The sequence below is a fragment of the Rhinoderma darwinii genome, chromosome 6, assembly GCF_050947455.1.
Source record: "Rhinoderma darwinii isolate aRhiDar2 chromosome 6, aRhiDar2.hap1, whole genome shotgun sequence".
NCBI lineage: Eukaryota > Metazoa > Chordata > Amphibia > Anura > Rhinodermatidae > Rhinoderma > Rhinoderma darwinii.
In genome coordinates, this window is record NC_134692.1 from 88,945,689 (window position 1) to 90,099,121 (window position 1,153,433).

A 1,153,433-nucleotide genomic window follows, 5' to 3' on the forward strand; every position below is an offset into this window, starting at 1 on the left:
CTTTGGAACAACCCCTAATGGCGATACAACCATGTCCTGTACGGGCCGAGACGGGAACGGACCCGCCATGCGCCCTAACCCCACCTCTTTACGCAACTTGTCTGACACTACCTCCGGATAATCCATTGCCGACTTCAAATTCCTTAGAGAAAGGGGGACCGCGTGAACCGGGGAAGGGATCACAAAACCAAACTGAAAACCACGCAACAACAACTCGCCGTTCTCCCTATCCGGAAACCTATTTAGGTACGGCTCCATCTCTTCCCACCTCACCGGAGTCAGGCCCATGGCCCCCACCACTCCCCCCTTTGCCTCTATCTTTTTTAAAACACTTGGCGGACCCGTGCGAAGTCCCGCCGCAAGAGGAGCAAGAATGCTTGAACTTACATCCCGCCCCGAACTTGCATTGGCCGTCGTTAAACCGCCAGCACAAGCCCGACCTCCCTCCTGTCCCTCCCCCCGATTGTCCCGATTGTCCTGAGGGGCCGGCAACCCCAGCCCCCCCCCTTGAAAGGACTGCCCGAACTTAGCCGGGGCCATCACCTTTAACCAGAGCCCAATGTCTTTATTGTCCCATCTAATGTTGGGACGAACCGCTTTCCTCTGATGAAACTGTTCGTCATACCGCAACCAAGTCTGACCACCATACGACCGATGCGCCTCACCTATCGCATCCATGTACCCGAAAAGGGCGGAACAATTTTCCGGCGCCTTTTCCCCTATAACACTGGCCAGAATGGCAAACGCCTGTAAGCAATTCACAAACGTCTGAGGGATTAAACGGTATCGACGCTTCTCCTCCTCCTCCTTTTTACTTTCCCACCTTTTACCCTTGTCTAAATTAAATTTTTCCAAAGGAAGAAGCGAGAAAATTTCGACGTATTCATCTTTCCAAATTTTTTCCTTTACTTCAGTCTTTAAATGTGACCCCAACAACCCCTCAAAACAAACGTACACCTCGCCTTTGGCTTTATCATCTAACCTCACCCTATCCTTATCCTTATCAGTCTGAACCGCAACCGTGACCCCCCGACCTCCACCACAGGAACCGCCCTCAGGTGGTGCTCCGTTTCTCCACCCCCCCCCCGCTGCAGGGACCCACGCTGCGACCGGGGATGTAGCGGGCAACCTACCCCCCTCACAACGCGCTAGCAACGCCTTTACACAGCCAAGCAATTCCTGAACATCCCCCCCCCCTAACAGTAGACATCAACCCACTATTTTCAACATCTCTAACTACCTCCCCTTGGGAACCCCCCCTAACCCCTGGGGTTCAAAATATCGCTGGAAATGTATGCAACGGTGAGAGTGACTCACCAGACTGCGTGGGCGCTGAGTTCCCACCAGCCGGGGCGACGGGACCCCCACGACGACTATCCTCCATCGGCACACCTCCGTCTTCACCCGCCTCCGGACATCTGGTGCATCTGGGGCTCTGCAGCCGTATGCACCGTCCTGGACCTCTGAATTACCGCACGAAGTCAGGGGCCGTTCCGGCCTCCGCTCTCCCTCCACTGCTTCCCCCTCCCTCCGCCTCTGCAGCACCACCGATTGTGGCCTGCGTGACCATCCGGGGACATCATCCTGCTGACAGGCGGGCCGCCCGACTGGTGCATCGCCAGATCGGCCCGCCGCAAATCCACGCGGTGTTGACCTGGTGATGGGAGGCTGTCCCTCTGGCCTGGGACCCTGCCCTCCTCTCTCCGAAGGGCCCGACCGGCGACCGGGATTCCTCCCGGCCCGGGACCTCCGCCCCCTAGCGGTGGAAGCAGAATCCCGGCCCGAAGGGTCCCTCGAGGGGCTCCCAAGCCTGCGCCGAGCGCTAGGCAAATCATCCGGGCTAAGGCGCTCTGGAGGCCGCACCCGCCGTGACCGCCGGAGGGGGGATGTCAACTCCGCCGGTGCTGCCTGCGTCCCGGCCGCACTCGTACCCGCTGCCTCCTCTAGCCCTGCCGACAACTCCTGCACCGAGGCCGCCGGACCAGTCCTCCCGAGCTCCTCCTCAAGCCAGGCCATGCCCCGTTCCGCCACAGCACTTGCTCCATCAAGGCCTGCATCACGCCTCAGGTCAGTCCTGTATGACAAGGGCTAAACTGCTTTCCTGGGGCGTGAATGGCGCGAACCTGTCCCTCACCCTTCCTATATGCCCTCTGTTAACCTCGCCCCCTCCCCTCCACCTTCCTCCCCCTCCTCCATTTGAACTTTTCACCTCATTCCTTCTCCCCTGCAACCCTGGTCATGTCTGCCTCCCCCAATCACTTCATGATGTGTCCGGCCGTTTCTATACGATTATTTGGTTGTAAAGTTCCCAATAAGTCCAATTATGCATGCTCTCCCAAAGATCCTTAAAATGGTACATCCCCCCCATGCGTCTCATTGTATCGGGGATTGGTACTCTTACTGAGAGATTGTCAGAGTGGCTTGGTTCACTCCTTCAGCCACTAGTATCCAGAGTTCCAGGTTACTTAAGGGACACAACTGATGTACTACGTGCCCTCAATAACAGGGTTTGGGACCATGACCACACATGGTTAAGTTGTGATGTTGTATCACTCTACACCTGTATACCCCACAGTATCGCATCCAGAGCTCTCATTTTTCACCTACAAAAATACAGCACATACACACCAAAATTACAGTCTTTCTGTGTTCGGGTACTAGAATTTTTAATGACACATAACTATTTCCAGTTTGATGGAACATTTTACCTGCAACTAAAAGGAGTGTCAATGGGGGCAAAGTTTTCACCCTCTCTAGCCAACCTTGTGATGAGCTGGTGGGAGGAATTCACCATTTTTACTATTGATAATCCATTTGGAAGTTATTTAGAATGGTACGGAAGGTACATTGATGACCTCCTTATGATCTGGAAGGGTGACGTCTCAGTCATACCAGACTTCATTAAATATTTAAATAAGAATATTTGTAATCTCAAATTCACCTATTCAATTGAAGTTGATACCATTTGCTTTTTAGATCTTGAATTACTAGCCACACCAAGAAACACTATTCAAACTAAAACATACCGAAAACCAACCTCAGGAAACACTATCTTACATGCCAAAAGCAGTCACCCAAAGCACACTATCTCATCTATACCTGTAGGCAGGGGCGTAGCTAAAGGCTCATGGGCCCCGATGCAAAAGTTCTTATTTCCCCCCCCGCAAACTCCTCATGGCCGACGGTCCGCAGCTTTCAGCTGCATCGCTGGGTCTCCTAAGTGACCCAACAATGCAGCACTAGCAGCCGGGGCGTCACTAAGGCTGGGTTCACACACCCTATTTACGGACATAATTCGGACGTTTTAGCATTGAATTACGTCCGAAAATGCAGCTCAAAAGCGTTGGCAAACATCTGCCCATTCATTTGAATGGGTTTTACGATGTTCTGTGCCGACGGTCATTTTTTTTACGCGCCGCTGTCAAAAGGCGGCGCGTAAAAAAGACGCCCACGTCAAAGAAGTGCCTGTCACTTCTTCAGACGTAAATGGAGCCGTTTTCCATGGAAAAACAGCTCCAATTACGTCCGTAATGGACGCAGCGAAAAACGCCTGCACATGCCATTACGTCTGAAATTCCGGAGCTGTTTTCTCCTGAAAACAGCACCGTAATTTCAGCCGTAACGGACGCTGCCGTGTGATCATACCCTCAGAACTTAAAATGTCAGGGGAAATAGCCCCAATACATATGTGTCCGCCCCAAAAAAAAGTGTGTATGGGAGACAGCATAGCATATCTATAGCACTATGACCCTATAAACTATGGATAGGATTAGATACATTGGCTCAGGAGACAGTATCACACATGATAGGATTAGATACAGTGGCTGAGCAGACAGTATCACACATGATAGGATTAGATACAGTGGCTGAGCAGACAGTATCACACATGATAGGATTAGATACAGTGGCCCAGCAGACAGTATCACACATGATAGGATTAGATACAGTGGCTGAGCAGACAGTATCACACATGATAGGATTAGATACAGTGGCTCAGCAGACAGTATCACACATGATAGGATTAGATACAGTGGCTCAGCAGACAGTATCACACATGATAGGATTAGATACAGTTGCTCAGAAGGCAGTATCACACATGATAGGATTAGATACAGTGGCTCAGAAGGCAGTATCACACATGATAGGATTAGATACAGTGGCTGAGCAGACAGTATCACACATGATAGGATTAGATACAGTGGCTCGGAAGGCAGTATCACACATGATAGGATTAGATACAGCGGCTCAGCAGACAGTATCACACGATAGGAATAGATACAGTGGCTCAGCAGACAGTATCACACATGATAGGATTAGAGGCCAACACTAACCCCCATTATTACCCCGGTACCCACCGCCACCAAGGGTGCTGGGAAGAGCCGGGTACGAACCAGTACCCGCCCATCTGTAGTGACGGGCAGGCACCGGGGTGGCCGCAGGCTGGTAGTATTAGGCTGGGGAAGGCCAAAAACAGTGGCCCCCTACCACCCTGGTAATGCTGCCTGCTGCTGCTGTGTTGTATCTGGCTGGTTATGAAAATTGGGGGGGACCTGACATCGCTCTTTCCAATTTTTTTATTATTTTTTTTAAATGACGTGGGGTCCCCCCATTTTTCATAACCAGCCAGATACAATAAAGCAGCAGCAGCAGCCTAGCATTACCAGGGTGGGAAGGGCCACTGTATCTGGCCTTTCCCCTCCTGATAATACGAGCCTGCGCCCACCCCAGTTGCCGACCATCACTACAGATGGTCAGGTACTGGATGGTACCCGGCTCTTCCCAGCACCCCTGGTGGCGGTGGGTACCGGGGTAATAATGGGGTTTTGTGTTAGCCTCTGCACCGGCTAACACTAAGCCGCGCCTTAGCAATGGATACTGTCAATCAGCCGGCGGCCATTACTAAAGGCGGTAGTAATATAGTTTAAAAAAAAATACAAAGACATAGAAAAAATATTTTATTGAAATAAAAAAAAAAACACACAGCCCTCATTAACCATTAGTCCTGGAATCCGCCGTAGTCCAACGACCGAACCTGTAAGAAAACACACAAGAAAAACGATTAGTAACACATGTGTTAGGCTTAGATACAGGGCCCATGTGTGATACTGTCTGTGGGACCCTGTATCTAAGCCTACCACAACGTAGGCTTAGATAAAGGGTCCAGCAGACAGTAATCTTATACAGTATAAGGGTATGTTCACACGGCCAAATTTCAGACGTATACGAGGCATATTATGCCTCGTTTTACATCTGAAAATAGGGCTGCAATACGTCGGCAAACATCTGCCCATTCATTTGAATGGGTTTGCCGACGTACTGTGCAGACGACCTGTTATTTACGAGTCGTCGTTTGACAGCTGTCAAACGACGACCCGTAAATTTACTGCCTCGGCAAAGAAGTGCAGGGCACTTCTTTGCCACGTAATTTGAGCCGTTCTTCATTGAAATCAATGAAGCACGGCTCAAGGTTTACGAGCGTCTCAGACGCCTCGTAAATTACGAGGAGGAGCTTTTACGTGTGAAACGAGGCAGCTGTTAACAGTCTGTCTTTTCACACGTAACTGCCTCTCAGCGTGTGAGCATACCCTAAGATTACTGTGTGCTGGGGCCCTGTATCTAAACCTACAGTGTGGTAGGCTTATATACAGGGCCCAGCAAACAGGATCACACATAGGACATGTATCTAAGCCTACCATGTGATTGGCTTAGATACAGGGCCCAGCAGACAGCATCACACAATCTGTGATCCTGTCTCATGGGCCCCCTAAGCCTGCTATATCGTAGGCTTAGGGGTTGTGCAGTCCCTAAACTTTGATGCTGCATAGGCCATCAATAGCTGATGTGTCTCCCGGGACCCGCAAATCAGCTGTTTTGAAGGGGCCGCAGCACTCGTACGAGAGCTGCTTCCCCTTCATTTCACTACTCGCTCACAGTGTCACCGGAATGAAGTGACCGGAATGAAGGGGAGCAGCTCTCGTACGAGTGCTGCGGCCCCTTCAAAACAGCTGATTGGCAGGTCCCGGGAGTCTGACCCCGCCAGTCAGGGCTAATCTTACCTTCCTCTTCAGCCGCGGCGGTAGTTCTGTCGTCTCGATGCTGTGTGTGGCGCATAGCGCTGTGACGTCATGCGCTGCGCACAGCGCTTGACGTCAGGACCTCCGCTGCGATCCGGAACCAGGAAGGTAAGTAAAGTCTGTTACTATAGTAACAGGGGCCCGCGGCCCGAGTTACTATAGTAACTTTTTATTGATGTGATGCGGGGGGCTGTGGGCCCCCGGGCTTCGGGGCCTGGTCGCAATTGCGACCGCTGCGACCCCTATAGCTACGCCAGTGCTTGTAGGAGAGATGGTTAGGGCAAAAAGGAACTGCAGTTAAATACACAACTTCCAAAAAGAACAAACACAGATTTGTCAGAGATTACGTAACAGGGGATACCCGCAGTGGACCCTAGATAGGGCTGTGGCAATAGTGTATACCAAACCAAGGGAACAGTTACTCTATAAAAATAGGAATAAAAACAACCACAAAAATGAAAATTCCAATAACTGAACTGGATCACAACAAAGTGACAATTCTGACAGGCCAACTCTAGTGCTAGAATACAGTAACCAATTTACAAAGATCAAAAACATCATACAGAGATACCTTCCCATCCTCTATGAAGATGATAAGCTAAATAAAATCTTAAAGGATGGGTGCCGCATAGTCTCACGGAGGGCACCTACATTAGGAAATACACTATCTCCCTCCTTATTCTCATCACATACAATTAAACCTACCTGGCTACAACAAAAAGGCTTTTGTAAATGTGGTTCACACCCCTGCAGGGCATGCTGTTTTGCCCAACCTACTAAAAATTTCCAGGATTCAGAAGGGGCTAACAGTTTCCCAATTAAATCTTACATCAATTGCAACACTGACCACGTCACATACATCATTGAATGCACAGAGTGCAACCTCAAGTACGAGGGCGGCACAACGAGAAAATAAAAAATTAGGGTCCTGGAACATTTAGGGTACATTAGGAACCCGAACATTATTGGCATCTCAAATGCGGCCAGACATTTTATTACAAATCATAATCGGTCCATCAAAACATTCAAAATATATGCCATCGAAAAGGTGACATGTCCCATACGAGGTGGAAATAAGAAACAACTTTTATTAGACAGAGAAGCATTTTGGATCTTTAGGTTAAAAACTAGATTCCCCAATGGTCTAAATTTAAGACGAGAACTCATGTGCCACTATTAATTTAAATACATTAATTACAGTACATAGTCTTTGAATTTTTTTTAAATATATTTCCCTGTTGTCTACAACTAATTAATATATGCCCGTTTCGAATCACACATTTACTACATTATATGCATTAATCTCTATCAATGCTGATATCTTTCAGCTAGTTGAATTCACGTATTCTAAGATTATCAAAGAAATTCAAGCCAGTACTGTATACATGTTTTACTGTTCTTTGTATATTTAGTGTAAATATCATGCAAAATAGAGTTTCAATGGGCATTTTTTCTGTATGTTTATACTGTAGATCATTAACTATTATCCATCATTTATATTACATTGTGTTTCATAAACCATTATACGTAATATATTTCATTCCAAATTACGCCTATATATGCAATATCATTCACTGTACTGCCTATGTAATAACTGAGACATATTTGTTCATGAACTATTTTACCCTTTACGTTTGCTGCTTGAGTCTAATAATAATTTTTCTCCCCAGCATACTTCATGTTTTTACTTCTGTTTTTAATCTTTGTTTCTCTTCTATTTTATTGTTAATTTTCCCAGCCTATTTCTGCAGGTACTCTGTGTTCACATCTTGCTCCTTTTTCCTACGGTATATATCTCAATTACTAATTTCCTAATCAACAATCAATAATACACATAAGACAACCCATATCTAAATCTCTTAAAAACTAGGGAGTAAAAATTTCCCCTCAATTCAACAATTCAATCCCAATTGAAAGAACATTATTGTCCTGGGTTCATTCACAATTATGCTCTAGCGATAATTATCAGTTCACACATTTAATTTATAGTTAGGGAATGCATGATTTAATTTAAACATCCAAACGAATTTCGTTAGTAATAATATTATTCTCACACCTCATACTACCGTATTCTCAAGCTTCAAATCACTTTACTGTTACAAGTATATACAATAAACAAATAACAATCACTGGTACATTTACCGGCTTTTCTGAGTCTTTGACCTCTGGAGACACAGCGGATTAGTAATTTTCTCTCTGAAGATTCAATTTAAACATTCGAACGAATTTCGTTAGAACAAATATTATTATCACATTTTTCACTGTTATTAAGCTCTAAAACAGTTAACCCTTACAATTATATACAATACATAAATAACAACCACTAGTACATTTACCGGCTTTCTGACTCTTTGACCTCTGGAGACACAGCTGATGAGTAATTGTCTCTTTGAACAGACAATACCGGAAATAAAAGTGAGGAGTGAACACAGAGTATTCATGCATGCCATAAATAAGGACACGAGACGTGTCAGAAACGCGTAGGCACATTCCAACAAGGAAAACTTTGATCCTTCACCCATCACTCATCCCTGTACTCTCCACATCGCAGAACTATCCTATTTAGTTCTTTTTAATGTTATACCAATAAAATTGGAACAGGCGTTCCTTTTTACTTTCACCCAGCGCTGGATTGTGGTTCACTTTTTTCTCCTGTTGTTTGCCGCTGGCCGTGCGGGTATCCGGGCGCTGTCTGTTCCCAGACACAATGAATGGTGAGCTGGAGGTCCTCCTCCCCCCCCCTCTTCCCCACTTACAATTTCTTTTATTCCTACCACTTTAGTAATGGACGCTGACTGATTGACAACGTCCATTACTAAGGCGGCACTTAGTGTTTGCTGGTGCAGAGGCTAAGACTAACCCCCATTATTACCCCTGTACCCACCGCCAACAGTGTTGTTGGGAAGAGATGAGTACGATCCAGTACCCAACCATCTGTAGCGATGGTTGAGAACCGGGGCGGCCGCAGGCTGGTATACTTAGACTGGGAAAAGAAAAAACAGTGGCACTTCCCACCCTTGTAATGCTAGGTTGCTGCTGTTGTGTTGTATGTGGCTGGTTGTAATAAATTGGGTGGAACCCCATGTCTTTTTTAAAAAAAATTTTTAAAAAATATTTTCAAAAAATTAAATAAATAATAAAATGTAATGACGTGGGGTCCCCCCCATTTTTCATAACCAGCCAGATACAACACAGCAGCAGCCTAGCATTACAAGGGTGGGAAGAGGCCACAGTTTTTGGCCCTTTCCAGCCTCATAATACCAGCCTGCGGCCGCCCCAGTGCCCGTCCATCACAACAGATTGTCGGGTACTGGATCATACCTGGCTCTTCCCGGCACCCCTGGTGGTGGTGGGTACCGGAGTAATAATGGGGGTTAGTGTTAGCCTCTGCACCGGATAACACTAAGCCCCACCTTAGTAATGGACGTTGTCAATCAGACAGCGGCCATTACTAAAGCGGTAGTAATAAAAGTTTAAAAGAAAAGACAAAGATATAGATAAAATATTTTATTGAAATAAAGCACCCCCAACACAACCCTCATTAACCATTTTATTGTAGAAAAAAAAGAGCCGCCATCAAAGTAGTCCTCGAAACCGAAGTAGTCCAACGACCAAACCTGTAAAAAAAACACAAACCAAAAAAAGGGAATAAAAAAGGTCGTAGGCTTAGATTCAGGCCCATGTGTGATACTGACTGTTATACCATGTATAGAAGACTACCACAAAGTTGGCTTAGATACAGTGCCCCAGCAGACAGTATCATACATGGACATACAGTGAAGGAAATAAGTATTTGATCCCTTGCTGATTTTGTAAGTTTGCCCACTTTCAAAGACATGAACAGTCTAGAATTTTTAGGCTAGGTTAATTTTACCAATGAGAGATAGATTATATAAAATAAAAATAAAAAAGAAAATCACATTGTCACAATTATATATATTTATTTGCATTGTGCACAGAGAAATAAGTATTTGATCCCTTTGGCAAACAAGACTTAATACTTATATAATGGTGGTTTCTCTTGGCTCAAATACCCACAAAATCTCTCTCAGACCGGAGCAGGCAAAACTAAATTGGGTATGATCCAACAAATACCCTAAATAACATATAAAAGTACAGTGAAGTTTACCACTCAGACGGCACTGGTAACAGTCCAATATCATTCAGTATGGGCTCTCTCCCAGAAAAATGCAGTGGACAGTCCGCAATCCAATGAGGGTGTGGATGGTAATTCTTATCCTTGTAGTTCCACCAAGCTCCTTATCGTCTCTCTCCACATTCAAAGAACTCCTGGTAGGAAAAGGATCTTATGTCTCTAATAGATGGAAAAAGGAAGACACATAGTGCAACACCCTCTGCAAAAAGATTGCTCCACGCCAAGTTTAATCCATACTCACAGAAGTAACAAGAAATAAAAGCATCAAGGTAAGTAAAAATCTTTAAAATTTCTAGGCGGCACGCCAAACACTCTCGCCTGACCCTGGGTTTCGCCCCAGAGGAAGCCGGAAGGGCGAAACCCAGGGTCGGGCGAGAGTGTTTGGCGTGCCGCCTAGAAATTTTAAAGATTTTTACTTACCTTGATGCTTTTATTTCTTGTTACTTCTGTGAGTATGGATTAAACTTGGCGTGGAGCAATCTTTTTGCAGAGGGTGTTGCACTATGTGTCTTCCTTTTTCCATCTATTAGAGACATAAGATCCTTTTCCTACCAGGAGTTCTTTGAATGTGGAGAGAGACGATAAGGAGCTTGGTGGAACTACAAGGATAAGAATTACCATCCACACCCTCATTGGATTGCGGACTGTCCACTGCATTTTTCTGGGAGAGAGCCCATACTGAATGATATTGGACTGTTACCAGTGCCATCTGAGCGGTAAACTTCACTGTACTTTTATAAGACTTAATACTTGGTGGCAAAACCCTTGTTGGCAAGCACAGCAGTCAGACGTTTTTTGTAGTTGATGATGAGATTTGCACACATGTTAGATGGAATTTTGGCCCACTCCTCTTTGCAGATCATCTGTAAATCATTAAGATTTCGAGGCTGTCGCTTGGCAACTCAGATCTTCAGCTCCCTCCATAAGTTTTCGATGGGATTAAGGTCTGGAGACTGGCTAGGCCACTCCCATGACCTTAATGTGCTTCTTTTTGAGCCACTCCTTTGTTGCCTTGGCTGTATGTTTCAGGTCATTGTCGTGCTGGAAGACCCAGCCACGAGCCATTTTTAATGTCCTGGTGGAGGGTAGGAGGTTGTCACTCAGGATTTGACTGTACATGGCTCCATCCATTCTCCCATTGATGTGGTGAATTAGTCCTGTGCCCTTAGCGGAGAAACACCCCCAAAACATAATGTTTCCGCCTCCATGCTTGACATTGGGCATGGTATTCTTTGGGTCATAGGCAGCATTTCTCTTCCTCCAAACACGGCGAGTTGAGTTAATGCCAAAGAGCTAAATTTTAGTCTCATCTGACCACAGCCCCTTCTCCCAATCACTCTCAGAATCATCCAGATGTTCATTTGCAAACTTCAGACGGGCCTGTACATGTGCCTTCTTGAGCAGGGGGACCTTGCGGGCACTGCAGGATTTTAATCCATTACGGCGTAATGTGTTACCAATGGTTTTCTTGGTGACTGTGGTCCCAGCTGCCTTGAAATCATTAACAAGTTCCCCCGTGTAGTTTTCGACTGAGCTCTCACCTTCCTCAGGATCAACGATACCCCACGAGGTGAGATTTTGCATGGAGCCCCAGATCGATGTCGATTGACAGTCATTTTGTATGTCTTCCATTTTCTTACTATTGCACCAACAGTTGTCTCCTTCTCACCCAGCGTCTTACTTATGGTTTTGTAGCCCATTCCAGCCTTGTGTAGGTCTATAACCTTGCCCCTAACATCCTTAGAAAGCTCTTTGGTCTTGCTCATGTTGTAGAGGTTAGAGTCAGACTGATTAATTGAGTCTGTGGACAGGAGTCTTTTATACAGGTGACCATTTAAGACAGCTGTCTTTAATGCAGGCACCAAGTTGATTTGGAGCGTGTAACTGGTCTTGAGGAGGCTGAACTCTTAATGGTTGGTAGGGGATCAAATACTTATTTCTCTGTGCACAATGCAAATAAATATATATAATTTTGACTATGTGATTTTCTGTATTTTTTTAAAATATAATCTATCTCTCACTGGTAAAATTAACCTAGCCTAAAAATTCTAGACTGTTCATTTCTTTGACAGTGGGCAAACTTACAAAATCAGCAAGGGATCAAATACTTATTTCCTTCACTGTACATACATATAAACATACATACATACATACATACATACATACATACATACATACATACATACATACATACATGACCCCATATAGTAGTTAGTCCGTTGTCTATGCTCCCAGGTTTGGTGACTTTGCTCCAATGAAAAGAAAAAAGAAATGAAAACCTCACATAAGACGTTTCCATGAAGATCTGAACGCTCCCGTCACTTTTCTTCTTTTGCTACTTTGCGCTGCTCCCATTCACAATAACAAAACAGATGACCTAATCACGTGAGCGTGATAGTCATCTGCGCCACAACGCATTGTTATTGTTACTGTGAATGCTAGCGGCGCCAAGTAGCAGTAAGATGGAAAGTAGCGGGACCGTTCAGATCTTCGTAGGAACGTCTTAGTTGATTTAAAAAAATATATATTTTCAGTGTTTCGCCGGGTGCTGATGCAGGACTGGTGTGGCGACTAAACATATTACATGGGGGGCAGCTTAGCTAGAGGGGGAGAAGTGGCTTGCCGCAACAGGGTGAAGAGTGTTGCAGAGAAGGGTTACGTGCTGTTGAAATTCACGGTGTGTTCGTCTCAACCAAGCTTACCATGCCTGGTTGAGACAAACATACTCCCGATGCAGCTAGAACTACAGTATCTAGCAACGTCGGGAGCGCGCACACTGCAGAGCGGCTTGATTGACATCGAGCCGCTCATGACCCTTTTTATAAAAGATAACCAGCACTAGCTGAGTTATCAAGTTTAAAAAAAAGGTACTTAGGGAATGAGTTATTTTTTTTTTTAATAGCAAATGATTTTTTATTGAATTTCAGCTTAGAATGTCTAAAAAAGAAAATTTGACTCAACTTGGGAATAACCCTGTAACCTACTATTTCACTTTTGTCCTTCTGCTGCTCAGGCAGTGATTAATAACAATTTACTTGACAAACTCAGAAAAATAGAAAAACACTCGTGTCTGAGGTCCTCTTACTTATTACTTCACTGTCCCAACTATTCTTACTCTGTAGAGGTGCGTCTTGAGGCAGTTACAATCGCTGTAAAGGACCTCTTTCACTCTGATGTTGTGTGCCCCATCATCCCCATTCACACATACATATCAACAGAGGTTAGTATATTTAACAACTGTTTCTGGTTCTTGGGAATTGTACTCATGACAGAGAACAGAGGGACTGGGGACCAGCGGAGGGAGAGCGAATGAGAAAAAGGTTTCTCACCGGATTGATGGCGCCAGTTCGGTCTCCTGTTCTGGTTCCGTTCCAGGCGCTTTCGGTTCCCTGCTTTTGGCACCATAATTGTTGTGGATAAATCAAGATGAAACAGTTGGACAAATTAATATATATTTATTGCTTAAGCAGAGGGTTACAGAAAGGTGACATACGTGTAACCGTGCATGTAGCTATAATGGCATACTTCTCTCCACAGAATAGGAGAGGGTTTATAGAGCATTAGACTGAACAATTGCAGAAATCAACCCATCCATAACTAACTCCACCAGGATGACATTTATTGCACATATTCATCTCTGTATCTTTTTATGTTCTTGTTTTCTTGTTATAGAAGGGTGTGGACAGAACGGTGTGATCTGTAAGTCTTGAGGCCTCCTGTTTACGAGTCATTATGGGGTATTCAGTAGAATTTTCTCTAAACACAGCAAAACATTTTTTTAAGCATCGATTTGACATTGAAGTTAGAATGTAAGACTGAACAATCAGACAAAATGGTTAGTTACTTTCTCTCACAGTAGTGTGAAGGATGGTTTATTTGCTTATATTCTCTGTATTAAATTACATTATGAATTATCAAACAGGATGCCAAATAACTAAGATATGTATTCTCCATTTTGTATTGTTTACATGATGTGAAAGTGATTAAAATAATGTTTAAATTATTTATTTCGTGCAGTGGCCATCTTGTCTGGAGTTCCTATCTTGGTTCTTTTTGTAGTGAATAAGAAAGTCATTGTTCCTTTAAGACAAGTATATTAATGTTGATTTCGTATGTTATTAAAGTTAGTTATCTTTGACCTTGGTTCCCATACGAAGCTTGTAGAGAAGGGACAGGGAGTGAGATGGGAGGGCGGCAAATATGCTTGTGGGAATGCCTCCACCATCTTACAGGAATATTCTTGCCAAGAGAGATAAGGCACCTACAAACCTGATGTGTGAAGAATTATAATGATGTATCTGGAATGTATCGTATGTCTGTATTTGGCTGAATAAGAAATATTGTCACATTGCCTCTGATTGGTTAACCTCAAGCCTACAGCCCTTCTGAATGATGTTATTATAATTGAGTTAGGCAATAAACCCCCAGAGGAGTATTTTTGAGCATACGAGCAGCGTCTGTGTGTTATTTTACCTCTCTCGATATATATCGGTCTGAAATCTACTGATTAGGATGCTGGATAAAGTGCCTGGCGTGAATGTCTAATGGAACACTCGTCTAAATGTCAGTCTAATATATTTTGAGCCATTGACTTTCACGACAGTAGCATATACAGCAATCGCTGCAGTAAGAAATGGCATATACTAGTATTTGTAATTTGGATATTAAAACTCACAGAATTTGCTTGGTGTAAAAAAAACACAAAACAAGATATACTCACTGCAAATTAAGGAGTACCGTTGATTTAATTTTAATGTTATACGGATTGAAGAAACTTTTCAAGTGGCACCGACACTTTAGATTAGCTGTGCAGGTCTTCTCTGATGTGTGTAAAAGGGTCAGATGATTCTGTTTAAAGGTAGAGAAGAGGTCTTGTGGGATCCAAACCCTTAAATATTTCAGTGTTGATTCGGCCTAGCGAGATGAGAAAGATGAGACTAAAGTAGTAAATAGGACAAGGAAGAGAAAAAAAAATATTTAGGTCCTTAGCTTTTTGGAAGATAATTTTAAAATTTGATACCTCACTGAACTTAGCCAATTCCAAGAGCAGGTTAGGGAATGAGATAAAAAAAATTCTGACCATGAACAATAAAGGGCCTTTTACACTGGCTGACAATAGGCCGGTGCAGGGAGTGCCGATCAATGAGACATCATTGATCGGCGCTCGCTTGCTCCTGTCACACGGAGCTATGGATGGGGACGAACGGTGGTTACTCCGATCGCTCGTCCCTATCCATTATTATCATGTCGGCAGCGTGGCTCCCTGTTTACACAGGGAGATGTGCTGCCGACAACGATAATCTTTTCGTTTTTTAAATGGATACCACCAGCAGATGATCGTGCATTTGCTTGTCCATCTGCTGATCACTGCCCTGTTTACACAGGGCAATTATCGGCAACGCGTTATATGAACACTTGTCTGCACGATAATTGCCCAGTGTAAAAGAGCCTTAAAGGGGTTTTCCCATGAAGGACATTTATGACATATCCATAGGATATGTCATAAATGTCAGATAGATGCGGGTCCCACCTCTCTAGAATGGGGCCCCACTTATCTCTAGAATGGGGCCCCCTAAACCCTGTTTAGCCGCTGTGTGTTGTGGCTGAATGAGGTGTTTTCCGACCATGAAAAAGGTTATATGGTCGTGAGTTCCATAAACAGTGTAACTCGCTGAGCTACGCTGTTTCCGTAACTTCAATAGTAGTGAATGGCAGTTACAGGAGCAGCGTAGCATGCCTAACTACCATTAAGTTCTATGAGACTTATGGAAACAGTGTAGCTCAGCGAGTTACGCTGTTTATGTAACTCACGACCATATAACCTTTTTCATGGTCGGAAAACACCTCATTCACCCCAGCATAAGTTTTCTGCATGCGTCCTGTTACCGCAAACTGACAGACTATTACGTCATGTGGTTAACAGGCACCTGTGTCTCCTGCAGGGCCAGATTATCATTGGTGCTCCAGGAGCACCTGCTCCAGGTCCCAGTCTCTGATTGGCTCATGGGGCACACCCAAGCATATTTTTTTATATTTTTGCATGTTTACTTCAAAACTGCTGCAAACTTAGCATGATTTGTGTGTAACTGCATTGTCTCTAATGGGAGCTACAGAGCCGCGGCACATAGAGGGAGGAGCAGCTTGACCTGGTGGGGAGACGCTGCGCATGCGCCAAGAGGTGGAGTCCAGCAGAAGCGCCGGACAAAGGGAAGGTGAAGGAGTGTTTACCGTGCTGTGAGGATGTCTGTAGAGGAATTGATGGCGTGTGTGCGGGCGTTGGCGGAGGATAGTCGGCCTTCCTGGCTGGCCGCGCAGGTGTCCGGGATGAGGTCTGCAGCGGTGGATTCCGGGCGGCCGGTGAGGATTTCCAGGCAGTCTGTTAGTTTGAGCCCCAGCCCCGTGAGGCCTACCAGGAGGCACAGGAGTGGGAGCCCAGAACGGCAGGCTGACGGGCGGAGACGCAGAACGGCAGGCAGTGAGCCGGAGTCAAGGCCGGCATCCGGACAGGGTCCTGTGAGGAGTGGCACGTCGCTCATCAGAGAAAGGCAAGTGGTTGCTGTGACTGTCGGGGAGTGCCCGGTCCGGCGTCTCTGGGTAGCCTGGCTGCGTGTGATGGAGTGACTGGTGGGGGTGGCAATCGGCCACCTGAAGTAACTGCATCAGCTTCGGTAGAGAAGCCCAAGGATGGGTGGGCTCCTGAAGCTACAGCCGGGGCCCCTACCAGGGGGCTAGCGGCTTTGAGGAGTCGCCGAGCACAGGACGATCAGTTGTCTGATGTACTCTCATTTGCCCGTAGGATGGAGGTGGGGACAAGACCGGCGAGCCAATCGGCGACTGAGGAAAGATACCGGAGGTCGAGGACGAGGATGGTCAGTAGGGAGTAGTTTCACGGGTGGGTCGAATAGGCGCAGCTCTGGAGGATCGACTCTTCGGCGCCGTCCGGAGCATGCTGATGGAGTGGAATCGAGGAGGAGGTCTTCGGTGTATGGTCGGGAGACCTTATCACCTGTGCCGCAGGGTGGTCGCTTAGCGTGGATGGACACCGCTGGGGAGAGTCGTGGCGACCCGGGTCAATGGATCTTGGAGAGGCAGACGGATCTTCAGATGTCGGAAAACACCGGGGGATCAGGGGGTCAGTCCTCAGGAGGTGTAGGTGAGTGCTGTGGGGCATCTGGGGACTTGGTTAAGGTGTTAAGTGAAGTGCAGGATTTGCTATCGTCTCAGAGTGTCCGCACAGATCCGGCGGTTGCTCCTGGGGTGGTGGGGGCATGGAGGTCGGTCCCGGGGTCGGTGTTTTTTTCCGCGGTGAGTAGCGGGGCAGATCAGGAGGAGTGCATGTCTCAGGTTGGGGAATCTTCTTTAGTGGGGGCTTTGGACACCACGGTCTTGGGGGTGGGTCCCGTGGCAGATGTGGCCCAGAGGGGTTGTTATTTGGCATTCTCAGGTCCTTTGGGGGCTCATCTGAAGTCTGAGGTCCAGGAGAAGTTTGAAAAAGGGGAGTACGTGGAACTTTTCTCGCTATTGCCATTGGACGAGTACCTGGAAGCAAAGGAAACTGACTGGGGCAGAGAAGCAGAAGAAAAGGGAGGAGGAGGAATGTAAACGTCGATACCGGAAGATTCCAAAAACTTTTGGGAATTAGTTGCGGGCTTTTTGTGTATTTACGAGTGTGTGGGGGGGGGTCAAAATTCCCTAATAGGTACACATCCTTGTTTTGCTACGTGGATGGTATCTGGGATGCTTGTACCACTTATGGGGGGTTGGCGTGGTAGCGGTATGACGAACAATTTCGTCAACGTTTGGCGTCTTGCCCATCCATGAGGTGGGACCAATTGGACCTGCTGTTGTGGATGCGGTTGATGATGACTCAGCGTGCGTCCCCCATTCAGCCCGGGGCCGGAGGACAGTCATCCGGCCAAGCGACGGTTAACAAGAAAGGAGTTTGTTGGCCGTTTAACGACGGCCAATGTAAAGATGGGGTGTCGTGTAAATTCCGACACGAATGCTCTGGGTGTGGGGGTTCGCACCCCTTTTCCAGATGTTTTAAGCGCTCTGTGAAATGTCCGGGGGAGTTTGTAATAGGGGAGGACTTCGGTGAACCTCGGCGCGATGCTGCCGTGGTTAGGCCGGTACGGTAACAGACAGTATGCGACGTTATTGCAGGACGGGTTTTCGGTGGGTTTTCGGATTCCTGGTAGTGGGGGGCGGGTGGATTCGGATAGTTTGGGTAATCTCAAAACGGCGGTTCAATTACCGGATGTGACCAGAGCCAAACTGAGTGTGGAAGTGGCTTTGGGTCGGATGGCGGGCCCCTTTTTATGCCCTCCTTTGGTGGATTTGAGGGTTTCCCCTTTGGGGGTGGTTCAAAAGAAGGAACCAGGGAAGTTTAGGATGATACATCATCTTTCCTTCCCTAGAGGGGCTTCGGTCAATCATGATATAGATAGGGAACTATGTTCAGTGTCATATGCGTCCTTTGATCGGGCCGTTGATTTGGTTCGGGAGGCTGGCCAGGGGGCCTACTTTGGCGCCTTCTACTTGGAAATTTTATGTCAAGGCCTGGGGTACATTTATGACTTGGCGAAAGGAATTTTGGAGTTCAGAAGGGCGGCCGGAGTCTCTCGTGGATGCTTTTGAGGCTTTTGTGGTGCACTTGGTCGAATTGGGGGTGTCGGCACCTGGTGTGGAACGGAATATGTCACCCTGGCCTTCCACTTTAAATTGGTGGGATGGGATGACGTAACCAAAGGATTTCGAATACGGCAGGCCCTGAAGGGGTTGAAGCGCCAAAAGAAGTCAGTGAACACCAGGCGGCCGATTACGGTGGATCTCTTGGGCAGTTTGATTACGGGCTTGAATGGAATGTGTCTGTCAGGGTATGAGGTGGGGCTGTTTTTGGTAGTTTTTTCATGGGCCTTTTTTGGGGCCTTTTCGGGTAGGGGAGTTGGTGAGCGACAGTAGGACCCGCCCTGGGGTATACGGATGGAGGACGTGTCTAGGGGTGAGGGGGTCGTCAGAATAGAGTTACGGTGGTCAAAAACTGATCAACTCCACAAACGGGTGGCGGTGGTGCTGTCGGCCATTTCTGATTCCGGGATCTGCCATGTGGCCAATTTTGAGGGCTTCCTACGGTCCCATGGGGCTGCTTCCGGGTAGGCTGGTCGTCCATGAGGATGGTGCCCTTCTTTTGCATTACCAATTTTTAGCGATACTCAGGAAAGGTATTGGTAGATTGGGAGGCAAGGAAACAGAATTTCGTACACATTAATTTAGGGTAGGGGTGGCTACTGAAGCTGCTCGCCTCGGGCTTGGAGTGCTAGGGGTAAAAAACGAGTGGTCAGATAGAAGTCCGGGGCGTACAAACATTATGTTCATCCTGGACGGGTGTGGACTCCTGTGGTTTAGTGGAGTAGGTTGTGTGATTGTGGTGGCATTATGTTTGCTGGCGGTGGTGGCTTTGCTTTTGTTCACAGGCTCCTCTCCGGCTGTGGCGTAAATCGTCGGTCACTCTTTTATCTACTGGGCTCATCGGAGGGCTGTAGTAAGACAGAACGGAGAGTGGCTTGGGTTTCCAATGGAATAGTTGGATTGTGTATGTAAGGAGGGGGTACATGGAGAGCAACGTGGGAGGAGGAGGTACATGGGAGCAGCGTGTGAGGAGAGGGTAAACAGGGAGCAGCGTGAGAGGGGGTACATGAGGAGTAGTGTATGAGGAGGGGGTACATGGAAGCAGTTTGTGAGGAGGGGGGTACATGGGGAGCAGTGTATGAGGAGGGGGGTACATGTGCAGCAGTATGTGAGGAGGGGGGTGTAGATGGGGAGCAGTGTGTGAGGAGGGGGTATATGGGGAGCAGTGGTTGAGCAGGGTGGTCCATGGTGAGTAGTCTGGAGACAGGGGTATGAGCGGCAGTCTAGGGACACTGGAGGTACATGGGAAGCTGTGGGACACTTGTTTAGTGATGTGTTGTAAGTAGTGTGGGTGTATCTAGTGCTTATGTGGTGAAGTGTATTTACCATCTGTGTGTGAGACATGTGAGGGTATGTGACATGCTTAGCAAAAAATTTATTTTGCAGAAGTGCTGGGTCAAAGATATCTAGACAGCAAACTCTGCAGTCATCAGGAGACAACGTCACAGCGGCACGGACTGGATGAAGAAGAAAAGTAAAGAGAATGCCTCAAAAAAAAAAAAGTCACCTGTTAGTCACTGAATGTAATAGATATGAATTCTGTCTGTGAGTGCAGTTTAAGGTCCGTATTATGTCACACGGTTCTACACAGATCACCAAAGAACAGATCAGACCCCATAAAGACATGATCAGACTTTGCGGAAATTTGCCACTACCTGGCCACAAAGGAATTCCGTAGCAAATCAGATTAGTCTGAACATGCCCTAAGAAGAAATCAGGAAAACCACCCCAAATTAAAAGTTTTGGGAAAGGCTGTTTTTGATATAAAGTATACAGCACTTAGGCTAAGCAACAATACAATAGTGTGGAATACAGTCATAATAACATGTCAGGTGGAGTCAGAGGTCCATCTGTCTATAAATGAAGACCGCCGATAAATTAGATTGTATTGTATGAGGAATATATTTATAGATTGAGGGTGTTGGAAGGGAAACGTTTGCATATGTGAGTTTATGGAAAAACACTGGGTCACAGGTCAGTGGGGTGGAGTTGGGTTCATATTTGTACGTTTTTGAAAGCAATAATTAAAAAAAAAAGTCAGGTGTAGGGCTACAACAGGAGATGGCAGTGCTGGAGGATGGGTCGTAAGAGAGAGCGTATAGTACCGTGTTGTCCTGTGCGTGTAATTAAAAGAAGTTCTTAGTGTATTTTATGTTCTGTTAGGCCCCATGCACACGACCGGCAAAAATCTCCGGAATTGCGGACCGTAAAACGGTCCGCAATTACAGACCAATTCAGTTTTATTGGCCATGGACACCTTTCCATATCGTTACGGATAAGTGTCCGTGCCGTAAAACTGTACCGTAAAAGCTAGAACATGTCCTATCCTATCCTGTGTGCATGAGGCCTTAGGAGCACTGTATGGGGGTATTATTTACACATGGCATGGTGATATTATTTGGACTCTGTATGTAGGTATTATTTGAGTACTGTAGGTATTAGTTCAGCATTACTTGCTTTTAGACATTATTATATAGATGCTGTATTACACTATTTTTAGGCACTGTATAGGTATTATTTGCACATTGACAGTTATTATGTGTTTGTTATTATGTTGGTATTGTATGGGATTATTATTTCTATATAATATTGTAGCAAAAAGTGGAGCAAATTGAGTAAATGAGGATTTTTGCTGTCATAATGCTTTTGACAGTTCACATATGCATTGGAGGCGGTTAGGAGCCTCCGTAGCAGATCCGCCCGACATTACTGAAAACAATAGCACAGCATGCTGCGCTATTATTTCCGGTAAAACCACAGACACCATTACAGAATACAGATGGAAACCATTAACGTCAATGGGTTCTGTCGGCCGCCAGTGGTGTCCGTGGTGCAATGGAACCGTTGCTTCTGGTAATTCCTTGTTCTGCCTCTCTGATGGAGCAGGACAACGGAATGATCCGACACAGTTGTAAACCCTGCCTGTGATGTAAATATGTCCCTGCCTGGTAACCCAGATATTGTGCTGAAAGAAGAAGCAAAGTGTAGCAGGTAGGATCCAGGTAGTTAATGGTGTTTTTATTGTGCAAAATTCTGGTGTAAGATAAGTGATATGTGTTTTAACCCCTTTATGACGCAGCCAGTTTTGGCCTTATGGCACAGCCAATTTTTTCAAATCTGACATGTGTCATTTTATGTGGTAATAACTTGGGAATGCTTTTACCTACCCAAGCGATTCTGAGAATGTTTTCTCGTGACATATTGTACTTTATGATAGTGGAAAAATTTGGTCGATAAATTCAATATTTATTAGTGAAAAACACCAAAATTTTGAGAAAATTTGCCAAAATTTGAATTTTTTTAAAATTTTAAATGTATCTACTTGTAAAACAGAACCAGAAAAAAGAACAAGTCACGACCAGGTATTTGAAAAAATATAAACAGTCTTTATTAAAGTCAATTAGACACACAGAAAAAACAACATATAACAGTTATACATAATAAAATACCATAGACCCTCGAAAAGAAACGGAATCCGAACATGAAAGCAGAGTGGCCCCCCAGATGTAAAATGGTCCAATACCTCCTATAAATGGCTAAAGTGCATACATATATATTACTGAGCTGGTGCTAGGCATGGTACGCCCTGCACAGATGGACACATAAGTACAGTATAAAAAGTATATGTAAAGTGCAGTCCTAAGTATACATAACATGCAAGGCAATATAATATAATATACCTACACCTACGTAGCAGGAGATGAAAATAGGAGACCAGGACCGGGAGAGGGGACCTCTGCTTAACCCATTGAAGATTTTAACAGAGAAACACAATCTATATTTATTGCCCAGATTCTGAAGTTTTTATAAATATCCCACATGTGGCCCTATTATGGTAATGGACCGAAAAACACAGGCCTCAGAAATAAAGGAGCACCTAGTGGATTTTGGGGTCTGCTTTTTTTTAGATTATACTTTAGGCACCATGTCAGGTTTGAAGTGGTCTTGTGGTGCCAAAACTGTGGAACTTCCCCAAAAGTGAACCCATTTTGGAAACTACACACCTCAAGGAATTTATCTAGGGGTATGGTTAGCATTTTGACCCCACAGGTATTTTGCTATATTTATTGGAGTTAGTCTGGGAAAATTAAAATAAAATAAAGAAGAAAATGCACCCCAACATTTGTAAAGCATCTTTTTCCGATTACGTAAATGCCCCATATGTGGTAATAAACTGCTGTTTGGACCCACAGCAGGGCTCAGAAGGGGAGTGTCATTTGGATTTTGGAGCGCAGATTTTGCTGGATTGGTTTTCAGTGTCATGTCGCATTTGCAACGCCCTGAAGGGCCCAAAACAGTGGAAACACCCCAAAAGTGACCCCATTTGGGAAACTACACCCCTCAAGGAATTTTTATAGGGGTATAGTGAGCATTTAGACGACACAGGTTTTTTTGCAGAATTTAGTGGAATTAGGCCGTGAAAATGAATATCAACAATTTTGAATGTTGAATTTTTTCCTTTTCACAAGGGATAAAGAAGAAAAAGCCGCCCAAAATGTGTAACGCAATCTCAACTGAGTATGACAATACCCCACATGTGGTAATAATAATAATTATTTTTTTTAAATAGAAATTAATTAACCTTTGCAGGAGTGATCCTTTTTTGCTTTTCCATTTTAGTTTTTCACTTCCCACTTTCCAAACGCCATAACTTTTTTATTTTTTCATCAATATAGCGGTGTGAGGGCTTATTTTTTTGCGGGAAGAGTTGTAAATGATATTGACACCATTTAAAGCACCCTATAATGTACTGGGAAACTGAAAATAAAATTATTTTCGGGGTAAAATTGGAAAAAAAACTGTGATTCCGCAATAGTTTCTTGGGTTTAGTTTTTACCGCATTCACCGTGCGGTAAAAATGACAACTTAACTTTATTCTGCGGGTCAATGCGATTATGGTAATACCAAATGAATATAGTTTTTTGTATATTTTACTACTTTTACAAAGAAAAAACTATTTGCTAAAAAAACATAATTGTTTTGTATCAACACATTCTGAGAGCCATAAAGTTTTTAGTTTTGGATCGATTGAGCAGTGTGGGGGCTTATTTTTGGTGGGATAAGCTGTAGTTTTTATTAGTACCATTTTTTTACATACAACTTTTTGATCACTTTTTATTACATTTTATTTAGAGCTAAGGTGACCAAAAAACAGTGATTTTGGCGTTTTTAATCCTGTATTTCTTACAGCGTTCATTATGCTCTAAAAATTACAGTTTTACTTTATTCTGCGGGTCGGTACGCTTACAGCGATACCATATGTATATAGGTTTTTTTATGTTTTGCAACGTTTGCACAATAAAATTACTTGTTTATAAAATAATTATTTTTCTGTGGCACCATATTCTGAGAGCCATAACTTTTATTTTTCTGTCAAAAAAGCGGTGTAAGGGCTTGTTCTTTGCGGGACGGGTTGTAGTTTTTATTTATACTATTTTGGGGTACATATGACTATTTGATCACTTTTTATTCTATATTTTGGGAGGGATGGTGACCAAAAAATAGTGATTCTGGTATAGTTTTTCTTTCATTTTTTTGGCAGTATTCACTGTACCGGAAAAATAACATTATAGTTTTATAGTTTGGGTCGTTACGAACGCGGTGATACCAAATATGTGTACTATTATTTAACGTTTACATTTTTTTCCTATAATAAGAGACTTATTGTAGGAAAAAAAAATCTTTTAATTTGACACTTTTACATTTTTTTTTTACTTTTTACACTTTCTTTTTTACCTGCAGCTCTGACCGCTGCTAGAATACATTACACTACCTAGGTAGTTAGTGTAACGTATTCCAACTGTCAGTGTGACATCACAGTCAATAGTCAGTCAGCTAGAGGCTGGTCCTCGTAGGCTTCCACAATTGCTTGGCGGCTGCTGACGTGCTACAAACCCCCTAAATGCGGCGATCGCAATCAAGAGCCGCGTTTAAGGGGTTAATTGCCAAAATCAGCAGTGATGAGCCGCAGATCAGCAACTGTGGAATGTCAGCTGTCATGGACAGCTGACCTCCCAGTTCCCGATGCACACTGTCATTGACACTGTTACCGACAGTGTGCATCTGGAACAACACAGTGACTTCCTGTCTCCTATCAGGACGCTGGTCCTGATAGGCTTCCGTACATGGCAGACACGGAGGCCATTACTTGGCCTCCGGTCGCCATGCTAGCTATCTGCAAACCTCACGATTTGACTGCCGATGTGCTAGAAACCCCTAAAATGCGGCAATTGCAATCGATCGCCGCATTTAAGGGGTTAATTGGCAAAATCAGCGGAAATGAGCCGCTGATCGGCAACAGTGGTGTGTCAGCTGTTGGGACAGCTGGCCTCCCGGTTCGCTGTGCACACTGTCGCCGAAAGTGTGCACTGGGAATCGCGCAGTAACTGTACGTCTTTGTGCGCTAAGACACTGGACACCAGGACGTTCAGTTGCATCGTGGTGCGCCTAGGGGTTAAAGAGGCTCTGTCACCAGATTATAAGTGCCCTAGCTCCTACATAGTCTGATCGGTGCTGTAATGTAGATAACAGCAGTGGTTTTTATTTAGAAAAACGATCATTTTTGAGCAAGTTATGAGCAATTTTAGATTTATGCTAATGAGTTTTTTAAAGACCAACTGGGCGTGTTTTTACTTTTGACCAAGTGGGTGTTGTAAAGAAGTGACTAATCAGCTTCATACACTTCTCATTGTTCCAGTTTCTTTCACTGCATAATCACACTGTGCTGTGGATCATGCTGGGCTGGAACAATGAGAAGTGTATGAGGCTGATTAGTCACTGATTGGTCAGCCTCATACACTTCTTTACAACACCCACTTGGTCAAAAGTAAAATCTAAAATTGCTCATAACTTGCTCAAAAATGATCGTTTTTCAAAATAAAAACCACTGCTGTTATCTACATCCAGACCGCGCCGATCAGATTATGTAGGAGAAAGGGCACTTATAGTCTGGTTACAGAGCCTCTTTAACAGCTAGAATGCCAAAGGTCTGCAATGCTGTAATTGCTGCAAATGGAGCATTATTTGACGAAAGCAAAGTTTGAAGGAGAAAATTATTATTTCAAATAAAAATCATTATTTCTAAACTTCCGCTTACCTCGGCCTCTTAAGGGGGCAGCACGCGCACCAGACTTTAATGTAAAATTAGCCCATGAGTACCCTGGACTATAAGAAGGGGCCAGCCACTTACTTTCTATGCCTGAGTGTTGTTTGTTGTATTTCAAGTTTGTCTATGCAAATGGTCTCCTAGTGTTTTCCAGTTCCCAGTGTTCCCTGTACCTGTATCCTGTATCCCGTGCTATCCTGGTCAAATGCCATGCTGTGCTGTAGTCATGCTGTGCTGTATTCCACGCCTGTCCTGCTACTCCACGCCTGACGTCTACCTGCTGCCTAGTCCCAGCCGAGCCTGCCTTGCTACTGTCCGAGCTGCCACAGGTGCACTATACGAACTATAGACTGTGACCTGAGCCCTGTTGGCCAGCTACCATACCGTCAAGGCGGTATGGCCCAGTGGGTCCACGCACCCAACGTGACAGTGTGTGTGTGTATATATATATATATATATATATATATATATATATAGAGTGTGTGTGCATATTGTAATGTCCGTGGCTGCGGGCTGTCAGCTCCGTTCTCTCCCTGACCGCTGCAGCCACAAGTTGGCAAGCGCTGGCCCCATCCTCCTCCTCAGGAGAAGCCAGCACTCACGTCTACTCACCACAGCCGGATCCCGTAGGGTGCGCGCGCGCACGCTCGTGCCCGCTCTTAAAGGGGCAGCGCACGCACCGGACTTCGTTCATGACCCTTGACCCGTGAGTACTCTGGACTATAAGAGGGGTCCAGCCCCCTAGTTCTTTGCCTGAGCTTTGTTGCGTCTTCCTAGTCTGTCTTGCATATGGCCCCCTAGTGTTTCCTGCTCTCAGTGTTTCTGTTCCTGCATCCTATACCTGTATCCTTATCTAGTGCCATGCTGAGCTGTAGCTGTGCTGTATTCCACGCCTGTCCTACTTCTCCACGCCTGACTTCCACCTGCTGCCAAGTTCCTGCCTAGCCTGCCTTGCTACTGTCCGAGTTGCCACAGGTACCTATACGAACTATAGACTTTGACCTGCGTCCTTTGGCCAGCTGCCTTACCGCCAAGACGGTATGGCCCAGTGGGTCCACGAACGCAACGTGACAGTAAGCTCAGGCCATGGACCCTGCTATTCGATCCAAGACCATGACGACGTCACAGGAGATGCGGGCGGATTTGCTGGACCTCCAGTCTCAACAGGACCAACTCCTCCAAGCTTTGAACATTCTCGTACGTCAGCAGGAAGCAAGAGCTGCGATTGCTCCTGCTACACCTCCTGGTAGTGTTGATCCTCAGGCTACACCTCCTGGCAGTGTCGACCCGCGTTTTTCTTTGCCTCTTCCGGACCGCTATGATGGAGATGCAGGTTCCTGTCATGGATTTTTGAACCAGTGTCAGACCCATTTCAGCCTGTATTCTAGGACATTTTCATCTGACGGAGAAAGGGTCGCTTTCATCATCTCTCTCCTCACTGGCAAGGCTCTTGCATGGGAGCGAACCCTATCTGGGAGAGACAAGGACCAGAAACCCGTGACTTCCAAGCCTTTCTCCGAACTTTTCGAATGGTGTTTGAGGAGCCTGGACAGGTCTCATCTGCAGCGGCTGCCTTGATTAAACGACGCCATGGAGACACCTCCATGAGTGAGTACGCCATCCACTTCTGCACCCTGGCAGGAGAAATGTTATGGAACAATGAGGCCCTGGTAGCTGCATTCTGGCATGGACTGTCCCCTAAAATTAAGGACGAACTTGCCGCTCGAGACCTGCCATCTACCCTAGATGACCTCATCCTTATGTCCGCCCGGATTAATATGTGGATCCGAGGACGCCTCCAAGAGGTTCGTCAGGAGAGAGACCCTCCTAGTCTGGTACCTACTTTGTAGCAGGCCCTGCAGTCCTCAGATGTCGATCCTCCTAAGGAGTCTGTGATGATTGACCGGGGTAAGCTATCCACCCAGGAGAGACAACGCAGACGCACTTCGGGACTTCGTCTTTATTGCGGCCTCGGTGGCCATCTTGTGTGCCTGTGCCCCCAAAAGCCCCAAAGCCTAGGGTTGCTAGGAGTGACAACCCTGGGTAAAAAAGGACTTCCTTCCAAATTGTTCATACCAGTGGTATCAGGTCTTTGCGTATCTGGACTATGGATCAGCTGCTAATTTCATCCGTAGAGACCTGGTGGACCTTCTTCAGTTGCCTTCTTCAGTTGTCAATGCAACCCTCTTCTCCCACTCTTCACACACTGATAGCAACACCGCAGAAGAAATGCCTCCCGATCTGACCCCCTTAGACTTTTATCTTTGGGGTCATCTGAAGGCAATTGTCTATGCTGTGAAGATACGAGATGTGCAGCAACTGAAACTACGGATACTGGAAGCCTGTGCTAGTATTTATTCTGCGGTGTTGCTATCAGTGTGTGAAGAGTGGGAGAAGAGGGTTGCATTGACAATCCAACACAATGGGCAGCACATTGAACACATTTTATAAGTGGTCAGAAACTTGTAAATAACTCATGAAAGAATAAAGTAACGTTAAAACCAAGTACACCATTGTTTTTCTTGTGAAATTCTCGATAAGTTTGGTGTGTCACATGACCCTCTTCCCATTGAAAAAACTAAAGTTGGATACAAAATGGCCGACTTCAAAATGGCCGCCATGGTTAACACCCAGCTTGAAAAGTTTCCCCCCTCCCATATACTAATGTGCCACAAACAGGAAGTTAATATCACCAACCATTCCCATTTTATTTAGGTGTATCCATATAAATGGCCCACCCTGTATATATATATATATATATATATATATATATATATATGTATATATATATATATATATATATATATATATGTATATATATTAGTGTTTGTGTGTGTATATATATATATATATATATATATATATATATATATATATATATATATATATATAGCAGGAATAAAGAGCAAGTAACGGCACCAGGACTTCAATGTTGGGGAGATGTTGGTTTATTCACCACCAGGTGGAAAGAATGAGCGACGTTTCGGTTCACACCTGAACCTTTCTCAAGCTAATTACAACAGTGCATAGTGCCACATATAAATAAGGATACAAAGAATGTACATTCAACAGTGCAATTAATAATATACAGTATATGTAAAAAATCCATTAATATACAACATATAGTTATACACAAGTAGATACATACCAATATGTGTGTCCAATAAATGTGTTTAAGAAACAACATCTCATAATATATGAAAAATAATGCAGGGAAAATAAGGTAGTATTATAATTACCCTAATCAAAAGCACCAGCTCATAATGAAGGGGGGGGGGGGGGAGCAGAGGGAATGTTCCAACGCAATTATAGTGGAAAAGAAGTAATATTATATCATAAAACTTACAGTGTCAGCTCTCGGTGATGCATGGAATAAACCATGGCGTCCCGCGGTCGATAGTGCGCATGCGCAAAATGGCGAACTGCCGAAAATGCGTCATGTGGAACGCATATCTGAAGCGCAGTATAGCCGCGCATGCGCAGATAGTGAACTCTGTCTCGACGTATGTTAACATCAATATGGAAAAGAACTCAAAAGAGTATATAACCAGCAATCTATAGTTTTTTTATATGTAGATAGCCCATATTGGATATATATATATATGGGGGATATATTTAAATGTCTATAACAAAAAGACTCATTTATGTAGTCTAAAGGGAATGGCCACGGACCACAACATAAATGGAGAGAATGGCTATACCTACAAATAGGTGGCCGTATCTCACAGAGACAACATAGTCTCAACCACCCACTCATGTCTTTTTGAATTAAGGACCATGTTATAGACATAAATAGAAAAGTAATGGTTTATTTCAGATATTGATTATAATTTATTCCACATGATTTCCACAGAGAGCATGTAATACACATAGAAAGTTTCTGATTTACATCAAAGAAAATCTGTATATAATCCTTGGAACAAAAATTGATTAGGAAACGTGACCTCTGCTCCCATGATGTACATCCCTTCATATAAGTTGGTATCTGTGAATAGAAAAAATATTTTATATAAAGTGAGAAAATATGTAAAAATGAGTATACATAAAAATACATCTGTATTTATATAAATTTAAAAATAATGTCAAAAAGATCCCAGCTACACTCAAAAGAATGGATCGTATATAAATATATCAGACTCATAATAGATCATGTCATATATACATGAGCTTTCAGATATGTGGGAAATATGTATATTCTACATTAAGTCCCTTTGGGGACATGGTTTCAAGAGTAAAAATCCACTCAAGTTCTTTACGTTTGAGGGCCAGCTCTCTATCACCTCCTCGTCTGTTTAGGGATACTGAATCAATAATTTTAAAGCGCATTTGGGATACATTATGTCTACAGTCTACAAAATGTCTAGAGACTGGTAGATCTCGTCTCTTGTATATATGTATGTATATATATATATATAGTGTGTGTGTATATATATATATATATATATATATATATATATATATATATATATATATTAGTGTGTGTGTAATTTATATATATATAGTCTGTGTGATGTGTACATTTGTGTATATATATTTATATATATAGTGTGTGCATATATATTTTGTGTGTATATATATATATATATATATATATATATATATATATATATATTAGAAAGTTTGTTTGAAGGCCGATCGTAATACGCCTAAGCAGCAGCGCCATCGTGTGGTCAATGCTGAGAAATCTCACTAAAGTGAATGTAATGCAGGCAGCCTAGTGATACGCTGAGCAGCATCGCCATCGTGTGGTCAATACTGGAAAATGCATTCCAATAACATTATTTACACTCTAGCAATTAAATTCATATTGAGAGGTATTTAAATAGTAAGCTTTTACTCTATCCATACCATAAGTCAACCACCCGAGCAACGCCGGGTATAGAAGCTAGTATATATATATATCTCGTGTGTGTATATGTGTATGTATATATAGTGTGTGTGTGCGTGTGTGTGTGTGTGTGTGTGTGTGTGTGTATATGTATATATATATATATATATATATACACTACCGTTCAAAAGTTTAGGGTCACTTAGAAATTTCCTTATTTTTGAAAGAAAAGCACAGTTTTTTTCAATGAAGCTAACATTAAATTAATCAGAAATACACTCTATACATTGTTAATGTGGTAAATGATTATTCTAGCTGCAAACGTCTGGTTTTTAATGCAATATCTACATAGGTGTATAGAGGCCCATTTCCAGCAACCATCACTCCAGTGTTCTAATGGTACATTGTGTTTGCTAACTGTGTTAGAAGGCTAATGGATGATTAGAAAACACTTGAAAACCCTTGTGCAATTATGTTAGCACCGCTGTAAACAGTTTTGCTGTTTAGAGGAGCTATAAAACTGACCTTCCTTTGGGCTAGTTGAGAATCTAGGGCATTACATTTGTGGGTTCGATTAAACTCTCAAAATGGCTAGAAAAAGAGAAACTCGACAGTCTATTCTTGTTCTTAGAAATGAAGGCTATTCCATGCGAGAAATTGGCAGGAAACTGAAGATTTCCTACAACGGTGTGTACTACTCCCTTCAGAGGACAGCACAAAGAGGCTCTAACCAGAGTAGAAAGAGAAGTGGGAGGCCCCGCTGCACAACTGAGCAACAAGACAAGTACATTAGAGTCTCTAGTTTGAGAAATAGACGCCTCACAGGTCCTCAACTGGCAGCTTCATTAAATAGTACCCGCAAAACGCCAGTGTCAACATCTACAGTGAAGAGGCTACTCCGGGATGCTGGCCTTCAGGGCAGAGTGGCAAAGAAAAAGCCATATCTGAGACTGGCTAATAAAAGAAAAAGATTAATATGGGAAAAAGCAGACAGACATTGGACAGAGGAAGATTGGAAAAAAGTGTTATGGACAGACGAATTGAAGTTTGAGGTGTTTGGATCACACAGAAGAACATTTGTGAGACGCAGAACAACTGAAAAGATGCTGGAAGAGTGCCTGACGCCATCTGTCAAGCATGGTGGAGGTAATGTGATGGTCTGGGGTTGCTTTGGTGCTGGTAAAGTGGGAGATTTGTACAAGGTAAAAGGGATTTTGAATAAGGAAGGCTATCACTCCATTTTGCAACGCCATGCCATACCCTGTGGACAGCGCTTGATTGGAGCCAATTTCATCCTACAACAGGACAATGACCCAAAGCACACCTCAAAATGATGCAAGAACTATTTAGGGAAGAAGCAGGCAGCTGGTATTCTATCTGTAATGGAGTGGCCAGCGCAGTCACCAGATCTCAACCCCATAGAGCTGTTGTGGGAGCAGCTTGACCGTAAGGTACGCAAGAAGTGCCCATCAAGCCAATCCAACTTGTGGGAGGGCCTTCTGGAAGCATGGGGTGAAATTTCTCCCGATTACCTCAGCAAATTAACAGCTAGAATGCCAAAGGTCTGCAATGCTGTAATTGCTGCAAATGGAGCATTCTTTGACGAAAGCAAAGTTTGAAGGAGAAAATTATTATTTAAAATAAAAATCATTATTTCTAACCTTGTCAATGTCTTGACTATATTTTCTAGTCATTTTGCAACTCATTTGATAAATATAAGTGTGAGTTTTCATGGAAAACACAAAATTGTCTGGGTGACCCCAAACTTTTGAAAGGTAGTGTATTTATATAGTTTTTTTCATGCATTGCAGCTTTTGCACAATAAATCACTTTTTTAAAAAAAAAATAATATGTTTTCTATGTTGCCATATTCTAAGACCCATAACTCTTTTATTTTTGCATGGACAAAGCTGCATCAGGGTTTTTCTTTTTTTTTTTTGCGGGACGGTCTGTCATTTTTACTGGTACTATTTTGGGGTAAATGTGAATTTTTGATCACTTTTTATTCCATTTTTTTGGGAGGAGATGTGACCTAAAAACAGCGATTCTGGTGTTTTTCATATAATTTTTTTTTACTGCGTTCACCGTGTGGGATAAATTACATAATTATTTTATAGTTTGGGTCGTTGCGGACGTGGCGATACCAATTATGTAACGTTTTTTTATAATTTTTTCCAATAAAAGTCTTATTATGGGGAAAAAAGGCAATTTAGTTTTTTTTAACTTGAAACTTTTTTAACACCCTTTTTTTTTACTAGGGTACTAGGGTACTTGAAGGCCTGCACCTCTAATCGCTATTCTAATACTTCACTACATCTGCAATGCTGTAATTGCTGCAAATGGAGCATTCTTTGACAAAAGCAAAGTTTGAAGGAGAAAATTATTATTTGAAATAAAAATCATTACTTCTAACCTTGTCAATGTCTTGACTATATTTTCTAGTCATTGTGCAACTCATTAGATAAATATAAGTGTGAGTTTTCATGGAAAACACAAAATTGTCTGGGTAACCCCAAACTTTTGAACGGTAGTGTATATATAGTGTGTGTGTGTGTTTATATGTATGTGTATATATATATATATATATATATATATATATAGTGTGTATGTATATATATATATATATATATATATATGTCTGTGTTCAAAAGTTGTTTGAAGCCCGATTTTTCATTGGTTTAAAATCAGGGAATAGCTATTTTTGATTGGACACGCGTTCCCCAGGTAACGGATTGCACTGACGTACATCATTCTATGACTTCTGGGACCTGCAGTAAGGACTAATCCCTATCACTGGTCATTTATAATCAAGCACCTCCAGTAATACCGCATTCAGATCACACAGCGATGTCAGTGACATCTGTATAACGTGTTCTTATATAAAACACAGTTGCCGCAGAACCTCTTATTCAGATGTACAGTACTGTAGCTGTTCCATTCATATGTCGCAAAATCGCGGCAAAACGCCACGACCGCTACGTCTGAATAATCACGTCAGAGATGAGACCCTCATGATTTTTAGCTACGAAAAAAAAAAACGCATTGAATTTGTATCTGACACCTTTGTTCCCAGGCTCTGCCCTTCATCATTGTGTGCAGCCGCCTCAGCTCCGTCCTGCAGCCGCTTCTCATGCACGCCAAATATGTCACGTGACGTCACCAGTTTCCTGCGCTGTCGCGTTCTAACAGAAAGCGGGTGAGTAGGGTGAGCGGCCGCCGCCTCAGTTTTGGGGTCACATTTTGTGTGGAGTTTGAGGTACAGCGCGGGCTCCGTGTCTCCATCCACTGCCGGTGAATGTCATATCACTGCAGGACGCAGTCTGGACGGTGAATCCCGGAGGAAAGGATTACTAGGGAGAGTAGTGGTTACCCCAAGTGCAGTAGTCCTCTATGTATCCTCTCACTGAGGGTTGTAGTATCTCCTTAGGTGCAGAGCTGCTCATCTATTAAATAGACACGTTGTCTGTATTGTGTGAAACCACAACTCCCAGCATGTGGCCGCACCACCCGTAGAGACCAGAAATACAGTGACAGGACTGCAAAAATTCATTTTATTAAGAATGAAAAAAATATATATAAGGTGGTGATGTATATAACATAAGTGAAATATAGAATAACGTATATAATATATACATAAAATACCTGCAACTGGTGTATAACGATACATAACTGGAATATAAAACATATAATATAACGAATATAAAACATATATAATGTAACGAATATAAAACCCAATATAACTGGAATATCAAACATCTTATATAGATTTTCGAAAGTTTGTTTGTTTGAAACCTGATTTTTCATTGGTTTAAATCAGGGAATAGCTATTTTTGATTGGACACGCGTTCCCCAGGTAAAGGATTGCACTGACAGGCTCCGCCCCTATTGATTACGTGGCAGCCCATATTTGGCTGCAACGTACATCATTCCTCGCTGAATTACCTAACACAGCAGCACTGTGATGTTGGCCACAGCGGGGTTACACAGAGGCAGGACAGTTGACCTGTCTCGTATAATTGAGGGACTAAAATGCATGGAGAAGCAATGAGCGATTGAGGGACTAAAATGCTTGGAGAAGCAATGAGCGATGGAGGGACTAATGGTAAAGATGAGGAGCAAGGAAAAATGATGCCAAATGGGCATGAATCAGAAGTCCCCGCCCCTCATCCACCACTTCGTAGTTTAGTCTAGGAGCACTGGTTTAGGACTTTTATTTCCTAAAGGGAATACATTTTTTTTGATCATGTGATCATAGTGTTAAGGATATTTAATGGTGCTTCCAATAACATTGGGTCCCATGTTGCCAGTATTCCACCCGTACTTACGGACCCGTTTTCTCTGCACTAATCGGCAGCCCCTTCTCTCTATCAGTGCTGGAAAGAGAGAAGGGGCAGCACTTTCGGGCAGAGTTTCCACAGAGATTGAAAGTAAAAAAAGTTCATACGTACCGTTGTCTTGATGACGCGTCCCTCTTGACATCCAGTGCGACCTCCCTGGATGACAGGGTAGTCCATGTGACCGCTGCAGCCTGTGATTGGCCTGTGATTGGCTGCAGCAGTCACATGGGATGAAACGTCATCCCGGGAGGCTGGACTGGAGGAAGAAGCAGGTAAGTTAACTTTTAATACTCTCTAATTATTATGCGGGTCGTGCTCCCATATAAAGTATGGGAGCACGGTCCGTAAAAAGCAAAAACAGGACATGTCCTATGTTTTGCGGAGCCTTTCTACGGCACATTCAGAAAGGTGTCCATGGGCAATAGAAGTGTATGGGTCCGTAATTCTTTTTTCAGTCGTTTGCATGGGGCCTTACAACACATAATTTGGTATTTAAATAGTGAGCTTTTACTCTAAAAATGTGAATATTATATAAGCCCAATTTAAAAAATTCTTTTTAATACCGAAATGTTGGCCTACTGAAAAGTATGTACAGTATATGCACTCATTACTTGGTCAGGGCTCCTTTTGCATGAATTACTACATCAATACGGCGTAGCATGGTGGCGATCGGCCTGTGGCACTGCTGAGGTGTTATGAAAGCCCAGGTGGCTCTGATAGCGGCCTCAGCTCATCTGCATTGTTGGGTCTGGTGTCTCATCTTCCTCTTGACAATATCCCATAGATGCTCAGGCGAGTTTGCTGGCCAATCAAGCACAGTGATACTGTGGTTACTGAACCAGGTATTGGTACTTTTGGCAGTGTGGGCAGGTGCCAAGTCCGGCTGGAAAATGAAATCAGCATCCCCATAAAACTTGTCAGCAGAGGGAAGCATGAATTGCTCTAAAATTCCCCGGTAGGCGGCTGCGTTGACCATGGAATTAATATAACACAGTGGACAAACACCAGCAGATGACATGGCTCCCCAAACCATCACTGACTGAGGAAACTTCACACTGGACCGCAAGCAACTTGGATTGATGCCTCTCCACTCTTCCTCCAGACTCTGGGACCTTGATTTCCAAATGAAATGTAAAATTTACTGTCATCTGAAAACAGGACTTTGGACCACTGAGCAACAGTGTTGATCCACTGTGTTATATCAAGTCCCATTTTTTTACCCACCACCCACTTAATTTTCTGCTGATGTATCTCGATCGAAAAATATATTCTCTATCATATATTTTCTATATATTTTATATCATGTATATTTATGTATCTGTTTATATATGTGTGTGTATATATATATATATATATATATATATATATATATATAAAAATGTATATATATGTATGTATAAATATGTATGTAATTAGTTGTGCATATATGTGCCGTATACGTATGTATACTTTTCCATACATCTGTCATCTTATAAATCATCATAACAGCCTTATTTACTAATCTAGGTACAAGTGGTTATATTGGTCTATTTATCCAAACAACTCAACTTGCTGATTTCCTTCCCCCAAGCCATCATATCCCCTCTCCCCCCTTCTGGCAGTAAATCTACATACACAAGCATATGTGCAATTGCAATTATCTCCTAATAGTATTTCACCTTATTCCCCCATTTCTCCAATGATTAACCCTTGGCTTGGGCATCTCACATCTGCCGCTATTGCCGTCTTTTACCTATGTCTGGCCATAGCCTCTCTTCAACATGTTGACTGTGGGTGTGTTACAGGGCTAATCCCTGATTGGCTGTCCCCTGGCGTATCATGCTAGTTAGCGTCTCGACGCCATGGTTATGGAGGCCTGGCCCAATACTGGCCTCCAATTGGTCATGTGCACCTGCACTACGGCCAATAGCATTGGGAGTTGTCCATCCCTGCTCTCCCAATGCTTGCCGTTCATGGGATTAACTGCAGTATGAGGGTTTGTTCACACGAGGTCAATTACGGACGTATTTCGGCCGCAAGTCCCGGACAGAACACAGTGCAGGGAGCCGGGCTCCTAGCATCATAGTTATATACGACGCTAGGAGTCTCTGCCTCGCTGCCGGACAACTGTCCCGTACTGTAATCATGTTTTCAGTACGGGACAGCAGTTCCACGGAGAGGCAGGGACTCCTAGCGTCGTACATAACTATGATGCTAGGAGCCCGGCTCCCTGCACTGTGTTCTGTCCAGGACTTGCGGCCGAAATACGTCCGTCAATTACGGACGTAATGACCTCGTGTGAACATACCCTCATACTGCAGTTAATCCCATGAACGGCAAGCATTGGGAGAGCAGGGATGGACAACTCCCAACTTCATTCATACTTTTTACTGCTGTTGCGGGAATCACGCGCGTCACACGGAAGTGCTTCCGTGTGCTGCGTGTGATTTTCACGCACCCATTGACTTCAAATTAATGTTTTTATATTTACAGGACATTAGCAGAAAGCAGTGGAAGGAGTCAGGATATCACCACATATAGAGCGTCCACAAGTCATGCAGCACATGATGTGGTACATCCAGGGCCGGCCTTATGGGTGTGCGACCTGTGAGAGTGCACAGGGCGCTGCACCCTCCCAGCATGTAGGGGGCACCACTGGGCTCTGCTCTGTCCTCTGCTCTTAGTTACACACGGAGTAAATAAGAGCAGAGGAGGAAGCTCCGCCCACAGCCCATCCTGCAAGAAACATGTAAACCTGTCAGCAAGGAGAGATGGTAAGTGTCTATTAAAAGATGGTTGCCCATTTGGCCTAGAATTCTAAAGAGCTTAATAAAATCTGTAAAAAGGTAATAAAATCCGCAAAAATATAAAATGAAAGGCAGGTGGCCAATGATAGTAAAACAAATCCCAAAAAATTCTTCAAGTATGTAAATTCAAAAAAGCCAAGGTCTGAACATGTAGGACCCCTAGATAGTGGTAATGGGGAGTTGGTCACAGGGGATCAAGAGAAGGCAGAGTTACTAAATGGGTTCTTTAGCTCTGTATATACAACAGAAGAAAGAGCAGCTGATGTAGCCGGTGCCAGTGCTGTTAATATATCAGTTGACCTACAGGGGGACTGTGTGGCACCATCTACCCCCCTGTACAACAGACAGACTGAGCACTCACATCTCCTTCCTCACAGGCTTCTTGCAGGTTGGGCTGTGAGCGGAACTAGCTGTGCCTCAGACACCCCGTCCTTGCCAAATATATATATATATATATTCTTACATATTCTTATATAGTATTATATGTATATTATTATATATATTCGGAGTATGTTACGAACTTATGATACATACGTGGTAACAGTTTGATGTTGATGTTTGCATGGCACTTCATCATTGATTTGTTTTGTTTTTTCATTGGCAAGCCATACAAAAAAGGTTTCCTACCCCTGCCCTAGACACTCAATTACCTTCAGTATGCAAATGGGGCAGTGTGAATTATAAAATCCATGAAATTAACATAGATTCCACGGTACCCCCATATTTTGTGCCCCATATAGACGTTAGGCCCTGTTTATGACCCCATGTAGAATTTAGGCCCCCAGTTTGTACCCCAATAAATTTAGTGCCCTCTGTAGATAGTGCCACACAGCCCCCCTCCCATGTAGTGCCACACAGCCTAAAAATTACTGCATTTTTGCAGAAATTATTTGAATTAGGCCGTGAAAATTAAAATCTACATTTTTTAAAATAAAAAGTAGGTTTAGCTATTTTTTTTTCTTTTCCACAAGGACTACCTTAAGTCCTTGTGGGAAAAAAAAATGGCACCGCAAAATTTGTAAAGCAATTTCTCCTGAGTAAAACTATACCCCACATGTGGTCTTTAACGGCTGTTTGCACACACGGCCGAGCTTGTAGACATTGAACCGTTTAGGGAAAGTGTCAGGGACTGCAAGGGTTAATTATAAAGGAGTTAATGTATACAAAAAATGCCCAGGACGAGGATTGGTTTACAAGTGGTAAGAGGGGCATGGTAAAGGTAAAAAAAATGAGGGGTCTTGGGCAGGACGCCCTCTTACCTTCAGCTACAGCGTGAGGTACACCCTTCTGTTGGAGCTGGAAGATCTTGAGCCCTCCATTTTCCTTCTTGCCTCAGTGGACATCCTATTCTACAGATGGCTGAGGATTCCTTGCGCCAGGTTGCACAGCGGGTGGCTTCAGAAGGGATTGCCTGGCTGGAATCCCTGTTGGCGAGTAGAAGAAGGGAATCGATGAATCTGATCGTGGAACAGCCTGCAGCGGCTACTCGAGGTAGGCCGCAGCACATAATTCGCTCCCCTGCCCGTTTGAGCCCCAGCCATGTTTATCCCCATGGTAGTTCAGTGGGTTCTGCGCCGCCGCGTGCGGCTGGGATCAGCACAGGCTCTAAGCCTGTTTCATCTGGAGCATCGTCGGCGGATGTATTGCCGCCCTGCCCCCCTTTCCTCCGTCGTTCTGACATCCCTCCCGACAGTGCTCAGAGGGTTGCTGTTAAGCCGGCATAAGCTCGGTACAACCCCCCTCCGCCGGCTGCTTCAGAACGGGATGCGATGCGTAGCTTACCTGACCGTGGGGTGAGTGAAGTGGGTCCCGGGGACTGGTCTGCCATAGTGGTCTATCAGGAGGGCTGCGTGCAGGCTCTGGGCGTTCCTGCAGGCTGTTTTCTGGGGGGTGTAATGCTGCTGAAACATTAGAATCACCCCATAAATGACTTCATTCGCACAAGTAGACCCCACAAGGTTTCCTTCAAGGGGTTTATCATATTTTTAGCAAGTCCAGTTTTCTTCTGAAAGTTTCTTGAATAAGATGGAACAAAAAAAAATCAGCTATTTTTTAGCAAATGCGTCAGTTTAGGCTAGTATTTTTCACACACGGTATAGACCACGGACAAAATTCATCTCCTTTCACATTCTTCCACTTCTCCCGTGCATGGGGATACCAAATATGTGTGCCTTATTCACTGTGCGGGCATGTGCCAGGGCTTGGCATAAAAGGAGGCTTTTCGGCCTTTTCGGTCCAGGAATTTTGAATTTGATTTTATAGCAGCATACTGTTTTCTGGGGGGCGTAATGCTGCTGAAACATTAGAATTACCCCATAAATTACTTCATTCACACAAGTAGACCCCACAAGGTTTCCTTCAAGGGGTTTATCATATTTTTAGCAAGTCCAGTTTTCTTCTGAAAGTTTCTTGAATAAGATGGAACAAAAAAAAATCAGCTATTTTTTAGCAAATGCGTCAGTTTAGGCTAGTATTTTTCACACACGGTATAGACCACGGACAAAATTCATCTCCTTTCACATTCTTCCACTTCTCCCGTGCATGGGGATACCAAATATGTGTGCCTTATTCACTGTGCAGGCATGTGCCAGGGCTTGGCATAAAAGGAGGCTTTTCGGTCCAGGAATTTTGCATTCTATTTTATAGCCGCATACTGTTTTCTGGGGGGCGTAATGCTGCTGAAACATTAGAATCACCCCATAAATGACTTCATTCACACAAGTAGACCCCACAAGGTTTCCTTCAAGGTGTTTATCATATTTTTAGCAAGTCCAGTTTTCTTCTGAAAGTTTCTTCAATAAGATGGAACAAAAACAAATCAGCTATTTTTTAGCAAATGCGTCAGTTTAGGCTAGTATTTTTCACATACGGCATAGACCACGGACAAATTAATCTCCTTTCACATTCTTCCACTTCTGCCGTGCATGGGGATACCAAATATGTGTGCCTTATTCACTGTGCGGGCATGTGCCAGGGCTTGGCATAAAAAGAGGCTTTTCGGCCTTTTCGGTCCAGGAATTTTGAATTTGATTTTATAGCAGCATACTGTTTTCTGGGGGGGCGTAATGCTGCTGAAACATTAGAATTACCCCATAAATTACTTCATTCACACAAATAGACCCCACAAGGTTTCCTTCAAGGGGTTTATCATATTTTTAGCAAGTCCAGTTTTCTTCTGAAAGTTTCTTGAATAAGATGGAACAAAAAAAATATCAGCTATTTTTTAGCAAATGCGTCAGTTTAGGCTAGTATTTTTCACATACGGCATAGACCACGGACAAAATTCATCTCCTTTCACATTCTTTCACTTCTCACGTGCATGGGGATACCAAATATGTGTGCCTTATTCACTGTGCGGGCATGTGCCAGGGCTTGGCATAAAAGGAGGCTTTTCTGCCTTTTCTGTCCAGGAATTTTGCATTTGATTTTATAGCCGCATACTGTTTTCTGGGGGCGTAATGCTGCTGAAACATTAGAATCACCCCATAAATGACTTCATTCACACAAGTAGACCCCACAAGGTTTCCTTCAAGGGGTTTATCATATTTTAGCAAGTCCAGTTTTCTTCTGAAAGTTTCTTGAATAAGATGGAACAAAATAAAATTACCTTTTTTTTTAACAAATGCGTCAGTTTATGCTAGCTTTTTCACACACAAAATGGACCACAGACAAAATTCATCCCATTTCACATTCTTCCACTTCTCCTGTGCATGGGGATACCAAATATGTGTGCTTTATTCACGGGCATGTGCCAGGGCTTGGCATAAAAGGAGGCTTTTTGGCCTTTTCGGTCCAGGAATTCTGCACTTGATTTTATAGCCGCATACTGTTTTCTGGGGGGCCTAATGCTGCTGAAAGATTAGAATCACCCCATAAATTACTTCATTCATGCAAGTAGACCCCACAAGGTTTTCTTCAAGGGGTTTATCATATTTTTAGACAGTCCAGTTTTCTTCTGAAAGTTTCTTGAATAAGATGGATCAAAATAAAATTAGCAATTTTTTAGCAAATGCGTCAGTTTATACCAGCATTTTTCACACACGGCATAGACCACGGCCAAAATTCATCTCCTTTCACATTCTTCCACTTCTCCTGAGCATGGGGATACCAAATATGTGTGTCTTATTTATCACATAGAGAAGTAGGAGGGCGGACGATAGAAGAAGCTTATTTCACAAATCGCTTTTTTTCAAAGCTGGTTTTACAAAACTCAACAGAGTTTCTATAACACTTCCAAAATATCTGCTCTTGAAGCAGAAATCCCAAAATATTCATCTAGGGGTATAATGGGAATTTATTTTTTGGGGTTTTCTAAAATAAGAAATTGCAGGTTTATGCAAATGGAGCTCTCCAGCAGATGAACTTTAGAGAATATGCAAACATGACATCCACCCCCCACCCACCCATTCCCTCCCTCACCCTTGGAGTAAAATCAGGGGAAAAATAAAAACGTAATGTAGGGCAAATATATTTTCAACGAATTAACTAAAATCTAATAATTCAGAACAGTGTGGTATTTTTTAAAACATGGCTCAATGCACAGGCCTGGTTGTGAGGGACATGAGGGACAGAAATATCGGGAATCTTTGCGGTGCCCGTCTTTTCTGCAGACGCGGCACTTTTTCTGAGGGTTGCTTCTGGTTGGTGTTGGGGGAATCCGACTGATGAAGTGTCTTTCAGTCAGTCGCGTGACATCCTCAGACTGGGGGCATTCTCGGGTGTCCTGAACATCAAAAATGAGGCCTTCAATAATTTTTTCCTGGAAATACAGGTATGTGTCTCTGCCTCTGTTTTTTTTGTAGAGCACAAATGAGTTGTGGATGGCCACCTGTAACAGATAAATGGCCACTTTTTTGTACCAGGTTTTAGTTTTGCGTTTTACTAAATAGGGCTGTAAAACCTGGTCGCTTAAATCCACCCCCCCCCCATGTACTTGTTATATTCGGACACGCTCACTGGTTTGTGCTTGTCCGATGTTGCCCCTCTTTCCCTCACTGCCACTGTTCCTGCGGTATGAATCGTGCTTAGCACATACACATCTTTGCGATCCCTGAACTTGACCGCCAGCAATTCTTCAGATGCATAAGCACAGGAGTCCCCCTTTACCATGCGCTTCCCCACTAATTGCTGTGGAAAACCAATTCTGTTTTTGCGCATGGTACCACATGCCCCAGTCCTTGCAGCATGCAAATGCCTAAACAGGGGCACACTCGAATAAAAATTATCACAGTACAGGTGGTACCCCTTGTGAAGCAGAGGCTGCATGATCTCCCACACGATCTTACTGCTGGTGGAAAGATCAGGGGGGCATCCAGGAACATTTATTGTGCGGTCCCGCCCTTCATAAATTCTGAAGGCGGTGGTATATCCTGACCCGCTTTCACACAATTTGTAGAGCTTAACGCCATATCTTGCCCTTTTTGAAGGTAGATATTGGCGAAAGCTAAGTCTGCCATGAAAGTTGAGGAGGGATTCGTCCACACTTACATTCTGCTCAGGGGTGTAGAGTTGCAGAAATAAATTATTCAGGGAATTTATTAGCGGTCTTATTTTGAACAACCGATCCCGGTTTGCATCGGTACTTGGGGGGGCCTGTGCGTTGTCATTGAAGTGGAGGAACCTCATTATTGTCTCATAACGAGACCTGGGCATTACTGCAGAATATACTGGGGTGGCTTGGGCGGGTCTTGTTGACCAGTAAGACCCCTAATGGAGGGCTTTTTGACAATACCCATATTTAGGGTGAGCCCCAAATTTTTTTTTAATTCCAGCAAATTGGTGGGCGTCCAATCTCTGGCATGGGTGGATGAAGGTTTCTGCCTTATATATTGAGTGGCATATAAATTTGTTTCGTGGACAATCTGATTTAGGATGTCGTCCGTTATAAATAAATGGAAGTAATCCATTTGGACAAAATTTGTATTGTCCACGGTTATGCCAGGAGTGGCAGTAAATCCGTGGATTCTAGGCCCAAAAGATGGGGCAGGTGCCCATACAAGAGCCTGGACTGAAGGGACCAGGCTGTCCCGTGCTACAGCGCTACTTGGCCCTGCGCTTTCAAGTTCTGCAGTTTCAACTGCATCAGGGACAACGTCCCCTGAAGTGACGCTGTCATCGTCACTACCTAAAACAGGTTCCATCTCGGACGCCATCTCTGATGCGGTCTCCGACTCAGACCACAGCATGGCGTATGCCTCCTAGGCGCTAAACAACTTCCTCGCCATAACGTAACTAACACTAACACTAACTAAACAAATTGTTTTTTATTTTTTTATATAAAACACACAAACTAACTGCTATATATATCTACACTACCGCTAACAAAAAAATAAACCGCTATTGTTATATATATTATATATATGTGGATATATATATAATTATATACTCCCTACCTGCCTATTCTAATAGAATAAAAGATAGAAAGGTAGATATATAGAAAAAAAGATAGATGGATAGATAGATTGTATAGATAGATAGAAATCTATCTATACAGAGAATGTTTTAGAGTGTAACTGTATTTTTTGTGTAACTGTAACTGTAATCTTCTGGCAGCAATTCTCCCGATTCTCTTCTTCTCCTCAAACTGAAACAATGTTTGAGGAGAAGAAAAGAGGCAGGAGATTTACTGCCAGAAAAGTCAAAATAAAACAAATGTGGTCGCTGTGATAGGTTTTCACAGCGACCACGTGTTCAGGGACCATCAGATTGGTCCCTGATACTCTGCCCAGTGCCCAGAGCTGTTGGTAACAGCGTGGGCACAGGGCTGTGTGCACGCGATCGCGTGCACACTGTTTTCTATGCAGAAATGCATGTGATCGCTGTGATTGGTTGTCACAGCGATCACATGTTCAGGGGCCAAAAGATTGACCCCTGACATTCTGCCCAGTGCCCATGGCTGTTAGCAACAGCCAGGGCACAGAGCTGTGTGCACGCGATCGCGCGTGCACAGTCTCTGAAGTGCCGCCGTAAATAGTCTATACGGCGGACTTCAGAGACCCTGACCGCTGGCCGTATAAATACGGCCAGCGGTCGGGAACCTGTTAAGCACAAATGAGGGAGCGTTTGTTCCACAAGGTGGGCGAAGTCCCCATCTGAGAGGGAGGCTAATTTATCATGCTTGACATTTCGTGATTCTCTGTTTTGTGGGGTCGCTCCTCTCGGGACTCATTTGTCAACGGAGACCAAAGAAAAAATTTGGAAAAATAAATTTGTGTATATTTGGTCTTTGGTTTCCGTTGATGACGGTTGATAAGGAGTGTGTATTTGAGAGAGGTTCAGACAAAAAAGTTAGAGTTGCAAAGACCTTTGGTAACTGGATCCAGGGTTATTCTACCCTGGCCCATGTTATTTGCCAGCGCTACCCTGAAAAGTGGGCGGAATTGTTAGTGTATTTTGACACTATATTTAATGCCCACAGTTTGCATGGTGGCGCAGCCTGGTGGCGTTACGACGAAGAATTTCGTCGTCGTTTGGCTTTGATGCCAGATATTGGTTGGGTGTCAAAGTCAACCAATGTCTGGTTGCAGCTGATTTTAGCGCAAGGTAGTAGACAGTCTCGCCCCTTTCCAAGCGCGGCCGCGGCTCTGGGATCCGTCCCTCGAGCTGCGGCCGCTCGGCCCACTGGAGCCTGTTGGCTTGCCTGTTGGCAAGGGTCATTGTCGGTTCTTTGCCACCTGCAAGTTCGGGCACGAGTGCTCCGTCTGCGGGGGCGCTCATTCGGCGCTCTGGTGTTTCCGGAGAGGTAAGAAGCCTAGTAAGGCTTCTTCCGGCGCAGAGAATGTTGAGGTAGCGCGTAAAAAACTGGCAAAATAGGTAGAATTGGGTAGAATGGCTGGCCCTTTTATCGAGCCGCCTTATCCTAATCTGAGGGTCTCCCCACTTGGCCTGTTCCTAAGAAGGAGTGGGGGAAGTTTATAATTATTCAACCCCTTTCCTTCCCTCATGGGGGATCGGTCAATGATGGGATCTTCAGGAAGGATGCGGCGGTTTCGTACACTTCTTTTGAGATTGCGATTCGGTTGGTGCAGTCAGCAGGGTGGAGCGCGCCTCTAGCAAAGTCTGATATTGAAGCAGCATTCCGGTTATTGCCGGTTCATCCGGTTTTCATTTGCTAGGTTGATGTTTGGACAGTTCCTTCTACGTGTTCATGTGCTTCCCCATGGGATATTCAATATCTTGCAGCTATTTTGAAATGTTTGGTACCTTTTTAGAATGGGTAGTTAGATTCGAGTCTGGTTCTTTTTCAGTCACTCATTATTTGGATGATTTCCTTTTCGTGAACCCGAACGGCTCCGGTTTGTGCGGTTCTTTGTTGCAGGTGTTTTGCCAAATGATGGCTCGTTTTGGCGTATCTATTTCGGAAGAAAAGACAAAAGGCCCAGTCACTGTTTTGTCCTTTTTAGGTATTGAGATCAATACGGTGCCCCATGATTTTTCGGTTGCCCGATGATAAATTGGCGAGTTTGGTGTCCCAAATTGACAATGTAATTGAGTCTAAGAAAGTAACGTTGAAGCAACTGCAGTCGTTGTTAGGTTTATTGTTTTTTGCTTGTTGCATCATTCCCATGGGTGGTGTTTTTTCTCGACGTTTGTCCTTAGCGACTAGGGGAATACAGAGACTGGATCATTTTATTAGGGTAACGTCCAGCATGAAAAAGTATTTGTTTGTGTGGCAGTCTTTTTTGATTTTGTTCAATGGTCGGGCGGTGGGTCAGGAACCTGAAGTGTCGAGTGTGGATTTGCAGCTGTTCACAGATGCAGCTGGGAGTGATGCTTTTGGGGCAATTTTGGGCCGGAGTTGGTGTAGGTCCCCTTGGCCCTCTCATTGGAGTGATATCGGGTTAGTACGAAATTTAACGTTGCTACAACTTTGTCCAATCGTAGTTGCTATAGAATTGTGGGGACATAGAATGGTGGATAAACGCATTATATTTTAGACGGATAATATGGCTGTTCATGCTGTGAATGGTTTGTCATCCAGTTTTTTACCTGTCCTACCATTGTTACGTTATTTGGTTTTGAAGTGTTTACAGCTGAATATATGGTTTCGTGCAAAACATGTCCCGGGGGTTTGTAATGTGATGGCTGATGCTTTGTCTTGTTCACAGATTTCCTTTTTCCGGGACTTGCACCCAGCAGCTTTGGCAGAAGGGGAGCTCCCCCTCTACACTTGTGGGCCCTGGTCGAGGCGAACTTGTGAGTCTTTTGAAGGGATCTGTAGTACCGGCGACTTGGAGGAGTCATTGTAGAGCATGGGATCAGTGGTTGGAGACAACGAGGGGTAATTTTCCGTCAGAGGATCGCTTTCACCTTGATTACACACGGGATTTCTTGGTAAAGTTGCGTCGGGATGGTTGTAGTCCTGCCACGACTAGTAAACTGTTGGCAGGTGTGGCCTTTATGTTTAAATTGTGGGGAGTCAGGGATGTCACTAAGGAGATTTTAATACGCCAGATGCTTAAGGGTTGGAAGAAGGAGGTGGTTTCCCGCGACACTAGACGTCCGGTGTCTTTTGCGCTATTGGGCAGGATTTTGTCTAATTTTATTTATGTTTGCCGGGATGCGTATGAATGTTCTTTGTTTGGCGCGGCTTTTTCGTTGGCTTTCTTTGCAGCATTGCGCTTTAGTGAACTAGTTTCGCCCAGTGTCAACAAACAGGATGGACTCTCTGGGCCTGACGTGAGGGTGCTGGCTGATTCCCTTCGGGTTTCTGTTCGGCGGTCCAAGACCGATCAAACTGGGAGGGGTTTGTGGTTGTCTGTCGGGAGAGTGGGGGGGGGGGGTCTGTATTGCCCTGTGGCATTGGTCAGTGAATTTGTGTCGGTACGGGTGGTCGGAGTACAATTTTTAGTACATAGAAATGTATTTCCAATTTGAATCTGTCTTTAACCCCTAAATGACCAGCCTATTTTAAACCTTAATGACCAAGCCATTTTTACGTTTTTCCATCGTCGCATTCCAAGAGCTATAACTTTTTTATTTTTGCGTCTACATAGCCATATAAGGTCTTGTTTTTTGCGGGATAAGTTGTATTTTTTTAATAGCACCATTTTGAGGTAAATATTATTTATTGATCAACTTTTATTAACTTTTTTTTGGGGGGGAATAGAAAAAAAAATGAAATTTCGCCACTCTTTTTCGCATCCTAAATCTACCCCGTTTACCTTGTGGTATAAATAACACAACACCTTTATTCAGTGGGTTGTTGTGATTGCAACGATACCAAATTTGTATAGTTTTTGTATGTTTTACTACTTTTACACAGTGAAAACACTTTTTTTTCAAAATTATTTGTTTTTGTGTCTCCATATTTGTAGAGCCGTAACGTTTTTATTTTTTCGCCGATACAATTGTAGGAGGGCTTTTTTTTGGCGGGACGACTTGTAGTTTTTATCGGTACCATTTTGGAGTAGATGCGACTTTTTGATCACTTTTTATCACATTTATTTTAAGGCTGGATTTAAAGAAAACAGCAATTTTTTCATGTTTATTTTATTTTATTTTTTACAACGTTCACCGTGCGGGTTAAATGATGTAATAAGTTTATAGTCGGGTTGTTACGGACGCGGCGATACCAAATATGTGTAACTTTTTTACTTTCATTTGTTTGTTAACAATAAAGCAGTTTCTAAGGAGGAAAAGTGGGTTTTACATTTTTTTTTTTTCACTTTTTATCAAACTTTTTTTTTCACTTTTGTACTAGTCCCAGTAGGGGACTTCACTATGTGATAGTCCGATCGCATTTATAATACACTGCAATACTTCTGTATTGCAGTGTATTATGCCTGTCCGTGTAAAACGGACAGACATCTGCTAGGTCATGCCAGAGGCATGATCTAGCAGGCATTCACGACAGGCAGACCTGGGGGCCTTTATTAGGCCCCCGGCTGCCATCGGAGACACAGACACTCGGCAATCTTATCGCCGGGTGTCAGTGGGATGAGAGGGAGCTCCCTCCCTCTCTCCAAAACCACTCAGTTCCGGTGCACGCTATTCAGGGGTTAAACCGGTGAGATCGATACTAATATCGATCTCACCCGGTCGAGCAGGGATGCCCCCAGCCCTCAGCTGCCTCTGGCAGCTGAGAGCAGGGAGATTTGACAGCTCCCTGCTCTGTTTACTTATTCCGATGCAGCGACGTAAAAAGTCTATTGCATCGGAATAAGGCCCGTTAGTGACCGACGTAGAAACACTATGGGCCGGTCACTAACGGGTTAAGGCTAGTTTGAGATATCTTTGCTTGCCGCCTAGTGAATTTGGTACCCATTCTTTTTGTATTGGCGCTGCCACGGAGGCGGGCGCTTTGGGATTGGATTCGGGCGCTATTATGCGCTTGGGCAGATGGAGCTCCAGTAGTTACAAGTCTTACCTTAGACCAGATTTGGTTTGTCTTTGATGTGTGTTCTTTCCTGAGTTCTTTGTTTTCCCCTCTCCCCTTCCCACCCCCTACTTTGTTTTTTTGGCTTATTTTCCTTTCCTGTGTCATTCTTTCTTTCCAGTTTCTTTTATATTATTAAGTTGCTCGGTTTATTTCTCATCAGGGTCTGGCTGCCCCCAGATATGGATCATGGGGCACTCCAATGTGCATTTGGCGTATGTCCGTGAGGTACGGAGGCCTCTTGGTCAGGATTTGGGCCTTTCGCAGGCCGATGTACACTGGAAAGGTGTCCGGGGATTACGGTGGGTGCAGTTGCTGCCAGAAATAGTTGCGGTTAGCAGCCACACAGACGGACCTGTCGTGCTTATTGTACTTCAGGTGGGAATGATATTGGCCAAGTAAAAATGGCCAAATTGTCACTGATACGGACTGATCTAGTGCGCTTCCAGCAACTTTTTGCGCGTTGTGTCATAGTATGGTCTGAAATTGTTGCACGTACAGTTTGGCAGGGTGCCAGGGACATGGCAGCCTTAGACAGGGTTCGCAGATTGCTCAACGTGCGGGTGTTGTGTTTTGTTCGCTCCATAGGACGAGTGGGATTGCGGCATCAGTCCTTAGAGGGGGATGATGTGGATTTGCATTTGCATTTGAATGATAACGAGCTCGATATCTTCTTGTTGGACTTGTTAGATGGTGCCGAGCGGGGACTGGCTTTGCTTAGTGGGGGTGGTCGGGGGACTGAGTAGGTTTCTCAGTTCCCCTACTTGGCGGAAAAGTACGGCTATGAAGGCGGAGTTAGGACCCTACATGCCTGCTGGATAATAGCGATCATAGTCATTACAGGATTAAGAAGAAAAAGGAGATTAGGAAGTCTTCATGCCGATGTGTGATGTAAACAATAAGGGCGGATTTACACGAGCGTGTTCGTTTTTGCGCATGCAAAAAACGCGGCGTTTTGCGTTCGCAAAAGGCACTTAACAGCTCCGTGTGTCATCACATAGGATGTGCGGCTGCGTGATTTTCGCGCAGCCGCCATCATTATGACACTCCGTTTGGATGTTTGTAAACAGAAAAGCATGTGGTGCTTTTCTGTTTCCAAACATACTTTTGACTGCTGTTGCACGAATAACATGCGTCCCACGGAAGTGCTTCCGTGTGGTGCACGTGATTTTCACGCACACATTGACTTCAATGGGTGCGTGATGCGCGAATAACGCACAAATATTGGATCTGTCGTGAGTTTTACGCAGCAGACTCACGCTGCGCAAATATCATGGACAGTCTGCACTGCCCCATAGACTTGCATAGGTCCGTGCGACACGCGTGAAAAACACGCGGGAGGCATGGACGTATATCGCGTTCGTGTAAATCCGCCCTAAAACTGTGGCCACTTCCACATTTCCACAAAACAGGTGTCTGAGTTTTATTATAGGATAAATAATGGTTGTAAGATCCTAGGCAAATAAGGTTAGTGAAATATCCTGGCAGTCTTGTAGACACTTAACCGTTTAGGGATAGTGTCAGGGACTGCAAGGGTTAATTATAAAGGAGTTAACGTATACAAAAAATGCCCAGGACAAGGATTGGTTTACAAGTGGTAATAGGGTCGTGGTAAAGGTAATAAAAGTGAGGGGTCTTGGGCAGAACGCCCTGTTACCTTCAGCTACAGTTTACAACATTTGTAAAGCAATTTCTCCCGAGTATGGCAATACCCCATATGTGGTCATAAACTGCTGTTTGGGCACACGGCATGGCTCAGAAGGGAAGGAGTGCCATTTGGCTTTTGGAGTGCAGATTTTGCTGGATTGGTTTTTGGTCGCTATGTCGCATTTGCAATGCCCCTGTGGGACCAAAACAGTGGAAACCCCCCATAAGTGACCACATTTTGGAAACGACACCCCTCAAGGCATTTACCTAGGGGTGTAGTGAGCATGTTAACCCCGCAGGTGTTTTACAGAAATTTGTGTGCACTCGATGTTGCAAGGTGAAAATGGGATTTTTTCCATAGATATGCCAATATGTATTGCCCAGCTTTTGTAACCATAACAAGACAGCTCCTTAATTATTATACTGTATGTCCCGGTTTTAGAAACACCCTATATGTGGCCCTAATCTTTTGCCTGGACATTTGACAGGAGTGAAAGCGTACCATGTTAAATTGAGGCCTAATTTGGTGATTTACAAAGTATTGGTTCACAATTGCAGAGGCTCTGATGTGAAATAATAAAAGAAACCCCTGAGAAGTTACCCCATTTTGGAAACTGCACCCCTCAAGGAATTTATTAAGGGGTGTAGTGAGCATTTTCACCCTACAGGACTTTTCCATAAATGACTGCGCTGCGGATGGTGCAAAGTAAAAATTAACATTTTTCCCTAGATATGCTATTTCAGTGGCAAATATGTAGTGCCCAGCTTGTGCCACTGGAGACACACGTCCAAAAAATTGTTAAAAGGGTTCTCCCGGGTATGACGATGCCATATATGTGGAAGTAAATAGCTGTTTGGGGACACTGTAGGGTTCAGAGGGGAGAGATCACCATTTGGGTTTTGAAGCGTGGATTTGCTTTGTAGTAGATTTGTTTGAGTATTGCTGGTGTTTCCGTTTATAATGTGGGGGCATATGTAAGCTGGGCAGAGTACATCAGGGGCATAGTCAGATGGTATAATAATTGGGTTAAAAAAACCTGTAAAATAATCCATAGATGTGTGTTACGCTGTGACACAATCCTTTCTGCACAGGCCGGTGTCGCTCTGATAAATGTCCTCCCTTATCCCCCTTTTGTTCCACACTTAGCACCAGCACCTTTGCAGTTTGGGGAATTTTGCTGGGAAAGCGTTGTCCTGGTATAATATGGGCAGCGAATCCGCTGTGAAGAACTGACATTTTTCATGGCTGATTTGACACATGCTTGCTTGAGTAAGGCTTGACAGTATGGGCCAGTTCACATGTTGTGTAAATACTGCGGATTTTCCACAGCAAATGCAGTAGCAGCAAAGTGGATGAGAGTGAACAAATCTCATCCACACGCTGCGTAAATACTGAGCGGAAATTGACCTGTGCTGCGGAAGTACATTCCGCAGCATGTCAATTTTCTTTACGTAAGCGCTGCTTATATGTTGCGGGATTTCCCCATTGAATTCAATGGGGATGTAAATCCCGCATCAAATAGCAGTTCCGTTTTTTTTGCGGCAGATTCGCATTAATCCCGCCGCAAAAAATGGAACTCATAAAAAAATAAACTTACCTAGGAGTCTATGTTTCATCCTCCTGAGATGACGCTTCATCACATGTGACCTCCACTGCAGCCAATCACAGGCTGCACCAGTCTTCTGGGATTAGACATCAACCTAGGAGGCCAGCCGGCTTTAGTGCGGCAGCCTTTTGCAACGGATATTCCGGGCGGAAAACTGCACCACATTTTGGTGCGCATTTTCGCCCGGAATTCCCTGCAGCACACCGGGCGGATGCGCTGCGTGCTATTACGCAGTGTATTAGCCTATGTGTTTCAGATCTGTGTCTTGTAACAATCCCAGCACCTGTGTGTCAATCACATGACCATGGACTGAATTTTATCTATTGAAAGTAAACAATGAATGTTACCATTGAATAGCAGCAAGAAGAGATCTTAAAAACCATGAGTAATTAATACAGCTACTCTGAGATATAATAACAATAATTAAAGAAGTGCCCGCAGCACTGATTTAGCCCTCTGTCCCCTTCACTATTTTTCCCTGCATGGCGGCATCTCGGGCACCTGCTGTATCCTGAAATGCAGCGCTGCTCCTTTCAAGTGAATGGGGTCGTGCTGCAGTTCCTTGCACCGCCAGGGTGCTGTTGTGAAGGGAAAAACAGTGAAGGGGACACAGTGTTAAAGCAGCACTGCGGCCCCTTTATTCTCAGGTCGGAGACACAGAGGTTGGATCCCCACCCATCATAAAGTAAAGGCATAGGCTATCGATCGAGTGGGGAGGTATGCTTTCGTTGTAAAAAAACATGCAATGTATGAACATACCCTTACCCCCACAAACACCGCAAAAATGGGCCTATAATCCCCCCTCTTACAGCACACAGGGCTAATACAACCCCCACATACAACTCCTATTTTACACAAAGCCTAAATAGTCCCCAGCACACAGTATCCTCTCATACCTTCCCCACCAACATCACACAGGGTCCTAACACCCCCCCACCCCAATAAAGCACAGAGCGTCTGAAACAATGCTGCCCCTACCTTCCACCACAACACATGACCCTGCATCAGACACTTACCAGCCCATAGATGTGCAGGAGATTGTCCCAGTGTCTCCAGGTTGCAGATAGGGCAGGTTCCCGCATACTCCTCCTGCTGGTGTTTTTTCATTCATTGAAAGCTACAAATAGCTCCCCTATAGATAGTGCTTTACAAATAGCCCACCCCTGTATATAGTACCCCACATATAGACCCCCCTGTATACAGTGGCCTACATCCCCACATATAGACCCCTCAATGTATAGTGCCCCACATACCCACATAAAGACCCCCTTGTATACTGTGGCCCACATCCCCACATATAAACCACCCTATATACAGTGGCCCACATCCCCACATATAGACGCCCACTGTAGATAATGCCACTCACAGTTTTATTAGAAAAAAATAAAAAGCTCTCTTCTGAGCTGGAGCTGAACGACGCATCGTTCAAAGGCGCTCATTGGCAGGGCAGAATGACTTTCCCCACCAAACAGCGCCTTTCATGCACGGACCGGGCGATGACATAATTACTCCGCTAGCGTCGTTGAAAGGTGCTGATTGGTGGGGCAAGTCGTTTTGCCCCACCAATCAGCAACATCATTGTAAGGCGCTGAATGGTCGGGTACGGAACATGCCCAGCTATTCAGCGCTAATGCATGTTTTTGTAGCTGCATTCTATAGACGCATGTAAAATTACTGCAAAAGGGAGTTGCTGTCGATACCACCAGGGCCCCCTCCGGGCCCTGAGGGGGCCCGTGTCGCCCGGCCCATGAATGTTAGAGACTCGGCGGCACGGGCCCCGTAGTAGCTCCCCTACTGCACACACACATATATCATGCAGTGCACTTTTAAACTGGAGATACACTTTAAAAAGATTATGTCCATGAATTAATTGCCAGGAATTGGTTAAAGTTTTATAGATTACCATATATGAAAATGTGGTGTTTCCCTTAAGGTGCAGCAGAGTATATAAGGGGCAGTAGAGTATAAAATGAGCAGTAGAATATATAAGGAGCAGTAGAGTATATAAGGAGCGGTAGAGTATATAAGGGGCAGCAGAGTATATAAGGGGCAGCAGAGTAAATAAGGGGCAGCAGAGTATATAAGAGGCAGCAGAGTATATAGGAGCAGCAGAGTATATAGGAGCAGCAAAGTATATAGGAGCAGCAGAGTATATAAGGGTCAGCAGAGTATATAGGGGACAGCAGGGTATATAAGGGACAGCAGAGTATATAGGGGGCAGCAGAGTATATAGGGGCAGCAGAGTATATAAGGGGCAGCATAGTATATAGGGGCAGCACAGATATCTTCATTTCATCTTTTCTACTTTAACCCCTTAGTGACCACCAATACGCCTTTTCACGGCGGTCAGTAAGGGGCCTTATGCTAGACCGTCACCTTTTCACAGCAGCCTAGTCTAAGTCCTGCACGGGTGTCCCATGCAGGCTGGAGCGGGGCTCAGCTGTCTGATGACAGTCGGGCTCCTGCTCCAACGGCCGCGATCGAAGTTCCTGAAAGAATTTTGAGGCAGATTTGTTTTGCCTTACAAAAAACGCTGTGTGAACATACCCTACGAGTGTAGTGCTTGTTTTTAGCCGTTTTCTGTCTTTCTCAAAACAATTTTTGGTAGGGGTGCCATTAGGAAATTTTATTTTTCCAGTCGTGCCTCCGAAAAGGTTGGGATACTCTGTTCTAGGCTATGAGTAAATTGAAATTGATGCGCATGTTATCCTAAAATTGAGACTTATTTTAATGTTTACTTTAAACATTTGTTTTTTTAATTTAACATTACCTTGTTTTTCTTTTTTCTTTTTAAACTTTAATGTACTGGCATACATCTATATGCCAGTACATTAGCCTGTGTACGGATAGTACACAGGCAATTGTTAGGACATACCTCAGTATGCCCTAACAACAGGACCCTGGGCTGTCTGCCCATACATGATATGTCCCTCAATCGCATCACAGGGATTTCCTGTGACGCGATCCAAGGGGCATCCCCCTTCTCCTTTTCCCCTTGAATGCTGCAGTCAGATTTAATCGCAGCATTCAGGGGAATAGTGCTGGAGATGAGCGGTTTCTCTCATCTCCGCCGCTAGAGCGGGGCTGCGGCTGTGTAATACAGCCATTGCCCCGCTCCTGACAACTAGTGTGCATGCGGTCAGCATGAGGTGATGTGACCGGCGCTGCACTAATGACTGCAGGCACTGAAGACAGAACATGGGGTTGTTTTGCAGTGTCCCCGCCATGTTCTGTCTTCAGTGTTGCCGCCCATTAGTGCAGCGCTGGTTGCATCACCTCATGCTGACCGCGCTCACTTTTCAGGACTCAGGAGCAGGGCAGTGGCTGTATCACACAGCTGCAGCCCCGCTCTCATACATTCATGTGTTACAATGCTAAGCTGTGCAGTGGCACAGCTTAGTATCGAAATACATGAAATAACGTTATAGAACCGTTTGAGGGTGCACGACATCGAAACAGTATCTAAGTTTCGATGCATCGTGCATCCCTAGTGTGTATATACAGTAAAGGAAATAAGTATTTGATCCCTTGCTGATTTTGTAAGTTTGCCCTCTGTCAAAGACATGAACAGTCTAGAATTTTTAGGCTAGGTTAATTTTACCAGTGAGAGATAGATTATATATAAAAAAAAAATAAGAATGTCACATAGTCAAAATTATATATATTTATTTGCATTGTGCACAGAGAAATAAGTATTTGATCCCCTACCATCCATTAAGAGTTCAGCCTCCTGCAGACCAGTTACACGCTCCAAATCAACTTGGTGCCTGCATTAAAGACAGCTGTCTTACATGGTCACCTGTATAAAAGACTCCTGTCCACAGACTCAATTAATCAGTCTGACTCTAACCTCTACAACATGGGCAAGACCAAAGAGCTTTCTAAGGATGTCAGGGACAAGATCATAGACCTGCACAAGGCTGGAATGGGCTACAAAACCATAAGTAAGACGCTGGGTGAGAAGGAGACATCTGTTGGTGCAATAGTAAGAAAATGGAAGACATACAAAATGACTGTCAATCGACATCGATCTGGGGTTCCATGCAAAATCTCACCTCGTTGGGTATCCTTGATCCTGAGGAAGGTGAGAGCTCAGCTGAAAACTACATGGGGGGAACTTGTTAATGATCTCAAGGCAGCTGGGACCACAGTCACCAAGAAAACCATTGGTAACACATTACGCCGTAATGGATTAAAATCCTGCAGTGCCCGCAAGGTCCCCCTGCTCAAGAAGGCACATGTACAGGCCCGTCTGAAGTTTGCAAATGAACATCTGGATGATTCTGAGAGTGATTGGGAGAAGGTGCTGTGGTCAGATGAGACTAAAATTGAGCTCTTTGGCATTAACTCAACTCGCCGTGTTTGGAGGAAGAGAAATGCTGCCTATGACCCAAAGAACACCGTCCCCACTGTCAAGCATGGAGGTGGAAACATTATGTTTTGGGAATGTTTCTCTGCTAAGGGCACAGGACTACTTCACCGCATCAATGGGAGAATGGATGGAGCCATGTACCGTCAAATCCTGAGTGACAACCTCCTTCCCTCCACCAGGACATTAAAAATGGCTCGTGGCTGGGTCTTCCAGCACGACAATGACCCGAAACATACAGCCAAGGCAACAAAGGAGTGGCTCAAAAAGAAGCACATTAAGGTCATCGAGTGGCCTAGCCAGTCTCCAGACCTTAATCCCATCGAAAACTTATGGAGGGAGCTGAAGATCCGAGTTGCCAAGCGACAGCCTCAAAACCTTAATGATTTACAGATGATCTGCAAAGAGGAGTGGGCCAAAATTCCATCTAACATGTGTGCAAACCTCATCATCAACTACAAAAAACGTCTGACTGCTGTGCTTGCCAACAAGGGTTTTGCCACCAAGTATTAAGTCTTGTTTGCCAAAGGGATCAAATACTTATTTCTCTGTGCACAATGCAAATAAATATATATAATTTTAACAATGTGATTTTCTGTTTTTTTTTAAATATAATCTATCTCTCACTGGTAAAATTAACCTAGCCTAAAAATTCTAGACTGTTCATGTCTTTGACAGTGGGCAAACTTACAAAATCAGCAAGGGATCAAATACTTATTTCCTTCACTGTATGTGTGTGTGTGAATCTATGTATTTGCGTGTGTGTATATATGTGTGTGTTTATATATATATATATATATATATATATATATATATATGTATATATACACATATATATATATATATATACATATATATGTGAGTGTGTTGTGAGACTGAGTTCTGTGAGTGTTACTCAGGGGCATAGCTGGGAAGGGACTTCAGGGGCTTTCAGAGTCTAGGCTGCCTGCAAACAGTGGGGACAGGCAGTTAGTTAGTCCAAAACAGCTTATGTTTTTCAATGCACCCTTAGGGCCCTATTTTTTTTGTTTACGGCCCTCACATGGCTGCATTAAAATCCAATGGGGCTATCATCTAGCGCTCTGCCCGGGGACTCCAGCACTGCTCATGACAACACTGTCCATCTATGGACAGTGACATCAGGAGCTTTCTCTGGACCGTAGTCCCGGGTCAGAGCCTCTATTAGCGCTCTGCTCAGGGACTCCAGCACTGTTCTTGACGTCACTATGTATATATGGGCAGTGATGTCAGGAGTTTTCCAGCGCTGGACTGAGGAAAGGGAAGTATAATAATTGTTTTGCTTTTTTATGTGTTGCTGATTATAAATTTTTTTGAGTTTTTTTCACAGGTTCGGTTGTTGGACTACTTCAGATTTGAGGACTACTTCGATGACAGTGTTTTTTTTTTATTCTCAATATAATTGTTAACGAGGGTTGTGTGTTTTTTTTAAATTTCAATAAAATATTTATTTTATGTCTCTGTTTTTTTAACTATATTACTACCGCCTTATTAATGACTGCTGTCTGATTGACAGCGTTCATTACTAAGGAGGGGCTTAGTGTTAGCCGGTGAAAAGGCTAGCACTAACCCCCCACATTATTACGCCAGTACCCAGCGCCACCAGGGGTACCGGGAAAAGTCAGGTACGATCCAGTACTTGACCATCTGTAGTGATGGACGGGTAAAATGGCGGCCGCAGGCTGGTGTTATTTGGCTGGGAAAGCCCAAAAACATTGTCCCTTCCCACCCTGATAATGCTAGCCTGCTGCTGCAGTGTTGTATCTGGCTGGTTATCAAAAATAAGGGGACCCTACGTCATTTGAAAAAAAGAAATGAATCAGAAAAAATTATGTGGGGTCCTCCTTTTTTTGATAACTAGCCAGATACAACATAGCAGCAGCAGACTAGCATTACCAGGGTGGGAAAGGTCACTGTTTTTGGACTTTTCCAGCCTAATAATACCAGCCTGCGACCACCCCATTACCCGGCCATCACTAAATTTTGACCCCACAGTTTTTTTGCTGAATTTAGTGGAATTAGGACATGAAATTAAAATCTATGTTTTTTCTAATAAATTGTAGTTACTAGGTCGGTACCAGGGTAATAATGGGGGTTAGTGTTAGGCTTTATCAGCTATGAACAGTGTCACAGCTGCTTGTGCTGTATGATCTCGCGAGAGATCAGAGTCTTGTTGTCCTTGTCTGTCGAGAGCTGAAGAGTGAGAGCGTGCATGCACGCACAGCTCTGACACAATACTCCTGTTGCCACGGAACAGAAGAAGAATAATTCACATTCTTCTGTTACGTGGCGATGCACACTCTCCTCTCCGTGTCTTGTCAGACAGTGAAGGGAACACTGTGTAATCTTGTGAGAGAGATCACACAGCACAAGCAGCTGTGACACTGTCCGTATTTGATAGGACACTGTGACAGCGATGTTACATGCCCCCATGCAATTTTCAGGCCCCATTGACATCTCTCTCTCTCTTTCACGCTCTCTCTCTCTTTCCCTCTCTCTCTCTTTCCCTCTCTCTCTTTCTCTCTCACTCTCTTTCCCTCTCTCTCTTTCCCTCTCTCTCTCTTTCCCTCTCTCTCTCTCTTTCCCTCTCTCACTCCCTTTCTCTCTTTCCCTCTCTCTCTCTCCCTTTCTCTCTTTCCCTCTCTCTCTCTCTTTTTCCCTCTCTCTCTCACTCTATTTCCCCCTCTCTCTTTCCCTCTCTCTCTCTCTCTTTCCATCTCTCTCTCTTTCCCCCTTTCTCTCTTTCCCCCTTTCTCTCTTTCCCCCTCTCTCTCTTTCCCCATCTCTCTCTCTTTCCCCCTCTCTCTCTCTTTCCCCCTCTCTCTCTTTCCCCCTCCCTCTCTGATTCCCCCTCTCTCTTTCCCCCTCCCTCTCTCTTTCCCCCTCTTTCCCTCTTTCCAGCTCCCTCCTTCCCTCCCTCCCCCTCCCTCCTTCCCTCTTCCCCCTCACTCCTTCCCTCTCTCCCCCTCCCTCCTTCCCTCTCTCCCCCTCCCTCCCTCTCTCCCCCTCCCTCGACATAACGGCTAGGCTCAGGTGGGACCTTGGAAACAGACACCAGGCGTGGTGTAACACTGCAGGCATGACCGATGGCACAACACGACTCCAGCTTTCTAAGGCGCAGTACAATGGTAGTACGGGAACACTGGTACCACTTTACAAAGCATTAGTGCGGCCTCATCTAGAATATGCAGTTCAGTTTTTGGGCTCCAGTTCATAGAAAGGATGCCCTAGAGTTGGAAAAAATACAAAGAAGAGCAACGAAGCTAATAAGGGGCAAGGAGAATCTAAGTTATGAGGAAAGATGAAAATAATTAAACCTATTTAGCCTTGAAAAAGGACGACTAAGGGGGACATGATTAACTTATATAAATATATGAATGGCACATACAAAAAGTATGGTGAAATCCTGTTCCATGTAAAACCCCCTCAAAAAACAAGGGGACACTCCCTACGTCTGGAGAAGAAAAGGTTCAATCTGCAGAGGTGACAAGCCTTCTTTACTGTGAGAACTGTGAATCTATGGAATAGTCTACCACAGGAGCTGGTGACAGTAGATGGCTTTAAAAAAGGCTTAGATCATTTCCTAGAACGAATAAATATCATCTTCTATGTCAATGTGTAGAAATTTTTCCCATCCCTTGGTTGAACTTGATAGACGTGTCTTTTTTCAACCGTACTAACTATATAACTATGTAACAAGTATTGCTGGAGCCAGGGGCAGACAGACACCTCCAATAGTTAATTGTAGAGCAATTCACCAGTAATTGTGGGGTATAGACAGTAGGAAGCTGCTAGCAACTTAAAAGGTGGTCGTGGGACCCCTTACCTACTGGGCTCTTGTGTAGCTGCACTGGTTGCACCAATGGTATGTCCACCCATACCTGGAGCGACCTGTAAATGAAAGAGAAATAAAATAAATAGATAAACAAGGAAGGACAAGAGGGTGAGGGATACAAATGAGTAAGACAAAAGAGAAAAAGTAGGCGTAAGGCAAAAGAACCTGGTGTGTAATGAGACAGAGAGCAAGCTGGCCACATTTTGTTATAATTGTCCATGGTGCTTGACAATTTGGTTGTAAGGTTTCCCACCTGTTGGATAAATCTCAGTTTCTGGAGTACCTAGGTAGGTTGGATTGCATCTACTTCTGGGCAATAAGACATTTATTGTCCAATTTTTTCCGGTGCAATGAGCGCCAATCAACGAGACAGCTTTACCAGCGCTCGTTTGCTCCTGTCACACGGAGCTATGTATGGGGACGTTACTCCAATCCCTCGTCCCCACACATTATTATACTGTCGGCAGTGCGTCTCCCTGTTTACACAGGGAGATGTGCTGCCTACAACGATAATATTTCAGTTTTTTAAAACGATACGATCAGCAGACAAACGAGCATTTGCTCGGTCATCAGCTGATCGCTGCCCTGTTTACACAGGGCAATGATCGTGAACGAGCGTTCTATGAACGCTTGTCTGCCCGAAAATTGCCCAGTGTAAAACCCTTTTTTGTTGCAGTCAGAAAGTGACTAAACACTGGTGATCCCAAGACAAAACATGTGGGGAGTAGAGATCAGTGAACCGGGACAACCGAACCCAGTTTCGGTCCGAACATCGGGAAAAGTTCGGTTTGCAGCGAATCCGAAATTCACCGGGTTCGGCCGAACACGTTTTGACCGAACCCGGCTAAATTTTGGCGCCTGCGTAGTCAGCATTCCCTGACTGACTGGCACCTTATGAGTCACTGATTTTCCGGTATGCGACGTCAGGAGATAGTCACTGTCCAGGGTGCTGAAAGAGTTAAACGATCGGCAGTAACTGTTTCAGCACCCTGGACAGTGACTTCCGATCACAATATACAGCAACTTGTAAAAAAAATAGAAGTTCCTACTTACCGATAACTCCCTGCTTCTTCCTCCAGTCCGACCTCCCGGGATGACGATTCAATCCAAGTGATTGGCCTGTGATTGGCTGCAGTGGTCACTTGGACTGAATCGTCATCCCGGGAGGTCGGACTGGATGTCGAGAGAAACGCGTCACCAAGGCAACGGCCGGGAGACCGTACTGGAGGAAGAAGCAGGAAGTTCTCGGTAAGTACGAACGTCTTTTTTTTTTTTACATGTTGCTCTATATTGTGATCGGAATTCACTGTCCAGGGTGCTGAAAGAGTTACTGCCGATCAGTTAACTCTTTCAGCACCCTGGACAGTGACTATTCACTGACGTCGCCTAGCAACGCTGCCGTAATGCCGGGTGCACACATGTAGCCACCCGTCATTACGGGAGCTCCAATTACAGGTTCGGTCAGAACTAGTTCGGTCCGAATCGAACTTTTCCATGAAATTCGGCGAACCAGCCGAACCGAACTTTTCATAAGTTCGCTCATCTCTAGTGGGGAGATAAGACATCCTTCACGTTTAGTGCTTCTTTAAAAGAGGAGAATCAGACATCTTCTTTGATGCAGCTTGGATTCACTAGTTTAACTCCTTAATGACGGCCAACCGTCATTTGACAGCAGGCGGTGCATGTGCTTATTCAGGAATGGCACTCCAGTGGTACTCCTGTCAGGGGCTCGGCCACATGGCTGAAGAAAAGGAGCCCGCCGGGCTGTCGCCACCCCCCTTCGCAATGCTCGTGGGCCCCCTCACAACACTCTACATACTCTATAAAGTATGCTAAAATGTTTGTTTTTTTTTTCATTTTCCTAGCATTTTTTTGCCGCAATTTTCGCAATCGCGGCAAAAATGGTGCAGTTTTGCTGCAATTATATAAAAATCGCGGGCAAAACCACGTGATTTGTGCCGCGATACAAAACGTGAAAAAATAGTGCTGTTAGGCTATATTCTCAGTGCGGTCAAATCACGATTTTGCAAAAATTGTGGCAAAAAAATGGGATTTGTCCACACTGTGTAACTAGACTAAGGCCTTATTCAGACAGCCATGTTTGGTCCGTGATATACGGAGCGTGTATCGGCCGTATTTCCCAAGCCGACCACAATTCATGGAGCCGTACTCCTAGCATCACAGTCAGGGGCGTAACTAGGAAAGACTGGGCCCCATAGCAGGCAGATGAAAACTCTTGACTGGGTCCCCCCCAGGTGCCACAAGCAGCCCTCCTTATAGATAGTGCCCCCTGTAGAATGTGCCATACAGCCCCCCTGTAGACAGTGCTATACATCCCCGCCTATAAACAGTCTCACACCCCACTTGTAGATAGTGACCCCCACCTCCCCCTTGTAGATAGTGCCATACAGCCCCCTGTAGATATCGCCATAAAGCCCCCCTTGTATATAGCGATATACAGCTCCCACTGTATATAGTGCCACACAGCCCCCCTCCCTTGTATATAGTGCTGCACAGCCCCCCGTTAGTAGATAGTGCCACACACAGACCCCTGTAGTTTGCGCCACACACAGCCCCCTGTAGATAGAGCCACAGTCCTCCACCTTGTAAATAGTGCCACACAGCCCCCCCTTAGTAGTGCCACACGGCTCCTTGTATATAGTGCCACGCAGCCCCCTTGTAGGTAGTGCCACACAGCCCCCTTGTCTATAGTGCCACAAGGCAATGGCACATCCGAGAAAGTTGTATCAGCCAGGGGGATGTCACTCAAACATGGAAAGTTGGGTTTGGAGGCAGGACTATGTGACTCGTCAGGATAGCAGCACCGCCCCATGACCCTTTAATGAGTAATTAGCATATAGTGTGCGCCCTTTTAAAAGTGGATTTTAAAGATTTTGCTGCATCTCAGAAAAAACATACAGGGGAAATATTGTCAGGTAATGTATTACCGCATGGTGGTGGTTCAAGGGGTTAAAACTACCAGACAGGTTCCCATAAAATATACAATAAATTGAAAACAATTCCATCTGCCCTACAATTTTGTTATTATAGATATATCCTATATAATTACAGCTCCAGAACCAAGCTCATACATATATACAGCTCCAGACCCAAGCTCTGACAGATATACAGTACCACAACCAAGCTCCGTACATAAATACTGTATTAGAACCAAGCTCTGACATATATACAGCACCAGAACAAAGTTCATACATATATACACAGCACTAGATCCAAGCTCATACATAAATACAACACCAGAACCAAGCTCAGTACATATATATACAGCACTAGACCAAACCTCAGTACATATATAAAACACCAGAACCAAGCTCAGTACATATATATACAGCACTAAAACAAACCTCAGTACATATATAAAACAGCAGAACCAAGCTTAGTACATAAATGCAGCACTAGAACCAAGCTCATACATATATACAGCACCAGAACAAAGCTCAGTACATATATGCAGCACCAGAACAAATACAGCTCAAATTAGTGCAACCCCTGCCGTATAGGTTTGTACGGCGTAAAACTACAGCTCCCAGCATGGCCCGAACAATGGTAAGGATAAGCTGGGAGATGCTGTTTCACAAAAAAAAAATCATGCCAACCATCATCTCGCTGCAGATCACACAGTGACTACATTACTGATTAGCGGCAGAATAAACATATACATTAAGTGACTCACCGATGACGTATCAGATTCTAGTTATTTTCTTCTCCCTCCGGTCCAGACCTCTATGATGGATTTCTCCCGGCCATGAACCATTTCTGGAGTTTTCCGCTCGGATGTCTTCAGCTTCCCACTTTTAAAACATTTCTGCACCTATAAACAAAGTTAAAATTCTCAAAACCTCAAAACATAATAAAGCACCATACACCTCTAACTATAATAGTGCTCATACACTGTGTCCCTGATTATAATAGCACCATACACTGTGTCTGTAGATAGTACCTCACCCCCTGTATATAGTGTCCCACATATAGCTCCCCCTGTATATAGTGCCCCACATCCCCACATATAGCTCCCCCTGTATATAGTGCCCCACATCCCCATATATAGACCCCCCTGTAGATAGTGCCCCACATCCCCACACATAGACCGCCCCTGTATATAGTGGCCCACATCCCCCCATATAGACCCCCCTGTATATAGTGGCCCAGATCCCCATATAGATTCCCCCTGTATATAGTTGTCCACACCCCCACATATAGACCCGACCCCCCTGTATACAGAGGCCCACAGCCTCACATATAGACGACCCCCCCTGTAGATAGAGCCCCCACTGTAGATAATGCCACTCACTGTTTTAGTAGAGAAAAAAAAAAACTTTACATACTCACATGATCCCATCCGTTGGCAATGCAGATCTGCTCTCTTCTGAGCAGGTCTGCTGTAGCTGAACGACGCATCGTTCAAAGGCGTTGATTGGCGGGGCAAGTCATTTTGCAAGTCTGCATGTTATAGACGCTAGCTGTCGCTAGCACCGGCCCCCCTCGGTGTCGCCCGGCCCATAAATGTTAGAGGCTCGGTGGTGCGGGCCACGTAGTAGCGTCGCTACAGCAGTAGCAGCCATAACGGCTGCTAGCGGTGCCACCGGGCATATGGGGGGCGTGTCGGCTAGCGGCACGGGCCCCCTCAAGCCACGGGCCCTGTAGCAGCCTCTACGGCTGATACTGGGGTAGTTATGCCACTGATCACAGTTATCAATGCTGCTAGAAGTCCCTGCCTCTCCACGGGAATACGTAAGGGTATGTTCACACATCTTATTTTCAAAAACAGCCTAAAAATCTGAAGCAGAACGCCTCAAAACATCTGCCCATTGATTTCCCGTTTTGAAAAACCGCCATGTTAAAAAACACCTCCGAAAAAGAAGTGTCATTCTTGAGCCGTTTTTGGAGCCGTTTTGCATTGACTCTATAGAAAAACAGCTCCAAAAACGGCAGTAAAAAACGCCGCGAAAAACGTGAGTTGCTAAAAAAATGGCAGAAAATCAGGAGCTGTTCTCCCTTGAAAACAGCTCTGTATTTTCAGACGTTTTTTATTAAGCGTTTGAACATACCCTAATGATGCTTTCAGTACGGGATCGGGGACAGTGTTCCCACTGGAAGGGAGGGACTCCATTGATTATAGATAACTGTGATGCTAGAAACCTGGCTCCTTGAAATGTGGTCGGTCTGGGAAATATGGCTGATACACGGTCCGTATATCATAGACATGGACGTCTGAATAAGGCCACTTACTTGTCTCCTATTTTTGGTGCTGATTGCAGACTGAAAATTCACTACAAATTACAATATAAGGCCATATTCAGACCAACGTGTGCGAAATCAGCCATAAATAACGGCCGTTCTTCATGGCTAATTTGCACTTGTGCTGGACCCGTTTTCACAGATCCCTCATAGACTTGAGTCTATTGAGGGATCCGTGAAAATGCACAAAAATAGGACATCCTATTTTTTTACAGGCCCTTCACACGGTCTGTTAAAGCAACGACCATGTGAATAACCCCATAGATACACAGCCGTGAGACGGCCATTAAAAAAACGTCCTTCACACGAACGATTAACACGTTAGTCTGAATAAGCCCTAACTCATGTGAATGGGGTTTGTCAAAACCTCATGCACGTGCAGCAGAAAAAAAATTGATTTATAACCCCTTAACGCAATATCACGTAACTGTACATGATAAGGGTTAGGTATGTATGGGAAGTATAGAGTGAGCTCACGGGCTGAGCTCGCCCCATACACAGCGGGTGACGGCTGTGTTACGCAGCCGACACTTCACTGCAACGGGCGGAATCAAAGATAACTTTGATTCCACCCGTTTAACACCTTAACCCCTTCCCGCTCCTTGACGTACTATTACGTCATGGCAGCTGTATCGTTCGCGCTCCATGCCGTAATAGTACGTCACGGGAGTAACGGCCGTTTCGGCCGTCCTCCCGACACATACAGGAGCTGTGACGCTGCTGTCTTGTTCAGCAGCTGTCACAGCTCCTACAGCGGGGACCGATCGCTGTGTCCCCGCTGATTAACCCCTTAAAAGCCGCGTTCTATAGAGATCGCGGCTTTTTAGTGGTTAAGCTGCCATCGCCGGCCTGCTACGCGATAGCGGCCGGCGATGGTGACTATGGCAACCGGACACCAAACAATGGCGTCCGGCTATGCCATAGACGGAAGCCTAGTGGGTCCTGACAACGTCAGGACCCACTATGCTTGCTGTCAGTGAGTAGCTGACAGTTCTAATACACTGCACTACGCATGTAGTGCAGTGTATTAGAATAGCGATCAGGGCCTCCTGCCCTCAAGTCCCCTAGTGGGACAAAGTAATAAAGTAAAAAAAAAGTAAAAAAAAGATGTGTAAAAATAAGAAAATAAAAGATTTAGAAGTAATAAAAGTAAAAATCCCCCCTTTTCCCTTATCAGTCCTTTATTATTAATAAAAATATATAAACAAACAAATAAACTATATATAATTGGTATCGCCGCGTCCGTAACGGCCTGAACTACAAAATTATTTTGTTATTTATCCCGCACGATGAACGCCGTAAAATAAAATAATAATAAACCGTACCACAATCACAATTCTTTGGTCACTTCACCTCCCAAAAAATGGAATAAAAAGAGATCAAAAAGTCGCATGTACCTAAAAATGGTCCTGATCGAAACTACAGTTCGTTACGCAAAAAATAAGTCCTTGCACGGCTTTATTGATTGAAAAATAAAAACGTTCTGGCTCTTAGAATATGGTAACACAAAAAGTGAATCATTGTTTACAAAACGTATTTTATTGTGCAAACGCCATAAGACATAAAAAAAAAATATAAACATCTGGTATCGCCGTAATCGTATCGCCCCGCAGAATAAAGTGAATATGTCATTTATAGCGCATGGTGAACGCTGTAAAAAAAAAAAGAATAAAAAAACAATAGTACAATTGCTGTTTTTTAGTCACCACGCAACCTAAAAATAGAATAAAAACTGATCAAAAAGCCGCATGCACCCCAAGAAAACTACAATGTATTCCTCAAGGGGTCTAGTTTCCAAATTGGGGTCACTTTTGGGGGGTTCCCAATGTTTTGGCACCACAAGATCTCTTCAAACCGGACATGGTGCCTAATAAAAAAGAGGCCTCAAAATCCACTAGGTGCTCCTTTGCTTCGGAGGCCGGTGCTTCAGTCCATTACCGCACTAGGGCCACATGTGGGATATTTCTAAAAACTGCAGAATCTGGGCAATACGTATTAATTTGCGTTTCTCTGATAAATCCTTTAGTGTTATAAAAAAAATGGTATAAAGAGGATTTTCTGACAAAAAAAAAAATGTCAATTTCACCTCTACTTTGCTCTAAATTTTTGTGAAACACCTAAAGGGTTCATAAACTTTCTAAATGCTGTTGTGAATACTTTGAGGGGTCTAGTTTCTAAAATGGGGTATTTCATAGGAGTTTCTAATATATGGGCCCCTCAAAGCAACTTCAGAACTGAAATTGAACCTAAAAAATAAATAAATTAGGCAATACTTCGCTTCTTACATTATACTGATAATGAGCCGTGCCCACCCCGAGATTACCCCAGTTTTGACCGTTTGTATAAACAGAGACCCCTATTAGACCGTTTCAGTGCCCGGTTTTCCCAAGCATACACCCCGAGAAGTGTATTTCTATTGATGAGTCCCTGGTACATTTTAAAGGGAGGGTTCAATTCCGAGTACCTGCCGGGTAAGAGGGCAAGGTATGGCGTGAAGATGTATAAGCTGCGAGAGTGCATCAGGGTATACCTACAGGTTTAGGATATATGAAGGAAAGGCCACCCCCAAACCAGACTGCATCCTGGACTACAATAGGTACATGGGAGGGATGGACTTGTAAGATCAAGCCCTGAAGCCCTACAGCGCTATGCGGTGTGGTATAAGAAGCTGGCCGTGCACATCATACAGATGGCTTTGTACAATGCGTACGTGCTACGTCGATGTGCAGGCCAGACGGGAACTTTCCTGGAATTTCAAGAGGTGATTATCAAGAACCTAATCTTTAGGGACCAAGAAGGGGGGGCACCCAGTACTTCTGGAAGCGGGGCCACACGCATCGTACCAGGGCGACAACACTTTCCAGGGGAAGTTCCCCAAACTGGCAAGAAGGGAAAAAGTCAAAAGAGGTGCAAAGTCTGCTATAAGAGGGCGATAAGGGATTACACAATATATCAATGTGACACGTGTCCCGAATAACCAGAGCTCTGTATGAAAGAGTGTTTTAAAATTTATCATACATCCCTTGGTTTATAATTTACCCCAGTTTTACTTACCCCGATGCCCTCCGCAAAGCTTATCCCCCCTCGTCTTTCCCCTCTGAGCCCTGCTGTGTGCCCAGGCAGCTGATAACAGCCACATGTAGGGTATTGCCATACCGGGGAGAACCCACATTACAGTTTATGGGGTGTAGGTCTCCGGTCAAAATGCTCACTACACCTCTAGATGAATGCCTTAAGGGTGTAGTTTTTAAAACGGGGTCACTTCTTGCGGGTTTCAACTCTACTGGTACCTCAGGTGCTTCTGCATACATGACTTCACACTAGAAAATCCCCAGTAGGCCAAATGGTGGTCCTTTCCTTCTGAGCCCTCCCATGGGCCCAAACGGCAGTTTATCACAACAAATGGGGTACTGCGGCACTCAGAACAAATTGCGCAACAGAATGGGGTATTTTGTTTCTTGTGAAAATAAAAATTTTTGAGCTAAAATGACATATTATTGGAAAAAAAATATATTTATTTAATTCCCAGCCCAATTCAAATAAGTTCTGTGAAGAAACTATGGGGTCTAAATGGTCACATTATCCATAAATGAATTCCTTGAGGGGTGTAGTTTCCAAAATGGGGTCATTTGTGATTGGTTTCTATTGCTTTGATACCTCTGGGGCTCTGCAAATGCGACATGGCACCCGAAAACCAATCCAGCAAAATCTGGACTCCAAAGAACACACAGCGCTCCTTTCCTTCTGAGCCCTCCCATGGGCCCAAACGGCAGTTTATCAGCACAAATGGGGTATTGCCGCACTCAGAACAAATTGGGCAACAAAATGGAGTATTTTAATTCTTGTGAAAATAAGAATTTTTGAGCTAAAATGACATATTATTGGAAAAAATATATATTTATTTAATTCCCAGCCCAATTCAAATAAGTTCTGTGAAGAAACTATGGGGTCTAAATGGTCACATTACCCATAAATGAATTCCTTGAGGGGTGTATTTTCCAAAATTGGGTCACTTCTGGTGGGTTTCCATTGCTTTGATACCTCTGGGGCTCTGCAAATGCGACATGGCAGCCGAAAACCAATCCAGCAAAATCTGGACTCCAAAGAACACACAGCGCTCTTTCCCTTCTGAGGCCTCCCATGGGCCCAAACGGCAGTTTATTGCCACAAATGGGGTATTGCTGCACTCAGGAGAAATTGGGCAACAAAAATGAGCATTTTGTTCCCTGTGAAAATAAGAAATTTTGATAAAAAATTACATCTTATTGGAAAAAATGTCATTTTTTTAATGTCACAGCCCAATTGAAATAGGTGCTGTGAAAAAACTGTGTGCTCAAAATGCTAACAACAACCATAAATGAATTTCCTGAGGGGTGTAGTTTCCAAAATGGGGTCACTTTTGGTGGGTTTCCATTGCTTTGATACCCCTGAGGCTCTGCAAATGCGACATGGCACCCGAAAACCAATCCAGCAAAATCTGGACTCCAACAAACATATAGCGCTCCTTTCCTTCTGAGCCCTCCCATGGGCCCAAACGGCAGTTTATCACCACAAATGGGGTATTGCCACACTAAGGACAAATTGGGCAACCAAATGGGGTATTTTGTTCCCTGTGAAAATAAGAAATTTTGATCACAAATGACATTTTATTGGAAAAACTGTCATTTTTTTAATTTCACAGCCCAATTCAAATACGTGCTGTGAAAAAACTGTGCGGTCAAAATGGTAACAACAACCATAAATGAATTCCTTGAGGGGTGTAGTTTCCAAAATGGGGTCACTATTGGGGGATTCCTACTGTTTTGGCACCTCAACACCTCTTCAAACCCGGCATGCTGCATAAAATATATTCTAATAAAAAAGAGGACTCAAAATGCACTAGGTGCTTCTTTGCTTATAGGGCTTGTGTTTTAGTCCACGAGCGCAGTAGGGCCACATGTGGGACATTTCTAAAAACTGCAGAATCTGGACAATACATATTTAGTAGTATTTCTCTGGTAAAACCTTCTGTGTTACAGAAAAAAAAATGAATAAAATTGAAATTCCGCAAGAAAAATGAAATTTGCAAAGTTCACCTCCACTTTGCTTTAATTCCTGTGAAATGCCTGAAGGGTTAAAAAACTTTCTAAATGCTGTTTTGAATACTTTGAGGGGTCTAGTTTTTAAAATGGGGTGTTTTATCAGGGTTTCTAATACATAGGCCCCTCAAAGCCACTTCAGAACTGAACAGGTACCTTAAAAAAAAGGCTTTTGAAATTTTCTTAAAAATATGAGAAATTGCTGTTTATATTCTAAGCCTTGTAACGTCCAAGAAAAATAAAAAAATGTTCAAAAAACGATGCTAATCTAAAGTAGACATATGGGAAATGTGAACTAGTGACTATTGTGGGTGGTATAACCGTCTGTTTTACAAGCAGATGCATTTAAATTCTGAAAAATGCAATTTTTTCAAAATTTTCTCTAAATTTTGCCATTTTTCACCAATAAACACTGAATATATCGACCAAATTTTACCACGAACATGGAGCCCAATGTGTCACGAGAAAACAATCTCAGAATCGCTTGGGTAGGTTTAAGCATTCCCACGTTATTACCACATAAAGTGAAATATGTCAGATTTGAAAAATGGGCTCTGAGCCTTAAGGCCAAAACTAGGCTGCGTCCTTAAGGGGTTAAATGCCGCAGCCAATGGCGACCGCAGCATTTAAAGTGTTAGAATCAGGGGGGCGCCCCCTGAAACAAGCCATCGCGCACCCCCCCCCCCACACCGCGGCACGATCGGTTGTTAAAGGAACAGTGTCATCACAATTTTTTTTTTAATATGTTAAAGATGTTAGTGCTTTATTAAAAACGTTTATATTTATTTGTGTGTTTGTGTTTTACTTTTTCTTATTTTTACACTTTTTCTTCCCTATGGGGGTTGCCATTTTTTTTTCCATTTCTGTATGTGTCGATTAACGACACATACAGACATGGAATACGGCAGCCACAGTCCCATAGAGACTGCGAACGGGGCCCGTTCCATCCACTAACATGTACGCCGTCTGTGTGGGAACTGCGCATGCGCCGCTCCCACACAGTCCAATTTTAAATGCGCGCCGTTCGGCGCCATTTTCCTGTGGACCGGAAGTCGACAGTAAGATTACTACTTCCGGTCGCGGCTTCCGGACTTGTGCACTTGGACCAGCGGCAGCAGACAGAGCGGACGGGCCGGAGGGAGCCGCGGCGGCAGGAGCAGGTAAGAGATTTCTATGTATGTTCGTGTTTGTGTACGTTTGCTACTGTATGTAAACCTACTACACTGTGTGTTAGCTCCAAAAATAGCGACACACAGTGTAGGAGGTTAGACCGTTCAAACCCCTCGTTTATCCCGGCACTAGCCAGGATAAAGGAGGGGGGGGATGCTGAGAGCTCACTAGAGCGAGGGCTTTTTACCCAATTTTGCAATGCTGCAATTTTGGGAATAGCTCCATCTAGTGACCAGCAATGGGAAATATCATAAATTAGAATTAATTTATAATATTTCCTGACTCGTGAAAAAAATAAAATCACCTACACACTAAATGTTTAATTTAAAAAAAAACAACATGTTTTTCTGGCAACACATTCCCTTTAACAACGGTGGTTATAACAGCCTGGGGGCCTATCGAAAGCCCCCAGGTCTGCCATCTTTGTACTCCAAAGAAGACTGTCAGAATCACAATATACTGCAATACATTAGTATTGCATTATATCATGCAAGCGATCCAACGATTGCTTTTTCAAGTCCCCTAGGGGAACTAATAAAAACAGTTAAATAAAGTGTTTTTTTTGTTCCAAATAATAAAGTATTAAAAGTTAAAAAAATAACTCTTTTCAAATTTTTTCCCTAAATCAATGTTAAAAAAATAAAAGTTAACATAACTGGTATTGCCGCGTCCTTAAAAGACCGAACTATCACAATATAGCATTGTTTAACCTACTGGGTGAATGAAATATATATAAAACACTCAAATTGCTGGTTTTTGGTCAACTTAGCGCTCCAAAAAAGTGATTAAAAGTCGCATATACCCCAAAATGGTATCAGTGAAAACTACAACTCGCCCTGAAAATGTAAGCTCTCACATCGCTAAATTGATGTAAAAATGAAAAAGTTCTGGCTCTCAGAATATGGCGACACAAAAGATTTTTTTGATTTAGCAAATAGTTTTATTTTTTTTAAAGTGGTAAAACATAAAACAAAACATATAAATTTAGTATCGCCGTAATCGTATCAACCTTTAGAATAAGGTGAATATGCCCGTTTCACCCCACAAATATTTTTTTTTCGGCTTCCCAGTACATTATGCGGTACAATAAATGGTGCCATGAAAAACTACAACTTGTCCCGCAAAAAGCAAGCCCTCATATGGCTATATAGACAGAACATTTTTAAAATTATAGCTTTTGGAAGATGGGGTGGAAAAAGCAAAAATGGGGGTGGGGGGAAGGGGTTAAATCAGCTGCTGCCTATTATGTTGCAGAATTGTAACGTATTTCATCCTTTACAATGTAAATGGTTAATTTGCTGTAAATCCCTAGCAAATTCTGTAACGCACATATGGAGGAATTTGGTGCACAACATCTGCATCAAAACCGCTGGTAAAATCTGGACCTAATAGTGCATTTTTTAATACGTATTTAGGTGCGGTTTTTACATTTTAATGCGGAAATATGTGCAGGTTTTATGCTGCAGATTTTATCTATTTTTTTAATCTAGTCAGAAACAATTCGCAAGCAGAAACACGAGACAAATTGACATGTATCATATTTTCAAATACGCACCGCAGGTCAATTTTTGTGCAGAAAATGCGACATGTAAATGAAATTTCTTGATCTCATTTACTTTGCTGGTACTGTATTACGCTGCGGATTTGCCGCCCAAAAATATCTGCGACAAATTTGCACGTAATAAGTATCGTGTGAATTTGGCCTAACAGAGTTTTTTTTTTAACTCACCCTAAGGCCCCGTTCACACATGTTGGATTTGATACAGATTCCGATGACATGCCGATGCCCATGCATATGAGGTTTCCACAACCCAGTTCACATGCTACGAAAAATTTTCCACGTGTATTTTTGTCCGTACCATGAAAAGAAATCCAACACAGCAAAAAGTAGCATGCTAATTATTTTGCATGGAAAAGCCGAGGATAAGCAACTTTGAATGACAATGGAACTTAGGCCTTGTTCACACAGTTTTTTGCAGGCCGAAAAATTTGCCTTGAAATTCCTTCAGGCTTTCTCTGCCTCCCATTGATGTCAATGGGAGGCCAGAGATGGAAATGCCTGAAGAAAGGGCATGTCGCTTCTTTTTCTCGCGAGCGTTTTTTCCCGCTCAAGGGAAAAAAACTCCTTCGCCTCCCCTTGAAATCAAAGGGAGGCAATTTTGGCCAGTTTTTGTCGCAGTTTCCAATGCGGTTTCCGCTGCAAAAAACTGGCACATCTGCAACAGAAATCAAAGGGTAAGGCTGGGTTCACACGAGCATGTTACGTCCGTAATGGACGGAACGTATTTCGGCCGCATGTCCCGGACCGAACACACTGCAGGGAGCCGGGCTCCTAGCATCATAGTTATGTATGATGCTAGGAGTCTCTGCCTCTCCGTGGAACTACTGTCCCGTACTGAAAACATGATTACAGTACGGGGCAGTTGTCCTGCAGCGAGGCAGAGACTCCTAGCGTCGTACATAACTATGATGCTAGGAGCCCAGCTCCCTGCAGTGTGTTTGGTCCGGGACTTGCGGCCGAAATACGTTCCGTCCATTACGGACGTAACATGCTCATGTGAACCCAGCCTAAGCTTCAGATTTTTGCTGTGGAAAAACACATTGAACTTTTATGGCAACATAAGAAGGGAGCATTAGTTCTCCTTACATCCTCACAAGTGCTTCCCCCACCCTTAAGATAAAGAAGGGACCCTAGTGGTTGGCAGGCAGATAGCGAATACAAAAGGGAACAAGTGTGCCAAAGGCACACCAAGAAGCCAAATTTCCCAGCCACTAACAAATGTGTTGAATTAAAATATAACTTTTATTATTTTACCACTAAAGTTGTCCATGAGGACATATACAATGAGCACAGACAATTACAATTTCCAGCCAGTATTAGTTTAGCAGACGCTCTATTAACACTCTCTCTGCATGCTTGCCAGACAGAGTGCGAGTGAATTGAAATTAAATATGTCAGGCCAGCAGCTGCAGACTGCTCAGCCTAAATGTATCGTGATGAGCGTGCTCCGGTTGCTAACAGGATCTTTCTGATTAAAAGATAGAGTATAGCCCCCCCGACATGTTTCGCTGTTAACACAGCGTCCTCAGGGGATCAAAACGGGGCTAGTAAGCGCGCGTGTGGAGTGTTACTCCTTTTAAGGACTACAAAGTACGTCACACAGGATTCACCTGTGTGAGAACCAATGAAAATTCTGTTAGAAGGCAAAGCCTTCATTTTAGAAGATTGGCACAAGAATAGGCCAATAGAAAGAGTAAATGCTGGACCAATTGGGAAGTGTCGCGTGCGCCTGCGTACTGCAGCTACACCTGGACTTGGTAAGTTTAGATCCCGGTGTATGGTAGACGCATGCGCATATGATCAGACAATAGTACTTAGCCGATCTCGGACTTTGTGGAAGCAAGTGCGCATGTCAAGGCACTTAGACAATTTCGGTCGAAAAAATAAATTGGGCGCGCCTGCGCACTGGGATGACGGCAGGACTTAGTTTGTGGTCTGCTGTCAATAATCTAGTTGTATTTAGTGCACCGGCGTGCTGGGCACATTACTGAACTTAGCCGATTTCGGCATTAATGGATGAAAGTGCGCATGTCCGGGCACTTAGAAAAATACAGCCGTGATCAAATTCATCAAGAAAGGTAAGTATTCTTATATATGTGTGTTTAAGTAAATGTCCGATGTAAGCCAAGATACACATGGCAGGTCTAACAATAAAGATTAAGGAGTTTAAAGGGGAAAAAAGGAATGGAATATCCCCATATATATCCCGAAATAGTCAAATAATATATCAAATGATGTATACATTCCTGTAAATTCCACCTGAAAGGGGATGGACAGTGAATGTATCATGATGGAAGATGTAATCATTGGTTGGAAACAAAGAGTATGTAGAAAAGTATCTAGTGGTACTGACTAGATTATAAATATATACATGTCATTAATAATAACAATAAATGTTGGTCATAGTGGTTGATTGACAATACTGTTATTATATAGTAGGAATGGCAATATGAATTGAAGAATAAATAAAGGGACTACAGGAAGGCCACAAAGGTGAAGCCTTCATTAAGCCCATAAGGGCTTAGAGATCTGAGTCTGTGAATCCATTTTGCTTCTTCCTGCAGCAATTTTTTATCAAGGTTGCCAGCTCTGGGGCCCAGCTTTACTTGGGTGATACCCCAAAATTTAAGGGCATTAAAGTCGCCTTGATGGCAGAATCTAACATGTTTCGAAAGGGGGGGATCCTCTTTCATATTAATAGTGCTTATGTGCTTAGAGATCCTTCTAAGAAATTGTTGGATGGTCTTACCAACATACAGCTTCGGGCAGGGACACTGTGCAACATAAACAATGCCACTGCAACATAAAGCTAAGTCCAGCCGTCATCCCAGTGCGCAGGCGCGCCCAATTTATTTTTTCGACCGAAATTGTCTAAGTGCCTTGACATGCGCACTTGCTTCCACAAAGTCCGAGATCGGCTAAGTACTATTGTCTGATCATATGCGCATGCGTCTACCATACACCGGGATCTAAACTTACCAAGTCCAGGTGTAGCTGCAGTACGCAGGCACACGCGACACTTCCCAATTGGTCCAGCATTTACTCTTTCTATTGGCCTATTCTTGTGCCAATCTTCTAAAATGAAGGCTTTGCCTTCTAACAGAATTTTCATTGGTTCTCACACAGGTGAATCCTGTGTGACGTACTTTGTAGTCCGTAAAAGGAGTAACACTCCACACGCGCGCTTACTAGCCCCGTTTTGATCCCCTGAGGACGCTGTGTTAACAGCGAAACATGTCGGGGGGGCTATACTCTATCTTTTAATCAGCCAGATCCTGTTAGCAACCGGAGCACGCTCATCACGATACATTTAGGCTGAGCAGTCTGCAGCTGCTGGCCTGACATATTTAATTTCAATTCACTCGCACTCTGTCTGGCAAGCATGCAGAGAGAGTGTTAATAGAGTGTCTGCTAAACTAATACTGGCTGGAAATTGTAATTGTCTGTGCTCATTGTATATGTCCTCATGGACAACTTTAGTGGTAAAATAATAAAAGTTATATTTTAATTCAACACATCTGTTAGTGGCTGGGAAATTTGGCTTCTTGGTGTGCCTTTGGCACACTTGTTCCCTTTTGTATCCCCCACCCTTAAGGCGCACTTCACATCATGTTGTTGCCCTAAGTTTATCGTGTACGTCAGGAAATCTCCTAACATACACTATAAACAGCGTAGACGATAATTCACAGGGCTCCATTATGTGCTTTTAGCTTCGGTCAGGCTGGTAGACGTCGGTATACCTTATTTTTGAAGGATGGAATAGCGTAGTAGACTTTGCTAATTCGGAGTCCCAAGGCAGAGCATCACAAGTGCTCTACCAGTGGACTTTGTCCCTGGGAAAGCTCATGACATCACTGTCCATATATGTAAAGTGACGTCAGGGGATTCTCCAGGGCCGGAATCCCTGGTTAGAGCATTGCCGACGCTCCGGCCGTGTACTCAGGCTTTGCAAAGCTTCGGACGTCACTTTACGTATATAGACATCAGAAACAGCGCCATAGTCCCTGGGCAGAGCGCTAGTAGAAGGCTCCAGCCCTGTTCATGGACGGTGACTTCAGTAGTTTCCCCTGGGCCATTCCCCAGGCGACGTATCCCACTGTATGCCATACAGTCGGATATGTTTTGGCTAAATAGATCAAAATCCAAAGCATTAACCGGTCACTGCCTGCACCATGGTTTTGTTCACTGTAATTGACTTCAGCACCAAAATCAGTTAATGCGTATAACGTACAAACGTGAGTGCCACACTTTCCATTGCCAACCCCTGTTAATGGGAGGGGGGGGGGAAGGAAGACATCTTGGCTGTATGGGGCCCAGAAATTCCTGATGGCGGCCCTGTGCTTATTCTACAGTGTCGTATTTTGGCGTCGCTGTAGAAGAGGCTTATGACCGCTCCTGTGAGCGCTCATCCTCTAAGCAGGAGCTGTAACTTACAGCTCCTGATCTTAGAGAAGCCTGCTGAATACAGCTGAGGTAAGAAAACATTCAGACCCCAGCTGTTTAACCCTTTGATTGCTGTGGTCCGTGACCACAGCAAGATCAAGGGGAACTCGCATATTTGATCGCGTCACTGGAAACCTGGTGACGTGATCAAAGAGCAGGGAATCCCTCTGTAGTCAGCCCTGGGGACCTCTAAAAGACTGTTCAGTTTGCATGCTGTTAGGGCACGCTGTGTGCTGCCCTGACAGCGGCATGTGTCATAGTGACACAGTATGATGTCTTAGTATACAGGAGTGATAGTAATTCAGGAGTATGCTAATACATTACAAGTAAAAAGTAAAGTTATAAATAAAGTTATCCCTTAACCCCTTCCCGCTATTGGGTGTGAGTGTACGTTCAGATTCAAAGTGCATTCCCGCAATAGGGCATACCGTAACGCCCTGTAGATGAAGCCGGCACAGAAGCTGTGCGCGCTTCATCTTCAGCGGCCATTTAACCCCTTCAATGCGGCTGTTAATGGCGTCCGCCGCAGTGGTTGACAGAGTTAAGTAGCTCCCTCTGTACCCCCATGGGCCCCCCTGCAAAAGATCGCGGGTGGCGATGGTTGCTATGGCAACCAGGAAGCCGTTGCTAGGCTTCCAGGTTGCCCAGGTACGGAAGCCTATTAGGTTCTGCCCGAGGCATGACGTAATAGGCTAACTGTCAGATGAAGAATGACAGTTACAATACACTGCGCTACATAAGTAGTGCAGTGTATTGTATCGGGGTTCAGAAGACCAGATCTTCAAGTCCTTTATTATTAGAAAAAAAATGAAAACATGAAAAAAACTATACATAATAGGTATCACCGCGTTCGGAACGGCCTGATCTATAAAAATATCACATTATTTTTTACCGCACAGTGAATACCATAAACATTTTTAATAAAAAACAATGACAACATTTTATTTTTTGGCAGAAGCAGGGGGGTTGGAACCAGCGCTGAGAGTGCAAATTCTATTAAAACGGGAATCTGTTTCCAAGTTTAATTATGTCTTGGTTAAAATCGAAGCAAAGAGGCTACGAACAAAAGTTAGTGACAGGTAGGTATAGTCCAAAGTACAGGGAGAAAAGAGGAGATAGGCGGTAGCCTACGCGTTTCAGACCCTCGCTAGGTCCTTAGTCATGGCTTATCATAAGCCACTTTACTTTGGACTATACCTACCTGTCACTAACTTTTGTTCGTAGCCTCTTTGCTTCGATTTTAACCAAGACATAATTAAACTTGGAAACAGATTCCCGTTTTAATAGAATTTGCACTCTCAGCGCTGGTTCCAACCCCCCTGCTTCTGCCGTATCTCTTGCGTGTGCCGACACGAGGATCCGTGTGCTGATTTTCATACCCTTTTTGTGACAAGGTGAGCTGGAGGATTTTTTCCATATTTTTTCTGTATTTTATTTTTTGGTCACCTTGTCTCAAAAAAATGTAATAAAAAGTTATCAAAAAGTTGCAAGTAACGCAAAATGGTACCAATGGAAACTACAGTTCGCCCTCCGCAGCGATATCATCTAAAAAATAAAAACGTTATGGCTGTCAGAAAATGGCGACACTAAAACATGATTTTTTTTAGAAAAGAGTATTTTTATTGTGGGAACGTAGTGGAACGTAAAAAAACGATATAAATTTGGTGTCGCTGTAATCGTATCGACCCGCAGAATAAAGTTAACATGTTGTTTATACTGCACGGTGAACACTGTAAAAAATAAGAAAACAAAACCGTGCTAGAATTGCTGTTTTTTGGTTTCCTCATCTCCCAAAAAATTTAATAAATAGTGCTAAAAATAATCGCATGTACCCCAAAATGGAACCAATAAAAATTACAGCTCGTTCCACAAAACACAAGCCCTCACACAGCTCCGTCACTGGAAAAATAACACGTTATGACTCTGAGCACAATGATGCAAAATGATGCTAAATGACAGCCCAGACTAATTTTTTAGGTCCAGTAGAATTTCACTAAATACCCCACATCATCATTTGCTGGACCCCACAGGTGGACCCTGTAGATGCAGCGGAGATGAGGAAACTTTAGGGCCTGGTGCTTCTTACAGGGCTAGTGAAGAAGTCAAAGATTAGGCAATACTGCAGCGCAGATATTTTGTATAATACCCCAAAAACCCGGCCTTTGCATAAAGGATTGGTTCAAAGCGTACCACACCAATCCATGGATTATTCATTCACCCCATTATTACATCATCCTATGACCTGGTGCACTCCGCCCAGCTTACATATACCCTGATGTACTCCGCCCAGCTTACATATACCCTGATGTACTCCGTCCAGCTTACATATGCTCCCACATTATAAGCTGAAATACCAGTAAAACACCAAGCAAAATCTGCGCTTCAAAAGCCAAATGGTGGTCCGACTGAGCCTGGCAGTGTGCCCAACGGCAATTTATGACCACATATGGGGTATTACTGTATTCTGGAGAACCCGCTTAACAATTAATGGGGTGTGTGTCTACAGTGGTACAAGCTGGGCACAACACATTGGGCACTGAAATGGCATATTTGTGGAAAATGACAATTTTCAATCTGCAACATCTATTGCGTACTCATTTTTGCAAAACACTTGTGGGGTGAAAATGCTCACTACACCCCTAGATAAATTCCTTGAGGGATCTAGTTTACAAAATGGGGTAATTTTTTGGAGGTTCCACTGTACAGGTACTATAGCTCAATGCAACATTGTGTCAAAAACGAATCTTGTAAAATCTCCACTCCAAATACTAAATGGTGCTCCTTCCTTTTAGAGCCTTGGTGTGTGTCCAAATAGCAGTTTATGACCACGTGTGGGGTATTGCCTTACTCTAGAGAGAATGCTTTACGAATATTGAGGTTCTTTTCTCCTATAGTCCTTGTGAAAATGCTAAATTTTGGGCTAGAACTACATATTTTTGCGAAAAAAATGTTAATTTTTTTTTTATTTTCACATCCCAATTCTAAAAAATTCAGCAAAAGCCTGTGTGGTCAAAATGCTCACTACACCCCTAGATTAATTCCTCAAGGGGTGTAGTTTACCAAATGGAGTCACATTTCAGGGGTTCTTACTGTACTGGTACCTCATGAAATTTGTAAATGCAACATGGCGCCCAGGAATCAATCCTGCAAAACCTGTGCTCCAACTGCCAAATGGTGCTCCTTCCCTTGTATCCTGGCGTGTATCCAAACAGCAGTTTATGACCACATATGGGGTATTTCCGTACTAGGGAGAAGTTGCTTTACAAATTTTGGGGGGCTTTTTCTGCTTTATTTGTTGAGAAAATGAAACATTTTTAACTAATGCTACGTCTTAATGGAAAACAATGTAATTTTTCATTTTCACTGCCCATTTCTAATAAAATCTATGAGACACCTGTGGGGTCAAAATGCTCACTACACCCCTAGATGAATTCTTCAATGGGTGTAGTTTACCAAGTGGAGTCACTTTTGGGTTGTTTCCACTGTACTGGTACCTAAGGGGCTTTGCAAAAGCGACATGGTGCAGAAAAACCAATCCAGCAAAATCTGCTCTCGAAAAGCCAAATGGCGCTCCTTCCCTTCTGAGCCCTGATGTGTATTCATACAGTAGTTTATTACCACATATGGGGTATTTCCGTACTCTGGAGACATTGCTTTACAAATGTTGGGGTGCTTTTTCTCCTTTATTTGAAGATAAAATGAAACATTTTGACCTAAAGCTACATATTAGTGGAAAAAAATTAAATATTTTATTTTCACTGCCCAATTCTAATAAAATCTATGAAACACCTGTGGGGTAAAAATGCTCACTACACCCCTAGATGAATTCCTCTAGGGGTGTAGTTTCCAAAATGGAGTCACTTTTGGGGGTTTCCACTGTATTGGTACCTTAGGAGCTTTATAAATGCAACATGGTGCAGAGAAATCAATCCAGCAAAATCTGTACTCCAAATGCCAAATGGAGTGCCTTCCTTTCTGAGTCCTGCCGCTTGCCCAAACAGCAGTTTATGACCACATGTTGGGCATTTCCGTACTCTGGAGAACTTGGTTTACAAATGTTGGGGGGCTTTTCCCTAATTTATTTGTTGAAAAAATTAAAAATCCTGAGGTAAAGCTAAATCTTATTGGAAAATAATGTAATTTTTCATTTTCACTGCCCAATTCTGATGAAATCTATGAAATACCTGTGTGGTCAAAATGCTCACTACACCCCTAAATGAATTCCTCAAGGGGTGTAGTTTCCAAAATGGGGTCTTTTTTGGGGTGTTTCCTTTGTTTTTGCACCACAAGACTTCTTCTAACCTGACATGGTGCCTGAAATATAATTTAAGATAAGGAAGGCCCTAAAATCCACTAGGTGCTCCTTTGCTTCTGGGGCTTTTGTTTCAGTCCATTAGCATCCTAGGGCCACATGTGGGATATTTCTAAAAACTGCAGAATCAGGGCAATAAATATTCAGTTGTGTTTCTCTGGTAAAAAACCTTCAGTATTACTGGAAAAATGTATTAAAATGGAATTTCTGCAAAAAAAATAAAAAATTTAATTTGCACATTTCCCTTCCACTTTGCTTTAATTCCTGTGAAACACATAAAGGGTTAAAAAACGTTCTAAATGCTGTTTTAAATAGGAAGTATAAAGGAGGGAACCTCCAGCTCACCTTAGGGCAGAAATTCCAATGCCTGTTGCGCACGGATCCTCGTGTCGGCACACGTTGGTAAGAATAGAACAAGGAAGTAGGTGAGATCCAGCGCGAAGAAAAAATTATTCGGAGGTATATTAAAATGGAATCTTGTTCCAATTTTAGTAAATATAGGCATAAAAAACGGGGAGTCTTCCCACAGAGGAAAGGTGTATGTATGAAAAGAAGATAGGTATATGTAGCCTAAGCGTTTCAGACGATCTCCTCGTCCTTAGTCAAGACTCCCCGTTTTTTATGCCTATATTTAATAAAATTGGAACAAGATTCCATTTTAATATACCTCCGAATTATTTTTTCTTTGCGCTGGATCTCACCTACTTCCCTGTTCTGTTTTGAATACATTAATAGGTGCAGTTTTTAAAATTAGGTGATTTGTGGGGGTTCCTAATAGATAAGGCCCTCAAAGCCACTTCAGATCTGAACTGTTCCCTAAAAAAACAGGCTTTTGAAATTTTCTTGAAAATGTGAGAAATTGCTGCTAAACTTATAAGCCTTGTAACGTCCTAGAAAAATAAAAGGATGTTCAAAAAACAATGCCAATCTAAAGGAGACATATGGGGGATGTTAACTAGTAACTATTTTTTGTAGTATAACTATCTGTCTTACAAGCAGATACATTTTAATTTAGAAAATGCTAATTTTTAGCAAATTTTCTCTAAATTTTGGTGTTTTTCACACAAAAATATTGAATATATAGACCAAATTTTTTCACTAACATAAAGTACGATATGTCACGAGAAAACAATCTCAGAATCGCTTGGATAGGTAAAAGCAATCCCAAGTTATTACAACATATAGTAACACACGTCAGATTTAAAAAATGAGGCTTTTAGTCCAAAAGTGGCTGCGTTCTTAAGGGGTTAATGGGATTAAAAAAAAATAACAAAACAAATCAATTAAAAAAAAGTCCAAAAATAAGTTCTTTTGCATAAAATATATTTTATTGTCCCTACACTAAATAAAAACGAAAAACGTACACATATTAGGTATCTAAATGACCGTGATAACCTGAAGAATTAATATAATGGCTTATTTAGCGTGAAACGTGAACAGGATAAAAAAATAAACAAGATAAACGATGCCGAGACTCACTTTTTCCTATATTCACGCCGTAAAAATAATTATTTTTCTACCTCCAAACTGTGAATAAAAATAATACAATTTCTCCCTCATAAAACAAGGCCTCATACAGCCACGTCAATGACAAAATAAAAAAGTTATGGCTGCTGAAATGCGGAGAGGCAAAAACAGAAAAATGTAGCTGATCATTAAGACCTTTTCAGGCCCGGTCATTAAGTTACTTTTCTTCATGTCTGTGGAGTAGACACAAGTACAGTATTTTATACTGACACTTTTTATGTGTGTGTGTGTGTGTGTGTGTGTGTTTGGTTTCCTGTAGGTTACGGGTCTATGGTTTCCTGTAAGCTTTTCTCATTTCCCTTTTATTACTCCTCCTTTTAGTCTCAAAGATCATGTTACTAAAGTCGTGATACATTGTTGAGAATTACACATCATCTCTCAATGCACAGGTGAAAACAAAACACAGACAGCAGCTCATCAATATCTTTCTATTGTCATTCTGCTGGGCATTTTATGCTGGTTTCAAGGTTTCTTATGGATTGAGACTCTGCTACGGGTAAAGTAAATTTTCACTTCCTCTGAAATAATTTAAGATTATGCAGTATAACTCAAGATAGCAAATATACGCATATCTATGCTATATTTCAAGACCGTACATTAGTAGGAAATGCATATTGACACATCAGACATTTGCTTTCTTTATACGTTTTAAGTTGTAGCTGCAGCATATCAGGTTCTGAGTCCAGTCTAGATGAGCTTTGGTGCATTACATTTATGGTATGACCATGTGATGTGGAATTGTTTGTATTTCCCACATTTCATCTTACTAAATGTTAAAGAGATATGTACATTTGTGGTTTTCTTGACTTAAAACGATTTGCAGACATAAAGCATGAACGATGTCTAATTGCTTTCGAGGCACTTTATAACTGTAGAACTCAACTCTCAATTCTCCCTTTACGTTTATTTACTTGTAGTAAGGCTTATATAGTCTGTTTGTATTGCGCTTGACCAAATACTCAGGGTGCAGAGCTTACATATATGTACAGAACAGTATGAATTTCTATGCACCCAATGCATTGTTTTCTTTGTTTTTTTGTCCGTTATTTTTTATTTTGATGCATTACAAAAAACACATAAAGCAGGAGGTGTGATGTCTTACGCTTTTGCTGCATTTTTTCATTAACATGTTAAATGTCAGGAAAATCCCATGCAAATAGACCTGTACAAAAAATAAATTGCAAATAACCTAGCAAGGATATTTTGGTAACACATCTGATATTTTGGTAACACATCTTCTGCATGGATTTTTTGGTGGTCAAGTTAAAGAGGGTTATGTATTTTGGGCAATCCCCTTTTGTTAAAAGGGTCCCCCAACAGTAGCTTCTCTGCTGTGTAGCTAACTAGAGGGAGGGGTTACATGGTTACATGTTAGTACGGTTGAAAAAGACACATGTCCATCAAGTTCAACCAAGGGATAGGAAGAGGGAAGGGAAAAATTTCTACACATTGACATAGGAGCTGATATTTTTTCATTCTAGGAAATTATCTAAGCCTTTTTTAAAGCCATCTATTGTCCCTGCTGTGACCAGCTCCTGCGGTAGGCTATTTCATAGATTCACAGTAAAGGCTTGTCGCCTCTGCAGACTGAACCTTTCTTTCTCCAGACGGATGGAGTGCCCCCTTGTTTTTTTAGGGGGTTTTACATGGAACAGGATTTCACCATATTTTTTGAATGTGCCATTCATATATTTATATAAATTAATCATGTCCCCCCTTAGTCATTTATTTTCAAGTCTAAATAGGTTTAATTCTTTTAATCTTTCCTCATAACTTAGATTCTCTATGCTCCTTATTAGATTTGTTGCTCTTCTTTGTATTTTCTCCAACTCCAGGGCATCCTTTCTATGAACTGGAGGGAAAGGCCACAGTTTATAGTCTTTCCCAGCCTGACAATACCAGCAGGCAGCTGACCCAGTGCCTGGCATTCACTACAGGTGGTCGGAAACTGAATCGTACTTGACTAGTACTGGTAATAATGGGGGGTTAGTGCTAGCCTTTTCACCGCCTAACACTAAGCCCCGCCTTAGTAATGGATGCTGTCAATCAGCCAGCGGCCATTACTAAGGCAGTAGTAATAAAGTTAAATAAAATACAAAGATATAGACAAAATATTTTATTGAATTAAAAAAACCTGCACAACCCTCTTTATCCATTTTATTGAGAATGAAAAAAAAACGCCGTCATTGAAGTAGTCTTTGAATCCGAAGTAGTCCAACAACTGAACTGGTAAAAATAATACAAAAAAAAAAAATTAGTAACACATAAAAAAGGAAAGCAATAATTATACTTACCTTTCCTGGGTCCAGTGCTAGAGCCGTAATGTCAGCGAGCTACACTGTTTCCATAACTTCAGGATTTATAGGGGGCATCAGCACTTAAAGTGCCTAGGGCAGCATCAACTCTAAATACGGCCCTGTCTATATCTAAGCCCATCATGTGTGATACTGTCCACTGGGCCCTATATCTATTCCTATCATATGTTATACAGTCCGCTGAGCCGCTGTATCTAATCCTATCATGTGTGATACTGTCTGCTGAGCCGCTGTATCTAACCCTATGCATAGTTATAGGGGTGTTAAATGTCATTCTTTCTGACTCACTAAATAGTGACCGTGTTTTCTTCAATATTCTTGATCAGTATTTAATAGGAGAATATGAAACTTATACAAAAAAAAATGGTTAGTCTATTTAGATATGGTAATAAAAATAATACTATAGCAGAGACACATACATAGACAGATACATATTGTAATATGTTGACCACCCTCCATGTCTATCTCTGTCATAAATACCCCAGAGTATAGGCGTGTTTTAACATTTAGGTGACATTTGTGTCTACATTTGGAAGGCTTACAACTGTCATTACTCATGCATTCCCGGTACTGAAATAGCTGATATAGTTTTGCTTCTACATAATGTGATCGGCGCTGTAATGTAGATTACTTAATACAGTATTTAACATTTCCCCCTCTTGTGGGTGAGATACGTTGGAACCCTCAAAATATACAAATTTATCATCAGACAATAATCATAATACAATAGTCATTGGGTCTTCTTTTCTTCTTCTTTATAAATATGTTAATAAATGGATCGAATGAATTAATTGTCCATTGTGATAAACCAGTTTTTGGGGGATGTAATATTCTTAATGTTCAGGTTGTGAATCCATCTCCCATGCCATCTATAAAAGGGAGAGGTGTTAGGAGTTATGTTTTAAAGCACACGCATCAGGTAAATCTCCCTTACTGTGGGGGATAATCAGGATGTACATAATCAAATTAGTTTGCATGTCAACACAAGGACTAAATTTGTCTCTGTGGCGCTCCCATCACACTAGGGTGCTAATAGAGTCAATACTTTAAAAGCCAGACAGCCACACTCACTGGAGGCTGTCTACAGAAATGGCTGTATGGGACAAAAGAAATATAATCCTTCAAATCCCCCCCGTCATAATTCATCTTGTATATAACTCAGCTAGGTGAATATGATCCAGGAACTCAAGCGCAGGGATTCTCGGCCATGAGAAACCCCAGAATTGAATGTTGGTTAAAATGATTAAAATATTTCATAGTCATGTTTGGTATGCCAAGGTTGGTAAACATATGCCCGGGAATTTGTCGGACATAGTATCTCGCTACGAGATTCATATAAGGAGTTATGACCGATTAGAATTGTGTCTGCCAACTTTCCCTGTTTTGCATGTAATTGGCCATCCTCCTTCCACCTGACCAGGAGGAGGGGTGAGGGGTCTTGTCTGGACCCTTTATAGTGGCATACCAAGAAATACACAGTGTCAGACCACAGGAGATGCGACCACATTGCTGCTTTGTCAAGCTGTTCTCCTCAGTGGGATCTCTAACCTATCAAATACGTAAGAGGTCTGTCATTCTTTGCTTTATTCCCTTTTATTTTGTAACTGTTTTGCTTATATGTGTGTCGTTTTTATTAAATCATTTTTGTAACCTCTTTTGTAAGCACTGTACTTTCGTATATTAAACCTTAAAATTAATAAGTTTGTTTCTTGCTGCTCAAAAACCTACCCACATCCTCGAAGAGGAAAAGCATTACCTGTTGAATGCTATTTAGATTGTGTGTGCCTGTGTGACGTGTGCATTACCAGGAGGAGGCTCTTGTCGGCTTAATACGGCGCCGGGTCCGTCATCAGGTGCACATGGTGGCGGCTTCGGCGCATGCGCAGAGCGTCACGGCAATAGGGCAGCTGGGTTATCTCACCAGCTCACTCGTGGAGGTTGGGGTAGGTGTGTCCACAGGTGCAGGTCATTGCACTTCTGATTACTTTTTCATTTGCTGTTCTACATAAAGACACTGCATGTCTACATGCAAACTTACCCCTGAGGAAGCCACTTTGTGGCGATACGCGTGGGGTTTTCTTTCCCCTTCTTTCTCCCATATAGCCTGAGACATAGGACATGCTGATCTGATGCCTAACTGATGCAACATTTTTACACACTCTTTTCAAGATTAATGCATTGCATGCCTGCTCTGGGGGTTTAGGTGAGTGTAAGGAGGTAGCTATTTGCTAGCCACTTATCATGGTGGTATTCCTCCTTCAGTGATTTGTACATGGCATTTCTTATGCTATTTTAAATGTTTTTAACTTCTATGTAGTGTTTTTGTATTCAATAAACGGTTATTTTGCATACTCATATGGCTATTCTTTGACAGTTATACCCGTTGCCTTATACATACCCATTTGTTTTGCTTTATACATAGTGGTTTGTAGGGTATGTGGCATGATATATGCAGTGCCTGCTAGTGATATACATAATACGGCAAGTGGTGGCAGCGTTTTATGTGAATGTATGACCGGGTTTTGGGGTGCGCTTAACTCATTGTTAGCCTGTTGCGATAGGCGTGTGTGAGAGTGGACAAGCGGAGTTCCCCTTTACAGTAGCATCCAAGTCACGTGTGCTGGGAGTGGTATTCGTGACATCCATAAATGAATTGCAATTTATAATGTCCATTAATGTTATGTTATGGTAAACTGTGATTGGATACACAGAAAAAGTAGATTTTTACTAAACTTATCTATAATGATGAAGGCATCTTCTTCTTTACATTGTATGGTTTCATTGTAGAATTAATATTTCTGTGGTTGACTTGTTCACAATCAGGTCGATACTTTTTTAAAGTTTTCTGCATAAACACATTCTTTAGATCATAGAATCCCTTGAAATCAATGCTGATAAAGTTGTTAAAGTCCTTTAAAACGAAAGTCCATAAGTTGAAGATATAGATATCAAATCCAAGTCCATGCAGTTCATTGTCGTCCATGCAGTAGTTACCATTCTTTACCTTGCACAGGCTTGGATACACATTCCTTGAAATATTGTTGATTGATTTGGCTGCGCAGCCTTCCAAATGTTTTCATCACCAATTTTTCAGTATGAAATCACAGTCCATATTTTAATAACGTTAATATAATAGCAAAGTCCATTTCCTGAATATAAAACTTGTGGACTTGCAAACATTCAAGTAATTCCTCTGTCTCTTTTTGAGAGATCATATTCAGGACATATCTTGTTACTTTAAAACAGCGGTGATGTCTCTGGGAAGTCATTGCAAGTGTTAACTTCGACACTTCTTCTTGCTTGAGTAGACTGTAAGTTTCTTAAATTATCAGTACGCATATCAAGGTTGTAGCATCCCAACACACCAATCCATGTCATCACTCCACTCACCAGTCAATCAATCAATCTTTACTTCTTTGAAGTGTCCAAGTTGGTATGATTCTCCTTGTGAATTTGACAACAGACTTGATAATAACATAGTCCATTTAGCATCATATGAACGTTTCCAAACTCTAGTAATAATTGTTAGTGTTGAAAATCAAATGCAATGAACACAGTCCTTTAACCCCTTCCCGACATTTGTCGTATGGATACGTCATGGAAAGCTAGCGCTTCCCGCATTTTGCCATATCCATACGACAAATTATGTACACCGGCTCAGAAGCCATCATCCCCGAATGTCAGCTGTATCTTACAGCTCACACACTGCTGTAATGGCGGGGACCAAAATAAGCTTAGATCCCCGCCATTAACCCCTTAAATGCAGCGCTCAAACGTGATCGCTGCATTTAAGCTGTTTGCATCTCATCGGAAGCCCAGCAATTAAATTTTGACAAAGACAGACCATCTGCATGAACCAACAAGGATGCCGACCCCTCAGGCCTCACCGCAACAAACTCATGAAAACAGTGAACCGGGCACACCCTCGACCCTGGTAACTCATACAAGCGCACCAAAAAACCTTTCCCCACTTGGTCTGTCTTTGATCTACGAAGCAAGCATGACATGCAGGACCTCTCCCATTCAACGTCCGCATACAATAAGCCCCCAGCCACCCGCTTACTTGCTGACACCAACTCCGATATCCTGAAAGCCCCAAAGAAAGCTAAAGAAAAAGCCAGCGTAAATAAACGTACTTCAAGCCCTGAAACACAAACATTCTTCAACAGCTCACAAATCGCTTCCAAAAGCTCAAAAGATGCCGTCTTCCTATGATCCCTAAATACGGAACCCCTCCTGAAACCCTTCATTGCTTGCCTGACCAAAAAGGACTTAGTCACGTCCTCCTCCCCTCTAATTTTAAACCAAAACGCTAATGCAGACAAACTCCGAGTGACCACTGATGCAGACACCCCCTCACTGTAAGAATTCCCATTAAAATATAACAAGCAAGCCAGCCGATCCGAACTACCCACCTGCGCTGCCTTCAACAAATCCTCCCATACCTGCCATACCGCACTGTACCTCTTCCACGTAACCGCACTAACTGACTTCCCAATGAGCGACATCGCCATCGTCATACCAGCTTCCAAAGATGCTCCGGGCAAGCAAGGTCATGAGTCTCCGCCCCCGGCGCCAGCAGACGAAACCTGTCCCACTGTTGACGAGAAAGGGAATCAGTCACTGAATTAAGCACCCCTGGAACATGAACTGCCACAAAATGCAAATTCAACACCAGCCCCCTCAAAACCAAATGTCTCAACAATCGCACGACTGGCGGAGAATTTGCCGTCTGCGCATTAATGGCCTGAAGCACTCCCAAGTTGTCGCAGACAAAGCGCACTCTCCTGTCCCTCATGAGAGACTACCGAGAAAGAATGATCGACTGAGGCACATAGAAGTACAAAGAATATACAAATTTTATTAAATGCAGACATAAAACAAGTTAAAAATGGATAGGAGGATAAGTCACACAATAAAAAAGACGTCAAATCAATCATGAGCCAGGTATGATTCTTTGCTCAGCGTGTTAAAAGTGAGCATACTAGCAGCAGATAAATAGAGTCAGGCCAGACTGTAGAAAAGGGGTCAAACCAAGCTATAATGGGTGTATGGCTGTGTCTGGAAAGATGGTGGCGGTTCCTAGGTAAGTATCAAAATGGCCCAAGTCTAATAAAATCTATAAAACACTTGAGGGATCAAAATGCTCACTACATCTCTAATTTATTCTTTGAGGGGTATAGTTTCCAAAATTGGATCACACCTGGGGAGTTTCTACTGTACTGGTACTTTAGCGGCTTTGCAAATGCGACATGGCCCGCAGAAACCGATTCAGCAAAATCTGCGCTGCAAAAGTCAAATGGTGCTCCTTCCATTCTGAGTGTGGCCGTGTGCCCAAACAGCAGTTTATGACCACATATGGGTAATTGCTGTACTCAGGACAAAATGTTCTACAAATATTGGGGTGCTTTTTGTCCTATATTCATTGTAAAAATGAAAACTTTGAGCTAAAACGACATATTATTGACAAAAAAAATATTTTCAATTTTTACAGTCCAATCCTAAATTCGCTGAAACCCCTGTGGGGTCAAAATGCTCACTACACCCCAGATGGATTCCTTAAGGAGTGTAGTTGTAACGACAGGGGGGTGGGAAACAGACAGGGAGCCCTAATCTACCCCCCACTCAGTCCCTGCCTACTTGCAACGACCCGCCCTAGGTGACGGGGTACAACTGGGCGACGGTCCCTACGCTCAGTAGGTGCACGACAGACAAACAGACAAGGGGACACAAGCAAAGGGAAATGGGGCAGTTGCCCACGGCAACACCGTGAGCAACAAGAGAGGTGAACGAGCCGAGTCAAACCAGGAGTGTACGAGGTACCAAACACAGAGCAGGAGAGTAGTCAGTAAGCCGGGGTCAGTATGAAGCAAGGTCAAATAGCTAGGAGCTGCAGCAAGGCCAGGAAACCACACGAGAAGAATCACAAGCAAAGGAGGAACAGGAAAGGCAGGTATAAATAGACAGAGGGCGGGAGCTAGCTCCGTCTGGCCAGGCTGCGATAGGCTCTCCCACTCCTAAGCCTGCCATCCTGAGTGGTGGAAGATGGAGTCAGTCTCAGAGACATAGAACCAGGTGCAGACTGATTACCCATGGGCGTATACACAGAAGTTGTGCCTGGCAGATCCTTTACAGTAGTTTCCTAAATGGGGTCACTTTTTGGGGGCTTTCACTGTGCTGGTACCTCAGGGGCAAAATCTGCATTCCAAAAGCTAAAAGGCGCTCCTTCTCTTCTGAGCGCTGCTGTGTAGCCAAACAGCAGTTTATGACCTAGCAATTTTTGGGGTGCTTTTTCTATTGAATTCCTTGTGGAAATGAAAAATTTTGATCTAAAAACACATATTATTGGAAAAAAATTGTTTTAATTATCATAGCCCAATTCTAATAGATTATATGAAAAACATGTGCGGCCATGAATGCTCAATACACCCGTAGATACATTGCTTGAGGGGTGTAGCTTCCAAAATGTGGTGTCTTTTGGGGTGTATCTAATGTTTTGGCACCTCAAGGCATTCTCAAATACGACATGGTTACTAAACTTGAAATCATTTTCTTCCATAAAAGACAATATTTATTTACCTTATTTGCAATTTTTATTTCTTCATAATATTCCCAATGTATTTATTTGTATTTGAATGTATGTGTGTATATGTATACAGCATATATACTATAAAAAAAGGATCCTGCTATAAATCATAAATATAGTTTTTCAAAATAGCTAAATATTTGTTTCCTTATACCCGATTTATCCTTAAAGGAACAGTGTCATCGCAAATAATTTTTTTATATGTTAAAGATGTTAGTGCTTTAATAAAAACGTTTTTATTCATTTGTGTGTTTGTGTTTTACTTTTTCTTATTTTTACACTTTTTCTTCCCTATGGGGGCTGCCATTTTTTGTTCCATTTCTGTGTGTGTCGATTAACGACACACACAGACATGGAATACGGCAGCCACAGTCCCATAGGGACTGCGAACGGCTCCCGTCCCATTGACTGCCGTGTACGGCGTCTGTGTGGGAACTGCGCATGCGCCGCTCCCACACAGTCCTATTCGAAATTGGCGCCGTCCGGCGCCATTTTCCTGTGGACCGGAAGTCGCGGCTTGACAGTAATATTACTACTTCCGGTCGCGGCTTCCGGACTTGTGCACATGGAACAGCGGCAGCAAACGGAGCGGACGGGCCGGAGGGAGCCGCGGCGGCAGGAGCAGGTAAGAGATTTCAATGTATGTTAGTGTTTGTGTGTGTTTACTACTGTATGTAAACCTACTACACTGTGGGTTACCTCAAAAAATGGCGACACACAGTGTAGGAGGTTAAACCTTTCAAACCCCTCGTTTATCCCGGCACTAGCCAGGATAAAGGAGGGGGGGATGCTGAGAGCTCACTAGAGCGATAGCTTTTAACCCAATGCTGCAATTTTGGGAACAGCCCCATCTAGTGACCAAAAATGGGTAGTATTATAAATTAGAAATAATTTATAATATTTCCTGGCTCGTGCCAAAAAAAAAAAAAAAATTTGAACAATGTTTAATCACCCACACACTAAATGTTTAATTTTTAAAAAAAAAACATGTTTTTCTGGCAACACATTCCCTTTAATTTGTATATTCCAATATTATATAAACCAATCCATTAACACAAATGATGAAACATATTGTGCACTTTGTGTCATCATATGCCAATAGAACCTTTTTAATATCAAATAATCACAGACTAAAATGTAACACTGACATATAAAAACCTTGGTCATATCACTTCTGGTATAATGATTTCAAATAAACTACTTCCCTTAAAAATAATTCAGCATTAAATCATTAGTTATTTCAGTCAAACATTGCTTCTATAGATTAACAATATATCTTGATAGACATAACATGCAATTATTAAAATAACTATTAAATAAACCAAAAAGGAAAAAATTTTGTTATGTTTAAAATGTCTTGGAAAAAACTCTATAACGAGAGGAAATGTCATTAGTGATCAATTTCACTTCTCCTTTAACAAGCCATGGTCATTAAATGTGAAAATTATCCTATTGGCTTTAATTCTATTTCTACACAATTCCTAATCCACGTCTAACTATCTCTCTATCAGTAATCTCTTTGAACATATTGCCCAATGTGTCCTTTTTAGGAAGTGAAGAGTCAATTGATTCGTTTATGAATTCAGAAGACTGCCTTTCTCCCAATTTATAATTTATTGCTAATTCTTGAGGGAATATCCCATTTGGAAACCTATTTCTGTAAAACTTTGTTTTTTTAGCTGTAGATAGTTCAGAAGAATTATGCTTTGGCTCATTCTTTCCTACTGGAATGTAACTATCTATAGAATTAGTCGGTTGTGAATTCTTCTTGCTTAAAAATTACAGCTATATGCTATTTGTTAACATATAACAAATAACATACAAATGCATTTCTCTTATCATACTGTAGGGTTTATAAACGACATGTAATTTTCTACGAATCTCATAGACCTTGTCATTTGAATACTTAAAGTTATCTGACCTTTGAGTTTGATGGGGTCGATTTTGTGACTTTACACAAACATTTACCCATTTTCATTTTACACTAGCCAAGTGTTTTTTTGTGTACATTTTGACTCTGATACTTCCTAGCAATCGCTAATAATTTTGCTACCTCAAATAATGACTTTTTATGTGATGCAATGTAATAGTGAGAGTGATAGAATCCAAGAACTTACATTTATCGACAAATGTTTTCGCAATAGATTGTTAAAAGAAGGGTGTCGCGAAAAAAATAATTTTTATATTCATTTGCTTTTAGTGTTTTATTAAAAGAAATGTTATTTATTTGTGTGTTTGTGTTTTACTTTTTTTTTTTCTAACTTTTTCTTCACTATGGGGGCTGCCATTTTTTTTCATCTCTGTATGTGTCGATTAACGACATATACAGAGATGGTATACGGCACATACATCCCCATAGAGAATGCGAACGGGAGCCGTTCCATTCACTATGGTGTATGCCGTCTGTGTGGGAACGGCGCATGCGCCGCTCCCACACAGTCCAAATGGAAGGTCTTCGGCCGAGCGACATCCGGCGCCATTTTCTTGTGGACTGGAAGCCGCGGCCGGACAGTAAGATGACTACTTCCAGTCGCGGCTTCCGGACATGTGATTAGAAGCAAGGACTAGGAGCGGACGGAGCGGAGGGAGCGGCGGCAGCGGCATCGGCAGGAGCAGGTAAGTTATTTCTGTGTATGTACGTGTTTTAGTGTGTGATTACTACTGTATGTAAGCCTACTACACTGTGTGTTCGCTCAAAAAATGGCGGCACACAGTGTAGGAGGTTTGAACATTCAATCCCCTCCTTTCTCCTGGCACTTGGATTCAATTTATAATATTTGCCATTGCTGGTCACTAGATGGAGCAATTCCCAAAATTGCAGCATTGCATGTGGTAAAGCAACCACATTGCTTTATGCTGCAAAATTGGGAAAAAATCCCTCGCTCTAGTGAGCTCTCAGAATCCCCCCTCCTTTATCCTGGCTAGTGCCGGGAGAAACGAGGGGATTGAACGGTCTAACCTCCTACACTGTGTGCCGCCATTTTTTGAGCTAACACACAGTGTAGTAGGTTAACATACACTAGTAAACACACAGTAAAACACGAACATACATAAATACATACATATATAAACACTTACCTGCTCCAGTCGCCGCCGCTCCCACCGGATCGTCCGCTCCGTCTGCTGCCGCTGCTCCATGTGCACATGTCCGGAAGCCGCGACCGGAAGTAGTAATCTTACTGTCCGGCCGCGACTTCCGGTCCACAGGAAAATGGCGCCGGACGGCGCACATTTCAAATTGGACTGTGTGGGAGCGGCGCATGCACCGTTCCCACACAGACGGCGTACACCATAGTGGATGGAACGGGCCCCGTTCGCAGTCCCTATGGGACTGGAGCTGCCGTATTCCATGTCTGTATGTGTCGTTAATCGACACATACAGAAATGGAAAAAAAAATGGCAGCCCCCATAGGGAAGAAAAAGTGTAAAAATAAAAAAAAGTAACACACAAACACACAAATAAATACAAACGTTTTTAATAAAACACTAACATCAAACTGATATAAAAAAAAAATTTGTGGCGACACTGGTTCCTTTAAAACCAAAACGCAACGCAACATTGAAGTCAATGGAGAAATTCCTTAATGAGTCCGCAACAAGTCCGCAACAGCCAGTGTATGATGCGGACTCCAAATTCCGCACCGCAGCCTATGGTCCGCAGCGGAGTTTTCCACCACGTGTGCACAAACCTAACTAAAAAGGTGTGGAAACCAATGGAGAAACTGTCCGCTGCGGATTTCTGCAGCGGACTGGCCGCAGCGGAATTCCAGAGCAATTCCGCCACGTCTGGCTATGCCCTAAGAGAAGTTGTTAATGACTGCTTTGTATGTGCACTCAAATGTGGACATGAATGAAAATGTACATTCATTTCAGCCAATATTTCATTCTTCAAGAATGTCACATGTTGGTATCTCACTGCACAGCGTGTAGTGAAAGAAGCTGGGCTGGAACAATGAGAAGTGTATGACGCTGATTGGTCACTGATTGGTCAGCGTCATACACTTCTCTTCACAACGCACAGTTGGTAAAAAGTAAAAACACGCCCAGTTGTCTATTAAGAAACTAATTAGCATAAATCTAAAATTGTTTATAACTTGGTCAAAAATTATAGTTTTTCAAAATAAAAACCACTGTTGTTATCTACATTACAGCGCCGATCAAATTATGTAGGAGATAGGGCACTTATAATGTGGTGACAGAGCCTCTTTAACAAGGGGTAGAAGTGCTATAGATATTTTGTCTCTATATATATATATATATATATATATATATATGCTGCTAGTGCTGTATCGTTGTGTCATTTAGGAGACCCAGCGATGCAGCTGAAAGCTGCGGGCCATTGGTCATGAAGAAAAGTTGGTGGGGCCCAAGAAGGACTTTTGCACTGGGGCCCATGAGTCTTTAGCTATGCCCCTGTGTACTGAGTTTGGTTCTGGTACTGTATTTATGTACTGAGCTTTGTTCTGGTACTGTAGTGTAAGAATATTTATCTTCCAACCTCTTACTGGTTTAGATTCTAAGATTAGGTGCAAGAAATGAAATACAAGAGTGAGTGTAAATTTTTTTATATTGTATAAAGAGTGAAATGACTGTTACGGTTATTCTGTAATTTATATGAACATATGTAAACAAAGACAGTCATAAGCAACACATTTTACATAGATACCTTTTCTTTATCATCAACAATAATTACATTACACATTTTAGTTACCATACATGGACTTTCTCCTCTCCAGTATATCCCTCCAAGTATCCCTGCCCATGTGGCCTCCCAAGTAACTCCCTAGTGCCTTCTGTCATGAGTCATGCTCGGGTTTTTATACCCCTTTGTCTGCCCTCTCTTGAAGACACATAGTCTGACCCTCCTGATCAAAGAACTTCCTCATGTTACATGCAAATACAGATTAGTGCCACTTATCAACCCTTTAGCATTTATGAGATCCTGAGTTTGTCCATGGATGAGGTTTATTGTCCACACTACTGGTTAGCATCTGTAAGAGATACCTATGAATGTCTGGGTCCTTTGTTGTGAGAATCAGATTAAACAATAGGTATCTTGCATACTAATGAGATGCCTTTCATTGAGACATGCAACTATATCCATGATCCTCCATCTTTGATTCATTCAAAGAAAATACACTATATGCTATAATATATAACATTATATACAGTGAAGGAAATAAGTATTTGATCCCTTGCTGATTTTGTAAGTTTGCCCACTGTCAAAAACATGAACATTCTAGAATTTTTAGGCTAGGTTAATTTTACCAGTGAGAGATAGATTATATATATAAAAAAAAAACGAAAATCACATTGTCAAAATTATATATATTTATTTGCAATGTGCACAGAGAAATAAGTATTTGATCCCTAGGGCAAACAAGACTTAATACTTGGTGGAAAAACCCTTGTTGGCAAGCACAGCAGTCAGACGTTTTTTGTAGTTGATGATGAGGTTTGCACACATGTTAGATGGAATTTTGGCCCACTCCTCTTTGCAGATCATCTGTAAATCATTAAGATTTCGAGGCTGTCGCTTGGCAACTCGGATCTTCAGCTCCCTCCATAAATTTTCGATGGGATTAAGGTCTGGAGACTGGCTAGGCCACTCTATGACCTTAATGTGCTTCTTTTTGAGCCACTCCTTTGTTGCCTTGGCTGTATGTTTCGGGTCATTGTCGTGCTGGAAGACCCAGCCACGAGCCATTTTTAATGTCCTGGTGGAGGGAAGGAGTTTGTCACTCAGGATTTGACGGTACATGGCTCCATCCATTCTTCCATTAATGCGGTGAAGTAGTCCTGTGCCCTTAGCAGAGAAACACCCCCAAAACATAATGTTTCCACCTCCATGCTTGACAGTGGGGACGGTGTTCTTTGGGTCATAGGCAGCATTTCTCTTCCTCTAAACACGGCGAGTAGAGTTAATGCCAAAGAGCTCAATTTTAGTCTCATCTGACCACAGCACCTTCTCCCAATCACTCTCAGAATCATCCAGATGTTCATTTGCAAACTTCAGACGGGCCTGTACATGTGCCTTCTTGAGCAGGGGGACCTTGCGGGCACTGCAGGATTTTAATCCATTACGGCGTAATGTGTTACCAATGGTTTTCTTGGTGACTGTGGTCCCAGATGCCTTGACTGTGTAGTTTTCGGCTGAGCTCTCACCTTCCTCAGGATCAAGGATACCCCACGAGGTGAGATTTTCCATGGAGCCCCAGATCGATGTCGATTGACAGTCATTTTGTATGTCTTCCATTTTCTTACTATTGCACCAACAGTTGTCTCCTTCTCACCCAGCGTCTTACTTATGGTTTTGTAGCCCATTCCAGCCTTGTGCAGGTCTATGATCTTGTCCCTGACATCCTTAGAAAGCTCTTTGGTCTTGCCCATGTTGTAGAGGTTAGAGTCAGACTGATTAATTGAGTCTGTGGACAGGAGTCTTTTATACAGGTGACCATTTAAGACAGCTGTCTTTAATGCAGGCACCAAGTTGATTTGGAGCGTGTAACTGGTCTGGAGGAGGCTGAACTCTTAATGGTTGGTAGGGGATCAAATACTTATTTCTCTGTGCACAATGCAAATAAATATATATAATTTTGACAATGTGATTTTCTTTTTTTTTTTTTTATATAATCTATCTCTCACTGGTAAAATTAACCTAGCCTAAAAATTCTAGACTGTTCATGTCTTTGACAGTGGGCAAACTTACAAAATCAGCAAGGGATCAAATACTTATTTCCTTCACTGTAAGGCTTTCATTTTTCAAAACCTTAATTTCTTACAGATCCCAATCTAGGGGGCGGATGACTCTTAGAGGAAAGAGCCCTCTAAATTAATTAGATGTAAAATACTCGATGACGAATTTGATGAGCATTTAATGCTTTTTTTAAGGAGTTGGGTTAATACCTTTTCAAATGGAAGTGACAACATTTACTGAGACAAACTTGATCTGGCAGCCCTCAACATAATTTCATGTTTTGTGACGTTAACCCCTTCCCGCTTTGGCCACTTCTGATCTTCCTGACAGAGCCTCATTTTTCAAATCTGACATGTTTCACTTTATGTGGTAATAACTTCAGAATGCTTTTGACTATCCAAGTGATTCTGAGAAGGTTTTCTCGTGACACATTGGACTTTATGTTACTGGCAAAATTTGCTCGATGCATTCAGTATTTAGTTGTGAGAAACTCCAAAATGTAATGAAAAATCGCAAAAATTATCATTTTTCTAAATTTAAATGTATCTGCAAAATTGTTACTAATTAACATTTTTTGAACATGCTTTTATTTTTCCAGGACGTTACAAGGCTTAGAACTTTAGCAGCAATTTTTCATATTTTCAAGAAAATTTAAAAAGGCCAGTTCAGTTGTGAAGTGGCTTTGAGGGCCTTATATATTAGAAACCCCCAATAAGTAACCCAATTTTAAAAACTTCACCCCTCACAGTATTTAAAACAGCATTTAGAAAGGTTCTTAAAGGGAATGTGTCGCTAGAAAACATTTTTTTTTTTTTGTTAAACAGTTATTATATACATGATTACACATTGTTCTAATTTTTTTTATTTTTTCACAAGTCAGGAAATATTATAAATTAGATTCTAATTTATAAAATTTCCCTGTGCTGGTCACTAGAGGGAGCAATTCCCAAAATTGCAGTATTGGCATGTGGTAAAGCAACCACATTGCTTTATGCTGCCATATTTGAGAAGACACACTCGCTCTAGCGTCCTCAAACAATCCCACCTCCTTTATCCTGGCTAGTGCCAGGAGAAAGGAGGGAATTGAATGTTCAAACCTCCTACACTGTGTGCCGCCATTTTTTGAGCGAACACACAGTGTAGTAGGCTTGCATACAGTGTTAATCACACAATAAAACAAGTACATACACAGAAATAACTTACCTGCTCCTGCCTCCGCCGCTCCCTCCGCTCCGTCCGCTCCTAGTCCTTGCTTCTAATCACATGTCCGGAAGCCGCGACCGGAAGTAGTCATCTTACTGTCCGGCCGCGGCTTCCGGTCCACAAGAAAATGGCGCCGGGTGTCGCTCGGCCAAAGACCTTCCATTTGGACTGTGTGGGAGCTGCGCATGCGCCGTTCCCACACAGACGGCGTACACCATAGTGAATTGAACGGCTCCCGTTCGCATTCTCTATGGGGATGTATGTGCCGTATTCCATCTCTGTATGTGTCGTTAATCGACACATACAGAGGTGAAAAAAAATTGGCAGCCCCCATATTGAAGAAAAAGTTAGAAAAAAAAAAAAGTAAAACACAAACATACAAATAAATAACATTTATTTTAACCCCTTAGTGACCAGCCCATTTTAGGCCCTAATGACCAAGCTATTTTATTCGTTTTTCTATAGTCGCATTCAAAGAGCTATAACTTTTTTATTTTTTCGTCTACATAGCTGTATGAGGACTTGTTTTTTGCGGGATTAGTTGTACTTTTTAATAGCACAATTTTTGGGTACATATAATTTTTTTATTAACTTTTATTAACTTTTTTTGGGGGGATTATAAAAAAAAACTGAAATTCCGCCATTGTTCTATGCGTTTTTAAATTGACGCCGTTCACTATGCGACGTAAATAACAGGTTACCTTTATTCTATGGATCGGTACGATTACGGCGATACCACATATGTAGAGGTTTATTATGTTTTACGACTTTTGCACAATAAAAACACTTTTGAACTAAAATAATTTGTTTTTGCATCGTCGCTTTCCAAGAGCCGTAACTTTTTTATTTTTCTATCAATGTAGTGATTTTTTGGGCTTGTTTTCTGTGGGACGAGACGTAGTTTTGATTGGTATTGTTTTGGGGTGCATTGGACTTATTGATTGATTCTTATTATGACTTTTTTGGGGGGCAATGGAAAAAAATTGCAATTTCGCCATTGTTGTTTGCGTTTTTTTTTACGGTGTTCACCTTGCGGTTTAAATGACATATTAACTTTATTAATGAAGTCATTACGGTCGCGGAAATACCATATATGTGTACTTTTATTTATTTTTTACACTTTTACTAAATAAAACCACTTTTTATGGGAAAAAATGTTGTTTTTTTTTACTGTAACTTATATTAATAATCTTTATTTCACATTTATTATTTATTTCACTAGTCCCACTAGGGGACTTTACTATGCGATATTCAGATCGCTGCTATAATGCTTTGGTATACTTCGTATACCAGAGCATTATTGCCTGTCAGTGTAAATCTGACAGGCAATCTGTTAGGACGTGCCTCCGGCGCGTCCTAACAGGCATATGTCCAGGGCAGACCTGGGGGCTTTTATCAAGCTCCCGGCTGCCATGACACCCCATCGGAGACCCACGATTGCATTCGCGGGCCGCCGATGGGTGACTGAGGGAGCTCACTCCCTCTGTAAACAAAGTTAAATGCCGCGGTCGCTATTGACGGCGGCATTTAACGGGTTAAACGGCCGCGATCGAAGTAAACTTCGATCGCGGGCGTTGGAGCAGGAGCTCAGCTGTCATCAGACAGCAGAGCCCCAGCTCCAGCCTGCACGGGAGACCCGTGCAGGACTTAGACTAGGCGAACGTGAAAAGGCGTCAGCCTAGCCTAAGGCCCCTTAGTGACCAACGTAAAAAGGCATATTGGTGGTCACTAAGGGGTTAATAAAACACTAAAAGCAAATTAATATAAAAACATTTTTTTCGCAACACCCTTCCTTTAATCCTTTAGACGTTTCACAGGAATTAAAGCAAAGTAGAGGTGGAATTTACAAATTTCATTTTTTTTGCAGAAATTAATTTTTAATCCATTCTTTTTGTAACACAGAAAGTTTTAACAGAGAAATGCAAGTCAATATTTATTGCCCAGGTTCTGAAGTTTTAGGAGATATCCCACATGTGGCCCTAGCGTAATAACGAACTGAAGCACCGGCCACAGAAGTAAAGGAGTACGTAGTGGATTTTGGGAACTACTTTTTATTAGAATATATTTTAGGCAACATGTCGGGTTTGAAGGGCTCTTGCAGTGCCAAAACAGGGGAAATCCCCCAAAAGTGACCCCATTTGGGAAACTACACCCCTTAAGGAAATTATTTAGGTTTCATAATGAGCTGTTTGACCCAACAGGTTTATTGCAGAAATTATTGGAAGTAGAGAGTGAAAATTAAAATCTATATTTTTTCAAAGAAAATGTAGGCTTAGCTAATTTTTTCTCATTTCCACAAGGACTAAATTACCAGGGTGGGAAGGGCCACTGTTTTTGGCCTTCCCCAGCCTAATGATACCAGCCTGCGGCCGCCCCGGTGCCCGACCATCACTACAGATGGTCGGGTACTGGTTCGTACCCGGCTCTTCCCAGTACCCCTGGTGGCGGTGGGTACCGGGGTAATAATGTGGGTTAGTGTTAGCCTCTGCACCTGCTAACATTAAGCCCCGCCTTAGTAATGGAGGTTGTCAATCAGCCAGCGGACATTACTAAGGCGGTAATAATAAAGTTTAAAAAAATACAAGCACATAGAAAAAATATTTAATTGAAATAAAAAAACACAACCCCCATTAACCATTTTATTGAGAATAAAAAAAACGCTGTCATTGAAGTAGTCCTCAAATCCGAAGTAGTCCAACAACCGAACTTGTAAACAAACAAACAAACACACAAAAATAATTAGTAACACATAAAGAAGCAAAACAATTATTATTCTTACCTTTCCTGGGTCCAGCGCTGGAGCCACAATGTCAGCGAGCTGGGCCCTATATCTAATCCAATCATGTGTGATACTGTCTGCTGATCTACTGCATCTAATCCAATCATGTGTGATACTCTACTGCTGAGTCACTGTATCTAATCCTATAATGTGTGATACTGTCTGCTGAGCTACTGTATCTAATCCTATCATGTGTGATACTGTCTGCGGAGCTGTGTATCTAATCCTATCATGTGTAATACTGACTGCTGAGCCACTGTATCTAATCCTATCATGTGTGATACTGTATGCTGAGCCACTGTATCTAATCCTACCATGTGTGATACTGTCTGCTGGGCCACTGTATCTAATCCTATCATGTGTGAAACTGTCTGCTGAGCCAATGTATCTAATCCTATCCATAGTTTATAGGGACGTAGTGCTATAGATATGCTATGCTATCTCCTATACACACAGTCACATTTTTTTTTGGCCGGACACATATGTATTGGGGCTATTTCCCCTGACATTTTAAGTCCTTAGTGACGCCCCTGGCTGCTAATGCTGCATTGTTGGGTCACTTAGGAGACCCAGCGATGCAGCTGAAAGCTGCGGACCGTCGGCTATGAGAAGTTTGCGGGGGAGGGCCAATAAGAACTTTTGCATCGGGGCCCATGAGCCTTTAGCTACTGGGGTATATTGTGTCCTAATGGTGTCTGACCCTTATATAGTGTTGAAAGCAGGTGTATCTAATGCCAAATACTGCATCAACGAACTGTCGGCGCAAGCCCGCTGACGCGACCGGAGGCAAAGCATTCCCCACTTCTGGCTCCAAACGTTGGAGCGCACATCCGGGTTTCCGATGCGTGACGGGAAATCCGGACATGCGCAGTACGCCCAAGGAAACAGAGGGGACAATGCATGGCCACCAACAGCCACAGCACGCATGCGCACTTCATCAATGGCGAAAGAGGGTTAATTGTAACCGCCCTGATATAATACAAATCGATCCTTCTAAAAAAACGTATCCAATATAAGTAAGTATGGCCACTTCTCCTCAGAACTAGACTAACGAATAAAAATAATAATAGCAAAACATCTCAAATGGTTAGATATAAATGTATACGCTATGCTAGCAGTGCAGATAAATGCGTCGGAGAAGTACTAAAAATAAAAAGTACAACAAAGATAAAGTGCATGTAAAAATAATACATATTGAAGTGGAAAATTAAAAAAATTTAAAATTATATCAAACACAAAATGTGTATAAAATACAAAAAAATATAATACATACCATAAATATGTATACCTATCAAGAACATTGCAAGGGGTCAAATTAAACCCTAAAAAATAAATAATTGTTTGATCATATACATGTGAGAAAAAAGTACCACATAATTCATATATAGAGAGAAGCATAATGCAAGCATATACCATTTTTATGCCAAACAATTACAGTATAGAAAATATAATGAAAAACAAGACATGAATTACCAAAAAGATAAAATAAATAAGGGGAGGCAAGGAAGGGGAAAGGAAAATAAAACAAAATAAAAGAAAAAGGAGAACACGAAATCAATTCATTGTTTCCCAATCCAAAATCCGTCATGGTGTATATATTCATGGGCTGTTATCTGTTCTTCTATATTCAGGCAACCAGACATGGAAAGATTATACTCAAGATACCAATAAATAGCATATAATACAAGACACAATTAGTAAAAACAGCTAAATAGCAAGGATTATAGGAAGGGAACAAAGCTAAGTTTTTCATTGAGTCCATGTGGTTTCATGACAAAAACTAATATGCCTGGGCATAATGGTCCCAATTTCCCAACCACTAATAATGGTGTAGATGATTAAAACATAACTTTTAATAATGTAATTTAAATAGGGAACGTACAACAAGAAAGAGTTAAAATTATACAGAGACGGCCAGCATGTTATTGAGGATGGAATGAGTAAATAGCGTGTTGCTAAGGTGCAGTGTGACTGACTCGGTCAGCAGCTGCAGACTGACGTTTAACCATTAGGTCACACTGAGGTAGAATAGGTTGCTCAGCCGTCAGTGAAGGATCAAAATAGCGATATAGAATTTGATAAGTACACATAGAATATATAGGTATAGTGAGTGAATGATTTTTAATAACTAAGTCTAGGAAAGTTATCCTTGATGACAGTACTCATATAATCTGAGAAAAAATTAAATAATAAGGCAGGAAGTACACAAAGGGAGTCTTATAGGAAGGCTATAAAAGTAAAGCCTTCATTTAGTCCATTGGGGCTGAGAGAATGCAGCCTATGTATCCAACGGGCTTCCTCCTGTAATAATTTCTTGTCTAAATTACCAGCTCTGGGGCCCAATTTAACTTGGGTGATTCCCCAGAAGTGGAGAATGTTGGCATTTCCCTGGTGGAAGGATCTCACATGTCTAGAGAGGGGAGTTTCCGCTTTTGCATGGATGGTATTAATATGTTTGGAGATCCTTCTCCTAAGTTGTTGAATGGTCTTGCCAACATACAACTTGGGACAGGGGCATCTAGCGGCATATACAATGCCACTGCTCTGGCAATTAATAAATTGTCTGAAGGTATACTCTTGGCCATCAACAGGATTGCTGAAGGTCTTTGTTTTGGGCATATATGTGCAGAATGAATATCTGCCGCATGGAAAAGATCCTAAAGGTGGTGGTGGAAGCCATGTATTCCGAGGGATCGAAGGTTTTGAGTAATGGCTGCGTGTGAGAAATTCCCGAATGTTCCTACCATGTCGGTTGGTAATGCTCGGGAAATCGGGGATCACATTTACTAGATCTGGGTCTGCCTGAAGAATAGACCAATGTTTCTTTAATATATTGGAAATATGCAAAGAACAAGTGTCGAAATTCCCTACGCATCTAATAAAGGAAGATTGCTTATCGTCTTTTTTTTATCAGGCTCTTCTTGCCATATAATAATTCTTCTCTTGAAGTAGCCCTTGCTCTGGCATATTCTCTATGAAGGGTCTTCTTGGGATAACCCAGTGCCAGGAATTTTTGGAAAAGGGCAGCGCATTCTACCTGGAAAGTCTGTTCCTCAGAGCAATTCCACCTGGCTCTGAGGTATTGTCCAATGGGTATCCCCTTCTTGAGGGCCGATGGGTTGAAGCTCCCCCAGTGTAAGAAGCTATTAGTAGCTGTTGCTTTTCTAAAAATATCAGTATGGACACCTCCACCAGAATCCAGAGAGACTTGAAGGTCGAGGAAATCAATTCCGTTTGTGTGTATACGACGGGTAAATTTCATACCGATGTCATTGTGATTTATTATGTCCATAAAGTCAGAGAAGAGTGTCTTGTCACCGTCCCAAAAATAAGTATATCATCGATATACCTACCCCAAAATAAAATGTGACGTGAAAAAAAGTAAATCCTCATTGAAAATCAAAGTGCCTTCCCACCACCCCAAAAATAAATTGGCATATGTGGGTGCGCAAATTGTGCCCATGGCTGTGCCTTTAAGTTGATGATAGAATTTGCCATCAAACAAAAAATAATTGTGAGTAAGTTAGAATTTAAGAAGTGATAGAGTGAAAACATTATTTGCCTGAAACTGAATCCCTTTAGTGTTCAAAAAATGTTGGACTGCTTTGAGACCCAAGTCGTGCCTGATGTTGATATAAAGTGACTCCACGTCAATGCTGGCAATTAAAGAAGTAGCAGAAACATTAATCTCCTGGATTCTGGTGAGGGTGTCTTTGGTGTCCCTCAAGAAGGATGGTAGAGCCTTGACAAATGGTGCCAAAATCTCATCCACATAAGTGCTGATGCCCTGTGTCAGATTGTCATTGCCAGAGACAATAGGTCTGCCAGGCACAGGTGTAATATTTTTATGAATTTTGGGTAATGTGTAGAAGGTAGATATAGTGGGAGTAGGATTATACAAAAATTTAAATTCATCTTGGGTGATAAGTTCCCTAGATTTGGCGTCATCCAGTAAAAAACGTAATTCTGATAGAAAACGGTTGGTGGGATTGCTATCAAGGATAGTGTAGGTCGATATATCGTCCAATAGCTTATATGCCATGTATGCATAGTCAGCTCGATCCATGATAACGATGTTACCGCCTTTGTCAGACGACTTTAGGATAATTTCACTGTTATTGCATAGTGTGTCCAATGCAGTTTGTTCCATTTTATCAAGGTTACTGATGGTCCTAGGTTTTTCTGTTTTGAGTGTGCTCAATTCAGTACTTACCAATTTGACAAAAATGTCAATTTGTGCATACTGTGCAAATGGGGGGGGGGGGGTCATCCGTGACCTGGGACGTAGTGAAGAGAAAGGCCATGTTGACTCTGTGTTCATTCTCATCAGATAAATCCTCCAGGGCTCGTAAAGTCCTGCATTCGGTGAAGTCCAGGGGGTAAGTATCATTGGTCTTGGTCTTAAAATGTTTGTGCAGAGCAAGTGTTCTACCGAAAAGGTGAATATCCTTTGTCCAGGTGAATTCTAGGAAAGCTCAGGAAGCGTAAATTAAATTTGCGCTTACTAGCCCTGATTTATCCCCTGAGGACGCTGCTTTTGCAGTGAAACATGTCGGGGGGGGGGGGGGGGGAGCTATCGCTATTTTAATCCTTCACTGACAGATGAGCAACCGATTCTACCTCAGTGTGACCAAATGGTTAAACGGCAGTCTGCAGCTGCTGACCGAGTCAGTCACACTGCACCTTAGCAACACGCTATTTACTCATTCCATCCTCAATAACATGCTGGCCGTCTCTGTATAATTTTAACTCTTTCTTGTTGTACATTCCCTATTTAAATTACATTATTAAAAGTTACGTTTTAATCATCTACACCATTATTAGTGGTTGGGAAATTGGGACCCTTATGCCCAGGCATATTAGTTTTTGTATTGAATAAATTTATCCCTGCCAGCCACTAGGGGTCTCCTGTCTGCTTCTTCATGTGGTTTCATGGACCCCAACATGACAATCCATTTGAACTCTTTTTGTGCCAGAACCTTCTTCACATTGCCGCCCCCTGATGCCACAATGTATTCTATTAATCCCTCGAACTTGTAGAATTCTAGGGTTGCTAGGGTTTGTATATTGATCTCTAATTATTATGCTGTGTTTCCCCGTTTTAGAAACACCCTACATGTGGCCCTAATCTTTTGCCTGGACATTTGACAGGGCTCAGGATTGAAAGAGTACCATGTAAAATTGAGGCCTAATTTGGCGATAAACAAAGTATTGGTTCACAATTGCAGAGACTCTGATGTGAAGTAATAAAAGAAACCTCTGAGAAGTGACCCTATTTTGGAAACTGCACCCCTCCAGGCATTTGTTAAGGGGTGTAGTGAGCATTTTCACCCCACAGGTCTTTTCCATAAATGATTGCTCTGCTGATGGTGCAAAGTAAAAAATTAAAATTTCTTCCTAGATATGCCATTTAAGTGGCAAATATGTCGTGCCCAGCTTGTGCCACTGGAGACACACACACGCCAAATCTTGTTAAAAGAGTTCTTCAGGGTATGGCGATGCCATAGATGTGGAACTGAACTGATGTTTGGGCACGCTGTAGGGTTCAGAGGGGAGGGATCGCCATTTGGCTTTTGGAGCGTGGATTTTGCTTGGTAATAGTTTTGTTTGGAGTTTTACTGGTATTTCAGTTTATAATGTGGGGGTACATGTAAGCTGGGCAGAGTACATCAGGGGCATAGTCAGGTGGTATAGTAATGAGGTAAAACAAAACAATAAAATAATCCATAGATGTGTGTTACGCTGTGAAGCAATCCTTTATGCACAGGCCAGTGTCGCACTGATAAGTGATGTCCTTACTTATCCCCCTTTTGGTACACACTCCGCACCTTTGCAGTTTGGGGAATTTTTCTGGGAAGTGTTGTCCTGGTATAAGACGGGCACCCTCGCTTCCAGCAGATATGTTTGGGCCCTCCCCTTCCTGGTTCCCTAATTTTAGGGCCTTGATAATTTGCCTCTTGAAACAGAAGAAATGTTCCCCTCGGGCCTGCACAACTGCATATTTTTTATTTCCTGACTTATTGGAGTCTTAACTAATTTTATTTTTTGATAGACGTAGTGGTATAAGGGCTGTTTTTTTGCGGGACGAGCTGTCGTTTTTATTGGTACCATTTTGGGGTACATGCGACTTTTTGATCACATTTTTTACACTTTTTTATGTTCTACAACTTTTTGCACAATAAAATTACTTTTGTAAAAATAATGTTTTTTTTCTGTCACCAGGTTCTAAGTACCATAATGTTTTAATTTTTTCGTCAACGGAGCTGTATGAAGGCTTGTTTTTTGCAAGATGCACCAAGTACCATTTTTGGATATATGCGACTTTTTAATCATTTTTTATTCCAATATTTGTAGTGACCAAAAAACAGAAATACTGGTACAGTTTTTTACGATTTTTTTTTACGCTGTTCATCGCGTAGAATAAATAACAAAATATTTTTATAGTATAGTATAGTATAGTATTTTTATACAAATATGTATGGTTTATTATTTTTTTTTCAATAATAATGGACATGATTAGGGAAAAGGGGGATTGTATTTTATTACTTGAAACTTTTATTATATGTTTTAAAACTTTTTTTTCACTTTTTTATACTTTTTTTTTTTACACATTTTTCTAAGTCCCACTAGGGGACTTGAAGGTCCAACTGTCTGATTTTTTTTTTCTAATATATTGCACTACCTACCGTATTTTTCAGACTATAAGACGCAATTTTTAGCAAGAATAAATCTTGCTAAAAAGTCCCTGCGTCTTATAGTCGGCAGTCAAGGGACCCGGCAGTGCCAGGCCCCCTAACCGCTCCTTATTTAACCCTTCCCGACCCATGATATGCCGGCACATCATGGAGCGGGGAGGGGATGATGTTTGGAGTGGGCTCACGCGCTGAGCCCGCTCCATACACTGCAGGTGTCAGCAGCTGACACGCTGCTCTAACGGCCAGGAACAGCAATTGCACTGTTCCGGGCCGTTTAACTAGTTAAATGCCACGTTCAATAGCGACCGCTGCATTTATAGTGGTTTTCCCAAGAAGGACATTTATGACATATCCACAGGATATGTCATAAATGTCAGATAGATGCGGGTCCCACCTCTGGGACCCGCATCTATCTCTAGATCGGGACCCCCTAAACCCCGTTCTATGTTACGCGGCTGAGCTGTCTTCCGGCCACTTCACTTCCTGGTTATATGGTCGAGTTATGTAAACAGCGTAACTTGCTGAGCTACGCAGTTTCCGTAACTCCCATACAACTGAATAGTAGTTACAGAAACAGCGTAGCATGTTACGCTGCTTCTGTAACTGCCATTCACTACTATGGGAGTTACGGAAACAGCGTAGCTCAGCTGTTTCCATAACTCATCCATGTATTGCAGTGTATTGTACCAGCGATCTAATGATTGCTCGTTCAAATCCCCTAGGGGAACTAATAAAATGTGTAAAAAAGAAAAGTTAGATACATTTTCAGTAGTGTATAAACTTTTTACAAAACCTTTTCCCATTTTTCCCCAAGCACAATGTAAAAATAAAAATCGAATAAAAAAATTCTATCGCTGCGTCCGTAACAGTATGAAACTATTACAATATAGCATTATTTGACTCACACAGTGAACGGTGCAAAAAAAATACATTTAAACCCCAGAGTCGTTGTCTTTTAGTCACCGTAGCGCTTAAAATAATGGAATAAAAAGTGATACATAAATCGTATGTACCAAAAAAATGGTGCTAATAAAAACTACAGCTCGTCCCGCAAAAAATAAGCCCTCACACCGCTCAAACGATGGAAAAATATTAGTTATGGTGGTGAAACTGAACAAATAATTTTTTTTAACCAATAGGTTTTTCTTTGTAAAAGAAGTAAAATATGACATTTTTTCCTATTTTCTGGATGCGCCTTATAGTCAGGTTCTTCTTATAGTCCGAAAAATACGGTATGTAGTGCAATGTATTTGTCACGGCACGCGGTGTGGACCCACTGGGCCGTACCGCGTAGCGGGATAGCAGCTGGCCAAACAGGTGCAGTACAAAGTCTATAGTCCAGGTAGGGTACCTGAGGCAATGTAGACAGTAGCAGTGATTCAGGCTGAAGATAAGGCTCCGGCAGCAGACGGACACCCGGCGGGGTGTGGCACAGTAGATGCAGTGGAAGACACAACTCGACTTCAACTCTAGACGACACAGAGGCACGGTAGCATGGGATACAGGGTACAGGCAGCAGGAACGGATAACACTGGGAAATGGAAAACACTAGGAGATTATTTGCAAGACAAACTTTAGGTACACGACAACGCTCAGGCAATGATCAAGAGGGAAGAGCCCTTTTTATAGTCCAGCAGCAGTCTGGACTGATTGCAGACTTCCTGCAATTGTGCGTGCACTGGCCCTTTAAGGCCATGCGCGCGCCCTGCGGGAGGCAGTCTCAGATCCAGGAAGTGAGTGCCGGCGTCTCATAGGAGGGAGACACCGCAGAGAACTCATGTGTCCATGGCCACAGCCGTCGGAACGACGGGCCGCGGCCATAGACGTTACAGTATTAGATCTGTCAGTCATTCACTTACAGCAAGCCGATTAGGCTACGCCTCCCGGCGGGGCCTAATCGGCTTCCATAATGGCAGAGCAGTAGGCCATTGTTAGGCCTACTATTGCCATAGCAGCAGTCGGTAGCCCTAATTTCATGGCAGGGCTGCCGAACTGCTAGCAATCTCTAAGATGCAGCGATCGCTTTCAAGGGGTTAATGGCAGGGATCAGAGCTAGCTCCGGTTCCTGCCATTACAGGTGGAAGTCAGCTATAACATACAGCTGACATCTCCTGCTGATGACACCGGTTCAGCTCCTGAGCCGGCGCCACCTTGCCGTCGGCTACGGAAGCCTTTCAGGCCCTGCCTCCGGGTGGGGCCTGAAAGGTTTCCATGCTATTTAGATTGAGAGGCCAATATTAGGCCCCTGGTTGCCATTGCAGCCACCGTAGCCCTGGTAATTTCATTGCTGGGGTGCCGATGAGCTGCAAACTCCTTAAATGCAGCGATCGCTTTTGACCGCTGCGTTTAAGGGGTTAATGGCAGAGATCGAAGCTAAATTCGGGCCCTGCCATTACAGCCGGAAGTCAGCTGTAATAGACCGCTGACATCCGGCGATGATGGCACCGGCTCAGCTTCTGAGCCGGTGCCATCCATTTGTCGTATGGATACGGCAAAATCCGGGAAGCACTAGCTTTCCATGACGTATCCATGCAACAAATGAGGGGACGGTTTAAATTTGCACCTATTATATTATTCACAGACATATATATATATATACTAGTTGCTTCATCAGCCACTTTATAGACCTCACACCAAACACACACGTTTTGTTTATATTCAACAAAATGCAGTCCACAGCATCTGCTCTTTAATTCACTTTGTGACCACCACCATGTTGCTAGTTCAGGCTGTCCTCGCGGGTCTGAGACATTTGTAGCTTCATTGCCGGTTCCAAGAATGTAGGCTTCTTCTGGTCATCTGCTTGGATTTCACTTGACTATGTATTACATCATTAGGTGCTTCTTACACCATTGAGTCCATTTCACAGTCTTTAGTCCATAACAGAAAACACACATATTGCTGGACACATTGTCGCTTGCTGATGAGCTGATGTTGAAGCAGTCACTATTCAGGATTTACCAGTGGCTTCAGGAAATATCCCTGACCTAATATAGAACTAGGATATTTTATCTCCAACCAATTGCTAAGATTGGACATTTCACTTATGTCTCAGTACCTCCATATCAGCTCCACGTTCAACAATAAACACAAAAAAAACAAAAAAACAACAGAATTATACCATTTGAGAGACTTTGGGCAGAGACTTAATGTACTTTGGAAGGCCAAAATGTGTGGATACTCTGAATTAAGTGTACCATAAATATGTGCATGACATTTTATAATCATTTATAAATTTCAGAAATGAAAATTGTTCTGACCATAGTCCTTGGGTGAGCTATCGACAATAACACAATTGTGTATGTATTCAGTAAGACTGACACACATAGAAGACAAAAACTACAAATAAAAATCCAGATTGAATGATGCTTCAAGTACCATTATTGTATCATAGATGTCACATTGGGTACGTGGACCCACTGGGCCGTACCGCCTTGACGGTATGGCAGCTGGCCAACAGGACACAGGACAAAGTCTATAGTTCAATAGGTGTACCTGTGGTAACTCTCAGACAGTAGCTGGACAGGCTCAGATGAGACTTTGGCAGCAGGCAGGCACCACTCTTGGTATAGGGAACAGACGTAGACTCAGCGCAGCACGACTCCAATACTATACGGCACTTGGAGACCAGGATAACACGGGATACAGGTTACAGGAAGTAGGAACGGGAACACTGGGAACTGGAAGACACTTAAGGGACCATTTGCATAGACGAACATAGGTAATGACAACAAAGCTCAGGCAAGGCAGAAAGGGGCAAAGCCCTTCTTATAGTCCAGGATCATGGGCTAATTAATTAACACAGCTGAGCGGAGCGGAAGTAAGCGCTGGCATCTCCTGAGGAGGAGATGCGGGCCAGCGCTCACAGAACCATGACTGCAGCCGTCAGGGGGTGAGTAAACCTGATGGTCCGCGGCCATGGATGTTACAGTATCCCCCCTCTTATGCCCCCTCCTCTTAGGGCCAGAGCGGGAGAGAAACTTCTTCAGGAGGAAGGGAGCATTGAGGTTCTCTTCAGGCTCCCTGGACCTCTCTTCAGGACCAAACCCCTTGCAATCCACAAAATAAAAAATTCTTCCTCCTACTTTCTTGGTGTCCAAGATCTACTTAACCTCAAAGGCATCTGAAGAACCGCTGGAAGCCACTACAGGGCTAGGAATCTTGGTATAGTGGTTCAGAACCACCGGCTTCAGGAGGGAGACATGGAAGAAGTCAGGGATCTTGAGGGTAGGAGGCAGCAGAAGCTTGTAGGAGACAGGATTAATCTGCTGTAGGATCTCGAAGGGTCCGAGGAACCTGGGAGCAAACTTGTATGATGGTACTCTCAGTCGGATATTCCTGGAGGGCAGCCAGACCTTGGTGCCTGGGAGAAATTGAGGAGGTTCTCTTCTCCTTGTGTCTGCCTTCCATTTCATGTGGTCGACCGCCAGCAGAATGGAGGATCAAGTCTGCTACCAGATCTGCAGGAATTCCCTAAAAGCAGAATCAGCTGCTGGTACCTCGGGCATAACGGACATCGGGAGAGGAATTCGTGGGTGTTGGCCATAGACAATGAATAACGGTGTGGTTCTTGTGGACTAGTGTGATTATTGTACGAGAACTCGGCCCACGCAGGTGTCCCCCTGGCGCAGGTTCAAAAAGGAGGCCGCTGCCCACGACACTCGTCCAGGCTCCTCAAACACGGTATGAAATGCACCCTACGGGACACAGCAGAGCAAAGCAGAAGTGAGCGGGCCAGCACTCACAGGACCATGGCTGCGGCCATCAGGGGGTGAGTAAACCTGACGGTCCGCGGCTATTGATGTTACAATAGATGTGTTTGCTGGTATTAAAGGAGCATGCAATCTGTTAAAAAAATGATATTGCCATTGAGAAATGCATAAAAAAAGTTTAAAACATATGCAAACTCTTCACGATGGGGTGAGCTGCACCCTCTAGTAGATGTCTCCACTCCTCCAGAGCTAATTTCATGGCCAGTAACTCCTGATCCCCAATAGAGTAATTGCGCTCTGCAGAGGAAAAAGTCTCGAGTAATAGCCACATACTACTGCCTTTTCTTTGGAGCCTCTTTGGAACAGAAGTGCACCTGCACCAACAGAGGCGGCGTCCACCTCCAATGAGAACTGCCGAGGCATGTCAGGATGATGGAGGATCGAGGCTGAAGTGAGGACATTCTTGAGGCTATTGAATGCTGATTCAGACTCTGGAATCCACACTTTGGCATTTATACCTTTCTTGGTAAGGGTAAAGATAGGGGACGTCAGTCAAGAGAAGTTTGGGATAAATTGCCGGTAGAAGTTAGCAAATCCGAAAAAACGCTGTTACACGTGGTGTAACACAGCAGGCGTAATAGACAGCACAACGTGACTCCACACTGGAGATGGCACAAGAAAAAGTACAGCACTGGATACAGGTAGTAGGGGACGGGAACACAGGGAACAGGATATGACTACGGGACCATTTGCAAGACTAATAGAGGAATACAAACAACGCTCAGACAAGGAGTAAAATGGTAGAGTTCTTCTTATAGTCCAGGGTGATCATGGGCTAATTAATGATGTTTTACATGTTCGCGCACCCTTTAAGGCCAGGTGCGAGCATGCGCGCACACCCTATGGGACACAGCAGAGTGGTGCAGAAGCGAGCGCTTACGTCTCCTGGGGAGGAGATGCTGGCCAGTACTCACAAGTCCATGGCTGCGGCCGTCGAGGGCGTGGGCGTCGCGGCCGTGGATGTTACAATATATATGTATTGAGCTTGGTTCTGTATATATGTACTGAGCTTGAGTCTGGTGCTGTATTTATGTACTAAGCAGGGTTCTGGAACTGTTTATCCATATACTAAGCCTTGTTCTGGTGCTTTATTTATGTACTGAGCTTGGCTTTGGTGCTGTATATATGTACAAAGCTTGGTTCTCTACTGTATTTATGTTATGAGCTTGGTTCTGTATATATGTACTGAGCATGGTTCTGATGCTGTATTTATGTACTTAGCTTAGTTCTGGTGCTCTATATATGTTCTGAGCTTGGTTTTGGTGCTGTATATATATACTGAACGTGATTGTGGTTCTATATTCATGTATTATAGCTTGGTTCTGATACTGCATTTAAGTACTGAGCTTGGTTCTAGTTCTGTTTTTATGTACTGAACTTTGTTCTGGTGCTATATAAATGTGTTGAGCTTTGTTCTGGGGCTGTATTTATGTACTGGACTTGGTTCTGGTACTGTATTTACATGCTGAGCTTGGTTTGGTGCTGTATCTATGTACTAAGCTCGGTTTTGGTGCTGTATTTATGTACTGTGTAGCGCCGGCGGCCGTGGGTCTCACTTACCCCAGCGGCCGTCAGGTTTCATGTCCTTAGTGCTGGCGTCTCTTTCCTCCTTCTCTGGCCTATACCCGTAGGGTGCACATGCGCTTGTCCTAGTTCTTAAAGGGCCAGCGCGCGCACCAGGAATATTGCCCCCAGCCTATCCCAGCACACCGTGGACTTTTTAAGGTACTCTGCCCACTTCCTCAGTACCTAAGCAATGTTAGTTCTAACCCAGGATTAGTCTGCGAAGGTTCTGTATCCAGTTCCCTGTAACCTGTGCCCGTGACTATCCAGTATCCGTGTTCAGTCCTTTTTCCTGAGTCCAGTGTCCGTGTTAAGTCCAGTGTCCGGGATGAGTCTAGTACCCGTGTCCAGTGTCCGTGACATGTCCATTATCCATGTTCAGTGTCCGTGACAAGTCCAGTGCCTGTGACGTATCCAGTATCTATGTCCAGTGTCCCTGACGAGTCCAGTGTCCATGACGTGTCTAGTATTTGTGTCAAGTGTTCGTGACAAGCCTGGTGTCCGTGAACAGTTCTACTTCCAATAATCCAGCACATGCCAGCTTCCGATAATCAAGCACAAGCCTGCTTCCAGCTACCCAGCAAAAACCTACCTCCAGCAATCTGGCACCAGCCTGCCATCAAGGTACCATCTACCAGTGACTGTCCTTTACTTGTCTGGCCAGCAGCTACTCTGTTACGGTGGAGAAGCCCAGTGGGTCCACATTCGCAGTGGACATGACACTGAGCTTTGTTCTGGTGCTGTAATTATGTACTGGGCTTGGTTTTGGTGCTGTATATATGTAATGATCTTAAAATAGGGAATTTTGCAAATACCCTCTCTTTTTTGTATTATATAGAGTGAGTTATGGGAACCACAAAGGTGTATACCACCAGTATTATGCTCATTTTTATTTAGGAAAAGGGGAAGGAGGGATAAGAATTGTGGTTCCTATGGGAAAATAAAAATAGTGATGAAAATAATAAACTTTATTAACATATTTTATTAAAAAATTGTATAGAAATGTTTACAATTGTCCAATGTAGGTCAAATTAAATTGCAGTGCAGATGACCCCCTGTCTAACACCATGAGGGCACAAAGTGACCTATGAATAGTTAACTATCAATTATTACTGTCGTACAATGACATAGCCAGACCAGCCTGTTATCATTTGATGAGGTTGGTAAGAATATTGCTCTAAATTGAGCTATATTGATTGCTCTGTGGTGAGCTATGTGAGAATCTGATAACAGTGGTACAATGGCTCTTATTCCAAGTGTGCTGTATTGTGTGCACTGAGTGTATCAGTACTTGCTGTTCATTAATAGACACTGTATCAGTTAAAGTTCTCTCGGTATAGATGCGAGAGACGACAGGCAGTAGCATAATAAAGTATCGTGCTGATTTTTTTAATTTATTTTTTTTAGCATTAACCGCTGATAGAGCTCAGTGTGCGCCTACCAGCGGGATCACTTGGCAGCCCACATTGAAATGGTATACACCGCTGACCACCGCTACTAAAAACCAGCAGCGATGCAGTAGCCCGTGTGGAGGTGCACTATGTAAAGTGCCCTGATTGTTGAGTGCTTTCTGTCAGTTCTCACTGCTAATACGGGAGAGACGATAGGCAGCAGCACCGTAAGGTATTCGGGCTAAACAGCCTATGTATACCGCCACTGAAATGGCATACACCGCTGATCACCGCTACTAAGACCAGCAGTGACGCAGTAACCCATGTGGAGGTGGAGTCCCCAGGAGGAAGCCAGAATGCCGGCGAAACGCGCGTCGGGTGTTTAGTCATACCAATGTAACAAATGTAATAGGTCCCGTTTCTATCTATTGCTGTCTACAATACAATTTATTAGTCCGCAACTACTCTCGTGTGTAACCGCTGCTCCTAGAGGGAGAGCGGTGCCTGTGTCTTGGTGGACGCAGCCGGGTGAAACCTCTGACAGCGATCTCTGAGTCATCACAGCGATATACATAGGCTGTTTAGCCCGAATACCATACCGTGCTGCTGCCTATCGTCTCTCCCATATTAGCAGTGAGTACTGACAGCAAGCACTTAACAATCAGGGCACTTCACATAGTGCACCTCCACACGGGCTACTTCGTCACTGCTGGTCTTAGTAGCGGTGATCAGCGGTGTATGCCATTTCAGTGGCGGTATACATAGGCTGTTTAGCCCGAATACCTTACCGTGCTGCTGCCTATCGTCTCTCCCGTATTAGCAGTGAGAACTGACAGAAAGCACTCAACAATCAGGGCACTTTACATAGTGCACCTCCACACGGGCTACTGCATCGCTGCTGGTTTTTAGTAGCGGTGGTCAGCAGTGTATACTATTTCAATGTGGGCTGCCAAGTGATCCCGCTGGTAGGCGCACACTGAGCTCTATCAGCGGTTAATACTAAAAAGTAAAAAATAAAAATTCAGCACGATACTTTATCATGCTACTGGCCTGTCGTCTCTCGCATCTATACCAAGAGAACTTTAAGACACTGATACAGTGTCTATTAATGAAAAGCAAGTACTGATACACTCAGTGCACACAATACAGCACACTTGGAATAAGAGCCATTGTACCACTGTTATCAGATTCTCACATAGCTCACCACAGAGCAATCAATATAGATCAATTTAGAGCAATATTCTTACCAACCTCATCAAATGATAACAGGCTGGTCTGGCTATGTCATTGTACGATAGTAATAATTGATAGTTAACTATTCATAGGGCAAATTGTGCCCTCATGGTGTAGGACAGGGGGTCATCTGCACTGCAATTTAATTTGACCTACATTGGACAATTGTAAAAATTTCTATACAATTTTTTAATAAAATATGTTAATAAAGTTTATTATTTTCATCACTATTTTTATTTTCCCATAGGAACCACAATTCTTATCCCTACTTCCCCTTTCCCTAAATAAAAATTATGTAATGATCTTAGTTGTGGTACTGTATTTATATACTGAGCTTTGTTCTGGTACTGTATTAATGTACTGAGCTTGGTTCTGGTATTGTATGTTTGTTCTGAACTTGGTTCTGGTGCTATATTTATATTCTGAGCTTGGTTCTGGTGCTATATTTATGCACTGAGCTTTGTTCTGGTACAGTATTTATGTACTGAGCTTGGTTTTGGTGCTGTATTTATGTACTGAGCTTGTTTTTGGTGCTGTATTTATGTACTGAGCTTGGTTATGGTGCTCTATATATGTACTGAGCTTAGTTATGGTGCTCTATATATGTACTGAGTTTGGTTTTCGTGCTCTATATATGTTCTGAGCTTGGTTCAGTATATATGTACTAAGCTTGATTCTAGTGCTCTATATTATATATATATATATATATATATATATATATATATATATATATATGTATGTATTGAGCTTGGTTCTAGTGCTGTATATATGTACTAAGCTTTGTTCTGGTATTGTATTTATGTACGGAGCTGAGTTCTGTTGTTCTATATATGTTCTGAGCTTGGTTTTGGTGCTGTATATATGTACATGGCTTAGTTCTGGTGCTGTATTTTTTTTGAGTTAGGTTCTGATACTGTATTTACGTACTGAGCTTTGTTCTGCTGCTGTATTTATGTACTGAGCTTTGTTTTGGTGATATATTATTGTACTGCACTTGGTTCTGCTGCTGTATTTATGTATAACCGATACAAGAAAAAAAGCAACAGAAATCTGCATAACCATAAGCCCAGAGCAAGTTACACATAAAAATATGTGTGGACAAATGGGTCGATTTCAGGGTGTAAAACCCTAACAGCATCAGAAATGCAATGAAAAACCAAAAGAGAAAAATTTACGCTGGAAGACTGAAAAGTAGGAAATATACAAAAAATATTTTATTGACAATAATTACACAATATAAAAAGAATCCAAAAAACCACAGTATAAAAACAGGGATCTTTGGCTGGTGAAATGTAATCAAACCATGTGGCTACACAAGGGAATGGTATATAAAGTGCATGTGCGTCCTGGAATAAGATGATAAATGTAAGTACCGTATACATCCGTAAAGTTGCAGTCTGTACAGAGAACAGTTCAAATGAAATGTATAATAAATATGCAATCTCACAGACTACATGCAAGTGTGTCAGATGGTTACATAATAGTAAGAGAGCAGATAGAGCAGCACAAGGTGCCACTCAACATGCTAAATACAAAGGAACGAAAAACATGCAAGATAAAGTAAAAGGAAAAGTACCTACCTTGTTTTACTACCATGGGTATGTGAGATCTTTAAATATTGTCACTTACTTTTCCTTTTACTTTATCTTGCATGTTTTTCGTTCCTTTGTATTTAGCATGTTGAGTGGCACCTTGTGCTGCTCTATCTGCTCTCTTACTATTATGTAACCATCTGACACACTTGCATGTAGTCTGTGAGATTGCATATTTATTATACATTTCATTTGAACTGTTCTCTGTACAGACTGCAACTTTACGGATGTATACTTACATTTATCATCTTATTCCAGGACGCACATGCACTTTATATACCATTCCCTTGTGTAGCCACATGGTTTGATTACATTTCACCAGCCAAAGATCCCTGTTTTTATACTGTGGTTTTTTGGATTCTTTTTATATTGTGTAATTATTGTCAATAAAATATTTTTTGTATATTTCCTACTTTTCAGTCTTCCAGCGTCAATTTTTCTCTTTTGGTTTTTCTTTGCTGTATTTATGTGATGAGCTCGGTGCTGGGGCTGTGTTTTCATACTGAGCTTGGTTCTGGTGCTGTATTTTTGTACTGAGCTTGGTTCTGGTGCTTTATTCATGTACTGAACTTTGTTCTGACGCTGTAATTATGTACTGAACTTTGTTCTGGTGCTGTATATATGTTATGAGCTGGGTTTTTGCACTGTATTTTTGTACTGGGCTTAGTTCTGGTACTGTATATATGCAATGAGCTTGGTTATGACACCGTGTCTGCACCCACTGCTCCACCACCTGTTATCCCTCCTGCCTGCCTTGGACCTGCAATTTAGTTAGCTCTATCTCTTCGCAATGATGGGGATCCTGAGACCTGTAGAGTTTCATCAATCAGTGTACCATCCACTTCAGGATACGAGCTCACCTCTTCCCCTCTGATGAGGCCAAAGTTGCTTTTATTATTTCTCTCCTCTCTGGCAAAGCCCTGGCAAGGGCGAAAACAATCTTGGAAGGAGAAGGTTCTGGAATTCTCTGATCTACCACTCTTTTTAGAGACTTTCTGTACTTTGTTCGAGGAACCGGGTCAAACATCTTCTGCCGCTGCCTCACTACTGACCCTCAGTCAAGGGGAATCAACTGTATGGGAATACACAATCTCCTTTTGTACAATGGTACAATGGTAGCGGAGCTGGCTTGGAATAATGACGCCTTAGTGGCGACCTTCTAGCAGGGTCTTGCCTCTCACATAAAGGGTGAACTGGCAGCCCGAGAGATTCCTGCTACCTGATACCTAATACTTCCGGCAACCCGGGTTCATATGAGGATTCAAGAGCGCACTATGGAAATTCGTCGGGAGACGAGGTTTTGTCGACTGGCACCAAAAATTCAAAGGCCGCTACTGCCCTGTACTGCTGCATCTCCAGAGGAGCCTACACAAATTGACAGACTTTGACTGTCTGAGCAGGAACTGCAACGCAGACAATCGACGGGGTTATGTCTGTACTGTCTCCACAGGGGACATTTTGTGCGCTAATGCTCGCAAAAGTCGGGAAACTCCAGCACCTAGGCTTCATTGGAGAGACAATCCTAGCCTAATCTCCCTTGACCACTAAATTCTCTCCCAGACTTTCTATCCCTGTGTCCATCATCACCCGTGAAGGATCGCACTATGTCTTAGCTTATCTGGATTCCGGAGCGTCTGCAAACTTTATCCAGCAGGACTTAGTTGATCGTCCCCGCTTGACCACAATATCTCTGGAGAAACCTCTGGTGGGCAGCTCTGTAGATGGACAACCTCTGCCTGACCCTATCCTGTCTATCACCAAACCACTGAGACTACAGATAGGAGCCCTTCATTCATATCTGATAGCTTTCTATGTCTTAACCAAAGCTAACAACCCCATCCTACTGGAACTGCCATGGCTCCGCCAACATGATCCAGTCCTTGATTGGAATTCCGGAGAGGTCCCCCAGTGTGGATCCCTATGTCTTCAAAGCTGTCTGCCTCAGGTGCGACCTGTTGTTTCTCCTTTGCCCAGAGGCGTAGCTAGGGGTTTAGCACAGGGGGGGCGAAACATGTCTATGTGGGTTCGAACCCAGTGGACCCCCTCAACGCATGTAACACGAGCTGTTACCGATCACATCTAAGGCTTCATTCACATCAGCATCGGGGTTCTGATCATGCGTTCCATCCGACCTTTTAGTCAGGGGAACCCATGAATGGAAACTGAACGGAAACCAAACAAAAACCATAGCTTTCCGTTTGCATTACCATTGATTTCAATGGTAACGCTTCTATTGCTAATGGTTTCCGTTTTTTCGGTGAAATTAATAGCGTAGTTGAAATTAATGGTAATGCAAATGGAAAGCTATGGTTTTTGTTTGGTTTACGTTCATGGGTTACCCTGACGGAAGGATCTGACGGAACCCATGAACGGAACCCCGATGCTGATGTTAACTTAGCTTAAATTCATAACTTAGATATGATCGATAACAGGTGGATCCTAGGTGTCATGGACACACAGGACCCGCTGTCACTGAAGCTGTCAGTCCCACTGGCCTTGATGGTTTCAGTCTCTGCACTAGATACACCCGCTCTGTATACAGGGTACAAAGCAGCTGCATCTCAAAAAGTTAAAATAATTTTTAATAAAAACGAACTAGAAATTTGCACCAAGCACACACTCCTAATGGGCAGCGGAGCGGCGGGCCACACCATCTCGGCGAGCTCCATTATCTCAGTGGGCCCCACCATCTCAGTGGGCCAGGGGCCACTGCCCCACCTGCCCCCTGCTAGCTACAAAACTGCCTCTGCCCCAATCTCTCTCTGCACTGCCTCTGCAATATGCTCATTACGTGGATGTATTCAGCTAAAAGAAGGTAGAGGTCCTTCCTCCTCATCGTCCCTATGCTGTCCTATAGAGCTACTTCCTGAAGCCTGTCCGATGGGTTTATCCTCTCTCCTTGCCAGAAACGCAGGCCATGTCGGAGTATGTCAAGGAGAAACTAGAGAAGGGGTTCATCAGGTAGTCTACTTCGCCAGCTGGAGCTGGATTCTTTTATGTGGAAAAGAAGGATGGATCTCTTCAACCATGCATTGACTCTCATCTGTTGAATCAAATCACAATAAAAAACAAGTACGCCTTGCTGCTTATCTCCGAGCTCTTTGACAGAATTCGTGGAGCCAAGGTTTTTACTAAGCTAGATCTATGCGGGGACTATAACCTGATCCGTATCCGCCAGGATGACGAATAGAAAACCGCATTCAACATCCGGGAGTATCTTGTAATGTCCTTTGGACTGTGCAATGCCTCAGAGGTGTTCCAAGAATTCGTGAATGACATGTTTTGTGATCTTCTGTATGTTTGCATAGTGGTGTATCTGGATGACATCTTGATCTACTCACCTGATTTGACGACGCATCGGAAGCATTTACGCCACGTCTTGTTGAGGTTAAGGGGGAATAGCCTGTACATGAAACTCGAGAAATGTGTGTTTGAAAAAAATTCTTGCCCTTCCTGGGGTATATTATTTCTGATTGTGGTCTTCAAATGGATCCGGAGAAGGTATATGCTGGCTTGGAGTGGCCATGTCCTCAAAGTCTCCAAGCTATTCAGAGATTTCTTTGATTCGCCAATTTTTATCGGCAATTCACCCCAAATTTCTCAGCCCTTACTGCTCCAATCTCAGCCCTTACTAAGTAGGGAGTGAACGCTAAGGATTGGTCCCCTGAGGCCAAGTCGGCATTCTCCAATCTCAAGAGCACCTCCACTTCTACCTCTGTTCTTCATCATCCTGATGTGACTCGACAGTTTTCCGTGAAGGTTGATGCCCCTTCCATCAGTGCAGGAGCATTCATGTTTCAGAGGAATTACAAAGGAAAAGCGGTATTGTGTGGATTCTTCTACAGGATTTTCTCTCCTGCTGAGCGTAACTACTCTATTGGGGACCAAGTATTACTCACAGTTAAGTTGGCATTGAAAGAGTGGGGATACCTGCTGAAGGGGGCTGCTCATCCGATCATCATCTTTATGGATTACAAAAATCTCACATATTTGCAGACTGCTCAGCGACTAAATCCTCATCAAGCCAGATGGTCGCTGTTCTTCACCAGATTTCAGTTTCTTCTTCACTTTCGTTTTGCTGACAAAAACATTAAGGCTGATGCCCTGTCCCGGTCGTTCAGGACAGACGACTCTGAAGAAAGTCCTCAACACATAATTGACCCTTCCAGGATTATTGCAGTAAACCCCCTACAGATCAAGGATATCCCTCCTGGAAAAAACTTTGTTCGTCCTGCTGACTGGAAAAGAACTCTCCGCTGGGGACATAGTTCCAAACTGGCTGGGCACTCAGGTGTCCATAGACTCGGGACTTAATTATTTTTTTTTAAACTCGTTTTATTGAAAAGTAAACAAAGTGTATCACAAGACATGTTCAAAACAGTGAGTGGACAACACTGTCCTATAACTTCGTAACAGAGCACTCGCAGGTGCTGAAAATATAAGTGCAATATTTCCACATAATGCAAGCATTGCCTTGCAAACAGAGACACCATTGTTATGCAACGTAACCATCTGAGCGTACAAAACAAAAGAACAGCACAAGTGCTTATTTATGCGAGAGGCCCGGGACATCCACTATCACCATATCCATCTGCGATTATCTCCCCGCCCCCCCCCCCACCAGCGCTTCCACTGCCTGTCCCAGTTCTCTGGATGAATAATTTGTATCTGAAGATCCATACCACAGGTCCCAAATTTTGTGGAATTTATCTGGTAGATTTCTGTGTTTGAAGATAACGCGTTCATATGACACCGTTGAGTTGACCATATTTTTCCACACTGTAACCTTAGGAGGTCGCCTATCCATCCATCTCATTGAGATACCTTTGCGAGCTAGAAATAGTGTCTCCTGTATAAAGATTCTGGTATAGTATGGCCACTGTTCTTCCTCCATTATGCCAAACAAACAAAGTTCTGGAGAGCTTGCAATAGGGGAAGGTAGGATCTGGTTTAGGAAGTCTACCACTTCTGCCCAGTACGTCTTGATATGAGGACACATCCACACCATATGCAAAAAATCTGCAGGAGCGTAAGAACATTTGGGGCAGGAAGGTTCAGTAATACAATGCATTTTAAACAGTCGTACAGGTGTCAGGTAGGCTTGATGGATATAGTATAACTGAATGAGCTTGTTGTTAGCCGCCGGCGATACATGTAGGTGAGACTGCAATAGATCAACAATATTCTCTTCAGTTAGCGATGGTATCAGCTGGGCCCATTTAGAGAGGTAGTTGGCAGCAGGGGCCGCTGAAGCCTTTTTGTTCAGTAGGTGGGCGTATATGGTAGAGATCAGTTCTTTAGGACCCTGAGATCTGACCACCCCGATGAGAGGATATGAGGAGATGGGCTGACGAGGTGCCGGAAACTGTGTAGAAAGTAGATGGCGCAGTTGTAGGTATTTGAAGAAGTGCTGCCTCGGAATGTGAAATCTTTCCTGCATCTGTTCAAAGGATATAAAGGCATCGTTTTCATAGACATTGTTAAGCACCTGTATGCCCGCCGCTATCCAGTACGCTGCATCCGGATAGGTGTATAAGTATTCCAGGTCCACATTGTGCCATAATGGAGTTTCCTCCGGGATTGTAGGGGAACCGGAGATGTCCACAGCCGCCTTCCACACTCCTCTGGCCAATCGACAAATGGGTAGCAAAGATGTCCCAGGAGTCCCATGATGGAACAAGACAGGCCATAATATTTCATGTGTGGAGTACTCCAGTAATATCCCCTCTGTGCCAGGTGGTCGATTTGCTTGTGTCCAGGGGGCCAAATATTTGAGTTGGCCAGCTAAGTAATATAAGTAGATATCTGGAAGAGCAATACCAGCCATCTCTTTTGGGCATTGCAATTTTTGTAAGGCCAGTTTAGATCTGGAGCGTCCCCATGTGAAGGATATGATTAGTGAGTCCAATTGTTTGAAAAAATACTTTGGTATAGGAGTACAGACATGTTGCAGGACATACAGGCTCTTTGGCAATACCACTATTTTAATTAAATTGATACGGCCCATGACTGATAAGGGAAGGGCTGCCCTCACCTTGAATTTTTCTCTAAAAATGGCCAGGAGCGGGTGAACATTGAGTGGAAGTGAGAGTGATGCTTTCCCAGCGATATGCAGTCCTAGATATTTGAAGTGTTCCACTACCGCAAAGCCTTCCATCATGGAACCCACCGGCTGAGATTCGACCAGATGAAGAAGCATTACTGCCGACTTTGACCAATTTATACGTAAACCGGAGTAGTCTCCAAATGTATTAATGAGGCTCATTGCCCTTGAAAGGGAAGACTGCACCCTTGAGATGAAAAGAATGATGTCATCGGCGTATAATGAAATCCGATCCTCGCTTGCTGCATGTTGGATATCCTGCAACTCTGTGTCCGATCTGATGAGTATCGCCAGTGGTTCCATTGCCATAGCAAAGAGTAGGGGCGATAGGGGGCAACCCTGCCTCGTTCCACGGCCAAGCTCAAATGAAGTCGATGTTAATCCATTCAATGCCACGTTAGCCTTCGGGTGTTTAGAAATTAGCTGTATCCAGGACACAAATGCCGGTCCAAAGCCAAAGCAGGTAAGAACGCCAGAGAGATAGGGCCACTCAACGAAGTCGAAGGCCTTAGCTGTATCTAAGGATGCCAAGGCCCAATCATTGCTGTTCCGTTCCCCTATTTGTGCCACCGCGTGGACTCTCCGCAGGTTATCAGACGTGCTCCTCCCCGGTATGAATCCCGACTGGTCAGGATGAATGAGCTCAGCGGTGATCGAGTTCAGCCTGTTCGCAAACACTTTCGTCAGTAATTTATAATCGATATTGAGCAAGGAAATGGGTCTGTACGACCCGCAGTCCAGTGGTGACTTGTCCGGCTTCAGAAGTACAATTATGGTAGCGTCATAGAATGAAGCAGGCAGCATTCCTTTTTCGAATGACGTATTCAAGACAGCAAGTAACTGAGGCAAGAGTTGTTCCTGGTATTTGACGTACACTTCAAGTGGTATGCCATCCGGGCCGGATGCTTTGCCCTTCGCCATTGAGGCTAGTGCTTCTGTCAATTCCTGTAGGGTTAGAGGAGCATCCATAAATGCCCTTTGTGTGTCAGTCATTTTGGGAATATTTATTTCTGACAGGTAGTCCCTGATTTTTTGAGGGGATACCTGTAATGTCGGGCTATATAGATCCTTGTAGAAGTCCGAAAAGCAGTTGAGGATTTGCTCATTATCATGCAGCGTGGTCCCGTCGGTTGTATTAATACGTAGTATGGCAGGAGATGCAGAGTTGCAGTGAATGAGATGCGCCAAGAGACTACTGGATTGATTGCCATGTTCGAAGTATCTCTGCTTAGAGAAGAAGATGCAACGTTTAGTCTTTCCGTGGAGAAGATGTACGTATTCTCTGCCTTTCTGTAGCCATCGCTGTTGATTGAGTGGTGAGAGATCTACAATGAAACCGGCCTCCAGATTGGTGCATTCACTCTCCAGCAGTTGTTCCATCTTAGAGGACTGTCTTTTATGATAAGATATTTACGACTGCAAACAGCCACGTAAGGTGAGTGGTCAGACATTGCTCGGGGTAAGTGTGAAATATGTTCCATGATGCTATACACTTTGGAATTGCTGCACATATAATCAATCCGAGACAGCGTGTTTCTCCCAGGTGTGAAGCAGGTAAACTCTCGTTTATCAGGGTATCGCTGTCTCCACATATCCAGCCAGCCCATCTCTCTCAAGAACCCAGCCAAGGGAGTAGTTACAGGTAGATTTCCCAGTATCGCTCCAGGGTAAAACTTGTCAGTAGACGGATCCAGTAAAAGGTTGAAATCACCCATGCACAACACTCCGGCCATGGGAAACTGTGAAGCAAATTTTGCCGCTTCATAGAGCACCGACATGGGGGCCGGTGGTGGAAGATAAAGTCCAATCAGCACAAAAGGATGTCCCTCTATCCAAGCACGTATGAATAGCCACCTGCCCTCTGGATCTTTCAGTACCACATCCAGTTCCCATCTAAGCGACTTATGCACTAAAATGGAAACCCCTTTGGAATAGGAGCTGTCAGTGGAATGGGCCGACCACTGGATCCATGATCAATTCAGACAATAAACAGTGGAGGGAGTGAGGTGTGTCTCCTGAAGGCATATTAATTGTTGCGGATAAAGGAAAACGTTAGATTTCTTTTATGGGAGTCTCCCAGGCCTCTCACATTTACAGATAAAACATTCAGAGTCATGTCACTTATTGCATTATATAACAGTACAGATCAATTGTCGAAATGAACAGCTAGTGCAAAGAACAATACACCAGTACTAACAGTTTGTAACCGAAGCTTTCAGGGCTTTGAAGTTACGTTATATCACAGGTGTGATCTTGTGGGCAAACGGGGGATCACCTATATACCTTATAGCTGATATAGGTGAACAAGTTAGAAAAATAACAGAAGATAAAACCAGCATTATGTTTCCTTATGTGTGAATTGTATTGACCGCTACTACAAGTATCAAAACATGGCATTAGCTATACAATGCTGCCCAATATCTATCCCTACCAGGGGCCCGCAACAGGTTCGATTGATTCTACCCAAGGCAGCTCTCCGCTATCTCCATCATATTGTATATCAGAGAAATGCACGTTAGAGGATATAGGGAGAAAAGAACAATAATACAGTGATGATACCAGCGGGTCACGCTCTCAGGCCCACTATTCCAGGAGAAATCTGCGTCTACAGTATATGTGAAGTACGTGATAAGGCCACCATCGGCAGGACAAACAGCATGTCAAAATCACAGTATCCATACGTTATATACTCATCTGAAAGTCCCAGACAATATCCCGCAAGGGCAGATAATGTTGACATGGCGAACATATAGAACCGTCCCCGGGATAACAGATGATGCAAAAGTTAGCGGCGGGGGGAGCGACCAACAGAACTCAGCCACTCATCCGCCTCAGCCGCATCAGTGAAGAAGATAATCTTTTCTTTATGTACCACCCTCAATCTTGCCGGGAACGCCATTGAGTAAGAGATTTGTAAGTCCCGAAGTTGCCTCTTGACTTGCACGAAGGAAGCCCTTGTTTTTTGTAATGCAGTGGAAAAATCCGGAAATAGCAGTATGGTGGCATTCTGAAAACGAATCTCTCCATGTTTACGCGCCGCTTGTAAAATGGCGTCTCGATCTCTGCTGCTGAGTAAGCGAGCCAGCATGGGCCTCGGAGGAGCTCCAGGTGGTCTGCCCGGGTGGTCTGCACGGCACGCGATGCGCTCTTTCAATAGTATAGGAAGAAGACAAAATGGCGTCCGGTAATATTTCCTTAAACCAGGCCTCTATAAAAGTGCAGGGGTCTCGTCCTTCACTACGCTCGGGTAGCCCCAGAATCCTAATATTATTGCGCCGGAGGCGGTTTTCCAAGTCGTCTGCTCGTTGCACCCATTGACCAGCCACCTTATCCAACTGAATCAGCTTTGATGTCTGCGGAGCCACTCTGTCTTCCAATCCAGAGATTCTGTCTTCTGTCTCTCTCACTCTTTCCCTTAAATTCTGCAAATCCTGCCTGAGAAGACCTACATCCGTCTTTACCTCTGCAATCCTGCCAGTTAAGGAAGATGTAGATAGTTGAATCGCATCCAGTAATCTGGAAGACACTTGTGCAAAAGTAAGTTCTGACTCTGGAGCTGGGGGAGGTTCAAGCTGTTCCAGCTCTGAGGAGGGAGTCGGTGAAGATGCAGAGGCGCTGGCGCCATCTTGTGGAACAGCCCAGGCGTATTCCTTCTGCCGCTCAGCCGCCAAGGATTGCCTGGTACGGTTCATGACAGCGTGTCCCCGTAGGTGAGTATGCTGTCCGGGTCTCAGAGTAGTTATGGCGGTATGTCAGCAGGATAATAATAGGAAAACCTTAGCTGGGTACGGAGCACCTAAAACATGCCACCGCTCATATCCGTCGTTGGCCACGCCCCCGACTTAGGGCTTTATTTATCATTATTACTGGTGGCCCACGCTGCCTAGGGCTTTTGTGGAAAATGTTTCCTCCTTTACAAACTGTTCCTTACACAAATCTGCCCATTCCAAACCTGCTGGTCTTCTTCAACCTCTGCCAGTGCCTAATGCCCCTTGGCAACACATTGCTATCTACTTTATTACAGACCTTCCTACTTCGGCTGGATGTACTACTGTCTAGGTAGTTGTGGACCGTTTCTCCAAAATGGCACATTTCATACCTTTAACTGGCCTTTCCGCTGCTCCCTGTCTAGACAACCTGTTCATGAAGCACATCTTTCATCTTCATAGAATACCCCTTCATATTAACTGGGGTGTACAGTTCATGTCCAAATTCTGGAGAGCCATGTGTAATCTCTTGAATGTGAAGTTGGATTTCTCTTCTGCCTATCACCCAGTCTAATGGTCAAGTGTAAAGGACCAATCAAATATTCGAAAATTATCGTCGTCATTTTGTTTCTGCCCAACATGACAATCGGGTACAGCTTCTGCCTTGGGCAGAGTTCTAATATATTAACCTTACTAGTGAGTCTACTGCTTCTTCTCTATTCTACATTGTGTAGAGTCAGCATCCACAAGTTCCTCTTCCTGTGCCAACCATGACTCAAGTATCGGCAGCTAATTCTTCATTTGGGAGTTTCCTTCACATCTGGCAGCAAACCAAGTCTGCGAGCCTTCAGGCGGTTGATCGCATGAAGAGATATGCTGATAGTAAAAGAAGGGTCCCTCCTCAGTTTTCTTCTGGAATGAAGGTCTGGCTATCTTCTAAAAACATTTGTCTCATGATGCCTTCTCAAAAATTCGCTCCAAAGTCCCTCGGCCCTTTCGAGGTCTTGCAACAAATAAATCCTGTGTCCTATAAGCTTCGTCTGTCTCCTACTCTTAGGATTCCCAACTCGTTGCATGTGTAACACTTAAAGCCTGTGGTCCTGAACCGCTGCAGCAAATATCCTTGTTCTACAGTTGCTCCCAGCGGTTCTTCTGACGACTTTGAGGTGGACTACAAGAGGGTAGGAGGAAAGACTTTCAATCCGGTAGACTAGAAAGGGTTTGGTCCTGAGTAAAGGTCTTGGCACCCAGAAGAGAACATGAATGCCCCAACTCTCATCAAGAAGTTCCTCTTACGCTTTGGACCTAAGAAGAGGAGATGTCAGGGGGGTACTGTTGTGGCTGTGGTCGCTGACCGCCGGCTCGTCCTATTACGGCAGCCGCGACTGCAGGATACTTTCTTCGTGCCGGCGTCTCCATCCCATTGAGAAGCCAGCATACGCGGCTGCAGCTCCTCTCTATGGCCTGTAAGGTGTGCGCTCTCACTCCTGGCCTTAAAGGGCCAGCGCGTGCACCAGTGCAAAGTTCCCCAGCCAATCCATGTACAACCTGGACTTTAAAATGGGCTCTGCCGTTCCTCTCGTTGCCTGAGCGTTGTTGTGTCTGCCCATGTTAGTCTTTGCAAATGGTCCCTTAGTTGTATCCTTTATCCAGTGTTCCGGTTTCCTGTATCCCGTATCCAATAATTGTGTCTGTTCCAGTGCGTAATCTAGTATCTAGCAGCCCCTGATATTTCATTTGGAACCTGTTCCTAGTTTTAGACTTGTCTCGTGAGTGTGTCCCTCTCAGTAATACATGCTAGATGTGAGTTCTGTGACTCCAGGATGCTGCTGCCTTAATAAAGTAAAAATTTGACTGTGTATTGAATGTGTGTAGTCATCATACCTGGTGCTATCCTTCTGAACGATCTTGCGGCCGTGCCAGCGTTCCAACCACCACTGTAATCTTTCCATAATGGCTAGCACTGGTCCATCGAAGGGCAATGAAAAGTGGGCGTGTCTCAGACTTCCTAAGAATGCTCTGCATAGGGAAGTCTGCGACTGCAGTGGCCCTTTTGGAAAGATGACATGGGGGACTGGAATTGCGGCAGAATGTTTAAGGGGGAGGGCACTAGGTATTATGACTATACATTTGCAATGGACAGTTAAACTTTAACTTTTGACTTAAGGGTCAATTTAACATTCACACATTCCCATCAGATATAATGCACATCTCTCATACCACATTCTCAAAGACATTTAGATAAAGTTTACAGGTTGATACATGATAGTCTGATAATGTGAAGTACCAACTCATGAGGACCTTGCTGAGCACCTCAGTCAATGATGTGTTGATTGACTATTTTGCAGTTCTCTCTACCATATCCTTCCAATGCCAGTGGGTCAGCATCTCATCCATGTTCTTCTCCCACTAGAGCATATAGGGAAATTTATTAGTATTTCTATTAGGAGAGTGAGAGCTCAGATGCTCAAATATTAACAAAGTCCCTTAATGTAATGCTACCAATAGATCTCATTATCCGGTGTGAGACAGCTTGAAAAAAAATCTGTTACGAATTAAAACGTCTTAAACTCTAACTAACTTCCTGTTACCCACCACCTGACTCCTTGAGACTTTCAATGGTGGACTATCTTTCCAAGTGTTTTATACTAAATAAAACCTCTCAGACCACTACCTAAGACAAAATAAGGACACTAATATGAGGAAATATTATTATGAGCTGCACAAATCCATCTACCCAGAGTACACTAAGGGGCATACATGGCGTGCGCTAAATTTATTATGTGCTATAGAGACTTTTGCACTTTTCTGGACAGTTTAAAAATGGTGTCTAAAAATGGTCGTGGCTAAGAGGAGTTGTAAAATGCGCCAGATATGTGAATAGTGTGCAATATTTTTTGGATGCAAAATATTGATGCAAGGTGCAAAAGCCTTGAGGTGGAGTAAGGGAGAGAAAAGTGTCTAACACATCTTTCTAGATGCGACAAATTTATCATACAGTGTTCACCACTGTGATAAGTTTGGTGTGGTTTATGCCTGTCTGATCTAGTTTTATACTGTAGCCCATCTTTAAGACATTATTAATAAGTCTTCCTACTGCGCCTCAGCAGCCATGGCTGAAGATGAAAATTTATTTAGAATAGGCCTATAGCAGTATATGTCTTGATGATTCTTGAAAAAATATTACTTTTGACATGCTATGGTCAAAAAAACAAAAAGACAAAAAAGAAGTATTAAAGTATCACTTCCCTTAAAGAATAGAACAGAGTACAGCAAAAACTATTTATATAACAGTCACTTGACAAAAAAAGGAAGAAAAAGCAAATTAGACCAACTTCCAAATTAGAACCAGTGTATGGAAATCAACATTTTCTCTTGCCGGGTAGAGAGAGTTGACTAATATGCAAAATAAACAAACACCGAGTACTCAAATTAAAAAAACAAAACACAAACTCCTAGTCGGCTTACTGTCAGTGAACGACTGACAGTTCTAATACATTGCACTACATAAATAAAACACTTTTTACCTTATTATTAAAGAAAATAAATAAACCATACAAATTTGGTATCGCCACGTCCATACCGGCCTGAACTTTAAAAATATTATGTTATTTATCGCGCAGTGAACGGCGTAAAAAAAACAAACCTATAGAAACAATGCCAAAATTACTGTTTTTTGGTCAATTTGGCTTAAAGGGAATGTGTTGCCAGCAAAACATTTTTTTTTTTAAATTAAACATTTAGTGTGTAGGTGATAAAACATTGTTCAAATTTTTTTTATTTTTTTCACGAGTCAGGAAATATTATAAATTAGATTCTAATTTATAATATTTCCCAGTGCTGGTCACTAGATGGAGCTATTCCCAAAATTACAGCATTGCATGTGGTAAAGCAACCACATTGCTTTTTTCTGCAAAATTGGGAAAAAAGCACTCGCTCTAGTGAGCTCTGAGAATCCCCCCCTCCTTTATCCTGGCTAGTGCCGGGATAAACGAGGGGATTGAACGGTCTAACCTCCTACACTGTGTGTCGCCATTTTTTGAGCTAACACACAGTGTAGTAGGTTTACATACAGTAGTAAACACACACAAACACGAACATACATAGAAATCTCTTACCTGCTCCTGCCGCCGCGGCTCCCTCCGGCCCGTCCGCTCCGTCTGCTGCCGCTGGTCCAAGTGCACAAGTCCGGAAGCCGCGACCGGAAGTAGTAATCTTACTGTCCGGCCGCGACTTCCGGTCCACAGGAAAATGGCGCCGGACGGCGCGCATTTCAATTTGGACTGTGTGGGAGCGGCGCATGCGCCGTTCCCACACAGACGGCGTACACAGAAGTGGATGGGACGGGCCCCGTTTGCAGTCCCTATGGGACTGTGGCTGCCGTATTCCATGTCTGTATGTGTCGTTAATCGACACATACAGAAATGGAAAAAAAAATGGCAGCCCCCATAGGGAAGAAAAAGTGAAAAAATAGAAAAAAGTAACACACAAACACACAAATAAATCAAAACGTTTTTAATAAAACACTAACATAAAACTGACATGAAAAAAAATTTTGTGGTGACACTGTTCCTTTAAATTGGAATAAAAATGTACTGAAAAGTTGCATATATCCAAAAATTATACCTATAAAACTATACATTGTCTCGCAAAAAAAAGCCCTCATGCAGCTCCATAGACCAAAAAAATGTACAAGTTATGGTCTCAGAACATGGCGACAGAAAAAATACATTCTTTTTACAAAAGTAATTTTATTGTGAAAAAAGTTGTAAAACATAGAAAAGTGGTATAATTTAGATATCGCCGGAATCGTACTGACACGCAGAATAAAGTTAATATGTAATTTATAATGCATGGTGAGCGCTGTATAACAAAAACTATGCCACAAATGCTGTTTTTTTGGTCACTTCGCCTCCCAAAAAAAGCAGAAAAAGTGCGCAAAAAGTCGCATGCATCCCAAAATGGCACCAATAAACTACAGCTCATCCCGTAAAAAACAACCCTCATACCACTACGTCTATGAAAAAATAAAATAAGTTAAGGCTCCCATAAGTCAGGAAAAATAAAATGCAGTTGTGTAGGCCAGAGTGGAACATTTCTTCTGTTTATCAAGGTCCTAAAATTAGGGAACCTGGAAGGGGAGGGCCCAAACATATCTGTTGGAAGCGGGGTTGCCCGTATTATACCAGGACAACACTTTCCGAGTAAAATTCTCCAAACTGAAAAGGTGCAGAGTGTGTACCAAAACGGGGATAAGAAAGGACACCATCTATCAGCGCAACACTGACATGTGCACACTGGAAAACACATGCGGGGTTAACATGCTCACTATGCCCCTAGGTGAATACCTTGTGGGGTGTAGTTTCCAAAATGAGGTCACTTCTGGGGGGTTTCCACTGTTTTGGTCCCACAAGAGTTTTGCAAGTTCGACATAGTGCCTAGAAACCAATACAGCAAAATCTGCACTCCAAAAGCCAAATGGCGCTCTTTTCTGCTGAGCCCTACCGTGTGCCCAAGCAGCAGTTTATGACCACATATCAGGTATTTCTGTACTCGGGAGAAATTGCTTTACAAATGTTGGGGGCTTTTTCTCCTTTTATTTGTTGAGAAAATAAAAAATTTGGAGTTAAATCGATGTCTTATAGGAAAGAAGTGTAATTTTTATTTTCACTGCCAAATTCTAATAAAATCCATGAAACACCTGTGGAGGGAGTGCTTTTTCCCAAATGGAGTCACTTTTGGTGAGTTTTCCCAGTTTTGGCCCTACAGGGACTTTGAAAAAGTGACATAGTGCCAAGAAAGTAATCCAGCAAAATCTGTGCTCCAAAAGCCAAATGGCGCTCCTTCTCTTCTGAGCTCTGCCGTGTGCCCAAACAGCAGTTTATTACTACATATAAGGTATTTCCATATTCTGGAGAAGTTACTTTACAAATGTTTGGGGTTATTTTTGTCCTTTATTTGTTGAGAAAATTAAAAATGTTGAGCTAAGTCTATATCTTTATTTTTTATTTTATTTTCATTGCCCAATTCTAATAAAAACTATGAAAGACCTGTGGGGTCAAAATGCTCACTACACATCTAGATGAATTCCTCAAGGGGTGTAGTTTCCCAAATAGAGTCACTTTTGGGGAGTTTCCACTGTACTGGTACATTAGGGCTTTGCAAATGTGGCATAGTGCCGAGGAACCAATGCAGCAAAATCTGCGCTCCAAAAGCCAAATGGCTCGCCTTCTATTCTAAGCCCTGCCATGTGCCCAAACAGCAGTTTATGACGACATATGGGGTATTTACATACTCTTCAGAAGTTGCTTTACAAATGTTGGGGGGCTTTTTCTTTTCCACTCCTTGTGGAAATATTTTTTTTTAATTTTCAAGTCCAAAGGGTGGTACTGTAGTGATAATGGGAGATTTGAATTACCGGGATATTAATTGGTGTCATGGTTCGGCTTCAACTGCCAAGGGGCAAAATTTCCTCAACCTGTTGCACAAAAATGTTATGGGCCAGTTTGTGGAAGACTCGACTAGAGGTGAAGCTCTGTTGGATCTGGTCAATTCTAATAATACAGAGATTGTTTGGAATGTCAATATTTGTTAAAACCTCAGTAACAGCGCCGGGCTCCCTGACCGCTCCTTACTTAACCCTTCCCGACCCGTGATGTGCCGGCCCATCATGGAGCGGGGAGGGGATGATGTATGGAGTGGGCTCACGCGCTGAGTCCGCTCCATACACTGCAGTCGTCAGCTGTGTTTTACAGCTGACACGCTGCTCTAAATGCCAGGAACAGCGATGGCACTGTTCCTGACCGTTTAACTAGTTAAATTCCGCGGTCAATGGTGACCGCGGCATTTATAATGGTTTTCCCATGAAGGACATTTATGACATATCCACCTCTGGGACCCGCATCTATTTCTAGAATGGGGCCCCCTATCTTACCCGGCTCCGCTGTCTTCCGGCCACTTCCTGGTTACATGGTCGAGTTACGGAAATAGCGTAACTCGCTGAGCTTCGCAGTTTCTGTAACTCCCATAGAACTGAATAGTAGTTACGGAAACAGTGTAGCATGCTATGCTGCTTCTGTAAATGCCATTTACTAGTATGGGAGTTACTGAAACAGCGTAGCTCAGCGAGTTACGCTGTTTCTGTAACTCTTCCATGTATTGCAGCGTATTGTACCATAGGGATGCACGGTGCATCGAAACTTCGATACTGTTTCGATACTGTGCATCCCTAAACGGTTCGATACCGCTATTTCCTGTATTTCGATACTGAGCTGAGCTGAATGTATGGGAGCGCGGCTGCGGCTGTGTAATTCAGCCACAGCCCCGCTCCTGAGTCATGATAAGTTCGCGGGGTCAGGATGATGCGATGCGGCCGGCGCTGCACTAATGAGCGGCGGCACTGGAGACAGAACATGGCGGGCGCACTACAAAACACCCCCATGTTCTGTCCTCAGTGCCTGAACCGCCGCTCATTAGTGCAGCGCCGGCCGCACCTCCTCATGCTGACCGCGCGCGCACTTCCTGTCAGGAGCGGGGCAATGGCTGTATTACACAGCCGCAGCCCCGCTCTATAACGGCGGAGATCAGAGAAACCTCTCATCTCCGCCGCTATTCCCCTGAATGCTGCCATCAAAGCTGACTGCAGCATTCAGGAGAAAATGAGCAGGGGGGATGCCCCTGGATCGCGTCACAGGGAATTCCTGTGACGCGATCGAGGGCCATACCATATATGGGCAGACAGCCCAGGGTCTATTGACGGACCCCAGGGCTGTCTTACCATATTTCCTGTTGTTGGGGAATACTGAGGTATAACCTAACAACAGCCTGTGTGCTATCTGTCTACAGGCTAATGTACTGGGATATATCTGATATATGTCAGTACATTAAAGTTTAAAAATAAAGTAAAAACAAAGTATTGTTAAATTTAAAAAAAAATACACATTCACCTTTTTTACAATAAACATTAAAATAAGTCTCAATACATAAAATATACACATTCAGTAATGGCGCGCACAACTATTTTTTTGCATTATTTATGATGTGTACGCTGTAAAAAAATAAATAAACACGGCTTTCTATCACTTATTAATGTGGGGCACGAGGTGCGATGAATTTAACCTCCATGTTCCTCACATTAATAGTAATTAACCCCATCATGTACCTCGCACATTAACCCATTATGACTGAGAAACATGATGGGATTACTATTAAAGTGAGGCGCGTTCAAAATTCATCACACGTCGCGCCTCACATCAGAAAACGGAAGAATTTTTTTTTTATTACTGTTGGCAAAAGTATTGAAATTGGTATCGAAATCGCAATACTAAACGAAGTATCGGTATTGAAGTCCAAATTCTGGTATCGTGACATCCCTATTGTACCAGTGATCGCTGGTACAATAATTGCTGGTTCAAGTCCCCTAGGCAAACTAATAAAATGTGTAAAAAATAAAAAAGTTAGATACATTTTCATGAGTGTAAAAAAATATTTTCCATTTATCCACAAGCACAATGTAAAAATTTAAAAATTGGTGTCGCTACATCCGTAAAAGTCTGAAACTATTACAATAAAGCATTATTTGACTCACACAGTGAACAGCGTAAAAAATAAATACATTTAAAACCCCAGAATAGTTGTCTTTTGGTCACCACAGTGCTAAAAAGAATGAAATAAAAAGTGATAAACAAATCGTATGTACCAAAAAAATGGTGCTAATAAAAACTACAGCTCGTCCCGTAAAAACGAATCCCTCACATTGCTCAAACGATGGAAAAATATAAGTTACCGAATGTGGTAAAGCTGAACAAAATATTTTTTCTAACCAATAGTTTTTACTTTCTAAAAGATGTAAAATATGAAATTTTTTCCTATTTTCTGTTGTCTAAAACCTGGGTGCATCTTAAAGTCAGGTGCGTCTTAGGGTATGTTCACACGCAGTGACCAAAAACGTCTGAAAATACGGAGCTGTTTTCAGGCGAAAACAGCTCCTGACTTTCAGATGTTTTTTTTAACAACTTGCGTTTTTGCAGCGTTTTTTACGGCCGTTTTTGGAGCTGTTTTTCAATTGAGTCAATGAAAAACGCCTCAAAAATCTTCCCAAGAAGTATTCTACACTTCTTTTGACGATCCGTTATTGTTCGCGCCATGTTTTGACAGCGACGCGTAAAATAAAGGCTCGTGGGAACAGAACATCGTAATTCCCATTGAAAGCAATGGGCAGATGTTTGTAGGCGTATATGGGGCGTTTTTTAAGGCGTAATACCAAGCGTAAAACGCCCGAATTACGCCTGAAAACACTGCGTGTGAACATACCGTCATAGTCCGAAAAATACAGGAGTTATATTTTACCTATACTGTAAAAAACAAACACAGGCTGGGAGGGCAAAAACACTCAATTTTAAGAAGGCCAATTTCCCCAGGATGAGGGCTGCAATTCAGGATATAGACGGAAGAACTAATGTCAAATAATGGTACAAATGATAAATGAGAGATTTTAAAATCTACTTTGGGTAATTATCGTGCAAAATTTATTCCTGTAGGTAACAAGTATAAACGACTAAAATTAAACCCCACATGGCTTACACCTTCTATAAAAAGGGCAATATATGACAAAAAAAAGGGCATTTGAAAAATACAAATTTGAGGGTACAGCTGTAGCCTTTGTAAATTATAAAGAGCTTAATAAAATCTGTAAAAAGGTAATAAAATGAGCAAAAATACAAAATGAAAAGGCAGGTGGCCAATGATAGTAAAACAAATCCCAAAATATTCTTCAAGTATGTAAATGCAAAACAGTCAATGTCTGAACATATAGGACCCCTAAATAATGATAATGGGGAGTTGGTCACAGGGAAGAAAGAGAAGGCAAACTTACTAAATGGGTTCTTTAGCTATGTATATACAACACAAGAAAGAGCAGCTGATGCAGCTGGTGCCAGTGCTGTTAATATATCAGTTGATATACTGAATTGGCTGAATGTAGATATGGTCCAAGTTAAGTTAAATAAAAATAAATGTACACAAGGCCCTGGGGCCAGATGGGTTACACCTTAGATTTCTTAAAGGGAATGTGTCGCTAGAAATTTTTTTAATTTTTTTTTAGTTAAACAGTTAGTGTATAAATGATTAAACATTGTTCTAAATTTTTTAATTTTTTCACGAATCAGGAAATATTATAAATTAGATTCTAATTTATAGCATTTCCCAGTGCTGGTCACTAGATGGAGCAATTCCCAAAATTGCAGCATTGGCATGTTGTAAAGCAACCACATTGCTTTATGCTGCAAAATTTGAGAAAACACACTCGCTCTAGTGAGCTCACAGAATCTCCCCTCCCTTATCCTGGCTAGTTCCAGGAGAAAGGAGGGGATTGAACGGTCAAAACTCCTACACTGTGTGTCGCCATTTTTTGAGCTAACACACAGTGTAGTAGGTTTACATACAGTAGTAAACACACAGTAAAACACGTACATACACAGAAATAACTTACCTGCTCCTGCCGCCGCCGCTCCCTCCGGTCCGTCCGCTCCGTCTGCTCCCTCCGCTCCAAGTGCTTGCATTAGAACACAAGTCTGGAAGCCGCGACCGGAAGTAGTAATCTTACTGTCCGGCCGCGGCTTTCGGTCCACAAGAAAATGGCGCCGGACGTCGCTCGGCCGAAGACCTTCCACTTGGACTGTGTGGGAGCGGCGCATGCGCCGTTCCCACACAGACGGCGTACAGCATAGTGAATGGAACGGGTCCCGTTCGCATTCTCTATGGGGCTGTATGTGCCGTATTCCATGTCTGTATGTGTTGTTAATCGACACATACAGAGATGAAAAAAAAAATGGCAGCCCCCATAGACAAGAAAAAGTGCAAAAATAAAAAAAAGTAAAACACAAACACACAAATAAATAATTTTTTTTTAAATAAAACACTAAAAGCAAATTGATATGAAAAAATATTTTTTCGCGACACCCGTCCTTTAAAGAGCTTAGTTCAGTTATTTCTGTCCCCCTCTTCATAATATTTAGAGATTCTCTAGTGACTGGTATAGTGCCATGGGATTGGCGCAGGGAAAATGTGGTGCCTATTTTCAAAAAAGGGCTCTAGGTCAGACAGAGGGGTCACTGTGGATATAGTATTTTTGGACTTTGCAAGGGCATTTGACACTGTGCCCCATAGACGGTTAATGGGTAAATTAAGAACTATAGGTTAAGAAAGTATAATTTGTAATTGGATTGAGATTTGGCTCAAGGACCGTATCCAGAGAATTGTAGTCAATGGTTCCTACTCTGAATGGTCCTCAGTTATAAGTGGTGTACCCTAGGGTTCAGTGCTGGGACCACTATTATTCAACTTATTTATTAATAATATAGAGGATGGGATTAATAGCACTATTTCTATTTTTGAAAATGACACCAAGTTATATAGTATTGTTCAGTCTATGGAAGATGTTCGTAAATTGCAGGCTGATTTGAACACACTAAGTGTTTGGGCATCCACTTGGCAAATGAAGTGTAATGTAGATAAGTTATGTAGTTATGCATCTGGGCACCAACAATCTGCATGCATCATATGTCCTAGCGGGACCTATACTGGGGGAGTCACTTGTTGAGAAGGATCTGGGTGTACTTATAGATCATAAGCTAAATAACAGCATGCAATGTCAATCAGCTGCTTCAAAGGCCAGCAAGATATTGTCGTGTATTAAAAGAGGCATGGACTCGCGGGACAGGGATCACGTTGGGTTTGTGGACCCACTGGGCCGTACCGCCTTGATGGTATGGCAGCTGGCCAACAGGGCGCAGGTCACAGTCTATAGTTCATAAAGCGTACCTGTGGCAGCTTGGACAGTAGCAAGGCAGGCTCGGCTGGGACTAGGCAGCAGGTAGATGTCAGGCGTGGAATACAGCACAGCACGACTACAGCTCAGTACGGCACTTGACCAGAATAGCACGGGATACAGGATACAGGTACGGCGAACACTGGGAACTGGAAAACAATTAGGAGACCATTTGCATAGACAAACTTTGGGTACGACAACAATGCTGAGGCATGGGAGGAAGGGGCACAGCCATTCTTATAGCCCAGGGTGCTCTGGGAGCAATCAGCTCAATCTCGCACCTGCATGCGCTTTGGGTTCTTAAGTCTGGACTGAGCTCGCGAGTGCACCCTGGTGGTCACTGTGGAACAGGACGGCCGTATGTGCAGACATCCCCGGAGAGAAGGGCGTCGACTGGATGGAAGGAGTTCATGGTCAGCGACCATGTATATTCCAGTATCCTCCCTCTTATGCCCTCTCCTCTTGGGACCAGAATGAGAGAGAAACCTCTTAATGAGCATAGGAGTATTGAGATTCTGTTCTGGCTCCAAGGACCTCTCTTCTGGACCGAAACCCTTCCAATCTACTAAATAAAAGGTTCTTCCTCTTACTTTTTTAGTGTCTAGGATCTCCATAACCTCAAAGGTGTCTGAAGAACCCTGGAGGCAACCGCAGGGATAGGAGTCTTGGTATAGCGGTACAGAACCACCGGCTTCATCAGGGAAACATGGAAGGAGTTGGGGATCTTGATGGTAGGAGGCAGCCGAAGCGTGTAGGCGACAGGGTTGATCTGCTGTAGGATCTTGAAGGGTCCGAGGAATCATGGAGCAAACTTGTATGATGGCACACTTAGTCGGATATTCCTAGAGGACAGCCAGACCTTCGTGCCAGGGAGAAATTGAGGAGGATCTCTTCTCCTTGTGTCAGCCTTCCGTTTCATGCCAGTAGGATGGAAGATCAAGTCTGCTGCCAGATCTACAGGAAGTCTCTAAAAGCAGAGTCAGCCGCTGGTACCTCGGACGTATCGAGCAACGGGAGGGGAATTTGTGGGTGTTGGCCGTAGACAATGAAGAATGGTATATTCCTTGTGGACTCGCTGGTGTGATTATTATATGAGAACTCAGCCCATGGAAGCAGCTGCACCCAGTCATCATGCTCCTTGGAGATGAAGTGGCGTAGGTAGTTCTCCAAGATCTGATTGATCCTCTCGACCTGACCATTGAACTGAGGATGGTAGGCTGAGGAAAAGTCCAACTTCACACCGAGGAGTCTGCAGAGGGCTCTCCAGAACTTCAAGATGAACTGATCAGACATAATATGCCGCGGGGGGAGATGTGTTGGACGAAAATGTTGGCCAGTTGAGGAGCAGACGGAAGACCGGTCAGCGGAACGAAGTGGGCCATCTTCGAAAATCGGTCCACCACCACCCAGACAGTACTGCATCCCGCAGAGGGAGGCAGGTCTATAACTAAGTCCATAGCGATATGCTGCCAGGGAGCATCGGGCACAGGCAATGGCTGGAGCAGACCAGCAGGTCTGGAGTGAACGACCTTGTTAGCTTCACACACTAAGCCAGAAGAAACAAAGTCCATAATGTCTTTGGGCAGCGTGGGCCACCAGAAATGAAGGGCAATCGGGTCTCGGCCAGCCTAGAGCAGTGTCCCCAGCGGAGGATTCTCCCTCTGTCAGCCAGGTGCACAAAAGTCCTCCCTGGAGGAATGTCCCCAACTTGCAGGGGGTTGACAGAGATAATGCAAGATGAGTCAATAATATTCTGTGGAATTTCCATGGTGTCCTCTATCTCAAAAGATCTGGACAAGGCATCGGCCCTCACATTCTTGTCAGCCGGGCAATAATGGAGCTCAAACTGGAACCTGGTAAAGAATAGCGACCACCTGGCCTGACGAGGATTCAGCCGTTGGGCCGTCTGGAGATAGGTGAAATTCTTGTGGTCCGTAAAAATCAGGATGGGATGAGCTGCGCCCTCTAGTAGATGTCTCCAATCCTCCAGAGCCAATTTGATGGCCAGTAACTACCGATCCACAATCGAGTAGTTGCGTTCTGCGGAAGAGAAGAGCTTAAAGAAATATCCACATACCATCGACTTGCCCATGGAACCTCTCTGGAAGAGGAGTGCGTCAGCAGTGACAGAGGAGGCGTCCACCTCCAACGAGAACTGTAGAGAAACATCCGGATGATGGAGGATAGAGGCTGACGTGAAGGCACTCTTCAGGCTATTGAATGCAGACTCTGCCTCAGGAGTCCACACCTTGGCGTTCCTGCCCTTCTTGGTGAGGTTAGAGATAGGAGAAGTCATTGAGGAGAAGTTTGGGATAAACTGTCTGTAAAAATTGGCGAATCCCAGAAAGCGCTGTATGGCCCTTAAGCCTTGAGGGCATGGCCATTCCAGGACAGTCTTTACCTTTTCAGGATCCATCTCGAGACCTCAATTCGAGACAATGTAGCCCAGGAAGGGCTACTTTCTCAAACACGCACTTCTCCAACTTGGCATACAGATGATTCTCCCTTAACCACAGCAAAACTTGACGGACATGTCTCTGATGAGTCATAGGATCTGGAGAAAAAATCAAGATGTCATTAAGATAGACTACTACACAAACATAGAGGAGGTCACAGATGTCATTAACAAACTCCTGGAAGACCGCGGGAGCATTACACATGCCAAAGGGCATTACTAGATATTCATAGTGTTCGTCACAGGTGTTAAATGCAGTCTTCCATTCGTCACCCCGGCAAATCCGGATTAGGTTGTAAGCCCCATGCAGGTCTAGTTTTGAAAAAATCTTGGCACCACGTATACGATCAAACAGTTCTGAGATTAATGGTAACGTATACTTATTTTTCACTGTGAAATAGTTGAGACCCTGGTAGTCGATACAATGATGCAGGGAACAATCTTTATTCTTAACAAAGAAGAACCTGGCTCCTGCCGGGGAGGAAGACTTCTATATGAAGCCCCTCTCCAAGTTCTCTTTAACATAGACGGACATGGACAGAGTCTCTGGCAAGGAGAGAGGATGTACCCTACCATGGGGAAGGAATTCATCAGGAATCTGCTTGATAGGACAGTCATGCGCCCGGTGTGGGGGCAGCGTCTCTGCCTCCCTCTTGCTGAAGACGTCCAAAAATGCAGCATAATGACCAGGTAATCCTGACAATGACTGAAACAGGGGAGGCTGAGCTGAACGAATCTGTACCAGGCAATGGTTGTGACACTCGTGACCCCACTGGAGAACTTCTCCAGAGTTCCAGTCTAGGACTGGGGCATGTAGTCGGAGCCAGGTGCGTAGCTAGGGGGAGCAGGCGGGGCATGTGCCCGGGCGCAGCTTAGAGGGGGGTGCCAGCGCCACCTCCTCCTGCACTATAATTGTACCTGTGTCTATAGGACACAGGTACAATTAGAAGAAATGAATCACCGGGCACGTTCCGTGCCCGGCCATTCAGCGCCTTTCCACGAGTGAAGCGACTGGTACCTTTTGTACCAGTGAAGCTTCCGTCGATGAAAGGCGCTGACTGACAGGGAAAGTCATCCTGTCCAGCCAATCAGTGCCTTTCATACATGCTGCGTTCAACCCCCAGGAGACCTGCGCAGAAGAGAGCAGGTCTCCATGGCTGCCGGACGGCGTGGGAGCGGGATTAAGGTGAGTTTAAAAAGTTTTTTTGTTTTTTTTAATTGTAATAAAAGTGTGTGGCTGTTTCTACAAGGGAGACTTTATCTACGGGGGGAACTTTGTCTACACGGGGGGGGGGCTTTATCTATGGAGGGGGCACTTTATGAACACGGGAGGGGGCTTTATCTATGGGGGGACGACTTTATCTACACGGGGGGGCTTTATCTACGGGGGGACTTTATCTACTGGGGGGGCTCTATCTACATGCGGGGGGCTTTATCTATGGGGGTGTCTATCTACAGGGGTGGCTATATACTGGGGTGGGCTATCTATGGAGCACCATATACAGGGGTGGGCTATAGCTACAGGGGGGGCTATATAGTATATAGCCCCCTGTAAATATAGCCCACCCCTGTATATAGCCCCGTGTAGATATAGCCCACCCATGAATATAGCCCACCCCTGTAGATATAGCCCACCCCTGTAGATATAGCCCCCCCTGTAGATATAGCCCACCTGTAGATATAGTCCCCCTGTATATAGCCCACCCCTGTATATAGCCCACCCTTGTAGATATAGCCCACCCCTGTAGATATAGCCCACCCCTGTAGATATAGCCCACCCCTATAGATATAGTCCCCCTGTAGATATAGTCCCCCTGTAGATATAGTCCCCCTGTATATAGCCCACCCCTGTATATAGCCCACCCCTGTAGATAAAGCCCACCCCTGTAGATATAGCCCACCCCTGTAGATATAGCCCCCCTGTAGATATAGCCCCCTGTAGATATAGCCCCCCTGTAGATATAGCCCCCCTGTAGATATAGCCCACCCCTGTAGATATAGCCCACCCCTGTAGATATAGCCCACCCCTGTAGATATAGCCCACCCCTGTAGATATAGTCCCCCTGTAGATATAGTCCCCCTGTAGATATTGCCCACCCCTGTATATAGCCCACCACTGTAGATATAGCCCACCCCTGTAGATATAGCACACCCCTATAGATATAGTCCCCCTGTAGATATAGTCCCCCCTGTAGATATAGCCCATCCCTGTAGATATAGCCCACCCCTGTAGATATAGCCCCCTGTAGATATAGCCCACCCCTGTAGATATAGCCCCCCCTGTAGATATAGCCCCCCAGTAGATATAGCCCCCCTGTAGCTATAGTCCCCCTGTAGATATAGCCCACCCCAGTATATAGTCCCCCTGTAGATATAGCCCACCCCTGTATATAGTATCCCACAAATAGCTCCCCCTATAGTGCTCCACAGAAAGCTCACCCCTGTATATAGCCCCCCTGTCCATATAGTCCATCCCTGTATATAGTACTCCACAGATAGCCCACCCCTGTATATAGTATATACAGGGGTGGGATATCTGTGGAGCACTATGTACAGGGGTGGAATATCTAGTGGAGCACTATATACAGGGGTGGACTATATGTACAGGGGGGCTATATACAGGGGTGGGCTATCTGTGAAACACTATATACAGGGGTGGACTATATGTGGAGCACTATATACAGGGGTGGGCTATATCTACAGGGGGGCTACATACAGAATTGGGCTATCTGTGGAGCACTATATACAGGGGTAGGCTATATCTACAGGGGGGCTATCCAAAAAAGAGAACTTGAAGCAGCACTCAAATAAAGTGAATTTATTCATCCAACATGGAACCACAACGTTTCACCTCCTCTTTTCAAAATGCCTTCATAGAGAAGGTGAAACGCTGTGGTTCCATGTTGGATGAATAAATTCACTTTTTTGAGTGCTGCTTCACGTTCTTTTTTTGGATATCTAACACATAAGGAGAGGTCACTCCTTTATTTTTGAAGCTTTGCACCAGCCTAGTCAGGCATTTGTTCACAGTGATGCTCCAATCCTCTGCTTTTTTCTACAGGGGGCTATATACAGGGGTGGGCTATATCTACAGGGGGGCTATATACAGGGGTGGGCTATCTGTAGAGCACTATATACGGTTGTGGGCTATATCTACAGGGGGCTATATACAGGGTTGAGCTATACATGGAGCACTATATACGGGGCTGGGCTATATCTACATGGGGCTATATACAGGGGTGGGCTATCTGTAGAGCACTATAGGGGGAGTTATTTATGGGACACTATATACAGGGGTGGGCTATATGGGGGCACTATCTACAGGGGGCTCTATGGCAGGCACTATCTACAGGGCGCTCTACGGCAGACACTATCTACAGGGGGCACAGTGTGTGGGTGGGACATGATGTATGGTGCTATTATAATTAGAACTGCAGTGTATGGCGCTATTATATTTAGGGGCGTAGTGTGTAGTATAATGATAACTTTATCTTTATTTATAGGTGTAGAAATGTTGGAAAAGTGAGAAGTAGAGATGAGCGAACCGGGACAACCGGACCCGGTTTCGGTCCGAACATCGTGAAAAGTTCGGTTCGCAGCGAATCCGAACTTCACCGGGTTCTGCCGAACCCAGCTACATTTTGGCACCTGCCACATGTTAGATCTAAAATGGAGGATTTCAAAATATCACCTGACATCAGGCTACCCCATAATGCCTTGCAAACGGCTCTCCCAGCCAATCGGGAGGCAGCATAGGGGCGATCTCAAGCCTGCAATAAAAGTCTATGCACGGACATCAGCGACCATTTTAGAGACAGGAGCTGTAGGGATAGCATCTCTGTGCAGTAAGGGAAAGCTTTAGGAATCTAAAAGCCAGGAATCCAGCAATCGAAGGGGCTCATCCACTACAGCGGGAGTCTACTCTCAACATCCAAATTGCAATACAAATTCTCCATTTGCCATTCTTCATTGCCATTTGCCAAGCCAGTGTGTGAATAAGCTTTTATAAGGGGCTCATCCCCGTTGCATGGGTTACCATCCAACTTGCAATACAGGCAGCCTTTGTAGTACTACAACGCCCAGCATTCCCTGAGTGCACAGTGGCTGATAGAAATTCTCATTAATTACCATTTTTCAAGCCAGTGTGTGAATAAGCTTTTAGAAGGGGCTCATCCCCGTTGCATGGCTTAACAATCCAACTTGCAATCCAGGCAGGCAGCTGTAGTACTACAACGCCCAGCATTCCCTGAGTGCACAGTGGCTGATAGAAATTCTCATTCATTGCCATTTGCTAAGCCAGTGTGTAAATAAGCTTTTAGAAGGGGCTCATCCCCGTTGCATGTGTTAACAATCCAACTTGCAATCCAGGCAGGCAGCTGTAGTACTACAACGCCCAGCATTCCCTGAGTGCACAGTGGCTGATATAAATTCTCATTCATTGCCATTTGCCAAGCCAGTGTGTTAATAAGCTTTTAGAAGGGGCTCATCCCCGTTGCATGGGTTAACAATCCAACTTGCAATCCAAGCAGGCAGCTGCAGTACTGCAACACCCAGCATTCCCTGAGTGCACCGTGGCTGATAGAAATTCTCATTCATTGCCATTTGCCAAGCCAGTGTGTGAATAAGCTTTTAGAAGGGGCTCATCCCCGTTGCATGGGTTAACAATCCAACTTGCAATCCAGGCAGGCAGCTGTAGTACTACAACGAGCAGCATTCCCTGAGTGCACAGTGACTGATAGAAATTCTCATTCATTGCCATTTGCCAAGCCAGTGTGTGAATAAGCTTTTATAAGGGTCTCATCCCCGTTGCATGGGTTAACAATCCAACTTGCAATCCAGGCAGGCAGCTGTAGTACTACAACACCCAGCATTCCCTGAGTGCACAGTGGCTGATAGAAATTCTCATTCATTGCCATTTGCCAAGCTAGTGTGTGAATAAGCTTTTAGAAGGGGCTCATCCCCGTTGCATGGGTTAACAATCCAACTTGCAATCCAGGCAGGCAGCTGTCGTACTACAACGCCCAGCATTCCCTGAGGGCACAGTGGCTGATAGAAAATCTCATTCATTGCCTTTTGCCAAGCCAGTGTATGAATAAGCTTTTAGAAGGGGCTCATCCCCGTTGCATGAGTTAACAATTCAACTTGCAATCCAGGCAGGCAGCTGTAGTACTACAACGCCCAGCATTCCTTGAGGGCACAGTGGATGATAGAAATTCTCATTCATTGCCATTTGCCAAGCCAGTGTGTAAATAAGCTTTTAGAAGGGGCTCATCCCCGTTGCATGGGTTAACAATCCAACTTGCAATCCAGGCAGGCAGCTGTAGTACTACAACGCCCAGCATTCCCTGAGTGCACAGTGGCTGATAGAAATTCTCATTCATTGCCATTTGCCAAGCCAGTGTGTTAATAAGCTTTTAGAAGGGGCTCATCCCCGTTGCATGGATTAACAATCCAACTTACAATACAGGCAGCCTTTGTAGTACTACAACGCCCAGCATTCCCTGAGTCCACAGTGGCTGATAGAAATTCTCATTCATAAGCGATTTGACAAGCCAGTGTGTGAATAAGCTTTTAGAAGGGGCTCATCCCCGTTGCATGGGTTAACAATCCAACTTGCAATCCAGGCAGGCAGCTGTAGTACTACAACGCGCAGCATTCCCTGAGTGCACAGTGACTGATAGAAATTCTCATTCATTGCCATTTGCCAAGCCAGTGTGTGAATAAGCTTTTATAAGGGGCTCATCCCCGTTGCATGGGTTAGCAATCCAACTTGCAATCCAGGCAGGCAGCTGTAGTACTACAACACCCAGCATTCCCTGAGTGCTCAGTGGCTGATAGAAATTCTCATTCATTGCCATTTGCCAAGCCAGTGTGTGAATAAGCTTTTATAAGGGTCTCATCCCCGTTGCATGGGTTAACAATCCAACTTGCAATCCAGGCAGGCAGCTGTCGTACTACAATGCCCAGCATTCCCTGAGTGCACAGTGGCTGATAGAAAATCTCATTCATTGCCTTTTGCCAAGCCAGTGTATGAATAAGCTTTTAGAAGGGGCTCATCCCCGTTGCATGAGTTAACAATTCAACTTGCAATCCAGGCAGGCAGCTGTAGTACTACAACGCCCAGCATTCCTTGAGGGCACAGTGGATGATAGAAATTCTCATTCATTGCCGTTTGCCAAGCCAGTGTGTAAATAAGCTTTTAGAAGGGGCTCATCCCCATTGCATGGGTTAACAATCCAACTTGCAATCCAGGCAGGCAGCTGTAGTACTACAACGCCCAGCATTCCCTGAGTGCACAGTGGCTGATAGAAATTCTCATTCATTGCCATTTGCCAAGCCAGTGTGTTAATAAGCTTTTAGAAGGGGCTCATCCCCGTTGCATGGATTAACAATCCAACTTACAATACAGGCAGCCTTTGTAGTACTACAACGCCCAGCATTCCCTGAGTCCACAGTGGCTGATAGAAATTCTCATTCATTGCCATTTGCCAAGCCAGTGTGTGAATAAGCTTTTAGAAGGGGCTCATCCCCGTTGCATGGGTTAACAATCCAACTTGCAATCCAGGCAGGCAGCTGTAGTACTACAACGCGCAGCATTCCCTGAGTGCACAGTGACTGATAGAAATTCTCATTCATTGCCATTTGCCAAGCCAGTGTGTGAATAAGCTTTTATAAGGGGCTCATCCCCGTTGCATGGGTTAGCAATCCAACTTGCAATCCAGGCAGGCAGCTGTAGTACTACAACACCCAGCATTCCCTGAGTGCTCAGTGGCTGATAGAAATTCTCATTCATTGCCATTTGCCAAGCCAGTGTGTTAATAAGCTTTTAGAAGGGGCTCATCCCCGTTGCATTGGTTAACAATCCAACTTGCAATCCAGGCAGGCAGCTGTAGTACTACAATGCCCAGCATTCCCTGAGTGCACAGTGGCTGATAGAATTTCTCATTCATTGCCATTTGCCAAGCTAGTGTGTGAATAAGCTTTTAGAAGGGGCTCATCCCTGTTGCATGAGTTAACAATTCAACTTGCAATCCAGGTAGGCAGCTGTAGTACTACAACGCCCAGCATTCCTTGAGGGCACAGTGGATGATAGAAATTCTCATTCGTTGCCATTTGCCAAGTCAGTGTGTGAATAAGCTTTTAGAAGGGGCTCATCCCCATTGCATGGGTTAACAATCCAACTTGCAATCCAGGCAGGCAGCTGTAGTACTACAACGCCCAGCATTCCCTGAGTGCACAGTGGCTGATAGAAAATCTCATTCATTGCCTTTTGCCAAGCCAGTGTATGAATAAGCTTTTAGAAGGGGCTCATCCCCGTTGCATGAGTTAACAATTCAACTTGCAATCCAGGCAGGCAGCTGTAGTACTACAACGCCCAGCATTCCTTGAGGGCACAGTGGATGATAGAAATTCTCATTCATTGCCGTTTGCCAAGCCAGTGTGTAAATAAGCTTTTAGAAGGGGCTCATCCCCATTGCATGGGTTAACAATCCAACTTGCAATCCAGGCAGGCAGCTGTAGTACTACAACGCCCAGCATTCCCTGAGTGCACAGTGGCTGATAGAAATTCTCATTCATTGCCATTTGCCAAGCCAGTGTGTTAATAAGCTTTTAGAAGGGGCTCATCCCCGTTGCATGGATTAACAATCCAACTTACAATACAGGCAGCCTTTGTAGTACTACAACGCCCAGCATTCCCTGAGTCCACAGTGGCTGATAGAAATTCTCATTCATTGCCATTTGCCAAGCCAGTGTGTGAATAAGCTTTTAGAAGGGGCTCATCCCCGTTGCATGGGTTAACAATCCAACTTGCAATCCAGGCAGGCAGCTGTAGTACTACAACGCGCAGCATTCCCTGAGTGCACAGTGACTGATAGAAATTCTCATTCATTGCCATTTGCCAAGCCAGTGTGTGAATAAGCTTTTATAAGGGGCTCATCCCCGTTGCATGGGTTAGCAATCCAACTTGCAATCCAGGCAGGCAGCTGTAGTACTACAACACCCAGCATTCCCTGAGTGCTCAGTGGCTGATAGAAATTCTCATTCATTGCCATTTGCCAAGCCAGTGTGTTAATAAGCTTTTAGAAGGGGCTCATCCCCGTTGCATTGGTTAACAATCCAACTTGCAATCCAGGCAGGCAGCTGTAGTACTACAATGCCCAGCATTCCCTGAGTGCACAGTGGCTGATAGAATTTCTCATTCATTGCCATTTGCCAAGCTAGTGTGTGAATAAGCTTTTAGAAGGGGCTCATCCCTGTTGCATGAGTTAACAATTCAACTTGCAATCCAGGTAGGCAGCTGTAGTACTACAACGCCCAGCATTCCTTGAGGGCACAGTGGATGATAGAAATTCTCATTCGTTGCCATTTGCCAAGTCAGTGTGTGAATAAGCTTTTAGAAGGGGCTCATCCCCGTTGCATGGGTTAACAATCCAACTTGCAATACCGGCATCCTTTGTAGTACTACAACGCCCTGCATTCCCTGAGTGCACCATGGTTGATAGAAATTCTCATTCATTGCCATTTGCCAAGCCAGTGTGTGAATAAGCTTTTAGAAGGGGCTCATCCCCGTTGCATGGGTTAACATCCAGCATGCAATACAGGCAGCCTTTGTAGTACTACAATGCCCAGCATTCCCTGAGTGCACCGTGGCTGATAGAAATTCTCATTCATTGCCATTTGCCAAGCCAGTGTGTGAATAAGCTTTTAGAAGGGGCTCATCCCCGTTGCATGGGTTAACATCCAACTTGCAATACTGGCAGCCTTTGTAGTACTACAACGCCCAGCATTCCCCGACTGACTGGCACCTTATGAGTCACTGATTTTCCGCCAGTCCGAATTACAATTCAGCAGTGAAATGTCTGGTAAAAAAAAAGGTTGTGAAAGGACGGGGTAGAGGAAAAAACACCCATGCCATGTCCTCTTCCAGTCCAAATGTTGGATCTGTTGGTGCCAGACCGAGTACCAGCATTTTTGGCACAAGACATGTGCCCAGTTCTACTAGTAGCAGCAGCCATGTGCCTGCTGGTAGTAGTAGCAGTATCAGCAAGCCAGACTTGTCCATCTCCTCCGGTGGGCGGGTTACTTCAGACAATACGGCCATTGTGGACTGGTTGGCTTGCTCGCGGTCATCTCAGCAGGAAGACTCTGACGATCTGGCTTCAAGCCAGGTTTCATCGTTGGATTCCAGATCCTCTACAGTTCCTTGGCACAGTGGCAGTAGTAATATGGGTATTTCTAGCATTTCCATTCCATCATCTATGTCTTCACTCCCCCTTCCTAGCGGGAAGCCATCTTTCCTGAGAGTCCTAAGAGACATCTCCTCGGGTGCAAAGGAAGATACTGAACAACATAGTGATGATGATTTGTTTTCCGCGAGTCAGCCAACGGAGTGTGTTGCGGCGGTGGAGGTGGAAGCGGTGTCCGAGACGCATAGCTGTGGTAGTGGGGGTGTTGGTGGTAGCCGTGGTGGCAGACGCAGTAATGAGGGGGGGCATGGAGCCCGCCATGATGTCACATCACATTCACAACACAGTGACAGAAGTGGCGGGGATGATGAGGAGGGCGATGATGATGATGATGATGTTGTTTTAGACAGGACGTGGGAACCAGGTGACGAGCTGATGACGGCGTCAGAGGAGGAGAGTAGTAGTGGCAGCACTGGCAGTGATAAACAGCCAAGCCGAGGTAAGGGCAGAAGTAAATCTGCAAAACGTTGGAGCGGTAGGGTCAGCTCAGGAGCCGGTGACGGTGATACTGCTGCTACTGGTGTAGGCTCCCAAAAAAAGCCTGCCAGACAAGGGGCAAGCTCTGGTGCTAGTGGTGGTGGTGGTGGACATGGTACTACCTCTTTACGGTACTCTGCCGTGTGGCAATTTTTCTGTACCTTCCCGGAGGACGAAAACATGGCACAGTGCCGTATCTGCAAGCAGAAAGTAAGGCGTGGGCATGGCAGCAATGTAGGAACTACCGCTCTACGTAAACACATGGAGCGGCATCACAAGGCCATGTGGGACAATCGACTTGCCCCACCATCATGTACATCTAATGAAGACCCCTCTGCCGCTTCTGCTGCTCCGAGTCCCTGTCATCTAAGTAGTAGCCAGGCCTTATCCACCATCTCGTTGTCATCATCATCACTGTCATCTAGTGCTCCTCCTACGTCCCGTCAGTTATCCATTACGGAATCATTGTCCAATAAGCAACAATATATACCCAGTCATCCACTTGTCGTGCGGCTTAATTCACACCTGGCTAAGTTGTTGGTGGTGCAGTCGCTGCCGTACCACCTGGTCGACTCCGCCGGCTTTAAGTAATTGATGGTGTGCGCTCAGCCTAGGTGGCGAATACCTAGCCGCCATTACTTCTCCAAAACAGCTGTCCCTGCCTTGCACAAGCACGTGGAGGAAAAGGTGGGCCAGTCCTTGCAATTATCCGTGTGCAGCAGGGTACATGCCACCGTCGACACGTGGAGCAGCAACTATGGGCAGGGACAGTACATGTCTTTCACGGCCCACTGGGTCAATATTTTGCAGTCCGATGCACCACCGCAGCAATGCCAGGCATTACCACCTCCACGCTTGTATCTTTCTGGTTCAACTCCGGACACCAGGCGCCTACCATCCACCTCCTCCTACTCCTCCTCCTTGCCCTCCTCAGTGGAGGTATTCCCGTCCCCGACAGGACACAGCATATCTTCCACTCCTCCTCCCTCCTCTTTTCATAGGTGCAAGGTGAAGCGCCACAACGCTGTCTTACACCTGCTGAGCCTCGGCGAGAAAAGCCACACAGGAGGAAATCGCATGCTGGCTGTCTCCTCTGAAACTCACATTGGGCAATGTTATCTCTGATAATGGGAAGAACGTTGTGTCTGCACTGCGTCTAGGTCACCTGACACACGCTCCTTGCATGGCACATGTGATCAGTCTGGTCATAACACGCTTCTTAAAGTCATATGTTGGTTTGAAGGGTGTGCTGGCCATGTCTAGGAGGGTTTGCGTTCGCGTTCGCTTTAGACGTTCGTATGCATTTAAGCATGCCCTCCTGGACTTGCAGCGTCAAAACATTCTCCCAGAACACAGCCTGATTTGCGACGTTCCAACACGCTGGAATTCCACCCTGCACATGTTGGACCGTCTGTACGAACAGCGGAAAACCGTGAATGACAGTGATGATGATGACGAGTCTGACGACGACCTTGATGATGGACAACCATGGCAGTATGGGGCGGAGATGGAACCAACCGGGCCCTCTGAAACGCTGGCCAGGATGGCGAGCTGAATGCTTCGTTACTTGCGTGCTGACTGTCGTATTGTTAGCATGAAGCAAAGAGATGAGTACTGGATAGCCACACTTTTAGACCCTCGGTATAAAGCCAGAATGGGGGAGTTTTTTGCGCCTTCCGAGAGGGAGGCAAAATTGGCTTATTATCGAGAGAAGCTATGCAGCCAGCTTGTAACGGCTTTCAAACGGCAAACACCTGCTGCAAGCATGTCTGACCGGGGGGCCACTCTCCGCTCCCCAGTGTCTCATCGTTCCACCGCCTCTGGCAGAGCTACCTCTGCAATAGGTGGCAGCAGCAGCGGCAGCAGCCAATTCAGTTTGGAAAATATGATGACAACATTTTTACCTCCAATACCCCGACCTGACACACATCGTAGTCACCAAAGGGATGTTCACCATCACCAGCACCTAAACAACCAGGTTCACTCGTACCTGGACTGTGCCCTTTCTCCGTCAGAAATCCTGATCCCAGACCCCATGGACTTCTGGGTCAGCAGATTGGATTATTGGCAAGAACTGGCCCAGTTTGCCATAGGTGTACTGTCTTGTCCACCGTCCAGTGTAGCGTCAGAGAGGGTATTCAGCGCGGCAGGGGGCTTCGTCACCCCTAAGCGAACAAGATTGTCCGCCAACAGCTTGGAAAATCTCACGTTTCTGAAAATGAATCAAGCGTGGATCGGTGAGGATTTTAAAACTCCTGTGCCTGATGCCACTGATTAGATCTGACATTGCTGCTGCTGATGCTGCCGCCTGCTACTGCCGCCTGCTACTACGGGATTCTGTCCTGTCTACTCTATCTTTAATGTGCCTTCTACCACCAATCCACCCCCAGTGCCGTCTGCTACAAGCAGGCCTGAGGTCAGCCCCACCACAGGGCTTTGTCTGTGACTGTCCAGTCTGTTTTAATGTTCTGCTACTACTACTACTACCACCACCCGTGCTGTCCGTTGGCTACCTCTACTACCACCAATACACCTCCACTGCCGTCTGCTACAAGCAGGCCTGAGGCCTGCCCCACCAAAGGGCTTTGTCCTGTGACTGTCCAGTGTCTTTTAATGTGCTGCTACTACTACTACTACTACCACCACCCATCCTGTCCGTTGGCTACCTCTACTACCACCAATCCACTCCCAGTGCCGTCTGCTACAAGCAGGCCTGCCCCACCACAGGGCTTCGTCCTGTGATTGTGCAGTGTCTTTTAATGTGCGGCTACTACTACTACCACCACCCTTGCTGTCCGTTGGCTACCTCTACTACCACCAATACACCTCCACTGCCGTCTGCTACAAGCAGGCCTTGAGGGCTTGTGAAAAGCCATTGCTTGTTGCTTTTACATCCATGTATGGATGAACCCCGGCATGCATCTGCCAATAAAAAGGGTAAATTTTTGGAGGGCTTGTCAAAAGCCATTGCTTGTTGCTTTTACATCCATGTATGGATGAACCCCGGCAGGCATCTGCCAATAAATAGGGTAAATTTTTGGAGGGCTTGTCCAAAGCCATTGCTTGTTGCTTTTACATTACATCCATGTATGGATGAACTCTGGCAGGCATCTGCCAATAAAAAGGGTAAATTTTTGGAGGGCTTGTGAAAAGCCATTGCTTGTTGCTTTTACATCCATGTATGGATGAACCCCGGCAGGCATCTGCCAATAAAAAGGGTACATTTTTGGAGGGCTTGTCAAAAGCCATTGCTTGTTGCTTTTACATCCATGTATGGATGAACCCCGGCAGGCATCTGCCAATAAAAAGGGTAAATTTTTGGAGGGCTTGTGAAAAGCCATTGATTGTTGCTTTTACATCCATGTATGGATGAACCCCGGCAGGCATCTGCCACCATAAAGGGTAAATTTTTTGAGGGCTTGTCAAAACCATTGCTTCTTCTTTTACCACCTTATATGTATGAACCCTGGCATGTATCTGCCGCCAAAAATGGTTAATTTTTGTACCTTTGTTAACAATGCATTAAGCATACAACATGCAGTGGTTTCTGTTAGTTATCACTGTGTCCCATCAGTTTTCCTATAGCCATACATGTTGGCGTAACTTTGACACTAACTTTGCCTTAAAGACAGCTCAAAAGTACTTGGATACACTCATGGGTGACCTAAGCGTGTTATACAGGGCTTCTAGGGCTTTTACACAGTGTAATACACGATTTTTAGGGGCTTTCTTGAATTACAGGTTCGGTCAGAACTACTTCGGTCCGAATCTAACTTTTTCATGAAATTCGGCGAACCAGCCGGACCGAACTTTTCATAAGTTCGCTCATCTCTAGTGAGAAGCTGAAGACATGTGAGCGGCAAACTGCAGAAATGGGCTGTGGCCGGGAGAATTCATCATAGAGGTCTGGACCGGATGGAGAAAAATAACTAGAATCTGAGACGTCACCGGTGAGTCACTTGATGTAAATGTTCATTCTGCCTCTAATCAGCACTGTAGTCACTGTATGATCTGCAGTGAGATGATGGGTGGTGTGATTATGATATGATTTATTTTTTGTGAAACAGCATCTCCCAGCATATCCTTACCATTGTTCGGGCCATGCTGGGAGCTGTAGTTTTAAGCCGTACACACCTATATGGAAGGGGTTGCACTAAATTGAGCTGTATTTGTGCTGGTGTTGTATTTATGTACTGAGCTTGGTTCTGGGGCTGTATATATGTACTAAGCTTGGTTCTGGTGTTGTGTATAGAACCATATTGCTTGTAAAATGTACAAATGTTTTTATGTTCGCGTTACATAGAAAGAAATGTGGAAAAGAAATGACACGTCGATTGGTAGAGAAAACAAACACGGCGAGGGGGAAGGAGATGTCGGGAAAGAGGTTGGGGGGGGGGCGCCAAACTGAATCTTTGCCCCGGGTGCTGGAGAACCTAGCTACGCCTCTGGTCGGAGGCAAGGCAGGCCCAGCAGCACTGGGTTAACGGCTTTGGACAAGACAAAGAACGAGAGGAGCTCAGAGTGGGGAGCTCCTACTTGGATCCTCAGCAGCTTGGTCACAGCTATAACTGGGTCTGGCAGAGGTAGTCCATTCACAGATGCAACCACCAACGGCCTCTCCAGAGGGGTAGTGGGCAATTGGAGACGATCCACCAGGTCTCTACGACTGAAATTAGCAGTGGATCCAGAGTCCAGATACGCAGAGATCCGATGTGTTTTCTCGCCGGACACTATGGTCATGGGATGGATAATTTAGATGAAAGTCCTTCTTTACCCAAGGTTGTCTCTCCTACCAACCCTAGGCTTTGGGGCTTTTGGGGACACAGACGCACAAGATGGCCTCCGAGGCCGCAATATAGACAGAGTCCTGAAGTGCATCTGCATTCTCTCTCCTGGGTAGAAAGCTTACACTGGTCCATCCTTACAGACTCCTTAGGAGGGTCGGCATCAGAGGACAGCAGGGGTCGCTGCAAAGTAGAGACCGGACTAGGGAGGCCTCCTTCCCGACAAGCTTCTTGGAGCTGTTCTCGGATCCTTATTGTAGCGTCCATGGCCACGGGCCGTCGGGTTTACTCACCTCTCGGCGCCAATAGCCATGGATCCGTGAGCGCTGGTTCCCATCTCCTTCCTAGCAACTTCCACTCCGGTCTGCTGTGTCCTGTAGTGTGCGTGCGCACACTCGTGCCCACTCTTAAAGGGCCAGCGCGCGCACCTGTAAAACAATCATCATTATCAACCACATGATTTCCTGGTCTATAAGAAGGCCCCAGCCCTTCTGATCCATGCCAGAGCGTTGTTAGCATTTCCTAGTCTGTCTTGCAAATGGTCCCTTAGTGTTTCCCGTTCCAGTTGTTACCCATGCCCTGTTACCTGTTCCTATATCCCGTGCTGTGTTCTTGTTCCTGTGCCTACTAGTTGGAGTCGTGTCTACTACACCTGCTGTTGCCTTGCCACGTCCTGTTTCATCTGCCTCGTCCAGAGGGATTCGTCGCAGCAACTGCTGTCATCCGCCACGTATGGCGTTACCTGCTGCACCCACCTCCATCCGTGCCAGAGCTGCAGCCATTGTCCAAGTACCCTTGTGCGTGACTTTGTATTTGTGGGGTTCCTGTTGTTTCGCCAGCTGCCTCCCTGCTAAGGCGGTGCGGCCTACTGGGTCCACATACCGACATACCGTGAAAGTACGCTCAGGCCATGGACCACGCTGGTCAAACTGAGACCTTGACGACACAAGCCATTCTGGCCAAGATTTAGGATCTCCAGTCACGGCAAGACCAACTCCTCCTGTTCGTGAACACCATTGCTCATCGGTTGCTTGCTCCAACCACAGTCGTCACCGTACCTATTCCTGCTGTTCCTTCAACACTTCCTGTCTGTACCAGTGCCGACCCTCTGTGCTTCTTGCCGCTACCTCAATGCTATGACGGAGACCTGAGGTCCTGCAGGGGATTTTTGAATCAGTGCCTGATCCACTTCAGACTTCATGCCAGGTCCTTCTCTTCGGGTGACATCAGGACCGCCTTCATCATCTCTCTCCTTACTGGCAAAGCCCTGGCATGGGCTAATTCTCTGTGGGAATATTAGGGACCAGAGACCCGTGACTTGCAGTGCTTCTTACGGACTTTCCGCTCGATCTTTGAGAAACCTGGGAGAGTTTCTTCGGCTGCTGCATCCTTGCTGACCCTACACCAGGGAGACCTCTCCGTGGGCGTGTATGCCATTCAGTTCCGTATCCTGGTTGCTGAGTTAACCTGGAACAATGAGGCTTTGGTGGCCACATTCTGGCAGGGACTGTCTTGCGGGATTAAGGACGAGCTGGCTGCTCGCGATCTGCCATCTACCCTGGACGATCTTATCCTACTCGCCACCCGGGTTGACATGAGGATCTGGGAGCATTCTTAAGAGATTCTCTGGGAGAGAGAACTTCCTACGCTGGATTCTAATTTCCAGCAATCCTTACTATCCTCCTCAGTCGTCCCACCAGAGGATCCTATGCAGAGTAACTATGACAAATTGTCTATCCAGGAGAAACAACGCAGACGCACTTCTGGACTTTGTCTGTATTGTGGCCTCTGAGGCCATATTGTGCGTCTGTGTCCCCAGAGGCCCCATTGCCTAGGATTGGTTGGAGAGACAACCCTAGGTGGAACGGTACCTAATAAAGCATTCTATTCCAAGCTGACTATTCCTGTGACCCTAGTATCTGGCGAGAGGACGCATCGGGTTTCTGCCTATCTTGACTCTTGGTCTGCGGCAAACTTCATCCAAAAGGAGCTGATAGATCATCTTCAGTTGCCCACAGTTACCCTGGAGATATCTTTGGCTGTTGCCTCAGTAAATGGACTGCCTCTGCCTGATCCCATCGTTTCTAAAACCAAGCCATTGAGGCTCCAGGTTGGAGTCCTTCATTCTGAACTGATTTATTTTCTAGTTTTTCAAGAACAAATACACATTGATACTTACATCCGAGCTGTTTGATCGCATGCGAGGAGCCAAAAATTTTTCTAAGCTAGATCTGCATGGGGCTTATTACCTAATCCGGATTTGCCGGGGTGACGAATGGAAGACGGCATTTAACACCTGGGATGGGCACTACGAATACCTAGTGATGCCCTTCGGACTGTGTAACGCTCCCGCAGTGTTTCAGGAATTCGTGAATGATATCTTCCGAGATCTCCTCTATGTCTGCATTGTTGTTTATCTCGATAATATTTTGATTTTCTCCCTAGATCCGACAACTCATCGGAGGCATGACCGTCAAGTTCTAGTACGATTAAGGGAGAATCATTTATACACCAAGCTGGAGAAGTGCGTCTTTGAGAGGAGTTCTCTGCCCTTCCTGGGCTACATCATTTCGGATCAAGGTCTCAAGATGGATCCTGAGAAAGTGAGAGCTGTCCTGGAGTGGCCACGTCCTCAAGGCCTAAGGGCCATACAGCGGTTCCTGGGATTCGCCAATTTCTACCCGCAGTTTATTCTAAACTTCTCATCTCTGACGGCTCCCATCTTTACCCTTACCAAGAAGGGTGTGAACGCCAAGGTGTAGACTCCAGAGTCCGCATTTATTAGCCTCAAGAAAGCCTTCACTTCAGCTTCGATCCTCCATCATCCTGACGTATCTCGGTGGTTCTCATTGGAGTTGGACGCTTCCTCTGTTGGTGATGGTGTACTGCTGTTCCAGAGGAGCTCCAAAGGAAAGGCAGTAGTATGTGGCTACTACTCTAGACTTTTTTCTTCTGCTGAGTGAAAATTACTCTATTGGAGAACGGGAGCTACTGGCCATCAAATTGGCTCTGGAGGAGTGGAGACATCTTCTGGAGGGCGCAGCTCACCCCATCCTGATTTACACCGACCCCAAGAACCTTACCTACCTTCAGTCCGCTCAACGACTAAATCCCCTTCAAGCCGGATGGTCGCTGTTCTACACCCATTTCCAATTTGTGCTCCACTACCGTCCCGCTGACAAGAATGTGAGGGCCGATGCCCTGTCCAGATCGTTTTTGAGATGGAAGACACGGTGGAGTCCCTTCAGACTATCATAGACCCGTCCTGCATTGTCACTGCTAATTCTCTGCAGGTTAGAGACATCTCTCTGGGGAGGAATTTTGTTCGGTTGGCAGACATTAGAAGAATTCTCCGCTGGGGACACAGTTCTAAACTGGCTGGCCACGCTGGTGTCTGTAAAACCCGAGACCTGATGGCTCGTCACTTCTGGTGGCCCACGCTACCTAAAGATGTTCTGGACTTTGTCTCTACTTGCACGGTGTGTGCTTCTAACAAAGTTACTGGAATATTAGGGAGAGACCCTGGTAGCTGGCAGGTCACACCAACAATTGTAAATAACTAATGTACCAGAGGTACAATGAAAACCATTTTCCCAGCTACCAACTAAATAAATGTAAAATATAACCTTTAATAGTAAATGGATTAAAAGTCCAGGAGGGACAGACCAGCACACAGAAGAGTTAAAATTAGCTAGAGACCATTTAGCATATGCTCTTTTGGAATGCTGCCAGAAAGGCAGGATTTAGTGTATAGATCCAGTTACGAGATAATGCCTGTGTCAGCAGCTGCAGACTGCGCAACGGGCAGTAGTGAACCAGAGTGGAAGAGATGAGAGCTAATAGGTCAAGCAGTTAAAATTGCTAAGTGTATAGCCCCCCCTATACACTTAGCAATTTTAACTGCTTGACCTATTAGCTCTCATCTCTTCCACTCTGGTTCACTACTGCCCGTCGCGCAGTCTGCAGCTGCTGACACAGGCATTATCTCGTAACGGGATCTATACACTAAATCCTGCCTTTCTGGCAGCATTCCAAAAGAGCATATGCTAAATGGTCTCTAGCTAATTTTAACTCTTCTGTGTGCTGGTCTGTCCCTCCTGGACTTTTAATCCATTTACTATTAAAGGTTATATTTTACATTTATTTAGTTGGTAGCTGGGAAAATGGTTTTCATTGTACCTCTGGTACATTAGTTATCTAACAAAGTTACTCACTCCAAGTCTGCCGACCTGCTTCAAACTCTGCCAGTATCCAATGCCCCTTGGCACATTGCGATGGACTTTGTCACAGACCTTCCCCCCTCTGCAGGATGCAACACTGTCGGGGTGGTTGTGGACCGGTTCTCTAAGATGGCATATTTTATCCTGCTGACCGGCCTACCTTCTGCTCCTCGACTGGCGAGTCTCTTCATTCAATACATCTTTCGCTTGCATGGCTTGCCTCTTCACATTGTGTCCGACCGGGGGGTTCAGTTTACCTCAAAGTTCTGGAGAGCCCTCTGTAAACTCCTGGATGTGGGATTGGTCTTTTCCTCAGCTTTTCACCCCCAGTCCAATGGGCAAGTCGAGAGGATCAACCAGATCATGGAGAATTATCTCCGCCACTTCATCTCTTCACAGCATGATAACTGTGTACAGCTTCTTCCATGGGTAGAATTCTCGTACAACAACCACACAAGTGAGTCCACCACTCCCATTCCATTTCAAATTGCGTACAGTCAACATCTAGAGTTCTTCTTCCAGTGTCGACTACATCTCAGGTACACGCTGCTGAATCTGCATTTGGGGACTTTCTGCAAATCTGGATAAATCCCGTTCCTCTATTTTGCTGGCAGTCGATCGCATGAAGCAAAAAGCAGATACTAAAAGAAGAGAGCCGCCTCAGTATCTTCCGGGTACCAAAGTCTAGCTATCCTCTCGGAACATTCGTTTGAAGGTGCCTTCATACAAGTTTGCTCCCAGGTTCCTTGGTCCTTTCGAGATTCTGCAACAAATTGACCCTGTCTCCTATAAGCTGCGGCTGCCTCCTACCCACAGAATCCCCATCTCCTTTCATGTGTCCCACCTGAAACCTGTGGTCCTGAACCGCTACAGCAAGACTTCTAGTTCCACAGTTGCTCTCAGTGGTTCTTCTAATGTGTTCGAGGTGAGGGAGATCCTGGACTGCAAGAGGGTATGAGGAAGGACTTTCTATTTGGTGGACTGGAGAGGGTTTGGTCCTGAGGAGAGGTCCTGGGAGCTGGAACAGAACCTCAGTGCTCCTGCTCTCAGTAAGAAGTTCCTCTCTCGCTCTGGCCCCAAGAAGAGGGGCCGTAAGAGGGGGGACACTGTAGTGTCCATGGCCACGGGCCGTCGGGTTTACTCACCTCCCGACGCCTGTCGGGGACTTCAACCAGCGATCGTTAGATCGCTTGCACGATATACTGCAATACTAATGTATTGCAGAATATTGTGACTCCGGCAGGGCTTAAAAGGTGCACAAAGATGGCGGACCTGGGGGCCTTCATTAGGCCCCCAGGCAGCCATAGCAACCATCGCCCCCCCCACAATTGCATTGCGGCGAGCGCGATGAGCTGTTAGAGGTTGCCCCCCTCTTTCTAACAATTTAAATGCTGCGGTCGCTATTGACCGCAGCATTTAACGAGTTAAACAAGCGGGATCGCGCTCGAGCACGATGCCGCTCGTTACTCTGAAGTGTCGGATGTAACAAACAGCCGACACCCGCATTGTTTGGAGCGGGTTCACTCCGTGAGCCTGCTCCATACTTCCCCTACCCGACTTTGGCGTATGGATATGTCAAATGTCGGGAAGGGGTTAAAAAAGGCTTAAATAATTTTCTAGAATGAAAAAATATTAGCTCCTATGTGTAGAAATGTTCCCTTCTCTTTTCCCATACCTTGGTTGAACTTGATGGACATGTATCTTTTTTCAATCGTACTAACCATGTAACTAATTTCTAATAAAATCTATGAAACACCTGTTACATCAAATGGCTCACTGCACCCTTAGATGAATTCCCTGTGGGGTGTAGTTTCTAAAATGGGGTCTTTTTTGGGTTGTTTCCTTTGTTTTGCATCACAAGACCTCTTCAAACCTGACATGGTGCCTAAAATATAATCTAATAAAAAGAAGGTACCAAAATCCTCTAGGCGCTGCTTTGCTTCTGAGGCCTTTGCTACAGTCCATTAGCACACTAGGGCAATGTTTGGGATATTTCTAAAAACTGTGGAATCTGAGCAATAAACATTGAGTTGTGTTTCTTTAGTAAAACCTGCTGTGTTACAGAAAAGAAATGAATTAAAAAAGGGATTTCTGGTTGGACAAGTTACGGTGGGAAATTAAAATTAAATGGAATGCAAAGGGAAGATATGGTTTTAGCCCAATATGGGGGAATATCTATCTCCCAGAATTCAATAAAATCTTGAATATGAAATACTGGGAAAGAAGAGGCATTTTGTTTCTTGAGCAATTAGTGGACAATGGAGTCCTGTTGGACTTTGGGACTCTTGATAAGAAATTTGGATTGGGTAAAGGAGGTTGGTTCTATTTCAGGCAGCTGTATCAAGCCTTTATGTCAGAAGATCATGGGGCAATAAGGATTGTGGAGGTTCCAGAATTTATAAAATTAACGATGAATTAACTTTCTAATAAGGGGCTGTCGTCTAAATTATATAAATCCTATATGAGGCAGAGGTTGGTAAGGAATCCAGGTAAATGCAGGAAGTACTGGGAGGAGATTCTAGGTACTAGGGATGGTAGAGAATGGCCTCTGGCATTAAGGGGTCTCAAAAAAGTGTCAACTAGCTCGGCCCATAGGATATTACAATTTTTTATTGTTCACAATCTGCATCTCTTCCCAGACAAGATCGCTAAATTCTATGGCCATCAGCAAGCCAGGCGCCGTAAATGTCATAGTCTAGAAGCTGATAACCTACATCTAATATGGATGTGCCCAAAAATAAATATGTTCTGGGAAGAGATCTGTAATTATATTTTTGGGATTTTTCAAGTAAGAATATCTCTAGACCCTTGGATTTGTTTATTGGGATCTCTGGAGGTGGAAGAGGGGTCTGCGGGGAGAACTATGGCAGTGGGAAAATTACTTTATTATGCTAGGAAGTGTATTTTATTGAATTGGAACAGTAAAAGCACTCCATCGGTAGATAAATGGGTTAAACAGACCAATAAACTTATAATGTTGGAAAAGAATGATTTTAGAAAGAAGAGGAAGATCTCTTTTTTCTTCTCAGGTTGGGCCCCTTGGATTTAGTGTCGGTTTGAGGCACTGGAAAGGGAAGTTTTGGAGGCGATGTAGCACGGAGGGGGAGGAGAAAGTGGTTTGGAGATATTTTTTTTGTTTGTTTATTGTTTTTTTTGGGGGATGGGGGGTTTAATTGTTATGATGTTCTGTGAAGAAACTAAGCAGCTGTACGTTGTTGGTTCATATTTTTTGTGCAGAGTTAAAACTATCTAGTGATATGCTCTGTTTTTTTTATAGGAGTTATAGAGCATATGTGCTCAGTAAAGTCGTGGTAAGAAAGTGGAACTATTATATATGGCCCATTTGTTTCTATGGTCCTAGTGTATAGTAATGAGCACAATGAACGTAGGTTGTTGGTTTCGGATCATGTTGCTAATATTCATTGTTGTATACAGGGTATATGCTGTATGTACAGTTGTTTGTTTTCTGTATTTGAAATTTGTCTTAAAAATAAAAGAAGACTTAGGGTATGTTCACACGGCCAAATTTCAGACGTATACGAGGCGTATTATGCCTCGTTTTACGTCTGAAAATACGGCTACAATACGTCGGCAAACATCTGCCCATTCATTTGAATGGGTTTGCCGACGTACTGTGCAGACGACGTGTTATTTACGCGTCGTCGTTTGACAGCTGTCAAACGACGACGCGTAAAAATACAGCCTCGTCAAAAGAAGTGCAGGACACTTCTTTGGACGTTTTTGGAGCTGTTTTCTCATAGACTCCAATGAAAACAGCTCCAAAAACGGACGTAAAAAACGCCGCGAAAACGCCGCGAAAAATGTGAGTTGGTAAAAAAACGTCTGAAAAGCAGGGTCTGTTTTCCCTTGAAAACAGCTCTGGATTTTCAGACGTTTTGGTTGACTACGTGTGAACATACCCTGAGGGGAAAAAATAATTTTTCTGCAAAAAAAAATTACATTTGTACATTTCACCTCTACATTGCATTAATTCTTGTGAAACACCAAAAGGGTTAAGAAACTTTCTAAATGCTGTTTTAAATACTTTGAGGGGTATAGTTTTGAAAATGGGGTGATTTATGGGGTTTGTATTGTATGGGCCTCTCAAAGCCACTTCACAACTGAACTGGTCCCTGAAAAAATAGCCTTTTGAAATTTTATTGATAATGTGAGAAATTTTTGCTAAAGTTCTAAGCCTTGTAACATCCTAAAAAAATAAAAGGATGATAAAAAAACTATGCTAATCTAAAGTAGACATATGGAAAATGTTAATTAGCAACTATTTTGTGTGGTATAACTATTTGTCTTACAAGCAGATACATTTAAATTGATAAAAATGCAAATTTTTGCACTTTTCGCAGAATTTTGGTGTTTTTCACAATTAAATATTGAATGTATCGACCAAATTTTAACAGTAACATAAAGTCCAATGTGTCATGAGAAGACAATCTCAGAATCGCTTTCAATAGATAAAAGCATTCCAAAGTTATTACCACATAAAGTGAAACATAGCAGATTTGAAAAATTAGGCTCTGTCAGGAAGTTCAAAAGTGGCCGCAGTGGGAAGGAGTTAAAATCCACTTTAGATAATCACAGTGCAAAATGTATTCCTCTAGGTAACAAGTATAAAAAAAACTAAAATTAAACCCCACATGACTTACACCTTCTGTAAAAAGGGCAATATATGACAAAAAAAGGTCATTTGAAAAATACTAATCTGAGGGTACAACTCTAGCCTTTGAAAATTGCAAAAGGCTTAATAAAATCTGCAAAAAAGTAATAAATTCAGCAAAATGAAAGCCAGGTGGCAAAAGATAGCAAAACAAATCCCCCAAAAAATCTCCAAGTATATAAATGTAAAAAAGCCAAGGTCTGAACATGTAGGACCCCTAAATAGTGATAATGGGGAGTTGGTCACATGGGATCTAGGGAAGGCAGAGCTACTAAATGGGTTCTATAGCTCTGCATATACAATAAAAGAAAGAGCAGCTGATGTAGCCAGTGCCAGTGCTGTTAATACATCAATTACATAATACTGAATTCGCTGAATGTAGATATGGTCCATGTGCACAAGGCTCCGGGGCCAGATGGGTTACACCCAAGAGTTCTTGAAGAACTTAGTTCAGTTATTTATGCCCCCCTCTTCAAAATATTCAGAGATTCTCCAGTGACTGGTATAGTGCCAAGGGTCTGGCACAGGTCAAATGTGGTGCCTATTTTCAAAAAGTGCTCTAGGTCTTCCCCGGGTAATTATAGAACAGTAAGTTTAACATCCATTGTGGGAAAATGTTTGAGGGGCTATTGAGGGATTATATATAGGAGTATGTAACAAAACATTTTTGACAGCCAGCACGGATTTACTAAGGACAGAAGTTGTCAAACCAACGTCATTTGTTCTTATGAAGAAGTGAGTACAAGCCTAGACAGGAGAGGTGCCATGGATATAGCATTTGAAACTGTCCCTCATAGATGCCTAATGGGTAAATTGAGGTCTATAAGTTTGGAAAGTATATTGTTACAGGACTAGTGTTTAGTGGGGTTCACTGAGCTAGTGCCACCCACCCTTACAACCTCCTTTTATTGGGGTGTCTAGGGTTATGCCTAGTTTCCCTACCTTTTCTCTTGTATAACTCTTATCTAATTGCTTTGCCACTAAGTGTTTGTGTACGCGGTGATTCACAACACAATTGTATAGTAAAGATAGGTTTATTACTAGAGATGAGCGAACTTATGAAAAGTTCGGTTCGGCTGGTTCGCCGAATTTCATGAAAAAGTTTGATTCCGACCGAACCTGTAATTCAAGAAAGCCCCTAAAAATTGTATATAACAAAGTTTAACCCCTATCCGCACCAGGACGTAACTGTCCGTCGTTGCGGGAAGTTACTTCCCGCACGAGGACACTCCCCTCTTGCCGGCCAGCGGTCCTTTGCCGCTGATTTCGGCGCATTAACCCCTTAAATTCGGCGATCGGGTGCAATCGCCGAATTTTAGGGGTTTCTAACATATCGGCAGACCCCCGTCCGAAATCGCGGGGTCTGCCGATAGTTAGTATGGCAAACGGAAGCCAAACAATGGCTTCCGGGTCTGCCATGGACGGAAGCCCATCAGGACCAACCTTCGGCTGGTCCTGATAGGCTTCCTGTCAGAGTGACAGAAAGTCACTGTGCCGTTCCCGATGCACACTGTCGGCGACAGTGTGCATCGGGAACTTGGAGATCAGCTGTCCCCGACAGCTGACACTCTCCAGTGTTGCCGATCAGCGGCTCATCGCTGCTGATTTCGGCAATTAACCCGTTACATGCGGGGCTCGATTGCGATCTCCGCATGTAGCGGGTTTGTAGCGCATCAGCAGCCCCCATGCAATCGTGGGGGCTTCTGATGCTTGTGATGGCACCCGGGGGCCAGACAACGGCCCCCAAGTCTGCCATGTATGTCAGCCTATGAGGATCAGCCTCTGCTGATCCTCGTAGACCAACTGTCAGAGTGACTGTGACGTCACACTGACAGTTGGAATACATTACACTACCTAGGTGTAATGTAATGTAGTGTAATGTATTCTGGCAGCGATCAGAGCTGCAGGTCAAAAAAAGAAAGTGTAAAAAGTAAAAGAAAAGTTAATAAACAAAAATATAAAGTGTAAAAAGTAAAAAAAAGTTAATAAAAATGTTTTAGAAAAGTGTAAAACTAAAAGGTTTTGTTTTCCTATAATAAGTCATTTATTATAGGGAAAAAATGAAAATGTTAAAAAAAAGTACACATATTTGGTATCGCCGCGTTCGTAACGACCCAATCTATGAAACTATAATGTTCATTTTTCTGCACGGTGAACACCGCAAACAAAATAAACGGAAAACTGTCAGCATCGCTATTTTTTGGTCACCACCCCTCCCAAGATATAGAATAAAAAGTGATCAAAAAGTCGCATTTACCCCAAAATGGTACCAATAAAAACTACAACCCGTCCCGCAAAAAACAAGACCTCCCACAGCTTTTTTGACGAAAAAATAAAAAAGTTACGGCTCGGAATAACGTGTCCCAGAAAATAAATTATTTTATAGAAAGTAAATTTTATTGTGCAAACTCTGCAAAACTTAAAAAAAACTATACACATATGGTATCGGCGTAATCGTACCGACCGGCAGAATAAATTAAAACTTAATTTATTGCGCACGGTGAACGCTGTAATAAATAAAGAATTTAAAGCGCCAAAATCGCTGTTTTTTTGTCACCTTAGCTCTAAAAAAGATCCTGAGGGGCCAAAATGCTCACTATACCACTAGAAAAATTCCTTGAGGGGTGTAGATTCCAAAATGGGGTCACTTTTGGCGGGTTTCCACTGTTTTGGTCCCTCCGGGGCGTTGCAAACCCGACATGGCACTGAAAACCAATCCAGCAAAATCTGCGCTCCAAAATCCAAAAGGCGCTCCCTCCCTTCTGAGCCCTGCTGTGGGTCCAAACATCAGTTTACGACCACATATGGGGTATTGCCGTAATCGGGAGAAATTGCTTTACAAATTTTGGGGTGCTTTTTCTCCTTTATTCCTTGTAAAAATGAAAAAATTCTATGTTTCCACAGAAAAATAGGTGATTTTCATCTTCACAGACTAATTCCACTAAATTCTGCAAAAAAACTGTGGGGTCAATATGCTAACTATACCCCTAGAAAAATGCCTTGAGGGGTGTAGTTTCCAAAATGGGGTCACTTTGGGGGGGTTTCGGCTGTTTAGGTACCACAAGACCTCCTCAAACCTGACATGGTGCCTAAAATATATTCCTAAAAAAAGGAGGCCCCAAAATCCACTAGCTGCTCCTTTGCTTCTGAGGCCTGTGTTTCAGTCCATTAGGACACGAGGGCCACATGTTGGATATTTCTAAAATCTGCAGAATCTGGGCAATAAATATTGAGTTGCGTTTCCCTTGTAAAACCTTCTGTGTTACAGATTTTTTTTTATTACAAATGAATTTCGGCAAAAAAAATGAAATTTGTAAATTTCACCTCTACTTTGCCTTAATTCCTGTGAAACGCCTAAAGGGTTAAAATATTTTCTGAATGTGGTTTTGAATACCTTGAGGGGTACAGTTTTCAAAATGGGGTGATTTATGGGGACTTTCTAATATATAAGGCCCTCAAAGCCACTTCAGAACTGAACTGGTCCCTTTTTGAAATTTTATTGAAAATATGAGAAATTGCTGCTAAAGTTCTAAGCCTCGTAACGTCCTAGAAAAATAAAAGTACGTGAAAAAAAATGATGCAAACATAAAGTAGACATATGAGGGATGTTAACTAGTAACTATTTTGTGTGGTATTACTATCTGTTTCACAAGCAAATACATTTAAATTTAGAAAAATGCTAATTTTTGCTAAAATTTGAAGTTTTTCACAAATAGATATTGAATTTATCGACCAAATTTTTTCACTAACATAAAGTACAATATGTCACGAGAAAACAATCTCAGAATCGCTTGGATAGGTAAAAGCGTTCCGGTGTTATTACCACATAAAGTGACACACGTCAGATTTGAAAAAATAGGCTGTGTCCACAAGGCCAAAACAGGCTGTGTCCTAAAGGGGTTAAAAGCCCTAGAAGCCCTGTATAACACTCTTAGGTCACCCATGAGTGTATCCAAGTACTTTTGAGCTGTCTTTAAGGCAAAGTAAGTGTCAAAGTTACGCCAACATGTATGGCTATAGGAAAACGGATGGGACACGGTGATAACTAACAGAAACCACTGCCCTTGTGCATGTTGTATGCTTAATGCATTGTTAAAAAAGGTACAAAAATTAACCATTTTTGGCGGCAGATGCCTGCCAGGGTTCATACATATAATGTGGTAAAAGAAGAAGCAATGGCTTTTGACAAGCCCTCAAAAAATTTACCCTTTATGGTGGCAGATGCCTGCCGGGGTTCATCCATACATGGATGTAAAAGCAACAAGCAATGGCTTTTCACAAGCCCTCCAGGCCTGCTTGTAGCAGACGGCAGTGGAGGTGTATTGGTGGTAGTAGTAGTAGCAGCACATTAAAACAGACTGCACAGTCACAGGACAAAGCCCTGTGGTGGGGCTGGCCTCAGGCCTGCTTGTAGCAGATGGCAGTGGAGGTGTATTGGTGGTAGTAGAGGTAGCCAATGGACAGCAAGGGTGGTAGTAGTAGTAGCAGCACATTAAAACAGACTGGACAGTCACAGACAAAGCCCTGTGGTGGGGCTGGCCTCAGGCCTGCTTGTAGCAGATGGCAGTGGAGGTGTATTGGTGGTAGTAGAGGTAGCCAACGGACAGCAAGGGTGGTAGTAGTAGTAGTAGCAGCACCACATTAAAACAAACTGGACAGTCACAGACAAAGCCCTGTGGTGGGGCTGACCTCAGGCCTGCTTGTAGCAGACGGCAGTGGAGGTGTATTGGTGGTAGTAGAGGTAACCAACGGACAGCAAGGGTGGTAGTAGTAGTAGCAGCACATTAAAACAGACTGGACAGTCACAGACAAAGCCCTGTGGTGGGGCAGGCCTGCTTGTAGCAGACGGCACTGGGGGTGGATTGGTGGTAGAAGTAGTAGCAGCACCAACAGCGGCACATTAAAAAAAGAGTGGACAGGACAGAATCCCGTAGTAGCAGTCGGCAGTAGCAGGCGGCAGCAGGAGCAGCAATGTCAGATCTAATCAGTGGCATCAGGCACAGGGGTTTTAAAATCCTCACCGATCCACGCTTGATTCATTTTCAGAAACGTGAGATTTTCCAAGCTGTTGGCGGACAATCTTGTTCACTTAGGGGTGACGAAGCCCCCTGCCGCGCTGAATACCCTCTCTGACGCTACACTGGAGGGTGGACAAGACAGTACATGGCAAACTGGGCCAGTTCTTGAAAATTATCCAATCTGCTGACCCAGAAGTCCATGGGGTCTGGGATCAGGATTTCTGACGGAGAAAGTGCACAGTCCAGGTACGAGTGAACCTGGTTGTTTAGGTGCTGGTGATGGTGAACATCCCTTTGGTGACTACGATGTGTGTCTGGTCGGGATATTGGATGTAAAAATGTTGTCATCATATTTTCCAAACTGAATTGGCTGCTGCTGCTGCCGCTGCTGCCGCTGCTGCCGCCTATTGCAGAGGTAGCTCTGCCAGAGGCGGTGGAACGATGAGACAGTGGGGAGCGGAGAGTGGCCCCCCGGTCAGACATGCTTGCAGCAGGTGTTTGCCGTTTGAAAGCCGTGACAAGCTGGCTGCATAGCTTCTCTCGATAATAAGCCAATTTTGCCTCCCACTCGGAAGGCGCAAAAAACTCCCCCATTCTGGCTTTATACCGAGGGTCTAAGGGTATGTTCACACGGCCTATTTACGGACGTAATTTGGGCGTTTTTGCCCAGAATTACGTCTGAAAATAGCGCCTCAATAGCGCTGACAAACATCTGCCCATTGAAAGCAATGGGCAGACGTTTGTCTGTTCACACGAGGCGTATATTTACGCGCCGCTGTCAAATGACGGCGCGTAAATAGACGCCCGCGTAGAAGAAGTGACCTGTCACTTCTTTGGCCGTAATTGGAGCCGCTATTCATTGACTCCAATGAATAGCAGCGCTAATTACGGCCGTAATTGACGCGGTGTTCAAGCGCCTGCACATGCCGGTACGGCTGAAATTACGGGGATGTTTTCAGGCTGAAACATCCCCGTAATTTCAGCCGTTACGGACCCCCGCCGTGTGAACATACCCTTAAAGTGTGGCTATCCAGTACTCATCTCTTTGCTTCATGCTAACAATACGACAGTCAGCGCGCAAGTAACGAAGCATACAGCTCGCCATCCTGGCCAGCGTTTCAGAGGGCCCGGTTGGTTCCATCTCCGCCCCATACTGCCATGGTTGTCCATCATCAAGGTCGTCGTCAGACTCGTCATCATTACTGTCATGTTGTGCGGCTGCCTCGTCCCCTATCCCTTCCTGTGATTCCATCTCCAAATCCAGCTCCTCTTCAGGTCCTGTTTCCTCAACCTCATCCTCCTCCTCCTCTTCCTCAACATCCATAGCCAGATGTGATCCTTCCTCCATCCTTTGCTGAATCATCGCTGTGAGCGTTTGCTCCAGAATGAATATCAGCGGCATAACATCGTTCATTCCGCTAGCGTCACGGCTCACAAATCGTGTGGCCTCTTCAAAGGGCCTCAAAACGCGACATGCGTCTCTAACCAGCTGCCAGTGCCTGAGCTCGAAATTACACTGGCTCCGAACGCTGCCCGTCTGCTGCATCAGGAAATCATTCACGGCTTTCCGCTGTTCGTACAGATGGTCCAACATGTGCAGGGTGGAATTCCAGCGTGTTGGAACGTCGCAAATCAGGCTGTGTTCTGGGAGATTGTTTTGACGCTGCAAGTCCAGGAGGGCGTGCTTAAATGGATACAAATATCTAAAGCGAACGCAAACCCTCCTGTACATGGCCAGCACACCCTTCAAACCAACATATGACTTTAAGAAGCGTGTTATGACCAGATTCATCACATGTGCCATGCAAGGAGCGTGTGTCAGGTGACCTAGACGCAGTGCAGCCACAACGTTCTTCCCATTATCAGAGACAACATTGCCCAGTGTGAGTTTCAGAGGAGACAGCCAGCGTGTGATTTCCTCCTTGATGCACAGCAGCAGCTCCTGCCCTGTGTGGCTTTTCTCGCCCAGGCTCAGCAGGTGTAAGACAGCGTTGTGGCGCTTCACCTTGCACCTATGAAAAGAGGAGGGAGGAGGAGTGGAAGATACGCTGTGTCCTGTCGGGGACAGGAAGACCTCCATTTAGGAGGGCAAGGAGGAGGAGGAGTAGGAGGAGGAGGATGGTAGGCGCCTGGTGTCCGGAAAGATACAAGTGTGGAGGTGGCAATGCCTGGCATTGCTGCGGTGGTGCATGGGACTGCAAAATATTGACCCAGTGGGCCGTGAAAGAGATGTACTGTCCCTGCCCATAGTTGCTGCTCCACGTGTCGACGGTGGCATGTACCCTGCTGCACATGGATAATTGCAAGGACTGGCCCACCTTTTCCTCCACGTGCTTGTGCAAGGCAGGGACAGCTGTTTTGGAGAAGTAATGGCGGCTAGGTATTCGCCACCTAGGCTGAGCACACGCCAACAATTGCTTGAAGCCGGCGGAGTCGACCAGGTGGTACGGCAGCGACTGCACCACCAACAACTTAGCCAGGTGTGAATTAAGCCGCACGACAAGTGGATGACTGGGTATATATTGTTGCTTATTGGACAACGATTCCGTAATGGATAACTGATGGGACGTAGGAGGAGCACTAGATGACAGTGATGATGATGATGACGACAACGAGATGGTGGATAAGTCCTGGCTACTACTTAGATGACAGGGACTCGGAGCAGCAGCAGCAGCGGCAGAGGGGTCTTCATTAGATGTACATGATGGTGGGGCATGTCGATTGTCCCACATGGCCTTGTGATGCCGCTCCATGTGTTTACGTAGAGCGGTAGTTCCTACATAGCTGCCCTGCCCACGCCTTACTTTCTGCTTGCAGATACGGCACTGTGCCATGTTTTCGTCCTCCGGGAAGGTACAGAAAAATTGCCACACGGCAGAGTACCATAAAGAGGTAGTACCACGTCCACCACCACCACCACCGCCCGAGCTTGCCCCTTGTCTGGCAGGCTTTTTTCGGGAGCCTACACCAGTAGCAGCAGTGTCGCCATCACCGGCTCCTGAGCTGACCCTACCGCTGCAAAGTTTTGCAGATTTACTTCTGCCCCTACCTCGGCTTGGCTGTTTATCACTGCCAGTGCCGCCACTACTACCCTCCTCCTCTGACGCCATCATCACCTCTTCACCTGGTTCCCATGTCCTGTCTAAAACAACATCATCATAGCCCTCCTCATCATCTCCGCCACTTCTGTCACTGTGTTGTGAATGTGATGTGACATCATGGCGGGCTCCATACCCCCCCTCATTACTGCGTCTGCCACCACGACTACCACCAACACCCCCACTACCACAGCTATGCGTCTCGGACACCGCTTCCACCTCCACCGCCGCAACACACTCCGTTGGCTGACTCGCGGAAAACAAATCATCATCACTATGTTGTTCAGTATCTTCCTTCGCACCCGAGGAGATGTCTCTTAGGACTCTCAGGAAAGATGGCTTCCCGCTAAGAAGGGGGAGTGAAGACATAGATGATGGAATGGAAACGCTAGAAATACTCATATTACTACTGTCACTGTGCCAAGGAACTGTAGAGGATCTGGAATCCAACGATGAAACCTGGCTTGAAGCCAGATCGTCAGAGTCTTCCTGCTGAGATGACCGCGAGCCAGCCAACCAGTCCACAATGACCGTATTGACTAACCTAACCCGCCCACCGGAGGAGATGGACAAGTCTGGCTTGCTGATTCTGCTACTACTACCAGCAGGCACATGACTGCTGCTACTAGTAGAACTGGGCACATGTCTTGTTCCAAAAATGCTGGTACTGGGTCTGGCACCAACAGATCCAACATTTGGACTGGAAGAGGACATGGCATGGGTGTTTTTTCCTCTACCCCGTCCTTTCACAACCTTTTTTTTACCAGACATTTCACTGCTGGAGTGCAGCAAGTTTAATCAAAACCCCTTCCCCTACTAGAGGAATGAGGCCCTTATAAAATATTATTTGGACTGGCTGAAAATGAGTGACTGTGAATAGGTGGCTGTCAGTGTATGCTGTGACTTGTATAATAGCACCAAAGGCACCGGCTGTACTTAATTAGCACGTTGAATTAAACCCTTAGACAGAAATGAGGCCCTTTTAAATTGTTATTCGGACTGGCGGAAAATCAGTTACTCATAAGGTGCCAGTCAGTCAGGGAATGCTGGGTGTTGTAGTACTACAAAGGCTGCCTGGATTGCAAGTTGGATGTTAACCCATGCAACGGGGATGAGCCCCTTATAAAAGGTTATTCACACACTGGCTTGGCAAATGGCAATGAATGAGAATTTCTATCAGCCACTGTGCACTCAAGGAATGCTGGGCGTTGTAGTACTACAGCTGCCTGCCTGTATTGCAAGTTGGATGTTAACCCACGCAACGGGGATGAGCCCCTTATAAAAGCTTATTCACACACTCGCTTGGCAAATGGCAATGAATGAGAATTTCTATCAGGCACGGTGCACTCAGGGAATGCTGGGCGTTGTAGTACTACAGCTGCCTGCCTGGATTGCAAGTTGGATTGTTAACCCATGCAACGGGGATGAGCCCCTTATAAAAGCTTATTCACACACTGGCTTGGCAAATGGCAATGAATGAGAATTTCTATCAGCCACTGTGCACTCAGGGAATGCTGGGCGTTGTAGTACTACAAAGGCTGCCTGGATTGCAAGTTGGATTGTTAACCCATGCAACGGGGATGAGCCCCTTATAAAAGGTTACTCACAAACTGGCTTGGCAAATGGCAATGAATGAGAATTTCTATCAGCCACTGTGCACTCAGGGAATGCTGGGCGTTGTAGTACTACAGCTGCCTACCTGGATTGCAAGTTGGATTGTTAACCCATGTAACGGGGATGAGCCCCTTATAAAAGCTTATTCACACACTGTCTTGGCAAATGGCAATGAATGAGAATTTCTATCAGCCACTGTGCACTCAGGGAATGCTGGGCGTTGTAGTACTACAGCTGCCTGCCTGGATTGCAAGTTGGATTGTTAACCCACGCAACGGGGATGAGCCCCTTATAAAAGGTTATTCACACACTGGCTTGGCAAATGGCAATGAATGAGAATTTCTATCAGCCACTGTGCACTCAAGGAATGCTGGGCGTTGTAGTACTACAGCTGCCTGCCTGTATTGCAAGTTGGATGTTAACCCACGCAACGGGGATGAGCCCCTTATAAAAGCTTATTCACACACTCGCTTGGCAAATGGCAATGAATGAGAATTTCTATCAGCCACGGTGCACTCAGGGAATGTTCGGCGTTGTAGTACTACAACTGCCTGCCTGGATTGCAAGTTGGATTTTTAACCCATGCAACGGGGATGAGCCCCTTATAAAAGGTTACTCACACACTGGCTTGGCAAATGGCAATGACTGAGAATTTCTATCAGCCACTGTGCACTCAGGGAATGCTGGGCGTTGTAGTACTACAAAGGCTTCCTGAATTGCAAGTTGGATGTTAACCCATGCAACGGGGATGAGCCCCTTATAAAAGCTTATTCACACACTGGCTTGGCAAATGGCAATGAATGAGAATTTCTATCAGCCACTGTGCACTCAGGGAATGCTGGGCGTTGTAGTACTACAGCTGCCTGCCTGGATTGCAAGTTGGATTGTTAACCCATGCAACGGGGATGAGCCCGTTATAAAAGCTTATTCACACACTGGCTTGGCAAATGGCAATGAATGAGAATTTCTATCAGCCACTGTGCACTCAGGGAATGCTGGGCGTTGTCTGTTTCCCTACCCCCAACATTACAAATACGTCATTTGTTGAGTACATTGCCTCCTCTGATTGATTCCCCTAAAACGCCTTTTGAATGGTCATTCACTAATCTGGATAAAACATGCAAAGGGATATCAAAAATGTATAAGGTATTGTGTGAGGGTTTGCTTCGGGAGGAATTTCCTTGTCTGGGGCATTGGGAGAGAGATCTGGGAATCCCTATAAGAACGCAGGATTGGGAAGCCACTTTCAATATAGCTTGCTCTCTCTCTCTAAGTGCACTACACATTTGGAAGCGTCTAGGAAAATAATGTATAGGTGGTATTACACTCCTAATCGTTTGTCGCGAATATATCCAACATCATCAGATAGGTGCTGGAGGTGCCTCACTTCTAAGGGTACCATCCTCCATATTTTCTAGGAGTGTATAGTATTGTCCTGCTTTTGGCAGCAAGTAGAACATTTCTTACGATCTCTTTTAGGGGTTGACATTCAGCTCGCCCCTCCCCTAGCCCTACTGCATGTGGGATTGGTGAATTTCTCTCCGGGTGTCAGAAACATACTTTTTCATGTATTGCTGTCTGCAAAAATATTGATTGCAAAATACTGGAAATCTACAAAAGTGCCTAGTATGAGTGAAGTGATTTTATTTGTTAACAATAATTGTGTTATGGAATGCGCTTTAGCCTCTATTCAAGGGTACTACGTTCGTACTTCCTTATGGGATCAATGGACTGACTCTACCTACTCCGACATACTCTTATAATTACCTTAGTGTGGTCAATTTGCCGTGTCTGGATCCGGAGTTTTGTTTCTTTGTTTGTTTCTTTTTTGTTTTTTTTCTGTAAAAAATGTGATCCTTATCCCAATGCTTTGTTTGCAATGTTTCATTGCTGTATGTAATGATTAGATGTATACTGGATCAATAAAAATCTGTTTATTAAAAATAAACAAAAAACTATGCCAATCTAAAGTAGGCATATGGGAAATGTGAACTAGTAACTATTTTGGGTGGTATAACCATCTGTTTTACAAGCAGATGCATTTAAATTCTGACAAATTAAATTTTTTATACATTTTCTCTAAATTTTGCAGATTTTCACCAATAAACACTGAATATATCGTCCAAATTTTACCACTAACATAAAGCCCAATGTCAAAGGAATTGTATTCGACACACATCTGTAGTATTTAACGTAGATTTATTTATTTATTCAGTATATGCCAGTGGCTACATGTGCAACGTTTCAGTCGTGAGACCTTCGTCGGGCACTAAGGAAACATATACAAGCATTTATAGCATATTATATAGGTTCCATACAGAAAAGCAAAAATACAGGATGTGTCATATATAGACTGTATTGAAGCAGATATATACACAGAACAGGTACAATATTGGGTAAAAAAAAAGGGAGGTACGGTGTTAAGCATCTTGGGACTGTGAGCGCATCCAATGAAATGTGTTCCGTGAACACCAAGTGTTATATATGTGTAGCTGCCATTATATGTAGTTGTATAGTGTAGAATACATCTGATCCATCTGGATGTAGTCTTCCATGGTCACTAGGTGAATAATGATAGTACCAGTAGGTCAGGGGTGACAAAATGTCAGTTCAATATGTTCCATGATGGTGGATATGGGTGTCCCCAGTATGTAGTTATCTAGGAGGTAGTTAAGGGAATATCCCAATGTCTTAGATGCAACAACTGTAGGTTGCATTTAAATTTTGCATATAAGAAAAGCACAAACTGGACCGGATGGATCAGGGCTGGACCCTGAGGTCGGATGCATGTATATTAAAACGGTACAATAAAAGGCATATCAAAAGATTCAGCGGAACAGTTAAAAAACCAATGCATTCAAAGATCGAAAAAGACACGTTTTGATCTTGTTACACATACCTGACCCGTACTGGGGACTGGTTTAGCGATTATGCTGGCGCTGCTACTATAGAATATGGCGGCTCACCGCTCTCTATGGCGCTACTAATCCCTAATTACTTCCTACCTTATATGCCCCACAGGTAATGAATGTGGCGCCTATGCACGTGGGGACATCAAGTGTGGCGTCAGCGCTACTGCTCTGGAACGCTCGGCAAGATGGCCGTGTGTTCCACCGTGAAGTCAGTGGGAGGCGTGGAACGCAAGCGCATGTGCAGAGTCTCATCTGTGCCGGTGTTGTCACGGTGACGTCTGATACAGACCAGGGCTTCGCCGTGTTGGTACAGAAGTTGTGATCCAGGAAGAAAGTCAGGTAATATGTATGTTGTAGAGACACTTTTGATCTCTAATCAAGACTAGGTGTAACTTACAGAATATATTTTTAGACAATGTGAAGATTGGCAATTTGGTAATATCATGCTATGGATGTGGCCGTTGGTGAACTAAATAGAGTATTGTGGACAGAATGAATAGGATGAAAACTAGTAAGCTCTAATATGCCCTATTATATAAAGGATACTGTGTCAATGATGAATAGGTCAGATAGTCGTAAAAGCAGTCCCCTGGCGGTACAGACAGGCTCAGAGAGCGGGTCTGAGATGGGGAGAAAATGCAGATTATTATGCTATATATGTCATTTACATTTAAATACGGTAAATAAATTATTCTTCATAGTACAATACAGACAGGCTCAGAGAGTTTCAGCGGATCTGAGATGGGGAGAAAATGCAGATTATTATGCTATATATGTCATTTACATTTAAATACGGTAAATAAATTATCCATCATAGTACAATACATAGATATCAGCGTCGCAGATGTACAAGCAGTTTATATACAAACAGCATATTCTGGTAGATGGATTTAAAGGAAACTGCTAATCTCGTACTCCCTGTTAAGCCCCCTAGGTTCCAGGGTCTGGAGTTTGTGTATCCAGTACGTTTCCCTGCGTTTGAGTTGTTTTATTCTATCACCTCCTCTTCTAGGTGCTGGAACATGTTCGATCACTTGGAACATTAACTGTGAGATGTTATCTTTGTGTTTGGCAAAATGTGCGGGAATGGGTAGTAGCGTTTTACCGCAGCGTATATTGGACTTATGTTGGCCAATCCACTCTTTGATCCGTTGGGTGGTTTCCCCTACATATGCCAAACCAAACCACAGGGACATTTGATCATATAGATTACATAATTGGTATTGCAATTGAAATGGTCTCGTATCGGGATGTTCTGGCCGGATAGGGGGTGATGGATGTTATCTCCCTTGATAAGGTGTGAGCATTGTAGACAACATCTACATGGAAAAGTGCCCATCTTGAGTGTGTTCAGGAATGTTTGTCTGGATGGTTTCTTGGATGATCCGATGTCCGCTCTGACAATTTTGTCTCTGAGGCTTTTTTTTTTTTTAAAGCATGGTAAGAAGGGGGATTTAAATTCTGTGACTGTGGGTAGGCCTCCTTCAGTAAGGGCCAATGTTTCCTAATAACGTGATGAATCTTATATGCGCATGGGTGATATACATGAACGAAAGGGATGCGTTTTGGTTTTTCCTTGGTGCGGGGGGTGTTAGATAATTGTGCTGTATCTAGGACTCTTTTAGGGTATCCTCTTTCCAGGATCTTGGTCGTCATGTTGTCAATCCTCTGTTTGCATAAGGATGGATTATCCACAATGCGGTTAACACGTGTATATTGTGATCTCGGTAAGGAGTTTTTACTTGCTAAGGGATGGCAGCTGGAATAGTGAAGCAGACCGTTTTTATCCATTTCTTTGGTATAAAGATCTGTGTTGAGTTTGCCATGTTCGTCTTTCTCAACTATTTTGTCTAGGAAACTTTTTTTGGACATATTATGGCTAAGGGTAAATTGCAACTCAGGCCAGACACTGTTAAGGTAGGCTGTAAAATTTTGAAGGCTATCAGGGGGACCCTCCCAAAGACAAAAGATATCATCAATGTATCTTTTCCATAAACGGGCATGTTTTTTAAAAAGGATGTTGGGATAAATGAAGTGTTCCTCAAAAATGACCATATAGCAATTGGCGTATGGGGGGGGGGGGGGGGCAACATTGGAGCCCATGGTGGTGCCCTGTAGCTTTATGTAATAGGTATCTTCAAAAAGGAAATAGTTTTCAGTCAATATTAAGTTGAGAAGATCGTCACAGAGGTTCATGATGTCCGGATGTGTATCAGCATTCGTAAGCATATCGTGTACTGCTCTTATACCCTTGGTGTGTTGGATAGATGTATAGAGGCTACAGACATCAAATGTGACTAGTATAGTTTCAGTCGGTAGTTGGTCATGTATTCTAATAGATGTTAAAAATTCTGAGGTGTCAAGAAGAAACGATTTAGTTGTTTTGACCAGAGGTGTTTGAATTTGGAGAGAGGTGAAAAGATAGAGTCAGTAGATGCGACTATTGGACGGCCTGGGGGTTTATCAAGTCTTTTGTGGATCTTTTGAAGGATATAAAACACTGGTGTAACTGGGTGTCTATTGGTCTACCCAGTTACACCAGTGTTATACACTACCGTTCAAAAGTTTGGGGTCACCCAGACAATTTTGTGTTTTCCATGAAAACTCACACTTATATTTATCAAATGAGTTGCAAAATGACTAGAAAATATAGTCAAGACATTGACAAGGTTAGAAATAATGATTTTTATTTGAAATAATAATTTTCTCCTTCAAACTTTACTTTCGTCAAAGAATGCTCCATTTGCAGCAATTACAGCATTGCAGACCTTTGGCATTCTAGCTGTTAATTTGCTGAGGTAATCGGGAGAAATTTCACCCCATGCTTCCAGAAGCCCCTCCCACAAGTTGGATTGGCTTGATGGGCAGTTCTTGCGTACCATACGGTCAAGCTGCTCCCACAACAGCTCTATGGGGTTGAGATCTGGTGACTGTGCTGGCCACTCCATTACAGATAGAATACCAGCTGCCTGCTTCTTCCTTAAATAGTTCTTGCATAATTTGGAGGTGTGCTTTGGGTCATTGTCCTGTTGTAGGATGAAATTGGCTCCAATCAAGCACTGTCCACAGGGTATGGCATGGCGTTGCAAAATGGAGTGATAGCCTTCCTTATTCAAAATCCCTTTTACCTTGTACAAATCTCCCACTTTACCAGCACCAAAGCAACCCCAGACCACCACATTACCTCCACCATGCTTGACAGATGGCGTCAGGCACTCTTCCAGCATCTTTTCAGTTGTTCTGAGTCTCACAAATGTTCTTCTGTGTGATGCAAACACCTCAAACTTCGATTCGTCTGTCCATAACACTTTTTTCCAATCTTCCTCTGTCCAATGTCTGTGTGCTTTTGCCCATATTAATCTTTTCCTTTTATTAGCCAGTCTCAGATATGGCTTTTTCTTTGCCACTCTGCCCTGAAGGCCAGCATCCCGGAGTCGCCTCTTCACTGTAGACGTTGACACTGGCGTTTTGTGGGTACTATTTAATGAAGCTGCCAGTTGAGGACCTGTGAGACGTCTATTTCTCAAACTAGAGACTCTAATGTTCTTGCCTTGTTGCTCAGTCTTGCAGCGGGGCCTCCCACTTATGTTTCTACTCTGGTTAGAGCCTGTTTGTGCTGTCCTCTGAAGGGAGTAGTACACACCGTTGTAGGAAATCTTCCGTTTCTTGGCAGTTTCTCGCATGGAATAGCCTTCATTTCTAAGAACAAGAATAGACTGTCGAGTTTCACATGAAAGCTCTCTTTTTCTAGCCATTTTGAGAGTTTAATCGAACCCACAAATGTAATGCTCCAGATTCTCAATTAGCTCAAAGGAAAGTCAGTTTTATAGCTCCTCTAAACAGCAAAACGGTTTACAGCGGTGCTAACATAATTGCACAAGGGTTTTCCAGTGTTTTCTAATCATCCATTAGCCTTCTAACACAGTTAGCAAACACAATGAGCTGGAAATGAGCCTCTATACACCTATGTAGATATTGCATTAAAAACCAGAAGTTTGCAGCTAGAATAGTCATTTAGCACATTAACAATGTATAGAGTGTATTTCTGATTAATTTAATGTTATCTTCATTGTAAAAAACTGTGCTTTTCAATAAGGAAATTTCTAAGTGACCCTAAACTTTTGAACGGTAGTGTATATCCTTCCAAAGATCCACAAAAGACTTGATAAACCCCCAGGCCGTCCAATAGTCGCATCTACTGACTCTATCTTTTCACCTCTCTCCAAATTCCTTGAAAAATTATTAACACCTCTTGTCAAAACAACGAATCGTTTCTTCTTGACACCTCAGCATTTTTAACATCATTTTTTGATGTCTGTAGCCTCTATACATTTATCCAACACACCAAGGGTATAAGAGCAGTACACTATATGCTTTAGAATGCTGATACACATCCGGACATCATGAGCCTCTGTGACGATCTTCTCAACTTAATATTGAGTAAAAACTGTTTCCTTTTTGAAGATACCTATTACATACAGCTACAGGGCACGGCCATGGGCTCCATTGTTGCCCCCCCCCCCATACGCCAATTGCTACATGGCCTTTTTTGAGGAACACTTAATTTATCCCAACATCCTTTTTTTTTTAAACATGCCCGTTTATGGAAAAGATACATTGATGATATCTTTTGTCTTTGGGAGGGTCCCCCTGATAGCCTTCAAAATTTTACAGCCTACCTTAACAGTGTCTGGCCTGAGTTGCAATTTACCCTTAGCCATAATATGTCCAAACTAAGTTTCCTAGACACAATAATTGAGAAAAACGAACATGGCAAACTCAACACAGATCTTTATACCAAAGAAATGGATAAAAACGGTCTGCTTCACTATTCCAGCTTTCCAGCTGCCATCACTTAGCAACTAAAAACTCCTTACCGAGATCACAATATACATGTGTTAACCGCATTGTGGATAATCCATCCTTACGCAGAGGATTGACAACATGATGACCAAGTTCCTGGAAAGAAGATACCCTAAAAGAGTCCTAGATACTTTACAATTATCTAACACCCACCGCACCAAGGAAAAACCAAAACGCATCCCTTTCATTCATGTATATCACCCATGCGCATATAAGATTCATCACATTATTAGGAAACATTGGCCCTTACTGAGGGCGGCCTACCCACAAGTCACAGAATTTAAATCCCCCTTCTAACCATGCTCTAAAAAACCCCAAAACCTCAGAGACAAAATTGTCAGAGCGGACATCGGATCATCCAAGAAACCATCCAGACAAACATTCCTGAACACACCCAAGATGGGCACTTTTCCATGTAGATGTTGTCTACAATGCTCACACATTATCAAGGGAGATAAAATCCATCACCCCCTATCCGGCCAGAACATCCTGATACGAGACCATTTCAATTGCAATACCAATTATGTAATCTATATGATCAAATGTCCCTGTGGTTTGGCATATGTAGGGGAAACCACCCAACGGATCAAAGAGACGATTGGCCAACATAAGTCCAATATACGCTGCGGTAAAACGCTACTACACATTCCCGCACATTTTGCCAAACACAAACATAACATCTCACAGTTAATGTTCCAAGTGATCGAACATGTTCCAGCACCTAGAAGAGGGAGTGATAGAATAAAACAACTCAAACGCAGGGAAACGTACTGGATACACAAACTCCAGACCCTGGAACCTAGGGGGCTTAACAGGGTGTACGAGATTAGCAGTTTCCTTTAAATCCATCTACCAGAATATGCTGTTCGTATATATGCTGCTTGTACATCTGCGACGCTGATATCTATGTATTATACTATGAAGAATAATTTATTTACCGTATTTAAATGTAAATGACATATATAGCATAATAATCGGCATTTTCTCCCCATCTCAGACCCGCTCTCTGAGCCTGTCTGTACCGCCAGGGGACTGCTTTTACGACTATCTGACCTATTCATCATTGACACAGTATCCTTTATATAATAGGGCATATTAGAGCTTACTAGTTTTCATCCTATTCATTCTGTCCACAATACTCTATTTAGTTCCCCAACAGCCACATGCATAGCATGATATTACCAAATTGCCAATCTTCACATTGTCTAAAAATATATTCTGTAAGTTACACCTAGTCTTGATTAGAGATCAAAAGTGTCTCTACAACATACATATTACCTGATTTTCTTCCTGGATCACAACTTCTGTACCAACACGGCGAAGCCCTGGTCTGTATCAGACGTCACCGTGACAACACCAGCCCAGATGAGACTCTGCGCATTCGCTTGCATTCCACGCCTCCCACTGACTTCACGGTGGAACGCACAGCCATCTTGCCGAGCATTCCAGAGCCATAGCGCCAACACCACACTTGACGTCCTCACGTGCATAGGCGCCACATTCATTACCTGCGGTGCATATAAGGTAGGAAGCAATTAGGGATTAGTAGCGCCACAGAGAGCGGTGAGCCGCCATATTCTATAGTAGCAGCGCCAGCATAATCGCTAAACCAGTCCCCAGTATGGCTCAGCTATGTGTAACAAGATCAAAATGTGTCTTTTTCTATCTTTGAATGCATTGGTTTTTTAACTGTTCCACTGAATCTTTTGATATGCCTGTTATTGTACCGTTTTAATATACATGCATCCGACCTCAGAGTCCAGCCCTGTTCCATCCTGTCCAGTATGTGGTTTTCTTATATGCAAAGTTTAAATGCAACCTACAGTTGTTGCATCTAAGACATTGGGATATTCCCTTAACTACCTCCTAGATAACTACGTACCGGGGACACCCATATCCACCATCATGGAACATATTGAACTGACATTTTGTCACCCCTGACCTACTGGTACTTTCATTATTCACCTAGTGACCATGGAAGACTACATTCAGATGGATCAGATGTATTCTATACTATACAACTACATATAGTGGCAGTCACACATAGAGATGAGCGAACCGGGACAACCGAACCCGGTTTCGGTCCGAACTTCCGGAAAAGTTCGGTTCGCAGCGAATCCGAACTTCACCGGGTTCGGCCGAACACGTTTTGACCGAACCCGGTCAAAAATATTATACAAATCGGCAGCCACTTGTCTCTATCAGTCACTGATAGAGAAAAGAGGCTGCTGATTAAAAATAAAATAAAAAGCATTTCATACGTACCCGGTCGTTGCCTTGGTGACGAGTCCCTCTTCTTCCTCCAGTCCGACCTTCTTTTCTGACGCGGCAGCCTGTGATTTGCTGCAGAGGCCTCTGCAGCCTGTGATTGGCTGCAGAGGCCTCTGCAGCCTGTGATTGGCTGCAGCGGTCACGTGGGCTGTATCGTCATCCAGGAATGTCGGGCCGGATGTTGAGAGGGACGCGTCACCAAGGCAATGGCCAGGAGACCGGACTGGAGGAAGCAGAAAGTTCTCGGTAAGTATGAACGTTTTTTTTTTTTACAGGTTACTCTATATGGTGATCGGTAGTCACTGTCCAGGGTGCTGAAACAGTTACTGCCGATCAGTTAACTCTTTCAGCACCCAGGACAGTGACTATTTACTGACGTCGCCTAGCAACGCTGCCGTAATGACGGGTGCACACATGTAGCCACCCGTCATTACGGGGCCTCATGCACACGACCGTAAAAACACCTGTTATTACGGGTCGTAATTACGACCCGAAATAGCGGGCCCATAGACTTCTGTTAGCCACGGGTACCTTCCCGTTTTCTCACGGGAAGGTGCCCGTGCCGTTAAAAAGATAGAACATGTTCTATTTTTTTATTTTACGGGCCGTGCTCCTATACTTTATAATGGGAGCACGGCTCGGAAAAACGACCGGCTGCCCGTGGCCGGCCGTGCTCATCTCCTGAAATACTCTGTGCTGCCTTAAACTCTGTGGACAGGTCAGGTTTCTTTTAAATGCTGCTAGGGAACCCGCTCGATCCACTATATAAGGCTGCGCTACAGTGCAGCATTTAAAAGAAACAGGATCCTGACCTGTCCACAGAGTTTAAGGCAGCACAGAGTATTTCAGGAGATGAGCGTGCAGATTCCGTGCTGCTGTGAACTCTGCTCTTACCATTACGTAGCTCTCAGTCTGTTACCTCTCCTCCACTACTGTCCTCAATAACACCTTCATGATTGGCAAGTCACCACGTAATGGTAAGAGCAGAGTTCACAGCAGCACAGAGTATTTCAGGAGATGAGGGTGCGGATCTTGTGCGGGGTGGTGACTTGCCAATCATGTGAAGGTGTTATTGAGGACAGGAGTTTTGGAGAGGTAACAGACTGAGCTACGTAAGAGCAGAGTTCACAGCAGCACAGAGTATTTCAGGAGAGGAGCGTGCAGAGTCTGTGCTGCTGTGAACTCTGCTCTTACCATTACGTAGCTCTCAGTCTGTTACCTCTCCAAAACTCCTGTCCTCAATAGCGGGTTCCCCAGCAGTATTTAAAAGAAACAGGATCCTGACCTGTCCACAGAGTTTAAAGGGTTATTCCCAAGTTGATAAATGTAGCTATGAAGCTCCCCCATGTAAAAATAAGAAGTTTTCTAATTACCTGTCCGTCGCCCAGCGATGTCGTTTTCCTGCGATTCTTGATTGAAGTCCAGGTCGGTCCCTCTTTGTATCTTGCGCGTTGTCTAGGTTCCCGGCCACCGCTATTTACGTAAATAGCGGTGGCCGCGCATGCGTAATGACATCCTCTCCTTCCTGAGGAGAGGATGTCATTTATCTTGTGAACGCGCATCTCGGCGCATCTCGGTGCATGCGCCGTAGATGCACGGCGAGACACCAGGCGAGACACCAGTCGCACGGTATGTATATATATATATATATGTGTGTGTGTGTGTGTTTGTGTATGTGTGTGTTTGTGTATATATGTGTGTTTGGGTATGTGTCTTTGTCTGTTTGTGTATATATGTGTGTGTGTGTTTGTGTATATATGTGTGTGTTTGTGTATGGTTGTTTGTTTGTGTGTGCGTGTATATATGTGTGTAGGTGAGTAGAAGTATTGGTATTGTTCACATTGATAACTGTTTTTTTATGTTGTTGCAGATTTTGATGTACCGATTGGACTACATCTTCGATTCGTTGGACTACTGCATAGATCTAAGTTTTTTCAAATTTTAATAAAATGGTTAACGAGGGTTTTGTTGGGGATTTCTTATTTCAATAAAAAAGAATTGTCTTTGTGTTTTTTTTTAAACTTTATTAGTGCCTAGATAATGGCAGTTGGCTGATTGACAGCGTCCATTATTAAGCCGGTACTTAGTGTTAGCCGGTGCAGAGGCTAGCACTAACCACCCATTATTACCCCGGTACCCACCACCACCAGGGGTGCCGGGAAGAGCTTGGTACGATCCAGTACCCGATCATCTGTTGCGATGGTCGGGTACTGGGGCGGCCGTAGGCTGGTATTATGAGGCTGGGAAGGGCCAAAAACAGTGGACCTTCCCACCCTTGTAATGCTAGGCTGCTGCTGCTGTGTTGTATCGGGCTGGTTATAAAAATGGGGGGGGGCCCCCACGTTGTTTTTTTTTTAAATTTAACAAATTTAACAATAGACGGGTCCCCCACATTTTTAATAACCAGCCTTATACAAGGCCGCAGCAGTCTGGCATTACATGGGTGGGAAGGGCCACTGGTATTGTCCATTCCCAGGCTAATAACACTGTGTTGTATGTGGCTGGTTATGATAAATTGGGTGGAACCCCATGTCTTTTTTTTTAAAAAATTAAAAATTAATAAATAAATAATTTAAAAAAATGACGTGGGGTCCCCCCCACTTTTATAACCAGCCAGATACAACACAGCTGCAGCAGCCTAGCATTACAAGGGTGGGAAGGTCCACTGTTTTTGGCCCTTCCCAGCCTCATAATACCAGCCTGCGGCCGCCCCAGGGCCCATCCATCAAAACAGATTGTCGGGTACTGGATCGTACCTGGCTCTTCCCGGCACCCCTGATGGTGGTGGGTACCGGGGTAATAATGGTGGTTAGTGTTAGCCTCTGCACCGGCTAACACTAAGCCTCGCCTTAGTAATGGATGTTGTCACTCAGACAGCGGCCATCACTAAAGTGGTAGTAATAAAATTTGAAAAGAAAAGATATAGATAAAATATCTTATTGAAATAAAGCACCCCCAACACAACCCTCATTAACCATTTTATTGTAGAAAAAAAACCGTCATCTAAGTAGTCCTCGAAACCGACGTAGTCCAAACACCAAACCTGTAAAAAAATAAATTTTAAAAAAATGAAATAAAACATGTTGTAGGCTTAGAGTCAGTTTAATGTGTGATACTGACTGTTATACCATGTATAGAAGCCTGCCGCGAAGTTGACTTAGATACAGGGCGCCAGCAGACAGTATCATACATGGCCATACAGACATATATATATAAACAAACATACATGCAAACATACATATATACAAACATACATACATACATATATGCAAGCATGCACATATATACATGCAAATATACATACATGCAAACATACACACATATATACATACATACATGCAAACTATCATACATACATACATGCATACACACACACACACACATGAAAACATACATACATACAAACAAACATGCAAAGATACATACATACATATATACAAGCATGCACAAATATACATGCAAACATAAATACATGCAAACATAATTACATACATGCACATATATATAAACATACATGCAAACATACATGCAAAAATAAAAACATGCAAACATACATACATGCACATATATACATACATGCAAACATACATACATACATACATACAAACATGCATACATGCAAACATACATACATACATACAAATATATACATGCAAATTTTACATCCAAACATGCACATATATACATACATGCCAACATACATGCAAACATACATGCACATATATACATACATACATGACAACATCCATACATACATACATGACAACATACATACATACATACATACATGCACATATACACATACATACATAACAAATACTTACATGCCAATATACATACATGCAAACATACATATATGCAAACATACATGCACATATACACATACATACATGACAACATACATACATGCAAACATACATACATAAATAAACTCACCTAAGACGTTCCCACGAAGATTTGAACGGTCCCGTCACTTTTCTTCTTACTGCTCATGTAGTGTAGTCTAGTGTAGAGTGCGCTGCAGCCTGTGATTGGCTGCAGAGGCGGTCACATGGGATGAAGCGTCATCCCTGGAGGCCGGCCTTCTGACGTCATCCTGACGTGCATGACCGCCACTGCAGCCTGTGATTGGCTGCAGGGGCGACATGGATGAAACGTCATCGCTGGAGGCCGGACAAGAGGAAAGTAAGTATGAACGTATTATTATTATTTTTTATTACATTAAAATTGTATTTTCCGCGTGCCGAGCATGTACTGTCAAGGTTGCTGAAAGAGTTAGTGCAGCCCATTAACTCTATCAGCACCCTGGACAGTACCATGCTCGGCGCACGGAAATTACAGGTTTGGTCCGAACTAGTTCGGTCCGAATCTAACTTTTTCGTGAAATTCGGCGAACTAGCCGAACCGAACTTTTGATAAGTTCGCTCATCTCTAGTCACACATATATAACACTTGGTGTTCACGGAACACATTTCATTGGATGCGCTCACAGTCCCAAGATGCTTAACACCGTACCTCCCTTTTTTACCCAATATTGTACCTGTTCTTTGTATATATCTGCTTCAATACAGTCTATATATAACAGATCCTGTTTTTTTGTATTTCTGTATGGAACCTATATAATATGCTATAAATACTTGTATATGTTTCCTTAGTGCCCGACGAAGGTCTCAAGACTGAAACGTTGCACATGTAGCCACTGGCATATACTGAAAAAAATCAATAAATCTATGTTAAATACTACAAATGTGTGCCGAATACAATTCTTTTGACCTATAACTGGGTTGGGGCCCTATTTCGAGCACCTGAGAAAACTGGTGCTGTCTGAACAAAACCACACATAAAGCCCAATGTGTCACGAGAAAACAATCTCAGAATCGCTTGGATAGGTTTAAAGGGAGGGTGTCACGAAATTATTATTTTTTTATATGTTATTGCTCTTAGTATGTCATTAAAATAAATTTTATTTATTTGTGTTTTTGTGTTGTACTTTTTTCTTTCTTTTACTTCTCTATGGGGGCTGCCATTTTTTTTTATCTCTGTATGTGTCGATTAACGACACATACAGAGATGGAATACGGCACATACATCCCCATAGAGAATGCGAACGGGAGCCGTTCCATTCACTATAGCGTACGCCGTCTGTGTGGGAACGGCGCATGCGCCGCTCCCACACAGTCCAAAAGGAAGGTCTTCGGCAGAGCGATATCCGGCGCCATTTTCATGTGGACCGGAAGCTGCGGCCGGACAGTAAGATGACTACTTCCGGTCACGGCTTCCGGCCATATGTTCAGACGCAAGGACTTGGAGCGGAGGGAGCGGAGGCAGCGGCAGCGACAGCGGTAGGAGCAGGTAAGTTATGTTTGTGTATGTGATGTGTGTGTATGTTCGTATTATACTGTCTGATTACCACTGTATCTACACTGTGCATTCGCTCAAAAATTGGCGGCACACAGTGTAGGAGGTTTGAACATTCAACCCCCTCCTTTCTCCTGGCACTAGCCAGGATAAAGGAGGGGGGATTGTTTGAGGACACTAGAGCGAGTGTGTCTTCTCCAATTTTGCAGCATAAAGCAATGAGGTTGCTTTACCACATGCCAATGCTGCAATTTTGGGAATTGCTCCCTCTAGTGACCAGCACATGGAAATGTTATAAATTAGAATCTAATTTATAATATTTCCTGACTTGTGAAAAAATTAAAAAAATTAGAACAATGTGTAATCATTTATATACTAACTGTTTAACTAAAAAAAAATATATATATATATTTTTTTCTAGCGACACATTCCCTTTAAGCATTCTGACGTTATTACCACATAAAGTTAAATATGTCAGATTTGAAAAATGGGCCCCAAAATCCCCTAAGTGCTCCTTTGCTTCTGAAGCCAGTGCTTCAGTCCATTAGCACACCAGGGCTACATGTGGGATATTTCTAAAAACTGCAGAATCTGGGCAATAAATATTGAGTTGCGTTCCTCTGGTAAAACCTTCTGTGTTACAAAAAAAAATAAAAAATAGATTAAAATAGATTTTCTGCAAAACAAAATTATATTTGTAAATTTCACCTTGAATTCCTATGAAACGCCTAAAGGGTTAAGAATCTTTCTAAATGATATTTTGAATACTTGGGGTGCTTTATATGGGGTTTCTAATATATATAAGGCCCTCAAAGTCACTTCAAACTGAACTGGTCCATTAAAAAGAAAAAAGGCTTTTGATATTTTCTTGAAAATGTGAGGAATTGCTGCTATAGTTCTAAGCCTTGTAAAATCCTAGAAAAATATTTTGGTAGTTTTTGCATGTGTTTTTTATGGATCCATTTGGCATTAAATACAAAGAGCTTTAATTTATACTTCTCATCACTTTAGGATTTTATTGCTATTATTAGTAGTATTATTAATTTAAAAAAAATAATAACATTTAAACCATGAGACAAAAAGAGAGAGGACGCTGCCCATATTATTGTGGCTACATCATTTTGCCCAATGGTGGTTTGACCTGAAGCCATGATGATCCTATCCATTTGGCCGCTATGTCGCTGTCCTCCAGCCTAAATTTCTTGCTTTTTCTAAAAATTGCTTAATGAAAAACATGTTGGGGAGATTTTTAATGTTCTAATAAACCACATGCTCAACTAAACAAAAGACGTTGTGTACTTTTATTTTTGTGGTTTTTATGTTTAAGCACTTACATCTCCGAGTAGATTCTGGTTCCTTCCGTTCCTAAAAAGTTGATAAATGGTGTTATAGATTTATCACCATTTTATAGGTCACATGACACCATTATGACACTTCCATCAACTTGACATGGCTTATGGGTTTCTTGAACTTATCATGTGATCCCCATTTATGCTACTGACTGACTGAGAGGGAACGCTAAACCTAGCCATAGACATGAGATTTTTATAATCCAATCCCTCTGAATTTGATTCACACTAGTTAGACTTTTGCTTGTCAAACTTTTTTGCCCTAAATAAGCAGCAACAGATGTGTCTGTAGCCACCTGTCCAACTTTTTTCCTAAATAACCCGCATATATTGACAGTGATGTCAGGGGCTTCCCCAGGGACAGATATTCAAGTAGCGATGTGCCTGAGTAGTTCGGGCGACAAATCCCACTGTATGCCTATACAGTGGCATATATCGCTACCTTCTGTCGAAGGTAAACGTTGGGACTCCTCCCGACGTATACCTGGGATGGAAGGGTTAAAATACAGTGTGAATCAGGCCTTAAATGCATGACTGTAACACTTTCTACTAGGGCTGTAGCACAATTGAAATTTTTGTGTAGCCCCAGTCTCATGGCATATGTTGTAATTTTCTTTGTGGATTTATAAAGGGAACTTTTAAGTAGTTTTGAGGTCTCAAAACGGCTGACAGGGTGATATAGGGGAGGGCATTTTAATTGTACCTTTTTTCTCAGTCCTGCAAGTTGATGTTTAATTCCCCGTCTGCTCTGCTCTAGAGTGGCACTTGCGACCGCGGCTCCTTAGGAATCAAATGTCATTTTTAATCTTGCAGTCAAAGTCAATTCCGTCCGGTCAGCTGGACTAATGGCTCGGCTGAAAGCTGGTCCTGCGAATCTTCGACATGCAGGATCCAGCTAATAAGGATCACATCTAAGTTCAAGCTGGGTCCTACGTGTCTCTGAAGTTAAATCTTAAAAAGTAAAAATGTTTTTCATAAAATTTTAAAATCACCTCAAACATTGTGCTATTAGAAAAAAATTAGTTCAAAGGTGTACATAGCTTTTAAATCTTAAATAAAAGAAACAAATGTACCCATATGGTATTAAAATATAACTAAATAGATATATGCCAATATCTTTATAAGAAGAAGAAACAGAATTAACAAACTTTGGCTGCCCTAAATACTGATTTAAAGAGGCTCTGTCACCAGATTTTGCAGCCCCTATCTGCTATTGCAGCAGATAGGCGCTGCAATGTAGATTACAGTAACGTTTTTATTTTTAAAAAACGAGCATTTTTGGCCAAGTTATGACCATTTTTGTAGTTATGCAAATGAGGCTTGCAAAAGTCCAAGTGGGTGTGTTTAAAAGTAAAAGTCCAAGTGGGCGTGTATTATGTGCGTACATCGGGGCATTTTTAATACTTTTACTAGCTGGGCGCTCTGACGAGAAGTATCATCCACTTCTCTTCAGAACGCCCAGCTTCTGTCAGTGCAGATCTGTGACGTCACTCACAGGTCCTGCATCGTGTCGGACACATCGGCACCAGAGGCTTCAGTTGATTCTGCAGCAGCATCGGCGTTAGCAGGTAAGTCGATGTAGCTACTTACCTGCAAACGCCGATGCTGCTGCAGAATCATCTGTAGCCTCTGGTGCCGATGTGTCCCCGCTCGTCTGACACGATGCAGGACCTGTGAGTGACGACACAGCGTGATCTCTCGAGAACACGCTGTGTCTGCACTGCCAGAAGCTGGGCGTTCTGAAGAGAAGTGGATGATACTTCTCATCAGAACGGCCAGCTAGTAAAAGTATTAAAAACGCCCCGATGTACGCACATAATACACGCCCACTTGGACTTTTACTTTTAAACACACCCACTTGGACTTTTGCAAGCCTCATTTGCATAACTACAAAAATGGCCATAACTTGGCCAAAAATGCTCGTTTTTAAAAAATAAAAACGTTACTGTAATCTACATTGCAGCGCCGATCTGCTGCAATAGCAGATAGGGGTTGCAAAATCTGGTGACAGAGCCTCTTTAATAAGTAAAGTTTTAGTTGGAAATGATTATAAGGCCTTATTCACACAAACGTGTCTTTCCCGACGTTTTTCCTGCGTTGCAGTTTTGTGTGACATCAGTGTATGGTGCTTGTCAGCATTTGTTACGCGCGTATGTCATCCGTATGTCATGCGTTTTTTACGTCAGCAAAATAAACTGAAGAAGGTGGTTTTCTTTTTCTCATCATTTCTTTAGCAACTGTTGCGTGAATCACGCACAGCACACGGATGTGTGTCTGTGTGCTGTCCGTGATTTTCACGCACCCATTGACTTCAATGGGTGCGTGATGCGCAAAAAACACACAGGTATAGGACATGCAGTAGACACACGCTGTATGAAAAACAATGAATGTCTGAATGGCCCCATTGATTTGCATAGGTCCGTGTGACGTGCATTATTTTCACGCGCGTAACACGGATGTGAAATACGCACGTCTGTATTAGGCCTAAGCGTTTTCGAAGAAAACATATAAATTTAGGTCTATGGCTACAAAATGAGAAAATAAAAGTAAAAAATTCCAATACACTAATACTAGGGATTCTTCTCCAATCCAGGGCTACCGCTGTCTTCTAGTTCCATAGGCATATAGCCACAGTGCCATTGACTGCATAAATAGGCGTTTATTTTAAGGGGAGGTTATGGTAAGCTAGGGGAGAGTATAGAAATGATAGAGGCTGATCCTTTAGGCTAGGGAAGTCCCCAGGATGATATATAGGTTGGCTTTGGATATAGAAAGGGCTTATATCAGTGGGTTCTTCCTGTTCCTCCTCAGTGCGAGGAGAACAAGGTTGTACTGACCTCCTGCACCATGGCGTCTGTCATGCGGCTCCTCCGGCATCTATCGTGCGGGTCCTTCGGCTCTGACACCTGCACCCGGGATGGAGTCGGAGTCTGTGGCACACACCTGATCCCCCCCACCCTCTGTCTTGGGCCAGGCTAAGCCTTGTTCCGTGGCTGCGGCTGTGGCCTTAGCTGGTACTGGCCCTAAGCACATGGTGGCACTGCCAAGGGGTGCCCCTATGCATCCCCCTGCCCTCAAGCACTAACGTGCACTGCAGCTGCTGCCGGTTCGTAGGCCCTTGTGGCCGGCAGCTGGCATGATCCCCCCAGAAGAAATGGATATGTTTTCTGTGGGAGACAGTGATATTGATTCTATGCCTTGTGCATCATGCTTTTAGTAGTCCCATGGCTTCAACCCCCCTGTTGGCCTCATCTCATTAGGCCCTGAATCCTATATACTAAATGAGCACCAGTTCCGATCGTCCTCCGGCTGTTCCCAGACCAACACTGGTGGACAGCGATCTTGTTCCCCTCCATGCAAGATTTACTGGTGCCTCTGCATCATGACGAGCTTGCAAGAAAAATAAAAGGTCTAGTTGTTGTCTCAGTTCCTAGGCCTTTGCAGCATCTTCCACGTCGGTTCCTCAAAGTTCCTACACTGACTCTTCCAGTTGACAAAGCACTCCAGGGAGTCATGAGATGAGTTGTCGCCACTCTGGTCGCATGTCCCGGAGGTCTTCAAGAGGATAGCCTCTGGTAGTGCCTCCCACAGCACTCCATTTACGGACAGTGATGTCTGCAGCAGTAAGGGTGTCCCCAGGCAGAGCATCAGCTGATGCTCTGCGCGGGGACTCCAGCACTGCTGCCAACGTCACGGTCACTGTCCATATATGGACGTCGGCAGCAGTACTGGAGTCCTGATGCCTGGGGACTCCCATACTGCTGCCGACATCACTGTCCGTATATGGACAGTGACGTTGGCAGCAGTGCTGGAGTCCCGGGGCAGAGCATCAGCTGTTGCTCTGCTCGGGGACTCCAGCAATAGAACACCCCTGAAGTCACTGCCCATATATGGAATGTGACATCGGCAGCAGCAGTGAAGTCCCCGAGCAGAGCATCAGCAGTACTGCTGCTGCTGTCACTGTCTATATATGGTCACGTCGGCAGCAGTACGGGAGTCCCCAGGCAAAGCATCAACTGATGCTCTACTCGGCGACTTCACTACTGCTTCATGACCCTGTAGGGTTGAAATGTTGCAGGTGATGCTTGGTGCATAAAGGATTCTTATTTGAATCTTCTATTGTAAATGGGGGGCTGTGTGGCACTATCTACGAGGGGGGCTGTGTGGCACTATATACAAGGGTGAGGTCTATGTGGCACTAGGTACAAGGGGAAGGGAAGTGTGGCACTATCTACAAAGGGGGGGTTGTGTGGCACTATACAGGAGGAGGGCTGTGTGGCACTATGTACAAGAGGGGCTGTTTGACACTATGTACAAGGGGGCATTGTGGAACTATGTACAAGGGGGGCTGTGTGGCACTATGTGTAATGGGGTGGGCTGTGTGGCACTATGTACAATGGGGTGGGCTGTGTGGCAATATCTAGAGGGGTCTGTGTTGCACTATGTACAAGGGGAGCTGTGTGACACTATCTACAAAGGGGGCTGTGTAGCACTATCTACGAGGGGGGACTGTGTGGCACTATGTACAAGGGGGCTGTGTGGCACTATGTACAAGGGGGGCTTTGTGGTACTATGTACAAGGGGGGCTGTGTGTCACTATGTACAAGGGGAGGGCTGTGTGGAACTATCTACAGTGGGGGCTGTGTGGCACTTTGTACAAGCGGAGCTGTGTGACACTATCTACAAAGGGGGGTTGTGTAGCACTCTCTACAAGGGGGGATGCGTTGCACTATGTACAAGAGGGCTGTGAGGCACTATGTACAATGGGGGCTGTGTGCACTATGTAAAAGGGGGAGGTCTATGTGGCACTATGTACAAGGGGAGGGCTGAGTGGCACTATCTACTAGAGTGGCTGTTAGGCACTGTCTACAAGGAGAGGGCTATGTGGTACTATGTACAAGGGGACTGTGTGGCACTATCTACAATGTGGGGCTGTTTGGCACTATACAGGGTTAGGGCTGTGTGGTGCTATCTACAAGGGGGAGGGCTGTGTGGCACTATGTACAAAGGGGGGCTGTGTGGCACTATCTACAAATGGGGGCTGAGTGGCATTATCTACATGCGGTGTGTGGCACTATGTACAAGGGGGGCTGTGTGGCACTATGTACAACGGGGGCTGTGTGACACTATTTACAAGGGGGGCGGTCTATGTGGCAATATGTACAAGGGCTGGCTGTGTGGCACCATCTACTATGGTGGCTGTTAGGCACTGTCTACATGGGGAGGGCTGTGTGGCACTATGTAGAAGGGGGCTGTGTGGCACTATCTACAAAGAGGGCTGTGTGGCACTAGGTACAATAGGGGGAGGTCTGTGTGGCACTATGTACAAGGGGAGGGCTGTGTGGCACTATCTACTAGGGTGGTGGCTGTTTGGCACTAGCTACAAGGGGGAGTGCTGTGTGGCACTATGTTCAAGGGGGTTGTGTGGCAGTATCTACAAAGAGGGGCTGTTTGCCACTATACAGGGGGAGGGCTGTGTGGTGCTTTCTACAAGGGGATTGCTGTGTGGTACTATATACATAGGGGGCTGTGAGGAACTTTCTAAAATGAAGGGCTGTGTGGCACTATCTAGAAGAGTGGGAGGGCTGTGTGGCACTATGTTCAAGGGTGCTGTGTGACACAACCTACAAAGGGGGCTGTGTGGCACTATGTACAAGGGGGGATGTGTGGCACTATGTAGAAGGGGAGGTCTGTATGGCACTGTGTACATGGGGGAGGGCTGTGCAGCACACTGTAGAGGGGGGCTGTGTGGCACTGTATACAAGGGAAGGGCTGTGTGGCACTATATATAGGGGAGGGCTGTGCAGGAACTATCTACTAGAGGGCTGTGTGGCACTATGTACAAGGGGGGCTGTGTGGCACTATCTACAAAGGGGGAGGACTGTGTGGCGCTATCTACAAAGGGGTCTATGTGGCACAATCTACAAGGGCAGTGCTGTGGGGCACTATCTACTAGAGGGATTGTGTGGCACTATCTACAGGGGAGGGATGTGTGACACGATATACTGGGGGTTGTGGCACTATCTAGAAGAGGGGTGTGTGGCACTATTACAAGAGGGGGGCTGTGTGGCATTATCTACAAGGGGAGGGCTGTGTGGCAGTATATACAAGGAAGCGGGGATGTGTGGCACTTTCTAAAATGGGGGGGCTGTGTGGCACTAGTCTCCCTGACACTCTTTCCTCTACCCTGTTTTCTAACTGTTACCCAGTTAGCTGCCTCAATAGCCTGAACCTCCCTTCTACCACCCTCCCCGGCATCTGCCCCAGTGAGTGCGTGCTCAGTGAGCAGCAAACTCCTCCTTATGTTGTGAATTGCCCATAGTGTTGAAAGTTGCTCACTTAGATCCAGAATCTGGGCTTCCAAATGGGCAATTCTCACACACCCTGCACAGCAGTATGGTCTCTCAAATGGCTGCTCAAGGATAGCATACATGGCACAGGAAGTACACAGGGTAGCATTGGTAGCAATGGAATTCATTGTGTCTTATGGGGATTTAACAATCAATATACCGTTGTAGATTTAAAAAAAAATAATAATTACACATCACCCCAAGCAACAATTTCTTCTAAAGTGACTTAAGATTCAGAGACTTTAGATAAAGTCACACTTAAATTACTGCACATTTGAAATCAATGCACAATCCCATTGTCGCACACTGGTTTTGAATAGGTTTTTTTTTCCACTTAGCTGCTACTTCTAGTAAGTTCTGTGGGGGCAAACAAACTAACAAGCTCACAGCAGTTGTATTTAGAGGGGTTATACGGGGACTAAAAATTGCTTTGCATTCATATTTTTATGTAAAAAGAAGTCACTTACTAATATACTTTAATTAAAATTTAGTACTAAATGGTGATGTTCAAACCCGGTCAACTGTTCCCGGAAGTCCTGGAGCTTTTCTAAAAATCAAGACGCGCCGAAACGGCCCCGTGTGACTGAGGGCTTGCTTCCTGTGATGTTCGTGTCGGCATGTCATCAAAGGCAAGACCGCACGGGCCTGTCACATTGCCTATTGCTGGAGTCCCCGAGCAGAGCATCAGCTCTGCTTGGGGACTACAGTACTGGTGCCGACGTTTCCTATAGCTGAAGTTCTAGAGCAGAGCATCAGATCAACAGGAGTCCCCAGGCAGGGCATCAGTTGATGCTCTGCCGGGGGACTCCAGCACTGCTGCCAACGTCACTGTCACTGTCCATATATGGACATTGATGTTGGCAGCAGTACTGGAGCCCCCGAGCAGAGCATCAGCTGATGCTCTGTTCTGGGGACTCCCATACTGCTGCGAACATCACTGTCCGTATATGGACAGTGATGTTGGCACAGTGCTTGAGTCCACAGGCAGAGCATCAGCTGATGCTCTGCTCGGAGACTCCAACGATAGGACACCCCTGAAGTCACTGTCCATATATGGACTGTAACATCGGTAGTAGTAGTGAAGTCCCCGAGCAGAGCATAAGCTGATGCTCTGCCTGGGTACTCCCGTACTGCTGTTGACGTCACTGTCCATATATGGTCACATCGGCAGCAGTACGGGAGTCCCCAGGCAGAGCATCAGCTGATGCTCTGCTCGGGGACTCCACTACTGCTGTCGATGTCACTGTTCATATGTGGCACTATCTACAAGGGGGGGTGGTACCAGGGCCGCCATCAGGAATTTCTGGGCCCCATACAGCCAAGATGTCTGTGCCCCCCTCCATTACCAGGGGTGGACAATGGAAAGTGTGGTGCTCATGTTTGTACGTTATACGCGTTAACCGATTTTGGTGCTGATGTCAATTACAGTGAAGGAAACCATGGAGCAGGCAGTGACCGGTTAATGCCCTGGATTTTGTTCAATTTAGCCAAAATGTATCTCACTGTATGGCATATTGTGGGATACGTCGCCTGGGGAGTGGAGCTTTCCCAGGGCTAGAATCCCCGGGATGATCTTCTACTAGCACTCTGCCCAGGGACTCTGGGGCTGTTCCCTATGTCCATATTTGTTAGGCTTCGTTCACATCTGCGTCGGGACTCCGTCATGTGTTCCGTCTGACTTTTCCGTCAGGGGAACCCATGAATGAAAATCAAACTGAAACAAACAGAAACCATAGCTTTCCATTTCCATTACCATTGATTTCAATGGTAACGCATCAGTTGCAAATGGTTTCCGTTTGCCTCCGTTCTATAAGGTTTCCGTTGTTTTTACAGAATCAATAGCGCAGTCGACTGTGCGGTTTTGATGCATTTTTTTTAACTGCACCTCAAACGCTACATGTGAATATACCATCCCCCACACAAAAACTATAACTAAACTTTTCCCTCGCATAACAGCAAAGCCCCTACTCAACACAAATGAACTACAAGGGTCTCTTCATACGTCGAGGTCAAATCACATTTTTTGCAACAGTTTTTGTAAAATTGCTTTATAACCATATCATTTGCCATGGTTTTGCGAATATCTCTGCAAAAAAAAAAAAACGCAATATGACCGTAACTTGTGAATATATTCTAAATAAGTTCCAACACACATGGCATTTACAGTCAAAACCCCCATCCCCCACAAAAATTTAAAGGGTACAGCCGCTACTCCTTTGAAAACTTTTTTTTTTTTTAAATGTGTATCAGTGTTTTGTGCAACTTTGCAATTACATTTTATTCAAAATAATTTTTACTTTTTGAGATACAGCTGCTTTATATCCTGTATACAGAGCAGCTGTATCGTGCGCTGAAACCCGTTTCCTTCAGGTCAGCGGGAGTGACGAGTTCAGTGACAGCGGATCCTGTGTTAGGCTGGGTTCCCACGGGTCGGATACGCTGCATAAAAATCACGCAGCATGTCCGACCTGAAATCCACGGGACATTCCGTCCAAAAAATCGCACCACTGCGCAAAAAAGCGTTAATACTTACCCCCTCCTCTGATGTCCGCTCCAGCCTCCCTGGATGTCATTGCAGGCCATGTGATGCTGCAGCCTGTGATTTGCTGCAGCGGTCACATGGGATGCAACATCCCAGGAGGCTGGACTACAGGAAGAAGGACATGATTTAAATTTCGCACCGCAGGTCAATTTATTACCGATTATGCTACGTTTTTTTTCCGCATCGTGGGCATGAGATTTGCAAAATCTCATCCTCTTTGCTGCTACTGTAAATGCTGCAGAATTTCCGCACAGAATTCTGTTCCGGAAATTCTGCAACGTTTAGCTACGTGGGAACCTGGCCTTACCGATCACATCTAAATTATAAACAAAGATGTGATCGATAACAGCTTGATCTGACCGCTGTCACTGAACATGTCATTCCCACTGACCTGACGGATTCAGGTCTCAGAATTAGATACAGCTGCTCTGTGGGCTTGTAAAACAAGTGGTTTGTATATCAAGTGGAGTAACAAAAACCAGATTGACTTACTGTGTTGTGTGTGACAAAGTGGGGGGCCATTGTATGTGATATATGTATTGATTGCTTGCTTGCTAAAAAGTTTGCAAAAGTGACATAATTTAAAACCATTTTTTCTTTGCAGCTGACCAGGGGGAGGGGTTAGCTGGTCCCAGGTGGTATAAATTAGGCCTCAGTACTCTGTAGAGCCTGCTCTGTGGGCTTGTAAAACAAGTGGTTTGTATATCAAGTGGAGTTACAAAAACCGGATTTAAAAAGGGGAGTTAAAGCCCCAGTAAGTACTCTTCTATTCTTTTTGCATTAACAACTGTTCACTGTTTTTTTGTAACTGGGATAATGGCCAGCAAGATTGGAGGTTTTCTTCAGTGCACAGTTTGCCATATGTATGCACGACTGGAGCCGGAGTTCCAGGGTGAATACCTCTGTGGCAGATGTGAGCATGTTGGTCACCTGGAAGCTCGCATTAGAGATCTGGAGGAACAAAATGCAACACTGAGGGCGATAGACAATCTTGAGCGGAGCATGCAGTTAGTGGGTTAGAACTGGAGGGTGAAGACATGGGTGAGAAGTATTAGGCAAGTAGCTGGGTTAATGTAGTTAGGGGCAGTAGAAAGGAGTCAAAGAAAAGGAAGGCTGATCCGGTTCCTGACATTCCAAGCAAAATTGCCAAGTTGGGTGATGATGCGAGGATGTCAATCTCAGAAATGGCAGCCCTAGTTGTAATGGTGGGGGTAGGGAAACGGACAAGTGAGCCCTAATCTACCCGCCACTCTGTCCCTGCCTACTTGCAACGACGGGGTACAACTGGGCGGCGGTCCCTACGCTCAGTAAGTGCATGAGACAAACAGACAAGGGTACACAAAGCTAAGGAAAATGGGGCAGTTGCGCACGGCAACACCGTGAGCAACAAGAGTGGTGAACGAGCCGAGTCAAACCAGGAGTGTACGAGGTACCAAACGCAGAGCAGGAGAGTAGTCAGTAAGCCAGGGTCAGTATGGAGCAGGATCAAATAGTTAGAAGCTGTAGCTGGGCCAGGAAACCACACGAGAAGAATCACAAGCAAAGGAGGAACAGGAAAGGCAGGTATAAATAGACAGAGGGCGGGAGCTAGCTCCGTCTGGCCAGGCTGCGATAGGCTCTCCCACTCCTAAGCCTGCCATCCTGAGTGGTGGAAGATGGAGTCAGTCTCAGAGACATAGACTCAGGTGCAGACTGATTACCTATGGGCGTATACACAGAAGTTGTGCCTGGCAGATCCTTTACACTAGTGGATACTGATCTCCCTAACAGCCGGGAGAATAGCCCAGCTAGTAGTCGGCGGGATGGCAATGCAGGTAAGCCAAGGCAATTGATAGTCGTAGGGATTCTATAATCAGGAAGACGGATAGAATAATTTGTCGCCAAGACCACCTCAACCGAATGGTTTGCTGTCTCCCTGGTGCCAGGGTTCGGCATGTGGTGGAACGGGTGGACAAATTGCTGGGAGGGGCTGGTGATGATCCAGCTGTCGTGGTCCATGTCGGTACCAACGACAGAATATATGGTAGGTGGAGGAACCTTAAAAATAATTTTAAAGAACTAGGCTACAAGCTGAAGGGAAGGACCTCCAAGGTTGTATTCTCAGCAATACTGCCTGTGCGATGCGCATCACAGGAAAGACAGCGGGAACTCAGGGAGTTAAATGCATGGCTGAAGTCTTGGTGTAGAGGAGAAGGATTTGGGTTCCTAGAGCACTGGGCTGATTTTTCATTGGGGTACAAACTGTATTCTGCAGATGATTTGCACCTAAATGGAAGGGGGTCCGCTGTGCTGGGGGAGAGAATTCTAGCTGGGGTGGTGGAGTATTTAAACTAGGGCTGAGGAGGGAGGTCAATGTAGAAAAAAAAGGGGTAACCAGGTTAGAGAGGGGTCAGACTATATTGGTGGGGGGAGAAACAGAATGTGGGGAGAGGACTAGACAACAGGATAAGGAGATCCTTTTGTTACAAAACAGCAGTGTAAATAAAAATGCCCAATTAATGTCAAATCACATTTCTGATAATAAAAGTGAAAAACTGAAAGGCAAGTTAAAGTGTATGTTCACAAATGCCAGAAGTCTAGCAAGCAAAATGGGGGAGCTGGAGGCCTTGGTACTGGAAGAAAATATAGATATAGTTGGTGTTGCTGAAACATGGCTGGACTCTTCACATGACTGGGCTGTAAATCTACAGGGTTTTACACTGTTTCGGAAAGACAGGACAAATAGGAAAGGCGGTGGTGTATGTCTGTATGTGAGAAATGATATGAAGGCGAGTGTGAAAGAGACAATAGTGGGTGAATACTGTCAGGAGGTTGAAACCTTGTGGGTGGAACTAGAAAGGGAGGTAAACACTGAAAAAATAACTTTTGGTGTAATCTATAGACCCCCCAATATAACTGAGGAGATGGAAGGTCAGCTATATAAACAGATGGAGCGGGCTGCACAGGCGGGTACTGTAGTGATAATGGGAGATTTTAATTTCCGGGATATTAATTGGTGTCATGGTTCGGCTTCAACTGAAAAGGGGAGACATTTCCTCAACCTGTTGTAGGAAAATTTTCTGGACCAGTTTGTGGAAGACCCGACTAGAGGTGAAGCTCTGTTGGATCTGGCCATTTCTAATAATGCAGAGCTTGTTGGGAACGTCAATGTTCGTGAAAACCTCGGTAACAGTGATCACAATATAGTTACATTTTACCTATACTGTAAAAAACAAACGCAGGCTGGGAGGGCAAAAACATTTAATTTTAAGAAAGCCAATTTCCCCAGGATGAAGGCTGCAATTCAGGATATAGACTGGGAAGAACTAATGTCAAATAATGGGACAAATGATAAATGGGAGATCTACTTTGGGTTATTATAGTGCAAAATGTATTCCTATAGGTAACAAGTATAAACGACTAAAATTAAATCCCACATGGCTTACACCTTTTGTGAAAGGGGCAATACTTGACAAAAAAAGGGCATTTAAAAAATACAAATCTGAGGGTACATCTGCAGCCTTTGTAAAATATAAAGAGCTTAATAAAATCTGTAAAAATGTAATAAAATTAGCAAAAATACAAAATGAAAGGCAGGTGGCCAAGGATAGTAAAACAAATCCCAAAAAATTCTTCAAGTATATAAATGCTAAAAAGTCAAGGTCTGAACATGTAGGACCCCTAGATAATGGTAATGGGGAGTTGGTCACAGGGGATCAAGAGAAGGCAGAGTTACTAAATGGGTTCTTTAGCTCTGTATATACAACTGAAGAAAGAGCAGCTGATGTAGCCGGTGCCAGTGCTGTTAATATATCAGTTGATATACTGAATTGGATGAATGTAGATATGGTCCAAGCTAAATAAAATAAAATAAATGTGCACAAGGCCCCGGGACCAGATGGGTTACACCCTAGAATTCTTAAAGAGCTTAGTTCAGTTATTTCTGTCCCCCTCTTCATAATATTTAGAGATTCTCTAGTGACTGGTATAGTACCAAGGGACTGGCGCACTGCAAATGTGGTGCCTATTTTCAAAAAGGGCTCTAGGTCTTCCCGTGTAATTATAGACCAGTAAGCTTAACATCCATCGTGGGGAAAATGTTTGAGGGGCTATTGAGCGACTATATACAGGATTATGTGACAAAAAATAGTATTATAAGTGACAGCCAGCACGGATTTACTAAGGACAGAAGTTGTCAAACTAACCTAATCTGTTTTTATGAAGAAGTGAGCAGAAGCCTAGACAGAGGGGCTGCTGTGGATTTAGTGTTTTTGGACTTTGCAAAGGCATTTGACACTGTCCCTCATAGACGTCTAATGGGTAAATTAAGGACTATAGGTTTAGAAAATATAGTTTGTAATTGGATTGAGAATTGGCTCAAGGACCGTATCCAGAGAGTTGTGGTCAATGATTCCTACTCTGAATGGTCCCCGGTAATAAGTGGTGTACCCCAGGGTTCAGTGCTGGGACCACTATTATTCAACTTATTTATTAATGATATAGAGGATGGGATTAATAGCACTATTTCTATTTTTGCAGATGACACCAAGCTATGTAATATAGTTCAGTCTATGGAAGATGTTCGTGAATTGCAAGCAGATTTAAACAAACTAAGTGTTTGGGCATCCACTTTGCAGATGAAGTTTAATGTAGATAAATGTAAAGTTATGCATCTGGGTACCAACAACCTGCAGGCATCATATGTCCTAGGGGGAGCTACACTGGCGGATTCACATGTTGAGAAGGATCTGGGTGTACTTGTAGATCATAAACTAAATAACAGCATGCAATGTCAATCAGCTGCTTCAAAGGCCAGCAGGATATTGTCGTGTATTAAAAGAGGCATGGACTCGCGGGACAGGGATGTAATATTGCCACTTTACAAAGCATTAGTGATGCCTCATCTAGAATATGCAGTTCAGTTCTGGGCTCCAGTTCATAGAAAGGATGCCCTGAAGTTGGAAAAAATAAAAAGAAGAGCAACTAAGCTAATTAGGGGCATGGAGAATTTGAGTTATGAGGAAAGATTAAAAGAATTAAACCTATTTAGCCTTGAAAAAAGACGACTAAGGGGGGACATGATTAATTTATATAAATATATTAATGGCACATACAAAAAATATGGTGAAATCCTGTTCCATGTAAAACCCCCTCAAAAAACAAGGGGGCACTCCCTCCGTCTGGAGAAAAAAAGGTTCAACCTGCAGAGGCGACAAGCCTTCTTTACTGTGAGAACTGTGAATTTATGGAATAGCCTACCGCAGGAGCTGGTCACAGCAGGGACAGTAGATGGCTTAAAAAAGGGTTAGATAATTTTCTAGAACAAAAAAGTATTAGCTCCTCTGTGCAGAAATTTTTTCCTTCCCTTTTCCCATCCCTTGGTTGAACTTGATGGACATGTGTCTTTTTTCAGCCGTACTAACTATGTAACTATGTAACTATATGTACAGGATATAAAGCAGCCATATCTCAGGTAGTAAAAATTATTTTTAATAAAATGTAATTGCACATTTCCACCAAACACACTGATATACATTTTATTTTAAAAACAAGTTTTCAAAGGTTTACATAGTCTTTAAACAGAATCCCCTGATATGTCGGACCGCATGTCGGCAGTATTTCCCAGACCGAACACAGTGCAGGGAGCCAGGCTCCTAGCATCATAGTTATGTACGATGCCAAGAGTCCCTGCCTCGCTGCGGGAAAACTGTCCTGTACTGTAATCATGTTTTCAGCACGGGACAGGGGAAGCAGGGACACCTGGCATCGTACATAACTATGATGCTAGGAGCCCGGCTCCCTGCACTGTGTTCGGTCTGGGAAATGCGGCCGACATGCGGTCCGTATATCACGGACCGAACACGGTCGTGTGAATTAGGCCTTAGGGGGTCAGTTCACACGTAAATACAGCAGTTTTTCCGCAACGGAATTCATTGCAAAAGTGGATGAGATAGAACAACTGTCATCCACACGCTGCGTAAATACTGAGCGGTAAAAATGCTCACAAATTTACTTGCGGTGCAGCATTTTATTCCACAGGATGTCAATTGTATTTGCGAAATTGCTGCTTATTTTTTGCGGGTTTTCTCTATTGAATTAAATAAAATGCAACTAAAAAAAAGAAAAAATCTTATATTTACACAGGAGTCTGGTTTTCTTCTTCCGTCCAGCGCGGCCTCCTGGGATGATATTTCATCCCATGTGACTGCTAGCAGGCCGGCTAAATGCTGCAGTTTCCGCTGCGGACATTCCGGGCGAAAAACTGCACTACAGTTTGGCGTGGATTTTGGGCCGGAATTCCCTGCAGCGCACAGGGTGGATACGCTGCGTGCTTTTATGCAGCGTATCTGCCCGTGTGAACTAACTAACAGTTAAGTTCCCCCTCCACAAGAAAAAATAATAATGAATCCCTTCCCCCACACATAGCATTCACAGCCAAGTCCCACCATCCCCCACATGTAGCATTTGACACAAAATCCCCTCCTCCACATATAGCATTCACAGTTAGGTCCCCCTCCCCAACAAAAAGTTTTACACAAAATACACTCCCCCACATATAGCATTTACAGTTAGGCCCCCCTCCCCCACAAAAATGTTTTGCACAAAATCCCCTCCCCCACATATAGCATGTACAGTTAGGTCCCCCTCTCCCACAAAAAAGTATTACACAAAATTCCCTCCCCAACATATAGCATTAACAGTTAAGTCCCCCCTCCCCCACAAAAAACAATTTGTAAAGAATCCCCCACACATAACATTACAGTTCCCTTTTACCCGTCCTGGAGGAATCTTCCTCAGCAGTTACAAGTTGCAGGCAGGAGGGGGGGGGGGCTGCGTGGCACTTCTCCTCTCCAGCTCTTCCTTCTTCCTCCGTCCTCCCTGTCTGGTGGGCATCTCCCTCCACACATGACACAAAGCTTCTGTTTACTGCTCATACAGCATCTTCCTCTCAGGGCCCCATCGTAAGTTACTTCAGAGTAAAGAATGGCCAGTTACATTGTAGGGTCCATTCCTTTCTCCAAGTAACTAATGCTGTGGCCTTCAATGAAATGTTTAAAATAGCGGACAGGCCCCTTCTTTTTATCCTTGTTGCCGCGCCCCTGACTGGAGTACCAGCAATACTGCCCTGATGGCGGCCATGGGTGATACTATCTTCAAAGGGTAGTGCTGTGTGGTACTATAAACAAGGGCAGGGCTGTGTGGCGCTATGCACAATGGGGCTGTGTGGCGCTATGTACAGGGGGCTGTGTGGCGCTATCTACAAGGGGGGATGGATGTGTGGCACTGTGTACAAGGGGGGAGGGATGTGTGGCACTGTACAAGGGGGAGCTCTGTGTGGCACTATCTACAAAGGGGGGCTGAGTAGCACTATAAAGGGGAGAGCTGTCTGGCACTATACAGGGAGGCTGTGTATCACAATCTACAATGGGGGTTGTGTGGCACTATCTACAAGGGGAGGGGGTGGTACTATCTTCAAAGGGTAGGGCTGTGTGGCACTATCTACTAGGGGGCCTGCGTGGCATTATCTACAATGGGGAGGGTGGTGTGGCACTATGTAATGTGGGGGCTGTGTGGTTCTATGTACAGGTGGGGTGTGTGGCACTATGTACAAGGGGGTTGTGTGGCACTATGTACAAGGGGGCCTTGTGGCACTATCTACAAGGGGAGGGCTGTGTGGAAATATGTACAAGGGAGGAAGTGTGGCACTATGTACAGGGAGGCTGTGTGGCACTATCTAAAAGGGGGAGGGCTGTGTGGCACTAAGTACAAGGGGGGCTGTGTGGCACTATCTACAAAGGGGTGGTTGAGTGGCACTATCTACAAGGAGGGGGGGAGTGTGGCACTATCTACTCCCTATCTACAACGATCTACAAGGCAGTGAGTGGTACTATCTACAAAGGGAGGGTTGTGTGGCACTATCTACAAGGAGGAGTTGTGTGTCCCTATCTATAGGGGGGGGGCTGTGTGGCACTATCTACAGGAAGAAGGCTGTGTGGCACTATATACTAGGGGTGTGGCAATCTCTACAAGAGAGGGGGCTGTGTGGCTATCTACAAAGTGGGACTGTGTAGCACTATCTATAAAGGGGGGTGTGTGGAACTATCTACAAAGGGGGGGGGGTCGTGTGGCACTATCTGCAAGGGGGCTGTGTCACACTATGTACAAGGAGGGCTATGTGGCACTATCTACAAAGGCGGCTGTTAGGCACTCCCTACAAGGGAGAGGGCTGTGTGGCACTATGTACAAGGGGGCTATGTGGCACTATCTACAAAGGGGTGGCTGAGTGGCACTATTTATAAAGGGGGACTGAGTGGCACTCTACAAGGAGGAGGGCCATTTGGCACTATCTACAAAGAGTGTGTGGCACTATCTGCAGGGGGAGGGCTCTGTGGCACTATGTACAAGGGGGGCTCTGTGGCACTATCTACAAAGGGGGGTTCTTTGTGGCACTATACAGGGGGAGGGCTTTGTGGGACTATGTAAAAGGGGGGCTGGGTGGCACTATCTACAAGGGGAGGGCTGTGGGTAAATATATACAAGGGGGCTATGTAGCACTATGTACAGGGGCTGTGTGGCACTATCTACAAAGCGGAGGTTGAGTGGCACTATCTACAAGGGGCGCTGAGTGGCACTATCTACAAGGAGGAGGGCTGTGTGGCACTATCTACAAGCGGTGTGTGGCACTATCTACTAGGGGGCTGAGTGACCCTATCTAGAATACAGTGAGTGGAACTATCTATAAAGGGGTTGTGTGGCACTATGTACAAGGGGACTGTGTGGCACTATCTACAAGGGGAGGGCTATGTGGAAATATGTACAAGGGTACAAGGGCGAAGTGTGGCACTATGTATAGGGAGGCTGTGTGGCACTATCTAAAAGGGGGAGGGGCTGTGTGGCACTATGTACAAGGGGGGCTGTGTGGCACTATCTACAAAGGGGTGGTTGAGTGGCACTATCTATAAAGGGGGGCTGAGTGTCACTATCTACAAGGAGGAGGGCTGTGTGGCCCTATCTACTCCCTATCTACAACGATCTACAAGGCAGTGAGTTGTACTATCTACAAAGGGAGGGCTGTGTGGCACTATCTACAAGGAGGGGTTGTCTGTCCCTATCTACAGGGGGGCTGTGTCGCACTATCTACAGGAAGAAGGCTGTGTGGCACTACATACTATGGGTGTGGCATTCTCTACAAGAGGGGGGCTGTGTGACTATCTACAAATGGGGGCTGTGTGACACTATCTATAAAGGGTGCTGTGTGGAACTATCTACAAAGGGGGGGGGGTTGTGTGGCACTATCTACAAGGGGGGCTGTGTCACACTATGTACAAGGGGGGCTGTGTGGTACTACGTAAAAGGGAGTGTATGTGGCACTATCTACTAAGGTGGCTGTTAGGCACTGTCAACAAGGGGGAGGGCTGTGTGACACTATGTACAAGGGGGCTATGTGGCACTATCTACAAAGGGGTGGCTGAGTGGCACTATCTATAAAGGGGGGCTGAGTGGCACTCTACAAGGAGTAGGGCCATTTGGCACTATCTACAAGGGTTGTGTGGCACTATGCAGGGGGGGCTATGTGGCACTATGTACAAGGGGGCGGTGTGGCACTATCTACAAAGGGGGGTTCTTTGTGGCACTATACAGGGAAGGGCTGTGTGGCACTATGTAAAAGGTGGACTGTGTGGCACTATGTACAAGGGGGGCTGTGTGGCACTATCTACAGGAGGCTGTGTGGCACTATCTACAAGGGGACCTGTGTGACACTATCTACAAAGGGTGTTGTGTAGCACTATCTACAAGGGGCGCTGTGTGGCACTATGTACAAGTGGGGGCTGTGTTGCACTATGTACAAGGGGGCTATGTGGCACTATGTACAATGGGGCTGTGTGCACTATGTAAAAGGGGGAGGTCTATGTGGCCCTATGTACAAGTGGGAGGGCTGAGTGGCACAATCTACTATGTTGGCTGTTAGGCACTGTCTACAAAGGGGAAGGCTGTGTGGCACTATGTACAAGGGGACTGTGTGGCACTATGTACAAAGTGGGACTGTTTGGCACTATACAGGTTTAGGGCTGTGTGGTGCTATCTACAAGGGGGAAGGTTGTGTGGCACTATCTACAAATGGGGGGCTGAGTGGCACTATCTATATGCAGTGTGTGGCACTATGTACAAGGGGGGCTGTGTGGCACTATGTACAAGGGGGGCTGTGTGGCACTATGTATGAGGCGGCGGTCTACGTGGCAATATGTACAAGGGGGCTGTGTGGCACTATCTACAAGGGGGTATTTGTGGCACTATCTACAAGGGGAGTGCTGTGTGGCACTATCTACTAGGGGGATTGTGTGACACTATCTACTAAAGTGGGCTGTATGGCACTATCTACAGGGGGCTGTGTGGCACTATCTACTGTGGAGGGCTGTTTGGCACGATATACTAGGGGTGTGTGGCACTATCTAGAAGAGGGGGTGTGTTCGGAACTATTTAGGGGGGCTGTGTGCCATTATCTACAAGGGGAGGGCTTTGTGACACTATACACAAGGAAGGGGGTCTGTGTGGCACTTTCTAAAATGGGGGGGCTGTGTGGCACTATCTAGAAGAGGGGGAGGGCTGTGTGGCACTATGTACAAAGGGGAGGGCTGTGTGGCAATATCTTCAGGAGGATGTCTGTGTGGCACTATGTATAGGGGGGCAGTGTCGCACTATTTACAAGGGGGAGGGCTGTGTGACACTATGCACAAGGGGGCTGTGTTGCACTAACTACAAAGGGTTTTGTATGGCAGTAAACAGGGGGCACAAAGGTGGCATTATTATTGTGTAGTGGCACAAATGGGGCACGGTTACTGAGCGGACACTTTTATTGTGTCGAGCACTAAGGGATCATTATTACCATCTGGGGCACTCTGGACTACGAGTTTGTTTAGAGGATGGGGTAATAGCGTATAGGTGTGGAGAATGCTAGAATAAGCGAGAAACCAATATGTCTGAGTGTAAAATTCTGCAGAGATGAGTCGTGGCTGGAAAAGTCGTCACAGTGGTCTATGCCGCATGGGGAAAAAAAAGGGAAAGTGAATAACTAATCTGAGAAAACATCACCTGTGAGTTACTGGATATAAATGTGCTGTAATCACTTATATCTTCTGAGAGCTCCTGTATGGTACTGGCATCTAACAATATATGGTCACTGTATGGTGGTAATATTGGTCTTTGTATATTGATTTTTATTCAGTAACAGTATGGGGGTATTATTCAGTCACTATGTGGTTATGGTGTGGAGGTATTATTTGGACCTTATATTGTGTTATTATTGGTAATATTAGTCTTATAATAGTGAGTTCTGTTCAGTAACAGTATGCAGTTAATGTTTAATCTGGTATGGTGGTATGATTTAATAACTGTAAAATGTATATAGATATTTTTTTTTGTGAGAGAGGGACATATGCTTTGGGGCTTGCAACGCTCCTGGACACACTAGAAAACAGCGAATCAGTTATCTGCACAGCACCTTCTAAATTCATAGCATTATTGATACAGTAATTCAGCATTTGGGGCCCCACTTTTAACTTTGCCCAGGGCCACACTTTGTCTAGAACCGGCCCTGGTTTTAAATCTGTTTTTGCCACTTAGCTGCTCCTTCTAGTAAGGTCTCTTGCTGCAAACCAACTAACAAACTCACAGCAGTTGTATTTAAAGAGGCTCTGTCACCAGATAATAAGTTCCCTATCTCCTACATAATGTGATCGGCGCTGTAATGTAGATAACAGCAGTAGTTTTTATTTTGAAAAACAATCAATTTTGACGGAGTCATGACCTATTTTAGATTTATGCTAATGTATTTCTTAATAGACAACTGGGCGTGTTTTCACTTTTGACCAACTGGGTGTTGTAAAGAGAAGTATATGATGCTGACCAATCAGCGATACACACTTCTCATCATTCCCGCTCAGCTTCCTTCACTGCACACAGCGTGATCTCGCGAGATCCTTCAGGTCCTTCACCGCCGCGTCGGAAGAGAGAAGACACATCGTCTCCAGGTGTCTGAGAGGGTAGAGTCTCTAGGGAGTTCACTATACTTAACCCGTTAGTGACCGCCAATACGCCTTTTAACGGCGGCCACTAACGGGCTTTATTCTGATGCATATGCCTTTTTACGGCACTGCATCAGGATAAAGTAAACAGAGCAGGGAGCGTCAAATCTCCCTGCTCTCAGCTGCTAGAGGCAGCTGAGGGCTGGGAGCGGCCCTGCTCTGCCGGGTGAGATCGATATTAGTATCGATCTCACCTGTTTAACCCTTCAGATGCGGTGCGCAATAGCGTGCACCGCATCTGAGTGGTTTTGGAGAGAGGGAGGGAGCTCCCTCTCTCTCCTACCGACACCCGGCGATACGATCGCCGAGTGTCTGTGTCTCTAATGGCAGCCGGGGGTCTAATAAAGGCCCCCAGGTCTGCCTGGAGCGAATGCCTGCTAGATCATGCCGGAGGCATGACCTAGCAGATGCCTGTCCGTTTTAAACGGACAGGCAGTAATACACTGCAATACAAAAGTATTGCAGTGTATTATAATAGCGATCGGAGAATCGCATATTATAGTCCCCTAGTGGGACTAGTAAAAAAGTGAAAAAAAAGTTGAATAAAGTTAATTAAAAAAAAAAATGTGAAAAAATATAAAAAAAACAGCTTTTCCCCATACATAATGCTTTACTATTAAAAAAACAAAATAAAGTAAAAAAGTTACACATATTTGGTATCGCCGCGTCCGTAACGACCCCGACTATAAAGCTATTACATTATTTAACCCGCACGGTGAACGCCGTAAAAAATTTAATAAATAACTATGGAAAAATTGCTGTTTTCTGTGAATCCTGACTTAAAAAAAATGTGATAAAAAGAGATCAAAAAGTCGCATCTACTCAAAAATGGTACCAATAAAAACTACAAGTCTTCCCGCAAAAAAAAAGCCCTCATACAACTGCATCGGCGAAAAAATAAAAACGTTACGGCTCTTCAAACATGGAGACACAAAAACAAGTCATTTTGAAAAAAAAGCGTTTTTACTGTGTAAAAGTAGTAAAACATACAAAAACTATACAAATTTGGTATCGTTGCAATCGTAACAACCCGCTGAATAAAGTTATTGTGTTATTTATATCACACGGTAAACGGCGTAGATTTAAGATGCGAAAAAGCGTGGCGAAATTTCAGGGTTTTTTCTATTCCCCCCCAAAAAAAAGTTAATAAAAGTTAATCAATAAATAATATGTCCCCCAAAATGGTGCTATTAAAAAGTACAACTTGTCCCGCTAAAAAACAAGACCTTATACGGCTATGTCGACGCAAAAATAAAAATGTTATAGCTCTTGGAATGCGACGATGGAAAAACGTAAAAAATGGCTTGGTCATTAAGATCTAAAATAGGCTGGTCATTAAGGGGTTAAAACCTCCACACTGTGATGCTGCTGCAGATTCAACTCTACCCTCTTGATTAGACAGCCACACCCCAAACTATTTACCTATGCAGCCTGAACAAATGACCTATGAAATACCCTTAGCAGCCTGAACAAACACCAATAGTATGTTTATACGGTTTAGCAATGTAATAAACAATATACCCTGAAACACAGTTTATATGTTTAAACTTAATAGGAAATGAGTAGATAGATAGATAGATAGATAGATAGATAGATAGATAGATAGATAGATAGATAGATAGATACAGAGGCCCCCTTGTAGATAGGGCCCCCTTCTAGAGTGTGCCCCCCCTGTAGATAGTGCCATACAGCCCCCCTGTAGATTGTTCTATACAACCCCCCTGTAGTGTCACACCCACTTGTACATAGTACCATACAGCCCCACTGTAGATTGTGCTATACAGCCCCCCTGTATTGTCACACCCACTTGTAGATAGTGCCCCCACCTACCCCTTGTAGATAGTGCCATACGCTTGTAAATAGTGCCATACAGCCCCCCAGTATATATCGCCATATAGTCCCCTGGTAGATAGTGCCATACAGTCCCCCGGTAGATAGTGCAATACAGCCCCCCTGTAGATAGCGCCATTTAGCCCCGCTGTAGATAGCATCATACAGACCCACTATAGATAGCACCATACAGCCCGCCCTGTAGATAGCACCATACAGCCCCTCCTGTAGATAGCGCAATACAGCCCCCTCCTGTAGATAGCGCCATACAGCCCCCTCCTGTAGATAGTGCCATACAGCCCCCTCCTATAGATTGCACCATACAGCCCCCTACTATAGATAGCGCCATACAGACCCCCACCTGTAGATAGCGCCATACAGCCCCCCAAGTATAATGGTCATTTATAGCCATGGGTGAAAGACGTAAAAAATAAATAAAAAACATTGTCAGAATTGATGGTTTTTGGTCACCTTGATTGACGAAAAAATTGAATAAAAAGTGATAGAAAAAAACAAAAAACGCATGTACCCCAAAATGGTACCACTGAAAACTACAGATTGTCCCGCAAAGAATAAGCCCTCACACGGCTCCGGTGGTGAGAAAATAAAAAAAGTTCTGGCTCCCAGAATATAGCGATGCAAAATGTGCAGTGTGTTCCAAAAGCGGATAAGATCGGGCGCCATTTATCAGTGCGACACTGGCCACATATCTGCGGATTATTATTTATTTAACCCATTGTTATACCCTCTTATTATGCCCCTGATGTACTCTGCCCAGCCTACATGTACCCCCACATTATAAACTGAAATGCCAGCAAAACGCCAGAGCTACTACCAAGCTAAATCTGTGCTCCAAAAGCCAAATGGCGCTCCCTCCCTTCTGAGCCCTACAGCGTACCCAAACAGCCGTTTACGTTCACCGATATGGCATCGCCATACCCGGGAGAACGCTGTTAATATTTTATTTGTGGTATTTGTGGCACAAACTGGGCACAACATATAGTGCACTAAAATGGCACATCAGTCGAAAATTTTAATTTTCACTTTGCACCATCCGCTGCGCATGAAACCTTTCGCGCACCATGACTTAATAGCATGTCGTGATGTGGGGGGTGATATATGGAGCGTTTCACGCGCTGAGCCCACGCCATACGCTACGGGTGTCAGCTGTGTATTACAGCTGACACCTGGGACTAACGGACAGAAACAGCGATCGCGCTGTTACAGGAGCCCGTAAAAATGACAATATACTGCAATACATTAGTATTGCAGTCTATTCTACCAGTGATCTAATGATCGCTGGTTCAAGCCTCCTATGGAGATTAATAAAATTTGTAAAAACAAAAGTAAATAGTTATTATTAGTGGAAAATTTTTAAATAAATATTTAAAGTCCAAAAAAAACAACCTTTTCACATTTTTTCTCTAACGTAATGTAAAAAAATACACAAAATTGGTATCGCTGCTGTTAGGGATCTGCCAGGTACTTCATCTTGCTATACTCCTGGGATTAATCAATCCACACCTGAGGCCAGACCTGTTCGACTGACACCATCTCCCACCAACCAGGGTGGCAGGCTCAGGAGTGGAAGAGCCTATCGCGGCCTGGTCTGTCGGAGTTAGCTCCGCCCCCTGCCCTTTATTACCTGCCCTGTGCTCTCCCTCAGTGCTTGTAATTCTTTTGGATTCCTGGCCCCACTGCTGCTTGCTCCAGCCTGCTTCTGCCGTGCTTCTGCCTTGCTGCAGTTCTGCTTGACCTGCTTTGCTTTGCCCCTGGCTTGCTTCTGTCTCCGTGCCCGCTCGGGTGTACTCACTTCGTCCTGGTCCTGACTGTTCGTTCGCCGCCCCGTTTCCTCGTGGCGTTCCGTGGCTACTGCCCCTTCCCTTGCGTGTTCCCTGTTTGTCTTCCTGTGCACTTAGCCAGCGTAGGGACCGCCGCCCAGTTGTACCTCGTCGCCTAGGGCGGGTCGTTGCAAGTAGGCAGGGACAGGGCGGTGGGTAGATTAGGGCTCACTTTCCCTTCACCTCCTTCCTGCCATTACATAATTACAAGCCCTTACCTAGTCTACCTTTTCTCCTACGCTGACGCTGTCATGGACCCCCTTGAGACCCTGACCCAGCAGATGCAGGGCCTCTCCCTACAGGTCCAGGCCCTGGCCCAAAGGGTCAATCAGGGTGACGCTGCTTTAGTAGTACCCCTCACCTCACCTCTAGAACCCGACCTCAAGTTACCTGACCGGTTTTCAGGGGACCGTAAGACGTTTCTCTCCTTCCGGGAGAGTTGCAGACTGTATTTCCGCCTAAAGCCCCACTCCTCAGGTTCCGAGAACCAGCGGGTGGGTATCATCATATCCCGACTCCAGGAAGGGCCCCAAGAGTGGGCCTTCTCCTTGGCTCCTGACGCCCCTGAACTTTCCTCTGTTGATCGTTTTTTCTCTGCCCTCGGACTCATTTACGACGAGACTGACAGGACTGCTTTAGCCGAGAGTCAGCTGGTGACCTTACGTCAGGGTAGGAGACCGGTTGAGGAATACTGTTCTGATTTTAGGAAGTGGTGCGTAGCTTCTCAGTGGAACGATCCGGCCCTAAGGTGCCAGTTTAGGTTAGGATTATCTGACGCCCTGAAGGATCTGCTGGTTAGCTACCCCTCGCCTGACTCCCTTGACCAGGTTATGGCCCTAGCAGTACGACTTGACCGACGTCTCAGGGAACGTCAGCTAGAACGCTTCAGTGTGCTCCCCTCTGACTTTTCTGCGATCCCCCCCGAGGTCCCGTCTCCTCGCCCCTCCACGGAGGACTCGGAGGTACCTATGCAACTCGGGGCCTCCATGTCCCCTCGACAACGTAGGGAGTTTCGCAGAATGAATGGTCTCTGCTTCTACTGTGGGGACGACAAGCATCTACTAAACACCTGTCCCAGGCGCAAGAATAAGAAGCCGGAAAACTTCCGCGCCTAAGTGATCATCGGGGAGGTCACTTGGGCGCACAGGTATTTCCCGTTAATGTGAAACGCAATAAAATTTTGCTTCCCTTTCAGGTCTCGTTTGCTGGCCGGTCTGCCACGGGCAGTGCTTTCGTGGATTCTGGCTCATCTGCTAATATCATGTCTGTGGAATTTGCTATGTCTCTAAAGATGCCTTGTATTGATTTACCTTATCCTATCCCTGTAGTAGGAATCGACTCAACCCCCCTTGCTAATGGTTATTTTACTCAGCATACTCCTGTTTTTGAACTCCTGGTTGGCTCCATGCATTTGGAGCAGTGCTCTGTACTGGTGATGCAGGGATTATCGTCTGATCTGGTTTTAGGCCTTCCCTGGTTGCAATTGCATAATCCCACATTTGATTGGAATACTGGGGATCTCACCAAATGGGGTAATGAATGTCTTATGTCATGTCTTTCCGTTAACTCTATTTCTCCCCGGGAGGAGGTAAACACGCTTCCTGAGTTTGTTCAGGACTTCGCCGATGTGTTTTCTAAGGAGGCCTCCGAGGGGTTGCCCCCCCATAGAGATTACGATTGCGCTATCGATTTGGTGCCTGGTGCCAAGCTTCCTAAGGGTAGGATATTTAATCTTTCATGTCCTGAACGTGAAGCGATGAGGGTGTATATCCAAGAATGCCTGGCCAAGGGTTTCATTCGCCCCTCGACTTCTCCTGTAGGTGCTGGCTTCTTCTTCGTGGGGAAGAAGGATGGTGGTCTTAGGCCGTGCATTGATTATCGTAACCTGAATAAGGTCACCGTAAGGAACCAGTACCCACTTCATTTGATTCCGGATCTTTTTAATCAGGTTCAGGGAGCCCAATGGTTTTCTAAGTTCGATCTACGGGGGGCATATAACCTTATCCGCATCAAAGAGGGGGATGAGTGGAAAACTGCGTTCAACACACCCGAGGGTCATTTCGAATACCTGGTCATGCCCTTTGGGTTGTGTAATGCCCCTGCTGTCTTCCAGAATTTTATTAATGAAATCCTGAGAGAGTACCTGGGTAATTTTCTTGTTGTGTACCTTGATGACATACTGGTGTTTTCCAAGGACTGGTCCTCCCACGTGGAGCATGTCAGGAAGGTGCTCCAGGTCCTTCGGGAGAATAATCTGTTTGCTAAGACTGAAAAATGTGTCTTTGGGGTACAGGAGATACCATTTTTAGGGCAAATCCTCACTCCTCATGAATTCCGCATGGACCCTGCCAAGGTTCAAGCTGTGGCGGAATGGGTCCAACCTGCCTCCCTTAAGGCGTTACAGTGTTTTTTAGGGTTCGCCAACTATTACAGGAGATTTATTGGCAACTTCTCGGTCGTCGCTAAGCCTCTTACGGACCTTACCCGCAAGGGTGCCGATGTCCTCCATTGGCCCCCTGAGGCCGTCCAGGCCTTTGAGACTCTCAAGAAGTGCTTTATCTCGGCCCCCGTGCTGATTCAGCCCAACCAAGAGGAGCCATTTATTGTGGAGGTTGACGCTTCCGAGGTGGGAGTGGGGGCCGTCTTGTCCCAGGGTACCAGCTCCCTCACCCATCTCCGCCCCTGTGCTTACTTCTCTAGGAAGTTTTCGCCCACGGAGAGTAACTATGATATTGGCAACCGCGAACTTCTAGCCATTAAATGGGCTTTTGAGGAGTGGCGGCACTTCCTGGAGGGGGCCAGACACCAGGTAACGGTCCTTACGGATCACAAGAATCTGGTTTTCCTAGAATCGGCCCGGAGGCTTAATCCTAGACAAGCTCGGTGGGCACTATTCTTTACCAGATTTAATTTCTTGGTTACCTATAGGGCTGGGTCCAAGAATATTAAGGCTGACGCTCTGTCACGTAGTTTCATGGCCAATCCTCCTTCCGAGAAGGATCCTGCTTGTATTTTACCCCCTGGTATAATCGTCTCTGCCACGGATTCTGATTTAGCTTCTGATATCGCGGCTGATCAGGGTGCAGCTCCCGGGAACGTCCCTGGGGACAAACTGTTTGTTCCCCTGCAATACCGGCTGAGGGTACTCAGGGAAAACCATGACTCCGCTCTATCTGGTCATCCTGGCATCTTGGGCACCAAACACCTCATTACCAGAAACTATTGGTGGCCTGGGTTGCCTAAAGATGTTAGGGCTTACGTCGCCGCTTGTGAGGTTTGCGCTAGGTCCAAAACCCCTAGGTCCCGACCTGCGGGCCTACTACGCTCCTTGCCCATTCCCCAGAGACCTTGGACCCATATCTCCATGGATTTTATCACCGATTTGCCTCCATCTCAGGGCAAGTCGGTGGTGTGGGTGGTAGTCGACCGCTTCAGCAAGATGTGCCACTTTGTGCCCCTTAAGAAGCTACCTAACGCCAAGACGTTAGCTTCTTTGTTTGTGAAACACATCCTGCGTCTCCATGGGGCCCCAGTCAATATCGTTTCTGACAGAGGGGTACAATTTGTTTCCTTATTTTGGAGAGCTTTTTGTAAAAAGTTGGAGATTGATCTGTCCTTCTCCTCCGCCTTCCATCCCGAAACTAATGGCCAAACGGAAAGGACCAACCAATCCCTGGAACAATATTTAAGGTGCTTCATCTCTGACTGTCAATTCGATTGGGTCTCATTCCTTCCCCTTGCTGAATTTTCCCTGAATAACCGGGTCAGTAACTCGTCAGGGGTCTCCCCGTTTTTCTGTAATTTCGGGTTTAACCCAAGGTTCTCCTCCGTCTCCCCTGGTTGTTCCAATAATCCTGAGGTAGAGGAGGTTCATCGGGAACTGTGCACTGTCTGGGCCCAGGTTCAGAAGAACCTAGAGGCGTCCCAGAGCGCACAAAAGATTCAGGCGGATAGTAGACGTTCTGCTAACCCCCGGTTTGTCGTCGGGGATTTGGTCTGGTTGTCGTCCAGGAACTTGCGCCTTAAGGTCCCGTCCAGGAAGTTTGCTCCCCGATTTATTGGACCTTATAAGATCATTGAAGTCCTCAACCCTGTATCCTTCCGTCTGGAGCTCCCCCCATCCTTTCGCATACATGACGTCTTCCATGCCTCCCTCCTTAAACGCTGCTCCCCGTCCTGGTCCCCCTCGAGGATACCTCCTGTTCCCGTTCTCACCCCTGAGGGGGTGGAATTCGAGGTGGCCAAGATTATGGACAGTAGGATGGTCCAGGGCTCCCTCCAGTACCTGGTCCATTGGAGAGGATACGGGCTGGAGGAGAGGACTTGGGTACCTGCCCGTGATGTTCACGCTGGGGTATTGATCAGGAGGTTCCACCTCCTCTTCCCCACTAAACCGGGTCCCCTTAGTAAGGGTCCGGTGGCCCCTCATAAAAGGGGGAGTACTGTTAGGGATCTGCCAGGTACTTCATCTTGCTATACTCCTGGGATTAATCAATCCACACCTGAGGCCAGACCTGTTCGACTGACACCATCTCCCACCAACCAGGGTGGCAGGCTCAGGAGTGGAAGAGCCTATCGCGGCCTGGTCTGTCGGAGTTAGCTCCGCCCCCTGCCCTTTATTACCTGCCCTGTGCTCTCCCTCAGTGCTTGTAATTCTTTTGGATTCCTGGCCCCACTGCTGCTTGCTCCAGCCTGCTTCTGCCGTGCTTCTGCCTTGCTGCAGTTCTGCTTGACCTGCTTTGCTTTGCCCCTGGCTTGCTTCTGTCTCCGTGCCCGCTCGGGTGTACTCACTTCGTCCTGGTCCTGACTGTTCGTTCGCCGCCCCGTTTCCTCGTGGCGTTCCGTGGCTACTGCCCCTTCCCTTGCGTGTTCCCTGTTTGTCTTCCTGTGCACTTAGCCAGCGTAGGGACCGCCGCCCAGTTGTACCTCGTCGCCTAGGGTGGGTCGTTGCAAGTAGGCAGGGACAGGGCGGTGGGTAGATTAGGGCTCACTTTCCCTTCACCTCCTTCCTGCCATTACAGCTGCGTCCATAAAAGTCCAAACTATTACAATATACCATTATTTAACTCAGACGGTGAACGCCGTGAAAAATAAAGAATTTAAAACGGCAAATCCGCAGTTTTTTGGTCACCTTGGCTCTACCAAAAAATGTAATAAAAAGTGCTAAAAAAGTTGTATGTACCAAAAAATAGTACCAATAAAAACTACAGCTCGTCCCGCAAAAAAATAAGCCCTCACACCGCTCTATTGATGGAAAAATAAAAAAGTTATGGCTCTCGGAAAGCGGGGAGGGAAAAATGAAAAAGAAAAAGCAAAACATGGATCAGTCCGGAAAGGGTTAATTACTTTCTAATGAAAAAGCATTTATGACACATGTGGAGTATAGCCGTACACGGGAGAAATTGCTTTACACATATTGGGGTGCTTTTTCTCCTTTATCCTTCGTGAAATTGAAAAAATTCAACATTTTAGTGGAAATAATGTTGATATTAATTTTCACGGCCTAATTCTAATAAATTCTGCAAAAGATGTGTGGGGTCTAAATGCTCACTATACCCATAGATAGATTCCTTAAGTGGTGTAGTTTCTCAAATGGGGTTACTTTTGGGGGGCGTCTACTGTTTTGGTCCCTCGGGGGCTTTGCAAATTGGACATGACACACAAAAACCATTTCAGCTAAATTTGTGCTCCAAAAGCCAAGTAGCGCTCCTTGCCTTCTAAGCCCCGCTGTGGGTCCAAACAGCTCTTTATTACCACATATGGCGTATTTACGTAATCGGGAGAAATTGTTTTACAAATGTTGGTGTGCTTTTTCTCCTTTATTCCTTGTAAAAATTAAAAATGTCTACGTTTTTTCAGCAAAATAGTAGATTTTTACCTTTACAGACTAATTCCAATGAATTGAGCAAAACAACTGTTTGGTCAAAATGCTAAATTTACCCCTAAAAAAATTCCTTGAGGGGTGTAGCTTCCAAAATGGGGTCACTATTGGGGGGTTTCAACGGTTCTCATCCCTCCAGTGCATTGTAAACGCGACACGGCACTGAAAACTATTCCAGCAAAATCAGAAATCCAAAATCCAAATGCCGCTTTTTCCCTTCTGAGCCCTGCTGTGAGTCCAAACAGCAGTTTATTACCACATATGGGGTATTGCTATAATCGGAAGAAATTGCTTTACATATGTTGGGGTGCTTTTCTACTTTATTCCTTGTAAAAATTAAAAAATGTCTATGATTTTTTTTTTAAAAAAAGTAGATTTTCATCTTCACATACGAATTCAAATAAATTTAGCAAAAAAACTGTGGGTTCAAAATGCCAACTATACCTATAGATAAATTCCTTGAGGGGTGTAGTTTCCAAAATGGGGTCACTTTTGGGGTGTCTTTACTGTTTTGGTACCACAAGACCTATTTAAACCTAACATGGTGCCTAAAATATATTCTAAAAAAAAGAGGCCCCAAAATCCTCTAGGTGCTCCTTTGCTTCTGAGGCCTGTGTTTCAGTCCATTACCACACTAGGGCCACATGTGAGATATTTCTAAAAACTGCAGAATCTGGGCAATAAATATTGAGTTGCATTTTTTTGGTAAAATCTTCTGTGATACAGAAAAAATGTAGTACAAATGAATTTTCAAAAAAAGAAATTAAATTTGTAAATTTCACCTCTATTTTGCTTTAATTCCTGTGAAACGCCTAAAGGGTTAAAACACTTTCTGAATGCTGTTTTGAATACCATGAGGGGTGCAGTTTTCAAAATGGGGTGATTTATGGGGACTTTCTAATATATAAGGCCCTAAAAGCCACTTCAGAACTGAACTGGTCCCTGAAAAAATAGGCTTTTGAAATTTTCTTGAAAATATGAGAAATTGCTGCTAAAGTTCTAAGCCTTGTAACGTCCTATAAAATTAAAAGAATGTTCAAAAAACAATGCAGACATAAAGTAGACATATGTGAGATGTAAACTAGTAAGTATTTTGAGTGGTATTACTATCTATTTTACAAGTAGATACATTTAAATTTAGAAAAATGCAAATTTTTGCTAATTTTCTCTAAACCTTGGTGTTTTTTTACAAATAAATATTACATTTATCAACCAAATTTTTTCCCTAACATAAAGTACAATATGTCACAAGAAAACAATCTCAGAATCACTTGGATAGGTAAAAGCATTCCGGAGTTATTACCACATAAAGTGACACATGTCAGATTTAAAAAAATCGGCTTCGTCCTGAAGGCCAAAACAGGCTCAGTCCTGAAGGGGTTAATAGCCCTCGTGTAACGTTTCGGGACTTGAGAAAGGCTTGAGAGCAGGCTTGAGAAAGGCTCCTTTTATTGAGCCGAAACATTGCACGAGGGCTATTAAAAGCTACTTTTTTCACCTTGATTTGGAGTGCTGCCTATCTTTGGACACATATTGGAGAAGTTGGAACCGTGATCGGGTTCCCAGGGCGTGCACCCATCCATATTTTCAAGCTGGTGCTGCTGGATGGTGGACTAGATAGATAGATAGATAATAGATAGATAGATAGATAGATAGATAGATAGATAGATAGATAGATAGATAGATAGATAGATAGATAGATAGATAGATAGATAGATAGATAGATAGATAGATAGATAGATAGATAGATAGACAGACAGTTATATCTATCTAACTACTTTTAGTTGCTAAGACATGGGGAAAAAAAGACCTAGAAAAACAAATTTAAACAGATATGCAATCAGCTATTTGCTGCTGCATTCACAAGTACTTCTTTACTGAATCTTAAAACACACTGAAAGAGGCTCTGTCACCACATTATAAGTGGCCTATCTTCTACATAATCTGATCTGAGCTGTAATGTAGATAACAACAGTGATTTTTATTTTGAAAAACAATCATTTTTACCAAGTTATGAGCAATTTTAGATTTATGCTAATTACGTTCTTAATGCCCAACTGGACGTTTTTTTAAACTTTCGACCAAGTGTGCATTGTGAAGAGAAGTGTATGACGCTGACCAATCAGTGTCATACACTTCTCTCCATTCATGTCCATTTATACTCAGCACAGCATGATCTTGCGAGGTCATGCTGTGCTGTCACATACACCCACATTAACTTTACTGAAGTGTCTTGAGAGTGAATAGGCATCACCTCCAGCCAGGACGTGATGTCTATTCACACTTCCGACACTTCGGTAAAGTTTGTGTGAGACTTAATCGCTGCACAGCGTGATCTTGCGAGATCACGCTGTGAATGACAGCATGCTGACAGCAAACTTTACCAAAATGTCAGGAGTGTGAATAGACATTGCGTCCTGGCTGGAGGTGATGTCTATTCACTCTTAAGACACTTCAGTAAAGTTAATGTAGGTGTTTGTGACAGCACAGCAAGATCACGCTGTGCTGAGTACAAATGGACATCAATGGAGAGAAGTGTATGACGCTGATTGGTCAGCGTCATACACTTCTCTTCACCACGCCCACTTAGTCAAAAGTTAAAAACCGCCCAGTTGTCTATTAAGAAAGTAATTAGCATAAATTTAAAATTTCTCATAACTTGGTCAAAAATGATAGTTTTTCAAAATACAAACCACTGTTTTCTACATTACAGCACCGATCAGATTAGGTAGGAGATAGGGCATTTATAATCTGGTGACAGAGCCTCTTTAAGACACTTGAAATCAATGCACACTCCCACGCTTGCTCAGCTGCTTGTTTTAAAGGAACAGTGTCATCACAAATTATTTTTTTATATGTTAAAGATGTTAGTGCTTTATTAAAAACGTTTATATTTATTTGTGTGTTTGTGTTTAACTTTTTCTTATTTTTACACTTTTTCTTCCCTATGGGGGCTGCCATTTTTTGTTCCATTTCTGTATGTGTCGATTAACGACACATACAGACATGGAACAGTGTCATCACAAATTATTTTTTTATATGTTAAAGATGTTAGTGCTTTATTAAAAACGTTTATATTTATTTGTGTGTTTGTGTTTAACTTTTTCTTATTTTTACACTTTTTCTTCCCTATGGGGGCTGCCATTTTTTGTTCCATTTCTGTATGTGTCGATTAACGACACATACAGACATGGAATACGGCAGCCACAGTCCCATAGGGACTGCGAACGGCTCCCGTCCCATTCACTTGTGTGTACGGCGTCTGTGTGGGAACTGCGCATGCGCCGCTCCCACACAGTCCAATTTGAAATTGGCGCCGTCCGGCGCCATTTTCCTGTGGACCGGAAGTCGCGGCCGGACAGTAATATTACTACTTGCGGTCGCGGCTTCCGGACTTGTGCACTTGGACCAGCGGCAGCAGACGGAGCGGACGGGCCGGAGGGAGCCGCGGCGGCAGGAGCAGGTAAGAGATTTATATGTATGTTCGTGTTTGTGTACGTTTACTACTGTATGTAAACCTACTACACTGTGTGTTAGCTCAAAAAATGGCGACACACAGTGTAGGAGGTTACACCGTTCAAACCCCTCGTTTATCCCGGCACTAGCCAGGATAAAGGAGGGGGGATGCTGAGAGCTCACTAGAGCGAGGGCTTTTTACCCAATTTTGCAATGCTGCAATTTTGGGAATAGCTCCATCTAGTGACCAGAAATGGGTAATATTATAAATTAGAATTAATTTATAATATTTCCTGACTCGTGAAAAAAATAAAAAAAATTTGAACAATGTTTAATCACCCACACACTAAATGTTTAATTAAAAAAAAAACAACATGTTTTTCTGGCAACACATTCCCTTTAAATAGTTTTTTTTGCCACTTAGCTGCTCCTTCTAGTAATGTCTCTGGCTTTAAAACCCCCATTTGAATATTAAAGTGTTCTCCAGTGTTTTAATTATGTTATATTGAACCAAACATTGTAGGGAATTGCCTTAATTTATGCAGTCTGTTAGTCTCTGCCACCAGCTATTTATCTATGGTAATGGGCTGCCGTATAAGAATCCCTGCAGAGAGTATATTGAATTTTTTTATTTTTCTATTTTGCAATCATAGACCTTATTTTATATTTTCCTGGTAAACCCCTATAAGCTGCAATTTTCTGAGCTAAACTCTGAACTAATTGTATTTAGAGAATAATAAAAATATGGCTTTTAGAATGCGTTGATGAAAAAAAAAACACTGCAACCTTAAGGCCCAAACTGTTCTAGTTAAACTGAAAAACAAATTCTCATAGTTACAAGCCTATCAAGATAAAAAAAAAGTTATTGCACATTTAAAGATGAACTTCCATGACCCACAACTATTACTACTGCCTCCTGCTGGAGCGTACATAAAAAAAATATTTGGTTGGTCTCAAAGTGAACCATGTTCTGAAGGGCACATTGATAATCTCATACTCATAGCTGCATAGTTTGTTTCCATAAGTGGTGTGATTCATTGATGTCCCAAAGGCATTCTATTCTGTATTATATTTTTTTACAGACTATATAGATTCTAAATGCATAAGGCATGTAATAATAATAAGACAAGTTGTGCACTTGTAAATATACATTGAAAAATTTGCTGGAATAAAAAGCTGGAATGATTTCATTTCATTATTATTATTATTTTTTTATCTCTAGAATAATACAAAATGGATAACGAAAATGAAATATTAAAAAGTGAGGAAAATGAATTATGGGAGAACATTGAAACCAATAGGAATATGCTCAGCCGCTACATTAATCCTGCAAAGTTAACACCTTATTTACGGCAATGTAAGGTAATTGATGAGCAGGATGAGGAAGAAGTTCTCAACTCCATTCTGTTTATGTCAAGGACCACACGTTCAGGTAAGGTTTATTATCACGTGTACACAAGTGTAGATTTCTAACGTTTATCTGTTTTCTCTTAGTACTAACAGCAGCACAATAATGGGGTATTTCTACCCCTATGTACTAGTAGAACAAATGGAATTTTAAATTTAATCAAATTAAACACAAATTAATTAACTAGAGCCCCCTCCCTACAAAAGGACACCTAGCCCCTCCTACCTTTTGTTTATAATAAAGTAGAAGCCTTAATTAGGGAGAGAAGCTTGTGCTGCTGTGAGGACTAAGGGAAATCAGATTAACATTAGAAATCTACACTTCTCTTATGTCCTACCAGCAGCACAATAATGGAGATTTAGCAAGGAATAACCCCATAGTGAGGGCCCTCTTCTCTGGTGGAACTCAAAATTGACCACTCAATAGCCGTCTCCTCAGAGAACAAAAAATTCAGCCTATAAGGGTTTATAAATATTAAGTGAAAGCTGCACAGCAAATCTTATTCAGCTTGATCAGACTTTATTCAGCCCAAGAGGTGGACACTGCTCTAGTAGAGTGGGTTCTAGAAAAATTAGGTGGATCAGAGTTCTAACAATGTGACCCAGTCCACTGGCCTCTATACTCCATCTACCCAGGGTAGGTTTGGTGGATTTTAAGTATTTGTTTCTTTTAGGAAACAATTAATACATTCTCAACCTTCCTGATCTCTTACTCCATGCCTAAGAGATCTCAAGACAACAAGACAGATCTAGGAATGGAGACTATATTTCTCATGAGAGAAAGACTTGTGCCAGAACACTGGAAGGGAGCTGACCTGATTAAAGGTTACAAATGAGGAAACTTTGGCAGTGGAGTTTGGCAGTAGCCTTAGCAAGACCATGTCATGGAGGAATCTGATGTGCAGATCCACTGAAGACAAAGCTTGAAGCTCCTCTATTCTCTTGACAGATGTTATGGTCGGGGCAGACATACCACATGGGCAAACCGTGCAGCCACACAGGAGCCCAGTACATTGCATGCAGTGGCGTAGCTATAGGGGTCGCAGCGGTCGCAGTTAATACAAAGTTTGTATATGCCATGATGCCGGCACTTCCAGGTTACGGGCATGGTTTGTTTAGACGCCACAATCACATGGTACACTCAGTGTACCATGTGACCGTGACATCACGAGAGGGAGCGTTCCAGCCTCTGTGGAAGAGCCGATGTGGAAGAGCGTGGGAGACTGCAAGTGAGCTGCAGAGGGGGCTCGTAATGTATGTGTGTTGTATTGTATTGTACTGTCTGTTGTATTGTACTGTCTGTGTTTGCGGTGGAGAGAGGAGAGGGGGGCTTTAAATGACAGGCCCCACTCTCCTCTTTCCACCGCAAACAGAAACTGCACGACACAATACATTACAAACTGTGGGTCGCACTCCCCCTGGGGGGTCATGTGAAGACCTCCGGGGGGTCACGAACCACTCATCGAGGTCCTGCTTCCAACTGTATTTGAGTCCTCAGAACGCAGATCCAGTTGAATTTAATCCTGGAGCAAGGAGCTGCCGGCTCCTTCCTCCAGCATTCACTGCCGTGAGCTATTAGCGGCTCGGCGCAGACAGGCGCGAATTAGTGACGTCATCGCGCCTGTCTGCTACGAGTCACTCATAATACAGGGCAAAGGAGGAGAAGGATCTCCTCCTCCACCCGTCGTGGGAACGGGGATAGGTAAGTAACTTTATTATTTTTCTATTATGCACATATGGAGGAATTATACTGTATAAGGAGGGGGCTGATATGGTGGCAGCTATGAGGGGCATTACTGTATGGGAGGCTGATATGGTGGCAGCTATGAGGGACATTATACCATATGGGGGCATTATACTGTCGGGGGGGCTGATATGGTGGTAGCTATGGGGTATTATACTGTATGGGGCAGCTATGGAGGCATTATAGATTATGGGGGGCATTATAAAGTGTGGGGGCAGCTATGAGGGGCATTATACTGTATAGGACTGCTATGGGGGCATTATACTGTATGGGGCTGCTATGGGGCATTATACTGTATGGGGGAATTTATGAGGGGTATTATACTGTATGGGGTCTGCTATGGGGGGCATTATACTGTATTGGGGCATTATACTGTGTGGAGGGGTAGCTATGGGAGCATTATACTGTATAGGGACAGTTATGGGGAGCATTATACTGTATGGGGGCAGTTACAGGGAGCATTATACTGTATGGGGGTAGCTACAGGGAGCATTATACTGTATGGGGCAGCTATGGGGGGCATTATACTGTGTGGGGGCGGCTATGGGGGGAAGTATACTGGGGGGCTGTTGGGCAAGGCGGCTGGCCATAGGTGCGGCAGGGGTCTTGTGGTGTTGGGGAGGGGTAGGGGGGGCCAAGCTGAATTCTTGCACCAGCGCCCATGAGCTTTTAGCTACGCCCCTGATTGCATGTAAAGGACTGAGACAGTAGCTCACAGTTACTGGTGTATTGTTACATGGTTACATAGTACGGTTGGAAAAAAAGACACATTTCCATCAAGTTCAACCAAGCGATGGGAAAAAAGGGAAGGAATGAAATAACAATTTTATACATTGACATAGGAGCTGATATTTTTTCTCTTTAGGAAATGATCTATGACTTTTTTAAAAGCCATTGTCACACCTGTTGGATATGTGGACCCACTAGGCCGCTCCGCCGTAGTGGAGAAGCAGCTGGCCAAACAACAGTCAATAACAGGCTCTTGGATAAGAGTACCTGGCGAGATGATACTCGAAGTAGCAGACACGTGGCACAGATGATGGTTGATGTGGCAGACGAAACCAGACGTGGCAGATGACACCAGACGTAGCAGATGAGGCACACATGACTCCAACAACAGGCTTAGACTCAGGAACAAACACAGCAACAGGAAAGAGGATATAGGAAGCAGGATACGGGAATACTGGGTGCAGGATACAACTAAGGGACCATTTGCATAGACAAACACAGGAACACAAACAATGCTCAGGCAAGGAGAGGAAGGGCAGAGCCCTTTTTAAAGTCCAGGGTGTTACTGGGTTGATTGGCAAACTTTAGACAGGTGCTTGCACTGGCCCTTTAAGGTTGGGAGTGAGCGCGCGCGCAACCTACAGGACACAGGAGAGCACTCCAGCTCTGTGTGTCGATGTCTCTGAGGAGGGAGACGCCGACATGAAGATACAGTCCTGCAGTCGCAGCTGCAGGTAAGTGGGCATAACAGCCCACTACTGTTGCTGCTGTGACCAGCTTCTGTGTTAGGCTATTTCAGAGATTTACTGTTCTCACAGTAAAGAGGGCTTGTCGTCTCTGGAGATTTAACCTTTTTTTCTTCAGAAAAGGGAGTGCCCCCTTGTCTTTTAAGGGGGTTTTACATGGAACAGGTTTTCCCTATATTTCTTGTATGGGCCATTAATGTATTTATATAAGTTAATCATGTCCCCCTTAGTAGTCTCTTTTCAAGGCTAAATAGGTTTAACCCCTTTGCGCTCAGCGACGTACTATTCCGTCGTGCTAAGTGCATCGTTCGCGCACAGTGTCAGAATAGTACGCCGCGGGAGGAACAGCCGTCTTCCCGACACATACAGGAGCTGTGACAGCTGCTGTCTCGCACAGCAGTTGCCGCAGCTCCTTCAGCGGGGACCGATCGCAGTGTCCCCGCTGATTAACCCCTTGGAAGCCGCGTTCAATAGCGATCTTGGCTTTTTAGGGGTTAAGCTACCATCGTCGGCCCGCTACACGATAGCGGCCGGCGATGGTGGCTATGGCAACCGGACGCCTAACAATTGCGTCTGGCTATGCCATCTACGGAAGCCTAGTGGGTTCTGGTCAGGACTCACTATGCTTGCTGTCAGTGAGCAGCTGACAGCTCTAATACACTGCACTACGCATGTAGTGCAGTGTATTAGAATTGCGATCAGGACCTCTTGCCCTCGAGTACACTGGTGGGACAAAGTAATAAAGTTAAAAAAAGTTAAAAAAGGTTGTGTAAAAATAAGAAAATAAAAGTTTTAAAAATAACAAAAGTAAAAATCCCCCTTTTTCCCTTATCAGTCCTTTATTATTAATAAAAATAAACTATACATAATTGGTATCTCCACATCCGTAACAGCCTGAACTACAAAAGTATTTCATTATTTATCTCACTCGGTGAACGCCGTAAAAGAAAATAATAATAAACAATACCAGAATCACAATTTTTTCATCACTTTACTTCCCAAAAAATGGAATAAAAAGAGATCAAAAAGTTGCATGTACCTAAAAATGGTACTTATCGAAACTGCAGTTCGTTACGCAAAAAAACAAGTCCTCACACGGCTTTCTTGATGGGAAAAAAAAACGTTATGGCTCCTAAAATATGGCAACACAAGAAGTAGATGATTTTTAATAAAAAGTATTTAAAGAGGCTCTGTCACCAGATTTTGCAACCCCTATCTGCTATTGCAGCAGATAGGCGCCGCAATGTAGATTACAGTAACGTTTTTATTTTTTAAAAACGAGCATTTTTGGCCAAGTTATGACCATTTTCGTATTTATGCAAATGAGGCTTGCAAAAGTACAACTGGGCGTGTTGAAAAGTAAAAGTACAACTGGGCGTGTATTATGTGCGTACATCGGGGCGTGTTTACTACTTTTACTAGCTGGGCGTTGTGTATAGAAGTATCATCCACTTCTCTTCACAACGCCCAGCTTCTGGCAGTGCAGCACTGTGACGTCACTCACAGGTCCTGCATCGTGTCGGCACCAGAGGCTACAGATGATTCTGCAGCAGCATCGGCGTTTGCAGGTAAGTCGATGTAGCTACTTACCTGCAAATGCTGATGCTGCTGCAGTTGTACTTTTACTTTTCAACACGCCCAGTTGTACTTTTGCAAGCCTCATTTGCATAAATACGAAAATGGTCATAACTTGGCCAAAAATGCTCGTTTTTTAAAAATAAAAACGTTACTATAATCTACATTGTAGCGCCGATCTGCTGCAATAGCAGATAGGGGCTGCAAAATCTGGTGACAGAGCCTCTTTAATTGTGCAAACGCCATAAGACATAAAAAAAACTATAAACATCTGGTATCGCCATAATCGTATCACCACGCAGAATAAAGTGAATATGTCATTTATAGCGCACGGTGAACGCTGTAAAAAAAAATAGAATAAAGAACAATAGTAGAATTGCTGTTTTTTAGTCACCACGCCTCTTAAAAATAGAACTAAAATTCGCATTCACCCCATGAAAACTACAATGAATTCCTCTAGGTGGTCCTTTGCTTCGGAGGCTGGTGCTTCAGTCCATTAACATACTAGGGCCACATGTGGGATATTTCTCAAAACTGGAGAATCTGGGCAATAAGTATTGAGTTGCGTTTCTCGGGTAAAACCTTCTGTTTTACAGAAAAAAATGTAATAAAAAGTATTTTCTGACAAAAAAATGAATTATGTAAATTTCACCTCTACTTTGCTTTAAATTCCTGTGAAACACCTAAAGGGTTAATAAACTTTCTAAATGCTGTTTTTAATACTTTGAGGGGCCTAGTTTCTAAAATGGGGTGTTTGATAGGGGTTTCTAATATATAAGCCCGTCAAAGCCACTTCAGAACTGAACTGGAACCTATAAAAAAAAAAAAGAGGCTTTTTCTTATACCACCCCCAATGTACCGTATAGCTGTTTCCAGGATGCGTTATGAGGCAATACTTTGCTTCTTACATTATACTGATAATGAGCAGTGCCCACCCCGAGGTGACCCGAATTTTAACCGTTTGTATAAACGGAGACCCCTATTAGACCATTTCAGTGCCCGGTTTTCCAAAGCATACACCCCCGAGAATTGTATTTTTATTGATGAGTTCTTGGTACATTTTAGGGAGGCTTCAATTCCGCCAGTACCTTCTGAGTAAGAGGGCAAGGTATGGTGTGAAGATGTATAAGCTGTGCGAGAGTGCATCAGGGTATACTTACAAGTTTAGGATATATGAAGGGAAGGACACCAGTATTCAGCGGAATTAACGCAAAAATTGTGTGGGATTTGGTGCACCCACTGCTGGACCAGGATTACCATCTCTACCTGGATAATTTTTATACCAGCGCCCCACTCTTCAAGTGCCTCGCTTCCAGAAGTACTGCGGCATACAGCACTGCTACAAGAAATCTGACAGGCCTCCCTAAGGCACTGCTTGGGCAAACAAGAAGGGGTAAGAGCAGGGCACATTCTAGCAGCAACATATTGTGTGTCAAGGACAAGAGAGATGTCCTTGTATTGATAATAATACATGGCCACACCAGTACCCATGTACCTGTACGAGGTACCAGTACAGAGACTCCCAAACCAGACTGCATCCTGGACTACAATAGGTACATGGGAGGGGTGGACTTGTCAGAACAAGTCCTGAAGCCCTACAGAGCCATGCGGTGTGGTATAAGAAGCTGGCTGTGCACATCATACAGATGGCATTGTACAATGCGTACGTTTTACATCGATGTACAGGCCAGACGGGAACTTTCCTGTAATTTCAAGAGGTGGTTATCAAGAACATAATCTTTAGGGACCAAGAAGGGGGAGACCCAGTACTTCTGGAACCGAGACCACATGCATCGTACCAGGGCAACACTTTCCAGGAGAAGTTCCCCAAACTGGCAAGAAGGGAAAAAGTCAAAAGAGGTGCAAAGTCTGCTATAAGAGGGGGATAAGGTAAGACACAATCTATCAATGTGACACGTGTCCTGAAAAACCAGGGCTCTGTATAAAAGTATTTAAAAATGTATCATACATCCCTTGATTTTCAATCTACCCCAGTTTTACTTACCCTGATGCACTCTGTACAGCTTATCCCCCTCATCTTTCCCCTCTGGGCCCTGCTGTGTGCCCAGGCAGCTGTTAACAGCTACATTGAGGGTATTGACGTACCCGGGAGAACCCACATTACAATTTATGGGGTGTATGTCTCCGGTGGCGCATGCTGGGCACAATATATCGGACACTGAAATGGCATATATGTATAGAAAATTGCACTCTGCAATCTCACTCTGCACCATCTGCTGCACATTATCTTTTACACAATACCTGTGGGGTCTAAATGCTCACTACACCTAGATGAATGCCTTAATGGGTATAGTTTTTAAAATGGGGTCACTTCTCAGGGGTTTCAACTGTACTGGTACCTCAGGGGCTTCTGCATACATGACTTAGCACCAGAAAATCCCCAGTAGGCCAAATGGTGGTCCTTTCCTTCTGAGCCCTCCCATGGGCCCAAACAGCAGTTTACTAGGAGACCCTAGCAATTGGCAGGTATATGTTGAATATAGAAAGAACAAGATGTGCCTAGAGCACATCGAAACCAATTTCCCAATTGCTAAACAGTGTAGTTAAAATATAACTTTTATTATTTTGCTATTAAAGATGTCCATGGGGACATAACACTCAGCACTCACCACAAATGGGGTATTGCCGCACTCAGAATAAATTAGGCAACAAAATTGGGTATTTTATTCCTTGTGAAAATAAGAAATTAGAGCCAAAACTACATCTTATTGGAAAAAAATTACATTTTTTTTTAATTCACAGCCCAATTCAAATACGTGCTGTGAAAAAACTGTGGGGTCTAAATTTCCACAACACCCATAAATAAATTCCTTGAGGGGTGTAGTTTCAAAAATGGGGTCACTTCTGGTGGGTTTCCATTGCTTTGATACCTCTGGGGCTCTGCAAATGCGACATGGCACCCGAAAACTAATCCAGTAAAATCTGGACTCCAAAGAACACATAGCGTCCCTTCCCTTCTGAGCCCTCCCATGGGCCCAAACGGCAGTTTATCACCACAAATGGGGTATTGCCGCACACAGGACAAATTGGGCAACAAAATGGGGCATTTTGTTTCCTGTGAAAATAAGAAATTTTGATAAAGAATGACATCTTATTGGAAACAATGTAATTTTTTAAATTTCACAGCCCAATTCAAATACGCGCTGTGAAAAAACTGTGGGGTCAAAATGGTAACAACAACCATAAATGAATTCCTTGAGGGGTGCAGTTTCCAAAATGGGGGTCACTTTTGGGGATTCCTACTTTTTTGGCACATCAACACCTCTTCAAACCTGGCATGCTGCCTAAAATACTGTATATTCTAATAAAAAAAGAGGCCCCAAAATGCACTAGGTGCTTCTTTGCTTCTGGGGATTGTGTTTTAGTCCACGAGCACACTAGAGCTACATATGGGACATTTCTAAAAACTGAAGAATTTGGACAATACATATTTAGGAGTGTTTCTCTGGTAAAACCTTCTGTGTTACAGAAAGAAAATAGAATAAAATTGAAATTCAGCAAGAAAAATTTAATTTGCAAATTTCACCTCCACTTTGCTTTAATTCCTGTGAAATGCCTAAAGGGTTTCAAAAACTTTCTAAATGCTGTTTAGAATACTTTGAGGGGTCTAGTTTTTAAAATGGGGTCTTTTTTGGGGGTTTCTAAAAAAATAGGCCCCTCAAAGCCACTTCAGAACTGAACAGGTACCTTAAAAAAAGGCTTTTGAAATTTTCTTAAAAATGTGAGAAATTGCTGTTTATGTTCTAAGCTTTGTAACGTCCAAGAATAATAAAAGAATGTTCAAAAAACAATGCCAATTGGACTTTTTTTTTTCTAAATTTTCTCAAAATTTTGCAATTTTTCACAAATAAACACTGAATATATCGACCAAATTTTAACACTAACATAAAGCCCAATGTCTCACGAGAAAAGAATCTCGGAATCGCTTGGATAGGTTTAAGCATTCTGACGTTATTACCACATAAAGTGAAATATGTCAGATTTGAAAAATGGGCTCTGAGCCTTAAGGCCCAAACTAGGCTGCGTCCTTAAGGGGTTAATTATTTTAATCTTTCCTCCTAACTTAGATTCTCCATGCCCCTTTTTAGTTTTGTTGCTCTTCATTGTATTTTTTTCAAACTCTAGGGCATCTTTTTTATAACCTGGAGCCCTGAACTTAACTGCATATTAGAGATGATGCCGCACTAATGCTTTGTAAAGTGGTAATATTATATCCCTGTCCCGCGAGTCCATGCTCCATTCTCTAAATACACAACAATATCTTGCTGGCCATAGAAGCAGCTGATTGACATTGCATACTGTTATTTAGTCTATGATCTACAAGTACACCCAAATCCTTTTCAACATGTAACTCCCAGTTTAGCTCCCTCTAGGACATATGATGCATGCAGGTTGTTGATACCCAGATTCATAACTTTACATTTATCTACATTAAACCTCTTTTGCCAAGTGGATGCCCAAACACTCAGTGTATCCAAATTGGCTTGTAATTTATGAACATCTTTCATCTACCACTGAGCTATACTACATAGCTTGGTGTCATCTGCAAAAATATAAACAGTGCTATTAATCCCATTCTCTATATCATTAATAAATAAGTTGAATAACTGTGGTCTCAGCACTTGGGTACACCACTTATAACCGGTGACCATTCAGAGTAGGAATCATTGACCACAACTCTCTAGAGAGGGTCCTTGAGCCAGTTTTCAATCCAATTACAAACTGCTCCATCACGGACATTTTATATCCGAATAGATGACCATCTGCCCTTGCTCAGACCGGAATCCGGACAAATCCATGTCACCTTCACTATAGGACCAATGCGGGTGTGACTAACCCATAATACCATGACATTGGATGGATAATAAGCGACATGGATCAAAAACTGAATATATGGTCGCATGCATCTTCTGCTGAAATGCAGGAATGATGGATGAGTATACAGTTTAATCACATTATATGCTTTTGTACTATGTGTACTGTAACCTTTGATCAAATGGGACATTTACTAAGAACATAGATCGTCCTGGCGAACTAGTCCAAATCTAGCATATGGTCTTTCGCTATTTAAATATGCACTGAATTTGAATTAGCATGCACCACATTGCCTTCAAGTATAGCCTTTTCTTGATGCATTAGATTTATTTGTATCTAGTGTAATTGCACAAATTACAACTCTGTTTGTATGCTGATTTATGCTTTATTGTATTTATACATGTGCACTACTATAGGTATTTGGTCCCGTTTAGTGGTCTGTACTCTGATGACTACTATGTCATTTGCTGTATGCATTTTCTATTGTACTGACATTCAGGGCCGGCTCCAGGTTTATGTGGGCTCTTGGGTGATACAGACTTAGAAGGCCTCTTTGAACGGCAGTAAAATGGCAGAAAACTACACTTTGTGCCCCCATATAGATGTTAGGCCCTGTTTATGCCCCCATATAGGAGTTAGGCCCCCATTATGTACCCCCATAAATTTAGTGCTCTCTGTAGATAGTGCCATACAGCCCCCCTCCCAGGTAGAGCCACACAGTCCCCCTCCAAGGAAGTGCCACAAAGCCCCCTCCTCTCAGGTAGTGCCACATAGCCCCCCAGGTAGTGCCACACAGCGCCCCACCCTGGTAGTGCCACACAGCCCCCCTCCCTGGTAGTGCCACACAGCCATACCCATGGTAGTGCCAGGCAGCCCCCCTCTCTGGTAGTGCCACACAGCCACCATCCCTGGTAGTGCCACACAGCCACCATCCCTGTAGATAGCGTGTTTGGAGTTCCCTCTAGGAGTGGAATCCCCAACCATATATATATAGGAAGAGGGAAAAGGCTGGCACTGCTGAACCAGCATCAATTGGAACAGGAGTATGTCAGATGGCTTGTTTCCTTAATGGATGTTTGCAGACAGGTTGCCCCGGAGTTGCTCATCGAATGGTATAGCACAACCAACTTGATATAAATATAGAGAAATTATCGAGGCACTCACCAGACATGCAACACAGTTACTTTATTGGAAAGATCTCGGTCAGGATGTGGAATTGCCAAACCAACCATATATGGACAGTGTTGTCAGGGGCAACCCCAGAGGTATAGACCCGGGCAGAGCACTACTAGCACTCTGCCTGGGACTAGGGGCGTAGCTAAAGGCTCATGGGCCCTAGTGCAAGAATTCATCTTGGGTACCCCTACCCCTCCCCAACACCATCAGACCCCAGTGCACGCCTATGCCCAGCAACCTTGCCCAACAGAGCCCATGAATGCCCCCACAGTATAATGCCCCCATAGCTGCCCCCACAGTATAATGCCTCCACACAGTATAATGCCCTCCATAGCTGCACCCCACACAGTATAATGCCACCCCACAGCTGCTCCCACACAGTATAATGCTGCCCATACCTGCTCCCACACACAGTATAATGCCCCCCATAGCTGACCACCATCGTATAATGCCCCCATAGCTGCCCCCGCCTGTCTAATGCTCCCTTTGCTGCCCCGCCACAGTCTAATGCCCCCATAGCTGCCCCCACAGTATAATGCCCCTATAGCTGCCCCCAAAGTATATTGCCACCCATAGCTGCCCCATACAGTATAATGCCCCCCATAGCTTCCCCACACACTATAATGCCCCATACAATATAATGCCCCCCATAGCAGCCCCATACGGTATAATGCCCCATACAGTATAATGCTCCATATAGCTGCCCATACAGCATAATGCCCCCTATACAGTATAATACCCTCCATAGCTGCCACATACAGTACAATGCCCCCATAGCTGCCTCATACAGTATAATACCCCCATACAGTATAATGCCCTCCATAGCTGCCATATACGGTATAATGCCCCACGCACTATAATGCCCCCCATAGCTGCCCCATACAGTATAATGGCCCACAAATAGTATAATGCCCTCCATAGCTGTCACATACAGTATAATTCCCCCATAGCTGCCCCATACAGTATAATGCCCCCATACTGTATAATGCCCCCATACAGTATAATGCCTCCATTAGCTGTCCCATACAGTTTAATGCCCCCCATACAGTATAATGCCCCCTCAACATGCTCCATACAGTATAATGCCCTACATAGCTGTCACATAAAGTATAACGCCCCCCATACAGTATAATGCCACCTCAGCAGCTACCATATGAGCCCCCCTTCCATACCCAGTATAATGCCCCCATATGTATGTACCAAATAGAAAAATAATAACATAATTACCTACCTATCCCCATTCCCATGATGGGTGGAGGAGATCTTTCTCCTCCTCTGCACTGTGCTGTGAGTGACTCGGCGCAGACAGGCGTGATTACGTCACTACACTACAGGCTCAGAGGCCAGGGCGCATCTGCGACCGTTGCGTCCCCTATAGCTACGCCACTGCCTGGGGCACGGCTCTGCTCCTGACAACACTGTCCATATGTGGACAGTGATGTCAGGGACTTCCCCAAAGATGGAGTACTGGAGCTGAGCCGCTAGCACTGTGCCTGGGACTTCTTCTCTTCTCTTTACATCACTGTCCATATATGGACAGTAATGCCGTGACGACGACAGCGTCAGCACCTGGTGGCCGAGTGGGCCCACCAAAGTGTAGTGGGCCATGGCACTTGCCGGGTGTTGACGCCGGCCCTGCTGACATTAGTCCTCCACCAGGCCGGGTGTGTGATGCTTTTTCTGCTATACAGGATTACCCTTGATGCAGTTATTCAATTTTAATGTATTTTTGAATGAATAAAGAACTTTTATAAAGCAACGAGTCGCGTTCTCTCTATGTATACAAGATAAGCTCTTGTTCCTTTTCTATAAATAAATATTCTGGTGGCACCGCACTAATTGTACTGTACTCGGGTTGGCTTTAGGAGATCTTTAGTTTCTCTTTTTGCAATTACAAACTACACTTTCTAAACATATAGACTTTAATTTACCCATTAGGCGTCTATGAGGGACATTATCAAATGCCTTTGCAAAGTCCAAAAACAATATATCCACAGTGGCCCCTCTGTCTAGGCTTCTACTCACATCTTCATAGAAACACATCAGGTTGATTTGACAACTTCTGTCCTTAGTAAAACCATGCTGGCTGTCACGTATAATACCATTTTTGTCACATACTCCTGTATATAATCCTTCAATAGCCCCTCAAACATTTTTCCGACAATGGATGTTAAACTTACTTTTCTATAATTACCCGGGGAAGACCTAGAGCCCTTTTTGAAGATAAGCAACCCATTTGCTCTGCACCAGTCCCTTGGCACTATACCAGTCACTACAGAATCTCTAAATATTATGAAGATGGGGACGGAAATAACTGGACTAAGTTCTTTAACCCCTTCCCAACATTTGTCTTAAAGAGGCTCTGTCACCAGATTTTGCAACCCCTATCTGCTATTGCAGCAGATAGGCGCTGCAATGTAGATTACAGTAACGTTTTTATTTTTTAAAATTGAGCATTTTTGGCCAAGTTATGACCATTTTTGTATTTATGCAAATGAGGCTTGCAAAAGTCCAAGTGGGCGTGTTTAAAGTAAAAGCCAAACTGGGCATGTATTATGTGCGTACATCGGGGCGTTTTTACTACTTTTTACTAGCTGGGCGTTCTGACGAGAAGTATCATCCACTTCTCTTCAGAACGCCCAGCTTCTGGCAGTGCAGACACAGGGTGTTCTCGAGAGATCACGCTGTGACGTCACTCACAGGTCCTGCATCGTGTCGGACGAGCGAGGACACATCGGCACCAGAGGCTACAGTTGATTCTGCAGCAGCATCAGCGTTTGCAGGTAAGTCGATGTAGCTACTTACCTGCAAACGCTGATGCTGCTGCAGAATCAACTGTAGCCTCTGGTGCCGACACGATGCAGGACCTGGGGCAGGAAGTGCGTGACGTCACAGATCTGCACTGCCAGAAGCTGGGCGTTCTGAAGAGAAGTGGATGATACTTCTCGTCAGAACGCCCAGCTAGTAAAAGTAGTAAAAACGCCCCGATGTACGCACATAATACACGGCCAATTGGACTTGTACTTTAAACACGCCCACTTGGACTTTTGCAAGCCTCATTTGCATAAATACAAAAATGGTCATAACTTGGCCAAAAATGCTCGTTTAAAAAAAATAAAAACGTTACTGTAATCTACATTGCAGCGCCTATCTGCTGCAATAGCAGATAGGGGTTGCAAAATCTGGTGACAGAGCCTCTTTAAGTATACGTCATGGAAAGCCAGTGCTTCCCGCAAAATGTCGTATACTTACGACAAATTCTTGGCACCGGCTCAGAAGCTGAGTCGGTGCCATTATCCCCGGATGTCAACTGTATCTGACAGCTGACATCCTGCTGTAATGGCGGGGACCGAAGTTAGCTTCGATCCCCGCAATTAACCCCTTAATGCAACCGTCAAAACCGATCGCTACATTTAAGGTGTTTGCAGCTCATCGACACCCCAGCAATGAAATCGCCGGGATGTCGGGGCTGCAATGGCAACCGGAGGCCTAATACTCAGGAGATGAGCCGGCGTCATCAGCGGTGGATATCAGCTGTATGCTACAGCTGACATCCACCTGTAATGGCAGGAACCAGAGCTAGCTCCGATCCCTGCCATTAACCCCTCAAATGCAGCGATTGGATGCGATCGCTGCATCTTTGTGTTTGCTAGCAGTTCCGCAGCTATGCCCTGCAATCACACGACTGTCGACTGCTATTATGACACCAGGAGACCTAACAATGGCCTCCTGTTTGCCATTACGGAAGCCGATTAGGCCCCGTTCCGAGGCGAAGCCTAATCGGCTTGCTGTCAGTGAATGACTGACAGATCTAATACATTGCACTACGTAGGTAGTGCAATGTATTAAAAAAAAAATCTGACAGTTTGACCCTCAAGTCCCCTAGTGGGACTAAAGTAAAGTGTAAAAAAAAAAGTGAAAAAAAAGTTGTAAAAAATCTAATAAAAGTTTTAAATAATAAAATAAAATACAATCGCCCTTTTTCCCTTATCAAGTCCTTTATTATTGAAAAAAAAAATAAACCATACATATTTGGTATCTCCACGACCGTCACGGCCTAAACTATAAAAATATTATGTTATTTATTCCACGCGGTGAACAAAGTGTAAATAATAATGCCAGAATTTCTGTTTTTTGGTCACTTTGCCCTACAAAAATTGAAATAAAATGTGATCAAAAAGTTGCATGTATCCAAAAATCTATAAAAACTATAGCTCGTCTCGCAAAAAACAAGCCCTCATACAGCTCCGTCGACAAAAAAAATTAAAAAGTTATGGTACTCACAACATGGCGACAGAAAAAATACATTTTTACAAAAGTAATTTTATTGTGCAAAAAGTTGTAATACATAAAAAGTGCCATAAATTAGGGATCACTGGAATCGTACGGACCCGCAGAATAAAGTTAACATGTAATCTATAACGCATGGTCACCTTGCTTCTTAAAAAATAGGATAAAAAGTGATCAAAAAGTCGCATGTACCCCAAAATGGTACCAATAATAACTACAGCTCGTCCCGCAAAAAAACAGCCCTCATACCACTACGTCTATGAAAAAATTAAATTAGTTATGGCTTCCATAAGTCAGGAAATAAAAAATATGCAGTTGTGCAGATCAGGGGGGAACATTTCGTCTGTTTCAAGAGGCGATTTATCAGTGCCCTAAAATTAGGGAACCAGGAATGGAGGGCCCAAACATATCTAGAAGCGAGGGTGCCCGTATTATACCAGGACAGCAATTCCTAGCAAAATTCCCCAAACGGCAAATGTGCGGAGTGTGGACCAAAAGGGGGATAAGTAATAACACCGTTTATCAGTGCAACACTGGCCTGTGCAGAAATGATTGCTTCACAGCGTAACACACATCTATGGATTGATTTATTGTTTACCCAATTATTATACTCCCTGACTATGCCCCTGATGTACCCTGCCCAGCTTACATATGCCCCACATTATAAACTGAAACACCAGTAAAACTCCAAACAACACTACCACCAAGCAAAATCCACGCTCCAAAAGCCAAATGGCGCTCCCACCCATCTGAGCCCTACAGTGTGCCCAAACAGCAGTTTACTTCCACATATATGGCATCACCATAGTCTGGAGAACCCTTTTAACAATTTTTGGGATGTGTGTCTCCAGTGGCATAAGCTTGGCACGACATACTTGCCACTGAATTTGCAATTCTGTGGAAAAATTTAAATTTTTACTTTGCACCATACGCAGCGCATTTATTTATGGAAAAGACCTGTGTGGTGAAAATGCTCACTACACCCCTTAATAAATGCCTTGAGGGGTGTAGTTTCTAAAATAGGGTCACTTCTGGGGGGTTTCTTTTATTATTTCCCATCTGAGCCTCTGCAATTGTGAACCAATTCTGTGTAAATCGCCAAATTAGGCCTCAATTTCGAACGGTATACTCTCACTCCTGAGCCCTGTCAAATGTCCAGGCAAAAGATTAGGGCCCCATGTAGGGTAATTCTAAAACCGGGAAACACAGCATAATAATTAGAGAGCTGTCTTGTTATGGTGGCACAAGCTGGGCACCACATATTGGCATATCTATTGAAAAATCCAGTTTTTATTCTGCAATATCGAGTGCACACTAATTTATTCAAAACACCTGCGGGGTTAACATGCTCACTACACCCCTAGGTAAATACCTTGAGGGGTGTAGTTTCCAAAATGGGTGTCACTTTTGGGGGGGTCCCACAGGGGCCAAAAGCCACAGGGGCCAAAAGTCCAAAAGCCAAATGGCACTCCTTCCCTTCTGAGCCCTGACGTGTGCAGAAAAATTAGTTTATAACCACATATGGGGTATTGCCATACTCGGGAGAAATTGCTTAACAAATGTTGGGGTTCTTTTTCTGCTTTATTTTTTGAGAAAATGAAAAATATTGCACTAAAGCGACGTCTTATTGGAAAAAAATTACATTTTTATTTTCACTGCCAAATTCAAATAAAATCTATGAAACACCTGTGGGGTCAAAATGCTCACTACACCCCTAGATTAATTCTTAAAGGGGTGTAGTATCACAAATGGAGTCCCTTTTGGGTAGTTTCCACTGTATCGGTACAAAAACGGCATGGTGTTAAGAAACCAATCCAGCAAAATCTGTGCTCCAAAAGCCAAATGCCGCTCCTTCTCTTCTGAGCCCTGCCGTGTGCCCAAACAGCAGTTTATGACCACATATGGGGTATTGCCATACCCGGGAGAAGTTGCTTTACAAATGTTGGGGTTCTTTTTTTCCTTTATTTGTTGAGAAAAAGATTTTTTTTTTGGTAAAGCCACATCTTATTGAAGAAAAAGGATTGTTTTTATTTTCACTGCCCAACTGTAATAAATTCTATGAAACACCTGTGGGGTCAAAATGATCACTACACATGTAGATGAATTCTTCAAGGGGTGTAGTTTCCAAAATGGGGTCACTTTTTGAGGTGTTTTCATTGTTTTGTCCCCTCAGGGGCTCTGCAAATGTGACATGGCCTCCGCAAACCATTCCTGCTAAATCTGTGCTCCAAAAGCCAAATGGCGCTCTTTCCCTTCTCAGCCGTGCCGTGTGTCCAAACAGCCGTTTATTACCACATGTGGGGTACTATTTTACTCGGGAGAAATTGCTCTACAAATGTTGTGGTGCTTTTTCTCCTTTAGTCCTTTTGGAAATTTAAAAAAATTAGCTAAACCTACATTTTATTTGAAAGAATGTAGATTTTCATTTTCATGGCCTATTTCCAAAAATTTATGCAAAAAATCTAAATTTCTTGAGGGGTGTAGTTTCCCAAATGGGGTCACTTTTGGGGGGTTTCCACTGTTTTGGTACCACAAGAGCCAGGGGCGTAACTAGGAAAGACTTGGCCCCATAGCAAACTTTTGACTGGGGCCCCCCCTCCCGTGGGTGTCACACAACCCCCCCCTTGTAGATAGTGTCTTTTTTACAGCCCCCCCTGTAGATAACGCCATACAGTCCCCCCTGTAGATAACGCCATACAGCGCCCCCCCTGTAGATAACGCCATACAGCCCCCCTGTAGACTGTATGGCGTTATCTACAGGGGGGACTGTATGGCGTTATCTACAGAGTGGGACTGTATGGCATTATCTACAGAGGGGGACTGTGTGGCATTATCTACAGAGGGGGACTGTGTGGCGTTATCTACAGAGGGGGACTGTGTGGCGTTATCTACAGGGGGGCTGTGTGGTGTTATCTACAGGGGGGACGGTATGGCGTTATCTACAGGGGGACTGTATGGCATTATCTACAGGGGGGGCTGTGTGGTGTTATCTACAGGGGGACTGTATGGCGTTATCTACAGGGGGACTGTATGGTGTTATCTACAGAGGGGGCTGTGTGGCGCTAACGCCATACAGCCCCCCCTGTAGAGAACGCCATGCAGCCCCCCCTGTAGGGAACGCCAGACAGCGCCCCCCCTGTAGGGAACGCCATACAGCTCCCCCCCCCCTGTAGGGAACGCCATACAGCGCCCCCCTGTAGGGAATGCCATACAGCGCCCCCCCTGTAGGGAACTCCATGCAGCGCCCCCCCGCTGCAGGGAATGCCATTCAGTGCCTCCCCCTGCAGGGAACGCCATACAGTGCCTCCCCCTGCAGGGAACGCCATACAGCGCCCCCCCTGCAGGGAACGCCATACAGCGCCCCCCCCTGCAGGGAACGCCATACAGCGCCCCCCCCTGCAGTGAACGCCATACAGAGCCCTACCCAAAAAAAATGCGACCTATAGTGTGTCCTACAAATAACATGCATCCCCTATCCACAGGATAGGGGATACATGTGTGATCGCTGGCATTGATAGGGAGAACGGGAGACTGAAAGTCCTCTGAAGTTCTCCATGACTAACCTCTGACTTCCGGCGTTTGTGTTGGCAGCTCAATAAAAATGAAAGGAGCGCTGGTCACGCATGCGCACAAGCGCGACCGGCGCTCCATTCTTTTCTACGGAGCTGCCGACACAGACCCCGGAAGTCCGAGGTTTGTGATGGAGAACTTCAGGGGACTTTCAGTCCCCCGTTCTCCCTATCAATGCCAGTGATCACACATGTATCCCCTATCCTGTGGATAGGGGATACATGTCTTTTGTTTAATGGCAGAGCGGGGAGCTACCTCCCTGCTCTGCCGTAGTGTTCAGTGGCGTCCCGCTGTAGCAGCCATAGCGGCTGCTAGCGGAGCCTGCGGCTGCTACGACGGTAGTTACGCCACTGACAAGAGCTCTTCAAACTGACATGGTGCCTAAAATATATTCTAATTAAAAGGAGTGTCCAAAATCACTAGGTGCTCCTTTACTTCTGAGTCCTGTGTTTCAGTCCATAAGCACACTAGAGCCACATGTGGGATATTTTTTGCTAAATGTTGGTGTTTTTCACATTTAAATACTGAATGTATCGAGCAAATTTTGTCAGTATCATAAATTCCAATGTGTCACAAGAAAACAATCACAGAATCGCTTGGATAGGTGAAAGCATTCCGAAGTTATTACCACATAAAGTGAAACATGTCAGATTTGAAAAATGAGGCTCTGTCAGGAAGGTCAAAAGTGGCTAAAGAGGGAAGGGGTTAAGAACAATTGGGTGTAACCCATCTGGTCCCGGAGCCTTGCGCACATTTATTTTATTTAAGTTAGCTTGGACCATATCTACATTCAGCCAATTCAGTATATTAACAGCACTGGCACCGGCTACATCAGCTGCTGTTTCTTCTGTTGTATATACAGAGCTAAAGAACCCATTTAGTAACTCTGCCTTCTATTGATCGCCTCTGACCAACTCCCCATTACCACTATTTAGCAGTCCTACATATTCAGACCTTGGCTATTTTGCTTTAAAGGGAATGTGTTGTTAGCAAAAAATGTATTTTTTATTTTAGTTAAACAATTAGTGTGTAGGTGATTAAACATTGTTCTAATTTTTTTTATTTTTTTCACGAGTCAGGAAGTATTATAAATTAGATTCTAATTTATAATATTTCCCAGCACTGGTCACTAGATGGAGCAATTCCCAAAATTGCAGCATTGCATGTGGTAAAGCAACCACATTGCTTTATGCTGCAAAATTGGGAAAAAATCCCTCGCTCTAGTGAGCTCTCAGAATGGCTAGTGCCGGGAGAAACGAGGGAATTGAACGGTCTAACCTCCTACACTGTGTGTCACCATTTTTTGAGCTAACACACAGTGTAGAAGGTTAACATACAGTAGTAAACACACTGAAACACGAACATACATAGAAATCACTTACCTGCTCCTGTCGCCGCCGCTCCCTCCGGTCCGTCCGCTCCGTCTGCTGCCGCTGCTCCAAGTGCACAAGTCCGGAAGCCGCAACCGGTAGTAGTAATCTTACTGTCCGGCCGCGACTTCCGGTCTACAGGAAAATGGCGCCGGACGGCGCTCAGTTTAACTTGGACTGTGTGGGAGCGGCGCATGCGCCGTTCCCACAAAGACGGCGTACAGCATAGTGGATGGAACGGGCCCCGTTCGCATTCACTATGGGACTGTAGCTGCCGTATTCCATGTCTGTATGTGTCGTTAATCGACACATACAGAAATGGAAAAAAAAATGGCAGCCCCCATAGGGAAGAAAAAGTAAAAAAAATAAAAATAAATAACACACAAACACACAAATAAATACAAAAGTTTTTTATAAAACACTAACATCAAACTGATATAAAAAACTTTTTTGGCGACACTATTCCTTTAACCCGTTAGTGACCGCCAATACACCTTTTCACGGCAGCCACTAACGGGCTTTATTTTGATACATACGCCTTTTCATGGCACTGAATCAGAATAAAATTGCGGCGCCGTGCAAAGGGATAGCTCCCTGCTCTCAACTACCGGCGACCGACGTTACAATGTATGCAGCCTTGTAGATCATGCTTTTTATCTCCTCTCACCATAAATGTTTGGTGAGGGGATCTAAAAAACAAAACTGTTAGGCCAGCGATCATGCCCCCCCTTCACCCCTACACCCCCCAACTGCCGAGAAAATAAAGAAAATGGCACGTGCATGCGCTGTCACTGAAAGGCAGATATTCTGCCTGTAAATAGAAACTGATCAGGGACCGTTATAATTGGTCCCTGATCAGATGGTCACTGTGATATACCTTGACCATAGTCTCAGATTTTCTAAATACAGCACAGGATTTGTGCTCTTTCCCTCCCTCGTCTCACTTTAGTTGATCTGTGAGAGGAGAGAGAGAGATACTATACAAATCCTGTGCTGTTTTACTGTGATATTCACGTTCCTATATTACCCGTAATCACATCCCAGATTACCCGTAATCGCCCCAGCTTACCCGTAATCACCCCAGTTTACCCGTAATCACCCCAGTTTACCCGTAATCACCCCTCTCCGTTTTTTTGTTTGTTTCTAAAAAAATAAAAAAAAGTTTCGTTATTATTAGTGTAGTGAACATGAATCGCAGAAGCCGCAGAATGTTCTCTGCAGAGCAGGCGTACGCCATGCTGTGCTCTACGGCAATACGGACACTGCGTCAGAAGCAGAACTTGGCTCAGAAAGCGACACAAGTTCTGCTTCTGCCACTGGACCCCCCAGCCATATGGTGGTGGACGCAGCTGTCACCATTGAAGCGTCAGGAGAAGGGCCTGGTAACGCAGTCCCTCCTGCAATTTGGGATCCTGCAATTGCTTTCTCCCCCCAAGTTTTGCCATTTACAGCGACTCCAGGCATCAACGCAGATGTCTCAAATTTTAGTCCCTAGAATGTTTTTCAACTGTTTATAGGTGATCAGGTCCTGGAACTAATTGTCCAGCAGACAAATTTATTTGCCAGACAATTTGGCACCCAAAATCCCAGGTCTTGCTATGCCAGAGGATGGATCCCCACAACAGTTCCCAAAATAATTTTTTGGGGGGGAATTACCCTAAACATGGGCATAGTAACAAAACCCTTTATCCGCTCCCATTGGGCTACCAGCGCTATCCATAGCACGCCTGTATTTGCAGCCATTATGGCCCGAACGCGCTACGAATCAATAATGCGTTTCATGCATTTTTCAGACAATTCACAAATCCCCCCCCCAAGAAATGACCCAGCCTATGATTGCCTCAACAAACTGAGACCCCTTATCTCCCTCCTAAGTGACTCATTTTTTAATTTATAAACCCCAGGCCAAAAACTAGGGGTAGACGAATCCCTTATGTCCTTCAAGGGCCATCTATCGTTTCGCCAATACATCCCCTCCAAAAGAGCCCGATACAGGGTGAAACTTTATAAGGTGTGCGAGAGCACAACAGGCTACACCTGTGGCTTTTTCATTTATGAGGGCAGGGACCGCCACCTTAATCCCCCAGGATGCCCAGAGGATATTGGCATTAGTGGGAAAATTGTCTGGGAACTCATGGTGCCATTCCTACAGAAAGGATACCATGTTTACACCAACAATTATTACACCAGTGTCCCCCTGTATATGTCCCTCCATGCTGCTAATACAGGGGCCTGTGGGACGGTGCGCAAAAATAGAGTCAGTTTCCCTCAACAAATGGTGTCCAGGCGACTAGTAAGGGGTGCGTCACTAATTTGCAAGTGACCAGTTGCTCGTTGTCAAATGGAGTGACAAAAAGAAGCTTTACATGCTGACCACCGTGCATGAAGACACCACAGTGGCAGTGAGAGAGAGGGGCGCTACCTCTGATAAGAGGAAACCGGTCTGCATAGTGGACTATAATAAGTCCATGGGGGGAGTCGATCTATCTGACCAGGTCCTACAACTGTACCTGGTCAAGCGCAAAACTAGGGCCTGGTATAAAAAGGTAGCAATCTACCTCATCCAAATGGCCACTTACAATAGTTATGTGCTCTATATAATTTCCTCCAATATCAGAAAAATTATAGAGCACCTCCTGTTTGACTCCCCCGCACCTGGAGAATCCTTCGAGTTAGAGGATGTCAAAAGGCTCACTGAGCGCCACTTCCTTCATCCCGTCCCTGCCTCTGTGAACCAAAGATACCCCCAAAAGAGATGCCGGGTGTGCAGTAAACATGAAAGGAGGAGGGATTCCCGGTTTTACTGCTCCATTGGCCCTTCAAATCCAGGCCTGTGCAACTTCCTCTATTTTGAGACCTATCACACCGTTTCTAATTATTAATTTTATCTATAATTTAGGGAAAAACAAAATGGGTGGGGTGGGGGGATTCTTTTTAGGGAGTCAATTTCATTTATGCATATTTTTTTGTTTAGTTTCTGGGCTTTCCAAGGGAGGGAGGAATTCTTATGGGGAGGTAGTAAAGTGTATTTATTTCAGACTGTAAAACTAAATTTCTCCTTTATGATTTTTTTTTATACAATTCTTGGACAATTAAATCCAGGACTTGATCACTCACAAATTAATACAGGTTATTGTGCAGGAGCCCACATCTGTCTATTCAGAACATAGACCCCACAAGTGATCTTGAAATAAAAAATAAATGTGGGCATTGCATTTATTAGTAGATAAATCCAACAACTGCGGCCCGTGCCACCCCTGAATTAGTGGAAGTCGTGCATTTTAGCAATGACTACAAGAATAAATTGAGGATGTATTTCCTTTTTCTGATGACTATGTCCTGCCACATATGGCTGTTACATTCCTAATTCTGTACCATGATATGGGCATGATTTTTTTTTTTGGAGGATCTCTAATAATTGAGCTGTTCCTTATCAATACACCATGGGCTTTGTTACAGTTTTGTTCGGGTTCTTACTGGACGTAGTACACCCGACAATTCTTCTGGAAATACTGACATTATTTTGGGGATTAGTGATCCTTTACTGTTCCTATAGATGGTTTTGGACACTGCCCCTTTATATATACTTTAACCGAGTGGTTGTTTTGCGCACATAGCGGTTCCTACCTTCCCGGGCAGGGGTCTGTTATGGTGTACCGTGTCACTTGGCACGTTCGTCCCTCATATAGGGATTGATGGAGCCAAAGAGACGTTGTACAACCAGTCACTGGAAAAAAAAAAACCTGTTCATGACAGCCCTACAGGTGTTCTTCTATCTAGTGAACAGACTCGAGTTTGCAACATAGTTGGATACATTTTCCTCCATTTATTTGAAGATATTGCCCGTCACTCCAGTACAGTTTATTTTTTCCTCTCTGACTGATTTTATATTAGGACAGAATTCTGTCCACCATGACATCATAATGGCACAGATGCGGGACAACTGCTTCTTTAGCAAGACATAGTCATAAGTACAGGCAAATACGTCTATAGCCACATACATCCATTATGAATACACGGCTTCACTTCTCTTTTGTGTGCCGGACAAATTTATTAATGTGGCATATTTATACCAAAATAACCTTTTACCACATGTCTCCCCTATTTTATGTGGAAATTTATTAAGAATTTGAAGAAAACATTATATACCCATAGTGTCTGAAATAATACCCAATAATACCTTTAGGGGTCTGGTTTTTAAAATGGGGTCATTTATGGGTGTTTTTTTGTTTTGTTCAGGCAGCTTAATGCCCCTAAATGCATGATATGGGGCCTAGAATTTATTCAATTGTGCCATGAAAGCCAAAGAGTGCTCCCACTTTTTGGCTCAGCCACACGTCTAATAAACAGAATGGGGCTACAATGGGAGTATTTTTGAAAACAGGAGAAACAGGGTTGGGGATTTTCTATCGTTCTGGTAGTTCAAAAGCTCTCTAAATGTACAGTGGGGCCTAAAGCATTTTCAAACAAAATATGAGTCCTGAAAGCCTCCGGGTGCTCCCTTCCTTTCGGGCCCTGCCGTGTGTCCAGGCAACGCATTAGGGTCACAATGGGGGCATTTTTAAAAAGAGGAGAGACAGGGTGATAGATTTTGGGGTGTGTTTCTTCATTCTCATGGTCGCTTTACAAAGAAATTGTTCTTCAAAGTGATACATTTAGTGAAATTATATTTTTTTACTCCTGCTTTGCATGAATTCTTACAAAAAAAACTGTGGGGTCAAAATAACACCCCTTAATAAATACCTTAAGGGGTCTAGTTTTGAAAATGGGGTCACTTGTGGGGGTTGCCACCATTCTGACACCTATGAGCCTCTGAAAACTTGGCTTGTTGCAGAAAAACAAAATGTACTTCAAAATTTATAAAATTATTACTACATTTGTAAGTCTTCTAAATTGCTCAAAAATTGTATTTGTTTTCAAAAGTGCTGCCAAATTATTTAAAGTGAAGGAAATATATATTTAATTAAAAAAATTGTACAGTATGTATGTACATACTGTATGTGACATATTGCAGTAAAAAATAGGGACAAATGATAATTTTTACAAAATTTCTTAAATTTTTCTATTTTTTAATTAATTTACGCAAATTGTATCAGTCTACTTTTACCACTAAAATAAAGTACAACATGTGATGAAAAAACAATGTCAGAATTACTTGGATATTCAAAACTTTAGCAGAGTTATTCTCTGATAAAGTCAGACATACCAGATTTGACAAGTCTGGCTTGGTCATTAAGGTCCAAACAGGCTTTGTCATTAAGGGGTTAATATACTTGATGAATTTTTGGCGATTTGTTTTGATATCCTTGGCCACCTGCCTTTCATTTTGCATTTTTGCTGATTTTATTACTTTTGTACAGATTTTATAATTAACAAAGGCTAGAGCTGTACCCTCAGATTTGTATTTTTTTTTAACATGTATTGCCCTTTTTACAGAACATGTAAGCCATGTGAGTTTTAATTTTAGTCGTTTATACTTTTTACCGATAGGAACAAATTTTGCACTATAATTATACAAACTGGATTTTAAGATCCCCCATTTATCATTTGTACCAATATTTGACATTAGTTGTTTCCAGTCTACGTCCTGAATTGCAGCCCTCATCTTGGGGAAATTGGCCTTCTTAAAATTAAGTGTTTTTGCCCTCTCAGTCTGTGTTTGTTTTTTACAGTATAAGTAAAATGCAACTATATTGTGATCACTGTTACCAAGCTCTGCGGTGTTTGAAATTACAAGATCCAAAAGAGCTTCACCTCTAGTCGGCTCTTCCACAAACTGAGTCATAAAATTTTCCGGTAAGGGTATGTGCACACACACTAATTACGTCCGTAATTGACGGATGTATTTCGGCCGCAAGTACCGGACCGAACACAGTGCAGGGAGCCGGGCTCCTAGCATCATAGTTATGTACGATACTAGGAGTCCCTGCCTCGCTGCAGGACAACTGTCCCGTACTGTAATCATGTTTTCAGTACGGGACAGTTGTCCTGCAGCGAGGCAGGGACTCCTAGCATCGTACATAACTATGATGCTAGGAGCCCGGCTCCCTGCACTGTGTTCGGTCCGGTACTTGCGGCCGAAATACGTCCGTCAATTACGGACGTAATTAGTGTGTGTGCACATACCCTAACAGGTTGAGGACATTTCTCCCATTCGCAGTTGGAGCAGAGCCATGCCACCAATTAATATCTGGGTAATTAAAATCTCCCTGTCACGACGGGGGTGTGGACCCACTGGATCGTACCACCATAGCGGTACAGCAGCTGGCCAAACAGGGTACAAAGTCAATGTCTATAGTTCAGTTAAGGTACCTGTGGCAATTCAGACAGTAGCGATGGTTTAGGCTCGGATGGAACTCTGGCAGCAGGCAGACAACAGGTGCGATGAAACACAGCGGGTATAGGCGACACAACACGACTCCAACACTGTACAGCACAGGAACACTGTATTACACTGCGGATTTGCCGCATGAAAATACCCGCGACAAATTTGCATGTAATAAGTATCGTGTGCATTTGGCCTAACAGAGTTTTTTTTAATTCACCCTAAGGCCCTGTTCACACATGTTGGATTTAATCTGGATTCTGATGACATGCCGATGATTCTGCATCCCATGCATATGAGGTTTCCGCAACCCAGTTCAAATGCTGCGAAAAAATTTCCACTTGTATTTTTGTCCGTACCATGAAAAGAAATCCACCACAGCAATAAGTAGCATGCTACTTAGCTGAGGATAAGCAACTTTGAATGACAATGGGATTTAGGCCTTGTTCACACAGTTTTTTGCAGGCAGAAAAATCTGCCTCGAAATTCCTTCAGGCTTTCTCTGCCTCCCATTGAGGTCAATGGGAGGTCGGAGACGGAAATGCCCGTAGAAAGGGCATGTCGCTTCTTTTTCTCGCGAGCCTTTTTTCCGCTCGCGGGAAAAACGCCTTCGCCTCTCATTGAAATCAATAGGAGGCGATTTCGGTTGTTTTTTGCCGCAATTTCCAATGCGGTTTCCACTGCACAAAATGCTCTATGTGGACAGGGCCTTATTCTGTGCGGATCTGCTACACGCTTGTGGCACATCTGCGTCAGAAATCAAAGGGTAAGCCTCAGATTTTTGCTGTGGAAAAACACATTGAACTTTAATGGCAACGTAAGAACGGAGCATTAGTTCTCCTTACATCCTCACAAGCGCTTCCCCCTCCTTTAAGGCCCCCTTCACATCATGTTGTTGCCCTAAGTTTATCGTGTACGTCAGGAAATCTAGCGTACACTATAAACAACGTAGACGATAATTCACAGGACTCCATTATCTCCTTTTAGCCTACGTCGGGCTGGTAGCCGTCGGTATACCTTATTTCTGAAGAATGGAATAGTGTAGTAGACTTTGCTATTCCGGAGTCCCCAGGCAGAGCATCACACGTGCTCTACCCGTGAATTTTGTCCCTGGGAAAGCTCCTGACATCACTGTCCATATATAAAAAGTGACATCAGGGGATTCTCCAGGCCGGAATTCTTGGCCAGAGAGCTGCCGACGCTCCAGCCATGTACTCAGGCGTTGCAAAGCTTCGGACGTCACTTTACGTATATGGACATCAGGAACAGCGCTATAGTCCCTGGGCAGAGCGCTAGTAGAAGGCTCCAGCCCTGTTCATGGACAGTGACTTCAGTTGTTTCCCCTGGGCCATTCCCCGGGCGACGTATCCCACTGTATGCCATAGAGTCGGATACCTTTTTGCTAAATAGATCAAAATCCAGGGCATTAACCGGTCACTGCCTGCTCCATGGTTTCCTTCACTGTAATTGACATCAGCACCAAAATCAGTTAATGTGTATAACGTACAAACGTGAGTGCCAAACTTTCCGTTGCCCACCCCCCGGTAATGGAGGGGGAACCCAGACATCTAGGCTGTATGGGGCCCTGTTCACACCCATCTGCAAAGGTATCATCTGCCAGGGCCTTTACCCTCGGTGTGCTACTCTGTTGTCTCCCGATCTGTCTGGCTAGCTGTTACACACACCAGCAACACCTCAAGAGGTAGCGACCTGGTAGTCTCCCGCAGCGAAGTCCAGATCCCCATATGGGGGTTAAAGGGTTAAAGGGTAAATACCGGGGAGGTTACTTAGATAACGCCCTTAGAGGTGGCCCTAAGTCAAATCAGTTGATCAGCACAGTGGGTCCACATCAAATACCGTTTTGAAAAATACTGACCACTAATTAATGAGATAAATAAAATTACATGTCATATACACTATGGCTTACACAGTTAATGCTTGTCCACGTGAACAGTGTCCGGGCACGGGGAGGTCAGCTGTCCCCTGTTGTCGGTCAGCGGTCCATCGCCGCTGGTTTTGGAAATTAACCCCATAAATGCGACGGTTGATAGAGACGGCCGCATTTAAACGTTTTGTAGCAGATCGGCTCCCTCCACGATGCGATCGCAGGGGGTGCCGATGGTTGTCATGGCAATTGGAGGCCGGACAATTGCCTCTGGGTCTGTCATATACAGACGCATATGATAGGCTTGCTGTTAGTGTCATACTGACTGCTCTAATACTTTACACTACGTAGTAAGGTAGTGTAATGTATTAGTATAGTGATCAGAGGTGCAGGACTTCAAGTTTCCTAGTGTGACGAAACAAAAAGTTAAAAAAATGTAATGTTGAATAAAAGTGTCAAAAAAAAAAAAGTTAGAAGTTTAAAAAAAACAAAAAGCTGCCTTTTTTCCTATAATAAGACTTTTATTATAGGGAAAAAAGTGAAACCGTTAAAAAAGTACACATATTTGGTATCACTGCGTTCGTAACAACCTAAACAGTAAAACTATAATGTTCTTTTCCCACAGAATGAACACCGCAAAAAAATAAATAAATACAATGTCAGAACCGTTATTTTTTGGTCACCGCCCCTTCCAAAAAAGAATAAAAAGTGATCAAAAAGTTGCATGTACCCTAAAACAGTACCAATAGAAACTACAACCCATCCCGCAAAAAATAAACCCTTACACTTACTTTTTTTTACTGAAAAATAAAAAAGTTATGGCTTTCAGAATATGGTGACACAAAATGTGCAGAGCATTCCAAAAGCGGATAAGATTGGGCACCATTTATCAGTGTGACACTGGCCACACATCTTCAGATTATTATTTATTTACTACATTATTATACCCTTTTATTATGACCTGGTGTACTCCACACAGTTTATATATTGCCCTGCATTATAAACTGAAACGCCAGAAAAACCACAAACATAACAACTACCAAGCAAAATCTGCGCTCCAAAAGCCAAATGGCACTCCCTCTGTAGTGATAGGGGTAGGGAAACGGACAAGTGAGCCCTAATCTACCCGCCACTCTGTCCCTGCCTACTTGCAACGATCCGCCCTAGGCGACGGGGTACAACTGGGCGGCGGTCCCTACGCTCAGTAAGTGCACGAGACAAACAGACAAGGGTACACAAAGCTAAGGGAAATGGGGCAGTTTCCCACGGCAACACCGTGAGCAACAAGAGTGGTGAACGAGCCGAGTAAAACCAGGAGTGCACGAGGTACCAAACGCAGAGCAGAAGAGAGTCAGTAAGCCAGGGTCAGTATGGAGCAGGATCAAATAGTCAGAAGCTGTAGCTGGGCCAGGAAACCACACGGGAAGAATCACAAGCAAGGAGGAACAGGAAAGGCAGGTATAAATAGACAGAGGGCGGGAGCTAGCTGAGTCTGGCCAGGCTGCGATAGGCTCTCCCACTCCTAAGCCTGCCAGCCTGAGTGGTGGAAGCTGGAGTCAGTCTCAGAGACATAGACTCAGGTGAAGACTGATTACCTATGGAAGTTAACCCCGAAGCTGTGCCTGGCAGATCCTTTACAGTACCCCCCCTTTTATGAGGGGCCACCGGACCCTTTCTAAGTGGACCTGGTTTATTGGGGAAACGAAGGTGGAACCTCCTGACCAATACCCCAGCGTAAACATCCCGGGCGGGTACCCAAGTCCTCTCCTCAGGCCCGTATCCCCTCCAATGGACCAGGTACTGGAGGGAGCCTTGGACCATCTTGCTGTCCACAATCTTGGCCACCTCGAATTCCACCCCCTCAGGGGTGAGAACGGGAACAGGAGGTTTCCTCGAGGGAGCCAAGGACGGGGAGCAGCGTTTAAGGAGGGAGGCATGAAACACGTCGTGTATTCGAAAAGATGGGGGCAACTCCAGTCGGAAGGAGACAGGATTGAGGACTTCAATGACCTTGTACGGCCCAATAAATCGGGGAGCAAACTTCTTGGACAGGACCTTAAGGCGCAAGTTCCTAGACGATAACCACACCAGATCCCCGACCATAAACAAGGGGTTAGCAGAACGTCTTCTATCGGCCTGAGTTTTTTGTACGCTATGGGACGCCTCTAGGTTCTTCTGAACCTGGGCCCAGACTGTGCACAGTTCCCGATGAACGACCTCTACCTCGGGATTGTTGGAACCGTGGATTAAACCCAAAATGACAGAAAAAGGGGGAGACCCCTGACGAGTTACTGACCCGGTTATTAAGGGAAAATTCGGCGAGGGGAATGAATGAGACCCAATCATATTGACAGTCAGAGATAAAACACCTTAAATATTGTTCTAGAGATTGATTAGTCCTCTCAGTTTGACCATTAGTTTCAGGATGGAAGGCAGAGGAGAAGGACAGATCAATCTCCAACTTTTTACAGAAGGCTCTCCAAGACAATGAAACAAATTGTACCCCTCTGTCAGAAACAATATTGACAGGGACCCCATGGAGACGCAGGATGTGTTTGACAAACAAGGTAGCTAACGTCTTGGCATTAGCTAGTTTCTTGAGGGGCACAAAGTGGCACATCTTACTGAAGCGGTCTACTACCACCCACACCACAGGCTCCAGCCCTGTTCATGGACAGTGACTTCAGTTGTTTCCCCTGGGCCATTCCCCGGGCGACGTATCCCACTGTATGCCATAGAGTCGGATACCTTTTTGCTAAATAGATCAAGATCCAGGGCATTAACCGGTCACTGCCTGCTCCATGGTTTCCTTCACTGTAATTGACATCAGCACCAAAATCAGTTAATGTGTATAAACGTACAAACGTGAGTGCCAAACTTTCCGTTGCCCACCCCCCGGTAATGGAGGGGGAACCCAGACATCTTGGCTGTATGGGGCCCTGTTCACACCCATCTGCAAAGGTATCATCTGCCAGGGCCTTTACCCTCGGTGTGCTACTCTGTTGTCTCCCGATCTGTCTGGCTAGCTGTTACACACACCAGCAACACCTCAAGAGGTAGCGACCTGGTAGTCTCCCGCAGCGAAGTCCAGATCCCCATATGGGGGTTAAAGGGTAAATACCGGGGAGGTTACTTAGATAACGCCCTTAGAGGTGGCCCTAAGTCAAATCAGTTGATCAGCACAGTGGGTCCACATCAAATACCGTTTCTGAAAAATACTGACCACTAATTAATGAGATAAATAAAATTACATGTCATATACACTATGGCTTACACAGTTAATGCTTACCATTATTTTGTAAATAATATCAATTAATCACAATATGAAACAAGTACCCCATCAAACTGTTTTGTTTTTAAAACATGTGGAGTACCACTTAATATTATTTTTTATTTAAGGCTATATTCAAACGAAAATGGCCATTAACCTGTTCCCGCGCCAGTTATTAACTGTATGTTCTGGTGAGGGATTACTTCCCACGCCAGGGCGTACAGTTACTGAACGATTCCTGGTGTTCACTGTCCACGTGAACAGTGTCCAGGCACGGGGAGGTCAGCTGTCCCCTGTTGTCGGTCAGCGGTCCATCGCCGCTGGTTTTGGCAATTAACCCCATAAATGCATCGGTCGATAGAGACGGCCGCATTTAAAGGTTTTGTAGCAGATCGGCTCCCTCCACGATGCGATCGCAGGGGGTGCCGATGGTTGTCATGGCAATTGGAGGCCGGACAATTGCCTCTGGGTCTGTCATATACAGAAGCATATGATAGGCTTGCTGTTAGTGTCATACTGACTGCTCTAATACTTTACACTACATAGTAAGGTAGTGTAATGTATTAGTATAGTGATCAGAGGTGCAGGACTTCAAGTTTCCTAGTGTGACGAAACAAAAAGTTAAAAAAATTTAATGTTGAATAAAAGTGTCAAAAAAAAAAAAAGTTAGAAGTTAAAAAAAACAAAAAGCTGCCTTTTTTCCTATAATAAGACTTTTATTATAGGGAAAAAAATGAAACCGTTAAAAAAGTACACATATTGTTGGAACTACCAGGTTAGATGGAGGAGAACCGTGGATTAAACCCAAAATTACAGAAAAAGGGGGAGACCCCTGACGAGTTACTGACCCGGTTATTAAGGGAAAATTCGGCGAGGGGAATGAATGAGACCCAATCATATTGACAGTCAGAGATAGAACACCTTAAATATTGTTCTAGAGACTGATTAGTCCTCTCAGTTTGACCATTAGTTTCAGGATGGAAGGCAGAGGAGAAGGACAGATCAATCTCCAACTTTTTACAGAAGGCTCTCCAAAACAATGAAACAAATTGTACCCCTCTGTCTGAAACCATATTGACAGGGACCCCATGGAGACGCAGGATGTGTTTGACAAACAAGGTAGCTAACGTCTTGGCATTAGGTAGTTTCTTGAGGGGCACAAAGTGGCACATCTTACTGAAGCGGTCTACTACCACCCACACCACCGACTTGCCTTGAGATGGAGGCAAATCGGTGATAAAATCCATGGAGATATGGGTCCAAGGTCTCTGGGGAATGGGCAAAGAACGTAGTAAGCCCGCTGGTCGGGACCTGGGAGTCTTGGACCTAGCACAAACCTCACAAGCGGCGACGTAGGCCTTAACGTCTTTAGGCAACCCAGGCCACCAATATAGTTTCTGGCAATGAGGTGTTTGGTACCCAGGACGCCTGGATGACCAGATAGTGCGGAGTCATGATTTTCCCTAAGTACCCTTAGCCGGTATTGCAGGGGAACAAACAGCTTGTCCTCAGGAAGGTTCCCGGGATCTGAACCTTGATCAGCCGCAATTTCAGAGACTAAATCAGAATCAATAGAAGAAATGATTATACCAGGAGGCAAAATCCAAGCAGGATCTTCCTCCGAAGGAGGGCTGGCCATGAAGCTACGCGACAGCGCGTCGGCCTTAATATTTATTTTTTTCTTTATCAAAGATTTTTATTTTGAAAATAAAACAATACAAAAACATTTCACGGTTTGTGCAAAAAAGTAGAAATTTGTACGCAGTACAATACATTCTAGTGAAGCATCATAGCATAACAACAGTATTCGTATACATATATATACAAGTATAAGAACAACAATAGGAGGTAGCATCCTACCTAACGAAATTGAATGAAAAAAGAGATATAACGGCAATAACAGTATCATGTTCGCATTAAATCAGTGCAATAGTCAGGGAGACCGCCCCCCCAGTAAAGTGAGAAGTGACACATATAAGAGCACTTTTGAGTATATGGACATACCACACATAACATCAGACCACAAAGGGAAATTACATACAGACAAAAGACAAAAGACAAAAGCGCCTCATGTAGGTGCTATGATTAATTTAGAACCTGCCATCCAACCAGAGAGGTAGATCAGTACCATCCCAGAATCCAGACCACACTATCCAATTCTGCATGAAAATCCCGGATTTGCCCCTATCCACGGACAGTAACTCCTCCATCCTCATGATCCCATTCACCTCTGTTACCCATTCCGCCAGGGACGGTACAGTACGTGATTTCCAGTGACGAGGAATCACCGTTCTCGCTGCAGTCAAGAAATTTCGAAAAATCCCCCTTTTGAGGTGTGGGAGTGATCCCGGGACCATAGAAAGCAAGCCTATGGAAGCCGAGGTTGCGACCTCAGTATGGAAAAGCTTGTTGCCTAGATCAAAAATCTTCCCCCAAAAGGGACGTAGCATGGGACAATCCCACCAAATATGCAACATAGTTCCAGGAGCCCCCCCACACCTCCAACAATCAGCAGACACATCGGGGAATATCCTGTGCAACAAAGTCGGACAGCGGTACCACCTGGTAAGTATTTTGTAATTCTTTTCTTGTGCAAAACAAGACATCGGTAATTTATGAGCTAACAGGAAGGCGGTACCCCACTCTTCCTCAGAGTGTCTAACCCCCATTTCCTCGTCCCATGCGGCAGTAAAGGATAATTGAGAAAAAGCAAATTTCGGCAGAAGGATCCCATGTAGGTGAGACAACACATGAGAAGGGGCTGTGGGCAAGGACAAGTAGAGTTCCAGAGGAGTCTTATCCTGCAGAAAGACCATACAATTACCCATGGAAGAGATATAGGACCGTAACTGCAAATAAGACCACCAGGTTGACCTCCTTCCCGGGCAGGCAGCCGATACATCTGTCATTGGCAACATGGCACCGTCTGGAGTAAGGGTCTCAGATATACATCCACCATTTTCTCTCTCCCAACAGAGGAATGTATCAACACCCTCCGCCGGAGGGAAAGAAGGGTTATCAAATAGAGGAGTCAAGGGACCCGGGCGATGAACAAGGCCCGTAGTGCCCAAGATCCGTTCCCATACCATGAGAAACTGACGTGTGAGGAAAGGAAGAGGGAGAGTTTGTCTCTGGAGGACTGACAGCCACGGTAGAGAGGATAATGCAAGAGGAGACATAGCTTTTTCCATGCGCACCCATTGCTTACCTGACTCCGAACGGAACCAATCCACTACTCTCATAATTATCGCCGCTTGATGGTATCGTTTAAAGTCTGGGAGACCCGCTCCCCCGTCTACTTTTGGTCGGCTAAGGACAGCATACCGGATACGAGGCTTAGAGGAGCCCCACACAAACTTAGTAATGGCCCTATGTAAAACCTGGAAAAAACTGGATGGTACTGCAATAGGGACGGTCTGGAAGAGATATAAAAATTTGGGCAAGACATCCATTTTGACCGCATTGATACGTCCAAACCACGACATGCGGTTCCCGCCGTATTCCTTCAAGTCCTTCATGGTGCGCTGTAGGATGGGCGTATAATTCAGAGCATACAAGTCTGACTGTTGTGTAGGGACATGTATCCCTAGATATTTTAAAGATTTAGGTTGCCACCTGAACGGAAAAACCTGAGCAAGATGGGCAGCTAAAGGTTGATCCAAAGAGATATTCAAGGCCTCCGATTTAGAGTAATTGACTTTAAAATTACTTAGATGGCCAAAGCACTCAAACTCCTCCGTCAGGGATGGCAAAGAAATCATGGGAGTTGTGATGAATACCAGCAGGTCATCCGCATATAACGCCAATTTATGATGTCGTGAGCCAACCCGTATACCGTTAATATTAGGGTTGTTCCGCAGCGCCACGGCCAGGTGTTCCATGACCAGAACATACAAAAGAGGCGAAAGTGGGCACCCCTGTCTCGTGCCATTAGTAATAGACAGAGGATCAGATAATAGTCCGTTAACACGAACTCGAGCAGAAGGCCTTTGGTACAAGGCCATTATCCTATCCACCGTGGTGGTGCCAAGGCCCACCTGTGTCAGGACACTGCGGAGGAACACCCAGTGCACTCTATCAAAAGCCTTTTCGGCATCTATCGAGAGTAAACACATCGGTATCTTACGGGACTGGCAGTACGACGTCAAAAGGAGGGTTTTGTTGGTGTTATCCCGCGCTTCACGACCACATACAAACCCCACCTGATCATCCAAAATCAAGCCTGGTAGTAACGGCGATAACCGAGAGGCAAGCAGCTTCGCGAAAAGCTTCACATCTACATTAATTAACGATATGGGCCTGAAGTTTGCGCACACCGTTGGGTCCTTGCCCGGTTTTGGTAGAAGTGTTATATGAGCCTCGAGGGATTGAGGCGCAAAGGGACACGAGGAGGACACCGAGTTAAAAACTTTCGCCAGAAAAGGAGCCAGTTGATCTTTAAATGCCTTATAAAATTTGTTATTAAACCCATCTGGCCCTGGGCTTTTGCCCAAGGGCGACTCTCCAATAGCACGCTCCACTTAGATTACCAAAAAATCCTCCTCAAGCTCCAAAGCCACCCCCTCCTCCAAGGTCGGCAACGCAGTATCATGAACATAACGGTCTATTTTATCCCGTAACGATTCTGCCTACATATCATGAAATTGGCCTTTAATATTGTATAGCGCCGAATAATAGTAAGATCTTATTACTTATGGATAGTTTGAGAAAAACATATCTACCATCCGGGTCAACCAGAACATCCAGAATTTTATGCGAGAGTGACTTATGAATACCTATACTGGCACCCTTGGACTTGGATTCCGGGTTGGTACTGTGGAACCAGGCCGGAAAATATCTGTTCGTGAATTGTGGCGTATGGCCCGTCTGAAAGTGAGTTTCTTGCAGGAACAAAATATGTACCCGCTCTTTATGCATGTTATATAAAATTTGTGAGCGTTTTTCTGGGACATTAAGCCCCCTAGCATTAAAGGTGCAAGTCTTCAATTGTGCCATTGCCACCACTCCCTGAAGGAGCTCGTAGAGTAATGTGCTAAGTAGAGGCGCGACGAACAACAGGACAAACAAGGAGGGGGAAGACAATAACAAAGACAAACAGAAAGGTGAAATAATCACCTACTCCTTGAGCTACTCAAGGAGAAACAGTCAAGAATACACCGGATATAACCAGTGAGTTCCTAAGAGGAGAAGTGTCAGGACAAGGTCTAGCCAGTGCCCCACACTCCCCAACCCATTGCAAATATCACACATCTTAGAACCAACACTTGAACAGAAAGAACATCAAGGCAATTAGCTCAATATCATGAGAGAGTGAAATAATGGCCGACATTTGGTCAGGATCAAAACAGAGATGCCTACATAACATTACATTCCCGGAAATTTACACAGTTACCGCATGTATGCACAGGCATGTAATTAGTAACAATGTATATAATCACATAGCATACATGGTGCAGTAGTACTGGCAGCTGAAGAACATAAATTAATCACGGATAACTGATCAATCTGAGCACCTGCAGTCCCTATCTAGGGCGAAAGAACAAGCATATCTGGGTATTATAAAACACACATCAGACCTTCGCCTCACAAGATATAAGCAGTAACATTATAGCTTAACCGGCCTAGGCCGACTGATGGATGACCAAAAAACCTCTATACAAAATCACAGCGGATCTGCATGTCGCGCCCCAGGACTACCCATAGGAGAAGCGGGAGAACGACCACGTCGGCGTGGCCTTGAGCGCTGTGGTGGAAGAGGGACATACGGCCAATCAGGCAGGGAAACTCTCGGCACCTGGAGGGCAGCACAGAAGTCCGGGACATACCCTGGGTCTTGAACACTCAGCAATGTCCCATCTCTGTGGACCTGTAGCTGGAAGGGGTGACCCCAGGAATAGGAGATCTCATGCTCTCTCAGCACATCCAGCAAGGGACGAAGCACTCGGCGTTTATCCAGGGTCATCTTAGACAGGTCGGATAACAACTGGATCTTGACCCCTTGTAATAAGACTTCTCCTTTATCTCGGGCCTTCCTCATGATCTGCTCCTTCAGAGAGAAAAAATGGACACGGCATAGCACATCTCTAGGCCTATCAGGATCCGGGTTACGAGGGCCAAGAGTCCTGTGAGCCCTATCCAGCTCCAATGGATCATCAGCAGGACGCTCCAGCAGGGAGTTAAACAAAGACTGTAAGACAGGTATGAGTTGCCCCGAAGATATATCCTCAGGAATGCCCCGGAGCCGAATGTTGTTACGGCGATTCCGATTCTCATGATCTTCAGCCAGGTTAAATAAAGCATGAATCTGCTGGGAATGATGATCCAGCCGTTCTGCATGAGAAACTTGCTGCTGTGTAACAGATGAAACATCGCCTTCTATGCGCTGAACTTGATCGGACAATTGAGAGACATTAGTCGTAAGAGCCTGTATCTCTGATTTATAAGTCATCTCAAGACGATTCACATAACGCTCCATGTCCTGTTTAGTGGGCAATGTGGCGAGCTGCTGTCTCAAGCCCTGTAAATCATCGCCCATGCTAGCAGAGCCATTAATGTGAGGGGAGAAATGAGGATCCAGATCCCGAGGAGACGCAGGCATTGATGCAGACCCCAGCATGCCAGAGGATGAGGGATGAGAGACCCGGGCGCCATGACTGACCCCACATGGCGAGCAGGACGGAGCGGGAAGCACCATGACAGTTCCAGAAGGGCCCATCTCCACCCCCGCCAGCAGGGAAGGGAACGAACCCTGGGAGCCAAAGACCGGAGAGGGGGTACTGTTGGTACCTGATGCTGCAGCCGCAGTAGCAACTCCTGAAGAAGACTCCTCTGCAAGCGGGAATCCTGGTACAGTTCGTCTCCCCTCCAATGGCGCCATCTTGGGAGACGGCCCGGCAGCAGCGTCGGTGAGAAATCGCTGAATGGAACCGGCTGAAGACTTTTGCCTCGTACAGTTTGGAGTCCCCGTGGTTGCCTTAGATTTCCTGACCATTTAGGAAGGTTCAAGTGTGTCTTTTAGTATGCTTATGAGCGGGTTATGGAAGTGCAGGAACGGAGCTCTCAAGCAGCACGTCTGGTCAGCGCCATGTCCAAGCCACGCCCCGCCTTAATATTTTTAGACCCAGCCCTATAGGTAACCAAAAAGTTAAATCTGGTAAAAAATAGCGCCCATCGAGCCTGTCTCGGGTTTAGCCTCCGGGCAGATTCTAGGAAAACCAGATTCTTGTGGTCGGTAAGGACCGTTACCTGTTGCCTAGCCACCTCCAGGAAGTGGCTAAACTCTTCAAATGCCCATTTAATGGCTAAGAGTTCACGGTTGCCAATATCATAGTTACTCTCAGTGGGCGAAAACTTCCTGGAGAAGTAGGCACAGGGACGGAGATGGGTGAGGGACCTGGTACCCTGGGACAAGACAGCCCCCACTCCCACCTCGGATGCGTCAACTTCCACAATAAATGGCTCCATTTGGTTGGGCTGAACCAGCACTGGGGCCGAGATAAAGCACTTCTTAAGGACCTCAAAAGCCTGAACAGCCTCAGGGGGCCAGTGGAGGAGATCAGCACCTTTGCGAGTGAGGTCCGTAAGAGGCTTAGCGATGACCGAGAAGTTAGCAATAAATCTCCTGTAATAATTAGCGAACCCCAAGAAATACTGTAACACCTTCAGGGAGGCAGGTTGGACCCATTCCGCCACAGCCTGGACCTTGGCGGGGTCCATGCGGAATTCATGAGGAGTGAAGATTTGACCCAAAAATGGTATCTCCTGTACCCCAAACACACATTTTTCGGTTTTCGCAAACAGTTTGTTTTCCCGAAGGACCTGGAGCACCTTCCTGACATGCTCAATGTGGGAGGACCAGTCCTTGGAAAACACCAGTATGTCATCAAGGTACACTACAAGAAATACCCCCAGGTAATCTCTTAAAATCTCATTTATGAAATTCTGGAAGACCGCAGGAGCATTACACAACCCAGGGCATGACGAGGTATTCGAAATGACCTTCGGGCGTGTTAAACGCAGTCTTCCACTCATCCCCCTCTTTGATGCGGATAAGGTTATAAGCCCCCCGTAGATCAAACTTAGAGAACCATTGGGCCCCCTGAACCTGATTAAAGAGATCAGGAATCAGAGGAAGTGGATACTGGTTCCTTACAGTGACCTTATTCAAGCTTCGGTAGTCAATGCATGGCCTAAGACCACCATCCTTCTTCCCTACGAAGAAGAAGCCAGCACCTACCGGAGAAGTAGAGGGGCGAATGTAACCCTTGGCCAGGCATTCCTGGATATACTCTCTCATGGCTTCACGTTCGGGACAAGAGAGATTAAATATCCTACCCTTAGGGAGCTTAGCTCCTGGTACCAAATTGATTGCACAATCATATTCTCTATGAGGAGGTAACACTTCGGAGGCCTCCTTAGAGAAAACATCGGCGAAGTCCCGAACAAACTCAGGTAGCGTGTTCACCACCACAGGGGGAGAAATAGAATTAACAGAAAAACATGACGTCAAGCATTCATTACCCCACTTGGTAAGGTCCCCAGAATTCCAGTCAAACGTGGGATTATGCAACTGCAACCAGGGAAGGCCTAAAACCAAATCGGACGATAATCCCTGCATCAACAGTACAGAGCACTGCTCCAAATGCATGGAGCCAACAAGGAGTTCAAAAACAGGTGTATGCTGTGTAAAATAATCATTAGCAAGAGGAGTGGAGTCGATACCCACTACCGGGACAGGTTTAGGCAAATCAATTAAAGGCATAGCTAGAGACATGGCAAATTCCACAGACATGATATTAGTAGAAGACCCTGAGTCCACGAAGGCACTGCCGGTAGCAGACCTACCCCCAAAAGAGACCTGAAAGGGAAGCAAGATTTTATTACGTTTCATATTTACGGGAAATACCTGTGCGCCCAAGTGACCTCCCCGATGATTAATTAGGCGCGGAAGTTTTCCGGCTGCTTTATTCTTATGCCTAGGGCAGGTGTTCACTTGATGCTTGTCATCCCCACAATAGAAGCAGAGACCATTCTTCCTGCGGGATTCTCTACGTTGTCGGGGGGACACGGAGGCCCCGAGTTGCATGGGTACCTCCGAGTCTTCCGTGGAAGAGCGAAGCAACGGGACCTCGGGAGGCATCATGGGGGAGTCAGAGGGGAAAACACAAAAATTTTCAAGTTGTCGTTCCCTGAGACGTCGGTCAAGTCGTACCGCTAAAGCCATAGCCTGGTCAAGGGAGTCAGAAGAGGGATAGCTAACTAGCAGGTCTTTCAGGGCGTTCGACAGTCCCAACCTAAACTGGCACCTTAAGGCAGGGTCATTCCACCGAGAAGCTACGCACCACTTCCTAAAGTCAGAACAATACTCCTCAACAGGTCTCTTACCCTGACGTAAGGTCACCAGCTGACTCTCAGCAAAGGCAGTCCTGTCAGTCTCGTCATAAATGAGTCCGAGAGCAGAAAAAAAACGATCAACGGAGGAAAGTTCAGGGGTGTCAGGAGCCAAGGAGAAGGCCCACTCTTGGGGCCCTTCCTGGAGCCGGGACATAATAATACCCACCCGCTGGCTCTCAGAACCTGAGGAGTGAGGCTTTAAACGAAAGTAGAGCCTACTACTCTCCCGAAAGGAGATAAAAGTCCTCCGGTCCCCTGAGAACCGGTCAGGCAACTTGAGGTGGGGTTCAAGAGGTGAGGTGAGGGGGACTACCATGGTAGCGTCAGGCTGGTTGACCCTCTGAGCCAGGGTCTGGTCCTATAGGGAGAAACCCTGCATTTGCTGGGCCAGGGTCTCAAGGGGGTCCATAGTAGTGTCAGGGACCAGGGTAGACTAGGTATATGGGCTTGTGATTATGTAGTGATAGGGGTAGGGAAACGGACAAGTGAGCCCTAATCTACCCGCCACTCTGTCCCTGCCTACTTGCAACGACCCGCCCTAGGCGACGGGGTACAACTGGGTGGCGGTCCCTACGCTCAGTAAGTGCACGAGACAAACAGACAAGGGTACACAAAGCTAAGGGAAATGGGGCAGTTGCCCACGGCAACACCGTGAGCAACAAGAGTGGTGAACGAGCCGAGTAAAACCAGGAGTGCACGAGGTACCAAACGCAGAGCAGAAGAGAGTCAGTAAGCCAGGGTCAGTATGGAGCAGGATCAAATAGTCAGAAGCTGTAGCTGGGCCAGGAAACCCCACGGGAAGAATCACAAGCAAGGAGGAACAGGAAAGGCAGGTATAAATAGACAGAGGGCGGGAGCTAGCTGAGTCTGGCCAGGCTGCGATAGGCTCTCCCACTCCTAAGCCTGCCAGCCTGAGTGGTGGAAGCTGGAGTCAGTCTGAGAGACATAGACTGATTACCTATGGAAGTTAACCCCGAAGCTGTGCCTGGCAGATCCTTTACACCCTCCCTTCTGAACCCTACAGCGTGCCCGAACAGCAGTTTATATCTACATATATGGAATCGACATACAAGAACCCTAACATTTTATGAGGTATTTGTCTTTAGCGGCACAAACTGGTCACAACATATAGTGCACTAAAATGGCATATCAGTGGAAAATTGCAAGTTTCACTTGTACCATCCGCTGTGCATTGAAGGGGTTGTCCACTACCAGACAAATGATGACCTATCCACTGGATAGGTCATCAGTATATGATCTGTGGGAGCCAGACACCCAGACCCCGCACCGATCAGCCTCTCTCGGCTCTCGGCTGCCTCCGGGCACCAGACGTACATGAAGCAGATAGCTCCGGTCACAGAATAGGAGCAGAGCTGCAGTTCTGCAACGTGGCCGCTGTGCAATGTACAGAGCCAACTGCTTCCGGCTCCGTACATTGCATACTGTGCATTGACATCTGGTGACCACATGCAGCCGGAACAGCTGATCGGTGTGGGGTCCGGACTCCACAGATCATTTACTGAAGACCTATCCGGTGGATAGGTCATCACTTGTCCGGTAGTGGACAACCCCTTTAAACCCTTTGCACACCACGATGTAATAGTACGTCGAGGTGCGGGGGTTATGTATGGAGCGGGCTCATGTGCTTAGTCCGCTCCATATGCTCTGAGTGTCAGCTGTGAATTACAGCTGACACCCGGGACTAACGGACAGGGACAGTGATCGCGCTGTTACAGAAGCCTGTAAAAATTACAATACACTGCAGTACATTAGTAATGAAGTGTATGCTACCTGCGATCTAATGATCGCTGGTAGAGATGAGCGAAGATGAAGGTACAAAAATTAACCATTTTTGGCGGCAGATGCTTGCCAGGGTTCATACATATAAGGTGGTAAAAGAAGAAGCAATGGCTTTTGACAAGCCCTCAAAAAATGTACCCTTTATGGTGGCAGATGCCTGCCGGGGTTCATCCATACATGGATGTAAAAGCAACAAGCAATGGCTTTTGAGTGCAAGCCCTCCAAAAATGTACCCTTGCTATTGGCAGATGCCTGCCGGGGTTCATCCATACATGGATGTAATGTAAAAGCAACAAGCAATGGCTTTTGATAAGCCCTCCAAAAATTTACCCTTTTTATTGGCAGATGCCTGCCGGGGTTCATCCATACATGGATGTAAAAGCAACAAGCAATGGCTTTTCACAAGCCCTCCAAAAATTTACCCTTTTTATTGGCAGATGCCTGCCGGGGTTCATCCATACATGGATGTAAAAGAAACAAGCAATGGCTTTTGACAAGCCCTCCAAAAATGTACCCTTTTTATTGGCAGATGCCTGCCGGGGTTCATCCATACATAGATGTAATGTAAAAGCAACAAGCAATGGCTTTTGACAAGCCCTCCAAAAATTTACCCTTTTTATTGGCAGATGCCTGCCGGGGTTCATCCATACATGGATGTAAAAGAAACAAGCAATGGCTTTTGACAAGCCCTCCAAAAATGTACCCTTTTTATTGGCAGATGCCTGCCGGGGTTCATCCATACATGGATGTAATGTAAAAGCAACAAGCAATGGCTTTTGACAAGCCCTCCAAAAATGTACCCTTTTTATTGGCAGATGCCTGCCGGGGTTCATCCATACATGGATGTAAAAGAAACAAGCAATGGCTTTTGACAAGCCCTCCAAAAATGTACCATTTTTATTGGCAGATGCCTGCCGGGGTTCATCCATACATGGATGTAAAAGCAACAAGCAATGGCTTTTCACAAGCCCTCCAGGCCTGCTTGTAGCAGACGGCAGTGGAGCTGTATTGGTGGTAGTAGAGGTAGCCAACGGACAGCAAGGGTGGTGGTAGTAGTAGTAGTAGTAGCAGCACATTAAAAGAGACTGGACAGTCACAGCAGGACAAAGCCCTGTGGTGGGGCAAGCCTCAGGCCTGCTTGTAGCAGACGGCAGTGGAGATGTATTGGTGGTAGTAGAGGTAGCCAACGGACAGCAGGTGTGGTAGTAGTAGTAGCAGCACATTAAAAAAAGAGACTGGACAGTCATAGGACAAAGCCCTGTGGTGGGGCAGGCCTGCTTGTAGCAGACGGCAGTGGAGGTGTATTGGTGGTAGTAGAGGTAGCCAACACAGACAGCAAGGGTGGTAGTAGTAGTAGCAGCACATTAAACGAGACTGGACAGTCACAGGGCAAAGCCCTGTGGTGGGGCAGACCTCAGGCCTGCTTGTAGCAGACAGCAGTGGAGGTGTATTGGTGGTAGTAGAGGTAGCCAACGGACAGCAAAGGTGGTAGTAGTAGTAGTAGTAGTAGTAGTAGTAGTAGTAGTAGTAGTAGTAGTAGCACATTAAAAAAAGAGACTGGACAGTCACAGGACAAAGCCCTGTGGTGGGGCAGGCCTCAGGCCTGCTTGTAGCAGATGGCAGTGGAGGTGTATTGGTGGTAGTAGAGGTAGCCAACGGACAGCAATGGTGGTAGTAGTAGTAGCACATTAAAAAAAAAGAGACTGGACAGTCACAGGACAAAGCCCTGTGGTGGGGCAGGCCTGCTTGCAGCAGACGGCAGTGGAGGTGTATTGGTGGTAGTAAAGGTAGCCAACGGACAGCAAGGGTGGTAGTAGTAGTAGCACATTAAAAAAAAAGAGACTGGACAGTCACAGGACAAAGCCCTGTGGTGGGGCAGGCCTCAGGCCTGCTTGCAGCAGACGGCAGTGGAGGTGTATTGGTGGTAGTAGAGGTAGCCAACGGACAGCAAGGGTGGTAGTAGTAGTAGTAGTAGTAGCACATTAAAAAAAGAGACTGGACAGTCACAGGACAAAGCCCTGTGGTGGGGCAGGCCTCAGGCCTGCTTGTAGCAGACGGCAGTGGAGGTGTATTGGTGGTAGTAGATGTAGCCAACGGACAGCAAGGGTGGTAGTAGTAGTAGTAGTAGTAGCAGCACATTAAAAAAAGAGACTGGACAGTCACAGGACAAAGCCCTGTGGTGGGGCAGGCCTGCTTGCAGCAGACGGCAGTGGAGGTGTATTGGTGGTAGTAAAGGTAGCCAACACAGACAGCAAGGGTGGTAGTAGTAGTAGCAGAACATTAAAAGAGACTGGACAGTCACAGGACAAAGCCCTGTGGTGGGGCAGGCCTCAGGCCTGCTTGTAGCAGACGGCAGTGGAGGTGTATTGGTGGTAGTAGAGGTAGCCAACGGACAGCAAGGGTGGTAGTAGTAGTAGTAGTAGTAGTAGTAGCACATTAAAAAAAGAGACTGGGCAGTCACAGGACAAAGCCCTGTGGTGAGGCAGGCCTGCTTGTAGCAGACGGCAGTGGGGGTGTATTGGTGGTAGTAGAGGTAGCCAACACAGACAGCAAGGGTGGTAGTAGTAGTAGCAGCACATTTAAAGAGACTGGACAGTCACAGGACAAAGCCCTGTGGTGGGGCAGGCCTCAGGCCTGCTTGTAGCAGATGGCAGTGGAGGTGTATTGGTGGTAGTAGAGGTAGCCAACACAGACAGCAAGGGTGGTAGTAGTAGTAGCAGCACATTAAAAGAGACTGGACAGTCACAGGACAAAGCCCTGTGGTAAGGCAGGCCTCAGGCCTGCTTGTAGCAGACGGCAGTGGAGGTGTATTGGTGGTAGTAGAGGTAGCCAATGGACAGCAAGGGTGGTAGTAGTAGTAGTAGTAGTAGTAGTAGTAGTAGTAGTAGCAGCACATTAAAAAAAGAGACTGGACAGTCACAAGACAAAGCCCTGTGGTGGGGCAGGCCTGCTTGTAGCAGACGGCACTGGGGGTGGATTGGTGGTAGAAGTAGTAGCAGCACCAACACCGGCACATTAAAAAAAGAGTGGACAGGACAGAATCTTGTAGTAGCAGGCGGCAGCAGCAGGCGGCAGCGGCAGCAGCAGCAGCCATGTCAGATCTAATCAGTGGCATCAGGCACAGGGGTTTTAAAATCCTCACCGATCCACGCTTGATTCATTTTCAGAAACGTGAGATTTTCCAAGCTGTTGGCGGACAATCTTGTTCGCTTAGGGGTGACGAAGCCCCCTGCCGCGCTGAATACCCACTCTGACGCTACACTGGAGGGTGGACAAGACATTACACCCATGGCAAACTGGGCCAGTTCTTGCCAATGTTCCAATCTGCTGACCCAGAAGTCCATGGGGTCTGGGATCAGCATTTCTGATGGAGAAAGGGCACAGTCCAGGTACGAGTGAACCTGGTTGTTTAGGTGCTGCACCTGGTGATGGTGAACATCCCTTTGGTGACTACGATGTGTGTCAGGTCGGGGTATTGGATGTAAAAATGTTGTCATCATATTTTCCAAACTGAATTGGCTGCTGCTGCTGCCGCCACTGCTGCCGCCTTTTGCAGAGGTAGCTCTGCCAGAGGCGGTGGAGACAGTGGGGAGCGGAGAGTGGCCCCCCGGTCAGACATGCTTGCACAGGTATTTGCCGTTTTAAAGCCGTGACAAGCTGGCTGCATACCTTCTCTCGATAATAAGCCAATTTTGCCTCCCTCTCGGAAGGCGCAAAAAACTCCCCCATTCTGGCTTTATACCGAGGGTCTAAAAGTGTGGCTATCCAGTACTCATCTCTTTGCTTCATGCTAACAATACGACAGTCAGCGCGCAAGTAACGAAGGGCCCGGTTGGTTCCATCTCCGCCCCATACTGCCATGGTTGTCCATCATCAAGGTCGTCGTCAGACTCGTCATCATCACTGTCATGTTGTGCGGCTGCCTCGTCCCCTATCCCTTCCTGTGATTCCATCTCCAAATTCAGCTCCTCTTCAGGTCCTGTTTCTTCATCCTCCTCAACATCCATAGCCAGATGTGATCCTTCCTCCATCCTTTGCTGAATCATCGCTGTGAACGTTTGCTCCATAATGAATATCAGCGGCATAACATCGTTCATTCCGCTAGCGTCACGGCTCACAAATCGTGTGGCCTCTTCAAAGGGCCTCAAAACGCGACATGCGTCTCTAACCAGCTGCCAGTGCCTGAGCTCGAAATTACACTGGCTCCAAACGCTGCCCGTCTGCTGCATCAGGAAATCATTCACGGCTTTCCGCTGTTCGTACAGACGGTCCAACATGTGCAGGGTGGAATTCCAGCGTGTTGGAACGTCGCAAATCAGGCTGTGTTCTGGGAGATTGTTTTGACGCTGCAAGTCCAGGAGGGCGTGCTTAAATGCATACGAACGTCTAAAGCGAACGCAAACCCTCCTGGACATGGCCAGCACACCCTTCAAACCAACATATGACTTTAACTAATAGCCTCCAGAAGCAAACAAGTATATTGGGCTAGGTATTGTCCCAAGGAACATCCTCCCATAAGTATTGGTAAGGCAACTCTATAATAGATGTATAAATATAAGCAAAACAGAACTTTATTTACTTTGTGCGCACACAGTAATCATCAGGACATAGCTTAGGACACTTCATGGGTAAGAATATCCTGGCCATCCCTGTTTTTCAGAGCATGGTTTAGTCTCAGTCTTCAGCACACTGCTTTTTATGGACTATTTATGTCCCCTATTAAATATTAACAGATGCATTGAGTTCTACTCTCTATACCTTATACCAGTTATATTCTTACTGCTAACCTATACAACTAGGGTATACTATTTATGACTTTAACTTACCTGATGTATTCCTATGTCACTTACTACTGAGTCTCTCCTGTTATACATATCTTTTTAAATGTTTGTTATCTTGCATATTTAAATAAAGTTCTGTTTTGATACTTTTTGACAATATATTGGCTACAGACTCTGTTTTGCTTATATTTAAACATATGACTTTAAGAAGCGTGTTATGACCAGATTGATCACATGTGCCATGCAAGGAGCGTGTGTCAGGTGACCTAGACGCAGTGCAGCCACAACGTTCTTGCCGTTATCAGAGACAACATTGCCCAGTGTGAGTTTCAGAGGAGACAGCCAGCGTGCGGTTTCCTCCTTGATGCACAGCAGCAGCTCCTGCCCTGTGTGGCTTTTCTCGCCCAGACTCAGCAGGTGTAACACAGCGTTGTGGCGCTTCACCTTGCACCTATGAAAAGAGGAGGGAGGAGGAGTGGAAGATACGCTGTGTCCTGTCGGGGACGGCAAGACCTCCATTGAGGAAGGCAAGGAGGAGTAGGAGGAGGAGGATGGTAGGCGCCTGGTGTCCGGAGTTGAACCAGAAAGATACAAGCGTGGAGGTGGTAATGCCTGGCATTGCTGCGGTGGTGCATCGGACTGCAAAATTTTGACCCAGTGGGCCGTGAAAGACATGTACTGTCCCTGCCCATAGTTGCTGCTCCACGTGTCGACGGTGGCATGTACCCTGCTGCACACAGATAATTGCAAGGACTGGCACACCTTTTCCTCCACGTGCTTGTTCAAGGCAGGGACAGCTGTTTTGGAGAAGTAATGGCGGCTAGGTATTCGCCACCTAGGCTGAGCGCACGCCATCAATTGCTTGAAGCCGGTGGAGTCGACCAGGTGGTATGGCAGCGACTGCACCACCAACAACTCAGCTAGGTGTGAATTAAGCCGCACGACAAGTGGATGACTGGGTATATATTGTTGCTTATTGGACAACGATTCCATAATAGATAACTGACGGGACGTAGGAGGAGCACTAGATGACAGTGATGATGATGATGACAACGACATGGTGGATAAGGCCTGGCTACTACTTAGATGACAGGGACTCGGAGCAGCAGCAGCAGCAGCGGCAGAGGGGTCTACATTAGATATACATGATGATGGTGGGGCATGTCGACTGTCCCACATGGCCTTGTGATGCCGCTCCATGTGTTTACGTAGAGCGGTAGTTCCTACATTGCTGCCCTGCCCACACCTTACTTTCTGCTTGCAGATACGGCACTGTGCCATGTTTTCGTCCTCCGGGAAGGTACAGAAAATTTGCCACACGGCAGAGTACCGTAAAGAGGTAGTACCACGTCGTCCACCACCACCACCACCATCCGAGCTTGCCCGTTGTCTGGCAGGCTATTTTCGGGAGCCTACACCAGCATCTGTGTCGCCGTCACCGGCTCCTGAGGAGATGTCTCTTAGGACTCTCAGGAAAGATGGCTTCCCGCTAGGAAGGGGGAGTGAAGACATAGATGATGTAATGGAAACGCTAGAAATACTCATATTACTACTGTCACTGTGCCAAGGAACTGTAGAGGATCTGGAATCCAACGAAACCTGGCTTGAAGCCAGATCGTCAGAGTCTTCCTGCTGAGATGACCGCAAGCCAGCCAACCAGTCCACAATGGCCGTATTGCCTAAAGTTACCCGCCCACCGGAGGAGATGGACAAGTCTGGCTTACTGCTACTACTACCAGCAGGCACATAGCTGCTGCTACTAGTGGAACTGGGCACATGTCTTGTGCCACAAATGCTGGTACTGGGTCTGGCACCAACAGATCCAACATTTGGACTGGAAGAGGACACAGCCTGGGTGTTTTTTCGTCTACCCAGTCCTTTCACAACCTTTTTTTTACCAGACATTTCACTGCTGGAGTGCAGCAAGTTGAATCAAAACCCGGGGGATGAGCCCCTTCTAAAAGCGTATTCACACTGACTTGGCAAATGGCAATGAATGAGAATTTCTATCAGCCACGCCGCGGTGCACTCAGGGAATGCTGGGCCTTGTAGTACTACTACTACTACTACTACTACAAAGGCTGCTTGTATTGCAAGTTGGATTGTTATTTCGTTATGTTAACGGCCAGGGATGAGCCTCTTCTAAAAGCGTATTCACACTGACACTGGCTTGGCAAATGGCAATGAATGAGAATTTCTATCAGGCACACCGCGGTGCACTCAGGGAATGATGGGCCTTGTAGTACTACTACTACTACTACTACTACAAAGGCTGCTTGTATTGCAAGTTGGATTGTTATTTCGTTATGTTAACGGCCGGGGATGAGCCCCTTCTAAAAGCGTATTCACACTGACACTGGCTTGGCAAATGGCAATGAATGAGAATTTCTATCAGCCACGCCGCGGTGCACTCAGGGAATGATGGGCCTTGTAGTACTACTACTACTATAAAGGCTGCTTGTATTGCAAGTTGGATTGTTATTTCGTTATGTTAACGGCCAGGGATGAGCCCCTTCTAAAAGCGTATTCACACTGACACTGGCTTGGCAAATGGCAATGAGTGACAATTTCTATCAGGCACGCCGCGGTGCACTCAGGGAATGCTGGGCCTTGTAGTACTACTACTACTACAAAGGCTGCTTGTATTGCAAGTTGGATTGTTATTTCGTTATGTTAACGGCCGGGGATGAGCCCCTTCTAAAAGCGTATTCACACACTGGTTGAGTAGTGAGTAGTGGATGAGCCCCTTCGATTGCTGGATTCCTGGCATTTAGATTCCTAAAGCTTTCCCTAACTGCACAGAGATGCTATCCCTACAGCTCCTGTCTGTAAAATGGCCGCTGAGCTCCGTACATAGACTTTTATTGCAGGCTTGAGCCCGCCCTTATGCTGCCTCCCGATTGGCTGGGAGAGCCGTTTGCAAGGCATTATGGGGTAGCCTGATTTCAGGTGATCTTGTGAAATCCTCCATTTTACATCTAACATGTGACAGGCGTCAAAATGTAGCCGGGTTCGGTCAAAACGGGTTCGGCCGAACCCGGTGAAGTTCGGATTCGCTGCGTACCGAACTTTTCCCGATGTTCGGACCGAAACCGGGGATCGGTTGTCCCGGTTCGCTCATCTCTAATCGCTGGTTCAAGTCCCCAAGAGGGACTAATAAAATGTATTTAAAAAAAGTTAAGTAAAGTGAAAAGTTATTACCAGTGAAAAAAAATATTAAAAGTTAACAAAAAACGTTTCACATTTTTCCTCTAAAGTAATGTCAAAAAATAAATAAATTGGTATCGCTCATCCATAAAAGTCAGAATTTTTGCAATATACAATTAATTAACTCACTCGGTGAACACAGTAAAAAAAAAATTAAATCGCCAAAAATCGCTTTTTTTGGTCACCTTAGCGCTCCAAAAAATGTAATAAAAAGTGATCATAGAATTATGTACCATAAAAACTACAGCTCATCCTGCAAAAAATAAGCCCAAACACCGCTCAATCGGCCAAAACATAAAAAAGTTATGGATCTCAGAATGTGGTGAAACAAAACTATTTTTTTTTAACAAATAGTTTTTCTTTGTAAAATTGGAAATTTTTTTTTTTCAAAAACTGCCTAAATTTGGTATCACCGTAATCGTATTGAGCCACAGAATAATGTTAAGTTGTTATTGTTATCGCACAGTGAAAGCCGTAAAAATGAAGCCCAAAAAACAATTGAATCACAGTTTTTTTTCCAATTTCAGGCCGCAAAGAATTTTTTTTCTGTTTTTCAGTACATTAAAAGGTACTTTAAATGGTGGCAGTAGAAAATACAGCTCTAGTCGGAAAAAAAAAAAAGCCCTCAGACCGCTGTGTTGACGGAAAAATTAAAAAGTTATGACTCTTGGAAGGCGGGGTGTGAAAAACAAAAATTAAGCAAAAGCTGTCTCAGTCCTGAAAGGGTTAATTTGTTTCTAATTAAAAAAACAACCTTGCTACACCCCTTAAAATGCCTTAAGGGGTGTCATTTCCAAAATAGGGGTCACTACTTGGGGGTTTGTTTTACTTTTTGACCTCAGAGCCCTGCAATTGTGGGACAATGCTGTGAAAATCACCAAAATAGGCATCAAATATGCATGTTGCTCTTCACTTCTGAGCGCTGTCATATGTCCAGGGAAATGCTAAATGCCTTGACGAGTGTAGTTTCCAAAATGGGGTCACTTCTTCGGGTCTTGCACTGAACTCTGGTACCTTGGGGGTTTTGCAAATGCGACATGGCGACCAAAAAACAATCCAGCAAAATCTGCATGCCAAATAGCACTCGTGACTTTCTGAGTCCTAAACAGCAGTTTATGACCATATGTGTGGTATTGCAGCATTCGGTAGAAAATGCTTAACAAATTTTGGGGTGCTTTTTCTCATTTATCCCTTGTAAAAATAAGAAAATTCTAAATTTTAGTTAAAAAAAATGTTAATATTCATTTTCATGGCCTAATTCTAATGAATTCTGCAAAAGACCTGTGGGGTCTAAATGCTTACTATACCCATAGATAGATTCCTTATGGGGTGTAGTTTTCCAAATGGGGTCACTTTTGTGGGGTTTCCACTGTTCTGGCCCTTCAGGGGCTTTGCAAATGCGACATGGCACCGGAAAACCGTACCAGCAAAAGTTGAGCTCCAAAAGCCAAATGATGCTTCTTCCCTTCTGAGCGCTACCGTGGGATCAAACAGCAGTTTATTGCCAAATTTCAAGTATTGCCGTGATCAGGAAAAATTACTTTTCAATTGTTGGGGTGCTTTTTCTTCTTAATGCCTTGTAAAAATTGATGATTTCTAAATTTTATTGGAAAAAAATAAATATTTACATTTTCAAGGCCTAATTTCACTAAATTCAGCAAACAAACTGTGGGGTCAAAATGCGCACTTTACCCCTCTATAAATTCTTTGAAGGGTGTAGTTTGCCAAATGGTGTCTTTTTGGGGTGTTTCCACTGTTTTAGCCCCACAAGACTTCTTCAAACCTGACATGGTGCCTAAAATATATTCTAATAAAAAGGAGGCCCAAAATCCACTCAGTGCTCCTTTCCTTCTGAGGCCAGTGTTTCAATCCATTACCACACTAGGGCCACATGGGGGATATTTCTAAAACTGCAGAATCTGGGCAATAAATATTGAGTTGTGTTTCTTTGGTAAAATCTTCTGTGTTAAAGAAAAAAATTGGATTAAAATGGATTTTCCCAACAAAAAAAAATTAAATGTATCAATCTTTAATTCCTGTGAAACACCTAAAGGGTTAAGAAACTTTCTAAATGCTGTTTTAAATACTTTGAGGGGTGCAGTTTTTAAAATTGGGTGACTTATGAGGGGTTTCTAATATATAAGGCCCTCAAAGCCTCTTCAGATCTTAATTGTTCCCCAAAAAAAAAAACAGGTTTTGGAAATTTTCTGTGAGATTGCTGCTAAAGTTCTAAGCCTTGCAACATCCTGGAAAGCTAAAAGGATGTTTAAAAAACAATGGCAACACAAAGTAAACATATAGGAAATTTTAACTAGTAACGGTTTTGTGTGGTATTACTATGTGTTTTACAAGCAGATACATTAAAAATGTAGAAAAATGCTATTTTTTTTGCAAATTTTCTCAATGTTGGTGTTTTTCACAAATAAATACTGAATTTATCGACCTAATTTTTCCACCAACATAAAGTACAATATGTCATGAGAAAACATTCTCAGAATCGTTTGGATAGGTAAAATCATTCCAAAGTTATTTCCACGTAAAGTAAGGCCTCATGCACACGACCGTAGCCATGTGCACGGCCGTGATTTTCAGGTCGGCCGGCAGCGGACTGTCAGCCGCCCGCCAATTGTCAAACTTGCCTTGAGATCAGTTCCCACAGATCAACTATACACGTAACTAATTTTCCTAAATAGAGTGGGGTGTTCCTGGCCACACTCAGATCTTGTCCCCAGTTATCTGATTCCTTCCTAAAAACACCACAATGAACACATATGTTGATTTGAGGAGGGTTCCATCCACCACAGTAGGCGCATATCCATCCATCATCCTTTATGAATCGAGACATGTGAACTGTTAGGCTGGATTCACACGAGCATGTTCGGTCCGTAAAGGACGGAATGTATTTCGGCCGCAAGTCCCGGACCGAACACACTGCAGGGAGCCGGGCTCCTAGCATCATAGTTATGTACGACGCTAGGAGTCCATGCCTCGCTGCGGGACAACTGTCCCATACTGTAATCATGTTTTCAGTAAGGGACAGTAGTTCCACGGAGAGGCAGGGACTCCTAGCGTCGTACATAACTATGATGCTAGGAGCCCGGCTCCCTGCAGTATGTTCGGTCCCGAACTTGCGGCCGAAATACGTTCCGTCCTTTACGGACGTAACATGCTCGTGTGAATCCAGCCTTAGGCTTCATGCACACGAACATATTTTTTTCCTCCCGTAAATACGGGTCCTTGGTCACACGTATTCGACCCGTATTGCACCAGTATTTACGGACCCGTAAAGGAGAACCTAGCTACGTCTCTCACAATATCATGCCTGACTTGCATCAGGCCAGAGGATACCGCCTTCGGATGCTGCGAGATAGTGCAGGACTATGGTATAGTCTATCCTCCTCATTTCTTTTGTTTTACTTAGTACCAGCACTCCACGCATTTGAAAAAATACCCAGCTGATTTTAATTCAGGAATGACCTCATAAGTGTTCCTGCTCTTGCTTGTGCTCTCAGTTGGCCACTGGGGGCGCATGGCAAGGTGAGCTCATTCCATTTGTTCACATGTTGTGGTGCTGTATCGTGGTGTCTGTTGCTGTAGTGCTGCACTTATGGGGGGACGTGGCCCAGAGCCAAGGAGGCTTGGCACGGTCTGTTAGCATGGGTGCTTTTGGACTACTGAGTTGCTCCCTCTGCGGGAGCGGTGCTGCGGTGGCGGGGGCCGCCATGCGGTGCTGCAGTCAATAGAGTAGGGACCCACTTAAAAGAGGTCGCCGTGAAGTGGCAAGTGGGCTTATACAGTTTGATCAAAATGTTTACAAAGAACCTCATGTTCATGTTTCTAAATTATGCCTAGCGGCTCAGATAAACGTATATATTGTGGATTGTGCGGTCCATGTCTAGTTTCTCACAATGCTGATATTCTAGATGAGGCTTCACTAATGCTTTGTAAAGTGGTAATATTATATCCCTGTCCCACGAGTCCATGCCTCTTTTAATACACGACAATATCTTGCTGGCCTTTGAAGCAGCTGATTGACATTTCATGCTGTTATTTAGTTTATGATCTACAAGTACACCCAGATCCTTCTCAACAAGTGACTCCCCCAGTGTAGCTCCCCCTGGGACATATGATGCATGCAGGTATTTAGCACCCAGATGCATAACTTTACATTTATCTACATTAAACTTCATTTGCCAAGTGGACGCCCTAACACTTAATTTGTTTAAGTCTGCTTGCAATTCACGAACATCTTCCATAGACTGAACATTACTACATAGCTTGGTGTCATCTGCAAAAATAGAAATAGTGCTATCAATCCCATCCTCTATATCATTAATAATTAAGTTGAATAATAGTGGTCCCAGCACGGAACCCTGGGGTACACCACTTATAACCGGAGACCATTCAGAGTAGGAATCATTGACCACAACTCTCTGGATACGGTCCTTGAGACAATTCTCAATCCAATTACAAACTATACTTTCTAAACTTATAGTCCTTAATTTACCCATTAGACGTCTATGAGGGACAGTGTCAAATGCCTTTGCTAAGTCCAAAAATACTAAAGCCACAGCGACCTCTCTGTCTAAGCTTCTGCTCACCTCTTCATAAAAATAAATCAGGTTGGTTTGACAACTTCTGTCCTTAGTAAAACCGTGCTGGCTGTCACTTATAATACTATTTTTTGTCACATAATCCTGTATATAGTCCCTCAATAGCCCCTCAAACATTTTCCCCACAATGGATGTTAAGCTTACTGGTCTATAATTACACGGGGAAGACCTAGAGCCCTTTTTGAAAATAGGCACCACATTTGCAGTGCGCCAGTCCCTTGGCACTATACCAGTCACTAGAGAATCTGTAAATATTATGAAGAGGGTGACAGAAATAACTGAACTAAGCTCTTTAACCCCTTCCCTCTTTGGCCACTTTTGACCTTCCTGACAGAGCCTCATTTTTCAAATCTGACATGTTTCACTTTATCTGGTAATAACTCCGGAATGCTTTTACCTATCCAAGCGATTCTGAGATTATTTTCTCGTGACACATTGGACTTTATGTTACGTTCAAAATTTGCTCGATACATTCAGTATTTAATTGTGAAAAACACCAAAATTTAGCGAAAAATTGCAAAAATTAGCATTTTTCTCAATTTAAATGTATCTGCTTGAAAGACAGGCAGTTATAACACACAAAAATGTTGCTAACTAACATCCCCCATATATCTACTTTAGATTGGCATCGTTTTTTGAACATCATTTTATATTTCTAGGACGTTACAAGGCTTAGAACTTTAGCAGCAATTTCCCACATTTTCAATAAAATTTAAAAATGCTATTTTTACAGGGGCCAGTTCAGTTGTGAAGTGGCTTTGAGGTCCTTAGATATTAGAAACCCCCAATAAGTCACCCCATTTTAAAAACTGCACCCCTCAAAGTATTCAAAACAGCATTTAGAAAGTTTCTTAACCCTTTAGACATTGCGCAGGAATTAAGGCAAAGTAGAGGTGAAAATTACAAAGTTCATTATTTTTTTCCAGAAATTCATTTTGAATCAATTTTTTTTGCACTACAGAATGTTTTACCCAAGAAATGCAACTCAATATTTATTGCCCAGGTTCTGCAGTTTTAGGAAATATCCCACATGTGGCTTTAGTGTGCTACTGGACTGAAGCACCGGCCTCAGAAGCAAAGGAGCACCTGGTGGATTTTGGGCCTCCTTTTTATTAGAATATATTTTAGGCACCATGTCAGCTTTGAACAGGTCTTGTGGAACTAAAACAGTGGAAACCCCCCAAAAGTGACCACATTTGGGAAACTACACCCCTCGGGGAATTTATCTAGGGGTGTAGCAAGCATTTTGACCAGCCAGTTTTTTTGCGAAAATTTTTGGAACTAGGCCATGAAAATGAAAATCTAAATTTTTTCAAATAAAATGTAGGTTTAGCTAATTTTTTTTCATTTCCAAAAGAACTAAAGTAGAAAAAGCACCACAACATTTGTAGATCAATTTCTCCCGAGTAAAAAAATACCCCACATGTGGTAATAAACGGTTGTTTGGACACACGGCGGGCTCAGAAGGGAAGGAGCGCCATTTGGCTCTTGGAGCTCAAATTTAGCAGGAATGGTTTGCGGAGGCCATGTCACATTTGCAAAGCCCCTGAGGTGACAAAACAGTGGAAACCCCCAACAAGTGACCCCATTTTGGAAACTATACCCCTTGAGGAAATTATCTATGGGTATAGTGAGCATTTTGACCCCACAGGTTTTTTGCAGAAATTTTTGGAAGTAGGCTGTGAAAATGAAAATCTACATTTTTTTCAAATAAAATGTAGGTTTAGCTAATTTTTTTTCATTTCCACAAGGACTAAAGGAGAAAAAGCACCATAAAATTTGTAGAGCAATTTCTCCCGAGTAAAACAGTACCCCGCATGTGGTAATAAACGGCTGTTTGGACACACGGCGAGGCTGAGAAGGGAAAGAGCGCTATTTGGCTTTTGGAACTCAAATTTAGCAGGAATGGTTTGCGGAGGCCATGTCACATTTGCAGAGCCCCTGAGGGGACAAAACAGTGGAAACCCCCAACAAGTGACCCCATTTTGGAAACTACACCCCATGAGGAAATTATCTAGGGGTACAGTGAGCAGTTTGACCCCACAGGTGTTTTACAGAACTTATTGGAAGTAGGCCGTAAAAATGAAAATCTACATTTTTCAAAGAAAATGTAGGTTTAGGTATTTTTTTTTCATTTCCACAAGGACTGAAGGAGAAAAAGCACCGTAACATATGTAAAGCAACTTCTCCCGAGTAAAACAATACCCCACATGTGATCACAAACATCTGTTTGGACACACGGTAGGGCTCAGAATGGAACTAGCACCATTTGGATTTTGGAATGGTTTCTGGGCGCCATGTCACATTTGCTGAGCCACTGTAGTACTAGTACAGTGGAAACACCCCAAAAGTGACTCCATTTGGGAAACTGCACCCCCTGAGGAATCATCTAGGGGTATAGTGAAATTTTTGATCCCAAAGGTTTTTTGCTGAATTAATTAGAATTAAGCCATGAAAATTAAAAAGATATATTTTTTTTCCAACAAGATGTAGTTTTAGATCAACATTTTTCATTTTTACAAGGAATAGAGAAGAAAAAGCACCCCAACATTTGTAAAGTAATTTCTCCCGAGTACGGTAACACCCCATATGTGGTTATAATCAGCTGTTTACGTATATGGGAGCATTCAGAAGAAAAGGAGCGGTATTTATCTTTTGGAGCGTAGATTTTGCTGGAACGGTTTGCGGACAGCATGTTGCATTTGCAAAACCACTGATGTACCAAAAAAAAGTGATCCCGTTTTAGAAACTACACCCCTAAAGGCATTTATCAAGGGGTGTAGTGAGAATTTAGACTCCACAGGTGTTTTTCAGAAATGAATACGCAGTGGATGGTGCAAAGTGAAAATTGCAATTTCTCCACTGATCTGCCTAATCACTGCAAAATATTTTATGCCCCTAGAGAATCTTACCCCATAAATTGTTAAGTGGGTTCTCCCGGCTATGGTAATGCCTTACTTGTGGACATAAATTGCTGTTTGGGCACACTGTAGGGCTAAGAAGGGAAAGACTGCCATTTTGAGCATGGATTTTGCTTGGTAATAGTTCTGTTTGGGGTTTTGCTGGTATTTCCGTTTATAATGTGGTGGCATATGTAATCTGTGCGGAGTACATCAGGGCATAATAAGAGGGTATAATAATGGGGTAAATAATACAATTATCCATGGATGCGTGTTACGATGGGAAGCAATCCGTTATGCACAGGCCGGTGTCACACTGATAAACGGTTTTCTTTCTTATCCCCCTTTTGTAACGCTCTGCACCTTTTGGGGACTTTTTCTCATTCGTAGTTTGGGAAATATTGCTGGGAAAGTGTTGCGCTGGTATAATACGGGCACCCTCGCTTCCAGCGGATGTGCTATGTCCATTCCCTTTCCTAGTTCCTAAATACTAGGGCCCTGAAACTGAAGGAATGTTCCCCTCCGGCCTGCGCATTGAGATGTTTTTTCATCACCGCATTACTAGTGCCATAACTTTTTTATTTTTCAGTTGATTGAGCGATGTGCGGGCTTGTTTTTTGCGAGACGGGCTGTAGATTTTATTGGTACCATTTTGGAACACATACGACTTTTTGATCACTTTTTATTTCATTTTTTGGTAAAGGAAATTACCAAAAACAAGCAATTCTGGAATAGTTTTTTATTGTTTTTTTTTTTCAGCATCCACAGTGTGCCCTAAATTACATGTTAGCTTTATTCTGCGGGTCGATACGATTACGGCGATACCAAATTTATATAGTTTTTTTTATGTATTGCAGCTTTTGCACAATAAAATCACTTTTTTATAAAATCATTTGTTTTCAGTGCCGACATATTCTAAGACCCATAACTTTTTTATTTTTGTGTGCACAAAGCGGTGTCAGGGATTATTTTTTGCGGGACAAATTGTCGTTTTTTATTAGTACTATTTTGGAGTAAATGTGACTTTTTGATCACTTTTTATAGCATTTTTTGGAAGGAGATGTGACCTAAAAACAAAGATTCTGGCGTTGTTTTTCATGCGTTTTTTTTACGGCGTTCACCGTGCGGGATAAATTACATAATTGTTTTGTAGTTTGGGTCGTTACGTACGCGGCGATACCAATTATGTATCGTTTTTTTATGTATTGCGGCTTTTGCACAATAAAATCACTTTTTTTATAAAATCATTTGTTTTCTGTGTCGCCATATTCTAAGACCCATAACTTTTTTATTTTTGCGTGCACAAAGCGGTGTCAGGGATTACTTTTCGCGGGACGGATTGTCGTTTTTATAAGTACTATTTTGGAGTAAATGTGACTTTTTGATCACTTTTTATAGCATTTTTTGGAAGGAGATGTGACCTAAGAACAATGATTCTGGCGTTGTTTTTAATGTTTGTTTTTTTTACGGCGTTCACCGTGCGGATAAATTACATAATAGTTTTGTAGTTTGGGTCGTTACGGACGCGGCGATACCAATTATGTATAGTTTTTTAAATTTTTACGTTTTTTCCCATAATAAAAGACTTACTATGGGAAAAAAGTCAGTTTAGCTTTATTTTTATTTGAAATGTGTGTGTTTTTATTGTTTTACCACATTTTTATTAACTTTTTTTTAACTGTTTTTACTTGTCCCACTAGGGGACATGAGGGCCTGATGCCCCGATCGCTACTCTAATACACTGCACTACATACGTAGTGCAGTGTATTAGCGCTGTCAGTTATTCACTGACAGCAAGCCTATGAGGACGCGCCGCAGGCGGGTCCTCATCGGCTCCCGTACAAGGCAGACTCGGACGCCATTTTCTGGCATCCGATTGCCACAGCAACCCAGCGATTGCATCACTGGGTTGCCGGTCGGGTTAAAACCTATCAGATGCTGCGCTCTATTGAGCGCAGCATCTGAGGGGTTAATCTGCCGGATCGGAGAATAGCTCCGGTCCTGTCACTTACAGGAGGGTGCCAGCTGTATAATACAGCGGTCACCCCGCGGTGATGGTGCCGGCTCTGCTCCTGAGCCAGCACCATCACTGCGCCGTATCTATACGGCGCTTTGCGGGAACACCTTCCCGGCAGCGCCGTATATATACAGCGGATGTCGGGGAGGGGTTAGGAACTCTAGGGTGTAACCCATCTGGTCCTGGGGCCTTGTGTACATTTATTTTATTTCATTTAGCTTGGACCATATCTACATTCATCCAATTCAGTATATTAACGATTATATTAACAGCACTGGCACCGGCTACATCAGCTGCTCTTTCTTCTGTTGTATATACAGAGCTAAATAACCCATTTAGTAACTCTGCCTTCTCTTTATCCCCTGTGACCAACTCCCCATTGGAAACTAACTTACCATTGCTTCCTTGGCCACATATGTCATCTTGTGGTTTAGAACCAAGTGTAGGTACAGCTTACCTCCTGTCTACCATAGGCCCTCTTGGTCCTCAATTTTTCTACCATTTTAGCGTGCTTTTGGAGTAATCTGAGCATTGTCATGTCAACCGCCCACACCTGGCCTGCTTCAGCAGGTTCACAAAGCATTGTTGTGGGGAGAGGCATCAGTGTGGCTTCCTTGGCCGCTTCATATGCCATTTTTAGGTAGCTGTAAGGCTCTGAATAGGGCTGATACAGCTTCGCTGTTTTTTTTACAGGTTAAGGCCTCATGCACACGACCGTAAAAACTCCCGTTATTACGGGTCGTAATTACGACCCGTAACAACGGGCTCATAGACTTCTATTGGCGACGGGTGCCTTCCCGTTTTCTCACGGGAAGGTGCCCGTGCCGTTGAAAAAGATAGAACATGTCCTATTTCAGGCCGTAATAACGGCACGGACAGTCCATAGAAGTCTATGGAGCTCTCGTAATGACGGGTGGCTACATGTGTGCACCCGTCATTACGGCAGCGTTGCTAAGCGACGTCAGTAAATAGTCACTGTCCAGGGAGCTGAAAGAGTTAACTGATCGGCAGTAACTCTTTCAGCACCCTGGACAGTGACTACCGATCAGTATAAACCTGTAAAAAATAAAAATAAAAGACGTTCATACTTACCGAGAACTTCCTGCTTCCTCCAGTCCGGTCTCCCGCCGTTGCCTTGGTGACGCGTCCCTCTCGACATCCGGCCCGACGTCCTGGATGACGTTTCAGGCCATGTGACCGCTGCAGCCAATCACAGGTCAATCACAGGCTGCAGCGGTCACATGGACTGCCGCGTCATCCAGGGATGTCGGGCTGGATGTGAAGAGAGGGACGCGTCACCAAGACAACGGCCGGGTAAGTATGAATTTCTTTAACTTTTATTACAGAAAGGGCTGTCCCTTCTCTCTATCCTGCACTGATAGAGAGAAGGGGCTGCCGATTAGTGCAGTGCTATTTTGCCGCCAAAAACGTGCCCGTAAATACGGGTGGAATACGGGTGACACCGGACCCATATTTACGGGCACGGGTTCGTAAATACTGGTGCAAAACGGGTTGAATACGTGTGACACCGGACCCGTATTTACGCCAGTATTTACGGGTGGGAAAAAATACGGTCGTGTGCATGAGGCCTTACCTGATGAGCCAACAAAGTCTCTGCTCCTCCAAATTGGGCCATAACCATGTGCAACACCAAAAGCATAACTTGAGTCAGTATAAATGTTTTCAGTTTGACCCTTGGCCTGTGTACACGCTGCAGTGAGTGCCTTCAGCACCGCCTCCTGGGCTGAAATCCCAGGTTGGAGTGGCTGCTGAATCAAAATGTCATGCAAGGGGGTAACGCCATATCCTGTCTTGGGTACCCCGTTGTGATCTGGATCCATCTACAAAAAGCTCATGATCTGCATTAGAGTTGGTTGTTTCCACCACATTATCAAGTTATTTTGCTTCATGTTTGATTAATTCAAAACAATCATGAATGTCATCTGGATTATCAAATGAGAAAAATTTGTGTGGTTTCTTATGATCACCTTTCTCTCTGGATTCTCTATCATCCATCTATCTATCTATCTATCTATCTATCTATCTATCTATCTATCTATCTATCTATCTATCTATCTCTATCTATCTATCTATCTATCTATCTATCTATCTATCTATCTATCTATCTATCTATCAGCTTTGTGTTATGCTCTCTCTAATGTTTTCTCATAGGCCTCTTCTTTCTGTCCTAGCCTTTCTTCCCATTCTTCACTCCCCTTCTCTGGACCAAGGGAAAGTAATGTAGCTGAGTTCAGAACTGTGCATCTTTTGATAGTGAGGTTAGGGGGTGTGAGTAATGCTACCTCATATTTTGTAAGTCTTTCAGCTGAGGTTTTATCTTGGCCTGTAAAAAATGGTGCCTCTATGATCACAGGGTCTAGATGTGTAGAGTAGTACTCCAATACCCCAAGTAGTACCCCATTTATTTGTATAAGGACACCTTGTGCATGTCCTTTTGTCTCATGTAGTCTGCTATGCATAAGGTGGGTGCAGCTAACATTGCCTCCTTGAGCTGCTGAAGTATTGTCAATTTCTCAGCTGTCTGTTGTGTCCGCGGTCGCTTACCGCCAGCACACTGTAATTACCAGCAGCCGCGACTGCAGGACTCCGTAAACTTGCCGGAGCCTCCCTCCCAGGAGACACCAGCACTCACGGCTGCAATGTCTGTCTATGGTTTCTAGAGTGCACACGCTCGTCCTGGCCTTAAAGGGCCAGCGTGTACACCAGTAAATTGTTCCCTACCCAAATCCCCTGATCTCCCTGGACTATAAAATGGACTCTGCCCTCACTCTCCTTGCCTGAGCATTGTTGTTGTCTTCCCATATTTGTTAAGCAAATGGTCCCTTATTTGTATCCTGTTCCCAGTGTTCCCGTATCCTGCTTCCCGTATTCTGTATCCAGTAACTGTGTTTGTTCCTGAGCTGAAGTCTAGTGTTGAAGTCGTGTTGGTGTCATCTGCCACGGCTGGTGTCATCAGCCACGTCGAGTGTCAACTGCCACATTCTGTGTCACCTGCCACATTCTGTGTCATCAGCCACGTCCAGTGTCATCTGCCACGCCAAGCATAATCCGTGCCATGAATCATCTGTGCCAAAGCATCTGCTACATCTCCTGTCTGTCTGGACTCCCATACAGGTACTCTTGTGCTTAGACTTTCCATTGACTGTTGTTTCGTCAGCTGCCACTCTGCTATGGCGAAGCAGCCTAATGGGCCCACATACCCCAGAATCGTGACAGTATGCTCAGGCCATGGAACACCTTGGCCAACCCAGACATGCGTGACCACCAGCACATCAGGATCAACTACTACAGGCGGTGAATTCCATCTTAACTCGTTTGGATCATCCTCCTGCACCTCTCCTGGCTGTTCCCGTTGCTCCACCAGCTGCTATCCCTCCTGCCTATCCTGGCACTGCAATTTCATCAGCTCTACCTCCTCGCTATGACGGGGATCCCAAGACCTGCAGAGTGTTCATCAATCAGTGTACTATTCATTTCAGGTTACGTGCTCACCTCTAACCCTCTGATGAGACCAACATAGCTTTTCTTATTTCTCTCCTCTGCGGCAAAGTTGTGACATGGGCAAACCCCATTTTGGAATGAGAGGACCCGGAATTTTCTAATCTTTCGCTATTTTTAGAGACTTTTCGTACGTTGTTCGAGGATCCGGGTCAAACATCTTCTGCCGCTGTCTCACTGCTGACCCACAAGCAAGGGGAATCGACTGTCGGGGAGTACGCCATCTCCTTCCGTACACTGGTGGCAGAGCTGGCGTGGAATAATGAGGCCTTGGTGGTGACTTTCTGGCTAGGACTGTCTCCAAGCATCAAGTATGAATTTACAGCTCGAGACCTTCCTTCCACCCTGGATGCCCTTCTCCTGCTGGTGACCCAGATGGTCATCAAGATCCAGGAACGTGCTCAGGAGGTTCACCTGGAGAGACGGCCGTAAAGACTGGCACCCATGCTGCCTGCTCCAATTGTTCCACCTGAAGAGCCAATGCAGGTGGACAGACTCAAGTTGTCTGATCAGGAGAAACAGCCCAGACACTCTTCAGGTCAGGGGCTGTATTGTGGCCACAAAGACCATTTTGTGTGTAAATGTACACAAAAGCTGGGAAACTCCAGCGCCTAGGGTTGGTTGGAGAGACAACCCTAGGTGGAACGATGCCAAATCCTCTCCCAAACTATCCATTCCAGTAACCATTGTCTCTTGAGAGAAATCACACACCGTTTTTGCTTATCTGGACTCTGAACCAACTGCAAATTTTATTCAGCAGTACTTCGTAGATCGTCTCCATCTGACCACGGTTTATCTGGAGAGTCCCCTTGCAGTCACCTCTGTGAATGGGCCACCACTGCCCGATCCTATACTGCTCATGACAAAAACTGCTACAAGTCGGAATCCTCCACAAAGAACAGATTGTTTTCTTTCTCTTGTCCAAAGCTATCAACCCTATTCTGCCGGGCCTGCCTTGGGTTCGTCTACATGCTCCGGTTCCCGACTGGAACTCCGGAGAGGTCCTCCAATGGAGATCCAAGAGTGCCTTCACCGCTGCCTGCCACAGATTCATCCTGCTCTGCCTCCACTGCCTCAGTCACTTTCTGGACTACACACACATTTTGCCAGCTTTGCAGACGTCTTCAGTAAAAAGGAAGCAGAAGTTCTTCCTCCTCATCGTTCCTACGATTGCCCTATTGAACTGTTCCCAGACATCTCACCTCCTTGTGAATGGGTCTATCCTCTCTCCTTGCCAGAGACCCAGGCTATGTCGGCTTATGTTAAAGAAAACCTTGAGAGGGGGTTCATCTTGAAATCTTCTCCGGCCCAAGCCAGGTTTTTTTTCCGTTTAAAAGAAAGAAGGATCTTTTCGACCCTGTTTCGATTACCATCGTCTAAACCAGATCATGGTCAAGAACAAGTATCCCTTGCCTCTAATCTCAGAGCTCTTTGATCGTATTCATGGAGCCAAGATTTTTACTAAGCTGGATTTACGCGGGGCTTCTAACCTGATCCGGATCCATCAAGGTGACGAATGGAAGACCGCATTCAACACCCTCTCATGATGCCCTTTGGTCTGTGTAACGCTCCAGCGGTATTTCAGGAATTCATAAATGACATCTTCTGGGATCTACTCTATGTTTGTTTGGTGGTAGATTTGGACAACATCCTGATCTACTCACCAGATCTGATGATGCTTCGGAAGCATGTTCGCAGTTAAGGGAGAATCGTCTATACGCTAAACTTGAGAAGTCCATGTTTGAGAAGAACTCTCTGTCCTTCCTAAGCTACATTGTCTCCGATTGTGGACTCAAGATGGATCCAGAGAAGGTGAAGTCCGACTTGGAGTGTCCACGCTCTCAGGGCCTTCGGGCTATACAGCGATTTTTACCGGCAGTTTAACCCAAACTTTTCATCTCAGGCTGCTCCAACCTCTGCTCTTACTAAGTAGGGGGTGAACGCCAAAGTTTGGACTCCTGCGGCAGAGTCAGCATTTACTAGTCTCAAGAGTGCTTTCACTTCAGCCTCAGTTCTTCACCATCCTGATGTATCTCGACAGTTCTCTCTGGAGGTTGACTATTCTTTTGTTGTTGCGGGAGCACTTCTTTTTCAGAAAAACTCCATGGGTAAGGCAGTGGTTTCTGGCTACTACTCAAAACTATTCTCTTCTGCAGAGCGCTATTACTATATTGGGGATTAGGAGTTACTGTCCGTCAAGTTGGCCTTGGAGGAATGGAGTCATCTGCTGGAGGGCACCATACACCCTATCATCATTTATACGGACCACAAGAAACTCACCCACCTCCAGTCTGCTCGTCAAGTCAGATGGTCGCTGTTTTTCAACCGATTCCATTTCTTGCTCCACTTCCGTCCCACAGACAAAAATGTGAGGGCCGATGCTCTACCTCGGTCGTTTGAGATCGATGACTCTGAGGAGACTCCCCAATATATTATAGATCCTTTTTTCTGTAAACCCTCTACAAATTAGAGACATTCCCGCAGGGAAGACAGGAAAAAGATTCTCCGCTGGGGACACAGTTCCAAGCTGACAGGGCACTCTGGTGTTTGTAAAACTTGGGACTTAATTGCTTGTCAATACTGGTGGCCCACACTACCTAAGGTTGTTGCAGACGTTGTTTCCTCCTGTACAGACTGTGGCTCTAATAAATCTGCTCACTCCAGACCTGCTGGTCTGCTCCAACCCCTGCCAGTGCCTGACACTCCTGGCAGCATATTGCAATGGACTTCATTACAGACCTTCCTCCTTCGGTTGGATGCACTACTGTCTGGGTAGTGGTAGACAGTTTCTCTAAAATGGCACATTTCATTCCTTTAACTGGTCTTCCTTCTGCTCCTCGTCTGGCAAAACTATGAATAGGGGTAATTCAGCACATCTTTCGTCTGCACAGCCTACCCCTCCATATTATGTCTGACCGGGGTGTACAGTTCAGGTCCAAATTCTGCAGAGCTCTGTGTAAACTACTTGATGTGAAGCTGGATTTTTCTTCTGCCTATCACCCTCAGTCTAATGGTCAAGTGGAGAGGACTAACCAAATATTGCAGAATTATCTTTGTCATTTTGTTTCGGCCCAACATGACAATTGGGTACAGCTTCTTCCTTGGGCCGAATTCTCTTATAATAACCATGCAAGTGAGTCTACTGCTTCTTCACCATTCTACATTGCGTACAGTCAGCATCCATGAGTTCCTCTTCCTTTGCCAGCCATGACCCAAGTACCAGCAGCCAATTCTTCCTTTGGGACTTTTCTTCACATTTGGCAGGAAACCAAGCTTGTGATTCTTCTGGCTGTTGATCGCATGGAAATGTATGCTGATAAGAAAATAGATGTTCCTCCACAGTTTTCTCCCGGAGTCAAAGTCTGGCTATCATCTAAAAACATCAGTCTCAAAACCCCTTCTCACACGTTTTCTCCCAGGTTTCTTGGTCCTTTAGAGATCCTGAAACAAATAAACCCTGTATCCGATAAGCTTCGGCTGCCTCCTACTCTCAGAATTCCCAACTCGTTTCATGTGTCCCACCTAAAGCCTGTGGTTCTGAACGACTACAGTAAATCTCCTGGTTCTGCAGTTTCCCCCAGCGGTTCTTCTGACATCTTTGATGTATAGGAAATTCTGGACTACAAGAGGGTAGGAGGTAGGACTTTCTATCTGGAAATGGTTTGATCCTGAGGAGAGGTCCTGGAAGCTAGAGGAGAACAACAATGCCCCAACTCTCATCAAAAATTTCCTCCTACTCTCCGGACCTAAGAGGAGGGGGTGTAAGGGGGGATACTGTTGTGCCTGGTCGCTGACCGGCGGCTCAGTGTACTTACCGGCAGCCGTGACCGCAGGACTCAGAGAACTTAGCGGCGCCTTGCTCCCAGGAGACGCCAGCACTTGCGGCTGCAATTTCCGTCTATAGTTTCTAGGATGCGTGCGCGTGCCTGTCCCCGGCCTTAATTGGGCCATCGCGCGCACCAGTAAATTGTTCCATACCCAATCACCTGATCACCCTGGACTATAAAATGGACTCTATCTCCTTGCCTGAGCGTTGTTGTTTTCCCATGTTAGTTAAGCAAATGCTCCCTTGCTTGTATCCTGTTCCCAGTGTTCCCAAATCCTGCTTCCATATCCTGTATCCAGTACTATGTTTGTTCCTGAGCTGAAGTCTAGTGTTGGAGTTGTGTTGGTGTTATCTGCCATGTCTGGTGTCATATGCCATGTCCTGTGTCATCTACCACATCCAGTGTCACGTCATGTATCAGCTGCCACGCCAAGCATCATCTGTGCCACGAATCATCTGTGGCAAAGTATCTGCTACATCTCGTGTTTGTCTGGACTCTCATACAGGTACTCTTGTGCTTAGACTTTCCATTGACTGTTGTTTGGTCAGCTGCCACTCCGCTATGGCGGAGCGGCCAAGTGGGTCCACATACCCCAGAATCGTGACACTGTCAAGTTAATTATTATCTTCTTTGTATGTCCTAGCTATTGCATCATACAATAGTTGTAGTAATATGGAGTCAGCTGGTATCTATTCTGTGCAGTACCCCACTAGTCCTAAAAATGCTCCTAGCTCTCTTATTGCCTAGGGTGTTGCTTAAATTTCATTAGCTTTACGACTTGCTGTGGTCAAATGGTTAGTATTTCTTTATATACAATGGCCTAAACAGGTAAAATGTGTTTTGGCCAACTATAATTTGCCTTTGGATGCCTTGCATCCTACCTAAACCAGATGAGTTAGTATACTTATTGAATCTTTAATATATTCTATTATTCAACCTATTTATTAATGATATAGAGGATGGGATTAATATCACTATTTCTATTTTTGCAGATGACAACATAGACACCACTCTATGGAAGATGTTCATAAATTGCTAGCTGATTTGAAGACAAGTGATTTGAAGTGTTTGGGCATCCTCTTGGTGAATGGAGTTTAATGTAGATAAATGTAAAGTTATGCATCTGGGTACCAACAATCTGCATGCATCATATGTCCTAGGGGGAGCTATACTGGGGGAGTCACTTGTTGAGAAGGATCTGGGTGTACTTTTAGATTATAAACTAAATAACAGCATGCAATGTCAATCAGCTGCTTCAAAGGCCAGCAAGATATTGTTGTGTATTAAAAGAGGCATTGACTCGTGGGACAGGGATATAACATTACCACTTTACAAAGTATTAGAATAAGTATTAGCATCTAGAATATGTAGTTCAGTTCTGGGCTCCAGTTTATAGAAAGGATGCCCTGGAGTTGGAAAAAATACAGAGAAGAGCAACAAAGCTAATAAGGGGCATGGAGAATCTAAGTTATGAGGAAAGATTAAAATAATTAAACCTATTTAGCCTTGAAAAGAGACGACTAAGGGGGGTACATGATTAACTTATATAAATATATGAATGGCACATACAAAAAATATTGTGAAATCCTGTTTCTTGTAAAACCCCCTCAAAAAACAAGGGGAACTCCCTCCGTCTGGAGAAAAAAAGGCTACAAGTCTACTTTACAGTGAGCACTGTGAATCTATGGAATAGTCTACCACAGGAGTTGGTCACAGCAGGGACAGTAGATGGCTTTAAAAAAGGTTTTAAAAAAGGCTTAGATAATTTCCTAGGACAAAAAAATATTTGCTCCAGTGTACAATGGGTGTATCGATCACCATGTGTTCATTTATTTCTCTTAGGTTATAGGCCATTCTATACACAAGTTATTGCCCAGGGCCTGCCTTTTACTTTACGGGGAACAAGGGAGTACGCCTCAAATTGTAGATCTATAGCTGTAGTTTGCGCTTTACTGAGGGGATGATGTCTAATTTTTACAGTTGAAGCCCCTTGCTTCATTTTCTGATAACTGTGCTAACTTCCCTGTGTCCTATATCTGTTTTCCCTTTTGAGCATAGATATGGTGGAAACAATCTGAACGCTCCTGTGTGCTCCGAATTTAGTTGTTCATCATCATGTTCAGGAAGGTCACAAACGGTTATCAGAGTGGTCAATATTGTTTCTGGTAATGGACCACTCACCCTGACACCCATTTTGAATATTATATCATTACGTAATTGTGCTGAGGATATTGACACCTAGCAAATTGATATTAAAAATCCTCCCATAACCTCTGTAGTATCTGCAGTCTAATTGTCATGGGTTTGGTTTTGTTTTCCCTGAGAAACCCTTCCCTAGGATTGTTTTTTATAATATTGTTTTTTCTGCCCTGTTAAGAACTGCTCTGGCTCCCTTAGTGTCCACTAGGCAGCGTAGGAACTTGCCTTGCGGAAGCGTTAATTCCACTTGGGCATTAGGTCCATGTTCTGCTTCTATATTAATGGGCAGTATTGGGACAGGGGACACTAGATTGCCTTTTTCCTAATCATCATACCCTTCTTATTGTACCACCTGAATTTGGGTTTGGAGATACTTTGGTGGTTTTGGACAATTTATTTTAATGTGTCACTGTTGTCCACAATGGAAGCAGAGACCCTTTCTCTTTGCCTCCTCAGAGTCTGGCTTCCTTACTTAGTTTTGCCTAGATCTATTTCCCTGTTATCTCGCTTTGCTTTGGGTGTCTATGACTAAATTAATCATGTTGGGCTGGGGTTTATTTGCACTTTTCTGTTTTTGTCTTGATCCTGCTCTTCTAATGCCCTTAGGACCAAAATAGTTTGTTTGTTGAACATTTGCATAGTTTTTTGTCTTTTGCTAATGTCAAGTCAAATCACTGGTCTGTGAAAAAAGTTGTGCTTGTGCTGTAGTAGTTGTCTAAAGTCTCATCAGGCTTCTGGGCGGCCTCTGGTAATCCAGTGGCCACCTCATTGGCCAGTTGGTTAGTGTACCTAGTAAATCTCTGGATCCAATTTTTACCTGACTCAGGTGTTTTTGCATTGTCCCCTACTGGGGCTGGTTGGACATGGTCATTAGCATTTGAGTGATTTGTAATAGCATTGGAATATACTGTTCCTGCTGCTATTACACGTAGACTCGACATGTCTAAGCATGTTGCCCAATATGTTGCCTGTATTCTGGTTAAATGTCTACATAACCCAAAAGGATTCTTGTGAGCATCTGGAAATTTACTTGCCATAGCCAGATGTTCAGATTGGGTCCATGGCTTATACCTAGTAGTAGTTTGTTCACTATCTACTGGAACCACACCATTCACACCGGCTTGTTGCGGAATTCCAGTAATTAGTGGGAAGGTATAAACATAAAATGGGTTATTATAGATAACATGGTATAAAGGTTAGGTCGGCCAAATAGTCTCTGCACCAGGGGGAGAGGTATAGGGGATGGATAGGTAGTTTCTACTACCCTAAGCGAGTGGTGAGCCTTTGCATGTTTACTGTCACCACATTTCTCACAAATCTCTTTCATATGTGGGTGTGAAACATTGCGAGACCATACCCAGGTATTTTGTCTGTTTTTTCTCGGGGAATGAGTGCCGGGAGTATGCGGAACTATAGTGGACTGAGTAGCAGCTGTCAGTGCATGAGAGCAAACACCCCACTCATTAACCACTAGTGGTTTGGCATTTCTACATTTAGAGAAAAAGGGGGCATTTATAGGATTATTGTAAAGGATCTGCCAGGCACAACTTCTGTGTATACGCCCATAGGTAATCAGTCTGCACCTGAGTCTATGTCTCTGAGACTGACTCCATCTTCCACCACTCAGGATGGCAGGCTTAGGAGTGGGAGAGCTTATCGCAGCCTGGCCAGACGGAGCTAGCTCCCGCCCTCTGTCTATTTATACCTGCCTTTCCTGTTCCTCCTTTGCTTGTGATTCTTCTCGTGTGGTTTCCTGGCCCAGCTACAGCTTCTACTATTTGATCCTGCTCCATTCTGACCCAGGCTTACTGACTACTCTCCTGCTCTGCGTTTGGTACTTCGTTCACTCCTGGTTTGACTCGGCTCGTTCACCACTCTTGTTGCTCACGGTGTTGCCGTGGGCAACGGCCCCATTTCCCTTTGTGTACCCTTGTCTGTTTGTCTCATGCACTTACTGAGCGTAGGGACCGCCGCCCAGTTGTACCTCGTCGCCTAGGGCGGGTCGTTGCAAGTAGGCAGGGACAGAGTGGCGGGTAGATTAGGGCTCACTTGTCCATTTCCCTACCCCCATCATTACATAATCACAAGCACATATACCTAGTCTACCCTGGTCCCTGACGCTACTATGGACCCCCTTGAGACCCTGGCCCAGCAAATGCAGGGTCTCTCCCTACAGGTCCAGGCCCTGGCTCAGAGGGTCAACCAGTCTGACACTACCATGGTAGTGCCCCTCACCTCACCTCTTGAACCCCACCTCAAGTTGCCTGACCGGTTCTCAGGGGACCGGAGGACTTTTCTCTCCTTTCGGGAGAGTTGTAGGCTCTACTTTCGCTTAAAGCCTCACTCCTCAGGTTCTGAGAGCCAGCGGGTGGGTATAATTATGTCCCGGCTCCAGGAGGGGCCCCAAGAGTGGGCCTTCTCCTTGGCTCCTGACGCCCCTGAACTTTCCTCCGTTGATCGTTTCTTTTCTGCTCTCTGACTCATTTATGACGAGACTGACAGGACTGCCTTTGCAGAGAGTCAGCTGGTGACCTTACGTCAGGGTAAGAGACCTGTTGAGGAGTATTGTCCTGACTTTAGGAAGTGGTGCGTAGCTTCTCGGTGGAATGACCCTGCCTTAAGGTGCCAGTTTAGGTTGGGTCTGTCGAACGCCCTGAAATACCTGCTTGTTAGCTATCCCTCTTCTGACTCCCTAGACCAGGTTATGGCTTTAGCGGTATGACTTGACCGACGTCTCAGGGAACGACAACTTGAACGTTTTTGTGCTTTCCCCTCTGACTCCCCCATGATGCCTCCCGAGGTCCCGTTGCTTCGCTCTTCCACGGAAGACTCGGAGGTACCTATGCAACTCGGGGCCTCCGTGTCCCCCCGACAACGTAGAGAGTTCCGCAGGAAGAATGGTCTCTGCTTCTATTGTGGGGATGACAAGCATCAAGTGAACACCTGTCCTAGGCGTAAGAATAAGCAGCCAGAAAACTTCCGCGCCTAAGTGATCATCGGGGAGGTCACTTGGGCGCACAGGTATTTCCCGTAAATATGAAACGTAATAAAATCTTGCTTCCCTTTCAGGTCTCGTTTGGTGGTAGGTCTGCTACAGGCAGTGCCTTCGTGGATTCAGGGTCTTCTGCTAATATCATGTCTGTGGAATTTGCTATGTCTCTAGCTATGCCTTTGATAGATTTGTCTAAACCTGTCCCGGTAGTGGGTATCGACTCCACTCCTCTTGCTAATGGTTATTTTACACAGCATACCCCTGTTTTTGAACTTCTTGTTGGCTCCATGCATTTGGAGCAGTGCTCTGCACAGTTGATGCAGGGATTATCGTCCGATTTGGTTTTAGGCCTTCCCTGGTTGCAGTTGCATAATCCCACGTTTGACTGGAATACTGGGGAGCTTACCAAATGGGGTAATGAATGCTTGACGTCATGTTTTTCTGTTAATTCTATTTCTCCCCCTGAGGAGGTGAACACGCTACCTGAGTTTGTTCAGGACTTCGCTGATGTTTTCTCTAAGGAGGCCTCCGAAGTGTTACCTCCTCATAGAGAATACAATTGCGTTATCGAATTGGTACCAGGAGCTAAGCTCCCTAAGGGTAGGATATTTAATCTTTCTTGTCCCGAACGTGAAGCCATGAGAGAGTATATCCAGGAATGCCTGGCCAAGGGTTACATTTGCCCCTCTACTTCTCCGGTATGTGCTGGCTTCTTCTTCGTAGGGAAGAAGGATGGTGGTCTTAGGCCATGCATTGACTACCATAACTTGAATAAGGTCACTGTAAGGAACCAGTATCCCCTTCCTTTGATTCCTGACCTCTTTAATCAGGTTCAGGGGGCCCAATGGTTCTCTAAGTTTGATCTACGGGGGGCGTATAACCTTATCCGCATCAAAGAGGGGGATGAGTGGAAGACTGCGTTTAACACGCCCGAAGGTCATTTCGAATACCTCGTCATGCCCTTTGGGTTGTGTAATGCCCCTGCGGTCTTCCAGAATTTCATAAATGAGATTTTAAGAGATTACCTGGGGGTATTTCTTGTAGTGTACCTTGATGACATACTGGTGTTTTCCAAGGACTTGTCCTCCCACATTGAGCATGTCAGGAAGGTGCTCCAGGTCCTTCGGAAAAACAAACTGTTTGCGAAAACCGAAAAATGTGTGTTTGGGGTACAGGAGATACCATTTTTGGGTCAAATCCTCACTCCTCATAAATTCCGCATGGACCCCGCCAAGGTCCAGGCTGTGGCGGAATGGGTCCAACCTGCCTCCCTGAAGGCGTTACAGTGTTTCTTGGGGTTCGCTAATTATTACAGGAGATTTATTGCTAACTTCTCGGTCATCGCTAAGCCTCTTAAGGACCTCAATCGCAAAGGTGCTGATCTCCTCCACTGGCCTCCTGGGGCTGTCCAGGCTTTTGAGGTCCTTAAGAAGTGCTTTATCTCGGCCCCGATGCTGGTTCAGCCCAACCAAATGGAGCCATTTATCGTGGAAGTTGACGCATCCGAGGTGGGAGTGGGGGCTGTCTTTCCCAGGTCCCTCACCCATCTCCGTCCCTGTGCCTACTTCTCCAGGAAGTTTTCGCCCACTGAGAGTAACTATGATATTGGCAACCGTGAACTCTTAGCCATTAAATGGGAATTTGAAGAGTGGCGCCACTTCCTGGAGGGGGCTAGACACCAGGTAACGGTCCTTACCGAACACAAGAATCTGGTTTTCCTAGAATCTGCCCGGAGGCTAAACCCGAGACAAGCTCGATGGGCGCTATTTTTTACCAGATTCAACTTTTTGGTTACCTATAGGGCTGGGTCTAAAAATATTAAGGCCGATGCACTGTCGCGTAGCTTCATGGCCAGCCCTCCTTCGGAGGAAGATCCTGCTTGTATTTTGCCTCCTGGTATAATCATTTCTTCTATTGATTCTGATTTAGTCTCTGAAATTGCAGCTGATCAAGGTTCAGCTCCCGGGAACCTTCCTGAGGACAAGCTGTTTGTTCCCCTGCAATTCCGGCTAAGGGTACTTAGGGAAAATCATGATTCCGCACTATCTGGTAATCCAGGCGTCCTGGGTACCAAACACCTCATTGCCAGAAACTATTGGTGGCCTGGGTTGCCTAAAGACGTTAAGGCCTACATCGCCGCTTGTGAGGTATGTGCTAGGTCCAAGACTCCCAGGTCCCGACCAGCGGGCTTACTACGTTCTTTGCCCATTCCCCAGAGACCTTGGACCCATATCTCCATAGATTTTATCACCGATTTGCCTCCATCTCAAGGCCAGTCGGTGGTGTGGGTTGTAGTAAACCGCTTCAGTAAGATGTGCCACTTTGTGCCCCTCAAGAAACTACCCAATGCCAAGACGTTAGCTACCTTGTTTGTCAAACACATCCTGCGTCTCCATGGGGTCCCTGTCAATATTGTTTCGGACAGAGGGGTACAATTTGTTTCATTGTTTTGGAGAGCCTTCTGTAAAAAGTTGGAGATTGATCTGTCCTTCTCCTCTGCCTTCCATCCTGAAACTAATGGTCAAACTGAGAGGACTTATCAATCTCTAGAACAATATTTAAGGTGTTTTATCTCTGACTGTCAATATGATTGGGTCTCATTCATTCCCCTCGCCGAATTTTCCCTTAATAACCGGGTCAGTAACTTGTCAGGGGTCTCCCCCTTTTACTGTAATTTTGGGTTTAATCCACGGTTCTTCTCCGTTTCACCTGGTAGCTCCAACAATCCTGAGGTAGATGTCGTTCATCGGGAACTGTGCACAGTCTGGGCCCAGGTTCAGAAGAACCTAGAGGCATCTCAGAGCGTACAAAAAACTCAGGCTGATAGAAGACGTTCTGCTAACCCCTTGTTTATGGTCGGGATCTGGTGTGGTTATCATCTAGGAACTTGCGCCTTAAGGTCCCGTCCAAGAAGTTTGCTCCCCGGTTTATTGGGCCGTATAAGGTCATTGAAGTCCTCAATCCTGTCTCCTTCCGACTGGAGTTGCCCCCATCTTTTCGAATACACGACGTGTTTCATGCCTCCCTCCTTAAACGCTGCTCCCCGTCCTTGGCTCCCTCGAGGAAACCTCCTGTTCCCGTTCTCACCCATGAGGGGGTGGAATTCAAGGTGGCCAAGATTGTGGACAGCAAGATGGTCCAAGGCTCCCTCCAGTACCTGGTCCATTGGAGAGGATATGGGCCTGAGGAGAGGACTTGGGTACCCGCCCGGGATGTTCACGCTGGGGTATTGGTCAGGAAGTTCCACCTTAGTTTCCCCAATAAACCAGGTCCACTTAGAAAGGGTCCGGTGGCCCCCCATAACAGGGGGCACACTGTAAAGGATCTGCCAGGCACAACTTCTGTGTATACGCCCATAGGTAATCAGTCTGCACCTGAGTCTATGTCTCTGAGACTGACTCCATCTTCCACCACTCAGGATGGCAGGCTTAGGAGTGGGAGAGCCTATCGCAGCCTGGCCAGATGGAGCTAGCTCCCGCCCTCTGTCTATTTATACCTGCCTTTCCGGTTCCTCCTTTGCTTGTGATTCTTCTCGTGTGGTTTCCTGGCCCAGCTACAGCTTCTACTATTTGATCCTGCTCCATTCTGACCCTTGCTTACTGACTACTCTCCTGCTCTGCGTTTGGTACTTCGTTCACTCCTGGTTTGACTCGGCTCGTTCAACACTCTTGTTGCTCACGGTGTTGCCGTGGGCAACGGCCCCATTTCCCTTTGCTTTGTGTACCCTTGTCTGTTTGTCTCGTGCACTTACTGAGCGTAGGGACCGCCGCCCAGTTGTACCCCGTCACCTAGGGCGGGTCGTTGCAAGTAGGCAGGGACAGAGTGGCGGGTAGATTAGGGCTCACTTGTCCGTTTCCCTACCCCCATCATTACAATTATAATGACCATATTTGTTGTACTCCCACCTTCTGTAGATAACAGTTTTAAGATGTTAATTCAACCAAGATCCTTTTTATAGTCTTTTTGATATTGATATCCGAGTTGGGGTAGGTGGGAATATAACCTGTGCCTGTCCTGTGGGAAGTGGAGATTCAGGTGTCTGGGGTATCAATTGGGGAGGGTTGACTATATCACAGTGGTAGATATGTCTCTAGCTGCAGTGTGTGTTCTTGTTCTGATTCCTGACCAACTGTTGTAAATTCTCCTTTCCTTTTTATCACTTTGTTTTACACTTTCAGGCAAGCTTGTACTTTCTCTTCAAATACTTTTTTATAGATCCAATCCCTCTCACTTACAGAAAATTCTACTCATCTGTCAGGATATAAACAACCTGTATGTGACAGCTTTCCTTTCCTCAAAACCTCCCTTAATTCCTTCTACCGCCCATCTCCCCTTCTTTGTTTCACTATATCCATAGCCCCAGTATTCCTCACATTTTCCTGTCCCTTAGAACCTAATTTGCTATTTTGTGAGCCATTTTTATTCCCGTCCCCCACCTATAGGATAGCAAGCCCTAATTCTTGAGGTCTAATCCTGGAATGATTTTCCTAAATTCCCCTGATCCTGGACATTTTAACTTATCTTTAACCGGTTAAGGACTAGGCTGTTTTACAGCTAAATGACCAGAGCAAATTTCACAATTTTGCTATGCGCTTCTTTACATGACTATAACTCAGCAGGTGAATAAAGTTCATCTTTGAATTTTACACTCTTTTTAAAGGACAGATAGGGCTTTGTTTTAGTGGCATTTGTCAGTATATATCATTTTTTTTTTTTTCACTAAAGTGGGCAAAATTGGAAAAAAATGCAAGAATTTAACAATTGCGTCAGTTTAGGCTAGTATTTTTCACACACGGTATAGACCACGGCCAAAATTCATCTCCTTTCATGTTCTTCCACTTCTCCCGTGCATGGGGATACCAAATATGTGTGCCTTATTCACTGTGCGGGCATGTGCCAGGGCTTGGCATAAAAGGAGGCTTTTTGGCATTTTCGGTCCAGGAATTTTGCATTTGATTTTAGAGCCGCATACTGTTTTCTGGGGGGCCTAATGCTGCTGAAACATTAGAAACACCCCATAAATGACTTCATTCACACAAGTAGACCCCACAAGGTTTCCTTCAAGGGGTTTATCATATTTTTAGCAAGTCCAGTTTTCTTCTGAAAGTTTCTTGAATAAGATGGAACAAAATAAAATCAGCACTTTTTTAGCAAATGCGTCAGTTTAGGCTAGTATTTTTCACACACGGTATAGACCACGGCCAAAATTCATCTCCTTTCACGTTCTTCAACTTCTCCCGTGCATGGGGATACCAAATATGTGTGCCTTATTCACTGTGCGGGCATGTGCCAGGGCTTGGCATAAAAGGAGGCTTTTTGGCATTTTCGGTCCAGGAATTTTGCATTTGATTTTAGAGCCGCATACTGTTTTCTGGGGGGCCTAATGCTGCTGAAACATTAGAAACACCCCATAAATGACTTCATTCACACAAGTAGACCCCACAAGGTTTCCTTCAAGGGGTTTATCATATTTTTAGCAAGTCCAGTTTTCTTCTGAAAGTTTCTTGAATAAGATGGAACAAAATAAAATCAGCACTTTTTTAGCAAATGCGTCAGTTTAGGCTAGTATTTTTCACACACGGTATAGACCACGGCCAAAATTCATCTCCTTTCATGTTCTTCCACTTCTCCCGTGCATGGGGATACCAAATATGTGTGCCTTATTCACTGTGCGGGCATGTGCCAGGGCTTGGCATAAAAGGAGGCTTTTTGGCATTTTCGGTCCAGGAATTTTGCATTTGATTTTAGAGCCGCATACTGTTTTCTGGGGGGCCTAATGCTGCTGAAAGATTAGAATCAGCCCATAAATGACTTCATTCACACAAGTAGACCCCACAAGGTTTCCTTCAAGGGGTTTATCATATTTTTAGACAGTCCAGTTTTCTTCTGAAAGTTTCTTGAATAAGATGGAACAAAATAAAATTACCTTTTTTTTTTAACAATTGCGCCAGTTTATGCTAGCTTTTTCACACACAAAATGGACCACGGACAAAATTCATCGCATTTCACATTCTTCCACTTCTCCCGTGCATGGGGATACCAAATATGTGTGCTTTATTCACGGGCATGTGCCAGGGCTTGGCATAAAAGGAGGCTTTTTGGCCTTTTCGGTCCAGGAATTCTGCACTTGATTTTATAGCCGCATACTGTTTTCTGGGGGGCGTAATGCTGCTGAAACATTAGAAACACCCCATAAACGACTTCATTCACACAAGTAGACCCCACAAGGTTTCCTTCAAGGGGTTTATCATATTTTTAGACAGTCCAGTTTTCTTCTGAAAGTTTCTTGAATAAGATGGATCAAAATAAAATTAGCAATTTTTTAGCAAATGCGTCAGTTTATACCAGCATTTTTCACACACGGCTTAGACCACGGTCAAAATTAATCTCCGTTCACATTCTGCCACTTCTCCCGTGCATGGGGATACCAAATATGTGGCCTTATTTATCACATAGAGATGTAGGAGGGCGGAGGATAGAAGAAGATTATTTCACAAATCGCTTTTTTTCAAAGCTGGTTTTACAAAACTCAACAGAGTTTCTATAACACTTCCAAAATATCTGCTCTTGAAGCAGAAATCCCAAAATATTCATCTAGGGGTATAATGGGAATTTATTTTTTGGGGTTTTCTAAAATAAGAAATTTCAGGTTAATGCAAATGGAGCTCTCCAGCAGATGAACTTTAGAAAACATCAAACATGACATCCACCCCCCACCCATTCCCTCCCTCACCCTTGGAGTAAAATCAGGGGAAAAATAAAAACGTAATGTAGGGCAAATATATTTTCAACAAATTAACTAAAATCTAATAATTCAGAACAGTGTGGTATTTTTTAAAACATGGCTCAATGCACAGGCCTGGTTGCGAGGGACATGAGGGACAGAAATATCGGGAATCTTTGCGGTGCCCGTCTTTTCTGCAGACGCGGCACTTTTTCTGGGGGTTGCTTCTGGTTGCTGTTGGGGGAATCCGACTGATGAAGTGTCTTTCAGTCAGTCGCGTGACATCCTCAGACTGGGGGCATTCTCGGGTGTCCTGAACATCAAAAATGAGGCCTTCAATAATTTTCTCCTGGAAATCCAGGTATGTGTCTCTGCCTCTGTTTTTTTTATAGAGCACAAATGAGTTGTGGATGGCCACCTGTAACAGATAAATGGCCACTTTTTTGTACCAGGTTTTAGTTTTGCGTTTTACTAAATAGGGCTGTAAAACCTGGTCGCTTAAATCCACCCTCCCCATGTACTTGTTATATTCGGACACGCTCACTGGTTTGTGCTTGTCCGATGTTGCCCCTCTTTCCCTCACTGCCACTGTTCCTGCGGTATGAATCGTGCTTAGCACATACACATCTTTGCGATCCCTGAACTTGACCGCCAGCAATTCTTCAGATGCATAAGCACAGGAGTCCCCCTTTACCATGCGCTTCCCCACTAATTGCTGTGGAAAACCAATTCTGTTTTTGCGCATGGTACCACATGCCCCAGTCCTTGCAGCATGCAAATGCCTAAACAGGGGCACACTGGAATAAAAATTATCACAGTACAGGTGGTACCCTTTGTGAAGCAGAGGCTGCATTATCTCCCACACAATCTTACTGCTGGTGGAAAGATCAGGGGGGCATCCAGGAACATTTATTGTGCGGTCCCGCCCTTCATAAATCCTGAAGGCGGTGGTATATCCTGACCCGCTTTCACACAATTTGTAGAGCTTAACGCCATATCTTGCCCTTTTGGAAGGTAGATATTGGCGAAAGCTAAGTCTGCCATGGAAGTTGAGGAGGGATTCGTCCACACTTACATTCTGCTCAGGGGTGTAGAGTTGCAGAAATAAATTATTCAGGGAATTTATTAGCGGTCTTATTTTGAACAACCGATCCCGGTTTGCATCGGTACTTGGGGGGGCCTGTGCGTTGTCATTGAAGTGGAGGAACCTCATTATTGTCTCATAACGAGACCTGGGCATTACTGCAGAATATACTGGGGTGGCTTGGGCGGGTCTTGTTGACCAGTAAGACCTAATGGAGGGCTTTTTGACAATACCCATATTTAGGGTGAGCCCCAAAATTTTTTTTAATTCCTGCAAATTGGTGGGCGTCCAATTTCTGGCATGGGTGGATGAAGGTTTCTGCCTTATATATTGCGTGGCATATAAATTTGTTTCGTGGACAATCTGATTTAGGATGTCGTCCGTTATAAATAAATGGAAGTAATCCATTTGGACAAAATTTGTATTGTCCACGGTTATGCCAGGAGTGGCCGTAAATCCGTGGATTCTAGGCCCAAAAGATGGGGCAGGTGCCCATACAAGAGCCTGGACTGGAGGGACCAGGCTGTCCCGTGCTACAGCGCTACTTGGCCCTGCGCTTTCAAGTTCTGCAGTTTCAACTGCATCAGGGACAACGTCCCCTGAAGATGAACCTGAAGTGACGCTGTCATCGTCACTGCCCAAAACAGGTTCCATCTCGGACGCCATCTCTGATGCGGTCTCCGACTCAGACCACAGCATGGCGTATGCCTCCTCGGCGCTAAACAACTTCCTCGCCATAACGTAACTAACACTAACACTAACTAAACAAATTTTTTTTTTTTTTTTTTTTTATAAAACACACAAACTAACTGCTATATATATCTACACTACCGCTAACAAAAAAATAAACCGCTATTGCTATATATATTATATATATGTGGATATATATATAATTATATACTCCCTACCTGCCTATTCTAATAGAATAAAAGAAAGAAAGGTAGATAGATAGAAAAAAAGATAGATGGATAGATAGATTGTATAGATAGATAGAAATCTATCTATACAGAGAATGTTTTAGTGTAACTGTATTTTTTTTCACTGTAATCTTCTGGCAGCAATTCTCCCGAGTCTCTTCTTCTCCTCAAACTGAAACAATGTTTGAGGAGAAGAAAAGAGGCAGGAGATTTACTGCCAGAAAAGTCAAAATAAAACAAATGTGGTCGCTGTGATAGGTTTTCACAGCGACCACATGATCAGGGACCATCAGATTGGTCCCTGATACTCTGCCCAGTGCCCAGAGCTGTTGGTAACAGCGAGGGCACAGGGCTGTGTGCACGCGATCGCGTGCACACTGTTTTCTATGCAGAAATGCATGTGATCGCTGTGATTGGTTGTCACAGCGATCACATGTTCAGGGGCCAAAAGATTGACCCCTGACATTCTGCCCAGTGCCCATGGCTGTTAGCAACAGCCAGGGCATAGAGCTGTGTGCACGCGATCGCGCGTGCACAGTCTCTGAAGTGCGGCCGTATATATACTATACGCCGGACTTTAGAGACCCTGACCGCTGGCCGTATATTTACGGCCAGCGGTCGGGAACCTGTTAAGGATGGGTTTATAACTTTCTGGGATAAATATTTCAAACACAGATAGAATAACACCAGAAGTAAGAACAACACTGCAGCTACTATTCTGGCTATATCAATTTAGGAGGGAGTACCATTAACCCCTTTAGGACACAGCCTGTTTTGGCCTTGTGGACACAGATGATTTTTTCAAATCTGACATGTGTCACTTTATGTGGTAATAACTCCGGATTGCTTTTACCGATCCAAGCGATTCTGAGATTGTTTTCTCGTGACATATTGTACTTTATGTTAGTGAAATAATTTGGTCGATAAATTCAATATTTATTTGTGAAAAACTTCAAATTTTAGCAAAAATTTGCAAAAATTAGCATTTTTCTAAATTTAAATGTATTTGCTTGTGAAACAGATAGTAATACCACACAAAATAGTTACTAGTTAACATCCCCCATATGTCTACTTTATGTTTGCATCATTTTTTTTCACTTACTTTTATTTTTCTAGGACGTTACGAGGCTTAGAACTTTAGCAGCAATTTCTCATATTTTCAATAAAATTTCAAAAGGCTATTTTTTCAGGGACCAGTTCAGTTCTGAAGTGGCTTTGAGGGCCTTATATATTAGAAAGTCCCCATAAATCACCCCATTTTGAAAACTGTACCCCTCAAGGTATTCAAAACCACATTCAGAAAATATTTTAACCCTTTAGGCGTTTCACAGGAATTAAGGCAAAGTAGAGGTGAAATTTACAAATTTCATTTTTTTTGCCGAAATTCATTTGTAATAAAAAAAAATCTGTAACACAGAAGGTTTTACCAGAGAAACGCAACTCAATATTTATTGCCCAGATTCTGCAGTTTTTAGAAATATCCCACATGTGGCCCTAGTGTCCTAATGGACTGAAACACAGGCCTCAGAAGCAAAGGAGCAGCTAGTGGATTTTGGGGCCTCCTTTTTTTAGGAATATATTTTAGGCACCATGTCAGGTTTGAGGAGGTCTTGAGGTACCTAAAAAGTCGAAACCCCCCAAAGTGACCCCATTTTGGAAACTACACCCCTCAAGGCAGTTTTCTAGGGGTATAGTTAGCATATTGACCAAACAGTTTTTTTGCAGAATTTAGTGGAATTAGTCTGTGAAGATGAAAATCACCTATTTTTCTGTGGAAACATAGAATTTTTTAATTTTTACAAGGAATAAAGGAGAAAAAGCACCCCAAAATTTTTAAAGCAATTTCTCCCGATTACGGCAATACCCCATATGTGGTCGTAAACTGATGTTTGGACCCACAGCAAGGCTCAGGAGCGAGGGAGCGCCTTTTGGATTTTGGAGCGCAGATTTTGCTGGATTGGTTTTCAGTGCCATGTCGGGTTTGCAACGCCCCGGAGGGACTAAAACAGTGGAAACCCCCCAAAAGTGACCCCATTTTGGAATCTACACCCCTCAAGGAATTTTTCTAGGGGTATAGTGAGCATTTTGGCCCCTCAGGATCTTTTTTAGAGCTAAGGTGACCAAAAAACAGCGATTTTGGCGCTTTAAATTCTTTATTTATTACAGCGTTCACCGTGCGCAATAAATTACGTTTTAATTTATTCTGCCGGTCGGTACGATTACGCCGATACCATATGTGTATAGTTTTTTTTTAAAGTTTTGCAGCGTTTGCACAATAAAATTAAGTTTCTATAAAATAATTAATTTTCTGGGACACGCTATTCTGAGCCGTAACGTTTTTATTTTTTCGTCAAAAAAGCTGTGGGAGGTCTTGTTTTTTGCGGGACGGGTTGTAGTTTTTATTGGTACCATTTTGGGGTAAATGCGACTTTTTGATCACTTTTTATTCTATATCTTGGGAGGGGTGGTGACCAAAAAATAGCGATGCTGACAGTTTTCCGTTTATTTTGTTTGCGGCGTTCACCGTGCAGAAAAATTAACATTATAGTTTCATAGATTGGGTCGTTACGAACGCGGCGATACCAAATATGTGTACTTTTTTTTAACGTTTTCATTTTTTCCCTAGAATAAATGACTTATTATAGGAAAACAAAACCTTTTATTTTTACACTTTTATAAAACATTTTTATTAACTTTTTACACTTTATATTTTTGTTTATTAACTTTTTTTTTTACTTTTTACACTTTCTTTTTTTGACAAGCAGCTCTGATCGCTGCTAGAATACATTACACTACCTAGGTAGTGTAACGTATTCCAACTGTCAGTGTGACGTCACAGTCACTCTGACAGTTGGTCTACGAGGATCAGCAGAGGCTGATCCTCATAGGCTGACATACATGGCAGACCTTGGGGCCGTTGTCTGGCCCCCGGGTGCCATCACAAGCATCAGAAGCCCCCACGATTGCATGGGGGCTGCTGATGCGCTACAAACCCGCTACATGCGGAGATCGCAATCGAGCCCCGCATGTAACGGGTTAATTGCCGAAATCAGCGGCGATGAGCCGCTGATCGGCAACACTGGAAAGTGTCAGCTGTCGGGGACAGCTGATCTCCAAGTTCCCGATGCACACTGTCGCCGACAGTGTGCATCGGGAACGACACAGTGACTTCCTGTCACTCTGACAGGAAGCCTATCAGGACCAGCCGAAGGTTGGTCCTGATGGGCTTCCATCCATGGCAGACCCGGAAGCCATTGTTTGGCTTCTGTTTGCCATACTAACTATCGGCAGACCCCGCGATTTCGGACGGGGATCTGCCGATATGTTAGAACCCCTAAAATTTGGCGATTGCACCCGATCGCCGAATTTAAGGGGTTAATGCGCCGAAATCAGCGGCAAAGGACCGCTGGCCGGCAAGAGGGGAGTGTCAGCTGTCGGCGACAGCTGACCTCCCGGTTCCCGGTGCACACTGTCGCCGATAGTGTGCACCGGGATTAACTCAGTAACTGTACGTCCTCGTGCGGGAAGTAACCTCCCGCAACGACGGACAGTTACGTCCTGGTGCGGATAGGGGTTAATGCCTATATATTTTCTTAATCTCTATATGTGTCCAACTTTTACCTAACAAATACTTGACAATTAAAGGTTACATACACTTGACCAAATGTAGTAAGACCTTCTTCTGGTTTAAACAACAAATTTACAAATGCCAATACTCAATTAAAACTACTACTTTCTAATAAAGTTACAGAACATAGACATACAGGACAAGACACTTATTGATCTATGGCTGCAAGCACCTCATATGGGTACTTCACAGAACTGCAGAGATTACTTAATCATTTACGTGGGATGGTTTTATACACCGCTGCTTCTAGCAGCCTCACTGAGTAGATATTCAGTCATTTCTTCAGTTTAAGTGTCAGGGGCACCCAATACTCCAGGCGGAAAGCCAGTTGCAGTCTTTGGGTTCGTCTTTTATACCGTAATGAAGAGGACCATTCCACTGACTCAAATATGGCTCATATCCTGCATTCACAGAATCATACATCTATGCCTCATTGATTTTCCTACTCTCACTTCTGGCTGTCTGAGTCTCATATTGGTCACAGATCTGAACTGCAGAAGAGCGGTTACCTGCCACTTTTCACAGAGTTCTACGAACGTTCTCCTAAACACTATAGTAGTCCCCCTTATGGTTCAATCACACATTTAATCACACGCATAGGCTACATAAAGCACACAGATAACAAGGACAGGATCCTAGACAAATTCACTGAGCTACCCTACTGCCCACCAGACCCGAAAAAGACTTACCTCACAGAGGGAGAGAGTTAAAAATAATAAGACAATGGCTTACTTACTGTGGTTTTTGTGTTTCTCCCTTCCACCAGAGGGTGCTTCCACACTTGTTTCAGATCAGGCAGATGGGGAATCTCACTGGGGCCTCCAAGTAATAGTAGAGTAGTCAAGGAGCGCTTCTGTTATTGAGAAAGCAACTCAACTAGAAGTTGTGCAATATCAGAGAAATGATGGGCTGATAGAAACTGCACACATCAATACTGGTGTACAGAGAGTCTCAGTGGCTCCATGGACAACTGATGACCCTTTCCCCCGGTTAGGTCATGAGTATATCATTGGTGCGGCGTACAACACTCGGACCCCGCACCGCTCAGCTTCTCCAGCTACCTCCAGGCACCGGACATCCATGCCAAAAGCAGATGGCTCCAGCCACGGAATAGCGGCCGAGCTGCAGCACTGCAGCTCTGCTCCTATTCAAGTGAATAGGAGCAGAGCTGCAATTCGGCAGCACAGCCACTATGCAATGTACGTGCCCAACTGTTCTGGCTCCGTACATTGCATACTGTGAAATGACATCCGGCGTCCACAGGCAGCCGGAGCAGCTGATCAGTGCAGGGGCCCTGTGTCGGACCCACACCAATGACATACTGATAACCTACCGGGTGGATAGGTCATCAGTTGTCGGGTACTGGACAACACCTTTAACCAATCAGATAATGATAACTATGGAATATGGTAACACTCCTTCCCAGCTAAGACTTTACAAATACATCTGGAATACATATCTCTGGAATGTCTCATGTCATCTACATCCTGCCCCTGGGTAATGGGGGATGTAATTTTACGTATACAATTCAAAACATATCTCTACAATGGTTAGATGCACCCATTTTTTTAAAGAACATACCTTTTATACATATTACTCTCACACAGTAGAATAAAAAATTTATGTGGCAATCAAAGAGCACATATGCTCTGTGATTGTTAAGAGGGGTGATGTTATCAGGAAAAATTCCTGAACCCCTCCCTTCCTCCGGATTAATGGAAGGCTAAAAAAGGCTGGGATCTTCCTTCTTGCTGTCACTTGCAGTTTCCCTCCTCCCACCCCTACTTCACACATAAACCAGGAAGGTAAAACTGTTCTTCCTGCTCCCGAATACAAAAAAGTGCTGTTCCCTAAATATTGAACCTAAAGCTTCTGTGAATAAATAAAAAAACAAGATCTAATCTCTAGTCTGTAACGGGGGGCTCCCTTTATTTATATAAGTATAGATGAAGATAAGATGATCTCAGTAGATAAATCAATTACACTTAAAAATTTATCTATTTCTTTCAGAACAGTGCAGTACTTTACTTGAATATTTTCTTTCGAGGTAATATAACAATAGTGAACAGATATTGTAAATAACTGACCCTTGCAGGGGAAGGGGACAGTGAAGTACGCCAACTGTTCTACCAGGGTTGGGTTACGAATTAAGTAATTGTCAGCTTCCACCTGTCCTACAGTGTCGCTGTCTGCCCCACTTTTGTGTAAACTGCAGGATTTCACCAGTCTCTTGTGATTGCTATGTCCCCACCTTTCACGGACTAACCCAATAAACCACAGTTATGAACATCCAAAGTGCAAGACACACAATACTCAGCGCAAAAAAGTGTTACAGAGTGCAGTCCCGCTAGGTGGTTGTTATGCCCACCATCCGCATTCCCCTCTTATCAGCAGCCACGACTGCAGGACTGTGCAACCCCGTCGGCGTCTCCCTTCCCAGGAACACCGGCGCACTCTGCTGTCTGCCTCCCCCGGACTGTGCCCATAGGGTGGGCGCGGTAGTGCTTGTTCTTAACGGGCCAGCGTGTGCACCAGTAAAAGTGTCCCCAGCCTAACCCTGGATACCCTAGACTATTTAAAGAACTCTGCCCACTAACCCAATGCCTGAGCAATGTTGTCTCTAACCTAGTGTTATTCTTTGAACGTTCCAAATACTGTTTCCTGTGTCCGTGACTAGTCCTGTATCCTGAGTCCTGTGTCCGTGACCAGTCCTGCATCCTGAGTCCAGTGTCCCAAGAAGTCCTCCAAGAGAGAAAGTTCTCCAGAATTGCGCCTAAGTTTCAAAAACCCCTACTGCCTACTTCCACTACTGCTCCTGAAGAGCCTATGCATGTTGACCGGGTCAGAATATCGGACCAGGAGCGGCAGCACAGACTTACTTGTGTATGTAATGTGGGAGAAAGGGTCACTTTGTGCGTCAGTGTACTCAGAAGACAGGAAGCTCCAGAATCTAGGGTTTATGGGAGAGACTGCCCTAGGTGAACCCGTGTCCTCTGTAAAATTCTCTCCTAAATTCTCGATCACAGTCTTGTTGGTGAAGCCTCACATTCAGTCTCGGCCTATCTGGACTCTTGAGCAGTCGGGAACTTTATACACAAGGCCTTAGTAGACCGTCTCCACTTGCCCACAACTCCTCTAAAGAAACCTTTAGCAGTGGCTTCCATGAATGGCCATTCGTTGCCAGACCCAATTCTGTTTATCACTGAATCGTTGCAGTTACAAGTGGGTGCTCTACGCTTTGAATAAATAGCCTTCTATGTTTTACCCGTGGCTATTAATCAAATTCTGTTGGGACTACCCTGGTTTCACAAGCATGATCCAGTGCTTGTTTGGAATTCTGTAGAAATTCTTCAGTGGGGACCCCGCTGTCACCTCAACAGTTTGCCTCCTACTTACATTACCACGCTCCCTGGTTTACCTCTAAAGTATGCTTGCTATGCAGATGTTTTCAGCAAGAAAGAGGCTGAGACCCTGCCTCCCATTGACCTAATGACTGTCCAGTCGAGTTACAGTGAAGGAAATAAGTATTTGATCCCTTGCTGATTTTGTAAGTTTGCCCACTGTCAAAGACATGAACAGTCTAGAATTTTTAGGATAGGTTAATTTTACCAGTGAGAGATAGATTATATAAAAAAAAAAAAAAAAAAATCACATTGTCAAAATTATATATATTTATTTGCATTGTGCACAAAGAAATAAGTATTTGATCCCCTACCAACCATTAAGAGTTCAGCCTCCTCCAGACCAGTTACACGCTCCAAATCAACTTGGTGCCTGCATTAAAGATAGCTGTCTTAAATGGTCACCTGTATAAAAGACTCCTGTCCACAGACTCAATTAATCAGTCTGACTCTAACCTCTACAACATGGGCAAGACCAAAGAGCTTTCTAAGGATGTCAGGGACAAGATCATAGACCTGCACAGGGCTGGAATGGGCTACAAAACCATAAGTAAGACGCTGGGTGAGAAGGAGACAACTGTTGGTGCAATAGTAAGAAAATGGAAGACATACAAAATGACTGTCAATCGACATCGATCTGGGGCTCCATGCAAAATCTCACCTCGTGGGGTATCCTTCATCCTGAGGAAGGTGAGAGCTCAGCCGAAAACGACACGGGGGAACTTGTTAATGATCTCAAGGCAGCTGGGACCACAGTCACCAGAAAACTATTGGTAACACATTACGCCGTAATGGATTAAAATCCTGCAGTGCCTGCAAGGTCCCCCTGCTCAAGAAGGCACATGTACAGGCCCGTCTGAAGTTTGCAAATGAACATCTGGATGATTCTGAGAGTGATTGGGAGAAGGTGCTGTGGTCAGATGAGACTAAAATTGAGCTCTTTAGCATTAACTCAAATCGCCGTGTTTGGAGGAAGAGAAATGCTGCCTATGACCCAAAGAACACCGTCCCCACTGTCAAGCATGGAGGTGGAAACATTATGTTTTGGGGGTGTTTCTCTGCTAAGGGCACAGGACTACTTCACCGCATCAATGGGAGAATGGATGGAGCCATGTACCGTCAAATCCTGAGTGACAACCTCCTTCCCTCCACCAGGACATTAAAAATGGCTCGTGGCTGGGTCTTCCATCACGACAATGACCCGAAACATACAGCCAAGGCAACAAAGGAGTGGCTCAAAAAGAAACACATTAAGGTCATGGACTGGCCTAGCCAGTCTCCAGACCTTAATCCCTTCGAAAACTTATGGAGGGAGCTGAAGATCTGAGTTGCCAAGCGACAGCCTCGAAATCGTAATGATTTACAGATGATCTGCAAAGAGGAGTGGGCCAAAATTCCATCTAACATGTGTGCAAACCTCATCATCAACTACAAAAGAACGTCTGACTGCTGTGATTGCCAACAAGGGTTTTGCCACCAAGTATTAAGTCTTGTTTGCCAAAGGGATCAAATACTTATTTCTCTGTGCACAATGCAAATAAATATATATAATTTTGACAATGTGATTTTCTTTTTTTTTTTTATATATAATCTATCTCTCACTGGTAAAGTTAACCTTGCCTAAAAATTCTAGACTGTTCATGTCTTTGACAGTGGGCAAACTTACAAAATCAGCAAGGGATCAAATACTTAATTCCTTCACTGTACTTCCTGGGTCTTCACCCCCTCGTCGACAGGTATATCCTCGCTCTCTGCCTGAGACACAAGCCATGTCAGCATATGTCAAGGAAAACCTTGAGACGGGTATTAGGAAGTCAACGTCTCTAGCCAGAGCCAGACTTTTCTTTGCAGGGAAAAAAGATGGATCCCTTTGGCCATGCATAGACTATTGTGGTCGGAATAAGATAACTGACAAAAACAAGTACCCCTTTGCCGCGGATCTCTGAGCTCTTTGACCGTATTCGTGGAGCTAAAATTTTCACTAAGCTGGATCTCCGTAGGGCTTAGAACTTGATCCGTATCCGCAAGGGTGACAAGTGGAAAACCGAGACGGTCACTATGAATATCTTGTGATGACCTTCGGGTTGTGTAATGCTCCAGCTGTGTTCCAGGAATTAGTGAACGATACAGATGTAGCCGTCTTTACCTTGACTTTTAACGGATTAACTAAACCGTGGCTAAATCGTTTATCTTGACTTTTTCAATGACTTTTCAATGGCTTTTGTTGTGTGATATCATGCTGCAGCAAGTTATGAGCGTCAAGTTAAAGATGGCTACATCCGTATAATCCGGGATCTGTCTGCTTCTAGCTGAGGACTCCACAATCAGCTGCACTGTCACAGCTCGATGTTATAAAGCAGGCAGTGAGACACGCTGTCTGCTTCTAGCTGAGGACTCCACAATCAGCAGTGCTGTCACACGGCTAACCAGGAAGCTTTTTGCCCTGAGTTAGAAGCTGAGCGATTATCTGCACTGTCACACAGTTCAGTGTTATAAAGCAGGCAGTGAGACACACTGTCTGCTTCTAGCTGAAGACTGCACAATCAGCTGTCACACAGCTAACCAGTAAACTCTGCAGCATATTTGAGCCTATTATATATGCTGCATTTTTTACAACTACAGTATAACACTAATAATGTGTAGAATTCAAAATAAAGTTTGTCTTTATCCCTCAATCCAATTTGGTGGTTTTCAAATAAAATAGAATAAAACCAACCAGGTGGGGTTTATTTAATAATATAGGGTGTTACAGGGAACCGTATCCCACTGGTATAATATACTGAGCACAGCCGAGCTAACAACTTACACACTGAATAAGTGTTATATTTTAACATCATATTAAGGATGCAGGAGCATCTTTTTTAATACTAATAAAAGGTTTTTTTTTTTTTTTTGTTACATCGCTTTTCCCCATCTTCATCCCTTTCCCCCCCAAACATGCAAATTACCCCCCTTACAAGCCCTTATATTCTAGTTGCAGCAAGCATTTATGTCATGATGTATTACATACGTCCTTGGCAATGAATGTGTTAAACAGTTTACCAAGATCATTTATACTCAGTACTCCAATACCTAAGTGAGAAAATGTTCCAGTAAGCACTTAAATTAATAAATTACCATGATATATACAAATACTCATAATATTTAGAGTAAACCCAAAAATATCATATATCTATACACACATTTTAGTTTAAACAGATTTCTGTGCTTGTGTGGAGCATCTCTATGCGGTTTTAAATCATGTGATAAAAATCTTGGCAAGCCAACAAAGTCTCTGATCTGATGATTCAAGGGAGAAAAAAGAGGGTTGGCACTGCTCCAAGTACAGGGCGAAACAGACTCAAATATGCAAGTAGTGTGGCTCAAAACACATGGGATACAGCGGTCAGGATTGTTGCCGGCAGGGTGCTCATCGATAAGAAATAAAGCACGTATGCAAAACTTGATGATGAACAGGAGAAAAATACGAGGCACTCACCGCAGTGGCAATAGAAAGGATTTATTTGAACAGATCTCGGTCAATGATGATGTGAAGGATGCCAACGACCGTTTCACGCTGAGAGCGCTTTGTCAAGGCTTTGACAAAGCGCTCTCAGCGTGAAACGGTCGTTGGCATCCTTCACATCATCATTGACCGAGATCTGTTCAAATAAATCCTTTCTATTGCCACTGCGGTGAGTGCCTCGTATATTTCTCCTGTTCATCATAAAGTCTCTGATCCTTTCTCACTTTACATGAAGACAGCCAGGAAGAATGATGTGGTTCTCATCTGACAGTTTCACCCTGACAAAGAAGTAACATGTTATGTTATTGTCACTTTTCATTTATTCCTAATCGACACTAATGTTACGTGAGCCAGTCCGTTGATTACGTTAGGCATGGGAGACAAATTCACCATAGTTTACTGCCTCTCCTGTCTATCTCTGGTTCTGGTCTACCCAAAAACTAAGGCCCTTAAAGCAGCCTCTATGGTTGACACACATGGGTGGGTGGATGGATAGTGATAACACACAGTCATATAAGGTGGTGAATTGTGGAAACAGTGTTTAGAAGTTAGTTTTGAAACGGTTATACAAAGTGCGGTTTTGCCACATAACATATAAAATATGCTTCAATGACTTTTAGATAGACTGGTACCTGACATAATATGTGGAATTTTCATGTCATGTTTTCATTTGCAGGACGGCTCCTGGATATTCTTCATACCAAAGGACAACGCGGTTATGTTGTCTTCTTAGAAAGTCTTGAATTTTATTACCCTGAACTCTACAAGTTAGTAACAGGAAAAGAACCAACCAGAAGATTTTCTACAATAGTTGGTAAGTTATGAAATGTTTGTAATAAGAAACTATAAATCCTAAATCTTAAGCTGGCCATACACATTAAATAAGCCAACCCTGGCAATTTTGGGGGAAAAAGGATAGGGCATGTTGGATTTCAACATCCCTTATCCTTTTTTCCCACAGGAGATAAGTTGCTGCGAGAGCGGTCTGGCAGCAGGTTATTTCTTGCTACCTATTTAAAATAAATATGAAAGCTCAACAAGATTTAGAATACTGGAACTTGGGCACTGTCATGTATCAGAAGAGGAAGGGTTAATCTTTCTAACTTGTCATTGTAAATGGACCCTTATAGATTCTGCAGTATAGTACTCTCAATTTAACACCTTTCAGCCTTAATATTAAAACCCCCTTGCTAATATTGTGTAAGTCCCCCTCGTGCCGTCAAAACAGCTCTGACCTGTCAAGACATGGACTCCACAAGACCTCTGAAGGTGTCCTGTGGTATATGGCAGCAAGACATTATCAGCAGATCCTTTAAGTGCTGTAAGTAGCGAGGTGGGGCCTCTATGGATTAGACATGTTTTTCCAGCACGTCCCACATATACTCGATCTATTTAAGTTAAGGGGAAATTGGAACCAAGTGAACACTTTGAACTCTGTCATGTTCTTTAAGCCATTCCTAAATAATTTTTGCAATGTGACAGAGAGCCTTGTCTTGTTGAAAGAGGCCATTGCTATTATGGAATACCATTGGCATGAAAGTGTGTATTTGGTCTGTAACAATGTTTAGGTAGGTGGTACGTGTCAAAATAACATCTACATTAATGCCAGGACCTAAGGTTTCCCAGCAGAACATTGCCCAGTATATCACACTGCCTCAGGCTTGCCTTCTTCTCACAGTGCATCCTGGTGCTATCTCTTCCCTACATAATTTAAAAGAAACCATGATTCATCAGACCAGGCCACCTTCTTCCATTGCTTAATTGTCCAATTCGAATGCTTATGTGCCCATTTTAGGCACTTTTAGCGATGGACAAAGTTCAGCATCGTTAATTTCACAAGTCTGTGGATATACAGGTCCAAACAAAGCAAGATGCAATTAACTGTGTGCTTTGATACCTTTCTATCATAGCCAGCATGAACTTTTTCAGCAATTTCTGCTACATTAGTTTTTCTGTGGAATTAGACCGGACGGGCAAGCCTTCACTCCCCATGTGCATCAACTAGTGTGGGCACTGACACTGAGATATTGTCCGGGATCCGCGCTAGCTCTGATTCAGCCAATTAACCCCTTAGATGCCGCAGTAAAAAACGAACGCAGCATCCAAGTGGTTTGTAACCCATTGACACCCACGCGACACGATCACAAGGGGGGCCGATGGTTTCTATGTCAAAGGTCCCAAGGTCAGCCAAATACATAGTTACATAGTTGGTAAAGACGAAAAAGTCGAAAAAATACATATGTCCATCAAGTTCAACCAAGGGATGGGAGAAAGGGAAGGGATGAAACAAGAATTCTAGACATTGACATAAGAGCTGACATTTTTTCGTTCTAGAAAATGATCTAAGCCTTTTTTAAAGCCAAACAGTATCTCCAAGTAAGGGGAAAGAACGATTGGCACCCACCCAATGATGTTTTCTTTTAGTCTTTATTTCTTACTAGAAAAAGTGGGTAAAAACAGTGGGTACTACACAGACCATCTACTACTCCTGCGGTAGGCTAGTCCGCAGATTCACAGTTCTCACAGTAAAGAAGGCTTTTCGCCTCTGGAGATTGAACCTTTTGCTCTCCAGATGGAGGGAGTGCCCCTGTCTTTTGAGGGGACTTTACATGGAAAAGGTTTTCACCATAATTCTTGTATGGGCCATATATATATATATATATATATATATATATATATATATATACATATATACATATACAGTGAAGGAAATAAGTATTTGATCCCTTGCTGATTTTGTAAGTTTGCCCACTGTCAAAGACATGAACAGTCTAGAATTTTTAGGCTAGGTTAATTTTACCAGTGAGAGATAGATTATATAAAAAAAAAAAAATCACATTGTCAAAATTATATATATTTATTTGCATTGTGCACAGAGAAATAAGTATTTGATCCCCTACCAACCATTAAGAGTTCAGCCTCCTCCAGACCAGTTACATGCTCCAAATCAACTTGGTGCCTGCATTAAAGACAGCTGTCTTAAATAGTCACCTGTATAAAAGATTCATGTCCACAGAGTCAATTAATCAGTCTGACTCTAACCTCTACAACATGGGCAAGACCAAAGAGCTTTCTAAGGATGTCAGGGACAAGATCATAGACCTGCACACGGCTGGAATGGGCTACAAAACCATAAGTAAGACGCTGGGTGAGAAGGAGACAACTGTTGGTGCAATAGTAAGAAAATGGAAGACATACAAAATGACTGTCAATCGACATCGATCTGGGGCTCCATGCAAAATCTCACCTCGTGGGGTATCCTTCATCCTGAGGAAGGTGAGAGCTCAGCCGAAAACTACACAGGGGGAACTTGTTAATGATCTCAAGGCAGCTGGGACCACAGTCACCAAGAAAACCATTGGTAACACATTACACCGTAATGGATTAAAATCCTGCAGTGCCCGCAAGGTCCCCCTACTCAAGAAGGCACATGTACAGGCCCGTCTGAAGTTTGCAAATGAACATCTGGATGATTCTGAGAGTGATTGGGAGAAGGTGCTGTGGTCAGATGAGACTAAAATTGAGTTCTTTGGCATTAACTCAACTCGCCGTGTTTGGAGGAAGAGAAATGCTGCCTATGACCCAAAGAACACCATCCCCACTGTCAAGCATGGAGGTGGAAACATTATGATTTGGGGGTGTTTCTCTGCTAAGGGCACATGACTACTTCACCGCATCAATGGGAGAATGGATGGAGCCATGCACCGTCAAATCCTGAGTGACAACCTCCTTCCCTCCACCAGGACATTAAAAATGGCTCGTGGCTGGGTCTTCCAGCACGACAATGACCCGAAACATACAGCCAAGGCAACAAAGGAGTGGCTCAAAAAGAAGCACATTAAGGTCATGGAGTGGCTTAGCCAGTCTCCAGACCTTAATCCCTTCGAAAACTTATGGAGGGAGCTGAAGATCCGAGTTGCCAAGCGACAGCCTCGAAATCTTAATGATTTACAGATGATCTGCAAAGAGGAGTGGGCCAAAATTCCATCTAACATGTGTGCAAACCTCATCATCAACTACAAAAAACGTCTGACTGCTGTGCTTGCCAACAAGGGTTTTGCCACCAAGTATTAAGTCTTGTTTGCCAAAGGGATCAAATACTTATTTCTCTGTGCACAATGCAAATAAATATATATAATTTTGACTATGTGATTTTCTGTTTTGTTTTTTTTTTTATATATATAATCTATCTCTCAATGGTAAAATTAACCTAGCCTAAAAATTCTAGACTGTTCATTTCTTTGACAGTGGGCAAACATACAAAATCTGCAAGGGATCAAATACTTATTTCCTTCACTATATATATATAATATCATGTCCCCCCTTAGCTATCTCTTTTCAAGGCTTAATGGGTTTAATTCTTCTTAATCTTTCCTCATAACTTAGATTCTCAATTCTCCTTATTAGTTTAGTTGTTCCCTTTTTGTATTTTTTCCAACTCCAGGGCATCCTTTATATGAACTGGAGCCCAGGACTGAACTGCATATTCTAGAGGCGATTGCTGCATCTAGGTGGTTAGATCGCACCCTATGGTTGCTAATGGCAACCATCGGCACCCGCGGGGGTTACGAAGGTTGCTATGGCAACCGTAGCCTAGCAATAGCTTACTAGTACGGAAGCCTACTAGGCCCCGCCGGGAGACGAAGCCTAATAGGCTTGCTGTCAGTGAATAGCTGACAGCTTTAATACACTGCACTATGTAGGTAGTGCAGTGTATTAGAATAGCGATCAGGGCTTCATGCCTTCATATACCCTAGTGGGATAAAAAAAAGTATTTTATTATAGGAAAAAAAGGAAAACATGAAAAAAGTACACATGTGGTATCACCGCATCCGTAACGACCCGAACTATAAAAAAACTATTCCAAAATCTCTGTTTTTTAGTCACTACCTCTCCCAAAACAGAATAAAAAAAGGGATCTAATAGTTGCATGTACCCCAAAACAATACCATTAAAAACTACAGCCCGTGCCGCAAAAAACAATCCCTTACACAGCTTTTTTGACGGAAAATTAAAAAAGTTATGGCTCAAAGAATATGGTGAAAAAAAATAAAAAATTATTTGAAACAAAAGTGCTTTTATTGTGCTGATGCTACAAAACATAAAATAAACTGTATACATATGGTATCGCTGTAATTGTATCGACCCGCAGAATAAAGTAAAAATTTCATTCATAGCGCATGGCGAACGCCGTAAAAAAAGAATAAATATGCTTGTTTTTGGTCACATTGCTTGCCAAAAAAAGAAATAAAAAGTGATGAAAAAAAAATTTTCTTTTATCCCAAAATGGTACCAGGGAAATCTACAGATTGTACCGCAACAAATAAGCCCTCACACAGCTCCGGCGGAGATCAAATAAAAAAGTTCTGGCTCTCAGAATATGGCGATGCAAAATGTGCAGAGTGTCCAAAAGCGGATAAGATTAGGCGCCATTTATCAGTGCGACACTGGCCACAGATCTATGAAGTATTATTTATTTACCGCATTATTATAGCCTCTTATTATACCCTGATGTACCCAGCACAGCTTACATATGCCCCCACATTATAAACTGAAATACCAGCAAAACCCCAAACAAAACTGCCACTAAGCAAAATCTGCGCTCCAAAAGCCAAATGGCGCTCCCTCCCTTCTGAGCCCTGCAGCGTGCCCAAACAGCAGTTCACGTCACATATATAGCATTGCCATACCCAGCAGAACCCGCATAACAGTTTGAGGTATTTGTCTTCAGTGGCACAACAGTTCGGGCACAACAGATGGTGCACTAAAATGGCATATACAGTACCTGTGTCAATTTGCAATTTTGACTTTGCACCATACACTGAGCATTCATTTCTAATTTAAAAAAAACCTGTGTGGTCAAAATGCTCACTACACCCATTAAAAAATGCCTTGAGGGGTGTAGTTTCCAAAATGGGGGTCACTACTTGGGGGCCCTGCTATTGTGGGCCAATGCTGTGAAAATCACCAAAATAGGCCTCACTACATCCCTAGATGAATACCCTGAGGGGTATAGTTTCCAAAATGTTGTCACTTCTCAGGGGTTTCTACTGTACTCGTACCTCAAGGCAGAGGCGTAGCTAGGTTCTCCAGCACCCGGGGCAAAGATTCAGTTTGGCGCCCCCCCCCCCCCCCACCAACCTCTTTCCCGACATCTCCTTCCCCCTCGCCGTGTTTGTTTTCTCTACCAATGGACGTGTCATTTATTTTTATGTAACGCAAGCATAAAAACATTTGTACATTTTACAAACAATATAGTTCTATACACAACACCAGAACCAGGCTCAGTACATAAATACAGCCCCAGAACCAAGCACAATACATATATACAACACCAGCACAAATACAGCTCAATTTAGTGCAACCCCTGCCGTATAGGTATGTACGGCGTAAAACGACAGCTCCCAGCATGGCCCAAACAATGATAAGGATGTGCTGGGAGATGCCATTTCACAAAAAATAAATCCTATCCTAATCATACCACCCATCATCTCGCTGCAGATCATACAGTGACTACAGTGCTGATTAGAGGCAGAATAAACATTTACATTAAGTGACTCACCGGTGACGTCTCAGATTCTAGTTATTTTTCTCCATCCGGTCCAGACCACTATGGTGGCTTCTCCCGGTCACAGACCATTTCTGCAGTTTGCTGCTCAGATGTCTTCAGCTTCTCACTTTTCCAACATTTCTGCACCTATAAATAAATATAAAGTTATCATTATACGCCCCTAAATATAATAGCGCCATACACTGCACCTCTAATTATAATAGCACCATACACTGTGTCCTACACACACACACTGTGCCCCCTGTAGATAGTGCCTGCCATAGAGCCCCCTGTAGATAGTGCCTGCCATAGAGCCCCTGTAGATAGTGCCCCCATACAGACCACCCCTGTATAGTGTCCCACAAATAACTCCCCCTATAGTGCTCTACAGATAGCCCACCCCTGTATATAGCCCCCTGTAGATATAGCCCACCCCTGTATATAGTACTCTACAGATAGCCCAACCATGTATGTAGCCCCCCTGTAGATATAGCCCACCCCTGTACATAGTGCTCCACATATAGTCCACCCCTGTATATAGTGTTTCACAGATAGCCCACCCCTGTATATAGCCCCCCTTGTACATATAGTCCACCCCTGTATATAGTGCTCCACTATATAGTCCACCCCTGTATATAGTGCTCCACAGATAGCCCATCCTTATATATAGTATATACAGGGGTGGGCTATCTGTGGAGCACTATATACAGGGGTGGACTATATGTACAAGGGGGCTATATACAGGGGTGGGCTATATCTACAGGAGGACTATATACAGGGGTGGGCTATCTACAGGAGGACCATATCTACACGGGGACCATATCTACAGGGGGACCATATCTACAGGGGTGGACCATATCTACAGGGGTGGGCTATATCTACCGGGGTGGGCTATATCTACAGGTGTGGGCTATATCTACAGGGGTGGGCTATATCTACAGGGGGCTATATACTATATAGCCCCCCCTGTAGCTATAGCCCACCCCTGTATATGGTGCTCCATAGATAGCCCTCCCCAGTATATAGCCCTCCTGTAGATATAGTCCCCCTGTATATAGCCCACCCCCTGTAAATATAGTCCACCTGTATATAGCCCACCCCCTGTAGATATAGTCCCCCTGTATATAGCCCACCCCCTGTAGATATAGCCCCCCTGTATATAGCCCACCCCCTGTAGATATAGCCCCCCTGTATATAGCCCACCCCCTGTAGATATAGTCCCCCTGTATATAGCCCCCCTGTAGATATAGTCCCCCCTCACCCACAGATACAGCCACACACTTCTATTACAATAAAAATATTCAAACTCACCTTAATCCCGCTTCCACGCCGTCCGGCAGCCATGGAGACCTGCTCTCTTCTGCGCAGGTCTCCAGGGGGTTGAACACAGCGTCTATGAAAGGCGCTTATTGGCTGGGCAGGATGACTTTCCCTGCCAGTCAGTCAGCGCCTTTCAACGGAAGCTTCACTGGTACAAAAGGTACCAGTCGCTTCATTCGTGGAGAGGCGCTGAATGGCCGGGCACGGAACGTGCCCGGTCATTCATTGCTTCTAATTGTACCTGTGTCCTTGCGACACAGGTACAATTATAGTGAAGGAGGTGGCGCTGGCGCCCCCCTCTGAGCTGCACCCGGGGTACGTGCCCCGCCTGCCCCTCCCTAGCTACGCCCCTGCTCAAGGGCTCTGCAAATGTGACAAGGCGTCCAAAAAAAAATCAACCAAAATGTACATGCCAAGTAGCGCTCCTGCCATTCTGAGCCCCACGGTGTGTCCAAACAGCAGCTTATGACCACATATGGGGTATTGCCGTACTCTGAGAAATTGCTTTACAATTGTTGGGGTGATTTTTTTCCTTTATTCCTTGTGAAAATTTAAAAAATGCAAGATTTTAGTGGAAAGAATGTAAATTTTAATTTTCACTACCTAATTCCAATAAATTCTGCAAAAAAACTGTGGGGTCAAAATGAACATTATACCACTAGATAAATTCCATGAGTGGTGTAGTTTCCCAAAATGGGGTCACTTTTGCGGGGTTTGCACTATTTTGGCCCCTCAGTGGCTTTGCAAATGTGACATGGCGCCGCAAACCATTCCAGCAAAACTTGAGCTCCAAAAGTCAACAGGTGCTCTGTCCTTTCTAAGCTCTGCCGTGTATCCAAACAGCAGTTTATTACCACATATGGAGTGTTGCTGTGCTCAGAAGAGTTTGCTTTACCAATGTCGGGGTGCTTTTTCTCCTCTAGCTAGTGTAAAAATCAAAAAATATGAGCTAAAACTACATTTTATTAGAAAAAAAATTGATTTTCAATTTCACGGTATAGTTCCCATAAATTCTGCAAAAAACATGTTGGGTCAAAATGCTAACTGTACCCCTAGAAATATTCCTTGATGGGTGTAGTTTGCAAAATGGGTCACTTTTGGGAGTTTCCGCTGTTTTGGTCTCTCCAGGGCATTGCAAACACAACATGGCACTGAAAACTATTCCAGCAAAATCTTCTCTCCGAAATCCAAATGGTGCTTTTTCTCTTCTGAGCCCTGCTGTGGGTCCAAACAGCAGTTTATTACCACATATGGAGCATTGACGTAATCGGAAGAAGATGCTTTACAAATTCTGGGGTGCTATTTCTCATTTATTCCTTGTAAAAAATTAAAATTTCTAAGTTGTTTCAGAAAAAAGTAGTTCATTTCTACAGACTAATTCCAATAAGTTTAGCAAAGAAACTGTGTGGTCAAAATGCTAACTATACCCCTAGATACATTTCTTGAGGGTGTAGTTTCCAAAATGGGCTCACTTTTGGGGGCTTTCCACTGTTTTGGCACCACAAGACCTCTTCAAACCTGATATGGTGCCTTAAATATATTCTTAAAAAAGGCACCCCAAAAATCCGCTAAGTGCTCCTTTGCTTCTAAGGCCGATGCTTCGGTCCATTAGCACACTAGGGCCACATATGGGATATTTCTAAAAATGGCACAATCTGGGCAATATATATTGAGTTGCATTTCTCTGGTAAAACTTTCTGTGTTAAAGAATTTTTTTTATTACCAATGAATGAAATATTTTGTGTCGTATTACTATCTGTCTTACAAGCAAATATATTTAAATTTAGAAAAATGCTAATTTTTGCAAATTTTCTCTGACTTTTTTGGGTTTTTCACAAATAAACAATGAATATATCGACCAAATTTTACCACTAACATAAAGTACATTTTGTCATGAAAAAACAATCTCAGAATCGCTTGGATACATAAAAGCATTCCAGAGTTATTACCACATAAAGTGACATGTCAGATTTGAAAAAATTGACTGTGTCCTTAAGGCCAAAACAGTCTGTGACCTTAAGGGGTTAATGTATGGTTTAATAATATTTGTGTTTCTGATCAAGCTGATTCTTGCATATCTTTGTCTACTACAAATGTCCCTTGCAACACACCATGGTTGCCCGAGTGTATTCGGTTGTGAATCTCTCCCTCCTCATGGGCTGTACGACTGTCCCATTATACTTCTCCCTAATGCTAAGTAGCCTAAGGCCGGGTTTACACGAGCGTGTGCGTTTTGCGCACGCAAAAAATGCTGCATTTTGCGTGCGCAAAAGGCACTAAACAGCTCCGTGTGTCATCAGCGTATGATGCGCGGCTGCGTGATTTTCACGCAGCCGCCATCATTATGACACTCCGTTTGGATGTTTGTAAATAGAAAAGCACGAGGTGCTTTTATGTTTACATTCAGTTTGACAGCTGTAGCGCAAATCACGCTTGTCCCACGGAAGTGCTTCCATGTGACATGCGTGGTTTTCACGCACCCATTGACTTCAATGGGTGCATGATGCGCGAACAGAGCACAAATATGGGACATGTCGTGCATTTCACGCAGCGGACATACGCTGCGTGAAAATCACGCACCTGTCTAAACGGCCCCATAGACTAATATAGGTCCCTGCGATGCGTGTGAAAATTACGCGCGTCGCACGGACGTATAACACGCTTGTGTAAATTAGCCCTAAGGGACAGATTTATAGTCTTTCTACTCCGGATAGACAGGCCATGAAAGATAATATTAAAGAGGGAGCATGTTATGGCAGGAAGAAGGGGAAGGGGATAAGTGAGCCCTAATCTACCCACCGCCCTGTCCCTGCCTACTTGCAACGACCCGCCCTAGGCGACGGGGTACAACTTGGCGGCGGTCCCTACGCTGACTAAGTGCAAGGGAATACAAACAGGGAACAAGCAAGGGAAGGGGCAGTAGCCCACGGAACACCGTGAAGAAACCAGAGAGGTCAACGAGCAGTCAGAATCAGGATGTCACGAATTATACGAACGCAGAGCAAGGAGCAGGAAGCAAGCCGGGGTCAGAGCGAAGCAGGATAAGCGGCAGCTGAAGCAAGGCAGCAGCAGGCTGGAGCAAGTCTGTAGCAGAGCCAGGAAACCAGGAAGAATCACAAGCAATGAGGAAGAGAAAACGGCAGGTATAAATGGACAGGGGGCGGAGCTAACTCCGACTGACCAGGCCGCGATAGGCTCTCCCACTCCTGAGCCTGCCACCCTGATTGGTGGGAGCCGGAGTCAGTCTAAGAGGTCCGGCCTCAGGTGTCGATTGATTAATCCTGGGAGTATCCACAGACGTAGTGCCTGGCAGATCCTTTACCTTACCCCCCCTTTTATGAGGGGCCACCGGACCCTTACTAAGAGGACCTGGTTTAGTGGGGAAGAGAAGGTGGAACCTCCTGACCAATACCCTAGCGTGAACATCTCGAGCAGGTACCCAAGTCCTCTCCTCTGGCCCGTATCCTCTCCAATGGACCAGGTACTGGAGGGAGCCCTGGATCATCCTACTGACCACAATCTTGGCCACCTCGAATTCCACCCCCTCCGGGGTGAGAATGGGAACAGGAGGTTTCCTCGAGGGGGACCAGGACGGGGAGCAGCGTTTAAGGAGGGAGGCATGAAAGACGTCGTGTATGCGAAAGGATGGGGGCAGCTCCAGACGGAAGGATACAGGGTTGAGGACTTCAATGACCTTATAAGGCCCAATAAATCGGGGAGCAAACTTCCTGGACGGGACCTTAAGGCGCAAGTTCCTAGACGACAACCACACCAAATCCCCGACAACAAACCGGGGGTTAGCAGAACGTCTTCTATCAGCCTGAATTTTTTGTACGCTCTGGGACGCCTCTAGGTTCTTCTGAACCTGGGCCCAGACTGTGCACAGTTCCCGATGAACGACCTCTACCTCGGGATTATTGGAACTACCAGGAGAAACGGAGGAGAACCGTGGATTAAACCCGAAATTACAGAAAAACGGGGAGACCCCTGACGAGTTACTGACCCGGTTATTCAGGGAAAATTCGGCGAGGGGAATGAATGAGACCCAATCAAATTGACAGTCAGAGATGAAACACCTTAAATATTGTTCCAGGGATTGATTAGTCCTCTCCGTTTGGCCATTAGTTTCGGGATGGAAGGCGGAGGAGAAGGACAGATCAATCTCCAACTTTTTACAAAAGGCTCTCCAAAATAATGAAACAAATTGTACCCCTCGGTCAGAAACGATATTGACTGGGACCCCATGGAGACGCAGAATGTGTTTAACAAACAAAGAAGCTAACGTCTTGGCGTTAGGTAGTTTCTTAAGGGGCACAAAGTGGCACATCTTGCTGAAGCGGTCTACTACCACCCACACCACCGACTTGCCTTGAGATGGAGGCAAATCGGTGCTAAAATCCATGGAGATATGGGTCCAAGGTCTCTGGGGAATGGGCAAAGAACGTAGTAAGCCCGCAGGTCGGGACCTGGGGGTCTTAGACCTAGCACAAACCTCACAAGCGGCGACGTAAGCCCTAACGTCTTTAGGCAACCCAGGCCACCAATAGTTTCTGGTAATGAGGTGTTTGGTACCAAAGATGCCAGGATGACCAGATAGTGCGGAGTCATGGTTTTCCCTAAGTACCGTTAGCCGGTATTGCAGGGGGACAAACAACTTGATCAGCCGCAATATCAGAGACTAAATCAGAATCAGTGGCAGAAACGATTATACCAGGGGGTAAAATACAAGCAGGATCCTTCTCTGAAGGAGGATTGGCCATGAAACTACGTGACAGGGCATCAGCCTTAATATTTTTGGACCCAGCCCTATAGGTAACCAAAAAGTTAAATCTGGTAAAAAATAGCGCCCATCGAGCTTGTCTCGGATTAAGCCTCCGGGCAGATTCTAGGAAAACCAGATTCTTGTGGTCAGTAAGGACCGTTACCTGGTGTCTGGCCCCCTCCAGGAAGTGACGCAACTCTTCAAAAGCCCATTTAATGGCTAACAGTTCGCGGTTGCCAATATCATAGTTACTCTCCGTGGGCGAAAACTTCCTGGAGAAGTAAGCACAGGGGCGGAGATGGGTGAGGGACCTGGTACCCTGGGACAAGACAGCCCCCACTCCCACCTCGGACGCGTCAACCTCCACGATAAATGGCTCCCTTTGGTTGGGCTGAACCAGTACTGGGGCCGAGATAAAGCACTTCTTGAGGGTCTCAAAAGCCTGGACGGCCTCAGGAGGCCAGTGGAGGACATCAGCACCCTTGCGAGTGAGGTCCGTAAGAGGCTTAGCGACGACCGAGAAGTTGGCAATAAATCTCCTGTAATAGTTAGCGAACCCCAAAAAACACTGTAGCGCCTTCAGGGAGGCAGGTTGGACCCATTCCGCCACAGCCTGAACCTTGGCAGGGTCCATGCGGAATTCATGAGGAGTGAGGATTTGACCCAAAAATGGTATCTCCTGTACCCCAAACACACATTTTTCGGTTTTCGCAAACAGATTATTTTCCCGGAGGACCTGGAGCACCTTCCTGACATGCTCCACGTGGGAGGACCAATCCTTGGAATACACCAGTATGTCATCAAGGTACACTACAAGAAAAATTCCCAGGTAATCTCTCAGAATTTCATTAATAAAATTCTGGAAGACAGCAGGGGCATTACACAACCCAAAGGGCATGACCAGGTATTCGAAATGACCTTCGGGCGTGTTGAACGCAGTCTTCCACTCATCCCCCTCTTTGATGCGGATAAGGTTATACGCCCCACGTAGATCAAACTTAGAGAACCATTGGGCCCCCTGAACCTGATTAAAAAGATCCGGAATCAAAGGAAGGGGATACTGGTTCCTTACGGTGACCTTATTCAAGTTACGATAGTCAATGCACGGCCTAAGACCACCATCCTTCTTTCCCACGAAGAAGAAGCCAGCACCTACAGGAGAAGTAGAGGGGCGAATGAAACCCTTGGCCAGGCATTCTTGGATATATTCCCTCATGGCTTCACGTTCAGGACATGAAAGATTAAATATCCTACCCTTAGGAAGCTTAGCACCTGGTACCAAATCGATAGCGCAATCGTAATCTCTATGAGGGGGCAACACCTCGGAGGCCTTCTTAGAGAAAACATCAGCGAAGTCCTGAACAAACTCAGGTAGCGTGTTTACCTCCTCATGGGGAGAAATAGAGTTAACCGAAAGACATGACGTCAGGCATTCACTACCCCATTTGGTGAGATCCCCAGTATTCCAATCAAACGTGGGATTATGCAACTGTAACCAGGGAAGACCTAATACCAGATCGGACGATAATCCCTGCATCAACAGTACAGAGCACTGCTCCAAATGCATGGAGCCAACAAGGAGTTCAAAAACAGGAGTATGCTGAGTAAAATAACCATTAGCAAGAGGAGTGGAGTCGATACCCACTACCGGGACAGGATTAGGCAAATCAATAAAAGGCATCTTTAGAGACATAGCAAATTCCACAGACATGATATTAGCAGATGAGCCTGAATCCACGAAGGCACTGCCGGTGGCAGACCGACCACCAAACGAGACCTGAAAGGGAAGCAAAATTTTATTGCGCTTCATATTAACGGGAAATACCTGTGCGCCCAAGTGACCTCCCCGATGATCACTTAGGCGCGGAAGTTTTCCGGCTGCTTATTCTTGCGCCTGGGACAGGTGTTCAGTTGGTGCTTGTCATCCCCACAATAGAAGCAGAGACCATTCTTCCTGCGGAACTCTCTACGTTGTCGGGGGGACACGGAGGCTCCGAGTTGCATAGGTACCTCCGAGTCTTCCGTGGAAGAGCGAGGAGACGGGACCTCAGGGGGGATCGCAGGGAAGTCAGAGGGGAAAACACTGAAACGTTCAAGCTGTCGTTCCCTGAGACGTCGGTCAAGTCGTACTGCTAAGGCCATAACCTGGTCTAGGGAGTCAGAAGAGGGGTAGCTAACAAGCAGATCCTTCAGGGCGTTAGATAAGCCTAACCTAAACTGGCACCTTAGGGCAGGGTCATTCCACCGAGAAGCTACGCACCACTTTCTAAAGTCCGAACAGTATTCCTCAACAGGTCTCCTACCCTGGCGTAAGGTCACCAGCTGGCTCTCGGCCAAGGCAGTCCTGTCAGTCTCGTCGTAAATGAGTCCGAGGGCAGAGAAAAAACGATCAACGGAGGAAAGTTCAGGGGCGTCAGGATCCAAGGAGAAGGCCCACTCTTGGGGCCCTTCCTGGAGTCGGGATATAATGATTCCCACCCGCTGGTTCTCGGAACCTGAGGAGTGAGGTTTTAGACGGAAGTAAAGTCTGCAACTCTCCCGAAAGGAGAGAAAAGTCTTACGGTCCCCTGAGAACCGGTCAGGTAACTTGAGGTCAGGTTCTAGAGGTGAGGCGAGGGGTACTACTATGGCAGCGTTAGGCTGGTTGACCCTCTGAGCCAGGGCCTGGACCTGTAGGGAGAGGCCCTGCATCTGCTGGGTCAGGGTCTCAAGGGGGTCCATGATAGAGTAGGAGAAAGGGTAGACTAGGTAAGGGCTTGTGATTATGTTATGGCAGGAAGGGGAAGGGGATAAGTGAACCCTAATCTACCCACCGCCCTGTCCCTGCCTACTTGCAACGACCCGCCCTAGGCGACGGGGTACAACTTGGCGGCGGTCCCTACGCTGACTAAGTGCAAGGGAATACAAACAGGGAACAAGCAAGGGAAGGGGCAGTAGCCCACGGAACACCGTGAGGAAACCAGAGTGGTCAACGAGCAGTCAGAATCAGGATGTCACGAAGTATACGAACGCAGAGCAAGGAGCAGGAAGCAAGCCGGGGTCAGAGCGAAGCAGGATAAGCGGCAGCTGTAGCAAGGCTGAAGCAAGGCAGTAGCAGGCTGGAGCAAGGCTGTAGCAGAGCCAGGAAACCAGGAAGAATCACAAGCAATGAGGAAGAGAAAACGGCAGGTATAAATGGACAGGGGGCGGAGCTAACTCCGACTGACCAGGCCGCGATAGGCTCTCCCACTCCTGAGCCTGCCACCCTGATTGGTGGGAGCCGGAGTCAGTCTAAGAGGTCCGGCCTCAGGTGTCGATTGATTAATCCTGGGAGTATCCACAGACGTAGTGCCTGGCAGATCCTTTACAGAGCAGTTCCCAAAATTGCAGCATGGTCACTGTGGTAAAGCAACCTCATTGATTTATGCTGCAAATTTGGGGTGGACACACTCTCCTCTAGTGTCCTCACACAATCCCCCCTCCCTTCTTCTGGCTAGTGCCAGGAGAAGGAGGGGTTTGAATCTTCAAACCTCCTACACCATGTGCCGCCATTTTCTGAGCGACTGCACAGTGTAGGAGGATTAGATACAGGGCTCAGCAGACAGTATCACACGAACATAATACACACATTACAAACACGAACATAAATTACCTGCTCCTGCCGCCGCTGCCGCCTCCACTGGTCTACGCTCCTATTCCTTGCGCCTTCGCTTAGTTGAACATATGGCCGGAAGCCACGGCCGGAAGTCGTCATCTTACTGTTCGGCAGCGGCTTCCGGTCCACATGAAAATGTCGCCGGATTTCGCTCTGCGAACGAGCTTTGTTTTGGTCTGTGTGGGAGCAGCACATGCGCCGTTCCCACACAGACGGCATACGCTTCAGAGAATGGAATGGCTCTCATTCGCATTCTCTATGGGGTTGTATGTGCCGTATAGCATCTCTGTATGTGTCGTTAATCGACACATACAGAGATGGAAAAAAATGGCAGCCCCCATAGAAAAGTAAAAGTAAAAACACAGTAAAAAGTAGAACATGAGAACACAAATAAATAAAATTTATGTTATCATATTAAAAGCCATATAATAATAAAAATAAATAAATCATGACACTTTCCCTTTAAGTGGGCGTTTGAAGAGTGACACCACTTTCTAGAGGGTGCTAGACATCAAATTACTGTACTTACTGACCATAAAAACCTGACCTTTTTAGAATCAGCCAAAATACTCAACCCCAGGCGGCCTAGGTGGGCCTTGTTCTTCACCAGATTTAACGTTATTGTAACCTAGAGACCCGGGTCTAAAAATGTCAGGGCCGACGCATTATCTCGAATTTTCTGATCCTCACAGGTCCCCGACGTTCATCCTGAACCTATTTTATCTAAGGGGATAGTGGTTTCTAGAATATCACCTGATCTTGCAACTGAGATTAAAGAATGTCAGCAACTCGTTCCGCATACCATTCCTGCTGGGAAGTTGTTTGTACCTCCTCAGTTCAGATTTCGTTTGCTCAATGAGTTACATGATTCTGTTTTGTGGGGCCATCCAGGGATAAGGTGTACTAAAAAATTAGTCTCACAAATCTATTGGTGGCTGTCTTTGTCTTGTGATGTGAGTTTCTATGTCTCTGCTTGTGATGTCTGCGCTCACGCTAAGACTCCTCAAACGCGTCCTATGGGTGAACTGCTGCCATTGTCTGTTCCACAGAAACCTTGGTCTCATTTGTCTATGGATTTTATCACCAATTTGCCTCCCCCTGAAGGGAAAACTGTCATTTGGGTTGTGGTGGACCGTTTCAGTAAAATGTGTAATTTCATCCCGTTGCCTCAACTCCCTGATTCCAAAACTTTGTCTAAATTATTTATTGATCAAGAGGTTCATCTGCATGGTATTCCGGAAAATATTGTTTTAGGCTTCTACTCACCTTTTCATAAAAACAAATCAGGTTAGTTTGACAACTTCTGTCCTTAGTAAATCCGTGCAGGCTGTCACTTATAATACTGTTTTTTGTCACATACTCCTGTATATAGTCCTTTATTAGCCCCTCAAACCGCAATGGATGTTAAGCTTACTGGTCTATAATTACCCGGGGAAAAACTAGAGCCCTTTTTGAAAATAGGCACAACAGTTGCCCTGCGCCAGTCCCTTGGCACTATACCAGTCACTAGAAAATCTTTGAATATTATAATAAGGGGGACAGAAATTACTGAACTAAGTTCCTTAAGAACTCTTGGGTGTAACTCATCTGGTCCCGGGGCCTTGTTCACATTTTTTTTTTTTTAACTTAGCTGGGACCATATCTACATTCAGACAATTCAGTATATTAATTGATGTATTAATAGCACTGGCCCCACCTATATCAGCTGCCCTTCTGTTGTATATACAGAGCTAAAAACCCATTTAGTAGCTCTGCTTTCTCTTGATCCCCTGTGACCAACTCCCCATTACCACTCTTTAGGGGTACTACATGTTCAGACCTTGGCTTTTTTGCATTTATATACTAGAAAAAAAATTGGGATTGTTTTTTTCGCCACCTGCCTTTCATTTTGTATTTTTGATGATTTTATTACTATTTCGCAGATTTTAGTACGCTCTTTGCAATTTACAAAGGCTAAAGCTGTACCCTCAGATTTGTATTTTTCAAATGTCTTTTTTTTAAATATATATATTGCTCTTTTACTCTTTTACAGAAGGTGTAAGCCATGTGAGGATCATTTTATACTTGTTATAGGACTACATTTTGGCTAAAAGAAACACAGAGTAGATTTTAAGATCTCATTTATCATTTCTACCATTATTTGACATAAGTTGTTCCCAGTCTATATCCTGAATTGCAGCCCTTATCCTGGGGAAATTGGCCTTCTTAAAATGAAGTGCTATTGCCCTCCCAGCCTGTGTTTGTTTTTTGAGGTATAGGAAGTAAAATGCAACTATATTGTTGTCACTGTAACCAAAGTTTTCACGAAGAGTGACACTCCCAACAAGCTCTGCATTGTTTGAAATGACCAGATCCAAGAGAGCATCATCTCTAGTCGGGTCTTCCATGAACAGGGCCATACAATTTTCCTGCAACTGTTTGAGGAAATTCCTCCACTTCAAAGTTCTAGCCGAACCATGACACCAATTAATGCCTGGTTAATTAAAATCTCCCATTATCACTAATGTGCCAGTCTGTGCCGCCGCTCTATTTGTTTATATAGTATAGCTGACCTTCCATCTCCTCAGTTATATTGGAGGGGGGGGGGAGTCTATAGATTACACCAAAAATGTTTACCTCTCTTTGTAATTCCACCCACAGGGTATCAACCTCCTCACAATCTTCAACCACAATTGCCTGTTACACACTTGCCTTCTTATCACTTCTTACATACAGACACTCCTTTCCTATTTGCCCTATATTTCCAAAACAGTGTAAAGCCCTCTAGATTAACAGCCTAGTCACGAGAAAAGTCTAGCCATGTTTCAGCAATACTAACACTAACTATATCAATATGTTCCTCCAGTACCAAGGCCTCAAGTTCCCCCATTTTGTTGTTTTCTAACAAAAGGAACTATTTATCCTGTTGTCCAATCCTCTCCCCAGAGTCTATTTCTCCCCCCACCAATATAGACTGACCCTTCCCTAACCTAACTACCCATTTGTTATCTACATTGACCTCCCTACTCAGCCATAGTTTAAATACTCTGCTACACCATTCATGTGCAAATCATCTGCAGAATACAGATTGTACCCCAATGTTTATAATTTATGGCGCTCGGTTATTGCCGAAAAAAGAATTGTTTTTTTCCAGAATTGTTGTTTTTGGTCCCCTCCAAGAATAAAAGTTAGTGCTCTAGTAAGGCGAGGGTGGAAAAACATCACTCCTTCCTGTAGTAGAACATAAGAAAATTATATATATTTGGTATCATCGTAATAATGACCCACCGAATACAGTTTACATGTAATTTATACTGCACGGTGAACGCTGAAAAATAAATAAATAAAAAACAAAGCCGGAATCCCTATTTGCCTCCCAAAAAAATGGAACAAAAAGTGATTAAAATGTCACATGTACCCCCCAAGACGGTACAAATAAATGCTACTGCTCGTCCTGCAAAAAAAAACAAAAAAAAAAAACATACAGCTACTATGTAAAAAATAAAAAATTTATGGCTCTAGTAACATAAATAAAGTAAAAAAGCAGGGATATCTGTGGGACATAGACTGAAACCCATTTACAGAGGCTCTATCCCCAGTTTATAAGTTCCCTATCTCGTACCTAATCTGCTAGGCGCTGTAATGTAGATAACAACGGTGGTTTTTATTTGGAAAACCAATCATTTTTGAGCAAGTTATGAACAATTTTAGATTTATGCAAATTAGTTCTTATTGACCAACTGGCCAGTTTTTAACTTTTTACCAAGTGGGCGTTGTAAAGAGAAGTGTATGTCGCTGACCAATCAGTGTCATACACTTCTATTCATTCCAGCCCAGCTTGTTTCACTGCACAGCGTGCTCTCGCGAGGTCATGCTGTGATCGGACTTCCTCCCACAGGTCCTTCACCGGAGCGATGGAAGAGTCAACAGACATCACCTCCAGCCGTGCCTGGACGTTTATCCGAATCTGCAGCGGCTGGAGGCGATGTCTGTTCAGTCTTCCATGGCTCCGATGAAGAACCTGTGGAATATTATATCTACAAACAAACTTATTGCACATTTTAGCCTCAGTAATAGCAGCAGTTTGATGCTGTTGGATAGGCTTCAACCTATCTTAAGAACTGATCTACACATACCAAAACATATTGTAACCTGCCCACCTTTGGATGTAATCAATTTGGAGAATGTTAAAAGGACCAGTTGTTGATGGAAGATGTGAAGGACGGGCTTTCACTGCACCGTCTGAATTCTGTTGAAGGCAAGTGAGGCAAGACACACACTTCGGTACTGCAACAGCAGTGAAACCAGTGCACACCAGTAAGTGAAATCCAAATTTCGCCTTGCAGTTTTACCTCCATGGGTAAAACCATGAGATGCCTCAGCTATGAATTTGGTGCTTCCTTCACTATAACGGCAGATACCATCGGTGTTCTGGGTGCATCCCTTGTCTTTCCATCTGGCCTTTTCCTGTTGAGAACAACTGTTTAGCATAGTTATAATTTTCTGAAAGTCTGGTAAATTTGTCACGATATCTATTTTTACTGTCATCAGTTCATGTGTAAAATTTTTACTGGCTGCTTGTGATTGTGATTGTGCTTGTGTATTGTGATTTCCTGTGTCTGACTCACAGGAGAACCGTTTGCAGTGAGAAAGTTCCTCATCTTCCAAATTGTACCAAAATCATGTGCAACTTCAAAAGCATACCTTGAGTCTATGTATATGTTAACAGTCTTTTTTCTGCTAATTGACATGCTTTTGTCAGATTCCTACAAAAGACGACTCAAAAATCACCAATAATTGATCCCACCTGAATAGCAAATCAAAAACTCATATCATCAAATACAGGCAGGATAACCAGTGTAATGCAAAATACAACATCTTTATTAGATATAAAATATAGAATATAAAATGGAACGACAAACCCATGATGCAAGGATCCCCACACGTAAATTCTAAGAACCTATAGAAAAAAATGCAAGGGTAAATACAGCAAAGTGCAAGTGCCTGAACAATAAATGCAACAGCCGTATGGTGACAAGTGTCAATTTAGGCAAAACAGTTAGACTAGACAGGCACAAAAAGGAGGACAGAATACAGACCAAAACTGGGGGTGCCTGATCCCCAACACGTGTTTCGCCACCTGCTTTGTCCGGTTCTCTTAAACCAACTATCTTAAGGGAGGGTATATAAAGGAACTTGGTGGCACCTATCTCCATCACTTGGTAACCATAGATGTGGCAGCTGTTACTTCTGTAAGTTCATTATTAGGAATAGGTGCATTAGAGTGGGTTTGACTATTTTTGGGGTTAGAGCTTTCATTACGTGTCGCACAGATTATGTAGTTTACTGCATTAAATGTCCCTATCGCAATTTTTTTTATATAGGCAAGACCATTACACCTATGTCTATATGTTTATATAGGCAAGAGCATTAGACCTATGTTTATTAGATTTAGGGAACACTGCAGATCATTAATTACGTCACATGGTTTACCACATCTGATCCAACATATGAGAGAATGTCACGGAGGTACTACTTGTATGACGTTTGCAGGATTAATGTGAGTTAAAGCAGGTCATAACAGACATGAGAAATAGTTTGAGATTAGAAACTATATACATTGGTAGATTTGATGCATTGGACCATATGGGGTTAAACGATCGTAACGATTGGAATATTATGCTAACATGAGTTACTTACTTGCATTATGAATACTATTAACTATCTTGTTTCAATATAAATGATTCTGCTTTTTGGAACCATATTGCTACTTCTGTGTTCATGTTGTGTGTTATGTTTTAATTATCACATGTGAAACTCCGTTGCGGTCCTGGGATCGCTATAAAAACACATTATTGGAGACACCAAGATGGGAGTACTGTGTTATATCATGTAGGATTGCGAAAATAAAGTGATGAAAATCTGAATTTGGTGAGTGCCTTGTCTTCACTTTTTTTTCTTCTTGCTTATGAAGAGTATATAAAGGAAGTCTGGCCAATTCTAACAACCCCCACACATGTGGTAGCAATAGATACTGATGACTAGCACCAGCCCTGTAATTAGACTGAAAGAGTCCTTGTAAAGTATCTGCCAGGCACAGCTTCGGGGTTAACGCCCATAGATAATCAGTCTGCACCTGCTTCTATGTCTGTGAGACTGACTCCATCTTCCACCACTCAGGGTGGCAGGCTTAGGAGTGGGAGAACCTATCACAGCCTGGCCAGACGGAGCTAGCTCCCGCCCTCTGTCTATTTATACCTGCCTTTCCTGTTCCTCCTTTGCTTGTGATTCTTCTCTGTTGGTTTCCTGGCCCTGCTGCAGCTACTTGAACTACTTGTCCTTGCTTCATATTGACCCCGGCTTGCTGACTACTCTCCTGCTCTGCGTTTGGCACCTCGTACTCTCCTGGTTTGACTCTGCTTGTTCACTTCTCTTGTTGCTCACGGCTCTACCTTATAGTATATGGTTACTCTTAGACCCTTGCCACTAATGCAGTAATCCTACGCGTTTCTGTGTCCCCCAGTTTATGGAGTACGTCATCAGGGATTATAATGCAATCTCATTTATGCCGGTGAGCACTATTTCTGTGCTTGTTACATCTCCCAGCGTGTGCAAGCTCCGATATATTGGCCGCACACGCGGCGAGGAGATGACGGATATTTACAGGCTCAAGCCCTCCCACCGACTGACGTCAGTGCGGCCGACAAACAATCCGAATTCAGCATGTGATTGCTGACGTCCTGGATTGTGACGAGCCCTCAGTAAGCCAGGCAATCAGTGTTCCCGGATGATACAGCGTTCCTGGTAACCATGGGGAGCTCCAGGTGGTTTCAAAATCACATCGCATTACACACAGTCCTGCAGGTAAGTGAAGCAGAAGTAGCAAAAGATACACAACTTATTGCATCTCGTTGTGTTCTCAAGAGGTCAAAGGGCATCCCCGATGAATGTTCATATTTCCAAAACGGAAAACATAGACTAGACGAAAAATGGCCAAATTAGAGAAGAGTCAGATGAGGTAAACGGAATATTCAGACTCTGAGTAGAAACCCATTAAGAAGAGGCCGGGGTGGGAGTGAACCGAATAGATACCCCACTCACATGAACCAAAGAGGGGGAGGTAGGGGAAAGGGTTCCAATCGTGGCGGTTTTTTAGCCAAGAATCACCCCATCTCAGATTACCTCCTACGGGACGGGCGGGACATATAGGTTCGAGGTCCATACATCATGAAGATGACTTACAAATAATTCATTTGTCATCACGGACTTTGACCATTGAGGAAATTAATGTTTTGAAAAAAGGGTCTGTCGTTTGTTCCTACCAATAAATGTAATCTTTTCACATGGGTTAAGGACTTCAACCTATTCGCACGCAAGTTAAAATGGAAAAAATTCTTTAAAACACACGACCGACGACAATGCCTTGAGTTGGGCATTATGGAAGATGACTTACCACACCTTAAAACATTGGAGAGTCTATGGGAGGAGAGTCATAGAGCTGTAGGTGTAGTGCTCACTGGCATAAATGAGATTGCATTATAATCCCTGATGACGTACCCCATAAACTAGGGGACCCAGAAACGCATAGGATTACTGCATTAGTTGCAAGGGTCTAAGAGTAACCATATACTATATGGTAGAGACAGTGATTTGTGGGTGGATGCATACCTATCACCTGCTGGCTCTTCTCATTCTCTGACCGCTTGCTTTTGCCTATATCTAGACATTAATGGGCTTATTAGCCAATTTTATAATAATATATCAATAAAGATCATTTTTTAATCGTTCTTCTAGGCTGTATTATACACTGTAGTAATGGGTCACATTATGTGCATGACATCACATGCATGAGGGGTGGGCATAACAACACAGTAACCTGCCTAGGGGTGTACTATATATGACCTAATAAACCAGACTGTAGGGAAAGGAGTAGGCGTGGTTACAACATAGATGTGTCACGTGACCATGTGACATCACCAGCACATGCCCTCTGCATGGAGAAACCAAAAACGTGGCGTCTTCCATTCTTAGTGACATGTCAATAAGGAGGATCATTAGTGGATTCATAGTGCTGCTAGATAGAAGCAACAGGGTGTGGGGACAACTCTAAGGTAACAGGGTGGTAGAGTCAATATAAAACAAAGCATACAAGGGAGATTAAAGAGGAGAACAGAAAGAAATAAGTAAAGACAGTAGCACACAGTAAATAGTCATCATAATAAGTTATAATGCATATAATACAGTGGTTGCGTATAATACCGTAAACCAAAATCACAGAATTACATAATCATGGTATGAGAGACATATATGGGAATAAAAAAAAATAATAATAAACATATAAATATATATATATATATATATATATATATATATATAAATATACATACCTCCCAACTTTTGAATTCGTAAAAGAGGGACATTTTAAGCCACGCCCCTAACCATGCCCAATATCCCGCATAAACACATCAAATCACGGCCAGATCCTTCTGCAAATAACACGCGCAAATTCTCACTGCGGATCTCTAGACTATCTGGATATCACAGATATTATGGATCAGGTTATATCGTCTTTATGTTACTTTTCCTAACTTGGGTATAACATTTTCTCATCACGGCAGCAGCTGCAGGACAAACCAAAAGGCTGAGAACAATGAAAGTCAAGAGGGAGACCCTGTGGTTGATGACTTTTCAATTGACAGGCAGCAGAGTTACATGATGAGGATTTTTTTTTCCAGTTGTGTAACTCTGCTACCAGTCAATGGAAAAATCATCCACCAGAGCCCCCCTGTAGATAGCTCCAGACACAGCCCCCCTATACATAGCGCCAGATACAGCCCCCTGTAGATAGCTCCACACACAGCCCCCATGTAGATTGCTCCACACACAGCCCCCCTGTACATAGTGCCAGACATAGCCCCCCCGAATATAGCGTCAGACACAGCCCCCCCCTGTAGATAGCGCCAGACACAGCCCCCCTGTACATAGTGCCAGACACAGCCCCCCTGAACATAGCGCCAGACACAGCCCCCCCCTGTAGATAGCGCCACACACAGCCCCCCTGTAGATAGCGCCACACACAGCCCCCTGTACATAGCGCCAGACACAGCCCCCCTGTAGATAGCGCCACACACAGCCCCCCTGTAGATAGCGCCACACACAGCCCCCCTGTGGATAGCGCCACATACAGCCCCCCTGTAGATAGCTCCACACACAGACCCCTGTACATAGCGCCAGACACAGCCCCCTGTAGATAGCTCCAAACACAGCTCCCCTGTAGATAGCTCGAGACACAGCCCCCCTGTAGATAGTGCCACACACAGCCCCCCTGTAGATAGCGCCACACACAGCCCCCCTGTAGATTGCTCCACAGACAGTCCCCCTGTAGATTGCTCCAGACACAGCCCCCCTGTAGGTAGCTCCACACACAGCCCCCCTGTAGATAGCTCCACACACAGCCCCCCTGTAGATAGCTCCACACACAGCCCCCCTGTAGATAGCTCCACACACAGCCCCCCTGTAGATAGCTCCACACACAGCCCCCCTGTGGGTAGCGCAACACAACCCCCTTATACTTTGTGCCACATTGCCGCCAGAGCGGAGAGCGGTAGAGGTAGCCGGCCCTACTGCTGCCACTCTCTGCTCTGCTTTGACGTCACTCACCGTCAGAAGAAGGCAGGAGTCTTGCAGCGGCGTTCTCACTGGTGTCGATGCCAGCGAGGGAGTGGACCAGTCCAGTCACCTGACCGGTGAGGTCAGATGACAGGATGGTAGACTCCCAGGTCGGCATTGATCCCAGTGAGTACACCGCCGCAAGACTCCTGCCTTCTTCTGATCGCTGCTGCAGTCAGCAGCGATCAGCTGTTTTGATGCAGCGCCCAGCGGGACATTTTGCAGACCGCCCGGGACGGCATCAGTGAGAAACCGGGACTGTCCCGCCAGATCCTGGACGGTTGGGAGGTATGTATATATAGTCTACAAAAAAAATAGGCAGCACTCCTGGATCTCCAAGTCCAAAAAATCAAGTGATGAACTGTATTCCATAAGCGACGTTTCGTCAGATGCAACTGCCTTTCCCAAGCATTTGCTGATTATTTTTTTGTAGACTATTTACCTATATATACCTATATAGCCTTTATCCTGAGGCTGGCACCCACATTTATTATTCATTCTAGCATGGTGCTGCTCTAAATTTTCTTTTTTGTACACACACACACACACACGTAAAAAAGAGGGTTACGTATATTACTGCATGTGAGCATAAGCTGATTAAATGGACAAGAAAAAAAAAATCAGATATAGAACATCCCATGAAGTTATGGATATTGCTACATGGAATACACCAATATAATATATTAATTCATTGGTATGCACATGTGATAGAAAAAAGGTGAAAAACCAGTGACACATGCAAAAACAAAAGCAAATACAAGTGGTGAGGTTGTAGGCTTTTGTCATGACTTCAGGTATGTTTGATGCCTTTGCTATCTATGACCTCCCACCACCAGTAAACCAATAAAAGACCACAATTTGAAATTGGTGTAAAGGCCACAGTAGCCATTTATTAAATACACAACTTTATGCAATCAAATAACCATAACCATAACATATAAAAAAACACTCCATAAATAATCATCCTGCACTATTCCGCAAACATTCTCCTGTTAAAGGATCCTTGAAGGCACTTCAGGTATTATATTTAACTCCATCCTTTCCTTGTCAGGTCTGGAACTTATTGCCCTACCACCGTACTGCACCTGACCCGAGGGCACCAACCATCTCCAAGACCTCCCTTCCTGGGGACCCTGCCCATCAGGAATGTATGAAAAACCAGCTGGGTAACCACTCCCCAGCCCCTCCAATACTACCCAGGGTTAAATGCCCAGAGTTCTTTACCAACAATCTTCTAAGTTGTTCTCCTTCCCATTATGTGCCTTCAAAGACCCCTCCTCCTACCGCCACAACATCCATGTGTGACACCTTATACATGAATGTCCCTCCACAACCGCAGGGCTTTTTCCAAGCCGTCTTTAATGCCCAGGGTCCACATATCCAACCCCACTTTATTCAAATGGATGCCGTCCGCTCGAAGAAAGCCAACCTCCAACTCCCTATGACGCACTACCACACCACCATTGCGAGCCACAAATTTTCCCCCAACTTTGTTAACCTTTGCCCTGGCTAGATTCAAATTCTGCACCGAACGTGTCTGCCGCCAAACCCTGCGAGCAACGATATCCGAACAAATAATAATCCAGCCCGGAAATGATGACCATAAGCGCAAAAGATCCAATTCGACATCCCGCATCAGATCCCTAGACGACCTTATTCCCAAATAATTTCCTCCAAGGTGCACGACCAAAATATCAGGAGCCCTATCTAACCTTGCATAAAACTGGAGTTCCAGCAACAACCTGCACCACAACATGCCCCTCAAACCCAACCATCTGACCTGAACCTTGGCCTATTCCAAGCCCAACTGTCGTCCAGCCGGAAGAACAAATGCCCGAACACCTCCCCAGTGCACGTATGAGTGCCCCATGATCCAGACCAAGAAGGGGCCCGCACCTAGAACATAACACAAGACAATAATAAGGTAACAAATAAACGTAACCACCGCCTTAAAGCAAATGAGGCCGAACATAAATCCTATATCTGTCTGACTCCCACCTACCTATCTTCTTGACCTTTGCCGGGGATAAACCCCACCTAGCTGCTTCAGTAGCCGCGGCAATTCTAAACGAGTGAGAGCTATACGCCGCTTCTCCCCTTCCATCTGCATGAACCAACAAGGATGCCGGCCCCTCAGGCCTAACCGCAACAAACTCTTGAAAACAGTAAACCGGGCATACCTTCGACCCTGGTAGCTCATACAAGCGCACCAAAAAACCTTTTCCCACTTGATCTGTCTTTAATCTACGAAGCAAGCATGACATGCAGGACCCATCCCATTCAGTATCCGCGTACAATAAGCCCCCAGCCACATGCTTACTTGCCGACACCAACTCCGATATCCTGAAAGCCCCAAAGAAAGCTGAAGAAAAGGCCAGCGTAAACAAACGTACTTCAAACCCTGACACACAAACAGCCTTTAAATGCTCACAAATAGCTTCCAAAAGACCAAAAGATACTGGCTTCCTATGATCCCTAAACACGGAACACCTCCTGAAACCCTTCATTGCTTGCCTGATCAAAAAGGATTTAGTCATGTCCTCCTCCCCTCTGATTTTAAACCAAAACGCTAATGCAGACAAACTCAGAACGACCCCTGATGCAGACACCCCCTCACTGTAAGCATTCCCTATAAAATATAACAAGCAAGCCAGCCGATCCGAACTACACACCTGCACATCCTTCAACAAAGCTTCCCATACCCACCATACCACACTGTACCTCTTCCACGTAACCGCACTAACTGACTTCCCAATGAGCGATAACGCCATAGTCATACCAGCTTCCAAAGATGCTCCGGGCAAGCAAGGCCATGAGTCTCCGTCCCCGGCGCCAGCAGATGAAACCTGCCCCACTGTTGACGAGAAAGGGAATCAGCCACTGAACTAAGCACCCCTGGAACATGAATTGCCACAAAATGAAAATTCAACACCAGCCCCCTCAAAACCAAATGTCTCAATAATCGCACGACTGGCGGAGAATTTGCCGTCTGCGCATTAACGGCCTGAACCACTCTCAAGTTGTCACATACAAAACTCACTCTCCTGTCCCTCAGACAATCCCCCCAAAGCTCCGCAGCCACCACAATCGGGAACAATTCCAGCAAGGCCAAATTACTCACTAAACCACATTCACGCCATGGACTTGGCCAAACACCCGCACACCACTGCCCCTGGAAATATGCCCCAAAACCACAAGCACCAGATGCATCTGTAAAGAGCTCTAAGTCCACACTAGACACCGGCCTATACATGAGAACAGACCGCCCATTGTAGCTTTGCAAAAACTCCCCCCATACCAACAAATCCGCTTTTAACTCACCAGCCAACCTAATGAAATGATGGGGAGAATGAACCCCTGCGGTAGCACTAGCCAACCGCTTACAAAACACCCGCCCCATGAGCATAATCCTACATGCGAAATTCAAACGTCCCAACAAATATTGCAAGTCCCGCAACTGAATCTTCTTCCTGCGCACACTCGCCACCAACTCTCTCAATTCCAGCAATTTGTCCTCAGGCAAACGACATTCCATTCTGTCCGAATCAATAATTATCCCCAGAAACTTGATGACCGTCATAGGTCCCTCAGTTTTCCCGGGCACCAACGGTACCCCAAAATCAAGCGCAACCCTTTCCATCGTATGCAGGAACCCCGCACACACATACGTAGCCGGCTGACCGATAAACAAAATATCATCGAAATAATGCAGCGCCGATGGCACTTGCGCTGCACACCGAACCACCGACTCCAAAAACGCGCTAAACATTTCAAAATTTTTGCAATGAAATGGAGCAGCCCATCGGGAGGCAAAATTCTACGAAATACCCATCCTGCCAACAACAACCTAACAAACAAAAATTTTCAGGGTGAACCGGCAATAAACTAAAGGTGGCCTCAATGTCCGTTTTCGCTAACAGTGAGCCCTTCCCATACTTGCGAACCCAAATGACCGCCGCATCAAAGGAAGTGTAACTAACCGCTCACAGAGCAGGATCAATGCCATCGTTCACCGACTCCCCTTTCGGATAAGATAAGTGATGAATAAGGCGGAATTTGTTAACCTCCTTTTTAGGAACCATACCCAACGGGGAAACCCGCAAACCAGGAACAGGAGGGGAGGAAAACGGGCCAGTCATGCGGCCCAAAGCCACCTCTTTCATCAACTTATCAGTAACCTGTTCAGGCCGCGCCAAGCAGACGACAAATTTCGAAACACCCCATCCCGTACCGCCGACGTACAAGGAATCCTAAAACCCTCAGAAAAACCCGGAAACAACAATTCCGCCACTTTCTTATTTGGTTACTCCCTTAAAAATGGAAGCATCCTTTCCATTTTCACAGACGTCGCCCCTCTTCTGTTCAGCATCTCCGTGCCTGCCCTTATGCTTCCTGAAGCATCTGTTCAAACCATGGGCGCCTCCGCAACCTGGAGCACTCGTGCTTGTACCTACAATCTGCTCCAAATTTACAATGCCCTTCATTAAATTGCCAGCAACATCCTTTTCCCGCAGAGGCTGACTGATCCGTTGCTGACCCCTGCCCGCTGACCGCATCCCGAAAGGGCTGAAGCCCCTGTTTTGGAGCCGACATCAATCGCATCCACAGACTAATGTCCTTGTGATCCCATCTCAAGGAAGGGCGCACCGACTTCCGCTGACTAAATTGTTCGTCATACCTAAACCATGCATTACCGCCGTACGCCCTGTACGCCTCCCCCACGGAATCCATGTAGCAAAACAGTGCCAAACAATTCTCCAGCGCCTTTTCGCCCACCACGCTAGCCAAAAGAGCGAAGGCCTGCAGCCAATTCTCAAACGTCCGAGGAATCAAGCGATAACGACGCCGCTCCTCTTCCTCCTTCTTACTCTCATCCGGTTTCCACCGGTTCAGGTTAAACTTTTCCAGTGGCAATAGAGCAAAAATCTCCACATATTCATCCTTCCATATCTTCTCTCTATATTCAGATTTCAAATGCGCCCCAAGCGGGCCCTCAAAACACACATACACCTCGCCTTTCGCAGCGTCAGCCAAACGCACATCATCCACCACTTTCTTGGATGTACCAACCCCCGCATCAACAGCCTTATCCACCTCCACCACAGCGCTCGCAACCTGCTCCACCTCGCTAGCAACCGCAACCCCTGCCGCACTTCCACACACTTCACTAGCAGCACTCGCCCTCGCTGGAGACTGCCCTACATCCCCCATACCCTTAGCAAAATATTCCTGCATACCCTTAAAAAAACATATGCATATGAGCCATGGAAAACATACCCGCCACATCACCCCCACCACATCAGTGGTAGACTCACCCAGCCATCCCTGAGGTGACCACCCAGCGGCCGTATCCATGGATCCAGATGCTCTCTTCCTCAATCTTGGCGTTCCAGGGGGGTGATGGTCTGGCACCACTCTCTCCCCGCAGCTGGCTGACATCCTGGCCGATGCAGTCCTAGGCCCAGCCGACACCGGCATGTCCAACATACTGCCACCCGCTTCCGGCGTGGCATAACGGGAACTCCAGCCCTGGCTCCCATGCAGCTCTGCATGGCTCTCCTCAGATTCCTCTTCCTCTCGTTCAGAAGGGAAGCGACGTCACTACAGTACCCGGACCGGGTACTTCCGGTCCGCCCACACCTCCCTGCTCCTGCAGGAGGCGAACCAATCCTCTTCACCGAGCCCGCCCGCCGCTTCCGGCGGGTCGGGCATGAAGTCCCCTCCTCTGTCTGATGAGCTCCTCCGGCACCCGGAACATCGGCACTGGAGAGGGCCATCACATCCGGTCCCACCGTCACTTCCGGCCTTGTGGTTGATGATAGGAGGAGGGAAGATGGCCGCACCCCCCTCTTCCTGCCACCTCCAATTCCGCCCACCTGCCGGGATTCCTCCCAGACCTCCTAGGCCCTGAGCATGGCGCTCGCTTAGGACCCGGAGGAGGAGGGTCCCTGGTGGGGCTCCCACGGCGCCGACGGGACTGAGGCGTTACCTCTGGTGAAGGTCTTTCAGGAGGCCTGGAACCCCGGCTCCTGGGTCCCTCAACACTCAACGCTCCTGCCGCTGGAACAGGAGGAAGAGCCCCAGAAAACAACTGCTCCAGCCATCCAGGTCCGTGCTGAAGCACCGCGTCTCTGATCCTGGCCATCATGGACTCCAAGGAAGCATCCATGATCAGGTAAGTGAAATATTATTATTATTATTTTTTTAAAACACTGTACTGTAATATACAGAAAAATCTTTCTTCGGTTGTCCTGCGGGAAAGAGGGCTGCCTATATCCCACCCGGACTTATATACCACATACTCCTCCCACCACCTAAAGATACATTCCTATACCAACCCCCTTATGCTTAACCCTTTAAATCCCTGTACACTTAGCCTCACACTTAATAGCCTATACCCAAACCACCTTGTCATGCGCTCTCTCCATTACGGCTGCGCATACATTACGTTGGGCTTACTGAGCTCTCAGTTCAGCTCGTTGTGCAGAATGAGGAGGTTTTAGAGATTCTGCATGTATGACCGAATGATCATCAACTACTGCATACCCGAGTGTAATGAGCCGGTCTGTTTGTCTATGGCAACTCCAATCTAAATAAACACAAGATCCAGGTTTTCCAGTGGGTCCTCTCTCATGACAACTCATGGTAGAGTCAATGTCTGTATATGTTCAAGACAGTCATGATCCGTGTCAGAATCAAAAAAAGTAACCCCCTTCATCATCCTCCCCTTCCTCTCTCTGAGACAAACTTGCCTCATAAGGAAGCAAACTAGCAGGGTTCAAATGTGAACACTGATGTAGAATGATATTGCTGGGCTGCAAGAGTGTTAACTCCCAACTGTCAGTCGTGTCTGTGTAATGTGCTTTATCCTGTGACAATTGAGTAATGCATATAATCATACCTCCCAACCGTCCTGGATCCGGCGGGACAGTTCCGGTTTCTCACGGCTGTCCCGCCGTCCCGGGCAGTCTTCAAAATGTCCCGCTGGGCACTGCAGCTGTATCAAAACAGCTGATCGCTGCTGTCAGGCGCCCTGCATGCCAGACGACTGCAGCAGCGATCAGCATCAGAAGAATCCAGGAGTCTTGCGGCGGTGTTCTGACTGGGATCGATGCCTGCCCGGGAGTGGACCAGTCCAGTCACCTGACCTATCATCTGACCTCACCGGTCAGGTTACAGGTCAGGTGACTGGACTGGTCCATTCCCGGGCCGGCATCGACACCAGTGAGGACGCCGCTGCAAGACTCCTGCCTTCTTCTGACGGTGAGTGACATCAAAGCAGAGCGGAGAGTGGCAGCAGTAGAGCCGGCTACCTCTACCACTCTCCGTTCTGGCACAAAGTATAAGGGGGTTGTGTGGCACTATGTATAAGGGGGAGGGGGATTGTGTGGTACTATATATAAGGGGGTTGTGTGGCATTATTTACAAGGGGAGAGGGGGGTTGTGCGGCACTATGTACAAGCGGGAGGGGGTTGTGTGGCGCTATCTACAGGGGGGTTGTGTGTGGCGCTATCTACAGTCTAGAGATCCGCAGTGAGAATGTGCGCTTGTTATTTGAAGAAGGATCTAGCCGTGATTTGATGTGTTTATGCGGGATATTGGGCGTTGTTAGGGGGCGTGGCTTAAAATGTCCCTCTTTTCCGAATTCAAAAGTTGGGAGGTATGCATATATTGAGTGTGGGACCCAGGAATCCAGTGTCTATAGTATCCCACCATCCTCAGAAATGCTCTCATCTTTTTTTTATTTTGTGTTGTTGAATAGCAGTAACTATGTGGCAGTAGATGTCTGTACCCCTGTGTTAGGCAATGCCCAATGTACGTCACCTTGATATGACACAACAGCGTTTAGGACTTTGCTGCTTTGTGTGCATTCTCTGCCAAAAAGTGTAAAAGTATTCCAGCGTCCTGAATACATATTGAATCAATATAGATCCTCGAGGAAGATGAAGATCTGCAAGATTATTGCTGAAGACTTGACTAAAAATGGTGGGAGAATTTAGAAAACCCTGAGTCCATGTGTACTGCTGTTGCCTGTACATAAATGCAAACAGATATTGTGAGTCAAGGTTTATGGGGAGGGAGAAAAACACAGAACGCAAATCAATGACTGAAAAATGAGTCCTGTCAGAGGGGATCTGCATCAATATAGTTGCTGGATTAGGGACTACTGGGTGCAAGGGGAACTTAAACTTCATTAATAGTTCTCAGATCCTGCACCATTCTAAATGCTTGACTATTGACATGATTCTTAATAGGGTAAATAGGACTATTACAAGGACTATTGGTTGTTCAACAATGAGTCAACTCCTGTCTCTGCCTCTGATCTCAGAGGATATTGGGGCATTCTGGGCAGAACACATTGCGGTTTCAGTGAAATTTGCACTGGCTGAACTTGGCTCATTGTACCTACTTCAGAGGAATTAACATTCAATAAATTGGTCGGTATATTTTGTATGACGGCCTCTACTGCAGTATCTGTAATGAGAGTAACTGTGGGGTAAGATATAACAGATTAACAGTATCCTCCTTGTTTTCTAATGGTACTTGGAGATGTATGCAATCTGGTGTACAGTAAATGGTACATCCCAATTTATGCAAAACAAAACTCAAATGTATATGAGGCAAAAAAATGCTATAGAATCACTATGTATACCACAAAAATATATTTTATTAAGAGTAAATACACCACATAAACAGTTGAAAAAATTTAAGATCGCATAAACATGCTAAACATAGTCTCTTGGGGGTTGCGACCCTAATAAGCGGCCAACAGAACCCCCCCCCCCCCACAATACCACCTAATCCCCTCAGCATATGTTTCTAATATATAAGCATAATATATAAGCATAAATGAAATAAATGTGCAATTATTCCTATAAATGAAAGAAATGTTGCATCAAACCATCTGCATAAACAGAGCGTGGTTACGTGTTAGCTGGAGAGGGGAAGAGGGGGCATCCAGTCCCCTCTTTGGCTATTACGTAACTACGCTGTATTTATGCAGATGGCTTGTTGCAGCATTTCTTTCATTTATAGGAATAATTGCACATTTAGTGGGAGTAAATCTTTTGGATTGTCTGAGTACAGTCATCGTGTTTGAATATAAAATTGAATGCGTATATTTTTGTGTATATTTATTTCCCCCCTCTGTTGCTTAGTTACACCATTTAAACACACGACTCACTGCTCATCGAGATATATGTGTTTCTCTACAACAGGGGTGGGGAACCTCCGGCCATCGGTCCGAATAAGGCCCGCAAGATAATTTGGTCTGGCCCGACCTCACTCAGACCGCAAAGCCGACGCATCATTCGCTACTCGGCTCCGTCCGCCCTACTCACTCACGTTTAGGAGCAGGAGGCGTGCAGATGGAGCCAAGTATGGCGGCGGTGGTCTGAGTGTGTGCGGGCCCGAAAGTGGACCAATCCGGTCAACTGACTTTACGCACCTACCTCACGCTGACTGCCGCTGCCGCCGTGGTTTTTGTGCTAAAAGCTGTTACGAATGTGACAGGACCTGTTTTAAGGGAGACATAAAGTCCTTGACGCAACTCTTTTCCTAATATATAAATAGGAAGGAACAGTAAGGTTAGTAATACAAACACCATGGGCACGTCAGAACACATGAATGACTTAAAGGGATTTTCTCATCAGTGACATTTCTAACATATCCACAAGATATGTCATAAATGTCAGATAGATGCGTGTCCCACCTCTCGGACCTGCACCTCTCTCTAGAACGGGGCCCCCTAAACCCCATTCTGCCGCACTGTGTTGCGGCTGATGCAGGTGATTTCCGACCATGAAAAAGGAAACAGCGTAGCTCATTGAGCTACGCTGTTTCCGTAAGTCCCATAGAACTGAATGGTAGTTATGGAAATAACGAAACACGCATGCTACGCTACTTCCGTAACTGCCATTCACTACTATGGAAGTTACGGAACCAGTGTAGCTCAGCGAGCTATGCTGTTTTCTTCCTCATGGTCGGAAATCAGGTTTAGGGGGCCCTGTTCTAGAGATAGGTGGGACCCGCATCTATCTGACATTTATGACATATCCAGTCGATATGAAGCAAAGTAAAAGATGTTGAAGCAATATTTTGGTCAAATCCCTGCTTCCATTGTGCCTTAGCGATACACTGATTGCAGAGCATGCGCAGTAGCGTCCTAGGATCGGAGCTGGAACCTGGAGTGTGGTGAACTTCCCTTCTTCGTTTTCTATTTCAAGAATAACGATTGATGTATTGATATTAACTCCTTAATGACCGGGCATGTTTGTACCTTAATGACCAAGCCAGATTTGTCAAATCTGGTATGTGTGACTTTATCAGAGAATAACTCTGTGAAAGTTTTGAATATCCAAGTAATTCTGACATTGTTTTTTCGTCACATGTTGTACTTTATTTTAGTGGTAAAAGTAGACTGATACGATTTGCGGAAATTAATTAAAAAATAGAGAAATTGAAGAAATTTTGTAAAAATTATCATTTTTCCCTATTTTTAACTGCAATATGTCACATATGTACATACATACTGCACAATTTTTTTATTTAAATATATATTTCCATCTCTTTACTCTATTTTGGCAGCACTTTTGAAAAAAAAATTATTTTTTTCAGCAATTTGGAAGACTTACAAGTTTAGTAATCATTTTATACATTTTGAAGTACATTTTGTTTTCCTGCACCAAGCCAGGTTTTCAGAGGCTCATAGGTGTCAGAATGGTGGAAACCCCCACAAATGACCCCATTTAGAAAACTAGACCCCTTAAGGTATTTATTAAGGGGTGTTGTAAGTATTTTGACCCCACAGTTTTTTTGTAAGAATTCATGCAAAGCAGGCGTAAAAAAATATAATTTCACTTTTTTCATAAAAGTATCACTTTGAAGACCGATTTCTGTGTAAAGTGACCATGAGAATGAAGAAACACACCCCAAAATATATCACCCTGTTTCTCCTGTTTTCAAAAATGCCCCCATTGTGACCCTAATGCATTGCTTGGACACACGACAGGGCCCGAAAGGGAGGGAGCACCCGGAGGCTTTCAGGACTCATATTTTGCTTGAAAATGTTTTAGGCCCTACTGTATATTTGGAGAGATTTTGAGCTACCAGAGCGATAGAATCTCCCCATAAACGACCCCATTTAGAAAACTAGACCCTTTAAGGTATTTATCTAGGGGTGTAGTGCGTACTTTGACCCCACAGTTTTTTGCTAAATTTAATGCATAGCAGGTGAAAAAAAAACAAAAAACACTTTTTTCATAAAAGTATCACTTTGAAGACCAATTTCTGTGTAAAGCGACCATGAGAATGAAGAAACACACCCCAAAATATATCACCCTGTTTCTCCTGTTTTCAAAAATGCCCCCATTGTGACCCTAATGCATTGCTTGGACACACGACAGGGCCCGAAAGGGAGGGAGCACCCGGAGGCTTTCAGGACTCCTATTTTGCTTGAAAATGTTTTAGGCCCCACTGTACATTTGGAGAGGCTTTGAGCTGCCAGAACAATAGAAACTCCCCATAAACGACCCCATTTAGAAAACTAGACCCCATAACGTAATTATTTAGGTATATAGTAATTATTTTGACCCCACAGTTCTTTGCTAAATTTAATGCATATCAGGTGAAAAAAAAAAGAATTTCACTTTTTTCATAAAAGTATTTGTTTGAAGACTGATTTCTTTGTAAAGCGAACATGAAAATGAAGAAACACACCCCAAAATCTATCACCCTCTTTCTCCTGTTTTCAAAAATACCCACATTGTGGCCCTAATGCGTTGTTTGGACACACGGCAGGGCCCCAAAGGAAGGGAGCACCCGGAGGCTTTCAGGACTCATATTTTGCTTGAAAATGTTTTAGGCCCCAATGTACATTTGGAGAAGCTTTGAGCTGCCAGAACGATAGAAACTGCCCATAAACGACCCCATTTCGAAAACTAGACCCCTTAAGGTATTTATCTAGGGGTATAGTTAGCATTTTGACCACACAGGTTTTTCGCTAAATATATTGGAATTAGTCTGTAAAAATTAAAATGTACTTTTTTTATGAAACAACATAGAAATTGTTATTATTTACAAGGAATAACGAAGAAAATGCACCCCAACATTTGTAAAGAAATGTCTCCCGATTACGACAATACCCCATATGTGGTAATAAACTGCTGTTTGGACCCACAGCAGGGCTCAGAAGGGAAGGAGCGCCATTTGGATTTATGATTTTGCTGGAATGGTTTTCGGTGCCATGTCGCATTTGCAATGCACTGGAGGGACCAAAACAGTGGAAACTCCCCCAAAAGTGACCCCATTTTGGAAAAACCTTCAAGGAATTTTTCTAGGGGTATAGTGAGCATTTACACCCCACGGGTCTTTTGCAGAGTTTATTAGAATTAGGGCACGAAAATTAATATCAAAATTTTTTCCACTAAAATGTCGCATTTTCTCATTTTCACAAGGGATAAAGGAGGAAAAAAACAACCATTTTTTATAAAGCAATTTCTCCCGAGTACGGAAATACCCCACATGTGGTCATACGTTTTTTCATTAGAAATGAATTAACCCTTTGAGGACTGATCCATTTTTTGCTTTCATATTTTAGATTTTCACTCCCTGCTTTCCAAGAGCCATAACGTTTTTTTTTTTCCATCAATAGAGTGGTGTGAGGGCTTATTTCTTGCGGGAGGAGCTGCAGTTTTTATTGGTAACATTTTTTGGTACATAAAAAGTGATTCAAAAGTTGTATTACATTTTTTTTTTAGAGCGAGGTTGACAAAAAAAAAAAACTGCGATTTTGGCGGTTTCAATTATTACATTTTTTTAAGGTGTGCACTGTGCAAATTAAATAATGGTATATTGTAATAGTTCGGACTTTTACGGACGTAGCAATACCAATTTTGTTAATTTTTTTACATTACTTTAGAAGAAAAATGTGAAAAGGTGTTTTGTTTTTTTAACTTTAAAAAAAATAATTCTCACTACTAATAACTATAATTCTTCTACACATTTTATTAATCAATCCCCTTAGGGGACTTGATCCAGCGATCATTGGATCAGTGGTACAATACACTGCAATACTAATGTATTGCAGTATATTGTTATTCTTACAGGCTTCTGTAACAGAGCGATCGCTGTACCTGTCCGTTAGTACCGAGGGGGCCTGCTGTAATACACAGCTGACACCCGCAGCTTATGGAGCGGGCTCAGCATGTGAGCCGGCTCCATACATCAACCGCCGCACCATGACGGGCAATTAAGTCATAGTGCGCAAAGTGGTTAATGCACAGCGGATGGTTCAAAGTGAAAATTGCAATTTTCCACTGATACGCCATTTTAGTGCATAATATGTTGTGCCCAGTTTGTGCCACAGAAGACAAATACCTCATAAAACGTTAAGCGGGTTCTCTCAGGTATGGCGACGCCGTATGTGTGGGCGCAAATTGTTGATTGGGCACACTGCAGGGCTCAGAAGGGAGGGACACCATTTTGCTTTTGGAGCGCAGATTTTGCTTGGTAGTTTTTCTGATATGTAATCTGTGCGAAGTACATCAGGGTATATGTAATCTGTGCGGGGTACATCAGGGTATATGTAATCTGTGCGGGGTACATCAGGGCATAATAAGAGGGTATAATAATGGGGTAAATAAATAATAATTCATAGATATGTGGCCGGTGTCGCACTGATAAATGGTGCCCGATCTTATCTGCTTTTGGAACACTCTGCACATTTTGCATCGCCATATTCTGAGAGCCAGAACTTTTTTATTTTTTCTCCACTGGAGCCGTGTGAAGGCTTATTTGTTGCGGGACAATCTGTCGTTTTCATTGGTACCATTTTGGGGTACATGCGATTTATTTATTTTTATCACTTTTTGTTCCATTTTTTTGCAATCCTGAGCAAAAAACAGGAATTCTGACACTGTTTTTTAGGTTTTCTTTTTGCGGCGCTCACCGTACGCTATAAATGACATTTTTACTTTATTCTGCGGGTTGGTACGATTACGGTGATACCATATATTTATAGGTTTGGTCCTTTTTTTTAGCGTTTGCACAATAAAATGACTTATTTATAAACAAAAAAAATTTCTGTGTCACCATATTCTGAGAGCCATAATTTTTTTAATTTTTTAGTCAAAAAAGCTGTGTAAGGGCTTGTTTTTTGCGGGACGGATAGAAGTTTTTATTGGTACTATTTTTGGGAACATGCGACTTTTTGATCACTTTTTATTCTTTATTTTGGGAGGGGTGGTGACCAAAAAAATTGTGATACTGTCGTCGTTTTTTATTGATTTTTTTGGGGGTGTTCATCGTGCGGGGAAAATAACATTACAGTTTTATAGTTGGGGTCGTTACGAACGCGGTGATACCAAATATGTGTACTTTTTTAACGTGTTCATTTTTTTTCTATAATAAAAGTTTTATTATAGGAAAAAAAGCAGTTCATGTTTATATCACTTATAACTTTTATTTTTACACTTTTTAAAAAACATTTTTATAACTTTTTTTTACTTTTTTAACTTGTCCCACTAGGGGACACTTAGTCTTGCAGCTTTGATCGCTGCTAGAGTACATTACACTACACACGTAGTGTAATGTACTCCAACTGTCATTGTGACGTGACTGTCACACTGACAGGAAGCAGAGGAGGAACGGCCGGAGGCTGTTCCTCCGAGGCTTCCGTACATGGCAACCCGGAGGTCATTATCTGACCTCCGATTGCCGTGACAAGCATCGGTAGCCCCCACGATCACTTCGTGGGGGCTGCCAATGTGCTTCAAACCACTTAAATGCGGCGACGGCAATCCGTCGCCGCACTTAAGGGGTTAACTGCCGAAAGCAGCGGCGATGGTCCGCTGTCCGGCGAGACTGATGTCTCAGCTGTCTAGGACAGCTGTCAGCGCGGGTCTGTCACTCTGTGTTTACACAGGGTGACAGTTTGAAATGCGGACGAAAATGCACGTCCTGGTGCGGGAACTAGCAGCCGACCAGGACGTGTATTTTCGTCCTTGGTCGTGAAAGGGTTAACTGTGGACTGAAGATGTATTGTATACCGTTTTTTTATACACATTTGTATTATTATGTAACAAGTTGACAGATGTCATTAAGACTAATGTATGATTCACCTGGGCGACAGGGATCACGATTCCCACTGGTTGAAATGTACCATGTGATTATTTGTATTCACCTATTTAAGACAATGTTTTTAGACATAATGTTAAGCTTGAGAAAGACCCCACACTCACTATGGGTCGAAACGTTGCCTGTTTTTCGTGGATGTTCTGAGAATAAAACCACTTTGAAGATCTGGAGACGTGTGCTGCTGTTCTACTATTTATCTTGGAATATCCAGTCGATATGTCATAAATGTCCCTGATGGGAAAACCCCTTTAAGTAAGTAAGTCGGAACAACTTACTGATGCGAGGAGTTCTTTTCAAAACTTACCATTGCAAAAAGTCGACTGCGCTCAAGGCTGACCGACACAGTAGCAACATCATCAATACCATCTAATATCACACGCCTCACCAAAGAGAAGCAGTTCCAGCCATCACATTAGATGTGAGTTAATTAAATGTTTCACCAAGTATAGCAGGCAAATTTTTAAGTTGATAATTTTGTATGGTCCGTGAATGATGTTATAAATATCCAATGGCCCTTGGCAGGGCCGCCATCAGAAATTTCTGGGCCCCATACAGCCAAGGAGTCTGGGGCCCCCTCACTATTGGGGCGGGCACAAAGTAAAGGGGTGGGAGCTAAGGCAGCGGTGAAAAGAAAACTGGTAGGGTCTCTTTGGAGGGGCAGGGCAGAGACAGCTGGTGGGTATCAGGGGGCAAGGTGGAGAGACTAAGTGCCAGGGCTCAAAGTGGGATGGAGGAAGGGATTTCTGGGAGAACAGGAAGTGGCATGGGTGGCGACACCGGGCATGAGGGCGTCCGTGCCGCCCATCGGAATGGGCCCCTCCATGGCCGGCGGCGTACTATAGCAGAGTACAGTGGCATATATGGACAGTGACATCAGGGGCAACTCCTGAAGGGGAATCCCCGTCCACAGCGTTGCCAACTCTGTGACCGGGGATTCCACTCCAGGACAAGCCCTTGATGTTACTGTCCATAAATGGACACAGATGACAGGAGTGGAAACCTGGGGTGGAATCCCCGGTCACAGCGTCGGCAACGCTGTCGACAGGGATTCTGCTTCAGGAGTTGCCCCTGATGTCACTGCCCATATATGGCCAGAAACATCAAGCAGACCGCTCAAGGAGCGGAATCCCCGTCCACAGGGCGATTCCGCTCCTTCAGGGAGCTACAGTGTCGCTATCTACAGGAAGGGGGGTGCTAACTACAAGGGGGCTGTGTGGCACTACCTGTAAGGGGGCTGTGTGGCACTACCTACAAGGGGGCTGTGTGGCACTACCTACAAGGGGGCTGTGTGGCACTACCTACAAGGGGGCTGTGTGGCACTACCTACAAGGGGGCTGTGTGGCACTACCTACAAGGGGGCTGTGTGGCACTACCTACAAGGGGGCTGTGTGGCACTACCTACAAGGGGGTTGTGTGGCACTACCTACAAGGGGGCTGTGTGGCACTACCTACAAGGGGGCTGTGTGGCACTACCTACAAGGGGGCTGTGTGGCACTACCTACAAGGGGGCTGTGTGGCACTACCTACAAGGGGGCTGTGTGGCACTACCTACAAGGGGGCTGTGTGGCACTACCTACAAGGGGGCTGTGTGGCACTACCTACAAGGGGGCTGTGTGGCACTACCTACAAGGGGGCTGTGTGGCACTACCTACAAGGGGGCTGTGTGGCACTACCTACAAGGGGGCTGTGTGGCACTACCTACAAGGGGGCTGTGTGGCACTACCTACAAGGGGGCTGTGTGGCACTACCTACAAGGGGGCTGTGTGACACTACCTACAGGGGGCTGTGTGGCACTACCTACAGATGGTCATTTTACTGTGTGTGCTGGGCTGATTGTCATTTTACTGTGGGTGGGGGCCTGATGGTCATTTTAATGTGAGGGGCGGGCTGATGGTCATTTTACTGTGAGGGGCGGGCTGATGGTCATTTTACTGTGAGTTGGGGGCTGATGGTAATTTTACTGTGAGTGGGGGGCTGATAATTATTTTACTGAGAGTGGGGGGCTGATGGTCTTCAAGTGGTCTCCACCTCTGACCTCAAATTGAAATTAATAGGGGGCAGTAAATACCTGCGTCGCTCGTTTGGAGCTTTTTTTTTTCTGCGTCCACCCTGGCCGAGGATCCCGTCGTGGAGAAGCTCAGCTCATCGTGGGAATGGGGCCTAGGTGAGTACAACTATTTTTTTTGTTTGGGGGCAGTGTCTACAAGGGGGAGGTGGGGGCGGTATGGCACGATCTACAAGGGGAGGTGGGAGGGCTGTATGGCACTGTCTACATGAGCGAGGTGGGGGCTGTATGGCACTGTCTACAAGGGAGATGTGGGGGGGCTGTATGGCACGATCTACATGAGGGAGGTGGGGGCTGAATGGCACTGTCTACAAGGGGGTGGGGGCTGTATAGCACTGTCTACAAGAAGGAGGTGGGGGCTGCATGGCACTGTCTACAAGGGGGAGGTGGGATGGGGCTGTATGCCACGATCTACAAGGGGGAGGAGGGGGTATGTATGGCACCAGTGGTGTAACTACCGCTATAGCAGCCATAGCGGCTGCTACGGGGCCCGCAGCATGAGGGGGCCCGTGTCACCCTCTGACACGGCCTCCCACATGGCCGGAGGCTCCGCTAGCAGCTGCTAAGGCTGCTACAGCGCGACGCCACTGAAGGGGTTGTTCCTACAAAAAACATGCCCTATCCACAGGATAGGGGATACAAGTGTGATCGCTGGGACGCCCAGCGATAAGGAGAACAGGGGACCGAAAGTCCCCCGAAGTTCTCCATGACAAACCTTGGACTTCCGGGGTCTGTCTGCAGCTCCATAGAAATGACTTGCGCACAGGTCGCGCTTGTGCGCATGCGTGACCAGCGCTTCATTCATTTTTATTGAACAGCACTGATCCTGGACGTCCGAGGTTTGTCATGGAGAACTTCAGGAGACTTTCGGTCCCCCGTTCTCCTTATCGCTGCCAGCAATCACACATGTATCCCTTATCCTGTGGATAGGGGATGCATGTCTTTTGTAGGACAAACTATAGGCCATTTTTTTTGTTGGGGGGGGGGTCTGTAAGGCGTTACCTACAGGGGGGACTCTGTGTGGCGTTACCTACAGGGGGGACTCTGTGTGGCGTTACCTACAGGGGGGACTCTGTGTGGCGTTACCTACAGGGGGGACTCTGTGTGGCGTTACCTACAGGGGGGACTCTGTGTGGCGTTACCTACAGGGGGGACTCTGTGTGGCGTTACCTACAGGGGGGACTCTGTGTGGCGTTACCTACAGGGGGGACTCTGTGTGGCGTTACCTACAGGGGGGACTCTGTGTGGCGTTACCTACAGGGGGGACTCTGTGTGGCGTTACCTACAGGGGGGACTCTGTGTGGCGTTACCTACAGGGGGGACTCTGTGTGGCGTTACCTACAGGGGGGACTCTGTGTGGCGTTACCTACAGGGGGGACTCTGTGTGGCGTTACCTACAGGGGGGACTCTGTGTGGCGTTACCTACAGGGGGGACTCTGTGTGGCGTTACCTACAGGGGGGACTCTGTGTGGCGTTACCTACAGGGGGGACTCTGTGTGGCGTTACCTACAGGGGGGACTCTGTGTGGCGTTACCTACAGGGGGGACTCTGTGTGGCGTTACCTACAGGGGGGACTCTGTGTGGCGTTACCTACAGGGGGGACTCTGTGTGGCGTTACCTACAGGGGGGACTCTGTGTGGCGTTACCTACAGGGGGGACTCTGTGTGGCGTTACCTACAGGGGGGACTCTGTGTGGCGTTACCTACAGGGGGGACTCTGTGTGGCGTTACCTACAGGGGGGACTCTGTGTGGCGTTACCTACAGGGGGGACTCTGTGTGGCGTTACCTACAGGGGGGACTCTGTGTGGCGTTACCTACAGGGGGGACTCTGTGTGGCGTTACCTACAGGGGGGACTCTGTGTGGCGTTACCTACAGGGGGGACTCTGTGTGGCGTTACCTACAGGGGGGACTCTGTGTGGCGTTACCTACAGGGGGGACTCTGTGTGGCGTTACCTACAGGGGGGACTCTGTGTGGCGTTACCTACAGGGGGGACTCTGTGTGGCGTTACCTACAGGGGGGACTCTGTGTGGCGTTACCTACGGGGGGACTCTGTGTGGCGTTACCTACGGGGGGACTCTGTGTGGCGTTACCTACAGGGGGGACTCTGTGTGGCGTTACCTACAGGGGGGACTCTGTGTGGCGTTACCTACAGGGGGGACTCTGTGTGGCGTTACCTACAGGGGGGACTCTGTGTGGCGTTACCTACAGGGGGGACTCTGTGTGGCGTTACCTACAGGGGGGACTCTGTGTGGCGTTACCTACAGGGGGGACTCTGTGTGGCGTTACCTACAGGGGGGACTCTGTGTGGCGTTACCTACAGGGGGGACTCTGTGTGGCGTTACCTACAGGGGGGACTCTGTGTGGCGTTACCTACAGGGGGGACTCTGTGTGGCGTTACCTACAGGGGGGACTCTGTGTGGCGTTACCTACAGGGGGGACTCTGTGTGGCGTTACCTACAGGGGGGACTCTGTGTGGCGTTACCTACAGGGGGGACTCTGTGTGGCGTTACCTACAGGGGGGACTCTGTGTGGCGTTACCTACAGGGGGGACTCTGTGTGGCGTTACCTACAGGGGGGACTCTGTGTGGCGTTACCTACAGGGGGGACTCTGTGTGGCGTTACCTACAGGGGGGACTCTGTGTGGCGTTACCTACAGGGGGGACTCTGTGTGGCGTTACCTACAGGGGGGACTCTGTGTGGCGTTACCTACAGGGGGGACTCTGTGTGGCGTTACCTACAGGGGGGACTCTGTGTGGCGTTACCTACAGGGGGGACTCTGTGTGGCGTTACCTACAGGGGGGACTCTGTGTGGCGTTACCTACAGGGGGGACTCTGTGTGGCGTTACCTACAGGGGGGACTCTGTGTGGCGTTACCTACAGGGGGGACTCTGTGTGGCGTTACCTACAGGGGGGACTCTGTGTGGCGTTACCTACAGGGGGGACTCTGTGTGGCGTTACCTACAGGGGGGACTCTGTGTGGCGTTACCTACAGGGGGGACTCTGTGTGGCGTTACCTACAGGGGGGACTCTGTGTGGCGTTACCTACAGGGGGGACTCTGTGTGGCGTTACCTACAGGGGGGACTCTGTGTGGCGTTACCTACAGGGGGGACTCTGTGTGGCGTTACCTACAGGGGGGACTCTGTGTGGCGTTACCTACAGGGGGGACTCTGTGTGGCGTTACCTACAGGGGGGACTCTGTGTGGCGTTACCTACAGGGGGGACTCTGTGTGGCGTTACCTACAGGGGGGACTCTGTGTGGCGTTACCTACAGGGGGGACTCTGTGTGGCGTTACCTACAGGGGGGACTCTGTGTGGCGTTACCTACAGGGGGGACTCTGTGTGGCGTTACCTACAGGGGGGACTCTGTGTGGCGTTACCTACAGGGGGGACTCTGTGTGGCGTTACCTACAGGGGGGACTCTGTGTGGCGTTACCTACAGGGGGGACTCTGTGTGGCGTTACCTACAGGGGGGACTCTGTGTGGCGTTACCTACAGGGGGGACTCTGTGTGGCGTTACCTACAGGGGGGACTCTGTGTGGCGTTACCTACAGGGGGGACTCTGTGTGGCGTTACCTACAGGGGGGACTCTGTGTGGCGTTACCTACAGGGGGGACTCTGTGTGGCGTTACCTACAGGGGGGACTCTGTGTGGCGTTACCTACAGGGGGGACTCTGTGTGGCGTTACCTACAGGGGGGACTCTGTGTGGCGTTACCTACAGGGGGGACTCTGTGTGGCGTTACCTACAGGGGGGACTCTGTGTGGCGTTACCTACAGGGGGGACTCTGTGTGGCGTTACCTACAGGGGGGACTCTGTGTGGCGTTACCTACAGGGGGGACTCTGTGTGGCGTTACCTACAGGGGGGACTCTGTGTGGCGTTACCTACAGGGGGGACTCTGTGTGGCGTTACCTACAGGGGGGACTCTGTGTGGCGTTACCTACAGGGGGGACTCTGTGTGGCGTTACCTACAGGGGGGACTCTGTGTGGCGTTACCTACAGGGGGGACTCTGTGTGGCGTTACCTACAGGGGGGACTCTGTGTGGCGTTACCTACAGGGGGGACTCTGTGTGGCGTTACCTACAGGGGGGACTCTGTGTGGCGTTACCTACAGGGGGGACTCTGTGTGGCGTTACCTACAGGGGGGACTCTGTGTGGCGTTACCTACAGGGGGGACTCTGTGTGGCGTTACCTACAGGGGGGACTCTGTGTGGCGTTACCTACAGGGGGGACTCTGTGTGGCGTTACCTACAGGGGGGACTCTGTGTGGCGTTACCTACAGGGGGGACTCTGTGTGGCGTTACCTACAGGGGGGACTCTGTGTGGCGTTACCTACAGGGGGGACTCTGTGTGGCGTTACCTACAGGGGGGACTCTGTGTGGCGTTACCTACAGGGGGGACTCTGTGTGGCGTTACCTACAGGGGGGACTCTGTGTGGCGTTACCTACAGGGGGGACTCTGTGTGGCGTTACCTACAGGGGGGACTCTGTGTGGCGTTACCTACAGGGGGGACTCTGTGTGGCGTTACCTACAGGGGGGACTCTGTGTGGCGTTACCTACAGGGGGGACTCTGTGTGGCGTTACCTACAGGGGGGACTCTGTGTGGCGTTACCTACAGGGCGGACTCTGTGTGGCGTTACCTACAGGGCGGACTCTGTGTGGCGTTACCTACAGGGCGGACTCTGTGTGGCGTTACCTACAGGGGGGACTCTGTGTGGCGTTACCTACAGGGGGGACTCTGTGTGGCGTTACCTACAGGGGGGACTCTGTGTGGCGTTACCTACAGGGGGGACTCTGTGTGGCGTTACCTACAGGGGGGACTCTGTGTGGCGTTACCTACAGGGCGGACTCTGTGTGGCGTTACCTACAGGGCGGACTCTGTGTGGCGTTACCTACAGGGCGGACTCTGTGTGGCGTTACCTACAGGGAGGATTCTGTGTGGCGTTACCTACAGGGAGGATTCTGTGTGGCGTTATCTACAGGGGGATTCGGGGCTGTAAGACATCTACAGGGGGGACTCTGTATGGCGTCATCTACAGGGGGGACTCTGTATGGCGTCATCTACAGGGGGGACTCTGTATGGCGTCATCTACAGGGGGGACTCTGTATGGCGTCATCTACAGGGGGGACTCTGTATGGCGTCATCTACAGGGGGGACTCTGTATGGCGTCATCTACAGGGGGGACTCTGTATGGCGTCATCTACAGGGGGGACTCTGTATGGCGTCATCTACAGGGGGGACTCTGTATGGCGTCATCTACAGGGGGGACTCTGTATGGCGTCATCTACAGGGGGGACTCTGTATGGCGTCATCTACAGGGGGGACTCTGTATGGCGTCATCTACAGGGGGGACTCTGTATGGCGTCATCTACAGGGGGGACTCTGTATGGCGTCATCTACAGGGGGGACTCTGTATGGCGTCATCTACAGGGGGGACTCTGTATGGCGTCATCTACAGGGGGGACTCTGTATGGCGTCATCTACAGGGGGGACTCTGTATGGCGTCATCTACAGGGGGGACTCTGTATGGCGTCATCTACAGGGGGGACTCTGTATGGCGTCATCTACAGGGGGGACTCTGTATGGCGTCATCTACAGGGGGGACTCTGTATGGCGTCATCTACAGGGGGGACTCTGTATGGCGTCATCTACAGGGGGGACTCTGTATGGCGTCATCTACAGGGGGGACTCTGTATGGCGTCATCTACAGGGGGGACTCTGTATGGCGTCATCTACAGGGGGGACTCTGTATGGCGTCATCTACAGGGGGGACTCTGTATGGCGTCATCTACAGGGGGGACTCTGTATGGCGTCATCTACAGGGGGGACTCTGTATGGCGTCATCTACAGGGGGGACTCTGTATGGCGTCATCTACAGGGGGGACTCTGTATGGCGTCATCTACAGGGGGGACTCTGTATGGCGTCATCTACAGGGGGGACTCTGTATGGCGTCATCTACAGGGGGGACTCTGTATGGCGTCATCTACAGGGGGGACTCTGTATGGCGTCATCTACAGGGGGGACTCTGTATGGCGTCATCTACAGGGGGGACTCTGTATGGCGTCATCTACAGGGGGGACTCTGTATGGCGTCATCTACAGGGGGGACTCTGTATGGCGTCATCTACAGGGGGGACTCTGTATGGCGTCATCTACAGGGGGGACTCTGTATGGCGTCATCTACAGGGGGGATTCGGGGCTGTAAGACGTTATCTTAAGGGGGGCTGTATGGCGTTATCTACAGGGGGCTGTATGGCGTTATCTACAGGGGGATTTGGGTCTGTAAGACGTTATCTACAGGGGGCTGTGTATGGCGCTATCTATAGGGGCGCTGTGTGGTGGAATCTATAGGGAGGCACTATCTACAAGGGGGGTTGTGTGATACCCAGTGGAGGGGGGGGGGCCCCAGTCAAAAGTTTGCTATGGGGCCCAGTCTTTCCTAGTTACGCCCCTGTATGGCACTGTCTACAAGGAGGAGGTGGGGGCTGCAAGGCACTGTCTACAAGGGGGAGGTGGGGGGCTGTATGGCACGATCTACAAGGGGAAGGTGGGGGGATGTATGGCACTGTCTACAAGGGGGAGGTGGGGGGATGTATGGCACTGTCTGTGGCAGCCAGGGGAGGGGGCATTATACTGTGTGGGGGCCACTAAGCGGCCATTATACTGTGTAGTGGTACTACATGGGGCAATATACTGTGTGTGGCGGCCAGGGGAGGGGGCATTATACTGTGTGGAGGCCACTAAGCGGACATTATACTGTGTAGGGGCACTCCAGAGGGCATAATACTGTGTGGGCACAATTAGAGGACAAAATACTGTGTCCTTGGAAGAGTTATAATATATTATTATTATCACCAGCAAAAAGAATGGGACATAGATAACTTCAAAACCACAAAAAAGGCCATACTTACTCAGTGGGTGGGTGAAAACCCGTTCCCAGCAGGATGCAGACAGGTCAAGAAATGCTGCAGAAGGAGGGTGAATTAAATAGTGATAGCCACTCCCACTAGCAGTGAGAGGTGTGGCGAACTAAGTGCTCACAAGTGTGCAATAAATGTGTGTCAGTGTAGTACTAGGGTGTGAATGTGTGGTAAAAAAGAAATGTGTATGTATGGAGGTGTCAGAACTGTGTGATGAATAGGGGTCAGTGCTGTGAATAGTACATGGGGTGTCAGTACTATGTGTAATACGTGGAGGGATAATGTGCTGGTCGTCAGGCATAGCATATGTTGCCGGATCACAGCCTATTTGTAACGCCGCTACTGTTAGCTAAGGTGGGCTGCTCTGCATGCCAAACCAAATGCCAGCACATCATGCCCTCCCAGCATATAAGACCTGGCCGCGTCCTGAAAAAAAGTATATATAGTAAAAATATCCATGAAACATGGGGTATTAGTTGTTATTTTGGCCAAAATACGCAAAGCTCGCAACCCAACGTCAAGGGTTCCCAGTGCCTTGCGAGTCCCTAACTAGAACTTTTCGTTCCTAATTTAAAAACACCAGCAGAAAGAATGGGACATAGATAACTTCATAACCACAAAAAAGGCCATACTTACTAGGTGGGTGGGTGAAAACCCGATCCCAGCAGGACGCAGACAGGTCTGTCTGCGTCCTGCTGGGAACGGGTTTTCACCCACCCACTTAGTAAGTATGGCCTTTTTTGTGATTATATTATTATTATTATACTGTATGGGGGAAACTAAAGGGGCATTATACTGTGGGGGGCATTATACTTTTTTATAGGGCATTTTTTATATGATGGTGGCGGGGCACCGAAAGATAATTTTGTGCGGGGCGCCATCTATCCTATGGCCCTGTCACTACTCACCACAGGTTTGAAGGCTATGTAAACATTTGAATGTGGTGTTTGTTGTTTTACAAGTCTGTTTGGTGCTACTTTGTAAATACTTTTTATTAAAAATTATTTTTACTTTATGAGATACAGCTTCTTTGTATCCTGTATACAGAGCAGCTGTATCATGAACTGAAACCTTTATCTGTCAGGTCAGCGGGACTGACGGGTTCATGTTTTACAAGTCTGTTTGGTGCTACTTTGTAAATACTTTTTATTAAAAATTATTTTTACTTTATGAGATACAGCTTCTTTGTATCCTGTATACAGAGCAGCTGTATCATGAACTGAAACCTTTATCTGTCAGGTCAGCGGGACTGACGGGTTCAGTGTCAGCAGGTCCTACGTGTCCCTGTTCATAATTTAGATTTGATCGATAACAGGTGGATCCTGACCCGCCGACACTGAACCCATCAGTCCCCTAGACCTGACGGATACAGGTCTCAGCGCACGATACAGCTGCTCTGTATACAGGATACAAAGCAGCTGTATCTCCAAAAGTAAAAATAATTTTTAATAAAAAGTATTTACAAAGTTTCAAAACACACACTATTAAACTTTTTTGTATAAAAAAAAAAAGAGGTGTACATAGCCTTAAAGGGAATGTGTTGCTAAACAATTAGTGTATAGGTGATTAAACATTGTTCTAATTTTCTTTATTTTTTTCACGAGTCAGGAAATATTATAAATTAGATTCTAATTTATAATATTTCCCAGTGCTGGTCACTAGATGGAGCAATTCCCAAAATTGCAGCATTGCATGTGGTAAAGCAACCACATTGCTTTATGCTGCAAAATTTGGGAAAACTCACTCGCTCTAGTGAGCTCTCAGAATCCTCCCCTCCTTTATCCTGGCTAGTGCCGGGAGAAACGAGGGGATTGAACGGTCAAACCTCCTACACTGTGTGTCGCCATTTTTTGAGCTAACACACAGTGTAGTAGGTTAACATACACTAGTAAACACACAGTAAAACACTTACATACACAGAAATCACTTACCTGCTCCAGTCGCCGCCGCTCCCTCCGGTCCGTCCGCTCCGTCTGCTACCGCCGCGCCAAGTGCACAAGTCCGGAAGCCACGACCGGAAGTAGTAATCTTACTGTCCGGCCGCGACTTCCGGTCTACAGGAAAATGGCGCCGGACGGCGCACAGTTCAACTTGGACTGTGTGGGAGCGGCGCATGCGCCGTTCCCGCACAGACGGCGTACACCATAGTGGATGGAACGGGCCCCGTTCGCATTCACTATGGGACTGTAGCTTCCGTACTCCATGTCTGTATGTGTCGTTAATCGACACATACAGAAATGGAGAAAAAAATGGCAGCCCCCACAGGGAAGAAAAAGTTAAAAAATAAAAAAAAGTAAAACATAAATAAATATAAAAGTTTTTAATAAAGCCCTAAAATCAAACTGATGTAAAACATATTTTTTTCGTGACACTGTTCCTTTAAAGATCTCTCCCCCTCCAACAGGTATCCTCTCTCCTTCCTCTACCCCTCCCTTCAGATATCCTCTTTTCCCCCAGTTATCCTCCCCCTAGTATAATGTCTCCTTTAGTGTCATCCACGCTCCATTATTATCTCCTACCCACTACACAATCATCCCCCTGTCCCCATTGTCATCTAACCCCTTCCCCCGTTCCACCCCCCACCCCATTGAAAGCAAGTGTCTTACCCAGGTCTGTATGATCCTCCGGACACTGAAGCACCGCTTTGTATCACTAGCAGCGAGGGCTCTTCTCTCCAGTGCTGCGTAACGGGATAATAAACCTATCTTCTCCCTCTGCTTACACAGCCTGGGAGATAAGTGGTAAGAAGTGCTGCTGGTATTACAAGACCATGAAGCAGAGCTGAGAGTGTATAGTCCCGACATGGGTAACATTGCTTTTTATTGGGGGGATGGGATGTGAGGAGGCTCCGGGCAGCAGCAGCCTGACAGACATTACATACAGACACAGACTTAACATACTCACGGTGTCAGAGATCTTCTGCTGCTGCTTGACGCCTTCACTGGATTCAAACCTCCCGCTGCCTTCACGACGTCTCCTCCCCTTGTCTCCTCCACACACGCTGTCACGGCGCTGTGGAGGAGGGGGAGGGGCGGGCTCTATGTGAATAGCGGGCCCTTATGATTTCACTTTGATGCAAAGAACAGGCCCCGGCTACGTGATGGGACGTGTTCCTTTCACCACAGTGAAATCATAAGGGCCCGTGAGCAAATGAATTGAAGCAGTGGAGCAGGGGCCTATGTTTTTTCAACCGGGCCCCTGACGGCAGTACCGCCAGTACTGCCCTGATGGCGGCCATGGCCCTTGGCAGGAAAAAGTTTCCCCAACCCTGCTCTACAAAGTAACCATCAACTCTGGCTGCTTCCCCAGCTCCTGGGAACCCTATTTATGCTATTAACGAGTTATTGGTTTACATTGCTCTTCCTCAACAGCCCCTGTCTTACATACAGAATGGCCATACACGAGTCACAGTCATAGGGGGAGGCCACATGTCAGGGGATTTAGGAAGGGGAGGGAGACAAGACCAGTCTGACCGGAAGGAGCACACCAAGCAGTTGTAATTACTGCTCGCTCCTGTGTTCATCCGGTCTCCCACGTATCATCTCCCGTTCGCTATGGCTGACATCGCTGTGCTGCTGGAGCAGCTCTGTACACTCGCTGGTTTGTTTGGTGGCTCGGCCGGGCCTAGTACACCTGCACGCTCGACTGGGGGTGCACAGGGGGATGTTTCCAGGGAGAGGGGAGACAGCTGGGGATTGCAGGACTGCAATTCCCAAATGGCGCATCCGCAGCGGGCCAGGCCACCATCCAGATTGAGCCCTGAAGTGACTCCCAGGGTCCGGCGCAGGAACCTTGGACGTAGACCCCAGTCTGGCAGGAATCCTGTTTCCCAGTCGGATCTAGGGGGTGAAGGGGATCCTGTCCCCATGAGGCAGGAGACGCCCTGTGGCCCCAGAATACCTTCGCCCGGATCTGCGGTGGGCCAGTTAATGCGTTGGAGACTCTAGGACTTCCCACCGACCACAGTCGGTGGTTGTGTGGGGCCACGGCGGTGGACGGCTCCCGACTGGCTCTGCAGTCGAGAGACGACAGCCTGGGAGAGCTACGAGATCAGCTACTGTTCCAACTTGGGCAGAGGGTGGAGAGAGCTGCCATTCGGGATCGACTTCTGGATTCGTGACGCAAGCGCTGGGTGAATCGGATGAGAATGACGGTCTACTCGGAAGGCAACTGTTGGATCCTATTCCGACTTTGTAGAATCAGAGCTCCTGCGCAGCCTGGTGAGTCTCTTTAATTTGCTTGCTTGATTCCCGCTATATTTAGGACACCGGGCTGGGTGGGGGGGGGGGGGGTCACTGGGTGGAGTAACTAGGGATTCCTGTTTCAGTAATGTAATTTGGGGGGATGCTAATAGTTTTTTGTGATCTGTTGGGCAGTGTGGGAATTGTTTTCGCTGTGTGAACACGTTGGTTTAATAGGAGGTCTGTTGCCAGTTTCTGCGTGGGTAGAAGCTGTGGGTCCGTCATTCCCGCCTATGGGAGATAGATGGAGTGGGCAGACGGCGGTGGTTCGTGAGTCGGGGGTGGCGGTATCATTACAGACTGATAAAGACACGGTAGTCAATCGGGTTTGTTTGGATGATAGGGCAAAGGGGGAGGTTTATGTTTGTTTTGAAGTGCTCGGTGCTCATTTGAAGTCCTCGGTAAAAGAAAAAATCTGGAAGGATGAGTATGTAGAGATTTTCTCACATTTACCCTTGGAAAAGTTTAATTTAGACAAACCTAAATGGGTAGAAAGTAAGAAGGTGGATGTGGAGAAGCGGTGGTGGAGGCTGATACCACATACTTTCCCCAATTGGTTACAAGCATTCACCATCTTGGCGAGTGTCATCGGTGAGAAGGTGCCAGAGAACTGTTCCGGCCTGCTATTTGGATGCCATAGGTGAGGCTTATAGATTTTACGGCGGGATGACTTCGCTCAGATACAGTTTAGGCAATGAAAGTCGGTCCGCCCGAGCATATGGTTGGATCAAAAATATATTGGCCTCAGGTGCATGAGATAGCACCACGGAGATAGCATAAATAGAACCTATTCACACATGCCAAATTTTTTGGTTAACTCTGTTGCTATAGGTGTTTTCTCTAGGTTAATCTCAATAAATTTTTCAATCTTCACCAAATTCATTAATCCAGCAGATAGCACATATCTGTTTTTGTAATGATCATTGAGATACAACTGAGGTGCGTTATATACACATTTTTCACTTTTTGAAAAATAATAAAATTTATATATTCAGAGAAATCTTTATATAAAACACATCCTATAACAATATATATTGCAAATTGTTTTTGATGCTTGGTACTTTTTATCATTAATACGAAAATAGTATGGCAAAAGTTTGTCACACATAATTATATTCTAGTAACCATTTATGCATAAAATACCTGTTCTCCAATTAAACTTGACGTCATTATACACCTGGTGTCTAACTAACTAGCTTACCAATCTACTAGGCTCCAACCATGGAAATATAACTAAGAGATATATAGACACTCCTTCAACGTATACTTTTAAAAAGAAGTTTCTTTTCTGTAACAGCTATTTATTCATGTGCTATCTGTGATAATATATATTATTGCAGTAAGATAATTTTGTGATTTCTGACATTAAGAGATAACTACGACATAAGTTCTGTTTATAAGTTTTGTTCTCCACTAGATAGGGTTAAAATTTTCTAACCCAGCCCAAAGTAATCATGTGATTGAGTTTCTTGACTATATATATGTGAATTTTATTTTCATTCAGTATGCTATGATTAAGGACCCTAGTGGTCTGAAACGCGTAAGCGTGGTCCCGGGATTGTTGTTTTATCCCTATTTTTAAATGTGCTGGATCTGCCTTTTCTACACACCATTTTTGTTTCTATAGCCTGCTGTCGACACAGGATTAAGCTCAGGAGGATCTACGAGCACCTACAGCTTTTTGGATTTCTTATGCCTACATTGGTATTTATCAAACTTCATCAAAACGCATTGGAATAACGCAATCTAGTATGAAGGTTATGAGGTGAGCAAAACTTTTGGTAAAACTTTTTTCATTTTTTCACTTTGTTGGTCGTCATTACCTAAGTTTAATGCTCCCCATACCATAATCCCAAGCAAGGATTTTTTCTCACAGTCTGTGAAAACAAACCAATGCTGAAATCAGAAATAAATTGTAATCTTAGCTGTACTACTTATTACTATATGGTCAATTCGGACTAAGTTTTCCACATCCGATAGTCTATATAGACTTGTTTATATTTTCAAATTGTACAATGGAAACGAACATTCCGATATCCACAAGCTTGAAAGCTTTTGAATTAATAGATATCAACAGTCAAGAAAGACTTAATCGGGCTGCCACCCTTTTTTCAGACAAACATGTGCTGACTAATGATGTTAATTACAATTTAACCAAATTAATGCATGACTTGGAAAGAAATCTCAGCCAACAAATTAAAATATGGTGGGATAGTATAACTCTGCAATCATATGTGGATAAGAACATGGTTCCAAGAGGTCTGCGTATTCATAAATCCCCTACAACCATTTACAACACTGAATTCAGATTGGGATGACATTCTCAGTGACGCTTCACTCAAACTCATGAATCTCATCATAAAACATGAGAAAATTAAATTAAATGATGTTGAAACCACCATAAAAGAAATTCGTAACAGTTTAACAAAACTGAACCATCTAAGCAATTATGACGACCTTAATACTAAAATTAAGGAGAATATATACCATCTTGAAGAAGATATAATGAGAATAAAACGCAATAAATTTGAACGTGATATCAGAGATTACAAGGAAAACAGCGTTTACACCTGGAAAAATTTCCGCAGGCATAACGCAGGATTGCAATCCATTTAAAAAAACCGAAATCAAGACAAAAAATGGAAAAGACACACGAACAGAGTGAATTTCTCGTCCTCTGACTATGACTCCACGGATGTGGCATCGGACTCGGATGGCTATTTGGGAAACGCAATGACCGAGATCCCGAGGGGGTCCCTACCCCCATCTAGGGCAAGGATCCAGTCACGAGATTTTGGTGACACACGCACTACCACTTTTTTAGAGCCAGGCGGACGCGGACGCGTACAAGAAGATCTAGGGGAACCTTCAAGAGGAAACAGCAGGTATCCGAAAAGGAGAATTTACAAATAATAGGTGTGAATAAAGGCATAAGATCCTCAAATCCTCATCAAGACACAACTATGTATGAAGAAAGTGTGAATAAAGGCATAAGATCCTCAAATCCTCATCACACTAATCAAGACACGATTATGCATGGAGAAAGTGCAAATAAAGGCTCAAATCCACATCATACTAATCAAGATATTACTATGCATAGAGAAAATACAACTACTGCTACAGCTGCACATCATAGTAATGATTTTACAGTTGTGAATCTATCAGCATATATATGCAATCCCAACCAATTAAAAGTATTGAAAAGAGGACTCAACTTCGTACCAACCAGAAGTTTTGATCTATATCAGACTTTAATTGATGTCAATAAGTTTGTACGACTACTAACTGTCAAGAAATATTTTTTGAAAGAAGATACTATTCTGCCATTGGAAAAGAAAAGTAATTTATCAGCAACAAATGACTTTGACAACTTTATATTCGAAGAACAGATGACGATTATGAATTTGCAAACCTTGGAAAAAGAAAGCTCTGCTTCCACGGAACTGTCAATTTTTCTCACTAACCAAATTTCTTTATCTAACCCTGATTTTTATCCTTTAACATGCAGATCCAATGCTATGGATGATTTCCAAACGGCTATAGAGGAAGCTCTAAAATCTCTATACCAAGAGAAAAAGATTCCCATTTATAATCTCTCAAAAGGGGAAAATTTAGCTTTGAAGGAATTACATGAAAATAAAAATATAACAATAAAAAATGCAGACAAGGGAGGGTCAGTAGTTATTATGGATTCTGAACTCTATAAAAAATTGGTTATGGAATTATTAAAAGATACAAATACATATAAAAAACTTGATTCAGATCCCACTAACATTTTCAAAAGCAAATTAGCTAAAGTCATTCAAGAGGGTTGTTCTTTAGGTATTCTCTCAGAAAAAGAAACTAAATATCTCAATAAAAATTTTCCAGTAATACCTTTTTTTCACTCTCTCCCCAAAATTCAAAAAGAGATTTTTCCACCGCCTTTAAGACCAATAGTTTCTAGCATAGACTCATTAAATGAACGTTTGGGGGAGTGGTTAGATAATTTACTGCAACCTCTTGTTAAGAGAGCCCCTAGCTATATTAAAGACAGCACTAATGTTCTTCAAATAATGGACAGATTAAAGTGGTCGGATACTTTTAGTTGGGTTACATGTGATATTAGTGCCTTATATTCATCTATTCCACATGACAAAGCCATTGTAGCTCTTAGTGATCAATTACACAAATATACCAACTATTCAGACAATCTTAAAGAATATATTCTTAGTGTCACTTTTCATCTATTAAAACATAATTACTTTTTGTTTGATAATTCCTTTTATCTACAAAGTTTGGGATGCTCCATGGGGGCTAAACTTTCCCCTTCATTAGCTAATATTTATGTAACTTGGTGGAAAGAACGCTACATTTATAACAATTCTAATCTATTTTCAAAAGATATACATTATTACGGTCGTTTCATTGATGATATATTGATCATTTGGTCAGGTTCATACACAGCAATTGAGGAATTTGTAGTGTATATAAACAATAATGAGGACAATTTAAAGTTTACATACAATAAAAATTCAACATCTTTATCTTTTCTTGATATTACACTAACGGGTGACTCTTCAGAACCTAACATTGTAAGCAGTTTATACCGTAAACCTACCTCTGGGAATTCAATCTTACATGCTTCAAGTGGCCAGCCCTCGTTCAGAGGAAGATCCTGCTTCTGTTTTGCCCCTAGGTATAATAATATCCTCTGTTGATTCTGACTTAGTCTCCGAAATTGCGGCTGATCAAGGTTCAGCTCCTGGGAACCTTCCTGAGAACAAGCTGTTTGTTCCCCTGCAATTCCGGCTAAGGGTACTCAGGGAAAATCATGACTCTGCACTATCTGGCCATCCATGCATCCTGGGTGCCAAGCACCTCATTGCTAGAAACTATTGATGGCCTGGGTTGCCTAAAGACGTTAAGGCCTACGTTGTCGCTTGTGAAATTTGTGCTAGGTCCAAGACTCCCAGGTCCCGACCAGTGGGCTTACTATGTTCTTTGCCCATTCCCCAGAGACCTTGGACCCATATCTCCATGGATTTTATCACTGATTTGCCTCCATCTCAAGGCAAGTTCGTGGTGTGGGTTGTAGTAGACCGCTTCAGTAAGATGTGCCACTTTGTGCCCCTCAAGAAACTACCCAATGCCAAGACGTTAGCTACCTTGTTTGTCAAACACATCCTGCGTCTCCATGGGGTTCCTGTCAATATTGTTTCTGACAGAGGGGTACAATTTGTTTTATTGTTTTGGAGAGCTTTCTGTAAGAAGCTGGAGATTGATCTGTCCTTCTCCTCGGCCTTCCATCCTGAAACTAATGGCCAAACTCAGAGGACTAATCAGTCTCTAGAACAATATTTAAGGTGTTTTATCTCTGACTGTCAATATGATTGGGTCTCCTTCATTCCCCTCGCCGAATTTTCCCTTAATAACCGGGTCAGTAACTCGTCAGGGGTCTCCCCCTTTTTCTGTAACTTTGGGTTTAATCCACGGTTCTCCTCCGTTTCACCTGGTGGTTCCAACAATCCCGAGGTAGATGTCGTTCATCGGGAACTGTGCACAGTCTGGGCCCAGGTTCAGAAGAACCTAGATGTGTCCCAGAGCATACAAAAGACTCAGGCAGAAAGAAGACGTTCTGCTAACCCCTTGTTTGTGGTCGGGGATCTGGTGTGGCTGTCTTCAAAAAATTTGCGCCTCAAAGTTCCGTCCAAAAAAATGTGCTCCCCGGTATATAGGGCCGAACAAGGTCATTGAGGTCCTTAACCCTGTCTCCTTCTGGCTGGATTTACCCCCGTCTTTTCAAATACACAACGTGTTTCATGCCTCCCTCCTGAAACGCTGCTCCCCGTCCTTGGTTACCTCGAGGAAACCTCTGGTCCCTGTTCTCACCCCTGAAGGGGTAGAATTCGAGGTGACCAAGACTGTGGACAGCAGGATGGTCCAAGGCTACCTCCAATACCTGGTCCATTGGAGAGGATACGGGCCTGAGGAGAGGACTTGGGTACCCGCCCGGGATGTTCACGCTGGGGTATTGATCAGGAGGTTCCATCTTCGGTTCCCCAATAAGCCAGGTTCATCTAGGATGGGTCCAGTGGTCCCTCATTAAAGGGGGGGTACTGTAAAGGATCTGCCAGACACAGCTTCTGTGTCGACGCCCGTGGTTAATCAGTCTGCACATGCTCCTAGGTCTGATAAAGTGACTCGATCTGCTACCACTCAGGCTGGTAGGCTTAGGAGTGGTAGAACCTATCACAGCCTGGCCAGTCGGTTCTAGCTCCCGCCCTCGGTCTATTTATACCTCCATTTCCTGCTTGTCTTTGCCTGTGATTCTTTCTTGTTTCCTGGCTCTGCTGCTCCTGCCATTACTATTGACCTCTGCTTCATATCGACCCTGGCTTTACTGACTACGCTCCTGCTCTGCGTTTGGTACCTCGTACACTCCTGGTTTGACTCGGCTCGTTCACTACTCTTGTTGCTCACGGTGTTGCCGTGGGAAACTGCCCCATTTCCCTTAGCTTCTGTGCACCCTTGTCTGTTTGTCGTGCACATATTGCGGACTGTCGCCTTGTTGTACGCCGTCGCCTAGGACGGGCCGTGCAAATAGGCAGGGACTCAGTGGCGGGTAGATTAGGGCTCACCTGTCTGTCTCCCTACCCCGACATTACAATAACTTAGATTCTCCATGCCCCTTATTAGCTTCGTTGCTCTTCTTTGTATTTTTTCCAACACCAGGGCATCCTTTCTATGAACTGGAACCCAGAACTGAACTGCATATTCTAGATGAGGCTTCACTAATGCTTTGTAAAGTGGTAATATTATATCCCTGTTCCGCGAGTCCATGCCTCTTTTAATACACGGCAATATCTTGCTGGTCTTCGAAGCAGCTGATTGACATTGCATGCTGTTATTTAGTTTATGATTTACAAGTACACCCAGATCCTTCTCAACAAGTGACTCCCCCAGTGTAGCTCCCCCTAGGAAATATGATGCATGCAGGTTGTTGGTACCCAGATGCATAACTTTACATTTATCTGCATTAAACTTCATCTGCCAAGTGGACGCCCAAATACTCAGTTTGTTTAAATCCGCTTGCAATTCACGAACATCTTTCATCGACTGAACATTACTACATAGCTTGGTGTCATCTGCAAAAATAGAAATAGTGATATCAATCCCATCCTCTATATCATTAATAAATGAGTTGAATAATAGTGGTCCCAGCACGGAACCCTGGGGTACATTACTTATAACCGGGGACCATTCAGAGTAGGAATCATTGACCACAACTCTGTCGATACGGTCCTTGAGACAATTCTCAATCCAATTACAAACTATATTTTCTAAACCTATAGTCCCTAATTTACCCATTAGACGTCTATGAGGGACAGTGTCAAATGCCTTTACAAAGTCCAAAAACACTATATCCACCGCGGCCCCTCTGTCTAGGCTTCTGCTCACCTCTTCATAAAAACAAATCAGGTTGGTTTGACAACTTCTGTCCTTAGTAAAACCGTACTGGCTGTCACTTGTAATGCTATTTTTTGTCACATAATCCTGTATATAGTCCCTCAATAGCGCCTCAAACATTTTCCCCACAATGGATGTTAAGCTTACTGGTCTATAATTATCCGGGGAAGGCCGAGAGCCCTTTTTGAAAATAGGCACCACATTTGCCCTGCGTCAGTCCCTTGGCACTATACCAGTCACTAGAGAATCTCTAAATATTATGAAGAGGGGGACAGAAATAACTGAACTAAGCTCTTTAAGAATTCTAGGGTGTATCCCATCTGGTCCCAGGGCCTTGTGTACATTTATTTTATTTAATTTAGCTTGGACCATATCTACATTCATCCAATTCATTATATTAACTATTATATTAACAGCACTGGCACCGGCTACATCAGCTGCTCTTTCTTCTGTTGTATATACAGAGCTAAAGATCCCATTTAGTAACTCTGTCTAATCTTGATCCTCTGTGACCAACTTCCCATTCCCACTATCTAGCCGTCCTACATGTTCAGACCTTGGCTTTTTAGCATTTATATATTTGAAGAATTTTTTAGGATTTGTTTTACTATCCTTGGCCATCTGCCTTTCATTTAGTATTTTTGCTGATTTTATTACTTTTTTACAGATTTTATTAAGCTCTTTATAATTTAAAAAGGCTACAGCTGTACCCTCAGATTTGTATTTTTCAAATGCCCCTTTTTTTGTCATGTATTTCCCTTTTTACAGAAGGTGTAAGCCATGTGGGGTTTAATTTTAGTCGTTTATACTTATTACCTATAGGAATAAATTTTGCACTATAATTACCCAAATTAGATTTGAAAATAATTTGTACCATTATTTGACATTAGTTCTTGCCAGTCTATTTCCTGAATTGCAGCTCTTATCCTCGGGAAATTGGCCTTCTTACAATTAAGTGTTTTTGCCCTCCCAGCCTGTGTTTGTTTTTTACAGTATAGGTAAAATGTAACTATATTGTGATCACTGTTACCAAGGTTTTCACGAAAATTGACATTCCCAACAAGCTCTGCATTATTGGAAATGACCAGATCCAACAGAGCTTCACCTCTAGTCGGGACTTCCACAAACCGGCCCATAATATTTTCCTGCAATAGGTTGTGGAAATTTCTCCCCTTTCCAAGCAAGGTGACCAAAAAGCATTAATTCTGACAATGTTTTTTAATTATTTTTTTTTACGGCATTCACCCTGGGCTATAAAAGACAATTTTACTTTATTCTGCAGGTCGATACGATTACGGCGATACCATATGTATATAGTTTTTATTTTGTGTTTTGCAGCGTTTGCGCAATAAAATCACTTTTCTATAAAATGTATTATTTTTTGTGTCAACATATTCTGAGAGCCATAACTTTTTTATTTTTGCGGGACGTGTTGTAGTTTTTATTGGTACTATTTTTGGGTACATGTGATTACTTTTTGATCACTTTTTATTGTATATTTTATGAGGGGTGGTGACCAAAAAATAGTGATTCTGGCATTGTTTTTTACTTATTTTTTTTGCGGTGTTCACCGTGCAGGAAAAAAAATATTAGAGTTTTATAGCTTGGGTTGTTACGAACGTGGCGATACCAAATATGTGTACTTTTTTTTTGTGTTCATTTTTTTCCTATAATAAAACTCTTATTATAGGAAGAAAAGCATTTTTTGTTTATGTAACTTCTAACCTTTATTTTTAAACTTTTATAAAACATTTTTATTAACTTATTTATACTTTTTTTTTTACTAGTCCCACTAGGAGACTACAAGACTTGCAGCTCTGATCGCAGCTAGAATACATTACACGTAGTGTAATGTATTCTAACTGTCATTGTGACGTGACAGTCACTCTGACAGGAAGCCTATGTGGACCAGCCTCCGGGCTGTATTGTTTGGCTTCCAGTTACCATGGCAACCATCGCCAGCCCCCTTGATTTCATGTGGGGGCTGGCGATCTGCTGTAAACTCCTTAAATGCGGCGATTGCAATCAACCGCCGCATCAAAGGGGTTAACTGCCTAAATGAGCGGCGATGAGCCGCTGATCGGCAACAGGGACTGCAGGGCTGATGCACTGCACAGTTAACCGTCGCTGTGGTGTAGTGCCGCGCAGCGATTAACAGTCAAAGTTCAGACGTAACTGCACGTCAAGGTGCGCAAAGTTACTGCTCACCTTGACGTGCAGTTAATAATGTATATAACAGTTGGACACTTCCTATGGAGAACAATCTTTTTTGCCGCCTAATCATTAATTGATCTTAATCAGACAATTCAATTGAAGAAAAACATTAACAAATTACATCTTTACGTTAAACATTCACAGTGAGCAGTATACTTTTTATATATACTTCACAGAATAATATTATCAAAAAGCTAGTTCAAATGGGAATCTACATTACCGTTCAAAAGTTTAGGGTCACTTAGAAATTTCCTTATTTTTGCAAGAAAAGCACAGTTTTTTTCAATGAAGATAACATTAAATTAATCAAAAATACACTCTATACATTGTTAATGTGCTAAATGACTATTCCAGCTGCAAACGTCTGGTTTTCAATGCAATATCTACATAGGTGTATAGAGGCCCATTTCCAGCAACCATCACTCCAGTGTTCTAATGGTACATTGTGTTTGCTAACTGTGTTAGAAGGCTAATGGATGATTAGAAAACACTTGAAAACCCTTGTGCAATTATGTTAGCACCGCTGTAAACAGTTTTGCTGTTTAGAGGAGCTATAAAACTGACCTTCCTTTGAGCTAGTTGAGAATCTGGAGCATTACATTTGTGGGTTCGATTAAACTCTCAAATTGGCTAGAAAAAGAGAGCTTTCATATGAAACTCGACAGTCTATTCTTGTTCTTAGAAATGAAGGCTATTCCATGCGAGAAATTGCCAAGAAACTGAAGATTTCCTACAACGGTGTGTACTACTCCCTTCAGAGGACAGCACAAACAGGCTCTAACCAGAGTAGAAAGAGAAGTGGGAGGCCCCGCTGCACAACTGAGCAACAAGACAAGTACATTAGAGTCTCTAGTTTGAGAAATAGACGCCTCACAGGTCCTCAACTGGCAGCTTCATTAAATAGTACTCGCAAAACGCCAGTGTCAACGTCTACAGTGAAGAGGCTACTCCGGGATGCTGGCCTTCAGGGCAGAGTGGCAAAGAAAAAGCCATATCTGAGACTGGCTAATAAAAGGAAAAGATTAATATGGGCAAAAGCACACAGACATTGGACAGAGGAAGTTTGAAAAAAAGTGTTATGGACAGACGAATGGAAGTTTGAGGTGTTTGGATCACACAGAAGAACATTTGTGAGACGCATAACAACTGAAAAGATGCTGGAAGAGTGCCTGACGCCATCTGTCAAGCATGGTGGAGGTAATGTGATGGTCTGTGGTTGCTTTGGTGCTGGTAAAGTGGGAGATTTTTACAAGGTAAAAGGGATTTTGAATAAGGAAGGCTATCACTCCATTTTGCAACGCCATGCCATACCCTGTGGACAGCGCTTGATTGGAGACAATTTCATCCTACAACAGGACAATGACCCAAAGCACACCTCCAAATGATGTAAGAACTATTTAGGGAAGAAGCAGGCAGCTGGTATTCTATCTGTAATGGAGTGGCCAGTGCAGTCACCAGATCTCAACCCCATAGAGCTGTTGTGGGAGCAGCTTGACCATATGGTAGGCAAGAAGGGCCCATCAAGACAATCCAACTTGTGGGAGGGGCTTCTGGAAGCATGGGGTGAAATTTCTCCCGATTACCTCAGCAAATGATCAGCTAGATGAATGGCAAAGGTCTGCAATGCTGTAATTGCTGCAAATGGAGCATTCTATGACGAAAGCAAAGTTTGAAGGAGAAAATTATTATTTGAAATAAAAATCATTATTTCTAACCTTGTCAATGTCTTGACTATATTTTCTAGTCATTTTGCAACTCATTTGATAAATATAAGTGTGAGTTTTCATGGAAAACACAAAATTGTCTGGGTGACCCCAAACTTTTGAACGGTAGTGTATATGCACACACACATACATACACACATACATACATACATACATACATACATATATACATACATACATACATACACACATGTTTGTATGTGTATATACTGCATTTGTATGCATGTATATGTATATATGTATTTACTGCTTCCGGGTCCTGACGCTGGCCAGCGGTAGTTCATACTGTGCCCTCCCCAATGCATCTATTACTGCAGGTCTGTTGCGTCTAGAGTCTCCACAGAACTGGGGCTGATTGCCGTTGGATACTGGTTAAAAATAGACTGCTGCAGCAGCTATACTACTAGTTTTCCAGGTTGCAAAATATATGAAGATATAGTATAAAGATGAAACAATTTTACATTAATCACTATAAAGCTAATGCTAGTCAAATACAGTTTGAAGCTTCATGTGCAGTATCCATGCCAATGCTCATGATATCCTTTTTTTTTTAGTGGAAGAAGGGCATGAAGCTCTCACACAGTTCCTGATGAATGAAGTCATAAAATTACAGCAACAATTAAAGACAAAGGAAGTACAGAAGTGTGAACTTGTGGCTAGCTCAAGACTTTTGGAGGATGAGAGAAAACAGTTAAAGCTGGTAAACTTAGAACTGATGACATTTCAGGAACGTTACAACAAAATGAAGGAAGAGCGAAACAACTGCAATGATGAGTTAATCAAAGTAAAGGATGATAATTATAACTTAGCTATGAGATATGCTCAACTTAGTGAAGAGAAGAACATGGCTGTCATGAGAAGTCGTGACTTGCAGCTTGAGGTGAGCATAAACTATTTATACAAGATGATGTGAGTATTAAAAAAGTACTATTATCTCTCCAGACAAATGTTAGTAAATACCATGAAATAACAATTTTGGAGCACCTTTTCATGGAACTCTCTATATGAGTGAACTGACAACTGGGCATTACCATTCCCCTTGTGGAAAGAGTTCTTTCCTATATAGTCTGATTAGTCAGTGCCATACTGTGTAGAGCAGAGTTTCCCAATCTTTTCATGCTCGAGGCACCCCTGGAAAAAATGTTTTTCCTTACGGCACCTCTACCAAATAATATTTACCAAAAGACAAAAAAAACGGCTAAAAACAAGAAGTACTAAGTATTATTTGTATATCAATGTGTTTTTTGTTGTTGTTATTTGTGGTATTTTACAGGTTCCCTAAGTTTGCTTTGGATTACGTCGGATTTGGTGGACTACGATGACCAGCATTTAAAAGGTCAACGAAGGTTGTGTGGGTTTTTCTTTATTTCAATTAAAGAAAATTTCAAAGTCTGTCTATTTTTAAAACTTTTTTTTATATATACAACAACGTATTAGAGGATTTTAGACAACTTTTTAATTGTTTTTTATTTTGAAAAAAAATACTTTTTGAGGTACAGCTTCTATGTATCCTGGATAAAAAGAAGCTGTATATTGCACTCAAACCCGAATCCGTCAGGTCAGCAAGACTGATGGCTTCAGTGACAACGGGACCTGTGTGTTTCTGACAAAAAAGATCCAGCTGTTATTGATCACCTCTAAGTTCATGACGGAGTCGGTTGTGAGTGTAAGATACAGGAAGTATCCAGGATACATAGGCTCTGTATTTCAAAAAGTAAAAAAAAAACAATTAAAAAGTTGTCTAAAACCCTCTAAAACTTTGTTTTATGTAAAAAAAAAAAATTGTGCTCAAAGTTTTACATAGCTTTAAAATACAATTGTCTTAGTAATTGCTGCTGTCTGATTGACAGCGTCCAATACTAAGGCAGGGCTTAGTGTTAGCCGCTATAAAGGCTAACACTAACACCCTTTTATTACCTCAGTACCCAACCCCACCAGGGGAGAGCAGGTACAATTTAATACCCGACCAGTAGTATTTAGATAGTATTAAGGTTTTAAAATAAGACACAGATATAGATTTTTTTTATTGAGATAAAAAAAAACAACAACTCTCATTGTTGACCAAAGCGATCCTAGTAAACCTGTAAAAAAGCACAAACAAGAAAAAACCCAGAAACAAATATAATTTAATAATAATATAATAATAATAATAATAATAATAATAATAATAATAATAATAAAATCATACTTACATCCCCAGATATGCTTCCCTGGCAGAGTAAACCAGACAATAACTTCTTATTGGCTGATTTACATCACGTGACCCAGGTTACTAGAGTTCATTGGCCAACATTCAAAAGCAAGTCAATGAATTCTAGTAACCCCTGTGTTTGACACACAGTTGTGGCGCATCTCGGGGCTCTGTGCGCCAGAGTGCAGAACATCTTCTGTAATGATGGAGTCCCTGCAATCGCGGTCATATGCAGAACATGAGGAACCCCTTGTACGCCAGCCAGAGTGCAGGACTCTCTGCGCTCTGGCTGGCTTAGGTTTACTCTCGGTCATGCATAATAGTTAAATTGCAGCTGGCTATTTACTAGTAAAATAGCCAGCTGCCATTTTTAATGATTTGCCAAGACTTACCGTGATCTTTCAGGGCCGGATTCTTTAAAGGCAGCGTGCCTGTCTCCTTACTTCTCTTACTCCCTGAAGTACGCAACAAGTAGGAGAAGGTGGAGCTGCCCTTTATAGCAGCTAAACTATAATGACTGGATCCCTGCGCAGCGCTGATGCTTGCTATCAGCGCAAGCAAGAATCAAGCTTTAAATACAGGTGAAGTGATCGGCCTGGCGCCTCACCAAGCTGTTGGGCGCACTTTACCAGTGAGGTACGCCCAGGACCGGCCTTAGGGGTGTGTAACCTGTGACATTGCACACGGCGCATCGCTCCAGCAGGTGGAAGGGGGCGCTGCGCTGGCTCCCTTCCCCTGCTTGTTTCAGAAGCACCCGGCGGGTGACTCAGCAGCTGCTTTTCCGCCCGGGCACTTCTTCACTCAGTAGCATCGCTACCGCTGTAGCAGCTATAGCGGCTTCTAGCGGAGACACCAGGCATGACCCCCTCCCCATGGCCAGCTGCGCCGCTAGCAGCCACTGTGGCTGCTACAGCGGTAGAAATGCCACTATAGCAAAGTAGGGAGGTATCTTCCTGCTCTGCTTTCTACTGGCGCCACTGTAGCTCCCTGAAGGAGCGGAATCCCCCTGTGGCCGGGGATTCCGCTCCTGGATGGAGCGCTTGATGTCTCTGTGCATATATGTGGTGCTATCTACAGGAAGCGGGTTTGCTATCCACAAGGGGGCTGTGGGCTGTGTGCCACTACATACCAGGGGGCTATGTGGCACTACCTAAAAGGGAGCTGTGTAGCACTACCTACAAGGGGGCTGTGTAGCACTACCTACCAGGGGGCTGTGTGGCAATACCTCCCAAGGTGCTGTGTGGCATTACCTACAAGAGGGCTGTGTGGCACTACCTACAGGGGGCTGTCTGGCACTACCTACAAGGGGCTGTGTGGCACTACAGGGGGCTATGTGACACTACCTACCAGGGGACTGTGTGGCACTACCTACCAGGGGGCTGTGTGGCACTACCGACAAGGGGGCTGTGTGGCACTACCTACAAGGGGGCTGTGTGGCACTACCTACAAGGGGGCTGTGTGGCACTACCTACAAGGGGGCTGTGTGGCACTACCTACAAGGGGGCTGTGTGGCACTACCTACAAGGGGCTGTGTGGCACTATCTTCAGGGGGCCGTTTGGCACTATCTACAAGGGGAATCTGAGTGGCGGACTGATGGTCATTTTACTGTGAGAGGGGCTGATGGTCAATTTTCTGTGAGTGGGGGGATGATGGTCATTTTACTGTGAGTGGGGGGCTGATAGTCTTCAAGTGGTATCCACCTCTGAGCTCCAATTGAAATGAATAGGAGGCAGAAAATAAGTGCGGCGCTCGTTTGAAGTGCATTTTTGCCTGCGTCTTTTGCATCAGCTTCAACGGCTTAAAAAAACACAAAAAAAAAGTCAAACAATGCTGTAAGTTCAATAACTGAGGGAATTTTGAGGCAGATTTTTTTTTCCTCAGAAATAACGCTGTGTGAACATACCCTATGAGTGTAGTGCTTGTTTTTAGCTGTTTTCTGTCTTTCTCAAAAACTATTTTTGGTAGGGGTGCCCTGAGGAAATTTTATTTTTCCAGTGGTGCCTCAAGTTCGAAAAGTTTTGGAAACCCTTTGCTAGGCTACAGGATCATGCCGGCCTATGCAAGGAGCCTGTCGTGGAGCAGCTCAGTTCGTTCGTAGGAACCGCGCCTAGGTGAGTAAAATTTTTTCTTTTGGTGGCACTGTCTTCAAGGGGGAGGTGGGGGGCTGTATGGCCACGATCTACAAGAAAGAGGTGGGGGATTATGGAACTCTCTACAGGGAAGCTGTATGGCACAATCTACAGAGGGCACTATCTACAGGGGGGGCTGTGTGTGGCAGCCAGGGGCAGGGGGCATTATACTGTGTGGGGGCCACTAAGTGGACATTATACTGTGTAAGGGTACTACAGGGGGCACAATACGGTGTGTGTCACTTAGGAGGCATAATACTGTGTGTGCACAATTAGAGTACAAAATACTGTGTCCTTGAAGGGGTTGTAAAATATTATTAAATATTATTATTCTGTATGGGGGGGCACTAATGTGGCATTATACTGTGTGGGGGCACTATATAGGGCATTATACTGTGGGGGGCATTATACATTTTTTTTTTTATCGGGGTGGGGTGCCGAATACTAATTTCGCACAGGGTGCCATTTATCCTAAGGCCAGCCCTGGGCACGCCTCACAGTTTGAAAAGCGCTGGATTAGAGGTGTGTCGTGGCACCCCTGTAGTGTTCTCACGGCCATGGCACCCCAGTTGGGAAATACTGGTGTAGAGGCATGCCCTATTGACAAACGGAATGTTGTTAAATTATTATTTCAAGGATGAATAACGAAGGCAAATCATAACACAGAGTTCTGACAAAAAACAATCCAGCATTGTTATTTAAATGCAAGTACTTACTAAAACAGGAGTGCTGACAGGTCCACCTTAAGTTCCAAAGTATCTGTCTTTAACCCCCTTAAGCCACATGGAGCATTGTTTTTTTTACATACAGTTACATCACGGTGATTGCATGGGAACAGAAGGTGTTTCCGAGCGATCACTGCTGGAGCTCTGCATCAATAACTTCCATGTACCCCAAAATGGTACCAATAAAAACTACATCTTGTCCCACAAAAAACAAGCGCACATATAAATACATCGACATAAAAATACAAAAGTTATGGTTTTTGGAATGCGGCAATGCGAAAACAAAATTATTTGAAGAAAAAAGTTTGTATTGTGCTAAAGTACTAAAACATTAAAAAAAAAAAATACATATCTGGTATCACCATAATCGTACCGACTAGAGATGAGCGAACTTATGAAAAGTTCGGTTCGGCTGGTTCGCCGAATTTCATGAAAAAGTTTGATTCGGACCGAACTAGTTCTGACCGAACCTGTAATTCAAGAAAGCCCCTAAAAATCGTGTATAACACTGTTTAAAAGCCCTAGAAGCCCTGTATAACACTCTTAGGTCACCCACGAGTGTATCCAAGTACTTTTGAGCTGTCTTTAAGGCAAAGTTAGTGTCAAAGTTACGCCAACATGTATGGCTATAGGAAAACGGATGGGACACGGTGATAACTAACAGAAACCACTGCACTTGTGCATGTTGTATGCTTAATGCATTGTTAAAAAAGGTACAAAAATTAACCATTTTTGGCGGCAGATGCCTGCCAGGGTTCATACATATAAGGTGGCAAAAGAAGAAGCAATGACTTTTGACAAGCCCTCAAAAAATTTACCCTTTTTATTGGCAGATGCCTGCCGGGGTTCATCCATACATGGATGTAAAAGCAACAAGCAATGGCTTTTCACAAGCCCTCCAAAAATGTACCCTTTTTATTGGCAGATGCCTGCCGGGGTTCATCCATACATGGATGTAAAAGCAACAAGCAATGGATTTTCCCAAGCCCTCCAAAAATGTACCCTTTTAATTGGCAAATGCCTGCCGGGGTTCATCCATACATGGATGTAAAAGCAACAAGCAATGGCTTTTCACAAGCCCTCCAGGCCTGCTTGTAGCAGACGGCAGTGGAGGTGTATTGGTGGTAGTAGAGGTAGCCAACGGACAGCAAGGATGGTGGTAGTAGTAGTAGCAGCACATTAAAACAGACTGGACAGCCACAGGACAAAGCCCTGTGGTGGGGCTGGCCTCAGGCCTGCTTGTAGCAGACGGCAATGGAGGTGTATTGGTGGTAGTAGAGGTAGCCAACGGACAGCAAGGGTGGTGGTAGTAGTAGTAGCAGCACATTAAAACAGACTGGACAGTCACAGGACAAAGCCCTGTGGTGGGGCAGGCCTGCTTGTAGCAGCCGGCAGTGGAGGTGTATTGGTGGTAGTAGAGGTAGCCAACGGACAGCAAGGGTGGTAGTAGTAGTAGTAGCAGCACATTAAAACAGACTGGACAGTCACAGGACAAAGCCCTGTGGTGGGGCTGCCTCAGGCCTGCTTGTAGCAGATGGCAGTGGAGGTGTATTGGTGGTAGTAGAGGTAGCCAACGGACAGCAAGGGTGGTAGTAGTAGTAGCAGCACATTAAAACAGACTGGACAGTCACAGGACAAAGCCCTGTGGTGGGGCAGGCCTGCTTGTAGCAGACCGCAGTGGAGGTGTATTGGTGGTAGTAGAGGTAGCCAACGGACAGCAAGGGTGGTAGTAGTAGTAGTAGCAGCACATTAAAACAGACTGGACAGTCACAGGACAAAGCCCTGTGGTGGGGCTGCCTCAGGCCTGCTTGTAGCAGATGGCAGTGGAGGTGTATTGGTGGTAGTAGAGGTAGCCAACGGACAGCAAGGGTGGTAGTAGTAGTAGCAGCACATTAAAACAGACTGGACAGTCACAGGACAAAGCCCTGTGGTGGGGCAGGCCTGCTTGTAGCAGACCGCAGTGGAGGTGTATTGGTGGTAGTAGAGGTAGCCAACGGACAGCAAGGGTGGTAGTAGTAGTAGCAGCACATTAAAACAGACTGGACAGTCACAGGACAAAGCCCTGTGGTGGGGCAGGCCTGCTTGTAGCAGACGGCAGTGGAGGTGTATTGGTGGTAGTAGAGGTAGCCAACGTATTGGCAAGGGTGGTAGTAGTAGTAGTAGCAGCACATTAAAACAGACTGGACAGTCACAGACAAAACCCTGTGGTGGGGCAGGCCTGCTTGTAGCAGACGGCACTGGGGGTGGATTGGTGGTAGAAGTAGTAGCAGCACCAACACCGGCACATTAAAAAAAGAGTGGACAAGACAGAATCGCGTAGTAGCAGGCGGCAGTAGCAGGCGGCAGTAGCAGGCGGCAGCGGCAGCAGCAGCAGCAGCAGCAATGTCAGATCTAATCAGTGGCATCAGGCACAGGGGTTTTAAAATCATCACCGATCCACGCTTGATTCATTTTCAGAAACGTGAGATTTTCAAAGCTGTTGGCGGACAATCTTGTTCGCTTAGGGGTGACGAAGCCCCCTGCCGCGCTGAATACCCTCTCTGACGCTACACTGGAGGGTGGACAAGACAGTACACCCATGGCAAACTGGGCCAGTTCTTGCCAATGATCCAATCTGCTGACCCAGAAGTCCATAGGGTCTGGGATCAGGATTTCTGATGGAGAAAGGGCACAGTCCAGGTACGAGTGAACCTGGTTGTTTAGGTGCTGGTGATGGTGAACATCCCTTTGGTGACTACGATGTCTGTCAGGTCGGGATATTGGATGTAAAAATGTTGTCATCATATTTTCCAAACTGAATTGGCTGCTGCTGCTGCTGCTGCCGCTGCTGCCGCCTATTGCAGAGGTAGCTCTGCCAGAGGTGGTGGAACGATGAGACAGTGGGGAGCAGAGAGTGGCCCCCCGGTCAGACATGCTTGCAGCAGGTGTTTGCCGTTTGAAAGCCGTGACAAGCTGGCTGCATAGCTTCTCTCGATAATAAGCCAATTTTGCCTCCCTCTCGGAGGGCGCAAAAAACTCCCCCATTCTGGCTTTATACTGAGGGTCTAAAAGTGTGGCTATCCAGTACTCATCTCTTTGCTTCATGCTAACAATACGACAGTCAGCACGCAAGTAACGAAGCATACAGCTCGCCATCCTGGCCAGCGTTTCAGAGGGCCCGGTTGGTTCCATCTCCGCCCCATACTGCCATGGTTGTCCATCATCAAGGTCGTCGTCAGACTCGTCATCATCACTGTCATGTTGTGCGGCTGCCTCGTCCCCTATCCCTTCCTGTGATTCCATCTCCAAATCCAGCTCCTCTTCAGGTCCTGTTTCCTCATCCTCATCCTCCTCCTCCTCCTCAACATCCATAGCCAGATGTGATCCTTCCTCCATCCTTTGCTGAATCATCGCTGTGAGCATTTGCTCCATAATGAATATCAGCGGCATAACATCGTTCATTCCGCTAGCGTCACGGCTCACAAATTGTGTGGCCTCTTCAAAGGGCCTCAAAACGCGACATGCGTCTCTAACCAGCTGCCAGTGCCTGAGCTCGAAATTACACTGGCTCCAAACGCTGCCCGTCTACTGCATCAGGAAATCATTCACGGCTTTCCGCTGTTCGTACAGACGGTCCAACATGTGCAGGGTGGAATTCCAGCGTGCTGGAACGTCGCAAATCAGGCTGTGTTCTGGGAGATTGTTTTGACGCTGCAAGTCCAGGAGGGCGTGCTTAAATGCATACAAACGTCTAAAGCGAACGCAAACCCTACTGGACATGGCCAGCACACCCTTCAAACCAACATATGACTTTAAGAAGCGTGTTATGACCAGATTGATCACATGTGCCATGCAAGGAGCGTGTGTCAGGTGACCTAGACGCAGTGCAGCCACAACGTTCTTCCCGTTATCTGAGACAACATTGCCCAGTGTGAGTTTCAGAGGAGACAGCCAGCGTGCGATTTCCTCCTTGATGCACAGAAGGAGCTCCTGCCCTGTGTGGCTTTTCTCGCCCAGGCTCAGCAGGTGTAAGACAGCGTTATGGCGCTTCACCTTGCACCTATGAAAAGAGGAGGGAGGAGGAGTGGAAGATACGCTGTGTCCTGTCGGGGACGGGAAGACCTCCATTGAGGAGGGCAAGGAGGAGGAGGAGTAGTAGGAGGAGAAGGATGGTAGGCGCCTTGTGTCCGGAGTTGAACCAGAAAGGTACAAGCGTGGAGGTGGTAATGCCTGGCATTGCTGCGGTGGTGCATCGGACTGCAAAATATTGACCCATTGGGCCATGAAAGACATGTACTGTCCCTGTCCATAGTTGCTGCTCCACGTGTCGACGGTGGCATGTACCCTGCTGCACATGGATAATTGCAAGGACTGGCCCACCTTTTCCTCCACGTGCTTGTGCAAGGCAGGGACAGCTGTTTTGGAGAATTAATGGCGGCTAGGTATTCGCCACCTAGTACAAAAAGAAAGGATTTGATCCAGCGCTGCAGTGATGTACTTTAAAAAGGAACGTATTCCCAATTTGATTGGTATCAAAAAACTTGTTTAAAATTTCAATAACAGGCTTGGCGTCAAGGCAGTATTAGGTAGGTAAAATGGGCCTACGCGTTTCAAGCACGGCTGGTGCTCTTAGTCATGGCATTCATTCACCAGTGGATGACTGGGTATATATTGTTGTTTATTGGACAACGATTCCGTAATGGATAACTGACGGGACGTAGGAGGAGCACTAGATGACAGTGATGATGATGATGACAACGAGATGGTGGATAAGGCCTGGCTACTACTTAGATGACAGGGACTCGGAGCAGCAGCAGCAGCGGCAGAGGGGTCTTCATTAGATGTACATGATGGTGGGGCATGTCGATTGTCCCACATGGCCTTGTGATGCAGCTCCATGTGTTTACGTAGAGCGGTAGTTCCTACATTGCTGCCCTGCCCACGCCTTACTTTCTGCTTGCAGCTACGGCACTCTGCCATGTTTTCGTCCTCCAGGAAAGTACAGAAAAATTGCCACACGGCAGAGTACCGTAAAGAGGTGGTACCACGTCCACCACCACCACCACCCGAGCTTGCCCCTTGTCTGGCAGGCTTTTTTCGGGAGCCTACACCAGTAGCAGCAGTGTCACCGGCTCCTGAGCTGACCCTACCGCTTCAACGTTTTGCAGATTTACTTCTGCCCCTACCTCGGCTTGGCTGTTTATCACTGCCAGTGCCGCCACTACTTTCCTCCTCCTCTGACGCCGTGATCACCTCGTCACCTGGTTCCCACGTCCTGTCTAAAACAACATCATCATAGCCCTCCTCATCATCCCCGCCACTTCTGTCACTGTGTTGTGAATGTGATGTGACATCATGGCGGGCTCCATGCCTCGTTACTGCGTCTGCCTCCGCGGCTACCGCCAACACCCCCACTACCACAGCTATGCGTCTCGGACACCGCTTCCACCTCCACCACCGCAACACACTCCGTTGGCTGACTCGCGGAAAACAAGTCATCATCACTATGTTGTTCAGTATGTTCCTTCGCACCCGAGGAGATGTCTCTTAGGACTCTCAGGAAAGATGGCTTCCCGCTAGGAAGGGGGAGTGAAGACATAGATGATGGAATGGAAACGCTAGAAATACTCATATTACTACTGTCACTGTGCCAAGGAACTGTAGAGGATCTGGAATCCAACGAAACCTGGCTTGAAGCAAGATCGTCAGAGTCTTCCTGCTGAGATGACCGCGAGCCAGCCAACCAGTCCACAATGGCCGTATTGTCAAAAATAACCCGCCCACCGGAGGAGATGGACAAGTCTGGCTTGCTGATACTGCTACTACTACCAGCAGGCACATGGCTGCTGCTACTAGTAGAACTGGGCACATGTCTTGTGCCAAAAATGCTGGTATTGGGTCTGGCACCAACAGATCCAACATTTGGACTGGAAGAGGACATGGCATGGGTGTTTTTTCCTCTACCCAGTCCTTTCACAACCTTTTTTTTACCAGACATTTCACTGCTGGAGTGCAACAAGTTGAATCAAAACCCCTTCCCCTACTAGAGGAATGAGGCCCTTATAAAATATTATTTGGACTGGCTGAAAACGAGTGACTGTGAATAGGTGGCAGTCAGTGTATGCTGTGACTTGTATAATAGAACCAAAGGCCCCGGCTGTACTTAATTAGCACGTTGAATTAAACCCTTAGACAGAAATTAGGCCCTTTTAAATTGTTATTCGGACTGGCGGAAAATCAGTGACTCATAAGGTGCCAGTCAGTCAGGGAATGCTGGGCGTTGTAGTACTACAAAGGCTGCCTGTATTGCAAGTTGGATGTTAACCCATGTAACGGGGATGAGCCCCTTATAAAAGCTTATTCACACACTGGCTTGGCAAATGGCAATGAATGAGAATTTCTATCAGCCACTGTGCACTCAGGGAATGCTGGGCGTTGTAGTACTACAGCTGCTTGCCTGGATTGCAAGTTGGATGTTAACCCATGCAACGGGGATGAGCCCCTTATAAAAGCTTATTCACACACTGGCTTGGCAAATGGCAATGAATGAGAATTTCTATCAGCCACGGTGCACTCAGGGAATGCTGGGTGTTGTAGTACTACAGCTGCCTGCCTGGATTGCAAGTTGGATTGTTAACCCATGCAACGGGGATGAGCCCCTTATAAAAGTTTATTCACACACTGGCTTGGCAAATGGCAATGAATGAGAATTTCTATCAGCCACTGTGCACTCAGGGAATGCTGGGTGTTGTAGTACTACAGCTGCCTGCCTGGATTGCAAGTTGGATTGTTAACCCATGCAACGGGGATGAGCCCCTTATAAAAGCTTATTCACACACTGGCTTGGCAAATGGCAGTGAATGAGAATTTCTATCAGCCACGGTGCACTCAGGGAATGCTGGGCGTTGTAGTACTACAGCTGCTTGCCTGGATTGCAAGTTGGATGTTAACCCATGCAACGGGGATTAGCCCCTTATAAAAGCTTATTCACACACTGGCTTGGCAAATGGCAATGAATGAGAATTTCTATCAGCCACGGTGCACTCAGGGAATGCTGGGCGTTGTAGTACTACAGCTGCCTGCCTGGATTGCAAGTTGGATTGTTAACCCATGCAACAGGGATGAGCCCCTTATAAAAGTTTATTCACACACTGGCTTGACAAATGGTAATGAATGAGAATTTCTATCAGCCACTGTGCACTCAGGGAATGCTGGGCGTTGTAGTACTACAGCTGCCTGCCTGGATTGCAAGTTGGATTGTTAACCAATGTAACGGGGATGAGCCCCTTATAAAAGCTTATTCACACACTGGCTTGGCAAATGGCAATGAATGAGAATTTCTATCAGCCACGGTGCACTCAGGGAATGCTGGGTGTTGTAGTACTACAGCTGCCTGCCTGGATTGCAAGTTGGATTGTTAACCCATGCAACGGGGATGAGCCCCTTATAAAAGCTTATTCACACACTGGCTTGGAAAATGGCAATGAATGAGAATTTCTATCAGCCACTGTGCACTCAGGGAATGCTGGGTGTTATAGTACTACAGCTGCCTGCCTGGATTGCAAGTTGGATTGTTAACCCATGCAACGAGGATAAGCCCCTTATAAAAGCTTATTCACACACTGGCTTGGCAAATGGCAATGAATGAGAATTTCTATCAGCCACTGTGCACTCAGGGAATTCTGGGCGTTGTAGTACTACAGCTGCATGCCTGGATTGCAAGTTGGATGTTAACCCATGCAACGGGGATGAGCCCCTTATAAAAGCTTATTCACACACTGGCTTGGCAAATGGAGAATTTGTATTGCAATTTGGATGTTGAGAGTAGACTCCCGCTGTAGTGGATGAGCCCCTTCGATTACTGGATTCCTGGCTTTTAGATTCCTAAAGCTTTCCCTTACTGAACATAGATGCTATCCCTACAGCTCCTGTCTCTAAAATGGCCGCTGAGCTCCGTGCATAGACTATTATTGCAGGCTTGAGCCCGCCCCTATGCTGCCTCCCGATTGGCTGGGAGAGCCGTTTGCAAGGCATTATGGGGTAGCCTGATGTCAGGTGATATTTTGAAATCCTCCATTTTAGATCTAACATGTGGCAGGCGCCAAAATGTAGCCGGGTTCGGTCAAAACGTGTTCGGCCGAAACCGGTGAAGTTCGGATTCGCTGCGAACCGAACTTTTCACGATTTTCGGACCGATACCGGGTTCGGTTGTCCCGGTTCGCTCATCTCTAGTACCGACCCATAAAATAAAGGTAATATGTTATTTACACTGCACAGGAAACAACGCAAATTTAAACCGCACAAAACAATGGCAGAATTTTTTTCCATTCCCCCTAGAAAGAGATAACAAAACTCCCTTTCTTGTTTTTTGGATATAGAGAAAAAATAGTTCCTTGTATCGGGCGCTTCCGTGTAACTGGTTTTTCGTTTACTGAAGACCCATTTTTTTCAGGTAAAGATGTTTTATTAAACATTACGTGGGTATAAAACAATAAACAATTAAAAGGATAAAAAATTAATGTGCTGCAACGCGTTTCAACGCCGGACCAGTATCTTCGTCAGGCAGGTAAAAAAGGAAAGATTACAGATGTCATGAGTGTGTGTATATATAGACGTGTTGGTGGTTTGTGATCATGTTGATTACACTATTTGAGATGGAACATCAAAGAAAAACTGCCAAAACAACGAGGCGGGTCAGAGTTCAAAGGTACAAGGTAAAAAACATACGTTATGCAAACAATATAAAAAAACAATTACATAGTCACATAGATATACAATTCTTAAAAAGGGTGCTTCTTGCATCTATATTTAACTAGTTTTTTGTTTCTCCCTAGCAGGGATGTTTTAATTTCGTTTCGGTATAATATTGTGAAGAATCCTATTGTTATTTTCACTATCAACTTCCTTTTGGAGTATCATGGTTCTTCTTTGTATCGGGGAACAAAACCCGAAGAAAAGCACAATTTAATAGTCATATATATATATATATATATATATATATATATATATATATATATACAATTATTGAATAGGGTACTTCTTGCATTTATATTTAACTAATTTTTAGTTTCTCCTTAGCAAGGGTGTTGTGATTTTGTTTCGGTATCTTATTGTGAAGAATCCTATTGATGTTCTCACTATCAACTTCCTTTTGGAGTGTCATGGTTCTTCTTTGTATCGGGGAACACAGCCCGAAGAGGAACACAACAATGGTAATGTTATGATTTTATGAAAGTTCTATTCTTTATTATATTTTTATTCACCAGCATTCTTATTGAACTCTTAATCTTTTAGTGGTATTTTTTGTATGTATATTCTTGTTAGTTAGAGGGATTACACTGAATCTATTTTCTCATTGAGTCCATTTGGGCTCAGGGATTCGAATTTGAAGAGCCAAAATGATTCTCGCTTGTTCAATGTTTGTATTCTATTATGTGTATTCGCATCTATTTAGTCAATGGGGGAAATTCTGATATTTTTAAAATTAGATTGATGATACTGTAACAAATGTATTGACAGACTGTGTTTAAGGAAGCCTTTTTTGGCGTTAAAACGGTGTCCATTTAGCCTGCTGCGGAGTGTCTGAGTAGTTCTCCCTATATACTGCAGCCCACATTCACATTCGATCATGTAAATCACATGATCCGAATCACAATTCATGTGTGAATAGATAGGAAATTTTTCCTTAGTTATATTTGACATAATTTCCTTTTTTCCGGCATTGATGCTCTGGCAGCATAGGCAGTTTTTTTTGGGCGCATTTAAAAATCCCTATTGTTTTTTAAAAAAAATCGGGGTTGGAATCATGAGTTTTAGCCCTTAGTCTACTCGGTGCTATAATGTTTTTTATTGTTCTTCCACGACGAAAGGTGATCCCTGGTTTTTGTGGGATAATTTTGTTGAGAATTGGGTCACTCTGGAGTATACCCCATTGTTTGCATAAAGAGTTTCCGATCACTTTGTGATCATAGTTGTATGTAGTTAGGAAGTTGACCGAGTATTTCTTATGTGCTGTAATGATGGGGGTAGGGAAACGGACAAGTGAGCCCTAATCTACCCGCCACTTTGTCCCTGCCTACTTGCAACGACCCGCCCTAGGCGACGGGGTACAACTGGGCGGCGGTCCCTACGCTCAGTAAGTGCACGAGACAAACAGACAAGGGTACACAAAGCTAAGGGAAATGGGGCAGTTGCCCACGGCAACACCGTGAGCAACAAGAGAGGTAAACGAGCTGAGTCAAACCAGGAGTGTACGAGGTACCAAACGCAGAGCAGGAGAGTAGTCAGTAAGCCAGGGTCAGTATGGAGCAGGATCAAATAGTAGAATCTGTAGCTGGGCCAGGAAACCACACGAGAAGAATCACAAGCAAAGGAGGAACAGGAAAGGCAGGTATAAATAGACAGAGGGCGGGAGCTAGCTCCGTCTGGCAAGGCTGCGATAGGCTCTCCCACTCCTAAGCCTGCCATCCTTAGTGGTGGAAGATGGAGTCAGTCTCAGAGACATAGACTCAGGTGCAGACTGATTACCTATGGGCGTGTCCACAGAAGTTGTGCCTGGCAGATCCTTTACATGTGCAGTGTCTGTGTTAGAGTATATTATAATTTTTTCTTTCATTTTTTCTTCAAGGCAGATGTCTTGTGTAATAGCCAGGTTTCTTTGGTAGGCATGTTTAATTAATTTTTGTGGGTAGCCTTTTTCTTCAAATCTTTCTTTTAAAATTTTCGATTGGTCTATGTATACCTCTGTAGATGAGCAGTTTTTTCTGATCCTCCTGTATTGGCTGTGTGGGATGTTAGTGGTCCACTTTTTATAGTGAGCACTCTTGAAGTTTAAAAAACTATTTTTAGCTACGTTTTTTACATGAGTTTTCGTGATAAATATGTTGGACATGTGGCCAATTACCAGGTCTAGAAATATGATTTCTTCTTTCGATGTACTGGGGGTAAATTGTATTCCCCATTCGTTAGTATTTAGTTGATTTATAAAGTTGTCAGCCTCCTTTTTGGTGCCAGCCCATATAAAGAACAGGTCATCGATGTATCTTCGATAGTATACTATGTTTTTTATATATAGACAGTTATTCTCTATATTTTGTTGTTCAAAATGTCCCATAAATAGGTTGGCATAGCTGGGTGCTACTGTGGTTCTCATTGCTGTTCCTCTGTTCTGTTTGTAAAGATTGGTGTTGTGTGTGAAGATGTTATGGTTTAAAATGAAGGTTAATCCTTCTATTAAAAATATATTTTGATAGTTGGCTATCACACTACATTGACCTACATTTACAAAATCTGGTCACAAAATTACCATCTTATCTGAAAGACTCCACTAGTCTTATTAGAGACTTGCAGAAATACACTTGGAAGGACAACTACATGCTGATGACACTAGATGTAACATCCCTGTATTCAAATATTGATCATAAACTTGGTCTCAGAGCCACTCAATATTTCCTAGAACAAAACAGTACACTGCCAAAAGAACAAAATATATTTTTAATAGAAGGATTAACCTTCATTTTAAACCATAACATCTTCACACACAACACCAATCTTTACAAACAGAACAGAGGAACAGCAATGGGAACCAGAGTAGAACCAAGCTATGCCAACCTATTTATGGGACATTTTGAACAACAAAATATAGAGAATAACTGTCTATATACAAAAAACATAGTATACTATCGAAGATACATCGATGACCTGTTCTTTATATGGGCTGGCACCCAAAAGGAGGCTGACAACTTTAGAAATCAACTAAATACTAACGAATGGGGAATACAATTTACCCCCAGTACATCGAAAGAAGAAATCATATTTCTAGACCTGGTAATTGGCCACATGTCCAACAAATTTATCACGAAAACTCATTTCAAAAACATAGATAAAAATAGTTTTTTAAACTTCAAGAGTGCTCACTATAAAAAGTGGACCACTAACATTCCGCAATGATAGTGCCTTTCTTAAAGGTTGGGAAGATCTATTAACTGATAGCTCCTTACGCATGCTTCAGTATCTTCTGGACTTTGAAAAACGTGCGTTTGAAAAAATTAATCTTCAGGTCTCATAAGAGATTGAGGATATTAAAATCTTTAGTACCACATCTGAATTTAACAACTGTGAAACTAAACTACAGAGGAATATTGAAAACCTGCAAAGAGAAATAAAAGAGCGAAAACATAGCAAATACATACGAGATCGTAAAGATTTAGAAACAGGACAGGCATATTCATTTCGCAGACACATCCCTTCTGGCACTTATAGAGAGGCTAGATCTACCGATTACTCTGAGTCCGACATCTCGGATACAGACGGACCTAGACCTTCTTTTGATGACAAGAGACTAGGGACTAAGCGTAAAACCAACAATAGGAGATACAACCCCCCTAAAAGAACTTTCTTGCCACCAAAGGGAAATAAACAAACATGTCCTGGACAATCAGGGCAAGAGAATCCATCCAGAGCACCTGTCCTGGCTCCCTCCTCTACCTCCTCCTTTGCTTTACCCACCATGTTTACAACCAGCGCACTTGCTGCACCCTTAACAGCAGGAAAGAACATGAGTTCATTGGGGACAAATACATCCATGTCAAGCGGGATTGGGAGGATACCAGTTGCCCTGAACACTCCCTCTCCTTTTTTAGGACCACCCAACGTGAACTGGAGCCAGACGAGATAAATGATCTTGACTCAAATGATTCCACCACCTATGAGGGTGGCATGCAAATTTACAATCTTTCATCTTTCCAATTGAATCCTTATCAGATAACACTTTTACAGAAGGGCCTCTCATATACTCCTACTCCTGGGTATGATGAGTTTAACTGGACTAAAGACGTGAATCTATTTGCGCGTAAATTTGCCTTACACAAACTTTTTAAGACCAATTCCTCTCCTATTGCATCATCTACTTATAATGAACTGAGGACTCTCACTGATTTAGAGGCACTTCTTGATGAGAACGAACTTGGAGCCACTGCGGCTATTGGTCATTTTTCTTCTCTGCGGCCTAAGTCACGTATGACACCACCTTTCTCCCAGTATGGCCACATAGACATTTTTGTCAAAATGGTCAATGCAGATTTGCATAATTTAAAATATAATAAATCCAAAGTCCTTGGCAACCTCAACAAGATGGAGCAGGCTGCGTTGGCTGAACTTAATAAGAACGAATCCATTATAATTAAGCCATCGGACAAGGGGGCAATATTGTCATCATGGATAGGGCTGATTACACGGACATGGTCTACAGACTCCTAGATGACAGATCTACCTACACTATTTTGAAGAAAAATCCCACTGACCATTTTCTTAAAGAATTACATTCTTTATTAATTCAAGCGAAATCCCAGAATCTCATCACTGTTGATGAGTTCAAAAGGATCTTACATTCAAACCCTACTTTATCCACATTCTATGCCCTGCCTAAGGTCCATAAAGCATCCCGTCCCATACCTGGTAGACCCATCGTCTCGGGAAACGATAACCTTACGCAGGGGATCAGTTTATATGTGGATGAGATGCTTGCACCCTTCGCTTCAGCCCTACCCTCATATCTTAGAGGCATCTTTTCTTAGGTTGGTGGGAAGACACTCTTGTTTTAAATGAAGATCTATCTTATTTTACCTGTCACATTTTATTTTTGGGCAGGTACATTGATGATATTCTTATATTTTGGGATGGGGACAAAACACTTTTTCTAGATTTTATGGAGATTCTTTTTTTTTTAAACTCGTTTTATTGAACAATATACAAACCATGCACAGTTCAAATACATATGTAGAAGAAGATACATATCATACTGCTTGGGTTACATATCGCAGTAAAGCCTACAATGATTGTAATACATATATTCAATGAAATCTAATACAAGTTAAACAGTATCATGCGTCAACATTATATTTCTGATGTCAATAAACCTTTGTTGCTCATATAATGTTTGTAAAGAATCACACCAGGGTCCCCAAACCTTAATAAACTTATTTTCACACCCACTATTCTTGTATACAATTTTTGCATATGGTAGCATGGAGTTCACCAAAGCTTTCCATTGTGGTATGGAAGGTCGTCTCGGGTCCATCCATCTAAGAGCTATTGCCTTTCGTGCAAGGAACAACACTTCCCTCAGAAATATTCTAGTGTGATGAGTCCAATGCTCTTCGGATACAATTCCAAATAAGCATACCAATGGCTCAAAGGGTACCGGCATCTGCAGTATATCAGATACCAATGCTATCACATCCGTCCAAAAATAAAAAATCCTGGGGCATGCCCAGATCATATGCCAGAAATCTGCTCTATAGACTCTACATCTATGACACTCAGTGGACGGATATCTACCCATCTTGTGCATTCGTATAGGAGTCAGGTAGCTCTGATGAGTAATGAATAATTGTGTCATCTTATTGTTGGCGGCTGGTGAGACTAGTGTATGTGAATTTAACATGTCTAGCCATATATCTGTGGTTATTTCCGGAATTAACTCCCGCCATCTCATTTCTACGACCAACGGTGTCGCTTTTAATCTAGCCTGGATGAGGAAAGAGTAGATCACTGAAATCAAGCCCCTAGGACCCTGGGACCTAAAAATACCAATGAGAGGAAAATCTGAAATATTCTTAGTGCCAGGCGGGTATTGAGTCGGCAAGGAATGGCGTAACTGGAGGAATTTAAAAAAGAACTTTCTGGATACATCAAAATCAGACTGCAGTTGCTCAAAAGATTTCACATTCCCATCCACATACATATCCCCAATCCGTTCAACCCCACGTAACGACCAAAACTGTGGGTCCAGTGCATCTGAAACATGAGGCGAAGACGGGTTTTGCCACAAGGGAGCTTCAGCTATGACATCCACAAAATTGAGTAATTTATTGGCAGCTAACCACACCTGCGCCGCCACACTATGTAGGGGAAGTACATGAACATGGACGTTGAACCTTCTAACACCGGCCACAGATGTGGCACCTCCAAGTAAGATGCTAGATATTGATCACGATTAGGGAGAACCTCCAGCTCAGTCCAAGCAGTAAGATATCGAAGCTGTCCCGACAGGTAATACAAATAGAGATCCGGGAGAGAAGCTCCGCCCATGGCCCTGGGTCTCTGTAATGTGCTGAGTTTAAGCTTCGACCTGCTATTTCCCCATATGAAGGACGGAAACATAGCATGTACACTTTTAAAAAAGGACATCGGTATAGGCACTGCTGCATGCTCCAACATATACAGGCATTTAGGGAGTATAATCATTTTTATAAGGTTAATACGGCCCGAGACAGCCAGGGGCAATGAGCTCCACAGTTTAAATTTAGCCTTAATGTAGTCTAACAGGGGTTGTATATTGTTATCGAAATCTGAGCCATGGTGTCTGCTAATCATGATCCCAAGCTATTTAAAGTTATCAGTCACCCTAAGTCCGCACTCTGTTGGCTCCCAACCCTGGTCCCGTAATGGCATAAAGTGCGATTTATCCCAGTTTATCCGTAGGCCAGAAAACCCACCAAATTCATCAATTATGTTAATCGCTATGGGTAAAGATTCTTTAGGTTGTTGCATAAAGAGGACCATGTCATCAGCATAAAGGCCTATTTTATCTGTTTGCCCCCCAAATTGGACCCCCTGGTACAAGTTGTCCTGTCGTATAAGTAATGCCAAGGGCTCTATAGACATATTAAAAAGTAATGGAGATAACGGGCAGCCCTGCCTTGTGCCTCTGGCAAGTCGGAAATAAGGGGATAAGACTCCATTGACCAGAATTTGGGCCCTAGGGGATTTGTATAATATAGAAACTAACTGTATGAATTTAGGCACAAAACCAAATTTACGCAATACCTCTAGCAAATACGGCCATTCAATTGAATCAAACGCTTTGGCGGCGTCCAGCGAGGCTATCCCCCAGTCCTTGTCCAGGGCTATACCCACTTGTGTGACCACCTGCACTCTCCTTATGTTATCTGACGTGGATTTCCCTGGCATAAAACCCGTCTGGTCTGAATGGATAATAGTATGTATGACTGAATTCAACCTAGTTGCCAATATTTTGGTGAGACCCTTATAATCAATTATTAATTAATTAAAAGTGATATAGGTCTATAGGACCCACAGTCTAACGGATCCTTATCTGGTTTTAATAATACAACAATAGTCGCATCATTCATGGATTCAGGTAATGACGCTGTTTCCAGCGAATGTGCGAACATCGCGTGCATATCAAGAACAACATGTACTGCATATTTGCTATATACCTCTATGGGAATCCCGTCGGGCCCCGGTGATTTACCCCTAGCTAGGTCACGGATGGCCCTCGAGACCTCCTCCTCAGAAATTTCAGCATCCATGAGCGTTCTATCCGAATCAGACAGAGTGGGAAACACAATACTATTTAAGAAAGAGTGCAAATCGGTAGTGTTATAGTTAGCCCTTGATGAGTATAAGTCTCTGTAATACTGTGCAAATCTGTCAGCAATATCGAAGGTGTCTATTAGAACAGCCCCATTTACCGATTTTATTTTAAGGATCGAGGGGGATTGAGTGTTTTGCTTTACAATATGCGCCAGTAATTTGCTGGATTGGTTTCCCAATTCAAAGTGCGACTGTTTCATGAAGAAAAATTTCCTATTCGCTCTATCTTGTAAATACATCAAATATTGTTGACCTACTTTAAGCCAGTTCTGTCTATTAAAGTCAGATGGATCTGCTACATACACTTTTTCAAGCTCCGTACATTGCGCAGCCAAATCCTCCTCAATTTTAGTGGCGTTGCGTTTTAAATATGAAATGGTAGATTTAAGGCACCCTCTCATATATGCCTTAAAGGTGTCCCATCTAACGCCAGCATCTACATATTGACTATGATCTTGTATGAACATTGACATAGGGGATCCGATCTTACAGGCATATAGCCTTTAACCAAAAAGGGTGAATTTTCCAACCCCTGGGTCGGGGTGGGGTAGGCACGTGAAGGTACATTAAGACAGGGGAATGATCCGACACACCCCTCGGTTTATATATAACCTGTGGTGTTGGGGACATTAATAAAGAGTTGCCAAATACATAATCGATACGTGACAGGGAGTTATGACCTAACGAGTAGCATGAGTAAACCTTAGTAGAAGGGTGTGTAAACCGATATACGTCTAGCAAACCCAGTTCTGCCATCAAAATTTTGAGAGATGAACTAATCAAAGATCTGGGCCCAGTACTCTGGGAATTTCGAAATCTATCAAGCACCACATCCATTACCATATTTAGGTCCCCCATGCAAATAAGTGTTGCATTAGGGAAGGAGGCCGCGAAAGTAGCCGCCTTGTGAAGCACATTTAATGTCGCCGGTGGCAGAATGTACAACCCCATAATCACATATGGGCAATTATTAATAAAAGCATGTATGAAAACATAGCGCCCCTCAGCATCCACCTTAACAGTATCCACCTCCCAAATCAATGACCTATGCACAAGGATTGAAACTCCTCTGGAATAAGAGGAGCAACATGAGTGGCGCGACCACTGTACCCATGGTCTATGCCAGGGGTGGGCAAACGTTTTGACTCGCGGGCCACAATGGGTTCTAAAATTTGACAGAGGGGCCGGGCCAGGAGCATTCGGAGGGAGTGTTTGGGCCGGATATACTAAAGCATTAAATGTAGTGTGTGCAAACCTCATAGCACAGTAAGAACACTACAACCCAATTTATTAACTGTCTTTCAAATGTGAAAAATAGCCCTTATCAGTTAATAAATTTGTCTCAAGGAATATGCAAGATATGGCATTTACATACTATTTCGCAGATACTGGCTGATATTGTACTCTTTGAAAACCGCAACATCTTCTTGGCATATCAGACATACAGCCGTTGATCGGACTTCAGTGAAGAAGTATTTTGTTGTCCACTCCTTATTAAACACTCGGCATTCGCTGTCCACTTTCCTTCTCTTTGGTCCGCTCATTTTCACAGAAGGGCTTAATGGTGACGTGAAACGAAGTGAAAATTAAAGTGAAATAAAGAGAAATACGCGCCACATTAACAACGGTCGATGTGTTTTGAGTGCGCCATCTATTGGGAAAACGTGGGCATTGCAGGGAAAGGGGGAAAAAAAGGAGGTTTTTACTATAATTTGGACAAGTTCGGCGGGCCGGATTAAAAAGCCTAACGGGCCGTATGTGGCCCGCGGGCCGTAGTTTGCCCATGTCTGGTCTATGCAATACCTGTGATGTGGATGGAGTTAAGTGCGTTTCCTACAAGCAGAGAATTTGTGGATTAAATTTGCGAAAAGATCATAGTTATTTTCTTTGCAGAGCCCATCCCCCGGACATTCCAGGACATAACAGTAAACCTAGCCATTCAAGAAAGAATGGAAAGTATCGGGGAGATGGGACTTAACCTCCATATAAGCAGCAGTATACAGATTAGAGATATAGAACATATGCATGGTGAAATACATAACTAACAGACCTCTCTTAGGTCCAACCTGTAGTATAGCATGCAATAAACAGTAAAATACACCATGAGCTAAATCGTCAACATGACGTGACATCCAAAATGTCGCTACATCCCTTACATCACTGTGGTCGGGCATGTACGGGGGAAGAACCCATGTGTCTCAATATTAATCGATACCTGCATTCAAACAGATAAATTCAGAGATATATATACTGTAATAGCGGCTATATCATAACTAACCAGAAATATAAAAGGATATGTAAAGGCATATTTGGCAATCCATGAGAACACACGCTGGCAGACAATCAGCTAACGGTAGTAGTCGACATCCTTGCCACAGAATATTCCAGAATGTCTGGCAACAGCAAATTAGCGGTGCGGAGATCGGCATTGGCGGTTTACCCAGTCATCTGTTTCTCCTGGCGTTGTGAAGAATATAGTGCGGTCTCCATCCACCACCCGAAGTCTCGCCGGGTATGCCATGGAGTACGAGACGTTCAATTCCCGTAGTCGTCGCTTAACTGACATAAAGGTAGCCCTCCATTTCTGTAAATCCGCGCTGAAATCTGGGAAGATGGATACCGCTGAGCCATTGAAGCGGATTTCTGGTAATTTGCGAGCCAATCTCAGGATCAAGTCCCGGTCATGGGTCTAGGAGGTGCACCCGGTGGTAATGACCTCGCTGGAACTCTATGCGCCCGCTGTATATCAAACGCAGCAGAGAAATCCGCATCCGGGAACAAATCACGCAGCCATTTTAGAATGAATTCTATTGGATTTTGGCCCTCCACCTTCTCAGGTAGGCCAAAGATTCTGAGGTTATTCCGGCGCAGCCGATTTTCTAAGTCGTCAGATTTTTGTTTCCATAATTCAGCCGCATTTTCCAATGCCGCAATCGCCTCCGGTACAGGGGCCACTCTGTCTACCACACCAGATATACGTTCCGTCAATCTCTCACGCAGGTTATGCATATCCTGCCTAAGCAGGCCTATATCAGTTCTGACCTCTTCCAGCTTGCCTGTCAGCGACGATTTACAGGATGAGATGGCCTGCAGCAGTGTCTCAGAAACCTCCTGCAGAGTGGGTGCAGTCTCTCCCGTTGTGGAAGCGGCTGCAGCTGCAGCTTTAGCCGCGCCTTCAGGACCACGAGCTCGCTGAGGCAAAGTGGAGCGACCGCCATCTTGCCCCTCTCCCCTGGCATATTCCTGGAGCTTTTCAGCCGCCGATTGCCTGCGTGTAGGTCCCATATCGCCTTCTACGTATCGCCAGGTACTTCAGTGCCGCTGTGGGGTAAGTTCGATCCAGGTATATTATCTGCAGGATGATGATTACATGGGTTCAGTGCGGAGCTATCGAACCATGCGACTGCTCCCGCTGTGTGCCTGGCCACGCCCCCATTTTATGGAGATTCTTAACGTCAATGATATAGGTATGAAATTCACATTTGAAATACACGAACGAGAAATTTATTTTCTAGACCTCAGAATTTCCTTGGCTCCTGGTGGCAGTGTCCATACAGATATTTATCGCAAGACTACTGCCACTAACAATTTCCTTCATTGGGAAAGTTATCATCCTCCAGCCCTGAAAAGGACATCCCGATAGGACAGTATCTTAGAGCAAAGCGTAATTGCTCTGAAGAGAAATCGTTTCAATCCGAGTGTGATAAATTGTACCTCAAATTCCGCGCAAGGGGATATCCCAAGAAGTTTCTACACAGGGCTTACGCTAGGGCCAGAGCCACTACCAGAGAAGAGCTACTCCACGGAAGAAGGAAAGAAAAGGATGGTCCAACATCCACAATTAGGTGTATAGGGAATTTTGACGTGTGTTCTCCACAGGTTTTTTAAATACTCCAAAAACATTGGCCGATCCTTCAAGCCGACCCTAATCTTGGTAATGTCATCTCGAATATACCCAGTATAACCTATCGCAGGTGTAAACATCTGAGGGAGTATCTCGTGCATAGTCACTATTCCAAACCATCTATTCCAAAGACTACTTGGCTTCCTCCTCCTGTTAAAGGCTCCCATCCATGTGGTAGATGCTCGTTCTGCCATCTGATGCCAACCACTAAGTCCTTCATTAACCCGGTAGATGGTAAATCCTATACCATCAAACAATTCATCAACTGCCAAAGTAGTGGAGTTGTCTATGCGATACGATGGCCCTGTCCCAAACTGTATGTAGGCAAAACTATACAGCAATTAAGAAGACGGATCTCAAAACATCTAAGCACAGTTGTCAATGGTGAGGACACTCCACTTTCCAGACATGTCAGATACATACATAATGGGAATACAAAAAACCTCCAAATCTGGGGGATTACCCAATTACAATTGGGACCCAGAGCTGGTAGTCTTGATAGGAAACTCCTTCAAGAGGAAACTCGATGGATCCATATGTTGAGCTCCTTGAGCCCCTTGGGTCTTAATGAGGGCTTCACTTATACAGCCTTTCTTTGAATGATAGGTATTATACCTCTAATTAAACTTCTATCTTCCCTTTTAGGGCATTTTTCTATACCGCCATCTATATACTTCCTCCGTGTATTTGTGACTTTTATACACCTAATGAATACAGATATCTATATATGAATACATAGACAATATGGATACTATTCCTGAACTTTATTAAATTATACGGCGCATTCTATCTGCTATTTTAGTTTTATGTGCAACCAACAATGTCTCCTTTTTCTAGCCCCTATTATTCTTTTCTTTAATATTTCTCATTTCCAATTGACTTATATATATATATATATATATATATATATATATATATATATATATATATATATATATATATATATTTATTTATTTTTTGTCCAATGCCAGCACCAATTTCATAGGTTCTCCTGTGGGGATCGTATACTGGCACTATAGGACAATTAATCCCATACCTTTTTCCTATTTTTCCCAATTAGCAATTATATTGTTTTTAATAGATAGCACTTACACTTTATTCTCACAGCGATTGTGTCTTATTATAAGCCCTACTTCCCCCACATTACTAATTCATCATTCCCCTTCACACATTTATATTGACAGGATGTCATTTACAACACATTTCTTTTCACTTATTGAGCGTCCTTACACATTTTTTATTATTATTTTCAATAAAATATATTTTTTATTACTTCTTATTATTTTTAATTTATTATTTATTTACTTTGCCAATTTGCCCTATCTTTGTATTTTAGTTTCAGTAGGGACCCAGCATTATTTAATGTTAATACGCAGCTGTATTTCCTTTCCATATTGTTCAGAGGCATCAGTTGTATGTTGATATACACTTTACCTCAGGCTTCTTGCAGATAACCCTCACTTACCCTTCTGTTCCTTGCCTCCAATTTTCTAAGGCTGGATTCACACGAACGTGGCGTTTTTGCGGACGCAAAAATCACTTGGCAGCTCCGTGTGTCATCCGTGTATGATGCGCGGCTGCGTGATTTTCGCGCAGCCGCCATCATAGAGATGATTCTAGCCGACGTCAGTCACTGTCCAGGGTGCTGAAAGAGTTAACTGATCGGCAGTAACTCTTTCAGCACCCTCGACAGTGAATTCCGATCACCATATCGAGCAACCTGTTAAAAAAAAAAAAGAGGTTCGTACTTACCAAGAACTTCCCGGCCGTTGCCTTGCCTCTCTTGACATCTGGCCCCACCTCCCTGGATGACGCCGCAGTCCATGTGACCGCTGCAGCCTGTGCTTGGCTTGTGATTGGCTGCAGCTGTCACTTGGACTGAATTGTCATCCTGGGAGGTCAGACTGGAGGAAGAAGCCGGGAGTTATCGGTAAGTCAGAACGTTTTTTTTTTTTACTCGTTCATGTATATTGGGATCGGAAGTCACTGTCCAGGGTGCTGAAACAGTTTAACTCTTTCTGCACCCTGGACAGTGACTATATCCGGACGTCGCGTACCGGAAATTTTTTTGCCGAGTTCGTCCGAACCCGGTGAAGTTCGGTTCGGTTGTCAGGGTTCGCTAATCTCAAAGACACTCCGTTTGGATGTTTGTAAATAGAAAAGCACGTGGTGCTTTTCTGTTTACATTCATCCTTTTGACAGCTGTTGCGCGAATCACGCAGTTCGCACGGAAGTGCTTCCGTGCGGCATGCGTGGTTTTCACGCACCCATTGACTTCAATGGGTTCGTGATGCGTGCAAAACGCCCAAAGAACGGACATGTCGTGACTTTTTTTTCAGCGGACTCACGCTGAGGAAAAACCACGGACATGTCTGCACGGCCCCATAGACACATATAGGTCCGTGCAACGCGCGTACAAATCACGCGCGTTGCACGGACCTTTTTCACGTTCGTCTGAATAAAGCCTAAGTGTGGTGACATGTGCAGTCCATACCCTTCCACACTTAGTTTCTTCTCTCTGCTGCACTTCAATACCAAGCGCGCAGGCACGCACCGCTCATGCTGGATTGGTACAGTCTCTTGAGAGCTGCAATTGGCCAACAGAGCTGTCCGTCATTCGCATGACGGCCAGACTGTGTGACCTTTTTCAATTGGTTCCTGGTGGTTGACGCCCACTGTCATGGTGGTCCGAGGGCTTAAGTGGGACGAATCCATTACGCACCGTTAGTTGCCCCATTTGAACCCCTGAGGACGCTGCGGATGCAGCGAAACATGTCGGGGGGGCTTCTCTTCATCTTTTAACCTTAGGCCTCATGCACACGACCGTGTTTTTGCGGCCGCAATTCTCCCGAAAATCCACGGGAGAATTGCGACCCCATTCTTTTCTATGGGGCCGTGCACACGACCATAGTTTTTGCGGTCCGTGCACGGCCCGGGAGCCCGGACCGCAGAAAGAACGGGCATGTCTTATTACGGCCCGGTTCTGCGGTCCGGGCTCATTGAAAACAATGGCCGCGGCCATGTGCATGTCCCGCGATTTGCGGGCGGCCTGCGGCTGACAGTCCGCTGACAGTCCGCAGCCGGCCGACCCGAAAATCACGGCCGTGCACACGGCTACGGTCGTGTGCATGAGGCCTTATTGTCTCACTGACTGTTAGCTACAGACACCACTGATTCGTGTGTTTCGGTGCTCTGCAGACGCCTTGGGAGACACAAACTTAGACAGACTCCACTGTGCATTGATTGCATCTGTTTGATAGTTACATAGTTACATAGTTACATAGTTAGTACGGCTGAAAAAAGACACATGTCCATCAAGTTCAACCAAGGGAAGGGAAAAGGGAAGGAAAAAATTTCTACACATAGGAGCTAATATTTTTTTGTTCTAGGAAATTATCTAACCCTTTTTTAAAGCCATCTACTGTCCCTGCTGTGACCAGCTCCTGCGGTAGGCTATTCCATAAATTCACAGTTCTCACTGTAAAGAAGCCTTGTCGCCTCTGCAGCTTGAACCTTTTTTTCTCCAGACGGAGGGAGTGCCCCCTTGTTTTTTGAGGGGGTTTTACAAGGAACAGGATTTCACCATATTTTTTGTATGTGCCATTAATATATTTATATAAGTTAATCATGTCCCCCCTTAGTCTTCTTTTTTCAAGGCTAAATAGGTTTAATTCTTTCAATCTTTCCTCATAACTTAAATTCTCCATGCCCCTTATTAGCTTCGTTGCTCTTCTTTGTATTTTTTCCAACTCCAGGGCATCCTTTCTATGAACTGGAGCCCAGAACTGAACTGCATATTCTAGATGAGGCCTCACTAATGCTTTGTAAAGTGGCATTATTACATCCCTGTCCCGCGAGTCCATGCCTCTTTTAATACACGACAATATCCTGCTGGCCTTTGAAGCAGCTGATTGACACTGCATGCTGTTATTGAGTTTATGATTTACAAGAACACCCAGATCCTTCTCAACAAGTGAATCCGCCAGTGTAGCTCCCCCTAGGACATATGATGCATGCAGGTTGTTGGTACCAAGATGCATAACTTTACATTTATCTACATTAAACTTCATTTGCCAAGTGGACGCCCAAACACTTAGTTTGTTTAAATCTGCCTGTAATTCATGAACATCTTCCATAGTCTGAACTATATTACATAGCTTGGTGTCATCTGCAAAAATAGAAATAGTGCTATTAATCCCTTCCTCTATATCATTAATAAATAAGTTGAATAATAGTGGTCCCAGCACTGAACCCTGGGGTACACCACTTATAACCGGGGACCATTCAGAGAAGGAATCATTGACCACAACCCTCTGGATACGGTCCTTGAGCCAATTCTCAATCCAATTACAAACTATATTTTCTAAACCTATAGTCCTTAATTTACCCATTAGGCGTCTATGGGGGACAGTGTCAAATGCCTTTGCAAAGTCCAAAAACACTAAATCCACAGCGGCCCCTCTGTCTAGACTTCTGCTCACCTCTTCATAAAAACAGATTAGGTTAGTTTGACAACTTCTGTCCTTAGTAAAACCGTGCTGGCTGTCACTTATAATGCTATTTATTGTCACATAATCCTGTATATAGTCCCTCAATAGCCCCTCAAACATTTTCCCCACGATGGATGTTAAGCTTACTGGTCTATAATTACCCGGGGAAGACCTAGAGCCCTTTTTGAAAATAGGCACCACATTTGCCCTGCGCCAGTCCCTTGGCACTATACCAGTCACTAGAGATTCTCTGAATATTATGAAAAGGGGGACAGAAATAACTGAACTAAGCTCTTTAAGAATTCTAGGGTGTAACCCATCTGGTCCCGGAGCCTTGTGCACATTTATTTTATTTAATTTAGCTTGGACCATCTCTACATTCATCCAATTCAGTATATCAACTGATATATTAACAGCACTGGCACCGGCTACATCAGCTGCTCTTTCTTCTGTTGTATATACAGAGCTAAAGAACCCATTTAGTAACTCTGCCTTCTCTTGATCCCCTGTGATCAACTCCCCATTACCATTATCTAGGGGTCCTACATGTTCAGACCTTGGCTTTTTTGCATTTATATGCTTGAAGAATTTTTTAGGATTTGTTTTACTATCCTTGGCCACCTGCCTTTCATTTTGTATTTTTGCTAATTTTATTACATTTTTACAGATTTTATTAAGCTCTTTATATTTTACAAAGGCTACAGCTGTACCCTCAGATTTGTATTTTTTAAATGCCCTTTTTTTGTCATGTATTGCCCCTTTCACAGAAGGTGTAAGCCATGTGGGGTTTAATTTGAGTCGTTTATACTTATTACCTGTAGGAATAAATTTTGCACTATAATAACTCAAAGTAGATTTGAAAATCTCCCATTTATCATTTGTTCCATTATTTGACATTAGTTCTTCCCAGTCTATATCCTGAATTGCAGCCCTCATCCTGGGGAAATTGGCTTTCTTAAAATTAAATGTTTTTGCCCTCCCAGCCTGCGTTTGTTTTTTACAGTATAGGTAAAATGTAACTATATTATGATCACTGTTACCGAGGTTTTCACGAACATTGACATTCCCAACAAGATCTGCATTATTAGAAATGACCAGGTCCAACAGAGCTTCACCTCTAGTCGGGTCTTCCACAAACTGGCCCATAAAATTTTCCTGCAACAGGTTGAGGAAATGTCTCCCCTTTGCAGTTGAAGCCGAACCATGACACCAATTAATATCCCGGAAATTAAAATCTCCCATTATCACTACAGTACCCGCCTGTGCAGCCCGCTCCATCTGTTTATATATCTGACCTTCCATCTCCTCAGTTATATTGGGGGGTCTATAGATTACACCAAAAGTAATTTTTTCAGTGTTTACCTCCCTTTCTAGTTCCACCCACAAGGTTTCAACCTCCTCACAGTCTTCACCCACTATTGTCTCTTTCACACTCGCCTTCATATCACTTCTCACATACAGACATACACCACCACCTTTCCTATTTGTCCTGTCTTTACGAAAAAGTGTAAAACCCTGTAGATTTACAGCCCAGTCATGTGAAGAGTCCAGCCATGTTTCAGCAACACCAACTATATCTATATTTTCTTCCAGTATCAAGGCCTCCAGCTCCCCCATTTTGCTTGCTAGACTTCTGGCATTTGTGAACATACACTTTAACTTGCCTGTCAGTTTTTCACTTTTATTATCAGAAATGTGATTTGACATTAATCGGTCCTTTTTATTTACACTGATGTTTTGTAACGAAAGGATCTCCTTATCTTGTTGTCTAGTCCTCTCCCCACATTCTGTTTCTCCCCCCACCAATATAGTCTGACCCCTCTCTAACCTGGCTACCCCTTTTTTTTCTACATTGACCTCCCTCCTCAGCCCTAGTTTAAATACTCCGCCACCCCAGCTAGAATTCTCTCCCCCAGCACAGCGGACCCCCTTCCATTTAGGTGCAAATCATCTGCAGAATACAGTTTGTACCCCAATGAAAAGTCAGCCCAGTGCTCTAGGAACCCAAATCCTTCTCCTCTACACCAAGACTTCAGCCATGCATTTAACTCCCTAAGCTCCCGCTGTCTTTCCTGTGATGCGCATGGCACAGGCAGTATTCCTGAGAATACAACCTTGGAGGTCCTTCCCTTCAGCTTGTAGCCTAGTTCTTTAAAATTATTCTTAAGGCTCCTCCACCTACCATTTATTCTGTCGTTGGTACCGACATGGACCACGACAGCTGGATCATCACCAGCCCCTCCCAGCAATTTGTCCACCCGTTCCACCACATGCCGAACCCTGATGCAAAACATATTCCTGTCAGTGATCTTTGGCTAACTTTTAAACATTATTCGTTTTGTCTAGTTACCCTTGTATTTAATCCTAACTAATAAAAGTTATATTTTAACCCTATAGCTGGCTGGGAATAAAGGCACTTTTCTCTTTTGCTTAACCGCAAATTAGTATTTTTCTGTGATAGTTCAATGCCTGCCAGCCTGCTGGGTCCTCCTTTGTTTCTTTTTTGCTAGACCACTAACATCCCACACAGCCAATACAGGAGGATCAGGAAAAACTGCTCATCTACAGAGGTATACATAGACCAATCGAAAATTTTAAAAGAAAGATTTGAAGAAAAAGGCTACCCACAAAAATTAATTAAACATGCCTACCAAAGAAACCTGGCTATTACACAAGACATCTGCCTTGAAGAAAAAACGAAAGAAAAAAATATAATATACTCTAACACAGACACTGCACATAAGAAATACTCGAGCAACTTCCTAACTACATACAACTATGATCACAAATTGATCAGAAATTCTTTATGCAAACACTGGGGTATACTCCAGAGTGACTCAATTCTCAACAAAATTATCCCACAAAAACCAGGGATCACCTTTCGTCATGGAAGACCAATAAAAAACATTATAGCACCGAGTAGACTAAGGGCTAAAACTCATGATTCCAACCCCGATTTTTTTTTAAAAGCAATAGGGATTTTTAAAGAGGCTCTGTCACCAGATTTTGCAACCCCTATCTGCTATTGCAGCAGATAGGCGCTGCAATGTAGATTACAGTAACGTTTTTATTTTTTAAAAACGAGCATTTTTGGCCAAGTTATGACCATTTTCGGATTTATGCAAATGAGGCTTGCAAAAGTACAACTGGGCGTGTTGAAAAGTAAAAGTACAACTGGGCGTGTATTATGTGCGTACATCTGGGCGTACATTATGGGCGTGTTTACTACTTTTACTAGCTGGGCGCTCTGATGAGAAGTATCATCCACTTCTCTTCAGAACGCCCAGCTTCTGGCAGTGCAGATCTGTGACGTCACTCACAGGTCCTGCATCGTGTCGGCACCAGAGGCTACAGTTGATTCTGCAGCAGCATCAGCATTTGCAGGTAAGTAGCTACATCGACTTACCTGCAAACGCCGATGCTGCTGCAGAATCATCTGTAGCCTCTGGTGCCGATGTGTCCTCGCTCGTCTGACACGATGCAGGACCTGTGAGTGACGTCACAGCGTGATCTCTGGAGAACACGGCTGTGTCTGCACTGCCAGAAGTTGTGAAGAGAAGTGGATGATACTTCTATACACAACGCCCAGCTAGTAAAAGTAGTAAACACGCCCCGATGTACGCACATAATACACGCCCAGTTGTACTTTTACTTTTCAACACGCCCAGTTGTACTTTTGCAAGCCTCATTTGCATAAATACGAAAATGGTCATAACTTGGCCAAAAATGCTTGTTTTTAAAAAATAAAAACCTTACTGTAATCTACATTGCAGCGCTTATCTGCTGCAATAGCAGATAGGGGTTGCAAAATCTGGTGACAGAGCCTCTTTAAATGCGCCAAAAAAAACTGCCTATGCTCCCAGCGCATCAATGCCGGAAAAAAGGAAATTTTGTCAAATATAACTAAGGAAAAATGTCCTATCTATTCACACAAGAATTGTGATTCGGATCATGTGATTTACATGATCGAATGTGAATGCGGGCTGCAGTATATAGGGAGAACTACTCAGACACTCCGCAGCAGGCTAAATGGACACCGTTTTAACGCCAAAAAAGGCTTCCTTAAACACAGTCTGTCAAGACATTTGTTACAGTATCATCAATCTAATTTTAAAAATATCAGAATTTCCCCCATTGAACAAATAGATGCGAATACACATAATAGAATACAAACATTGAACAAGCGAGAATCATTTTGGATCTTCAAATTCAGTGTATAGATTCAGTGTAATCCCTCTAACTAACAAGAATTTACATACAAAAAATACCACTAAAAGATTAAGAGTTCAATAAGAATGCTGGTGAATAAAAATAAAAATATAATAAAGAATAAAACTTTCATAAAATCATAACATTACCATTGTTGTGTTCCTCTTCGGGCTGTGTTCCCCGATACAAAGAAGAACCATGACACTCCAAAAGGAAGTTGATAGTGAGAACATCAATAGGATTCTTCACAATAAGATACCGAAACAAAATCACAACACCCTTTGCTAAGGAGAAACTAAAAATTTGTTAAATATAGATGCAAGAAGTACCCTATTCAACAATTGTATATATATATATATATATATATATATATGACTATTGAATTGTGCTTTTCTTCGGGTTTTGTTCCCCGATACAAAGAAGAACCATGATACTCCAAAAGGAAGTTGATAGTGAAAATATCAATAGGATTCTTCACAATAATATACCGAAACGAAATTAAAACATCCCTGCTAGGGAGAAACAAAAAACTAGTTAAATATAGATGCAAGAAGCACCCTTTTTAAGAATTGTATATCTATGTGACTATGTAATTGTTTTTTTATATTGTTTGCATAACGTATGTTTTTTACCTTGTACCTTTGAATTCTGACCCGCCTCGTTGTTTTGGCGGTTTTTCTTTGATGTTCCATCCCAATTAGTGTAATCAACATGATCACAAACCACCAACACGTCTATATATACACACACTCATGACATCTGTAATCTTTCCTTTTTTACCTGCCTGACGAAGTCACCGGTTCGGCATTGAAACGCGTTACAGCACATTAATTTTTTATCCTTTTAATTGTTTATTGTTTTATACCCACGTAATGTTTAATGAAACATCTTTACCTGAAAAAATGGGTCTTCAGTAAACGAAAAACCAGTTACATTGAAGCGTTTGATACAAGGAGCTATTTTTTCTCTATATCCAAAAAACAAGTGTAAAGACCACGTCGAGGAAACTCCAAACTTGGAGGCATCCACCGAGGGTACGCTCCCGAGGCTTGCACAGTGTACCGGAAAGTTTACCAGACGAACAATTAAGTCAAGTTGTGCTGATGATCCTGCACAACCACACCAGGTGAGTCGATCACAACTTTACCGTAGAAAAAAAAAAAGATCTCAATAACAAATACAATATCACCCCAGAGGAGCGCCATTTCTCTCTTTTTTATACCTTTTCCAAAAAAAAACTTTCTTGACTGCCCTACAGCTCTTCCAACTGCCTATACCCTGTGAAGTTGTCACGAATATAAACGTTGGCAGCCTGGAACGAGATTTAATGAGTGCAGTGCCGCTTTATTGCAAGCAGCGCTGCACTCTCATGTCTGCCGGGGCTTTAAGAGCTAGGGAACACACACCCATGTAGATAGCGCCACACACAACCCCCTGTAGATAGCGTAAACTCTCCTGTAGATAGTGCGACCTAAGCTCCCTCTAGGAGCAGAATCCTCTGACAGATCGCTCTGGGCGGGGATTCCCCTCCTAGAGGGAGCCACTGACGTATCTCCATCCCCTCTGTAGATAGCATATAGCGTCACCCCTCCTATAGGTAGTATCATCCCCCCCTGTAGATAGCACCAGACTCCCCCCCCCATCACTGTTTATAGATCAACCTAAGCTCCTTCAAGGAGCGTAATCCCCGGTCAGAGCACTCTGGCGGGGGATTTCGCTCCAGGAGTAGCCCCTGATGTCACTGTCCATATATGGACAATGAAGTCAGGGGCTCCCTCTAGAAGCGGAATCCCCCGGCCAGAGCGTTGCCGACGCTCTGGTAGGGGATTTCGCTCTTAGAGAAAGCTCCTGACGTCACAGTCCATATTTGGACAGTGACATCAGGGGCTACTCCCGGAGCGGAAAACCAGGTGGAAACTGTGGCACTATGTGGGCACTGTGACACTAGCTACAGTTGGCACTATCTACAGTGGGCAATGTGCCACTATCTACAGGAGTATTGCGGCACTATCTACATAGGCACTGTGGTGTTTTCAGAGGGCTGGGACAAAAAAAACCTGAATGAATAAAATGTATCATTATTTTAACGGGCATGAATTAATTCTTGCAGGTTTAAAAGGGAAAAAAACTAAACTACAATAGGCAGTTAATAGATTAAAAGACACTGATTCCGAATCTGTAATTTCTATCTTTCTACTCACTTGCATTCCCTTCTTTTAAGTACGCAAATGGGCCAAGCGCTGCATGCTAATGAGGAGTCCAAGGTGTCCTCTCCATTATATCACTGAATTTAAGAGTCCTCTCCATTATATCACTGAGCTTAGGAGTCCTCTACATTATATCACTGAGCTTAGGAGTGCCACATGCATCAGCATACAGTGCATGGCCCGTTTGTGGGTTTACAGCGGGCAATGCAAGTGAGTAGAGAGATAAAAATTACAGATTCTGAATCAGGATCTTTTAAGCTTTATATTAATTATTGTAGTTTAGGGTTTGTTTTTTTTAGAGGTAACAGAATCTCTTTAATGCCAAAATAGGCTTGGTAATTAAGGAAAAGATACTTATGTGATATATTATGTAAAACTGATTCAAAGAAAGGCAAGAATGAGCCAACTACCACTGTACTCACAACTTTCATGCAATTCTCTATGTACCAAGGGGCGTTGCTAGGGGGTGGTGGTAATATGCCTCGCCTTGGGCGCAACTAAAAGACAAGGTAGGGGGGGGTTGCTGTAGCATCCATGGCCATGGACCGTTGGGTTTACTCATCCCCTGGCAGCCGCAGCCATGGATCTGTGAGCACTGGCTTGCATCACCTGTAAAGGATCTGCCAGGTACTACGTCTGTGTATACTCCCGGGATTAATCAGTCGACACCTGAGGCCAGACCTCTTAGACTGACACCGGCTCCCACCAACCAGGGTGGCAGGCTCAGGAGTGGGAGAGCCTATCGCGGCCTGGTCAGTCGGAGTTAGCTCCGCCCCCTGTCCATTTATACCTGCCGTGTTCTCTTCCTCAGTGCTTGTTATTCTTCTTGGATTCCTGGCCCCACTGCTGCCTTGCTCCAGCCTGCTTCTGCCGTGCTTCTGCCTTGCTTCAGTTCCGCTTATCCTGCTTTGCTTTGCCCCTGGCTTGCTTCCTGCTCCGTGCTCTCGTTGGTATACTCCACTACATCCTGATCCTGACTGACTCATTCACCGCTCCGTTTCCTCGCGGCGTTCCGTGGGCAACTGCCCCTTCCCTTGCGTGTTCCCTGTTTGTACTCCCTTGCACTTAGACAGCATAGGAACCGCCACCAAGTTGTACCCCGTCACCTAGGGCGGGTCGTTGCAAGTAGGCAGGGACAGGGCGGTGGGTAGATTAGGGCTCACTTGTTCCCTTCACCTCCTTCCTGCCATTACATAATAACAAGCCCATACCTAGTCTACCATTTCTCCTACGCTGACGCTATCATGGACCCCCTTGAGACCCTGACCCAGCAGATGCAGGGCCTCTCCCTACAGGTCCAGGCCCTGGCTCAGAGGGTCAACCAGGGTGACGCTGCCTTAGTAGTACCCCTCACCTCACCTCTAGAACCCGACCTCAAGTTACCTGATCGGTTCTCAGGGGACCGTAAGACTTTTCTCTCCTTCCGGGAGAGTTGCAGACTTTATTTCCGCCTAAAACCTCACTCCTCAGGTTCCGAGAACCAGCGGGTGGGTGTGATTATATCCCGACTCCAGGAAGGGCCCCAAGAGTGGGCCTTCTCCTTGGCTCCTGACGCCCCTGAACTTTCCTCGGTTGATCGTTTTTTCTCTGCCCTCGGACTCATTTACGACGAGACTGACAGGACTGCCTTAGCCGAGAGTCAGCTGGTGACCTTACGTCAGGGTAGGAGACCTGTTGAGGAATACTGTTCTGATTTTAGAAAGTGGTGCGTAGCTTCTCGGTGGAACGACCCGGCCCTAAGGTGCCAGTTTAGGTTAGGATTATCTGACGCCCTGAAGGATCTGCAGGTTAGCTAACCCTCTTCTGACTCCCTAGACCAGGTTATGGCCCTAGCAGTACGACTTGACCGACGTCTCAGGGAACGTCAGCTTGAACGTTTCAATGTGTTCCCCTCTGACTTCCCTGCGATTCCCCCCGAGGTCCCGTCTCCTCGCTGTTCCACGGAGGACTCGGAGGTACCTATGCAACTCGGGGCCTCCATGTCCCCTCGACAACGTAGAGAGTTTTGCAGGAAGAATGGTCTCTGCTTCTATTGTGGGGACGACAAGCATCTACTGAACACCTGTCCCAGGCGCAAGAATAAACAGCCGGAAAACTTCCGCGCCTAAGTGATCATCGGGGAGGTCACTTGGGCGCACAGGTATTTCCCGTTAATATGAAACGCAATAAAATTTTGCTTCCCTTTCAGGTCTCGTTTGCTGGCCGGTCTGCCACTGGCAGTGCCTTCGTGGATTCTGGCTCATCTGCTAATATCATGTCTGTGGAATTTGCTATGTCTCTAAAAATGCCTTTTATTGATTTGCCTTATCCTATCCCGGTAGTGGGTATCGACTCCACTCCTCTTGCTAATGGTTATTTTACTCAGCATACTCCTGTTTTTGAACTCCTTGTTGGCTCCATGCATTTGGAGCAGTGCTCTGTACTGGTGATGCAGGGATTATCGTCCGATCTGGTATTAGGTCTTCCCTGATTGCAGCTGCATAATCCCACGTTTGATTGGAATACTGGGGAGCTCACCAAATGGGGTAGTGAATGCCTGATGTCATGTCTTTCGGTTAACTCTATTTCTCCCCGGGAGGAGGTAAACACGCTTCCTGAGTTTGTTCAGGACTTCGCTGATGTGTTTTCTAAGGAGGCCTCCGAGGTGTTGCCCCCTCATAGAGATTACGATTGCGCCATCGATATGGTGCCTGGTGCCAAGCTTCCTAAGGGTAGGATATTTAATCTTTCATGTCCTGAACGTGAAGCTATGAGGGAGTATATCCAAGAATGCCTGGCCAAGGGTTTCATTCGCCCCTCGACTTCTCCTATAGGTGCTGGCTTCTTCTTCGTGGGGAAGAAGGATGGTGGTCTTAGGCCGTGCATTGATTATCGGAACCTGAATAAGGTCACCGTAAGGAACCAGTATCCCCTTCCTTTGATTCCGGATCTTTTTAATCAGGTTCAGGGGGCCCAATGGTTTTCTAAGTTCGATCTACGGGGGGCATATAACCTTATCCGCATCAAAGAGGGGGATGAGTGGAAAACTGCGTTCAACACACCCGAAGGTCATTTCGAATACCTGGTCATGCCCTTTGGGTTGTGTAATGCCCCTGCCGTCTTCCAGAATTTTATTAATGAAATTCTGAGAGATTACCTGGGTCATTTTCTTGTAGTGTACCTTGATGACATACTGGTGTTTTCCAAGGACTGGTCCTCCCATGTGGAGCATGTCAGGAAGGTCCTCCAGGTCCTCCGGGAAAATAATCTGTTTGCGAAGACCGAAAAATGTGTGTTTGGGGTACAGGAGATACCATTTTTAGGTCAAATCCTCACTCCTCATGAATTCCGCATGGACCCTGCCAAGGTTCAGGCTGTGGCGGAATGGGTCCAACCTGCCTCCTTGAAGGCGCTACAGTGTTTTTTGGGGTTCGCTAACTATTACAGGAGATTTATTGCCAACTTCTCGGTCGTCGCTAAGCCTCTTACGGACCTTACTCGCAAGGGTGCTGATGTCCTCCATTGGCCCCCTGAGGCCGTCCAGGCTTTTGAGACCCTCAAGAAGTGCTTTATCTCGGCCCCCGTGCTGGTTCAGCCCAACCAAAGGGAGCCATTTATTGTGGAGGTTGACGCATCCGAGGTGGGAGTGGGGGCCGTCTTGTCCCAGGGTACCAGCTCCCTCACCCATCTCCGCCCCCGTGCTTACTTCTCTAGGAAGTTTTCGCCCACGGAGAGTAACTATGATATTGGCAACCGCGAACTTTTAGCCATTAAATGGGCTTTTGAAGAGTGGCGTCACTTCCTGGAGGGGGCCAGACACCAGGTAACGGTCCTTACTGACCACAAAAATCTGGTTTTCCTAGAATCTGCCCGGAGGCTTAATCCTAGACAAGCTCGTTGGGCACTATTCTTTACCAGATTTAATTTCTTGGTTACCTATAGGGCTGGGTCCAAAAATATTAAGGCTGATGCACTGTCACGTAGTTTCATGGCCAATCCTCCTTCCGAGAAGGATCCTGCTTGTATTTTACCCCCTGGTATAATCGTTTCTGCCACTGATTCTGATTTAGCTTCTGACATCGCGGCTGATCAAGGTTCAGCTCCCGGGAACCTCCCTGGGGACAAACTGTTTGTCCCCCTGCAATACCGGCTAAGTGTACTCAGGGAAAACCATGACTCCGCACTATCTGGTCATCCTGGCATCTTGGGTACCAAACACCTCATTACCAGAAACTATTGGTGGCCTGGGTTGCCTAAAGACGTTAGGGCTTACGTCGCCGCTTGTGAGGTTTGTGCTAGGTCCAAGACCCCTAGGTCCCGACCTGCGGGCTTACTACGTTTCTTGCCCATTCCCCAGAGACCTTGGACCCATATCTCCATGGATTTTATCACCGATTTGCCTCCATCTCAGGGCAAGTCGGTGGTGTGGGTGGTAGTAGACCGCTTCAGCAAGATGTGCCACTTTGTGCCCCTTAAGAAACTACTTAATGCCAAGACGTTAGCTTCTTTGTTTGTTAAACACATTCTGCGTCTCCATGGGGCCCCAGTCAATATTGTTTCTGACAGAGGGGTACAATTTGTTTCCTTATTTTGTAAAAAGTTGGAGATTGATCTGTCCTTCTCCTCCGCCTTCCATCCCGAAACTAATGGCCAAACGGAAAGGACTAACCAATCCCTGGAACAATATTTAAGGTGTTTCATCTCTGACTGTCAATTTGATTGGGTCTCATTCCTTCCCCTCGCCGAATTTTCCCTGAATAACCGGGTCAGTAACTCGTCAGGGGTCTCCCCGTTTTTCTGTAATTTCGGGTTTAACCCAAGGTTCTCCTCCGTTTCTCCTGGTTGTTCCAATAATCCCGAGGTAGAGGACGTTCATCGGGAACTGTGCACAGTCTGGGCCCAGGTTCAGAAGAACCTAGAGGCGTCCCAGAGCGTACAAAAGATTCAGGCTGATAGTAGACGTTCTGCTAACCCCCGGTTTGTCGTCGGGGATCTGGTCTGGTTGTCGTCCAGGAACTTGCGCCTTAAGGTCCCGTCCAGGAAGTTTGCTCCCCGATTTATTGGACCTTATAAGATCATTGAAGTCCTCAACCCTGTATCCTTCCGTCTGGAGCTGCCCCCATCCTTTCGCATACATGACGTCTTCCATGCCTCCCTCCTTAAACTCTGCTCCCCGTCCTGGTCCCCCTCGAGGAAACCTCCTGTTCCCGTTCTCACCCCTGAGGGGGTGGAATTCGAGGTGGCCAAGATTATGGACAGTAGGATGATCCAGGGCTCCCTCCAGTACCTGGTCCATTGGAGAGAATACGGGCCGGAGGAAAGGACTTGGGTACCTGCTCGTGATGTTCACGCTGGGGTATTGATCAGGAGGTTCCACCTTCTCTTCCCCACTAAACCGGGTCCTCTTAGTAAGGGTCCGGTGGCCCCTCATAAAAGGGGGAGTACTGTAAAGGATCTGCCAGGTACTACGTCTGTGTATACTCCCGGGATTAATCAGTCGACACCTGAGGCCAGACCTCTTAGACTGACACCGGCTCCCACCAACCAGGGTGGCAGGCTCAGGAGTGGGAGAGCCTATCGCGGCCTGGTCAGTCGGAGTTAGCTCCGCCCCCTGTCCATTTATACCTGCCGTGTTCTCTTCCTCAGTGCTTGTTATTCTTCTTGGATTCCTGGCCCCACTGCTGCCTTGCTCCAGCCTGCTTCTGCCGTGCTTCTGCCGTGCTTCTGCCTTGCTTCAGTTCCGCTTATCCTGCTTCGCTTTGCCCCTGGCTTGCTTCCTGCTCCGTGCTCTCGTTGGTATACTCCACTACATCCTGATCCTGACTGACTCATTCACTGCTCCGTTTCCTCGCGGCGTTCCGTGGGCTACTGCCCCTTCCCTTGCGTGTTCCCTGTTTGTACTCCCTTGCACTTAGACAGCGTAGGGACCGCCACCAAGTTGTACCCCGTCGCCTAGGGCGGGTCGTTGCAAGTAGGCAGGGACAGGGCGGTGGGTAGATTAGGGCTCACTTGTTCCCTTCACCTCCTTCCTGCCATTACATCACCTTCCCAGGAAACTCCAGTGCTCACTTCCGCTCCGGTCCGCTGTGTCCCGTAGGGTGTGCGTGCACACTCGTGCCTAGCCTTAAAGGTCCAGCGTGCTGAGGAGGAAATCATCATCAACTGCCCATGATTTCCTGGTCTATCAAAAGGGCCCTGCCCCTTTTCTCCTTGCCTGAGCATTGTTAGTGTATCCCATATCAGTCTTGAAAATGGCCCCTTAGTGTTATCCCGTTCCTGTTGTTACCCGTGCCCTGCTACCTGTATCCCGTGCTGTGTTCTTGTTCCTGAGCTTATTAGTGTTGTAGTCGTGTCCTACTGCACCTGCTGTCGTCTGCCACGTCCAATGTCGTCTGCCACGTCCAGTGTCATCTGCCACGTCCAGTATCATCTGCCACATCCAGTTTCTTCTGCCACATCCAGTATCATCTGCCACGTCCGGTATCATGTGCCACGTCCAGTGTCATCTACCACTTCCAGTGTTATCCGCCACGTCTGGCGCAATCTGCTGCACCCGCCTCCATCCTTGCTGAAGCCTCGACAACTGTCTGGACTATTTCAGGTACCCTAGTGTTACGTACTGCTATAGACTCTTGCGTAGACTGTGACTAGGCCAGCTGCCTCTCCGCCACGGCAGAGAGGCCTAGTGGGTCCACATACCCTGTGATCATGATGGTACGCTCAGGCCATGGAACCCGCTGGCCAGCCCAAGATCGCAGTTCAAAAGATACAGACGGAGATGCATGACCTACGCACACGTCAGGATCAACTCCTTAAGGCTGTAAATTCTATCATGGCCCATCTGGATCAACTCAATGTTCCACCTCCGGTTCTTCCTCCAGAGGCTGCTGCTGCTCCACTGCCTGTTGCTCTCCCTGATTGTTCCAGATCCACAGTTCCACTACCTCTTCCAACTTGCTATGAAGGTGATCCCAAAGCTTGTAGAGGGTTCATCAACCAATGCACAGTTCATTTTAGGATACGGGCTCATCTCTTCCCCTTCGAGGAGGCCAAAGTAGCGTTTATTATCTCCCTCCTCGCTGGCAAGTCCCTCGCATGGGCGAACCCAATCTTGGAACAACAAGGACCTGTATCCTCGTTCCTAGCCTTGTTCCTGCAGTGTTTCCGTGCCGTGTTCGAGGAGCCGGGCCGAACATCTTCTGCCGCAGCCACTCTGTTGACCCTCAAGCAAGAAGGTTCCCCAGTAGGAGAGTATGCTATCTCCTTCTGCACCGAGGCAGCAGAGTTTGCATGGAGCAATGAGGCACTGGTGGCAACCTTCTGTCAGGGACTGTCCTCGCACATCAAGGACGAACTTGCATCCCGCGACCTTCCTTCTATCTTGGATGCCCTCATCCTGTTAGCCTCTCGGGTTGATATGAGGATCTGGGAGCCCACTCAGGAGGTTTGACAGAAGAGCTGGGGTCACAGACTAGCACCCTCGGTCCAGAGAACACTATAGCCTTCCGCTAGTGCACAACCTGAAGAACCCATGCAGGTAGACAGAGTCCGGTTGTCCAAACAAGAGAAGCAGGGCAGAAGCTCTTCTGGATTATGTATATATTGTGGCCTTAAGGGTCATTTTGTGTGCCAATGTCCACAGAAACCAGGAAACTCCAGTGCCTAGGGTTGGTTGGAGAGGCAACTCTAGGTGGGATGCCTCCAGACGTCAAAACTTCTTCCAAATTATCGATTCCTGTGGCCATCATCTTTGGAGAGACATCACATCCCTCCTCTGCCTATCTTGACTCCGGAGCAGCTGCTAATTTCATCCAGCAGGATCTAGTGGATCGCTTACATCTACCCACAGTTCTTATGGAGAGACCTTCGGCTGTTGTGTCTGTGAATGGTCTACCATTGCCCGATCCAATTGTGTTCATCACGGAACCATTGACACTACAAGTCGGACCTCTTCACTTGGAACAGATCGCCTTCCTTGTATTACCCAAAGCTATCAACCCTATTTTGCTGGGCCTGCCATGGCTTCGCCCGGTTCTTGACTGGAGTTCCGGAGAAGTTCTTCAATGGGGTCCCAGATGCCATAGCCATTGCCTGTCACAAGTTCGTCCTGTTTTGCCCCCACTGCCTCATTAACTCTCCGATCTACAATCTCAGTATGCTAGTTTTGCAAATGTCTTCAGCAAGCGAGAGGCTGAGACGCTGCCTCCACATTCAAATTATAATTGCCCCATTAAACTGGTTCAAAATGCTTCTCTTCCCCATGGACTGGTATATCCTCTCTATTTGCCAGAGACTCTATCTATGTTAGCCTATATCAAGGAGAATTTGGAGAGGGGTTTCATACGAAAGTCTTCCTCCCCGGCTGGGGCTGGGTTCTTCTTCGTTAAGAAGAGAGTCGGATCTCTTCAACCCTGCATTGACTACCGTGGTCTCAACCAGATCACGGTCAAGAACAAATACCCATTGCCACTTATATCCGAACTGTTTGACCGTATACAAGGAGCCAGGATTTTTTAAAAATTAGACTTGCATGGGGCTTATAATTTGATCTGAATCCGTCAACGGGACGAGTGGAAGATGGCGTTCAACTTCCAAGACGGGCACTACGAATATCTGGTGATGCCCTTCGAACTGCGTAAGGCTCCCGCAGTTTTTCAGAATTTTGTCAATGATATCTTTCGAGATCTCCTCTATGTCTGTGTTGTAGTCTCGATGATATTTTAATTTTCCCCCTAGATCCGACGACTCATCGGAGGCATGTCCGTCAGGTTCTACAGCGATTAAGGGAGAATCGTTTATATGCCAAGTTGTAGAAGTGCATCTTTGAAAATAATTCTCTGCCCTTCCTGGATCAAGGGCTCAAGATGGATCCTGAGAAGTAAAGTCTGTCCTGGAACAGCAACATCCTCAAGGTCTAAGGGCCATACAGCGTTTCCTGGGATTCGCCACTTTTAACCGGCAGTTTATCCCAAACTTCTCATCTCTGACTGCCCCCATCTCTACCCTTACCAAGAAGGGTGTGAATGCCAGGGTGTGGACTCCAGAGGCATTTATTAGCCTCAAGAAAGCCTTCACTTAAGCCTCGATCCTCCATCATCCTGACGTGTCTCGGCAGTTCTCATTGGAGGTGGACGCTTCTTCTTTTGGTGCAGATACACTTCTGTTCCATAGGAGCTCCAAAGTATGTGGCTATTACTCAAGACTATTTTCTTCTGCAGAGTGCAACTACTCTATTGGGGATCGGGAGCTACTGGCCATCAAATTGGTTCTGGAGGAGTGGAGACATCTGCTAGAGGACGCAGCTCACCCCATCCTGATCTACACCGACCACAAGAACCCTACCTATCTCCAGTCGGCTCAATGACTAAACCCACATCAAGCTAGGTGGTCGCTGTTCTTCACACGGTCGAAATTTGTTCTCCACTACCGTCCCGCTGACAAGAATTTGTGGGCCGATGACACGGTGGAGCCCCTTCAAAGGATCATAGACCTGTCCTGCATTGTTTCTGCCAATCCTTTGCAGGTTAGACACATCCCTCCGGGGAAGACATTTGTTCGGTTGGCAGACAGGAGAAGAATTCTCCGCTGGGGACACAGCTCTAAACTGGCTGGGCACACTGGTGTTTGTAAGACCCGAGACCTGATTGCTCATCACTTCTGGTGGCCCACGCTATCCAAAGATGTTGTGGACTTTGTCTCTTCCTGCACGGTGTGTGCTTCAAACAAGGTTGCTCACTCCAAGCCTGCCGGCCTGCTCCAACCTCTGCCTGTACCCAGTGTCCACTGGCAGCACATTTTGATGGACTTTGTCACAGACCTTCCTCCCTCAGCAGGATGCAACACTGTCTGGGTGGTGGTGGACCGGTTTTCGAAGATGGCACATTTTATCCTGCTGACCAGCCTACCTTCTGCTCCCTGACTGGTGAGTTTCTTCATTCAGCACATCTTCCGCTTGCATGGCTTGCACCTTCACATCGTGTCCAATCGGGGGGTTCAATTTACCTCAAAAATTCTGTAAACTCCTGGATGTGAGATTGGACTTTTCCTCAACTTACCACCCCCAGTCCAATGGACAGGTCGAGAGGTCAACCAGATCATGGAGAATTATCTTCGCCACTTCATCTCCTTGTAGCATGACGACTGGGTACAGCTTCTTCCATGGGCCGAGTTCTAGTATAACAACCACACAACTGAGTCCACCACTTCCACACCATTCTACATTGTGTACAGTCAACATCCTAGAGTCTGTCTTCCTGTGTCGACTACATCTCAGGTACCCGCTGCTGACTCTGCATTTGGGGACTTTCTGCAAATCTGGCAACAGACCCGGCCCTCTATTTTGCTGGCAGTCGATCACATGAAGCGAAAAGCGGATATAAAAAAGAGAGCTGCCTCAGTTTCTTCCAGGTACCAAAGTCTGGCTGTCCTCACGGAACATTTGTTTAAAGGTTCCTTCTTTCATGTTTGCTCCAAGGTTCCTCAGTCCTTTTGAGATATTGCAACAGATAAACCCTGTCTCCTGTAAGTTTCAGCTACCTCCTACCCTCAGAATCCCCAACTCCTTTCATGTGTCCCTCCTGGAAGCTGTGGTCCTGAATTGCTACCGTAAGACTCCCAGTCCCGCTGTTGCTCCTAGCGGTTCATCGAATGTGTTTGAGGTGAAGGAGATCCTGGACTGCAAAAGGGTAGAAGGAAGGACTTTCTATTTGGTGGACTGGAGAGGGTTTGGTCCTGAGGAGAGGTCCTGGGAGCCGGAGGAGAACCTCAGTGCTATCCCGTTCCTGTTGTTACCCATGCCCTGCTACCTGTATCCTGTATCCCGTGCTGTGTTCTTGAGCTTATTAGTGTTGGAGTCGCGTCCTACTGCACCTGCTGTCATCTGCCACGTCCAGTGTCGTCTGCCACGTCCAGTGTCGTCTGCCACATCCAGTGTCGCCTGCCATGTCCAGTATAGTCTGCCACGTTCCGTATCGTCTGCCACGTCTAGTGTCATCTGCCACGTCCAGTGTCATCCGCCACATCTGGCGCAATCTGCTGCACCAACCTCCATCCGTGCTGAAGCCTCGGCCACTGTCTGGACTCTTTCAGGTACCCTTGTGTTACGAACTGCTATAGACTCTTGCATAGACTGTGACTAGGCCAGCTGACTCTCCGTTATGGCAGAGTGGCCTAGTGAGTCCACATAATCTGTGATCGTGACAGTCTCCATACAATTTATTATTATGTTAGAGCAGCAAAATATCCGTTCCCTTCTCTGCCTCCTCGGGCAGAATCCCCGGCCAGAGCTTAACCGACGATTCCGCTCCTGGAGAATACCTTGACGTCACTATCCATATATGGACAGTGACATCAGGGACTCATTCTCCAGGAAAGGAATCCCCGGCCAGAGCATTGCCGACGCTCTGGCCGGGTATTCCACTCTTAGAGGGAACCCCTTACCCCTGTACATTTAAGATCAGTGTCATCACGGGCTCCCCCTGGAGCGGAATCCTCTTCCAGAGCACTGCCGATGCTCTGGCTGGGTATTCTGCTCCTAGAGGGAGCCCCTGATTTCCCTGTCTATATATCGACAGTTACGTCAGGAGCTCCTCTTGGAGCGGAATTGCCGATGCTCTGGCCAGGGATTACACTCCTGGAGAAGACCCTGATGTCACTATCCATATATGGACAGCGACGTAAGGGACTCCACTAGGGAGCCCAAATGGCGCTATGTATAGTGAGGAGGGTGCAGTGCTATCAACAAGAGGGTGTATGTGGCACTATCTACAGGGGGGGGTGGCACTATCTACTAGGGGGGAGTATGGCAATATCTATTAGGGGGAGTGTGGCACTATCTCCTGGGAGGAGTTTGGCATCATCACCAAGGGGGGGGGGTGACTCTACAGGGTGGTGTGTGTGTGTGTGTGTGTGTGTGTGTGTGTGTCACCATCTACAAAGGGGGCTGTGTGGCACTATCTACAATGGGGGCTGTGTGGCTCTATCTACAAGGGGGGTTGTGTGGCAGTATCTACAAGGGGGGCTGTGTGGCACTATCTACAATGGGGTGGAACTATCTACAGGGTTGCTGAGTAGCAGTATCTACAGGGGGTGTGTGGCATGATCTACAAGAAGAGGCTTTTCATTATCTCACCAATAGTCTTATTAGCCTCAGTTATACAATCTGTTTTAGTCAGGCACACTGACCTCTTTACTTTACTTTCTGTTAATTTATTGTTATGTTCACTACCTTATATAACTATATTGTTTGTAAAATGTATAAATGGTTTTATGCTCGAGTTACATAAAAAAAAGGAGAAATTACATCTCACTGGTTTATAGAGAAAGCAAACATGGTGAATTAGATGTTGGGGGAGGGGGGGAACTAAATCTTTACCCCGGGTGCTGGAGAACCTAGCTACACCACTGTTGTGCCTTATTAAGCATTGATTTTGTTTGTAAGATCCGCTGTGGCTGCAACCTTCTTTCATTATTACATTATGCTGTATGGTCTAAAGCTAGACAAATCCAGTCTGATTTTACCATAAATGGAATCAGTCATTATACCCGCAAATGAAGAAAGATAAGTCCTTCCTAATTTCACACATGTCAGTTTCTCAGCAAGGCATAACCTAATTCATCACTGTGGTCTGCCACTAGTATGCATGTCTAAGAGCCACATCCTGCAGGAGAACAGGCAACCAAACCTATGTGTGCAGGTGTTTTTGACCAGGTTGCCCATCCAATTGTACCTTGTGTCTCAGTAAAAAATCTGTCATGATCTGTGGGTATGTGGACCCACTAAGTCGCATCGCCGTAGTCGAGTAGCAGCTGGCCAAACAACAGTGTATCAAGTCTCTACAAAGTCCAAGCACAAAGTTACCTGTAATAGTCCAGACAGTAGCAAGGCTAGGCTTAGATGGTACTTTGATGGCAGGTGATGCAAAATGTGGCAGGAGGTACAAGGCGTGGCAGATGACACTAGACCTGGTATATGACCTCAGGTGTAGCAGACGGCACAACACGACTCCAAAACTAGAGAGGACACAGGAACAAATACAGCACGGGATACAGGATACAGGTAGCAGGGCACGGGAACAGAATACGGCTAAGGGACCATTAGTAAGACTAATATAGGAATACAAACAATGCTCAGGCAAGAAGTAAAAGGACAGGGCCCTTTTTATAGTTCAGGGTGACATGGGAGTAATTAGTAAATTCATGACTTGCCTAAGTAGAGTTGTATGCTGTTGAACCTTTTATTCTCCTTTTTCTCACCCCCCCCCCCCACCAAAGAAGACACGTGACAACCGAGGTTGGATGTGAAATGGCCACAGCAGTCGTTTATTAACCCCTTCCCTCTTTAGCCACTTTTGACCTTCCTGACAGAGCCTCATTTTTCAAATCTGACATGTTTCACTTTATGTGGTAATAACTACGGAATGCTTTCATCTATCCAAGCGATTCTGAGATTGTTTTCTCGTGACACATTGCACTTTAAGTTACTGGCAAAATTTGCTCAATATGTTCAGTATTTAATTGTGAAAAACACCAAAATGTAGCGAAAAATTGCAAAAATTAGCATTTTTCTCAATTTAAATGTATCTGCTTGTAAGACAGGCAATTATAATACACAAAATTCTTGCTAATTAACATCCCTAGGGGTGTAGTGAGCATTTTGACCGCACAGGTTTTTTACAGAAATTATTGGAAGTAGGCCGTGAAAATTAAAATCTAAATTTTTTCAAAGAAAATGTAGGTTTAGCGATTTTTTTTCTCATTTCCACAAGGACTAAAGGAGAAAAAGCACTGCAAAATTTGTAAAGCAATTTCTCCCGAGTAAAACAATACCCCACATGTGGTAATAAACAGTTGTTTGGAGACACGGCGTGGCTGAGAAGAGAAAGAGCACTATTTGGCTTTTGGAGTTCACATTTAGCAGGAATGGTTTGCGGAGGCCATGTCACATTTACAAAGCCCCTGAGGGGACAAAACAGTGGAAATCCCCCACAAGTGACCCCATTTTGGAAACTACACCTATTGAGGAAATTATCTAGGGGTATAGTGAGTGTTTTGACCCCACAGGTTTTTTGCATAAATTATTGGAAGTAGGCCCTGAAAATGACAATCTAAATTTTTTCAAAGAAAATGTAGGTTTAGCTAATTTTTTCTCATTTCCACAAGGACTGAAGGAGAAAAAGCACCATAAAATTTGTAAAGCAATTTCTGCCGAGTAAAACAATACCCCACATGTGGTAATAACTGGCTGTTTGAACACAATGAACAATGAAAACGCCCAAAAAGTGACTCCATTTAGGAAACTACACCTCTTGAGGAATTCATCTAGGGGTGTAGTGAGCGTTTTGACCCCACAGATGTTTCATAGAACTTATTAGAATTGGGCAGTGAAAATAAAAACAATCCTTTTTCTTCAAAAAGACGTAGCTTTAGCGCAAATTTTTTCATTTTCTCAACTAATAAAGGAAAAAAAGAAACCAACATTTGTAAAGCAATTTCTCCCGAGTACGGCAATACCCAATATGTGGTCATAAACTGCTGTTTGGGCAAACGGCAGGGCTCAGAAGGGAAGGACCGCCATTTGGAGTGCAGATGTTGCTGGATTGGTTTCTGGGCGCCTGTGGGCTCAAAACAGTGGAAACCCCCCAGAAGTGACCCCATTTTGGAAACTACACACCTCAATGCATTTACCAAGGGGTGTAGTAAGCATTTTAACCCTGCAGGTGTTTTGTAGAAATTAGTGTGCACTCGATGTTGCAGAGTGAAAATGGGATTTTTTTATGTGGTGCCCGGCTTGTGCCACCATAAGACAGCTCTCTAATTATTATGCGTTGTTTCCCGGTTTTAGAAACACCCTTTATGTGGCCCTAATCTTTTGCCTGGACATTCGACTAGGCCCAGGAGTGAAAGCGTACCATGTCAAATTGAGACCTAATTTGGCGATTTACAAAGTATTGGTTCACAACTGCAGAGGCTCAGATGTGAAATAATAAAAAGAAACCCCTGAGAAGTGACCCCATTATGGAAACTGCACCCCTCAAGGCATTTATTAAGGGGTGTAGTGATCCTTTTCACCCCACAGGTCTTTTCCATAAATGATTGCACTGCGGATGGTGCAAATAAAAAATTTATATTTTTCCCTAGATATGCCATTCAGTGGCAAATATGTCATGCCAAGCTTATGACGCTGGAGACACACACCCCAAAAATTGTTAAAAGCGTTTTCCCGGGTATGACGATGCCATATATGTTGAAGGAAACTGCTGTTTGGGCACGCTTTAGGGTTCAGAGCCGAGGGAGCACCATTTGGCTTTTGGAGAGCGGATTTTGCTTGGTACTATATTTGTTTGAGTATTGCTGGTGTTTCCATTTATAATGTGGGGGCACATATAAGCCAGGCGGAGTATATAAGGGGCATAGTCAGGTGGTATAAAAATGGGGTAAAAAATAATAATAAAATAATCCATAGATGTGTGTTACGCTGTGAAGCAATCCTTTCTGCACAGGCCAGTGTCGCACTGATAAATGGTGTCATTTCTTATCCCCCTTTTGGTCCACACTCCGCACCTTTGTAGTTTGGGGAATTTTGCTGGGAAAGTTTTGTCCTGGTATAATACGGGCACCGTCGCTTCCAGCGGATATGTTTGGGCTCTCCCCTTCCTGGTTCCCTAATTTTAGGTCCTTGATAAATCGCCTCTTGAAACAGAAGAAATGTTCCCCTCGGGCACAACTGCATATTTTTTTATTTCCTGACTTATTGGAGCCATAACTAATTTTATTTTTCATAGACGTAGCGGTATGAGGGCTGGTTTGTTGCGGGACGAGCTGTAGATATTATTGGTACCATTTTGGGGTACATGCAACTTTTTGATCACCTTTTATCCTATTTTTTGGGATGGCAGGTAAACAAAAAAACGCAATTCTGGCACAGCTTTTTTCGTTTTTTTTATACAGCGTTCACCATGCGTTATAAATTACATGTTAACTTTATTCTGCAGGTTAGTACGATTCCGGCGATACCTCATTTATAGCACTTTTTTATGTTTTACAACTTTTTGCACAATAAAATTACTTTTGTAAAAAGAATGTATTTTTTCTGTCGCCAAGTTGTGAGAACCATAACTTTTTAATTTTTTTGTCGACGGAGGTGTATGAGGGCTTATTTTTTGCAAGACGAGCTATAATTTTTATAGGTACCATTTTTGGATACGTGCGACTTTTTGATCACTTTTTATTCTAATATTTGTAGGGCAAAGTGACCAAAAAACAGAAACTCTGGTAACGTTTTTTACGTTTTTTTTTACGCTGTTCACCGCGTGCAATAAATAATATAATATTTTGATACCTCATCTCAGGTCGTTACGGTCGTGGCGACACCAAATACATATGGTTTATTATTATTTTTCAATAATAAAGGACTTGATAAGAGTAAAAGGGGGATTGTGTTTTATTTGATTACTTGAAACTTTTATTGTTTTCAAACTTTTATTTTTTGCACTTTTTATTACACTTTTTTATACTTTTTTTTTTAAATTTTCTCAAGTCCCACTAGGGGACTTGAAGGTCCAACGGTCAGATTATTTTTTTTCTAATACATTGCACTACCTATGTAGTGCAATGTATTAGATCTGTCAGTCATTCACTGACAGCAAGCCGATTAGGCTTTGCCTCCCGGCGGGGCCTAAATCGGCTTCCGTAATGGCAGAGCAGGAGACCATTGTGTCTCCTGTTGCCATAACAGCAGTCGCCAGTCCTGATTGCCTGTCAGGGCTGGCGATCTGCAAGTAACCGCTACGATGCAGCAATCGGCAGCTAGCTCCGGTTCCTGCCGTTACAGGTGGATGTCAGCTGTATAGTACAGCTGACTTCCACCGCTGATGACGCCGGATCAGCTCCTGACCCGGCGCCATCTTGCCGGCAGCTACGGAAGCCGATCAGGCTCCGCCGCCGGGCGGATCTTGACCGGCTTCGGTGCTGGGCAGACCGGGAGGCCAGTATTAGGCCTCCGGTTGCCATTGCAGCCACCGGAACCCCGGAAATTTCATTGCTGGGGTTCCGATGAGCTGCAAACACCTTAAGTGCAGCGATCGCGTTTGAGCGCTGCACTTAAGGGGTTAATGGTGGGGATCAAAGCTAATTTCGGTCCCCGCCATTACAGCCGGATGTCAGCTGTCAGATACAGCTGAGATCCGGCGATTATGGCACCGACTCAGCTTCTGAGCCGGTGCCAAACATTTGGCGTAAGTATACGGCATTTTGCGGGAAGCACTTGCTTTCCATGACGTATATTTACGGCAAATGTCGGGAAGGGGTTAATTTACATTGGTTAAGTACTTAGGAATTCCAAAACATTCGGATAAGTACTTAGGAATTCAACCTGAGAATTCCTCCTATAATTCACATGACCCAACATGGGTTAGTATCAGTAATAACAACAACAACAACAACATTAACACTAACTACAGCAGGGGAAGTCCTTGAAGTCGGTTTTTACCTTGAGTTAGCCATCTGCAAACCATCACCAACTATTTACCTCCAGCTGTAAACCAGCACGGAGGCACTGCTCACCTCTGCAGATGGCTCCAACCACCAGAAGACCACTTCAAAGGGATAACACCCTATGAAGTCTTCCAAATAATATACCTTTCTGGGGGACGCATACCCTCGATGCGACCCCCCCCCACCAGTTCGTACTGACCAACCGCAAGGACTCCCCCACCAGCTGCTATGACACCTGGACCTGCTCCTAAGAAATGAAAAAACAACAAATTACATGCGAATATTCCACAAGTACAACGAGCAGAGACGAACAACACACATACAAGACAAAAACACAAGGGATACAACCAAATTAAGGGCGGGAGCATGGGAGCTTAATACTTTTCTGTTGTTCCTCCCGCTTCCGGCTCAATGCAGAAAACAGCGGGAAGAACTGTTATCCCAACCCCCAACTCCTCCCTTCCCCAACTCCTCCTTGCCCTCCCCTGCACTAAACCCTTCCTGACCAAAATAATTAACCCCTTCCCGCCTATAGCAGTCATGGAGGTTTCCCTTTAAGCCCTCCGTGCTGCAGTCCATTCTCTCCTTTACATGTGCGCGTGCTGGCCCTTTAAGGCCAGGAATGAGCTTGCGCATGCGCTCTAGTGGTAACTGCAAGGAAGGACGGCTGCATGTGTTGGCGCCTCCGGGGAGGGACACGTCGGCAAGATGAGAGGGGTCTACGGACCGTGGCCGTTAAAGTACCCCCCTCTTATGCCCCTTCTTCTTGGGTCCAGAGCAAGAGAGGAATTTCTTAATGAGGGTAGGGGCATTAAGATTTTATTCTGGCTCCCTGGACCTCTCCTTAGGACCAAACCCTCTCCGATCCACTAAATAGAAAGTCCTTCTTCCTACCCTCTTGCAGTCAAAGATCTCCTTTACTTCGAACACATTAGAAGGTTCGCTGGAAGAAACCGCAGGACTAGGAGTCTTACTATAGCGGTTCAGCACCGCAGGTTTCAGGAGGGACAGATGAAAGGAGTTGGGGATTTTGGGGGTAGGAGGCAGCTGAAGCTTATATGAGACAGGGTTAATCTGTTGTAGGATCTCAAAAGGACCAAGGAACCTGGGAGCAAATTTGCACGAAGGCACCTTCAAATGAATATTCCTTGAGGACAGCCAGACTTTGGTACCTGGAAGAAACTGAGGTGGCTCTCTTCTTCTTGTATTCGCTTCATGTGATCCACTGCCAGCAGAATAGAGAACTGGTTCTGCAGCCAGATTTGTAGAAAGTCCCCAAATGCAGTCAGCTGCGGGTACCTGGGTTGTAGCCAAAACAGGAAGAGGGATGTTGGTCGTAGACAATGAAGAACGGTGTGGAAGCAGTGGACTCACTCATGTGGTTGTTATATGAGAACTCGGCCCATGGAAGAAGCTGTACCCAATCATCATGCTGCATGATGAAATGACAAAGATAATTCGCCATTATTTGATTAATACTCTAGACTTGACTATTGGACTGGGGATGGTAGGCTGAGGAAAAGTCCAATTTCACATCCAGGAGTCTACAAAGGGCTCTCCAGAATCTTGAGGTGAACTGAAACGATCAGAAACGATATGGAGGGGCAAGCCATGCAAGTGGAAGATGTGCTCGATGTAGAGATTTGCCAGTCGAAAAACAGAAGGTAGGCCGGTCAGTGGAATAAAGTGTGCGATCTTCGAGCACTGATCCACCACCACCCAGACAGTACTGCATCCTGCTGAGAAAAGAAGATCAGTAGCAAAGTCCGTTGCAATATGCTGCCAGGCAGCATTGAGTACAGGCAGAGGTTGGAATAGACCGGCAGGCCTGGAGTGAGCAACCTTGTTAGATGCACAGACAGTGCAGGAAGAGACAAATGCCACAATTTATTTGGGCAGCTGGGCCACCAGAAATGACGAGCAATCAGATCTCGAGTCTTATGAACACCCGCGTGCCCCGCCAGTTTGGAGCTGTGTCCCCAGCGAAGAATTCTTCTCCTGTCTGCCAACCGAACAAAATTCCTCCCCGGAGGGATGTCTCTAACTTGTAGAGGATTAGCAGAAACAATGCAGGACGGGTCTATGATACATTGAGGGATCTCCACAGTGTCTTCTGTTTCAAATGACTCGGACAGCGCATCGGCCTTCACATTTTTGTCAGCAGTACGGTAGTGGAGCACAAACTTGAAACGGGTCAAGAACAGCGAGAAACTGGCTTGACGGGGGTTTAGCCGTTGAGCTGATTGGGGATAGGTAAGAGTCGGTGTATATCAGGATGGGGTGAGGTGCGCCCTCTAGCAGGTGTCTCCACTCCCCTAGTGCCAAATTCATGGCCAGTACCTCCCGATCCCCAATAGAGTAATTGCGCTCTGCGGGAGAGAAAAGTCTAAAATAATAGCCACACACTACAGTCTTTTCTTTAAAGCTTCTCTGCACCTGCACCAACTGAGGAAGTGTCCACCTCCAACGAGAACTGATCGAAGCTGAAATTAAGGCATTCTCGAGGCTATTAAATGCTGATTCTGCCTCTGGAGTTCACACTTTGGCGTTCATAACTTTCTTGGTAAGGGTAGAGATGGGAGCCATCAGAGATCAAAAATTTGGGATAAACTGCCTGTAGAAGTTAGCGAATCCTAGAAAACGCTGTATGGACCGCAGGCCCTGAGGACATGGCCATTGCAGGACAGACTTGACTTTCTCTGGACCCATCTTGAGGGCCTGATCCAAGATGATGTAGCCCAGGAAGGACAGAGAATTTTTTTCAAAAATGCACTTCTCCAATTTGGCATACAGAACCTGACGGACATGCCTCTGATGTGTTGTCGGATCTAGGGAGAAGATCAAAATATCATCGAGATAGACAACCACTCAAACATAGAGGAGATCTCAAAAGATATCATTCACAAATTCTTGGAAGACCGCAGGAGCGTTGCAGAGGCCGAAGGGCATCACCAGGTATTCATAGTGCCCGTCTCGAGTGTTAAATGCTGTCTTCCACTCGTCACCTTGACGGATTCGGATCAAGTTGTAGGCCCACATGTCTAGTTTAGAGAAGACCCAAAAACAAAAATTGTCTAGTGAACCTAGTCGATCAATAACTCAGAGATAAATTGCTAATAAACTTCATTAGTCCCCCTCAAGAGGACATAATACCCCCTCTACAATTTATTAGACAAATATTGTACAAAACCGTTAAAAAAATATAGGTAAAAACGGTCTCAGGTGAAAACAAGCCACACTAATCCAAAAATCAATACTAGAATCACTGATGTAATATCTTATTAATTGTACATCAGAGGGCAGAATATACCTACGATTGTACCACGGTTCCAATCAGTCTAAAGTGACAAAGTGCAAAAGTTCAATATAATAATGCTGATTAAGTACCTGTGGTGGACATGATGGATGGCAGATGAAGAAGTATGCACCTGAGGAGACACCTCAACACGCATTTTCCACCCTTCATCAGGAGTGGATAAATGCTAGCCCCAGACAGGGGTTTAAATACCGAACCCCAAAAAGCGGCTTTAATTGGCGCATGGTGCCTCCCAAGCCCTTCCAGTCCCATACCTTCAGCGTCACTTCCGCCCATTGATGCTGGTTCAAATGCCCACATTCAATGTACGATGACAACTTCTGACTGTAAAGGATCTGCCAGGCACAGCTTCGGGGTTAACTCCCATAATTAATCAGTCAGCACCTGAATCTACATCCCTGAGACTGACGACTCCAGCTTCCACCACTCAGGCTGGCAGGCTTAGGAGTGGGAGAGCCTATCGCAACCTGGCCATACTCAGCTAGCTCCCGCCCTCGGTCTATTTAAGCCTGCCCTTCCTGTCCCTCGGTGCTTGTGATTCTTTTCGTGTGGTTACCTGGCCCAGCTACAGCTCCTTCTATTTTGATCCTGCTCCATACAGACCCTGGCTTACTGACTACTCTTCTGCTCTTCGTTTGGTACCTCGCACACTCCTGGCTTGACTCGGCTCGTTCACCACTCTGGTTGCTCACGGTGTTGCCGTGGGCAACTGCCCCTTTCCCTTGCTTGTATTCCCTTGTATGTTTGTCGTGTTTGTCGTGCACTTACTGAGCGCAGGGACCGCCGCCCAGTTGTACCCCGTCGCCTAGGGCGGGTCGTTGCAAGTAGGCAGGGACAGAGTGGCGGGTAGACTAGGGCTCACTTGTCCGTTTCCCTACCCCCTCGTCATTACATAATCACAAGCCCATACCTAGTCTACCCTGGTCCCTGACACCACTATGGACCCCCGTGAGACCCTGGCTCAGCAAATGCAGGGTCTCTCCCTACAGGTCCAGGCCCTGGCTCAGAGGGTCAACGAGCCTGATGCTACCTTGGTAGTTCCCCTCACCTCACCTCTTGAACCCCACCTCAAGTTGCCCGACCGGTTCTCAGGGGACCGGAGGGCTTTTCTCTCCTTTCGGGAGAGTTGTAGGCTTTACTTTCGTTTAAAGCCCCATTCCTCAGGTTCTGAGAGCCAGCGGGTGGGTATAATTATGTCCCGGCTCCAGGAAGGGCCCCAAGAGTGGGCCTTCTCCTTGGCTCCTGACGCCCCTGAACTTTCCTCCGTTGATTGTTTCTTTTCTGCTCTCGGACTTATTTATGACGAGACTGACAGGACTGCCTTTGCCGAGAGTCAGCTGGTGACCTTACGTCAGGGTAAGGGACCTGTTGAGGAGTATTGTTCTGACTTTAGGAAGTGGTGCGTAGCTTCTCGGTGGAATGACCCTGCCTTAAGGTGCCAGTTTAGGTTGGGTCTGTCAAATGCCCTGAAAGACCTGCTAGTTAGCTATCCCTCTTCTGACTCCCTAGACCAGGTTATGGCTTTAGCGGTACGACTTGACCGACGTCTCAGGGAACGACAACTTGAACGTTTATGTATTTTCTCCTCCGACTCCCCCATGATGCCTCCCGAAGTTCCGTTGCTTCGTTCCTCCCCAAAAGACTCAGCGATACCTATGCAACTCGGGGCCTCCGTGTCCCCCCAACAACGTAGAGAATTCCGCAGGAAGAATGGTCTCTACTTCTACTGTGGGGATGACAAGCATCAAGTGAACAATTGTCCTAAGCGTAAGAATGCAGCCAGAGAACTTCCGCGTCTAAGTGATCATCGGGGAGGTCACTTGGGCGCACAGGTATTTCCCGTAAATAGGAAACGTACTAAGATCTTGCTTCCCTTTCAGGTCTCTTTTGGTGGTAGGTCTGCTACCGGCAGTGCCTTCGTGGATTCAGGGTTCTCTACTAATATCATGTCTGTGGAATTTGCTATGTCTCTTGCTATGCCTCTGATTGATTTGCCTAAACCTGTCCCGGTAGTGGGTATCGACTCCACTCCTCTTGCTAATGGTTATTTTACACAGCATACCCCTGTTTTTGAACTCCTTGTTGGCTCCATGCATTTGGAGCAGTGCTCTGTACTGTTGATGCAGGGATTATCGTACGATTTGGTTCTAGGCCTTCCCTGGTTGCAGTTGCATAATCCCACGTTTGACTGGAATACTGGGGAGCTAACCAAATGGGGTAATGAATGTTTTACGTCATGTTTTTCTGTTAATTCTATTTCTCCCCCTGAGGAGGCGAACACGCTACCCGAGTTTGTTCAGGACTTCGCTGATGTTTTCTCTAAGGAGGCCTCCGAAGTGTTACCTCCTCATAGAGAATATGATTGCGCTATCGAATTGGTACCAGGAGCTAAGCTTCCTAAGGGTAGGATATTTAATCTTTCTTGTCCCGAACGTGAAGCCATGAGAGAGTATATCCAGGAATGCCTGGCCAAGGGTTACATTCGTCCCTCTACTTCTCCGGTAGGTGCTGGCTTCTTCTTCGTAGGGAAGAAGGATGGTGGTCTTAGGCCATGCATTGACTACCGTAGCCTGAATAAGGTCACGGTAAGGAACCAGTATCACCTTCCTTTGATTCCTGATCTCTTCAATCAGGTTCAGGGGGCCCAATGGTTCTCTAAGTTGGATCTACGGGGGGCGTACAACCTTATCCGCATCAAAGAGAGGGATGAGTGGAAGACTGCGTTTAACACGCCCGAAGGCGATTTCGAATACCTCGTCATGCCCTTTGGGTTGTGTAATGCCCCTGCGGTCTTCTAGAATTTCATAAATTAGATTTTGAGAAATTACCTGGGGATATTTCTTGTAGTGTACCTTGATGACATACTGGTGTTTTCCAAGGACTGGTCCTCCCACATTGAGCATGTCAGGAAGGTGCTCCAGGTCCTTCGGGAAAACAAACTGTTTGCCAAAACCGAAAAATGTGTGTTTGGGGTGCAGTGATACCATTTTTGGGCCAATCCTCACTCCTCATGAATTCCGCATGGACCCTGCCAAGGTCCAGGCTGTGGCGGAATGGGTCCAACCTGCCTCCCTGAAGGCGTTACAGTGCTTCCTGGGGTTCGCTAATTATTACAGGAGGTTTATTGCTAACTTCCCGGTCATCGCTAAGCCTCTTACGGATCTCACTCGCAGAGGTGCTGATCTCCTCCACTGGCCTCCTGAGACTGTCCAGGCTTTTGAGGTCCTTAAGAAGTGCTTTATCTTCAGCCCAACCAAATGGAGCCATTTATCGTGGAGGTTGACGCGTCCGAGGTGGGAGTGGGGGCTGTCTTGTCCCAGGGTACCAGGTCCCTCACCCATCTCCGTCCCTGTGCCTACTTCTCCAGGAAGTTTTCACCCACTGAGAGTAACTATGATATTGGCAACCGTGAACTCTTAGCCATTAAATGGGCATTTGAAGAGTGGCGCCACTTCCTGGAGGGGGCTAGGCACCAGGTAACGGTCCTTACCAACCACAAGAATCTGGTTTTCCTAGAATCTGCCCGGAGGCTAAACCCGAGACAAGCTCGTTGGGCGTTATTTTTTACCAGATTCAACTTTGTGGGTACCTATAGGGCTGGGTGTAAAAAAGTTAAGGCTGATGCACTGTCACGTAGCTTCATGGCCAGCCCTCCTTCGGAGGAAGATCCTGCTTGTATTTTGCCTCCAGGTATAATTATTTCCGCTATTGATTCTGATTTAGTCTCTGAAATTGTGGCTGATCAAGGTTCAGCTCCCGGGAGCCTTCCTGAGAACAAGCTGTTTGTTCCCCTGCAATTCCGGCTAAGGGTACTTAGTGCAGAGTCATGATTTTCCCTATCTGGCCATCCAGGCATCCTGGGTACCAAGCACCTCATTGGCAGAAACTATTGGTGGCCTGGGTTGCCTAAAGACGTCAAGGCCTACGTCGCCGCTTGTGAAGTTTGTGCTAGGTCCAAGACTCCCAGGTCCCGACCAGCGGGCTTACTATGTTCTTTGCCCATTCCCCAGAGACCTTGGACCCATATCTCCATGGATTTTATCACCGATTTGCCTCCATCTCAAGGCAAGTCGGTGGTGTGGGTTGTAGTAGACCGCTTCAGTAAGATGTGCCATTTTGTGCCCCTCAAGAAACTACCCAATGCTAAGACGTTAGCTACCTTGTTTGTCAAACACATCCTGCGTCTCCATGGGGTCCCTGTCAATATTGTTTCTGATAGAGGGATACAATTTGTTTCATTGTATTGGAGAGCCTTCTGTAAAAAGTTGGAGATTGATCTGTCCTTCTCCTGTGCCTTCCATCCTGAAACTAATGGCCAAACTGAGAGGACTAATCAGTCTCTAGAACAATATTTAAGGTGTTTTATCTCTGACTGTCAATATGATTGGGTCTCATTCATTCCCCTGGCCGAAATTTCCCTTAATAACCGGGTCAGTAACTCGTCAGGGGTCTCCCCCTTTTTCTGTAATTTTGGGTTTAATCCACGGCTCTCTTCCGTTTCACCTGGTAGTTCCAACAATCACGAGGTAGAGGTCGTTCATCGAGAACTGTGCACAGTCTGGGCTCAGGTTCAGAAGAACCTAGAGGCGTCCCAGAGCATACAAAAAACTCAGGCAGATAGAAAACGTTCTGCTAACCCCTTGTTTATTGTCTGGGATCTGGTGTGGCTATCGTCTAAAAATTTGCGCCTTAAGGTCCCGTCCAAGAAGTTTTCTCCCCGGTTTATAGGGCCATACAAGGTCATTGAAGTCCTCAATCCTGTCTCCTTCCGACTGGAGTTGCCCCCATCTTTTCGAGTACACGACGTGTTCCATGCCTCCCTCCTTAAACGCTGCTCCCCGTCCTTGGCTCCCTCGAGGAAACCTCCGGTCCCTGTTCTCACCCCTGAGGGGGCAGAATTCGAGGTGGCCAAGATTGTGGACAGCAGGATGGTCCAAGGCTCCCTCCAGTACCTGGTCCATTGGAGAGGATAGGGGCCTGAGGAGACGACTTGGGTACCCGCTCGGGATGTTCACGCTGGGATATTGGTCAGGAGGTTTCACCTTCGTTTCCCCAGTAAACCAGGTCCACTTAGAAAGGGTCCGGTGGCCCCTCATAAAAGGGGGGTACTGTAAAGGATCTGCCAGGCACAGCTTCGGGGTTAACGCCCATAGATAATCAGTCTGCACCTGCTTCTCTGTCTGTGAGACTGACTCCATCTTCCACCACTCAGGGTGGCAGGCTTAGGAGTGGGAGAACCTATCACAGCCTGGCCAGACGGAGCTAGCTCCCACACTCTGTCTATTTATACCTGCCTTTCCTGTTCCTCCTTTGCTTGTGATTCTTCTCGTTTGGTTTCCTGGCCCTTCTGCAGCTTCTTGTACTATTGTCCTTGCTTCATATTGACCCCGGCTTGCTGACTATTCTCCTGATCTGCGTTTGGTACCTCGTACTCTCCTGGTTTGACTCGACTTGTTCACTTCTCTTGTTGCTCACGGTGTTGCCGTGGGCAACTGGCCCTTTCTCCCCCTAGCTCTGTGTACCCTTGTCTGTTTGTCTGTCGTGCACTTATTGAGCGTAGGGACCGTCGCCCAGTTGTACCCCGTCGCCTAGGGCGGGTCGTTGCAAGTAGGCAGGGACTGAGTGGCGGGTAGATTAGGGCTCACTTGTCTGTCTCCCCACCCCCGTCATTACACTTCCACTCATCCCCTTCTCTGATTCGGATAAGGTTATAAGCCCCCCGAAGATCAAACTTAGAGAACCATTGGGCACCCTGAACCTGATTGAACAGATCAGGAATCAGAGGAAGGGGATATTGGTTCCTTACAGTGACCTTATTCAAGTTTCGGTAATCGATGCACGGCCTAAGACCACCATCCTTCTTCCCTACGAAGAAGAAGCCAGCACCTACCGGAGAAGTAGAGGGGCGAATGTAACCCTTGGCCAGGATTTCCTGGATATATTCTCTCATGGTTTCACGTTCGGGACAAGAGAGCTTAAATATCCTACCTTTAGGGAGCTTAGCTCCTGGTACCAAATATATAGCGCAATCGTACTCTCTATGAGGAGGTAACTCTTCGGAGGCTTTTTTAGAAAAAACATCAGTGAAGTCCTGAATAAACTCAGGTAGAGTGTTCACCTCCTCAGCGAGAGAAACCTAATTAATAGAAAAACAGGACTTAATGCATTCATTACCCCATTTAGTAAGATCCCCAGTATTCCAGTTAAACGTGGGATTATGCATCTGCAACTAAGGAAGGCCTAAAACCAAATCGGACGATAATCCCTGCATCACCAACACAGAACACTGCTCCAAATGAATGGAGCCTACAATGAGTGCAAATACAGGGGTATGCTGCATAAAATAAGCATTAGCAAGTTGAATGGAGTCGGTACCCACTACCGGGACAGGTTTAGGCAAATCAATCAATGGCATAGCTAGCGACATAGCAAATTCCACAGACATAATATTAGCAGAAGACCCTGAATCCACGAAGGCACTGCCGGTGGCAGACCTACCATCAAAAGAGACCTGAAAGGGAAGCAAGATCTTATTAGGTTTCATATTTACGGGAAATACCTGTGCGCCCAAGCGACCTCCCCGATGGTCACTTAGGTGCGGAAGTTTTCCGGCTGCTTATTCTTACCCCTAGGACAGTGGTTCACTTGATGCTTGTCATCCCCACAGTAGAAGCAGAGACCATTCTTCCTGCGGAACTCTCTACATTGTTGGGGAGACACGGAGGCCCCGAGTTGAATTGGTTCATCCGAGTTTTCCGTGGAAGAACGAAGTTTCGGAACCTCGGGAGCCATCATAAAGGAGCCAGAGGAGAAGGCACAAAAACGTTCAAGTCATCGTTCCCTGAGACGTCAGTCAAGACGTACCACAAAAGCCATAACCTGATCTAGAGAATCAGAAGAGGGATAGCTAACTAACAGGTCTTTCAGGGCGTTCGACAGACCCAATCTAAACTGGCACCACAAGGCAGTGTCATTCCACCGAGAAGCTACACACCACTTCCTAAAGTCAGAACAGTACTCCTCAACGGGTCTCTTACCCTGACGTAAGGTCACCAGCTGACTCTCGGCAAAGGCAGTCTTGTCAGTCTCGTCATAGATGAGCCCGAGAGCAGAAAAAAAAAGGTCAACTGAAGAAAGTTCAGGGGCGTCAGGAGCCAAGGAAAAGGCTCATTCCTGGGGGCCGTCCTGGAGCCGGGACATAATTATACCTACTCGCTGGCTCTCAGAACCTGAGGAGTGGGGCCTTAAACGGAAATAGAGCCTACAACTCTCCCGAAAGGAGAAAAAAGTATTTCGGTCCCCTGAGAACCGGTCAGGCAACATGAGGTGGGGTTCAAGAGGTGAGGTGGAGGGCACTTCCTGGGTCGCATCACGCTGGTTGCACCTCTGAGCCAGGTGTTGGACCTGTAGGGAGAGACCCTGCATTTGCTGAGCCAGGGCCTCAAGGGGGTCCATAGTAGTGTCAGGGACCGGGGTAGAAAAGGTATAGGGCCTGTGATTATGTAATGTCGGGGTAGGGAGACAGACAGGTGAGCCCTAATCTACCCGCCACTCAGTCCCTGCCTACTTGCACGGCCCGTCCTAGGCGACGGCGTATAACTGGGCGACGGTCCCTACGCTCAATATGTGCATGACAGACAAAACAAGACAAGTGTACAGTGAAGCAAGGGAAGTGGGGCAGTTGCCCACGGCAACACCGTAGCAACAAGCGTAGTGGACGAGCCGAGTCAAACCAGGAGAGTACGTGGAGCAAAAGCAGAGCAGGAGAATAGTCAGTCAAGCCAGGGTCTATATGAAGCAGAGGTCAATGTTAATAGCAGGAACAGCAGAGCCAGGAAACAAGAGAATCACAGGCAAAGGACAAGCAGCAAATGAAGGTATAAGTAGACCAAGGGCGGGAGCTAGAACCGTCTCGCCAGGCTGTGATAGGTTCTCCCACTCCTCAACCTACCAGCCTGAGTGGTAGTAGATCGAGTCACTCTAGCAGACCAAGGAACAGATGCAGGCTGATTAACCACGGGCGTTGACACAGAAGCTGTGTCTGGCAAATCCTTTACAGCAGGGTTGAAGAGATTCGTCTTTTTTCTTTACAAAGGAAAAAACTGTCCCAGCCGGGGAGGAGGATTTTCGTATAAAACCCCTCTCCAGATTCTCCTTGATATAGGTAGCCATAGACTGAGTCTCTGGCAAGGTGAGGGGTATACCCATCCACGGGGAGGTGAAGCATTAGGAACAAGTTCAATTGGACAGTCGCACGCCCGGTGTGGGGGAAGCATCTCAGCCTACTTCTTGCTGAATGAGTGGGTAATCCCGTTAACAACTGAGACGTAGAAGGCAGGACAGGATGGATCTGTAACAGGCAGCGGTGGGGACATTTAAAGCCCCACTGGAAAACTTCTCCGGAATTCCAGTCAAGGACTAGGGCATGAAGCTGCAGCCAAGGCAGACCCAGCAATGCAGGATTGACGGCTTTGGGCAAGATGTGGAATACAATTTGCTCAGTGTGAAGAGTTCCAACTTGGAGCCTCAGCGGTAAGGTCTCAGACACAATAGGATTGGGCAAAGGAAGTCCATTCACAGAGGCAACAGCCAGCCAAGGGAACTGTCGGCAACTGGAGCTGATCCACTAGGTCCTGTTGGATAAAGTTTTCCGCGGACGCGGAGTGCAGGTAGGCAGAGACCCGATGCGTCCTCCCACTGGACACTATGGTCACCGGAATAGACTATTTGGAATACAGTTTACAATTTAGTCCTTTTCCACCAAGGGTTGCCTCTCCAACCAATCCTAGGCGCTGGAGTTTTTTGGCCTTTGGGGACACAGACTCACAAAATGGCCTCTGACGCCGCAATACAGACGGAGTCCCAAAGTGCGTCTGCGTTGTTTCTCCTGGACAGACAACTTGAGGCGGTCTGGTGGAACAGCTGAGGTTGCTGGAATGTAGGAGCCAGCCTAGGAAATCTTCTGAACCGGCGAACCTCTTGAGAGTGTTCCTGGATCCTCATGTCATTCCGGGTGATTAGAAGAATAAGGTCTTCTAGGGTAGAAAACAGATATCGAGCGGCAAGCTCGTCTTTAATTTGGGGGATAGTCCCTGCCAGAATGTAGCCACCAAGGCCTCGTTGTTCCAGGTCAGCTCTGCCGCCAGGGTACGGAACTGAATGGCATACTCACCGACTGAGATGTCTCCCTGGCACAGGGTCAGCAGGGATGCAGCTGCAGAAGAGACTCGCCCAGGTTCCTCAAATACTGTACAACCTATAGAGGAAATGGTCAAGTACAACTCAAACATAATATGTAATAGAAAAAACATCTTTATTAATGGACAGAAACAAGAACAAATTAAAAATGAGTCATACAATGTAAAAAAGCGTCAGCCCATGCAGGATATATGAGATAGTAATGGGACATGAACATATATAGAAAGACCCAGTTAAATCGATGCTGATGTTAAGAATAGTAGGCTAAATACACATGACTTGTAAAAAACGATATGTATATAAAGTGCTAATGTGCAAAGGCAGTGTGCTTCCTATAAAGAAGACACCATACATTTGTGTCAAAGTGTAGCAGGTGAATGCAGGTTACGTAGCAAGAAATGCAAGGGGCTCATATGCACAAGATGTAGCCTAAATGCAATGAAAAAGCAGCCAAAAGAGTCAAATAACATGAATGATGGTACGTACCCAGATTCATATCACCGCATGGGGGAAACGCCAGACCCGACGCGCGTTTCGGCAGATGCCTTCGTCCGGGGGCGGCGTCTTCCCAGCGGGACCCTCCCTTATATATTATTATAATCAGGTGTAATCCAAATCAGTGGGGCCAGCGAGAGATGGTTGCTGGCGACAAGCCGGGGGTAGCAAGATGGCTACTGCCCCACTTCCGGATCCGCGTCATCGGAGCGGACGTGAGCCGGCGTTTTGTCTGACAGCGCCGCCCACGTCCAGCTAAAATTGGAGACTCGGCCGAAGGTGCGTGAGCCTCTCCCCCACCCCCTGGGCCAATGAAAGGAATACAAGAACGGCAGCAAATGTTGATTTTAAGGAAAGATGTATGTGTATACATGTAGGACGACTAGAGGCACTAAAGGATATATATATTTGACAAAGTGTATTATATACATGGGAACAAGAGGGTTGGATCCAGCGCTGTAGATACGATGTCTGTTAAAACGGGAGTCTGTTCCCAAGTTTTATTTTATCTTGATTAAAATCGTAGCAAGTGAGCTACGTGTAGTGGTTGAAGTGACAAGTGGGTATTGTCCAAATCCAGAGGGAAGAAGAAGTATAGGCGGTAGCCTACGCGTTTCAGACCTTCTCTAGGTCCTTAGTCATGGCTTATAAGCCATGACTAAGGACCTAGAGAAGGTCTGAAACGCGTAGGCTACCGCCTATACTTCTTCTTCCCTCTGGATTTGGACAATACCCACTTGTCACTTCAACCACTACACGTAGCTCACTTGCTACGATTTTAATCAAGATAAAATAAAACTCCGCCTGCATGACTTGTGATGTCGTCAAGGGATTTGATTGACCAGTGCAGTCCATGGCCAGAGCATACTGTCATGATCTGTAGGTGTGTGGAGCCACTGAGCTGCACTGACATAGCGGAGTAGCAGCTGGCCAAACAACAGTGTACCAAGTCTCTACAAAGTCCAAGCACAAGGGCAACTGTAATAGTCCAGACAGTAGCAAGGCTAGGCTCAGATGGTACTATGACAGCAGGTGATTCAAAACTTGGCAGGAGGTACTAGGCATGGCAGATGACACCAGACGTGGTGTATGACCTCTGGCGTAGCAGAGGGCACACCACGACTCCAACACTAGAGAGGGCACATGAACAAATACAGCACGGGATACAGGATACAGGCAGCTGGGCACGGGAACACAGGGAACAGGATACGACTAAGGGACCATTTGCAAGACTAACATAGGTATATAAACAACGCTCAGGCAAGGAGTGAAAGAGCAGGGCCATTTTTATAGTCCAGGGTGATCTGGGAGTAATTAGTAAATTCTTTACATGTGCGCGTGCTGGCCCTTTAAGACTGGGAATTAGCTCACACACGCACCCCGGTGGTCACTGCAGGGAAATACGGCCACATGTGCTGGCGTCTCCGGGGAGGGGGACGTCGGCAGGATGAGAGGGGTCTACGGACCCCGACAGAATCTATGCCTAGCACTAGTGACTAATTCAAGCTATAAAAATCGGTCAAATTTCAAGGATCAATCACTGTAGTATTGATACCATTTGTTGTAATTAGGGCATTGAATTTTTTTCTTTGTATGTTCAGTAAATATGCCTTTGTGAACCAACCACAACACTAAAAAAAAGGCCTTCAATAGCTGGACATGTCAGTCCTCAAGTCTCAGTAGGTGCTTTTAGGTCACTTAAATGTAAACTAACTTTTTAAACAACTTATGCTAATCTAAAAGTATATCTTATGTACTGTATATCAGCTTTGTAATTAACTTACTGTTAAAACTTAGTTGTTTTATCTATGCAAAATCTGTGTGAAGTTGATGCTACTAGGTGTCTCCCTTCCTGAAATCTGCTGTCCACCCCCTGTTGTCAAGCAAAATCCATCCCTGGTTATAGAGCAGAAGAGACGAGCTGCAGAAGAATGGGGTGTGTCTCTTTACTGCTTATACAAGTCTATGGAGAAGGGAAAAGGGAGCAGAGAGAGAGTGACATCAACAGACACGCAGCATACAAGCCTATGAAGAGGGGAGGGGATTTCTATGTCACCCCAGTGATGGATTCTCTAAAATATATATATTATAATGAAAATTAAAATGTATTCACTCATAGTGAAAAGGCGACATTTCGACCCTACCCTAGAGTCATTTTCAAGCCCCTGAAAATGACTCTGTGGCTTGAAAATGACTCTATGGTAGGGTCGAAATGTCGCCTTTCACTATGGGTGGATACATTTCCATTTTATTTCCACTGAAGTGTCGCTCTCTTTTTTGTGAAATTATGTGGAGCACCCACAATTAGGACCTAGAATCCTGTTCACAGCGCCACCTCATTAAATACGTTGGATATACATATATACATACAATGCATTCGGAAAGTCTTCAGACCATTTCACTATTATTCTGTTATGTTAAGGCCTTGTGCTAAAATAAAATAAAAGGTATTTCCCCATCATTCCGTACTCAATACCCCATAATGACAAAGTAAAAACAGAAATTTTAGCAAATTTATTAAAAATGAAAAAGTCAAATTTCGCATGGGCATAAGTATTTAGACTCTTTGCCATCACACTTAGGGTATGTTCACATGGCCTATTTTTGGCCTATTTACGGCCGAAAAATCGGAAGCAGAACGCCTCCAATCATCTGCCCATTGATTTCAATGGGAAAACGGCGTCCGGTGCAGACGGAGCGTTTTTCGCTGCGTTTTTTTACGCGTAAAAAAATGGCCGCGAAAAAGAAGTGCAGGACACTTCTTGGGACGTTTTTGGAGCCGTTTTCCATAGACTCCAGTGATAAAAGCTCCAAAAACGGGCATAAAAAAAACCAAAAAACGAAAATCGCGAGTGGCACAAAAAACGTCTGAAAATCAGCAGCTGTTTTCCCTTAAAAACAGCTCCGTATTTTCAGACTTTTTTTGCTAAGCGTGTGAACATACCCTTAAAATTTAGCTATGGGGGCCTCCCATTTCTCTAGATCATTTTCGAATTGTTTCTACATCTTTATTGGAGACCCCCTGTGATAAATTAGTTTTTTAGGACATTATTTGGAAAGACAGACCCCTGTCTATATATAAGATCTAACAGCTGACAATACATATCAGAGCAGAAACCAATCCATGAGGAGGAAAGTACTGCTTGTAGAGCTCAGAGACAGGATTGTGTGGGGGCACAGATCTAGAGAAGGGTAAAAAAAAAAATCTGCTACACTCAAAGTTCCCAAGAGCACAGTGACCTCCATAATTGTTAAATGGAAGACGTTTGGAACAACCAGGGCTCTTCCTAGAGATACCTAAAGAAAGAAAACAAATTGCACGGCGCCACATAGTGCAAGATAACCTGGGTAGGTAAAGGGATATAAAGCAAGGAGAAGCAGTTATGCTCACCTTAGGCAGATCAGGCACAACACTGATGTTGGTGTATAGATTGTACCATATAGCTGCAGCTCTCAATCCAAAACACTGGTAACATACAGATGGTACCGCAAAACGTATTATGGATATACAGAGAGCACTACTGACATATTAGAAAAATCCGATGTACTAGAATAAAGTTATTATTTATTTCTAAATATGGCTACGCGTTTTAACACAGCACCTGCGTCTTCATCAGGCCAAAAAGTATTGGGGAATTACAACAAACATGTTGTATATATACACACAGAGTAGGATTAGGTGATTAATGGGGATTTCCCACGAAGGACATTTATGACATATCCACAAGGCCCCTAAATAGCGTTCTACCTCTTTGTGTGTTGACTGATTTCCGACCATGAATGTGAAAACAGCATAGCTCTTTGAGTTACGCTGTTTTCGTAAGCCCCATAGAACTGAATGGTAGTTACAGAAACAGCGTAGCTCGCATGCTATGCTGCTTACGTAACTGCTATTCACTACTATGGGAGTTACAGAAACAGCGTCGCTCAGCGAGTGACGCTGTTTTCGTAACTCACGACCATAAAGTCAGGAAGTGGTCGGGAGTCAGTGATAGCAGACAAAGCTAGAACAGGGTTAGGGGCCCCCGTTCTAGAGATAGGTGTGTGTCCCATAGGTGGGACAGCATCTATCTGACATTTGTGACATATCCTGTGGATATTTCCTAAATGTCTCTCGTTTGAATTCCCCTTTAATAAAAAAAAAAAAACTGCCAAAGCAAGCAGAAAGAAACTACCAGTGATGTCATTACAGACAAGGTTGAAGGTGAATGACAAGCATATAATATAACCTATCCAATGAGTGAAGTAAAAGGTTACTGTTCATGAGATGACTAGATTTTTTATCTGGTACATGTTAAAATGAGTTAAAATAACAGTATGTCAATTTAAATTACAACACTTTCATGATCGGAAAACACAGAATCAAATAAAAACAAATGATCTTACAATTAAAGCAGGCAGTGGTATAGCAGTGGCATAGGCAGCTTTCTTGTGTCTATTACTGTGGAGAGGCTTCGTTCTGGCCACTCTGCCATAAAGCACAAATTGGTGGAGTGATGAAGTAATGGTTGACCTTCTGGAAGTTTCTCCCATCTGCACACAGAATATTTGAGCACAGCCAGAGTGACCATTGGTTTCTTAGTCACCACTCTTATCTCATAGAAATACATGCAGCCGTGTAACGGCCATTAAAAACAAACGTGCTTTGCATGGACGATTAACACGTTAGTCTGAATAAGCCCTAACTCATGTGAATGGGCTTTGTCAAAACCTGTCTGCAGGACATGCTGCTGATTTATAACCCCTTAACGCAATATCACATAACTGTACGTGATAAGGGTTAGGTATGTATGGGAAACATAGAGTGAGCTCACGGGCTGAGCTCGCCCCATACACAGCGGGTGACGGCTGTGTTACGCAGCCGACACCTCACTGCAACGGGCGGACTCAAAGATCACTTTGATTCTGCCCGTTTAACACCTTAAATGCTGCGGTCAATCGCGACCGCGGCATTTAAAGTGTTAGGCTGGGTTCACACTACCTATTTTTAGACGTAAACGAGGCGTATTATGCCTCGATTTACGCCTGAAAATAGGGCTATAATACGTCGGCAAACATCTGCCCATTCATTTGAATGGGTTTGCCGACGTACTGTGCAGACGACCTGTAATTTACGCGTCGTCGTTTGACAGCTGTCAAACGACGACGCGTAAATTGACTGCCTCGGCAAAGAAGTGCAGGGCACTTCTTTGCAATGTAATTTGAGCCGTTCTTCATTGAACTCAATGAAGAACAGCTCAAGATTTACGAGCGTCACAGACGCCTCGCATAATACGAGGAGGAGCATTTACGTGTGAAACGAGGCAGCTGTTTTCTCTTGAAAACAGTCTGTCTTTTCACACGTAAATGCCTGCTATCGTGTGCACATACCCTTAGAATAAGAGGGGCGCCCCCTGAAACAAGCCATTCCCCCCCCCCCCGCGGCACGATGGACTGTTAACAATGGTTGTTATAGCAGCCTGCGGGCCTAATGTCAGACCCCAGGTCTGCCATCTTTGTACTCCTTTGAAGCCCTGCCTCCGGCCTCAGGGCTTCAAAGGAGACTGTCAGAATCACGATATGCTGCAATAAATTAGTATTGCAGTATATCATGCAGTGAATGATCATTGCAGTGGATCGCTGCTTCAAGTCCCCTAGGGGGATTAATAAAAAAAAGTAAAAAAAACTGTTAAATAAAGTTGTTTTTTATGTTCCAAAAAAAAATAAAGTATTAAAAGTTTAAAAAAAAAAAACCTTTTCAAATGTTTTCCCTAAATCAATGTTAAAAAAAATAAAAGTTAACATAACTGGTATTGCTGTATCCTTGAATGTCTGAACTGTCACAATATAGCATTGTTTAACCCGCTGAGTCAATGCCGTAAAACACGCATATTGCTGGTTTTTGGTCACCTTAGTGCTCCAAAAAAGTGATCGAAAAGTCGCATATACCCCAAAATGGTATCGGTGAAAACTATAGCTTGCCCTGCAAAATGTAAGCCCTCACAACGCAAAATTGATGGAAAAATTAAAAAGTTCTGGCTCTCAGAATATGGCGAAACAAAAGATTTTTTTAAATTTAGCAAATAGTTCTATTTTTTTAAAGTGGTAAAACATAAAACAAAACATATAAATTTGGTATCGCCGTAATCGTATCAACCTGTAGAATAAGGTGAATATGTAGTTTTTACAGCCTGATGGATGCCGTAAAAACAAAACCCCACAAAAAATCGCTGTTTTTTGCCTGTTTCACCCCACAAATTTTTTAAGCTTTCCAGTACATTATGCAATACAATAAATGGTGCCAAGAAAAACTACAACTTGTCCCGCAAAAAACAAGCAGGTCTGGAAGGTGGGGAGGAAAAAACCAAGGTGAAAATCCGAAAAATGGAGGAAAGGGGTTAAATCAGCTGCATGCCTATTATGTTGCAGAATTGTAAATTTTTGAGCAGAAAATGCGACATGTAGATGAGAATTCTTGATCTCATTTACTTTGCTGGTACTGTATTACGCTGCGGATTTGCTGCACGAAAATACCCGCAACAACTCGTGTGCATTTGGCCTAACAGAGTTTTTTTTAACTCGCCCTAAGGCCCCGTTCACACATATTGGATTTGATACAGATTTCGTTAACATGCCGATGACTCTGCATCCCATGCATATTAGGTTTCCGCAACCCAGTTCACATGCTGTGAAAAATTTCCACATGTATTTTTGTGCGCACCATGATAAGAAATCCAGAGGCGTAGCTAGGTTCTCCAGCACCCGGGGCAAAGATTCAGTTTGGCGCCCCCCCCCCACCCAACCTCTTTCCCGACATCTCCTTCCCCCTTGCCGTGTTTGTTTTCTCTACCAATCGACGTGTCATTTATTTTTATGTAACGCGAGCATAAAAACATTTGTACATTTTACAAGCAATATGGTTCTATACACAACACCAGAACCAAGCTCAGTACATATATACAGCCCCAGAAGCAAGCTCACTACATATATACAACACCAGCACAAATATAGCTCAATTTAGTGCAATCCCTGCTGTATAGGTGTGTACGGCGTAAAACTACAGCTCCCAGCATGGCCCAAACAATGATAAGGATATGCTGGGAGATGCCATTTCACAAAAAATAAATCCTATCATAATCATACCACCCATCATCTCGCTGCAGATCATACAGTTACTACAGTGCTGATTAGAGGCAGAATAAACATTTACATTAAGTGACTCACCGGTGACGTCTCAGATTCTAGTTCTTTTTCTCCATCCGGTCCAGACCTCTATGGTGGCTTCTCCCGGTCACAGGCCATTTCTGCAGTTTGCCGCTCAGATATCTTCAGCTTCTCACTTTTACAACATTACTGCACCTATAAATAAATATAAAGTTATCATTATACCACACAGTACGCCCCTAAATATAATAGCGCCATACACTGCACCTCTAATTATAATAGCACCATACACCCTGTCACACACACACACACACACACACACACTGTGCCCCCTGTAGAAAGTGCCTGCCATAGAGCCCCTGTAGATAGTGCCCCCATATAGACCACCCCTGTACATAGTGTCCCACAAATAACTCCCCCTATAGTGCTCTACAGATAGCCCACCCCTGTATATAGCCCCCTGTAGATATAGCCCACCCCTGTATATAGTGCTCCACATATAGTCCACCCCTGTATATGGTGTTTCAGATAGCCCACCCCTGTATATAGCCCCCCTTGTACATATAGTCCACCCCTGTATATAGTGCTCCACTAGATAGTCCACCCCTGTATATAGTGCTCCACAGATAGCCCACCCCTGTATATACTATATATAAGGGTGGGCTATCTGTGGAGCACTATATACAGGGGTGGACTATATGTACAAGGGGGCTATATACAGGGGTGGGCTTTCTGTGGAGCACTATAGGGGAGCTATTTGTGGGATACTATATACAGGGGTGGGCTATATCTATATGGGGACTATATACAGGGGTGGGCTATATCTACAGGAGGACTATATCTACAGGGGGACTATATACAGGGGTGGGCTATCTACAGGGGGCCATATCTACAGGGGTGGGCTATACACAGGGCTAGGCTATACACAGGGCTGGGCTATACACAGGGCGACTATATCTACAGGGGTGGGCTATATCTACAGGGGTGGGCTATATCTACAGGGCTGGGCTATATCTACAGGGCTGGGCTATATCTACAGGGGTGGGTTATATCTACAGGGGTGGGCTATATCTACAGGGGTGGGCTATTTATACAGGGCTGGGCTATATATACAGGGCTGGTCTATATCCAGGGCTGGGCTATATACAGGGGTGGGCTATATCTACAGGGGGCTATATCTACAGGGGGGTTATATACTGGGGTGGGCTATCTATGGAGCACCATATACAGGGTTGGGATTTATCTACAGGGGGCTATATACTATATAGCCCCCCCTGTAGCTATAGCCCACCCCTGTATATGGTGCCCCATAGATAGCCCACCCCAGTATATAGCCCCCCTGTAGATATAGTCCCCCTGTATATAGCCCACCCCCTGTAGATATAGCCCTCCTGTAGATATAGTCCCCCTGTATATAGCCCACCCCCTGTAGATATAGCCCCCCTGTAGATATAGCCCACCCCAGTATATAGCCCCCCTGTAGATATAGTCCCCCTGTATATAGCCCACCCCCTGTAGATATAGCCCCCCTGTAGATATAGTCCCCCTGTATATAGCCCACCCCCTGTAGATATAGCCCCCCTCTAGATATAGTCCCCCTGTATATAGCCCACCCCCTGTAGATATAGTCCCCCTGTAGATAGACACCCCCCGTAGAATAAGCCCCCCCCCCCGTAGATACAGCCACACACTTCTATTACAATTTAAAAAAAAATAAAAATTCAAACTCACCTTATTCCCGCTCCCACGCCGTCCGGCAGCCATGGAGACCTGCTCTTTTCTGCGCAGGTCTCCTGGGGGTTGAACACAGCGTCTATGAAAGGCGCTGATTGGCTGGGCAGGATGACTTTCCCTTTGGCAGTCAGCCCCCCTGTAGATATAATCCCCCTGTATATAGCCCACCCCCTGTAGATATAGTCCCCCTGTAGATAGACACCCCCCGTAGATTAAGCCCCCCCCCCCCCCCGAAGATACAGCCACACACTTCTATTGCAATTTGAAAAAGTAAATAAATAAATATTCAAACTCACCTTATTCCCGCTCCCACGCCGTCCGGCAGCCATGGAGACCTGCTCTCTTCTGCGCAGGTCTCCAGGGGGTTGAATACAGCGTCTATGAAAGGCGCTGATTGGCTGGGCAGGATGACTTTCCCTGTCAGTCAGTCAGCGCCTTTCATCGACGGAAGCTTCACTGGTACAAAAGGTACCAGTTGCTTCATTCGTGGAAAGGTGCTGAATGGCCGGGCACGGAACGTGCCCGGTCATTCATTGCTTATAATTGTACCTGTGTCCTTGCGACACAGGTACAATTATAGTGCAGGAGGAGGTGGCGCTGGCGCCCCCCTCTGAGCTGCGCCCGGGGCACATGCCCCGCCTGCCCCCCCCTAGCTACGCCCCTGAAGAAATCCACTACAGCAATAAGTAGCATGCTAATTATTTTGCATGGAAAAGCTGAGGTTAAGCCTGAATGACAATGGGACTTAGGCCTTGTTCACACAGTTTTTTGCAGGCAGAAAAATCTGCCTAGAAATTCCTTCAGGCTTTCTCTGCCTCCCATTGTTGTCAATGTTAGGTCAGAAACGGAAATCCCCGAAGAAAGAGCATGTCGCTTCTTTTTCTCGTGAGCGTTTTTTTCCGATTGCGGGAAAAAACGCCTTCGCCTCCAGTTGAAATCAATAGGAGGCGATTTCAGATGTTTTTAATGCGGCAAAAACAGGGTCTTATTCTTGTGAGGATCTGCTATATGCTTGTGGCACATCTGCGTCAGAAATCAAAGGGAAAGCCTCCGATTTTTGCTGTGGAAAAACACATTGAACTTTAATGGCAACGTAAGAACGGAGCATTAGTTCTCCTTATATCCTCACAAGCGCTACCCCTTCCCCTAAGGCCCCCTTCACATTGTGTTGCTGCCCTAAGTTTATCGTGTACGTCATGAAATCTCCTACCGTACAAAATAAACAACATAGACGATAATTCACAGGGCTCCATTATGTCCTTTTAGCCTACGATAGGCTGGTAGCCGTCAGTATACCTTATTTTTGAAGGATGGAATAGCGTAGTAGACTTTGCTCTTCCGGAGTCTCCAGGCAGAGCATCACAAGTGCTCTACCGGTGGACTTTGTCCCTGGGAAAGCTCCTGACATCACTCTCCATATATGTAAAGTGACGTCAGGGGATTCTCCAGGGCCGGAATCCCTGGCCAGAGCGTTACCGACCGGCCGTGTACTCAGGCTTTGCAAAGCTTCGGACGTCACTTTACGTATATGTACATCAGGAACAATGCCATAGTTCCTGAGCAGGGCGCTAGTAGAAGGCTCCAGCCTTGTTCATGGTCAGTGACTTCAGGAGTTTGCCCTGGGCCATTCCCCCGGCAACCTATCCCACTGTATGCCATACAGTCGGATATGTTTTGACTAAATAGTTGAAAATCCAGAGCATTAATCAGTCACTGCCTGCTCCATGGTTTCGTTCACTGTAATTGACATCAGCACCAAAATCAGTTAATGCGTATAACGTACAAATGTCAGTGCCACATTTTCCGTTGCCCACCCCTGGTAAGGGAAAGGAGGGGACCCAGACATCTTGGCTATATGGGGCCCAGAAATTCTTGATGTACTGTACTGTTCCTGAGTACTGATAATAGATTGTACGATGTGTATGTGGCTCTGATAAACTAGAGATGAGTATAGAGTGAAAAATACTTCTTGGTGGAGTATACGATGTATAAGCAGCTCTGCAGTTTAGAGCTGCTTATACAGAGCTGCTTTAGGTAAACTATTTCTAAATGCCCAACTGGGCGCTTTTTTTCTATTCACCAAGTGGGTGTTGCATAGAAAAGTGTATGACGCTGACCAATCAGCTTCATAAACTTCTCTTCATTCCAGCCAAGCTTGATTCACAGCACAGTGTGTTCTCGCGAGATCACACTGTGATGTCACTTCATCCCGCAGGCCCTTCACCGGAGCGACGTAAGACTGAAGTGACATCGCCTCCAGCTGTACCAGGATGTTTATCCGGATCTGCAGCGGCTGGAGCCGATGTCTGTTCAGTCTTCTGACGCTCTGGTGAAAGACCTGCGGGAAAGGGTGACGTCACAGCGTGATCTCGCGAGATCGCGCTGTGCTGTGAATCAAGCTGGGCTGGAATGAAGAGAAATGTATGACGAATATGGGAGAAACTTCCAGAACGTCAATCATCACTGCAGCACTCCATCAATCTGCGCTTTATGGCAGAGTGGCCAGAAAGAAGCCTCTCCTCAGTAAAATACATGAAATCTCGCCTGGAGTTTGCAAAAATTTATGTCAGAGTGACCAGAAAGAAGCCTCTCCTCAGCAAAAGACACATGAAATCCCACCTTGAGCTTGCAAAAAAAGCACCTAAAGGACTCTCAGACTGTGAGAAACAAGATTCTGTGGTCTGATGAAACCAAGATTTTACTTTTTGGCCTTAATTCGTAGGATCATGTCTGGAGGACACCAGGCACTGCTCATCACCTGCCAAATACCATCTCTACAGTGAAGCATAGTAGCGGCAGCATCATGCTGTGGGGGTGTTTCTTAGCGGCTGGGACAGGGAGACTGGTCATGGTTGAGGGAAAGATGAATGGAGAAAAATACAGAGTTATTCTTAATGAAAAGCTGATCCAGTGTGCTCTGGACCACAGACTGGGCCCAAGGTTCACCTTCCAACAAGACAATGACCCTAAGCACACAGCCAAGACAACACATGAGTGATTTAGGGATACATTTTTGAATGTCCTTGAGAGGCATAGCCAGAGCCCTGACTTGAACCCAATTGAACATCTCTGGAGAGTCCTGAAAATGGCTGTCCACCGATGGTCCCCATCCAACCTGACAGAGCTTGAGAGGATCTGCAGAGAAGAATGGCAGAAAGTTCCCAAATCCAGGTGTGCAAACCAAGTGGCAGCATACCCAAGAAGACTGGAGGTTGTTATCGCTCCAAAGGTGCTTCCACTTAGTACTGAGTAAAGGGTCTGAATACTTCTGTCAATGCAATATTTTCGTTTTTCCTTTTCAATAGATTAGCAAAGATTACTAACATTCTGTTTTCACTTTGTCATTATGGGGTGTGTGTGTGTGTGTGTGTGTGTGTGTGTGTGTGTGTGTGTGTGTGTGTGTGTGTGTGTGTGTGTGTGTGTGATAGATAAAGATAGTAGAGCAGAATGTTTCCTTCTCTGTGTGCAGTGTATATGAGACATGATAGTAGTTAGGCTCGGCCCACTAGCTCAGAGAAAACTGAGAGTTATAGATAGAGCCTGCAGAGGGGAAAACGGGAAAACTAAAAAAAAAAAAAAAATGCAGAATACAAGTCATATAATGGCCAAAAATAGTGTTATTCCTCAAGTACACAGTCATGACAGCTTATTCTGAAAAGTCACCTGAAAAGTTAGGTATGCTATAAGCTATACTGGCTATTGTATAGATTGCAGACACTCCATGTTTTTCCTTTCTTTCCATATAATTTTAGCTTTCCATTTATTCTTTACCTTGGCAGTTAGGCCTCATGCACACGACCGTATTTTTTCCCACCCGTAAATACTGGCGTAAATACGGGTCCGGTGTCACACGTATTCGACCCGTTTTGCACCAGTATTTACGAACCCGTGCCCGTAAATATGGGTCCGGTGTCACCCGTATTCCACCCGTATTTACGGGCACGTTTTTGGCTGCAAAATAGCACTGCACTAATCGGCAGCCCCTTCTCTCTATCAGTGCAGGATAGAGAGAAGGGACTGCCCTTTCTGTAATAAAAGTTAAAGAAATTCATACTTACCCGGCCGTTGTCTTGGTGACGCGTCCCTCTCTTCACATCCAGCCCGACATCCCTGGATGACGCGGCAGTCCATGTGACCGCTGCAGCCTGTGATTGACCTGTTATTGGCTGCAGCGGTCACATGGCCTGAAACGTCATCCAGGACGTCGGGCCGGATGTCGAGAGGGACGCGTCACCAAGGCAACGGGCGGGAGACCGGACTGGTGGAAGCAGGAAGTTCTCGGTAAGTATGAACGACTTTTATTGTTATTTTTTACAGGTTTATACTGATCGGTAGTTACTGTCCAGGGTGCTGAAAGAGTTACTGCCGATCAGTTAACTCTTTCAGCTCCCTGAACAGTGACTATTTACTGACGTCGCTTAGCAACGCTGCCGTAATGACGGGTGCACACATGTAGCCACCCGTCATTACGAGAGCTCCATAGACTTCTATGGACTGTCCGTGCCGTTATTACGGCCTGAAATAGGACATGTTCTATCTTTTTCAACGGCACGGGCACCTTCCCGTGAGAAAACGGGAAGGCACCCGTCGCCAATAGAAGTCTATGAGCCCGTTATTACGGGTCGTAATTACGACCCGTAATAACGGGAGTTTTTACGGTCGTGTGCATGAGGCCTTAAACTGTATATGGCATGTGTTGTTTTTTTTAGTGGTTATTACTACAAATATCTTATAATCTTATACCCTGTTTTCAATTCAATGCAGATTGACCGTCTAAAGCATCATTTGAATAAAGTAGAAGAAGAGTGCAAATTGGAAAGAAACCAATCTCTTAAATTAAAAAATGATATTGAGAATCGTCCTAAGAGAGAACAAATGATGGAACTTGAGCGTGAAAATGAAATGCTAAAAACAAAAATACAGGAGTTCCAGTCTCTACTTCAGGTAATAGGATATGAGTTTAAGAAAATGAATGCACAGACTTTTTTAGGTCCAAGGGCCACATCGTCACATTCTGCCGCTTCAAAAGGATGCAATAAAACTTGAAAGTATCTTCATGTGGGACATTTATGGCATTTAGTATATGCCAAAAATAGGAAGAAAGGAAAACCAGTGATCCAGCGCGGTGAAGTTAAAATGAAAACTCTGTTTCAATTTTATTCCAAAATCTTTAAAAGAAATATATGGATAGCTTCCAGATACAAGGATGTAAACACTGTCTGTTGCCTACGCGTTTCAGACGTGTACCACGTCCTTCCTCACGTCCTGGTACACGTCTGAAACACGTAGGCAACAGTCAGTGTTTACATCCTTGTATCTGGAAGCTACCCATATATTTCTTTTAAAGATTTTGGAATAAAATTGAAACAGAGTTTTCATTTTAACTTTACCGCGCTGGATCACTGGTTTTCCTTTTTTCCTGCTTTATTGCCGTGTGCCATCGCAGCAATCCTGGCGCAGCCCGTGGTTGAAATCTACTAATGGTGAGCTGGAGGATTCCTCCCAATATTTCTATATGCCAAAAATGTCTGATAGGTAGGGGTTTTACTTTTGGGACTCCTGCCTATGAAGAAAACCCATCTCATTACCAGACATCTGTGAGTTCTCCGAAGTGGTTGTTGTTGGAGTTACAGAAACAGAAGCAGATGTCAAGTCAGTGAATGTATTTTGGAGAAAATTTCTACCTGGAAGGAGGTTTTCTTCATTTGCCTCTTCTGTACTGTTTGGTCCTGGATCGTAGCCATGAAGCTTCTTGAAATGGGACACATTTCTTGTGACCTGATGACCTTGGCGTAGAACAGTAATCATGGTACCTTTGACCTGTATCAGTTGAAAAGGTTCAGGATAGTATTGGGATGATAATTTGTTACACAGTCCCAGTCTTTTAACCCAATCTCATACACTTTATTCCAGCTGCTTGCAGCAATGCCTGCCTTTGTCTGCATATCTCTTCAACTTTTATTTTGAGATGGAAACATTGAAAACAAGTGGGGTAGTGACAGGAGTTGTCAGGACACTCGGGAGTCTGTTGTGCAAAGGCCTGTTGAAAAGCACAGCTGATGGTGGTGTACCATTAGAGGAGTGTGACGTGGCTCTGTATTGTCTAAGGTATTTGTACAACTCTTGATGCAAATCCTTGTGTTCCATGGTAGCAATCCTAAGAGTCTTGTTGATAGATTGCAAGAAGCTTTCCACTTCATCATTGGCCTGATGCCAGGAAGGTGTTATTTTCCTGTGTGTGTAACCAAGATAAGTTGCAAAAGATTGAAAGTCTGTGCTATTGAAAGGAGGCCCATTATCGGACTTTACTATTTCAGGTATGCCATACGCAGAAAATATCTTGTCCAATTTTGGTATAACGTCTCTTGCAGAGGTTATTGAAACGGGTTCAATAGCTGGAAACCTTGAAAAATCATCCATGATGACTAGTAAGTAGGAATGATCTGGCAAAGAACAGAAATGAACACTTGCATTAGTCCATGGACTTTCAGGCAAAAGTGTAATTTGTAATGGTGCACAACTATGGTCAACAGTAGTCGCTTAGTAGGGTATACACGCTTTAATGAGTGCTTCATCTTTATTGACAAGTCCTGGAAACCATACTTTCTCTCTAAGTAATTGCTTTGTTTTTACAACACCTTAATGAGCCTTGTGAGCCAGATCAAGCACCCTATTCTGACGTTTCTGAGGTATTACGAGGCGATTGTCTCTCAGTAGTACATTTGAGTCTGACACAGAGAGTGAATGTCTGGCATTAAAGAAAGCGAGCAATTGTGCCATTTGTTCAGGTGGTTGAAGGTGATCCTCCACATGGAAAGAACTCCACTCAAACAGTTTCAATAAAATAATTAATTGAGGTTGGGGTTCAGAATCCATCGTTTTATTTCCTCAATGGTCATTGCTCTTGGCACAGAGTGTGCAACAACAAATTGTACATGCTTCTCAGCTAAGATAGTTGCTGGTATGTCATCCTTGGCAGATTGTGGTGATGGATGTATTGGAAAATAATCTGCAGGATTTTCAGTTCCCATCTCATACCTCAAGTTAAAATTGTAGTTCTGAAGACGGAGTAACCAGCGTTTAATTTGCGTGGGATTTTTAGAGGAATATGTGTTGAAGATTGGAATGAGTTGTTTTTGGTCACTTACCACTATGAACTGACGACCAAACAGGTAAAGATGAAAATGAAGGCATCCCCACACAACAGCAAGAGCTTCTCTATCAGTTTGGTCTGTCTCTGTTAAGGCCTTGCTTGCATAGGAGATAGTAGAAATATTCCCAGTTTTGGACACGAGTTAAAATCGCACCAAGGTCATCACTGACGTTGAGGAATCCAGGTATTCCTGAAAAAACCTGTCTGGTTCTGAAATATTTCTGCAGCCGATGAAATGCCATAGTTCAGCCATTTGAATCTTCTCAGACCCACATGAGTATTAAAAGTTGTAATATACCTAGAGTCTGGATGTAACTTAACCTGATGATAACCAGATTTGAGATCGATTTTTGAAAATATTATTGGGCCAATTAGATCTATGAGAATTTCATCAATGGTAGGTGTAATGTGCCTATCTCTTTGAATAGACCGATTGGCATTTTGCATATCCATGCATAGTCTGATTTTACCGGGCTGCTTTGGTTTAGGTGCAACAACAATTAGTGAGACCCAGGGCCGCCATCAGGGGCGTATTAGGGGTAAATGCAATGTCCAAAAGAATGTCGTGAGCTGCGGGCCCCCCCTCTCGTCATGGGGGCCGTCAAACCGCCCGCGCGACCGATCGCACGCACCCCCAAACCCCCGCGCGTGCGCACTCGCGAGCGTCCGCGCGCGCACCCGCGAAAACACTGAAGCGCGCACCCGCTACAGCACGCGCGCAAAAGCGATCGACCGCGCACGCAATCGCGTACGAAGCGCGCGCAGCCGCGGACACACATGAACACAACTTATCTGGAGCCTGGCTGGAGGTGAAGGACTGGACGTCTGGACCGAAGACATCGCCTGAAGAGGACTGTAGTGGGAGCAGCTCTTCAGACACAGTGAGTAAAGTGTCTCAAAGTGCTGTTTAAAGGGAATGTGTTGCCAGAAAAACATGTTTTGTTTTTTTTAATTAAACATTTAGTGTGTGGGTGATTAAACATTGTTCAAATTTTTTTTATTTTTTTCACGAGTCAGGAAATATTATAAATTAATTCTAATTTATAATATTTCCCATTTCTGGTCACTAGATGGAGCTATCCCCAAAATTGCAGCATTGCAAAATTGGGTAAAAAGCCCTCGCTCTAGTGAGCTCTCAGCATCCCCCCCCTCCTTTATCCTGGCTAGTGCCGGGATAAACGAGGGGTTTGAACGGTGTAACCTCCTACACTGTGTGTCGCCATTTTTTGAGCTAACACACAGTGTAGTAGGTTTACATACAGTAGTAAACACACACAAACACGAACATACATTGAAATCTCTTACCTGCTCCTGCCGCCGCGGCTCCCTCCGGCCCGTCCGCTCCGTCTGCTGCCGCTGGTCCAAGTGCACAAGTCCGGAAGCCGCGACCGGAAGTAGTAATATTACTGTCCGGCCGCGACTTCCGGTCCACAGGAAAATGGCGCCGGACGGCGCCAATTTCAAATTGGACTGTGTGGGAGCGGCGCATGCGCAGTTCCCACGCAGACGCCGTACACACAAGTGAATGGGACGGGAGCCGTTCGCAGTCCCTATGGGACTGTGGCTGCCGTATTCCATGTCTGTATGTGTCGTTAATCGACACATACAGAAATGGAACAAAAAATGGCAGCCCCCATAGGGAAGAAAAAGTGTAAAAATAAGAAAAAGTAAAACACAAACACACAAATAAATATAAACGTTTTTAATAAAGCACTAACATCTTTAACATATAAAAAAATAATTTGTGATGACACTGTTCCTTTAAGTATGGCCCTGTTCACACAGAGTATTTTGCAGGCAGAAAAAATCTGCCTCAAAATTCCTTAAAGAATTTTGAGGCAGATTTTGACCTGCCCACACTATCTTGCCGCGTTTTTTGCTGCGTTTTTTGCCCGTGGCGATTGAGGACAGCAGACAAAAAACGCAGCGAAAAATGAATTTTCTGCCTCCCATTAATTTCGATGGGAGGTCAAAGGCGGAACAGCGGCAAGAAAGGACGTGCTGCTTTTTCTTTTTTTCGCGACTGGCTCCCATTGATTTCAGATTAAATCAATGGGAGGCGGTTTTGGAAGTTGTTTGGTGCTGATTCTGACGCAGTGTCCGAGTCAATATCAAGGCCCAAAAACTCTGTGAACTGGGCCTTATTGTTAGGCCTCATGCACACGACCGTAAAAACACCCGTTATTACGACCCGCAATAACGGGCCCATAGACTTCTGTTAGCCACGGGTACCTTCCCGTTTTCTCACGGGAAGGTGCCCGTGCCGTTAAAAAAATAGAACATGTTCTATTTTTTTATTTTACGGGCCGTGCTGCTATGCTTTATAATGGGAGCACGGCTCGGAAAAGCGGTCGGCTGCCCGTGGCCGGCCGTGCCCGGCGGTCGTGTGCATGAGGCCTAAGGGCTTATTCAGACGAACGTGTAATACATCCGTGCAACGTGCGTGATTTTCACGCGCCTCGCACGGACCTATGTTACTCTATGGGGCCGTTCAGACTGTCAGTGATTTTCACGCAGCGTGTGTCCGCTGCGTAAAACTCACGACATGTCCTATATTTGTGCATTGTTCGCGCATCACTCACCCATTGAAGTCAATGGGTGCGTGAAAATCACGCCCAGCACTTCCGCAGCAGTATAAACTATGAATGAAAACAGAAAAGCACCACGTGCTTTTCTGTTTACAAACATACAAACCGAGTGTCATAATGATGGCGGCTGCGCGAAAATCACGCAGCCACGCATCATACGCAGCTGACACACGGAGCTGTTATGGACCTTTTGCATGCGCAAAACGCCACGTCTTTTGCGCACACAAAAAGCACACGCTTGTGTAAATCCGGCCTTAGGGTAGGAACACACTAGGCATGAACACTGCGGATTTTATGCAACACATTTTATTGCGGAAAATCCGCAGCGTATTACAGTCGCAGCAGAGTGGATGAGATTTGAACAAAAAAAATGGACCTGCAGTGTGGCTTTTTAAGCCGCAGCATGTCAATTTATGCTGCGGAATCGCTGCTCCTCTGTTGCGGAAATGCTGCGGTTCTGCCGCAAAAATCACTAATGAGAGAAAAAAAGGTACTTTTTTAAATTGCTAAAGTTTAGACTCACCCCGGCCGTAGTCCTGGTGACGCGATCCTCTATTCTTAGCGCAGCCCGGCCTCCTGTCATGACGTTTCATCCCATGTGACTGCTGCAGCGGTCACATGGTCTACAGCGTCATCCCAGGAGGCGGGGCTACGTTCAGAAGAGAGAGATGCGTCACCTAAACTACGGCCGGGGCAAGTCGAAACTTTTTTTTCCCTGCAGGATTCCCGCAGCGGACAAGCCTCACGAAACCTGCGCCACTATTTGGTGCGGTTTTGTTGGCAGAATTCCCTGCTGCTACCGGGTCGAATAAGCTGTGTAGTTTTACTCAGCATATCCGCTTAGTGTGTTCCTTATGATGTCGCTCCTGGAGCTGCTGCCTGTCTCTAAATAGGCAATTGGTCCAGTAGAATTTGAAATTATTTTTTTTTGTGAACCAGCTTAAAAAAATACAAAACATTTGTGTTAGGGCCTGTTCACATCACCGTTCGCTTCCGTTCCGGGGTTGGTCTGAGGTTTCCGTCGGGTGAACCCCGCAACGGAAAGTGAAAGTGACAGCACAGCACACGCTGCGTGAAAATCACTGACAGTCTGCACGGCCCTATTAACTTACATAGGTCCGTGCGAGGCACGTGAAAATCACGCGCGTTGCACGGATGTATTACACGTTCGTCTGAATAAACCCTAACAATAACGCCCAGTTCAGAGTTTTTGGGCCTTGCTATTGACTCGGAAAATGCGTCAGAATCGGCACCAAACAACTTCCAAAACCGCCTCCCATTGATTTAATCTGAAATCAATGGGAGCCAGTCGCGGAGAAAAGAAAAAGCAGCACGTCCTTTCTTGCCGCTGTTCCGCCTCTGACCACCCATCGAAATCAATGGGAGGCAGAAAATGCATTTTTGTCTGCGTTTTTTGTCTGCTGTCCTCAATCGCCGCGGGCAAAAAACGCAGCAAAAAAATCTGGCAATATAGTGTGGGCAGGTCAAAATCTGCTTGAAAATTATGTGCGCGGTTCCAGGCAGTCACAGATGCGGGTGCGCACTCGCGCGGGAGTTTGCGGGTGCGCGTGGTCGGTCACGCGGGCGGGCCGTGTTTGACGGCCCCCATGACGAGAGGGGGGGCCCGCAGCTCGCAACATTCTTTTGGTGAAAAAAACGGGCCCCATTGCAGGGGCCTGTTTTTTTTCTACGAAAGTCAAGTCGAGGCAGTTGCCGGGCCCCCCTTTCAATTAGGTTTGGCCGGGCTCCTCACTTCAGTACCCCTAATACCCCCCCCCCCCTGATGGCGGCCCTGGGTAGCATGATATAGTGCTGGACGGAGTACCGTTAGCAGGCGGTGCCACGATAGGGGGGCCCAGAAAATTTAGCTGTATGGGGCCCTGAAATTCCTGATGGTGGCCCTGGTGAGACCCATGGAGTTGGCCCTCCAACTCATTTAACAACATCCAATGCCTCGAAGTCTTGAAGTTCTTGTTCTACAAGCTTGCGGACATGGAACTGGATGTGTCTGTGAAGTTTAACTGAATTTTGTATTGACTGATCAATGTGTAATTTTAATTGAAAGTCTTTCAGCTTACCAAGGCCCTTGAATAGGTGGGGATACTTATCTGCCACTTTTGGAAGGGACAAATTGTTTGTGTTGTTTACCAGTTTCACCAGACCCAGAGATACCGGACTCCTGCAGCTGAGCAGTGTGTCTGCAGAGCACTCCACAACATACGATGTGTCCATTATACTGTAGACTTCCTATCTTTTATTACTGACTGAAATTTAACACACAGGGAGGGGTAAGGTAGTAGCTCAACCATAATGAAAAATCTGTAGGTTGGTACTTTGCAAAGCAGGTTTGTTCTTAAAGGGGTTGTCTTTTTTTTCAGTTTTTCTATAAATGTATTTATAGAATAGGAAATCATACAGATTTCTAATATACATGTATTTAAAATTCTGCTCACATACCTTCCTTATATCAATGCAGTTGTCTGTCTAAAAATAAAAATGGTATAGGCCACAGACTTGTCCACAAAAAAGTACCCATAGGATAACTGAATGGACAGTCATGTGACCCACATCATGTGACCACTGGCATTCAGGTAACACCGTCCATGTATATAACAGGTAAATAGTAGATTACTGAGGAGCAGAAATGATAAAGTATTTCTACATACCGCAACATCTCATCATGTATATCATGTCTGTAAAGAGCAGCTCTTACATTCTTCTCCTTGTCTCCTCTGTGTGTTTTTTTTACATTTAACTTTATTAACAACATGACTGCATCCCCTAGAGACAGGCAGTTATTTTATAAATCATCTAGAGACAGTGAATACAGGTACAGTGAAGCAATTGTTTATCCTTATTCCACCATCTATTATATATTATATACCGAGAAGGGCGTGGTGTCCGAAGCTCAGATAAACCACGTGGTTTCCGAGGCACAGTTGATTGGACACCACGTCCACGCTCAATATATATAATAAAGAACGTTGGAAGCACTCACCTATGTTTCCCCCTATGGAGAGCTTAAAGAGACTCTGTCACCACATTATAAGTGCCGTATCTGATACATAAGGAGATCGGCGCTATAATGTAGGTGACAGAAATGCTTTTTATTTAAAAAAACGATCTATTTTCACAACGTTAGGAGCGATTTTGGTTTATGCTAATGAGTTTCTTAATGCCCAAGTGGGCGTATTTTTACTTTCGACCAAGTGGGCGTTGTACAGAGGAGTGTATGACGCTGACCAATCGGCATCATGCACTCCTCTCCATTCATTTAGACAGCAGAATCGCGTTCTTACTAGAACATGATCTACAGCCACATACACAGCGATTCTGCTTGATTAACGTTAATCCAGTGTCCTGATAATGAATACACATGACCATCCAGCCTGGACGTCATGTGTACTCAGAATCCTGACACTTCTGACTCTTTTCTGTGAGATTCCAGCAACGGATACGAAATCTCGTTTACCTCCGTAATCTCGCAAGATTTTGTATCCGTTGCTGGAATCTCACAGAAAAGATTCAGAAGTGTCAGGATTCTGAATACACATGACGTCCAGGCTGTCTAAATGACGCGATTCTGCTGTCTAAATGAATGGAGAGGAGTGCATGATGCCGATTGGTCAGCGTCATACACTCCTCTCTACAACGCCCACTTGATCGAAAGTAAAAATACGCCCACTTGGGCATTAAGAAACTCATTAGCATAAACCAAAATCGCTCCTAACGTTGTGAAAATAGATAGTTTTTTTAAATAAAAAGCATTTCTGTCACCTACATTATAGCGCCGATCTCCTTATGTAAGAGATAGGACACTTATAATGTGGTGACAGAGTCTCTTTAATTGTGGTGGTGTCAAACCTCAGGGCAGGGCTGTAGCAAGTCCACTTCGGCTTTGTGGCCATGACTAACGGCTGTATTCTGTCATCCAATGAGCAAGCAGCAAAACCGGGACTAAGACCCGCTGCCAATCAGAGCGAACCTTGGCCATGACTGACGGCTGTATTCTGCCTTCAAATCAACAAGCAGCAAAACCGGGACTAAGACCCGCGGCCAATCAGAGCGAACCTCATTCGTCGGGGGAACGGGGATAGGTAAGTAATTATGTTATTATTTTCTATAAGGCACATATGGGGGGCATTACACTGGGTATGGGAGGGGGCTGTCTCATATGTTGGCAGCTATAGGGTTGCATTATACTGTGGGGGCAGCTATGGGGGCATTATACTGTGGGGGCAGGTAAGGGGACATTATACTGTGTGGGTGCTGCTATGGGGGAATTATTGTGTGGGGGCAGCTATGGGGAGCATTATACTGTGTGGGGGCAGCTATGTGGGCATTATACTGTGTGCGGGAAGCTATCTGCGAATTATACTGTATGGGGTACATTATACTGTATGGGGGTAGCTATGGGTGGCATTATAATGTGGGAGCAGCTATGGGGAGCATTATACTGTGTGGGGCAGCTATGGGGGCATTATACTGTGTGGTGGCAGCTATGGGGGCATTATACTGTAGGGGCAGTTATGGGGACATTAAACTGTGTGGGGGCAGCTATGGGGAGCATTATATTGTGTGGGGGCAGTTATGGGGGGCATTATACTGTGTGGGGACAGCTATGGGGGCATTAAACTGTGTGGGGACAGCCATGGGGGCATTATACTGTGGGGGCAGCTATGGGGGTATTATACTGTGGGGGCACCTATGAGGGGCATTCTACTGTGTGGGGGCAGCTATAGGGGCATTATAATGTATGAGGGCAGCTATGTGGGGCAATATACTGTGTGGGGGAAGCTATGGGGGGCATTATACTGTGTGGGGGCAGCTATGGGAGGAATTGTACTGTGTGGGGGCAGCTATGGGGGGCATTATGCTGTGTGGGGACAGCTATGGGGGGATTATACTGTGGGGGCAGCTATAGGGGCATTATACTGTGGGGACAGCTATGGGGGCATTCATTCATTTTGCTAGCAAACCAGTGTAACGGGTTTTCTATACTAGTCTAATATTAACCGAGAAGGATGTGGTGTCCGAAGCTCATATAGAGCTCCGCCCACATAGAGCTCCACCCACAGCCCAACCTAACTCCGCCCACAGACAGAAAACTGAGGAAGGAGATGTGAGTGATTAGTGGCGTACCTATAATTCCCCCATCTCCCTCCCATACACAGTATAATACCCCCATATGTACGGACCTAATAGAAAAATAATAACATACATACTTACCTATCCCCGTTCCCTCCCAGGTAGAGGATCCTTCTCCTCCTTCGGTCTGTGCGATGTGAGTGACTGGGTGCAGACAGGCGCGATGATGTCACTACATCACGCCTGCCTTCATCGAGCCGCTCACTGCACACTGAGCACAGTGCAGAGGAGGCAAAGGATCCTCCACCCGTCGTGGGAACGCTGATAGGTAAGTATGTATGTTATTATATTTCTATTTGGTCCGTACATATGGAGGCATTATACTGTGTATGGGAGGGAGGGGGCATTATACTGTGTATGGGAGGGAGGGGGCATTATACTGTGTATGGGAGGGAGGGGGCATTATTCTGTGGGGGCTGCTATGGGGGGCATTATACGGTGTGGAGGAAGCTATGGGGGCATTATACTGTGTGGGGGAAGCTATGGAAGGCATTATACTATGGGGCAGCTATGGGGGGCATTATACTGTGGGGGCAGCTATGGGGGGCATTATACTGTGTGGGGCAGCTATGAGGGGCATTATACTGTGGGAAGATTATTATTAATTGCTTGACTAACATTGACGGAGGCCACTGTATCAACAAGCACTTCCACAGATCTGCCATTTATGAAGAGACCTCTCTTAAGTAACTGAGAATAAATATGTGCTGTGTGACTCCTCATGAGGTAGCACTGGCTGCATTGCATGTAGTTTCTGAGGCGGGGGCTGTTTAGTAGATTGGGAAGATTAGGAATTAGATGCTGATCTGCAAACTTTAGCAAAGTGATTACGTTTTCAACAGTTATGGCAGGTTACTCTATTTGCTGGGTAGTTTTGCTGGTGAGGGTAAGAACCTCCACAGTTATAGCAGGTGCCTGTGAGGCACATGTGGTTTCTGTGTGACCTTTGCTACAGAAGATGGCTGTTCTGGCATACAGTCTCTGTTCTCTATCAGCTAAGCCTGATTCTCTGCTGCATCATTAATGCATTCAGTCTCCAGTAATTTTACTAAAGTCATGGTGGGATCTTTCGCTAAACCTGGATCCGTATGTCCCGCGGACCTGACAGGTTCAGTGTCAGCTTGTCCTGCGTGTCTCTGAGTTATGAACTTAGATTTGATGAATAACAGGTGGATCCTGCATGTCAGAGACACGCAGGACCCTTTTTCACTGAACCACTAAGTCCCGTGGATGAGACGGGTACAGAATTCAGCATCGGGGTGCTATTCATGTGTCCCGTCGGACCTTTTTGTCAGGAATCCAAACGGAAATCATAGCTTTCCATTTGCATTACCATTGATTTTAATGGCAACAAATCCGTTGCTAAATAGAAAAGAAAAAAAATGCTGAAAATAGATCACTATATACATCTTAGGCTTCCTTTCACCTGTATACGAGATTTGTTTCATTTTGTTGGAATGCGCTGATCAAAGTTTGTTGTCTCTTATGTATTGCATATATGTGGGGTTGACCGCCTCCATTGTTTATCTAGCACACCTCGTATGTATATATTTATATATATATATATATATATATATACATATATATATATACACATATATATATATATATATATATATATATATATATATATATACGCACACTACCGATCAAAAGTTTAGGGTCACTTAGAAATTTCCTTCTTTTTGAAGAAAAAGCACAGTTTTTTTCAATGAAGATAGCATTAAATTAATCGGAAATACACTCTATACGTTGCTAATGTGGTAAATGACTATTCTAGCTGCAAACGTCTGGTTTTTAATGCAATATCTACATAGGTGTATAGAGGCCCATTTCCAGCAACCATCACTCCAGTGTTCTAATGGGACATTGTGTTTGCTAACTGTGTTAGAAGGCTAATGGATGATTAGAAAACACTTGAAAACCCTTGTGCAATTATGTTAGCACCGCTGTAAATTTTTGCTGTTTAGAGGAGCTATAAAACTGACCTTCCTTTGAGCTAGTTGAGAATCTGGATCATTACATTTGTGGGTTCGATTAATTGGAGCCAATTTCATCCTACAACAGGACAATGACCCAAAGCACACCTCCAAATTATGCAAGAACTTTTTAGGGAAGAAGCAGGCAGCTGGTATTCTATCTGTAATGGAGTGGTCAGTGCAGTCACCAGATCTCGACCCCATAGAGCTGTTGTGGGAGCAGCTTGACCGTATGGTACGCAAGAAGTGCCCATCAAGCCAATCCAACTTGTGGGAGGGGCTTCTGGAAGCATGGGGTGAAATTTCACCCGATTACCTCAGCAAATTAAAAGCTAGAATGCCAAAGGTCTGCAATGCTGTAATTGGAAATGGAGCATTCTTTGATGAAAGCAAAGTTTGAAGGAGAAAATTATTATTTGAAATAAAAATCATTATTTCTAACCTTGTCAATGTCTTGACTATATTTTCTAGTCATTTTGCAACTCATTTGATAAATATAAGTGTGAGTTTTCATGGAAAACACAAAATTGTCTGGGTGACCCCAAACTTTTGAACGGTAGTGTACATGTATACATATATATATATATATATATATATATATATATATATATATATATATATATATATATATATGTATATATATATATATATATATATATATATATATACAGTGGAGGAAATAAGTATTTGATCCCTTGCTGATTTTGTAAGTTTGCCCACTGTCAAAGACATGAACAGTCTCGAATTTTTAGGCTAGGTTAATTTTACCAGTGAGAGATAGATTATATAAAAAAAAATCTAAAAAAATCACATTGTCAAAATTATATATATTTATTTGCATTGTGCACAGAGAAATAAGTATTTGATCCCTTTGGCAAACAAGACTTAATACTTGGTGGCAAAACCCTTGTTGGCACGCACAGCAGTCAGACATTTTTAGTAGTTGATGATGAGGTTTGCACACATGTTAGATGGAATTTTGGCCCACTCCTCTTTGCAGATCATCTGTAAATCATTAAGATTTCGAGGCTGACGCTTGGCAACTCGGATCTTCAGCTCCCTCCATAAATTTTCGATGGGATTGAGGTCTGGAGACTGGCTAGGCCACTCCATGACCTTAATGTGCTTCTTTTTGAGCCACTCCTTTGTTGCCTTGGCTGTATGTTTCGGGTAATTGTCGTGCTGGAAGACCCAGCCACGAGCCATTTTTAATGTCCTGGTGGAGGGAAGGAGGTTGTCACTCAGGATTTGACAGTACATGGCTCTATCCATTCTCCCATTGATGCGGTGAAGTAGTCCTGTGCCCTTAGCAGAGAAACACCCCCAAAACATAATGTTTCCACCTCCATGCTTGACAGTGGGTACGGTGTTCTTTGGGTCATAGGCAGCATTTCTCTTCCTCCAAAAACGGCGAGTTGAGTTAATGCCAAAGAGCTCAATTTTAGTCTCATCTGACCACAGCACCTTCTCCCAATCACTCTCAGAATCATCCAGATGTTCATTTGCAAACTTCAGACGGGCCTGTACATGTGCCTTCTTGAGCAGGGGGACCTTGCGGGCACTGCAGGATTTTAATCCATTACGGCGTAATGTGTTACCAATGGTTTTCTTGGTGACTGTGGTCCCAGCTGCCTTGAGATCATTAACAAGTTCCCCCCGTGTAGTTTTCGGCTGAGCTCTCACCTTCCTCAGGATCAAGGATATCCCACGAGGTGAGATTTTGCATGGAGCCCCAGATCGATGTCGATTGACAGTCATTTTGTATGTCTTACATTTTCTTACTATTGCACCAACAGTTGTCTCCTTCTCACCCAGCGTCTTACTTATGGTTTTGTAGCCCATTCCAGCCTTGTGCAGGTCTATGATCTTGTCCCTGACATCCTTAGAAAGCTCTTTGGTCTTGCCCATGTTGTAGAGGTTAGAGTCAGACTGATTAATTGAGTCTGTGGACAGGAGTCTTTTATACAGGTGACCATGTAAAACAGCTGTCTTTAATGCAGGCACCAAGTTGATTTGGAGCGTGTAACTGGTCTGGAGGAGGCTGAACTCTTAATGGTTGGTAGGGGATCAAATACTTATTTTTCTGTGCACAATGCAAATAAATCTATATAATTTTGACAATGTGATTTTCTTATTTTTTTTATATATAATCTATCTCTCACTGGTAAAATTAACCTAGCCTAAAAATTCTAGACTGTTCATGTCTTTGACTGTGGGCAAACTTACAAAATCAGCAAGGGATCAAATACTTATTTCCTCCACTGTATATATATATTTATATATATATATATATATATATATATATATATATATATATATATATATATAGCTCAGTTTGTGGTTTCTATGATCTGCAAACTGTATTTGTTCTAGGGAATAGGCCAGTCATCTAGCAACAGCTATTGGGTGCCGGCGGCCGTCTCCAGAAATTGCCATTGGAGTGAAAACATGTCCGCTCTGCTCAGGAGCGTAACTAGGAAAGACTGGGCCCCATAGCAAACTTTTGACTGGGGCCCCCCCTCCCCTGGGTGTCACACAACCCCCCTTATAGATGGTGCCTTTTTTACAGCCCCCCTGTAGATAATGACATACATCCCCCCTGTAGATAACGCCATACAGTCCCCTCTGTAGATAGCGCCATACATCCCCCTGTAGATAACGCCATACAGCCCCCCCTGTAGGGAACGCCATACAGCCCCCTCTGTAGAGAACGCCATACAGCCCCCCCTGTAGATAATGCCATACAGCCCCCTTTGTAGATATCTACAGAGGGGGCTGTATGGCGTTATCTACAGGGGGGACTCTGTATGGCGTCTTCTACAGTTATCTACAGAGTTATCTACAGAGGGGGCTGTATGGCGTTATCTACAGGGGGCTGTATGGCATTATCTACAGGGGGGCTGTATGGTGTTATCTGCAGGGGGGCTGTATGGCGTTGTCTACAGGGGGGCTGTATGGCGTTCTCTACAGGGCGGCTGTATGGCGTTCTCTACAGGGCGGCTGTATGGCGTTATCTACAGGGGGGCTGTATGGCGTTCTCTACAGGGGGGCTGTATGGCGTTCTCTACAGAGGGGGCTGTATGGCGCTAACGCCATACAGCCCCCCCTGTAGAGAACACCATACAGCCCCCCTGTAGGGAACACCATACAGCCCCCCCTGTAGAGAATACCATACAGCCCCCCACTGTAGGGAACACCATACAGCCCCCCCTGTAGGGAACGCCATACAGCCCCCCCTGTAGGGAACGCCGTACAGCGTCCCCCCTCCCAAAAAAATGCGACCTACAGTGTGTCCTACAAAAGACATGTGTGATCGCTGGCAGCAATAGGGAGAACAGTCCCCCGAAGTTCTCCATGACTAACCTCTGACTTCCAGCGTCTGCGCAGCTCTATAAAAATGAAAGGAGCGCTGGTCACGCATGCGCACAAGCGCGACTGGCGCTCCATTCATTTCTACGGAGCTGCCGACACAGACCCGAGAGAGAGAGATATACTACCAGGAAAATAAAATTTGGGGTTGGGAGGGTGGGCGCTGTTGCAGGATGGCTGGCCTACAAGAACAAATGCAGTTTGCAGATCATTGATTCTTGCAAACTGAGCTTTGTTCTTCTGGAGGCAGCCATCTAACAACAGTTATTGGGTAGAACAGCACACGACTGGTAGTAGCACTCATAAATATTATCTTATCTATGTCAAAGGGTCTCCAGCAATGTTTAATGAAGATGCTCTCTGATGACCATCTAGCTGTCTTAACCCCTTCCCGCTATGTGACGTAATAGTCCGTCCTGTTAACGCAAATGACGGACTATTAGGGTATGTGCACACACACTAATTACGTCCGTAATTGACGGACGTATTTCGGCCGCAAGTACCGGACCGAACACAGTGCAGGGAGCCGGGCTCCTAGCATCATAGTTATGTACGATGCTAGGAGTCCCTGCCTCGCTGCAGGACAACTGTCCCCTACTGAAAACATGATTACAGTACGGGACAGTAGTTCCACAGAGAGGCAGGGACTCCTAGCATCGTACATAAGTATGATGCTAGGAGCCCGGCTCCCTGCAGTGTGTTCGGTCCGGGACTTGCGGCCGAAATACGTCCGTCAATTACGGACGTAATTAGTGTGTGTGCACATACCCTTACGTCACAGCATTAACAGGGCACTGTGTCGGCAGAGTTTTAAAGCAGTGATAGCTTAACCCTATCACTGCTTCAAGGCCAGGACCGGAGCTAGCCTCAGATGCGGCTGATTAACCCCTTAGATGCAGCACTCAAATCTGAGAGCTGCATCTATTGTGTTTGCAAGCAGATCGGAACCCTGCAATGAAATCGCGGGGTTCCGATGACTGCTCCGGCAGACCGGAAGCCTAAAAGGCGTCCGGCCGCAGTTTCAAGATGGCGCAGGCTCAGAACCTGAGCCTGCGACATTAGCCGTTGGTGTCAGCTGTATGTTACAGCTGACACCGTGCTGTAAACGCCAGGGAATGGAGCTAGCTCCAATCCCTGCCATTAATCCCTCAGATGCCGCGATCTTAGTGGTTTGTAGCAATCGACACGATGTTATCGTGACGAATCCGATCGCTGCTATGGCAACCCGAGGCCTAATAATGGCCTCCTGATCTGCCACGTATGATAGCCTATTAGGCCCCGCCCACAGACGGGACCGAATAAGCTTGCTGTCAGTGAATGACTGACAGCTCTAATGCATTGCACTACGTGGGTACTGCAATTCATTAGAGTAAAGATCAGAGGTGCAGGACCTCACGTCCCCTAGTGGGACAAAAAAGTTAATAAAAAGTTGAACAAAAGTGGAAAAATAAAAGTTTCAAATTAATAAAAACAAACACTGCCTTTTTTCCCATAATAAGCCTTTTATTATTGGAAAAAAGTGAAAATGTTTAAAACATTACACATATTTGGTATCGCGGCGTCCGTAACGACCCAAACTATAAAACTATAATATTATTTTTCCTGCACGGTGAACACCACAAAAAAAACAAAACAAGAAAAACCCAGAATCACTATTTTTTTATCTCCACCCCTCACAAAACATAGAATAAAAAGAGATCATAAAGTCGCATGTACCCCAAAATAGTACCAATAAAAACTACAAACCGTCCCACAAACAACAAGCCGTTACACAACTTTTTTGACTGAAAAATAAAAAAGTTCTGGCTCTCAGAATATAGCGACACATAATGTGCAGAGTGTCCAAAAGCGGATAAGATCGGGCACCCTTTATTAGTGCGACATTAGAGGCCGCATATCTCTGAAATATTATTTATTTACCGCATTATTATACCCTCTTATTATGCCCTGATGTACTCCGCACAGATTACATATGCCCCCACATTACAAACTTAAATACCAGCAAAACCCCAAACAAAACTACAACCAAGCTAAAATCTGCTCTCAAAAAGCCAAATGGCGCTCCCTCGCTTCTGAGCCCTACATCGCCATACCCGGGGGAACCAGCTTAGCAGTTTACGAGATGTGCGTCTTCGGTGGCACAAACAGGGCATAACATATTGCGCACTAAAATGGCATATCAGCGGAAAATTGCAATTTTTACTTTGCACCATCCGCTGCGTATTAATTACTAATGGAAAAATACCCGTGGGGGCAAAATGCTCACTACCCCCTCAAAATGCCTCAAGGGCTGTCGTTTCCAAAATAGGGCTCACTACTTGGGGGTTTGTTTTGCTATTTGACCTCAGAGCCCTGCAATTGTTGGCCAATGCTGTGAAAATCACCAAAATGGACCTGAAATGCGCATGTTGCTGTTCACTTCTAAGCGCTGTCAAATGTCCAGGCAAACGTTAAATGCCCTGAGGGGTGTAATTTCCAAAATGGGGTCACTTCTTGGGGGCTTCCACTGTACTCTGGTACCTCAGGGTTTTGCAAATGCGACATGGCACCCAAAAACCAATCCAGCAAAATCTGCATGCCAAATAGCACTCCTGCCTTTCTAAGCCATGCCGTGTGTCCAAGCAGCAGTTTATGACCCCTTATCGGGTATTGTCGTATTCGGGAAAAAATGCTTTTCAAATGTTGTGGTGCTTTTTCTCCTTTATGCCTTGTAAAAATAGAAAATATCAACATTTTATTAGAAAAAAATGTCGATTTTCATTTTCACGTCCTAATTCCACTAAAGTCAGCAAAAGGGGCTTTGCTAATGGGACATGGCACCCGAAAATCATTGCCGCAAAACTTGAGTTCAAAATGTCAAATGGTTCCCCTTCCTTTCTGAGCTCTGCAGTTTATTACCACATATGGGGTATTGCCGTAATCGGGAGAAATTGCTTTTCATATCTTGGGGTGCTTTTTCTCTTTTATGCCTTGTAAAAATATAAAATGTCTTTGTCTTATTGGAAAAAAATTCGATTTTCATTTTCACGGCTTCATTCCACTAAATTCAGCCAAAAAAAAAACGTGGGGTCAAAATGCCCACTATACGCCTTGATAAATTCCCTGAGGGGTGTAGTTTGCCAAATGGTGTCTTTGTGGGGGTGTTTCCATTGTTTTGGCATCACAAGACCTCTTCAAACCTGACATGGTGCCTAAAATATATTTTAATAAAAAGGAGGCCCCAAAATCCACTAGGTGCTCCTTTGCTTCGGAAGTCTGCGTTTCCTTGAATTAGCACACTAGGGCCACATATTTCTAAAAACTACAGAATCCAGGCAATAAATATTAAGCTGCGTTTTTCTGGTATAACCTTCTGTGTTAAAGAAAAAAAAAAGGCTTAAAAATGAATTTCTGCAAAAAAAAAATAATATTTGTACATTTCATCCCTTCTTTGCTGTATTTCTTGTGAAACGCCTAAAGGGTTAATAAACTTTCTAAATGCGGTTTTGAATACTATGAGGGTTCAGTTTTTAAAATGGGTTGATTTATGGGGTTTGTATTGTATGGGCCCCTCAAAACCACTTCACAACTGAACTCATCCCTGTAAAAATAGCCTTTTGAAATTTTCTAGAAAATGTGAGAAATTTCTGCTAAAGTTCTAAGCCTTGTAACGTCGTAGAAAAATAAAAGGCTGTACAAAAAATTTTGCCAATCTAAAGTACACATGTGGGAAATGTTAATTAGCATTTATTTTGTGTGGTATTACTATTTGTCATACAAGCAGATACATTTAAATTTAGAAAAATGCTAATTTTTTCAGTTTTCCGCAAAATGTTTGTGGTTTTCACAAAAAAATACTGAATGTATCGACACAATAACTTAAAGTATAATGTGTCACGAGAAAACAATCTCAGAATCACTTGGATAGATAAAAGCATTCCGAAATTATTACCACATAAAGTGACACATGTCAGATTTGAAAAATGAGGCTGCGTCCTGAATGTGCAAACTAGTCCATGTCCTTAAGGGGTTAAGGACGCAGCCTAGTTTTGGCCTTAAAGAGACTCTGTCACCACATTATAAGTGCCCTGTCTCCTACATAAGGAGATGGGCGCTGTAATGTAGGTGACAGTAATGCTTTTTATTTAAAAAAACGATTTTTTTTCACAAAGTTAGGAGCGATTTAAGTTTATGCTAATGAGCTTTCTTAATGCCCAAGTGGGCGTACTTTTACTTTCGACCAAGTGGGCGTTGTACAGAGGAGTGCATGACGCTGACCAATGAGCATTATGCACTCCTCTCCATTCATTTACACTGCACTAGCGATATAGATATATCGCTATGTGCAGCCTCATACACAAGCCCTAACATTACTACAGTGTCCTGATAATGAATACACATGAAATCCAGCCTGGACATCATGTGTACTCAGAATCCTGACACTTCTGAATCTTTTTCGTGAGATTCCAGCAACGGATACGAAATCTTGCGAGATCTCGGAGCTAAGCGAGATTTGGTGTCACTTGCCGGAATCTCACAAAAAAAGATTCAGAAGTGTCAGGATTCTGAGTACACATGACGTCTAGGCTGGATTTCATGTGTATTCATTATCAGGACACTGTAGTAATGTTAGGGCTTGTGTATGAGGCTGCACATAGCGATATATCTATATCGCTAGTGCAGTGTAAATGAATGGAGAGGAGTGCATGATGCTGATTGGTCAGCGTCATGCACTCCTCTGTACAACGCCCACTTGGTCGAAAGTAAAAGTACGCCCACTTGGGCATTAAGAAAGCTCATTAGCATAAACTTAAATCGCTTCTAACTTTGTGAAAAAAGATTGTTTTTTTAAATAAAAAGCATTACTGTCACCTACATTACAGCGCCCTTCTCCTTATGTAGGAGATAGGGCACTTATAATGTGGTGACAGAGTCTCTTCAAGGCTCAGAGCCTATTTTTCAAATCTGACATATTTCACTTTATGTGGTAATAACTTCGGAATGCTTTTACCTATCAAATCGATTCTGAGAATGTTTTCTCATGAGACATTGGGGTTTATGTTAGTGGTAAAATTTGGTCAATATATTTAGTGTTTATTTGTGAAAAATAGCAAAATTTTGAGGAAATTTGGAAATAATAGAATTTTTCTGATTTTAAATGTATCTACTTGTAAGACAGATGGTTATACCACCCAAAATAGTTACTAGTTCCCATTTCCCATATGTCTACTATATGTTGGCATAATTTTTTGAACATTCTTTTATTTTTCTAGGACGTTACAAGGTTTAGAACATAAGCAGCAAATTTTACATATTTTGAATACAATTTCAAAAGCCTCTTATTTTTTTAGGCACCAGTTCAGTTCTGAAGTGGCTTTGAGGGGCCTATATATTAGAAACCCCCATAAACACCCCATTTTAGAAACTAAACCCCTCCCAAGTATTCAAAACAGCATGTAGAAAGTTTATTAACCCTTTAGGTGTTTCACAGGGATTTAAAGCAAAATAGAGGTGAAATGTACTTATTTATTGTATTTTGTCAGAAAATCCTTTTGAGAGGTGTGGTGACTAAAGAACAGCAATTCTACTATTGTATTTTATTATATTTTTTTACAGCCTTCATCGAGCACTATAAGTGACAAATTTACTTTATTCTGTGGGGCGATACGATTACGCCGATACCATATGTTTATAGTATTTTTTATGTTTTATGGCGTTTGCACAATAAAATACTTTTTACAAAAAATAATTTACTGATTGTGTTTCCATATTCTAAGAGACATAACTTTTTAATTTCCATCAAGAAAGCTGTGTGAGGACTTGTTTTTTGCGTAACGAACTATGGTTTCGAGCAGTACCATTTTTAGGTACATACGACTTTTTGACCTCTTTTTATTCCATTTTTTGGGAGGTGAAGCGACCAAAAAATTGTGGTTCTGGTGTGGTTTATTATTATTTTCTTTGATGGCGTTCACCGCGCGGGATAAATAATTAAATATTTTTGTAGTTCAGGCCGTTACAGACGCGGCGATACCAATTATGTATAGTTTATTTGTTTATTTTTATTTATTTTTTAATAATAAAGGACTGATACTGGGAAAAGGGGGATTTTTACTTTTATTACTTTTAAACTTCTATTTTTTTATTTTTACAAAACTTTTTAAAATTTTTATTTTGTCCCACTACGGGACTTGAAGGCAGGAGGCGCTGATCGCAATTCTAATAGACTGCACTACATGCGTAGTGCAGTGTATTAGAGCTGTCAGTTACTCGCTGGCAGCAAGCATAGTGGGTCCTGACCTTGTCAGGACCCACTAGGCATCGGTAGATGGCATAGCCGGAGGCCATTGTTAGGCCTTTGGTTGCCATAGAAACCATTGTCACCCACTATCATGTAGCGGGCACGTCGATGGTGGCTTAACCCCTAAGAAGCCGCAATTGCTATTGAACGTGGCTTCTAAGGGGTTAATCAGCAGGGACACCGCGATCGGTCCCCGCTGAAGGAGCTGCGGCAACTGCTGTATGAGACAACAGTTGTCACAGCTCCTGTATGTGTCGGGAGGACGGCCGAAATGGCCGTTCCTCCCGCGACGTACTATTCCGTTATGGAGCGCGAACGATGTGCTTACTATGACGGAATAATACGTCAAGGAGAGGGAAGGGGTTAAGGACGGAATCCAAAGGAATTCCTTTAGCCGCTGCTCTGGAAGAAGCGGTGCTTCTAATGGAATACGCTTTAAAGATACTCATGTCTATCCCTGCGCTTCACATGGCAAAGTGTATCCAAACCCTGTTATAAATTTATAAATTATAAGTAAATTAGTAATGTCTCCCCACAATGGCAATGTTTGGTCCAGATTAAGTGTCACAACACAGAGGGATGAGTCAGTTGCGTCTTCTAAAAGATTAATTTCTATAGAACACTTTTCAATATGTGAAGTCTTGGCTCTTCCCTTTAAAACAATGTGGTAACTTCTGGGAGTCTTTGTAAGCCACGGCTCCTCTACATGGATCAATGTCAACTTCATTGGCTTAGCAGCCATAGCAAGAGCTAGAAGACAAACTAACTTGATACCAACCCAGCGTATAGACATACTTGAATCGCATAACTAGCTTAAATATGCCAAAAGAGGCTCTATATCCCAAGTACTTGAGTACTGTAATGGCTCGATATCTGTTACCTGTGCTGACAACTCCGGAAATTAGAACATCTGACTCGCAGCTCTCCACATTAGTTGTGATAGCTGTAATAGGAGGTCCATTGGACCCTGGAGACACTCTACTGTCATCCCCAATGGGAGCTTATCCTTAGGTCCATAGGTGAAACGTCTTGATGAGAGCTGGGGCATAAATGTTCTCTTCCAGTCCACAAGATAAAAAGGTCTTTCCTCCAAACCTCTTGTGGTCCAGAACCTCTTTGACTTCAAAGACATTAGCCAAACCTCTGGGGGCAGCAGTAGAATTCGAGGACTTGCTGTACTGGTTTAGGATCACAGGTTTTAGGAGAGATACATGGAAGGAATTGGGAATTTTGAGGGTAGGAGGCAAAAGAAACTTGTAGGAAACCGGATTAATCTGTTGCAAGACTTAAAAGGGACCAAGAAACATAGGAGCTAATTTGTAGGAGTGGATTTTCAGGCATATATGCTTAGAAGATAACCAGACTGTCACGTAGGGTTCGTGGATTGGGACTAGGCGGCAGGTAGACGTCAGGCGTGGAGAAGCAGGACAGGCGTGGCATACAGCCCAGCACGGCTACAGCTCAGCACGGCCCTAGATCAGGATACAGGAAACAGGAACAGGGAACACTGGGAGGAGGAAACACTAGGGGACCATTTGCAAGACAAACTTGGAATACGACTACAATGCTCAGGCGTGGGAGGAAGGGGCTGAGACTTTCTTATAGCCCAGGGTGCTCAGGGATCAATCAGCACAATCTCCCACATGCGTGCGCTCAATCTTCTTAAGTCTGGACTGAGCTTGCGAGTGCACGCTGGTGGTCACTGTGGAACAGGACGGCCGTATGTGCAAACACCTCTGGAGAGAAGGGTGTCGACAGGATGGAAGGAGTTCGTGGTCAGCGACCACGGACGTTACAGCATCCCCCTCTTACGCCCCCTCCTCTTGGGACCAGAAAGAGAGAGAAACTGTAATGTCGGGATAGGGAGACAGACAGGTGAGCCCTAATCTACCCGCCACTCTGTCCCTGCCTACTTGCACAGCCCATCCTAGGCGACGGCGTACAACTGGGCGACGGTCCCTACGCTCAATATGTGCACGACAGACAAAACAAGACAAGGGTACACAGAAGCAAAGGGAAGTGGGGCAGTTGCCCACGGCAACACCGTGAGCAACAGAGTAGTGGATGGGCTGAGTCAAACCAGGAGAGTACGTGGTAGCAAAAGCAGGGCAGGAGAATAGTCAATCAAGCCAGGGTCAATATGAAGCAGAGGTCAATGGTAATAGCAGGAACAGCAGAGCCAGGAAACAAGAGAATCACAGGCAAAGGACAAGCAGCAAATGAAGGGTGGGAGCTAGAACTGCCTGGACAGGCTGTGATAGGTTCTCCCACTCCTCAGCCTACCAGCCTGAGTGGTAGCGGATCGAGTCACTCTAGCAGACCTAGGAACAGATGCAGGCTGATTAACCACGGGTGTCGACACAGAAGCTGTGTCTGGCAAATCCTTTACAGAAACCTCTTAATGAGGGTAGGAGCATTGAGATTCTCCTCTGGCTCCAGGACCCCTCTTCAAACCCCTTCCAATCTACTAAATAAAAGGTTCTTCCTCTCAATTTTTTAATGTCCAGGATCTACTTAACCTCAAAGGTGTCTGAAGGACCGCTGGAGGCAACCGCAAGGCTAGGAGTCTTGGTAAAACGGTTCAGAACCACCGGCTTCAGGAGGGAGACATGGAAGGAGTTGGGGATCTTGAGGGTAGGAGGCAGCCGAAGCTTGTAGGTGACAGGGTTGATCTGCTGTAGGATCACGAAGGGTCCGACGAACCTGGGAGCAAATTTGTACTGTCAGATCTGCAGAAAGTTCCTAAAAGCCGTGTCAGCAGCTGGTACCTCGGACGTATCAGGCACCGGGAGAGGAATTTGTGGGTGTTGGCCGTAGACAATAAAGAACGGTGTCTTCTGTGTGGACTCGCTGGTGTGATTGTTGTAAGAGAATTCAGCCCACGGAAGCAACTGCACCCAGTCATCATGTTGCTTGGAGATGAAGTGGCGTAAGTAGTTCTACAAGATCTGATTTATCCTCTTGACTTGACCATTGGACTGAGGATGGTAGACCGAGGAAAAGTCCAACTTTACACCTAGGAGTCCGCAGAGGGCTCTCCAGAACTTCGAGGTGAACTGAACCCCCCGATCAGACACCATATGCTGCGGTAAGAAGTGCAGACAGTAGATGTGTTGGATGAACAGCTTGGCCAGTAGCGGAGCAGAAGGAAGACCGATCAGAGGAACGAAGTGGGCCATCTTCGAAAATCGATCCACCACCACCCAGACAGCACTGCATGCAGCAAAGAGAGGCAGGTCAGTAATAAAGTCCATAGCTATATTCTGCCAGGGAGCATCGGGCACAGGCAATGGCTGGAGAAGGCCAGCAGGTCTGGAGTGAGTGACCTTGTTAGCTGCACACACTGAGCAGGACGAAACAAAGTCCAAAATGTCCTTGGGCAGCGTGGGCCACCAGAAATGATGGGCAATCAGATCTGGGGTCTTACGGGTCCCCGCGTGACCTGCCAGTCTAGAGGAGTGTCCCCAGCGGAGGATTATTCCTTGGTCAGTGAGGCGCACAAAAGTCCTCCCTGGAGGAATGTCCCCGATTTGCAGGGGATTGAAAGAGACAATGCAAGACGGATCAATAATGTTCTGTGGCATCTCCATGGTGTCCTCTGTCTCGAAAGACCTGGACAAGGCATCGGCCCTCACATTCATGTCGACCGGGCGATAATGGAGCTCAAGCTGGAACCTGGTAAAGAACAGTGACCACCTGGCCTGACGAGGATTCAGCCGTTGGACCGTCTGGAGATAGGTGAGGTTCTTGTGGTCCGTAAAAACCAGGACGCGACGAGCTGCGCCCTCTAGTAGATGTCTCCACTCCTTTGGGGCCAACTTGATGGCCAGTAACTCCCAATCCCCAATCGAGTAGTTACGTTCTGCGGAAGAGAAGAGCTTAGAGAAATATCCACATACCATAGACTTGCCCTTGGAACCTCTCTGGAACAGGAGTGCACCTGCACCGACAGAGGATGCATCCACCTCCAGCGAGAACTGTAGAGAAATGTCGGGATGAGGGAGGATAGAAGCTGATGTAAAGGCACTCTTCAGGCTATTGAATGCAGACTCTGCCTCAGGAGTCCAGACCTTGGCGTTCATGCCCTTCTTAGTGAGGTCAGAGATACGAGAAGTCAGTGAGGAGAAGTTTGGAATAAACTGTCTGTAAAGTTGGCCAATCCGAGAAAGCGCTGTATGGCCCTCAAGCCTTTAGGGCGTGGCCATTCCAGAACGGACTTTACCTTTTCAGGATCCATCTTGAGACCTCTATTCGAGACAATGTAGCTGAGGAAGGGCAGAGCATCCTTTTCAAACACGCACTTTTCCAATTTAGCGTACAGACGATTCTCTCTTAACCGCAGCAAAAGGTTCCAGAAAATGTCATTAACTAACTCATGGAAGACCGTGGCAGCATTACACGGGCCAAAGGGCATTACTAGATACTCATAATGTCCATCACGGGTGTTAAATGCAGTCTTCCATTTGTCACCCTGGCGAATCTGGATTAGGTTGTAAGTCCCACGCAGGTCTAGTTTGGAAAAAATGTTGGCATCACGTATACGATCAAATAATTCAGAGATCAGCGGCATCGGATATTTATTCCTCACCTTAATTTGGTTGCGACCCCGGTAGTCAATACAAGGACGCAGGGAGCCATCCTTTTTCTTGATGAAGAAGAACCCGGCTCCTGCCACGGAGGAAGACTTCCGTATGAAGCCCCTCTTCAAGTTCTCCTTAACATAGGTGGACATGGACAGAGTCTCTGGCAAGGAGAGAGGATATATCCTACCACAGGGAAAGGATGCACCAGGGATCAGTTCGATAGGTCAGTCATACACCCGGGGTGGGGGCAGTGTCTCTGCCTCCCTTTTGCTGAAGAAATCCGAAAATGCAGCATAATGAACAGGCAATCCTGCCAATGATCGAGGCAGAGAAGGCTGGACCAAACAAATTTGCACCAGGCATCGGCTGTGACACTCGGAGCCCCACTGGAGAAACTCTCCAGAGTTCCAGTCCAGGACTGGGACATGTAGTCGGAGCCAAGGCAGACCCAGCAGCACAGGGCTAACGGCCTTGGACAGGACATAGAATGGTAGAAGTTTGGAGTGGAGAGCCCCTACTTGGAGCCTCAGCAGCTTGGTCACAGCTATAACTGGGTCTGGCAGAGGTAGTCCATTTACTGATGCAACCATCAACGGTCTCTCCAGAGGGGTAGTAGGTAATTGGAGAAGGTCCACCAGGTCTCTACAAATGAAATTAGAAGCGGATCCAGAGTCCAGATACGCAGAGACATGATGCGTTTTCTCACCAGACACTATGGTCACGGGTATGGACAACTTAGACGTGAGTCCTTCTTTACCCATGGTTGTCTCTCCTACTAACCCTAGCCTTTGGGGCTTTTGGGGGCACAGGCGCACAAGATGGCCTCAGAGGCCGCAATAAAGGCAGAATCCCGAAGTGCATCTGCATTATCTCTCCTGGGTAGATAGCTTACATTGGTCCATGCTAACAGACTCCTGAGGAGGATCGGCATCTGAGAACGGCAGGGGTTGCTGCAAGGTAGGGGCCAGACTAGGAAGGCCTCCCTCCCGACGAACCTCTTGAAGCCGTTCTCTGAGCCTTTTATCAATACGGGCAGCCAGGAGGATGAAGTCATCCAGGGTAGACGGCAGGTCTCGAGCGGCAAGTTCGTCTTTAATCTTAGGAGACAGTCCATGCCAGAATGTAGCCACCAGGGCCTCATTGTTCATAAACAGTTCTCCCATCAGAGAGATGTCTCCTTGGCGTAGGTTCAGCAAGGCAGCTGCAGCAGAGGAGACTCGTCCATTCTCCTCAAACGCTGTGCGAAATGTCCGGAGGAACCCCTAGAAGTCATGGTTTTCTGGTCCTTGTCTCTCCCAGATAGGGTTCGCCCATGCAAGGGCCTTGCCAGTAAGAAGAGAGACGATGAAAGCGACCATTCCGCCATCAGACGAAAATGCCCTTGAATACAGGCTGAAGTGGATCTGGCACTGGTTCAAAAATCGACGACAGGAACTTGCGTCTCCATCATAGCGGTCAGGAAGTGGCAAAGAAAAACGAAGATCAACACTGCCAGGAGGTGTAGTCTGAGGAACAGTACTGTCAGGAGGTGTAGTAGGAGGAATGGCAGCTCATGCCTCCTGCCGACGTGCGAGAATGTTCAAGGCCTGGAGGAGTTGGTCCTGTTGAGACCGGAGGTTGTCATGGTTTTGGATCGACCAGCAGGGTCCATGGCCTGAGCGTACTGTCACGTAGGATTCGTGGACCCACTGGGCCGTACCGCCTCGGCGGTATGGCAGCTGGCCAACAGGGCACAGGTCAGAGTCTATAGTTCATATAGGGTATCTGTGGCAGCTCGGACAGTAGCAAGGCAGGCTTGGCTGGGACTAGGCAGCAGGTAGACGTCAGGCGTGGAGAAGCAGGACAGGCGTGGTATACAGCACGGCTACAGCTCAGCAGCGCACTAAATCAGGATACAGTTTACAGGATATAGGTACAGGGAACACTGGGAGCAGGAAACACTAGGGGACCATTTGCAAGACAAACTTGGAATACAACAACGCTCAGGCATTGGAGGATGGGGCTGAGACCTTCTTATAGCCCAGGGTACTCAGGGAGCAATCAGCACAATCTCCCACATGCGTGCGCTCTGGCTTCTTGAGTCTGGACTGAGCTCGCGAGTGCACTCTGGTGGTCACTGTGGAACAGGACGGCCGTATGTGCAAACATCTCTGGAGAGAAGGGCGTCGACACGATGGAAAGAGTTCATGGTCATAGATCTTCATACGATCCACTTCTCGCAGTGTCGTAGACTGGGTTTACTGCCAGATCTGGAGAAAATTCCCATAAGAAACATTATCTGCAGGAACTTGAAATGTAGCAGGTACAGGATGTTGTCTGCAAACGATGAAAAATGGAGAAGTAGCAGTAGATTTACTCATGTGATTATTATAAGAGAATTCGACCCATGGAAGGTGATGTACCCAGCTGTTGTGTTGAGCAGATACGAAATGATGAAGATCATTTTCATGAACTTGGTTAATTGTTTCAACCTGGCCATTGGATTGCGGGTGGCATGCAGACGAAAAGTCCCATTTCACATCCAAAAGTTTGCACAGGGCTTTTCAAAATTTGGATGTGAATTGCACACCCTGATCAAACACAATATGCAGGGGCAATCTGTGCAGGCGAAAGACATGTTGAACAAATAGACCTGCCAGGCGAGGAGCTGAGGGGAGAGCATACAGAGGAACAAAATGTCCATTTTGGAAAAACAGTCCACAATAACCCAAATAGTGGAACAGCCATCAAAGAGAGGAAGATCTGTAATGAAATCCATGGTAATGTGTTGCCAAGGGTTGTTCGGAACTGGCAAGGGCTGGTGCAGACCTGCAGGCCTGTAGTGAGTTATTTTATTTTGAGCACACTTGGTACAAGAAGAGACACCGATAGTGGTGAGAGATAAAATCCAGAGTCTTACGAATGCCAGAATGGCCTGCCAACTTGGAGTTATAATCCCAAACGAGAATTTTCTTCCTGTCAGGTGGGCGAACAAAACTTTCCCCAGGGGGAATGTATTTGATCTGTAGAGGGTTAATAGAAAGAGCCAATAATCTGTCTCAAACGAACGAGTGCATAAGCCTAGACATTTTTTGTCAGCAGTACGGAAATGGAATTGGAATTTGAATCTGGCAAAAAAAAGTGACCAGCTGGCGTGATATGGATTCAGACGTTGTGCAGACTGTAAATAAGTGAGATTCTTGTGATCAGTGTAGATGACAATTGGGTGAGCAGAACCCTCTAGCTAATGCCTCCACTCTTCTAAGGCCAATTTGATGGCATGTAGCTCACGGTCTCCAATGGAGTAGTTCCTTTCTGCTGCAGGGAAGAATTTTGAGAAGAAGCCACAGGAGACAGCTTTACATTTGCAGGTTTTTTAAAGAAAAGTGCTCGAGCACCAATGGAAAAGGTGTCAACCTCCAACGAGAACTGCAGAGAAACATCAGGATGGTGAAGAACGTAGGCTGAAGTGAAGTCCCTCTTGAAATTTGTGAATACAGATTCTGCTTCAGGGGTCTAATCCTTATCATTCACTAGCGTTTAACGTTTTGGAGAGAGCAGAGATAGGAGCGGTAAGTGACGAGAAATTTGGGGTGAACTAGCGATAGAAATTTGTGGACAAGGCCAATCTAAGACTGATTTTACTCTTTCCATATCCATCTGGAGTACATGATCAGAAACTATATTGCGCAGAAAGGGCAATGATTTATTTTCAAATGCACACTTTTCTAATTTGGCGTAGAGATTATAACCCCATGTTTATGGTGAGTAGTCAGATCTGGACAGACATACAGTAGACCCTGGACTATGTCATTCATGAATTCCTGGAACACAGCTGGAGCATTTCACAGTCCAAATGGCATCACAAGATATTCATAGTGACCGTCTCTGTATTGAATGTGGTTTTCCACTTGTCACCTTTATAGATACGGATCAAGTTATAAGCCCCGTGTTGATCCAGCTTTGTCGTAAGGACGATGCTGAGGCAGAATCTAAGCCTCCTTCTTGTTAAATACATCAGCATAACAAAAATACTGTGAAGGCAGACCAGGAAGAGACTGAGGTACAGGAGGTAGGACAGGATGAACCTATGACAGACAATTATGTAGACACCGAGGTCCCCACTGGAGAATTTCTCCTGAATTCCAGTCAAGAATCGGAGCATGTTTACAAAGCCAGGGAAGTTCCAGCAGGATTGGCTTAATAGGTTCAGGAAGAACATAAAAGACTATCAGTTTAATGTGTAGAGCTCCCACTTGTAATTGCAATGGTTCGGTGGTGGAGATAATTGGATCCGGCAGCTGATGTCCATTCACAGAAGCCACTGCTAGAGGTTTCTTTGGTGGAGTCATAGGTAAATGGAAAGGATCCACTAAGGCTTGATGTACAAAAATTTCTGGCTGCTCCAGAATCCAGAATAAGTGGGAACAGGATGAGATGCTTCACCTGTGAAGTTAAGGACTGTGTAACGTCTATGGCCGCGGACCATCGTCCTGACTTACCCTCTGATGGCCGCAGCCATGGACGAGCGAGTTCCTGGCGGCATCTCCCTCCTGGGAGATGCCAGCACTCACTTCCTGGTCCGGACACTGTCTCCCACAGGACGCGCATGCCTGCGCGTGCACGGCCTTAAAGGGCCAGTACGCGAACAGTTGCAGAATACTGCAATTAGCCCAGAATGCTTCTGGACTATAAAAGGGGCTCTGCCCTCTCGATCCTTGCCTGAGTGTTGTTGTGTTACCTTAAGTTTGTCCTTGCAAATGGTCTCCTAGTGTTTTCCAGTTCCCAGTGTTACCCGTTCCTGCTGCCTGTACCATGTATCCCGTGCTACCGTGCCTCTGTGCCTTCAAGAGTTGGGGTTGTGTTGTGCCCTTCGCTGCATCTATTGTGTCGCACCCCGCCGGGTGTCTGTCTACTTTTGGGGCCTCATCTTAGCCTGAATCCACCGCTACTGTCTACATTGCCTCAGGTACCCTTTCTGAACTATATTGCATTATACCTGTTTGGCCAGCTGCTATCCCGCTACACGATACGGCCCAGTGGGTCCACAACCCGCGCTGTGACAGACTGTAGTAGAAAGTCTAGGAGAGAATTTTGCAGAGGGCATAAATTCACCTAGTCTCTCCTAGGTGGTGGAGTTTCCCGGCTTCTGAGGACACTGATGTACGTAACGACCCTTTCTTCCACAGTGCAAAGATTAGCAGAATGTCTATGATGCCGCCCTTGGTCTGATAATCTGACCCGATCAACCTGCAAAGGTTCAAACTTCCTGGGAGCGCTCTTTTAACCTCATATCTATGCATGTAGTCAGAAGAATCAGGGCATCCAGGGTTGAACAGGTGATCACGACCCGCCAGCTCATTCTGGACTCTACTGGCTAATCCCTGCCAGAAGGTTGCCACCAAGGCCTCGTTCCAAGCGAGCTCTGCTACCAAGTTACGCAACTCTCCTACCGTTGAACTTCCTTGGCGAAGTGAAAGAAGCAAACCAGTGGCTGAACAAGTACGGCCAGGTTCCTCAAACACAGTGCAAAAAGTGTCTATAAAAAGCAACAGATTTGAAGAATTCGGTCCCTTACTTTCTCAGATAGCATTCACCCATGCCAGGGCCTTGCCAGACAACAGGGAGACAATGAAGGTCTGATCTGATGGAAACAGATGAGCATGTAACTTGAAATGTACTTTGCATTGGTTGAGAAAGCCTCAAAAGTTTTTTGCTTCTCCATTGTAATGGGGTGAAAGTGGCAAAGAAATTCAGACTCCGGAGGTGACTGAAGCTACGGCTGGCTGAGGAGTGGATGGAGCTAGAGCTTGTGGAGCTGCCAGAGTAGAAACAGGAGCATTGCCCAGGCAAAAGTATTATTAACCGCCTGCAATAGCTGATCTTGACGTGAGGTCTCGTATATCGTCTTGCATGAAGAGCAGTCTTGGGTTTATCAGCCGGGTCGATGGCCTGAGCAAACTGTAATGTCCAATGGGGTTGCGGATCCACTGAGCTACTATGCCGTAACGGAGTAGCTGCTGGCCAGACAGGTGTAATACAGTCACAGGTAGATGGTACCTTGGTGGCAGCTAAACACAGTCAGATTGCAGGTAGCGGATACAAGCTCATGCTGGATTACTTAAAACAGATGCCGCCAATCAAGGTACGAGATCCGATGGTGGCGACCGCTGTCAGATGCGGGCCGCATTATAGACTGTCTGTAAAGGATGCTATCAGATTTATCAGGGGTCGTTACCTAGTATCTGATGGCCAAGGCGATTGGATAATTTACTTATATATTCATTCCTGTCTCTCTTTTTTGTCGCTGGAAAAATACGTGTTGAGGTCTAGTGATTCTTTAATTTAGGATGACTCACTCTTAATCCGCAGAAAAAAAAGATGCCTCTCATTAGCAGAAAGTCGGAAAACAGGGAAACAAAGGCAGGATCCAGCGCTGGGATGCGTTTAAAATGGAAATCGATTTTTCCAAGTTTAATGTTATGAATTAAAAGGAAGTCCAGTGGTATAGGTCCAGGGTGTGCATGAAGTGGAGGGAGGGTATCCTCTGTAGCAGAAAGTCCTTCCCAAATTAAAAACTACAGAAGGGAATAAGGGGGAATTTTTCAATCCCCTAGCACTGCTAAAACCCTGAAAAGTGGGAGGGCGATGCTGAGGATCGACATCATACTAAAGCAGCTGATGGTAATAAAAGAAAACTTGATATTAGTGGGGATCTGACCACAGACTTTGGCAGCAGCTCTAATTTGGAGCTTTTGGAGTCAGATCTGAGGAAAACACAGAATTAGAACGATACCGATTGTTTACAACTTGTTGTGCACGCGGTCACTGGCCACCGGCACGTCCTACTTACCGGCAACCGTTTTCTTTCCGTTACACTTTCTTCATGCCGGCATCTCCCTCCCAGAGACGCTGGAACATGCAGCTGCAGCTCCCCTCGGTGTCCTGTAGGTTGCACACGCGCTCACTCCCAGCCTTAAGGGGCCAACGCACCTGTGCAATGTTACCCAGCCAATCCCTTTACATCCTGGACTTTAAAAATGGCTCTGCCCTTCCTCTCCTTGCCTGAGCGTTGTTGTGTCTACCCATGTTCGTTTAGCAAATGGTCCCTTAGTTGTATCCTATTCCCAGTACTCCCGTATCCATTTTCCTGTATCCCAAATCAAGTAATTGTGTTTATTCCTGAGCAAAGTGTTGGAGTCTAATTCATCCTCTGTGCCACGTGTCATCTGCCACGCCAAGTGTAATCTGTCACTCCAATTGTCATCTGCATACGCCAAGTGTCATCTATTACTCCAAATGTCATCTGCCACACCAAGTGTCATCTGTGCCAAGGAGTCTGATATACGTGTCTGTCAGAACTTCTATACAGGTATTCTAGTTCTAAAGACTTTCATTGACTGTAGTTTGGCAAGCTGCTACTCCGTTACGGCCTAGTGGGTCCATATACCCCCAGAGCCGTGACTGTATGCTCAGGCCATGGCTCCCTCTGGTCAACCCAAGACAGCTGTCCAGATGATGCAAGCAGACGTACGTGACCTTGTGTGACACGCCAGAATCAGCTCCTACAGGCAGTAAACTCGATAATCTCCCATTAGGATCATCCTATTGCATCTCATCTGGCTGCTTCCGCTGTTCCCCTAACTGTTACCCCACCTGCCTGCCCTGGGTCTACTATTTTGCTGCTTCTATCACCTGATATAACGGCGATCCTAAGGCCTGTAGAGGCTTTATCAATCAATGTACGGTCCACTTTAATTTACGAGGCCAATGTAGCGTTTATTATTTCTCTCCTTGATTGCATTTGTGAAACCAATCTTGGCCCAGAATTTTCTGATCTACCACTGTTTCTAGAGACTTTTCATACAGTGTTCGAGGAACCGGGTCGAACATCCTCTCCAGCTGCCTCACTGCTGACCCTCAATCAAGGTAGAGTCAACTGAAGGGGAGTACGTCATCTCCTTCCATATGCTGGAGGCGGAGCTGGCTTGGAATAATGAGGTTTTGGCAATGACTTTCTAGCAGGGTCCTGCTCCTCATATAAAGGATGAACAGGCAGCTTGAGAGCTTCCTTTTACCTTGGATGCCCTAATACTTCTGGCAACCCGGTTCAATATGAGGATCCAAGAGCGCAGTTTGGAAGTTCGTCGGGAGAGGAGATCTTCTCGATTGGCATCAAAATTTCAAAAGCCGCTACTGCCCTGTTCTGCTGAGCCTCCGGTGGAGCCTATGTAGGTGGATAGGCTCCGATTGTCCGACCAGGAACGGCAACACAGACGATCAACTGGATTATGCCTGTACTGTGGCCACAAGAGACATTTCGTGCACCAATGCCCTCAAAAGCCGGGAAACTCCAGCTCCTAGGCTTGATTGGAGAGACAATCCTAGGTGAATCTCCCACAACCACTAAATTCTCTCCCAAACTGTCAATTCCTGAGTAAATTGTCACCAGTGAAGGATCGCACAGTGTGCCTGCCTACTTGGATTCCGGAGCGGCTGCAAAATGTATCCAGTAAGACCTGGTAGATCGACTTCACTTGGCCACTGTCCCTTTGGAGAAACCTCTGGCAGTCACTTCAGCCCCTGCTGAATCCTATACTGTCTATTACTAAGCCACTAAGACTACAGATAGGAGTTCTTCATTCGAAGCTAATTGCATACTACATCTTAACTAAAGCTATTCACCCTCTCCTGCTAGGATTGTCATGGCTTCGCCAGCACGCCCCAGTCCTTGATTGGAAATCCGTAAAGGTCCTCCAGTGGGTCCCAAATGTTTGCACCGCTGCCTGCCTCAGGTTCATCCTATCCTTTCTCCACTACCTCAGTCATGCTCTGGATAGCCTCCACAGTATGCCTGCTACACTGATGTCTTCAGCAAGAAGGAGGCCGAGGTCCTTCCTCCTCATCGTCCATATGACTTACCTATAGAGTTGCTCCCTGGAGCTTCACTCCTTCGTGCATGGGTCTACCCATTTTACTTGCCTGAAACCCAGGCCAAGTCGGAGTATGTCAAGGAAGTCTTCTTCACCAGCCGGAGCCGGATTCTTCTTCATGGAGAAAAAGGATGGGTCACTCCGACCGTGCAGATTGATTACCGTTGGTTAAACCAAGTCACGGTAAAAAACAAGTACCCCTTGCCGCTTATCTCCGAGCTCTTCGACAGGATTAGTGGAGCCAAGGTTTTCACTAAGCTGGAACGACGCGGGGCCTATAATCTGATTCGTATATGCAAGGGTGATGAATGGAAAACAGCATTTATCACCCGAGACGGTCACTATGACTATCTTGACATGCCCTTTGGACTTTGTAATGCTCCAGCGGAATTCCAAGAATTTGTGAACGACATCTTCCATGATCTTCTTTATGTCTTTGTGGTGGTGTATCTGGACGATACCCGATCTAATGATGCATCGGAAGCATGTATGCCAAATCTTGTTGCGGCTAAAGGTGAATAAATTATACGCGAAACTGGAGAAGTGGATTTGGAAAAGGTGAAGTCCGTCTTGGAGTGACCACATCCTCAGGGTCTCTGAGCTATACAGGGATTTCTTGGATCTGAAAATTTTTATCGTCAGTTCATTCCAAATTTCTCGTCCCTTACAGCTCCTATCTCAGTTCTTACCAGAAAGGGAGTGAACGCTAAGGACTCGACCCCTGAGGCAGAGACAGGATTCACCAACCTCAAGAGCACCTTCACATCTGCCTCTGTTCTTCGTCAGCCTGATGTTGCTCAACAGTTTTCCGTGGAGGTTGGTGCCTCTTCCATTGGTGCTGGAGCACTCTTGTTTCAAAAGAAATCTAAGGGTAAGGCAGTAGCTTGAGGATTCTTCTCCAAACACTTCTCTCCTGCTGAGCGCAACTACTCCATTGGGGATCAATAATTGCTTGCTGTTAAGTTGGCCTTGGAAGAATGGAGACACCTGCTAGAGGGGTCTGCTCACCCCCTCATTATCTACACCGATCACAAAAATTTGACATATCTGCAGTCTACATAGGGATGGAACTCTTGCCAAGCTAGATGGTAACCGTTCTTCACCAGATCTCGATTTCTTCTTCACTTACGCCAATACTCCAGCTCTCATCAAGAAGTTCCTCTTACGCTCTGGACCTAAGTTTAGGCGGCGTAAGGGGGGGAACTGTTGTGCCCACGGTTGCTGACCACTGGCACCTCCTACTTACCGGCAGCCGCGACCGCAGGACACTTTCTTCATGCCGGGATCTCTCTCCCCACAGACGCCAGAACACGTGGCTGCAGCTCCCCTCTGTGTATTGTAGGGTGTGTGCGCGCTCTCTTCCAGCCTTAAAGGGCCAGTGCGAACTTGTGCAAAGTTCCCCAGGCAATCCCTTTACATCCTGGACTTTAAAAAGGCCTCTGCCCTTTCTCTCCTTGCCTGAGCGTTTAGCCAATGCTCCCTTAGTTGTGTCCTTTTCCCAGTGTTCCTGTATCCTGTTTCCTGTATCCCATATCGAGAAATTGTGTTTGTTCCTCAGCGAAGTCTAGTGTTGGAGTCAAGTTCATCCTCTGTGCCATCTGCCACGCCAAGTGTCATCTGTGATAAGCGTCATCTGTGCCAAGGAGTCGACTGCACCGTGTGTCTGTCAGAAATTCTATACAGGTATTCTAGTTCTAAATACTTTCATTGACTGTAGTTTGGCCAGCTGCAACTCCGCTACGGCGGTGCAGCCTAGTGGATCCACATACCCCCAGAGCCGTGACACCATTTTTTAAATAATTTTGTTATCTTCCAAATCCCTCTGAGCTTAAAGAGGCTCTGTCACCACATTATAGGCGCTGTAATGTAGATAACAACAGTGGTTTTTATTTTGAAAAACCATAATTTTTGAGCAATTATGAGCAATTTTAGATTTATGCTAATTAGTTTCTAAATGCCCAACTGGGCGTTTTTACATTTTTGACCAATTGGGCATTGTAAAGAGAAATGTATGACGCTGACCAATCAGCGTCATACACTTCTCTCCATTCTTGTGTGTTTTTACTCAGCACATACACCCACATTAACTTTACTAAAGTGTCTAGAGAGTGAGAGTGAATACTGACACTTCAGTAAGGTTTTTGTGGGACTTACTCACACAGCACAGCGTGGTCTCGCGAGATCACGCTGTGCTGTCATTCATAGCGTGATCTCAGTGTATGACGCTGATTGGTCAGCATCATGCTCCTCTCTTTACAATGCCCACTTGGTCAAAACTTAAAAAACGCCCAGTTGGGCATTAAGAAACTAATTAGCATAAATGTAAAATTGCTCATAGCTTGCTCAGAAAGAATTGTTTTTCAAAATAAAAACCACTGCTGTTATCTACATTACAGCGCCGATCAGATTATGTAGGAGATAGGCCACTTATAATCTGGTGACAGAGCCTCTTTAAGGGAGATCCTCTCTGCCATTCAGATTTGTCATTTCAAAACTGACCTTCTCTCTTAACAGACCTCCCATATTAAAAGTGATGTTTTTTTTGTGAGAGGCGATATACAAAATTTGAGGGAAAGCTTCAAAGCAGCAGAGGATAGAATACATTTTTTAGAGGATAAAGTTCCCAGAATTAGTGTTCAATTGAGGGCTTTATCTGAGGAAACTGCAAGATTGGCTCTTAAAACTACTATTAAAAACTACAGATTTGGAAAATAGTTCTAGACGCACTAATATGCATTTTATAGGCTTCCCGGAGGGGTCTGATAAGGGATACTGTTCTGGCTGTATCAACAATTGAATTCTTGAGAATATTGATTAGCAAATTTTCTCTAGCCTCTTCTTTATTGAAAGAGTGCATAGAGTCCCCTTTTGGCTGCAGTTGGTGGGTAATAAACCATGCTCGATTTTGGTTAAATGTCTTACTTCTATGGACCAAGACTCTATTCTCCAATATGCTAGGAAACAAGGAAATCTGCTGTTTGAGGGTAAAAATGTCATGATTTACACTGATTTTGCACCTGAAACTCAACAATAAACAATAAACCTGCATCCTTTAATGATGTGAAATTCCTCCATTGTTTCTGAGTTCCTCTGGTGTTCCTGAGTTTTTCCATTGTTGCTGATGATGGGATGATGGGGTCATATACAGGGACGATGGGGGTCATATACAGGGATGATGGGGGTCATATAACCCCATCATCCCCGTATTTATGTAACCCCTATCTTCCCTGTATTTATGTAGCCCCCATCATCCCTGTATTTATTTAACCCCCATCTTTCCTGTATTTATGTAACCATCGTGGCGCGTGGAGATTAAGTAATATCATGAACACTGCCCCTCCTCCTTCTACATCAGAGAGTAGGAGGAGCAATGGGCATGTACTAGGAGAGACGACATTCCATGCATTTGCTCAGCCAGCACTTCCGGTTATGCAGAGGCACGGTGCATCATCAACTGCGCTTACAGACATTGGGACCAGAGGCGGAGCTCTGAAGAGCTCATGAAACATCCGCCCGGCCCACTGCCTGTAAATGTAGTTGATGACGCGCCATGCCTCTGCATAGCCGGAAGTGCTGGCTGAGCAAAGACACGAAACGTCACCGGAAAGTAAAAATTTACTCTGGGTGCGGTCATGTGACCGCAAAATATAAGTAGGTAATGCTGCCATATATAAACAGACATTATATTAGAAAAGTAATTGTACATGTCACATTAGGTTAAAATAAAATGTATTCCTAGCCAACCCCTTTAAGTAGAGTTGCAAAAATAGTATTAACAAAAAAAGCCTCTCAGTTTCAACAGTTTCGGGACTGGGAGTGCCTTGGTGCTAATAGATTTCTTTTGAAAACACTAGGGGATAAGTGGTCTAATGGTTTGTTATGTAATACAGATTACTTTGGTATAATTCAACAATAATAAAAAATATATTGGAATGATATTAAAAAAAAGCTAAGGCACACGACCGTAAAATCACCCGTAATTACGAATTACGGTCCGTAATTACGGGCCCATTAATTTCTATGGCCGACGGACACCTTCCCGTATGTCTACGCGAGGGTGTCCGTGCTGTAGAAACCTGCCCAAAAAATAGGATATGTTCTATTTTTTTCATTTTACGGACCGTGATCCTATACTTTATAATGGGAGCAGGGCTCGTAAAAACGTCCGGCTGTCCGCGGCTGGCCGTGACCGTAATTACGGGTCGTAATTATGGGCACGGTTGTGTGCATGAGCCTAAGGGAAAAAAATATTCAGTACTCAATGCTCTTTCCAAGCAAATTTAGGATTATATATGATAAAATGACTGTCTTTTTTGAGAATGCAAAAGAGGCAAATGAGTGGCTGGAAGCATGGTAACTCTGGGTTTTAACCCTTGCTCGCTGCAGCCATTTTTTGGATTTTCGTTTTTGTTTTTTCCCCCATCTTCCACAAGCCATAACTTTTTATTTTTATATCAATATAGCCATATGAGGGCTTGTTCTTTGTGGGACGAGTTGTAGTTTTTAACGTTTTAACATTTGTTGTACCATATAATGTATTGGGAAACTGGCAAAAAATTATTTGTGGGATGAAATAGGAAAATAAACAGCGATTCCTCAATCTTTTGAGGGGTTATTTTTTACAGCTTTCACGTTACGGTAAAGAGGCATGTTAACTTTATTCTCCATCAATATGATTACGGTGATACCAAATTTACATCGTTTTTTTCATGTCTTACTACTTTTACAAGGAAGAAACTAATTGTTAAAAATAAAATTTGTGTTTTGTTCCCACATTCTGAGGGCCATAACGTTTTAACTTTTCTATCGATTGAGCGGTATGAGGGTTTATTTTTCTGTGGGGCGAACTGTAGTTTCAATTGTTACCATTTTGGGCTACATGACAATTTTTTATTACTTTTTATAAAAATTTTTGTGAGATATAGAGTGACCAAAAACCAGTGATTCTGGCAATTTATATATTTTTTATTTTTATGGCATTCACCATGCGCATTAAATAATGCAATAGTGTAATCGTTCGGACTTTTACAGGCAATACCAATTTTTATTTTTACATTATTTTTTTTTTACACATTTCATTTGTCCACCTAGGGGACTCAAACCAGCGATCATTATATCGCTGGTACAATACACTGCAATACTAATGTATTGCATTATATTGTCATTTTAACAAGCTCCTGTTAAGCCGTGCTAGAGACACAGTTAACAGGAGATGAAGAAAAGCATCCCTGGGGGCCTTCATCAGACCCCTGGGCTGCCATGACAACCATTGGCGCCCGCCAAATCACTTTGCGGAGGGGCCGATAAACTGTCAGAGGAGGGCAACATCGCAGATCGCTGTTCCTGGCTGTTAGTGCCAGGTGTCAGCTGTAAAACACAGCTGACATCCACTGCTTATGGAGCAAGCTCAGCGGGTGAGCCCGCTGCGAGCATTACCTCCCCCACCACGACGCATTAGTACGTTGTGGTGCGGGAAGTGCTTAAAAGACTTTGGATGGCTGGATGAATGGCAGTTGATGAATTCATATAAGAAAATGTACTCTTGTTACTCGGCATCTTATTATGCAATGTCAAGAATTGATTATTTATTAACCGATAATTTAGGTATGACAACTATCGGTGATATTAAGTACATGGATAGATGTATATCAGATCATAAACCTTTAGTTGTATCTCTTCCGTTAGTCTGACCAAAAGGGCTCTACCCATTTAAACTCCAGCAACATTGGTTTGAAGAGTTGGATAACTATGCTGAAGTATGTGAAAAGCTCAAATATTATTATCATGTTAATAGGGGCTCTTCAAGTGTTTTATGGGTTTGGAACTCGTGTAAGAAGACTCTTTCTGAGAAGTATTACTTATCAGAAGAAGATGGCATCTTCTTACCTACATCAAATAGCAGTCGAGGAAGATCTAAAGGAAGATCTTTTTGTTTTTAATCCGTCAAATATTAACAGAATGGCCTTGGGCTACAGTGCAGGATAAATATAAAATTGTCAGGTTAGAAGAAGGTCAAAAACAATCTCTGGCTGAGAATAATAAAATATACAAGGATGGAGAGAAACCGCACGTTTGGATGGCTAAGTTGATTAGAGGCTCATATGCTAACTCCTATATTTCAGTTAGTAAAAATGAGAAAGGGATTATTTACAATGAAACAAAGGATATTATAAGGGAAATGTTACTTTATTATAACTAAGTTTCATGCCTCTGAATCTATTAGTACAAGGAATGATTTGAACAATATGCTGGGGATCTTCCTAGATTGTCAGAAACACAATCAATGGGCTTGAAAGCCCCATTCTCATCTGCTGAAGCTCTGGATGCACTAAAAGACATGCCTCTGGAATTTCGTGTTAAATATGCCGATATAGTAGTCCCGGAGTTATTGGCAGTGTAAAATTCAGCATATGAGTCAGGCTACCTTCGAAACTATGTGAGAGACAACTATTACACTTAGGCTGGGTTCACACGACCTATTTTCAGACGTAAACGAGGCGTATTATGCCTCGTTTTACGTCTCAAAATAGGGCTACAATACGTCGGCAAACATCTGCCCATTCATTTGAATGGGTTTGCCGACGTACTGTGCAGACGACCTGTCATTTACGCGTCGTCGTTCTTTCAGACGTAATTTGAGCCGTACTTCATTGAACTCAATGAAGCACAGCTCAAAATTTACGGCTGTCAGAGAAGCCTCGCAAAATGCGAGGAGGAGGAATTACGGCTGAAACAAGGCAGCTGTTTTCTCCTGAAAACAGTCTGTCATTTCAGCCGTAAAAGCCTCACATCATGTGCACATACCCTTATATTAAAACAGGACAAAGAAGCAGCAGATCAATTTCCTTCTTAAATACACACTATAAGCTGCTGTTTAAAAATGCATGCAAAAAAGTTGTTGGAAGTAATTCGTACTCTTATTTACAAAGATCAGGCAGGTATTATACCAGGGTGTTCGACTGCTGACAATATTAGAAAATAGTTTTGGGCCCTGCAGTGTCCTTTTAGAGCATCCGATCGTGTGGTGGTTTTACTTGATGCGGTCAAAGCTTTTGACCGCGTCAATTGGGAATACATTAATGCAGATTATTGATCATTTCGGTTTTGGATCGAGTTTTTCGGCATGGGTGCTGTTGTTATATCAGTCCCCGATGACAAGACTGAAGATAAATGGGCAACTCTCTAATTTGCAAAGAAGGACAAAGGAGGTCAGACTCCTATCACCCCTTTTATTTATTTTAGTTATTGAGCCATTCCCGGTGGCTATTCGCTCTCTCGACTGGATATAAAAGGCTTTAAATATTTGGGTCATGAGCAAAAAATAATGCTGTTTGTTGATGACATCATGCTCTTTCTGAGCTATGCTGAACAATCCTTAGGAAATGTCCATAAATTAGTAAAATATCTTGGTAAGTACTCAGGGATCAATGTAAATAAATCTGCGGTTCTTCAGTTAGATAACTGTTCTCTTTTATAGAATATTCTTAGTGGTTTGAGTATTCAGAGTACCTGTAAATATTTCGGACTAATGATTGCATCGGCACCGCAAGAGTATATGGTACTCAATGTTGTGCCACTTTTTTAATAAACTAAGATCGGTTCAGGTCTCTCTCTCTCTCTCTTTCTCTCTCTCTCTCTCGTATGCTTGCATCAGATCCTATATATTTTACAGAATTCTCCAATTTGTCTACCTAATGCAATATTTGATACACTGGATTCAATTACTAGAGATATTCTTTGGCGTGGGAAAAAAACACGCATTAAACTGGAATCTTTATGGTCCCCCCCAAAATTTGGCGGACTCTTAATTCCAGATTATAGAAAGTACTATGTAGCTTCTCAGTTAGAACAACTGATTATGACTGATATGTCTAGTCATAAATATTCATATTTGATATTTAATCCTAAATTTATTTATGTATATACCATCTTTTCAGTCCTAGAAGCAAGTCTGGAAAAGTCTATAGGGGTTAATTTGCCTACAGCTTCCATTATACAGTGGGATAAAATAAAAAAGGTTTAAATATTAGGGCTTTTACTACTGTTACACCTATTTAGCAAATTAAAGTTGAAATGTATCAATTTTGGTGGAAGCATAAAGTATTATATTTATCACAAGTTATTAAGAATAAGATTATTAACACTTTTGAGCACTTATTGTTCAAGGTTGGCCTATCGTCTACGGATTATTTTTATTATTTACAATTAAATCACTATTTAATCAATTACAGATGTTTTAGGGTGGTCAGTTACGGGCTTTAGTCCTATTCAGTAGCCTTTTTATGGATCAGAATAAAGCAGCGCAGCCGAGAGCAGTAAAAGTTCCCTGCTCTCAGCTACTGGGGGTAGCTGAGGGCTTGGAGTAGACTTGTTAAAGCGGGCAGGATCAAAATCGGCATTGTTCCCACCCGTTTAACCGCTTAGATGCGGCGCTCAATAGTTAGCGCCACATCTAAGTGGTTTTAGGGGGAGGGGGCTCCCTCTCTCACCACATCGGCACAACCGCGATGCGATCTCAGGGGTGCCGATGGTTTTTATGGCAGTCGGGGGCCTAACAAATGCCCCCAGGTCTGCCTTTAGTGAGTGCCTGTTATGCCACACTGAGTCAATAATTAACTGCAATACAAACGTAATGCAGTGTATTATAAATGCGATGCATACACAAAAAAACAAATGATAAAAAGTGAACAGAAAGTCGTATGTACTCAAAATGGTACCAATAAAGACTAGAAGTTATCCCGTAAAAAAAGCCCTCAAACAACTGCATCGGTGGAAATATAAAAAAAGTTATGCCTCTTAAGACATGGTGACGAAAACAAATTTTGAGAAAAAAAAAAGTGTTTTTACTGTGTAAAAGTAGTAAAACATAAAAAAAAACTATATAAATTTGGTATCGCCGCAATTGTAACGACCCACTGAATAAAGTTATTATGTTATTTATACATAGTTACATAGGTTGAAAAAAGACATAGGTTCATTCGTCAATAAATAAGCATCTAGCCTTTTTTTAAATGCTGACATAGTATCTGCCATCACTACCTCTTGGGATAGGGCATTCCATAGCTTGACCACTCTTACTGTAAGGAACGCTTTTCTATATTGATGGCTGAAACTTCTTTCTTCCACACACAATTGGTGTTCCTGGTCCTTTGCAGAGTCCTTGGAAGGAACAGATCATGTGCTAGTTTCTCTGTATTGTCCACACATATACTTATACATATTAATAAGATCCCCTCTAAGACGTCTTTTTTCTAAGCCGAACAAGCCCAATTTTTCTATCCTTTCATTGTAACACCTCCCATCCCATTTAATAATCTCGTTACCCGCCTTTGAACCCTCTCAAGTTCTCCCATGTCCTTTTTACAATGTGGAGCCCAAAACTCAATTCCATATTCTAGATGTGGCCTTACAAAGGATTTATAGAGTGGTAATACTACATTTGAATCCCGGGTTTTTATCTCTCTTTTTATATACCCTAAAATCCTATTTGCTTTTGCAGCTGCTGCTTGACATTGAGTGCTGCTACTTAGCTTATTTGTTACCAGAATACCAAGGTCCTTCTCCTGTTCCATTATCCCCAGTTTTATTCCATTTAACATATATGAATGAATACTATTATTGCATCCTTAGTGCCTTACTTTACATTTATCAACATTAAATTTCATATGCCATGTTTTTGCCCATGCTGTCAACTTATCTAGGTCTTTCTGTAATATTTTAAGGTCAAGCTGAGTTTTTTAAGTATCCTACAAAGTTTTGTATCATCAGCAAAAACTGACACCTTGCTATCAATCCTATCCACAAGGTCATTAATAAAGAGATTAAAAAATTATTTTTAATTCTGGGCCTAATACCGATCCTTGTTGTACCCCACTGCTGACTTCAACCCATTTTGAGTAACTTTGTTTTCTGTCCCTTAACCAATTCTTTACCCACTTGCATACACATTCCCCAGTCCCTGTGTCTGTAGCTTCAGAACAAGACAGTTGTGTGGAACAGTATCAAAAGCTTTTGCAAAATCCAAATAAATCACATCAGCCGTATGACTAACATCCAGATTTGCACTTACCTCCTCATAGAAACAGAGCATGTTGGTTAGGTACGACCTGTTTTTCATGAATCCATGCTGGTTATCAGTAATTAGACTTTTCTCTGCTATATACTTTTGTAATTCATCTCTTAGAATACCCTCAAATACTTTACATACCACAGATTTTCAAACTCACTGGACGGTAGGTAGTTACTCGGTTCCACTTATTTACCCTTCTTAAATATTGGTACAACATCAGCCGTCTTCCAATCCTGTGGCACTGATCCTGTTACAAGAGAGTCTAAGAAGTTGAGATACAATGGACTGTCCAATACTGAGCTTAATACCCTTTATATTCGTGGATGTATGCCGTCTCGTGGATGTATGGTAAACGGCGTAAATTTAAGACTCAAAAAAGAATGGCAAAATTGCTGGTTTTATTTTCTATCCCCCCCCCCCCCAAAAAAAAGTTAATAAAAGTTAATTAATAAATTATATGTAGCCCAAAATGGTACTATTAAAAAATAAAACTTGTCCCGCAAAAAAACAAGTCCTTATACAACTATGTAGACGAAAATCTAAAAAAATTATAGCTCTTTGAATGCGACCATGGAAAAACTTAAAAATTACTTGGTCATTAAGGCTAAAATAGGCTGGTCGCTAAGGGGTTTAATAGGATGATCCCACATTTAAGAGAGATAAGGCAAGCTCTCCCTTGTTTGAATTTTTAATCAATTGAACTGAAAAGAAAGGGGCTATAGCAAAATTCTACAGATTTCTAGTTTTAGAAAGTGGAATAATATATGTTTGGAGTTGACAGAAGCGGACTGGATTGCAGCTTTAAAGGTAACCTGTCACCGGCATTTCACCTATTGAACTCTACTCACCCCTCGCTGGTCGCTGCTGTCAAAAGTTCATTGCCTTTATCGCCTCTCCTAAACTCCTCCTCCGACCGTAAATAACGGTCTGCAAATATTTCGCACCTTTTATGGTAATAATACATCAGTCTCGTTCGTTCCTCTTTTATGCCCGCCCACTGCCGAAAACTGTCTCGTCTGAGATACTGTTCGTATGCCCATCATGTATGGTCCGACACCCAATCTAGTTACTGTGCATGTGATGCTATGCACAGTGTGCATACGCAGTTATGCATACGCACCAGAACAGGACATTTATGCGCAAGCGCACAATTTCGTATATGCTAGGGGGAGGCGAGGAGTTGTCAATCGAAAGTAAGGAGGCGGGGTTAACTCAGAAAGGCTTGAGGAATGAAAATATGACTCTTTTCAAACTAAGATATGACTCTTTATGCTCATTTAGTGTGGGAACACTAAAAAACTGAATACTAAAGGTACAGAGCCAACTTAGAAGATAATTATAGGTTATATAAAAATGGTTTTCTCCCACTTTCACCAGGTATTGCTGGTTTAATAGGTGAAATGCTGGTGACAGGTTCCCTTTAAAATTGATCTGTAAAATTACTTATAATCCTTCTGTAAAGGATTTGCCAGACACAGCTTCTGTGTCGACACCCATGGTTAATCAGCCTGCATCTGTTCCTAGGTCTGCTAGAGTGACTCGATCTGCTACCACTCAGGCTGGTAGGCTGAGGAGTGGGAGAACCTATCACAGCCTGGCCAGACGGTTCTAGCTCCCGCCCTTGGTCTATTTATACCTTCATTTGCTGCTTGTCCTTTGCCTGTGATTCTCTTGTTTCCTGGCTCTGCCGTTCCTGCTATTACCATTGACCTCTGCTTCATATTGACCCTGGCTTGACTGACTATTCTCCTGCTCTGCTTTTGCTACCACGTACTCTCCTGGTTTGACTCGGCTCGTCCACTACTCTTGTTGCTCAGGGTATTGCTGTGGCCAACTACCCCTTTTCCCTTTGCTTCTGTGTACCCTTGTCTTGTTTTGTCTGTCGTGCACATATTGAGCGTAGGGACAGTCGCCCAGTTGTACGCCGTCACCTAGGACGGGCCGTGCAAGTAGGCAGGGACTGAGTGGTGGGTAGATTAGGGCTCACCTGTCCGTCTCCTTACCCTGTCATTACACCTTCACTACACTCATCATAGGTGTTTTTATTTTATATGGTTTATTATACTCCTAAACTATTATACTTCTAGTTGGTAAGGTGGAGACTAAAAATATTGTCTTATTCGGAATTCCCTTTATATTTAAATATGAAAGTTATATTTCAAAATTGGAAATGTTATAAACCTCCTAGAGACCCAGTTATTTTTAATAAAAGGTGTCAACTTTGGATAATTCAATTTCTAAACTAGGATTTATTAAATCTTTTTTTGTTTATTATTCTTTCCTTGGTGGCTGAGGTGGGAGTGTAGGTTGTAGGGTTTTGATTGTGTATAATTGTTAAAAAAAAAGTAGAAGAAGAAAAAAAAAGCAGTCCAAGAAAAAATCTCTTGGGCCCCACATTTGTAATTGAAGTGGCATAATTGATAGTATGGTTAGAAAATTAACTGATGGCTTTATCTTGTGGTTTCAGCCTCAGTTCTGGGCTTTTGTTCGGTAATGTGACCCACATCGAGACTGTCATATGAATAAATAGAGAGACTGACTTCGGCCCACACAGCAGACACTGAAGAATTCAGTTAGTCAGATCAGGGGTCACGTGACCAAAAGGCGGCACGGAACGAAGACTAAAAATAGGAGATAAAATCATCAGTTTTCTAACCATACTATCGTTAATACCACCTCAAATGGAAGGACCACATTTTTTTTTAGCTAGGAATGCTTTTTTAAAGTGTGTCTTACTTAATGGATAGTGTCTAGGGCGTCACACAATCTGTGCCTACAGGCTCCCGAGATGTAAATTCAGTACTGTAAAGGTCTAAGAACGGCGAGTAAATAATAACTTTATAGATTATCTTGTTTCCCCTTGCCAGTTAAGATCCCCATACAAGTTAGATTAATGTTGGCCGAAACCGCTAATTTTTTCTGAACCGGCTGACTATGGCGGCCTTCCGAGTTTCACCTGACAGATAATGTCAGGGTAAAGAAGTATCGGGCATGTATAATTTCAATGCCCAATTCTTTTGTTCTCAGAGTTGTCAGGAAGCAACTTGCTCCCTATCCATAATGAAAACACATGATCGGTCGAGCGTGCATGTGTATGGGGGGAGGGGGTTGGAGGAATAGCTGTCGGCTGAACGAGTGTTCTTCAATCAGATATTGAAAGTTTATGGCCATCTTGAAAACATAACAGTAAAGACATCCTTAATCAGTTATATATTATAGTATAGCATCTTCTTCATATCATTTCCTTCTAGTCCAAAATATATTTTCCATTGGGAATTTCATGGCTTTTCCCAAACCTTTCCACTATCTGTTAGAAATGTCATCTAAAGTTAGGAAGGATTTTATGTCTTCTTCATTTTACCATATTAGTGGAAGATTCCGGGGAGCAGATAGAATAAATGTTCTTTTTAAATTCGCTGCCCAAGCTGAAGACTGTGGCATAACTGTATTTAAGGATACTATGCAAATAAATGTGGTGCACATCATTGCACCATTTTCTGAATCATATCTATGCTAAAAGATTTTATAAATGTGCCTCACTGTGTTTCTCATAGTTTTCAACATCTCTGCTTGCTGTGAATCGGAGATACAGAGCAGGAGAATGTTTGGTGATTTGCTACACATTACATATCACTGTAATTGTTTCTTTTATTTTTAACACTCTATAGGATGGAGGTCGCAGTCTACCTGATTCAGATAAAGCCATAGTTGATATTCTTGAACATGATCGTAAAGAAGCGCTTGAAGATCGCCATGAACTAGTAAACAGAATATTTAATCTTCAGGAAGAAATACGCCAAGCTGAAGATTTGAGGGACAAGGTAATAGGTTCATAAATTTTCACTAATAACTTACTTTTAAAGTTCACTTATATGTGTGAAACATCACGAGAAAGTATATAGCTGTGTTTTGGTCCTCTCATCTCCCACAAAAAAATGGAATCAAAAGTGATCAAAAAGTTGCATGCACCATTACCATTAAAAACTTCAGCTGTCCTGCAAAAATTTAGCACTCGTATTGCTCAATCGATGGAAAAAATAAAAAACATATGGCTCTCAGAATGTGGCGACGCAAAACAAACTTAATTTTGAACAATTAGTTTTTTCCTTTGCAAAAGCAGCAGAACATTAAAAAAAACTTTTATTATCCCCGCAACTCCAGCAGAGAGCACAATGGAGTAGATATGTGCCCACAGGCAAGTTCACTTAACTCCTGACCGCCTCCTAGTTGGCAATCTCTGCTAACTGAGAACTTGGCCTCACACCGGAGGACCAATTCGGTACCAACATTGGCCCTCCAGACATCTCCCAATCGGAAAAACTCTATAGCAGAGCAGACGCTTGCTTCAGAGGCTCCACCTCTCGGAGAGTGCAGCCGCCATCTTCCAGCTTCTACACGTGGCTCAGCATTCTCCACTCCATTTTCTCGTTCCTCCAGGAGCCCTGCTAAACCAAGTCAGCGGCTACAAAATACGGACCCGATGCAGGAGAAGGTAGGAGATGTTACACTCATTACTAATAACACATTTGGGCACAGAGACATTTTAGAAAATTTGCCCTCTTCCTCCAGCCCTGTTACAGAACTCACGATGAAAAACATGATAAGGCCTTAAGCCAGTCCCTGCCATGCTGACCTTGGTAAGCTCATTAATCCTCTGTCGACTGCAGTGAAGGAGGTAGAAAATCGAGTACAACATGTGGAATAAAAAATTTGTGAAATTACATAATCTCACAACGACCACATTGATGCTCACTATGATTTAGAAGATGATATATCCCAGGTCAAAGCAAAACTGACAGACATGGAAGATAGATCCCGCCAGAACAATATTAAGTTCTGGGGGATTCCAGAAGATGTTGCCTGGCAAGACCTAACTTCCTATGTCCAGGGCTTCATCAAAACTATGCTACCCTTAGAGATCTTATAATAGACAGTATGCACAGAGATCCAAGACCAAAGCATCTAGCACGCATCCATTTTTTTTTTCATATTAAAATGGTTAATTTCAAATTATATGGTGCTGTCGGGAAAGGGTTTCCGCAAAGCGCAGTACAGTTACGTCGCGGTGATAGTGCGAGCTCCGAAGCAGAGTCTGCACCAGCACTGCCAGGTGTCAGCTGTATAGTACAGCTGGCACCCTACTGTAACGGCCAGGACCAGAGCTAGTCTCCGATCCGGACGATTAACTACTCAGATGTTGCGCGCAACAGAGATCACAGCATCTGAGGGGTTTTTAGCCAACCGGTACCCCAGCACCGTGATCACTGGAGTGCCGATGCTTGGTATAGCAACCGGAGGCCTAACAATGGCATCCATGTCTGCCTTGTACGGAAGCCTATATAGGCTTGGAGTCAGTGAACTACTGGCAGCTCTAATACACTGCACTATGTATGTAGTGAAGTATTAGAATAGCGATTAGAGGTGCAGGCCTTCAAGTACCCTAGTACCCTAGTAAAAAAAAGGGTGTTAAAAAAAAGTTTCAAGTTAAAAAAAACTAAATTGCCTTTTTTCCCCATAATAAGACTTTTATTGGAAAAAATTATAAAAAAACTTTACATAATTGGTATCGCCGAATCCGCAACGACCCAAGCTATAAAATTATTATGTAATTTATCCCACACGGTGAACGCAGTACAAAAAAATTATATGAAAAACAACACCAGAATCGCTGTTTTTAGGTCACATCTCCTCCCCAAAAAATGGAATAAAAAGTGATCAAAAATTCACATTTACCCCAAAATAGGACCAGTAAAAATGACAGACCGTCTCGCAAAAAAAAAAAGAAAAACCCTGATGCAGCTTTGTCCATGCAAAAATAACAGAGTTATGGGTCTTAGAATATGGCAACATAGAAAAACATTATTTAAAAAAAAAAAAAGTGATTTATTGTGCAAAAGCTGCAATACATGAAAAAACGATATAAATACACTACCTTTCAAAAGTTTGGGTTCAATCTTGTGTTTTCCATGAAAACTCACACTTATATTTATCAAATGAGTTGCAAAATGACTAGAAAATATAGTCAAGACATTGACAAGGTTAGAAATAATGATTTTTATTTGAAATAATAATTTTCTCCTTCAAACTTTGCTTTCATCAAAGAATGCTCCATTTGCAGCAATTACAGCATTGCAGACCTTTGGCATTCTAGCTGTTAATTTGCTGAGGTAATCGGGAGAAATTTCACCCCATGCTTCCAGAAGCCCCTCCCACAAGTTGGATAGGCTTGATGGGCACTTCTTGCGTACCATACGGTCAAGCTGCTCCCACAACAGCTCTATGGGGTTGAGATCTGGTGACTGCGCTGGCCACTCCATTACAGATAGAATACCAGCTGCCTGCTTCTTCCCTAAATAGTTCTTGCATAATTTGGAGGTGTGCTTTGGGTCATTGTCCTGTTGTAGGATGAAATTGGCTCCAATCAAGCGCTGTCCACAGGGTATGGCATGGCGTTGCAAAATGGAGTGATAGCCTTCCTTATTCAAAATCCCTTTTACCTTGTACATATCTCCCACTTTACCAGCACCAAAGCAACCCCAGACCATCACATTACCTCCACCATGCTTGGCAGATGGCGTCAGGCACTCTTCCAGCATCTTTTCAGTTGTTCTGCGTCTCACAAATGTGTGATCCAAACACCTCAAACTTCGATTCGTCTGTCCATAACACTTTTTTCCAATCTTCCTCTGCCCAATGTCTGTGTGCTTTTGCCCATATTAATCTTTTCCTTTTAGTAGCCAGTCTCAGATATAGCTTTTTCTTTGCCACTCTGCCCTGAAGGCCAGCATCCCGGAGTCGCCTCATCACTGTAGACATTGACACTGGCGTTTTGCGGGTACTATTTAATGAAGCTGCCAGTTGAGGACCTGTGAAGCGTCTATTTCTCAAACTAGAGACTCTAATGTACTTGTCTTGTTGCTCAGTTGTGCAGCGGGGCCTCCCACTTCTCTTTCTACTCTGGTTAGAGCCTGTTTGTGCTGTCCCCTGAAGGGAGTAGTACACACCATTGTAGGAAATCTTCAGTTTCTTGGCAATTTCTCACATGGAATAGCCTTCATTTCAAAGAACAAGAATAGACTGTCGAGTTTCACATGAAAGCTCTCTTTTTCTAGCCATTTTGAGAGTTTAATCGAACCCACAAATGTAATGCTCCAGATTCTCAACTAGCTTAAAGGAAGGTCAGTTTTATAGCTCCTCTAAACAGCAAAACTGTTTACAGCGGTGCTAACATAATTACACAAGGGGTTTCAAGTGTTTTCTAATCATCCATTAGCCTTCTAACACAGTTAGCAAACACAATGTACCATTAGAACACTGGAGTGATGGTTGCTGGAAATGGGCCTCTATACACCTATGTAGATATTGCATTAAAAACAAGGCATTTGCAGCTAGAATAGTCATTTAACACATTAACAATGTATAGAGTGTATTTCTGATTAATTTAATGTTATCTTCATTGAAAAAAACTGTGCTTTTCTTTCAAAAATAAGGAAATTTCTAAGTGACCCTAAACTTTTGAACGGTAGTGTAGATTCCCATTTGAACTAGCTTTTTGATAATATTATTCTGTGAAGTATGTATAAAAAGTATACTGCTCACTGTGAATGTTTAACGTAAAGATGTAATTTGTTAATGTTTTCCTTCAATTGAATTGTCTGATTAAGATCAATTAATGATTAGGCGGCAAAAAAGATTGTTCTCCATAGGAAGTGTCCAACTGTTAGCTGAAGGCCTAAAAACCAGATTCTAATGGAATATGGACGGATAAGGAGGTAAACCGGTAGCACCCAAGGCACTCTTGATGGCACTTGTATTGATGGTGTGTGACCTCACATATGCCTCCAAGACTGCAAGGATCAATTTGGTAAGATCTAATTGGTATGTCCCAGGTTTTACAGCTGTTGCTGGTAAATTCTGTTAGAGCTGTTTGATTTGCCTACAGAACAGTCCTGGCAGACCGGTGCCAACTTTATCAGCATGCCCGCCACCCATGGAGACCTTGAGAGGCCTTCCCAGGATATACAAGTTGTTTTTAGCTTCTTAAGATTAGGTATGTATATAAGTGTGTTAAGTTGCTCTGAGTAGGTAAGAAGAAAAATAGTTTTAAGATAAAGTATATGGTATCTGTGAATATTTCTGTGGGTAGGAGCTGTTACAGGTAATCAGCTCAGATCATGGTACAAATCCCACTGAAAAGAGTAACACCAAGTGCAACATAAAATGTACCCAGCAGCTACACATTTTCTTAACCCTTTAGGTGTTTCACAGGAATTAAAGTAACGTAGAGGGGAAATTTACAAATTTCTTTTTTTTTGTCAGAAAATCCATTTTAATCCATGTTTTTCTGTAACACAAAAGGTTTTACCAGAGAAACACAACTCAATATTTATTGCCCAGATTCTGCAGGTTTTAGAAATATGCCACATGTGGTCCTAGTGTGGTAATGGACTGAAGCACATGCCTCAGAATCAATGGAGCACCTAGAGGATTTTGGGCCCTCCTTTTTATTAGAATATATTTTAGGCACCATGTCAGGTTTGAAGAGGTCTGAGGGGGCCAAAATAGTGGAAACGCTCCAAAAAGACACCATTTGGCAAACTACACCCCTCAAGGAATTTATCAAGGGGTATAGAGCATTTTAACCCCACAGGTTTTTTGCTGAATTTAGTGGAATTCATCCGTAAAAATGAAACTCTACTTTTTTCCAATAAAACTTAGATATTGTTAATTTTTTACAAGGAATTAAGAAAAAAAAGCTCCCCAAGATTCGTAAAGCAATTTATCCTGATTACGGCAATACCCCATAGGTGGTAATAAACGGCTATTTTGACACACGGCAGGGCTCAGAAGCGAAGGAGCGTCTTTTTGGCTTTTGGAGCTCAAGTTTGCTGGATTGGTTTTTGGGTGTCATGTCGCATTTGCAAATCCCCTGCGGGACCAAATCAGTGGACCTCCCCCAGAAGTGACCCCATTGGGTAAACTACAGCCCTAAAAATAATTTATGTAGGGGTATAGTGAGCATTTTGATCTCATAGGTTTTTTGCTGAATTTTGTGGAATTAGGCTGTGAAAACTTCTATTGTTTTTTATTCTTTTTTTTTTTTATGGCGTTCACCAAATGACATATTTAATTTATTCTGTCGGTTGATGCGATTACGGCGATACCATATATATATAGTTTTTTTATGTTTTACGGTGTTTGCACGATAAAGTCACGGTTTTAAAAACAATATTTCGTTTTTGTATCGCCATATTCTAAGAGCCACAACTTTTTTATTTTTCCATCTAGAAAGTTGTGTGAGGGCTTGTTTTTTGCGGAACAAACTGTAGTTTTTTTTTTGTACCTATTTTGAGTATATGCAACATTTTGATCCCTATTTATTAAATTTTTTGGAAGCTTGAGTGACAAAAAATAGCGATTCTGGTATAGTTTTCGTATTATTTTTGTATGGCAGTCACCGTGCTGGATAAATGACATTATATTTTTATAGTTTAGGTCGTTACGGATGCGGCAATACCATTTATGCATAGTTTATTTTATTTTTTTTAATAATATAGGACTTTATAAAGGAAAAAGTGCAATTTTTTTTAATTTTATTATTTTGTAATGTAACTTTTTTTACACCTTTAAATTTTTTTGGAACTTTTTTATTTTTTAGTCCCTCTAGTGGGACTTGAAAATCCAATTGTTGGATCGTTATTATAATATCCTGCAATGCTTATGTATTGCAGGGTATTATACCTGTCAGTTTCACACTGACAGGGAGCATATTAGGTTCTGCCTCTGGCAGGACCTAATCGCCTTCCATAGATGGCAAACTGGAAGCCCTTGTTAGGCTTCCGGTTTCCATAGCAACTATCGGCCCCCGCAATCATGTAGCAAGGTGCCGATATTGTTCTAACAACTTAAATGCGGCGGTCGCTATTGACTGCCACATTTAAGGTGTTAATCGGTTCGGATCACCGCTGTGATCCGACCCGATGTTTTCCCCCGGTACTAAGGCTGCTGGTTGCAATCCTATATACGTCTCATATTAATGTATACACAAGACAAAAAGTCCTCTAGACATATGTTAGTCCAAATAAAATAAATTTTTATTTTTCCACAATTGGAATACCACCCTAAAGATACCCATACAAGTACATACAAATTAGAACATACTTAAAAGCGAGCAGAGACCAAGATAATCAATTCACCACCATGTCCCATATGTTATAATGATACATAGTGTCACGGAGCGGGTTAGTGGACCCACTAGGCCGTACCGCCGTAGCGGGAAGGCTGCTGGCCAAACCACAGGAAACCCCAGAAATACAATGTCCCGCACAAGGGTACCTGGATAGTCCAGACGGTGACCGAAGCTCTGGCACAGATGGAGATGGTTGCAGCAGACAGCGCCAAATGTGGCGGATGACACAGGAGCCGCAAGTTGCGCCAGACATGGTGGATTCCTCCGGACGTGGCAGATGACACAGGATGTGGCAGATTCCTCTGGACGTGGCAGATGACACAGGACGTTGCAGATTCCTCTGGACGTGATAGATTCCTCTGGACGTGGCAGATGACACAGGACGTGGCAGATGACACAGGACGTGGCAGATTCCTCTGGACGTGGCAGATGACACAGGACGTGGCACGACTTGATACTAAGGCAAAGCACGGGAAACAGGAACGGGGAACAAGGCACGGGTAACAGCAAGAACCATTTGCAAGACAGACTGGGAAAACTAACAACGCTCAGGCAAGGATTAGAAGGCCAGGGGTCTTCTTATAGACCAGGAAATCGTGGCAGTTGATGACGATGTCTTACTCCAATTTGCGCGCGCTGGCCCTTTAAGGCCAGGCACGAGTGTGCGCGCGCACCCTACGGGACACAGCCGAACGGAGCGGAAGTGAGCGCTGGTGTCTCCTAGGAAGGAGACGGGGACCAGCGCTCACAGATCCATGGCTGCGGACCTCAGGACCAAACCCTCTCCAGTCCACCAAATAGAAAGTCCTTCCTCCTACCCTTTTGCAGTCCAGGATCTCCTTTACCTCGAATACATCAGAAGGACCGCTGGGAGCAACTGTGGAACTAGAAGTCTTGGTGTAGCGGTACGGGACCACTGGTTTCAGGAGGGACACATGGAAGGAGTTAGGGATTCTGAGGGTAGGAGGCAGCCGCAGCTTTTAGGAGACAGGGTTGATTTGTTGCAGGATCTCGAAAGGGCCAAGGAACCTGGGAGCAAACTTCTATAAAGGCACCCTCAAGCGAATGTTCCGAGAGGACAGCCAGACTTTAGTCCCAGGAAGATACTGAGGCGGCTCTCTTCTCTTAGTATCTGCCTTTAGCTTCATGCGATCCACCACCAGCAAAATAGAGGACCGGGTCTGTTGCCAGATTTTCAGGAAGTCCCCATATGCAGAGTCAGCAGCGGGTACCTGAGATGAAGTTGATACAGGAAGAGGGACTCTGGGATGTTGACTGTATACGATGTGAAACGGAGTGGAAGTGGTGGACTCACTTGTGTGGTTGTTGTAAGAAAATTCGGCCCATGGAATTAGCTGTACCCAGTTATCATGCTGTGAAGAGATGAAGTGGAGGAGATAATTTTCCATAATCTGGTTGATCCTCTCAACTTGCCCATTGGACTGGGGGTGATAGGCAGAGGAAAAGTCCAAACTCACATCCAGGAGTTTACAGAGGGCTCTCCAGAACTTAGAGGTAAACAGAACACCCCGATCCGACACGATGTGTAGAGGCAAGCCATGCAAGCGAAAGATGTGTAGAATGAAGAGACTCGCCAGACGAGGAGTAGAAGGTAGGCCGGTCAGTGGGATAAAATGAGCCATCTTAGTGAACCGGTCCACCACCACCCAGACAGTGTTACATCCTGCTGAGGGAGGAAGGTCTGTGATGAAGTCCATTGCAATGTGCTGCCAGGGGGCACTGGGTACAGGCAGAGGTTGAAGCAGGCCGGCAGGCTTGGAGTGAGTCACTTTGTTAGAGGCACACACCGTGCAAGAAGAGACAAAGTCCAGAACATCTTTAGGTAGCGTGGGCCATCAAAAGTGACGAGCAATCAGGTCTCGGGTTTTACGGACACCGGCGTGCCCAGCAAGTTTAGAACTATGTCCCCAGCGGAGAATTCTTCTCCTGTCTGCCAACCGAACAAAAGTCCTCCCAGGAGGGATGTTTTTAACCTGCAGAGGATTAGCAGTGACAATGCAGGACGGGTCTATGATGGTCTGAAGGGACTCCACCGTGTCTTCCGTCTCAAACGATCTGGACAGGGCATCGGCCCTCACATTCTTGTCGTCCGCGGGACGGTAGTGGAGCACAAACAGAAAACGGGTGAAGAACAGCGACCACCTGGCTTGACGAGGATTCAGTCTTTGAGCGGACTGAAGGTAAGTAAGATTCTTGTGGTCGGTGAAGATCAGGATGGGTTGAGCAGTGCCCTCCAGAAGATGTCTCCACTCCTCCAGAGCCAATTTGATGGCCAGCAGCTCCCGATCTCCAATGGAGTAATTGCGCTCGGCAGAAGAAAACAGTCTAGAGTAGTAGCCACATACTACTGCCTTTCCTTTGGAGCTCCTCTGGAACAGAAGTGCACCTGCACCAACAGAGGAGGCGTCCACTTCTAGTGAGAACTGCCGAGACACGTCAGGGTGATGGAGGATTGAAGCTGAAATGAAGGCTCTCTTGAGGCTAATAAATGCGGACTCTGCCTCTGGAGTCCACACTTTGGCGTTCACACCCTTCTTGGTAAGGGTCGAGATGGGAGACGTCAGAGAAGAGAGGTTAGGAATAAACTGCCGGTAGAAATTGGCGAATCCCAGGAACCGCTGTATGGCCCTTAAGCCTTGGGGACGTGGCCACTCCAGGACAGCCTTCACTTTCTCAGGATCCATCTTGAGGCCTTGATGCGAGATGATGTAGCCCAGGAAGTTCAGAGAACTCTTCTTTAAGATGCACTTCTCCGGCATGGCGTATAAATGATTCTCCCTCAATCGTAGTAGAACCTGACGGACATGCCTCCGATGAGTCGTCGGATCTGGGGAGAAAATCAAAATATTATCGAGATAAACAACAACACAGACATAGAGTAGATCCCGGAAGATATCGTTAACGAACTCCTGAAACACTGCGGGAGCATTACACAGTCCAAAGGGCATCACTAGGTATTCATAGTGCCCGTCCCAGGTGTTAAATGCTGTCTTCCATTCATCACCCCGGTGAATCCGGACTAGATTGTAAGCCCCACGCAGGTCCAGCTTAGAAAAATGTTTGGCCCCTCGTGTGCGATCACACAGCTCTGAGATGAATGGCAACGGGTATTTGTTCTTGACTGTGATCAGGTTGAGGCCCCGGTAGTCAATGCAGGGATGAAGGGATCCATCCTTCTTTTTAACGAAGAAAAATCCAGCCCCGGCCGGGGAGGAAGATTTTCATATAAAACCCCTCTCCAGATTCTCCTTGATATAGGCCGACATGGATAGAGACTCAGGCAGGGAGAGAGGATATACCCGTCCACGGGGGAGAGAGGCATTAGGAACCAGTTCAATGGGGCAGTCATAAGTCCGATGTGGGGCAGCGTCTCAGCCTCATTTTTGCTGAAAACATCTGCATACTGAGCAAAATGGGGAGGCAGTCCTGCCAACGACTGAGGCAGAGGAGGCTTGACAGGAAGGATCTGCAACAGACAACGACCATGGCACTTGGAGCCCCATTGGAGAACCTCTCCAAAATTCCAGTCCAGGACTGGGGCATGTAGTCGAAGCCAAGGCAGGCCCAGCAGAACAGGATTGATGGCCTTGGGCAAAACAAGGAAGGAAATAAATTCAGAATGAAGTACTCCAACCTGGAGCTTCAACGGCTTGGTTTTAGAGATGATGGGATCAGGCAGAGGCAGTCCATTAACTGAGGCAACAGCCAAAGATGTCTCCAGGGTAACTGTGGGCAACTGAAGATGATCCACAAGCTCTTTCTGGATGAAGTTTGCAGCAGAGCCAGAGTCAAGATAGGCAGAAACTTGATGCGTCCTCTCGCCGGATACCAGGGTCACAGGAATAGTCAATTTGGAACCGAATGCTCTGTTAGATTCTGTTCCACCTAGGGTTGTCTCTCCAACCAATCCTAGGCAATGGGGTCTTTCCGGCCTCTGGGGACACAGACGCACAATATGGTCTCCATGGCCACAATACAGACAAAGTCCAGAAGTGCGTCTGCGTTGTTTCTCCTGGGTAGACAATTTGACATAATTACCCTGCATCGGATCCTCTGGTGGGACAACTGAGGAGGATTGCAGGACAGCAGAATCCAGCCTGGGACGTTCTCTCTCCCGGAGAACCTCTTGGGAACGTTCCCGGATACTCATGTCGACACGGGAGGCGAGTAGGATAAGATCGTCCAGGGTAGATGGCAGATCACGAGCAGCCAGCTCGTCCTTGATCCCTGAAGACAGTCCCTGCCAGAATGTAGCCACCAAAGCCTCGTTGTTCCAGGTCAATTCAGCAGCCAGGATACGGAACTGAATGGCATACTCGCCCACCGTGAGATCTCCCTGGTGTAGGGTTAGCAAGGATGCAGCAGCCGAAGAAACCCTCCCAGGTTCCTCAAAGATCGAGCGGAAGGTCCGTAAGAAGCACTGCAAGTCCTGGGCCTCTGGTCCCTGATGTTCCCACAGAGGATTGGCCCATGCCAATGGCTTTGCCAGTAAGGAGAGAGATGATGAAGGCGATCCTGACGTCATCCGAACAGAAGGACCTTGCATGTAGTCTGAAGTGGATCAGGCACTGATTCAAAAATCCCCTGTAGGACCTCGGATCTCCGTCATAGCGTGGAGGTAGCGGCAAGAAACACAGGGGGTTGGTACCGGTACAGACAGGAAGTGTAGCAGGCAGAACCGCAGGAACGGGTGCGGTGATGACTGTGGTTGGAGCAAGCAGCCGATGGGCTATGGTGTTCACCAACAGGAGGAGCTGGTCTTGTCGTGACTGGAGATCCTCCATCTCGGCCAGCATGGCTTGTGTCGTCAAAGTCTCAGGTTGACCAGCGGGGTCCATGGCCTGAGCGTACTGTCACGGAGTGGGTTAGTGGACCCACTAGGCCGTACCGCCGTAGCGGGAAGGCAGCTGGCCAAACCACAGGAAACGCCAGAAATACAATGTCCCGCACAAGGGTACCTGGATAGTCCAGACGGTGACTGAAGCTCTGGCACAGATGGAGATGGTTGCAGCAGACAGCGCCAAACGTGGCGGATCACACAGGAGCCGCAAGTTGCACCAGACGTGGCGGATTCCTCCGGACGTGGCAGATGACACAGGACGTGGTGGATTCCTCCGGACGTGGCAGATGAGACAGGACGTGGCAGATTCCTCTGGATGTGGCAGATGACACAATACGTGGCAGATTCCTCTGGACGTGGTAGATGACACAGGACGTTGCATATTCCTCTGGACGTGGCAGATGACACAGGATGTGACAGATTCCTCTGGACGTGGCAGATGACACTGGACGTGGCAGATGACACAGGACGTGGCACGACTTGATACTAAGGCAAAGCACGGGAAACAGAAACGGGGAACAAGGCACGGGTAACAACAGGAACGGGAAACACTAAGGGACCATTTGCAAGACAGACTCTGGAAAACTAACAACGCTCAGGCAATGATTAGAAGGCCAGGGGCCTTCTTATAGACCAGGAAATCGTGGCAGTTGATGATGATGACTTCCTCCAATTTGCGCGCGCTGGCCCTTTAAGGCCAGGCACGAGCGTGCGCGCGCACCCTACGGGACACAGCCGAACGGAACGGAAGTGAGCGCTGGCGTCTCCTAGGAAGGAGACGGGGACCAGCGATCACAGATCCATGGCTGCGGGCGTCGGGAGGTGAGTAAACCCGACGGCCCGCGGCCATGGACGCTACACATAGTATACACAAATACATAGTAACACCAATAACGGGAAGAGTATAAAATCTCCAAACTGATATCAAAGCCTCTGGTATCAGTCTCTCCACTATCTGGGTGAAGATCTATCAAAATAGTTCTATTAACCACTATACATAAATACTTAGCATAGTTGCATATCAATTACCTGTGGCTGACATGATGGCTATTGATGGTCTCAGCAAAGACACCTCGACGCGCGTTTCGCACCCTTCGTCATGAGATGGTGATAGTGTACAAAAATGTGGTTTAAATATTGTACCAGTAAATCGGTGACAAATGGCAGTTCATTGCGCCCTCCCACGTGTGTCGTCCACGTCAGGAGTGTTCCGTGCATTGACAGGATCCCCCATCATCTGCACTTCCGCCCTCACTATGACAACTTCCAGTACAACATTTGGAGGGTCAATCAAGCGCATGCGCACGTCACCCTATGTGTCAAGTCGTCTAGAGATATGGTATAAATCAGCCATTCAGACCATTTACAGTGTATTCGAAGCGGGGGATATTTTAAATTGTTTATTATAACCATCAACAACCATCAGTGCATCTTACGGTTTATTATGCTCACTATGTCATGTGTAATAATCAATTAAATGCATTTAACATATTAGCGTGTCATAAACTATGCGGTACATACAGCGACACCAGTGGAGGCACGGGAGAGGGAGACCACCACCAGTGCCCAACACTGGCGGTGGAGATCCCCCACCCGGACCCCCACTCTGGAGGCACCGTAACCCGCATTTCAAAATACATACATCAACTAGTCAGGACACCTTATTGGAGTGCATCATACTATCATGCCGCACGGCGCGCACCAACACCGGGAGAACGGATAGGGGAGACCACCCCAGCGCCAAACACTAAGGGTCAGTGTCCCCCATCCGGACCCCCATGCCGCACACACCGCACATAACGACAGCACGGAACCCCCAAATCAAAAAAGTGCATAAAGTACATATGTCCCTATATAGATGAATAGGTATTGTGCATGTCTAGGGTGTACTCGGCGAAGGACACCACCCAAAAAGTGGAGATGACAATCCACCAAACACACCCCAGACACAATTGTGTGAATACAGATATAGTGCTACATGCAAGGTGATTTATTCGATACAAAGATGTAGATTCCATATTTATACAGATGATTCATGAACAAATAATACCAAAACATAATTATAATATATTAAGTAATTAATATCTCCACATCTGGAGCTAAATTGTGATAATAAAAGACAAAAACAAAAACAAATATAAATAAGATAAAAGCAAAATAATAAATGAAAATTAAGTCTAATATAAAAATATAAGAGTATGAGGAGCGTGGACATATAGCCACACTCAACATACATATGTGCATAATGTCTGTCCATTGGTCACCGGAACAGTCCGGAAGTGATTCCAGACCAGTCCGGCGAGCAAAGGACAGAAGCCATTTAAACAATGTGTTGATACATATAAATAGTGCTCAATTATATATTTCTGTGTATATAGTGACAAATTCATCAAAAAATAATAAATTAATCCAGTGATCTCTACAAATACACCACATCTCAATCTATAAGAGTATCTCTACATATAGACTTTCTCCACATCTGTTTGATGATATTCCTCCCTTCGTCCTTCTCCACTCGTCACATAGGTCCCCTCAACATCTCGATACTATAATTCGCTAACGGTATCCATCCAATTCCGTACACTATCAAACTTGAAAATACAAAAATTTAAATTAGTAATTGTTTTTACAGGTATGATGCAAAGCTCAGGGACTCATTAAGCCCTTTTGGTGACATGTGTCTAATGTCACGATCCACTTAAGTTCCCTTCTTAAAAGTTGTTAGAATATGTCACCTCCTCTATTTCCCTCATATAGTCTGTCTATGCCCTTAATTTTTAAGAGTCTCCAATTGTTCTTATGGAAATCCCTGAAGTGTCTGGCAAGGGGTTTACTCCTATAACCTAATTCATCCACATGATCTCTACTGGTGATCCCCTTTATGTCACGAATGTGTTCCATCACGCGAGTTCTTAACTCCCTAGTGGTCATACCCACATATATTTTGTCGCATGGGCAACTCGCGTGATAGATAACATTCTTGACACTGCAGTTTATAAAATGGACAATCTTGTATCTTTTTTTATCACTCAAACCTACAAAGCTATCAGTTCTTTCCATGACAGCACAGGCCCCACAGTGACCACATGATACATTACCCCATCTAGATCCCTTTGAGCCAAACAAATATGTTAATGACGGGGTATAGTGGCTCCGAACCAAAATGTCTCGTAGATTAGGACTGCGCCTAGGTGTCATGGCTGACTGAGGGGTTAAAATTTTGGCTAAAGTTCTCTCTGTTTTCAACACTGCCCAATGTTTCTGGAAAATACCTCTCATTGTATTCCATTGTTTGTTGTAACCTGAAATAAATCTTACCACTTCATCCGGCCCTTTCTTTACCTTCGGTTTCAGAAGATCTGCTCGTTTTTTTTATTTTGCATTATGGAATTCATGTCTTACATGAGTTCCCTCATAACCCCTTCTTTGAAATCTTGATATAAGATCTTTAGATCTAGCTTCAAAGTATTGATCAGAGGAGCAAATGCGCCTCGCCCGGAGGAAATGTCCTCTCGAGATAGCCTTTATAACATGTTTAGGGTGGGAGGAATCTGCCATAAGATATGCATTAACCGAGGTCTCCTTTCTGAAGATATCGGTTTCGATTTTTCCACCAGTGTCAATCAGAATCTGAATATCCAAAAATTCAATTGCAGTATTGCTATATTTACTTACTAATTTAATATTGACATCATTCTCATTTAGGTAGCTCAAGAAGCCTCCAAGATCATGTTCCGTAGCCTGCCAGACAAACAAAATGTCATCAATAAATTGTCGCCATGACACCACAGATGACGCATATGGGTTGTCGTCACTCTCTATATTACTTCTCTCCCAAAAGCCCATAAACAAATTTGCATACGACGGGGCACAAGTGGCTAACATCGCAGTGCCGCACTTCTGTAGATAGTATTTACCTTTAAATATAAAGAAATTGTGACACAGCACGAATTCAAGTAGTTCCAAAATAAAATCAATCATTTCTTTACCAAGATTACCCATTTCCAAAAAGAATCTGCATGCTCTCAAGCCATGCACATGGTTGATGGACGTGTACAATGACTCAACATCACTTGTCACAATGTACACGTTTCCCTCTAGTTTTAAGCCTTCCAGGGATATCAACATATCTGTTGAGTCCCTAATATACGACGGGAGAGCTTCAACATGCGGTCTTAGATAATAATCAATAAAACGGCAAATCGGCTCACGTAGCCCACCGATCCCCGAAATAATCGGTCGACCGGGGGGGCAAATTAAATTTTTATGGACTTTTGGGAGAAAATAAATCGTAGGAGTTCTAGGTTCTCTTACTCTTAAACCCTCATTAACCTCAATAGGAATGAGTTTGTTATCAACTGCTTGCTTAACCCCTTAAGGACGCAGCCTAGTTTGGGCCTTAAGGCTCAGAGCCCATTTTTCAAATCTGACATATTTCACTTTATGTGGTAATAACGTCGGAATGCTTAAACCTATCCAAGCGATTCCGAGATTGTTTTCTCATGACACTTTGGGCTTCATGTTCGTGGTAAAATTTGGTCGATATATTCAGTCTTTATTTGAGAAAAATTGCAAAATTTAGAGAAAATTTAGAAAAAATAGCATTTTTCTGAATTTAAATGCATCTGCTTGAAAAACAGACGGTTATACCACCCACAATGGTCACTAGTTCACATTTCCCATATGTCTACTTTAGATTGGCATTGTTTTTTGAACATTATTTTATTTTTCTTGGACGTTACAAGGCTTAGAACATAAACAGCAATTTCTCATATTTTTAAGAAAATTTCAAAAGCCTTTTTTTTAAGGTATCTGTTCAGTTCTGAAGTGGCTTTGAGGGGCCTATGTATTAGAAACCCCCATAAAGCACCCAATTTTAAAAACTAGACCCCTCAAAGTATTCAAAACAGCATTTAGAAAGTTTTTTAACCCTTCAGGCATTTCACAGGAATTAAAGCAAAGTGGAGGTGAAATTTGCAAATTTCGTTTTTATTTCTGAATTTCAATTTTATTCTATTTTTTTTCTGTAACAAAGAAGGTTTTACCAGAGAAACACTACTAAATATGTATTGTCCAGATTCTTCAATTTTTAGAAATGTCCCACATGTGGCTCTAGTGCGCTCGTGGACTAAAACACAAGCCCCAGAAGCAAAGAAGCACCTAGTGCATTTTGGTCGTGCTTTTTTATTAGCATATATTTTAGGCAGCATGCCAGGTTTAGAGAGGTGTTGAGGTGCCAAAACAGTAGCAATCCCCCAAAACTGACCCCATTTTGGAAACTGCACCCCTCAAGGAATTAATTTATGGTTATTGTTACCATTTTGACCCCGTAGTTTTTTCACAGCGCGTATTTGAATTGGGCTGTGAAATTAAAAGAATAACAATTTTTCCAATAAGATGTCATTTTTGATCAGAATTTCTTATTTTCACAGGGAACAAAATGCCCCATTTTGTTGCCCAATTTGTCCTGAGTGCGGCAATACCCCATTTGTGGTGATAAACTGCTGTTTGGGCCCATGGGAGGCCTCAGAAGGAAAGGAGCGCTATGTGTTTGTTGGAGTCCAGATTTTGCTGGATTGGTTTTCGGGTGCCATGTCGCATTTGCAGAGCCTCAGAGGTATCAAAGCAATGGAAACCCACCAAAAGTGACCCCATTTTGGAAACAAAACCCCTCAAGGAATTTATTTATGGGTGTTGTGACCATTTAGACCCCACAGTTTTTTTCACAGAACTTATTTGAATTGGGCTGTGAATTTAAAAAAAAAAACTTTTTTCCAATAAGATGTAGTTTTGGCTCAAAATGTCTGATTTTCACAACGAATAAAATACCCCATTTTGTTGCCAAATTTGTCCTGAGTGCGGCAATACCCTATTTGTGGCCATAAACTGCCGTTTGGGCCCATGGGAGGTATTAGAAGGAAAGGAGCGCTATGTGTTCTTTGGAGCACAGATTTTGCTGGATTGGTTTTCGGGTGCCATGTCGCATTTACAGAGCCCCAAAGGTATCAAAGCAATGGAAACCCACCAGAAGTGACCCCATTTTGGAAACTACACCCCTCAAGGAATTCATTTATGGGTGTTGTGACCATTTAGACTCCACAGTTTTTTCACAGAATTTATTTGAATTGGGCTGTGAATTAAAAAAAATGTAATTTTTTCCAATAAGAGGTAGTTTTGGCTCAAAATTTCTTATTTTCACAAGGAATAAAATACCGCATTTTGTTGCCCAATTTGTCCTGAGTGCGGCAATACCCTGTTTGTGGTGATAAACTGCCGTTTGGGCCCGTGGGAGGGCTCAGAAGGAAAGGACCACCATGTGGCCTACTGGGAATTTTCTGGTGCTAAGTCGTGTGTGCAGAAGCCCCTGAGGTATCAGTACAGTTGAAACCCCCGAGAAGTGACCCCGTTTTAAAAACGACACCCCTTAAGGAATTCATCTAGAGGTGTAGTGAGCATTTTGACCCCACAGGTATTGTGTAAAAGATAATGTGCAGCAGTTGGTGCAGAGTGAAATTTGCAATTTTCTATACATATATGACCATTCAGTGTCCGATATATTGTGCCCAGCATGCACGACCGGAGATATACACCTCATAAACTGTAATGTTGGCTCTCCCAAGTACGGCAATACCCTACATGTGGCTGTTATCAGCTGCCTGGGCACGCAGCAGGGCTCAGAGGGGAAAGATAAGGAGGGGTAAGCTGTGCGAAGTGGATCAGAGCGAGTAAAACTGGGGTAAATTAAAAATAAAGGGATGGATGATAAATTTGAAAACACTCTTTCATACAGAGCTCTGGTTTTTCGGGACACGCGTCACATTGATATATTGTGTCCTTCCTTATCCCCCTCTTATAGCAGACTCTGCACCTCTTTTGACTTTTTCCCTTCTTGCCAGTTTGGGGAACTTCTCCTAAAAAGTGTTGCCCTGGTACGATGCCTGTGGCCCCGCTTCCAGACCACAAGTACTGTAAGGCTTCAGGACTTGATCTGACAAGTCCACCCCTCCCATGTACCTATTGTAGTCCAGGATGCAGTCTAGTTTGGGGGTCCCTGTACTGGTACCTCGTACAGGTACATGGGTACTGGTGTGGCATCTCCCTGGTCTTGTACTTGACACACAATATGTTGCTGCTAGATTGTGCCCTGCTCTCACCCCTTCTGAGTGTTTGCCCAAGCAGAGTCGTAGGGAGGCCTCTCAGGTTTCTTCTAGCAGTGCCGCATGCCGCAGGACTTCTGGAAGCGAGGCAGTTGAAGAGTGGGATGCTGGTATAAAAATTATCCAGGTAGAGGTGGTAACCCTGGTCCAGCAGTGGGTGCACCAAATCCCACACAATTTTTGTATTAACTCCCAGTAAGGGGGGGCATTCTGGGGGCTGAGAACTGGTGTCCTTCCCTTCATATATCCTAAATTTGTAGGTATACCCGGATGCACTCTCGCACAGCTTATACATCTTCACGCCATACCTTGCCCTCTTACCCGGCAGGTACTCGCGGAATTGAAGCCTCCCTTTCAAATGTACCAGGGATTCATCTATAGAAATACACTTCTCGGGGGTGAATGCTTGGGAAAACCGGGCACTGAAATGGTCTAATAGGGGTCTCCGTTTATACAAACGGTCAAAACTGGGGTCATCTCGGGGTGGGCACGGCTCATTATGAGTATAATGTAAGAAGCGAAGTATTGCCTCATTTTTATTTTATTTTTTAGTTTCCAGCTCAGTTCTGAAGTTACTTTGAGGGGCCCATATATTAGACACCCCTATCAAACACCCCATTTCAGAAACTAGACCCCTCAAAGTATTCACAACAGCATTTAAATAGTTTATTAACCCTTTAGGCGTTTCACAGGAATTTAGAGCAAAGTAGAGGTGACATTTAATTAATTTAATTTAATTTATTAGGCACCATGTCCGGTTTGAAGAGGTCTTGTGGTGCTAAAACAGTGGAAACCCCCCATAAGTGACCCCTTTTTGGAAATTAGAGACCTTGAGGAATCCATTGCAGTTTTCTTGGGGTGCATGCGACTTTTTGATCAGTTTTTATTCTAATTTTAGGTGGCGTGGTGACTAAAAAAACAGCAATTTTACTATTGTTTTTTATTCAATTTTTTTTACAGCGTTCACCGTGCGCTATAAATGACATATTCACTTTATTCTGCGGGGCGATACGATTACGGCGATACCAGATGTTTATAGTTTTATTTTATGTCTTATGGCGTTTGCACAATAAAATACATTTTGTAAAATATAATAAATTTTTTGTGTTGCCTTATTCTAAGAGCCATAACTGTTTTATTTTTCCATCAGGAAAGTCGTGCGAGGACTTATTTTTTGCGTAACGAGCTGTAGTTTCGATCAGTACCATTTTTAGGTACATGCGACTTTTTGATCTCTTTTTATTCCATTTTTTGGGAGGTGAAGTGACCAAACAATTGTGATTGTGGTACGGTTTATTATTATTTTCTCTTACGGCGTTCACCGCGCAGGATAAATAACGACATCGTTTTGTAGTTCAGGCCGTTACGGACGCGGCGATACCAATTATGTATAGTTTATTTGTTTATTTATATATTTTTATTAATAATAAAGAACTGATAAGGGAAAAAGGGGGATTTTACTTTTATTACTTTTAAATCTTTTATTTTCTTATTTTTACACAACTTTTTTTTACTTTTTTACACTTTTTTTACTTTGTCCCACTAGGGGACATGAGGGCAGGAGGCTCTGATCGCTATTCTAATACACTGCACTACATGCGTAGTGCAGTGTATTAGAGCTGTCAGCTGTTCGCTGACAGCAAGCATAGTGGGTCCTGATTTTGTCAGGACCCACTAGGCTTCCGTCGATGGCGTAGCCAGAGTCCATTGTTAGGATTCTGGTTGCCATAGTAGCCATCACGGCCCGCTATCGTGTAGCAGGCCGGCGATGGCAGCTTAACCCCTAAGAAGCCGCGATCGCTATTGAACGCGGCTTCTAAGGGGTTAATCGGCGGGGACCACCGCGATCGGTCCCTGCACACTAAGCTGTGATAGCCTGCTGTCGGAAACAGCAGGTATCACAGCTCAGACACGCGCCGGGATTAAATGGCGCCGTGTTTACTCAGGTCAGTAATAGTACTGACCTGAGCGCGAACGTTCTACTTAGCAGCGCGAAGGGGTTAAGAATGGATTCAAGCTGTCCGCTAAAAATAGTAACTGGATTCTGTTGCAATAATCTGTAGGTACCCGCATCACCTAACTGCCGCCTGGCCTCTTGTTCATACATATGGGTAGGCCACGTACCCGGTATAAATTTCTCGGCTGAATGCCTGAAAAGGCATTTTTTTAATCCCGAGAAATTTATACCGGGTACAGATGAGGAAAGAGAGGCACTTATTGCCCTGGAGGCCCTATATGAGGAAAATATAAATGGGGAGTATAGGAGGGATAAATTCCCTAAAAACTCATATAAGAAAAGTACCACGTTTCCGTCTTTCTCCCTTTGTCCGCAGGTTTCAATTTTTGTCAAATTAGTTACAGACGAGATGAGGACCATCAAAGCAAATCACAATGACAATCTGACTGAAGCAGAACCTGCTGCTCTTAGAAAGCTAAAAAATATGAAGGATATTGTGTTTAAACCTGCGGACAAAGGGGGTAACATTGTAGCGTGGCCTACCCATATCTATGAACAAGAGGCCAGGCGGCAGTTAGGTGATGCAGGTACCTGCAGATTATTGCAACAGAATCCAGTTACTATTTTTAGCGGACAGCTTGAATCCATTCTTAAGCAAGCAGTTGATAACAAACTCATTCCTATGGAGGTATATGAGGGTTTAAGAGTAAGAGAACCTAGAACTCCTACGATTTATTTTCTCCCCAAAAGTCCATAAAAATGTAATTTGCCCCCCCCCCCGGTCGACCGATTATTTCGGGGATCGGTGGGCTATGTGAGCCGATTTGCCGTTTTATTGATTATTATCTTAGACCGCATGTTGAAGCTCTCCCGTCGTATATTAGGAACTCAACAGATATATTGATATCCCTGGAAGGCTTAAAACTAGAGGAAAACATGTACATTGTGACAAGTGATGTTGAGTCATTGTACATGTCCATCAAACATGTGCATGGCTTGAGAGCATGCAGATTCTTTTTGGAAATGGGTAATCTTGGTAAAGAAATGATTGATTTTATTTTGGAACTACTTGAATTCGTGCTGTGTCACAATTTCTTTATATTTAAAGGTAAATACTATATACAGAAGTGCGGCACTGCGATGGGAGCCACTTGTGCCCCGTCGTGTGCAAATTTGTTTATGGGCTTTTGGGAGAGAAGTAATATAGAGAGTGACGACAACATATATGCGCCATCTGTGGTGTCATGGCGACGATTTATTGACGACATTTTGTTGGTCTGGCAGGCTACGGAACATGATCTTGGAGGCTTCTTGAGCTACCTAAATGAGAATGATGTCAATATTAAATTAGTAAGTAAATATAGCAATACTGCAATTGAATTTTTGGATATTCAGATTCTGATTGACACTGGTGGAAAAATCGAAACCGATATCTTCAGAAAGGAGACCTCGGTTAATGCATATCTTATGGCAGATTCCTCCCACCCTGAACATGTTATAAAGGCTATCCTGAGAGGACAGTTCCTCCGGGCGAGGCGCATTTGCTCCTCTGATCAATACTTTGAAGCTAGATCTAAAGATCTTATATCGAGATTTCAAAGAAGGGGTTATGAGGGAACTCATGTAAGACAGAAATTCCATAATGCAAAATCAAAAAAACGAGCAGATCTTCTGAAACCGAAGGTAAAGAAAGGGCCGGATGAAGTGGTAAGATTTATTTCAGGTTACAACAAACAATGGAATACAATGAGAGGTATTTTCCAGAAACATTGGGTAGTATTGAAAACAGACGGAACTTTAGCCAAAATTTTAACCCCTCAGCCGGCCAAGACACCTAGGCGCAGTCCTAATCTACGAGACATTTTGGTTCGGAGCCACTATACCCCGCCATCCACGTTTGGCTCAAAGGGACCTAGATGGGATAATGTATCATGTGGTCACTGTGGGGCCTGTGCTGTCATGGAAAGAACTGATAGCTTTGTAGGTTTGAGTGATAACCTACTCTTGGAAAGCAACGATGCAAAAACAAATAATTTTAGTTTAAAAGTGTTTTTATTGTGCAAAAGTCGTAAAACATAAAAAACCTCTATATATGTGGTATCGCCGTAATCGTACCGACCCATAGAATAAAGGTAACAGTGAACGGCGTCAATTTAAAAACAATGGTGGAATTTCAGTTTTTTTTATAATCCCCTCAAAAAAGTTAATAAAAGTTAATAAAAAAATTATATGTACCCTAAAATGGTGCTATTAAAAAGTACAACTAATCCCGCAAAAAACAAGTCCTCATACAGCTATGTAGACGAAAAAATAAAAAAGTTATAGCTCTTTGAATGCGACTATAGAAAAACGAATAAAATAGCTTGGTCATTAGGGCCTAAAATGGGCTGGTCACTAAGGGGTTAATATGAGACATATATAGGATTTCTTAATCACAGATTATGTCTTACAGTTACTATGTTTCCCAAGGGGTATTATAGGTGCTAACTAAGGCTGCAAGTAGCAGCCTGTACTGAGAGATGCCAGGCTGTGGGGAGTGCCTGTGTGCTCTGTTAGGAGTACACGTAGATTAACAGGCTGCAGGCACAAGGACCAGTGCGGCATCCCGTTAATCTACGTGGGGTGGTCGGGAAGGGGTGTCATTGTTATTGTATGCGTTTATAATAACTTTTATAGAGTATGTTAATGTTATCATCAGATGAGCATTTATTTTAAGAATTGATAAAGATTGGGTCCCCAGCAAGTGGCAACAAATTTAAATCAAAGACTTTAAGTGATGAACTCCATCACTGAGATGTGGCAGGCAGAGCCTGAGCCAATACAACATGCTTGTTATGAACTGAAGGCAGTGTCACAATTGTAAGTAGCCGTGCAGACAAGTAACTTGCCAGAGGTAGAGGATTTCAATGCGGTGGGTTTGTGGCATTATAAAACTCCACTAATCCGCCTAAGAGGGAACTCACCCAGGCTCACAGCATGAGGTTCGGTGTACAGCCTGGTGATGTATACTAACAAGCTACGGTGCCTGACAGATGAGATGGACCACACTATCCTGCAATCGTCAAAGTAAAGCAAAGGCCAAAGACCTGAGTGAACCAGTCCGCATCATACAAGTGTTCACAGTGGAAGACAAGTAAGTGACCAGGAGGTGGGTAATAATAAATCCCCCCACTGGACACGACCTGTCTGACTCCACAACTGCGTGGGGTAACCTAAGGGTGACAGTCAGTGAAGAGCAGAGGACAAAAGAAGACAGAAGAGGATGATGATGTACAGGGTGTAACGTCTATGGCCACGGCCCATCGTTCTGACTTACCCCTCGACGGCCATGGCCACGGATGTCTGTGTTCTCTGCAGCGTCGTTCCCCAGTGAGGCGCCAGCACTCACTTCCGGGTCTTAAAGGGCCAGTGCGCGCATAATTGCAGGGAGTCTGCAATCTAGCCCAGAATGCCACTGGACTATAAAAAGGGCTCTGCCCTCTTGTTCTTTGCCTGAGCGTTGTTCGTTACCCAAAGTTTGTTTTGCAAATGGTCTCCTAGTGTCTTCCAGTTCCCAAGTGTTCCCTGTTCCTGTATCCTGTGCTATCCTCGTCTAGTGCTGTGCTGAGCTGTTGTCGTGTTGTGCTGTATTCCACGCCTGTTCCGCTACTCCATGCCTGACGTCTGCCTGCTGCCTGGTCCCAGCCGAGCCTGCCTTGCTACTGTCTACATTGCCTCAGGTACCCTTTCTGGACTATAGACTCTGTACTATACCTGTTGGCCAGCTGCCATCCGGTTCCGCGGTACGGCCCAGTGGGTCCACACCCCGCATCGTGACAGTATGCTCAGGACATGGACCCCGCTGGTCAATTCAAGGGCATGTCACCCTCCCATGCAGGTGGACCTGCAGGATCTCCGAGCAAGACAGGATCAATTTCTTGCGTCAGTGAACTCCGTGGCACAGCAGCTAGGGATGCTAGCAGCTTCACTTCCTGCCTCTATGCAAGCTCCTCAGATGGACCCTCCTACTACACCTCCTGGCAGTTTCGGTTCGGATCCTCGTTTCTCGCTGCCATTACCTTCTTTGTTCTATGGAGATGCAAGTACGTGCTGGGGGTTTCTGAACCAATGCTATATCCATTTTACCCTGCACGCCCGAGCCTTTCCGTCGGATGGAACCAAGATAGGCTTCATCGCGTCTCTAATTGCCGGCAAAGCCCTGGCATGGGCAAACCCTATCTGGGAACGTCAGGGACCCGAGATCCAAGACTTCCAGGGGTTCGTGCGGTTATTCTGGACTGTTTTCGAGGAGCCAGGACGAGTCTCATCGGCAGCCACTGCTATCTTTAACCTTCGCCAGGAGGACACCTCCGTGAGTGAATACACCATCCAGTTCCGAACTCTGGCAGGAGAACTGTCCTGGAACAATGAGGCCTTGGTGGCATCCGTTTGGTATGGTCAATCGCCCGAGATCAAGGACGAACTTGCTGCTCGAGAACTGCCACCTGCCTTGGACGACCTGATTCTGCTTGCCACTCGGGTGGACATAAGGCTGAAGGAGAGATCTCATGAGGTTCATCAGGAGAGACGGCTACCTAGACTGGCACCCAACTTCCAGCAACCCCTCTTGCCTCCTTCCACTGCTTTGCTCTAGGTTCCGATGCAAGTGGATATGCTAAAATTGTCCATCCAGGAGAAACAGCGCAGGCGCACCTCTGGACTCTGTATATATTGCGGCCTCGCTGGCCATGTTGTGCGTCTGTGCCCTCAGAAGCAAAAAAAAACCAGCGCCTAGGTTTGGTTGGAGAGACAACCCTGGGCGCTACTGCATTTAGTCGAGAACTCTCCTCCAAACTGCTCATTCCCGTGACCATCATTGCTGGCGAGAGGCCCCATCTGTTCTCTGCCTACCTGGACTCTGGCTCTGCAGCCAATTTCATCTGCCAAGACCTTGTGGATCTTCTTCAGTTGCCAACTGTCCTGCTGGAAAGGCCGTTGATCGTTGCCTCGGTAGATGGACATTGCCTGACACAGTTTTGACTGTAACCAAGCCGTTAAGACTTCAAGTGGGAACTGTTCATTTGAAGCTCATCTCTCTGTTTGTCCTGTCCAAGGCCGTCAACCCCATGCTGCTGGGTTTGCCTTGGCTCCGTCTAAACTCCCCAGTCCTGGACTGGAACTCTGGAGAGGTTCTCCAGTGGGGCCCCAAGTGTCTCGACCGCTGTCTGTGTCATATCCAGCCACCACAGTCTCCTCCGCTTCAGTCATTGGCAGGGTTTCCTTCTTGTTACTCTATGTTCTCTGATGTCTTCGATAAGAAAGAAGCTGAGACCTTGCCGCCACATCGAGCATATGATTGTCCGATCGACTTGGTTCTTGAATCATCCCCTCCTCGTGGTAGAGTGTACCCTCTCTCCTTGCCAGAGACCTAGTCTATGTCTGCCTACATTAAAGAGAATTTGGAGAGGTGCTTCACTCGTAAATCCTCATCCCAGGCCGGAGCCGGGTTTTTCTTTGTCAAGAAGAAGGATGGATCCCTCCAACCCTGCATTGACTACCAAGGCTTCAACCAGATCACGGTGATGAACAGGTACCCATTGCCTTTGATTTCGGAACTGTTTGATCACATACGGGGGGCAAATTTTTTTTCTAAACTGGACCTGCGGGGGGACTACAATCTGATCCAGATTCGTCAAGGTGACGAGTGGAAGACTGCTTTTAATACTCGTGATGGGCACTATAGATACCTGGTTATGCCCTTCGGCCTGTGTAACGCCCCCGCAGTGTTTCAAGAATTTCTCAATGACATTTTTCATGATCTCCTTTATGTTTGTGTTGTGATGTATCTTGATGACATTTTGATTTTTTTCCCCAGATCCAGTAACTCACCAGACTCATGTCCGCCAGGTGTTGCTTCGTTTAAGAGAGAATCATCTTTATGCCAAGCTGGAAAAGTGTGTTTTGAAAGAAAGTCTCTTCCCCTCCTGGGCTATATAATTTCTGATCAGGGTCTCAAGATGGACCCTGAGAAGGTAAAGGCTGTCCTGGAGTGGCAACGCCCCCAAGGCTAAAGGACCATACAGCGCTTCCTGGGATTCGCCAACTTGTACTGGCTGTTCATTCCCAACTTCTCATCTTTGACAGCTCCCATCTCTACCCTCACTAAAAAGGGTATGAACGCAAAAGTGTGGACTCCGGAGGCAGAAGCCGCATTTGAATCCTTAAAAAAAGACTTCACGTCAGCCTCTATTCTTCATCACCATGATGTGTCCCTACAGTTTTCGTTAGAGGTGGACGCTTCCTCTGTCGGTGCTGGTGCACTGTTGTTTCAGAAAGGTTCAAAGGGCAAGACTGTGGTATGTGGCTACTATTCTAAGCTGTTTTCTTCCGCAGAGATCAACTACTCGATTGGGGATCGGGAGTTACTGGCCATCAAGCTGGCTCTGCAGGAGTGGAGACTTTTACTTGAAGGCTCAGTCCATCCTATCCTAGTCTTCACGGATCACAAGAACCTGACTTACCTACAGACGGCCCAGCGGTTGAATCCTCGTCAAGCCAGGTGGTCGTGGTTCTTTGCTCGGTTCTGGTTTAAACTTCAATACCGACCTGCCGACAAGAATGTGAGGGCCGATGCCTTGTCTAGGTCATTTGAAACAGAGGACACTGTGGAGTTCCCACAGAATATTATTGATCCTTCCTGTATCTTCTCTGTAAACCCTCTGCAGGTTAGAGACATTCCTCCGGGAAGGACTTTTTTGCGTCTGGCAGACAGAGGAAGAATCCTTCGCTGGGGTCACAGTTCCAAGCTGGAAGGTCACGCGGGTGCTCGTAAGACACAAGATCTAATCGCCCGCCAGTTCTGGTGGCCCATGCTGCCCAAAGACGTCATGGACTTTGTCTCCTCATGTACGGTATGGGCAGCAAATAAAGTTGCCCACTCCAGAGCAGCTGGCCTGCTCCAAACCCGCTGCCTATGCCCGTCGCTCCCTGACAACATGTTGCAATGGACTTTGTCACGGATCTCCCTCTCTCTGCAGGTTGCAGTGTGATCTGGGTGGTGGTGGATCGATTTTCTAAAATGGCTCATTTTGTTCCCTTGACTGGTCTGCCTTCTGCTGCGTGATTGGTCGGCCTCTTCATTCAACACATCTTCCTTCTGCACGGCTTGCCTCTGCATATTGTCTCGGACCGAGGGGTCCAGTTCACCTCGAAGTTTTGGAGAGCACTCTGCGGCCTCCTCGGTGTAAAGTTAGACTTCTCTTCGGCCTATCATCCCCAATCCAATGGGCAATTCGAGAGGGTTAACCAGATTATGGAGAACTATTTGCGTCACTTTGTTTCCAGACGGCATGATAACTGAGTGCAGCTGCTCCCGTGGGCAGAGTTCTCCTACAATAACCACAGTAGTGAGTCCACCACCTCCAGTCCATTCTTCATCGTCTAAGACCAACACCCTCAACTACCTCTTCCTGTCTCTACTATGTCCCAGGTATCTGCAGCTGACTCTACCTTCAGGGACTTTCTGCAAATATGGCAACAGACCCGATCTTCTATCCTGCTGGCGGTGGTCCACATGAAGAGAAAGGCAGATACAAGAAGACGGGTTCCTCCTCAGTTTCTTCCAGGTACGAGGGTCTGGTTGTCTTCAAAGAATATCCGGCTGAGGGTGCCGTCCTGCAAATTTGCCCCTAGGTTCGTCAGACCCTTCGAAATCCTGCTACAGATTAACCCGGTGTTTTACAAACTGCGGCTGCCTACTACCCTCAAGATCCCTAACTCCTTCCATGTCTCCTTGCTGAAGCCCATGGTCCTAAACCACTACTCCAGGACTCCTAGTTCCACAGTGGCCCCTGGTGGCTCGTCAGGGACTTTCGAAGTTAGGGAGATTCTGGCCACCAAGAAGGTGGGAGGAAGGACATTTTATTTAGTGGATTGGAGGGTGTTCGGTCCAGAAGAAAGGTCTTGGGAGCCAGAGGAGAACATCGATGCCCCTGTGCTTGTGAGGAAGTTTCTCTCCGGCTCTGGTCACAAGAAGAGGGGCGTAAGAGAAGGGATACTGTAACGTCTATGGCCATGGCCCGTCGTTCTGACTTACCCCTCGACAGCCGTGGCCATGGACGTCTGTGTTCTCTGCAGCGTTGTCCACCAGTGAGGCGCCGGCACTCACTTCCTGGTATTGAGACTGTCTCCCGCACGGTCTTAAAAGGCCAGTGCACGCATAATTGCAGGAAGTCTGCAATCTAGCCCAGAATGCCACTGGACTATAAAAAGGGCTCTGCCCTCTTGTTCTTTTTCTGAGCTTTGTTTGTTACCCAAAGTTTGTCTTGCAAATGGTCTCCTAGTGTCTTCCAGTTCCCAAGTGGTCCCTGTTCCTGTATCCTGTATCCCGTGCTATCCTGGTCTAGTGCCGTGCTGAGCTGCTGTCATATTGTGCTGTATTCCACGCCTGTTCCGCTACCCCACGCCTCACGTCTGCCTGCTGCCCGGTCCCAGCCGAGCCTGCCTTGCTACTGTCTACATTGCCTCAGGTACCCTTTCTGGACTATAGACTCTGTACTATACCTGTAGGCCAACTGCCATCCCACTACGCGGTATGGCCCAGTGGGTCCACACCCCGCATCGTGACACAGGGCTTGTGAATGCACTGATGGGACCCAAACCACAGGGGAAATACTGAGATTGGCGGCGATAGCATTATTTCATTAGTTGTGGCCCTATTGTTTATATTGTTTGAGGTTTATAATCATGTGTGTAAATATGCCATGGTACTCTGAATAATAACTTAAGGTGTTTTATTATGTGGAGTTACGAGGTGAAGGTCACTGGTTGTTGTCACTCATAAGTAAGAAGTACATGGCTGCAATGAGAACCCTGAGGTTATGTTACCTGGGTATCTTTAGGTTTGAGGAAAGATGCTGCCCACAACCTGTTATATCTGCAGTGGTAATAGTCCCATTAGGACAGTAAGTGACAATGCAACACAATTATTGCGACCAATATATGTGCCGTGGCAGGACAAGTTTGCATTATTGCCAACATTAGTAGGTTTATTAGTAAAGAATGCGCATAATATAGAGAAATTAGCTGCAATATTTGACAATGTTGGCCATGATTGCATCCAGAAATACTGTTTAACCCCTAGGTGCACCACAACGCAACTGTACGTTCTGGTGGCCAGTGTCTTAGTGCACGAGGACGTACAGTTACTGCACCGTTCCCGGTGCACACTGTCGGGGACAGTGTGCACGTGCACCGGGAACAGGGAGGCCAACTGTCCCTGACAGCTGACACACCACTGTTGCCGATCAGCGGCTCATTTTCGCAGATTTCGGCAATTAACCCCTTAAATGCAGTGATCTACGCATTTTAGGGGTTTCTAGCACATCAGCATACCTCACAATGAAATCGTGAGGTTTGCAGATGGCTAGAATGGTGACCGGAGGCCAAGTAATGGCCTCTGTGTCTGCCATGTATGGTAGCCTATCAGGACCAGCCTCCTGATATACTTCCTGTTAGAATGACAGGAAGACACTGTGTTGTTCCCGATGAACAATGTCGGTGACAGTGTGCATCGGAAATTGGGAGGTCAGCTGTCCACAATAGCTGACATTCCACTGTTGCTGATCAGTGGCTCATCGCCGCTGAATTCGGCAATTAACCCCTCAAATGCGATGCTCGATTGCGATTGCCGCATTTAGGGGGTTTGTAGCACATCAGAAGCCCCCATGCAATTGTGGGGGTTGCTGATGCTTGTGATGGCGTCTGCCATGTATGCCAGCCTCTAGCTGGTCCTCGTAGACTTACTGTCAGAGTGACTGTGACGTCACACTGACAGTTGGAATACATTACACTACCTAGGTAGTGTAGTGTATTCTAACAGCGATTAGAGCTTCAGGTCAGAAGAGAAAGTGTAAAAAGTGAAAAAATGTTAAAAAAAGTTAATAAAAATGTTTTACAAAAGTGTAAAAATAAAAGATTTTTTTTTCCTACAAGTCTCTCATTATAGGAAAAAAATGAAAACGTTGAAAAACAGTACACATATTTGGTATCACCATGTTCGTAACAACCAAAACGATAAAATTTTAATGTTATTTTTCCCGCATGGTGAACACCGCAAAAAAATAAATGAAAAAAATGCCAGAATCACTATTTTTTGGTCACCACCCCTCCCAAACTATAAAATAAAAAGTGATCAAAAAGTCGCATGTACCCCAAAATAGTATCAATAAAATTACAACCCATCCCACAAAAAACAAGCCCTTACACAGCTTTTTTGACTAAGGCTGGGTTCACACGACCTATTTTCAGACGTAAACGAGGCGTATTTTGCCTCGTTTTACGTCTGGAAATACGTCTCAAATACGTCGTCAAACATCTGCCCATTACTTTCTATGGGTAGAACGCTGTATTGTCCACACGACGCGTAATTTTATGCGTCGTACGGCAATTACGATGCGTAAAATTACGCCTCGTAAAAAGAAGTGCAGGACACTTCTTTGGACGTTTTTGGAGCTGTTTTCTCATAGACTCCAATGAAAACAGCTCCAAAAACGGACGTAAAAAACGCAGTGAAAACGTCGTGAAAACGCCGCGAAAAATGCGAGTTGGTAAAAAAACGTCTGAAAAGCAGGGTCTGTTTTCCCTTGAAAACAGCTCTGGATTTTCAGACGTTTTTGTTGACTACGTGTGAACATACCCTGAAAATAGGGCTACAATACGTCGGCAAACATCTGCCCATTCATTTGAATGGGTTTGCCGACGTACTGTGCAGACGACCTGTTATTTACGCGTCGTCGTTTGACAGCTGTCAAACGACGACGCGTAAAAATACAGCCTCGTCAAAAGAAGTGCAGGACACTTCTTTGGACGTTTTTGGAGCTGTTTTCTCATAGACTCCAATGAAAACAGCTCCAAAAAGGACGTAAAAAACGCCGCGAAAACGGCGCGAAAAACGCAGCGAAAAATGCGAGTTGGTCAAAAAACGTCTGAAAAGCAGGGTCTGTTTTCCCTTGAAAACAGCTCTGGATTTTCAGACGTTTTTGGTCACTACGTGTGCACATACCCTAAAAAATAAAAAAGTTATGGCTCTCAGAATATGACAGAGAAAATATTTTTTTTAACTAACAAGTGATATTATTGTGCAAAAGCTGCAAAACATAAAAAAAACTATATACGTATGGTATTGCCGTAATCGTACCGACCTACAGAATTAAGTAAAACAGTAATTTTTAGCTCATAATGAACGCCGTATGAAATAGAGAATTTAAAATGCCAAAATCACAGTTTTTTGGTCACCAAAGCTCTAAATAACACTTAAAAAAAGGTAATCAAAAAGCTACATGTACAAAAAATGGTACAAAAGAAAACCTACAGCTCATCCCCCCAAAAATATGCCCTCACACCACTCAATCGACCAAAAAATAAAAAAGGTATGGCTCTCAGAATATGTTGATACAAAACAATTTTTTTTTAACAAATAGTTTTGTCTTTGTAAAAGTAGTAAAATATATAAAAAAAACTATATACATTTAGTGTCACCGTAATCGTATTGACCCGCAGAATAAAGTTAAGTTGTCAATTTTACTGCACGGTGAAAGCGGTAAAAACAAAAACCAAAAAACAATGGAGGAATCACCGTTTTTTCCAATTTCACCACGCAAAGAATTTTATTTTCGGTTTCCCAGTACATTATATGGTACTTTAAATAGTGTCAATAGAAACTACAACTCTTCCCGCAAAAAATAAGCCCCCACACCGCTCTATTAATGGAAAAATAAAAAAAAGTTATGGCGTTTGGAAGGCGGGGAGTGAAAACTAAAATGGAAAAGCAAAAAAGAATCAGTCCTGCAAAGGTTAATTAATTTCTATTAAAAAAAAACTATTATTACCACATGTGGGGTATTGTCATACTCGGGAGAGATTGCGTTACAATTTTGGGTGGCTTTTTCTACTTTATCCCTTGTGAAAATGAAAAAAAATGCAAATATTTTAATGGACAAAAATGTTGATAATCATTTTCACGGCCTAATTGCACTAAATTCTGCAAAAAACCTCTGTGGTCTAAATGCTCACTATACCCCTAGAAAAATTCCTTGATGGGTGTAGTTTCCAAAATAAGTAACTTTTGGGAAGTTTCCACTGTTTTGGCACCACAAGACCTCTTCAAACCTGACATGGTGTTTAAAATATAAACTAAAAAAAAAAGCAGACCCCAAAATCCACTAGGTGCTCTTTTGCTTCTGAGGCCGGTGTTTCGTTTTTTTAGGACACTAGGGCCACATGTGTGATATTTCTAAAAACTGCAGAACCTGGGCAATAAATATTGATTGTGTTTCCCTGGTAAAGCCTTCTGTGTTACAGGAAAAAAATGTATTACAAATGAATTTCGGCAAAGAAAAATTAAATTTGTAAATTTCCCCTCTACTTTGCTTTATTCTCTGTGAAACGCGTAAAGGGTTAAGAAACTTTCTGAATGCTGTTTTGAATACTTTGAGGGGTGCAGTTTTTAAAATGGGGTGATTTATTGGGGGATTCTAATATATAAGGCCCCCAAAACCACTTCAAAACTAAACTGGTACCTGTAAAAATAGCCTTTTGACATTTTCTTGAAAATGTGAGAAATTGCTGCTAAAGTTCTAAGCCTTGTAACATCATAGAAAAATAAAAGGACGTTCAAAAAATGATGCAAACATAAAGTCGACATATGGGAAATGTTAACTATTGACTATTTTGTGTGGTATTACTATCTGTTTTACAAGCAGATACAATTAAATTTAGAAAAATGCACATTTTTGCAAATGGTCTCAAAATGTTGGTGTTTTTCACTAATAAATATTGAATTTATCGACCAAATTTTTCCACTAACATAAAGAACAATATGTCACGAGAAAACAGTCTCAGAATCGCTTGGATAGGTAAAAGCATTCCCAAGTTATTACCACATAAAGTGACAAGTCAGATTTGAATAAATCGGCTGTGCCACAAGGCCAAAACAGGCTGCGTCCTAAAGGGGTTAAAAACAAACCTTAGCTAGAAAGATTATAGAAAATACATTTCAGAGGCAAAGTATATATAGTCACAGTATATAGACAAATCAAGTGTAGGAGCAGCACTATGATTCCTTGCCTGTTAAGGCTGGTGCTCAGCTTTCAAACAGGGAGTGACCTCTCCCTGCACCAACGTGTATCCAAAAAAGAGAGATAGAAGCAGCACTCAAAAAAACTCTGGTTTATTCATCCAGCATCCACTGCAACGTTTCACCTTCTCTATGAAGGCTTTTTCAAGTCAGACTTGAAAAAGCCTTCATAGAGAAGGTGAAACGTTGCAGTGGATGCTGGATGAATAAACCTGTAACGACGGGGGTAGGGAAACGAACAAGTGAGCCCTAATCTACCCGCCACTCTGTCCCTGCCTACTTGCAACGACCCGCCCTAGGCGACGGGGTACAACTGGGCGGCGGTCCCTACGCTCAGTAAGTGCACGAGACAACATACAAGGGAATACAAAGCAAAGGGAAAGGGGCAGTTGCCCACGGCAACACCGTGAGCAACAGAGTGGTGAACGAGCCAAGTCAAACCAGGAGAGCACGAGGTACCAAACGCAGAGCAGGAGAGTAGTCAGTAAGCCAGGGTCAGTATGGAGCAGGATCAAATAGTTAGGAGCTGTAGCTGGGCCAGGAAACCACACGGAAAGAATCACAAGCAAGGGAGGAACAGGAAAGGCAGGTATAAATAGACAGAGGGCGGGAGCTAGCTCCATCTGGCCAGGCTGCGATAGGCTCTCCCACTCCTAAGCCTGCCATCCTGAGTGGTGGAAGATGGAGTCAGTCTCAGAGACGTAGATTCAGGTGTAGACTGATTACCTATGGGAGTTAACCCCGAAGCTGTGCCTGGCAGATCTTTTACAAAACCAGAGTTTTTTTGAGTGCTTCTTCTATCTCTCTTTTTTGGATATAGTCACAGTATACATATATGTAGCATAAGCATATAATAATGGCAATTGATTATTAGCAAAAGGTATAATGATTACTTTTCTTTATCACAACCAATCTGTGTATCCGTAGGCTATGGTTGGATCATAACTAAAAGCAGCATCGTGCAATAAAGCCCACTCATTAGCACGCTGAACAACATGAGCTCTCCATCAGCTTGCTTTCTGGCCTGGGTCTGGGTAGGAGTCTCTGCACTTCTGCGAGCCACCTGTCTGATCTGTTGCTGAGAAAATCGGGCCTGACTTTGCTGAGGAATTTCAGCAGCTCAAGCAGTAGTATGACACATTTGATCAGCTTGCAGTTCCGCCTCTGTTGCAGTCTCTGCAGCTCGTGATGCTCCTCCTGGCCATTGGAGACTTATTGCCAAATGATGATGTTCTCTTTAGCCGCATTTTGCAAATTGAAGTTAACGGTTAGTTGACTTCACATATGCTAAATTTAGATCCTGAAGGTGTAGTAGGTGGTTTAGAAGCCAAGTACAATAGAGTTTAGAAATGTAAACTCCAATATGCTAAACCGCAAGCAAGTATGATGGTGGATGGGGTGATGTCCCTGCCTTCTTCCCTCCTTAGGAGCACTAGACTGGGCTGTGCCTTATCCCCGTTGCTCTTTGCATTTGCAATAGTGCCATTGGCCATACAAATTAGGGACAGTATGGCTATTTAGGGTTTCAAGTAGGGAACAATGGAAAATAAAGTGGCATTATATGCCGATAATATGCTGTTGTTTTTGGAGGATGTAAACTCCTACATGGGAGGAGTGATGGGGTTGATTAAAAAAAATGGATATTTTTCAGGACTAAAAATAAATTGGGGAAAATTTTGGGGAAAATTTAATCTTAACATTAAGGGAAAGGTCGAGATATGAGTGTTAGAAGAGGATTCAAAGTTTAAGTATTTAGAGGTGCACATGTCACAGTGAGTAGAGGGTTACATTCGATTAAATATCTCACCCAGAAGAATCATCGAGGGAGATAGTGCAGTATCCTCTGATGGTCTCGTATAGGGCCACACACAGGGTCTCTCAATTCTTTATTCTGCACAGATTACATCATACACCAGCCTTTCTTAAGAAAGTAGGATTATTAGAATCAGATAAGTGTCAAAGGTGCACCTGATTTGGAAATGTCCTAAACTTTTTAGATATTGGTCAGAAATATTAAAAATGATTAATAATGCCTTTGGAATACAGTTAAATCTTGACCCAGTAGCTTATATACCGGACGCGGTAAAACATCTGGGATTGCAAGGGCTTAAAAAGAGGGCAATAACTAGGTTATTGTTCCAGGCTAGACTACAGATACTAAAAAACTGCGATGTATGGAGATAAGAGTCAGGGGCATAAGTTTTCTGAAACATGGAATGTATGGGAAACCAATAAAGGAAGATAGTAGTTAGCTGGATGTCTAACAACTCAGGCGTTTGACTGAAAGTTGGGTGTGGATTGGAATGCTTTGGGTGTTTTTTTTCCCCCTCCTATACGTGTGAAGTGGGTGGTGGGGGACGTAAGTGATGTGTTTTTATTTTTGTATTGTCATTTATTTGTATTTTGAAACCCCATTTGGTGGATTTGGATGAGTGGTTTTATGGTATTATTCTGGAAAGTGTTATTTAAATAAATTTTCATTTTTTTGAAGAAAAAAAAAGTGAAATCAAAATCTTATGGCTCGAGTGGCTTTAAAGAGGCTCTGTCACCAGATTTTGCAACCCCTATCTGCTATTGCAGCAGATAGGCGCTGCAATGGAGATTACAGTAACGTTTTTATTTTTAAAAAACGAGCATTTTTGGCCAAGTTATGACCATTTTCGTATTTATGCAAATGAGGCTTGCAAAAGTACAACTGGGCGTGTTGAAAAGTAAAAGTACAACTGGGCGTGTATTATGTGCGTACATCGGGGCGTGTTTACTACTTTTACTAGCTGGGCATTCTGATGATAAGTACATACACTTCTCTTCAGAACGCCCAGCTTCTGGCAGTGCAGATCTGTGACGTCACTCACAGGTCCTGCATCGTGTCGGCACCAGAGGCTACAGTTGATTCTGCAGCAGCATCAGCATTTGCAGGTAAGTAGCTACATCGACTTACCTGCAAACGCCGATGCTGCTGCAGAATCATCTGTAGCCTCTGGTGCTGATGTGTCCTCGCTCGTCTGACATGATGCAGGACCTGTGAGTGACGACACAGCGTGATCTCTGGAGAACACGGCTGTGTCTGCACTGCCAGAAGCTGGGCGTTGTGAAGAGAAGTGGATAATACTTCTATACACAACGCCCAGCTAGTAAAAGTAGTAAACACGCCCCGATGTACGCACATAATACACGCCCAGTTGTACTTTTACTTTTCAACACGCCCAGTTGTACTTTTGCAAGCCTCATTTGCATAAATACAAAAATGGTCATAACTTGGCCAAAAATGCTCGTTTTTTAAAAATAAAAACGTTACTGTAATCTACATTGCAGCGCCTATCTGCTGCAATAGCAGATAGGGGTTGCAAAATCTGGTGACAGAGCCTCTTTAAAGAGACTCTGTCACCAGATTATAAGTGCCCTATCTCCTACATAATCTGATTGGCGCTGTAATGTAGATAACAGCAGTGGTTTTTATTTTGAAAAACGATCATTTTTGAGCAAGTTATGAGCTAGTTTAGATTTATGCGAATGACTCTCAATGGACAACTGGGCATGTTTTTACTTTTTACCAACTGGGCGTTGTACAGAGGAGTGTATGAGGCTGACCAATCAGTGACTAATCAGTGTCCTACACTTCTCATTGTTCCAGCCCAGCATGATCCACAGCACGGTGTGATTGTGCAGTGAAAGAAGTAAACATGCCCAGTTGCTTAAAACACAATACACGCCCAGTTGGAAATAAGAGAAAACACACCCAGTTGTCCATTAGAAAGGCTCATTTGCATAAATATAAAATTGCTCATAATTTAGCCAAAAATGATCGTTTTTAAAAAAAATCAAAAAACGTTACTGTTATCTACATTGCAGCGCCGATCACATGCAATAGGAGATAGGGATTTGATAATCTGGTGACAGAGCCTCTTTAAGCCTCCACTGCACTTGGTTTTATTAATCAAGACTTCTTAGTGGGTCCAAAGGATGCCACTGAAGTCAGATCTATCAACTGGCGGTTTCCGCCCCTTCATGATTCAACACTGTTAATGCCAGATAAAAACATCTGTACTATAAAAGGGGATGCCTGTATTCACTTTTATAGTATTGTATCTTGATCCTGTGATAATGGCTGATAACAGCAACAACGGCATGGTCGAGAGCTTTACAAAAACCTAATGTACCTATGTGCCAAATTTGGGGGTCAAATGGTTCAGGCATTTGGATGCCTATAGAAGACAGACAAACAGACATTAGCATTTATAGTATAAATTTGATGAATTAATTCTTACCCATTTTTTATTCTATAGTACTTGGAGGAGAAAGAAGACTTGGAGTTAAAGTGTTCTACTCTGGCAAAGGACTGTGAGATGTACAAACACCGCATGAACACTGTTATGGTACAGTTAGAGGAAGTAGAGAAGGAACGGGATCAGGTACCAACGTCATTCATTTTATAGTACAAATTAAAAGTAGTAATTTTAGAAAGTATCTCATGATACAAAAGCATGCCCATGAGTGCTACACAAACACAGTAGAGGCAGCCATTTTGTTCCTGTGATATGACAGTCTGATATGACAACCTATCTAGTGTTAAATCAGCAGTGATGAGAGAATTTGGTGCTGAAGGCTAATGAGTGCACACTCCCTGTCTGAGGAGCCCTTTTAAATATTTGTGGTATTGTTCTTGTCACCGATGTTCATGAGTTTAGAATAGTTGTAGATTTTAGATGACTTTTTGTTATATGTTTTTGTTTTTTTTTGCTTTCCATAGCTATGGAATACCTCTATCAGTTCAAACAGTATCCAGTGCAAATCTCTTCAACCCCAGACATTTACTCGATGGGTGCACTGCAGTCATCTGCAGCAAAAACAAGCATTTACATTGCAGTTACCTGCAGATATTACCTGATCACATTTGCTGCAGCAAATTTGAGTCAGTAGACAAGGTGAAATGTTGTCTAAAGTGGGCAACCACTTTAGTTTTGTCAAGGATTATCAAGTTGTTTAACGTCTTTCCTCTTTCCTCATCTGTTGACAAGAAGTATCATGAGATAAACCTATCACTGATCTAGAAAACTCTTGTCACATGTACTAGGGGTTTATGTACACAGTTTATGCAGTTTTTTTTATTAAATTTAATTGCAACTTTGAAAGGTTGCTCTATAAACATGAAAGACAGGTTTCTCTCTCCCTGTAGCATTATCTCAGCTCTGTAGTCCAATAAGACTAGGTATACACACAGGGCCGGCCTTAGGATAGATAATGCCAGGTGCAAAATTATAATGCCCTATATAGTGTCCCCACACAGTATAATGCCCCTTTAGTGCCCCCCATACAGTATAATAATAACATTTAATAATATAATAAATTATAACCCCGTCAATGACACAGTATTTTGTCCTCTAATTGTGCCCACACAGTATTATGCCCCCTAAGTGCCACACACAGTATATTGCCCCCTGTAGTACCCCTACACAGTATAATGTCCGCTTAGTGGCCCCCACACAGTATAATTCCCTCCTCCCCTGGCTGCCACACACAGCCCCCCTTGCAGATAGTGCCCCCTGTAGATTGTGCCATATAGCCTTCCTGTAGACAGTGCTATATTCCCCCAACTCCTCCTTGTAGATGATGCCATCAGCCCCACCTCCCCCTTGTAGACAGTGCCATACATCCCCGCACCTCCCCCTTGTGAACAATAAATACATCCCCCCACCTCCCCCATGTAGATCGTGCCATACAACCCCCCACCTCCCTCATGTAGACAGTGTCATACAACCCCATACTTCCCCCTTGTAGACAGTGCCATACAGCCCCCCACCTCCCCCTTGTAGACAGTGCCATACAGCCTCCCACTTCCCCCTTGTAGACAGTGCCATACAGTCCCCCACCTCCCCCTTGTAGATCGTGCCATACAGCCCACCACCTTCCTCATGCAGATAGTGACATACAGCCTCCCCCCTCCCCCTTGTAGACAGTGTCCCCAAACAAATTTTTTTTTACTCGCCTAGGCCCCATTCCCACAATGAACTGAGCTTCTCAACGACATGATCCTTGTGTAGGCCGGCGTGATCCTGTAGCGTAGTACAGAGTTCCCTAACCATTTCTAAATCTACCTGTTTGTTTAGAGGAAGACCAAAAACAGCTAAAAAAAAAAACTACGCTCTTAGGGTATGTACACACAGTGTTTTATGTAAGACAAAAAAAATCTGAATTGAATTGACAGCGTTGTTTAAACTTTTTTTTTTGCGTTGTTTTTAAGCCGTTGAAGTTAAGCCTCCTATTAATTTTAATTGGAGGTCAGAGGTGGAAACCACTTTAAGACCATCAGCCCCCACTCACGGTAAAATGACCATCAGTCCACCACTCACAGTAAATTGACCATCAGCCCCCACTCACAGTAAAATGACCATCAGCCCCCCCTCACAGTAAAATGACCATCAGCCTGCCACTCACAGTAAAATGACCATCAGCCTGCCACTCGCAGATTCCCCCTGTAGATAGTGCCACACAGCCCCCTTGTAGGTACTGCCACACAGCCCCTGCAGATAGCCCCACTGTAGCTCCCTAAAGGAGCGGAAGTCCCCTGTGGCCAGGGAATCCGATCCTGGAGCGCTCGGCTTGAAGTCTCAGTCCATATATGGACAGTGACATCAGGGGCAACTCCTGAAGCAGAATCCCCATGCACAGCGTTGCCGATGCTGTGACCGAGGATTCCACTCCAGGAGAAGCCCCTGTTGTCTGTGTCCATTTATGGACAGTGACCATTGATGGACAGTGACGTCAAGGGCTTCTCCTGGAGTGGAATCCCCGGTCACAGCGTCGGCAATGCTGTGGACAGGGATTTTGCTTCAGGATTTGCCCCTGATGTCACTGTCCATATATGAACAGAGACATCAAGCGGAGTGCTCCAGGAGCGGAATCCCGGGCGGCACGGGCACCCTCATGCCTGGTGTCGCCGCTAGCAGCCGCTATGGCTGCTATAGTTGTAGCGATGCCACTGAGTGAAGAAGCGCCCGGGCGGAAAGGCGGCTGCTGAGTCGCCGGGCCCGGGTGCTTCTGAAACAAGCAGGGGAAGGGAGCCAGCGAAGTGCTTTCACCTGCTGGAGTGAGGCGCCTGTGCAAAGGCACAGGTCGCACACACCTAAGGCCGGCCCTGTTACACATACATGTATCCACAATGGTAGACAATCTTCCATTGCTTTGGGTTTCCCTCTCTCAGTATCATAAAGCATTTCAGCTGAGCTTTATTGCCCCATATGCATTGCATCCTACATCAATTCACTGTGTAACACACTCAAATGCCTTGGCTAAATTATGTGATGTTACAGTTTAACAATAACTAGAGTAAATAATATTTTCTTTCTAATTATGTTATCTTAAAATATATCCTTTAGCATGTTATTATGGTATCTATATTTTAGTACTTTCACATGTGTTTGTTGTGTTTCTTTCCTTCATAATAGGCATATCGTGCCCGTGACGAAGCCCAGACACAGTGCTCTCAATGCCTAATAGGCAAAGACAAGTACAGGAAGCAGATCCGAGAGCTAGAAGAGAGGAATGATGAACTTAGGATTGAGATGGTCAGAAAAGAGGCAAGAATTGTGAATCTGGAATGTAAACTGAGAAGAATATTAAAGGACGGTGTTGTTTTGGATCAGGTGAAAGCCCTTCCCCAAAAAAATATAAAAAGCACAGTATAGCAGTCATTTATTATCTTCTAAAAAAAACAAAGAACATTAATTTAGGATTAAAATCATTGTAGCTACACTTTCTTTAAACTTTGATGACTTTTATTAAATGACATCACCCAAAACTTACAAAAATTGCAGCCACAGTACTGAAACTTTTGATGATCACCACCTAACTCTAGATAGAGTTGTAAAAGTATGAATTTAAATCACACAAGAAGTCTTCCTCCTAAATGTATACATTGTAATATGCACTAATGATTTTATCTCTTAGAGTTTGCCACGTAATCTGCACATCATCATGCCCCCTAGCACAAAGTCAAATGGTCAGGATGCGGAAGATTCATCAGATTCCATGGGCTCTCCAGATGATAAATATTTCAATATTGAAGAATCAAAGAAAAAAAGAAGGATGAACATAAAGGGAATTCCACAAGTGTGTTTAATTCAAACTTAATATTGTCATGTACATATATAAATAACTATAATAATACAGATGTACTAGAACAGGCTAAACAATAGGCAGGTGAGGTAACTGTTGAGGGGCAGCCACTTTTCCTTTTCTCTGTCATTGGTATGATTTGGCATTAGTGCTCATGTAAACTCCTTATTGATCACAAATAATGGGACTGTGATCAGGCAGCAGTGTTCTTAAGTTTCCTACGCCAACATTTTTCAGATAGCAGAGATCTGTGCAATTTGAAATCTCATAGCAATGGTAACATGGTCAAACGTAAAGGAATATGTGTAACGTATATTTTCTACACTATGATTTCAATGGTATTTACAACTGCACTAGATGCAGTAAATTTTTACTGGGTAACTGAAGGATTGGCATATTCTGACATCTAGGTCACCTAAGTGTATAATGTTGTACACAGTGAGCATTGCCAGGACACGGGGCACATTGTATAGAATAGGACTTGATAGGGCAAGATGCTGTAAGTTACTAGGGTACAAGGTTTAAAGGTTGAAATGACCATTGATGGACCTTCTATCAATAGATGATGATTTATGGTAGACTTATTGAGAAAGTAAATAACACATTTTTGGCATTGCAGTCTATTACATTTAATAGTCTATAAAATAATTCAATAAATGTCTAAACTGTTAATGTCTATCTCAAGAATTATAGCTGTGTGATATCTTTTTATTGGCAAACTTAGAGATTACAGATGCAAGCTTTTGAGACCGCTTAGGTCTCTTCCTTAGGCATTGTATCACAGATGGCTAATATGGTACATTAATCTACTAATGTTTATATTGCTTTGTTTCACAGATCTTAAGAGCAAAATCTCCAATTTCCAATAAGCAGAATGAATTTCAAGGTTAGATATGCATTCTGAAATTGTAGGTGTTTTACATGAAACATGTATACCAGGGGCATGGCAAACTCTCATGGAGCCCAAGGCAGTGGTTTCAGAATGCGCCCCACCACTCTCGGTCCCTGAAGTTCAGCATCATTGCTGCTAGACAGACAATGATTTATTGAATGACTGAGGCACCAATGTCAAACCTTCTTATTTATATAGGAATTGGAAAAAATTTAAAGGCAGAACATTACTATTTTTAACTCTCCAAATTGCACCACCCCCTGAATGTCGCTCTAGTTGACCACCTATTTCACCTGCCCCTCGTCCCGCCCCTAATGTGTATGCACATCTGAATTGTTTATTGCTATTCGTAGGGCATTTTTTTCTTTATAGATATCATCATAAGGGTTGTCTGGTTTAAAAATTATATTTTTAATATAGTTATTAAGGAATTTGGAGTTAATAGAGGGAGTCGCCCATTCAAGGCCCTCATCTAATTGACTTGTAGCAGGTACAAAGAGCGTATTTCTCTGAAGGACCCTGTCTGTCCATGCATTACATGATTGTAATGGGAACCTTGTGATGCTGTGACCCTTCCTGTCACAATGGACCACTGGGATTTCCAGCATTGGGACAGTGATCAGCTTATCATCAGCGGGACCTCCTAAAAAAAATCAATTGTCCAAAGTGGGCAACCCCTTTAACTCAACATACTGATACAATTGTGAATTATATCTTATTTCTAATGGCTACATTATTATTACACAAGCACTAGAGTCTTACATTAACCTAAAATAATATTCGATATTCAAATAGCTATCATTAAATATATTTAGAATGCTGGAGTTTGTTGTTCGATAAGATCATGTTTTAATGGGTTTTATAATGAATTTGCGCTAAAACACTGTTGTATTAAGAGGAAATATTAATGAATTATTAAAATCAGTAATAAGATCTATTCATCTCATTGATACTAAGCAGAGTATAGTTGCCCTCCTCTTTAAGCTTTTCTCACTTATTTTGGTATTTTATTCTCTTTTGCTTTTCTTATGCATCTTTGTTTTATACAAATACAAGGTTTTATACCTACTTCAGTGTATCTTCTTCATATTGTACAGCTGCTGAGGATCCTGATAACCGGCCTGACTACAAGAATGGTCAGACAAATACAGCATTTTGTAGATCTGGTTCCTTCAACAACAGCCCCATCAACAGTTCTGATATTCCCAAGGTATTACCACAGGATGCCGTTATATACTATATCTCCGTCATTATGAAAACCTTTTAGGTGAAGTTCACAAAACTGTTTGGAGTAAAAACAGTGGGACCATGATGAAAAGTAAAAAAATTCATTAAAAAAAGTGACTTGCACTTGTAAGATAACATTTAGTTTTCCATATATTCACTTGTTTTTCCATATATGACTTTCAGTTCCATTTAGCATTTAAATTAAGATTTTCAGATAGAGAAAGTTCTTATTTCTTTCTTTTTTTTCTCCCATTTTTACTCTTGCATTATGTTATGCACCAGGCATTCTGTATGAAATATATAATATAAGCTATGTGTAACGACGGGGGTAGGGAAACGAACAAGTGAGCCCTAATCTACCCGCCACTCTGTCCCTGCCTACTTGCAACGACCCGCCCTAGGCGACGGGGTACAACTGGGCAGTGGTCCCTACGCTCAGTAAGTGCACGAGACAAACATACAAGGGAATACAAAGCAAAGGGAAAGGGGCAATTGCCCACGGCAACACCGTGAGCAACAGAGTGGTGAACGAGCCAAGTCAAACCAGGAGAGCACGAGGTACCAAACGCAGAGCAGAAGAGTAGTCAGTAAGCCAGGGTCAGTATGGAGCAGGATCAAATAGTTAGGAGCTGTAGCTGTGCCTGGCAGATCCTTTACACTATGCACTTAGGTATTAAGCCAGAGTTTTGTGTGAATTCCAAGAAGCCCCACGTGGCGGAATTGCTCTGGAATTCCGCTGCGGACACTCCGCAGCGTTAATCCGCAGCGGACCAGTTTCTCCATTGCCTTACACTTCTTTTTAGTAGGGTTTGTTTAGACGAGGTGGAAAATTCCGCTGCGGAGCATAGGCTGCGGTGCGGAATTTGGTGTCCGCAGCATAAAATGGATGTTGCGGACCAGTGGCGGACTGGTTGCGGACTCATTGCGGAAGTTCTCCACTGACTTCAATGGAGATTCTAAATTCCGCAATGAAGTCTGCAGATGTCATGTACATGTCATGTGTGCTGCGGATGCGTATTGGTTTTTTAACATGACATTTCTTCATTCTGGCTGGACCTATGTATTTCTAGGTCTACAGCCAGACTGAGGAAGTCAATGCGGCTCCCGTAATTACGGGTGCTATGTGTGTGCACCCGTAATTATGGGAGCGTTGCTAGGCGACGTAAGTAAATAGTCACTGACCAGGGTGCTGAAAGAGTTAAGCAATCGGCAGTAACTGTTTCAGCACCCTGGACAGTGACTTCCGATCACAATATACAGCAACCTGTAAAAAAATAGAAGTTCTTACTTACCGAGAACTCCCTGCTTCTTTCTCCAGTCCGGCTTCCCAGGATGACGTTTCAGTCTAAGTGACGGCTGCAGCCAATCACAGGCTGCAGCGGTCACATGGACTGCCGCGTCATCCAGGGAGGTCGGGCTGGATGCCGAAAGAGGGACGCGTCACCAAGACAATGGCTGGTAAGTATGAAATTCTTTTACTTTCACTAGGGAAAGTGCTGTCCCTTCTCTCTATCCTGCACTGATAGGGAGAAGGGAAGTACTTTCACCTCAATACGCAGCGGCTAGTCCGCATCAATTTACTGCACATTTTGGGGAGATCCACCACAGAATCTGCAACGCAGATTCTGTGCGGCATTGATGCGGACAGTTGCGGAGGAAAACCGCCACGTGGGGGCATGCCCTTAGTGTTTGTTCACACGCAAACTCAAAAACGTCTGAAAATACAGAGCTGTTTTCAAGGGAAAACAGCTCCTGATTTTCAGAAGTTTTTTAAACCACTCACGATTTTCGCTGCGTTTTTCACAGCGTTTTTTACGGACGTTTTTGGAGCTGTATTCAATAGAGTCTATGAAAAATGGCTCCAAAAACTTCCCAAGAAGTGGCCAGCACTTCTTTTTTGCAGCCATTTTTTTACACGGCCGTTTTTCAAAACGGCCACATAAAAAAAAAGGGCCCGTCGGAACAGAATGCAGTTTTTCCCATTGCAATCATTGGCCTGATTTTGGAGGCACTCTGCTTCCGATTTTACAGCCGTTTTAAAAAAACGGCCGAAAATTGGCCGTGTGAACATACCCTTACTGTTTCTTGTGTAGAAAAATAAATATCTTTAAAATATACTTAGAGTCTAGAAAAAATTACTTTCTCTGCCAGTGGTCCTCTGGGAAGTGGCATCATAATCATGGCATGGCGATGGCCAGTTTTAGCAAATCCTTTTAGGCTCAACGTCATAGCGCCATGCCATAATGGGCTGTCATGGTCAATTGATGTCACATCACTCCCTGTATTATAAAAAGAGGACAGGGTCTCAAGTAGCAGTTTTTGTGATGATTGTAACGATATTTGAAATATTTTTACAGACTGCTTAAGCTGGCCATACACATTAGATAAAATAATATGTAATGTATATGGGGCCTCACGACTCTCCCCTGATGGCAGATGTCATGGGAAAAAAATAATTGGGCATATTGGATTTCAAGCGGGGTTTGATAGCTGCTTATTCCCCTTTCCCCGTTGAAATGTACACCCCTTTACGTCATGGAAAGTAAGTGCCTCCTGCAAAATGTTGTATACTTACGACAAAAAGGGAAGCGTTCACTGTGTTAAAATACATAGTGACAAAGTAAAGATGGCTGCTGTCCAGGGGGTCATCACAACAAACACCCCCTGCCCTCGGTCATCGCCGCAGTTGGCCGCTCAATTCAAATACAATGAAATAGTGGTGTTTGGTGCTGTCTAGGACAATGGGGAGGTGGCAATGGTGCCACCTTCCCGACCGCTGTGATTGGTCGGTCTGTGTAGAACAGCCAATCGCAGCCATGGCGAGTGTTTCAAACACCCAGCAGCAGCTCTGCCCACCTCTTGCCTAATCTGTACCATACTGACCATTTGCCTTGGCCTACTGGGCTGGCAATCGTCCTCCAGAGTCTTCTGCATCCTGCTGTGGGATCACTCATTGAGTGATCAGCATCAACTGTGCTGCTGATGATTTTTTTATAGCAGCAGCACTAGATCTTTACCTAAATTTCCCTGCACCTGTCCCCCTCCCTCCTGTGCTGCTGAGCAGTGGCTTAGCTATAGGGGTCGCAGCGGTTGCAGTTGCGACTGGGCCCACAAGCCTGGGGGGCGCACAGGGCCCCCATTGCCACGCAGCGTTCTAATACAAAGTTTGTATGTGCTGTGATGCCGGCACTTCCTGGTTACGGGCATGGTTTGTTTAGACGTCACAGTCACATGGTACACTCAGTGTACCATGTGACCGTGACGTCACGAGAGGGGGCGTTCCAGCCACTGCGGAAGAGCCGATGCGGAAGCGCATGGAAGACTGCAGGTGAGCTGCAGAGGGGGCCCGTAATGTATGTGCGTTGTATTGTATTGTATATAGACAAATCAAGGGTAGGAGCAGCACTGTGATTCCTTGCCTGTTAAGGCTGGTGCTCAGCTTTCAAACAGGGAGTGACCTCTCCCTGCACAAACGTGTATCCAAAAAAGAGAGATAGAAGCAGCACTCAAAAAAACTCTTGTTTATTCATCCAGCATCCACTGCAACGTTTCACCTTCTCTATGAAGACTTGAAAAAGCCTTCATATAGAAGGTGAAACGTTGCAGTGGATGCTGGATGAATAAACCAGAGTTTTTTTGTGTGCTGCTTCTATCTCTCTGTATTGTATTGTACTGTCTGTTCTATTGTACTGTCCGTGTTTGCGGTGGAGGGGGGGTGCTTGAAATTACAGGCCCCCCTCTCCTCCCTCCACCGCAAACATAAACTGCACGACACAATACATTACAAACTGTGGGTCGCACTCCCCCTGGGGGGGTCGTGCAAAATCCTCTGGGGGGTCGCAAACCACTCACCGAGGTCCTGCTTCCAACTGTATTTGCGTCCTCAGGATGCAGATCCAGTTGAATTTAATCCTGGAGCAAGGAGCAGACGGCTCCTTCCTCCAGCATTCACTGCCATGAGCTATTAGCGGCTCGGCGCAGACAGGCGCGATTTAGTGACGTCATCGCGCCTGTCTGCGCCGAGTCACTCATAACACAGGGCAAAGGAGGAGAAGGCTCTCCTCCTCCACCCGTCGTGGAAACGGGGATAGGTAAGTAACTTTATTATTTTTCTATTATGGACATATGGAGGAATTATACTGTATAAAGAGGGGGGCTGATATGGTGGTGGCTATGAGGGGCATTACTGTATTGGGGACTGATATGGTGGCAGCTATGAGGGGCAGTATACTGTATGGGGGTCTGATATGGTAGCAGCTATGAGGGACATTATACCGTATGGGGGCATTATACTATCGGGGGGGGGGGGCTGATATGGTGGCAGCTATGGGGGCATTACACTGTAGGGAGACAGCTATGGGGGCTTTATACTGTGTGGGGGCAGCTAAAGGGGTCATTATACTGTATGGGGCATTATACTGTGTGGGGCAGCTAAGGAGGGCATTATACTGTGTGGGGGGCAGCTAGGAGGGGCATTATACTGTATGGGGCTGCTATGGGGGCATTATACTGTATAAGGGCATTTATGGGAGCCATTATACTGTATGGGGCAGCTATGGAGGCATTATACTGTATGGGGCCGCTATGTGGCATCATACTTTATGGGGGCATTATACTGTGTGGGGGCAGCTATGAGGGGCATTATACTGTATGGGGCTGCTATGGGGGCATTATACTGTATGGGGCTGCTATGGGGCATTATACTGTATGGGGGAATTTATGAGGGGCATTATACTGTATGGGGTCTGCTATGGGGGCCATTATACTGTATGGAGGCATTATACTGTGGGGGGTAGCTATGGAAGCATTATACTGTGTGGGGGGCAGCTACGGGGAGCATTATACTGTATAGCGGCAGTTATGGGGAGCATTATACTGTATAGGGACAGTTACAGTGAGCATTATACTGTATGGGGGCAGCTACAGGGAGCATTATACTGTATGGGGCAGCTACGGGGGGCATTATACTGTTTCAGGTCGGCTATGGGAGAAGTATACTGGGGGGCTGTTGGGAAAGGCTGGCCATAGGCGGTACAGGGGGGCCCATGCTGAATTCTTGCACCAGGGCCCATGAGCCTTTAGCTACGCTCCTGCTGCTGAGCACTGAAGAATGACCACCATCACTGATCAGCATCTGTGGTAATTTTTTGGTGTAGGTTTTCGTTTTTTGGTCTATTTTTACTGCACCATCTTTCTGTGTGCGGCATGCTGGCACCTGGTGCCGAGTCTATAATCAACCTCAGTGGTAATTTGTGGATGCAGTTTTTTTGGTCACGTTTTTTTTTTATAAAACTGTAAAAAAAAGAGTAAAACCAAAATATAGTTAGGTGTAGCTAGTACATGCATAGGTAGTGCGTTAGGGTAGTGGACGTTTAGTTTAGCTGACATCCGTTTTGTAAAAAAATTATATAGCAGAAGTTTTAGCTATATATTTTCTCCAGTTTTTGTGTAAATTTACAGTGTTACAGTTAGCGTCAGTTAGTTCAGTCTTATTTTACTGAAGTTCGTTAAAAAGTAAAAATTTTGTGCATTTAATTTTTTTTATACTACAGTTTTTCCCCCTAATCTATATCGTTAGGATTAATTTGTTAGTGTCAGGTCTTGTCTGTTTTATATTGTACGTTTGTTCAATATATTTTTTTCTACTTGTTTTTTTTCTCCTGAATTTATATCTTATTCTTTTCTCCTTTTTTCTTTTCTTTGCATTTCCTTTATTCTTTAAAATTTTAGATACACGTGTAAAAGCACAACACACTCAACCCCCTGTGTAAAAATAAATTTTGTATTACACATGTTTAACCCCTTAAGGACACAGCCTAGTTTTGGCCTTAAGGCTCAGAGCCCATTTTTCAAATCAGACATATTTCAATTTATGTGGTAATAACGTTGGAATGCTTAAACCGATCCAAGTGATTCTGAGATAGTTTTCTCGTGACACATTGGGCTTCATGTTCGTGGTAAAATTTGGTCGATATATTCAGTGTTTATTAGTGAAAAATTGCAAAATTTAGAGAAAATTTGGAAAAAATATAATTTTTCAGAATTTAAATGCATCTGCTTGTAAATCAGACGGTTATACCACCCAAAATAGTTACTAGTTCACATTTCCCATATGTCTACTTTAGATTGGCATTGTTTTTTGAACATTCTTTTATTTTTCTTGGACGTTACAAGACTTAGAACATAAACAGCAATTTCTCATATTTTTAAGAAAATTTCAAAAGCCTTTTTTTTAAGGTACCTCTTGAGTTCTGAAGTGGCTTTGAGGGGCCTATGTATTAGAAACCCTGATAAAACAATTTCAATTTTATTCAATTTTTTTTCTGTAACACAGAAGGTTTTACCAGAGAAATACTACTAAATATGTATTGTCCAGATTCTGCAGTTTTTAGAAATGTCCCACATGTGGCTCTACTGCGCTCGTGGAATAAAACACAAGCCCTAGAAACAAAGAAGCACCTAGTGCATTTTGAGGCCTCTTTTTTATTAGAATATATTTTAGGCAGCATGCCAGGTTTGAAAAGGTGTTGAGGTGCAAAAAACAGTTGGAATCCCCCAATAGTGACCCCATTTTGGAAACTACACCCCTCAAGGAATTCATTTATGGTTGTTGTTACCATTTTGACCGCATAGTTTTTTCACAGCACGTATTTGAATTGGGCTGTGAAATGATTTTTTTTTATTTTTTCCAATAAAATGTCATTTGTGATCAAAATTTCTTCTTTTCACAGGGAACCAAAATGCCCCATTTTGTTGCCCAATTTGTCCTTAGTGCGGCAATATCCCATTTGTGGTGATAAACTGCCGTTTGGGCCCATGGGAGGGCTCAGAAGGAAAGGAGCGCAATGTGTTTGTTGGAGTCCAGATTTTGCTGGATTGGTTTTCGGGTGCCATGTCGCATTTGCAGAGCCTCAGAGGTATCAAAGCAATGGAAACCCACCAGAAGTGACCCCATTTTGGAAACTACACCCCTCAAGGAATTCAAATATGGTTGTTGTTACAATTTTGCCTGCACAGTTTTTTCACACCACCTATTTGAATTGGGCTGTGAAATGAAATAAACGTCATTTTTTCCAATAAGATGTCATTTTTTATCACAATTTCTTATTTTCACAGGGAACAAAATACCCCATTTTGTTGCCCAATTTCTCCTGAGTCCAGCAATACCCCATTTGTGGCGATAAACTGCCGTTTGGGCCCATGGGAGGCCTCAGAACGGAAGGAGCGCTGTGTGTTCTTTGGAGTGCAGATTTTGCTGGTTTGGTTTTCGGGTGCCGTGTCGCATTTGCAGAGCCCCAGAGGTATCAAAGCCATGGAAACCCACCAGAAGTGACCCCATTTTGGAAACTACACCCCTCAAGGAATTCATTTATGGGTAATGTGACCATTTAGACCCCATAGCTTTTTCACAGAACTTATTTGAATTCGGCTGGGAATTTAAAAAAATATATTTTTTACAATAATATGTCGTTTTAGCTCAAAATTTCTTATTTTCACAAGAAATAAAATACTCCATTTTGTTTCCCAATTTGTCCTGAGTGCGGCAATACCCCATTTGTGGTGATAAACTGCCGTTTTGGCCCATGGGAGGGCTCAGAAGGAAAGGAGCGCTATTTGTTCTTTGGAGTCCAGATTTTGCTGGATTGGTTTTCGGGTGCCATGTCGCATTTGCAGAGCCCCAGAGGTATCAAAGCAATAGAAACCAACCACAAATGACCCCATTTTGGAAACTACACCCCTCAAGGAATTCATTTATGGGTGTTGTGACCATTTTGACTCCATAGTTTTTTCACAGAACTTATTTGAATTGGGCTGGGAATTAAAACAAAATTATTTTTTTCAAATAATATGTAGATTTGGCTGAAAATTTCTTATTTTCACAAGAAACAAAATACCCGATTCTGTTGCTCAATTTGTTCTGAGTGCCGCAATACCCAATTTGTGGTGATAAACTGCCGTTTGGGCCCATGGGAGGGCTCAGAAGGAAAGGACCACCATTTTGCCTACTGGGGATTTTCTAGTGCGAAGTAATGTATGCAGAAGCCCCTGAGGTACCAGTACAGTTGAAACCCGCAAGAAGTGACCCCGTTTTAAAAACTACACCCTTAAGGCATTCATCTAGAGGTGAGTGAGTATTTTGACCGGAGACCTACACCCCATAAACTGTAATGTGGGTTCTCCCGGGTATGGCAATACCCTACATGTGGCTGTTATCAGCTGCCTGGGCACACAGCAGGGCCCAGAGGGGAAAGACGAGGGGGGATAAGCTGTGCGGAGTGCATCAGGGTAAGCAAAAATTGGGGTAAACTATAAACCAAGGGATGTATGATAAATTTTAAAACACTCTTTCATACAGAGCTCTGGTTATTCGGGACACGTGTCACATTGATATATTGTGTCCTCCCTTACCCCCTCTTATAGCAGACTTTGCACCTCTTTTGACTTTTTCCCTTCTTGCCAGTTTGGGGAACTTCTCCTGGAAAGTGTTGCCGCCCTGGTACGATGCGTGTGGCCCCGCTTCCAGAAGTACTGGGTGCCCCCCCTTCTTGGTCCCTAAAGATTAGGTTCTTGATAATCACCTCTTGAAATTCCAGGAAAGTTCCCCTCTGGCCTGTACATCGACGTAGCACGTACACATTGTACAAAGCCATCAGTATGATGTGCACGGCCAGATTCTTATACCACACCGCATGGCACTGTAGGGCTTCAGGAATTGATCTGACAAGTCCACCCCTCCCATGTACCTATTGTAGTCCAGGATGCAGTCTGGTTTGGGGGTGGCCTTTCCTTCATATATCCTAAATCTGTAGGTATACCCTGATGCGCTCTCGCACAGCTTATACATCTTCACGCCATACCTTGCCCTCTTACCCGGCAGGTACTCGCGGAATTGAACCCTCCCTTTAAAATGTACAAGGGACTCATCAATAGAAATACACTTCTCGGGGGTGTATGCTTGGGAAAACCGGGCACTGAAACGGTCTAATAGGGATCTCCGTTTATAGAAACGGTCAAAACTAGGGTCATCTCTGGGTGGGCATGGCTCATTATCAGTATAATGTAAGAAGCAAAGTATTGCCTAATTTATTTATTTTTTTAGGTTACAGTTCAGTTCTGAAGCTGCTTTGAGGGGTCCATATATTAGAAACCCCTATTCAACACCCCATTTTAGAAACTAGACCCCTCAAAGTATTCACAACAGCATTTAGAAAGTTTATGAACCCTTGAGGTGTTTCACAGAAATTTAGAGCAATGTAGAGGTGAAATTTACATTTTTTTTTTGTCAGAAAATCCTCTTTATACCATTTTTTTTTATAACACAAAAGGATTTATCAGAGAAACGCAACTTAATACGTATTGCCCAGATTCTGCAGTTTTGAGAAATATCCCACATGTGGCCCTAGTGCGGTAATGGACGGAAGCACCGGCCTCCGAAGCAAAGACGCACCTAGTGGATTTTGAGGCCTCTTTTTTATTAGGCACCATGTCCGGTTTGAAGAGGTCTTGTGGTGCCAAAACATTGGAAACCCTCCAAAAGTGACCCCAATTTGGAAACTAGACCCCTTGAGGAATCCATTGCAGTTTTCATGGGGTGCATGCGGCTTTTTGATCAGTTTTTATTCTATTTTTAAGTGGCGTGGTGACTAAAAAACAGCAATTCTACTATTGTTTTTTTATTCTATTTTTTTTACAGCGTTCACTGTGCGCTATAAATGACACATTCACTTTATTCTGCGGGGCGATACGATTACGGCGATACCAGAGGTTTATAGTTTTTTTTTATGTCTTATGGCGTTTGCACAATAAAATACGTTTTGTAAAAAATCATTCACTTTTTGTGTTACCTTATTCTAAGAGCCAGAACTTTTTTATTTTTCAATCAATAAAGCCATGAGAGGACTTATTTTCTGCGTAACGAACTGTAGTTTCGTTCAGTACCATTTTTAGGTACAAGCGACTTTTTGATCTCTTAATAAATTTTTTGGGAGGTGAAGTGACCAAACAATTGTGATTGTGGTACGGTTTATTATTATTTTCTTTTACGGCGTTCACCGTGCGGCATAAATAACGAAATAATTTTGTAGTTCAGGCCGTTACGGACGCGGCGATACCAATTATGTATAGTTTATTTGTTTGTTTATTAATTTTTTTAATAATAAATGCCTGATAAGGTAAAAAGGGGGATTTTTACTTTTAATACTTTTAAAACTTTTATTTACTTATTTTTACACATCTTTTTTTTACTTTTTTTTTTACTTTATTACTTTGTCCCACTAGGGGACTTGAGGGCAGGAGGCCCTGATCGCTATTCTAATACACTGCACTACATGCGTAGTGCACTGTATTAGACGTGTCAGCTACTCACTGACAGCAAGCATAGTGGGTCCTGACTTTGTCAGGACCCACTAGGCTTCCGTCTATGGCATAGCCGGACGCCATTGTTTGGTGTCCGGTTGCCATAGTCACCATCGCCGGCCGCTATCGTGTAGCAGGCCGGCGATGGCAGCTTAACCCCTAAAAAGCCGCGATCTCTATAGAACGCGGCTTTTAAGGGGTTAATCAGAGGGGACACAGCGATCGGTCCCCGCTGTAGGAGCTGTGACAGCTGCTGTACGAGACAGCAGCTGTCACAGATCCTGTATGTGTCGGGATGACGGCCGATTCGGCCGTTACTCCCGAGACGTACTATTAGGTCATGGAGCGTGAACGATACAGCTGCCATGACCTAATAGTATGTCCAGGAGCGGGAAGGGGTTAAGCATTACACACCCCCTAATAAAAATGTTCCAATCATCCCAAAGAGTATATTCAGCAAATGAGGCATACGTCCTCCTGGCCTTTGAAACTCTAATGGCCAGCGAGGGAAGAGAGGAATATGCCCCATACATATTGTCCTCCTCATCACCCTCATCCAGTGATGAGGAACGCCCACAAAGGCACCCTAGGACAACAGATGAGACAACTCCCCAGATAAGTGATACCATATGGAATCCACCCCCTAAAAATTGTGAGCCTCAAATTCCGGATTTCATAGGCATCTCAGGAATTCGGTTTAAAACTGCAGGCCTCACAGAAATTGACTTTTTCAAGGTCTTTTTCTCTGAGGATTTTGTAAATGTAATGGTAGCCCAGATCAGTTTATACTCCCAGCTATTTAAACACAAAACCCAACGTCATTATTTGCTAGGTGGTAGGGCTGGGCAATTAATAAAAATAAATCAAAACCGAAATTCAGTGCAGATAACCTATGTTATCTTGCGCAGTTTGGCTTTTTTGGTTAATTTGTTTCCCGGTTTCAACTGTCCTCAGGACGCATATACTGTTGAATCCTGTGTCGGAGTAGGGAGCCATCAGCTCCCTACCCCACCATTCACTATGTAGTGCCGGCCATGAGTGGCTCGGCAAAGACATGTAGTGACATAATCGCTCCTGTCTGCCCGATCCACACGGAGGACAGAAGTATCTCCTCTAATCGTCGTAGGAATGCTGATAGGTGAGTATTTTTCATATTAGGCACTATTTGGTCATTAGAGTGTGGGGGTAGCTATTTGGCATTACAATACATGTGGGCAGCTATGGGGCATTATACTCTGTTGAGGGCAGCTAAAGGGAAAATAGTGTGGGATTTGGTGCATCCACTGCTGGACCAGGGTTATCACATTTACGTGGTTAACTTCTATACCAACATCACTCTATTTAAGTGCCTTTCTACCAGAAGGGAAGAAAAAGGAAGGGGAAGTGGTGCTCCTCTAAGGTGATATTGTTTTGTGCATGGTATATACACTGTGAAAAAGTCTTCAATATTTTTACTCACCTAGTGCAGTTGTGCTGTAGTAGGCACAGGACTACTGCATTGCTTCCGTGAGTATATGTAGTTTCGAAGCTTGTTGGCTGCCACCCACTGTGATCACTTGGAGGATAAGTCCTTAGTTCAGGGATGAAGATATGGTTCGAGGAATAGGAGAAAAATGAATGCAGTGTTCGGATTACTGCGCCTGGCTGGTAAGTATTGATTATACGTAGATCGTCATGGGATAGTTTATTCCAGAAGAACTGCAGCATGTGGCACCGTGCACAAAAATCAGAGAAGCCTCTCTAAAGCTCTGATTGGGGAACCACAAAAAAGGGGCCATAGCAGGGCACTAAACAGCGAGAACATGTTGTTGGTCAAGTATAAGGACAAGAGGGATGTCCTTAAGTTGACAATAATACACGGTAATGGCAGAACCCTTGTACCACTACAATGACCCCCCCAAGCCAGATTGCATTCTGATCAAGTACTAAAGCCGTACATGTGTAAAACAAAGTTGTGGTACAAAAACCTGGTTGTGCACACGGTACAGATGGCAATGTATAATGCTTACATGGTATCCCAACATGCAGGCCAGACTGGAACATTCCTTCAGTTTCAAGAGGTTGTGATCAAGGGCCGCCATCAGGGCAATACTAGTGGTACTCCCATCAGGAGCCCGGTCACATGGCTGAAGAAAAGGGGCCTGCCAGGCTGTCGTCATCCCCCGGACAGTTGGCCCCCCCTCCTCCTCGCTGGCCCCTGACCGTGGACCCCCTCCCCTCTCCCGGGACCCCTCATGGATGAAATCATGAGGTTTGCAGATGGCTAGCATGGCGATCGGATGCCAAGTAATGGCCTCCGTGTCTGCCATGTACGTTAGCCTATCAGGATCAGCCTCCGGATAGACTTCCTGTCAGAGTGACAGGACGTCACTGCCGTTCGCTATGCACACTGTCGATGTAATGACGGGGGTGGGGAGACAGACAAGTGAGCCCTAATCTACCCACCACTCAGTCCTTGCCTACTTGCAACGACCCGCCCTAGGCGACGGGGTACAACTGGGCGACGGTCCCTACGCTCAATAAGTGCACGACAGACAAACAGACAAGGGTACACCAGGAGTGTACAAGGTACCAAACGCAGAGCAGGAGAGTAGTCAGCAAGCCGGGGTCAATATGAAGCAAGGACAATGGTACAAGAAGCTGCAGCAGGGCCAGGAAACCAAACGAGAAGAATCACAAGCAAAGGAGGAACAGGAAAGGCAGGAATAAATAGACAGAGGGCGGGAGCTAGCTCCGTCTGGCCAGGCTGTGATAGGTTCTCCCACTCCTAAGCCTGCCACCCTGAGTGGTGGAAGATGGAGTCAGTCTCACAGACATAGAAGCAGGTGCAGACTGATTATCTATGGGCGTTAACCCCGAAGCTGTGCCTGGCAGATCCTTTACAGTACCCCCCCTTTTATGAGGGGCCACCGGACCCTTTCTAAGTGGACCTGGTTTACTGGGGAAACGAAGGTGAAACCTCCTGACCAATATCCCAGCGTGAACATCCCGAGCGGGTACCCAAGTCCTCTCCTCAGGCCCGTATCCTCTCCAATGGACCAGGTACTGGAGGGAGCCTTGGACCATCCTGCTGTCCACAATCTTGGCCACCTCGAATTCTGCCCCCTCAGGGGTGAGAACAGGGACCGGAGGTTTCCTTGAGGGAGCCAAGGACGGGGAGCAGCGTTTAAGGAGGGAGGCATGGAACACGTCGTGTACACAAAAAGATGGGGGCAACTCCAGTCGGAAGGAGACAGGATTGAGGACTTCAATGACCTTGTACGGCCCTATAAACCGGGGAGCAAACTTCTTGGACGGGACCTTAAGGCGCAAATTTTTAGACGATAGCCACACCAGATCCCCGACCATAAACAAGGGGTTAGCAGAAGGTTTTCTATCTGCCTGAGTTTTTTGTATGCTCTGGGACGCCTCTAGGTTCTTCTGAACCTGAGCCCAGACTGTGCACAGTTCTCGATGAACGACCTCTACCTCGGGATTGTTGGAACTACCAGGTGAAATGTAAGAGAACCGTGGATTAAACCCAAAATTACAGAAAAAGGGGGAGACCCCTGACGAGTTACTGACCCGGTTATTAAGGGAGAATTCGGCGAGGGGAATGAATGAGACCCAATCATATTAACAGTCAGAGATAAAACACCTTAAATATTGTTCTAGAGACTGATTAGTCCTCTCAGTTTGGCCATTAGTTTCAGGATGGAAGGCAGAGGAGAAAGACAGATCAATCTCCAACTTTTTACAGAAGGCTCTCCAAAACAATGAAACAAATTGTACCCCTCTATCAGAAACAATATTGACAGGGACCCCATGGAGACGCAGGATGTGTTTGACAAACAAGGTAGCTAACGTCTTAGCATTGGGTAGTTTTTTGAGGGGCACAAAGTGGCACATCTTACTGAAGTGGTCTACTACAACCCACACCACCGACTTGCCTTGAGATGGAGGCAAATCGGTGATAAAATCCATGGAGATATGGGTCCAAGGTCTCTGGGGAATGGGCAAAGAACATAGTAAGCCCGCTGGTCGGGACCTGGGAGTCTTGGACCTAGCACAAACTTCACAAGCGGCAACGTAGGCCTTAACGTCTTTAGGCAACCCAGGCCACCAATCGTTTCTGGCAATGAGGTGCTTGGTACCCAGGATGCCTGGATGGCCAGATAGTGCAGAGTCATGATTTTCCCTAAGTACCCTCAGCCGGAATTGCAGGGGAACAAACAGCTTGTTCTCAGGAAGGCTCCCGGGAGCTGAACCTTGATCAGCCGCAATTTCAGAGACTAAATCAGAATCAATAGCGGAAATGATTATACCTGGAGGCAAAATACAAGCAGGATCTTCCTCCGAAGGAGGGCTGGCCATGAAGTTACGTGACAGTGCATCAGCCTTAACATTTTTAAACCCAGCCCTATAGGTAACCACAAAAGTGAATCTGGTAAAAAATAACGCCCAACGAGCTTGTCTCGGGTTTAGCCTCCGGGCAGATTCTAGGAAAACCAGATTCTTGTGGTCGGTAAGGACCGTTACCTGGTGACTAGCCCCCTCCAGGAAGTGGCGCCACTCTTCAAATGCCCATTTAATGGCTAAGAGTTCGCGGTTGCCAATATCATAGTTACTCTCAGTGGGTGAAAACTTCCTGGAGAAGTAGGCACAGGGACGGAGATGGGTGAGGGACCTGGTACCCTGGGACAAGACAGCCCCCGCTCCCACCTCGGACGCGTCAACCTCCATGATAAATGGCTCCATTTGGTTGGGCTGAACCAGCACCGGGGCCGAGATAAAGCACTTCTTAAGGACCTCAAAAGCCTGGACAGCCCCAGGAGGCCAGTGGAGGAGATCAGCACCTTTGCGAGTGAGATCCGTAAGAGGATTAGCGATTACCGAGAAGTTAGCAATAAACCTCCTGTAATAATTAGCGAACCCCAGGAAGCACTGTAACGCCTTCAGGGAGGCAGGTTGGACCCATTCCGCCACAGCCTGGACCTTGGCGGGGTCCATGCGGAATTCATGAGGAGTGAGGATTTGGCCCAAAAATGGTATCTCCTGCACCCCAAACACACATTTTTCGGTCTTTGCAAACAGTTTGTTTTCTCGAAGGACCTGGAGCACCTTCCTGACATGCTCAATGTGGGAGGACCAGTCCTTGGAAAACACAAGAATGTCAACAAGGTACACTAAGTGAGGTAGAAAAAAGAAACACGGCGCCGCAAATAAGAATCTGATAAAATAGTATTAAATTGGGTCGATGAGACAAATCCGCTCACCTCGGGTGGTGGACACCAAGGAGGTGTCAACAAAGCTTAGGAAGCTGCAGCCAGGTCCACAACACAGCCAAACGAAGTTTGCTGTCGGTTCGTAGTAGTTTTAGGAGTAGGAAAAACGGGACCACCGGCGCTGCTTCAATCTTTAGGCGATACACAATACACAACCAACGTAGTGGATTAAGTGTATAAGGTTTTATTTTTGATAGGCTACGCGTTTCAACGTCGAACTGACGTCTTCCTCAGGCCAATACAGACTGTGCGGTTCCTGCCCTATTTATACATCAGGGCGAGGAATAAGACCGCCAGTTATAATGGGTCAAAGGTCACATGAGATACAGAAATATAGAAAACAGAAGAAAGAAGCAACATTTAAAAGCAATTACAAGTATCAATATACGATAAGAATGAACGGGATTAGCAACATGTTTAAAAGCTGTTTTAAAACTCTTAGTTAAACTGACAGATCAGTACCGTGTTTTCAGGAGAGATTTATATGACAGCCAAAAGCTATATTTATGTATAGAAATGTGGGTGAATAAACTATCATATATTAAAGATTTGCTTATGTCTGAGTTTTATTGTGTTTTAAATAATGTTAATGGAAGAAACACATGTAGCTCAAAAACTGCTGAGTTTTTCGGTCTTTCTATAAACTTTTACAAACGTATATGTTATTGACATACAAAATGAATTTAATCGATACCAATCCAGGCACATTTGCCAACATTTTTACCTTTTAGGTTCTTTTTTAAAAAAATAACCATTGACCTATTCTGTTTTTAAAAAAAATAACCATTTACCTATTCTGATATTAATGAAAGAGATCCATAGTATTCCATAAATAACAATATCCCAGTAACATAACGTCCTGTCACTCACCAGTTCCGATGCAGATGCCTCGTTTAGATCTCTTGGCACGGAGTCCCGCGACCTGATGTATTTTACTGTGCGATCCAGCGTAAGTCTTTCTTTCCCCCGTGACTTTTTTGTGTTCTTGACTACCAGTAACCAAGGACGCTCCCAACCATTATTATATACCTGTGCGGTCCAAACATGCGGTCCATTCAAACCTTTTTGTTCCCTTACGGCTTCCGGAGTTCTGACTCCTAGTAACCAAGGACGCTCTGACTCAGCAGTTTTTGAGCTACATGTGTTTCTTCCATTAACATTATTTAAAACACAATAAAACTCAGACATAAGCAAATCTTTAATATATGATAGTTTATTCACCCACATTTCTATACATAAATATAGCTTTTGGCTGTCATATAAATCTCTCCTGAAAACACGGTACTGATCTGTCAGTTTAACTAAGAGTTTTAAAACAGCTTTTAAACATGTTGCTAATCCCGTTCATTCTTATCTTATATTGATACTTGTAATTGCTTTTAAATGTTGCTTCTTTCTTCTGTTTTCTATATTTCTGTATCTCATGTGACCTTTGACCCATTATAACTGGCGGTCTTATTCCTCGCCCTGATGTATAAATAGGGCAGGAACCGCACAGTCTGTATTGGCCTGAGGAAGACGTCAGTTCGACGTTGAAACGCGTAGCCTATCAAAAATAAAACCTTATACACTTAATCCACTACGTTGGTTGTGTATTGTGTATCGCCTAAAGATTGAAGCAGCGCCGGTGGTCCCGTTTTTCCTACTCCTAAAACTAACAAGGTACACTACAAGAAATACCCCCAGGTAGTCTCTTAAAATCTCATTTATGAAATTCTGGAAGACCGCGGGAGCATTACACAACCCAAAGGGCATGACGAGGTATTCGAAATGACCTTCGGGCGTGTTATACGCAGTCTTCCACTCATCCCCCTCTTTGATGCGGATAAGGTTATACACCCCCCGTAGATCAAACTTAGAGAACCATTGTGCCCCCTGAACCTGATTAAAGAGATCAGGAATCAGAGGAAGGGGATACTGGTTCCTTACAGTGACCTTATTCAAGCTTCGGTAGTCAATGCATGGCCTAAGACCACCATCCTTCTTCCCTACGAAGAAGAAGCCAGCACCTACCGGAGAAGTAGAGGGGCGAATGTAACCCTTGGCCAGGCATTCCTGGATATACTCTCTCATGGCTTCACGTTCGGGACAAGAGAGATTAAATATCCTACCCTTAGGGAGCTTAGCTCCTGGTACCAAATTGATTGCGCAATCATATTCTCTATGAGGAGGTAACACTTCGGAGGCCTCCTTAGAGAAAACATCGGCGAAGTCCTGAACAAACTCAGGTAGCGTGTTCACCACCTCAGGGGGAGAAATAGAATTAACAGAAAAACATGACGTCAAGCATTCATTACCCCACTTGGTAAGGTCCCCAGAATTCCAGTCAAACTTGGGATTATGCAACTGCAACCAGGGAAGGCCTAAAACCAAATCGGACGATAATCCCTGCATTAACAGTACAGAGCACTGCTCCAAATGCATGGAGCCAACAAGGAGTTCAAAAACAGGGGTATGCTGTGTAAAATAACCATTAGCAAGAGGAGTGGAGTCGATACCCACTACCGGGACAGGTTTAGGCAAATCAATCAAAGGCATAGCTAGAGACATAGCAAATTCCACAGACATGATATTAGCAGAAGACCCTGAATCCACGAAGGCACTGCCGGTAGCAGACCTACCACCAAAAGAGACCTGAAAGGGAAGCAAGATATTATTACGTTTCATATTTACGGAAAAAACCTGTGCGCCCAAGTGACCTCCCCGATGATCACTTAGGCACGGAAGTTCTCCGGCTGCATTCTTACGCTTAGGACAGTTGTTCACTTGATGCTTGACATCCCCACAGTAGTACCAGAGACCATTCTTCCTGTGGAAATCTCTACGCTGTTGGGGGGACACGGAGGCCCCGAGTTGCATAGGTACATCCGAGTCTTCCGGGGAGGAACGAAGCATCGGAACCTCGGGAGGCATCATGGGGGAGTCAGAGGAGAAAACATCAAGACGTTAAAGTTGTCGTTCCCTGAGACGTCGGTCAAGTCGTACCGCTAAAGCCATAACCTGGTCTAGGGAGTCAGAAGAGGGATAACTAACTAGCAGATCTTTCAGGGCGTTCGACAGACCCAACCTAAACTGGCACATTAAGGCAGGGTCATTCCACCGAGAAGCTACGCACCACTTCCTAAAGTCAGAGCAATACTCCTCAACAGGTCTCTTACCCTGACGTAAGGTCACCAGCTGACTCTCGGCAAAAGCAGTCTTGTCAGTCTCGTCATAGATGAGTCCGAGAGCAGAAAAGAAAAGATCAACGGAGGAAAGTTCAGGGGCGTCAGGAGCCAAGGAGAAGGCCCATTTTTGGGGCCCTTCCTGGAGCCGGGACATAATTATACCCACCCGCTGGCTCTCAGAACCTGAGGAGTGGGGCTTTAAACGAAAATAGAGCCTACAACTCTCCCGAAAGGAGAGAAAAGTCTTCCGGTCCCCTGAGAACCGGTCGGGCAACTTGAGGTGGGGTTCAAGAGGTGAGGTGAGGGGGACTACCATGGTAGCATCAGGCTGGTTGACCCTCTGAGCCAGGGCCTTGACCTGTAGGGAGAGACCCTGCATTTGCCGAGCCAGGGTCTCAAGGGGGTCCATAGTGGTGTCCGGGACCAGGGTAGACTAGGTATGGGCTTGTGATTATGTAATGGCGGCGGTGGGGAGACAGACAAGTGAGCCCTAATCTACCCACCACTCAGTCCCTGCCTACTTGCAACGACCCGCCCTAGGCGACGGTGTACAACTGGGCGACGGTCCCTACGCTCAATAAGTGCACGACAGACAAACAGACAAGGGTACACAGAGCTAGGGGGAGAAAGGGGCAGTTGCCCACGGCAACACCGTGAGCAACAAGAGAAGTGAACAAGCCGAGTCAAACCAGGAGAGTACGAGGTGCCAAACGCAGAGCAGAAGAGTAGTAAACAAGCCGAGTCAAACCAGGAGTGTACGAGGTACCAAACGCAGAGCAGGAGAGTAGTCAGCAAGCCGGGGTCAATATGAAGCAAGGACAATGGTACAAGAAGCTGCAGCAGGGCCAGGAAACCAAACGAGTAGAATCACAAGCAAAGGAACAGGAAAGGCAGGAATAAATAGACAGAGGGCGGGAGCTAGCTCCGTCTGGCCAGGCTGTGATAGGTTCTCCCACTCCTAAGCCTGCCACCCTGAGTGGTGGAAGATGGAGTCAGTCTCACAGACATAGAAGCAGGTGCAGACTGATTATCTATGGGCGTTAACCCCGAAGCTGTGCCTGGCAGATCCTTTACAGTCGATGAAAGTGTCTATGACAGTGTCGGCGACAGTGTGCATTGGGAACCGGGAGGTCAGCTGTCCCTGACAGCTGACACTCCACTAGTTGCCGATCAGCGGCTCATTGCCGCTGATTTCGGCAATTAACCCGTTACATGCGGGGCTCGATTGCGATCTCCGCATGTACAGGGTTTGTAGCACATCAGCAGCCCCCATGCAATTGTGGGGGCTGCTGATGCTTGTGATGGCACCCGGGGTCCACACAACGGCCCCCGGGTCTACCATGTATGCAAGCCTATGAGGATCAGCCTCTGGCTGGTCCTCGTAGACTAACTGTCAGAGTGACTGTGACGTCACACTGACAGTTGGAATACGTTACACTACCTAGGTAGTGTAATGTATTCTAGGAGCGATCAGAGCTGCAGGTCAAAAAGAAAGTGTAAAAAGTTAAGAAAAAAAAAAGTTAAGAAAAATGTTTTACAAAAGTGTAAAAATAAAAGATTTTTTTTCCCTATAATAAGTCTCTTATTATAGGAAAAAAATTAAACCGTTAAAAAACAGTACACATATTTTGTATCACCGAGTTCGTAACAACCCAATCAATAACACTATAATGGTTTTTTTACCGCACGGTGAACGCCGCAAAAAAAACAAACTAAAAACAATGCCAGAATCACTATTTTTTGGTCACCACCCCTCCCAAAATATAGAATAAAAAGTGATCAAAAAGTTGCATGTACCCGAAAATAGTACCAATAAACACTACAAGCCCTTACACCGCTTTTTTGACAGAAAAATAAAAAAGTTACGGCTCTCAGAATATGGTGACACAAAAAATAAATTATTTTATAAAGAAGTGATTTTATTGTGCAAACGCTGCAAAACATAAAAAAAACTATATACATATGGTATCGCCGTAATCGTACCGACCTGCAGAATAAAGTAAAATTGTCATTTATAGTGTTGAACACCGTAAGAAATAAAGAATTTAAAATGCCAAAATCACTGTTTTTGGCCACCAAAGCTCTAAATAAAATGTAATAAAAAGTGATCAAAAATTTTGCATCTACCAAAATATGGTACCAATAAAAACGACAGCTCGTCCTGCCAAAAATAACCGCTCAATTCATGGAAAAATAAAAAAGTTATCGCGTTTGGAAGGCGGGGAGTGAAAATCTAAAATGGAAAAGCAAAAAAGGATCAGTCCTGCAAAGGTTAATTCATTTCTATTAAAAAAATAAATTATTACCACATGTGGGGTATTGTCATACTCGGGAGAGATTGCGCTACAAATTTAGGGCGACTTTTTCTCCTTTATCCCTTGTGAAAATGAAAAAATTCAACATTTTAGTGGACAAAAATGTTTATATTCATTTTCACGGCCTAATTCTACTAAATTCTGCAAAAGACCTGTATGGTATAAATGCTTACTAAACCCCTAGAAAAATTCCTTGAGGGGTCTAGTTTCCAAAATGGGGTTGCTTTTGGGGTGTTTCCACTATTTTGTTCCCTCCAGGGGGTTGCAATCGCGACATGGCACTGAAAACCAATCCAGCAAAATCTATTCTCCAAATTCCAAATGGCACTCCCTCCCTTCTGAGCACTGCCGTGGGTCCAAACAGCAGTTTATTACCACATATGGGCTATTTCCATAATCGGGAGAAGATGCTTTACAAATGTTGGGGTGAATTTTCTTCTTTATTCCTTGTAAATATTAAAAATGTCTATGTTATTTGAGAAAAAAAGTAGTTTTTCTTTTTCACAGACTAACTCCAATAAATATAGCAAAATACCTGTGTGGTCAAAGTGCTAACTATACCCCTAGATAAATTCACTGAGGGGTCTTGTTTACAAAATGGGGTCACTTTTGTGGAGTTTCCACTGTTTTGGCACCACAAGACCTCTTCAAGCTCAACATGGTGCCTAAAATGTAGTCTAAAAATAAGCAGGCCCCAAAATCCACGAGATGCTCCTTTGCTTCTGAGGCCGGTATTTCAGTCCATTACCGCACTAGGGCCACATGTGAGATATTCCTAAAAACTGCAGGACCTGGGTAATAAATATTGAGTTGTATTTCTCTGGTAAAACCTTCTGTGTTACACAATTTTTTTTATTACAAATGAATTTCGGCAAAAAAAGGAGAAATTTGTAAATTTCCCCTCTGCTTTATTTCCTGTGAAACGCCTAAAGGGTTAAAATACTTTCTCAATGCTGTTTTGAATACTTTGAGGGGTGCAGTTTTTAAAATGGGGTAATTTATTGGGGTATTCTAATATATAAGGCCCTCAAAACCACTTCAGAACTGAACTGGCCCCTGTAAAAATAGCCTTTTGAAATTTTCTTGAAAATGTGAGAAATTGCTGCTAAAGTTCTAAGCCTTGTAACGTCCTAGAAAAATAAAAGGATGTTCAAAAAACGATGCAAATATAAAGTACACATATGGGAAATGGTAACTAGTGACTATTTTGTGTGGTATTACTATTGGTTTTATAAGCAGATACATTTAAATGTAGAAAAATGCAAATTTTTGCAAATTTTCGGTAAATTTTGGTGTTTTTCACGAATAAATATTGAATTTATCGACCAAATTTTTCCACTATCATAAAGTACAATATGTCACGAGAAAACAGTCTCAGAATCGCTTGGATAGGTAAAAGCATTCTGGAGTTATTACCACATAAAGTGACACATGTCAGATCTGAAAAAATCGGCTGTGCCACAAGGCCAAAACAGGCTGAGTCCTAAAGGGGTTAAACTAGTCAGAAACAATTCACAAGCGGAATCACAAGATAAATTGAAATGTATTTTAAAATACGCACCACAGGTAAATTTTTGTGCAGAAAATGCGACATGTACATGAGATTTCTTTATCTCATTTACTTTGCTGGTACTGTGTTACACTGCGGATTTGCCGCACGAAAATACCTGCGACAAATTTGCACGTAATAAGTATCGTGTGCATTTCGCCTAACAGAGTTTTTTTTTAACTCACCCTAAGGCCTCGTTCACACATGTTGGATTTGATACGGATTCCGATGACATGTCGATGATTCTGCATCCCATGCATATGAGGTTTCCGCAACCCAGTTCACATGCTATGAAAAATTTTCTGTATTTTTATCCGCACCATTAAAAGAAATCCACCACACCACAGTAGCATTCTACTTATTTTGCATGAAAAAGCCAGGGGTAAGCAACTTTGAATGACAATGGGACTTAGGCTCCTTTCTCTCGCAAGCGTTTTTTTCCGCACGCGGGAAAAAAACGCATTCGCCTCCCCTTGAAATCAATAGAAGGCAATTTTTGGCTGCAGTTTCCAACGCGGTTTCCGCCGCAAAAAAATCAGTACAAAAACTCTGTGTGAACAGGGCCGTATTCTGCTATATGCTTGTGGCACATCTGCATCAGAAATCAAAGGGAAAGCCTCCGATTTTTGCTGTTGAAAAACACATTGAACTTTAATGGCAGCGTAAGAACGGAGCATTAGTTCTCCTTACATCCGCTTCCCTCACCCTTAAGGCTCCCTTCACATCATGTTGTTGCCCTAAGTTTATCGTGTACGTCATGAAATCTCCTAACGTACACTATAAACAACGTAGACAATAATTCACAGGTCTCCATTATGTCCTTTTAGCCTACGTTGGGCTGGTCGACGTCGGTATACCTTATTTTTGAAGGATGGAATAGTGTAGTAGACTTTGTTATTCCATCCTGAGAGATTCCACAAAAAAACGTATACCGCTCCTGACATTAGTATGTGGACAGTGATGTCAGGAGCTTCCCAATGCCGGAGTCCCCAGGCAGAGCATCACAAGTGCTCTACCCATTGACTTTGTCCCTGGCAAAGCTCCTGACGTTACTGTCCATATATGTAAAGTGACGTCAGGGTATTCTCCAGGGCCGGAATCCCTGGCCAGTGCGTTGCCGATGCTCCGGCCATGTACTCAGGCGTTGCAAATTTTCTGACGTCACTTTAAGTATATGGACATCAGGAACAGCGCCAGAGTCCCTGGGCAGAGCGCAAGTGGAAGGTTCCAGCCCTGGGAAAGCTCCAGATGTCACTGCCATTTATGGACAGTTACTTCAGGAGTTTCCCCTGGGCCATTCCCCGGATGACGTATCGCACTGTATGCCATACAGTTGAATACGTTTTTGGCTAAATAGATCAAAATCCAGAGCATTAACTAGTCACTGCCTGATCCATGGTTTTGTTCACTGTAATTGACATCTGCACCAAAATCAGTTAATGCGTATAACGTACAAACGTGAGTGCCACCCTTTCCGTTGCCCACCCCCGGTAATGGAAGGGGGGGCCCCAGACATCCTGGCTGTATGGGGCCCAGAAATTCCTGATGGCGGCCCTGGTTGTGATCACGACCCTTGTATTTGGGAACCAGAAAGGGGAGGGCCTCAGTACTTCTAGAAGTGATGGTCCACATATTGTACCAGGGCAACACTTTCCCAGCAAAATCCCCACCACTGGTAAGAAGAGAAGGACCCAAAAAAGGTGCAGAGTGTGCTACAAAAGTGGGAGAAGAAGAGACACCATTCATCAGTGCGTCACCTGCCCTGACAAACCTCGTCTGTGCATAAAGTATTGCCTCAAAGTATATGCCAGATCGATAGATTATTAATTGTATCAGTCATTTATCCCATTTTTCTCCTTTAGTCATTGTGGAAATTAAAAAATATTCAGCTTTTATTGTAAAAATGTAGATTTTCATTTTCACAGCCTAATTCCAATAATTTATGCAAAAAATCTGTGGGGTCAAAATGCTCGCTATACCCCTAGATACATTTCTTGACTAGTATAGTTCCCTAATGGGGTCACTTTTGGGGGGTTTCTCTTGTATTGGCTTTGCACATTTGACATGGTGTCCTCAAACCATTCCAGAAAATTTGATCTCCAAAAGCCAAATGTCACGCCTTACCTTCTGAGCCCTGCTGTGTGTTAAAACAGCAGTTTATGACCACATTACGGTATTGCCATACTCGGGAGAAATTTCTTTACAAATGTTGAGGTGTTTTTCTGCTTTATTCCTTGCGGAAATGAAAAAAAAAATCTATGTTTTAGTGGAAAAAAATGTAGATTTTTATTTTACTGCCTAATTGCAATAATTTCTGCAAAAAACCTGAGGTCAAAATGCTCACTATAGCCCTAGATAAATTCCTGAGGGGTCTAGTTTCCCAAATAGGGTCACTTTGGGGGAGGTTTCCACAGGGCCTTTGTAAATGCGACATGACCTCTGCAACCATTGCAGCTAAATTTGAGCTCCAAAATCCAAAGGACGCTCCTATCCTTCGGAACACTGCAGTGTGTTCAAGCAGGAGTTTGTGCCCACTTATGGGATATTACCGTTGGGGTGCTTTTTCTCCTTTATTTCTTAGAAAAATGAAAAAAGTTTTATTGTAAAAAAAACCTCATTTTTATTTTCAAGCCCAATTCAAATAAATTCTGCATAATATCTGTGGGTAGATTAATTCCTTCTCCAGTGTAGTTTCCAAAATTGGGTCTTTTTTGGATTTATTCTTTGTTTTGGCACCACAAGACCTCTTTAAACCTGACATGGTGCTTAAAATATAATCTAAGAAAAAGTCTTAGAAAAATAAAAGGAAGTTCAAAAAACGATGTCAACATAAAGTAGACACTTGGGAAATGTTAATTGGTAACTATTTTGTATCAGTCTTAGAAGCAATTGAAAAATGCAAATTTTTCTACATTTTCTCTAAATTTTGGTGTTTTTTTAAAAAAAGAAACACCAAATTTTACCTCTTACATAAAGTGCAACGTGTCACGAGAAAAAACAATCTCAGAATTGTTTGGATAGGTGAAATAATTCTAAAAGTTATTACCACATAAAGTGATACATGTCTGATTTGAAAAATGATGCTCTGTCAGGAAGATAAAAACTGGCTGCAGCGGGAAGAGGTTAAAGCTTCAGACACACTTGCAATACAAAACTTGAGCCTATGTTAATAGGCCTAACAAATAATCACTTAAAGTGTAGCTAAACGTTCTATAAACTTCTGATATGTCATAGTGACATGTCAGAAGTTTGTATTGGTGGGGGTTCGAACACGGAGACCCCACACCAATCGCTAGAACGAAGCAGCAGAAGCATTCGTGTGAGCGCTCAGCTGCTTCGTGTCTGTTCGCCGTTTTCCGAAAATAAATGTATCAGTGTACGGACTCAATAGAAAGTCTATGAGCCCGTACTCCGATACATTGGCATTCCGGAAAAACAGGAACTAAGCAGCTGAGTGCTCACACGAATGCTTCAGCTGCTTCGTTCTAGCGATTGGTGGGAGTCTCAGTGCTCGGACCCCCACCAATTCAAACTTCTGACATGTCACTATGACATGTCAGAAGTTTGTCGAACATTTAGCTACACTTTAAGGCTATGTTCACACGGAGTATTTTGGGGGAGGAATATCTGCCTCAAAATTCCGTTTGGAACTTTGAGGCAGATATTCCTCTCCCTGCACGCCGATTTTCGCGGCAATTATCGCGCCGTTTTTCGCCCGCGGCCATTGAGCGCCGCGGGCATAAAACAGCGAGATATACGCTTTCTCCTGCCTCCCATTGAAGTCAATGGGAGGTCGGAGGCGGAAGCGCCCGAAGATAGGGCATGTCGCTTCTTTTTCCCACGAGGCAGTTTTACTGCTCGCGGGAAAAAGACGCCGACGCCTCCCATTGAAATCAATGGGAGGCGTTCTCGGGCCGTTTTTGCCGAGTTTTGCGACGCGGTTTCCGCGTCAAAAAACTCGGCAAAATACCCCGTGTGAACATAGCCTTAAGCTCACATTGCCTTCTGTCTGAGTCATTATTTTACAAACGTATGGGGACAAGTATGGTTATCTTCATAACCTAGTCACGAATTTAACACCTAAAACAATAATATAATGTTATATGGTGAGGTTGAGGCTGGAAAGTCGACATCTTACATGACCTGCCTTGCCACCAGCACTTACTAAAGACAAAAGCGACAATACCTCACAGAATATATAATATATATAACAGTTTAAATAACTAGTTTTTGCATCATTTTGCAGCATCAACTGAAAAACCGTAGTTATAGTATCATGTCTACCACACCAGAACCACCCGGAAATGACTCCATCGTGAGAAGGAGCAAAGAAGATTTACCTACATACAGGTATGATGACCAATCATGTAATCATCCAAACAAAATGTATGTCAGTCATATATACAAATATTAACTGGCGTATATCTTCTTTATACTATAACAGCCCTGCTGATGAAGACATTGACAGCATAGATGGTGAGTTCTGACATATGTTCCATGTAGCAGTGCATCCAATAGTTATATTGGAGGATCTTCAAGGAAAAGCCACATAATCATAATACTTTTTTCTAAAGTGAATATTATTCGAAAATAATGGTGAACTGGTCACAAAATTCAGACTTAAAGGGGTTGTCCGAGATAAATTTTTATTTAAAAGTTAAACACACAATACACACATTAAATATTCCCTAATATACTTACCTGTGCAATCTTGCTTCTGTTCTCCGTTCTGGCAGCTCTTTTCTTCCGATCACCTGTCTTCTGACGTCACGTTTTCTTCCTCCTCCACTGTCGTGTCGTGTCCCGATCACATGGTCTCGCCCCAGCGAGACCTCGGATGGGACACGACACGTCACTGGAGACGTGTCGTTTCTGCGGGTGCCCGCCCAGCCTATGCAGCTTTTTTTCACTGTGAGCGCGCCTATGCGTGTTCACAGTGAAAAAAGTGAAGAGGGACGGCACCTGCGGGAATGTCGGGTCTCCGGCTGTCAGTGACTGCCGGGGACCCGGAGGAGAAGATAGAAGCAGCTTTCGCTGCTTCTGTCTTCTCCGATGTCTTTTTACACAGCGTTCAATGAACGCTGTGTATAGGAATAGAGACAGCAGCAGCGGCGCTGTCTCTATTCCTCCCGGTGATCATGTGACTGGTCACATGATCACCGGGTACCGTTAGTGGCAGACTGCTGCTGGGTCTAATCAGACCCAGCACAGCCCTATTAGTGACAATCGTCACTATGAGAGGGCTGATTTCCCCTGTAACTGGGGCTGCTGTGCAGCTCCAGTTACAGTGGAAAAGATGGTGTAAAAAAAAAAGAAAAAAAAAATATAATGTTCCCCAAAGGTCTTTTTTGACCTTTGAGGGACAGACAATAATAATAAAAAAATAGTAAAGTACAAAAAAAAATTAAATAATAAATACACATAAAATACCCACCCCAAAAAAATACCGTTCCCCCTGTCAATCATTGTTGTAACGCTAGCGCTGACCCAATTACCCTAATATAGACATGTAATATATAGAAATTTACGTTAGACAATGACGATCACAAATAAAAGGTCTATTTTAGGGTAAAACTATGTTATTACCAAAAAAAAATAGCTGAAACGTAAAAAAGCTTATTTTTTTACTATTATTTTCAAACTTTATGAATGAAAATTCTAAAATGGCAAAAAAGGTGTGTATAAAAACGCTAAAAAAAAAAACCTGCATTGTCTACGGAAAAAACGCCGCAAAAATAACGTCGTTAGCGCAACAAATAAAAAAGTTATAGCCATTTAACTAACACGTGCTAAAAATGGCTAAACGGTGCCCCGTCCTGAACTAGATAAGATCTTCTGGGGTCCTGTATCTAAGCCTACATTGTTAGGCTTAGATACAGGGTCTAACAAACAGTGTCACACATGGAGCTTGTATCTAAGCCTAACACAATGTAGGCTTAGATACAGGACCCCAGATGACATTCTTTTTATTCCTGTATTAGGGTATGTTCACACGGCCTATTTACGGACGTAATTCGGGCGTATTAATCCCCGAATTACGTCCGAAATTACGGCTTGAAATCGTTGGCAAACATCTGCCCATTGAAAGCAATGGGCTGATGTTTGTCTGTTCACACGAGGCGTATATTTAGCCCGCTGCGTGAAACATACTGCATGTCCTCTATTGGTGCGTTATCATGCACCTACACTCAAGTAGATGCATGCGTGAAAACCATGCACCAAACAAGCGTGTTTGGTGCGTGATTTATGCTGCAATTTGTTGTAACAAGCATTAAAATCGAGCATTAAAACTGCCTTGCGGGAAAAAGAAGCGACATGCTCCATCTTTGGCCGTTTACGCCTCTGACCTCCCATTGATTTCAACGGGAGGCAGAGAAAGCGTATTTCGCGTTGTTTTATGCCTGCGGCGCTCAATTGCCGCGGGCGAAAAACGCCACGGAAAACGACGCAAAAAACGCAGCAAAAAAAGCCACAAACAATGCCGCAAAAAACAGACGCAAAAAAAAAAACCCCGAAAAGGCTACGATAAATGCCGCGAAAAACATCACAAATAAAGCCGCGAACAAAGAGGCAAAGAACGCCACGAAAAACGACAGGGAAAACGACACGAAAGACGCAATGAAAAACGCAGAAAAAAAAACGCAAAAAAAGACGCGAAAAACGACGCAAAAAAGGCTACGATAAACGCCACGGAAAAAGCTGCGAAAAACATAGCGGAAAAAGACGCGAGAAACGCCGCAAACAGAGGCAAAGAACGCAGCAAAAATCAACTGGGAAAACGCCACGAAAGACGCAACGAAAAACGCAGCAAAAATAGGCGCAAACAACGACGCAAAAAAAGAAATGATAAACGACGTGAAAAAGGCTACGATAAACGCAATGGAAAACACAGCAAAAAACATCGCAAAAAAAGATGCAAACAAACAAGCAAAAAACGCCAAGATAAACGAAGCGAAAAACGCCCCGAACAAAGCGGCAAACAAATACGCAAACAGCGCACAAAAAACGGGTAAAAACGACGCAAAACTCAACGTGCAGGGAGAGGTAAATCTGCCGCAAACTTCAAGACGGAATTTTGAGGCAGATATTCTTCCTGCAAAAAAACTGTGTGAACATAGCCTTAGTGGAGAGAGACATGAGATAGAAGAGGGTGGACGAGGGTGAGGGTGGACGAGGGTGAGGGAGACACGAAGAGGTTTATAGACCTGAAAAGAGAAAGAAAACATAAATGTGAAAAACATAATGGGGGGAGAACATTTGCTCATCATCCTTCAAGAATGTCAGCAAGGAGACAAGTGCAGTGAAGGAGGTCAGCGGGGAGGAGCAGGGACAGCTCACGTGAACTCTTGGAAGGTACGTGCACGCTCATTGCAGCCTGCAATGAGCGTGCACGGGAAAAAAGTTTCATAACAAGGAAAGATCAACAAACCAGAGCTGAACTGCATGTAAACAAACCGTGCTAAATTCAAAGAAGAAATGTGCTAAGTAGAATTTTTTTTTAAAATAATGCTTTATTTAGGTTGTCTGTATAAGGGGTAATGTATGACACAGTTTTTGAAAAAATGTTGGTATCTCGGACAACCCCTTTAAGGATATGGTGAAGGGTTGGGAGAAAATGTTTGACTGTTGGCTGACAGTTTTAAACCCCTTGAAAATGCAGATATTTTGGGCCTTGAATACGTAGCAATTTTTCTAGTTTTTACATTGTGTCCCTTAAACCATAACTTTCACATTTTTCTTTCGACATAGCATATTAGGGCTTGTTTTTTGCAGAACAAGTTGTATTTTTGGCATCATTTTTGGATTGAAAAATGCTCATTGTTATTGGGGAAGGGGAATAGAAAAAAACAGCAATTCTGCAATGGTTTTTTCGCTCTCGTTTTCACAGCATTTACCATTCGGTATAAATGTTAGGCGATACCTAATTTATATAGTTTATTTTATGTTTTACTACTTTTGCACAATATAAACACTTTAATAACAAGTTTTATAGTACAGACCGTTACGGTTGCTGCGATACCAATTACGTGTACTTATTAAAATATTTTTTTACATTATTTTTTACACAATGAAGCGTTTTGTAATGTGGAAAGAAAACTTTTTTTGCGTTATTTTTCTTATTCTTTATATTTTTCACAATTTTATTTAACATTTTTAAATTTTTATTTTGTAATCCCACTAGGGAACTTGACCATGCAATCGCTTGATCGCTAATGTATTACTATGCAATACTTGGAATTGGGTGGATTTTTCTTAGCCTTGCAAACCATGATACTATGCCTGTCAGCATGAGGCTTTATTCAGACGAACGGGAATTACGTTCGTGCAACGCGTGTGATTTGCACACGCATTGCACGGACCTATATTAGTCTATGGGGCCGTGCAGACATGTCTGTGATTTTTACTCAGCGTGAGTCCGCTGAAAAAAAGTCACGACATGTCCATTCTTTGGCCGTTTTGCGCGAATCACGCACCCATTGAAGTCAATGGGTGCGTGAAAACTTCCGTGCGAACAGCGTGATTCGCGCAATAGCTGTCAAACACTCTGAATGTAAACAGAAAAGCACCACGTGCTGTTCTGTTTACAAACATCCAAATGGAGTGTTATAATGATGGCGGCTGCGCGAAAAGCACGCAGCCGCGCATCATATGCTGCTGCCACACGGAGCTGTTAAGTGGCTTTTGCGCACACAAAACGCCGCATTTTTGCGTGCGCAAAAACGCCACACTCGTGTGAACCCAGCCTGAAACCGACAAGCATTTAATAGGAGTACATATATGGCAGTCCTGGGGGCTTTAATTAGACTGCAGGTGACATGGAAACCTATTGGCACCCCATGCTTACTTCGCAGGGGCGCCTATGGGGTGACTGAGGATTTCCCTACCCTCTGTTTAACTTCTTAGATGCTGTGGTCACTATTAACCGTGGCATCTAAGGGGTTTAATGGCCGAAATCAGAGTTATCTACAATCCTGGCCGTTGCAGCAGAGATTCAGCTGTAAAAAACCTCCTGAGCCCACACCATAATTGTGTCGTACATTAACGGTGCAAAGCCTTAACTACCTAGGGCAAGTGTTAACAAATGTTCAGCGAATGGCGCCAAGTTGATAAGTGCATGTACAGTGAAGGAAATAAGTATTTGATCCCTTGCTGATTTTGTAAGTTTGCCCACTGTCAAAGTCATGAACAGTCTAGAATTTTTAGGCTAGGTTAATTTTACCAGTGACAGATAGATTATATATAAAAAAAAAAAAAAGAAAATCACATAGTCAAAATTATATATATTTATTTGCATTGTGCACAGAGAAATAAGTATTTGATCCCCTATCAGCCATTAAGAGTTCAGCCTCCTCCAGACCAGTTACACGCTCCAAATCAACTTGGTGCCTGCATTAAAGACAGCTGTCTTAAATGGTCACCTGTACAAAAGACTCCTGTCCACAGACTCAATTAATCAGTCTGACTCTAACCTCTACAACATGGGCAAGACCAAAGAGCTTTCTAAGGATGTCAGGGACAAGATCATAGACCTGCACAAAGCTGGAATGGGCTACAAAACCATAAGTAAGACGCTGGGTGAGAAGGAGACAACTGTTGGTGCAATAGTAAGAAAATGGAAGACATACAAAATGACTGTCAATCGACATCCATCTGGGGCTCCATGCAAAATCTCACCCCGTGGGGTATCCTTGATCCTGAGGAAGGTGAGAGCTCAGCCGAAAACTACACGGGGGAAACTTGTTCATGATCTCAAGGCAGCTGGGACCACAGTCACCAAGAAAACCATTGGTAACACATTACGCCGTAATGGATTAAAATCCTGCAGTGCCCACAAGGTCCCCCTGCTCAAGAAGGCACATGTACAGGCCCGTCTGAAGTTTGCAAATGAACATCTGGATGATTCTGAGAGTGATTGGGAGAAGGTGCTGTGGTCAGATGAGACTAAAATTGAGCTCTTTGGCATTAACTCAACTCGCCATGTTTGGAGGAAGAGAAATGCTGCCTATGACCCAAAGAACACCATCCCCACTGTCAAGCATGGAGGTGGAAACATTATGTTTTGGGGGTGTTTCTCTGCTAAGGGCACAGGACTACTTCACCGCATCAATGGGAGAATGGATGGAGCCATGTACCGTCAAATCCTGAGTGACAACCTCCTTCCCTCCACCAGGACATAAAAAATGGCTCGTGGCTGGGTCTTCCAGCACGACAATGACCCGAAACATACAGCCAAGGCAACAAAGGAGTGGCTCAAAAAGAAGCACATTAAGGTCATGGAGTGGCCTAGCCAGTCTCCAGACCTTAATCCCATCGAAAACTTATGGAGGGAGCTGAAGATCCGAGTTGCCAAGCGACAGCCTCAAAATCTTAATGATTTACAGATGATCTGCAAAGAGGAGTGGGCCAAAATTCCATCTAACATGTATGCAAACTTCATCATCAACTACAAAAAACGTCTGACTGCTGTGCTTCCCAACAAGGGTTTTGCCACCAAGTATTAAGTCTTGTTTGCCAAAGGGATCAAAATACTTATTTCTCTGTGCACAATGCAAATAAATATATATAATTTTGACTATGTGATTTTCTTTTTTTTTTTTTAGATAATCTATCTCTCACTAGTAAAATTAACCTAGCCTAAAAATTCTAGACTGTTCATGTCTTTGACAGTGGGCAAACTTACAAAATCAGCAAGGGATCAAATACTTTTTTCCTTCACTGTACATGCATGTGCACTTTACAGGTTGCATCTGCATTTAGGCTGCATAAAAAAAGTAGTCTAAATAATTTTAATTTACTTATCTACTGGAACCAGTCTGAAGTATGACAATCAAGTCAGTTTATCTAAGCTACTTTAGTGCTAATCTGCATTCTAGGAGATTTAGTGTTTTTGTAGTGTACAGTGTCTACACCTACCAGAATGTACATTAGCAGCACATGCTCTGTACAAAACGAAACTAGCAGGGGGCATTTTTCACATATTAGCTTAGCAGATTTGTGAAAGCAACTCTAGATGAGAATTGGCTAAAGACAAGCACTAATTAATTTTGCCTACAGATGTATCACTGAGCCGGACAGAGAAATGTTGCATGCAATGCTTCTCTGTCTAGTTTTTCAATCAGTTGTGTCTGGCTCAGGCAAAAAAAAACTGACCGGATATAACTGATATACAGTATATGGCCAAAAGTATGTGAAAACCACTGCTAATTTTTTAATTCTAAACAGGTGCATAAATCAGGCACACGGTCATTCAATCTCAATAGACAAACATTGGTAATAGTATGGGTCACAAAATCTAGGGTAGGGGAAAAGTAGGGAAGGGGGCAAGACTGTTATTGTGTTTGTATTGAGGTCGGCTTCAATTATTAATGTTGATACCGACAATTTGATAGGGAAAGGAATTCAAAAGCAATGTCCCCTTTAAATTGCTCTGGAAATTACCATTTATTTCCTTTATATTCACAATTTATTATTTTATAATTTTTATTTCTTTTTCTTTAACTTATGGTGTTTCTACATGAGCAATTTTTTGTATTGTGTATTATCAATTCCCAGTGACACTAGACACCCTTCTGTTTATCAGGTTGTGTCTGTATCACCAGGACTAAAGAGGGAGTGCTCAATGGGGTATGAATCGTGTGTTGTCTCTATTTATGATTTTTTTTTTTTTATTTGTTTATTTTTATTTATTGTTATTATTAACAAAACCCACACCAGGTTGCTTGACTTAACCTTCCTGAACTCACACCCAGGGGCCGAGAACGTTATTCGGACCTGGAAGCAGGTGAGACGTACCGCGATATCTCGCAAACAAACTGCACAATGCCTGGGTTGTTTCCCCGACAGTGAGCCAAAACTGCAGCACAAAACTATTATGAGTGAGTGTCGGCAGTGAATTCTTACTGCGACACTGTGCCGAAGTTGTCCTCACAGCAGCGGGAGCAAAGTCACGAGTGTGTCCTGGGTCGCTGGCAACCAGCGACTCGGTGTGGAGACTAGATGACTATGACGTCATCAAGACTCGCCGCTCAGGCAACGCGATGTCCAGACCGTTCCCGGCTCACACTCGCTACAGCCAAGGCAATCTACCAGTAAGTAGAAAATCTACACTATTGCTCTCCCTCTGATTTCTTTCCCTATTTCTAGAGTCGGTATGATCCCGACGTACATTTCGCTGATATAAAATCAGCTTCTTCCGGGGGCGGGAGCCTTTAGTTCATGGCTCTTTTTATAGGCCAGACGTTGATTGACAGAAAATCGAACCAATCAGCGTATTGTAAGTAAAAGTTGTGGCACTACATTTTTTCCGTAGCGAATAAATATACTCGTCCAAAATATCAACACATCAGCATCAAAGTGATGTCTTATAATCTGACATTTAAACAGTTTATAAATATTATAGTTATATTATACAACATTGGCTATTCAATTATCCTCATAACATGAGACACAGGGAGAATTCTTTCTCCCTAAATCTTTAATCAGGACATTGATGTCTTTGTCTATTAACAGTGAAATTGAATAATAATATATTTTTTGTTTGTTTTTATATGTTATCGCTATTTTTATTTTTTATTTATGTTTTTATTTTTATTTAAATTTTTATTTTATTATTTAAAAGAAGAAGAGTAATTATTACATAAATTGTAGTTACTGAAAACCGATGTTCCATTGTTCAGTCTGATTACCACTAAAGGAGAAAAGAGTACTGCTTTCATAGGGAAACATAAAATTCTTCATGGATCATACGTAGAATGAAATATTCCATAAATAAGATACTTCTTACAGGAGGGAACATAGAGATCATCATGGATCATTCATAAATCGTGATGTTGCATGCCCAGAGACATCCATTATTTCAAGGTGCCTCCTGGGTCTTCATCAAGGACCATACTTATCAAAGGAAGCAGCCAAAATTAAAGGACTCATTAAAGAGGCTCTGTCACCAGATTTTGCAACCCCTATCTGCTATTGCAGCAGATCGACGCTGCAATGTAGATTACAGTAACGTTTTTATTTTTAAAAAACAAGCATTTTTGGCCAAGTTATGACCATATTTGTAGTTATGCAAATGAGGCTTGCAAAAGTCCAAGTGGGTGTGTTTAAAAGTAAAAGTCCAAGTGGGCGTGTATTATGTGCGTACATCGGGGCGTTTTTAATACTTTTACTAGCTGGGCGTTCTGATGAGAAGTATCATCCACTTCTCTTCAGAACGCCCAGCTTCTGCCAGATCACGCTGTGACGTCACTCACAGGTCCTGCATCGTGTCAGACGAGCGAGGACACATCGGCACCAGAGGCTTCAGTTGATTCTGCAGCAGCAACGGCGTTAGCAGGTAAGTCGATGTAGCTACTTACCTGCAAACGCTGATGCTGCTGCAGAATCAACTGTAGCCTCTGGTGCCGATGTGTCCTCGCTCGTCTGACACGATGCAGGACCTGTGAGTGACGTCACAGCGTGATCTGCCAGAAGCTGGGCGTTCTGAAGAGAAGTGGATGATACTTCTCATCAGAACGCCCAGCTAGTAAAAGTATTAAAAACGCCCCGATGTACGCACATAATACACGCCCACTTGGACTTTTACTTTTAAACACACCCACTTGGACTTTTGCAAGCCTCATTTGCATAAATACAAAAATGGTCATAACTTGGCCAAAAATGCTCGTTTTTTAAAAATAAAAACGTTACTGTAATCTACATTGCAGTGCCTATCTGCTGCAATAGCAGATAGGGGTTGCAAAATCTGGTGACAGAGCCTCTTTAAGTTAAATTGGGGCTCACTGAATTCATTTTATAGATCCACTTGCTTTCCTCTTTTAGCAAGATGGAATCTATATCCCCACCTCTTATACCTGTTGTAAGGTGACAAATAGCCCAACCTGATAGGTCCTTCAGATTAAGGTTATGATATCGTTTGAAGTGTGGAGCAACTGGAGGCGGTTGAAATAGTTTGTCCTGTCTCTTCCTTTCTGCCTCCAGTTTATCGTAATTCCTGATGCTGCCTATATGTTCCCTTATTCTGATTTTAAACTCTCTTTTGGTCTTTCCTACGTAATATAGATTGCATGTGCATCTAAGAGTGTAAATTACCCCTTTTGTGGCACACGTAATGTGTTCCTGAATTTTAAATAGTGCTCCATTTGTATCCATAAAGTTCTTCCTCTTAACAAGAATTTGACAGGCTACACACAGCCCACACGGGTAAAAACCTGGGTATTTTTCTGATTTCTTCTTTAGACAATCCCTAGAGAAGTGACTCTTAACAATATGTTGTTCAATTGTATTTGTTTTTTTATATCCTACAGAAATTGTCATGCCCAGATGTTTTTTAAGATCTTCATCCAGTAGCAATACCTGCCAATGCGGTTTCATTATGTCATTCATTTCCTTCCACTTGTCATGCAGTGTAGTAATGAACCTCACTTTATCCTCTCTCTCTCTATTTTATTCTTTACCACCAATAGTACATCTCTGTCAGTTCGGAGAGCCAGATTATAAGCTTGTTTGATCTAGCGTCCTGTATAGTGTCTTTCTTTCAATCTTTAAGGTCCTTAGCTCCTATCTTGAAGTTCTCGAAGGTGGAGCAATTTCTCTGCAGTCTCAGAAAATCCCCTTTGGGGATTCCTCTAATAGTTCGATTTAAATGTGCACTCTGTGCATCTAGGGGGCTATTGGTTGCTGTCTCCTTTCTGTATAAGTTGGTGATAATTTCACGGTTGTGATCGATGCCAATTGTAACATCCAGAAAGGTAACTTCCCTTCTGCTATAGTTAGAGGTCAATTTGAGATTTAATTCATTTGTATTGAGAACCTCTATAAATCTTAGCAGATCGTGTTCGGATCCCCTCCAAATAAGGATGATATCATCAATATATCTACGCCATATTGATATTTTGTTGACGTATTCTTGAAGAGATTCCCCAAAAACGATTTCTTCCTCCCACCACCCAAGGAACAGGTTGGCAAAGGTGGGTGCACATGCCGCTCCCATTGCTGTTCCTTGGGTTTGTAGGAAGAAGCGGGAATCGAAGATTAAGTAAATCCTTGTTAGTATGAATTGTAATGCTCTATTAACAAAGGTTCGTCTACTCGGACTATAACTATGCTCCCGGCCTAGGAAGAAATCTACCGCTCTACACCCCAGGTCATGATTGATGTTAGTGTAGAGACTCTCTACATATAGAGTTACTAGGAATTCACCCTCCTCCAGATTTGCATTGTTGAATTCTTGGAGTATCTGCATTGTGTCCCTATTATAGGAGGGGAGTCCATACACAAAGCCACGTAACTCCACATCGAGCCATTGGCTACATCTCTCAGTCAGACATCCCTGCCCAGATACTATAGGTCTACCTGGCGGCTGCTCCACATTTTTGTGTATTTTGGGCAGCATATAAAAAGTTGCCACCTTGAGATGTCTGACTGAGAGATACTTTGCCTCATTTAGTGAGATGGCCGTCTCTTCCAGGCCTAAACCGATGAGTCTCTCATACTCTTGATGGAAATGTAGGGTGGGATCACCCCACATGGATTTGTAACAGTCTCTGTTGTTTAGCTGTCTTTTCGCCTCCCTAATGTAGAGTTCTTTCGGCCAAATTACCACATTACCATCCTTATCGGATTGTTTAAAAACCACATCAGTCCAGCTCTTGAATTCTTCTAACGTTTTTTTTCCTCAATTGTGAGGTTACTTGAGAGTGAATTCTCACTTAGTAGATTGATATCTTGTGTAACCAAATCTACAAAAATCTTTACCTGTGGGCATAGATCCAAAGGGGGCATATTTTGATTTTCATTTTAGTCTCCTTTTCATACCCGTTTCCTCCTCATTATGAAACTCCATTTGTGGGTTACTGGGATCATTAGTTGTTTCCCCTTCATTGGCTAATTCTTCCAAAATTTGCAGGGTTTCTCGTTCTTGTATGTTAAAGGTCGTGGGCATATGGTCTGCTCCTTTGTCTCTTTGACTAAAGATTTTTTTAAAAATCAACTTGCGGCCAAAAAGGTGTAAATCCTTTATGACCTCAAATTTATTCAATCTTGGTGTTATACAAAAGTTATAGCCTCTTTTTAAGATCCTTGTCTGAGCACTTGTTAAGACATGTTGTGAAAGATTAAGAATTTGCATCGTGCCCTCCTTGGTTTTGGGTATCGCTATCTTCTCCTTCTCCCTCTGAAAGGACCTATCCCTCCTCTCTGTTGTCCCCTGTAACCCCAGCGTGAACTGTCCCTTAAAAAAGTAGATGGTTCTGAATAGGATAGGTTGTTATAAGAAGATTGTCCTCTTGTTTTGTTACCTCCTGTTCTATCCAATTCCCCTTCTGGTTCAGAAGAGTCTGATATGTCAGACTCGCTTATTTCTGGATCATGTCTTGAAACCCCAGATCTTCCAGTCTTTTTGTCATAGTCTTTATCAACAGTCCTCTGTGATCTATTGCCCCAGGTATAGACTGTGTTAGACTTATAATCTCGTTGATCTCGAAGAAATTTTCTCCTCTTTTTTTCTTTTATTTTGATTGCAATCTTATTAATTTGAATCAAAACTTTTTCAAATTTCTCATCAAACTCTTTGTTGTGCTTGTGAGCTTCAAGTGCTTCTACTGTTTTATTAAGCTGGGGTTCTATTTTCTCTAGTAAATTATTTTCATCTTCCACCAATATAGTCATTAATGTTTTAGAACTTTCTGTCAATGCTTGTTCCCATCTCAGTTTCAATTCTGGTTTACTGAGCTCATAGCTTGGGAACAGGGGAACTCTGAGTCCTCTCGTAATCAGATTAAGGGATTGGTACTGTTCTAGGGTCGACTTGGTCCACCTAGCTTGTGTCTGTTTGAGTGTCAAATCTTTAAATTGTTTGAGCAGTGTTGTAACATCTGCAGAGGAGTCTCCCACCCCCCTGATGAAAATTCCTCTACTGAAAATAAACTTTGCGCCGACGATACTTGTCTATTTTTTCGTTCTTTAATTTTATCCACTATATTATAAGTAGCCATGAGTGTTCACAACGATTACCAAATAGAGAGGATCAGAAAAAGTGTCCAAGCAGGACACAGGTAAGCTGAGAAAAAAGGAAGGGAGACCCTCCTATTGTTATCTTTAAAATATCAGTTCTTGCCCAGGTGTACACCACCAGTGTGAATCACAAAATCTTGGGTAGGGGAAAAGTAGGGAAGGGGGCAAGACTGTTATTGTGTTTGTATTGAGGTCGCCTTCAATTATTAATATTGATACCGACAATTTGATAGGGAAAGGAATTCAAAAGCAATGTCCCCTTTAAATTGCTCTGGAAATTACCATGAATGCCATTTATTTCCTTTATATTCACAATTTATTATTTTATAATTTTTCTTTATTTTTCTTTACCTCATGGTGTTTCTACAGGAGTAATTTTTTGTATTGTGTATTATCATACCCCCAGAGACAACACACGATTCATACCCCATTGAGCACTCCCTCTTTAGTCCTGGTGATACAGACACAACCTGACAAACAGAAGGGTGTCTAGTGTCACTGGGAATTGATAATACACAATACAAAAGAAATTCTCATGTAGAAACACCATGAGGTAAAGAAAAAGAAATACAAATTATAAAATAATAAATTGTGAATATAAAGGAAATAAATGGTATTCATGGTAATTTCCAGAGCAATTTAAAGGGGACAATGCTTTTGAATTCCTTTCCCTATCAAATTGTCGGTATCAATATTAATAATTGAAGGCGACCTCAATACAAACACAATAACAGTCTTGCCCCCTTCCCTACTTTTCCCCTACCCAAGATTTTGTGATTCACATTGGTGGTGTACACCTGGGCAAGAACTGATATTTTAAAGATAACAATAGGAGGGTCTCCCTTCCTTTTTTCTAATAGTATGGGTCGTACTGAAGATCTCTGACTTTAAACGTGTCATGGTTATAGGATCACACCTTTGCTACGAGTCAGTTTATAAAATTTCTGAATTGCTAGATTTGAGCAGTGAAAGCAGTGCTATTGTTGTGAATTGGAAGCGTCTAGGAGTAACAACAGCTCAGTCATGAATCAGCAGACCACAAAAACTCAGACTGGGGCAGCCGAGTACTACAGCACATAGCTCAAATAAATCAGCTATCCCCTGTTGTATCACTCACCGCAGAGTTCCAAACTGCTTCTGAAAGTGACATCAGAACATGAACTGTGTGTCAGGAGCTTCATAAATTGGGTTTCTATGGTAGAGCAGCTGCAGACAGGCCTAAGATCACCATGCGCAATGCCAAGCATCAGCTGGAATGGTGTATAGTACAGAACCACTGGACTCTAGAGCAATAAAAATATGTTGCCTGTATTGCTAAACCACGTTTCACTATCTAACAGTCTGATGGACAAATCTAGTATTGGTGGATACTTGGAGAACACAACCTACCAGAATGCATAGTACCTACTATAAAATGTATTGAATAATGGTCTGGGGTTGTTCTTGAGGGTTTGGAATAGGTCCCTTATTTAAAGTAAAAAGTAATGTTAATGCTATATCATACAAAGACATTTTTGATAATTGTATGCTTCCAACTTTGTGGCAACAGTTTGGGGAAAACCATTTCCTGTTCCAGCATCTACTGTGCCCCTGTCTACAAAGCGAGGTCCATAAAGACGTGGTTTGGTGTGGAGAAATTCTAGTGGCCTGCACACAGCCCTGACTTTAACCCCATTAAAACCTTTGGGATGAATTGAAATGCAGATTGCGAGCCAGATCTTCTCGTCCAACAGTCCAGCAACAGTGCCTGACGTCACAAATGCTCTATGGCTGAATGGGCACATATTCCAATAGATACACTTCAAAATCTTGTAGAAAGTCTTACCAGAAAAGTAGAGGCAGCTATAGCCGCAAAAGTAGGCCCAACTCCATTTTAACGCTTGTGGTTCCGGAATGGGATTTCCAACAAGCTCTTATAGGTGTTAAGGTCAGGTATTCAAATACTTTTGGCCATATACCTGTGTGAACTGTTAAATGCTTTAAATCTAAATAAGTGTACCTTTATAATGAGAATGTGGGTAAAAATAATACCATAAATAGGTCACTTAATAATTTAAATATATTTCTTATATTTATGTATGTATGTATGTATGTATGTATGAATGTATGTGTGTACATACTAGTCCTTCTCAATGAATTACAATCATCAAAAAGTTAATTTATTTCAGTAATTCAATTCAATAAGTTAAACTAATATATAATATAGATTCATTACACACAGAGTGATCTTTTTCCAGCATTTTTTTCTTTTAATGTAGATGATTATGGCTAACAATTAATGAAAACCCCAAATTTAGTGTCTCAGAAAATTAGAATATTATATAAGCCCAATTTAAAAAATGATTTATAATACCAAAATGTTGGCCTACTGAAAAGTATGTTCAGTATACGCACTCAATACATGGTCGGCGATCCTTTTTCATGAATTACTGCGTCAATGCGGCGTGGCATGGAGGCGATCAGCCTGTGGCACTGCTGAGGTGTTATGGAAGCCCAGGTTGCCTTGAAAGCGGCCTTCAGCTTGTCTGCATTGTTGGGTCTGGTGTCTCTCATCTTCCTATTGACAATGCCCCATAGATTCCCTATGGGGCATTGGTCAGGCGATTTTGCTGGGCAATCAAGCACAATGATACTGTGGTTATTAAACCAGGTATTGGTACTTTTGGCAGTTTGGGCAGGTGCCAAGTCCTGCTGGGAAATGAAATCAACATCTCCATAAAGCTTGTCAGCAGAGGGAATCATGAAGTGCTCCAAAATTTCCTGGTAGATGGCTTCGTTGACTCTGGACTTGATATTTTTTGAGACACTACATTTTGGGTTTTGATTAACCGTTGGCCATATTCACCAAGATTAAAAGAAAGAAATGCTGGAAATAGATCACTCTGTGTGTAATGAATCTATAGAATATATGAGTTTTATATTTTGAATTACTGAAATAAATTGACTTTTTGATGATATTCTAAATTCATTGAGAAGGGCTAGTATATAACTTTGTTTATCAATGTTTTATTATTTTATTATTTTTCAGTTTCTGGAGATTAACCATTGTGCATTTGTGTACACGTGCAGATGAATTTCATGATCAAATCATCAGGGGACCTGCATCTATTCACTCATCATCTTCTTCACACCAGTCAGAAAGTCTGGACGCCTATGACCTTGAACAAGTTAATTCAATTTTTCGAAAGTTGTCTCTGGAAAGGTAATGCCAGAACATATTTATGCATGTAATGGATACTGTGCATTGCTGAATTTAATTTTTTTTAAATTTTATATTTATTTTGTTTTTGAAACTTCAATAAAAATTACATAGTAGTAAGGGAGAAATTATACATGAATACAGTATATCTGATTGGGCTACCAAAGACTGACTACACAGTCACAAAAATTTTGTATAAAGAACCTCAACAGAACAAGAATCTATGGCTGTGAGTAATTATAAATAGTCAAATATAGTATGAATAACCTAACATACATTAATCCAGAATGGGTATTAATAGGTACAATATTTAGTGGGAAAAAAGAGTGTATAATTTAATCCCAGTACATTCCCGATCATTCGTAGAGAAACCAGTCAAGGAGGCGGAAACAGCTCACCACGAAATAGATAAGAGACATGAATCTAATGTGATAGTAATGAATGTAAATTAAGGTGTACCGTGTGCAGGGGAGGAAGCTCCAGATGTCATGAAGGTGGACCACAGAGACCATTTGACCAGAAATGTATCAATGGAATTGGAGCAGACTGCTACCATTTTCTCCATAATGTAGTCAAATTTAACCCAATTAATCAGTTCCACTATAGTGAGGGGATCTGAGGACTTCAACGACCTAACCAACAGCAATTAGCAGTCAGAATTATGTGACCTATGACACATCGAAATTCTGCCGGGACATGAGACAGACCAATAAAACACAGTACTAGTGCAGGGGATGGGGAAATCATAAACTGTGAGATAGAGGAAATACAAGTGAATGTGGCTTTCCAGAAGTTAAATATCAATGAACAATGTAACCAGACGTGTATGTAATTACCTGGTAGACCACAACCTCTCCAACATAAAGGAAAATATGATGGATTGATTTTAGCGATTTGTGAGGGCTTCTGTAACTCCTAAGTGGAATTATTTGCACTGTTTCCCAGCGGCTAGCACCCTTGAAGATTTTTTTTAATCCAGTGGATGGCTGAATACCAGTCCTGTAGTAAAATATATAAGCCTAGATCTGCATCCCATTTTAGCCAATAACCTGGTTTGATTAAGGAATGTGAGCGAATAACACTGGAGTAGAATGTGGAGATACCTGTATGTTAAAGAGGCTCTGTCACCAGATTTTGCAACCCCTATCTGCTATTGCAGCAGATAGGCGCTGCAATGTAGATTACAGTAACGTTTTTATTTTTAAAAAACGAGCATTTTTGGCCAAGTTATGACCATTTTTGTAGTTATGCAAATGAGGCTTGCAAAAGTCCAAGTGGGTGTGTTTAAAAGTAAAAGTCCAAGTGGGCGTGTATTATGTGCGTACATCGGGGCGTTTTTAATACTTTTACTAGCTGGGCGCTCTGAAGAGAAGTAACATCCTCTTCTCTTCAGAACACCCAGCTTCTGACAGTGCAGATCTGTGACGTCACTCACAGGTCCTGCATTGTGACGGCCACATCGGCACCAGAGGCTACAGTTGATTCTGCAGCAGCATCAGCGTTTGCAGGTAAGTCGATCTTACCTGCAAACGCTGATGCTGCTGCAGAATCAACTGTAGCCTCTGGTGCCGATGTGGCCGTCACGATGCAGGACCTGTGAGTGACGTCACAGATCTGCACTGTCAGAAGCTGGGCGTTCTGAAGAGAAGAGGATGTTACTTCTCTTCAGAGCGCCCAGCTAGTGAAAGTATTAAAAACGCCCCGATGTACACACATAATACACACCCACTTGGACTTTTACTTTTAAACACACCCACTTGGACTTTTGCAAGCCTCATTTGCATAACTACAAAAATGGTCATAACTTGGCCAAAAATGCTCGTTTTTTAAAAATAAAAACGTTACTGTAATCTACATTGCAGCGCCTATCTGCTGCAATAGCAGATAGGGGTTGAAAAATCTGGTGACAGAGCCTCTTTAAGGTGCTTTGGATAAAAAAAAACAACAAATATACGTTATAAGGGAAAACTGGTGTGTCTGTAGACTTAGAATGGAGAATATGGCGGACCTGCAAATATTTATATATATCATGCTTGGGAATATTGTACTTTTCGACCAGATATTGGAAAGATAGTAGTAATATATTGGAATCATAAAGGGAACTAATTTTTTTGGTATCCCAGCTGATTCCGAGTTACATATATTAATTTATGGTAAAATAGTGGAGATGTAGTGAAGCGGTAGCAATTTTACATTCTGAGAAGATAATAATGTGGTTGCATAAATGTGAACAAACTCTTATAATTGGGGATGTGGTTGTTTTCATAATAAGCCAATCACATTTAAACTCATGTTAAATAGTAGTCAGTACACAGCAGCCATTAGTTAAAGTGATTCTGAGTAAACCCATATAAAGTTCAGCAGTTCTATTAGGATTTTCCTGATATTTTCTTTGTTGCATGTGACAGCAAAAGCCATGGTCCGTAAAGAGCTTACAACACATCAAAGCGATCTGATTGTTGAAAGGCATCAGTCGAGAGAAGGGTACTAAAGAATTTCCAAGGCATTAGATATACCATGGAACACAGTGAAGACGGTCATCAAGAAGTGGAATACTTTTGGCACAACAGTGACATTACCAAGAACTGGACGTCCCTCAAATCTTGATGAAAAGACAAGATTAATATTGGTCGCGGGAGGCTACCAAGAGGCCAACAGCAACATTAAAGGAGCTGCAGTACTTTCTGGAAGGTACTGGTTGTGTAGTGCATTTGACAACAATCTCCTGTATTCTTCATATGTTTGGGCTGTGGGTTTCAGTGGCAAGACGGAAGCCTTTTCTAACAAAGAAAAACATCCAAGCCCTGCTATGTTTTGCAAAGACCTACATCAAGTCCTCCAAAAGCATGTGGGAGAACGTGTTATGATCTGATGAGACCAAGGTTGAACTTTTTGGCCATAAATCTAAAAGGTATGTTTGTCGCAAAGTCAACACTGCACATCACCAAAAGAACACCATACCCACAGTGAAGCATGCTGGAGGCAGCATTATGATTTGGGACTGTTTTTCTGCAGCTGGAACTGGGGCTTTAGTCAAGGTGAAGGGAATTATGAATAGTTCCAAATATCAGGCAATATTTGCACAAACTCTGCTAAAAAGCTGAAGATGAAGAGGAATGTCACCTTTCAGCATGACAACGACTCAGAGCATACCTCCAAATCAACCAAAGAATGGCTTCACCGGAAGAAGATCAAAGTTTTGGAATTGCCCAGCCAGAGCCCAGACCTGAATCACATTGAAAATCTGTGGGGTGACCTGAAGAGGGCTGTACACATGAGGTGCCATCACAATCTGACAGATTTGGAGCGCTTTTGCAGGAAGAGTGGGCAACAATTGCAAGTCAAGATGTGCTATGCTGATAGACTTCTACCCCAAAAGACTGAATGCTGTCATAAAGTCAAAGGGTAATTCAACAAAGTATTAGTTTAAGGGTGTGCATATTTATGCAACCACATTATTTTTGCTCTTTATTTTTATTTTACCACCCTAAAATATTTCAGTTTGTTTCTCGATACAATTGTACAGATTACAGGTGACATTAAAGCTGGAAAAAGTTCTGAAATGATTCATGGACTGATTTTGTAACATGAGATAAGCCTGGCATTTTAACAGGGGTGTGTAGACATTTTATATCCACTGTATATGTATGTATATATATATATATATATATATATATATATATAGAGCTAACACAGCGAAGAATAGCTGAACCTCTGGTAACCAAGATAGGAGATAACAGGCGCTGGAAACAGTCAAGTAGTATTGTTGCAGGAGCCCATAGTCTTCCATTCAGCAGCTGTGGGTGAAGGAGACTGGCATTTTCCATGCTTGGGGGAGAGACCAGGAGCGTAAATGTTCTATTTGCGTAACAACAACAAGCCTTCTTCAACAGAGGAAGCAGTAATGGTGGCACCATTACGGGATGTCAGGAGTTTTGTAAGGATTCTTTATCTGTATTTGATATTGTGTTCCTCAGTGGTTTTCTAACTGGAAGGAAGTCTCTGAGAGCTTGAAGATCCAGAAAGAGAGAAATGGAGGAGTAGGGTGATGGCAGAGTTCCAATCTTCCTGGCTTTAAACATTAATAGTTCTTTTCTATGGTAGAAGTGAACTCTAGACAGAGTATTTATGGGCACTTTTTCAGGAGCAGCTTTGGATTTGGGTACCCTATGAGCCCGGTCTATTGTCAAATCTAGGTCGGAGAGAGTTGGTACGATGGTAATAGATAAGCGCTTTAGGTAGGGCAAGAGCTCAGAGGATGACACCTCTTCTGCAATACCCCTGGTTTTAATGTAGTTTCATCTGGAACGATCCTCTGCATCCGTAGCTTTACTCTTAAACCATTTAACATCCTCTTCTAAGATATTGTATGCGTCCACAAGATCGTTATGAGCTACTGAGAGTTCATCAATTTTTCTCCCTCGGTGGTCAGTAAGATCTCCCAAGGTTTTGACATTGGATTGCAGTTTGCGAACCAGGGATGATACATTGTTGTTTATGCCATTCTGAAGTAGGACCAACATATCCTTCAGGGTAGTCACTGTGATAGAAGCATTAGAGTAAGGAAACTTGGTGAGGTCACAAGGAGCGCCTACCAAGGCTTGAGATAAAGCAATGTTGTCAGTATGCAAGCTTTTTCTCGCCAGTGAGGCTGTAGAAGAGAATTCAGGCCTCCTTTTATTTCCACCTCTACTATCTTCAGAGTCTATAAGGGACTACTTATTATCCAATAGCATCCCTTTTATTTTCTGTGGGAAACCGTTAGAGGACGGAACACACCCAGGTAGCTGGGTGGGAGAAACAGCTTGTATAAAGTTATCATCTTGTAGATGGATAGAGTTACCAAAATATTCTGTAAGCTTTCTAGGAGCAGCTTTGCCTCTGTGTTTAGTGATAGTGCCTGGCCCTTTAAGGAATACAATATTAGAACAAGTATCCCAGAAACAAGTTTTGTTGAAAAGTGAGTTCCGAAAGTTAAATAATTATATATAAGTCCCAGTAGGTGTAATTGTATCTCTATTCGTGATGTATATGGTCCAAATAAATATAAAATGCAAAGTACAAAATCCAAAATATGGTCAGAAAAAAGTATAAAGGCCTCTGGCTTAATGCCAGGAATGTCAGGCATGAGGCTAAAGGTTTAATATGAGGTTTATATCCCACCTGTGGTCTCCTCCAACCAACAGTGGCTGATGCCTCCTACAGTGGTGCTTCAGTCAGTGAGGCAGCAGAGCTCTGCCCAGATTGCAAGGAGCACGTTCGGCCTCAGTATGAAAATTTAGGCCAAAACTGGGCTGTGATCGGCCGCAATGGAGGAGATGTAGCGGGGCCGCAAATGGATTTTTAGGCGACCCCACAGAGGGACAGTAGTATGCCTGATGTGTAAAAAGTTAGGGGAGGGTTGAACAGACAGATGACTATGGATTACCTCCACTCTACAGCTTAGATGACAAGTGGCCCTTCCGTCCCCAGACTCGGCTATTCTCCACTCCAGAGGTAGCGGTCACTTACTTTGCAGCGGTACCTGTCAAGGTACCCAAGGTGAAATGAGTGGTAGATGGCCAAAAACGTCTGGTTAGCTTAGCTTATAGGCGCTGTGAGCTGGTATAACAGCAGGAGCGATCTTCTCAGGCAGCCATTCTCCTCGGAAGCTAAGCTCCGCCCACCCCTGCATTGCTGAATTCTTTTAGCCCCTTCTTGTTTGAGCTTTGTTAGAGTAGTTTGCTTTCTTCAATGCACTTGGTAAGCAAATTGTGGTGGTGTATTTGGGGTCATTTTGGATTTCGCACATTCGTATATTTTATTACTCAACTTGGCATATCTAGTTACATAGTATAGTTGAAAAAAGGCATATGTCCATCAAGTTCAACCAGGAGATGGGAGAAATGGATATGGGTAAATTATAGAACTGTGTTTTACTCCTATTGATTCAGAGGAAGGTTAAAAAAATACCCATAAGGCATAAACCAATCTGCCCTAAAATTATAAAAAATGGCCCTCCTGATCCCAAATGGTGTTCAGACTGGATCAGCATTCAAAGAAGAATTCAATACATTAACATAGGCATTGAAATATTTTAGTTCTTCAAAACTATCTAATCCTTTACTGTTCCTGCTGTGATCAGCTCCTGAGGTAGGCTATTACACAGATTCACAGTTAAGATAAAGAAGGCTTGTCTTCTCTGGAGATTAAACCTTTTTTTCTCCAGACGTAGGGAGTGCTCCCTTGTCTTTGAGAGGATTTTACATGGATCAGCAAGTTAATCATGTGTCCCCCCCTCTTAGTGGTCTATTTTGAAGACTAACTAAATGTAAGTCTTTTTAATTTTTACTCTTTTACATAGTTACATATTGATAAGGATGAAAAAAGACACATGTCCATCAAGTCAGACCTATTTCCCTACAGTGTTGATCCAGAGGAAGGCAAAATACATCAGAATAAATCCCTGGATCAACATCCCATCTCAAGAATCTAGTACTCATAAGTTGTAATATTATATTTTTCAAGAAAGGCATCAAGGCCCTTCTTGAATTTTCTCATTGAATCAACATCACAACATCCTGAGGCCGAGAATTCTATAGTCTCACCGCTCTCACAGTAAAGATAATGCTTGGTAATCTTTCTTGGTACTGCAATCCACCCATTCCCTTAATTATATTGGTCACCCTTCTTTGCACCCATTCTAGTTCAGTCATGTCCTTCTTATAAACAGGTGCCCCAAATTGTACTCGGTGTTCCATGTGTGGTCTGACTAGTGATTTGTGTAGATGCAAAACTGTGTTCTTGCCATGAGTAAAGTTGGTTTTTGTTGTGCCCGTGGTTGCTGACCGGCAGCACACTGTACCCAATGGCAACCGCGACCACAGGACACTGAAAGCTTGCAGGCGTCTCCCCCCAGGAGACACCAGCACACAAGGCTGCTCTGTACTGCTATTGCCTCTAGGGTGCACGCGCGTTTGCCCCCGACCCTTTAAGGCCGGGGTCCACGTGGCCTTGGCAAATGCTCCCTTAGTTGTATCCTGTTCCCAGTGTTCTCGTATCCTGTTTCCACTTCCCATATCCAGTAATTGTGTTTGTCCCTGAGCGAAGTCGAGTGTTGGAGTTGAGTTCATCCTCTGTGCCTAGTGTCATCTGCCACGCCAAGTGCCCTCTGCCAAGCTAAGTGTAATCTGTGCCAAGGTGTCTGCTACGCCACGTGTCTGTCAGAACTTTTATACAGGTACTCTAGTTGTAAAGACTTTCATTGACTATAGTTTGGCCAGCTGCTACTCTGCTACGGCAGAGTGGCCTAGTGGGTCCACATACCCCACAGCCATGATAGTATGCTCAGGCCATGGATCCCACTGGTCAATCTAAAACCACGATCTAGCTGATGCAAGTGAACATGCATGACCTCCAGGCACGCCAGGATCAACTCTTACAGGCTGAGAACTCCGTCATTAACTGTTTGGATCATCCTTCTTTTCCTCCTCTGGCTGCTACCGCTGATCCACAACCTGCTATACCTCCTGCCTGTCCTGGGTTTGCAACCTCGTTGCCTCTGCCTCCTCGCTATCCTGGGGATTCTAAGGCCTGTAGCGGTTTCATTAAACAGTGTATGATCCACTTCAAGTTACAAGCCCATCTCTTCCCCAAGGTTGCTTTAATTATTTCTCTCCTCGCTGGCAAAGCTCTGGCATGGGTGAACCCAATCTTGGAACGAGAGGGTCCAAAATTCTCTGATTTGCCACTGTTTCTTGAGACATTTCGTACAGTGTTCGAGGAACCGGGTCGAACATCTTCTGCAGCTGATTCACTGCTGACCCTCAACTAAGGGCAGTCAACTGTAGGGGAGTATGCTATCTCCTTCCGTACACTGGCCACGGAGCTAGCTTGGAATAAAGAGACCTTAGTGTCGACTTTCTGGCAGGGCCTTGCCTCTCATATAAAGGATGAACTGGCAGCTCGAGAGCTTCCTGTTACGTTGGGTGCCCTAATACTTCTGGCAACCCGGATCAATATAAGGATCCTGTCATGATCTGTGGGTGTGTGGGCCCACTGGGCCGCAACGCCATAGCAAGATGGCAGCTGACTAAACTACAGTGTACAAAGTCAATATATACATATGGTCCAAGCACAAGGGTACCTGTGATAGTCCAGACAGTAACAACGGCAGGCACAGATGGGATCTTGACAGCAGATGATGCAGACGAGACAAATGACACCAGACGTGGTGTAACACAGCAGACATGGCTGATGGCACAACTTGACTCCAATAATATAGCGAGTGCAGGAACAACTGCAACATGGGATACAGGATACAGGTAGCAGGGCACGGGAACAATGGGAACAGGATAACACTAAGAGGCCATTTGAGGAATACGAACAACGCTAAGGCAGGGAGTGAAAGGGCACAGACCCTTTTATAGTCCAGAGTGATTAGGGCAAATGATTAGGGCTAATTTGTGATATAATTCATGTGTGCGTGCGCGCGCACCCTACGGGACAGAGCCGAGCGGAAGTGAGTGCTGGCGTCTCCTAGGAAGGACATGATGGCCAGCACTCACAGATCTATGGCCGCAGCCTCCGAGGGGTAAGTAGGAATGGTGGTCCGTGGCCGTGGATGCTACACTATCCCCCCCTCTTCTTGGGACCAGAGCGAGACAGAAATTTCTTCATGAGGGTAGGGGCATTAAGGTTCTCTTCTGGCATCCAGGACCTCTCCTCAGGACCAAACCCTCTCTCGTCCACCTAATAGAATGTCCTTCCTCAGACCTTCTTGCAGTCCAGGATCCCCTTCACCTCAAACACATCAGATGAACCGCTGGGAGCAACTGCAGGACTAGGAGCCTTACTGTAGCAGTTCATGAAAGGAGTTGGCGATTCTGAGGGTAGGAGGCAGCCGAAGCTTATAGGAACCCTGTTATCTGTTGTAGTATCTCAAAGGGTCCGAGGAACCTGGGAGCAAACTTGTATGAAGGCACCTTTAAACGGATATTCCGTGAGGACAGCCAGACTTTGGTACCTGGAAGATACTGGGGCGGCTCTCTTCTTCTTATACCCGCTTTTCGCTTCATGCGATCAACTGCTAGCAGAATAGAGGACCGGTCTGTTCCCAGATTTGCAGAAAGTACCCAAATGCAGAGTCAGCGGCGGGTACCTGAGATGTAACCAAAACAGGAAGAGGGATTCTAGGATGTTGACCATACACAATGTAGAATGGTGTGGAAGTGGTGGACTCACTGGTGTGGGTTTCTTGTATAAGAACTCCGCCCATGGAGGCAGCTGTACCGAGTCATCATGCTGCATGTAGATGAATTGGCAGAGATAATTCTCCATGATCTGGTTAATCCTGGAGGGATGTCTTTAACTTGCAAAGGATTGGCAGTGACAATGCAAGACGGATCTGTGATACTTTGAGGGGACTCCACCGTGTCCTCCGTTTCAAACGACCTGGACAGGGCATCGCCCCCCTCAAATTTTTGTCAGCGGGACGGTAGTGGAACACAAATTGGAGATGGGTGAAAAACAGCGACCGCCTGGCTTGACGAGAGTTTAGTCGTTGAGCCAACTGGAGATAGGTGAGGTTCTTGTGGTCGGTGTATATTAGTATGGAGTGAGCTGCGCCCTCTAGCAGTTGTCTCCACTCCTCCAGAGCCAACTTGATGGCCAGTAGCGCTCTTCAGGGGGAAAAAGTCTTGAGAAATAGCCACATACTACTGCCTTTCCTTTTTTGCACCTCTGGAACAGAAGTGCACCTGCACCAACAGAAGAAGCGTCCACCTCCAATGAGAACTGCCAAGACCCGTCAGGATGATGTAGGATCGAGGCTGCAGTAAAGGCTTTCTTGAGGCTATTAAATTACAATTCTGCCTCTGGAGTCCACACCTTGGCGTTCATACCTTTTTAAGTAAGGGTAGAGATGGGGGCTGTCAGTGAAGAGAAATTTTGAAAAAATTGGCGAATAAGTTAGCGAATCCCAAAAAACGCTGTATGGCCTGCAGGCTCTGAGGTCGTGGCCACTCCAGGACGGACCTTACTTTCTCAGGATCCATCTTGAGACCCTGATCTGATATGATGTAGCCCAGGAAGGGCAGAGAATTTTTTGAAAAGTACATTTCTCCAACTTGGCATATAGGCAATTCTCCCTTAATCGCAGCAGAACTTGACGGACATGTCTCCGATGTGTGGTCGGTTCTGCCGAGAAAATCAAAATGTCATCAAGATAGACTACAACGCAGACATAGAGGAGGTCTCAGAAGATATCATTGACAAATTTTTGTAAGACAGCGGGAGCGTTAAACAGGCTGAAGGGCATCACCAGGTATTCAAAGTGCCCATCTTGAGTGTTAAATGCCGTCTTCTACTCGTCACCTTGACTGATTCGGATTAGGTTGTTTGCCCCACCCAAATCTAGTTTAGAGAAGATCTTGGCTCCTCGTATGTGATCAAATAGTTCTGAGATCAGTGACAAAGAGTATTTGTTTTTGACCGTGATTTGGTTGAGATCACAGTAATCAATGCAGGGTCGAAGAGATCTGTCTTTTTTCTTTACAAACAAGAACCCGGCACCAGCCGGGGAGGAGGATTTTCATATGAAACCCCTCTCCAGATTCTCCTTGAGATAGGCTGACATGGACTGAGTCTCTGGCAAGGAGAGGGGGTATACGCGACCACGGAGAGTTGAGGCATCAGGAACAAGTTCAATCTGGCAGTCGTATGCCCGGTGTGGGGGAAGCATCTCAGCCTCCTTCTTGCCAAAGACACTTACAAACTGCGCAAAATGAGTAGGTAGTCCTGACAATGACTGAGACATAGGAGGTAGAACTGGACGAACCTGTAGCAGGCAGCAGTGGAGACATTTGAAACCCCATTGGAGAACTTCTCCAGAATTCCAGTCCAGGACTGGAGCATGAAGCGGAAGCCAGGGCGGACACAGCAACACCGGATTGATGGCTTTTGGCAAAACAAGACAGGTAATCTGCTCGGTATGAAGCGCTCTCACTTGGAGTTTCAGTGGCTTAGAAAGTCCATTCACCAAGGCAACAGCCAGGGGTGTCTCCAAGCGAACCGTCGGCAACTGGAGTTGATCCACTAATCCACTCATCCTGTTGGATGAAGTTTGCCGCGGACCCAGAGTAAGGGTAGGCAGAGACCCGGTGCGTCTTTTCACCGGACACTATGGTCACGGGAATGGACAATTTGGGAGAGAGTTTATTATTTAGACTTTTTCCCTCTAGGTTTGTCTCTCCAACCAATCCTAGGCTCTGGAGCTTTGTAGGCTTTTGGGGACGCACAAAATGGCCTCCTGGGCCGCAATACAGACAGAGTACTGAAGTGCGTCTGCGTTTTTTTTCCTGGACAGACAACTTGAGATGGTCTATTTGCATAGGCTCCTCTGATTGGACAGCTAATAAGGGCAACAAGGGTTGTTGGAATGTAGGAGGCAGCCTGGGCAATCTCCTGACCCAGTGAATCTCTAGAGACCGTTCCTGGATCCTCATGTCAATCCGGGTGGCTAGAAGGATGAGGTCATCTAGAGTAGAGGGTAGATCTCGAGCGGCAAGCTCGCCTTTGATACCGAAGAAAGAACTTGCCAGAATGTAGCCACGAAGGCTGCGTTGTTCCAGATCAGCTCTGCCACCGGGGTACAGAACTGAATGGCGTACTTGCCCACGGAGGTATATCTTTGGCGAAGGGTCATCAGGGATGCAGCCGCTAAGGAGACTCGCCCAGGTTCCTCAAATACAGTGTGGATAGTCCATAGGAAACACCATAGGTCACGGGTCTCCGGTCCCTGACGTTCCCAGATGGGGTTCGCCCATGCCAGGGCCTTGTCAGTAAGGAAAGGAACTATGAATGCGATCCTTGCGCCATCAGTAGGAAATGCACTGGCATGTAGGCTGAAGTGGATCTGACACTGCTTCAGAAATCCCCTGCAGGTCCTCCCGTATCCATCGTAACGGGGAGGCAGTGGCAGACAGAATAGCAAATCTGTACTGACAGGTGGTGTAGTAGGAGGAGCAGCAAGAGCAATAGGAGCAGGTGCCGGGAAGGTTGCAGCTTGCGTATCCATCCAATGCACAATAATGTGCATCGCCTTGAGGAGTTGGTCCTGTCATGACCGGAGGTCAAGGATCGCCGCCTGCATGACTTGTGATGTAGTCATGGTCTTGGGTTGACCAGCGGGGTCCATGGTCTGAGAGTACTGTCACGATCTTTGAGTGTGTGGACCCGCTGGGCCGCACCACCGTAGCGGGATTGCAGCTGGCCAAACAACAGTGTACCAAGTCAATATATATATAGTCCAAGCACAAGGGTACCTGTGATAGTCCAGACAGTAGCAACGGCAGGCACAGATGGTATCTTGATGGCAGGTGATGGAGACGCAGACAGATGACACCAGATGCGGTGTAACACAGCAGACGTGACTGATGGAAGAACTCAACCTAAGAACTACTATAGCGGGCACAGGAACAACTACAATTTGGGATACAAGATACAGGTAGCAGGTCACAAGAACAACGGGAACAGGATAACACTAAGGGAACATTTTCAAGACTAACAGAGGAATATGAGCAACGCTCAGGCAGGGAATGAAAGGGCAGGGCCCCTTTTATAGTCCAGTGTGATTAGTGCTAATTTGTGACATAATTCTTGTGCGCGCGCTAAACCCTTTAAGGCCGGGCACGAGCGCACGCACCCTACGGGACACAGGCGAGTGGAGCAGAAGTGAGTGCTGGCGTCTCCTAGGAAGGAGATGAAAGCCAGGACTCACAGATCCATGGCCGCGGCCGCCGAGGTGTAAGTAGGAACGGCGGTCCGAGGCCGTAGACACTACAGATCCAAGAGCGCACTCTGGATATTCGTCAGGAAAGAAGGTCTTGTCAACTGACACCGAAATGTCAAAGGCCGCTACTGCCCTGTTCTGCTGCACCTACACCGCGTTCCAAATTATTATGCAAATGTTATTTTTTGCTGATTTTCCTCAATAGTCGATGCAAATGACAGTCAGCATAATCTTCAAGCCATCAACCGTTGGAGTATAATGTGAATTTTATTGAACAAATCTCCTAATAATAACAGATTTTTTTTTAGAAGGAAAAAACTCAAAATGCACTGTTTCAAATTATTATGCACAACAGAGATCAAAACATTTTAAAGGTTGTAAAGAGAACTAAAGTGGTAATTTGTTGAATTTGCAGCATCAGGAGGTCATATTTACAGAAATCAAAAGCTCTTTCAATCAAAAAAAAACTTAACAGGCCAAGTTACACATTGTAGCGCCCATGGCCGCGGGCCGTCGGGTTCACTCACCTCCCGACGCCCACAGCCATCGATCTGTGAGCGCTGGCCTCCGTCTCCCTCCTAGAAGATGCCAGCGCTCACTTCCGCTCCGTCCGGCTGGCTCCCGTAGGGTGCGCGCGCACGCTCGCGCCCGCTCTTAAAGGGCCAGCGCGCGCACATGAAAACAATGATCATTAACCCACATGATTTCCTGCTCTATAAGAATGCCCCAGCCCTTCTGATCCTTGCCTGAGCGTCGTTAGTCTTTCCCAGTCTGTCTCGCAAATGGTCCCTTAGTGTCTCCCGTTCCAGCTGTTACCCGTGCCCTGTTACCGTTCCTGTATTCCGCATTGTTCCTGTGCCTACCCGTGTTCAAGCGTCATCTGCCACGTCAAGTGCCATCTGCCACGTCAAGTGTCATCTGCCACATCAAGTGCCATCTGCAACATCAAGTGCCATCTGCCACGTCAAGTGTCTTCTGCCACGTCAAGTGCCATCTGCTCATCGGATAGTGCCCGCCACGTCTGGCGCCACTTTCCGCACCTGCCTCCATCCGTGCTGAAGCCACAGCCACCGCCTGGACTATTTCAGGTACCTAAGCATTACTGTCTGCCATCTTACTTTCACATAGACTGTGACCTGGTCAGCTGCCTCCCCAGCTGCCTCCCCTGGAGCGGCCTAGTGGGTCCACAAACCCAGTGTTCATGACAGTACGCTCAGGCCATGGAACCCGCTGGCCAGCCCAAGACCCCAATACAGAAGATTCAGACAGAGATGCATGACCTACGCACTCGTCAGGATCAACTCCTTGAGGCGGTGAATTCTATTCTGGTCCGCCTGGATCTACTCGCTGTTCCACCCCCGGTTCTTCCTCCAGAGGCTGTTGCCGTGCCACTGCCTATTGCTCCCCGTGTTTGTTCCGGATCCTCAGTTCCTCTGCCTCTTCCTCCTCGCTACGACGGTGACCCCAGAGCATGCAGAGGATTTCTTAATCAATGCACGGTGCATTTTAGGCTACAGCCTCATCTCTTCCCCTCCGAGGAGGCTAAAGTGGCGTTCATTATCTCCCTCCTCGCTGGCAAGGCCCTCGCATGGGCGAACCCAAATCTTGGAGCAACAGGGACCTGTATCCTCGGACCTAGCCTTGTTCCTGCAGTCCTTTCGTGCCGTGTTCGAGGTCGAACATCCTCAAGCAAGAAGGCTCCACAGTAGGGGAGTATGCGATCTCCTTCCGTACCCTAGCAGCCGAGCTGGCATGGAACAATGAGGCACTGGTGGCGACCTTCTGGCAGGGACTGTCCTCTCACATCAAGGACGAACTGGCAGCCCGCGACCTTCCTTCTACCTTGGATGCCCTCATCCTGTTAGCCACCCGGGTTGATATGAGAATCCGGGAGCGCTCTCAAGAGGTTCGTCAGGAGAGCCGGGCCCACAGACCAGCACCCCCTGCCCAGAGACCACTATTGTCCACTCCTAGTGCGCTACCTGAGGAACCCATGCAGGTAGACAGAGTCCGGTTATCTGAACAGGAGAAGCAGCGCAGACGCTCCTCTGGACTTTGCATGTATTGCGGCCTCAAGGGTCATTTTGTGCGCCAATGCCCACAGAATCCGGGAAACTCCAGTACCTAGGGTTGGTTGGAGAGGCAACTCTAGGTGTAACGTCTCCAAACGTTAAAATCTCTTCCAAATTGTCGATACCTGTGGCCATCGTCACCGGACAGACTTCACATCCTTCCTCCGCCTATCTTGACTCTGGAGCGGCTGCTAATTTTATCCACCAAGATCTAGTGGATCGGTTTCAACTACCCACAGTCCGTCTAGAGAGACCCCTGGCAGTTGCCTCTGTGAATGGTCTACCGCTGCCTGATCCAATCATGCTCATCACTGAGCCAGTGACATTACGGGTCGGAGCTCTTCACTCAGAACAGATCTCCTTCCTGGTACTACCCAAGGCTATCAATCCTATCCTGCTGGGTCTGCCATGGCTCCGTCTACACACCCCAACACTCAACTGGAGTTCTGGAGAAGTTCTTCAATGGGGCTCCAGATGCCATAGCCATTGCCTGTCACAAGTCCGTCCTGTTGTGCCCCCTCTGCCTCAGTCACTCTCCGATCTACTTTCTCAGTATGCCAGTTTTGCGGATGTCTTCTGCAAACGAGAGGCTGAGACGTTGCCTCCACATCGGAATTATGACTGTCCCATTGAACTGGTTCCCAATGCTTCTCTTCCCCGTGGACGAGTATATCCTCTCTCCTTGCCAGAGACTTTATCGATGTCAGCCTATATCAAGGAGAACTTGGAGAGGGGTTTTATTCGAAAATCTTCCTCCCCGGCCGGGGCAGGATTCTTCTTAGTTAAAAAGAAAGATGGATCTCTCCAACCCTGCATTGACTACCGTGGTCTCAATCAGATCACGGTCAAGAACAAATACCCATTGCCACTCATTTCCGAGCTGTTTGATCGCATACGAGGAGCCAAAATTTTTTCCAAGCTAGATCTGCGGGGGGCCTATAATCTAATCTGGATTCGCCGGGGTGACGAATGGAAGACGGCATTTAACACCCGCGATGGGCACTACGAATACCGAGTGATGCCCTTCGGACTGTGTAACGCTCCCGCAGTATTTCAGAAGTTCGTTAATGACATCTTCCGAGATCTCCTCTATACGTGTGTTGTAGTTTATCTCAATGGTATTCTAATCTTCTCCCCAGATCTGATGACCCATCGGAGGCATGTTCGTCAAGTTCTTCTGCGACTAAGAGACAATCGCTTGTATGCCAAGTTAGAGAAATGCACCTTTGAAAAGAGGTCTCTGCCCTTCCTGGGCTATATCATCTCGGATCAAGGCCTTAAGATGGACCCTGAGAAGTTAAAGTCTGTACTGGAATGGCCACGTCCTCAAGGCCTATGGGCCATACAGCGGTTCCTGGGTTCGCCAATTTTTACCGGCAGTTTATTCCGAACTTTTCTTCTCTGACGGCCCCCATCTCTACCCTTACCAAGAAGGGTGTGAACGCCAAGGTGTGGACTCCGGAGGCAGAGTCCGCATTCATTAGCCTCAAGAAAGCCTTCACTTCAGCTTCGATCCTCCATCACCCTGACGTATCTCGGCAGTTCTCACTGGAAGTGGACGCTTCCTCTGTTGGTGCAGGCACACTTCTGTTCCAGAGGAGCTCCAAAGGAAAGGCAGTAGTGTGTGGCTACTACTCAAGACTGTTTTCCTCTGCTGAGCGCAATTATTCCATTGGAGATCGGGAGCTACTGGCTATCAAATTGGCCCTGGAGGAGTGGAGACATCTTCTGGAGGGCGCTGCTCACCCCATCCTGATCTTCACCGACCACAAGAATCTCACTTACCTTCAGTCCGCTCAAAGACTGAATCCTCGTCAAGCCAGGTGGTCACTGTTCTTCACCCGTTTCCAATTTCTGCTCCACTACCGTCCCGCTGACAAGAACGTTAGGGTCGATGCCCTGTCCAGATCATTTGAAACGGAAGACACGGTGGAGTCCCTTCAGACGATCATAGACCCATCCTGCGTTGTCACCGCCAATCCTCTGCAGCTTAGAGATATCCCTCCAGGGAGAACTTTTGTTCGGTTGGCAGACAGAAAAAGAATTCTCCGCTGGGGACACAGTTCTAGACTAGCTGGGCATGCCGGTGTCCGTATGACCCAAGACCTGATCGCTCGTCACTTCTGGTGGCCCACGCTACCTAAGGATGTTCTGGACTTTGTCTCTGCTTGCACGGTGTGTGCCTCTAACAAAGTGGCTCACAGCAAGCCTGCCGGCCTGCTGCAACCCCTGCCTGTACCCAGTGCCCCCTGGCAGCACATCGCTATGGACTTCGTCACGGACCTTCCTCTCTCAGCAGGATGCAACACCATCTGGGTGGTGGTGGACCGGTTCTCTAAGATGGCACATTTTATCCCGCTGACCGGCCTACCCTCTGCTCCTCGACTGGCAAGTTTCTTCATTCAGCACATCTTCCGCTTGCATGGCTTGCCTCTTCACATTGTGTCCGACCGGGGGTTCAGTTTACCTCCAAGTTCTGGAGAGCCCTCTGTAAACTCCTGGATGTGAGTTTGGACTTTTCCTCTGCCTATCACCCCCAGTCCAATGGGCAAGTTGAGAGGATCAACCAGATCATGGAAAATTATCTCCGCCACTTCATCTCTTCACAGCACGATAACTGAGTACAACTTCTTCCATGGGCTGAGTTTTCATATTATAACCACACAAGTGAGTCCACCACTTCCACTCCGTTTCACATCATGTACAGTCAACATCCCAGAGTTCCTCTTCCAGTGTCGACTTCATCTCAGGTACCCGCTGCTGACTCTGCATATGGGGACTTCCTGCAAATCTGGCAACAGACCCGGTCCTCTATTTTGCTGGCGGTAGATCGCATGAAGCGTAAGGCAGATACCAAAAGAAGAGAGCCGCCTCAGTATCTTCCTGGGACTAAAGTCTGGCTGTCCTCTCGAAACATTCACTTGAGGGTGCCTTCATACAAGTTTGCTCCCAGGTTCCTTGGTCCCTTCGAGATCCTGCAACAAATTAACCCTGTTTCCTATAAGCTGCGGCTGCCCCCTACCCTCAGAATCCCTAACTCCTTCCATGTGTCCCTCCTGAAACCAGTGGTCCTGAACCGCTACAGCAAGACCTCTAGTTCCACAGTTGCTTCCAGCGGCCCTTCTGATGTATTCGAGGTAAAGGAGATCCTGGACCACAAGAGGGTAGGAGGAAGGACTTTCTATCTGGTGGACTGGAGAGGGTTTGGTCCTGAGGAGAGGTCCTGGGAGCCAGAAGAGAACCTCAGCGCCTCTACTCTTATTAAAAAGTTCCTCTCTCACTCTGGCCCCAAGAAGAGGGGGGATTCTGTAGCGCCCATGGCCGCGGGCCGTCGGGTTCACTCACCTCCCGACGCCCGCAGCCATGGATCTGTGAGCGCTGGCCTCCGTCTCCCTCCTAGGAGATGCCAGCGCTCACTTCCGCTCCGTCCGGCTGGGTCCCGTAGGGTGCGCGCGCACGCTCGCGCCCGCTCTTAAAGGGCCAGCGCGCGCACATGAAAACAATGATCATTAACCCACATGATTTCCTGCTCTATAAGAATGCCCCAGCCCTTCTGATCCTTGCCTGAGCGTTGTTAGTCTTTCCCAGTCTGTCTCGCAAATGGTCCCTTAGTGTCTCCCGTTCCAGCTGTTACCCGTGCCCTGTTACCGTTCCTGTATTCCGCATTGTTCCTGTGCCTACCCGTGTTCAAGTGTCATCTGCCACATCAAGTGCCATCTGCCACGTCAAGTGCCATCTGCCACGTCAAGTGCCATCTGCCACGTCAAGTGTCATCTGCCACGTCAAGTGCCATCTGCCACGTCAAGTGTCATCTGCCACGTCAAGTGCCATCTGCCACTTCAAGTGTCTTCTGCCACGTCAAGTGCCATCTGCTCATCGGATACTGCCCGCCACGTCTGGCGCCACTTTCCGCACCTGCCTCCATCCGTGCTGAAGCCACAGCCACCGCCCGGACTATTTCAGGTACCTAAACATTACTGTCTGCCATCTTACTTTCACATAGACTGTGACCTGGTCAGCTGCCTCCCCGCTACGGCGGAGCGGCCTAGTGGGTCCACAAACAAAGTGTTCATGACACACATTAACATAGGACCCCTTCTTTGATATCACCTTCACAATTCTTGCATCCATTGAATTTGTGAGTATTTGGACAGTTTCTGCTTGAATATCTTTGCAGGATGTCAGAATAACCTCCCAGAGCTTCTGTTTTGATGTGAACTGCCTCCCACCCTCATAGATATTTTGCTTGAGGATGCTTCAAAGGTTCTCAATAGGGTTGAGGTCAGAGGAACATGGGTTTCTCTACTTTTATGCCCATAGCAGCCAATGACACAGAGGTATTCTTTGCAGCATGAGATGGTGCATTGTCATGCATGAAGATAATTTTGCTACGGAACGCACGGTTCTTCTTTTTGTACCACGGAAGAAATTGGTCAGTCATAAACTCTACGTACTTTGCAGAGGTCATTTTCACACCGTCAGGGACCCTAAAGGGGCCTACCAGCTCTCTCCCCATGATTCCAGCCCAAAACATGACTCCGCCACCTCCTTGCTGACGTCACAGCCTTGTTGGGACATGGTGGCCATTCACCAAGCATCCACTACTTCATCCATCTGGACCATCCAGGGTTTGCACGGCACTCATCAGTAATTAACACGGTTTGAAAATTAGTCTTCATGTATTTCTGAGCCCACTGCAACCGTTTCTGCTTGTGAGCATTGTTTAGGGGTGGCCGAATAATAGCTTTATGCTCACTTGCAAACCTCTGGAGGATCCTACACCTTGAGGTTCGCGGGACTCCAGAGGCACCAGCGGCTTCAAATACCTGTTTGCTGCTTTGCAATCGCATTTTAGCAGCTGCTCTCCTAATTCTATTAATTTGTATGGCAGAAACCTTCCTCATTATGCCTTTATCTGAATGAACCCGTCTGTGCTCTGAATCAGCTACAAACCATTTCACAGTACAATGATCACGCTTAAGTTTTCTTGAAATATCCAATGTTTTCATACCTTGTCCAAGGTATTGCACTTTTTCACGCTTTTCGGCAGCAGAGAGATCCTTTTTCTTTCCCATATTGCTTGAAACCTGTGGCCTGCTTAATAATGTGGAACGTCCTTCTTAAGTAGTTTTCCTTTGATTGGGCACACCTGGCGAACTAATTATCACAGGTGTCTGAGATTGATTACAATGATCCAAAGAGCCCTAAGACACAATACCATCCATGAGTTTAATTGAAAAACTAATAATTAAATGTTTATGACACTTAAATCCAATGTGCATAATAATTTGGAACACGGTGCACTGAGGAACCTATGCAGGTAGATAGACTCCAACTGTCGGACCAGGAACAGCGATGCAGACGATCGACTAGGTTATGCCTGTACTGTGGCCACAAGGGACATTTCGTTCACCAATGCCCTCAAAAGCGAATCTCCCTCAATTACTAAATTTTCTCCCAGACTTTCTGTTCCTGTGTCTATCGTTACCGGTGAAGGATCACACACTGTCTCCGCTTATCTGGATTCTGGAGCGGCTGCAAATTTTATCCCGCAGGAATTAGTTGATCGTCTCCACTTGGCGACAGTGCATCTGGAGAAACCCCTTTTGTAGATGGACAACCTCTGCCTGACCCTATCCTGTCTATCACCAAACCACTGAGACTTCAGATAGGAGTCCTTCAATCTGAACTTCTAACTTTCTATGTCCTATCTAAAGCTATAAACCCTCTCCTGGGCTATATTATCTCTGATCATGGTCTACAAATGGATCTGGAGAAAGTGAAGTCCATCTTAGGGTGACCACGTCCTCAAGGTCTCCAAGTCATACAGAGATTTCTAGGATTCTCAAATTTGTATCGCCAGTTTATCCCACATTTCTCGTCACTTACCGCTCCTATCTCTGCTCTTACCAAGAATGGAGTGAATGCTAAGGTCTGGACTCCTGAGGCAGAGAGTTCTCCAACCTCAAGAGCACCTCTGCTTCTTCATCATCCTGATGTGACACGACAGTTTTCTTTGGAGGCTGATGCCTCTTCCATGGGCGCTGAAGCACTCCTCTTCCAAAAGAATTCCAGGGGTAAGGCATTATCTTTGTGGATTTTTCTCCAAACTCTTCTCTCCTGCAGAGCGCAACTATTCTATTGGGGATTGAGAACCTACTGGTGGGGGCTGCTCATCCAATCATCTCTTCACAGATCACAAAAATCTTACGTATTTACAGACTGCACAACTACTGAACCCTTGTCAAGCCACATGGTCACTATTCTTCGTAGATTTCAATTCTTGCGTTATTTCCACCCTGTGGACAAGAACATTAAGGCCTATGCTATGTGCTGGTCGTTTGAGACTAACGACTCTGAAGAAAGTCTATGAATGGGGAAGAGGGGGAGGTAGACCTCCAGCTCACCGTTTAGTTGTGTCTGAGTACAGACAGCGCCCGGATTCCCGCGCGGCCAGCGGTAAACAACAGGAAGAAAAGACAGGACCAAGATCCAGCGCTGGGTGTGCGTTAAAAAGGAACTCCTGTTCCAATTTTATTGGTATAACAAAGGTAAAAATAATAGAACTATATAGAGTAGTTCTGTGGGAGAGTACAGGAATGAATGTTAGGTGAAGGATAGCAGTAAGCCCTGTTCAAATGTGCCTACGCGTTTCTGACACGTCTGTGTCCTTATTCATGGCATGAAAGGAGTACCTTTTTAACGCACACCCAGCACTGGATCTTGGTCCTGTCTTTTCTTTCTGAAGAAAGTCCTCAACATGTTGTTGATCCTACTAGGATTATTGCTGCTAACCCTCTGCAGATCAAGTACATTCCTCCTGTAAAGATTTTTGTCCGTATTGCAGACAGGAGAAGAATTCTCAGCTGGGGACATAATTCCAAATTGGGTGATCACACTGGTGTTCATAAAACTCTGGACTATATTGCTCGTCACTACTGGTGGCCCACGCTACCGAAAGATGTCTTGGACTATGTTTCATCCTGTACGAACTGCGCCCAAAACAAGGCTTCTCATTCTAAACCTGCTGGTCTACGCTTACCTAAGCCAGTTCCTGATGCCCCTTGGCAACATATTGCCATGGATTTTATTACTGACTTCCCTCCTTCTTCTAGATGTACTACACTATGGGTCGTGGTGGACTGCTTCTAAGTTGGCACATTTCATTCCTTTAACCGGCCTTCCCTCTGCTCCTCATCTGGCAAGTTTGTTTATCCAGCAAATCTTTTGTTTGCACGGTCGCCCCCTCCATATTGTGTCAAATCAAGGTATACAATTCACATATGAGTTCTGGAGAGCCCTATGTAGACTTTTGGATGTGAAATTAGAATTTTCTTCCACTTATCACCCGCAGTCTAAGGGCCAAGTTGAAATGATCATCCAAGTACTTGGGAATTATCTTCGTCATTTCAGTTCAACAAGTCAATTGGGTACAGCTTCTGCCATGGGTCGAATTCTCCTATAACAATCATAGTAGTGAATCTACCGCTTCTTCTCCGTTCTTCATTGTGTACAGTCAACATCCATGTGTTCCTCTTCCTGTGCCAGCTACATCTCAAGTGCCTGCAGCCAATTCTTCCCTTAGAGATTTCCTTCATATCTGGCAGAAAACTAAGGGCATGTTCAGATGTGGCGGAATTCTGCAGACACTGTCCGCATCAATGCCGCACATAATCTGCGTTGCAGATTCCGTTGCGCCTTTGCCTAAAATGTGAAGCAAAATGCTGCGGATTAGTCGTTGCGGATACAGGTGAAGAGTACATCCTGCTCCCTTTTAAAACATTTCATCTCAGTCTGGCTAAAGACCTCGAAACACATATGTCCAGCCAGAATGATGAAATATCCTGTTCGCAAAAGCAATCCGCAACGCAACACACATAACATCTGCGGATTTCATTGCGTAATTTTGCAACTCCATTGAAGTCAATGGAGAAATTACGCCACAAGTACGCATCAAGTCCGAAACTGCCAATGTATGCTGCGGACACCAAATTCTGCACCTATGGTCAGCAGCGGAGTTATCCGCAACGTCTGCACGAAGATACCTAAAAAGGTGTGGAAACCAATGGACAGACTGTCCGCAGCGGAATTCCACAGCAATTCCACCATGCGTGAACATGGACTAAGTCTGCGATCCTTCAGGCAGTTGATCACATAAAAAGGTATGCGGATAAGAAAAGAAAAATCCCCCCTCAATTTTGTTCTGGAGTCAAGGTCTGGTTGTCTTCCAAAAACATTTGCAGATCACATCCCACAAATTCACTCCCAGATTCCTCGGTCCTTTCAAAATTTTGCAACAGATAAACCCTGTATCTTATAAGCTTCGGCTACTTCCTATCCTCCAAATCCCCAACTCATTCCATGTGTACCTCCTAAAGCCTGTCGTCCTGAACCGATCCAGCAAATTCCCTGGTTCTACAGTTGTACCAAGTGTCATCTGCGGCAAGTATCATCTGTGCCAAATGTCATCTTTGTCAAACGTCCGATACATCAAATGTCTGCCACACCAAACTATTGCTACATCAAACGTCTCCTACGCCAAGTGTCTGCCAAATCTTCTATCCAAGTCCTCGTGTCCTAAGACTTTTATTGACTGTTGTTTGGCCAGCTGCTAATTGGGTCCATATACCCATAGCCGTGACAGTTACTGAGCGGTTTCCGGTGCTCATTGTCCTAACGGACAGTGTCCGGGAACCGGGAGGTCAAGCTGTTCCCAACAGCTGACACTCCACTGTTGCCGGTCAGCGGTCCATCGACGCAGATTTTATCAATTAACCCCTTAAATGCGGCCTGGTCCTGATAGGCTTCCTGTCAGCTTCAATGTCAGTGTCACACTGACAGTTATAATACATTACACTACGTGATGTAATGTATTATAGCAGTGATCAGTGCTGCAGGTCTTCAAATACCCTAGTGGAACAAAAAAGAACAGTTGATAAAAGTGTTGTATAAAAGTGTAAAAATAAAAGTTATAAGTTAAAAAAACAAAAACTGCCTTTTTTCCTAAGACTTTTATTATAGGAAAAAATGAAAACGTTAAAAAAGTATTCATATTTGCTATCACCGCGTCTGTAATGACCCAATCTATAAAACTATAATGTTATTTTCCATGCACTGTGATCACCACAAACAAAAGAAGTAAAAAAAACAATGTCATAACCGCTATTTTTTTGTCACCATCCCTCCCAAAATATATAATAAAAAGTGATCAAAAAGTTGCATGTACCCCAAAATAGTACCAATAAAAACTACAAACTATCCCGCAAAAAGAAGCCCTTACACAGGTTTTTTGACTGAAAAATAAAAAAGTTATGGCTCTCAGAATATGGTGATTCTATAAGTGATTTTATTGGGCAAACACTGCAGAACATAAAAAAAAACTATACACATATGGTATCACTGTAATTGCATCAACCCGTGGAATAAAGTAGAATTGTTATTTATAACGCACAGTGAACACTGTAACACAAAAAAGAAAAAAAAAACATTATTAGAATTGCTTGTTTTTGGTCACCTTGCTTGCCAAAAAATTGAATAAAATGTGATCAGAAAATCGCATGTACCACAAAATTGGACCAATTAAATCTACAGATTGTCCTGTAACAAATATGCCCTCACACAGCTGCGTTGGAGAAAAAATAAAAAAGTTATGGCTCTCAGAATATTTCAACACAAAATGTGCAGTGTTCCAAAAGCGGATAAGATTGGGCATCAGTGCCACACCGGCCACATATCTATGAATTATTATTTATTTACCCCATTTTTATACCCTCTTATTATGCCCTGATGTACTCCATACAGCTTACATATTCCCCCGCATTATAAACTGAAATACCAGTAAAACCCAAACGAAACTGCCAAGCTAAATCTGTGCTCAAAAAGCCAAATGGGGCTCCCTCCATTTTGAACCCTACAGTGTGCCCAAATAGCAGTTTACATCCACATATATGGCATCACCATACATGGGAGAGCCCATTTAACATTTTATGAGGTATTTTTCTTCAGTGGCACAAACTGGGCACAACATACTGTGCACTAAAATGGCATATCAGTTTTCACTTTGCACCATCCGCTGGGCATAAACCCCTTTGCGTACCATGACGAAATAGGTCGTGGTGTGGGGGGTGATGTATGGAGCGGGTTCACATAATGAGCCTGCTCCATACGCTGCAGGTGTCAGCTGTGTATTACAGCTGGCACCTGGGACTAACGGACAGGAACAGCGATCACGCTGTAAATATTACAATATACTGCAATACATTAGTATTGCAGTGTATTTTAACAAGGATCTAATGATCCTTGGTTCATGTCCCCTAGGGGGACTAATAAAGTGTGTCAAAAAAAGTTAAATAAAGTTAGTAGTAGTAGAAAAAAATAATATTAAAAGATTTAAAAAAAAAACATTTTCCCATTTCTTCTCTAAAGTTATGTAAAAAATAAACAAAATTGGTATTGCTGCATCCGTAAAAGTCTGAACTTTGACAAAATATATTATTATCTAACTTGCATGGTGAATGCCTTAAAAAATGAAACCACCAAAATTACAGTTTTTTGGTCACATTAGCTCTAAAAATAAAATATTATAAAAAGTGATCGAAAAGTTGTATGCACCAAAAAATTGTACTAATCAAACCTACTGATTGCCTTGTAAAAAATAAGCCCTCATAGCGCTCACTAGACCAAAAAAGAAAAAAGTTATGGCTTTCAGAATGTGGTGAAACAAAACAATTTTTTTTTTAACAAATATTTCTTTCTTTGTAAGAGTAGTAAAATATAAAAAAACCTATATAAATATGCGCATATTGCTCTTCACTGCTGAGCTCTGCCATATGTCCAGGCAAATGATAAATGCCTTGAGGGGTGTAGTTTTCAAAATGGGGTCACTTCTTGGGGGATTCCACTGTACTCTAGTACCTCAGGGACTTTACAAATGCGACATGGCGCCCAAAAACCAATCCAGCAAAATCTGCATGCCAAATAGCGCTCCTACCTTTCTGATCCTAGCCATATGTCCAAACATCAGTTTATGACCACATATGGGGTATTTCCGTACTTGGGAGAAATTGATTTACAAATATTGGGGTGATTTTTCTCCTTTTATCTCTTGTGAAAATGAAAATAAATAAATCAACCTTTTGGTGGAAAAACTGTTGATATTAAATTTCACGGCCTAATTCTAATAAATTCTGCAAAAGACCAGTGGGGTCTAAATGCTCACTATACCCATAGATAGATTACTTAAAGGGAACGTGTCATGATTTTTTTTATTTTTTTTTATTTTATTGCGTTTAATATAATGTAAACAAAAATTGTATTTATTTGTGTTGTCACTTTCTACTTTTTAATGTATTCATACTTTTACTTCTCTATGGGGGCTGCCATTTTTTTTCATCTCTGTATGTGTCGATTAACGACACATACAGTGATGGAATACGGCAGCTAGAGGGCATAGGGCACAATGAATGGCAGCCGTCCTTTGCCTCTGCTATCTGGCTCTGTACTGCGCAGTAGGGAGATAGCAGGCGCCATTATGAAGACCAGCTGCACTGCAGGTAAGATGTCTGTCCCTCTCTCTCACAGACCCCCGCTCTCGTGACCCCCGACAGGCCGCCCATGAATTGCATTGAAGACTACAAGCTGACATAAACGGCCCTTCTATTCTACTGACGATACCTGCAGTGCAGCCGTGGAGTCTGTCACCCCCTGCCGGTTTATTATCAGTGCAGCTCCTGCTGATAACATAACTGATCTTCTAAGGGCTGTTGCTTCTGTGTGTTCCTTGTAAAATACCTGCCAGTGTCTGTATGTAGCAGATGTAGTAGAGCTGAGTGTGTGTGTGTGTGTGTGTGTCTGTGTAGTAACGCTGAGTGTGTGTATGTAGCAGTGCTGACTGTATGTATGTATGTATGTATGTATGTATGTATGTATGTATGTAGCAGTGCTGACTGTGTGTCAGATGTAGTAGAGCTGAGTGTGTGTGTGTGTGTGTGTGTGTGTGTTTCTGTGTAGTAACGCTGAGTGTGTGTATGTAGCAGTGCTGACTGTATGTATTTAGCAGTGCTGACTGTGTCAGATTTAGTAGAGCTGAGTGTGTGTGTGTCTGTGTAGTAACGCCGAGTGTGTGTATGTAGCAGTGCTGACTGTTTGTCAGATGTAGTAGAGCTGAGTGTGTGTGTATGTAGCAGTGCTGACTGTATGTATGTAGTAGTGCTGACTGTGTGTCAGATGTAGTAGAGCTGAGTATGTGTGTGTGTGTCTGTGTAGTAACGCTGAGTGTATGTATGTAGCAGTGCTGACTGTGTCAGATGTACTAAAGCTGAGTGTAATGACGGGGTAGGGAGACAGACGGGTGAGCCCTAATCTACCCGCCTCTCAGTCCCTGCCTACTTGCAATGGCCCATCCTAGACGACGGCGTACAACTGGGCGACGGTCCCTACGCTCAATAAGTGCACGACAGACAAACAGACAAGGGTACACAGAAGCTAAGGGAAATGGGGCAGTTGCCCATGGCAACACAGTGAGCAACAAGAGTAGTGAAGGAGCCAAGTCAAACCAGGAGTGCACGAGGTACAAATCGCAGAGCAGGAGCGTAGTCAGTAAAGCCAGGGTCAAAAATGAAGCAAGGTCAATAATCATAGCAGGAGCAGCAGAGCCAGGAAACAGTAAAGAATCACAGGCAAAGGAGGAGCAGGAAATGCAGGTATAAATAGACAGAGGGCAAGAGCTAGCTCCGTCTGGCCAGGCTGTGATAGGCTCTCCCACTCCTCAGCCTCCCAGCCTGACTGGTAGAACATCGTGTCACTCTCTCAGACTTAGGAGCAGGTGCAGACTGATTACCCACGGGCGTCGACACAGAAGCTGTGTCTGGCAGATTCTTTACAGTACCCCCCCTTTTAAGAGGTGCCACTGGACCCTTTCTAGGTGGACCTGGCTTATTGGGGAAGCGAAGATGGAACCTCCTGAGCAATACCCCAGCGTGAACATCCCGGGCGGGTACCCAAGTCCTCTCCTCAGGCTCGTATCCTCTCCAATGGACCAGGTGCTGGAGGGAGCCTTGGACCATCCTGCTGTCCATAATCTTGGCCACCTCGAATTCTACCCCTTCAGGGGTGAGAACAGGGACCGGAGGTTTCCTCGAGGGAGCCAAGGACGGAGAGCAGCGTTTAAGGAGGGAGGCATGAAACACGTCGTGTACTCGAAAAGACGGGAGTAACTCCAGTCGGAAGGAGACAGGGTTAAGGACTTCAATGACCTTGTACGGCCCTATATATCGGGGAGCGAATTTTTTGGACGGGACTTTAAGGCGCAAATTTTTAGAAGATAGCCACACCAGATCCCGACCACAAACAAGGGGTTAGCAGAACGTCTTCTATCTGCCTGAGTCTTTTGTATGCTCTGGGACGCCTATAGGTTCTTCTGAACCTGGGCCCAGACTGTGCACAGTTCCTGATGAACGACATCTACCTCGGGATTGTTGGAACTACCAGGTGAAACGGAGGAGAACCGTGGATTAAACCAAAAATTACAGAAAAAGGGGGAGACCCCTGACGAGTTACTGACCCGGTTATTAAGGGAAAATTCAGCGAGGGGAATGAAGGAGCCCCATTCATATTGACAGTCAGAGATAAAACACCTTAAATATTGTTCTAGAGACTGATTAGTCCTCTCAGTCTGGCCATTAGTTTCAGGATGGAAGGCCGAGGAGAAGAACAGATCAATCTCCAACTTTTTACAGAAGGCTCTCCAAAACAATGAAACAAATTGTACTCCTCATGATTTTCCCTGAGTACCCTTAGACGGAATTGCAGGGGAACAAACAGCTTGTTCTCAGGAAGGTTCCCGGGAGCTGAACCTTGATCAGCTGCAATTTCGGAGACTAAGTCAGAATCAACAGAGGAAATGATTATACCTGGAGGCAAAACACATGCAGGATCTTCCTCTGAAGGAGGGCTGGCCACGAAGCTACGCGACAGTGCATCAGCCTAAATATTTTTAGACCCAGCCCTATAGGTGACCAAAAAGTTGAATCTAGTAAAACATAACGCCCATCGAGCTTGTCTCGGGTTTAGCCTCCGGGCAGATTCTAATAAAACCAGATTCTTGTGGCCGGTAAGGACCGTTACCTGGTGCCTAGCCCCTTCCAGGAAGTGGCGCCACTCTTCAAATGCCCATTTAATGGCTAAGAGTTTGCGGTTGCCAATATCAGTTACTCTCAGTGGGCGAGAACTTCCTGGAGAAGTAGGCACAGGGACGGAGATGGATATGGGACCTGGTACCCTGGGACAAGACAGCACCCACTCCCAACTCGGAGGCGTCAACCTCCACGATGAATGGCTCCATTTGGTTAGGCTGAATCAGCACAGGGGCCGAGATAAAGCACTTCGATCCGTAAGAGGCTTAGCGATGACCGAGAAGTTAGCAATAAATCTCCTGTAATAATTAGCAAACCCCAGGAAGCACTGTAGCGCCTTCAGGGAGGCAGGTTGGACCCATTCAGCCACAGCCTGAACCTTGGCAGGGCCCATGCGGAATTCATGAGGAGTGAGGATTTGACCCAAAAATGGTATCTCCTGCACCCCAAACACACATTTTTCGGGTTTAGCAAACAGTTTGTTTTCCTGAAGGGCCTGGAACACCTTCCTGACATGCTCAATGTGGGAGGACCAGTCCTTGGAAAACACAAGTATGTCATCAAGGTACACTACAATAAATATTGCCAGGTAGTCTCTTAAAATCTCATTTATGAAATTCTGGAAGACTGCGGGAGCATTACACAACCCAAAGGGCATGACGAGGTATTCGAAAATGACCTTCGGGCGTGTTAAACGCAGTCTTCCACTCATCCCCCTCTTTGATGCGGATAAGGTTATAAGCCCCCCGTAGATCAAACTTAGAAAACCATTGGGCCCCCTGAACCTGATTGAAGATATCAGGAATCAAAGGAAGGGGATACTGGTTCCTTACAGTGACCTTATTCAAGTTTCAGTAGTCAATGCACGGCCTAAGACCACCAGCCTTCTTCCCTACGAAGAAGAAGCCAGCACCTACCGGAGAAGTAGAGCGGCGAATGTAACCCTTGGCCAGGCATTCCTGGATATACTCTCTCATTGCTTCACGTTCGGGACAAGAGAGATTAAATATCCTACCCTTAGGGAGCTTAGCTCCTGGTACCAAATCGATTGCGCAATCGAATTCTCTATGAGGAGGTAACACTTCGGAGGCCTTTTTAGAAAAAACATCAGCGAAGTCCTGAATAAACTCAGGTAGAGTGTTCACCTCCTCAGGGAGAGAATTAAAATTAACAGAAAAACATGACGTCATGCATTCATTACCCCATTTGGTAAGATCCCCAGTATTCCAGTTAAACGTGGGATTATGCATCTGCAACCAGGGAAGGCCTAAAACCAAATCGGACGATAATCCCTGCATCACCAGTACAGGGTACTGCTCCAAATGCATGGAGCCAACAAGGAGTTAAAAAACAGGGGTATGCTGTGTAAAATAACCATTAGCAAGAGGAGTGGAGTCGATACCCACTACCGGGACAGGTTTAGGCAAGTCAATCAATGGCATAGCTAGAGACATAGCAAATTCCACAGCCATAATATTAGCAGAAGACCCTGAATCCACAAAGGCACTGCCGGTGGCAGACCTACCCTCAAAAGAGACCTGAAAGGGAAGCAAGATCTTATTAGGTTTCATATTTACGGGAAATACCTGTGCGCCCAAGCGACCTCCCCGATGGTCACTTAGGCGCGGAAGTTTTCCGGCTGCTTATTCTTACGCCTAGGACAGTTGTTCACTTGATGCTCGTCATCCCCACAGTAGAAGCAGAGACCATTCTTCCTGCGGAGCTCTCTACGTTGTTGGGGAGACACGGAGGCCCTGAGTTGCATTGGTTCATCCGAGATTCCCGAAGAAGACTGAAGCAACGGAACCTCGGGAGCCATCATGGGGTCAAGACATCGGTCAAGACGTACCGCTAAAGCCATAACCTGATCTAGAGAGTCAGAAGAGGGATAGCTAACTAACAGGTCTTTCAGGGCGTTCGACAGACCCAATCTAAACTGGCACCTCAAGGCAGGGTCATTCCACCGAGAAGCTACACACCACTTCCTAAAGTCAGAACAGTACTCCTCAAAGGGTCTCTTACCCTGACGTAAGGTCACCAGCTGACTCTCGGCAAAGGCAGTCTTGTCAGTCTCGTCATATATGAGACCGAGAGCGGAAAAAAAAAGATCAATAGAGGAAAGTTCAGGGGCGTCAGGAGCCAAGGAGAAGGCCCATTCTTGGGGCCCGTCCTGGAGCCGGGACATAATTATACCGACTTGCTGGCTCTCAGAACCTGAGGAGTGGGGCTTTAAACGGTAATAGAGCCTACAACTCTCCCGAAAGGAGAAAAAAGTCTTCCGGTCCCCTGAGAACTGGTCAGGCAACTTGAGTTGGGGTTCAAGAGGTGAGGTGGGGGGCACTACCAGGGTAGCATCATGCTGGTTGCCCTTCTGAGCCAGGGCTTGGACCTGTAGGGAGAGGCCCTGCATTTGCTGAGCCAGGGTCTCAAGGGGGTCCATAGTTGTGTCAGGGACCAGAGTAGAAAAGGTATATGGGCCTGTGATTATGTAATGACGGGGTAGGGAGACAGACAGGTGAGCCCTAATCTACCCGCCACTCAGTCCCTGCCTACTTGCAACGGCCCGTCCTAGACGACGGCGTACAACTGGGCGACGGTCCCTACGCTCAATAAGTGCACGACAGACAAACAGACAAGGGTACACAGAAGCTAAGGGAAATGGGGCAGTTGCCCACGGCAACACAGTGAGCAACAAGAGTAGTGAACGAGCCTAGTCAAACCAGGAGTGCACGAGGTACAAATCGCAGAGCAGGAGCGTAGTCAGTAAAGCCAGGGTCAAAAATTAAGCAAGGTCAATAATCATAGCAGGAGCAGCAGAGCTAGGAAACAGAAAAGAATCACAGGCAAAGGAGGAGCAGGAAATGCAGGTATAAATAGACAGAGGGCGGGAGCTAGCTCCGTCTGGCCAGGCTATGATATGCTCTCCCACTCCTCAGCCTCCCAGCCTAACTAGTAGAAGATCGTGTCACTCTCTCAGACTAAGGAGCAGGTGCAGACTGATTACACACGGGCGTCGACACAGAAGCTGTGTCTGGCAGATCCTTTACACAGAGTGTGTGTGTGTGTGTGTGTGTGTGTGTGTATGTGTCTGTGTAGTAGAGCTGAGTGTGTGTATGTAGCAATGCTGACTCTTTGTCAGATGTAGTAGAGCTGAGTGTGTGTGTGTCTGTGTGGTAACGCTGAGTGTGCGTATGTAGCAGTGCTCACTGTGTATGTATGTAGCAGTGCTGACTGTGTGGGTCATAAAAAGACGCCCGCCAAAAAGAAGTGCATATCACTTCTTGGGACGTTTTTGGAGCCGTTTTTCATTGACTCTATAGAAAAACAGCTCCAAAAACGTCCGTAAAAAAAGCCGCCAAAATTGCGTGTTAGATTAAAAAATGGCTGAAAATCAGGAGCAATCAGAAGCTGTTTTCCCTTTGTTTACTAAGCGTGTGAACATACCCTAAGCCTTTTGGTGTGTCCTATAGCTTCTGCCAGCTGCAGAATCACACCCAAAATGGCAGCCGGACAATGCTTAGCAATTTGAAGACACCTTTTCCTGGCTTGTAGGGGGGGGGGGTGAGATTACCTCCCACATTTACGGCAGCTGTGAGTCAGGTTGCTTTGCCTTATTCACGTTACTGTAATTCTGGGAAGTGCTCCCTCTGGTGGCCAACATTGGAAAACATGTCAACTTACTTTAAAAAAAAAGGTTTAGTTCGCGACACATTCGCTTTAAGGGGTGTAGTTTACCAAATGGGGTCATTTTTGGGGTGTTTCCACTGTTTTTGTCCCTCAGGGGCTTTGCAAATGCGACATGACACCCAAAAACCGTTGCAGCTAAATTTGAGCTCCAAAAGCCAAACAGAGCTTCTTCCCTTCTAAGCCCTGCCGTTTGTCCAAACAGCAGTTTATTACCACATATGGGAATTGCCGTGCTCAGAACAGTTTGCTCTACAAACGTTGGGGTGCTGTTTCTCATTAATTTATTGTGAGGGGTGGAGTGTGGAGCGGAGATGTGCTGTCATCACTGTGTCAGCTTGTGCATGCTAAGCTTGCATGTGCTGTGAGCGATGGTGCTCTAGGGAGCCGCAGTGTCCCTAAAAATGTATACCCCAGAGCCCTCTACTTTTTGTGCCTAGAGCTCTGAGCCCTGAGTCCTGAATATAGAGCCACTGGAGTCCTGTTACTGCTGAAAGAATGCAGAGAAATTGTAATGGTGGGGATAGGGAAACAGACAAGTGAACCCTAATCTACCCGCCACTCAGTCCCTGCCTACTTGCAACGACCTGCCCTAGACGACGGGGTACAACTGGGCGACGGTCCCTACACTCAATAGGTGCACGACAGACAAACAGACAAGGGTACAGAGAAGCTAGGGAAATGGGGAAGTTGCCCACGGAACACCGTGAGCAACAAGGAGGGTGAACGAGCCGAGTCAAACCAGGAGATGAGCGAGGTACAAATACGCAGAGCAGAAGAGTGGTCAGAAAAGCCAAGGTCAAACACAAGCAGAGGATAAGTAGTTCAAGAAGCTGCAGCAGGGCCAGGAAACCAACAGAGAAGAATCACAAGCAAGGAGGAACAGGAAAGGCAGGTATAAATAGACAGAGGGCGGGAGCTAGCTCCGTCTGGCCAGGCTGTGACTGGCTCTCCCACTCCTAAGCCTGCCATCCTGAGTGGTGGAAGATGGAGTCAGTCTCGCAGACATAGAAGCAGGTGCACACTGATTACCTATGGGCGTGGATACAGAAGCTGTGCCTGGCAGATCCTTTACAGTACCTCCCCCTTTTATGAGGGGCCACCGGACCCTTTCTAGGTGGACCTGGTTTATTGGGGAAATGAAAGTGGAACCTCCTGACCAATACCCCAGCGTGAACATCCCGGGCGGGTACCCAAGTCCTCTCCTCAGGCCCGTATCCTCTCCAATGGACCAGGTACTGGAGGGAACCTTGGACCATCTTGCTGTCCACAATCATGGCTACCTCGAATTCTACCTCCTCAGGGGTGAGAACAGGGACCGGAGGTTTCCTCGAGGGAGCCAAGGACAGGGAGCAGCGTTTAAGGAGGGAGGCATGAAACACGTCGTGTACTCGAAAAGATGGGGGCAACTCCAGTCGGAAGGAGACAGGATTGAGGACTTCAATGACCTTGTACGGCCCTATAAACCGGGGAGCAAACTTCTTGGACGGGACTTTAAGGCGCAAATTTTTTGACGATAGCCACACCAGATCCCCGACCATAAACAAGGGGTTAGCAGAACGTCTTCTATCTGCCTGAGTTTTTTGTATGCTCTGGGATGCCTCTAGGTTCTTCTGAACCTGGGCCCAGACTGTGCACAGTTCCTGATGAACGGCCTCTACCTCGGGATTGTTGAAACTACCAGGTGAAACGGAGGAGAACCGTGGATTAAACCCAAAATTACAGAAAAAGGGGGAGACCCCTGACGAGTTACTGACCCGGTTATTAAGGGAAAATTCGGCGAGGGGAATGAATGAGACCCAATCATATTGACAGTCAGAGATAAAACACCTCAAATATTGTTCTAGACACTGATTAGTCCTCTCAGTTTGGCCATTAGTTTCAGGATGGAAAGCAGAGGAGAAGGACAGATCAATCTCCAACTTTTTACAGAAGGCTCTCCAAAACAATGAAACAAATTGTACCCCTCTGTCAGAAACAATATTGACAGGGACCCCATGGAGACGCAGGATGTGTTTGACAAACAAGGTAGCTAACGTCTTAGCATTGGGTAGTTTCTTGAGGGGCACAAAGTGGCACATCTTACTGAAGCGGTCTAATACAACCCACACCACCGACTTGCCTTGAGATGGAGGTAAATCGGTGATAAAATCAATGGAGATATGGGTCCAATGTCTCTGGGGAATGGGCAAAGAACGTAGTAAGCCCGCTGGTCGGGACCTGGGAGTCTTGGACCTAGCAGAAACTTCACAAGCGGCGACGTAGGCCTTAACGTCTTTAGGCAACCCAGGCCACCAATCGTTTCTGGCAATAAGGTGCTTGGTACCCAGGATGCCTGGATGACAAGATAGTGCGGAGTCATGATTTTCCCTAAGCACCCTTAGCCGGAATTGCAGGGGAACAAACAGCTTGTTCTCAGGAAGGTTCCCGGGAGCTGAACCTTGATCAGCCGCAATTTCAGAGACTAAATCAGAATCAATAGAGGAAATGATTATACCTGGAGGCAAAACACAAGCAGGATCTTCCTCCGAAGGAGGGCTGGCCATGAAGCTACGCGACAGTGCATCAGCCTTAATATTTTTAGACCCAGCACTATAGGTGACCAAAAAGTTGAATCTGGTAAAAAATAACGCCCATTGAGCTTGTCATGGGTTTAGCCTCCGGGCAGATTCTAGGAAAACCAGATTCTTGTGGTCGGTAAGTACCGTTACCTGGTGCCTAGCCCCCTCCAGGAAGTGGTGCCACTCTTCAAATGCTCATTTAATGGCTAAGAGTTTGCGGTTGCCAATATCATAGTTACTCTCAGTGGGCGAAAACTTTCTGGAGAAGTAGGCACAGGGACGGAGATGGGTGAGGGTGACCTGGTACCCTGGGACAAGACAGCCCCCACTCCCACCTCGGACGCGTCAACCTCCACGATAAATGGCTCCATTTAGTTGGGCTGAACCAGCACCGGGGCCGAGATAAAGCACTTCTTAAGGACCTCAAAAGCCTGGACAGCCTCAGGAGGCCAGTGGAGGAGATCAGCACCTTTGCGAGTGAGATCCGTAAGAGGCTTAGCGATGACCGAGAAGTTAGCAATAAATCTCCTGTAATAACTAGCGAACCCCAAAAAACACTGTAACGCCTTCAGGGAGGCAGGTTGGACCCATTCCGCCACAGCCTGGACCTTGGCGGGGTCCATGCGGAATTCATGAGGAGTGAGGATTTGACCCAAAAATGGTATCTCCTGCACCCCAAACACACATTTTTCGGTCTTCGCAAACAGTTTGTTTTCCCGAAGGACCTGGAGCACCTTTCTGACATGCTCAATGTGGGAGGACCAGTCCTTGGAAAACACAAGTTTGTCATCAAGGTACACTACAAGAAATACCCCCAAGTAGTCTCTTAAAATCTCATTTATGAAATTCTGGAAGACCGCGGGAGCATTACACAACCCAAAGGGCATGACGAGGTATTCGAAATGACCTTCGGGCGTGTTAAACGCAGTCTTCCACTCATCCCCCTCTTTGATGCGGATAAGGTTATAAGCCCCCCATAGATCAAACTTAGAGAACCATTGGGCCCCCTGAACCTGATTAAAGAGATCAGGAATCAAAGGAAGGGGATACTGGTTCCTAACAGTGACCTTATTCAAGTTTCGGTAGTCAATGCATGGCCTAAGACCACCATCCTTCTTCCCTACGAAGAAGAAGCCAGCACCTACCGGAGAAGCAGAGGGGCGAATGTAACCCTTGGCCAGGCATTCCTGGATATACTCTCTCATGGCTTCACGGGACAAGAGAGATTAAATATCCTACCCTTAGGGAGCTTATCTCCTGGTACCAAATCGATTGCGCAATCGTAATCTCTATGAGGAGGTAACACTTCGGAGGCCTCCTTAGAGAAAACATCAGCGAAGTCCTGAACAAACTCAGGTAGCGTGTTCACCTCCTCAAGGGGAGAAATAGATTTAACAGAAAAACATGACGTCAAGCATTCATTACCCCATTTGTTAAGATCCCCAGTATTCCAGTCAAATGTGGGATTATGCAACTGCAACCAGGGAAGGCCTAAAACCAAATCGGACGATAATCCCTGGATCAACAGTACAGAGCACTGCTCCAAATGCATGGAGCCAACAAGGAGTTCAAAAACAGGGGTATGCTGAGTAAAATAACCATTAGCAAGAGGAGTGGAGTCGATACCCACTACCGGGACAGGTTTAGGCAAATCAATCAAAGGCATCGGTAGAGACATAGCAAATTCCACAGACATGATATTAGCAGAAGACCCTGAATTCACGAAGGCACTGCCGGTAGCAGACCTACCCCCAAAAGAGACCTGAAAGGGAAGCAAGATTTTATTACGTTTCATATTTACGGGAAATACCCCTGTGCACCAAGTGACCTCCCCGATGATCACTTAGGCGCGGAAGTTTTCCGGCTGCTTATTCTTACGCCTAGGACAGATGTTCACTTGATGCTTGTCATCCCCACAGTAGAAGCAGAGACCATTCTTTCTGCGGAACTCTCTACGTTGTTGGGGGGACACGGAGGCCCCGAGTTGCATAGGTACCTCCGAGTCTTCCGTGGAAGAACGAATCAACGGAACCTCGGGAGGCATCATGGGGGAGTCAGAGGAGAAAACACAAAAACGTTCAAGTCGTCGTTCCCTGAGACGTCGGTCAAGTCGTACCGCTAAAGCCATAACCTGGTCTAGGGAGTCAGAAGAGGGATAGCTAACTAACAGGTCTTTCAGGGCGTTTGACAGACCCAACCTAAACTGGCACCTTAAGGCAGGGTCATTCCACCGAGAAGCTACGCACCACTTCCTAAAGTCAGAACAATAGTCCTCAACAGGTCTCTTACCCTGACGTAAGGTCACCAGCTGACTCTCGGCAAAGGCAGTCTTGTCAGTCTCGTCATAAATGAGTCAGAGAGCAGAAAAGAAAAGATCAACGGAGGAAAGTTCAGGGGCGTCAGGAGCCAAGGAGAAGGCCCATTCTTGGGGCCCTTCCTGGAGCCGGGACATAATTATACCCACCCGCTGGCTCTCAGAACCTGAGGAGTGGGGCTTTAAGCGAAAATAGAGCCTACAACTCTCCCGAAAGGAGAAAAAAGTCTTCCGGTCCCCTGAGAACCGGTCAGGCAACTTGAGGTGGGGTTCAAGAGGTGAGGGGCACTACCATGGTAGCATCAGGCTGGTTGACCCTCTGAGCCAGGGCCTGGACCTGTAGGGAGAGGCCCTGCATTTGCTTAGCCAGGGTCTCAAGGGGGTCCATAGTAGTGTCAGGGACCAGGGTAGACTAGGTAAATGGGCTTGTGATTATGTAATGGTGGGGATAGGGAAACAGACAAGTGAGCCCTAATCTACCCGCCACTCAGTCCCTGCCTACTTGCAAGGACCCGCCCTAGGCGACGGGGTACAACTGGGCGACATCCCCAAAACTCAATAGGTGCACGACGGACAAACAGACAAGGGTACAAAGAAGCTAGGGAAATGGGGAAGTTGCCCACGGAACACCGTGAGCAACAAGCGAGGTGAACGAGCCGAGTCAAACCAGGAGATGAGCGAGGTACAAATACGCAGAGCAGAAGAGTGGTCAGAAAAGCCAAGGTCAAACACAAGCAGAGGATAAGTAGTTCAAGAAGCTGCAGCAGGGCCAGGAAACCAACAGAGAAGAATCACAAGCAAGGAGGAACAGGAAAGGCAGGTATAAATAGACAGAGGGCGGGAGCTAGCACCGTCTGGCCAGGCTGTGATAGGCTCTCCCATTCCTAAGCCTGCCATCCTGAGTGGTGGAAGATGGAGTCAGTCTCGCAGACATAGAAGCAGGTGCAGACTGATTACCTATCGGCGTTGACACAGAAGCTGTGCCTGGCAGATCCTATACAAAAATGCAGAGGAATGCATATGTTTGTAGACGAGGCAGTTGATGTGGTAACACCAGCAATGGCATGCGTTGTTCTAAGTGTGGTTGGCAGTGCTGTACACAGTAGAACTATTTTTTTGGGTGATCCATTTGTTCCTCATTCGTGCCTCATCTATGCCTCATCTGAGCCACATCTACGACATCAGTGCCCTATCCGTGCTCTACCTGTGCCCCCTTTGTGTCTTATTTGTGCCTCATTGTGCCTCATCATGCCATATATGTGTCTCAATTGGGATACTGGATAAACCTGAACTGTGAACTGTGTGTCTCTTTTGAGCTCTATTCGTACCTCATCTGTGCCTCAATTGTACCTCAGTTTTGACTCATTTTGCTAAATTTGTGCCTCATTGTGTCTCACTGTGACCTACTGTGATATATCGAGCCTCATTGTGCCTCACTGTGCCTCATTGTGCCCTATTTTTGCGCCTTATTGGTGTCCTTCTTGAGTCTTGTATGTACCGTAACTGAGATAATGGCGCTATTGTAATATTGTACCCTGAAAGTACCTGTGCCTTATCTTTGCCTTATTTGTGCCTCATTTGTGCATTACTATGTGATCTAATAGTATTCTACTTGTGCCTCATTGTGCCTCATTTTGTCTCATGTTTCACATATGTGCCTTAAGGGACACTATTGCAATATTGAACATTGATGATACCAACATTATAATGAATCTTGAACAGCACTATTGTTATATTGAACTTTGAGGGCACAACTGCTATATTGAACAAAGGAGGCACCTTTCTAACATTGAATCCAGAAGGTGCTGTTGCCATACTAAAGTCTTCCCCGGAGGGATGTCTTGAACCTGCAGAGGATTAGCAGTGACAATGCAGGATGGGTCTATGATAGTCTGAAGGGACTCCACCGTGTCTTCCGTCTCAAACTATCTGGACAGGGCATCATCCCTCACATTCTTGTCCGCGGGACGGTAGTGGAGCACAAACTGGAAATGGGAGAAGAACAGCGAAAACCTGGCTTGACGGGGATTCAATCGTTGAGCAGACTGAAGGTAGGTAAGGTTCTTGTGGTCGGTGAAGATCAGGATGGGGTGAGCTGCGCCCTCCAGCAGATGTCTCCACTCCTCCAGAGCCAATTTAATGGCCAGTAGCTCCCAATCTCCAATAGAGTAATTGTGCTCAGCAGAAGAAAAAAGTCTAGAATAGTAGCCACATACTTTCCTTTGGAGCTCCTCTGGAACAGAAGTGAACCAGCACCAACAAAGGCAGCGTCCACCTCCAGTGAGAACTGCCGAGATACGTCAGGATGGAGGATCGAAGCTGAAGTGAAGGCTTTCTTGAGGCTAATAAATGCGGACTCTGCCTCTGGAGTCCACACCTTGGCGTTCACATCCTTCCTGGTAAGGGTAGAGATGGAAGCCGTCAGAGATGAGATGTTTGGAATAAACTGCCGGTAGAAATTTTCGAATCCCAGGAACCGCTGTATGGCCCTTAAGCCTTGAGGACGTGGCCACTCAAGGATAGCTCTCACTTTCTCAGGATCCATCTTTAGACCTTGATCCGAGATGATGTAGCCCAGGAAGGACAGAGAACTCTTCTCAAAGACGCACTTCTCCAGCTTGGCGTATAAATAATTCTCCCTTAATCGTAGTAGAACCGGACGGACATGCCTCCGATGAGTCGTCGGATCTTGGGAGAAAATCAAAATTTCATCGAGATAAACAACAACACAGACATAGAGGAGATCTCGGAAGATATCATTAATGAACTCCTGAAACACTGCGGGAGCATTACACAGTTCGAAGGGCATCACTAGGTATTCGTAGTGCCCGTCCCGGGTGTTAAATTCCAGCTTCCATTGGTCACCCCGGCGAATCCGGACTAAATTATAAGCCCCCCACAGGTCTAGCTTAGAAAAAATGTTGGCTCTTCGTATGCGATCAAACAGCTCGGATATAAGTGGCAATGGGTATTTGTTCTTGACCGTGATCTGGTTGAGACCACGGTAGTCAATGCAGGGTCGAAGGGATCCGTCCTTCTTTTTAACGAAGAAGAATCCAGCCTCGGCCGGGGAGGAAGACTTTCATATGAAACCCCTCTCCAGATTCTCCTTGATATAGGCCGACATGGATAGAGACTCTGGCAATGAGAGACTAAATACTCGGCCACGGTTGAGAGAGGCATTAGGAACCAGTTCATTGGGGCAGTCATAAGTCCGATGTGGAGGCAGCCTCCCTTTTGCTGAAAACATCTGCAAACTGAGCAAACTGGGGGGGCAGTCCCGCCAATGACTGAGGCAGTTGAGGCTTGACAGGATGGATCTGCAACAGACAATGACCAAGGCACCTGGAGCCGCATTGGAGAACCTCTCCAGAATTCCAGTCCAGGACTGGGGCATGTAGTCTAAGCAAATGCAGGCCTAACAGAACAGGATTTATGGCCTTGGGCAAAACAAGGAAACAAATCCGTTCAACATGAAGGACTCCAACCTGGAGCTTCAACGGCTTGGTTTTAGAAACGATGGGATCAGGCAGAGGCAGTCCATTAACTGAGGCAACAGCCAAAGATGTCTCTAAGGGAACTAAGGGCAACTGAAGATGATCCACTAGCTCGTTTTGAATGAAGTTTTCCGCAGAACCAGAGTCAAGATAGGCAGAAACTTGATGCGTCCTCTCGCCGGATACTAGGGTCACAGGAATAGTCAACTTGGAACAGAAGGCACTATTAGGTACCGTTCCACCTAGGGTTGTCTCTCCAACCAATCCTAGGCAATGGGGTCTCTCTGGCCTCTGGGGACACAGACGCACAATATGGCCTCTGAGGCCGAAATATAAACAAAGTCCAGTAGTGCGTCTGCGTTGTTTCTCCTGGATAGACAATTTGACATAGTTACTCTGCATAGGATCCTCTGGTGGGAAAACTGAGGAGGATTGCTGGAAAGTAGAATCCAGCCTAGGAAGTTCTCTCTCCCGGGGAACCTCTTGGGAAGGCACCCGGACCCTCATGTCAACCCGGGAGGCGAGTAGCATAAGATCGTCCAGGGTAGATGGCAGATCGCGAGCAGCCAGCTCGTCCTTAATCCCTGAAGACAGTCCCTGCCAGAATGTGGCCACCAAAGCCTCATTGTTCCAGGTCAAATCAGCAGCCAGGATACGGAACTGAATGGCATACTCGCCCACGGAGAGGTCTCCCTGGTGTAGGGTCAGCAAGGATGCAGCAGCCAAAGAAACTCTCCCAGATTCCTCAAAGATCAAGCGGAAGGTCTGTAAGAAGCACTGCAAGTTACGGGTCTCAGGTCCCTGAAGTTCCCACAGAGGATTAGCCCATGCCAGGGCTTTGCCAGTAAGGAGAGAGATGATGAAGGCGATCCTGACGTCATCCGAAGAGAAGGACCTGGCATGTAGTCTGAAGTGGATCAGGCACTGATTCAAAATTCCCCTGCAGGTCCTCGGGTCTCCATCATAGCGTGGAGGGAGTGGCAGGAAGTACAGGGGATCAGTACCGGTACAGACAGGAAGTGTAGCAGGAGGAACAGCAGGAATGGGTGCGGTGACAACTGTTGTTAGAACAAGCAGCCGATGGGCTATGGCGTTGACCGACAGGAGGAGTTGGTCTTGTCGTGACTGAAGATCCTCCATCTCGGCCAGCATGGCTTGTGTCGTCAAGGTCTCAGGGTGACCAGCGGGGTCCATGGCCTGAGCGTACTGTCGCGTAGCAGGTTAGTGGACCCACTAGGCCGCACCGCCGTAGCAGGGAGGCAGCTGGCCAAACAACAGGAACTCCAGAAATACAAAGTTCCGTACAAGGGTACCTGCATAGTCCAGACAGTGGCTGCAGCTCTGGCACTGATGGAGATGCGTGCAGCAGGTATCGCCAAACGTGGCGGATGTCACAGGTGCCGCAGGTTGTGCCAGACGTGGCGAATTCCTCCGGACGTGGCAGAAGACACAGGACGTGGCGAATTCCTCCGGACGTGGCGGAAGACACAGATGCCGCAGATGGCGAATTCCTCTGGACGTGGCAGATGACACAGAACGTGATACGACTCTGACACTATTAGGCACAGGAACAAGAACAGCACGGGATACAGGAACAGGTAACAGGGCACGGGTAACAACTGGAACGGGGAACACTAAGGGACCATTTGCAAGACAGACTGGGAAAACTAACAACGCTCAGGCAAGGATCAGAAGGACTGGGGCCTTCTTATAGACCAGGAAATCATGGCAGTTGATGATGATGATGATTTCCTTCATGTGCGCGCGCTGGCCCACTAAGGCCGGGCACGATCGTGCACGCGCACCTTACGGGACACAGCAGACCGGAGCGGAAGTGAGCGCTGGCGTCTCATAGGAAGGAGATGCGGACCAGCGCTCACGGATCCATGGCTACGGGCGTCGGGAGGTGAGTAAACCCCACGGCCTGTGGCCATGGATGCTACAATCAGCATCGGAATGGCTGAACGCTAAGGGTCTTTAGGCACAATTTTTTTTTTTTATATATATAATTATATGGGTATTTTTTGAAGGGGGCGTCACGCTTAGAGGAGGAACTTCCTGACTTGTGATTCAACTCAGGAGCTTATGAGGAGGGGTGGGTAGGGGTTGAGTTGGTTACTGGGGGTTTGGGAAAGTTGGGATTTGCGGAGGTTTATGAGGCAGGGGCTATTAGAGAGAGGCCTTTTTTTCTTATTTTTCTTTCTTTCTATTCTTTTCATCTTATTTTAAGGAATGGCTAAAGATTTAAAATTTATATTGTGGAACATTAGAGGTATTCAGAATGGGCTGAAACATATTGCAATATTTAATCTACTTGAAAATTTTGGTCCATTGGTATACTGCCTGCAAGAGACACACATCTGCAGGCTGATAAAATATGTCAATTGGAATAGAGATGGATAAATAGGGGATATCATTTTTTTTTTTTTATCAAGCTATTCTCGGGGAGTTAGTATCATAATTCATAATGCAATTCATAGTAAAATAATGTCCAGGTCTATTGACAAGGCAGGCAGATATATATTTCTGGAAATTATACTTAATGGTTATAGATTAGTGCTGGACAATGTTTATATCCCCCCTCCCTACTCACCAGAAGTCTTATTTAAAATACTTAAGTTTACACAAAACAGAGATGATATACTCTTATTGGTAGTAGGAGGTGATAGACCATGAGCGGGATCGTTTTGGTCAAAAGAAAAAAACTTCTAATTCTATGTCTCCTTTAGCTAGATTAATGGAGGATTTGGGTTGGGCTAATCTATGGAGAATGAAATTTCCTGATAAAGTGTCTTTTTCATGTTTCTCCAAGTTACATGGCATGCTATAGAGAATCGATTTGGCATTGGGTAATGATTTATTTAGAACTATATTGTATAAGATCAAATATGAAGCTAGATGAATTTCTGACCATTCCCCCTTATCAGTCCTTATTCCATCAGATGAGATCAAAATCCCAAGATATAGAATAAATGTAGATTTATTGGGCCTATGTAAAAAGAATGAGCTAATAGAGACCGAATTGAAATTTTTCCTTCAGATTAAAGAGGCTCTGTCACCAGATTATCAAATCCCTATCTCCTATTTCATGTGATCGGCGCTGCAATGTAGATAACAGTAAAGTTTTTTTTGTTTTTTTTAAAACGATCATTTTTGGCCAAGTTATGAGCAATTTTATATTTATGCAAATTAGCTTTGAAATGGACAACTTGGCGTGTTTTTTTTTGTATTTCCAACTGGGCGTGTATGGTTTTTAACAACTGGGCGTGTTTACTTGTTTTACTAACTGGGCGTTGTGAATAGAAGTGTATGATGCTGACAAATTAGCATCATACACTTCTCATCGTTCCCACCCAGCTTCTTTCACTAAAGACACACAGCGTGACGTCACCCACAGGTCCTTCAACCTTGTTGTCGTACAAAGAGGATACATCGGCTGAGAGGCGTCCAAAAGGTTAATATGCTCGTCTCTAGGGTGTTTGCTATGCTTACCTGCACATGGTGATGCTGCTGCAAATTCAACTGTACGCACGGAGCTGTGGTGTCTTCTCTCTTCCGACGCCAAGGTTGAAGGATCTGTGGGTGACGTCATCACTCCCAGCCAGCTTCTTTCACTGCAGACACAGTGTGACGTCACCCACAGGTCCTTCAAAGTAAGACCCATAACAAATAGCTAGGGATAACCTATCAATTAACTTTGACACCGGACACCATACTTGTTTCTTTACGTGGGTTGACATGGGGTCGTATTTATAAATTCAAATATAGAAAATAACGTTAACTTTCAAGTAAACACCCGTATGCCGGCCAACAACATAAGTGTAATGGCAGGAAGGAGGTGAAGGGAAAGTGAGCCCTAATCTACCCACCGCCCTGTCCCTGCCTACTTGCAACGACCCGTCCTAGGCGACGGGGTACAACTGGGCGGCGGTCCCTACGCTGTCTAAGTGCACGGGAGAACAAACAGGGAACACGCAAGGGAAGGGGCAGTAGCCACGGAACGCCGCGAGGAAATGGAGCGGTGAATGAGTAGTCAGGACCAGGATGAAGTGGAGTATACCAAAGTGAGCACGGAGAGGAAGCAAGCCAGGGGCAAAGCAAAGCAGGTTAAGCGGAACTGCAGCAAGGCAGAAGCACGGCAGAAGCAGGCTGGAGCAAGCAGCAGTGAAGCCAGGAATCCAGAAGAATTACAAGCACTGGGGAAGAGAACACGGCAGGTAATAAAGGACAGGGGGCGGAGCTAACTCCGACTGACCAGGGCGCGATAGGCTCTCCCACTCCTGAGCCTGCCACCCTGGTTGGTGGGAGATGGTGTCAGTCGAACAGGTCTGGCCTCAGGTGTGGATTGTTTAATCCCAGGAGTATACCTAGACGTAGTACCTGGCAGATCCCTAACAATAAGTGGGCATGTAGGTAATTTACCTTCCAAAAACCGCCAGCTGTGACAATAAACAATATCATAAATTTTTAATGCAACAAAAATCAGTAAACACAACTTGAAGAACAATGGAAATACCAGAGAAAGTACCTGTACAATTTTTTTGCCTTTTTTTTTTTTTTTTAAAACTCCTACAAACTTACTCTGAACAAAAGGGGTTGGAGCGAGAGAGATTACGACCAAAAGAGGCCCAGGCACGAGAATCCTTCCCTTATATCGCCTAGGAGGAAGAAGGGGGGTGAGTACATTGACCCCTCCCCTGGATGAAGGGGGGGATTAAGTCAGCCAATGAGGCGAGGCCATGTTAACCCTTGACAGGCTAGATCCAGGAACAGACACAATCCCTAGCAGGACTGACAATTATGTTAACCCCTTACACACACAGTCAAAGACCCAGCGGTTATACACCTATGGGTCTACTAGACTGTATGTATACCCTTAAACCCATAACAAATAGCTAGGGATAACCTATCAATTAACTTTGACACTGGACACCATACTTGTTTCTTTATGTGGGTTGACTCGGGGTCGGCCACAGCTTTATTTATAAATTCAAATACTGAAAATAACGTTAACTTGCCGGCCAACAACATAAGTGGGCATGTAGGTAATTTACCTTTCAAAAACTGCAATTAGGGGGGGTGTGTATTCACACTACACGTGCCTCCGCCCCACCACGACCCCCAGCCAACAGGAAAAGAGCCTTCTCAATCCCATCCTGCAAACCAGACAAGAATATATCAAGGCCAATATCCGTAAGGTGAACTCCGTCTGACAGTAACAGGCATCTGTTGTCACCCTCCAGTTGTCTGTGCCTGATCACTACCCCCCCTTTCTCTCACGAAGCAAGATACACATGTATTCAGGAGTCTCCGGCCCCTCTCAGTTGTATTATTATCCCGGGCCCATACTGTCCTGGGATTACTTCTGACCCCATCAGCACGAGCTCCCGGAAGAAGGAAGCGAACCGCTCAAGGTCCGACTGTATTAGGGCAATCAACTCACCCAGGTGCACTGAGCATAAATCATTCCCCCCAATGTGCAAAACCAATACCGTCGGCACCATTCTGTGCTGACTAATATCCACCACTTCCGGTAAGGTCTGCAACCATCTCAGGCCTCTCCAATAGATCTCAGAGTCCTGAAATCCCAGTGATTGCCCCCCGGGCCATATAGCCCCTCTCCGTTCCGCCCAAAAAACATATGAATGGCACAGTATCCATACTGACGGCCGATAACCTAGAAAATAAAAGAAATTAATGCAGAACCAAATCAGGGCGAACATAACTTACAAAGCAAACAGAGCACCAGCGCTATATACGACGCACCTCAGTATCCGCCAAGCAAAATTTGCTGGCGGTAGTAGCCGCTCCAATGCCAAAGAGTGGGTGTCGAAATCTCCATGGGGAGGCCGGCATTAAATACTGCAGAGAACTGAAATTTTGTAAGGTGGCTGCCGTCAATACGCGTCTAAACTGAGAGCCAGACTTACGCACACTTAAGTAGGAAGATGCTAAAGTAACAGGGCAACCCACACCCCCAATTGCACGCAACGAAACCCAGCAGACCCTGCCAAAAATATCAGTCTTTGACTGACGTATTCGGAAACGCAGGCCGGATGAAGACAAACCAATGTCTTTAAATAAAAGGCCGCCCGGCCGACCAGCGCTAGAGGGAACTAACTCAGATATCCGCAGGGCGCCAAAAAAGGAAAGGGAAAAAGCCACGGCTAACAGGGACAATTCGAACCTAGAAGCGCATATCTCTGGTAAACAATGTAAATGTCTTAACAGAATTGCAAAAGAAATCGGATGCCTAGATTCCCTACAAACTGCTGACTTCTTCCACCCCTTAATGGACTGCAAAATGAAAAAGGATTTCGTGACATCAGCCCACCCATGGAGCTTAAAGAAAAATGCCAAACCCATAAGGCGACGCTGCACAACTAAACCTGATACACCCCGCTCAGCCAAACCTGCCAAATATTCCATAATATATGCTAAACGAGGATGTTCCGGAGGACCAATAATACGTTCCCCTACAACTTCTAACCACTCATTCCACGCATTACCATAAGCCGTCCAGGTAGATGGAGCAAGTAATGCCCTGACAAAAGGCACTAACTGGGATCCAGCAGTCTCCATAGCCCCTCTGGGCACTCCGTCCCCTCCTGTTCTGCCTGTGGGCATAATAAACGAAACACCAAAAAAAGAGAACCCACGGAGTCTATAAGTCAAATGTAAAAAACACAGTCTTTTTATTCCAAAAATTACAGTAGTTACATATACACAATATTAAAAATGAATAACAGATAACAAAAGGATCGCCAAGAAAGAGTAAGTATTCAGAACATATTAGATTATATTAATACAGATATTAATATGGGCCACAAAAAAGTGCATAGTGCAAACAAGAAGTCGAGCATAATATGCATGTGTTTTTAGCAGTTATTTCAAAGAGTCAAGTATAGAACTCATACTGTTGAATATCATTAGATTTTTAAGTACTGATAATAAAGTGCTAAGTGCAAAGGAGGTTATACCGGAAAATATCCAAAATGGAGGATAGAGTACTGACCCATGTGGCTGAAACTCAAACAATGGCGACCTGCCCCATTGTGTTTCGGCTTCCGCCTTCGTCTGGGGGTGGCACTTACAGATACATCCTTCCTTTTTATCCTATACAAGAGCCAATTACATATAGATCCGCCAGGTGAACAGTATATTAGGTAAATACCTCGATTAATTGTTGGCGTCATGTCCGTGTTTTTCCATAGCCACCCATCACGTGATGTGGGCGTCATGTGCTACGTGATGGGCGCCTCTTGTCACGTGCACATTGAGATACTGGCTCGTAGTGAGTCGCTAAGGACGCATGTACACTTGATCGAGGTACGTTGTCTATGTTTGTATAGTCTGATTTAGCTAGTTCTGACATTATGATGTAAATATTTAAAGAGATCTATTCGAAAAAAAGCTTCATCGCTATCTCTATCCTTGGGAAGATTTCATAATAATTTTAAGTAGAGGCATAAATATATGCCCTAGCAGATGTAAGTATACGGCTCATATATTATGATCAAAAGCATAACATGTACCGTAATGCATCAAAGACTATTACTCAGTATATAATTATACATAATAACATCGTAAATGAATTGCGCTGATATAAGCAGAGTCATTTAATGCCCTACAAAAAGAAAATTTAAAATTGTGCAAAAGTAAAAAAAATATATAAAAGTCTAAACTTTTTTGACAATATGACACACTAAATGTGCCATTGTTTGGCAAAAGTCATTTATATATAAATAAATAAATAAATAATACATTAATACAAGATGCGTGTAAGTGAGTAGTGTGACATAAATAAATGATTCATATTAGTGAAAAAGTATCATAACATATTTGTATTGCATTATATGTGAAAAATATATATACATATCAAGAGAAACACAGTACATGCCAAGTAAATATACATAAATTAATGGATAAAGTGCTAGTGAATAAACAGGCAAAATGAGTTATCGGTATATCGATTCAAGAAAAGATCAAATATATATATGAAAATATATATATATTCTATACTATAGACATTGAAATTATATTAAAAACCATATCCGAGGGAATAGGTAGAAAGCACCTCTTTGATGTCTTAGGGTACCATCTATTGCAATGTTGATATATCCCTAAGTGTCAGGAATATTCGCTACTATCTATATCTGGTGGACTAGGAAGAGAAAAACAACATATATGTTAAAATCACAAAATAATAGTACATTATATAATTAAAAAATGCTGCCACAGAGCATACACAAAGATCAGAGAAAAGAAGTGTACCCATGTGATTCGTTCAAGCCCCTCGGCTGCATAGTCCCCAATGTCCAAATCCATTTACTTTCCAGCCTCAATAACTGTTTCATCAGGTCTCCACCTCTTATGTTCATTTCTACATGGTCTATTCCTCTTACTTTTAACAATCTGGAATTGCAATTATGATATAATTTGAAGTGACGGGGAATAGTTTTCAATGTCACCACCTCATCAACATCATGAATCTCCTTTGCAGATTCAATGTCACGTACATGTTCCCTAACACGCACTCAAAATTCTCGTGTGGTTAGTCCTATATAAATTTTGTAGCAAGGACAGATTGCGTAGTAGATCACACCACGTGTAGCACACGTGATGTGCCATACGATTTTAGAAGTTCTATCTCTTTCAGAGTTAGTGAAATCCGCAACACGCTCAATATTAGGGCATGAAATACAGCCTCCACAGGGGGAGCAGCCCCATTTAGGCCCTTTTGTTCCAAAGAACTTTTTCCCTTGTGAGACTGGGGTGTAAAAACTCTAGTTTGTTTCTTTCTGTTTCCTGAGCTAGTTTTTTCGCTTTTCTGATGCAACGTTTACTATATCCACGGTCAATAAATCTATTTTCTAGATCTTTAGCTTGTTTTATAAAGTCCTCATTTCTTGAGGACTCATTTCAGGTACGTTTCAGTCTGAGGAATTGGCCTGTGGGAATGGCGGCGATTGTCTGTTTTGGGTGTGCAGAGGCAGCGTGTAGAAGCGAGTTTACAGATGTTTCTTTCCTAAACAAATCAGTGTAACGACCGGGGGGTAGGGAAACGGACAAGTGAGCCCTAATCTACCCGCCACTCTGTCCCTGCCTACTTGCAACGACCCGCCCTAGGCGACGGGGTACAACTGGGCGGCGGTCCCTGCACTCAGTAAGTGCACGACAAACACGACAAACATACAAGAGAATACAAGCAAGGGAAAGGGGCAGTTGCCCACGGCAACACCGTGAGCAACCAGAGTGGTGAACGAGCCGAGTCAAGCCAGGAGTGTGCGAGGTACCAAACGAAGAGCAGAAGAGTAGTCGGTAAGCCAGGGTCGGTATGGAGCAGGATCAAAAATAGCAGGAGCTGTAGCTGGGCCAGGAAACCACACGAAAAAGAATAACAAGCAAGAAGGAACAGGAAATGCAGGTATAAATAGACAGAGGGCGGGAGCTAGCTGAGTCTGGCCAGGCTGCGATAGGCTCTCCCACTCCTAAGCCTGCCAGCCTGAGTGGTGGAAGCTGGAGTCAGTCTCAGGGATGTAGATTCAGGTGCTGACTGATTAATTAAGGGAGTTAACCCCGAAGCTGTGCCTGGCAGATCCTTTACAGTACCCCCCCTTTTATGAGGGGCCACCGGACCCTTTCTAAGTGGACCTGGCTTACTGGGGAAACGCAGGTGGAACCTCCTGACCAATACCCCAGCGTGAACATCCCGGGCGGGTACCCAAGTCCTCTCCTCGGGCCCGTAACCTCTCCAATGGACCAGGTACTGGAGGGAGCCTTGGACCATCTTGCTGTCCACAATCCTGGCCACCTCGAATTCCACCCCCTCAGGGGTGAGGACGGGAACAGGAGGTCTCCTCGAGGGAGCCAAGGACGGGGAGCAGCGTTTAAGGAGGGAGGCATGAAACACGTCGTGTATACGAAAAGACGGGGGTAACTCCAGCCGGAAGGAGACAGGATTGAGGACCTCAATGACCTTATATGGCCCAATAAACCGGGGAAAAAAACTTCTTGGACGGAACCTTGAGACGCAAGTTCCTAGACGACAACCACACCAGATCCCCGACCATAAACAGGGGGTTAGCAGAACGTTTTCTATCAGCCCGAGTTTTTTGTACGCTCTGGGACGCCTCTAGGTTCTTCTGAACCTGGGCCCAGACTGTGCACAGTTCCCGATGAACGATCTCTACCTCGGGATTGTTGGAACTACCAGGTGAAACGGAGGAGAACCGTGGATTAAACCCAAAATTACAGAAAAAGGGAGAGACCCCTGACGAGTTACTGACCCGGTTATTAAGGGAAAATTCGGCGAGGGGAATGAATGAGACCCAATCATATTGACAGTCAGAGACAAAACACCTTAAGTATTGTTCTAGAGATTGATTAGTCCTCTCCGTTTGACCATTGGTTTCAGGATGGAAGGCAGAGGAGAAGGACAGATCAATCCCCAACTTCATACAGAAGGCTCTCCAAAACAATGAAACAAATTGTACCCCTCTGTCCGAAACAATATTGACAGGGACCCCATGGAGACGCAGGATGTGTTTGACAAACAAGGTAGCCAACGTCTTGGCGTTGGGTAGTTTCTTGAGGGGCACAAAGTGGCACATCTTTCTGAAGCGGTCTACCACCACCCACACCACCGACTTGCCTTGGGATGGAGGCAAATCAGTGATAAAATCCATGGAGATATGTGTCCAAGGTCTCTGGGGAATGGGCAACGAACGCAGTAAGCCCGCTGGTCGGGACCTGGGAGTCTTGGACCTAGCACAAATCTCACAAGCGGCGACGTAGGCCTTAACGTCTTTAGGCAACCCAGGCCACCAATAATTTCTGGTAATGAGGTGTTTGGTACCCAGGATGCCTGGATGACCAGATAGTGCGGAGTCATGATTTTCCCTAAGTACCCTTAGCCGGAATTGCAGGGGAACAAACAGCTTGTTCTCAGGAAGGTTCCCGGGAGCTGAACCTTGATCAGCAGAAATTTCAGAGACTAAATCAGAATCGATCGAGGAAATGATTATACCTGGAGGCAAAATACAAGCAGGATCTTCCTCCGAAGGAGGGCTGGCCATGAAGCTACGCGACAGTGCGTCAGCCTTAATATTATTAGACCCAGCCCTATAGGTAACCAAAAAATTGAATCTGGTAAAAAATAACGCCCATCGAGCTTGTCTCGGGTTTAGCCTCTGGGCAGATTCTAGGAAAACCAGATTCTTGTGGTCGGTAAGGACCGTTACCTGGTGTCTAGCCTCCTCCAGGAAGTGGCGCCACTCTTCAAATGCCCATTTAATGGCTAAGAGTTCGCGGTTGCCAATATCATAGTTACTCTCAGTTGGCGAAAACTTCCTGGAGAAGTAGGCACAGGGGCGGAGATGGGTGAGGGACCTGGTACCCTGGGACAAGACAGCCCCCACTCCCACCTCAGATGCGTCAACTTCCACGATAAATGGCTCCATTTGGTTGGGCTGAACCAGCACCGGGGCCGAGATAAAGCACTTCTTAAGGACCTCAAAAGCCTGGACAACCTCAGGAGGCCAGTGGAGGAGATCAGCACCTTTGCGAGTGAGGTCCGTAAGAGGCTTAGCGATGACCGAGAAGTTAGCAATAAATCTCCTGTAATAATTAGCGAACCCCAAAAAACACTGTAACGCCTTCAGGGAGGCAGGTTGGACCCATTCCGCCACAGCCTGAACCTTGGCGGGGTCCATGCGGAATTCATGAGGAGTGAGGATTTGACCCAAAAATGGTATCTCCTGTACCCCAAACACACATTTTTCGGTTTTGGCAAACAGTTTGTTTTCCCGAAGGACCTGGAGCACCTTCCTGACATGCTCAATGTGGGAGGACCAGTCCTTGGGAAACACCAGTATGTCATCAAGGTACACTACAAGAAATATCCCCAGGTAATTTCTCAAAATCTCATTTATGAAATTCTGGAAGACCACAGGGGCATTACACAACCCAAAGGGCATGACGAGGTATTCGAAATGGCCTTCGGGCGTGTTAAACGCAGTCTTCCACTCATCCCCCTCTTTGATGCGAATAAGGTTATACGCCCCCCGTAGATCCAATTTAGAGAACCATTGGGCCCCCTGAACCTGATTAAAGAGATCAGGAATCAAAGGAAGGGGATACTGGTTCCTTACCGTGACCTTATTCAGGCTACGGTAGTGAATGCATGGCCTAAGACCACCATCCTTCTTCCCCACGAAGAAGAAGCCAGCACCTACCGGAGAAGAAGAGGGACGAATGTAACCCTTGGCCAGGGATTCCTGGATATACTCTCTCATGGCTTCACGTTCGGGACAAGAAAGATTAAATATCCTACCCTTAGGAAGCTTAGCTCCTGGTACCAATTCGATAGTGCAATCGTATTCTCTATGAGGAGGTAACACTTCGGAGGCCTCCCTAGAGAAAACATCAGCGAAGTCCTGAACAAACTCGGGTAGCGTATTCGCCTCCTCAGGGGGAGAAATAGAATTAACAGAAAAACATGACGTACAACATTCATTACCCCATTTGGTTAGCTCCCCAGTATTCCAGTCAAACGTGGGATTATGCAACTGCAACCAGGGAAGGCCTAGAACCAAATCGTACGATAATCACTGCATCAACAGTACAGAGCATTGCTCCAAATGCATGGAGCCAACAAGGAGTTCAAAAACAGGGGTATGCTGTGTAAAATAACCATTAGCAAGAGGAGTGGAGTCGATACCCACCACCGGGACAAGTTTAGGCAAATCAATCAGAGGCATAGCAAGAGACATAGCAAATTCCACAGACATAATATTAGTAGAGGACCCTGAATCCACGAAGGCACTGCCGGTAGCAGACCTACCACCAAAAGAGACCTGAAAGGGAAGCAAGATCTTAGTACGTTTCCTATTTACTGGAAATACCTGTGCGCCCAAGTGACCTCCCCGATGATCACTTAGGCGCGGAAGTTCTCTGGCTGCATTCTTATGCTTAGGACAGTTGTTCACTTGATGCTTGTCATCCCCACAGTAGAAGCAGAGACCATTCTTCCTGCGGAATTCTCTACGTTGTTGGGGGGACACGGAGGCCCCGAGTTGCATAGGTATCTCTGAGTCTTTCGGGGAGGAACGAAGCAACGGAACTTCGGGAGGCATCATGGGGGAGTCGGAGGAGAAAACACATAAACGTTCATGTTGTCGTTCCCTGAGACGTCGGTCAAGTCGTACCGCTAAAGCCATAGCCTGGTCTAGGGAGTCAGAAGAGGGATAGCTAACTAGCAGGTCTTTCAGGGCATTCGACAGACCCAACCTAAACTGGCACCTTAAGGCAGGGTCATTCCACCGAGAAGCTACGCACCACTTCCTAAAGTCAGAGCAATACTCTTCAACAGGTCTCTTACCCTGACGTAAGGTCACCAGCTGACTCTCGGCAAAGGCAGTCCTGTCAGTCTCGTCATAAATAAGTCCGAGAGCAGAAAAGAAACAATCAACGGAGGAAAGTTCAGGGGCGTCAGGAGCCAAGGAGAAGGCCCACTCTTGGGGCCCTTCCTGGAGCCGGGACATAATTATACCCACCCGCTGGCTCTCAGAACCTGAGGAATGAGGCTTTAAACGAAAGTAAAGCCTTCAACTCTCCCGAAAGGAGAGAAAAGCCCTCCGGTCCCCTGAGAACCGGTCGGGCAACTTGAGGTGGGGTTCAAGAGGTGAGGTGAGGGGAACTACCAAGGTAGCATCAGGCTGGTTGACCCTCTGAGCCAGGGCCTGGACCTGTAGGGAGAGACCCTGCATTTGCTGAGCCAGGGTCTCACGGGGGTCCATAGTGGTGTCAGGGACCAGGGTAGACTAGGTATGGGCTTGTTATTATGTAATGACCGGGGGGTAGGGAAACGGACAAGTGAGCCCTAATCTACCCGCCACTCTGTCCCTGCCTACTTGCAACGACCCGCCCTAGGCGACGGGGTACAACTGGGCGGCGGTCCCTGCACTCAGTAAGTGCACGACAAACACGACAAACATACAAGGGAATACAAGCAAGGGAAAGGGGCAGTTGCCCACGGCAACACCGTGAGCAACCAGAGTGGTGAACGAGCCGAGTCAAGCCAGGAGTGTGCGAGGTACCAAACGAAGAGCAGAAGAGTAGTCAGTAAGCCAGGGTCTGTATGGAGCAGGAACCAAATAGAAGGAGCTGTAGCTGGGCCAGGAAACCACACGAAAAAGAATAACAAGCAAGGAGGAACAGGAAATGCAGGTATAAATAGACAGAGGGCGGGAGCTAGCTGAGTCTGGCCAGGCTGCGATAGGCTCTCCCACTCCTAAGCCTGCCAGCCTGAGTGGTGGAAGCTGGAGTCAGTTTCAGGGATGTAGATTCAGGTGCTGACTGATTAATTAAGGGAGTTAACCCCGAAGCTGTGCCTGGCAGATCCTTTACATCAGTTTGGATATCTCCATTATCATTACATTGGATTTGTATATTCAGAAAATCTACTTGTTTTTTGTCACATTGACGTACCATGATCTGACAGGAATAAATATCTCTCCCACAGCCCCAGGAACAAATTGGCATATGAAGGCGCACATGCTACCCCCATCACCGTTCCTTGGAGCTGTAGGAAGAATGACCCATTAAATGTAAATACGTTTTGTGTCAAGACAAAATCCAATAGTATAATAAGTAACTGGACAAAATTCTCCTCAAGATTACTCATATCCAAAAAGAATTCGCTAGCTTTTACTCCATCGCTATGTCTGATGCTGGTGTAAAGCGATTCAACGTCGCACGTAACTAGCCATATGTCTGAGTCTAGATGGATACATTCTAATTTTTGTAAAAGGTCCGATGAGTCTCTGATATATGAGGGTAAGCCCTCTACCAACGGTTTAAGATGATAATCTAAAAATTTACAGATATTCTCTGTAAAATTATCGTGGCCAGAAATGATAGGTCTGCCCGGTGGATTCTTTATGTTTTTGTGAACTTTCGGTAAAAGGTACAGTGTTGCTACTACGGGCATTGGTACAATAAGTGCATCATATAGATTTTTGGTGATAATTCCATCATCCATCGCTTGTTTTAAAATTTTTGTCAGTTGTTCCCTGTAGGAGAGAATTGGATTGAATGTCAGTTTTTTATAACTATTTTTATCTCTTAGGGCCTGTTCACATCACCGTTCGGCTTCCGTTTGGCTTTCCGTTTATCTCTTCCGTCAGAGGAACAGACAAACGGAAAGTAGACGTTCCCTTTGTATTACCATTGATTTCAATGTAATTTATTAAAGTGTCCGTTGGCATCAGTTTGCTTCCGTTCCGTTAGGGATCCGTTTTTTGGACGGAAACAATAACACAGCCTGCAGCACTATTGTTTCCATCGATAAAACGGATCCCTAACGGAAATTACATTTCCGTTTTTGTTTTATCATTGAAGTCAATGGGCCAACGGAAGCAGACGGACGCAAACTGACGGCATTCTGTTATGCTTTCCGTTATGTTTAGAAATTGTTGCAACTTGCACAGTCTGCAAAAAACACAGACACTCCATTTTGAGCAGAGAAGTGCTCACTCTACCAATAAAAAAAAAGAAGGTATTTTGGGGTTTTATCATTGTTTTTAAGTTTAGATTTAAAATTTTACTCGCCTGTTCACATCAGCGTTGGCTTTCTGTTCCGGGGTTCCGTCTGAGTTTTCCGTCGGGTGAACCCCCGCAACGGAAAGTCAAACTGAAACCACAGCTTCCGTTTCAGTCACCATTCCGGCAGGTTTCCGTTTTAAAGACAGAATCAATAGCGCAGTCGACTATGCATTTGGCTGTTTTGGGGTGTATATGGGTATTGAAGCGGTCTGCTCTGTGGGCTCTCTATGCATTTGGTTGTTTTGGGGTGTATATGTGTATTGCAGCGGTCTGCTCTGTAAAGGTTCTCTATGCATTTGGCTGTTTTGGGGTGTATATGGCTATTGAAGCGGTCTGCTCTCTGGGCTCTCTATGCATTTGGCTATTTTGGAGTGTATATGGGTATTGTTTTGCTGTATTTAAAAAATTATGACTTTTTAAAGGACGATGCCAAAAGTTTTATATTGTCTTTGCTCAGCTCTGCGAACACATCATTTTGCAGAGCTGAGCATGTGCAGAAAAATTGAAACAAAAACAAGTAGTATCAACAATAACGGATCCGTTGTAAACGGATACGAACGGACGCAAACGAAATGTAAAGGATTCGTTTTACTGACGGATCCGTCATAACAGATCCGTCGAAAACACAAATGAGGGCTTCCGTTTGTTTCCGGTTTTAACAGGATTTCCGTTAAAGTTTAACGGATCCGTTAAAAACGGAAGCCGAACGGTGATGTGAACAGGCCCTTAACTGGTGATTTGCTTCATTTTCGTACATCACCCTAGGCCACACAGCAATATTTCCCCCCTTGTCAGCTGGCTTGTATATAACATCTTTAAGGGTTTTTAGTCTATAGAGGCTTTCCCTTCCATTTTTAGACAAGTTATCGTTAACCAAGGTTTTAGATATTCTTTCAAATTCTTTAGATACTGTTTTTACAAATGTGTCGATTGCGGGACATAGAAATAAAGGGGGAAATTTTTCCGATATTCTTTTTATATAGTCAGGAATTGTTCTTACCTGTGTCTCGTCTTGTTCCCCCATAAGTATCTCTAGGTCTCTTAGTGTGGTCTGTTCTTCAACAGTTTTAAAGATCTGATTCTCTTCTTTATAGTGACATCTTTTGAACATCAATGTTCTGGCGAACAGGTTCAGATCTTTTATTGCTGTAAAAGCATCAAATGGTGCAGTTGGTGAGAAAGTTAGACCTTTGCTCAGCACATTTATATCAATTACAGAGAATGTATGTTCTGATAAATGTATTACCTTGGGATTACGGTCCGATGATTTGCCCGGCCTATTGGTTCTCCTTTTGTTATAATCACTATTTTTGTTGTCAAACTTTCGTTTTGATATAGTTGGTCGTTGGTTTAACAGGAGGGGCTGTTGCACCATTTCTTCATTGTCACTTTGAAGTGACATGGAAGATATAGATGATGATCTACTTGTATCTCCCTTACGTTCTCTACTTCTCCAACGGTATACTTTTTGTTGAGATGCATCATTCTGATCTCTCAGGAGTTTTTTAGTGTTTGTACTTTGTACCTCCTTTTCCCAAACTTTAAATTGTTTGTCCAGATCTTGATTGAACAGTAGTAGGTTCTCTGGTGTGATTACCTCTTTTAGTGTAGCTTGATAAACCTCAATTTCACTGTCTATTGTTTCTAATATTCCTTTATTGAGGCCGATAAGTAATTCCATGAATTTTCTTGAACATAGGTTGCAAGCTTCTTCCCAATCAGAGATGAAGTTCTCGCTTTCTATAGGAAAAGAGGGGAATAATTGTATTCGCAATCCTCTCGGTATTAACCCTTTTTGTATATATTGTTCAAGGAAGGCTCTATTTCACCAGATTTTTGTCCATCTGTGGAATATATTTCTAAGCTTCTTTTGTATTTCTAAGCCATTTCTCTGATCATTGGTACTGATATCTGTGGATTCATTATTAAAAACCGATTCAATTTTATATCTTTTAAAACTGTTGAAGAACAGACCACACTAAGAGACCTAGAGATACTTGAGAGGATTTATCACGTGAAATGATGCATATGTATGCCCTATATATAGGTTCTATAATAAACGAAACGCCTGGAAATTAAAACGAGAAAGAGCATCAGCAATTTTATTGTCAATACCTGGAATATGATGAGCCCTGAACTGGATATTATGTTGTAAGCATCGCAGCACCATCCGGCGCAGCAGTATCACCACAGGGAGTGAAGCGGAGTTTAGATGATTAATAACATGCACGACACTCTCATTGTCGGACCAGAATAACACAGACGAGTTTGCCATTGTCCCACAGAACAATTCCACAGATACCATGATAGGGAACATTTCTAGGAGAGTTAGATTCGCACACCATCCTCTGGCACGTCAAACGTACGGCCAATGGGCTGCACACCATGCTGTACCAAAAAGAGCCCCAAATCCTTGGCTACCTGACTCATCTGTGAAGAGCTTAAAAGCAATGTTGGAAACAGTAGGCGACCTCCAACATGTGAGCCCATTATAATCCTGCAAGAATATAGACGAGACTCTCAAATCCGCTCTTATCCCAGATGTAATACGAACCAGGTGATGAGGTGAAGATACCCCTGCCGTAGCCATTGATAATCGGCGAGAGAAAATTCTACCCATCGGCATAACCCTGTGGCAAAAACTAGGAGACCCGACAACGATTGAATCTGCTTCAATTGCATCTTTTTAACCCAACAAGGCTGAAACTAACAGGGATTGTAATTTCTCTAATTTTTCCCCAGGCAAACGAAAAACCATGTTTAAGGAGTCAATTTCACCAAATCGACTAGACAAAAATTGTAAAGGAATTAAGTAGAAATTGGCAACTACGTGACACCTGGGGGCCAACAAAGAAAAAATTGTCTAAATAGTGCGGAACATACGCAGTGCCGGCTTGCTCCCGGAGAACATATTCAAGAAACGAACTAAACACTTTGAAATAAAAGCATAAAATTGAACAACCCATGGGAAGGCACATGTCATAGTAATATTGGCCCTCTAACCGGCAGCCGAATAAATGAAAGCAATCCTCATAAACCGGCAACAGCCAGAACGCTGACTCAATGTCAAATTTTGACATGTGTGCCCCGAGCCCAGAACGACAAACTAAATCGACAGCTCTATCAAACGAAACATAAGACACCGCTGCAATATCCTTGCTAATACCATAGTTAACCGAGCAACCTTTGGGGTATGACAAGTGGTGAATTAAACAAATTTTCCCCACTTATATTTTAGGAACCACACCGAGAGGTGAAACACGAAGATTAGGAAAAGGTAAAACAGAAAAAGGTCCCGCCTTGCGTCCTAAACTAACTTCTATCCTAACCTTGTCCTTTACAACAGACGGATACTCGCTAGCGGACTTTAAATTACATGAAAACTTCAGCGTAAGTCTGTAAAAAAAAGGTATGAAGAAAACAAACATAAAACCAGTACTAAGTAGGGCAGCTTCCCCCATCTTGGGTTACTGATCTAGCCACTGCCACATCGCGCTGACGCGTACTGGAGTCCTCGACCCTACTAAAGTTTTGTGGCCTAGCAGGGGGGGTGCACGAAGTGAGCAACGCACGGCAGCATGGCCACCCTCACAGTTGGAGCATTCATGCTTAAATTTGGATGATCCGTAAAACTTGCAATGCTTAGTGTTGAAGAGCCAGCAATAGCCAGACCGGCGCAGCACCGGGCCCCCAACTGCGGGACAGGAACCGGTAAAGGACCCGGAGGAGGGGACAGTGGGCTGAAAGGGATGCTGTGACATCATCATATGCAACCATACATCAGTTGCCTTAGTGTCCCAACCTATTTCCGGACGTTGCGACGTTTTCCGTCTAAATTCCTCATCATAACGCCACCATGCGGTGCCCCCGTGTGTTTTATGAACTCTGAAAATCGTGTCTAAGTACACAAATAGCTGAAACTATTTATCTGGGAACTTCTGAGAAACTACACACCCTAAGACCGCGAATGCCTTTAACCAGTTATTAAACATTCGAGCCACTTTCGGTTTAGATTGAACACCCTTCTCAAAACGCCACTCCTTCTCGATGGTCACCGAGTCCATCGATACCAGGGACCAAATATCCACATATTCGTTTTTACATATTTTATCCCTGGTGTCGTCAGACAAGTGAGAGCCGAGGTGGGCAATTCCACAAAAATACGTATCCCTAAATGCAGGCAGCACAGAAGTAGATGTAGAGGTAGAAGCCTCAACCAAAGACTTCGCCCCTACTGGTGCAGGTACATACTCGACCTGCGGTCTGGTGCTGCCCGTCAACAAAGATTTTAAAACAGACAGTGAATCAACGTCAGATGTATTATTGGTGTTCCATGCCCGATGGCAGTCATACTCTCCGGGTCCAGAAGTAGAGGCGGTATGGAGCATCGGTAGTAGAATAACCGGTGCCTCAGGTAACAATGTCGATGCAGCTGAGGCAGTTGGTACCACAGAACGATAAGACCCAATGGGCGTGCGGGCCCTACTTGACGAGGCATGGCCGCGTTCGGAAGTGCCACTGTTAGGGGAATGGCCATGAGATCATCTGGCCGAGACGTCCGAGGAACTACCGGAAGATGAAGTCGCCCTACGCCTGGTTTAGTGGCGACGAGAGCGTCGTGAACCGTGACGCCATAAGGAGCGCCTGTGCCGTGAATTGGATCTGTACTTAGCCGGCCCCTCGCGCGAGTGTGACGACCGAGATTCTGAGCGGTTGGTGGGAATCACGTACGCCGGGCCCAAATCTTTATGAATGAACACTGGCACGTTGACATCATTTGCTACCATAGTAGTAGTGGCAGGAGGAGCCTGTTCGGCGGGAACTAGATGCTCGCCACTGTCACATAGAGAAAACATGGTTCGTCCTCTAGGGGGGTGGGGATACATCGTGCCATGTATCCCTCCCCCTGAGGAACTTGCACGCTGCGGCCTGCAGCTGTAGATGTCGTTAAAGGTGCAGGTCTGCAGGTAGGGGAAGGGGGCGCCCCTGGGCAATTCCACAAAGCCTGCTGTATTGGAAGCCAGGCTTGCAGTGACACTACCCGCCACCAGGTGGGGCCTAGCTTGGCCCAGCCCTGTGGGAGCTGCGAGGCCAGGAGAAGGGGGAACATATTCAATAACAACAGCCTCTGTCCAGAGGCATGCTGATCCTTGCAGAGCCAGTGGGGGAGGGGTGGTAGCGGACAGGTAGGAATAGTTAACAGGCGCCACATGTCCCTGGGACATGGGGCGCTGACTCACATGTCCGGATGTGGACAGTCTCACAGGCGGCCGGGACTAACGTGCTGACCGCCGCACTGGGTGCACAGCGAGAGCCACAGAAGGAGAGGAAGCTGGGTGGCAGGTCTCGTCCAGCAGAGACTGCAGCCAGCCGGGGCCTTCGAGGAGCAGCGGACGACGAATTGATTCTTCCATGCTGTTTTCTTGCCGGCACGTAGTCCCACGAGATTACAGCCAAAAGAGGCCCAGGCGCGAGAATCCTTCCCTTATATCGCCTAGGAGGAAGAAGGGGGGTGAGTATATTGACCCCTCCCCTGGATGAAGAGGGGATTAAGTCAGCCAATAAGGGGAAGCCGTGTAAACCCTTGACTGGCTAGATCCAAGAACGGACACAATCCCTAGCAGGACTGACAATTATGTTAACCCCTTACGCACACAGTCAAAGACCCAGCGGTTATACACCTATGGGTCTACTATTGTATAGCAACAAGGGAGGTGTTGATATTGAAGCTACACGGTCATACTTAGAAAATTTACCCCTACCAATAGTTACTAGAGAAGCAAGGGATGTACTTGATGCTCCCTTAAATTTGGAAGAAATTAAACTAGCAATTCAATTACTGCCGAGTCATAAAGCACCTGGCGCTGACGGTATTGCGCCAGAGGGAGCTGACAGAATTGCACCAGGGATATATCAAAGGTACCAAGAAACCCTACTTCCATTTATGTTACAGGTTTTCAATGATTCACAGAAATTGGGTATTTTACCCAATCAGGCTATCATTAGTTTAATCTTGAAACAGGAGAAGGATCCATCATTAGTGGAATCATACAGGCCTATCCAGATTGGCCTCATGGATAAAAGGGACAATTTTGGTATTGAGCGGGGAATGAGACAGGGGTTCCCTCTATCACCGCTACTTTTTGCTATTTTTATCGAGCCTCTGGCTATTGCAGTCAGGGGTGACGATAGAATAATTGGATTTGGCCCGGGCGGCAGCAAGAATATAATATCCTTGTATGCGGATGACATAATTCTTTTTATGGATAACGTATCTATTTCTTACCCAGTTATTATAGAGATAATAAACAAGTTTGGTGGGTTTTCCGGTCTCATAATAAGGCCTCATGCACACTTCCATTATCGTTTTCACGGCCGTTTTTCACAGATCCGTGTGTCCGTGATTGGATCACTGTGCTTCCAGTGTGTACTCTGTGTACACTTCCATGTTTCAGTTTCCGAGTGGAATCTATTCCCATTCACACTATGTACACGAATTTGTGAGCACCGCACATGATATTCACTGTCCAGCGGTAGTCGGCTCCATCACACACAGACGGCACACGGATGCCTTCCATGTGCCTTCAGTTTTTTTGACGGACCAATTGACTTGTATGGGCCACACGGTCATGGAATCTCGGACAAAAGTAGGACATGCTCTACTTTTGTCGGAATGGACTGAAGTGTGCATGGCCCCATTGAAATGAATGGGTCAGGGTGCTAGCCGTCAAAAAAAGGCTAACACCCTGAAGGAAAAAACGGAAGTGGGCATGATGCCTAAATTGGGGAAAGACTTATTTGCTATCGCTAGATAACACAATCAATGAGGTTGGCAGTGGTACTGGAAGTATTACCCACTCTAACTATTTTAAATATCTGGGTATTGTTATTTCCCATAGGGCTGAGGAGTATTTGGACCTTAACCTTTCCCCTATCCTGTTATGGGTACGGGCAAGGTTGAAGAATTGGAGGAGATTACATTTTTCCCTGTTGGATCTGATTGGGTTAGTTAAAATTATTATATTGCTTAAAATCCTTTATAGTCTTATCAACTGTCCTGTAATAATTTCAAAAGCATGGTTTGGGTAACTTGACTCTATGATGGTAAACAAAACAGAATTAATTGTTCGATTCTACAGTTACCCAGGGAACAGGGGGGAATGAAATCACCCAATTTTTTTTTAAATATTTTTTTATCTTATCAAATTCAATATTTGGTTGACTGGAGAAATATTATTTTTAATATATACTTGGTCGATGTATAGTCAATGTATAGTCAAAGGGGAGATATGCCGATATTTATGAATTACTTGACTCTGGATCATTGCAGGATTGTGAGTTCTCAAGTGGTAGGATGTTGCACAAGCTTTGGGTAACACTTAAAGAGGCTCTGTCACCAGATTTTGCAACCCCTATCTGCTATTGCAGCAGATAGGCGCTGCAATGTAGATTACAGTAACGTTTTTATTTTAAAAAAACGAGCATTTTTGGCCAAGTTATGACCATTTTTGTAGTTATGCAAATGAGGCTTGCAAAAGTCCAAGTGGGTGTGTTTAAAAGTAAAAGTCCAAGTGGGCGTGTATTATGTGCGTACATCGGGGCGTTTTTAATACTTTTACTAGCTGGGCGCTCTGACGAGAAGTATCATCCACTTCTCTTCAGAACGCCCAGCTTCTGCCTGATCACTGCTGTGAAAGCCTCATTTACATAAATATAAAAATGGTCATAACTTGGCCAAAAATGCTCGTTTAAAAAAAAACAAAACGTTACTCTTATCTCCATTACAGCGCCGATCTGCTGCAATAGGAGATAGGGGTTGCAAAATCTGGTGACAGAGCCTCTTTAAGTGTTTAAGTGAGTGGTTAAAATGTTGTTGTTTTTTCCCCCTCTAACTATCTTCCATCTCGTAGCCCTCTTATGGGGTTGGGTTGAGGCTTAAGGGAAATATAATAAGAATTTTTATGTCTAAGGCTGGGTTCACACGACCTATTTTCAGGCGTAAACGAGGCGTATTATGCCTCGTTTTACGCCTGAAAATAGGGCTACAATACGTCGGCAAACATCTGCCCATTCATTTGAATGGGTTTGCCGACGTATTGTGCAGACGACCTGTAATTTACGCGTCGTCGTTTGACAGCTGTCAAACGACGACGCGGAAATGGACTGCCTCGGCGAAGAAGTGCAGGACACTTCTTTGCCACGTAATTTGAGCTGTTCTTCATTGAACTCAATGAAGCACAGCTCAAGATTTACGAGCGTCTCAGACGGCTCGTATATTACGAGGAGGAGCATTTACGTGTGAAACGAGGCAGCTGTTAACAGTCTGTCTTTTCACACGTAAATGCCTCTCATCGTGTGAATATACCCTTACTGTATCATGTGCAGATAATGTCTGAAAATTTGGTGCAGTATTCGTGGTTTTGCATATACAGCAGGATAAATATATACCTCTTCCATCTTTTGCGCTTATAGTAGACATGGTTTGAAATATGATATTGTACAAGTGGTTTTGTATTTACAGCAGGTATTTCTCTTTAAACTAAAAAGATTAATAAAAATAAAATAAAAATCACGGCCTAATTACACTAAATTCAGAAAAAACCCTGTGGAATTAAAATGCTCACTATACCCCTTGATAAATTCCCTGAGGGCTGTAGTTTCCCAAATGGGGTCACTTTTAGGAGATTTCCACTGTTTTGGTCCCTCAGGGGCTTTGCAAATGCAACATGGCACCTGAAAACTATTCCATCAAAACTTGAGCTTCAAAAGACAAATTGTGCTCCTTCTCTTCTGAGCCCTGCCGTGGGTCCAAACAGCAGTTTATTAGCACATACGTGGTATTGCCGTAATCAGGAGAAATTGGTTTTCAAATTTTGGGGTGCTGTTTCTCTTTTATACCTTGTAAAAATGATAATTTCTTAGTTTTATTGGAAAAAAATTAGATTTTCATTCCACTAAATTCAGCAAAAACCTGTGGGGTCAAAATGCTCACTATACACCTGTATAAATTCCTTGAGGGGAGTAGTTTGCCAAATGGTGTCTTTTTTGGGGTGTTACCACTGTTTTGGCCACACAAAACCTGACATGGTGTCTAAAATATATTCTAGTAAAAAGGAGGCACCAAAATCCCCTGTGTTACAGAAAAAAATAGATTTTTGAAAAAAAAAATAATAATTTATAAATTTCACCTGCACTTTGCTTTAATTAATGTGAAACACCTAAAAGGTTAAGTAACTTTCTAAATGCTGTTTTTAATACTTTGAGGAGTGCAGTTTTTAAAATTGGATGACTTATGGGGAATTTCTAATATATAAGGCCCTCAAAGTCGCTTCAGAACTGAACTGGTTCCTAAAAAAAAATAGGTTTTGCAAATTTTCTTTAGAATGTGAGAAATTGTTGCTAATGTTGTAAGCCTTGTAACGTCCTGGAAAAAAAAAAGGATGTTCAAAAAATGATGCCAACATAAAGTAGACATATGGAAAATGTTAACTAGTAACTATTTTGTGTGGTATTACTATCTGTTTTACAAGCAGATACATTAAAATTTAGAAAAATACAAATTTTGGTGTTTTTCCACAAATAAATACTGAATTTATCGACCAAATTTTTCCACTAACATAAAGTACAATATATCACGAGAAAACAATCTCAGAATCGTTAGAACAGGTAAAAGCATTCCAAAGTTATTACCACATAAAGTGACATGTTACATTTGAAAAAAATCTGCTGTGTTCACAAGGCCAAAACAGGTTGTGTCCTGAACTCCCCCTAAGACATATGGTGCATGCAGATTATTAGTACCGAGATGCGTAAATTTACATTTATCCACATTGAACCTTATTTGCCAAGTGGACGCCCAAATGCTCAGTTTGTCCATGTTGGCTTGTAATTTATGAACATCTTCCATAGACTGAACTATGCTACATAGCTTGGTGTCATCTGCAAAATTAGAAGGACATCTGTAGATATATTATTTGAGTATAAGTATATATATTTATAGATATATGTCAGGTTCATATCAATCCTGACCAGTCATACAAATAATAAAGTCACACTGTTTGTTTGAATAAAAGAGCAGTTAATTTTATTTTTTGGTTCATATTACTTTTCCTCATATCTAAACTAGAAATGTTTCTGTTGTTGCAGACCCTTCCGACCGTCTGTAACTTCAACAGGACGAATTAGGACCATTAATCACATGGTGTACAACGCAACAGTGGATGGTGATAATCTCATGATGGAAATCTCGTTAGTTGGGGGTAATGAAAGAGGTATTTTTATCAGCTCGGTAAAGCCAGGATCAGGAGCAGATAAAGCTTGTCTAAAAGAGGGACAGCAGCTTTTAAAGGTAAGCTCAGTATATCTTATACTTTATTATATAATTCTAGGCTTTGAAAAAAGGCTTAAAGACTACACAGTGTAGTAGAATGTCCACTGCAACATCAGAGCAGAATTTGGGGTTACTGCATTATTCCTTTACTTGTTACTTTTTTCTCATTTTGCAATAATGCAAATAGCTATAAAGTTCCCTATTGCCAAAATTTTATGCAATATATTATTTTAATTTTACTATTAAAAGTTAGCAGTTATCTTTAATGTGACTGTCCACCCTTGAATACCATTTTGTTTGAGCATCACATTTATATGAGCTTAAGGGGAGATTCACACGAGCGTTGCGTTTTTGCGCGCGCAAACAACGCGGCGTTTTGCGAGCGCAAAAACCATTTGACAGCTGCGTGTGTCATGCGTGTCTGATGCGCGGCTGCGTGATTTTCGCGCAGCCGGCATCATAGAGATGAGGCTTGTCGAATGCCGAACACAACAGCGAAAAACCTGTAAAAAAAAAAGATAAAGTTCCTACTTACCGAGAACTTCCCGGCCGTTGCCTTGGTGACGCGTCCTTGGTGACGCGTCCTTGGTGACGCGCCTCTCTTGACATCGGGCCCCACCTCCCTGGATGACGCGGCAGTCCAAGTTACCGCTGCAGCCTGTGATTGGCTGCAGCCTGTGCTTGGCCTGTGATTGGCTGGAGCTGTCACTTGAACTGAAGTGTCATCCCGGGAGGTCGGACTGCAGGAAGGAGACAGGAGTAATCGGTAAGTTAGAACATCGTTTTTTTACAGGTTCATGTATTTTGGGATCGCAAGTCACTGTCCATGGTGCTGAAACAGTTTAACTCTTTCAGCACCATGCACAGTGAATCTCTCCCGACGTCGCGGACCGGAAATTTTTTTGCCGGGTTCGGCCAAAACGAGTTTGGCCGAACCCGGTGAAGTTTGCCTCGGTTGTCGGGGTTCGCTCCTCGCAAAGACACTCCGTTTGGATGCTTGGAAACAGAAAAGCACGTGGTGCTTTTCTGTTTTCATTCATCCTTTTCACTGCTGTTGCGCGAATCACGCTCGTCCCACGGAAGTGCTTCCGTGTGGTGCGCGTGATTTTCACGCACCCATTGACTTCAATGGGTGCGTGATGCGCGAAATACGCAGAGTTATTGAACCTGTCGCGCTTTTTGCGCAGCAGACAAACGCTGCGCAAAAAGCACGGACTGTCTGTACTGCCCCATAGACTTGTATTGGTCCATGCGTGCCGCGTGAAAACCACGCAGCCCGCACGGACCGAATACACGCTCGTGTGAATCCCCCCTAATGGACATCCTGTTCCAAAATCCTGGGTGCTAATATACAGTTGGGTCCCTATTTGCAGCTATAACAGCTTCCACTCTTCTGGGAAGCCTTTCCATACGATTTTGGAGCCTGTTATGGGGAATTTGTGCCCATTCAGCCAAAATGTGTGAGGTCAGACACGGTTTTTGGACAGGAAGGTCTGGCTCACAATGGCCATTCTAATTTATCCCAAAGGTTTTCATAGGATTGAGTTCAGGGTTTTGTATTAAAATAAAAAAAAGTTAGTTTAGAAAGTTATCATCTAGCTAGTTTAGTATTAGGGTTAGTTAGTGTTACGGAACCATCAAAAAGCGTAGTTAGGTTTAGTGTCAGGGAATTTAGCATGAGGAATCCGTCACCGTAGTTAGTTTTAGCGTTAGGGATCCATCACTGTTGTTAGGCTTAGTGTCAGGGAAGCTCAAAATAATCTAGTTAGGTTTAGTATCAGGTACCCGTCACCGTAGTTAGGCTTAGTGTCAGGGAAACTCGGAATAATCTAGCTAGATTTAACATCAGGGAAGCTCGGAACAATATAGTTAGGTTTAGTGTCAGGGAATCGTCGCTGGGAAGTCCACTCATTCTATAAAAAAAAAATGTTTTGGGTAGCATCCTATTGCCTTTATTTTGTTCTTTTCAAGTTTTCTAAAGGCTTTTTTTTTTGCTGTAAACTCGTGTCTAAGCACACAATTTACACAAGTCGCACATAAATAATAAAATATGTCCCAAAGGTAATTTTCTGCTGAAGAGGCCTATATGTTTCTTGCCTCCGAGACATACTCGTCGGATGGTGAGACTCTTTTATTTGTCAACCTCCTCATCTAGTGATGAGGAGGAGGGACCCCCTAGGAGACGTCCAAGGACCACCACCACAGTTGAAACCCCTGAGAGAAGTGACCCTGTCGCAGTTGAAACCCCCGAGCGAAGTGACCCCATATGGCCCCCCACATCAGGCAATTTTGAGCACCAAATCCCCGAATATATGGGCAGTCCGGGGATCAAATTTAACACGGCAGGGCTCAGTGAGATGAACTTTTTCAAGTTCTTTTTCACTGACGTCTTTATAGAGCTTATGGTCTCCCAGACAAATTTATATGCCCAACAGTATATTAATAAGAACCCCACATCATTTTATGCCCAATCCCACAGGCGGACCCCTGTAGACGCAGCAGAGTTGGGCAAGTTCTGGGGACTTCACTTGAACATGGGGCATCTGAAAAAGCCATACATTAGGACCTACTGGAGCACATACATCTTATACCACACCCCTATGCACTGCATTGCCATGTCCAGGATGCGTTATGAGGCAATACTTCACTTCTTACATTTCACTGCTAAAAAGCAGTGCCCACCCCGAGATTACCCCAGTTTTGACCGTTTGTATTAACTGAGACCCCTATTAGACCATTTCAGTGCCCGGTTTGCCCAAGCATACGCCCCTGAGAAGTGTATTTCGATTGATGAGTCCCTGGTACATTTTAAAGGGAGGCTTCAATTCCGCCAGTACCTGCCGAGTAAGAGGGTAAGGTATGGCGTGAAGATCTATAAGCTGTGCGAGTGCATCAGGGTAGGTATATGAAGGGAAGGACACCAGTATTCAGCCCCCAGAATGCCCCCCTTACTTGGAGTTAACACAAAAATTGTGTGGGATTTGGTGCACCCACTGATGGACCAGGGATACCACCTCTACCCAGATAATTTTTATACCAGCCTCCCACTCTTCAAATGCTTTGTTTCAGAAGTATTGTGGCATGCGGCACTGCTAGAAAAAACCTGAGAGGCGTCCTGAAGACTCTGCTTGGGCAAACACTCAGAAGGGGTGAGAGCAGGGCACAATCCAGCAGCAACATATTGTGTGTCAAGTACAGGGACAAGCGAGATGTCCATGTATTTACAATACATGGCCCCACCAGTACCCATGTACCAGTACGAGGTACCAGTACAGCGACCACCAAACCAGATTACATACTGGACTATAATAGGTACATGGGAGGGGTGGACTTGTCAGATCAAGTCCTGAAGCCCTACAGCACCATGAGGAAATCGAGGGTGTGGTATAAGAAGCTGGCCGTGCACATCATACAGATGGCATTGTGCAATGCGTACGTGCGACATCAATGTGCAGGCCAGAGGGGAACTTTTCTGGAATTTCAAGAGGTGGTTATCAAAAACCTAATCTTTAGGGATCAGGAAGTGGGGGCACCCACTACTTCTGGAAGCGGGGCCACGCGCATGGTACCAGGTCAACACTTTCCAGGAGAAGTTCTCCAAACTGGCAAGAAGGGAAGGAATCAAAAGAGGTGCAGAGTCTGCTCAAAGAGGGGGATAAGGAAGGACACAATATACCAATGTGACACATGTCCCGAAAAGCCAGGGCTCTGTATAAAAGTGTTTTTTAAAGTTTATCACACATCCCTTAATTTTTAATTTACCCCAGTTTTATTTACCCTGATGCACTCTGCACAGTTTACCCCCTCATCTTTCCCTTCTGAGCCCTGCCACGTGCCCAGGAAGCAGATAACAGCCACATATAGAGTATTTCCATACCCAGGAGAACCCACATTAGAATTTATGGGGTGTATATCTCTGGTGGCACATGCTCGGAACAATATATTGGACACTAAATTGGCATATATATATATATATATATATATATACACAGTGTATGTATATCTCATGACCTATGTTCCCTCAAAGTCTACACAGACCCCCCTATAGATGGTGCCACACAGACCCCCTGTAGATAGTGCCACACAGAACCCCCTGTAGCGCTGCACATCAATTTCCCCCCTTGTATATAGCGCTACACAGCCCCCATCCTCCCCTTTTATATAGTGCTACACAGCCCCCCTCTCCCCTTGCATATAGCGCTACACAGCCCCCTCCTCCCCTTGTATATAGCTCTACACAGCCCCCCTCCTCCCTTTGTATATAGCGCTACACAGCCCCCCTTGAATATAGCACTACACAGCCCCCCTTCTCTGCTTGTGTATAGCGCTACACAGCCCCCTCTCCTCTTGTATATAGTGCTACACAGCCCCCCTCTCCCCTTGTATATAGCGCTACACAGCCCTCCTCCCCCTGTATATAGTGCTACACAGCCCCCCTCCTCCACTTGTATATAGTGCTACACAACCCCCCTCCCCTTATATATAGTGCTATACAGCCCCCTCCTCCCCTTGTATATAGTGCTACACAGCCCCCATCCCTGTATATAGTGCTACACAGCCCCCCTCCTCCCCTTATATATAGCGCTACACAGCCCCCCTCCCCTGTATATAATGCCACACAGTTCCTTAAAAAAAAATATAAGATTTTGCTTACCTTGCCCCGTTCATTGCCTTGAGCTACACTGCCTCTCTGGCGGGACTCATATGCAGACCGGCGTGATGATGTGACGTCATCACCCCGGCCTGCGCGACTCCCAGCACCTTAAAGGCTGCAGGCCTAACGTGACCTGCAGCCTATAGTATTCACTTGCATGTGCGTCCGGAGGACGCACATACAAGGGAATGTGGCTGTCGCTAGCACCGGTGCTCCTCCCTCCGGTGCTAGCGACGCCACTGCATCCGCCCGCCACCCGTGACAGTGCGCGGGCTTTAAAGTTTAGTGAGCGGGGGTATCGTAGAAGGTGCGGCCGCGCAGCCGCGCACCTTATCGAGAACACTGCTCATGACCCTTGTAGATTATGTGTTCTTTATATATTATGTGGGGGCAGCGGGATGTGGGGGCGTAATTATGGTCAATCTCCATTTTTATCTCAACAGGGTTTATAAGCCCTGGGAGTTAATTGACTTATTTTTATACCCCCCTCCTTCCTATAGTTATATGTATGGGGACATAGTCTCCTTTACTGATTTGATATTGCTAGACCGAGGGGGATGCTACTGGGGTGTGATATCATCTTTCTTGATTCCATTGTGTTCACTCCCTTAATAGTGGAAACTACCACCTTTTTGATTTGGTTCTATAAGCCACGTATGCGTCTGAAGCTCCTGTCGAGCCCTGATGTTTACTGCTGTTTAGTGTTAATGTTTGATGTCCTGCACTATATAATACTCCTTTATAGCGTTGACATGAAATATATATGTCACCTTTTTGTAGGGACCCTAGCACTTAGCTATTTTGAGATAGGTGGGCTGCTCTTCCTGCAATGGTATTGTTTACTCTATGGCATCTCTTAAAACATTGATGTAATGACAGGGATAGGGAAACAGACAAGTGAGCCCTAATCTACCCGCCACTCAGTCCCTGCCTACTTGCAACGACCCGCCCTAGGCGATGGGGGACAACTGGGCGACGGTCCCTACACTCAATAAGTGCACGGACAGACAACCAGACAAGGAAACACAGAACAAAGGGAAACGGGGCAGTTGCCCACGGCAACACCGTGAGCAACAAGAGTAGTGAACGAGCCGAGTCAAACCAGGAGTGTACGAGGTACCAAACGCAGAGCAGGAGAGTAGTGAACAAGCCGAGTCAAACCAGGAGTGTACGAGGTACCAAACGCTGAGCAGAAGAGTAGTCAGTAAGCCAGGGTCAATACGAAGCAGGGACAAGTAGTTCAAGAAGCTGCAGCAGGGCCAGGAAACCAACAGAGAAGAATCACAAGCAAGGAGGAACAGGAAAGGCAGGTAGAAATAGACAGAGGGCGGGAGCTAGCTCCGTCTGGCCAGGCTGTGATAGGCTCTCCCACTCCTAAGCCTGCCATCCTGAGTGGTGGAAGATGGAGTCAGTCTCACAGACATAGAAGCAGGTGCCGACTGATTACCTATGGGCGTGGATACAGAAGCTGTGCCTGGCATATCCTTAACAGTATCCCCCCTTTTATGAGGGGCCACCGGACCCTTTCTAAATGGACCTGGTTTATTGGGGAAACTAAGGTGGAACCTCCTGACCAATACCCCAGCGTGAACATCCCGGGCGGGTACCCAAGTCCTCTCCTCAGGCCCGTATCCTCTCCAATGGACCAGGTACTGGAGGGAGCCTTGGACTATCTTGCTGTCCACAATCTTGGCCACCTCGAATTCTACCCCCTCAGGGGTGAGAACGGGGACAGGAGGTTTCCTCGAGGGAGCCAAGGACAGGGAGCAGCGTTTAAGGAGGGAGGCATGAAACACGTCGTGTACTCGAAAAGATGGGGGCAAATCCAGTCGGAAGGAGACAGGATTGAGGACTTCAATGACCTTGTACGGCCCTATAAACCGGGGAGCAAACTTCTTGGACGGGACTTTAAGGCGCAAGTTCTTTGACGGTAGCCACACCAGATTCCCGACCATAAACAAGGGGTTAGCAGAACGTCTTCTATCTGCCTGAGTTTTTTGTATGCTCTGGGACGCCTCTAGGTTCTTCCGAACCTGGGCCCAGACTGTGCACAGTTCCCGATGAACGACCTCTACCTCGGGATTGTTGGAACTACCAGGTGAAACGGAGGAAAACCGTGGATTAAACCCAAAATTACAGAAAAAGGGGGAGGCCCCTGACGAGTTACTGACCCGGTTATTAAGGGAAAATTCGGCGAGGGGAATGAATGAGACCCAATCATATTGACAGTCAGAGATAAAACACCTTAAATATTGTTCTAGAGACTGATTAGTCCTCTCGGTTTGGCCATTAGTTTCAGGATGGAAGGCAGAGGAGAAGGACAGATCAATCTCCAACTTTTTACAGAAGGCTCTCCAAAACAAAGAAACAAATTGTACCCCTCTGTCAGAAACAATATTGACAGGGACCCCATGGAGACGCAGGATGTGTTTGACAAACAAGGTAGCTAACGTCTTAGCATTGGGTAGTTTTTTGAGGGGCACAAAGTGGCACATCTTACTGAAGCAGTCTACTACAACCCACACCACCGACTTGCCTTAAGATGGAGGAAAATCGGTGATAAAATCCATGGAGATATGGGTCCAAGGTCTCTGGGGAATGGGCAAAGAACGTAGTAAGCCCGCTGGTCGGGACCTGGGAGTCTTGGACCTAGCACAAACCTCACAAGCGGCGACGTGGGCCTTAACGTCTTTAGGCAAACCAGGCCACCAATAGTTTCTGGCAATGAGGTGCTTGGTACCCAGGATGCCTGGATGACCAGATAGTGCGGAGTCATGATTTTCCCTAAGTACCCTTAGCCGGAATTGCAGGGGAACAAACAGCTTGTTCTCAGGAAGGTTCCCGGGAGCTGAACCTTGATCAGCAGCAATTTCAGAGACTAAATCAGAATCAATAGAGGAAATGATTATACCTGGAGGCAAAATACAAGCAGGATCTTCCTCCGAAGGAGGGATGGCCATGAAGCTACGCGACAGTGCATCAGCCTTAATATTTTTAGACCCAGCCCTATAGGTAACCAAAAAATGTAATCTGGTAAAAAATAACGCCCATCGAGCTTGTCTCGGGTTTAGCCTCCGGGCCGATTCTAGGAAAACCAGATTCTTGTGGTCGGTAAGGACCGTTACCTGGTGCCTAGCCCCCTCCAGGAAGTGGCGCCACTCTTCAAATGCTCATTTAATGGCTAAGAGTTCGCGGTTTCCAATATCATAGTTACTCTCAGTGGGCGAAAACTTCCTGTAGAAGTAGGCACAGGGACGGAGATGGGTGAGGGACCTGGTACCCTGGGACAAGACAGCCCCCACTCCCACCTCGGACGCATAAACCTCCACGATAAATGGCTCCATTTGGTTGGGCTGAACCAACACCGGGGCCGAGATAAAGCACTTCTTAAGGACCTCAAAAGCCTGGACAGCCTCAGGAGGCCAGCGGAGGAGATCAGCACCCTTGCGAGTGAGGTCCGTAACAGGCTTAGCGATGACCGAGAAGTTAGCAATAAATCTCCTGTAATAATTAGCGAACCCCAAGAAGCACGGTAACGCCTTCAGAGAGGCAGGTTGGACCCATTCCGCCACAGCCTGGACCTTGGCGGGGTCCATGCGGAATTCATGAGGAGTGAGGATTTGACCCAAAAATGGTATCTCCTGCACCCCAAACACACATTTTTCGGTCTTCGCAAACAGTTTGTTTTCCCGAAAGACCTGAAGCACCCTCCTGACATGCTCAATGTGGGAGGACCAGTCCTTGCAAAACACAAGTATGTCATCAAGGTACACTACAAGAAATACCCCCAGGTAATCTCTTAAAATCTCATTTATGAAATTCTGGAAGACCGCGGGAGCATTACACAACCCAAAGGGCATGACGAGGTATTCGAAATGACCTTCGGGCGTGTTAAACGCAGTCTTCCACTCATCCCCCTCTTTGATGCGGATAAGGTTATACGTCCCCCGTAGATCAAACTTAGAGAACCATTGGGCCCCCTGAACCTGATTAAAGAGATCAGGAATCAAAGGAAGGGGATACTGGTTCCTTACAGTGACCTTATTCAAGTTATGGTAGTCAATGCATGACCACCATCCTTCTTCCCTACGAAGAAGAAGCCAGCACCTACCGGAGAAGTAGAGGGGCGAATGTAACCCTTGGCCAGGCATTCCTGGATATACTCTCTCATGGCTTCACGTTCGGGACAAGAGAGATTAAATATCCTACCCTTAGGGAGCTTAGCTCCTGGTACCAAATCGATAGCGCAATCTTATTCTCTATGAGGAGGTAACACTTCGGAGGCCTCCTTAGAGAAAACATCAGCGAAATCCTGAACAAACTCAGGTAGCGTGTTCACCTCCTCAGGGGGAGAAATAGAATTAACAGAAAAACATGACGTCAAGCATTCATTACCTCATTTGGTAAGATCCCCAGTATTCCAGTCAAACGTGGGATTATGCAACTGCAACCAGGGAAGGCCTAAAACCAAATCGGACGATAATCCCTGCATTAACAGTACAGAGCACTGCTCCAAATGCATAGAGCCAACAAGGAGTTCAAAAACAGGGGTATGCTGTGTAAAATAACCATTAGCAAGAGGAGTGGAGTCGATAACCACTACCGGGACAGGTTTAGGCAAATCAATCAAAGGCATAGCTAGAGACATAGCAAATTCCACAGACATGATATTAGCAGACGACCCTGAATCCACGAAGGCACTGCCGGTAGCAGACCTACGACCAAAAGAGACCTGAAAGTGAAGCAAGATTTTATTACGTTTTATATTTATGGGAAAAACCTGTGGCCCAAATGACCTCCCCGATGATCACTTAGGCGCGGAAGTTTTCCGGCTGCTTATTCTTACGCCTAGGACAGGTGTTCACTTGATGCTTGTCATCCCCACAATAGAAGCAGAGACCATTTTTCCTGCGGAACTCTCTACGTTGTTGGGGGGACACGGAGGTCCCGAGTTGCATAGGTACCTCCGAGTCTTCCGTGGAAGAACGAAGCAATGGAACCTCGGGAGGCATCATGGGGGAGTCAGAGGAGAAAACACAAAAACGTTCACGTTGTCGTTCCCTGAGACGTCGGTCAAGTCGTACCACTAAAGCCATAACCTGGTCTAGGGAGTCAGAAGAGGGATAGCTAACTAGCAGGTCTTTCAGGCCGTTCGACAGACCCAACCTAAACTGGCACCTTAAGGCAGGGTCATTCCACCGAGAAGCTACACACCACTTCCTAAAGTCAGAGCAATACTCCTCAACAGGTCTCTTACCCTGACGTAAGGTCACCAGCTGACTCTCGGCAAAGGCAGTCCTGTCAGTCTCGTCATAAATGAGTCCGAGAGCAGAAAAGAAAAGATCAACGGAGGAAAGTTCAGGGGCGTCAGGAGCCAAGGAGAAGGCCCATTCTTGGGGCCCTTCCTGGAGCCGGGACATAATTATACCCACCCGCTGGCTCTCAGAACCTGAGGAGTGGGGCTTTAAACGAAAATAGAGCCTACAACTCTCCCGAAAGGAGAGAAAAGTCTTCCGGTCCCCTGAGAACCGGTCAGGCAACTTGAGGTGGGGTTCAAGAGGTGAGGTGAGGGGCACTACCATGGTAGCATCAGGCTGGTTGACCCTCTGAGCCAGGGCCTGGACCTGTAGGGAGAGACCCTGCATTTGCTGAACCAGGGTCTCAAGGGGGTCCATAGTGGTGTGAGGGACCAGAGTAGAGTAGGTATATATGGCTTGTGATTATGTAATGACAGGGATAGGGAAACAGACAAGTGAGCCCTAATCTACACGCCACTCAGTCCCTGCCTACTTGCAACGACCTGCCCTAGGCGACGGGGTACAACTGGGCGACGGTCCCTACACTCAATAAGTGCACGACAGACAACCAGACAAGGAAATACAGAACAAAGGGAAACGGGGCAGTTGCCCATGGCAACACCGTGAGCAACAAGAGTAGTGAACGAGCCGAGTCAAACCAGGAGTGTACGAGGTACCAAACGCAGAGCAGGAGAGTAGTGAACAAGCCGAGTCAAACCAGGAGTGTACGAGGTACCAAACGCAGAGCAGAAGAGTAGTCAGTAAGCCAGGGTCAATACGAAGCAGGGACAAGTAGTTCAAGAAGCTGCAGCAGGGCCAGGAAACCAACAGAGAAGAATCACAAGCAAGGAGGAACAGGAAAGGCAGGTATAAATAGACAGAGGGCGGGAGCTAGCTCTGTCTGGCCAGGCTGTGATAGGCTCCCCCATTCCTAAGCCTGCCATCCTGAGTGGTGGAAGATGGAGTGAGTATCACAGAAATAGAAGCAGGTGCAGACTGATTACCTATGGGCATGGATACAGAAGCTGTGCCTGGCAGATCCTTAACAATTGACATGAAATGTAAGAGGGATGGGGCTGCCTGGAAAGAGGAATATGATTTTTTTCTGTGTGAAGGAGACACATGCCACACATTATATGTCTACAGGAAACGCATCTGACTGCATATAATGGGAGCTCCAGAACAACGGCACATCAAGAGAGGAGCGGCTTGACCACGTGGGGAATGTAGAATCTTATGTCATGGGGCAGAGTTTGGCAGATGCGGCAAACGAGCAGAAGAAGGAGGACGTGTTTGCAGCAGGCTCGCGCTTTTGCAAGATGGAGGAGCTGTTAAAACGTGTGCGGGCCTTAGTCACAGAGCGGGGAGCGGCCTGGTTGGTGGAGCAATTGTCCGGGATGCAGTCGGTAGCTGATGGAGGTGCACGGCCGTTGCACAATTCTAGGCCGCCGGCTCGGCTAAGCCCCAGTCTGGTACGGCCTGGTCGGAGACGGAGGAGTCCAAGCTCTACTCGTCGAGTGAGTGGGCGGAAGACGGGATCGGAGGACAGCTCTTGATTGAAGACGTGGGTCAGGATATCAGGAGACTGCGATATCGGAATGCTGCCATGACCCTGAGGTATATACCGTGGTCGGTTGGATGGCGGGAGAGGTACAGCTAGGAAGGACCTGGAAGCCTTATCACCTGTAAGAAGTGCTGGATGGTCATCATGGATGGAAGGGGCAGCTGGAGTCTCCTCTGGTAACCCGGGTGCAGTGGAGCAGGCTGAAGGGGCTCGCTCCACTTTGCAGAGGACTACTACCGCAGCTGGGTCGTCTTTGAGACTAGGAGGTGAGTCTGGTTTTTTTGTGGGTGATTTGTTGCAGGTCTTCGTGGATAGCAAGGAATTGTTGTGTGCAAAGGTGGGCCGGGAGGCAGAGCAGGTTAATGTTTGGGTAGCGGGGGCTTGGAGGGAAGTTTGGGAGTCAGTGGGTTCTTCACCACTGGGTAGTGTGGCTGGAGTGGAAGACGCAACGGGTTCAGCATTGGGTGGCTCCCAGGTGGGGATTCAGGAGCCTCCGGTGGTGGGTTTGGGACCCGTGACGGATGTGGCGCACAGGGGCTTATTTTGCTTTTTCGGTACCACTGGGTGCTAATTTGAAGGACGAGGCTCGGCAAAAAAATTGAGAATAGGGAATACGTGGAACTTTTTTCCCTGCTGTCGCTTGAAGATTTTCCATAAACGAAGGAAACGGATACGAGAGAGAAGTTGAAGAAACGGGAAGAGGAAGAACGCAAATGTAGGTACAGGAAGATTCCGCAGACCTTTGGGAATTGGTTAAGGGCTTTTTGTATTCATGCGAGTTTTTCAGGGGCTAAATTCCTGGACCATTGTGTGTCTACATGAGGGTATTTGGGATGTTTGTAAGACCTATGGCGGTCTGGCGTGGTTATGATGAGCAGTTTCGTCAGCGCCTGGCGGCGTGCCCTGCCATGCGGTGGGATCAATTGGATTTGACGTTGTGGATGAGGTTTATGATTTCTCAGCGACCTGCCCCCTTTCACGGTGGGGCTGGGGGGCAAGGATCTGCCCAACCAGCCCTTAATAGAAAAGATTTGTGTTGGCCCTTTAGTGAAGGACAATGCAAAGTGGGCAGGTCGTGTAAATTCAGGCATGAGTGCTCTGGATGTGGGGGTTCACACCCTCACTCCCATTGTTTCAAACGTCTTGGAAAGCGTCTGGGAGATGCCGCTGGCAAAGGGGAGGACCCCAGTGAAGCTTGACGCAATGCCGCCGTAGCTTGAGTGTTACGGCAATAGGGCGCACGCGAGTTTATTGAGGGACGCTTTTGGGAACGGTTTTCCTATTCCGGTTTCCTTTTGTATGGGTAGTTCCGGTCTCCCGGCAAAGTTGAAATCTGCAGTTCAATTTCCAGAGGTGGTGCTAGTTAAACCTAGAGCGAAAATAGAGCAGGGCCGGATGGCGAGCCCCTTTTCATTTCCACCCCTTTCGAACTTTCATGTTTCTCCGCTACGGGTCGTTCCAAAAAAAGAGCCAGGGAAGTTTCGGATGATACATCATCTGTCCTTTCCGAAAGGTTTATTGGTGAATGACAGTATAGACAAGAAGCTTTGTTCTGTGTTGTATGCTTCTATTGATAGGGCGGTGGATCTCATGAGAGAGGCGGGTCCAGGGGGCCCTATTAGCGAAAGCGGATGTGGAGGCAGCTTTCCGGCTTCTTCCTATTCACCCAGATAGTCACCATCTTCTCGGCTGCTTTTTTTGACGGTAGTTATTTTGTCGACCTTTGTTTACCCATGGTTTGTCTGTGTCATGCTCTTACTTTGAGGCTTGTAGCTGTTTTGTTGAGTGAGAAGTTAGGGAGTATTTGGTAGTATCATCCACTACCTGGATGAATTCCTGTGCGTGGGACCGGCTGGGTCTCAGGTTTGCCGGCACATACTGAAGACTTTGTTGAATGTGGCAAAGGAGTTTGGTATCCCTATGGCAATGGAAAAAACTGTGGGTCCCATGCCCTGCCTGACATTTCTCGGTTTGAAAATTGACTCGAGTAGAGGGATCTGTCCTTTACCAGCTGAGAAGTTGGTAGATCTGAAGGCGGCGATCGGTGGTCTCAGGAGTTTGAAGAAAGTCAGACTTCAGGAATTGCAATCAGTGTTAGGGAAGTTCAATTTTGCGTGCAGAGTCATTGCTATGGGGAGAATCTTTAGCAGGTGCGTTAGTAGTGCCACGGCAGGTATTTCTGAACCCCACCATTTTATCAGGGTAACAAGGGAACATCGGGAGGATCTGGAGGTGTGAGGATCGTTCTTGGCGTCCTTTAAAGGTGTTGTGGTATTTCAGTCGGGTTTGGTTGATTCAGTGGAGTTGGGTCTCCAGACCGATTCGGCCACTAGCGTGGGATTTGGAGCATTACTGGGTAGGAGATGGTGTGCCGCCAGGTGGCCGTCTTCATGGAATGGCTCCTCGTTACTGCGGAATTTGATGTTTCTGGAATTGTTCCCCATATTGGTGGCTGTTCACCTTTGGGGGGGAAGAGTTTTGAAACCGGAGGGTGGTTTTTCTGTCGGATAATATGGGAGTAGTACATGCGGTTAACAAGTTGTCTGCTGAGTTGGATCCTGTGGTCCGGCTTCTGAGGGTTCTGACCGCACAGGTTTTTCGCTAAATTTATTAGAATTAGTCTGTAAAAATGAAAATCTTTAATTTTTAATATTTACGAGGAATAATGAAGAAAATCACCCCAACATTTGTAAAGCAATGTCTACTGATTACAGCAATATCCCATATGTGGTAATAAACTGCTGATTGGACCCACAGCAGGGCTCAGAAGGGAAGTAGTGCCATTTGGATTTTGGAGCACAGATTTTGCTGGATTGTTTTTCGGTGCCATGCCGCCTTTGCAACGCCCTGGAGAGACCAAAACAGTGGAAGCCCCCCAAGCTACCCCATTTTGGAAACACCCCTCAAGGAATTTTTCTAGGGGTATAGTGAGAATATAGACTTCACGGGTCTTTTGCAGAATTTACTAGAATGAGGCGGAGAAAATTAATATCACTATTTTTTTCCACTAAATGTTGAATTTTCTCATTTTCACAAGGGATAAAGGAGAAATAAACAACCAATTTTTATAAAGCAATTTCTCCCGGGTACGGAAATACCCCACATGGGGTCATACATTTTTTTCATTAGAAATGAATTAACCCTTTCAGTACTGATCCATTTTTTGCTTTCTTATTTTCGTTTTTCACTACCCGCCTTCCAAGAGCCATAACTTTTTTCTTTTTCCGTCAGTAGAGTGATGTGAGAGCTTATTTCTTGCGGGAGGAATTGTAGTTTCTATTGATACCATTTAAAGTGAAATAAAAAGTACTGGGAAACTGTAAAAAAACTGGAAAATATAGTGATATAGGAAAAAATCTGATTCAATTTTTTTGGGTTTTCGTTTTTACAGCTTTCGCCGTGCGGTAAAAATGAAAACGACAGCGATTTTGGAGGTTTAAATTATTTAAGTTTTTTACGGTGTTCACCGTGCGAGTTAAATAATGGTATATTGTAATAGTTCGGCCTTTTACGGACGTACCGATATCAATTCTGTTTATTTTTTTACATTACTTTTGAAGAAATATGGGAAAAGGTTTTTTTGTGTAACTTTTTTTCTTTCTCACTACTAATAACTTGAATTCTTCTACACATTTTATTAGTCCCCTTAGGGGACTTGTACCAGCGATCATTGGATCGCGGGTACAATATGCTGCGATACTAATGTATTGCAGTATATTGTTATTTTTACAGGCTCCTGTAACAGAGCGATCGCTGTTCCTGTCCGTTAGTCCCGGGTGTCAGCTGTAATACACAGCCGACACCCGCAGCTTATGGAGCGGACTCCGCACGTGAGCCCGCTCCATACATCACCCCCGCACCATGACGTGCTATTAAGTCATAGTGCTCAAAGGGGTTAATGCACAGCGGATGGTGTGAATATTACAATTTTGCACTGATGTGCCATTTTAGTGCATAATATGTCGTGCCCAGTTTGTGCCACTGAAGACAAATACCTCATAAAACGTTAAGCGGGTTCTCCCGGGTATGGCGATGCCATATATGTGGGCGCAAACTGCTGTTTGGGCACGCTGCAGGGCTCAGAAGGGAGGGAGCACCATTTTGCCTTTGGAGCGCAGATTTTGCTTGGTAGTTTTTCTGTTTTGGGTTTCGCTGGTATTTCAGTTTATAATGTGGGGGTATATGTAATCTTTTTTAAAACATTTTAATTAACTTTTTTTTACTTTTTTCACTTGTCCCACTAGGGGACACTTAGACTGGCAGCTTTGATCGCTGCTAGAGTACATTACACTACACACGTAGTGTAATGTACTCTAACTGTCATTGTGACGTGACAGACACACTGACAGGAAGTCTCGGAGGACCGGCAGGCGGCTGCTCCTCCGAGGCTTCCGTACATGGAAACCCTGAGGTCATTGTCTGACTTCCGATTGCGACGACAAGCATCGGTAGCCCCCACAATCACTTCGTGGGGGCTGCCGATGTGCTTCAAACCACTTCGCCGCATTTATGGGGTTAATTGCCGAAATCAGCGGCGATGATCCGCTGACCGGCAAGGCTGGAGTGTCAGCTGTCAGAGACAGCTGACCTCCTGGTTCCCGGACACTGTCCGTTAGGACAGTGTGCGCCGGGAACTACTCCGCAATAGTACGTCTGGATGCGGGAACTAACCCCTCTGCAGGACGTACTATTGCGGAGCAGCACGGGAAGAGGTTAAAATCCTACCTGAGAGGCTGCCTGCGCTCTTCTATATCATATGTTAAGGGATCCTCAGCTAGACTGGAACTTGAACTAGCTCAGAAGTGCAGGGAGTTAGAGGATACATTTGTAGTGGACCCTTCCCCACTAAATAGAGAAGCTTGGTTTGCAATGGGCAGACAAAATTTACTTCTCATACAGGAGAAAGCCGCTCGTAGGATATTCTTTACTAAGCAATCGTTTTTTGAATTGGGAAATCTATCTAGTAAATTACTGGCACATATAGTGAAACAGAATACCATGTCTCACCCAGTGGTGCGCATTTGCAACCCTAATAAGGGCTACTCTATCATGCCACAAGACATTTTGTATCACTTTGCTGACTTTTATAGGGAGTTGTATACCTCGACGGCTCACTACTCTCTTGCTGAATTGGACACCTATTTAGATGAGGTTCAATTTCCTGCGCTGTCATCTGACAATAGGCGGATTTTAGATGCCCCTTCCACAGTGGAAGAGATCTCTGACTGCATGTCCGCTATGACTAAACGGAAGGCGTCATGACCTGTCGGTCTTCATTCCCTTAGAGGTGTATCTCCAATATACGGATGTTCTTTCTCCCCAGCTACTTTCTGTTTTTGAGGTAGTATTTCAAAGGGATGAGTTACCTGACACTTTGAAAGAGGCTACCATAGTAGTTATTTTGAAGACGTGGAAAAGTCCGGAGGAATGTGGGTCGTATCGTCCCATATCTTTGTTAAACATAGACTATAAAATTTTAACCAAATTGTTAGCTAATAGACTGAGAGGAGTTATTACAGATATTATTCATCCAGATCAATCCAGTTTCATCCCTGGCAAATCCACTTCAGATAATATACGTAGGGTTCAGGTTGTGTCTCAAATTGGTTGGTGGAAGCAACAGGATTGGGCCATGGCATCATTAGATGCGGCCAAGGCGTTTGATTCTGTGGAATGGCCTTACCTATTTACAGCCCTCCGTATATTTGGCTTTGGTGAGAGATTCATCAAATGGATTATTATCTTGTATAAGGATCCTCAAGCTTCGGTGGTTAAAGGGATCTTGTCCCCTTCCTTTTGCCTCCATAGAGGCACGCGGCCAGGGTACCCATTGTCCCCTCTTCTATTCGAGGTGGCTATCGAACCCCTGGCTGTACGCATCCGACAAGATGCGGCCTTCCAGGGCATTCGTATAGGACCACGCGAGGATCATATAGGTCTATATGCTGATGATATGATATTGTTTGTGGTTAACCCGAATGCCTCCCTTCCTAGAGCTATGTCGCTTATGGATACGTTTGGACGATTTTCTATGGCTTTACATAAATTGGAGCAAATCCTATCACATGCCCCTTCGCACTGACAATTGTGGGTGGGATTCATATTTCCAGGGTCTACAGGTGGTTCAGTGTTTTAAATATCTGGGTATCTTGATCTCCCGAGATTGTGCACAATCTTATGATTTCAACGTCTACCCTTTGTTAACATATCCGAAAGTTAAATTTGCTGTTTGGAAACTGCTTCCCCTTTCAGTAGCAGGTAGAATCAACTTACTTAAAATGATAGTGCTTCCTAAGAGGTTATACATATTAGAACATGCAGACAACTTAGTCCCCAAACGCTTTTTTAATTTGGTTGGCTCATTGTTTTCTTCTTTTGTATGGGGTTCGGAAAGACCTAAGCTCAAACTTAGTACACTTCAGAGACCTAAAGATCAAGCTGGAGCAGCTTTACCGGACATGTTCCTTTATTATCTGGCGAGTCAGCTGAGATATATTAAACTTTGGATATCCGAGCTTCCCTTGACTAATGCAGAACATCATATAGCTCACTTTCTCCGGATCCTCAGTTTGTGGCCAATTCTCGAACCTGAAGGCTACAGCCCCAGGCACTACTTACCATTAATTAAGCTAGCTAAACAGGTCTGGTCCCATACAAAGAAAATATTGAACTTTTTAAACACTGTTTCTGAGCTGCCTTTGTGGTCTCATATCGGTTTGTCTCATTTCCTGGGCCAAAATGATTTAGTGTTTTGGACAGCCCTGGAGATGACCAACTTACAGAATTTGGTTAATGAAGAGGGTCGTACGCTAACTGCTGGGGAGAGTCAGGATACGTTCCAGATACCAGATGGAGATACATTCAGATGTGTACAACTATGGCACGCTTTAACCCCTACCCAGATTACTTCCTGCATGAGGACGTATAGTTACTGAGTTACTGTCGACGATAGTGTGCACCGTGAACCAGGAGGTCAGCTGTCGACGACAGCTGACACTCCACTCTTGCCGGCCAGCGGTCCTTTACCGCTGATTTCGGGAATGAACCCGATCGGTTGCGATTGCCGCATTTTAGGAGTTTCTAGCATATCGGCAGACCCCTGTCTGAAATCGCAGGGTTTGCCGATAGTTAGCATGGGTAGTGATAATGTATTCTAGCAGAGATCAGAGCTGCAGGTAAAAAAATAAAGTGTAAAAAGTAAAAAAAAAAAGTTACAAGTTTATAAAAATGTTTTATAAAAGTGTAAAAATACGTTTTTATTTTCCTATAATAAAACTTTTATTATGGGAAAAAAATGAAACCGTTAAAAAAAGTACACATATTTGGTGTCACCGCGTTCGTAATAACCCAATCTATAAAACTGTAATGTTATTTTTCCCGCACGGTGAATAACGCAAACAAAACAAATGAAATACAATGTCAGCATCGCTATTTTTTGGTCACCACCCCTCCCAAGATATAGAACAAAAAGTGATCAAAAAGTCGCATGCACCCCAAAATAGTACCAATAAAACGAACACCCTTTTCGCAAAAAACAAGACCTCCCACAGCTTTTTTGACTAAAAAATAAAAAAGTTATGGCTCTCAGAATATGGTGACACAGAAAATAAATAATTTTATAGAAAAGTAATTTTATTGTGCAAACGCTGCAAAACATAAAAAAAACTATATACATTTGGTATCGCCGTAATCGTACCGACCCGTAGAATAAAGTAAAATGTAATTTATTGCACACGGTGAACGTTGTAAGAGATATAGAATTTAAAATCACTGTTTTTTGGTCGCCTTAGCTATAAAAAAAACCTTTAGAAAAAGTGATCAAGAAGTTGTATGTACCATAAAATGGTACCAATAAAAGCTCCCAGACCGCTCAATCAACCAAAAAATAAAAAAGTTATGACTTTCAGAATAATAATACTAATTTTTATTTTTTTAACAAATAGTCTTTTCTTTGTAAAAGTAGTAAAATATAAAAAAACCTATATAAATTTGGTATCACCATAATTGTATTGAGACGCAGAATAAAACTAAGTTGTCATTTTTACTGCATGGTGAAAGACGTAAAAACAAAACCCCAAAAACCATGGAGGAAGCAAATTTTTTTTCAATTTCAGCCCGCAAATACGTTTTGTTCAGTTTCTCATTACATTATATCGTACTTTAAATAGTGTCAATAGAAACTACAACTCCTCCCGCAAAGAATAAGCCCTCACAACACTCTATTGATGGAAAAATTAAAAGGTTATAGTTCTTGGAAGGCGGGGAGTGAAAAACAAAAATGAAAAAGCAAAGAAGGATCAGTCCTGAAAGGGTTAATTAATTTCTAATAAAAAAAACAACATTTATGACCACATATGGGGTATTGCCTTACTCGGGAGAAATTGCTTTTCAAATATTGGGGTGTTTTTTCTCTTTTAACCCTCGTGAAAATTAAAAAATTCAACATTTGGTTGACAAAAATGTTGATATTCATTTTCACGGCCTAATGCCACAAAATTCTACAAAAAAATCTGTGAGGTCAAAATGCTAACTATACTCCTAGAAAAATTCCTTGAGGGGTGTAGTTTCCAAAATGGGTTCACTTTTGGGGGTTTCGACTGTTTAGGCACCAAAAGACCACTTCAAACTTGACATGGTGCCTAAAATATATTTCTAAAAATAGGAGGCCCCAAATTCCGCTAGGTGCTCCTTTGTTCTTAGGCTGGTGCATCAGTCCATTAGGACACTAGGGCCACATGTTGGATATTTCTAAAAACTGCAGAATCTGGGCAATAAATGTTGAGTTGCGTTTCTCTGGTAAAACCTTCTGTGTTACAGAAAAAAATGTATTACATATGAATTTCAGCCCAAAATTTTTTTTTGTCAATTTCACCTCTACATTGCCTTAATTCCTGTGAAACGCCTATAGGGTTAAAATACTTTCTTTATGCTGTTTTGAATACTTTGAGGGGTGCAGTTTTCAAAATGGGGTGATTTCTATGGACTTTCCAATATAAAAGGCCCTCAAAGCCACTTCAGAACTGAACTGGTCCCTAAAAAAATAGACTTTTGAAATTTTCTTGAAAATATGAGAAATTGCTGCTAGGACATGAAAAAAAAATGAAGTAAACATAAAGTAGACATATGGGAAATGTGAACTAGTAACTATTTTGGGTGGTATTACTATCTGTTTTGCAAGTAGATACATTTAAATTTCGAAAAATGCTAATTTTTGCTAATTTTTGCTAAAATTTGAAGTTTTTCACAAATAAATATTGAATTTATCGACCAAATTTTTTCACTAACATAAAGTACAATATATATTGAGAAAACAGTCTCTTGGATAGGTTAAAGCATTCCAAAGTTATTACTACATAAAGCGACACATGTCAGATTTTAAAAAATCATCTGTGTCCACAAGGCCAAAACAGGCTGTGTAATAAAGGGGTAAATCTCACAATTCAGAGAGGATCAGGGCCCTATATCTTCATTACCTCTTATAGGGATTCTCAGAACTCAGGGTCCGAGGGGATTGGTGTCGGTCATCTATACTTACCTTTTGTCTCATAGGGACACATACAGAAATGGAATACGGCACATACATCCCCATAGAGAATGGGAACGGGAGCCGTTCCATTCACTGCAGCATACGCCGTCTGTGTGGGAACGGCACATGCGCCGCTCCCACACAGACCAAAATGTAGCTCGTTAGCAGAGCGAAATCCGGCGCCATTTTCATGTGGACCGGAAGCCGCTGCCAGACAGTAAGATGACGACTTCCGGCCGCGGCTTCCGGCCATATGCGAAGGCGCAAGGAATAGGAGCGGAGGTGGCAGCGGCGGCAGGAGCAGGTAAGTTATGTTTGTGTATGTGATGTGTGTATTATGTTCGTGTATGTTAGTGTTATACTGTCTGCTTAGAACTGTATCTAATCCTCCTACACTGTGCATTCGCTCAGAAAATAGCAGAGACCATTTTTCCTGCGGAACTCTCTACGTTGTTGGGGGGACACGGAGGTCCCGAGTTGCATAGGTACCTCCGAGTCTTCCGTGGAAGAACGAAGCAATGGAACCTCGGGAGGCATCATGGGGGAGTCAGAGGAGAAAACACAAAAACGTTCACGTTGTCGTTCCCTGAGACGTCGGTCAAGTCGTACCACTAAAGCCATAACCTGGTCTAGGGAGTCAGAAGAGGGATAGCTAACTAGCAGGTCTTTCAGGCCGTTCGACAGACCCAACCTAAACTGGCACCTTAAGGCAGGGTCATTCCACCGAGAAGCTACACACCACTTCCTAAAGTCAGAGCAATACTCCTCAACAGGTCTCTTACCCTGACGTAAGGTCACCAGCTGACTCTCGGCAAAGGCAGTCCTGTCAGTCTCGTCATAAATGAGTCCGAGAGCAGAAAAGAAAAGATCAACGGAGGAAAGTTCAGGGGCGTCAGGAGCCAAGGAGAAGGCCCATTCTTGGGGCCCTTCCTGGAGCCGGGACATAATTATACCCACCCGCTGGCTCTCAGAACCTGAGGAGTGGGGCTTTAAACGAAAATAGAGCCTACAACTCTCCCGAAAGGAGAGAAAAGTCTTCCGGTCCCCTGAGAACCGGTCAGGCAACTTGAGGTGGGGTTCAAGAGGTGAGGTGAGGGGCACTACCATGGTAGCATCAGGCTGGTTGACCCTCTGAGCCAGGGCCTGGACCTGTAGGGAGAGACCCTGCATTTGCTGAACCAGGGTCTCAAGGGGGTCCATAGTGGTGTGAGGGACCAGAGTAGAGTAGGTATATATGGCTTGTGATTATGTAATGACAGGGATAGGGAAACAGACAAGTGAGCCCTAATCTACACGCCACTCAGTCCCTGCCTACTTGCAACGACCTGCCCTAGGCGACGGGGTACAACTGGGCGACGGTCCCTACACTCAATAAGTGCACGACAGACAACCAGACAAGGAAATACAGAACAAAGGGAAACGGGGCAGTTGCCCACGGCAACACCGTGAGCAACAAGAGTAGTGAACGAGCCGAGTCAAACCAGGAGTGTACGAGGTACCAAACGCAGAGCAGGAGAGTAGTGAACAAGCCGAGTCAAACCAGGAGTGTACGAGGTACCAAACGCAGAGCAGAAGAGTAGTCAGTAAGCCAGGGTCAATACGAAGCAGGGACAAGTAGTTCAAGAAGCTGCAGCAGGGCCAGGAAACCAACAGAGAAGAATCACAAGCAAGGAGGAACAGGAAAGGCAGGTATAAATAGACAGAGGGCGGGAGCTAGCTCTGTCTGGCCAGGCTGTGATAGGCTCCCCCATTCCTAAGCCTGCCATCCTGAGTGGTGGAAGATGGAGTGAGTATCACAGAAATAGAAGCAGGTGCAGACTGATTACCTATGGGCATGGATACAGAAGCTGTGCCTGGCAGATCCTTAACAATTGACATGAAATGTAAGAGGGATGGGGCTGCCTGGAAAGAGGAATATGATTTTTTTCTGTGTGAAGGAGACACATGCCACACATTATATGTCTACAGGAAACGCATCTGACTGCATATAATGGGAGCTCCAGAACAACGGCACATCAAGAGAGGAGCGGCTTGACCACGTGGGGAATGTAGAATCTTATGTCATGGGGCAGAGTTTGGCAGATGCGGCAAACGAGCAGAAGAAGGAGGACGTGTTTGCAGCAGGCTCGCGCTTTTGCAAGATGGAGGAGCTGTTAAAACGTGTGCGGGCCTTAGTCACAGAGCGGGGAGCGGCCTGGTTGGTGGAGCAATTGTCCGGGATGCAGTCGGTAGCTGATGGAGGTGCACGGCCGTTGCACAATTCTAGGCCGCCGGCTCGGCTAAGCCCCAGTCTGGTGCGGCCTGGTCGGAGACGGAGGAGTCCAAGCTCTACTCGTCGAGTGAGTGGGCGGAAGACGGGATCGGAGGACAGCTCTTGATTGAAGACGTGGGTCAGGATATCAGGAGACTGCGATATCGGAATGCTGCCATGACCCTGAGGTATATACCGTGGTCGGTTGGATGGCGGGAGAGGTACAGCTAGGAAGGACCTGGAAGCCTTATCACCTGTAAGAAGTGCTGGATGGTCATCATGGATGGAAGGGGCAGCTGGAGTCTCCTCTGGTAACCCGGGTGCAGTGGAGCAGGCTGAAGGGGCTCGCTCCACTTTGCAGAGGACTACTACCGCAGCTGGGTCGTCTTTGAGACTAGGAGGTGAGTCTGGTTTTTTTGTGGGTGATTTGTTGCAGGTCTTCGTGGATAGCAAGGAATTGTTGTGTGCAAAGGTGGGCCGGGAGGCAGAGCAGGTTAATGTTTGGGTAGCGGGGGCTTGGAGGGAAGTTTGGGAGTCAGTGGGTTCTTCACCACTGGGTAGTGTGGCTGGAGTGGAAGACGCAACGGGTTCAGCATTGGGTGGCTCCCAGGTGGGGATTCAGGAGCCTCCGGTGGTGGGTTTGGGACCCGTGACGGATGTGGCGCACAGGGGCTTATTTTGCTTTTTCGGTACCACTGGGTGCTAATTTGAAGGACGAGGCTCGGCAAAAAAATTGAGAATAGGGAATACGTGGAACTTTTTTCCCTGCTGTCGCTTGAAGATTTTCCATAAACGAAGGAAACGGATACGAGAGAGAAGTTGAAGAAACGGGAAGAGGAAGAACGCAAATGTAGGTACAGGAAGATTCCGCAGACCTTTGGGAATTGGTTAAGGGCTTTTTGTATTCATGCGAGTTTTTCAGGGGCTAAATTCCTGGACCATTGTGTGTCTACATGAGGGTATTTGGGATGTTTGTAAGACCTATGGCGGTCTGGCGTGGTTATGATGAGCAGTTTCGTCAGCGCCTGGCGGCGTGCCCTGCCATGCGGTGGGATCAATTGGATTTGACGTTGTGGATGAGGTTTATGATTTCTCAGCGACCTGCCCCCTTTCACGGTGGGGCTGGGGGGCAAGGATCTGCCCAACCAGCCCTTAATAGAAAAGATTTGTGTTGGCCCTTTAGTGAAGGACAATGCAAAGTGGGCAGGTCGTGTAAATTCAGGCATGAGTGCTCTGGATGTGGGGGTTCACACCCTCACTCCCATTGTTTCAAACGTCTTGGAAAGCGTCTGGGAGATGCCGCTGGCAAAGGGGAGGACCCCAGTGAAGCTTGACGCAATGCCGCCGTAGCTTGAGTGTTACGGCAATAGGGCGCACGCGAGTTTATTGAGGGACGCTTTTGGGAACGGTTTTCCTATTCCGGTTTCCTTTTGTATGGGTAGTTCCGGTCTCCCGGCAAAGTTGAAATCTGCAGTTCAATTTCCAGAGGTGGTGCTAGTTAAACCTAGAGCGAAAATAGAGCAGGGCCGGATGGCGAGCCCCTTTTCATTTCCACCCCTTTCGAACTTTCATGTTTCTCCGCTACGGGTCGTTCCAAAAAAAGAGCCAGGGAAGTTTCGGATGATACATCATCTGTCCTTTCCGAAAGGTTTATTGGTGAATGACAGTATAGACAAGAAGCTTTGTTCTGTGTTGTATGCTTCTATTGATAGGGCGGTGGATCTCATGAGAGAGGCGGGTCCAGGGGGCCCTATTAGCGAAAGCGGATGTGGAGGCAGCTTTCCGGCTTCTTCCTATTCACCCAGATAGTCACCACCTTCTCGGCTGCTTTTTTTGACGGTAGTTATTTTGTCGACCTTTGTTTACCCATGGTTTGTCTGTGTCATGCTCTTACTTTGAGGCTTGTAGCTGTTTTGTTGAGTGAGTAGTTAGGGAGTATTTGGTAGTATCATCCACTACCTGGATGAATTCCTGTGCGTGGGACCGGCTGGGTCTCAGGTTTGCCGGCACATACTGAAGACTTTGTTGAATGTGGCAAAGGAGTTTGGTATCCCTATGGCAATGGAAAAAACTGTGGGTCCCATGCCCTGCCTGACATTTCTCGGTTTGAAAATTGACTCGAGTAGAGGGATCTGTCCTTTACCAGCTGAGAAGTTGGTAGATCTGAAGGCGGCGATCGGTGGTCTCAGGAGTTTGAAGAAAGTCAGACTTCAGGAATTGCAATCAGTGTTAGGGAAGTTCAATTTTGCGTGCAGAGTCATTGCTATGGGGAGAATCTTTAGCAGGTGCGTTAGTAGTGCCACGGCAGGTATTTCTGAACCCCACCATTTTATCAGGGTAACAAGGGAACATCGGGAGGATCTGGAGGTGTGAGGATCGTTCTTGGCGTCCTTTAAAGGTGTTGTGGTATTTCAGTCGGGTTTGGTTGATTCAGTGGAGTTGGGTCTCCAGACCGATTCGGCCACTAGCGTGGGATTTGGAGCATTACTGGGTAGGAGATGGTGTGCCGCCAGGTGGCCGTCTTCATGGAATGGCTCCTCGTTACTGCGGAATTTGATGTTTCTGGAATTGTTCCCCATATTGGTGGCTGTTCACCTTTGGGGGGGAAGAGTTTTGAAACCGGAGGGTGGTTTTTCTGTCGGATAATATGGGAGTAGTACATGCGGTTAACAAGTTGTCTGCTGAGTTGGATCCTGTGGTCCGGCTTCTGAGGGTTCTGACCGCACAGGTTTTTCGCTAAATTTATTAGAATTAGTCTGTAAAAATGAAAATCTTTAATTTTTAATATTTACGAGGAATAATGAAGAAAATCACCCCAACATTTGTAAAGCAATGTCTACTGATTACAGCAATATCCCATATGTGGTAATAAACTGCTGATTGGACCCACAGCAGGGCTCAGAAGGGAAGTAGTGCCATTTGGATTTTGGAGCACAGATTTTGCTGGATTGTTTTTCGGTGCCATGCCGCCTTTGCAACGCCCTGGAGAGACCAAAACAGTGGAAGCCCCCCAAGCTACCCCATTTTGGAAACACCCCTCAAGGAATTTTTCTAGGGGTATAGTGAGAATATAGACTTCACGGGTCTTTTGCAGAATTTACTAGAATGAGGCGGAGAAAATTAATATCACTATTTTTTTCCACTAAATGTTGAATTTTCTCATTTTCACAAGGGATAAAGGAGAAATAAACAACCAATTTTTATAAAGCAATTTCTCCCGGGTACGGAAATACCCCACATGGGGTCATACATTTTTTTCATTAGAAATGAATTAACCCTTTCAGTACTGATCCATTTTTTGCTTTCTTATTTTCGTTTTTCACTACCCGCCTTCCAAGAGCCATAACTTTTTTCTTTTTCCGTCAGTAGAGTGATGTGAGAGCTTATTTCTTGCGGGAGGAATTGTAGTTTCTATTGATACCATTTAAAGTGAAATAAAAAGTACTGGGAAACTGTAAAAAAACTGGAAAATATAGTGATATAGGAAAAAATCTGATTCAATTTTTTTGGGTTTTCGTTTTTACAGCTTTCGCCGTGCGGTAAAAATGAAAACGACAGCGATTTTGGAGGTTTAAATTATTTAAGTTTTTTACGGTGTTCACCGTGCGAGTTAAATAATGGTATATTGTAATAGTTCGGCCTTTTACGGACGTACCGATATCAATTCTGTTTATTTTTTTACATTACTTTTGAAGAAATATGGGAAAAGGTTTTTTTGTGTAACTTTTTTTCTTTCTCACTACTAATAACTTGAATTCTTCTACACATTTTATTAGTCCCCTTAGGGGACTTGTACCAGCGATCATTGGATCGCGGGTACAATATGCTGCGATACTAATGTATTGCAGTATATTGTTATTTTTACAGGCTCCTGTAACAGAGCGATCGCTGTTCCTGTCCGTTAGGACCGGGTGTCAGCTGTAATACACAGCCGACACCCGCAGCTTATGGAGCGGACTCCGCACGTGAGCCCGCTCCATACATCACCCCTGCACCATGACGTGCTATTAAGTCATAGTGCTCAAAGGGGTTAATGCACAGCGGATGGTGTGAATATTACAATTTTGCACTGATGTGCCATTTTAGTGCATAATATGTCGTGCCCAGTTTGTGCCACTGAAGACAAATACCTCATAAAACGTTAAGCGGGTTCTCCCGGGTATGGCGATGCCATATATGTGGGCGCAAACTGCTGTTTGGGCACGCTGCAGGGCTCAGAAGGGAGGGAGCACCATTTTGCCTTTGGAGCGCAGATTTTGCTTGGTAATTTTTCTGTTTTGGGTTTCGCTGGTATTTCAGTTTATAATGTGGGGGTATATGTAATCTTTTTTAAAACATTTTAATTAACTTTTTTTTACTTTTTTCACTTGTCCCACTAGGGGACACTTAGACTGGCAGCTTTGATCGCTGCTAGAGTACATTACACTACACACGTAGTGTAATGTACTCTAACTGTCATTGTGACGTGACAGACACACTGACAGGAAGTCTCGGAGGACCGGCAGGCGGCTGCTCCTCCGAGGCTTCCGTACATGGAAACCCTGAGGTCATTGTCTGACTTCCGATTGCGACGACAAGCATCGGTAGCCCCCACAATCACTTCGTGGGGGCTGCCGATGTGCTTCAAACCACTTCGCCGCATTTATGGGGTTAATTGCCGAAATCAGCGGCGATGATCCGCTGACCGGCAAGGCTGGAGTGTCAGCTGTCAGAGACAGCTGACCTCCTGGTTCCCGGACACTGTCCGTTAGGACAGTGTGCGCCGGGAACTACTCCGCAATAGTACGTCTGGATGCGGGAACTAACCCCTCTGCAGGACGTACTATTGCGGAGCAGCACGGGAAGAGGTTAAAATCCTACCTGAGAGGCTGCCTGCGCTCTTCTATATCATATGTTAAGGGATCCTCAGCTAGACTGGAACTTGAACTAGCTCAGAAGTGCAGGGAGTTAGAGGATACATTTGTAGTGGACCCTTCCCCACTAAATAGAGAAGCTTGGTTTGCAATGGGCAGACAAAATTTACTTCTCATACAGGAGAAAGCCGCTCGTAGGATATTCTTTACTAAGCAATCGTTTTTTGAATTGGGAAATCTATCTAGTAAATTACTGGCACATATAGTGAAACAGAATACCATGTCTCACCCAGTGGTGCGCATTTGCAACCCTAATAAGGGCTACTCTATCATGCCACAAGACATTTTGTATCACTTTGCTGACTTTTATAGGGAGTTGTATACCTCGACGGCTCACTACTCTCTTGCTGAATTGGACACCTATTTAGATGAGGTTCAATTTCCTGCGCTGTCATCTGACAATAGGCGGATTTTAGATGCCCCTTCCACAGTGGAAGAGATCTCTGACTGCATGTCCGCTATGACTAAACGGAAGGCGTCATGACCTGTCGGTCTTCATTCCCTTAGAGGTGTATCTCCAATATACGGATGTTCTTTCTCCCCAGCTACTTTCTGTTTTTGAGGTAGTATTTCAAAGGGATGAGTTACCTGACACTTTGAAAGAGGCTACCATAGTAGTTATTTTGAAGACGTGGAAAAGTCCGGAGGAATGTGGGTCGTATCGTCCCATATCTTTGTTAAACATAGACTATAAAATTTTAACCAAATTGTTAGCTAATAGACTGAGAGGAGTTATTACAGATATTATTCATCCAGATCAATCCAGTTTCATCCCTGGCAAATCCACTTCAGATAATATACGTAGGGTTCAGGTTGTGTCTCAAATTGGTTGGTGGAAGCAACAGGATTGGGCCATGGCATCATTAGATGCGGCCAAGGCGTTTGATTCTGTGGAATGGCCTTACCTATTTACAGCCCTCCGTATATTTGGCTTTGGTGAGAGATTCATCAAATGGATTATTATCTTGTATAAGGATCCTCAAGCTTCGGTGGTTAAAGGGATCTTGTCCCCTTCCTTTTGCCTCCATAGAGGCACGCGGCCAGGGTACCCATTGTCCCCTCTTCTATTCGAGGTGGCTATCGAACCCCTGGCTGTACGCATCCGACAAGATGCGGCCTTCCAGGGCATTCGTATAGGACCACGCGAGGATCATATAGGTCTATATGCTGATGATATGATATTGTTTGTGGTTAACCCGAATGCCTCCCTTCCTAGAGCTATGTCGCTTATGGATACGTTTGGACGATTTTCTATGGCTTTACATAAATTGGAGCAAATCCTATCACATGCCCCTTCGCACTGACAATTGTGGGTGGGATTCATATTTCCAGGGTCTACAGGTGGTTCAGTGTTTTAAATATCTGGGTATCTTGATCTCCCGAGATTGTGCACAATCTTATGATTTCAACGTCTACCCTTTGTTAACATATCCGAAAGTTAAATTTGCTGTTTGGAAACTGCTTCCCCTTTCAGTAGCAGGTAGAATCAACTTACTTAAAATGATAGTGCTTCCTAAGAGGTTATACATATTAGAACATGCAGACAACTTAGTCCCCAAACGCTTTTTTAATTTGGTTGGCTCATTGTTTTCTTCTTTTGTATGGGGTTCGGAAAGACCTAAGCTCAAACTTAGTACACTTCAGAGACCTAAAGATCAAGCTGGAGCAGCTTTACCGGACATGTTCCTTTATTATCTGGCGAGTCAGCTGAGATATATTAAACTTTGGATATCCGAGCTTCCCTTGACTAATGCAGAACATCATATAGCTCACTTTCTCCGGATCCTCAGTTTGTGGCCAATTCTCGAACCTGAAGGCTACAGCCCCAGGCACTACTTACCATTAATTAAGCTAGCTAAACAGGTCTGGTCCCATACAAAGAAAATATTGAACTTTTTAAACACTGTTTCTGAGCTGCCTTTGTGGTCTCATATCGGTTTGTCTCATTTCCTGGGCCAAAATGATTTAGTGTTTTGGACAGCCCTGGAGATGACCAACTTACAGAATTTGGTTAATGAAGAGGGTCGTACGCTAACTGCTGGGGAGAGTCAGGATACGTTCCAGATACCAGATGGAGATACATTCAGATGTGTACAACTATGGCACGCTTTAACCCCTACCCAGATTACTTCCTGCATGAGGACGTATAGTTACTGAGTTACTGTCGACGATAGTGTGCACCGTGAACCAGGAGGTCAGCTGTCGACGACAGCTGACACTCCACTCTTGCCGGCCAGCGGTCCTTTACCGCTGATTTCGGGAATGAACCCGATCGGTTGCGATTGCCGCATTTTAGGAGTTTCTAGCATATCGGCAGACCCCTGTCTGAAATCGCAGGGTTTGCCGATAGTTAGCATGGGTAGTGATAATGTATTCTAGCAGAGATCAGAGCTGCAGGTAAAAAAATAAAGTGTAAAAAGTAAAAAAAAAAAGTTACAAGTTTATAAAAATGTTTTATAAAAGTGTAAAAATACGTTTTTATTTTCCTATAATAAAACTTTTATTATGGGAAAAAAATGAAACCGTTAAAAAAAGTACACATATTTGGTGTCACCGCGTTCGTAATAACCCAATCTATAAAACTGTAATGTTATTTTTCCCGCACGGTGAATAACGCAAACAAAACAAATGAAATACAATGTCAGCATCGCTATTTTTTGGTCACCACCCCTCCCAAGATATAGAACAAAAAGTGATCAAAAAGTCGCATGCACCCCAAAATAGTACCAATAAAACGAACACCCTTTTCGCAAAAAACAAGACCTCCCACAGCTTTTTTGACTAAAAAATAAAAAAGTTATGGCTCTCAGAATATGGTGACACAGAAAATAAATAATTTTATAGAAAAGTAATTTTATTGTGCAAACGCTGCAAAACATAAAAAAAACTATATACATTTGGTATCGCCGTAATCGTACCGACCCGTAGAATAAAGTAAAATGTAATTTATTGCACACGGTGAACGTTGTAAGAGATATAGAATTTAAAATCACTGTTTTTTGGTCGCCTTAGCTATAAAAAAAACCTTTAGAAAAAGTGATCAAGAAGTTGTATGTACCATAAAATGGTACCAATAAAAGCTCCCAGACCGCTCAATCAACCAAAAAATAAAAAAGTTATGACTTTCAGAATAATAATACTAATTTTTATTTTTTTAACAAATAGTCTTTTCTTTGTAAAAGTAGTAAAATATAAAAAAACCTATATAAATTTGGTATCACCATAATTGTATTGAGACGCAGAATAAAACTAAGTTGTCATTTTTACTGCATGGTGAAAGACGTAAAAACAAAACCCCAAAAACCATGGAGGAAGCAAATTTTTTTTCAATTTCAGCCCGCAAATACGTTTTGTTCAGTTTCTCATTACATTATATCGTACTTTAAATAGTGTCAATAGAAACTACAACTCCTCCCGCAAAGAATAAGCCCTCACAACACTCTATTGATGGAAAAATTAAAAGGTTATAGTTCTTGGAAGGCGGGGAGTGAAAAACAAAAATGAAAAAGCAAAGAAGGATCAGTCCTGAAAGGGTTAATTAATTTCTAATAAAAAAAACAACATTTATGACCACATATGGGGTATTGCCTTACTCGGGAGAAATTGCTTTTCAAATATTGGGGTGTTTTTTCTCTTTTAACCCTCGTGAAAATTAAAAAATTCAACATTTGGTTGACAAAAATGTTGATATTCATTTTCACGGCCTAATGCCACAAAATTCTACAAAAAAATCTGTGAGGTCAAAATGCTAACTATACTCCTAGAAAAATTCCTTGAGGGGTGTAGTTTCCAAAATGGGTTCACTTTTGGGGGTTTCGACTGTTTAGGCACCAAAAGACCACTTCAAACTTGACATGGTGCCTAAAATATATTTCTAAAAATAGGAGGCCCCAAATTCCGCTAGGTGCTCCTTTGTTCTTAGGCTGGTGCATCAGTCCATTAGGACACTAGGGCCACATGTTGGATATTTCTAAAAACTGCAGAATCTGGGCAATAAATGTTGAGTTGCGTTTCTCTGGTAAAACCTTCTGTGTTACAGAAAAAAATGTATTACATATGAATTTCAGCCCAAAATTTTTTTTTGTCAATTTCACCTCTACATTGCCTTAATTCCTGTGAAACGCCTATAGGGTTAAAATACTTTCTTTATGCTGTTTTGAATACTTTGAGGGGTGCAGTTTTCAAAATGGGGTGATTTCTATGGACTTTCCAATATAAAAGGCCCTCAAAGCCACTTCAGAACTGAACTGGTCCCTAAAAAAATAGACTTTTGAAATTTTCTTGAAAATATGAGAAATTGCTGCTAGGACATGAAAAAAAAATGAAGTAAACATAAAGTAGACATATGGGAAATGTGAACTAGTAACTATTTTGGGTGGTATTACTATCTGTTTTGCAAGTAGATACATTTAAATTTCGAAAAATGCTAATTTTTGCTAATTTTTGCTAAAATTTGAAGTTTTTCACAAATAAATATTGAATTTATCGACCAAATTTTTTCACTAACATAAAGTACAATATATATTGAGAAAACAGTCTCTTGGATAGGTTAAAGCATTCCAAAGTTATTACTACATAAAGCGACACATGTCAGATTTTAAAAAATCATCTGTGTCCACAAGGCCAAAACAGGCTGTGTAATAAAGGGGTAAATCTCACAATTCAGAGAGGATCAGGGCCCTATATCTTCATTACCTCTTATAGGGATTCTCAGAACTCAGGGTCCGAGGGGATTGGTGTCGGTCATCTATACTTACCTTTTGTCTCATAGGGACACATACAGAAATGGAATACGGCACATACATCCCCATAGAGAATGGGAACGGGAGCCGTTCCATTCACTGCAGCATACGCCGTCTGTGTGGGAACGGCACATGCGCCGCTCCCACACAGACCAAAATGTAGCTCGTTAGCAGAGCGAAATCCGGCGCCATTTTCATGTGGACCGGAAGCCGCTGCCAGACAGTAAGATGACGACTTCCGGCCGCGGCTTCCGGCCATATGCGAAGGCGCAAGGAATAGGAGCGGAGGTGGCAGCGGCGGCAGGAGCAGGTAAGTTATGTTTGTGTATGTGATGTGTGTATTATGTTCGTGTATGTTAGTGTTATACTGTCTGCTTAGAACTGTATCTAATCCTCCTACACTGTGCATTCGCTCAGAAAATAGCGGCACACAGTGTAGGAGGTTTGAAGATTCAACCCCATCCTTCTCTTGGTACTAGCCAGGATAAGGGAAGGGGGATTGTGCGATAGAGCGAGTGTGTCCACCCCAAATTTGCACCATAAAGTAATGAGGTTGCTTTACCACATTGACCATGCTGCAATTTTAGGAAGTGCTTCCTTTAGTGCCCAGCACATGGAAATGTTATAAATTAGAATCTAATTAATAATATTTCCTGACTTGTAAAAAAATTAAAACAATGTGTAATCAATCAAATAATAATTGTTTAACAAAAAAAAAAATCTAGCGACACATTCCCTTTAATCCCTTCTTCATCCAAAAAGGATTGGGAGGATGTTATGACATTACATCATTTGGTTTCGTGGTGAATAATAAAATGACACAACTGTATATATACATAGATGTTATATTACACCAACTAGGCTATTTCGTATGGGCAGAGCGTCTAGCTCAGACTGCCTTAGATGCTCCCAGGAACGGGCTGATTTTGACCACATGATGTGGTTGTGTCCAGTTATAGCACACTTTTGGGGAGAAGTAACAGACCTGCTATCCTTGATTCTGAACCACTTGGTTCCTTGTGAACCCGGTATATGTTTATTAGAACTGCTTACATTGGATGTCTGGTCCCACTATGAGGGAGTTTTTCTCCGTAAAGCCTTGTTCTTAGCCAGAAAAAAGCGATTGCCATTCGTTGAATGGGTGAACATTCTCCGGGGATTTCCCAGTGGAAAAAAATAGTTAATTCTATACTCCCATATGAAGAGTTAGTGTATAAACATAGAGGATGTCAACATAAGCTCATGAATGGGTTGGTGCTCATTTCCTCATAGCTCCTTTAGCATGGGCGACCTTCGAGCTTTCTTACGGCAAGACACATTGTGTGGTCGATAGATTTACCTCCGATCACGCACCATAGCCTGGCATCCTTCTGATTCATGCCAGAATCTAAATTTTTTTTCTTTTGTTATCTCTTTTATAGAATTTATATATTTTTATGTAACATTTCCTGCCTGCATGCGGTGACATTGAATGTTATACTTTGGATGATTTCCATGTAACACACTTGGCTAAAATGTGCAGTCGTCAAGCTGTGATGTTCTGAAGCAGAACTGTTTTTGTTATTGTTACAAGTTTCTGTTCATTAGTAAGGTTTTTTGTATCCTCTGTAATGTCTATTACGATTATAATTGTCATTTGTCTATTGTATACAATAAACCGAGTTTAAAAAAATAAAAACACAAAAATACATAAAGTAGCCATATGGGAAATATTAATTAATAACTATTTCGTGTGGTATAATCAGCTGCCTTACAAGCAGATACATTTAAATTCAGAAAAATGCTATTTTTCACAACACTGAATATATAGACAAAATTTTACCACCAACATACAGCCCAATGTGTCACGAGAAAACAATCTCAGAATCGCTGAGACCGCTCCATAGAGTGAGTGTGTCGGCTGTGTGTTACAGCCGACACTTCCGGGTAACGAGAGGGATCCCGTTCGAGCGCGATCCCGTTTGTTTAACCCATTCAATAGCGATCGCGGCATTTAAATGACTAAAAACAGGGGTGCGGGCTTCATATGAGACTGTCAGAATAGTGATATAATGCAATACATTAGTATTGTAGGATATCGTGCAAGCGATCTAACGATTGCTGGTTAAAGTCCCTTAGGGGGACAAGTAAAAAAAGTAAAAAAACAGTAAAATAAAAATTTTTTAACAAATAAAACATTTTTTCAAAATTAAAAGATAAAAAAAAAAACCTTTTCCCATTTTCCCTCAAGCACAATGTAAAAAAAAATAAAAAGCTAACATAACTGGTATCGACGCATCTGTAAAAGTCTGAAATACTACAATATATCATTATTTAGTCCGCACGGTGAACACCGTAAAAAATAAAAAATTAAAAACATCAGAATTGCTGTTTTTTAGTCCCTTCTTCTCCCACAAAAAAATGAAATAAAAAGTGATCAAAAAGTCTCACATACCCCAAAATGGTACTAATATAAACTGCAGCTCGCCGCGCAAAAAATAAGTTCTCACACGGCTACATCGACAGAAAGATATAAACGTTATGGCGACAAAACTCAAATTTTATTTTTAACAATCCGTTTTTTCATTGCAAAAAAGATAAATTTGGTATCACTGTAATCGTATTGACCCGAAGAATAAAGTTAACATGTCATTTTTACCGTACAGTGAACGCAGTAAAAGCAAAACCACCCAAAAGTTTGAGGAATCGCTGTTTTTTTCCTATTCCACCCCACATATATTTTTTTCTCGTTTCCCACTACATTATATGTTACAAAAAATGGTGCTGTGAAAATCTACAACTCGTCTCGCAAAAAACAAGCCCCCATACGGCAATATTAATGGAAAAATAAAAGAGTTATGGCTTTTGGAAGGTGGGGAGGAAAAAACAAAAGTGAAAATCCGAAAAATGGCTGCGAAGGGAAGGGGTTAAGGACCAAGCCAGATTGTTAAAATCTGTGATGTGTGAACATTTTGCAAGATAACTCTGTAATGCCTTTGTATGATTCTGACATTGTATGTACTATATATGTGGTAAAAGTAGGCCGATACGATATGTATTTTTTTTTATTAAACCGCAAGAAAATGTTAGAAAAAATCATTTCTTTTAAATTTTGAACCCTAATATCTCACATATTTATGTACATGCTCTGCTAATGTGTTAACGTGTTATGAAATGTATATCTCCATATGTCTACTTTATTTTAACAGCAATGTATCTTAAAATATTTCCATGTTTAAGTGTATTAAAAAGCTTAAAAATGAAAAAGGAATTTTGAAAATTTTGAACAACACTTTGTTTTCATGCACCAAGCAAGGTTTGCAGAGTCGCAGACAGTGGTGTAACTACGGATCCCGCGGCATGAGGGGGCCCGTGCCACCCACCGACATGGCCTCCCCATGCCCGGTGGCGCCGCTAGCAGCCGTTATGGACGCCACTAAAGGGCCCACGCCGCCCGGCCCCTAACATTTATGAGCCGGGCGGCACGGGCCCCCTCATGCCCGGTGGCGTTGTTGGGACCGAAAGGGGGCCCGGTGCAAGCGACAGCCACATTCACTTGTATCTACGTCCTCTGGACGTAGATACAAATGAATATTATAGGCTGCTCCTGCCTCTCTGAGAGGGCAGCGGCACCACTGAAACCAGCCACCGCCACCCCCTCTTGCACTAATTGTACCTGCTTCTATAGCACGCACGTACAAATACATGCATTAGCACTGAAAGGCTGGGCACATTCCGTGCCTAACCATTCAGTGCCTAACAATGACGCTGATTGGCAGGGCAAAATGACTTGCCCTGCCAATCAGCTCCATTCAACGTCATCATGCCGCTTCAGTTGTTGAAAGGCACTGGTTGATGGGGCAAGTCATTCTGCCCCAGCAGACCTTTCAACGACGCTAGCGGCGCGATGACGTCATTCAGCCCCAGCAGACCTGCTCAGAAGAGAGCAGATCTGCATTGACACCGGACGTGTGGGAACGGGATATTGCGAGTATGTAAAGTTTGTGTTTTTTTCTAACAAAACTGTGAGTGGCATTATCTACAGGGGGCTCTCCATCTACAGAGGGGGTCTATATGTGGGGATGTGGAGAACTATATACAGAGGGAACTATATGTAGGGCACTATCTACAGGGGTGGGCTATAATTGGTACACTTTATACAGTGGTGGGCTATATGTGGAGCACTATATACAGTGGTGGGTTGCCTGTGGGGCACTATATACAGAGGGGCTATATGTAGGGCACTGTCTACAGGGGTGGGCTATATGTGAAACACTATATACAGGGGGAGCTATATGTGGAGCACTGCCTATAGGGGGAGATATATGGTGGGCAGCACGGTGGCTCAGTGGTTAACGCTATTGCCTTGCAGCTCTGGAGTCCATTTGTGGGCACTATCTACAGAGGGCTGTATGTGGGGAAATATCTACAGCGGCTTCTATGTATGGCACTATCTATAGAGGCTTTATGGGGGTCACTATCTACAGGGGGCTATGGGGCCACTATCTACAGGGGGCACTGTGTGTGTGGGACACAGTGTATGGTACTATTATAATCAGGGACACAGTGTATGGAGCTATTATAGTTAATGGTGCAGTGTATGGTGCTTTATTATATTTAGAGGTGTTGAGAATTTTATCTTCGTTAATAGGTGCAGAAATGTTTTAAAAATGAGAAACTAAAGACATCTGAGCGGAAAGCGGCAGAAATGGGTCATGGCCAAGAGAAAAGCCATCATAGAGGTCTGGACCGGAGGGAGAAGAAAAGAACTAGAATCTGAGATGTCACCGGTGAGTCACTTAATGTAAATGTTTATTCTGCCTCTAATCAGTACTGTAGTCACTGTATAATCTGCAGCCAGATGATGGGTGGTATGATTTTTTTTTGTGAAACAGCATCTCCCAGCATATCCTTACCATTGTTCGGGCCATGCTGGGAGCTGTAGTTTTACGCCGTGGTTGCACTAAATTGAGCTGTATTTGTTCTGGTGTTGTATATATGTACTGAGCTTGGTTCTGGGGCTGTATATATGTACTAATCTTGGTTCTGATGCTGTATTTAAGTACTGTGCTTTATTCTGGGGCTGTATATATGTATGAGCTTAGTTCTGGTACTGTATATATGTACTGAGCTTTGTTCTGGTGCTGTATATATGTACTGAGCTTGGTTCTGGTGCTGTATTCGTGTACTGATCTTGGTTCTGGGGATGTAGATATGTACTGAGCTTGGTTCTGGGGTTGTATATATGTACTGAGCTCGATTCTGGTGCTGTATATATTTACTGAGCTTGGTTCTGGTGCTGTATTTATGTACTAAGCTTTGTTCTGGGGCTGTATTTATGTAGTGATCTTGCTTCTGGTGTTGTATATATGTACTGAGATTGGTTCTAGTGCTGTATATATGTATGAACTTGATTGTGGTACTGTATGCATGTCAGAGCTTGGTTCTAGTGCTGTATTTATGTACTGCGCTTGATTTTGGTACTGTATATATGTATGAGCTTGGTTCTGGAGCTGTAATTATATAGGATATATTTCTAACAACAAAATTGCAGGGCAGATGGAAATGTTCTCAATTGATTGTATATTTCATGGGAACCTGTCTGGTGGTTTTAACCCCTTGAACCGCCACCATGCAGTAAAACATGACCTGACAATATTTCCAAATGTATGTTTTTTTCAGATGAAGCAAAATCTTAAAAATCAACTTTTAAAATGGCCCACACTATATGGTAATTACTCATGGTCATGGGGTGGTGCCGCTTTCCTGAAGAGTCACATAGTCCTGCCTCCAATCCCACCTTTCCATGTTTGATTGACATTCCCCTGGCTGATACAACTTTCTCGGATGCACCATTGCCTTGTAATACTTGGGGGGCTGTGTGGCACTATACACAAGGGGGGCTGTGTGGCACTATCCACAAGGGGAAGCTGTTGGCACTACGCACATGGGGGAGCTGTGTGGCACTATATACAAGGGGCTGTGTGGCACTACTAAGGGGGGCTGTGTGGCACTATCTACTAGGAGGGCTGTATGGCACTATACACAAGGGGAGCTGTGTGGCACTATATACAAGGGACTGTGTGGCTCTACTAAGGGGGGGCTGCATGGCACTACTAAGGGGGGCTGTGGCTCTATCTATAGGGGGCTGTGTGTGGCACTATCTACTAAGGGGGGGCTGTGTGGCACTATCTACTAAGGGGGGCTGTGTGGCACTATCTACTAAGGCGGGGTGTGGCACTATATACAAGGGAGGGGGGCTGTGTGGCACTATATACAGTGGGAGCTGTATAGCTCTATATACAGGGGGCTTTATGGTGATATCTACAGGGGGGCTATATGGCACTATCTACAAGGAGGAGGAAGGGGCACTATCTACAAGTGGGGTGTGACACTATCTATAGGTGGGGCTGTATAGCACTGTCTACAGGGGGGCTGTATGGCACAATCTACAGGGGGCACTATCTATAAGGGGGGCAGATTGTGACACCTGGTGGCAGTTTGCTATGGGGCCCAGTCTTTCCTAGTTATGCCCCTGCCTGCTGCCTATAAGGTGCTGGGAAGACTCCCTCCGCAGGCCGGCGTGATGACGTCACTGCCTCACTCTGGTCTGTGCATGTGTCCTGACCAGAGCCTATGCAGCGCTCTGTCCATCACAAGAACGGGGCAAGGTAAGTACAATAGATTTTTTTTTTGAGGGGGTGCTGTGTGGCACTATATACAAGGAGGAAGCAGGGTGGCACTATATACAAGGGAGGCAGGGTGGCACTATATTCAAGGGAGGGAGCAAGGTGGCACTATATTCAAGGGGGGAGCAAGGTGGCACTATATACAAGGGGATAGCAGGGTGGCACTATATACAAGGGGGAGCAGGGTGGCACTATATAAAAGGGGGGAGCAGGGTGGCACTATATACAAGGAGGAGCAGGGTGGCACTATATACTAGGGCGGTTGTGTGGCACTATACACAAGGGGAGCTGTGTGGCACTATATACAAGGGACTGTGTGGCTCTACTAAGGGGGGGCTGTGTGGCTCTACTAAGGGGGGGCTGTATGGCACTACTAAGGGGGGGCTGTGTCGCTATCTACAGGGGGCTGTGCGTGGCAAAATCTGCAGGGGTCTGTGTGTAGCACTATCTACTAAGGGGTGGCTCTGTGGCTCTATCTACTAAGGGTGGGCTGTGTGGCACTATATACAGGAAGGCGCTGTATGGCGCTATCTACAGGGGCTGCTTTATGGTGATATCTACAGGGGGGGCTGTATGACTATCTACAAGGGGAGGTGTGGCACTGTCTACAGGGGGGCTGTATAGCACTGTCTATAGGGGGGCTGTATGGCCCAATCTACAGGGGGTACTATCCATAAGTGGGGCTATGTGTGGCACCTAGGGGGGGCCCAGTCAAAAGTTTGCTATGGGGCCCAATCTTTCCTAGTTACGTCACTGGTCTCAGAGGTGTCAGAACATAAGGAACCCCCACAAATGACACCATTTTAAAAACTAAACCCCTAAGGTGTTCTATGGGGGGGGGGGTATTGTGTTGTTTGAGCTCATCATTTTTGTGCAAGAATTATTATAAAGTAGGTGTGAAAAATAAAAGTTGCTTATTTCCACAATCCACAAATGTGTCATTTATAGGACATATTTTTCATACATAGTACATGAAACTGAGGAAGTGCACCCCAACATTTATTGCCCAGTTTCTCCTGTGTTCAGAAATACCTCCACTTAGGCTGTAACCTGCTGCATGCGCACACAGTGTGGACCCCACCCCTTGGCTTTTCAGGACATCATTTTAGCTTAAATGACTTATAGGCCCCACTCCATGTCTGCAAAGGATTTGAAGTGGGAAAACGATGTGACACTCCCAGTAGTGACCCCATTTTGAAAACTACACCCCCTAAGGTATTCATCTAGGCGTATAGTAAGTTGTTTGGGCCCACATGTTGCTGCTGGAATTAACGCAAAGCCGTGTAAAATATTTATTTACATATTTTTTCACAAATCTGTCATTTATACGACATATATTTCATACATCGTACATAAAACTGAGGAAATAAACCCCAAAATGTATTGCCCAGTTTCTCCTATGTTCAGAAATACCTCCAATTAGGCCTTAATCTGCTGCATGCCCACACAGTGTGGCCCAATAGCAAAGGAGCACCCTTTGGCTTTTCGGGACATCATTTTAGCTTGAATGACTTATAGGTCCCACTCCATACCTGCAAAGGATTTGAGGTGACAAAACAATGTGACCACCCCAGAAGTGACCCCATTTTCAAAACTACACCCCCCTAAGGTATTCATCTAGTGGTATATAAATGCATCATTTATAGGACACATTTTTCATACATAGCACATGAAACTGAGAAAATGCATCACAACATTTAATGTCCGGTTTCTCCTGTGTTCAGGCCGATACCAAACAGTAATAGGAATTTATATAACAGATTTTTATGGCATAACATAATCATAAAAAACGACAAACATAACAGGGTTTGGATGGCAAGATGCGGCACAAGGCATTTTGTGGCCTAATTTTTACTCTCATTATTTTGAGGATCCGCTTTGTGTTTGCACGGTATTCATCTAGGGGTGTTATGAGATTTTTTAGTTTTGTTTAGGGATTTTACTAGATTGCCAAATGAAATGTTGGAAATATGGTAATATGTCAAAATGGGAATTAAATTATTGAATAAAGTATTTTCTACTTTACCATTTGTAATAAAAAGAATAATTAAAAAAAAGTTATTTCAGGGGGTATTTGAGAAAATGACAGAAGGGAGGGCTGGTTAGTTGAAGTCAACTGAGGTGTGGACAATTTCAAAACAGTTTTGTATGCAAAGACTGGGCTTTGAGGGGCAGGTCTCACAATGGTGTGTAGTATCCCTCCTAATTCCATTTTTGGAGCATACCTGATGTGGCGTCCATGGCCTCACCTCCCGACGTTCGCAGCCATGGATCCGTGAGCGCTGGTCCCCATCTCCTTCCTAGGAGACGCCAGCGCTCACTTCCGCTCCGGTCTGCTGTGTCCCAAAGAAAATAGTCATGATCATAAACTTCCACGATTTCATGGTCTATAGGAAGGCTCCAGGCTTTTTGATCCTTGCCTGAGCTTTTTTAGTTTTCCTAGTCTGTCTTGCAAATGGTCTTTTAGTGTTTCCCGTTCCAGTTGTTACCCGTGCCTTGTTACCTGTTCCTGTATCCCGTGCTGTTCTTGTTCCTGTGCCTATTGGTGTCGGAGTCGTGTCACGTCTTGTGTCATCTGCCACGTCCGGAGGAATCCGCCACGTCCTCTGTCATCTGCCACGTCCGGAGGAATCCGCCATGTCCTGTGTCATCTGCCACGTCTGGAGGAATTCGCCACGTCTGGCGCAACCTGCGGCGCCTGTGTCATCCGCCACGTTTGGCGTTACCTGCTTCACCCATCTCCATCTGTACCAGAGCTGCGGCCACTGTCTGGACTATCCAGGTACCCTTGTGCTGGACTTTGTATTGCTGGGGTTTCCTTTTGTTTGGCCAGCTGCCTCCACGCTATGGCAGTACGGCCTAGTGGGTCCACTAACCCACTACGTGACATTACACTCAGGCCATGGACACCGCTGGTCAACTTGAGACCTTGACGACACAAGACATGCTGGCAGAGATGGAGGATCTCCAGTCACAACAAGACCCACTCCTCTTGTCGGTGAACGCCATAGCGCATCGGCTGCTTGTTCCTACAATAGTCGTCACCGCGCCCATTCCTGCTGTTCATCCTGCTACACTTCTTGTCTGTACCGGTACCAATCTCCTGTGCTTCTTGCCGCTACCTCCACATTATGACGGAGACCCCAGGACCTGCAGGGGATTTTAGAATCAGTGCCTGATCCTCTTCAGACTACATTCCAGGACCTTCTCTTCGGATGACGTCAGGATCGCCTTCATCATCTCTCTCCTTACTGGCAAAAAAGCTGGCATGGGCTAATCCTCTGTGGGAACATCAGGGACCAGAGACCCGTGACTTGCAGTGCTTCTTACAGACCTTTCGCTCGATCTTTGAGGAATCTGGGAGAGTTTCTTCGGCTGCTGCATTCTGCTGTTCCGTGTCCTGGCTGCTGAATTGACCTGGAACAACGAGGCTTTGGTGGCCACATTCTGGCAGGGACTGTCTTCAGGGATTAAGGACAAGCTGGCTGCTCGCGATCTGCCATCTACCCTGGACGATCTTATCATACTTGCCACCCGGGTTGACATGAGGATCTGGGAGCGTTCCCAAGAGGTTCTCCGGGAGAGAGAACTTCCTAGGCTGGATCCTACTTTCCAGCAATCCTCCTCAGTCGTCCCACCAGAGGATCCTATGCAGAGTAACTATGTCAGAGTCGGAGGCCATATTATGCGTCTGTGTCCCCAGAGGCCAGAGAGACCCCATTGCCTAGAGACGTCTTTGGCTGTGGCCTCAGTTAATGGACTGTCTCTGCCTGATCCCATTGTTTCTAAAACCAAGCCGTTGAAGATCCAGGTTGGAGTCCTTCATTTTTAACTGATTTCTTTTCTTGTTTTGCCCAAGGCCATCAATCCTGTTTTGCTGGGCCTGCCTTGGCTTCGACTACATGCCCCAGTCCTGGACTGGAATTCTGGAGAGTTTCTCCAATGGGGCTCCAAGTGTCTTGGTCATTGTCTGTTGCAGATCCATCCTGTCCAGCCTCCTCTGCCTCAGTCATTGGCAGGACTGCCTCTCCAGTTTGCTCAGTATGCAGATGTTTTCAGCAAAAGGGAGGCTGAGACGCTGCCTCCACATCGGACTTATGACTGCCCCATTGAACTGGTTCCTAATGCCTCTATCCATGTTGGCCTATATCAAGGAGAGTCTGGAAAAGGGTTTCATACTAAAGTCTTCCTACCCGGCCGGGGCTGGATTCTTCTTTGTTAAAAAGAAGGACGGATCCATTCGACCCTGCATTGACTACCGTGGTCTCAACCAGATCACGGTCAAGAACAAATACCCGTTGCCACTTATATCTGAGCTGTTTGTTCGCATATGAGGAGCCCAAAATTTTTCTAAGCTAGACCTACGGGGTGCTTATAATTTAGTCCAGATTCGCCGGGGTGATGAATGGAAGACGGCATTTAACACCCGGGATATCTACGAATATCTAGTGATTCCCTTCGAACTGTGTAATGCTCCCGCAGTGTTTCAGGCGTTTGTTAATGATATCTTCCGAGATCTCCTCTATGTCTGTGTTGTTGTTTATCTCAATGATATTTTGATTTTCTCCCCACATCCGACGACTCATCGGAGGCATGTCCGTCAGGTTCTACTATGATTAAGGGAGAATCATTTATACACCAAGCTGGAGAAGTGCGTCTTTGAGAAAAGTTCTCTGCCCTTCCTGGGCTACATCATCTCGGATCAAGGTCTCAAGATGGATCCTGAGAAAGTGAGATCTGTCCTGGAGTGGCCACGTCCTCAAAGCTTAAGGGCCATACAGCGGTTCCTGGGATTCGCCAATTTCTACCAGCAGTTTATTCCAAACTTCTCATCTCTGACGGCTCCCATCCCTACCCTTACCAAGAAGGGTGTGAACGCCAAGGTATGGACTCCAAAGGCAGAGCCCGCATTTATTAGGCTCAAGAGAGTCTTCACTTCAGCTTCGATCCTCCATCATCCTGGCGTATTTCGGCAGTTCTCACTGAAAGTGGATGCTTCCTCTGTTGGTGCAGGTGCACTTCTGTTCCAGAGAAGCTCCAAAGGAAAGGCAGTAGTATGTGGCTACTATTCTCGACTTTTTTCTTCTGCTGAGCACTCTATTGGAGATCGGGAGCTACTGGCCATCAAATTAGCTCTGGAGGAGTGGAAACATCTTCTAGAGGGTGCTGCTCATCCCATCCTGATCTTCACTGACCAGAAAAACCTTACCTACCTTCAGTCTGCTCAATGACTGAATCCCCGTGAAGCCAGGTGGTCGCTGTTCTTCACCCGTTTCCAGTTTGTGCTCCACTACCATCCCGCAGACAAGAATCTGAGGGCCGATGCCCTGTCCAGATCGTTTGAGACGGAAGACACGGTGGAGTCCCTTCAGTCTATCATAGACCCGTCCTGCATCGTCACTGCTAATCCTCTGCAGGTTAGAGATATCCCTTCAGGGAGGACTTTTCTTCGTTTGGCAGAAAGGGGAAAAATTCTCCACTGGGGACACTGTTCTAAACTGGCTGGGCACCTTGGTGTCCATAAAACCCGAGACCTGATTGCTCGTCACTTCTGGTGGCCCACGCTACCTAAACATGTTCTGAACTTTATCTCTTCTTGCACGGTGTGTGCTTCTAACAAAGTTACTCACTCCAAGCCTGCCGGCCTGCTTCAACCTCTGCCTGTACCCAATGGCCCCTAGCAGCACACTGCGATGGACTTTGTCACAGACCTCCCCCCCCCTCACCAGAATGCAACACCGTCTGGGTGGTGGTGGACCGGTTCTCTAAGATGGCACATTTGGTCGCGCTGACCGGCCTGCCTTCTGCTCCTTGACTGGCGAGTCTCTTCATTCTACACATCTTTCGCTTGCATGGCTTGCCTCTTCACATTGTGTCCGACCGGGGGTTCTGTTTACTTCAAAGTTCTGGAGAGCCCTCTGTAAACTCCTGGATGTGTGATTGGACTTTTGCTCAGCTTATCACCCCTAGTCCAATGGGCAAGTCGAGTGTAATGACGGGGTAGGGAGACAGACAGATGAGCCCCAATCTACCTGCCACTCAGTCCCTGCCTACTTGCAACGACCCGTCCTAGGCGACGGGCCCTACGCTCAGTAAGTGCACGACAGACAAACAGACAAGGGCACACAGAAGCTAGGGAAACGGGGCAGGTGCCCACGGAGACACCGTGAGCAACGAGAGGAGTGAACGAGCCGAGTCAAACCAGGAGTGCACGAGGCACAAAATGCTGAGAAGGAGAGTAGTCAGTAAGCCAAGGTCAATAACAAGCAGAGGATCAGTAGTTCAAGCAGCAGCAGCAGCAGAGCCAGGAGACAAGCAGAGCACAATCACAGGCAAAGGAGGAACAGGAAAGGCAGGTATAAATAGACAGTGGGCGGGAGCTAGCTCCATCTGGCCAGGCTGTGATAGGCTCTCCCACTCCTAAGCCTGCCATCCTGAGTGGTCGAAGATGGAGTCAGTCTCACAGACATAGGAGCAGGTGCAGACTGATTACCCAGGGGCGTCGACACAGAAGCTGTGTCTGGCAGATCCTTTACAGTACCCCCCCATTTATGAGGGACCACCGGACCCTTTCTAGGTGGACCTGGCTTATTGGGGAAACGAAGGAGGAACCTCCTGAGCAAAACCCTAGCGTGAACATCCCGGGCGGGTACCCAAGTCCTCTCCTCAGGCCCGTATCCTCTCCAATGGACCAGGTACTGGAGGGAGCCTTGGACCATCCTGCTGTCCACAATCTTGGCCACCTCGAATTCTACCCCCTCAGGGGTGAGAACAGGGACCAGAGGTTTCCTCGAGGGAGCCAAGGACGGGGAGCAGTGTTTAAGGAGGGAGGCATGATAAACGTCGTGTACTAACCGTGGATTAAACCCAAAATTACAGAAAAAGGGGGGGACCCCTGACGAGTTACTGACCCGGTTATTAAGGGAAAATTCGGCGAGGGGAATGAATGAGACCCAATCATATTGACAGTCAGAGATAAAACACCTTAAATATTGTTCTAGAGACTGATTAGTCCTCTCAGTTTGGCCATTAGTTTCAGGATGGAAGGCCGAGGAGAAGGACAGATCAATCTCCAACTTTTTACAGAAGGCTCTCCAAAACAATGAAACAAATTGTACCCCTCTGTCAGAAACAATATTGACAGGAACCCCATGGAGACGCAGGATGTGTTTGACAAACAAGGTAGCTAACGTCTTAGCATTGGATATATATAACCCCAGCACCCACAGAGGTACGCAAAAGATCCAGATGCAAACAAATTTAAGTTTTATTGCAACAAAAGATGGTAAAGTTGAGGTGGAAAGCGACTTGTTAAAGACGTTTCGGCCGAACCTCGGCCTTTGTCACGGTCGCTGTAAGACGATATCACTGGTATGGGTTGTCCGCCGGATATTCCCTGTGTGTCCACACAGTGACCGTGACAAAGGCCGAGGTTCGGCCGAAACGTCTTTACCAAGTCGCTTTCCACCTCAACTTTACCATCTTTTGTTGCAATAAAACTTAAATTTGTTTGCATCTGGATCTTTTGCGTACCTCTGTGGGTGCTGGGGTTATATATTTCCAATATTGTGGGATTCTCGTCCCTACCTTACTAGCACCACGCCAATTGATTGAGGAGTGCATCCCAATATCTATTTTTGATTAGAATTGGGTAGTTTCTTGAGGGGCACAAAGTGGCACATCTTACTGAAGAGGTCTACTACAACCCACACCACCGACATGCCTTGAGATGGAGGCAAATCGGTGATAAAATCCATGGAGATATGGGTCCAAGGTCTCTGGGGAATGGGCAACGAACATAGTAAGCCCGCTGGTCGGGACCTGGGAGTCTTGGACCTAGCACAAACTTCACAAGTGGCGACGTAGGCCTTAACGTCTTTAAGCAACCCAAGTCACCAGTAGTTTCTGGCAATGAGGTGCTTGGAACCCAGGATGCCTGGATGGCCAGATAGTGCAGAGTCATGATTTTCCCTAAGTACCCTTAGCCGGAATTGCAGGGGAACAAACAGCTTGTTCTCAGGAAGGTTCCCCGGAGCTGAAACTTGATCAGCCGCAATTTCGAAGACTAAATCAGAATCAATATTGGAAATGATTATACCTGGAGGCAAAACACAAGTAGGATCTTCCTCCGAAGGAGGGCTGGCCATAAAGCTATGCGACAGTGCATCAGCCTTAATATTTTTAGACCCAGCCCTATAGGTGACCAAAAAGTTGAATCTGGTAAAAAATAACGCCCATCGAGCTTGTCTCGGGTTTAGCCTCCGGGCAGATTCTAGGAAAACCAGATTCTTGTGGTCGGTAAGGACCGTTACCTGGTGCCTAGCCCCCTCCAGGAAGTGGCGCCACTCTTCAAATGCCCATTTAATGGCTAAGAGTTCGCGGTTGCCAATATCATAGTTACTCTTAGTGGGCGAAAACTTCCTGGAGAGGTAGGCACAGGGACAGAGATGGGTGAGGGACCTGGTACCCTGGGACAAGACAGCACCCACTCCCACCTCGGAGGCGTCAACCTCCACGATGAATGGCTCCATTTGGTTAGGCTGAACCAGCACTGGGGCCGAGATAAAGCACTTCTTAAGGACCTCAAAAGCCTGGACAGCCTCAGGAGGCCAGTGGAGGAGATCAGCACCTTTGCGAGTGAGATCCGTAAGAGGCTTAGCGATGACCGAGAAGTTAGCAATAAATCTCCTGTAATAATTTGCGAACCCCAGGAAGTACTGTAACGCCTTCAGGGAGGCAGGTTGGACCCATTCCGCCACAGCCTGGACCTTGGCGGGGTCCATGCGGAATTCATGAGGAGTGAGGATTTGACCCAAAAATGGTATTTCCTGCACCCCAAACGCTCATTTTTCGGTCTTAGCAAACAGTTTGTTTTCCTGAAGGACCTGGAGCACCTTCCTGACATGCTCAATGTGGGAGGACCAGTCCTTGGAAAACACAAGTATGTCATCAAGGTACACTACAAGAAATACCTACAGGTATCAAAATCTCATTAATGAAATTCTGGAAGACCGCGGGAGCATTACACAACCCAAAGGGCATGACGAGGTATTCGAAATGACCATCGGGCGTGTTTAAAGCGCAGTCTTCCACTTATCCCCCTCTTTGATGCGGATAAGGTTATAAGCCCCCCGTAGATCAAACTTAGAGAACCATTAGGTCCCCTGAACCTGATTAAAGAGATCAGGAATCAGAGGAAGGGGGTACTGGTTCCTTACAGTGACCTTATTCAAGTTCCGGTAGTCAATGCACGGCCTAAGACCACCATCCTTCTTCCCTACGAAGAAGAAGCCAGCACCTATCGGAGAAGTAGAGGGGCGAATGTAACCCTTGGCCAGGCATTCCTGGATATACTCTCTCATGGCTTCACGTTCGGGACAAGAGAGATTAAATATCCTACCCTTAGGAAGCTTAGCTCCTGGTACCAAATCGATTGCGCAATCGTATTCTCTATGAGGAGGTAACACTTCGGAGGCCTCTTTAGAGAAAACATCAGCGAAGTCCTGAACAAACTCAGGTAGAGTGCTCACCTCCTCAGGGAGAGAAATAGAATTAACAGAAAACATGACGTCATGCATTCATTACCCCATTTGGTAAGATCCCCAGTATTCCAGTTAAACGTGGGATTATGCAACTGCAACCAGGGAAGGCCTAAAACCAAATCGGACGATAATCCCTGCATCACCAGTACAGAGCACTGCTCCAAATGCATGGAGCCAACAAGGAGTTCAAAAACAGGGGTATGCTGTGTAAAATAACCATTAGCAAGAGGAGTGGTGTCGATACCCACTACCAGGACAGGTTTAGGCAAATCAATCAATGGCATAGCTAGAGACATAGCAAATTCCACAGACATAATATTAGCAGAAGACCCTGAATCCACGAAGGCACTGCCGGTAGCAGACCTACCACCAAAAGAGACCTGAAAGGGAAGCAAGATTTTATTAGGTTTCATATTTACGGGAAATACCTGTGCGCCCAAGTGACCTCCCCGATGATCACTTAGGCGCGGAAGTTTTCCGGCTGCTTATTCTTACGCCTAGGACAGTTGTTCACTTGATGCTTGCCATCCCCACAGTAGAAGCAGAGACCATTCTTCCTGGACACGGAGGCCCCGAGTTGCATAGGTACATCCGAATCTTCCGTGGAAGAACGAAGCAACGGAACCTCGGGAGGCATCATGGGGGAGTCAGAGGAGAAGGCACAGAAACGTTCAAGTCATCGTTCCCTGAGACGTCGGTCAAGTCGTACCGCTAAAGCCATAACCTGATCTAGGGAGTCAGAAGAGGGATAGCTAACTAGCAGTTCTTTCAGGGCGTTCAACAGACCCAATCTAACCTGGCACCTCAAGTCAGGGTCATTCCACCGAGAAGCTACACACCACTTCCTAAAGTCAAAACAATACTCCTCAACAGGTCTCTTACCCTGACGTAAGGTCACCAGCTGACTCTCGGCAAAGGCAGTCTTGTCGGTCTCGTCATAAATGAGTCCGAGAGCAGAAAAGAAAAGATCAAGGGAGGAAAGTTCAGGGGCGTCAGGAGCCAAGGAGTGGAGTGGAGCTTTAAGCGAAAATAGAGCCTACAACTCTCCCGAAAGGAGAAAAAAGTCTACCGGTCCCCTAAGAACCGGTCAGGCAACTTGAGGTGGGGTTCAAGAGGTGAGGTGGGGGGCACTACCAGGGTAGCATCATGCTGGTTGTCCCTCTGAGCCAGGGCTTGGACCTGTAGGGAGAGGCCCTGCATTTTTTCTGAGCCAGGGTCTCAAGGGGGTCCATAGTGTGTGAGGGACCAGGGTAGACTAGGTATATGGGCCTGTGATTATGTAATTACAGGGATAGGGAGACAGACAGGTGAGCCCCAATCTACCCGCCACTCAGTCCCTGCCTACTTGCAACGACCCGTCCTAGGCGATGGGGCACAACTGGGCGACGGTCCCTATGCTCAGTAAGTGCACGACAGACAAACAAACAAGGGCACACAGAAGCTAGGGAAACGGGGCAGCTGCCCACGGAGACACCGTGAGCAATGAGAGGAGTGAACGAGCCGAGTCAAACCAGGATTGCACGAGGCACAGAACGCTGAGCAGGAGAGTAGTCAGTAAGCCAAGGTCAATAACAAGCAGAGGATCAGTAGTTCAAGCAGCAGCAGCAGAGCGAGGAGACAAGCAGAGCAGAATCACAGGCAAAGGAGGAACAGGTATAAATAGACAGTGGGCAGGAGCTAGCTCCGTCTGGCTAGGCTGTGATAGGCTCTCCCACTCCTAAGCCTGCCATCCTGAGTGGTGGAAGATGGAGTCAGTCTCACAGAAATAGGAGCAGGTGCAGACTGATTACCCACGGGTGTCGACACAGAAGCTGTGTCTGGCAGATCCTTTACATCGAGAGGATCAACCAGATCATGGAGAATTATCTCTGCCACTTCATCTCTTCACAGCACGATAACTGGGCACAGCTTCTTCCATCGGTCGAGTTCTCATACAACAACCACACAAGTGAGTCCACCACTTCCACTCCATTTCACATTGTGTACAGTCAACATCCTAGTGTCCCTCTTCCAGTGTCGACCACATCTCAAGTACCGCTGCCGACTCTGCATATGGGGACTTTCTGCAAATCTGGCAACAGACCCGATCCTCTATTTTGCTGGCAGTCGATCGCATAAAGCGAAAAGCAGATACAAGCAGAAGAGAGCCGCCTCAGTATCTTCCAGCTACCAAAGTCTGGCTATCCTCTCGGAACATTCGTTTGAAGGTGCCTTCATACAAGTTTGCTCCCAGGTTTCTTGGTCCTTTCGAAAATTCTGCTTTCAACTCCTTTCATGTGTCCCTCCTGAAGCCTGTGGTCCTGAACCGCTACAGCAAGACTTCTAGTTCCACAGTTGCTCCCAGCGGCTCTTCTGATGTGATAGAGTTGATGGAGATTCTGGACTGCAAGAGGGTAGGAGGAAGGACTTTCTATTTGGTGGACTGGAGAGGGTTTGGTCCTGAGGAGAGGTCCTGGGAGCCGGAGGAGAACCTCAGTGCTCCTGCTCTTATTAAAAAATTCCTCTCTCCCTCTGGCCCCAAGAAGAGGGGGCATAAGAGGGGGGATACTGTGGCGTCCATGGCCACGGGCTGCCGGGTTTACTCACCTCCCGACGCCCGCAGCCATGGATCCGTGGATGCTGGTCCCCATCTCCTTTCTAGGAGACGCCAGCGCTCACTTACGCTCCGGTCTGCTGTGCGCGAGCACGCTCGTGCCCAGCCTTAAAGGGCCAGCGCGCGCACAAAGGAAATCGTCATCATCATCATCAACTGCCACATTTTACTGGTCTATAAGAAGGCTCCAGGCCTTCTGATCCTTGCCTGAGTGTTGTTAGTTTTGCCAGTCTGTCTTGCAAATGGTCCTTTAGTGTTTCCCATTCCAGTTGTTACCCATGCCTTGTTACCTGTTCCTGTATCCCATGCTGTTCTTGTTCCTGTGCCTATTAGTGTCAGAGTCGTGTCACGTCTTGTGTCATCTGCAACGTCCGGAAAAATCTGCCATGTCCTGTGTCATCTGCCACATCCGGAGGAATCCGCCACGTCCTGAGGAATTTGCCACGTCTGGCGCAACCTGCGGCACCTGTGTCATCCACCACGTTTGGCGTTACCTGCTGCACCCATCTCCATCTGTACCAGAGCTGCGGCCACTGTCTGGACTATCCAGGTACCCTTGTGCGGGTCATTGTATTGCTGGGGTTTCCTGTTGTTTGGCCAGCCGCCTCAGCCGCTACGGCAGTACGGCCTTGTGGGTCCACTAACCCGCTACGTGACACATGACACCTTTTTTGTGGCCTCCTCCATGTCTCTGTCGAGGGAACTACTCCAGGGAAATGCTGCCCTGGAATTATTCTGCCATTTCTTCTTGAGGCCCTGCTCCCCTCTCCTTCCTGTTCCCCAAATATAAAGGCCTTTATTAGTTTTTCCTGAAATTGCAGGAATCTCCCCGTATTTCCTACACTTTTGTAGATCACAAAAGAATTATAAAGGGCTATTTGGGTCAGGTGCAGTGCCAGTTTTTTTATACCATGCCTGAGTCTTTTCGAAGGGTGCTGTATGGCTGCAGCACCTGCTCTGGCAGATCAACCCCTCCCATAAACTTATTATAGTCCTGGATACACACAGGTTTGGGGACTGGCTCTCGGTTTCCACGGACTGGGACGAGGCTGGATCTGTCAGAATGTATTGTGGTCAGTACAAGGACATCACGCTTGTCCTTGTACTTGACAAGCATCATGTTGTCAGTGCACAATGCCCTACTTTCCCCCGCTCGCATCCTTTGCCCTATGAAATTTATATGCAAATCTTTTTGGTTTCGCCAGATAGTTCCACAGGCAACAGTACCTCTGGAAAATTTCAGTAGCGGGACGCTTGTATAAAAATTGTCTAGATACCAGTTGTACCTTTGATCTAACAGGGGGTGAAGCAGATTCCATACTGTTTTCCCTGTTATTTTCAGGACAGGATGGCACTCTGGGAGCTCTATTTTGGAGTCCTTCCCTTCGTAGATTCTGAACTTATGTGTGTAGCCAGATGTGCTCTCACATAGTTTGTAAAGTTTTACGCCATACCTGGCCCGCTTGTTGGGCAGGTGTTGACGAAAAGTTAATCTGCCCATGAAATGTACTAGGGATTCATCTATGGCTACATATTTGTGGGGGGTGTATATCTGGAAAAATTTAAGATTATAGTCGTCTATAACGGGCCGAATTTTAAATAAGCGATCATATGCAGGGTCATTAGGGAGTAGACAATGTTCATTGTTGTTATAATGCAGAAATTTTAGTAACACTTCAAATTGAGCCCTGGGCATGGCGTTGCAGTATCGGGGAGTGTGGCATAAAAGATTATTACTCCAATATGACCTTATTGAGGGCTTTTTTTTATTATTCCCATATTGAGGACTAGACCCCAAAAATGTTTAATCTCCACTGAGTTGGTGGGAGTCCACTGACGGGGCCTTGCATAATATGAGTTGGGGTTGGCAGCTAAAAACTGCTGGGCAGAAATATTCGTTTGCTCCACTATCATCTCTATTAATTCTTCTGAAATAAAAGGTGAAAAAAATCCACTTCTTTGAACCCTGCAGTGTTCACACGAATTTCTGCAGTGGCAGTAAAGTCTGGCACTTGGGGTAAAAAATGACTAGCGAAGGTCCAGTCAGAGTCACTTGGGGGAACTGATTGACCAATGACCCTAGTGCGTCTACGGGGCACTTCATCACTTGATGAATCGGATGAAGAGGAAGACAACAAAAAATGCACTTCTTCTCTGCTGTCAGAGTCTGACTCTGAATTTAGGATAGAAAATGCCTCCTTGGCGTTGTACACCCATTCAGACATTTTTATAATTTACCTATAAGGCTAATTTCTAACAGAAATTATTTTAGATTTTTTTTTTGTACATTTATTTTTTTTAATCGAAGCTATCCTCCTGTATATACTGAACGTGAACTTGTACGTATACGTGTACACGCTATCTGAACTCTAACTTGAGCTCGGAAACGTAACCTTGATGTATACACACGCTATTCATGTAGATGAACTTGATGTATGGATGTAGCCATCTTTATCTTGACTCTGATAACTTGCGACAGCGTGATATCACACAACAAAAACCATTGACAAGTCATTGAAAAAGTCAAGATGAAGGATCTTGCCGTTGTGTATTTAATGCATTAAATGTCAAGATAAAGACGGCTACATCCTAATCATGTATATCCACTTGAGATCACACTTGCTGAACGTAATGTATACACATGCTATTCATGTATATCCTCTTGAAATCACACTTGATGAAATTGATGTATACACACACTATTTGTGGATACCCACATGAGATCACACTTGATGAGCTTGATGTATACACATGCTATTCGTGTATATCCACTTGCTGGACGTAATGTATACACACGCTATTCATATATATCCACTTGAGATCACACTTGATGTATACACACGCTATTCGTATATATCTACTTGCTGAACGTAATGTATACACACGCTATTCGTGCATATCAACTTGCTGTTTGTAATGTATACACACACTATTCATGTATATCCACTTGCTGAACGTAATGTATACACGCGCTATTCGTGTATATCCACCTAAAATTGAACTCGAACAACTCGGATGTAACTAAATGTACAATGCCTGTGAGCATCCACTAACATAGTCACATGTGAACTTGAACTTGACGTGACTGAAATGAAACAAAATTGTTACAAATGTAGCCCGTATGTAACAACTAATAGGTTTAGGTGAACTTGCATTGAGGAAGTCGTCAACGAGTATCCACTAAAAGTCACCGGTGAACTTGAACTTTATGTAACTAAAATGGAATGGGATTGCTATAAATGTAGCCTGTATATAACAACTAACATGTTCGGGTGAACTTGAACATATATTGAGGAAGTTGTCCACAGGTATCAACTAAAAGTCACTTGTGAACTTGAACTTTATGTGACTAAAATGGAGCCGGATTGCTATAAATGTAGCCTGTATGTAACAACCAACATGGTCGGGTGAACTTGAACATGTATTTAGTAAGTTCGTGAACTTGAATTTTACGATCTCCTACAACACACTGTTGTTGTCTTGTTCTTGAATGGGGTGGCGATGGGATTAATTTCATGTTTTTTGTGACTTTCCCCATCTCTTTTTCTCTGTCTATACTCTTAACAACCAGCTCCGACATCTTCTCTCTCATAAATGAGAGGATCGGAGCTGGAGGGACAGCCTCCTCTGAAAGTCCTCATTGTAATTGGTCCGCTCGTAGACACTGACTGATCACAATGATTGCCGACTAGGACAACAGTTAATTTGTCCCTGGCCGGCAAGGGACACTTGTTGCCAGGGGCTGTCAGCAGTTTTTTGCTAGCTGCTCACTGAGATAGATTGCTTTCTGTCCGCGTTGCTGGCCGAGCTGCTGCTTGAGCCAGGAATGGAACAGCAACGCTGGTAATAGAACAAATACAACACAATCTGAAGACTAATTAACTGTTCATTGACACAAAAATTTTAATCCTTTTGCGCTGCTACTCACCAAAAGTTTGGAGCGGCAACGCTTAAAAGGTAGTCAATGATCAGGCAGTTGCTCATAGAGTTTGAACACAACCTCCTGTAGTGTGCATATGCAAGGTATCTTACAGATACAAAAATAACCCTTGCAGCACCACCTCATTTATTTCCACCTGAGTAGTAGGGCCAACAAGCTTCCTACCCAGTGGAATTTGTTTAAAGCTGTAATCACACTGTGCAATAATTTAATCAAAATACCACACAATGTGGCAATAAAGGGGACATTGCACAGTATAATCCTTCTCCTACTACACTAGTCGGTATCAATAAAAAATAAAAAATTTGAAGGCGACATTGTCCACCATGCTCTACCTTTCCTCTTCTCTCCCTATACCTACAATTTTCATGATTTAATAGGTGGTGTACACCAGAGCATGGAGGGATAAATTTAACAACTTATAATATAAATTGGAGGTCTACTCTACCAATTTCAGCAGTTTTTTGTTAAACTGCACTCGCACGTTTTCGTGCGGGAGCAGTTTAGCTGAATTACGTGCATGTACAGCGGAATGCGCCAAAGCACAGCATTCTATGCCGTGCATGTACGTGATTCTGCGGCAAGGTGTCATCTCCTAGCTAATCTAATAGGCGCTGTCACACTGATAATGCTAGTGAAAATTGTCCCAAAACGTTTATTATTTTAAAAGTTATAGGCTTTTTTCTAAATATGCAAATGTGTCTATGCTAGACAAGTTGGTGTCAACAGCAGCGATTCCCCTGAGGTTTAGCTACCTGACAGCCTCTGACGCTGTCCTATCAGCAAGAAGCTGCTTCACACAATGTGATACTAAAGCTGAAGGGAAGGGGGATCAGTTAAAACAGCCATATCTCGGGCTGTGGACCACCTATAACAGCGGTGTAATATCTGGTGTCATATGAAAGATGACATTCTAATATTTCATATGACACCAGGATCGCAGTTCTAGCTGTGACACAACCGGAGATATCACCGGTTGAATACACAGTCGGCAATGAAAGCTGTATTCTATATTATCACGCTGTGTTGCTGGGCAGCGAACGGCGAGAAGCTGTATGCTGATTGGACAGCGTCATACAGAAAACATTACACCGCCCAGAGTGAAAAGAAAGAGAACCTCCTATTTGGCTATTAGAGCCACATTAGCATATTTGTGCCATACATCCATAAATTAGTAATTTGATGCTTTATCAACCCCTTTATAATACCAAAAGCAACATTGCGTCCACACACATATCCAGCTAAATCCTAGTTCCAAAAGTCAAATGGCGCTTCTGAGCCCTGTCGTGTGTCCAAACAGCCGTTTATGACCACATGTGGGGTACTGTTTTACTCAGGAGAAATTGCTTTACAAATGTTGTGGAGCTTTTTCTCCTTTAGTCCTCATGGAAATTAGAAAAAATTAGCTAAACCTAGATTTTCATTTTCACTGCCTACTTCCAAAAATTTCTGCAAAAAACCTGTGGGGTCAAAATGCTCACTACACCCAGGATAATTTCCTCAAGGGGTGTAGTTTCCAAAATGGGGTCACTTTTGTAAGGTTTGCTCTATTTTGGCCCCTCAGGTTCTTTGCACATGTGACATGGCCTCCCATAACCATCCCTGTCAAATTTGAGCTCCAAATGGCACTCTTTCTGTTCTGAGCCCTGCCGTGTGTCCAAACAGCCGTTTATGACCACATGTGGGGTATTGTTTTACTCGGGAGAAATTGCTTTACAAATGTTGTGGTGCTTTTTCTGCTTTAGTCCTTGTGGAAATGAGAAAAAATAAGCTAAACCTACATTTTCTTTGAAAAATTGTTAGATTTTCATGTTCACGGCCTATTTCCAATAATTTCTGCAAAAAACCTGTGGGGTCAAAATGCTCACTATAGCCCTCGATAATTTCCTCAAGGGCTGTAGTTTCCAAAATAGTGCCACTTGTGGGGGGTTTCCACTGTTTTGGCACCGCAAGAGCCCTGCAAACTTGACATGGTGCCTAAAATATTTTCTAATAAAAAGGAGGCCCAAAAATCCACTAGGCGCTCCTTTGCTTCTGAGGCCCGTGCTTCAGTCCATAAGCAAACTAGGGTCACATGTGGGATATTTCCTAAAACGGCAGAATCTGGGCAATAAATATTGAGTGCATTTATCAGGTAAAAGCTTCTGTGTTACAAAAAAAAAAGGATTAAAAATGAATTTCTGCAAAAAAAAAATGAAATTTGTAAATTTCACCTCTACTTTGCTTTAATTCCTGTGAAACATCTAAAGGGTTGATAAACTTTCTAAATGCTGTTTTGAATACTTTGAGGGGTGTAGTTTTTTAAATGGGGTGACTTGAGGGGGTTTGTATTGTGTAGGCCCCTCAAAACCACTTCACAACTAAACTGGCCCCTGTAAAAATAGCCTTTTGAAATTTTCTTGAAAATGTGAAGTACAGTAAAAAATAGTGTAGTACCGTGTTAGCCAGAGACAATATGAAATGTTAAATACTTTTGTGTCAAAAAAGACAAAAGTATAATAGGTATGATACCTTTATTGGCTAACCATAAAAGTTCTATATGCAAGCTTTCAGAGCACAGAGGCTCCTCCTTAAAGGAGCCTCTGTTCTCTGAAAGCTTGCATATAGAACTTTTATGGTTACATAGTTACATAGTTACATAGTTAGTACGGCTGAAAAAAGACACATGTCCATCAAGTTCAACCAAGGGAAGGGAAAAGGGAAGGAAAAATTTCTACACATAGGAGCTAATATTTTTTTGTTCTAGGAAATTATCTAACCCTTTTTTAAAGCCATCTACTGTCCCTGCTGTGACCAGCTCCTGCGGTAGACTATTCCATAGATTCACAGTTCTCACTGTAAAGAAGCCTTGTCGCCTCTGCAGCTTGAACCTTTTTTTCTCCAGACGGAGGGAGTGCCCCCTTGTTTTTTGAGGGGGTTTTACAAGGAACAGGATTTGACCATATTTTTTGTATGTGCCATTAATATATTTATATAAGTTAATCATGTCCCCCCTTAGTCGTCTTTTTTCAAGGCTAAATAGGTTTAATTCTTTCAATCTTTCCTCATAACTTAAATTCTCCATGCCCCTAATTAGCTTCGTTGCTCTTCTTTGTATTTTTTCCAACTCCAGGGCATCCTTTCTATGAACTGGAGCCCAGAACTGAACTGCATATTCTAGATGAGGCCTCACTAATGCTTTGTAAAGTGGCAATATTACATCCCTGTCCCGCGAGTCCATGCCTCTTTTAATACACGACAATATCCTGCTGGCCTTTGAAGCAGCTGATTGACACTGCATGCTGTTATTGAGTTTATGATTTACAAGTACACCCAGATCCTTCTCAACAAGTGACTCCCCCAGTGTAGCGCCCCCTAGGACATATGATGCATGCAGGTTGTTGGTACCCAGATGCATAACTTTACATTTATCTACATTAAACTTCATCTGCCAAGTGGACGCCCAAACACTTAGTATGTTTAAATCTGCCTGTAATTCATGAACATCTTCCATAGTCTGAACTATATTACATAGCTTGGTGTCATCTGCAAAAATAGAAATAGTGCTATTAATCCCATCTTCTATATCATTAATAAATAAGTTGAATAGTAGGGGTCCCAGCACTGAACCCTGGGGTACACCACTTATAACCGGTGACCATTCAGAGTAGGAATCATTAGTAGGGGCATGGATAACAATTTGTCCTGGTCCGAACGACTAGCTCTGACCACTCTAGAGAAAAAACAGAACATCGTTTTAAAAGCATCTGATAAAGGTGGGAACATTGTGGTCATGAGTAGGGATGATTATATATAAAAAAATGTGTGAGGACATATTGTTTAACCATAATTGTTACACCATTTTAAAGGATAACCCCACAGCACTATTCAAGAAGGAGTTGCTGAGCATTCTGAGTGATGCAAAGAGCAGATCCTTGATTAGTGCAGGAGAGTTTGGGTTCCTGTACCCACAATTTCCTGTTATGGCGTGTTTCTATAGCCTGCCCAAAATCCACAAAGGGTATCCTCCCTTACGTGGCAGACCCATTGTTTCAGGCATTAATAATTTAACTCAAAATGTGAGTACTTATGTTGATCAGGTGTTGCGCCCCTTTGTCTTAAGTCTTACATCATATGTACGTGACACCATGGATGTCTTGAAACAGATTGATGGTATTTCTCTGGAGAAAGATACAATCCTGGCTAGTCTGGATGTTGAGGCTTTGTATTCATCCATACCTCACAAATGTGGCTATAAAGCGATTGAGTACTATTTGGGATCAAGAGGTACACAGTTTGCTGCTCATAACCAATTTGTTTTGCAGTTATTACAGTTTGTTCTTGAAAAAAATATATTTATATTTGAAGATAAGATCTTTCATCAGCAATGTGGAACTGCAATGGGGAGTCCTGCTGCTCCCACCTATGCAAATCTATTTCTTGGCTGGTGGGAGGAGACAATTGTTTTTGGTGACAAATTTGTCAATTGGACTTCATCCGTTGGATTATGGATTAGATATATTGATGACGTGCTTATTCTCTGGAACTCTACAGCAGATGAGTTCCATAGGTTCGTAGCAGCCCTCAATCAAAATGATGTAGGACTTAGGTTTACATGTGAGATCAGTGAGAATGAACTGTCTTTTCTAGATTTGAAAATCACAAAAACGGAAGGAGGCACAATCCGCACAAAGGTACATCGGAAAGAAACAGCAACTAATAGTTTTTTGCAATGGAATAGCTGTCATCCTTATTCCCTCAAACGTGGCATTCCGAAAGGCCAATTTATGAGAGTACGTAGGAACTGTAGCTCTATGGGTGATTTTGAGTGCCAGGCCCAGGAACTCAAAACAAGATTGAAGGATAGAGGCTTCCCCGAGAGTGTCATTAGAAAGGCCTATGAGGGAGCTAGGGATGCAGATAGGCAATGTCTTCTGGTCCCTAAAAAACGGAAAGAGGAACAAGTTACCAGACTCATAGGCACCTATGACTCAAAACAGAATGACATTATGCAGATACTGAATAGGTATTGGCGTATTCTCAGTTCTGATATAGATCTAGCAGACCAGATCACACAGAGGCCTTCTGTCACGTATCGGAGAGGGAAAAATATAAGGGACAGAGTCATGCACAGCTGTTTTGACCCCATTTCACCTAGGGGTACATGGCTGGATAGACAAATACCAGGCACTTTTAGATGCGGTAGTTGTAAAGCCTGCGATTTCATTCTTAAAGGGAATAGCTTTACCAGTGTTGTCACACAAAAACAATACAACATTCGGGACTATGTCAATTGCAAGACAGCTGGAGTAGTTTACCTTATTACATGCCCATGCCCCCTAAACTATGTGGGTAAAACAGCACGACAATTTCGTCGCCGTATTAGGGAGCATGTTGGAGATATTATTCATGGTAGGGACACCCCAATATCTAAGCACGTGCATGCAAAACACCAAGGCCAGGCAGCAGTGTTAAAATTTCAAGCAATTGAACTTGTCAGACCCCCCAAAAGAGGAGGGGACTGGGATAACCTGATTTTACGGAAGGAAGCGCAGTGGATCCATAGACTGGAATGCATACAACCAGCAGGTCTAAATGAGCAGACTAATTATACATGTTTTATTTAAAATGTGTGATACCATCCCCCTATAGGTGATTTACCTTGGGGTGGGTGAGTGTTTATCTGCATTTGTGCATTACTCATTTGAGATGGCTATACTTATTAGCCAACATACAAAAGAGATCGTTTTGTCAGTTTTTCTAAGGAATAGGGACTTTAGCAATTTCATCCACCTCATATGTGTTTTTTACTCTTGAGTTGCTTTGTGAGGTTGCTCACTTGCGGTGGTATACTGTGCCGCAAGATATACTTACAATACATTATCTTTTAGCGCTTACCTCCTCGTGTTTGGCAGTCCGGGCGACATGTCCTTGGCTTCCACTGCGCCTGCGCGTTCGGCTTGATGCGGCCGATGATGACCCCTGGCTGTCAGCTGACGGCGGGGGGTCACATGGGCAGGTGTCACGAATCGAGAGGGTGTTGTGATTGGTCAATTCATGTTTTGCCGCCGTATACGATGGGTGGAGTTTAGCGCTTATAGTAACCTAGCGCCTGCAATGGAGTATGCCGTTGACATCGATACGTGCATCTTCCCGTGACGCACAGCGGAATATCCGCTGTTGAATACTAATATCGCTGGTGATGAGGCCAGAGTTACCAAGATACGGACCCCTGAGGATGAGTATCTGAAACGCGTAGGGTCGTTTAATGTCTAAGGAATGTGTGCATTGGGGACAATATATTGTGTGAAACCCAGCGTTAGGAGATCCGGAATTGTCGGACACCTATGCTACAATTAGGGCTTGTACTACTGTTGTGCCCTGGGTATATGCTGATTCCTACAAATATCGTTTATACACAGAGATATAGGTATCATAATAACTCAGTGTTTCTTTGTTTAATACATTTTTTTAAATTTTCACGGTGGGGCTTATGTCACAGTGGTGTGTTACCCCTGTTTTTAAACTAGTTACTATTAAAGATATCTTTTTACTCAGCTGTCATTTCAGTGAATCTTATAATTAAAATTCTTTATATTGTGGGAGCACAATTAGATTCTATCTAACTATACAGTGAAACTAGGAATCATTGACCACAACTCTCTGGATACGGTCCTTGAGCCAATTCTCAATCCAATTACAAACTATACTTTCTAAACCTATAGTCTACTTTAACTAATTTACTCATTAGACGTCTATGAGGGACAGCGTCAAATGCCTTTGCAAAGTCCAAAAACACTAAATCCACAGCGGCCCCTCTGTCTAGACTTCTGCTCACCTCTTCATAAAAACAGATTAGGTTAGTTTGACAACTTCTGTCCTTAGTAAAACCGTGCTGGCTGTCACTTATAATGCTATTTATTGTCACATAATCCTGTATATAGTCCCTCAATAGCCCCTCAAACATTTTCCCCACGATGGATGTTAAGCTTACTGGTCTATAATTACCCGGGGAAGACCTAGAGCCCTTTTTGAAAATAGGCACCACATTTGCCCTGCGCCAGTCCCTTGGCACTATACCAGTCACTAGAGATTCTCTGAATATTATGAAAAGGGGGACAGAAATAACTGAACTAAGCTCTTTAAGAACTCTAGGGTGTAACCCATCTGGTCCCGGGGCCTTGTGCACATTTATTTTATTTAATTTAGCTTGGACCATCTCTACATTCATCCAATTCAGTATATCAACTGATATATTAACAGCACTGGCACCGGCTACATCAGCTGCTCCTTCTTCAGTTGTATATACAGAGCGGAAGAACCCATTTAGTAACTCTGCCTTCTCTTGATCCCCTGTGATCAACTCCCCATTACCATTATCTAGGGGTCCTACATGTTCAGACCTTGGCTTTTTTGCATTTATATGCTTGAAGAATTTTTTGGCCAATAAAGGTCTCATACCTATTATACTTTTGTCTTTTTTCGTTTCAATAATTTTTATTGGTATTTTGCAAACAAATATACATACATATAACTGTGCTCTTTTTAAATCATTTAGATTTTTATACTTATGTGCAAACAATGTATTTGGAGCACCCGAACAGCAATATAAAAATAACTAGAACATTAAACAGAACAGGTTGAACACCACACAATTTACATTAACTTGTGGAATGGCTATGAATATTGCTTTACATTAAATAGGTAAGTTCCTCTTCAGGTAGAAGTACAATAAGGGTTATTTTTCCACAACCTCCACCTCTTAGTAAATGTGTCAGATGAGAAATTTCCATATGCAATAATTCTCTCGTATGCGTAGGACATATTAATCAGTGCCATTAATTCTGGGAGAAGAGGGCTTGTAGTGGTCTTCCAATAACGAGGTAAGACCATTTTAGCCATAACTAATATTTTACATATCAGGATCCGATCCTGTGAAGGGATCTCATCCATCTGAAGCAATAATAAAGCTTTTTGTGGTAGCATAGGAACTCGAAATCCCAGTAACTCCCTCAAAAGGGCAAATACCGCCTTCCAGTACTCCCCAATGACCGGGCATTCCCATAGTATATGGATCAACGTTCCCTTAGAAGCGCATTTTCTCCAGCATTGGGCAGTATTTTGAGGAAACATATGTTGGAGTCAATCTGGTGTGTAATACCACCTTAGGACGGTTTTAATCGCAGCCTCTGCGTGTGAGGCGCATGATAAGGAGGTATGCATTCGTTTCAAGGCCTTGAGCCACTCCTGTTCTGTAAACTTGTTCCTCAAACTCTCTCCCACACGTTTATGGGATAGGATTTAACAAATATGGCTTGGGTGTCAATTAGATCATAAATATATTTAAGGCCTTTCAGGCCTCTATTTAGCCATCCAAATAATTTAAGGTTGCATACAGAGTCCAAGTTACCATGTTTAACCAGAAAATGTCGAATTTGGAAGTACTTATACAAGTCTCGTGCAGGAACTAAGTATTTAGATCTCAGATATGAAAAGTTTACCATCTGATTGTTCTCTAGAAGGTTAGATATATCTGTTATACCACCTCTTTTCCATGTATTAACATTAAGATCTGGAATGACCAACTCCAAGAAATCTATGGGTATGGATGATTTTGGCAGAGGGAGACAATTTTTGGAACAAGTGTGCAAGTATTTCCAACACCTTAGAGTGACTAAAGTAAGCGGGGAGAGGTCTGATTGACAAGTCAAATTCCAGTAATGGAGGAATAAAAGTGCCTTTAGCGAAGCTGGGGAAATATAAGAGGCTTCGATATTAACCCAAGGTTTCATATTATCTGCTTTCCACCAAGAGGAAATTTGGGCTACCACTGTTGCTATGTAGTATCCATGTATATTCGGTATTCCCATCCCTCCCAACTTCCTATCCCTGTTAAGTATATGGGAAGCAATCCTGGGTTTCTTATTTGCCCATACAAACTGTGATAATAGTTTCTGGGTTTGCTTGAAAAATGACTTGGGGAGGTGTATGGGTAGGGTGCGAAACAACTATAAAAGTTTCGGCAGTAAGAGCATTTTGAAGGAAGCTATTCTACCAATCCAGGATATTTCACATTTTTGTAGTCTATTCACTTCATTTTTTATGTTGTTAAGGAGCGGTGTGTAATTATGCACATATAGAGACGCATGTTTAGGGGTTAAGTGGAGTCCCAAATATGAGATTTCGACCTTCCTCCAGTCCAATAAATATTTGTTTTGTAGAAAGTGTATCGTGGACGGGGATAAACACAGAGGGAGTGCTTGTGATTTTTGGGTGTTGAGCTTATACAGTGAGATATTCCCAAATAACTGTATGCAGTCTAGTACTGCTGCCAGGGAAGTCTCCGGTTGTGATAAAGACAGAAGGATGTCGTCGGCGAATAATGAAATAGTGTGAGTTAACGAGCCTACTTGTATGCCACAGATTTGATCATGTCCTCTAAGCATCTGGGCCAGAGGTTCTATAGTCAGTATGAATATGAGAGGAGATAGAGGACAGCCCTGTCTCGTGCCATTAGTGATATTAAAGTCCCCCGATAGAACTCCATTTGTAAAAACTTTTGCAGTCGGCTTGGAGTACAAAGCTTGAACCGCTGTAAGAATTTCCCCTTGAAAACCAATATTTTCCAGAACTGTAAATGCATAAGACCAGTGAATACGGTCAAATGCCTTCTCGGCATCTAACGCTAGCATTACAGAAGGTATTTTATGTTTCTCAATGTGGTGTAGTAGACCCACCACCCGTCTAGTGTTATCAGACGCTTGGCGTCCTTTGACAAATCCTACCTGGTCTTCTTGGAACAGGGAGGGAAGTAGAGGGGCTAACCTGTTTGCCAAGATTTTCGCATAGATTTTGATAGCTGTGTTCAACAGAGATATGGGCCTGAAATTTTGTGGGACATCCGGAGACTTCCCTGGTTTGGGTATTGTCACAACCAAGGCCATCTGATTCTCCCGAGGGAATGACCCCGATGACATAGCCTTCTGAAAAAATTTATTAAGAAAAGGAGTTAAAATATCCTGAAACGTTTTATAGTATTCATTAGTCAGACCATCCGGTCCAGGAGATTTACCAGATGGTGATCCACGAATAATACCTTGTATCTCATTCACCGAAATTGGAGCATTAAGGGTAGAAATTTGATCCGATGACAGTCGAGGAAGTGAAATATGTTTTAAAAATTCCTCAATGTCTATTGGAGACGGGCGGGCCGTAAATGGGTCTTCCTTCAAGTTATATAGGGACCAGTAATACGTTTTAAATTGATCTGCGATATCTTTAGGGTGTTTGATTTTGTTTTTAGTGTGGGGATCGATCGGGAACGGGATTGTAGATTACAGTAACGTTTTTATTTTAAAAAAACGAGCATTTTTGGCCAAGTTATGACCATTTTTGTAGTTATGCAAATGAGGCTTGCAAAAGTCCAAGTGGGTGTGTTTAAAAGTAAAAGTCCAAGTGGGCGTGTATTATGTGCGTACATCGGGGCGTTTTTAATACTTTTACTAGCTGGGCGCTCTGACGAGAAGTATCATCCACGTCTCTTCAGAACGCCCAGCTTCTGGCAGTGCAGATCTGTGACGTCACTCACAGGTCCTGCATCGTGTCAGACGAGCGAGGACACATCGGCACCAGAGGCTTCAGTTGATTCTGCAGCAGCATCGGCGTTAGCAGGTAAGTCGATGTAGCTACTTACCTGAAAACGCCGATGCTGCTGCAGAATCATCTGTAGCCTCTGGTGCCGATGTGTCCCCGCTCGTCTGACACGATGCAGGACCTGTGAGTGACGACACAGCGTGATCTCTCGAGAACACGCTGTGTCTGCACTGCCAGAAGCTGGGCGTTCTGAAGAGAAGTGGATGATACTTCTCATCAGAACGGCCAGCTAATAAAAGTAGTAAACACACCCCGATGTACGCACATAATACACGCCCACTTGGACTTTTACTTTTAAACACACCCACTTGGACTTTTGCAAGCCTCATTTGCATAACTACAAAAATGGTCATAACTTGGCCAAAAATGCTCGTTTTTAAAAAACAAAAACGTTACTGTAATCTACATTGCAGCGCCTATCTGCTGCAATAGCAGATAGGGGCTGCAAAATCTGGTGACAGAGCCTCTTTAATATTATTCAGTATACATATGAGCAAAATATAGCGACCTTCTGGGTCTATATGTGCCTCTGTGCACTTATCTATAAACTCATCGGTGACCTCTTTCTTGTATTATAGTAATGTTATAATTATATGTACAGCGATTACCATCAAGCAGCCTGGTGTGCTTGTGCACTTGAGTGCTGTTCATTGGTGGCATCTAACTAGTAAGTGATTGGTGGCAGAATCTGTCAATCAACGGAGGAGGAGGCTCGGTCCTCTATTCCTCCTTGGATAGGCTATCGACTGATTGTGGACACATGTTCAGCTAGTTGCAGTGAATACTTAATGAGACTGACACCGCCGCTCGCTGTCATTGGCCCCGATACCCCTGAGGACGCTACATCGTAGCGAAACATGTCGGGGGGGCTTCTACCTTTATTTTAATAATTGTCCTATTGACACCTTTGAATCTAACTAATAACTAGCGCTCTGTGGTTGTGGTACTTAACCCTTTCTAGACAGAGCTCTTACGTCTGGCACTGTGCTAATTGCTGTCAGAAATGGACATTAACTTTTAAATTTCATGTAGTCTGTCCTTGTTGCAAATTGAATAAAGACTTTTTTATTTTATTTTTACTCTTTAATAATGGTTGGAAAACAGGGCTTATTTCTGCCGGCAGGCAGCCTTTTTTGAATTTAACTGTTGCACGCCCACCAACTATTGAGGTCCGCTCCATTGTATTTTTTGCTAAATTGCAGGGTTAATCACCCAATCTCCAGGACCCACTCTATATATTTAATTATATATATATATATATATACTATACTCTGATTATGGCAGGTTTTTTGAATAAGAGAATCAATTCAGAAACACTCTCCGCAGAAGCAGCATACGTGTTCTCTAGAGATAACGTACCACTGCATCAATTTGACATACATACTGCCTTCAGGGATTTGCAGAGAACCTACCAGAAATATATTAGATCTTGCTGGGAGATTGTCAGTCTAGAGACATATATACAACAAAAAATCGTATACAGGGGTCTTCGCATTAATATTACCCCAAATTCCTACCGCAGTGATCCAGAATTCATTAAGGGGTGGGAGGAACTCCTAACTGAGAGTTCATTGAAATTACTACAATACATTTTGGACTTTGAGAAGCGTGATTATAACAAAACCGCTCTGCAACTTGAGAAAGAAATTGGTGATATTCAGGGATTTAATACCCTGATTGAATTTAACAATTGTGAAACCCAATTACAAAAAAATATTGAGAAATTGCAGACCGAGATAAAAGAGCGAAAGCATCGCAAATACGTCAGAGACCGCAGGGATTTTGACACTGGTCAAGCGTATACATATAAGACACACTCACAATACAACCCCAGACGTGTACAAATCTTTACTGATTTTTCTGATTCAGAGGCATCTGGGATTGACGAGACGGCACAATCTCCTAATTCTAAACCGGGTACTAAACGTAAGAATACTAATAATAGATTTAACTCCTCTAAACGAAGTACGGTGCAAACCAGATCCAACACAAAATGCCATTCTCATCAGAATGCCACTACTTCCTCACACTCTGCCTCACTATCATCTTTCTCAGTACCTGTTGTATCAGCTACTTCAAGTGTACCTCTAACCCCCCGTGCAACTGGCACAGGTTCAAGTCAAACATCTCTAGTAAGCAAATGCCCTACGGGCAATACGACCCACACAAGTGGCCCACTCAACACCTTTCCTTTTTTAGGAATCACGAATCCACGGTGGAATCTGACCTAACAGCAGTACCATCTATGTCTCTAACCCATATTGAGAGTGATCAAATGCAAGTGTTTAATATTTCCTCTGTTCAGTTAAATAATTCTCAATTGACACTTCTACGCAGGGGTCTATCCTTTACCCCCACTCCATTGTATGATGAGTTTACCTGGACCAAGGACGTGAACCTATTTGCCAGAAAAGTGGCCTTATATAAATACTTTAAAAATAATACCCTGAATATGGGAGGAACTGACAGTACAGAACAGAATACACTGAGAGATCTCGAAACTCTCCTATATGAAAATGAATTTGGACCCATTACAGCAGTTGGTCCCTTCTCCTCATTACGTCCTAAGTCCAGGCTTACCCCACCATTTTCACAATATGCCCATATAGACGTTTTTGTCAAGCTAGTATGTGCTGACTTGAAGAAAATCAGACCAGATAAAAAAAGAGCATTAGCTAATCTCAGTGAAATGGAAAGAATAGCATTGGACGAATTGTGTCACAATGATAGAATAACCATAAAACCCTCCGATAAAGGGGGCAACATTGTGGTCATGGACCAGGATGACTATGTTGCCATGGTCCATAGACTGTTAGATGACACCACTACATATATGATCCTTGAGAAAAATCCGACTGATCTGTTCCTCAGTGCATTATACACGTTACTTGATGTAGCCAAGACACAGAATATGATTAGTAATGAAGAATTCAAACGCATCTATAACCCTACTCCTACACTAGCGACATTCTACGCACTGCCGAAAATCCACAAGATGTCTCGCCCAATACCGGGTCGACCAATCGTGTCTGGCAATGATAGTCTTACCCAAGGCATTAGTATGTACTTGGATGAAATCCTTTCGCCATTTGTCACCTCCCTGCCTTCATTTCTAAGGGACACGAAGGATACCATCAACAGGATCCAGGAGATTCATGTGACCTCTTCTACATTTATTGCCAGTATAGATGTAGAATCACTTTATACTAATATCCAACACCAATTTGGCCTCACAGCAGTTGCACATTTTTTGGGTACCAAGGGAGTTCAATTTCATGCTCATAACAAATTCCTACTATCACTACTCCGGTTTCTTCTCACTCACAATTATTTTTTATTTGATCACAAATTTTATTTGCAGACCAAAGGAACAGCTATGGGCACTGTTTGTGCACCTACCTATGCAAACCTATTTTTGGGGTGGTGGGAGGATACCTTGGTCTTCACTGACACTTTAGCTTCATACACTTGTCACATCCTGTTCTGGGGGAGATATATTGATGATATTCTCCTCCTTTGGGATGGGGACCTAAACACATTTCACGACTTCATGCACACACTCAATTCTAATCATATAGGCATGAAATTTACCCACGTCATTCATAAAAAGGAGATCATCTTTTTGGACCTAAAAATCTCTCTGGATCCTGCTGGTGGTATCCACACGGATATCTCACGTAAACCAACGTCCACTAATAGCCTGCTGCACTGGGACAGTTATCACCCCCCTGCCTTAAAGAAGGGAATCCCAATAGGGCAATATCTCCGTGCCAAACGTAACTGCTCGGACGAGCAGTCTTTTGAATTGGAGTGTAATGCGCTTTTCACTAAGTTTTTGGCACGTGGATATCCCAAAAAATGGCTACACAAAGCGTATGCCAGAGCGAGAGCCACTGATAGAAGAGATCTATTATGTGAACGTAAATCCGTTACTGATCAACAATTAACAGTCACTGGCAAATCTGCTGTAATGACCAGTGTAAGATGCATTGGGACCTTTGATACTGGCTCCAAACAGGTTCGTGATATTCTTGAACGTCACTGGCCGGTTCTCCTGGCAGACCCTGACTTACAGGGTGTTGTTCCTTCCACACCAAACATCACATATCGAAGAGGTAGAAATCTACGTGACTATCTGGTGCATAGTCATCATTCTGGAGTGATTTCTGTGTCAAAAAATTGGCTGAAGACATCGGTCACTGGTTCTCATCCATGTGGCCGATGTTCTTTTTGCCACTTAATGGCTACTACAAAAGAATTTACCAATCCACTTGATAACAGATCCTATCGGATTAAACAATTTATTAATTGCCGTAGCAAGGGAGTTATTTACATAGCCAGCTGCTCTTGTCCTAAGTTATATGTAGGGAAGACAATACAAGAATTACGGAGGAGAATTTCTAAACATCTAAGCACTATAAACCAAAAAGAGGATACACCACTGTCTAGGCACATCCGTCTTGTACATGATGGGGACATTCGCTCCTTGAAATTCTGGGGCATTACGCAAGTCAAACTTGGCCCTAGAGCAGGTAACCTTGACCGCAAGTTGTTACAGGAGGAGGCACGTTGGATCCATCGCCTTGGATCTCTCAGCCCAGGAGGCCTCAATGAGGGATTTACGTTTGCTGCTTTTCTGTGAATCCTACACGTTACCCAAACACTGGAACTATACTTCAGTTTGTGTGATTATTCTGGTACTGTACTGACAATGTAGTCATTAAACTCTTTATAATCTGCCTTACTATCCACATTTCTTATACGAATATACTACTATCAATCATACTTAGTATTTGCTTCAGGTACCCCCCAGGCTACAGCTTGGTAAGCGACATAGCGGCGGTTTGAATATTTTGATCAATTATAACTCACTGCGTTTCTTTATGAGTCACTTTGATAGCAACTGACTCTGAATGCTTGGTCTCTACTAAGCCCGATGAGTGTAATATCTCATACCTTTTATTTATCCATAGATATCTTTGTATTATTCTGTATACTACTTATATCGCTGTCTGACATAAATGGCATTCTTACTATGCCGTTCTGGTACACCTTTGCGCGTATATCTCTGGTATTTCAGCGTGTATACTAATTTGCAATGCCTATCATGAATCTGCTCATTTTGATTTACCCTAGTTTATTAGCGCATTGATCTATTAGTCCACTGATAACCTTCCCAGATCACAGTAACATCTTTTGTGCTGCTTACAGTAATTGTAACATCACCTTTAATCACCTCACAGCGCCAGCGTGTTAAATTGTATTATTATTGTATCACTCTGTTCACATTGTGCGTTTGTGCACCGTTTTACAAACTCTCTAGTAAACCTTTTTTTTTTTTTTTTAATAAAATTGTATTATTATTGTATCACTCTGTTCACATTGTGCGTTTGTGCACCGTTTTACAAACTCTCTAGTAAACCTTTTTTTTTTTTTTTTTTAATAAAATTGTATTATTATTGTATCACTCTGTTCACATTGTGCGTTTGTGCACCGTTTTACAAACTCTCTAGTAAACCCTTTTTTTTTTTTTTTTTAATTTATTTTTTGCATAGTAGCAGTGTCCCGATACTGTGTATAGCGATTATCTTGCTGTCCGGCATATACGGCATTCTGATTCAGTCATGCCAGTACACCAGTGTGTCTGTCTCCGTGTGTAGACTCGTACACTTATCTACAGTGTCCATGATAACTCTGCCTATTATGTCTTTCTACCCTATAAACGTATTGATCTATAAGCCCACTAATAACTTCTTTAGATCATAGTAATATTGTTGTGCCGCTCACAGCAACTATAATATCGTCTTTAATCAGGGCACAGCGTTTGTACCTAGAAAGGTACTATTACTAATCACATTCGTTACTATCCCATCACTTTTCTCACTTTGTGCCTCTGTGCACTTATCTATAAACTCATCGGTGACCTCTTTCTTGTATTATAGTAATGTTATAATTATATGTACAGCGATTACCATCAAGCAGCCTGGTGTGCTTGTGCACTTGAGTGCTGTTCATTGGTGGCATCTAACTAGTAAGTGATTGGTGGCAGAATCTGTCAATCAACGGAGGAGGAGGCTCGGTCCTCTATTCCTCCTTGGATAGGCTATCGACTGATTGTGGACACATGTTCAGCTAGTTGCAGTGAATACTTAATGAGACTGACACCGCCGCTCGCTGTCATTGGCCCCGATACCCCTGAGGACGCTACATCGTAGCGAAACATGTCGGGGGGGCTTCTACCTTTATTTTAATAATTGTCCTATTGACACCTTTGAATCTAACTAATAACTAGCGCTCTGTGGTTGTGGTACTTAACCCTTTCTAGACAGAGCTCTTACGTCTGGCACTGTGCTAATTGCTGTCAGAAATGGACATTAACTTTTAAATTTCATGTAGTCTGTCCTTGTTGCAAATTGAATAAAGACTTTTTTATTTTATTTTTACTCTTTAATAATGGTTGGAAAACAGGGCTTATTTCTGCCGGCAGGCAGCCTTTTTTGAATTTAACTGTTGCACGCCCACCAACTATTGAGGTCCGCTCCATTGTATTTGAAGCAGCCGAAAGGCTACAGTATTTTTAACTGCTATCATAACGCCTCTCGATTTGGTGGAGTAATGTGCCTGATATATATCGGGAAATAAACAATGTTTTATACGCTCAGCATCCTTTTCCAAGAGGTGTGTCTCTTGTATGCATAGAACGTCACATCCCCTAGATTTGGCCTCCCTCCACATGTGAGCCCTTTTTTGAGGGCTATTCAGGCCATACACATTTAGGGAAGCAATTGAGATAACCATTATTCAGATTGTAAATATGCTAGTGTCTGACCTATTCCCTGGCCCCGCATATCTAGAAGAAATCCCCCTCTACATTTGTCCGATTTGAGCCCTCCGCAATAATGTATAGCACATCCTATGTAACGCAATTTTGTAGGCCCTGAATAAAATCTGAATTGCAAAGAGTAGGTGTTCAAGGAAAAAAAACAAAACAAATTGAAAGCATTCATAAACAATAACATCAAACCATTTTGCAGGAAGGGACAAATTCCATTATTGTCCCGTGGATTCGGGGTAAAACAGTCCATCCGAAACCGCACCTTGGTGACCGCATTCCGGCATCGAAAATGGCTGGTGAGTTCCGTGAGAACAAGAGAGAGTTCAGGAAACTAGCGTTGCTCACTTTATTACGACCATTCAGACATCACCTCCAGCAGTCAGCGGGTCGGTCTACCTCGACGATGATCTACCGTGCGCCATTCTTCTCTGATGCATTGTGGAGAGCCCATATATGGTGGCTTAGGTGGAAAAACTACAATGTTCCATTGCTTCAGAAGGGTGGTTCCATCCGCTACTGACTTGATGATGTGCGATGAATTGTTATACGAGATCATGAGGCGAACTGGAAATCCCCACCGATATAGAATATTATTTTCTCTTAAAGCCACAGTGATCGGGTGTAGTTGTCGGCGTAATTGCAGGATCCCCGCAGATAAGTCAGAGTATACTGCAACTCCTTTGAACTTCACTGGAATAGATGACTCATTTCTAGAGGCATTGAGGAATTTCTCCTTGATATGAAAAAAGTGCACTCTGGCTAGCACATCTCTAGGTATGGAGTCTGCCAAGTGTTTAGGTTTGGGTATTCTGTGTACGCGGTCTATGATGAGATCCTGTGGGCTACAGGCGGGGAGCAAAGCTTGAATAAAGTCCTGTACATACTGATTAAGGTCTTTTGGTGCAATATCCTCCGAAATCCCCCTGAATTTGAGGTTATTTCGTCTAGACCTATCTTCCAAATCTGCTATCTTTGCTTTAACTTGGGATATGTCATTTTCCATCTCGTAATGTGCATCAATAAGAGTATTATGGGATGAGGTGATTTCACTCATTTTCGTTTCTACATGTTGCACTCTATGTTCCATTTGTGCAACAGAAGTCGCCAGAGGGTAAATGAGCTCAGCCATGCCTGCATGTCGTGCCCAGTTTGTGCCACAGAAGACAAATACCTCATAAAACGTTAAGCGGGTTCTATCGGGTATGGCGATGCCATATGTGTGGGTGCAAACTGCTGTGTGGGCACGCTGCAGGGCTCAGAAGGGGGGGACGCCATTTTGTTTTTGGAGCGCAGATTTTGCTTGGTAGTAGTTCTGTTTGGGTTACTGCTGGTATTTCAGTTTATAATGAGGGAGCATATGTAAGCTGGCCAGAGTACATCAGGGCATAATAAGATGGTATAATAATGCGGTAAATAAATAATAATTCATAAATGTGTGGCCGGTGTCGCACTGATAAATGGCGTCCGATCTTATCCGCTTTTGGAACACTCTGCACATTTTGCATCGCCATATTCTGAAAGCCAGAACTTTTTTATTTTTTCACCACCGGAGCCGTGTGAGGGCTTATTTGTTGCGGGACAATCTGTAGTTTTCATTGGTACCATTTTGGGGTACATGCGTTTTTTTTTTTTTGATCACTTTTTATTCAATTTTTTTGCAATCCTGACAAAAAAACTGGAATTCTTTTTTTGCGGGGTTCACCGTACGCTATAAATTACATTTTTACTTTATTCTGCGAGTTGGTACGATTACGGCGATACCATATGTATATAGGTTTTTTTCCCTTTTTTTAGCGTTTGCACAATAAAATCACTTATTTATTTAAAAAAATCATTTTCTGTGTCACCATATTCTGAGAGCTATAATTTTTTTATTTTTTAGTCAAAAAAGCTGTGTAAGAGCTTGTTTTTTGCGGGACGGATTGAAGTTTTTATTGTTATTATTTTTGGGTACATGCGACTTTTTGATCACTTTTTATTCTTTATTTTGGGAGCGGTGGTGACCAAAAAAATTGCGATTCTGTCATAGTTTTCTATTGATTTTCTTTGGGGTGTTCATCGTGCGGGAAAAATAACATTATAGTTTTATAGTTGGGGTCGTTACGAAAGCGGTGATACCAAATATGTGTACTTTTTTAAAGTGTTCATTTCTTTCTATAATAAAAGTCTTATTATAGGAAAAAAAAAAGCATTTTGTGTTTATATGATTTATAACTTTTATTTTTACACTTTTTAAAAAAAAATGTATTCCTTTTTTTACTTGTCCCCCTAGGGGACATTGAGACTTGCAGCTTTGATCGCTGCTAGAGTACATTACACTACACACGTAGTGTAATGTACTCTAACTGTCATTGTGACGTAACTGTCACTCTGACAGGAAGCCGAGGAGGACCGGCAGGAGGCTGCTCCTCCGAGGCTTCCGTACATGGCAACCCAGAGGCTATTGCCACAAAAAGCATCGGCAGCCCCCACAATCACTTCGTGGGGGCTGCCGATTTGCTTCAAACCACTTAAATGCGGCAACGGCAATCCGTCGCCGCACTTAAGGGGTTAATTGCCGAAAGCAGCGGCAATGGTCCGCTGACCAGCGAGACTGATGTGACAGCTGTCTAGGATGGCTGTCAGCGCGGTCTTGTCACATGGTGCGCGATCTAGCAGCCGACCATGACGTTTTCGTCATCGGTCGTGAAAGGGTTAAAACACAATTATTTTTTGTTTGACAATGTTTTTTATTTGCAATGTTTAGGCTGTTCAATGGAGCCAAAATTCTTTCCTTCCCTAACCAACATCTACATTTCTTGGTGGGAAGAACATTATATTTACAATAATTTGAATCCATATGTCAAGGACATCCACTATTACGGCCGTTATGTAGACAACATTTGGATTATATGGTTCCCACACATCTATACACAATTTCATAGAATATGTGAATAATAATGATAACAATCTGATCTTCACTCACAAAATGGAGCCTATAATGATTTATTTTCTAGATATTACATTAACTGGAGATCCTTCTAAGTCATGTATTTTTAGTGGCCTCTACCGTCAACCAACAGCTGGAAATTCGGTCTTACATGCAGCTAGCGTACACCCCAAGCATGTAATCAATAATCTACCCATTGGAGAATATGTACTGTACGTGCCAAAAGAATATGCACCCAGGATGATGCATTCCTTACAGAATGCAATATTATTGACACTAGATTAACAGCACGGGGTTATTCCAAACAGAAACTCAATCGAGCGAAAAACATTGTTAACACCAAATCCAGATCTTAATATTTGTATCCTGAACAAAAACATAAATACCCTAAGGAGGAATCAATTAGAAATGTAACTTTTTATACCCCTTTCAGTAGCGATTATTGGGAAATATTGGCCATCATAAAATGTTACCTCCCTATTTTGGATAATGATTATAGCCTGAAAAATATTCTCAATGTAGTTTGCAATTTTGTGGCAATAAATTCCATGACAATAGGAAATCGTATTTCCCCTAGTCTCTTTCGAAGAACTACACACAACAAAAGCTCATGGTTAACATGTACTGGTTCACACAAGTGTGGCTGCACAAGATGTGCCATGTGTGGCATTATGTCCAATATCACCATCCTAACCTCTTCGTTTAACAATACATCTTTCACTATAAAATCCTTCATAAACTGCAACACCAACCACATAGTATATGTTTTATACTGTGAAAAATGTAACCTGCAGTATGTAGGATGCACCATTAGAGCATTGAAAAATAGAGTGGCAGAACATCTAGCCGACATTAAAAATCCTAATAAAACAAATGTGTCAGGAGCGGCCAAGCATTTTATAGAATCTCACCAACGCGACACTAGCACACTAAAAGTGTGTGGCTTAAAGTTGGACACGCGGATTCCACAAGGAATGAATTATAGGAACGATCTAATGTATATTTACTGATCATCACACATATCTTCCTAGTCATTTAAGGCATAAGAATTAAATATTTGGACAATATAATAATTAATAAAGAATAGATTAAAAAGGACAACCTACATAATGCTTAACATTATAAGTATTGCTCATAAGACAAAATATATTCGTATAATTACACCCAATATTTTCTTAGATGAGTTTTCAACTATTACACCTACAATATTTTTCCAATTGTGTAACATATATATATACATATATTTTATTTCTCTTTAACATTACATGCTGTTTGTGCCTGCGGAGGAGTTGTCTTTCAGCACCACGGAGCAGTCCCTTTCAGACATTCTTCACTGTGCTGTCCTTCAGCACCACGGACTAGACAACATGGATAGCTAATTACCGTTTAATAGCTGTGTTAAAAACACTACGAAATACATATATTTGGTGATTACTTAACCATTACAACTTGAAATTTCATTATTAAAGCAGGTTCCAATGCACAAATAAGTGTTTTCAGACATACAAAAATCGCTATATCAAAACCCACCTTATACGGCTTCCACTATGTGACATCACGATGTGAACACACCTGAGCTGTCCAGGGAACAATTAGGAGTATTATCTTTTTAAATCATGTTGAAATTATTGTCAGAATCTCTGTGATATGGTCAATAATTTATTTATGCTCATCATATGTATTGAATTCCCAAATGACGAATACTTAGTAATATATTTAGATCAGATATTTTATATCGATGTAACAAAAAAATTCAATCAACCGATGAAACGGTTAATGTTTAACCCAACCCACAGGATATCACCTGACTTGGGATATAGGGTATAAACATGTGAACTTAAAAGTGGGTTACCAACCCCAGAGGTTCGAAACGCGTAAGCGTAGTTTCGGAATTTTAATTTTAATCGTTCTGTCTAAAATGACCGAATAAAGCCTTATATTTTTTTAATCAGAGTGCTGGATACACCATTTTTTGTCCAGTTTCATAGTCTCACTACTCTCATAGTAAAGAATCCCTGTCTGCTATGATGGTGAAACCTTTTTTCCTAGTAGAGGATGTTTGTTATTGTTACAGGCCTAGGTGAAAAAAGATCACTAGAAAGATCTCTGTACTGTCCAATTATATATTTGTACATTGTAATTAGATCACCCCTAAATTGTCTTTTTCTTAACTGAATAACCCCAGTTTTGATATCCTTTGTTTGGTTATTTTTAATATTATTAAAATTGATGGCCACTTCTGCAGCTGTTTGCTGCATGAAACCAGAAGTAAGCAGTGGCCTGATCTAAATCAGTATGTCCACTTTTAATTAGAGAGTCACACAGGACATTGGATCAGCAAAGTGTTTTAAATGTTGGTTCACATCTCTACTGAAACATGAAGCAGGTCGGTTGGAGTAAAGAGAAACATTACACTACTAATAATCTGCAAATTTCTAAAGCTGGTCTGAAAGAAGATCTCTGTAGTAAAAAAAAGAAGTGTGAGGTTTTATAGAATTGAAATTTATATCTGATTCGACATTATTATCTTTATTCTTTCAGCTAGATGGATGTATTAAAGGAAGAAAACAATGTGTTCCTATGGATGGTTGTACCAAAGAAGAAGCTCATTGGACAATACAAAGATGTAAAGGACCAGTTTCTGTGCATTATAAATTAAACGATGAAGGTAAAGAAAATTCATGATATATGTCAATGTTTATTGTTTTAGCTATTTTATCTTAAATTTTAAAATACCGCTTAATAGCATTATTAGCGATAAAATAGTATAATGGTTAATAATATATTTCCATTTTTAATTGTGCAAGTAGCAATTCAACATTTACATCTTGAATCAAGTTGGCTTTTCCACTGGCATAGAGAATTATTCTTCACTGAATGGATAGTTGGTACTTTCTTCCAACTTCATCCAGGTAGTGTTAGACAATTTTGTAATAGTTTTAAAATGGAATTAGAGGGGTATGTAAATGGATCTTTTCACTGTTATAGGACCAAATTAGTAACTGCAATTTTGCTTATACATTCTTGTGCCATGGTACTTAGTGTGATCGTGGGGGACTCAGCAGTGGACCTGAAATTATGTCCTATTAATGATGATTTAGTAGCTTGATTGCCCCCACTTAAATAAGGCTACGTAACAACTGCGCCAGTGTGTATCGTTGTTCTGCTCCTTAAGGAAATAACGGAAGCAACTGTTCCAATGCATAACAGACACCGCTGGTGCCTGACGGAACCGATTGACCTAATGAGTTCAGTCGGCTGTCCGTCGGGGTGTCCGTGATTTTACCAGAGACAATAGAGCAGCATGCTCAGTAATTTCTGGTAATCTCGGCCGGATATGCAGGGGAGGCCCTAATGGAGCCTCCAACTCAGATGTGAATGAAGCCTAACCTCCTGAAGCCCAGTTCCCTAATTTCTAAGGAGTCCCAGGGCTTGGATAAGTAAAACCATTCCAAAGTTATTACCACATAAAATGACATGTTAGATTTAAAAACAGGCTGTGTCCACAAGACCAAAATTAGCTGTGTCTCCAAGGGGTTAAAAACACTATGGGAGTAATGTATTGTCAACAGTATTAAGGCACATGTTTCGCCTGGGGGGCCTCTATAGACACCCCGTTATCCACCCCGGTATTTTTGTGTTTTGAATTTTTCAGGTTACTGTAAACTGCTAAAAGATCTGGAAGAAGGCAAAACTCGATCTGGAGACTCGTTTTTCATCCGTTTAAATCTAAACATTTCTAACCACTTGGACTGCTGTACACTGTCCTTACAATGTGATGAAATTGTACATGTTCTTGATACAATGCATCAGGGAAGATATGAGTGGCTGTGTGCAAGAATGGACCCATTTACTGACAGAAACCTGGATTCTGGAACAATTCCAAGCTACAGCAGGTGTGTGTTATTTAGCAGAAAAGTTTTTCCTTTACCACATACTGTATTTGTAGTCCTGCTAAAATTTACTTTATGTTAAGACAAAGAAAAACCTAGTCCATATTATAGGGTAACTTCTCCATTTATTTGGGCTGCAAACTTTCTGCTCTCTTCTATTTATTTATTCCACCTTTTTATCTTCTCTCCCTTCCTATTTTCTCTAAGGGTATGTTCACACGGCCAAATTTCAGACGTATACGAGGCGTATTATGCCTCGTTTTACGTCTGAAAATACGGCTCCAATACGTTGGCAAACATCTGCCCATTCATTTGAATGGGTTTGCCGACGTACTGTGCAGACGACCTGTTATTTACGCGTCGTCGTTTGACAGCTGTCAAACGACGACGCGTAAAAATACAGCCTCGTCAAAAGAAGTGCAGGACACTTCTTTGGACGTTTTTGGAGCTGTTTTCTCATAGACTCCAATGAAAACAGCTCCAAAAACGAGTTGGTAAAAAAACGAGTTGGTAAAAATGCGAGTTGGTAAAAAAACGTCTGAAAAGCAGGGTCTGTTTTCCCTTGAAAACAGCTCTGGGTTTTCAGACGTTTTTGTTGACTACGTGTGAACATACCCTAAGGGTATGTTCACACGTAGTCAACAAAAACGTCTGAAAATCCAGAGCTGTTTTCAAGGGAAAACAGACCCTGCTTTTCAGACGTTTTTTTACCAACTCACATTTTTCGCGGCGTTTTCGCGCCGTTTTCGCGGCGTTTTTTACGTCCGTTTTTGGAGCTGTTTTCATTGGAGTCTATGAGAAAACAGCTCCAAAAACGTCCAAAGAAGTGTCCTGCACTTCTTTTGACGAGGCTGTATTTTTACGCGTCGTCGTTTGACAGCTGTCAAACGACGACGCGTAAATAACAGGTCGTCTGCACAGTACGTCGGCAAACCCATTCAAATGAATGGGCAGATGTTTGCCGACGTATTGGAGCCGTATTTTCAGACGTAAAACGAGGCATAATACGCCTCGTATACGTCTGAAATTTGGCCGTGTGAACATACCCTAACCCTTTCTTATTATTACATTTTATTTATGGTTTTGTCACAATTGCAATGTTTTTTTTAATTTTTTTATTTTCTAGTTCTAAGATATGCTAAATTTCCTTTTCTGTGCAATTTCCAAAATTACCATATGAACAATTTAGGAGGCTTTAGCCAGGAGTCATATAAAAAAAAACACATCATGATATTTGTATTCATCTATAAACAAATGGCTTTATATTGAGTTGCAGCTGAAAAGTCTAATTTGATCTGACTAAATTAAGCTATAGAGGTTTGGTGGAATGGGGGTGTGAATCTTTGATGGGCCAATAAATTACAGGATTAGAAATATTCAACTGACTTATAAATGTCCAAAAGATATGCAGCACTCCACACAATTTTATCCAGTGAAAATAGTTTTATTCACCCATATAGAGTGCGACGTTTCAGCCCGGGGTGGGCCTCTCTCAAGCCTGAGAAAGGCCCATACCGAGGATGAAATGTCGCACTCTATATGGGTGAATAAATCTATTTTCACTGGATAGAATTGTGTGAAGTGCTGTCTATCTTTTGGATATCTATATGTGGGGCTGGAGATCGAGGTCCTGAGGCTTGCACACACAGCTATATAGAGATTTATTCTCTTTTTTTTTGTGCTGCTTTTCTTTTTACTATCAACTGGCTTATAAGATATTTGTTTATCAAACATCTATTCTGTAACTTGCGTATTTTAATTTGATAAAAACATAAAAGTCCAAATGACAGCTCTAAGTATGAGAGCTATGGATGTGTCTGACACACATGGGTGCCGTAAAGTTGTCAGTAGAAGACTGCGCATAATGCTAATAATAGTGATCCTCTTAAGCCCTTTCTATTATTCTATTGACTGTAAAGTGGGGAAAGTGTTGGGTGCTATTAGGAAACATGCTCAGTATAAAGCCACTACTACACGTAACCTTTTATTACCATTAATACACACAGAAGATGTGTGCACAATTGTGCTATATACAGAGATTAGCGCTACTTATATACACAAGATAACATGAACTATTTATAGGCAAGCAAAAGCTCTCATGATATTATGTGTATAACTGAGCTCCAAAACCCAGTGCTCTTCACGTTCACTTAGGTTTAATTAGTGAGTTATTTACGATTCATAAATATAATAAAATAAATCTGATGCAATCAAATCTCATACATTAGTAATGCAGTAAGTCCCTTTCCATATGTAAGCTCCTCTGAAAATATGCTGATCCTGGGCTACTACTTCTGTGACACCCAGTGTTCCACTATTATCACCAATAAAAGATGTTTCCAAGGTCAGAATCACACACACAGTTTTTTTTTGGCACAGTTTTTTCTAGCAAAACACAGTAATAGACACAAAAGAAAGGAGGCAAATCATTATTTTCTTTATACATTTCCTTTCTTTGGATCCACTTATAGCTATGGCCCAAAAAACGGAGCAAAAAAAATACCAAAAACTGCATTAAAACTTTGTGCGTGATCCTGGCCTGAGGGTCTGTTCACACTGAGTATTTTTCAGGCAGAAAAATCTGCCTCAAAATTCCTTCATGAATTTAATTTAAATCAATGGTTTGTCTGTTCACTGATGAGTATAGTGCTCCAGTGTTTCTTCATTGTGGCTGATAGGGCTGATTGGACTTACCCTCCTTCTAATATTTCCATATAACCTAATAGGACATATGGGGAGGGTTTGTCTTTATGAGTTTCAATGTTTTTATTTCTTTTGCAACCTTTATTCTATCACATTTTCTTACTCATGTTATTTTAACTTTGTATCCCTTTCAACAGGGCCCAGCAACTATTTTTGGTCAAGCTTCAAAGATTAATACAAAGAAGTAAGGAGGAAAGTGAAGGTTCAAGCAACTCCTTGCGAGCCATGAAGGTAAAGTCATCTTTATTCTGTTTGCTATTACAAGTTAACACCACATTTATCCCAATGTATACCCAGAAGCGGATTAAGTGTACAATGGGCCCTGGGCTGTTGACACAACTTGGGCCCCCTACTTCCCCCTCACGCAATTCAACCCCCCCCACACCCGCTGACACTGTACCCGTCAGTGCCACTAGATACAGCTGTCCTGTATTAAAGGATATAAAGCAGCTGTATCTCAAAAAGTAAAAATCATTTTTAATAAAAAGTATTTAAAAAGTTGCACCAAAAACGCTGATACACTGTTTTATTAAAGAAAACATAATAATAATAATAATAATAATAATAATAAAATAATAAATAAAATAAAAAAAATAAATATATATATATATATATATATATATATATATATATATATATATAAACACCTCTCTTTAAAGTGTAACTAAACTTTTAACATGTCATAGTGATATGTCAGAACTTTTAATCGGTGGGGGGGTTCGAGCACTGAGACCCTCACCGATCGCTAAAGTGAAGCGGCAGAAGCACACGATTGAATGCTGCGCTGCTTCGCTTCTGATCAGCATTCCTCGCTTGCTCGGCTTTCCGAGAAAAGCAGATCAGAAACGAAGCGGCAAAGCGGTCACTGAGCGATTCTGCCACTTTGTTTTAGCGATCCATGGGGGTCTCAGTGCTCTCTAGAACCGGGCACCCTAAACCCTGTTCAACCTGTTTCTGCTATCGCTGCCTCTCAGCCACTTCCTGACCATGGACTTTTTGTGACTCATAGTAGTGAATGGCAGTTACGGAAGTATCGTTGTATGTGAGCTACGCTGTTTTCGTAACTACCATTCAGTGCTATGGGACTTACAGAAACAGTGTACCAGAAACAAGCTCAGCACATAAATACAATACTAGAATCAAGCTCACTACATATATACATCACCAGAACCAAGCTCAGTACATATATACATCACCATAACCAACCTCAGTACATATATACATTACTAGAACAAAGCTCACTACATATATACAACACCAGAACCGAGCTCAGTACATAAAGACAGCACCAGAACCAAGCACAGTACATAAATACAGCCCCAGAACCAAGCTCAGTACATAAAGACAGCACCAGAACCAAGCACAGTACATAAATACAGCCCCAGAACCAAGCTCAGTACATAAATACAGCACCAGCACAAATGCAGCTCAATTTAGTGCAACCCCTGCTGTATAGGTTTGTATGGATAAAACTACAGCTCCCAGCATGGCCCAAACAATGGTAAGGATATGCTGGGAGTTGCTGTTTCCCAAAATAAAATATCATACCACCCATCATCCCGCTGCAGATCATGCAGTGACTACAGTACTGATTAGAGGCAGAGTAAACATTTACAATAAGTGACTTACCGGTGACTTCATTTCAGATTCTAGTTCTTCTTTTTCTCTTTTCTTCTCCATCCGGTCCAGACCTCTATGACTTCTCCCGGCCACGACCCATTTCTGCAGTTTTTCACTCAGATGTCTTGGGCTTCTCACTTTTCAAACATTTCTGCATCTATAAACAAAGATAAAGTTAACATGGTGCCGCACAATATGTCCCTATATATAATAGTACCATACACTGCACCTCTAATTATAATAACGCCAGATACTTTGTCCCTGATTATAATAGCACCATACACTGTGTCCCACACACATAGTGCTCCGTGTAGATAGTGCCCCCATAGAGCCCCCTGTAGATAGTGCTCCCATAGATAGTGCCACATATATAGCCCCCCTGTTGATAGTGCTCTACATATAGCCCCCTGAAGATAGCGCTCAACATATAGCTCTCCCTGTATATAGTGCCCTACATATAGTCCCCCTGTAGATTGTGTCCCACATAAAGCCTCCCCTGTAGACTGAGCCCCACATATAGCCCCCTGTAGATTGCGCTCTACATATAGCTCTCCCTGTATATAGTGCCCTACATATAGTCCCCCTGTAGATTGTGTCCCACATAAAGCCTCCCCTGTAGACTGAGCCCCACATATAGCCCCCTGTAGATTGCGCTCTACATATAGCTCTCCCTGTATATAGTGCCCTACATATAGTCCCCCTGTAGATTGTGTCCCACATAAAGCCTCCCCTGTAGATTGTGCCCCACATAAAGCCTGCCCTGTAGATTGTGCCCCACATATAGCCCCCCTCCTGTAGATAATGCCGCCCACACTTTTTAATTGAAAACAACAAAATTGACATACTCACCGTGATCCCGTTCCAGCGCTGTCCTGTGTCAATGCAGGCCTGCTCTCTTCTGCTGGGGCTGAGTGCCGCCATCGCGCCGCTTGCATCATTGAAAAGCGCTGATTGGCAGGGCAGAATGACATGCCCTGTCAATCAGCACCCTTCAACAATGGAAGCGGGGCGATGACGTAATCGCGCTGCTACCATCGTTGATTGGCAGGGCAGAATGACTTCCCCCGCCAATCAGCGCCTTTCAACAAGTTGAAAGCTGCTGATTGGCGGGACAACTCATTCTGCCCTGCCAATCAGCATCATTGTAAGGTGCTGAATGGTCGGGCACGGAACGTACCCAGCCATTCAGCGCTTATGCATGTAATTGTACCTGCGTTCTATAGACTATAGATTAGTACAAGAGGGAGTGGCGATGGCTGTTGCACTGCCGCCCCCTCAGAGAGGCAGCAGGGCAGACGGTGCGGTCCTATTCCCTCTCAGCCCGCCCCTCCTCCCCATTAGCGGCGCAATGTGTTTGCTTTTTTAAATGATGTGCGGTTCGCCCATATGATAATCTGCCACTGTGTATACCCCTAACAGAGCTTTTGCATATGTCCCCAATAGGCTTCCATTTTTAAACAAAATTGTACAGTGCGGTATATGCTTTTTTGGCGGATGTCCCCGCACTAAAAAGCCTAGGCAACTATGCTTTTTCAATAAAGCTAAAAACAAAGCATACCACTGAACATATGCATAAAACAAATGTGAACATAACCTAACATTATCTGTAAGACACCGGCTTGAAACTTTATTTTTTAAACTCGTTTTATTGAGAACAGTTGTATAAACAAGCATAGAACCAGTCATACATCCTTAACTGTAGAATAAATCACATTGAAAAATAGATTTATACATACATAAAGTCAAATAGTCAAAGCACTTATATTACATTCCATCTAGCAAATGAAATACAGGGATTTAGAGACATCAGTGCTTGCAATTGTTTACAAGGAAGTGTAAATGATCTTTAACCCCTAGGCGCACCATGACGCAACTGTACATCCTAGTGGCCAGTGCCTTAGCGCACGAGGTCGTACAGTTACTGCGCTGTTCCCGATGCACACTGTCGGCGACATTGTGCACCGGGAACCGGGGGACCAGCTGTCCCCGATAGCTGACACTCCACTGTTGCCGATCAGCGGCTCATTTCTGCTGATTTCGGCAATTAACCCCTAAAATGCGCCGATTGCAATCGTACACCGTGAGTTTTGCCTACGGCTAGCATTGGCGACCGGAGGCCAAACAATAGCCCTCGTAGACTTACTGTCAGAGTGACTGTGATATCACACTGACAGTTGGAATACATTGCACTACCTAGGTAGTGTAATGTATTCTAACAGTGTTCAGAGCTGCAGGTAAAAAAAGAAAGTGTAAAAAGTAAAATAAAAAAAGTAAAAAAAAAGTTCATAAAAATGTTTTACAAAAGTGTAAAAATAAAAGTTTTTTCTTTCCTATAAGTCTTTTATTATAGAAAAAAAATGAAAAAGTTAAAAAACAATACAGATATTTGGTATCACCGCATCCGTAACGACCCAAACTATAAAACTATAATGTTATTTTTCCCACACAGTGAACTCTTAAAAAAAATAAAACGAAAAACAATGCCAGAATCACAATTTTTTGATCACCGCCCCTCCCAAAATATAGAATAAAAAGTGATCAAAAAGTCGCATGTACCCCAAAATATTACAAATATAAAAACTAACACTCGTCCTGCAAAAAAAACTTACACAGCTTTTTTGACTGAAAAATAAAAAAGTTATGGCTCTCAGAATATGGTGACAGAAAATAAATTATTTTATAAACAAGTGATTGTATTGTGCAAACGCTGCAAAACATAGAAAAACAATATATATACACTGCCGTTCAAAAGTTTGGGGTCACCCAGACAATTTTGTGTTTTCCATGAAAACTCACACTTATATTTATCAAATGAGTTGCAAAATGACTAGAAAATATAGTCAAGACATTGACAAGGTTAGAAATAATGATTTTTATTTGAAATAATAATTTTCTCCTTCAAACTTTGCTTTCGTCAAAGAATGCTCCATTTGCAGCAATTACCGCATTGCAGACCTTTGGCATTCTAGCTGTTAATTTGCTGAGGTAATCGGGAGAAATTTCACCCCATGCTTCCAGAAGCCCCTCCCACAAGTTGGATTGGCTTGATGGGCACTTCTTGCGTACCATACGGTCAAGCTGCTCCCACAACTGCTCTATGGGGTTGAGATCTGGTGACTGCGCTGGCCACTCCATTACAGATAGAATACCAGCTGCCTGCTTCTTCCCTAAATAGTTCTTGCATAATTTGGAGGTGTGCTTTGGGTCATTGTCCTGTTGTAGGATGAAATTGGCTCCAATCAAGCGCTGTCCACAGGGTATGGCATGGCGTTGCAAAATGGAGTGATAGCCTTCCTTATTCAAAATCCCTTTTACCTTGTACAAATCTCTCACTTTACCAGCACCAAAGCAACCCCAGACCATCACATTACCTCCACCATGCTTGACAGATGGCGTCGGGCACTCTTCCAGCATCTTTTCAGTTGTTCTGCGTCTCACAAATGTTCTTTTGTGTGATCCAAACACCTCAAACTTCGATTCGTCTGTCCATAACACTTTTTTCCAATCTTCCTCTGTCCAATGTCTGTGTGCTTTTGCCCATATTAATCTTTTCCTTTTATTAGCCAGTCTCAGATATGGCTTTTTCTTTGCCACTCTGCCCTTAAGGCCAGCATCCCAGAGTCGCCTCTTCACTGTAGACGTTGACACTGGCGTTTTGCGGGTACTATTTAATGAAGCTGCCAGTTGAGGACCTGTGAGGCGTCTATTTCTCAAACTAGAAACTCTAATCTACTTGTCTTGTTGCTCAGTTGCGCAGCGGGGCCTCCCACTTCTCTTTCTACTCTACCCACAAATGTAATGCTCCAGATTCTCAACTAGCTCAAAGGAAGGTCAGTTTTATAGCTCCTCTAAACAGCAAAACTGTTTACAGCGGTGCTAACATAATTGCACAAGGGTTTTCAAGTGTTTTCTAATCATCAATTAGCCTTCTAACACAGTTAGCAAACACAATGTACCATTAGAATACTGGAGTGATGGTTGCTGGAAATGGGACTCTATACACCTATGTAGATATTGCATTAAAAACCAGACGTTTGCAGCTAGAATGTATAGAGTGTATTTCTGATTAATTTAATGTTATCTTCATTGAAAAAAACTGTGCTTTTCTTTCAAAAATAAGGAAATTTCTAAGTGACCCTAAACTTTTGAACGGTAGTGTATGCTATCGCCGTAATCATACCAACCCGCAGAATAAAGTAAAACTGAAATTTTTAGTGCATAATGGACGCCGTAAGAAATTAAGAATTTAAAATGCCAAAATTACTGTTTTTTGGTCACCTTAGCTCTAAATAAAATGTAATAAAAAGTGATCAAAAAGTTGTATGTACCAAAAAATGGTACCAATAAAAACTGCAGCTCGTCCCGCCAAAAATAAACCCTCAAACTGCTCAATCGTCCAAAAAATATAAAAAGTTATGCCTCTCAGAATGTGATGATACAAAACTATTTTGTTTTTTTAACAAATAGTTTTTTCTTTGTAAAAGTAGTAAAATATAAAAAAAACTACATTCATTTGGTATCACCGTAATCGTATTGACTCGCAGAATAAAGTTAAAGTTGTAGTTTTTACCGCACGGTGAAAGCGGTAAAAACTAAACCCAAAAAACAATGGAGAAATCACAGTTTTTTCCAATTTCATCCCGCAAAGAATTTTATTTTCGGTTTCCCAGTACAATATTTGGTACTTTAAATAGTGTCAATAGAAACTACAACTCTTTCCGCCAAAAATAAGCCCTCACACCACTCTATTGATGGAAAAATAAAAATGTTATGGCAATTGGAAGGCCTGGAGTGAAAAACTAAAATGGAAAAGCAAAAAAGTCCTGCAAAGGGAAATTCATTTCTAATAAAAAAAAACAATTATTACCACATGTAGGATATTGTTAGACTCGAGCAAGATTGCGTTACAAATTTTGGGGGGCATTTTCTCCTTTATCCCTTGTAAAAATGAAAAAAATGCAACATTTTAGTGGACAAAAATGTTGATATTCATTTTCACGGCCTAATTCCACTAAATTCTGCAAAAGCCTGTGAGGTCAAAATGCTCACTATACCCCTAAAAAAATTCCTTGAGGGGTGTAGTTTGCCAAATGGGGTCACTTTTGGGGTGTTTCCGATGTGTCCTCGCTCGTCCGACACGATGCAGGACCTGGGGCAGGAAGTGACGTCACAGCGTGATCTCTGGAGAACACGCTGTGTGTCTTTGCACTGCCAGAAGCTGGGTGTTGACGAAGAGAAGTGGATGATGCTGATTCGTCAGCATCATACACTTTCATTCACAACGCCCAGCTAGTAAAACAAGTAAATACGCCCAGATGTACACACACAATACACGCCCACTTGTACTTAACTTTAAACACGCCCAGTTGTACTTAAGAAAGGCTCATTTGCATAAATATAAAAATGCTCATAACTTGGCCAAAAATGCTCGTTTTTGAAAAAAAAACACGTTACTGTAATCTACATTGCAGCGCCGATCTGCTGCAATACGAGATAGGGGTTTGAAAATCTGGTGACAGAGCCTCCTTAACAATTAAACAAAAAAAAATGCAGTGACCACCACACCACCGCAAAACGCAACTAAACACTGGGTGTGGATCCAGCCTAAAAAGTATATATAAAAGAGATAAAATGAAAAACCCTAATGACTGTTCCATATAAATACCATAAAAATGTGGAGAGATATGTTGCGGTTTCAACTGCATCATATCCTAAACACTACTACTCTCAATGGCATAATGTGAATCAAACTTTTCAAAAATCTCACTCACTACTATGTAAAATCACAGCAGAATAAACTGAAGTAACCTGCAGGCGTACGCAAAATGATTTTGTACTCAGTGTAAAATACAGCACGATGGGTATAGGCCTTTGCCACTAGGAGGTTGACACTAGGTAGGAAAAGTTTTTGCTCCACCCAGGCAGAACATACCCTTCCCACAGACGCTGGTTTAATGAGAATATACAGAAGCAGTAGGAGAAGACAAAAAACAACAACATGTCCATGGTCCTGGGAGAAAACCGACTAAAAAGGTCAGAACAACAAGTCCCGGGCCTGGAACAACCGAACAAGAGGGCGGGATCTATTTCCCTCAATGAACAAGAAAAATATTTTACGGTGAGTACAAAAATCCTATTTTCTCGTTTATATCATTGGGTACACAGCACGATGGGACGTTTGAAAGCAGTTTCAAAGGGTGGGAAAAAAAAAATCGAAGGAAAAAATAGTGCCATGTGACCCGACATCTTGAAATCCAGACTGGCATCAAAGAACGCAGAGGAATGGATCTAGAAAAATTTGGTGAAGGTGTGGATTGATGCCCAGGTAGCAGCCTTGCAGAAATGAAGCTTGATTCCTGAATCCCTCCTGTGGAGTTGTCAGTCTGGGTCCAGGAGAAGGCTGTCAACTGGAAGTTTGAGAACATATTACTAAAACAAAGGAGGCGCTGGTGTGTCCTTGTTATAGGGATGTGGTGGAATGCATCTCGAATGTCGATAAAGGAGAGGAAGTCTTGTTCCAGTGATGCGACTACTGACCACAGAGATTCCATGTGAAACTTCCGAACGTGAACAAAGCGGTTCAACCTCTTCCAATCCAGGATTGGACGGACTGATTTTTGTACTTTGAAGAGATTTGATTAAAAAAAACCTGAATCGTTCCAATCAGATGCTTCTAACATAATATTGCCACTTTACAAAGCATTAGTGCATCTAGAATATGCAGTTCAGTTCTAGACTGTTAAATGAATGTAAAAAAAAATAATGATAAATAAATAAATAAAAAGTAAAAAAATACACAGAAACACACATTTTTTATAATAAATAAACTTTTTAAAATATAAATCCCAAAACATGAAATAATATAGACATATTTGCTATCGCCACGACCGTAACAACCTGTACAACAAATGTATAACATTATTTATGATGATCGGTGTATGGTGTGTAAAAAAAAATATTAAAACTGCAGCGGAACTGCATTTTTCTCCATTTTCGCTAAAATAAAAATGTATAGAAATTAAACGATAATGTATTTGTACCAAAAAATGGTACCTACATAAAGTACAACTTGTCCCGCAAAAAACAAAGTCTCATACAACTATATCGTACAAAAAAATAAAAGAGTTATGAGCATCGGGATGCAAAGAGGGAAATGTAAAAAAAATTGCTCTGTCCTCAAGGCCAAAATTGGCCGTGTCCTTAAGGGGTTTAAGTGTACCTATACTTTAAAAAAACTATTGACATGTCATGAGTTTTGATCGGTGGGGTCCGAGAACTGAGACCCCCACCGATCGATAAAATGAAGTGGCATAAGCACTCAAGTGAGCGCTGTGAACTTTGGTTCTGTTCGGCTCTGCTCGGCTTTCCTTAGAAAGCCGAGCGAGTGGTATGGGCTCAATAGAAAGTTTAATGAGCAGAAACGAAGCAGCACAGAGCTCATCTGAGCGCTTATGAAGCTTCATTTTAGCGATCAAAACTTCAGACATATCACTATGACATGTCAAAGGTTTTTTGAAAGTATAGGTACACTTTAAGAGCTGAATTTGTGAAATAGCCTACCTCAGGAGCTGGTCACAGCAGCAACAGTAGATGGCTTTAAAAAAGGCTTAGATAATTTCTTAGAACAAACAAATATCAGCGCCTATGTCAATGTATAGAATTCTTGTTTGAATGTTGATCCAATCGAATTTCCACTTGTGATCAGGAGAGAAATCACAGACCGGAACCAATGTGCAATGGTGGCCTTGGATGCTGCCAATCTCTTGCGTGGCCCATAACGTCAAAAAGAGAATCGAAGCACCCTAAAGCACTCGGTCGAAGACAGATAGATGGGCACTGCTCTAACCACGTCTAGGCAATGCAAAGCCAGTTCCCCTGGACGAGATTGGAAGGGATTGAAGGATGGAGAACAATCTTTACGTTGATTTTGAAGCCTGAGATGACATAAGGTGTCCTTTCCTATTAAGATGATATCCCTATAGAGTAGTACAGTTTGGGGTAAATCCAGGAAGGGGTGAACCCCAGGGGGGACCCGTGATGGGATTAAGGGAGATTTTCCTACTCACCCTCCGTAGTGACCTCTTCAGTAACCTTGCACGTATAGTGGAGTTACTAGCACTCTGCCTGTGGAACCAGAAATGCAAGTTAGGTGACCGGTGGTGAGGCAAATTCACTGCATAAAACTTCCTGGTTTCCCAGCACCTGCCTGGTCTGACTGGGCTGGCGACCAGGCTGACAACCCACCTGCAGCTAAAGTTAGAAAATAAATAAATAAAACTAAAATAAAAAATAGCAGCAGACCTGAGTATCAGGTCATGTCTGCCTCCTACGTTCACTAGGCTAAAACTGATTAACCCAGTGTCTGTGGGAATGGCATGGCCTGCCTGGGCGGTGCAAAGACTTTTCATACCTAGTGTCAGCCTCCTAGTGGCAAGGACCTATACCCATGGTGCCTTGTCCCCTGATGATATAAACGAAAATTTTAAAAATTAGCAGAGTATTTTCCGGCTGAATACTATTTTTTCGTTCTAGGAAATTATCTAAGCCTTTTTTAAAGCCATCTACTGTCCCTGCTGTGACCAGCTCCTGTGGTAGGCTATTCAATAGATTCACAGTTCTCACAGTAAAGAAGGCTTGTCGCCTCTGCAGATTGAACCTTTTTTTATCTTGACGGGAGTGTCTCCTTATTTTTCTAGAGGGTTTTACATGGAACAGTGTAAAAGGGCTGGTATAATGGTAGCGTTCACTGGCTCGTATCACCCACCAGTACTACCTCCTTTATAATCAGGGTCACTAGGGTTATGCCTAGCTTCCTTACCTTTCTCTTGTATTAATGTTAGTCTACTTGCTTTGCTACTAAGTAAGTGTATACGAGTGCATAGTAAATAACTGGTAATATTTATTACTAACAATAAATCACACTTACATATAAAATACACCAAACACAGAACACAGTAACTGATCACAGTATAGTATCAGTATACCACAATACACATAATAAGATAATATATATTGTGTATACTCACACTATATGTAGTACAGTATAAACACAGTATCACAATCCTACTTTATACCACCACCCATTTACCTAAACATACATATGAATACAGTTACAATACAATACACGCTCACTATTTCTGTCCCACTCCCTCCTATCCCTGTACACTAAGAGTTAATCAGGAAAAAGGGTTACCAGGGGATATGTAGGTAAGCAAGGGTTAACTCAGGGACAGCAAGGGTTACTCAGGGACAGCAAGGGTTACTGCAAGGATTACTCAGGGACAGCAAGGGTTACTCAGGGACAGAAAGGGGTAACACAGGGCAGCAACGGTTAACACAGGGCAGCAACGGTTAACAGGTACTCAGGGGCACCAAGGGTTACTTAGGGAACTCAGGGAAGCAAGGGTTAACAGGGTATGGGAATGTGCAGGTGAGGGTTGCAGTCAGGTGAGAAAGGGTTATTGGGGAGGTATAGGTATTAGCTCATTGTATAGGGGGAGAAGCAAGGGTATGTGATACTTAGCGCTCGTTCTCCAGGGGATTGTTGGTGGAGTGGAGGACGTCGGTGGAGCGGTAAGCCAGGGAGAGGAGACCAGGAGGGGAGAGGAGATGTATATATATATATATATACATACACACACACATGCATACATTCCACGTACCACCCCGCTCCATCTCCATTAAAGGGGGGACACACTTCCCTTTCCAAACAGGATTTCACCATATTTTTTGTATGTGCCATTAATATATTTATATAAGTTAATCATGTCCCCCCTTTGTTGTATCTTTCCAAGGCTAAATAGGTTTAATTCTTTTAATCTTTCCTCATAACAAATATTGTCCATGCCCCTTATTAACTCCGTTGCTCTTCTTTGTATTTTTTCCAACTCCAGGGCATCCTTTCTATGAACTGGAGCCCAGAACTGAACTGCAAATTCTAGATGAGGCCTCACTAATGCTTTGTAAAGTGGTAATATTATATCCCTGTCCCGCGAGTCCATGCTTCTTTTAATACACGACAATATCTTGCTGGACTTTGAAGGCACCTGATTGACATTGCATGCTGTTATTTCGTTTATGATCTACAAGTACACACAGATCTTTCTCAACAAGTTACTCCCCCAGTATAGCTCCCCCTAGGATATATGATGCATGCAGATTGTTGGTACCCAGATGCATAACTTTACATTTATCTACGTTTTACCTCATTTGCCAAGTGGATGCCCAAACACTTAGTGTGTCCAAATCAGCTTGCAATTTACGAACATCTTCTATAGACTGAACAATACTACATAGCTTGGTGTCATCTGCAAAAATAGAAATAGTGCTATTAATCCTCTCCTCTATATCATTAATAAATAAGTTGAATAATAGTGATCCCAGCACTGAATCCTGGGGTACAACACTTATAACCAGATACCATTGAGAGGAGGAATCATTGACCACAACTCTCAGGATACGGTCCTTGAGCCAATCCTCAATCCAATGACAAACTATATTTTCTAAACCTATAGTCCTTAATTTACCCATGTCTGCTATAAAATGTTTACACTTCCAAAAAATTTATATTTTCTGCGGACTTTGATCGTCCTCATTCCCATTTCCTTTCTTTTGAAATTTCAAAGACAACTTAGAACCTTTCTATGGGGAGGAAGAAAGCCTAGAATAGCATCCTCCATTCTTACGACCCACGACCATCGGGGGGGGGGGGGCTGAGAATACCAAACATTCTGAACTACCACAAAGTGTTGATAGTCAAACAATTAAGCTTATGGGTAACACCCTCTGCAATGTCCTTTTAGCTTAGGCTTTAAAACCAATCCCTTCCTCTTCCTCCTGTACCCACAGTGAGAGTATCTCTACAAAACTGGCTGACCCCATTCCCACCCTCCTAGCTGTTCCAGAATTATTGGGCTTTGCTACGTCTCAGATTTGTTTTATGAGAACAGCATTAGGACGTTCTCGGACTTAGTGTCTATATTTCATATATCGAATAGGAATATATATATATATATATATATATATATATATATATATATAATACGTTCAGATACAGTCTTACCTGGATGTTCTCCTGTTACCACAGTTCATTTGCCGAAATATATTTGTTGCCACTTCTCTAATCGTAGCACAGGGGAGTTGAACTACACTAGACAAATTTATGATATCTTTAATGGGGATATGGAGATTGCTAAGCGGGCTCATTTTTTTAATTGGGAGAGGGACCTAGACAAGGTTTTTTCCAACTAAACACTGGGCCATAGCACTTGAATGGACTATAAAGTCCTCTTTATGCATGAATTTTGATAGAAGTATATCCTAAAGTCTTGATGAGATGGTACTACACACCCTCCAAATTGGCTAGAATATATCCTCACACATCAGACTTATGCTTGTGCCGTTGTGGTCATTAAGGCACCCTATACCAGATTTTTGGGAAGATGTGTTTCAGCTCCTTTCGGAAATCTTTGAGATATACATTAATAGGGATTCTGCTCTGGCCCTGCTCTCTTTGGGTATTGAGGAGATACCAGCTGACTTCAGACGTTTAGCGTGTCATGTACTACTCACCACTAAGCTCCTGATTGCCAAGGCTTGGAAATCCTCCACGTCTCCCTCATGCACTGAAGTACTAAATATGATTTTGAACCACTGAACGTCTCTTTTATCTCAGACAGAATAGATATGCTTCCTTTACTGCCTACTGGGACCCTTGGTGCCAACACTTTGATGATTGTAGAGACCACGTATCTGCAACTTTTTGACCCTTCCTTTTCTCCCATCCATCCCTTCCCTCCTGACCTATCTTTCTTTTGTTTGCCAAACTTCTGCATGCTGTTTGACCAGTAATATGTATCTGCTGTTATTATCCATAACCACTGATCCCACTGATCAATATTTGATAATTATTCTATATTGTATTGTTCTACTGATACCATGTTCATTCTGTTGAAATTTCAATAAAAATGTATTCATTTAAAAAAAACATGAAACGCATAGCGTTGTGGAAAGGAGGTCTTAGAATGGTTTCCTAGAACTTTTTCCTTAAAAAAAATAAGAGAATGCTGTCAGCTGTGCAGCTCGGTGATGTACCACTGCTGTTAGATCTGTTAGGCTGTGTTCCCACGTAGCATAAATGCTGCGGAATTTCCGCAACAGAATTCTGTGCGGAAATTCCGCAGCATTTACAGTAGCAGCAAAGTGGATGAGATTTTAAAAATCTCATGCCCATGCTGCGGAAAAATAAAATGCAGCGTAAGGGCCTATTCAGACGAACGTAGAATACATCCGTGTGACAGTTGTTAAAACAACGGCCGTCACACGGACGCATGTATTTTAATGGGGCAGTTCCCACGGCCATTGTTTCAACGGACCGTGTGAAGGGTCCGTTAAAAGATAGAACATGTCCTATTTTCACGGATTCCCCCATAGACTCAAGTTAATGGGGATCTGTGAAAACAGGACCCACACGGGGGCAACTCGGACGTGAAAAACTGCCATTTTTCACGTCAGAGTTTCCCCACGTTTGTCTGAATAAGGCCTAACCATTAATAAATTGACCTGCGGTGTGGAATTTAAATCTTTGTTGCTTTTCTGTTGCGGGTTTTCCCCATTGAATTCAATGCGGATGCAAAATCTGCAGCAGAAAGCCAGTGTTGCGACTTTTGAGGCGGAATCACAGCCATTCCGCAGTACAAAAAGCGACTCAGGAAAAAAAAAATCATACTTACCCAGAACACTCTCCATCCTGCAGTTCAGCCTCCAGGGATGATGTTGCATCCCATGTGACCGCTGCAACAAATCAAAGGCTGCAGCATCACATGGCCTGCAACGAGGCAGGACTATGCGCAGAGAAGAGGGAGGGGATAAGTATAAACAGTTGTTTTTTTTTCCACAGCGGAAATTCAGTTTGAAAAACCAACTAAGTGGTGCGGTTTTTCGTATGGAAAGTGCTGCGGGTTCCAGGTCCAATACGCCGCACAGTTTTTACACCTATCCGACCCGTGGGAACCCGACCTTAGTGATCTTAGCCAGACTGGTATAATAACTGGTAATAATTATTGGAGAGAACATGCATGTGAGACCAACATTTGTTTAAAGGCTACTTAAACCTTTGAGGACTTTTTTTTTTTTTACTAAAACAGTGTATTGTTTTGTGTAAATTTGTAATAAACTTAGGTGTGGTCAATAACAGCTGGATCCTGTGTGTACCACAGGTCCTGCTGTCACCGAAGCTATCAGTCCCGCTGACCTGACGTATTCAGGTTTCAGCGTAGTATACTGCTTCTATGTATTCAGGATACATATAAGCTGTATATGAAAAAGTAAAAATAATCTTTAAATAAGAACAAATTACAAAGTTACACAATACACTCTAAGGCTTCGTTCACATCTGCGTTGGGACTCCATTCATGGGTTCCGTCTTCCCAGGAGACGCCAGCGCTCACTTCCGCTCCGGTCCGCTGTGTCCCGTAAGGTGCCCGGCCTTAAAGGGACAGCGCGCGCACATGGGAATCATCATCATCAACTAGCCCATGATTCCCTGGACTATAAGAACGGCCCTGCCCCTCTGCTCATTGCCTGAGCGTTGTTGGTTTTCCCATGTCAGTCTTGCAAATGGTCCCTTAGTGTTATCCTGTTCCTGTTGTAACCCATGCCCTGTTACCTGTATCCTGTATCCCCTGCTGTGTTCTTGTTCCTGAGCCTGTCATGTCCTACTGCATCTGCTGTCATCTGCTACATCCAGTATCATCTGCCACGTCCAGTGTCATCTGCCACGTCCCGTGTTATCCGCCACGTCCAGTGTTATCCGCCACGTCTGGCGCAACCTGCTGCACCTGCTGTCATCCGCCACGTCTGGCGTAACCTGCTGCACCCACCTCCATCCGTGCTAAAGCCTCGGCCACTGACTGGACTATTCAGGCACCCTAGAGCAGGGCTTTGTATTGATTGGGTGCTCTGTTGCTTAGTCAGCTGCCTCCCCGTTATGGCGGTGCGGCCTAGTGGGTCCACATACCCATGGACCGTGACAATACGCTCAGGCCATGCACCCCGCTGGTCAACCTGAGACCTTGACGACACAAGCCATGCTGCAGAGATGTAGGACCTTCAGTCACGGCAAGACCAACTCCTCCTGTCTCTCTCCTTACTGGCAAAGCCCTGGCATGGGCAAATCCTCTGTGGGAACATCAGGGACCAGAGACTCGTGACTTACAGTGCTTTTTACAGACTTTCCGTTAAATTTTTGAAGAACCTGGGAGAGTTTCTTCTGCTGCTGCATCCCTGCTGACCCTACTCCAGGGAGACCTCTCCATGGGCGATTATGCCATTCAGTTTCAAACCTGGCTGCTGAACTAACCTGGAACAATGGTGGCCACAATGGCCTTGGTGGCCACATTTGGGCAGGGACTGTCTTCTGGGATAAAAGACGAGTAGGCCCCTCACTATCTGCCACCTACCCTGGACGATCTCATCCTACTAGCCACCCGGGTTGACATGAGGATCCGGGAGCGTTCCCAAGAGGTTCTCCGGGAGGGAGGATTTCCTAGGCTTCATCCAAAACGATCTAGTGGATCGCCTCCAGTTGCCCACAGTTCCTCTGGAAACATCTTTGGCGGTGGCCTTGGTGACTGCCTCTGCCCGATCCGATTGTATCTGAGACCAAGCCACTGAAGCACCAAGTTGGAGCCCTTCATTTGGATCTGATTTTGTTTCTTGTTTTGCCCAAAGCCATCAATCCTGTTCTGCTGGGTCTGCCTTGGCTTCGACTACATGTCCCAGTCCTGGACTGGAATTCCGGAGAGGTTCTCAAATGGGTCTCCAAATGTCTCGATCGCTGTCTGTTACAGATCCATCTTGTCCAGCCTCCTCTGCCTCGGTCATTGGCAGGATTACCCCCTCATCTCGCTCAGTTTGCGGATGTCTTCAGCAAGAGGGAGGCTGAGATGCTGCCCCCACATCGGACTTATGACTGCCCCATTGAACTGGTTCCAAATGCCTCTCTTCCCCGTTGACGGGTATATCCTCTCTCCTTGCCAGAGAGTCAATCCATGTCGGTCTATATCAAGTAGCAATTGGAGAGGGCTTTCATATGTTAAAAAGAAAAACAGATCTCTTTGACCCTGCATTGACTACCGTTGTCTCAACCAGATCACAGTCAAGAACAAATACCCAATGCCATTTATATCCAAACTGTTTGACCGTATAGGAGGAGCCAGGATTTTTTCAAAATTAGACTTGCATGGGGGATTCGAATCCGTCAATTTGACGAGTGGAAGACGGTGTTCAACACCCAAGACGGGCACTACAAATACCGGTTGAAGCCCTTCTGACTGTGTAACGCTCCAGTGGTCTTCCAGGAATTCGTCAATGATATCTTTCGAGATCTCCTCTATGTCTGTGTTGTAGTCTATCTCTGTGATATTTTGATTTTCTCCCCAGATCCGACGACTCATCGGAGGCATGTCCGTCAAGTTCTATTGCGATTAAGGGAGAATCGTCTATATGCCAAAATGGAGAAATGCATTTTTGAAAATAATTCTCTGCCCTTCCTGGGCTACATCATCTCGGATCAAGGTCTCAAGATGGATCCTAAGAAAGTAAAAGTCCATACTGGAATGGCCATGTCCTCAAGGACTGAGGTCCATACAGTGTCTTTTGGGATTCGCCAACTTCTACCGGCAGTTTATCCCAAACTTCTCATCACTGATGGCTCCCATCTCTACCCTTACCAAGAAGGGTGTGAACGCCAAGGTGTGGACACCAGAGGCAGAAACTGAACTTAATAGCCTCAAGAAAGCCTTCACTTCAGCCTCGATCCTCCATCATCCTGACGTATCTCGGCAGTTCTCATTGGAGGTGGACGCTTCTTCGGTTAGTGCAGGGGCACTTCTGTTCCAGAGGAATTCCAAATGAAAGGCAGTAGTATGTGTCTATTACTCGAGACTTTTTTCCTCTGCAGTGCGCAACTACTCTATTGGGGATCAGGATCAAATTGGCCAGTATGTGGATGTGAGATTGGACTTTTCCTCAGCCTATCACCCCCAGTCCAATTTGCAAGTCGAGAGTATTAACCAGATCATGGAAAATTATCTCCGGGTACAGCTTCTTCCATGGGTCAAATTGTCGTATAACAACCACACAAGTGCGTCCACCACTTCCACATCATTCTACATTGTATACAGTCAACATCCTAGAGTCCCTCATCCTGTGCCGGCTACATCTCAGGTACCTGCTCCTGACTCTGCATATGGGGACTTTCTGCAAATCTGATAGTCTTGCAATAGACACTAAAATAGAAATCTCTACTCTATTACGTGATAGTCTTGCAAATCTGGCAACAGACTCAGTCCTCTATTTTGCTAGCACTCGATCGCATGAAGCGAAAAGCGGATATAAAAAGAAGAGAGCCGCCTCAGTATCTTCCAGGAACCAAAGTCTGGCTGTCCTTAAGGAATATTCGTTTAAAGGTGCCTTCATACAAGTTTGCTCCCAGGTTGCTCGGATCTTTTGAGATACTACAACAGATAAACCCTGTCTCCTATATGCTTCGGCTGCCTCCTACCCTCAGAATCCCTAACTCCTTTCATGTGTCCCTCCTGAAACCAGTGGTCCTGAACCACTACAGTAAGACTCCCAGTCCCAAAGTTGCTCCCAGCGGTTCATCTAATGTGTTTGAGGAGAGGGAGATCCTGCACTGCAAAAGGGTAAGAGTAAGGACTTTCTATTTGGTGGACTGGAGAGGGTTTGGTCCTGAGGAGAGGTCCTGGGAGCCGGAAGAGAACCTCAGTGCCCCTGCTCTCATTAAGAAGTTCCTCTCTCGCTCTGGCCCCAAGAAGAGGGGGTGTAAGAGGGGACATACTGTAGCGTCCATGGCCGCGGACCGTCGAGTTTACTCACCCCCCGGCAGCCGCAGCCATGGATCTGTGAGTGCTGGCTCGCATCTCTTTCCCAGGAGACGCCAGCACTCACTTCCGCTCCGGTCTGCTGTATCCCTTAGGGTGCGCGCGCATGCTCGTGCCCGACCCTAAAGAGCCAGCACGCGCACAAAGCAATCATCATCATCAACTAGCCCATGATTCCCTGGACTATAAGAAGGGCCCTGCCCCTTTGCTCATAGCCTCGTCTGGCGCAACCTGCTGCACCTGCTGTTATCCGCCACATCTGCCGTAACCTGCTGCACCCACCTCCATCCATGCTAAAGCCTCGTCACTGACTGGACTATTCAGGTACCCTAGAGTGGGACTTTGTATGGATTGGGTGCTCTGTTGCTTGGCCAGCTGCCTCCCCACTACGGCGGTGCGGCCTAGTGGGTCCACATACCCACAGACCGTGACAGGAAAGAGCGGCATCTGACTTTTGGAGTTCAAATTTAGCTGGAATGGTTTGCAGAGGCCACGTCGCATTTGCAAAGCCCTGAGGGGAAAAAACTGTGGAAACCCCCCAAAAGTGACCCCATTTAGGAAACTACACCTCTCAAGCAACTTATCTAAGGGTATAGTTAGCATTTTGCCTGCCACAATTTTTTTGCACAAATTATTGGAAGTCGGCCGTGAATATGAAAATCTAAATTTTTTTCAACAAAATGTAGGTTTAGCAATTTTTTTCTAATTTCCACAAGAACTAAAGGAGAAAAAGCACCCCAACAATTGTAGATCAGTTTCTCCTGAGAAAAACAATATCCCATATGTGGTCATAAACGGCTGTTTGGACAGATGGCAGGGCTCGGAAGGGAAGAAGTGCTATTTGGCTATCTGTGCTATTTGGCATTTAGATTTACTGGATTGGTTTGTGGAGGCCATGACGCCTTAGCAAAGCCCCTGAGGGACCAAAACAGTGGGAATACCCCAAAAGTGATCCTTTTTAGGAAATTACACCCATCAAGGTACTTATCTAAGGGTATAGTTAACATTTTGATCCCACAGATTTTTTGCAGAAATTATTGGAAGTAGGCCGTGAAAATTAAAATCTTTCCAATAAAATGTAGCTAAACCGAAATTTTTTTAATTTCCACAATTACTAAAGGAGAAAAGCGCCCTAACATTTATAAAGAAATTCTCCTAAACACAACAATATGCCATATATGGTTATAAACAGCTTTTTTGACACACGGCAGGGCTTAGAAGGGAAGGAGTGCTATTTGTCATTCAGATTTTGCTGGATTGGTTTGCGGCGCCATGTCCCATTTGCAAAGTCCCAGAGGGACCAAAACAGTGGAAACACCCCAAAGTGACCCCATTTAGAAAACTACACCCCTCACGGAACTTATCTAAGGGTATAATTTTGACCCGACAGGTTTTTTGTCTAAATAAATTTTAATTAGGACGTATTTACTGGTATTTCAATATATGATGTCCCCCACATCATGTATAAGTTGTGAAAAGCAAATCAGAGTATAATAAAAGGATACATAAATAATAAAATTAATAATTCATAGATGTGTGGTAAGCCTTGAAGCAATCCTTTATGCACAGGCCAGGTTTTTTGGGGCAGGTGTTGCACTGATAAATGGTGTCCCTTCTTATGCCCCTTTTGCTACACACTCTGCACCTTTTTTGGGATCTTCCATTCTTTTCAGTTTGGGGAACGATGCCGGCAAAGTGTTGCACCGGTACAATACGGGCACCCTCGTTTTCAGCAGATGTGCTTAGGCCCTCCCCTGCCTGGTTTTCAAACACACATAATCTCCTCTTGAAAATTAAGGAATGACCCTGTCCGGCCTGCACATTTGGATAGCACGTAAGCGTTATACAATGCCATCTGTACCATGTGCACGGCCACCTTTTTTTTTCACCACACCCTTGTTTTTCTCATGGCACTATAGGGCTTCAGCACTTGATCTGAGAGATCAACCCCTCCCATGTACTTATATCCCACAATGTAATCTGACTACAGGGACAGTGGTGCTGCCGTTCCCATGTATTGTGGTCAAGAGAAGGACATCCTTCCTGTCCCTGTACTTGACGAACAACACGTTCTCGCTGCATAATGCCCTGCTCTCACCCATTGGCCAAGCAATATTTTAAAGAGGCCTCTCTGGTTTTTGCGCATTGTGCCGCATGCTGCAGTATTTCTGGTGAAGAGGCATTTAAATAGTGGGATGCTGGTGTAGAAGTTATCCACGTAAAGGTGATAACCCTGGTCCAGCAGTGGGTGCACCAAATCCCACACTATTTTCCCACTAACTCCCAGGACTTGGGGGGGCATTCTGGGTGTTCAATCCTGGAGTCCCTCTCTTCATAAACCCGAAACCTGTAGGTGTACCCGGAGCTACTCTCACAAAGTTTGTACATTTTTATCCCATACGTTGCCCTCTTACTGGGCAGGTATTGGCAGAATTTTAGCCTACTCTTAAAATGTACAAAGGTCTATTGTAATGTTCTTTTGGGGGTATACGCTTCTTGAAATTTGGTGCAGAAATTATTAATAACTGGCCTGATTTTGAATAGGTGGTCATATGTGAGGTCATTACGGGGCTGGCACTGTGCATTGTCATTATAATGCAAAAAATTTGAGAATAGCTTCAAAGCGTGTCTGGGGCATTGCCATGCGGTAAATTCGGGTGTTGTACAAAACATCTGTATTCCAGTATTGTCTGATCTGTGGCTTCTGTACTAGCCCCATATGCAGCACAAGGCCCCAAAATTTGAGCATCTCTGCTGCTTCTACAGGGGTCCACTTGAAGGGTCTAGCACATGATGACGTGGGGTTCTGGGCAATAAATTGCTGGGCATATTAATTGGTTTGGGCCATCATTAAATTAACTAAATCCTCACTGAAAAAAAACGGGAAAAAAAATCTATTTCTGTGATACCTTCAGTCTCAAAAGGAGTTCCTGAGCTGCCTATGAATTCAAGGATCTGATGCTCAGAATTCTCGGGGGAGGGGGGCTTTTCCACACGGGATCACTTGTCTGGGGGGTTGCCTCAGCTGATGTCCTGGGTCGCCTTTGCGAGGGTGCCTCATCACCGGATGATGATGAGGAGGACAAGATGTATGGGGCGAATTCCTCTTCTCCCTCGCTAACGGAATCAGTATCAGAGGCCAGGACTGCGTATAGACCCTTTGGGTTGATTGGGACATTTTTATTAGGGGGGCGTGTAGTGCTTGAGCACTTGTAACACTGACATTATTTTTACACAGGGGGTTGTGTGTGTTGTGCTTTACACGTGTATTTCAAAATTGCTGAATAAAAGAAAAAAGAGAAGAAAGAAAATAAACGTTTGGAAAAAATTGAAGTATAAAAAATTTACTGAACAAACTTCAGTAACAAAAAATTATGGCAATATAAAACTGTAAAGAATTTCCTGACTACCTGACACTAACTAAAATTTAGTGACGTTGAATCTGCTAAAAAAAAATGTCGTATAAAAACAACTGCAGTAAATTTAGGCTAAAACTATAAAGCAACGCTATGTAAAATTTAGTGAACGAACTTCAGTAAAATAACTGAATGTCCGCCACTACCTGACGCTAAATCTGTAACGCTATATATTAGTCCTAAAAAAACTGTAGTATAAAAATGATACGCCAGTAAATTTAGACTAAATTTTTCATAGCATAGCTTTATAGTTTTAGTGAACGAACTTCAGTAAAAAAAACGGAATGTCCGTCACTAACTGACGCTAAATCTGTAACGCTACATATTAGTGCTAAAAAATTATACAGCAGTAAATAGTAGTGTGAAAATTATACAGCAGTAAATTTAGACTAAAATTATAAAGCTACAGTAACCACTGACTAAATGTAAAACTATATTTTAGAAAAAACTGTAGTATGAGAAATATACTACAGTAAATTAACACTAACTTTAGAAAAATTGTATAGCTAAAACTACCTAAAATGCTATGGAATTTTTTTTATTATAAAACTAACGCTAACCTATACGTCCGCTATCCTAACGCCCTACCTATGCAGGTACTAGCTACACCTAAACTACCACTACCCTAATGTCCTACCTATGCAGGTACAGCTACACCTAAACTACCGCTACCCTAATGCCCTACCTATGCAGCTACCCCTAAACTACCGCTACCCTAACATCCTACCTATCCAGGTACTAGTTACACCTAACTATTTTAGTAAACTTTTTTTTTAAAACTTTTTTAGTTTTATATATAAATAAAAGGCCCAAAAAAACCTGCGTCAACAAATTACCACTGAGGCTGATTATAGACTCAGCACTCAGTGGCCGCAGAACGCACACAAAATGATGGTGCAGTAAAAGTAGGCCAAAAAATAAACCTGCACCAAAAAATTAGGACAGATGCCGATCAGTCATGATGGTCACTGATCAGCACTCAAGGGCTGCAGGGCGCACATACGGAGACGATGCTGGCAGAAAAATAGAAAAAAAAAGGCCCAAAAAAACCTGCGTCAATAAATTATCACTGATGCTGATTATGGACTCAGCCGCAGGGCCCACACAAGAAAATGGTGCAGTAAAAACAGCACAAAAATAAGCACGAATGCCGATCATTGATGGTGGTTACTGATCAGAACTCATTGGCCGCAGGGCGCACACATAAAGATGGTGCAAAACTGACAAAAAAATTCTGACAAAAAGTCCTGTGCCAAAAATTGCTGATCAGTGATGGCGGTCACTGGTCAGCGGCCACAGGACGTACATGGAGGAGGAGAGAGGGGGGTTTGGGGCAGCTGGAACAGGGACTGGGAAAGGGAAATTTAGGAATCACTAGTGCTGCTGCTAAAAAAAAAAAAAATCAGCAACAGTCACAGGCTTTAGTAGGAAACACTGGGCCCCATAGCAAACTTTTGATTGGGCCCCCCTCCCCTGGGTGTCACACACAACCCGCCCTTGTAGATAGTGCCCCCCCTTTAAATAGTGCCATACAGCCCCCTCCTGTAGACCATGCTATACAGTCCCCCTGTAGACAGTGCTATACAGCCCCCTCCTGTAGACCGTGCTATACAGCCCCCCTATAGACAGTGCTATACAGACCCCCCTGTAGACAGTACTATACAGACCCCCCTGTAGACAGTACTATACAGACCCCCCTGTAGACAGTGCTATACAGCGCCCTCTGTAGACAGTGCTATACAGCGCCCCCTGTAGACAGTGCTATACAGCTACCCCGGTAGACAGTACTAGACAGCTACCCCGGTAGACAGTACTATACAGACCCCCCCTGTAGACAGTACTATACAGCGCCCCTGTAGACAGTACTATACAGCGCCCCCTGTAGACAGTGCTATACTTTCAACTATCACAAAGCGGGACAATCGATGCGGCGCACAGCGGCAATTTTTTTTCCCTTTTGAGTAAAGCCTTTAATTTCACCCAATTCCTGCCCATACACACCCGGTTCAGCTCACACAGTATCATGCTCCCATAGTGTTCCCGACACAGTAAAATGCAACCATAACAGCCACCATACAGTACAATGCCCACACATATTCCCCATACAGTATAATGCCCACACAGAGGCCCCCATGCAGTACAATGCCCAAATTCCCCCATACAGCATAATGCCCCATAGCTGCCCCATGCAGCATAATACCCCCTTAGGTGCCCCATACAGTATAATGCCTCCCATAGCTGCCCCCACACAGTATAATGCCACCCATAGCTGACCACCACAGTATAATGCTCCCAATAGCTGACCACCACAGTATAATGCTTCCCATAGCTGCCCCCACAGTATAATGCCCCACACAGTATAATGCCAACCATAGCTGCCCCCACAGTATAATGCCCCCATAGCTGACCCCCACAGTATAATGCCCCCATAGCTGACCCCCACAGTATAATTCCCCACACAGTATAATGCCCCCCATAGCTGCCCCCACAGTATAATGCCCCCCATAGCTGCCCCCCACAGTATAATGCCCCCATAGCTGCCCCCACAGTACAATGCCTCGCATAGCTGCCCCCACAGTATAATGCCCCCATAGCTGTCCCCACAGTATAATCCCCTCCATATAGTAAAATGCTCCTATGGCAGCCACCATATTAGCCCCCCTTCCCTACCCAGTATGAGGAGATATATATCAACTTTTAAACAAACATTTGTGTGGTTCGTCAATTGCTGGATAAGCACAATAAAGTTATTTGTTATTTTCTCTATATCTACAGTTGGGAAAGAAGGGTTTTATTTGCCGCTGGCAATTCTTGTATGTAATATATGTACACACATACACACACACACACACACACACACACACACACATGCATGCAAACCCATACTTTTTTTTTTGGTGGGGGGGGGGGTATACGTATTTTTCCTTTAACTATGTGTTTCTTTTCTTGCAAAATGTATGTAATACTGAGGGATGTCTTGTAGAAACTTGCAAATATGAGAATTAGATAGGCAGTGTAAAAAGTTCCATGGTGAGACATCTCTAAAATGAAATGCTCCTGACATTTTAAGACCTTAGCAACACCTCTGGCTGCTAGTGCTGCATTGTTAGATCACTTAGGAGACCATAAAGAGAATTTGGGGGGCCAAGTAGAACTTATGTATTGGGGTATATGGGCCTTTAGCTACGCCCCTGACGGGATGATTTTCTGCTAACACAGGCTGTTAGAGCGATTTATATCATTGGGCCACCTCAGACACTAGGGCCCAGGTGCAACTGCAACCTCTGCACCCCTTACAGTTTAAATAGATTAAAAGCATTAATTTAAAAAAAAAGTAACGTCTTATAATGTTATTGCTTCCTATGTTTTTTAAAATTTGCTACTGTTCCCTATAGAATGCTCTTCAACCTGAAGATAATACGCAGAATGATTCTAAGAGCAGTCCTCGGCTCTCAAGAGCAAGCTTCCTTTTTGGACAAATTTTTCAGGTAGGTTCTTTGGTGTATTTTATCATTATTCTAATATGATGCTGTGCATTCGGGCTATAAGACCCACAAACTTGTGGCTGTAATATTGATGCTAAAATGTGGCTGCAAATTTGTTCGTCTGAGTAAGGCCTAAACCAAATCTAGTAATTAGAGTCCTATCTATTCCTTTATAATTCCAAATCTTTTTATCATTTAATGCAATTGAGTCATGCATTGCCAATGTAAAATAAAGTACTTTTTTATGCCATTTTAAAGGTTTTGGTAATTACGATGTCTTTACATATGACAGGTCATCCGTTATTTAAAAAGTAAATATTTGTTTTCAGTTTGTCAAAGGATATGAGAATAAATACAAAAGAATGAACAGTAATGAACGTGTGCGCATGGTGTCCTCTAATTCAACCTCCATAGAAAGTATGAAACACCTATTAGAAAAACAAGATGGTATGAATTCATTTTTAAATATTATATATGTACTGTATCATAGTTTCAGAGTTTGTAAGTAAGAAAAAATACATACAGTGAAGAAAATAAGTATTTGATCCCTTGCTGATTTTGTAAGTTTGCCCACTGTCAAAGTCATGAACAGTCTAGAATTTTTAGGCTAGGTTAATTTTACCAGTGAGAGATAGATTATATAAAAAAAATCAAAAAAAAATCACATAGTCAAAATTATATATATTTATTTGCATTGTGCACAGAGAAATAAGTATTTGATCCCCTACCAACCATTAAGAGTTCAGCCTCCTCCAGACCAGTTACACGCTCCAAATCAACTTGGTGCCTGCATTAAAGACAACTGTCTTAAATGGTCACCTGTATAAAAGACTCCTGTCCACAGACTCAATTAATCAGTCTGACTATAACCTCTACAACATGGGCAAGACCAAAGAGCTTTCTAAGGATGTCAGGGACAAGATCATAGACCTGCACACGGCTGGAATGGGCTACAAAACCATAAGCAAGATGCTGGGTGAGAAGGAGACAACTTTTGGTGCAATAGTAAGAAAATGGAAGACATACAAAATGACTGTCAATCGACATCCATCTGGGGCTCCATGCAAAATCTCACCTCGTGGGGTATCCTTGATCCTGAGGAAGGTGAGAGCTCAGCCGAAAACTACACGGGGGGAACTTGTTAATGATCTCAAGGCAGCTGGGACCACAGTCACCAAGAAAACCATTGGTAACACATTACGCCGTAATGGATTAAAATCCTGCAGTGCCCGCAAGGTCCCCAGTGCCCGCAAGGTCCCCCTGCTCAAGAAGGCACATGTACAGGCCCGTCTGAAGTTTGCAAATGAACATCTGGATGATTCTGAGAGTGATTGGGAGAAGGTGCTGTGGTCAGATGAGACTAAAATTGAGCTCTTTGGCATTAACTCAACTCGCCGTGTTTGGAGGAAGAGAAATGCTGCCTATGACCCAAAGAACACCGTCCCCACTGTCAAGCATGGAGGTGGAAACATTATGTTTTGGGGGTGTTTCTCTGCTAAGGGCACAAGACTACTTCACCGCATCAATGGGAGAATGGATGGAGCCATGTACCGTCAAATCCTGAGTGACAACCTCCTTCCCTCCACCAGGACATTAAAAATGGCTCGTGGCTGGGTCTTCCAGCACGACAATGACCCGAAACATACAGCCAAGGCAACAAAGGAGTGGCTCAAAAAGAAGCACATTAAGGTCATGGAGTGGCCTAGCCAGTCTCCAGACCTTAATCCCATCGAAAACTTATGGAGGGAGCTGAAGATCCGAGTTGCCAAGCGACAGCATCGAAATCTTAATGATTTACAGATGATCTGCAAAGAGGAGTGGGCCAAAATTCCATCTAACATGTGTGTAAACCTCATCATCAACTACAATCAAGGTCTGACTGCTGTGCTTGCCAACAAGGGTTTTGCCACCAAGTATTAAGTCTTGTTTGCCAAAGGGATCAAATACTTATTTCTCTGTGCACAATGCAAATAAATATATATAATTTTGACTATGTGATTTTCTGTTTTTTTTTAAATATAATCTATCTCTCACTGGTAAAATTAACCTAGCCTAAAAATTCTAGACTGTTCATGTCTTTGATAGTGGGCAAACTTACAAAATCTGCAAGGGATCAAATACTTATTTCCTTCACTGTATATCCATTCAGTTCAGTCTATTATTTTACAATGTTGATCCAGATGAAGGCAAAACCCGCATGAGGCAAAAGCCAATTTTCCTCATCCGAGGGAAAAATTCCTTCCCGACTCCAATATTTCAATCAGAATAAAACCCTAGATCAACGACCAATCTAGTAAACATGTTGACTGTATTTCCTGGACCGAGAGATAGATTATGTATTATATATTCATTAGTGGTATCATTGGTGTAATAAACACTCTACTTACCATAGTAAAAGGATCCAGCGATGTGTACTCTGCACCTTATCTACTCAGCATTGCTAAACAGCTGTTGTCTGCAGAGCAAAACTAAGTAGAAATAGAACAGAGCTTCTGTACTCTGATTAGTTATGCTGCCGAGTGCGTTCGCATGAAGACACGTTCGGAAGCACATGAACTAAGAAAACTGTATAGTTAGGGGCGGATTGGCCATGTACTTTACCAGGAATTTTCCCAGTGGGCCGGCTGCTCCACTGCTCAGGGCCGCTCTCCTTTACACTCCTGCATACAGTTGTGTATGTGGGCACTGAACTGTGATATAAAGAAATCGCCACATACATAGCTGTATTCAGGAGCTTCCGCCCACCGTCTGCTGGTAACAGTGTTAAGGACCTTTAGAGAGAAAATCACGTGGCTATCATGTGATCAAAGGTCCTGTGCACAATGCAAATAAATATATATATAATTTTGACAATGTGATTGTAATGACAGAGATAGGGAAACAGACAAGTGAGCCCTAATCTACCCGCCACTCAGTCCCTGCCTACTTGCAACGACCCGCCCTAGGCGACGGGGTACAACTGGGCAATGGTCCCTACACTCAATAAGTGCACGACAGACAACCAGACAAGGGAACACAGAACAAAAGGGAAACGGGGCAGTTGCCCACGGCAACACCGTGAGCAACAAGAGTAGTAAACGAGCCGAGTCAAACCAGGAGAGTACGAGGTGCCAAACGCAGAGCAGGAGAGTAGTGAACAAGCCGAGTCAAACCAGGAGTGTACGAGGTACCAAATGCAGAGCAGGAGAGTAGTCAGTAAGCCAGCGTCAATACGAAGCAGGGACAAGTAGTTCAAGAAGCTGCAGCAGGGCCAGGAAACCAACAGAAAAGAATCACAAGCAAGGAGGAACAGGAAAGGCAGGTATACAAAGACAGAGGGCGGGAGCAAGCTCCGTCTGGCCAGGCTGTGATAGGCTCTCCCACTCCTAAGCCTGCCATCCTGAGTGGTGGAAGATGGAGTCAGTCTCACAGACATAGAAGCAGGTGCAGACTGATTACCTATGGGCGTTGATACAGAAGCTGTGCCTGGCAGATCCTTTACAGTGATTTTCTGTTTTTTTTAAAATATAATCTATCTCTCACTGGTAAAATTAACCTAGCCTAAAAATTCTAGACTGTTCATGTCTTTGACAATGGGCAAACTTACAAAATCAGCAAGGGATCAAATAATTATTTCCTTCACTGTATGTGGGCATGTGTGTATTTATGTGTTGTTTGTGTGTATATACATGTGTATGTTTGTGTGTATATGTATGTGTGAGTGTATATGTATGTGGCGCGTGTGTGTGTGTGTGTGTGTGTGTGTATATATATATATATGAATATATATATGTGTGTGTGTGTGTGTGTGTGTGTGTGTGTGTGTGTGAAGTAGTCCAACCACCGAAACTGTAACAAAACACAAAAAAAAAAATTTGTAACACATAAAATAGCAAAGCAATTATTACACTTACCTTTCCTGGGTCCAGCGCCGGAGCCGCAATGTCAGCGAGCTACGCACTAAAAGTGCCTAGGGCAGCATCAACTCTAAATACGGCCCTGGTTTCACCTTCACTCTCCCCCCTGGTCCCCCACTTAACCGCTGCCTCCTTCTATGCCACTCTCCCACTCGTCCAACAGAGCCTCTGCCAGCATCTGTACCCCCAACCACAAATAAAGGTTCAAAATCCTCTTCACTGTCCCCTGCACCCCATGAGACCCTCCTGACACTTTCTGTTCCCCGGCATTTTACCAGGCAATATAGTGCAGCATGCTGCACTATTTTGGTCACAATTTTTTTCCCTCCAGTGGAAGCTTCTAAGGATTCTTTCACACCATGGTATTTATATTAGTTTACGGTTTGTGGCGGGAAAGGTCCTGATGCATACGAGAAATGGATCCATAGACCCTCATACACCCAACTGTACTGTACTGTACTGTAGTTATAATGGGATATTTTAATTAGCGGGATATTAATTGGTGTCAAGGTTCGGCTTCAATTGCAAAGGGGAGATATTTCCTCAACCTGTTGCAGGAAAATTTTATGAGCCAGTTTGTGGAAGACCCGACTAGAGGTGAAGCTCTGTTGGATCTGGTCATTTCTAATAATGCAGAGCTTGTTGGGAATGTCAATGTTCGTGAAAACCTCGGTAACAGTGATCACAATAGTTACATTTTACCTATACTGTAAAAAACAAACACAGGCTGGAAGGGCAAAAACACTTAGTTTTAAGAAGGCCAATTTCCCCAAAATGAGGGCTGCAATTCAGGATATAGACTGGGTAGAACTAATGTCAAATAATGGGACAAATGATAAATGGGAGATTTTCAAATCTACTTTGGGTAATTATAGTGCAAAATTTATTCCTATAGGTAACAAGTATAAAACGACTAAAATTGAACCCCACATGGCTTACACCTTCTGTAAAAAGGGCAATACATGACAAAAAAAGGGCATTTGAAAAATACAAATCTGAGGGTACAGCTGTAGCCTTTTTAAATTATAAAGAGCATAATAAAATCTGTAAAAAGGTAATAAAATCAGCAAAAATACAAAATGAAAGGCAGATGGCCAAGGATAGTAAAACAAATCCCAACAAAAATCTTCAAGTATATAAATGCAAAAAAGCCAATGTCAGAACATGTAGGACCCCCAGATAGTGGTAATGGGGAGTTGGTAACAGGGGATCAAGAGAAGGCACAGTTACTAAAGGGGTTCTTTAGCTCTGTATATACAACAGAAGAAAGAGCAGATGATGTAGCCGGTTCCAGTGCTGTTAATATATCAGTTGATATACTGAATTGGATGAATGTAGATAGGGTCCAAACTAAATTAAATAAAATAAATGTACACAGGGCCCCGGGACCAGATGGGTTACACCCTAGAGTTCTTAAAGGGCTTAGTTCAGTTATTTCTTTCCCCCTCTTCATAATATTTAGAGATTTTCTAGTGACTGGTATAGTGCCAAGGGACTGGAGCAGTGCAAATATGGTGCCTATTTTAAAAAAGGGCTCTAGGTCTTCCCCGGGTAATTATAGAACAGTAAGCTTAACATCCATCGTGGGGAAAATGTTTGAGGGGCTATTGAGGGACTATATACAAGATTATGTGACAAAAAATTGTATTATAAGTGACAGCCAGCACGGTTTTACTAAGGACAGAAGTTGTCAAATTAACCTGATTTGTTTTTATGAAGAGGTGAGCAGAAGCCTAGACAGAGGGGCCGCTGTGGAGATAGTGTCTCTGGACTTTGCAAAGGCATTTGACGCTGTCCCTCATAGACGTCTAATGAGTAAATTAGTTAAAGTAGACTATAGGTTTAGAAAGTATAGTTTGTAATTGGATTGAGAATCGGCTCAAGGACCGTATCCAGAGAGTTGTGGTCAATGATGCCTACTCTGAATGGTCATCGGTTATAAATGGTGTACCCCAGGGTTCCATGCTGGGACCACTATTATTCAACTTATTTATTAATGATATAGAGGATGGGATTAATAGCACTATTTCTATTTTTGCATATGACACCAAGCTATGTAGTAATGTTCAGTCTATGGAAGATGTTCGTGAATTGCAAGCGCATTTAAACAAACTGTTTGGGTGTCCACTTGGCAAATTAAGTTTTTGTAGATAAATAAAGTAAAGTTATGCATCTGGGTACCAACAACCTGCATGCATCATATGTCCTAGGGGGAGCTACACTGGGGGAGTCACTTGTTGAGAAGGATCTGGGTGTACTTGTAGATCATAAACTAAATAACAGCATGCAATGTCAATGAGCTGCTTCAAAGGCCAGCAAGATATTGTCGTGTATTAAAAGAGGCATAGACTCGCGGGACAGGGATATAATATTACCACTTTACAAAGCATTAGTGAGGCCTCATCTAGAATATGAAGTTCAGTTCTGGGCTACAGTTCACAAAAAGGATGCCCTGGAGTTGGAAAAAATACAAAGAAGAGCAACGAAGCTAATAAGGGGCATGGAGAATCTAAGTTAGGAGGAAAGAATTAATATGATTAAAAGAATTAAAAATATTTAGCCTTGAAAAAAGACGACTTAGGGCCTGTTCACATCACAGTTCGCTTTCTGTTCCGGGGTTCCGTCGGAGGTTTCCATCGGGTGAACCCCGCAACGGAAAGTGAAAGTGAAACCACAGCTCCCGTTTCAGTCACCATTGATATCAATGGTGACGGAAACATCGCGAATGGTTTCCGTTCATCACCATTCCGGCAGGTTTCCGGTTTTCCAACGTAATCAATAGCGCAGTCGATTTGCATGTTAATAGTCAGGAATGTAAATATGGATTTTGGCTATTATAATAGTAAAAATAAAAATATGACATTTGAAGAATTATGGGAGCCATGGATTAAGTGTATGACAGAGGAACAAAGGGGCGATGTTAAATTCCATGATCACAATTGGATAGAGTGGTATGGGCAAATATTTTTTTTCTGATTAGGTGTATGTTTAAAAGTATATTCTTTATGTGTACATGGTTGATAGATGGAGTATATTGTATTAGAATATGTTTGTGTAACATGTATTACATTTTGTCATTTATATTGTATTTTGTAACAGGTTTTGTTTATAGGGGAGGGGGTTTAATGATAAAAAAAACAAGGGGAAAGTAATAAAATATTTAGTAAAATAAAAAAAATAAAAAAAAACATGCATCTAAGTCTCATGGCAGTAGCATTGGTATTCTATTGTGAAGTTTCTCCAGCATGTACCACACCATGAATTGAAGTTTTTTCATCTTAGATTGTGGCATTATCAACAAGGGGGGTGTGGCACTATCTACAGAGGGCACTATGGCGCAGTTTACAGAGGGCACTTTGGCACTGTTTACAAAGGGCACTGTGACACTGTTTAAAGAGGGCCCTGTGGCATTATCTACAGTGGGCACTGTGGTATTATCTACAGGGGTGTGTGTGTGGCACTATCTACAGAGGGCACTGTGGCATTACCCACAGGGGGTATGAATCACTATCTACACAGGGCAATGTGCCACTATCTAAAGACGTCACTGTGGCAATATCTACAGAGGGCACTGTGGTATTATTTACAGAGGATGTGTGGCATTATATATAGAGGGCACTGTGGTATTATATACAGAGGGTCTGTTTTGCTCCATCTACAGGGCATCTGTGTGGCTCCATCTACAGGGCAGTAGCGTGGCACTATCCACAGAGGCCGCTCTAGCATTATCTACAGAAGGCACTGTGGCATTATCTACAGTGGGCATTGTGGTACTACCTTCAGGGGGGTTGTGTGGCCCTATCTACAGGGGGGCCATGTGGCATTATTTACAGGAAGCAGTGTGTGGCACTATCTACTGGGGGCATTTTTGGGAACCATCTACAAGGGGCACTGAGTGTGGCACTATCTATGCTGGTTTTTAAGCTACCAGTAATGGCCAGCACATATCACCTAGTCCTAGTGATAAAGTGAGATATCAACTGCTTGTGTACAACAAGATAACCAGAGAGATACAGTACTTGCCGCCATAGCAGTTGTCAGCCAAACTAGTGCAGACATTTTTGTTTGTTTATTTGTATGCAGAAATTCTGGAAAGAAAGCCATGCCCCATTAGCCACACCCAACAGAAAAACCACACCCACCAAAGAAGCCACAACCTAAGTATCCCTGGAATGTTTTTTTCGATGGTGGCTACTATGCTCTGGTCATCCATGCCCCCTCCTCCTTCTTATCTCCCTCGAAGTTCCCCGACGTACTATTGGTTCACAGTCTCCTCAATGCCCGCCTCATTCACTTTTTGTTTACGCCTCAATGCCCGCCCCATTTACTTCATGTTCATTTTATTCCTCAATGACCGCACGCCGCTCGCCCCGATGGTGTATACAGTGATGAGGATTACATATATATAGGGATGATGAGAATTACATATATATACAAGGATGATGGGGATTACATATATACAGGGATCATGGGGGATATATAAAGGGATGATGGGGATTGCATAAATGCAGGGATGATGGGGGTTATATACAGGGATGATGGGGGTTACATACAGGGATGATGGTGGTTATATACAGGGATAATGGGGATTATACCAGTCTGCCATCATACCTGTATATACCAGCCCGCCATCATCCCTGTATATAACCTCCATCATCCCTTATATAACCCCCATCATCCCTGTATATATGTAACCCCCATCATCCCTGTACATACCAGCCCGACATTATCCCTGTATATAACCCCAACCATTTTGTATATACCAGCCCACCATCATCCCTGTATATACTAGCCCGCCATCATCCCTGTATATAACTCCATCATTCCTGTACATAATCCCCATCATCCCTGAATATAACCCCATCATCCCTGTATATAAACCCCATCATCCCTGTATATAAACCCCATCATCGCTGTATATAACCCCCATCATCACTGTCAGGGTCGGCCTTAGGGGTGTACGATCTGTGCCATTGCACAGGGTGCATCACTCCAGCAGCTGGAAGGGCGCACTGCGCTGGCTCCCTTCCCCTTCAGAAGTGCCCGAATCCAGAGACTCTGCAGCTGCCTTTCCGCCCAGGTGCTTCTCCTCTCAGCGGCGTCGCTACTATTATAGCAGTCATAGCGGCGGCTAGCAGCGACACCGGGCATGAGTGCGCCAGCGCTGCCCGCTGGGACGGGCCCCCATGCCCATGGCGCCGCTAGCAGCCACTATGGCTGTTACAGCGGTAGTGAATCCACATTCAATAGTATAGCAGAGCAGGGAGGTGTCTCCCTGCTCTGCCATCTACTACAGGCCTGCAGCCTATCAGGCGCAGGGACAGGGTCTCTGCAAAAGCTGGCGTGATTGCGTCACTGGATCACACCTGCCATCATATACCAGTCCGCCATTATCCCTGTATATAACCTCCATCACCTGTCTCTGACACGCAGGATCGAGCTGTTATTGATCACATCTAAGTTCATATACTACGGTTTTATATTTGCAAAAAATTATTAATAGGATTGTTTGTTTTAAAGTTTTAGTAAATGTTCAAAGAAGAAAAACATTTTTTAGGCGTCTCTCATGGGAAAAGGAGGTTGGGGGTTGCATTGCGTGTAAGGGAGAAGGAGGGGGACCATGTTGTATAATCCGCCACTGCCCTGCACACTGTCCTAAATGCGTCGCCTGCCCCGATGGTACAGGGTATACAGGGATGATGAGGATTACATATATACAGGGATGATGAGAATTACATATATACAGCGAAGGTGGGTGTTACATACAGGGCCCGCTGTCACTGAACCCGTCAGTCCCGCTGACCTGATGGATACAGGTTTTAGTGCAAGATAAAGCTGCTTTGTATAAAGGATACAAAGCAGCTGTATCTCAAAAAGTAGTTTTTAAAAGGTGTACATAGCCTTTAACCCCTTAAGGACGCAGCCTTGTTTTGGCCTTACGGCTCAGAGCCCATTTTTGAAATCTAACATTTTTTACTTTATGTGGTAATAACGTCAGAATGCTTAAACCTATCCAAGCGATTCTGAAACTGTTTTCTCGTGACACATTGGGCTTTATGTTAGTGGTAACATTTGTTTGATATATTCAGTGTATATTTGTGAAAAATTGCAAAATTTAGAGAACATTTTGAAAAAATAGCATTTTTCGGAATTGAAATGCATCTGCTTGTAAAACAGATGGTTATACCCCCCAAAATAGTTTCTCATATTTTTAAGAAAATTTCAAAACCTTTTTTTCCAAGGTACCTGTTCAGTTCTGAAGTGGCTTTGAGGGGCCTATGTATAAGAAACCACCATAAAACACCCCCATTTAAAAAAGTAGACCCCCTCAAAAGTATTCAAAACAGCATTTAGAAAGGTTTTTTTTAACCCTTTAGGCATTTCACAGGAATTAAAGCAAAGTGGAGGTGAAATTTGCAAATTTCATTTTTCTTGCTGAATTTCAATTTTATTCCATTTTTTTTTTCTGTAACACAGAAGGTTTTACCAGAGAAACACTACTAAATATGTATTGTCCAGATTCTGCAGTTTTTGGAAATGTCCCACATGTGGCTCTAGTGTGCTCGTGGACTAAAACACAAGCCCCAGAAGCAAAGAAGCACCTAGTGCATTTTGGGGCCTTTTTTTATTAGAATATATTTTAGGCAGCATGCCAGGTTTGAAGAGGTGTTGAGGTGCCAAAACAGTAGGAATCCCCCAAAAGTGACCCCATTTTGGAAACTATGTCGCATTTGCAGAGCCCCAGAGGTATCAAAGCAATGGAAACCCACCAGAAGTGACCCTATTTTGGAAACTACACCCCTCAAGGAATTGATTTATGGTTGTTGTTACCATTTTGACCGCACAGTTGTTTCACAGCACGTATTTGAATTGGACTGTGAAATTTAAAAAATTTCATTTTTTCCAATAAGATGTCATTTTTGACCAAAATTTCTTATTTTCAGAGGGAACAAAATACCCCATTTTGTTGCCCAATTTGTCCTAAGTGCGGCAATACCCCATTTGTGGTGATAAACTGCAGGTTGGGCCCATGGGAGGGCTCAGAAGGAAAGGACCACCATTTGGCCTGCTGGAGCTTTTCTGGTGCTAAGTCATGTATGCAGAAGCCCCTGAGGTACCAGTACAGTTGAACCCCCCAAGAAGTGACCCCATTTTAAAAACTACACCCCTTAAGACATTCATCTAGAGGTGTAGTTAGCATTTTGACCCCACATGTACTGTGTAAAAGAAGGGAAAGACGAGGGGGATAAGCTTTGCGGAGTGAGTCAGGATAGATTAAAAATCTAAGGGATGTATGATAAATTTTAAAACACTTTCATACAGAGCCCTGGTTTTTCGGGACACGTGTCACATTGATATATTGTGTCCTCCCTTATCCCCTTCTTATAGCAGACTTTGCACATCTTTTGACTTTTTCCCTTCTTGCCAGTTTAGGAAAGTGTTGCCCTGGTACGATGCGTGTGGCCTCGCTTCCAGAAGTACTGGGTGCCCCCTTCTTGGTCCCTAAAGATTAAGTTCTTGATAATGATGTGCATGGCTAGCTTCTTATACTACACCGCATGGCGCTGTAGGGCTTCAGGACTTGATCTGACAAGTCCACCCCTCCCATGTACCTATTGTAGTCCAGGATGCAATCTGGTTTTGGGGTCTCTGTACTGGTACCTCATACAGGTACATGGGTACTGATGTGGCCATGTATTGTTGTCAATACAAGGGCATCTCTCTCGTCCTTGTACTTGACACACAATATGTTGCTGATAGAATGTGCCCTGATCTCACCCCTTCTTGTTTGCCCAAGCAGAGTCTTAGGGAGGCCTCTCAGATTTCTTCTAGCAGTGTCGCATGCCGCAGTACTTCTGGAAGCGAGGCACTTGAAGAGTGGGACTCTGGTATAAAAATTCTCCAGGTAGAGTTGGTAACCCTGGTCCAGCAGTGAGTGCACCAAATCCCACACAATTTTTGCATTAACTCCCAGTAAGGGGGGGCATACTGGGGGCTGAATACTGCTGTACTTCCCTTCATATATCCTAAATTTGTAGGTATACCCTGATGCACTCTTGCACAGTTTAAGGTCTAATTGGGGTCTCCGTTTATTCAAACGGTCAAAACTGGGGCCATTTCGGGTTGGGCACTGCTTATTATCAGTATAATGTAAGAAGCGAAGTATTGCCTAATTTATTTATTTTTAGGTTCCAGTTCAGTTCTGAAGTTGCTTTGAGGGGCCTATATATTAGACACCCCCATCAAGAACCCCATTTTAGAAACTAGACCCCTCAAAGTATTCACAACAGCATTTAGAAAGTTTATTAACCCTTTAGGTGTTTCACGGGAATTTAGAGCAAAGTAGAGGTGAAATTGACATATTTCTTTTTTTTTTTGTCAGAAAATCCTTTTTATTCCATTTTTTCCTGTAAAACAGAAGGTTTTACCAGAGAAACGCAACTCAATATTTATTGCCCAGATTCTGCAGTTTTAAAAAATATCCCACATGTGGCCCTAGTGCGGTAATGGACTGAAGCACCGGCCTAAGAAAGCAAAGGCGCATCTAGTGGATTTTGAGGCCTCCTTTTTATTAGGCACCATGTCCGGTTTGAAGAGGTCTTGTGGTGCCAAAACAGTGGAAACTCCCCAAAAGTGACCCCATTTTGGAAACTAGACACCTTGAGGAATTCATTGTAGTTTTCATGTGGTGCATGCGACTTTTTGATCAGTTTTTATTCTATTTTTAAGTGGCGTGGTAGAAAACAGCAATTCTACTATACTTTTTTTATAGTATTTTTTTTTTTACAGCGTTCACCGTGCGCTATAAATGACATATTCACTTTATTCTGCGGGGCGATACGATTACGGCGATACCAGATGTTTATAGGTTCTTTTTTATGTCTTATGGCGTTTGCACAATAAAATACTTATTGTAAAAAATCTTTTTCTTTTTGTGTTTGTATTCTAAGCGCCATAACTTTTTTATTTTTCCATCAAGAAAGCCGTGTGAGGACTTTTTTTTTGCGTAACGAACTGTAGTTTTGATCAGTACCATTTTTAGGTACAAGCGACTTTTTGATCTCAAATTTGTAATTCTGGTATGGTTTATTGTTATTTTCTTATATGGCGTACACCGCGCGGGATAAATAACGAAATAATTTTGTAGTTCAGGCCGTTACAGTCGCGACGATACCAATTATGTATAGTTTATTTATCTATTTTTATTAATAATAAAGGACTGATAAGGGAAAAAGGGGGATTTTTACTTTTATTACTTTTAAAACTTTTATTTTCTTATTTTGACACAACTTTTTTTGACTTTTTTACTTTGTGCCACTAGTGTACTTGAGGACAGGTGGCCCTGATCGCTATTCTAATAGACTGCACTACATGCGTAGTGCAGTGTATTAGAGCTGTCATCTACTCACTGACAGCAAGCATAGTGGGTCCTGACTTTGTCAGGACCCACTAGGCTTCCATCAATGACATAGCCAAATGCCATTGTTATGCGACCGGTTGCCATAGCCACCATCGCCGGCCGCTATTGTGTAGCGGGCCGTTGATGGTGGTTTAACCCATAAAAAGCCGCAATCGCTATTGAATGCGGCTTTTAAGGGGTTAATCAGCGGGGACACAGCGATCGGTCCCCGCTGTAGGAGCTGCGGCAACTGCTGTACGAGACAGCAGCTGTCATAGCTCCTGTATGTGTCGGGAAGACAAACGAAATGGCCGTTACTCCCGTGACATACTATTATGTCATGGAGCGCGAACGATACAGCTACCATGACCTAATAGTGCGTCCAGGAGCGGGAAGGGATTAGACATCAAATAAAAAATCTTAACACCTCTCTTTAAAGTGTAACTAAACTTTTATAAAAACTTTTGATATTTCATAGTTACATAGTTACATAGTACATAGTTACATAGTTACTACGGCTGAAAAAAGACACATGTCCATCAAGTAGTGAAATAGTGAAATTTCAGAAGTTTTGATCGGTGGGGGTCCAAGCGCTGTGATCCCCAACAATCGCTTAAAGGAAGCGGCAGACGGGCTCGAGTGAGCGCTGTGCCACTTTGTTTCTGATCGGCATTCCTCTGAGCAGGGTATGATCTCAATAGAAGGTCTATGAGTCCACTGCGCTATTGATTTCCCCAAAAGAACGGAAACCTTACGAAACTGAGAAAAGCTGAAACCATTGCAACGGAAACATTACCATTGAAATCAATGGTAATGTAAACAGAAGCTATGGTTTCCGTTTGCCTTTCCGTTGATGGTTTCCCTGGAAGGAAAGGTCTGACGGAAAACCATCAACAGAGCCCTAACACAGATGTGTACACACCTTTAGGGCTGATTCAGATGGCCGTGAATTGCGTCCGTGCAGGTCGCGTGGTTTTCATGCCGCACGCATGGACCAATAGAAGTCTATGGGTCAGTACAGACAGTCCGTGCTTTTTGCGCAGCGTTTGTCCGTTGCGTAAAAAGCGCGTCACGTTCAATATCTCCGCGTATTTCGCGCATTACGCACCCATTGAAGTCAATGGGTGCGTGAAAACCACGCAGGTCGCACCGAAGCACTGCCTGTTTCGCGCAACAGCTGTCAAAAGGATGAATGTAAACAGAAAAGCACCACATGCTTTTCTGTTTACAAACATCCGAATGGCGTGTCAAAATGATGGCGGCTGCGCGAAAATCAAGCAGCCGCGCATTATATGATGCTGCCTCATGGAGCAGGTAAGTGGCTTTTGCGCAGGCAAAACGCCGGGTGTTTTGCGTGCGCAAAAACGCCACGGCCGTCTGAATCAGCCCTTACTGTATCAATAAAATAGTAAATTCAGAAGGCAGTGTGCAGAGAACTGCATCACTGATTTCTAGCACGTCCAGGCGTGTTGCAAGCCCCAAAGCATATGTTCCCCCTCTCACAAAAAGATTACCATATTTTACGGACTATAGGACCCGCTGGACCATAAGACATAACCATAAATTGTAGCATAAAAGAGGGGGAACAAAGGTTTTGCCCTTAACTGTACATTTCCTGAGTAATATTGAGACAATAGGGTATCACAGTGCCCAAATACAATGCCTACCACAGTGCCCCATAACAATGCCAGCCACAGTGCTCCAATGCCAGCCACAGGGCCCCATAACAATGTCAGACACAGAAATACAAGTTATTGGCAGCTGTAGTGCGCTCACCCTCCCCTGAACTCACCAGACATCAGAGGTATGGAGAGGCAGGGGTTAACGGTGTTGAATCTGCTCATCTTGCTGCTCTGTACATAGGAGGGGCGTGGCAGATCAGTAGCTGCACAGATTTACCGTGCTGTGTGTACTAATCTCAGTGTTAGGCTATGTTCACACGGAGTATTTTGGGGGAGGAATATCTGCCTCAAAATTCCGTTTGGAACTTCGCGGCGATTATCGCACCGTTTTTCGCCTGCGGCCATTGAGCGCCGCGGGCATAAAACAGCGAGAAATACCCTTTCTCCTGCCTCCCATTGAAGTCAATGGGAGGTCAGAGGCGAAAGCGCCCGAAGATAGGGTATGTCGCTTCTTTTTCCCGCGAGGCAGTTTTACTGCTCGCGGGAAAAAGACGCCGACGCCTCCCATTGAAATCAATGGGAGGCGTTCTCGGGCCGTTTTTGCCGAGTTTTGCGACGCGGTTTCCGCGTCAAAAAACTCGGCAAAATACCCTGTGTGAACATAGCCTTATTTGCTCACTGAACAGTGAGATGACAGAACTCTGTGTGTAAAATGTGACTGTTCAGTGAGAAGATAACACAGAGATCTTTTACAGACAGCACAGGACATGCTGCTGCCATTACAATGCATGGCAAGGACCTTTGAAGCTCCAATCTTAGTCTCCTGCTCCTGGCATCTGTTTGCCTTTCAGCCTTGGGCCGCCAAAACCGCCCTAATGATGATCCGCCACTGGTGCAGGAAGGGAGATAGGTGTCTGTAATTAGAGCAGGGAATGACCCTGTGAACATAAAGGGGCGTGGCAGTATGCAAATTGCTAAGATGCTGTGGAGGAAGGGGGGGGTGGAAACTGTCTTCTCAGATGCAGCAGGGATCATGGGTATGGTGGGTAACAAGACAGGAGACAGCCAGGAACAGAAGCAAGGGATGTACACAAACAGAAAGAGCAGCAGTTACGATTGAGATCAAACAGAAACTGGTTAGAAGGTTAGATTGGAGGTTTTAGGTAAGGCAAACCAAGGTTGGGGGACACTTTTTAGAATATAGTTTTTTTTCCTGGCCAACTGTTGATGCAATTGCGGCCAAAAAAAATTATTAGACTGAAGTTAGTTAGGTGTGTCAACTGACACCTGCACCAGTACAGTTGTTCAGATTCAAATAATTCCAGTGTTTATAGGTTATCGATATATCGGAGAGAAGTATGACACACAGACGCTGCTTGTATGCTCAAAATACTCTTCTAAACGTTATTGATCAAAACAATTACAATAATATGCTTGATTTCAGCCAATCATTTACAATATGATAACTCTGATTCAGCCAATAGCATATCATGAGCATATTTCATATTTGAACCATACACATACATACACTAGATTTCAAATGTAAGCATATAATTCTTTATTATATGCTTACGTCACTTAACACTTGTTCTATTTGGCCTCTAAATGGAATACAATAGCATGTTCTCTTCCCACCAAAAGTATATTTTTCCCTTCAGACTAGAAGAGACTATCTCACTCCCCTCAACCCTCATGAGAGAGCTGTTTAAATTTGGAGGTCACCATGCATCTTCCAACAAGCTTCACATGGGAGTCAAGGACACATAGCTAACTAAGAAACATACAAAATCAGCATTAACCCCTTAACGACCAAGGACGAAAATGAACGTCATGGTCGGTCGGCTGCTAGTTCCCGCACCATGACGTTCATTTTCGTCCGCATTTCAAACTGTCACTCTGTGTAAACACAGAGTGACAGACCCGCGCTGACAGTTGTCCCCGACAGCTGAGACATCAGTCTTGCCGGACAGCGGACCATCGCCGCTGATTTCGGCAGTTAACCCCTTAAGTGCGGCGACGGATTGCCGTCGCCGCATTTAAGTGGTTTGAAGCACATCAGCAGCCCCCACGAAGTGATCGTGGGGGCTACCGATGCTTGTCACGGCAATCGGAGGTCAGATAATGACCTCCGGGTTGCCATGCACGGAAGCCTCGGAGGAACAGCGTCCGGCCGTTCCTCCTCTGCTTCCTGTCAGTGTGACAGTCACGTCACAATGACAGTTAGAGTACATTACACTACGTGTGTAGTGTAATGTACTCTAGCAGCGATCAAAGCTGCAAGACTAAGTGTCCCCTAGTGGGACAAGTTAAAAAAGTAAAAAAAAGTAATAAAAATGTTTTAAAAAAAGTGTAAAAATAAAAGTTATAAGTTCTTTAAACACTAAATGCTTTTTTTCCTATAATAAGACTTTTATTATAGAAAAAAAATGAACACGTTAAAAAAGTACAGATATCTGGTATCACCGCGTTCGTAACGAACCCAACTATAAAACTATAATGTTGTTTTTCCCGCACGATGAACACCCCAAAAAAAATCAATAAAAAACGACGACAGAATCGCAATTTTTTGGGTCACCACCGCTCCCTAAATAAAGAATAAAAAGTGATCAAAAAGTCGCATGTACCCGAAAATAGTACCAATAAAAACTTCTATCCGTCCCGCAAAAAACAAGCCCTTACACAGCTTTTTTGACTAAAAAATTAAAAAATTATGGCTCTCAGAATATGGTGACACAGAAATTTTTTTTTTTATAAATAAGTCATTTTATTGCGCAAACGCTAAAAAAAAGGACCAAACCTATATACATATGGTATCGCCGTAATCGTACCAACCTGCAGAATAAAGTAAAAATTTCATTTATAGCGTACGGTGAGAGCCGCAAAAAGAAAACCTAAAAAATGGTGTCAGAATTCCTGTTTTTTGCTCAGGATTGCAAAAAAATTGAATGAAAAGTCATCAAAAAAAATCGCATGTACCCCAAAATGGTACCAATGAAAACTACAGATTGTCCCGCAACAAATAAGCCTTCACACCACTCTATTGATGGAAAAATAAAAAAGTTATGGCTCTTGGAAAGCGGGGAGTGAAAATCTAAAATATGAAAGCAAAAAATGGATCAGTCCTGAAAGGGTTAATTCATTTCTAATGAAAAAACGTATGACAACATGTTGGGTATTTCCGTACTCGGGAGAAATTGCTTTATAAAAAAATGTTTTTTTTTTCCTCCTTTATCCCTTGTGAAAATGAGAAAATGCAACATTTTAGTGGAAAAAATGTTGATATTAATTTTCGCGCCCTAATTCTAATAAACTCTGCAAAAGACCCATGGGGTCTAAATGCTCACTATACCCCTAGTAAAATTCCTTGAAGGTTTTTCCAAAATGGGGTCACTTTTGGTGGGTTTCCACTGTTTTGGTCCCTCCAGTGCATTGCAAATGCGACATGGCACCGAAAACCATTCCAGCAAAATCATAAATCCAAATGGCGCTCCTTCCCTTCTGAGCCCTGCTGTTGGTCCAAACAGCAGTTTATTACCACATATGGGGTATTGTCGTAATCGGGAGACATTGCTTTACAAATGCTGGGGTGCATTTTCTTCGTTATTCCTTGTAAATAATAAAAATTTCTATGTTGTTTCAGAAAAAAAGTACATTTTAATTCTTACAGACTAATTTCAATATATTTAGCGAAAAACCTGTGTGGTCAAAATGCTAACTATACCCCTAGATAAATACCTTAAGGGGTCTAGTTTTCGAAATGGGGTCGTTTATGGGGAGTTTCTATCGTTCTGGCAGCTCAAAGCTTCTCCAAATGTACATTGGGGCCTAAAATATTTTCAAGTCCTGAAAGCCTCCGGGTGTTCCCTTCCTTTGGGGCCCTGCCGTGTGTCCAAACAACGCATTAGGGCCACAATGTGGGTATTTTTGAAAACAGGAGAAAGAGGGTGATAGATTTTGGGGTGTGTTTCTTCATTTTCATGGTCGCTTTACAAAGAAATCGGTCTTCAAACAAATACTTTTATGAAAAAAGTGAAATTATTATTTTTTTCACCTGATATGCATTAAATTTAGCAAAGAACTGTGGGGTCAAAATAATTACTATACCCCTAAATAAATACCTTATGGGGTCTAGTTTTCTAAATGGGGTCGTTTATGGGGAGTTTCTATCGTTCTGGCAGCTCAAAGCCTCTCCAAATGTACAGTGGGGCCTAAAACATTTTCAAGCAAAATATGAGTCCTGAAAGCCTCCGGGTGCTCCCTTCCTTTTGGGTCCTGCCGTGTGTCCAGGCAGCGCATTAGGGCCACAATGTTGGTATTTTTGAAAACAGGAGAAACAGGGTGATAGATTTTGTGGTGTGTTTCTTCATTCTCATGGTCGCTTTACAAAGAAATTGGTCTTCAAACTGATACTTTTATGAAAAAAAGTGAAATTATTTATTTTTTCACCTGCTATGTATTAAATTTAGCAAAAAACTGTGGGGTCAAAATACTTACTATACCCTTAGGTAAATACCTTAAGGGGTCTAGTTTTCTAAATGGGGTCATTTGTGGGGGTTTCCACCATTCTGACACCTATGAGCCTCTGAAAACCTGGCTTGGTGCAGGAAAACAAAATGTACTTCAAAATTTATAAAATTATTATTCAATTTGTAAGTCCTCTAAATTGCTGAAAATTTATTTAATTTTTTCAAAAGTGCTGCCAAAATAGAGTAAAGAGATAGAAATATATATTTAATTAAAAAAATTGTACAGTATGTGTGTACATATGTGACATATTGCAGTTAAAAATAGGGGAAAATGGTAATTTTTACAAAATTTCTTCCATTTTTCTATTTTTTAATTAATTTCCGCAAATCGTATCAGTCTACTTTTACCACTAAAATAAAGTACAACATGTGAATTACTTGGATATTCAAAACTTTCACAGAGTTATTCTCTGATAAAGTCAGACATACCAGATTTGACAAATCTGGCTTGGTCATTAAGGTACAAACATGCCCGGTCATTAAGGGGTTAATATACTTGTCTTATACTTGTCTTAAAGGAACAATGATGTTTTTATTCACTACAAAAGAAACAAGATGTAGGTTATGGAAACAAGATTGAGACTCTGTGCACAAAAGTGAATCATTTAAACATATTTTAACTACTTTCACACGAACCCCTTTAACTAAGCTGAGACCAGCTGAAAATTTTTGAGACCAGAAATGGTAAATATTTCTGCTTGCTGCAGCCCAGATGTATAGTAAACATTTATCCCTCATGTCAAAACAGAAACTGTTAGGCCTCATTCACACGAAAGGTTTTCCCGGCCGGGTGCCGGCCGTTCATAAATCGGCCGGCACCCGGCTGCATTAGGAATAATAGACCCCTAATGGGGCTATTCACACGACCGATTTTTTGACGGACTGGGAAAACCGGCCGTCAAAGAATAGGACATGCTCTATTTTCGGCCGGGTACCCGGCCGCCCGGCTCCCATAGAAGTCTATGGGGCCGGGTAATACACGGACATCACCGGAATGTGTCCCGAGTGATGGCCGGGTTCTCCGTGGCTTGCGCTCTATCTCCTCCTCCTCACAGCGCAGAGTGCATGTGAGGAGGAGGAGTTGATGCCATTCGGACGAATGGCTACGCTGTACACTGTGTGGCATGGCCGGGGTGTACAGCAGGTGGAGGGAGCGCTGCGCTGGCTCCCTTCCCCTGCTTGTTAAAAGCACCCTGGCCCGCGGCGACACCTTCCATGGCGCCGCTAGCAGCTGCTGCGGCTGCTGCTACTGTAGCGACGCCACTATAGCAGAGCAGGGAGGTATCTCCCCGCTCTGCTATGTGCTAGCCCCACTTTAGCTCCTTGAAGGAGCGGAATCCCCGTGTTTTCGGGGCTTCCGCTCCTGGACAGAGCGCTTGATGTCTCTGTCCATATCTGGGCAGTGACATCAGGGGAAACTCCTGAAGTGGAACCCCCGAACACATGGGGATTCCCCTTCAGGAGTTGCCGCTGATGTCACTGTCCAGATCTGCCCGGCCCGGCACGGATGCAAAACTTTATGCAAACCGGCCGGGCAAAATGGCCGATTTTACCAGCCGATACTCGGGCTCGGGCGGGACCCGGTCGTGTGAATCCCGCCTTAGTATCAGCTAAAATATTAAAGAAGCACTCCAGCATTAATTTTTTTACCTGTATATTGCAGAATAGGGTATGATTAACCCCTTAAGGACACAGACTGTTTTGGCCTTAAGGAGACAGACATTTTTTTCAAATGTGACATGTGTCAGCTTATATGCTAATAACTTTGGAATGCTTATATGTATCCAAGCGATTCTGAGATTTTTTTTTTCTCGTGACACAATGTAGTTTATGTTAGTGGCAAAATTTGTTCGATATATTCAGTGTTTATTTGTGAAAAACACCAAATTTAACACAGAAAGTTTTACCAGAGAAATGCATGTCAATATTTATTGCCCAGATTCTGCCATTTTTAGAAATATCCCACATGTGGCTCTAGTGTCATAATAGACTGAAACACAGGCCTCAGAAGCACCTAATGGATTTTGGGGGCTCCTTTTATTTTAGAATATTTTTGGGCACCATGTCAGATTTGAAGAGGTCTTGTGGTGCCAAAAACAGTGGAAACAAACAAAAGTGACCCAGTTTTGGAAACTACACCCCTTAAGAAATGTATCTAGTGGTATAGTTAGCATTTTGACTCCACAGTTTTTCTTTTGCTAAACTTATTGGAATTAGGGGGGATTCACACGAACGTGTATTCGGTCCGTGCGGGCCGCGTGGCTTTCACGCGCCACGCACAGACCAATACAAGTCTATGGGGCAGTACAGACAGTCCGTGCTTTTTGCGCAGCGTTTGTCAGCTGCGCAAAAAGCGCGACATGCTCAATATCTCCGCGTATTTCGCGCATCACGCACCCATTGAAGTCAATGGGTGCGTGAAAACCACGCAGGTCGCACGGAAGCACTTCCGTGCGAACCGACTGAAACAGCGCACCAGCTGTCAAAAGGATGAATGTAAACAGAAAAGCACCACGTGCTTTTCTGTTTCCAAACATCCAAACGGAGTGTCTTTGAGATGAGCGAACCCGGACAACCGAACCGAACTTCACCGGGTTCGGCCGAACTCGTTTTGGCCGAACCCGGCAAAAAAAATTCCGGTACGCGACGTCAGGAGATAGTCACTGTCCAGGGTGCTGAAAGAGTTAAACTGTTTCAGCACCATGGACAGTGACTTCCGATCCCAATATACATGAACCTGTAAAAAAAAAACGAAGTTCTGACTTACCGATAACTCCCGGCTTCTTCCTCCAGTCTGACCTCCCGGGATGACAATTCAGTCCAAGTGACAGCCCCAGCCAATCACAGGCCAAGCACAGGCTGCAGCGGTCACATGGACTGCCGCGTCATCCAGGGAGGTGGGGCCCGATGTCAAGAGAGGCGCGTCACCAAGGACGCGTCACCAAGGCAACGGCCGGGAGGGAAGTTCTCGGTAAGTACGAACTTTTTCTTTTTTTTTTAACAGGTTTCTCGATATTGTGTTCGGCATTCACTGTCGAGGGTGCTGAAAGAGTTACTGCCGATCAGTTAGCTCTTTCAGCACCTTGGACAGTGACGGGCGTCGACTAGCCTCATCTCTATGATGGCGGCTGCGCGAAAATCACGCAGCCGCGCATCATACACGGATGACACACGCAGCTGTCAAGTGTTTTTTGCGCGCGCAAAACGCCGCGTTGTTTGCGCGCGCAAAAACGCAACGTTTGTCTGAATCTGCCCTTAGTCTGTAAAAAATGAAAATCAACTTTTTTCTGAAAAAACATAGACATTTTTAATTTTTACAAGGAATAAATTAGAAAAAGCACCCCAACATTTGTAAAACATCTTCTCCCGATTATGGAAATGCCCCCTATGTGGTCATAAACTGCTGTTTGGATCCACGGCAGGGATCACAATGGAAGGAACACCATTTGGATTTTGGAGAGCAAATTTTTGCTGGAATAGTTTTCAGTGCCATGTCGTGTTTGCAACGCCCTGGAGGGACCAAAACAGTGGAGACCCCACAGAAGTGACCCTATTTTGGAAACTACACCCCCAAGAAATATTTCTAGGGGTATAGTTAACATTTTGACTCCACATGTTTTTGCAGAATTTATTGAAATTATGCCATGAAATTGAAAATCTAAATTTTTTTTCTAATAAAATGTAGTTTTAGCTCATATTTTTTCATTTTCACAATAGATAAAGGAGAAAAAGCAACCCAACATTTGTAAAGCAAATTCTTTTGAGCACAGCAATACCTCATATGTGGCAATAAAATGCTGTTTGGACACGCGACAGGGATTAGAAAGGAAGGAGCACCATTTGACTTTTGGAGCTCATGTTTTGCTGGAATGGTTTTTGGCACCATGTCACATTTGCAAAGCCCCTGAGGGACCAAAACAGTGCAAATCCCGCAAAAGTAACCCCATTTGGGAAAGTACACCCCTCATGGAATTTATCTAGCCATATAGTCGGCATTTTGACCCCACTGTTGATTTTTTTTGCTGAGTTTATTAGAATTAGGCAGTGAAAATGAAAATATACAATTCTTTCCACTAAAATGTTTACTTTTTTCTCATTTTCACAAGGAATAAAGTAGAAAAAGCACCCCAACAATTGTAATACAATTTCTCCCGATTACGGCAATACCCCATATGTTTGGACACACGGCAGGGCTCAGAATGGCAGGAGCACTACTTAGCATGCAGATTTTGCTTGATTGGTTTTTGGGCATCATGTCGCATTTGCAGAGCCCCTGAGGTAGCAGTAAAGTAGAAACCCCTGAGAAGTGACTCCACTACTACTACCCCTCACGGCATTCATCTAGGGGTGTAGTGATGATTTTGATCCTACAGGTGTTTAATAGAATGTATTAGTATTAGGCAGTGAAAATGAAAACATTTTTTTTTTCATAAAAATGTAGTTTTGCTCCCAATTTTTTATTTTCACTAGGGGTAATAGGAGAAAAAACAACACAGAATTTGTTACCCAATTTCTCCCGAGTACGGCAATACCCCATGTGTGGCCCTAAACTGCTGTTTGGGCACATGGCAGAGCTCCAAATTGAAGGAGCGGCATTTTAGAGCAAAGATTTTGCTGGACTGGTGTACAGGCGCCATGTCGCATTTGCAGAGCTCCCTTAGGTACCAGAGTAGAGTGTAAAACCCTGAGAAGTGACCCCATTTTGTAAACTACAGTATGACAGAGCTTAGGAGTGAAAGAGCAAATGCACATTTGAGGCCTATTCTGCTGATTTTCGAGGCATTGGCTCACAACTGCAGGGCTCTGGGGTTAAATAGTAAACAAACCCCCAAGTAGTGACCCCCAATTTTGGAAGCTGCACCCCTCAAGGCATTTTTAAGGGGTGTAGTGAGCATTTTAACCCTACAGTTTTGTTTTTTTCTATTAGAAATGAACGCCCAGTGGATGGTTCAAAGTGAAAAATGCAATTTTCCACAGGTATATGCCATTTTAGTGCACAATATGTTGTGCCCAGTTTGTGCCACTGAAGAAAAATGTTAAGCAGGTTCTCGGGTATGGCGATGCCATATATGTGGATGTAAACTGCTGTTTGGGCACGCTATAGGGTCCAGAAGGGAGGGTGCGCAATTTGGCTTTTGAAGCGCAGATTTTGCTTGGTGGTTGTTCTGTTTGGGGTTTTGCTGGTATTTCAGATTATGATGTGGGGGCATATGTAACCTGTGCGCAGCTCAGGGCATAAGAGGGTATAATAATGCGGTAAATAAATAATAATCCACAGATGTGGGGCCAGTGTCGCACTGATAAATCAAAAATCTTATCCGCTTTTGGAACGCTCTGCACATTTAGCATCGCCATATTCTGAAATTTGTTATTTTTTCTCCACTCGAGCTGAGTGGGGGCTTATTTGTTGCGGGACAATCTGTCATTTTCATTGGTACCATTTTGTGGCACATGCGATTTTTTGATCACTTTCTATTCCATTTTTTTGCCAAGCAAGGTGACCAAAAACCAACAATTCTGATAATGTTTTTTATTCTTTTTTTTACGGCGTTCACCATGCGCTATAAATGACAATTTTACTTTATTCTGCGGGTCGATACGATTACGGCGATACCATATGTATATATTTTTTAATGCTTTGTAGCTGTCTGCTTCATAAAATTTACTTTTGTTTCAAATAATTAATTTTTTGTGTCGCCATATTTGGAGAGCCATAACTTTTTTATTTTTCCATTAAAAAAGCTGTCGGAGGGTTTATTTTTTGCTGGACAAGCTGTAGTTTTTAATGGTATAATTTTGGGGTAGATGCAACTTTAAGATCATTTAGATTTTTTTTATATTTTTTTGAGAGGGGTAGTGACTAAAAAACAGCGATTCCGGAATTGTTTTTTATTTTTTATTTTTTTACAGTGTTCAACGTTTGGGTAAAATAGCATGATATTTTTATAGTTCGGGTCGAAACGAACGTGGTGATACCACATATGTGTACTTTTTTTTATGTTTTCTGTTTTGTCCTATAATAAAGGACTTATTATGGAAAAAAAAAAAGCGGTTATTGTTTTTTTAACTTGAAACTTTTATTTTATTAACTTTTTTTTGTCCCACTAGGGGACTTGAAGGCATGAAGCCCTGATTGCTATTCTAATACACTGCACTACCTACATAGTGCAGTGTATTAGGCCTCATTTACACGAGCGTGTGCGTTTTGCGCGCGCAAAAAACGCTGCGTTTTGCGCGCGCAAAAGGCACTTGGCAGCTCTGTGTGTCATCCGTGTATGATGCGCGGCTGCGTGATTTTCGCGCAGCCGCCATCATAGAGATGAGGCTAGTCGATGCCCGTCACTGTCCAAGGTGCTGAAAGAGCTAACTGATCGGCAGTAACTCTTTCAGCACCCTCGACAGTGAATGCCGAACACAATATACACCAACCTGTGAATAAAAAAAGACTTTCATACTTACCAAGAACTTCCTGCTTCCCCCAGTCCGGGCTCCCGGCCGTTGCCTTGGTGACGCGTCCCTCTCTTGTCATCCGGCCCCACCTCCCAGGATGACGCCGCAGTCCATGAGACCGCTGCAGCCTGTGATTGGCTGCAGCCTGTGCTTGGCCTGTGATTGGCTGCAGCTGTCACTTGGACTGAACTGTCATCCCGGGAGGTCGGACCGGAGTTATCGGTAAGTCAGAACGTCTTTTTTTTTTTACAGGTTCATGGATTTTCGGAGCGGAAGTCACTGTCCATGGTGCTGAACCAGTTTAACGCTTTCAGCACCGTGGACAGTGACTGTCTCCTGACGTCGCGTACCCGAACATTTTTTACCGGTTTCGGTCAAAACGAGTTTGGCCGAACCCGGTGAAGTTCGGTGCGCTCATCTCGAATTTGACACTCCGTTTGGATGTTTGTAAACAGAAAAGCACGTGGTGCTTTTCTGTTTACATTCAGGAGTTTGACAGCTCTTGCGCGAATCACGCAGTTCGCACGGAAGTGCTTCCGTGCGGCATGCGTGGTTTTCACGCACCCATTGACTTCAATGGGTGCGTGAGTGCGCGAAAAACGCACGATTATAGAACATGTCGTGAGTTTTTTTCTGCGCACACGCGCTGAGCGCAATTCACGCATCGTCTAAACTGCCCCATTGACTAATATAGGTGCGTACGATATGCGTGCAAAGCACGCGCGTCGCACGCGCGTATATTACGTTCGTGTAAATGAGGCCTTAGAGCTGTCAGCCATTCACTAACAGCAAGCCTATTAGGCTTCGCCTCCTGGCGGGGCATAGTAGGCTTCCGTACTTGGAGGCCATTGTCAGGCCTCCGGTTGCCATAGCAACTATCTGGTGCGATCTAACCACCTAGATGCAGCGATCACTTTTGATTGCTGCATCTAAGGGGTTAGATCGGCCGGATCGGAAGCTACCTCCTGTCCTGGCTGTTAGAGCAGGATGTCTGCTGTGACAAAAAGCTGACACCCGCGGCCATGGCAACTATCAAAGGTTCCGACAGGCTAGAAACCATCTAGATGCAGCGATCGCTTTTGATTACTTAATTGGATAAGAGGCTACCTCCGGTCCTGACCATTACAGCGGGGTGTCGGCTATAATATACAGCCGACAACCGTCGGTCATGGTGCTGACTCTTACTTTTTCCGCATGTTTCACAGACTCTCCTACATACATCAATATGGGTAAGACTTTTTGAAAGTAAGGGGGAATGGTGGATTCATCAGTCCTTGACTGATCATTACCTGTCATAAGCACTTGATCTTATATTTTTTTCTACTTCCATGTATCACATGAAGAGATGAGCCAACCTTTGAAAAGTTCGGTTCGGCTGGTTCGCCGAATTTCATGAAAAAGTTTGATTCGGACCGAACTAGTTCTGACCGAAACTGTAATTCAAGAAAGCCCCTAAAAATCGTGTATAACACTGTTTAAAAGCCCTAGAAGCCCTGTATAACACTCTTAGGTCACCCATGAGTGTATTCAAGTACTTTTGAGCTGTCTTTAAGGTAAAAGTTAGTGTCAAAGTTACGCCAACACGTATGGCTATAGGAAAACGGATGGGACACGGTGATAACTAACAGAAACAACTGCACTTGTGCATGTTGTATGCTTAATGCATTGTTAAAAATTGTACAAAAATTAACCATTTTTGGCAGCAGATGCCTGCCAGGGTTCATACATATAAGGTGTTAAAAGAAGAAGCAATGGCTTTTGACAAGCCCTCAAAAAATTTACCCTTTATGGTGGCAGATGCCTGCCGGGGTTCATCCATACATGGATGTAAAAGCAACAAGCAATGGCTTTTCACAAGCCCTCCAAAAATGTACCCTTTTTATTGGCAGATGCCTGCCGGGGTTCATCCATACATGGATGTAAAAGCAACAAGCAATGGCTTTTCACAAGCCCTCCAAAAATTTACCCTTTTTATTGGCAGATGCCTGCCGGGGTTCATCCATACATGGATGTAAAAGCAACAACAAGCAATGGCTTTTCACAAGCCCTCAAAAAATGTACCCTTTATGGTAGCAGATGCCTGCCGGGGTTCATACATATATGGTGGTAAAAGAAGAAGTCATTACTTAGCCATTGCTTTTTCAAAGCCCTAAAAAATGTAACCCTTTTTGGAAGTAGCAACAGGTTTTGCATCTGGAAAGTGAAGAAGCTATAAAAGAACAAAAATTATTCCTTTTTTAGGATCATCTGGCAGTATCAGACGGCAGCAGGGATGGTGGATTGGTGGTAGAAGTTGTAGTAGCAGATCCAACAGCAACAAATGAAAACAGATTGGACAGGACAGAATCCCGGTGGTTGTGTAGGCCAGCTTGTAGCAGAGAGCAGTGGAGGTGGATTGGTGGTGGTTGACTGGTAGTAGTGGTGGTGGTGGACATACTGACAGTACGGGTGGTGGTGGTAGTAGTAGCTGCATCAACAGCACAGTAGCACATTAAAAAAGAGTGGACAGGACAAAGCCCTGTGGTTGTTTTCCTGAGACTTGTCAGAGGTACTGCGGATGGTGCTGTGTATGAGGACCAGCGTCGGTTACTAGGCAGACACAGACAACATGGAAGATCAAGCCAAGGCTTCCTTTGGAACAAAACATGTGGAAAATAAACTTTGGCAGAATTTTACAATCCACAAGATAAAAAGAGGACATTAAAAAAAGACTGTGATGGGGCAGGCCTGCTTGTAGCAGATGGCAGTGGAGGTGTATTGGTGGTAGTAGAGGTAGCCAACGGACAGCAAGGGTGGTGGTAGTAGTAGTAGCAGCACATTAAAACAGACTGGACAGTCACAGGACAAAGCCCTGTGGTGGAAAAGGCCTCAGGCCTGCTTGTAGCAGACGGCAGTGGAGGTGTATTGGTGGTAGTAGAGGTAGTCAACGGACGGCAAGAGTGGTGGTAGTAGTAGTAGTAGCAGTACATTAAAACAGACTGGACAGTCACAGGACAAAGCCCTGTGGTGGGGCTGGCCTCAGGCCTGCTTATAGCAGACGGCAGTGGAGGTGTATTGGTGGTAGTAGAGGTAGCCAACGGACAGCAAGGGTGGTGGTAGTAGCAGTAGTAGCAGCACATTAAAAGAGACTGGACAGTCACAGGACAAAGCCCTGTGGTGGGGAAGGTCTCAGGCCTGCTTGTAGCAGACGGCAGTGGAGGTGTATTAGTGGTAGTAGAGGTCGCCAATGGACAACAAGGGTGGTAGTAGTAGTAGCAGCACATTAAAAGACACTGGACAGTCACAGGACAATGCCCTGTGGTGGGGCAGGCCTGCTTGTAGCATACGGCACTGGGGGTGGATTGGTGGTAGAAGTAGTAGCAGCACCAACAGCGGCACATTAAAAAAAGAGTGGACAGGACAGAATCCCGTAGTAGCAGGCGGCAGTAGCAGGCGGCAGCGGCAGCAGCAGCAATGTCAGATCTAATCAGTGGCATCAGGCACAGGGGTTTTAAAATCCTCACCGATCCACGCTTGATTCATTTTCAGAAACATGAGATTTTCCAAGCTGTTGGCGGACAATCTTGTTCGCTTAGGGGTGACGAAGCCCTCTGCCGCGCTGAATACCCTCTCTGACGCTACACTGGAGGGTGGAAAAGACAGTACACCCATGGCAAACTGGGCCAGTTCTTGCCAATGATCCAATCTGCTGACCCAGAAGTCCATGGGGTCTGGGATCAGGATTTCTGACGGAGAAAGGGCACAGTCCAGGTACGAGTGAACCTGGTTGTTTAGGTGCTGGTGATGGTGAACATCCCTTTAGTGACTACGATGTGTGTCAGGTCGGGGTATTGGATGTAAAAATGTTGTCATCATATTTTCCAAACTGAATTGACTGCTGCTGCTGCTGCCGCCGCCTATTGCAGAGGTAGCTCTGCCAGAGGCGGTGGAACGATGATACAGTGGGGAGCGGAGAGTGGCCCCCTGGTCAGACATGCTTGCAGCAGGTGTATGCCGTTTGAAAGTCGTGACAAGCTGGCTGCATAGCTTCTCTCGATAATAAGCCAATTTTGCCTCCGTCTCGGAAGGCGCAAAAAACTCCCCCATTCTGGCTTTATACCGAGGGTCTAAAAGTGTGGCTATCCAGTACTCATCTCTTTGCTTCATGCTAACAATACGACAGTCAGCGCGCAAGTAACGAAGCATACAGCTCGCCATCCTGGCCAGCGTTTCAGAGGGCCCGGTTGGTTCCATCTCCGCCCCATACTGCCATGGTTGTCCATCATCAAGGTCGTCGTCAGACTCGTCATCACCATCACTGTCATGTTGTGCGGCTGCCTCGTCCCCTATCCCTTCCTGTGATTCCATCTCCAAATCCAGCTCCTCTTCAGGTCCTGTTTCCTCATCCTCCTCCTCCTCCTCCTCAACATCCATAGCCAGATGTGATCCTTCCTCCATCCTTTGCTGAATCATCGCTGTGAGCATTTGCTCCATAATGAATATCAGCGGCATAACAACGTTCATTCCGCTAGCGTCACGGCTCACAAATCGTGTGGCCTCTTCAAAGGGCCTCAAAACGCGACATGCGTCTCTAACCAGCTGCCAGTGCCTGAGCTCGAAATTACACTGGCTCCAAACGCTGCCCGTCTGCTGCATCATGAAATCATTCACGGCTTTCCGCTGTTCGTACAGACGGTCCAACATGTGCAGGGTGGAATTCCAGCGTGTTGGAACGTCGCAAATCAGGCTGTGTTTTGGGAGATTGTTTTGACGCTGCAAGTCCAGGAGGACGTGCTTAAATGCATACGAACGTCTAAAGCGAACGCAAACCCTCCTGGACATGGCCAGCACACCCTTCAAACCAACATATGACTTTAAGAAGCGTGTTATGACAAGATTGTCACATGTGCCATGCAAGGAGCGTGTGTCAGGTGACCTAGACGCAGTGCAGCCACAACGTTCTTCCCGTTATCAGAGACAACATTGCCCAGTGTGAGTTTCAGAGGAGACAGCCAGCATGCGATTTCCTCCTTGATGCACAGCAGCAGCTCCTGCCCTGTGTGGCTTTTCTCGCCCAGGCTCAGCAGGTGTAAGACAGCGTTGTGGCGCTTCACCTATGAAAAGAGGAGGGAGGAGGAGTGGAAGATACGCTGTGTCCTTTCGGGGACGGGAAGACCTCCATTGAGGAGGGCAAGGAGGAGGAGGAGGAGGAGTAGGAGGAGGAGGATGGTAGGCGCCTGGTGTCCGGAGTTGAACGAGAAAGATACAAGCGTGGAGGTGGTAATGCCTGGCATTGCTGCGGTGGTGCATCGGACTGCAAAATATTGACCCAGTGGGCCGTGAAAGACATGTACTGTCCCTGCCCATAGTTGCTGCTCCACGTGTCGACGGTGGCATGTACCCTGCTGCACACGGATAATTGCAAGGACTGGCCCATCTTTTCCTCCACGTGCTTGTGCAAGGCAGGGACAGCTGTTTTAGAGAAGTAATGGTGGCTAGGTATTCGCCACCTAGGCTGAGCGCACGCCATCAATTGCTTGAAGCCGGCGGAGTCGACCAGGTGGTACGGCAGCGACTGCATCACCAACAACTTAGCCAGGTGTGAATTAAGCCGCACGACAAGTGGATGACTGGGTATATATTGTTGCTTATTGGACAACGATTCCGTAATGGATAACTGACGGGACGTAGGAGGAGCACTAGATGACAGTGATGATGCTGATGACAACGACATGGTGGATAAGGCCTGGCTTCTACGTAGATGACAGGGACTCGGAGCAGCAACAGCAGAGGGGTCATCATTAGATGTACATGATGGTGGGGCATGTCGATTGTCCCACAAGGCCTTGTGATGCCGCTCCATGTGTTTACGTAGAGCGGTAGTTCCTACATTGCTGCCCTGCCCACGCCTTACTTTCTGCTTGCAGATACGGCACTGTGCCATGTTTTCGTCCTCCGGGAAGGTACAGAAAAATTGCCACACGGCAGAGTACCGTAAAGAGGTAGTACCACGTTGTCCACCACCACCACCACCACCACCACCCAAGCTTGCCTCTTGTTTGGCAGGCTTTTTTCGGGATCCTACACCAGTAGCATCAGTGTCGCCATCACCGGCTCCTGAGCTGACCCTACCGCTGCAACGTTTTTCAGATTGACTTCTGCCCCTACCTCGGCTTGGCTGTTTATCACTGCCAGTGCCGCCACTACTACCCTCCTCCTCTGACGCCGTCATCACCTCGTCACCTGGTTCCCACGTCCTGTCTAAAACAACATCATCATCATAGCCCTCCTCATCATCCCCGCCACTTCTGTCACTGTGTTGTGAATGTGATGTGACATCATGGCGGGCTCCATGCCCCCCCTCATTACTGCATCTGCCACCACGGCTACCACCAACACCCCCACTACCACAGCTATGCGTCTCGGACACCGCTTCCACCTCCACCACCGCCGCAACACACTCCTTTGGCTGACTCGCGGAAAACAAATCATCATCACTATGTTGTTCAGTATCTTTCTTCGCACCCGAGGAGATGTCTCTTAGGACTCTCAGGAAAGATGGCTTCCCGCTAGGAAGGGGGAGTGAAGACATAGATGATGGAATGGAAACGCTAGAAATACCCATATTACTACTGTCGCTGTGCCAAGGAACTGTAGAGGATCTGGAATCCAACGAAACCTGGCTTGAAGACAGATCGTCAGAGTCTTCCTGCTGAGATGACCGCGAGCCAGCCAACCAGTCCACAATGGCCGTATTGTTTAAAGTAACCCGCCCACTGGAGGAGATGGACAAGTCTGGCTTGCTGATACTGCTACTACTACCAGCAGGCACATGGCTGCTGCTACTAGTAGAACTGGGCACATGTCTTGTGCCACAAATGCTGGTACTGGGTCTGGCGCCAACAGATCCAACATTTGGACTGGAAGAGGACATGGCATGGGTGTTTTTTCCTCTACCCCGTCTTTTCACAACCTTTTTTTTACCAGACATTTTACTGCTGTGCTGGAGTGCAGCAAGTTGAATCAAAACCCCTTCCCCTACTAGAGGAATGAGGCCCTTATAAAATATTATTGGACTGGCTGAAAATGAGTGACTGTGAATAGGTGGCAGTCAGTGTATGCTGTGATTTGTATAATAGCACAAAAGGCACCGGCTGTACTTAATTAGCATGTTGAATTAAACCCTTAGACAGAAATGAGGCGCTTTTAAATTGTTATTCGGACTGGCGGAAAATCAGTGACTCATAAGGTGCCAGTCAGTCGGGGAATGCTGGGCGTTATAGTATTACAAAGGCTGCCTGGATTGCAAGTTGGATGTTGCACAGTTTGTCATATGTATACACGACTGGAGCCGGAGTTCCAGGGTGAATATCTCTGTGGCAGATGTGAGCATGTTGTTCACCTGGAAGCTCGCATTAGAGATCTGGAGGAGCAAAATGCAACATTGAGGAGGATAGACAATTTTGAGCGGAGCTTGCTGCTCACAGAGCATGCAGTTAGTGGGTTAGAACTGGGGGGTGAAGACATGGGTGAGCAGGATCAGGTAAGTAGCTGGGTTAATGTAGTTAGGGGCAGTAGAAAGGGGTCAAAGACAAGGAAGGCCGATCCGGTTTCTGGCATTCCAAGCAAAATTGCCAGGTTGGGTGATGATGCGAGGGTGTCAGTCTCAGAAAAGGCAGCCCTAGTGGATTCTGATCTCCCTAACAGCCGGGAGAACAGCCCAGCTAGTAGTCGGCGGGATGGTAATGCAGGTAAGCCAAGACAATTGATAGTTGTAGGGGATTCTATAATCAGGAAGACGGATAGAATAATTTGTCGCCAAGACCGCCTCAACCGAATGGTTTGCTGTCTCCCTGGTGCCAGGGTTCGGCATGTGGTGGAACGGGTGGACAAATTGCTGGGAGGGGCTGGTGATGATCCAGCTGTCGTGGTCCATGTCGGTACCAACGACAGAATAAATGGTAGGTGGAAGAGCCTTAAGAATAATTTTAAAGAATTAGGCTACAAGCTGAAGGGAAGGACCTCCAAGGTTGTATTCTCAGGAATACTGCCTGTGCCATGCGCATCACAGGAAAGACAGCGGGAGCTCAGGGAGTTAAATGCATGGCTGAAGTCTTGGTGTAGAGGAGAAGGATTTGGGTTCCTAGAGCACTGGGCTGACTTTTCATTGGGGTACAAACTGTATTCTGCAGATGATTTGCACCTAAATGGAAGGGGGTCCGCTGTGCTGGGGGAGAGAATTCTAGCTGGGGTGGCGGAGTATTTAAACTAGGGCTGAGGAGGGAGGTCAATGTAGAAAAAAAAGGGGTAGCCAGGTTAGAGAGGGGTCAGACTATATTGGTGGGGGGAGAAACAGAATGTGGGGAGAGGACTAGGCAACAAGATAAGGAGATCCTTTCGTTACAAAACATCAGTGTAAATAAAAAGGACCGATTAATGTCAAATCACATTTCTGATAATAAAAGTGAAAAACTGACAGGCAAGTTAAAGTGTATGTTCACAAATGCCAGAAGTCTAGCAAGCAAAATGGGGGAGCTGGAGGCCTTGATACTGGAAGAAAATATAGATATAGTTGGTGTTGCTGAAACATGGCTGGACTCTTCACATGACTGGGCTGTAAATCTACAGGGTTTTACACTTTTTCGTAAAGACAGGACAAATAGGAAAGGAGGTGGTGTATGTCTGTATGTGAGAAGCGATATGAAGGCGAGTGTGAAAGAGACAATAGTGGGTGAAGACTGTGAGGAGGTTGAAACCTTGTGGGTGGAACTAGAAAGGGAGGTAAACACTGAAAAAATTACTTTTGGTGTAATCTATAGACCCCCCAATATAACTGAGGAGATGGAAGGTCAGATATATAAACAGATGGAGCGGGCTGCACAGGCGGGTACTGTAGTGATAATGGGAGATTTTAATTTCCGGGATATTAATTGGTGTCATGGTTCGGCTTCAACTGCAAAGGGGAGACATTTCCTCAACCTGTTGCAGGAAAATTTTATGGGCCAGTTTGTGGAAGACCCGACTAGAGGTGAAGCTCTGTTGGATCTGGTCATTTCTAATAATGCAGATCTTGTTGGGAATGTCAATGTTCGTGAAAACCTCGGTAACAGTGATCACAATATAGTTACATTTTACCTATACTGTAAAAAACAAACGCAGGCTGGGAGGGCAAAAACATTTAATTTTAAGAAAGCCAATTTCCCCAGGATGAGGGCTGCAATTCAGGATATAGACTGGGAAGAACTAATGTCAAATAATGGAACAAATGATAAATGGGAGATTTTCAAATCTACTTTGAGTTATTATAGTGCAAAATTTATTCCTACAGGTAATAAGTATAAACGACTCAAATTAAACCCCACATGGCTTACACCTTCTGTGAAAGGGGCAATACATGACAAAAAAAGGGCATTTAAAAAATACAAATCTGAGGGTACAGCTGTAGCCTTTGTAAAATATAAAGAGCTTAATAAAATCTGTAAAAATGTAATAAAATTAGCAAAAATACAAAATGAAAGGCAGGTGGCCAAGGATAGTAAAACAAATCCTAAAAAATTCTTCAAGCATATAAATGCAAAAAAGCCAAGGTCTGAACATGTAGGACCCCTAGATAATGGTAATGGGGAGTTGATCACAGGGGATCAAGAGAAGGCAGAGTTACTAAATGGGTTCTTTAGCTCTGTATATACAACAGAAGAAAGAGCAGCTGATGTAGCCGGTGCCAGTGCTGTTAATATATCAGTTGATATACTGAATTGGATGAATGTAGAGATGGTCCAAGCTAAATTAAATAAAATAAATGTGCACAAGGCTCCGGGACCAGATGGGTTACACCCTAGAATTCTTAAAGAGCTTAGTTCAGTTATTTCTGTCCCCCTTTTCATAATATTCAGAGAATCTCTAGTGACTGGTATAGTGCCAAGGGACTGGCGCAGGGCAAATGTGGTGCCTATTTTCAAAAAGGGCTCTAGGTCTTCCCCGGGTAATTATAGACCAGTAAGCTTAACATCCATCGTGGGGAAAATGTTTGAGGGGCTATTGAGGGACTATATACAGGATTATGTGACAATAAATAGCATTATAAGTGACAGCCAGCACGGTTTTACTAAGGACAGAAGTTGTCAAACTAACCTAATCTGTTTTTATGAAGAGGTGAGCAGAAGTCTAGACAGAGGGGCCGCTGTGGATTTAGTGTTTTTGGACTTTGCAAAGGCATTTGACACTGTCCCCCATAGACGCCTAATGGGTAAATTAAGGACTATAGGTTTAGAAAATATAGTTTGTAATTGGATTGAGAATTGGCTCAAGGACCGTATCCAGAGAGTTGTGGTCAATGATTCCTTCTCTGAATGGTCACCGGTTATAAGTGGTGTACCCCAGGGTTCAGTGCTGGGACCACTATTATTCAACTTATTTATTAATGATATAGAGGAAGGGATTAATAGCACTATTTCTATTTTTGCAGATGACACCAAGCTATGTAATATAGTTCAGACTATGGAAGATGTTCATGAATTACAGGCAGATTTAAACAAACTAAGTGTTTGGGCGTCCACTTGGCAAATGAAGTTTAATGTAGATAAATGTAAAGTTATGCATCTTGGTACCAACAACCTGCATGCATCATATGTCCTAGGGGGCGCTACACTGGCGGATTCACTTGTTGAGAAGGATCTGGGTGTACTTGTAAATCATAAACTCAATAACAGCATGCAGTGTCAATCAGCTGCTTCAAAGGCCAGCAGGATATTGTCGTGTATTAAAAGAGGCATGGACTCGCGGGACAGGGATGTAATAATGCCACTTTACAAAGCATTAGTGAGGCCTCATCTAGAATATGCAGTTCAGTTCTGGGCTCCAGTTCATAGAAAGGATGCCCTGGAGTTGGAAAAAATACAAAGAAGAGCAACGAAGCTAATGAGGGGCATGGAGAATTTAAGTTATGAGGAAAGATTGAAAGAATTAAACCTATTTAGCCTTGAAAAAAGACGACTAAGGGGGGACATGATTAACTTATATAAATATATTAATGGCACATACAAAAAATATGGTGAAATCCTGTTCCTTGTAAAACCCCCTCAAAAAACAAGGGGGCACTCCCTCCGTCTGGAGAAAAAAAGGTTCAAGCTGCAGAGGCGACAAGGCTTCTTTACAGTGAGAACTGTGAATTTATGGAATAGCCTACCGCAGGAGCTGGTCACAGCAGGGACAGTAGATGGCTTTAAAAAAGGGTTAGATAATTTCCTAGAACAAAAAAATATTAGCTCCTATGTGTAGAAATTTTTCCTTCCCTTTTCCCTTCCCTTGGTTGAACTTGATGGACATGTGTCTTTTTTCAGCCGTACTAACTATGTAACTATGTAACTATATATGTTAACCCATGCAACGGGGATGAGCCCCTTCTAAAAGCTTATTCACACACTGGCTTGGCAAATGGCAATGAATGAGAATTTCTATCAGCCACTGTGCACTCAGGGAATGCTGGGCGTTGTAGTACTACAAAGGCTGCCTGTATTGCAAGTTGGATTATTAACCCATGCAACGGGCATGAGCCCCTTCTAAAAACTTATTCACACACTGGCTTGGCAAATGGCAATGAATGAGAATTTCTATCAGCCACTGTGCACTCAGGGAATGCTGGGCGTTGTAGTACTACAAAGGCTGCCTGTATTGCAAGTTGGATTGTTATGTTAACCCATGCAACGGGGATGAGCCCCTTCTAAAAGCTTATTCACACACTGGCTTGGCAAATGGCAATGAATGATAATTTCTATCAGCCACGGTGCACTCAAGGAATGCTGGGCGTTGTAGTACTACAAAGGCTGCCTGTATTGCAAGTTGGATTGTTATGTTAACCCATGCAACGGGGATGAGTCCCTTCTAAAAGCTTATTCACTCACTGGCTTGGCAAATGGCAATGAATGAGAATTTCTATCAGCCACGGTGCACTCAGGGAATGCTGGGCGTTGTACTACTACAATGGCTGCCTGTATTGCAAGTTGGATTGTTATTTGTTATATTAACCCATGCAACGGGGATGAGCCCCTTCTAAAAGCTTATTCACACACTGGCTTGGCAAATGGCAATGAATGAGAATTTCTATCAGCCACGGTGCACTCAGGAAATGCTGGGCGTTGTAGTACTACAAAGGCTGCCTGTATTGCAAGTTGGATTGTTATGTTAACCCATGCAACAGGGATGAGCCCCTTCTAAAAGCTTATTCACACACTGGCTTGGCAAATGGCAATGAATGAGAATTTCTATCAGCCACGGTGCACTCAGGGAATGCTGGGCGTTGTAGTACTACAAAGGCTGCCTGTATTGCAAGTTGGATTGTTATGTTAACCCATGCAACGGGGATGAGCCCCTTCTTAAAGCTTATTCACACACTGGCTTGGCAAATGGCAATGGATGAGAATTTATATCAGCCACTGTGCACTCAGGGAATGCTGGGCGTTGTAGTACTACAGCTGCCTGCCTGGATTGCAAGTTGGATTGTTAACCCATGCAATGGGGATGAGCCCCTTATAAAAGCTTATTCACACACTAGCTTGGCAAATGGAGAATTTGTATTGCAATTTGGATGTTGATTGTTGAGAGTAGAGTAGTCTCCCGCTGTAGTGGATGAGCCCCTTCGATTGCTGGATTCCTGGCTTTTAGATTCCTAAAGCTTTCCCTTACTGCACAGAGATGCTATCCCTACAGCTCCTGTCTCTAAAATGGCTGCTGAGCTCGGTGCATAGACTTTTATTGCAGGCTTGAGCACGCCTATGCTGCCTCCCGATAGGCTGGGAGAGCCGTTTGCAAGGCATTATGTGGTAGCCTGATGTCACGTGATATTTTTAAATCCTCCATTTTACATCTAACATGTGGCAGGCGCCAAAATGTAGCCGGGTTCGGTCAAAACGGGTTCGGCCGAACCCGGTGAAGTTCGGATTCGCTGCGAACCGAACTTTTCACGATGTTCGGACCGAAACCGGGTTCGGTTGTCCCGGTTCGCTCATCTCTAATCACATGTATAACGATACTGTATGATGTATTGGTGCTTATCATAATTCTTACCACCTATACCCCATACTCACTTTCTAGACTGCATGATACATTCCCCCATATGTTATAGGGAGTCCGTCTTTCATGTTTACACTGGAACACTATAGAGTCGTCTTGTCCTTTTTGTACCTTTTTAAAAAAAAAACTTTTTGGTGTATGTAATTATGTGAACAATAAAGCTTTAAAGTTTGTTTTTACTACATGGCTTCTATGCTCCTTCTCTTCTCTTTTGTTTAACAGTAGCTCAGCAGACAGAATCACACATGATTGGATTAGATATAGGGCCCAGCAGACAGTATCACACATGACAGGATAAGGCTGGGTTAACACGACCTATTTTCAGGCGTAAACGAGGTGTATTATGCCTCGATTTACGCCTGAAAATACAGCTACAATACGTCGGCAAACATCTGCCTATTCATTTGAATGGGTTTGCCGACGCACTGTGCCGACGACCTCTAATTTACGCATTGTCGTTTGACATCTGTCAAACGACGACGCGTAAAATGACTGCCTCGTCAAAGAAGTGCAGGACGCTTCTTTGGACGTAATTTGAGCCGTTTTTCATTAAATTCAATGAAGAACAGCTCAAATTTATGGCCGTCAAAGACGCCTTGCATAATGCAAGGAGGAGCAATTACGTCTGAAACGACGGAGCTGTTTTCTCCTGAAAACAGTCTGTAATTTCAGACGTAAAAGGCAACTAGCGTGTGCACATACCCTTAGATACAATGGCTCAGCAGACAGTATCACACATGATTGGATTAGATACAGGGCCCAGCTCGCTGACATTGCGGCTCCAGCGCTGGACCCAGGAAATGTAAGAATAATAATTTTGCTTATTTATGTGTTACTAATTATTTTTGTGTGTTTGTGGTTTTTTTACAAGTTCGGTTGTTGGACTACTTCGGATTTGAGGACTACTTCAATGACAGCGTTTTTTAATTTACAATAAAATGGTTAATGGGGGCTATGTTTTTTTATTTCAATAAAATATTTTTTCTATGTGCTTGTATTTTTTTAAACTTTATTATTACGCCCTTAGTAATGGCCGCTGACTGATTGACAACCTCCATTACTAAGGCGTGGCTGTTAGCAGGTGCAGAGGCTATCATTAACCCCAATTATTACCCCGGTACCCACCGCCACCAGGGGTACTGGGAAGAGCCGGGTACGAACCCCACCGGCTAACACTAAGCCCCGCCTTAGCAATGGATGCTGTCAATCAGCCGGCGGCCATTACTAAGGCGGTAGTAATATAGTTTAAAAAAAAAACCACAAAGACATAGAAAAAATATTTTATTGAAATAAAAAAAAAACACACAACCCTCATTAACCATTTTATTGATAATAAAAAAAAGCCGTCATCGAAGTAGTCCTCGAATCCGACGTAGTCCAACAACCGAACCTGTAAGAAAACACACAAGAAACGATTAGTAACACGTGTTAGACTTACATACAGGGCCCATGTGTGATACTGTCTGTGGGACCCTGTATCTAAGCCTACCACAAGGTAGGCTTAGATACAGGGTCCAGCAGACAGTAATCTTATACAGTACATGTGGTAGGCTTATATGCAGGGCCTATCAGACAGGATCACACATGGGCCATGTATCTAAGCCTACTATGTGATTGGCTTAGATACACGGCCCAGCAGACAGCATCGGATTCACAGTGTGAGCAAGTGACCAGAATGAAGGGGAAGCAGCTCTCGTACGAGTGCTGCGGCACCTTCAAAACAGCTGATTGGCCGGCTCCCGGGAGTCGGACCCCGCCAATCAGCTTCAGCAGACAGGGATATTAATCTTACCCTCCTCTTCAGCCGCGGCGGAAGTTCTGTCCTGACTCTATCTGGGATAACGATGTTGTGCGCGGCGCATAACATTGTGACGTCATGCGCTGCACACAGCGCTGTGACGTCAGGACCGCCACTGTGCTCCGGAACCAGGAAGGTAAGTACTGTCAGTTACTATAGTAACAGGGGCCCGCGGCCCGATTTACTATAGTAACTTTTTATTGATGTGGTGCGGGGGCCGCGGGCCCCTGGCTTCGGGGCCCAGTCGCAATTGCGACCGCTGCGACCCCTATAGCTATGCGACTGTGTGCTGATTAACTGTCATAAACAGTTGATGGCACAGTTCTGTCACCTTGTCCCTTTGACAGGGTAACAGTTGTTAGCCAGGACGCATCGGTACATCTCGGTGCCTTAAAGCACTGCAATACAGGACGTACCGGTGCGTCCTGGTGCGCTAAGTGGTTAAAGAATACTAAAGAGCAGGGTTATCAAACTCGGCCGGGTAAGTGGGCCGCATATAGAAAAAATGGGAAGTTGACGGGCCGCATTACTTTCAAATTTGATACAATACAAAATTATTGTTAATCAATTCGTTATTTGAACTATTATAACACTATATTACATTACTATAATAATTCCGCTAGGTTAAAAATGTGAGCTATTTCCTCACGTGCTTATTTCAACAATCCAGTTTTCCAGTTTAAGTGTCGATAAATGCAGTCCGGCGGCTCAGTTAGAAGCGTTTGGCAGGCACACATGTCAAGATTGGGCAGCCCCTTTTTAGATAGTGCCACAGTGCCCTCGGTGGATGCTGTCGCAGTGCCCTCTGTGGATGCTGCCGCAGTGCCCTCTGTAGATAATGCCACATTGCCCTCTGTAGATAATGCAACACACCCCTAGATAATGCCACAGTTCCCTCTGTAGATAATGCCACAGTGCCCTCTGTAGATAATGCAACAAACCCCTAGATAATGCCACAGTGTCCTCTGTACATACTGCCAAGGTGCCCTCTGTATATACTGCCACAGTGCCCTCTGTAGATGCTGCCACAGTGCCCTCTGTAGATGCTGCCACAGTGCCCTCCATAGATACTGCCACAGTGCCCTCTATAGATGCTGCCACAGTGCCCTCCGCAGATGCTGCCACAGTGCCCTCCGCAGAGGCTGCCACAGTGATGTCAGGGGCTTGCCCAGAGCTGGAGTCCCTTCTAGCACTCTGCCTGGGATTCCAGCTCTGCTCCTGACATCACTGTCCATATATGGACAGAGATGTCAGGGGCAACCCCAGAGCTGGAGTCCCGGGCAGAGCGCTAGTAGGCTCTTCCTGGGACTCCAGCTGTGCTCCTGACATCACTGGGACTCCTGCTCTGGGGAAGCCCCTGACATCATTGTCGATGTATGGACAGCGATGTCAGAGGCTTCCCCAGAGTCCAAGAGCAGAGTCTATACTAGCGCTTTGCCCGGGACTCCGGCTCTGGGGAAGCCCCAGACATCGTGTGTCCAAACATGGACACCGATGTCAGGGAATTCCACAGAGTCCCGGAGCAGAGCCTATACTAGCGCTCTGCCCGGGACTCCGCTCTGGGGAAGCCTCACACATCGCTGTTCATATGTGGACAGCGATGTCAGGGAATTCCAGTGTCTCGGAGCAGAGCCTATACTAGCGGCTCTGTGTCCCGCGGGCCGCAGATGACAGCCCTAGGGGCCGCATGCGGCCCGCGGCCCGCGTGCTCAAGACCCCTGCAGTAGAGGCTCCTGTGTATACCTGTTCTGGTTGATGTGACATTTATGGATTGTCTGCCATCTTGGTTCCTTCTTCCCCTCTGATATGGTTCCCCTAATGTAGACTATATTTCCCATAATGCTTCTGGCTTTGCAGAGGGGGCGGACTCATCACACTGCACTTGTTCTGCTTTGAGTCCTATCTAAGTTCCGGCAAGTGATAGATCAGTAACATAGAACTTCTGTCCTCACACTGCAGAGCCTCAGTGTATCCTATGTATTTTTATCTTGTCTCCCTGTCCTTTGCTTGAGTTTGGTTTCTCCATGTCAGTCTTTGCAAGCAGGAGACAGTGAGGAGCATAGAAATATTCTGGACTCTGCACACACACACAGTATATACAGTCAGTGTGAGTCAGGGAATTTTTAGAATTCTGCAGCTAATCACTCTGGGCTTTCCTAATATATTGCTCCGCTCCTGCTCCCTTAGGGTCAGTTGACATATAGCTTTTTGGTACTGATTTTATGCGGAAACCACATCGGAATCTGTGCAAAAAAATGCCCCAAATGACCCTCCATTGATTTCAATGGAGGCAGAAAACTTTCGTTTTCCCCGTGTGGTTTTTAGCTGCTTGTGGTAAAAAAAAGCAGCATGCTTGTTCTTCGTGCGATTTCTGCCTCTGACATCCGATTGAAATCAATGGGAGGAACAAAAAACCTGTGGCGCTCTGGAGCCTTTTTTTGCAGCATTTTTTGCATTAGATTCAATGCCCGCGGGCAAAAAAGCCCCCCAAAAAAATGCAGAATAAAAAGCGTCAAACTGAAGGTATTTCGAGCTAATGTTTTCTGCCTGCAAAAAACTGTGTGAACTAGGCCTTAGATAAGGCAGAAATTATCTCTTCATCAGCACTATATGCATGGGGGGAACATACAGAGGAACAAGGAGGGTGGAGCTGGATGGGGGATTGGTCCCAGAGCTGCCAAGAGGGATTCGATAGGTGATGATGTAATCCTGTAATTCAGAGGAAGTTAGCCACACAGGAGAAACTGACCTCCGGTCTACACGTGATATCATGGTCTATTTGGGTGGTCAGACTAAGATCACATGACACAGCTTGCCATAATGAAAGGATTCAAAATACATGGACACAATGAAGCTGGAGAGAAACAAATGACACTGCTAGAATATTACTGGTGAATTAGCATGCTATGTGCAAAAAAAATAATTTGCTTGAGTATTTTTTTAAAATATTTCTCATTACTGAGTCTGAGTTTTATCAGTTATAAAGATGTCTTTCAAGAAATGTTTTACTTGACACCAGAATTCCTTACTGTGAAGACACTCCCAGATGTAGTGGAAGATATCTGCCGATATGGTGCCTAGTACATACAATATGCCTGGACATTCTTGATTGAATGTAGGGTGTTATATATGCAGGGGCGGAATTGGAACTTAAAGAGGCCCTGGATTTTTTTTTAAAGTGGCCCCTTGTTGTGTGTGGATCCAAATTGGCAGCAGGCGGGGCTAACCCCAGCTCTCGCGATCGGTGGTGGTCCCAGTGGTGGGACCCCCATCGATCAGACAATTATCAACTATGCTGTTGATAGGTGATTATCAATGATTATGGGAAACCCCTTTAATAAAATCATTTTTCTAAAATAGCCAGGAGGCATTACTGAGAACTAGCTGCAGAATTCCAGTATAGTGCATGGCAGAGAGAGACACAGACAAGGTGGGAACACACCACTGCAGTAGGTGGTCCTTGCCTACTACAGTTGTGAATTCCTGCTCTGCCTCTCTTATTTTCAAGAATTCAAATTTATTTATTATATTTATTATGTCTCCACTGTTCCACGCCTCTGTAGTCCTTACCATTGGGAACTTTCCTGCGAATGAGAGGCGCAATCTAACCGTGTCCCATCTAGTACCATTCTGCAGCAGCTTCTGTAACTGTGAAATATATGGGACAAAAATCAGTCATATTCGGTTTGATAAGATTTTATTCTATTTTTGCAAGGCAAGATAAAGAAAAAAACACATACACGGTAAAATGGCAATTATGTGTAGTTCTTTTTTTTTTCCATAAAAAAAGGTATTTGGTTAGGGACTTGAAAATGCTATCATCTGATCACGGTGTATTGTGCCTGTCAGTGTAAAAACGCCTTAGTCGTCTTTTTTCAAGGCTAAATAGGTTTAATTCTTATAATCGTTCCTCATAACTTAGATTCTCCATGCCCCTTTAGTTTAGTTGCTCTTCTTTGTATTTTTTCCAACTCCAGGGCATCCTTTCTATGAACTGGAGCCCAGAACTGAACTGCATATTCCGCGAGTCCATGCCTCTTTTAATACACGACAATATTTTGCTGACTAAAAAAGCAGCTGATTGACATTGCAAACTGTTATTTAGTCTATGATCTACAAGTACACCCAGATCCTTCTCAACAAGTGACTCTCCCAGTGTCTCCCTCTAAGGCCCTGTTCACAAAGAGTTTTTTGACACGTTTTTTGACGCGGAAACCGCGTCGAAACCGCGCCAACAAATCTCCGAAAATGCCTCCCATTGATTTCAATTGGAGGCGGAGGCGTTTTTTTTGCCGCGAACGGAAAAACCATCTCGTGGTAAAAAGAAGCGTTATGCCCTATCTTCGAGCATTTACGCCTCTGACTTCCCATTGACATCAATGGGAGGCAGAGAAAGCGTATTTCGCTTCATTTTCTGCCCGTAGCACTCAATGGTCACAAGCGAAAACCGCCGTGAAAAACGCCGTGAAAATCGCGGCAAACGGCGTGCAGGCAGGTCAAAATCTGCCTCAAAATCCCAAACGGAATTTTGAGGCAGAATTTTCCTCCTGCAAAAAACTCTGTGTGAACAGGGCCTTAGACATAAGATGCATTCAGATTGTTGGTACCCTACATTTATCCACATTGAATCTCATCTGCCAAGTGGATGCCCAAACACTTAGTGTATCCACAGGGGTGAACCTAGCCCCTCTGCTGCCTGAGGCGAACTATAAGGCTGGGTTCACACGTGGCGGAATTTCACTTAAATTCCGCTGCGGACACTCCGCAGCGTTAATCCGCAGCGGAGCCGTTTCTGCATTGACTTCCACTTCTATTTAGAAGTGTTCGTTTAGACGATGCGTAACATTCCGCTGCGGAGCATAGGCTGCGGAGCTGAATTTGGTGTCCGCAGCATGCTCTGTCTGTTGCGGAGCAGTGGCGGACTCATGGCGGAATTTCTCCATTGACTTCAATGGAGATTCTAAGTTCCGCAATGAAGTCCGCAGCTGTCATGCACATGTTATGTGTGCTGCGGATGCGTCTTGCTTTTTTGCCATGACATTTCTTCATTCTGGCTGGACCTATGTATTTCTAGGTCTACAGCCAGACTGAGGAAGTCAATGGGGCTCCCGTAATGACGGGAGCGTTGCTAGGAGACGTCTGGAAATAGTCACTGTCCAGGGTGCTGAAAGAGTTAAGCGATCGGCAGTAACTCTTTCTGCACCCGGGACAGTGACTACCGATCCCAATATACAGCAACCCGTAAAAAAATATAAGTTCATACTTACCGAGAACTCCCTGCTTCTGTCTCCAGTCCGGCCTCCCAGGATGACGTTTCAGTCTAAGTGACGGCTGCAGCCAATCACAGGCCAAGCACAGGCTGCAGCGGTCACATGGACTGGCGCGTCATCCAGGGAGGTCGGGCTGGATGCCGAAAGAGGGACGCGTCACCAAGACAACGGCCGGTAAGTATGAAATTCGTTTACTTTCACTAGGGAAAGTGCTGTCCCTTCTCTCTATCCTGCACTGATAGGGAGAAGGGAAGCACTTTTCCCGCAGTCCGCAGCAGCTAGTCCGCATCAATTTTCTGCACATTTTGTGCAGATCCGCAGCCGTAATCCGCAACCCGGATTAGGTGCGGCATTGATGCGGACAGTTGCGGAGGAAATCCGCCACGTGTGGTCATGCCCTAAAAAGGCCCCCTCCCCAAATCTATCGGAGTTTGCTCATTACTAGCTTTACACATCAAACACACAATATATACATTTTTTAAATAGGAAAACATTTGATGTTCATTTGTTAAAGTGCTGTTCGATGTATAGAAAAGATTTAAAGAATTACTCTTACTGCCAATCAGTGCAGTGCAAATAGTACAGTCTGCACTGCCCTGCCCCATATCTTTCCTCTGCAGCCAGTCTCATTTGCGGCGTCACTCTCTGCAATTACAATCAAGCCAGTCCAGGACGAATCACACTTAGCGCTGTTTTGAAGCGGCACGTCCAGGGAAGGTTTCTTTGCTCTACCTGCTATATTGTAGTGGTCTGCCTGTGCTGGCTTGATGCAAGTGGTGGATTATTATGATCTTAGGCCCTGGGCTGTACACAAGTTATGGGTCCACATCCCACACGTTAGTATCACCTACATGTCAAAATACATCACATGCCACACTGCAGACTGTCTCTTAGCCTGATCATCTGCTGCCACTGACACTTCCCCACAGCCCCCACCACAGTAATTTACATAGATTGTAAAACCAACATTACAAATACTACCTCCATACTGTTACTGAATAATACCTCCATACTGTTATTGAATAATACCCCCACACCATAACCACATAGTGACTGAATAATACCCCCATACAGTTACTGAATAATACCACCACACCATAACCACATAGTGACTGAATAATACCCCCATACTTTTACTGAATAACACCACACCATAACCACATAGTGACTGAATACCCCCATACTGTTACTGAATACCACCACACCATAACCACATAGTGACTGAATAATACCCACATACTGTTACTGAATACCACCACAGCATAACCACAGTGACTGAATAATACCCCCATACTGTTACTGAATAATACCACCACACCATAACCACAGTGACTGAATAATACCCCCATACTGTTACTGAATAATACCCCCACACCATAACCTCATAGTGACTGAATAATACCCCTATACTGGTACTGAATAATACCTCCATACTGTTACTGAATAATACCTCCACACCATAACCTCATAGTGACTGAATAATACCCCTATACTGGTACTGAATAATACCGCCACACCATAACCACATAGTGACTGAATAATACCCCCATACTGTTACTGAATACCACCACACCATAACCACATAGTGACTGAATAATACCCCCATACTGCTACTGAATACCACCACACCATAACCACAGTGACTGAATAATACCACCACACCATAACCACATAGTGACTGAATAATACCCCCATACTGTTACTGAATAGCACCACACCATAACCACATAGTGACTGAATACCCCAATACTGTTACTGAATAATACCTCCACACCATAACCAGATAGTGACTGAAAAATACCATCATACTGTTACTGAATAATACCTCCACACCATAACCACATAGTGACTGAATAATACCCCCATACTGTTATTGAATAATACCACACCATAATCAAAGTGACTGACTAATACCTCCATACTGTTATTGAATAATACCGCCACACCATAACCGCATAGTGACTGAATAATACCCCCATACTGTTACTGAATAATACCATCAGACCATAACCACATAGTGACTGAATAATACCATCATACGGTTACTGAATAATACCCCAGATGGTAATAATGCCTCCTCTAGGTGCCCCACACAGTAATTGTACATACCCCCTTTTGTTCCCCCTAAAGGGCCCACATAGTAAGAGCTTTTTTTGTTCCCCTACACAGTAAGGGGCGTTTCACTGACAGAAGAGGGCTCTACAGGGGGGAATTATCTCCCCCATAGAGCCCTCACTAGTTACTATACTGCAAGGCTAGGGGGGTCTAAGCACCTGACTGACTTCTCTAAAGGGGGGGCAGAACCCTCTGCAGTAAGTCAGATGCTCAGACCGCCCCCCCCCCCCCCCCCGCACCCGCCTATCCTTCCATAGTGACGTAAGGGCTCTATGGGGTGGATTATTCCATCCCCCATAGAGCCCTTGGCTGTCAGTAAAATGCCCAGACCCCCCTTGCAGTATACTCCCGGGTAGGCCCGGCCTTAGGCTAAAGGGCGCCCTGTGCAGCAGAATTGTTTTGGCGCCCCCTCCCATATTACATACCTTCAACATAAATAATGTCACCATATACTGTTCACATAAGTAACACCGCTATATCCTGTACGTATAAATAATGCTGCCATTTACTTTAAACATAAATAATAAGTCTGTAAAATGTTTACATTTATAAGACTACCATATACAGTACTAATTAATACTGTACATATAATACCCCCATGTACTGTATGTGTGTAAATATATATATATATATATATATATATATATATATATATATATATACACACTACTGTTCAAAAGTTTAGGGTCACTTAGAAATTTCCTTATTTTTGAAAGAAAAGTACAGTTTTTTTCAATGAAGATAACATTAAATTAATTAGAAATACACTCTATACATTGTTAATGTGGTAAATGACTATTCTAGCTGCAAACGTCTGGTTTTTAATGCAATACCTACATAGGTGGATAGAGGCCCATTTCCAGCAACCATCACTCCAGTGTTCTAATGGTACATTGTGTTTGCTAACTGTGTTAGAAGGCTAATGGATGATTAGAAAACACTTGAAAACCCTTGTGCAATTATGTTAGCACCGCTGTAAACAGTTTTGCTGTTTAGAGGAGCTATAAAACTGACCTTCCTTTGAGCTAGTTCAGAATCTGGAGCATTACATTTGTGGGTTCGATTAAACTCTCCAAATGGCTAGAAAAAGAGAGCTTTCATGTGAAACTCGACAGTCTATTCTTGTTCTTAGAAATTAAGGCTATTCCATGCGAGAAATTGCCAAGAAACTGAAGATTTTCTACAACGGTGTGTACTACTCCCTTCAGAGGGCAGCACAAACAGGCTCTAACCAGAGTAGAAAGAGAAGTGGGAGGCCCCGCTGCACAACTGAGCAACAAGACAAGTACATTAGAGTCTCTAGTTTGAGAAATAGATGCCTCACAGGTCCTCAACTGGCAGCTTCATTAAATAGTACCCGCAAAACGCCAGTGTCAACATCTACAGTGAAGAGGCGACTCCGGGATGCTGGCCTTCAGGGCAGAGTGGCAAAGAAAAAGCCATATCTGAGACTGGCTAATAAAAAGGAAAAGATTAATATGGGCAAAAGCACACAGACATTGGACAGAGGAAGATTGGAAAAAAGTGTTATGGACAGACGAATCGAAGTTTGAGGTGTTTGGATCACACAGAAGAACATTTGTGAGATGCAGAACAACTGAAAAGATGCTGGAAGAGTGCCCGACGCCATCTGTCAAGCATGGTGGAGGTAATGGGATGGTCTGGGGTTGCTTTGGTGCTGGTAAAGTGGGAGATTTGTACAAGGTAAAAGGGATTTTGAATAAGGAAGGCTATCAATCCATTTTGCAACGCCATGCCATACCCTGTGGACAGCGCTTGATTGGAGCCAATTTCATCCTACAACAGGAGAATGACCGAAAGCACACCTCCAAATTATGCAAGAACTATTTAGGGAAGAAGCAGGCAGCTGGTATTCTATCTGTAATGGAGTGGCCAGCGCAGTCACCAGATCTCAACCCCATAGAGCTGTTGTGGGAGCAGCTTGACCGTATGATACGCAAGAAGTGCCCATCAAGCCAATCCAACTTGTGGGAGGGGCTTCTGGAAGCATGGGGTGAAATTTCTTCCAATTACCTCAGCAAATTAACAGCTAGAATGCCAAAGGTCTGCAATGTTGTAATTGCTGCAAATGGAGCATTCTTTGACGAAAGCAAAGTTTGAAGGAGAAAATTATTATTTGAAATAAAAATCATTATTTCTAACCTTGTCAATGTCTTGACTATATTTTCTAGTCATTTTGCAACTCATTTGATAAATATAAGTGTTAGTTTTCATGGAAAACACAAAATTGTCTTGGTGACCCCAAACTTTTGAACGGTTATATATATATATATATATATATATATATATATATATATATATATATATATATATAAAATGCTGCCATATATTGTACATATAGAGTCCAACATATGCTGCAAGTATAATTAATCAAATCACTTTATACTTTACACACATATAACACCACTATATAATGTACACACATATAATACCACTACATATTGTTTGTATAAAAAATACTGCTATAACTGTAGACATATAGTACCATTATATTCACTGCAGACCTATTATACTGCTATATACTATACTCACATATAATACCACTATATACTGCATACACCTATAATATTGCAACATACACTACGCACAATACTGTACACAGTCTACACACACACAATACTAGTATATACATTATATACTCTACAAATCAGTTTTCCCACTATTTACACAAAAGCAGAGCAAAAACTGTTTCTAAATCATTCCTGCAGAACTAAAATGTGTGAATGTCCTTAAAGTATCATATGTACATGAGAATCATATATATCTACACTACCGTTCAAAAGTTTAGGGTCACTTAGAAATTTCCTTATTTTTGAAAGAAAAGCACAGTTTTTTTCAATGAAGATAACATTAAATTAATCAGAAATACACTCTATATATTGTTAATGTGCTAAATGACTATTCTAGCTGCAAACGTCTGTTTTTTAATGCAATATCTATATCTACATAGGTGTATAGAGGCCCATTTCCAGCAACCATCACTCCAGTGTTCTAATGGTACATTGTGTTTGCTAACTGTGTTAGAAGGCTAATGGATGATTAGAAAACACTTGAAAACCCTTGTGCAATTATGTTAGCACCGCTGTAAACAGTTTTGCTGTTTAGAGGAGCTATAAAACTGACCTTCCTTTGAGCTAGTTGAGAATCTGGAGCATTACATTTGTGGATTCGATTAAACTCTCAAAATGGCTAGAAAAAGAGAGCTTTCATGTGAAACTCTACAGTCTATTCTTGTTCTTAGAAATGAAGGCTATTCCATGCGAGAAATTGCCAATAAACTGAAGATTTCCTACAACGGTGTGTACTACTCCCTTCAGAGGGCAGCACAAACAGGCTCTAACCAGAGTAGAAAGAGAAGTGGGAGGCCCTGCTGCACAACTGAAGAAAGGTAGAAAAAACACAAAGCGCACAATAGTGCGTGACACTGTGATTTTACACGTGTGAACAAGGTTCTAAATACGCTCACCTGGTGGGGTTATGCTGGGAGCATAACATCCAGTGTAACAAATTCCACTTAGGTAGCCTCCACGGTAGATTGGTGGCAGGATCAGCTTGCAGCATAGGACCTGGTTTGAGAACTTGAAGTACAAAGTCTCAATAATGAATGAAGGAATAAAAGCAAAAAAGGGTGTCTTCTATGCGCTATTGATCAATAGGATCTTCCAAAGGACGTGTATTCCAAGTTCCTCAAGGATAACGGTATAGTCGGTGTTGAAAGGATTTATTGATACAAGAAGATATAAAAGCACAACTGTTTAACAATGAACAGTTTCGAAACCGGACCGGTTTCTTCCTCAGGTAGTATGTAAATGAAAGGGTGGGGTGTCGGTTAAATAACCAAGTGAAAGGTCAATTAAAAACAAGAACTACCGGGTCAGATACACAAATAAAAACACCAACTCAAATTACATATCAAAGTGTACATATGATTACAATCAAAGTAAAAAAATATAAAAAATATGATATATAGTAGAAAGAGTAGAAAGAGAAGTGGGAGGCCCCGCTGCACAACTGAGCAACAAGACAAGTACATTAGAGTCTCTAGTTTGAGAAATAGACGCCTCACAGGTCCTCAACTGGCAGCTTCTTTAAATAGTACCCACAAAACGCCAGTGTCAACGTCTACAGTGAAGAGGCGACTCCGGGATGCTGGCCTTCAGGGCAGAGTGGCAAAGAAAAATCCATATCTGAGACTGGCTAATAAAAGGAAAAGATTAATATGAGCAAAAGCACACAGACATTGGACAGAGGAAGATTGGAAAAAAGTGTTATGGACAGACGAATCGAAGTTTGAGGTGTTTGGATCACACAGAAGAACATTTGTGAGACGCAGAACAACTGAAAAGATGCTGGAAGAGTGCCTGACGCCATCTGTCAAGCATGGTGGAGGTAATGTGATGGTCTGGGGTTGCTTTGGTGCTGGTAAAGTGGGAGATTTGTACAAGGTAAAAGGGATTTTGAATAAGGAAGGCTATCACTACATTTTGCAACGCCATGCCATACCCTGTGGACAGCGCTTTATTTCATGCTACAACAGGACAATGACCCAAAGCACACCTCAAAATGATGCAAGAACTATTTAGGGAAGAAGCAGGCAGCTGGTATTCTATCTGTAATGGAGTGGCCAGCGCAGTCACCAGATCTCAACCCCATAGAGCTGTTGTGGGAGCAGCTTGACCGTATGGTACGCAAGAAGTGCCCATCAAGCCAATCCAACTTGTGGGAGGACCTTCTGGAAGCATGGGGTGAAATTTCTCCCGATTACCTCAGCAAATTAACAGCTAGAATGCCAAAGGTCTGCAATGCTGTAATTGCTGCAAATGGAGCATTCTTTGACGAAATATAAGTGTGAGTTTTCATGGAAAACACAAAATTGTCTGGGTGACCCCAAACTTTTGAACAGTAGTGTATATACACACAGATATATATATATATATATATATATATATATATATATATATATACACATACACACACACACATATATATATATATATATATAAAACACACACATTTACACACTCATACACACACTTACCTTCTATGTAGGATCTCTAATGCAGACAGTCTCATATTTAGACGAGGATCATATATATCCACACAGATACACACACACACAAGCAAACATTTACACACTCATACACACCCTTAACTTCTATGTAGGATCTCTCTAGCAGTCTCTTGAAGCAGCAAGGGCTTTACAACACGCCCCATCCCAGGGCAGCAGATATAACCAGCTGCAGAAGTAGCTGGTCTGTTAGAAGAATAGGGGGACCCAGCACACGACAGGAGGGGGCACAGGAGAGGGAAGCAAGGGCACACAGGAGCGGAGGGGGATATAGGAGACACAGAAGAGGACTAGAAACGGAGCTTCCTCTCTGCAGACGCTGAGGCTGTGAACTCTCCCCTCCCCCTCTTCTCTGTCCCGACTCCTTCAGACTAGAGAGAGAGAGAGAGAGGATGTAGTTTGTATTCACAGCAGTCCACCGCTCACCTCATGCATCTCGTCCTGCAGACCTGCTCCTCTCTGGCGGCGCGTGCTGCGTACAGCGTCAGAGAGGAGGAGGAATGTTCTTACAGACGTGCTGATCATGCGGCACGTCTGCTAAGTAAAATAAGGCATGTCCCCTCCCCCCGGTCCAGTCCGTCCCTGGCTCAAAATGCCGCCCCCCACTTTCCGCTAGGCTGCGCCGCCTGAGGCTGTCGGCTCACCTCGCCGCATGGTAGGTGCGGAACTGTGTACCCAAATCAGCTTGTAATTCATAAACATTTTCTATAGACTGAACAATGCTACATAGCTTGGTGTCATCTGCAAAAATATAAATAGTGCTATTAATTCCATCCTCTATTGTAACGACGGGGGTAGGGAAACTAACAAGTGAGCCCTAATCTACCCGCCACTCTGTCCTTGCCTACTTGCAACGACCCGCCCTAGGCGACGGGGTACAACTGGGCGGCGGTCCCTACGCTCAGTAAGTGCACAAGACAAACATACAAGGGAATACAAAGCAAAGGGAAAGGGGCAGTTGCCCACGGCAACACCGTGAGCAACCAGAGTGGTGAACAAGCCAAGTCAAACCAGGAGAGCACGAGGTACCAAACGCAGAGCAGGAGAGTAGTCAGTAAGCCAGGGTCAGTATGGAGCAGGATCAAATAGTTAGGAGCTGTAGCTGGGCCAGGAAACCACACGAGAAGAATCACAAGCAAAGGAGGAACAGGAAAGGCAGGTATAAATAGACAGAGGGCGGGAGCTAGCTCCGTCTGGCCAGGCTGCGATAGGCTCTCCCACTCCTAAGCCTGCCATCCTGAGTGGTGGAAGATGGAGTCAGTCTCAGAGACGTAGATTCAGGTGCAGACTGATTACCTATGGGAGTTAACCCCGAAGCTGTGCCTGGCAGATCCTTTACATCTATATCATTAACCCCTTAAGGACACGGCCATTTTTTGAGTTTTAATTTTTGTTTTTCACTTCCGCATTCCAAGAGCTATATAGTTTTTATTTATCCATCAATAGTGTTGTGTGAGGGCTTATATTTTGTGTGAGGCATTTTACTTTCTATTGGTAGCATTTAAAGTACCATATAATGTACTGGGAAACTGAAAAAAAATTATTTGCGGGCTGAAATTGGAAAAAACTGTGATTCCTCCATTGTTTTTCGGTTTTAATTTTTACGGCTTTCACCGTGTGGTAAAAACGACAACTTAACTTTATTCTGTGGCTCAATACGATTATGGTGATGTAAAATTTATATAGAATTTTTTTATATTTTACTACTTTTAAAAAAAACAAAAAAACAACTTTGTTAAAAAACAAAATAGTTTTGTTTCACCACATTCTGAGAGCCATAACTTTTTTATTTTTCTGTGGATTGAGCGGAGTAATGACTAATTTTTTGCCAGACGAGCTGTATGTTTATTGGTACCATTTGTTGGTACATACGACTTTTTTATCACCTTTTTATAAAAAAAAATTTGGGAGCTAAGTTTACCAAAAAACAGCGATTTTGGCGTTTTCATTTTTTACGGCGTTCACGTGCGCGTTAAATAACGCTGTATTGTTCTAGTTCAGACTTTTACGGACGCAGCGAAACCACTTTTGTTAACTAAAAATTTTGTTTTTTAACTTTTAATTTGTTTTTTGTTTTTTTTTCAATGCTAAAAACTTTATTTAACTTTTTTTTACATATTTTATTAGTCTACCTAGGGGACTTGAACCAGCAATCGTTAGATCGCTGGTACAATATACTGCAATTCTAAAGTATTTAAACAAGAGAAACAAGGAGTCCATAGATATCAAAAGAAAGTTGGAAATAGAAAATCTTTATTACAAAATCAAAAAGCATAAGAATCTAAAACAGGTCTTTATAACTGGATCACAGTATGACACAATGTATCACAGATATAGGTAAACAAAATAGAGTATATCAAAAAGACACATCTATCTTTAATCCTAAACTAGCAAGGAATGCACAGATAGAGAATATGTGTCTGGTGAAACAGGCAGTAAAGTTAGAGTCTACACCGAATGAGCGTAAACACTGCAAATAGAGTGTAAATGACCTAACATAACCTCCATATGATGCTTACCCATATTTCCGTAGTGTAGTGGTATGACCCAGTGGATAAGGTAGTGCCCCGATGTGCGTTTCGCGTGTAGCTTTCTCAAGGGGTGCCGTTCTTATGTCCATGTCCAGTTTAAATAATAGACCCTGGTGGTCATGTGGTGTGATGTGGGCCAATCCGTGCCGGTCATCCCGGCGCTTGTGCGTGACCTCAGAGGGAAGCGCGAGATCCCCAGCGTCGGGCGTCATCGCTGAACAGCGCATGCGCGAATACCAGGACGCGTCACCAGGGAGACAGCGCATGCGCATAGAGCGATAACTGACGGCCGACGGAGGAGGTCCGCATCCCTCATCACTGCACAAGCGCAACCTCGGTCACAGTACAGGACGTGAGTATAGCTCAAATGTGTACATATCTAATTGAATAAATAAGTTTTAAGAAGATGTTGAGGAAATGAAATGAAAAAGATGGTAATTATAAACTTGCAGTGTAGTGTATGGACGTAGAATAAACTATGTGTAGACGCCCTCTTGTGGACATTTTTAAGACTAACCCATAAGATAGGTTATAGTAATTGTAATACTTAATTAGATACAATAATAAATGTACAGATATAAATATAAGAGTTTAAGATTTTCCCTAGACGTATTTGTAACAGTAACATACAATATTTCAACGTGAACATATAAATATTTCATCGGTATAGTTAAAAATATACATTAATATAAATATGAAAGTGAGAATAGAAAATACATAATTTAGAAACTCATACTATAGTATGTGAATAGAGCCTAAAATATATGCAAGTGCCCTCTTGTGGATATTTTTGAAAATAACCCACAAGAAAAACTATAATAAATATAATAATTAATTAGATACAGTGATAGGTGTAAAAAATAAAAATAGAGAGTATAGTATTTTCTTTGTGCATATCTATACCAATACAGTATAGTGCTTCCATTTAAATAGACAAATATATATATATTAATGGGACTAAAAATATACATAGTTAAACATAAAAAATAAAAAATAAATAGAATAATAAATAAAGAGTGATTAGGGCGTACAGTAGTACACAAAATACAATGTGATAAGGTGCCAAAGGAAAAAAGGCACAAAAGAGAAAAAAGAAGAATTTCATATATATATATATATATATATATATATATATATATATATATTTAAAAAATGTACATCATAAAAGTGAAAAAACAAAATAAATAGATAAAATAATATCCACATCAGTAAATTACAACCACTGTTATAAATAGCATATACGACAACATCAAAATATTCATAGTATAATAGAAGTACTCAATAGAGAGATATATTACAATAGGGAGTACTCAATAGAAAAATAGAGATATAATATAATCATCGTCCTGTTCTTTTCTGACGCCTTAAGAAATCAATATTTGTTGTAAATGTGTGTTCATGATGATCAGACAAGGATATCAAATCAGGGAAAAGATCCAAATCTAGGCATGGACATAGATAAAGACAAAAGCACTTTATTATCACAATAAAAAGACAAATTAAAAGAATAAAAAGCTAGAGATATTAAAGAAATGCCGCAAAACGTAGTTTCTCATTTAAACCCCTTGGGGCCATAGAACCCAGAGTCGTGATCCATCTACATTCCCTTTGGGCTAATAGTGTCTTCGCATCTCCGCCTCTGACGCCACAGTGTACTTGACCCTAAAGCTTTTAGGGTCTCCCCCATGATACAATTTAAAGTGTTTGGGAATAGTTTTTAGGAGAGTTAGGTCCTCAATTTCTTTAGCAGCCTTTATGTCCCTCACATGTTCCCGAGTTCGAATTCTTAATTGCCTACTTGTTAGACCAATGTAGATCTTGGAGCAGCTACAGGTGGCATAGTACACTACAAACGTGGTGCTGCATGATATGTACTCCAAGATCTTAAAAGTTCGTTCACCTCCTGCCGATTCGAACGTCGTTGCTCGAACTATGTTGGCACAGGCCACACAGTCACCACAGGGGTAACAGCCCTGGGTGGGGCCTCTGGATGAAAAGGGACATATTTGCTTTGGGACATAATGACTTTTGGTTAAGATATCTTTCAGGTTCTTACATCTCCTTGCTGTCATCTGAGGATTTACTGATAAAGATTTAGCAAACGCCTGTTCAGTTTGTAATATAGACCAGTGCTTTTTCAGGATTGACCTCATCACTTGCCATTGAGTGTTAAAGGTTGATATAAATCTAACCACACTATTGTCATTCGATTTCTTCTCAGCCCTTGCCGGATGCAACAGGGCTCTTCTATCTGTGTTTTTGGCTCCCTCTATCTGTGAGGGACATAAAGGCTGCTAAAGAAATTGAGGACCTAACTCTCCTAAAAACTATTCCCAAACACTTTAAATTGTATCATGGGGGAGACCCTAAAAGCTTTAGAGTCAAGTACACTGTGGCGTCAGAGGCGGAGATGCGAAGACACTATTAGCCCAAAGGGAATGTAGATGGATCACGACTCTGGGTTCTATGGCCCCAAGGGGTTTAAATGAGAAACTACGTTTTGCGGCATTTCTTTAATATCTCTAGCTTTTTATTCTTTTAATTTGTCTTTTTATTGTGATAATAAAGTGCTTTTGTCTTTATCTATGTCCATGCCTAGATTTGGATCATTTCCCTGATTTGATATCCTTGTCTGATCATCATGAACACACATTTACAACAAATATTGATTTCTTAAGGCGTCAGAAAAGAACAGGACGATGATTATATTATATCTCTATTTTTCTATTGAGTACTCCCTATTGTAATATATCTCTCTATTGAGTACTTCTATTATACTATGAATATTTTGATGTTGTCGTATATGCTATTTATAACAGTGGTTGTAATTTACTGATGTGGATATTATTTTATCTATTTATTTTGTTTTTTCACTTTTATGATGTACATTTTTTAAATATATATATATATAAGAAATTCTTCTTTTTTCTCTTTTGTGTCTTTTTTCCTTTGGCACCTTATCACATTGTATTTTGTGTACTACTGTACGCCCTAATCACTCTTTATTTATTATTCTATTTATTTTTTATTTTTTATGTTTAACTATGTATATTTTTAGTCCCATTAATATATATATATTTGTCTATTTAAATGGAAGCACTATACTGTATTGGTATAGATACGCACAAAGAAAATACTATACTCTCTATTTTTATTTTTTACACCTATCACTGTATCTAATTAATTATTATATTTATTATAGTTTTTCTTGTGGGTTATTCTCAAAAATATCCACAAGAGGGCACTTGCATATATTTTAGGCTCTATTCACATACTATAGTATGAGTTTCTAAATTATGTATTTTCTATTCTCACTTTCATATTTATATTAATGTATATTTTTAACTATACCGATGAAATATTTATATGTTCACGTTGAAATATTGTATGTTACTGTTACAAATACGTCTAGGGAAAATCTTAAACTCTTATATTTATATCTGTACATTTATTATTGTATCTAATTAAGTATTACAATTACTATAACCTATCTTATGGGTTAGTCTTAAAAATGTCCACAAGAGGGCGTCTACACATAGTTTATTCTACGTCCATACACTACACTGCAAGTTTATAATTACCATCTTTTTCATTTCATTTCCTCAACATCTTCTTAAAACTTATTTATTCAATTAGATATGTACACATTTGAGCTATACTCACGTCCTGTACTGTGACCGGGGTTGCGCTTGTGCAGTGATGAGGGATGCGGACCTCCTCCGTCGGCCGTCAGTTATCGCTCCATGCGCATGCGCTGTCTCCCTAGTGACGCGTCCTGGGATTCGCGCATGCGCTGTTCGGCGATGACGCCCGACGCTGGGGATCTCGCGCTTCCCTCTGAGGTCACGCACAAGCGCCGGGATGACCGGCACGGATTGGCCCACATCACACCACATGACCACCAGGGTCTATTATTTAAACTGGACATGGACATAAGAACGGCACCCCTTGAGAAAGCTACACGCGAAACGCACGTCGGGGCGCTACCTTATCCACTGGGTCATACCACTACACTACGGAAATATGGGTAAGCATCATATGGAGGTTATGTTAGGTCATTTACACTCTATTTGCACTGTTTACGCTCATTCGGTGTAGACTCTAACTTTACTGCCTGTTTCACCAGACACATATTCTCTATCTGTGCATTCCTTGCTAGTTTAGGATTAAAGATAGATGTGTCTTTTTGATATACTCTATTTTGTTTACCTATATCTGTGATACATTGTGTCATACTGTGATCCAGTTATAAAGACCTGTTTTAGATTCTTATGCTTTTTGATTTTGTAATAAAGATTTTCTATTTCCAACTTTCTTTTGATATCTATGGACTCCTTGTTTCTCTTGTTTATATACTTACAATTTGGAGTCTTTATCTCCAACAAAGTGGGTTGTTGTTACCCACCCTTACATTTATGTCCTGTGAGACTGTTTTGTCTAACAATTCTAAAGTATTGCAGTATATCGTAATTTTTACTGGCTTCTGTTAAGCCCTGCCACAGGCAGTCCTGGGGGCCTTTATTAGGCTCCTGGGCTGCCATGACAACCATCATCACCCCTCGATCTTGTTGTGAGGGGGTCGATGTGCTGTCAGAGAGGCGCGCCCCCTGTTTCTAACGCCTCAGGTGCTGCGGTCGTGATTAACCGCAGCATTTGAGGGGTTAAACAGCCAGGAACAGCGCGATCACTGTTCCTGGCCATTAGTCCCGGGTGTCGGCTGTAAAACACAGCTGACACCCGCAGTGTATGGAGCGCGTCAGCGCGCTCCACACTTCTCCCCCTTTACCAAGACGTACCGGCACGTCCTGGTGCGTGAAGGGGTTAATAAAGAAGTTGAATAATAGTGGTCCCAGCACTGAACCCTGGGGTTCACCACATATAACTGGCGACTATTCGGAGTAGAAATCATTGACCACAACTTTCTAGATACGGTCCTTGAGCCAATTCTAAGGCTGGGTTCACACGACCTATTTTCAGACGTAAACGAGGCGTATTATGCCTCGTTTTACGTCTGAAAATAGGGCTACAATACGTCGGCAAACATCTGCCCATTCATTTGAATGGGTTTACCGACGTACTGTGCAGACGACCTGTAATTTACGCGTCGTCGTTTGACAGCTGTCAAACGACGACGCGTAAATTGACTGCCTCGGCAAAGAAGTGCAGGGCACTTCTTTGCAACGTAATTTGAGCCGTTCTTCATTGAACTCAATGAAGAGCAGCTCAAGATTTACGAGCGTCTCAGACGCCTCGCATAATGCGAGGTGGAGCATTTACGTGTGAAAGGAGGCAGCTGTTTTCTCTTGAAAACAGTCTTTCTTTTCACACGTAAATGCCTGCTATCGTGTGCACATACCCTGAATACAATTACAAACTATATTTTCTAAGCCTACAGTCTTTAATTTACCCATTAGACGTCTATGAGGGACAGTGTCAAATGCCTTTGCAAAGTCCAAAAACACTATATCCACAGCGGTCCCTCTGTCTAGGCTTCTGCTCACCTCTTCATAAAAACAAATCAGGTTGATTTGACAACTTCTGTCCTTAGTAAAACCGTGCTGGCTGTCGCTTATAATACTATTTTTTTGTCACACAATCCTGTATATAGTCCCTCAATCGCCCCTCAAACATTTTCCCCACAATTGATGTTAAAGAGGCTCTGTCACCAGATTTTTAAACCCCTATCTCGTATTGCAGCAGATCGGCGCTGCAATGTAGATTACAGTAACGTTTTTGTTTTTTCTAAAAACGAGCATTTTTGGCCAAGTTATGAGCATTTTTATATTTATGCAAATGAGCCTTTCTTAAGTACAACTGGGCGTGTTTAAAGTTAAGTCCAAGTGGGCGTGTATTGTGTGTGTACATCTGGGCGTTTTTACTTGTTTTACTAGCTGGGCATTGTGAATAGAAGTGTATGATGCTGACGAATCAGCATCATCCACTTCTCCGTTAACACCAAGCTTCTGGCAGTGCACAGACACACAGCGTGTTCTCGAGAGATCACGCTGTGACGTCACTTCCTGCCCCAGGTCCTGCATCGTGTCGGACGAGCGAGGACACATCGGCACCAGGCGACAGAGGCTACATCGACTTACCTGCAAACGCTGATGCTGCTGCAGAATCAACTGTAGCCTCTGTCGCCTGGTGCCGATTTGTCCTCGCTCGTCCGACACGAGAATCAGCACCAAAAAACTTCCAAAACCGCCTCCCATTGATTTAATCTGAAATCAATGGGAGCCAGTCGCCGAAAAAAAAAAAGCAGCACGTCCTTTCTTGCCGTTGTTCCGCCTCTGACCTCCCATCGAAATCAATGGGAGGCAGAAAATGCATTTTTCGCTGCATTTTTTTGTCTGCTGTCCTCAATCGCCGCGGGCAAAAAACACAGCAAAAAACGCGGCAAGATAGTGTGGACAGGTCAAAATCTGCCTCAAAATTCGGTGCGCGGTTCCAGGCAGTCGCGGGAGCCTTGCGAGTCCCTAACTCCTAAAATGGAACAGAACGCTCCTGATGCACAAACAGAACTGATAAAAACAAGGGGACATATACAAAAACACCGAAAAAGGCCATACTTACAAATGGACACAGCCAGGTCAGAAACGCTGATGAAGGAGTGAGCAGGTGCTTTAAATAATAATAGCCACTCCCACTAGTCTTGAGGGGAGTGGTGTGTGGTGCATGGGATGTGTAGTAAGAAATAATAAATGAATAGTGTGTGTGCAAGTGTAATACTATAAGTGAAATATAGGGGGCAGTAATGAGTGAAGTGCCTCAATAGAAATAAATGGATAATGGGGTGCAAGTGAGTGAAACATGGAGGGATAGTGTGTACGTCATGAGGCACAACGTGTATAGCCAGGTAGAAGCCTATTTGTGACGCCTTGATAATTCATAGAGCGGGCTACCCTGCTTGCTATGCCAAACAACAACACACCATGCTCTCCCAGCATCAAAGACCCGGCTGTGTCCAAGAGAAGCGAATATACATAATAATGAAAAATACCTGGGGTATTAGTAATCATTTTGGCCAAAAGGACGCAAGCTCGCAATCCACGACAAGGATCCCCAGACTTGCGAGTCCCTAACTCCTAAACTGGAACAGAACGTTCCTGATGCACAAACAGAACCGATAAAAACAAGGGGACATATACAAAAACACCGAAAACTGCCATACTTACAAATGGACACAGCCAGGTCAGAAACGCTGATGAAGGAGTGAGCAGGTGCTTTAAATAATAGTAGCCACTCCCACTAGTCTTGAGGGGAGTGGTGTGTGGTGCATGGGATGTGTAGTAAGAAATAATAAATGAATAGTGTGTGTGCAAGTGTAATACTATAAGTGAAATATAGGGGGCAGTAATGAGTGAAGTGCCTCAATAGAAATAAATGGATAATGGGGTGCAAGTGAGTGAAACATGGAGGGATAGTGTGTACGTCATGAGGCACAACGTGTATAGCCAGGTAGAAGCCTATTTGTGACGCCTTGATAATTCATAGAGCGGGCTACCCTGCTTGCTATGCCAAACAACAACATACCATGCTCTCCCAGCATCAAAGACCCGGCTGTGTCCAAGAGAAGCGAATATACATAATAATGAAAAATACCTGGGGTATTAGTAATCATTTTGGCCAAAAGGACGCAAGCTCGCAATCCACGACAAGGATCCCCAGACTTACCGAGTACCGTTAACAGGTGGTGCCACGGTAGGGGGGGCCCAGAAAATTTAGCTGTATGGGGCCCTGAAATTCCTGTTGGCGGCCCTGCAGGAAGGTACCCTTTCTAGGCAGGGCCATTTTAGACAAAGTGTGGCCATGGGCAAGGCTAAAAGTGGGGCCCCAAATGCTGAATTAGGGCCTGTTCACATCTGCATTAGGGTTCCATTTATGACTTCTATCAGACCTTTTCGTCAGGGGAACCCATGAACGCAAACCAAATGGAAACCATATAGATAGCAAACAATAGTGCAGTGGACTGCGCTATTGATTCCATCCAAAAAAAGGAAACCTTATGGAACGGAGATAAACGGAAACCATTTGTAACGGAAACATTACCATTGAAATCAATGGTAATGGAAACGGAAGATATGGGGGTTTCCATTGATGGCTTTCGTCAGACCTTTCCGTCAGGGGAACCCATGAACGCAAAGTTCATGGGTTCCCCTGACGGAAAGGTCTGACAAAAGCCATTAATGGAGCCCCGACGCAGATGTGAACACACCCATACTGTATCAATAATGCAGTCATTTCAGAAAGCGGTGTGCAGAGAATTACATCACAGATTTCTAGCGCATCCAGGAGTGTTGCAAGACCCAAACAGATACCCCCCCCCCCCCTCTCACACAAAATCTTTATACACATACAGTTTATTAAATCATACCACTATACCAGATGAAATAATACCCCCATACTGTTACTGAATAATTCCTCCACACCATAACCACATAGTGACTGAATAATACTCCCATACTTTTACTGAATAATGCCCCTATACTATTACTAAATAAATACCACTATACACTACCGTTCAAAAGTTTGGGGTCACGCAGACAATTTTGTGTTTTCCATGAAAACTCACTTATATTTATCAAATGAGTTGCAAAATGACTAGAAAATATAATCAAGACATTGACAAGGTTAGAAATAATGATTTTTATTTGAAATAATAATTTTCTCCTTCAAACTTTGCTTTCGTCAAAGAATGCTCCATTTGCAGCAATTACAGCATTGCAGACCTTTGGCATTCTAGCTGTTAATTTGCTGAGGTAATCGGGAGAAATTTCACCCCATGCTTCCAGAAGCCCCTCCCACAAGTTGGATTGGCTTGATTGGCACTTCTTGCGTACCATACGGTCAAGCTGATCCCACAACAGCTCTGTGGGGTTGAGATCTGGTGACTGCGCCGCCACTCCATTACATATAGAATACCAGCTGCCTGCTTCTTCCCTAAATAGTTCTTACATAATTTCGAGGTGTGTTTTGGGTCATTGTCCTGTTGTAGGATGAAATTGGCTCCAATCAAGCGCTGTCCACAGGGTATGGCATGGCGTTGCAAAATGGAGTGATAGCCTTCCTTATTCAAAATCCCTTTTACCTTGTACAAATCTCCCACTTTACCAGCACCAAAGCAACCCCAGACCAACACATTACCTCCACCATGCTTGACAGATGGCGTCAGGCACTCTTCCAGCATCTTTTCAGTTGTTCCGCGTCTCACAAATGTTCTTCTGTGTGATCCAAACACCTGAAACTTCGATTCGTCTGTCCATAACACTTTTTTCCAATCTTCCTCTGTCCAATGTCTGTGTGCTTTTGCCCATATTAATCTTTTCCTTTTTATTAGCCAGTCTCAGATATGGCTTTTTCTTTGCCACTCTGCCCTGAAGGCCAGCATCCAGGAGGCGCCTCTTCACTGTAGACGTTGACACTGGCGTTTTGCGGGTACTATTTAATGAAGCTGCCAGTTGAGGACCTGTGAGGCGTCTATTTCTCAAACTAGAGACTCTAATGTACTTGTCTTGTTGCTGAGTTGTTTAGCGGGGCCTCGCACTTATCTTTCTACTCTGGTTAGAGCCTGTTTGTGCTGTCCTCTGAAGGGAGTAGTACACTCCGTTGTAGGAAATCTTCAGTTTCTTGGCAATTTCTCGCATGGAATATCCTTCATTTCTAAGAACAAGAATAGACTGTCGAGTTTCACATGAAAGCTCTCTTTTTCTAGCCATTTGGAGAGTTTAATCGAACCCACAAGTGTAATGCTCCAGATTCTCAACTAGCTCAAAGGAAGGTCAGTTTTATAGATCCTCTAAACAGCAAAACTGTTTACAGCGGTGCTAACATAGTTGCACAACGGTTTTCAAGTGTTTTCTAATCATCCATTAGCCTTCTAACACAGTTAGAAAACACAATGTACCATTAGAACACTGGAGTGATGGTTGCTGGAAATGGGCCTCTATACACCCATGTAGATATTGCATTAAAAACCAGACGTTTGCAGCTAGAATAGTCATTTAGCACATTAACAATGTATAGAGTATATTTCTTATTCATTTAATGTTATCTTCATTGAAAAAAACTGTGCTTTTCTTTCAAAAATAAGGAAATTTCTAAGTGACCCTAAACTTTTGAACGGTAGTGTACAAAGACCAATATTACCACCATGTAGTGACCATATAGTGGTAGATGCCAGTTATACAAAGGAGCTCTACAAACGATATAAGTGATTACAGCACATTTATATCTAGTGACTCACAGGTGATGATTTCTCTGATTAGAGTCGTTCACTTTACCTTTTTTTCTCCATCCAGCCCAGACCACTGTGACGACTTATTCCAGCCACGACTCTTCTCTGCAGAATTTGACACACAGAAATGTTGTTTTCTCGCTTTTCAAGCACCCACCTCACCTATACCCCATCCTCTAAACAAACTCGTAATCTACACTGCCCCAGATGGTAATAATGATCTCTCAGGGCTTAACACAATAAAAGTGCCCCATCAGTAACCGTGCCCCCTTTGTGCCCCCACAGCAATAATGCCCCCTTTGTGCCCCCTATGATAGTGCCACATAGCCCCTCTTGTATAAAGTGCCACAAGTCCCCCACCCTTCCATATAGTGCCACTCCCATGTGTATATAGTTATAAAGTGCCACACAGCCCCACCTTGTATAAAGTGCCACACAGCCCCCTTGTATATAGTGCTACACAGCCCCCTTGTATATAGTGCTACATAGCCCCCCTTGTATATAGTGCTACACAGCAACCGCCCCTTGTATATAGTGCTACACAGTGCCTCCCCCTTGTATATAGTGCTAGACAGCGCCACCCCTTGTATATAGTGCTACACAGCCCTGCCTCCCCCTTGTATATAGTGCTACAGTGCACTCCCGTCTTGTATATAATGCTACAAAGCGCCCCCCTTGTATGTAGTGCTACACAGCACCCCCCTTGTATATAGTGATACACAGTGCCCCCTCTTGTATATAGCGCTACCCAGCGCTGCCCCCTTGTATGTAGTGCTACACAGCAATCCCCTTTTTATACAGTGCTACACAGCAATCCCTTCCTTGTATATGGTGCTACACAGTGCCCCCCCTTGTATATAGCGCTACACAGCGCCGCCCCCTTTGTATATAGTGCTACACAGTGACTCTCCATTGTATGTAGTGCTACACAGCAATCCCCCTTGTATATAGGGCTATACAGCGCCGTCCCCCCTTGTATATAGTTCTACACAGCAATCTACCCCTTGTATAGTGCTACACAGCGCTCCCCCCTTGTATATAGTGCTACACAGCCTCCCTTGTATATAGTGCTACACAGCAACCCCCCCCCCCCTTGTATATAATGCTAGACAGCAACCTCCCTTGTATATAGTGCTACACAGCCCCCATTGTATATAGTGCTTCACAGCCCCCCTTGTATATAGTGCTATACAGCAATCGCCCCTTGTATATAGTGCTACACAGTGCCTCCCCTTGTATATAGTGCTAGACAGCGCCACCTTTCCTTGTATATAGTGCTACACAGCCCCGCCTCCCCCTTGTATATAGTGCTACACAGTGCCCCCCCCTTGTATATAGTGCTACACAGCAATCCCCCCTTGTATATTGTGCTACACAGCGCCGCCCACCCTTGTATATAGTGGTACACAGCAATCCCCACTTTTATATAGTGCTACACAGCAATCCCCCCTTGTATATCGTGCTACACAGCGCCTTCCCCCCCTTTGTATATAGTGGTACACAGCAATCCCCACTTTTATATAGTGCTACACAACAATCCCCCCTTGTGTATATAGTGCTACACAGCGCTGCCCCCCTTGTATATAGTGCTACACAGCAATCACCCCCCTTGTATAGTGTTACACAGCAGTCCCCCTTGTATATAGTGCCACACAGCGCACCACCTTGTATATAATTATACACAGCACCCCCTCCTTGTATATAGTGCTACACAGTGTCCCCCTTGTATATAGGGCTACACAGCAATCCCCCTTGTATATTGTGCTACACAGCGCTGCCCCCCCCCCCCTTGTATATAGTGGTACACAGCAATCCCCACTTTTATATAGTGCTACACAGCAATCCCCCCTTGTATATTGTGCTACACAGCGTCGTCCCCCCCTTTGTATATAGTGCTACACAGCAATCCCTTCCTTGTATATGGTACTACACAGCGCCCCCCTTGTATATAGTGCTACACAGTGCCGCCTCCCTCTGTATGTAGTGCTACACAGCGCCACCCCCCTTGTATATAGTGCTACACAACAATCCCCCCTTGTATATAGTGCTACACAGCGCTGCCCCCCTTGTATATAGTGCTACACAGCAGTCCCCCTTGTATATAGTGCTACATAGCCCCCCTTGTATATAGTGCTACACAGCAAACTCCCCCTTGTATATAGTGCTAGACCTCAACCCGCCTTGTATATAGTGCTATATTGCAATCCTCCCTTGTATATAGTGCTAAACAGCGCCACTGCCCCCCCCCTGTATGTAGCACTTTACAGCAATCCCCCCATGTATATAGTGCTACACAGAAATCCCCCCCCCCTTGTATATAGGGCTACACAGCCACCCCTCCAGTATATTGTCAGACACCCACCAAAAAAAAAATAAAAAAATTGTACTTACCTTGCCCCGTTCCCGCAACGGACAGAGTGATGCACATCCTCCGAGCGGGACGCATGCGCAGACCAGCGTGATGAAATTACGTCATCAGGCCAGCCTGCACAGGGATTCTTCCCAGCACCGTATAGGCTGCACGCCTAACGTGGCCTGCAACCTGTACTATTAATTTGTACCTGCTAGCGACGCCACCGGGCATGAGGGGGACCGTGGCAGCCACGGGCAGGGGTTCTTAAGATGATGGGGGCCCTGGGCAATTGCCCAATTTGCCCCCCATAATGCCGGCCCTGTTTCTAGTAATATCCAGAAATGTCTGTTTGGATAGTCTTTTAGAGGAGCCGATGTCAGCCCTCACCAGTCTATATCTCAGGTTTTTCGGCCGTTTGTGTCATGGAAGAAATAGAGATTCAAACATCAGAAAACTTGATATGACCAACAAGTTCAGGGCGAGGGGCTTCCCAGAGGGGGTATTAAATAGGGCCCACACCACCAACATAGACCAACATCCTAGGGACAATAAAATACAACGTATCCCCTTTGTCCATACCTATCATCCATGCTCCTACAAAATCCACCACATAATTCGTAAACATACCTAGGGAAGCTTACCCTCATATCCAAGAGTTTTAATCTCCATTTCCTCATTTCAAAAGTAAGAGGGGGGATACTGTAACGTCCGCGGTCGCTTACCACGAACTCCTCTCATCCTGCCGACGCCTTTCTCTCCAGAGATGCCAGCACATGCGGCCGTCCTTTCCCGCAGTGACCACTAGGGTGCGCGCGTGAGCTCTGTCCAGTCTTAAAGAGCCAGAGCGCACACATGTGTGAGATTGAGCTGATTGCTCCCAGATCACCCTGGACTATAAGAAAGGCCCTGTCCCTTCCTTCATTGCCTGAGCGTTGTTTGTTCCTACTCGTGTTAGTCTTTGCAAATGGTCCCTTGAGTGTTTTCCAGTTCCCAGTGTTCCCGTTCCTGCTACCTGTATCCTGTATCCCATGCTACCGTGTTCCTGTGCTGTACAGAGTTGGAGTCGTGCTGTGTCGCCTACTACACCCACTGTTTCACCGCACCTGTTGTCTGCCTGCTGCCTGAGTTCCATCCGAGCCTAAACCATCGCTACTGTCTGCATTGCCACAGGAACCTTTATCCAAACTATAGACATTGACCTTGTACCCTGTTTGGCCAGCTGATATCCCGCTATGGTGGTACGGCCCAGTGGGTCCACATACCCAGAGATCGTGACAATAGTATTGTGATTTACCATCTTCTGTTTACTGTCATGTTGTGCTATATGCTTCTGTCTTTTTAATTGTCTCAACTCTATAAGAACAATCTTTAACACTTTTTCTAAATGTTCCAGGCTCTTTGATCCTTGAGACCATATCTTGGACTATGCTAAGCTTCGCTAGCATCTATACCAATATCCTTTCCATAGTTGATGTGTGTTTGAATGTACTCATGCTCATTTTATAGTACATTATCTATTCCACTTTAGGACTGTGCACTGTATTTGTATATCCTTCAATACTCTATTCACCTGGCTAATATCGACTATATATAAACATGTATTATTACACTCTGACTTCATCAGTACTTTGACGGTATTAGAGTACTCTGCTCCATCACAACATGTGTATATATATGTATATATATATATAGGCTGTCATACTCTATTTTAGTCCCGTCCCAGTACATAGTCACTTGACTTCCCCCCCCCCCCCCCCACCCACTACTTTACTCTGGCCCACCCTTATTGAGAGACACGATTCTGTCTTTCTAAGACCAAGATATTGTCTTGCGCATGCGCTAGCGTACACACACTATGCTATCAAACTAGCTCATCCAATATAGACTGCAGTATACGTTGTGCGCATAACGTCACTACGCTAGACTGCGATACGCACATGCGCCACACAGTGCGCATGACGCCATGTCGCCAGCCATGCGGATCCACATGAAAATGGCAGCCCGACTAAAATGATTAACGCACTTCACACGGCCAGCAGCATACAGCTCCTATTCAACCATCCAGGTATGCCCTCCACCTGCATTCTCCTATGCCGGCCAGTCCCTATTTGCATTTGTTTTGCTCATTATTTTAACTCATTCTGCCGTCTCTATCCCTAACTTTGTACTATACCTATCCATAGGTATTAAAATAGCTAACGTATCTTATACGGCCAGACGCTTATCCATAGCGCTAAAGCTACTTACCATTCCAGTTTATTCTCTAAGGTATGCTCCACATTCTCCTCTCCAATGACGTTCGAACTATGTTGATTATACTCTCCTATTGACTCTCACCTTACACCACACTCATTTTAGTGGACATTATACACATTACATCTGGGTATTGTGCCCCACTATGTATGACTATTGATTACATAGGAATACTCTGTTTTAATCTGTTCACAAACAGTATACTACATAAAGGTTATTGCCTTACATTTCCTTATACATCTTTACCTGAATATGACTATGCAGCAATCTAAGATTTTCCTACATTACTACTCACAATTTCTAGACCCCTGATACTGATTATCTACACCTGTGACCCTTTACTATAATTTTAATGTTCTAAAAATGTCTATTATACTTTATTGCTATTGTCTTAAAATACATACCATATATACCCTAATTCCTGTATATATATTTAACACATCTTTACCATTGTATTTTCTGTATTTGGAATTGTTTTGACATCTTACCTATAATACATGTTGCATCATGTATGGAGATATACTGTATTAAATTTTTTCTCCCTTCCCCCCCCCCCCCCCCTTTTGTATATAATTTCAGTGCTTGATGAAGGTCCTTCGTGACCGAAACGTCGCACACATACACTAACTGGCATAATTAAAAAACGAAAAATTACACTCTAAGACTTCATGCACACGACCATGCTTGTAAATACGGGCACAGCCGGCCGCAGACAGACGGCCATTTTTACGAGCCGTGCTACCATTAGAAAGTATAGGAGCACGGTCCGTAAAATTAAAAAATAGGACATGTCCTATTTTTTTGGGCAGGTTTCTATGGCACGGACACCCTCCCGTAGACATACGGGAAGGTGTTCGTCGGCCATAGAAATGAATGGGCGATTTTACAGTCGTGTGCATGTGTGCTAACTGATGTGCCGAGTACTTCTGTTTTCTGATCCTGATGTGGTGTTTTCATTATTTTTTTTCAAATATTGATTCCCATCCCTTGGTTGAACTTGATGAACATATGCCTTTTTTTCAACCGTACTAACTATGTAACTATGTGAATATGTGAATTATATCTGCATGACTGATGGATTTATGCAGCAAGAAATGTATTATACTTCATGTATTAACCCCTTAGCGCACCAGGACGTACCAGTACGTCCTGCATTGAAGTGGTTTAAGCCACAGGGACGTACCGGTGCGTCCTGGCTAAAAACTGTCACCCTGTCAAAGGACAAGGTGACAGAACTGTGCCGTCAACTGTTTATGACAGTTGACCGGCACAGTAAGACGGCAGGGGACCATTCACAGCGGTCTCCTGCCGGCGATCGCTGTGATTGGTCAGTCTAAGCAGACTGACCAATCACAGCTCTATGACGTGGGTATGTGATGACGCTGGCTCAGAAGCTGAGCCAGCATTATCACCGCAGGGAATCAGATGTCCGGCACCCCTCTGCAATGGCCAGGACCGGAGCTAGGCTCCGATCCGGCCGATTAACCCCTTCGATGCATCGATCAACGTGATCGATGCATCGAAGCGGCTTGTAGCCTGTCGGCAACCACGATGGTTGCCACGGGCGCGGGTGTCAGCTGTTTGTCACAGCTGACATCGTACCCTAACGGCCAGGACCGGAGCAAGGCTCCGATCCGGCCGATTAACCCCTTAGATTGTACCCTATGGTTGCTAATAACAACCATCGGCACCCGCGAAGGTTCCTATGGTTGCTATGGCAACCATAGCCTAACAATCGCTTCCTAGTACGGAAGCCTATTAGGCCCCGCCGGGAGGCGAAGCCTAATAGGCTTGCTGTCAGTGAATAGCTGACAGCTCTAATACACTGCACTATGTAGGTAGTGCAGTGTATTGGAATAGCGATCAGGGCTTCATGCCTTCAAGTTCCCTAGTGGGACACAAAAAAAAAGTTAAAACAAGTTAATAAAAATGTTGTAAAAAAGTAAAAAAAAATACTTTTCATGTTAAAAAACACTATAACAGCCTTTTTTCCTATAATAAGTCTTTTATTATAGGAAAAACCAAAAAACATAAAAAAAAGTACACATATGTGGTATCCCCGCGTCCGTAACGACCCAAACTATAAAAATATCACGCTATTTTACCCGTACGGTGAACACCGTAAAAAAAAAAAAAAAAAACTATTCCAGAATCGCTGTTTGTTAGTCACTACCCCTTGCAAAACAGAATAAAAAAAGGGATCTAAAAGTTGCATGTACCCCAAAATTATACCATTAAAAAACGCAGCCCATCCCGCAGCTTTTTTGACGGAAAAATAAAAAAGTTATGGTGACACCAAAAATAAATTATTTGAAACAAAAGGGATTTTATCGTGCAGACGCTGCAAAACATAAGAAAAACTATATATATATGGTATCGCCGTAATCGTACCGACCCGCAGAATAACATAAAATTGTCATTCATAGCGCATGGCGAACGCCGTAAAAAAATAAATAATAAAAAACATCAGAATTGCAGGTTTTTGGTCACCTGGCTTGCCAAAAAAATGAAATACAAAGTGATCAAAAAATCGCATGTACCCCAAACTGGTACCAATGAAATCTACAGATTGTCCGGCAACAAATAAGCCCTCACGCAGCTCCGGGGGAGAAAAAATAAAGACGTTTTGGCTCTCAGAATATGGCGATGCAAAATGTGCAAAGTGTCCAAAAGCGGATAAGATCGGGCGCCATTTATCAGTGCGACACCGGCCACACATCTGCGGATTATTATTTATTTACACCATTATTATACACTCTTATTATACCCTGATGTACCCCGCACAGATAACATATTCCCCCACATCATAAACTGAAATACCAGCAATACCCCAAACAGAACAACTAGCGAGCAAAATCCACGCTCCAAAAGCCAAATGGCGCTCCCTCCCTTCTGAGCCCTGCAGCGTGCCCAAGCAGCAGTGTACGTCCACATATATGGCATCGCCATACTCGGGAGAACCCGCTTAACAGTTTGAGGTATTTGTCTTCAGTGGCACGAACTGGGCACAAAATATTGTGCACTAAAATGGCACATACCTGTGGAAATTTGCAATTTTCACTTTGCACCATCCACTGAGCATTCATTTCTAATAGAAAAAAACAAACCTGTGTGGTCAAAATGCTCACTTTACCCGTTAATAAAATGCCTTCAGGGGTGCAGTTTCCAAAATGGGGGTCAGTACTTGGGGGTTTGTTTTACTATTTGACCCCAGAGCCCTGCCATTGTGGGCTAATGCTGCGAAAATCACCATAATAGGTCTCACATGCGCCTTTCACTCCTAAGCCCTGTCATATATCCAGGCAAATGATAAATGCCTTGAGGGGTGTAGTTTACAAAATGGGGTCACTTCTCATGGTTTTACACTCTACTCTGGTACCTAAGGGAGCTCTGCAAATGCGACATGGCGCCCCTACACCAGTCCAGCAAAATCTGGGCTCTAAAAGCAACATGGCACTCCTTCCATTTTGAGCTCTGCCATGTGCCCAAATAGCAGTTTAGGGCCACACATTGGGTATTGCCGTACTCGGGAGAAATTGGGTAACAAATTATGTGTTTTCTCCTGTTACCCCTTGTGGGGAAAAAAATTGGGTGCAAAACTACATATTTTTGGGAAAAAATTATTTTTTTCATTTTCACTGCCTGATTCTAATACAATCTATGAAACACCTGTGGGATCAAAATGCTCAGTACACCCCTAGATGATTACCCTGAAGGGTAAAGTTTCCAAAATGGATTCACTTCTCAGGGGTTTCTACAGTACGGGTACCTCAGGGGCTCTGCAAATGCGACATGGCGCCCAAAAAACAATCAACCAAAATCTACATGCCAAGTAGCACTCCTGCCATTCTGAGCCCTGCGGTGTATCCAAGCAGCAGTTTATAACCACATATAGGGTATTGCCGTACTCGGGAGAAATTGCTTTACAATTATCGGGGCGCTTTTTCTCCTTTATTCCTTGTGAAAATGAAAACAATTCAACATTTTAGTGGAAAGAATGTAGATTTTCATTTTCACTGCATAATCCCAATAATTCAGCAAAAAAACTGTGGGGTCAAAATGCTCACTATACCGCTAGATAAATTCCACGAGGGGTATAGTTTCCCAAATGGGGTCACTTTTGCCGGGTTTGCATTATTTTGGCCCCTCAGTGGCTTTGCAAATGTGACATGGGGCCCCAAACCATTCCAGCAAAACTTGAGCTCCAAAAGTCAAATGGCGCTCCGTTCTTTCTAACTTCCGCCATGTGTCCAAACAGCAGTTTATTACCACATATGGGGTATTGCTGTGCTCAGTAGAGTTTGCTTTACAAATATTGGGGTGTTTTTTCTCCTTTATCTGTTGTAAAAATGAAAAAATCTGAGCTAAAACTACATTTTATTAGAAAAAAATTAGATTTTCAATTTCACGGCATAATTCCCATAGATTCAGCAAAAAACCGTGTAGGGTCAAAATGCTAACTATACCCCTAGAAAAATTCCTTGAGGGGTGTAGTTTCCAAAATGGGGTCACTTTTGGGGAGTTTCCACTGTTATGATCCCTCCAGGGCTTTGCAAACACGACATGGCACCGAAAACCATTCCAGCAAAATCCGCGCTTCAAAATCCAAATGGCCCTCGTTCCCTTCTGAGCCCTGCCGTGGGTCCAAACATCGGTTTATTACCACATATGGGGTATTGCTGTAATCGGGAGACATTGCTTTACAAATGTTGGGGTGCTTTTTCTCCTTTATTCCTTGTAAAATCTAAAACATCGTATGCTTTTCCAGAAAAAAAGTAGATTTTCATTTTCACAAACCAGTTCCAATAAATTTAGCAAAAAACCTGTGGGCTAAAAATGCTAACTATACCGCTTGAAAAATTCCTTGAGGGGTGTAGTTTCCAAAATGGGGTCACTTTTGGGGAGTTTCCACTGTTATGGTCCCTTCAGGGCTTTGCAAACACGACATGGCACCGAAAACCATTCCAGCAAAATCTGCGCTCCAAAATCCAAATGGCCCTCGTTCCATACTGAGCCCTGCCGTGGGTCCAAACAGCCGTTTATTACCACATATGGGGTATTGCCGTAATCGGGAGACATTGCTTTACAAATGTTGGGGTGCTTTTTCTCCTTTATTCCTTGTAAAAACGAAAACATCGTATGTTTTTTCAGAAAAAAAGTAGATTTTCATTTTCACAGACAAGTTCCAATAAATTTAGCAAAAAACCTGTGGGCTAAAAATGCTAACTATACCCCTAGAAAAATTCCTTGAGGGGTGTAGTCTCCAAGATGGGGTCACTTTTGGGCGGTTTCCACTGTTTTGGCACCACAAGACCTCTTCAAACCTGACATGGTGCCTAAAATATATTCTAATAAAATAGAGGCCCCAAAATCCACTAGGTGCTCCTTTGCTTCTGAGGCCGGTGTTTCAGTCCATTACCGCACTAGGACCACATGTGGGATATTTCTAAAAATTGCAGAATCTGGGCAATAAATATTGAGTTGCATTTCTTTGATAAAACCTTCTGTGTTACAGAAAAAACTGTATTACAAATGAATTTCGTAAAAAAAAAATGAAATTTGGACATTTCACCTCTACATTGCTTTATTTCTTGTGAAATGCCTAAAGGGTTCAAATAATTTCTGAATGCTGTTTTGAATACTTTGAGGTGTGCAGTTTTTAAAATGGGGTGATTTATGGGGGTTTCTAATATAGAAGGCCCTCAAAGCCACTTCAGAACTAAACTGGTCCCTGAAAAAATAGCCTTTTGAAATTTTCTTGAAAACGTGAGAAATTGCTGCCAAAGTTCTAAGCCTTGTAACATCCTAGAAAAATAAAAGCACGTTCAAAAAACGATGCAAACATAAAGTAGACATATAGAAAATGTTAACTAGTAACTATTTTGTGTGGTATAACTATCTGTTTTACAAGCAGATACATTACAATTTAGAAAAATGCAGATTTTTGCAAATTTTCTCTACATTTTGGTGTTTTTTACAAATAAATATTGAATTTAACGACAACATGTCACGAGAAAACAATCTCAGAACCGCTTGGATAGGCAAAAGCATTCCGGAGTTATTACCACATAAAGTGACATGTCAGATTTGCAAAAATCGGCTGTGTCCTGAAGGCCAAAATAGGCTGTGTCCTTAAGGGGTTAAAACAGAATAATTCAGATTTACAGTTCAGGTAAATATACCGTGTGGTAATTTCCCATTAACTGACATAATTGAAGGGGTTATCCGGGTCTGTCCTAAATCAGGGCATGAGATGGTGTAAAATAATGAATTAGTAAATACTAACGCCGTGACGTGCCACCACTCCAGTGCTGAGACCCTGTTCTCCACAACAGCCAATTGCTGTTAATCAGTCAAGTGCCGCTGCAGCCAATAGCCGTGGAGAACCGGGTCTCAGAGGAGCTGGAGCGGGGGGACGACGACTTTAGGGGGTGAGTATCTGTTAGAAACTGTTTTAATTATACACCATCCCCTGCCCTGCTGCCAATTTTGAAAAGTTGCGGATAACCCCTTAAACTATAGGCTATCCCAGAAGAGTAAACTTGAAGTTCCTGGGGCCCAGTGCAAAATCTGTAATAATCACCATGTGCCATACAGGTGTCTTATGTGACATTTGGCTCCTCCCGTTTGCTATTGTTTATATTTGTTAGTTTCTCCATTACTTTAGAATCTTTGTGTGTGCAATTTAATTGTGTAATGCTCTGTTCATATCTGTGTTGGGACTTCCTTTCCTAATGGAAACCACAACATTGTGCCAGATCTGTCGTATGATGGATTCCAACAGAACCAAACTTACCCCTTTTGACTTATAATGGGATCCGTTGAAATTTATTAATGATTTCTGTTGTTTTGACTGCAAGATTATCGCTGCATGCTGTGCTATTCTTGCCATCAAATGTGATAGAACTGCTGATGGAGGCTCCAAAATGTCATCAGTAGTGTGTACACAGCCTAATACATGTATTTCTCGCTAATCATTGTGTTATATGTGATTTCCACTAGACTTGGAACAAGATAATGACATAAAAAAAAGCCTAAACCTGGTACCTTACAGTTTGGTTCATCCAATCCACATTGAGAAAAGGAGACCTGTTCTATTTGCTCCTAGCCCATTGGCCAAAACCATTATTCACAAACTACTTAACTCCATTGGGGCTTTAGAGTTCAATATATGTAAACCAGGTAAGTGTCTTCAAGATATACCTTGTGAATGCAAAATAAAATGCAATTATTTTCTTGCACAAAACATTTTAAATTGTTCTGTTTTATTGAAGAAAAAAAAAAAAATTAAGAAAAATTAACTGATATTAGTTTTACCTGTGGCATTTAAGCAGTTGCAAAAATACGATTCCCAGCATGCCCTGAAAAGTGACTGTGTGTAAAAAATAGTTTTTTTACTGGCTTGGACACAGCTCCGTGCGTGGGCATGGCTTCTCCTGGGTAAATGTATTTTGGTAGTGCACAGTAAGGGTATGTTCACATGGCCTATTTTCAGACGTATTATGGGCGTTTTACGTATTACGCCTGAAAAAACACCCCTAATACGCCTACAAACATCTGCCCAGTGCTTTCAATGGGAATTATGATGTTCTGTTCCCATGAGCCTCTATTTTACGCGTCGCTGTCAAAATACTGCGGGTAAAATGACGGCTCGTCAAAAGAAGTGCAGGACACTTCTTGGGACGTTTTTGGAGGCGTTTTTTATTGACTCCATTGAAAAACAGCTCCAAAAACGGCCGTAAAATACGCCGCGAAAAACGCGAGTTGCTACAAAAATGTCTGAAAATCAGGAGCTGTTTTCGTCTGAAAACAGCTCCGTATTTTCAGACGTTTTTAGTCTAGCGTGTGAACATACCCTAATACTTTACATGAAACAAAAATAAAACACTTTAAAGACTTTTTTATTTCTTTAGTCCTGAGATATGTACACGTGCCTTTTATTCATAGAAAATGCAGCAAGGGAAGTTTTTCAGAAAAAACAAAAAACAGAAACAATTATCGATTCAAGAGAAAAGAACCTGAACAACTATGAGTGGATAACTCCAGCTAATATTGAGTCTGTTATTTCTAAGGTATGCTAAAATATAATACATGCAATTACTGTAAGAGAAGTTTGTAATTGTAAACAAATGATGAAGCTTTTCTCAGTTGCCACTGAAAAATGTGGCATATAGACCTGGCGCAAAAGCGATTTTCTCATTATACTATCCTCTAACATGAAAATCAGGCATGTTAGCGTCACATGGAGCTGATTTCCAGAACACGCAAGTATTGGTGTGTGTGTGTGGGTGTGTGTGTGTGTGTGTCCCTTCAACACATCTCCCTTCACTATCCTATGAGAATGCATGTGCACAATCTGCAAATCAGGACAAATTCAGCAGGAAGAACCCCATCCTTGTTGCCTGTTTTGTAAGTCTGCGTATGTATAAGGGGGGAGTGCTTTGCTTAGGCCTCAATCAGACAAATCCGATTTGCGTCCCTAAAATACGGACCATTTAACTTCTGTGTGTCTGTGTTTTACACACGTATGGCATCCATATGTCATCCTTCTTTCTCATGCGCATTCTGGTTTCACTATTTTTTCTATTTCCTTAGCAACTGTCCGTGAAAAATCGGACAGCATAATATGTGCCATTGAGTTTAAAACTGTGCTCAGTGATCGCAAACAGTGATAGGAAACAGAGGGTGGTAATTAACAGTATTGAACCCTCTTCTTTCTAATATATTTATTAATGATTTTGTAGAGGGCTTACAGAGTATAATTTTAGTATTTGCAGATGATACTAAGCTTTGTTAAATAATCAACACAGAGGAGGATAAAATAATACTACAGAGGGATTTAGGGAGGCCAGAGGTTTGGGCAGAGTAATGGCAAATTAAGTTTAATGTAGATAAATGTAAGGTTATGCACTTGAGCCGAGGAAACTAATTCTACAATTATGCATTAATGGTAAAACTCTGGCTAAAACTTCTCCTGAAAAACACTTGGGAATATTGGTAGACAGTAATTTTAACTTTAGCAACCAGTGCCAGGCAGCTGCTGCCAAGGCAAATAAAATCACGGGATGCATCAAAAGTGGAATAGATGCTCATGACAAGAACATAGTTTTGCCTCTATACAAATCAGTGGTCAGACCACACATGGAATATTTTGTAAAATTTTGGGCACCAGTGTATAAGAAGGACGTGGGTGAACTAGAATGGGTGAAAAGAAGGGTGATCAAGGTGAATGAAGGAATGGGTGGAGTACCAAGAAGGTTATCAAACTTGGGGGTTTTCCGTTTAGAAAAAAGACAGCTTAGGGATGATCTAATCACAATGTACAAAAATATAATTGGACAGTACAGAGATCTTTCGAATGATCTTTTTACATCTAGGCCTTTACAATGACAAAGCAGCATCCTCTCCATCAAGAGGAAAAAACTTTTCACCATCATCACACATGGACATTCTTTACTGTGAGAGTAGTGAGACTATAGAACTCTCTACCACAGGATGTTGTGATTGTTGATTCATTGAGCAAAATAATAACCAGCGGGTTGTGGACCCGCTGATATATTTTATCGGTTTGACTTTGGGCCACCTCTAAGGGCATTGTCTAAGTAGCCTCCCCTGTAGTCACCCTTTAAACCCAGTACGGGGATCTGGGCTTCGCTGCGGGGAGACTACCAGGTCGCTACCTCCTGAGGTGGTCCTGATATAGGTAGCAGCTGGCTCAATGGACCAGGAGACAATGGTGAAGTACACCGAAGGGTGAGGCAATAGGGCGGACAAGGTCTAACCGAAGTCAGGGCAACCGGAGTTTGTGCAAGGACGTAACCGGTAAAGGGGCAAGACATGCAGAACCGTGAGAAGAAGACTGGCACAAATACTCAGATGAGCTGTACACAGTAATAGAACCTTCGGAGGAAAAAAACAACAACTTTGAAACAAAGTTGTTAAGGCGTCAGTTGACTAGTTAGGTTGCTATAAGTATTTTGTAGAGCATTAGGGATTGGTTGGGCATGAGTAGAGTGCATGTGCTGGCCCTTTAAGAATCAGCAAGGGAGCGTGTGCACGCCCTATGGAACATAGAACTGGCCGCTGCAGAGGGAAAGGAGGGAGCGTGTTGACAAGAAGCAGATGCACACTGACGTCCGGGCCCGCCAGCATGCCAACTCCATCACATAGTCAGAGTGCCGGCAGCAGGGGTGAGTTACCAAGCGGGTGGGACTGCCAGAATTAGCATCACCAGCCGCTGGCGTTACAAGCAAGTACAAGGAGGGCCTTAATGCCTTTTCTTGAAAAATATAATATTACAACTTATAAGTTCTAGACATGGGACATTAATCCAGGGGTTAATTCTGATTGCCATATTTGGATTGAGGGAGGAATTTACCTCCGAATAAGGAAATTTACATTCACCTCATAGGGTTTTTGCCTTCCTCTGGATTAACACAGTAAGATTATAGGTTGGACTTGATGGACCTGTGTCTTTTTTTTAACATTCTCAATAGAGATGAGCGAACCGGGACAACCGAACCCGGTTTCGGTCCGAACATCAGGAAAAGTTCGGTTCGCAGCGAATCCGAATTTCACCGGGTTCGGCCGAACCCGTTTTGACCGAACCTGGTCAAAAATATTATACAAATCGGCAGCCACTTGTCTCTATCAATCACTGATAGAGAAAAGAGGCTGCTGATTAAAAATAAAATAAAAAGCATTTCATACGTACCCGGTCGTTGTCTTGGTGACGAGTCCCTCTTCTTCCTCCAGTCCGACCTTCTTTTCTGACGCGGCAGCCTGTGATTGGCTGCAGAGGCCTCTGCAGCCTGTGATTGGCTGCAGAGGCCGCGGCAGATTGTGATTGGCTGCAGCGGTCACATGGGCTGTAACGTCATCCAGGAATGTCGGGCCGGATGTCGAGAGGGACGCGTCACCAAGGAAACGGCCAGGAGACCGGACTGGAGGAAGCAGAAAGTTCTCGGTAAGTATGAACGTCTTTTTTTTTTTTACAGGTTACTCTATATTCTGATCGGAATTCACTGTCCAGTGTGCTGAAACAGTTACTGCCGATCAGTTAACTCTTTCAGCACCCTGGACAGTGACTATTTACTGACGTCGCCTAGCAACACTGCCGTAATGACGGGTGCACACATGTAGCCACCCGTCATTACGGGGCCTCATGCACACGACCGTAAAAACACCCGTTATTACGGGCCATAATTACGACCTGAAATAGCGGGCCCATAGACTTCTGTTAGACACGGGTACCTTCCCATTTTCTCACGGGAAGGTGCCCGTGCCGTTAAAAAGATAGAACATGTTCTATTTTTTTATTTTACGGGCTGTGCTCCTATACTTTATAATGGGAGCACGGCTCGGAAAAACGACCGGCTGCCCGTGGCCGGCCATGCTCATCTCCTGAAATACTCTGTGCTGCCTTAAACTCTGTGGACAGGTCAGGATCCTGTTTCTTTTAAATGCTGCTGGGGAACCCGCTCGATCCACTATATAAGGCTGCGCTACAGTGCAGCATTTAAAATAAACAGGATCCTGACCTGTCCACAGGATTTAAGGCAGCACAGAGTATTTCAGGAGATGAGTGTGCAGATTCAGTGCTGCTGTGAACTCTGCTCTTACCATTACGTAGCTCTCAGTCTGTTACCTCTCCTCCATTCCTGTCCTCAATAACACCTTCACATGATTGGCAAGTCACCACGTAATGGTAAGAGCAGAGTTCACAGCAGCACAGAGTATTTCAGGAGATGAGCGTGCGGATCTTGTGCGGGATGGTGACTTGCCAATCATGTGAAGGTGTTATTGAGGACAGGAGTGGAGGAGACGTAACAGACTTAGAGCTACGTAATGGTAAGAGCAGAGTTCACAGCAGCACAGAAGCTGCACGCTCCTCTCCTGAAATACTCTGTGCTGCTGTGAACTCTGCTCTTACCATTACGTAGCTCAGTCTGTTACCTCTCCTCCACTCCTGTCCTCAATAACACCTTCACATGATTGACAAGTCACCACCCCGCACAAGATCCGCACGCTCATCTCCTGAAATACTCTGTGCTGCCTTAAACTCTGTGGACAGGTCAGGATCCTGTTTCTTTTAAATGCACTGTAGCGCAGCCTTATATAGTGGATCGAGCAGGTTTCCCAGCAGCATTTAAAAGAAATAGGATCCTGACCTGTCCACAGAGTTTAAGGCAGCACAGAGTATTTCAGGAGAGGAGCGTGTGATTGGCTGCAGAGGCCGCTGCAGCCTGTGATTGGCTGCAGAGGCCACTGCAGCCTGTGATTGGCTGCAGAGGCGGTCACGTGGGATGAAGCGTCATCCCTGGAGGCCGGCCTTCTGACGTCATCCTGACGTGCGTGACAGCCACTACAGCCTGTGATTGGCTGCAGCGGCGACATGGATGAAACGTCATCGCTGGAGGCCGGACAGGAGGAAAGTAAGTATGACATTTTTTTTATTTTATTTTTTTATTACATTAGAATTGTATTTTCCGCACGCCGAGCATGGTACTGTCAAGGTTGCTGAAAGAGTTAGTGCAGCCCATTAACTCTTTCAGCACCCTGGACAGTACCATGCTCGGCGCACGGAAATTACAGGTTCGGTCCGAATCGAACTTTTTCGTGAAATTCGGCGAACTAGAACAAAATAAAATTCAAGTTTTTCCCCATCATTCTGCACTCAATACCCCATAATGACAAAGTGAAAACAGAATTTTAGAAATTTTTGCAAATTTATTAAAAATTAAAAACTACAATTTTGCATGCCCGTAAGTATTCAGACCCTTTGCTATGACACTTGAAATTTAGCTCTGGGGGCCTCCCATTTCTCTAGATGATTTTTTAAATGTTTCTACTGGTTGATTGGTGTCCACCTGTGGTAAATTGATTTCATTGGACATGATTTTAAAAGACACACCCCTGTCTATATAAAGTCCCACAGCTGACAATGCATATCAGAACAAAAACCAAGCCATGAGGAGGAAAGAACTGCCTGTAGAGATCAGAGACAGGATTGTGTGGAGGCATAGATCTGGAGAAGGGTACAAAAAAAATTCTGCTGCACTGAGTTCACAAGAGCACAGTGGCCTCCATAATTCTTAAATGGAAGAAGTTTGGAACAATCAATACTCTTCCTAGAGCTGGCTGCCCCAACAAACTAAGTAATCAGGGGAGAAGAACCTTGGTAACCAAGAGGTGACCAAGAACCCAATGGTCACAATGGCTGAGCACCAAAGATCGTGTGTGCAGATGGGAGAAACTTCCAGAAGGTCAACCATCACTGCAGCACTCTACCAATCATGGCTTTGGCTTTATGGCAGAGTGGCCAGCAAGAAGCCTCTGCTCAGCAAAAGACATATGAAAGCCCACCTAGAGTTTGCAAAAAAAGCACGTAAAGAACTCTGAGATTGTGAGAAAAAAGGTTCTGTGATCTGATGAAACCAAGTGTCACGGCTGTGTGGTATGTGGACCCACTAGGCCGCTCCACCATAGCAAGAGTACCAGGGTAGAAAATAGGCAGACACTCAGCATGGCAGACAGTTGGCGTAATGACGCTTGGCACAGATGACACTTGGCACCGATGACAAAGCCGTTTCCGAAACTATACTTCGCACAGGAACAAACACAATTAGTGGATATGGGATACACGATACAGGAACACTGGTACAGGATACAACTAAGGGACCATTTGCTAAATGAACATGTGTAATGGCAGGAAGGAGGTGAAGGGAAAGTGAGCCCTAATCTACCCACCGCCCTGTCCCTGCCTACTTGCAACGATCCGCCCTAGGTGACGGGGTACAACTGGGCGGCGGTCCCTACGCTGTCTAAGTGCACGGGAGAACAAACAGGGAACACGCAAGGGAAGGGGCAGTAGCCCACGGAACGCCACGAGGAAACGGAGCGGCGAACGAGTTGTCAGGACCAGGATGAAGTGGAGTATACCCAAGTGAGCACGGAGGAGGAAGCAAGCCGGAGGCAAAGCAAAGCGGGTTAAGCAGAACAGCAGCAAGGCAGAAGCACGGTAGAAGCAGGCTGGAGCAAGCAGCAGTGGGGCCAGGAATCCAGAAGAATTACAAGCACTGAGGAGGAGAACAAGGCAGGTAATAAAGGACAGGGGGCGGAGCTAACTCCGACTGACCAGGCCGCGATAGGCTCTCCCACTCCTGAGCCTGCCACCCTGGTTGGTGGGAGATGGTGTCAGTCGAACAGGTCTGGCCTCAGGTGTGGATTGATTAATCCCAGGAGTATACCTAGACGTAGTACCTGGCAGATCCCTAACAGTACTCCCCCTTTTATGAGGGGCCACCGGACCCTTACTAAGAGGACCCGGTTTAGTAGGGAAGAGAAGGTGGAACCTCCTGATCAATACCCCAGCGTGAACGTCACGGGCAGGTACCCAAGTCCTCTCCTCCGGCCCGTACCCTCTCCAATGGACCAGGTACTGGAGGGAGCCCTGGACCATCCTACTGTCCATAATCTTGGCCACCTCGAATTCCACCCCCTCAGGGGTGAGAATGGGAACAGGAGGTTTCCTCGAGGGGGACCAGGACGGGGAACAGCGTTTAAGGAGGGAGGCATGGAAGACGTCATGTATGCGAAAGGATGGGGGCAGCTCCAGACGGAAGGATACAGGGTTGAGGACTTCAATGATCTTATAAGGCCCAATAAATCGGGGAGCAAACTTCCTGGACGGGACCTTAAGGCGCAAGTTCCTGGACGACAACCAGACCAAATCCCCGACGACAAACCGGGGGTTAGCAGAACGTCTCCTATCCGCCTGAATCTTTTGTGCGCTCTGGGACGCCTCTAGGTTCTTCTGAACCTGGGCCCAGACAGTGCACAGTTCCCGATGAACATCCTCTACCTCAGGATTATTGGAACAACCAGGGGAAACGGAGGAGAACCTTGGGTTAAACCCGAAATTACAGAAAAACGGGGAGACCCCTGACGAGTTACTGACCCGGTTATTCAGGGAAAATTCAGCAAGGGGAAGGAATGAGACCCAATCGAATTGACAGTCAGAGATGAAACACCTTTAATATTGTTCCAGGGACTGGTTAGTCCTCTCCGTTTGGCCATTAGTTTCCGGATGGAAGGCGGAGGAGAAGGACAGATCAATCTCCAACTTTTTACAAAAGGCTCTCCAAAATAAGGAAACAAATTGTACCCCTCTGTCAGAAACGATATTGACTGGGGCCCCATGGAGACGCAGGATGTGTTTCACAAACAAAGAAGCTAACGTCTTGGCGTTAGGTAGCTTCTTAAGGGGCACAAAGTGGCACATCTTGCTGAAGCGGTCTACTACCACCCACACCACCGACTTGCCCTGAGATGGAGGCAAATCGGTGATAAAATCCATGGAGATATGGGTCCAAGGTCTCTGGGGAATGGGCAAGGAACGTAGTAGGCCCGCAGGTCGGGACCTAGGGGTTTTAGACCTAGCGCAAACCTCACAAGCGGCGACGTAAGCCCTAACGTCTTTAGGCAACCCAGGCCACCAATAGTTTCTGGTAATGTGGTGTTTGGTGCCCAAGATGCCAGGATGACCAGATAGAGCGGAGTCATGGTTTTCCCTGAGTACCCTTAGCCGGTATTGCAGGGGAACAAACAGTTTGTCCCCAGGGACGTTCCCGGGAGCTGCACCCTGATCAGCCGCGATCTCAGAAGCTAAATCAGAATCCGTGGCAGAAACGATTATACCAGGGGGTAAAATACAAGCAGGATCCTTCTCGGAAGGAGGATTGGCCATGAAACTACGTGACAGGGCATCAGCCTTAATATTCTTGGACCCAGCCCTATAGGTAACCAAGAAATTAAATCTGGTAAAGAATAGTGTCCACCGAGCTTGTCTAGGATTAAGCCTCCGGGCGGATTCTAGGAAAACCAGATTCTTGTGATCCGTAAGGACCGTTACCTGGTGTCTGGCCCCCTCCAGGAAGTGCCGCCACTCTTCAAAAGCCCATTTAATGGCTAGAAGTTCGCGGTTGCCAATATCATAGTTACTCTCCGTGGGCGAAAACTTCCTAGAGAAGTAAGCACAGGGGCGGAGATGGGTGAGGGAGCTGGTACCCTGGGACAAGACGGCCCCCACTCCCACCTCGGATGCGTCAACCTCCACAATAAATGGCTCCTCTTGGTTGGGCTGAATCAGCACGGGGGCCGAGATAAAGCACTTCTTGAGGGTCTCAAAGGCCTGGACGGCCTCAGGGGGCCAATGGAGGACATCAGCACCCTTGCGAGTAAGGTCCGTAAGAGGCTTAGCGACGACCGAGAAGTTGGCAATAAATCTCCTGTAATAGTTGGCGAACCCTAAAAAACACTGTAACGCCTTAAGGGAGGCAGGTTGGACCCATTCCGCCACAGCCTGAACCTTGGCAGGGTCCATGCGGAATTCATGAGGAGTGAGGATTTGCCCTAAAAATGGTATCTCCTGTACCCCAAAGACACATTTTTCAGTCTTAGCAAACAGATTATTCTCCCGAAGGACCTGGAGCACCTTCCTGACATGCTCCACGTGGGAGGACCAGTCCTTGGAAAACACCAGTATGTCATCAAGGTACACAACAAGAAAATTACCCAGGTAATCTCTCAGGATTTCATTAATAAAATTCTGGAAGACAGCAGGGGCATTACACAACCCAAAGGGCATGACCAGGTATTCGAAATGACCCTCGGGTGTGTGGAACGCAGTTTTCCACTCATCCCCCTCTTTGATGCGGATAAGGTTATATGCCCCCCGTAGATCGAACTTAGAAAACCATTGGGCTCCCTGAACCTGATTAAAAAGATCCGGAATCAAAGGAAATGGGTACTGGTTCCTTACGGTGACCTTATTCAGGTTACGATAATCAATGCACGGCCTAAGACCGCCATCCTTCTTCCCCACAAAGAAGAAGCCAGCACCTACACTAGAAATCGAGGGGCGAATGAAACCCTTGGCCAGGCATTCTTGGATATACACCCTCATAGCTTCACGTTCAGGACATGAAAGATTAAATATCCTACCCTTAGGAAGCTTGGCACCAGGCACCAAATCGATGGCGCAATCGTAATCTCTATGGGGGGGCAACACCTCGGAGGCCTCCTTAGAAAACACATCGGCGAAGTCCTGAACAAACTCAGGAAGCGTGTTTACCTCCTCCCGGGGAGAAATAGAGTTAACAGAAAGACATGACATAAGACATTCACTACCCCATTTGGTAAGCTCCCCAGTATTCCAATCAAACGTGGGATTATGCAACTGCAACCAGGGAAGACCTAATACCAGATCAGACGATAATCCCTGCATCACCAGTACAGAGCACTGCTCCAAATGCATGGAGCCAACCAAGAGTTCAAAAACAGGAGTATGCTGAGTAAAATAACCATTAGCAAGGGGGGTTGAGTCGATACCTACTACAGGAATAGGATAAGGTAAATCAATAAAAGGCATCTTTAGAGACATAGCAAATTCCACAGACATGATATTAGCAGATGAGCCAGAATCCACGAAGGCACTGCCAGTGGCAGACCGGCCAGCAAACGAGACCTGAAAGGGAAGCAAAATTTTATTGCGTTTCACATTAACGGGAAATACCTGTGCGCCCAAGTGACCTCCCCGATGATCACTTAGGCGCGGAAGTTTTCCGGCTTTTTATTCTTGCGCCTGGGACAGGTGTTCAGTAGATGCTTGTCGTCCCCACAGTAGAAGCAGAGACCATTCATTCTGCGAAACTCCCTACGTTGTCGAGGGGACATGGAGGCCCCGAGTTGCATAGGTACCTCCGAGTCCTCCGTGGAGGGGCGAGGAGACGGGACCTCGGGGGGAATCGCAGAAAAGTCAGAGGGGAGCACATTGAAGCGTTCAAGCGGACGTTCCCTGAGACGTCGGTCAAGTCGTACTGCTAGGGCCATAACCTGGTCAAGGGAGTCAGAAGAGGGGTAACTAACCAGCAGATCCTTCAGGGCGTCAGATAATCCTAACCTAAACTGGCACCTTAGGGCCAGATCGTTCCACCGAGAAGCTACGCACCACTTTCTAAAATCAGAACAGTACTCCTCAACCGGTCTGCTACCCTGACGTAAGGTCACCAGCTGACTCTCGGCTAAAGCAGTCCTGTCAGTCTCGTCGTAAATGAGTCCGAGGGCAGAGAAAAAGCGATCAACAGAGGAAAGTTCAGGGGCGTCAGGAGCCAAGGAGAAGGCCCACTCTTGGGGCCCTTCCTGGAGTCGGGATATGATGATACCCACCCGCTGGTTCTCAGAACCTGAGGAGTGGGGTTTAAGGCGGAAATATAGTCTGCAACTCTCCCGGAAGGAGAGAAACGTCTTACGGTCCCCTGAGAACCGGTCAGGTAACTTGAGGTCGGGTTCTAGAGGTGAGGTGAGGGGAACTACTCACTAGCGTCACCCTGGTTGACCCTCTGGGCCAGGGCCTGGACCTGTAAGGAGAGGCCCTGCATCTGCTGGGTCAGGGTCTCAAGGGGGTCCATGATAGCGTCAGCGTAGGGGAAATGGTAGACTAGGTAAGGGGCTTGTAATTATGTAATGGCAGGAAGGAGGTGAAGGGAAAGTGAGCCCTAATCTACCCACCGCCCTGTCCCTGCCTACTTGCAATGACCCGCCCTAGGTGACGGGGTACAACTGGGCGGCGGTCCCTACGCTGTCTAAGTGCACGGGACAACAAACAGGGAACACGCAAGGGAAGGGGCAGAAGCCCACGGAACGCCACGAGGAAACGGAGCGGCGAACGAGTTGTCAGGACCAGGATGAAGTGGAGTATACCCAAGTGAGCACGGAGGAGGAAGCAAGCCGGAGGCAAAGCAAAGCGGGTTAAGCAGAACAGCAGCAAGGCAGAAGCACGGTAGAAGCAGGCTGGAGCAAGCAGCAGTGGGGCCAGGAATCCAGAAGAATTACAAGCACTGAGGAGGAGAACAAGGCAGGTAATAAAGGACAGGGGGCGGAGCTAACTCCGACTGACCAGGCCGCGATAGGCTCTCCCACTCCTGAGCCTGCCACCCTGGTTGGTGGGAGATGGTGTCAGTCGAACAGGTCTGGCCTCAGGTGTGGATTGATTAATCCCAGGAGTATACCTAGACGTAGTACCTGGCAGATCCCTAACAACATGGCTAGACACAACAACGCTCAGGCAAGGAGGAAGAGGGTAAAGTCCTTTTTACACAGTAGGGTGAGTAGAGATTGGATAGGGAGTCTTAATTCTGTTGCATACACAGGCCCTTTAAGGCCAGGAGCAGTCGAAAACAGTCTTCTCCGGCGGCGTCTCAGAGGAGGGAGACGCCGGCAAGAGCACACAGGCCTGCGGTCGTGGCCATTGGCGGGTAAGTAATGCAGACGATCCGTGACCGCGGCCATTATGCCAAGATTGAACTTTTTGGCCTCAATTCTAAGCGTCATGTTTGGTGGAAACTAGGCACTGTTTATTACCTGTCCAGTACCATCCCTACAGTGAAGCATGGTGGTTGCAGCATCATGCTGTGAGTTTTTTTTTCAGTGGCTGGGAAAGTGCGACTGGTTGCGGTTGAGGGAATGATGAATGGCTGGCGCAAAGTGCAGAGATATTCTTAAAGAAACCCTAATCCAGAGTGCTCTTGACCTCAGAGTGGGCCGAAGGTTCACCTTTCAACAAGACAATGACCCTAAGCACAGAGTCAAAACAACACAGGAATGGCTTAGGGACAACTCTGTGAATGTCCTTGAGAGGCCCAGCCAGAGCCCTGACTTGAACCCAATCGAACTTCTCTGGAGAGACCTAAAAATGGCTTTCCACCAACGGTCCCCCAACCATCCTGACAGAGCTAGAGAGGATCTGAGGAGACCAATGGCAGGTAATCCCCAAATTCAGGTGTGCTAACCTTGTGGCATCTTATCCAAGATGACTGGAGGCTGTTTTCGCTGCCAATGGTGCTTCAACTAAGTACTAGGTAAAGGGTCTGATTACTTATGTGAATACAATATTTTAGTTTTTCCTTTTCAATAAATTAGCAAACATTACTAACATTCTGTTTTCACTTTGTCATTATGGGGTACTGAGTGCACAATGATCGGGAAAACTCTTTTATTTTATTTTAGCACAAGGGCTCAACATAACAAAATGTAAAAGAATTGAAGAGTCTGAAGGCTTTACGAATGCATTGTATGTGTCACGATCTAGGGGTATGTGGATCCACTAGGCAGCTCCGCCGTAGCGGAGTGGCAGCTAGCCAAATAACAGTCTTTATAAAGTCTATGCAAAGTCCTTAGCACAAGAGTACCTGTAAGTGTTCAGACAGTAGCAGAGGCTTTGGCACGGATGGAGCTTTACGTGGCAGATGACACAAGACGTGTTGGATGATACCAGACATGGTAGATGATAGCAGACGTGGCAGATGATACACACGACTCCAACTAAAGGCTTAGGTACAGAAATCGACATAGCAGCAGGATACAGGAAGCAGGATACGGGAACACTGGGAGCAGGATACAACTGGGGGACCGTTTGCGATATGAACATGGGTAGACAACAATAACGCTCAGGCAAGGATTGGAAGGGTGGAGCCCTTTTAATAGTCCAGGGTGATTTGGGAATTGGTTAGGGAATTTTTAGTAGGCGCACGTGCTGGCCCTTTAAGGATGAGGATATGCGCCGGCGTGCATGCACCTTAGCACACAGTCCAGGGCAGGAAGGCAGAGCGAGCTGGCATCTCCAAGGAAGGGAGACGCTGGCAGGAGGCCAGAATTATGCGGCCATCCGACGGTGGCCGTTACAGTATGTATGTATGTATGTATGTATGTGTGTGTGTATATGTGTATATATATATATATATATATATATGTGTGTGTGTGTGTGCGTGTATATGTGTATATATATATGTGTGTGTATATATATATATATATATATATATATATATGTGTGTGTGTGTGTGTTTAGGGCTTGTTCATTCCGAGTTCCGTTGTTCTGTTCCGTCATAAAGGCAGAAAAATGAGAATACCGGAAGCTCGCGATGTGTTGCATGATGGAAACCAACAGTGCCCGTTGGAGCACATTGGCTTTAATGGGTTCCGTCGGGTTTCTGTAATTTTGCCGAACACAATAGCGAAGCATGTTGTGCTATTTTGTCTGTCAAAAACAACCGAATCTCTGATGGAATCCCCAAACGGAGCCTCCAACGCATATGTGAACTTCCCTTTAATATATGTTGCAGTGAGCCCATGAATTTGGCTTCCCCAGGCCACACTTACTGATTGATAGATTCCTTGTATGACCTTTTATTAAATGGAAGTTGTCAATCACTGAGTAAGCTGAGGAAGTAGGATTGCTTGGACAGCATTTACAGGGCTTCTAACACTAAAGTAAAAAAATTAAACCAAATAAAACTATATATGCTTGAGTTAATTGCCTCCCTAACCCTCCATCCCCTGCTGCCCTCAGATAAGGCTAAATAGAAATGACAATTCAGCATTAATGAGAATAGTCAGGGAGTGAATCGGGGGGCTGGGCTGTTGATGTTGAAGTTGACCCCATAGTTGGACTTCTGTATGCTAGATACGAGCCAATAAAGTAGAGTTCCAAGGGATACCCCTCCCCACACTTTTACTTCAATGGGCATGTATTGTCTAAAGCAAACAACCTGCTTGACGTTAGGTGTTAAAATTATCCCAATGTATTAATCAGATATTAAGAATTTATGCCTGCCAATACATGTAACTTGTTTTATTATTATCATTATGTTCTTTTTTAGAATACACACTGTTTGTTGGATGTTGGATTGCAATGTACAAAGGACCTAATCAAAGCAAAAATATTCCCTATCATTCTTTTCATCAAAATTTCTGAGAAGAACATGAAAAAGTTCAGGTATTTTTATTTTCAATTTATTCTGAATGTTCCTAGTGATAATACTTTGATGCTGCACCTTTGTCCTTCTGTATAGTATTTATCTGTTATCCATAAAACCAAGTTCAGCTTTCGGCCTTATTCACACGAACGTGTTATACGTCCGTGCTACGCGCGTGATTTTCACGCGCGTCGCACGGACCCATGTAAGTGAATGGGGCCGTTCAGACTGTCAGTGATTTTCACGCAGCGTATGTGCGCTGCGTAAAACTCAAGACATGTCCTATACTTGCCCGTGTTTCACGCAGCACGCACCCATTGAAGTCAATGGGTGTGTGCAAATCGTGCACGGCACACGGAAGCACTTCCGTTATTCATACTGAAAAACATTACAGTTGCTATTAATAAGCTTTACAAACTGAACATTTTGCTTGTCTCCTACTGCAGGAGGCTGTTGTCAAGGCAGGAGAATGAAGAGGAGTTTCTACGTACTTGTCGCCAGAAAGAGAAGGATTTAGAGGCGCTTCCTTGTCTCTATGCAACAATAGAAGGAGATGCATGGAACACCATTGATGATCTTATTCGTGTCATCAAGGAAAAAATTGCCGAGGAACAAAGGAAGACAATTTGGATAGAGGATGAACTTTTTTAAAGAAGCATTTACCTTTAACATAAAGATAATTAGCTGATGGTGTAAATCCACGAGTCAACCTCTGATGTGAAGGATTTTAATAGTCAATAGTTTCCGAGTTATTTTTGTCACATATGTGGATAACAGATGCCGGATTTCCTACTACTATAGTGGAGTAATGCCCTTTTTTATAAACCACTACATACCCCAGACCTCCGGTTTCCTTTCTCTTAGGGTATGTGCACACGACCCCTTTTCAGACGTAATGGAAGCGTTTTATGCCTCGATTTACGCCTGAAAAGACGGCTCCAATACGTCGGGAAACATCTGCCCATTGCTTGCAATGGGTCTTACGATGTTCTGTGCAGACGAGCTGTCATTTTACACGTCGCTGTCAAAATATGGTGCGTAAAATGACGGCTCGTCAAAAGAAGTGCAGGACACTTCTTGGGACGTTTTTGGAGCCGTTTTCTCAAAGACTCTATTGAAAACAGCTCCAAAAACGGCCATAAAAAACGCAGCAAAAACGCAGTGAGAAACGCCGCGAAATACGCGAGTTGCTCAAAAAACTTCTGAAAATCGGGGGCTGTTTTCCATTGAAAACAGCTCTGTATTTTCAGACGTATTTTGTTAATCGTGTGAACATACCCTTATAGCTCAACCTGTGTGTGACAGTAAGTAGTTTTGGCAGATCAGTGGTTCTCGTATAATGTTAATGGGGCATGGCAGTCAGGGCGAACAATACTATAAATACAGCCCAGACAGAGGTGTATAGCAATGCATGGAACTGCGGGAGAACACAGAAGAAAGTGAATTTATATGCTAAGAGGAATACTTTTCTAAAAACAACATAATTATTATTAAGTAATGCTGTCTCCAGGACTGCAATCCATAAAGGACCTCCTAGAATACCTTATCCCTTAAAGGGAATGTGTCACGAATTAAACCTTTTTATTTTAAGTAAGTTACTTATTTCTATTAAATTTTTATGTTTTGAATCTTTTTACGTGACGTTTTTGGAAAGCGGCCGCGTAAAAAACACCCGTCGGAACAGAACGCCGTATTTCCCATTGAAACCAGAGGGCAGATGTTTGTAGGCGTTCTGGTTCCGATTTTTCAGCCATTTCTCAGGACATTTACGGCCCGAAAAATGGCTGAAAACATTGAACATACCCTTAGAATGTGAACATACCCTTAGAATGATGAAAGTGAAGTGAATGACTTTTCAGTTGACAGGTTCACATGGCGTGTATTTGACACATATTTTTTGCGCATTTTACATGCCAAAAACCACTTAAAAAAACGCTTGATTACACTTTTTATTTACATAATTGGTAAAGTGCGCTGCTAGTTCATACAACACGCTTTTTACACACGCGTTTTTAAAAAACGTGTTGTGTAAATAAAGAGATGTTGAGGCAATGGGAAAGCGAGCCGTTAATTTTTTACAAAACATGTTGCGTAAAAAAGAACAGTGGATGGGGTTGTGTGTGGCATAGTTGCATGTTTAGGGGGAATTGTGTGTGTGTGTGTGTGTGTGTGTGTGTGTGTATGTGTGTATGTGTATGGGGGGGTGCTCGCCGCTGATTCTTCAAAACAGCTGATAAGCGGCTATGAAGGATCAGCGGCGCCCGTGCATACACCACATTTGCTACACAGACACAGACACACACACTCAGCTCTGCTACACAGACACACACACACACACACTCCGCTCTGCTACATCTGACAAGCTTAGTTCCGCACACCGTCCACACTGACAATACATCTAGCGACAGGGGTCACGAGAGCGGGGGTCTGTGAGGGAGAGAGAGAGAGAGAGGGACAGACAGAGACACACACACACACACCTTACCTGCAGTGCAGCCGGTCTTCATAATGGCGCCTGCTATCTCCCTACAAACCGGCTTCTCTGCTATGTGACTCGGACCTTCGTCTGTGCAGTACAGAGCCAGATAGCAGAGGCAATGGATGGGAGACTTTCATTGTGCCCTATGCAGTGTAGCTGCCGTATTCCATCTCTGTATGTGTCGTTAATCGATGTATGAATACATTAAAAAGTAGAAAGTGACAACACAAATAAATAACATTTTTGTTTACATTATATTAAAAGCAATATAATAAAAAAAAAAATCATGACACCTTTCTTTTAAGGACGGAGTTTTTGTTTTGTTTTTTACTCCTCGCATTCTATCAGCCATCATTTTTGTTTTATGCTTATGTCTGCATAACTATAAGAGGCCTTATTTTGTATAAATTCTTAGGCTCCATTTTGGGGTACATATAAGTTAGCATTTAATTTATAACATGCACATCTGCGCCAACAGGCATCATCACTGGACAACCCTGGAGGTCTTTGTTAGGGGCTTGGGCTTTTCTTTGTCTACAAAACGATAAATACTGATTGCAGGGCTTAAGGGGTTAAATGGCTGGGATCAGAGTTTATCTTTCATTTTGGCCATTCATGTGTGAGCGTGGCTGTTCTCACATGATCACCATGACGTACATGTAACCTATTTTTGGGAAGCAGTACAAGTAAATCCACAAAGTCCAACAAAGTTGATATTTTTGTACATTTTGCATGTTTATATGGCCATAAAATGTATTCTGGTAATAAATATAAATATATCTATATATATATCTGAAAAATGGATCCACAATGGATCTTTTTTTTACTATGCTGCTCAGAAGGAAGAGCAATAGTTTGTATTGCAGTAGATTGGAGAGCAGGTGATGTTGGTCTGATGCAGACTACGCACATAGAGGTAGTTTTAATAAGACTGGCCCGTAGGAGTAAAATGCGAGTTTATTAAGAGGCGCACGACTCTTACTAAATTTGTTGCTTCTTGTGCTGTCTGTGCAACAGAAAGAAAAATTTACACCAGCTGTGCCGCTCCCGCTAAGCACCGCTCATTTTTATTTAAATGTGATGTGAATGGCTGAAAATGGCAAAAAGTTGCAAATTATTGCGCAAATATGGGGTGCGCCACAATCTACAATTTTTTAAAGCCAGAAAATTGGCGTAAAAACTTTCCTAAATTCTCCCCTCCGTTTACCTCACTTTGGCAATAATGAAAAACAAGATTTTTATCAATGTTTCTTTGTGCACAAATGTTAATGACAATGGAAGCACAGAAATGATGCAAGTATTTAATAATATGGCTCCTTCACACTAGTGATTTTAAGCTCTATTTTCAATTTACTAATTTATTTTTAAGAAAACCTGTCACATTTTAATTTTTAACTAAATCAATTATTCACAGTGAGCTAATATTAACTTCCACATTTTTAATTTATATAATATCTAGAGAGGTATTTTTAGTGGCTGTTGCATTAACACTGCATAAAAAGTACTTCTGCCAAGCTCCTTCTCCGGTGTATGTAGAAAGGAAAATAATAGCCTAGGGACAATATAATCTAATTTCGAATTTTTGGGTCTCTTAACCCTTTCCCTCTTTGTTCACTTTTGACCTTCCTGACAGAGCCTCATTTTTCAAATCTGACATGTTTCACTTTATGTGGTAATAACTTTGGAATGCTTTTACCTATCCAAGCGATTCTGAGATTGTTTTCTCGTGACACATTGACTTTATGTTACCGGCAAAATGTGCTCAATACATTCAGTATTTAATTGTGAAAAACACCAAAATTTTGCTAAAAATTGTGAAAATTAGCATTCTTCAAACTTTTAATGTATCTGCTTGTAAGACAGGCAGTTAAGACCACAAAAAATTATTGCTAATTAACATCCCTCATATGTCTACTTTAGATTGGCATAATTTTTTGAACATTCTTTTATTTTTCTAGGACGTTACAAGGCTTAGAACTTTAGCAGCAATTTCTCACATTTTCAAGAAAATTTCAAAAGGCTATATTTACTGGGGCCAGTTCAGTTGTGAAGTGGCTTTGAGGGCCTTATATATTGGAAACCCCAAATAAGTCACCCCATTTTAAAAACTTCACCCCTCAAAGTATTCAAAACAGCATTTCGAAAGTTTCTTAACCCTTTAGACGACTCACAGGAATTAAAGCAAAGTAGGGGTGAAATGTACAAATTTAATTTTTTTTTGCAAAAATTCATTTTTAATCCATTTTTTTTTTTCTAACACAGAAGGTTTTTTTTACCAGAGAAATGCAACTGAATATTGCCCAGGTTCTGTAGATTTAGGAAGTATGTGGCCCTAGAGTGTTAATGTACTGAAGCACCGGCCTCATAATCAAAGGAGCACCTAGTGGATTTTGAGGCCTTCTTTTTATTAGAATATATTTTAGGCACCATGTCAGGTTTGAATGGCTCCTGCGGTGCCAAAACAGTAGAAATCCCCTCAAAAGTCACCCAAATTTGTGAAACTACACACCTCAGGGAAATTATCTTGGGGTATAGTGCGCATTTTGAGCGCACAGGTTTTTTGCAGAAATTATTGGAAGGAGGCCGTGAAAATGAAAATCGAAATTTTTTCAAAGAATTCTGGATTTTAGGGTTTTCCAACAGACAAAAAGGAAGGGTACAAAAAAAAAGGGAGGGGGTAACAGATCATCTTCACAATGCGAAACATCTATTAATGTAATAATGCATCTCAAACAATGCAATCCGTTAGAATAATGTTATATTGAGAAATCAATATGGTGTTGACCTTAAAAAATGTGGCATTAAATCCCTTGAACCAATATACGGATATACAAATTCAGATCCTTGAAACAGACCATTTCTGATAACCCAACATTAGCTACCTTAGCGGTAAAACATTTAATTAAAAACAACAAAATTGTACACCAACTAACGGATCTGCCCGAGTTTAAGGATTCAAACTTAAGTGAACAAGACTACGAAATGATCCTGGAAGCAGTTACACTGTTTTCACCAGAGATTACTGACTCAATGTAATGACGGGGTAGGGAGACAGACATGTGAGCCCTAATCTACTCACCACTCAGTCCCTGCCTACTTGCACGGCCCGTCCTAGGCGACGGCGTACAACTGGGCGACGGTCCCTACGCTCAATATGTGCACAACAGACAAACAGACAAGGGTACACAGAAGCTAAGGGAAATGGGGCAGTTGCCCACGGCAACACTGTGAGCAACAAGAGTAGTGAACAAGCCGAGTCAAACCAGGAGTGTACGAGGTACCAAACGCAGAGCAGGAGAGTAGTCAGTAAAGCCAGGGTCAATATGAAACAGAGGTCAATAGTACAAGCAGCAGCAGCAGAGCCAGGAAACAGGCAGAATCACAGGCAAAGGAGGAGCAGGAAATGAAGGTATAAATAGACAGAGGGCGGGAGCTAGCTCCGTCTGGCCAGGCTGTGATAGGCTCTCCCACTTCTCAGGCTCCCAAGCCGAGTGGTAGATGATCGAGTCACTCTATCAGACTTAGGAGCAGGTGCAGACTGATTAACCACGGGCGTCAACACAGAAGCTGTGTCTGGTAGATCCTTTACACTCAACATCATATAATTTATTATCAAAATTTGGTCCCCAACCAAAACCGGTCAAGAGTATGATTTCGAAATTATACAAGTCATTATTATTAACCTCAGATCCACCTTCCCATATCTTAATATGGGAGGAAGACCTAGATACTAAATTCTCAGCAGAACAAACCAAAGTAATCTTAAAGAGGCTCTGTCACCAGATTTTGCAACCCCTATCTGCTATTGCAGCAGATAGGCGCTGCAATGTAGATTACAGTAACGTTTTTATTTTTAAAAAACGAGCATTTTTGGCCAAGTTATGACCATTTTTGTAATTATGCAAATGAGGCTTGCAAAAGTCCAAGTGGGTGTGTTTAAAAGTAAAAGTCCAAGTGGGCGTGTATTAGGTGCGTACATCGGGGCGTTTTTAATACTTTTACTAGCTGGGCGCTGTGAAGAGAAGTAACATCCTCTTCTCTTCAGAACGCCCAGCTTGTGACAGTGCAGATCTGTGACGTCACTCACAGGTCCTGCATCGTGACGGCCACATCGGCAGCAGAGGCTACAGTTGATTCTGCAGCAGCATCAGCGTTTGAAGGTAAGATCGACTTACCTGCAAACGCTGATGATGCTGCAGAATCAACTGTAGCCTCTGGTGCCGATGTGGCCGTCACGATGCAGGACCTGTGAGTGACGTCACAGATCTGCACTGTCACAAGCTGGGCGTTCTGAAGAGAAGAGGATGTTACTTCTCTTCACAGCGCCCAGCTAGTAAAAGTATTAAAAACGCCCCGATGTACGCACATAATACACGCCCACTTGGACTTTTACTTTTAAACACACCCACTTGGACTTTTGCAAGCCTCATTTGCATAACTACAAAAATGGTCATAACTTGGCCAAAAATGCTCGTTTTTTTAAAATAAAAACGTTACTGTAATCTACATTGCAGCGCCTATCTGCTGCAATAGCAGATAGGGGTTGCAAAATCTGGTGACAGAGCCTCTTTAAACCACTCTTTCTCAATCTCAACAAGAATCCAGGAACTTAAAGGAACAGTGTCATCACAAATTATTTTTTTATATGTTAAAGATGTTAGTGCTTTATTAAAAACGTTTATATTTATTTGTGTGTTTGTGTTTTACTTTTTCTTATTTTTACACTTTTTCTTCCCTATGGGGGCTGCCATTTTTTGTTCCATTTCTGTATGTGTCGATTAACGACACATACAGACATGGAATACGGCAGCCACAGTCCCATAGGGACTGCGAACGGCTCCCGTCCCATTCACTTGTGTGTACGGCGTCTGTGTGGGAACTGCGCATGCGCCGCTCCCACACAGTCCAATTTGAAATTGGCGCCGTCCGGCGCCATTTTCCTGTGGACCGGAAGTCGCGGCCGGACAGTAATATTACTACTTCCGGTCGCGGCTTCCGGACTTGTGCACTTGGACCAGCGGCAGCAGACGGAGCGGACGGGCCGGAGGGAGCCGCGGCGGCAGGAGCAGGTAAGAGATTTCAATGTATGTTCGTGTTTGTGTGTGTTTACTACTGTATGTAAACCTACTACACTGTGTGTTAGCTCAAAAAATGGCGATACACAGTGTAGGAGGTTACACCGTTCAAACCCCTCGTTTATCCCGGCACTAGCCAGGATAAAGGAGGGGGGGGATGCTGAGAGCTCACTAGAGCGAGGGCTTTTTACCCAATTTTGCAATGCTGCAATTTTGGGAATAGCTCCATCTAGTGACCAGAAATGGGAAATATTATAAATTAGAATTAATTTATAATATTTCCTGACTCGTGAAAAAAAATAAAAAAATTTGAACAATGTTTAATCACCCACACACTAAATGTTTAATTAAAAAAAAAAAACATGTTTTTCTGGCAACACATTCCCTTTAACTATAAGATCATAGCGAGGTGGTATAAAACTCCTGAGGTTCTCAATAAGATTGATCCGTCTTAGGCTGGATTCACATGACCATGTTACGTCCGTAATGGACGGAACGTATTTCGACCGGAGGTCCTGGACCGAACACAGTGCAGGGAGCTGGGCTCCTAGCATCATAGTTATGTACGATGCTAGGAGTCCCTGCCTCTCCGTGGAACTACTGTCCCCTACTGAAAACATGATTACAGTACGGGACAGTTGTCCCGCTGCGAGGCAGGGACTCCTAGCATCATACATAACTATGATGCTAGGAGCCCGGCTCCCTGCAGTGTGTTCGGTCCGGGACTTGCGGCCGAAATACATTCCGTCCATTACGGACGTAATGTGCTCGTGTGATTCCAGCCTTACTCTCCCACTAGTTGGAGATGTAAAACAGCAAAGGGTACGCTTTTGCATATATGGTATAAATGTCCCTTAATACTCCCATTTTGGCAAAAGGTCCAAGGCATCTTAAGAACATTTCTAGCCAAAGACATTACCCTTAATCCAGAACTAACACTACTTAATCTAGACTTGTCGTATCAATGTAAAGGATCTGCCAGACACAGCTTCTGTGTCGACGCCCGTGGTTAGTCAGTCTGCACCTGCTCCTAAGTCTGATCGAGTGACCCCTCCTTCTACCAATCAGGCTGGGAGGCTGAGGAGTGGGAGAGCCTATCACAGCCTGGCTAGACGGAGCTAGCTCCCGCCCTCTGTCCATTTATACCATCACTTCCTGCTCCTCCTTTGCCTGTGATTCTCCTGCTTCCTGGCTCTGCTGCTGCTGCTGCTTGAACTATTTGTCCCTGCTTCATATTGACCCTGGCTTACTGACTACTCTCCTGCTCTGCGTTTGGTACCTCGTACACTCCTGGTTTGACTCGGCTCGTTCACTACTCTCCTGCTCTGCGTTTGGTACCTCGTACACTCCTGGTTTGACTCGGCTCATTCTCTATTCTTGTTGCTCACGGTGTTGCCGTGGGCAACTGCCCCATTTCCCTTAGCTTCTGTGTACCCTTGTCTGTTTGTCTGTCGTGCACTTATTGAGCGTAGGGACCGTCGCCTAGGATGGGCCGTTGCAAGTAGGCAGGGACTGAGTGGCGGGTAGATTAGGGCTCACCTGTCTGTCTCCCTTCCCCGTCATTACAATCAATATATAAATCGTAACTCTACTTTACCACATCTTATAAGTGTAGCAAAGACCTTAATAGCTAGACACTGGAAAGAGGTTGATCCCCCTACAATCACTGAGTGGTTAAGAGAAATAAATATAATACAATCGTACGAAAAAAACGAAATGGCTTTTGAACCAAGACCTAGACAAATTCCAACATATATGGGACAATATGGATACAATTTTATAAATCTGTAGATTTATCCTAATTATTAGCTAATACTACAGCTTGATCTCACATCTATATAACCATAAAATTTTCTTCCTGAGGCAAGTCATATACTCACAAGATTTGCCATTTGGCTTTTGGAGTGCAGAATTTGCTGGTTTGTTTTCTGGTCGCTATGTCGCATTTGCAAATCCCCTGTGGGACCAAAACAGTGGAAACCCCCCAGAAGTGACCACATTTTGGAAAGTACACTCGTCTAGGTATCCACCTAGGGGTGTAGTGAGCATGTTAACCCCGCAGGCGTTTTGCATAACTTAGTGTGCATTCGATGTTGCAGACTGAACAAGGGATTTTTTCCATAGATATGCCAATATGTGGTCCCCAGCTTGTACCACCATAACAAGACAGCTCTGTAATTAATTTGCTGTGTTTCCCGGTTTTAGAATCACCCTACATGTGGCCCTTATCTTTTGCCTGGACATTCGACAGGGCTCAGGAGTGAAAGCGTACCATGTAAAACTGAGGCCTAATTTGGTGATTTACAAAGCATTGGTTCACAATTGCAGGGCTCTGATGTGAAATAATAAAAGTAACCACTGAGAAGTGACCCCATTTTGGAAACTGCCCCCCTCAAGGCATTTATTAATGGGTGTAGTGAGCATTTTCACCCTACAGGACTTTTCCATAAATGATTGCGCTGCGGATGGTGCAAAGTAAAAATGAATATTTTTCCCTAGATATGCTATTTCAGTGGTAAATATGTCGTGCCCAGCTTGTGCCACTGGAGACACACATCCCAAAAATTGTTAAAAGGGTTCTCTGGGTATGGCATTGCCATATATGTGGAAGTAAACAGCTGTTTGGGCATGCTGTAGGGTTCAGAGAAGAGGGAGAACCATTTGGCTTTTGGAGCGTAGATTTTGCTTGGTAAGTAGTATTGCTGGTGTTTCCGTTTATAATGTGGGGGCATATGTAAGCTGGGCAGAGTACAATAGGGGCATTGTCTGGTTGTATAATAATTGGGTTAAAGAAAACAGTAAAATAATCCATAGATGTGTGTTACGCTGTGACATAATCCTTTCTGCACAGGCCAGTGTCGCACTGATAAATGTCTTTCCTTATTGTAGCGTCCCGTGGTCGCTGACCACAAACTCCTTCCATCCAGTCGACACCCTTCTCTCCAGAGATGTCTGCACATACGGCCATCCTGTTCCACAGGGACCACCAGGGTGCGCTCGCGAGCTCAGTCCAGACTTAAGAAGCCAAAGCACACGCATATGGGTGATTGAGCTGATTGCTCCCAGAGCACCCTGGGCTATAAGAAGGGCCCAGCCCCTTCCTCCCATGCCCGTTGTTGTCATACCCAAAGTTTGTCTATGCAAATTGTCTCCTAGTGTTTTCCAGTTCCCAGTGTTCCCCGTTCCTGTACCCGTGTCCCGTGCGATCCTGGTCAAGTGCCAGAGCTGTAGTCGTGCTGTGCTGTATTCCACGCCTGTCCTGCTACTCCACGCCTGACATCTACCTGCTGCCTATTCTCAGCCGAGCCTGCCTCGCTACTGTCCAAGCTGCCACAGGTACACTATATGAACTACAGACTGAGACCTGTGCCCTGTAGGCCAGCTGCCATACCGCCAAGGCGGTACGGCCCAGTGGGTCCACGAACCCAACGTGACAGTACGCTCAGGCCATGGACCCTGCTGGTCGATTCAAGACCAAGATGACGTCACAAGAGATGCGGACGGATATGCTAGTCCTCCAGTCTCGACAGAACCAACTCCTCCAGGCCTTGAACATTATCGCACGTTGGCAGGAGGCACTAGCTACCGTTCCTCCTACTACACCTGTCAGTGTTGATCCTCAGACTACACCTCCTGTCCCCGTTTTTCTTTGCCACTTCCTGACCGCTATGATGGAGACGAAGGGACCGGTCGTGGATTTTTGAACCAGTGCCAGATCCACTTCAGCCTGTATGCAGGGGCATTTTCGTCTGATGGCGCAAGGGTCACTTTCATCACCTCTCTCCTCACTAGCAAGGCCCTTGCATGGGCGAATCCTATCTGGGAGAGACAAGGACCAGAGACCTGTGACTTCCAGAGGTTCCTCCGGACATTTCGCACGGTTTTTGAGGAGCCTGGACGAGTCTCGTCTGCAGCGGCTTCCTTGCTGAACCTACGCCAAGGAGACACCTCTGTGGGTGAGTACGCCATCCACTTCCGCACCCTGGCGTGAGAACTGTTGTGGAACAATGAGGCCCTGGAGGCTATATTCTGGCAGGGACTGTCTCCTAAGATTAAGGACGAACTTGCCGCTCGAGATCTACCGTCTACCCTGGATGACCTCATCCTTCTGGCCACTCGGATTGATATAAAGATCCGAGAATGGCTCCAAGAAGCTCGTCGGGAGGGAGGCCTCCCTAGTCCAGTCTCAACCTTGCAGCGACCCCTGCTGTCCTCTGATGCCGACCGTCCTAAGCAGTCTGTGAGAATGGACCAGTGTAAGCTTTCTACCCAGGAGAGAGAATACAGATGCACTTCGGGACTCTGTCTATATTGCGGCCTCGGAGGCCATCTTGTGCATCTGTGTCCCCAAAAGCCTCAAAGCCCAGGGTTGGTAGGAGAGACAACCTTGGGTAAAGAGGGACTTCCATCTAAATTATCCATCCCCGTGACCATAGTGTCCGGTGAGAAAACGCATCGGGTCTCTGCATATCTGGACTCTGGACCCGCTGCTAATTTTATTCGTAGAGACCTAGTGGATCGTCTCCAATTGCCCACTATCCCTCTGGAGAGGCCATTGGTGGTTGCATCTGTGAATGGACTACCTCTGCCAGACCCAGTTTTTGCTGTGACCAAGCCGCGGAGGCTCCAAGTAGGGGCTCTCCACTCCGAGCTCCTCTCATTCTTTGTCTTATCCAAAGCCATTAACCCCGTGCTGCTTGGCCTGCCTTGGCTCCGACCACATGCCCCAGTCCTGGACTGGAACTCTGGAGAGATTCTCCAGTGGGGCCCCGGGTGTCACAACCGTCTCTTGGTACAGATTAATTTGGCTCAAGCTCCTCTGTCTCGGTCATTGGCAGGATTACCTTATCATTATGCTGCTTTTTCGGACGTCTTCAGCAAGATGGAGACGGAGACGCTGCCCCCACACAGGGCGTATGACTGTCCTATTGAGCTGATTCCTGGTGCATCCCTTCCCCATGGTATGGTATATCCTCTCTCCTTGCCAGAGACTCTGTCCATGTCCGCCTATGTTAAAGAGAACTTTGTGAGGGGCTTCATACGGAAGTCTTCCTCCCCGGCAGGAGACGATTTCTTCTTCGTCAAGAAAAAGGATGGTTCCCTGCGTCCTTGTATCGACTACCGGGGTCTCAACCAGATCACGGTGAAAGATAAGTATCCATAAGTAACCTAATCCGTATTTGCCGGGGTGACGAATGGAAGACTGCATTTAACACCCGTCACGGCCATTTACACCATTCGGCCTGTGTATTGCTCCCGCGGTCTACCAGGAGTTTTTTAATGACATCTTCCATGACCTCCTCTATGTTTGTGTTGTGGTCTATCTTGATGACATCTTCATTTTTTCTCCATATCCTATGACTCAGAGACATGTCCGTCAAGTTTTGCTGCGGTTAAGGGAGAATCACCTGTACGCCAAGTTGGAGAACTGCGTGTTTGAGAGAAATGCGATACCCTTCCTGGGCTACATCGTCTCGAATCGAGGTCTCAAGATGAATCCTGAAAAGGTAAAGTCCATCCTGGAATGTCCACGCCCTCAAGGCTTGAGGGCTATACAGCGCTTTCTGGGATTTGCCAATTTTTACAGACAGTTCATTCCAAACTTCTCCTCACTGACTTCCCCTATCTCTAACCTCACCAAGAAGGGCATGAACGCCAAAGTGTGGACTCCTGAGGCAGAGTCCGCATTCAATAGCCTGAAGAGTGCCTTCACGTCAGCCTCTATCCTCCATCATCCAGATGTTCTCGTTGGAGTTGGATGCCTCCTCTGTCGGTGCTGGTGCAATCCTGTTCCAGAGAGGTTCCAAGGGCAAGTCAATGGTATGTGGCTATTTCTCTAAGCTCTTCTCTTCTGCAGAACGCAACTACTCGATTGGGGATCGGGAGTTACTGGCCATCAACTTGGCTCTGGAGGAGTGGAGACATCTACTAGAGTGTGCAGCTCATCCCATTCTGATTTTTACGGACCACAAGAATCTCACCTATCTCCAGATGGCCCAACGGCTGAACCCTCGTCGCTGTTCTTTACCAGGTTCCAGTTTGAGCTCCATTATCGCCCGGTTGACAAGAATGTGAGGGCCGATGCCTTGTCCAGATATTTAAAGACAGAGGACACCATGGAGATTTCACAGAATGTTATTGACCCGTCTTGCATTGTCCCTGTCAACCCCCTTCAAGTTGGGGATATTCCTCCAGGGAGGACCTATGTGCGCTTGGCTGACAGAGGGAGGATCCTTTGCTGGGGACACTGCTCTAGACTGGCAGGTCACGCGGGTACCCGTAAGACCCGACACCTAAGCAAGTGACTAAGCAACAGAAATTCTGGTATTGTTTTTTACTGGGGTTTTTTACGCTGTTCAGCGCGAGGAACAAATAACAGAATATTTTTATAGCTCAGGCCGTTACGGTCGCAGTGATACCAAATATGTAAAGTTTATGGGGTTTTTTTCAATAATAAAGGACTTGATAATTGAAAAGGGCGATTGTGTTTTATTTTATTACTTGAAACTTTTATTATATGTTTTAAAACTTTTTTTACACATTTTTTTCAAGTCCTACTAGGGGACTTGAAGGTCCAACTGTCTGAATTTTATTTTTTCTAATACATTGCACTACCTATGTAGTGCAATGTATTAGATCTGTCAGTCATGCACTGACAACAAGCCGTTTAGGCTTTGCCTTCCAGCGGGGCTTAAATCGGCTTACGTAATGGCAGAGCAGGAGGCCATTGTTAGGCCTCCTGTTGCCATAGCAGCAATTGGCAGCCCTGATTGCATGGCAGGGCTGCCAATCTGCTAGCAACCTCTAAGATGCAGCGATCGCTTTCGATAGCTGCATCTAAAGGCAGGAAACTGAGCTAGCTCTGGTTTCTGGCGTTACAGGTGGATGTAATACTGTAACATAAAGCTGACATTCACCGCTGATGACACCGGCTCAGCTCCTAAGCCGGCGCCATCTTGCCGTCAGCTACGGAAGCCTTTCAGGCTCCGCCTATGGGCATGGCCTGAACGGCTTCCATGCTAGGCAGACCGTTAGGCCAGTATTAGGCCTCTGGTTGCCATTGCAACCACCGGAACCCCTGCAATTTTATTGCTGGGGCGCCGATGAGCTGCAAGCAACTTAAATGCAGTAATCGCTTTTGACCGCTGCATTTAATGGGTTAATGGTGGGGCTCATTTGGCGAAGATGGCACGGTCTCAGCTTCTGAGCCAGTGTCCACCATTTGTCCTTTGGATACGACAAAATGCAGGAAGCACTAGCTTTCCATGATGTATCCATACGGCAAATGTCGGGAAGGGGTTAAAGAGGACCTGTCACCTCTCCTGACTTGTCTTTTTTGGTAAATACCTGATTCCCCATGAAAAAAACTATTCTGGGACATATTTTGAGCCATTGCGTTGTGCCATTCCCCTGTTATTCCTCCTAGAAATTAATGAATAAAATAGCAAGTAGGTTACCATTCCCCTTGTCAAAGGGGCATGTCACTACAGTCTCACTCTATTAGCACTAATTTGACAGTGTCAGTTTGTGTAGGGACACACCCCCAAGTACTAGCACCCAGTTGTATTATATAAAGATAGAATGTAAAATTTAATTAGAAATGGAATGTGACAGGTCCTATTTAAGTCTAATGCAAAGGTTTATCCCTGGTACCTTTAAGTACTGTAAATTACAAACTAATTTATAAATAAAAAAATTATATATTTTACTCTCTTTTTTTTCTAATGTATGGTGGTAGCGGTGGGATAATAATCCAGCCCGTACAACGGGGAAGCGGCAGGGGACACTTACTCCCGGTACCATACAGCGCTTCGCGGCCAGATAGTCAAAAACAGCAGAGGGAGTGCACACGGGATACGACGCCTGCTTTGACCCCAGAAATGTCTTCCGATAGCCAAGGTGTTCCGGTGGACCCCAGCAGCAGCCCCTACCTCAAAAACACCAAGAGGACATTGCAGGAGCTTTGCCAAGTTCGAGGGATCCAGTTAGAGTCGACTGAGGTAAAGGCCGTGCTGGCAAGCAAGCTCATTGTGTGGGACAGAGCGCACTACGAGTTGAGTGACGAAGAGGATGACGAGAAAGAGGGGAACGACCCCAGCGACCGATCTGATAGTCGGGGGTCCCTACACAGCCACCGCCACTCTCATAGATGAGATGCTAGCCACCCGGGGCCCTAATTGTACTGAGCACGAGAGAGCCTGCGTAATGGAGTTGGTGCTCCGGATCCCTGTGTGAATCCCCATACCAACGAGTGCACCAGCGCCCCAGGCACCCAGCGGCTACGGAGGGCCACACTTGCAGTTCAGCGACGTGCCCGCCACCACGGACATTGACACGCACCTCCATGTATTTGAGTCTATCATGGAGGTGCATACCATTCCGACCTCGGAATGGGCAAAGTATGCGGGCCCCAGCCTAACGGGCAAAGCCTTGGAAGTTTATCGGGCGCTAAGTGTGGAGGACTGCCGTGATTATTCCCGCTTGAAGGAGGCCCTGCTCCAGTGCTTCACCATCACCCCAGAGACCTACCAAGTCAAGTTCCGGACTATGGGGTGCCCGGCCCACATCACCTATGTAGAGTTTGCTACCCAGCTACAGCAGAGCTGCACTAAGTGACTGAGGGGAAAACACGCGAACAGCGCAGAAGCTATTGTGAGTCTCTTCATCCTGGAGCAGCTCTTCCTGTAGATGGACCCAGAGATTCGTGAGTGGGTCACTGACCGGAGCCCAGACGCCCCAACGCAAGCAGCTACCCTGGCGGACCAGTTCGTGGCCAACCGGCCCAGATGGAGAGGTACTAGCCGTCCTGACCTTCAACCTAATCAGCATCCTCCGCCCCGTCCTAAGCAGTCATCTCGACTGCCACCGAATCGCCCCTCGTTCCGGCCCAAGCCAGCCGTAGTCCCTCCAAGGGGACGGGACTTTCCAGAGATCCGCCTCTGCTTCCACTGCAACCAAGTTGGGCACATGCAGCGCAATTGCCCACGGAACCGAGCCCCGCTCCCGGGGCCACGCCAGGCTCCACACCATGTTGCTCACCTCCAAGAGTTGGATGATCCCCTTTGTGAGCACAACTACTTCTTAGATGCACCTGAGATGGAGGAGGTAGCCTTCCATGTTGCAGCCCATGTGGATCAACATACCCCGGCCAACATGCTAAGCCATTTCCAGCCAATTGTGGTGTGTCATCAGGTCTTCCACTGGCTCAGGGATTCGGGTGCCTCCCTCACCCTTGTGCGCCTTGATTTAGTTCCAGAATCCCAGATCCTGAGATCGATGTGTCAATGTCGTCCTGGCCGGTGGCCAGCAGATCCACATCCCCCTGGCCCGAGTGTTCATAGACAGGGGTGCCGGCCAGGGAATGGTCATCGTTGGCCTGATGGAAGGCCTCACCACTGCAGCCCTCTTGGGAAATGATTTGGGGAGCGGTCTCTACAGCCAGTTCGTGGCTGCAGTTACCCGCAGCCAAGCTCCGGTCTCAGCAATCCCGCTCCCAGAACCACCGGTGGTAAGCGAACCAACCTCTGACATTGCAAACACGACAGATTAGACTCCAACCTCTGACATTGCAAACACGACAGACTGTCAGGTAGACTTGGGGGAGGTGGATAGAGCAGGGTTCCGGACTGCCCAGGCGACTGACCCCTCCTTAGCCCCAGCCCGTAGCGCTGCAGATCAAGCCCCTGTAGAAGGCGCCCAAGAGCAGTACAAATGGGAGAATGGATTATTATATCGCATAAAACCCATGAGATTACCCGAGGCCCCATGGACCGCCACTAAGCAACTGGTGGTGCCCTTACGCTACCGTTCCCACTTGCTCTCCCTGGCCCATGATTTCCTAGCAGCAGGCCACGCCGGCAATCGGAAAACCGGAACCCGGCTCCAGCGAAACTTCTTTTGGCCAGGGATAACACAGGACGTACGGCGGTACCGAGCCTCATGCCCCGTATGTCAACGGTTAGGTGGATCGCCTTGCAGAGGTCAGCCCATTATCGGGGAACCCTTCCAGCAGGTAGCCATAGATCTGATAGGGCCACTACCAAACCCAAGCCGTAGTGGGAAGTGCTACATATTAAGGCTGGTAGATTTCGCTACTCGCTACCCTGACGCCGTGGCGTGATGCTGGTCACCAAGGACAAAACCATGAGGTTCTGTGTCGACTATCGGAGGCTGAACGAGGTAACCATTACTGATGCCTATCCCATGCCTCGGATCAACAAGCTGCTTGATAGGCTAGAAGGGGCAAGCTACGTGTCTACTCTGGACTTCAGCAAGGGCTACTGGCAGATTCCCCTGACCAGAGAGGCCCAAGAGTTCTCCACCTTCATCACCCCATTTGGCCTGTTCGAATTTACAGGCATGCCGTTTGGGATGAACAATGTGCCCGCGACCTTCCAGAGAATGGTCGATCGGATACTCGTTGGGTGTCAAGGCTATGCCCAGGCATACCTGGATGACATAGCCATCTTCAGTGAGACCTGGGAGGAACACTTGGCTCATGTGGCGCAAATTTTAGAGCACATCAGGCTCGCAGGTCTGACCATTTGCCCTGACAAATGCCAAATGGGAATGGCTGAGGTTTCCTATTTAGGTTACCGGGTAGGAAGTGGGCGCCTCTGTCCTGAGCCGGTCAAAGTGTAAGTCATTCTCCAGTGGTCCCGGCCAACTAACCAGAAAAAGGTCAGGGCATTCTTAGGGACCACAGGGTATTATCGAAAATTCATACATCATTACAGCTCCCTGGCCAAACCCCTGACAGACCTCACAGCCAAAAGGTCCAACAAAAATATGCCCTGGACCCGTGACTGTGACCACGCCTTTGAGAGTCTTAAGGCAGCCCTGGTATCATCCCCTGTATTGGCTGCCCCTGACTTCCACCGGTGGTTGCTAGTACAAACAGATGCCTCCGATGTTGGACTGGGAGCAGTACTAAGCCAGGTTGGCCAAGCTGGTCACGAGCACCCCATTGCCTACCTCTCCCGTAAGTTGCTGGACCGAGTGCGGGCTTACGCTACAATTGAGAAAGAGTGCCTGGCCATTGTGTGGGCCCTCCAAAAACTGCAACCCTACGTTTATGGGAGGGAATTCACCGTCATTACGGATCATAATCCTCTTACTTGGCTGCACCGGACTGCAGGAGACAATGGTCGATTGTTGCGATGGAGTTTGGCTCTGCAATCCTATAATTTTGTTATTTCCCACAAGAAGGGCCGAGACCACGGAAACGCCGACGGTCTCTCCCAGCAACAGGACACTGATGGGAGTAGAGCCTCATTACCGGTCCCCCAAGTCACTGTCGACCCGCAAGAGGCCCAATCGGACTCCCTGTGGATTTAAGAAGGGGGAAGTATGTGGCGGAACTAGATTGGTGGTGTTCTGGCACCATTTTTCTCTCTTTTTTTTTCTAATGTATCTGCTTGTTTTTTTTGCGCGCAAATAGAAGGATAATTCAGCTTAAAGGATATGTACATGTTTGCAGCCACACATTTTATTGCTCCATAATTGCGGATAAAAGTACGGATCCATTCATTTCTATTGCCCACGGACACCTTCCCATAGAAAGCATCCGCAAAAAATAGGACGTCCTATTTTATATATTTTTTTTTTTACAGACCGTGCTTTTATACTTTATAAACGTAGCACGGCCCGCAGATGCTAGTGACTGTCTGCGGCTGGCCGCGCCTGTAATTACGAACCGTGACTATGGCTAGGGCCGTGTGCATGGGGCCTTAGCCCATTCTTCCTAACCCACAGATCATAGAAGAGGAGTGTGGCGGAACGGGAGTGGTGTTCTGGCACCAATTGTCAGATCATGTCAGTCTTTCCCACCCTAACTGCCTTTAGACAGTTGTTCTTAAATGAAGCCTCGTAGATTGGCCCCTGTATCGTCCCTTTATTCCCCTCTATTTCCCCTCTTGGACTCTCCCATTATTCCCCTCTATCTCCCCTCATAGAATTTCCCCTTTTGGACTGTTCTGTGCGCAGGTGGCGTGGCTGGTGTTGCATGACAGTTGGTAAGAAAAAGCAGTTGGAGGTTGGAGTCAGCCATTTTCACATGGGGTATCCAGGGTCCAGAGTATTTACCATCAACCAATAGACTTTATCAAAGCAAGTGGTATGTGTACTGTGCCGCTGTGTCTCCCTCAAATAAACAGGCTGTTTTAACTGTTAAACTATTTTCTGTGTCCGCCTGGATGATTTCACCCACAGCGGTAATACCAAACACCCGGTATCACCACAAGGAGGCAGAAGGAAAGGGAGTATTACTGCAGGATCAGACTACACACAGGGTTTGTTTGTAATCTGTATACATTGAGACACATATGTCTACATTGGGACTCTATACCAAAAAAGGTAGAATTTTTGTAATTAAAATTACTTTGCTTCATTTTAGATGCATTGGAGCAATAACAAAATTGATTACAATAGTGTACAATATTGTAAACATTTAAAAAAAATTGTTTTTGCCTTCTTATTTTTACATGTGAATATCCTGAAATATTGCAGTTTTCCTCTGGCCTCTAGAGCACACATATTAAGCTGATATTTCCAGTTTTTTTGCAGGTCACATGTCATTATTACTGTATTTATAAGGGATTAATGAATCCCAATAAAAACTCTAGCGTGAATTGGCTCTAATCCCACACAGACTGAAATTATAAGAAAGTGAATGCTAAACATTGAATTTTAAACATATGATTGAAGTAAGCTATAAAAAAGCTTAAATGTTTTTAAAGAGAAAATCCATCGTAAATCAACTTCTAACATGTCAGAAGATGTTACTGATGGAGGTCCATGAGATCAGATGGCAGCAGATTCTCATGGAATGGGACAACTTTGGGCAAAAATGGTTTGAGTGCTTATCCTGATAAGGCTCCTTTATGTTTGGTAATCGGCAGAGGTCCAAACTCATGAGGTCCTTACCTTAAAATTCAGACATTTGGAGGACTTCTGGGAGGCGGTGCTAGTGGCTGGCCGCACTTTAGGGGGCTCCTGCGCCTGGTCACCTAAATGGACCACAGCGGCTATTGCATTACAGTGAGTGATACCCATGACAGCTAGAAAGGCGCAGGGAGTACCAACAATTCCAGCTGGATGGGAGTGCAGCGGCCTGTGCTAGCGGCCATTTTCTTTCCGGGTCAGCTGTTCACAGAGTAGGCATGGAGGCCGCAGATAGCCAGCTGAGTCGAGTGGCGGTAAAGGCTGTCAGAGCAGCACACAATATCTCACCGGCTCACTTTGCATACCCCGATGGGGACACCATTATAATGCCGGATGGACCAGAGTGCAATAGCCTATGCGAGTGGCCATATTTTTTCTTGCGCACAGAGTGGGTGCAAGGGCCGCAGGCACCAGGAGGGAAGAGTGGTGGTGAGTGCAGCCACAGATGCACACAATATCTGGCTCTTTCTTACTGACAGTTTGCTAACTTCATATACCTGACTCAATCTATTGCTACTTGTTTATATGCCTCACTTCTAGTGCATGAGAACATTGCAGTGTGATAACCGGACTTTCTATTTTCAACATTACTGCTTCAGTCTACAGTTGTCACTTTCCATCTATTAAGGAATTGAGTTCAGCAGATCTTATAATTACAACTTTCTCATCAACTCTGCTTTGTTTTTCTGGATTTGTTTATCCCAAGATTGCTACGGCTATTTTCTACCACTAGAGGGAGCTATAATCCGGTTTATGTAGCTCTTCTATATACTATACCAAAAATGTGATCACATATATTACTGGCGATCTATCATTTTTACTGCAAAGGGATCTCACAGCACTGCAGTTTATTCCACTCTTTTATAACCCTTCCCCTGTTGTTATGGATCGTTTCATGGATTAAACAAGCTCGATGGCTAAAGGCAAAGGAGCGTCAAAATGGTCAAAACTTACTCCGTCTTCTCCTAGCGGGACAAGCTATATCAGATATTCTTATGCCTGCTATTGATTCGAGATTAGTGGCTTTTCAATCCTCCTTAGACGCAATAGTCTCTCAAATTGCTGTCCATACTAAACGGTTGTCTGATATTGAACAAAGGGTCTCTGACCTGGAGGATGCAATCTTTCTCATGGCACGCATGTTGAAGAGGCTGAAACTACCATTAAAATCCTTCAAGAAAAAATTGACGATTTAGAAAATCGCAGTAGACTAATCCATCTTAGGGGCATGCCTAAGTCAGTTAAACCGGAGTTACTCTCCTTTCCAGCAGAATGGCTATTTAAACTCAGACGGCACTGTTACAAGCAGTCCAATGTGTAGTTCATATGAACAAATTACTCCAGTTTGTAAGCAATAGAAAATCCACGATCCAGTGTGGGTGTAGATGGTTCCACTGGTACTTCCTGTTCCACGTGGCTGCAGCCGTTTACCCGGCATCTTCCAACGGAGAAAGAACCTATGTCTCCAACACGGGAAGAAGGAAACAATAGTGCAATACCCTTCAACAGTGTATTCGTCACGCAAGTTTTATTCCATACTCACAAAAAGACAGAAATTTCAGGTAAATAGAAAAATCAATAAAATGATAAAACATGAGCGGCATGTCAAACAATCTCGCCCGACCCTGGGTTCCTCCCTTCCGGCTTCCTCTGGGGCAGGTGTGACGTGTCCAAACAATCAGGTTAAATAGCCGCTAGTAAAATTACTTGTAATAATTAAATAAATAAAACATATGCATTTCATCCTAAAAATAACAAATTATCCCATAGCTCATTAACCCCTTAATGACCGCCTACCGTCTTTTGACGTCAGGCGGTGCAGGTACTCAGTCTACAGCGACGCATTTTGGCGTCGCTGTAGTAGAGGGGGGTTTAGCGGCACCCTGATTAAGTATGCACTAAAAACCGGCTGTAAGTATCAGGTCCGGTTCTTAGTGCAGCCATCAGGACCGGCCGATTTCCTCGTAACATCATGTGACCGCTGTGACAGCCAATCGAGCTGTTGCTACCAGCTCTATTCTTAGAGCAGTGATCAGGAGCCAATAGTATTGGTGCCTGATCTTTTGTATTCACAATGAGATCCAATCATAGTGATCACTACAGTAAAATAAAAGTAAAAACATGTATCTGTTTCTCCTCACTCTGTTCTAGCTGTGAAGAGAAACAGATACAAGTGTGTCAGTGTCCCCTCACAAAATTACTTGTTCCTCACACACTGTTTCAAAAAAACAACATTTTTTCAGTATTTTATTGTATATATATATATATATAAATATAAGTATATTTACTGTATATACTAAGAATCGTACTATAAACTACTTTATTTTTAGGGTACACTGTTAGACGGCATAGGGTGCTGTTCTGGGCTTGGGTTTACTGTTTGTGTTAGGTGTAGGGTTTAGGTTTGAAAAAAAAAAAACTTAAAAAAAAATTCCAAAAAAAAATGTTTATTTCCTTTAGTGTTCTTAGTTGATAAAAACATTTAAACCGCTAGTTACATTTTTTATTTGCGGTTTAGACTGTATAATAATTATGGCTGCCAGAAGATACAGCATTGAGGAAGCCTATCAGATGCTATGCTCAGATACGGATTCTGCATCTGAAGTTGACCTTTTACTTGAAAGCGACAGCGAAAGTGTTACTTCAAGGGATTCTATTGAAATGAGACCCAGTACCAGTGATATGGGAGACGGTGCAGTTGCCACAACGTCCGTTCAAAGTGCAGCCCCTGAAATTGCACAACCCCACCAAACCGATTTAGTGTGGGAACACACGTTTATTTTCTCCCACAATAAATAACTTTATTGCTACTCCGGGCATATATCCCAATGTCAGTAATTTTTCACCACTAAATTATTTTAATATTTTTATTACGGACCAAGTTTTGGAACATTTTGTGCAGGAAACAAATTTGTATGCCAGGCAGTACATTGCAAATAAGCCTTTGTCACTTTATGCCAGGTTGTGGAATCCCACAAACGAAATGGAAATGAAAAAAATTCTGGGCCTCACCCTTAACATGGGAATTATAAAAAAAAACCTCTATTAGGTCATATTGGGCATCAAGCCCTATACATGCCACCCCCATTTTTTTCTGGCATTATGTCACGCAGCAGGTATGAAATACTTATGCAATTTCTCCACTTTAGTGACAACCTACAGGCACAGGAGCATATACCCCTGAACAAAATTTAGCAGTGGATGAATCGCTAATGAATTTCAAAGGGCGTCTCTCATTCAGCCAATTCATACCCTCAAAAAGTGCAAAGTACGGGGTAAAGATCTACAAGTTATGTGAAAGCACTACTGGCTACACATGTGCATTTAAGATCTATGAGGGTAAAGACAGTGAATTTAATCCACCAGGGTGCCCTTCAAATATTGGCACCACTGGTAAGATTGTGTGGGATTTAATTGGCCCTTTCCTACACAAGGGGTATCATGTATACACTGACAGCTTTTATACCAGTGTGCCATTGTTTAGCACCCTTCATAGTGCCAACACCGAAGCCAGTGGAACAATACGCAGGAATCGCAAAGGTTTCCCACATCAACTTGTGGATAAAAAGCTACCAAAGGGGGAGTCATGCACTTTTCAAATTGAGAAGATGCTGGCTTTAAACTTTTGTGACTGCAAGGACGTCTACATGATCAGCACTATCCATTCAAGTGCAACAGAAACTGTAAGGGTATGTTCACACGGCCAAATTTCAGACGTATACGAGGCGAATTATGCCTCGTTTTACGTCTGAAAATATGGCTACAATACGTCGGCAAACATCTGCCCATTCATTTGAATGGGTTTGCCGACGTACTGTGCAGACGACCTGTTATTTACGAGTCGTCGTTTGACAGCTGTCAAACGACGACCCGTAAATTTACTGCCTCGGCAAAGAAGTGCAGGGCACTTCTTTGCCACGTAATTTGAGCCGTTCTTCATTGAAATCAATGAAGCACGGCTCAAGGTTTACGAGCGTCTCAGACGCCTCGTAAATTACGAGGAGGAGCTTTTACGTGTGAAACGAGGCAGCTGTTAACAGTCTGTCTTTTCACACGTAACTGCCTCTCAGCGTGTGAACATACCCTTAGAGAACGTGGGGCCTCTGCAGATAGACAAAAGCCTGTTTGTGTCATCGGCTATAACAAATTCATGGGTGGGGTAGATTTGTGCGACCAGATGTTACAACCTTATCTGGTTAAAAGGAAAACCAGAACATGGTATAAGAAAGTGGCAATATACCTTATCCAGGTTGCGATGCACAATGCATTTGTCCTGTGCAAAAAAAAATCAGCGGACAGGGCTACATTCTTTGAATTTCAGGAAAAAGTGATTGAAGATCTCCTATTTCAATCTGCAGACCAGAGAGTAGTCCATGAGTCAGAAGATGTACGCCGACTTGTTGAAAAACATTTTTTACACCCCATCCCTTCAACACCTAACCAAAAATACCCCAAAAAACGATGTCGGGTCTGCAGCAAATGAGGACAGCGAAGTGAGTCACGATATTATTGTTCCGCTTGTCCTTCCAACCCTGGTCTATGCATAAGTCCCTGTTTTGAAATGTATCATACCGTCGCACATTACAAATTATTTTTTTTGTTAGCTATTAAAGTTAAAATGCAGGATTTAATTAGGATTTTATTTTTCTGTACACCTTTTTTTTTTTTTTTTTTTTTTTTTAGGGAAGCAGCTTCTCTGTATATTTAGGAGAGGCCAAAATTTAGGGTTCTTTTAGAGATTTCTTTTTTTATCACTTTTTTTGGGAGGGAGGGAAATCTACTTTTCTAGATTGAGTCATTTTGGGATATAACCCAAAGTTATAGAGAGTGGAATAAGGGCCTGAAATTCATTCAAGATAAAATTGTGCCCTGAAAGCTTTTTATTTCCTTTTCCGTTATGACTATGTCCTACCATAAATAGCGGTTACTGACTGGGGATACGGCATAATTTTTTCTTTTTATTCTGGGGATTTCTAATAAGCGAGCTGTTCCTTATCAATACACTATGGGCTTTATTACAGCTTTGTTCGGGCTTTTGGTGGACCTCTTACACCCGACAATACTTCTAGAAATAGCAACATTAATTTGGGGAGTAGTGGTCCTTTACTGTATCTATACATACGGTGTGGGACACAGCCCCTTTATATATTCTACAGGTTATTGGTTGTTTTGTGCACATGGCGGTTCCTACTTTGTCAGGCAGGGGCCTGTTATGGTGTACCGCGTCACTTGGCACATTCGTCTCTTATATAGGGATTGATGGAGCTAAAGAGACGTTGTATGACCAGTCACTTTGAATAATAAAGTCGTTACAGCCCTACAAGTTTTCTTTCATCCTGTGAACATGCTCGAGTTTTCCACATAACTGGATACATTCTTCCTCCTTTTTTTGGATAAATTGCCTTTTTCCGCCAACAGTTTAATTATTTTTCCCACTCTAACTTATTATGTATATCAACCCGCTCTGATATATAGTGTCTATGGACTGACATGATTGCAGGACAGCTGCTTTCTTAGCACGACATAGTCATAGGGTGTAGAAACTGTTAGGGACATACATTTCTCAATCTATAAAAGTAGAATCCTCTCCTTTTCAACAAAAAGTTATAAAAACATGAAATCCACATCACTTCTCCTTCTGTTTGTCCCCCAATGATGAGTATTCTGCATATTTCTATACTAAGGCATACAATAGTCATACCTTTAAGGCATACTTCACCAGTTTAATGCACTTTATGATAAATATGTGATAAAAATGAACTATTTGAGGAAAAAAATAAATGTGTAATGGGGCCTGAAGCATTTTCAAGCAAAATGTGTGTCCTGAAAGCCTCCGGGTGCTCCCATCCTTTTGGGTCCTGCCGTATGTCCAGGAAACACATTAGGGCCACAATGGGGATATTTTTGAACACAGGAGAAACAGGGTGATACATTTTCTGGTGCATTTCCTTATTCTCATGTCCGCTGTACAAGAAATCTGTCCTTAAAATGACACATTTGTGAAAAAAAGTTACATTTTTTTTTTTTTTTCACCTGCTTTGCATTAGTTCCTGGAAAAACTGTAGGGGCAAAATACTAATTACACCCGTAGATTAATACCTTTAGGTAGTTTTCAAAATGGGGTCATTTATGGGGTGTTTTTATTATTCTGACACCTATGAGCCTCTTTAAACTTGGCTTGGTGCAGGAAAGCAAAATGTATGTCAACATTTTAAAAAGTATTGTTAGATTTGTAAGTGTCCTATATCGCTTAAAAATGGAAAAAAAAATCAAAAGTGCTGCCAAAATAAAGTAAAGAGCTGGAAATATATATTTGATAAAATATTTGTACAGTTTGTATGTACATATGTGACATATTGCAGTTGAAAATTGTTCTGTTTTTATGTTTTTTTATAAATATACGCAAATTCTATAGGTCTACTTTTACCACCCAAATAAACTACAAAATGTGACGAAAAAACAACGTCAGAATAAGGGTATGTGCACACGATAACGTCCATTACGGCTGAAATGACGGCGCTGTTTTCAGGAGAAAACAGCTCTGTAATTTCAGACGTAATTGCTCGTACTCGCATTTTGCGAGGCGTCAATGACGGACGTAATTTGGAGCTGTTCTTCATTGGATTCAATGAAAAACGGCTCCAATTAAGTCTCAAGAAGTGTCCTGCACTTTTGACGAGGCTGTTATTTTACATGCCGTCTTTTGACAGCGACGCGTAAAATTACAGGTCGTCAGCACAGTACATCGGCAAACCCATTGAAATGAATGGGTAGATGTTTGCCGACGTATTGGAGCCATGTTTTCAGGCGTAAATCGAGGCATAAAGCGCCTCGTTTACGCCTGAAAATAGGTCGTGTGAACCCAGCCTTAGTTGGATATGTAAAACTATAACAGAGTTATTCTCTGATAAAGTTACACATGCCAGATTTCCAAAATTTGGCTTGGTCATTAATGCACTTTCAGGTCTGGTCACTAAGGGGTTAACACTTCCTGCTCAGTACTATTACGTCGCGCTGAGCACATCGTTCGCGCTCAGCTCAGTAATAGTACTGACCTAAGTAAACACGGCCCCATTTAATCCCGGCGCGTGTTTGAGCTGTGATATCTGCTGTTTCCGACAGCAGGCTATCACAGCTCAATACTCCGGGACCAATTGCAGTGGTCTCACCCCGACGATCGCTGCTATTGGTTAGTCAGTGACTACTAACCAATAGCAGCGATCGCATACATCATTTCCTGCCCCAGACCCCACATCATGCCACACCCGCCCTGAACTTCTCTGTTGGCATTGGAGAGTTGTTCAGAACGGTTGTGTTGGAGAACTGTGCTGAGAAAACTTGAAAAGAACTTACTAAAAGTTACTTTTTTGTACTTCCCACTTGCTCCATCCACTTTCCACACCTGTGCTCCTCCTTGTGTTCCCCTTGTCACCCTCGTTTTTAGTCAGTGATCTCCTATCACTGACCACTTAGTCTTGAGGGCCACATTTTCTTGGTCCCTATGGATTATTTTTTTTCTTTATAAAATACAAAAAAGAAAAAAAAATATAAAAATGTATTAAAATTAAAGAAAAGTTAGTTTAGCTATTTTTTATTTTTTTTAAAGTATGTATTTTTATTTTCCAACAATTACAGACAGATAAACAAATATTCAAAAATTCAACAGCATGTCCCATGGCAATAACATCTCTGAACAGTGATATCAATATGTTGCAGAAAATATATCCTACAAGTCATATAAATTATTACAAAGGATCCTCGTTAGAACAGTACGAGAGATTTTACCCCAAAAACAAAGAAAAAAAGGAGTATCAATGTTCATAGGACATGTAACACAGAAAGGAAACCATAAAGAAAGAGGAAGGGAAGGATAGAAGAGGGAGGGGGGGAGAAGATGGACACGTGTATCCCCCAGCAGTACCACAATTTCACACTGATGTTTAAGGAATCATATCATGATCGTGTCACATCAGACAACTGATGCTCCAGGTACCAAGTTGAGGAACATTCAATCAGCTTTTGTTTAATGTGAAGTGGTAAGAGAGGTATGAAATTCTCCCACAGCTTAAAAAAATCCCTCAGTTTTGTGCTCTTTCCGAAGGGAGGTTTCCACCCAATCCATTCGGAAAAGGTAAGATAGTTTTTACAGGAAAATACGATGTGTGGGGGGGGGGTGTTAGTTATCCAAACCTGGAGAATCGCCTTCCTAGCAGCCGCAGCGACGTAGTACAGCAGTTTTTTGTGATGGTTTCGGAATATAGAGCATGGAATTTGACAGGATCCCAAAGAGACCCCACGATTGGGTTGAGGGGCATTGTATGAACAGGGTATTTGACACAAAAAAAATTGAATCTTTCGCCAAAACTCAACAATAGTTGGGCATGACCAGAGGCAATGTAACAGGTCTGCATGCGGTGCTCCACACTTTAAACACGAATGGTCAGAGGAGTTACCCATGAGAAAGCCCCTGTAAGTGGACGCATAAGCCCTATGAGCTATTTTAAAAGACATCTCCCAGTACATGGCTGATGGGAGGTATTTGGCGGCCGTGGTTACAGATGATAGGATATCATCATGAGTGATGTGTTCTAAGTGGTCAACCCAGTAAGATACACCCGATCGCGATTTAGCGTAGTCCAACGGCTGTCTTAGAACGTTATAATATGTAGTGATTAGTCTCTTACGGTGTTGGTGAGATGGAGTTAAGTGACAGAAGAAGTCATCCCAGTCTTGGTCTTGTAAATGTCTAATGACCTTATGAGCATAGCTACAGGCCTGCATGTAATAAAAGGGGTGTTGGCCCAGAAAATCAAATTGAATACGTAGTTCATTAAATGAACAGGGACGCCGAGTGAGCATGTTAATTATCTGACTAATACATGTCAACCCCCTCCGAGCCCATCCATGAAAAACCACATGGGGATTGGCGTTTTGGAAGTCAGAGTTATGGGTCCAGGGAAGGAGTAGGGAGAATCTAGGGTTTAATCCTAAATGCTGTCTGACCTTGGTCCATGTCTTCCAGGCGGACATGATTAGGGGATTAGCCCGTTGATCAGGCGTTAGAGCCGAGTAGGGAGTGTGTAGAAGGCATGTTAAGGAAATGGGTCTGGAAAATTGTAGATCTAATGTCGAATCAGTAAAGCAGGAGCTGCCGGTTATCCAATCTCCAATCACTCGCCTCGCAGTTGAGCTGGCATGTTGTATAAATTAATCTGGGGAAAGTTAATCCCACCATGTTCACGACGTTGTTGCAGTATGCATAGACTCACTCTTGGTCTCCTCTGGTTCCAAATGAACCCTCGGAAAAGAGCATTCAGCCGCCTATCGTCCACTGGTCTCAAGTATATAGGCAATAACTGTAGTAAGTATAACAATTTAGGGAAGACAACCATTTTTAATAGATTGGCCCTACCCAAAAACGATAAAGTAAAGTGCCTCCAAGCCACGAGTTGGGATTCCAAACATGCTACATAGGAATTAAGGTTTTGTTGATACAAAACGCGATGGTCGTCTCGTGATGCGCACCCCCAAATAGGGAATGTAGTTAGAGTTCCATTGAAATGCATGTTTCAAAGACCATAGTGGCCTGGGGGGACCCTTGAGAATTAAGGCTTCTGATTTTTGTATATTAATTTTAAAACCTGACAAGGCGCCATAAAACTAGATATCCTGGAGGATTGGTTGTAGCGTAGAGGCAGGGTTGGATATGAACAGCAAAATATCATCTGCAAATGCCGATAATTTAATTTGAGAGCCTCCAATTTGTATACCCTGAAAACATGCTAAGGACTGAAGGTGACGGAGAAGGGGATCTAGGGACAGGTTAAAAAGTAACGGTGAGAGTGGGCACCCCTGATGCGTTCCCCTGAAAATAGGGATAGGAGGCGAGTTAAGCCCATTAACGGTAAGGGATGTGACAGAGCAGGCCAGTGAGCATGAGAGGAAGGTTATAAAATGATCACCGAAGTCCCGGGACTGTAACACCGCTGTGAGAAATGGCCATGAAACTGAGTCAATCGCGTTTTCCGCGTCAAGTCCCAACAACATGGTCACTGGGGAGGGGGGGTCTAGGGCAGACACCGTGGCTGCCACAGCCTGGCGAATACCTTTAGTGGAATGTCTATTCCTCAAGAAACCTAACTGGGTTGGGGCAATGATCGGGCCTAGCATGGTTTGGAGATGGTCATCTTTGTTAGGAGCTTATAGTCTTGGTTTAAAAGGGAGAACGGGCGGTAAGAGGAAAGGAGAGTTAGGTCCCTATCAGGTTTGGGAAGCAATATGGTCATGGACTCATGAAAGTCAGGCATGTCGATCTCCCCACTAAAGATGGCTTGTAAGGTCCTCGTTAATGTCGGTACAATATCAAGCAGTAGTTTGTAATATTCCGCTGATAGACCGTCAGGACCCGGCGCTTTATTATTGGGTAAGTTAGAAATTGCTAAAGCAACCTCCGCCTCTGTGATATCAGTATTTAACACAGTTCTATTCTCTTCAGTCAATTTGGGCAGATGAAGCTTGGATAAAAATGATTTAGTTTCCTCCTGATCATATGTCGTCGTTCGATGGAAATCCGTAAAATAATTCACGAACTCCCGTCGTATAAGATCAGAGTCCAGAATCTCAGAGCGAGACACCGGATCCACTAATCTCACGATGTTGTGATTCAAGCGCTTAGGTCTGTGAATCTTTGCCAGCAGAGAGCCGATACGGTTACCCCATCTAAAATATCTGTTGTTGGTAAAATCCACGACCCATCTAGCCTGACCCTGTAGGTAGGTCTCCAATAGAAACTTAGTTGCTAGATATGCTGTTTTAGCCTCAGGAGTACAGGTATCCACCAGTATTTTATGAGCCTTGATAAGGTCTGTATTTAAGGAGTGAAATTTCTTATGATATTCCCGTCGTTTAAAATTAACATAAGAAAAAATGTGTCCTCTCATAACCGCCTTAGATGTGGACCAAAAAAGAGCCGTATCATCTAGGTGGGCAATATTGTCATCTACATAATGAGACCAGTGGACAGTCAGGTATTTGCGGAAATCCTCAGAGGTCAACAGATAAGAAGGGAACCGCCAATTACGACTATAGGATGTTGGAGTGCCCGTGGTAAATTCCATGCATACTGGAGCGTGATCTGATATACATATGGGCGTCAGGTCTACTGAAGTGAGTGATGGAAAAAGGGAATCCGGCACAAGAAAATAATTAATGCGAGAGTGAGTGTTGTGAACATGCGAAAAATACGTGTATTCTCGAGAAGAGGTGTGTGTTACACGCCAGGGATCACACAAGGATAGGTGTTCCATGAGTGTAAGGAGTACCGAGGCCCCCACGCGGTCCTATGTGGTCGGCGTGGACCGGTCAATGTCTGAATTCAAGGTGAGATTAAAGTCGCCTCCCAAAATCAAAGTGTATGTTTGTCTCTGTAATAGGAAAGTGAAAAGAGAGGAGTAAAAGTCAGCGTTCGGGTACACGGGTGTGTAGATGTTAATCAGGCTAGATCTGTGCATGTTGATAGTAGCGTCATTGTAGAGGAAATGTCCCCCCGGGTCTGAGTATGTGTCATGAACAGTCAGGTCCAAAGATTTATGAAAGAGAGTCGCCACCCCCCTAGATTTAGAAGTGTAAGAGGCCGTGTAACAGTCACCCAACCACGGGGCCTTCAGTGAGCCCCCAGCGCCCTCTCGCCAGTGTGTCTCCTGTAAAAAAATGACATGAGGTCTCAGTCGCTTTAAGTGAGTTACGACCTTTTTACGCTTGACCACAGAGTTTAAGCCGGCAACGTTCCAGCTGACCATTCATAGTGTGGAAGGCGTGACGACAGGTGAATCTATAGTGCTATAGAGGGTACTCATCCTATCCCAGTAAGGGCGATCTTACAGTGGAGATGCGAAGTGGTACAAAGTTGGGGTCCACTGTCCCAGCAAGCAGTAGATCCCACAGTGTAGTGACCTAGGAGGATAACACAAGGGGGTAGGAAAAAACCTGAGTTAAGAAAAAAACATAGGTAAATATGATGAACAATATGTGCACCACATAATAACAAAAGTCAGCAATACAAGGCATAATAAAAGAAAACAATAGCAGCATTACAGTGCAAATACGCAACATGTGGAAAGGCACTGAAAAATACGAAGTAGAAGAGTCCCCAAATTACCACAGGATGATGACAGGTCAGTCAGGGACATCTCTGAGGAAGTGACGTCGAGCTGCTCCAGGATCCTCGTAGATGTCGGTTCGGCCATTTTCAGTGACCTTGAGCTTAGCCGGGTACAGAAGTTGGAACCGTATTCCCTTCTCGTGTAGATGAAGGCATATTGGCGTGAACGCCTTTAGTTTCAAAGAGACTGCTGAGGAGAAGTCCTGGAAAATGAGGAGTTTAGATCCCCTGACCTGCAAGTTCCTGGCCTGTCTGTAAGCCCTTAAGACATGTGTAATGGCAGGAAGGAGGTGAAGGGAAAGTGAGCCCTAATCTACCCACCGCCCTGTCCCTGCCTACTTGCAACGACCCGCCCTAGGCGACGGGGTACAACTGGGCGGCGGTCCCTACGCTGTCTAAGTGCACGGGAAAACAAACAGGGAACACGCAAGGGAAGGGGCAGTAGCCCACGGAACGCCACGAGGAAACGGAGCGGTGAATGAGTAGTCAGGACCAGGATAAGGTGGAGTATACCCAAGTGAGCACGGAGGAGGAAGCAAGCCAGAGGCAAAGCGAAGCAGGTTAAGCAGAACAGCAGCAAGGCAGAAGCACGGCAGAAGCAGGCTGGAGCAAGCAGCAGTGGGGCCAGGAATCCAAAAGAATTACAAGCACTGAGGAGGAGAACACAGCAGGTAATAAAGGACAGGGGGCGGAGCTAACTCCGACTGACCAGGCCGCGATAGGCTCTCCCACTCCTGAGCCTGCCACCCTGGTTGGTGGGAGAGGGTGTCAGTCGAAAAGGTCTGGCCTCAGGTGTGGATTGATTAATCCCAGGAGTATACCTAGACGTAGTACCTGGCAGATCCCGAACAGTACTCCCCCTTTTATGAGGGGCCACCGGACCCTTACTAAGAGGACCCGGTTTAGTAGGGAAGAGAAGGTGGAACCTCCTGATCAATACCCCAGCGTGAACATCACGGGCAGGTACCCAAGTCCTCTCCTCCGGCCTGTACCCTCTCCAATGGACCAGGTACTGGAGGGAGCCCTGGACCATCCTACTGTCCATAATCTTGGCCACCTCGAATTCCACCCCCTCAGGGGTGAGAACGGGAACAGGAGGTTTCCTCGAGGGGGACCAGGACGGGGAGCAGCGTTTAAGGAGGGAGGCATGGAAGACGTCATGTATGCGAAAGGATGGGGGCAGCTCCAGACGGAAGGATACAGGGTTGAGGACTTCAATGAGGCCCAATAAATCGGGGAGCAAAACTTCCTGGACGGGACCTTAAGGCGCAAGTTCCTGGACGACAACCAGACCAAATCCCCGACAACAAACCGGGGGTTAGCAGAACGTCTACTATCCGCCTGAATCTTTTGTGCGCTCTGGGACGCCTCTAGGTTCTTCTGAACCTGGGCCCAGACAGTGCACAGTTCCCGATGAACATCCTCTACCTCAGGATTATTGGAACAACCAGGGGAAACGGAGGAGAACCTTGGGTTAAACCCGAAATTACAGAAAAACGGGGAGACCCCTGACGAGTTACTGACCCGGTTATTCAGGGAAAATTCAGCAAGGGGAAGGAATGAGACCCAATCGAATTGACAGTCAGAGATGAAACACCTTAAATATTGTTCCAGGGACTGGTTAGTCCTCTCCGTTTGGCCATTCGTTTCGGGATGGAAGGCGTAGGAGAAGGACAGATCAATCTCCAACTTTTTACAAAAGGCTCTCCAAAATAAGGAAACAAATTGTACCCCTCTGTCAGAAACGATATTGACTGGGGCCCCATGGAGACGCAGGATGTGTTTCACAAACAAAGAAGCTAACGTCTTGGCGTTAGGTAGCTTCTTAAGGGGCACAAAGTGGCACATCTTGCTGAAGCGGTCTACTACCACCCACACCACCGACTTGCCCTGAGATGGAGGCAAATCGGTGATAAAATCCATGGAGATATGGGTCCAAGCTCTCTGGGGAATGGGCAAGGAACGTAGTAGGCCCGCAGGTCGGGACCTAGGGGTTTTGGACCTAGCGCAAACCTCACAAGCGGCGACGTAAGCCCTAACGTCTTTAGGCAACCCAGGCCACCAATAGTTTCTGGTAATGAGGTGTTTGGTGCCCAAGATGCCAGGATGACCAGATAGAGCGGAGTCATGGTTTTCCCTGAGTACCCTTAGCCGGTATTGCAGGGGAACAAACAGTTTGTCCCCAGGGACGTTCCCGGGAGCTGCACCCTGATCAGCCGCGATATCAGAAGCTAAATCAGAATCCGTGGCAGAAATGATTATACTAGGGGGTAAAATACAAGCAGGATTTTTCTCGGAAGGAGGATTGGCCATGAAACTACGTGACAGGGCATCAGCCTTAATATTCTTGGACCCAGCCCTATAGGTAACCAAGAAATTAAATCTGGTAAAGAATAGTGCCCACCGAGCTTGTCTAGGATTAAGCCTCCGGGCCGATTCTAGGAAAACCAGATTCTTGTGATCCGTAAGGACGGTTACCTGGTGTCTGGCCCCCTCCAGGAAGTGCCGCCACTCTTCAAAAGCCCATTTAATGGCTAGAAGTTCGCGGTTGCCAATATCATAGTTACTCTCCGTGGGCGAAAACTTCCTAGAGAAGTAAGCACAGGGGCGGAGATGGGTGAGGGAGCTGGTACCCTGGGACAAGACGGCCCCCACTCCCACCTCGGATGCGTCAACCTCCACAATAAATGGCTCCTCTTGGTTGGGCTGAATCAGCACGGGGGCCGAGATAAAGCACTTCTTGAGGGTCTCAAAGGCCTGGACGGCCTCAGGGGGCCAATGGAGGACATCAGCACCCTTGCGAGTAAGGTCCGTAAGAGGCTTAGCGACGACCGAGAAGTTGGCAATAAATCTCCTGTAATAGTTGGCGAACCCTAAAAAGCACTGTAACGCCTTAAGGGAGGCAGGTTGGACCCATTCCGCCACAGCCTGAACCTTGGCAGGGTCCATGCGGAATTCATGAGGAGTGAGGATTTGCCCTAAAAATGGTATCTCCTGTACCCCAAAGACACATTTTTCAGTCTTAGCAAACAGATTATTCTCCCGAAGGACCTGGAGCACCTTCCTGACATGCTCCACGTGGGAGGACCAGTCCTTGGAAAACACCAGTATGTCATCAAGGTACACAACAAGAAAATTACCCAGGTAATCTCTCAGGATTTCATTAATAAAATTCTGGAAGACAGCAGGGGCATTACACAACCCAAAGGGCATGACCAGGTATTCGAAATGACCCTCGGGTGTGTTGAACGCAGTTTTCCACTCATCCCCCTCTTTGATGCGGATAAGGTTATATGCCCCCCGTAGATCGAACTTAGAAAACCATTGGGCTCCCTGAACCTGATTAAAAAGATCCGGAATCAAAGGAAGTGGGTACTGGTTCCTTACGGTGACCTTATTCAGGTTACGATAATCAATGCACGGCCTAAGACCACCATCCTTCTTCCCCACAAAGAAAAAGCCAGCACCTACAGGAGAAGTCGAGGGGCGAATGAAACCCTTGGCCAGGCATTCTTGGATATACACCCTCATAGCTTCACGTTCAGGACATGAAAGATTAAATATCCTACCCCTAGGAAGCTTGGCACCAGGCACCAAATCGATGGCGCAATCGTAATCTCTATGGGGGGGCAACACCTCGGAGGCCTCCTTAGAAAACACATCGGCGAAGTCCTGAACAAACTCAGGAAGCGTGTTTACCTCCTCCCGGGGAGAAATAGAGTTAACCGAAAGACATGACATAAGACAATCATTACCCCATTTGGTGAGATCCCCAGTATTCCAATCAAACGTGGGATTATGCAACTGCAACCAGGGAAGACCTAATACCAGATCAGACGATAATCCCTGCATCACCAGTACAGAGCACTGCTCCAAATGCATGGAGCCAACCAGGAGTTCAAAAACAGGAGTATGCTGAGTAAAATAACCATTAGCAAGGGGGGTTGAGTCGATACCTACTACAGGGATAGGATAAGGTAAATCAATAAAAGGCATTTTTAGAGACATAGCAAATTCCACAGACATGATATTAGCAGATGAGCCAGAATCCACGAAGGCACTGCCAGTGGCAGACCGGCCAGCAAACGAGACCTGAAAGGGAAGCAAAATTTTATTGCGTTTCACATTAACGGGAAATACCTGTGCGCCCAAGTGAGCACGGTGGAGGAAGCAAGCCGGAGGCAAAGCAGGTTAAGCAGAACAGCAGCAAGGCAGAAGCACGGCAGAAGCAGGCTGGAGCAAGCAGCAGTGGGGCCAGGAATCCAAAAGAATTACAAGCACTGAGGAGGAGAACACAGCAGGTAATAAAGGACAGGGGGCGGAGCTAACTCCGACTGACCAGGCCGCGATAGGCTCTCCCACTCCTGAGCCTGCCACCCTGGTTGGTGGGAGAGGGTGTCAGTCGAACAGGTCTGGCCTCAGGTGTGGATTGATTAATCCCAGGAGTATACCTAGACGTAGTACCTGGCAGATCCCTAACAACATGTTCCTTGATCGTCCAGTTCAGATATTTCACTATCACTGGGCGAGGTCTGCTCCCTATCTCTCCCCCCGTGGGGGGCCAAATCTGTGAGCATTCTCAATGCTGAACGGGTCCTGTAAAGGATCTGCCAGACACCGCTTCTGTGTCGACGCCCGTGGGTAATCAGTCTGCACCTGCTCCTAAGTCTGAGAGAGTGACACGATCTTCTACCAGTCAGGCTGAGGAGTGGGAGAGCCTATCACAGCCTGGCCAGACAGAGCTAGCTCCCGCCCTCTGTCTATTTATACCTGCATTTCCTGCTCCTCCTTTGCCTGTGATTCTTTTCTGTTTCCTGGCTCTGCTGCTCCTGCTATGATTATTGACCTTGCTTCATTTTTGACCCTGGCTTTACTGACTACGCTCCTGCTCTGCGATTTGTACCTCGTGCACTCCTGGTTTGACTCGGCTCGTTCACTACTCTTGTCGCTCACTGTGTTGCCGTGGGCAACTGCCCCATTTCCCTTAGCTTCTGTGTACCCTTGTCTGTTTGTCTGTCGTGCACTTATTGAGCGTAGGGACCGTCGCCTAGTTGTACGCCGTCGCCTAGGACGGGCCGTTGCAAGTAGGCAGGGACTGAGTGGCGGGTAGATTAGGGCTCGCCTGAATGTCTCCGTACCCCGTCATTACAGGTCCAGTGCAAGATCCAGTTGGAGGGCGGATGGGAGGTCTGCTGTGAGATGCTGCATGAGATCATCGCCCACAACGCTTTCAGGAATCCCCACAAAGTGGAGGTTGTTCCGCCTATCCCTGTTCTCCAGGTCCTCCAGCTTATCTCTCAGAATGATTTCTGCATTTTAATGCTGAGCCACCGAGTTCTCATGGTCAGACACTGTGGTTTTGCATGCCAGCACGCGGTTTTCCAGGTCCGCTATTTTTTGTGCGTTTTCAGTAATCTGCGCCAGTGCCGAGTTGATGGAGGTATGAATCAGATCCAGTCTCCTGTCAAATAAAGGACAAGACAGCGATGCAGGCGGAGTCTGAGGAGGTCTAGGCCCCTGTTTATCTTTACCGGTTTTTCCCTTCGGCATTGTTTCTGTTTTAGGGTTGGTCCCTTGAGATTGCCTAGTAAGACGTGGAGGCTGAGCGTGTATATGGAGTAATTTGTCCATTATCAAGACAGGGAGAGAGATGAAAGGGCTGGATTAGGTCTGGCGGGTCGTCTCCTACATTACAGGGTTACGGCATCAGCATTGTATCAGAATGTGCAATGTATAGAACAAAAAAGTGGTGCAACAGATAGGACTAGGACGACCACTAGATGGCAGCAACGTCACACGCATTCAGCTATTACTGAGGCCAGATGATAGTGAAGTGTAAGCAGTCAGGCCAGTACAACAGGCAGTGTAGTTATCCAGATGGTATTTATGCCAAAGTACAAGCGTACAGCCCAGGGTGGAAACAAGCAGAGTACAAAATGGGCGCGTAACAGATAACTATGTGGCCCTCGTATTCAGCAGAAAACTATGCTCAGTCCTTGAAAGGGGAGACACTGTACTGACTCAGTACCAGGCGATATCTCCGGTCCAGGTGCTTCATCCACCCCTTTGTAGTACCAGGCAAGGGTGTCCTGCTCCCTCCCGCGACCCCTATAGGTGGGGATGATGTGCTCCTCACAGTCCCCCTCTGTGAGGCAACTGGGGGTGTCAGATGCAGCGTAGAGGCCCTCCAACCGCCTCAGGACCAGCAGCAGAGACCAGCCAGCCCCAGATGATAGGCCTCAAGATGGCCAACGACTCCACGTGGCGGGCAAGGGTGACGCCCGCAGCGCAATGCCCGCATTATGTACCGGCAGGAGAGCGTCCCCGGGGAGCTGTACAGGGGCTCCGAGACCCCCCCTCGAGGAGAGCGGATGCAGCAGCAGCGTCGGCGCAGCCTCCCGGCCGACTTTGCACGCGGCAGCACAACAGGTCCCAAGATGGCCGACAGTCTCTGGGGCGGTGTGTCTCCCTGGAGACACTAAGGACTCCCGGAGCAGAAAAGAAGCGACTCCGACGGTGCAGGGGAGGATGCCCTGTCACCCACCTCGAGAAGGAGGACAGCGGACCCCCGATGGCGGCGATGACAGCTGAATTTCCTGCACGATGCCCGGAGCCGAGGTAAGATGCGGCCACTCAGGATACCCCGCCTCCGGAAGTCATCATTTAATATTAGGGTTAGTTAGTGTCAGAGAACCGTCAAAAAGCATAGTGAGGTTTCGTTTCAGGGAATTTAGCATTAGGGATCTATCACTGTAGTTAGCTTTAGTGTCAGGGAAGCTCGGAATAATCTAGTTAGGTTTAGTGTCAGGCACCAGTCACCGTAGTTAGGCTTAGTGTCAGGGAAGCTCGGAATAATCTAGTTCGGTTTAGTGTCAGGCACCAGTCACCGTAGTTAGGCTTAGTGTCAGGGAAGCTCGGAATAATCTAGCTAGCTTTAGTGTCAGGGAATCGTCGCTGTAGTTAGGCTTAGCGTTAGGGAAGTAAAAAAAAAAATCTAGTTAGGAACCCTTGCCCTAGTTAGCTTTAGTGTCAGGGAAGTCCACTTGTTCTCTAAAAAAAACAAAAAAAATAACGTTTTGGGTAGCATCCTATTGCTTTTAGTTAGGAATTTTTTATTTTTTTTTTGCTGTATACATAATACACGTGTCAAGCACACAATTCACACAAATAATAAAAGATGTCCCAAAGGTCATTTTCTGCCGAAGAGGCCTATGCATTTCTTGCCTCCGACACAGACTTGTCGGATGGTGAGACTTTTTTTTATTTGTCAACCTCCTCATCTAGTGATGAACAGGGGGGACCACCTAGGAGACGTCCCAGGACCACCACCACAGTTGAAACGCCCAAGAGAAGTGACCCCGACGCAGTTAAGCCCCCGAGCGAAGTGACCCCGTATGGACCCCCACACCAGACAATTATGAGCCCCAAATCCCCGAGTATACGGGCAGTCCAGGGATCAAATTTAACACGACAGGGCTCAGCGAGATGGAATTTTTCAAGTTCTTTTTCACTGATGACTTTATAGAGCTAATGGTCTCCCAGACAAATTTATATGCCCAACAATATATTACTAAGAACCCCACATCATTTTATGCCCACTCCCACAGGTGGACCCCTGTAGACGCAGCAGAGTTGGGCAAGTTCTGGGGACTTCCCCTGAGCATGGAGCTTCTGAAAAAGCCATCCATTAGGACCTACTTGAGAAGACAACCAATATGTACACAAGCAGGAATCGTGTGAACTCCAAGAAAATATATATATATCTTTATATGTCTATAAAAGTCAAGGTAACACACATAGCCATATCTATAGACTGAGGAGAACACACACATATAACCCAATATGACCTGGTACTCTGACCAGAGCATTACTACGAAACCTATAGAGAAAAGAGGTCAAGTACACACACGATATTGCAATAGAAAAGATTCTTTATTAACAAATACAAGAAACAGGACAATTTAAAAAATGAGTCATACAATGTAAGTTGGCGTCAGCCCATGTTGTGTATAAATATATATTAATGGTAACACAATGTCACAAATGAGTAACAAGACCCGGGATCAGTACTGTTGTATATCAAACAGTCTTTAAATGCATATGGCTATATGTAACATATCATGAATAGGTGGTGCAGATCCTCAGGTTGAAACCACCATTTGCCTGTTGTATAAAGATTATAAATATATGTGGCGAATACACATGGATGAAATCATTCATATATAAGGTATATAGTTTACAAATGTTGAAGAATGTAAGTCATTAGTGTGATTGGTAGCACTAAAGCAAATACAGGTGAAAGTCGAAGATCTGAATCAAAATACCAGCAGATAGCCAGATGCATAGGAAGAAAGTAGTATTACGTACCCGGATTCATATAGCCAACATGGGGGAGACGCCAGTCCCTTGGGGGCGTCTCCCCCATGTTGGCTATATGAATCCGGGTACGTAATACTACTTTCTTCCTATGCATCTGGCTATCTGCTGGTATTTTGATTCAGATCTTCGACTTTCACCTGTGTATTCGCCACATATATTTATAATCTTTATACAACAGGCAAATGGTGGTTTCAACCTGAGGATCTGCACCACCTGCACCACCTATTCATGATATGTTACATATATACTCATTTGTGACATTGTGTTACCATTAATATATATTTATACACAACATGGGCTGACGCCTACTTACATTGTATGACTCATTTTTTAAATTGTCCTGTTTCTTGTATTTGTTAATAAAGAATCTTTTCTATTGCAATATCGTGTGTGTACTTGACCTCTTTTCTCTATAGGTTTCGTAGGACCTACTTGAGCACAGACATCTTATACCACACCCCGATGTACCCCATGGCCATGTCCAGGATGCGTTATGAGGCAATACTTTGCTTCTTACATTATGCTGATAATGAGCAGTGCCCACCCGGAGATTACTTCAGTTTTCACCGTTTGTATAAACTGAGACCCCTATTAGACCATTTCAGTGCCCGGTTTGCCCAAGCATACACCCCCGAGAAGTGTATTTCTCTTGATGAGTCCTTGGTACATTTTAAAGGGAGGCTTCAATTCCGCCCAGTGGCGTAACTACCGCCGTAGCAGCAGTATCGGCTGCTACGGGGCCCACGGCATGAGGGGGCCCGTGTCACCTGCTGGCACGGGCCCCCACCATGGCCGGAGGCTCCGCTAGCAGCCGCTATGGCTGCTACAGCGGAACACCACTGAACAGTACGGCAGAGCAGGGAGGTATCTCCCCGCTCTGCCATTAAGCAAAATACATGTATCCCCTATCCACAGGATAGGGGATACATGTGTGATCGCTGGCAGCGATAGGGAGAATGGGGGACTGAAAGTCCCCTGAAGTTCTCCATCACAAACCTTGGACTTCCGGGGTCTGTGTCGGCAGCTCCGTAGAAATGAATGGAGCGCCGGTCCCGCTTGTGCGCATGCGTGACCAGCGCTCCATTCATTTCTACAGAGCTGCGCAGACGCCGGAAGTCAGAGGTTAGTCATGGAGAACTTCAGGGGACTTTCAGTCCCCCGTTCTCCCTATCGCTGCCAGCGATCACACATGTCTCCCCTATCCTGTGGATAGGGGATACATGTCTTTTATTAGGACACACTGTAGGTCGCATTTATTTGGGAGGGGGGCGCTGTATGGCGTTCCCTACAGGGGGGGAATGCTGTATGGCATTCCCTACAGGGCGGGACGCTGTATTTCGTTCCCTACAGGGGGGACGACGCTGTATGGCGTTCCCTACAGGGGGGGGACACGCAGTATGGCGTTCCCTACAGGGGGGGGACACGCTGTATGGCGTTCCTTTACAGGGGGACCGACGCTGTATGGCGTTCCCTACAGGGGGGGACGCTGTATGGCGTTTCCTACAGGGAAGGGATGCTGTATGGCGTTCCCTACGGGGGGATGCTGTATGGCGTTCCCTACAGGGGGGGGGGAACGACGCAGTATGGCGTTCCCTACAGGGGGACACTGTATGGCGTTCCCTACAGGGGGACACTGTATGGCGTTCCCATCAGGGGGGGCTGTATGGCGTTCCCTACAGAGGGGGCTGTATGGCATTCCCTACAGACCCCCCCTGTAGGGAACGCCATACAGACTCCCTGTAGGTAACGCCATACAGTCCCCCCTGTGGATAACGCCAGACATCCCCTCTGTAGGGAACGCCATACAGTCCCCCCTCTAGATAACGCCATACAGTCCCCCCTCTAGATAACGTCATACAGCCCCCCCTGTAGATAGCGCCATACAGTTCCTCCTGTAGCTAGCGCCATACAGTTCCTCCTGTAGCTAGCGCCATACAGCCCCCTGTAGATAGCGCCATACAGTTCCCCCTGTAGATAGCGCCATACAGTTCCCCCTGTAGATAGCGCCATACAGTTCCCCCTGTAGATAGCGCCATACAGTTCCCCCTGTAGATAGCGCCATACAGTTCCCCCTGTAGATAGCGCCATACAGTTCCCCCTGTAGATAGCGCCATACAGTTCCCCCTGTAGATAGCGCAATACAGTCCCCCCTGTAGATAGCGCAATACAGTCCCCCCTGTAGATAGCGCAATACAGTCCCCCCTCTAGATAACGCCATACAACCACCCCTGTAGATAGCGCCATACAGTTCCCCCTGTAGATAGCGCCATACAGTCCCCCTGTAGATAGCGCCAAACAGCCCCCTTGTAGATAGCGCCATACAGCCCCCTGTAGATAGCGCCATACAGCCCCCTGTAGATAGCGCCATACAGCCCCCTGTAGATAGCGCCATACAGCCCCCCTGTAGATAGCGCCATACAGCCCCCCTGTAGATAGCGCCATACAGCCCCCCTGTAGATAGCGCCATACAGCCCCCCTGTAGATAGCGCCATACAGCCCCCCTGTAGATAGCACCATACAGCCCCCCTGTAGATAGCGCCATACAGCCCCCCTGTAGATAGCGCCATACAGCCCCCCTGTAGATAGCGCCATACAGCCCCCCTGTAGATAGCGCCATACAGCCCCCCTGTAGATAGCGCCATACAGCCCCCCTGTAGATAGCGCCATACAGCCCCCCTGTAGATAGCGCCATACAGCCCCCCTGTAGATAGTGCCATACAGCCCCCCCTGTAGGGAACGCCATACAGTCCCCCCTCTAGATAACGTCATACAGCCCCCCCTGTAGATAGCGCCATACAGTTCCTCCTGTAGCTAGCGCCATACAGCCCCCTGTAGATAGCGCCATACAGTTCCCCCTGTAGATAGCGCCATACAGCCCCCTGTAGATAGCGCCATACAGTTCCCCCTGTAGATAGCGCCATACAGTCCCCCCTCGTAGATAATGTCATACAGCCCCCCCTGTAGATAGCGCCATACAGTTCCTCCTGTAGATAGCGCCATACAGCCCCCCTGTAGATAGCGCCATACAGTTCCCCCTGTAGATAGCGCCATACAGTTCCCCCTGTAGATAGCGCCATACAGCCCCCCCTGTAGATAGCGCCATACAGTTCCTCCTGTAGATAGCGCCATACAGCCCCCCTGTAGATAGCGCCATACAGCCCCCCCTGTAGATAGCGCCATACAGCCCCCTGTAGATAGCGCCATACAGTTCCCCCTGTAGATAGCGCCATACAGTCCCCCCTCGTAGATAATGTCATACAGCCCCCCCTGTAGATAGCGCCATACAGTTCCTCCTGTAGATAGCGCCATACAGCCCCCCTGTAGATAGCGCCATACAGTTCCCCCTGTAGATAGCGCCATACAGTTCCCCCTGTAGATAGCGCCATACAGCCCCCCCTGTAGATAGCGCCATACAGTTCCTCCTGTAGATAGCGCCATACAGCCCCCCTGTAGATAGCGCCATACAGTTCCCCCTGTAGATAGCGCCATACAGCCCCCCCTGTAGATAGCGCCATACAGCCCCCCCTGTAGATAGCGCCATACAGCCCCCCCTGTAGATAGCGCCATACAGTTCCCCCTGTAGATAGCGCCATACAGTCCCCCTGTAGATAGCGCCATACAGCCCCCTTGTAGATAGCGCCATACAGCCCCCCCTGTAGATAGCGCCATACAGCCCCCCCTGTAGGGAACGCCATACAGTCCCCCCCTGTAGGGAACGCCATACAGTCCCCCCCTGTAGGGAACGCCATATACCCCCCCTGTAGGGAACGCCATACAGTCCCCCAATAGATAACGCCATACAGCCCCCCCGTAGATAACGCCATACAGCCCCCTCTGTAGACAGCGCCATACAGCCCCCTCTGTAGATATCTACAAAGGGGGCAGTATGGCGTTATCTACAGGTGGGCTGTATGGCGTTATCAAAAGGGGGGGTTTGTAAAAAAGGCACTATCTACAAGGGGGGGGGTTGTGTGACACCCAGGGGAGGGGGGGCCCCAGTCAAAAGTTTGCTATGGGGCCCAGTCTTTCCTAGTTACGCCCCTGATTCAGCCAGTACCTTCCGAGTAAGAGGGCAAGGTATGGCGTGAAGATGTATAAGCTGTGCGAGAGTGCATCAGGGTATACTTATAAATTTAGGATATATGAAGGGAAGGACACCAGTATTCAGCCCCCAGAATGCCCCCCCTTACTGGGAGTTAATGCAAAAATTGTGTGGGATTTGGTGCACCCACTGATGGACCAGTGTCACCACCTCTAGCTGGATAATTTTTATACCAGCGTCCCACTCTTCAAGTGTCTCGCTTCCAGAAGTATTGAGGCATGCGGCACTGCTAGAAGAAATCTGAGAGGCCTCCCTAAGACTCTGCTTGGGCAAACACTCAGAAGGGGTGAGAGCAGGGCACAATCTAGCAGCAAGATATTGTGTGTCAAGTACAAGGACAAGAGAGATGTCCTTGTATTGACAACAATACATGGTCACACCAGTACCCATGTACCTGTACGAGGTACCAGTACACAGACCCCCAAACCAGATTGCATCCTGGACTATAATAGGTACATGGGAGGGGTGGACTTGTCAGATCAAGTCTTGAAACCCTACAGCGCCATGCGGAAAATGAGGGTGTGGTATAAGAAGCCGGCCGTGCACATCATACAGATGGCATTGTACAATGCGTACGTGCTACATCGATGTGCAGGCCAGAGGGGAGCTTTCCTGGAATTTCAAGAGGTGGTTATCAAAAACCTAATCATTAGGGACCAGGAAGGGGGGGCACCCAGTACTTCTGGAAGCGAGGCCACATGCATCGTACCAGGGCAACACTTTCCAGGAGAAGTTCCCCAAACTGACAAGAAGGGAAAGAATCAAAAGAGGTGCAGAGTCTGCTCAAAGAGCGGGATAAGGAAGGACACAATATATCAATGTGACACGTGTCCCAAAAAGCCAGGGCTCTATATGAAAGTGTTTTAAAATTTATCATACATGCCTTGATTTTTAATTTACCCCAGTTTTATTTACCCTGATGCACGCCGCACAGCTTATCCCCCTCATCTTTCCCTTCTGAGCCCTGCCGTGTGCCCAGGCAGCAGATAACAGCCACAAGTAGGGTATTGCCATACCCACATTACCATTTATGAGGTGTATATCTCCAGTGGCGCATGCTGGGCACAATATATTGGACACTGAAATGGCATATATATATATATATATATAGAAAATTGCAAATCTCACACTGCACCATCTGCTGCGCAATACCTTTTACACAATACCTGTGGGCTCAAAATGCTAAATACACCTCTAGATGAATGCCTTAAGGGCACACCTACCCAAAGGGGGGGGGGGGGCGGCATTTTCAGCCCGGAACGGACTGGACCGGGGGGAGGGGCCATACAGACGCACATAGCAGACGTGCCGAACGTCTGTAACACTCCTCCTCCTCTCGGACGCTGCACACAGCACATGCAGCCAGAGAGGAGCAAGTCTGCCGGAGGAGCGACGAGCAGCACCAGAAGCACGAGGTAAGTTCCTGCCTTGCTGGGACCGGGACCCGTGACGTGAGTATACTGCAAGGGGGTGTCTGGGCATTTTACCGACAGCAGAGGGCTCTATGGGGCTGGAATAATCCACCCCATAGAGCCCTCACTTCACTATAATGCAACGATTAGTGTGGGTGGGGGAGGGTCTGAGCGTCTGACTTACTGCAGAGAGCTCTATAGGGGGGGATTCTGCGCCCCCCCCCCCCCTTTAGAGCAGTCAGTCAGATGCTCAGACCCCCCTAACCTTTCAGTATAGTAACTAGTCAGGGCTCTATGGTGGGGGGATAATCCCCCCCCCCCCTATAGAGCCCTCTGCTGTCAGTAAAAGCCCCCCCCCCCTGCAGTATACTCCTGGCTTTGTAGCTTTCCTGTGCTTAATTAGCGTGGGAAAGCTACAAACAGGGCAGTGACTGGTGAGACTCAGTGCACACTGCATGCAGCAGCCAGTCTGACTGTTTGTCTCCGACCAGTCACCACCCACACGCAGCAGAGAGACAGGAGAGACTAATAGTAAACCCTCAACTACTACAGCTTCACAGGCATTGACTATGACAGTCTTATAGTGTACTGGTTAGCTTGTCTACCTTACACATGAAGGTTGCTGGTTCAAATCCCAGCTGGGTTTTCTTTTTTTTTAAATATTAATATCTTGTATTGGGCTTTGTTCACACTAGCATTAATATACGTTTACCTCTCTTCCGTCAGAGGGAGAGGATTGATACGTTAAACCGAAAGCAACGGTTCCATTAGAATTACCATTGCTTTCAATGGTAATTCTTTTGTATCAGTTGCTTTCCGTTTGTCTCCGTTCGCTAGGTTTCCGTTCTTTTGAACGGAAATAAAAGTTCTGCAGACTGCACTTTTGTTTCCTTTAAAAAAAACGGAAACTTAGCGAACGGAGACAAACGGAAAGCAACTGATACAAAAGAATTACCATTGAAAGCAATGGTAATTCTAATGAAACTGTTGCTTTCCGTTTAACGTATCGATCCTCTCTTCCTCTGACGGAAGAGAGGTAAACGTATATTAATGCTAGTGTGAAAGAAGCCTTAGGGCCTGTTCACATCAGCGTTGGCTTTCCGTTCTGGGGTTCCGTTGGAGGTAACCCCGCAACAGAAAGTCAAACTGAAACCACAGCTTCCGTTTCCGTCACCATTAGCGCAGTCAACTGCGCTAGTGATTCCGTCACAAAAACGGAAACCTGCCGGAATGGTGACAAACGGAAACCATTAGCAATGTTTCAGTCACCATTGATTTCAATGGTGACTGAAACGGAAGCTGTGGTTTCAGTTTGGCTTTCCGTTGCGGGGTTCACCCGACGGAAACCTCCCACGGAACCCCGGAACGGAAAGCCAACGCTGATGTGAACAGGCCCTAATCCTTCCCCATAAACCTGCCCCCGCTAATTAAAATAAATATATTATATAATGTATATAGCGCTGTATCCTGTATCCGTCAGGTCAGCGGGACTGACTGATTCAGTGTCAGCGAGTCCTGCAGGATCGAGCTGTTACCGATCACATCTAAGTTCATAACTTAGATGTGATCGGTAATAGGCGACCTAATGGATTCAGGTCTCAGCGCAATATACAGCTGCTCTGTATACAGGATACAAAGCAGCTGTATCTCAAAAAGTGCAAATCATTTTCAATAAAAAGTAATTAAAACTTGCACCAATCGCATTAATAGATATCTTTATATATCATACTGACATGTCCGAAGTTTTCATCGGTGGGGACCGAGCACTGAGGCCCCCACCAATCGCTAAAACGAAGCAGCAGAAGTGCTCGGGTGAGCGCTGTGCCGCTTCATTTATGATCGACTTTCAGCCGAGTGAGCTGTGTACGGACTCCTAGACTTTCTATTGAGCCCGTACACTGCTCCAAGGAAAGCCAAACAGAATTGAAGCGGCACACCGTTCACCCGGGCACTTCTGTTGCTTCGTTTTAGCGACTAGTGGGGGGTCTCAGTGTTCGGACCCCACTGATCAAAACTTCTGACATGTCAAAAGTTTTTAAACTTTAAAGAGAATCTTTCACCTGCCCACAGATTTGCATTTGAGTGCAGCATGTAATGGTCAGGGCTGCACAAACTCTGGGGCACTTTAAAAAAAAATTCCTACCCTCTTTCCTTACTTAGATATCGGTGCTGTAATACTTGACGCCCGATATTTAAATAACCCCATGAACTGCCAATGGGGCGGTAATTGGCAAGGGGACGTGTAACATCGCTGTGACACAATCCGCTACAGACAATGTCAACAGCATGAGCTGGAGAGAGGAGATAATGTGCGCACGCACGCTCTCACTCTTCAGCTCTTGGCAGGCAAGTACAAGACTGTGATCTCAGGTGAGAGATCAGTCTTGTCGTCCTTGTCTGCTGAGAGCTAAAGAGTGAGAGCGTGCGTGCGCGCACAGCTCCGATGCCATGAAACAGAAGAAGAAGAAGAATTCACACTCTTCTTCTCCTCTTGTGTTCCTTAGTGGTGGCGGAGCTGCGCGCACGCACTCTCTCCAGCTCTTGCTGTAACGCTGACCGTAGCTGATTGGACAGTGTCATGGCAATGTTACATGCCCCCTTGCCAATTACCTCCCCATTGACAGTTTATGGGGTTATTTAAATATCGGGCGCCAAATATTACAGCACTCATATCTAAATCACGAAGGAGGCTAGGAAAAAAATGTAAAGTGCCCCAGAGTTTGTGTGGTCCTCCCCATTACATGCTGAACTCAGCTGTACATGTATGGGGAGGTGAAAGGTTCTCTTTAAAAGAAAGGTGTTCTAATTAATTTTTTTTTATTTGATATGTTTTATTTTATGGGCCTAATTTTTCCAAGTATTTTAATGTTTCCGAAGGTAACTATTTATTCATATGTTTGTACGTCTGTGGGGGCAGCCAACTTTATTTTTATTTTTCATACTGCTAATTTTTGTTTTGCAGGTTCCGCTGGACCATTTGGACTATGTCGTAGATTCGTTGGACTACTTCGCTGAATTAAGCTTTATTTCTTTTTTTTTTTAATAAAATGGTTAAAGTGGATTGTGTGGAAGAGTTGTCATTTCAATAAAATAAATGTCTTTATGTCTCTGTTTTTTAATACTTCATTACCGCCTTAGTAATGGCAGCTGTCTGATTGAGAGCGTCCATTACTAAGAAGGGGCTTAGTGTTAGCCAGTAATAAGGCTATCACTAACCCCTATTATTACCCCGGTACCCACCGCCACCAGGAGTACCGGGAAGATCTGGGTACGATCCAGCACCCGACTGAAGAGAAGGGCGGGTACTGGCATGGCTGCAGGCTGGTACTATCAGGGCTCGGAATGGCCAAAAACCATGGCCCTTCCCACCCTGGTAATGCTAGGCTGCTGCTGCTTTATTGTATCTGGCTGGTTATGAAAAATGGAGGGGATGTCACGTAATTTTTTTTCTATTTATTTTTTTTAAAAGACGTGGGGTTCCCGCTATTTTTCACAACCAGCCAGATACAATAAAGCAGCTGCAGCCTAGCATCCCCAGGGGGGGAAGGGCCACGTTTTTTATCCCTTCCCAGCCTGGTAAAACCAGCCTGTGACCGCCCTGCTGCCTTACCGTTGCTTCAGATGGTCGGGTACTGGATCGTACTCCCCTCGCGGCAGTGAGAACCGGGGTAATAATAGGAGTTAGTGATAGCCTTTTTACTGGCTATCACTAAGCCCCTTCTTAGTAATGGACGCTCTCAATCAGACAGCAGCCATTACTAAGGCCATAATAAAGTATTAAAAAAAACAGACAAGAAAAACTTTTATTGAAATCTAAACTCCCCCATGCAATCCTCTTTCACAATTTATTTATTTTTTTTAAAAAAGTAGATCGGAGTAGTCCAATGAATCTACGACGTAGTCCAAACGCTCCAGCGGAACCTACCAAAAAAAGAAGTATAAAAATTTTAAAAACTTAAAAATTTGCCACAATAGTCACTCAATATAACTATACTGTAATCACTTATATGGTCTGCAGATATCTTGTGTATAACTGGCAACTACCTCTATAAGGTCACTATATGGTGGTAATATTGGTCTATATATAGTGTGATTTATTCACTAACAGTATGGTGGGTTTTTTTCTGACACAATGTTGTAGTAATATGTGATCATGGTTTGGTAGTTTTATTCAGTAACCGTATGGAAGTATTATTCAGTAATAGTATGGGGGTATTATTCAGTAACCGTATGGAGGTATTATTCAGTAACCGTATGGAGGTATTATTCAGTAACAGTATGGGGGTATTATTCAGTAACCGTATGGAGGTATTATTCAGTAACAGTATGGGGGTATTATTCAGTAACAGTATGGGGGTATTATTCAGTAACAGTATGGGGGTATTATTCAGTAACAGTATGGAGGTATTATTCAGTAACAGTATGCAGGTATTATTCAGTAACAGTATGGGGTATTATTCAGTAACAGTATGGGGGTATTATTCAGTAACAGTATGGAGGTATTATTCAGTAACAGTATGGGGTATTATTCAGTAGCAGTATGGGGATATTATTCAGTAACAGTATGGAGGTATTATTCAGTAACTGTATGGAGGTATTATTCAGTAACAGTATGCAGGTATTATTCAGTAACAGTATGGGGTATTATTCAGTAACAGTATGCAGGTATTATTCAGTAACAGTATGGGGTATTATTCAGTAACAGTATGGGGATATTATTCAGTAAAAGTATGGGCGTATTATTCAGTAACAGTATGGGCGTATTATTCAGTAACAGTATGGGCGTATTATTCAGTAACAGTATGGGCGTATTATTCAGTAACAGTATGGGCGTATTATTCAGTAACAGTATGGGCGTATTATTCAGTAACAGTATGGGCGTATTATTCAGTAACAGTATGGAGGTATTATTCAGTAACAGTATGGGGGTATTATTCAGTAACATTATGGGCGTATTATTCAGTAACAGTTGTGAGGGTTTAGCATCAGGAGAGGTTGGTACAGCGGTTTCTTTGTAGCCAGAGACAGGGACACCGTGCATTGAAAGTCATAACAGGGCTTTGCCTGTGTTTTTATTCTTGTCAAAGAAACAGCCTCTTGTACAACAAGGCAAAATACAAAATAAATCCTGCTCGTCTGAGCACTAACTAAACAAGATATTATCTAACTATACCGAGTGCCTTCCTACCAGGCACTGGACACAAAGTAACACAGGTCTTTACTCACATAGAATACAGGCTACTCCAGCCTTAGTAGTCTCCAGTCTGAGTCAGGGGTGAGACTCCCACACACTGTGTCTGCACCTTTTTATACACAGGCTACAGGTGCAGCTAATTGAGCAGCAGCCTTGTCCTACAAACAGAGATGGACTAGGGATTGGGGAACCCGCCCTGCTCTTCTCCAATCCAACTCCAGGCCCTTTTTTCCGGCTTTTCCTTAAGCCGAGATTGGAAAACTAGAGCTTTCTATTGCAAGAACTACTCATTCCCTGGAGCCTAGGATACATATGACAGGATTCTAGGGGAAATGTACCTTCCCTCAATGACTTTACCTGTCACTGTCTCACACAGTATGGAGGTATTATTCAGTAACAGTATGGAGGTATTATTCAGTAACAGTATGTGGATATTATTCAGTCACTATGTGGTTATGGTGTGGCGGTATTATTCAGTCACTGTGTTTATGGTGTGGCGGTATTATTCAGTCACTCTGTGGTTATGGTGTGGCGGTATTATCCAGTCACTATGTGGTTATGGTGTGGCGGTATTATTCAGTAACAGTATGGGGGTATTATTCAGTAACAGTATGGGGGTATTATTCAGTAACAGTATGGGGGTATTATTCAGTAACAGTATGGGGTATTATTGGTAATGTTGGTCTTACAATCTATGTAAATGACTGTGGTGGGGGCTGTGGGGAAGTGTGAGTGGCAGCAGATGATCAGGCTAAGAGACAGTCTGCAGAGTGGCATGTGATGTACTTTGACATGTAGGTGATACTTACGTGTAGGTTGTGGGCACATAACTTGTGTACAGCCCAGGGCCTAAGATCATATTAATCCACCACTGGCATCGAGCCAGCACAGGCAGACCACAACAATACAGCAGGTAGAGCAAAGAAACCGGCCCAGGATGTGCCGCTTCAAAACAGCGCTAAGCGCGATCTGTCCTGGACTGGCCTGAATGTAATTGCAGAGAGTGACGGCGCAAATGAGACTGGCTGCCGAGGAAAGATATTGGGCCGTGCAGTGCAGACTGTACTATTTGCACTGCACTGATTGGCAGTAAGAATAATTCTTTAAATATTTTCCATACTTCAAACAGCACTTTAAGGCTATGTTCACACGGAGTATTTTGCAGGAGGAATATCTGCCTCAAAGTTCCGTTTGGAAGTTCGAGGCCGATTTTCGCTGAGTTTTTCGCAGCGTTTTTCGCCTGCGGCCATTGAGCGCCGCGGGCATAAAACACAGTGAAATACGCTTTCTCTGCCTCCCATTGAAGTCAATGGGAGGTCAGAGGCGGAAGCTCCCGAAGATAGGGCATGTCGCTTCTTTTTCCCGCGAGGCAGTTTTACTGCTCGCGGGAAAAAGACGACGACGCCTCCCATTGAAATCAATGGGAGGCATTTTCGGGCCGTTTGTGCCGAGTTTTGCAACGCGGTTCCCGCGTCGAAAAACTCTGCAAAATACTCCGTGTGAACATAGCCTAAGGCTATGTTCACACTGAGTTTTTTGCAGGAGGAAAATTCTGCCTCAAAATTCTGTTTGGGATTTTGAGGTAGATTTTGTCCTTCCTGCACGTCGTTTGCTGCGATTTTCACCGCGTTTTTCGTTCACGGCCATTGAGTGCTATGGGCAAAAAACTCTGCGAAATACCCTTTCTCTGCCTCCCATTGATGTCAATAGGAGGTCAGAGGCGTAAACGTGTGAAGATAGGGCATGTCCCTTCTTTCTCAGGAGGCATTTTCGGCCGGTTTTTGACGAGTTTTGCGGAGCGGTTTCCGTGCCCAAAAACTCGTCAAAATACTCTGTGTGAACAGGGCCTAACAAATAAACATAAAATGTTTTCCTATTTAAAAAATTTATATATTGCGTGTTTGATGTGTACAGCTAGGAATGAGAAAACTCTGATAGATTTGGGGGGGGCGCCTTTTTATAGTTCGCCTCAGGCGGCAGACGGGCTAGGTTCACCCCTGCTTAAGGGGTGTAGTTTACAAAATGGGGGTCACTTCTGGTGGATTTCCATTGCTTTGATACCTCTGGGACTCTGCAAATGCGACATGGCACCCGATAACCAATCCAGCAAAGTCTGCATTCCAAAGAACACATAGCGCTCACAGTAAAATGACCATCAGCCCCCACTCACAGTAAAATGACCATCAGCCTCCCACTCACAGTAAAAGGACGATCAGCCCCCCCACTCACAGTAATGACCATCAGCCCCTCACTCACAGTAATGACCATCAGCCCTCCACTCACAGTATAATGACCATCAGCCCCCCAGTAAAGAGACCATAAGCCCCCTCCAGTAAAGTGACCATCACAGACAGAAAGTGTGCTTACTCCTGGGGAAGGAATAAATAAGGAGGTATAAGAACAACAACTCCCAGCATGTCCAGACTGTTGTTATGTGATATCAATGGACATTACAGGGAGGAGATATAAGAGGAGAGAACTACAACTCCCAGCATTTCCAGGATGCTATGTGATATCAGAGACAGTTTACAGGAGGAGGTAGAAGAGGAGAGTACTACAACTCCCAGCATGTCCAAGCTGTTATTATGGGATATAAGAGGACATTACAGGGAAGAGGTATAAGTAGAGAGAACTACAACTCCCAGCATGCTCAAATAAATTCTGTAAAAAAACTGTGGGGTCTAAATGGTCACAACACCCATAAATGAATTCCTTGAGGGATGTCGTTTCCAAAATGGGGTCACTTCTGGGGGGTTTCCATTGCTTTGATACCTCTGGGGCTCTGCAAATGCGATATGGCACCCGAAAACCAATCCAGCAAAATCTGGATTCCAAAGAACACATAGAACTCCTTTCCTTCTGAGCCCTCCCACGAGCCCAAACAGCAGTTTATCACCACAAATGGGGTATTGCCGCACTCAGGACAAATTGGGCGACAAAATGGGGTGTTTTATTCCTTGTGAAAATAAGAAATTTTGAGCGAAAACTACATATTATTGGAAAAAAATTATTTTTTTTTTAATTCACAGCCCAATTCAAATAAATTCTGTGAAAAAACTGTGGAGTCTAAATGGTCACAACACCCATAAATGAATTCCTTGAGGGGTGTAGTTTCCAAAATGGGGTCACTTCTGGTGGGTTTCCATTGCTTTGATACTTCTGGGGCTCTGCAAATGTGACATGGCACTCGAAAACCAATCCAGCAAACTCTGGATTCCCAAGAAAACATAGCGCTCCATTCCTTCTGAGCCCTCCCATGGGCCCAAACGGCAGTTTATCACCACAAATGGGGTATTTCTGCACTCAGGACAAATTGGGCAACAAAATTGGGCATTTTGTTCCCTATGAAAATAACACATTTTGATCAAAACTGACATCTTATTGGAAAAAATTTAATTTTTTTTATTTCACAGCCCAATTCAAATACGCACTGTGAAAAAACTGTGGGGTTAAAATGGTAACAACAACCATAAATTAATTCCTTGACGGGTGCATGCTGCCTAAATTATATTCTAATAAAAAAAGAAACCTCAAAATGCACTAGGTGCTTCTTTGCCTCTGGGGCTTGTGTTTTTGTCCGTGAGCGCACTAGATCCACATGTGGGACATTTCTAAAAACTTCAGAATCTGGACAATACATATTTAGTAGTGTTTCTCTGGTAAAACCTTCTGTGTTACAGAAAAAAATTGAATAAAATTGAAATTCAGCAAGAAAAATGAAATTTGCAAATTTCACCTCCACTTTGCTTTAATTCCTGTGAAATGCGTGAAGGGTTAAAAAACTTTCTAAATGCTGTTTTGAATACTTTGAGGGGTCTAGTTTTTAAAAAGGGATTTTTATGGGGGTTTCTAATACATAGGCCCCTCAAAGCCACTTCAGAACTGAACAGGTACCTTAAAAAAAGGCTTTTAAAATTTTCATAAAAATATGCGAAATTGCTGTTTATGTTCTAAGCCTTGTAACGTCCAAGAAAAATAAAAGAATGTTCAAAAAACGATGCCAATCTAAAGTAGACATATGGGAAATGTGAACTAGTAACTATTTTGGGTGGTATAACCATCTGTTTTAGGGTATGTTCACACGGCCTATTTACGGACGTAATTCGGGCGTTTTTGCCCCGAATTACGCCCGAAAATAGCGCCTCAATAGCGCTGGCAAACATCTGCCCATTGATGCTGATGGATATATCCTCATTCTGTTTTGTACTTATTGATATCCTTTTGAGAACAGACTGATGTATTTGCAAAGATATGGGGGGGTTTGGTGGTTTTATGTTTCCTATGTTTTTAAGTGATAGCTAGATTGTACATGACAGTGGGAGTAAATGCCCGATGGGTGCGGATTTCTATATAATTGTTATATTAACATCTGTTCGAAGTGCGATTTACTAGACTCCCGATGTTCACCAGAATTGGCTCAGGAAGACAATGTCTGTTGCCCCGACCCTTCTAGTGGGGTTGGTTTATAGGGTTTCCTGTGGGGGATAGGGAGGGGGTAGTTGGCTACAGCATGTTAGCTCTATACGACTTGGGGTGCTCAGTATGATGTTTTGGTTTATATTAATGTCTGATGGGATCACTTAATTGTTTGTCCTGGTATGTCAGGGGTCTGCGTGAATCTAGGAAACGGAATGCTATAATTGAATTTATTAAGAAACAAGATGCGCTGGTGGTGGTGTTACAGGAGACACATATGACCAGAGATTCAGTATCCTGGATACATAGGGCCTGGATTGGCCACAGTTTTCACTCTTACCACACCAGTTACTCCAGGGGGGTGAGTCTCTTGATACATAAGGCGTTACCATTTGTATGTCATTCTTCCTATTTAGATGGAGAGGGACGGTATGTAGGAGTGCATTGTTCACTATATCATTGTCAATGCGTACTGGTAGTGCTCTATATTCCCCCTCCTTACTCTAGTGTGTGTGTTAAAAAAGTTGTGGAAGAACTGTCTATCTTCCCAGATGTGCCACTGCTCATGATGGGGGATTTTAAGGAGGTGATGAATAGTAATGCAGACAAATTCCACAGAGAGGGTGGGAATGCAGGGGAGAGGACAATGGCGTTTGGGAGGCTTTTTACGTATATCGAGGGATAAACATCTGGGATTGTGCCAGTACTCATGTGTATACTCCACATATCAGTCTCTCTCCAGAATAGACTTTTTTACTCTGTTCTCCTACAACAATACCTGTTAATGCACAGATAGAGTATTTTCAAAGAGCGTTGTTGGATCATTCCTATGAAACTGAAGGTGGTGACAGGAGGGTGGTCGGGACGGGGTCAGGGATGCTGGAAATAGAACGCATTCTGGCTGAGAGTGATTGAAAATAAGGCGGTGTTAGAGCTGATAAAGGAATACTTTCGTTTTAATGCCGATACAGTGCCACAGGGGATACTTTGGTATGAAATGAGGGCTTGGTTGAGGGGGATGTTTATCCAAAACATTACTGCTATTAAAACCAAGTCTAGACAGCTCGGGATAATTTGTTGGAGCGGGCGGCAGATACAGAGCGGAAACATGTGGAAGATAATACGTCTCTGAAAAACTGGGTGGGGGCTCAGAAGTTATTAAAGCATCATTAGTTGGATAGGGCAGATAATAGGAGAATGTTCCTTAGACAACAATATTATGAAGAAGGGGAGACAACAGGATGGTTGTTAGCAAAAATGACTAAGGCCTAGAGAGGGAATAATTATATTCATATTATAAAGGGGGAAGGATGACAACGAGAGACAGATAAGGGACGAAAACTGAAAGTATTTGAGAAGTTTTACACTGCTTTGTATGAATCACAGGCGAGTTATACACTACAACTGCTAGCGGAGTACTTGGCGAGGTCCGTCTTCCCAGATTGAGGCTGGAGGAGAGAACAGTATTGGAGGAGCCTAGCTCTCTGGAGGAACTCCAACTAGCAATAGGGACTCTGACTAACGAAAAGGCTCCAGGGCCAGATGGTCTCCCGATATAAATATTTAAGGAGAATGGGGAGGAGCTAAAAATTATCCTCATGCCTCAGGTGTTGTACATCATTCATAACTGCCCGATATGGATCCCCAAATACTGGTTTAGGAGGCTTCACAACCATTTGAAGTATCTGGTGTGGAAAAAAGAGTGCCCAGAATAAAACTGGAAAAATTGCAATTGCCAAAGACAGAAGGGGGCTTAGCCTTGCCAAATGCGTGGATGTATTACCTCGCAGCTCAATGTCAGCATTTTTGGGGGTGGGTGAATGAGGACAAATTGGGGTCCAGTGCGCACATCTTAGCATATTTGGGGGGAGGGGAAAATCCACTGACAGGACTGGAAGCACATACAAACAAGAGGTTAGCGAACAATAAACCGTCATTAATTCTCATGCATAAAGTGTGGTGGCAATGTAAACAGCTATTGGAAATAGGGGAATGCAACAATATCAATTGGGTGGGATGCAGGGTTGGGAACAATAGGGCACTATCAGGTTGAGTCAGTTATATGATGGCGACACCCTCAAATCCTGCCAGTAACTAAAAGACGGGTTTCAGTTGGATCAAACTATGTCTTATCAGTATCTACAGATCAGTCATGCCTTAGAGACACAATCTAACATGGTAGATCTGACAATACACGCTTTGGGGGTACTGGAATATATTGCAAAGGCATCTACCTCCAAGGGGTTAATTTCATTGGTGTACGGTAGGTTGTTGCCCGAGCACCTAGGTGATCTTATGGCGCCTGTTAAAGCCAAGTGGGAGCAGGATGTTGGTCCCATTCCCAAAGACCACTGGGGGGAAATAATAGCGTCACCAAGTTTTCTGTCTATTAATGTAGTACAGAGATCTCAACTCTTTTTGATACATAGGGTCTATAGGACCCCTTGGGTGCTAAAGTCCATGGGGATTAGAACTGATGCAAAATTTCCAAGGTGCCCGGAGGAGAGGGCGGATATTTTTCACATGTTTGGTCCTGTGGCGCACTGGGGAACCTATGGTGGGAGATATCAGACTTAGTGTGGAGAGTTTATGATGTGCGGATTCCAATAGATCCGATAGTGATGCTTCTGGGATATGTCAGAGATTTAGAGGGGGGACCGGCTGGAATGTTTGGCCATTGCTAAAATGTTGTATAAAGTAAGGAAGGGTGTAGCCAAGCATTGGCTGGATGTGGAGCCGCCCTCAATGCATGAAATCATCGGAACAATAAACTACAAGGTTTTGATGGAGCATAAAATATACTCTAATAGAGGGGCTACTAAAAAAATTGAGAAACAATGGGCCAGGTGGATTGACCACTCTGGATTGGCATCGGCAGAACTCCTTACAATTCATTCAATTACTTAAAGAGGCTCTGTCACCAGATTTTCAAACCCCTATCTCGTATTGCAGCAGATCGGCGCTGCAATGTAGATTACAGTAACGTTTTGTTTTTTTTCAAAAACGAGCATTTTTGGCCAAGTTATGAGCATTTTTATATTTATGCAAATGAGCCTTTCTTAAGTACAACTGGGCGTGTTTAAAGTTAAGTACAAGTGGGCGTGTATTGTGTGTGTACATCTGGGCGTTTTTACTTGTTTTACTAGCTGGGCGTTGTGAATGGAAGTGTATGATGCTGACGAATCAGCATCATCCACTTCTCTTCGTTAACACCCAGCTTCTGGCAGTGCACAGACACACAGCGTGTTCTCGAGAGATCACGCTGTGACGTCACTTCCGGCCCCAGGTCCTGCATCGTGTCGGACGAGCGAGGACACATCGGCACCAGGCGACAGAGGCTACAGTTGATTCTGCAGCAGCATCGCCGTTTGCAGGTAAGTCGATGTAGCCTCTGTCGCCTGGTGCCGATGTGTCCTCGCTCGATCGACACGATGCAGGACCTGGGGCAGGAAGTGACGTCACAGCGTGATCTCTGGAGAACACGCTGTGTGTCTGTGCACTGCCAGAAGCTGGGTGTTAATGAAGAGAAGTGGATGATGCTGATTCATCAGCATCATACACTTCCATTCACAACGCCCAGCTAGTAAAACAAGTAAAAACGCCCCGATGTACACACACAATACACGCCCACTTGTACTTAACTTTAAACACGCCCAGTTGTACTTAAGAAAGGCTCATTTGCATAAATATAAAAATGCTCATAACTTGGCCAAAAATGCTTGTTTTTGAAAAAAAACAAAACGTTACTGTTATCTACATTGCAGCGCCGATCTGCTGCAATAGGAGATAGGGGTTTGAAAATCTGGTGACAGAGCCTCTTTAAGAGTAAGCTGGTATGACAGAATGATATGGGCACTGTAAGGGTGTTGGATCAAGAACGGAAATGAGTGGATTCTGATAGGAGACCCGAAAGGTAATATTCTTGTATTGGGTAATACAGTTTTCTGTGACGGTATAAAGGGACTGGTGGGGGACTGGAAATATGGCATCCCTACGACGGGACCAGAGGGAGAGAGGGATCGGGAAAGCCGGTCGCTGGACATACCCTACTGAATGCATTGGACATATAGAGAGCTGGGGGACTATGGTTCGGAAAGGGGAGGGGGGATGTTGGGTAGGATTGATTTGTTTGGTTTCAAATGCATGTTGGGTCCTTGATGTGAAAACAATATTTTTGTATTTCCTACTATGTGATGACATGTAATGCTGCTGTTTTTTGTTGAATGAACTTGTACGGATTAAAAAAAAAAAAAAAAATAGAACCTTTAACGTTTCTTGTGTTGTTTTTTTATTATTATGGTCAATATCTACCTTACCAATATTCTTACTATAAACAGTTGAATCTTCCTCCCTAACCTCATTAAATGCAATTTGTACTATTTGGTCATTATAGTTCCATTCTAATAACTTCTGATTGTGCATCAAAGTCTACTAATTTAGTGAAGTTTTAAAATGGCAACTAGAGTACTCTGTGTATCTGTTAAAATCAGTCTGTCTGAAATAATTTTTAGTGTATAGTTTGTCATTCCCTTTACAGATACCAAGATCTAAAAAAAAAAAATTACATCTTTTAGAGGCAACTGTATTTTGTATAATCCTATTTATCTGGTGGCATTCCAATATAAATATGCACATTTATTAGTACTACTTTTCTATTATCTTGGGCATGCACAGTGTGAATTGCTTCCATTGCTCTTTCCGTTCTGCCTCGGGCAGTGGGTATCAGCGCATGCGTGCCCCTTCCTTTGCTATCCGTACTCAGTCGATGCTCCGGAAGTTTAACTTCATCGCTTCTGATGTCACCACTGAGATCCGGGTGCCGGCATGGACACGTGAGTCTGACTGACCAATTAATTTGTGCCTGGTGTGACATCTCACGGGTCATTGGCTAGACATTGTATATCAGCCTCCCTTGGACTCCCTGACATCACCACCTGATGAAGGCTCCATAGCCGAAACACGCGTATGTGGCCAGGCAGCCTTTTTTCAGTCCCCATATATTCATGGGTAAGATATATGCAGTTTTCTATGTCTTGTATGCGCTTTATACACTTGTAGTAATCACATATTTTGCTGTTTAAGAGCTATTTGTTACATCTTTCACACAGGTATATTTCCAATGTTATAATTATACAATCACAGTATATGTAGCACAGCATAGTATATTCAATTGTGAATGGTAATCCATGTTCAAGTCCTGGAGACTGTTAGTATCTAATGCATATTCATGCTTATGCGCTTTGTACTTGTTGCCTGGTCTCATTTCTACCACATTTTGTGGTCATCATCTCTGCTTTTTACATGTATGTTTTTAGATTGATACATTAATAAAATTTATATATTTTATATTGACATCGGTAGAATTAGACTAGATTTTCTATAGGTTTAGTGGTTATATATGTGAGTTTGCGTCACTTACCACGTGTGCAGCTTTGGGCTGTATGGACCCGTCCCCTAATTTATTTGAGCACTAGCAACATGCTATCTTTTTTTTTTATGATAGGATGTGAGGCTTTGGTTGTCCTCTATATAGGTTGTGATAATTCATTCTCTGTTGTTTTTACAACACATGGACTTTAAAGCATGGGAAAAAACCTGGTCGACCAAACTTGATGTGGTCTTCAGAGATGAGTTCACAGGGGGGATCCCAACACTTTAGAAAATATTGCTTTTAAAAATCTGTTGAAATCTCTTTTTCACAAATGTATTAAAACATGGTGGAATAAAGCCTTTTTGGAAAAATGTTTACAACGAGACCTAATACCCGGGGGCACCGTATCCAGGTTTTTCCCATCTTTTAACGTATTAGATGAGAACTTTAAGATACAATGGGAAGAAACATGTAACACATCTTCTCAAACATTTATAGATTATTCGTGAAAAACGGGAATATATACGGCGCTGCTACTCAATAATGATACATATGTTATAATTTTGATGATGTTTATTTGATCAAGGCTACGCGTTTCAATGCCGCACCGGCATCTTCCTCAGGCCATATGAATTGCAGTCTAAACAGAACTGATTTAAATACACCACGCGGAGAAAAAAACCGCCAATGTGATCAGGGTCAGAGTGCACCAATGACGTAATCAGTACATGAAATTAAACATAAAAATACACAAAACCACATATATGTGCATAATAAATAGCATCATTAGTTAAAAAAGCAATATTAAAATATCAAATAGTAATATTATAAAAAAGGAGGGGGGGGGGACATTCGGGAACCTTCAGTTATATAATGACCGGCAAGTAAAGCACGAGTCTGAACACAACGCTCGCTAGGAAGTGTAGATGTTTCTACACATCCATTTCGATGTTTACCGTAATAAACATCCATTTGTATGATAAACAGAATGGAATGAAACCAAAGACATATATGTATATACACACGTAACAACCATAAAAATGCTAAGCTGCCAATGATCCCAGAAGGGAGGCTCAACTGGGTGTCAAAAGCCAACCATTATAATATCTATAATAATAATAATAGTAGTAGTAATCCAATTTGAGTGATCATGTAGAGAAAACAGAAAAAAGAAAAGAGAAAATTAATAACACCTAAAACATCCATTTGGATGCTATGTAATTTGAATGCGGCAATTGAAGAATCCGAATGAATCCCAAAAGGGGACTTGAAACACACAGAGGGAAAAGTATTAGGTATACAAATGGATACAAAGAATACAATATAAAATACACATAGTACAAAATACTAGAAATTAAATACTGGGGTAATTGACGCTAGAAGATTAATGTGGAATGCCAAATTAAAAGCACAAATTTGCAATTTGCTGTAAAAATTACATAATAAATGACATTGCGTAAATATAAAATAAAAGATAAAAAATGAAAAGAGCAATATGAACTGTATACTAACTATCTTGCCAATAATGCAGAATAAAAAGAACCGCAGAAAACGGCAACGGACCCCCGGCGCCAACGCAGTCACAGAGGACCCAGAACCACGGAGCAAACCCAGGAAACAAGACGAAAAAAACAGTCAAAGTGAGTGTCTATACAGACAAATATAAATACATAGAGGGATCCCAATAATAATTTAATATATTTGGATGGGTATTACCCCCGTACAATTTATATATAATATATGTCGGAGTAACTCACACTAGGTGTACACCGCCGATTGTCAATATATGATTGAAGGAACAGGGGGAGTAGGAAAAGTAGTGTGTTTCATAGATGTAAAAAATAAAATACTTTATTATTAAATTGTTATTAAAAACAATGTTGGATGTAATTTACGTTGCGCCAAAGTCCCCTAGATTGGCACAATATGACAAATTATGTCTAAATTAAATTGCTCCGATTCTATAGAAGTATATTAATTTATATAGACGACTGACCTCTCAGTGTTGGTGAGGAAACAGTCAATTGCAAGCAAAAAATTATTAAGGTTCCCCCAACGGGCTGTAGATAAAGCCCAGCGATGGGGAAACCCCTACATCAATCTTGCTGCAATGGGTTCCATGTACATGCATATAACTGCATAGATTGCATGCACAAATATCCTGTGTGAGCAGACACGACACAGCAGGGTCGAAACTGCTGCGTGCCAGCAACTACACAGGAGTAGGAAAGGAACAAGCCACAACAAGTGACAGCACTGTTGAATTGCCTAGATAGTGACCTGTGAATGATGTATCAGCAAATACTCTGCCCTGTCAGGCAGTCAATGACTTGCACAAAACCCACTCTGTACTAATAAGTCCTGGCTATAATATGAGCTGATAAGCAAGTCACGGCCAGCTAATTGTGTCTAACCGCAAGCTGCAGCAGGGGACCTTTGTGGAATGAATCACAGTTTGTGTGTTATCATGTATGTGTATCTCGTCATAGCAGAGTTGAAACTGCTATGCTGTGACAGCTCTGCAAGGGGGAGTAACAGATCGGCCGTGCTCCCGAGCGGGCGGCCACACAGGCAGTGTGCCTGAACAAGGAGCTCCAGTGCCTTGCAGGGGTGAGTACTCTGCCTGTCAGGCAGTTAGTATACTGAAGCACAGTTTCTTTATTATTTATTATGTAAGTTGAGCTGCCAGGTCATTCACACACACGTGGTGAGGGCTGGGGGAAGGAGAGCCGCTATCAGCTGTCTGTGTACGGACCTTACTCAGACACAGCTCGGCTCCGTTCCCCTGTGCAGAGCAAACTAAGTCAGCTGCTCAGCGTGCAGCCTCGGCAGGCCATTGTCCCTAACCAGGGCCGCCATCAGGAATTTCAGGGCCCCCTACAGCTACATTTTCTGGGCCCCCCTACCGTGGCACCGCCTGTTAACGGTACTCCGTCCAGTACTATATCATGGTACCCAGGGCCGCCATCAGGGGGGGTATTAGGGGTACTGATGTGAGAGGCCCGGCCAAACCTAATTGAAAGGGGGGCCCGGCAAACTGCCGCGACTTGCCTTTGGTAGAAAAAAAACAGGCCCCTGCAATGGGGCCCGTTTTTTTCACCAAAAGAATGTCATGAGCTGCGGGCCCCCCTTTCAATTAGGTTTGGCCGGGCTTCTCACATCAGTACCCCTAATACCCCCCCTGATGGCGGCCCTGGGTAGCATGGGGGTCGTCATGGGGGCCGTCAAACACCGCCGCCCGTGCGACCGATCACGCAAACTCCCGCGCATGCGCACCGGCGACCGCCTGGAAGCGCGCACCGAATTTTGAGGCAGATTTTGACCTGCCCACACTATCTTGCCGCGTTTTTTGCCTGCGGCGATTGAGGACAGCAGACAGAAAACGCAGCGAAAAATGCATTTTCTGCCTCCCATTGATTTCGATGGCAGGTCAGAGGCAGAACCGCGGCAAGAAAGGATGTGCTGCTTTTTCTTTTTTCCGCGACTGGCTCCCATTGATTTCAGATTAAATCAATGGGAGGCGGTTTTGGAAGTTTTTTGGTGCTGATTCTGACGCAGTGTCCGAGTCAATATCAAGGCCCAAAAACGTTGAACTGGGCCTTATTGTTAGGGCTTATTCAGACGAACGTGTAATACGTCCGTGAAACGTGTGTGATTTTCACGCGCCTCGCACGGACCTATGTTACTCTATGGGGCCGTGCGGACTGTCAGTGATTTTCACGCGCCTCGCACGGACCTATGTTACTCTATGGGGCCGTGCAGACTGTCAGTGATTTTCACGCAGCGTGTGTCCGTGCGTCCGCTGCGTAAAACTCACGACATGTCCGATATTTGTGCATTGTTCGCGCATCACGCACCCATTGAAGTCAATGGGTGCGTGAAAATCACGCCCAGCACTTCCGCAGCCGTATAAACTATGAATGAAATTAGAAAAGCACCACGTGCTACAAACATACAAACAGAGTGTCATAATGATGGCGGCTGCGCGAAAATCACTCAGCCGCGCAACATACGCTGCTGACACACGGAGCTGTTATGGACCTTTTGCAAGCGCAAAACGCCACGTTTTTGCGCGCGCAAAAAGCACACGCTTGTGTGAATCCGGCCTTAGGGTAGGAACACACTAGGCATGAACACTGCAGATTTTATGCAACACATTTTATTGTGGAAAATCCGCAGCGTATTACAGTCGCAGCCGAGGGGGTCAGATATGAACAAATCTCATCCACACGCTGCAAAAAAAATGGACCTGCTGTGTGGCTTTTTGGCTTTTTAAGCCGCAGCGTGTCAATGTATTCTGTGGAATCGCCGCTCCTCTGTTGCAGAAATGCTGCGGTTCTGCCGCAAAAATCACAAATGAGAAAAAAAAAAAATGCCACTTTTTTAAATTTATAAAAAAGTTTAGACTTGCCCCGGCCGTAGTCCTGGTGACGCGATCCTCTATTCTTAGCGTAGCCCCGCCTCCTGTCATGACGTTTCATCCCATGTGACTGCTGCAGCAGTCACATGGTCTACAGCGTCATCCCAGGAGGCGGGGCTACGTTCAGAAGAGAGAGTCACCTAAACTACGGCCGGGGTAAGTCTAAACTTTTTTTTCCCTGCAGGATTCCCGCAGCGGACACGCCTCACCAAACCTGCGCCACTATTTGGTGCGGTTTTGCTGGCGGAATTCCCTGCGGCTCCCGGGATAAGCGGTGTAGTTTTACTCAGCATATCCGCCTAGTGTGTCCCTTATGATGTCGCTCCTGGAGCTGCTGCCGGTCTCTAAATAGGCAGTTGGTCCAGTAGAATTTGGAATTATTTTTTTTTGTGAACCAGCTTAAAAAAATACAAAACTTTTGTGTTAGGGCCTGTTCACATCACTGTTCGCTTCCGTTCCGGGGTTCCATCTGAGGTTTCTGTCGGGTGAACCCCGCAACGGAAAGTAAAAGTGATAGCACAGCTTCCGTTTCCATCACCATTAGCGCAGTCGACTGCGCTATTAATTCCATCCGAAAACCAGCCGGAATGGTGACGAACGGAAACCATTAGCGATGTTTCCGTCACCATTGAGATCAATGGTGACTGAAACGGAAGCTGTGCTGTCACTTTCACTTTCCGTTGCGGGGTTCACCCGACAGAAACCTCAGACGGAACCCCGGAGCGGAAGCGAACAGTGATGTGAACAGGCCCTAACACAAAAGTTTTGTATTTTTTTAAGCTGGTTCACAAAAAAAAATAATTCCAAATTCTACTGAACCAACTACCTATTTAGAGACCGGCAGCAGCTCCAGGAGCGACATCATAAGGGACACACTAGGCGGATATGCTGAGTAAAACTACACCGCTTATCCCGGGAGCCGCAGGGAATTCTGCCAGCAAAACCGCACCAAATAGTGGCTCAGGTTTGGTGAGGCGTGTCCGCTGTGGGAATCCTGCAGGGAAAAAAAAGTTCAGACTTGCCCCGGCCGTAGTCCTGGTGACGCGTCTCTCTCTTCTGAACGTAGCCCCGCCTCCTGGGATGACGCTGTAGACCATGTGACCGCTGCAGCAGTCACATGGGATGAAACGTCATGACAGGAGGCGGGGCTGCGCTAAGAATAGAGGATCGCGTCACCAGGACTACGGCCGGGGCAAGTCTAAACTTTATCAATTTAAAAAAGTACCTTTTTTTTTTTCTCATTTGTGATTTTTGCGGCAGAACCGCAGCATTTCCGCAACAGAGGAGCAGCGATCCCACAGAATACATTGACATGCGACTTAAAAAGCCACACGGCAGGTCCATTATTTTTGCAGCGTGCGGATGAGATTTGTTCATATCTGACCCCCTCGGCTGCGACTGTGATACGCTGCGGATTTTCCACAATAAAATGTGTTGCATAAAATCCGCAGCGTTCATGCCGAGTGTGTTCCTACCCTAAGGCCGGATTCACACAAGCGTGTGCTTTTTGCACGCGCAAAAAACGTGGCGTTTTGCGCATGCAAAAGGTCCATAACCGCTCCGTGTGTCAGCAGCGTATGATGCGCGGCTGCGTGATTTTCGCGCAGCCGCCATCATTATGACACTCTGTTTGTATGTTTGTAGCACGTGGTGCTTTTCTGTTTTCATTCATAGTTTATACGGCTGCGGAAGTGCTGGGCGTGATTTTCACGCACCCATTGACTTCAATGGGTGCGTGATGCGCGAACAATGCACCAATATAGGACATGTCGTGAGTTTTACGCAGCGGACACACGGACACACGCTGCGTGAAAATCACTGACAGTCCGCACGGCCCCATAGAGTAACATAGGTCCGTGCGAGGCGGTTGATAATCACGCACGCTGCACGGATGTATTACACGTTCGTCTGAATAAGCCCTAACAATAAGGCCCAGTTCACAGAGTTTTTGGGCCTTGATATTGACTCGGACACGGCGTCAGAATCAGCACCAAAAAACTTCCAAAACCGCCTCCCATTGATTTAATCTGAAATCAATGGGAGCCAGTCGCGGAAAAAAGAAAAAGCAGCACGTCCTTTCTTGCCGCGGTTCTGCCTCTGACCTCCCATCGAAATCAATGGGAGGCAGAAAATGCATTTTTCGCTGCGTTTTTTGTCTGCTGTCCTCAATCGCCGCGAGCAAAAAACGCAGCAAAAAAACGCGGCAAGATAGTGTGGGCAGGGCAAAATCTGCCTCAAAATTCTTTAAGGAATTTTGAGGCAGATTTTTTTTTGCCTGCAAAATACTGTGTGAACAGGGCCATACATAAACAACACTTTGAGATAATTTACTCACTGTGTCAGAAGAGCTGCTCCCACTCCAGTCCTCTTCCGGCGATGTCTTCCAGGGGAGGTCTTCGGTCCAGACGTCCAGTCCTTCACCTCCAGCCAGGCTCCAGGTAAGTTTTGTCCATGTGTGTCCGCGGCTGCGCGCGCTTCGTTCGCGGGTGCGCGCGCGGCCGGTCGCGGGTGCGCGCGCTTCGTTTGCGGGTGCGCGCGCGGTCGATCGCGGGTGCGCGCGCGGGCGGTCTCCAGTGCGGGCGTTCGTGGATGCGCGCTCGCGAGTGCGCACGCGCGGCAGTTTCATTGTGCGCGCGATCGGGTGCGCGCGCGGGCGGACGGTTTGACGGCCCCCCATGACGAGGGGAGGGGGCCCGCAGCAGCAGCAGCAGCAGCTCACGACATTCTTTTGGTGAAAAAAACGGGCCCCATTGCAGGGGCCCGTTTTTTCCTACCAAAAGAATGTCGAGGCAGTTGCCGGGCCCCCCTTTCAATTAGTTTTGGCCGGGCCCCTCACACCACTACCCCTAATACCCCCCTGATGGCGGCCCTGTCCCTAACTAAAGCAGATATTCTGCAGAGTAAATGGTGAATAGAACTGCTAGTAGGCAGTACGGAGCAATATTAAGCATCCAACATTGACAGTGGTATTTAAAAGAACACCCGACGCGCGGTTTCGCCGGTACTTCCGGCTTCTTCCAGGGGTGGTGACCGCCGGAATCAGAGGCGAGATATGCTAAAAAAATTCCTGATTGACAGGAATAGTGACCAATCCAAACAGTTTAGGAGTGGAGACAAAGTAACAGTGCAACATGATACTTCCGTTTAGTTCCAGGATTGTTATCCATGTTAGGGCAGATTCACACGAACGTTGCGTTTTTGCGCGCGCAAACAACGCAGCGTTTTGCGAGCGCAAAAACCATTTGACAGCTGCGTGTGTCATGCGTGTCTGATGCGCGGCTGCGTGATTTTCGCGCAGCCGGCATCATAGAGATGAGGCTTGTCAACGCCCGTCACTGTCCAAGGTGCTGAAAGAGCTAAATCTTTCAGCACCCTCGACAGTGAATGCCGAACACAACAGTGAAAAACATGTAAAAAAAAAGATAAAGTTCCTACTTACCGAGAACTTCCCGGCCGTTGCCTTGGTGACGCGTCCTTGGTGACGCGTCCTTGGTGACGCGCCTCTCTTGACATCGGGCCCCACCTCCCTGGATGACGCAGCAGTCCAAGTGACCGCTGCAGCCTGTGATTGGCTGCAGCCTGTGCTTGGCCTGTGATTGGCTGGAGCTGTCACTTGAACTGAAGTGTCATCCCGGGAGGTCGGACTGCAGGAAGGAGACAGGAGTAATCGGTAAGTTAGAACTTCGGATTTTTTTACAGGTTAATGTATTTTGGGATCGCAAGTCACTGTCCATGGTGCTGAAACAGTTTAACTCTTTCAGCACCATGGACAGTGACTATCTCCTGACGTCGCGTACCGATAATTTTTTTGCCGGGATCGGCCAAAACGACTTTGGCCGAACCCGGTGAAGTTCGGTACGCTTGTCCGGCTTCGCTAATCGCAAAGACACTCCGTTTGGATGTTCGGAAACAGAAAAGCACGTGGTGCTTTTCGGTTTTCATTCATCCTTTTCACTGCTGTTGCGCGAATCACGCTCGTCCCACGGAAGTGCTTCCGTGTGGTGCGCGTGATTTTCACGCACCCATTGACTTCAATGGGTGCGTGATGCGCGAAATACGCAGAGTTATTGAACCTGTCGCGCTTTTTGCGCAGCAGACAAACGCTGCGCAAAAAGCACGGACTGTCTGTACTGCCCCATAGACTTGTATTGGTCCATGCGTGCCGCGTGAAAACCACGCGGCCCGCACGGACCGAATACACGCTCGTGTGAATCCCCCCTTAGAATAACATTGCCCAAGCTCAAACCTATCTAGTTGTAACAAGAAGCTAAGTTAGAAGTTAGATCCAGACACTATAATATATAATTAGAGTACACACAGTGTTATACTGCAGGATCGATAGTTTGAATGTGAATGTAATAACGATGTGACAGAAAAGGTGGAAGGGAGAAAAGGGGAAAGGGAAATGCATGACAAAAATCATCACCATAAGCCATCCCTGGATAATGCCAGAACATATTGCATAAAGATAGTCCATTAGTCATTTTATTGATGACAAAAACAATACTAAAAAGATCAATCTCAATCACTCATAACCATGGGTGAGACGAGAATATCAATGAGTTTCAAGAAGAGACTACTGTCAATGGGTATAACCATATCGGGTAAGGATAAACGCATAGATCCATAGTACTGAACTATGTTGATAATTCGGTATGTATCCCAAGGTACAAATTATGGGTATAAAGCTCAGTAGGTTCATAATTAAAGAATTAAAGATCTTCCTTATCAGAGATCCTAGATAGTTCCGGGTTCAAAGAAAGCAACCAAAGTTGAAATTTTCGTTTAAACCAGATGGTTTAACGGAATTCATACGGAATATCCACTCACTTTTTCTCTTCAATAGGGCCTCATCGAGGTTGCCCCCTCTAATACCCATATTGAGTTTGCAAATGGCCCAACCTTTCAAGGTCTGCCATTCCAGATTGTGTCTCTTTTTAAAATGTTTGGCAATTGGAGTGGGTGTGAATATTTTATTTTGGAATTTGCATTCTCTCTCAGTTTTGTCATAATTTACGATTGTCCTGATATGTTCTCCCATACATATTTTGAGTGCTCTGATCGTTTTACCCACATACCTCAAGCCGCAGGGGCACTGCAAACAATACACAACTCCTTCAGAGCCACAATTCATATGTTCTTTGATCTTATACAGTACTCCAAAACCATCAGTGAACTGCTTGGTTGTGGTCAAAATTCTACACGCCTTGCATAGCTTGCAAGGGAAAAACCCTGCATTTTGGACCCTCCTGTTACCTTCACCCCGCGTGAAATGGCTTGCAACCAGAAGATTTGAAATACTGAAGAGAGAAAGTGAGTGGATATTCCGTATGAATTCCGTTAAACCATCTGGTTTAAACGAAAATTTCAACTTTGGTTGCTTCCTTTGAACCCGGAACTACCTAGGATCTCTGATAAGGAAGATCTTTAATTATTTAATTATGAACCTACTGAGCTTTATACCCATAATTTGTACCTTGGGATACATACCGAATTATCAACATAGTTCAGTACTATGGATCTATGCGTTTATCCTTACCCGATATGGTTATACCCATTGACAGTAGTCTCTTCTTGAAACTCATTCATTTTCTCGTCTCACCCATGGTTATGAGTGATTGAGATTGATCTTTTTAGTATTGTTTTTGTCATCAATAAAATGACTAATGGACTATATTTATGCAATATGTTCTGGCATTATCCAGGGATGGCTTATGGTGATGATTTTTGTCATGCATTTCCCTTTCCCCTTTTCTCCCTTCCACCTTTTCTGTCACATCGTTATTACATTCACATTCAAACTATCGATCCTGCAGTATAACACTGTGTGTACTCTAATTATATATTATAGTGTCTGGATCTAACTTCTAACTTAGCTTCTTGTTACAACTAGATAGGTTTGAGCTTGGGCAATGTTATTCTAACATGGATAACAATCCTGGAACTAAACGGAAGTATCATGTTGCACTGTTACTTTGTCTCCACTCCTAAACTGTTTGGATTGGTCACTATTCCTGTCAATCAGGAATTTTTTTAGCATATCTGGCCTCTGATTCCGGCGGTCACCACCCCTGGAAGAAGCCGGAAGTACCGGCGAAACGCGCGTCGGGTGTTCTTTTAAATACCACTGTCAATGTTGGATGCTTAATATTGCTCCCTACTGCCTACTAGCAGTTCTATTCACCATTTACTCTGCAGAATATCTGCTTTAGTTAGGGACAATGGCCTGCCGAGGCTGCACGCTGAGCAGCTGACTTAGTTTGCTCTGCACAGGGGAACGGAGCCGAGCTGTGTCTGAGTAAGGTCCGTACACAGACAGCTGATAGCGGCTCTCCTTCCCCCAGCCCTCACCACGTGTGTGTGAATGACCTGGCAGCTCAACTTACATAATAAATAATAAAGAAACTGTGCTTCTGTATACTAACTGCCTGACAGGCAGAGTACTCACCCCTGCAAGGCACTGGAGCTCCTTGTTCAGGCACACTGCCTGTGTGGCCGCCCGCTCGGGAGCACGGCCGATCTGTTACTCCCCCTTGCAGAGCTGTCACAGCATAGCAGTTTCAACTCTGCTATGACGAGATACACATACATGATAACACACAAACTGTGATTCATTCCACAAAGGTCCCCTGCTGCAGCTTGCGGTTAGACACAATTAGCTGGCCGTGGCTTGCTTATCAGCTCATATTATAGCCAGGACTTATTAGTACAGAGTGGGTTTTGTGCAAGTCATTGACTGCCTGACAGGGCAGAGTATTTGCTGATACATCATTCACAGGTCACTATCTAGGCAATTCAACAGTGCTGTCACTTGTTGTGGCTTGTTCCTTTCCTACTCCTGTGTAGTTGCTGGCACGCAGCAGTTTCGACCCTGCTGTGTCGTGTCTGCTCACACAGGATATTTGTGCATGCAATCTATGCAGTTATATGCATGTACATGGAACCCATTGCAGCAAGATTGATGTAGGGGTTTCCCCATCGCTGGGCTTTATCTACAGCCCGTTGGGGGAACCTTAAAGGAACAGTGTCATCACAAATAATTTATTTATATGTTAAAGATGTTAGTGCCTTAATATAAACGTTTATTTACATTTGTGTGTTTGTGTTTTACTGTTTCTTATTTTCACACTTTTTCTTCCCTATGGGGGCTGCCATTTTTTGTTCCATTTCTGTGTGTGTCGATTAACGACACACACAGACATGGAATACGGCAGCCACAGTCCCATAGGGACTGCGAACGGCTCCCGTCCCATTGACTGCCGTGTACGGCGTCTGTGTGGGAACTGCGCATGCGCCGCTCCCACACAGTCCTATTCGAAATTGGCGCCGTCCGGCGCCATTTTCCTGTGGACCGGAAGTCGCGGCTGGACAGTAATATTACTACTTCCGGTCGCGGCTTCCGGACAAGTGCACATGGAACAGCGGCAGCAAAGGGAGCGGACGGGCCGCGGCGGCAGGAGCAGGTAAGCGATTTCAATGTATGTTAGTGTTTGTGTGTGTTTACTACTGCATGTAAACCTACTACACTGTGGGTTACCTCAAAAAAGGGCGACACACAGTGTAGGAGGTTAAACCTTTCAAACCCCTCGTTTATCCCGGCACTAGCCAGGATAAAGGAGGGGGGGATGCTGAGAGCTCACTAGAGCGATAGCTTTTAACCCAATGTTGCAATGCTGCAATTTTGGGAACTAGCTCCAAACAGCTCCATCTAGTGACCAAAAATGGGTAGTATTATAAATTTGAAAAAATTTATAATATTTCCTGACTCGCGAAAAAAATACAAAAAATTTGAACAATGTTTAATCACCCACACACTAAATGTTTAAATTTTAAAAAAAAAACATGTTTTTGGGGCGACACCATGCCTTTAATAATTTTTTGCTTGCAATTGACTGTTTCCTTACCAACACTGAGAGGTCAGTCGTCTATATAAATCAATATACTTCTATAGAATGGGAGCAATTTAATTTAGACATAATTTGTCATATTGTGCCAATCTAGGGGACTTTGGTGCAACGTAAATTACATCCAACATTGTTTTTAATAACAATTTAATAATAAAGTATTTTTTATTTTTTACATCTATGAAACACACTACTTTTCCTACTCCCCCTGTTCCTTCAATCAATAATAATTTAACAATTGAATATATAAAAATATAAAAAATACATAAAAAAATGTATTTAAAATTGAAAGGAAATGCTCACAGTAATAATTAAATCCTCAATCAGGCTGAAAAATGTCAATATAAATATGCATAGGATCTAGAGATAAATTATTAATCAAGGGATGTTTCGGAAATATCATTTAGACCGTTTGGATGCAGGGTCAATAGTTTGAAAATCCAAAATTTTTCTCTCTGTTTTAGTTTCTGAAACCGGTTATGGATGTCGCAGGATATTTGTTCTATAGGGGTAATAGTAATTTTATTAAATTGGCAATTATGAGAAGAAGCACAGTGTCTTGAATAGAGATGAGCGAACCGGGACAACCGAACCCGGTTTCGGTCCGAACTTCCGGAAAAGTTCGGTTCGCAGCGAATCCGCACTTCACCGGGTTCGGCCGAACCCGTTTTGACCGAACCCGATCAAAAATATTATACAAATCGGCAGCCACTTATCTCTATCAATCACTGATAGAGAAAAGAGGCTGCTGATTAAAAATAAAATAAAAAGCATTTCATACGTACCTGGTCGTTGTCTTGGTGACGAGTCCCTCTTCTTCCTCCAGTCCGACCTTCTTTTCTGACGCGGCAGCCTGTGATTGGCTGCAGAGGCCTCTGCAGCCTGTGATTGGCTGCAGCGCTCACATGGGCTGCATCGTCATCAAGGAATGTCGGGCCAGATGTCGCGAGGGACGCGTCACCAAGGCAACGGCCAGGAGACCGGACTGGAGGAAGCAGGGAGTTCCCGGTAAGTATGAACGTCTTTTTTTTTACAGGTTACTCTATATTGTGATCGGTAGTCACTGTCCATGGTGCTGAAATCCTTAGGGTGTGTTCACACGCACTAATTACGGACGTAATTCGGGCGTTTTTGCCCCGAATTACGCCCGAAAATAGCGCCTTAATAGCGTTGACAAACATCTGCCCAGTGAAAGCAATGGGCAGACGTTTTGTCTGTTCACACGAGGCGTGTATTTACGCGCCGCTGTCAAATGACGGCGCGTAAATAGACGCCCGCGTCAAAGAAGTGACCGGTCACTTCTTTGGCCGTAATTGGAGCCGTTATTCATTGACTCCAATGAATAGCAGCGCCAATTACGTCTGTAATGCACGCGGCGTTCAAGCACCTGCACATGCTGTTACGGCTGAAATTACGGGGATGTTTTCAGACGGAAACATCCCCGTAATTTCAGCCGTTACGGACGCTGTCGTGTGAACATACCCTAATTATAGCAGCACGGCCCGTAAAATAGAAAAATAGAACATGTTCTATTTTTTTAACGGCACGGGCACCTTCCCGTGAGAAAACGGGAAGGTACCCGTGGGTAACAGAAGTCTATGAGCCCGTTATTGCGGGTCGTAATTACGACCCGCAATAACGGGTGTTTTTACGGTCGTGTGCATAATGGGAGCACGGCTCGGAAAAACGACCGGCTGCCTGTGGCCGGCCGTGCTCATCTCCTGAAATACTCTATGCTGCCTTAAACTCTGGGGACAGGTCAGGATCCTGTTTCTTTTAAATGCTGCTAGGGAACCCGCTCGATCCACTATATAAGGCTGTGCAGCATTTAAAAGAAACAGGATCCTGACCTGTCCACAGAGTTTAAGGCAGCACAGAGTATTTCAGGAGATGAGCGTGCAGATTCAGTGCTGCTGTGAACTCTGCTCTTACCATTACATAGCTCTCAGTCTGTTACCTCTCCTCCACTACTGTCCTCAATAACACCTTCATGATTGGCAAGTCACCACGTAACGGTAAGAGCAGAGTTCACAGCAGCACAGAGTATTTCAGGAGATGAGCGTGCGGATCTTGTGCGCGGTGGTGACTTGCCAATCATGTGAAGGTGTTCTTGAGGACAGGAGTGGAGGAGAGGTAACAGACTGCGAGCTACGTAATGGTAAGAGCAAAGTTCATAGCAGCACAGAATATTTCAGGAGAGGAGCGTGCAGATTCTGTGCTGCTGTGAACTCTGCTCTTACCATTACGTAGCTCAGTCTGTTACCTCTCCTCTACTCCTGTCCTCAATAACACCTTCACATGATTGGCAAGTCACCACCCTGCACAAGATCCGCATGCTCATCTCCTGAAATACTCTGTGCTGCTGTGAACTCTGCTCTTACCATTACGTGGTGACTTGCCAATCATGCTACACTGGGGGAGTCAATTGTTGAGAAGGATCTGGGTGTACTTGTAAATCATAAACTAAATTTCAGCATGCAGTGTCAATCAGCTGCTTCAAAGGCCAGCAAAATATTGTCGTGTATAAAAAGAGGCATGGACTCGCGGGACAGGGATGTAATATTACCACTTTACAAAGCATTAGTGAGGCCTCATCTAGAATATGCAGTCCAGTTCTGGGCTCCAGTTCATAGAAAGGATGCCCTGGAGTTGGAAAAAATACAAAGAAGAGCAACGAAGCTAATAAGGGGCATGGAGAATCTAAGTTATGAGGAAAGATTAAAAGAACTAAACCTATTTAGCCTTGAGAAAAGACGACTAAGGGGGGACATGATTAACTTATATAAATATATGAATGGCGCATACAAAAAATATGGTGAAATCCTGTTCCATGTAAAACCCCCTCAAAAAACAAGGGGGCACTCCCTCCGTCTGGAGAAAAAAAGGTTCAACCTGCAGAGGCGACAAGGCTTCTTTACTGTGAGAACTGTGAATCTATGGAATAGCCTACCGCAGGAGCTGGTCGCAGCAGGGACAGTAGATGGCTTTAAAAAAGGCTTAGATAATTTCCTAGAACAAAAAAATATGAACTCCTATGTGTAGAAATTTTTTACTTCCCCTTTCCTATCCCTTGGTTGAACTTGATGGACATGTGTCTTTTTTCAACCGTACAAACTATGTAACTATGTAACTATGTGAAGGCGTTCTTGAGGACAGGAGTGGAGGAGAGGTAACAGACTGCGAGCTACGTAATGGTAAGAGCAAAGTTCATAGCAGCACAGAATATTTCAGGAGAGGAGCGTGCAGATTCTGTGCTGCTGTGAACTCTGCTCTTACCATTACGTAGCTCAGTCTGTTACCTCTCCTCTACTCCTGTCCTCAATAACACCTTCACATGATTGGCAAGTCACCACCCTGCACAAGATCCGCATGCTCATCTCCTGAAATACTCTGTGCTGCTGTGAACTCTGCTCTTACCATTACGTGGTGACTTGCCAATCATGCTACACTGGGGGAGTCAATTGTTGAGAAGGATCTGGGTGTACTTGTAAATCATAAACTAAATTTCAGCATGCAGTGTCAATCAGCTGCTTCAAAGGCCAGCAAAATATTGTCGTGTATAAAAAGAGGCATGGACTCGCGGGACAGGGATGTAATATTACCACTTTACAAAGCATTAGTGAGGCCTCATCTAGAATATGCAGTCCAGTTCTGGGCTCCAGTTCATAGAAAGGATGCCCTGGAGTTGGAAAAAATACAAAGAAGAGCAACGAAGCTAATAAGGGGCATGGAGAATCTAAGTTATGAGGAAAGATTAAAAGAACTAAACCTATTTAGCCTTGAGAAAAGACGACTAAGGGGGGACATGATTAACTTATATAAATATATGAATGGCGCATACAAAAAATATGGTGAAATCCTGTTCCATGTAAAACCCCCTCAAAAAACAAGGGGGCACTCCCTCCGTCTGGAGAAAAAAAGGTTCAACCTGCAGAGGCGACAAGGCTTCTTTACTGTGAGAACTGTGAATCTATGGAATAGCCTACCGCAGGAGCTGGTCGCAGCAGGGACAGTAGATGGCTTTAAAAAAGGCTTAGATAATTTCCTAGAACAAAAAAATATGAACTCCTATGTGTAGAAATTTTTTACTTCCCCTTTCCTATCCCTTGGTTGAACTTGATGGACATGTGTCTTTTTTCAACCGTACAAACTATGTAACTATGTAACTATGTGAAGGCGTTCTTGAGGACAGGAGTGGAGGAGAGGTAACAGACTGAGAGCTACGTAATGGTAAGAGCAGAGTTCACAGCAGCACTGAATCTGCACGCTCATCTCCTGAAATACTCTGTGCTGCCTTAAACTCTATGGACAGGTCAGGATCCTGTTTCTTTTAAATGCTGCAATATAGCGCAGCCTTATATAGTGGATCGAGCTGGTTCCCCAGCAGCATTTAAAAGAAACAGTGTGTGTGTTTGGGTATGTGTCTTTGTCTGTTTTTGTTTTTATATGTGTGTTTGTGTATATGTGTGTTTATGTGTGTTTGTGTATTTGTGTGTGTGTGTTTGTGTATATATGGGTGTGTTTGTGTATATGTGTTTGTGTATATGTTTGTGCATATGTGTGTGTATATATGAGTGTATTTGTGTATATGTTTGTGTGTAGAAGTTTGTGTGTGTGTGTTTTTGTATGTGTGTGTTTGTGTATATGTGTGTATATGGGTGTGTGTTTATGTGTGTGTGTTTGTGTATATATGGGTGTGTTTGTGTATATGTGTTTGTGTATATGTGTGTGTTTGTGTATATGTGTGTGTTTGGGTATGTGTGTTTTTGTTTGTATATGTGTTTGTGTATATGTGTTAGTTCATGTATATGTGTGTGTATATCTTGTTGTGTTTGTGTATATGTGTGTGTTCGTGTATATGTGTGTGTTTGGATATGTGTGTTCTTGTTTGTATGTGTGTGAGTTCGTGTATATGTGTGTGTGTGTGTTTGTCTGTTTATGTGTGTGTGTATATCTTGTTGTGTATGTGTATATATGTGTGTGTTTGTGTATGGTTGTTTGTTTGTGTGTGCGTGTACATATGTGTGTAGGTGAGTAGAAGTATTGGTATTGTTCACATTGATAACTGTTTTTTATGTTGTTGCAGATTTTGATGTACCGATTGGACTACATCTTCGATTCGTTGGACTACTGCGTAGATCTACGTTTTTTCAAATTTTAATAAAATGGTTAACGAGGGTTTTGTTGGGGATTTCTTATTTCAATAAAAAAGAATTGTCTTTGTGTTTTTTTTTAAACTTTATTAGTGCCTAGATCAGGGGTCGGGAACCTATGGCTCGCGAGCCAGATATGGCTCTTTTGATGGCCGTATCTGGCTCGCAGACAGGGCTCCTACCTGTCTATGGGAAGGATGCATGCACCGCGCTCCATCAGCCCGTGCACCGCGCTCCATCAGGCCGCGGTGCACGCTGATATTGGTAGTTCTTTGATGGCCTGATAAGCATTGGCGGCAGTGGTGAGCGGCAGGGAGCATGGACTACATTTCCCATAACTCCCTGCATAGCCGCGCCGTCTGCAAGCACGCACCTGCGTCCCCTAGTGAAGCGGCATCTGCAGCTTCCAGTCATGCGCAGGAAAAAGAAGAAGCCAGACTGCTGGACTGATGTCATGCATCGCAAGCTCACAATGTAAGTTATTTATTTAATTTTTTTACTGCTAATTACCATTGTTTCAGTCCAGTTGTGGCTTTATACAGCAGGGAGGAGCATTCCTTGCTGTACTAAGTGAACATTGGAGCGATTGATCTGTCAATGGCCCTTTAAACATATTGTACGGCTCTCGCGGAATTATATTTCAAAATATGTGGCGTTTACGGCTCTCTTAGCCAAAAAGGTTCCTGACCCCTGGCCTAGATAATGGCAGTTGGCTGATTGACAGCGTCCATTATTAAGGAGGTACTTAGTGTTAGCCGGTGCAGAGGCTAGCACTAACCACCCATTATTACCCCGGTACCCACCACCACCAGGGGTGCCGGGAAGAGCTTGGTACGATCCAGTACCCGACCATCTGTTGTGATGGTCGGGTACAGGGGCGGCCGTAGGCTGGTATTATGAGGCTGGGAAGGGCCAAAAACAGTGGACCTTCCCACCCTTGTAATGCTAGGCTGCTGCTGCTGCTGTGTTGTATCGGGCTGGTTATAAAAATGGGGGGGACCATGACGTCGTTTTTTTTTTTTAATTTAACAATAGACGGGTCCTCCACATTTTTAATAACCAGCCATATACAAGGCCGCAGCAGTCTGGCATTACATGGGTGGGAAGGGCCACTGGTTTTGTCCATTCCCAGGCTAATAACACTGTGTTGTATGTGGCTGGTTATGATAAATTGGGTGGAACCCCATGTCTTTTAAAAAAAAAAAATAATTTAAAAAAATGACGTGGGGTCCCCCCCACTTTTATAACCAGCCAGATACAACACAGCAGCAGCAGCCTAGCATTACAAGGGTGGGAAGGTCCACTGTTTTTGGCCCTTCCCAGCCTCATAGTACCAGCCTGCGGCCGCCCCAGAGCCCTACCATCACAACAGATGGTCGGGTACTGGATCGTACCTGGCTCTTCCCGGCACCTCTGGTGGTGGTGGGTACCGGGGTAATAATGGTGGTTAGTGTTAGCCTCTGCACCGGCTAACACTAAGCCTCGCCTTAGTAATGGATGTTGTCACTCAGACAGCGGCCATTACTAAAGTGGTAGTAATAAAATTTGAAAAGAAAAAGACAAAGATATAGATAAAATATTTTATTGAAATAAAGCACCCCCAACACAACCCTCATTAACCATTTTATTGTAGAAAAAAAAACCGTCATCGAAGTAGTCCTCGAAACCGACGTAGTCCAAACACCAAACCTGTAAAAAAAATAAAAATGAAATAATACATGTCGTAGGCTTAGATTCAGTTTAATGTGTGATACTGACTGTTATACCATGTATAGAAGCCTGCCGCGAAGTTGACTTAGATACAGGGCGCCAGCAGACAGTATCATACATGGCCATACAGACATATATACAAACAAACATACATGCAAACATACATACATACATATATACAAACATACATACATACATACAAGCATGCACATATATACATGCAAACATACACACATATATACATACATACATGCATACACACACACACACACACACACACACACACATGAAAACATACATACAAACAAACATGCAAGGATACATACATACATACATACATACATACATACATATATATACAAGCATGCACAAATATACATGCAAACATAAATACATGCAAACATAATTACATACATGCACATATATATAAACATACATGCAAACATACATGCAAAAATAAAAACATGCAAACATACATACATGCACATATATACATACATACATGACAACATACATACATGCAAACATACATGCAAACATACATACATGCAAACATACATACATGCAAACATACATACATGCAAACATACATGCAAATATATACATGCAAATATACATACAAACATGCACATATATACCTACATGCCAACATACATGCACATATATACATACATACATGACAACATACATACATACATGACAACATACATGCAAACATACAAACATACATACAAACATACATTCATGCAAACATACATACATGAAAACATACATACATGCAAATATATACATGCAAATATACATACATGCCAACATACATGAAAACATACATACATGCACATATATACATACATACATACATGACAACATGCAAACATACATACATGCAAACATACATACAAACATACATAAATGCAAACATACATACATGCAAACATACATACATGCAAACAGACACACATGCAAACGTACATATATACAAACATACATACATACATACAAGCATGCACATATATACATGCAAACATACACACATATATACATACATACATGCATACACACACACACATGAAAACATACATACAAACAAACATGCAAGGATAGATACATACATACATACATACATATATACAAGCATGCACAAATATACATGCAAACATAAATACATGCAAACATAATTACATACATGCACATATATATATAAACATACATGCAAACATACATGCAAAAATAAAAACATGCAAACATACATACATGCACATATATACATACATACATGACAACATACATACATGCAAACATACATACATGCAAACATACATACATGCAAACATACATACATGCAAACATACATACATGCAAACATACATGCAAATATATACATGCAAATATACATACAAACATGCACATATATACCTACATGCCAACATACATGCACATATATACATACATACATGACAACATACATACATACATACATACATACATACATACATACATACATGACAACATACATGCAAACATACAAACATACATACAAACATACATTCATGCAAACATACATACATGGAAACATACATACATGCAAATATATACATGCAAATATACATACATGCCAACATACATGAAAACATACATACATGCACATATTTACATACATACATGACAACATACATACATACATGCATGACAACATACATACATACATGCAAACATACATACATGCAAACATACATACAAACATACATAAATGCAAATATACATACATGCAAACATACATACATGCAAACAGACACACGTGCGTACGTACGTACGTACGTACGTACGTACGTACGTACGTACATATATATATACATGCAAATATACATACAAACATGCACATATATACATACATGCCAACATACTTGCAAACATACATGCACATATATACATACATACATGACAACATACATACATACATGACAACATACATACATGCAAACATACATTCATGCAAACATACATACATACATACATGCAAACATACATAAATGCAAACATACATACATGCAAACATACATACATGCAAACATACACACATGCAAACATACATACATACATATATATATACATGCAAATATACATACAAACATGCACATATATACATACATGCCAACATACATGCAAACATACATGCACATATATACATACAAACATGACAACATACATACATGCAAATATACATACAGACATGCACATATATACATACATGCCAACATACATGCACATACATACATGACAACATACATACATGACAACATACATACATACATACATGCAAACATACATACATGCAAACATACACACACGCAAACATACATACATACATGCAAATATACATACAAACATGCACATATATACATACATGCCAACATACATGCAAACATACATGCACATATATACATACATACATGACAACATACATACATACATACATGACAACATACATACATGCCAACATACATACATACATACATACATGCCAACATACATACATGCCAAAATAAATAAATAATACGTTCATACTTACTTTCCTCCTGTCCGGCCTCCAGCGATGACGTTTCATCCATGTCGCCGCTGCAGCCTGTGATTGGCTGCAGAGGCGGTCACGTGGGATGAAGCGTCATCCTGACGTGCGTGACCGCCACTACAGCCTGTGATTGGCTGCAGCGGCGAAAGGGATGAAACGTCATCGCTGGAGGCCGGACAGGAGGAAAGTAAGACCGAACGTATTATTTTTATATTACATTAAAATTTTATTTTCCGCACGCCGAGCATGTACTGTCAAGGTTGCTGAAAGAGTTAGTGCAGCCCATTAACTCTATCAGCACCCTGGACAGTAGCATGCTCGGCGCACGGAAGTAACAGGTTCGGTCCGAACTAGTTCGGTCCGAATCAAACTTTTTTGTGAAATTCGGCGAACTAGCCGAACCGAACTTTTGAAAAGTTCGCTCATCTCTAGTCTTGAAACACTATGCTTTAAAAACCCTTTTGAAACATTGTGCCTGTGTTTGTTGATTCCTCTCCGCAGACATTGGATAGTCCTCCCAATGTACTGTAATCGACATGAGCATTCTAGGAGGTAAATGACAAAACTGCTGCCACAATTGAGGAAAACCCTAATAGGGAATGTTTCATTAGTTATATTAGAACAAAAGGTATGTTTTCTGTGTGAAATATTATTACAACATAGACAGCGCCCTTGACCACATTTAAAGGAACAATTTAAAACAGGGAGAATTTTTGGGATAAATGACTTAGGATTATGAACACGGCTTGGGGCTAATATATTTTTCAAATTTGCTGACCGTCTAAAGGTAATGCCTGGTTTACCTGGCAAAAAATCTTTAAGCAATGGGTCGTTTTTCAGAATATGCCAGTGTTTGGACAAAATACATCTCACGAATTTATGTCCACTATTATATGATGTAATAAAATTGTTTGTGTGTTTGTTCATATTTTTCTTCTCAAACATTTATGGAATTATTAATTTGCCTTGATAATAATTTATTGGAGTCCATAGATACTGAAATAGAAAAGGTGCAGGCACAACTTAAAGATAAACCATCCAGGAGGAGTTCAATGCCTTTATCAAATCATCTGAAATGGATAAATGGGAAAAGGAGATACAGGTCAAAATACGTAAATTCAAATGAGATCTGAGCAATAACATATCTAATTAGATGTATAGATGGCGTCACCAGGGCCGCCATCAGGAATTTCTGGGCCCCATACAGCCATGATGTCTGCCCCCCCCCCCTCCATTACCGGGGGTGGGCAACGGAAAGTGTGGCGCTCACGTTTGTACGTTATTTGCATTAAATGATTTTGGTGCTGATGTCAATTACAGTGAAGGAAACCATGGAGCCGGCAGTGACCGGTTCATGCTCCGGATTTTGATCTATTTAGCTAAAACGTATCCGACTGTATGGCATATAGTGGGATACGTCGCCTGGGGAATGGCCCAGGGGAAACTACTGAAGCCACTATCCATGAACAGGGCTGGAGCCTTCTACTAGCGCTCTGCCCAGGGACTATGGCGCTGCTCCTGATGTCCATATACATAAAGTGACGTCCGAAGCTGCACAAAGCCTGAGTACACGGCCGGAGCGTCGGCAACATTCTGGCCAGGGATTCCGGCCCTGGAGAATCCCCTGATGTCACTTTACATATATGGACAGTGATGTCAGGAGCTCCCAGGGACAAAGTCCACGGGTAGAGCACTTGTGATGCTGCCTGGGGACTCCGGAATAACAAAGTTTACTACGCCATTTCATCCTTCAAAAAGAAGGTAAACCGACGTCCACCAGCCCGACAGAGGCTAAAAGGACATAATGGAGCCCTGTGAAATATCGTCTACGTTGTTTATACTGTAAGGTAGGAGATTTCCTGACTACACGATAAACTTAGGGCAACAATACGATGTGAAGGGGCCTTAAAGAGGCTCTGTCACCAGATTTTAAAACCCCTATCTCCTATTGCAGCAGATCGGCGCTGCAATGTAGATAACAGTAAGATTTTTTTTTTCTTCAAAAACAAGCATTTTTGGCCAAGTTATGAGCATTTTTTATATTTATGCAAATGAGCCTTTCTTAAGTACAACTGGGCGTGTTTAAAGTTATGTCCAAGTGGGCGTGTATTGTGTGTGTACATCTGGGCGTGTATTGTGTTCGTTACATCTGGCCGTTTTTAATTCTTTTACTAGCTGGGCGTTGTGAATGGGAGTGTATGATGCTGACGAATCAGCATCATCCACTTCTCTTCGTTACCACCCAGCTTCTGGCAGTTCACAGACACACAGCGTGTCCTCGCTCATCCGACGAGATGAAGTTCCTGTGGGAGGAAGTGAGTGATGTCACAGCGTGATCTCGCGAGGACACGCTGTGTGTCTGTGCACTGCCAGAAGCTGGCTGGTAACGAAGAGAAGTGGATGAGCAAACACGAGTTTGCTTAAAAAACTTCTGAAAATCAGGAGCTGTTTTCCCTTGAATATCTCTGTATTTTCAGACTGTTTTTGCTAATTGTGTGAACATACCCTAAGGCCTTATTCACACGACAGTGTCCCGCCGTTTTTCCCGGCCGGTTTGCATTAGTTTTGCATCCGTTCCGGGCCGGGCATATCTGGACAGTGACATCAGGGGCAACTCCTGAAGGGGAATCCCCATGTGGCCGGTGATTCCACTTCAGGAAAAGCCCCTGTCGTCTGTGTCCATTTATGGACACTGAACGTTACTGGCTTCTCCTGGTGTGGAATCCCCGGTCACAGAGTGTTCGGGGATTCCGCTTCAGGAGTTTCCCCTGATGTCACTGCCCAGATATCGACAGAGACATCAAGCGCTCTGTCCAGGAGCGGAATCCCCGAACACACAGGGATTCCGCTCCTTCAGAAGAGGGGCTAGCACATAGCAGAGCAGGGACGAAGCTACAGCAGTAGCAGCCGCAGCAGCTGCTAGCGGCGCCATCGGCCATGGTAGGTGTCGCCGCTAGCAGCCGCTATGGCTGCTATAGCTGTAGCGATGCCTGAAGAAGCGCCAGGGTGGAAAGGAGGCTGATTCACCGGGCCAGGGCGATTTGGGAAGGGAGCCAGCGCAGCGCCCCCTTCCACCTGCTGTACACCCCAGCCCTGCCACACAGTACCCCTGCACATAGCAGAGCAGGGACGTCGCTACAGCAGTACCCCCACAGTGTTACCTCCAGAATAGAGCGCTTCTTCTGAATGAGATACACTCCTCCTCCTCACATGCACTCTGCGCTGTGAGGAGGAGAGAGCGAGCGACGGTAGACACGGCCATCACTCGGGACACATTCCGGGGATGGCCGTGTATTACCCGGCCCCATAGACTTCTATGGGAGACGGGCGGCCGGGTAAACGGCCGAAAATAGGGCATGTCCCATTTTTTGACGGCCGGTCGTGTGAATAGCCCTTTAGGGGTCTATTGTTCCTACTGCAGCCGGGTGACGGCTGATTTATGAACGGCCGTCACCCGGCCGGGAAACCCTGTCGTGTGAATAAGGGCTAATAGGCATGCAGCTTATTTAACCCCTTCCCTCCTCAGCCATTTTTTTTATTTTAACTTTCGTTTTTTCCTCTCCACCTTCCAAAAGCTATAATTTTTTTTACTTGAGGGCTTGTTTTTTGCGGTACAAGTTGTAGTTTTTCATGGCACCATTTATTGTACCGCATAATGTACTGGGAAGCTGAAAAAAAATTATTTGTAGGGTGAAATGCTGCACGTGCATGACGTTCTGACAAACCCCATTCACATGAGTTGGGGCTTATTCAGACTAACGTGTTAATCGTCCGTGTGAAGGACGTTTTTTTAATGCCCGTCACACGGCTGCATGTATTTCTATGGGGCTATTCACATGGTTGTTGTTTTAACGGATCGTGTGAAGGGCCTGTAAAAAAATAGGACATGTCCTATTTTTGTGCTTTTTCACGGATCCCTCAATAGACTCAAGTCTGTGAAAACGGGTCCCGCACGGCTGCAAATCGGCCACAAAAAACGGCCGTTCTTCATGTCTGATATCACACACGTTGGTCTGAATATCGCCTTAGGCTTTATTCACACGAACATGTCCGTTTTGCACACGGAAAAAACGCTGCATTTTGCCAGAGCAAAAGTTCAGTGTGGCGTCAGCATATGGTGCGTGGCTGCGTGATTTTCTCGCAGCCGGCATCATTATGAGACTCTGTTTTGATGTTACAACACAGTAAAGAAGGAGGGGCTTTTATGTTTCCCTTCACTTCTTTACCTACTGTAGCGCGAATCACGCGCGTCACCCGGAAGTGCTTCCATGTGCCGTGCACGATTTGCACGCACCCAATGACTTCAATGGGTGTGTGCTGCGCGAAACACGGGCAAGTATAGGACATGTCGTGAGTTTTACACAGCGCACACACGCTGCGTGAAATTCACTGACAGTCTGAACGGCCCCATTCACTAACATAAGTCCGTGCGACGTAATAAGTATCACGGACGTATAACACGTTCGTGTGAATAAGGCCTTATATTGTAATTTGTAGTGAATTTTCAGTGCGCAATCCGCACCAAAAATAGGAGGCAAGTAAGTGGCTTATTCAGATGTCCATGTTCGGTCTGTGATATAAGGAGCGTGTATCGGCCATATTTCCCGGACCGACCACAGTTCAGGGAGCCGGGTTTCTAGCATCACAGTTATCTATGATCATAGTCCCTCCCTTCCCGTAGGAATACTATCCCCGGTCCCGTACTGAAAGCATCATTACAGTATGGGACAGTATTCCCGCAGAGAGGCAGGGACTCCCAGCAACACTGATAACTATGATGCTAGGAGTCCGGCTCCATAAATTGTGGTCAGCCTGTGAGATGCAGCCGATACACGCTCCGTATTTCACGGACCGAATGCGGCCGTCTGAATAAGGCCTTAGTCTAGTTACACAGTGCGGTGAAATCCAATTTTTTTGCCACAATTTTTGCAAAAACGTGACTTGACCGCACTGTGAGAATATAGCCTAACAGCACTTTTCGTGTTTTGTATCTTCTTTTTATGCAATTTTCATAATTGCGGCACAAATCACGCGGTTTTGCCGCGATTTTTATATAATCGCGGCAAAACTGCGCCATTTTTGCCGCGATTACGAAAATCGCGGCAAAAAACGCTAGGAAAACGAAAAAATACCAAAAAACTTTTTAACCAACTTTATACAATCTACAAATGGGGTCAGGGGGATGGGAAGCAGGATGGATAGGGGAACATACTCACCAGCCTGCAGGTCCGGTCGGCAGTGTAGAGGAGCTGGGGGGCGGGATCTCCACAAGCAGCTTCAGCACATGCTGCATCTTCCCCGTTCAGTGAAGCTACAACAGGTATGCAGGGGCTGCCGTGAGTGTTGCTAGGGGAGTGTCGCTAGGGGGGTGTCGCTAGGGGGGGTCGCTATGGGGGTGCCGCGGGCGTTGCGAGGGGGGGGCCCGTGAGCGTTGCGAGGGGGGGCCCGTGAGCGTTGCGAGGGGGGGCCCGTGAGCGTTGCGAGGGGGGGCAACAGTCCGAGGGGGGGGGCGACGGCAGCGCGGCGGGCCCCTTTTCTTCATCCATGTGGCCGGGCCCCTGACGGGAGTACCAGTAATACCCCCCTGATGGAGGCCCTGGGCATCACCCTCAAACAGGGAATAACCATGCAAGTAGATCATCCTCCGTGGCGCCAGATAGTTCTTTGTCTTTGAGTCTGAGGACCACATTTTTAGAGGCAGAACAAGAAGCGGTTGTAACAGAGCCAGGGTTACCTGTATATTTGGGCTATTTAAACTGCTACCTTTTCCATCAGACATACTGCCATTAATGGTGGAAGGAGCTCACCGAACTGGGACTACTCCCCGTGTTTCCTCTGCCAAACCGAGAGATGTAATATTCAAATTATTGAAATAACAGGATAGAGTCATACTCCAAGATGAATTTCGCAAACATCAGCCTATACAATATTACGGACATACTCTGTTTCAGGACCTTACTGCCTCGGTGATTTCCAAAATACATCTTTTTCAACCTGCCTGCGAACTTCTATTTGACCGTCAGATTAGATTCAACATGATCTATCCTGCCAAGCTATGCTTCACTTTGAATGGACGATTCCATATTTTTGATGACCCGGTTGCTGCCATGATGTTACTTAACCCTTCAAGCCATACTTCTCCATCGAGATCCTTTGTACCATCATCTCCTACTTTATATTTGTTAGCGGTCATCTGACATTTTCTCCATGTTCATTTTTGAACACTCGGCATCTATTGATACCCTTGACATGCCACTCCTAGCATGTTGTTGCTAAACACAAAGTCTTTGATGTTATTGCATTTAGTTCTGTTATGTTTTGTCACCACCTGATTCATTGTCACTTAGAATTTTTAGGGATGATGCCTGCTCGCTGTGACAGGACTGATTCCTCACATTGCTTAATCCATACGACGAAATTCTGTAAATCGGGAATAGGTTAATGTAGTCTATATCTTTTTTTTTTGTGATTCTTAATTTAGGAAAAAATTTTCACAGAAATTGCAAAAGGGATACAAAAAGGAAAAAATAAACGGGAAGTGGGGTAGACACATAGTTGAAAATTTGTCACAACAGGATACAATCTCTCAATGAATCTCAAGCATATGGATAAACAGGAATTATGCGTATGTAAAAAAAAAATCATAACATGTGAAAAATATGGTCATTCGCTCAAGTCGGGCATATCAAGAGCATAAACAACATGCATGGAGGCTGACATTGTATTACTACCAGGAGTAATCATGGTGCCTACTAATCATAAAATAAATGAATGAAAAGGGGAAGGAACTAAATATACGGAGTGAAAAAGAAAAAAGAAGAAAGATAGCCCAGACAGACGAGCAAAGGTTACTACATATGACAGTGACCTATCCAAAGTTTTTCCTGCGAAACCTCCAGCCCCTCGTTCACACCCCAGACCTAGGGGTTTAAGAACTCAAGGACAAAAGCGCACCAAAGTCTGGAGAATTACGAAAGTGCATCCACGTCTGCCAGATCTAAAAGTGAGAGTCGGAGCGTCGATGAACGAGAGCTATTAACTCCTCCATATAATGAATGTGTGATATTTCCCTAACCCACTCTGACACAGTGGGGGCAATGCTACTTTTCCAATGTCGGGGACGGGACAGAACTCTAGTGGCACCCGGGATGATGGATAGGAGCAATACGGTTGGACAATCATTCAAAGTTATATCAGTGATGGTCTTAATCAGAGCGATTATAGAGTCCCAGAATGGGCGAAGCACCTGGCACTCCCACCATATGTGAGTCATCGTCCCCCTTGCCTGTCCACAATGCCAACACCGATCAGACATAGAAGGGCATATCCTGTGAAGGACAGCAGGAACTTTATACCATCTGGACAAGAGTTTAAAATTAGTTTCTTGTGCCTTACAGGAAATTGAGAATCTATGGCACAAAGTGAACGCCTTAGACCAATCTTCGGGAGGAATAGATACATCTAGTTCTTTTTCCCAGCATAAGAGGATTTCAGTTCCCTCCTCTCAGCTAACAAGAGACCATAGACAAGAGCTATCGTTTCTGACGTTGCGGAGGGCAAGGAGCGCAGATACTCAAAAGGAGTCAATTTCCTAAGCAAGTGAAGGGGCTGTTTACATTCGTGAAAGTAGTGTTGTAGCTGGAGATAGTCCCACCTTGTCCTTGAAGACCTAGAATCTACTGGCACTAACTCCTCATATTGTTGCAGCTGGCCCGATACCAGAACATCTTTAAATGTGAAGCCCTTTTCGGTGTCCCGTCTAGTTCTACCCAAGAAGGAGGACCGTAAACCCGGGGCAAAATCCTTATTTCCCACGATCGGCGTCAGTGGTCCATCTCTAGAGAATAAACCAGTCTGAGAAAGGTATCTGTTAAGGGTCCTAAGCAAGTCTCCTATCACTAGAGGCAGGGTCAGGATCGAGGTCCTGGGCCTTGTCGTCCCAGGTGCCCAAGGGAAGGAGAGCAGTGGTAACGCCGCCTGAACTGTCTCTAACTGTATCCACAGTTTCCGAGACGGGGCATGAGCGATGTCAAATAACCTCGCCAGAGTTGCAGCTACGTAATATAAGAAGCAATCCGGTAAAGCCAACTATCCTTCCTCTGTACCAAAATATGACGTGCTACTCGTGGACCTCTAGATGCTCAGACAAACTTTTTGAAGCAAACATTCAGCTCTCGGAACAGCGTTCTAGGGGGTGTGCATGGTAATGTGTGGTAAAGGTACAATAAGCGGGGCAGAACATTCATTTTTAGGACATTAATTCTCCATAACCAGGATAATAGCTTACCTTCCCATTTATTAAGATCTCTTCTAATAGTTTGTAAAAGGGGTAAATAATTCAGCGCATAAAACTGTGTAAAGTCTGATCTATGTTGCCAAACAAAGTCAAAAGAGGACTGCAAGGCTTGCAATGTGCAGTTATCAAGAGAGATGTTTAACGCGGTACTTTTAGTGAGATTGATTTTAAAATTACTATGTCGGCTGTATTCTCCAATAGTTGACATCAATGCAGGCAAGGAAATACGAGGCTGCGTAAGATACAATAGAACATCATCTGCAAAAGCCGAGCATTTAACGTAATGTGGCCCAACCTGTATGCCGTTAATATCAGGATTGCTTCTTATAGCCTGCAGAAGATGTTCCATAGTTAGGGCATAGAGCAGTGGAGACAAAGGGCAACCCTGTCGTGTGCCATTGTGTATTCTAAAAGTAGAGGATAACAGGCCATTTATTCGAACCCTGGCTTGCGGGCCTGCATTCAGTGGTATAATGCTCTGTAACATAAATGGACCAATCCCAATCTGCTCCAGTGTTTGCCACATAAATCCCCAGTCCACCCGGGCAAAGGCCTTCTCAGCATCAAGTGATAGCAATATACAGGGGAGAGAAGTACGTTTTGCATATTCTATAAGAGAAAAGGATTTGAGAGTATTATCCCGAGCCTCTCTGGTGGGGACAAAACCAACCTGATCCGGGTGGACTAGGGACCCAAGCAGACCCCCCAATCTATTATCTAAAAGTTTATCGTATATTTTAGCATCCGTGTTTATCAGTGATATGGGACGATAACTCGTACACAATTGTGGATCTTTGCCCTCCTTGGGGATAACACTAATATGGGCTAGTAAAAATTCTGGAGGTGTTGGAACACCTCGGGACAGCGCCTGCAGGGCATTTAGCAAAAATGGGGAGAGTTCGTCAGAAAGGGACTTATAAAAGGCTGCTGTAAACCCGTCCGGGCCAGGACTTTTACCCGCCGGTAATTGTTTAATCACGTTTGTTAACTCCTCTAGGGTGAATGGCGACTCCAACTGTGCGACATCTGCGTCGACTAGCGTCGGGAGAGCTGTATCTAAGACATACTATGTCAAAGAACAAGGTGGGCTATGTGAGCCCGAAATTTCACGAGGGGCGGGGAGATTATACAGTGTCTGATAATAATGTAGAAAAGCCTCCGCTATTTTGTCCGAGGTGTGAACTGCAACCCCAGCAGTATTTTTAATCGAAGGAATATAGAAGGCTGACATCCTATTCTTAAGCTCTAAGGCTAGTGCTCTACCCGGTTTGTTTCCCCATTCATTCATAGAGCGGGAAAATATTTGTTGGAGACGGGCATATTTTTTATTGAGTATGTGCTGAATCTCTTGACGTTTTAGTAACAAGTTTTGTAGCGAGTCTGACTGTAGTGTATGCTTATGTTGGGTTTCCAACAAATGAAGTTCTGCCAGAAGAGAACTGAGTTTCACACTCGCTTCTTTCTTCAGTCTGGCACCATGCTTTATTAGGATCCCTCTCAAAACGCATATGAGGGTTTCCCACTTTATCGGCGGTGAGGTGGTATCAGAGGCATGATCCTGCCCAAAGTGCACAACAGCTCTCTCTCGGTCGAGTTTACATATGGAATCTTGCAGAAGTGATTTATTGAGTCTCCAAGTGAAGGAGCCCTTAGATTGTGGGAGCAGAGTAATTGCACAAAAGGCAGGAGCATGGTCAGACCACAAGATATTACCAATACTTGACGAGGAGATTTGAGTGAGTAAACTATGGTGTGATAAAATATAATCAATCCTACTATAGTTGTGTACATGGGAGAAAAAGGTGTAATCCCTATCTACTGGATGTGAGAGTCTCCAGACGTCACAGAGCTGCATATCATGGAAGAGTTTTCTGATCCTATTTAGATTATGTGCAATGCTAGATCGCCCAGTGGAAGTATCCAAGGAGGGGTTGATAGGAATGTTAAAATCATCACACAAAATTAAACCCCCTCTCTTAAATGCTTGCAGTTCGTCTAGAGTCTTAGTTAGAAAAGCAACCTGGTTTATGTTTGGGGCATATATATTCGCAATCGTATATATATTTGCTCCAATCTCACATGTAACAAAGAGGAAACGTGCATCAGGATCCATTTTAACCTGCAGGATTTTATGGGGGGGGGGGGAGACTTATGGAAGAAAATAGATACCCCTTTCGTTTTGCCCTCGGGATTGCTACTATGGTACATGGACGTATAATATCTATTTTTCAGGGTAGGGAAGTGGTCAGCATGGAAGTGGGTTTCTTGCAGGCATACAATATTTGTTTTCTGTTTGTGCATAGAATAGAGGACTTGGGATCTTTTTTGAGGAACAATAAAGCCCTGCACGTTGAAAGAGGCCACATATACAGTGAAGGAAATAAGTATTGGATCCCTTGCTGATTCTGTAAGTTTGCCCACTGTCAGACATGAACAGTCTAGAATTTTTAGGCTAGGTTAATTTTACCAGTGAAAGATAGATTATATATTAAAAAAAAAGAAAAGAAAATCACATAGTCAAAATTATATATATTTATTTGCATTGTGCACAGAGAAAGAATTATTTGATCCCCTACCAACCATTAAGAGTTCAGCCTCCTCCAGACCAGTTACACGCTCCAAATCAACTTGGTGCCTGCATTAAAATCAGTCTGACTCTAACCTATACAACATGGGCAAGACCAAAGAGCTTTCTAAGGATGTCAGGGACAAGATCATAGACCTGCACAAGGCTGAAATGGGCTACAAAACCATAAGTAAGACGCTGGGTGAGAAGGAGAAAACTTTTGGTGCAATAGTAAGAAAATGGAAGACATACAAAATGACTGTCAATCGACATCCATCTGGGGCTCCATGCAAAATCTCACCTCGTGGGGTATCCTTGATCCTGAGGAAGCTGAGAGCTCAGCCGAAAACTACACGGGGGGAACTTGTTAATGATCTCAAGGCAGCTGGGACCACAGTCACCAAGAAAACCATTGGTAACACATTACGCCGTAATGGATTAAAATCCTGCAGTGCCCGCAAGGTCCCCCTGCTCAAGAAGGCACATGTACAGGCCCGTCTGAAGTTTGCAAATTAACATCTGGATGATTCTGAGAGTGATTGGGAGAAGGTGCTGTGGTCAGATGAGACTAAAATTGAGCTCTTTGGCATTAACTCAACTCGCCGTGTTTGGAGGAAGAGAAATGCTGCCTATGACCCGAAGAACACCGTCCCCACTGTCAAGCATGGAGGTGGAAACATTATGTTTTGGGGGTGTTTCTCTGCTAAGGGCACAGGACTACTTCACCGCATCAATGGGAGAATGGATGGAGCCATGTACCGTCAAATCCTGAGTGACAACCTCCTTCCCTCCACCAGGACATTAAAAATGGCTCGTGGCTGGGTCTTCCAGCACGACAATGACCCGAAACATACAGCCAAGGCAACAAAGGAGTGGCTCAAAAAGAAGCACATTAAGGTCATGGAGTGGCCTAGCCTGTCTCCAGACCTTAATCCCATCGAAAACTTATGGAGGGAGCTGAAGATCCGAGTTGCCAAGCGACAGCCTCGAAATCTTAATGATTTACAGATGATCTGCAAAGAGGAGTGGGCCAAAATTCCATCTAACATGTGTGCAAACCTCATCATCAACTACAAAAAACGTCTGACTGCTGTGCTTGCCAACAAGGGTTTTGCCACCAAGTATTAAGTCTTGTTTGCCAAAGGGATCAAATACTTATTTCTCCGTGCACAATGCAAATAAATATATATAATTTTGACAATGTGATTTTCTGGTTGTTTTTTTATATAATCTATCTCTCACTGGTAAAATTAACCTAGCCTAAAAATTCTAGACTGTTCAAGTCTTTGACAGTGGGCAAACTTACAAAATCAGCAAGGGATCAAATACTTATTTCCTTCACTGTACATCTGTCATCTCAATGACAGTCAAATCAACCTACGCTGTGACTGTAAAAGACGGTAATACAAATAAAGGAAAATAAAATAAGGAAGAAAAAAGAAAAATAAGACAAAAAAAAAATAAGACTGTCGATTCTGTCAGTAAATTATACTAGAAGTGAAGCGCGCTCGCGCTAATTCAATACTAGAAGACTAGTTAAACCTATGGGGGGGTCGCGAAAGACTAAACCAGTAGGTGGTAATACTGCATTAAGGACCAGGTCGTAACGTAAGTATTGAGAAGTAATGTACTAAACAGGAGTATGCAAATGACAGATCAAGAAGGAAAAAAAGCAATAGAACACATATGTCATAATAGCAGTATCAACATAGTCACCAAGGAAATGTAAGCGGAAATTCTGGGATGAAGAATCAGCGATCCCGAAGCCATCTCGGTGGGGTGAGGGGTCTGCGACGAAGGTTCCGAGGAGGTAGCTGCGGTCAGCGAAACTAGCGGTTCACGGAGGAAGCCTTACCAAGCTCGAAGAGACATCCGCGCTAGATCTAAGGACTGTAAAAAAGTAGGAAGATCTTCCGGCACAGCGAGAATTGCCATCGAGTTACCCCATTTCACATGGAGTGCGAAAGGAAATCCCCATCTGTAAGGAATGTTCCGAGATTGGAGCACCGACAGAAGCGGCTTCAAAGTTGCTCTTTGTCGAAGGGTACGCCTTGAGATATCCGGAAGCAGCGATATAGTAGCTCCGTCAAAGTCTATGGTCTGGGGGGCCCTGGCTTTTTGCATGATCTCCTCTTTGATCGCAAAATAATGAATGCGGCAAATTACATCCCGGGGTTTGCTCGGATCGACACTTCTGGCCCGAAGCGCTCGATGGGCTCGGTCTATTTCAATATGAGAGTCCACGGGTTTCTCCATGAGGCCGTTGAACATACCTCTAAGAGTGGGAAGGAGATCCGATGTGCGTGTAGCCTCCGGGAGGCCACAAACCCTTATATTGTTCCTTCTATTTCTGTTCTCCTGGTCATCTTGCTGCGATGCTAGAAAACTTTGTTGCGCAGCCTGATTCACACTGATTGCTTCCAAGTCCTGTACGGATTTTTAAATGTGACATTTAAATGTCTCCAATTCTTCAACACGTGCATGCAGAGCATTAACTTCTCCTTGTACTCTTTGGAGATCCTGACGCTAGGCTGTTTTAAGGTCTGCAGCTAAGAGGGACATGTCATTTTTTGTGGGCAGGAGGGCAAGCAATGCCTGCAACTCTGGGTGTTCCCTCAGGGTGATAGCTGCCCCATCAGGCGGAGGCAATCCCGACATGCTGATCACCCCAGCGTCGCCGGCAGGTGGCCGGATGCAACGGAGCCCATGCATCGACTCGCGGACCGGTAAGGGAGCTGCGTCCCTTCCAAGGGAGCTATTATACAGGTTGTCAGCGGGCAGCTGGCTTAACTCTGCGGTGTGAGTATGAAATAAAGACTTCTTCTCTGGTGGGTTCAGGCCCGTCAGAACCACCTGGAGACAGAGAAGATTGTAGCGGGCTGGTAGGGGAGGATGTCGCACATGGAGCAGGTGAGGCAGCAGGGGTAGATGCTGAATTCCCCAGCATATGGAGAGAGGTGTCAGCAACCTCCATTCCCGGCGCTCTGATGAGCAGGTGGCTCGGCTGATCTGGGTCCTTGCTCGCCGAGCTGGAAAGCTGGGTTGGGGCACTGTTATTGAGGAGGTTGAAACCTTGTGGGTGGAACTAGAAAGTGAGGTAAACACCTCTCTATAGACCCCCCAATATAACTGAAGAGATGGAAGGTCAGCTATATAAACAGATGGAGCGGGCTGCACAGGCGGGTACTGTAGTGATAATGGGAGATTTTAATTTCCGGGATATTAATTGGTGTCATGGTTCGACTTCAACTGCAAAGGGGAGACATTTCCTCAACCTGTTGCAGGAAAATTTTATGGGCCAGTTTGTGGAAGACCCGACTAGAGGTGAAGCTCTGTTGGATCTGGTCATTTCTAATAATGCAGATCTTGTTGGGAATGTCAATGTTCGTGAAAACCTTGGTAACAGTGATCACAATATAGTTACATTTTACCTATACTGTAAAAAACAAACGCAGGCTGGGAGGGCAAAAACATTTAATTTTAAGAAAGCCAATTTCCCCAGGATGAGGGCTGCAATTCAGGATATAGACTGGGAAGAACTAATGTCAAATAATGGGACAAATGATAAATGGGAGATTTTCAAATCTACTTTGGGTAATTATAGTGCAAAATTTATTCCTATAGGTAACAAGTATAAATGACTAAAATTAAATCCCACATGGCTTACACCTTCTGTGAAAGGGGCAATACATGACAAAAAAAGGGCATTTAAAAAATACAAATCTGAGGGTACATCTATAGCCTTTGTAAAAATATAAAGGGCTTAATAAAATCTGTAAAAATGTAATAAAATTTGCAAAAATACAAAATGAAAGGAAGGTGGCCAAGGATAGTAAAACAAATCCCAAAAAATTCTTCATGTATATAAATGCTAAAAAGTCAAGGTCTGAACATGTAGGACCCCTAGATAGTGGTAATGGGGAGTTGGTCACAGAGGATCAAGAGAAGGCAGAGTTACTAAATGGGTTCTTTAGCTCTGTATATACAACAGAAGAAAGAGCAGCTGATGTAGCCGGTGCCAGTGCTGTTAATATATCAGTTGATATACTGAATTGGATGAATGTAGATATGGTCCAAGCTAAATTATATAAAATAAATGTGCACAAGGCCCCGGGACCAGATGGGTTACACCCTAGAATTCTTAAAGAGCTTAGTTCAGTTATTTCTGTCCCCCTTTTCATAATATTCATAGAATCTCTAGTGACTGGAATAGTGCCAAGGGACTGGCGCAGGGCAAACGTGGTGCCTATTTTCAAAAAGGGCTCTAGGTCTTCCCCGGGTAATTATAGACCAGTAAGCTTAACATCCATCATGGGGAAAATGCTTGAGGGCCTATTGAGGGACTATATACAGGATTATGTGACAAAAAATAGTATTACAAGTGACAGCCAACACGGTTTTACTAAGGACAGAAGTTGTCAAACTAACCTGATCTGTTTTTATGAAGAGGTGAGCGGAAGCCTAGACAGAGGGGCCGCTGTGGATATAGTGTTTTTGGACTTTGCAAAGGCATTTGACACTGTCCCCCATAGACGTCTAATGGGTAAATTAAGGACTATAGGTTTAGAAAATATAGTTTGTAATTGGATTGAGAATTGGCTCAAGGACCGTATCCAGAGAGTTGTGGTCAATGATTCCTACTCTGAATAGTCCCCGGTAATAAGTGGTGTACCCCAGAGTTCAGTGCTGGGACCACTATTATTCAACTTATTTATTAATGATATAGAGGATGGGATTAATAGCACTATTTCTATTTTTGCAGATAACACCAAGCTATGTAATATAGTTCAGTCTATGGAAGATGTTCGTGAATTGCAAGCAGATTTAAACAAACTAAGTGTTTGGGCATCCAGTTGGTAAATGAAGTTTAATGTAGATAAATTTAAAGTTATGCATCTGGGTACCAACAATCAGCATGCATCATATGTCCTAGGGGGAGCTACACTGGTGGATTCACTTGTTGAGAAGGATCTGGGTGTACTTGTAAATCATAAACTAAATAACAGCATGCAGTGTCAATCAGCTGCTTCAAAGGCCAGCAGGATATTTTCGTGTATTAAAAGAGGCATGGACTCGAGGGACAGGGATGTAATATTGCCACTTTAAAAAGCATTAGTGAGGCCTCATCTAGAATATGCAGTTCAGTTCTGGGCTCCAGTTCATAGAAAGGATGCCCTGGAGTTGGAAAAAATACAAAGAAGGGCAACGAAGCTAATTAGGGACATGGAGAATCTAAGTTATGAGGAAAGATTAAAAGAATTAAACCTATTTAGCCTTGAAAAAAGACAACTAAGGGGGGACATGATTAATTTATATAAATATATTAATGGCACATACAAAAAATATGGTGAAATCCTGTTCCATGTAAAACCCCCTCAAAAAACAAGGGGGCACTCCCTCCGTCTGGAGAAAAAAAGGTTCAACCTGCAGAGGCGACAAGCCTTCTTTACTGTAAAAACTGTGAATCTATAAAATAGCCTACCGCAGGAGCTGGTCACAGCAGGGACAGTAGATGGCTTTAAAAAAGGGTTAGATAATTTCCTAGAACAAAAAAGTATTAGCTCCTATGTGTAGGAACTTTTCCCTTCCCTTTTCCCATCCCTTGGTTGAACTTGATGGACATGTGTCTTTTTTCAGCCGTACTAACTATGTAACTATGTAACAAGTATCAGCTCTACACTACCGTTCAAAAGTTTGGGGTCACCCAGACAATTTTGTGTTTTCCATGAAAACTCACACTTATTTGATAAATATGAGTTGCAAAATGACTAGAAAATATAGTCAAGACATTGACAAGGTTAGAAATAATGATTTTTATTTGAAATAATAATTTTCTCCTTCAAACTTTGCTTTCGTCAAAGAATGCTCCATTTGCAGCAATTACAGCATTGCAGACCTTTGGCATTCTAGCTGTTAATTTGCTGAGGTAATCGGGAGAAATTTCACCCCATGCTTCCAGAAGCCCCTCCCACAAGTTGGATTGGCTTGATGGGCACTTCTCGCGTACCATACGGTCAAGCTGCTCCCACAACAGCTCTATGGGGTTGAGATCTGGTGACTGCGCTGGCCACTCCATTACAGATAGAATACCAGATGCCTGCTTCTTCCCTAAATAGTTCTTGCATAATTTGGAGGTGTGCTTTGGGTCATTGTCCTGTTGTAGGATGAAATTGGCTCCAATCAAGTGCTGTCCACAGGGTATGGCATGGCGTTGCAAAATGAAGTGATAGCCTTCCTTATTCAAAATCACTTTTACCTTGTACAAATCTCCCACTTTACCAGCACCAAAGCAACCCCAGACCATCACATTACCTCCACCATGCTTGACAGATGGCATCAGGCACTCTTCCAGCATCTTTTCAGTTGTTCTGAGTCTCACAAATGTTCTTCTGTGTGATCCAAACACCTCAAACTTTGATTCGTTTGTCCATAACACTTTTTTCCAATCTTCCTCTGTCCAATGTCTGTGTGCTTTTGCCCGTATTAATCTTTTCCTTTTATTAGCCAGTCTCAGATATGGCTTTTTCTTTGCCACTCTGCCCTGAAGGCCAGCATCCCGGAGTCGCCTCTTCACTGTAGACGTTGACACTGGCGTTTTACGGGTACTATTTAATGAAGCTGCCAGTTGAGGACCTATGAGGTGTCTATTTCTCAAACTAGAGACTCTAATGTACTTGTCTTGTTGCTCAGTTGTGCAGCGGGGCCTCCCACTTCTCTTTCTACTCTGGTTAGAGCCTGTTTGTGCTGTCCCCTGAAGGGAGTAGTACACACCGTTGTAGGAAATCTTCAGTCTCTTGGCAATTTCTCGCATGGAATAGCCTTCATTTCTAAGAACAAGAATAGACTGTCGAGTTTCACATGAAAGCTCTCTTTTTCTAGTCATTTTGAGAGTTTAATCGAACCCACAAATGTAATGCTCCAGATTCTCAACTAGCTCAAAGGAAGGTCAGTTTTATAGCTTCTCTAAACAGCAAAACTGTACAAGTAACAAGCAAATATCAGCAGCACTGGACAAGAAGATATAGGTTGGGTGCACGCCTCTTAGGTCACAGTCCAATGACCCTTCAATATACGTAAAAAGGAAAGTGAGGCAGCACTACCAAATTTGTGAAAATAATGATCCGTTTATTCCACTCGTGTGCGACGTTTCAGCTCAATCAGAGCCTTTCTCAAGCATCTTGAGAAAGGCTCTGATTGAGCTGAAACGTCGCACATGAGTGGAATAAACGGATTATTATTTTCACAAATTTGGTAGTGCTGCCTCACTTTCCTTTTTACGCGTAATTGCACAAAGGTTTTCAAGTGTTTTCTAATCATCCATTAGCCTTCTAACACAGTTAGCAAACACAATGTACCATTAGAACACTGGAGTGATGGTTGCTGGAAATGGGCCTCTATACACCTATGTAGATATTGCATTAAAAACCAGACGTTTGCAGCTAGAATAGTCATTTACCACATTAACAATGTATAGAGTGTATTTCTGATTAATTTAACCGGTTAAGGACTAGGCTGTTTTACAGCTAAATAACCAGAGCAAATTTCACAATTTTGCTATGCGCTTCTTTAGATGACTATAACTCTGCAGGTGAATAAAGTTCATCTTTGAATTTTACACTCTTTTTAAAGGACAGATAGGGCTTTGTTTTAGTGGCATTTGTCAGCATATATCATTTTTATCTCTAAAGTGGGCAAAATTGGGAAAAAATTCAAGAATTTAGCAATTGCGTCAGTTTATGCTAGCATTTTTCACACACAGTATGGACCACGGACAAAATTAATCTCCTTTCACATTCTTCCACTTCTCCCGTGCATGGGGATACCAAATATGTGTGCCTTATTCACTGTGCGGGCATGTGCCAGGGCTTGGCATAAAAGGAGGCTTTTTGGCCTTTTCGGTCCAGGAATTTTGCATTTGATTTTATAGCCGCATACTGTTTTCTTGGGGGCGTATTGCTGCTGAAACATTAGAAACACCCCATAAATGACTTCATTCACACAAGTAGACCCCACAAGGTTTCTTTCAAGGGGTTTATCATATTTTTAGACAGTCCAGTTTTCTTCTGAAAGTTTCTTGAATAAGATGGAACAAAATAAAATCAGCGCTTTTTTAGCAAATGCGTCAGTTTAGGCTAGCATTTTTCACACATAGAATGGACCACGGAAAAAATTCATCTCCTTTCACATTCTTCCACTTCTCCCGTGCATGGGGATACCAAATATGTGTGCCTTATTCACCGTGCGGGCATGTGCCAGGGCTTGGCATAAAAGGAGGCTTTTTGGCCTTTTCGGTCCAGGAATTTTGCATTTGATTTTATAGCCGCATACTGTTTTCTGGAGGGCGTAATGCTGCTGAAACATTAGAAACCCCCCATAAATGACTTCATTCACACAAGTAGACCCCACAAGGTTTCCTTCAAGGGGTTTATCATATTTTTAGCAAGTCCAGTTTTCTTCTGAAAGTTTCTTGAATAAGATGGAACAAAATAAAATCAGCGCTTTTTTAGCAAATGCATCAGTTTAGGCTAGCATTTTTCACACATGGTATAGACCACGGACAAAATTCATCTCCTTTCACATTCTTCCACTTCTCCCGTGCATGGGGATATCAAATATGTGTGCCTTATTCACTGTGCGGGCATGTGCCAGGGCTTGGCATAAAAGGAGGCTTTTTGGCCTTTTCGGTCCAGGAATTCTGCACTTGATTTTATAGCCGCATACTGTTTTCTGGGGGGCCTAATGCTGCTGAAAGATTAGAAACACCCCATGAATGACTTCATTCACACAAGTAGACCCCACAAGGTTTCCTTCAAGGGGTTTATCATATTTTTTAGACAGTCCAGTTTTCGTCTGGAAGTTTCTTGAATAAGATGGAACAAAATAAAATTTGTTTTTTTTAGCAAATGCGTCAGTTTATGCTAGCATTTTTCACACACAGAATGGACCACGGACCAAATTCTTCCCATTTCACATTCTTCCACTTCTCCCGTGCATGGGGATACCAAATATGTGTGCTTTATTCACGGGCATGTGCCAGGGCTTGGCATAAAAGGAGGCTTTTTGGCCTTTTCGGTCCAGGAATTCTGCACTTGACTTTATAGCCGCATACTGTTTTCTGGGGGGCGTAATGCTGCTGAAAGATTAGAATCACCCCATAAATTACTTCATTCACGCAAGTAGACCCCACAAGGTTTTCTTCAAGGGGTTTATCATATTTTTAGACAGTCCAGTTTTCTTCTGAAAGTTTCTTGAATAAGATGGATCAAAATAAAATTAGCAATTTTTTAGCAAATGCGTCAGTTTATACCAGCATTTTTCACACACAGTATAGACCACGGACAAAATTAATCTCCTTTCACATTCTGCCACTTCTCCTGTGCATGGGGATACCGAATATGTGGGCCTTATTATCACATAGAGATGTAGGCGGGCGGACGATAGAAGAAGCTTATTTCACAAATCGCTTTTTTTCAAAGTTGGTTTTACAAAACTCAAAAGAGTTTCTATAACACTTCCAAAATATCTGCTCTTGAAGCAGAAATCCAAAAATATTCATCTAGGGGTATAATGGGAATACATTTTTTTGGGTTTTCTAAAATAAGAAATTGCAGGTTTATGCAAATGGAGCTCTCCAGCAGATGAACTTTAGAGAATATGCAAACATGACATCCACCCCCCACCCACCCACCCATTCCCTCCCTCACCCTTGGAGTAAAATCAGGGGAAAAATAAAAATGTAATGTAGGGCAAATATATTTTAAACTAATTAACTAAAATCTAATAATGCAGAACAGTGTGGTATTTTTTAAAACATGGCTCAATGCACAGGCCTCGTTGCGAGGGACATGAGGGACAGAAATATCGGGAATCTTTGTGGTGCCCGTCTTTTCTGCAGACGCGGCACTTTTTCTGGGGGTTGCTTCTGGTTGGTGTTGGGGGAATCCGACTGATGAAGTGTCTTTCAGTCAGTCGCGTGACATCCTCAGTCTGGGGGCATTCTCGGGTGTCCTGAACATCAAATATGAGGCCTTCAATAATTTTCTCCTGGAAATCCAGGTATGTGTCTCTGCCTCTGTTTTTTTTGTACAGCACAAATGAATTGTGGATGGCCACCTGTAACAAGTAAATGGCCACTTTTTTGTACCAGGTTTATGTTTTTCGCTTCACTAAATAGGGCTGTAAAACCTGGTCGCTTAAATCGACCCCCCCCCCCCCATGTACTTGTTATATTCGGACACGCTCACTGGTTTGTGCTTGTCCTATGATGCCCCCCTTTCCCTCACTGCCACTGTTCCTGCGGTATGAATCGTGCTTAGCACATACACGTCTTTGCGATCCCTGAACTTGACCGCCAGCAATTCCTCAGATGCATAAGCACTGGAGTCCCCCTTTACCATGCGCTTCCCCACTAATTGCTGTGAAAAACCAATTCAATTTTTGTGCATGGTACCACATGCCCCAGTCCTTGCAGCATGCAAATGCCTAAACAGGGGCACACTGGAATAAAAATTGTCGCAGTACAGGTGGTACCCCTCGTGAAGCAGAGGCTGCATTATCTCCCACACGATCTTACTGCTGGTGGAAAGATCAGGGGGGCATTCAGGAACATTTATTGAGCGGTCCCGCCCTTCATAAATCCTGAAGGCGGTGGTATATCCTGACCCGCTTTCACACAATTTGTAAAGCTTAACGCCATATCTTGCCCTTTTGGAAGGTAGATATTGGCGAAAACTAAGTCTTCCATGAAAGTTGAGGAGGGATTCGTCCACGCTTACATTCTGTTCAGGGGTGTAGAGTTGCAGAAATAAATTATTCAGGGAATTTATCAGTGGTCTAATTTTGAACAACCGATCCCGGTTTGCATCGGTACTTGGGGGGGCCTGTGCGTTGTTGTTGAAGTGGAGGAACCTCATTATTGTCTCATAACGAGACCTGGGCATTACTGCAGAATATACTGGGGTGGCTTGGGCGTGTCTTGTTGACCAGTAAGACCTAATGGAGGGCTTTTTGACAATACCCATATTTAGGGTGAGCCACAAAAAATTTTTTAATTCCTGCAAATTGGTGGGCGTCCAATCTCTGGCATGGGTGGATGAAGGATTCTGCATTATATATTGAGTGGCATATAAATTTGTTTCGTGGACAATCAGATTTAGGATGTCGTCCGTTATAAATAAATGGAAGTAATCCATTTTGACAAAATTTGTATTGTCCACGGTTATGCCAGGAGTGGCAGTTAATCCGTGGATTCTAGGCCCAAAAGATGGGGCAGGTGCCCATACAAGAGCCTGGACTGGAGGGAGCAGGCTGTCCCGTGCTACAGCGCTACTTGGCCCTGCGCTTTCATGTTCTGCAGTTTCAACTGCATCAGGGACAATGTCCCCTGAAGATGAACCTGAAGTGACGCTGTCATCGTCACTGCCCAAAAGAGGTTCCATCTCTGATGCGGTCTCCGACTCAGACCACAGCATGGCGTATGCCTCCTCGGCGCTAAACAACTTCCTCGCCATAACGTCACTAACTAAACAAATTTTTATTTTTTTTATAAAACACACAAACTAACTGCTATATATATCTACACTACCGCTAACAAAAAATAAACCACTATTGCTATATATATTATATATATATGTGGATATATATATAATTATACACTCCCTACCTGCCTATTCTAATAGAATAAAAGAAAGAAAGGTAGATAGAAAAAAAGATAGATGGATAGATTGTATAGATAGATAGAAATCTATCTATACAGAGAATGTTTTATAGTGTAACTGTATTTTTTTGTAACTGTAATCTTGTATTCTTCTGGCAGCAATTCTCTCGAGTCTCTTCTTCTCCTCACACTGAAACAATGTTTGAGGAGAAGAAAAGAGGCAGGAGATTTGCTGCCAGAAAAGTAAAAATAAAACAAATGTGGTCGCTGTGATAGGTTTTCACAGCGACCACATGTTCATGGACCATCAGATTTGTCCCTGATTCTCTGCCCAGTGCCCAGAGCTGTTGGTAACAGCGAGGGCACAGGACTGTGTGCACGCGATCGCGTGCACACTGTATTATACGCAGAAATGCATGTGATAGCTGTGATTGGTTGTCACAGCGATCACATGTTCAGGGGCCAAAAGATTGGCGCCTGACATTCTGCCCAGTGCCCATGGCTGTTAGCAACAGCCAGGGCATAGAGCTGTGTGCACGCGATCGTGCGTGCACACTCTCTGAAGTGCCGCCGTAATTAGTCTATACGGCGGACTTCAGAGACCCTGACCGCTGGCCGTAAAAATACAGCCAGCGGTCGGGAACCTGTTAATGTTATCTTCATTGAAAAAAACTGTGCTTTTCTTGCAAAAATAAGGAAATTTCTAAGTGACCCTAAACTTTTGAACGGTAGTGTATATTACAGTATGTATTATGTGAGTTAGAAAAGAAAGTAAAATCTTTTTCTAATGCATGAGTGATTCTCCAAGCATCATATAATTCTTCTGAGTGTAATAAGTTACGAAGGCCAAAATTATAATCTCTAGGATGTTAGGGATTTCTGTCAAGAATAGTATCTATAGTCCTATTAAAGTCCCCACAAATTATTACGTTGCATTTTTTTTTTTATTGAACTATATCAAATAATTTTTTTGTAAATTTGTGTTGATGGGTATTGGGTGCATAAAGATTAACTATGGTAAATGGTGCATTGTTAATGAGACACATAATCACCAAATATCTACCCTATGTATCAGAGATCAAAGACGTTAGTTGAAAGGCAATAGTATCTCTGAAAGCTATCAAGACTCCTTTTTTTTCCCCGTTGCGGGAGAGTAAAATATATGCGGGAAATGTCTATTACTTGTTCTGGGGGCATCACTTTCGTTTAAGTGGGTTTCTTGGGCACAAATTATGTCACATTTTTTATTTAACGCATTCTTTCCAGAACAGAGACCTCTTAAAAGGGCTATTGAGAACATTTAAAGTGCATATCTTAATAACCATTTTGAGAATCTTGCAAACGCTTTAAAGACATAACTATGACACCACATTGCACAATGGAAACATCATGTCTAGCATAGAGGAGTTTCAAGTTTAAGTACAGCATTAAATGTGTAAGAGAATACCATGGATATAAAAAAAAATAATGTGAACAGTTAAGAAACATCCCAAATATCTGGAAATTTTGGGTAAAAAAAGTCTTGTTTCTACGTGAACTCGTCTGGACATCCTAGGATAGTCACTTGACATCGGGGGGTCTAGAAATATACGAGATCAATAAAAGATAACAAAAGTAAAGTGTGCATCAGCAGGATACATGAAGGATTGGAATGAAAAGAAAAAACACATATCTTTTATAAAGGCACTTATCACAACTACTCATTTCTCCAAATTGTGGATTACAGTTCAAGTAACAGGAATGTCATTCTTCAGTGGACAATTCCTGTTGAATAGTAGCTGGTTTCTTCCTCTTTCGTGATGTTATCGCCATCTTGTGGAGGATCTAGAGACCATTTCTTCTGTAAACTAGCTGTTTCTTTAGGAGAGGAGGCAGAGTGTGTCTTACCGTTGTTTCTTATTATTAGTTTGACTGGAGTGCCCCACTTGTAGGATATATTTGTCACGACTCGGGGTGTGGACCCACTGGGCTGTACCACGTAGCGGGGTAGCAGCTGGCCAACTAGGTACAAAACAATGTCTATAGTTCGAAACGGGTACCTGACGCAATAGTAGACAGTGGCAGGATCACGACTTGGCTTTCACAGCAGGTGACGCCGCGGATTCAGCGGGAAGGCACGACTTGGCTTTCACAGCAGGTGACGCCGCGGATGCAGCGGGAAGGCACGACTTGGCTTTCACAGCAGGTGACGCCGCGGATGCAGCGGGAAGGCACGACTTGGCTTTCACAGCAGGTAACGATAGTACGGGATACAGGGTACAGGCAGCAGGAACGGGCAACACTGGGAACTGGAAAACACTGGAAGACCTTTAGCAAGACAGACTAGGGTATACAACAACGCTCAGGCAAGAAACCAGTGGGCAGAGCTCATTTTTATAGTCCAGCAGCCATTTGGGCTAATAACTGATTACTGGCAGCTGGACGCGTACTGGCCCTTTAAGGCCGTGCACGCGCGGGCACGCGCGCCCTGCGGGGAACGGCGCGAGGACCCGGAAGACAGTGCCGGCGCCTGCCAGAGCGAGGAGGACGCCGAGCAGAGAGGTGTCCATGGCCGGGATCGTCAGGGGGTGAGTTAGAACGGCGATCCCCGGCCATGGATGTAACAATATTATGTTGTCTCAAAACCTGGGTGGTTGTAGCAAATTCTCTTCTTCTGGCCAGTGTGGCTATTGATAAATCTGCATATAGTAAAATGTCTTGAAACCTTCAGGAAGATTTTTTGTAGTAGCTGCAGCCTTCAGCACTGCATCTTTAAAATTAAAAAAATGTATTCTAGCCAGAACATCCCGAGGAATTGCGGGAGCCAGGTATTTGGGTTTAGGGACCCTGTGGGCCCTGTCGATAAGTAAGTCTCTTTCTGAGGCGTTGGGAATCAATACTGTAAATAAATCAGTATTAATAAACAGTATTCTCTTTGCTTGTCATCTATAATATTTTCAGGTATATTCCTGAATCTAATGTTGTTTCGCCTGGATCGGTCTTCCAGGTCAGCTAATTTCAGCTTAATAAGTGTTAAATTATCTTTTGCAGCATTATTAGCGTTCAGCAGACTATTACGAGCTGTGGTGAATTCCTCCATCTTGTCCTCCAAATGTGTGTTTTCTTTCTCCAATAGCTATCAGCTCAGTATGGAGAGATGATATTGCACTATGAATGTCTGCATGTATAGTATATTTTAACTCATTGAGCAGGAATTTCATGTCAGAGATAGTGATAGGAAGTTCTGCAGAAGAAATGGATTGTAAGGCTGGATTCACACGACTATGGCGTTTTTGTGGACGCAAAAACGCGGCGTTTTGCGCGCGCAAAAACCACTTGACAGCTCTGTGTGTCATCAGTGTATGGTGCGCAGCCGCCATCATAGAGATGAGGCTAGTCGACGGCAGTAAATAGTCACTGTCCAGGGTGCTGAAAGAGTTAACTGATCGGCAGTAACTCTTTCAGCACCCTCGATAGTGAATTCCGATCACAATATCGAGCAACCTATTAAAAAAAAAAAAAAAAGAAGTTCGTACTTACCGAGAACTTCCCTCCCGGCCGTTGCCTTGGTGACGCGTCCCTCTCTTCACATCTGGCCCCACCTCCCTGGATGACATGGCAGTCCATGTGACCGCTGCAGCCTGTGCTTGGCCTGTGATTGGCTGGAGCTGTCACTTGGACTGAATTGTCATCCCGGGAGGTCAGACTGGAGGAAGAAGCAGGGAGTTATCGGTAAGTCAGAACTTCTTTTTTTTTTTACACGTTCATGTATGTTGTGATCGGAAGTCACTGTCCAGGGTGCAGTTTAACTCTTTCAGCACCCTGGACAGTGACTATCTCTCCTGACGTCGCGTACCGGAATTTTTTTTGCCGGGTTCGGTCAAAACAAGTTCGGCTGAACCCGGTGAAGTTCGGTTCGGTTGTCCGGGTTCGCTCATCTCAAAGACACTCCGTTTGGATGTTTGTAAACAGAAAAGCATGTGGTGCTTTTCTGTTTACATTCAGAGTTTGACAGCTCTTGCGCGAATCACGCAGTTCGCACGGAAGTGCTTCCGTGCGGCATGCGTGGTTTTCACGCACCCATTGACTTCAATGGGTGCGTGATGCACGAAAAACGCCGAAAGAACGGACATGTGACTTTTTTTCAGCGGACTCACGCTGAGTAAAAATCACGCACATGTCCGCACGGCCCCATAGACTAATATAGGTCCGTGCAACGCGCGTGCAAATCACGCGCGTTGCACGGACGTGATTCCCGTTCGTCTGAATAAAGCCTAAGGGAGCATCATTGCTTGGGGAAGATATGGTAGCAAATTCCCCCATAGATTTGTTGCAGCGATTTTGGAGAGGCAGGAGATTGTCTGCAGGTCTCACCTTGGTTTGACTGCTATAGAGTCGGGATCCTCACATTACTGACCGCGCTGGAATGAGGAGATGACTGAGGACTCCTCGTCTGCAGTGAGGAGATCTATGGGCCACACGGTCCGGCACCATCTTAGTTCTGTGCTGCACTAGAGAAGTAGGAGGTATGTTTGGCCGGGCTTCACAGCTTTCGCCATCATCCTGGTCATGTCGGCAGATTCACTAGGCTAATAGGCGGTTAGTGAGAGTAGGTAGGGTGATTTTCTGTGGCAGTTACGTGCCTGCTTTGAGCTGTTTTGTCTCACTGATGCACAGAGCTAACTTTACCAGCTGCTACTCCGCTCTACATCCGGTCACGCCTCGGAGCCCGATTTTGTGTGGGTGACTTTAATGCAGTACCGGATGCCTCGGTAGACCATACGGGAGGCTTGGATTAGGCATCTTCCGATCTTAATGCCTGGTCTTCGGCGCTTCGTCTCACTGATGTGTGGCGTTGGAAATTTCCGACTAATACATCCTACTCATATTATTCATCTACTTATAAAACATTCTCTAGGATTGACCTTGCTATGGCCTCCCGAGATATTTTGCCTGCAATTACCTCTATTGCTCTTACTCCCAGGGGTTTCTCAGATCATTCAGCTCTGCTTTTAACATTTATAACTGGACCTCCCACTGACTCTAAAGTCTGGAGGTTACATCCGGAATGGATGCCCATCCAGATCCATTGATTGTGTGGGGTGCCTATAAAGCCGCAGTGAGAGGAGCATTCGCAGCCGGGGTGGCAAAACATAGAAGGGTTTCCAGGGACAAAGAGAGATTCTTAGTGAGCCAGGTCCAACAGGCGGAGCAGGAGTTTATTGCAAATCCCCAGTCTGAAACCAAAAAACACTGGGCAGGGATTCAAAGGGAACTGTTACTTCTACATACTGAACAGACAAGAAAGCGAGTGCTGGCAACCGAGGCATTTATTTTTGAATTTAGATAAAAATGGTCAACTCCAAGCATATCTGTCGAGGTCGGAGCATCCTTGTGTGTCTATTCCTTCCATCGTCTCTGCACAGGGTATATTGTGTACTGATCCGAAAGATATAAAGAAGGTGTTTTGTGAATTTTATGCGGGACAGTATGGCTCGAGGTGCTGTGTTCCGCCAAGTGATATAGAACAATTCTTAAATTCACTGCCCTTATGGCGTCTGTTAGCCGCTCAGGCAATTGAATTGGATGGGCCGATTGTAGCTGAAGAAATAGAGCGTGCCATTCAGTTGCTGCCGTGTCATGATGGGTTGGGGGGGGGGTTGAGTGGTATAGGGCTAACAGCGCTACCTAGACTTCAGGACATGTATTCCAGTGCTTATGAGATGGGCATCCTGCCGGCCTCCACGCGTGAGGCACTTATTGTGGTGTTGTTGAAGCCAGGGAAGGACCCTACTCTGCTAAGATATTGGCCAAAATTTTAGCTACTTGATTAAAGAAGGTTGTTTTGTCTTTAGTTCACCCAGATCAGACTGGCTTTATGCCCGGACAAAACCGATAAAATACCAACCAATAGGATGCAATATGAAAGTAGTGCTAAAGAGTATCACCAAATAAGCTGTAAAGCAACATTGCTAGCCATATTAGATGCACTATATTTTATGGATCCTACATAGTAACCAAGATATACTTGGTGCATCGATCAAAAAATTGATAGAGAACCAACCCACAACAAATATGATCGACTAAGGCACAAATTCAGAGAAAGATACAAACAATTCTTTATTAAGATAAAAACATGAAACAAATAAAAATGGAAATAGGGGATGAGTCACACAGTAAAAAGGACGTCTAATCGATCAAGAATATCAGGTATGGATATTGTGTCCACATGTATGCAGTATACATATAATATGGTAATGGAAATACGTGCATGTGATCACATAAGAAACTGTATCTAATGAAAAGCAGCACGGATTCAAGCAAGGTACATCAAATGACAACAGCACAATATCAAAAAAGTGAAATCAGATACCGGTGGCTGTGGTGATTGTCAAGTAAGTATATAACATCAGTAAGTATATAACATCAATAACAGTCACACATAGTTACACAGGTAGTATGAACCAAATTATGCAAAAAGTGTGCTTGAAATCAGAGGATGACCAGCAAGAAGTGAGCACAATAGAGCTTATAACTGCTACACAGGACAGAAAAGGTAAAGCAACATACCAGTGGACATGATGTAACCAGGGATTAGACGTCCCAACCCGACGCGCGTTTCGGCGATTGCCTTCGTCCGGGGTTGGCTTTATGCCCGGGAAGGGAAGGGACATTAATATACACAGACTTTTTTTAAATATAGATGCGGCGAGGTGGGCACTTTCTCCTGGCTTTGTTCTCTCTCTGGATACTTATAAGGCCTTTGACTCTGTTGAATGGCGTTATCTGTGGACTCTTCTCTCCCGTTTAAATTTTTTTGGGCTTTGGTTTGACTCTTATATGAAGGACCGAGTGCTAGAGTGAGAACGAATATGGATATTTCTGACTCCTTTTTCTTGGGTCGCGGTACCCGGCAGGGGTGCATGCTCTCCCCTTTGTTATTCACCCACGCAATAGAACCCCTTGCAGTGGCTATATGCCAATCTCGATCCATAAAGGGCATTTCTAGGGGTCACATACTTGAAAAATTATCCCTGTACGCAGATGACACACTGGTATATCTAGAAGATGATGCGTTAGGTCTTATTCCCCATTTCCGGGATATTGCGCCAAACAGTCTCCCTGTACCCCTGCAAGTAGTTTAGTGTAAAGGATCTGCCAGGCACTACGTCTGTGGAGACTCCCAGGGTTAATCAGTCGACACCTGAGGCCAGACCTCTTAGACTGACACCGGCTCCCACCAATCAGGGTGGCAGGCTCAGGAGTGGGAGAGCCTATCGCGGCCTGGTCAGTCAGAGTTAGCTCCGCCCCCTGTCCATTTATACCTGCAGTTTCCTCTTCCTCATTGCTTGTTATTCTTTTGGATTCCTGGCCCCACTGCTGCTTGCTCCAGCCTGCTTCTGCCGTGCTTCTGCCTTGCTGCAGTTCTCCTTGACTTGACTTGCTTTGCTTTGCCCCTGGCTTGCTTCTGTCTCCGTGCCCGCTCGGGTTACTCTCTTCGTCCTGGTCCTGACTGTTCGTTCGCCGCTCCGTTTCCTCGTGGCGTTCCGTGGCTACTGCCCCTTCCCTTGCGTGTTCCCTGTTTGTTTTCCTGTGCACTTAGACAGCGTAGGGACCGCCGCCCAGTTGTACCTCGTCGCCTAGGGCGGGTCGTTGCAAGTAGGCAGGGACAGGGCGGTGGGTAGATTAGGGCTCACTTTCCCTTCACCTCCTTCCTGCCATCACAGAATAACAAGCCCTTACCTAGTCTACCATTTCTCCTACGCTGTCGCTATCATGGACCCCCTTGAGACCCTGACCCAGCAGATGCAGGGCCTCTCCCTACAGGTCCAGGCCCTGGCCCAAAGGGTTGGGCGCACCACCTCACCTCTAGAACCCGACCTCAAGTTACCTGACCGGTTTTCAGGGGACCGTAAGACGTTTTTCTCCTTCCGGGAGAGTTGCAGACTATATTTCCGCCTTAAGCCCCACTCCTCAGGTTCCGAGAACCAGCGGGTGGGTATCATCATATCCCGACTCCAGGAAGGGCCCCAAGAGTGGGCCTTCTCCTTGGCTCCTGACGCCCCTGAACTTTCCTCTGTTGATCGTTTTTTCTCTGCCCTCGGACTCATTTACGACGAGACTGACAGGACTGCTTTAGCCGAGAGTCAGTTGGTGACCTTACGTCAGGGTAGACCGGTTGAGGAATACTGTTCTGATTTTAGGAAGTGGTGCGTAGCTTCTCAGTGGAACGATCCGGCCCTAAGGTGCCAGTTTAGGTTAGGATTATCTGACGCCCTGAAGGATCTGCTGGTTAGCTACCCCTCGTCTGACTCCCTTGACCAGGTTATGGCCCTAGCAGTACGACTTGACCGACGTCTCAGGGAACGTCAGCTAGAACGCTTCAGTGTGCTCCCCTCTGACTTTTCTGCGATCCTCCCCGAGGTCCCGCCTCCTCGCCCCTCCACGGAGGACTCGGAGGTACCTATGCAACTCGGGGCCTCCATGTCCCCTCGACAACGTAGGGAGTTTTGCAGAATGAACGGTCTCTGCTTCTACTGTGGGGACGACAAGCATCTACTGAACACCTGTCCCAGGCGCAAGAATAAGAAGCCGGAAAACTTCCGCGCCTTAGTGATCATCGGGGAGGTCACTTGGGCGCACAGGTATTTCCCGTCAATGTGAAACGCAATAAAATTTTGCTTCCCTTTCAGGTCTCGTTTGCTGGCCGGTCTGCCACGGGCAGTGCTTTCGTGGATTCTGGCTCATCTGCTAATATCATGTCTGTGGAATTTGCTATGTCTCTAAAGATGCCTTGTATTGATTTACCTTATCCTATCCCTGTAGTAGGAATCGACTCTACTCCCCTTGCTAATGGTTATTTTACTCAGCATACTCCTGTTTTTGAACTCCTGGTTGGCTCCATGCATTTGGAGCAGTGCTCTGTACTGGTAATGCAGGGATTATCGTCTGATCTGGTTTTAGGCCTTCCCTGGTTGCAGTTGCATAATCCCACGTTTGATTGGAATACTGGGGATCTCACCAAATGGGGTAATGAATGTCTTATGTCATGTCTTTCTGTTAACTCTATTTCTCCCCGGGAGGAGGTAAACACGCTTCCTGAGTTCGTTCAGGACTTCGCCGATGTGTTCTCTAAGGAGGCCTCCGAGGTGTTGCCCCCCCATAGAGATTACGATTGCGCTATCGATTTGGTGCCTGGTGCCAAGCTTCCTAAAGGTAGGATATTTAATCTTTCATGTCCTGAACGTGAAGCCATGAGGGTGTATATCCAGGAATGCCTGGCCAAGGGTTTCATTCGCCCCTCGACTTCTCCTGTAGGTGCTGGCTTCTTCTTCGTGGGGAAGAAGGATGGTGGTCTTAGGCCGTGCATTGATTATCGTAACCTGAATAAGGTCACTGTAAGGAACCAGTACCCACTTCCTTTGATTCCGGATCTTTTTAATCAGGTTCAGGGAGCCCAATGGTTTTCTAAGTTCGATCTACGGGGGGCATATAACCTTATCCGCATCAAAGAGGGGGATGAGTGGAAAACTGCGTTCAACACACCCGAGGGTCATTTCGAATACCTGGTCATGCCCTTTGGGTTGTGTAACGCCCCTGCTGTCTTCCAGAATTTTATTAATGAAATCCTGAGAGAGTACCTGGGTAATTTTCTTGTTGTGTACCTTGATGACATACTGGTGTTTTCCAAGGACTGGTCCTCTCACGTGGAGCATGTCAGGAAGGTGCTCCAGGTCCTTCGGGAGAATAATCTGTTTGCTAAGACTGAAAAATGTGTCTTTGGGGTACAGGAGATACCATTTTTAGGGCAAATCCTCACTCCTCATGAATTCCGCATGGACCCTGCCAAGGTTCAAGCTGTGGCGGAATGGGTCCAACCTGCCTCCCTTAAGGCGTTACAGTGTTTTTTAGGGTTCGCCAACTATTACAGGAGATTTATTGCCAACTTCTCGGTCGTCGCCAAGCCTCTTACGGACCTTACCCGCAAGGGTGCTGATGTCCTCCATTGGCCCCCTGAGGCCGTCCAGGCCTTTGAGACTCTCAAGAAGTGCTTTATCTCGGCCCCCGTGCTGATTCAGCCCAACCAAGAGGAGCCATTTATTGTGGAGGTTGACGCTTCCGAGGTGGGAGTGGGGGCCGTCTTGTCCCAGGGTACCAGCTCCCTCACCCATCTCCGCCCCTGTGCTTACTTCTCTAGGAAGTTTTCGCCCACGGAGAGTAACTATGATATTGGCAACCGCGAACTTCTAGCCATTAAATGGGCTTTTGAGGAGTGGCGGCACTTCCTGGAGGGGGCCAGACACCAGGTAACGGTCCTTACGGATCACAAGAATCTGGTTTTCCTAGAATCGGCCCGGAGGCTTAGTCCTAGACAAGCTCGGTGGGCACTATTCTTTACCAGATTTAATTTCTTGGTTACCTATAGGGCTGGGTCCAAGAATATTAAGGCTGATGCTCTGTCACGTAGTTTCATGGCCAATCCTCCTTCCGAGAAGGATCCCGCTTGTATTTTACCCCCTGGTATAATCGTCTCTGCCACGGATTCTGATTTAGCTTCTGATATCGCGGCTGATCAGGGTGCAGCTCCCGGGAACGTCCCTGGGGACAAACTGTTTGTTCCTCTGCAATACCGGCTGAGGGTACTCAGGGAAAACCATGACTCCGCTCTATCTGGTCATCCTGGCATCTTGGGCACCAAACACCTCATTACCAGAAACTATTGGTGGCCTGGGTTGCCTAAAGATGTTAGGGCTTACGTCGCCGCTTGTGAGGTTTGCGCTAGGTCCAAAACCCCTAGGTCCCGACCTGCGGGCCTACTACGTCCCTTGCCCATTCCCCAGAGACCTTGGACCCATATCTCCATGGATTTTATCACCGATTTGCCTCCATCTCAGGGCAAGTCGGTGGTGTGGGTGGTAGTCGACCGCTTCAGCAAGATGTGCCACTTTGTGCCCCTTAAGAAGCTACCTAACGCCAAGACGTTAGCTTCTTTGTTTGTGAAACACATCCTGCGTCTCCATGGGGCCCCAGTCAATATCGTTTCGGACAGAGGGGTACAATTTGTTTCCTTATTTTGGAGAGCCTTTTGTAAAAAGTTGGAGATTGATCTGTCCTTCTCCTCCGCCTTCCATCCCGAAACTAACGGCCAAACGGAAAGGACCAACCAATCCCTGGAACAATATTTAAGGTGTTTCATCTCTGACTGTCAATTCGATTGGGTCTCATTCCTTCCCCTTGCTGAATTTTCCCTGAATAACCGGGTCAGTAACTCGTCAGGGGTCTCCCCGTTTTTCTGTAATTTCGGGTTTAACCCAAGGTTCTCCTCCGTCTCCCCTGGTTGTTCCAATAATCCTGAGGTAGAGGATGTTCATCGGGAACTGTGCACTGTCTGGGCCCAGGTTCAGAAGAACCTAGAGGCGTCCCAGAGCGCACAAAAGATTCAGGCGGATAGTAGACGTTCTGCTAACCCCCGGTTTGTCGTCGGGGATTTGGTCTGGTTGTCGTCCAGGAACTTGCGCCTTAAGGTCCCGTCCAGGAAGTTTGCCCCCCGATTTATTGGGCCTTATAAGGTCATTGAAGTCCTCAACCCTGTATCCTTCCGTCTGGAGCTGCCCCCATCCTTCCGCATACACGACGTCTTTCATGCTTCCCTCCTTAAACGCTGCTCCCCGTCCTGGTCCCCCTCTAGGAAACCTCCTGTTCCCGTTCTCACCCCTGAGGGGGTGGAATTCGAGGTGGCCAAGATTGTGGACAGTAGGATGATCCAGGGCTCCCTCCAGTACCTGGTCCATTGGAGAGGATACGGGCCGGAGGAGAGGACTTGGGTACCTGCTCGAGATGTTCACGCTGGGGTATTGGTCAGGAGGTTCCACCTTCTCTTCCCCACTAAACCGGGTCCTCTTAGTAAGGGTCCGGTGGCCCCTCATAAAAGGGGGAGTACTGTAAAGGATCTGCCAGGCACTACGTCTGTGGAGACTCCCAGGGTTAATCAGTCGACACCTGAGGCCAGACCTCTTAGACTGACACCGGCTCCCACCAATCAGGGTGGCAGGCTCAGGAGTGGGAGAGCCTATCGCGGCCTGGTCAGTCAGAGTTAGCTCCGCCCCCTGTCCATTTATACCTGCAGTTTCCTCTTCCTCATTGCTTGTTATTCTTTTGGATTCCTGGCCCCACTGCTGCTTGCTCCAGCCTGCTTCTGCCGTGCTTCTGCCTTGCTGCAGTTCTCCTTGACTTGACTTGCTTTGCTTTGCCCCTGGCTTGCTTCTGTCTCCGTGCCCGCTCGGGTTACTCTCTTCGTCCTGGTCCTGACTGTTCGTTCGCCGCTCCGTTTCCTCGTGGCGCTCCGTGGCTACTGCCCCTTCCCTTGCGTGTTCCCTGTTTGTTTTCCTGTGCACTTAGACAGCGTAGGGACCGCCGCCCAGTTGTACCTCGTCGCCTAGGGCGGGTCGTTGCAAGTAGGCAGGGACAGGGCGGTGGGTAGATTAGGGCTCACTTTCCCTTCACCTCCTTCCTGCCATCACATTTAGTTTCCCAATTTACTTACCTTGGGATTAAGATTGCGCTTGATTTATCAAGATATGGTGAGATTAACCTTGACCCTTTGGTTGTTGCTGCTAAAAAGCAGCTAAACACTTGAAACAATCTCCCCTTATCACTATACGGCAGGATTAATTTATTTAAAATGGTGTACCTCCCTAAATTTCTATATTTATTTCATGCCTGCCCTATTGTATTGTCTATCTAATTTTTTAAAAGGCTTGACAGTGTTTTAAGGTCTTTTTACTGGCAGGGTAGAGTCCCTAGGTTTGGTCTTGGTCTACTACAGGCTCCTAAACACATGGGCGGAATGGCGGTACCTAACCTTTATCTGTATTACCTGGCATCTGGCATTACCTGGTGGATAGATATCGATTTGAGTAATGCAGCCACTGCACTTGCAGGGGCACTTATGACATCTTATGAAAGTCTTCCGAATTTACTTTATAGATTCAAATTCCGGGATAGTGTACCTCTCCCGCTTCAGACGGTGGCTGTAGCATGGAAGGCAGCTCATGCTATGATGAAGGTCACAACTGACCCATTGTACTCACCTAGAACTCCGATATGGAATAATCCTTGGTTGCCATATTTAAAATTTTTGCCGTGGGCCAGGGAAAGGTTCCTGGGTCAATTGACAGCTGGAAGACTCTCTTGCTGACTTTCTATCCTTTTCTGAACTTAGAGATAGATTTGAGCTTTCGCAGAAGGTCTTTTTCCACTATCTCCAATTACGTCATGCTTGGTTTGCCCAATTTTGTTCTATGTCGCCTCAGTTGTTTTCTAGAATGGGGGATCTTCTGGGGGCCCCGACCCTTTCAAAGGTCCTTGCTGAAATATAAGCCTTTTTGCGGTCCTTTGGCCAATGACCTTTTGATAAAGCCTTTTTTCGGTGGATGGGGGGATATCCCTGAATGAGAAGGGGAGGAGTGGAGGGAGGTAGAACGGTCTTTTTTTACTTCGGTTACTAGTGCAAGAGATTTTCTGATACAATCTCGGTTTCTGCATCGGATTTACTATACACCAGTTAGACTCCAGAGGATTGGGATGCTGTCTTCGGATAGCTGTTTTATATGCCAGTCGGAAGTAGGCACATAAATACACTGTGTATGGATATGTCCCAGGATTGCCCCCTTTTGGTCTGAGGTAGTAGAATTTCTTCACACCCACTTTGAATTTCCGAGGTTCCTTGCCCCTCTGGTGTGTCTCTTGGGTATCATAAATGATGTTGTACAGAATTACTGTGAAAAAAATCTTTTTTAGTTTTGTTCTATTCTGCGCTAGAAAGATTGTGATTATGGCTTGGAAGGCCACGGAGGGCCCTAGTTTGGCTCATTGGAAGCAAATGGTAAATAAATATGTACCCATGTATCGTAAATTATATTTAAACAGAAATTGTCCCGATAAATTTGATAAGATCTGGTCAAGTTGGTTGGAGACATCCGAATTTGCGGTTTAAAGGTGGAAAAAATTCTGCTTGGATTGGGAGGGGTTGGGAAGAATGGGGCATGAGATGAATGTGGTATGACTGTTGTTTTCTTGTGAGGCATTGACAGGGCACACTTCACTATTCCTATTTCATTGGGAAAGTATGTTATATATGTGCTACAGCTCTTCTGATAATATTCTTACAGTATAGTGCCTACCAGATGCCTTGTAATTTGTCCGCTTTCTATTATTTTATTTACTGTGCATGTTTTGTACTGTAATAAATTGCAAATGTTTTGGAAAAAATAAAGACTTTTAAAACAAAAAAAATCCCATGGAAAGTTAAGTGCGCTTTAAGGTTGATGTTTTGGAACTATAATGCATCTTAAAGGAAAGGTGTGTTCGTTCAGCACATAGAACTATTGGGGAACGCTCTCATCCATCACAGTCTTTTTGAATTGTTACCATCAGCTAACGGTATTGTGTTGTTAGGACATGAAAAAGTGCGTTCAGGGGGAGTTTCTATCCTGCTGCAGTACAGTTTTTAAAGAAGCATATATATTTGCATGTATAATATGTGCTAGCTTGAGGTACTTTTCTTGCATGCATTAATCCAATGTGCTTTTTATAATTTCCAATATGTAATTTTCCGGGTTTTTTTTATCTGTGGTTGTCAAATATGTCAAGAATTTTTTTTTTGTTCTATGATCAAAATGGCTGCATGTTCTCAGAAAATAACTGCAGTTAAAAGGGGTTTTCCAGGATATTATAATTTTTTTTATGAGGAATTAAAGAAGGCCTTTTAATTTTATGTTTTAAAAGAAATCCCCACACACCGTACAGCATTCACTGAAGTGAACGGGCTGCATGTAAACATTGCAGCAGCACTCAAGTTCATACATGCCCCCACTCCCTGTCTATGCAACATATGGGTGTCCCATACAAACAGTGGAGAGGGGACATAATGTATACAATCTTGAGTTCCAAAGGGTTGGAGGTCCTTTTTAACCCCTTAATGACCGCCGATAAGCCTTTTCACGGCGGTCATTAATGGGCTTTATTCTACAGCGCCACGATTCCACGGCGCTGCATTAGAATATAGTAAACAGAGCAGGGAGCCGTCAAATCTCGCTGCTCTCAGCTGCCAGAGGTAGCTGAGGGCTGGGGGTGTCCCTGCTCGACCGGGTGATATCGATATTAGTATCGATCTCACCCGCTTAACTCCTCAGATGCGGTGCTCAATAGCGTGCACCGCATCTGAGTGGTTTTGGATAAGATCGCCGAGTGTCTGTGTCTCCGATGTCAGCCGGGGGCCTAATAAAGGCCCCCAGGTCTGCCTGTAGTAAATGCCTGCTAGGTCATGCCAGAGGCATGACCTAGCAGATGCCTGTCCGTTTTAAACGGACAGGCAGTAATACACTGCAATACAAAAGTATTGCAGTGTATTATAATAGCGATCGGATAATCGCATAGTGAAGTCCCCTAGTGGGACTAGTAAAAAAGTTTAAAAAAGTTGAATAAAGTTAATAAAAAAAAAAGTGGAGAAAAAAAATGAAAAACCCATTTTTCCCCTTACAAAATGCTTTACTATTAAAAAAAACCACAATAAAGCAAAAAAGTTACATATATTTGGTATCGCCGCGTCCGTAACGACCCCGACTATAAAGCAGTTACATTATTTAACCTGCACGGTGAACGCCGCAAAAAATTAAATAAAAAACAATGGAAAAATTGCTGTTTTCTGTTAATCCTGACTTTAAAAAAATGTGATAAAAAGTGATCAAAAAGTCGCATCTACTCTCAAATGGTACCAATAAAAACTACAAGTCGTCCCGCAAAAAACAAGACCTTATACAGCTATGTCGACGCAAAAATAAAAAAGTTATAGCTCTTCAAATGTGACAATGGAAAAAATGGCTTGGCCATTAGGGCCCAGAATGCAAGCAGGGGGAAGGGGTTAAAAAACAAAAACAAAATTATTCTTCATGAAGGGCCCTTAACCCTTAACAGGCCCTTAACTCCTGCAAATGTCGTTACTGTACGTCCTTTTTAGCGGTGCATTCCCGCAAATGGGCGTACAGTAACGCCCTGACTATGAAGCGGGCACAGGAGCTGTGCGCGATTCATCTTCAGCGGGTGTCGGCTGTAATATACAGCTGACATCCTGGTGCAACGGCGGCAAACACCGTTATCTCCAATCGCCACCGTTTAACCCCTTAAATGCCACTGTCAATAGAGAGGGGCATTTAAGTGATTGACAGAGGGAGGGGGCTCCCTCTGTACCCCGTTGGCCCCCCCAAAAAAATATTACGGGGTGCTGATGGTTGCTGTGAAAACAGCTTCTTGGGAGCCTATTAGATCCTGCCCAAAGCAGTATGTAATAGGCTTAACGGTCAGTTGTAAAATGACAGTTACAATACACTGCACTACAGAAGTAGTGCAGTGTATTGTACAGGGGATCAGAAGAGCAGATCTTCAAGTCCCCTAGTATGTGTAAAAAAAAAAAAAAAGTGACAATTTTTTTAGATAAATAATTAAAAGTTTTATGTAATAAAAACAATAATCGCCCTGTTTCCCTGATCAAGTCCTTTATAATTATAAAAAAGAAAAAAAGAAACTATACATACTAGGTATCGCCGCGTTCGTATCGGCCTGTTCTATAAAAATATCATATCATTTATCCCGCACGGTGAACACCGTAAAAAATAAAATAAAAAAACAATGGGTAAAATTTCCTGGTCACATTGTTTTAAAAAAAATGGAATAAAAAGTGATCAAAAAGTTGCATGTACCCAAACATGGTCCAATAAAAACTAGTTTGTCACGCAGAAAACAAACCCTCATACAGCTCTGTCGACAAAAAAAATAAAAAAGTTATGGCTCTCAGGATATGGTCACACTAAAACATTTTTTATTTTAGAAAAAAGTATTTTTATTGTGTAAAAGTAGTAAAACATATAAAAATGATATAAATTTGGTATTGCCATAATCGTAACGATTAACGCAGAATAAAAACAACACGTTGTTTATACTGCACAGAGAACGTTGTTAAAAATGTACAAAAAACAGTGAGAGAATTTCTGTTTTTTTGGTCTCCTCGCCTCCTATAAAATGGAATAAAAACTGATCAAAATATCACATGTACCCCAAAATGATACTAATACAAACTACAGCTCGTCACATCAAAATCAAGAACTCAAACAGCTCGTCAACAGAAAAATAAAAAGTTATGACTCTCGGAACGCAATAATGCAAAACAATGGCCCAGACTAATTTATATGTGCAGCAGTTCTTCACCTAAAACCCCACGTGATTATTTGCAAGGCCCCACTGGTAGACCCTGTAAATGCAGCGGAAACTATGGCATTTTGGGGTCTGTGCTACATATGGGGCTAGTGAAGAAGTCAAAGATTAGGAAATGCTGGAGTGCGGATATTTTGTACAATACCGCGGACACCCTTTAGAAGTGTGACTCCTGCACCCAAAAATCTGGCCTGTGCCTAAAGGATTGGTTCAAAGCGTATGTCACTACCCATGAATAAGTAATTTTTTTATTAATTTACCCTATTATTACATCATCCTATTATGACCTGATGCACTCCGCCCAGCTTACATATACCCTGATTTAGGCCTCATTTACACGAGCGTAATATACGCGCGTGCGACGCGCGTGCTTTTCACGCGTGTCGTACGCACCTATATTACTCTATGGGGCAGTTTAGACGATGCGTGAATTTTGCGCAGCGTGAGTGCGTTGCGTAAAACTCACGACATGTTCTATAATCGTGCGTTTTTCACGCAACACGCACCCATTGAAGTCAATGGGTGCGTGAAAACAACGCATGCCACACGGACGCTACTGCGTTGCATGGGTGAAAATCACGCAAGAGCTGTCAAAAGGATGAATGTAAACAGAAAAGCACCACGTGCTTTTCGGTTTACAAACATCCAAACGGAGTGTCAAATTAGAGATGAGCGCACCGAACTTCACCGGCTTCGGCCGAACTCGTTTTGACCGAACCCGGCAAAAAATGTTCGGGTACGCGACGTCAGGAGACAGTCACTGCCCACGGTGCTGAAAGACTTAAACTGTTTCAGCACCATGGACAGTGACTTTCGATCGCCATATACATATACGTGTAAAAAAAACAGAAGTTCGGACTTACCGATAAGTCCCGGCTCCTTCCTCCAGTCCGACCTCCCGGGATGACAATTCAGGCCAAGTGACAGCTGCAGCCAATCACAGGCCAAGCACAGGCTGCAGCCAATCACAGGCTGCAGCGGTCTCATGGACTGCCGCGTCATCCTGGGAGGTGGGGCCGGATGACAAGAGAGGGACGCGTCACCAAGGCAACGGCCGGGAGACCGGACTGGAGGAAGCAGCCAGTTCATGGTAAGTTTGAACGTCTTTTTTTATTCACAGGTTGCTGTATATTGTGATCGGCATTCACTGTCGAGGGTGCTGAAAGAGTTACTGCCGATCAGTTAGCTCTTTCAGCACCTTGGACAGTGACGGGCGTCGACTAGCCTCATCTCTATGATGGCGGCTGCGCGAAAATCACGCAGCCGCGCATCATACACGGATGACACACGGAGCTGTCAAATGCCTTTTGCGCGCGCAAAACGCAGCGTTTTTTGCGCGCGCAAAACGCACACGCTCGTGTAAATCAGGCCTTACTCCGCATAGCTTACATATACCCTGATGTACTCCACATAGCTTACATATACCCTGATGTACTCCGCCCAGTTTACATATACCCTGATGCACACTGCCCAGCTTACATATGCCCCCAAATTATAAACTGAAACACCAGTAAAACACTAAACAGAACTATTACCAAGCAAAATCTGCACTCCAAAAGCCAAATGGCCTTGCAGTGTGCCCAAACAGCAGTTTATGACCACATATGGGGTATTAGTGTACTATGGAGAACCGCTTAACAATTTATGGTGTGTGTGTCTCCAGTGGTACAAGCTGCGCACAACACATTGTGCACTGAAATTGCATATCTGTGGAAAATGGCAATTTGCAACATATACTGTGCACTAATTTCTGCAAAAGCTTTGGGGTCAAAATGCTCACTAAATTCTAGATGAATTCCTCGAGGGGTGTAGTTTCCTAAATGGGGTCACTTCTCGGGGGTTTTCACTGTACTGGTACCTCAGTGCAATGCAACATGGCGCCAAAAATCAATTTTGTAAAATCTCCACTCCAAAAATGAAATTGCGCTTTTTCCATTTAAACCCTTACCGTGTGTCCAAATAGCAGTTTACAACCGCATATGGGGTATTTCCCTACCCAGGAGTAAATGTGTAATACGTTTTGGGGTGTCTTTTCTCCTGTATTCCTTGTGGATATGAAATAATGATAAGTTAAATCTACATGGTATTGGGGGAAAAAAAAAATTTTTTCATTTTCACGGCCCAATTCTCCAAAATGGTATCACATCTGGGGAATTTCTACTGTAATGGTACTTCAGTTGCTCTGCAAATGCAACCTGGACCCCAGAGACCAATTCAGCAAAATCTGAGCTGCAAAATCCAAATGGCACTCCTTCCCTTCTGAGTCCTGCCGTGGGTCCAAACAGCAGTTTATTACCACATATGGGGTATTGCCGTAATCGGGAGAAATTACTTTACAAATGTTGGGGTGCTTTTTCTCCTTTATTCCTTGTAAAAATGTGAAAATTCTATGTGTTTTCAGAGAAAAAGTAAATTTTCATCTTCACAGAGTAATTCCAATAAATTCAGCAGATACATGTGTAATGTCGGGGAAGGGAGACAGACCGGTGAGCCCTAATATACCCGCCATTCAGTCCCTGCCTACTTGCACTGCCCGTCCTAGGCAACCGCGTACAACTGGGCGACGGTCCCTACGCTCAATATGGACATGACAGACAAACAAACAAGAGTACACAGAAGCTAAGGGAAATGGGGCAGTTGCCCACGGCAACACCGTGAGCAGCAAGAGTAGTGAACGAGCCGAGTCAAACCAGGAGTGTACGAGGTACCAAACACAGAGCAGGAGCGTAGTCAGTAAAGCCAGGGTCAATATGAAGCAGAGGTCAATAGGATAAGCAGGAACAGCAGAGCCAGGAAACAAGAGAGAATAACAGGCAAAGACAAGAAGCAAATGAAGGTATAAATAGACAGAGGGCGGGAGCTAGAACCGTCTGGCCAGGCTGTGATAGGTTCTCCCACTCCTCAGCCTACCAGCCGGAGGGGTAGCAGATCAAGTCACTCTATCAGACCTAGGAGCAGATGCAGACTGATTAACCACGGGCGTCGATCACAGAAGCTGTGTCTGGCAGATCCTTTACAAGATGTATGCCCTCTTACAGTTTATTTTTAATATTTGGAGCAGAAAGAACCACACTGGGTGTACACCACCAAGATAATCGTGTATATACACCGTGTTCCAAATTATTATAAGTGTCATAAACATTTAATTATTAGTTTTTCAATTAACCCCTTTAGGACACAGCCTGTTTTGGCCTTCAGGACACAGCCTATTTTTTCAAATCTGACATGTGTCACTTTATGTGGTAATAACTCCGGAATGCTTTTACCTATCCAAGCGATTCTGAGATTGTTTTCTCGTGACATATTGTACTTTATGTTAGTGAAAAAATTTGGTCGATAAATTCAATATTTATTTGTGAAAAACTTCACATTTTAGCAAAAATGTGCAAAAATTAGCATTTTTCTAAATTTAAATGTATTTGCTTGTGAAACACATAGTAATACCACACAAAATAGTTACTAGTTACCATTTCCTATATGTCTACTTTATGTTTGCATCATTTTTTTTCACGTACTTTTATTTTTCTAGGACGTTACGAGGCTTAGAAATTTAGCAGCAATTTCTCATATTTTCAATAAAATTTCAAAAGGCTATTTTTTCAGGGACCAGTTCAGTTCTGAAGTGGCTTTGAGGGCCTTATATATTAGAAAGTCCCCATAAATCACCCCATTTTGAAAACTGTACCCCTCAAGGTATTCAAAACCACATTCAGAAAATATTTTAACCCTTTAGGCGTTTCACAGGAATTAAGGCAAAGTAGAGGTGAAATTTGCAAATTTCATTTTTTTTGCCGAAATTCATTTGTAATAAAAAAAAATCTGTAACACAGAAGGTTTTACCAGGGAAACGCAACTCAATATTTATTGCCCAGATTCTGCAGATTTTAGAAATATCCAACATGTGGCCCTAGTGTCCTAATGGACTGAAGCACAGGCCTCAGAAGCAAAGGAGCAGCTAGTGGATTTCGGGGCCTCCTTTTTTTAGGAATATATTTTAGGCACCATGTCAGGTTTGAGGAGGTCTTGTGGTACCTAAACTGCCGAAACCCCCCCCAAAGTGACCCCATTTTGGAAACTACACCCCTCAAGGCATTTTTCTAGGGGTATAGTTAGCATTTTGACCCCACAGTTTTTTTGCAGAATTTAGTGGAATTAGTCTGTGAAGATGAAAATCACCTATTTTTCTGTGGAAACATAGAATTTTTTCATTTTTACAAGGAATAAAGGAGAAAAAGCCGCCCAACATTTGTAAAGCAATTTCTCCCGATTACGGCAATACCCCATATGTGGTCGTAAACTGATGTTTGGACCCACAGCAGGGCTCAGAAGGGAGGGAGCGCCTTTTGGATTTTGGAAGCAGATTTTGCTGGATTGGTTTTCAGTGCCATGTCGGGTTTGCAACGCCCCGGAGGGACCAAAACAGTGGAAACCCCCCAAAAGTCACCCTATTTTGGAATCTACACCCCTCAAGGAATTTTTCTAGGGGTATAGTGAGCATTTTGGCCCCTCAGGATGTTTTTTAGAGCTAGGGTGACCAAAAAACAGCGATTTTGGCGCTTTAAATTCTTTATTTATTACAGCGTTCACCGTGCTCAATAAATTACGTTTTAATTTATTCTGCCGGTCGGTACGATTACGCCGATACCATATGTGTATAGTTTTTTTTAAGTTTTGCAGCGTTTGCACAATAAAATGAAGTTTCTATAAAATAATTTATTTTCTGGGACACGCTATTCTGAGCCGTAACTTTTTTATTTTTTCGTCAAAAAAGCTGTGGGAGGTCTTGTTTTTTGCGGGACGGGTTGTAGTTTTTATTGGTACCATTTTGGGGTAAATGCAACTTTTTGATCACTTTTTATTCTATATCTTGGGAGGGGTGGTGACCAAAAAATAGCGATGCTGACAGTTTTCAGTTTATTTTGTTTGTGGCGTTCACCGTGCGGAAAAATTTACATTATAGTTTCATAGATTGGGTCGTTACGAACGCGGCGATACCAAATATGTGTACTTTTTTTTAACGTTTTCATTTTTTCCCTATAATAAATGATTTATTATAGGAAAACAAAACCTTTTATTTTTACACTTTTATAAAACATTTTTATTAACTTTTTTTTACTTTTTACACTTTATATTTTTGTTTATTAACTTTTTTTTTTACTTTTTACACTTTCTTTTTTTGACCTGCAGCTCTGATCGCTGCTAGAATACATTACACTACCTAGGTAGTGTAATGTATTCCAACTGTCAGTGTGACGTCACAGTCACTTTGACAGTTGGTCTACGAGGATCAGCAGAGGCTGATCCTCATAGGCTGACATACATGGCAGACCTGGGGGCCGTTGTCTGGCCCCCAGGTGCCATCACAAGCATCAGAAGCCCCCACGATTGCATGGGGGCTGCTGATGCGCTACAAACCCGCTACATGCGGAGATTGCAATCGAGCCCCGCATGTAACGGGTTAATTGCCGAAATCAGCGGCGATGAACCGCTGATCGGCAACACTGGAGAGTGTCCGCTGTCGGGGACAGCTGATCTCCAAGTTCCCGATGCACACTGTCGCCGACAGTGTGCATCGGGAACGACACAGTGACTTCCTGTCACTCTGACAGGAAGCCTATCAGGACCAGCCGAAGGTTGGTCCTGATGGGCTTCTGTCCATGGCAGACCCGGAAGCCATTGTTTGGCTTCCGTTTGCCATACTAACTATCGGCAGACCCCGCGATTTCGGACGGGGGTCTGCCGATATGTTAGAAACCCCTAAAATTCGGCGATTGCACCCGATCGCCGAATTTAAGGGGTTAATGCGCCGAAATCAGCGGCAAAGGACCGCTGGCCGGCAAGAGGGGAGTGTCAGCTGTCGGCGACAGCTGACCTCCTGGTTCCCGGTGCACACTGTCGCCGACAGTGTGCACCGGGATTAACTCAGTAACTGTACGTCCTCGTGCGGGAAGTAACTTCCCGCAACGACGTACAGTTACGTCCTGGTGCGGATAGGGGTTAAACTCATGGATGGTATTGTGTCTTAGGGCTCTTTGGATCATTGTAATCAATCTCAGACACCTGTGATAATTCGTTTGCCAGGTGTGCCAAATCAAAGAAAACTACTTAACCCCTTTAGGACGCAGCCTGTTTTGGCCTTGTGGCACAGCAGATTTTTTTCAAATCTGACATGTGTCACTATATGTGGTAATAACTCCGGAACGCTTTTACCTATCCAAGCGATTCTGAGATTGTTTTCTCGTGACATATTGTACTTTATGTTAGTGAAAAAATTTGGTCGATAAATTCAATATTTATTTGTGAAAAACGTAACATTTTAGCAAAAATTTGCAATAATTACCATTTTTCTAAATTTAAATGGGTTTGCTTGTAAAACAGATAGTAATAACACACAAAATAGTTACTAGATAACATCCCCCATATGTCTACTTTATGTGTGCATCATTTTTTTTCACGTACTTTTATTTTTCTAGGACGTTACAAGGCTTAGAACTTTAGCAGCAATTTCTCATATTTTCAAGAAAATGTCAATAAGCCATTTTATCAGGGACCAGTTCAGTTTTGAAGTGGTTTTGAGGGCCTTATATATTAGAAAGTCCCTATAAATCACCCCATTTTGAAAACTTCACCCCTCAAAGTATTCAAAACCACATTCAGAAAGTATTTTAACCCTTTAGGCGTTTCACAGGAATTAAGGCAAAGTAGAGGTGAAATGTACAAATTTCATTTTTTTTTGCCGAAATTCATTTGTAATAAAAAAAAAAAATCTGTAATACAGCAGGTTTTACCAGAGAAACGCAACTCAATATTTATTGTCCAGATTCTGCAGATTTTAGAAATACCCCACATGTGGCCCTAGTTTCCTAATGGACTGAAGCACCGACCTCAGAAGCAAAGGAGCAGCTAGGGGATTTTGGGGCCTCCTTTTTTTAGGAATATATTTTAGGCACCATGTCAGGATTGAGGAGGTCTTGTGGTACCTAAACAGTCGAAACCCCCCAAAAGTGACCCCATTTTGGAAACGACACCCCTCAAGGAATTTTTCTAGGGGTATAGTTAACATTTTGACCCCACAGTTTTTTTGCAGAATTTAGTGGAATTAGTCTGTGAAGATGAAAATCACCTATTTTTCTGTGGAAACATAGAATTTTTTCATTTTTACAAGGAATAAAGGAGAAAAAGCACCCCAACATTTGTAAAGCAATTTCTCCCGATTACGGCAATACCCCATATGTGGTCGTAAACTGATCTTTGGACCCACAGCATGGCTCAGGAGGGAAGGAGCGCCTTTTGGAGCGCAGATTTTGCTGGATTGGTTTTTAGTGCCATGTCGGGTTTGCAATGCCCCGGAGGGACCAAAACAGTGGAAACCACCCAAAAGTGACCCCATTTTGGAAACTACACCCCTCAAGGAATTTTTCTAGGGGTATAGTGAGAATTTTGACCCCACAGAATCTTTTTTAGAGCGAAGGTGACCAAAAAACAAAGATTTTGGCACTTTCAATTCTTTATTTCTTACAGCGTTCACCGTGCGCAATAAATTACGTTTTACTTTATTCTGCCGGTCGGTACGATTACGGCGATACCATATGTGTATAGTTTTTTTTTACGTTTTGCAGCGTTTTCGTCAAAAAAGCTGTGGGAGGTCTTGTTTTTTGCGGGACGGGTTGTTGTTTTTATTGGTACTATTTTGGGGTAAATGCGACTTTTTGATCACTTTTTATTCTATATCTTGGGAGGGATGGTGACCAAGAAATAGCAATTCTGACATAGTTTTCTGTTTATTTTGTTTGCGGCGTTCACCGTGCGGAAAAATTAACATTATAGTTTCATAGTTTGGGTCGTTACGAACACGGTGATACCAAATATGTGTACTTTTTTTTTAACGTTTTCATTTTTTCCCTATAATAAATGACTTATTATAGGAAAACAAAAACTTATTTTGACACTTTTATAAAACATTTTTATTAACTTTTTTTTACACTTTCTTTTTTTGTTTATTAACTTTTCTTTTACTTTTTACACTTTCTTTTTTTGACCTGCAGCTCTGATCGCTGCTAGAATACATTACACTACCTAGGTAGTGTAACGTATTCCAACTGTCAGTGTGATGTCACAGTCACTCTGACAGTTGATCTACGAGGATCAGCAGAGGCTGATCCTCATAGGCTGACATACATGGCAGACTTGGGGGCCGTTGTCTGGCCCCCGGGTGCCATCACAAGCATCAGAAGCCCCCACGATTGCATGGGGGCTGCTGATGCGCTACAAACCCGCTACATCGAGCCCTGCATGTAACGGGTTAATTGCCGAAATCAGCGGCGATGAGCCTCTGATCGGCAACACTGGAGTGTCAGCTGTCGGGGACAGCTGATCTCCAAGTTCCCGATGCACACTGTCGCCGACAGTGTGCCATCGGGAACGACACAGTGACTTCCTGTCACTCTGACAGGAAGCCTATCAGGACCAGCCGAAGGTTGGTCCTGATGGGCTTCCGTCCATGGCAGACCCGGAAGCCATTGTTTGGCTTCCGTTTGCCATAGTAACTATCGGAAAACCCCGCGATTTCGGGCCGGGGCCTGCCGATATGTTAGAAACCCCCAAAATTCGGCGATTGCACCCGATCGCCGAATTTAAGGGGTTAATTCGCCGAAACCAGCAGCAAAGGACCGCTGGTCGGCAAGAGTGGAGGGTCAGCTGTCGGTGACAGCTGACCTCCCGGTTCCGGGGGCACACTGTTTGCACCGGGAAAAACTCAGTAACTGTATGTCCTTGTGCGCTAAGACACTGGCAGCAGGGACGTACAGTTGCGTCCTGCTGCGCCTAGGGGTTAAGAAGGACGTTCCACATTATTAAGCAGGCCACAGGTTTCAAGCAATATGGGAAAGAAAAAGGATCTATCTGCTGCCGAAAAGCGTGAAATAGTGCAACACCTTGGACAAGGTGTGAAAACATTGGATATTTCAAGAAAACTTAAGCGTGATCATCGTACTGTGAAAAGATTTGTGGCTGATTCAGAGCACAGACTGGTTCGTTCAGATAAAGGCATAATGAGGAAGGTTTCTGCCAGACAAATTAATAGGATTAGGAGAGAAGCTGCCAAAATGCCATTGCAAAGCAGCAAACAGGTATTTGAAGCCGCTGCTGCCTCTGGAGTCCTGCGAACCTCAAGGTGTAGGATCCTCCAGAGGTTTGCAAGTGTGCATAAAGCTATTATTCGGCCACCCCTAAACAATGCTCACAAGCAGAAACGGTTGCAGTGGGCTCAGAAATACATGAAGACTAATTTTAAAACCGTGTTGTTTACTGAGGAGTGCCATGCAACTCTGGATGGTCTAGATAGATGGGGTAGTGGATTGTTGGGGAATGGCCACCATGTCCCAACAAGGCTGCGATGTCAGCAAGGAGGTGGCGGAGTCATGTTTTGGGCTGGAATCATGGGGAGAGGGCTGGTAGGCCCCTTTAGGGTCCCTGACGGTGTGAAAATGACCTCTGCAATGTACGTAGAGTGTATGACTGACCACTTTCTTCCGTGGTACAAAAAGAAGAACCGTGCCTTCGGTAGCAAAATTATCTTCATGCATGACAATGCACCATCTCATGCTGCAAAGAATACCTCTGTGACATTGGCTGCTATGGGCATAAAAGGAGAGAAACTCATGGTGTGGCCCCCATGTTCCCCTGACCTCAACCCTATTGAGAACCTTTGGAGCATCCTCAAGCAAAATATCTATGAGGGTGGGAGGCAGTTCACATCAAAACAGAAGCTCTGGGAGGATATTCTGACATCCTGCAAAGATATACAAGCAGAAACTGTCCAAATACTCACAAATTCAATGGATGCAAGAATTGTGAAGGTGATATCAAAGAAGGGGTCCTATGTTAACATGTAACTTGGCCTGATAAGTTTTTTTTTTGATTGAAAGAGCTTTTGATTTCTGTAAATATGACCTCCTGATGCTGCAAATTCAACAAATTACCATTTTAGTTCTCTTTACAACCTTTAAAATGTTTTGATCTCTGTTGTGCATAATAATTTGAAACAGTGCATTTTGAGTTTTTTACTTCTAAAAAAAAAATCTGTTTTCATTAGGAGATTTGTTCAATAAAATTTGCATTATATTCCAACAGTTGATGGCTTGAAGATTATACTGACTGTCATTTGCATCGACTATTTAGGAAAATCAGCGAAAAATAACATTTGCATAATAATTTGGAATGCGGAGTAGATAGTAGGGAAGGGACAGTAGGAAAGTAGTGTAATTAAATAGAATGTAAAAAATAAAAACGTTTTATTGATAATTTAATTATTATTAAAAGGGGCAATGTTGAATGATAAGTAATCAGTGCCAATGTCCCCTCACTCAGCATAGGATTATGCCCTGTTGCACAAATATATTGGGCACCGTGTGTGGTGTTATAGGTAATATCATCAAAGTAAGGTTATTAGAAGGTCAGTTCATAACTCCTTCTGACCCAGAAGATACATCTGATTTACAGAAGAAATGCAGATCTTTGGACATCAAAGGATGTCCACTGTCTGACAAATGTTTAATTGACCCTTTCCTCCCCAAGGTGCGAGATGTGCTGATTAAGAATTTGTCACCAGGGCTTGTATCTGGCCTTCGATAGCATTCTCACCCAGAGTTAGAAGTAATTTCCCAAACAACCTGACCAAACATCTAAAGCTATGCAAATTGGATGCCTGTTGTGTCTGCCCTGTGGACCAGGAGAAACATGTGACAATGGCTTATGTTCAAAGAAAGTATGATACATCAAGGCAAACCCCATCATAATTGATATTTGTAGTGACTAGTTATGATCAGGGGAAATAGCCCTCACATATATGTCAAATTCACATCGATACACCCAGAGGAAGTACTTGAAATTGGCTATCGGCTAAAAACATGGGCCTATTATAGCGGTGTTTGATATTTCCTGGTTGGTAAATGTCTGCACAGGTGAATGCAGGTAATCTTATATTTCTAGGGGATTCCTGCAAGGACACATGACCTCTTTTACGTTTCTCTATAGAAATACAACTGTGTAATGGGAGGAGTACGCTTCATTATCATATGAACAGCCTCCTCTCAGTGACATCACCAGCCAGTGAACTGGAGGGAAAAACTGAGTTTAAAATGCCATGAGAAGTGAGGGTCAGTGTCAGTCGTTGGGGATCCATATCTCGGTTGGAGTGACTGCCCATATTTTCAGCTGTCCCCACAGCCAGGATATCGCCGCTGTACATCAGTAAGGTTTTGTTCTGTTTCTTTTATCCCTTTTATTTTCATAAACTGTTTGATTGCATTGTAACTGTATGTACATTTTTCATCTTTTAATCTGACAACTATTTTTTGTATTGCACTGCACTATTATGTATTAAATTTGAAATATTTATAAGTCTCTTCCTTGTAGTTTTACAGAACACAATCTTCCGAAGGTGAGGAACGTTACCTGTATTTTATGTTCCATTTAGATAACCTGTGTTATAGGAACTGGTGTTAAGGGAACATAGAGACGTAGGCCCCTATTGCCTAGATAAGTATAGGTGGTGGTAGCATACTGTGGTATAAATTATTGGGGTGTTGGAAACCTATGTGAGCAATTTAGCATAATCCTGTCATCTAGAGGAGGTGGGCGTGGATTTATGTGGTAAATTAATAAGCTCAGTAGTGTAGTTCACCCCTGCGACGTGACCTGAGATCGGTGATCGTCACACCGTGCTTAATCCTCGATTGCTAATATGGGTACATTAACAGCCCACAATTCCCACTTAGCATCAATTTGATCGTTACCTATAGGAATATTTCAGCTATGTTCAATATAAATAGACATTATTCACCTATGTCTTCCTGACCTGATAGTCTTAATACAACCTTATGTGGTCAAGATTCATCTACAGAGGACATTTGGAAATTGTGGTCAGGGTTTACCTATCTAGGATATTTGGCATTTGCCATAAAATAATTATAGGCATTCAATAAATGTATATATGGAGTATGCTAATTATAAGACATTAATTTGTCTCCAGTGCTGAGTGAGGGGACATTGGCACTAATTACTTCGCATTCAACATTGCCCCTTTTAATAATATTTAAAATTATCAATAAAACTTTATTTATTACATTCTATTTAACCACACTACTTTTCTACTGTCCCTTCAATAAATTCAGCAAAAAGCCTGTGGGGTCAAAATGCTAGGGGGGGTGTAGTTTCCAAAATTGGGTCACTTTTGGGGGGTTTCCACGGTTTAGGTCCCTCTAGTGTGTTGTAAACGCGACATGGCACCGAAAAACATTCCAGTAAAATCAGCGTTCCAAAATACAAATGGCGCTCCTTCCCTTCTGAGTACTACCGTGGGACCAATCAGCAGCTATTACCACATATGGGGTATTTCCGTAATCGGGAGAAATTGCTTTACATATGTTAGGTTGCTTTTTCTCCTTTATTCCTTGCAAAAAGTCAAAAATTCAAAGTTTTTCCAGATTTTCATTTTCACAGACTAATTCGAATAAATTTAGCAAAAAACCTGTGGAGTCAAAATGCTAACTATGACCCTAGATAAATTCCCTGAGGGGTGTAGTTTCCAAAATGGGGTCACTTTTAGGGGCTTTCCACTGTTTTGGCACCACAAGACCTCTTCAAACCTGACATGGTTCCTAAAATATATTCTAATAAAAAGGAGCCCTCAAAATCCACTAAGTTCTCCTTTGCTTCTGAAGCATGTGCTTCAGTCCTGTAGCGCACTAGGGCCACATGTGGGATATTTCTAAAAACTGCAGAATCTGGGCAATAAATGTTGAGATGCATTTCTCGGGTAAAACCTTCTGTGTTACTGAAAAAAAAATGTATTACAAATTAGTTTTGGCAAAAAAATGTAATTTGTAAATTTCACCTCTACTTTGCTTCAATTCCTGTAAAACGCCTAAAGGGTTAAAATACTTTCTGAATGTGGTTTTGAATACTTTGAGGGGTGAAGTTTTCAAAATTGGGTGATTTATAGGGACTTTATAATATATAAGGCCCTCAAAACCACTTCAGAAATGAACTGGTCCCTGAAAAAATGGCCTATTGACATTTTCACTTTTGGGGGGTTTCGACTGTTTAGGTACCACAAGACCTCCTCAAACCTGACATGGTGCCTAAAATATATTCCTAAAAAAAGGAGGCCCCAAAATCCCCTAGCTGCTCCTTTGCTTCTGAGGCCGGTGCTTCAGTCCATTAGGACACTAGGGCCACATGTGTGGTATTTCTAAAATCTGCAGAATCTGGACAATAAATATTGAGTTGCGTTTCTCTGGTAAAACCTTCTGTGTTACAGATTTTTTTTTTATTACAATTGAATTTCGGCAAAAAAAATGAAATTTGTAAATTTCACCTCTACTTTGCCTTAATTCCTGTGAAACGCCTAAAGGGTTAAAATACTTTCTGAATGCTGTTTTGAATACTTGAGGGGTGCAGTTTTCAAAATGGGGTGTTTTATGGGGGTTTCTAATATATAGGGCCCTCAAAACCACTTCGGAACTGAACTCGTCCCTAAAAATATAGCCTTTTGAAATTTTCTTAAAAATGTGAGAAATTGCTGCTAAAGTTCTAAGCCTTGTAACGTCCTAGAAAAATAAACAGATGTTCAAAGCACGATGCAAACATAAAGTAGACATATGGGATATATTAATTATTAACTATTTTGTGTGGTATTGCTATCTGTTTTACAAGCACATACATTTAAAATAAGAAAAATCATAATTTCTTCAAATTTTCTCTAAATTTTGGTGTTTTTAACAAATAAGCAATGAATTTATCGACCACATTTTTCCACTAACATAAATTACAATATGTCACGATAAAACAATCTCAAAAATCGCTTGGATAGGTAAAAGCATTCTAAAGTTATTACCCCATATAGTGACGTGTCAGATTGTAAAAAAATTGAGCTGGTCCTGAAGGCCAAAACGAGCTTGGTCCTGAAGGGGTTAATGTACTTTAAAAACATTGCGTACGTTACAAAAAATGAGTCACATTTGCCAAAAGATATTTTATTTGATATCTTTTAAATTAAACATACATTAATAGAATGGGCACACAATTCAACGTGTAGAAAATGGTAAAAAATAAAAATAAGAAAGAAAAATGGCCTGACCATTTATGGTCTGTTGACTAGGTCAATGTTTACTATGGGGATTTTTTTTTTCCGTATTAAACAATAAGAGTTCATATAGGGCCTACTAGACCTATAGTAGACTTTTGGTTACATTGAGCATATATTAAGAGCTGTTGATATCGCTCACAAATATGTATGTAGAAGTTTCTGGCAGTGGCGGCTTACATTATATTAGATTTCCTGAGGAACACGTAAGATGGTTTTCAGCATGATATGGCTGCTTACAAACAGAAAATAAGTACCTGAATGGCAAAATTTGGGTATAGTGTACCATTAATAGATTCTTATGATTTCATTAGTATGTCAGCTGGATCTTCTAGTTTCTGAGCAGCTAATTTCTGAACAAGCTCCTCCACAGCAATCTTAAACACAGGTGTGGGGTCCTAAAACACAACAACACACAAAAAACAACATTTCAATTATCTTGTTTCCAGGAAGAATACTTATGCAGAATCATGTTTGTATGGGAAGAGATATAAAATATAGGATGCCCATTATAACATTATAGGCACTTTTTCATAAGGTGTAAATGGTTGGCTATTTTCCTATTTAGAATTTATGAGCCATTTATACTAACAGAAAAACAAGACAAGTGGTAGAGTAGAACTAGTCATACTTGTGTGCAAATATATATAATCAATGAATACACACCTTCTTTTCTAAAAGTCTTTGTTTTTCTACAGCTTCTTCTAAGCTTAAACCAACCCATTCAGCTTCCTCCAGTGGGATTTCAAATGCCTGGGAAGGTAAACAGAATGTGTAAAAATTAATTAAAAATGCAATGTTGAACCCTTTGGCGAACAGCCTATTCTGGCCTTAACCCCTTAAGGATGCAGCCTAGTTTGGGCCTTAAGGCTCAGAGCCCATATTTCAAATCTGACATATTTCACTTTATGTGGTAATAACGTCGGAATGCTTAAAGAGGCTCTGTCACCACATTATAAGTGCCGTATCTGATACATAAGGAGATTGGCGCTATAATGTAGGTGACAGCAGTGCTTTTTATTCAATAAAACGATCTGTTTTCACCACTTTATTAGCATTTTTAGATTTATGCTAATGAGTTGCTTAATGCCCAAGTGGTCGTATTTTCACTTTAGACCAAGTGGGCGGAGGTACAGAGGAGTGTATGACGCTGACCAATCAGCGTCATGCACTCCTCTCCATTCATTTAGGCAGCGCATAGGGATCTTTTTAGATTACTATGTGCTGTCTTATACTAACACATTAACAATACCGAAGTGTTTAGACAGTGAATAGACATTCCACGGGATCTCAATCTCTGCACTTCGTTACTCTGTCTGTGGTAGTTACAGCAAAGCAAAGCGTAATCCCGCGAGATGACGCTGTAAATGACCGATTACGCTTTGCTCTGCTGTAACTACCACAAAAACAGTAACGAAGTGCACAGATTGTGAATAGACATCCCGTGGAATGTCTATTCACTGTCTAAACACTTCAGTATTGTTAATGTGTTAGTATAACACAGCACATACTGATCTAAAAGGATCCCTATGCGCTGCCTAAATGAATGGAGAAAAGTGCATGACGCTGATTGGTCAGCGTCATACACTCCTCTGTACAACGCCCACTTGGTCTAAAGTAAAAATACGCCCACTTGGGCATTAAGAAAATCAGCTTAAATCTAAAATCGTAATAAAGTGGTAAAAATAGATCGTTTTTTTAAATAAAAGGCACTGCTGTCACCTACATTATAGCTCCCATCTCCTTATGTAGGAGATAGGGCACTTATAATGTGGTGACAGAGCCTCTATAAACCTATCCAAGCAATTCTGAGATTGTTTTCTCGGGAGACGTTGGGCTTTATGTTAGTGGTAAAATTTGGTAGATATATTCAGTGTTTATTTGTGAAAAATTGCAAAATTTTGAGAATTTTTTTTAAAAAATTGCATTTTTCTAAATTTAAATGCATCTGCTTGTGAAACAGATGCTTATACCACCCAAAATAGTTACTAGTTCACATGTCTACTTTAGATTGGCAACGTTTTTTTGAACATGCTTTTATTTTTCTTGGACGTTACAAGGCTTAGAACATAAACAGCAATTTCTCATATTTTTAAGAAAATTTCAAAAGCCTTCTGTTCAGTTCTGAAGTGGCTTTGAGGGGCGAATATATTAGAAACCCCAATAAACACCCCTTTTTAAAAACTAGACCGCTCAAAGTATTCAAAACAGCATTTAGAAAGTTTTTTTTAACCCTTTAGGAATTTCACAGGATAAAGCAAAGTGGAGGTGAAATTTGCAAAATTTCATTTTTCTTGCTGAATTTCAATTTTATTCCATTTTTTTCTGTAACAGTTAAGGGTTTACCAGAGAAACAATACAAAATATGTATTGTCCAGATTCTGCAGTTTTTAGAAATGTCCCACATGCGGCTCTAGTGTGCTCGTGGACTAAAACACAAGCCCCAGAAGCAAAGAAGCACATAGTGCATTTTGGGGCCTCATTTTTATTAGAATATATTTTAGGCAGCATGCCAGGTTTGAAGAGGTGTTGAGGTGCCAAAACAGTAGGAATCCCCCAAAAGTGACATTTTGGAAACTGCACCCCTCAAGGAATTCATTTATGGTTGTTGTTACCATTTAACCCAACAGTTTTTTTCACAACACGTATTTCAATTGGGCCGTGAAATTAAAAAAATGTTTTTTTTTCCAATAAGATGTCATTTTTTATCAAATTTTCTTATTTTCATAGGGAACAAAATGCCCCATTTGTCCTGAGTGCGGCAATACCCCATTTGTGGTGATAAACTGCCGTTTGGGCCCATGGGAGAGATCAGAAGGAAAGGAGCTCTATGTGTTCTTTGGAGTCCAGATTTTGCTGGATTAGTTTCTGGGTGCCATGTCGCATTTGCAGAGCCCCAGAGGTATCAAAGCAATGGAAACCCACCAGAAGTGACCCCATTTTGGAAAATACACCCCTCAAGGAATTCATTTATGGGTGTTGTGACCATTTAGACACCACAGTTTTTTCACAGAATTTATTTGAATTGGGCTGTGAATTAAAAAAATTTTTTAATTTTTTCCAATAAGATGAAGTTTTGGCTCAAAACTTCTTATTTTCACAAGGAATAAAATACCACATTTTGTTGCCCACTTTGTCCTGAGTGCAGCAATACCGCATTTGTGGTGATACACTGCTGTTTGGGCCCATGGGAGGGATCAGAAGGAAAGGACCACCATTTGGCCTACTGGGGATTTTCTGGCGCCAAGTCATGTATGCAGAAGCCCCTGAGGTATCAGTACAGTTGAAACCTCCGAGAAGTGACCCAGTTTCAAAAACTACAACCTTTAAGGCATTCATCTAGAGGAGTAGTGAGCATTTTGACCCCACAGGTATTGTGTAAAAGATAATGAGCAGCAGATGGTGCAGAGTGAGATTTGCAATTTTCTATACATATATACCATTTCAATTTTTGATATATTGTGCCCAGCATGTGCCACCGGAGACACACACCCCATAAATTGTAATGTGGGTTCTCCCGGGTACGGCAATACCCTACATGTGGCTGTTAACAGCTGCCTGGGCACACAGCAGAGCCCAGAGGGGAAAGATGAGGGGGATAAGCTGTGCGGAGTGCATCAGGGTAAGTAAAACTGGGGTAGATTGAAAATCAAGGGATGTATGATAAATTCTAAAACACTTTCATACAGAGCCCTGGTTTTTCAGGACACGTGTCACATTGATATATTGTGTCCTTCCTTATCCCCCGCTTATAGCAGACTGACTTTGCACCTCTTTTGACTTTTTCCCTTCTTGCCAGTTTGGGGAACTTCTCCTGGAAAGTGTTGCCCTGGTACGATGCGTGTGGCCTCGATTCCAGAAGTACTGGGTGCCCCCCCTTCCTGCTCCCTAAAGATTAGGTTCTTGATAACCACCTCTTGAAATTCCAGGAAAGTTCCCCTCTGGCCTGCACATCGACGTAGCACGTACGCATTGTACAATGCCATCTGTATGAGGTGCACGGCCAGCTTCTTATACCACACCGCATGGCGCTGTAGGGCTTCAGGACTTGATCTGACAAGTCCACCCCTCCCATGTACTTATTGTAGCCCAGGATGCAGTCTGGTTTGGGGGTCTCTGTACTGATACCCCGTGCAGGTACATGGGTACTGGTGTGGCCATGTATTGTGGTCAATACAAGTCCATCTCTCTTGTCTTGTACTTGACACACAATATGTTGCAGCTGGATTGTGCCCTGCTCTCACCCCTTCTGAATGTTTGCCCAAGCAGTCTCTTAGGGAGGCCTCTCAGATTTCTTCTAGCAGTGCTGCAGGACTTCTGGAAGCGAGGCACTTGAAGAGTGGGACGCAGGTATAAAAATTATCCAGGTAGAGGTGGTAACCCTGGTCCAGCAGTGGGTGCACCAAATCCAACACCATTTTTGCGTTAATTCCCAGTAAGGGGGGGCATTCTGGGGGCTGAATACTGGTGCCCTTCCCTTCATATATCCTAAATTTGTAGGTATACCCTGATGCACTCTCGCACAGCTTATACATCTTCACACCATACCTTGCCCTCTTACTTGGCAGGTACGGGCGGAATTGAAGCCTCCCTTTAAAATGTAACAAGGACTCATCAATAGAAATACAATTCTCAGGGGTGTATGCTGGGGAAAACCGGGCACTGAAATGGTCTAATAGGGGTCTCAGTTTTCCGGAATTTAAAGCAAAGTAGAGGTGAAATTTATATATTTAATTTTTTGTCAGAAAATAATTTTTATAAATTTTACCCGAGAATCGCAACTCAATACTTATTGCCCAGATTCTGCAGTTTTGAGAAATATCCCACATGTGGCTCTAGTACGGTAATGGACTGAAGCAAGCAGCGGCCTCCCAAGCAAAGGATCACCTAGAGGATTATGAGGCCTCCTTTTTATTAGGCACCATGTCCAGTTTGAAGAGGTCTTGTGGTGCCAAAACAGTGGAAACCCCCCAAAGTGACCCCATTTTGGAAACTACACCCCTTGAGGAATTCATTGTAGTTTTCATGGGGTGCATGCGACTTTTTGATCAGTTTTTGTTCTATTTTTAAGTGTCGTGGTGACTAAAAAACAGCAATTCTACTATTGTTTTTTATCCTATTTTATTTTTTTTTACAACGTTCACAGTGCGCTATAAATGACATTCACTTTATTCTGCGGGTCGATACGATTACGGCGATACCAGATGTTTATAGTTTTTTTATGTTTTATGGTGTTTGCACAATAAAATACTTTTTAGTAAAAATCATTTGCTTTTGTGTTACCATATTCTAGGAGCCAGAACGTGGTTTTTTTTCCATCAAGAAAGCCGTGCAAGGACTTGTTTTCTGTGTAACGAACTGTAGTTTCAATCAGCACCATTTTTAGGTACATGCGACTTTTTGATCTCTGTTTATTCCATTTTTTAGGAAGTGAAGTAACCAAAAAATTGTGATTCTGGTATGGTTTATTATTATTTTCTTTTACGGCGTTAACCGCGTGGGATAAATAACTAAATACTTTTGTAGTTCAGGCCGTTACGGACACAGCGATACCAATTATGTATAGTTTTTTTGTTTATTTATTTTTATTAATAATAAAGGACTAATAAGGGAAAAGGGGGGATTTTTACTTTTGTTACTTTTAAAACTTTTATTTTCTTATTTTTTTACACAACTTTTTTTTAACTTTATTACTTTGACCCACTAGGGGACTTGAGGACAGGAGGCCCTGATCGCTATTCTAATACACTGCACTACATGCGTAGTGCAGTGTATTACAGCTGTCAGCTACTCACTGACAGCAAGCATAGTGGGTCCTGACTTAGTCAGGACCCACTAGGCTTCCGTAGATGGCATAGCCGGACGCCATTGTTAGGCATCCGATTGCCATAGCCCCCATCGCCGGCCGCTATCGTGTTGAAGGACAACGATGGTAGCTTAACCCCTAAGAAGCCGCGATCGCTATTGAACACGGCTTCAAAGGGGTTAATCAGCAGGGATACAGCGATAGGTCCCTGCTGAAGGAGCTGTGGAAACTGCTGTACGAGACAGCAGCTGTCACAGCTCCTGTATGCGTCGGGAAGACGGCCGAAATGGCCGTTCCTCCCGCGACGTACTATTCCGGAGCTGAGCGCGAACGATGCACTTCGCACGACTGAATAGTACGTCGCTGAGCGCGAAGGGGTTAAAGACGGAGCAATTTATTTCAGTTTTTTGATCATCGCATATCAAAAGCCATAACTTTTCTTTTTCTTTGGACATAGGGCTTAGGACATGTGAGGGATTGTTTTTTGTTGGACAAGTTGCATTATTTATGGCACCATTTTGAGGTACATATAATTTATTGATAAACTTTTATTAAATTTAAGTCTTAACGCCTTAAAGAGGCCCTGTCACCACATTATAAGTGCCCTATCTCCTATATAAGGAGATCGGCGCTGTAATGTAGGTGACAGTAATGCTTTTTATTTAGAAAAACGATCTATTTTAAACCACTTTATGAGCGATTTTTAGCTTTATGCTAATGAGTTTCTTAATGCCCAAGTGGGCGTATTTTACTTTAGACCAAGTGGGCATTGTACAGAGGAGTGTATGACAGTGACCAATCAGCGTCATGCACTTCTCTCCATTCATTTACACTGCACTAGTGATATAGTGCAGCTACATAGACAAACACTAACATTACTGCAGTGTCCTGATAATGAATATACATCACTACCAGCCTGGACGTGATGTTTATTCAGAATCCTGACACTTTTGAATCTTTTCCAGCAAGGCAAGCGTAATCTCGTTTGAAATGACCGGTTACATCGTAATCTCGCGAGATTACGCATGCCTTGCTAGAATCTCACAGAAAAGATTCAGAAGTGTCAAGATTCTGAATAAACATCACGTCCAAGCTGGTAGTGATGTATATTCATTATCAGGACACTACAGTAATGTTAGTGTTTGTCTATGTAGCTGCACATAACGATATAACAATATCCCTAGTGCAGTGTAAATGAATGGAGAGTAGTGCATGACGCTGATTGGTCAGCGTCATACACTCCTCTGTATAACGCCCACTTGGTCTAAAGTAAAACACGCCCACTTGGGCATTAAGAAACTCATTAGCATAAAGCTAAAAATCACTCATAAAGTGGTTCAAAAAAGATTGTTTTTTTAAATAAAAAGCATTACTGTCATCTACATTATAGTGCCGATCTCCTTATATAGTAGATAGGGCACTTATAATGTGGTGACAGAGCCTCTTTAAGGACACGGACAACTTTCGTTTTTTCTTCCCCGCCAAATGGCAGAACTTATTTATTTTTTGTCGACATAGCCATGTGAGGGCTTGATTTTTGCGGGACAAGTTGTAGTTTCTCATGGCACAATTTAATGTACCATAGAATGTACTGGGAAACGGCGACAAAAAATTATATGCTGGGTGAAATGGGCAAAAACAGCAATTGCAAATTGGGGTTTCGTTTTCACGCCGTTCATTGTGCGGTAAAAACTACATGTTCACATTATTCCACGGGTTCATACGATTACGGTGAAAACAAATGTATAATTTTTTTATGTTTTAACACTTTGATAAAAAAACAAAACTATTTGTTAAAAGAAAATGCTTTGTTTTGTGTCGCCACATACTGAAAGCCATAACTTTTTTTATTTTTGTAGCAATTTAGTGGTGTGGGGAGCTAAGGTGACCAAAATACAGAACTTTGGGCGTTTTAATTTTCATTTTTACGGCGTTCACAGAGCGGGTTAAATAATGTTATTTTGTAATAGTTCAGACTTTTTTAAGCGCGGCGATACCAGGTATGTTAACTTTTTATATTTTTCTAACATTACTTTAGGAAAAAAATAGGAAAAGGATTTTTTTTGAACTTTTAATATATTTTTTTGGGTACACTAAAAAAAACACAACACTTTATTTAACTGTTCTTTAGCTTTTTTTTTAGCAGTCCCCCTAGGTGACATAAACCAGCGATCTAATGTATTGTAGCTTATAGTGATTTTGACGATCTCCTATAAAACGTATAAAACCCTAATGCTTTAGACAAGGATGCGATTGACAGTGGTATCGAAGGGGTTAAAACAGGTGGAATAAAAGCGATCTTTCATTCCGCCGTTGCAGTGAGAGGTGCCGGCTGTATTACACAGCCGACCCCTGCTGAGTATGGAGCAAGCTCAGCCCGTGAGTACACTCCATACTTCCCCTTAACGGCTGCCACGTACATGTACGTGGAATGACATTAAGGGGTTAACCCCTTTAGGACGCAGCCTGTTTTGGACTTGTGGCACAGCCGATTTTTTCAAATCTGACATGTGTTACTTTATGTGGTAATAACTCCGGAATGCTTTTACCTATCCAAGCGATTCTGAGATTGTTTACTTGTGACATATTGTACTTTATGATAGTGGAAAAATATTTATTCGTGAAAAACACCAAAATTTAGCGAAAATTTGCAAAAATGTGCATTTTTCTAAATTTAAATGTATCTGCTTGTAAAACAGATAGTAATACCACACAAAATAGTCACTAGTTACCATTTCCCACATGTGTACTTTATATTTGCATCGTTTTTTGAACATCCTTTTATTTTTCTAGGACGTTACAAGGCTTAGAACTTTAGCAGAAATTTCTCACATTTTCAAGAAAAATTCAAAAGGCGATTTTTACAGGGACCAGTTCAGTTCTGAAGTGGTTTTGAGGGCCTTATATATTAGAATACCCCAATAAATCACCCCATTTTACAAACTGCACCCCTCAAAGTATTCAAAACAGCATTCAGAAAGTATTTTAACCCGTTAGGCGTTTCACAGGTAATAAAGCAAAGTAAAGGGGAAATTTACAAATTTCTCTTTTTTTCTGCCTAAATTCATTTGCAATGAAAAAAATTGTGTAACACAGAAAGTTTTACCAGAGAAATACAATTCAATATTTATTGCCCAGGTCCTGCAGTTTTTAGGAATATCCCACATGTGGCCCTAGTGTCCTAATGGACCGAAACACCGGCCTCAGAAGCAAAGGAGCACCTAGTGGATTTTGGGGCCTGCTTATTTTTAGATTATATTTTAGGCACCATGTCGAGTTTAAAGAGGTCTTGTGGTGCCAAAACAGTGGAAACTCCCCAAAAGTTACCCCATTTTGGAAACTAGACCCTTCAAGGAATTTATCTAGGGGTATAGTTAGTATTTTGCTATATTTATTAGAGTTAGTCTGTGAAAATGAAAATCTACTTTTTTTCCGAAATAACATAGACATTTTTAATATTTACAAGGAATAAACAAGAAAATTCCCCCCAACATTTGTAAAGCATCTTCTCCCGATTACAGAAATACCCCATATGTGGTAATAAACTGCTGTTTGGACTCACGGCAGCGCTCAGAAGGGAGGGAGCGCCATTTGGATTTTGGAGCACAGATTTTGCTGGATTGGTTTTTAGTGCCATGTCGCGATTGCAACGCCCTGGAGGGAACAAAACAGTGGAAACACCACAAAAGTGACCCCATTTTGGAAACTAGACCCCTCAAGGAATTTTTCTAGGGGTTAAGTAAGCATTTATACCACACAAGTCTTTTGCAGAATTTTGTAGAATTAGGCCGTGAAAATGAATATAAACATTTTTGTCCACTAAAATGTTAAATTTTTTCATTTTCACAAGGGATAAAGGAGAAAAAGTCGCCCTAAATTTGTACCGCAATCTCTCACGAGTACGACAATACCCCACATGTGGTAATAATTTATTTTTTTAATAGAAATGAATTAACCTTTGCAGGACTGATCCTTTTCTGCTTTTCCATTTTAGTTTTTGACTCCCCGCCTTCCAAACGCCATAACTTTTTTATTTTTTCCATGAATTGAGCGGTGTGAGGGCTTATTTTCGGCAGGACGAGCTGTAGTTTTTATTGGTACCATTTTTTGGTAGATGCAAATTTTAATCACTTTTTATTACATTTTATTTAGAGCTTTGGTGGCCAAAAACAGTCATTTGGGCGTTTTAAATTCTTTATTTCTTACGGCGTTCATAATGCGCTATAAATGACAATTTTACTTTATTCTGCGGGTTCATACGATTACGGGGATACCATATGTATATAGTTTTTTTTAATGTTTTGCAGCGTTTGCACAATAAAATCACTTCCTTATAAAATAATTTATTTTCTGTGTCACCATATTCTGAGAGCCGTAACTTTTTTATTTTTCAGTCAAAAAAGCGGTGTAAGGGCTTGTTTTTTGTGGGACGGGTTGTAGTTTTTATTGGTACTATTTTCGGGTACATGCGACTTTTTGATTACTTTTTATTCTATATTTTGGGAGGGGTGGTGACCAAAAAATAGTGATTCTGGCATTGTTTTTAGTTTTTTTTTTTGCGGCTTTCACCGCGTGGTAAAAATAACATTACAGTATTATAGATTGGGTCGTTACGAACGTGGTGATACCAAATATGTGTACTCTTTTTTAACGGTTTCATTTTTTTCCTATAATAGGAGACTTATAATAGGAAAAAAAAATCTTTTATTTTTACACTTTTGTAAAACATTTTTATTAACTTTTTTTTTTATTTTTTGTTTACTTTTTACACTTTCTTTTTCTGACCTGCAGCTCTGATCGCTGCTAGAATACATTACACTACCTAGGTAGTGTAACGTATTCCAACTGTCAGTGTGACGTCACAGTCACTCTGACAGTTAGTCTACGAGGACCAACCAGAGGCTGATCCTCATAGGCTTGCATACATGGCAGACCCGGGGGCCGTTGTCTGGCCCCCGGGTGCCATCACAAGCATCAGCAGCCCCCGCAATTGCATGAGGGCTGCTGACGTGCTACAAACCCTGTACATGCGGAGATCGCAATCGAGCCCCGCATGTAACGGGTTAATTGCCGACATCAGCGGCAATGAGCCGCTGATCGGCAGCTAGTGGAGTGTCTGCTGTTCGGGACAGCTGACCTCCCGGTTCTCGATGCACACTGTCGCCGACACTGTAATCGACAGTGTGCATCGCGAACGGCAGTGACGTCCTGTCACTCTGACAGAAAGTCTATCAGGAGGCTGATCCTGATAGGCTTCCGTACATGGCAGACACGGAGGACATTACTTGGCCTCCGATCGCCATGCTAACCATCTGCAAACCTCACGATTTCATCATGAGGTCTGCCGATGAGCTAGAAACCCCTGAATGCGGTGATTGCAATCGATCACCGCAATCAAGGGGTTAATTGGCAATATCAGCGGAAATAAGCCGCTGATCGGCATACAGTGGAGTGTCAGCTGTCAGGGACAGCTGGCCTCCCGGTTCCCGGTGCCCACTGTCGCCGACAGTGTGCACCGGGAACCACGCAGTAACTGTACGTTCCTGTGCCTTAAGACCCAGTTGCGTCCTGGTGCGCCTAGGGGTTAAAGGCTATGTGAACCTTCAAACCCTTTTTAATATATATTTTTTTTAAATAAAATAATGTATCATGTTGTTTAACCCTCTTCCCTCTTTAGCCACTTTTGACCTTCAGCACAGAGCCTCATTTCTCAAATCTGACAAGTTTCATTTTATGTGGTAATAATTTCAGAATGCTTTAACCTATCTAAGCGATTCTGAAATTGTTTTCTAATGACACATTGGACTGTTAAAATTTGCTCGATACATTCAGTATTTAATTAAGAAAAATGCACATTTTTCGCAAAATTTTGGTGTTTTTCCCAATTTAAATGTATCTGCTTGTAAGACAGATAATAATACCACACAAAATTGTTGCTAATTAACATCTCCCATATGTCTACTTTAGATTGGCATAGTGTTTTGAACATCCTTTTATTTTTCTAGGATATTACAAGGATTAGAACTTTAGCAGCAATATCTCACATTTTAAAGAAAATTTCAAAAGGCTATTTTTACAGGGACCTGTTGTGAAGCAGCTTTTAGGGCCTTTTATATTAGAAACCCCAGATAAGACACCCAATTTTAAAAACTTTACCCCTCAAAGTATTCAAAACAACATTTAGAAAGTTTCTTAAGCCTTTAGACATTTCACAGGAAGTAACGTAGGTGACATTTTCAAATTCCATATTTTTTGCAGAAATTCATTTTTAATCTATTTTTTTGTAACAGAAAGTCTTACCAGAGAAATGCAACTCAATATCTATTGCCCAGATTCTGCCGTTTTTAGAAATATACCACATGTGGTCCTAGTGTGCTAATGGACTGAAGCACAGGCCTCAGAAGCAAACGAGCACCTAGAGGATTTTGGGGCCTCCTTTTTATTAGAAAATATTTTAGCCACTATGTCAGGTTTGAAGGCCTCTTGCGCTGCCAAAACAGTGGAAACCCCCAAAAGTGACCCCATTTTGGAAACTACACCCCTTGAGGAAATTATCTAGGGGTATAGTGAGCATTTTGACCCCGCAGGTTTCTAGCAGAAATTATTGGAAGTAGGCAGCGAAAATGAAAATCGACATTCTTTCAAAGAAAATGTAGATTTAGCTAATTTTTTCTAATTTCCATAAGGACTAAAAGGAGAAAAAGCACCGCAACATTTGTAAAGCAATTTCTCATGAGTAAAACCATACCCAACATGTGGTCATAAGCGGCTGTTTGGACACACCGCCGGGCTTAGAAGGGAAAGAGTGCCATTTGGCTTTTGGAGCTCAAATTTAGCAGGAATGGTTTGCGGAGGCCATGTCGCATTTGCAAAGCCCCTGAGGCACCAAAACAGTGAAACCGCCAAAAGAGTGAATCCATTTAGGAAACTACACCCCTTGAAGAATCCATCTAGGGGTGTAGTGAGCATTTTGACCCCACAGGGGTTTCATAGATTTTATTAGAATTGGGCAGTGAAGTTAAAAAAAATCATTTTCCAATAAGACGTAGCTTTAGTTCAAAATTTTTCATTTTCTCAACGAATAAAGGAAAAAAAGAACCCCAACATTTGTAAAGCAACTTCTCTGGAGTACGGCAATACCCCATTTGTGGTCATAAACTGCTGTTTGGGCACATGGCAAGGATCAGAAGGGAAAGAGCGCCATTTGGCTTTTGGAGTACAAATTTTGCTAGATTGGTTTCTCTGCACCATTTAGTTTTTTCAAAGCCCCTAGGGTACCAGCACAGTGGAAACTCCCCAAAAGTTACTCCATTCACGAAACTACACCCCTTGAAGAATTCATCTAGGGGTGTAGTGAGCATTTTATCCCCACAGGTGTTTCATAGATTTTATTGTAATTGGTCAGTGAAAAAAAAAACTAAAAACTTTTTCTTCAATAAGACGTAGTTTAAGCTAAAACATTTTATTTTTCTCAACAAATAAATGAAAAAAAGAACCCCAACACTTGAAAAGCAATTTCTCCGGAGTACGGCAATATCCCACACGTGGTCATAAACTGCTGTTTGGGCACACAGTAGGGCTCAGAAGGGAAGGAGCGCCATTTGCTTTTGGAGTATAGATTTTGCTGTATTGGTTTCTGGGCGCTATGTCGCATTTGCAAAGTTCCTGCGGGACCAAAACAGTGGATCCCCCAAGAAGTGACCCCATTTTGGAAACAACACCCCTCAAGGTATTCAACTAGGGGTGTAGTGAGCATATTAACCCCGCAGGTGTTTGGCAGAAACTGGTGTGCACTCGATGTTGCAGACTGAAAATGGGATTTTTTCAATAGATATGCCAATATGTGGTGCCCAGCTTGTGCCACCATAACAAGACAGCTCTCATTATTATGCTGTGTTTACCGGTTTTAGAAACACCCTACATGTGACCCTAATCATTTGCCTGGACATTCGACCAGCCTCAGGAGTGAAAGAGTACCATGTAAAATTGAGGCCTAATTTGGCGACTTACACACTATTGGTTCACAATTGCAGAGGCTCCGATGTGAAATAATAAAAGAAACCCCTGACAAGTGACCCCATTTTGGAAACTGCACCCCTCAAAGCATTTATTAAGGGGTGTAGTGAGGATTTTCACCCCACAGGTCTTTTCCATAAATGATTGCGAGGCGGAAGGTGCAAAGTAAAAAATAAAATTTTTACCTAGATATGCCATTTCAGTGGCAAATATGTCATGCCCAGTTTGTGCCACTGGAGACACACACCCCAAAAATTGTTAAAAGGGTTCTTCCGGGTATGGCGATGCCATATATGTCTAAGTAAACCGCTGTTTGGGCACGCTGTAGGGTTCAGAAGGGACGTAGCGCCATTTGGCTTTTGGAGCGTGAATTTTGCTTGGCAGTAGTTTTGTTTGGAGTTTTACTGGTGTTTCCGTTTATAATGTGGGGCATATGTAAGCTGGGCAGAGTCAGGAATAAAATAATCCATAGATGTGTGTTACGCTGTGACACAATCCTTTCTGCACAGGCCAGTGTCGCACTGATAAATGTCCTTCCTTATCCCCCTTTTGGTCCACACTCTGCACATTTGCAGTTTGGAGAATTTTACTGGGAAGTGTTGTCCTGGTATAATACGGGTGCCCTCGCTTCCAGCAGATGTGTTTGAGCCCTCCCCTTCCTGGTTCCCTAATTTTAGTGCCTTGATAATTCACCTCTTGAAACAGAAGAAATGTTCCCCTCGAGCTGCACAATTGGATATTTTCATTTCCTGACTTTTTGGAGACTTAACTAATTTTATTTTTTCATAGACGTAGTGGTATGTGGGCTGTATTTTTGCGGGACAAGCTGTAGTTATTATTGGCACCATTTTGAGGTACATGAGACTTTTTATCCTTTTTTTTGGGAGGCAAGGTGACAAAAATACAGCAATTCTGGCATTTTTTTTTTAGTTCTTTTTATATAGCGTTCCCCACACATCATAAATTACATGTTAACTTTATTCTGGGGGACAGTACGATTCCGGCGATACAAACTTTATAGCATTTTTTTATGTTTTACAACTTTATGCACAATAAAATTACTTTTATAAAGACAATGTATTTTTTCTGTCGCCAAGTTGCGAGAGCCATACGTTTTAAATTTTTTCGTCGACAGAGCTGTATGAGGGCTTGTTTTTTGAGAGACGAGTTATATTTTTTATAGGTACCATTTTTGGATACATGCGACTTTTTGATCACTTTTTCTGCAATTTATGGAAGACAAAGTGACCAAAAAAACAGCAATTATGGCAGTATTTCTTAGGTTTGGTTTTTTTACGGCGTTCATTGCGCGGGATAAAGAACATAATATTTTTATAGTTCAGGTCGTTACGGTCGCAGCAATACCAAATATGTATGGCTTTATTATTTTTTTCAATAATAAAAGGACTTGATAAGGGAAAAAGGGCGATTGTGTTTTATTTTATTACTTGAAACTTTTATTGTATTTTTTACAACTTTTATCTTTACTTTTTTTACACTTTTCTTTAGTCCCACTAGGGGACTTGAAGCTCCAACTGTTTGTTTGATGTTCTAACACATTTACCTATGTAGTGCAATGTATTAGAACTGACAGTTGTTCAGACACCAAGCTGATCAGGCTCAGCCTCCAGACGGGGCCTAATCGGCTTCCGTAATGGCAGAGAGGAGGCCGTTGTGAGGCCTCCTGTTGCCATAGTAGCAGTTGCCAGCCTTGCCATCGCATGGCACGCTGCTGATTTGCTACAAACTGCTAAGATGCAGAAATTGCATTGGATCGCTGCATCGAAGGGGTTAATGGCAGGAATCGGTGCTAGCTCCGGTTCCTGCCGATACAACGGGGTGTCCACTGTAACATACAGCGGACACCCACTGCTGATGACGCCGGCTGAGGCAGCGCCATCTTGCCGATGGTACCGGAAGCCTTTTAGGCCACGCCGCCGAGCCGGTGATAGGAGCCTTCCGTTGCTGACAGACCAGAAGGCCAGTACTAGGCCTCCGGTTGCCATTGCAGTCACCGGCAACCCAGCGATCACGTTGCTGGGGTGACGGTGGCTAAAAACTCCTCACATGCTGCGATCTATATTGATCGCAGCATCTGAGGGGTTAATCGGCCGGATTGGAGTCTAGCTCTGGTCCTGGCCGTTACATCAGGGAGCCAACTGTAACGTACAGCTGGCACCCGGTGGTGATGGCGCTGGCTCAGCTCCTGAGCTAGCCCTATCTCCTTCCTTCAGTTCCCATCATTTAACTGTACGTGGTTTTGCCGGAAGGTATTAATGCAACTTTTTAAATATGTTTTTATTCATTTATTTTTTTTACTTTTCGAGATACAGCTTCTATGTATCCTGGATACAGTGTCTATGCATTCAGGATACATAGAAGCTGTATCTCAAAAAGCTAAATTATTTATATAAAAAACAATTAAAAACTTTTTTTAAAATTATTTTAATAAAACGATGTTGAAAGGTTTACATAGTCTTTAAATTTACGCTATTTACCGTGTGGTATAAAGAACATAAATTTATTCTGCGGGTCATTACAATTACACCAATGCACAGTACATTCAATGTAAAGAGCAAAGTACATGTTATGTATGAAGGAGTGTAGAATAATGCAGGCATGTAAGTCACATTAATTCCTGTATATCCTAGGAGCTGGGATCTAATCACAGAGAAGAATGCTACCACAACCATGTCTCCAAACTCCCCACACCTTCTCAAATTTTCCTAAAGCATTTATTTTATTTTTTTATACACGCCATGTTCTAATCTTGTTAATTTATGAATCCGAGCCGGCAATACTCTGGGAACATCGGAATCCAGCCAGCGGCAGGCTATCAAATTTCTAGCTTGGTATAGTATTCGCATAAGAGCTCATTTAGTGTATTCCTCCCCCAGGATGTCCACCACACACCCACACCCAAGTTACACACACCATTGGTTTGTGGAATTTGGTATTTTTTATTTATTTATTAACTTTATTAGTGTGTTTATTGCACTATGGGACTTTACTATACGATCATTTGATTGCTTTTATAATACACTGCAGTACTTTTGTGTAAAACTGGCAGGGTCAATTAAGCATATTGGCAGGGCCTCATAGGCATACACAGAAAGCAGACCTGGGGCCTGTATTAGGCCCCCGGCTGCCATGAATCCCTAGGCACCCCGTGATTGTATCGCGGGAGTGCCAGTGGTGTGACAGCGGGAGCCTCCTCCCTCTGAACCACTTAGATTCCACGGCCGCTATTGATCATAGAATCAAAGAAGTTAAAAGGCCAGGATAACTTTCATACCACCCGTTAGAAAAGGAGCCCGGCTGTCTTTAGACAGGCCGACAACTGCTCTAGCCTGCACAGGACACCCTTGCCGAGCTTATTTTACAGCGCCGCCTTTTCATGGCGCTTTGGCATAAGTACCCTTAATAATCACGGTGAAAAGGCGTATGGGCAGTTATTAGGTGTTAAATTCAATGGTAATTAAACATAACTATGGAATAAGTTAAATCAGCAGGGAGAAATTTATAAACAACTAGGTAGCAATCGTCAACAAAAGGTGGCCAACAAAAATTGATTTCTGAACTAGGCAACAATCACATAGTCTTCTACTGCTTTCATTTTTGGCTATGCCATTCTACAAATAACAGCTGGAATCTGGTACTTAGGGGCAACATCACAGTTTTTATTAGAATTAGGGTATGTTCACAAAGAGTTTTTTGCAAGCAGAAAATTCAGCCTGGAAAAATCAGCTCCGCTTTTTTTTTAAGTGGTTTTGCATCACACGCGTTTTTTGCCGCGTTTTTTTTTTTTTTTTTAGCTCTCTCTTCAATTGAAATATGGAATAACCGCAAGCGTTTTTTGCCAAAAAACACGTTAAAAAAGCGTTTACTTCCGTCTCCCATTGATTTCAATGGGGTTTTTGAGGCGGGAAAACGCCTCAAGATAGTGCATATTGCCTCCACCTTCCATTAAAATCAATGGGAGTCAATTTCGGCCGTGGCACAAAAGTCTGTGTGAACAGGGCCTTAGTGGTATTAAAACTCAAAGCAAAAGATTAGCTGTGCAGTTATGGCATTAGATTGAGTGGATCTCAAATTAGGTAGAGACTCCGAATGGCAAACACCAATGGTGTGTATGGTCAGTATCACTAGTTTAACCCCTTCAGGACACAACATGTTTTGGCATTGTGGACACAGACGATTTTTTCAAATCTGACATGTCCCAATTTATGTGGTAATAACTTTGGAATGCTTTTACCTATCCTAGCGATTCTGAGATTGTTTTCCTGTGACATATTGTACTTTATGTTCGTGGAAAAATTTGATCAACAAATTCAGTATTTATTTGTGAAAAACACCAAAATTTAGAGAAAATTTGCAAAAAATTTGAGTTTTTTCTAAATTTAACCGTATCTGCTTGTAAAACAAATAGTAATACCACACAAAATAGTTACAAATTAACATTTCCCATATGTTTACTTTATGTTGGCATCAATTTTTGAACATCCTTTTATTTTTGCAGGACGTTACAAGGCTTAGAACCTTAGCAGCAATTTCTCATATTTTCAAGAAAATTTCCAAAACCAATTTTTTTTGTGGACCTGTTCAGTTCTAAAGTGTCTTTAACCCCTAAGTGCACCAGGACGCAACTGTACGTCCATGTGGCCAGTGTCTTAGCGCACAGGAACGTACAGTTACTGTGTGGTTCCTGGTGCACACTGTCGGCAACAGTGTGCACCGGGAGGCCAGCTGTCCCTGACAGCTGACACTCCACTGTATGCCGATCAGCGGCTTATTTCTGCTTTTAACCCCTTGATTGCGGTGATCGATTGCAATCACCACATTCAGGGGGTTCTAGCTCATCGGCAGACCTCACGATGAGATCGTGAGGTTTGCAGATGGCTAGCATGGCGATCGGAGGCCAAGTAATGGCCTCCGAGTCTGCCATGTACGGAAGCTTATCATGATCAGCCTCCTGATAGACTTCCTGTCAGAGTCACAGGACGTCACTGCCGTTCGCGATGCACACAGTCGATGACAGTGTCTGTGACAGTGTCGGCGACAGTGTGCATCGGGAACCGGGAGGTCAGCTGACACTCCACTGTTGCCGATCAGCGGCTCATTGCCGCTGATTTCGGATATTAACCCGTTACATGCGGGGCTCGATTGAGATCTCCGCATGTAAGGGGTTTGTAGCACATCAGCAGCCCCCATGCAATTGTGGGGGCTGCTGATGCTTGTGATGGCACCCGGGGGCCACACAACGGCCTCCGGGTCTGCCATGTATGCAAGCCTATGAGGATCAGCCTCTGGCTGGTCCTCGTAGACTGTCAGAGTGACTGTGATGTCACACTGACAGTTGGAATACGTTACATTACCTAGGTAGTGTAATGTATTCTAGCAGCGATCAGAGCTGCAGGTAAAAAAAGAAAGTGTCAAAAGTAAATTAAAAATAATTTAAAAAGTTAAAAAAAAGTTAAAAAATGAAACCGTTAAAAAACAGAACACATATTTGGTATCACCGCGTTCGTAACGACCCAATCTATAACACTGTAATGTTATTTTTACCACGCGGTGAACGCCGCAAAAAAAAAAAAGAAAACTATTTTTTGGTCATCACCCCTCCCAAAATATAGAATAAAAAGTAATCAAAAAGTCGCATGTACCCGAATATAGTACCAATAAAAACTACAACCCGTCCCACAAAAAACAAGCCCTTACACAGCTTTTTTGACAGAAAAATAAAAAAGTTACGGCTCTCAGAATATGGTGACACAGAAAATAAATTATTTTATAAAGGAGTGATTTTATTGTGAAAACGCTGCAAAACATTTAAAAAAACTATATACATATGGTATCGCCGTAATCGTATGAACCCGCAGAATAAAATTGTCATTTATAGCGCATTATGAACACCGTAAGAAATAAAGAATTTAAAACGCCCAAATCACTGTTTTTGGCCACCAAAGCTCTAAATAAAATGTAATAAAAGTGATCAAAAATTTAGGGCGACTTTTTCTCCTTTATTCCTTGTGAAAACGAAAAAATGCAACATTTTAGTGGACAAAAATGTTTATATTTATTTTCACGGCCTAATTCTACTAAATTCTGCAAAAGACCTGTGTGGTATAAATGCTTACTATACCCCTAGAAAAAAATCCTTGAGGGGTGTAGTTTCCCAAATGGGGTCACTTCTGGGGTGTTTCCACTATTTTGTTCCCTCCAGGGCGTTGCAATCGCGACATGGCACTAAAAACCAATCCAGCAAAATCTGCGCTCCAAAATACAAATGGCGCTCCGTCCCTTCTGAGCGCTGCCGTGGGTCCAAACAGCAGTTTATTACCACATATTGGGTATTTCCGTAATCGGGAGAAGATTCTTTACAAATGTTCTAAAAATGTCTGTTATTTCAGAAAAAAAGTGGATTTTCATTTTCACAGACTAACTCCAATAAATATAGCAAAATACCTGTGAGGTCAAAGTGCTAACTATACCCCTAGATAAATTCCTTGAGGGGTCTAGTTTCCAAAATAGGGTCACTTTTGGGGAGTTTCCACTGTTTTGGCACCACAAGACCTCTTCAAACTCGACATGGTGCCTAAAATATAATCTAAAAATAAGCAGGCCCCAAAATCCACTAGGTGCTCCTTTGCTTCTGAGGCCGGTGTTTCGGTCCATTAGGACACTAGGGCCACATGTGGGATATTCCTAAAAACTGCAGGACCTGGGCAATAAATATTGAATTGTATTTCTCTGGTAAAACTTTCTGTGTTACACAATTTTTTTTATTACGAATGAATTTCGGCAAAAAAAAGAGAAATTTGTACATTTCCCCTCTACTTTGCTTTATTTCCTGTGAAACGCCTAAAGGGTTCAAATACTTTCTGAATGCTGTTTTGAATACTTTGAGGGGTGCAGTTTTTAAAATGGGGTGATTTATTCGGGGATTCTATTATATAAGGCCCTCAAAACCACTTCAGACCTGAACTGGCCCCTGTAAAAATAGCCTTTTGAAATTTTCTTGAAAATGGGAGAAATTTCTGCTAAAGTTCTAAGCCTAAAAATTATGCAAATATAAAGTACACATATGGGAAATGGTAACTAGTGACTATTTTGTGTGGTATTACTATCTGTTTTACAAGCAGATACATTTAAATTTAGAAAAATTCACATTTTTGCAAATGTTCTCTAAATTTTGGTGTTTTTCACGAATAAATATTGAATTTATCGACCAAATTTTTCCCCTATTATAAAGTACAACATGTCACGAGAAATCTCAGAATCGCTTGGATAGGTAAAAAGCATTCCGGCGTTATTACCACATAAAGTGACACGTCAGATTTAAAAAAATCGGCTGTGCCACAAGGCCAAAACAGGCTACATCCTAAAGGGGTTAAGGGCCTTATATATTAGAAACCTCCATAAGTCATCCAATTTTAAAAACTGCACCCCTCAAAGTTTTTAAAACAGCATTTAGAAAGTTTTTTTAACCCTTAGGCGTTTCACAGAAATTAAAGCAAAGTGGGAGGTGAAATTTATAAATGTCATTTTTTTTTTTTCGAAAATCCATTATAATAAAAACAAATTCCGCAACACTGAAGGTTTTACCAAAGAAACGCAACTCAATATTTATTGCCCAGATTCTGCAGTTTTTAGAAATATCCCACATGTGGCCCTAGTGTGCTAATGGACTGAAACACCGGCCTCAGAAGCAAAGGAGCACCTAGTGGATTTTGGGGCCTCCTTTTCATTAGAATATATTTTAGGCACCATGTCAGGTTTGAAGAAGTCTTGTGAGGACAAAACAGTGGAAACACCACTAAAAAGACACCATTTGGCAAACGACAGCCCTCAAGGAATTTATAGAGGTGTATAGTGAGCATTTTGACCCCACAGGTTTTTTTCAGAAATTATTAAAAGACCGCGAAAATGAAAATCTACAGTTTTTCAAAAAAATTTAGGTTTAGCTAACTTTTTTTTAATTTCCACAAGGACTGAAGGAGAAAAAACAGCACAACATTTGTAAAGCAATTTCTCCCGAGTAAAACAATACCCCATTTGTGGTCATAAACGGATGTTTGGACACATGGCAAGGCTCAGAATGGACCCCACAGGTTTTTTGCTGAACTTAGTGGAAATAGATTGTGAAAATGAAAATCTAATTTTTTTTCCTATAAACCGTAGAAATTATCAGTTGTTACAAGGCATAAAGAAGAAGCCCCAACATTTGAATAGCAATTTCTCGTCATTATTGCAATACCCCATATGCGGTAATAAACGGCTGTTTGGACACACGCAGGGATCAGAAGTGAAGGAGCGCTAGTTGGCTTATGGAGCTCAAGTTTGGTGGATTGGTTTTCAGGTGCCATGTCACATTTGCAAAGCGGAGAGACCAAAACAGTGGAAACCCGCGAAAAGTGACCCCATTTGGAAAACAAATAAATGACATATTTTATAATTGATTCTGCGGGTCGATGCGATTGTGGTAACATCATAGGTTTATAGTTTTTTTATATGTTTTACGGTATTTGCAAGAAAAATTCATGGTTTTAAAAAATTATTTCGTTTTTTGTTCGCCATATTCTAAAAGCTATAACTTTTTTTATTTTTCCATCAAGAAAATTGTGTGAGGGCTTGTTTTTTTTATAGGTACGAGTCTTCTTGATCCCTATTTATTCCATTTGTTGGGTGCTGAAGTGACTAAAAATAGCTATTCTGGTATTGGTTTTTTATGGCGTTCACCGTGCGGGATAAATAAATTATGTTTTTATAGTTCAGGCCGTGACGGACGCAGCGATACCAATTATGCATAGTTTATTTTTATAATTTTCTTATTATAATAAAGTACTTTATTATAGGAAAAAGGGGGATTTTCAATTTTATTACTTGGAACTTTAACTTTTTGTCAAAACATTTTTTAACCTTTTTTTTTTTTTGGTGGGACTTGAAGACCCAACTATTGGATCGTTATTTTACCCTGCAATGTATTTTGTATACCTGTCAGTTTCACACTGACAGGCAGCGTATGAGGTCCTGCCTCTGATAGGACCTAACCGCCTTCCGTAGATGGCAGACCCGGAGGCCTTTGTTAGGCCTCCAGTTGCCATAGCAAAAATCGGCACCCCGCAATCGTGTCGCGGGGTGCCGATGTTGTTGTAACTCGCATTTATGGGGTTAATCGGCGGGGATCACGCCTGTGATCCCACCCGACGTCTTCCCTTAGTACTAAGGCTGCTAGTAGCAGCCAGTACTGCGAGATGCCGGGCTGCAGAGAATACCTGTGCGCGCTGTTAGGAGCACACCTAGATCAACGGGCTGCAAGCACAAGGACCAGCACTGCAGCCCGTTAATCTAAGCTGGCTGGTCGGGAAGGGGTTGAAGAAGTTGTCTCAGAATCGACAAGTATCACCTATCCACAGGACAGGTAATAATTGTCTGATTGCTCGGGGGCCCCACTGCTGGGATCCCCACCAATCACAAGAATGGGGGTCCTGATTCCTAAGATCCAGCTCACTTCACCCCACTCAGTGAAGAGGAACTTGAATGGAGCAGCGGTCAAGCATGCGCCTGCCGCTCCATTTAATGTCTATCTGGCTAACGGAAATATCCAAGCACTGTAATCGGCTGTTTCTGTCATTTCCATAGAGTTAGAGTGTGCATTCCCGACTGCCGCTCCTTTTAATGTTGTTGAGCAGTGCGGTGGATGAGGTTTTGGGACCCTCGTTAACGTGATCGGTGGGGGTCCCAGTGGTGGGGCTCTCAGCGATCAGACAATTAGCACCTATCCTGTGGATATGTAATAATTGTTGATTCTGGAAATACCCCTTTAAAGGAGTTATGCAACCTGTGATAAACCCCTTTAGGCCCTCAGCACACATAGCGGCTTTTAAATCTGGATTTGTGGGCGGAAAATCCGCAGTGGAAGATAGATATTTTCCATATGAAAATCAGAGCATGCTGTGGATTTTCATATTCACAGCATGCTGATTCTATTCTGGATGTTCACTGCGGAATTCACCCTTTTCAATATAAAAAAATATTTATAATTGTTTACAGAAATGCCACTAAAAATCAGCAACAAATCCACTACAAGTGTGGGTACGCTAAGGTCATGTTCACAAATTTTGCATGCATTTTTTTTTAAACCAAACAGATTTGGGTCCAGGAGGATTACTCTTTTAAGGTCTTCCTTTATATTTCTTCTGTTTAGATGTCATTCCTGGCTTTGGCTTAAAAAAAATACATACAAAATATGAATCAAAACTACACTGTGTGAACAAAGCCTAAAAGAGTAATATGCATACCTTGTACTTGTTGTAAATATGCTCACTCTTTCCTGGATCATTAGGGTGAAGACTTGGATCTTTCTTTGCCAGGCGCATTAGCATTGCCCTTTTCAATTCCATTCCCAGCTTTGAGTGCAGATGCCTTTGTGGAGTCTACAATACATAAATATTACTAGTGGTACAATTAACATGCATCATACGTCTTAGAGGGAGCAATACTGAGCAATACTGAGAGAGTCACTTGATGAGAAGGATCTGGGTGTACTTGTAAATCATAAACTAAACAGCATGCAATGTCAATCAGCTGCTTCTAAGGCCAGCAAGATATTATCGTGTATTAAAAGAGGCATGGACTTGCGGGACAGGGATATAATATTACCACTTTACAAAGCATTAGTGCGGCCTCATCTAGAATATGCAGTTCAGTTCTGGGCTCCAGTTCATAGAAAGGATGCGCTGGAGTTGTAAAAAATACAAAGAAGAGCAACAAAACTAATAAGGTGTATGGAGAATCTAAGTTATGAGGAAACATTAAAATAATTATCCGAATCCCTAATCCCCGGCCACAGTGTTGTCGAAGCTGTGGCCGGGGATTCTGCACCAGGAAAAGACCCTGACTTCACTGTCCATATATGGACAGTGTAGTCAAGGACTTCGAAATTGGTAGAGTAGACCTCCAATTTATATTATAAGTTGTTAAATTTATCCCTCCATGCTCTGGTGTACACCACCTATTAAATCATGAAAATTGTAGGTATAGGGAGAGAAGAGGAAAGGTAGAGCATGGTGGACAATGTCGCCTTCAAATTTTTTATTGATACCGACTAGTGTAGTAGGAGAAGGATTATACTGTGCAATGTCCACTTTATTGCCACATTGTGTGGTATTTTGATTAAATTATTGCACAGTGTGATTATAGCTTTAAACAAATTCCACTGGGTAGGGAGCTTGTTGGCCCTACTACTCAGGTGGAAATAAAGGAGGTGGTGCTGCAAGGGTTATTTTTGTATCTGTAAGATACCTTGCATATGCACACTACAGGAGGTTGTGTTCAAACTCTATGAGCAATTGCCTGATCATTGACTACCTTTTAAGCGTTGCCGCTCCAAACTTTTGGTGAGTAGCAGCGCAAAAGGATTAAAATTTTTGTGTCAATGAACAGTTAATTAGTCTTCAGATTGTGTTGTATTTGTTCTGTTACCAGCGTTGCTGTTCCATTCCTGGCTCAAGCAGCAGCTTGGCCAGCAACGCGGACAGAAAGCATTCTATCTCAGTGAGCAGCTAGCTGGTCACCGAGTGCGTTTTGTGTTCTCAGCGTTGCCGCTGCAGTTCTTAATTATGCGGCAATGCAGAGAGACAAACTACCTGTTGTGTTTTATTTAGTGTTCTCAGCGTTGCCGCTGCGATACACAATTCGGCGGCAATACAGAGACAGCAGCGTACGCTGTGTTTAGGCAAACAGTCAGCCTGCCTGTTAGCAGTGAAACCTACTGGTTCGTGCAGTTCTAAGGATTGCTGGCTGTTTCAGAGTATTGGCTGTGAGTGCCGCGACGTCATGGGCACTCAGCAACACACTGGTCTCAAGTGTCGCCACTACCTCCGTTCCCTCCAGCTGTCTGGAGCGGACTTGAATTCGGCAGGATTAGTTAATTATTATTCATGGCTCCAATCTTGCGATGATACTTGGTGTGGTTTCCATAACAACAAGTGGCAGGATTTGAGGGTTCATGGCATAGACAAGATCATTGTTGGTTCACGTGGAGGAGATACTTTCCGAAAACTAGAACGGATCGAATGTAAATGGATTACGAAACTAAAGACAAGCTCGCCTCTGGGTCTCAATGAGAAAATGTCCTTTGCTTCTTTTCTGTAATTTTCATTATATTTTGGGTCCTATAGCATCATTAATCTTTTAACTTTTTAACCTGCATACATTCTGCTAGTTTGGTTGATCATACTATTGCGATGATACTTGGTGTGGTTTTCTGTTTAAGCATTTGTGCAGTGTGGCTGCATGTATACTCGGTAGCATTTCTTTATATTATGTTTACTATCTTTATTTTTGTTTCCCTTCAGGATGTGAGATGTGAGATGTTGTTGTTGTGCTGAAGTGAACACTTAGCATCATATGCTATATTTCCGAACTAAGATCTCTTTGGACTTCATTCATCAATTGCCTTCTGAACATCTCTAATTTTGATTATCCGGAGGCTTTTTCATGGGGTGCTTATTTTTATTCTTTATTTTTATTTATTATATATATATATATATATATATATATATATATATATATTTTTTTGCATACATTGCACATCCAGGTATACATATCATACATATAAAATCTCTATATATGGAGTTTTTTCATGTTGTTGATTATATTTGTTATATTTTATATATATATATATATATATATATACAAACACCTATTTATAGTTCATACACTAATCTTTATACTAATTCCACACATTTATTTTCACTATTATAAAAATATATATATTTATTATTTACATATAATATATTTTTTGTCATATACACTTTGGTTACACTTATTAAATATATTCACTTACATTTACACATTATTATTATTATGTGTATATACTTTTTGGTATTTCCCCTCCTTTACGTTTGATGATGTTATGTTTCGTTCTCGATGGGAAGAGGCATGTAAATCCTGCTCACGGACGTTTATTGAGCTCCTGATTGGCTGGGATAAGAAACAACTGGAAGATGTTGAAAAACTGCTTTTGCCCTTACAGGAGAAAATAAAAATGGAACTTACCCCTGATCTTCTCTCCAAATTTGAACATGAATTGAGTCTTGAATACACAAAATGGGAGAATGATATTAAAGAACTAAAGTCCAAGAAGTATCAACGCGATTTGATGGACTTCCAGGAACAAAGGGTTTACAAGTGGCAAAGACGGGGTTCTAATACCAGGTCACGCTCTGAATCCCAGTCCTCAATAGATAGTGCAACATCTGGAGTATCACAGGGTGGCCAACCTATGAGGACAAGAAGATACGAAACTAGATACAACCCTATCAAAAGAAAATTTAACCCTTTGGAAGACAATGCAGGAGGGGAACTTAAGGTAATCAACCTTTCAGATATAGTCTTCACTCCCAGTCAAATCTCAGTACTATCTTTGGGGCTGTCATTTTGTCCTGTGACAGGTTTTGATGACTTTTTAGCCATCAAGGATGTGTTCTTATTTGAACGTAAACTTATATACAAAAAATATTATTCTAAAAATGAACCTCACCATCTCTTCACAGTACAAGAAGAATTGGAAGCGGTCCGGGCGCTAGAGTCTTTACTCCAGGAGCAGGATGTTAGTGCTGGTAGGTTTCCTGATACCATTCGTCCCAGGTCCACCACATTTCCCCCCTTGTCATTAAATCCATCAGTCGAGATGTTCGTCAGAATGGTGGTGGATGAACTTCGTAAGCTTCCACAAGATCGTGGTTATGACAATTTATCTTGGGCTCAGCGTAAGGCTTTGCGTGAGCTCAAGCAGATGAAGGGTATCGTGTTCAAACTGGCCGACAAGGGTGGAAATGTGGTGGTATGGCCATCCGAGATGTACGAATCGGAGGCATACCGTCAATTACGGGATGTGCAGTGCTATAAACGTTTGATGCGCAATCCCACCACTGATTTCAAGGAACAGCTTGATGTGTTGCTAATGGAAGCCTGTGACAAAAACATCATCACCAAAAAAATTATGGATGGGCTTACTGTAAAATTCCCCATTACCCCCACGTTATACCTATTACCAAAGGTACATAAAGACCAGAAAAAGCCACCGGGTCGGCCTATTGTATCAGGATGTGGGAGTTTGTGCGAATCAATCTGTCGTTTTTTGGATTTCTATCTTCGTCTATGTGTTGAAAATCTTCAATCGTATATTAGGGATTCCACGGACGTACTCAAACGCCTATATGGGGTTACCATTGAGCAGGATATGTTCTTGGTATCCTGCGATGTGGAGTCTTTATATACGTGTATCGATCATGAGCTTGGGCTTAGAGCAATCCAATATTTTTTGGATTCTTGTGACCTTGAATTTGAACTGGTCCAATTTCTGATTCTTCTCATGCGTTTTGTCCTTGAGCATAATTACTTTGTGTTCAGGGACAAACACTATTTACAACTCCGGGGGACGGCAATGGGTGCCACTTGTGCACCGTCATATGCCAACTTATTTCTAGGATACTGGGAACAGGAAGTTGTACAGGAAACCATGGATAAGGTGCCTGGTAGTGTTGTTGGTTGGATGCGTTTCATCGATGATATCCTGTTTATTTGGCAGGGTACGCGAGCAGACCTTGATGAATTTATATAATCTTTGAACAGCAATTCACAGAACATAAAACTAACAAGCAGGATCAGCCAAACGAATATGGATTTTCTCGACATCAAAATGATGGTACAGGATTCAGGTAAGCTCAGTACTACCATTTTCCCAAAGGAAACCTCTGTTAACTCTCTCCTACATGCAACATCCTCTCATCCTTCTCATGTCATAGGGGCTATCCCTACGGGACAGTTCCTGAGAGCAAGACGGGTATGTGACTCCGATTCTAATTTTGAAAAGGAGTCACAATGTTTGAGGACCCGCTTTTTACAACGTGGATACCCGAAGAGTGATATTGAGAAGGGATATTATAGGGCTCGTCATAGTAACAGAAATAACTTGCTCATCCAACAGAAACACAAGAAGAAGGATGATATAGTGAGACTTATCACTCTTTACAATTCACAATGGACTGGGATGAGAAATATTGTCGTTTCTGGTCAATCCTGCTTACTGATCCTGATCTGAAAAAACATCTGCCTTTGAAACCCCAACTTACAGCCAAAAGAAGTAAAACTCTGAGTGATCACCTAGTCCGGAGTCACTATGGTGCTCCTGGTCCTAAAACCTACCTCTTTGGCTCTAAAGGACCAGTGTGGGGATCCTTTTCGTGTGGTCACTGTTCCGTCTGCAAATTGATTGTGAAAACTGATACTTTTACAGATTCTGAGAAGACAAAAAGCTTCAGAATCGTACATTTTATCAATTGCAGCACTACTGGTGTGGTATACATGGCCACTTGTCCATGTGGCCTGTCATATGTGGGTATGACCACAAGAGAATTAAAAATGCGAATTCAGGAACATGTGAGGGATATTAAAAAGGCAGGAACAATAGAGGATAATAACTGTGAAGAACTTAGCAAATTGAAGACTATTCCTCGGCATTTTCGGGATTTCCATAACAACAAGTGGCAGGATTTGAGGGTTCATGGCATAGACAAGATCATTGTTGGTTCACGTGGAGGAGATACTTTCCGAAAACTAGAACGGATCGAATGTAAATGGATTACGAAACTAAAGACAAGCTCGCCTCTGGGTCTCAATGAGAAAATGTCCTTTGCTTCTTTTCTGTAATTTTCATTATATTTTGGGTCCTATAGCATCATTAATCTTTTAACTTTTTAACCTGCATACATTCTGCTAGTTTGGTTGATCATACTATTGCGATGATACTTGGTGTGGTTTTCTGTTTAAGCATTTGTGCAGTGTGGCTGCATGTATACTCGGTAGCATTTCTTTATATTATGTTTACTATCTTTATTTTTGTTTCCCTTCAGGGGCTACATGTATGTTCGTTGTGAGATGTTGTTGTTGTGCTGAAGTGAACACTTAGCAACATATGCTATATTTCCGAACTAAGATCTCTTTGGACTTCGTTCATCAATTGCCTTCTGAACATCTCTAATTTTGATTATCCGGACGCTTTTTCATGGGGTGCTTATTTTTATTCTTTATTTTTTTTATTTATTATATATATATATATATATATATATATATATATATATATATATATATATATATTAATTTTTTTGCATACATTGCACATCCAGGTATACATATCATACATATAAAATCTCTATATATGTAGTTTTTTCATGTTGTTGATTATATTTGTTATATTTTATATATATACAAACACCTATTTATAGTTCATACACTAATCTTTATACTAATTCCACACATTTATTTTCACTATTATAAAAATATATATATTTATTATTTACATATATATTTTTTGTCATATACACTTTGGTTACACTTATTAAATATATTCACTTATATTTACACATTATTATTATTATGTGTATATACTTTTTGGTATCACATTTTGGGAATATACCTATACTTATTTGTATGTATTTAAACACTAATGAACAGTAGTATAGATCTTTAAAGGTATTATTTGTCACGTGTGGTTCACTTTATTTACTTTCTTTTATTTATCACTTCACTCTGCACGTGTTGTTCACTTTTACTTTTATTATTATATTATCTCTTTATATTTGCTTATATGTTTATATGTAAAATAAAGAAATTTGTTATTTTGTATATTTATATTTTTTTATTTATTATATATATTTTTTTATTATTATATTTATGCAAATTGCCCCCTCCTTCCAATATTATGTATTATGTATAATGGATGATTGGACCTGTGATCAATTTAACATGGATGTATATATGAATTGATATTGTGATACTATATATGATCTGTCTGTGTAGATATTACGGTCTTATTGTATTTTGATGTGCAATCTACCTTCATCCTTCAACCTAAACTCTTTATTGTCATTACTTATTTCTACATACATGTTTTGACGTTTGCTTCCGGCATCTTGAGATTTGGCCGTCTGCATAGCCGCATTCCTTATCTTTGCCCAGACTTAAGATGGCCCCCACTGTACGATGTGTCATCTATATGCGATTATCTCCTTCATTCTGGGACGATCTTAATATGACGCGTATGCGCATGCGCACCTCTCACTTCTCGGACGTACCTGATATTGCCAATGACGTCGGTCTCGTTGCCTACCAATCCACACTTAGGTAATCATGTGCAGGCTCGACTCGTCAATACATGACACCTGACACACTTCAGGTGTTGTGTATCAGTGATTTGTGCTGCCATTCGTTGCTTACAAACACACCTCTTCCTTAACTTAGTACAAATATTAGTGTAGGTCATCTCACTAGCTAGCACCCCTTGAAAAAGCTACTGCGAAACGCGCGTCGGGGCTCTTGCGGTGGACATTCATTGTTTTGGCCTGATATGCAAAACACTGGTTGGTATGGCTCCTGGGACCTATTGAAATTTCTGGGTGATATCCTGGTATCTATACAACCATATTCACACTGTTCATTCGGTGTTGGCTATTCAGCCCTATTTGCATATCATCTCTGATAAGGGTCTTTATTTTTCTGTTTCAGTATATTCTTCTGGCGATTGAGCTCCAGGGGCCTGTTATTTGTTATACTATATAAGATTATGGCCTGACTGTTACAATGACCCTGTATGGTATATTTTCTATTATATATATGCCATTCTTTTGAGTAGCCCTGTGTTGTCCACTTAGCGGATTTTAATTGTTTGTGGTTTTTAGGTCTTGATGGCCATCATGTTCTTGTATTTATTGTAATAAAGGATATATATATTTTTTGCAAAATTTTCTCGTGGTATTTGGTGTTTATTTTTTCCCCTACGGGGTGTTACTAATTTGTCCTCACATACAGTTATAGGTATTTATTGCCCTGTGTAGTCTGTAATCTTTCCCTACTGTCAGGGTCGGTATGTCCCGACGTACGTTTCACTGAACTGAGTCAGCTTCTTCCGGGGGCGAGTCAAGGACTTCTCCTTCTCCTGGAGCGGAATCACTGGCCACAGCGTCGGCCGCTGTGGGCGGGGATTCCGTTTCAGGAGAAATCCCTGACGTCACTGTCCATATACGGACAGTGACGTCAGGGACTTCTCCAGGAGCGCTCCCCTATAGTGCCGCTATCTACAGGAAGGGAAGCGGTGCCATCTACGGGGAGGGTGGCATCTACATGGGTGCTATGTAGAAGGGGGCTGTGTGGCACTACCTAGAGGGGGGTGGCAGTATCCACAGAGGGCAGTGTCTGGCAGTATCCACAGAGGGCTGTGTGTGGTATTATCTACATAGGGCAGTGTGTGGCATTAACTACAGAGGATAGTGTGTGACATTAACTACAGAGGGTAGTGTGTGACATTAACTACAGAGGATAGTGTGTGACATTAACTACAGAGGGTAGTGTGTGACATTATCTACAGGGTGCCTGTGACATTAACTACAGAGGGTAGTGTGTGACATTATCTACAGGGTGCCTGTGACCGTATCTACAGGGGGCTGTGTGGCATTATCTACAGGGGGCTGTGTGGCATTATCTACAGGGGGCTGTGTGGCATTATCTACAGGGGGCTGTGTGGCATTATCTACAGGGGGCTGTGTGGCATTATCTACAGGGGGCTGTGTGGCATTATCTACAGGGGGCTGTGTGGCATTATCTACAGGGGGCTGTGTGGCATTATCTACAGGGGGCTGTGTGGCATTATCTACAGGGGGCTGTGTGGCATTATCTACAGGGGGCTGTGTGGCATTATCTACAGGGGGCTGTGTGGCATTATCTACAGGGGGCTGTGTGGCATTATCTACAGGGGGCTGTGTGGCATTATCTACAGGGGGCTGTGTGGCATTATCTACAGGGGGCTGTGTGGCATTATCTACAGAGGGCTGTGTGGCATTAGCTACAAGGGGCTGTGTGGCATTAGCTACAGACGGAAGTGTGTGGCAAAAAATTGTCAAATTAAATTCATCCGTTTTTAAAATGGACAGGGGAAAAAAACTAATGCAAAACGGGTCAAAATCGGCCATTAAGAATGGAAAAACGGCCCAGAACGGATGCAAAAAGGCTGAGAAAAATGGACCAAAACGGCCGTTTTAATCGGCCGACACTCTGACTCCGTCATGGGAATAAAAAGAGACAACTTAGGGGGGACATTATTAACTTACATAAATATATGAATGGCCCATACAAGAAACATAGTGAAAACCTGTTCAATGTAAAATCCCCTCAAATGACTAGGGGGCACTCCCTCCGTCTGGAGAATAAAAGGTTCAATCTCCAGAGGCGACAAACCTTCTTTACTGTGAGAACTGTGAATCTATGGAATAGCCTACCGCAGGAGCTGGTCACAGCAGGGACAGTAGATGGCTTTAAAAAAGGGTTAGATAATTTCATAGAGCAAAAAAATATCAGCGCCTATGTCAATGTGTAAAATTTTTCTTTCAATGTTGATCCAGTTGGATTGCCACTTCAGATAAGGAGGGAATTTTTCTTTTTTAGGGAAGTTTTGTTAATGCCAAATGGGTAATTTTTATATTGGTTTACTTTTTTTTTTTTATCAACACATCTTCCTCTGGATCAATAGGGGTAAAACAAAAGTTCTATAGTTTTTCCCATCCTTTCCCTTTATTCTATCTATTGATGGACAGATTTTAAACCATACTATGTAACATTGATTAAACAGAATTTAATTGCAGCCATCAGTCCTACAAAATTCTGGTTTAACCCCTTCCCGCTTTGGCCACTTTTGACCTTTCTGACAGAGCCTCATTTCTCAAATCTAACATGTTTCACTTGTGGTAATAACTTCAGAATGCTTTTACCTATCCAAACGATTCTGAGCTTGTTTTCTCGTGACACATTGGACTTTATGTTACTGGCAAAATTTGATCGATACATTCAGTATTTAATTGTGAAAAATACCCAAATTTTGCGAAAATTGTTATTTTTTCGAAATTTAAATGTATCTGCTTGTGAGACAGGCAGTAGTACCACACAAAATAGTCACTAATGAACATCCCCCATATGTCTACTTTGGATTGGCATCATTTTTTGAACATCCTTTTATATTTCTTGGACTATACAAGGCTTAGAACTTTAGCAGCAATTTCTCACATTTTCAAGAAAATGTCAAAAGGCTATTTTTTACAGGTTCCAGTTCAGTTGTGAAGTGGCATAGAGGATCCTATATATTAGAAACCCCCAATAAATCACCCCATTTTAAAAACTGCACCCCTCAAAGTATTTAAAACAGCATTTAGAAAGTTTCTTAACCCTTTAGACATTTCGCAGTAATTAAAGCAAAGTAGAGATGAAATTTACAAATGTAATTTTTTTTTGCAGAAATTAATTTTTAATCCATTTTTTTTTTTTTTGTAACACAGAAGGTTTTACCAGAGAAATGCAACTCAATATTTATTGCTCAGATTTGGCAGTTTTAAGAAATATCCCACGTGGCCCTAGCGTGCTTATGGACTGAAGCACAAGCGTCAGAATCAAAGGAGCACCTAGTGGATTTTGGGGCCTCTTTTTTTATTAGAATATATTTAGGCACCACGTCAAATTTGAAGAGGTCTTGCATCCCCCAAAAGTGAAACTACACCCCTCAAGGATTTTATTTAGGGGTATAGTAAGCATTTTGGCCCCACAGGTTTTTTGCAGAAATGATTGGAAGTAGGCTGTGAAAATGAAAATCTACATTTTTTTCAAATAAAATGTAGGTTTAGCTAAAAAAAATTAATTTTTACAAGGGCTAAAGGAGAAAAAGCTCACAAAAATTGTAAAGCAATTAAACAGTACCCCACATTTGGCCATAAACGGCTGTTCGGACACACGGCAGGGCTGAGAATGGTAAGAGTGCCATTTGGCTTTTAGAGTTCAAATTTAGCAGGAATGGTTTGTGGAGGCCATGTCGCATTTGCAAAGTCCCTGAGGGGACAAAACAATGGAAACCTCTCAAAATGTACCCCTTTTGAGAAACTACGCCGTTCAAGGAAATTATTTAGGGGTATAGTGAGCTTTTAAATAAATGATCCAATTAAAAATCCATGGATGTGTTATAAACTTTGAAGCACTCCTTCATACACAGGCCAGGTTTGTCGGGGCAGGTTTCGCACTGATAAATGGTGTCTTTTCTTCTCTCCCTTTTGTAACACACTTTGCACCTTTTTTGGGTCCTTCCCTTTTTAGCAGTGGAGGGGATTTCGCTGAGAAAGTGTTGTCCTGGTACAATACGTGGATCATCACTTCTAGAAGTACTGGGGCCCTCCCCTTTTTGGTTCCCAAATACAAGGGCCTTGATAACCACCTCTTGAAAATTAAGGAATGTCCCTGTCCGGCCTGCACATTGGTATAGCACATAAGCGTTATACAAGGACATCTGTACCATGTGCACGGCCAGCTTTTTGTACCACACCTTTGTTTTCCGCATGGCACTGTATGGCTTTAGTACTTGATCAGAGAGATCAACTCCTCCCATGTACTTATTGTAGCCCAGGATGCAATCTGGCTTAGGAGTCATTGTAGTGCTACCTCGGACAGGTACAGGGGTGATGCCGCTACCGTGTATTGTGGTCAATATAAGGACATCCCTCTTGTCCTTATACTTGACCAGCAACATGTTCTCGCTGTTTAGCGACCTGATTTCTCCCCTTCTTATTGGTTGCCCAATCAGAGTTTTAGAGAGGCCTCTCTGGTTTTTGTGCACGGTGCCGCATGCTGCAGTACTTCTGGTGGAGAGGCAGTTAAATAGTGTGATGCTGGTGTAGAAGTTATCCACGTAAAAGGTGGTAACCCTGGTCCAGCAGTGGGTGCATCAAATCCCACACTATTTTCCCACTAACTTCCAGGACAATGGGGTATTCTTGAGGTTCTATCCTGGAGTCCTTCCCTTCATAAACCCTAAACCTGTAGGTGTACCCTGAGCTACTCTCACACAGCTTGTACATTTTAATTACGTACCTCGCCCTCTTGCTTGGCAGGTATTGGCGGAATTTTAGTCTACCCTTAAAAAGTAAAGGGACTCGTCTATTGCAATGTTCTTTTCGGGGGTGTAAGCTTCTTGAAATTTGGTGTAGAAATTATCAATGACTGGCATGATTTTGAATAGGCAGTCATATATGGGGTCATCATGGGGCAGGCACTGTGCATGATCATTATAATGCAAAAATGTCAGAATTATTTCAAAACGTGTCATGGTCATTGCTATGCGGTTAAATGGGGTGCTGTATAAAACGTCCGTACTCCAGTATTGCCTAATCTCTGGCTTTTTTACTAAGCCCATATGTAGCACAAGGCCCCAAAATGTCATCTCCACTGTGGAGATGGGGGTTCACCTAGCAAATGATGACGTGGGGTTTTGGGCTAAAAAATTCTGGGCAAATAAATTTGTCTGGGCCACCATTAAATTAACAAAATCCTCAGAGAAAAAGACCTTGAAAAAGTCAATTTCTGGGAGGCCTGCAGTCTCTAACCGAATTCCTGAGCTCCCTGTGAAATCCGGAACGTGGGCGGGTTCCACATTGCATCACTCATTTGGGGGGGTTGCCTGAGCTGATGTCCTGGGGCGCCTTTGCATGGGTGCCTCATCACTGGATGATGATGAGGAGGAGGTCAAGAGGAATGCGGCAATTTACTCTTCTCCCTCGCTGGCCGATTCAGTGTCAGAGGCCAGGATGGCGTATGCCTCCTCGTCTGAGTAGACTCTTTGGGATGATTAGGACATTTTTATTAGGGGGGTATGTAGTGCCTCAACACGTGTAATACTTAATTTATTTTTATAGAGGTGGTTGTGTGTGTTGTGCTTTTACACGTGCATATGAAATTTATATTAAAAAAAAAAAAAAAGGAAGAGAAGGAAAAGTATAAGGGAATAAGATAAAAATTTAGGAGAAAGAAATTTACTGAACATCCAATATAAAACGGTAAAAAAAATCCTGACTACCTGATACTAACAAATGAACCCTAAAGCTGTAAAAAAACGTGAAAAAATTTAGTGAACGAACTTCAGTTAAAAAAAACAATGTCCGTCACTAACAGATGCTAACTATAAGGCTGTAAATTTACACTAAAACTGTAGAAAAAATATATAGCTAAAACTTCTGCTATATTTTTTTTTTACAACACGAACGTCAGTAAACGTCCGCTACTTTAATGCCCTAACATTACTCTCTTCTTTACAAGAAAAAAAAGAGGCCCAAAAAAAAAACCTGCGCCAAAAATTGACCACAGATGCTGATAAGTGACGGTGATAAAAGGGGGAAGAGGGGTACAGGGATAAGAAATTTAGGGACAAAAATAGTGCTGCTGCTGCAGAGAAGAAAAACAATTAACAGCAGCACAGTTGATGACGAGGACCACGGGGTAATCACGCAGCAGCAAGAAGCAGATGGATGAAGACGTGACAGGAGGATCGCAGCACAGAAGCCCTCAGAACCGGTAAGTATGGCTCACAGATGGTCACACCAGCTCTGCTCACTGTTTCTAACCGGAATGAGGTGGGTAGGGCTGGTGGAGGGTGTTGGTGCCATGGCCGCGATTGCTCGGTCGGTGCAGACCAACCAACCGTAGTGATCGGGATGTGGCATGACCGCCATTTTTTACACGGTAGGGATTGGTGGTGTCCTAGACAGAACCAATTACCACCATATCACTGTGCCCTGTGGCACAGTAATTGGCTAAAGTCGCAATTGGCAGGTCTGAATTGTCCGGTCAATAGCAGCAATCGCCGATGCGGGGGGGGGGGGGGTGGAGATGACACCCCCCCCCCCCGGGCATGAACTAGAACGAGTGCAAAAAAGGGTGATCGAGGTAATTAAGGGAATGGGTGGATTGTAATACCAAGAAAGGTCATCAAACTTGGGGCTATTCAGTTTAGAAAAAAAGGCTTAGGGGCGATCTAATTACGATGTACAAATATATAATTGGACAGTACAGAGAGATTTGATGTTTTTACACCTAGGCCTGTAACAATAACAAGGGGGCATCCTCTCGGTCTAGAGGAAAAAAAGTTGCCGTCATTACAGACGGGAATTCTTTAGGCCTTATTCAGATGGGTCTGTTCGCCCTTATTCGGATGGCCGTATCGGCCGTATTTCCTGGACCGAGCACAGTTCAGGGAGCCGGGCTTCTAGCATTATAGTTATCTATGATGCTAGGAGTCCCTGCCTCCCTCTGTGAATACTGTCCTCTACTGAAAATATGATTATAGTACAGGATAGCATTTCCGGAGAGGCCCAGTAACACTGGTTTAGCCACTGGGACGTATCACACACAAGCATGCCCAACAGTGCACCGGAGCCTTTTTTTCGGCAGAGTCATCCGTAGCATCACAAGACACAGCAGCACCTAAACCCAAGGAACATACCTTGTAACAGGTATCCATGCAACTGTTGGCGGCCATGACTTCCAGGCACTGAGGTAGCGGGTCACAGATGCAGAGAGTCGCATATCGCTTAATGAAGACCAGCTGCAGCCTCTCACAGCCAGAGTCGATGGCTTGCATGGGGCCACCAAAACTTGGCAAGCGAAAGCTGATAATTTGTAGAATAGGCTACGGCGCAATAATGTGGGCTTGCTGGACTAAGTGGCTAGTATAATAAGTGGAGTTATGAAACTGGATTGTATTGCTGTGTTCCTGTGCGTGATAAAGGAATTGAGTGCTAGCAAAACTGACACAATTTAAAAACCTTTTTTTCTTCTCAGCTTCTTTCCTACTGTGCAGCTGACTAGGGGGAGGAGTTAATTGCTCCCAGGGGATATAAATTAACCTGCAGTACTCACATTTGAGCTTGCTGGACTAAGTGGCTGGAGTAATAAGTGCAGTTATTAAACCGGAGTTGAAAAGAGGAGTTAAAGTCCCTGTAAGTACTCTTCTTCTTAAATTTTTGAATTGTTCACAATTTTTTTTGTAACTGGGATAATGGACAGAAAGATTGGGGGTTTTCTTCAGTGCACAGTTTGCCATATGTATGCATGACTGGAGCAGGAGTTCCAGGGTGAATGCCTCTGTGGCAGATGTGAGCATGCTGTTCACCTGGAAGCTCGCATTAGAGATCTGGAGGAGCAAAATGCAACACTGAGGGCGATAGACAATCTTGAGCGAAGCATGCTGCTCACTGAGCAAGCAGTTAGTGGGTTAGACTTGGAGGCTGAAGACATGGGCAAGTAGCTGGGTTAATGTAAAAAGGGGTCTAAGAAAAGGAAGGCCAATCCTGTTTCTGTTATTCCATGCAAAATTGCCAAGTTGGGTGATGATGAGAGGGTGTCAGTCTCAGAAATTGCAGCCCTAGTGGATACTGATCTCCCTAACAGCCGGGAGAACAGCCAAGCTAGTAGTCAGCGGGATGGTAATGCAGGTAAGGCTACACAATTAGTAGTTGTAGGGGATTCTATACCCAGGAAGACATATAGAATAATTTGTCGCTAAGACCGCCTCATCCGAATGGTTTGCGGTCTCCCAGGTGCCAGGGTTCAGCATCTGGTGGAACGGATGGATAAATTACTGGGAGGCCCTGGTGATGATCCAGCTGTCGTAGTCCATGTGGGCACCAATGACAATACATGGTATGTGGAGGAGCCTTAAAAATTAACTTTAAAGAACGTGGCTACAAGCTGAAGGCAAGGACCTCCACGGTAGTATTCTCTGGAATACTGCCTGTGCCATGTGCATCACAGGAAAGTAAACAGAGCAGGGAGTGTCAAATCTCCCCGCTCTCAGCTGCTAGAGGCAGCTGAGGGCTGGGAGCGTCCCTGCTCTGCCGGGCGAGATCGATATTAGTATTGATCTCACCCGTTTAACCCTTCAGATGCGGTGCGCAATAGCATGCACCGCATCTGAGTGGTTTTGGAGAGAGGGAGGGAGCTCCCTCTCTCCCACCGACACCCGGCGATACGATCGCCGAGTGTCTGTGTCTCTAATGGCAGCCGGGGGCCTAATAAAGGCCCCCAGGTCTGCCTGGAGCGACTGCCTGCTAGATCATGCCGGAGGCATGACCTAGCAGATGCCTGGCCGTTTTAAACGGACAGGCAGTAATACACTGCAATACAAAAGTATTGCAGTGTATTACAATAGCGATCGGAGAATCGCATATTATAGTCCCCTAGTGGGACTAGTAAAAAAGTAAAAAAAAAGTTTAATAAAGTTAATGAAAAAAAAAATGTGAAAAAAAATGAAAAACCCAGCTTTTCCACTTACACAATGCTTTACTATTAAAAAACCAAAATAAAGTAAAAAAGTTACACATATTTGGTATCGCCGCGTCCATAACGACCCCGACTATAAATCTATAACATTATTTAACCCGCACGGTGAACGCCGTAAAAAATGTAATAAAAAACTATGGAAAAATTGCTGTTTTCTGTGAATCCTGACTTTAAAAAAATGTTATAAAAAGTGATCAAAAAGTCGCATCTATTCCAAAATAGTACCAATAAAAACTACAAGTCTTCCCGCAAAAAAAAGCCCTCATACAACCGCATCGGCGAAAAAATGAAAACGTTACGGCTCTTCAAATATGGAGACACAAAAACAAATCATTTTGAAAAAAAAAACGTTTTTACTGTGTAAAAGTAGTAAAACATACAAAAACTATACAAATTTGGTATCGTTGCAATCGTAACAACCCGCTAAATAAAGTTATGGTGTTATTTATATCACACGGTAAACGCCGTTGATTTAAGACGCGAAAAAGAGTGGCGAAATTTCAGGTCTTTTTCTATTCCCCCCCAAAAAAAAAGTTAATAAAAGTTAATCAATAAATAATATGTCCCCCAAAATGGTGCTATTAAAAAGTACAACTTGTCCCGCAAAAAACAAGACCTTATACAGCTATGTCGACGCAAAAATAAAAGAGTTATAGCTCTTGGAATGCGACGATGGAAAAACGTAAAAAATGGCTTGGTCATTAAGGTCTAAAATAGGCTGGTCATTAAGGGGTTAAAGCCTTCACCTTTCCATTGTTGGTGAGTTTCTTTCTCTCTTATTCTATATTGTTCTAAATACATCAGATGTGGTTTTCATGATTATATATGTAGTTTTTAATTACTGCCTTTTGTCATTTTGGTTTGCTGCAATTTTTCTAACTATGAGGCTGGATTCACACGAGCATGTTCGGTCCGTAAAGGACGGAACGTATTTCCGCCGCAAGTCCCGGACCGAACATACTGCAGGGAGCCGGGCTCCTAGCATCATAGTTATGTACGACGCTAGGAGTCCCTGCCTCTCTGCAGGACAACTGTCCCGTACTGTAATCATGTTTTCAGTACGGGACAGTAGTTCCACGGAGAGGCAGGGACTCCTAGCATCGTACATAACTATGATGCTAGGAGTTCGGTCCGGGCCTTCCGGCCGAAATACGTCCGTCCATTACGGACGTTAATGTGGTTGTGTGAGCCCAGCCTTATTATCAATTATGCTATGTTTATTTATATTTTCCCTTTCAAATATTTGCATTTTGATGTCTGCATTTTTATATTTTTGATGCTTTACTGTGGTATCCATTACGTAACATTTGATCTTTGACCCGCCTCCCTATGGCAGTTTTTTTTTTCGGTGCGTTGTCTTAATTAGTCCAATTAGTATAATTATAATGTGCTGTCATATATATATCCAAGCCTGGAACTAGGCACAGTGTGTTTACATAGGTATCAGCAGAGCATGTCTCGTAGAGGGCCCCTCCCACAGCCCTACGTGGAGGGAGGGGGAGGGCACCCCTGCACTGTTTACACAGTGCTACTCGTCGGGCCAATCTACTCCTGATACAAGACACTAGGAGAGCCGGAAAGCCGACTACAGTGGATTGGCTGACAGAGGCGTGCCCCCAGCCGGGGGGAGTGACATGCTTAATACACTGAGCCTCTGCATAGGCTTACACGCAAAGAGAGGGGTGGACATTGTGTCTTATAAGACGGAGTGTTCTGCCGCCCACTGCGGCTAGCAATCTGGACCCACGTTAGGGATGACTAGATGCCTCTTAGACATTATTCGCTCTAACTATCAGACAGTGTACATCTGCAGGCCCCTGATGAATTACCTTTAGTAATGAAACGCGTAGGGCTTTATACTTGGTAACTGCTACGAGCTAATAGCCCTTATTAGGGCTCCTACGGCAACTGCACTATCAAGTGTGCTGTAGGAAACTCCTTTTAGACAGAGTACTTCAGCACAACAACCTGGAAATCACACCACCGACCGTGCTAAACAGCAAATATCAATTCACCTGCAACTAATGCAGCACGGCTATCTGGGGTTGCTGAATGAACACATTTGCTCAGCTCTCAGGTTATAAATGACAGGGCACGGGGTACATTTCCTCTATGCACTGTGAACTTGAAAACAAACTTATAAACGAGGGGGTGACATTTGGAAACGAAAATGCCTTAACATATTTGATGTGGATAATGAAATAATAAAATATCATATTTATTAAAAATATTTATTAAAAATAGTTCACATAAAAAAATATATAAAATAAAAATACAAACATAAATAAAAATAACAAAAACAATATAAAATAATACCACATCAGATATCACAACTATATAGAGACTAGAGCAATAATAGGCAGACTCTGTACATATATCTCGACTATTATATTACCAAGGTGATAGTGACAATGTAAGTGCACAATGCACTAGTAACAAATATTATCACATCTGCATCATCTATCAATACATGCAGAGACTACTTACTAACCAATATACAGTAACATCGATATTTGAATAAACACTATATCCCTAAAAGATCGCAATCAATGATAAAATAAGTACATACTCTGGGGACAACTAACAAAGATAATTAAATAAAGCAGTGAATTCTAGCAGAATCTAGAGAGGGGCTTCATACGGAAGTCCTCATCCCCGGCCGGGTTTTTCTCTGTCAAGAAAAAAGATGGATCCCTCCGACCCTGCATTGATTACCAGGGGGTCTCAACCAGATCACGGTAAAGAACAGATACCCATTGCCTTTAATCTCTGAACGGTTTGATCGCATACGGGGGGGGGGCAATTTTTTTTTTCTAAACTAGACCTGCGGGGGGCCTACAAACTTATCCGGATTAGTCAGGGTGACGAGAGGAAGACTGCATTTAATACACGTGATGGGCAGTACAACTACCTGGTTATGCCCTTCGGCCTGTGTAACGCCCCCGCGGTTTTTCAATAATTCGTCAATTACATTATTCGTGATCTCCTCTATGTCTGTGTTGTGGTGTATCTCGATGACATTTTGATTTTTTTCCCCAGATCCAGTAACTCATCAGAGACATGTCCGCCAGGTTTTGCTTCGATTAAGGTCGAATCACCTTTATGCCAAGCTGGAGAAGTGCGTGTTCGAAAGATAGTCTCTACCCTTCCTGGGCTATATCATCTCCGATCAGGGCCTCAAAATGGATCCTGAGAAGCTGAAGGCTGTCCTGGAATAGCCACGCCCTCAAGGTTTAAGGGCCATACAGCGCTTCCTGGGAGTTGCCAACTTCTACCGGCTATTTATTCCTAACTTCTTCTCATTGACAGCTCCCATCTCTAACCTCACCAAAAAGGGCATGAATGCCAAGGTGTGGTCTCCAGAAGCAGAGGCCACATTCAAGAGCTTAAAGAGGGCCTTCACGTCAGCCTCTATTCTTCATCATCCTGATGTATCCTTACAGTCTTCATTGGAGGTGGACGCCTCCTCTGTTGGTGCTGGCGCACATTTGTTCCAGAGAGGTTCCAAAGGCAAGACTGTAGTATGTGGCTACTACTCTAAGCTTTTCTCTCCCGCAGAGCGCAACTACTCGATTGGGGATCAGTAGTTACTGCCCATCAAGCTGGCCCTGCAGGAGTGGAGACACCTACTAGAAGGCGTAGCTCATCCAATCCTGGCCGTCACGGACCACAAGAACCTCACATATTTTGAGACGGCTCAACGGCTGAATCCTAGTCAAGCCAGGCGGTCGCTGTTCTGTGCTCGGTTCCAGTTTGAGCTCCACTAGCGACCTGCTGACAAGAATGTGAGAGCCGATGCCTTGTCTAGGTCGTTTGAGACAGAGGACACTGTGGAGTCCCTACAGAATATCATTGACCCTTCCTGCATCATCTCTGTTAACCCTCTGCAAGTTCGAGACATTCCTCCGGGAAGGACTTTTGTACGTTTTGCAGACAGAGGAAGAATTCTTCACTGGGAACACAGTTCTGGTGGCCCACCCTGCCCAAAGAAGTCATGGACTTTGTCCCCTCCTGTACGGTGTGCGCAGAAAATAAAGTTGCCCACTCCAGACCAGCTGGTCTGCTCCAACCACTGCCTGTGCCTGATGCCCCCTGGCGACATATTGAAATGGACTTTGTCTGCGTATTGTCTCGGATCGAGGGGTCCAGTTCACCTCAAAGTTCTGGAGAGCACTCTGTGGTCTGATCGGTGTAAAGTTGGACTTCTCCTCGGCCTACCATCCCCAGTTCAATGGGCAAGTCGAGAGGGTTAACGAGATTATGGAGAACTATCTGTGGCACTTTATCTCCAGGCAGCATGGTGACTGGGTGCAGCTGCTTCCTTGGGCAGAGTTCTCTTATAACAACCATACTAGCGAGTCCACCACCTCCAGCACGTTCTTCATGGTCTACGGCCAACATCCACGAATACCTCTTCCTGTCTCCACTATGTACCAGGTGCCTGCAGCTGATTCTACCTTCAGGGACTTTCTGCAGATATGGCAGCGGACCCGATCTTCTATTCTGCTGGCAGTCGATCGCATGAAGAAAAAGGCAGACACTAGAAGACGAGAGCCTCCCCAGTTTCTTCCAGGTACTGTCTTCCAAGAATATCCGGCTGAGGGTGCCGTCTTGCAAATTTGCCCTCAGGTTCCTCGGACCCTTTGAGATTCTGCTGCAAATTAATCCTGTGTCTTACAAGCTTTAGCTGCCTCCTACCCTCAAGACCCCAAACTCCTTCTATGTCCCCCTGCTGAAGCCCATGGTCCTGAACCGCTACTCCAGGACTCCTAGTTCCTCAGTGGCTCCTGGCGGCTCGTCAGGGACTTTCGAAGTGAGGGAGATCCTGGCCACCAAGAAAGTGAGAGGAAGGATGTTTTATTTGGTCCAGAGGAGAGGTCTTGGGAGCCAGAGAACATCGATGCTGCTGTCCTCGTGAAGAAGTTTCTCTCCCGCTCTGGCCCCAAGAAAAGGGGGCGTAAGAGGGGGGGAAACTGTAACGTCTATGGCCGCGGACCGTCGTTCTGATTTACCCTCTGACGGCCGCAGCCATGGATGAGTGAGTTCTCGGCAGCATCTCCCTCTTGAGAGATGCCGGCACTCACTTCCTGGTTCAGACACTGTCTCCCGCAGGGCGCGCGTGCACGGCCTTTAAGGACCAGAGCGCACACAGTTCCAGAATATCTGCAATTAGCCCAGAATGCTGCTGAACTATAAAAGGGTCTCTGCCCTCTTGATCATTGCCTAAGCGTTGTTGTGTTACCTTATGTTTGTCTTACAAATGGTCTCCTAGTGTTTTCCAGTTCCCAGTATTACCCGTTCCTGCTGCCTGTACCCCGTATCCTGTGCTACCGTGCCTCTGTGAAGTCAAGAGTTGGGGTCGTGTTGTGTCTTCCGCTGCATCTATTGTGTCACACCTCACCGGGTGTCTGTCTGCTGTCGGAGCCTCATCTTAGCCTGTATCCACTGCTACTGTCTACATTGCCTCAGGTACCCTTTCTGGACTATAGACATTGCATTGTACCTGTTTGGCCAGCTGCTATCCCGCTATGCGGTACGGCCCAGTGGGTCCACACCCCGCACCGTGACAATATAGAGGACATTCTGATTATTTGGGATGACTCTTTTGACCAATTTGTCAACACATTATATATAAACGGATTGGGTCTATTCTTCACCTCGGAGATACATGCAACATAAATTAACTTTCTAGACATGACAATCACCAAAATGGAGAAGGGCAATTTGACAACAACCCTATTTCATAAATCTGCGGTAACGAGCAGCCTCCTAGCATGGGATAGTCATCATCCAACCAGCTTAAAAATGGGGATCCCCAGAGGACAGACTCAGAAGAAACTGTTCAGATATAGGGGACTTTATGGACAAGTGTAAACAATTGCGCCAAAGGTTCCAAATAAGAGGCTATCTGGACAAAATACTAAGGAATGCATATCATAATGCATTATCCAATAACAGAACCAAGTTATTGTTCCCAAAAAAAAAGTCAATGGAGTGGGAAAAACCAGCCCCAATTAGAATAGTGCAAACTTACGATAACAAACACTGTGAGGTAAGGACTATACTTCAAAGTTTTGGGGGATTTTAACTGCTGACAAAGATCTTAATAAAGCAGTTGCCTCGCATCCACCGATTACATTTAGGAAGGGAAAGAACCTCCAGAACTGCTTAGTCCACAGCCATTTTGTCGAGTGCTCGCCATCCTGTCAATGGTGAGTGTGGTCAGAGGACAAATTTTTAAAAATAGGGAATTTGGAAACTGTAAAATTACGGGGGTTGTTTATATGGCAACATGCACCTGCCTACAAAACTATGTGGGCAAAACGACACGGGAATTCCGGAGAAGAATCCTGGATCACATTGGAAACATCCGTAGAAAAGAGGATACAGGTCTAGCAAGACATATGCGAGACATACATAATAATAGAGAGGAAGAAATTACATTCCAAGTTATAGAGGTGACCAGATCGTCCAATCGTGGAGACAATCTTGATAGACTCTTACTTCAAAAGGAATATAGGTGGATTTACCGACTTAAAACATCAAGCCCGGAAGGTATCAATGATTATCGGTCCTTTACCAGTTTTATATAAATGTATAGACTTGAACACAGAGTGATCCTTAACCTATGTCCTAAAGATTGGACAGGCTATTCACATAATACTGGCTTATCTATTCCATACCTTTGGACCAGACAGCTGCCAAACAGTGCATTGAGAATATCAAAACTATAAACACAGCGAACTCTAAATCCATCAACATCGGTTCCTTATAAGAACAATAGCCTCACACAATGAATCAGAACTTGAACCCCCCGCCGGATAAAACTATAATTGATAATTTAGGTGACAGTACGTACTACACAATGGATGATCTATGTATGTTCCATCCCCCCTAACATGGAGGGAGGGTTTGCAGCGATTTCTGATCCACACCAGCGATGGGGATAGACCATGCACTGTTAGGGTATGTGCACATACAAACTCAAAAACGTCTGAAAATACGGAGCTGTTTTCAAGGGAAAACAGCTCCTGATTTTCAGTCATTTTTTTTAGCAACTCTAATTTTTCGCTGCGTTTTTTACGGGCGTTTTTGGAGCTGCTGTTCTATAGAGTCAATAAAAAACGTTTCCAAAAACGGCTCAAGAAGTGACATGCACTTCTTTTTCGCGGCCGTTTTTTTACGCAGCCCGTCGGAACAGAACGCCTGTTTTCCCATTGAAATCAATGGGCAGATGTTTGGAGGTGTTCTGCTACCGATATTTTGGCCGTTTAATAAGCCGTGTGAACATAGCCTTACACAGTGCAACACCAATACTCCAATCACCACCCCGCACGTCATACAGGAGAGGCCACGTTCAAGCCGGTCAGTAATTGGTTATATTTGGCGACCCCCTTACTAACTGGGCGGGACATGCATTACGTGCTGTGTCCCCTTATTGGTCAGAACACAGGGGGTGTGCACTCCGCCTTTTAAGACGGAGTGTTCTCCCGCCAACAGCGGCTAGCAATTTATGTCCACGCTATGCAAGAATCGATGCTCCTAGTACATCTGCAGGCCCCTGAAGATTTACGGCAGATATATAAAGTAAAGAAATGCGTAGGGCTAGTATTTGGTAGCTATACAGACAACATTTGCTCCAAAAGCCCTGGAGCTATTCATTCTGTACTTGATGCAGGTGATCAGGCTTGTATGGTATACAGAAATAGCCCAGCACTGACGCTTTTACCAGTGGGGTTACTGGTCCCTACTTGGATCAATAAAGCTGAAAAGCAAAATATCTACTAATTATATATATATATATATAAAAACAAACAAAATAAATACATCTAAAAATATATCGAACTCGTTTGTTATTTTTTATATATAGAACACGTACGTAAACTTTATTATTTTGGAGTACACACTACATTGTCTACCAAATTACTTCAATTAATAAGTATCAATGTAAAGTGCGAAAGCACTAGACAAATGATTATTGGTACATTGGTATCATCATTCAGTTCATGCGGATATACTGAACGAATTAAACATCAACGGTTACGTGGCAACCGGAACCAAATATATCCCTAATGGGTAAAAGACTCAGTGAGAAAGAAGATTTAAATTTTTCCTATTGTATTTCAGATAAAGTATTTGCAGGGGTTAAAAGTTGTGCAATTATTATAGCAAAATATGTTAAAAAGCTATTTATATAATGAAAACAATTTATTAAATCATCTCTGTTACTGTTAAATAAACAGAAAAATAAGAAAATAGAGATTCAAATTGAAAATCCTCCATAGTGTTGAAAAAAATCTAGAATTTAATTTTTGTCAAAATCGCTCTACCTTGCGGGCACAATTCCCAGATTATCCCACTGCTGGGTTTACAGATTACCCTCAGCTCAACATGTTTGCTACTGCACCCTCTGACCTAAGTATATCCTCTGTATATGACCTGCTTCTGAAACAATTTCATGAAATGCATCCATACCCTGCCAGCCTGAGATGGGCATAATGTTTTCCATCCATTACTGATGGTGAGTGAGAGGATATGTTAGCTTCTCATCTTTTGGTCTCCCCAGCGGCCACCAATAAATTGACACAGCTCTACATTTGTCACTGAGCATATATTACCCCTTTACGGCTTACCCGAGCTGGGTTTATCCCATTTGCCAGATTTTACCGCTGCATGGCTGACGGAACAGATTTCTGGCATCTTATCTGATTCTGTCCCCAATAGCGTTTTGGAAAGTGCTGGGTACCTCGATTCCTCTTGACCCGGAGCGCTGTTTGTTTGGCCCCTGGGGGACTCAGACTAGTGGCTCCATCACACACAAGTTTAAATTAAAAAATCCCTGTTCATGACTCGTAAAATCATTGCTCTTAGATGGATGGCCCCAGCCATCCCTACCAGTGATAACTGGATCAAGTTGACTAATGATATGGTGCAATATGTGAAATTCTTGTAACAGCACCGTAACTGCCATCAAAAGTTTGAGAAGGTATGTGCCCACTGGTGTGCTTCACACTATACTCTGTGTCTGAATGTATAGAGGCTGACCCCCTCCTCGTCTACTGCTCATGCTATTTATGCTTGGTTCACAGCTGAAAGTGAGATAATTGTTACTTTTTTCTGACATGGTTTCTTTATATTGATGATAATCATGCATTACTAATTTACTTTATTATTACCCTTGACTTATGTTTGAGGAGACATTGCCAACCCTGTGATTGACGCAATGTTTATGCGTTTATTTGATGTGCTCTCTCGCACTAATCTGTAAATGTGAACATTTTTAAATAAACCGAATTTAAAAAAAATAAACTCTATCCACATGTATTGCATATTGTAATGTACTTAGTGACCAGCCTATTTTAGGCCATAATGACAAAGCTATTTTCTAAGTTTTTCCATCGTCGCATTCAAAGAGCTATAACTTCTTTATTTTGCTGTTGATATAACTGTATAAGGCCTTTTTTTTATTGTGGGACAAGTTATATATTTTTTTAATAGCACCATTTTGGGGTACATATAATCTGTTGATTAACTTTTATTTACTTTTTTTTGGGGGGGGGGGGTAGAAAAATAAAAAGAAAGCTTGCCACTAGTTTTTGCCTAAAGTTTTTGTTTAATTCACGCCGTTTACCATGTGGTACGGATTTAGTCATCTTTATCTTGACTGATAACTTGCTGCAGCGTGATATCACACAACAAAAGCCATTGAAATGTAATGGAGGGGCGTGGCTTTGGCATGGCGGTGTGAGGACGTGTTTCTCTGGAGCTCCGGACCCTGCTTACAGAAAATCGCCCGTACGGGCTCACTTACCTTATCCTTGCACACGATAACAAAGGGGAGAAGTCGCAGGGAGCAGTGGGCTTTCAGGGGTTCGGTTCCCCCAGACCCGGCAGCATATTTTCCCCCTCTTCAGCTCCAGCATGTGACGGGGCAGGGCGAAGACCGCATGGCCTCGCAGGGAAGTGCAGTCACGGCGCCATCTTGCCAGGCCGCCCCGCAGCAGCCTCTCACTCCGGACTTTCAGCAGTTTAGTCAGGGGACGCCCGCAATTTTGAGGGGTTCGCCCACTCCGTCAACAGGCTTTGCGGACCATCAGACGGCTCATTCCCCACAGCCCCCGCTCTCAATGGAACGGACTCTCGCAGAATTATGGGAGATGGTTAGGGTGCTCCCCACCAAATCCGATCTGGACCTACGACTCTCGCGCCTGGAAGAGAAGCACAACAAGGCAATTGGCGCGGTCCCACAGGATGTACGCTCCCTGGCCGCAAGTGTAAAGACCTTAGAGCGCCAAAATTCTGTTCACACCATGGACATCTCGGTTCTTTCCCAGAACATGGACACTCAGTCCACTCAAATGCGAGACTTCTCATTGCATCTGGACGATGTAGAAAACAGGGGGAGGAGAAACAACCTGAAACAAAGGGGAATCCTGGAATCTGTGCCCCCGGATGGATTATATGGTGCGGTAACGCATATCTTTAACAAGCTCCTGGACAGGCCACGTGACATGGCCATTGAAATGGACAGAGTGCACAGATTGGCGGGCCCACGGGCTAGAGAGGGTAATCGCCCGCGGGACGTCATATGTAGAGTTCATTTCTACAAACAGAAAGAAGATATCGCACGGAGAGCCTAGGAGAAGGGTACTGTTCCCTTTGAGGGTTCAGAGATCACCGTCCTGCCGGATGTTTCCAGACTGACCCTCTACATGCGGAGGACCGTCCGCCCTTTGCTGGAGGCCACTAAGGCGGCGGGAGCCACCTAAAGATGGGGACACGCCTTTCATATCATTCTCCGCAGACAAGGGCATTCGTTTGCTGTCCGGTCCCCGGGGGATCTAGAGGAGGCCTTTCGGTTTTTGGAGATTTCCCCGATGCAAATACCAGATTGGACTGAACCCCCAGAAGTACTCCACCAGGGGAGGTCCTTACCCGGATTATGTGCGTCCTCCCCTGCCTCGCACCAGAGACGGCATTCTCCTCACAGAGACTGATTGTTTTTCATTTCTGCAGGCGAAGCCGAGTGCTCCACCTGAGGGCCTAGGCCACGGTTGACCTGTTGTTTGCACTTAACCCCCTTTTTACGCAGGTGCCCATCCGAAGATACTGAGGTCGGCTTTCCTGGTGGATTTAAATGGGACTTTTTGTTCAGTATGTTACCCAGGGGTTGTACAAGCGGGGATCTGCAGCTGGTCGGTCAAGTAGGGCTGGGAGGGTTGGAACGGTAGTTTATTGGGTGGGTCCGGGGTTCCGCTGAGCTTCATTTGTTATTGCTAGTTTTACTGTAACCATATTTGAGGAATTGTGTCTGTAGTGTCGCTGCCATTCTTTGTTCCCCATTAGGGTCCCGTGTAGCTGTGTCGCTGTCGGAGGGTATTTTTTCCTACTGAGGGCGACACAGCCCACGACGAGTTGTTGAGGGGTTTTGAACTCCGATAGTAGAGGGGTAGTGCAGTTCCATTGCTCTGGTTCTTTGTGTCCCCCGTGAAGGGGTCTTTTTCTTTTTCTCTCTCTTCTTTTTCCCTTTTCCCCTCTGTTTTCCTCTACCTCTCTTAATATGTCTGCCATTACCATTGTCTCCTTGAATGCGCAGGGTCTGAATATCCCTGAAAAGAGGTCCTCCATTCTCTGTCTCCTCTGGAAGAAAGTCACATTTCTACAGGAGACCCACTTCCGCACCGACAACATACCGAAACTTACCTGATTCCAAGACTAAGGGGGTCTCCATCCTGAGTTCACTCTCTCTTCCCTGGGAGCATCTGGAGACGCGCACTGATGGAGCAGGAAGGTACCTCTTCGTGAAAGGTAGGCTGGCTAACTCCGTGTTCACACTGGCCTCGTACTATCTCCCTAACACTGGTCAGGTTGCATTTTTAGAGAGGGTGTTGGTTGCGTTGGATGACTTTCTGGAAGGCACTCTGATATTGGGGGGAGATTTGAACGACACTTTGGATCCCACGTTAGACTCCTCAAGGGGACATTCGTCCTTATCCAGAGCAGCTCATCGTCGTTTGCGTCGGCTGTTGCATGAGCACCAACTGGTCGACTCATGGCGGCTTATGCATCCCTCGACCAGGGACTACACTTTCTTCTCGGCTCCTCACAATTCATATTCCCGATTAGATTACTTATTTTTACGTCACTCCCACCTCACCGATCTTGCAGCTGCCTCCATAGATAACATCACTTTTTCAGACCATGCTCTTATCACTCTCTCCCTTACCTTGCCAACGACCCACCCTAGTTTCTGGCAGTGGCGATTGAACGAAGCACTTCTGCAGGACTCGACGGTGGTTTCGGACATCCACAGAGATCTCACTTAGTATTTTGCTATGAACGCCTCACCGGGGGTAGACCCGTTCTGCATATGGGAGGCACATAAGTGTGTGGTGCGTGGTTCCTTCATTCGTATCGGGGCCAAATTAAAGCGGGAACGGACGGCTCATCTCAGGGACCTCCTGAACCGCATACACAAGTTAGAACAGTCACATAAGGTCTCCCAAGATCGGGTGGTATGAGCGGAATTGGGGCAGCTGAGAGAGCAGTTTCGCTCGCTCTGTCTTTCCAAAGCTAGGGCCTCCTTAGTTAAATGCAGACGGCACTTTTACGAGTTCAGTAATAAACCGGGTAGGACTCTGGCTAGGGCATTAAGGAAGTCACGTTTGCGCACGTATGTCCCTCATGTACAAGCCCCACAAAATCGGCGCCTGTATCTTCCACATGACATCTCGGAGGCCTTTCGTGTCTACTATCACTCTCTTTATAATCCTCCTGGCCCCCCCCCTCCGGGTGGAGGGGGTCACTTGGAGAGGATTGAGTCGTATCTCCGGTCCTCAGGGATGAAATGTATCCGCCAGGGGGCTATTGCTGCACTGGAGGCTCCTATTTCCCCGGAGGAGTGGTCCTGGGCACTGAAGGATTCGCCATCAGGAAAGGCGCCTGGTCCGGACGGGTTCTCATTACATTATTATAAGGCCTGTTCGTAACTGCTTTCCTCTCATTTTTTATATGCATTCAATTCACTCACGGAGGGGGGGGCCCTTCCTGGGGACACGTTGAGGGCCCATATCACGGTGATACCCAAAAGAGGGGAAGGACCCATCCTTGTGTCAGAATTATCATCCCATATCGTTGTTAAATGTAGATTTGAAGCGGTTTGCAAAAATGTTGGCACACAGGATGACCCTGCTATTACAGGACGTGATTCATAATGACCAGGTGGGCTTTATGCCATGAAGGGAAGCTCGAGATAACACTACGCGGGCAACTAACCTGATGTATCAGGCGGCCACCACGTCCCGCCCACTTGCTTCCTCTCTACGGATGCGGAGAAGGCCTTCGACAGGGTCAACTGGGATTTTATGTTGGCTACACTGCGTCATGTGGGGCTGGGTTCACATATGATGCAGTGGATTTCGAGTCTCTACTCCTTACCCACGGCACAGGTTAAGGTAAACGGCCACTTCTCCTCCTCGCTCACTATCTCAAACGGCACGAGGCAAGGTTGTCCCTTGTCTCCCTTAATTTTCATTTCATTTTGTGTTTGGAGCCCTTTTTGTGCCATATTCTCGAAGATACTCGAAACTTTCTAACTTTAAGATCAATTACCAGAAATCGGAGGCTCTCAATATCTTGTTGCCACTGTCTCTGGTGGATGAGCTGTCAGAGTCCTTCTCTTTTAAGTGGGCTAGAGATTCCCTTAAATGCCTGGGGGTCCGACTCACCGGAGATCTATCTCGCCTTTACGCTGTGAATTACCCTCCCCTTCTTCAACGGGTGAAGAGCGATTTGGATTCCTGGACGTCGGGCACCTTGACCTGGTTTGGTAGATGTGCCATATTTAAGATGAACATTCTGCCCCGGATTTTGTATATCTTGCAGGCCTTGCCGGTACACGTCCCACGCCTCTTCTTCCAAGCCCTGTGGTCCCTACTCCACAGATTTATATGGGTGGGGAAACCAGCGCGCATTGCGCGGTCCATGCTCTTTCGTGCCAAGTGTGATGGTGGCATTGGTCTCCCGGATTTTGTCTCCTATCACCAGGCCTCTCATTTGGCACGAATATTGGACTGGTTTAGGCACACGGAGGTCAAACAGTGGGTGTCTATGGAACGGTCCTTTTTTGAGGTCCCGTTGCGGGCATTGCCATGGTTGGGCACACATGTTCCCCTCTCGGCTCGCACGCATCCGACAAGAGGGCCCATCCTGGCGGTCGCGTCCCGGCTCTTCCCTCGGAACGAGATCTCTCCGTTCCCTTCACCCTTGTTCCCCATCTTGGGCAACCCGACATTTCCACCAGGACATGAGGGGGGCCCCTTCCGACACTGGTTGAGGGCGGGCAAGGGCTATGCTGATAATTTTATACAGAATTCGGCTTGGATGACGGGCTCACAGCTGTCATCTTTGTCGGAACCCATCTCCTTTACCTCTTGGCAGGTCACTCAGTTAAGACACTTTATTACATCCTTACCTAACCCACAGGCATATTCGCGAGATAGCACACCTTTCGAACTCTTATGCAGGGGCACAGCCTCGGTGCGTCACTCCTTGTCCAGGCTCTATGCGCTACTGATCTCTCCCTCTACTCTTCCCACACCTTTATACTTGAGTAGCTGGGAAAGGGACTTAGGCTTCACATTCACTGTGGAACAGACGGATCGTCTGTTTACTATGACACACAAATCATCCATGGCTAGCAGATTTCAAGAAGCGGGATTTAAGATCCTATCGCGTTGGTATAGGGTGCCTTCCAGATTGCATGCAATGATTCCGGCGGTCTCTTCATTGTGTTGGAGATGTGGGGGCCAGATGGGCACGATTTTGCACATCTATTGGGAATGCCCGCAGCTGTCAGATTTTTGTACTGAGGTGTGGAGCATTTCTTCTAAATTCACGGACTTCCCCCTTCCGCGTTCTACTGTTCCTGCTCCATTTGTGCGATGTCCCCTTATCTACATACCGACGCTCGGTGGTTCGCCATTTGGTGAATGCTGCTAGGGCGTGTGTTCCTGTGCTATGGAGACAAACCTGTCCGCCAACAGTGGGCATGTGGTTCGGTATGATTCAGGAGATCATGAGAATGGAGGACCTCACGGCATCGATGAGGGGGGCTCGTGCCAAATTTCTCAAGGCGTGGCGTGAGTGGATTCGATTTCAATCATCAGTGGAGTATAGGACCATTATGGCCTCCTGAGTATACTTCCTAGATTTATGTGTGTGTAGTCAGCTTCCTCCCCTCCCCCCGTTTTTCTTCTTGCTGCTCCCCTTTCTTTCCTGTTTTTCTATACTTCTAATTTGTTCTCATTTGGTTTTTATGCATGGCTGCTGGTTCAGGATGTATAAAATTAGCTGATCCTTCAGGATTGGTGCAGCGGAATGTAAGGGCTGTGTATTGTATCTCTTGCACTTATGGTAAGCATAATTACAGGCCTGTGAGCCGATGTCTGTGCTGATCTTGCCACTGTGTATTTAATGCATTAAAAAGATAAAGACAGCTGCATAATCGTTATATTACGGCGTTCACCGTGCGGGTTAAATAATGATATTGTTTTATAGTTGGGGTCGTTACGGACACGGCGATATCAACAATGTGTAACTTTTTCCATAATAAAGCATCTTGTAAAGGGAAAATTTGATTTTTCATTGGGGATTTTTATTTATATAAACTTCATTAGGGTCAGTTCACACGGAGTTATGTGACACGTTTTTTGACGCGGAAAACCCGCCAGAAACGGCACCGAAGCTTCCTCGGGGGAGGAAAGAGCAGGTTGAAGGAGGAGCGCACCTTCATTATGTCATGAAGGAGCTCAGTGCCTTTCCTGCGCTGCTGGATCGTTTGTGGTAGGTGAGCAATGGCCACACAGCGGCCTGCAGATAGTGAAAGCACCCCACACATCCCATCCTGTTAACAGCGCTACACCCCCCCCCCCCCTCCCTCACTGTAGTTAGCTCCATTGGGGCTCCCTCTAGGAGTGGAATCCCCAGCCAGAGCGTTGTCGACGTTCGGGCAGGGGATTCCTCTACTGGAGGAGCTGGACAGTGACTTCAGCGGTTCCTCCAGCAGAGGAATCCCTGGCCCGAGCATCGGCAAAGCTCTGGCCGTGGAATCTAGATCCCCTGACGTCACTCTGGATGGATTCCACTCCTACAGGGAGCCCCAATGGAGCTATCTATAGGGCGGAGGGTGGCACCATCCACAGGGCGGAGGGCGGCGCCATCCACAGGGTGGAGGGTGGCGCCATCCACAGGGCGGAGGGTGGCCCCATCCACATGTGGGTGGGTGTGGCCCCATCCACATGTGGGTGGGTGTGGCCCCATCCACATGTGGGTGGGTGTGGCCCCATCCACATGTGGGTGGGTGTGGCCCCATCTACAGAGGGCGCTGGAGCACCATCTACAGAGGGCGCTGAGGCACCATCTACAGAGGGCTCTGTGGCATTACCTACAGAGGGCACTGTGGCATTACCTACAGAGGGCATTGTGGCATTACCTACAGAGGGCACTGTGGATCTAAAAGGGGGCTGCCTAATCTTGAAATTCTTGTGTCTGCCAAATGCTGCCAACTGAGCAGCCAGACTGCATTTAGCGACATTTAAACTAGTAATTGTTACAGTAGTTCAAATAACTAATTGATTAATAATAATTTTGTATGGTTTCAAATCTGAAAATAATCCGGCCCGTCAACATCAAATTTTTTCTATGTGCGGCCCATTTACCTAGCCGAGTTTGAGACCCATGCGTTAGGCCATGCCAGATGGCCTAGCAGGCATTCACTGTTGACCACGGCATCTGAGCGGATAAACGGGCGGGATCCATGCGGTGTCTGCTCCAAGCCCTCAGGTAGATCAGAGCAGGGAGCTTTAACTGCTCCCGGCGGCACTGATTTATTCTGATGCAGCGCCATATAAAGGCTACTGAATTAGAATAAAGCTGGTTAGTGACAGCTGTAAAAACATATATGGGCGGTCACTAACGGGTTAAAGGATAACTAAATTTTTTTTAAACTTTTGACATGCCATAGTGACATGTCAAAAGTTTTGATTAGTGGGGGTCCGAGCACTGAAACCCCCACCGATTGCTAGAAAGAATCGACAGAAGCACTCGGGTGAGCGATGTGCTGCTTAGTTTCTGCTCAGCCTTGCTCGGAAACTCAAGCGAGTAGTGTACAGGCTTATAAACTTTCTATTGAGCCCGTTCACCACTTAGGCCAATCCGAAATTAAGCAGCACTTCTGCCGCTTAGTTTTAGCGACCGGTGAGGGTCTCCGTGCTCGGACCCCCACCGATCAAAACTTCTGACAAGTCACTATGACATGTTAAATGTTTAGTTGCCTTTAACCCCTTAAGGACGCAGCCTAGTTTTGGCCTTAAAGAGGCTCTGTCACCAGATTTTGCAACCCCTATCTGCTATTGCAGCAGATAGGCGCTGCAATGTAGATTACAGTAACGTTTTTATTTTTAAAAAACGAGCATTTTTGGCCAAGTTATGACCATTTTTGTAGTTATGCAAATGAGGCTTGCAAAAGTCCAAGTGGGTGTGTTTAAAAGTAAAAGTCCAAGTGGGCGTGTATTATGTGCGTACATCGGGGCGTTTTTAATACTTTTACTAGCTGGGCGCTCTGAAGAGAAGTAACATCCTCTTCTCTTCAGAACGCCCAGCTTCTGACAGTGCAGACCTGTGACGTCACTCACAGGTCCTGCATCGTGACGGCCACATCGGCACCAGAGGCTACAGTTGATTCTGCAGCAGCATCAGCGTTTGCAGGTAAGATCGACTTACCTGCTAACGCCGAGGCTGCTGCAGAATCAACTGTAGCCTCTGGTGCCGATGTGGCCGTCACGATGCAGGACCTGTGAGTGACGTCACAGGTCTGCACTGTCAGAAGCTGGGCGTTCTGAAGAGAAGAGGATGTTACTTCTCTTCAGAGCGCCCAGCTAGTAAAAGTATTAAAAACGCCCCGATGTACGCACATAATACACGCCCACTTGGACTTTTACTTTTAAACACACCCACTTGGACTTTTGCAAGCCTCATTTGCATAACTACAAAAATGGTCATAACTTGGCCAAAAATGCTCGTTTTTTAAAAATAAAAACGTTAATGTAATCTACATTGCAGCGCCTATCTGCTGCAATAGCAGATAGGGGTTGCAAAATCTGGTGACAGAGCCTCTTTAAGGCTCAGAGCCCATTTTTCAAATCTGACATATTTCACTTTATGTGGTAATAACGTCGGAATGCTTAAACCTACCCAAGCGATTCTGAGATTGTTTTCTCGTGACACATTGGACTTCATGTTCGTGGTAAAATTTGGTCGATCTATTGAGTGTTTATTGGTGAAAAATTGCAAAATGTAGAGAAAATTTTGAAAAAATTGCATTTTTCTGAATTTAAATGCATCTGTTTGTAAAACAGATGGTTATACCACCCAAAATAGTTACTAGTTCACATTTCCCATATGTCTACTTTAGATTGGCATCGTTTTTTGAACATTCTTTTATTTTTCTTGGACGTTACAAGGCTTAGAACATAAACAGCAATTTCTCATATTTTTAAGAAAATTTCAAAAGCCTTTTTTTTAAGGTACCTCTTGAGTTCTGAAGTGGCTTTGTGGGGCCTATGTATTAGAAACCCTGATAAAACACCCCATTTTAAAAACTAGACCCCTCAAAGTATTCAAAACAGCAGTTAGAAAGTTTTTTAACCCTTCAGGCATTTCACAGGAATTAAAGCAAAGTGGAGGTGAAATTTGCAAATTTCATTTTTCTTGCTGAATTTCAATTTTATTCATTTTTTTTTCTGTAACACAGAAGGTTTTACCGAAGAAACACTAGTAAATATGTATTGTCCAGATTCTGCAGTTTTTAGAAATGTCCCACATGTGGCCCTACTGCGCTCGTGGACTAAAACACAAGCCCTAGAAGCAAAGAAGCACCTAGTGCATTTTGAGTCCTCTTTTTTATTAGAATATATTTTAGGCAGCATGCCAGGTTTGAAGAGGTGTTGAGGTGTCAAAACTGTAGGAATCCCCCAATAGTGACCCCATTTTGGAAACTACACCCCTCAAGGAATTCATTTAGGGTTGTTGTTACCATTTTGACCGCACAGTTTTTTCACAGCACGTATTTGAATTGGGCTCTGAAATGAAAAAAATGTAATTTTTTCCAATAAAATGTCATTTGTGATCAAAATTTCTTATTTTCACAGGGAACAAAATACCCCATTTTGTTGCCCAATTTGTCCTTAGTGTGGCAATACCCCATTTGTGGTGATAAACTGCCGTTTGGGCCCATGGGAGGGCTCAGAAGGAAAGGAGCGCTATATGTTTGTTGGAGTCCAGATTTTGTTGGATTGGTTTTCGGGTGCCATGTCGCATTTGCAGAGCCTCAGAGGTATCAAAGCAATGGAAACCCACCAAAAGTGACCCCATTTTGGAAACTACACCCCTCAAGGAATTCATTTATGGTTGTTGTTAGCATTTTGACCACACAGTTTTTTCACAGCACCTATTTCAATTGGGCTGTGACATTAAAAAAATGAAATTTTTTCCAATAAGATGTAATTTTTTACCAAAATTTCTTATTTTCACAGGGAACAAAATACTAAATTTTGTTGCCCAATTTCTGCTGAGTGCATCAATACCCCATTTGTGGCAATAAACTGCCGTTTGGGTCCATGGGAGGCCTCAGAAGGGAAGGAGCGCTGTGTGTTCTTTGGAGTACAGATTTTGCTGGTTTGGTTTTCGGGTGCCATGTCGCATTTGCAGAGCCCCAGAGGTATCAAAGCAATGGAAACCCACCAGAAGTGACCCCATTTTGGAAACTACACCCCTCAAAGAATTCATTTATGGGTAATGTGACCATTTAGACTCCATAGTTTCTTCACAGAACTTATTTGAATTGGGCTGAGAATTAAAAAAATATATATTTTTTCCAATAATATGTCATTTTAGCTCAAAAATTCTTATTTTCACAAGAAATAAAATACTCAATTTTGTTGCCCAATTTGTCCTGAGTGCGGCAATACCCCATTTGTGGCAATAAACTGCCGTTTGGGCCCATGGGAGGGCTCAGAAGGAAAGGAGCGCTGTGCGTTCTTTGAAGTACAGATTTTGCTGGATTGGTTTTCGGGTGCCATGTCGCATTTGCAGAGCCCCAGAGGTATCAAAGCAATAGAAACCAATCACAAATGACCCCATTTTGGAAACTACACCCCTCAAGGAATTCATTTATGGGTGTTGTGACCATTTTGACCCCATAGTTTTTTCACAGAACTTATTTGAATTGGGCTGGGAATGAAAACAAAATTATTTTTTTCAAATAATATGTAGTTTTGGCTGAAAATTTCTTATTCTCACAAGAAACAAAATACCCCATTCTGTTGCGCAATTTGTTCTGAGTGCCGCAATACCCCATTTGTTGTGATAAACTGCCGTTTGGGCCCATGGGAGGGCTCAGAAGGAAAGGACCACCATTTGGCCTATTGGGGATTTTCTAGTGCGAAGTCATGTATGCAGAAGCCCCTGAGGTACCAGTACAGTTCAAACCCGCAAGAAGTGACCCCGTTTTAAAAACTACACCCTTAAGGCATTCATCTAGAGGTGTAGTGAGCATTTTGACCGGAGACCTACACCCCATAAACTGTAATGTGGGTTCTCCCTGGTATGGCAATACCCTACATGTGGCTGTTATCAGCTGCCTGGACACACAGCAGGGCCCAGAGGGGAAAGACGAGGGGGGATAAGCTGTGCGGAGTGCATCAGGGTAAGTAAAATTGGGGTAAATTATAAACCAAGGGATGTATGATAAATTTTAAAACACTTTCATACAGAGCTCTGGTTATTCGGGACACGTGTCACATTGATATATTGTGTCATCCCTTATAGCAGACTTTGCACCTCTTTTGACTTTTTCCCTTCTTGCCAGTTTGGGGAACTTCTCCTGGAAAGTGTTGCCCTGGTACGATGCGTGTGGGCTCGCTTCCAGAAGTACTGGGTGCCCCCCCTTCCTGGTCCCTAAACATTAGGTTCTTGATAATCACCTCTTGAAATTCCAGGAAAGTTCCCGTCTGGCCTGCACATCGACGTAGCACGTACACATTGTACAAAGCCATCTGTATGATGTGCCCGGCCAGCTTCTTATACCACACCGCATGGCGCTGTAGGGCTTCAGGGCTTGATCTTACAAGTCCATCCCTCCCATGTACCTATTGTAGTCCAGGATGCAGTCTGGTTTGGGGGTGGCCTTTCCTTCATATATCCTAAACCTGTAGGTATACCCTGATACACTCTCGCACAGCTTATACATCTTCACGCCATACCTTGCCCTCTTACCCGGCAGGTACTGGCGGAATTGAACCCTCCCTTTAAAATGTACCAGGGACTCATCAATAGAAATACACTTCTCGGGGGTGTATGCTTGGGAAAACCGGGCACTGGAACGGTCTAATAGGGGTCTCCGTTTATACAAACGGTCAAAACTGGGGTCATCTCGGGGTGGGCACGGCTCATTATCAGTATAATGTAAGAAGCGAAGTATTGCCTCATTTATTTATTTTTTTAGGTTCCAGTTCAGTTCTGAAGTTGCTTTGAGGGACCCATATATTAGAAACCCCTATCAAATACCCCATTTTAGAAACTAGACCCCTCAAAGTATTCACAACAGCATTTAGAAAGTTTATGAACCCTTTAGGTGTTTCACAAAAATTTAGAGCAAAGTAGAGGTGAAATGTACATTTTTTTTTTGTCAGAAAATCCTCTTTATACCATTTTTTTTATAACACAAAAGGATTTACCATAGAAACGCAACTCAATACTTATTGCCCAGATTCTGCAGTTTTGAGAAATATCCCACATGTGGCGCTAGTGCGGTAATGGACTGAAGCACCGGCCTCCGAAGCAAAGGCGCACCTAGTGGATTTTGAAGCCTCTTTTTTATTAGGCACCATGTCCGGTTTGAAGAGGTCTTGTGGTGCCAAAACATTGGGAACCCCCCAAAAGTGACCCCAATTTGGAAACTAGACCCCTTGAGGAATCCATTGTAGTTTTCTTGGGGTGCATGCGGCTTTTTGATCAGTTTTTATTCTATTTTTAGGTGGCGTGGTGACTAAAAAACAGCAATTGTACGATTGTTTTTTATTCTATTTTTTTTACAGCGTTCGCCGTGCGCTATAAATGACATATTCACTTTAATCTGCGGGGCGATACGATTACGTCGATACCAGATGTTTATAGTTTTTTTTTATGTCTTATGGCGTTTGCACAATAAAATACGTTTTGTAAACAATCATTCACTTTTTGTGTTACCTTATTCTAAGAGCCAGAACTTTTTTATTTTTCAATCAATAAAGCCGTGCGAGGACTTATTTTTTGCGTAACGAACTGTAGTTTCCATCAGTACCATTTTTAGGTACATGCAACTTTTTGATCTCTTTTTATTCCATTTTTTGGGAGGTGAAGTGACCAAAGAATTGTGATTGTGGTTCGGTTTATTATTATTTTATTTTACGGCGTTCACCGTGCGGGATAAATAATGAAATAATTTTGTAGTTCAGGCCGTTACGGACGCGGCGATACCAATTATGTATAGTTTATTTGTTTGTTTATATATTTTTATTAATAATAAAAGGACTGATAAGGGAAAAAGGGGGATTTTTACTTTTAATACTTTTAAATCTTTTATTTTCTTATTTTTACACATCTTTTTGTAACTTTTTTTTTACTTTATTACTTTGTCCCACTAGGGGACATGAGGGCAGGAGGCCCTGATCGCTATTCTAATACACTGCACTACATGCGTAGTGCAGTGTATTAGAACTGTCAGCTACTCACTGACAGCAAGCATAGTGGGTCCTGACATTGTCAGGACCCACTAGGCTTCCGTCTATGGCATAGCCGGACGCCATTGTTTGGTGTCCGGTTGCCATAGTCACCATCGCCGGCCGCTATCGCGTAGCAGGCCGGCGATGGCAGCTTAACCCCTAAAAAGCCGTGATCTCTATAGAACGCGGCTTTTAAGGGGTTAATCAGCGGGGACACAGCGATCGGTCCCCGCTGTAGGAGCTGTGACAGCTGCTGAACAAGACAGCAGCGTCACAGCTCCTGTATGTGTCGGGAGGACGGCCGAAACGGCCGTTACTCCCGAGACGTACTATTACGGCATGGAGCGCGAACGATACAGCTGCCATGACGTAATAGTACGTCAAGGAGCGGGAAGGGGTTAACTGTTGCAGATTTTTGGTGCGGAACACCCACAAAAAATCTACAACTAATAAAAAACATGTGAATTCCCCCTTAACCCCTTAATGACCGGGCCATTTTGCACGTTAATGACTAAGGATTATTTTTTGTTTTTTCATGGTCGCATTCCAAGAGTCGTAACTTTTTTTTTATTCCGTCGACATAGCCGTATAAGGGCTTGTTTTTTGCGGGACGAGTTGTATTTTGTAATTGTACCATTTTTAGATGCTTACAATATATTGATTAACATTTATTAACTTTATTTTAGGAGAGAATTGAAAATAAGCAGCTATTCCAGCATTAATTTTCACGTTATAAATTTATGCCGTTTACTATGCAGCGTAAATAACATGTTAACTTTATTCTATGGGTCGGCACGATTACGGGGATACCAAATATGTAAAGGTAAATATGTAAAAACCCTTTTAGAAAAAAATTACTTGTTTTTGCATCGCCGCGTTCCAAGAGCCGTCATTTTTTTATTTTTCAGTCGATGTGGCCGTATGTGGGCTTGATTTTTGCGGGCCAATGTGTAGTTTTCATTAGTACTATTTTGGGGTACATAGGACTTATAGATTAACTTTTATTTTATTTTTTATGGGGGGAATGGGAGAAAAGAGAGAATTTTGCCGTTGTTTTTTGCATTTTTTTTGGACGCCGTTCATCCGGCGGTTTAATTAATGTGTTCATTTTATTGGTCAAGTTGTTACGATCGCGGGGATACCATATATGTGAATGTGGTATTTGTTTTGACACTTTTACTGAATAAAAACACTTTTTGGGCAAAAAAAGTAGTTTTATTTGATTTTGACTGTAATTTTTTTTTTTCAACAAACTTTATTTAACTGATTGACATTTTTTTTTTAAGTCCCACCAGGGGACTTCACTATGCGATGTGCCGATCGCATATATAATGCTTTGGTATACTTAGTATACCAAAGCATTATTGCCTGTCAGTGTAAAACTGACAGGCAACCTGTTAGGTCATGCCTCCGGCATCGCCTAACAGGCAGTTGCGGAAGACAGACCTGGGGGTCTTTGTTAGACCCCCGGCTGTCATGGAAACCCGACGGCGACCCGCGATTTGTTTGCGGGGGCGCCGATCGGGTGACAGAGGGAGCTCCCTCCCTCTGTCAAACACATTAGATGCCGCTGTCACTATTGACAGCGGCATTTAATGGGTTAAACTGCCGGAATCGGAGCGCGCTTCGATTCCGGCAGTTGCAGCAGGAGCCAGGCTGTGTATAACAGCCGTGCTCCTGACGCTGATCGCGTGGGTACACTGTCAGTACCCGCGCGATCACAGGACGGATATATCCGTCCTCCTGCGCGAACTAGCAGCTGCTGAGGACGGATATATCCGTCCTTCGGCGTTAAGGAGTTAAACGCTATCCAGTTGTGGAGCAGAACTCTGTATTCCAAAGCTTTGTAATTAGTATGGCTTGTGTATAGTATGGACACAAACTCAATAATGCTACCTACCTTTAGAATATAAAAATCAAAACCATAAGCAGCATCAATAAGGTCCAGAGTTCTCATTGTAACAGTAATAGGAAACGTTTTGTCCAGAATCTCACTGTACAGCTGCCTGGTAAATAGATGGGGCCTCCAAAGTCTCTTTACTCTTGCAGAAAGCTATAAATATAGAGAGAAAGGAAAACATTATAATTGTGTTACTAGAGTTGCCTCCTTACAGTTGACTTTATGACCTTCTTTTCTGTCTTTAAAGAGGCTCTGTCACCAGATTTTGCAACCCCTATCTGCTATTGCAGCAGATAGGCGCTGCAATGTAGATTACAGTAACGTTTTTATTTTTAAAAAACGAGCATTTTTGGCCAAGTTATGACCATTTTTGTAATTATGCAAATGAGGCTTGCAAAAGTCCAACTGGGCGTGTTTAAAAGTAAAAGTCCAAGTGGGCGTGTATTATGTGCGTACATCGGGGCGTTTTTAATACTTTTACTAGCTGGGCGCTGTGAAGAGAAGTAACATCCTCTTCTCTTCAGAACGCCCAGCTTCTGACAGTGCAGATCTGTGACGTCACTCACAGGTCCTGCATCGTGACGGCCACATCGGCAGCAGAGGCTACAGTTGATTCTGCAGCAGCATCAGCGTTTGCAGGTAAGATCGACTTACCTGCAAACGCTGTTGCTGCTGCAGAATCAACTGTAGCCTCTGGTGCCGATGTGGCCGTCACGATGCAGGACCTGTGAGTGACGTCACAGATCTGCACTGTCACAAGCTGGGCGTTCTGAAGAGAAGAGGATGTTACTTCTCATCAGAGCGCCCAGCTAGTAAAAGTATTAAAAACGCCCCGATGTACGCACCTAATACACACCCACTTGGACTTTTACTTTTAAACACACCCACTTGGACTTTTGCAAGCATCATTTGCATAACTACAAAAATGGTCATAACTTGGCCAAAAATGCTCGTTTTTTTAAAATAAAAACGTTACTGTAATCTACATTGCAGCGCCTATCTGCTGCAATAGCAGATAGGGGTTGCAAAATCTGGTGACAGAGCCTCTTTAAGACCTGGCTTTCTAATTAGACCTTTTGCTCATTAGACCTTTTTCTCATTAAGGTGGATGTTTAAAGGGATTGGTCTTCAACACAACCCACGTTCTTTATAAAAAAAAAAAAAGCCACCCCAACAAAGAGATTAAATACGCACGTCTGGCTCCAAAAACCCCTAGCAAAAAGTGGAAATTGCCAAAGGAAGTTTTATCATAGAACTCAAATAAACGGACAGCTATGTAATAAATGACTGGCTGAGTGGAGCTGAACTTACGTAGGGGCTCTGCACTTTGACTAATAGAGGGGGTTCATGAGAAGGTAGCACCCTCTATTACATCTATATGTCTTAATAGGGCATATAGACCGAGGTTATATTCATGGAATGAACATGAAAACGTAAATTACTCATAGTGTATATTCACTTTAAAGCTACAATTCTGTCTGTTACACGGGGCTCTTTGCGATCGGTCATATATAGTATTGTATACACTTCCTAAACATCCCTACTTACACCATATAACATTAATAAACACACAAGGTCACTGTCACGTTCCGTCTGAATTTAGGAGTGTTTGTGATACATAAGTTAAAGAAGCACTCCCAGATCCCCACCCCCATTTATAATTACGACAGGATAAACACTAGGGTTGTTACAGTAGCTTACGGAGTGCTTGATTCATGTATTTTCAGCCTACGTACTGACCTTCCGTTAGACCACGTGACCCTCAATCTGGCTCCCCGACTTCCACGGCGTCTGCTGTATGGACCAGAAGTCAGTTTCTCTATTCAATCCTAAGAGACCCATATTGAGCGTTTCATAGGAATGAATAGAGAAACAGATCTCCAGTCCACACAGTGCGAATCTGAGAGTCAGCTTGAGGGTCACGGGGTCTAATGGAAGGACCGAACGGAGGCTGAGAATACATGAATCAAACGCTCAGTACAGGTTTTTTTTAACCACACTATTGTTTATGCCATCACAATAACAACTGGGGGAAGGAGAGTGTTTTTCTGGGAGTCTATGGAATGATCATTGTGTGTGTTGCATTGAACTTACTCGCAATGTAATGTATTGTATTTTGAAAGAAGGAGAACAAGGGACTCATCGTTTTATAGCATGTGTTGATTTAAATACACGCTCACCTGTACAGCTGATTCTATAAGAGAGCCATGTGTAGAGTAATAAATGTATGAAGATCGGTAAAAGCAAAGATACAAACAAGTTCAATAGACCTAACATGTCATGGATGACAACGTGTTCTGTGAATGTGTAATGTCATCCATCACCTTATCGTTATTTGCGTATCGATAGCCAGAAATCCAGCCTTCTTCACCCCAAAGTCCTTCATCAGCCTCAGGTGGAAAGTAGGGCAGCACTGGGACATCTTGAACACGTTCTCGCTGTCTTGTCTCTGGGTTAAGTCTATACTTCAACCCGTGTGGCTTCCAATGTACTGGAGTAGGCTTTTCTGTATCATTCAGCGACTTAAGGTAATGTGCAGGCAGGCGGGTATAGATACCCTCCTTCAGCTTCAGGGATTTCCAGATGGCAGGTGGGTACTTGTGAAGAGGCATCGCTGGTTACACTAAATTGAAAAAACACATCACTAGTTATACTGAATTGAAAGAAGAAAGCGGTATTCTTTTATAGAATTAGAAACAAACTACTCACTCTGGAATATCTGCTTTATTGTGTTTTGTTGAGACTAGTATTTAGTTGACTATCTAGCATCTCAAAGCACGAGCAGCTACCACCTACTCTGTGTGCTGCCATTCGGCACCATATTCTCCCCTAGAAGCAATAAATAATACGGCATACTTAAAGAGACTCTCACCACATTATAAGTGCCCTATCTCCTACATAAGGAGATGGGCGCTGTAATGTAGGTGACAGCAATGCTTTTTATTTAAAAAAACGATCTTTTTTCACAACGTTAGGAGCGATTTAAGTTTATGCTAATGAGCTTTCTTAATGCCCAAGTGGGCGTACTTTTACTTTCGACCAAGTGGGCGTTGTACAGAGGAGAGCATGACGCTGACCAATCAGCATCATGCACTCCTCTCCATTCATTTACACTGCAAAAAAAGATTCAGAAGTGTCAGGATTCTGAGTACACATGACGTCCAGGCTGGATTTCATGTGTATTCATTATCAGGACACTGTAGTAATATTAGGGCTTGTGTATGAGGCTGCACATAGCGATATATCTATATCGCTAGTGCAGTGTAAATTAAGTGCATGATGCTGATTGGTCAGCGTCATGCACTCCTCTGTACAACGCCCACTTGGTCGAAAGTAAAAGTACGCCCACTTGGGCATTAAGAAAGCTCATTAGCATAAACTTAAATCGCTCCTAACTTTGTGAAAATAGATCGTTTTTTAAAATAAAAAGCATTACTGTCACCTACATTATAGCGCCGATGTAATGGCAGAAAGGAGGTGAAGGGAAAGTGAGCCCTAATCAACCCACCGCCCTGTCCCTGCCTACTTGCAACGACCCGCCCTAGGCGACGAGGTACAACTGGGCGGCGGTCCCTACGCTGTCTAAGTGCACAGGAAAACAAACAGGGAACACGCAAGGGAAGGGGCAGTAGCCACGGAACGCCACGAGGAAACGGAGCGGCGAACGAAAGTCAGGACCAGGACGAAGTGAGTACACCCAAGCGGGCACGGAGACAGAAGCAAGCCAGGGGCAAAGCAAAGCAGGTCAAGCAGAACTGCAGCAAGGCAGAAGCACGGCAGAAGCAGGCTGGAGCAAGCAGCAGTGGGGCCAGGAATCCAAAAGAATTACAAGCACTGAGGGAGAGAACAGGGCAGGTAATAAAGGACAGGGGGCGGAGCTAACTCCGACAGACCAGGCCGCGATAGGCTCTCCCACTCCTGAGCCTGCCACCCTGGTTGGTGGGAGATGGTGTCAGTCGAACAGGTCTGGCCTCAGGTGTGGATTGATTAATCCCAGGAGTATACCTAGATGAAGTACCTGGCAGATCCCTAACAGCCGATCTCCTTATGTACGAGATAGGGCACTTATAATGTGGTGACAGAGTCTCTTTAAACCTGCTTTTGCTGCTGTATGAAATTGTATGCCCCAGGAGGTGCATTATCAACAATAACAGTCTAGGCGTGCTGTATTTTTTTTTTCTGCACTACACGGATCCATAATATGGCCATGTGCAAAAAGAACTTCCATGTTCTTTAAAGAGGCTCTGTCACCAGATTTTGCAACCCCTATCTGCTATTGCAGCAGATAGGCGCTGCAATGTAGATTACAGTAACGTTTTTATTTTTTAAAAACTAGCATTTTTGGCCAAGTTATGACCATTTTTGTATTTATGCAAATGAGGCTTGCAAAAGTCCAAGTGGGCGTGTTTAAAGTAAAAGTCCAACTGGGCGTGTATTATGTGTGTTACAACTGGGCGTTTTTACTACTTTTACTAGCTGGGCGTTCTGACAAGAAGTATCATCCACTTCTCTTCAGAACGCCCAGCTTCTGGCAGTGCAGACACACAGCGTGTTCTCGAGAGATCACGCTGTGACGTCACTCACTTCCTGCCCCAGGTCCTGCATCGTGTCGGCCACATCGGCACCAGAGGCTACAGTTGATTCTGCAGCAGCATCAGCGTTTGCAGGTAAGTAGCTACATCGACTTACCTGCAAACGCCGATGCTGCTGCAGAATCAACTATAGCCTCTGGTGCCGATGTGTCCTCGCTCGTCCGACACGATGCAGGACCTGTGAGTGACGACACAGCGTGATCTCTCGAGAACACGCTGTGTGTCTGAACTGCCAGAAGCTGGGCGTTGTGTAGAGAAGTGGATGATACTTCTCGTCAGAACGCCCAGCTAGTAAAAGTAGTAAAAACGCCCCGATGTACGCACATAATACACGCCCACTTGGACTTTTGCAAGCCTCATTTGCATAAATACAAAAATGGTCATAACTTGGCCAAAAATGCTCGTTTTTTAAAAATAAAAACGTTACTGTAATCTACATTGCAGCGCCTATCTGCTGCAATAGCAGATAGGGGTTGCAAAATCTGGTGACAGAGCCTCTTTAACCCCTTAATGACCGGGCCTGAAAAGACCTTAAAGAGGCTCTGTCACCAGATTTTGCAACCCCTATCTGCTATTGCAGCAGATAGGCGCTGCAATGTAGATTACAGTAACGTTTTTATTTTTAAAAAACGAGCATTTTTGGCCAAGTTATGACCATTTTTGTAATTATGCAAATGAGGCTTGCAAAAGTCCAAGTGGGTGTGTTTAAAAGTAAAAGTCCAAGTGGGCGTGTATTATGTGCGTACATCGGGGCGTTTTTAATACTTTCACTAGCTGGGCGCTCTGAAGAGAAGTAACATCCTCTTCTCTTCAGAACGCCCAGCTTCTGACAGTGCAGATCTGTGACGTCACTCACAGGTCCTGCATCGTGACGGCCACATCGGCACCAGAGGCTACAGTTGATTCTGCAAAAGCATCAGCGTTTGCAGGTAAGTCGATCTTACCTGCAAACGCTGATGCTGCTGCAGAATCAACTGTAGCCTCTGGTGCCGATGTGGCCGTCACGATGCAGGACCTGTGAGTGACGTCACAGATCTGCACTGTCAGAAGCTGGGCGTTCTGAAGAGAAGAGGATGTTACTTCTCTTCACAGCGCCCAGCTAGTAAAAGTATTAAAAACGCCCCGATGTACGCACCTAATACACGCCCACTTGGACTTTTACTTTTAAACACACCCACTTGGATTTTTGCAAGCCTCATTTGCATAACTACAAAAATGGTCATAACTTGGCCAAAAATGCTCGTTTTTTAAAAATAAAAACGTTACTGTAATCTACATTGCAGCGCCTATCTGCTGCAATAGCAGATAGGGGTTGCAAAATCTGGTGACAGAGCCTCTTTAATGATCAGCTACATTTTTCTGGTTTTGCCTCTCTGCCTTTCAGCAGCAATAACTTTTTTATTTTTTCATTGACGTGGCTGTATGAGGCCTTGTTTTATGCGAGAGAAATAGTACTTTTTTTCCCCCACAGATCGGGGGTAAAAAAATGATTTTTTACGGCGTGAATACAGGAAAAAGCGATTCTCGGCATTGTTTTTTGTTTCTTTTTTATCCCGTTTACGTTTAAAACTATATAACCCATTACATTAATTCTTCATGTTATTACGGTCGTATAGATACCGAATATGTGTAGGTTTTTTGTTTTTATTTAATAATGACTTTATTTATTTGTTTCTTTTTTTTGGTTACTTTTTTTTTTTTCATCGCATTAACCCCTTCCCGACATTTGCCGTACGGGTACGCCATGGAAAGCTATTGCTTCCCGCAATTTGCCGTATACATACGCCAAATGCTTTGGCACAGGCTCAGAAGCTGAGCCGGTGCGATCATCGCCGGATCTCAGCGGTGTCTTACAGCGGACATCCGGCTGTAATGGCGGGGTCCGAAATTAGGTTTGATCCGCATTAACCCCTTCAATGCAGCGTTCAAACGAGATCGCTACATTTAAGGTGTTGGCAGCTCATCGGAACCCCGGCAATAAAATTCCGGGTTCCGGTGGCTGCAATGGCAACCAGAGGCCTAATACTGGCCTCCCGATCTGCCTAGCATGGAAGCCGGTCAAGAACAGCCCAGCAGCGGAGCCTGGTCGGCTTCCGTAGCCGCCGGCAAGATGGCGCCGGCTTAGGAGCTGATCTGGCGTCATCATCGGTGGAAGTCAGCTGTATGTTACAGCTGACATCCACCTGCAACTAACCCCTTCGATGAGGCAATCGAAAGCGATCGCTGCATCTTAACGGTTGCTAGCAGATCGCCAGCCCTGACAGGCAATCAGGACTGGCAACTGCTGCTATGGCAACAGGAAACACAATGGCCTCTTGCTCTGCCATTAAGGAAGCCGATTAGGCCCCGCCGGGAGGCAAAGCCTGATCTGCTTGCTATCAGTGAATAACTGACAGATCTAATACATTGCACTATGTAGGTAGTGCAATGTATTAGAAAAAAATAAATCTGACAGTAGGACCTTCAAGTCCCCTAAAGGGACTTGAGAAAAAAAGTGTAAACAAAAAAGTGAAAAAAATAAAAAAGTTTGAAAGCAATAAAATATTCAAGTAATAAAAAAAAAACAATCGCCCTTTTTCTCTTATCAAGTCCTTTATTATTGAAAAAAATAAATAAACCATAAGTATTACGTATCACCGCGACCGTAACGACCTGAGGTATAAAAATATTATATTGTTTATTGCACGGGGTGAACACCGTAAAAAAAACCCCGTAAAAAACGATACAAGAGTTTCTGTTTTTTGGTCACTTTGCCCTACAAATATTGAAATAAAAAGTGATCAAAAAGTCGCACGTATCCAAAAATGGTACCTATAAAAACTATAGCTCATCTCGCAAAAAACAAACCCTAATACAGCTCCGTTGACAAAAAAGTAAAAAAGTTATGGTTCTCACAACTTGGCAACAAAAACAATACATTATTTTTCCAAAAGTAATTTTATTGTGCAAAAAGTTGTAAAACATAAAAAAGTTCTATGAATTAGGTATCGCCGAAATCGTACTGAATCGCAGAATAAAGTTAACATGTAATTTATAACGCACGGTGAACGCTGTCTAAAAAAAATAAAAAAACTATACTAGAATTGCGATTTTTGTTTACCTGGCCTCCCAAAACAAAATAGGATAAAAGGTGATCAAAAAGTCGCATGTACCCCAAAATAGTACCAATAAGAACTACAGCTCATCCCGCAAAAAAAAGCCCTTATACCACTACGTCCATGAAAAAATAAAATTAGTTATTCCTCCAATAAGTCCGGAAATAAAAAAATATGCAGTTGTGCCGGCCCGAGGGGAACCTAAAATTAGGGAACCAGGAAGGGGAGGGCCCAAAAAACACATCTGCTGGAAGTGAGGGTGCCCATTTTATACCAGGACAATACTTCCTTGCAAAATTCCCCAAACTGCAAAAGGTGTAGAGTGTGGACCAAAAGGCGCATAAGAAAGGACGCCGTATATCAGTGCGTCACTGACCTGTGCAGAAAGGATTGCTTCACAGCGTAACACACATCTATGGATCATTTTACCCCATTATTATACCACCTGACTATGCCCCTGATGTACTCTGCCCAGCTTACATGTACCCCCACATTATAAATGGAAACACCAGCAATACTCAAACAAAACTACTACCAAGCAAAATCCGCTCTCCAAAAGCCAAATGACGCTCCCTCCGCTCTGAACCCTACAGCGTGCCCAAACAGCAGTTTCCTTCCACATATATGGCATCTCCATACCCGGGAGAACACTATTAACTATTTTTGGGGTGTGTGTCTCCAGTTGCATAAGCGGAGCATGACATATTTGCCACTGAAATGGCATATCTAGGGAAAAATATAATTTTTTAATTTGCACCATCCTTAGTGCATTCATTTATGGAAAAGACCTCTGGGGTGAAAATGCTTACTACACCCCTTAATAAATGCCTTGAGGGGTGTAGTTTCCAAATGGGGTCACTTCTCAGGGGCTTCTTTTTATTATTTCACATCTGAGCCTTTGAAATTGTGAACCAAAACTTTGTAAATCGCCAAATTAGGCCTCAATATTACATGGTACACTTTCACTCCTGAGCCTTGTCGAATGTCCAGGCAAAAGATTAGGGCCCCATGTAGGGTGTTTCTAAAACCGGGAAACGCCGCATAATAATTAGAGAGCTGTCTTGTTATGGTGGCACAAGCTGGGCACCACATATTGGCATATCTATGGAAAAATCCGATTTTCACTCTGCAACATCGAGAGCACATTAATTTCTACAAAAAACCTGCAGGGTTAACATGCTTACTACACCCCTAGGTAAATGCATTGAGGGGTGTAGTTTCAAAAATGAGGTCACTTCTTGGGGGTTTCCACTGTTTTGGTCCCACAGGCGCCCAGAAACCAATCCAGCAAAATCTGCACTCCAAATGGCGCTCCTTCCCTTCTGAGCCCTGCCGTGTGCCCAAACAACCGTTTATGACCACATTATGGGGTATTGCCGTACTCGGGAGAAATTGCTTTACAAATGTTGGGTTCTTTTTTTCCTTTATTTGTTGAGAAAATTACAAATTTTGCGCTAAAGCTACGTCTTATTGAAGAAAAAGGATTGTTTTAATTTTCACTGCCCAATTCTAATAAATTCTATGAAATATCTGTGGGGTCAAAATGCTTACTACACCCCTAGAGGACTTCCTGAAGGGGTATAGTTTCCTAAATGGAGTCACTTTTTGGGAGTTTTCATTGTTTTGTCCCTTGAGGGGCTTTGCAAATGCGACATTGCCTCCGCAAACCATTCCTGCTAAATGTGATCTCCAAAAGCCAAATAGCGCTCTTTCCCTTCTAAGCCCTGCCGGGTGTCCAAACAGCCGTTTATTACCACAAGTGGGGTATTGTTTTACTCGGGAGAAATTGCTTTACAAATTTTGCGTTGCTTTTTCTTCTTCAGTCCTTGTGGAATTGAGAAAAATTTACCTAAACCTACATTTTCTTTGAAAAAAATGTAGATTTTTATTTTCAGGGCCTACTTCCAATAATTTGCAAAAAGCCTGTAGGGTCAAAACGCTCACTATACCCCTAATTTCCTCAATGGGTGTAGTTTCCAAAATGGGGTCACTTGTGGGGGGTTTCCACTGTTTTGTACCCTCAGGGGCTTTGTAAATGTGACATGGCCTTTGCAAACCATTCCTGCTAAATGTGAACTCCAAAAGCGAAATGGCACTCCATCCATTCTAAGCCCTGCCGTGTGTCCAAACAGCCGTTTATTACCACATGTGGGGTATTGTTTTACTCGGGAGAAATTGCTTTACAAATTTTACTGTGCTTTTTTAGTCCTTTAGTCTCCTTTAGTCCTTGTGGAAATTAGAAAAAAAAAAAACGCTAAACCTAGATGTTCTTTGAAAAAATATAGATTTTAATTTTCACTGCCTAATTCCAATAATTTCTGTAAAAAGCCTGTGCGGTCAAAATGCTCACTATACCCCTAGATAATTTCCTTGAGGGGTGTAGTTTCCCAAATGGGGTCACTTTTGGGGGATTTCCACTGTTTTGGCACCGCAAGAGCCCTTCAAACCTGACATGGTGCCAATACATATATTGTAATAAAAATAAGGCCCGAAAATCCACTAGGTGCTCCTTTGCTTCTGGGGCCGGTGCTTCAGTCCAGTAGCACGCTACGGCCACATGTGGGATTCTTCCTAAAACTGTAGAACCTGGGCAATAAATATTGAGTTGCATTTCTCTGGTAAAACTTTGTGTTATAAAAAAAAATTGGATTAAAATCAATTTCTGCAAAAAAATATGAAATTTGTACATTTCACCTCTACTTTGCTTTCATTTCTGTGAAACGTCTAAAGGGTTAAAAAAATGCTGTTTTGAATACTGTGAGGGGTGAAGTTTTTAAAATGGGGTGACTTTTTTGGTGGTTTCTAATATATAAGGCCCTCAAAGCCACTTCACAACTGAACTGGCCCCTGTAAAAATAGCCTTTTGAAATTTTCTTGAAAATGTGAGAAATTGCTGCTAAAGTTCAAAGCCTTGTAACGTCCTAGAAAAATAAAAGGATGTTCAAAAAACGATGCCAATCTAATGTAGACATATGGGGGATATTAGTTAGCAACAATTTTGTGTGTTATAACTGCCTGTCTTACAACATTTAAATTGAGAAATATGCTAATTTTTTGCAAAATTTTGGTGTTTTTCACAATTAAATACTGAACATATCGACCAAATTTTGCCAGTAACATAAAGACCAATATGTCATGAGAAAACAATCTCATAATCGCTTGGATAGGTAAAAGCATTCCGAAGTTATTACCACATAAAGTGAAACATGTCAGATTTGAAAAATGAGGCTCTGCCAGGAAGGTCAAAAGTGGCCACAGCGAGAAGGGGTTAAGGGATAACTTTATTTATAACTTTTTTTTACTTGTAATGTATTAGCATACTCCTGAATTACTATCACTCCTGTATGCGAATACATAACACTGTGAAATTAAAACATAAAAGAACAGACCAACGGCGCTGCGATTGTAGACCGGAAAATAAAGACCTTTAAACAGACATCACGGCAAAGTTTTAATGTCAGAGGCTACGCGTTTCAACACCGAACTGGTGTCTTCATCAGGCCATCAGGTATTGGCCTGATGAAGACACCAGTTTGGTGTTGAAACGCGCCGTATGTTCACATGGTCCTTCCCTGCTCTAATTACAAATAACAGGCAGACGGCTCCCTCCCTGCACACTGTCTGAGGCCGGATTACACCAGCGTGTGCCTTTTGCTCGCGCAAAAACGCGTCGTTTTGTGCGCGTAAAAGGTACATAACAGCTCCGTGTGTCAGCCGCGTATGATGCGCGGCTGCGTTATTTTCACGCAGCCGCCATCATTATGACACTCCGTTTGTATGTTTGTAAACAGAAAAGCACGTGGTGCTTTTCTGTTTTCATTCAGACTTTTTACTGCTGTTGCGCGAATCACGCGCATACCACGGAAGTGCTTCCGTGTGCTGCGCGTGATTTTCACGCACCCATTGACTTTAATGGGTGCGTGATGTACGAACAACACACAAATATCGGACATTTCGTGAGTTTTACGCAGCGAACACACGCTGCGTGAAACTCAGAGACAATCTGCACGGTCCCATAGACTAATAAAGGTCTGTGCGAGGCGCGTGAAAATCACGCGCGTTGCACAGACATATTACACGTTCGTCTAAATAAGCCCTTACACAGTAATAATCATCATTATCCTTTGTGCCTCCATCTATCCCTGATCTAAGTACAGGCACCCGTCTCCCTCCCCCGCCCCTTCCACAGCCTGATAAATGTCAGGGTATGTTCACAGGCAAAGACGTCTCAAAATACGGAGCCGTTTTCAAGAGAAAACAGCTCCTGATTTTCAGACGTTTTTTGTGCAAATCGCGATTTTTGCTGCTTTTTTTACGCCCGTTTTTGGAGCTTTTTTCACTACAGTCTATGGAAAACGGCTCCAAAAACGTCTCAAGAGGTTTCCTGCACTTCTTTTTCGCGGTCGTTTTTTTATGCGTAAAAAAACACATCAAAAAACGCTCCTTCGGAACAGAACGCCGTTTTCCCATTGAAATCAATGGGCAGATGTTCAGATTTTTCAGGAGTTTACGGGCCGAAAAACGGACGAAAATAGGCCGTGTGAACATGCCCTAAGTCTGCCCACTCCACCCAAGTCAGACATCTTGGTACACACAATCCAGTCAGCACATTTACCTCACCTGCTGCTGGATCTGTTCCAATAGATCCTGTATTAGGCCCTGTTCACACTGAGTTTTTTTGCTGGCAGAAAATTCTGCATCAAGATTCTGTCTTGAATTTGGAGGCAGATTTTGACCTGCCTGCACGCCGTTTGCCACGTTTTTTGCCCGCGGCCATTGAGGGAAAAAGAAGCGACATGCCCTATCTTCGGGCGTTTACTCCTCTGACCTCCCTCTGACATCTATGGGAGGCAGAGAAAGCGTTTTTCGCAGCGTTTTTGCCCGTTGCGCTCAATGCCCGCGGTCGAAAATCATGGCAAACGGCGTGGAGGCAGATCAAAATCTGCCTGAAAATTCAAGCGAAATTTTGAGGCAGAATTTTCTGCCTGCAAATAACTGTGTGAACAGGGCCTTACAGTGAAGCAAACACCAAACACTACTCCAAACAATGGTAAAACGTTTCTTTTTTTTTACATAATTTACTATAAATGTATGTAAGGCCCCATACACACTAACGTGCTTTTGTGGGCGCAATTCCCCCGAAAATCCACGAGAGAATTGCGGCCCCATTCACTTCTATGGGCCCATGCAAAAGACCGTGGTTTCCAAGGTCCGTGCATGGCCCAGGACCCTGGACCGCGGAAAGAACGGACATTTCTTAGTACGGCCGTCTTCTGCGGTCCAGGCTCATAGAAAATAAAGGACGTGGCCATATGCACGGCCCGTGGGTGACACTCCGGGGCAGGCCGACCCGAAGATCACGGCCGTGCACATGGCTACGGTCGTGTGCATGAGGCCTTAGTGTGTCTCACTATTTATATATATTTTTATGTATAAAATTTTGTGTATGTATATATATATATATATATATATATATATATATATATATAAAATGTGTGTGTCTGTGTGTATATATATATATATATATATATATATATATACATATACACACCCACACCCCCACACACACACACACACGCACATACATACACACACACACACACACACACAAAATTATATATATAGATAGATAGATAGATAGATAGATAGATAGATAGATAGATAGATAGATTATATATATACACACACATATACACACACAGTGCGGGAACTACAAGTGTGAAGAAGGATGAGATGGTGTGGACGACGAGATTGTCAGAGGAGGGTGCGTGTTCTGTGATTGATGACGCTCCTTGTCTTTGCTAAGACAGCACTTTCGACTGTGTAAAGACACGGCGCGTCATCAACTACCTTTAGGCTCTATTCACACGAGAGGGTCTGAGTGTCGGCCTATAAAAAACTGCGGTTTTGGTCCGTTGTCTCGGCCGTTTTGCATCTGTTCCGTTCTGGGCCATGCTTCCGTTTTTAACCCGTTTTGCACCCGTTTTTTTCCTTGTCTGTTTTAAAAACGGATGAATTTCATTTGTCAATTTTCTGCCACACACTGCCCTCTGTAGATAATGCCACACACTACGTTCTATAGATACTGCCACAGCCCCCACTGTAGGTAATGCCACACAGCCCCCTGTAGGTAATGCCACACAGCCCTCTGTAGGTAATGCCACACAGCCCCCTGTAGGTAATGCCACACAGCCCCGCTGTAGGTAATGCCATACAGCCCCCCTGTAGGTAATTCCACACAGCCCCCCTGTAGGTAATGCCACACAGCCCCCCTGTAGGTAATGCCACACAGCCCCCCTGTAGGTAATGCCACACAGCCCCCCCTGTAGGTAATGCCACATAGCTCCCCCTGTAGGTAATGCCACATAGCTCCCCCTGTAGGTAATGCCACATAGCTCCCCCTGTAGGTAATGCCACATAGCCCCACCTGTAGGTAATGCCACATAGCCCCCCATGTCGGTAATGCCACATAGCCCCCCCCTGTAGGTAATGCCACATAGCCCCCCCTGTAGGTAATGCCACATAGCTCCCCCTGTAAGTAATGCCACATAGCCCCCCTGTAGGCAATGCCACACAGCCCCCTTGTAGGCAATGCCACACAGCCCCCCTTGTAGGTAGTGCCACCCCCCCCCCTACTTTCCTGTAGGGGACGGCTCTGGAGAAATCCCTCACTTCACTGTCCATATATGAACAGTGAAGTGAGGTACTTCTCCTGTAGCGGAATCCCCGGCCACATCGGCGGGGATTCCGCTTCAGAAGTCCCTGACGTCACTGTGTCCATATATGGACACAGTGAAGTCTGTGACTTCTCCTGGAGCGGAATCCCCGGCCACATCGGCGGGGATTCCGCTTCAGAAGTCCATGACGTCACTGTCCATATATGGACACAGTGAAGTCAGTGACTTTTCCTGGAGCGGAATCCCCGGCCAATTCGCCGGTGATTCCGCTTCAGAAGTCACTGTGTCCATATATGGACACAGTGAAGTCTGTGACTTCTCCTGGAGCGGAATCCCCAATCCCGGGCTTGGGGATTCCGCTCCTACAGTGAGCAAATAAACACCCTCCTCCTCACATGCGCTTCGGACTGTGAGGAGGAGAAGGAGAGAGCGAGCGACGGCAGACACGGCCGTCACAGTGGACACCGACACCACATATTAAAACTTGCGCATGCGCAATGAAACACACGGCTGCTGAAGACGCAGCCATATCATTTAACAGAGCATGCGTGGTAGTATCAACCACGCATGCTCTAAGCAGATGGGGAAAACACGTGGTACAGTTACGTCATTTATGACGTAACCGTACAATGTGAAAACCGGAAACCGCAAACCGGAAGTTAGGCGCGAATGGACGGGTATGCACAGGAAGTGCAAACTTTACATGGACAAGCGGTCACGTGACGGAAGAGGGGATACAACGATACATCCAGCTAATCAAACGTAAGTACATTACAAAGTTAAATGTTTTTTATTGTTTAGTTTAATTAAAAGTAATTTTTTACTTCCGGAAAACCCCTTTAATGGATAACTTTATTTATAACTTTTTTTTACTTGTAATGTATTAGCATACTCCTGAATTACTATCACTCCTGTATGCAAATACATTACACTGTGTCACTATGACAGAGGCTGCTGATCGGGGAGCACATAGTGTGCCCTAACAGCATGCATACGGAACAGACAGCCCTGGGGTCCTTTCTAGGTCCGCAGGGCTGACTGCAGAGGGATTCCCCGGTGTTTGCTAGCATCACCGTAATCCCGGTGATGCGATCAAAGAGGGGAATTCCCTTTGATCATGCCGCGGTCACGGACCGCGGCAATCAAAGGGTTAAACAGCTGGGGTCCGAATGTTTTCCGACCCCAGCTGTATTCAGGAGGCTTCTCTAGGATCAGGAACTGTTAGTTACAGCGACGCCAAAAGACGTCGTTGTAGACTGGGGGCCTGCACCGCCTGACGTGAAAAGACGGTGGGCGGTCGGGAAGGAGTTCCCTTTTAATTGCACTAGTTAGTGCAGACTAGAAGTTTCTACAACTCCTCTATCATTAGAGAGTGATTGCCTCAGGCCATTCAGTTGTGCTTTACCACAGTAACCAGACTTTTATGGCATCTCATTTACATATGAAAGTCCATAACTGACATGTAAAAGTCTTTTGTCAGGACAACTATTTTAAAATCAACAAAGGTTCTCCCTAGGTAGCAGTTCTGTGTGACAAAACGTAACAATCCCATATGACTGTCCGTTTGTGGTAGCCGAAGAGAAAGTCTAACGCCTCCCCTTCCAAAATGTTTGGTTAGCGAAGGCTTCTAGCAGGGAAGATGATATGTTGATACTTTGCAGGAAAAAATAAAAAATAAAGAGTAGGTAATGGCTTAACCCCTTCAGGACCAAGCTCATTTTGGCCTTCAGGACCAGACCCATTTTTTCAAATCTGACATATTTCACTTTATGTGGTAATAACTCCGGAACGCTTTTACCTATCAAAGTGATTCTGAGATTGTTTTCTCATGACACATTGGACTTTATGATAGTGGAAAAATGTCGTCGATAAATTCAATATTTACCAGTGAAAAACACCAAAATTTGGTGAAAAATTTCAAAAATTAGCATTTTTCTAAATGTAAATGTATCTGCTTGTAAGACAGGCAGTTATACCACACAAAATTGTTGCTAATTAACATCCCCCATATGTCTACTTTAGATTGGCATCGTTTTTTGAACATCCTTTTATTTTTCTAGGACGTTACAAGGCTTAGAACTTTAGCAGCAATTTCTCACATTTTCAAGAAAATTTCAAAAGGCTATTTTTACAGGGGCCAGTTCAGTTGTGAAGCGGCTTTTAGGGCCTTATATATTAGAAACCGCCAAAAAGTCACCCCATTTTAAAATCTTCACCCCTCAAAGTATTCAAAACAGCATTTAGAAAGTTTCTTAACCCTTTAAACGTTTCACAGGAATTAAAGCAACGTAGAGGTGAAATTTTCAAATTTCATTTTTTTTTTGCAGAAATTAATTTTTATTCTATTTTTTTTGTAACACAGAAGTTTTTACCAGAGAAACGCAACTCAATATTTATTGCCCAGATTCTGCAGTTTTTAGAAATATCCCACATGTGGCCCTAGTGTGGTAATGGACTGAAGCACCGGCCTCAGAAGCAAAGGAGCACCTAGAGGATTTTGGGCCTCCTTTTTATTAGAAAATATTTTAGGCTCCATGTCAGGTTTCAAGGGCTCTTTCGGTGCCAAAACAGTGGAAATCCACCAAAAGTGACCCCATTTTGGAAACTACACCCCTTGAGGAAATTATCTAGGGGTATAGTGAGCATTTTGACTCCGCAGGTTTTTTGCAGAAATTATTGGAAGTAGGCCGTGAAAATAAAAATCGTCATTCTTTCAAAGATTATGTAGGTTTAGCTAATTTTTTCTAATTTCCACGAGGACTAAGGCTATGGTCACACGGAGTATTTTGGGGGAGGAATATCTGCCTCAAAGCTCCAAACGGAATTTTGAGGCAGATATTCCTCCCCCAAAATACTCCGTGTGAATAGCAATGATCGCGCCGTTTTTCGCCCGCGGCCATTGAGCGCCGCGGGCAGAAAACACGCTTTCTCCTGCCTCCCATTGAAGTCAATGGGAGGTCGGAGGCGGAAGCGCCCGAAGATAGGGCATGTCGCTTCTTTTTCCCGCGAGGCAGTTTTACTGCTCGCGGGAAAAAGACGCCGACGCCTCCCATTGAAATCAATGGGAGGCGTTCTCGGGGAGTTTCTGCCGAGTTTTGCGACGCGGTTTCCGCGTCAATAAACTCGGCAAAAGACCCCGTGTGAACATAGCCTTAAGGAGAAAAAGCACCACAACATTTGTAAAGCAATTTCTACCGAGTAAAACAATACCCCATATATGGTTATAAAAGGATGTTTGGACACACGGCAGAGCTTAGAAGGGAAAGAGCGCCATTTGGCTTTTGGAGCTCAAATTTAGCAGGAATGGTTTGTGGAGTCCATGTCGCATTTGCAAAGCCCCTGAGGTACCAAAACAGTGAAAACGCCAAAAAAGTGACTCCATTGAGAAAACTACACCCCTTGAGGAATCCATCTAGGGGTGTAGTGAGCATTTTGCCCCCACAGGTGTTTCATAGATTTTATTAGAATTGGGCAGTGAAAATAAAAAAATCCTTTTTCTTCAATAAGACGTAGCTTTAGCTCCAAATTTTTAATTTTCTCAACAAATAAAGGAAAAAAAGAACCCCAACGCTTGTAAAGCAACTTCTCTGGAGTACGGCAATACCCCACACGTGGTCGTAAAATGCTGTTTGGGCACACGGCAGGGCTCAGAAGGGAAGGAGCGCCATTTGCTTTTGGTGTACAGATTTTGCTGCATTTGGTTTCTGGTCGCTATGTTGCATTTGCAAAGTCCCTGTGGGACCAAAACAGTGGATCCCCCCCAGAAGTGACCCCATTTTGGAAACAACACCCTCAAGGTATTCACCTAGGGGTGTAGTGAGCATGTTAACCCCACAGGTGTTTTGCAGAAATTCGTGTGCACACGATGTGGGAGAATGAAAATGGGAATTTTTCCTTAGATACGCCAATATGTGGTGCCCGGCTTGTGCCACCATAACAAGACAGCTCTCAATTATTATGCGGTGTTTCCCTGTTTTAGAATCACCCTACATGTGGCCCTAATCTTTTGCCTGGACATTCGACAGGGCTCAGGAGTGAAAGAGTACCATGTAAAATTGAGGCCTAATTTGGCGACTTATAAAGTATTGGTTCACAATTGCAGAGGCTTTGATGTGAAATAATAAAAGAAACCCCTGAGAAGTGACCCCATTTTGGAAACTGCACCCCTCAAGGCATTTATTAAGAGGTGTAGTGAGCATTTTCACCCCACGTGTCTTTTCCATAAATGATTGCGCTGCGGAAGGTACAAATTAAATAGTTTCCCTAGATATGCCAATTCAGTGTCAAATGTCATGCCCAGCTTGTGCCACTTTTTTTTTTATATACACCGTTCACCGTACGTTATAAACTACATGTTACCTTTATTCTGCGGGTCAGTACGATTCCGGCGATACCAAATTTATAGAACTTTTTTATAACTTTTTGCACAATAAAATTACTTTTGGAAAGAGAATGTATTTTTTCTGTCGCCAAGTTGTGAGAGCCATAACTTTTACATTTTTTCGTCGATGGAGCTGTGTGAGGGCTTGTTTTTTTTTGCGAGACGAGGTATAGATTTTATCGGTACCATTTTTGGATACATGCGACTTTTTGATCACTTTTTATTTAAATTTTTGGAAGACAGTGACCAAAAAAACAGTAATTATGGCAGTGTTTTTGAGGTTTTTTTTTACGGCGTTCACTGCGCTGGATAAATAACATAATATTTTTATAGTTCAGGTCGTTACGGTCGCTGCGATACCAAATATGTATGGCTTTATTATTTTTTTCAATAATAAATGACTTATAAGGGAAAAAGGGCGATTGTGTTTTGTGTTATTATTTGAAACTTTTATTGTATGTTTTCCAACTTTTATTTTTACTTTTTTTACACTTTTTTTTACACTTTTCTTTAGTCCCACTAGGGGACTTGAATGTCCAACTATTTGTTTGATGTTCTAATACATTGCACTACCTATGTAGTGCAATGTATTGGAACTGTCAGTTGTTCACTGACAGCAAGCCGATCAGGCTCCGCCTCTGGGCGGGGCCTAATCAGCTTACGTAATGGCAGACAGGAGTCCATTGTTAGGGCTCCTGTTGCCATGGTAGCAGTCGCCAGCCTTGCCATCGCATGGCAAGGCTGCCGATTTTCTACAAACCTCTAGGATGCAGCGATCACAATGGATCGCTGCATCGAAGGGGTTAATGCCAGGAATCGGAGCTAGCTCCGGTTCCTGGCGATAGATCGGGGTGTCCGCTGTAACATACAGCGGACACCCACTGCTGATGACGCCGGCTCAGCTTCTGAGCCGGAAGCTGAGCCGGCGCCATCTTGCCGATGTTACCGGAAGCCTCCTGGGACCCGCCGACGACGGGGCATAGGAGGATTCCGTTACAGGCTGATCGGGAGGTAAGCATTAGCCCTCCGATCGCCTTTGCAGCCACCGGCAACCCAGCGATCACGTTGCTGGGGTGCCGGTGGCTATAAACTCCTCACATGCTGCGATCTCTATTGAACGCAGCATGTGAGGGGTTAATCGGTCGGATCGGAGGCTAGCTCCGGTCCTGGCCGATACCTTAGGGTGCCAGCTGTAACATACAGCTGTCACCCGGTGGTGATGTCGCTGGCTCAGCTCCTGAGCCAGCTTCATCTCCATGACGTATATTTACGTGAAAAGGCGGTAAGCCACCGATTTTAATGACGTTTATATACGTGATCCGGCGGGAAGGGGTTAAAAAGCAATTCCCTAAATTGTTATTATTAACAAAATTGCTCTGGCTGCTAATGTGAATGATATAAACATGCAGTAGGGTTTCAAAAGCACTTATAGATTGTGCTGCAGGGGGGCCTGAATTACTATCACACAGTTACAGGCTGTGTGATAGTAATTCAGGCCCCCCTGCAGCACAATCTATAAGTGCTTTTGAAACCCTACTGCATGTTTATATCATTCACATTAGCAGCCAGAGCAATTTGGAAATGGAAAACAGAATAGATTGTGTAAAACTGTCTGAAGTCTATGCAAAACGCGAGTACGAGCAATTACGTCTGAAATGACGGAGCTGTTTTCTCCTGAAAACAGCTCCGTAATTTCAGACGTAAATGCAGTTATCGTGTGCACATACCCTTATACTCATCAACATTAAAAGAAATAATGCTGGAAATAGATCACTCTGTGTATAATGAATCTATATAATATACGAGTTTCACTTATAGAATTGAATTACTGAAATAAATGAACTTTTTGACGATATTCTAATTCATTGAGAAGGACTAGTCTATTTCTTCTGTTATGGTTCCGTTACTGGTTTTGGCTTTAAAAATACATGCAAAATCTGCAGCAAATCTGTACTGTATTAACGAGGCCTTAGGCTGGGTTCACACACACTATTTACGGCAGTAATTCGGGCGTAAAAAAGACACCCGCGTCAAAGAAGTGCATGTCACTTCTTGAGATGTAATTGGAGCCGTTTTCCATTGACTCCATGGAAAAACAGCTCCAATTACGTCCGTAATTGACGCAGCGAAAAGCGCCTGCACATGCCATTACGGCTGAAATTCCGGAGCGGTTTTCTCCTGAAAATAGCTCCGTAATTTCAGCCGTAACGGACGATGCCGTGTGAACATACCCTGTGTGTAATGAATCTGTATAATATATGAGTTTCACTTTTTGAATTGAATTACTGAAATAAATTAACTTTTTGATGATATTCTAATTCATTGAGAAGGACTAGAATATACAACGAAAGACTTAGGGTATGTTCACACGGCGGGGGTCCGTAACGGCTGAAATTACGGGGATGTTTCAGCCTGAAAACATCCCCGTAATTTCAGCCGTAGCGGCATGTGCAGGCGCTTGAACGCCGCGTCAACTACGGCCGTAATTAGCGCTGCTATTCATTGGAGTCAATGAATAGCGGCTCCAATTACGGCCAAAGAAGTGACAGGTCACTTCTTCTACGCGGGCGTCTATTTACGCGCCGTCATTTGACAGCGGCGCGTAAATATACGCCTCGTGTGAACAGACAAACGTCTGCCCATTGCTTTCAATGGGCAGATGTTTGTCAGCGCTATTTTCGGGCGTAATTCGGGGCAAAAACGCCCGATTTACGTCCGTAAATAGGCCGTGTGAACATACCCTTATAGGTCTCCTCTCCTGGATTTGGCTTAAAAAATGCATACAAAATCTGCAATCTGTGAAAAGGGCCTAAGGCTGGGTTCACACGAGAATGTTACGTCCGTAAAGGACGGAACGTATTTCGGCCACAAGTCCCGAACCGAACACACTGCAGGGAGCCGGGCTCCTAGCATCATAGTTATGTACGACACTAGGAGTCCCTGCCTCTCTGCAGGACAACTGTCCCGTACCGTAATCATGTTTTCAGTATGGGACAGTAGTTCCATGGAGAGGCAGGGACTCCTAGCATCGTACATAACTATGATGCTAGGAGCCCGGCTCCCTGCACTGTGTTCGGTCCGGGACTTGCGGCCAAAATACGTCCGTTCATTACGGACGTAACATGCTCGTGTTAACTGTGAACCCAGCCTCAGAGTAACTCCCCATGGAACAGAATTGACGTGCCCGACATGCGGCGAAGCAGAGGCGGCACCCTGTTTGGCACGGCTGTCAGGTCACTAGTTAACGGTTGCATGTTTTTGCGAGTAACATGGCAGTTTACCTGCAAAATTGTGCAGCCATTAATCAATACATCCTATATGGCCGCACAATTTTTATAACTGTCAGAGGCATTGTGGCCACGTCAATGTCGCTCTGTGGGGTGTTACCCTAAGGCTTTATTCAGACGAACGTAAAATACGCGCGTGCAACGCGCGTGATTTTCACGTGCGTTGCCCGTAGCTATATTTGTCAATGGGGCCGTGCAGACATGGCAGCGTTTTTTGCGCATCGTTGCTCCGTTGCCAAAAACTCACGACATGTCCGTTGATTCAGCGTTTTCAACGCATCACGCACCCATTGAAGTCAATGGGTGCGTGAAAACCACGCATCTCGCACGGAAGCACTTCCGTGCGAACTGCGTGTTTGCGCAACAGCTGTCAAAAGGATGAATGTAAACAGAAAAGCACCACGTGCTTTTCTGTTTCTGAACATCCAAACGGAGTGTCTTTGCGATTAGCGAACCCCGACAACCGAAGCTAACTTCACCGGGTTCGGCCAAACTCGTTTTGGCCGAACCCGGCAAAAAAATTTCCGGTCCGCGACGTCGGGAGACATTCACTATGCATGGTGCTGAAAGAGTTAAACTGTTTCAGCACCATGGACAGTGACTTGCGATCCCAAAATACATGAACCTGTAAAAAAAACCGAAGTTCTAACTTACCGATTACTCCTGTCTCCTTCCTGCAGTCCGACCTCCCAGGATGACACTTCAGTTCAAGTGACAGCTCCAGCCAATCACAGGCTGCAGCCAATCACAGGCTGCAGCGGTCACTTGGACTGCCGCGTCATCCAGGAAGGTGGGGCCCGATGTCAAGAGAGGCGCGTCACCAAGGACGCGTCACCAAGGCAACGGCCGGGAAGTTCTCCGTAAGTAGGAACTTTATCTTTTTTTTTTTACAGGTTTTTCGCTGTTGTGTTCGGCATTCACTGTCGAGGGTGCTGAAAGATTTAGCTCTTTCAGCACCTTAGACAGTGACGGGCGTCGACTAGCCTCATCTCTATGATGCCGGCTGCGCGAAAATCACGCAGCCGCGCATCAGACACGGATGACACACGCAGCTGTCAAATGGTTTTTGCGCGCGTAAAACGCCGCGTTGTTTGCGCGCGCAAAAACGCAACGCTCGTGTGAATCCAGCCTTACAATGTATTTTTTCCGGATTAATACTGCTGCTTCTAGCAGGGGCGATCGCACCGTCAACAGTTAAGGGACATTGCTTCTGAAGTGCCCTAATATTCTTAGGCCACGTTCACTATGAGGACTCTGCAAGGTTTTAGGCAATGCATCAAGGCAAAAAGCCGTCCAGAATATGCAACCATGCCGCCAGCAATTATTGCGAATAGGGTATTTTATGCCCCTTTCACATGCTCCTGAAAAAATGTGAGCAGAGTAATATATGTTTTATAATCTGCAGGATGCTCATTATTAATGCGGATTCTGCGCGGAAACAAGTTTCAGCTGCGAATCATCCTCAAAATCCATGGCAGATGTGCCTAAGTGCAAATCCTGACGGTGTGAACATAGCGTAAAGCGTACATCTGTTTATTAAAATATAAAAGCATGCAGGACCATCAAACCAGAGCAGGGGCGTAACTAGGAAAGACTGGGCCCCATAGCAAACTTTTGACTGGGGGCCCCCCTCCCCTGGGTGTCACACAACCCCCCCCTTGTAGATAGTGCCTTTTTTACAGCCCCCCCCCCCCTGTAGATAACGCCATACAGCCCCCCCTGTAGATAGCGCCATACATCCCCTGTAGAGAACGCCATACAGCCCCCCTGTAGATAACGCCATAAAGCCCCCCTGTAGATAACGCCATACAGCCCCCCCGGTAGGGAACGCCATACAGCCCCCCCGGTAGGGAACGCCATACAGCCCCCCCCCCTGTAGAGAACGCCATACAGCCCCCCCCCTGTAGAGAACGCCATACAGCCCCCCCCCCCTGTAGGGAACGCCATACAGCTCCCCCCCTGTAGGGAACGCCATACAGCCACCCCCCCCCCTGTAGGGAACCCCATACAGCGTTCCCCCCCCTGTAGGGAACGCCATACAGCGTCCCCCCCTCCCAAAAAAATGCGACCTACAGTGTGTCCTACAAAATACATGTATCCCCTCTCCACAGGATAGGGGATACAAGAGTGATCGCTGGCAGCGATAGGGAGAACGGGGGACCGATAGTCCCCCTGAACTTCTCCATGACAAACCTCTGACTTCCGGCGTCTGCGCAGCTCAATAAAAATGAAAGGAGCGCTGGTCACGCATGCGCACAAGCACGACCGGCGCTCCATTCATTTCTACGGAGCTGCCGACACAGACCCCGGAAGTCCGAGGTTTGTCATGGAGAAGTTCAGGGGACTTTCAGTCCCCCGTTCTCCCTATCAATGCCAGCGATCACACATGTATCCCCTATCCTGTGGAGAGGGGATACATGTCCTGTGGAGAGGGGATACATGTCCTGTGGAGAGGGGATACATGTCCTGTGGAGAGGGGATACATGTCCTGTGGAGAGGGGATACATGTCCTGTGGAGAGGGGATACATGTCCTGTGGAGAGGGGATACATGTCCTGTGGAGAGGGGATACATGTCCTGTGGAGAGGGGATACATGTCCTGTGGAGAGGGGGGGGGGATACATGTCCTGTGGAGAGGGGGGGGGGATACATGTCCTGTGGAGAGGGGGGGGGGGATACATGTCCTGTGGAGAGGGGGGGGGGATACATGTCCTGTGGAGAGGGGATACATGTCCTGTGGAGAGGGGATACATGTCCTGTGGAGAGGGGATACATGTCCTGTGGAGAGGGGATACATGTCCTGTGGAGAGGGGATACATGTCCTGTGGAGAGGGGGGGGGGATACATGTCCTGTGGAGAGGGGGGGGGGATACATGTCCTGTGGAGAGGGGGGGGGATACATGTCCTGTGGAGAGGGGGGGGGGGGATACATGTCCTGTGGAGAGGGGGGGGGGATACATGTCCTGTGGAGAGGGGATACTTGTCCTGTGGAGATCCTGTGGAGAGGGGATACATGTCTTTTGCTCTATTTTGCGCCTTCAGTACCAGACACCGTTTAGCCATTTTTAGCACGTGTTAGTTAAATGGCTATAACTTTTTTATTTGTTGGGCTAATGACGTGATTTTTGCGACGTTTTTTCCGTAGACAATGGAGGTTTCATTTTTTATCGTTTTTATACGAACCTTTTTTGCTATTTTAGGATTTTTATTCATAAAGTTTGAAAATAATAGTAAAAAAATAAGCTTTTTTACTTTTCAGCTATTTTTTTTTTGGTAATAACATAGTTTTACCCTAAAATAGACCTTTTATTTGTGATCGTCATTGTCTACCGTAAATTTTAATATATTACATGTGTATATTAGGGTAATTGGGTCAGCGCTAGCGTTACAACAATGATTGGCGTGGGGGAAAGTTTTTTTTTTGGGGTGGGTATTTTATGTGTATTTATTATTTACATTTTTTTTGCACTTTACTTTATTCTTTTTTTATTACTATGGTCTGTCCCCCAAAGGTCAAAAAGACCTTTGGGGAACTTTATATTTTTTTTTTCTTTCTTTTACACCATGTTTTTCCACTGTAACTGGGGCTGCACAGCAGCCCCAGTTACAGGGGAAATCAGCCCTCTCATAGTGACAATTGTCACTAATAGAGCTGTGCTGGGTCTAGTAAGACCCAGCAGCAGCCTGCCACTAACGGCACCCGGCGATCATGTGACCAGTCACATGATCACCGGGAGGAATAGAGACAGCGCTGCTGCTGTCTCTATTCCTGTACACAGCGCGCATTCAGCTTTGTGTGATCAGTCACTGACAGCCGGAGACCCGACATTCAGCTGCCCGATCGCGCGGGCAGCAAGTTAAAACCCGAGCCGTAGAAAGTCTATGGCTCGGGTTTTAAGGACCCTGACCGCTGGCCGTAAAAATACAGCCAGCGGTCGGGAACCAGTTAATGGCAGAGCGGGGAGATACCTCCCTGCTCTGCCGTAGCGTTTAGTGGCGTCCCGCTGTAGCAGCCATAGCAGCTGCTAGCGGAGCCTCCGGCCATGGTGGGGGCCCGTGCCGGCGGGCGACACGGGCCCCCTCATGCCGCGGGCCCCGTAGCAGCCGCTACTGCTGCTACGGCGGTAGTTACGCCACTGAACCAGAGATATAGTACAGAACTACAAGTAACGGCAATGAAAGACACTGCAGGGCGCACTCGAATAGTAGAGTACAGTTCTGCCTCCATTTCTTCCATAAACTAATACTATAACATTACTTTCCAGACTACTGCAGAGGTTTTGGACTCAGTCCTTACATTTATTTCTGGGAGAAGAGATGCCGACAATCTTAAATTTTATTTAAAGTCACATAATAAATCAATAGACAGCTTCCCAATATTTTCTGTTATACTGGCCCTCAGCTCCAGTACTGAGGTTTATAGCAAGGATGGCTGCCTATTTCTCCAATAAATGCTGCTTCACAATTAAATAACTGTAGTACATTGATCTACTTCTAAGTAGCGCAGACACGTCACCGAGAATATTGCGATATCTGCATCATCGCGGCTGTCAATGAAAGATACGTTACAGCTATCACATACCTTCCCGTCGCTCGTAAATGAGAAGGCAAGGACAGTCACATGGCCCGCCTTCCGGCTTTGTCGCACTGTTATGACGTAAAAGGGTGTCATCGAAATCACGTGGTTTGTCACAAAACGTTTACTACTAATTTCATCTTGTGGCCGAGAATGGTGTTACTAACAAAGGAGGTGAAAAAGAAGAAAACCCTGCTGGTCTGGCTAGATATTTAGGTCATGTTCACACGGCATTATGTGGGAAGCAGAAAAATACGAGGCTGACTTCAAGAGAAATCAGCCTCTGAAAATCAGGTGTTTTTGAAGCAAATCTGCCAAGTGTACATGAAGTGTGTTTTCAAAGCGTTTTTAGCACTGCATTGGAAAAAGGCTGGGTTCACATGTTCGGTCCGTAAAATACGGACCGTATGTCAGCCGCATTTCATGGACCGAATACACTTCAGGGAGCCGGGCTCCTAGCACCATAGTTATCTATAACGCTTGGAGTCCCTGCCTCGCTGTGGGAAAACTGCCCCGTACTGTTTATGGGTTTACACGAGCACATTAACGTCCGTAATGGACGGACGTATTTCGGTCCCGGAAGTCCCGGACCGAACTCAGTGCAGGGAGCCGGGCTCCTAGCATCATAGTTATGTACGACGCTAGGAGTCCCTGCCTCTCCGTGGAACTACTGTCCCGTACTGAAAACATGATTACAGTACGGGACAGTTGTCCTGCAGAGAGGCAGGGACTCCTAGCATCGTACATAACTATGATGCTAGGAGCCCGGCTCCCTGCACTGAGTTCGGTCCGGGACTTCTGGCCGAAATACGGACGTTAATTTAACTCCTTAATAAAATAACGCCGAAGGACGGATATATCCGTCCTCAGCAGCTGCTAGTTCGCGCAGGAGGACGGATATATCCGTCCTGTGATGGCGCGGGTACTGAGACTGTACCCACACGATCAGCGGCAGGAGCACGGCTGTTATACACAGCCTGGCTCCTGTTGCAACTGCCGGAATCGAAGCGCGCTCCGATTCCGGCAGTTTAACCCATTAAATGCCGCTGTCAATAGTGACAGCGGCATTTAATGTGTTTGACAGAGGGAGGGAGCTCCCTCTGTCACCCGATCGGCGCCCCCGCAAACAAATCGCGGGTCGCCGTCGGGTTTCCATGACCCCCAGGTCTGCCTTCAGCATCTGCCTCTTAGGCGATGTCGGAGGCATGACCTAATAGGTTGCCTGTCAGTTTTACACTGACAGGCAATAATGCTTCGGTATACTAAGTATACCAAAGCATTATATATGCGATCAGGAGATCGCATGGTGAAGTGTCCTGATGGGACTTTAAAAAAAAAATGACAATCAGTTAAATAAAGTTTGTGAAGAAAAAAAAAAAAAATTACAGTCAAAGTCAAATAAAACTACTTTTTTGGCCCAAAAAGTGGTTTTATTTTGTAAAACTGTCAAAACAAATCACACATACACATATATGGTATCCCAGCGATCTTAACAACTTGACCAATAAAATGAACGCATTAATTAAACGGCGTCCAAAGAAAACGCAAAAAACAACGGCAAAATTCTCTCTTTTCTCCCGTTCCCCCCCATAAAAAATAAAATAAAAGTTAATCTATAAGTCCTATGTACCCCAAAATAGTACTAATGAAAACTACACATTGTCCCGCAAAAATCAAGCCCACATATGGCCACATCGACGGAAAAATAAAAACGTTACGGCTCTTGGAATGCGGCGATGCAAAAACAAGTAATTTTTTTCTAAAAGGCTTTTTATTGTGCAAACGTAGGAAAAACATATAACACCTCTACATATTTGGTATCCCCGTAATCGTGCCGACCCATAGAATAAAGTTAACATGTTATTTACGCTGCATAGTAAACGGCGTAAATTTATAACGTGAAAATCAATGCTAGAATAGCTGCTTATTTTCAATTCTCTCCTAAAATAAAGTTAATAAAAGTTAATCAATATATTATAAGCATCTAAAAATGGTGCAAATACAAAATACAACTCGTCCCGCAAAAAACAAGCCCTTATACGGCTATGTCGACGGAATAAAAAAACAGTTACGACTCTTGGAATGCGACCGTGAAAAAACAAGAAATAATCCTTGGTCATTAACGTGCAAAATGGCCTGGTCATTAAGGGGTTAATGTGCTCGTGTGAACCCAGCCTTATTATGTTTTCAGTACGGGACTGTTTTCCTACATCCAGGCAGGGACTCCTAGCGTAATAGACATGGTCGTAGCTAAAGGCTCATGGACCCCGATGCCAAAGTTCTTACTGGGCCCCCCTGCAAACTTCTCATAGCCGACGGTCCGCAACTTTCAGTTGCATCGTTGGGTCTCCTAAGTGACCCAACAATGTAGCACCAGCAGCCGGGGGCGTCACTAAGGACTTAAAATGTCCGGGGAAATAGCCCCAATACATATGTCCCCCCCAAGAAAATGTGTGTGTGTACCTGGGCAGCCGCAGGCTGGTAGTATTAGGCTGGGGAAGGCCAAAAAGAGTGGCCCTTCCCACCCTGCTGTGTTGTATCTGGCTGGTTATGAAAAATGGGAGGGGGCCCCACATCGGTCTATTTTAATTATTTTTTTTAAAAATTACGTGGGTTTTTCATAACCAGCCAGATACAATAAAGCAGCAGCAGGCTAGCATTAACGGGGGAAGGGCCGCTGTTTCTGGCCTTTCCCAGCCTGAAAATATCAGCCCGCAGCCGCCCCAGTATCTGACCACTACTACAGATGGTCAAGTACCTTGATCGTACCCGGCTCTTCCCGGCAACCCTTTTGGCTGTGGGTACCAGGGTAATAATGGGGGTTAGTGTTAGCCTCTGCACCAGCTAACACTAAGCCCCACCTTAGTTGTATCTGGCTGGTTATGAAAAATGGGAGGGGGCCCCACATCGGTCTATTTTAATTATTTTTTTTAAAAATTACGTGGGTTTTTCATAACCAGCCAGATACAATAAAGCAGCAGCAGGCTAGCATTAACGGGGGAAGGGCCGCTGTTTCTGGCCTTTCCCAGCCTGAAAATATCAGCCCGCAGCCGCCCCAGTATCTGACCACTACTACAGATGGTCAAGTACCTTGATCGTACCCGGCTCTTCCCGGCAACCCTTTTGGCTGTGGGTACCAGGGTAATAATGGGGGTTAGTGTTAGCCTCTGCACCAGCTAACACTAAGCCCCACCTTAGTAATGGACGCTGTCAATCAGCCAGCGGCCATTACTAAAGCAGTAGTAATAAAGTTAAAAAAAAACAGACAGAAAAAATATTTTATTGAAATAAAAACCCCCACACAACCCTCATTAACCATTTTATTGATAATAAAAAAACTTCATCAAAGTATTCCTTGAATCCGACGTAGTCCACCGACCGAACCTGTGAAAAAACACAAACACAAAAAAAACTATTAATTACACATGTGGTATGCTTAGATATACGGCCCATGTGTGATACTGTCTGTTGGACACTGTATCGAACTAAGCCTAGTACAAGGTAGGCTTAGATATAGGGTCCAGCAGACAGTAATCTTATACAGTATAAGATTACTGTCTGCTGGAGCCCTGTATATAAGCCTACCGTGTGGTAGGCTTATATACATGGCCCATCAGACAGGATCACACATTGGCCCTGTATCTAAGCCTACCATGTGATTGGCTTAGATATAGGGCCCAGCAGACAGCCTCAAACAATCTGTGATCCTGTCTCATGGGCCCTCTAAGCCGCGAACACGGTAGGCTTAGGCCTCATGCACACGACCGTAGCCATGTGCACGGCCATGATTTTCGGGTAGGCCGGCAGCGGAGTGTCACCCGCGAGCCGTCCCCAAATCGCGGGCGGTGCACATGGCCGTGGCCATTATTTTCTATGAGCCTGGACCGCAGAACACGGCCGTAATAAAACATGCCCGTTCTTTCTGCGGTCCAGGTTCCTGGGCCATGCACGGACCGTGGAAACCTCGGTCCTGTGCAAGGGCCCATAGAAATGAATGGGGCCGCAATTCTACCGTGGATTTTCAGGGGAATTGCGGCCGCAAAAGCACATTCGTGTGCATGGGGCCTTAAAGGGGTTGTCCAGTCCCTAAACATTGATGGCCTATCCTTGGGGTCCCATTCTGACGTTACGTCAGAGATTTCCGTCAGGACGGGACCCTGAGCAGACACAAACTAACACAGACGTTTCCGTTTCCATCACCGTTGATTTCAATGGTGACGGATCCGGGGCCCGTGGTTTCCGTTTGTCTCTGTTGTGCACCGGACCCTTCATTTTGCTGGAAGCAATAGCTCCAAAAATGGCCCTGAAAAACGCGAGTTTGCTTAAAAAACGGCTGAAAATCAGGAGCTGTTTTCCCTTGAAAACAGCTCTGTATTTTCAGACGGTTTTTAGGACGAGGGACGACTGATGTTTGTTAATAAATCGTGGCTCATGCCACACTTTTCTTGCCAATTTAAGACTGATGTGTTTTAATGTTTAAAGTATGTTACTAAGGGTTTAGCACGTGCACACCTTATTTTGGATGAGGGACGACTAGGCCCGAGGAAGCATAATGGGGGCCAGGGCGTCCCTGATAATGGTGGTTAGAGGAAGCAGGGGTTGTAAAATGGTGCTGGCTGCATGTCCAATGGCTCCAGCATGGCTGGGGGAGGAGGATGAACTCTTTGTTCACTGTGAGATAAGTGGAAGAAAGGGGAGTAATCGTGGGAAGAGCTAGATGAGCGCATAAGTAATGAGGATAGGGGAGGGGGAGCAAGATAAGGGTTTATAAGACCAGAAAGCAGAGGGAGATAAGGCATTACTTACCAGAAGAAAATAACTCAAGACACTCTCTGCTTTCCAGGAGAAGAAAGGACTCAAGCACTCACTATTTTCCAGGAGAAGAAAAGTTTTCAAGACACTCACTGCTTTCCAGCAGAAGAAAGGACTCTAGCACTCACTACTTTCCAGGAGAAGAAAAGATTTCAAGACACACTACTTACCAGGAGAGGGAAAGAAGAAGATGGAACCGTCCCAGGAGAAGTCGGGTGGCAAGGTCGTCGCCGAAATGGAGCTAGGGTCCGATGCAGGAACGAGGCCAAGGCGGAAGATCGTGGTGCCCAGGCGTCTTCGGGACTCCAGTAAGCCGGGTAAGTCGTTTCCCTACCGAAAAAGGGTCTCCCAGGATCACCAGTCCCACGCCAGTCCTGCGGGTCCTGTTAGCCCCACTCCTGTAGCCGGCCGCCATCCTCCCCCACACCCTCGTACACTTCCGACCTCCCCCATCCGTTCTCTGCTTGCCTGTGTTCCCCTACCCGCCCCAAGCCGCTAACCCTATTCCGTCGCTGGGACACGCCCTTCCCGAGCGTCCAGACCACGTGACCGGAAGTCCACATCAGCGTCACTTCCGGAAGTTATCGGTGCGGCTGGAGACGCTATGCCCGCTGCCCCCAGCGGTCCCCCAGCACAGGTAAACCCTCGCAGCACACTTTACCCATCTTCCCCCCCCTTACTCAGGCACGCCCAGGTGGGTGGGCTTGTCCACCTCTGAATGTTCTCAACCCCCCGCCCCTTACCCTAATTGCGCTCCCCCTTCAGCCCAATTTGCCGCGGGTACACGCTCTTCTCGAGCGTCCGGACCACCCCACCGGAAGTGCATAACAGCGTCACTTCCGGTGGCGCCGGAAGTTAACGGTACAGTCGGGTGATGCTATGCACGCTGCCTCTAGCGGTCCCCCAGCTCAGGTAAACCCTCCCAGCGCACCCTACCCACCCTCTGCCACCTCCGGTCCCCTCTATTTCCCCTTTTACTCCTGCTCGTCCAGGTGGGCGGGGTCATCTGCCCCTGCTGCCCTCTAGCCCCTGCCCCATAGCCTAACTGGGCTCCCTCTTCAGCACAATTTTTCCCAAGCCACCCCACACATAACAGCATGTACCCAAGTCACCCCCCCCCCCCACATATTTTCCCTGTCACCCCCCAGCAGGGTTTTTATCCATTTAATGGGCCACAGTTTCAAAGGGAGGGTCATTTTGAATGTGCCCCTATGGGCATGCTAAACCCCCACCAAGTTAACAACCCACCCATCCCAACCCCCCTCATGGACCCCTTCCAACCCTTGGGTGGGGCCAAAACTCCAACCCTGGGCATAGTTCCCATTAACAGGGGCAAACCGAGGCTAATGTGGGCGCATGTGGGGATAGAACTGTATCAGGCAGCATATACTCGCACAGTGTTTGTCATTGCAGGGAACAGATCAGCGGTCGACAACAATAAGCAGCTGATGGAGGTCGGACAGAGATACCGGGCAGCAGCAACGCAGAAGGCGGTCATGGTGAGATAGGAGTCCTTGAGGTCCAGCAGCTTGGTGAGTCTGATTCTGATTCATCTGAAGGGGACTTGTGGTCAGAGGGGGAGGATACCAGCAGCGAGGGCAGGATGCTTAACGTTTTAAGAAAATGTTTGAAGGCGGTAAAAAGTAAAGGTAGAACAGGAGAAGAAAGGGTGCAGGGTCAGGCTAAGAACAGCTCATTAGTGGAAAAAGTGTTAGCGCGGGCGGTCAGGGTACTTACGCATTCTCATTGTCCCCGACATATGCACATTTACCACAGAAAGTTTTGAAACGTATTAGGGAAGGGAAGTACATAGATATTTTTGAGTTATCAAGGGAAGCGGTAGTGGCAAAGGAGGAGAGAAGCGGTCAGTCAGATAGGAAACAGTGGAGGACTATTGTGGTTTAAGGGGTTCCTAGTTTACACCAGTGTATGGGTGGAATCCAGACCGGAACAATGCACCAACATCTTAAAGTACATGGACTTGGTGGTTCATGCGCATGTTTTTACGGGGGTCTGGGCTGGTTGGAGTACGATAGGGCTTTTAGGAAAAAGATGGTAGGAAGTAAGATTTTGAGTGTTGGCCAGAAGGATTTGTATTTATGGTCCAGATTGATGGGGAGAGAGAGGGCGCAGGTGGGAACCCCAAGGGGCCCAACCAAGTCAGCAAGGGCAGAATGGTTTGTTGGGCATATAACGAAAGGTACTGTAATCAGGGGTTTGCATGTAGATTTAGACACACGTGCTCCAAGTGTGGGGCAGGGCACCCCCAGGTGGAGTGCGGGGGGAAAAAATGTGAAGGTAAGCTCAGTAATTCCTTTCGTGGGTTTGCAAAAGGCGCATTCACCAGTGAACATAAACAGGCTAAGTGAGTGGCTAAGGCATTATCCCGATAGGGAAAAAGCTGGATTTTAGGAGGAGGGGTTTAAGTTTGGTTTTAAATTACCTGTTGAGGGGGAGGTGCAAGGTTCCAAAAAATTTAGAAACTTAAGATCGGCTGATGTATTACCAGGAGTGTTGAAGGAGAAGTTGTGGAAGGAGGTGGGGTTAGGGAGAATAGAGGCCTTTTGATTCTCCACCAGTTGAAGGCATGGTGGTATCACCGTTGGGGGTGGTTCCCAAGAAAGAGGGGGGTAAGTACAGGATGATTCAGCACTGTGTTACCCAAGAGGGGGGTTGGTCAACGATGCAATAGGGAAGGAAGTGAGGGAGGTGCATTATCAGTCATTTGAGTCAGCGGTAGAAAGGGTAAGAGCATGTGGAAAGGGGGCATTAATGTCCAAGGTAGATATTGAATCTGCTTTTAGATTGTTACCATTGCATCCGGAGAGTTTTAAATACACAGGGTGTTGTTTCAAGGGAAAGTTTTTTGTAGATGTTTACCCATGGGTTGCGCCATTTCATGCGCGTATTTTGAAGCTTTCAGTTCGTTTTTGCATTGGTGTTTGCCGAGGGCGTACCGGAGGGAGACAATTTCCCACTACCTGGATGATTTTTTGTTAGTAGGACCAGCATGGTCAAAAATTGCCAGGTAATGTTGCAAAAGTTTATAGCGCTACTGCAAGATTTGGGAATCCCCATAGCACAAGAAAAGAGAGTGGAGCCATTAACAAAGTTGTCATATCTAGGCATAGATATAGACTCATTAGAAGGCCAATGTAGGTTACCTGTCGAGAAGGTGAAGGCATTGTTGAAGGAGGTGAACGCCAGCGGGAAGGTGACATTAAGAAAGATGCAGTCGCTGTTGGGTTCCCTTAATTTTGCATGAAGGGTGATTCCAATGGGCAAAGTATTTTCCAGGCATTTACAGTTGAGTATGGCAGGAGTGAAGGCAGGACAACATAAAATTAGAATAACGAGGTCATTAAGGGAGGACCTGCAGGTTTGGGAGAGTTTCCCGGTGAACTTTAATGGTGTGCGGGTTTGGCTACGGGAACCATGCTCCAATCAGAAGTTGAGATTGTTCTCAGATGCTTCAGGGTCAGTTGGCTTCGGATCCTTTTTTGACGGAAAGTGGTGTGCAGGGGTGTGGCCACACGGACAGAAAAGGGGTGGTTGAGGAATACGACATTGCTGGAACTATTCCCAATAGTGGTAGCAGTGGAATTATGGAAGAAACAGTTGAGAAAACAGGTGGGTAATTTTTTTGGACAGACAATATGAGTGGGGTGTCGGCTCTGAACAATCTATCCAGTAGCTTCCCCCCCCCCCCCTATGTTGGCGCGGTTAAGGCATTTGGTAGGGAAGTGCATGGAGTGGAATATCAACTTCAGAGCTGAACATGTCCCAGGAGTCAATAACTTGATTGCAGATGCTTTGTCAAGGGGGAAGTGGGAGGTATTTTTCCAATTGGTACCAAATGCTGAGCGAACAGCATATGTGTGCCCTAACAATATTTGGCAGGTACTGACCCGATTCTAGAAAAACTGGTGGAAAAATCGTTGGCGCCAAACACATGGAAGACCTACATGAAAGAATGGCATGGAGTCGGTAGCTATGGGCCACGGCGACATAACCACGAGCTACACGGCAGGGTTTCTCGTCGGTGCCGGGACACAAGCTACATGGCTGGTCCCCGGTTCGGGACACAAGCTACACGGCTGGTCCCCGGTTTGGGACACAAGCTACACGGCTGGTCCCCGGTTCGGGACACAAGCTACGGTGCGCTTGCACCGCTGGCTCCTAGTCCTTGGGAGGGCCGGGGCAAATGGGCCCCGGCCCATCACGTAAGGTGCCGCAATTGGTCGGGTTCACCCAACTGAGCTGGAAAGAGTTTTTTTTATTCAGCACAAGGACATTGATTTTGGGTGCAAAGAAATGTACAGGAAGGATGGCGTACACTTATCAGATGTGGGACTGGACATATTCAACAACAATCTGCAGGAAGGACTGGTGGAAAGGAGCTTTTATGGGGTAAAAAAAGGTAAGATCAGCAAGGGGATCCTACCTTTTTTTGGTGGCGGATCGTGGCACTGCACTCCTGCTAAGAGCGGTTTCGGTGGTATACCACGGCGAGTTTACCACTAGCTATACGGCGGGGTGAACTCACACGTGGGGGGACACTAGTTATACGGCAGGTCCCCAGGCTGTTTTGGGCCTGGGCTGTCACGAAAGCCGGACGGCGGTCCGGCGGCTGCCTGGGGGGACAGCCGTGGCAGGGGGCACGGCTGTCCTGGTTTACAGGATGCGAGCTGGGGGCAGGCGGGCCCCAGCTCAGGGAGTGCACTGTCGCGATTGAGGTCAGGCTCCTCCTTCGCTGTATTGCCCATGGTTAATGTTTGTTAATAAATCGTGGCGCATGCCACACTTTTCTTGCCAATTTAAGACTGATGTGTTTTAATGTTTAAAGTATGTTACCAGTGGCGGATTATAATATGGGCGTTTCGGGCGGCCGCCCGGGGCCCAAGCTTTTAGTGGGCCCATCGCAACCCGAAACGCACATCATTTTAAATCGCTTAAGGTCGGACTCGCTAATGGCCGTTCACAAGAAGCGCCGCTAATGGCCGTTGAGAGGGAGGGGCGGGCGGACTGCAACAGAGGGCAGCGCAGTGCTGATGAGGAGGAGGGGGATGGATATCAATTGCTGGATAGGACTAGCAGACGTGCGTCTGCTAGTCGTGGTAGAACTCGCCCCTCTGACGCTTCACGTACCGCCAGTGAGGAACAGACGAGAAGGGCGGTGGTCGAGCAACGAGGAGGTTAGTGTTCATGTTCGTCTCCATCTTAATTTACATCTAAGTGACTCCAGAGGACTCCATGAAGGTGGGAATAACCCCCCATCCCATCCCCCATAGAGCTCTCAGTATTTCAGTATTTATTATACAGCAGGGGGGTCTGAGCGGTGTAACTCACTGCAGAGGACTCTATGGGGGGACAATAATTTCCCTCCATAGACACTCAGCAGTGAGTTACACGCTCAACCCTCCCTGCTGTATAATAAATACTGAAATACTGAGGGCTCTATGGGGGATGGGATGGGGGGTTATTCCCCCCTTCATGGAGTCCTCTGGAGTCACTTAGATGGTTAGAACCCCCCTCCCCCATTCAGTATAATCGCCCCTTCCCATAGAGCCCTCACTAGTTACTAATATATTACAAGGGTAAGTCAAATTGTCTGACTTCTGGGGGCTGTATAGGGGGGGTCTGAGTGACTGGCTCTATGGGGGGGGGGTTACCCCCCCCCCCCCCACAGAGATGTCAGAATCAGACACTCAGACCTCCCCATAGAGCCCCCAGAAGTCAGACAAACTCACCTCCCCTTGCAATATAATCCCCCCATACAGCCCTCAGTTTTCCCATAAGAAAAATGTATGACATATCCACCATCCGTAAGTCCCATAAAACGGAATGATGGTTACGGAAGCAGTGTCTCTCGCCGACTCCCTCTGATCACTAAAACTAAGCGTCGGAAGCACTCGTGTGAGCGCTGAGCCACTTGGTTTCTGTTTCCGGAAAGCTGAGCAGCTTATGTACGGGCTCATAGAAAGTCAATGAGCCCGTACACCGCTACTTTGGCTTTCCGGAAAAAGCCAAACAGAAATGAAGTGGCTCTTTGCTCACATGAGCGCTTCTGCCGCTTAGTCTCCACACCCGGACCCCCACCCATCAAAAGTTCTGACATGTCACTATGACATGTTAGAAGTTTGTTAAAAATTGACTTACCCTTTAGGCCTCATTTACACGAGCGTGTGCGTTTTGCTCACGCAAAAACTGCGGCGTATTCCGTGCGCAAAAGGCACTTAACGGCTCCATGTGTCATCAGTGTATGATGCGCGGCTGCGAGATTTTCGCGCAGCCGCCATCATTATGACTAGAGATGAGCGAACTTATGAAAAGTTCGGTTCGGCTAGTTCGCCGAATTTCACAAAAAAGTTTGATTCGGACCGAACCTGTAATTTCCGTGCGCCGAGCATGGTACTGTCCAGGGTGCTTAATGGGCTGCACTAACTCTTTCAACAACCTTGACAGTACATGCTCGGCGCACGGAAAATACAATTTTAATGTAATAAAAATAAATTAAAAATACGTTCATACTTACATTCCTCCTGTCCGGCCTCCAGCGATGACGTTTCATCCATGTCGCCGCTGCAGCCAATCACAGGCTGTAGTGGCGGTCACGCACGTCATTATGACGTCAGAAGGCCAGCCTCCAGGGATGACGCTTCATCCCACGTGACGGCCTCTGCAGCCAATCACAGGCTGCAGCGGCCTCTGCAGCCAATCACAGGCTGCAGCGGCCTCTGCAGCCAATCACAGGCTCCTCTGCTGAAATACTCTGTGCTGCCTTAAACTCTGTGGACAGGTCAGGATCCTGTTTCTTTTAAATGCTGCTGGGGAACCCGCTCGATCCATTATATAAGGCTACAGTGCAGCATTTAAAAAAAAAACAGGATCCTGACCTGTCCACAGAGTTTAAGGCAGCACAGAGTATTTCAGGAGATGAGCGTGCAGATTCAGTGCTGCTGTAAACTCTGCTCTTACCATTACGTAGCTCAGTCTGTTACCTCTCCTCCACTCCTGTCCTCAATAACACCTTCACATGATTGGCAAGTCACCACGTAATGGTAAGAGCAGAGTTCACAGCAGCACAGAGTATTTCAGGAGAGGAGCGTGCAGATTCTGTGCTGCCGTGAACTCTGTGTGAGGGGGGCCCAAGTTGTATCAACAGCCCAGGGCCCATGGTACACTTAATCCACCACTGTATGTTACTAAGGGTTTAGCACATGCACACGTTATTGATTTTGCGTGTGCACATACCCACGGCAGGGTTTCCCGGCCGGGTGCCGGCCGTTCATAAATCGGCCGGCACCCGGCTGCATTAGGAATGATAGACCCCTAATGGGGCTATTCACACGACCGATTTTTTGACGGCCGGGAAATCCGGCCGTCAAAAAATAGGACATGCTCTATCTTTGCCCGGGCACCCGGCCGCCCGGCTCCCATAGAAGTCTATGGGGCCGGGTATTACACGGCCATCACTGGAATGTGTTCCGAGTGATGGCCGGGTTTCCCGGCGCTTGCGCTCTATCTCCTCCTCCTCACAGCGCAGAGTGCATGTGAGGAGGAGGAGTTGATGCCATTCTGACGAATGGCATCGCTGTACACTGTGTTGCAGGGCCGGGGTGTACAGCAGGTGGAGGGAGCGCTGCGCTGGTTCCCTTCCCCTGCTTGTTAAAAGCACCCTGGCTCGGCTACACCTTCGATGGAGCCGCTAGTAGCAGCAGCTGCTGCTGCTACTACTGCAGCGACGCCACTATAGCAGAGCAGGGAGGTATCTCCCCGCTCTGCTATGTGCTAGCCGCACTTTAGCTCCTTGAAGGAGCGGAATCCCCGTGTTTTCGGGGATTCCGCTCCTGGACAGAGCGCTTGATGTCTCTGTCCATATCTGGGCAGTGACATCAGGGGAAACTCCTGAAGCGGAATCCCCGAACACATGGGGATTCCCCTTCCGGACAGTGACATCAGCGGCAGCTCCTGATCTGCCCGGCCCGGCACGGATGCATAACTTTATGCAAACCGGCCGGGCAAAATGGCCGATTTTACCGGCCGACATTCGGGCTCGGGAACGACCCGGTCGTGTGAATCCCGCCTTAGGCCTCATTCACACGACAGGGTCCGAGTGTCGGCCGGGAAAATCGGCCGTTTTTGGCCGATTTTCCCGGCCGGTTTGCATCCGTTTTGCATCCGTTCCGGGCCGAGTTGCCGTTTTTACCGGCCGATTTGGACCCGATTTGAATCCGTTTTTTTCCCTGTCCGTTTTAAAATCGGATGAATTTCATTTAAAATTTGTTGCCACACACAGCCCTTTGTAGATAATGCCACAGCCCCCCTGGTAGGTAATGCCACCCAGCCCCCTGTAGGCGATGCCACACAGCCCCCTGTAGGCGATGCCACACAGCCCCCTGCAGGCGATGCCACACAGCCCCCTGCAGGCGATGCCACACAGCCCCCTGCAGGCGATGCCACCCAGCCCCCTGCAGGCGATGCCACCCAGCCCCCTGCAGGCGATGCCACCCTGTGCCCTGTAGGCGATGCCACCCAGCCCCCTGTAGGTAATGCCACCAAGTCCCCTGTAGGTAATGCCACCAAGCCCCCTGTAGGTAATGCCACCAAGCCCCCTGTAGGTGATGCCACCAAGCCCCCTGTAGGTGATGCCACACAGCCCCCTGTAGGCGATGCCACCCTGTTCCCTGTAGGCGATGCCACCCTGCCCCCTGTAGGTGATGCCACCCTGCCCCCTGTAGGTGATGCCACCCTGCCCCCTGTAGGTGATGCCACCCTGCCCCCTGTAGGTGATGCCACCCTGCCCCCTGTAGGTGATGCCACCCAGCTCCCTGTAGGTGATGCCACCCACCCTGCCCCCTGTAGGTGATGCCACACAGTTCCCTTTAGGTTGCACCCATCCCCCCCCCTTTCCAGGAGAAGTCACTGACTTCAATGTCCATATATGCCACAGGTCGGGAATTCCGCTTCAGAAGTGAGTGAGGTCACTGTGTCCATATATGGACAGTGTAGTCACTCACTTCTCCTGTAGCTGAATCCCCAGCCATAGAGTCGGGGATTTCGCTGCAGAAGTGCGTGACTTCGCTGTGTCCATATATGGACAGTGTAGTCACTCACTTCTCCTGTAGCGGCATCCCCGGCCATAGAGTCAGGGATTCCGCTGCAGAAGTGCGTGACTTCGCTGTGTCCATATATGGACAGTGTAGTCACTCACTTCTCCTGTAGCGGCATCCCCGGCCATAGAGTCGGGGATTCCGCTGCAGAAGTGCGTGACTTCACTGTGTCCATATATGGACAGTGTAGTCACTCACTTCTCCTGTAGCGGCATCCCCGGCCATAGAGTCGGGGATTCCGCTGCAGAAGTGCGTGACTTCGCTGTGTCCATATATGGACAGTGCAGTCACGCACTTCTCCTGTAGCGGAATCCCCAATCCCCAGCCGGGGATTGGGGATTCCGACTCCTACAGCGAGCAATAAAAGATCCTCCTCCTCACATGCACTCTGCGCTGTGAGGAGGAGATAGAGCGCGAGCGACGGTAGACCCGGCCATCACTCGGGACACATTCCGGTGATGGCCGTGTATTACCCAGCCCCATAGACTTCTATGGGAGCCGGGCGGCCGGGCACCCGGCTGAAAATAGAGCATGTCCTATTTTTTGACGGGCGGTTTTCCCGGCCGTCAAAAAATCGGTCGTGTGAATAGCCCCATTGGGGTCTATTATTCCTAATGCAGCCGGGTGCCGGCCGATTTATGAACGGCCGGCACCCGGCCGGGAGTCCCTGTCGTGTGAATTCCGCCTTAGGGTGAAGTTACACACGTGAGATTTTGTTGCAGAAATGTCTCTGACTGAAAATCCAAATCATTCATTTGCAGGGGGTTTTCTCTGCAGCAAGCACATGGATTTCAGCAGGTTCCATTCAGATGAATTTAATTGATTTACAGTCCCAAACATTTTTGAAACAAAATTTTTTGCATGTGAATTTGAAATTAGAAAATTGTATTCTGTCACCTAAATAATCTGCCCAATGTAATGGCAGCATACAATATTACAGGCACACTCTCACGTAAGGACAGCACTCCCCTCATCGGGTAGAACCATTCTCATTAAGGGTATGTGCACACCCAAACTCAAAAATGTCTGAAAATACAGAGCTGTTTTCAAGGGAAAAGAGCTCCTGATTTTCAGACGTCTTTTTAAGCCACTCGCCTTTTACGCTTCGTTTTTTGCTGCGTTTTTACGGCCGTTTTTGGAGCTGTTTTCATGAGAGTCAAAGAAAAACTGCTCCAAATACGTCCCAATAAGTAACATGCACTTCTTTTTCGCGGCCATTTTTTCACGCAGCCGTTTTTCAAAACGGCCGCGTAAAAAAACGGACCGTCGGAGCAGAATGCCGTTTTCCCATTGCAATCAATGGGCAGATGTTTGGAGGCGTTCTACTACCGATTTTTCGGCCGTTTTTCGGCTGTTTACGGCCCGAAAAACGTCCGAAAATAAGCCGTGTGAACATACCCTAATACAGCTGAAGTACATGTGTTCGCTGTATTCTTTCATCTTTCCTATTACAAAAGAGCACAATTTTTTTTGTGCCGTTTTAGCTAATAGGAGAGTGGATTTGTTTATGTAATATACTGGTCTTATATAGAAAAGTGGACCTGTCTGTGTAATGCTGACCTTACATAGGGCAGATTTAGGTGACAGATAAGATAAATTTAAATATTATAAACAAATAACTGAAAATTACTGTCTGGTACTACAAATGTACAATGTGCAAAACAGAAAAAAAAAATCAAGACTGTGATAAACATCAGTGTTCTAATCAATGACCACAATGCCGTCGTCTTCTGCAGCAGCAGTAGTCGTTTGTGCACTACTAGGCACAGATGTGGGTAGTTTTTTTAGCAGCATGTCCCTTCTTTGGTCTTGTTGTGGACTTATTCTTTGCTGCTTCAGTACAGGAACTCTTAGAAACCCGACTAAACAAAGATGCTGTTCTTTAGGCAGGAAAAGATGCCCCATCTTTGCTAATGACCTTTGGTTCACTTGCAGGACTGGCTTCAATTCCTTGTATACCCATAGATTATCTATGAACTCCATAACATTCTGGCTTTCTTTGGTACTAGGCGCAGATGCACTACGGCTATCTCCTTCTTGGCCTGTACCAGATTCTCTACTGCTGGATAAAGCCACTGATGTAGCAGATGTCCAGCCATGTTTCAGCAACACCAACTATATCTATATTTTCTTCCAGTATCAAGGCCTCCAGCTCCCCCATTTTGCTTGCTAGACTTCTGCCATTTGTGAACATACCCCCACTTTAACTTGCCTTTAAATGTTTCACTTTCAGTATCAGAAATGTGATTCTTTGACATTCGAGCCTTTTTATTTTCACTGCTGTTTTGTAACGAAAGGATCTCCTTATCTTGTTGCCTAGTCCTCTCCCCACCGCCCTGGAACTCTGCCCCGGCCTCTGCTGCCGTCACACCCTGGCCCTGGAACTCTGCCCCGGCATCTGCTGCTCACCGCCGCTGACATTTGTGAACATACCCCACTTTAACTTGCCTTTAAATGTTTCACTTTCAGTATCAGAAATGTGATTCTTTGACATTCGAGCCTTTTTATTTTCACTGCTGTTTTGTAACGAAAGGATCTCCTTATCTTGTTGCCTAGTCCTCTCCCCACCGCCCTGAAACTCTGCCCCGGCCTCTGCTGCCGTCACACTCTGGCCCTGGAACTCTGCCCCGGCCTCTGCTGACATTTGTGAACATACCCCACTTTAACTTGCCTTTAAATGTTTCACTTTCAGTATCAGAAATGTGATTCTTTGACATTTCTTTGACTGCTGTTTTGTAACGAAAGGATCTCCTTATCTTGTTGCCTAGTCCTCTCCCCACCGCCCTGGAACTCTGCCCTTGCCTCTGCTGCCGTCACACTCTGGTCCTGGAACTCTGCCCCGGCCTCTGCTGCTCACCGCCGCCGACATTTGTGAACATACCCCACTTTAACTTGCCTTTAAATGTTTCACTTTCAGTATCAGAAATGTGATTCTTTGACATTTGGGCCTTTTTTATTTTCACTGCTGTTTTGTAACGAAAGGATCTCCTTATCTTGTTGCCTAGTCCTCTCCCCACCGCCCTGGAACTCTGCCCCGGCCTCTGCTGCCGTCACACTCTGGCCCTGGAACTCTGCCCCGGCCTCTGCTGCTCACCGCCGCCGACATTTGTGAACATACCCCACTTTAACTTGCCTTTAAATGTTTCACTTTCAGTATCAGAAATGTGATACGTTGACATTTGGGCCTTTTTAATTTCACTGCTGTTTTGTAACGAAAGGATCTCCTTATCTTGTTGCCTAGTCCTCTCCCCACCGCCCTGGAACTCTGCCCCGGCCTCTGCTGCCGTCACACTCTGGCCCTGGAACTCTGCCCCGGCCTCTGCTGCTCACCGCCGCCGACATTTGTGAACATACCCCACTATAACTTGCCTTTAAATGTTTCACTTTCAGTATCAGAAATGTGATTCTTTGACATTTGGCCTTTTTTATTTTCACTGCTGTTTTGTAACGAAAGGATCTCCTTATCTTGTTGCCTAGTCCTCTCCCCACCGCCCTGGAACTCTGCCCCGGCCTCTGCTGCCATCACACTCTGGCCCTGCAACTCTGCCCCGGCCTCTGCTGCTCACCGCCGCTGACATTTGTGAACATACCCCACTTTAACTTGCCTTTAAATGTTTCACTTTCAGTATCAGAAATGTGATTCTTTGACATTTGGCCTTTTTTATTTTCACTGCTGTTTTATAACGAAAGGATCTCCTTATCTTGTTGCCTAGTTCTCTCCCCACCGCCCTGGAACTCTGCCCCGGCCTCTGCTGCCATCACACTCTGGCCCTGCAACTCTGCCCCGGCCTCTGCTGCTTACCGCCGCTGACATTTGTGAACATACCCCACTTTAACTTGCCTTTAAATGTTTCACTTTCAGTATCAGAAATGTGATTCTTTGACATTTGGGCCTTTTTATTTTCACTGCTGTTTTGTAACGAAAGGATCTCCTTATCTTGTTGCCTTGTCCTCTCCCCACCGCCCTGGAACTCTGCCCTTGCCTCTGCTGCCGTCACACTCTGGCCCTGGAACTCTGCCCCGGCCTCTGCTGCTTACCGCCGCTGACATTTGTGAACATACCCCACATTAACTTGCCTTTTAAATGTTTCACTTTCAGTATCAGAAATGTGATTCTTTGACATTTGGGCCTTTTTATTTTCACTGCTGTTTTGTAACGAAAGGATCTCCTTATCTTGTTGCCTAGTCCTCTCCCCACCGCCCTGGAACTCTGCCCTTGCCTCTGCTGCCGTCACACTCTGGCCCTGGAACTCTGCCCCGGCCTCTGCTACTCACCGCCGCCGCCATTTGTGAACATACCCCACTTTAACTTGCCTTTAAATGTTTCACTTTCAGTATCAGAAATGTGATTCTTTGATATTTGGGCCTTTTTATTTTCACTGCTGTTTTGTAACGAAAGGATCTCCTTATCTTGTTGCCTAGTCCTCTCCCCACCGCCCTGGAACTCTGCCCCGGCCTCTGCTGCCATCACACTCTGGCCCTGCAACTCTGCCCCGGCCTCTGCTGCTCACCGCCGCTGACATTTGTGAACATACCCCACTTTAACTTGCCTTTAAATGTTTCACTTTCAGTATCAGAAATGTGATTCTTTGACATTTGGCCTTTTTTTATTTTCACTGCTGTTTTGTAACGAAAGGATCTCCTTATCTTGTTGCCTAGTCCTCTCCCCACCGCCCTGGAACTCTGCCCCGGCCTCTGCTGCCGTCACACTCTGGCCCTGGAACTCTGCCCCGGCCTCTGCTGCTCACCGCCGCCGACATTTGTGAACATACCCCACTATAACTTGCCTTTAAATGTTTCACTTTCAGTATCAGAAATGTGATTCTTTGACATTTGGGCCTTTTTAATTTCACTGCTGTTTTGTAACGAAAGGATCTCCTTATCTTGTTGCCTAGTCCTCTCCCCACCGCCCTGGAACTCTGCCCTTGCCTCTGCTGCCGTCACACTCTGGCCCTGGAACTCTGCCCCGGCCTCTGCTGCTCACCGCCGCCGACATTTGTGAACATACCCCACTTTAACTTGCCTTTAAATGTTTCACTTTCAGTATCAGAAATGTGATTCTTTGACATTTGGGCCATTTTTATTTTCACTGCTGTTTTGTAACGAAAGGATCTCCTTATCTTGTTGCCTAGTCCTCTCCCCACCGCCCTGGAACTCTGCCCCGGCCTCTGCTGCCGTCACACTCTGGCCCTGGAACTCTGCCCCGGCCTCTGCTGCTCACCGCCGCCGACATTTGTGAACATACCCCACTATAACTTGCCTTTAAATGTTTCACTTTCAGTATCAGAAATGTGATTCTTTGACATTTGGCCTTTTTTATTTTCACTGCTGTTTTGTAACGAAAGGATCTCCTTATCTTGTTGCCTAGTCCTCTCCCCACCGCCCTGGAACTCTGCCCCGGCCTCTGCTGCCATCACACTCTGGCCCTGCAACTCTGCCCCGGCCTCTGCTGCTCACCGCCGCCGACATTTGTGAACATACCCCACTTTAACTTGCCTTTAAATGTTTCACTTTCAGTATCAGAAATGTGATTCTTTGACATTTGGGCCTTTTTTATTTTCACTGCTGTTTTGTAACGAAAGGATCTCCTTATCTTGTTGCCTAGTCCTCTCCCCACCGCCCTGGAACTCTGCCCCGGCCTCTGCTGCCGTCACACTCTGGCCCTGGAACTCTGCCCCGGCCTCTGCTGCTCACCGCCGCCGACATTTGTGAACATACCCCACTATAACTTGCCTTTAAATGTTTCACTTTCAGTATCAGAAATGTGATTCTTTGACATTTGGGCCTTTTTTATTTTCACTGCTGTTTTGTAACGAAAGGATCTCCTTATCTTGTTGCCTAGTCCTCTCCCCACCGCCCTGGAACTCTGCCCCGGCCTCTGCTGCCGTCACACTCTGGCCCTGGAACTCTGCCCCGGCCTCTGCTGCTCACCGCCGCCGACATTTGTGAACATACCCCACTTTAACTTGCTTTTAAATGTTTCACTTTCAGTATCAGAAATGTGATTCTTTGACATTTGGGCATTTTTATTTTCACTGCTGTTTGGTAACGAAAGGATCTCCTTATCTTGTTGCCTAGTCCTCTCCCCACCGCCCTGGAACTCTCCCCCGGCCTCTGCTGCCATCACACTCTGGCCCTGGAACTCTGCCCCAGCCTCTGCTGCCGTCATACACCGCTCTCAGCTGCAGCTGCTCACGCACAGAGGCAGAGTCCCAGCGGAGAGTCACACTCTGGCCCTGGAACTCTGCCCCGGCTTCTGCTGCCTCCACACACATCTCCCGGCCACACCTGCTGATGCAAAGAGGCAAAGTCCCAGCGGGCAGAGCCACTCTCGCCCTGGAACTCGGCCCCGGCCTCTGCTGCAGACACACACACCGCTCCCGTTACCACCAGATGCTGCTGATGATTGATGATGCGCAAAGGGTTATCTAGCAGCGGACAGTGACACTCTTGCCCTGGAACTCTGCCCCGGCCTCTGCTGCCATCATACACCGCTCTCAGCTGCAGCTGCTCACGCACAGAGGCAGAGTCCCAGCGGACAGTCACACTCTGGCCCTGGAACTCTGCCCCGGCCTCTGCTGCCGTCATACCCCGCTCTCAGCTGCTCACGCACAGAGGCAGAGTCCCAGCGGACAGTCACACTCTTGCCCTGGAACTCTATCCCGGCCTCTGCTGCAGACATACATCCCTGCCTTCCCCCCCACCGGACCTTCCCGCAATCTCCCTAGAACTCCGGGCGGGCATGGGGAGGCAGCCTTCTCCCGCTGCTCCCCCCCCCCCACCACTACCGGACCTTCCCGCAATCTCCCTGGAACTCCGGGCGGGCATGGGGACGCCGCAGGTTGCTCCTGCTGCCCCCCCACCGGTCCTTCCCGCAATCTCCCTGGAACTCCCGGCGGGCATGGGGAGGCAGCCTTCTCCCGCTGCTCCCCCCCCCCCCACCACCACGGACCTTCCCGCAATCTCCCTGGAACTCTGGGCGGGCATGGGGAGGCAGCCTTCTCCCGCTGCCCCACTGGACCCTCCCGCAATCTCCCTGGAACTCTGGGTGGGCATGGGGAGCCAGCCTTCTCCCGCTGCCCCCCCACCGGTCCTTCCCGCAATCTCCCTGGAACTCCGTGCGGGCATAGGGAGGCAGCCTTCTCCCGCTGCCCCACTGGACCCTCCCGCAATCTCCCTGGAACTCCGGGTGGGCTTGGGAATAAGTGACTGGGGCAGAAGAGGATGGAGGCGCAGCCTTATATAGTGGATCGAGCGGGTTCCCCAGCAGCATTTAAAAGAAACAGGATCCTGACCTGTTCACAGAGTTTAAGGCAGCACAGAGTATTTCAGGAGATGAACATGCGGATCTTGTGCGGGATGGTGACTTGCCAATCATGTGAAGGTGTTATTGTGGACAGGAGTGTAGGAGAGGTAACAGACTGAGAGCTACGTAATGGTAAGAGCAGAGTTCACAGCAGCACAGAATATTTCAGGAGAGGAGCGTGCAGATGTTGAGGAGTGTATGACGCTGACTGGTCACTGATTCGTCAGCGTCATACACAAACACGCCCAGTTAAAAACACAATGTGTCTCTCTACGGTAACCGATTACATACAAACCCTGTGATTGGCTGCAGAGGCCGCTGCAGCCTGTGATTGGCTGCAGAGGCCACGGCAGCCTGTGATTGGCTGCAGAGGTCGCGGCAGCCTGTGATTGGCTGCAGAGGCGGTCACATAACGTGCGTGACCGCCACTACAGCCTGTGATTGGCTGCAGAGGCGACATGGATGAAACGTCATCGCTGGAGGCTGGACAGGAGGAATGTAAGTGTGAACGTATTTTTTTTTTTATTACATTAAAATTGTATTTTCCGCGCGCCGATCATGGTACTGTCAAGGTTGCTGAAAGAGTTAGTGCAGCCCATTAACTCTTTCAGCACCCTGGACAGTACCATGCTCGGCGCACGGAAATTACAGGTTCGGTCAGAACTAGTTCGGTCCGAATCGAACTTTTCATAAGTTCGCTCATCTCTATTTATAATTCTACCCCAATATTGTGCTTGGAATATTATTTTTATCCAAAATGTTTCATTACATATACATATCCTGTAATATAAGTTCTTGTGCACAAAGAACACTTCCCGGTTAAGACATTACCAGTCCAGCTCCCCTCCCTCTTTCACTTGCAATCCTTGTAATCTTTGCAAAGAAGCAGAACAGTTGTATATCAAAAGGTTGCCCCTCCCCTATTCCAAATCAGTTTTGTGTCATTTAATATAGGTTATCTCTTTCATGGTCCATATAAAATTGTATCTGGACTGCAGAAAATGTAGAGAGGACGAGGAGATATTCAAGGGAAAGATCTGAGATTTCGTAGCATTAAGTTTATACAAGGAGACCCTGCTGAAGTGTAGTAGACAATCCATCACTGCTTATAAGGAGGTCTCCGGGTTAGATAATGATAAAATTACAGCATCTGCATAGAGTGATATGGTGTGGGTCTTTGATCCTATTTTAATGCCCTGGACTGCCTGGTGTAATCTGAGAAGTTGAGCCAACGGTTCCATAGAGAGAACGAATATGAGGGGCGACAGTGGACACCCCTGTCTAGTGCCATTGGTAATTTTAAAGTCTTGGGATAGAACCCCATTAGTATAAATTTTTGCAGAGGGGTCCGAATATAGGGCCTGAATAGCCGACATTATAGTCCCTGAAAAACCCATTTTCTGTAGTGTTGCAAATGCATAAGACCATGAAATACGGTCGAAGGCTTTTTCAGCATCTAATGCAAGAAAAACAGAAGGGATCTGGTGTTGTTCAATGTGGTGTAACAGCCCAACGATCCGTCTTGTGTTGTCTGAGCCTTGTCTCCCCTTTATAAAGCCAGTCTGGTTATCTACTATGAGGTGAGGCAGGAGAGGGGCCAATCTGCTTGTAATGGTGGAAGCGTAGATTTTCAAATCAATATTAAAGAGGCTCTGTCACCAGATTATAAGTGCCCTATCTTCTACATAATCTGATCGGCGCTGGAATGTAGATAACAGCAGTGATTTTTATTTTGAAAAACGATCATTTTTGAGCAAGTTATGAGCAATTTTAGATTTAGTTTCTTAATGCCCAACTGGGCGTGTTTTTACTTTTGACCAAGTGGGTGTTGTAAAGAAGTGTATGAGGCTGACCAATCAGTGACCAATCCGCTTCATACACTTCTCATTGTTCCAGCCCAGCATGATCCACAGCACAGTGAGATTGTGCAGTGAAAGAAGCTGGGCTGGAACAATGAGAAGTGTATGACACGGATTGGTCACTGATTGGTCAGCCTCATACACTTCTTTACAGCACCCACTTGGTCAAAAGTAAAAACACGCCCAGTTGGGCATTAAGAAACTAAATCTAAAATTGCTCATAACTTGCTCAAAAATGATCGTTTTTCAAAATAAAAACCACTGCTGTTATCTACATTACAGTGGCAATCAGATTATGTAGGAGATAGGGCACTTATAATCTGGTGACAGAGCCTCTTTAAGTAGAGAAATTGGCCTAAAATGTTAGGGTTGATCATTAGGTTTCCCTGGTTTTGGTAAGGTGATTATTAAAGCCTCTTGATTTTCTTTGGGGAAAGAACCAGACAACTGTGCTGAATGAAAAAGTTTGCATAAGTAAGGAGTGAGAGTCTCTCTATAAGATTTAGAATATGCATTTGTGAGGCCATCTGAACCAGGTGCTTTGTCCGGGGATAGTTTAAGAATAACTTTGTGTATTTCAGCTTCAGAAAATGGGGCATTTAGACTCTGTATTTGGGGATGTCCTGTAAAAAGGTTTGAATGTCCTCTGTAGTAGGGTGATACAAATGGGTCTGTTTTTAGATTATATAAGGATTTTTAGAAGGTCTTAAACTGATTTGCGATTTGTAGCGGATGTTCAATATGGGCCCGAGAGGTAGGGTCTAGTAAAAAGGGGATTTTCGTTTTTTGCCTCTGTTGTTTAAGGCGGGAAGCTAATAGTTTGCCGGCTTTGTTAATTTGTGAGTAGTAACGAATTTTAGTTTTGCGCAGTGTCTTCTCGTATTCAGAAACCATCGCTAGACGCAATTCTTGACGGACGCTACGTAGGCTGTCGGCTTGTTGGGCTGAAGACAAGGCCTTGTATAACACCTCTAAGGCATACAATCGCTTCGTGAGGCCGGTAATTATGGCTACCCGTTGCTTCCGTTCGCAATGCCCCATGCGGATTAAGGATTCACGAATGTACGCCTTATGTGCATTCAACAGTGTGCTAACCTGTACGTGTCCCGTATCATTAGTCATAAAATATTCTTTTAGATCTCTCAAGATGTCCTGTTTATATTTAGAGTGAGCAAGAAGATATGGGTTGCATCCCCAGACAAAGGCGTTGTTGGCATTATTATGTTCTTGTAATGTACGGGTTATGGCTGCGTGGTCGGACCAAGTAATCCCTTTAATCGTACAATTTACCATACGGAGCAAAGAGTTCTTGTCAATAAGGAACATGTCTATCCTAGAATAGCAGTTGTGTGGACTAGAGTAGAACGTATAGTCCCGTTCTGTACCATGATGCAGTATCCAGCTATCATACAGGTCCTCCCGCTGAATTAAAGGGAATGTGTTGCTAGCAAAAAAAATTTTTTTTTTTTTTAGTTAAACAATTAGTGTGTAGGTGATTAAACATTGTTCTAATTTTTTTTATTTTTTTCACGAGTCAGGAAATATTATAAATTAGATTCTAATTTATAATATTTCCCAGCACTGGTCACTAGATGGAGCAATTCCCAAAATTGCAGCATTGCATGTGGCAAAGCAACCACATTGCTTTATGCTGCAAAATTGGAAAAAAATCCCTCGCTCTAGTGAGCTCTCAGAATCCCCCCCCCTCCTTTATCCTGGCTAGTGCCGGGAGAAACGAGGGGATTGAACGGTCAAACCTCCTACACTGTGTGTCGCCATTTTTTGAGCTAACACACAGTGTAGAAGGTTTACATACACTAGTAAACACACACTGAAACACGAACATACATAGAAATCACTTACCTGCTCCTGCCGCCGCCGATCCCTCCGGTCCGCCCGCTCCGTCTGCTGCTCCAAGTGCACAAGTCCGGAAGCCGCGACCGGAAGTAGTAATCTTACTGTCCGGCCGCGACTTCCAGTCTACAGGAAAATGGCGCCGGACGGCGCTCAGTTCAACTTGGACTGTGTGGGAGCGGCGCATGCGCCGTTCCCACACAGACGGCGTACACCATAGTGGATGGAACGGGCCCCGTTCGCATTCACTATGGGACTGTAGCTGCCGTATTCCATGTCTGTATGTGTCATTAATCGACACATACAGAAATGGAAAAAAAAATGGCAACCCCATAGGGAAGAAAAAGTAAAAAAATAAAAAAAAGTAACACACAAACACACAAATAAATACAAAAGTTCTTAATAAAACACTAACATCAAACTGATATAAAAATTTTTTTTGGGGTGACACTGTTCCTTTAAGGGTTTTAAAAGGGGTTGTCCCAATCTGGCACTAGAGGTGGAACCTAAAGTTGCATCGATCACCATATTAAAGTCCCCGCATACGATTACCTTGCCATCTTTGTGTTTGTTTAGGGCACTAAACACTTTATGCGTGAATCGTAACTGCCGCGTGTTAGGAGCATATAGGTTAACCAAGGTAGTTTTTACGTTGTTAATGAGGCACACCAACACAATGTAACAACCATGAGGATCTATCTGGGCGTGAATCATATGGAAAGCTACAGTGTTCCTAACAGCAATCATTACCCCTTTGGATTTATTGTGGAAGTGGGAGTGGAAGACATGTGGGAAAGCCGGGCATTTAACACGGTGTGCGTCCTTAGCAAGGAGGTGCGTTTCTTGTACACACAGGATATCGCAGGCCATTGATTTGGCTTCTTTCCACATAAAATTACGTTTTTGAGGGGTATTAAGCCCATTCACATTTAGAGACGCTAATTTAAGTGTCATTGGTACATTGTAATCAAAATGCTGGAACTCCTCCTCCAACGCCCTACCATCAGGAGTACCGACAAACCCAACATTTCCACATACGAACAGACCCAGAAAAGAAGCTGCCTATGAGTTTGCTCTTTCTGAGCTTGGTGGTTTAAGTGGCTTGTGATCTAAGTGGAGTTCTAAAACCGGAGTTGAAAAGAGGAGTTGAAGCCCCAGTAAGTACTCTTCTTTTCTTTTACTTTGACAATTGTTCACGGTTTTGTTGTAACTTGGATAATGGATAGCAAGATTGGAGGTTTTTTTCGGTGCACAGTTTGCCATATGTATACACGACTGGAGCCGGAGTTCCAGGGTGAATATCTCTGTGGCAGATGTGAGCATGTTGGTCACCTGGAAGCTCGCATTAGAGATCTGGAGGAGCAGAATGCAACACTGAGGAGGATAGACAATCTTGAGCTGAGCTTGCTGCTCACGGAGCATGCAGTTAGTGGGTTAGAACTGGAGGGTGAAGACATAGGTGAGCAGGATCAGGTAAGTAGCTGGGTTAATGTAGTTAGGGGCAGTAGAAAGGGGTCAAAGAAAAGGAAGGCCGATCCGGTTTCTGACATTCCAAGCAAAATTGCAAAGTTGGGTGATGATGCAAGGGTGTCGGTCACAGAAATGGCAGCCCTAGTGGATACTGATCTCCCTAACAGCCGGGAGAACAACCCGGCTAGTAGTTGGCGGGATGGTAATGCAGGTAAGCCAAGACAATTGATAGTTGTAGGGGATTCTATAATCAGGAAGACGGATAGAATAATTTGTCGCCAAGACCGCCTCAACCGAATGGTTTGCTGTCTCCCTGGTGCCAGGGTTCGGCATGTGGTGGAACGGGTGGACAAATTGCTGGTAGGGGTTGGTGAGGATCCAGCTGTTGTGGTCCATGTCGTACCAACGACAGAATAAATGGTAGGTGGAGGAGCCTTAAGAATAATTTTAAAGAACTAGGCTACAAGTTGAAGGGAAGGACCTCCAAGGTTGTATTCTCAGGAATACTGCCTGTGCCATGCACATCACAGGAAAGACAGCGGGAGCTCAGGGAGTTAAATGCATGGCTTAAGTCTTGGTGTAGAGGAGAAGGCTTTGGGTTCCTAGAGCACTGGGCTGACTTTTCATTGGGGGTACAAACTGTATTCTGCAGATGATTTGCACCTAAATGGAAGGGGGTCCGCTGTGCTGGGGGAGAGAATTCTAGCTGGGGTGGCGGAGTGTTTAAACTAGGGCTGAGGAGGGAGGCCAATGTAGAAAATAAAGGGGTAGTTAGGTTAGAGAGGGGTCAGACTATATTGGTGGGGGGAGAAACAGACGGTGGGGAGAGGACTAGGCAACAAGATAAGGGTCACGATGCGGGGTGTGGACCCACTGGGCCGTACCGCGTAGCGGGGATGGCAGCTGGCCAAACCGGAAAGTACACAGTTCAATGGTTCACCGAGAGTACCTGAGGCAATCGTAGGCAGTGGCGAGGCGGACACGTCCAGAACCAGGCGGTGGGAAGTCGTTTGGTGAGGCATAGTAGGGCAGCTTAAACTGTAGCACAGCACGGTAGGTAGCACAGCACGGATATAGCACTAGGTAGCACGGATACGGGATATAGGAGCAAGGTACACTGGGAGGCTGGAAGACACTGGGAGACCATAAGCAAGACGAACAACGGGAAAACTAACAACACTCTGGCAAAGGGCAGAGCCCTTTTTATAGCCCAGGGCATCCTGGGTCAGATTGCAGTTTTTTGAAAAACGCGCGCACTGGCCCTTTAAGGCCGTGTACGCGCGGGCGCATGCACCCGCCGGAGACACTCGGAATCTGGAAGAGAGTGCTGGCGCCTGACTGGGGGACGACGCTGCAGGCAGGTAAGCTGTCCATGGCCACGGCCGTCTGGTTTAACGACCAATCGACGGTCCGTGGCCATAGACGTTACAGTATCCCCCCTCTTACGCCCCCTCTTCTTGGGACCAGAGCGATAGAGAAACTTCCTCACGAGGACAGGGGCATCGATGTTCTCCTCTGGCTCCCAAGACCTCTCTTCTGGGCCGAACCCCCTCCAGTCCACCAAATAAAATGTCCTTCCTCCCACCTTCTTGGTAGCCAGAATCTCCTTTACCTCGAAAGTCCTAGATGGGCCACCAGGAACCACTGTGGGACTAGGAGTCCTGGAGTAGCGGTTCAGGACCACCGGTTTTAGCAGGGAGACGTGAAAGGAGTTAGGAATCCTGAGAGTGGGGGGGGAGCCGCAGCTTGTAGGATACCGGGTTAATTTGTAGCAGGACTTGAAAGGGACCAAGGAACCTCGGGGCAAATTTGCATGACGGCACCTTCAGCCGGATATTCCTAGAAGACAGCCAGACTTTAGTCCCTGGAAGGAACTGCGGAGGCGCCCGTCTTCTTGTATCTGCCTTTCTCTTCATGGGGTCCACCGCCAAGAGGATAGAAGATCGGGTCTGTTGCCATATCTGTAGAAAGTCCCTGAAGGTGGAGTCGGCTAAAGGCACCTGGGACATTGTAGAAACAGGAAGAGGTATACGAGGATGTTGGCCGTAGACAATGAAAAATGGACTTGATGTGGTCGACTCACTGGTGTGGTTGTTATAGGAGAACTCTGCCCACGGGAGCAACTGCACCCAATCATCATGGCACCTGGACACAAAGTGTCGTAGGTAGTTCTCCATAATCTGGTTAACTCTCTTGACTTGCCCATTGGACTGGGGATGATAGGCCGAAGAGAAGTCCAATTTCACACCAAGGAGCCCGCAGAGTGCTCTCCAACTAGAGTCCGTAACTGAATAGTATACTCACCCACCTTGGCGAAGGTTGAAGATGGCGGTGGCGGCTGATGAGACTCGCCCTGGCTCCTCAAAAACGGTTCGGAATATTCGTGCGAACTCCTGGAAGTCTCGGGTCCCTGACGTTCCCAGATAGGGTTAGCCCATGCCAGGGCCTTGCCGGTCAGGAGGGAGATGATAAATGCGATCTTGGCTCCATCTGACGGAAATGCCCGAGAGTGCAGGGTAAAATGAATGTGGCATTGGTTCAGGAACCCCCGACAAGCACTGGCGTCTCCATCGAACCGAGAGGGCAATGGCAGCGAGAACCGAGGGTCCGTACAGGAACTGCCAGGAGGAGCAACAGGAGGGTCGGCTTGAGGAACTTGCATAGAAGCAGGAATGGAGGCAACTAGCGTCCCTAACTGCTGCGCCATAGAGTCCACGGCCACGAGGAGCTGGTCCTGCCTAGCTCGGAGATCCAGCAGATCCGCCTGCATGGCTTGGGAGGGTGTCAAGCCCTTGAATTGGCCAGCGGGGTCCATGGCCAGAGCGTACTGTCACGATGCGGGGTGTGGACCCACTGGGCCGTACCGCGTAGCGGGGATGGCAGCTGGCCAAACCGGAAAGTACACAGTTCAATGGTTCAGCGAGAGTACCTGAGGCAATCGTAGGCAGTGGCGAGGCGGACACGTCCAGAACCAGGCGGTGGGAAGTCGTTTGGTGAGGCGTAGTAGGGCAGCGTAAACTGTAGCACAGCACGGTAGGTAGCACAGCACGGCTATAGCACTAGGTAGCTCGGAAACAGGATACGGGATACAGGAGCAAGGTACACTGGGAGGCTGGAAGACACTGGGAGACCATAAGCAAGACGAACAACGGGAAAACTAACAACGCTCTGGCAAAGGGCAAGAGGGCAGAGCCCTTTTTATAGCCCAGGGCATCCTGGGCCAGATTGCAGTTTTTGCAAAAAACGTGCGCGCTTGCCCTTTAAGGCCGTGCGGGCGCGCGCACCCGCCGGAGACACTCGGAATCCGGAAGAGAGTGCCGGCGCATGACTGGGGGACGACGCTGCAGGCAGGTAAGCTGTCCATGGCTACGGCCGTCGGGGTTAACGACCAATCGACGGTCCGTGGCCATAGACGTTACAATAAGGAGATCCTTTCGTTACAAAACAGCAGTGAAAATAAAAAGGCCCAAATGTCAAATAATCACATTTCTGATACTGAAAGTGAAACATTTAAAGGCAAGTTAAAGTGTATGTTCACAAATGGAAGAAGTCTAGCAAGCAAAATGGGGGAGCTGGAGGCCTTGAAACTGGAAGAAGATATAGATATAGTTGGTGTTGCTGAGACATGGCTGGACTCTTCACATGATTGGGCTGTAAATCTACAGGGTTTTACACTGTTTCGGAAAGACAGGGCAAATAGGAAAGGCGGTGGTGTATGTCTGTATGTGAGAAGCGATATGAAGGTGAGTGTGAATGGGACATTAGAGGGTGAAGATTGTGAGGAGGTTGAAACCTTGTGGGTGGAATTACAAAGGGAGGTAAACACTGAAAAAATTACTTTTGGTGTAATCTATAGACCCCCCAAAGTAACTGAAGAGATAGAAGGTCAAATATATAAACAGATGGAGCGGGCTGCACAGGCGGGTACTGTTGTGATAATGGGAGATTTTAATTACCGGGATATTAATTGGTGTCATGGTTCGGCTTCAACGGCAAAGGGGAGACATTTCCTCAACCTGTTGCAGGAAAATTTTATGGGCCAGTTTGTGGAAGACCCGACTAGAGGTGAAGCTCATTTCTAATAATGCAGAGCTTGTTGGGCATGTCAATGTTCGTGAAAACCTTGGTAACAGTGATCATAATATAGTAATATTTTACCTATACTGTAAAATACAAACACAGGCTGGGAGGGCAAAAACACTTAATTTTAAGAAGGCCAATTTCCCCAGGATGAGGGCTGCAATTCAGGATATAGACTGGGAAGAACTAATGTTAAATAATGGGACAAATGATAAATGAGAGATTTTCAAATCTACTTTGGGTAATTATAGTGCAAAATTGATTCCTGCAGGTAACAAAGTATAAACGACTAAAATTAAACCGCACATGGCTTGCACCTTCTGTAAAAAAGGCAATACGTGACAAAAAAAGGGCATTTAAAAAATACAAATCTGAGGGTACAGCTGTAGCCTTTGTAAAATATAAAGAGCTTAATAAAATCTGTAAAAAGATAATAAAATCAGCAAAAATACAAAATGAAAGGCAGGTGGCCAAGGATAGTAAAACAAATCCTAAAAAATTCTTCAAGCATATAAATGCAAAAAAGCCAAGGACTGAACATGTAGGACCCTTAGATAGTGGTAATGGGGAGTTGGTCACAGGGGATCAAGAGAAGGCAGAGTTACTAAATGGGTTCTTCCGCTCTGTATATACAACAAAAGAAGGAGCAGCCGATGTAGCCGCTGGCAGTGCTGTTAATATATCAGTTGATATACTGAATTGGATGAATGTAGATATGGTGCCAGCTAAATTAAATAAAATAAATGTACACAAGGCCCCGGGACCAGATGGGTTACACCCTAGAGTTCTTAAAGAGGCTCTGTCACCAGATTTTGCAACCCCTATCTGCTATTGCATCAGATCGGTGCTGCAATGTAGATTACAGTAACGTTTTTATTTTTTAAAAACGAGCATTTTTGGCCAAGTTATGGCCATTTTTGTATTTATGCAAATGAGGCTTGCAAAAGTACAACTGGGCGTGTTGAAAAGTAAAAGTACAACTGGGCGTGTATTATGTGTTACATCGGGGCGTGCTTACTACTTTTACTAGCTGGGCGTTGTGTATAGAAGTATCATCCACTTCTCTTCAGAACGCCCAGCTTCTGGCAGTGCAGATCTGTGACGTCACTCACAGGTCCTGCATCGTGTCGGCCGCATCGGCACCAGAGGCTACAGTTGATTCTGCAGCAGCATCAGCGTTTGCAGGTAAGTAGCTACATCGATTTACCTGCAAACGCTGATGCTGCTGCAGAATCATCTGTAGCCTCTGGTGCCGGCTCGTCTGACACGATGCAGGACCTGGGGCAGGAAGTGAGTGACGTCACAGCGTGATCTCTCGAGAACACGCTGTGTCTGCACTGCCAGAAGCTGGGCGTTCTGAAGAGAAGTGGATGATACTTCTCGTCAGAAAGCCCAGCTAGTAAAAGTAGTAAACACGCCCCGATGTACGCACATAATACACGCCCAGTTGTACTTTTACTTTTCAACACGCCCAGTTGTACTTTTGCAAGCCTCATTTGCATAAATACAAAAATGGCCATAACTTGACCAAAAATGCTCGTTTTTAAAAAATAAAAACGTTACTGTAATCTACATTGCAGCGCCGATCTGCTGCAATAGCAGATAGGGGTTGCAAAATCTGGTGACAGAGCCTCTTTAAGGAGCTTAGTTCAGTTATTTCTGTCCCCCTCTTCATAATATTTAGAGAGTCTCTCATGACTGGTATAGTGCCAAGGGACTGGCGCTGGGCAAATGTGGTGCCTATTTTCAAAAAGGGCTCTAGGTCTTCGCCAGGTAATTATGGACCAGTAAGCTTAACATCAATTGTGGGGAAAATGTTTGAGGGGCTATTGAGGGACTATATACAGAATTATGTGACAATAAATAGTATTATAAGTGACAGCCAGCACGGTTTTACAAAGGACAGAAGCTGTCAAACCAACCTGATTTGTTTTTATGAAGAGGTAAGCAGAAGCCTAGACAGAGGGGCCACTGTGGATATAGTGTTTTTGGACTTTGCAAAGGCATTTGACACTGTCCCCCATAGACGTCTAATGGGTAAATTAAGGACTATAGGTTTAGAAAATATAGTTTGTAATTGGATTGAGAATTGGCTCAAGGACCGTATCCAGAGAGTTGTGGTCAATGATTCCTACTCTGAATGGTCCACAGTTATAAGTGGTGTACCCCAGGGTTCAGTGCTGGGACCACTATTATTCAACTTATTTATTAATGATATAGAGGATGGGATTAATAGCACTATTTCTATTTTTGCAGATGACACCAAGCTATGCAATATAGTTCAGACTATGGAAGATGTTTGTGAATTGCAGGCAGATTTAAACAAACTAAGTGTTTGGGCGTCCACTTGGCAAATTAAGTTTAATGTAGATAAATATAAAGTTATGCACCTGGGTATGAACAACCTGCATGCATCATATGTCCTAGGGGGAGCTACACTGGGGGAGTCACTTGATGAGAAGGATCTGGGTGTAATTGTAAATCATAAACTAAATAACAGCATGCAGTGTCAATCAGCTGCTTCAAAGGCCAGTAAAATATTGTCGTGTATCAAAAGAGGCATGGACTCGCGGGACAGGGATGTAATATTACCACTTTACAAAGCATTAGTGAGGCCTCATCTAGATTATGCAGTCCAGTTCTGGGCTCCAGTTCATAGAAAGGATGCCCTGGAGTTGGAAAAAATACAAAGAAGAGCAACGAAGCTAATAAGGGGCATGGAGAATCTAAGTTATGAGGAAAGATTAAAAGAACTTAACCTATTTAGCCTTGAGAAAAGACGACTAAGGGGGGACATGATTAACTTATATAAATATATGAATGGCACATACAAAAAATATGGTGAAATCCTGTTCCATGTAAAACCCCCTCAAAAAACAAGGGGGCACTCCCTCCGTCTGGATAAAGAAAGGTTCAACCTGCAGAGGCGACAAGCCTTCTTTACTGTGAGAACGGTGAATTTATGGAATAGCCTACCGCAGGAGCTGGTCACAGCAGGGACAGTAGATGGCTTTAAAAAAGGGTTAGATAATTTCCTAGAACAAAAAAATATTAGCTCCTATGTGTAGAAATTTTTTACTTCCCCTTTCCCATCCCACTTCCCCTTTCCCCTTTCCCATCCCTTGGTTGAACTTGATGGACATGTGTCTTTTTTCAACCGTACAAACTATGTAACTATGAGTCCATTGACCCACGTATAGGTAGAGGAGAGAGATCAAGCTTAGGCCTCATTCACACGGCAGGGTTTCCCGGCCGGGTGCCGGCCGTTCATAAATCGGCCGGCACCCGGCTGCATTAGGAATAATAGACCCCTAATGGGGCTATTCACACAACCGATTTTTTGACGGCCGGGAAATCCGGCCGTCAAAAAATAGGACATGCTCTATCTTTGCCCGGGTACCCGGCCGCCCGGCTCCCATAGAAGTCTATGGGGCTGGGTATTACACGGCCATCCCGGAATGTGTTCCGAGTGATGGCCGGGTTTCCCGGCGCTTGCGCTCTATCTCCTCCTCCTCACAGCGCAGAGTGCATGTGAGGAGGAGGAGTTGATGCCATTCTGACGAATGGCATCGCTGTCCACGGTGTGGCAGGGCCGGGGTGTACAGCAGGTGGAAGGGAGCGCTGCGCTGGCTCCCTTCCCCTGCTTGAAAAGCACCCTGGCCCGGCGACACCTACTGTAGCGACGCCACTATAGCAGAGCGGGGAGGTATCTCCCCGTTCTGCTATGTGCTAGCCGCACTTTAGCTCCTTGAAGGAGCGGAATCCCCGTGTTTTCGGGGATTCCGCTCCTGGACAGAGCGCTTGATGTCTCTGTCCATATCTGGGCAGTGACATCAGGGGAAACTCCTGAAGCGGAATCCCCGAACACATGGGGATTCCCCTTCAGGAGTTGCCGCTGATGTCACTGTCCGGATCGGCCCGGCACGGATGCAAAACTTTATGCAAACCGGCCGGGCAGAATGGCCGATTTTACCGGCCGACACTCTGGCTCGGGAACGACCCGTTCGTGTGAATCCCGCCTTAGGATTAGTAGTTTCAAAATATCATACAATCTGCCCATAAGCTCATGGTACAACTTAGTCATATATGAAGCATAGTTTCCAACAAAGAAATCATAAATAACATAAAACAAAAGAACAGCCAAGGCTGCCAAGCATACGTGTACAGGGGGGGAAAAAAGTCATTGTGAAGTGGAGTTCAAGATGGACGTCTTGTGCACCAAGTATTGCAGTGCTGAGCCCTTTCCAACAGGCATCCAATCACCATCAATTGCGCTTGCGGGTTTTCCGGGATACCTGTTGCCAATCCACCATCAATTGGCGTGGAGGGTTTGTCCCTGATGTGGCCGGAGGGTGAATCTTTATATTCCACTGTTGTAACAAACGTAGACCTTCTTCCAGTGTCCCAATGATATGCATAGTGTTGTGGCGTTTCACCAGAAGCTTCACCGGGAAACAATCGATACATGATTTGATTTTCCCTAAGTGCTGCCGTAATGGGGGTCAGATTCCTTCGCAATTACAGAGTTGCGGCCGACAGGTCTGTGAAGACCGAAATCTTGCTAAAACGAGATGGTATCTGATCGTTTTTCCTAGTGGCCTGCATCAGACTTTCTTTGATGTGAAAAAAATGGATGCGCGCTATAACATCCCGCGGGACATCCTCAGAAAGATGTTTAGGCCGGGGGAGACGATGTATTCGGTCAATAATCAAGTCCCTTTGTGAACTCTCAGGCAGCATGCTTTTGATAAATTCTTGCGCAAATGCATTAAGATCTTGAGGGTTAACTTCTTCAGGTATACCCCGAAATTTGACATTATTGCGCCGTGATCTGTCCTCCATGTCCGCCATTTTAGGCCTTGACTTGGGCTAAATCATCCGCCATATCGTAATGCACATCCATCAAGTCGTTGTGAGATGATGTGACTTCACCCATTTTGTGCTCTAGATTTTGCTCTCTGTGTTACACTTCTTGCACAGAGGCAGACAGTGGGTTAATAAGGCTTGCCATTCCTGCATGCAGGGATTGCTGTAATGCTAGTAACATATTCTTCAACATCAGTTCAGTGACTGGATTAGAAGAGGACGGTAAACTGCTCAAAATATCACATGAGGCATCTAGTGGGGTTTGTGGTGTAAAAGCTGAAGGGAGAGGGCTGAGCAGAGCTGAGCAGGTTGTTTCTCTGCGTGTCAGGGCTCCTGCTGGAGGGAGAAGATGGCACCGAAACGACTGGCCCACGTGATGCAGAGAGCGGGTGTCGGCGTCTTCATGGCGCGACCCGGGACTCGCCACCGCGATAATCCCCTTCATCAGGGGTAAGCTCAAAGTCCCCACCGGGTCCGAACTGCGCCGTTTGTGCGCTGTCAGCTTGGCTATATCTGCCGACGGTGGCTCTGAGATGAGTGATCCGGCATGGGAGCCGGTGTCCGTAGCGTCTCCGTCCTCCAGCAGTATGAGGGGATAAAAGTCGGTGAGTTTCACCGGTTTAGTGACCGGACGTCTCCTCCTCGGCATCTCCAGGGTTCAGCCGCAAAATATACTGGTGAAAAGTTCAGGTGGAAGGCTGTCAGCCGTCGCTTTAGGTCGCCGGGTGCAGGAGCTCCTCTATCAAGCGTCCATCTCTCTCCACAGCCAAGCCATGCCCCCAATGTTAATGCATTTAATTCTTTTAGAAGGGGAACTGATTTTGCATTTTTTAAATCCAGCATTCTGTGTCTGATTTATTATTTTATATAGAATTTTTAATACTGTATATTCATTCATTTTGTAATTGTTTTTACTTTTTTTGAAAAGTTTTTAATCAGCACCTACAAATCAATATGTTTATATACATCCATTCTTTTACGTTTGTGTGACCTGTCAAAATTTGACCCGGCAGCTATTCCAAAAGTTAACTCCCTGCCTGTGTTATAAAACAGAGACTATCTCTTCATGTCTAACACTTGTATATCGCCTGAGGAAGAGATCTGTTCGATCTCGAAACTTTTTGTTGCATTTTGTACCTAAAATAAAGTCAGTTTTTACCTCTGAATCTTTTACATCTGAATCTCCTACGAGTGAATTCAACAACCTAGGTTGCGCCAGAGGAAAAATCCATCTTTTTATTCCTTCTTTCCATTGACACGTCGAGCCTGATTTCAGTCCTCGAATTGGATCTCCGGCTGCACCTTACCCCTAGCTGTCAATATCACAGCAAGATTCTCTCTACATACGTCTGTGGATGTTATGCTCCCAGCATAACTCCGCAAGGTGAGCAATACCTTTAAACACCTGTATTCAAGCAATAACTCCACTGGTTCATGCACTATTGTGCGCATTGTGTTTTTCTTTTGTATTCTATACAGCAACTCTGTGGGTGGTACCTTTCCAATCCCACATTGTGAACCTGAAGGTTCACCACAAAGCAGCAAATAGAGAACCACCCAACATCCCTTCGGAATCAAAGACTTGATAAGGATCCAATTACACTATGGAACATTTTAAACACCGCTATGAAACAAGGGAGCGGCTGATCCAACAACTAACAGCAAGTATTGACACCGCGCCGCTCCATTCTGAACTTTCCATTGAATAATTTTCCAGCAATGATACCAAATTAATGACTGACCTATTTAATGATTTGGAAAATCTCTGTAAATCTGAAATGCAACATAGCCTTGTCGTCATGTTTTTAGCAATATATTTAAAAGAAAAAATCTCACCGAGGGGTTTGAGAATGCCATTTTCGTCTACTTTCAAAGATGATCTCCCCTTCACCCTCGAATGGGAAACCTATATGGAGGATTGCACTAGAGGGATGATCACTAGACTACTCAATAAAAGAAAATCAATATGCAACATACTTATTAATAAAATGTAACCAATCATCACACAATTACAGTTTTACTCCAAACATCAGAACTTTCACCATATTAATCACAATATCAACAATAGGATTTATAAACTGGAACACGAACTAATAGAAAAGAAAGCAAATAAACTAACTAGAGATAGAAGAGATTATCTTACCAATCAGATAAGATCCTGGAATAAACAATTACCACCGGTCCGACAATTTGAAGGACTTAAAGGCATGGTGTTGCCAGAAAAACATGTTTTGTTTTTTTTAATGAAACATTTAGTGTGTGGGTGATTAAACATTGTTCAAATTTTTTTTATTTTTTTCACGAGTCAGGAAATATTATAAATTATTTCTAATTTATAATACTACCCATTTTTGGTCACTAGATGGAGCTATTTCCCAAAATTGCAGCATTGCAAAATTGGGTTAAAAGCCCTCGCTCTAGTGAGCTCTCAGCATCCCCCCCCCTCCTTTATCCTGGCTAGTGCCGGGATAAACGAGGGGTTTGAACGGTGTAACCTCCTACACTGTGTGTCGCCATTTTTTGAGCCAACACACAGCGTAGTAGGTATACATACAGTAGTAAACACACACAAACACGAACATACATTGAAATCTCTTACCTGCTCCTGCCGCCGCGGCTCCCTCCGGCCCGTCCGCTCCGTTTGCTGCCGCTGGTCCAAGTGCACAAATCCGGAAGCCGCGACCGGAAGTAGTAATATTACTGTCCGGCCGCGACTTCCGGTCCACAGGAAAATGGCGCCGGACGGCGCCAATTTCGAATTGGACTGTGTGGGAGCGGCGCAGTTCCCACACAGACGCCGTACACTGAAGTCAATGGGACGGGAGCCGTTCGCAGTCCCTATGGGACTGTGGCTGCCGTATTCCATGTCTGTATGTGTCGTTAATCGACACACACAGAAATGGAACAAAAAATGGCAGCCCCCATAGGGAAGAAAAAGTGTAAAAATAAGAAAAAGTAAAACACAAACACACAAATGAATATAAACGTTTTTAATAAAGCACTAACATCTTTAACATATAAAAAAATAATTTGTGATGACACTGTTCCTTTAAAGAGACTCTGTCACCACATTATAAGTGCCCTATCTCCTATATAAGGAGATGGGCGCTGTAATGTAGGTGACAGTAATGCTTTTTATTTAAAAAAAAACGATCTTTTTTCACAAAGCTAGGAGCGATTTCAGTTTAAGCCTTTTTTTTAATTTTTTTATTATAAATTCTTTATTTTGAAGACAAAATTTTTCAATAGACAGAAACAACATATGACATTTAACAATATAAAGACAGTGCAATAGAAACAATGACTTTCATAAGCCAAATTGCAATTAGGCAATTCCTGCGTATCTGAGATCCATAAGATAAGGTTCACACAAAAGCCATTCCCTCCTGAAAAACATATCCTATCGACGTACACAACCGACAATAAATCATAAAAAGAAATACATGAGAATAAAATAAAATAAAATAACATACATTAAAATCAAATCAAAAATTGCTCAACATAAGGTAAGAACCCGTATCTCCAGCTCAATAGGTCCTAAGCATACAGTACAGGATCCAGCGCATCCTAGAATTCGCTAATACCTTCAAATCCCTAGGGCTGGCTGTCTCCCGGATGATGATGTCCCCGACAAGATAGTATTTTCCGCATGGTCAGACACCCAGATAGTTTGCAGACACTAGGTAAAGAGGTCAGTAAGCCACACCTCCACTCTTATGTAGAACTCTAAAAAGCGCTTACTCAAGAACCCCCCCCCCCTTCATAGTGATGCACCGCATACACCCCCTCTCCAATATCCCATTCACCCTCCTACTCCATCTTTCTTATGATAATCCCTCCATGGCTTCCATACTCTCAGAAACAATTCCCTTGAGAAGGTATGCCAGCCCACAAGTTCTTCCAGCGAATGAAGTTGATGAACTTTGGACCACCACATATCTATGGAAGGAGGATCCTCGCTTCTCCATTTCTGCGATATCAGCAGTTTAGCAGCCGAGACCATTAGGGTGGCTAAGTCTCTGCGTACAGGGGTAAAGTCTCCAGATGGAAGCCATAGAAGTATCAGTGCAGGCGTCAATACCAAAGAGCCCCCCACTACATCATTAATAGCCCTTTCCACCTGAGCCCAGAAAGATTTGATTTTGGGGCAGAACCACCAGATGTGTGACAAGGACCCAGGAGACATGCCGCATCTCCAGCAAACATTTGATGCAATAGGCCGAATCTGATATAGATATGCAGGAGTTCTATACCAGCGAGTCAGCAATTTGTAGGAATTCTCCTGGTGCATCACACAACACGAGAACCCATGAGATCTGGTTAGAATAAAGGACACTTCCCTTTGTGTAAGAACAATGTCTAACTCCTTCTCCCACGCCAATAAGAAACAGGGTTTGGTTGGGGTTGAGTCTAATAAGAGGTTAGTGTAAATTTTTGACAGGGCCCTGGTCGGGGTCTGAGGCATAAGTGTGTAATTCTCCATCCAGGTAGGATCCGGGTATGGAGCAGGGGTCCCAGCCAAGAACCTGCAGCACACCGATTCAAAGCCCCCCTGATGATGAAATGTCACAGATGAAGCACATGAAACCCCCCCGGAGTCCCCTAGCCTACCCATCAGCACCTGTAAATCCGGAGCAACCCTCGCAGCAGTAACCTCCCTGACCCGAAGTGAGCCCAGTAAAGGCCATAATATCAACCCTAAAGATGTATCCTTATCAATAAAGTAAGGTAGAGTCCCTAATGGGGCTATTGGAGAGAGGTACCCCTTAGCCATATTCAATACCATAGACCTTTGACAAACTTTGAGCATACCCCTCGTCATGTCACTAACTAAAATAGTTTTTGGAGGCAGCGGTGCTTTAATCCAAAGTAAGTGTAGGTACGCCTCCGAGAGGACCCGTCTCTCTAGATCAGATAACCATGGGTGAGAGAATTATTAGCAAGTTGTGACCAGCGGAGTAGTTGAATCGCTGTATAATACAAACCTATATCTGGCAATGATAATCCCCCTTGTCTCTTTTTTAAGATGAGTAACCTGTGAGCCAATCTGGGATGCTTGCCCCTCCATAGAAAATTAGTAAATAGTCTCTTGAATCTATTAAAATAGCTAGCCGGAAGGTCTATGGAAATATTCTGCAATGGATACAGGATCTGTGGGAGCACATAAGTGGCCAATACATTTTTCCTTCCAATCCAGGAGAGGAAGGGAATATCAATTTTAGATAAGAATTTTTGGATTTTCGGGACAAGAGGCGCGAAATTCAGGGAAAAGATATGTTTGGGATCCGCAGGAATTTTAATGCCTAAATATTGGATAGCCGAATCTTGCCATTTGAACGTGGAAATTGATTTTAAATGTTCTAACTGGTTATGTGGCAATGATATGCCCATAGCCTCAGATTTCCCATAATTAATTTTAAAATTAGAGATATCTCCGAATTGAGTGAAGACATCCAAGATCCGCGGGAGTGCCGTAAGTGGATTTGTAACCAATAGCAACAGGTCATCTGCAAAGGCCGCTGTCTTATGGACGCGTCCCCCAAGCCTGAGACCCTGGATTCCATCATTCTGGCGAAATTTTAATAGCAGTGGCTCCATCATTATAACAAACAGGGACGGAGACAAGTCGCATCCCTGCCTAGTTCCATTCGAAATGGAAAAGGGGGTAGATAAGGATCCATTAACCTGGATCCTAGCAGAAGGCCCTTTATATAATGAGAATATAGCATCTATAAATGTGATTGGGAAATTAAATTTCAATAGTGCCCTCCTCATGTACTCCCAGCAGACCCTGTCGAAAGCCTTTTCGGCGTCAGTGCCTAGCAATACCATAGATCCCCGGGATTTACGTACCTGTAGAATAGCATGCAAGACTCTGCTCACATTATGTTTGCCCTCTCGCCCCTTCACAAACCCTACCTGCTCTTCTCCTATAATTAAGGGTAAAAGCGGTTGCATGCGTGTCGCCAAAATTTTTGCCCACCATTTAACGTCACAATTTAATAGCGAGATGGGTCTATAGCTTCCGCACTGCTCAGGATCCTTCCCCTCCTTAGGGAGAATAGTAACAAAAGCTTCCAAAGATTGTGTAGGAAGAGAGGATCAACTCAGCAGGGAATTACAGACTTCCGTAAATTTTGGTATTAATTGATTTCGAAATTTCTTATAAAAGGAGATAGGCAACCCATCTGGGCCCGGGCTCTTCCCTGAAGGGATAGAGTCTAAGGTCTTCCCCACCTCCTCCTCCGTAATAGGCGCCAACAACGTCTCTCATTGAATAGGAGTGAGATGAGGGGCCGCTATGTCCGACAGGAAGGCGGTAATGCGGTCCTGCTTATCTAAGATAGGATGAAGGGCCCCCTCGGAGGAAGCAGGTAAATTATATAATTTGGAATAAAATGTCTGAAAGGCCTTAGCAATATGCGGCGTTGAGGTTACTCTCTCCCCTTGTTCATTTTTGACAGCTTCTATAAACACTTTAGCTTGCCTTTGTTTAATTAACCTAGTCATCAACTTAGATCCCCTATCCCCATGCATATATGTCTGACTACAGGCCACTCGGTATGCCTTAGTGGCGTTATAGTTAAGTAGGTCTCTAAGTTCTTGGCGTAACGAGCACAGCACTTTGTAATCTACAAGGAAACCTCCTTGTTTATGCAGTCTCTCAGTATCGGAAATCTGTGAAACTAAGCGAAGAATATGCTTAGACCGTTGTTTCTTAAGGTGAGAGGCCAACGCAATAAGCTCACCCCTCATATATGCTTTATGTGTCTCCCATAGAATGGGCCTGGAGACCTGTGGTGAATCATTAAATTGAAAAAATTCCTCCAACTTAGAGGCCAGAGACGTACTATTGTCGTCATGTGCTATGATCTTGTCATTGAGTCTCCAGAGCCACTCCCTTTGAGGGACACAACCCAACTCCAGAATAATACTAACCGGGGCGTGATCCGAGACTGTGAGACTCCCAATATCGGCGCGCTGCAGGTTCGGTAACAGAGATAAGGGAAGGAAAAAATAGTCTATCCTATGATATGTACCGTGGGGAGCAGAATAGAATGTATAATCCTTGACCGAGGGATTTCCCACCCGCCAAGCATCAACCATGCCTAATCTAGACAGGAGCATTTTGAGCTTGCGGAGTATCAGGGGTGACACCGCCTGCACTAAGGAGGTAGAATCCATCGGCAGATCAAGGGATACATTAAAGTCTCCCCCCAAAATAAGCTGACCCTCTGTAAAGGACTGAAGAGACAATAGGGTAGACCGCAACCATCTATATTGACCTACATTAGGAGCATACAAGTTAGCGAACGTAAACTTCATTCCGAAAATATGACCCTTTAAAGGGAATGTGTTGCCAGAAAAACATGTTTTTTTTTAAAAAATTAAACATTTAGTGTGTGGGTGATTAAACATTGTTCAAATTTTTTTTATTTTTTTCACGAGTCAGGAAATAGTCAGGAAATATTATAAATTAATTCTAATTTATAATACTACCCATTTTTGGTCACTAGATGGAGCTATTCCCAAAATTGCAGCATTGCAACAATGGGTTAAAAGCCCTCGCTCTAGTGAGCTCTCAGCATCCCCCCCCTCCTTTATCCTGGCTAGTGCCGGGATAAACGAGGGGTTTGAACGGTGTAACCTCCTATGCTGTGTGTCGCCATTTTTTGAGCTAACACACAGTGTAGTAGGTTTACATACAGTAGTAAACACACACAAACACGAACATATATTGAAATCTCTTACCTGCTCCTGCCGCCGCGGCTCCCTCCGGCCCGTCCGCTCCGTTTGCTGCCGCTGGTCCAAGTGCACAAATCCGGAAGCCGCGACCGGAAGTAGTAATATTACTGTCCGGCCGAGACTTCCGGTCCACAGGAAAATGGCGCCGGACGGCGCCAATTTCGAATTGGACTGTGTGGGAGTGGCGCATGCGCAGTTCCCACACAGACGCCGTACACTGAAGTCAATGGGACGGGAGCCGTTCGCAGTCCCTATGGGACTGTGGCTGCCGTATTCCATGTCTGTATGTGTCGTTAATCGACACAGACAGAAATGGAACAAAAAATGGCAGCCCCCATAGGGAAGAAAAAGTGTAAAAATAAGAAAAAGTAAAACACAAACACACAAATGAATATAAACGTTTTTAATAAAGCACTAACATCTTTAACATATAAAAAAATAATTTGTGATGACACTGTTCCTTTAAGAAAAGATATCTCCCTCCCTCGTCCATCCTAGATGACTCTACCTGAAAAGGGACGTTCCTATGAATAGCGATAGACACTCCCCATGACTTAGAGGAGTAGGTACTGTGAAACCATTGTGAATACGTATGTACAGGTAGCGTAGGAATGTGTGCCGGCCGGAAGTGTGTCTCTTGTAGAAATACAATTTCAGGGGCCTGTATCCGTAGAGAACCAAAGACCCTAGATCTCTTCTGAGGGGATCCCAACCCCTTCACATTAAAGGAGCAAAACTTCAACCTAGCCATTTATATGTTTGACCAGGAAACAGCGCACTAGACACTAAGCAGTAGACCATCATCCGAGAGACACCCCGCCCCAGCCACCCAGAAAGGGAAAAGGAGATACCATCCAAATATAAACACATGTAAAAAATAGAAAATAAAGAGAAAAAATAAAACACAAAAAACCATGAGAAAGTACTTGAGATCCTCCCTATTATCCCGGAATGAGGAAAAATAAAGACCCTAGACAGAGGCTCCAAAACTGACCCCTGGGGGGGGGGGGGAAACAAAGCCCACCATGAGATAGGAAACACTACATCAAAACTGAAGGTGCTTGAAATTAGTTAGTTACAATTAAACACCACATTGAAAATAGGACTATCAGGTCGTGCAAGATATACAAGGCATTAGTATAGTGAGGACAAAACCCCCCTGGATCGTAGGGAATCATATCCGGGGGGGGGGGGAAGAGGAGGGGGGGGAAGAGGAGGGGGGGGGGGGAAGAGGAGGGGGGGGGGGGGAAGAGGGGAGGGAGGGTAAGAGGGGAGGGAGGGGGAAAAAAGGAGCGGGGGAGGGGGGATAAAGAGGGCAGAGAAAATGAGAAGATAAAAGAGAAAAAGAGGAAAGGAGGAAGAAAGGAGAAGGAGAGGAGAGGAAAATGAGAAGAAAGCAAAAAGAGAAACTAGACAATTCCCAGTGTGGCGACCTCACATACAAACAATCATGACCCTCTGATCCAGCAGACAGTCCATCGTGTGACAGCAGCCCAAATCAAAAGAAAAAACTAGATACCGACTGCCGCTCCAAACTTGCCATAAACATTAGCCAGCATACAGTTCCATCGAACACTTCAGGGATTATCTGCAGAGGGTAGACGGGTCTTCATCTTGGGCGACTTGGAATACACCACAGGTTGCCATGGGCGGCGCATTCGGGGCATTGAAAGATCCATTGCCACAGGCATCCAAGAGGGGACAGCAATAGGATCCAATTCCAGCGGCTGCCACGCTCGTTCCAGATCTTCAGGCGTACGAATAGTTATCTGTCTCCCCGCTCTCATTGTCACCAGGCCAAACGGAAAAAGCCATCTAATTGGCAGCTTATTAGCCCTCAGAGCATCTGTAACAGGCTTCAAAATGCGACGCTTCGCTAGCGTGCTAGCTGCAAGATCCTGGTACACCGCTAGTTTAGTTCCTTCAAAATTTATCTCCGGAGCATCCCTCGCGGCTTTTAAAATGGCTGCCGTATGTACAAAGCTGAGAATACCGCATATGACATCTCGAGGAGGTTCCGTGGCAGCGGGTTTAGGCCTCAGCGCCCTGTGAACCCTCTCTATTACCAAGGAAGCCACCTGGTCAGCCCCTATCAAGGAGGTGAAAATCTGCATCACAGTACCTGCCAAGGAATCCAGAGCAACAGATTCTGGAAGACCCTGTAGCCTGATATTCTTCCTCCTACTGCGATTCTCCTGGTCCTCCAGATGTAAGTATAAGGCATTCAAGTGGTTAGTGTGTTCTTTTGCGGTAGTATGCAGGGTAGCCTGTTGATCCATAACTGCAGCCTGTGTCTCCTCCAACGCCAGGACCCTATGACCTATGTGGTGCAGGTCGGTTTTTATCTCTTTAAGTTCACTCATCACCGGTGTGAGAGCCTGCATCAGGGTCTCCCTCAGGTAAGCCTTCGATATAGGATCGGCATCCGCCTCTCCTGCACACTCCGAAGGAGCATACGAGCTGTCTGAGTCCTCTGCTCTCTGATCCTCGTGTGCCAGGTCCGGCGCCATCTTGGATCTCCTCGCCAGAGAAGCTCCTCTTCTCTTAAAGAATTTCTCCATCTCTGGCAGAGATTTAGGGTGTCTCGGGGTCCCCAGAGTGTCCTTGGTCTTATCCTTCCCTGTTTTCCCCATGTTTGAAGGCAAGTTGTCAGTGTTGTCAGCTAGTTTTGACGAGTGTGAGGTAGAGCTCCGGGATCACACTACCATCACTCAGCACAGCAAGCTCCGCCCCCCGCTAATGAGCTTTCTTAATGCCCAAGTGGGCGTACTTTTACTTTCGACCAAGTGGGCGTTGTACAGAGGAGTGCATGACGCTGACCAATCAGCATCATGCACTCCTCTCCATTCATTTACACTGCACTAGCGATATAGATATATCGCTATGTGCAGCCTCATACACAAGCCCTAACATTACTAGTGTCCTGATAATGAATACACATGAAATCCAGCCTGGACGTCATGTGTACTCAGAATCCTGACACTTCTGACTCTTTTTTTTGTGAGATTCCGGCAAGTGAAACCAAATCTCGTTTAGCTCCGTGATCTCGCGAGATTTCGTATCCGTTGCTGGAATTAGATACAGTGGCTCAGCAGACAGTACCACACATGATAGGATTAGATACAGTGGCTCAGCAGACAGTACCACACGATAGGATTAGATACAGTGGCTCAGAAGGCAGTATCACACATGATAGGATTAGATACACAGCTCAACAGACAGTATCACACATGATAGGATTAGATACAGTGGCTCAGCAGACAGTATCACACATGATCGGATTAGATATAGGGCCCAGCAGACAGTATCACACATGATCGGATTAGATATAGGGCCCAGCAGACAATATCACACAAGATACGATTAGATACAGGGCCCAGCAGACAGTATCACACATGATTGGATTAGATACACAGCTCAGCAGACAGTATCACACATGATTGGATTAGATACACAGCTCAGCAGACAGTATCACACATGATTGGATTAGATACAGTGGCTCAGCAGACAGTATCACACATGATTGGTTTAGATACAGGGCCCAGCTCGCTGACATTGCGTCTCCAGCGCTGGACCCAGGATAGGTAAGAATAATAATTTTGCTCCTTTATGTGTTACTGATTATTTTTGTGTGTTTGTGTTTTTTTTACAGGTTCGGTTGTTGGACTTCGGATACGAGGACTTCAATGACGGCGTTTTTTTATTCTCAATAAAATGGTTAATGAGGGTTGTGTTTTTTTATTTCAATAAAATATTTTTTCTATGTGATTGTATCCTTTTAAACTTTATTATCACCGCCTTAGTAATGGCCGCTGGCTGATTGACAACCTCCAGTACTAAGGCGAGGCTTAATGTTAGCCGGTGCAGAGGCCAACACTAACCCCCATTATTACCCCGGTACCCACCACCACCAGGGGTACTGGGAAGAGCCGGGTACGAACCAGTACCCGACCATCTGTAGTGACGGGCAGGCACCGGGGTGGCCGCAGGCTGGTAGTATTAGGCTGGGGAAGGCCAAAAACAGTGGCCCTTCCCACCCTTGTAATGCTGCCTGCTGCTGCTGTGTTGTATCTGGCTGGTTATGAAAATTGGGGGGGACCCCACATCGTTCTTTCCAATTATTTTTTTTTAAATTACGTGGGGTCCCCCCCATTTTTCATAACCAGCCAGATACAATAAAGCAGCAGCAGCCTAGCATCACCAGGGTAGGAAGGGCCACTGTATCTGGCCTTTCCCCTCCTGATAATACCAGCCTGCGGCCACCCCAGTGGCCGACCATCACTACAGATGGTCAGGTACTGGATCGTACCCGGCTCTTCCCAGCACCCCTGGTGGCGGTGGGTACCGGGGTAATAAAGGGGGTTAGTGTTGGCCTCTGCACCGGCTAACACTAAGCCCCGCCTTAGAAATGGACACTGTCAATCAGCCGGCGGCCATTACTAAGGCGGTAGTAATATAGTTTAAAAAAAAACACAAAGACAAAGAAAAAATATTTTATTGAAATAAAAAAAAAAACACACAACCCTCATTAACCATTTTATTAATAAAAAAAAAGCTGTCATCGAAGTAGTCCTGGAATCCGCCGTAGTCCAACGACCGAACCTGTAAGAAAACCCACAAAAAATGATTCGTAACACGTGTGTTAGGCTTAGATACAGGGCCCATGTGTGATACTGTCTGTGGGACCCTGTATCTAAGTCTACCACAACGTAGGCTTAGATACAGGGTCCAGCAGACAGTAATCTTATACAGTATAAGATTACTGTGTGCTGGGGCCCTGTATCTAAACCTACAGTGTGGTAGGCTTATATACAGGGCCCATCAGACAAGATCACACATGGGCCATGTATCTAAGCCTACCATGTGATTGGCTTATATACAGGGCGCATCAGACGGGATCATACATGGGCCATGTATCTAAGCCTATCATGTGATTGGCTTAGATACAGGGCCCAGCAGACAGGATCACCCATGGGCCATGTATCTAAGCCTACCATGTGATTGGCTTAGATACAGGGCCCAGCAGACAGGATCACACATGGGCCATGTATCTAAGCCTACCATGTGATTGGCTTAGATACAGGGCCCAGCAGAGAGGATCACATATGGGCCATGTATCTAAGCCTACCATGTGATTGGCTTAGATACAGGGCCCAGCAGACAGGAACACGCATGGGCCATGTATCTAAGCCTACAATGTGATTGGCTTAGATACAGGGCCCAGCAGACAGGATCACACAATCTGTGATCCTGTCTCATGGGCCCCATAAGCCTGCTACATCGTAGGCTTAGGGGTTGTACAGTCCCTAAACATTGATGGCCTATCCTCAGGATAGGCCATCAATAGCTGATGTGTCTCTCGGGACCCGCAAATCAGCTGTTTTGAAGGGGCCGCAGCACTCGTACGAGAGCTGCTTCCCCTTCATTTCACTACTCGCCCACACTGTGAATAGCCGACACGGTTTCACAGTGTGACCGGAATGAAGTGACAGGAATGAAGGGGAGCAGCTCTCGTACGAGTGCTGCGGCCCCTTCAAAACAGCTGATTGGCGGGTCCCGGGAGTTGGACCCCGCCAGTCAGGGCTAACCTTACCTTCCTCTTCAGCCGCGGCGGGAGTTCTGTCGTCTCGATGCTGTGCGCGGCGCATAGCGCTGTGACGTAATGCGCTGCGCACAGCGCTTGACGTCAGGACCTCCGCTGCGATCCGGAACCAGGAAGGTAAGTAAAGTATGTTACTATAGTAACAGTGGCCCGCGGCCCGAGTTACTATAGTAACTTTTTATTGATGTGGTGCGGGGGGCCGTGGGCCCCCTGGCTTCGGGGCCCGGTCGCAATTGCGACCGCTGCGACCCCTATAGCTACGCCAGTGTTGAATATACTTCTCCAGAAATATGTGATGGAATTCCCGAGCTACTTGAAAGACTCCACACAGCTAATAAGGGAACTCAGTTCTATTACCAGTACAGATAACTTGCTTTTTATTACCCTAGATATTAATTCTCTATGTAGCAACATTGAGCACGAGATAGGTCTAAAAAACCTTAAAATCAGACTTAATAGAGACCCCTATTTACTAACATTACAAAATAAGTTTTTAATCGACAGTATGGAGTTCATCCTTAAAAATAACATTTTCACTTTTGATGGTGGGGTATACCATCAAACAAGAGGCACAGCTATGGGCACTCGTGTAGCACCCAGCTATGCCAATATTTTTACGGGCATGTTTGAGGAGATATATGTTTGGCAACATATATGGGCAACCAGACATATCACTTTTTTTAGAAGATTTAAAGACGGTCTCTTTATCATATGGAAAGGAGACATTACCTCCGCTTTGTCCTTCTGTAATTCATTGAACAACAACACATGGGGCATCAGTTTTACATTTAACATTCAAGAGAAAGATATCCAATTCTTAGATTTAGTCATCACAAAAACAAAAGAAAAAATTATAACACATACCCATTTAAAAAAAGTGGATAGTAATAGTTACCTGGATTTTAAAAGTGGCCACTATCTGAAATGGCTACAAAACATACCTTATAGCCAATACATGCGTATCAGAAAAAATTGTACATCAAATACAGATTATAACCAACAAAGTCGCATTATTTACAAACGCTTCAGAGAGAAAAATTATCCTCGTACCCTGCTATCAGATGCCTACAAAAAAACAAAAAATCTAGAACAGCTAGATTGTGTCAAAATCACTGCACCACAAAAACCACTACCAAACAGTAAAGAATCAAACAAATTTTCTTTCAATTTCATAACGAAATATAATTGTGAACACAAGAAAATCAGGAATATTATTGGTAAACACTGGCACATCTTACAAAAAGACCCTTATCTGAAACAGAACTTACCAACAAGCCCCAAATCACCTTTAGGAGGGCAAAAACCATTAAAAACAAACTGGCACCCAGTCGGGTAATTTTTCAAGATAAGAAAAACAAAATCAAACTATCAGCCACTATAAAACAAAACAAAAAAGGCAGGTTGAAATGTGGCAATTCAAGATGCCTTTGTTGTGAGACGTTTACTGAGACCGATGTTTTTACATCAAACCAGACTAATATTACCTACAGGATCGAAAACCATCTAAACTGCCAGTCACAATATGTCATCTATTTAATAAACTGCCAGTGTGGCTTACAATATGTAGGCAGAACCACACAGCAATTACACTGCCGTGTGAATAAACATCGGTTTAATTGCAAGAATAATTTTATATTACACAGCATATCCAGACACTGTACGATGTCACACAGTAGCAATTTTAATTGCTTCAAAATTATCCCCATCGAACATATAACTATATCAAATACTAACAGATTTGCGTCTCTGTGCAACAGAGAGAACTTCTGGATTTACAAATTAAAAACACTAGTACCAGAAGGGCTTAATGAAAAAATGGAAACTGTTCTATAATTATAATAAATTTATCATCTATCATCTAATAATAAATCCATAAATTTTTATCCTGACTTTTTATATTTCCTCAATTATATAGATGCGCAAAAACACGGCAGACCGATGTAATGTACAAATAACGAATAATCATAATAAAAACCAAGTAATTTACTACTAATAACGAATCATTATCCTAAAAAATATTTTTATTGTTTTTATTGTCTTTTATTATATAAAAGAATTCTTCATCCACTAGGAAGCTGTTCAAATATAATAATAATAATAATAAAAATGTATTTACACATTTCATACCTTTGTTAAATGCTAAAAATTCAGCGTATCCAGTTTTAGATAATTTTATGCAATGTTAATGTATTTAATTCTTTTAGAAGGGGAACTGATTCTGCATTTTTAAATCCAGCATTCTGTGTCTGATTTATTATTTTATATTGAATTTTTAATATATTCATTAATTTTGTAATTGTTTTTACTTTTTTTGAAAAGTTTTTAATCAGCACCTACAAATCAATATGTTTATATACATCCATTCTTTTACGTTTGTGTGACCTGTCAAAGTTTGACCCGGCAGCTATTCCAAAAGTTAACTCCCTGCCTGTGTTATAAAACAGAGATTATCTCTTCATGTCAAACACTTGTATATTGCCTGAGGAAGAGATCTGTTCGATCTCGAAACTTTTTGCTGCATTTTGTACCTAAAATAAAGTCAGTTTTTACCTATCTGAATCTCCTATGAGTGAATTCAACAACCTAGGTTTCGCCAGAGGAAAAATCCATCTTTTTATTCCTTCTTCTTTCCACTGCTGTGGGTCCAAACAGCAAAGTATTACCACATATGTGGTATTGCCGTAATCGGGAGAAATTGCTTTACAAATGTAGTGGTGCTTTTTCTCCTTTATTCCTTGTAAAAATTTAAAATTTCTATGTTTTTCCAGAAAAAAAATAGATTTTCATATTCACACACTAATTCAAATATATTTTGCAAAACAACTGTGGAGTCAAAATGCTAACTATACCCCTAGAAAGATTCCTTGAGGAGTCCAGTTTCCAAAATCGGGTCACTTCTGGGGGGTTTCCACTGTTTTGGTCCCTCTAGGGCAGGGGTCTCAAACTCGGCCGGGTAAGTGGGCCGCATATAGAAAAAATGGGAAGTTGACGGGTCGCATTACTTTCAAATTTGATACAATACAAAATTATTGTTAATCAATTAGTTATTTGAACTACTACAAACACTATATTACTATAATAATTCCCGCTAGGTTTAAAATTTGAGATATTTCTCCACGTGCTTATTTCAACAATCCAGCTTTCCAGTTTAAGTGTCGCTAAATGCAGATGCTGCCGCAGAGTCCTCCGTAGATGCTGCCGCAGAGTCCTCCGTAGATGCTGCCGCAGAGTCCTCCGTAGATGCTGCCGCAGAGTCCTCCGCAGATGCTGCCGCAGAGTCCTCCGCAGAGTCCTCCGCAAATGCTGCCGCAGAGCCCTCCGCAGATGCTGCCGCAGAGCCCTCCGCAGATGCTGCCGCAGAGCCCTCCGCAGATGCTGCCGCAGAGCCCTCCGCAGATGCTGCCGCAGAGCCCTCCGTAGATGCTGACGCAGAGTCCTCCGTAGATGCTGCCGCAGTGTGCCCTCCGTAGATGCTGCCGCAGTGTGCCCTCCGTAGATGCTGCCGCAGTGTGCCCTCCGTTGATGCTGCCGCAGTGTGCCCTCCGTTGATGCTGCCGCAGTGTGCCCTCCGTTGATGCTGCCGCAGTGTGCCCTCCGTTGATGCTGCCGCAGTGTGCCCTCCGTTGATGCTGCCGCAGTGTGCCCTCCGTTGATGCTGCCGCAGTGTGCCCTCCGTTGATGCTGCCGCAGTGTGCCCTCCGTTGATGCTGCCGCAGTGTGCCCTCCGTTGATGCTGCCGCAGTGCCCTCCGCAGATGCTGCCGCAGTGCCGTCAGGGGCTTGCCTAGAGCTGGCGTCCCGGAGCCGAGCCGCTTCTGGCACTCTGCCTGGGATTCCAGCTCTGCTCCTGACATCACTGTCCATATATAGACAGAGATGTCAGGGGCAACCCCAGAGCTGGAGTCCCGGGCAGAGCGCTAGTAGGCTCTTCCTGGGACTCCAGCTGGGCTCCTGACATCACTGGGACTCCTGCTCTGGGGAAGCCCCTGACATCATTGTCGATGTATGGACAGCGATGTCAGAGGCTTCCCCAGAGTCCCGAAGCAGAGCCGATAATAGAGCTCTGCCCGGGACTCCGCTCTGGGGAAGACCCTGACACACTGTCCAAATATGGGCAGCGATGTCAGGGAATTCCACAGAGTCCCGGAGCAGAGCCGATACCAGCGCTCTGCTCGGGACTCCGGCTCTGGGGAAGCCCCAGACATCGCTGTTCATATGTGGACAGCGATGTCAGGGAATTCCACAGAGTCCCGGAGCAGAGCCGACACCAGCGCTCTGCTCGGGACTCCGGCTCTGGGGAAGCCCCAGACATCGCTGTTCATATGTGGACAGCGATGTCAGGGAATTCCACAGAGTCCAGGAGCAGAGCCGACACCAGCACTCTGCTCCACTCTGGGGAAGACCCTGACACACTGTCTATATATGGGCAGCGATGTCAGGGAATTCCACAGAGTCCCAGAGCAGAGCCTGTACCAGCGCTCTGCTCGGGACTCCGGCTCTGGGGAAGCCCCAGACATCGCTGTTCATATGTGGACAGCGATGTCAGGGAATTCCACAGAGTCCCGGAGCAGAGCCGACACCAGCGCTCTGCTCGGGACTCCGGCTCTGGGGAAGCCCCAGACATCGCT

The 1,153,433-nt window shown here is 44.5% G+C and overlaps 2 protein-coding genes and 1 long non-coding RNA gene across 3 annotated transcripts in view; 2 read left to right on the top strand and 1 right to left on the bottom strand.

The window, feature by feature from the left end:
- Window positions 1–187,440: 187,440 nt before the first annotated feature.
- CARD11 (caspase recruitment domain family member 11) lies at window positions 187,441–874,685 on the top strand. Its single transcript, XM_075830023.1, has 24 exons — window positions 187,441–187,525; window positions 230,164–230,373; window positions 323,049–323,186; window positions 388,590–388,915; window positions 468,391–468,570; window positions 517,376–517,528; window positions 555,272–555,397; window positions 558,431–558,628; window positions 558,933–559,094; window positions 559,938–559,986; window positions 561,090–561,202; window positions 588,117–588,220; window positions 588,315–588,346; window positions 603,950–604,082; window positions 670,861–671,062; window positions 749,672–749,798; window positions 750,786–751,026; window positions 753,864–753,957; window positions 779,062–779,154; window positions 779,481–779,598; window positions 856,738–856,917; window positions 857,683–857,807; window positions 871,452–871,567; window positions 871,994–874,685. The coding sequence occupies exons 2-24, from the start codon at window positions 230,175–230,177 to the stop codon at window positions 872,196–872,198; spliced, it is 3,414 nt and encodes a 1,137-aa protein (XP_075686138.1). The 5' UTR covers window positions 187,441–187,525; window positions 230,164–230,174; the 3' UTR covers window positions 872,199–874,685.
- Window positions 874,686–1,008,618: 133,933 nt separating this feature from the next.
- On the bottom strand, window positions 1,008,619–1,100,203 carry MRPL28 (mitochondrial ribosomal protein L28). Its single transcript, XM_075830032.1, has 6 exons — window positions 1,100,105–1,100,203; window positions 1,075,816–1,076,114; window positions 1,073,492–1,073,644; window positions 1,032,868–1,033,002; window positions 1,009,411–1,009,497; window positions 1,008,619–1,009,142 (listed from the first exon to the last, which is right to left on the bottom strand). Exons 2-6 carry the CDS (start codon window positions 1,076,101–1,076,103, stop codon window positions 1,009,044–1,009,046), a joined length of 762 nt encoding a protein of 253 aa, XP_075686147.1. The 5' UTR covers window positions 1,076,104–1,076,114; window positions 1,100,105–1,100,203; the 3' UTR covers window positions 1,008,619–1,009,043.
- The window catches only part of LOC142655632 (uncharacterized), an 81,919-nt gene continuing 28,663 nt past the window's right edge, over window positions 1,100,178–1,153,433 (top strand). Inside the window, exons 1-2 of the long non-coding RNA XR_012849526.1 lie at window positions 1,100,178–1,100,272; window positions 1,104,942–1,106,442. This is a non-coding gene — a long non-coding RNA (uncharacterized LOC142655632). The remainder of the gene's footprint in view (window positions 1,100,273–1,104,941; window positions 1,106,443–1,153,433) is intronic.

Excerpts from the sequence above, each read along its gene's own strand:
- CARD11 (XM_075830023.1), top strand. The coding sequence starts at position 230,175 with ATGGATAACGAAAATGAAATATTAAAAAGTGAGGAAAATGAATTATGG. Across the intron at positions 555,398-558,430 it reads TAGAGAAGGAACGGGATCAG|GCATATCGTGCCCGTGACGA; the intron begins GTACCAACGTCA and ends CCTTCATAATAG. Across the intron at positions 559,095-559,937 it reads ACATAAAGGGAATTCCACAA|ATCTTAAGAGCAAAATCTCC; the intron begins GTGTGTTTAATT and ends TTTGTTTCACAG.
- MRPL28 (XM_075830032.1), bottom strand. The coding sequence starts at position 1,076,103 with ATGCCTCTTCACAAGTACCCACCTGCCATCTGGAAATCCCTGAAGCTG. Across the intron at positions 1,073,645-1,075,815 it reads GATACGCAAATAACGATAAG|CTTTCTGCAAGAGTAAAGAG; the intron begins GTGATGGATGAC and ends CTATATTTATAG. Across the intron at positions 1,033,003-1,073,491 it reads TTGATTTTTATATTCTAAAG|ACTCCACAAAGGCATCTGCA; the intron begins GTAGGTAGCATT and ends TATGTATTGTAG.